Source organism: Apis florea, unplaced genomic scaffold (genome assembly GCF_048593485.1).
Source record: "Apis florea isolate Af1SG1 unplaced genomic scaffold, ASM4859348v1 contig_2293_pilon, whole genome shotgun sequence".
Classification (NCBI taxonomy): Eukaryota; Metazoa; Arthropoda; class Insecta; order Hymenoptera; family Apidae; genus Apis; species Apis florea.
The window spans coordinates 2709409-3821833 of record NW_028256554.1 but is presented as its reverse complement, the minus strand read 5'-3'; the positions used below and the strand labels follow the sequence as shown (position 1 = coordinate 3821833).

General features: G+C 36.6%; 52 protein-coding genes, 5 long non-coding RNA genes, 2 other non-coding genes and 1 pseudogene across 150 annotated transcripts; 28 read left to right on the top strand and 32 right to left on the bottom strand.

The window, feature by feature from the left end:
* Positions 1-38561: 38561 nt before the first annotated feature.
* On the bottom strand, positions 38562-38643 carry TRNAS-AGA (transfer RNA serine (anticodon AGA)). The gene has a single exon. It is a non-coding gene; the product is annotated as a tRNA-Ser (tRNA).
* A 14018-nt stretch (positions 38644-52661) lies between these two features.
* Positions 52662-54143, bottom strand: LOC147658250 (uncharacterized). Its single transcript, XM_086904017.1, has 4 exons — positions 54111-54143; positions 53600-53706; positions 53170-53311; positions 52662-53029 (listed from the first exon to the last, which is right to left on the bottom strand). The coding sequence occupies exons 1-4, from the start codon at positions 54141-54143 to the stop codon at positions 52997-52999; spliced, it is 315 nt and encodes a 104-aa protein (XP_086760143.1). The 3' UTR covers positions 52662-52996.
* Positions 54144-58939: 4796 nt separating this feature from the next.
* LOC100871149 (UDP-glucosyltransferase 2) lies at positions 58940-65087 on the top strand. The gene is made up of 4 exons (XM_012487790.3): positions 58940-60049; positions 60583-61010; positions 63461-63683; positions 64638-65087. Exons 1-4 carry the CDS (start codon positions 59424-59426, stop codon positions 64915-64917), a joined length of 1557 nt encoding a protein of 518 aa, XP_012343244.2. The 5' UTR covers positions 58940-59423; the 3' UTR covers positions 64918-65087.
* A 1349-nt stretch (positions 65088-66436) lies between these two features.
* LOC100871270 (mitochondrial sodium/calcium exchanger protein) lies at positions 66437-76254 on the top strand. Its single transcript, XM_086904054.1, has 9 exons — positions 66437-67784; positions 67984-68201; positions 70319-70644; positions 71822-71902; positions 72555-72674; positions 72853-73170; positions 74334-74452; positions 74590-74743; positions 75702-76254. The coding sequence occupies exons 1-9, from the start codon at positions 67728-67730 to the stop codon at positions 76079-76081; spliced, it is 1773 nt and encodes a 590-aa protein (XP_086760180.1). The 5' UTR covers positions 66437-67727; the 3' UTR covers positions 76082-76254.
* A 21464-nt stretch (positions 76255-97718) lies between these two features.
* Positions 97719-393641, bottom strand: LOC100871385 (uncharacterized). 6 transcript variants are annotated; one of them, XM_086903631.1, is made up of 9 exons: positions 390721-393641; positions 192510-192633; positions 117993-118212; positions 111233-111381; positions 106122-111134; positions 105825-105989; positions 103897-104044; positions 100706-100952; positions 97719-98682 (listed from the first exon to the last, which is right to left on the bottom strand). In XM_086903631.1, the coding sequence occupies exons 1-9, from the start codon at positions 392118-392120 to the stop codon at positions 98448-98450; spliced, it is 7701 nt and encodes a 2566-aa protein (XP_086759757.1). In that variant the 5' UTR covers positions 392121-393641; the 3' UTR covers positions 97719-98447. The 6 variants fall into 6 exon arrangements, with proteins under 6 accessions (XP_086759757.1, XP_086759758.1, XP_086759759.1 ...); XM_086903632.1 differs by having other exon boundaries at positions 100706-100949; XM_086903633.1 differs by lacking the exon at positions 100706-100952 and having other exon boundaries at positions 98477-98682.
* Positions 382667-383216, bottom strand: LOC147658249 (Nuclear RNase P). The gene has a single exon (XR_015290925.1).
* Positions 393642-395027: 1386 nt separating the features above from the next.
* On the bottom strand, positions 395028-399352 carry Droj2 (DnaJ heat shock protein family (Hsp40) member A4-like). Of its 2 annotated transcripts, none has more exons than XM_012487791.3 (5): positions 399126-399352; positions 397150-397338; positions 396766-397063; positions 396317-396656; positions 395028-396236 (listed from the first exon to the last, which is right to left on the bottom strand). In XM_012487791.3, the coding sequence occupies exons 2-5, from the start codon at positions 397279-397281 to the stop codon at positions 395807-395809; spliced, it is 1200 nt and encodes a 399-aa protein (XP_012343245.1). In that variant the 5' UTR covers positions 397282-397338; positions 399126-399352; the 3' UTR covers positions 395028-395806. The 2 variants fall into 2 exon arrangements, with proteins under 2 accessions (XP_012343245.1, XP_012343246.1); XM_012487792.3 differs by having other exon boundaries at positions 397150-397335; positions 399126-399339.
* A 586-nt stretch (positions 399353-399938) lies between these two features.
* RpS24 (ribosomal protein S24) lies at positions 399939-402478 on the top strand. 3 transcript variants are annotated; one of them, XR_001112246.3, is made up of 5 exons: positions 399939-399998; positions 400352-400420; positions 400613-400936; positions 401460-401536; positions 402358-402478. XR_001112246.3 is itself a non-coding variant. In XM_003694550.4 (4 exons), exons 1-4 carry the CDS (start codon positions 399996-399998, stop codon positions 402358-402360), a joined length of 399 nt encoding a protein of 132 aa, XP_003694598.1. In that variant the 5' UTR covers positions 399939-399995; the 3' UTR covers positions 402361-402478. The 3 variants fall into 3 exon arrangements, 1 of the variants encoding a protein (XP_003694598.1); XR_015290814.1 differs by having other exon boundaries at positions 401460-401556; XM_003694550.4 differs by lacking the exon at positions 401460-401536.
* LOC105735730 (uncharacterized) lies at positions 402322-404871 on the bottom strand. 2 transcript variants are annotated; one of them, XM_012487751.3, is made up of 3 exons: positions 403558-404871; positions 403188-403340; positions 402322-403067 (listed from the first exon to the last, which is right to left on the bottom strand). In XM_012487751.3, exons 1-3 carry the CDS (start codon positions 403631-403633, stop codon positions 402703-402705), a joined length of 594 nt encoding a protein of 197 aa, XP_012343205.2. In that variant the 5' UTR covers positions 403634-404871; the 3' UTR covers positions 402322-402702. The 2 variants fall into 2 exon arrangements, with proteins under 2 accessions (XP_012343205.2, XP_086759762.1); XM_086903636.1 differs by having other exon boundaries at positions 402329-403068; positions 403159-403340; positions 403558-403740.
* On the top strand, positions 404791-409708 carry LOC105735742 (uncharacterized). The gene is made up of 3 exons (XM_012487784.3): positions 404791-405067; positions 406256-406436; positions 406909-409708. Exons 2-3 carry the CDS (start codon positions 406284-406286, stop codon positions 409240-409242), a joined length of 2487 nt encoding a protein of 828 aa, XP_012343238.1. The 5' UTR covers positions 404791-405067; positions 406256-406283; the 3' UTR covers positions 409243-409708.
* Positions 409709-411898: 2190 nt separating this feature from the next.
* Positions 411899-489729, top strand: LOC100871617 (uncharacterized). 16 transcript variants are annotated; one of them, XR_015290802.1, is made up of 38 exons: positions 411899-412041; positions 413843-414185; positions 433128-433229; positions 433484-433616; positions 433934-434097; positions 434297-434452; positions 434562-434690; positions 435556-435753; positions 435834-436130; positions 436358-436555; positions 436761-436907; positions 437002-437151; positions 437265-437405; positions 437490-437645; positions 437721-437819; positions 437879-438076; positions 438161-438344; positions 440554-440658; positions 448362-448490; positions 448756-448861; positions 452855-452872; positions 454835-455059; positions 455735-455895; positions 456118-456329; positions 456421-456625; positions 458636-458825; positions 459400-459535; positions 459637-459967; positions 460056-460259; positions 461869-462110; positions 462216-462267; positions 462931-463158; positions 465329-476656; positions 477601-477669; positions 478956-479975; positions 482151-482376; positions 486193-486271; positions 486349-488555. XR_015290802.1 is itself a non-coding variant. In XM_086903625.1 (37 exons), exons 2-37 carry the CDS (start codon positions 413961-413963, stop codon positions 486470-486472), a joined length of 17841 nt encoding a protein of 5946 aa, XP_086759751.1. In that variant the 5' UTR covers positions 411899-412041; positions 413843-413960; the 3' UTR covers positions 486473-488191. The 16 variants fall into 16 exon arrangements, 6 of the variants coding, with proteins under 6 accessions (XP_086759751.1, XP_086759750.1, XP_086759754.1 ...); XR_015290807.1 differs by lacking the exon at positions 482151-482376 and adding an exon at positions 483392-483492 and having other exon boundaries at positions 486349-486443; XR_015290804.1 differs by lacking the exon at positions 440554-440658.
* On the bottom strand, positions 430542-431634 carry LOC147658248 (uncharacterized). Its single transcript, XR_015290813.1, has 2 exons — positions 431353-431634; positions 430542-431252 (listed from the first exon to the last, which is right to left on the bottom strand). It is a non-coding gene; the product is annotated as an uncharacterized LOC147658248 (long non-coding RNA).
* Positions 489730-490815: 1086 nt separating the features above from the next.
* On the bottom strand, positions 490816-492585 carry eIF1A (eukaryotic translation initiation factor 1A). 2 transcript variants are annotated; one of them, XM_003694549.4, is made up of 5 exons: positions 492067-492585; positions 491759-491842; positions 491314-491550; positions 491132-491232; positions 490816-490988 (listed from the first exon to the last, which is right to left on the bottom strand). In XM_003694549.4, the coding sequence occupies exons 1-5, from the start codon at positions 492080-492082 to the stop codon at positions 490983-490985; spliced, it is 444 nt and encodes a 147-aa protein (XP_003694597.1). In that variant the 5' UTR covers positions 492083-492585; the 3' UTR covers positions 490816-490982. The 2 variants fall into 2 exon arrangements, with proteins under 2 accessions (XP_003694597.1, XP_086759756.1); XM_086903630.1 differs by lacking the exon at positions 490816-490988 and having other exon boundaries at positions 491120-491232; positions 492067-492430.
* A 673-nt stretch (positions 492586-493258) lies between these two features.
* LOC100868841 (pyruvate kinase) lies at positions 493259-501926 on the bottom strand. 10 transcript variants are annotated; one of them, XM_012487787.3, is made up of 8 exons: positions 501756-501920; positions 498521-498556; positions 496414-496761; positions 496075-496261; positions 495393-495914; positions 494907-495245; positions 494509-494665; positions 493259-493621 (listed from the first exon to the last, which is right to left on the bottom strand). In XM_012487787.3, exons 2-8 carry the CDS (start codon positions 498545-498547, stop codon positions 493609-493611), a joined length of 1593 nt encoding a protein of 530 aa, XP_012343241.1. In that variant the 5' UTR covers positions 498548-498556; positions 501756-501920; the 3' UTR covers positions 493259-493608. The 10 variants fall into 10 exon arrangements, with proteins under 10 accessions (XP_012343241.1, XP_086759746.1, XP_012343242.1 ...); XM_086903620.1 differs by having other exon boundaries at positions 494429-494665; positions 501756-501901; XM_012487788.3 differs by having other exon boundaries at positions 498521-498573; positions 501756-501894.
* A 188-nt stretch (positions 501927-502114) lies between these two features.
* LOC105735736 (uncharacterized) lies at positions 502115-508120 on the top strand. The gene is made up of 4 exons (XM_031917169.2): positions 502115-502652; positions 502918-503017; positions 503155-505677; positions 507890-508120. The coding sequence occupies exons 1-4, from the start codon at positions 502585-502587 to the stop codon at positions 507968-507970; spliced, it is 2772 nt and encodes a 923-aa protein (XP_031773029.2). The 5' UTR covers positions 502115-502584; the 3' UTR covers positions 507971-508120.
* A 27763-nt stretch (positions 508121-535883) lies between these two features.
* On the top strand, positions 535884-536641 carry LOC147658247 (uncharacterized). Its single transcript, XR_015290899.1, has 2 exons — positions 535884-536136; positions 536237-536641. It is a non-coding gene; the product is annotated as an uncharacterized LOC147658247 (long non-coding RNA).
* Positions 536642-581738: 45097 nt separating this feature from the next.
* Positions 581739-584041, bottom strand: LOC100869713 (uncharacterized). The gene has a single exon (XM_003694552.4). It carries the CDS (start codon positions 583637-583639, stop codon positions 582356-582358), a length of 1284 nt encoding a protein of 427 aa, XP_003694600.1. The 5' UTR covers positions 583640-584041; the 3' UTR covers positions 581739-582355.
* A 16203-nt stretch (positions 584042-600244) lies between these two features.
* LOC147658246 (uncharacterized) lies at positions 600245-601284 on the bottom strand. Its single transcript, XR_015290801.1, has 3 exons — positions 601159-601284; positions 600904-601070; positions 600245-600758 (listed from the first exon to the last, which is right to left on the bottom strand). It is a non-coding gene; the product is annotated as an uncharacterized LOC147658246 (long non-coding RNA).
* Positions 601285-604863: 3579 nt separating this feature from the next.
* LOC100870029 (uncharacterized) lies at positions 604864-611055 on the bottom strand. Of its 4 annotated transcripts, XM_086903615.1 has the most exons (5): positions 610965-611053; positions 609593-609707; positions 606082-606595; positions 605588-605893; positions 604864-605429 (listed from the first exon to the last, which is right to left on the bottom strand). In XM_086903615.1, the coding sequence occupies exons 3-5, from the start codon at positions 606592-606594 to the stop codon at positions 605031-605033; spliced, it is 1218 nt and encodes a 405-aa protein (XP_086759741.1). In that variant the 5' UTR covers position 606595; positions 609593-609707; positions 610965-611053; the 3' UTR covers positions 604864-605030. The 4 variants fall into 4 exon arrangements, with proteins under 4 accessions (XP_086759741.1, XP_012343393.1, XP_012343389.1 ...); XM_012487939.3 differs by lacking the exon at positions 609593-609707 and having other exon boundaries at positions 610965-611055; XM_012487935.3 differs by lacking the exons at positions 609593-609707; positions 610965-611053 and adding an exon at positions 607079-607206.
* Positions 611056-616558: 5503 nt separating this feature from the next.
* Prx5 (Peroxiredoxin 5) lies at positions 616559-618595 on the top strand. The gene is made up of 4 exons (XM_003694553.3): positions 616559-617488; positions 617669-617803; positions 618012-618143; positions 618221-618595. The coding sequence occupies exons 1-4, from the start codon at positions 617390-617392 to the stop codon at positions 618413-618415; spliced, it is 561 nt and encodes a 186-aa protein (XP_003694601.1). The 5' UTR covers positions 616559-617389; the 3' UTR covers positions 618416-618595.
* Positions 618596-619049: 454 nt separating this feature from the next.
* SMC1 (structural maintenance of chromosomes 1) lies at positions 619050-625706 on the top strand. The gene is made up of 20 exons (XM_012487884.3): positions 619050-619266; positions 619350-619470; positions 619892-619991; positions 620065-620243; positions 620304-620442; positions 620530-620994; positions 621209-621637; positions 621749-621960; positions 622153-622321; positions 622385-622507; positions 622610-622741; positions 622870-622935; positions 623008-623165; positions 623266-623363; positions 623458-623762; positions 623837-624112; positions 624237-624416; positions 624484-624662; positions 624898-625075; positions 625136-625706. The coding sequence occupies exons 1-20, from the start codon at positions 619155-619157 to the stop codon at positions 625205-625207; spliced, it is 3693 nt and encodes a 1230-aa protein (XP_012343338.3). The 5' UTR covers positions 619050-619154; the 3' UTR covers positions 625208-625706.
* A 584-nt stretch (positions 625707-626290) lies between these two features.
* Positions 626291-634082, top strand: LOC105735737 (structural maintenance of chromosomes protein 1A-like). Its single transcript, XM_086903613.1, has 20 exons — positions 626291-626432; positions 626816-626936; positions 627184-627283; positions 627570-627748; positions 627814-627952; positions 628686-629147; positions 629345-629773; positions 629868-630079; positions 630516-630684; positions 630837-630959; positions 631030-631161; positions 631262-631327; positions 631475-631632; positions 631736-631833; positions 632149-632453; positions 632717-632968; positions 633060-633239; positions 633336-633514; positions 633662-633839; positions 633967-634082. Exons 1-20 carry the CDS (start codon positions 626321-626323, stop codon positions 634039-634041), a joined length of 3669 nt encoding a protein of 1222 aa, XP_086759739.1. The 5' UTR covers positions 626291-626320; the 3' UTR covers positions 634042-634082.
* A 2210-nt stretch (positions 634083-636292) lies between these two features.
* Positions 636293-646131, top strand: LOC100870468 (uncharacterized). Of its 2 annotated transcripts, XM_086903612.1 has the most exons (29): positions 636293-636672; positions 637581-637637; positions 637865-637966; positions 638891-638934; positions 639015-639080; positions 639155-639268; positions 639452-639590; positions 639653-639777; positions 639868-640074; positions 640349-640447; positions 640511-640619; positions 640787-640974; positions 641099-641315; positions 641391-641479; positions 641744-641905; positions 641991-642152; positions 642304-642501; positions 642585-642729; positions 642799-643059; positions 643149-643282; positions 643350-643619; positions 643729-643944; positions 644019-644108; positions 644239-644407; positions 644543-644620; positions 644737-644955; positions 645069-645241; positions 645332-645553; positions 645629-646131. In XM_086903612.1, exons 1-29 carry the CDS (start codon positions 636486-636488, stop codon positions 645773-645775), a joined length of 4389 nt encoding a protein of 1462 aa, XP_086759738.1. In that variant the 5' UTR covers positions 636293-636485; the 3' UTR covers positions 645776-646131. The 2 variants fall into 2 exon arrangements, with proteins under 2 accessions (XP_086759738.1, XP_003694605.1); XM_003694557.4 differs by having other exon boundaries at positions 644239-644620.
* Positions 646132-646750: 619 nt separating this feature from the next.
* On the top strand, positions 646751-654992 carry LOC100870582 (dietary and metabolic glutamate transporter). 2 transcript variants are annotated; one of them, XM_003694558.4, is made up of 11 exons: positions 646751-647115; positions 648405-648751; positions 651428-651621; positions 651757-651887; positions 651975-652080; positions 652452-652536; positions 652645-652865; positions 652963-653109; positions 653189-653321; positions 653404-653645; positions 653739-654992. In XM_003694558.4, exons 2-11 carry the CDS (start codon positions 648727-648729, stop codon positions 653970-653972), a joined length of 1518 nt encoding a protein of 505 aa, XP_003694606.1. In that variant the 5' UTR covers positions 646751-647115; positions 648405-648726; the 3' UTR covers positions 653973-654992. The 2 variants fall into 2 exon arrangements, with proteins under 2 accessions (XP_003694606.1, XP_031772989.1); XM_031917129.2 differs by having other exon boundaries at positions 646764-647115; positions 648661-648751.
* On the bottom strand, positions 654686-658235 carry LOC147658244 (uncharacterized). 2 transcript variants are annotated; one of them, XM_086903610.1, is made up of 6 exons: positions 658006-658235; positions 657305-657692; positions 656345-657130; positions 655684-656121; positions 655538-655600; positions 654686-655438 (listed from the first exon to the last, which is right to left on the bottom strand). In XM_086903610.1, exons 2-6 carry the CDS (start codon positions 657690-657692, stop codon positions 655062-655064), a joined length of 2052 nt encoding a protein of 683 aa, XP_086759736.1. In that variant the 5' UTR covers positions 658006-658235; the 3' UTR covers positions 654686-655061. The 2 variants fall into 2 exon arrangements, with proteins under 2 accessions (XP_086759736.1, XP_086759737.1); XM_086903611.1 differs by lacking the exon at positions 658006-658235 and having other exon boundaries at positions 656345-657196; positions 657305-657425.
* LOC147658245 (uncharacterized) lies at positions 657079-657921 on the top strand. Its single transcript, XR_015290800.1, has 2 exons — positions 657079-657331; positions 657477-657921. It is a non-coding gene; the product is annotated as an uncharacterized LOC147658245 (long non-coding RNA).
* Positions 658236-661473: 3238 nt separating the features above from the next.
* LManII (Lysosomal alpha-mannosidase II) lies at positions 661474-668472 on the bottom strand. 2 transcript variants are annotated; one of them, XM_012487885.3, is made up of 17 exons: positions 668309-668472; positions 667012-667114; positions 666772-666853; positions 666416-666601; positions 666028-666233; positions 665817-665953; positions 665310-665443; positions 664417-664630; positions 664125-664321; positions 663818-664014; positions 663490-663686; positions 663072-663285; positions 662880-662997; positions 662476-662752; positions 662182-662415; positions 661932-662081; positions 661474-661836 (listed from the first exon to the last, which is right to left on the bottom strand). In XM_012487885.3, exons 1-17 carry the CDS (start codon positions 668408-668410, stop codon positions 661597-661599), a joined length of 2988 nt encoding a protein of 995 aa, XP_012343339.3. In that variant the 5' UTR covers positions 668411-668472; the 3' UTR covers positions 661474-661596. The 2 variants fall into 2 exon arrangements, with proteins under 2 accessions (XP_012343339.3, XP_086759709.1); XM_086903583.1 differs by lacking the exon at positions 665310-665443 and adding an exon at positions 664853-664986 and having other exon boundaries at positions 668309-668471.
* A 792-nt stretch (positions 668473-669264) lies between these two features.
* LOC100872099 (uncharacterized) lies at positions 669265-676819 on the bottom strand. Of its 11 annotated transcripts, none has more exons than XM_086903585.1 (12): positions 676366-676819; positions 674031-674283; positions 673573-673657; positions 673255-673447; positions 673111-673151; positions 672808-672967; positions 672548-672666; positions 672339-672468; positions 671032-671647; positions 670208-670674; positions 669851-670043; positions 669265-669763 (listed from the first exon to the last, which is right to left on the bottom strand). In XM_086903585.1, the coding sequence occupies exons 3-11, from the start codon at positions 673648-673650 to the stop codon at positions 669880-669882; spliced, it is 1968 nt and encodes a 655-aa protein (XP_086759711.1). In that variant the 5' UTR covers positions 673651-673657; positions 674031-674283; positions 676366-676819; the 3' UTR covers positions 669265-669763; positions 669851-669879. The 11 variants fall into 11 exon arrangements, with proteins under 11 accessions (XP_086759711.1, XP_086759716.1, XP_086759712.1 ...); XM_086903590.1 differs by having other exon boundaries at positions 673255-673434; XM_086903586.1 differs by having other exon boundaries at positions 676380-676819.
* LOC100872338 (alkylglycerol monooxygenase) lies at positions 674727-687467 on the top strand. Of its 6 annotated transcripts, XM_086903604.1 has the most exons (11): positions 674727-675159; positions 675341-675407; positions 683558-683701; positions 683982-684109; positions 684697-684848; positions 684932-685035; positions 685422-685584; positions 685662-685807; positions 686241-686375; positions 686519-686632; positions 686810-687467. In XM_086903604.1, exons 3-11 carry the CDS (start codon positions 683579-683581, stop codon positions 687044-687046), a joined length of 1302 nt encoding a protein of 433 aa, XP_086759730.1. In that variant the 5' UTR covers positions 674727-675159; positions 675341-675407; positions 683558-683578; the 3' UTR covers positions 687047-687467. The 6 variants fall into 6 exon arrangements, with proteins under 6 accessions (XP_086759730.1, XP_086759729.1, XP_086759725.1 ...); XM_086903603.1 differs by having other exon boundaries at positions 674727-675407; XM_086903599.1 differs by having other exon boundaries at positions 674727-675407; positions 683226-683701.
* Noc2 (Nucleolar complex protein 2) lies at positions 676933-680568 on the bottom strand. Of its 2 annotated transcripts, none has more exons than XM_086903595.1 (12): positions 680373-680568; positions 680044-680198; positions 679617-679855; positions 679441-679553; positions 679230-679339; positions 678992-679152; positions 678674-678898; positions 678394-678582; positions 678190-678309; positions 677972-678103; positions 677667-677882; positions 676933-677590 (listed from the first exon to the last, which is right to left on the bottom strand). In XM_086903595.1, the coding sequence occupies exons 2-12, from the start codon at positions 680189-680191 to the stop codon at positions 677063-677065; spliced, it is 2181 nt and encodes a 726-aa protein (XP_086759721.1). In that variant the 5' UTR covers positions 680192-680198; positions 680373-680568; the 3' UTR covers positions 676933-677062. The 2 variants fall into 2 exon arrangements, with proteins under 2 accessions (XP_086759721.1, XP_003694693.3); XM_003694645.4 differs by having other exon boundaries at positions 680412-680566.
* A 624-nt stretch (positions 687468-688091) lies between the features above and the next one.
* On the bottom strand, positions 688092-707192 carry LOC100872575 (uncharacterized). The gene is made up of 20 exons (XM_086904016.1): positions 707187-707192; positions 706360-706509; positions 706059-706199; positions 705715-705870; positions 705327-705623; positions 705004-705187; positions 704688-704807; positions 704529-704613; positions 704323-704340; positions 703692-703916; positions 703466-703611; positions 703168-703376; positions 702873-703077; positions 702579-702768; positions 702356-702494; positions 701999-702278; positions 701751-701900; positions 693000-697961; positions 689229-692937; positions 688092-689112 (listed from the first exon to the last, which is right to left on the bottom strand). Exons 1-19 carry the CDS (start codon positions 707190-707192, stop codon positions 689243-689245), a joined length of 11358 nt encoding a protein of 3785 aa, XP_086760142.1. The 3' UTR covers positions 688092-689112; positions 689229-689242.
* Positions 697978-701409, bottom strand: LOC116414560 (uncharacterized). The gene is made up of 3 exons (XM_086903608.1): positions 701124-701409; positions 699229-700975; positions 697978-698523 (listed from the first exon to the last, which is right to left on the bottom strand). The coding sequence occupies exon 2, from the start codon at positions 700854-700856 to the stop codon at positions 699837-699839; it is 1020 nt and encodes a 339-aa protein (XP_086759734.1). The 5' UTR covers positions 700857-700975; positions 701124-701409; the 3' UTR covers positions 697978-698523; positions 699229-699836.
* A 102-nt stretch (positions 707193-707294) lies between the features above and the next one.
* LOC147658243 (uncharacterized) lies at positions 707295-713857 on the bottom strand. Of its 3 annotated transcripts, none has more exons than XM_086903596.1 (10): positions 713706-713856; positions 710577-710678; positions 710334-710466; positions 710028-710191; positions 709719-709874; positions 709517-709645; positions 709250-709447; positions 708823-709119; positions 708011-708208; positions 707295-707702 (listed from the first exon to the last, which is right to left on the bottom strand). In XM_086903596.1, the coding sequence occupies exons 1-10, from the start codon at positions 713745-713747 to the stop codon at positions 707460-707462; spliced, it is 1662 nt and encodes a 553-aa protein (XP_086759722.1). In that variant the 5' UTR covers positions 713748-713856; the 3' UTR covers positions 707295-707459. The 3 variants fall into 3 exon arrangements, with proteins under 3 accessions (XP_086759722.1, XP_086759723.1, XP_086759724.1); XM_086903597.1 differs by lacking the exon at positions 713706-713856 and adding an exon at positions 711949-712101; XM_086903598.1 differs by lacking the exon at positions 708011-708208 and having other exon boundaries at positions 713706-713857.
* Positions 713858-714199: 342 nt separating this feature from the next.
* LOC105735767 (bifunctional peptidase and arginyl-hydroxylase JMJD5) lies at positions 714200-717201 on the bottom strand. Of its 4 annotated transcripts, none has more exons than XM_012487895.3 (8): positions 717059-717201; positions 716610-716775; positions 716207-716351; positions 715920-716091; positions 715621-715782; positions 715054-715271; positions 714824-714976; positions 714200-714686 (listed from the first exon to the last, which is right to left on the bottom strand). In XM_012487895.3, exons 2-8 carry the CDS (start codon positions 716747-716749, stop codon positions 714429-714431), a joined length of 1248 nt encoding a protein of 415 aa, XP_012343349.2. In that variant the 5' UTR covers positions 716750-716775; positions 717059-717201; the 3' UTR covers positions 714200-714428. The 4 variants fall into 4 exon arrangements, with proteins under 4 accessions (XP_012343349.2, XP_086759732.1, XP_086759733.1 ...); XM_086903606.1 differs by having other exon boundaries at positions 716931-717181; XM_086903607.1 differs by having other exon boundaries at positions 716584-716775; positions 716931-717162.
* LOC147658242 (uncharacterized) lies at positions 717197-722879 on the top strand. Its single transcript, XM_086903582.1, has 2 exons — positions 717197-717417; positions 717935-722879. Exon 2 carries the CDS (start codon positions 718471-718473, stop codon positions 722305-722307), a length of 3837 nt encoding a protein of 1278 aa, XP_086759708.1. The 5' UTR covers positions 717197-717417; positions 717935-718470; the 3' UTR covers positions 722308-722879.
* A 481-nt stretch (positions 722880-723360) lies between these two features.
* Positions 723361-726294, top strand: Tango10 (transport and golgi organization 10). 3 transcript variants are annotated; one of them, XM_012487894.3, is made up of 4 exons: positions 723361-723622; positions 724037-724269; positions 724373-724513; positions 724993-726294. In XM_012487894.3, exons 2-4 carry the CDS (start codon positions 724171-724173, stop codon positions 726250-726252), a joined length of 1500 nt encoding a protein of 499 aa, XP_012343348.2. In that variant the 5' UTR covers positions 723361-723622; positions 724037-724170; the 3' UTR covers positions 726253-726294. The 3 variants fall into 3 exon arrangements, with proteins under 3 accessions (XP_012343348.2, XP_086759706.1, XP_086759707.1); XM_086903580.1 differs by lacking the exon at positions 723361-723622 and adding an exon at positions 723743-723926; XM_086903581.1 differs by lacking the exon at positions 723361-723622 and adding an exon at positions 723780-723847.
* A 1535-nt stretch (positions 726295-727829) lies between these two features.
* Positions 727830-736709, top strand: Hcs (holocarboxylase synthetase-like protein). 3 transcript variants are annotated; one of them, XM_012487893.2, is made up of 17 exons: positions 727830-727981; positions 728394-728602; positions 730380-730516; positions 730599-730769; positions 731146-731299; positions 731365-731430; positions 732075-732266; positions 732399-732678; positions 732948-733079; positions 733276-733602; positions 733812-734169; positions 734884-735066; positions 735185-735317; positions 735427-735587; positions 735672-735786; positions 735868-736081; positions 736247-736709. In XM_012487893.2, the coding sequence occupies exons 2-17, from the start codon at positions 728452-728454 to the stop codon at positions 736416-736418; spliced, it is 2946 nt and encodes a 981-aa protein (XP_012343347.2). In that variant the 5' UTR covers positions 727830-727981; positions 728394-728451; the 3' UTR covers positions 736419-736709. The 3 variants fall into 3 exon arrangements, with proteins under 3 accessions (XP_012343347.2, XP_086759704.1, XP_086759705.1); XM_086903578.1 differs by lacking the exon at positions 735868-736081; XM_086903579.1 differs by lacking the exons at positions 730380-730516; positions 730599-730769; positions 731146-731299; positions 731365-731430.
* Positions 736710-739697: 2988 nt separating this feature from the next.
* Positions 739698-774939, bottom strand: LOC100871342 (metabotropic glutamate receptor 7). The gene is made up of 18 exons (XM_086904035.1): positions 774819-774939; positions 754143-754326; positions 749738-749953; positions 745947-746078; positions 745086-745265; positions 744688-744857; positions 744005-744159; positions 743648-743896; positions 743240-743395; positions 742989-743115; positions 742751-742862; positions 742456-742679; positions 742039-742319; positions 741127-741431; positions 740782-740910; positions 740538-740685; positions 740278-740453; positions 739698-740078 (listed from the first exon to the last, which is right to left on the bottom strand). The coding sequence occupies exons 2-18, from the start codon at positions 754290-754292 to the stop codon at positions 739923-739925; spliced, it is 3066 nt and encodes a 1021-aa protein (XP_086760161.1). The 5' UTR covers positions 754293-754326; positions 774819-774939; the 3' UTR covers positions 739698-739922.
* A 4369-nt stretch (positions 774940-779308) lies between these two features.
* LOC100871461 (uncharacterized) lies at positions 779309-786230 on the top strand. 2 transcript variants are annotated; one of them, XM_086904038.1, is made up of 4 exons: positions 779309-779602; positions 780270-780416; positions 781300-782500; positions 782573-786230. In XM_086904038.1, exons 1-4 carry the CDS (start codon positions 779465-779467, stop codon positions 783184-783186), a joined length of 2100 nt encoding a protein of 699 aa, XP_086760164.1. In that variant the 5' UTR covers positions 779309-779464; the 3' UTR covers positions 783187-786230. The 2 variants fall into 2 exon arrangements, with proteins under 2 accessions (XP_086760164.1, XP_003694613.2); XM_003694565.4 differs by having other exon boundaries at positions 781300-786230.
* Positions 786231-786687: 457 nt separating this feature from the next.
* Positions 786688-915019, top strand: LOC100872815 (E3 ubiquitin-protein ligase Rnf220). 3 transcript variants are annotated; one of them, XM_086904039.1, is made up of 10 exons: positions 787036-787160; positions 787458-787636; positions 789328-789441; positions 793898-794447; positions 820810-820947; positions 908903-909174; positions 910454-910721; positions 911105-911556; positions 911740-911814; positions 912084-915019. In XM_086904039.1, exons 2-10 carry the CDS (start codon positions 787583-787585, stop codon positions 912153-912155), a joined length of 1995 nt encoding a protein of 664 aa, XP_086760165.1. In that variant the 5' UTR covers positions 787036-787160; positions 787458-787582; the 3' UTR covers positions 912156-915019. The 3 variants fall into 3 exon arrangements, with proteins under 3 accessions (XP_086760167.1, XP_086760165.1, XP_086760166.1); XM_086904040.1 differs by lacking the exon at positions 787036-787160 and having other exon boundaries at positions 787356-787636; XM_086904041.1 differs by lacking the exons at positions 787036-787160; positions 787458-787636; positions 789328-789441 and adding an exon at positions 786688-786997.
* A 4081-nt stretch (positions 915020-919100) lies between these two features.
* Positions 919101-955857, bottom strand: cher (filamin A protein cher). Of its 9 annotated transcripts, XM_012487925.3 has the most exons (25): positions 955570-955819; positions 954163-954291; positions 950848-951206; positions 945784-946124; positions 945505-945632; positions 945338-945352; positions 944560-944698; positions 943584-943868; positions 943185-943504; positions 942674-943100; positions 942345-942554; positions 941864-942251; positions 940771-941340; positions 939976-940320; positions 939269-939873; positions 938904-939202; positions 936693-936831; positions 931700-931892; positions 926746-926886; positions 926354-926656; positions 924147-925202; positions 921846-922039; positions 920447-920888; positions 920057-920260; positions 919101-919952 (listed from the first exon to the last, which is right to left on the bottom strand). In XM_012487925.3, the coding sequence occupies exons 2-25, from the start codon at positions 954171-954173 to the stop codon at positions 919768-919770; spliced, it is 7299 nt and encodes a 2432-aa protein (XP_012343379.3). In that variant the 5' UTR covers positions 954174-954291; positions 955570-955819; the 3' UTR covers positions 919101-919767. The 9 variants fall into 9 exon arrangements, with proteins under 9 accessions (XP_012343379.3, XP_086759696.1, XP_086759697.1 ...); XM_086903570.1 differs by lacking the exon at positions 945338-945352 and having other exon boundaries at positions 955570-955857; XM_086903571.1 differs by lacking the exon at positions 940771-941340 and having other exon boundaries at positions 955570-955814.
* A 425-nt stretch (positions 955858-956282) lies between these two features.
* On the bottom strand, positions 956283-959334 carry LOC147658241 (succinate--CoA ligase [GDP-forming] subunit beta, mitochondrial-like). The gene is made up of 6 exons (XM_086903563.1): positions 958666-959334; positions 958321-958420; positions 957659-958254; positions 957327-957461; positions 956863-956991; positions 956283-956656 (listed from the first exon to the last, which is right to left on the bottom strand). The coding sequence occupies exons 1-6, from the start codon at positions 958862-958864 to the stop codon at positions 956544-956546; spliced, it is 1272 nt and encodes a 423-aa protein (XP_086759689.1). The 5' UTR covers positions 958865-959334; the 3' UTR covers positions 956283-956543.
* Positions 959335-959537: 203 nt separating this feature from the next.
* On the bottom strand, positions 959538-965977 carry LOC100872011 (contactin). 4 transcript variants are annotated; one of them, XM_086903555.1, is made up of 10 exons: positions 965849-965961; positions 965709-965768; positions 964419-964806; positions 963940-964229; positions 963457-963835; positions 963271-963373; positions 962662-963134; positions 962178-962456; positions 961646-962095; positions 959538-961567 (listed from the first exon to the last, which is right to left on the bottom strand). In XM_086903555.1, exons 3-10 carry the CDS (start codon positions 964741-964743, stop codon positions 960381-960383), a joined length of 3486 nt encoding a protein of 1161 aa, XP_086759681.1. In that variant the 5' UTR covers positions 964744-964806; positions 965709-965768; positions 965849-965961; the 3' UTR covers positions 959538-960380. The 4 variants fall into 4 exon arrangements, with proteins under 4 accessions (XP_086759681.1, XP_086759682.1, XP_086759680.1 ...); XM_086903556.1 differs by lacking the exon at positions 965709-965768 and having other exon boundaries at positions 965849-965977; XM_086903554.1 differs by having other exon boundaries at positions 963940-964806.
* Positions 965978-966747: 770 nt separating this feature from the next.
* Positions 966748-971406, top strand: Arv1 (ACAT-related protein required for viability 1). Of its 2 annotated transcripts, XM_003694573.4 has the most exons (5): positions 966835-966992; positions 967066-967145; positions 969837-969994; positions 970610-971120; positions 971206-971406. In XM_003694573.4, exons 1-5 carry the CDS (start codon positions 966958-966960, stop codon positions 971319-971321), a joined length of 900 nt encoding a protein of 299 aa, XP_003694621.2. In that variant the 5' UTR covers positions 966835-966957; the 3' UTR covers positions 971322-971406. The 2 variants fall into 2 exon arrangements, with proteins under 2 accessions (XP_086759693.1, XP_003694621.2); XM_086903567.1 differs by lacking the exon at positions 967066-967145 and having other exon boundaries at positions 966748-966992.
* Positions 967072-969924, bottom strand: LOC100872254 (1,5-anhydro-D-fructose reductase). Of its 2 annotated transcripts, XM_003694572.4 has the most exons (4): positions 969116-969527; positions 968272-968439; positions 967733-968086; positions 967072-967642 (listed from the first exon to the last, which is right to left on the bottom strand). In XM_003694572.4, exons 1-4 carry the CDS (start codon positions 969182-969184, stop codon positions 967268-967270), a joined length of 966 nt encoding a protein of 321 aa, XP_003694620.1. In that variant the 5' UTR covers positions 969185-969527; the 3' UTR covers positions 967072-967267. The 2 variants fall into 2 exon arrangements, with proteins under 2 accessions (XP_003694620.1, XP_086759691.1); XM_086903565.1 differs by lacking the exon at positions 968272-968439 and having other exon boundaries at positions 969116-969924.
* Positions 971298-975579, bottom strand: Wdr37 (WD repeat domain 37). 3 transcript variants are annotated; one of them, XM_012487930.3, is made up of 8 exons: positions 975307-975579; positions 973625-973897; positions 973302-973427; positions 972942-973193; positions 972390-972609; positions 971908-972195; positions 971600-971846; positions 971298-971544 (listed from the first exon to the last, which is right to left on the bottom strand). In XM_012487930.3, exons 2-8 carry the CDS (start codon positions 973887-973889, stop codon positions 971425-971427), a joined length of 1518 nt encoding a protein of 505 aa, XP_012343384.1. In that variant the 5' UTR covers positions 973890-973897; positions 975307-975579; the 3' UTR covers positions 971298-971424. The 3 variants fall into 3 exon arrangements, with proteins under 3 accessions (XP_012343384.1, XP_012343382.1, XP_003694619.1); XM_012487928.3 differs by lacking the exon at positions 975307-975579 and adding an exon at positions 974014-974595; XM_003694571.4 differs by lacking the exon at positions 975307-975579 and adding an exon at positions 974032-974595.
* Positions 975580-976645: 1066 nt separating this feature from the next.
* Positions 976646-979553, top strand: LOC116414548 (uncharacterized). Its single transcript, XM_086903569.1, has 6 exons — positions 976646-977182; positions 977462-977610; positions 978067-978353; positions 978422-978490; positions 978820-978915; positions 979024-979553. Exons 1-6 carry the CDS (start codon positions 976746-976748, stop codon positions 979063-979065), a joined length of 1080 nt encoding a protein of 359 aa, XP_086759695.1. The 5' UTR covers positions 976646-976745; the 3' UTR covers positions 979066-979553.
* Positions 979554-981760: 2207 nt separating this feature from the next.
* On the top strand, positions 981761-990328 carry LOC100872934 (QRFP-like peptide receptor). Its single transcript, XM_086903562.1, has 8 exons — positions 981761-982136; positions 983866-984008; positions 985021-985193; positions 985394-985574; positions 985661-985764; positions 986298-986421; positions 986857-987050; positions 988636-990328. Exons 1-8 carry the CDS (start codon positions 981898-981900, stop codon positions 988978-988980), a joined length of 1503 nt encoding a protein of 500 aa, XP_086759688.1. The 5' UTR covers positions 981761-981897; the 3' UTR covers positions 988981-990328.
* Positions 990329-990743: 415 nt separating this feature from the next.
* On the bottom strand, positions 990744-995962 carry LOC100872492 (mitogen-activated protein kinase 15). 2 transcript variants are annotated; one of them, XM_003694574.4, is made up of 11 exons: positions 995649-995962; positions 994901-995120; positions 994668-994798; positions 994415-994590; positions 994195-994334; positions 993899-994091; positions 993663-993803; positions 993400-993581; positions 993191-993319; positions 992958-993112; positions 990744-992553 (listed from the first exon to the last, which is right to left on the bottom strand). In XM_003694574.4, the coding sequence occupies exons 1-11, from the start codon at positions 995736-995738 to the stop codon at positions 991867-991869; spliced, it is 2244 nt and encodes a 747-aa protein (XP_003694622.1). In that variant the 5' UTR covers positions 995739-995962; the 3' UTR covers positions 990744-991866. The 2 variants fall into 2 exon arrangements, with proteins under 2 accessions (XP_003694622.1, XP_012343289.1); XM_012487835.3 differs by having other exon boundaries at positions 994668-994836; positions 995649-995910.
* Positions 995963-996062: 100 nt separating this feature from the next.
* LOC100872607 (death-associated protein 1) lies at positions 996063-997828 on the bottom strand. Its single transcript, XM_003694575.4, has 3 exons — positions 997615-997828; positions 997346-997445; positions 996063-996978 (listed from the first exon to the last, which is right to left on the bottom strand). Exons 1-3 carry the CDS (start codon positions 997661-997663, stop codon positions 996819-996821), a joined length of 309 nt encoding a protein of 102 aa, XP_003694623.1. The 5' UTR covers positions 997664-997828; the 3' UTR covers positions 996063-996818.
* A 149-nt stretch (positions 997829-997977) lies between these two features.
* Positions 997978-999393, bottom strand: Prosbeta5 (Proteasome beta5 subunit). Its single transcript, XM_003694652.4, has 5 exons — positions 999094-999393; positions 998826-998982; positions 998524-998736; positions 998206-998439; positions 997978-998145 (listed from the first exon to the last, which is right to left on the bottom strand). Exons 1-5 carry the CDS (start codon positions 999235-999237, stop codon positions 998045-998047), a joined length of 849 nt encoding a protein of 282 aa, XP_003694700.2. The 5' UTR covers positions 999238-999393; the 3' UTR covers positions 997978-998044.
* On the top strand, positions 999328-1059448 carry lolal (longitudinals lacking protein-like). Its single transcript, XM_031917174.2, has 6 exons — positions 999328-999495; positions 999745-999853; positions 1056233-1056590; positions 1057236-1057468; positions 1057540-1057753; positions 1057831-1059448. Exons 4-5 carry the CDS (start codon positions 1057280-1057282, stop codon positions 1057732-1057734), a joined length of 384 nt encoding a protein of 127 aa, XP_031773034.1. The 5' UTR covers positions 999328-999495; positions 999745-999853; positions 1056233-1056590; positions 1057236-1057279; the 3' UTR covers positions 1057735-1057753; positions 1057831-1059448.
* On the bottom strand, positions 1052852-1055289 carry LOC100872731 (CCAAT/enhancer-binding protein). The gene has a single exon (XM_086903564.1). It carries the CDS (start codon positions 1054676-1054678, stop codon positions 1053605-1053607), a length of 1074 nt encoding a protein of 357 aa, XP_086759690.1. The 5' UTR covers positions 1054679-1055289; the 3' UTR covers positions 1052852-1053604.
* Positions 1059449-1059952: 504 nt separating the features above from the next.
* LOC100863143 (arrestin domain-containing protein 17) lies at positions 1059953-1064542 on the bottom strand. Its single transcript, XM_031917171.2, has 8 exons — positions 1064017-1064542; positions 1062409-1062570; positions 1062044-1062258; positions 1061776-1061961; positions 1061495-1061703; positions 1061192-1061415; positions 1060974-1061102; positions 1059953-1060893 (listed from the first exon to the last, which is right to left on the bottom strand). The coding sequence occupies exons 1-8, from the start codon at positions 1064132-1064134 to the stop codon at positions 1060880-1060882; spliced, it is 1257 nt and encodes a 418-aa protein (XP_031773031.1). The 5' UTR covers positions 1064135-1064542; the 3' UTR covers positions 1059953-1060879.
* Positions 1064543-1067365: 2823 nt separating this feature from the next.
* Positions 1067366-1091098, top strand: LOC100863258 (Rad, Gem/Kir family member 2). Of its 3 annotated transcripts, XM_003694654.4 has the most exons (7): positions 1067366-1068403; positions 1070119-1070262; positions 1074922-1075099; positions 1085231-1085439; positions 1088042-1088133; positions 1088679-1088871; positions 1089346-1091098. In XM_003694654.4, exons 1-7 carry the CDS (start codon positions 1067503-1067505, stop codon positions 1089624-1089626), a joined length of 1998 nt encoding a protein of 665 aa, XP_003694702.2. In that variant the 5' UTR covers positions 1067366-1067502; the 3' UTR covers positions 1089627-1091098. The 3 variants fall into 3 exon arrangements, with proteins under 3 accessions (XP_003694702.2, XP_086759686.1, XP_086759685.1); XM_086903560.1 differs by lacking the exon at positions 1088042-1088133 and having other exon boundaries at positions 1089346-1089486; XM_086903559.1 differs by lacking the exons at positions 1088042-1088133; positions 1088679-1088871.
* Positions 1078535-1080770, bottom strand: LOC147658240 (uncharacterized). The gene is made up of 2 exons (XR_015290798.1): positions 1079955-1080770; positions 1078535-1079472 (listed from the first exon to the last, which is right to left on the bottom strand). It is a non-coding gene; the product is annotated as an uncharacterized LOC147658240 (long non-coding RNA).
* Positions 1091099-1092712: 1614 nt separating the features above from the next.
* LOC105735756 (vesicle-associated membrane protein 4) lies at positions 1092713-1099256 on the top strand. Of its 3 annotated transcripts, none has more exons than XM_012487840.3 (6): positions 1092713-1092963; positions 1093054-1093103; positions 1093181-1093231; positions 1093398-1093630; positions 1094044-1094119; positions 1094405-1094565. In XM_012487840.3, exons 1-5 carry the CDS (start codon positions 1092898-1092900, stop codon positions 1094079-1094081), a joined length of 438 nt encoding a protein of 145 aa, XP_012343294.1. In that variant the 5' UTR covers positions 1092713-1092897; the 3' UTR covers positions 1094082-1094119; positions 1094405-1094565. The 3 variants fall into 3 exon arrangements, with proteins under 3 accessions (XP_012343294.1, XP_012343295.1, XP_086759694.1); XM_086903568.1 differs by lacking the exon at positions 1094405-1094565 and adding an exon at positions 1099123-1099256 and having other exon boundaries at positions 1092752-1092963; XM_012487841.3 differs by lacking the exon at positions 1094044-1094119 and having other exon boundaries at positions 1092733-1092963.
* Fatp3 (Fatty acid transport protein 3) lies at positions 1094934-1102758 on the top strand. Its single transcript, XM_012487839.3, has 13 exons — positions 1094934-1095337; positions 1099123-1099273; positions 1099339-1099576; positions 1099658-1099886; positions 1100307-1100508; positions 1100660-1100852; positions 1100928-1101071; positions 1101197-1101334; positions 1101423-1101489; positions 1101561-1101651; positions 1101723-1101876; positions 1101941-1101996; positions 1102064-1102758. The coding sequence occupies exons 1-13, from the start codon at positions 1095219-1095221 to the stop codon at positions 1102160-1102162; spliced, it is 1881 nt and encodes a 626-aa protein (XP_012343293.2). The 5' UTR covers positions 1094934-1095218; the 3' UTR covers positions 1102163-1102758.
* Positions 1102759-1103348: 590 nt separating this feature from the next.
* On the top strand, positions 1103349-1109753 carry LOC100863372 (5-oxoprolinase). 2 transcript variants are annotated; one of them, XR_015290797.1, is made up of 21 exons: positions 1103349-1103832; positions 1103890-1104075; positions 1104159-1104397; positions 1104500-1104662; positions 1104748-1104833; positions 1104911-1105112; positions 1105262-1105522; positions 1105618-1105737; positions 1105833-1106034; positions 1106124-1106343; positions 1106423-1106561; positions 1106635-1106915; positions 1106986-1107246; positions 1107323-1107428; positions 1107492-1107659; positions 1107739-1107983; positions 1108055-1108166; positions 1108255-1108479; positions 1108561-1108742; positions 1108790-1108971; positions 1109475-1109753. XR_015290797.1 is itself a non-coding variant. In XM_012487833.3 (21 exons), the coding sequence occupies exons 1-21, from the start codon at positions 1103668-1103670 to the stop codon at positions 1109613-1109615; spliced, it is 3864 nt and encodes a 1287-aa protein (XP_012343287.2). In that variant the 5' UTR covers positions 1103349-1103667; the 3' UTR covers positions 1109616-1109753. The 2 variants fall into 2 exon arrangements, 1 of the variants encoding a protein (XP_012343287.2); XM_012487833.3 differs by having other exon boundaries at positions 1108812-1108971.
* A 1165-nt stretch (positions 1109754-1110918) lies between these two features.
* LOC147658239 (uncharacterized) lies at positions 1110919-1111965 on the top strand (annotated as a pseudogene). Its single transcript, XR_015290896.1, has 3 exons — positions 1110919-1111370; positions 1111416-1111628; positions 1111701-1111965. The product of XR_015290896.1 is annotated as an uncharacterized LOC147658239 (transcript).
* The last annotated feature ends 460 nt before the right edge of the window (positions 1111966-1112425 follow it).

The following is a 1112425-nucleotide window of genomic DNA, read 5'->3' as shown; positions in this document are numbered from 1 at the left end:
TCTACTTTGATTAAAATTAATTTTTAGTAAGACGGAAATCAGTATCTAGATGTGAAATTCCTTTTTTTCTTTTTTGTTCTCCTTCCTGTAATTTATCTTGTGTATAATTTTTATCTCGTGGCATGCAATTTATATTGAAGTTAAAAGCATTATTTGTAATCATATTATATCCGTTAAAGTGAGAAAATTAAACATTTAAAAAATTCAGTAACATAATTGCCTGTCTCACAAATGATGTTTTTAAATGATTTCAAAACTCGATTCGTTAATTTGCGTGGCAATCAATAGTACATATAAGCAAAATTTTCAATCAGCGTTTTCAATTACTAATGAAGCCTTCAATTAAAGGGATTTATCCCTGTAAAATCGGCTTAAGAACGTCTGCACCGAGAAATCGATTGTTTGCCGTCAAAAGATTTTGGTTGTTACCATTAAATCTACCATCGAGTATTAAATTCTTTTGCTTTATACGAATAAAAGAAATACAAAGTTGTAATAATATTAATTCCAATTTAGTTTGCATTTTCAAACTTTTAGATATAGTTAACACGTACAAATATAAAACATTATTTATAAAAATACGAAATTGATGATCCTTATATTTTATTGTTTAGCTTAATGGAATAATAGTATAAAAATAACAGTGCTAACGTAAAAAATTACTTTTTCTGTTCTTTTATTTCATTTATTCATTTCATTTATTAAAAAACTTCAAAAAAATATCTTTTTTTTTTTACAATGGTCTTTTTAATTTTCTAATATTCAGTAATATATATTGTACACGGATAAAAGTAATTGAACACACAAATCATGTATAAAAATTAATGGATCGTCAATAGTTCTTCGTTTCTCTTGAAGCAAATAACCGTGATCCATTAATATCTCAAGCTATTCCTAACATAAATTACATTCTAATCCTTTTTAAACTCAGAGAAACAAAATTATAAACAAAGTTGTCAACGCATTTTTCACGAATTTTCGTGAAAAATTTCTATAGACCTTTCAAGATTCCCTCGTAAACAAATCCTCTTCTCGACATCGCTTCCAGTATCTCTCGCTCTTGCGCTTTTTTGTTCAACGCTATTATTTATCGGTAAAAGGTATTTGTGACACGCGATACGGCACCGATGTGTACGTCACTCTGAAGATTGAAAAAACATTTTTGCTTTGAAACCAATGGAGAGCGTGACCTGAATACTGGAAATAGGTCTGTTGTTCACTTGAACACGTATGGTGGATTTCTACTCTGGAAGGTAGATTTTTAGGCCCCCACCAACTCTCGAACAAGCGGATTTTCGCCGCGTGGTGGAAAAACCACGCGACGGCTACGTTCAAAACGGCAGGACAGAGTGTGGTTGTATCTTTCGTAAATGGTACGTGTGGTGAAATCTTGCTTGTTCGAGCGTTGTTCTCTGGATACAACGTTCCACGTGTATTCACGTGTTTTCAATCGTTTAGAGAAAAATATTCTTCATATTCATTCTTTTTTCTTCTGAGAGGATTTTTTTCAAAGGAGAAAGAGGATAACTTTTCCCAATGTGTTCCCAATGAGTTAATATAATCTCAAAATATTGATTATAATGTATTATTTCTTTTCTTCGAATCGATACCTACCTAGTTATTCTTACTCGATCAAATATTTAATTTCGTGTACACGTTAATATTTAATTTAAATCAGATATACGTTCCATTTTCACGTAAGGTTATTATTTCCTACGAAATGTTTTTCTTTTTCTTCTTTTTCTTTTTTAATAAATTGATAATATTTACAATAAATTCATATTTTGGTTTATTATTTAAAAATACGAGGAATTATCGTTTCGTTAAGAAGAAAATTGATATGATATCATTTTTCATACAATACTTGATACGATTATATTAATTCATTCTACACTGGTGATTCTGTTTAAAATTAAATCTGAACAAGTAAAGCTCATTAATTCGTCGAAAATTATTCAAAGATTATTCGAGAAAATGGAGAAAAACTACAAATTAACTATTTAAAGTTAGAATTGAAGTTAAGATGATTTAATACTCAAACTATAATATAATCTGTTTTCTATACTTCTCAATTCGAAGAGTGTTTTGTTAGAGTGTTATATAATAAATATTACAGCACCTCGTTCAAAGTTTAATGTACGAGAAAGGAGATAGTAGATTCAAGATGTGCATTGTAACAAGATGTTTCTGTCGTTTACATAACCATTTCCTATTATTTCGATATGAATATGTAGCTATTACCCCCATTAAAGCGTTATCGCAAGACACGCTATTTGTGGAATTCAGCTGAGAAGCATTTGTCAACTTTGCAAACGAGTGTTTGTACATACATGGTACGATATACGTAACCATAAAACGAAATCAAATTGCTTCTGCTTCTCGTCAAAACAGATTTAACGCGTGTATTTTTAGTGTATTGCATCGATATATTTGAATAAAGTTACGATAAATATTATATATTGAAAACAAGAATAGATTCATATAGATTCCAAGATTATTCCTTATTCTAAACTTTCGAATAAGTTGTCTATCCTTTTAAGCATCATCGTTGAAACGTTAACATCATCTTGAAGAAATTACCATCCACACAAGTAACATAAGAACATTTTTATAACCCCGGCAAATGAGGCGTTGAAGTTACACGGTACGATGACTCGATTATAAAATACGCTTCTTTGAAGCGAGCTACCCCTTGCGGATGTAACGTACAGAAATATACTCCGCTACGCTCACGCTCCACTTCTGCAAAAACGATAATTCACCACCATGGCTTATTGAGCTTCAATACAAGCAAGAGTTATAATCTGGTATCTTCACACGTTGAATTCCATTAACTCCATTAACAGCGCTGTTACTTAGAACTTTAATTCGATTGAAAGAATTCGATTAATATTCACACGGGTATAATAACGACATCCTCAAATTTATACAAATCTATGTATCTCTATAACGAGCCATACATATAATATACATAACTCATTGCTGATTTTCAGCGACGAGATAACAAGAATATATATCCAATCTCTCACAACGTACGTTGTAAAGGATGCCACTGTCATAATTTTACGATCTTCGTAATAGGGTAGGTTACGTAAAATATTGGGGCATCTTTCAAGATCTCAGCCAGATTAACGGTATAAAGTCACGTTCCGCGTTGGAGCGGAAAGGATCCATCCCCAATGGCGGATCGATGTCTAATATTCGAAATGAATCCAGCTTGGAGAAACGATGGGGCGCATTACAATAATGGTCGAGACGGTGAACCTGACATTGCGGAATCGTGATACAACAATGGCGTTGAAAGGGACGGGCGAGTGTCCGGCCGGGGAATGACAGAACGCGAATCCACGATGCATCGTGGAATCGTTAGTTAGTTAGTTTCTAACAATGACGCGTAGATACGATGGCGCAGATGGCGCAATCTGAACTTAAACGTACTTGTGCAAGATACCAGCCAGCGTCGTGAAGAGAAAATTGAATAGTTGTGCGGACAAGTTGTTGAATCAAATAACGGGGAAAACGTCGTTAGCTGGATCTCGCGGTTCTTTAGAAGTTGATGAGAAATCTGAGAACCGTGTTGAAGGGTAATCCCTTGATACGATTCCACCATTTTTCTTTCGAGATTGCGCGAGGGCAAATTCTTCCCGTCCATTCAGAAATTTACATTATTACATTTATTTGAATCACTGTTATCTAAAAGCATAAATGTAAAAAAAAAAAAAAAAAAAAGGGAGAAAAGTGTGGAAAGTGGAGAAGAAAATTGAAGGCACTTATTTTGAAGCCATTTAAAGCGAACAGCCGTAACTAAGCAATTTTTAATTAATTCTCCTTTTAACATTCCGCGATAAAATTTCCTTCCATCCTTATACTGTATAAACTTAAAATATCGCAAGAGTCACGTTTTGCGGAAATTCAAGGATAGAAGTGGAATGTATGGAGATTTTGAGATATTTCGTACGAACGTAGTCGTAAGGGAATTAACTTCGTTAGAGCATAAACTTTTTTAAACGTACCAAAATGTAAAACTCAAAGTAGAAAATTTATTCTTATTCTCACGATCGATTTATATTTTTCCAGCTTACGTATCATTATACGAAGTGTACGATGCTCGCTTCGGCGTTTTAATATTTTTAAAAACATGTTATTTCGAAATGTAGGATATGTGGGATAAACAGATGCAAAAAAAAAAGAGAGAAAAGAAAAGCAAATATCGAAAGGAGATATACGATATCGTTTAAAAATAACGCGATGATCTCATTCTGTCGCGGAAGAGAAATGTTACAGTTGCAAATTTGTTCTTAAATTTTATTTATCGCTCAATTTTCTGAGGAGGGAAAATTGGATACGAAAGGGAAAGAAATACTTTGCCAATTTCGGGACGAAACTTTCTTAAAGATATTTGTCACGGGTTTACGAGGTCTAGCAGTCCCGGTAAATATCAACACTTGACACACGATCAACTTGTGTATATTTATACATTTCAATCCAAATCCGAGAAAACAAAATATATATATATATATAAAACACATTTAAACTCTACAAAAAATTAATAACTATAAATGACTTATTCCGATATTGATGAACTCAACGAAAAGGAATCGAGCAAGTAGTAATACAAGCAACATTCACAGGAATATAAAACTTCGCTCTCTCAGAGGCAACGAAATCTATCCATTATGCAAATACTATTATTTACCTCCTCCACTTATAGGAGGCAACAGTTTTCATCAAACATTCAAGAAATTTTGTCGAAAGTTTGATACAACCGGAACGAAGTTTATTCCTTATATATTCGAAAGTTACAGACACTCGAGGACACGAGATTGTTCACGAATACGCGGAAACTAGTCGTTAACCGCACGTTTACAGGCTGACATAATCGTTGCAAGCTGAGTCACTGGGTTCGAAGGGGCAGGCAGAATGGAGGCTTGAACCCTACCCACTCTCGCCGGTACACGCACCCGCATGTAAATTCCCGCATTATTCTTGCGTGCAACCGGGCTTCTCCTCCCGTCTTTTCCTCCTTTTTTTTTTTATTATTATTATTATTCCACACGACATTTCCGAAACAGTGGTTTCTTCTCGTCAATTTTCCCCATGGACTGTTGGCTCGTGGGCGAGCCGTAAGCCACGCGATGACAAAAGCTCCGCGATTTCGCAGGAGGTGGTGGAGGGATGGTAAAAATGTTCACGAGTGTCTCTGGGGGATTTCGAAGCTGCGGGTTATTGACGCTGATCCTTCCTGTTGTACGACTCTAACCTCTGAAATCCGTCTTTTGAGGGCACCAGGCGAAATATGTGGACAGAATTTTATATTGGGAGGGGTTTTCTTTTTTTTCTTTCTTTCTTTCTTTCTTTCTTTTAAAGTTTCGTAACACGTGCGCAGGCATCTGTCACGCGTTTGTTTCATGGCTTATCGTGGTTGTTTTTTTTTTTTTTTTTTTGGAATAAATTATTTGGAAATGGAAATCGAAAAGGGGAATACTTTCACAGTCTACGCTATCGGTGTTTATACATTGAGTTTTATTAAATTCACCTCGAATATATATGTGTATGAGTCTCTCTGAAAAATAATTTGTATTGAAAGATAATTAACGATTGTGACAATATATAAGATGAAGTTTTCGTCGAGTTTCTTATGAACAATTCAAATATTTGTAAATTTGTTAGAAGAAAATGTTGCTTCACTGACACCTGCGATAAATTATCGGAGGTTGAGTCGAGTGTAATAAATTATTTCGTGGGTTTAAGACTGTTACTTCTGCCCGAGCGATCTGTAGCCACGATTAATCGTTGCGGGTCGAAATATTTCATAGGTTGTATCTCAACTGCGTTTTCCCGGTTCACGAAGAAACGTGGGTACGTGCACGTCGCTTCGGGAAGGAAGATGTTTCACGCTTCATTTGCCCGTACGGAGTGCTTTTGTAAAGAATGAACGATCGTTGTGGTTGACGGTACATACTTGAGAATTCGTTCGAGGAGAAACGCGAGATACAGTGGTTGCATTTCGTATCGATAAATATGGAAAACGATGGGTATTACTGGTCTGATGTATGTATAATGTGGCTATAATAAACGACGTAAAATGATTCCACGTTTCGTTGGAAATGAATGAAGAGTTAAAAAGTAATTTTTAAATCAAGATATTTTTAGAAAAATCCATTAATTTTGAATATAAACTTGTACGACAGAAGAAATTAAATTGAATTCTGGAGATTTCGTTAGAGATTCATTGTACATCAGGATCGTGTTTCAATTCTTCGAATAACAATTTTTACGATTGGCACGGTATTTTGGCTGTGTAATTGTAAAGTTATTCTCCATATTCTATCCAATCTTGATAAACTTATCTTCATCGTGAAGAATAATACTTGCAATTCATAAATTATTTTTTCTTCGCTCGAAATATTTCTTAATAATGGATGTAATTACGAATCTTTGCTTCGGTAGCTTCGATTAATTGCGTATCTTTCGATTTAGCCAATACATTTGTTCAATCGAAAAACTCTTATCTGTTCAAAGCTTTGTGTCTAAATTCATGCGTTAAATAAGCCATTATTGGCACACGCATTATCGTTCGAAAGTATATGGATACTCGCTTTGTCGTGTTAGTTTTAATTACAAAATCGAATACGTTTGAAATAAGGGTAAAAAAAGAATAAGAAATTGTCATTTTCAATGCGCACATGTATTTACGAAGCTATGAATATCCCGTTTAAACCTTGATTATTGAGAACACTTGTTGTTGGCTGCGTGCATTGCGAATATTACCAATGTAAGATTTATGTGGGTCATTACGTTCGATTCGCGTAATTATCGGTGGGCGAGGGGGGCGCATCGAATGATCGAACAACGGGGAAATCGCGTGAAATCGTAACGTGGCACGTGTTGACATGACGCACTTGTCGTTCCGTTCACGTAGCAAGAGATTGTCCGGCTATTAACAGCTATATGCGCTAAATGTATGCGATTGATAGACACTGATTCAATACGCGATTGACGTGGATCGAATGATTTAATGACAGTAAACCTTCTCCTCCCGAAATTTCACGCGGATGTCGTTCCACGAGACGGGCGTGAAAATTGAATTAAAAGCTAGTGGCCGAATACGAAACCGATCGTTCGATCCGACGAGATCAAAACGTGCAAAAATCGTTGTCGTCGCCGTCGTCGTCGTCTCGTTTCAACTTTTCCAATGGAATAATTTTTCAAAAAAGTAATTAATAACTCCAACGAATGTCTCTCGCAAAATTTTAAAATTCTTATTTTTCTTTCGAAAGAATCACGCTACCATGATGAAAACCAACCGAAAAGTTGTCTTTAATAATAAATACCTACTCCATGTTTTACGTTGTATACAATTTTCTCCCGTTTTTCGTATATAATATTCACAATTAAGTAATTTTTTAAACAAATAATCAACTCCAATGAATATTTCTCGCAAAATTTTAAAATTCTTTCGAAAAACGAAAGAATCACGTTGCGACGAAAAGTTGTCTTTAATAATAAATATTCAGCTACTGATACGATGCCTTATGTTGTATATAATTTTCTGCCTTTCGCATATAACATTCCCAATATAAATAATTTTTCTAAAAAAATAATCAACTCCAACAAATGTTTCTCGCAAAATTTTAAAATTCTTTCGAAAAACGAAAGAATCACGTTGCGACGAAAAGTTGTCTTTAATAATAAATATCCAGCTACTGATACGATGCCTTATGTTGTATATAATTTTCTGCCGTTTGCAGCATACTCACAACACTCACAATAGGTATACATAGGTACGCGAAAGAATCAATATCCAGAGGTTGGCCGGGTCTCGTATTCTGCAACGTGTCTATTGACATTAGTGATAAACGTAACGTGGAAAGCTTTGAACGAATTCGGTGAATCCCGTGGGACTTCATGCCAGTTAGGCAGGCAATCTTCCCACTCCTTTGCGCCACATTCGTGTTTCACGAGCACTGTGAAAGGAAATGTATTTTGGCAGAATTTCAGAGATTCCCCTTGCAGCTGCGGCCAGCTTCGCACTTTATTATAATTTGAATCACGAGTACAACTTCGTTAACTTCGCTTCTTTAAACGCTATTTTTAAAATTTCATAGATATTTCATAGATTATTACGTTAAATCTCTTAAGTAGCAGCGCAATTTTTCCCCCCGCGTGCTCATCTTGCATTTTTAATTAACGCACTTTCCTTGTTTATTTTCTCTTCCTTTGACAGATGGCAAATTAGAAGATAAAATCTTTTCTTATTCGAGTGCATGAATGATGCGTTTCGCGTCATTTTTTCCAGACGATATTTTTCCACGTTTCATCTTCCACGTACTGTACATTCACGAACTCCCTGTTGTGTTCTTACCCTCGAAGATCTGCTGACTTTTACTATTTTGCTCGATATATCATTTGAAGAATCATTTGTAGATACTCGTGGCCGATGCGCACAGTTCTGTGCAAGTAGCCTGAAATCGGTAGTGCTGAATTCGCCGAAGAACACGTGCGAAAGATGTACTTTATTTTCCTTCTCTCTTTTCCTTTTTGCGTTGCATCAATTTAGAAATGTCACCAATTTAACGTGTTTAACGTGTATATAAATTGTGTATTGTTCATTAATCTTCTCTCTCTCTCTCTCTCTCTCTTTCCGTCGCCATCAATAATTTGATTAACTAAAATGTTGAGTAATTTCGAAATTAGGATATTGAAAATTTAGAATGCGGTATAAATCATTATTGATTAAACAAGCACACACTGCATGCGTTGCCGATAATTTCAACGTTTCACAAGCGATCCAGTCTGCCTCGTAATAATTCATGTCCCGAATTATTTAATACGTTAGAATTAACTAAATAAATGATTTGACACAGTCACGGATTCGAATAATTGCATAAATCATTAAATACAAACAAATTATCGACATTGTGCAGGTATAAATTTACGACCTAGTTATTGATTTTAATTACTTTCGAATAACATAAATTCATCCTGCTAGAATCCGTAAAAAATAGAAATTGTAACATCGTAAAAACCAGGATAATAACATTTGGATTTATCTCGAGGATCTTTCTAAAACGGAGGAGGATTATCTTTGGCTCGCAAACCTTCGAAATTTAAATTTAATTTAATTATTTCAATTTGTTCCGCCGAAAATTGTTTGCGATGACGCATGAATTATAATTTTCTACCATCTAATGTTCCTAGAACTTATTACAAAATAAATTCCTTTGAATGGACGATGACGTGACCACGTGTAAAAGCCTATCTGCCGGTTGCAAATGTTTCTATTTAAACAGTACGTCGTGCTGTACGCTTCCTACCTACAATTCCTTCTCCTCTTCCATTCACCACCACCCGTTTCATTCGTATGTGGATCCTGTGTGTCGTGTGCCGTGTATCCATAAGCATGGAACCACGAATCACGTTGGCTTACCTCGGTTTCCTTCGAAATAACACGGCTTATTGCCCGAACCGATTCACGTGCAACCGATATTTCATTTGTATCGGTGCAGCATCATTTTTTAAATAACGCATGAATTATATAAATATATATTTAAACTGGAATTTTCGTCCGCGAATTTTAATCCAGTTTTCTCTCCCTTAAAGTGACGAGTGATGATCCTATTTAATCCCGTAAAAAAAAAAAAAAAAAAAAAAAAATTATTAATTAAGCAAAGTGTATCGTTGTAAATATAAAATTTGTTAATCGAATTTGAAATTCTCGTTTTTTCACATTTTGCAGAGTCAACGTTGGCTAAGTCGCGAAGCGATGATGATAAGCGACAGTGTATAGTGCAGACGCAGCTACGTGAAAGCGGTGGCGGAAACCGAAATGATGAGATACGAAGCAATAATGCATAACACAGGCGCGCAAACAGAAAGGCTATGTCAACCTCGGTACATAAGGGGCTTTGTATTAGTCGCGATATTTGAATGCGTCTTACGGTACGAAAGTATCGAGTATTTTCGTGAAAAATCTATTTTATTAAAAAAAAAATTACATCGACGTTTCCATTATATACTTCCACGCAAAATCCTTTGCCATTTCGATAAATAAAAATAATTATCGTTGCACGAGCGAATTTTTACTCTCCGATTCTTTTTTTTTTTTTTTTTTTATCTTCTTTTCCATCTTTCGTTTATTCGATGTATCGCCAATGATTTTTGGAGAGGGAATTTTTTTATTAATCAAACTACGCGCGTAGTTCGTATATCAAGAATAATTTTCGAAATTGCATGTCTGGTTGGCAGTAAATTGTCGAGGTCGTTGAACTCTCACGATCTTTCGTCGATCGATGTTGTACAATTGTATTCCGGAACAGAAGAGTTTGTTCGACATTTTCAATCCGTTCTACACGCCCTTTTTTATTTATTTTTTTTATTTTTTTACATCGATTCAAATCGTAAATACTTAAAACATGCGCAAAATCAGTTCCGTCGAGAGAATCGTAAATAAAGACATCGTATCGTATCGTCGCGACACGTGTACGTATTTTAATGGCACGATACATAGAAAATATTTCACGAAATATCGACTTTTCGAGAAAAAAAAAAAGAAAAAAAAGAACTTGTAACTTAATACTTTAATACGTGGAAGAATCGATCGATCCGTAAAACGACTATACAGATATACAGTTCATTTAAAAAAAAAGTGCAATCGTGTCTTTTTTTGACGTACGAGTGTATTTACGAGAAAAAATGAACCCGTAGGGAGATATATATATTTCTTTTTATACCGTTCAACCCTTTTCGCCGCATTTTCTACCTCTAAATAAACGCACACCAAGTGACCTGGACTAATCGCGTGACACAGGTAAATCGTGCAAATTTATTTACCCAAATTCAGGTCATCTATAATTTGAATTTCAAAATCGATATTACTAATTGTTAACAACAATATTCGTATTGATATTTTTAATTTTTATCCAACTTATTTATAAATTATTAATTGTCGTTATTGTATAACGATGTTGCATTGTTTCTGAAAATCTTCTTTGCTGTCGTACAATAGGAAAGATATTTTTATTAACATCGATCAAATCGAAGGGATCCGGTGAAGAAATTGAAGTTGGAAAGGAATCCTTCGAAGAAAAATCTTTCGTGTTATTTTCACTCTTATCTTTCTCGTAATGTAGTATTGCAGTGTTGATACTGTGAACGTGGACGGGACGAAGCTCTGATCTCGAAAGGTCAAAGATACCGAGGGGGTGGAGGGAAGATATAGAAGAGAATACCGACCTTAAGATAGATATCTTTTTTACCCTTTCCAGTAAATCGTTCTCAAGGGTGACCTTTAATCATATTTGACCAGAGATGGCTTTATTAAACCGACGTTTCTCTCCACACAAAATCGGTCCATCCTCCTGATCAATAGTAGAGTTATCCGATTCTAACAAAATAGAATAAACGTAATTACTTCAATTAAGAAATAACACAAAATAATAATATCACTTATAGATCTTCGATTATTTCAACAAGAAGAAAAGCTTAATTTCCGCGTAATTATTAACACAAAAATACAAAACAGCTTGGAGAATTGAAAATAGAGGATACATTTTGTCAAATTATTTTCATTATCGTTTATATCAACTAATTCAATCAAACCAACCACCGTCTACTTTTTTCCTAACCCACGTTTCGAAACACAAGACGCATCCCTTCAGGATTAATAATCTTAATTGACGTAATTAATTAGTCTGAGAGCAACGTCTGCGAAACTCGAGAATACTCGAATGGAGGAACGTTAATCGCATGATTCGTTGATCTAAATCGGTAAATTGGGAATACGTATACGCGTGCATCCATGGTGTTTCGGTACGAATGGTTATCGGGGACCGAAGACATCAAGACGAGGGGAGGCTGGCAGAGACATCCGACAAGGGATATTAGGAGTGGAGGCCACGAAATAGATGTCATCGTTACACCCTTCGAACAGCCCACCGGCCTAGAGACGATCCTTAATCATGGATCCCGTCAGGAACTTATCCTGTCCCTCTCCTCCAGGAAAAATCCATTTCTTTTCCTGACCAAACGACTGATCAAAGTAATAATCCTACAGGAGGTAAGGAGTGATGGATCGAATTATTGGGAAGGGGTGGTTATTAACTCGATTACTTACTTTTTTTACACTTAGTTTTTGGATTGAAATTTATTCCACTTTTAGATATATTTTTTGTGTACGGGATGAATTTTGTAGAATATAATCGGATCGTGTAATAAAGCGGTGCACTTATTCCGATAACAGTTTGTTTCACGAGTTCATCGAGTAGAAGATTAATTTTTTCAAAAACTGATTTCGAATACAAAGTGAAACTTTTCCATCGTTTAAAATCTGCCCAAAATAATCCGACTCGATTAAACCATCCATCCTTAATTTATCAAAATAAACGGTACAATATCACGAAACTGGACTACGCAACTCAGCCTGGCAACAACGACCAGCTCGATCAACAACGCGTAACACGAGAGACACCATCCAACGAATCCTCTCGTCGACCCGGGTTCGACGTCATCGACCGACCATCAACCGCTTCGCCCATCATCCTGTCTTCGGATTTCGCATTAACGGCGCCCTTCCCTCGAAAATCGTTCGTTGCTCCCCTCACGGATCGAAGGGGATCGTTTCGTGAAACGGTATCGGTTCGTAGACGATTCGTTGCGGCACGCGATGGCCTCCTCCGCTCGTCATCGATGCGACATTGCCGGCGGAATAATTCAGGTATAATTGACCAGGTCGGCTAATAGCCACTGTTAATTAGTAGGCAGCCGTGTGGCGCGGAAGGTATGACGCGATGAGATATGAACCGTTGGGGATCGTGATAGGTGGGGCTTGGAGAATGCGCGTGAATGGCGAAACGTTAAGCCGTGTCTGCGCTCGACGAGCGCGAACGAACAACCGTATCGACGAACGCTTGTCAATGCGCGGAAAGGAACACGGCCTGTTCTACGGTGTTTCAGGTTATATAAATATCGGCCTCCTCGAGTAATGGACGTTCCATTTTAATATCGCGAATGGGGAGAAAGATAAAAAATGTGGTTTTGGCGTAAAACGAGGCACTGTTTTCCACTTTCTTTCTTTCTTTCTTTCTTTTTTTGTGGAAGGAAGAGTTGGAAATGTTATTATTGGTCGAAAGTAATGGAAACGAAGTAATGCTCGAAGGGTGGAGAATATCGTTGGTAGGTAGGAAACAGGTTTTAAGTTTTTCTACGTTTAGGTACGAGGGTGAAAATTTGTTACACAGATGCTCGACACTTGGGTGCTATAAATTACATAGGAACGCGACTGTCCCCTTTAGAATGGTTTGTGTCTTAATATTTTTATTCTATTAAGTTTTGTTATCCTTTTCGCTTCCCTCCGTATTTCATATTCCTCTTTTTCAACGCGACATTCATTTTACAATGAAAAATAAAATTTTCACGTTTTTTCCCTTCCTTTCAACAATCGCACGTACGATAAATCTTTTTCATGGAACGATCAACTGTTCCCTAATTGTTTATCCAATGATCCATTTTGGAAGCTGTTTCTCCGTCAACGACGAATTTTCGCTTCATGGACACTTCTCGAGGACTCGCCTTCATCAACCGATCCACAAATCTTTGCCAACCATTTCCACTCAGATTACCTTCGCCAATAATACCTCAAGGAATAAAAAAAAAAAAAAAAAAGAAAAAATTATACTTCGAAAAATTTCAATCAATTTACATATTCGATCCTTCTGTAGAAATCAGCATTTCTATTTTTTTTACGACACAACATTGACGAACAGTTTGCAATCCGTACACTATAAATGCTAAACCTTGATGTCAGTCGTTTACTTATACTCTCGTTCATCCCTGCTTATTCGTTCGGTATATAGAGCCGGCTTTAGACGCGGAATAACACGGTTGTATGTGCACATAGTTAGCAACGCGCGTACGCGTTGCAGATTGCGCTCGTGCGGGCGATCCACGGTTAGCCCGAGGGAATTTCAGGTATCTACTTACTTGCAAAATACTCCCGATATCAGGCCAAGCGTAATCTCGGTGTTCGGGTATGGCCGCATTATTCGACAGAAAAGTGAACGGATTAATGTTAACGAGCTGAAATTATCGACATCGCCCTTCTTGCACGTTTCCTCCGTGCGAAACGATTTCTCTTTGCTTTTCCTTCTTTTTTTCTTTTCTCGTTTCTCTCTTTTTCTTTTTTTTTTTTTTGCCTTCGTACTCTGAAGCGAAGTATCGATCGTGGAAAGATGAGAAACATGTTAATGATTCAATATTTAAATTGTTCTTTAATACGTGCCTTCCGATGACTCGTGTCGGTTTATTTTTTTTTCTTTAAGAGAAATCGAAAACTTGAAGATCAATATGAATCCTTATCGTTCGGATTTTATTCTCGAGTATAGGGAGTAGGGAATAAAATAGGTCGAAAATCCCATCGCGTTTTATTTCGTTGTATTTTCGTATTTTCTCAAATTGATATATTTTTATGTCAATTGTGGAGATATTTTATCGTAGGGGTTGTAAAAGAAAAAGAAAATTCCCCCTTTGCGTGTTCGATCCCGTGGAAAAAATCGAGATTGGAGGATTCTGAATACTGCGGGGGAAGAATCCATCGCATCCATTAAAATATACTGTAAATGTATAACTATAAACGTTTACAAACTCGATGAAAATAAAGGAAGAAGCGCAAGCTGCAAAAGAATATAGGAAAGAATGAAAAGAAAAATTAAACTTCACTCTCCTTTTCCAAAATGTCACGCATCTCGAGACCATCCTCGTGGTTAAAAAGAAGAAATCCTTAACGAAAAGTTTTGGAAAGGCAGAACGCAACCGACGATGTTCAGCCTCTTAAATTCGCGCATTCACAATAAACCAACCAAGATGTTTGTCCCTTTATTTTCCAAACGAAGCCATGCCTCGCTTATCCTCCACCTTTGATCGGCAAACGAAAGCCAATTACGAATTCATTAACCCGACTTAACCGGCATTTCGTTGAACCCGCGTTTCCTCCAACTTTCTCTCTCTCTCTCTCTCTCTCTCTGTCTATACCTCCCTCCTTTCCCCCGTTTCCTTCCTCTTCTACTCAACGCTCCGACATTCCCGTACGAATTGCCGGCGGCAAACAAGACGTCAAGGTACAATCGTCGGTGTTAACAAGTCACACGTCAGCCCCAAGAAAATTTATTCGTTTCGCGGGTGTACGAATACGCAATTTAATTAAAAGGCGTCGACGATACTCACGAGCTTATTCACGTGAACGCTCGTACTATTTTCCAGGAATAAATCTAACGTCTTGACGCGCCCCTCCCTCCTCCCGTTCAAATAGCCAGAGCCCTCGTAATAATCCCGAACCAAGTTTTCGACAATTTTCTTTTTTCTACTGTATCCTTCGCGATTTCGATTCGAAATTTATTTATTTATTTTTGAGGAAAAAATATTTACTCGAATCGTTGGTTGACTGAATTGAAATTTGGAAATGGGAAGAAACAAATATATTGGTTTTCCGTTTGTTGCTTCATGCGAATGAATATTTTCAAAGAAAAGTAAGTGTGCTTGTAGTTTGTTGTTGCATAGTATCGGAGAAGAGAAGATATTGAAATCAATCAAACAGGTTATTATTAACGATAAGAACAGATTGCGATGGAAAAATGGTTCTCCCGAAGCATGGATGAGAAAGACATATCGCGACCTTTTATGTAAAGACGGATCACGTCGAGATACATCGAAACTTAAAATATTTCATTTACTCACTTTCAAATGAAATTAGCGTGAAGGATCCATCGATCGATTATGAATGGGATCTAATTCAATGGAATGGAAGAAGGGAAGTAAATAAGACAAGCAAGAGGAGAAACACGGGTTCCAAATCGAATCCAAAATTAAACATCATCGTCTGATCCGTTGAACGATCAGTGAATTGGATACTTCGGTTTGGCGATGACGTCGGATGTTTAATGCCGTTTCCAAAGGGAATTCGATTAAAATCTCTGTTCTTAACTCGGCTCTGGTACACGACGATAACCATGCTCGTCTCGAAATCGGGGCGAATAGAAGTAGAAGATGTCCAATGCCGATCGTAAAAGTTAGCGAGTCTGATAGCAGTCAGTTCTTCGAGGCTCCGCCCAATTCGATCTCCGTGACTTTTACGACAACATGATCGCAATTGCCGTTCTAGTTTCTAGTATCATCGAAAAGAATCGTTGCAAGGAAATCCAAATATTTGCAAATCGCGCGAATCGCACCGTAAAAAGTAAAATAAAAACTTAGCGATAGCTTTTTTTTTACAATGTAATAAGTTTTCATAAAAAAAAGAAAAAGAAGTGGAAAGAAATTTAAGAGAAATTCAAGCATGAAAATTCATAGAAGATACACGAAGAGGAAATCGTAGCTTAATTTTTGATTTCATTCCAACATTTGAACTGGTTGTCGAGAACATAAAGAGTCAAAGTGTCCATAATGTTTAAGCAGAGATTACGAATGGATCATCACGTTACGCGCCATCTATATTTTATTCCTGCAACTTGATAAGTGCGAGCGAAAGATACGATTAAAAATTGTCTTCCTCTTTACACGACGTATCTAGATAAATCAAAAGTGTTTTAAAGAAGAATTTCCCGCTTTCAATGATCGCTCACTCTGATCGCTGTCCTCCGAGTTGTAACGTTTTAAAGCTTTTATAAATTCAATAGAATTCTACAGATTTCTGAAGACATTCGTTCCCGGAAAAATATTTCTTTCCCAATCAACTTGGATCATATTATTATAATTTTGTTGCAAGTATTTTATCCCGTTCTTAATAATCTCGATTTCAACGTGGAATAACAATTAATTTCGCGGAAAGAGGTTTCAGTTGTCACTTCGCGTTTAAACCGTGCCTCCCCTTTTATTTTAAAGGCAGAACTCTTACTGTTTCGAACGGCCTTTCAACTTCTTCCACGCTCGTTCCTTTAACGTCATTGGCAATTAATATAACCCGGTCGTTTCCCCGCAACTGTCGACTCCGTATCAATCTTTCTCCCTTTCTCTTTTATGTCCCATGAAACTGCAAAACTCCCGTCGTACAGTAGTGAAAATTCCATTTCCCGGGCAGAAAACACGATCGAATCCTTGAGCTGACGTTGCAACGCCGTAACGCACCCATCGGTGAATTGCATCGAGCTCTGAGGGTTCCCGCGTTAAATCGAATCCGTTCGCATTTTGATAGCCGAAGCGGTGTCGAAGAAGGAATTATTTTGCAACGTTTGCATCGATTCCTCTTAATTGACGATACCCGGTCGAATTAAATATCCGTCGTTCGAGCATAAGTGTTGATTGAATTTCACTATTCGTTTTCGAATAATAAAGTAGCCGGTTATAGCAGATGTTACACAAGAGGGTTTATTATTTAGGATTCGTTATTTTTCGAAATGATATCGCCATGTATTTCGAAGAATGTTGGCGCTTTGGATTGAACGTTTGTTGAAAATAAAGCTTTGACTATCGCGTGTTTCATATGTTTTCTGATGCGTCGTTTCCCAGCGAATCGTGTAAAAATTCCGAAATAACGAACTCATTTCTGCTCGTGCTTCCGAACAAAGGTCCTTTGAATTTTAGTGTTAAACGTGCGTTATCTTTCTTTCCATTTTATTTTTGAAAATTTATCGATCAAGTTTCTTATTACATTACGAGAATTTAGAATATGTTTATTATTATATAATTAATACATTTATAAATCGATTATATAATTAAACACGCTGTTCCTCGCTTTTCATTCCCATTTTTTTTCTCTCTATATTCACACGTACAAATCATCGTTTCATCATCGTTTCAGACCCTAATTTAATGATCAATATTTAATAATTAGTAGTATCAATTTAATTAATTAATTGTATCTATTTCTACGATATATTGATATTTCGCTACCTGCAATTTAATTAGAAATGGATATCAATTTTAATTAATTAATTATCTAACTCTGAAAACGAAGTGAATAGAATAATTTTTAGTTCGAGGAAAAAAGATGTTAGCTAAGAAATATTTTGCTTAAATTAGTAAATTTTCCACGTCGACCATCAATTTACATGTCTCGAATAATGAAAGGGAAACACAAATATTTTTACAACTGGCCAACAATTTTCGCGTACATCCAAGTTTGCATCAATTTATACGGGGGTGGACGATGGGGGTGGTTACTTAATATCAACTTGAAAACTGTTTAAGATTCAAAAGTCCCAGGGGTAGCTCGATGATAGTTGCACGGTTGAATTTAAACGCAAAGTACACCATAAATCTTAAAGCATCTTTAAATAATTACAGAGCAGACTTGCCGGCTGCGCTGACATAAGACAAGACCCTCCTTGTAGGTCAACTTTTATCCTCTTTGCGACGTTCCTGCGACTTCTTATTCAAATAAAGCGCCCCTCCGCAGCAACGGAAACTGTTTGTTAAATCTCTGTGTTGTGCCCGTTTCCAAGGATTAAAAGTCTCCCCCTTCCCTTACCTCCACCCTTCCTGTAGGGAAATTTTTGTCTGTGTGGACAAAGGACCTGTCTTCACCCCCCTCGGTTGCCCCCTTCTTTCTTTCTTTCTTTCCTTCTTGCATAAAATTGCGACGTCTAGAACGTCGGCTAAAGCGATTATCTTATCTTTATTTATTTATCGCTCGAGTTTCAACAGTGTATACAAGTTACGAAATATCGTTATTTAATAACACTCGGAAATTTAAACGCAACATCTCTCCATATTTCATGCAAATCCACGATCGTTAAACTGCATTGTTTGTATGCAATTACGCTACTTTAAACTGTATTACTTTATCAAATATTCAGTATGCATACACATCCCGTTAAATAACTTCAACCGTAGACAAACACGACAGGTTACCTCTTGCGTACGATTTCCTCGCTCGATTTACCCCACCTCCACCACCGTTTCTTTTCCATTCTGTTTACCGCTTAAGTGTTTCTCGATGCGACCAGCCAAACAGATATCCGTTATCAAGGCCCTGGATACGGTAAATCCTTCATTTGATGTCTTTCGATAGCGCAAACTCCTCTCCTCCCTTCTCCACTCCTTTCGAGCTCGTGCAAATTCTTTCCGCTCGACGAAATGCATCGATGGAGCATTCACCTTTTACGCTCGGCCATGCGTACAGGTAGATACTTTACGGACAGACCGACCAACCCCGAAACTCTTTTTCCATCCACTCGTGAAAGTAATTTGTCTGGAAAATGTGCGGTGGGGATTGCATCGCGTGTCGCGCATCGTGTGGAATGAAATAAATTATCATTTTATCTTTTTCAACGGGAAAATGTTAATTTTTTTTTTTTTTTTTTTTACTTTTATCAAGATTCGTTTAAAAGAGAAAAGGAAAAAGAACCGAATTCACGCTACGATATCGAATCAAGGGAGACAAGGATATTTGAATATTCTTTGTTTAAAATATAATTGATAGGATTGGCTTCTTTTACCTTTTGAAATGGGATCGAGACAAAAGAATATAGAATTTCTATATCTGAAAGAAAAAAGTATTTTCCTTTCATGTTTTAGAAAAAGAATTAACTCCATGAAAATTTTCTCCTTTCTTCTCGTATTCTTTTCAAATGGTACACGATTTATATAATAGAGGTGTACTTGCGATTGAAACTTTTTGAAATCCATTTAATCTCCTGAATTCAAACACGCACTTCCAAATACGAGATAATCGTATTCGTTTTTATATATTCACGCGTATTTACTCGAGACAATTCTTATTAATTAATTCTTCCAGTAACCTCGAACGAGACATTTTTTTCCACACGATGAAAAATATATCCAACCTAAGAAATAGTTTTTTATCAATTATTATGTTTGATCACCATTCTGCAGGCGAACTATCTTCCAACAATGTTATGTTACGAATTCCCTCGACGGTCGATACGTGTACGTGTCAATCGTGTAAATCATCAGATTCGAAACAACGTACCTGGTATCGAACTATCCGATCGTGCGTAAGTGTGCATTACATCATCGTTTCCTTTATACCAGCGCAAGTAAATACAGCCATTATACCACACACACACACACACACATACACACACTATCTAGCCACGATATATATACCCTGTCGGAATATCAAACTTCGCGAATTTCGAAATAAAAGAGAGGAAGATAGGTTGAAGAGGGTGGAGATGATGGTGGATGGGGGTTGAAAAGTTCAAGCGTGAGTGGTGAAAAAGAAAAAAAAAAAAGGAAAAAAACGTCGACGTTTTTGTAGTAGACAGTATCGATGTGTCAGCCTCGAAACTTGGAGAAGAAGTTGCACAGGAAATGGAAGTGCAGGTGATAAATGATAAGTTGAGCGAGATTGTTTCTTTTGTGTTCAACAATTTGACAATCTGTATTGATCCGTATCGATTGGACTAAGATTAATTGGAAACGTAAGTTTCGATTTAACTCCTTGCCCCGAGAAGTGTTTTTTTCATTTCGTTGTTACAAATGTTACAAAAATACGTTAGTTTGTAATTTCTTTCAAAAGTAAATAGGATCGTTGAATGCATATTATAGCTGAATTAGATCAACGATGTTCCGTTAGAGATACGTAGTTTCAGTTTATGACGTGTACACGTTACGTGTGCTGTAACAGTTTAGTAAGAAACGATCTATCGTAATCGCGGAAGCGGAGTGCTCGATTAATACGAAAAGTCGAAAAGTTTTTTTGAACGATTAAATTTTCTCTTCTTCTTCTTCTTCTTCGTATAATATACTGTTTTCAACAGTATACTGAAAGATATTTGTAGTTGAAATAATTTGCACGTTATAAATGGATCCTGCATATATTCGGTGGATGAAAACGGTGTCAAGGGTGATAAAACTTTTGAAACATCAACTGTATGAATAGTCATGTTAATAAACATGCAAATTTATCTTTCTAGCATATATATTCCTGTATACCTTCATGCATTCGTGTAATGTGTAAAATCTTGTCTTATAAATCTTATAAATATTTCCTTTGTGTAATTCTAAAATTTTTTTCGTTAATTTTGCATTGTTGATTATCTGTTAACAATAATAATTACTAAAAATGATCGTTAACGGATAGAACACATAAGAATCGAGGCTGAGAATTTTAGACATTGAACTATGCGTATAATAATATTGTATTATACTTACAACACTATAGAAATAAATATTGATATTCCAATTACTCTAAGTGCAGTTGAGTTAAGGATTCCAAGCTTCCAAGTATATAAATATTAACACTGTGCTGTACAAAGTACTCGCGTCAATTAATATCCTCCTTCTATTATTTCTAATTGAGGGATATTTTTAAAAACCAAAATGAAATTTCATCGCGCGTCGATAAAATATATATATATATGATTCCAATACTGGAATTTTCAAAAAAAAAAAGTTATATTTTTCTATTAGAAACTTTCAAACTTTCACGTTTCATCGAAGTTATATTTCTATAAAGTTAATAACGCGTCTTTTCAGATTAATTTCGACAACTATTTCTGCTGTGCAATGCGAGCGACAGTTCACGGAAATCTGTTTCATGAACACAGACCTCCACGCTGCCGTTTCTTAAGACAGATATTGCTTTCATCGTTTCTTTTGAAGTTCACCGAATTAATGACGGAAGTTCACCGAAAGTAATATCGAAGCCGCGGGGCAATTCAGTTTATTTAACTGTGGCATTGGACGTCGTCGTCGTCTCCAAGTATCGACTGGTCAATATCGACGCCATAAGAGACAAGAAAAATAACATCTCTCTTCCGTACGGAAAACATTTTATCGAACCTCGATACTCCAACGGAATAATATACTAATAATTTCTAAGTACCATCGAACTTCTCGATTATACGGTCATTTCTTACTTTCACAGAACAGAATAAAATAGAAGCAAAGCATTCTACGTAACTTTAACGATGCTTTGCTCGAAAAACTTTATTCCATGCAAAAAATTGAACTCGTATTTTAACTTGCTTATTTTAACAATTTTAATGTATTGTAATTTTAACGATCGATATCGAGAGAGAGAAAGAGAGAGAGAGAAAAATAAAAGAGTTTTTTTCCAATGGATAATTTCGGGGACACGGGCAAAAGGCAAGAAGAAATGGCATTTAAATGGCAATTAACGAAACGTTTTTGGAGGATCCGATTGTTTGCCCATGGATATTAATAAATGCCTATTGATGTTTTTCGAATTATACTCGAAATAATATTCAAACGCGGAGGCCAAGATAAACGCGCGCATATGTTACCCGCCGGAAGCGCACGTGCGCTAGAGAGTCGACAGAACGTCGATCGGTACGGTTACGAGAGATGAAATTAAATCAGATTTAATTAAAATGAAGCAATTTATAAAACAATAGCACGGGCTAATGGGAAGAATTACTAAAATGTGATTAATGCGAGGCAATCTCGTTTTTCTTTTTTTTTTTTTTTTTTTTTTTTTACGCGACAGTCACGCGACGGGCTGGAAGGCAATTTAAAACGATCGTAAAAAAATTCAAAAGAGTTAAATTAACTTTTGTCTCCCATTCAATTTATATCCCATATATCAATGTTTAATTTATTAACTCCGATGTGTAACCATGTGATGCAATTATTGCGTTCATCGTATCACGATTATCGATCAACGAAAATCTAATCTCCGCGATGTTTCTTTGTTACATCACTGTTAATCGTACATGGAGCATCTAAATGCTATAAGAGAAAAGAGTTATTATATCGAAATACGTTTCGATATACACTTTCATTCATCACGATTATCGTGAAAACGAATTAAGTTATCAAAGGAAACCCGCTTTCGCGAAAATTTCAAAAAGCAACACGCTAAATGCTACAAGAGAAAAGGATCATTACATCGAAATAAGTTATTCCATATTCTTTTTTATTTCAAAATCTCACTTCCATATTATCACGAATCTATGCGTTACACAATTATTGTATCACGATCTTTATGCGATGTTTCTTTGTCCATCACTGTTAACGCAGAGAATACACATGAATGCTATAAGAGAAAAGAGTTATTATATCGAAATATGTTACAGAATACACTTTCGTACCACGTTCATATCACGATTATTGTGAAAACGAGTTAAGTTAATAAAGGAAATTTCAAAAAGCAGCACGCACGTGTTTCTCTGTTATCGGATGCACACGTGCGGAGAAAAGTTGAAAGAGGAGGAGAAAAATGTGCATAACTATCCCTCCAAGCGAATACGGCGAATGACCGTTAACAGAAGAGGTAATATCGAATCTCGCTGACGTGGCGAACCGTGGTTAGATCCCGCTCGGTCCACCACGTTGCCTTTCCGCCAACCGTTTTCGAGCAGCTATGCAGAGATCTATCGTCGTATTCTTCCGGCTTGTTAATGTTCAATATCCTCCACGTTCACCGCACTCCAAATACCTATGCAAATGTAGGGGGAAGCGGGCACGGAAATTTTGTTCGACGACATTGGCCGACTCTGGCAACTGTCCAGGAGGATGTTGCTTTCCCGATTAGACCACTGGTTATAGCGGTACTTTCGTCCATAATTTATTAGACATTTATTGCCCTTAAACGTAATATTTATCGTTGTTAGGAAAGGAAAGAAAACTTCGACTAGTTGGTGGATGAGATCTTTCCTAATGTTTGCAAATTATGAAAATACGATTTTTCTGGTATATTTCAATCTCTCGAATCATAAGCATAAGCAAGTTAATCGAATAGGAGTTGTTCGCCACACGGCTTACTTAACGTAATCGTCCACTCGAGGATCATTGCGGGAGATCGATTATAACGTCGTGATTGGGCGAGTTTGCTCGGGAAATTCTTGAACTTTTAGTTCCTTTTGTCCTTACGAGGAGCCGTATCGAAAGTTTCTGACACAAAGTAGTTGCAACGGTTCGGCTCGCGAATATGTCTAAAGAAAGGAGCCCGTAACTTGAAGTAAATTCCGCTTTGTTATCAAAGTTCTGTCCACCGACGGAAACGGTACCCGTGTCCCGTTGCTTAAGAAAAAACGGATAAGGATACGAAGTGAAAACTTGAAAAAATGGTTGAAATTTATATAATCGATAAAATTTTTGTATCTAACTCTTTCCAGTTTGTATTTAATATTTATTTGGATCGCGAACCAAATTCCTTGGAGAACGTTTTTGTTCAGCTAATTATCGTTCGAAAAAATTGTGATGGAGGAGTATATGGGCCTGAAGAACTATAACTTTAAGAGGAGAAGACGTTAACCCAAGTTGGCACAAGAAAGGCTAGACAGAATTTCACGGTGGTTGTTGGGCACGAGTCCAATTTCTCTCTTCTCTCGGCTGCAAGAGGTTCTGCTTAATATATTCACCCGTGTTTTTCATATCACATTTTTCAAATATCCACTTTACAAAAAAAAAAAAAAGAAAAAAAGGAAAGAAAAAAGGGGGGAAGGGAGGATATACAAGAATATTCGAGCGAATACAAAGAAATTTAATTATAGAGGAGTATAAAAAATTTTATCGCGAATTTTACTTTATTTTACTCGAGTTGTCGAGTTTATTTTTAATACGTAATGCCTTAATTCGAATTGTTACGCTGCGGAAGTTGAAGAAGATTCCGTGTAATGCTATCTGCGGATAGTAATGGAATATTAAGCAGGCAGATAATACAGCGAACGTTAATGTTCATTCAGCGACAATATACGCTATGCATATTAATTATTTATTCATACGAGCAAATGTGTTTCTCGTTAAATTTATTGGATTACACGTTCAAATGCTGTGTCGTTATCCACGACTAGAGAGAAATATTCATGGTTCGAATACCAGAAGAGTTTTTAATATATATATATATTTTCAATTGGGGTAAATTTAAGGAAATCAAATATCAACGCCAATGTTTATTTATAATAATAAACGCGATCGATTGGAATATAAGATTTACAAGTTTCACCAAGTCATTCCCGGAATTGATAATTTAATATGGTGAACATATATATTTTCATGCTTCATCAATTCGAGTGTCACGGCCAGATTCGTGACCAATTAATTTTACATGTAATTAAATTTAATTGAATGGATGACTTGTACAGTACGTTCCTGATCATTTTTTCGAATGGCTTGTTTTCGTGCATTACGATTAATTCACACAGTTACGATTAATTACAGCTATTGAATTTGCACATTTTATACACTCATTGGAGGTTATCTGCTCCATTTTCACCAATGTGGGAAAAGCAACAGTTTTGCGGTTGAAAATTGTTGGAAATTTATACATAAAAAATATTCAAAGAAAATCATCCGTACGTATTTTGTACGAATTGTTATAAATAGAATTTTTATGCAAATATATATTTTCCATATCAATACATGGACTTGTAACTTGTTTTAAAACTCTATACTAAAATTAAGAAAACTTTCAATCGCTATAATTTCCAATCAACGAATAAAAGACAAATGTAGAAGCGCGAAAATTTTTCCTTTGAAACGTTTTCTCCGATTTCTCTTCTCGTACTTTATCTTAAACTCGATTAAAAAAGAGAAAATTTTTGAACCGTTATAACTTTGAAAATAAGTAACTTCCGGTACGAACGAATAAAAGATCTTTGGAAGCGCGATATCTTCCTCTTTAAAACGCTTCTCGATTTATCCAGTTACGACTTCCGGTTCCCGAGATATCATCGTGTAAAGGAAAGGGTAATTTTTAATCGTTTACTATCTCCTTTCTTGTTCTTCTTACTCGAATCTCGCTCGACCTGTGCCAAACTCCAGACGAGTGACAATTCTGGAAAAACGCAGTATACGTATCCAGGAAAAAACGTAGGTCATTGAAGGATCCATTCACAATTTTTGCACCCTTTACTTACGTCATGGAAACTTTGAATCGTTATATCTCGGCAACCGATTGAGATATCGAGACGAATCAAAAAGTGATTTCAATGGTATGTGTTTCCCCTACGTGACTCCCAACTGGATTCTGATAAGAAAATTTTCATTTCTCCATTTGTGACTTGAATCTTATAATACGAAAAGTTGAACGTGCCGTTTGACGATTTCAACGATAATTCGAATTGGTTCGTGCCGCGATGCGTACAGATATAGTTTTCTTTACAAGTTATTTGGGATACATTGGATAGAAACAGTAGGAATTCCCATGGCTCTTGGTCGATTGTCACTTGCCAAAGCCACGGGGTTCTCTCGAGAAGTCAATTCACATTGAATTCTATCATCGTGCCAATTGCCCCCTCAGAGGACGAAAATAGTCCCATTACATCTTTCCTCGGGGACTGGGACGTAATAGGAAAGAGAATGGTATTCTTCGAGGGTCAGCATATCAATTTTAGAATTTTCCGATGGAAATAAAAGGAAAAAATAATAGGAGAAATGAAAGGAATCTCTCAAACAAAAGAAAAAAAAAAAACCCCCGCTCTTCATATTTAATTTTAAATTCGATATTACGCACTCGTGCAATAAAAATAAAACAACCACGAATAGGGAGAGGAGAAATAATTAATCGCCCTAATTAAGGAATATTTATAAATCCGAGGAAATAAAGAAAAATTTAATAAACCAGAAGGAAGGACAATACAGATCCATCTCCTCGCATCTCGAATATTTAATTAAATCGAAGAAAGGAAATTCAATTTTTCGTTCGAATTGAATTTTCACCTTCACCGGGGGACACCTTCGTGTTATAATTATTCGTTTCATTCATTTTAACAACGCGAAGAGAAACGGCTCCTCCCTCCCCACCCCGCGATCATTATGTACCACCAAATTACACGGTAGACGATAAGTTTTCGCCAGATTCCACGGGCTACTTCCCTTTCCGTGAAAGCAGGAAGCCGTATTTCCCGACAAAAGGACTTATTTCCGTGAAAGCACTAGCAATTACGGACAACACAGTTTCCCGTCCCGGTGAAAAGGCTGCGGGTCCTTAAGATTCGAATGAGGTTCGACGCCGCGTCCCGTTCACGAGGACGCCCCCGAGTCATTTGCTCCTCCAAAGAATGTCCAACCTGTGTGAACTGTTGGTTACTTTGGTTGGTCGTGAAGAAGAAGAAGAAGAAGAAGAAGAAGAAAAAGAAAAAAAAAAGAGGATTGCAACGTCAGACGGAGAGGATTGCAAGGACGAAAGGAAGGTTGTGGCGGTAACGAAACTTTCCTCTCTCGAGTCATCTTCGTTCATTGTCCTATCGTGGTAAGGGCGAAAGAATAGGGGCGGATAGGAGCGGGAATTAAACTTTTGGCCGGAGACAATGAGTGGCTCTGTTGGCACACACTGGCGAACAGCCCACCCACGGGAACAATGCCTTGGCAATATCTGTACCGAGAACGACAAAATGGCCGCTCCGGAATTGTCGAGGCAACGGTTAACGTTACCGCCTCCTTTCATATTTCCGCGCCACCGCTGCTTTATACGCCCGCTCCTCCTCGATGGCCCTCGATCGAGATATCGCGAATCGTCCCGCGATAAATCGTTTCGAGCAAGTCGCAAGTCGAGTGATATTTTTATTTTTTTTTAACGGTGCCATAACGAGAATACCTGATTCTTTCTTACGTTTAACCCTTTTTCCGCCGCGCCGAAAAATGTGAACGATTGATGATAAAAACGAAGTATCGATGCTACATTTCCAGAGAAAGATAGTCGATGCGCAATAACTCCAATCGTCATATCATACGATACACGGCATCTTATGATGCGTGTTAGAGAGCGATTATAGTAAAGGGTTAATTTAATTTAACGTATAATTTGGATATCGAGATAAACTATGTGTTGAATACACGTGTGTTACGAAGATATTCATTGCTGTTATCGCGACTTTTCTTCATATTTAACGAGGAATTGAAGTGATTTTAATTTGCGATGTTAATTCGAACAACGGATGATCGTATAGATCTTTATATTGTTATTTACGAAAAGGAAGTAAACTGGATCGAATTGCAATGGGGATACAATAATATCGCATTATCATCAAGACGATCTGATGATAATAATACTCTGTTATCGTCCTCTTTTATAAATTTTCCCCGTAAAACGTTTCCTCCCCTCTCGCTCTTTGCTTCCTCCCTCGCGTACGCAAATATCGTACATTCAGAATGTGCACGTATTAATCCCTTGAATCACAGTTTTCAGTCGATTTCATAATACAGTATGTATATCGATGGCAGTTCATTAAACGCGTATTATAATTTTAAAATTATAATTCTTATTCGATTAAATTAATAATCATCGCAAAATACTGGATAAAAAAAAATCGTTATAAAAATTATTGTTATTTTCACATTTTATTTCGATCATCTCCCCTGCTGAACGTCCATTTCTATCTTCATTCGAAATTTCAATCATCGACTTCGCTATTCAAGACATAATGAATCTTTTAATCTTTAACGGGTAACAGTTCACCAAAATACGACCAAAATACGAAATAACGCGTTATCAAATCGGATGGAATCGGGAGTGTTTGGCGCGGTGGCTAACGGATCCTCTGGCGCGATCTTATCTAAGGCAAGGACTAAGATTGAACGAACGACAAACACGACAGAGGGCGGTCTCGATCGATAAGGATCAAAGGACCAGATTAGCCCTCATAGACTTTTGAAAACTGTCGGTGAAATTGTTGTGCGAGTTGAAAACGCGAGATAAGAAAACGCACCGATGCCATATCCACGATCAAACGAATCCTCGATCCTTTGACTCCTTAGTTCTACTAATCTGTTAACTCCGCTCTTTTTGTTCAAACAAAATTTATAAAAATTCGAACAAAGAAAAGAATCACGCAAAGAAAAGAAAAATATTTTCGAATTTCAAATACTCTAACAAATTTGTTCGAATATTTAAACAGTGTGCATTAGTCAAATGAACGAATCGAATAAAATTCAATTAGAGAAGTGATCCGTATGCGGGAGGATTTCTTATTCAAAGGGACAATCGATATTTTTGTCAAAGGATTCATTATTCTCAAAAATCGATTCACATCGATAGTAGTTTCCACCGATGAACCCGAATCCGAGAATTTCAACGAGACGTTATCATACGTAACACATTTTCATTTCATGAAAAACCTTTCATCTTATGAAATGAGATATTACAAATGGTACAAAGGCATCGAATTAAATTCTAAATCAAATATTCGCTAATGCAAGAGGTATTTAATCATGAAAAACTCGATGCATCAACTTTTAATTACCAATTCATTTATACATGTATCCCATTCTACGTGAACAAATTATAATTTTGACTCTTCAACCCAAGAGAGATGGGTTTATTTCTGGTATTTTTCTCCCCCCGTGTCTTCGTCCACGATCGTAACGTCCTCGTTTTATTCGTCTCGCGTTTCTACTCTCGCCGAGTAGGAACAATGTAATTTTTGAAAGTAGGTAATATGCAACGATATGCAAAAAAGAACAAGGGACAAGGGATTCGCTTTTCAACCTGGAAGGAAGGAAGGAAGGAAGGAAGGTAAGATGAATTTTGAATAGCGTAAAATTCGAGTAAGAAGGAAGAGGAAGAGTGCAGGTCGAGATATATGATTTTCCTTTTGTTGAATGTTTATAAACCTACTCTCTTAATATACCGAATTTCAAGAGAGAAACGTTGTGGACACGCTGTCGCGAGCTAAGGAATCGCGAATAATGTTGCTTTCATAACAATGATAAAAAAATATTAGAAAATATTAATAGATATAGACACTTTATCATGTAAAAATAATACAAAAGAAAGAGAGAGAGAGAGAGAGAGACAGAGGCGATAAACGGTCACGTAGAGCAATACAAAATATTGACGCATCTTAAATTCTTCAAGTGTTAATATTTCCGCGAATGGCCCTTAATTATGAAACGGTCGAAAGCAGAGCAAACGGACGGCGCACGAGATGTTAAATATTCCCCGCTACATTACACGAGGAGATAGTTCAAACGTAACTTGGAACAATAACAAGTAACGATACCGGGTGGATCGTGTACAACATTATTAACCGAATGGACCGGTTTCAAGTTCATTAATTAATCGTACAATATTTACGCTCACCAACGTATACGATATACATATATATATATATATACGTCGCAATATCGTAATTGGCAACCACCGGATTCAACTAAGCCGAATAGTTGGAGACGTGGAAATTCTAGGGAGAGACGGAAATGAAAGGGTTAACGACAGAACAATACAAGCCTGGTTCAAGCCTCGCCCCATAATGACGTCGTCCGTCCGTGGAATATGGTTAATTATCCGTTGGCAGGCTTGCTCTGACATTGAGGCTCGAACGGGGGCAGGTAGACGTGTCGTTAATTTTATAGATAATTAGTGAAACAGAGGCGTTCAAGTGCTTGCGCAGCTAGAAACGAAATGCAAAAGTGCGCGGTGAAACCTGCTGATTGCATTACCGGAAAGACGAATAGCCGTTTCGGTGAATGGGCTCGTTAACTTGCGCGCTTACAAATTGGCCACCATTTTGGTCGGCTCCGTTTCCCTTCTCCGCAGTTTTGCCTTCCCTCTTTTTCTTTTCATTGCTTTCTTTCTCTCTTTCTTCCTTCCTTCCTTTCTTTCTCTCTTTCTTTGCTTTCTTTTCTCTCCCCCCTTTTCCTCTTTTTCCTTCTTTCTCTTCCCTTTTTTCGCTCCTCCCCTCCGCGTCGACGAAAATCCAGTGAAGCCAGATAAGAAGGGCAGAGATTAGACTCTAATGCCAATGCCGATCCCTACATTAGGTATCTCGTATTAAGTATCTACGTGGGAAAAGCGTGGGAGAGAGCCTATCCAACGAGGCTATAAAAATTCGTCGACCGTGAGAGATAAAATGATTAAACGGAATCTTGTTTATTCAATTTCTTGGATATAATTGTAATAATAATAATAATAATATTTTACTTCGATTCAAGCATTTTTACATTTACGAAATATAAAAGTTTCCATTTTTTTTCTTCTAAAAGCAATTAGCAATCTTGATGGAAACCAAAGCGTTATTACATCGATAAACCAGATATACCCTTTGGGAAAATATTTTTTACCCGTTCGCGGCGTAATAGAATATTAAATAAAGCGAGGCGAATTATAATTTCCAATCTATCGTTTTCGAAACCATGGAATCACCATGGAGCACATTCTGATAATAAACAATGTTACCAACGTTGATTATTGGCTTATCTTAATTTGCATATATAAACTGTTTCGAACGCGAATATATCCCGAAAAATTCTTTCAAATCCACATTTTGATTTTTGTGCAAATATAAAAAATATATATTAATATATATATATATGAAATTCCTCTCTAAACAATATATCCTTTTTTCAAATACGGATACGAATTGAAATTGAAATTCGACGGGAATACTTTAGAGATTTCGCGAAATTTTTATAAATTTGTTAAAAAAAATCTTCGACAAATATTGAAAAACGACAAAACTCACTTAAGATAATTATATCCAATTATATTCAAATCCAGGAACATCTTAACTTTTCTTAATACTTATCAAACAAACTGTTACAGCAGTACTTGGCATTTCTGGCCGGAATCGCAATTCCAGTATTATTGATTTATACCGAACTATCTCGTTTTCCCATGCAGCTCGCCCCTCGATAACCACCCCACCGCCGCCCAATGTTTGGGGACAAGATATGTCTGGAAAAGTATACTACCCTAATGCACCAACTCCGACCCCCGCGATCATACCATCCAAGATCATTCGTCTTGTCAAACGAGCGGAGCTAAGCGATTTTTCTTGCGGCCAAGATACAACAGGACGGTGACCCATAGCCGGCCAATCTTTTGCACTTAATAAGAGTCGATCGACTCGGGATGCGAATTTCACGGCTCGTGTACTTTCCGAAGAAGATGAAGGGGATACCCTCGAGTTTTCTCGCGTGGAGAAAATTCGATTTTTTTCGAAAGGTGGATAGAATTTGGCTGCTCCACGATGAAGATTAATAGTTATTTGATAAATTTGACCCTCGTGTCAATGTCAATGAATAAAATCGTTCACTCTTTTCTTTTCTTATCTCGAAAGATTTTTTTATCTCGAAGCTGGTTATTTTTTTATCTCAAACTTGGAATTTTTATTATTGGAAAATTATTAAAAAATTTTGACGTGACGTCTTCGATTCGTTCGTGCTTTCGACCGGCGGTTCTTGTTATGTCGGCAACTCATTGGAAATGAAACTTTCTTTTCCAATGAGTTAGTTTGCAACCAGAAATTAGAGTTCCCTTTTCAATGTCTTAGTGGAATGTTGAACTTGTCATCGATACAATGTGTTTTGTGATATTATAATGTCACGGGAGAAGAAGAGAATCGAAACTAGAAATGTTGTTTCGAAACTTGACAATTCTCCTTGTTTTCACTTTTCGATGGATGAAATAAAGCAAGAGAAATTTTTAAACTGGTGCAAGTTGAAGCGTAGCGAATTTTAACAGCGGAAACAGAACAAATAGATTGTTTGGAAAGTATGTCAATTTAACTGAGACAGCTGCGAAGAAAAATAAAACGTTCTCTGCACACGACATTACGTTTTAATCTTTTTCGAAGTTTCCAATTTCTTTTTGAAACTGTGCAGCAGAATTTTACAATTGCATTATCATAAAAATCAACGTTACTTAAAGTGGATTATTATTTTTTTTTTTAATAAAAAATAATCTTCTTTCTGAAGACACAATTTCAATTCAAAAGATTTTCCTTCATTTTGAAATATCAGAGAACCATTTTTGTTTGTTGCTCTAACAAAAAGATCAATCGACGAGCTCTTCTTTCGTTATTTGTCGCAACACGATCCAAAAACAAAAAAGCGTGAATTCTCATTTCGATAATTAAAATATCGAATTCACGTAAAAAGTCCAAACGAGCGTCGATTCAAACGACAAATTTTTTACATTACTTATCTCAATAATACAACTTAAAATCATGCAAAATTCCTATTTCGATAATTTCGAATTATCGAAAAAAAAAAAGAAAAAGATCCAAAAGATCAACAATTCGAACGACAATCTTTTCGCGTTATTTATCATAATATATATTTCAAGAAACAAACGTTCAATACAATATCATCGTCCCGTTAAACACTTAAAATCAATTTTAAATAATACGCGCGAAAATACCAAAGATCCTCGTTCGAGTGTTATGGGTGAAACGTGGAGCACAGAGAGAGAGAAAGAGAGAGAGAAAGAAAGAGAAACGTTTGTTGAAAGAGGTGTAATTAGGAGATGGTTTCGCGAAAAGGCTTTATGAAGAGTCTAAGAGACGGTTACACCGTGGTCCCGCAACAAGGCGCTCGTTCGCAACCCGCTTTTAAACGCGATGGGCTATTTAAGGCCACTTAAAAGTCATTTGCAACGAAAAAAGAAAAAAAAAAAAGAAAAAAAGGAAAAAAACGATCAGGTTAAGATCCTCGTCGCAACGTTCTTTCGAAGCGTTCGAGAGCAAAGGGAACGGTTCGAAGTGATAGCGGGCGAAATGAAAAGAAAAGACAGAGGAGAGAAAGAGCGTAGAGTAAGGTGTCGGGGAAACAGAGCCGTGATGTGATTGCACGAAGGAAAGAGGGCGAATGGACGCATAACAGGGGAGGCGAAAACAGCGCTGGGCAGGGACAAAGAGCGATGTGGTTGGAAGCGTGGCTGTTTATTCGACATCGCTTTCGAAAGACCGATGGGATTAAAGACCCACGTGCCACTTGTTAAGAAAGGAAACCGTTCCCAGTTTGATGAAAAGGATAAACTGTCCGCTCCGAAACAGTCGCCGAGTCCTTTTTTTTTCCCTTTTACCGTTTGTTCGTGATTTTATTATGAAAATCGAGAAGAAGTCACGTTCTCTCTGTTATTAAATTTCTCAAAAAAAAAAAAAAAAAAAATAGTCCTCATTGCCCTGGTTGGAAACTTTGCAAGTCGAAATGGTTAACAGGCGGATGGAGAATCTTACGGAGTTCGCGAATTAAATTTCGCACGAAACGTCGAAGCGGGCGAATAGTACCCCTCCTAAATGGCAATCAGGGAAAGAAACAAGGGAAAAGGAATCGTTTTTGTTCGCGAGGCGATCGCGAGAGTTAATCGTTCGTTTCGAATCGGCGATGCGAAATCAGGTGGACTCGAACGCGATTTTCCTCGAGTTTCGGTTGCCTTCCACGAAAGGCCAACACCGAAAGCGGAAGCACGATTATCGGGTTAAATTAGCGCGTGGATAAGTTGCAGAGGGGGAAGAAATTGGCATTCTCGTGCCTTGCTCTTGTTCTTTCCCTCTCTCTCTCTCTCTCTCTCTTTCTCGTTCCCTCGAACGAAGCGAAAAGAAAGTAAGATCCTTCTTGGCGGTATTAAAACGGTCCATGGAATATCCAATTAGGGGAGGCTTAAAGGATCTTCGATGCGTCTTCTCCCCTCTTCCCCCTTGATACGCAAAGAAAGACGATTAGAGAGATCCCTACATTGGAACAAATTGCGGAACGAGGATCTTTGACTTATCGTCTGTGGTCCAGGTGTCCTCTCCTCCTCCTCTCCCTCACCTCCCCTAATTAAACGGGATGCGATTTAAAATCGAAAAACAGATCGAAAAAAAGTAAGCTTTTATCTCGGCGAGAATGACGTTAGATGGGAAATTAGGGGGAGCGTTTTCAACTGCGATCGTAGTTATTCTTCTCTTTAATGAGATCGTTCGGGGGAGAGGTTGAATTTTTCTTTTATTACTTTTACGTGGTCCCTGGACGACCATTTTTTTTTACGAGGGAAGGAGGAGAATTAGACTCTTCTGGCGTGACAAATTCTATTTTTACGTCCGGTTAAATCGGAAATAGGTCGAATGAAAATGGTTGGACGAGGTGGAAGAAGAAGGAGAAGAAGAAGAAGAAGAGAAAAAAAGATATGTACAACAATTAGAACGTCGAAAGGAGAGGGAATTCGCGATGAACAAACACTTCTGCCCCTTTGTGTAAATCGACCGCAGCGAGCGAGAATTTTTCCCGAAACTATTTTCCCGAAGCAGGTTAATTCACTTGTAAAGTTGTACCGGCAAAAAATTTCGACGGAAAAAGTTTTTTCCCCGGAATATCGACATTTTTCTCGCGGCGAGCAACGAACACCCGCTGTTGTTTTTCTTTTATCCTCTCTTTTTTAATAAAAAGAAAAATCTTTATATTTTTTTTCTTTTTTCACGTCTGTATTTTTCCTTTCCAAAAACTGAAAGATTACATTATTACGTTATTCGATGAATTATCAATCTTTTAAATCTTTTAAATAAAATATACACACACACACACACACATGTATATATACATATTTGTAATAAAAGTATAAATTTATCTTTTCGACAATCGAATATTTCTAATTGATTCGTAAACAAAAACAATGCATATCTCTCCCTTAAAAAGTCTCTTTCTCAATGCGTTTTAAAATACGAAACCGTTCGAGGAGTCAAGAAAAAAGTGTAGGAAAACGGAGAGGGAGGGGGACGATTAGGGAACGCGTCAGCCGAAGGAGCGGTTTCCCATTTGTAACAGGTCTCTCGTAAACTGAGCGACGCGACGTCAAGTCTGCGCGAGTAAATTGTCCATTAAAGTAGAGGAACTGGGGAGGGGGCGGGTTGCAAAGCAAAGCGAGGCAAAGGAACGGAGGGCACAAGTTTTGGCTAATCAAGGGTAACGGCAGGTGATTACTAAATGGACGGGGAACTAATTTTCACCATCGTCACCGTTCCAAGGAATGCGCTTGCTACACGCCACCACGTCTGATCCGATAACCTTGTCTGATTATATATAGAAAGTCTCTCAATTTCTTCGCGGGGGTACGCGCCCTTGTTTAACTTTGTCTTTCGCTCGGCAAACAACCCGGTGAGCCCAATTAATGAAAAACATTGCCCAACCCCCCTCCTTCTCTCTCTCTCTCTCTCTTGCCACCTTTGCGCGGGATCGAAACGGGCCAATCGTGCCACCGATCCCCGTCAATACCACTCCTCCTCCTCCCCAAACGTTGTTAATTAAAAGAACATTTCTCCGAGACACGTGGCAAACATTTGTCCCAATTTTTTTATTTCTACTACTGCTGGATTTTTAATTAAGAGATTAATCTCGATCGGATTTAAATTTCGATAAATAACCCCCGCATGAACGTCAATTTTCGTCTTTCGGATGCGGTGATGTGAATTTTTACTTTGCATATCTTTTCTTTTTTTTTCTATTATATGTGGATTCCAATTTTTCCTGTTTTCTATTATTATAATAAGTGTTTAGAGCGTAAATTTGTATCTCTAATTTTAAATTCATTCTCTGTTCATTCCCGTCCATTTCCATTTCGATCATCAAGCTACACTTTAGGATCCGCATTATTCCAAAGTATCCACGATGAAAAATTAAAGCCAGATTTTCGCCACTCCTCCCACCGAATCATCAATCCGACATTTTTCACAAAACTTTTTCAAACTTCGACTTTCTTTCCAAAACTTTTCGAAAGGGTATTAATTAAACGATTCCCCGTGGAAGAAGAACAGCGAGGGTGAACGGAAACGGAAGAAGGAGGATATATTCCGTAATAAGGATCCCGGTGAACGTCGATTCCCAATTGAACCTCCCTCCTCCTCTCTCCCTTCACTACTTGGGAAGAGGAGATAAGCCCATGGATGACCGGGGGACGTTTAGCGGAATTCGTTCGTGCCGATCGATGCTTTCCATCGGCGTGGTTGCGGCGGGGTATAAACTCCTGCGACCCCCTCGCTACGTGACTCGAATTAACGATCACAATTAACGCAATAGGTACGTACTGTCGCCCATCCTGCATCCTGTCGCATCACCTTCCGCAAATCACCCGACCTGTCGTTGTCCCATCGTTATCGGGGGGAGGGGCAAAAAAAAAAAAAAAAAGGAAAAAAGTAGTCGCCCGTTCGATGGCCAGCGTTGATTTTTCATAGACACGCGACGCCCGTGCCCCTCTCCGTGCTAATCGACAGTGAAATTCGAACGATTCTCTCTCGATTCCTATCTTTAAACAGGAGCGTTGCACGAGAAATCCGGATCACGTATTTTTTACCCCCTTGTTAACGTATTTCTTCGATTCCATTTATTCGATGATTTTATCTAATCTGGTTTCATATATCAGATTTTATTTAATTTTTGTATCACTTTTCTCGCCCGAGTACGACTAGTTTACTTTCGCCTTTTCATCTTTCTTCTTCTCTCAGGTTGATATACTCGTTTCGTAATGCAATTGCGTTATTCTACTTGTCTGGCAACGATCGTTTCCACCCGTTGGACTATAATTCCACTTGTCTCGCCGTGACTATCTCGTTCCACTTGCCCGACCGCTTAATTGTCTACGATTTTAATACGATCATAATTTTTGTATTATAGTTGCAATATTTATATTTAATAATTTTTTCTCTCGATCGATTTTGAAAATCTTCTCACGTATTCTATTCGTTAAATAGTACAACTACTCGCTCATTCTACATTATACATAATAGAATCTTTCACGGGTATCAACCTAGATAAGGAAGTCCACGTTTATCAATTTCAATTTCCCGAATTTTTGCCCACGTCCACCTTCGTCCTCGATAATTAATACAAATGTTCTGCGTACAACAACAGAGATAAATACCTGTGGTGCAAGGATACGATACGTCGTTGCACGCTCGCGTAGCGTAGGAACAATGGGAATCGCGTGTAATTGCGTTATTTCGATAATACACAAGTCTATTCCGGCCGAGCGATGCTATCCATCCAGTGTAAACGAATCCGGTGTGACGTTACGTCGTCCGGGGCCGAGCAGAAAACGATAAAGTTGGCCGTGCAGGGCAAAATCTGTTGCTGCTGCTGTGATGAATCCCTGGAAAATTAATTTCTAGCCCCCAACGACGACGCGTCGATACGCGGGGGTCAGCGACGTTGCTTGTACGCCATCATTAATGCAACGTAATACCGAGTCCTCTCTAATACGAGGAGGGGTAGGGCGTATAATTTCAAACGAGGGTTGTGCAGCTGCGGTAATTATTAAACGGAAAATAGCAGACTGACGTGTGCTGTTCGTGTCTTGAATTTAAAAAGAAGAGGGGAGGGAAAAAAAAAAATAAAGAAAAAAGTAAAAAGAGCACGAATATCTGACGTAATGTTAAATTTTTGCGATGGCGTACGTATAAACAGAATCGTGCAAGATCATATCAAAAATCTTGTGAATTCTATTTGTTCATTTCCATTTCTGATCACGATGATCATTTTCGCATCACCTTGATCTTCGAGTGTTTTGACACGTAAATGGGATATACATTGAAAAAATAAGAAATTGGCGTTGCGGTTTATCTCAAGGGCAATTCCATTATTTGAAATGCATTAATGTTTATATTTCCATATATTAAAGTGACAATAAAATGTAGACGATGAATTTGCTCGTTAAATATTCATAACCGGTTCAGCACCCCAGAGATCATTTATTACTCGGGAAGCAATGGGGTAGGATGTAATTGTAGTTTTTTTGCAACCATTTCATTCACGAAAGAAAAAAAAGAAAGAAATAATAATTAGAGTAAGTTTTTTGGCAACTTATAGATATCTTTTTCATCTTAGATTCTTTTTCAATTTATTTGCAAAAATGAATATAGATTAAAAAATATTTTAATCGCACACATTAATATATTCATTATATATATATAATAATATGCGGCGATATCGGAAACACAACTTGCACAAAACGCAGTCGGTAGGACTCGAACCTACGCTCCCAGAGGGAATCTGATTTCTAGTCAGACGCCTTAACCACTCGGCCACGACTGCTTACACGAGCAACCTCACCTTTCTCACAATTAATCGTATTATATTCTACCATTTCACTATCATATACGAACTATAACAAACAAACTGTATTTCTCTTTGCATCGAATTAAAAAACTTTTGCGTTCAATCATCAGGGAAAAATTATAGAAAATTTGCAGAGTATCTTTATAATTATAAAATATTTCGTTTGAACAAGTAGCAACAATTACAATGCAATTTGATCACGAATTAAATCGATCTCGTATAAAAAGTCAAATTAAAACGACGTTTCCATACGACGTAACCGAAGTCGCACTTTCCACTTACTTGCTCGCGCTCCGACTACGTTCATGCAAATTAGCCGACGGATGCTCATACGAAGAGCCACGCGTCTCGACATCCTTTAATTAAATCCGCAACCGCCGATTCAACTCGATGCCCGAGCACCTTGTCATTGGGCGCCGTGATTACAAGACTAGTGCTAATAATCTGTGATGTCGTTCTAATAAATGCATCCGCCGCTTCCATAATTGTAGCAAACTCTCAAAAACGAATTCAGACACGATCCTGTACGAGATGTAGGTCACTCTCTCACCGCCACGAACAGTCAAACGTAACAATTCACTCTCGCTCATAGAGAATATTAGATTTATTTTATATGTTTGTGATAAATGTAGAAAGCGATAAATAATTTATATTTAATTTTCTGTAAAATTACCTTCGTTTCGTAATTGCATTCGAAATTGTTTATAATCCAATATATTCTTGTTGTCCAATAAAAATTTCAAACTTGTAGTTTGAAAAATCGATACGGGAATAATTATTGTTACTTCAATATATATCGACAAGCGTAACAAATCTAATAGAAAGAAACTTGTACAGAAATTTACATATTTCATCCTTTATATTGTTCATCCCCGGCTATTGATCGAATATTAGGGTATGACGATGATTACGCAACTCGAGTGTAATAATTTCCGCTTATCGGCACGCAATCCAGTATCTGTACTGCGCTCGCATAAACGCAAACTTTCACGAGTGTTGGGTGGGGGTGTTGATTTTAACCTCGCGTTCAACTCAGCCGTGTAAAATCTAAATTGCACGCGAGTTCCCTGTGCATGCATCCGCGCCTTGTTACGGGCCAAGAATTCACGAAACTATTCTGTTGTTCTTTCATTAACGACGACCACGTGGAATTATGAATGTGCGTACGTCAATGAAAACAGATGGTTGGAGGAGAGCGAGAGAAATGTTGAAACGGTTATTTTCATTTCATTCTTCCGTTCGTAATTGGAGTGGCGCTTGTGAAATCATCGTTTTCTCCTTCAAGCCTTTCGAGTGGAACACACGTGTACGTAGTCAGACCGGCTAGATGGCTCGTCGATCGCGCGCCACGTGTCGTCTATCCTATGTTAATGATGAGGATTATTAAATTTTAACACGAAGCGGTTAATCCACCGTTAACGAAGAATTTTGTTGTTTTTTTTTTTTTTTTTTTTGCAATGAATAATGATGGAACGAGTGCTGAATGAAAAATCTAGCCAAGTGCTCTTACCTTATTCGAATTCTCTTTGGTTAGCGAAATAAACGGTAATTGTTCTTTCGTTAACTGGCTCGAGTTCGATATTTGATCGTTTTTTTAACGGTTTTAAAGGATATATAAGAAGAATGTGAATTGGAGTGAATTTGTTCGTTTCGAACATCGAGAGAATTAAAATTCGTGAAAGAAATGTTGCGATGATCAATACTTATTTGTAATTACGCTCTTCCAAAACGATATAGTTAAATATGTCAAACGAGATTATTGTAAATAATATTGTAATAATATATGTCTGGACATGTTTGTAAACGTTTTGTAAACATTCCTGTGGACATTTGTTAATATTTCATGTCCACGTTATTATGTCCATTATACATTTATATCATTTGCATTCACATGAATGTTTTATGTTACGTTCATTGAAACACAACCAATTATACCATACAAAATATATGATATAATGTATTAGCTTGTGTACATTGTATATCGTTATTCTCTTATGTAAACTCTTACGAATCATACATTTTTGTGAAAAATCAGAAGATTTCATCCCCAAAATCCGAAAGAAGAAAAGAAAAACAATTTAAATAACAACAATTCGATCGTACAAATTGTAAATTCCACGGACAATTTAACCTTCCTCGCACTTTCAAAAAAGAAAAAGAAAAATTTCGAGAAAAATCCAATCAAAGAATCCTCCACCTCGAAATCGGTGGAAATTAAACTCACTCATAAATAAATTTCAATCTCACAGAGAATCTAATTACACGGATTATAAATTCCACGAATACCTTCTACGACTTCTCTCGCGACTTCTTTGAAGATAATTTAATTAAAAAAAAAAGAAAAATATATCGCGAATCGTTAGAACGAATTCTTTCGCAAAACAAAATTAAGAAGGAGAAAACGAAGAATAATATTCGATTCGAATGTCATATTTCTTCTATAGACAGATGCAAATAACGTATGCAGCGCACCGCGATCTTCCGGCCGCGGATCGCGATCAATCTGCCGCATGGTTTGGCTCTATTGTGTCGCCGTAGAAAGTCGCTTAGTATGGTAATTTCGTAATTTGTTTCCCATTGTGTAGCGGCATATGATGTCGCATCGGTCGATCGATCCCTCGTCGGATGCAGCCGCGTGAAATTACCGGCCTGCCCACCACTACGGATACTACGAATCACCTACCAGAATATATTCGCGAATTTGCATCGATACCCTCTTTTTTTTTTTTTTTTTTTTTTTTTAGGGGCGGCCGCTCCCTTCCACCTTCCTTGCTTTTAGGCAAGTTCGACCGATTCTCCTTTCGGCGCTGCCTCCTCTGTGTCGCTTCTCCCCTCCCCTTGACCAGCTGCCTGTCAAATAGAAAAGAAAGAAAGAAAGAAAAAAAAAAGGGGAGAGACGAATTGCGCGTGTTCATCAAGGTGGAATAAAAGTGGAGATAAAATTTTGTTGTCGAGGAAGAATAAAAGATATATATCGGATATCGTTTCAATATCTGATAACGTCGAAGGTAAAATTTCGTTTTTGATTTGCGAACACGAGACGTAGAAAGGAATGTGTCTTGTCTTTTATGTAATACGACGGTTGAAAATTTCATTCGTGAAATTTTTTATCGTGTTTGTTCAATAATTTTTAAGGGATTAAGATTAAAGGGATTGATAATGAATAGTGGTGGGATATACAATAAATTTGGTCGATTCTTTATCGAACGATTTCCGATAATGGAAAAGGTCTTTAATTAAAGAAAAATAGACATATGGATAATATGGAGAAAAGAGGCTTAGCTTAAATCCCAAATGGAGCCATTTGCATTTCGGTAAAAGTTCTCGGTATTCGATTAATTTGAACGTCGATGGTATATATAAAGCGTATATAATTTTCTCTATTTTAGAGAGGAAATATCTCTCGCCGAAAATATGAAACTGGGATCTCTCTGTAATAAGTCTGTTAAAGCAGAATAAAAAAAAAAGAAAGAATTAATTAATTAATCAACGAAATAGTCCAAACTAAACGAATGTAGACGTTGAATGTGTAATCGCACATGCCATAAAACTTCACCATATTAACGTAATTAACGAATAATTATCAAAATCGGAGATTTTCACCTTCCGATTTTTGAAACGTACATCGATCGATCCATCTATCAAATCGACGTAATTTATACGTAATTAACCCTTTTTCCATTAATCTTTCACGTGTTTACATCATTACATTTACCGAGCAAAAATGGAAAAAATGGGAGAAAAGAAGAAGAAGAAAAAAAAATAAAATAAAAGAGACGAACAGCTACCACGATATTTTCCCCTCCCTTGAAATATTCATCGGCGAACAATACTCCGTGAAAGTCGAAATGAAAATTCCTTAAGGGAAGATCACAAGTGAATTCTATCGCGCGGGCGTTCACGTGGCGGGATATTTTAGCCGGGACATTTGCATATAATAGCGGCTGTAAATTGAATCCCTGGGATAGAAAGATTCGAGGAGCAAAGCTATCGTCGTAAAACGCGCGAGATCACGAAGGATCGAACGAAGAAGCGAGAGAGAGAGAGAGAGAGAGAGAGAGAGAGAGAGAGAGAGAGAGAGAGAGAGAAAGCGATCCAACGAGAAAGCACGCCATTACCGAATCGTGGAGCCAGTCGTCGCGAAACTTTGGCCGAGTATTCGAGGCGATTTCCACGATTGTTTTCGGCAGGAGGAATGAAAAGCGACGAGGGAAAAAAGGGGACCATGCGCCCCCTTGGTCGTCGTCCACTAAATCCGGACTAATTGGCTCGAGCCACGATATCATCTCCCTTTCTGTTCTCGCAACTTCCGCGTGTCTCCAAACTTGTGCCTTTTACCCTCTTCCGCGTAGTCCAGACCGGACGATACGGATATCTCGCTATCTCTTTTATGACGACATCACCCTTAGTCGTGGCAATCTTTCGATCGTCTGCACGTCCCATTGATTAAATCGTGCTTAAATACACAGAGAGCGCTTGCGTTTGATGGTTTCATATTTTTTTTTTCTTTCTTTTAATGACAGGGGATGGAAATTTCGCGAGAAGTCACAACGAGTTTTCGAAAGGACTCGTTGAATGAATGGAATAAAATTTGTGACGAAAATGGGAAATTTGTTAGGCAAAGGGTTAAATTTCGTCAAGATGAAGTAATTACACGAGAAATGACGTTGATAAAATAGTTTTTTGGGAACGATAACTGGAATTTTGTTGTTATTTGAAGAGAGATGATATTCGAAAGATTTTAGCAATAGCGAATCTCGCGCAGGTGGTTGATTAATTACATTTAAGCGTAACTGGGCAAATTGTATCTACCTATTCTAGAGTCCCATCTATTTTATCGAGATCAGTAATAACGTTAATGGAATAATAGTACAAATAAAACTGATTATTCAAAATTATATCAATTTGCAATTAACAGTAATAATGCAAGTGCCAACGAAACGTGTGATTTCAATGAGTGGTCTCGTTCGAACGTAATTAACAATTTTACTCCTGAATTTATTCCCGATTTTAAATTGTCAAAAACGTTATATAGAATAACCTATCCTCTTCACGTTTGGATTAGAGTTTTCGAAACGTGATCCATACGTGCAAAAGTCAAATTCGATAATATAAAATTGTCCAAATGGGGAACGTGTATATCGCATTCTAGGTTGCCATTTAGAATTTCCACTTGTCGAATATTCGGAAACTACCGAAAATGTTCGAAATTTAGTATATTCAATGGATAATATCGATATTTCAAGCGTGACGTCAATACTCGTTTCATTCACGTCAAACGAGCGTTTTGACATAGGTCATAAATGAAATTCTTACACGTGTATTGAAAAATATTTTTGAAAAAAAAAAAAAAAAAAAGAAATATACGAAATTCAAATATATCGATTAACGAAACATTTCGTGTATCCTTCCTTTAAATAACTACTCGTCGAATACTTTGAGTATATTATAAAAGAAAAATCAACGTAACATTCTCTTTTGTAACGAATAAAAATCAATAAAAATCGATTCTCACGTATTTACATTTATAAAAATTTATTTGCAGCAAGGACAAAAAATTGATATTAAAAGTATTAAACCAAACAAGGAAAATAATGTCTTTCTTCTTAATTAACCCTTCTTTAACCTTTCTGGATCTAATCAAACAAGATGTACGCAATCAATGGAAATGACAATACTTTTGAAAAAATAATTCACCAAATTTCTAGTACTTGGAATGTTGAATGATAAATTTTTTTTTTTCCATTCCATTCACAAATTCCATCAATAAAACTTCCGTCCACCAGGGAAACGCAATTTTATTACATCGCAAGATTTGTTATATCTCGTTTTTTTGCTTTTTAATAAAATATTTATAAAGTAAACGAAACAGTTTCTCTTTGTCCAATACACGAGATGAACGAAGTAATTACATTCGACTTGCGGGGGGCATGGGGGAGTTCAATATTCCCTTAAAAAGTTAACTAGGCCGAAAGAGGAATTTTCTACATGGAAAACTTACTCTAACCGTGGTATTGTAAAAAATCTGAACGAAAAGTTGGGTCGGGGGCCTGGGTTATACGAGAGAATGGAAGTGGTGCTTTTCCCGTAACTGGGACGAGCTTATTAGTAAAAATCACTGAAGTTTGCGATTTAAGTTGAGCCACGTCCAGGTAAAAGCACCGCGTATATATTTCTAAAGAAGTTGTAAAACAAGTTTCAAAGGTTGGCCACGATTCTTCATGCTTGCTAAATTGAATCCCGTAACCGTGGAAACTTTATTTATACGTTGTGAAGAAATGAAAATGGAATAAATTGCACGTAGCAACGTTTCTAACTTACGTTGAATGTTTGAAACATTAGCGGTCACAACTAATTAAACGAATTAATTAGATAAGTATTAGTGTTAGTTTATCCGAATGTATTATAAAGTATATATATTTCAACTTTGTTGCGTAACGTAACGTTAAAAATAAGACAAATATCGATGTGTTGCTTAATTTATTATTACGATGAAACTTAAAATTATTTTAAGATCTATACTTGATGTTATCTTAGTTCTTGATTAATTATTATACTTAATAACGTGTAATTATACTTTTCAGAAATTAATGTAAATTAATTTTATTTATATTCTTCGAAAGCAATCCAAAGATTTATTTTGTATACAAATAAATAGAGAAATAATAATATATTAATGTATTATCGTATTGTAATGTATATATTGTCATTATACTTCGACGTCTCGTTATTTTTGCATACTGTAAATTAATATTAATTAACATTATTGGATTTAATTAATAAATGCGATAATAAATTGTTGTTGGTTATCGAGAGAATTATCTTTTTCTTTTTAACAACTATTCTAAAACATTTGATTAAAAAAAAAAAAAAGAAAAAGAACTATCGTATATTCTAATTTTTCTTTTAAACATCATCTCTTAATAAAACCTCTCTATATTTTTTTAGCGACACATTATCGCGTACAAGCAGAAAAATAATTTCCAAATAACACGCTTCGCATATCATACGGGCAGTTACAGCAATTATCGTTTGACGAATCGTTGTAGACGTACGTAACGGAAATGAAACGATAGAAGTAACGGAATTAGAGATCAAAAGAAAAAAAAAAAAGAAAAGGGGAAAAATGAAAAAAGCTACCAAAAAAATTGAAAACGAATAATTGTTTTTTTCACTTTTTATTGGAAGCGACGCGCGTTTTTGATCAAAACTTCCGCCAGCGCGAGAAACGAATCATCGCAGGGCCGTGAAACGTGCACATCCAAGGAAAAAAGAAGGAAACGAAACGCGGGTTCGAGGAGAGGAAAACGAAAAAGATGGAAAAAAAAAAATAACGAAAAATGAAAAACGCGCAATTAGGTAAACGTAGACGTGAAATTTTTTCCTGATCGCAGTGAAACATTAAATCAATTTTGCGTTTCGACGAACGAAGCTTAAAACCATAGGCATAGATGACATTGCCGATTTTCCCTTTCCTTCTCATAGAGCATATTCACCAGGGGAAAAAAGCTAAATTGTGCCGCGATGCACAAGATAAATCCCCCTGTGAAGCGTCGGCGGCTGATAAAAGCAGTTTTCAGGCGATGGAAAGCCGCGTATTGTTTCGGGAACGAAACGTTTGCCATCCTGATTGTTTCGCCGCGATAGGCGCGATCGACGACGACGAGGTCGGTGGCGTCCCCTCGACGGGGCTGACTTCGCAGCTGCTAACCGGTGACACAAGCAAGCAACGCTAAATTGCCGTCACCACCCCTCTGTTTTTCGCGTTGCACGCCGAAACTGTTTCAACTGATCGAGATACGCGAGGGGTGGATATTGCGGGAGGATATCTGCCAATCCGCGGATAAATCGAGCTTGTCTTTAGTTCTGGGGGAAAATTGATAGATAAAGAATCGGTTTTCTGTTGTTGCCAAATATCGGATTTTTTTCCCCGTTTCAACCGGGTGGAGACGGTCAATATCGGAGGAATATCTGTCTGACATCGTGAGAGAAAGAAGCAACAAGCAACGTTGCTTCGTGTTCAAAGATAAAATAATATTTTTTAAGGAAAGTATATCCTTGATCCTGATCTTCGAACCTTGACTTTCAAATTTCTTACGTTTCTTAAGACGTAAAAAAAAAAAAAAAAAAAAAAAAGAAATGTGCAGTCTGTTTGAATTATTCATTCGATAAAGATTACTCGACGAGCGGCCCTTCTCCTTTTTCTCAACAGAAGGAAAATTAATCGGTGTAATTAGAAAGAAAGTTAAAGGTACGCACGTCCTTCCGTCCGGTTGAAAGAGCGTGGTAGAAGGGTGAAAGTCGATTTAAAGTCCCGGATTGTCGATCGGATGGAGAAGAGTTGGACGTGAAAATGAGCCAGCACCGTGGTGTATCACGCCAATGCCAACTAATTTTAAGAACAGTCCCCTCGAGGATAGATAGGACACGGAGGGAGGAAAAAAGTAGGGTCGAAGGGAGAAAGTTTCCAACTTCGAGCCTCTCCCCTTCTTTTTCTCTCGAGCGAGCGATAAGTCGAATTCAATTGCGGAGCGATCAACGGGATATGTGATCAACGTGTCGTAGACGAAGGAAGTGGAAATGAGCGGGGATCCTTCCTCTTCGCCCGAAAAACCCTCTCACCTCTTTGCAATTTCCGCGCACGGGCGAGCAATTTTTCCAGATTTTTCTTTTTCTTTTTCTTTTTTATCGTTCGATTGATAACTATTCCCCCATTCGTTATTTCCATTTCACACTCTTACGTAGAAATTCAATCTCGCCGGAGTCTTTCGACGGAACACGATGAACTTTCCCTTCCATCTTTTATCGAGTTTGAAGGACCGCCTCTCTTCCAAACGCCTATCCTCCCTTCCGGATGCACGGGCATACGTAATATCGAAGGCAGACGCGAATCGAAACGCTCTCGCGAATCGCCGTGTAACGATTCCTATACTGAAATTTTCCAAAGATTATATCGAGATGATTCCGGGCGGGTTCGAGGATTTATCGCCGGACCGGTGATATAGAACGAGGGTGGCGGGAAAACGCGTACAATCAGCAAGAGGAGAGAGGAGCGTCTTCATCCGAGTGGAAGGATTGTACGCGGTTATCGGCGTTTCTCCAGCGCCATTCGACCGGATGGGGGCGTCATTAATGCTTGCTTAACAAGAGTTATCTCAAGTGGGCACGCGTGGAATTACGAGTGAATCGCAGCGCGCACAACCGAAATTTCTCAACCAGCCACCGCTCTCTCCTCTCTTTTCCTCCACCCTCGAATTTACCCTCGTTCGACCCGAGTTATCTTGGGGCTCCTTTTATCCAACCCGCTTCCAGCCTCGTTCGGCCCTGAAATCAAAGGGACACCCCGCGTTGTTGGTCGCTCGTCCGGCCAATTTCATTACTACGTCCCGCCGCCGCCGGCCAGGACACCTTCCATCTCTCCCTCCCCGAATTGGAAAACGAACGCGCCGCTTCCCGATAAAAACCCCCGACCAAAGGAATTGTATCGTCGAATTATTTTCTGCCTCTCCTATTTTCTTCCTTTCTTCCTGTGCTTGTGCCACGAGGCGAGAGCAACGAATTATTGGAAGTCGGGAGATATTTGCAGGATGGGGTGGATAAAGATTTGTGTAAATTTCTTTTTTTTTTAAATAATCGAGGATGCCAAAGAAAAGCGAAGGGTTTTGCCTCTGTTGGATGAAGTGAGAGGTAGAAAGAGAAATTTGTAATTTTTTTTTTTTTAAATAACCAAAGTAGAGCGGAAAAACGAAAGATGTTTATTATGAAGGATGAATATGCATAAAGATTTGAGTAGAAATTTTTTCTTTTTAAGATGTCAATGATGCTTCTGCTAGATGATTGAACGAGAGAAAGGAACGCGAAGGATGGGAGATATTTACAGGATGGGGTACAGGTTTTTCCTTTAAATTTTTATACTGAAATTTTTGAAGACCCGTTCTTTTAAATTAACTCTTTGTACTCTTTGAGACCACTTTTGACGTGATAATAATATTTTCCATACAATTTTTTTTTTTAGTTATCTCCTTAATTCTTCGCGAAATTAATGAAACAGTTCGGAAAATAAAATGAAAAGGAATAAATTAGGGAAATAATTTATAGCGCAAAGAGTTAAATATTGATTAATTAAGCGTTATACGTGATGTTTTTGGCAGAAAGAAAAGATTGTTAGATGATAGAAAATGTATTTTATGTACCAGAATTGATTCAATTGGGGTTGGTATTATCACATTTTCTTCCGTAATCCATTTTCTGCAATCTCTCGTGGAAGTAATATTATTAGTGGAATTGTACAAGTGCAAGGTACTAGTGGATCTACGACTACGGAACACTGATTAACGAAGCAATCGATTATCCAATCATTGGAAAATTTCATTAACGGAATAATTAACAGAATAATTATTATTCGAGCATTAAAAAAATATAAATGTAAATATATATATATATATAAAGATCTAATAATACATTTCTATGAAGAAATGAAAAAAAGAGTTATTTTCAAAATGTTTATATATTTGCCCATTTTTTTTATTTTTATTTTTTTTACCTCAAATATAATTTTTCTCTTTCTAAACGATAAATAAAATCGAAAACGAGCGAAGCACCTCGGTTATTACTTCTCGATTTAAATAGCGTTTCATTCGGTTCGATAAATTTTAATGGAACGCGTCAACATTGAATTTGTAAAAATTCAATTAGCAGAAGTGATATTGGACGTCATACACGTGCACAACGAGTGATTATTGTGAAAATTGTTGTGCGCAAAACGAAAACAGGATATATTCGCAGGGAAACGAAAGGGAAAGCAATTATATATACGTGTATAAATAATATGTGAAAAAGGAAATATTCATCTTATGGAAATTCGTTTGAAATCGTATCATCGGTTTTGTTTGCTTTTCACCGTTAAATTATCTGTGAATTTTTATACCGACCATATATCGACCATATACTCCATTCAATTTATGCGAATATAATTTGCATCCAAATTAGGGGATGATCAAATTTAAAATATAAGTGTTTCGCGTAATATTCTCTCTCTCTTTTTCCCCCGTACATTTTGGAGGATCGCGAAAGAAAAATAATAAAAATAATAATAATATTGTCCAGCTCGTGGCAAAAGGCAATTCGAAAAGAACGAATTACGGCATATTATTTGTACGTACGTAAAAAACGTGCTCAGTGATAGATAATTAGAGAAACAGTTATTTCCACCCTTTCTCTGTCGAGATTCACCCTCGCTCGCAACATTACCACGACCCTTCGACCGCCACTTCCCTTGACTATCGTCCTAAAATCAAAGGAGCGCCTCTGCTCGCACAGTACCATGGTCAATTTCATTAGATCCGTGCTGTGTGAACGACCAGACACCTCGAAATTTTCCCTCGATTCCTCTCAGATTGACCAGAAAATGATACGCTTCGAATCACGCGAAATAAGAGAAATCATTTCCTCAAATATCATCAACGATGATGATTCACGATCGAGGGTAATATCAATCATTCGAAGGAATATTGATATTTAATTAAATTGTGAAAATTTCAAATGCTCAATTATATAAGGATTGTAGCAAAGAACTTGTTTTTATACTTGGAAGAAATTTATATTTTTTAATATAATAGATAATTTTAAGACCCAAAGAATTCGCAAAGAAGAGCAATGCAATACCTCGAGAACTTTCATTTCGTTATTCAACCGCCGAGTTTGTTCTACTACTTTAACAAGTTAAGTTCTCAGAGTTCTTTCCCTTTTTTTTTTTTTTTCGAAGCCAGTTTTATTTTGAAATACCAATCAATTCATTTACCGATCCACCTTCGAATTACCCAATCAATCGGCATTTCCATTTACTTTTAATAAAGTCTTCAATAAAGAAGTAGTACATATATATATATATAGTTGATCCTTTCCCTCTCCGATTTCGACAATCTCTGCGTTGAACTTAATTACGAGCTGCTATATATAATATATAAACCAATCAATGCCCCGACTAATCGAAGCGTGTCGCGTAATTAATCAAATTTTACCTTTGAAGCTTGTTGGTTGAAAAATTTTTATTTCAAGTGGAGCGTGGTAATTAAAAATTTCGCTCGGAGGGTAGGTAGCTGTTGGTAGGTCGCGAGATTTCGGTTTACTTTAACAATCGAAACTTTCGTTTAATCAATCGGTTCCTCCGAGTCTAAGTCACCGATCAAATAACCTTAATCGAGTTGATACCAAGTCTCGATCTTTTGACGAGCGAAATTTCAAAGACAAACATATCCATGTTGATAAAAAAAATTCGAAATAAATATAGAAAATACAACAAGCGATATATTACGAGAAGGAACAAGTTTGCGTTATAAAAATTAATTCGATATATCCCTTAATTTTACGACTCGTCATTTGAACTTGACTTGATCATTTTCATATAATCGACCTAAACCTTCGAGGATCGTGATTTCAGAAACACGTCTCTATCAGAAACAAAATATAGTGATAAAATATATTCCAAAAAAAAAAAAAAAAAAAGAAAGGAAAAATATTCCTCAAAACACATTAAAAACGTTAATCGCTCCAAAAGTTATTCCTTTCCCGCTGTTCTTTCCGATCGTTCCCTACAAACTCCTCGCGTTAACCCCAGGAAACCAAGGAGCTCAGAACCAAGGCAAACGTTGCACATCCCTTCAGCGACACGACAAATACGTTCCCAAGATTCCAGCCGTTAATGAAGAAGGAGATTCTGGCCTGTGAACGGAAATTCTCCGCGGTCTGGCGCAGACGGACCCACGTTCCCTGATCCACGGGATCAAGGTGACGAGGATACGCGCGTGCATCCTCCCCTCCCTCTCCTCTCCCCGCTCCACTCCATTCTAGGAAAGAACTCGTCGGGCAGAGAGGGTCGCCTTTTGTTCCATCCGCCGGTGGTAATGAGCGACGCACGACGCTCGTGAGAAGGGAAAGGGGGGGGGAGGGGGTTGGACAGATCGGACGTTTCCGGGCGATGTTGTTCCAAAGAGAAAAACGAGAGAGAGAGAGAGAGAGAGGGGCCCTTTGCGATTCTCCGTGACGGCGTGTAACGAGGGAGCGACGAAACTCTAACGAGCCTTGCCCATGACTCGCGTTTCATCGCAAATAGTCCCGGCACAACCTTCCCCTGCCCCGCTATTCGGGTTTCCCGGTTAATTTGCCACGGAAGGACGACCACGACTCTCTGCAGGGAGGACGCGGTTAACACGGATCTCCGTGATTTTTCTCGGATAAGGTCACTCGATGGAGGATCTGCGGGATACGACATGGCCGATCGTTGGATGCTCGTATCGAGCGTGAAACGAGGGAGAGTCGACGACACAGGGATTTTTGTTTGTGATATTGTTTCGATAAAAATTAGAATTAAAATGCGTAAATGTTTTAGCTTGGAACTGGATCCTCGAATGAGGGTTGAGATTTTGAACAGGAGAGGATTAAAATGCGATACGAAATTTTATACGTGGGGATAATTGTGACGGTTTTTTGGAAAAACGTTTCGTTTGTTTCTCGTCTCCGCGAGATTTGAAATCAAGAGGCGCGGTGAAGATTTCGTTGATTACAGACACGGTAAAAATGCGCATCCGATTCCTTTTGTCACTCTTTCCCCGAGAGGAGAGGAATCTTTCTTGCTTTTTAGTCCCGTGGAAAGGTTGCTCGCTGACTTTGCCACTCTTCCAAGCACTTTTTCCTCCGTAACAAACGTCTCGTAATTAATAGCCGTAATAATTGGAGGACGTAACTGAAATGGAAGACAAAAGATCCCTTAACATTCAGTCATTTTATCCGGGGCAAAATTTTCAATGAAACTTCGTAGACCGTTCTCTCATTTAGTCGTCGTTTTATTAACACGTTGCATCGTTAACAGCATTGTAAATCTTAATTTTTCTTCAAATAATCGTATGTTAATTACTGTTATTTTTTTTTTTCACAAAATGTAGAACAACAATTAGCAAAATCGATAAAGCAATTCCCCAATTTAAAAGTTTGATAAATATTTGACAAGTTTCTTTATTCCGTATATCTGAAATACCTTACATCATATATTTTTGATTCGTGTTTAAAAATATAGATTTAGAATCATTATTTAAAAGTTGCATATACTTATATTTCCTATAACGTCGTTTCATATATTCACAACACGAGATAAAATATCGTGTCGCAAGTGTTTTCATGAAACGCAAGTTTAATATTAATCTTGCTCGACAAACAAATGGAAATCTTTGCAACAAAAGCATGTTTAGACGGAAATGTCGCTACTTCAAAGCCTTTCGTTCCCCGCCTTCCTTATTCCACAGAGCACCACTCCCGAATTCTTTTGTTCTTAACATTAATTACTTCCCGACGACACTGGAAATGCTTTCTGCAACAGATTTACCAAGAAGTCGAAAGAGTATGAAATATATATACCCCAGTATATATACTCCTTTTCAGGGATTGGTGGGTGAAATTCCAATGAAAAAAAAAAAAGAAAAACCTCCTCCTCCGTTCGATATTACATACCAGTTTCATCGACTGTACGAATTCAACTTCCTTCCTCTGTGTGTAACACAGAACGTTGAACAAGTGGCTTTCTTCGACTAAACTTCCCTCGCGACACGCTCCAATGAATCTTTCCTCGAATCTTTGTCTCCTCATCGAACACCTATGAAATCAATTGTGTCCTAAAAACGAATAACTTTGATCTTTTTTTTTTTTTTTTTTTCTAAATTAACGTCGAATCTTTCCTCGTTTCACAAATTTTAATCCTTTAATCTCGCAATCTCGTTAAAGAAAAGGAAATTCAATTTGAAATTTTTTTACAATAATAACTCTCATAATTATCATGATACAATTCTCTTGTGGAAAATAAATTGCAGAATTGTTACGCGTTTTATTTAAGCGCGAGGAAAATTGTTCCCCCTGTAAAAAATAATGCCTCGTTCAGCTTAACCTTTTAGATTTCTCTTCTGGTATGCACGAGACGTACGAGGTGGTTGTGAAAATGTCGCGGCACCGTAACGGCTCGTTCTTTTCAACCTCCTCGTGGCCCTCCTCCGCCTAAAAGGAAACAATAATTTTTAACATACACGGCATGAATGTTTCGTATTTAGCGCGCCACTCCCGTCCGTGCTCGCGTTCATACGTGAGTAAAGTTTATAAAAACGTGGTAAAAACTACACAATACATAAAAACAAGGCGCGAGGCGTTTTCTTCCGTGAATTTCATACTCGAACGTGCCAGAAATATTTCGAGTGCCGTGACGTTTTCGAGAAGTGAACAAATTTTAATCACGCCCTCGTTACAAAGAAAGAAAAAAAGAGAGAAAGGAGGAATACAAGCACAAAATGAAACGTATCTTGTATGTATGTTGTGGTTAAAATATTCGGGTAATTTAATAATCGTTGAAATTTTCAAAGAAGGTGACGCGTTCCTTTAAGAGGAAATATCACGTGGATACGCACCTCTCGACTGAATTTTGTCGCATTCTTCGTCATTTTCCTCGTTTCTCTCTCTCTCTCTCTCTTGTTCTCCTCGAATCTTGCTTTCCACGAAAGCATTATATCCTCTGGCATTCTTCGCAGTACTTTCTCAAATTCTTTCTCCCTCAGACTTGACACATCTCGGAGATTTGTACGCGGTTGTTTTATGGATATAGATGCGCTTTGGTTCTTTCGACTGCTATTTTAAAATTGAAGGATTCCTACTTCTCTGTCGCGAGTGTGTTCTCGGCTGTGGCGAAAATGCGAGACAATTTTGCGCGTAATATTTTTCAAGATCTCTTAACAAAAATTGAAACAACTATGAAATTCAGAGAAACTGTGAAATTTTTTTCATATAAATTTTGAAGATCGCACATACATTAATGGAAGATCGTGTTTTATATATTTATGCGTTTGTCAAGTAACATCAAGAATAATTTGAATTCGAGATATTTGCTCCATCTCATTAAGAGATAATTAATTACACGAACTTGGAGAATTTCTGGCGTTCTGGTACAATGTCCTGTTGATTGCACAATTTATTATAACGATACATCTTCTATATCGTTAAAGGTATTTACCTTAGGTTAAGAGCAAGGTGTTAAAATGAAGCAACAAATTAATATAAAATTAATATAAAAAATTACTTTCGAGATGATATTATAGTTACAATTTTTCATTTTACCAAGAAACAAATTCTTAAATCGTGGAAAGTTAATTTATGATCCTAGAACGGGGAAAATTCTAGTTAATTTACAAACTTGTTGCTTTAAGTATCTCACAATTCGTAGTAGCACTTCCAGTGCGGAAACTTCACCTAACTAAATGTAAATGATCGGTATTAAATAACTTTTCGTTATCTTAACGATGGAGCCTTCCATAAAATATAATTTAAAGAGAAACGAGTAAATTTGAGCTAAATCACAGTCGATTTATTTCAATTTTACCTTGCGAAACTTTTCATTTCCAAATTTTTAATTCTTCGAATAAAATCAAAAGTAACTTTTTTAACAAAATCAAACACGTACAATTTTCAATTACTCCTTTCATCTTCCCAAGGAAAAAATAAATAAAAATAAAAAAAATCAAAGTTTCAGTAAAATTCATTCGTTCACATTTATCGTAATTCGCATCATGAAATTTTTTTTACATTAAACTCGACACGTATATATACTTCGATCTGGCAATACAATTTGACCTCGAAAGAAAATGTGCAAAAGTTTAGGAAAATCGAGTATGTACAATTTTTAATTATTTTTTTTTTTTATCTTGGCCTCTTTAAAAGAATCGAGCAGACAATTTTCCATTACTTATTTCATTTCCTAAAGTTTCGCTTTAAAATTCGCTCCGTCCATCGAATTTATCTCATTCGAATCGGAAACTTTTACTTCAAGCTCGAGGCGTACAAGCGAATAAAACGTTGGAACGAGTCAACGATACAGTTCGGCCGAAAAACAATGGCAGAAGAGCAATGCAAAGCAGTTACAGGGTTGGTGGAGTAGCAAAACGAGAGTAAAGATGCGGCGAAGATGACGCTGAAAGCTTTTCTTATCTGAATTTCAAGCGCTAGCCTGTAAGAAGAATGTTGTTCTCCTTGTTCCGGCAAGGGTTTCTCGCGCCATTCTCTCTCTCTTTCTCTCTCTCTCTCTCTCTCTCTCTGCAAGAAAGTTTCGCGATATCGTCGACGACTAATTAAAGCTTGGAATAAGAGGAGGCAATTACCAGAGCGGTTCCATTTAATTTCGTAGGCCGATTTGAGAAAGGAAGGGAAAGGAAGGAAGTTGGTCGCGGGACACCCGTTATACATTTGCATACGCCAAGCGGCTTGATGTACTCAGAGCATTAGGCGTTAACCCGTTGAAAAAGTAGCCAGTGATTCAGAAATGTCGTGTAAAGTTTGCTTTGAATAATTACTTATTAAAATGCTGATTGAATAGCGTTTATTCGTAGCTATTAGTTGATCCCCTCTTCGGCTCGGCCAATTATCATTACGTTTTGAACAATAAATTATTGAAATAACTTATCGAAGTAACTTTGTTCGTAATTTTGTCCAACTATTAAATTTTCCCCATCACTGGATGTACTTCTTCTTATTTCACTCGATGAAACGAAACTTGTACATTTTCGTGGAAACGAAACTTCATGTATTGGGTCGTGTAATTTCTTGTAAGAATTGTAATATTTTTTTTTAATCGATCTGATATTGGATCAGTTTTTTCTTCTTTTTTGTAATATATCAGGTGTAAAAATAAAATAGATACTTTTGTTCTTATTTTAGTTGATGGGTTGAAATTTATATATCTTGACTCGAAGTTTCATTTATATTTACAATTTTTTTTTGCGAATATTGCTTTTTCTAATATTTTTTTTTTTTTTTTTTAGTCATTCTGACGTTGGTTCACACTTTCTCTTACAATAGTTATGAAATTAATTCGATGCTTTTTCGATATAAATTTTACAAATTCTACAAATTGAAGGCTTGTTTATTCTTTCTTTTACAATATATTAGGAATAAAAATTAATTCTTTGGTGGTTTTTAAAAAAATAAATTTCGAGAAGTGTATAAATTAAATTTTACAGAATGGTTTTAAATCGTATTAAATATTTCAAAATGTTCGTAGTAACTTTTTATTTCTTATTCAGACAACAGAAGGATTGTTATGTTATAAGAAAAAGAGCTTATACAACGGATGCGGAAAGAAACTTTGGTGCACATTTTTTTTTCTTTTTTTTTTTTTTTTTTGAATGCTCTTGAACTTTCCACGAACTAAGGCAGTGCACGTTTCCAGGAAGAGTTGTATTCTAGGTTATAGATTCAGTTGCCAGACCGACACTGATATTTTCCTTCCTTTAAAGTGCAAAGATAATTTTTACCATTTAAAAGTAATGGAATCTTTTATTTTAAAATAAGATCTCGAAATTCGATATTATTGTGTATTTAAATTATTGCAAAAACAAACATTTAAATTTTATTGTTAAATTCTATTTAATTTCGTAAATTGTGTGTAAATTTATTATTATATCGCGTACGGGTATTAAGGTTTATATTTTGAGATTGAATAAAATTTATTTCGATGGTTCATCTAAATTTTCAAATGACTAAGTTTTGAAGTGATTTCGAAACTTGGATAAAGATAATGAATATCGTTGGTTCGTTCAACACTGACGTCATTTGAAGTTATTTTGTATAATTACAAACATAATGTGCCTTCAACCGTATTCTGGTTCCATGAAAACATGTTTATCACATTTCAATTATCTAGTTGAATAGCGACAATTATCATTCAAAATTTTTATTTTTATTGCTAAAGTAAATATTTATAATTAATCGCGTACAATCAAGAAATGCTTAATATTTATTTTAAATTTGAATTGAAGAAAAAAAAAATTAAAAAATAAATATATTACGATACAAATTTTACACGAGAAAGATAAAAATTAATTAAATTCATAAAAATACGTGATATACATACGCGAAAAACTTTATCGATAAATTACATATATATTTATAAAAATATGTGTTACGTAATATGAATATATTATTTCAGCGAATTAGATAAATTGAATGAAACTTACTATTAAATATAAAAATTAAAGCTTAAAGATAGATCAATTATAATTTAATTGGATCTTGAAATTTTGGGTAATTCAAAAAAACGTTATATTGAATTAGATACGCGAGAATAATATTTCAATTAATTTCAAATCAAATTACGATGAAATCGACAAATTGTAACATTTGATATCCTCGAAAGAGAAATTTTTCATCACTCCCATACAAAAGTAATTTTACAGACAATGCTGTATCGGCAATTTGGAAATCGGTATATTTTTCAATTGAACTCTGTGCGGGAATGTGAAAAAAGCACCAATGCTGGATTCTTCTCCATTTCTCCATTCAATTCCTTCCTTTTCAACCTGAACGCCAACCTTCTCGTTTCTTTCTCCAGCGCATTTCTTAATAATGAACCACTTTAATCCGGCGCACCAGAAAATACCAGCCTCTCGTATCTCTAAATCTCGAGTGTATCGACGAAACGAGATGATTAATCGGTACTGCGATTAATTAATCAATATATAATTCGATAAATCTCCCATATCAGCGCTTCAATATTGTATCAATTTATAATACTGATTTCTAACAATTTAAAAATAAATCCTTTTTTTTCTTATTAGACAGTACTGTCACGAGTATTATCACGAAATAAATTTCCCCCCTATCTATAACATAAATCGAAAGAAGTTATTGAACACTAAGCTACACTAAAAATATCGTTCTTTCGTCATAAATGTACAAGTTTATTGTATTTTATTTATCAGTAGCTTTTTACCATTTTTACTATCGGCTGTTGTGTTATTGTGCCTGATAATTTCGATCGGCTACAATAAATCCTTCTACCTTTTGTTAATTATTCAAAATTATTGCTAATTATTCTTACGATAACAAGGATAACGCGAGATTGAAATTTTCAACGCGTTCACTCATCTCGCGACGAGAGACAGAAAATTCACGCTGGACTAGAAGAGAGACGAGCGAGAAGCCAGTTCCAAAAATACGAGTAGGACCTGAAAAAGTCGTTTGACGTCAGACGCGTTGTGCGTGCGAGACTGCATAAAGCGGTGTACACAATCTAGAAACGCGCGCACGAAATTTTTGGAAGCTCGCATCACTCATCCTCGTGATATATACCGATTCCAGTATTGAAAACCATTCTGACGTTGTTATCTGAAACGAGATATCGATATCGTTGGCTTTCATTGTGAGGGTAGCTTAATCGGTGTTAGACGAGGTTGGAAAGGGAAAATAATTTGGCAGTCATCGGTGAATCATTAGAGACAAACGTTTTGTAACCACTGCCAGGTGAATAGATTAAAAGTTATCGTATGCAAGTGCGTTCATTATTCGTTCATCACGATTATATTTGCTCGCTCGAATGATATTTGATGCATTTTCTTTGTACACACTTTATATAAAAATTTTATAATTTGATAATTAATAGATTTAATTAATAGATGTTTTATCTCGAGTGTTGAGAAAGTGTGCGTATAAGAATAATAGATAATGGAACGATTAACGTTTCAAAAAATAACGATACAACGATAATATAACAATTTACGATTCGTATCGGATATTTCATCGCGCGATATATTAACGTTTAAAATATTATTATTCAGTTACATTTTATGCTATCTTTAAGCAAGTTCAAATTACAAGTTTTTCGATCTTAACTCGATCCAATCCATTTCTCGATAAATCGAACTCGCCATTTCTTTGATCCCCACCTCGTGATCGCAATGAAGTTCCTATTTGCGATTATAGTGATTGCTTGTGCGGTACACGATGACGCCAGTGGTGCTAGAATTTTGATGGTGACCCCGCATCAAGCGAAAAGTCATTACATAGTGTACGAGGCGTTGTTGAAGAGACTCGCGGAGAGGGGTCACCAAGTGGTGTCGTTCAACCACTTTCCTCAGAAAACAGTTTTACCTAATTTCACGGATGTCGATATATCTTCAAGCATGCCATGCGTGGTCGGTACAAGGTCGATCGAGCTTGCCTTTTGGCAAACCATGCTGCAAAAGTTGAAAACAATATCCTTCATAAGCTCGGAAACGTGCCGATCCGTGCTGGAACATCCGGAAGTGAAGAAATTGCTGCATTCGAAAGAGAAGTTCGATATCTATATCATGGAAATCTTCTTTTCCGACTGTTTTATCGGTATCAGCCACGTTCTCAAAATACCAATTGTGGTTGGAATAAGTAGCACCGTTTCCTATCCATGGAACAACGAGATTCTTAGGAATCCTGAAATCCCTAGTTACATCCCCAACACGATTTTAAGTAGTTTTTCGGACGAGATGAATTTCTTCGAGAGAGCCACCAATTTGATGTACTTTTTTATCAGCAAACTCGCCTATAGGTATGTCAAACGAATCGACAGTTTACTTTTCCCTTCTTTCTTTCTTCCAGATCCCAATTGTTGTTCAATCACTCTCATTCCTTGGCCAAATCTAGATCCCTCTTGAAACGTTACATTACACGTGCTTTAGCAACGAAGCGCCGTTTCTTAATTTTAATTCAAATATATCTCGTCATCGATCCTTCCACTTCCAAATGAATCTATTTACCCTCTATTTAAGGCGTAATATCCAAACGATATCGCAATACCATTAAGATCCGATCCTCGTCATAAACCGTTCGATGGCAAATGGCGGGCTAATTGCCTCTGACTATCGGCCTATCTAAATTCCCTGTTGCTCGTAGCATAGAACGGATCTATCAGATCTCAATTTTCCAAATTTGCACAAGTTTATACACCAGTTTATATAATTTAAACTCGATCTTCCAAAAGATGTCACAATATTCGAAATCATATCAACCAGCCATCTAATTTGCCGCTCACTCGATTAATTCGATCGATTGATCAATTTTTCGACTCGACTTTCTCTTCAGGTATTTAATGGACAAGCCAGGTTACGAGATCGCGAAGAAACACTTCGGCGACGATCTTCCGAACTTGGACACGTTACGATCGAGGATATCGTTGATACTGACGAACGGGCACAGGACAACCAACACGCCACGAGCTCTTGCACCGGGATTGAAAGAGTTGGGCGGTATGCACATACCAGCCTCGGGCCCGCCTCCGTTGCCCAAACATCTTAAGGATTTTCTCGACTCGAGCGAGGACGGGGTCATTTACTTTAGCCTAGGATCGCAAATAAACGTGTCCACCATGCCCAACGAGATGTTAACGTCTTTCTACGAGGCGTTCGAGCGGGTACCGCAACGGATATTGTGGAAGTGTTCCGAGAGGAATATGCCCAGGCTGCCCAAGAAAGTTAAGTGCATCGAATGGGCGCCCCAGCTCTCCATATTGTGTACGTATTCTTTTTGCTTTCCGCGTGGCGTTGAGTTTAACCACGTAAGAGGGATATTTTATTACTGTGAAAAAAAAAAAAAAAAAAAAAGAAGAAGAAAAGAAACTGTTGGAGAAAAACTCGCAGGCGCTTTTACGCATGGCTTTCGGACGATTGTTCGTGTTGTTCATTTTCAAACAGATCGTTTTTTCGATAAGGATAATCGAATATCAAAGGTCGATAACGAAGGAGAGAATTATCTATGCAATTGTGGCTTAATAGACTGCGATTAAGCAAAAATTGTTAAGTACAATGAAAGATAAGAGGTATTTATTTTAAATGGATTTTAAAATATTCATGGAAGATATAAATTTAATGGCGAATGAATCGATATCGTATGTAGAAATATGATTCATTCTTGTTTGATAATTCGTTACAACGGTATGTAATATAAAATGTGTAAAATGTGTTTCGATCGATGATAAATGTTTTAATTCGTGTAACGGTTTAATCTTAAATCATCGTCCTCGTGTATCGTCCCTGTTTGCATCTGCGGGACAATATTATATTCTCGCGTGTAATCGACGATCCCATCTATGATTCAAGATATCGAGCCCCGAAATCGCATAAAATTGCACATTTAAATTATGCATTAACGTTAAATAACTTATAGACCAATTTTAACCGAATATCAACCCTTCGTTATACATATTGTACGCCGCTTATTGTCAATAATCCTGTTCCGCGCAATCAGATATAACCGTCGGTTTATTTTATAATAATATCCGTGCATTTTACCTCTAATTACCTCTAAACTTTGATACACTCGCAGTTCGACATTAAGTGCAGATTTGATTTAAATTTTATGAAAATCCCGCGTAGAATTTATAAATCGAGAAGAGAAAGAAAATGAAGATTTTATATATTGAAAAATATCGGAAAAATGGAATCGCGCCGAGTACAAAATTTCATTAAAAAGAAAAAAAAATGATATGATCGAATTCAAATATCGAATCAAGATTATTTAAATCATTACACGTGTTACATTTAACTCTGTTCGTTTATCTTGAAACGAGACTACTAATAAATCTTAAAAGCTCCAACTTTTTCCTTTTTGTCTTCTTTATTGCAAATTCAATGGAAACGTGTACACATAGTTTTAAAACACACATAAAGCATCCTTTATACGGAAGCGAATTAATCCCTGAACCTTGAAAAATCAGGTTAAGTGCACCGCCGTTGTCGAGAAACAAATCTGAAAAAACAACTTGAAACTTTATTCCCTCCGAGATTTTCTCTCGAAAATTAGCTACTTCCCTATAGGGGAAAGAACCAGACCTTAAACGGGCGGAATAATTACAATTTTTTTTTTTTTTTTAATTTTAAAAGATGTTAAAAAGTTATTGTCAAAGATTATTATGCTATCGTATTATCATTTCTTATCCATTTCTTTTTGCGAAATAAAAATCTGTTTCAATCGAGATTCGTCGAGTGAATTTATTTAATGAAATTATTTAACGCGCCATGATTTCGTCGCATCATTCTACAAATGCGTCACGTTCGAAACGTTATATATATATAGAGAGAGAGAGATCATATACGATTCAGAATTTACTACATCGTAAATAGGGAGCAAGTTATATATAGGAGGAGATGAATAATGTGCGAATTAGGGCAGGATTAAATTTAGGCCAGGTCTAGGTTAAATCTTGGGATGGATCCAAACGCGTTACCTGCACGCGTTCCATTTCGTATGCCGTTAGCAATCAGATCGCTTTGTGTGCAAACGATCGTTGTTCCACTAATTGATTTATATTCACAAACGAAATGAATTGTTGACAAATTCGTTCATTATTATTAATTCCTCGTTAAATTGATCTTGTCGAGGATTTACATATGTAAAAAAAAAAAAAAAAAAAAGGATATTTAAATTATGCATTTACGAAAAATAAAAACGTTAGAAAATCTATCAGAATGTAAACGTGTGAAAAAAAAATATCGAAAGCAAAGTATACAACAGGATAGAAAAATTGGGGAGGAAACAATAACGATAAATAATAAATCACCAAGTAATGTTCCCTTAACAGTTCCCTTCGAATTTTATATATTTTTGTTTATAATTTTTTAATAAAGCATTAAATAAAACCTACGTTTATATAAAACATTTTTTAATAAAGCATTAAATAAAACCTACGTTTATATAAAACATTTTTGTTGTCTTATTTAGACTCACGGACAGAATACATTGATAAATGTTCGATAGCTTAAATCTAGGACAGTGATACTTAAAAATATGAAACAGATCTTTATTTCTGTATTTTGTATTAAAACTTAAATTTCCATAAACATCTAGTTCCAATTATAACATCGAATATCGTTTCGCGAACAAAGAAATGTTGAAATATTAAAATGATCTTAAATGCGATTGGAATAGCTCGGCTTTTAAACTTTATCGATTTGAAAATGACCAGGTCACCCGAATGTGCGGCTATTTATCTCGCACGGTGGAATGCTGGGGTCTCAAGAGGCGGTTTATTGCGGGGTACCGATTCTCGGAATACCCTTGTACGGGGATCAACCCCTGAACGTGGCCTACTTCGTGAAAAGGGGGCTGGCTCTGAAACTGGATTACCATCAACTTTCATACGAGTCGACGATATCAAACGCTTTGAACGAACTGCTGGTGAACAACAGGTAATTAGAATCTTCGTTCTTCGTGCAAATGGAAATTGCGTGGCTCGTAGATACAGAGATGAAAAAAACAGAGAAGCTTCCACAGCTCTTTTTCATTATCCATCTATATTTGCCGAGCAATACCGTCGAATTAACCGAGCAATGAATTTTCAAACAGTTTGAAACAATCATCCTGTTTCATATAGCATACTGTTTATCATTAATTTTAAAATTACGTTCGATACCTTCTAAATTTTTAAAACCAAATTTAAAAGTATTCTAAAATTTAAATAAAAATAGGTCCATCCATTATTCACCAGCTTGAGATCACAATTACACAATTCGTGCACACGGCGAGCAAAAGGGAGAAACGTTTTTGCATTACAATCGTATCGGCAGCGTCCATTTGGCGGACGACAATCGGTCGATGATAAACGGGCAAGCAACGAGCGCTCAATTTCATTGCCGATTTTCGAATCGATCGCGCGTTAATTACCGCGCCATCCCATCCATTAATCGTTCGCATCGCGCGATGGATCATTGTTAACGATCGCGCGAGGCGGGAGCGTCTTAATCATTGAAAACGGCGAACGGAAAATGGACGATTGAAAATTTGATCGAGCCGTACACTCTCTATACGTAATCCCCGTTCCAGTTAAATTTGTATCCGGGAGTTAATTGGCCGAAGTTGAAAACCTGCCTCGAATCGTTGCCCCGCGACGGTTGAATCCGAGTTTATCCGCGGCTAAGATTGCGTGCAGGTGTGTGCACGGATCGAAAGTGGAAGAAATCGTTCGAAGAGTATTGCTTGACACGCATCCCCATCGTTTAATCTCGTCGAGAGCTTTTTCGTTAGCATTGGTTGAGCTAAAATTGGATTTGTTCCAATGGAAAGAATTTTTTTCAACGAACGGAGGAGGAAAGATTATTTTGAATATTTCGAATGTTTAATTATATCGATTGCGTGATTCACAGTTACACGGATATGGCGAGGAAAGCCTCTTTCGAGTTCAGGGATCGACCGATACCACCGTTGGACGAAGGAGTTTATTGGATCGAGTATTTACTCCGCCATGGGCCGGATTCGTTGAGGACAGCGGCAACGAATTTAACTTGGTACCAATATTTATTGCTCGACGTTATACTCGCGATAATAATTTCAATCGTGTTTACGATATTTATCGTTTGTAAATTATTTAAATTATTGTTTTGGAGAGGAAAAATGTCGATAGATGTTAAAAAGAAACGATCGTGAGGAATAATCCTACTACCGAGATATTGTAAAAAAGTTGTTAAGATTAATTAAAAAAAAAAGGAAAGTATTCCTTGTACAGATTAGACGTTATATTTATCTTTTAATATGTAATGATAAAGTTCTTTATGTGTTTACATAATAAATAATAATATTTATAAGTCGTTTAAAAATATGTAGAAACATCTTTTGTCACGAAACGAATTTTTTTGCGTATTCGTCTAAGATGTTATCGATAGCGAGGGATTGGGACGCTGTGCTTCGGAAATGCTTTTAAAAGTCTCGGAAACTCGCTCGTTTTCTTATAAAATATTTGACAAAACGCTTTATACGAAATTGCACGAAGCAACAACTTCAGGGAAATGTGTATCTTTAAAAAAAAGACACTTTTTCCAAAAATGACAGTAAATATTGAAACTTTCTACGCCGTATTATTAACACCGGCAAAGAGATCATGGATATGGCTAGATAATGCAATAACGTACGAATTTTATTAATTAAAATTACAATTAGAAAATCAAATATTCGCGAAGAAATTATTTAAAGACTTAAATTTATTTAAAATTATTATTATTATTATTATTATTATTATATATGGAGATTCGATTCACTGCATACGAATAATCTTGCAGAGATATTTTTTTTCTTTTTTTCTCTCTTTTTCAAATACAATCTCGGCTTTAAAAATTCAGACGCGTTAACAAAGAAAGGAGAACGTCGTCCGTATCAGTTATAAGTGGCATCTTACACGACGAAAAGAAGCTTTTGCATATTCCAGCGTTATATCACTCGCGCTTTATTATGAATGCACGGACGTGGAGTGGCGAAACAGGAAGCCGGAAAAGTCAGCCGCGTATCCCTCTGAAAGAACGAAAGCGTAAAGTTATAAATTGGGGGAAGGAAGAAGGGGGAGGGTCGTATCTTTTTCGTCGACCTCGAATGCAATCCGATAAAGTGTTTAGACTTTTCCATCGTGGAACGAAATCCAAATGCAACAAACATGTCTTGTATAATTAATTCGATCAAATTCTTTCGTTTCCTTTTTGCATTTCTAATTTCGTAATTCCTTTCGAAAAAAAAAATTTTTTTTTCTTTCAAACTGTGTATAAGTGGTATTGAAAAAAAAAATTGAAACGATTATTGTTTCATATGTAATTTATAACAAATAATATTCAATTTGTATTTACTTTAAACTTAATATTGAGTTAGACGATTAGCGCCAATTAAATTGTGAAACATCATTAATTTGGATGAAGAGTATCTAGCTTACATTCCAGGTTTGATTCGAATTATGCCTATATCTTAGGTTAAAATACATTCTTTGCTCTTCTCTCTGTTGGAATTATATTAAAAAAAAAAAAAAAAAAAAAAAGGAGCTTGGAAGTTTTTTTTAAATATTATTCTCGCACAAAGCGAAAGGTTCTCTTTCGATATCCCTTTTTTTTTTCTCTGTCAAACAAACATTAAAAAGGGAACGTTTTTACATTTGAACTTTCCACGTTTTTCTCTTGCTATACGTCAATTACTTTTTTGGTACGTTTGTTTCAGGCATCGCTTCAGAAAACTTATAACACGTGTATATATATATATATAGTTTTGTAACAATTAGTAAATATTAAATTGAATGTATAAAAGAAGGAGGCAAAGAAAATATCCAGAGAAATGAGTGATCTTTTCCGCTTTGACAGGCCTCTTATTATAAAAATGTTAAAATTCCTCTATCGCCAACGTTATAGAAAGGTAATCAAAGAGCCTGGAAGAAGCTCGCATTGAAATAATTTATCGTAGCGAGGAATCGCTTTGAAAGATGGAACTAAGAAAAGTGAGGGAAAGAAGAGACTCGTACCAAGGTTCTATAAACTATTATGATTTTTCTTTGGATCGGTTACAGTCTCATCCATTACTTTCCAAGTAGTTTTAAAATGGAACAAATTTTAATTGTGCAAAATTAATTGTGAAGAATCGAAAATTCATTTACCTGCGAGTATATAAAACTGTCCCGCGCATACTGGATTCGTATTCTAAATCCACACGATGAGTCGAATATAACATAAATCGTAAATTTATATTGAAAAACATATATTCACCTTTGATTAATTGCAACTACGTAATTGAGACGCGATGCTTCTCGATCTTACAACAACCTAATGATCCCAACGATGCAATTTTAATTGAGAAAGAAGAATACACGAGAGAGACGTTACTTTTTGTCGAACTAATCAGTTTACGGAAACTAGATGAGTTTCCACGCTCATTAGCTCGTTCTATGGTCCTTCTTTCTTTCTCATTGTTTCACGACAACGAGAAACAACAGGAAGAGGATAGGCTGTTACCGTCTAATGAGCCTCGTTCAACCCTCCCCCTTCTCTCTGTGAAAAAGCGTTTATGCTCAGTTCAGTTCCGTTTGAACATCGGGGCGAAGCGTTCCATCCATTCCATTCCGCGAACAATACCGCGAGTCGAAAGAAGAAAAAAAAAAGAAAAACTTTCGCATCGTGCATCTTCATCGTGGCAACTTTTCCAATTCGAGATGGAGGACGAACTTTGTCATTTCTCAAAATCTTCATTCGAATCAAAATGATTCTGAGTTTAGTCCAGCGAATTTTTTCTTTCTCTCTCTCTTTTTTTTTTGTAGAATATATAATAAATATTCCACCCCCGATATATGATCTCCTCGAACAATTGAACCTTCGCATCTCATTTCACTGTGAACACGATACTCGTTGAAAAAAAAGAACCGATATTTAACCTATATGGAGATAGGTTAAAAATTGATACTGGTGGTAAGAAAATAATGGTGGGGAGCTTCCATCATGGTTTCGAAATTGTTTGAACGTTATATGAAGCATGGGGCCCTTCCTATACGAAAGGTTTTTATCTTTTTCTCTCTCGAATTCAATTAAAAAAAGAAAAAAGAAAGAAAAGAAAATGACGCGTAATAATTTATTGAGATGAATTTCATTCGCGCGTCGCAAAATACTTTCAATCGTTCCAATCGTTCGTTGAAGAATCGAACACCGAATCGAGAATCCTGAAATTTATTTACAATTTCTCGTTGTAAATTTGTAGGACGATTGCTCGTACGTGTGGCAAATACCTGCTGAAAATCGTTGTAATTGGGTGAGAGAAACCAGAGATTGCCAGACAAATTCTCTAATCCAATATACGGAAATATTGTTTTGTTATTTTACTTCCGAGAACAAACCTTTGTTCGTTTTTGGACTGATATTGATGGTCATATGGCTTTTATATATGTTTTTTATCTTGGGAACATCGGCAGATAATTTGTAAGTAGAATAATTTAATCAATTGATCAAAATATTTCTTAATTCTAATTAAGTAAAACAATTTGCTTAGATTAGAAATCTTTTTTTTTTGAAAACTTCAAATTTATTCTTACATTTAATATTTCCAAATACTTTAAAAATTTCTCTACACTAGTCATCTAACAAACTCTCCTAATTTCTTCTTTCGAGAAATTGTTCGATTTTAAAAAAAAATTATTCTCACGTCTTAAAGGACGGTCACTTTTTGTGCATCACTTTTACCCTTTTTCGTCGTTAATATCGTTTTTTTGTTGTTTTGCACGATGCATCATCGTTCACCTCGTAGCATTGATCAGAAGGAAAGAAAATCGCGAGATCATGAAACGGTTACGGGGGTGAATAAAATTTCTATGATTTTCCATAAAAGGCGCGTGATACCGATGGGCAAGGGTGACGCGGTAAAGTCTTTCACGGCACATTGTGCTCGGTAAAGGGTGAGTTATGGGTGATCGTGTGCGTGCGAATCCGACACATTCTCGATTCAATTTTAATCCGAACGGCCAAAGGGGAGCTTTATGCCGCGTCATTAAAAAGAAACGATCCACGCGGTCGCTCGCCACTTTCCGCCTCGATAAAACTCGAGCATGTAGCCAATAATGATCCTTGGATGTCGTCATACGTAACTGAAATGCGGCGTAAGCAGTTACAATCTGTTACCTATCTCTGTGAATGTTCAATATGTGTAACGGTGATAATACCGAACGTACGATGCAATGGACCGAAAACAATGTGGCGTGAAAAGGGTTGAGAAATGATATGGCGTTTCATCAAGAGATTCTATTCATATCGCAGATCGCGTATAAAATTATGATGTAAAACGTGGAATATACGATCCATGTTCATTGATTCGATAAGATAATAATAGAATTATTATATACGGCGTAGAACAATAACAATTGTAATGTGGAATATAGAAATGTAGAATTATAAAAATATTCAACGCCGGAAACAACCAAACAACCCGTCAAAATGACGGATTTCGTGTTTTTCGTTTCTACGATTATTGAGAACGTGGAGAATGTTTTTGACAAAATTGATATTGTAATTTATTTTTAAATTATTTGACGTATATTTACCTTCACATTATTAAATTTAAAAACTTTAAGTGGATAAATAAAAAAATATATTTTTACAACGGTTGTTATTTTAATCGCGGTATAAATAAGAGCATCATTGGAGCAAAATAGATAATCTCTCGTATCACGAACGATATATCTCTTTCCAACCAACGCATCCTTCGAGAAAAGGAATTAATTCCAAATTCGCTATCCAATATCCTTGTCCCGCGTCAAATTACCCGCCACACCTTTCACCTACCCTTCCCTCCCCCACCCTTCTCCTTTCCAGCACGCGGCTAAACGCGGGAGCCAAATAAACCCTAATTCATTTAGCATGGGGAACAGCTGTATTTAGAAACGCGGCCACATCGAAATTCGATTCGCGATCGAGGAGAGCGTGTACACGGGAATAAAATGGCGAGGAGCGAAAATACCGGGTGGATGTTGCCCACGGTGAAGAGTAACGTCGATGCACCTCTGTACGAAAATCAAATATCGGAGGGGGGGTCGTAAATTAATCGTTATTTCCTTCCACCCTCTTTTCTCGTCCCCCTCTTTTCCGCAATCGGAAACGGGAAACACGTTTCTCAAACGACACATCGATCGTTTATTAAGAACGAAAATATTCGTGAATAGATTCAAATTTTTCAACAATATCATGAAATCTGGTACGTTTCATGCAAGTTATATTACAATTTTTCAAATTTTATTTCATACCCGTTGATTTATCTTTTTTTTTTTTTTTTAACATAGAATTACCCTTCACCCTTTAAACTAATCTATACTTATACTAACAGGCTGAATATATATATATATATATATATATATATATATGGTATATTTGATCGTACGATGCATAATAATTAAATGTACCATCCTCCTCCTGGCTACATTTTAATCGCCACATACGATACGTAATTAACATTAATTAACGACACGTACACCGATTTCTTTATAAAAAAAAATTACACTCTCTCTTCTTTCTTTCCTCTTCCTCCTCCCCTCTCCCTCTGCGCCCAGCTTCTGCCCGTCGCTGGCCGTGATAGCGGGCGTTTTGCGGCTGTCGGACAACATCGCCGGTGTGACGATATTGGCATTCGGAAACGGCGCGCCCGACATCTTCACGTCCCTCGTATCGGGCGCCGACGAAAGTATAATAATGTTCACGGAATTGATCGGCGCTGGTGTCTTCGTGACGACGATCATCGCCGGTTCCGTCGCCGTGATCAAACCTTTCCGCGTCGAGTTGAAATTTATGCTGAGGGACGCATGCTTCTACATCGTGACGGTGTTGTGGATCAGCTTCGTGGTACGGGACCACCGGGTTCACCTCTGGGAAGCCGCAAGTACGTACACCTCCAACTCCTTCAACCCCTTCCTTTTATTCCCCTTCCCCCTTATCTTTGTTCAATCCTGCCGGATTCGCAATTCTCCCCTTCCCGACCTCCCCTTCGGCCAACGGAATATCTCTAGGGTTGAACGTTGGCTAAGAAACTTTGGAGCAAGTGTAGGGTGGGGGGGGGGGAGGGAGAGGGAGTTACTTGTAACGCGTTACGTTGCTAAGTCTGTTCGAAAGAGGATTTGGTATCTACGTTAGGAAAAATAAGTTTGATCGTTCGCGGTGTTGAATGGATAGAGATAATTTTCTTCTTTTTCTCTCTCTCTCTTTGATTCGGTGTATATGTAGAGTGGATATAGGGTTTTTTCTTTTTGGAATGGTAACGCGAATCGACTCGATGGCGGCGATGAAAATGATGTGGAAAGTAATTTTTATAAATTGTTCTTTTATTTCTTTCTTCTTTTTACGTGGATTATCTTAAAAATACTCGTTAATTAATTAATTTCGTATAGTTTATAGTTAAATAGATTCTTGGAATTAAAAATAACGAAGTCTCCCTTCCGATTCGTACGAAATTATGCGGAAAAAGAAAAGGTTAAAAGATATAATGGTTGCAGAGGGTTGTGATCAAATACGCCCCGCTTCATAGAAATGAGAAAGTTTATCTACGGGCCGGCCATAAGTATGCAGTTTAATTCTGCAATAACGATAACTCCGGGGCGAATTTAATTAAGCAAAGCCACGATCTTTCTGCCTCCGGTTTGGTTTCATCGTAATTCGACCACCGAAGAATTTCTTCCGTGCTCCATCGATGAGCTTTCGAAGTTAGAAAAATATATATAAAAAAAGAAAAATAATAATAAAAAATAAAAAGTGGATAGAAATAAGTAAATAAAAAAGTGAAAAAAAGATCGAGCAAAAAATTAAATCGATGACACGAATTGTGAAAATACTTCGACGGGAAAGCAATTAAAAAATTTTCGCCAAAATTTAATCGATATCTCGTTCAAAAACACTCTTCCGGTGGGGAAAAAAATTGACAAATTCGCGTTGAAACAATTGAAACAATTAAATTGTACCCGCTCGACAAGATAGTGCTTATTATCAGAAAAACGTGTTGCGAATTCTTCTTTTTAAATTGTTACAGGGGAGATACTTTTTAATACTGATACATTTAATTGCAGGCTTTATTCTCTACTATTTCTTGTTCATCTTCGTGGTGGTGATGATGCAGATATACGAGAATCGGGAGGAGAGGTTAAAAAGTGCGTTTCACTGTTCACTGTGAAACTTTTCGAAACGCTTGACAAACCTGTCGCTCAACGGTTATGATCAAAATTGCGGAGGAAGAGCGGTTTTCAAGCCGCACAAGAATTCCTTCGTATTGAATCCACGATTTATTCCAAAAAATAACTTCCTTTTGTTTTGTAATCTAAACGGGAAGAAATTTTTAACTCGATATTACTCTTGAAAATGGAGGAAAAGAAAATAAAATATGAATAAATTCTAAGTGATGAAAGAAGAGCAAAAATTACGATTCTGGATAAAAATTTTCGATAAAAATTTTTTTCTCAGTTCGAAAGAAAAATTATTCATTCGTGAACTTATTTTAATACTTGTCAATGTTTACGAAAAAAAGAAAAAAAAAGAAAAAATACATAAACGGATAAATAATAACTTCAATTTAACAAAAAGAATTATTTTGCAGGCGAAACTAATAGAATGCTGTTGAGCGTCTATTTGGTATGCACGATGCGCAATGTTTAGTGCTTAGGATATGCAATCGAAGTCAAACATTACGCAAATGTACATGCAAAGTTTGAAAGCGTTCCGAAACGAGTCCTTCCGTTTGCGAAGACAAAGAGATCTGTGCAAGTGTATCGATCCTCTCTCTCGAACTTGTATATATTTTTACAGAAAGAATCCCAGGTATAGCCGATGAAGACATCCTGCGTACGTACCTGGTGAACAAAGAGGATGACACCATTCCGGAGATTCCTATCAAGAGTCGTGCTGCTGGTTTACGAGCCAAACTTGGTACATGCAATTCACATTTACTTTATTAATCAATTAAAAATTGAACGGATGATTTCACATTTCCGTAGAGAGATTTTGTGAATCAAAGAAATTCAACCAAAGATGTCCAATTAATATGAGTTAGTTTGAAAGCGTTATCGAACTGCGAATAACGATATATATTCTTTTATGTATTTAGATGTTGCGATCGCGGTCGAGTTGGAAAAACTAAAACTTAAAAAGAAAGAGGAGGAGATAGAGATCGTAGAGGAAGTTGGTAGACCGAAGGGTCTCTTCCAGGAATTTCTCTACGATATTAATCCGATATCGAAAGAAGACTGGAAAGATTCAAATACATTCGTTAGATTTATTTTAATCATACGTGCACCTTTCATGTCTATACTTCAATTACTTATCCCACTTGTGAGCGTGACCACCGTAAAGAGAGGCTGGTCCAAGCTGCTAAATTGCTTTCAGCTGTGTGTGACACCAACATTCTCGTTGTTTGTATTAAATGGTTAGTCGTATTAATTGTCGCGTTTCCTACCTCCAACGTTACGAATTGCCCGCACTAATAAAAACTTCAGATTTCACGGAAATATTTTATTCCACCCCGTGAAATAAAACACAAGCTCCCTCCCTTTTTGTTACGTACAAATTACCAGTGTTTAGTCGAAATTAAAACAAACTGTCGCAAATGTTATTTTTCGCGTCGTTACAACGCACAATTATTTATCTTCAACAAAATTTTAAACGTATTACTTATTATTAAATTACTAAGATAAGCAGTAACGTAAAAACTATATTCAAAAACGAACGTATCTATTCGCGTAATGCATCTTGGTAGAACTCTGTTAAATCGTATTAAAATTACAAAAACTTTAAACCGCTATATCTCCGAAGATACTGACTTCTCGTCGATGAATAAACGACCGTTGGAAGCGCGGAATCTTCCTCTTTAAAACGCTTTTTGATTTATCCCGATCTGACTTCCGGTTACCGAGATATCGTCGTGTAAAGAAAAGAGTAATTTTTAATCGTTTATTATCTCCGTTCTTGTTACTCATTCGCACCTTCTCGCTCGCACCTTGTCTCACTGACCTTTCCCAAACTGCAGACAAGTGGCAGCCACGATTCCTGGAAAAACGTAATACGCGGTTCTTGGAAGGGAGTAGTACGCATTTCCAGGAAAAAATGTAGGTCGTTGTCTCGCAGGCCCATTCATAATCCTCGCGCCTCGCCGTCTTATTATACGGAAACTTTGAATGCTTATATCTCGGCAACCAATTGAGATATCGGGATAAATCAAAAAGGGATTTAAATGGCATCGTATTTCCTCTATATTCTGAGCAGATTTTTATGACAAAATTTTAAAAAATTTTAAAATTTCACTTTATAAAAATTCCTTTTTGTTGTAATATAAATAGATTAGATATAGAAAATGTAATTTAACATGTATTTCACATAACGCGATATATTTTCTGCACATTGGTCGAACGCTCGAACTTTTATTTCAGCTAAATAAAAATCCGCGGTCCACTTATTACGCTCGTTGTTCAAAAAACAAAAAAATGATTAAAATGGGTGGGATCGACAAAAAAGTTTTCCAGTTTTCATTAATTTTTAAAGTCGAAGATATTTTTGGTCACAACTGCCATCTCATTTCCACCCTCGTTCCAGTTTGGGCAGTGCGCATTGGCCCGATTACACTGGTGCCAATATTCCTGCTGATCGGCACCATATTCGGTATAATTGTATTTCTAATAACCGACAAGGATCATGTACCAAGGTTTCATGACGTGAGTAGTTTTCCTTGCCTTTTCTCTTTTTTCCTCTCTCTCTCTCTCACTCTCACTCGCGTCCGATCTTTCCGCCCTCGTTACTTCTTTTCTCTATAATCGGCCCCTCATAACGGCAGACGACAAATTAATTGCAGGCTTTCGCATTTTTCGGATTCTTCACCGCAATGATGGTGGTCTATTTGGTGGCCGGCGAGGTGATGGCAGTGCTCCAGTGCGTGGGATACGCTTTCAGTATGTCGGACGCCATGCTCGGTATTACGTTACTCGCTTGGGGAAACAGCATAGGTGGTGAGTGGAGCAAAGCTATTGCAAAATGTAATTCGTGCGTTAAATTGTTCCTAATCTACCTTTTGTGCGCTATGCTCGATTGAAGATGCATATGTATAATCATGTTATAAATTGTCAAAGGACCTTTACGCGATGATTGTTTGAACGGTAACGGGGAGGGAACAAAGAGATATATATTAGATACAATAACAAGTTACTAAAATTACAAAAGTCGCGGAGGAATAATTTATTGTTTGCATTATATCCCAGTTATGTGTTTTCGCGTTCTTCCCGCGAAATTCATATTATCAGACCTCTATTATTTTAGAATTTGATGAAGTTTGAGGGAAATGAAAGGTAAACAGTTGAACGAATCAAGTGATAATATATATTTTAATAATGACGAGATTTGGAAAGAAAAAAAAAGAAAAGGATTTGAAAATTTTAATTTTAAAATATTCAAAAAAAGAAATGGATAAAATTGCGGGGGGTATAAGAGTAGAAAACAGGGGATCATTTTATTAATTAAATTTCATATTAAATTTCACCCCGCCTTTTTCACTTTGCCTTTACTGAATACAGTGAAAAAAGAAACTGGATAAATTTCGCGATACATGAATTTTTTTTTAAACAATTAATATCCTTCAATGAAACTAATTTAAATAAATATAACGACAAACTCTCGTATAATTTATAGATAGATAAAGAATAATAAAAATCTCGATTCGATGTGCCATAAATATCACACGCTCTTAACGTTCGCTCTCCTCCGTCGTTTTTTTACTTTTCTTACTGGAGACTCACCTTCTATTAAATATAAATAAAACAAGCGATTTTATAACTTTATCTAACTACATCCATCGTTAAATATTTAAAAGGAAATTACATACGAAACGATCCAACTATCACGCCTCCCCTCCCTATTTACGTGATATCTGATTCATAAGATGGATTGATACCTGTCGAAATCTGCTTACAGATCTCATAGCGAATGTCACCATAGCCAAACGAGGATTTCCACGAATGGGTTATGCAGCTTGCTTTGGTGGACCGATGTTCAATACGCTTTTGGGATTGGGACTGACTTACGGGTTGGAAGCCGCCAAAGATCCAAACTATCTTACATTGATGAGATTGAGCGATATGGCGCCCGGTTGTTTGGCTTTCCTTGTCTGTTCATTATGCATGTCTATTATTTACCTGAACATCACCGGCGCTATAGCCAGAAAATCGTACGGATTCCTTTTGTACTCCATTTACTTTGCTTTCCTGCTCATTCAGTTACTCAGCGAATTTCATGTAATTCATCCGCTTGGTATCGATCATCGACCGGACATAGACCCGGAGGGGAATAAATAAAATTATAATAATATTCCTAATGATGGAAATAAAATAATAAAATTATTCGAAATAAAAACGGATAAAAAGGGAATATTATATTAATGTAAGGGATGATATAACATTCCTAACAGAGAGATGTATGATTTCTCGATAAATATTTACGTGAAAATATAAATAATATATGTATTATAGCGTGTGTGTCTACGAGGTCAAAATGCATATGCGTTGTATGTTTATTCTATGAGAGGAACGTAATAGGAATTCTTGAAATGAATAATTTTCATTCACTTTCTATTTCTTGAAATAACTTCTTCCTTTAGCTTGTTATTTTTTAATAATAGATAGAATCATTGTGTTTGAACAAAATATTATAATACTGGTTATAATTTTATAATTTAGAGTTCTTTTCCGTGCATTGGCAATCATTAAATCATGAATTCAGAAAGAATTTAGATACGTGATAATTAAATAATTTAGGGGAAATAGAAAGATGCTCTATTGATTAATCGAATTCATTCAAAAATATTGATTGAATAAAAATTCGTATTTCAATTATAATTATAATTCAAATTGATAAAATTTAAGGAAATTTTCATAGTTTTCATTGACAAATGAAAATTAATACTCGATCAATTTGAATTTTAATTTACCGATAATAAAAGAAGAACAATATCGTTTTATACGTTTTATACATAATTGTTGAAGCTAATGATACGATTATTAAAGTAATATACACCATATATACATACATTGTATCCACTTATTTCATAAAATTATCGATCGCTCTTTAACGTTGCTCTTAAACAATGTGAATACGAAATTAATATTGAAAATTATGAACGTCAAGCTAATTGAGCTGTATCAATAACTCGTCCGAGTTGAATTCATTTGAATTTAAAATTTAAACGAATCCTTTATCATATATCCTCCCCGTATAGCAATAACAATTATCGGCGAAAATTTTACGCAAAATTTTACTACCTAACTTCCTCCACGAGAGAGATTGTACAAGAGGAGATGGAAACTAACGCGCGACCTTGAGGATATTCACTTAGCGGAGGTGAAAGGAGGGGAAGAACAATTCTCATAAATTTTTCACTCATAGGAGAGCCCCTAATAAGCGATATCATCCCCGGATCCACTCTATAAATTATTTAAGAAAGGGCGAGACTGGATGGAAAGAAGCGAGGGGGTGAACGTGGGCCGAGCTCTCTGGGCAAAAGACGTCTAAACGACGTCTACAAACGTCGTAACGATGTGGACAGGGATACATTTTTAACGGGTCTGCGTGGACTTGTGCATAACCATTCGAGAGTGGTATACGTATTCGTTATTCGAACGTGTGAAGCAACAGTGGAAGCGATGTTAGGTCCTTTTTCCGACATTTCCCCCGAGGATAACCGAAGGTGTTGTTGCGTTCTCCAAGTTGGATCCGCCAATCACTACAACCCCTGTGGTATCCGGAAGAAAACTATGGCCCTGTGTTCATACAAGACGGCTTCTCTGTGTGTTATATTGTTAGTTCTTTTTTTTTTTTTTTTTTTTTTTCTTTACATTTTCCAGTTTGACATATTTAATTCAGGGCGTATCAACGACGATGGAAATGCTTAATTGAATATGTAATCGGGTGTGGGAGGTGTTTGCACATGTGGATGGACGGACGGACGAAAGTTCGAAGTTTCGAACGAAATTTCGATGCTTTCGATTTTGTAGTTGGATATTGGTACGTTGTAATTAAACTTAGATTCCTATAAAGTTGAATTTTGACACGTGTTTATGTGTGTATTTGGAAAGTGAATTAATGAAAATGTTTCGAATGGAGTCGGTAATTTTGGCTTCTAGTCTTGTGACGAAATAAGAATTGATTTTAAATATTAATTGAATATCGTTGCGAAGTTTATTTCTATTTATTAACACGGAGGAATTTGTCAAAAATTATGTATCGTACGATGCGTCGATTAGAATGTTTTCGAATCGATGTATAATCTATTTCGTATTCAAGAACAATTAAATTTATCGAAGAGTGATGTAAATACTTCAAGGAGCTGTACCTTAGGATTATTACGTTCTTAATCAGGACATCAGAGCTGATTAATTATGGAGATTTTAATAAATTTCTTCTTCGTAAGAACATCAAAAGAAGTACATAATTCAGAATTAAATCTACTTCTTACGGGGAGATATTTAATAAATAAGAAAGTTACAACGAAGAAAGACGCGTAAATTAAAAAATTAATCAAGATTGAAAATACAAAAAGTAATTTCGAACTAATCGTGTCGATTTATGGATTATTATGCAGGGATAGTAAAATAGAAATTCGTATAATACGAATAGATTATTGATTTTTTTAAACTTTTATATTTCGATACCTGTGTACTCGTATGAGGCGAGTTGTGTTAGGATTATGATGGATTGGGTCACGAAACGACATATTGTGTCACATCAAAAAGTCAAGGACCGTGTCACCTCCTTGTTGCATTCACTTGTTAACAATTGCTATACACGCATTCGAATTCCGATCGAAAATCACGTTCCTGTCTCTACGTTCATTGTAAAACAAATAGAATAGTTTCCAAATATTTGAACGTTGAATCTAGTGGTAATCCCTGAATAAAATTTCTGCAAACATGGGAGGAACGATTTCAAAAAAAAAAAAAAAAAACAAAACAAAACAAAAAGAAAGAAAGAAAGAAAAAAAAATAACAGGGCAGAATTAAACGACAGAGTGACATAGATGACAATATTTTCATATTTTTGCATTGCATCGAAATGAAAAAAAAAAAAAAAAAAAGAAAGGAGGAAAAATGATAGAGATTTGAAAATGTAAACTTGACGTATAACGCGATAAACTTTTCAATCGAATTCAAAATTAAAAACTCATGTTGCAAAAACATATTTTAACACTTGATATTATATTGCATAGCAATTTCTGAATTCCGTGTAATAAAAAAAACTTCAAGAAAAAGAAAAAAGAAGAAGAAAAAAAACGAAAGTGAAACTAAGCTTGAGCTTCATTGAAATTTTATAATACATTTTTTATTTCAACATCATTTCTTTGTCCAACGAGTTTTTCATTATAATTCCGTAGAGTGTCATTCCCTTGTACAAATTCTGCACAATGCAAACGCTCATTAAAACTAGTACTTCTTGTAGCAGAAAATTGAAACTTGTCTCCCTATTTTACAGTCTGTAAGGCAGTCTGTAAGGGCAACTGTACTTTTTTTCTTTCCTTTATGAAAAGTTGGATATATTTAATTGAGAGGATATTAAGAGAATGTACGCAACGTATAAAGGTTTAGAACGTTTTAACGTATATATTACGTATGTATTTTGCGGATACGTGAATACGTAAACACACGAAAAGCACTTTCACAAGATTTTAAGTTTAATTATGTTGAGAAGAAATTTGCTTTAATTAAAAAGTGCATGGCAAAATGTGTCTGCTTATCTGCTTATGCTGTATTATGTTCCTTTGAACACGTTTTAATTACTTTTTTAAATGTAAAAAAAAAAAGAAAAGAAAAGAAATACGTATCGTTGAATCATCGTCACTCGATGTTCGTACATTTTAACTTAATAAGAGATGATAAAGAATGAAGAAGAAATAAAAGAACATAAAATATATCGTTTCTCGAATTTTTAATTTACTAAAAAAAAAAAAAAATAGAAATTATAGCGAATAGAATAAGTTTTATATTTTAAATAAACAATAATTCGTTCGATTGTAAATTACCGAAATGTATACTTCCTCGTATACATCGTGTAAAATCCTATATTTTTAGAAACGTTTTTCAACATCATCATCTATGCATGCAAAACGAATAGTGACAGTGTTGTAGCAGCTTGGAAATCCAGTTGCATAAAAATTGCAAAGGAATCCTGCGCCGTTACACGGATAAAACGGAACGAACAACGGTCTGCGAAATTGCTTACATGAAACTTCACGTCAAAACTGCAAAACAATTTACACTATCTCGCGTTACGACGTTTCAAACGAGGCAACCCGGGATATTGGAACGTTTCCTCGAATAAAATCGATATATTATAGAAATTCGATCGATCGATAAGCTTCGATACCTTGCATCCTCTTCGATTAACGAACAAACAAAATTTTCGACTTGAAAATTTCGACTTTTCTCCTCGTAATTCAAATCGATCGAAATTATTAATACTAAATCTTGATACAATCTTTTTAATAAATAAAAATAAAAATAAGTCGATTTTTTTTTTTCTAAATCCGTGCTGCACAGCGAGGAGGCACAACTGTCGCCGAATTTCCACCGTGCATCGCAGAGGTCGAGGTTATTTTACTTCTTTCTCCCGCGGTGGGAGACGGTGGCGACGCTGCGAAGCAATAAATCAGTTTTTCCACTCCAGACGACGTATGCCGTGGCGTTGACGCTTCCTTCTTCGTTACGTTATCAGGCCGGTTCTCAAGGGAGGGTCGAAAACGAAATGCCTGGGAGGCCGATGTCAGGGGATGGGGGGAGAGAGGTGCTACATTATTCGTGCCACCGTTCTTAACCATTTCCTCGATCCACCGCCGCTATTTTTTTTTTTCTTTTCCCTCCCCGCCTAGGCTCTGCACTCGATAGACCAATTACTCGTCCTCGAGTGTCGCTTCATCTTCAACTTTTGATTGATCGATGGATTGATTAGTGTTTATTGTGGCTGTCTTTTCGTTACCTTTGATCGATCGTAAATTTTTCTTTTTCTAATTTTTCCATATAATGATGCAAGAAGAGTTTCGACGAGAATCGTGAGCTGCTTCGGAAGAATAAGGACTTTTCTTTGTACGAAACATCTAATTTCGTCAGGATATCCATAAAAAAAAAAATGTGGAATCTAATTAAGTATTTTATTCCAAAGAAGTCTAAGCCTTTTGAAGTCTCTTTTTGCATGGAACGGTGCAATTATAGTTTATGCGGTTTACATAATTCATTAAATAAAGGGGAATGAAAAGTGAGTGAAAAATTAAATAGATAATATGATAAGGCTTGATAAACGAAAACGATTGCCATTAGAAAATCACAAAGAAGTTCTACGTTGCGTGGCAAATTAAACGATTACATTATACAACAAATTCAACATATTTTCATCTATCATTTTTTTTCTTTTTTTTTAGTAAAAAAAAACATTACATTAATTGCACACACATATTAATCGAAAATCGTTAAAGATTTTTTGAAAACAAACGCTCGAAAAAATAAAATTAAACTCGATCGAAAGCAGGAATATTATTTTCGAGACGATTAACATTTCGAAAAAAAAAAAAAGAAAAGAAAAGAAAAAGGAATAGAGAGAACACAACTCCCCTTATTACAACCCAAACAACCAAGGTTTTATCAGCAACAGGACGAATAAGAGACAAGGGAGAAATCGCGCTCCCCTGATTAAAGATCTCGACCAATTCGAATTATCGCGCGACAGCCACCGGGCGAAATTTCGAGGTCGAGACGCAATTAAAATACCGATAAAAACCGCCGTTTTATTTCCCCTCTCCCCTCTCCTCTCCCCCCAATTCGACGAAATGCGATTTATCCACAAGTACCTACCCCTTCCCCTTTCGCCTCTGGCCTTTCAGACGGCCTTCCGTGAATAGCGGCGGCCAAGATTTCCAAACGTGGCGCGTGCAAAAAGTTCTTACATAATAATCCGCTTACAACGCTCGCGATTATTGTCAAATCGGGTGGGAAGAGGGGGGTGAACGAGAGAGGGGAAGGCGTACGAATCTCGTAGCGATGGAAATCCAAAGTTTTGTATAATTGCCGCGGCGAAAGAAAATAAATTGGGAAGGGTGGGAAATTAATTAGATCCCTCCCCCCTCCGTTAAAGATTATATTTCACGGGGATGATGTCTGGACGTCTCTGTGAAATTCTCCGCCGGCCGAACTCTCGCCGGTGTTATTAATATTCGGCCAGACATCCGAGCGAGAAAATGGAATAAAAGAAATCCACAATTTGCACGCTCCAATTATCGGAATATAATTAAAAGTTTAATTTCGACTGCCGATTTGTTAACGACGCTCGGAACGAACGCCGCGTTTTGTCGCCGAGTTTTTCATTCGAGTGGATGTAAGTTTGAGGATGATTAATTTTTTCTTTCTTTCTTTATTCTTTCTTCCTTTCTTTTTTCTTTTTTTTTTTCGTGGATATATGTAAATGCGCTTTCTTTCTTTTTTTTTTTTTTGCGTTATCGTTATCCACGCGTAATAAGTAGACCGAAAGTTGAAAGATGATGGGACATGGGGTGTTAATACGACACTTTACTTGCTTCGCTCGTAAATTTGATTGTAGTTTGTCATGATTTATGGCACGATTTATGACGTAAATCATTTTTGATTGACAGATGTGTACGGGTTATCCATTTTTCATTTCAGTTTTATTTAATTTTTTGTTTCAAACGGAAACATGTATCTTCTTGACATTGATAGTAAAAAAAAAAAAAAAATAGATGGATAGTAAAAAAAAAGAAAAAAGTAAAGGGAAAGAAAGAAAAAGGATTTGCAAGGTAATGCAACACTTTGGAATTTTTGTCGTACATTCTTTTCAATCGTTCATTGCCGATATTGTTTTTCAATCGCGTTGTTTGTTTCTTGAATTTATTGTTCTTATTTATCCGTCTTGCGTATTAATTCGAAAGCAAGCGCGCGAGACAGGCAGACAATTATGATTCATTCAACTATTTGTCGCGATCCACGATGCGTAGCATGATTTATGACGATCTTCAGTTGCGTTCCGTTTCGGTTACAACTCGACAATATGTCGGCGTTGGTGAACTGGTTATTGTAAAGCGATGACAACGTTTAGACAGGGAAGACAAATTGTGTCACTTGAGAACAATGATCGCAATTATAGCGATCGTTGTATCGCGTTAGCAGACCAGGTGCAACTGGTAAAGTCGGTCGTAACAATTGAAATCAACGAGTAATTAATGTTTGATTATTCATTATACGGATACAGCCAACGATTTTACATGTTTTAACATGTTTTATCTTCGAAATATATATACCACGCTCTACCACGTTCAATCATCTATCGTCTTCGTCGAAATTTATCCACTAAGCTATCTGTAAAAAAAGAAGAAAAAAAAAAAAAGATCACTCGTCGATATGAATTCGTTAAAATTATTAATTTATCCACGACAAAATTTTCATCGCACCAAAACATTTGATCCCCTCTCGTAAAAACAAATCCTTCCAATTTTTTACGCTCGTTAATTACAGGTGAAAACTACAAAAAAAAGGCCGACAAATATACGGAAAATCACTTTAATCCATCGTAATCCCTTTCAGAATCCTCCCCACCGCACCATCACGTGCCTTCTCCATTTAATTTTCCAAAACGATTAAACGAGAAAACTTTCTCGCGAGACTTTTTTACCGCTCGACTTTATTAACGGATTAAAATCCGGATGGATGGATGGACGGGGAGGTCTCCGCGGTGAACGCAAGGAGATACAAGGGGTTGATGACAAACCGTCCTAATAACACGGCCGGCCCAGGATTCACCCAGCTCCGTATGCACCTGGTGCCGGTAAATCAATAGCGGATACGCCGGTGTCGCGTAATTTCTGCGAGTATACGCCGGGTCGAGCGCCCCCCGCACACCCTCGCGTGCACCCTCGTGATTCGAGCGGTGGCGTGGCGTGGCGTGGCGTGGCCGACCAACCCTCTTCCTGGCCGAGCGTAACCCCCCGTGGCGCCGTAAGATAAATTCTCTTTGGCACTAATAGGCGTTAAATATTGGTTATGTACCCGGTGGCTCGACAAACGTGGCCGCGTGCAACGGGCCTCGCATAATTCGGTAATCATATCGGCATGATCCGCTACGGGCCGCCGGTTAGGCGATCTACCGTGCTCCACCTTCCGCCACTGAACAGCTTATCGTGTGCGGCTCATTCCACGGTTAATTATATCCCTCCCTACCGTTATTATCCCTGCGAATTTTTTATTTTCGCGTTTATCCTCATTTATTTACGTTTTCCTTTTTTTTTTCTTTTTTTTTTTTTTGGTAAGTGGATTTGGGGAAGGAGAGGTGAATTAGAATTTTGAATACGGTTAATATTTATATGGGATTAAATATTGGGGAGTTGCGATTTCGTTGATGAAAAAGAAAACCAGCGAAAAGAATAAAGAAGGTAGTTTTATTAGATTCATCATGTCGAAAGTTGAGAATAAAAATAGGTATTTTTAATTTAGGTACAGGGAGTGTATGGAATATTGGGGAAGTGTTTGTTACCCGGCGTTAAAATATTGAAAGGTAAAGTTCGATCGTAATTTTGCTCTTGTTACTATCGTTCTGTCGATTTAACCACATTTGATTATATTAGCAATTTCATGAAAGTGTATTCAATGTCAAGTCGGGCTCGACTCAGCTTGTGAATAAATTTCATAGTAATTCGATCCGAAGTTGGTTGGGCGTAAAGTTTTGACGTAATAACCGATAAAGCCTTGAAACTTTGTCGAGCTTCTCTGATTCCATTGCATTCTTTAGAATAAGTATTTATTCTCGTTATTCGAATCAGGTATGCACGTTGAAAAATTGATACGAAATTGTTAAATGAATTAAATAATAATAATTACTTGGACACGAAAGGGAAATGTGATTTTTATTAATCAGTCGCTCTATTTTACTTTATTTTACTATTACAATTGTGTTTAAGGAAAAATTTATATTTCAATAATCGATGATTAATTCATCCGTTAGGATGTTTGAACATAAATACTAATAATTATTACCATGATTTTTTTTTTAATTTTTTCATGAATACATTTGTTCTTCATAAAAAAATGTATAAAAAAAAAGTATAGCAAAATACATCTAAAATATAGCACGTGAAAGAGGCAAAAATCCTTAAAAGCGCGTAAAGCGTGATAAATAAAAGTTGTAGAAAGTGCAAAGAATGGAACGAGAATTTAGAGAGAAAAGTTTTCGAGAGAATACCAAGGATAAGGTGTTTAGGCTACTTATGAAATGAACATATTCAAAAATAAATGTATATATATATATATATACATACGAGAGAAAATACAATTTTTATACAGTTTGTTCATGTCGTTGAAAATGTTAATATATTATTTACTCCGTACGTTTATCAATCGTTCGTTCCTTTTGAACAAAATACAATAATCAATATTTAAAGGTATAAAAAGGGAAGAATATTGAATCCACTGTTGGTATGCAAACAAATCAAAGGATGTATTTTCTTTCGTGTCTGCTCGATCGCGATTTCACTACCTCCGAGTGGAATTTGCCAAATTAAAAGCAGGGAGCTGTTCACTCCCGCTCTATCATTTTGGTCCATTCAACCAACACAAGCTAAAAGCTCAAGTAAAGGAATGGTTCGCCGCAAAACGGACCATCCTGAAAATTCGTGCTGTCCAAAAGTGCTCCTCCATCCTTCATGCATTCTTCCACGACAAATAAATTCAATCTTCCCGATCTTTAATCGAAAAAAAAAAAAAAAAAGAAATTTCTTCGTAAAACAAAATAAAAATTTCTCTCCTATATCTATCTATCCTTTCGATTTTCTATAATTTCTACTTCGCACCGATTAAAGCAAATTTCCACGATTTCATCCTGATACACTTCAAATTACTTACATTTAATATTTCATATTTTTCAAATTGAATGGCACAATTATAGATAGAATTTTGTACAATTATCAAACGTCCGTTGGGGGAGGCGTTTTTATTAAAATATCTGAGATTTTTCTTCCCAAAGAGGCGGCCAGGGCAAAGGAATTCACCGAAATTCAACATTCCGTTCCCGACGATTTCATTCGAATATCGACGTTTAAAAATATGCACCTTTAATTAGCTTTCTCCGTCGTTTGATTCCACGATGGAGCGCACACCCGTATATTTGTGGAACGTCTGGGCTGGCAGATGCACGCGGAGCCGAGCTTTATTCGGAAATATATTAACGTCGCTCGTTGCGTAAGTCGAAAGCTTTGAAACAGTCGAGCCCTTTGAAATGCGCGACATGCACAATCGTTCCCCACCCCGATCACAAAATTTTCCGGATTAATTACCTCCGACAATTTTATTCCGTCCGACCTTTTCGAATCTTTGTCTCTCTCTCTCTCTCTCTCTCTCTCTCTCTCTCTCTCTCTCTCTCTCTTTCTCTCCGGCGATAGATTGATCCGAGCGACGCGACGTTTTGATATTTAAAAGTGGATGCAAAAAGTATTTGCACGTATTTTTAGTTCTCGATGGGGAGGGTTTACGGGTTGTTTTATATTTCATTTTTTCTTCTAATTTTTTTCAAATTTTTACACTCATACATTCGAACGTATTCGATTATTGAATGATGACGAATAAACGCGTACTTGGATTCGATCAATTAATATAAATGCAAATATTAATTATTTTCAATTCTTGATATTTAACATGTTAAATATGAATTTACTTTTGTAGAAAAAAGAAAATCTACGTATTCTTTAATAAAACGTGATGTAACTCGCTGTTACATATAACTTTATCGGGTATTATTTTTTTTTTTTTTTCTTTTACCGGAATACGGTGGAAAACGCCTCATCGAGTATTATATTAACTTCCATGATTTTACGGATTAATTGTTTCTGGCTTTTGCTTTCGCTACGTTCTGGGAAAGGAAACAAGCGGTAGGGAAATCGAAAAACGCGAAGGAATATGTTTGTAAAAAGTGTTAATTGTTATTATATTGCTTTTTGTTGCGGAGATTACTATCAACATTCGAGAAAGAATAAAAATATTTAAATATTTCGCTCCAGAGCGTGCAATAAAACGTTATGTTCATAAATGTTTTTCACCTTTGAAAATTTTGATATTTTACATTTTTCAGGAAATAAATTTTCCACGATATTAATGGAAATGAAATGGAACCAAACTTACGAAACTTTAAAATTACGATGCGAAACGATAATAATATAAAAATGCTGTAAAAGAAATTTCAAATGAAATACTTGAATAAAAAAGATCGGCCTTTCAAACTTATCTATAAAAGAATCGGATTCACGATAATTCGATAAATCTCGTCGATTCGAAGTGACCCACTTAGAAGCCTGATTAAATCGATTTATCGAATAACCCATTCCGCGTAACGATCATTGGGCCAGCTCGTTTGTCCGCGCTTAGGAGGACAAGAGAAATCAAATTCGAAATCTTTCACCCGTGCACGAAAGATTAATTCGAGAAAATGGAGGATATCGTTGGGGGGAGGAGGGGTGGGATTTGCGATCGCAGGCATCTTCGTGATCCTACTATCGGAATTTTCTGGATTAACGGTCCAGGCTCTCTCCCTCTCCCAACGTGCCATTGAACCTCGTTCAAAGTGCGGAAGTGGGGGGTTGGAAAGGTAATTCAAGAGCCAAACTTCCGGAAGCTGCGTTCGCATTTAGCATCGGCGACGTTATTTATGCAACGGTAGATTGAATGATTCCAATTTGCTTGTATGCCTGCATGTGTATGTGTGTGTCATGAATACGTACGCACGAGATATTAAAATTACAAAAGAGCTGTTCGAATGTTCTCGCGAATGCGGGAACAGCGGTACCTTAATTTGCATAAAAAGTGGCAACTTCTATGCCAATAAATGTCCGGATTAACGAACTTTGCAAAATATTTACCTCGTCCTCGAAACACGTGGAAAATGTATTTACGAGATTGCTGTAAACGGAATATCGAATAATACGCGGAGCGTGAATGGGGAATCAGCGGCGATTAAAAAATTATTTACCCGCTAATATAGAATCGCGCGTAACATATTTTTCGAAAATCGTCCCCTGGGACGGATTCAATAATGCAAATACGCTTGTAAATGGGCCGTCCACGCCGACAATACCATGAAATTTTTTAAATTCCATCGAAACGAAATTTTTCCATTTTTATACTTTTTGCAAAGATTGTTCAACATTGCGAACAACAAGAAACGAGATATTTATTAATATTCTTTCCTCTTACAAAATTAATTAACCGATCGAGGATTTTCTTATTTCGTTCACTCCCTCGTTCCGTATTATTACGTTTCATCCTCCAATGAAGCTAAGGAATACGAAAATCCGATACGAAACAACCGTTAACAAGTCCATTCAATCTCCCTCGTCCCTTTGTCGGCCCTGATCATTTATGGAAAACCCTCCTCGCTCGTCATTTTAAAAACCCCGTTCGACGAGACCCTTCGACGAATTTTTCCGGTAAACAGCCCTTCCACGTCCAAACGCGTCTACGGTGAGGCATTCTCGTTGGCCAAGCCTCGTTATCACTGTAGACGCATAAATTGGACGAGGCGAAGACGAAGAAAGACTCTCTGAGGAGGGAGTGGCAGCCGAGCTTGCCTTTTCCAACCAGCCTTTTCCTCCTCCTCCTCTCCTCCCTCTCCCCCTCCGACATTCATTAGGTAACTTGTAGAGACGCGACCGCGGTACATTCCTGTCGAGACACGCTCTCGGCCCTACGTTTATGAAGTAATTTCACCTTCTTGGAAGGAAGAAAGTTCTGCAGCCTGGTAATAAACTTACGTTACAGGAGGTGTCCTTCAGACGACGAGACGTCGTTGAAAATCGACGAGGATTATCTTGGATTCGTGTACGTATTTCCGTGATTATGCGTGAATAATGCTCGTGTCACGATACCGGGTGTAAATTGAAGTATTTTAATTGTTTTGCAAGTTCTCAAGTTTTTATTAATTGTTTGTTAAAACGTTTCTTTGTGATTTCACTGTAAGGAAGTTAGATCATCCTAAAATTTCAGACTTGTTTCGTTCGAAAAGGAATAAATATTATTTAGATTTAGATAATGAACGATGAAACAATCGAATTCTCAACAAGAATTATCGCGATTAATAAAATATCTAATTGCTATTAATCCATAATTTATTCTTTTATATTCGTATTTTCAAATTTTCTTCGATTCTTATATTATAATTTTAGACGCGTGTAAGGCAATTATTTGAACTTAACGCCTAATAATTCGCACATTTTTAAAACGATCGATAAAATCTATCATCGATCTTTAAATCGACCCGCAAAATTAAAAAAATATCGAAAATATTATATTTATAGATGATACATTATGCGATTTATTTCAGGTATTTACCAATACCTGAAATCGAACATTTCGCGTGCAGCGATCTAATGCTACGCTACATTCGCTATAAAAAGGGACTCCAATCACCCTTGGATTACTCGTGTCGCATACTCGATCGCGTTCGAGGCTCGAGATTACCGCAAACAGACGACGCACGAGGAAACAATAACGCGTAGGTGGCCGTGGCAAACAAGCTGGTTTCGTTTCGCGTAAATAGCCGCGTGCAGTAAAAAGGGGGTTTCGAGTCGATGGCTCGAATGGCGGAACGATAGGGGCGAGGGTCGTGAAGGGGGAGGGGTGAGTCGATAGAGCCGCTAATCGTATTGTTCGAATTCACACGTCCCGGATAGGTGTGAGGGCGCACAGATTCACGTGGACCCGGGCCACGACATTATTACGAGTCTCACGATCGTGACACGCCGCTATGTACTACCGATCCGCTCATTACGTTTCATTTGTCCGGGTCCGTGAGCGCCATTTATGCACGCCAGGCATCATTAACCCTTTTAGCGACGGATGAGCGGACTATCGATCGTTTCCTAACGTACGCATATTCGTGTGCATACGGATTATGCGAGAGGGTGGCCGTGTGCAGTTGGACGCGCATCATCGATCCCGCTAAGTTCTTTCGAAGGTTACAGAACGAGCGGGACACCTGATCCTGCTTAATTCTACGTCCATCTGGTTAATTTCCACGAATTGGAAATCGTTTGTTGCAGGCAGGGGTAAAAGAAGAGAGAGATATATTGAAAGATTAATTTTTAAGATTGGGGTGAAATTATTTTCAATGGATATTGTAGGGATAAAGGTCGCGAAAGATTTATGTAATATTAAATGAATTGAATTTTTTAATGTTTTTTAATTAATTGAAATTAGTTTTGAGGTAATAAAGATTAGGAATATTAGAAAGAAATTAATAGATGTAGGGTGAAATTGATGTATTAATTATTGTGAAGAATGGATTCAAATGATTTGATAATGTGAATATACAATTTTTGGTAATATTGTCAATTTTAAATTTCGGTAATTTTTTTGGTGATAAAGGTTTAAATTAGGGATATTTTAAGTTTCGAACATTGGCCCGCCATCTAGTAGCTCGAGTAGAAACTCGAATAAGTTTGTCGATAATTCACGACGAAACCCCATAATAAATATTGCCATAATTATATATTTATTATAATTAATTAAAGATAAAGATAATTTAATTTTATGCAATATTTTATTTGTATATTTCTCTTCGTAAAAAAAATATGTAGACGCATATTTGAAAAGACCTGGAAAATAAATAATTAATTTTTATCACATTACGAACGACACACGACTTAAAAGTTAACGTAATTAATAATGACGCAGTAATAAACATTTCACAATTATATAACTTCACATGTTAATGATTTATTAACTTATTTTCACATACAATAGTATTATGCGTGAACGATCAAACATTGTATAAACAAAATTTACAAAATAAAGTATAAGTCTTTACAGCTAAAAGCTACTAGTAGTAGTGGATCACATAGCTTCATACTTTTTCCTCGGTTAAGCAAATATTGCCATCACCGAGACTATTCCATTGTTTTTTTTTTTTTGTTTATTTTATGCTCTATCTCTCATGTATATATATATATATATATTTTATATATATATTTATATTTTGTATTTATATTTGTATTTATATTCATATTTATAATCATATTTATATTCATATTTATATCTGTATTTATATTTATATTTATAATTGTATTTATATATATATATATAAAAATATATATATATATAAATATTATGCCAAATATTAAATAAGATAGCTTTCCTAATTTTTCCTCTTTCTAGCACGGAATTTTGGGAACGTGATTTTGGATGGGGATGGGATTTGCAAAAAGGGGTGTCCATGAAATGGAAAGTGTGTACATATGTGTAGTATGGTTTCCTTGTGTAATGGTGTGCTTCATCTTTTTTTTTTCTTTTGTCTTCACAATACAAGACATATGTATATTACACTCATTTAGATTCAACGATCTTTTCTATCTTGTAAATATAAAATTATTATCTCTTATTGTAATACCACTGACAAATGATATCGTAATATGTATAGCTATTATCTGCATCAATAGTCATATCGTACACCAAAAAGTGCATTCGTCGCTGTCTTCTAAATTTGTTCACACACGATAATCGTGATCACGGATAAATCGTTCGTTCCTAAGGAATTTAATCAGTTTTCCATTTCTTTTTCTTTTTTTTTTTTTTTTCAATTTTTTGTTTTTTTCTTTTTTGGTACTTCTTAAAACCTATGTTCGTTCGCCAAAAATTTGCAATCTCAATCGATCGTTTCTTTTCTTTTCTTTTCTTTTCTTTTCTTCTTAATTTCGCTCTAATTCTCTAATTCTTCATCCCTCGCAATTTTTTCTCTCTCACTCTCTCTCTCTCTGTCACTCGTCTCCAATTTTTCTCCTTCTCTCTCATTCTCACTAACACATTAACGCGACAATAAACAAAAGTCGCCTCTCATTTCATTTTCTTTTTCTTTTTCTTTTAGATCTCTCTCAAAACATAACAAGCTCGAACGAAACGCTTCGTTAAATATAACTACATTCTCTTTCTTTTCTTTTTTTTTTCTTTTGATAAATAATAATAGTAATAAATATTTGCCAAAAAACTCGTGTCTCTCTCTCTCTCTCTCTCTCTCTCTCTCTCAGTCATACATCGATAACTATCGGTATATATAGTTCTCCAAAAAATTTGTTTCCCGCAATTACTAGTCGTGCCGCTTGGCTAAACGTGTTTAACTTATTAGTCACTGTTTTATCGTAGCCGTCCGCCTCTCGCAAGTGCAAAATGAAATACGAAAAAACAGAGATAGACAAAGTATCGATTAACGTAGGCCTCTTTCTTTCTTTTCTTTCTTTTTCTTTTTTTTTTTTTTTTTTTTTCGTTTCACATTAACGTGCTTACAATTTTCTATATTCGATCTCGATCTCGATTCGAGAAAAAGCAACGCAGGTCGATACTAATCAATATAAAATTTCTAAATATATCATCAACATGATTCCTTCCCTCCGTAGTGATTCTCACTGAAAAATCTTATTGTAGTGAAAAAAGAAAAAAAAGAAAAAATAAATCATTCTGTCTTCGTCTGATAAAAAAAAAAAGAAAAATAATAATACATAAAAAATTGTATAACAAAAACACAAAAAATAGATATACGCATGTGTTTATTATTCTCGCTAAAATTTATTTTCCTAGAGAAACAAATCTCAACTCAAGGAAACACAGACTGGACAATGATTAATAATAGCATCGGCTAATAGCTGACAAAATAAATCAAATAATGAGAAAAAAAAATGTTACACATATACAAACAGTGCTAACAGAGCTAATTCTCGGTATATTAAAATTACATTGATTAAAAACATCGCAAACAATGGATAAACAAACGATAATATGTACAAAAATTGGTGTTTAAAAATTGTTGCACAAATTCGTAAAATTCGTTTCATCTTTCGTTAAAAAAAAAAAAAAAGTCATCGAAAGCTAATTATTAATTTACAATAATTAATTAAAGCATTAATTTTTTTCGCTAGATCGAAGTATCTTTCTCGACACGCGTCGCTTTTTCTGCAAGTTTTACACAAGTTTCATTGTTCCAATGAATTCGCATAAATTTAATATTTAATATGTATACATATATGTATACATATATATACACATATATGTTTATATATTAAATAATGCGCAAGGTCGACGGTTATCGTACAGCGATTAATTACCGATAAGGCGTATGTATAATTATTTACAATACGGAAAATATACAAAGGACATCGGCTCTACGGTGTATACGTACTCTCGATCATAAAGACGTTTGATTCTTGCGTACATTTACGTTTACTGAGGTAAGTCTTTACTGTTCTTTTATTTTATCTCTTATTCTTTTTTTTTTTTCATCTTTTTATTTTTTGTAATAAATTTATCAATCTCCACCACACGGTTTGTCGAAACACGCCGTGGGAAAGGCGACAAAAAAGACGTCCCCCTCCACGTGCGTCGAATAATCGACCTCTGGATCGATGTGTTACGAAACTAGCATATACGGAAGCCGTGCCGCGAAATCATATTCCGCGGCATGGCCGTCGACTGGGCGAGGGAATTGAACGATAAAATTAAAAACTGTCTTATCTTTAAAACGGTCCCATGTTGTGTAATAGCGATTTGCCAGCCGTTTGCGCGTTTTTTTTTTTTCGCACGATCTTCGAAAGAACAAGATCTCTTTCGTTTTCGAAACGATTCGATTCGTTTTTCTTTCTCATCCGCCATCGTTCTTCTTTGAAAAACTTATACCGATTCTTTTGTTCGAAAATCGTCATCCACGGCCGGTGATATGTCTTTCGCCACTGATCAAAAAACGGAAATCTACGAATCTGAGATAATGCATCTTTTATTTAATTAATTATTTATTTATTTTGTTTTGGTCTTCCTGAGGCTCTAAGTGTCTCTTTGTTTTAATCGTCTCGTCGTTATTTTTTTGTCTTTTTTTTTTTCTTTTCTTTTATGTTAAAAGACGAGACCATCTTTTGAATTCGAAGGAAAGGCCCGACGACACGTCAGTCTTGCCGCGAGCTTTTGATTTGATTTGATGTACCGTTGTTTATTAGAGGCGCGTGAATAAATGTGGAGAAAGTGTGAAATATTGTGAACGACGTGATTTGAGTCACCGTTTCAAGAAGGCGATTATTCGTTGCTATGACAGGGAAGGAACGAATTTTATTTATATTGCAAATTTGGAGATTTTTATCGTACTTTCGTGCTGCATAAACATCGATGGTCATTGTAGAATTGTAATGAGAACGATTCGTCTAATTTAGTTTTGTATTAAATATATATATATATATATATATATATATATATATATATATATATTTTAGTGACAAATGAAACTAATTTCCATGAACTTTCGTTCGTTCAAAGTTTGGAATTTCGTTATTTTTCTAATCGCTCAAAGAATTACATAATGAATTTTTGAAATTGTTAGAGGATTTTAGGGATCTAAAATATAAAAATTAGATGTAGAATTTGAAATAAATGATAATTTACGAAACTATAACTGTTATATCTTACAATTGTTAATAAAAGTAATGTATATTATTAAATAACAATTTAGATTGGTCCTCGGAAGTTACGAATATTTCGCACAGTATCCTTTCCTCACAGTAAAGTTCACGTTGAGACCAGTTAGAAAAATTACAGTTTTACGACAATCTGGAATGGTTATAGAAATTTCAAAAATTATTTGATTTCCCATCCAGAAAAATCGATTTTTTTCTCACACATTTTTTTTTTTTTTTAGCAACGAATAATCGACAGTTTCGTAGAATAATAATTCGTTCGACTGAGAATGTTCTCCTTCGAAAGTCGAAGTAACGAGTCATAAAAAGAATTCGCGCAGCCCTCTTTCTCTTTTGATACTTGCATTTTCTTTATTGTCTGTCTATTGTGTGTTTAGAACTATCGAATACTTTTCTCTTAACACGTTGCTTATCAAACTCGAAAATTTTTGAAAGCGCGATTCTCATTTCCATATCAAATCCAATCAAACTTTCCAACACTCGTGTAACAAAAATGAAAATCGATCGATACGAGGATATCATTTTCTTCATTCATCTCGACACACATGGAAAACAGTTCAGTTTGGTTCCGATTGATAAGCAACGTATTAATCGAAAGTTTATCCCGGATCGAAATATTTTCTTCTAGACAATGGTTTTTCAACCAGATAGTCGAAATAAAATATCCATTTAATACTCGTATATTCTACTAACTTTTAAAGATTCGCTCTGTATGGTTTTGTACATATTTATGCGTACATGCTTTCAAAGGAACATTTCTCGCGTCTCGGAGTTAAATTGTGCGCTGTGAATAACGCGGTGTGTAGTTTTGGATTTTTGCGTTGATACAAAAATAAAGATGAATTACACGCTATCGTACGATCGAGATTAAAGAGAAAAAAAAAAAAAAAAACGAAAAAAGAGAGAAAAAAAAAATGTTAGAAGAGAGAACGCGTGTCAAAACGCACACATGGAAAATAATGGACAAGCATCTTCGCTATGACTCTTTAATTTTCTCAGCGTTTCACGCTTCTTTCGTTTCATTTTTTTTTTTTTCTTTTTTTCTTCGCTATCTTTTTTAACCAAAATTGACTCTTTATGTTATGTTACTCGAAAGACCCGGTCTTGTTAAAAGTGAAAAAATCCAGCGTGTATCCGATTATAAAATCGAAAATACGACACTTCGCAGAAACCTCGAGTTTCTCTATCTACACTTTTGGATTCATTTATCATTTTCGTTCGCGGTAATATCGAATCACGATATATAACGATATATATATCGCTATAATTTTATCACCTGAAGGATTACATTCGTTAGAAAATTATTATTACGCGGATCAAAAGAAAAAAAAAAAAAAAAAAAAAAACGCCAGCTCTGGTGCAACGCCGGTCGTGATTTAAAAAGTGTTTTTCCACGTGTCGAAGTTATCCGATATTTACTCGTGCAACACGATTCATAAAATCCCGGTTTTAAAACAATTTACATCTTGTACACTTACGTATAGCCGTTTAAAAAAATGATCGATCGGAAACATTGGATCTCTCTCTCTCTCTCTCTCTCTCTCTCTCTCTCTCTCTCTCTCTCTCTCTCTCTCTCTCTCTCTCTCTATAGATACTGCAATATCGATTCTCTCGCAAAAATATCGTTTTTAACACCTACACATAGTACTCTTCTGTTTCTGCATCTTGAATGTAAGCGTAAACACACTCGCGCGTGTGCGATAAAAATAAGAAAAAAGAAAGAAGATAAGGGAAACGTGGTAACGGCGTCTGTATACGTGTGTGTTGTGTGTGTGTGTGTGTGTGTGTGTGAAAGTGTATTCGTCATTCTAGAATGGAACACCGGATGCTAACTCGTTACACGCGATTACGTAAGTCTTCAAGATACAAATACCTCTTATGCCCCCTTATCACATCATCTTGTGTCCGTGAATGTTAATGTAACATTCGAAACAACGTCTCCAGTTCGAAAGTTGCGAGAATCGCGTTTCGTTCTCACACGCGAGTCTCGCGTAATCCTACGGAGTAATATCTTTTCTTTTTTTTTTCTTTTCTCTCTCTCTCTCTCTCTCTCTCTCTCTCTCTCTCTCTCTCTCTCTCTCTCTCTCTCTTTCGTTACAGTTCGAGTCGGTGAATAAAATACATTCTCGTCTCTGCTAAAATCTACTATAGTTCAGTTACAGAAATTGTGTCAACTAAGGAAAAAAGCTATGGTCTGCACGTATGGTATTTCTTTCTTTCTTTTTTTCTTTCCTTACAATCGATGCATTCCTTTTCTCGAAAACGAAAACCTGTTTCTGAGCATGATGAATTTTACTATCCGTACGTAGTTTTTTTTTTTTTTTTTTTTTTTTTTTTACATTGCATAAGTGCAATAACACGAAGAATGCATACTCTAGGCCAGTTCCACGCCAGTTGACAGGTCGATATATAATTATTATTTCTCTCTCTCTCTCTCTCTCTCTTTCTCTCTCTCTCTCCCTCTCTCTCTCACCACTAATGACTTTCTCTAATTACAAATACATTTTTTTACAATTTTCATTCCATTCTCTCTGTTCATTCCGACGTTAAAGAAAAATATCTGACGATGCGCAAATCCAACAATTTTTCGTTTCAGAAATATGTCAAGTAAATTTTAAAAATATTCTTAACAAATTAAGCGTTCAACAGGGCCCATTGTCGAGGATAGAATATTTTTTTTTTTTTTTACGCGATTTACGCGCAATGTTTAGCAACAATTTGCTCTTTTTAATTAGCGAGTGGTCGATTATTTGCAAAGAATCAAATCTGAAAAATGGCGTTTCGCTTGATCATGCTCGCTAACGGCAAATTATTGCGAGAGAAGAAATAACGATGAATTAATCCTATATCACGTCGAATATGTACCTCGACCGACTTTCGATTGATAAAAATCTTTTGTTTCCTTTTTTTCTTTTATTAATTCGATTGCGTAATATTTTTCATTTTTTTTTCTTTTCTTTCCTTTTTTTTTTTTTTTTTTTTCGTTACTTCTATAATTCAGTCGCTTCGATCACATTCGATTGACTTTTCCGCTTCCTTCATTAACATATAATGTATTTGAACGAGAAAATTCATCGGTATCTCTAAAAACTTTCATTCCTGGTTTGATCGATGTCTATTTACAGGAGAAAAAAAAAATAAAAAATAAATGTGTGTCATCGCGAGAAAAAACGTCAAACGTATTATTTATATAATCTCTACTTTCAACTACTTTTGATTCTATCAGGGCAACCGTAAGATAATTTCTTCGAATGTTATGGATTCATCATTTTGTTGTTTTCGATAAACTGGACCACTGGATATTGATTCTGATCTCTTTTTTTTTTTTTTTCCTTCCTCTTCATCTTTGAAAGAATGATACTTATTTAGCATCCTGTAATTTCTAAAATTGAACAATTCTTATTTTACTCCAATAGAAGAAAAATGTATATACAACAATTGATTTCGCTTATATTCTACGCTTTCTTTCTTTCTTTTTTTTTTTTTATTCAACAATTTTCACTTCCGTATTGCGACTTCCGTCTTCTTTTATATTACATTATATCGGCCATCGTAAGAATTTTCAAACGTCAAAAATTCATTACATATCGATCCTCCCATTCCATATCCGCAAGATAATGTAAAATAATTTTACACAATTCTAATTATAATATACAAGTTACAATTCAACTTTACACAATTATTATCATCGCAATACAGAAGTTTGTATTGAATAACTATATATCGAATCCGAAAAATTTGAAATCTAATCTTCGTAAAGCTTTAGGAAAATTCAAAAAATCTCGATGCGTTGTGTCCCGACAAAACTGTGATCCGAAATTTCATTATCAAGAAGAATTACAAATTATCCCTTTCATCTAAAATCTGTCATCCGATTAAAAAGGATTATCCGCGATTAAAAATTTTTCCAATTAAACATTCGTTTTATCGAATACAACGCTCGAGATTTCCACGCCTTTTTTCTCTTTTTTTTTTTTTTTAAATCAGCGGAAACACCGTGTGTATATGTATGTGTTTGTGTACGTGTGCACGTGTCAGTCGAGAATTTTAAAAAACAACTTTTGTTTTTAGAGGAAGTTTTCGGTGTTTCTCGATCACAAAATTAACACGTTTGATTATCGTTCACAGATGGAACAGTGCGTCTATCATCGTGATCTAAATTGACTCGTTCGAGGATCCATCGACACGGATCACCGACACTGTTTTTGTTCAGCCGCGACAGGATTCACAGATCCGACAGACGCCTTCTTCGACGACGACCTCTTCCCATCCTGCTTCGAGGCGTTGCCGCTCTCCTTGCTTCCGCTCACCTTGTTGCACGATTTTCCACCGATCTTCTGCTCCTTGCTCGACTCCGTCACCTTGTCCAGCTCGGCCATCGCCTCCTGTATAGCGTTCTCCAGCTGCATGTTCAATTTACGACTTCTAGAAAAAGAAACGGGGCAAACGAGAAAATCGTGGGGTTAGTGGTGAGAATGAATCGGTACGAGCGTACGAACCGAATAATTTTCAAATTGAGCAAACAGCAAAGCCGCGATACGTCTAGGATGCGCTACGCAGCTACGAGACACTACTTTGCTGGTCGGCGTTAAAAAAACAGGATCGGGACAGGTGAGTCGAGTCGATGGATTAAAGGAAAAAAAAAAAAAAAAAAAAAAAAAAAGGGAACAGGAAAAGGAGAAGAAGACCCTTTATTATGCGTTGCTGGAAATAACGATTCTAACTGCGTGAGATTTGGAGAATCTTGAGTTACAGTTGAGTTATTGCGACGTTTGATATTTTTTTCCATTTTTATTTTTATTCATTTATTTTTATTCATTTCTTTCAGATTTCGATTAATCGTCGATCCAAAAAAATTTTTTAATTCAACGTATAATTGCTTTTTTTTTTTTTTCAACTGTTGATACGAGCTTGGTTCCAATCAAACAAAATATCCGGCTGTCGAATTCTGCGTAAGCGGATTTCGAGTGGCGTTATTATTAAAAGATTCTCAACCGTAAATCTGTCATGTCCATTTTTTTTTTTTTTTTTTGTTCACGTCGAATATTTTTCACGCATCGCAGACTGCTCCCGCGTCGAGAAGAATTTCATAAAATTTTACCAATACTCGTTAACCGTCGAGCAAACCGTGGAGATGAAATTTCTTTTTTTTTGCACTACGAAGAATTTACTACTGGACAAAGAAGATTTTATATATATATATATATATATATATATATATAAACAGCATATATATAGCGATATATATATATAAACTGCAATATAGCGATATATATATATAAATTATATGTATATATATATATATATATATGCAGAGTGTAGAATATAAATATAAAACGCGCAACTGCGATCAAAGAGATAGAGCGAAAGCGTTCTTAAATAAAGATTTTTCTAAAAGGAGTAATCTTGAAAGCCTTCTACTGTAAAAACGAATATCGCGAGATTAAAAAATCGCAGCTACGCAAGGGTTTGTCTTACATATTTAACAGAGACTCGATATTATTAGCTGCTGGTTTGTTAATAAATGCTTTACAAAATTGATCCACTAATTGCACATTTACTAGTTGCACAATTATAAATTATAAATTCGAGATAATTTGAAAAATCTTATCTTTTAAGAATAAGATCTATGGTTAGTTAATAATAATGGATCGATTTTATAAAACACTTATATTAATTTTATATATTTTTCTTTTTTTTTTTTCTTACGAATTTCAGGTATACGAAGGATAAACGACAACGAAATTACGAAACAGGATCCTGTTATTTATCTTCAGTTGTAAAAAATCTCGATCGTGTTACAGATATTGGTGGCATGGTTTTAAAAATAATTCGCAATATTTTATTGACAGAAAAGGAAAAACGGATTTGTAAAAAATATTATTTAGTATTTTCGCTAATCCTTCGAACAGAATCGTTAAATTTTTCAAATCAGCGGATTTTTTAATTTCTCCCGCGCAGCGGACATGAATTAAATAAATTTAAAAAAGTTCTAATCTTTTTTTACGTACAAAGTTTTCATCCCCTTACTTCATCCTTCCATTTTAACCATTCAAAACTTTGATTTCCAAACAAAATTATCAAGAAGAAAAAAAAAACATAACGAATCTTTCGTAATAATAAAAATTCGTAAAACACAAAAATTCCAAGACCGTAGATCAGGGTAAGTAAAAAAAATAAGGTCATGCAACGACACGAGTGTCTATACATCACACAAAAGAAAAAAAAAAAAAAAGATTCACACGATAAAACCATCGAAACCGCTCTAAAAATCGCTTGAACAAAAAAAAAAAAAAAAAAAAAGAAAAAAAATATTGGAAAACAGGTTCACGAACCGATCAGGTTCCGTAAATCGTGATCGTTCATCCCCTCGATACCCTTCGTCCCAAAGAGGGCTCGACAATCAATTTTCTGATAAATCCCCCCCTAACGAGGTGGTGCGACTCACTTCCTAAACTTTTTTCGCGCACGGTGGTGCGCCTCGAGGCCTTCGGAGAGGGACTTGAGAGCCTTGACCTCGACCTGGCTCCGACCGCCCCCGCCCCCGTACCAACGGACCCACACCGTCATGGTGCCCGGTGGGCCCAAAGACTCGACCTTGCCCGGCCACGCCGGACTTCCTCTTGCGGCGCCCCATACTAGCTCACCCACTTCCAGTTTCCTCTGGCTCTTCTCCTCCGACTTTGCCTCGGCTACTAAAGGGTTTTGAAACAAGGCACACGCTGTTTTTTCTCTTTCTCGGTTTTCTCTACTATTTTACTCTCTCTCTCTCTCCCTCTCTTTCTCTCTTTTTTTTTTCTTTGCACTCACAATATTTGTTTTAGTTTCGCTCTGTTTCACGCTACCTCTCTTAGCCACCAGAAGGTGATGTGTCTCGATCGAACGCGGTGTATGTGGTGAGACCAAACTTGTTTCGGGAAAGCAGTCGACGAGCAATCGTGGGATCGTGAGTTTCGAAGAATGTATATTTTTTCGACGATGAGTTATTGTATCGTTATGCAGAGATCGAAAAATGATTTTTTTTTAAATTATTGGAATAATCTGTGAAGCTGAATCTGATCGAGAAATTTCGTAGAGGTTTTGTGATCTAGTGATCCCTAGGAATAATCCTAGGGATTACTAGAAGTATTTAAGCATTGAACGAAAGAATAATTATGTACATTAAATTCTGAAATCCTTTCAGGCGATTAATTTCAGAAAAATTGAGCAATTTCCACGACACGATCCCGCGAGTTTCGTCCCGGTTAAAAAAAATTGTGTGTTAATTTCGATCAATATAAGTGCATGACGCATAACAGCGGAAATGAGTATGCTCTTTAGTGCGTGCCTTACGAATGGGATTATTATTCATAATAATAAAAAAATCTCCTGTATTGATATCACTACATCTGTGTCTGTAGAGTTGTTTTTTTTTTTTTTTTTTTTTTTTTTTTTTTACGTTTCTTTGAAAAGTGTGCTTGTTGCTCGCGCGTGTGCTCGTTAAAAAATGATTAGTAGCTTCATTCAAAAATGGTGGTAAGGCAAGATCAGTGGCAGAATGAGGTATAATGTCGAATGGTTCGAGCACATGCAATGACTTCTCGTCCAATCTTCTCACTGTCTTCAAACTTTCAACGGTTCGAGAAGAAATTCCTAAAAATGCAACCCACGCGTTTTCTCTTTCTCTTTTCACGCTTCGAATGTTACACGGATCTTCCACGCCATTTCCCAATACTCGAATACAGCTCTCTATTCGTGACTTGATCGTAAAACGACGAATTCCATGAAATGCGTCGTTGGACAATAATTTTTCGTTATTTTCCACATGTTCGAACAGCGTGTACGCCACGAATCGTAAATTTCAGACATTCGTTTTGAAACCGCGAATTACGAAAGTGATAAAGCCTCAGATTTACGTGACAAATTTTCGCGCGCGTGTATATATATATACATAAATACATATATATATGTATGTATATATATATATATATATATATATATATATATATGTATGTGTATTCAACAAAGTTCTCTTAGTTTGGCACGGCCAGGGCGAAAACGACATTTCCCTCCCCAAGATTATGCACATGCGACACGAGATATGTGTGTATATGCGTGTGTATTTGTGTGAGGATGATTATGTACAAGAAGAAGATGGCCGCAACGAATAAAACCGGTGAGCCACACCCGCGCAGTAAATGAACATATAATGTATAATGACTGAAGCCCCTTTGGCCCCCTCAATGGTTTCGTGATCGTTGAGCTGAACGATGAATATTAACAAACCTTGACAGCCAATTAGTAGAACAAATGGAAAAAAAAAAGACAAAAGAAACAAAAAAAGGAATTGTAGGATCGTTCGAAACGAATCGTTCGGATGATAATTATTTACAATTTATTAATTATTCAACCGGCATTATCTTTTCCGTAGCAAAGCATCGAGTCTCTTGGGATATTTTTTACGGACAAAAATGTTTAGTATTGACACCACTTACCTGCTTCGAGTTTCTTGTGATTAAATTCTCTCTTTTTTTTCTTTCTTAATTTTTGTAATTTCCCGGTCAGAATGATAAATCGATGAAAAATTTGGCGGGAAAAAAATTGTTGTTCGAAAAGGAATATTTTTCGTATCTTTTTTTTTTTTTTTTTTTTTCTTTATTATATATGCGTGAAAAATGTGAAAAATGAAAAATGATGCTCTTTAAGGAATGAAAATACTCCTTTTCTCGATCGCATGAATATAAAATAAGTTTTGCATTAACGTTTTATAAATAAATCTCGAAAATAAAATAAAATACGCGTGAAAATAAAATTTTTTCTTCGGCCATTCGTATTAGTTTCGGTGATGAATAAATCTTGGACATCGCTTAAGAAGCTTTATCAAGGCACAATGTAACGAGCGATAATCGATCGTGCCACTACTCATGCAGCATACAAAAGCAAGAACACAAACACAAGCTGTACACACAAATATGAGCTAACGTATGATTACGTAATAAAAAAGAAACATGCATTGTTCAAAAATACGAGGTAGCATGAAGGAACATTAGAGTGCAGACACGAGTATCTCTAAATAAAATATTAAATCTTTAATTAACATCTTTGGGTCCCGGGTCAAGAATTGTCAAGAGTGTTGAATAATTTATAGTCGAGTATAATAAAATTAAATAACTTAACTTCGAATCTAATCTCATCACAGTCACCTCATCAAGACCCAACGACATCAATTAAAGTTGAACGATCGAAAATGTTAGAGCCAGAAGCATTCTTAATATTAACGATCATTTCATAGTAATCATCGACAAGCAATGTGAAATTTTGATCGGACAAATAATAAATTTCGTTTAAAATTGCCATGCATCTCGAATTTTTCTCTATTACTTGTCAATGTTCGATACTGCTATCGGATACCACTTTGATAAAATAACTTTCGTAATAAACTTTCTCTGTACGAAGTATGTGAATAAAGTACGAAATAAATAATCATTTCTAACAAAATCAAACAAATGTAACAAATATAATTATATTTCTCGCATTCTTCATTATCAAAGTTTCAATTATCAAAATGTGGTTCGAGAGCTATTATATATATATAATATATATACGAGAGCTATAACTAAATATTACGATTAATATCTAAGAATACCATACAATACTGACCATCTTGGTCTTCATGCAGGGTAGAATGCATGGAATGGATGGAGTCCAGCTTTCGCTTGATTCCGCGGCCGAGGGCATGTTCCCTGCCCTCGCACCTCACTGTGCTCACCACACCTTCGGCTTGCTTCAACGTCTCTGACGTATAGATCTGTCAAATACAACTCGATCAACTCAGGCACAAGCCTACCAAGTCACATGCTAATATCATTTCAATCTATCGTCCGCCAAATCGTTCGTTTCTTTTCGATTAAACCCTTATCTCTCTCTCTCTCTCTCTCTCTCTCTCTCTCTCTCTCTCTCTCTCTCTCTCTCTCTCTCTCTCTCTCTTTTCTCCGGCAAGATTCTCATCATTCTTTCGACCGAGCGTGAGAAACATAAGTGAACAGAGAACGGTTATATGAAATAAAAGAAAAAAAAAAAAAAAAAAAAAAGAGAGAACAAACTACACGAAAAGAAAATTTTAAAAGAATTGGAATGACACTCGTATGAAAATGATTTTAGACAGATGAGAGTTCAAAGTGTGCTACTGTTTATAGAAAACTTACGTTTTCTACGCTATAAATGGCCGAATTATAAATATATGGCACGTTCAAAATTTTCATTCGTCGAGGCATGCAAACGAGAAATGATACCAAGGTGACAAAATCCAAACTCTGATTACGCATGCTCATTGCAAGGTATTTTTTTTTTTCTTTCCTTTGCAATTGAATATTATTTAGGAATAATGTAATGTCAGATAATTTCTATCAAGAGATCGATATTGTTTAGCAAAAATTTATTTTTTCTCTCTATTTGCCATTATAAAGAATCGTGTTTAATTTTTTTCTTTTTTTCTTTTTTTTCAATGTTTTTCTTAAAAATTCGTTAACACACGTTTGTTCATACAAGTTACATTATTGCAATTTACGTTTTCTTTTTTTCTTTTTTAAATAATAATTCCAAAGAAAACCGAGCTGAGAGGGCATCGAGAGCTCGGCCCACGGGAAGGTATTATTATTCTGCGCGTAAAAAAAAAAAAAACTCAATAACGTTTTTTAAATACAAACTAATTACAAACTTAATAGATATCGATCAGAAACGCGTAATCGTGCCCTTTGCGAAAAGGGGAATGCCACAGAAAATGTAAGTATAGTTAATTTAAAATGTACAAAACTAATCGAATCGACTCGTACGAAAGAAAGATGTGCTCAATCCTCGGACGATGAGTCAGTGTCCTCACCATCGTCACCCTCTTGCGCATACACGAATTGATTGTAAATGTATGGATTGATATAGGCCTGCTTATTGGGCGAGTAGTTCACGACAGCAATGCTATTAGGATCAGACCTATAATTGTACAAATGAGGATAAAGTCCTGAGGGCGCGGCGATACCGATATTTACAAATTTCTGATAACTCTCGCAATTGTCCGGGCAATAAGGTATACCGAGGCTTTGACCCTCCAAATGCTTATCCGTGGAATTTTGATGGATATCGTCGTGTTGGCCCGCAACGCGTTGCGAATTTTGTTGCGGATCGTTCTGTTCGGGCACGGCGCAAGATTTCGTCACGAATTTTTGAGACAACATGGAAGAGCAATGCGCATGGTCTGGCACTAAAGTTTGCTGTCGATAAACGTTCGTATTGGGAACATATTGCTGATTGTGATAGAGGATCGGCTGATAATGACCGTGACCTACGACCGGCAATGTATTTACTTCCACCTCTCTATAAGAGAAGTCGGCCATATTATCTTTAGTGGCGCTTGCTAGCTGATCTTCGGAGGGGGATTGGTCCATTGTGTCTGAATATATGGAATGATTTGGTGATGATGTGTCCATATGCTCCTGTGAGTCAGCGTATGTGTTTTCATCATGTGTCGTATCGGCCGGCTGGTGCATGTCTGTTAGAGTTAGATGACGGTTGACCTGATCTACTTGGGTACCAACCTGGATCCCAGTAGTAACCGTCGACTCCACGTACGTTTTTCCATGGAGACCCGGTTGACTAAGCGTGATCTCTTTCGTCGTGATACCCTGAATCCTCCAATCTTCAGACGCCACTGGAACGTCGCCCGAGTCCGGTTCGCTACTCGACACGCAATGAACCATCGGCTGGAAACGCAAATTTAATCGTATAATCGATCATTTCATCGAATGGAATTAAAAATACTTTTCCTTTTCGAGACAACGTACATAATCAATAACAATTAATTAATTTAAGAATCGAACGATTCGCAATATTACCGTGGACGACGAATGATGTCTAGCTGTGATCGGTGGTGCAGGTGAGGCCGCTCCGTGCGTCGTAGTGTCCACAGCGGGACTGTTCGACCTTTGGCTATTTCCCGGGCTGTGGGTGGTAGTGTCAGGCGGTGATCCTTGCCTCATCATAGCCGACTGAGCCATATTCGCTTGATTCCCAGCTGTCTGGGTGGACACCGAGTGTCTTGCCATCAAAGGACTGTGTTGATCGCTCTGTTGACCTGTTTTCTCGACCACGGTCGTGCTGCTGCTCGCAAGAACGTACTGCTGTTGTTCAACGTTTTGCTCCGAGGAGGGCGAATTCACGCTACTTTTAGGAGAAGTGGGCGCCTTTCCTTGAATCATTCCAGAACTCAAGATGTACGATTGATTGTGATCGATATTTAAGGAAGGATCGACCGTGGTTCCGTTAGAAGCCGCAGCTTGAAAATTAGGTATCTGATTGTTAGATACCATGGTCGTCTGTTGCTGGACGATCGTGGTGTTCTGTTGAACGAACGTCGTGTTCTGTTGATTGGGGGCCGACGAAACGGCGATATTTTGCGCGGTCCCGCAAGGTACCATCAACGTCTGCCCGTTCATCTGTATGAATTCCTGCTGGCCCTGCATGTTTGTCGGTCGTACCTGCGATGCGTTGAAAGTCACTTGCTGATTCGGGCTCACGTTCGCCACTATCGGGCTCAATTGATTCCCAAACGACGTGGTTCCATTCACCAAAAATTGTCCGCTGTTCGGCGAGAGGAATTGGGCGCCAGGGCTGTGCTGTTGAATTATCTTCCCTCCGGTGGCTTGCGGCGCCCGAATCACCATTCCAGCAGGACCAGCTGCCAGAATGCTCTGACTCGGATTGAATATTCCGCTGTGGCTCTGAACCGGGGTCAACACGTTCTGACCGTTCACGTTCTGGATCTGCAGCTGCATACCGATATTTCCCGTGTCCTGGAGCAAGGTAGCCGTCCCATCCGCGGACATCACCATACTCCCTATACCAGGTACGATGAACTGTTGTATGGTGGGGAAATTTTGCACCATACCAGCAGCGCCGTTCAACAAATTCACCGGTTGCAGAAGATTTATTTGCTGAGCCGGTTGGGGATTCGTGATGATTTGTTGAGCGTTGAACTGCGCCGACGTTGCGCCAGCCTGCCCGTTCATCACCAACTGAGCCGGGGCTCCACCCTTTCCAGGAACGATGGTCAACGCTTGCAACATCGGCCCGCCTATGCTCTGAGTTTGGAAGTTCTGCTGCGCGAAGTTCGACTGCGATTGCATCAGCATGCCCGCGTTCTGTTGGGACGAGGCGATGTGCAACATCGAGGCCACTGTTTGCGGATTCGCCTTTCGTTTCTTGTACGCCTTCTTCTTGCTCATTGCCGATTCGGGAGAGAGTAACGCCGGTTGCCGGTTCACCATTCCTTGATTCGCGCTCACGCTCCTCGCAACGTCCTGATTCGCGTCCAGGATCGACTGAGCATTCTGTATCACGTTCCCGGTTGCGACCGTTAGATGCGGTATCTGAACGTTTTGGCCTATGCTGTCCATCGTCATGACACCGGGTTGGATAAGGACAGGGGTTTGTATAGTGTTGACGAGCACCGTTGGTTGCCCGATAACTTGCTGCGCAACGCCCACAGCTGGGATCACTTGACTAACAGCTCCCGTCACGCTGGTCACCATAGGGGACACCGACAAAGGTGGCATAGAGTTCGAGTTGGAAATGATTTTCGGAGGCGGCGGTGCCATGACACCGTTGATTCCCGACCCCGTGCTAGCCATTATTAGTTGGCCGCCGTTCGACACTAGTATGTGTCCAGGAGGTAGAGTGGATCCGGCAGGATGTTTCAGTATCCCGCCGGACGTGAGAACGTTGTGAACTTGCACGTTGGATTGAGGATGCTGTTGAGTCGGTTGCTGTTGTTGTTGCTGCTGCTGTTGCTGCTGTTGTTGTTGATTCTGCGGTTGCGCTGGTGAATTGGTACTGGCCTGAGGTACTTGTATGCTACTCACGACGCTCTGAACCATCTCCAACGGCGACTTCGAGACGCTTATCGCTATCGACGCTTGACTATTCGGAAGGGACGAGGTCGTGGGAACGACGGTGGTCGGTACATTCGTCAAGGTCGTCGAGGACGCTTGATGCTGAGGTTTGTTCGAAAGTATATCGGGTATGGCTGGATTCGGTATTCCAGAAGGCGTGTTTATCGACACAGTGGCGGTATTCGCTCTTCCAGCCAGCACAGAGGTGATGGTGTTACTGCTAACTGTATGACCACTCGCCATCGTGGTTATCACCGACGACGTACCCGCGAAATGATTGATCGGCACTCTCGAGACGGCGTTTACGGTATGGGGATGGGGCTGATAACCGTCCAAGGACGACTGCCTGGTTGTCTGCCTCTTCGCCATCTGGGACGACATACCGTCCGTAGCGGAACTTGATGTTTGCGACGAGGGCGTGCTAGAAGGAACTACAACGTTTGAACTCGTTGCGGCGGAGCAAGGCGTTTCCGCGCGTTGCTCTTGCCCAACGCTGCTCATCGAGGATTGCGAGGGTTGTTGAGCCTGGGGCGTTAACGGTTGAGATGGCACCTGACCAGAGGAAGTAGAATGCGAATGAGGTGTAGGCGGTTGCGAGTAACTATGGGGCGTCGACGGTTGAGACGAAATGAGACTTTGAGGCGTGGCCGGCTGCGATATACCGGGTGTCGACGAAGCTGGCGTGTCCGAATTCGCTGGACTGTTGGTGCCGATAGGCGAGCCATGGCTGGTGCTCACGGTACCACCTTGGATCGGCCTCGAGTCGGCTTGCTGTTGATTGTTCTGATACTGTTCACCGAACGTTGACGACGTGACAGGATCCTCCCGTTGATCTGAATGCATCAGGTACTGGCGTTGCATTTGTTGTTTGTATTGATCCTGAACGTAGGATTGAGTATCGGCACTGGTAACGCAACCTTGGCAAGGGCTACTCTCCGAATCTGTTCCACCACCACCGCTCGAAGTCGGCGTCATGCTACTGTGCACGACCACAGGCGAGGTGGCGTGATTCTTCACCGAATTGAAGGTCGACGTGCTGGTAGGGCTAGTGCCGGAGGAAGGCTTTGGTTGTGGAAGATAATTGTTGTTGGGCAAATGCGATCCGTGACTCGTTTGCGGTGGTTTCGAATTATTAGTCATTCCCACTTGGGAACTACTGACACCGGTTTGCCTCGATATCGTGCTGTTCAACAACGCGGTCTGCTGTGCCAGGTAACCGCTCGGATCTTCGAGGAACGAGGGACCGCTGCTGTTAACGGTCGATCCTATTTGATTGTTGTTCTGCTGTTGATTTTTCTCGTTGAACTCGTCGATCGGACTCGAAGCCGATTGATCGAGACTGTTACTTCGAACGTCCGTCACGCTGTGCTGTCGTTGTTTCTTCACGATTATCTTGCCAGACTTGGCCTTCTTTCGCGCCACTTCGTCGGTCCAAGTGGACGCTTGTGGAATGTGATGATGCAGGGGTGGGACACGATCGAACGAGTTGCACGTGATGTTCTGGACCGTGACGAGAGAAGGTTGATGAGAGGCCGAAGCTGACCGATTTTGCTGCCAAGGTGGTGTCCTCGAGTTGAAATGCACGTTACCGGGTTGGCCCGGGTTTGGTCCCATTCCAGACTGTGCCTCGACACCGTGATTGGTATTCGGGCTCCTTCCCGCTACGTTCGATAAAGCGTATTGTTGCTGATGTTTCACATCTACGACAGTCCCTTTCGAACCGTCGAAATTTCTCACAGGATATTGAACTTGATTCTGAGTATACATTCGTTGCATATTTTCGTGCGAATTATTCGACAAGTTTCCATTTTGTACGACATGGTGCCGTTGTACCGCGTGATTGTGCAACAAAAGTTGTTGTTGCTGCTGCTGTTGTTGCTGTTGTTGCTGCTGCTGTTGCTGTTGTTGTTGCATCTGTTTCGCGTTCATTTCCTCATCCGTCACGGAAGGCGTACGATTCAATCTATTCTGCATGTCAGCGGTATTCATTACAGAACCAGAAGTTTGTTGTTGCATCACATCCAACGAATGGTGATTCAACTGTTGATTAGGATACTGAGGTTGCACGCACACCTGAGGTACTTGTTGATGCTGATGCTGTTGCTGTTGTTGTAACTGTTGTATCTGCATTTGAAAATGATCCGCCGATGCCTGCATCACATGTTGATTAGGTTGATGCTGCTGCGTTTGCTGCTGCAATTGATGTTGATGAATTTGGTGCAACTGCGGATGAAGAGTAGCCTGACCCGTCACTTGCGAGGATTGCATGTGATGCGCGTAATTCTCCGACGAATGTTGAGGATAATTGCCCGATTGGTCAACTTCTTGAGTCAGGTGCGATTGTTGTTGTTGTTGTTGTTGTTGCTGCTGCTGCTGTTGCTGCTGCATTTTGTGTTTTTGCATTTGTTGCATGTGCAATTGCTGTTGTTGCTGTTGCTGTTGATTCAAATGTTCCTGTTGCTGCATTATGTGTAACGGTTGCTGATTCAATTGATTGAGATAATGGGGAGCTTGTTGTTGCGTTAATTGATTCACAACCGTATTTTGATGTTGCTGCTCGTGTTGCTGTAAAATTTGCATGTGTTGCATCTGCTGATGATGAGACATCAACTGTTGCGGTGGTTGCTGTTGTTGCTGTTGCTGCTGGGACATGTGCTGTTGCATAAGTTGTTGCTGTTGCTGTTGCTGTTGTTGCTGTAATATAAGCTGTTGATGCTGTTGTTGCAGCAGTTGTTGCTGCTGTTGACTCATGTTGTTGAAATTAGTGCCCTGCTGATTCATTATCAGCGAATTTCCCATTAACATCCCGGACATATTATGCTGACCTAACCTTTGCTGAGGATTTCTGGTTGCACAGCCGTTAATATCTTGAGTTTGCGAAGGTGAATTCAGCGTCTGATGACAGATTTGTTGGTTGCTCTGTTGAACTTGCAAATTGGGTATCGCGATTGGCCATACCTAAAAATATCAACAATATTCGTATGTAACAATTTTCGTCGTAATTGCAAAAAAAATATATATCGATATAATTATCTCTTATCAATTTTGTCGATTACCTGCGATCCATTTGGCACTGGCGATCCTTGCACCCCAGCTGCCGTAACAATAGCTCTTTCACGTTGTGCCATAAGTTGCGAGACAGAGACTCCGGAGAAAATGTTTCCTATCCCCCCTATTTTCCTTTTCTTTTTCTTGTTAAGACCATCTGTGAAACGAAAAACAAAACTGATGATAGAACGATTCTCGATTTCCCATTCATTTAAAACGAACGATCTTATTAAATTTTAATGAAATTCTAACGCTCGTTAACTCATTCGGATCATGGAAAATTAAAATACAGCTCGCTTTCCTAACTCTAATTTTAACTCGCTACTTATTATTCAAACGCGGCTTCAACCTCCTTAATGAACAAGTGTTCCATTTGAAGTCCCACCGCAAGGTTAAATCCTATTTAGTGTAACTATTCCAAGATTCATATCCAATTTATTCACTATCTACCCTTTCAAATCTCATTTTACCTGTAAACGAATTTTTCCATCTTTATATAACTTGAGTTTCAAAAATAAATTGCTTGAAAAATATCGCGTATATTATTTTATAAATAGTAGAAATTATTTAATTATTTCTAAATTGTATTTGTTCGTTAATATATATATATTTATTTTTTCGTATTTACAAAAAAAAACGAAATATTTAAAGAATTCGTAAAACTAATAAGAAGAAAAAGAGGAAGAGGAAGAAGAAGAAGAAGAGAAACGAAAAAAATAAATAAATAAAAGGAAACAAATAATAACCGTTTCGATTGAAGCGAAACTAACTACAATCCTCGTCGCGATCAATGGTCGACAAGCTGCCATAACAAGCGTTCACACTACGAAATTACCTTGATTTACGGGGATAACAGAAAGTAGAATGGCAAGAGGATGGGCGAAAGGGATGGTTTTCAATGCCGGTCTTTTATCCGTAAGCCTACAGCGGATAATTATTCTCCACAGCTTCAATGGGGGAGGATAATTCGGGAAACGGGAGAAGCAAGATGAAGAGGAGACGAGGAGAACGGGCGGGGGTGAAAGAGAGAAAGAAGAGAGAGAGAGAGAGAGAGAGAGAGAGAGAGAGGAAGAGGGAAAGAGAAGGAGGGAAAGGTTGGATGTAATAATGAATCCACCTAGGAGTAAGGCCAAGTTGTCTGCAACGAAGGTAGTTTAACCCGATTTCCAAGGGGGTGAAGATTCGCGTAAAATCTTCGAAGCATTTTGCGGCTTTCGGGGGAGGTTCGCGTGAACGCGTAAAATCCCTCTTCCACCCCTGTTCGAAAAATCTGCAGGCAATGGCTTACGGCTGTAACCGTTGCCGCCATTAAATCCAACGAAGCAGAGACGGCGTAGCAATTATTGAGATATACAACCTATCGTTTAAGGGTGAAACGATATTGCAAATTCAATTTGATAGAAATCTCGAGGAAGAAATTACGAAAAATTCTCTTCCGTTTTCTTTCTTTCTACTACTAGATCCATCTATCCATCCATCCATCTATCCAAAACTAAGAACGAAGAAAAAAAAAATAAAAATAAGATCCCTAACTTTTCATTCTTTTTCTTCCCCCATTCGACGCACAAACATTCGAGCCTATTTATATGGTAAAAATACCGAAAATCGTTCCCATCGCTTTCGATCAACTATCGCGATACAGATCGAAGCGGCGCGTCCGATCGGATGTCGACAGATCTGGACACAGACGCCGATCGAAGCGAGGCATGACGAGCCATAATTAGAAGGATCGTGCGGGGGAGAGTTCCAATTCGGATCCTCCTCTTCTTCTCGGCCACGAGTCGACGATTGACGACGATCGACCAAATTCGGCGGATTCGAAGGCACTCGAATCACTCGAAAACCCAATTGAATCTCGGCCAACGACTACTACCTCCCCTCGTGTCGTTGTTCGCTTCATGAGGAATGTGGCGAGCGAGTGGATCGTGGACGTAACGACGTGGCCGAGCCGTTGATGCGGACTAAACGGAAGCGGGGTAAAATGCGCTTGCGCGACCACAACAGGACGTCGGTCGTCGAGGACGAGGCCGGAGGTGGAGGTTTGGGACGGGGGGTGAACATCACTCGGGGCAGGCGCAAGAATCACAACCGGACACAGACGTTGGACCGCAGTTTCTCTTCTCTCCTCGCACATACGGAGCGGGCTACGTGGCGCCCCTGCTTCTTCGTACGAAATTAACCCTTATCAACTCTCTGTCGGCCACCACCACCACCACCACCACCATCACCACCACCACCGCGGCCACCACCTATTGCCTACACCGGCCGCCTCTGCACATCCACCCTGTCCTCGTTCTCCTTCCTGTCATTCCCCCACCACGGCCAGTCTCATCCAAACTAACATCGTCGCGTTGACGTCGCTGGCAGCGAATGGTGAGCGGATTCTTTCCTCCTCCCGGGACTTATTGATCGCCCCGGACGATAAGAAGACACGAGCCGGCCGATTGGTTCCTCTTCCGGCTAGCTCGCGGCCTCGCCAACCCTAACACCCGATCAACACAGAATCGTGGCCCGTGGCCGGATCCCACCCGAATGCAAATTTGTCCATCGTCTGAGGGCTTTCGACCCCCGGGGGTATTCTTCTTAATACCGTGGTCGTTTCGAATCATCAAAGATATTAGGTTGACGATTTTAATGATCGCGATGTATTCGATCGTATAGATTTAATTTCTTCCGAATCGCAAGGGGAGGAGAATTTTCTGTGATGTATATTAACGTGATATTAACTTGAGCAAATCTTGAAATATCAGAGAAGGTCGGCTCCGATAATAAGACGGTAAACGAGGTAAGGTTGAGGGTAGTTAGGGGCGCGCTCTCTGTGAAATCGTTTCCTCCGGGATATCAAACGGCGCAAAGCATATCGCGCCGTCGTAACTCGGTCGTGATCGATCGAGTAACAGGGAGAGCTTGTTTATCGCGTCTGGAAAATAGAGCTCTACAGGAGAGAACGCGCCACTCGAACACGCTTCGAATTTTCAAATACGCTTCCAATTTTCAATTTTAATGCATCTCGCACGTTTATCGAGAAACTGTGCAAACTCTTATTTTATATCATCATATACACTTATATAATTGCTCCAATATCTATTTCAATATTCAATTTTCGCGTACTCGTCGAAAGAATTGGAAAATCCTTCCTTTCATTCTTCCATTCATTCTACTTGCATAATTCGCTCGTCCAATCCAATTCACTCGTCTCACGTTATTAACGTGTCAACGGAGAATACATCTCGTCGAATAAAATTGAATAGCCTCGATCCGAGGAGTATACGCCGAGGAACGAATTCCAGATACGTTACGTATCTCATATATACATATACATATACTCGATCTCTTCGTCAAACGGATCCTCGGCGCATATTAAAAACGAATATCTGAAATCCAGATACGAGTAACCATCCGTCGGAATTCTATTTAATATCGGCTCGATCGAGTTTTCATCGTTTCTCGGTCGAGTCCCTCCGGTAAGCCGCTGTACACGCATAAAATCCATTCCTCCAAACCAAAGAGAGAAAAGAAAGTAAGAAAGAAGGAAGAAAATCCGGAAAGAAGGGACGAGAAGAAATGAAATCGACTTTCGTTATTGAGACTCCGCGTATTCCGCGTGGAAGAGCGACGACGATAAAGATTCATTCGATCCCTCCTCCTCCCTTCGCCCCTCGGCTTATTCCTTTTATTTCTCCGCCTCGCGATTCGAAAGGGTATGTGTGTGTGTGTGTGTGTGTGTGTTTGCACACCACGTGAGCGTATTACCTCGACCGTTGAAATGGCTCGATGGAGGGGGAAGAAGGAGAGGATGGAGGGAGCGAAGAGAACTGGGGGCGACGTTTTCTCGGACCGCGTCGTTTATATCACCGGAAAATTGGAATCGAAGCGACGCCCGTGTTAAAACGACCCTGCAGAGTTCCACGAAGGTTGTATTGACGGTGTATTGGGTATATGTGTTTGTAGATCGACACGTACGAGATTTATGAATCGGTCGGGAGGGGATGAATTTTTGTGTAAAAAAAATAAGGCAACACGTAGAACACGTAGCGGTGGTTTTTTTTTTTCCCTCCCCCTTCTTTTTAAATCGGGGATTTTAAAAATTTGATTGAACGCTGTAAAATTCGATCGAAAGATTTTTACATCGTGAAAATGGAACAATGGTAATTTTTAAAAAGGTTGGAAATTTTCGTGAAAATTTGCTTAAATTTGAAATTCGCGTTTATCGTCGTTTATTTATTTCGGTGTGTTAAAATCGTTACATTTTGAAGATTGGAAAGATATTTTTTTTTTCTTTCTTTTTTTTTTTTTTTTTTTTTGCTACAAGAAATATCACGAGAGCAATGAAAGAAAAAGGAAGATATCGTGTTTGCATAATATTTTAAATATCATCGGTACTCGTTTCATGTGATAACGTTCGAGAGCTGCTGGGACATTTTTATTTTTTAAAAAGTAGAAACTGTCGCATCGTTGCATTTTTCCTTGATGCATTTCATTATTTCAACGGGAATAAAAATAAACGGGAGAGAATTTTTAATGCAAAGTACAGCGATGATATATATATATATAAAAAAAAAGAAGAAAGAAATTAAAAAAAAATAAAAAAAAAAAGCAGCAGAAAAAACGCACGGGCAGAATGGCTGAGTAATAACAGTGGATCCATGTGTTTGTATACACATCCGAGTAAAAATGTTTTCAAGAGCTACATCATAAAAGCGGAAAATACTTGGAGCGATGAGGTAAGCGAATGCGCGTTGAATATTTGTCGGAATTTTTAAAGCTTCGAATTAACGATACAGCGCAGTTGTCGTTTATTCTTAACTCGCTCCGCATCCATCGTATTTTCTACCGGAATAATAATAACGATACCTTTTACTCTCGTGAAAATCATATTTCAAAATTATTTACGAACATCGTTATCATTTTACGTACGAATTTTCGCGGAATTAAAATTAAATTTCTCCCGATCGATCTTCAAGCGATTCGCGAGTCAACGAAAAGAGAGAGAGAGAGACAAAGAAATCTCCACAGAGATTTCGACTTTTTCCGCGAAAAAAAAAAAGAAGAGACGAAAGAGACAGTGGAAACGGCCGATTAAGAATCGCGATGTCCTTACAACAGGCGGAAACCGAACGGACGATCAAAACACACTCGAGGAATTTCAATGCGGATGGGGTGGGCCAACTATTGTTCACCCCTCACGAGCGAAAACCTCTGCTGTGTGCGCACAGACTACGGCCGGAATAACAGCCGTTTAATTAGCGACGCGACGAAGAAAGGAAAAGACGAAAAAGGGAATAAAGAAGCGAGGGCGAGGGCGGGCGAAAAAGGAGCGAACGAGTAGCGGCGATGAGATCGAAAGGGAGAGAGAGAGAGAGAGAGAGAGAATGAAAAAAATACAAAAAAAAAAACAAAATAAGTAAAAAGAAGAAGAAGAAAGAGGAGAAAGAGCGGGTCTCGCTCGGTCGGTTATAGGATTTAGTAATGAAATCCGGACGGGAGAGTTTAGCCGCCACGGTGATACATCATTCCACCCCCCTGGGCCAACGCCTCCATCCCACCTTCCCTTCCAACGCTTGCCACCTCCGTCCTTCCTCTTCTCTTCTTTTTTTCTTCTCTTTTCTCTTTTTTCTTTCCCTCCCCTCTCCATCGAAAGCTTTAATGCCGTCTCTCAATGCGCGAAAAGAGGGGACCACCGCGGGGGAGGCGAGGAGGGGCGAGGGAACAAAGAGAGGAGAGAAGGACGGGCGAAGGGGGTGGCAACAGACCCCGCTAATGTCGCAATTTCGTCGTTCCTTTTCTCCTTCTCCCACCCCCTTGCTACTTTTTTCACCCCCCCTCCTCTCATCTCCCCCTCCCCGGTTCGCCGCGCCTTAATGATCACGGCCGCTCTCCTCTCCTCGCCGCGCGAGAGAACGAGCCGGGCGGGTTGGTGTGCACCGAGGAAAAACTTTTGGTCGTCCTCCAATAAAAGTTTTCGCCCCCGTGTTTTCTGCTACGACGGTGAATAAACGTTCCGCCCGATTATGGCGGTTCCGCGCCGACTACCGGAAACTGGCGGAACTTTGTTAATACGGCGGATCGATGGGAAAACTTCTTCGGCGGGGATATATATCGACGGATGGGTGGAGAAGGGTGGATATGTATACGTGGCCTCTCGTCTGGATATATATATATGTATATATATATATGTATATATATATATACACGCGAGATTGATTGGCGAGTATGTATAATGCGATCGAGTTGAAGGAGAAGAGAAGCAGCCAAGAAACTTTTCCCGGGGGAAAATTCTGATTTTGATCGATCGCCGCTCTACACCCTATCCCCCGGAGGGGGGGTGTGGATGGAAAAATTCCTTCCACGCGAGATTTCCCTTGCGAGATTAAGGATCGAGAGGTGTTCGCCTCTAATTGGAGGATCTTGCGTTTCGTTGTTCTCGATATATCGCGAAACTTGAAGCGAAAAATAAATTCCTACGATGCGGATCGAATCTGGACCCGTTTCGATTCGGGCACAATCCCCCCCTTTCTTATATAAAAATCTTATCCACGATCGACACGCTCGCTTTACGACATCGTTCGAAGATATCTCGAATGCCTGGGAGAAGCATCTTCTCGATCCAAACCGATCTACTCCTCGCTTATCGAAATTATGCAAATCGCGAAGGAAGAAATGGATCTGCTTCTCGACGGAAGAAAAGAGAGTGAGAAAGAGAGTCGATTAGATAGGTCGAAATTAGCGGCGAGGACGGAATTGGAACACGCGAGGTCACGCTCTTACCTTTCCTGGCTTTGTCAGGCGAGGTGGGCGAGTCTGCGTTCACGTGGATCGCGGTTGCGCCCGGTCCGGCGGATAAAGCCGAGGAGGAGACCGCCGGTGTACAGGATGCAACAGGACTGGCGGCCGCTGTAGTTGGCAGCAAAAGTTTCCTCTTATGGTTGCACAGCTTGGTCATCTCCCGCGTCTTGCCCTGATCCGGGCTCCAAGGTCGTGTCACAACCTGAAACAAGAACGTTGGAACAGTTGGTCAGTTGCTAGCCGAGAATGACGCGCGTGTGTTTCGATCGAGAGGATGGAAATAATCTATGAAGATCGTGAATGATATTTCGGAATTGCGATGACCCGGGCATGTAATGGAGCGGAAATAATAGATGTCGTCTCGATGTTGAGTAGAAACTTGGCGCGGTTCGATCGGTTGCTACGATAATAGCAATATCGAGGAAAGTTACGTAACTTTCCAACTACCTGCTTGAAATTATAATTGTCGAGTACCGTATTTCGGTAAATCGATCATCGATCGGTAATACGCAAGTATCGTAAACGAATTATACAGATACATTTAATAATTATCGTCTCGTGTGATCAAAGCTCATATTGATGCGAGTAAATTATCATTAAGCGATATTTCATCGAGTGAAAATATCAGTAGTTAGGGAATAACGATAATTTGATTAATTTTGCGGCAAGGAATCGGTATAAATAAATTTTCTCGATAATACTATTTACTAAACGTTCGAAAAAGAAGGCAGTAAAATCCGCACATTCCCTCCCATACGATACACGCAATATCTGGTGCCAGGTTCATAATTTCGCGGTCTCGTCGGTATCAGTTCGTAAAGAGAGGATTGTGAGGGAGGCAGGGGAGGAGGAAAAAGAAGCATCGTAAAAGGCCGCGGTTCTCCTGTGTATAACGTATCGAATTTACGAGGGAATAACCTTTGGCATTTGTTCAAGCGATCCGGCCACAACCCTCGAGACACGGATAATGGAGATTGACTGTACGGGCGCGGACATTGAAATAAAGAGGCGGAATCACGTAATGAAAACGAGTTATTCCGCCCACGACCTACTTTTACACCCGCCGCGACGACGAAAACCGCGACGAGGCCACGTTTTCCCACGTCAGAAGACCATGTCCATGTATTATGCATCGAACGTTTAAATTCCGGTTATTGGAACAATTTAACCCGATAATTATCCAATTACGCGTAATTGCGCAATCGCGCGCGCGCGCGTGCACGCCCATCACCCACGCGGCCAATTTGATTCGCAAACAGCTTCGTATTTATTCGTGTGCAAATTAACCGATGCCTAATTGCGCGAGCCAAGAAAATGGGAATTGAAAACAATTGGCATTGTACTTGAACAATGATTGCACCATGATTTTTTTTGATTCAGTAAGAAGTATTTTATCCTGTTCGTATTGTATTCGATGTGAAATTTTTTATGTTATATGTATATTGTTCTCTTTTGATTCGAGCTCGCCTCGAACGATCTTTTCTCTTGCTTTATTTCATTCCAGATATATATTCCATTTAAAAATTTCAACTTCTTTCCATTTTCTCTTTCCGTTTCGTAGATCATTACATCTAACCAGAGACTATCTCGACTAATTTTTAATTACCGCTCAAGAATAATTTCCAAAATTAAAAAAACGTAAAAAATAACACGAAAAATTACCGATATACGTTCTTCCTCTTTAAAAAAAATTTCTTAATTAAAAAAAAAAAAAAAAAAAAAAAAAGAAACACGAAACAAACGTGTTCCAATCCTCAATCCGAGTTCCCAACGTGACGTTGGGAATGGAGTCTCAAAAAAATCCGGTCTCACAGGTCACGTCACACGACGAACAAAAAAAACGCGCACCAGCCGTGGACCAGAAATTAACGACGCCCACACATAATGAGCAACAACGGAAAAAAAAAAAAAAGGAAAAGAAAAAAAAAGGGAAGAAAAGGAAAGGAAAAAGAAGAGGAAAGAGGGAGGAGGGGAAAAAAAAAAAAATGACGAAGCAGCTCGGCGGCGTGTGTACCGCGCCGCGTCGTCTTATTTACGATGCGTCGTAATGGCACTGTGTACGCAGCCGTAAATTGCCGCGGAACGTCTCACAGGCTGACACGTAACACGGTGAAGTCCTCGACGACCATTACCGGACATCGGCCCGTGGCCTTCCAACTTGGACACGTTTTAACTCCGTGCACATGGAGGAGCAAACGCGCATCGATCATGAGATTCATGAGACCTTCCTTCCCTTCTCCTCCCCTTTCCTCTTTCTCCTTCCCCCCTCACGATTCTTCATCTTCTCCATTCCCCTCTCTCCATTCTCTTTCCCTTCCATTTTCCCTCCCGATTCTTCCTCTCTCTCTCTCTCTCTCTCTCTCTCTCTCCATTCTCCATCTTCTTCTCCTCCCCCCCCCCCCATTTGCCCTCGTTCGCTTTGGCCCTTTTCGAGGCTCCGGCTGGCTTTTGCGCGACGCTCGCTCGCGCCGGTGTTCGCCAATTATGGCGAGACAGCGGGAATCGTGGAGGGAAACGAGCAGATTATCTCGAGTTTTACCGAGCCCCGAAGGTGGTCCACGGGCTTTTCGGAGACGCTTACGTAACCGCGGCGTCTCGCTTCGCAAGTTATGCGACGATTATTCTGTTCGAGGATTGCGAGACCGTCGGTCGCCTTTATAGGCGGTCGAGTCGAGTCGAGTCGTAACGATACAACGAAGGGGATGGAACGAAAGCAAGAGGATGGAAACGGAGGATTTGCATAAGAGGGTCGCCGATTACAGGGTCGATAACACCCGGACGCGAAGTTTGCCGCGTATTGATGTTTCGATGGCCGAGCCGCCCCTCTTCCCTCCCCGGTTTAATATTCACGCCCCCGTGATTCCGTAATTGGCAGGAAACTAACTTTCGACCGCTATTCGAGTTAGTAGTACGTGAAATAAATTCTTGTCGAACTTCGGGCCAAAGAAATTAGCCGGTCTCTATTCGTGGGATATTTTAACACCTCGAGATAATGGCAATTTTGGCAAGTTCGATCTTGAGATGATCGTGAGCGAGATAATTGTTGTAAAATTGTGGTAGATACGTATCGATTACGAATTTACGTTGATATGAACGTGATGTTACGACGATCAATTATATTCCATTTATATAAATTTCCATATATTTGCATTCATATAAATATGATGGATGTTTCAGATTTTATCAAATATATTCGACGATTGTAAATTGGTTGTTATTTATCAACGTGTAATCGAATAAACGTGTTAATATCGCGTATAAATTATTGCAATTAATCCTACGTGAGGCGAGACTATTGTATTGCTGTAAAAAAAAAAAAAGGAAAAAAAAAAGAAACCACGAATACGTGGTTTTTCTAACTCGTTTCATAAACGTGCGACGAGCTGTCGTTAACAAGGTATCGCGATTTATCCTCCACGCTTTTGTGCCATTATACACGCTCGAGGTGTTGCGAATAATGTAGGGTATAGAAAATAGGTTTCCGCAAAAAAAAAAAAAAAAAGAAAAAAGAAAAAAACGCTTAAACAGCCCGTAATTATTCATCTTGGGTGGTTTCGCAACCGACATCGGTAATTGTCTGCAATGGGATAACTAATTGTGGACGAAGAGACGCGGTAATTATCGAGTAACTTCTTTGGCACAGAAACGGACGTAATGGTGTGACGACGATCTCGAAAGAGTATTGGTGATAAATGCTTGAATGCAACAGACGAAGATGGAAAGATGTACAAGAAGAAATCGGATTTTGCAAACCGATATTGCAAAAACCGATATTTTATAAAAACGATTTACTACGCCTAATATGAACTTAATGTAAAGAAACTTTGCACGACTCGAATGACTCACCAACATCTCCAACATCGAGACACGAAATCTGATTTAACTTCGACCAATCGGAATTCCACCGTCTGAAACGACGCACAACGCCCTCCATTCGCACCGAGTTAAATTAGAAAAATACAACGCATGCGCGAGAATACTCAAGTGCAAGGTCACTCGTCTTCCATTGTTTTCAATCCATTCCCCGTTTCTACTCTTCCTGTTCGAATACAGACGTCTCGAAACGAGGATATATAATTACTGTATCGATCCGAAATCGAGGATCATTTCCCGTGACGGATAAAATCGGCGATGAAACGCGGTGAACACGGAGAAGCGTGTCGTGAAGTTTTATCGTGGCAGAGTCCGGAGCACTGGCAGGTTAATTAAGAACGACCTGAATACTACGTCGAGATTACGCGTATTTCGCGGCGGTCGGCCTTGGCGTCGAGAGAGAGCCGACGAGTTGGCGTGTAATGACGTATACCGTCGGTTAACTCAATCAGAACGTGCTCCCTCCGACCGGTCTGTTGTTCGTTCTCCTTCTGGCGAGCCGCTCATCAACGCTAATCGCGTCCACTTACGCGACACGCCGCGCCGTTATATCGAATAAAATTGCACCGCGATCGGCTCGTTTCGCGGCATGTTTTCGAAATCGTGCCTGCGCGTGCCGTGTGCGCGCGGCACCGCGCAAAATTTGAAACTCGCGGAAGATGAAATTTATCGACCTTTGTTCTTGACGGGACGATAAAGGTCTTTATTTACAAAATCGATTATGCTTTTGAATAATATTAGTATTCGTAATTGTATAAAATTAAAATGCATTTCATATACGTATTGATATATATATATATGTATATGTATGCATGATTAAAAAAGCATGCATGATTAAGAAATTAAATTGAATGGTTAATCTTTCCAATGAAAAGAAGCTTTCAAACTGATATTTCGACCAAATTTCGCTAGAATTTCATACAGAAACCGAATAATTAAAAGCTTAAAAACTGCAAATGGGAAATGTTAAAGCGAAAAAAAAAATATCGGGAGAGGTAAAATTGATTCTCAAACGATTGAAATTTCGATGCATAGTCGTATGTGGTCAAAAGGTCGAATATTTTCGGTCGAATAACCAGCCCGGTAATCTCCAACGCCAAGTTAAAACGTATCGTTTTCCACGGAATTATTTCTCGTTTCAGAGCGCAGTTTGCCACTACCTCTTTTGCTGAGCGACGGAAACCGCGGTTTAATCCATTTCCCCGCGCAAACTAGACATCGTTTCTCGACAAGAACGATTAATACCGTGGCTTTAACGGATCCGTGACCGACGCTCACCTGAGAGACAATCGCAGCCCTTTTTTTTTTATTATCCCTCGCTCTTCTCGTCTCCCCGCTCGTGCACCGAATGTAATTGAAAGGCGAGATGCAAGATGGTTGCGCAACGAAATTTCATCGGTCTCATTCGGGTCGAATGAAAAATGGTGAATTAAAACCGTGGCTTGTTCTTTCGGCATGGAATCACGGGATCACTTTCCAGTGATTTTGTTGAAATTAATATTCTTCTTGATTGAAAAAAGATACGAAAGTTTATTCAGAATTATTTATTGATGTTTCATTTTTATAATATTGATATTATTTTAAACATTCGATAGAGAAATAATTTTTTCTGGTTTGTGTGGTATCTTTTTGTTTCTGTCATGCGATTGCCTTCTCGAATAATTTTAAGCTCCGCTCGTTAGACACGATTTATATACCGTCACCAAAATATTCCACGATTCATAATTGTACCGTGTAATAATATTAAATACGATCAAGTGCGCTTAAGTGCGTGACCATGTTTCAATAATAAAATAACATATTTAACCCATTAATAACATGACGACCGGCGCATTATGTATCGGCTATGATGACATCAACCTTTCCATTTATATTCCTGTTTGCTTCTCGTTTATCATTTCGAAGCATGCCACGATTATAATAATGAACAGAAATTTATGATTCTTTGAAACAAGAGAGACACGTGAAATAAACATCTCGTTTGATGATATTTCATACAAATTTTATATATATATATTCGCGATATGAGACGTAAAAATATAATATATAATAAACTTCGTATCTTTTACGACTTGAAATAATACCGGCCATTTCGAGAATGATTTATAATCAATCTTTACATCCGTTTCACATTTTTTTGATAAGTATTACACTCGTGCAACGATTAAAACATTTTCCTCTATTCGTTGTTCCAAACGTTGGAACGAAATAATCACGTAACATTAATTATCCGTAGAGTATCCCGATTGAACATTATCGCGCGTCAATGTACAAACAAGATTTACAATCTCGCCAAATTTCTCTCCAATTGTTATTATCCCGTTTCGATTGATCTAACAATCGAATAGCTTCGACAGCATGATTTTCAATTTATTCCCACGTTATTACAAATTATTCGTTTATCCTTGTTGTGCACGTATATCGACATCGAATAATAGCCGATTATTCGCGAAATCAATATTATCTATTTCGTACACATTATCGATTGTTTAAAAAAGAAACTGAAAACAGAAAAACAGATGGAATAAATTAATTTTTCATTTAAACACGTTCCATGTGTGTGATATGTCCCCATAAATATTTTATACGCTTAACATAAAATTAAATACTCCCTGTTTTACTTCGTATAAAAACTCTAATCGATACCAGCTCGGAACGAGATTATTTATCGAAGGCAAATTATATGTACGGACGGGGTAATAAAAGAAATTTTAATAGATTTTGAATTTATATCAAGCGTTATGTAACAAATTGGTTATGCCACAGATACAGCCGCACATTTCACTCCAACAGGTTTATTAACCTTTAGGCTCACATTTATACGACACTTTTTTTTTTTTTTTTTTTTGCTCATTTTAAAGAGCGGCATAATGTGTTCTTAGGTTCTTAAAACGTCTCTTTAGCACATGATATATTTCCTACAAGTGTTTAGTCTCATATACCTCTCGTGTAATTTACTTTGCATCGTAAACCGGGGAATAAATGTCTCTTAAACGATTTCCTATCGTAAACATAATGTTCGGTCGATAGATCGCATTTGTAACGAAACGCATTGGATAAGTGAATTTTTGAAAAATATAATACGAAAGCTGCGCGTCCGCGCTGCTTTTCGAGGTTATGGTAGAGGATGAAAGATGAAAGAACCACTTGTACACTCGTCGCGTATTGTCCATACTTGAGATTCAACTTCGAATATGTGCACAACGTATATGAATATACGGCAACTCGTGTTTTGCAACTCTAAACTCTCATTTTTCAAATTCGATATACAAGTGAAGAGATGGACAAATACTATTATCTTTCCATTTACGTTTCTTTGACAAACGTAATGTTGTATACGTAATAAAAGTTTGCTTTCTGAATGAGAAATTAAGTATTTAAATAAGTCGCGAATTCAATTCTATTATAAATAATGGTAAGTAATCAACTTAGAAATCTATCCATATTTATACGTATTTTTCGCTTTCGCAGAATTTCAGATTTTAATTTTTCGTCGGAAAAGAGCGGGGATGGACATCGAAATTTTTATAATTTTCCTTTTACTTATGAAATCTTTAATCATCTTTTGAGATGTAATAGAAAGACATTCGTTCGAAGAAATTTTTAAGTTTAAAACACGTGTTTCCTCACAATCATTACACGACCAAAAACGTCTCGAAAAGATGAACACGTGCAATAAGATACGTAACAGAAGGAATGCATACCACAATTCAAGTTATTTCCTCTTGTTTTCGCGTTTTTGAAATAGAGAATTTCGAATAGTATTCGAAATTCCATTGTAAACATTTAACGAACAAAAAAGTTTTACATTTTTATTCCGCAAAGAACGCAAAGTAACAAATCCACAAATCTACCCTTCCTACATCCGAACGTCAAACATGACTACGCATTTTGATCGAAACAAACATCAATCCAAACGCGCGTCTACACACACGTTTACCATTCAAATACGCATCGAGAACTCCATCCTTTTTTTTTTTTTTTTTTCACTCACCGAACATCACGAAGCCTTTCTTGTTTTCCCGGTCGCACCGCCGCCCGGAATTAATGTAACGACGCCATTAGTCCGCGATTTTACGACTTTAATTGTGACGGCCGATCAGAGGGTGAATCCGTGTCGCAAATTGGACCGTCCAGCGTAACAATGCCGTGTCGCGTTTCGTACGTGCAGCGTCCGTTCCACACCCAATTAAACCGTGTGCGTGTATCGCAAAGAACGCTTTTTTTTCTTTTTTTTTTTTTTCGAGCACGCTGATCGAGAGTGCCGATTGTTTTTCGAGCTGAGCCTTTTGCATTGCGTAACCGGCCGATTCGGTGCACAGTGGCTCGTGAAAGTATTATATACGAACCCTGTTTCGCAGTGAGATCCATCGTGACTCGCCTTCGAAAATTCTGATTTTAATCGAAGCTACGCGGAATATAAAGAGATTGAAAAAAATCTTCTCGTCGAGGAGAAATGTGAATTTCGAAAATTTGTTAAAATTTTAAAATCTGAAAACAAAGAAACGAAAGTTTATCGAAACTTTGAACTCGATCGATTTCTTAATTTTTAATTTAAAAAATAAAATTTCGGTAAATAAAAAAAAAGGAAACGAAGAAAGAAAGAAAGATTGCGCGCAATCACATTCATTAATATTTCGCGAAACAATATGCTTTCGTGAGTCGTATTGTGTATATGTACGCATCGTGGGAAATTTCGCATGGAGTAGCTTGCCTTTCCGCGAGAGAGTTGGATATTTACTCGCGCGGCAACCGTTTACCTTTTCGTTTGTGGAGCAATGAGATCGGTGGTGTTCTCGAACGAATTCAAAGACAATTTCGTGGAGTTTGCACGGTATTCGTCGATGGAAATTTCGACGTTTCCATGGATAAAGGGATTTGAAATATTTCCTTATGTACGTATGTATGATCGAGCGAAGGATAACAAAGATTGCAAAGATTGTGAACACTTTCAAATTAATAAGATAATTTCGATATAACAAAATATATAATACCGGTAAAAAGATATAATTTGTGTCGAGTTTAAAAACAAGCCCGTTTTAATTTGTTTTCGAATAAATATGAATTTCAACGTAATTACCATAAAACACGGTGGAATAACACGTTTATCGTATTTTTTTTTTTTTCTACCTTTTTACAAATGGAAATTAAACGATATTGTAACATTTAAATTTCCTCGCAGGTGGAGGGACGCAACGTAAATAAAAATTTATACGGCAAAAAAAATGTAAATAACGATATATATATACATTCACTCAGTTTTTAATAATAATTTACGCGACGTACGAGCGTTAATTTGTATCAACATATTTGTAATCTAATTGAATTTATAATGATTTTTATTAAATTAATCGAATGTTAATTTTCTTATCGTTTCATCAATATTGAATTATTAAGCCCCATATCATTATATCCGTATAAAAACGAAACCGTAAACATATATATCTGATGGAAAAAAAAATTTTTACAACAACTTCCAATTATCGAAACGATCGTAACTTCTCGACCCAATGCTACTACATGTATTATTACATCTCATAACTATTGTTTAATGACCTCCTTTCATTGCACAATCAAAATTCTTTCGCTATAACACAAAGTAATAAATTCATTTATTTAAATCCTTATATATAACCAAATAATAATAATAATAATAATAACAATAAAATTGGAATTCTAATATGCCAAATAACGAGAATTCAATTGGAGTGGATAAACATTTCATTCGACATGGAATGCAAGCATTAATCGACGGAAGGGAAGCAAAAATTCGACAAATCTCTCGCAAATTCGAAACGTAAAAATTTTCCGCTAAAACCTTCTCAACTTCGACCCTCCTCTGATATTCGACTCAGCGACACTTCGATTAATTCGCGGATCGAATCGAAATTTCTTTCGTACGAAAGACAATTTCCCGAGCAACCCTGTTCATTTGCATCCCCAAGAGGACGGCTATCAATAACAGGCTTACCAAGCCTCCCACTCCAATGATATAATCGCGATCGGCGGCGATAAATAATCGTCGCCCGCCGAAAGGAATTACGACTAACGAGCCGCGGGCAACTTCAAGCTTCACCCACAACTTATTATACCAATTATCGACCCATAAGTAACTGTCCGTAACAGTCAATCCCACGTTCGAGCAGCCGATCACCTCCTCGTCGATATTGGCCGGCTGATTGACCGGCAGCCCTCTCCTCTCTCCCTCTCTTTCTCCTCTTCGCATACAATCCTCGCGGCGTGCAATTAATTTCGTCGGCTGCCTAAATTGCGCTCGCTAACGAATAACATAAATATCAAGCGAGACGAGCGCGAAACTCTTAAGGTCGTTGCCGTTCCGCTCGTTAATTATCCGCCTTCGAGCTGACCGTGGATCGAGCGAACTGCGCGAGAGAAAGAGAGAAAGAGGAGGACGAAAGCCATCGGCGAAACGCATGCGAATTGATGTGCGTATTTATATCGCGGCAGAGAAGGAAAATCGTTTGTGAGGAGAAGTTGTTGGAAAATGCGATCGAAATGTGGGTGGAATTTTGAAAAAGTTTGGAAAAGATTTGAATTGCATTGAAATACATTTGGAAATAATTTGTATAATTTCGTGAAATGTAACGTAACAGATTTGGAGCGAATAATTTTACGAGATATAAAGGTAAAGGGGGATTTTCTATTTCTTGAGGATAGCCTCTATTCGAGGTTGGCCTGAAATGTATGGCACGATACAAGAGGGATCGAACGATAGGATTGGGGTGACATAGAAAGGATGTCGTAATATTTTCCCGAAAACGATCACCGGCATCGCGTGTGGTAACCGGTTCGATCGGTCGAAACTGGCGCACCGTGTCGGCGACACGAATCGAGAATGCATGCGATCGAGAGATTGCGATGATAATGAAAGAAGAAAGAAAAATGTAACTGCGATATCGTATATCGTATATAAAATCGTACGGCATTGTTGGCAAAAGGAGAAAAATTTAGAAGATGTGAAAGTGGAGCAACAATGTATCAAAATTAATTCTCTCTTAAAACTATCGACGAGATAATAAATTATAAATCATAATTAACGCACGATGAATGAATTATTGGTTAAAATCAAGGGAATTAATCAAGGGGGATCGATCAATCAATTTCCACGAAAGCAATACCGTATATACGTACATATATCAATTTATTCGATGAAATAATCGAAATAATCGTTTCAAATAAAATTACCATCCCCATTATCCCCGCAAAACGAACTATAATTGACGGTTAATTAAATGAATATTGACGTTGAAGATTATCCACGACCAATTTGTCTGCTCTTTCGGCCAATTAACCGTGTAACCTTCACCCGTTCAAACCCGATATTACAAACCTGTCGAGACACCTGTCTTTTAATTAAGTCTCAATTTTCTTTCTCCTCCCCTCCTCTCGTTGAAAGGAGAATGAAATTCACTCGCAAAGGAGAAAAGAAAGAGAGAGAGAGAGAGAGAGAAAGAAGAGAAAGAAAAAAAAAGGAAAAAAAGAAAAAGAAACCGCAAAGAGCAAGAGGAAGAAAAAAAAGGAGGAGGAGGGAGGGAGGGAACAATAGATCGTTTGAAAAATTTATACCGTAATTCACAGCTGCACTTTGCGCCAATTTCATCCGGAGCGCAAAAACGGAAAAGGAATTCCAGCGGAATGGTGGAGAGTAACGGAAAAAGAAAGAGGCAAAGGTGGATATAGCGGGGCGGTGCCATAATATTTTACGATTCTCATTTATAATGTCGGTAATGTTCCGCTCGGTATGCAGTGCGTATTCACCCCGGTGTAAAACAAGGGATGCAGTCGCCATGCGCCCGTACGATTATTCCTTTTTCTTTCTCCCACCTCTCGCGACATTAATTTCCCTATCCCGGAATTTATCGCGGACCTCGAACGTCTCTCGAAAAAACTTGCACCTTGCAAATTCAGATCTTGGCCGTCGATCGAGGCCGAGCGAGTTACGAGGATATTAATCTTGTAATTAATCTTTGTAGTTTTACTTCTGCAAGAAGGCCGCAACATCGAAAAACATCAAATTTGAATTATTTCTCATTTCCGAATGATTCCCATTCGATTTATTCAGGGGCCTGAACACGATGTAATTTAAGTAAATTAACTCGATTATCAAGTTTGTATCAAGCGCGATTACTTTTCAACTCTTTGCAACAGGTCTTTTCGACAGGTGGAGGATACATTTTACGAAGTTATAAATTGAAAGAAAATTAGAAACCTTACTTACATATTACGTATTTATTTAATTTGAATTAATTCGATTCCATTTAATCGTAAGTTGGATGCCGCTTTAACCGTTTCATAAAGGGTTGAAATGGAAAATAAGCGTCTTCTCACAATATTTATTTGAGAAGAGGAGCATCGTTAACCGACCGGAGGTCGGTCGGTAATTCATTCACAAAGGAGAGACTGAATCAGGAACGTCTTATTTAAAAGGACTTATCGTCGATCGAATTATCGGGTTTCCCATAAAATCGGAACAGAAGCACCGTCATAATGGTTCCGTTTCCAGAGGAACGCTTTACCCCGAGGCTCATTTGTAGAAGCGGAGAAAGAGAGCTGTTTCCCGTGGATTCAATAAAACGAGCTCGAAGCCAAGCTTCGGTGTTCACTTTCATGACGTTATCGAACCACGGTTTCCTCCCTTTCCAGGGCCAGGAAAAAAGATCGTAACGATAATACGGGCCGTAAGTCATGCACGGGGTGGAAAAATGGCGCGGTCCTCCGTTTCCTTACATTTTTCCAACTCTCCTACCCTTTCCCTTCCCTACCCTTTCTCCCAGACGTTCAACGAACCCGAAGTAACAACCCGGCAGATCCCATCGTCTCCACGGAACTCTGTTTTCCTCTTACGATCCCATCTCCAACTCGATCACTGTACACACTGGACGGATTAATCTTCGTTTCGATTTCATCTCTCTGACCGTTTGTGTTCTTCTCTGATCAATCGAAAGTAAGACGTTCGCCACTTTCTTCACGTTTCGAAACAACAATTTGCGAAAAGATAATTCGAAGAAAAAAAAAAATTCCAAACGACGTTATACTTGTATTGAATTAACTTACAGCTCATTAAATCGCGCATTGTGAAATAAAAAAAAAAAGAGATTCCACGATGTAGGAGATTTCGAATATCCGATTATCTCATTGAAATAAAAAAAAAAAAAAAAAAAAGAAAAAAAATCTCCCCGAATTGAAATCGAACGTATGAAAAGAGCTCGGTGTCCAGGAGCATTCACCCTGAAGAGGAACGCGGGCAGGAATTTATACGGCCGATGAAAATGTAAATGGACAGGCAGTCTCCCGAAGGCGGGACGTGTCGCGATGAATTGCGACGAGGAGTGTTTTCGATGGGATCGATGGTGGATTCGCTCGTAGACCCTTATTTCGATCCTGGCCCGACACCGGAGGAATAATGTATCGCGGTTCCAACGCGCTGTTCCACCCCGTTTTACGTCACGGCCGGCCGATCTGATCTGGCCGAACGCCCGCATTTTACAAACACTTTTGTAGCTCGCTGCGGCCGGAATGCCGCATTGATTTACGATAAAACGTCGCGCGGGGAAAAAATCAATTTTCAAGACGTTGCACCGTGAAATCGGCGTTGTCGCCCTCGCGCGTATATCGTTTCAATGCTTGTACGATTTTCTTTTTTTTTTTTTCCTCCTTTTTCTTTTCCTTCCTCCTCCTCCTCCTCTCACTTCCGTTTTATTCTTTTCGTCGATCGTGAGGGGAGGGGGAGGAGGGGTAAGACGTCGATTCGTTTCAGTATTACGGGCACCAGACGCCATTACTTCTGCCCCATCGATGGCCAAACGCGTGTGACTAATCGAACTTTAATGCTTCTTAATCGATAAGCGAGTTTCGGCTCGGAGGAATGGATCAAAAGTGGAACGAAACGTTTGGAAACGCGTGCTCGGATTGTGCGATTGTCGAGATTGAAAAATAATTCGAATTGGAAGATTTCTATATATTTAAATCCTCCTAATTTTCGGGCTTGTTTAAAAGTTACAGGGAACATTGTGAAGTCTCCGCATCTTTTTATCATATCCTTTTTTATCTTTGAAACACAAGTTATTCGATCAATTCAACAAAATATATATGAAATGGGATTAATTCAATTTTATATTTATATTTCAATTTTACAGTTATTAATCGACTCGATAAAAACCGAGCAAATAAACAAAAATTACTTCAATTAAAGTAGCAGAGAAGGAAAAAAATTTACGTCGCCTACAAAATACTTTGCAACGCGTATTTTATCTCGTACTTTACTCACGATTCTCGACCAGCATCGAGAACAATGTTTGAACACGCGAGGCTAAAGTAAGGCACCGCGATACGAACAATGCCCACTCGATGCTCCAACGAGACTCGAAAAGGGGATCGACGTCGCGCTATCTATTCCCCGGCCGATATCTATAAGCTAGAAATAACATAAATTTGAAATTGAACGGGATCGGATGGATGTGTTTCTGCTTTTCTCTCGTCTCTGGTGGTAGCGTGGACAGAAAGTCGAAGCGATCGATAATGGTCGGACGATAATGCATGGCTCACCTCCGGCAAGCCTCCTCCTCCTCCTCCGATATGGTTTACACGCTGACAGGGTAATGCGAGTGATAAAAGCGAAAGGCAAAGGGAGAGGGAAGGGCCGCCATTGTCGCGGCCGACGTGGAATTACCATCGAGAACCGATCGAGACCGATGTGTTTTGCCCGATCCTACGCCTGAAGAGAATTAATGCGGCATCATATATGTATGTATAGCACGCCAACAAATTGCCTGAGCCGGGGGTTGCAATTTGCGCGGCGTTTACCTCTAACGATCCGAGTAGGGGAGAAAAATGCAACGTGAAGGAAAACGTATGACACGGTGGATCGTTACAGTTATCTTACAGGCTTACTTATATTCCTTGATTTTCCGTGGTTCGATGGAGTGGCGATGTGATGATGGTTAGGTTTCACTTTGCGTGAAAGGGGATGAACTTGTGTGGGATGAGTATCGATTTGAAGAGTTTTCCAATTGGTCGTTCTGCGCACACGCATACGCACACAGTTGAGAATAAGTGATTCCCTTGTTCTAATTTCAGTCTTAAAGTATTCGTATTAATTACAATTCTAGAAGAAGTATGAGGAGAGAGCAGACTATAAGGGACGATGATAAATTCGGCGTGCATACCGAGCGAAAAGCGACTACTCGATGACGCTTAATTTAGCGTCTCAAGTTGTTGCCAGCAAGCAGTTTACATCTCGAGAAACTCGAGGCTGGATCCTTTAATAATTCGATGCCGAGCAAAAAAAAAAAAAAAAAGGAGAGACTCGTGCATAGGAAAAAATGCACGAGAATAGGAGGGGAAATCTACGGGTAAAATTTGCGCACTTACGCTATCTGCCTCTTTACGTGTTTCCAGCTGTTCAATTAACGATGCCTCGGAATTAAAGATAGGCCACGGAGGACGGAATTACATACGCGATTACCAGGGAGCAGAGCTGTATACCCGCAACAGCGATCAAAGAAAATTCTACGTCGTCCGTCGGCGAACACGGCGCGTCTCGAGGCGGGCAATTTGCGCTCGCCCATTCGAAAAGGAAGAGGGAACGTCTTCCATATCCCGTGTGTGTAACACGCGGCCCGACGTGCAAACTGTTTTATGACATCCAGGGGACGCGATCGTGAATTCCATCGAGCGTGCGGACGCAATAAGACTCGGGTCTCAGACGCTAAAAGCCAAGCAAATGCGCTGAAAAGCCGATGCATCGCCGCTTAATTAAATTAAATCTAAAATCAATTACCGATGCTGTGCGTGCGTGTGCGTCGCACACGTACACGCACGGCGTCCCTTCCGTCCAATCGCGGAACCAACGAGCGAGAGAGAAGGAGAGATAGACAGAGAGAGAGAGAGAAAGGGAGATAGATAGTTGGCAAAAGCATAAATCCTCGGCAAAGCAAGGCGCGTGAGTCCATACCGGTTACGGGACGCCGGCAATTATGTAAGTATTCCGAGCCGATGCTCCACGATTAAATCTTCCAGCAAACTATGCGCGCGCCCCGAACGGGAGGTCGTGTTTCGGTGTTTGTGCTTGGCTGTATAATACGCGCGCGTGTGAGTAGTGACGAGTTGGCGATCGTTTAGAAGATAGCGTGGGATCCCTCTAAATGGTTTTTATACGGCTGTTTAGGACCGTGCGTAAGCGACGCGAGGTCCTTCGAGGAGAGGAGATGATTGAGCTCCGGTTGGGAACGAGCGATGCTACGTCACAAGTGTCCGACCACTTCCGTAGTAATTCTGCGAAACATTTTATAATTGCGATTAGAATCTACGATATAATTGGTAAAGAATTTTGGAGAATTTTCAATCGCGTTTAACATTCGAAAAGTTGGATTTTTATGACGAATGAATTTACAGCAAGTCATTGAGCTCTTCCGTAGTAATTCTACTGTTGCGAAAAATTTTATAATTGCGATTAGAGTCTTGTCGATATTTCGTGCAATTAGATAATAATTTTGGAGAATTTTAACATTCAAAAAGTTTGATCTTTATGACGAATATAATTTACAATAAATCATTGAGCTCTGGGAACGAGCATTCCCGTAGTAATCCTGCTGTTGCGAAACAATTTATAATTGTTTAATTGCGATTAGAATCTTGTCGATATTTCGTACAATTGATAAATAATTTTGGAGAATTTTAACATTCGAAAAGTTTGATCTTTATGACGAATGAATTTACAATAAGTAAATAATTGAGTTCTTTCGTAATAATTCTGCTGTTGCGAAACATTTTATAATTGCGATTAGAATCTTGTCGATTCGAATTTTGTAATTGGTAAAGAATTTTAGAGAATTTTAACATTCGAAAAGTTTGATCTTTATGGCGAATGAATTTACAGTAAGTCATTGAGCTCTGGGAACGAGCATTCCTGTAGTAATCCCGCTGTTGCGAAACATTTTATAATTGCGATTAGAATCTTGTCGATATTTCGTACGTGGCAATTGGTAAATAATTTTGGAGAATTTTGAATCGCGTTTAACGTTCGAAGAGATAAGAGAGACAGCAGATGAATTGTGAATTTACAATAATTAAATTCATTCGATTATTCGTTTTCATCAATCGAATCCACGTTCCTCGAAATGTGTATAATTATAATTTTATCGATCGAAAAGGATCGATCGCGCAAAAACAAATTTCTGTATCGCATACGACACTTTGAAACGCGATAACGCATAACATATTCGTGCGAGCAAAGGACATCAATCTGTATTAAATCACTTTAATCCCGTTAACGAAATTTATAATAATACGACAAATAAACACGTATTGACGCGTTTTCATTAACATTCCATTACGATTTTACATCCTTTCGAACGAACCCGCCTTCTTTAATCGAATATAATCCACCCAAACCAGCCAGCACCCATTAAAACACCCGACATTTCAACAATGCGATTTACAAATGCGTTTTATTACTTCGATCCGGAACCGTTCACGAACCCATCCCACCATGGAAAATCTCCTATATAATAATTTATCCCGCGGATTACGTGGAATATAATTCGATCGACGCGATTCGTCCGGATAACGATATCGAAATATCGATATAAATTATTACGATAAATCACAGAGGTAACGGGTTAGAAACGGCTCGTATCCTGTATATATATATATATTCGATTAAGCCTAAAATCAATTACCCGATCCCGAGTAGAATTTCCGAGGATCGTTCGATCGAAGAGAGACGAGCAAGAAACGGGGCTGGACGGATTGAACGGGCCTTAGTTAGAAGGCAAAAACCGAGATTCTTTTCGTATAAACCGGCACACGTGACTCTATACGGTTGCGGGATGCCAGCAATTATGTAACTATTCCGCGCCGATACTCGCCGATTAAATCTTCCAAGCAACTATGCGAAATGCTGCGCACATATCTCCCTGTATACCGGGTGTCCCAAAATCCCGCTTCCTCCTATCGCAAATTTATCTCGCGTTTCATATTTTCTAATCGCGCGATCGATGACAAAATTTTGACTCAAAAAAGATGATACAATTTTTCGTATTTGAATTATTATATATAAATGGAAATTAAACATCTTATCGCGTGTTAATTATTGAAATTGAATTTATCGAACACAAGCATTCTCTCCCCTTTTAATAAAACCGTTAAAAGATAAGATTCTTCTTCTTCTTTAGAGAATAAAGAGGAGGGGGAAGGGGTGAATTATTACAGGAGTCGCAAATTAATAAATCGGACGCGAGGCGATTAAAAGCGTTCGCTTCGAATTGAAAATAACTACCGGTATCTAGATGAGAGAGAGAGAGAGAGAGAGAGAGGGAGCGAATGAATCATTCGGGTCCCGAGCTGTCAAGGTTAACCACAATCATCCCTTCCGGTCGGCTTCGTAACACGAAGAATAAACGAACCACGGCCATGGTTTATTTATCCGGTGATTTAATCGATTCGGAATAAAAGGATTGGCCGGTGATTGGCAAGAAATGGAGCGGCGGGGCCGAAAAACCGGTATTAGTTACGGGGCAGATAAAATCGTCTTTCGTTCTGGACGAAACCCGCGATGCGTCACGATTACGGCCGAGTTTTTACGCGGGTTATGGCAGCGGAGGCGACGCGAGCATTTGTAGGCTTGCGATCGGCGATCGGGATCGCGGCCGATCGAAGGATCGGGGAGGGGGGAGGCAAGAAGTAACGTCTGAAACGCCGAAACCAGAGTTTTTCGTGCGTTCCCCGATGAAGGCAAGAAAAGTTTTACGACGAGGGTGGATCGATCCGATGGACGACCTTCGTTGGCTCGAGGTTGAACTGGATTTTTGCTTTTGTTCGTCGCGGGATAAAATATATATAGAGAAGTTTGGAAGTTTTTGGGATGATCGAAAAATTGATCAAATTTTTCGTAAATAAGCATAAACGTTCGCGGTATACGACAAATTACTCCTATGAATTTTTTTTCGAACGATGAAACGAATGAATCGTTGGAATTTTTTTCCTCTCGGTGAATCAGCCAATCGGTTATTTCTATCTATATCGATCGCTAAGATTTCTTGGAAGATCGTCGTTCTTAATGGATGAGATAATTATCTGCAAACAAACGCGCGATAATATTATTGCTATTTGTATACGGAATTGAAGGAAGATTGTTACGAGAATACGAGGATAATAGGATTCTTTAGAAAAACCCACTTTTCTGATTGGATCATCATCGTTAAATAAATGTTACGATCAGACCGTGTCTCGATTTTAATTCGATACGAAAATTAAAGAGATTAAAGGTATCGAGCGGCAAAACTCGTTCTTTATCCTATCCTTCTAGAAATGAAAAATACTTTTGGATGGATAAAAGCTACGATCGAAAGCTATTTCAATTTTCTTCCATCGCGCGAAACGATGTAATTTAAATGTCATTTTCACATTAGAATTTCCATCACGTTAGAAGAATACATTACATAAACGAGTTGGTGATAAAGCTATCAAAACCGTTCACGTAACTCTTCGTCTTTTCCACACACCGATCTCACAATGGATCCCACGTTCCCTTAGTTCCGCCAATTACACATAGCTATTGGTTTACCTAACTCCAATAATTGCCATAAACTGGCTATTACAAAATTCAATGAACTAGCATATACACTACGGGTCGGATAATTATAGACTATTACTATAGATAACATCCTGTAATTAAACCCCATTCAAAGTTTAATCACGGTTGATTAGTAAATCTATGATATACGATACGTTAATACTTGAAATTTTTTAATTTAAATCTATATTTTTCTTCCTTTCTAAAATTCTAAAAAAATATGCGAATTACATCTTTCTTCGATTATTTAAAAATCACGCACAAAAATTTCTCCAGAGAACGATGAAAAAAAAGTAGCTAGGAGAATCCGACTCAATTCATCTTTACATCTAAATTAATTTTTTTAAGAAACGAAACGAAACAAGCAGAAACATTTTCGAACGTTCTCGGAAAAGGAAAAAGATCATTTCACGATCAATTAACTTCGACGCTGAATCTAATAATTACTAATCCGTATATTGCAAAAAGCATGATCAGAGAAACTGGAATTTGGAAAATTTCCTTCCGGCGCTACTATCTGATAACAACGAGTCCACTATAACAAACTACTGATAATTGCTTGATCGATTCGGTATAAAAATCGCATCACGTTCGGGTGATCACGACGAGACAACGCTTCCGTTCTCGAAAAGTGGAGAGATCGTTTCACGATCAATTTAGCCGGGTGTCGTTCGCACGAAACCTTTAAACTCGGCAGTTTAGCCGAGTTTATGGAACGCTCGAGAGGACGACGTGTGCCCCATACGATCCACATTACGATTACGAGGGTTTATACCAGGCAGGGAGGGAGGGAGGGTGTGTGTGTGTGTGTGTGCCATTTAACTACGTAGCACGCTTTCGTAATTGTTCCGGAGGGCAAAAAATTTTTATAGTTTTCCTCCGCGTTCAACCGTCTTCGAGGCCGTCATCCAACCAACACCCCTTCTTTTCCCTCGCAAGCGGCAAGTCAAATCGTTATTTTCCAGGGGTCACGTGGCTGACCCTGGGCGCGTTTTTATCGCGATGTTTTACAAGCAACGATCTAGCGTACACGGCGTCGTAATAACACGGACGATGTGTGGATTCGCGTGCACCAGCTTTTTAACCTTTCCCGTATGGATTCCCTTTGCTAAAAAGCAATCGTACGGTACGCTTATGCGAGACGTGAGTTGTTTGCGCCGCGACGGTTTCTTCCCCCTCGCGATTGCGGATCCGTCTTGGTCTTATTTACGCGCCTCGTTATAAATTATAAATTATAAAATTCGTTAGGTTGGAAAAATGGGAAGAAATTTATATACGTGTATAACGAACGTTCGAAAGTTTGGAAGAGGTTTCAAGTAAAATCGTCGAAAGTATTCACGCGTTTTTTACGACCAATCTCTTACGACCGAAAGCCTGCTCGAACGATAATTACGCTCTATCCAATATCTTCGAACAAATTGAATGATCCTCTAAATAAATTTCGAGCGTTTCCTCGATCTTTTTTTTTTTTTTTCCTTTTCTTTTCATTCTAAAGTAATATATAGTCAATATTTAAACATTCATAGAAACATATTATCGTATCCATTGATAAAGGCTAAAGAAATTCTCTTCTCCGTTTCTTCTCTTATCAAGAAAACGTGGCTGTCGATAAACGATATCGGCTACGAAAATGATCGTTCGAGAGTTTTACGGAGGCTGTAGAAACGAAAGGCTCGAGTAAAAAAGAAAAGAGAGAGAGAGAGAGACTTTCCAAATAATGATTCCCTGCGTAATTCGGGGAGGGAAGAGTGGTGTAACGATGTATCGACATCGCGATTCCCTTCTTTCACCGCTTTTTGCGCAAACTATCTGGAAAAAAAAAAGAGAAACGCGAACGTCGCGCTTGGGGCGAGCGTAGTTTCTCGATGGAGGTGAGAGAGTTAAAAAAAAAAACAAATAGGAATCGCCGTTATTGGAAATATCCGACGAGCGAATTTGAGACGAACGTAGCGGGGCTTTGTGAAGATTCGTATCCTATTTTCATCTACGGGAATATCGATGCAACGTGGAGGGAAAAGAAAAAAAAAAAAAGAAAGGAGGGAACGGTTACAAAAACGAAGTGGTGTTGGGGAAAAAGAACGGTGGAAAAAAGCGTAGTAGTCTTTGGCAGTTTGAAAAAAATCATCACTTTGAAAAAGTTGTTTTATTAAATTGCTTTCCTCCTCTCTCTCTCTTTCTCTATCTATCTATCTCTCTCATAATCGAACAAGGCGAATCTAAAATGTTTCGAGAATATGTACACGGGTTTTGTACAAAAATGTTCACGGACGAAAATAAAACTTTGGCAAATCGCATTCCGCCATGAATATATCGAAATGATGTTAAAAAAAAGAGTGGAACGAGAAAGGAAATACTTGACTTCTGGGTAAGCTGGAATACGAATGGAATACGAATGTAACTATAATATTGATCGTTAAGAGACGTTAATTATCGACATTCATCCTTTACCATTCTCGTAAATATTTCCAGGAGATTGGTTTTCAGGATTCAATTTTAATAACTAATTATATCGAAGGACCACGTGCTCGATTTTACCGGCCTCATTAAACGCGACTGCTCTATAAATAATTTTTACTTCCAACCGCGGCCGCGTAATTAAACTTCCCCTTATATTTTGTACGAATTCTGCACGAGCCGGATCGATTATTGGTCGAGCACTTCTCTTCAATGAGCGCGTGTATATTTCAATTAACAATCCCCTGAATCATTATCAGGGTTTATCTTATCTTAATAAGTATCGTGTAAAAAAAAATTAACATATTGTTCGAGGCATGCACAACATCGTAAAACTATTCCTTTCAAACGTATCCTTTCTTTCCCTATAAAGGATTCTTTTTTTTTTTCCTATAAAGGAGAGGAAAATATCCAGTTGAGAAGCAAAAGCTTCTGAGAAAATTCTTATTTGAAAAAATAAAAAAAAAAATTTCTTACCCATTTCCTAAAAATTCGAAAACGCAAATACAAATTGCCGACTTATTTCCACGCGGGGAAAGAGGGGGAGGAAAGGGTGGAGGGAAATATCGAGCTGTCAGGCGGGCGTTGATCGTTACAAAAAGAGATTTCTAAGCGGATCAGCCGTGCCGGAGGCACAATGGAGAGCTGAATTCAAATTGAAATGTCCGTGGACAGAACATGGACTGGCGTAGATGTGGAACGGGTTCGTAGGCGCGTTAATAAATATGGCGCTAAAAACGCGGCTCGGGGTCATACTCGCCGTGACCTCTCTCTCTCTCGAGCGAAACGAAGATGATCTCGCGCGGACGTTCAAGTGCAAGCCGGTTATTGCATTCGTACCAGCCAGATATTAAATGCATCGTTTATTTTAATCTGCCGAGGAGAGGCAGCGTCGCGTTTATGTACAACCGTGTGCACAATCCCCGCGTTCCTGCGAAAAACCTTGTTGCATCACGTCGCATAATCGAGGGAAAAAAAGAAAAAAAAAGCAGCTGGATCAACTGTCTGCGTTGCAGAAAACTCTCTCTCTGATCGATAATATATATATATAATATTCCTCTCGAATAATAGGATTCTTTCGAATTTAGATTCTCTCATGTTTTTTTTTTTTTTTTTCGAAAACTTTCAAAAGAGGAGAAGAATTTCGTATATCCTCTCCTCGTCGAGTATCGTTTAATTTAAAAAAAAAAAAAAATTGTCCGACGATAAATTCATTTATTCGATTCTTATTCTAAGAAATTTTCGCAGCAACGAAAAGAAAATTGAATCGAATCGAAAAAAAAAAAAAATGTAAAAAAGGAAAATTTCAAGAACATGTCGTAATAACGATTTAACGAAGAGAAATTGGAGAAAATGGGGAGATTACGTAGTCGAAATGTCTGTTCATCGTAATAAATAAAGCGAAAAATATGTTGAAAAGTAGCGGAGGTCGGTCGCTAAAGTACGCCGCGTTTTTTTCTGCGAGACGCCTCTTATTTGCGACGACTTAGCTTTACGCGGCACGTCCAGAGTGAAACAAACGGTGCAGTAAATATCCATCTGACACATCTATAAACCCAATAATTGCATCGGCCTTGAGGCTCGGCCGGCGATCGTCGCGGTTCAAGCAACTCCGCGGGAACGAGTGTTCCCATCGAAACGTCAAATTTATCCCCGCGACGCTGAAAGACGAGACGGCTCGTTGTTCGTTGTCGAGCAAGCTGGCCGCGTTCTAATAGGACGGATCACAGAGCCAGAGTTAAAATTATAACGAGCTTTTTCGCTGCCCGATTATTGCGCCCGGTTATAGAATATTCCTCGACCCACGCGAATTCGACTCGAGATTAGAAATTATAATCTGCTTCTTCTTGGCTCGGCTATTTTGTAAAATACTCACTCGCCCAAAGATTCAAGAATCTTTTTATCGTTTAAACTTCAAAATGACTAATCTCAATAATAACTCGACCGAAAATTTGAACAAAGTTCGAACACATCTCGCTCTCAAAGTGAAAAAAGAAAAAAAAAGGAACGCTCGAAATCGCACGCTCAGAAGACACGCAACCTCGAATTATTATTATTCCCACGGATCGAAATTCGTCGCACGCGGCATCGGGAGCAAAGAAATCAATTAAAATGGAATACAAGCATCGTCCGACATTCCTCGTCCGCTTCCCAACCCATTCATCATCAATTACCGCAGCTTCGTTAAACCTTAAAACTCGGCTCTCCCGTCGGGTGCACGCCGCTACGAGAATTGAATTGACACGTACGCGGGCGCAAAAACACATCCGGCCATCTCGCGGGTATCATCCGGCTCGGATAATCGGAGTGAAACCGAGCCTCTCTCTCTCTCTCTCCCCCCTCGATAAATCCACCGCCAAGGATTCAACATGGAACGTCAACCACTCGTCCTCGTCCACTCGTTGGGGGAGAATCGAGCCGATTCTTATTAATAGCCCCTCTCTCGAGGACGAACAGACCCTCCCCCTCCATTCCACGGGTGTCGTCGAGTGTCCCGTGGGGATGTCGGGGAGGAGAGCGAGGGCGGTCAAAGGCACGGCCGGCATAAATATCTGCATCGATGCATGGATGCCCTCCTCCCTGAGCGGAGCAGAGACGCAATTAGAGACGGAAACGCGGGTAAAGAAAGGTCGGAGTAAGGGAAGGGGTGAGAAACAGGAGGGAACCAGTCGACACCGAGTACCACGAAGTCGTGACCCAGCTTTGGAATGGAGTTATCGGTGGGTATGGAGCGGCTGCTAGGGGAGCCATCCCGCGGCAGCGTGGATCTCGAAGGCGTAAATTGGTCGAGGAGGATCGTTTTATTACGAGAGGGGATGGAGGGGGAGAAGGTACGGAAAGGGGATCCTGGCCACGAACTGGATGGTCACAGCCAACGTTTACCTTCCCTTTCGCCGTTCTGTCTTTGCGCGCGCTCCTCCTCCTCTTCCTCCTCTTCTTCTTCTTCTTCTTCATCTTCTTCCCCCCCTGCTCCAGCGTTTTATTCTTCCTATAGAGTACGCGGACGAAGAGTGTGGCGGGACACACCGTTGCGCCGTACTATACGGCATGCCATGGCAAACCGTACCAAACCGTGCCGCTCCGTATCCGTGGCCTCCTGTGCGCGGAATTTTGCTCGCTTCGCCATCAGCGGTTCTCATCCTTCTCTCTTCACTTTACGAGTGCCTTGAGTATCATGATAATTATTGGCCACCGTTGGACCAATAAATACTTTGTTCGCGAATTACGCAAGGGTTCGGTTTGACCAAATGAAGTTGCCGTTTCGTTTGAAAACAAAAAAAAAATCTTTCCAAAATCCTTATAGATAGAAATAGGATAGCAACTAAATAATCCAATTTAGATCAAAAATAATCATGCTTATGAATACTCGAATCAAACTTCTCTAAACTAACATCTAATATCTAATAATCGCGTTAATCTACCGCGAGAAGGAAGCATTTCCGTTACGCAACCTCGGCAATTCCTCCGACGATTCGCCGATTGCGAGATACAACGATTATCCATGATTGATGTCAAACGACGGACAATTAACCATCATCCGTCGATCCATCAATAACGCGGCAATCCCGCGACAAATCGTGGCGTACCCTCTCCCTTTCCGTCTCCGAGATTATTATTATTATTATTATTATTATTATTATTATTATTATTATTATTATTATCCAAGATTAATGGCATCGAAGCGCGATCCAATTGTTTGATAGGGAGGGTGTACCCTCCCCGACCTTGAATTCCTGGCCACGCCACGGAACAAGCGGTCGAATCGTAAGCTCCGTGTGCAGAGAAGGTATGGCGAGGAGCCGGAGAGAAAAGGTTCACGGCTGCATCGTGCGCCATAAATATTGCCGGTGAACGCGCGAGCGCCAAGCCATGCCGGTTATCGGAGGGAGCGGGAGGGGAGGGGGAGGGGGAGGGCCGCCACGACGATTAACCGCATTTAACAAACGAAATTTTACGAGCGAAACGCGGGCTGCCTCGTTCGAGCCAATTGGACCGAGCGTCGAAACGTCACGTTGAACGCGGTTACGCGATTTTCTAGAATTTTCCACGCCCGATCGCCGTGACGCGCAGCTGCACGGTCGAAATCGATTTCGATTCAACGATTACTTTTGCGCAAATTTGACGAATTTTTTAATTTTTTCGGTCGAAAAACGGGTCGAAATAATCTCGGGTGGCTAGTCAATCGGACGATAGAAGCGATGGAATTATTCGCGACTTCGTGGCGAATACTTGACAGTGTGGAATTTTTAAATAAGAGAAATAATATTCGCAATCTCGTGTGAATTTGTGTAATTTTTAATTCAGAAGATGGAACAATTAAGCGGTAATTTATAATAGTAACGTAGTGTACATCCTCCCCTCCCCCCCCCGCCCCTTGTTGTATTTACAAATTTTCGCGCAAATTTGCACAACGGATTCGGATGAAATGAATTTCCGATCGAATGACCGTGGAATATCGTGAATATAAATATAAATTCGAAAAATTATACAAAGTCACGGAGTGACGGTATTATACGCGGCTAATTATTTCGCTCGTTTTAGTTTTCGAAACGAAAAATCGATTTCGCATTAAGCCACGGAGATTAAACAACGGATTCAAATTCAAACGGGTATAATCGGTGTATTAATTGCAAACTCGATCGGCCGGATTTGTTCCAGGGAAGATATTTCATACGGTTATATCGACGATTACCTCGTAAAACGATGAATATCTGGTTTGACGCGTTCGTGTGTGCACGCACACCGCTCGTACAACTTGATCCACGATTTGCTCTCCAAGCGTTATAAATACTTTTATTAACGTCAAATTACACACCGACACCCATTACGCTCTTCATTTAGCGAACACCGCGTTATACGAATAATATAATAAACCGTTATCGCGCTTTGCAAAAATAATTTACCCCCTGAAAATTGATCTACACCCCTCCTCTCCTCATCTGTTTGGAAGTGCAACAGTTCAGCTTGAATAAATCACGAACAAAAGGCCATTACCCCGTTGAATAAAAATTATAAATCCCTTTTCACATATGCGCGTATAGATACATATTTACCTGCTAAAAATGTTCGTGCCGAAAAAGATCTTTTTCCCCAAACACGTCGTAAATGATAGAAATATCTCATAAAAAAGCCTTCAATCGAGTGAAAATAACGTAATAAAATAATCAAATAACAGTTAGATTAACCGTATCATTACGTATATATCGTTCATCGCATTATTTACAGTTACCCCAACTGTAAATAAAATTCTCTCAAACAAAATTCCATCTCGAACATCGATTTCGAACAAGACAGATTTCCTCCTCTCCAAACACGAGCCGAGCAAAGAATCGCAAAGAAGAAGAGGAAGCACGAACAACCTCGACTCGCGTCGAAATTTCCCAAAAATTATCGAATTTTATCCATCGCGTTAAGCTGAAAGAGCGCGCATATGTCGTACTCGCCGTGGGCAGCGATCCGTTCGACGAAATTAATTTCGCCACTGGCGACGACGAAATCGGCGGGGTGTCGAAACAAGCGGCGCGGAATGGAGAAGAGAATCCCCGTTTCCGCGTATTTTCTCGCGACAAAAGAAGGCCGATTCCTCTACTACTCCTCCTCTCACGATTCTCCTCTGCCTATCCTGTTCCAGGATACGAGCTGCACGCATCGACGAATCCGAGTTATGCCGGGGCGTGCTAATAACGAGCCGATTCTCTCTGTTCCACTGGCGAATTCCTCTATTACACGCCACCCTCGGCGAAAATTTATAGACGGGATCCCGCAAGGAGATCCCCAAGCCGTCCGCCAATTTACCGGCAACTCTTCGAAAATCGAAGAGTTTGCTCGAATCCATTGCCTCGTTCATTAACATGGAAATCGAGTTACTTCTAATCATCGGGTTGGCGAGTTTGCGCTTTTGTAACGCTCGATCGGGTAACAAGGGAGCGGAAAAACGGAGTTGTGTTGCGCGGCAGGGCCCCCGTGGAGGTGGCCGTGGATCGATTTGAATAATTGACGAGCGTGGCGAGCGTTTTAATAAAGTCGACCAAGTGGCCGATACAATTTAATACGGGAGAATATTTCAAGTTGAAACGGATTATACGCCGATAAAATTCCTCCTCTCCCTATTCGCGGCATTTTCATAATCGAGAGGAGATAAAGTATGTCGCGTGTAAGGGAATGATAATTTTGCTCGGCTATCCACAGCCGAGTATGTTGTTCGAAGTGATTGGATTGGAAGGAGATTTTTCACTGAGAAATATAGATTTGGAATGCGAAAGGGAAACGCGTCATGGGAAAAATAAAATTGGATACATTGTTCGGGGATACGTGTTCCAAAATGTTTTAACAAATGGTCTTGATCTTGATAATCCATCCAGTTTAATTATTTTTATCATTACTTTTAAAATTGCAATTTCATCATATATATTTAACCACCATGTGTTAACCACTTGCTGTGACTCCCATTCAAAGATTATTATCTTAACACAAATTTACGACTTCCTCTTGAACCGAAAAAAAAAAAAAAAAAAAAAAAAAAAAAAACTTACTAATCCATCTGTGGCTAAATAAAAACGTTATCGCGATACCTTCGTACGTTAAACAACCCGCGAAGCTCCATCCATGGATTCAATACAATTCACGTGGCTCATTAAAATCGATTAACATCGTGTCTTTACACGTATTCGCGTATGAATATACATGAGGGCCATAAATTTTCCCGCTTAAATATTAACGTTTAAATAACAAGCGCGATAATTTCCGCTGTTTACCTCTGTTCAACAACGTGTTTGCACGACGCAGTTCAGGAGCACGACAAAGAAGAAACGGGGCACAAAGGAGAAAGAAAAAGAAGAAGAAAAAAAGGAGAAAGAAAAAAAAAAGAGGAGAAAGAAGAAGAAGAAGAAGAAGAAAAAAAGGCGAGAAGAGAGATGAGAATATAAGGTGAGGAATATTAACCTTCGAAGGAGAGAGAGAGAGAGAGAGAGAGATGAGGGATGTTGATGGCGAGAAATCGGTTTTATGAAGGGAAAGAAAGATAACGGGGCCCGGATAAAACGGGCACGACACGTCGTTCCCCATGCAAACGAGCGCAAACAAATAACGTAACTGTCCAACCTACGGCGATACGTCGTCGTTTAACAGGCACGATACAAACGTCCGACTATTAGCATAATCGGGGACGATATCCATCGATAAACCGGATCGGGTTGGCCACAATTCACCGAGCGCGAAACCAACATTTTCTGAATTTAACAAGTAGGACTCTCGTTAGTAGAAACGATAAGATAAAGGGTGAATTAATGCTGCGTTTAGGCTCGCCTGCTACGCCGCCCGATGGTTTTCACCGTTAAAATATTAAACGGTGACGCATGTATCTCTCGGCGTTCGCATTAAACGGTCCGACGACGATCGTCGTGAACTGTGACGAAACACGTGGGTCTCGTCCAAGATAACACTTCCGTTTAAATATTTTTCATTGTTCGCATTTGGTACACGGTGTTTGTTCGATGCTAAGTTTTACGCGATGCGAGCCCTAAATTACTTATTAAAACGTGTTAACCGTAACGATTAAGCGCTGTAAATATCTTAATAGCTCCGACGATAGTAGCGTCGTTGTAAATTGCGAGGAGTATGCCCCGTACGAGTATTTTTAAAATTTTCTTTATCTCATTAAAAACAAACGGCTACTTTTAGCAATCTAATTATTTTTCGCGACGTTACTTTGCGATAATTGGTGGATAATGTATTTAGAAACGTCGTTTCATTTTTTTCTTAAATTCGCTCTCACAACAAAACTTTTACAAGTTTCGAATTATACACGGTGTCTCAGGATCAAACGATCGAATTGCGCCAGTGTGTTCTAATAAAAACAAGAAAAGAATATTATATAAATATAGATCCGCAAAAAATTGTAATAAAAGTATGAAATATTTTGTCCGGCACATTAACGCGAGATCTGTTAGAGAATGGTCGGGCGAACATTTTTTTTTATGAAAGTCGGAGTTGGTTCAAGGGGACATTAGATTTTTATCTGTAAGGTGAACAGTGAAAGCGTATCGTTGAAACGACACGACAAGAACTAATATACTAATGGATGAATAGTGAATTGACTAGATTGAAAAGGAAGATTCAATTTTCCTAACATGTCAAATTTGCATTTGAAATGGAAACATAAACTTCTTTTGTAACGTGTAATGTAATAAAACGTGTGACGATAAAACGGAGATATATTTATACGACATTCTTTCCTTATTCTTGCTCATACGAACGTATTTACGATTTAATATACGGGGACACCCTGTATATGAAAAATAATGGATTCCTTTCCCCTCCCCCTCTAATCATCTCGTGAATACCGAAAATACATACTCGAGCGATTCGCCATTTCACGGCTATATTTTAACTTTATATTCCCCGAAACTCGAATCAAAATTCAATCCTCGAACTTCGTACGTCGAAACCATTTTACAATCATTTTCGATTCCACGGCGGAGCCGACACGATGAATCAGAAGCCGGATCGCGGCATCGAAATCACCGCGAAATCGTGCGGCACAAGTCTCTCCCCCCTCTCTCCCCCCTCCCCCTCCACGACTTGTCGCCCTGTTCCGCCTGTATTTCACAAACGGAGCCATTATAATGACATTTAAACGGCGGTGCGCAGATTGTACCGCGACGGGCATAACCTTTCCTAACCGGCTGATTTATTTGGCACCGAGTTGAACCAACAACAACCAACACGGGGTTCGTATCGTGAAGAATTACGAGGGCGTGATGAATCTAATAAAGTGCCCGTGCACTCTGCTTCTCCCCGTGATTCGTCACGCTTTTCGTTCCGCGCCCTCGGAAGAACGACAAAATCGTTATATCGTTTCATCGACGTATTTTCAATAGCCAAGTAAGTTCGTGCATCTTTCTTTGTACGTAATATTCAAGAGATCTTTCTATTCGACTTTATCGTTCTTGCGAATATTAAACACCAGAGTGAAAAATCAGAAAAACAGATCGTCGAAAATTCGATCGAAAAAAAAAAAAAAAGAAAAACTAGATTAAGAAGCGAATTCCTGGGCTGAAAATCATCTCCGTTCCAAAATCGGCGCTCCTCGCTGGAAACACCGGTTGTACGCGTCGACACGCGCGCTCGCGCTCCCAGCCGGACACGCACACACGCTTCTTTCCTCGAGTACCTATCTACCTACCCACCTACCTATCTACCTACGTACGTACGTACGTACGAGTGTGGCTGCACCGGTGCACACACGTTGCATGAGTCGGTGACCTTGAGTCACGCACGATGGAGCATCCGTTCGAGTGTCGGAGCGAAGGGAGAAGCAGCGTGGAAGGAAGGAACGAAGGCCGGAGTTGAAGGAAACGAGGAGGAGGGGGAGAGAAGGAAGGAGCCGAAGGAGCGAGACGGAGATGATCTGGTATAAAAGGGGGCCGAACAGAGGGGGATGAAAAGGGGCGTTTGAAGAGGAGGGAGGGACGATTTCATGGCGAAAGAAGCCTAACTAACCCGCGCAAGTATTCTCGTGTGTACTCTAATGTACATATAGTTTGCTTCTTCTTTTGTGAGCCACGGCTTTGCACGCGTTTGCGCCTGTTTGATCGCGATTCCACACGCGTGTGTCCGGGTCACGCGCACACATACATACGCCTTCCCCCCTCGAACGAGGCATAAGCTCGTTTGACCGTGTTCGATCGCGTCCGACCACGTCTGCCCGCAAAAGCGCGTGGATCTCTGGGTCCGCTCGTGCGCGGACCGCGCGAATCTGCCACGCTTCGTCGCATCGCAATGTGGAACACCGTCTTTCGAAATATATATGCGCAAGGTGATCTCTCTCTGTCTGCTCACCTTTTATTCGACGTTTATTTGCCCCGCGGAAACACGGAACTCTGGTTTGCAGAGGGGTGATCCTTGTTACGGATCCTCGATGAGGATCGAATAGGAATGGCTGCCTTGCTTCGTTTTTTTTTATTTATTAAATTTAAGGAGAATGATTTTCTAAACGAACTTGGAGAAAGCCACCACTTGTAAATCGATTTTCCTCTTCCAACGAGATTAAACATCATTACATTAAGATCCATGGATGGAATTTTTCTTTTCGCGCCTTTGCTTACAATTCTCTTGCTTCGAGACGATATATTGATCTAAATACGAGATTCGATACTATCTCGACGATCTCTTTTCCGTGTGTTATAAAGTTTTAATACCGACGAGTTAGAAACTAGAGGATTATAAAGTTCTCTGCCTTCTCTGTGCCATAAGGTATTTCATCTTGGATTTAAACGGATAAATACGTAGAAACGTATTTATAAATTATATTCGAGTTTGAGGTGTTTGAGAACCGCTGTTACAAGACTCCCTTGTAAAACGAGAAGCCAAACGTAATCCCAATCAGGCTCTCGCGCCTACAGGAGGGAATCTTCCTTCATCGTGAGCTAACAATAAGTCACGAATGGCTTCTCGGATTAACGGCAAAACCAGGAAATCTTCATGGAGGATATACCCGTGTACAAACAGCTACGTACAACTTCATTCGGTGTAATTACGCGAATTCAAACGCGCGAATCCCCCGCGTGATGATTAAACCAGGGAAAAATTGTTCCGTGGAAAGGCGAACGAAGGCTCTCCTCGAATGAGAAGGATTACCAAAAATTGGCGATTGCTTAAGAAGATAAGAAATGAAGTCATCCTCGATGTTTTGGGTTATATAAGGTAAAGGGATTCAAAGATTGATACGGTCGATCTAATTTGAATCTTGTTTCCCAAGCAAGGGATCGAACAATTAATAATAATAATTAATAATTAATTCGGAAGAGAAAAGAATATGATCGATGAAGATGGACGAGTCATCTTCAATATTTTCAGGTATTTCAAAAATTAATAATTACTCGTGGAAAAAAGAGCACGAGGTCATCTTTGGTATTTTCAAGGAGAGAAGAATTCGAAAAATGATTAATCACTCGAAAAGGGAAAAAGAATTGATGATCTACGATCGATGAAGATCAATTTAAATATTCTACCGATCGATATCTAATTTTGCAAGAACGGAGGTGTTCAAAAAGAAAAAGAATGGAAAAAAATGGACAAAGATCGGTCGAAGAAAAAAGGAGTAGGTAGTTTATCGTGGACGAAGATCATCCTCGGTATTCTTCACTTGACACCGCACGCTTGTAACAAGTGCTAGTTGTTGGGTGGCTGGTTCTTTGCCGCTTCACCTCCGTTCTTCCTTCGAAATCGAGAGTCCATTGGCTGGAAGCGCGCAAAACCAGTCCTCGAGCGCGAGGATAGAAAAAGACGAGGACGAGGCCGGGCGGACGGATCGAAAGAGAGAGAGAGAAAAAGAGAGAGAGAGAGAGAGAGAGAGAGAGAGAGAGAGAGAGAGAGAGAGTGGGAGGAAGGGGGTGAATTTCTTTGAGAAATTTACGGTGAATCATGTTTTCCCGCGGCGAAACTCGCTTTCGTCGGATCTGTGTGGCTAAGTGAGCGCACGTCGACGCTCGTTTCCGTCTCGATCGATTGCCGATTGTGGTTAAACCGAGCGAGATCAGTCGAGCGGAGAATGATTTTCAAACCGTTCGTCTGGAAAAATATACCGTGTCCACTTTAAGAAGATACTCGAGCATTATATTGTGTGTAATGCCGATTCTAAAATCTGCTTCTAAAAAGAAATTTAATACGCGCTTCGGTTTTTCTTTTTCTTTCTTTCTTTCTTTTTTTTTTTTTTTCTTTTAAAGAAATAAGTAAAAGTTTCGATATCTCGCGAAACGAATCGAGAAGTCGCGAAGACGAAGGACGAATACGCGTAATATAATATTACTACGAATAAAATAATTCGCAAGGTTATGAAATTCTTTCGTATTATTTATACTTTAAACCAACGCGTGTGTGCATCGTGTTGTTCTCAGAAAAATAAGAGGTAATTATCTTTTTCTCGGTGTTAATGCATTTGTCCTTGAAGACAGACAAACCGTGCACGATTTTCCTTCTGAGATTTCTTCTTTTTTTTTAAACTCCTCTTGAAACGGAAACACAGTTTTAATTTACTCGGATCTTGCTTTGTTCTTCGTATTCGCGTTCGATATTTTTTTTTTTTCTTTTTCTGCAAAACGTTAATAAATCCCATTTTATTTTTTATCCCATCGATAAAAATCAATTCGATTACCGGCATATGCGATTTAAAACAAATAACGAAAGCTATCGTTAAAAATACTCGTATTCGCAATTTCAAACACGTCTCTCTCTCTCTCTCTCTCTCTCTCTCTCTCTCTCTCTCTCTCTCTCTCTCTCTCTCTCTCTCTCAGTTATAAACTATAAAAAGATTTACATTTCAATTAATGTAAAGAGAGCATGGCTGAGATGGAGAGCACGAGCGATAAAATCTCGGCCCGCTCCAAAAGAGAAAAGCTCTTACGGTCGAAAGGAGAACGTGAGTCATATCCTCTCCATGCAACTCACTTTCAGGAGCTCTTAAACAGCATCCACGTATAACTTCTAATCCGAGCCGGCTAAATATCTGTTGCTAATTGAATGCACGCGCGCGCATTCCCTCTTTTAACCCGTGATTAAACTTCGTGGACGGTATAATCCGGTTGCTTCAACTTCTCATTATCTTCTTTCCACGGATAAACCGGCGAACGTGGCAATCCTAATTAAACAAGCTGAGAAAAAGTTTCAAGATTCCCACGGGAGACGCGTTACTCGGACGAATTAACTGTAATGACAAACAGACGAAAACAGGGGAAATTCTTTTTACGAACGTCAGGAAGCAGCCATTTTATTTTCCGTAGAACGGAGAAAGGATCGAATCGTCTTTTCTATTCCTTTTTTTTTCTTTTCTTTTTTTTTTTTTTTTTTAAGTTTCCAGAATTGAACAGAATTCTTTGAAATCGCTCGATTATCAATTGTTGTGCAGGAGAGAATCTAGGCTTTCAATTTAAGAAAAATTCCAGCTCAAGTTCTGCGATATTGTTTGTTAATGCGAATTGCATTACACGTTACAGTCTGGAGCGTATATAATATATTTATTTTTCGCGAGCGAACGCTGGGATGAGAGTGACTATGCGACTTTCACTTTTCAAATGTGTGTTCGCATCTTAAATGAAATTTCGTTATTTCCTATTCGACTTTTTGTTCGTTTTTTTTTTTTTTTTTTTTTTTTTTTTACGTAATGACAGGTAATGATACCGGTTACTTATTCTCATGCAAATCTCATTACATTTTGTCAGATAAGTAACGACGTCTCGACATTTAATACGATAGGGTGAAATATTAATGATGAACGATCAGTGTGATTTCCCTTCGAATGATTTATCGACGTCGTACACGAGGAATGTTAAATGAAGTGAACAGGCTGAACGAGAGGAAACAGAAGAAAAGATAATAAGGCGAAATATACAAGGACAGATTATTACAGATCGTATTGTAAACGATAAAATATTTTTAAAATAATTTTTATACGATACAATTTTTAATTTTCAAATTTTCAATCAAGCCCTCCTCTTACACAACTTGACACAACTCGAGAGACGAACACGCCGTCATTATGAAAAAAGTTTTTTTCAAGAATTTCTTCAGAATTATAAACAACTAGATATAAGATTTAATCCCACTTCGCGAATATCATACGATCGACGCAATAATAATAATAGTCACATTCAAAGAAATTATTTTGCATTTTTCGAGAAGCTAATAATATATTTTTTTCCAGTTAACCAAAGACGCGATATCTAATTTGTATCATATTACACGCGTTATTTTCATTTACTCGTCCAATCGTATCCTTTCGAAAGAGAATCGTTGTAACGTATAATATAAAGCAATTTACTCGATGTATTTTTTATTGATTTTGAAAGATCGCCTCATGAATAAAGTATACTCTTCACTTGCCATTTTGTACCAGCTGCAAGGTCGTTGCGGGAGTTAAACTGTGAAACCATTATAAGAGACAACTGGTTTGAAGGCATGATTTATCCTTGAACTTACACACACACACATATATACCTGTGCAAGCCTACGCGCGCGCGTTCAAAAAGTCCAATGCTAATTTCGCTTTGTACAACAATGCTTATTCATCTGCTTTGAGACAGGTCGAATTCCATTTATCGGCCCGCTGATTTGTTACGGCAGTTTAATGGCAACGCAAATCTTTGTAAATGTAACTTTATATCGAGTTGGACAAAAGTGTGTGAAATGTCTTCCCGTGATTTCGAATTTCGAATTATTTTTATTTTCCTTCCACTAAATTTCTCGATTTCTTTTCTTTCTTCGTCTATTACAATTCTCGAATGGTATATGTTAAGATTTAAGGGATGTTTTCACCCTGAAAAATTGAATTAACAGAAGAGGGAAAAAAATTGATCCATTTTTTGGAAATAAACTTCGTTCAAATAAAATTTACAAATAAATAAACATTTGCATTTAAATATATCGAAAACTCGATACGAAAATATTAAAATGTCATGTTATTGTTTCGTGACGATTAGTCTCGTTAAACTACCGCGTTGTAATATCTCCTGTTTTCGGAGTTGACCGAATATCGCGTGGAATAAAATTTATTACCCGAATGTATCCCGTGCAAATTTTATTGAACGCGTGTACACGGCATAACCGATTCAAAAATTGTATTATCGGCAATTGTAACAGTAAACACGAGATCCGGAGACCGTTCAACGCCGATCTAATGGAAAATAAACACTGTTTAAACACGATTTATATCTAATTATATCTTTTAATACGGGCGGCTTTATCCGTGCAACAGAATTTTCATTTAACATCCGATCAAACACGTTCGATTAAATAAGCAAATTGAAATGGAACGAGACAACGATGATTTTAAAAAGCGGATGTGTACATTTGTATTGAAGTAAAAATGATATTTTAAATAGGATCGTAAAATTCGAAATGCCAATACTTTAATAACGCGTGATAATAACGAACGTTTCCCACAACGTAAAGGGAAACGTTCAATTCAATTTCCATAATGAAACGAGGAAAGAGCGGGGAGAAAAATAAACGCGCAAAACACACTTCAACATGTGAGATGATCACGACTCGTTAAGATTCGCGGCGAGTATCGAGCGAGGTGTATATATCCACCGATCATTGTCGATAATTTTAAAATATCGGGGGACAAATTAATGAAATCCAGCGATCGCGCTAGAATACCGTATATTTCAAGCATTATCAGCTCGACACTGCAAAATACGAACGATGGATACGCGTTCATTTATGCATCCGCGAGTTTATACGCTTACGTGCACGGGATCTTTTGCTCTCACACGCGTGCACGGGCACCATGGATGCGCACACCGTGAATGCACACACCATAGATGCACCTATACACGATCGAGCCTAACAGCAGCGTGGAATGTCGTCGTAGTGGCGCTCAACTCGCCTCTTTAATTCACACGTACCGGCGTTTCTATACCGCGCGCTTCTTCCACCATCTTGAATTCCCGTGCGCTCCATCGATTACATTAATCGACCTTTTACAATCGTCCCTCGACGATTTCTTTTCTTTTCCCTTTTTTCCCCTCCTTCTCCTCCTTCCTCTTCTTTTTCTTCTTCTTCTTTTATGATCGATCGATATTTTATAATATATATATATATATATATGTGGCTCACGATGGCCCACTTCCGTTATGAGATCTTGCCGTGTCTCTCACGCGGCATTACCATTCTTTTTACGATCACGATAACGATTCCAGGTACTATAAAAATCGGGGCTGTTATGGCACGGTGAAATCGTAGATACGTTGAAGCGTTTTATGTCGGGTGGAACGTTTAATGGATACTAAGACAAGTCGTAAAGCGGAAATTGTCCGTGGCACGGCGACTTGCAACCAGGTATAATTGCATAGGTCAGGTTCGTGCCGCCGATATCGTGTAAATTTTCTGACAAAGTGAGGAATATATCGTGTTACTGTTTTGCAACAATCGCGGTTCCCTTCCAACTTGACATTTTTCAACTATATATTCATACGAAGCGAAATTACATACGATACACGACATAATTACAATATATCGCGTATATACAATGGAAACGAAAAGAACGAGAAAAATCTGAGAGAGTAATAAAAATATACAGTTTGTAAATAATGATACGTGATATACGGTATTTGACCATGCGTTTTCATGGAATTTATCTTTATTGCGTCATTCTCGCATTGAAAATTTTGACACAAACAGGCAAAATAACGTTCGTACAATACATATAAAACGGATAATGTTGTTTGCAAAGCACTTTTGCAGTCAACAAACATCACTATTTTAATGGAGTAACAAAATTCAGTTAGATTTTCGTTTGAAAAATTAACCATTTTACCGTAAAATTACCTACGTTGATTCGTGGCTTTAATAATTTGACCAACGTGTAACATAAATCAATACCTTGTGTGATTTAAACCATTAACGTTATTTGAGAAAGAAAGAAAAGAAAAATTAACAGAAACGATGTAAAATTAATGGAAGAACTAATTCCTCGAACCAAGGAATAAACGAATAAAATAAAATAAAATAAAATTCACAGCGAATGCTGAATCATATCTGGGGGTCTCAGCATTCGAGCACCGTGGAAAAGAGCGTTCAGAGCGTATTCATCGTTCTTCCGGTGCGATTCGTCTTCTGTTTCCCGGCCCGATCCGATCGTTTCTATCTCATCGTCGACAAATATCGGCCAGGCACGAGAAAGAAAAAGAGAAAGAGGGAGGGAGAGAGAGAGGATCGAGGAAAGTCGAACATGGTCGACGGCAAACTGCTCTCCAATAAGATTCCACGGATATACGGATGGGGAGAGGAGCGGAAACGATTTGCCTGGCAGGCAGAACTCCCTTTCCACGTCAGGAAAATCGATTACCAGTCTTTCTTCTCCTCCTCGGTCTGTTCCAAGCCTGTTTCCCCTACGGATAGATTGGCATCGAGGTCTGTCGCATAAATAGATAAGGTATCGATATATTATTCGCGAGCGAATCGTGGTGGCTCGGTCGCTGCTCCACCGTGGCCGGGAACGAAAAAGGAACGAGTTTTCTACCGTGTTTTCTCGCGCATTCGAAGAAGATACCAAGCCGAGATCTTTGCGCTCTCTTGCGGCATTTAGTGGAATGATAAGATAGTATTGATGGTAGAACAAAAATTGTAGTACGAATTAATGTAACGCGTAAATGAAGATATTCTTTTCTTTAATTCGATGAATTCTCTTGATTAATATCTAAGAATAAGAAGAGTAAAAATTAATGAATTATAACGATTTACATGTGATACGATGATTGTAGTCGGGACAAAAGTTTTATTTAAAAATTAACGAATTAAAAAATATATATAATATAGTCTCAATCTCAATCTAAAGTACTTTTCATTTTAAAACATGTGTAAACGAAAAATTTATAAAAAAAATCTTTACATACAAATAGAAATCATTTCGTGAAAATTTATGATACGTAAATGTGCATAATATTGCACAGATGTTACAGATATCCGTAACTTTTCAACGATTTCGAAATAGTTTCTAAACCGTAGGATAACCATCAATGTCGTTGGCAACACGAATATGATTTCGACTCCGATTCAGTTGCAAATTAGCCGAGCATCAGATTTGTCAGAAAGTTGGAAGCACTTTCATCGACGTCGGCCAGAAATGCCTCGCGCCAGTGAATGGACGAACCCAATTTAACTCGCTTAGGTTCACGGTGGCATTCTGCAAGCTCTGAATAACACGCGTCTGCGTCGTTACCATCAAACGACTCTATAAATATTTTATTAATAGAATCGTCCCCTAATAAAATCTTTCCCCGTAGCAAAAAGATTAAATTCTTTTTCTCTTCTTGATCAAATTTTCCTCATTCGTAAAAAATTAATTCCTCGAAAAGGAAAAATAAAGAATGCACTACTACTAACATCATTTCTTCCTTTCTTCGTTGATCTCCACGAGAAGGATATTCTCGAAAACTAATTTTTCGAAAAATAAAGGAAAATAGAGGTAAGTATGAAGGAAAAAAGAAAAATCCTTCGATCTATCCCTCACCGAGATTATTTCTTCCTTTCTTCGTCATCTCGACGAAAGTGAAGAAACGAGGAGCGACTTGAAAGAAAAATTCCCCGCCTTCCCTGAAAATTAATTCTTCGAAAGCAAAAATAAATAAATAAATAAAAAAGAGGAAAAATCCACTCCACAGGTTAACACGCCACCAGAAACATTTCTTCCTTCCTTCCGTTAATCCCGACGAAAAAGGGGAGGATGGGCGAGGGCGCGCGATTTGAAAAATCAGGAAGTCTCTCGCGCTCGTCCCCTACAAATCTAATCCCGTTGCGTGGGCGTGGGTGAATTCATAGCAGGATTCCAAACTGGTGGTAACCTGTGGCGCATTGTTACACCCGCTAGGAGCACAGAGATTGTCCCCACAGACGTACAGAGAGAGAGAGAGAGAGAGAGAGAGGCAGCCGCTTCTGTCGCCGGCCGAGATTAATTTCGCACGCCGTTGCAGCCTGACACCATACTAATACCCACGTAAATGGGATCACAATGGCGGACCGCAGTTTCCAATCATGTCTGGTCCGTGCCCGCGTCTCTCTCCTTGTGTATCACGAGTAATCGTGACCCCGCCTCTATGTATACCCGGCCAACTGCACCGATATAATTAAGACTTGACTCTAAGAGAGAGAGAGAGAGAGAGAGAGAGAGAGAGAGAGAGAGAGAGAGCCACCACCGGGGCAAAATTAGTCTTCCTAGAATGAGAGGCGAGACGTGGCCCGGCCAACTTTTTCCACGCCACGGTAATTAAACGAGTAAATGTGCAACGTTTTTCTTTTTTTTTTTCTTTTTTTTTTTCCCTCTCCCCGTTCACGAGCGAAGAGTATTGTAGAAACGAATTGGAGTGGAACGGAGAGTGGAGAGGATCCTTGGGGGAGAATTTGATGAAATCCCTCCAAAAAAAATGAAAATAATGAACATTTTCCACGCACTGATTATTACGTTAACGTTACGAATCATGAAGAAGTTTGGAGAAGTTTCTTAAAGTTCGAATAATAATAATAATAATAATAATAATAATAATAATAATAATAATAATAATAATAATAACCGGTTTGGAGAAGATTTTTCGATTTGGGCAAGAAGAAATTACAATTAGTTAGAAACGCGTGTGTGAAATAACGAGTGCAACGAGGAAGGGAAATTATTATCTTATTATCTAAGCTTGGGATTCTTGATTAAACGTGGAGGAAAGTTGGAAGGGTGAAGTGATAATTGTTAAGTAAGAAATTGCAGACAAGGAGAATGAGATGGACGGTGGTTGAAAAATAACGATCGGGAGTTAACCCCGGGGTCACCACCTCACCGGTTATCGTGGCTCGATCTTCAACAACTTCAATTCCGCTTAGATTATGACGCCTGATCCGGGAATATAAAATGCTCGGGCTCTCGAGCGGCGATCACGAGCGGTTGGAAACTCGTGATTCTGCAAATTACTCCTCGAATTATATTTCTTACTACCGTTCGTTTCATTTATTCCCCCCCTCGCTCGCGGGATGAAAAATACACCTTCCATTCTAACGAGTATCGCTTTTATTGTCAACGCGCAAATTGAAGCTAGGAAATGGCCGACGTTTTATTACGCGCTTTTATAGTTTAACTCTCGCGAGGCTGTAAATGTTTAATATACAATTGCGTGTTTTGTACATACAGTGGCTAACTATAAATAAAACTATATTAACGATAAAAATATCCGCGTTAAAGCTTTGAGAGTGTTATTAATTTTGATATCGTACAATCGGGATTATACACACGTATAGCATACGTATTTTTATAGCCGGGTATCGATGTTCGAGATGATCTCGGGTTAAAGTTTCAAAATTGTCAATTTTCCTCGCAATTTCGAAAAATCGTGTCCACCAATCGTGTTAACCGAAAGAAATCGAACGACGAACGAAAAAAAAAAAAAAAAAAAGAAAAAAGGAGAAAAAAGGCAACCACGATTTGTGCGGCAATCACATCCGCGATTTCGCAGAGGAAAAAAGAATTCACTTTCGCGGGAGGATGAGAATGGTGATACGAAAATCATGGAGATTCGATCGGATCTCGTGGTTGGAAGAAAGGGAGGCGAAGCTTGCGCGTAATGCGGCAAAGTGCTTTTATTATTCATCGGTGTGGAGATGGCCGAAGGCAAATCGCCGGGACAAAAGCAAACGTCTACGGTGTTTTTACAAGCTGCACTTGGACGAGGCGTCGAAGAGAAACCGAAGGATCCGTTCGATACCAGTCAGACTTTTTATTCAGATTTTTCTTTTTCCGAGCGAAGGCGAGGGAACGCTCATCCGGCCTCCATCGTCGGATTTTGGATTTTTATCTCGCCGTGGGAAGAGTATGCGCTCGCTTCTATTGGATCTCGAAAATAAAAAGAAGAAGGGATACTGTTGTAGAATTTGAAAGAAAGATGCGACCTCGTATTCACACTTATGGTGACGAGAAACTTGTTCTATCTAATTTTTCTTTAAGACGCAACGAAAATAGAAAATAATTTCAAATTCGGACGCCTAGAAAGATTCTAAGATAATCTTTATACGAAGAAGTAAAATTTTCGACTTGTACACAGGCAAAATACAAAGAAAGCAAAGAGTAAAATCATTCGCAATCGATAGGATCGAATTTCGTCTTCGAGCCATCCGCTCCGGTTGGATTCTCATTAACAAGACGTATCGCGAAGCCTGGAGCTCGAGTAAATCAATCGAATAGTAATTAACAGGACACGACCAGACTCTCTCTCTCTCTCTCTCTCTCTCTCTCTCTCTCTCTCTCTCTCTCTCTCTCTCTCTCTCTCGCTCTCTCTCTCTCTCTCTCTCTCTCTTTCTCACTCTCGAATTCGAATTCGAACGTGTCGAGCGCGGTCAAACATTAGGCCAACGTAGATAACGAACGGATTTCGATAGAATCATATGGCTCGATTTCTGATTTCGGTCGGCCGGCCGCCAATTGTTGTCCGTTAATCAGCAATTAATTGTAACACGGAACGCGCGACTCTCGCGTGTTGCGCCCATCGCGAGTTTATCGCAGTTGTTCCAATTAATTGATAATTATCTGGCCGAGCCGTTAGAATTGCAAATTTTAAATCACGATTTCAATGCGAGACAAAACCGCGAACGTAACGGACGATCGCAATTCGTTCCCGCGATCGCGATAACACTTATCGTGCTCCCGCGCCCCGCAACCACCACCCATTTAAATATTTTATTCCATTTCGAATCGAGAATTTCAATTGGCAACTCTCGTTGTTCCCCGACACAGGAAATTTCTCTGTCGCGTGTCATGCGCGCTTATTATCCATTTTTCCTCCGCGTTCCATTTTCCCTCCTCTCTCCCTTTCTTCTCATTTTTCCCTCTTTCTTTCTTTCTTTCTTTCTTTCTTCCTTTTTTTTTTTTTCAATTATGCGCAGAGGTTTGAAACGACGCTTTGTGAAAATCGCGAATCTGATTAAACGATATTCCAATAAAGAAACGTAACGGGACGACTTTAAAGGGAAAGGGAGGGAGGGAAGAAAGGTTGCCGCTGTATTTTTGCGCTGATTAAAATTTTCGGGGAACCCTTTATCGAGGAACGGTTTCGAAAATTATTTTAAAGCTTCGAGTTTAATTATATTATGTGGGTATTTTAACGGTGTATTTTTTTTTTTTTTCCGCTTTTACGATTAAATTCGTTCTTTTTTTTCGACGAATGAAAATGTAAAACGAACGAGACGCATCCCACGAGATTATATTCCGCATATACTAACACTCTATGAGAAGGAAAAGTTTTAATCTATCCATCACTATTTTTACCAAATCGTGCATTAAAGTGATACAAAAAAAAGTGATATATAAAAAAAGGATAGGCATACAAATGTACGACATAATTTCCAAATCACATAATCTTAAGATTAATTAATTTTTGATTGACACACTGATCATACCATTTTTCGCGCGTTTAATTTAAACCTACGTGTGCCAAGGGGTGGAAAACGGCCAATACCGTTCCCAATCAACGTTTCATTCGATATCAAGAACGTGGCCGGCAAACGTTCGAACAAACGTTAACACGCAACGATGCATATCGTCGGCCGATTTTCATCGATCCGCGACAATGGAGCGTTACTAACTGCCAGTAATTGCCCGTTCAACGTAATATAAATCGATACATTTCCGCTCGCGACATACTCGCAAATGAGAATACTCGCACACGTACTCCCGCCACCGCAACCAGATTTTACTATCGATATTATTCTATCCAGAGGCGAGGAGAGAGGGGGCGGGATGGATAATTTTATTATCCAGACTTTGGCACGCGAATTTCGCTCTTTCTACGAGAATCTGTCTAATTTAACCCTCAAAACGCTTCGTTTCGATCGAATTTTTATCAGAATTTTTATTAGAATTCGAGGGCTTGATGAAATAAGGAAAGATTACGAAGGAGTGTAAATTTTATTGTTTTAACTAAGAAGAATAATAGCGAGAAATAATTAATAATAATCGAGTCGCGGAGAATGGAAATTATCTTGCTTCTCGAATAGAATAAATTATGGTCATAAAAGCACGATTCGACGTTATTTCCAATAACGTAAAACTTCTTTCTAATTTTAAACGAGAATGCGAGAGATCAAAGCGAGACTCATGCGCGAACAATGTTTGAGCAAACGCGTATTTCAATAAACGTATTAATATCCTCGGCTAATACGCTCTAAATAGTCATCCAATCATCGCAATCTGGCTTATGATTAACTTGTTCCAGGCGCAAATTGACTTCGACCAATGGCGTGGCTATAACGTAGGAGAGCCATTACACGGTACCACGTGTAACCGCAACGGTTGCCAGGTGCCTAAGACGCAGGATCACGAGTTGTAGGAGCCGTAAACCGTAGGTAACAGTTCCCCTAATACCGTATTCAGCACATTGTTCCAAGGAGCAATGAATCGTTCGAAACTAGTGATGGACGTGTGATTAATCAATCAATCCTTCTCGTGATTTTTAACAAATTAATTCCTAACGTATTCGTGACGTATTGTATAAAAATAGGAATCGAGATGGTATCGAAATTATAGAATCTTCGAACGTTTAATGGATATGGAATTGAGAAGAATCGAATCCAGACGAATATATTATTTCTTTTAGTAAAACTAGTACAGATAAATTTCCACAGGAACAGAATACGTAAAATCTCTTCCAAACAATCGTTCCATTACCATTGTTACATTAGGCTCCTCGTGATTTTTAAGAAATTAATTCTTAAGATATTCGTGACGTATTTATTCGAATCGGTATCGAATTTTCAAACGTTTAATGGATATGGAATTAAGAAGAATCGAATCCAGACGAATACGTTACTTCTTCTACTAATAAAAATATACTAATAATTCTATTGTTACATTAGGCAGAGTCAAACTTTTGTCAAAAGTCAAACAATACAATCGCGTAGAACTTTGATCGAATCTCGAAATATGTTTACTAATATTTCAAATATGAGAGATAAGAAGAATCGAATATTGGAAATTATTTAGAATGGAAAATCTATTTAACCTGCGAATAACTTGCGACTATCCTTGGTATATCATTAGCGATTCCCTTTGTCGACATCGAAATTCCATATATTGTTGGACGAATCGTCGCGTGTTTCGAAAGTGGATGCGTGAACAATGGGGGAGAGTTTTGTTATGAATTTCGCGCCACCCTGGATGGAGAGGCCTCCCCGCGACAACCTCGACGGTTAATTTGCTGGGCGGAACAATGGTCTTTAATGGAACACGAACGGGAAAGGAATGTCGCGTATCGAGCGAAATTAATTTTTCAGTAATTTCGAGCGCTCAATCGAACGTGCTATCCGGGAACTCTGGCTCCAAAAGTTCAAAAGAATTCGAATAATACGATTTCCCGATTAAAACTTTGTTATCGGCCAATGTAATTAATCCTTTATAAATAAATTCCCAACGTCTCTTGCACGCGAAAAAAAAAAAGAACTAATATTCGATAATTCTTTGTACAATGTGCTCGATAATTACGATTCGTTTCAACGCGAGAACACTTTTTTTTTTATTTCCTTTCTTTCTTTCTTTCTTTCTTTTTTTTTCCCCCAAAGAGATAACGATGCTTCGAGGATTTTCAAAATTTCACGATACAAAAGTTTCGAATCCTTCCAATTCTCTGATGAACTGAGGTATCTATCGGTGATCCCCGTGCTGTTCGACTATTGATTAAAACTCGCGTAGCTGTCGAACGTAGAAGAGGAGTGCACCACCTCCCTCCCTTCTCCCCATCCCCCCCCCCCGCGAGCGGAAACTTTCAATCCTCCTCTCCTCTTTCTCGGTTCAACAATTCGACTAAATTTAAACCCGAACCCGGACGCGAGAAAATAGGCAGCGAATCGGGCGCGAGGGACAAAATAAGCTCTCGGTCTGGGAAGTGTAAGGGATTAATGATAAGCAAAGTCGAGGAGGGACGCCCTCGAAAGTAGACAAAGGGATGAAAATTCCGAGTGAAGTGTACGCGTGGAGCCTAATCGTCTCGGCTCCACGTAGAGTAAAGAGCCGTAGGTAAAAACCTGAGGAGAGAGAAAAAGAGGGTGGTGGGAGGAGGGAGCCACTTGTGACGCTGGTCCTCGAGCTTACCCCTGCGCAACCCCTGCTACCTCCAATCCTCACTACTAGGGATCTCATTGTTTCCCCTACGGAATTACCCTTAAAACTTCTTCATCGCGTGTGCGCTATATCTTTGTTATGTTCTCGGTTCGACGTGAAAAATCGTCGTCGGATCACACTTACCTGCAACAAAAAAAAAAAAAAGGAAAAACATAATAATTAATTAAAGTATAAACGGATTAAATTTGTTGTTCGAGATTCCGTTCAAATTTGTTCTAGTTTTCAATTCGAATTAACCAATTAAGATGATTAAGATTGATAGTTAAGATATTTTGAACAGAATCTCAAGTTTATATATTCAAATATATATTCAGTGAAGTGATTCGGGGGAAACGAAAGTAAATTGAAAAAATCGGGAGCAACGATTCGAACAAAATCTTTCGATAATCTTCCCCAATTTTCTCCGTCACTTTTCATAACCGTTGTACAACGTTCTTTAAAATTGCAAGAGCCTTTTCTTGTTCCCCTCGCGAACGAATCTCCAACCCTCGAAATCATATTTCCCTCATCCCCGGATAGATGGAATAATGAAACGGTTGTTTAAGGGATACCAGACTCGCGTCGACGACGAAATCGCAATTAAATCGTGCGCGCGTTTTAGCTCGCCTCAAAAGTCCATCAAATTAATTCATTGAAACGCTCGCGCTCGCCGTGTTTCCGGGATAAATTGTCGTCTACGCGTCCCGAGGGAGAGACGCTTAATGACAACGGGTGTGTACAGGGTGTCACGTTTAAAACGATCCATCCAAATCTGGCCGCAACGACGTTTGACGAAACGGGTTTGAAGGGAAAAAAAAGCGAATGATTCGATTCTCTTCGAGATCATTCGAGGAATCGTTCGAAGATCAACTTTGCCCTTTCATCTCCGTAAATTCGATTGCATAATTGCATTCAAAATTAAAAAAATTTTCCCTTCTCTAGCTTCCTTATTAAATTTGAAAATATTTTTCACCATATATAGTTATATTTTTCACCGATATAGTCCGCAAGATGGTTCCAACAGCCTGTTGTAATGTCGAACGACGTTTGAAAACGGCTTTGAAAGAAAAAAAAAGTGAATAATTCGATTCTCTTAGAAAATTCGAATCTCATTAGAAAAATCATTCGAAGATCAATTTTGTCCTTTCGTTTCCCTAAACTTGATTAATAAATCATACATAATTCGATTGCATAGTTGCATTCAAAATTAAAAAAATTTTCCTCGCTTCTTTCTCTAGTTTCCTTATTAAATTTGAAAATATTGTTTACCGTATATAGTTCGATATAGTCCGCAAGATATTGTAATGAATCAAACGATGTGAATGATTCGATTTTCTTAAATCGAATCTCATTAGAAAAATCTTTCGAAGATCAATTTTGTCCTTTCATCTCCGTAAACTTGATTGATAAATCACGCTTCGATCGCATGATTGCACTTACAGATTAAAAAAAATTTTCCTCGCTTCCCTCCTTATTAAATACGAAAATATTTTTCGCTATATATATATTTCCGATATATAATCCCCAAGAGTAACTTTAACGCCCTGTCGTAATTAGAGGAAAGCAGCGGCGCCAAATTGACACGCGTTCAAATTATCGCCGGACTCGTTCCGACTATCCCTCGGAACGATCTTATTGTTCCACCGCCACTAAACCATCGAACCCTTCCTTCACCCTCTTCCTTCCCACCGATTAATCTTCACTCAATTGCGCGGTTAATTAATGACGTTAAGGCGTGCTAGGCAGCGAGAACCGGGCCGCCACTTAGCTTATTGTCTTCCACTCCCTCCTCCTGATTCGAAATTATTCGGCGACTATGAATCAACCTTCTTGCAACCAAATTCTCCGACCGATTATCCATCCACCGCCCCACTTCGTTACTCTGTTATCGGAGAGGCGCGTATTATGATCGGTGGATTAAGTGCACCATTGCTCCGGTGTCTGTTCCCTAGGTGGGGAGGGGAGGAGGGAGGGTTTATTAAGCGCGGCTTTGATTGAATTCGGCGTCGCCCGCTTCCGGATGACGAATGCGCGTAATCATTCTCGGAAATGTTGCATCAAGGGTGATATCAATTATTCCATATACTCCTCCCGTATTTGTCCTTGGATCAAGCATTGTCATTCCCCGCCTCCATTGTATTCTATTCTTCCTCTTCTTCGTTTTATTTTTCTCGTTTCAAGTAATTTGGTTGTTGGAAGGGTTTTTTTTTTCTTTTGGATCTTTTGTTTCTATAATTGTAATAAAAAAATCTGTGCGAATTCTTTTGGAAAATTGATATTTTTTTCTTAATATATTTGGGTATAGGCAATATTTATTTTAAATTTTTTATTTTTCACGAAGAATTTTTCCGATATCGACGCCTTAAATAGCGAAAGCAAGTTTCGTTTCTGGAAATCGACCGATCAAAGTAACAATCGCGAACGAAAATTAGAATGAAAAGAAATAAATGGATAAAAAGTTTCGGAAAGTTTTTTTTTACGAACGAGTTTGCAGGCAGCCGAGCTTTTCCATCGATTTGACGTTGTATGGCAATCCGCTCGCGTCTCGTCTCGCGTGAAATTAACCGCGCTCGGGGGACTAAACTAATTTGTCTATAATCGAATATTCGCGATATATCGTGCAAGTTTAATTAAATGCGGACTGACCGGATGGACCCGCTCTCCTCCCCTCTTGTGTATTTCCACCCACCTCCGTATGCGCGCGCGGACCGCCGAGAGGATTCGGCCGCATGCGACGCGCGTAATCGCCGCTGGAACGTCGATAATTAATGCCGACATTTTTCCACCCTCCCTCCCTCGATTCTACACCGAAATAGCGCGCGATAATTGCGCGTTGTATTAATCTTAACGCGTGAAAACGCGATGAAAACGCGCCACCGAACGCGTCACGTTTTCGACCACGCTTCGAACGTTGTTAAATAACGAATAAGACAAAATTCTCGATCGATGGAAATTCTAATGGGGCGAGTTGTGTTTGCTAAATTAATATATACTCTTATGCAATTAATATATAAACGCAATCGATTCGTAGCAAGTTTCATTCCGCTTTCTCCTTCTTGGAAAATTAATTGAGACAGCGGAAAATAATCGAGCGTTTTACAAGATGTTCGTGTTACTTAAGAAACGAATGTTGCAAGTTTTTTTTCTTTCTTCAGGATCGAGTAAACGACATAGTTTTCCCACAGAAAAGAAAAAAGTAAATTTCTATATGAAAATCGATCTATAAGAAAAAATATAAAAAAGTTTTACAATATATATATTAATTTGGATCAATAAGTTCGATTTTGATTAGAAAGAAGAAGAAAAATTCCTTCTCGTGGAACAAATCGATGATGATGCCATGCTCGAAATCAGAATCATGCTCGAATTCGTATTTCGCATCACGGGCCGTCACTTAGCATTTTCACGCAGGGGCCAGCGTGGCAGGTCGAAACGGATCCCCTGACAGAAATTACACGGGCGCAGGTGGATATATACGGCGGCGAACAGATACGGCCGCCCGATAAAGTCAACTCTCTCTCTCTCTCTCTCTCGAAATGGGCGAGAAGCGGGCGAGCGTTTCCAAGCTGTTTATGCGCGTGTACGATCAGCTGCGAGCTCGAATTGATTGGTGGAAGAACGGAGGAGAATCAAATCGATCGGTCCACCGTGTACGTCCGCCCACGCATCAATCCGTCCACCATCCGCTCTATCCCAGGCCGCGTCGGTGGTCCATCCGGCTCCCAGGACAATTTCCACCGATAATTAGATCACCGCCATCGTGTTTCGCCACGATGTACACAGGGAAATTTATCGTTTGTCCGGCCAATGGACGTTCGACGAGAAAGAGAGGCGGCTTGGGTCTTGGCCGATTCCAACTTCGAATAAACGAATCAACCCCCCTCGTAAATTCTGGCCAACCAGAATCTCTTTTAATTATCGCACCATCGGGAAATTTTGTAACCGAGAGAATGGTGTAGGGTAGTTCTAGTGTATCTCGCGTGGACGTTGAAAGTTGGAATGAACTGGGAACTTTCTATTCTTGTTTTAAGTAAGTTTCGTTTTTTGATCAGAGGAAGGAAGTATTTTTTAACAAAATTAACGAATTTTATCCTCTCGCTTCACGTAATGTGAATTTAAACTGTTTGCAACGCGTATACGTATGTACGGTTTCAGTATCAATTTAGAAATATGATAGATCGAAACAGATTTCACGTTTATTTAATCGGACGAACGACTCGAGCGAAAGAAAAATCGTCGAACGGAACTGGCTGAATCGAGATATCGAATCGATGCACGATATCGGAGGGGTTATAAATAAGGATCAATTGGCCATAAAGAAAATCCTCGCGCTCTAATTCCCGCATTTTTTCCCCCATCCCCGACTCGTCTTCCCCGGGTAGTCGATCGAATAGTCGAAAAACTCGAACCTGTTAATTCTCACCGATTTGAAAACGTATCGTCTAATCGATCGGCCATGGGCGAGGAGAAGGGAGAGTGGACAGAAAATTTCAGCAACCATCGGTGACCACGAAAGAAAGAAAGAGAGAGATAAAAAGAGGGGAAATGGAATGATCGGCCGGTAAATTCATTAATTCTCTCGACACCCGTTTCTTCCACCCTTCTTTTCTCGTCGATTTCACGGTTCCTGGAATAGAATAAGAAGGGTATCGGAAGCTCGTTAAATCGGCGCATCGGAAACAATCGCGCCTCGAGGGAGAGAGTGGTGGGGGATCGGTCGAGGGGATCGTGCACCCGGGGATGAAATTAACACCCACGAGAAAAAGCAACGGCCTGTTTTATCGCGCCGTGTATATAGCGAATCGGCCGGCTTTCGCGCCGCCATCGCGATCAGATGTGCCAATTCGAAAATTTTCGCGTCGAGAGAAATATGTAATAACTTTTAAGTTTTCAACCGTTTCTTTTCTTCAAAACTCAGGGATCAATTAAAATTTTACAATAGATGCACAGTATTATTATATCCATTATAATCTCGTCGAGAAGAAACGTGTTATACAACTCTATCGGGGAACGAAACGAAAGCATTGCGTAACATCGCTCGTTTAAACAATCAGACTGAAAATCCATATCCCGTCTCTATTATTCTTTTCAATAATAATTTCATCCCGCGTATTCCCCCGTATCGGGAGAGATCCCTCCTCCCCCGCTTCTCCCTCCCTCCCAATCGTCGTACAAAACCTGTCCGCGACCAATTTACGATACTCGAACGGAATAATCGAGGCAGCGAGCCATTCTTTAGCAAGAAATCCCAAACTCCTCCCACTTTTCCTCAAAATCTACAATGCGGTTTTTACTTCAACTACTTGGCCCCGACGATAATCCATCGATCGATTACCGGCACCAAACTGTTACTCGTTAAAAGCGCAAAGAAAGCGTGTCCGTAACGCGATTGAATCGCACGATCGAGAGCGATCGGCTGCGCCCGTCGAGCCTTCGTCGAGGAGAGAGAGAGAGAGAGAGAGAGAGAGAGAGAGAGAGAGAGAGAGAGAGAGAGAGAGAGAGAGAGAGAGAGAGAGAGAGATGAGAAAAGAAAAGAGTGAGAAGAAAAAGAGAGAGAGGAGGGAGGGGGATACAAAGGTAAAAGAAACTAAACGGAGAGGAAGAAGGAACTCGCGGATCCAGCACCAAGTGCAAGGGCTCACCGAGGCCGACTCGTTGCACTTTACAGGCCGAGAGAGCTTGACCACGACACGAGAAAAACGTCTCAGGGCCGACCGGTCTCCTCCCTCCACCATCCCCCTCCTTTCCACCAACCGCCTCCCTTGCCTTACCTCCTCCACCTCTGCCTCTCTTTCCTTTTCTTGAATGAGCATTTATTATCGGGGCAAGACTGCGTGGCAGCCTGCCAGGGCGCACTTGATCTTACTCCGTGCGCCTTGTAAAACACCACTTTCATACCTCTGAAAAGCAATTTAATTCAACGCTCCCTATCCCTCTGGCTTCTTCGTATCCGTGATTCTTTCTCTCTCTCTCTCTCTCTCTTTCTTTTTTCTTCGATTTTTCCTTCCATCGCGTTTCTCAAGCTTGTGTTTCTCTTTCTTATTCCCTTCTCGATCCTGTTCCTGTTACACTTCTTCTTCTTCTTCTTTTCCTATTTCTTTTCCGATTTCTCTTCCCTCGTTCACTTCTTCTTCGTCCATTCTTTTTTCTTCGTATCTTTCACATTCTTTCTTGCTCTTTGATCCTCTTCGATTCCTTTTCCGTCGTACTTCTTCTTCTTCTTCTTCGTCCATTCTTTTTCTTCGTATCCACATTCTTCCTTCCATTCCTTTTCTGCACTTCTTCTTCTTCTTCTTCTTCGTTCTTTTATTCTCTCTTCGATTCCTTTTTCGCGACATTTCTTTATTCTCTTCCTCTTTTTCGCTCCCTTTCCTTCCCCGGAGACGATATTCGAGAAGATATTCGTATCGCTTCGCAGCTTATCAGAATCCTACGTTCAATCCAGCTTTTCCATCATTTCTTCGGCAATTGGAGGATTGATTGCGAGGATCTTGGATCGAGATGACGTTCGACGTTTCATTGAAATGTTAATTTCGTGGCGGAAGAGAACACTACGATTCTCTGCGATCAGCGGAGAGTGGAGAGCGAGTGGGGGGAGGGGGTGCGGATATTAATCGTAGGAAATAGCCTCGTCGTCGTCGTGAACGAGTTAGCGTTGCACGTTGCTGGAGAAGGTGTGCGTTATTATTCCGCGCTGAAGGCTCTTCGTCGTCGTCCAGGGGAATATAAATTGGCCCGACAGAGACGGATTGTTTCTGTATTATCGGTGTCTTTTTGCGTTAAGTAGATCGGGAACGAGCTCGTTCCGAGGGAATTGAACGAGTCGGTTGGAAATAGTTTCGTTCCTGGTTTTCGTTACGCTTGTGATCGAGAATAATGAACCTTCTTTATCTTCTGCAAGTTTCTTCCTTTTTCTCTTCTTCTTTTTACTCTCTCTTTTTTCCTTTCTTTTTTTTTTTTTTTTTGGAATGTTTGACTTTGAAGTGGAATTTCCTGGTTATTGATGAAACACGTTTTTGCACGCGAAAAGAAATATATAAGTTCGTCTCGTAAAATAAATTCTAAGTAATAAATCTCTTAAATTTTTATATATAATAATTTTTATCATTTCTTCGTAACACCCTGCTACGACGTATCTTATTTCGTTCGATTCATTTCTCGAACAAGCTCAAATATGCATCCCATTATTGATTTGTGCTTCTCGTTCGTTCGTATCTGCAAATTTTTCGAGATACCATCCCCTAATCGCCGAGCCGTTTATTTTATCGCCAGATATACGGCTTTTCATCCCTCCTCTCCAATCCCTCCTCTCCGCATCTCTGCTATTATTAATCTCGGCGAGCACGATGTTACATTATGTACCCCGACACCGGCGGTACAGTTCAATTAATTCGAAATGTACGCGAATACCGAATCGCGCGCAGGATGGCTCGAAGACAAAGGGGATGTGGGCAAAAGTTTGCAAAAACTGGCGAACGCAGCTGCTCGTATCAACGGGTTTACTTCGTTTCCCTCCTCGTGTCGGTGAGTTTTTGCCGTTCGCCGAGTTTTAAGGGATTCCAGCCTGTTTGGGGAAACTGTGGCCGAGGCGTAACGTAAAAACGTTCCTATCAACGGGATGACCTTTTGTTTTCCACGAAACAGGTTTTTAGAAGGAATAATCTTCCGTGAATGTATGTAAATAAATTGATTGAAATTGATTTAAAACGTTTCAATTTTGTTTCTTCGTGGTTTCGTTGCATAGACTTTTTTCACTCTTAACTGAAACTGTATAATAGTTTTTCTTTTCTATATGGTGTAACAATAATTTTAAATTGCAAAATGTGAGAAAAATATTTTTCAGACTAAGATATGATTTCACGTTCTTGAAGAGATTTCTTATCGGTGAAAAAAATTGCCCCATCTATCATATTTCACGTACACGTTCATTCAAATCAGAATTTTTGTGTAGAAATAAATTCTCTTGTAAAATAGTATTCAAATATTTTCCACGTGATCCATTACATTTTGGAATCTACGAAATATATTCGTTTTTTATCACAGAAGATCAATAAAAAATAAAAAAAAATAAACTCTAAAATACCTTCTTCCCCTCCTTCAATTCTACTCGCAACATCGATTTTCGTCGTACAAACAGATTTCACATCTTCCATAAATAAAATTAACGCCGAACTTCATCTTCGAGCACCGAACTTCGGACACCGATTTTTCAATTTTTGCGCCTCCGCTTGCCTCCTCATCCTCGAACGCCATGAATTATTCTCATACTTGAGAAAAGAAAAGAAAACTTCTTTCTCTTCTCTCCGCACGCACGTACCCTCCTTCTCTCTCTCTCTCTCTCTCTTTTCGATATTTCAAAAGAAAAATGGCACGTTAAAGGTTTCACAGTGGAGAGCCGCCAGGAGAAAGTGGCAAGATTAACGTCGATAAAGTTGGTGGGTCCGCGCTTAAAAATCCGGTCCACGGTGCAAACAAATCGCAGTGGCACGTGATAAAAGGCTCGCCCCGCTCGCAAAGCGATGCCACGTGGTGTCGGGCCGTTTAAAGTGCCATTAGCCGGTCACAGAGGCGAAGAAGGGGGTGAGCCAAGGCTGATGACCCGCCATCCCAAATTTAACAATACACGGCTCGGTTTCCTCCCATTGCCTTCTCCCTTCACAATACTTCCGATACAATGAGTTAGTTGAATGTGTGTATATATACGCGAATATATCGAAATGGTATCCTTGGCTTTGGTAAATATAGCGGGGTGCGCCGGGTACCCGAGGCCTTTCATTTGCATACCCGGCCGAGAACCGATGAAAAGAAGGGGGATGTCTTGCCATGAATAGCTCGATCCTGCTCGCTAGTATATCTTCGAGATTGCATCGAGAAGCAATTTTATGTGTATTTACTCATTTATCCGTGGCGGAATTGCTGTCCTCGCGTTCACAATGAGAATTTTTAATAAATGGGCAGGAGAGAGAGAGAGAGAGAGAGAGGGACGAAACGTTGAGATTGAATATACGGTACGAATGTGCCCGATATGTGGAACTCTGTTGCTCGTTATTTTTCCGCGAGTGGAATACTTTCTTTCTTTCTTTTTCTTTTTTTTAGAAAATATTTAAATACATAACAAAAGAAAAAAAAGAAGCGAAACACGCGATCAACATTTATCGACACTTTCGAAAAATATAATTTTCGCACGCGGGATTTTAAAACCGTTGAAAGAATATAAAAATTGAATTACACTTTCGTTTCACATCAATTTTCAATCCGCCATAAATTTTTCGAGAGAAATCTGCAATGACGTTCATTAAATCAGGTTTCGCTCGAGTGCACGCGTCCTCCTCGATGCTTTTTTCTTTCCTTTTTTTTTCCCCAAATTCAATTAGTTCCGAAAAACTAAGCTTGTTATTCGAAAAAGTTCGCTTCATCATCCCTCCGAAAAACAAAAAGAACCAAACAATACTTGTATATAATAGCCTCGAAACAAATTTTGTTCGATCGGATCGCATTACGCGAACTCAGTAAAACGCATGCTAAGAGACATTCGAGGCCGACGTCTGCGCGCCATTTGACAATGCTCGAACGAAACGTGGGCAGCAAAACGAAACAAAACGAAATATATATATATTCAAATGGCAAAAGAGGGCTGCGATGTTCCTCCACCCTTTCCATCCACCCTTCTTGCTCTCGTCTCGCCGCGAGTACCTTAGCCGCGTTCACCTTCGAAAACGCGCCCCGCTCTTTATCGAGGAGGCTGTTTCGAGCCAGTTCCGGATTACCAAGGGCCTTTACGATCTCCACGCGACGTTGGGAGAGGAGGGGAGAAGGTGGCGAGCAATGGAAGCGATAAAAAGTTCTCGCGATCGCCGCGCACCGGAGATAAAGTTGTCCACTCTCTCCCTCCCTTCCCTCCGCGGGGTGGAATTGGATTTTCCGCTTTCCGCCGATCGCCAACTGATTTCTACCTCGACACTTCGATGCTGGCGCGCCTCTTTTTTTTGCGTTGGATCAACTCGTTCGTTATACGCGACGCGGATCGTAAAAGCGAAAAACTCGGTGCTGGTTTCTTTTTTCTTTTTTCTTTTTTTTTTTTTTGGAGAGTCTTTGGATCAGGATCGTAAAAATGATATTACTGGTATTGCAACATCGTCGTGCAATAGTTTTTTTGTTGTTTTTCGTTTTTTTTTTTTTTTTTAAATATTCGATGCTTTTTATCCTTACTTGCGAGTTTAAAATATTTGTGGCCATTAATTGGATAAATGGAGTTTCAAATATTAGGTTTAACTCCGTTAGAATGAATGAACGAGCAATTCTGAGAACGCTTGAGGGGGATGAATAAAGACAAATTTGGATTGGCTATACTTGAACGTGCATTAAAAAATGAGAGAAAATATTTAAAATCATTGCGGAGAATCGCGTGTCGAAGTGTATCAACATTTAAATTCCAAACTTACGTGGTATATTTTTATCATCAAGCTTGATCAAAAACTTCTTATTTACAAGAATACAGATTGACCGTGGAAAATTCTCCACTCCAAAACCACGAACAATCTATAATTCCGTTCAACGTTCGCGCATTAAATTCACGGAATAAGTCGAAACTCGTAAATTTGATTCGAGAAAGAACCCTCGTGGCAAGGCAATGGGGCAAAAAAAAAAAATATATATATATATATACACGCAAACGCATACATAATTCGTGGAACGAAATTAAATGCACAGAAGGTCCTTACAGAACGCGGTATTATTAAAGCCACGAATATATTCATACGGAACGAAATGCTCATTGCCTTGTTCCTGCAACCCTGGATGGTGAACAATTTTAATTAAAAACCCCTTTTTCGAACCTTCCTCTCGCCCATCCCCCGGTCGTCCCCCCCTCTCGCGAGAGTTCCGCGAGAAAACCGCGATAAAACGTGGAAACATTGTTTAATCGTGGCATTTATCAGTGTTTCATTTCAACATCTTTGCTCAAGTATTTCGAATAAACTTACGCTTATAATATTCGTCGAATAGCTAAGAAACTTCATGTTATTTCACGACGAAATAAAGTATAACGAAGATCCGCTGTTCCGCTAAAAAAGAAAGGAAAAGTAAGTTCGCAAAATTGGCATTCTCTTTCCTTCACCTTCGCACACAACTTACGAATAATTGCGAATAATCATTGAAATTGGACGTACGACTGGAATGGACTTGGAATCGTCTATTTCTTCCATTCCACACCACGCAACTGCTACGATACCGATTTTTTTTTCCTCTTACTTGGACAAGAGAGAAAATCACTTCGCGAATAAATCGTTAATAAACTTAAAATCGAATGTATACCCCCTCCCCCATATATATCCTTCTTCTCCAATTCGTTTTTTCGTATCACATTCCCCACGCTTGCGCGCACACAGAGTCGAGGCGGCAATTCAACAAATGCGGTGAGATTAGCATTGTTCTTTGTTGCCGTTCGCTTATAAATTGTCGTCTCGAATCCATTATTTCCTGATTAACGGGAAAAACGAGCGAGGCACGGTGTGCGGCGATTCCGTACAAAAGGCGCCACGCAAACGCGGAGGGGGTTGGAGAGGGAGTGGAAGAAGGAAACGAAGGAGAGAGGAGGAGGGGGGAGGGAGAGAGGATCGTTGGAAATGAAAAAAACACTCGTCTCCCGCGAGCACAATGTCTGTCGTTTATCCGACTTCGCGTTTGCGACACACGCTTTTAACGCCGAAAGCCCCCGCGCGTCTATTGTTCGCGCGACGCTCGAATAAAATATCCGTGGCTAACGAAACTTGAAATAAAAACGAAAAATAGAAAAAAATATATGGAAAAGAAAAAAAGAAAAAGAAAAAAAATGGTCTGAATCAAAGTTTCGGGACGCGTTTGATGCGCGATAAATATTTTCTATGAACGATAGAGGGATATGAGCTTATATCCCTCTCTCTCTCTCTCTCTCTTTTTTTTTTTTTGATTCTGATTCTGTTTGTGAAAAGTGTACAAAGTAGGTTTCGTCTCTTTTCGATACTTTTCTTTTTTTGTTCGTTTCTTTGTTCGTTCGAGAAAGATAAATCTGACCGATGCTAATTTGTTACACGAACGAACGTCACGAAATTGTTGGATTAAAATTTGCGTCGAAACGATACGATACTTTTATTTTATAGCTCATAATTTATCGGGGCTGATAAAAATAACGATTAAACACGCCTCTGACAATTTAATTCGAGCGAAATTGGTGGAAATGAAAAAATTTAAAAAATTCGTTGTAATTGATTGTCGCATCGTATCCGATTGAATTTCAATCTTCTTCGCGGTATGAATGAATCGAATACGAGATAAAAATTGAATTAATCCTGCGTTCGATTAATTTACGATCTAATCTACAAAAGAGACGTTCTCGCCGAGGAACAGGTTCTAGTCTAAGGATTAATTTTATCACCCATGATAATTCCGCGTGCGATCGATCAACCCTCTCCCCGCTTCGTCCTCATACGTACAATAACGATATCGATATCGGGCGCAAATTAATTTCGTAATGTTGCCCGTCCACCCATCGAGGAGGGACACGAGAATCAGTGCATTTATCGTTTTCGCCGTATTGACTCGTTTCGTACGATAATTTAATTTATCGTAATTTATCGCGTTTGAACAATCGGCTCGTCCAGGATCGAAACCGAGAATTTGAATTACAACACGGCAGAATTCAATAAATATACAAAGCACTGGCTGCCTTCCGTTTACCGTTAAATACGCCGCCAGTTAGCGCCAGTTTACGAAAATATTTGCCAGGGCGCGCTTAATCCCGCGATGCTCGTATCATAAATGCGGGCAAATTATTCGAAATAGTGGAAACGGCCCAAATGTTTGCCGGTTTCCAAGTTTCCATTATAATACCCGCGATTTAACGCGACGTTCCAACGAGATATTATGCGGAGGGAGGGAAGATATCGAGGTTTTATCGAATTTTCGTAGAGTTTCCAACCGACACGCGTGTGTCCGGGCTGCGCGGATTATAAATCGCGTGGCACGTGACATTGGTATCCCGGGACAAAGCGATATTTAGAAATCCGGCGCGTAATGGATTACGAACGGTGGTGCATTGCACGTCATTCTCGTCTCCATCTCGATTCGACGAATATTCGGCCTCTTCGTTGTTCGAAACGGAGGAAGGATCGTGTAAAAGTCATCGACTCGAGGCGCGGTATCCGTATCCTTGTGTTTCTAATCTCGCGAATCTCGTGCGCGGCGGATTAGATGAGATTAGGTGAGATTTTAAGTTGGAAAATTTCAAAGACACGACGTTCGCGCGGCTGCGTGTACGAACTCGAACGGAAAGGTATTGGAAAATAATTTATTCGACGTGAACGAGTGGAATGTTTGAGGTCAAATTCAATGATCCATGACGTATTCGGTACAAATTGAGAAAAGAGGAAAAAAGAATGAGTTTCATTTCCGGAGTTAACAGGAAGAACTGTCAATAATAATAAACTAAACGTCGCAAATAAAGACGTTCGCATCCCTATAATGAACTGTAGGACTGAAATTAGTCGTGAAAATATTAACACAAGATACCTTTTCTTCTACGCTAAAATAAACCATCAGTTTAAATAATAATCTTTTATTTAAAAGCAAGAAAAGACAGGTCTTGGCGCAGCCGGCGTGAAACGGCTAAATTACTTTCCTTTCAACAGGCACACGCAACCCGGACAGGCCGATTAAAAAAAAGGAAAATGAGGAGTCATAAAGCAAGAGTCGAGTCATAATTAAAATACACACCGGGGTCCCTAACGACGCATGAAAGTTACAACACTCGGCTTGAAATGGCCCTCAAGGGAAAGCATACAAGCCAATAATGCAGTTCCTCCGACAGGGTTCACCGGCCACCCTTGAGCCTCGCCAGTCATCCTTAACCGTGAAACTAAATCTGCGAATATGGTAACCGTTCGACGCCGCGCCACACACGCGCCCAAAAAACGAAGCCGAGAAGAGGATCGATCGCTTCTCGAGCTTTTTCGCTCCTCCAAATTCCATCTATTCCCGTTCTAAATTTAGCCCGAAACGCGCCACCACGACCCGTACAGGGACCAACTCCAGCGTGAAATCATTTGTCCAGGAGGAGGAGGGCGGCGGGGCGCGAAACGGCCGCAAATTGAATAGCTGGCGGAAATACCGGTGGAACGAGCCAACGAATAACCCGCCTTCTCTCCCCCTCTCTCCACTCCGAATCGTGTATCCATCTCGGTCTGTCCCTGATTTATTAGGGCCACCACCGTCAAAGAAAACGTGCAACGCTCGCTCCCTCTTCCTCCTCCCTGTGCTCCTGTGTTTCCGTTTGCTCGTATCGCGCGGATTTCGACCGGCGAAAAATGCGGAATTTCCAGCAATCGTTTCGTCCGGGATTAAACGCGTTCCAATCTCGCCAGACCGTGAAAAATCGGTTCGTATCTTTAATAAATCGGAATAATGGCGGATAATCGGGAGGCTGCTTCGTCCACCATCCACGTGAAATCGTTTCGTGTATTTCGAATTTTCTTTCGTCCGGATCCGATTGGGGAGAAATATACGCGTCGCGATCGATGCTCGATCATCCGTGTTTTATCTCTTCTCCATATAGCGGATACGGAAAATCAAATCGAGTCCAGCGCGTACGCTCGATCTCCAATTATTTTTCGATCGAGGAATCGATGAACAAGTTTGCAAGAATCGAAGAAAATACGCGTTCGATCGAGTCTCGCGCGCGAATTATCATATCTTCTTCGTTTGTTCGAGAAGATCGGTAAGTTTCTATCCTCTTCGACGCCACATTACGAACACCGCAGTTTCGTTAGACGCGTTTGCAATTCGAATCGAACCGGCCGGGACGATATTTAATGAAACGTCAGTCACATTTGCGTATCGCGATATCCAATTCTGCGAGGCAGCGAAGAACAAGGGGTCGGCGCAAGGAGGAAGGAGCAGAGGTCGCGGTCACGCGATAAAATAATTAAAACGCCCCTCCCTCGTTTCGTGTTGAAAAGGTAATTATTATTCCGTCAGGAGGGGTAACCGAGAGAAAGGGGGAATTATATACGGGAGGGAAGAAAAAGAAAGAAAGAAAGAAAGAAAAAGTATATTCCAAGTATAGTCCGCGTAAGAAATCCCAGAGATCTACATCTACTGTACACACACACACACACACACATGCACACACGCACATCGATCACGGAAGTTAAGAATCCCTCGAAACGAATGAGTGGAGAAACGACACCGATAAATCCACGCGATACGCGCACGAAACGTCGGTTGAAACAAAGGTGGGTAGTGGAAGAGAGAAGGAACGAGACGTCGAATACGCAAGGCGACGTGAAAAAAGGAATCGGCGACAATGAGAAACGGTGGAAAGGAAGGGGGGCGAGAAACGAGGCGGGACGAAACGAACATCCACGTTGCGTGGTGGTTGGACGAATCCAAGGGTGTGGAAGGGAAAAGTAAGGAGGGTGGAGGAAAAATTTGGAAAGCCGGATAAACTAGGCGGAAATACACGGGAGTAGCGGGAAGAAGTGGAGCGCGTAAAAACGGTGGCGGGAAGGAAAGAAAAAGGAAGGGCTTAATATCGTGTAACGTAATTTAAAAGTGTAATTGCTCTTGTCATGCTCGACGCTGAAGAGGAGGCAGAGGCGCAGGGGGAGAGGGGGCCGACAATGGCTCGGTCCTGGCCAACCTACCGGCCACCGTAATAAGTTTTCATGCAAAGCGAACGTGGATTATCCAACCGTGAATGTGCCCGGGAATTATATTTCACGGGAGGAAGCAGACTGTTACTGTTTCTATCTCCCTCCTTCTACGCCCTCCCTCGCCCCCTTCTGCCCTCTCTCCTCGTTCCTCCGCTTTGCGATCCTTCGCTCTCCGATTCTCCCTCTCCCTCCCTCATCTCGCTATGTCTCGAGCTTGTCATAAATTACACGGACAAACTGGGGCCACCGGCAGGATTTACCAGTATCCTATACGAGCTTGTGCCTTTCCACCCTGTCTCGTTTTGTCCCGGTCCGCGACGTTTCTAGTTTATGCGCGCTCATCTCCGGCCCTCGCACTCGACTACAGGTGAACCGACACCGTCCACCATAGTCTTCTCTCTTCTGCCCGCGAGAGTCGCCCATTGATCACCGTCGATCCGGATCAACGACCATCCTTGACGTGTATATATATATATCGAGCATAGAGGGATGAAGCGAGTCGACAAGTAGGTACGATCATCCACTGTTAAATTGCCGAGATTCCTTTGGTCGATTCAATACGATGTAAGCTATTCTCCTCCCTCTTCCAGTTCGTTTGCTTCGTTCATTTCAAGATGATTCTCGAAACGAGTGTCCTTTTTTTTTCTCCCCTCCAATTTATACAGATTTTTACGATTTTTAAGCATGGATCGGTAAGAAGAATTTCAATTCTCCCTTCTTGACTGACACGAGAAACTTCGATCCTCTTCGACGAATGAACCCGTCCCCACCCTTCGTGATTTCAATCAAGATCGTGGGAGCAGCAGTGGTGGAAAACGGGCACGCCGTTAACGGAGAGAGAGAGAGAGGCCTGTTCTTCGCGAGTGGCGGAGGAATAAATGGAAGGGAGAGTGTGGTCAGGAAAGGGGTGAAAAGCCGGGGCGAGCAGGATGGGCCAAGTCCCGGGAGTTTAAAGGAGAGACGTTGTTCGAGCGAGCAAGCCGTGAAACGTCGGCGAAGGGGGTAAGAGGGAAGGAACGGATCGCCGTAGGGTTGGAGCGAGAGAGAGAGAGAGAGAGAGTGAGAGGGACGGCGAAGGACCCGCGAAGGGACGAGGACGAGAAGGTGAGACATATGAAACGGACATGAACTTTGAGCGGTGCAAGAGCAAGCCTCTTGATGTCGGTGGCGTTGAATACGCTCCGTGGTGGAGGAGTCTGTCTGTCTTCTGGACGGTGTGTGCGTGCGTGTGTGTGTGTGTAGGTGGGGAACGGTGGAGGGGGTCGAAGGCGGCGGCTCCAGACTCGAGACCCAGGTCGATATCAGCCTCGAGCAAACCAGACATCTACCGACCATTCGCAAAACATTCACCTCAAGTGTCCCCGGCAATGCCCTCTCTCTCTCTCTCTCTCTCTCTCTCCTCTTTCCATCGCTCCTTCCCTCTCTCTTCCTCCCTCCCTCCCTCTCTCTCGATACGATGCAACCCTCTCGTTGGAGCGATGCAGCCGCGCCACCTTCTGCATCCCTCCAACGCACCACATCTTTTCACCGTTCCTCCTCCTCCTCTTCTCTCAAGAGATAACCTCCGAACGGGAACTGAAATCGCATTAACGATCGCTTCACGGGTCACTTGCGCCCCGGCTTTTCCACGCCGGCCTTTTTTCACGGCGGAATTTAATTGTCGATCATCGCTGCTTCGACGAGGGAGGGAGAGGAATTATCAACACGGTGGTGATCCGATAAAATTTACTTACATTTTGCGACGAGTGTATTTACGATAGAAGGATGGATATCGTTGCGAAATTTTTCTTTTAATCTGTTGATATTTCAAATCGATCTCTTCAATTCTATTTCGCATCGTGCATACGTTGTGCACGATCGGAATAAATTATTTTTTTTAAAAAAGAACAAATTAATTTGCAAAGTGAGGATAAAAAAGAAGAGGAAGAAGCGTAATTTCACACAATGAGTAATAAACAATAGGGTAATGAATAATAACGCGTCGCGGACGAACGTCTTAATAATTATTCGAAATTGAACGTGAGAAAAATCTAGAATGATATATCATCGTCGTTAAATGTAGGTATTATATCTTCGTGTTTACATCCATATGTATATATCTACATACCGATCATAATTGGATTCGAACGATTAAACACACGAAGCGTCCACACACGCGTTGTGGTGTATTTGCAAAATTGCATGGAATAAGCTTAAATAATATTATCACTTTCGAAACGGCTGAGATTGTAGCCGGTCCATTCATATGCAAATACCGCGGAGTTAACAGATGCTACCTATTTACGCGTAATCATCCGTATTCACCTGCCAATTACGCTGGTATTTTCCTATAAACGACGGCGCAATCACGCTTCGAACTTTGATAACTTTTCACGTACGCTTACGCGGAAAACCGCTAATAAGGAATAATTGCTTTTATAAAATCAAACATAGCGTTTTCGAGACGCTGACGATGATTTACGCACACGTTAAAAAAATTATTAGCCAGTAACGCGAGAAGGTGATTTGTCGCACACGATACTAATTTTACACGCAGCTTTAACATTGATTACAGGCTTCAATAACTTCTGGACAAGATTGATTTTCGTTCTCGATGGTGGGAACTGTCCACGTTGGAAAATTGCATTTGACCTTCGATGAAAATATCCCGAAAGAATCCCAATAGAATCTCGCGAATGTGTAAACTTTGTCGAAACTAATTCATAAATATCATGGTGCCAAGAAAGATCTCAAAATTGTCGTTCAAACGATTCTTTCTTATTTTGGACACCGATCGAAGAACAAAAATCATTTTGTTGAAAAATCTCGAAATTCGGGAAAGACGATCTCGAATTCTTTCAAACATTTTGGATGCAACCGATCGAGATATGAAAAAATCGACGAAAGATCTCAAAATCATCGCTCGAGTACATTCGTCTACATCCTGGATTTCGAGTCAAATAGCGATTGAAAAAGATCGTGCGATACAATTTCGTAGAATGGAAAACAATCGCGGATGTTCGATCGCGTGTGAACAAGCGAGGGGGTCGGGTTCTTATTCATCGTGGTCGCATTAACGTTCATAAACTTTGAGCGTACTCGATGCCGTATTTCAAGTTAATGAGGGCAATAAATTTATACGTCGCGGTGGACTGGCAGGGTGACAGGGAGATTGAACGACGGCGGGGAGAGGGTGGTGATTCTCCTCTTCTCTCGGGGAGGAAGAAAAAGGGAAGAACGGTCTGGGCGGAGGAGGAGGAGGAAGGAGAGAAAGAGAGAGAGGATCGAGGCGAGTGAAAAACGCGGCGAGGAGAGTAGGAGAGCGTGGAGGCAGAAATTGAGAAAATGGAAAGGTGGAAGGGTGGTGGCGAATAAAAGTAATTGGAAATGAAGAAAAGGCATTGTGGCGAGCGAAGTAGGAAGAAATTACGAGGTAGGGTTTGGAGGAGGGATGGGGGAAAATAAGTGGAAAACGCGAGGATACGCGTAAATGGATCGGTGCTTGTTGTTGTCGAGAAAATAAAAATTTAGGACGAGGAAATTTTTAATTGGAAGAAAAGGAAGATAAGGACGTGAAAGTGTAGTTAGGGAAAAAATTAGGGGGGAAATATGTATGAGAGGGGAAGAAAAATTGTGAAAAATACATCGGGTCGGGATATCGAGAGGATTGGAAACAAGCAAGAAGGGGGGAAAAGTACTACGGTTGGATGGAAAAATTGCGAGCCGATAGTATAAGGGGTATAATATCGAAAGGAGGAGGGAAAAAGTCAAGGATTGGCGAGGAAGGGGAGGGATATCGAGGATGGTTGTGCACACAAGCGACCGATATTCGTTTTTATTAATAGAAATTCAATTTGAACGGAGCAAGCTCGGCAATTCGAAGAAAATCGAATTATCCTCGGAATTATCGGGAGTGCGCGATATCCGTGCATCGTGTGTGTGGGTGGGCGTGTGTACACACATATACGTATGCGTAATCTGGAACCAGAGCACGTTTTACACGTCAAGCACAGTACACGTAGAGTACGAGAGTTTCGCCGACGATATTTCACAGCATGAAAATGTTGCGACCTTAATTCCTTTACTGTCAAACGTCGAAATACTCGACGTCGTTTGCCTCGTTCGAATCGTTTTTTTCCTCCTCCTCCTCCCCCTCCCCCCCTTCCTCTGTTTACTCCTTTTGGTAATTTAATATTTATGGGGGGAGAGAGGAAAGAAGGATGAAGAACGGGAGTTATCCCTGTTTTCCTGCAGGGTTGTTTGATCGTAAACAGTGGAAGATAGTTTAAGCGAAATTTGATATTATAATTTGTTCGAGCGGAATATCTGCAATTAATCATCCTCCGTCGAGAGGAATGAAGCGCGCGAGACGTCTCCCGCCTAACGAAGCTGAAAGTTTTTCAAGGATTGGCGGGAGACGAGGGGTTCGTGGAAAGTTTTAATTGTTATTTCTTCGAACTATTTATACAGTTTGTTAATTGCGAGATAGGTAAGAAAAACATTGAGCCACGGTTTCCGCCCTGAGAGAATAATTACGCGTACGTGTGCGAGCAAAATTTTCCTGCTCGCTGCACTTTCCCTGCTATTTGAACGCAACACAGAATGCACTCTTTCATGCATACAAATGTTCGAGTGGAAAATTTACATTACTAAAAGAGTGGTATTGTCCTAAAAAAAAAATCTGTCGCAAGATTTACACGAAGATGAAATATAAATTTATCTTACTTATTGGATATAAAAATTAGAGAGAGAGAGAGAGAGAGAGAAAAGAAAAAAAAATTTCGCGCGAAATTTGAATTCTAAACGTTGAATTATAGAATAAAATTTCGATATATCGTTAAAAAAGAAAGAAAAGAAAAAAATGATTTACGAGAGAGCTATTACGTTGCTCACGATATGCATCTCTCGCTAATTGTACGAATTATTTTAAAAACGGTTTTAAACGAAAATTATTCATCTTAATAGAAATTTAAATTTCATATAAGGTTCTTAATTGAAGCGCCATTCATCCCGGTAAGGAGATTTTAACGCGGCTTTCATGCAACGCGAAAGACCCTTTCATACGATGAAAATTCGAAAATACCGTAACGGTTGTACATAAATTTTTAAAAAAATTTTTCCTTTAAATAAAATTTACAAGATCTTGGCAAAAACAACGAATCGAAGTATCTTGGTTGATCTACCATCACATATTTATACTCCTGTCTCTTTACAATTCTCAATTCACGACAAACACGACAACGATGGGAATATTCTCCCCAAGAAAATCCCTCGATTCGAATCGTAGCGAGATCCAACTTTTTACCCAAAATTTTCCACCAAATTTTCGATCCGCTCTAAACACCGACACGAGCGCGAATAATATAAAATCGCGTCACGCGCGAGGAATATTTCAGAGTCCGGAATTTTCGAAGAAATTAATTTACCGAGGGAAGAGTTTGGAAAATATCTTTGAAGAAAGTCGAAACGTCGAGCCCGATTCGTTCTAGGATTCTTTCTTTCTTTCCACCCTCTATTTCCATCGCTCGTAAAGTTGGCCGCGAACTATCAAAGTGGAACGACTTATTCGCGGCCGCTCTTCATCCGGGACCGTTTGCCAATTACAAAAGGGAACCGTGGCGAATTCCACCCCCTCGGGCCTGTCCCCGGCCCTTTTCTCCTTTTTTTTTTTTTTTTTTTTTTCCCGGTGAAAACTTTGTGCGGTCCGGATCCTTTTCCACCGAGACACCGTACAAGATTACTTTCTTTGTACAAGCACGAAGTTCGTTTCCCTGCCGATGGCTCCAGTCGATTACAAAGACCGCTCTTTCAGACGTCTGGGGGGAGGGGAGGGGGGCCTTTTGTGACGCGACTTTCGTCGTCTTCTTATCCGCGAAAGTCATACCTATCTTTCCCTCTCCCCCCCCCCCGCCCCTCTATCTCTCTGCCTCTCCCTCCCCCTCTCCCTCCGTCCTCCTTCTCCTACTTTTTCAGGGGAATTAATCGGCGACGGATGCGGCCGGTGCCCGATTGGAAATTAAAAATCGACTCGCTTTAAAAGGGCGTGCACCTTTGAAGCGCTGCGTACCCGGAAGTCGTGACTCGAATTCAATGGAATTTGCAGCGGCGGTGGGTGCTGCCCGGCCATGCGAGAGGGAGAGGGAGGGAGGGAGGAAGGGGGCGAGTAATTCGACGCTGTGCCGGCTTACCTTTTTCTCGCGGCCAAAACTTGCCTCTTTGTTCAAGCGTGGCAAAGGGGAATGTAATTTCGTGACCGTTTTGTCGCCGTGACAACCGTTTCACCCTCCCTCTGTTTCACGATTAATCGGGGATCGTTGAGGAGGACGCAATCGGCAGCTTTGAAATCCTGTCTACTTTCACCCCCGTCGCGCTACTTCCCTCTAATTAATCGGAACACTCGCTAACCTCGTGAGTTGTAATACTCTCGCATCTTGTAGAAAATTTTATAATAATAATAATAATTCGTTTCGAATTCGCGAGAAGAAATAGATGGCGCGATGTTCGAGAGCGAGGCCCTCGAGTCGGGCCGAGTTGTGTTTGTTCCTCGACTCGATTCGACGACTCGCCGTTCGGACAACCGATCGTTCATGAACACGCTAATTCGAAATGAGCCGCGGCGAGAAGGGGGAGAGAAGAATGAAAAGGGAAAATGAAGAAGACGCGTGCGCCCGGCACCGCGTAGAGGATGCAAATTCATTAAAGCAAATTACTTACGCACGAGCTTAAACAAGACGAGCTCGATGTAATAAAAGGGTACTCGGTTACCCTTTGTTAACGTCATGGTGCAACTCGTGCGTTCGCTTAAGCACTCGCTAATACATCCGCCGAGACAGAGAGCCAAGCCATTCGGGCTCGTGGCGGTGATAATGAATAGCAACAACTCCATAAACTAACTCCTTTGGAGTAAGAGAGAGAGAGAGGCGAGCTATCCTCCGTGTGTTTGAATTCGCGGCAACGACGTGCACACGTTCGTGTGTTGTCGAACATACCAGCCTGCCAGATTAGAATTGCTCGCCACGTTTACGTTTTCGACTTTGCTACGAACAAAGTGTGGAACAGGGAGAGAGGAAGGGATAAAAGGGAGAACGGTAATCGTTAGCGATGTGTCATCTGAAACGGTTCAAATTCCTTCGAATCTGTACGCGAACGAAGAATTCGAATCGTAAAGTTTCGAAATTCGGAAGAAATTCTTGGAAGCTTTTTTTTTTCTTTTAAATTCAAATTTTTCTCGAAAATAAATTGCAAGAATTGCTCTCGAAAGTTACTTTTCGTAATTGCTTTGAAAGTTTTATTCCATTGGTTGTTTACGAAAGATAGTATCAAAGATTTTCCACGGTGGAATCAAATGGAATCAAATGGAAGGAAAAATGGTAACTTTCCGTGGCAATCATCGTAACAACCGTCGAAGTGATTTCGCAATTTTTAATACAGCAGAACGTCGATGTTAGGATATCGAGAACGGGGATAGTTTATGGTTTGCGGTGTTACGAGGTGTTTGGAGGGTAATGGTATAGGTTCTGAACTACGTTACGGAGGTTAGAAAGATAAACCGACTTGACGCGGATGTTTAACGCGATGTAACTGCGATATTAGCATGGAGTGGCAAGAGGTAATTTGTAGTCGTTGCGGAGAGTAACGGTTTACGAAACCTGCTTTTTGTCGCGATTTTAGCGATACTTTCTTACGCTTATACGCTCGTTACACTTAATATTCGCTCGAATTAACGACAAATCCTACTTTTTTTCCCTTTCTCTTTTTTTTTTTCTTTTCATTCATCGCTATTTCAAACGGTTAACTCTCAACACTCTCCATCTTATCTTCTCACACGGACTCGCACACGCGTCCAAATCAGGAAACAATAGTCTATTCACTCGATCGATCTCCTCAAACGATTTCATTCAACGCTTGATCACCAATTCCGTTTTAATTCAACCTCCATATCCTTTCCTCCCTTCCTCGTGCGTGCACGCACGATTACGGATCATCCCCACCAAATCCTATCGATGTATCGATAATAATATCTCTCAAAAAATCCTATCCATTCCACCGCGTAGAAAAGCTGGCCAAATACCTCCGCGCAAATTTCTCTTCTCCGCTCGAATGGAGATCCCCCTGCCGCCTGAATCCGGCTGAAACCGGAGGAGGAGGAGGAGGAGGAGGAAGGAGTCGTTCCGTGGCTCGATGATTCCGTGTATACACGCAACAATAGGCGGAAACGTCGGTGGGTACAAAAGGAGCATCGCGGGAGGAAGGATTGGACAGGGACGCCGATAAAGAAACCGGGCCGGATCAAAGCGTTTTCTCGAGGCTGTCTCCTACATATGGTGGCCAGATTGGTGGATAGTTACGGTGTCTGCCCATTGTAATTGGGTATCCGCGAACAGGAGGAGTTCTAAGCGCGCGATACGATCGATTTTCTCCCCCTTTTTCATTATTTTATTTATTTGGAAAGAGCGTTTCTCTTTTCTCTTCTTTTAAATCCTCATCGATCGCGCGCGGTTCGGCTTAATTGGTTCGGAACTCGAAACTGGTGGACTGGTCGCGATTAATTGGACGAGGATGTAATAATGTAACGAGGGAAAGGAGGGGTAGAGAATTCCATTGAATTTCTTTCCCGGGATTTATGGTGGTTTGTTAGATTAAGAATGGGTTGGAATGGACGGTTTATGAGGGGGTTGTGTTGTAATTTATTACTTTTGGTCGCGGAAACCAATGGAACGATATCGTTGTTATTGGTGTTGTTTCGTGTTGAAGTTAAAAATTACTTTGCCTTTGCGTATTTTCCCTTCCTCCGCCAAGATTTCGTCCAATTTTGCAATAAGACGTGTTAAGAAACATTATACGGGCTTATAGCTTCGTTATCTGTACATTATTCTCAATGTTTAACCTCGTTTAACCTTAATTACAACGTAACAGTTCAACTTGTACTCGCCTAATAGAATATTCAATATACAAATGGATTTCATTCCTCGCTGGGAATTTCGCGTTGGATAATTCTCAGTAACACGCTCAAATTTAAATATAATCTGAAACGGGGAAGAAAAGAGAGAAAAAACTCGATTAAACATCGTTATTGAACGATGTTAAACGACTAATAAGATTTTCCATATTTTTCTCTGCAACAGCGCCAACGAATACACGCGTCAAGAATGCTGAAATACGAGATCATAAATAGAAAAAAATAAATAAATCCTGCACCGTCTCGCGCAAAACATCGCATTGGCCAACAATTCAATTAGCCACGTATCCTTCTCTCTAACCGTAAATAATGCCATTTTGGCAGAACGAGATCGCCTCGATTATGGTAATTTTCGTATCGTAATCCTCGAAAAGCTCGTAAGACGATTCGAGGGAAAAAAAAAAAACGGGGAAAAGGAGAGACCTCTTCGAACGTCTGCCAATTTTTTCCTCCCTTTCCCTTTCTTCCTCGTTCCTTCTGTCTCCCAAAGTCCAGACCGGCTGTCTCATTGTCCACCAGGGCTAGATAAGCGGTGTTTGCATTGCAGATCGGAGACCGATACAATCTGGCCGGCCCGTTGCCAGCTCTCCGTTCCTACGCGGCGAGAATTCGTCTCACGAGACGAATCGGCCGTTGCCGCATACGTAATAGAAATTGTAACGTCGTCGCGTCTAATTTATGACGACTACCCACGATTAGCTTGGATAACGATGCTCGTAGCTGCCAAAAGATCCGGTTGATCGACACCGTGACGAGATAAATTTATATTCTAGATCGGTTTCTCAAGTAGATACGTATATATATATATATTTATTATTTGGAGGAATGCAGCAACTTATCAGTTTCAGATATTGTAAAACAGTTTGGAATTTAGTAGTGGTAAATTTTCATTCAGATGGTGTCTCTTTTCTTTTTAACATTCTTACTTGGACATTGAGAGTGAAAACGTGTGACAGTTCATCTCGTTGTCTATTTCCAGCGGAAATTTTACTTTCTTGAAAATATGAAAGTCCTTGGCTAAGAGACCGCCTGTCTCAAACGCTTTGTTCGCAATTCTGGCATCGCACGCACGCTATTAGGAAGGGCTAGTTATTTGAATATTCGAAATTGTAAAAATTACTTGTCACACTTATCGCGTTAGGATAATCATCTAATACTGGATTTATAAATTAAATTATCGTTACAAATCCTAATTAAAAATTTCTATATATCACATCGATTAATAGAATCGACAAATTAATCAGACCCGCATTCTTACAAATATCCCATCACAGTTAATCAACATTTCGTATTTACACTCATAGAAAATCCACTCGACGAAAGGTTGGAGAGCGAAACAATATAGCTGTATACAACGCATAGGAGAGCGCGGTAGAAATTTCGAGGGAGCACATCTTTATTGGCGGGAACACGCGTAACAATCAGGCCGTTAATCGAGAACCATTAATCCAGGTGATCGATAATTCAGGGATCGGGTTGAATCGTCACCGAGGGAAGGGGAGACAATGACCGGAGGAGGCCACGATAATTGGTCGATAAAGTGATAAACCGAGGGCCCGGGGATTATATTGTAACCGCGCCACCGTGTCACAGATATGCAAATGATTATTAATTATTAGCGCGTCGATCGTGAACGTTGTCGACAGGTCACGAGCCCGGATCGATGCTTCTCCCGATGAATCCTCCCGGCGAGATGCCCTATGATAAAGTTTAATTAAGGAACGCATTAACGCACCGTAGGACACACTGGCCACGGGATGATGGCCGGTAAGCGCCGGTTGAACGAGCGGTTACCGAGACCAGGTGTACGGATAATTATACGTTTTCCTCGCGTCGCATGCTACCGGAATAATTAAGCAAAACTGACGATGAGCAAGCTCGCCTCCCTCTTTCCTCTCCAAACGCCGCTCGGTTTCGTGAATTTTTCATATTTCCTAGGCTGCCCCATAACGCGCCCTCTCCGAATTAACGTCGCCTTCCTCGTTGTTCTTCGGCTCATCGAGTAATCGTTCGTTGACGCGTAAACTCATCCTTTATTCTTGCTTCTTTTGCTATTGACTCGGCTCGCCGCGATAATTAATTGGTAAACACGTTTTTTCGCGTGAATTATTTGATAAGGGTAAAGGAACATTTCTCGAGAGGATCGAATCGATGGATCTACTTAAACGAACGAAACAACGCTGTCAAACGGTATCATTCACGGGGATGATTCGCGAGAAATAATGGGAAACGCGCTTATCCGTCCAGTCAACGATGCAACGATAAAACGGCGCGTAAAAATAACCGAGAGTATTTAAATTCCAAATACCTTGTCATTCAAAATTCTAGCCACGAGCCCTACACGTGCGAACTATGAAAAGCGAAGGAACTCCATCGATCCCTCCCTCCGCCGTCTCTGGCATCGTTGGCACGTATTCCACGCGTCCGACATAAATGCTCAGCCTCGCCTAATGACGAGGTTCAGCCGATGGACACCCGATAAACGGGCAAACATCGTTCGACCACCGCTCGCAATTAAGCATCTCGCGGGCAGTTTTTCGCTATCGGCCACCGACGCGTCACCATTCGAGGGAAACGCGAGATGAATTCGAGGCGAGGATCGCGCAAGATTCCTCCATCATCGTCGTGGTGGGCATCGCGCGGCAAACGAGAGTATTGACTCATTGCGGACGGGGAAGAGAGTCGGAAGAGAGATCTCCGGGGCCAGATTACGACGGGGTACATCGGCCGGGTCGTTTCGTTACACGATTTACCCGAGGATCGACGTGCGCGCCAACCTTTTTACGACCTCCTCCTTTCCCCCATTCCGGACTCCTTGTCGCCAACTATCCGCGCCTGATTTATTCAAATTGCGCGCCCTCAACGGGAACGCTTTAAATCGCGATCGCCTTCTCCCGGAGGAGGATGTCTGAGGCGCGATGGATATCGATTCTGCCAAGAGAGAGAGATATATATATATCCCGTTTTCCCGCGAACGGATGTGTAGCTCGGGTCTGAGATTGCAGGGGAAGATAACGGAAGGATTTAGGAGGATTGGAATTTTCTTGGCGATTATTTATTCTTGAGCGTGGCTAATCGCGTTATATCGAAAAATTTTCACGAATGCTACGAAATTTTTTGTAGCATTCCCCCTTTTGTTTTACACAATTCGACAATGGAACGATGGATCCTTCGCGAAAAATAAAGTGTTGGAAGAATACGCGGATGTTCAAGATGAGTAACAGCCGCCACGTATATATTCCCGTGGCACAATAATTGCGGCAATTTAACAGACACGGAATACACGAGACGGTCGTGACCGATCCTTGAATAAAAATGGCAGTGAACATACCTTGGGGTCGAAGTTGAAGACCTGTTCGGGTCTTAGCGGACACTCGAGACCGCATTTGCAGGTTCCCACTGTTGTCAGGTACTCCTTCAGCTGATCCAGCGAACCCAGCGCTGTGCTGCTTGGACTGTAACAAGATAAAAAGATTGTTAAAAAAGAGAAGCATTGGAGAGAAAAGGCTTGGAAAAAGAAGGAGGAGATAAATTAGATATATTCGAACGATGATAGAACGATTATAAATTGATCGCCACGGATTCTTGTCACCGAGTAATATTTATCGCCATTTTCTTCTCGCGGAGAACCAGTTTAACACGATCGAAACGATAAATTTTCCACTTTCGCAGATCAAATTTGTCACAATATTGATATTAATGGGGATAATAATATCAATGTACGATTTGATTTGCAACCGCCACAGATACCATGTTCTCCCGAGTGGCTCTAATCGAATTTTAACACGTTCCGCGCGAGTTACGAGTTACATTTTCTATCCCACGACGGGCGATGCGAGCCTACGAGTCCGACAGAAATAGGAAGAAATACGAGTTTTCGGATATTCTCAATTTAAGCGAGTATTGGCGTTTTAAATTCCGTTTCTTCGTTCGAAGAAACTTCGATTAAACACGAAATTTCCAATCCACCGCAGGAAAAAGTATCGGATACACGATGCTCCTCCTCGATGAGGATCCTCGAATTTTATTATCTTCGCCGTATTTAATTACTCGCGTATTCGGTCCACGTTGTTCCTTTATCTCTTTGGCGCGATTAATAACGCGTTTTCCTTGACGGGAAAGGAGGATCGGTTACTGCCCACCGAGAGAGGCAATAAAACGATCGCGAGGCCACGGAGTATTACGAACTCCAATCTCTTCCACGAGAAATCCTTAAATAGAATTCCCTATCGAAGGTCGTGCGAGGGAACACGGGACGAAAATTAAAACGTCTCCTCTTTCCTTTTCTTTTCTTTTCTTTTCTTTTTTTCCCCTCTCATCCACAAGTTTGAAACGTGTTCCTCCACGGTCGACGATCACCTCGAGCATCGACATCGAAGGGGATGGTGGACGACCGATATCAAAGATAAATTAACCAACTCGTAAAGAAGCTGTAGAGGCTCCAACTCGAGGGGAGTCGATGTTTTCGAGGGGAGGGGGAAGGATCGACCAAATAGGCGTTTCATAATTTCGCCGGGTGCGATGAGCTGGAAGGAGACGGTTTATTACCTACGGACATCGCTTGTTTGGCGAGAGCGGACGGTAATGGTTCGAGGACGTTTGCGAGGAATAACACCGAGGGGGATCCACCACCACCACCACGATAATTCTAACTGGCCCTGCGAAACTAAAACGGATATCGATGTCCGTAAAGGGGGACGAGTTATTGCCTTGGAACGCTGGCAAATTTTCTTGCCGGTGATCGAGGGTGTTATTACCACGATTTGTTTAACCAAAAAATCATCCATTCTGTTTTATGTTCGTGTTTTCGTCCATCGATCAGTCGAACCAACGAAACAATTATACATATTTCTCGTTACAATTATTAATTCATATATTTACTTTCTAAACCCAATAACGATAATACGTTCGCTTTTCTTTAAAAATATATACGGATTCGAATCACTTTGCTCTTACGTTTCAACGTTCGATTCGCAAAATAAAACACCCTCGGCGCGTGCCAAAATCCGATTCTACGCGAACGTTGTCCACGATTAACAGATTCGTTCGTCTGCCCGATCCTCGTTGCACTTTTTTTTTTACCTCGAATTAGCATTTCCGTTACACACGGCGACAGCAACAGCCGCCGGTAATTGAAATTCCGCGATAATTAATCCGGCCGTTGTAAACGAAAGTCTGGCCGTCGAAGCGAAAGACGGTTTATCACCTATCGCTCTCTGACGCCGGCCTGCGATGCTTTGCAACCGACTAATTCGACCAAGGGGTCCAAGCAGCAACGGGTTGAATCAACGAGGTGAAACGGAGGCAGGGTCGCTCTGGTTGTATATTGATTACCTTGCGGAGGGACAGAGAGGACTTTGTTTCAGGGTACTTTGCAGCTTCCTAAACTAATAACCTCGGGCGCTTCATCCCGGCATTATAACCCCGAGGGAGGGCTCGCCTTCATCCCTCCCCTCCCCGATCCAGCTCCATAGGAATCCTGCCGGCAATTATTTCTCGTGACAACAAGACGAATTTGAGCTCGCGCGCTAATTTGCACCGGATTCGATTTGTTCGTCGGGTGATGCCGGCTCACCTTGTCCCTCGGTTACACACCCTTTGTCACGTGTCCGCTCTGAATTATGAAATACAGATTTTCATCTTCGTCGAGAGTTTGTCGTTATGTTATATATATATATATATTTGAAGAGATCGATTAATCCCTGGAATACAAAGTCTAAACGTGATATTTGTATCAATAATGATTCTAATGCAATAGGGATTGTTAACTCGAGAGGTTCGATCGATGGAAATTTGGAATGTTTAGAATCTTGGATATAATAAGATATGTGTCGGTGATTCTACGTAATACATTCTATTATATTCGGTGAATTGTGAAATTAGTGAAATATGTTAAACGTGGTTGCATTTGCATCAATGAGATTTTCAATAAGAATTGTTATAAGTAGCTCGAGAAGTTCGATCGATGGAAATTTGGAATGTTTATGAATCTGGAGCTTGGATATAATAAAATATGTGTCGGTGATTCTACGAATCGTAATACCATTAGATCCTATTACATTCGGTGAAATATTTGAAATATTTTTTATTGGGATAGTTTGGGGGAATTCGATCAATATATCGCAATTCATAAATCATTCTGTGAATTACGAAAATATTATATCTTCATCTTGTAAAGAGTTTCATCAGGGATTGTTATATAAGCGTAGAATCTCTCGAAATCTAGATATAATAAATTATGCTGTTTGATTTTCAATTTGTGAACTCGTGTTGTGATCATGATTGTGAAAATGATTTTACAATCTGAAGTTTAGATAAAACAAAGTTGCAAGTATATTTAAACATTGGTGGAATATCAAATATATAAACGCTGATTGTTCGCACATTCGATAAATATTTGAATGATATAATAACCACAGCTATTTATTCAATTTTCATTTTTCGATCGTTATACGTCCACTATAAATACACCGGCACGCTAATAATTAACATTTATTCGATTGTTAAATGCAAAATCAAATTTAATTACTTTTAACAACCAACAATGTGAAATATGCAAATAAAACGAATAACTAAATAGCAATATGCAATTGTTCCTACATTACAAACATTTGCATAACGCGTAGCGGGAAAAGAATGTAAAGTAAATCTAATATTAATAAGCACATATTTGAATCGTATTCAGTTCGCTATATCCGCTTCATAAATTTCAAGTTTAAACGATTACGATATGATTTACGGTATAATTTATTGCACGACCCATAAATTGTAATAATTAAAGGCAAGAAAATAATTATTCGATATCTATATTTATATATATTATACTCTTATCGCAAATTAAACATTTCCAAATAAAGTGTTTCAAATTGGACGGAGTATGAGATAAATTAGCTCCCCACTTAGTTAGCCGGCCAAATTATTCGAATCATTCCCCTATCTATCTGGAATTACATTCGGATTACTATATTATTCGCAGTAATAATGAGAGGAGAATGCTCTCTGTAGTGGAATTAACTGGATCATAAATGAAATAGTATCGGGAAAATGGTGATTGTGCGCCAGTTATGCATCTCTCTTGTTATCAGTTACATATACGTACAGTGTATAACTGGTTGGCACACTGATTAAAACCGTGATTGATCAACATTACGAAAATTCTCGGAGTAATTACTTTCCGTACTCTCTGTAAGACAAATTTGCCATCTACTCCGACTGTTAATTTCCCTCGGATTGAATTTGTCGAGGGAACACAAGAGGGGAAGGGTACCAAACTCGAATTTAACTGCCTCGTCGTTTTCAGTTTATTTTAAAACTGACGAAACAATTTTACTCTTTTCCTTTGATTCACGATACGATTTTCCTTTAGATCTATCTTCGAAAAGTATTTAACTCAAAAAAAAAAAAAAAAAGAAAAAAAAAAGAAATTCTACTTAAAAGAAAAAAGAAAAAAATAGAATTACAATTCCATTAAAAATTTCACGTATCCACTTGATTCTAACGCACGGTTTTTCTTGCCGAGGTTCGAGCCAGGTTTGCGGGGAGCAAACTTTTTTCCACCCTCTTATCCCGGATTCGAAATGCAAAATCCTTGGCGATGTATCAACATTCACGGACCCAGCCTGGAATCCCAGTCTGGCGGAGAAAATAAGAATCGAGAGGCTCTCTCTTTCTCCCTTTCTTTCTCTCTCTCTCTCCACGTGCTCTCCATAAGGGTTGAGAAAATCTTGTATCATCGGATAATATCGTAAACATTTTTATGGAGAGAAGGGAAAAAATAGTGTAAATAACGAATTCAACGCGAACGAATGAATTTTTTCTCTTTCGAAAATTGAATTTTCTTATGTATAAATGTAACAATTATTACATAAAAAAATTTCTAAGGGAGGATGGATATCTTTTCCACGATTGACAACTATATAAAAGTAAGGACCAACGCAGCTGTGCGATTCCATAAATAAGGGTTGCGAGGAGGAATCCACCCAGGAATTTTCAGTTAGCGCGTGAAGTGTGTCGAGGCGTGTTTCATGGGGAAGGCAGCGAAGGTGGATGAATTATATCGGTCGGAGAGGCTGGTTAAGCTGCTTGTCCTCGAAAAGCGAATTTCTGCCGCCAACGAAGCCAGCATCACCTTTTACGACGCGCCCACCCCTCTCGGTTACACACCCTCCAAACCTTGTCGAAATCACGCGATCATTTTTGCCCTCGAACGTGCACCGCATCTCTTCTTTACAACGTAATATTGTTTCTCCTCCAAATAAAATTTTCTCGCTGTTGGAAAGCCGAATTCATCATCATCAGGTTGATAAAAGTAGAGAACTATCGATGAATTTGATTTTGACGTACGTTCGATGAACAAAGATAAAAAGCGACGATCAAATTCTTCCCTACACGAAAAGAAAATAAAACGATTTTTTGATTCTCAGTGTTTTCCAAGCATAACTTTAAAGCATAATAATACTGTTTGAATATTTTCATAAATATCGACGATCGATCTTTTTCCTCTTGCCAAATAGAACGTCGAAATATTGTCCCAATATTTATCATAAATTTTATCCGTAATTGATCGTTTCCAATTATCGATTTCATCAGATCGCAAAGCCATCGAAAGGATTCGATCCGTGTTTCCGCTATTTCGAAGGAACAGCAGAATTGTCGATCCGAGATAAGTACAGGCCAGGCGGCATAGATATTTTCATACACATGCACGATTTCGAAGGGTTATGGGAACCGTTCCAACCGTCACGTCTTGTCACCAACGGCAACCACGTGCAACCACACGTCGTTGGTCAAAGGATATTGCGATCTGAATATGAAAAACGTGTTCGATGTCGCTTTCTCTATATCGTTTCTGTTTAGTTGTTCTCTCTGATGTAAGAAAAGTAATCTTGCGTTTGAAGTGTGTTTAATAGGAAATTTGGTGTACTTTAAATTTGAAAAAATAGAAGAGGAAAGGTTATTTAGACGAATAAAAATAATATCTCGTTAAATATTCTTTTTCCAATGAGTCTACGGACTTTGATCGAAACAGTTGATGTTACGCGAGCAAGGTAAAAGTAAGCGAAGAATACGCTTGTTAAAAAACGGGGAAAATGGAATTCTTTCTTCACGATTTGATTTCCCGGGGAAACTTTTCAATATCGCAGTTTATTTCGAAAATAGAGGAGAGTTGGAACATTTTAAATTCTCGCTCGAATTAAACTATCCCAGAAATTGAAACTTTGTTGCCTCAAAAATTACGCTCCCCATTGCAAAAACTTTCCTCAATCTTTCAAACTACCATTCCAATCTTACACCATTCACTTTATCAACACACGTGCAACGAATCCGCCCGACAATTGATTTCCCGATGCAAAACAGAATCCAACCACATCGTTCAATTATCCACGTACTTGTATGCAAATCGTATAAGTTTGCGCAACATCGATCGCGCAACCAACCAACGACCGAGTTTTTCGAGACATTTGCATTCAGATTCTTCCTTCTCGCGGTGATTGTGCGCGGAATCGAAATTGTTAATCGCGAGGGAGGGAAGGGGACGTCGAGAGCGAATGCATGGAAAGGAAGATCGCGGGTGATAAATCGTGGAAGGCGGGCCGCAACGATAGATACACACACATATATATATATATCGAGCTCGTACCAATTGGAATTGGCTCGTAATTCGCGGCCATTCCGACGGATGGCTTCAACCCCGATAATTACCGCCCCGTGATAAATTTATGACAGCAATAATTTACGCGGAAACTGCGGCCGGCTGGTTCGATAAAGACCGATTAACTATAAAACGAAGCCACGCGGCGCGGATCGACGCTGCGACGCGAGCTTCTCTATTTATCCCTCTCTACCCGTCTCCCTCCCTCCGTTACACGGAGGGATCCAAGTTTAAATCGATGGGAGGATAAGTCGGACGTTGGCCGGGATTAAACGCGAGATATGACGTCCGATTGGATTTTTCAAGTCGATATTCGCGGGATCGGGGTGCGATGTTCGGGGGATTGACTTTATGGATCTAGTTTTCCATGGATGGGCGCAAAGGGTTTAAATAAAAACGGTTTTAAAAACGGTGGAAAAAAGAATTTGAAAGGATTTTATTCGGGGGGGGAGGAGAAAATGAAAATCGGCGTTGAAAAATGATACGTGAATGATAATAGGATGATAAGGATGAATTGGTTGATTAAAATTCTTCGGGTTAGGTTCGATCGAGTTTTCAGCTCCGATTGAAAATTCGAAAGAGATTCTTCGTTAAATACGTTTATACATGATTAATTGGCTCCTCGACTCCGAGTTCGTTTGTTAATAAGAGTGAGACGAAGGGAATGATTATTAAGGTCGATCACTTTTATTGATTTTAGATAATAAACAAAGGTTGTATAAATAAGCCTTGCTATTATTACTCCGTTGTAAGTTGGTTAAGAATAAAGAACTCGATAGATATCCATCGAGATAATACTTTCACCGTTGTTATTTAATTTATAATGAAGCAATTATCGAACCATATCGTATCGATCTTTGCAACAATATTTTTTTCTTCCTAATGTAAAAATACGAGCAAGAATCACAAGGAAAAACGATCGTGAAAATTGATCTATTGTTGAAACTAGATAGAGGTTAATTATCGCCTCGATCGGTGTTTATAATCGATTAGAAAAAAAAAAAAAAAAAAAAAAATTGGGTGGTCGGTGATCCGTGGCACGAGCATTAGCGTTTTAAATAGATCGTAGCCGAAAGATGGAGGATAAATGCGTCATCACGGTTCTAATGAAACTAATTGCAATGCTGCTGGCAAACCGTCAGAACACTCTTCCAAAAGGACACGCTTTACACCCGGAAGTCTCGGTATTAACTGTACCTTCCCCCTCTATTAACACTTTAAAGACCATGCTTGTAAAGTACACAAACGTCTGCTGCACTCGTGCTGCACTTGGCTGCATATTACCAGGAAATATTCGTATTTAAATTGTTAAATCTGTTTTGCGGATGTTGATTTCTTTACAAAAAGAAAAAAAAAAAAAAGAAAAGAAAGAAAAAAACTGTAAACGTTATCATCAAAAGTGTTGACCATGGATATCAATAATAATTGCAATTAAATGATGGATTTTGTCCAATTGCTTCGATCATCAATCGAATTATTCAAATGGATTGGTCAAAGTGATACCAGTTAACCACCCAGATTTTGCTTGCGTTCAACAAATATATTGCTTACCTACTTGTTGATTCATGATTGTAGGTCACAATTGTCAGCACTATAATAGCACTATTAACGGGCCATTGAATTCAACTGTTACGATCGTTCAAAGCATTTATGAATCAGTATTGCATTATCTTGAAAATATCTAGAATCAAGAGTAATGGCATTTTAAATTGCAATAAAAATTCTGCAATAAAAACCGAGCTAACGTAAATGCGAAATCTAAAAGAATAAACAAATTTTTACGTGGTTATATTCATCGTACGAAGTCTAGCATTGCAATACAATAAGACTTAATTTCCGTTTATTCAACGTAGTTTGTTTGTTTATTAAACCCACGTGCATTTCATCCAATTGTTTACAGTATTCCGTTATAATTGCAACTCTAGAAAACAGATTGAATATATATATATAACAGAAAACAATAATGGATAAATCTAACAAATAACCGAATAATAATTATAAATAAAACAAATAAATAAATAAACCTAATTCACTTTCCTTTTCCAAAATAATCCAGACTTTATCAGAGTCCAGCATCGCGATTAAAAATTCACCTCTCACTTCCAAAAAAAAAAAAAAAAATCCAAAAACGAAAAGACTTCGTCGAGTCTTCCTCGAGTCCAACGCGATAAACTTGAAAAAGACACGGGGCGAAAAGAGGGGGAGGGTGTAGTTGAGGAGGCATTACATCGGTTCCCAATCCGTGGATAGGGATCACAGTTCACCCTGTACACGAAAACAGAGCAAGCTGAACGGCCGCCACAAATCAATAATCCCTTTCGCAAGATCGTTCGTGCCCGATCAATTTCGGTGTCCATTACCGGTTCGAAGAGAGCGGTCTCTATCTGCGGCTGGGCCTGCGGCGCGATATTATCGGCCGAGCAACGCTCAATCGGTCAACATGGAGGGGGATTGCCCCCGCCGCTCCCTCGGCCGGACGGGACGCAGAAGAGGAGGAGAGATCGAATAATTTTCGACCACGAAAAGTGAAACGTTAACGGCGCCCGATCACGAACCGCTTGTTTCCTTCGGCTGTTTTGCACTTTTGTTGCATGCGAGTCGAAACTCGGCGGGCCTGGCAACGAGCCGGGCCAGAGGTAAGGCCAGGGGAACCATTTCGCAACGTTGGATCAGCCGCAGATTGCAGTCATTTGCGGACATAAATTGCACGGACGGGTAATCGTCTCGTGCGGAGAAATGAGGGCCCGTTACACAGTGTGCACGTCGAAAACGCCTCGGATCGAGAAAAAATCGGGAGAACTCCCTGCTAGGATCCCCGTCCTTATCGCTCCTTACTTCTCGATGATGGATTCCTGGTACACGGAAGACGCTCACGGCGATCTCCACCATCGAGGGAGGGAGAGTATGATTGCTCGATCGGTGTCGAGTTCGATTCGTTTCGAGATTCCTTCTCGCCTCCGTGGAAAGAGACGGCTATAAAATTTCTGCTGCGATCGATGGTATGCAAACACGCATAAAAACGAATCAACTTTATATACCTTTCCAATTATTTTATCTATTTTACGAAATTAGCGATATAAATCAGTTTCTCGTCTCGATAACGGATAATGGAACGAAATCCGTAATGCATTTTTCCGTCGAGTGCAAAAAGAAAAAGGAAAAGGAAAAAAAAAAAATATAAATAAGCATTCGTTGAAAGTGGTGATGAAAGGAAGGAAGGAAGAAAGATGATAAATCGCGTTAATGAAAACGGATCGAAACTGTGCCAGAAATTACCAGGGAACAATGGGACAGTAACAAAGTTATATTTCTCTTCTCACGGTGAAATACGAGTGAATGTCCCGAACCCGTAAACGTTTGCATGAATATTTACGGCGTTGGGGCAGATTTGTTTCCGCTATATACCACGATCTTTCCCAGACTTTTTACGATGTAACTTCGCCACGGCCGAGTAGTGTGTACCGGCTATCAACGACAATGTACGCATTAGAAGATAAGATTATCGCGGCTCGTGTTGCGAGTGTCGTTGATAACGGCCGCATAGCGTGAATTCTTATGCCGTATAACGTAAACGTAGGTTATGCACGTAAGCTGGTAGTAACAAAGGTAACAAAGAAACGATGAACTTTTATTTACGTTATTCGCGTATTTACGAATAATACTCCTTCCTCCTGATGTTAATAACAGACCCGTACCGGGAATACGACGAGTAAAAATTTTTACACGAGTTTTTACACGCGTTCAAGATTAAGATTAAAAATTTAATCGTTCGATAAATTACCGTTTCGTTTGATACCGTGTATCGATTAAATGTAAATCGCTTGTTTACGATACTGATCGTGCTCCCGTGTTTGCATAATTACATTACGAGCTGTTGTTCTCTCTCTCTCTCTCTCTCTCTTTTTTTTAAAGCCGAGGCAATTATTTGCTTAGACGAAGGCGTTTAATTAAAAAATAGTAATTCATACGGGAGAGCACGTGAGGGATACGTTCCACTTTACGGTGTTAATTTTGGACAAATAAAGTTAGCGATAAGATCCTTTCCTTTGAATTATATTACGAAGATATATTAATACAGATATGACGCAAATTTGAAAAAAAGTTTTTACTTCGGCCAACGGTTTAATATCGTTAACTAATGGAAATAAACACGCGAGGCGATGTTTCGAATGTTATTCAAAAAAAAAAAAAAAAAAAAAAAAAAAAACAAGCAATTTTGCCGAAAACAAGGAATATTTGCGAATAATATCAGTTGAAATAAAATGTTTAAAACGTTTTTCGAAGTGGTTATCAAATTAATGAAAATATCGAATAAATATTGACAATGTATAAAACGTAGATTACGTTCGATGAAAGCTTCCGATGCTTGCATATCGATTGTCAACACATTCCTATAATCGACCTATCGATATGTAGATGCTGTGCAAGTAAACTCCATTTCGTGAATTTTATAACAATTGGTAAACCTCTTTCCGTGCCACGATTCTTTTTTTCCTCGTTTTCGTTAAGATAAAAAGATTAAAACAATTATAAACGTATCTTCAATCACGAGTGTACGCGTAAAAATTGCACGCACGGAACGTGGTAAATCAATTTCGTCGAAAAAAAAATTGTAACTCTGTTACAAAGAAACCTCGTCCGACGACAGCTGCAAACCCAAAGTACGAATACGAAATAACAGGCTTTTAGCAAAAGCTCACGCGAACCGCAAATTGCATGAAATTGCGGCAAACACCGTGATTAAGATTCGATACGTATTCCCCGGATTTCTTTTAAGCGAAAGAGCAAGGAATTCGTTTTCGTTTCGAACGCATTATCCTTTTACCAAACCTGTCCAACAAAATTGAAAAATTCACCGAATATTCTCCAACTCGTCGTGTGGATAAAATTCTCTCGATACGATTAACGATTAACGGTTCTCACGGAACACGTTTCAACATCTGAATCGATCTGTAAGAATGGAATTAAGAGAGAGAATTCTTTTTCCAATATTCGTTCCATTGTTACCAAATTATCCTTCCATCCATCGATACTCTTCCAAAGATATAAATCATCCTATATATCTCTCTTCCTCTCACGTTACATCACGCATCCCTGCACATTTTTACCATTTTTACCATTTTTACCATTTTTACCATTTTTACCATTTTTATCAAACGGTGAATAGCACGGTTGTAATTCGAATCAGCGATCGGTCGCGATTAAACCAATTTCGGGACACGCGAGCACACAGGGTGTCGTATTTTATTCGGTCCCGTATTCAATTACGGACACGCGTCTCCGTTCTTCCACCCTTGTTCCGCCATAATTCTCGTCCGGGGGAGAGAGCGTTGCTTAACCGTGGAAACGGCATAATTCCCGCGAAAATTTACAGGTTTATTTACCCAGCCGCGAATGGAATTTCCGTGGTTCCTTCCTTCCTTCCTCGTGGCCCGAATAAAAGAGATCCTCGAGAGGGGGCCGAGCCGATAAACAAGGCTTACCGCCAACTTTACGACCGCGGGACCAGGTGGCCGAACAACCACCACCCCCGTCGTGTCAGCCTCTCCTGTTCCAAGGAGCTTATCAATCGCTCGAGATGCAAACCGCCGGAATTGCACGACAAACGACCGTGCAAATCGGCCTCCCATTTCCTCTCTCTCTCTCTCTCTCTCGCTTCCCAAGACCCCCTCCATCCAAGCTGAATGGAGGGATGGACAGGTTTTATGGACCTTTGGAGATTCGGTTAACGGCTGATGCGCTTCTGGAAGAGGAGGGGTGGAGGTTGTCCCTCTCCGGCGAGGGGTTGTTTTCGAAAGTGGATAAGGGCGTTTTGTAATACGTTTCTATGCGGCTTCTATAGCCGGGAAATATCTTGACCTACGACATTAAGGGTGAACCTTTCAAGGCGAATAAAAATATAACCTGTGTTGCGTCGTGCTTTATTTTTAATTCCGCGGAGAGATGAAAGAGAGATTTTCGAGCTCCCTTCGAGAGTGGAGCAAAGTTGAAAACTCTCTTGTCTCGTGTCGAAAATGAACGAGAGATGGTTATTGTTTTTTCTTCGAAGAATAAACAAAGTTGAACTTCGTTTTATTTTTAGTATCGAGCCAACTTTCGAAAGAGCTCGCATGTACAAAAATAGAATTAATACCAGAGTTCGTTGTTGGTCGCGTGGTTGGTGAAATGGCGAGCAGAACGATCCGAAATTCGAAAATTCAGTGGAAAGAAATACGGGAGGGGGAAGGCGTTGGATGTTTGCTGTCAGAAAACTCGAAGGTGAGACGAGTTTTAATTAATTCAATTAGGGCGAAGGAAGCAGGAAATTGCACCGTTCTATTTCGCTACGTTTTGAGTAAACAACCACCTTCCTCGTGAATACATAAATCCGCGCCTCGCATCTGTTGCCTCGCGTTTAACGATTCAGACCCGGCTTCACGAATTGGCAGCTTCACGAAATATCCGGCGAGGGATATAATCGATCGAGAAATATTCGGCTAATTCTAAGCAGACGAAGATATCTTGGACTAAGAAGACGGGTTCGTAATTTTTCTCTTCGTTTCTTTCTTTTCTTCTTTCTTTCTCTCGCCCCAAGAATTTCGACGAGAACGCAGTGATTATGCTTGGGTGAAAAACACGGCCAAGCCAAGAAAGCGGCAAGGGTATAATTATTATCGAAAACGGGTAGCAGCAACATATTAATTAACCAGCCACTTCCCGTTTTCGTTCCTTTCTTTTTTTTTTTTTTTTTCCTTCTTCCCTTCGCCACGCTATTCGATAAAATCCGGCCGCCATCAAAAGACGCAAAAAGAAAAGGTTGAAATTGTTCCGAAGGGATCTTCTTCGAGGGGAAATGATATGCAGATTCGAAATGTTACACGTGTTGCTTCTCAATTCTATTTAGGAATTATTCATTTAATAATAAAATTGAATGATGGTGAGATTCAGAGTTTGGAAATTCGTCGAACGAAAAGATAAAATGTTGAATACTTGAACACTGACGAACGATATATCTTGAATAAATATATTTTTAAATTGGAAAATACTTCGAAACGCGTAGCATCGAACGCTCCAAGGGTGGATCAGAGGCGAAAGAAGCCTGCCTCGTATAAATTCACGGTAAATTTGCACGGGCTGTGCAGATCGAAGAAATTGCTCGAGCAACTCTCGGGGAAAAACAGATCAACGTCTTCTGATTTCACGTAATCGCTTCTTTCGAAACGTTCCTTCGATTCCCTCCTCGAGCATTGCGATTACGGAATGGAGGAAAGGAAGAAAATAGAAGAGAAAGGAAGGAAAAACGAAAGATGCGTTATATCGAGATGTATACAGTTTCTAGAATAGATCAACATCGGACGCAAAAAGATACGGAGGAAAAGACGAGGATTAAAAACTTTAATTCAATTTTATCGCTTGCGAAAACGTAATATTTCGAAACATAAATCTATAATATAATTATAGAGAGTCATAATGTACATTCAAATATTTCCATTCAAAACTCACTCCTTATTGAAACACTTCAAATACTTATATTTTTAAGTAAAGAATTCGATCCCTTGCGCGAGAATAAATTACAATTCGAATCAAAAATGTTAGCAAACGTTCAAATTCCTTATGAAACGCGATTTTCTTCGACAAGTTTCTCCTTGTCCTCGAACGAATAATTTTTCACTCAATTTTTCCACCGCTTCGAATCCTTCCCACTTCAATTCCCCACACGCGTTCCAAGCTAACGACGTATCGTTAAAATATTATTATATCTCGATAGAAAATCAATTGTATCGCGGAGCGACTGGGGGAGGGGCGAAGGGAACAAGATCGGGAACGTTTCGGTTTCCTCGGCTCGGATCGCACGCGGCCGAGTATCTTTGTTTGTGGGCCTTGGTAAATCTGCGTATTATTAGCCAGCGTTATTGATTTATTATTTAATGGTGGACGGGCGCGCAAGCGCGGGCTAAATCGGGGTTAACTGCTCATTTGCCAGAGGTGCATTATGGTTTCTGCGTTTATGGCCCTCGCGGGAAAGGAGCACGTGAAAGACGAGGGAAGAATGGAGAACTCTCTCTCTCTCTCTCCGCGAGTAATTCCACTCCTCCTCTCCTCCTATTTTCTCCGTCCTGCAAATAATATTTTCAGCGCCGCTCTGAAAATAACGTATTGTTCGTTCCGCTATTTACGTATCTACACTTTCGCTGATTTACACCAATTTGCGTTTTATCACGCGCCTGTGACGATAACTCGTTTTTTATTATTTCGAAAATACCAATGAAATCGTTAATTTGAAATCAAAAAAAAAAAAAAGAAAAAAAAAGAGAGAGAGAGAGAGAGTATTGCGCGTAAATCGAATATCGATCGATTTTGTAAACTGTGAAAATAATGAAAGTTTGTTTATTTATTTTTCTTTCGAGAAATACCGATGAAATCAAATTTCGATAAAATTAAAGAAAAAAATTTTCGCCTTGGCGAGTTTGCAAATAGCTCTTGCGGCTGAAGAAGCGTCGAAGATTAAAAAAAAAAAAGAAGAATCAGATATTATCATCGAGATACCATAGTGCTAATTACGGTAATTAGCACTAATATGAATAATATTAAGATTTGATATATCTGCGCTCGTTAAACGTAACACAGAAGTTATTTCAGCCCCCTCTCTCCCCCTTCTGAAAAGATATAAAGCTTAAAAAGAGAAGAGGATAAATTACTCTACTTCCACTCTATTTTCAATTTATAATTCCTTTCTAAATAAAAGATATGAGAAGAATTTTTTTTCTTATCTGCGTTATGTATCTCATTTTATTAGTTACTTGTTGTAACACGACGAGATTAGTAAACGAGACAATATAAAATAAGGAAGGGGGAGGGGGAGTGTGTGCAAAGGACGAGGGAGAGAATCAAGGTCTTTATAAATAACTCCGCTCTCCTCCTCCTCCATCTATCTCCTTCTCCTTTCTTCATTTATGTATCTTGTAACGTTACACTCAAAATATTACGGTATTCACCACGCCGTTCATTAAAGTATCAAGTTGCATAATTCATTATGCAATTCGCCAAAGCTTCCCGCGAAAATTGTGTTAATAATTTTAGCGTGTATAATATTTTACAAACGTGTTTATATAGCGCGTTATGTATGTACGAAGACGTAGACTGGTTATTATAAAACGCTAGCGTAAAGTAATTGGACCGTCGCCGATCTATGCAGTTGGCGAAGTTAATTTGCATTCGGCCGGCCTCCCCGGTTTGAAATGTGGCCGTTGAAACCGGTAAATGACAGGTTGACAGTGTTACAAATTTAATTCCTCGATGAGAGTGGTGAAAATCCTAGGACATAATAAATTCATATCGCGAGCCAGATTTAACGCGATCAAACCCCCGGACAAAAACGGGCGCCCGCGTATTTTTGTCACATCCGCAAAAATACTTCCGTTGTTCAACTGTAATGGAACGTAATGGAATGATATGGTATATTATTAATAAACCGCGATTAATATCAAATCATACTCAATTTTCACAATCGTTTTCATCCCCCGTCGTCGATGAAAGGATTTCTTTCCTTTTTTTTATTTTTTTTCTTTTTCACTTTAACAACACAGAATCCAACAGAATCGAATTCTCGACGGAGAGAAAATCCAACGTTAAATTCGATCGGAATCGAAATTGATCATCGGTCAATTCAATTTTACGATCGCTTTCATCGATGAAAATAATATTCGAGAAAATTTTCTTTCGCGTTTTAATACAAAATCTATTTCAGAATCGAATAGCGAGAGACTGGTTAAATTCCTCATTTTATCAGACACTTTTTTTCTTTTTGAGATACAAAATTCAACGAGTATCGAATTGTGGAGAAACAACGGCGACAAAAGTTCTCGAACTCTTTGTTCCGTAGAAGATTCAAGTTCCTAAATTCTCTCTCTTTCCTTTCATCAAAGACTTTTTTCTTTTTGAGATACAAAATTCAACGAAGTATCGAATTGTGGAGAAACAACGGCGACAAAAGTTCTCGAACTCATTGTTCCGTTCGATCGAAACCGAATTGTCATCGGTCAATTCAATTTTACGATCGCTTTCATCGATGAAAATGATACTCAATTTTCTTTTGCGCTTTAATTTCAGAATGGCGAAAAGATCCACCGTTCTTCTCCTTCCTTTCATCAGAGACTTTTTTCTTTTTACAGATACAAAATTCAACGAAGTATCGAATTGTGGAGAAACAATAATGACAAAAGTTTTCGAACTCATTGCTCCGTTCGATCGAAACCGAATTGTCATCGGCGGGTAATCCCCACACGGAGAGAAGGAGGAGAGGGAGAGAGAGGAATCGATCGACAAATAGAACGAAATTTTCTTCGCGAATGCGCCTATTTCGCCGACTCTCTTAGGAGAGAGACGAGTTACCGCGTGTTAAAAAGCCGAGTCACGTCCCTGTGGCGTCACGCTAGAGTTGACGGGAGGAACGGTTTGTTAGCCGAAGAAGAGGCGAGCAATCGTCGATACACAGGAGAAGAACAGGGTTCACCGGCTTTAACGGGGATCTCGTCCCAATTCCGATACAATGTGCTCCGTGGAGGAGGGCCGGTTTTCCCCTCTGTTGATGGGGAACGTTTTGCGGATCGGTCGTGGAAAGGAAAAATCGAGGGAATAAGGGGATTCGCGATAAACCGAATGCAAACAGGAAAATCGATCTGTCTTCTCCTGATCCATCGTCACGAGCAAAGAGATATTTGTCGAAAGCTCGCGATATTAACCGTATTATCCGGACGAAATTACACCCCCTCCCCCTCGTCGATTATTATTGCCTCCCCGCCCCTCGATCCCAGCTTTTGCGTCTGTTTATTAATTTCGTAATTAATCATCGCGAATTAAGAGTATTTATATACGTTTTATTATTTACGAGGGATGCGCTAGACGTTTTGTCCTCCGTAATTTGAATGGCGCGCGAGAGAGGGGAGGGGTTGGTGTCGAATGTTATCGAATTCTCTAATTTCACCGCGATATCAGATTCGCAATATCGCCGCTTTCACCCCTCCCGCTTGTTCGCCTTTCACCGTCCATCGTCACGATTCTTCAAATATGTTCAAATATGGACGAGCTTACGTATTCGTGTGTGCGTCGAATAGCGAATCGTAGAAAGAATTATAGTTATGGAATAGGGATTGAAAAAGTGAACTCGATTGTTGAAATTTTGATACAGAGGATGCGTTTGAGAATAATCTGTTCACGTATCCTGTGTCGTTAAAACAATAATTTCCCAATAAGTTTTAATAAATATTTAAAATTCTAAATATTTCGTAATGGATGATCAAATTATTAAGAAAGTTCGATCGCTCTTCTCATCTTGGATAACATTGTATTTTGAAGACGATGATGAATCAAGATTGGCAAGAAATTACGGTTTCTTCGTAGGATAATGTTACGAGATCGAAGAAAAGAGTGAGGCGATAGTTGAATAATCAAGTATCGATTATTAAAAAACAAAAAAGTGTTTTCGTGATCGAAGAGTACGCGTTATTCCATATTCCATGAGAGTTAAATTTGAAACTCGTTGCAAGCGGTTCACCACCGGCACGTTCAGTCAACCATCTGCGCCAATAAATTCTTCAACGACCACGCGATCCACTATCTCATCGATGCCAATGATTTACTACAGGCGCGATCAATAAGCGAATCAAGCAACCGTCAAAGGGCGTTCAAAGAACGGGAGTGCATACATCATACCACGATGTTGGGGATTAACGTGCATTTCGCGATTTCGTATCGCCAGAGACGTTGAATTATTGCTAGAAAAAGTATCGTGCAAATGCCCAACGATACGTTTTATTTACATACGTGTACTCAATTGCTGATTTGTGCTCGAGAACAGGTTTGCGATTTATCTAGGATTTACGTGTTATTTGTATTTCATTTATTAACCATGGAGCCGAGTTTATGTTACGTTTAATAGAACAAGCGTTTGTAATGTTTAGTTTGAAATTTTAATTATCTTTGTTTATCTTCTTATAACGTAATATACTTCTCCTTATCTTTATCCTTGAACGTTTCGCGTGCCAGATCGCTGAACCCGTTTAGAGTATCAAGTACAGCTATTCGAGATCAAGAAATTACTTTCGATCTACGCTTTTTTTTTTTTTTTTTGAATTCATTATAGTAAAAATTTTTGCTCCCTCCTTCTTAATCGCATCTTAAACTCTACACCTTTTCCTTGATTTAATTATAATTTTACATTGTTATTGATATCACAAAACTTACATCGTCTAAGCTAAATCGAAATCGAAGCTGGAATAAATCCATCGATCAGCAAGAAGATTTGATCATCGTTACGACGTGAATAATCATCTCAACATTTCAAAAACTTGCGATCGATCGAGAAATAAATCCACGGATATATAATCGATACGATAAGAAATTCAGTCGAAGCTGCGCTATTCACTCGATCGATAACTTGGATCGGCGGGCTCGAGAACAGTGCACACGGATAAATCGAGGAGGATAAAGCAAGATCGAACACGAAAACGCATTCTTCCACGCGTGTCTTTCGCGCGCGAGTGGAAGTGACGCGGCAACGACGCGGGATATTACGCTTGTCGGCTTCGTCGACGGCTACATTTCGATTAACAGGCGAGCATTGCGGTGGGCAAATTGTCGATCGCGAAACGGGCCGATAACGTTGCGCCCTGGCAATAAATTAAACGAGGCTGATAAACTGGTAGCTCGTCCGCACGAGCAGAAGCGCGAGCGAAGGGAAAACGGGAACCTGTTTCCATTGGGCCGCTTATCTGAATCGGTTCGTATCATAAATAGGGCCTGTACGTGTTTTGCCTGCGTTCGTGCGTGCGTGCGTGCATGCGTCGCGTGTAAAATGAATTTTCCATTAAGCGGCGGCCAACGGTGATTCAACGAGGCACAATGTCACGCTGTCAAGGTCTGAGTCACTTTGTTGGTAGACCTCTTTCTGGATTTCGATAAAACAGATAGGCTTGCCGATTGTTCGCACGAATTTACGTGTGTCGAGTTTATTAAACGGTGGTTGCTTGCTTTTCCATTGCGATACTTTTCACTTCTTTCGAGAAATGTGGATATCGTGGTGTATATATATTTCGTTGAATTTACGCACATATCGCGAGGTAAGCAAGGTTTGGTTCGCATCGTGAAAATTATTTTTCCAAAAGAATGTTAATAATCGATGAACTGTCCATCGCGATGTTCGTTTCGATTCGTTTTTAAATATATTGCGTAGTGAATTTACTATTATATTAATTTTTTTTTGTTAGAGAGAAATGTTAAAGGCAAATACATGATAAATGAACTCGAATATGGATTATTTTTATTCCTTGAGTTTCGATTGTGATTTTTAAGGAGCGTTAAATATAGATATTCGTCAAGTCAAAACGCGAAAATTTTCATTAATTTCAAAAGAAGTGATATCTCGTCCAATTAACCATCGACATACTTGACCTCCTTTCCCCCCTCCCATCTCTTTAACCGATAAAAACGATCCGTCCGCGAAATTTATCGCAACTCAATTTCCTCGGTTGCCTCAAAATCACCATCGAGAATAATTCAATATCGTTATTCGCAAATTTACGCGAGAACAAAACAGGTTTGGAATTAACTCGCGGGGAAGCGAAGTTTAATGGACGTCGAGTAAATTTATTAGTCATCTGTTACCGAATACCATTCAGGTTAACCCATTTACAGAGCCACGGTGTGTATCGGTAACGACACGATACGCGTTTTCTCTCGAGACGTGAAATTGGAGCGGTTTATATTCTTCTCTCTCTCTCTCTCTCTCTCTCTCTCTGTGTATTCTCCAAAGTAGTTCAAAGTGTACGTGTGCATTAGTGTTCTGTAATTTCATTGATCGTGCGCCCAATACCGTCGACCTCGAAGCAATTTTATTACGTTTTCGTCTCCGCCATATACGAGTCAACACAGTTCGTGTTTTTCTTGCAATTTCAAGTTACGTAATTCGCCTGTGCACACCTCGTTTCGAACGAAATCCTCGTTTTTCGAGGGAAAAACGATCGAGATTAAACCGTGCCTTTTCATTTCGCTCCGGATACTTTGGTATCGGTGCTCGATGCACCCCATTGCCGGTGATCAACGTGAGAAAATAGTAGTTTTAATAACGTTCTCGTTTCTTCTCGCGATGATTCTTCCGGCGATTTATAAAAATCTATTTCTTAATTCGTATTTCCTCTCCCTCGTTGAAACCTGTTCGGAAATGAAATTTACGTTCAAATTGATTTTTCTTTTTTTCTTCGATCAAATTCGTTATATTATACGACGATGACGTATACACGTCGATATAAAAACACGCGCAATTTTTCCCTCCCATAATAATACCTCGTAAATACCTCAATTACATAAATTTTTTTTATTATTTTGAATTCGTTATCGTTTCGACGATCTCCGACCACTACAAAGCAACACAATCCTCCCATAAATCTCTCGCAGCGCAATTTTCATCGCGGTAAATTTAATCTTGGAGAAAGAAGAGGAAAAAGGAGGAGGAGGAGGAGGGAAAAAATGTATTATCGTCGATCAAATCTTGGACAAACGGAAATCCCGTGCTACATCATCATCGAGGAGGAATAAGAGAGTGGCGGCTCTTACGCGGCGCACAAGTGACCGAGGATCTCGAATAGGCACACTTGAGCGTGGAAATCGCGGATGGACGTGGAGCAAACACAAAGAAGGCATCGACGATGGGTGGAGAAGCGAGACGTGGATTTTCAAGCGGCGTATAAATAATGTAATGGCGCCATTGGGAACAATGAAGAGGGGGGTGACGGCCGTGTATAACGATAATTTGTCAAGCAAGCTCCTTCTAAAAATTATTATACAAAGTGGTCGGCCTTGGATGCCTCGCAATTACGAGTATTTCGCTCCGCAAATAAGCGGAGGACGGGTGACATCGCGTGTTTCTACCGTTTCCAGAGATTTGAGGAGGACGGATGCTCGGCCGATAAAGTCGGACGGGGTCGATCGGATTTTCGATCGGCGGACGATCGCGAGGATCGAGACGAGAAGGATGATTGGATTGGAGAAAGTTGATCGCGACAGGTTTCGGCTCGTCGTTACATTGTGAAAGTATCGATCGCGAAACAGTCGTGACTCGTGATGGAAGGGAGAGATCGGTTATGAGCGATGGGTTTGATGGATTGCGAGGCGGCTGAAGATTGCCGATTTGATGGAGAAATCGCGGTGGAAGGGAAAGAATGCGGTGAATTGTTTTTGTAACGTTGCAGTAGAAAGCCAACATTTTCGAAAATAACAACGAATAAAGAAAAATAAAGGCGTAAAGTAAGTAACGATTTTATGATAGATTTTATCGATGCTTCGAATCATACGGGGAGGAGAAAAATCAGGGAGAAAGATCGATGATGATGATGATGATGATAGAAACACGTCAATTATAAAAGAAACTTTAGGTGCTTGACAACTGCAACACCTAAACGCTCGACCGGGCGAGCAATTAAACCGAGAATTTGAAAAATGTTTCTCCTTGACAAACTCTCGCCGTGAAATAAATACAACTGTCCAGCAAAATATTTCTAAATCCTAATTTTGAAAAATGAAAGGAACTCTATAAACTTGAGTCACACACGCGATCGCATTCCATCCCAGATCTTTACAACAAAGTTTGCAAAAAAGTTTATAATTTATACATACATATATATATATACACACACACAAAACATACCAGCAAAAGCCTCTTCATCCACTCATCGATCATTCGACTCGACTCCACTTCTTCGCCTCGATTTCTCCAATCGATGCAGTTTCGATCGATTTAACCGGTCGGAATTCGCACGACGAACGCTCCTCAAAACGGATGGCTCCTGCCGAGAGCGTTATAACGCGCAGATTGCGCGATCAATTGCGCGTCGTAGAACGTACTCGCCCGTTTCGTTGGCCCAAAACAAACGATTCGAGTAAGTTTGTAGCGCGAAAGGTCGGCTCTCAAAATTTACAAACACGCAACGATGTAAGCGGTTTAACGTCGCGAGATATCGTTACGTGGAACACAAACCGATAAGAGGGGGAACGCGCACGACCCGTTATCATCGATCATCGTTAACCCGCCGACAATTAGGCCCGCGCCGTGACTCCGTCCGCGTCGACGCGCGATATATTCGTCGATAGCGTTCTAAATATCCGTTCTAATTTCAATATTCTTGGATAATCGGTGTTAGCCGTGTGTTAGCGTGGCGATCGACGACGATGCTGGTGAAATTGCGAGAAATTTTCCCGCTTTTGCTTCTTAATTCGTGAGTTATTTTATTTGTTTATTTTTAAATGTTCGTACAATTCGTTCGCATTAAAAGTAGCATGAGTGTCATTTCTATATAATTATCCATTTCGAATACGCGTTATTAAAAATATCGAACGTTGTTTATTAAAAATATGTAGAAATATATATTTCGAAAAATGAAATTCTTCTACGAATTTGATATCGTGAAAAATGGACGATAGGAAATTTAAACAGCACGGTTAAAGTAATCTCATTGAAAACATTGGTATTTCGGATTGAGGGAAAAATGGATTGTTTGAAAAATAAAATTTCGTTGGATAGAAAATTTAAATGCACATCTTAACGATTAACAAAATAATCCGATCGAAAACGAGGCCATTGATTAATACAATTAAAATTTGATAGATAGAAAATTTACAATCATCCCATCGTTGAAATAATCCCATTGAAAACGGCCATTCGATTATTCTCAACGACTAAGGAAAAATTAATAAATGCGAATTTTCAACAACATTTGCGAGCGATTATGAAAAAGAAAAAAAAGAGAGAGAAAAGAGAAAAAGAATAATCGAAAAAAAAGGAAAAACTCGTCGTTTCGCGAGATTAAAAAGCGCTATCAATTTTCACCCGTCAATTCAATAAACCGTCGACTTCGAGCCCGAAATGAAAATTTCCATACGTATTACGAACATGACAGGCAAGCCCTGGTGTGTCACGGGCGTGTCGGCACCGGTGCAACAGCCTCTGTCATGATTATTCAATTATTTTATACAATTATCCTTGCGCTGAAGTTTGAGGACAGCGCAAATAACCGCGCACGAAAATGGATCCGCGCCGGGATGTCGCGACGCGAGAGAATTTTTCATATAATCCGATTAAAATTTCACCGATGCCGCCTATCTATGCACCCGTTAAAACTTGTTGCATCGCGAATGCAACGCGTATATATTCGTCGGCCAAATAATACGATGAAACTTGACGCGGCCGCGCACGCGAAATGCAATAATTTTTAATTTTGTCAAGCGGCAGGCGTTGCCAGGCAACACCCTCAACGGCGCGAGAGCGATAGACAATCGTGAAATTTCTCCTTTCTTCTTTTTTTCTTTTCTCTTTTTTTTTTTTTTCGAAAAATATTCGTTGATTGGATTGGTCACGATCATCGTGTTAATCGAGAATAATTCTTTCTTCTTTTTTTTTTTTAAATAATCCAATATTCCCTTATCCGAAATTTGAAATACCAGTGAAATTTAGAAAAAAATATATATATAGCCAAGAGTTAAAAATTTGTACGTAAAAAAGGTGATGGAAATCGGTGATAAAATGTGTGCGAACAAATAAATATGAATCGGAATCGATGAGAATATTTCTTCGTATCGTTGAAATTAATAATAATAATTCCATTATACCCGACGTGGTAAAGTTATCGCAATGTATGGAGATTAATATTGCTCGTATTGGTCTCGTTTGAAGCGACGAGTCGTTGTTGTTCGAGAAACGAGTTTACGAAAAAAGAGACGTGAAAGAGAAAGGAGAGCAAGAAAAAGGTTGGGATCACGGGGGGCAAAGAGAAAGTAATCTCCTTTAATAATCTCGGCATTCGGTCGTGAATTTCGGTGTTAATAATATTTCAAGAGATCCGGATCGATAAGCGTATATTATAAACTCGTGGCCACGATTATATATATATATGTATTTTCGAGGTTAATTTCGAAACAGGCTCGAATCAATTATATTCACGATCCGTTAATGCCTTTTCACGCGGGTAAACGCAATTAAAATTACACTTTATCGCGTCGGATAGCCCGTCGTCAACAGCGACGATGGTTTAATTACGACACATTCGAGTCGATAAAAAATTCAAAGGGGCAAAATGGCGCGTCGTTCACCGTGAGACAGTTTCGACATTAAACTTCAATCTGACGACGATAAAACTTTCAACGAAGCGACCAAGGATCGCGATTAAACGCAACAATGTTGGTTTAATGAGTTCTTTTCAAAAAATTTTAACGATACGGTTTACGAGAGAGAAAGAGAGACGAAAGTGAGAGGTAACTGTTATGTGAAATTTTGAGAGCTTGAGGTATGATAATCGATGGTATTTCTTTCTTTTCTTTTTATATATATATCACGAAATTCTATTTTACGCGAATGACGAAAGTTTAAGTTGGTTGGTGTAATGGAAAAGGAATGCATAAATATCGGGCCGAAAATACTCCGTTTCGTTTTAACTTCGAATCTCGAGCGTTTCACGCAAGAAGAAATATCTTGGATCAAAGGAAATCAACTTGTCTATCAAAAGTCAAATAAATTTAGAATCTCGCAATCGCGTTACGATGGATTGTTAAACAATTCGAAACACTAAAAGGATTTCGTCATCGCGTCTCAATTCGACCGGTGTTGTTCTTCTCCAGATAGACCGATTGATATGTATTTTAATATTGGCAAAGAACGAATTTCTTCGTTCTCGATCCTTCCGATTTCGAAATTTTCGACACTCTCTCTCTCTCTCTCTCTCTCTCTCTCTCTCTCTCTCTCTCCTCTCTCTCTCGTCGCGCTCTCTAGTAACTGGTTGTAAAACTCGGCGGAGATCGAGTAGAAAAAGTGGTTCTTCCCTCGGCATAATTAAATTTATCCCCGTTATTACAGTGGCCGCAAAAAACAAGGAAAGTGTTTACCATTAATTAATCTCTTTTTTTTTTTTCATAGTGGGGGAGAGCGTGACGGGACGAAAGGTATGCCAACCGTAAAAGTCGTCTCCGCCAGCCGGTCGTCGAGATGGAAACAACGAGAAAGGAAGAAAAAAAAAGGAGCATAATTGATAAACCGCTCCTCCGCGGGAAAACGAACGAAACTAAAATCGGGGGGAGGGAGGCTCTCTCTCTCTCTCTCGAAAGCTTGTGTGCTCGTGGTCGAGCGAGCAAAACAATATAATCCTGAAAACGGTGTACGTACGATTTAAAGAAAAAAAAAAAAAAAAAAAGGAGGATCCTTGTTGCGCGACGAGAGGGAGGCGAGTTTCTAATCGATCCTTTCGATCGATCGATCGATCGATCGATCAATCTTGGAGTAAAAGCAACGGCCCCTTGAGTAGTAGACCTTACAGCTTTCTCATGCGGCTAATGTAATTAAAGGAAAATTCTATCTCTCGACCTCTTTCTTTTCTCCTTCCTCCCCCCCCCCTCCTCTCTCCCCGGCTCGGCCGATTATACGAATCCTCCTCCCCCCTCTCCATCGATAAAACGTAAAAGGAGTAACGCTCGAAGTGAGCACTCGACAACGTTTGCTCCGCGGCCATCGAGCGGATAAAACGCTTTAACGAGTGCGTCGAGTGCCTCGCGAGGCTCTCTCTCTCTTTTTTCTCTCCCTCCCTCCCTCCCTCCCTCTCCGTTTCTTTCCTCCCTTGGAAGCGTGGATCATTAATTAGCTCCGCCGAACGAAGAGAAAAAAAAGGGGGGAAAAAGGGAAAAAAAAAAAGAAAAAAAAAACAGCCTCTCGCCTATTCGAGGCTGGCAAGGAATACTGGGAAACAGAAGGCCAAGCAATAATAAAACGGGGCAATTAGCCACTTTTAATAACATCGTTTCAGGGGACGACTTATTTGTACTTTCTTCCTTTTCGGATCGGGTATAGAAGGCCAGATATAGGCGCGATGATCGCGATGAGTTCTCCCCTCCGTTTCGGACGGATTATACACGAGTCCGTTCGGTATTCGCGGTAATTGACGCGGTAATTGGCCTAATTTTAAACGGCGAGGCGGTTTAAAAGGGCACGACTGATATTCGAGAACGGAGCGCGACTCGGTTGGAATCGTTACATCGCCGTTTCAGTAATTAATTGAAGGAAATTGATGCACTCTCTGTGGATAAAGGTAGAGTGGCGGGGTAGGGAGGCGAGGTGAAGGTGGTGAAATTAACCGGGGAACGAGGTAAAATTCGTTTAATCGAGGCCGTTTAATTCACGCAACGTTTCAATTGGGGACTCGAAATTGTTACGTAGTTTCGTTTCGTAGAAATTGTTGAACAGTTTAGTCGAGATAAGATGGGGAAAAAACTAGCGGAGGAATATTGAAAACAATTTCCAAAATTGTTCCGGCTATTGTTCTTCCTTAGTTTATATGCTATATAAACGGGTTTCGATAAGTTGGCGATTCGCAAAAGGTAACACGTATCCCCCCGTTTTCTTTTCACCGACGACGACAATTCGCTCGTTAATTAACGAGCGAGCCGTCTGTCGGCGTGGTGGCCTCCTTTTTTGGACACGAGCGCGGCCGTCATATTTCGTCGCGGCCGGTGCTCGAAACTTGGCGGGGTCTTAAGGCGTAGCAGAGGAAGAGGTGTATACGCCGTATAGGCGCGTATGCACCGCGAACAATGCATATTCATGAACCGGCGTGCATATTTACGAGCGGCTGCTCGCCCAGAGATCCATGGCACAACTTTACAACGCTTTCGGTCTTGGATATCCTCGTACAAAGGAAGCCGTGCTCTGCCCCGATACCGTCGTCCCTCGGCATACAGCGTTTTCGAATCGAGAGTTTATCGTACGTAGGAAACCTCTCGAACCGATTTTCATGAAAATTAGGGGAAAAGGAAGAAGCGTTTGTCGCGTAATTTCATCCTAAAATTCGATTAAAAACGTATTATAAAGTTAGGAAAACTTCGAGCCGCTGTAACTCAGAATATAGCAACTTCCGGTCAACGAGTGAAACGTCATTAGAAGCGCGATACTTTACCCTTTAAAACGCTTTTTCATTCATTCGAGTCGGACTTTCGGTTCACGAGATATCGTCGCGCAAAGAAAAGATAATTTTTAAAATCATTTATCTTAAAACACGATTAAACCGTATTAAAATTAGGAAAACTTCGAACCGCTGTAACTTCGAATATAATAATTTCCGGTCAACGAGTGAAACGTCATTAAAAACGCGATACTTTACCCTTTAAAACGCTTTTTCATTCATTCGATTCGGACTTTCGGTTCCCGAGATATCGTCGCGCAAAGAAAAGATAATTTTTAGTCATTTATCTTAAACTCGATTAAACCGTATTAAAATTAGGAAAACTTTGAACCGCTATAACTTGGAAGATAGTAACTTCCGGTCGACGAGTAAACGATCGTTGGAAGCGAGAAATCTTCCTCTTTGAAACGCTTTTTGATTTATTCCGATACGATGTCCGGTCACCGAGATATCGTCGCGTAAAGGAAAAGGTAATTTTTAATCGTTTATCATCTCGTTCCTTGTCTCTTACTCGGATCTCTCGCTCTCGCTGACCTACGCCAAACTCCAGACAAGCGACAGACGCGATTCCTGGAAAAACGTAGTACGTGGTTTCCAGGAAAGAATATAGGTCATTGGCTCGCGAGCCAATTCATGATCCACCACACTTTGAATGCTTATATCTCGGCGACCGATCGAGATATCGGGACGAATCAAAAAGAGGATTCAACGACGTGGTCTCCTCTACTTCGTGAATTCGTTTTGACGACGAAATTTTTAATTTCTTCTTATAGTTTTTCTAGACGAAAGTCGTGAAGTTTGTTCGAATACGGTAACACGAGATATATTCTGTAAATTATGATTGAAAATGGTTTTAAATCGATATACAGGTATTGTTATTCGTCATAGAATTGCCGAGAGACGAGTCTCGGCGATTGTCGGCCGACAATCGAGGGATACGATGTTTCCAGCAATTGTGTCTCGGTATTCACGCGTTTGAAAAGACGCGAATTTCTCAACTGGTATCAAATCGCGGCGAAAGCCACCAACGCGGAGAAAGTCAACACGGCACCCGAGTAAATGAGAAATTTTATTGGATCCCCCGAAGGGAGTTTCGCGACGCGGCGTTGAAAATTCCAGCAGAGAGGAACGCACGTTAAACTATTAGCTCTGTAAACGTTCGAGGCTGCGCGATGAAAGTTCCCTTTCTCGCGGGGAAACGGGAAATTTCATTAGACTCGTTGATCCCGTTCAAATGTTTAATCTGTCTGGATATAATCCGGTGGTCGATCGGAGGAAAAGAAGAAGGAGAGAGAGAGAGAGAGAGAGAGGGAGGGGGGAGAAAAATAAACGAGCAAGAAGACCGACAATTTTGTTAAATAGCCGCTCAATGAATCGGAAGACGAGCCGAGATTCAATTCTTGACTCTTGTTTCGCGTCTAATAAAAATCGAACAAAAGGAAGAATATTTGTGTAAGATATTTCTAATTCTTGATAACGAGTTAATAAGTTTTTTTTTTTTTTTAGCATAAAGAACTTTATGGAAAATAATTAAAATCGCGAGAATAAGAATTATTCTTAAGGAAAGAAAAAAAAAAAAATCTACTCGAAGAGGTTTACTTTTATCCCGAGCACAATTTTCCTTCGAAAATAAATTTCAATCATTCGTCACGCATGCATGCTCGCGCATTTTTCCTCCCTAAGATAAAAATCTATCCACCGGATAAAATAAGATTTCCAACCAAATGTACGCGCAATAAATTTCTCTGATGGTCCGCCGTGCTAGACGAAACGACTGCAAGTAGTTCACGGTTGAATTATATTCCGCGTCGCTAAATTGAGCTCCACTTCAACGACTACAATCAGGATTAGCCGAGAGGGAGAGAGAGAGACAGAGAGAGAAATTTCATTTATGCGCAACACGAAGTGCAATTTTGCAACATGACCGAATAGCTTTGCCTCGTACGATATACTAACTAGACGTTTCACTCAGACAGAGTATCAATTTCTGGTATAAAACGGGCAATCATACACGACGGGAAATATTGTTGAAAGGAATTTTTCTCTTGCTCCAACGAAAACTATGTGGACCCGTATATCTCATTCTCCAATTACCACGGACACGCGTCAATGCGACAAATTGTCTTTGCCACGTTATTATTTCACATCGATTTCTTATATATGCATTTAATTAACAACATTTCGAGGTTAAAATATAAACTCGAATATCCGATAAAACAAATTCATTGTATTTCTCAGTTTTAAAAAGGTAGACATAAAAATTCAAAGCGGTGATCAATTCACGCCGAAAGCGTGAATCGAGAAAGAAAAACATTGAAATCAATTGATCCAAAGAAGAGAAAAAAGGTGTCGTTCGACCAACGATAAGTTCTCCTCTCCGTCCAACTACCAATTAATTTAAATAAATTCATACCTCGATCGGAAGCGTTCCTACCTTGCTTAGTAAAAAGGATCCAACCAAATCACCAATTCGATCTTTTTTCCTTCGAAAAAAGATGGCGCGACAATCATCGACCTTCACTGTCCACCACATCGAACGAAACACGAACGAAATAACAGCCTCTCCCCCTCTGCCACTCCTTCTCTTTGATACATATATATATATATATACATAAAATCACACGCACACGCGAAAACTTTTCTCTCTCTCTATATATACATATACATATCTGAATAAACATGATTTGCTTGTGCGCCAACGTGATTACGATATCCTTGCACCTTGGCGAGATGTGGAGCGTCTTAATCCATATGCATGGGAATCCTGGCGACGAGGATGCCGACGATCGCTCCTTTTGTTCTTGTAAAACGTGGTGGAGGGAAACGTGGCGGTGCTCTTCCCTTCGAAGTCGATCGCCGCGACTCGTTTTATGGGTAAACACCGAATAGGGCGAGCCGGTTTATCCTTTTCTCTCTCCCTTTTTTTTTTCTTTCTTCCCCTCCTCCTCTTTTTCACCCGTGTCCCTTTCCCCTCCCACGGTGTTAATACAGGGGGCATGAATCATTTATGAACGATTCGAAATAACTTTTGCCTCGATGGAAATAGATCGGCGAATCCGCCGTGAGAGGAAACCGACCACGTTACGTAACCCCGTAGAGTTTCGCGAGCAATCGATCGCAGCTTATCGCAGGGAGCGACGACGAATAATTACGGTGTTCGAGAAAAGGTTTCGAGTTGTTTACCGCTCGAATCGAAAAATCTTGGCGCGGATAAACTTTGAAATTTTATATAATGGATTGTAGGAAGAGAATTCGTAGAGAAAGGATCTTGCTGTTGTCAACAACAAGAAGAAGAACAAGCATCCGAACACGCGCCAGCTGTGTTCAACCCGAGGACGGGAGAAGAAAGCGGCGTTAGTTTCATTGCGGATATTCGAGAAGAAGGAGCGGAAAGTTGGTCGTCACGGTGGCTCTCGAGACAACCGATACAAATATACGCGAGTAATATTTGAGGGGCGCGATGCATATTTATGCGGAGGGGCGGAGCGGGCAAGAGAGCGAAAAGACAAACGGAACAGATTGGTTTCCGGCGGCGGCAGCTGCCGGTTTTCGAGGCAGGGTTTGTCACAGGAGGCAGGAAACGCTCGCGCCCGTTAATAACCCAATTAAAATGGACAGGAAACCATGGCAGCCCCGTGGACCTCGGCCACCAGACGCGACGACAGCGTTACTATTATCGTCGCTATTAATGCCACTACAGGTGTTACTACAGGGAGGAGGGAGGGGAGACCCTCGTTGTCTGTGGAATTCGTATTAAACGATCGTTCTATTGGCGGCGAGGCCAAAACGGGCCACTCGTTGCCCCAAGAAATTTATTTCTCTCTTTCTCGAACGCTTGTATTATATATACGCTGATATATTTCTCTATAAGATATTTCGTGTAAGACGAATTATTCACGGGAGTGCTCGTTCAACTCGAAGTAATATTTTCGTAATTTGTTGTATCATATCGTTATTGGAAAAATATTGATAGTTGCAACGTGTTTGCACGTCGAATTTTCGTTTCTGAATGGAATCGAGATACGAGTTTATCGAGGCTCGACTACTAATTTTATCTACTCTTGTTTAATTTTCCATGTAACGATCCTTTCAGAAGATTAATTGTTAACGGACATTCTATGAGTAATCTAGATTTAAGGAGCGAAGGACGTGGAAAAGGAAAAAAGAATCATCAGAGGAAATATATATTCGTGTGTTTCTTTGAATTGAATTATTGAATTATTAGTTGTATCTTGGACGATCTAAACGATTCCATTTACACAACGGATGCGGCGAGTGGTATCGGGTGAAAAGAATAATAAGCCGCAATAGATCATAAATCAAGCTTTGCAATAAGAAAACTTTCCATTAAAAAGAAATATATCTTTCGAACAAAATATTCTCATCGAAGGAAGATGCAATATAATTTCGAACGAACGAAAAATCATCTCCTTTTATCCCCTTCTCTCCCCCCCCCTCCGTAACGTTTAGACTCGATTCGTACCCTCGATTCTCGCGTGCAATTTCATGAATATCCGTATCCGACATCAAGTAATCGAAAGTCGATTACAGGGACGGTAGAAATTAAATGTAACCGGGCCGTGTGTTACAGCCGGCCGGGGTTATACAGGTAATAATTCGAGGCAGATATTAACGACGTGTTCCGACGATTCGGGGATACAAATCTGATTTCCTCCCCCGAAATCCGCGCGCATTTCGCATCGATTCGCGATTAATCAATTACGCAGAAGCAAGCGTTGGCCGCCCCCTATCGCGCGGCCATAAATTGCCGATAATATCGGGCAAGGAATTAAACCGTCAAAGCGAAGATAACTCGAACGAAATATAATAGTTATCGATCCGATCTATGCAATTCCATGGATCCCGCGTATGATCGTAACGAGCCAAATTCCCTCCTTTCGATCGCGATCGCGGGGAATCGCCGTTTGCTGGCAAACGTTGTATCGTTCCTTGCTCGATTTCAACGATTCGATCGTTCGAAACGTTCGGGGAAAGGAGAGAGGAATGATGGAATCGATGATTCGCCAAGTATCGAATTGGGCACAGTTTTTCCGCGAAAAAATCGGAATAACCGGTTGTAAATTGTGAGATATCGCGTATTCTTGGTTGCATCGCGATTAAGGAGGATGCAATCGCCTCGCAGGATTTTCGAGCAATTTTCGAGTACGAGAAAACCAATCATCATCATCATCCCTATGTAATCTATTTAACGCCTAACGTCATTTCACGAACCCTTCGAAACATAATTAGGTATGCACGTCTCTCTCGAACTTTACAAGTACGAAGCTTCGCCGACTGAAAGCACGAAACTCGTCGAGTTAAGCTCCACCGAGTGTAAATCGAATAATTAGGTATTTTGCAGAGGAACACGGGGCAGATGAATATTCATAAGGGTAGGGGCGAAATCACTTGCGCGTCATCGAAACGGGAAGCAGGGTGGTGGAAACGAAGCGATAAGGAACGAATAATTTCCCGTATCGATCAAGGCTTGGCCGATCGGTGCAGGACGGTTTGAATGGAAACGATGCCCCGAATTACCGGGCGTGCCTCGCCTCGAGACGGTGGTGGGCCGACCTGTTTTCGAAAAACACCTTCGAGCGTTAATTATGCGACTTCCGCGCCGAAACCCCGTGCGAAAACCGGGGGCCTCCTTCGATATCGCGAGGATACGCGGCGAGGATGCGCATAAATTTGTTCCCGGAACGTGCGTGTAACCTTCTTGATCCGAATCGATCGTGGCGATGGGATCAACCAGGTTGAAACGAATCGCGAGCATTTTTCGAAATTTTCGATAAATTCTGTGAGCGATATTCTCGAGAGAGTCCGTTCGAAGATCAATGGCAATTTTTTTTTTTTTTTGAGAAAAATAGGTAAGAATCTGAGACTGATAGATCCTAACGAAATTGCAAAAGATTTTTCGAATCGAATGAAATATGAAATTAATAATATTTCATATCTGAATTCGAATTTTACCATTTTACCATTACTCGAACTCGATTCCATCGCTACTTCCTTTTTCGTGCGCAACGAATGATTCGTGAAATTAATGCGCGCAGGTTGCAAAGTTTAATTAAGACGTGCACGTGAAATGGCGCAAATTGAGTAGAAGCGCACTCGGCGCCATTTTCTTTTTAATTCGATCCCAGTTGATATAATAATAATAATAATAATAATAATAATACCCGAAATTATCCAGCACCGGATAATGAATTTCGAATTTTAATTCGGTTGCGCGATCGGTTTCGGGGATAAGGTTCTCCACTTAAAAGAAGATGTTCCTTTTTTTGCGTGTGTTATTATGTTATTAAAGTGTAAAAGGGGGAAGTGGAAAACGATATAATTATACGATATTGTTAATTGGAACGCATGAACCGTATTTCCAAGGTAGCCGAGTGTCTGATAAATATATACAAATTGTCGCGTTATCTTGTCGGGCAATTATCGTAAAAATAAATTACGCGGGTAATTATAATATAATAATAAACAAATAACAACGGTAAAACTTACCTCGCAACAATTTTTTACATGTTCGTTTATCGTTATTCTGTTACATATTTTTCTTTCTTTCTTTTTTTTTTTTTCTTATCCCACAATCTCGTGTGGGAAACTACGCTCTTTACGATTGCCATCGTTTATTATTAATGCCTAATTCGAAACACACTCATCCGCGGGGTTGTTCTAACCTCATCCGCAAATAGGCGTAATAGCTCGGCGAACGTGTTCATCCATTAAACCGTGCGAACAAATAATTGAACAAACAGGTAGACTCGTGCGAGCGCGGGTAGGGGTTGCAAAGGGCAGAGAAAGAGAGAGAAACCGTATAAAAAAAAAAGGAAAAAGGGAGGAAAGGTGGCCCTCGTCGAAAATAAATGAGCGTTGTCCAGGAAGAGATCGCCACCGACGATACGCTGCGAATAAAACCGTAATATTCGAGAAAAGAGAGAGAGAGAGAAACGTGAAGCAACGACATTTAAATGCGTGCAACGAAAAGAACCGTGTGGTTCGACGAGAGGGTGATTCGGGAAGGGGTTTGGATTCGCCAGGAGATCAGGGGTCACGCAGAGATCGCGTGAGATTAGGCTCTTTCATGTGTGACTCATACTTGCAGGGAAAGTAAATGAGTGCACCGGTACTTCTCCTTCCTTCCTTCTTCTTCTTTTTCTTCGTATTTTCCCACCGTCATTGCACACACCGACCCTCTTATTCTTTTCACGTGCTCCAATCGCGGCATTAATTTATCACACGCATGCTGATCGAATCGAGAAAAGGTTGACCCTATGCTTTTAGTTTCTTCTCTCTTTTTTTTTTTATTGCACGCTTCGGTGCCTCGTTCACTCTCCGAAATGAGTCTCTCTCTCTCTCTCTCTCTCTCTCTCTCTCTCTCTCTCTCTCTCTCCTCGGAACCTTGTAATTTTTGCAGAATTAAGGAACCTTGTAACACTTTTAGAATTAAGAAACTCGAATTAAAAGTCTCGTGATGGTAATTACCCGTGCTAATTTTTCTTTGCGACGAAATGTCACATTTCAATGCATTACCAATCTTCCACCAATTTCTAAACACCTATCTTTTCATAAATCTTTTCTTTCAGTCGATCACCTTTCTATCGCACAATAATATATAAGCGTGAAATGATCAATCTACCAATTCTCGCTACCATCTCCCTTAACTACAGTTTCCTGGTCTCGAGAAATACGTCGAGATTCGACGCATTCGAGGCCATGGAAGGGACGATACAACGAAAATGGGGGGAGGCAAAATTAAACGGTTTATTGGCGGGTATCGAGCCGTGACTTTGGTCTCGAACAGCCGTCTCCTGAAAGCGACTGCAGGAAGACGGTAGGAGAGGCTCATTAGCCGCAGACAGTTGACAGGACAAAGCTGGATTGTTCTTTCTTCCCTCTCTCTCTCTCTCACCCTTCTTTAGTCCGCCGTCATCTGTCGTCCACGAATTAAAGATCTCGGTTGCCGGGCTCGATGTCAACCGGCAATCCAAACCAGGTAAGAGAGACATTGTCATCATTGTCCGCTACCAACGTATTCCCCCCTTCCCTCCTTGTTAATACCACGACTTCGCTCGCTCTCTCTCCCTCTCTTTCTCGCTCTGTTCCTTGCTCTCCTCCCCTCCCCTCTCCTCCTCATCTTGGTGCGCCAGCCTTTCACGCACAAAAATAGCAGCGGCTTTGTTTCGCTTGCTCGCGCGACCTTTTTCTGTTTCTCCTTGCACACGCCTCGGCTGCGCTCTTGTTCCTCGATTCTCCTCCACGCCGCTCTTTTCGATCCTTTCAATGACGATCTTTCAACGGACGACACAATGAACATCCTCTCCGCGGCTCTACGCGCAAGGGTTGTCACGCAAGTGGACATCGGCTCCGGGGGGTAATTTGTTGTTGTTGTTGTTTCTTATTCGGGGCGTTCGAAAGAAACGCGACGATAGTTTCGTTAGTTTATTACATTCGAGGAATTCGAGGAAGAAATTTAACTTCCCATTCGTGGCTGAGAAACTCATTCGTAACTGTTATTTGAGAGAAGGGCTTGGTTGAGGATAGATGGAAGTAGGTTTCAATAAATTTGATAGAAAGTTACGTTCGAGGGAAGGAATCGGTTGTTAAGAATTTACAAATTGATCCGTTGGAAATATAAACTTGGGAACTTGGGATATTGCGTGAAAATAAAAATAGGTTTCGTTCTATCATCGTGCGATTTCAACTTTCAGCTTTCCTTCGCACAGCTCATCTTTAAAAGATAGTGGAAATCAGGAGGAAAAAGGTGAAATCTCGTTGGAATTAGCGTCGAATATGTCGATTCCTTTCCGCGTGTGTATCGTCATTTCGACACGCGCGATCCAAGTGTAAATCCGCGAAATAACACCGGTCCCTCGATAAAAGGGGGCATTGATTTGCATTGTCGATAATCGTAAACGAACAATCCCTGTTAAAAAAAGGGGGAAAAAGAAAGAGGAAGAAAAAATTGTTTTGCGTAATTAGCCCGCTATCTGTCCCCGATTTCTCGGTTAATTCGAGCCCGGTTCGGGCATTAGCATGCGCTCATTACGCATTAAAATCAGCCCGCTGTCGCGCGATTGAATTTCACCGGCCCCGACGAGAACGAGTTTATTAAACAGCATGCGTGTCGCGGAACCATCGCCGCTTCGCCGTTAAAACACGCTTGGTTAACGCTGGAACCGCGATTATTTTCACTATATTCCACCTTGTATTTTCAAGAATTTCACGCTTCGCAGCGTTTTCAATATTCCTTCTCGAAATTTTTATCGACGTGTACGCGTCGTTCAAGTTTTTTCCCTTTTATTCAGACTTCGATTCTAATTCTCCAGCAATGAAATTTGTAACTTTTTCGAGCGATCGATAGGTGAAATTTTTTGACAATTAAAAAAAATTGAGGATAAAATCGATGCTTGGATAATTTATTATTGGTCGAATAATCGTTAGGAATAAATTTTAAGCATATTAATAAGTAATTGCTTAAAGTAACCTTATTCTGAAATTTTCAATTGGAGCGGAAATTTTGGACGGAATTTAAAGATAATTTCCACGATCGAACGTTTTTTTTTTTCTTTTTCTTTTTCTCAGAATTCTCAAACGAAATGAAATTGTAATTTATGGTTGAAAAATAAATATTTGAAAAAGGAACGAAGTCGTACATAACAGACTAATTGTAAATGACTATTGACAAACTATTCGAGGCAAAATGGTATTCTCGATGATTTAAATTCGTTGCCGGCGGCGTATAGAAGTTCTGGCCAAACATTGGTTTCCGGGAATAATTCATTTTCGAGAAACACAGCCGCTCGAGATCGACGTAAGCGCTTTATTTGTCTCCCTCTCGGTGTCCTCGAAAGAGGATCGAGGCGGATCTGTCACGTTGAAGCGTGACAAAACGACCGGTGCCGGGAATCGGTCGCGGTTTCAGACGTGATGAATGTACAAGCGGAGACAGCTTTCACGTCTATGGAATGTTGGACGTGGGTGAAAAAAATGTGTCGCGCTATTTTCAACCATTTGTCGACTTTTTATTCTTCCATTCTTATTATCTGATCGATCATCGTTTCCGTTTCGTTACATTACAAAATTATTGTGATTCAATTCCTTTTATATTTCGAGTGTAACGTAATAATTGTTAGAAAATTATCGATCATGATAGATTTTTGACAATAATCGGTGAATAAATTTGACGTAGAAAGTCGAGTGACGATGATTTATCACTGATTAATTATCCAAAAAAAAAAAAAAAAAAAACACGCGAAACTTTCGAATTTCGAACTTTCTCTTAAGAAAATAGAAATAAATTCGAAAAGTATCTAATCTACATCAGTTATTATTATATTCTTCCCTCGAAATTCGAAAATGCTGACATTTTATAAAATATTCTTTCCCGGATAAATATCTTTCATATTTTTCCCCCCCGTAAAATTTATCACGGGGAGAGATACACGCGGAGAAATATTTCAGTTGCGCAATAAAAACACAGGAGGAGGATGCGAATAATAGTTGCCGGGATCCATTGTACCACTTGTTGCAGTTTTGGAATAACTTTCTTCCCGCCGAATGCGAGAAACGTCGTAATTCACGCGATAAAAAAGAGAAAAACGACGCGTGCACTTCAAACAATGGGATGTAAAATCGAGAATCGACGTAACGTTGGCCGTGTAACTTTCTAATTCGCAACAAGATCGAGGTGGCCTCGATTTATCGTCCCGTTCGAATTTATATTCGGGACCAACTGTGGGACACCGCGTTAATACACATCGTATTAATAAGCTTATTAACGCGAAGCGTGCATACATTAATAAAATCTGCACGGATATACGTCAACCGTGACGAGAACAAATTTATTGGACAAACCTTCTCCGTCGTGATTAATTACGAAGTCAAACCGACCGACTCGAAGGATCGAAATCCGCGTTTGATTCGCTATATTTCATTCGTTTTCTCGGCTAATTTTGTCACCGAAGTATTGCGTACAGGTTGCGTGAATATTTTCTTCCAGGAGAACAGGAAATGTGGGAATAGAATCGTTATGATTTGCGATGAACACGATTAAAATGAAAAGTGAAGTTTAAACAGAGATTCGTTGACTTTGCACACTTCAATTTTGCATAAATATCCGCAGAAACGCTTAGACATCGAGGCTTCATTGCGTTTGACAAGCAATTATCGTTCGTTGTATCAATTGAATATACAAGAATAAAACTTCACCAGGAAAAATAAGACGTATCGATCAAATCAAATATATCGTTAGAGATTCAACGCTTGTTTTCCATGGAAAACATATATAAAACCATCGCAAATCGCATCTCCACAATTATTAATTTCAAATATAAAACGAAGAAAAAATCATCGAACGAAAAATGATCGAATCAAAATTTTCCTCGAGAACAGCCCGCTACGAATCCGCTGAGATAGACGCAAAATAACGAAATAACGACGGGTAAAGACGAGATACGAAAAAAAAAAAAAAAAAAAAAACAAAGCCGAGGACTCGGGGAAACGAACATGGATCGAGATTGATGGAAACCTCTCTCGAGGGAGAAGTGCTCTGACCGATTCGTTTCCGTCCAGATGGGTCGGTTCAGGGCAAAGCGGAGCGGCGACCCGCCGTGTCTCCCCTTGATTTATCGAAATTTCACGTCGAATTGGCTCGCGCGGCTATCACCGAATCCTCGAAAAGAACGTGTCGGCCGGCCCGGCTCATAATTTGTTCACGGCTATTTTTAGCTCGACCCGAGTCCTCGAATCTCTGTCTCGTGTCGACACGGGAGAGAGAGTTGGAGTGACTCGAACGGCGCCAGTGCCACTGTCAGTTGTTACAGTGACAACGAGAGAGAGAGAGAGAGAGAGAGAGAGAGAGAGAGAGAGAGAGAGAGAGAGACCGTTTGTTCGATCGTGAGCTGAACGAAAATAAATCCGTGGATAGGCTCGCCGATCCCCGTGGAATTTCGGGACACGTGTGCAAACAACCAAGCCGGATTCTCTCGTTATTGTTGAGAGAGATGGGAGGGAGAGGAATTCTGCGTAGTTTTATTCATTTCGCGAAACAACGGCCTCCTTTATCCCCGCTCAGGATTTCCCATCGAGAAACACTTAGGAACGATTTCAAGAGAATCGATCGAGGTTCGCGGAAACTCGCGGAAGGACGGATTGTAAATGGAGAGAGAGAGAGAGAGAGAAAGGGAGAGAGTACGAAGAAGCACTTTTGCAAATTTATGGGAGGCAGGGGAGAGGCCGTGGAACTGGGTATCTGGGTGGAAGTAGTTTGCTTGGAAGTCGTCGGTTTTCGGAATAAATGCCGATTTTGCGTAATTCAACGCTTGGAAAGTTGGCCGTCGTTGAATTTCGCGATCTCAACCGGCGAGTTTAAGAAATTTTTAACAGATATAATACGCGATTCGATAAATCTTCGAAATGTAAACTACGTTTTGCGATACGAATAATTTAATTTTTCGTTTGAAAAGTTGAGCGAATTCTTTTGTTGCTGTGGTTTCTTCGAGAATGCAGAACAAATTTTTAATAAATGGACACTTTCGCTGCAGAAAAAATTGTTGATCGAAAATAAATTTCTATTTAAATCGATTCGAAGAGGTCATTATCCACGATAGTCCGCAAAATTAATTAATACCAGTTAATTGGCGATTAGTTGGCTGGAAATCACGAATTCCGGTTCAATATGGTTCATTACATATACGATTATGGGACTTGATAATTACAATAATATTGATAATTTATCTAACACGCGCAATTATTGAATCGTGTAAGTGTCGCATTTCACGAATACGTATAACAAAGATACACGTAGCATTAACTTGTACGTTCGATTTTATTAATATCGATGATTAAATAATTATATATTCCATTATCGTTGTGTTTGATTTTTTTTTAAAGAGCAATAATTCAATTTGAACCAAAATTTAATCCGTTAATTCCTTTGGATACGAATTCATTTAATAACGTTCTTCGAAAACTACTTTTTTTTTTTTTAGTTTTTATTTCTTTAAAAATTAAGTTTGCATGGATCATTGTGGTCATCCCATTTTTTTCCCCCCCAAATTAAATAACGGATCCACGTTGAATCGCGTGCACGGCAACAATAAACGAAGCCATACGAGGATAGATACTTTCTATTTCCAGAAACAGGAATAGAATACAATATTCCAAACGAGAATACGGCACAACAGGGTATTCGTTTAATACGAATATTTATAGTTAGAACAATCGCGTTATCTGATTTTCGACAATGGCACACCTCTCCAAACCATTCGCTGTTGCTTCACGCTCGTAAAACGTAGACAAATACAATTACGGTACGATATTATTCGTAAAACACACATTCGTTTATAAAAATTCTATTCGCCTGTTCAAACATGATACAACGTAAACGTTACGCCCCGACCAACCTCCAACTCCAACCAACGTCGTCACGTAACGACATTTCAAACGCGATTTTCCCCCTTAATACGACGAATTTCACGCAAATACGACTCACGATAATCGCATCAAGGCGACGCTCGACGAGCACGTTCCCATCGAATGATACAAGAAACCCAAGAAGAAGCCGTGTTTTCGTAAAAATAGACACGATTTACGAAACGAGCAACTTGCTCTAGTTGATTTTCAATTCTCTATCCTCTTAAAAGAAAAAAAAAAAAAAAAAACAAGATCGCGAAAAATTTATAAAAGAAAAATTCTACTCTTTCTTTCCTCTTCGAAGATACAACGCTCCTATCGCGTAACAACATCCCAAACACGATTTTCCCCCCTGAACAGGGACGAATTTCACGCGAACAGGGCTCGATAATCACATCACGAGGCGACGTGTGTCTCGACGACGACGACGACGAGTCTCGCACGCCCCGTCAAATTACAAGAGGAGGCCGCCCAGAGGAAGCCGCATCTTGGTGGAAATAGACACGATATCGGCGGGTATTCGGGGGCAAAAACAGGGACAGGAGGATACAAGGCTTGTACCAAATGGAGAACCCTTGGAATAGGGTCTGTCACGTGGCGCAAGCGCGCAAAAAAGGAAAGGAAAAAAGGCCAACTGTTTCTTTGAAGATGAATCGTTCGGGGACACTTGTCGAGTGGAACGTCTTCTCCCGTGAGATTAAACCTCGCCTCCTCCTCCTCCTCCTCGTCATCGCCTCGTCTTCGGGAATAAAGGAACGAGGGAAAACTCGTCCGTCCCGGTTGTGATAATGGTTCGTCGCATCTCGCCGATAAATCTCATTGTATTAAAGGGCCGTTTCTTGCGCCCCATCTTCTTACTTTTCCCCTTCTTCTTCTCCCAATTCCGATATCGCGGATCCAGCTGCAGTTGTTGCACGTGCGCAGAGGATTCATCGAGAGTTTATATCGCTCCATTCCCCGGAATTTCTTGTTATTCTTGGAGTCGAAATGGTGTGGTGATAATTCTTTCTATTTCGTTTGGTGAAATATTGCCGGATATTTTGAATAATAAATTATCGATCGATGGAATTTATTTGAACGATGACAAAGCTTTGAAGATGCAAATAAATTTTACGTAATGAGTTTGATGCAAGAGTGGAATTTAAAAAGAGTTATGAGAAGTTATAAGGATCGTGTGAAAATATAATAAGTTGAGAAAATATTAGCCGATTAGTTTGGTCTGTGATGATGCGCTACGATGCTGATTTGGCACAAGGAGAGATCGTTGACTTGCTGTTAACATCTTCCTCTCAGCTGCATTCCGATACGTAAAGTAATTTAAAAAAAGACAGGTATTTTATTTGTCACGGATACTTTTTTAAACGACGTTGTGCGATTATTGTATTGTAATTGTTTTTCTTTCGGAATAAACAATTTTTTTCGCCGATACATCGAAATTTCGTTCGATCGGAAAACAAGAGAGCAACGAAAGCAGATTCGCGTAGCTGTAAAGAAAATCAATTCGATAAATAATGAGGCACGTTTACGTAACAGAAAATCCGTGGAGATACGGTAAGCCATCCTTGCCATTTGTCAATACGTATACGAATACAATGGTTCGCAAACACAACGATCGTATTAATTAACTCCGTCAATTTCTAGATCAAAGATTTATCGATGCCGACCAGTAAAGTCTATTTTCGATATTGACTTAGTTCGAACATTCTGTTGATCGAACTATTTAACTAATTAACCGATATACGATAAAATTTTATTTCGTTTTACGTTCTACTTTGCTACGCGATTGATCGAAAATCTTTTTTGTTAAAAAAAGAAAAAAGAAAAATAACATTTTTAAAATGGATACAAGAGGAGAAAAGAAATATGCAATCATACGAGGGGAAAACTAATATCTATATATTCGTGGTCCTCTACAAAATGGAAAGATAAACGACAGATCTATATTGTACGAGTTTGTTTTATGTACACAAAGAATCTGTCCCATGTGGACGGGGGACAAGAATTTTCTTTTTTTTTTTTTTCTCCCCCTCCTTTTTTCTCTTCTCGGTAAAGGACCCTTCCGATTTCTTCTTCTTTCGGTAAAACTTTCAGTATGCGGAGACCGTCATCCCAAGGGTTCTGTAAAGATAGAAACTTCGCTCTTCCTCCCTAAACAATTGATACACCGGAAGGGAAATCGCCCCCTTTTAAACTTTCTTTCAATACGATTGACCGCGTCGAGGGGGCACACGACGTGAAAAACTGCCGTGAATCACGAGTATACCCCTTGTGGAGGGAAGGAAAAGGGAGAGAGAGAGAGAGAGAGAGAAAACGCGTGAATAAATTTACGAGGGGATGTTCGATCGTGTGTGTCTACCCTATTAAATATATTTCACGATTGACATCCGCGATTTTCTTTCTAATATCACTTTCCACACAACGGTGTGTTTGATTGTAAAAAAGTTTGAAAAGTTGCACGAGAGATTATTTTTCTTTTTTCCCCAGCGGACTGTAATTTTTCTATTATTTCTCGTCGATGGGCAGTTGAGACCAATCCGAGCGAGTAATCCCTATTATTTTTCGTTGATGTCGAGAGTCCAATAGTGAAAAATAATTTTCGAGAAGAATTTGTGTCGAGTGTCTTCTTTCTCTTCATCGATATTGGAATAATTAGAAATATTACGATTGTAATTTGTAATCATTGTTATAGGTAAAAGTATAGATGGGTGAAATTGATTTAATATATATATATATATATTTTACAGATAGGTTTATGGAAAGTTTTTCTCGGCGTGTAAATGTCAAAGTACAGGTATACCGTTACGTATACAGGTTCGATAATTATCGCGGGAATTAATCGAGTTTTCGTTGCATGTATGCATTGGAACAAGATACATTATGATAATTGTTTCCTGTGTTAATTGTAGAATCCAATTCCACGTTGGAATGCAGAAACATCGTGCCAACCAAACCCGAGTAAACGAGAATCGAATTAAATTAACAAATTAAATTGCGCATATTTAGCGATATATAATAATAAGTAGAATACCAATATGCAACTAGAATCCCGGTTAAATTGAGTTTTATAATTATACCCGCGTATATTTCCATATTTAGTATAATTGAGATTTTGTAATTAGATATGAAGATTGGTACGGGAATGAAGATTACAAGAGAGAGAAAGGGAGGGAGAATCGATAACGCGTTCTTCCTTTGACTTTTTCTCTTTTCACTGAATTTTCCAATAATATTCCGCGTTAATCCCATCCGATATTAATAATTTAGTAGCAGACAATGATATCAATAAAGGGAAAACATCAATAATAAATGTACCAATCATCAATGAATTCATGTATTCCGTTTCAAACGCTATATTTAACACGTATGGGGCAGAATTAATAATGGAAAATTCGGGCTAACAATCTGGAAATCATTTCAATCGTGTCTCACAAAGGAACGAAGTGAAAGCTTCGTTATAACAAATTTATACGTACAATGATCCGATAAATAATAACAGATAACGCAATAACGTTTCCACATAAATTATCCATTAAATACTTGGAATATTTTTCATTTAAATTCAACCCGCGCCAACATTTAACTTCCTTCGTTCCATTATGAAATCTAATCTAAGAAAAAGAACATCTTACACGCATTCCTTCTGGATGGAATCAAGAACCAAGAACTTTCGAAATCTTTTTTTTTTTTTTTTTTTTTTTACAAATTTTTCCAGCACTTTGTACTCGAAACGAAACCTTCTATTTGGGGGTAAAATTCAACGCGTATTCGAGGTTTCGAGAATCCCACGACGAAACCTTCCCTGGCGATGCACAGTCGGCAGACCGTGAATCGTGGAGCGACACGTCGACGCGAATTAATACGGTGAAAAGATAAAACCTGCCGGACTGGCGTCAATGACGAACGGTCAGAGAACAAATTATCCTCGCCGAGTAACCGGTCCGATTCGTTCCAAACCGAGTATCCCACCGTACAAACAACCGCCCTTTCAATTCCAATTAACGCGGACTGTTTAATTTCACTTTTCATTTTTCTATTATTCCCTCGCTTTGCCTCCTTCACTTTGTCGGCATTCCTGTAACGATGATTCTTTTATCGGATGTAATAAGGCGCGCATGATAAAATAACACTCGTGAAAGGGGGTTGGGAATTTTAGCCATCTCAAACATTTCTTCGGTTTTTATAACGTACTCGTGGAATTTATTCTCTGTGTATTATTCTCAACTGAGTTAATCTGAATTTATCGTGATGACAATTCTTGAAATTAATTCGTCTGCGAGACATTTGATCAATTTTTCTATTTACAAATTGATTCTTTTATCGTGATAAGATTAGATTTGAATCAATCTTTGCATTTATATAAATTGATTTCATTGGAGATCTAGAAATTTCTTCGAATATACTACATTTTCACAATCATCAGAAATAATCCAATAAATAATAAAACGTGGCGCCTCGATTCTCGTTGATGTCTCTAATCTCTTCGTCCAACCGCAGAAACGACCCTTAAACCTCTTTGAAAAAGACTTTCGCGGAACAGTTTGCTTTCCTTTTCTCTCTCTCTCTCTCTCTCTCTCTCTTTTATCAAAGGTTACACCTTCCGCTAACGATTACTCGGAAATTCTCGGTCGAAACGCGAATAGGAGGAGGCGGTTGTCGACGTCTCGACGCGAGAATGTTGTTACGCCGAGTTTTTCTTCGAAGGGAAGGGAGGGGAAAAGAAAAATAAAATGTTCAACGTCGTTATCGCGATCGAAATAAAAGTTCACGCGACAACGCCGTTACAGGAGGGGGGACGTTGGGGCGCCTGTATGCAGAATGTATGCGAAAGAGCCAGGGGGTGAGTTATCGTGACGCACGTTGCCGGGTGCACCGAACGCACGTGGCCCCCGCGATTCTTATCGCGCCTATCAAACGGTGGCTGTTGTATCAGTGCCGTCGCCGCGGCTTATCGCCGCCTATACCGGGGCCTGGCGTCGATCAAACCGACCGTTATGAATTGTTTCCGCGCAACTGATCGGCCAGCCAATCGTGACGAAAAAAACTTACAGCCTTCCCCCTCCCCCTCCCTGTTATTCTATATTATTCGTTGGCGCAAAATGCAAGAGAGGTAAAGTGGTGAATCGGTGGCAAACCGAACAAATTACGTGATAACAGGGCGTTGTCTTGTTGCCTCTCTCGTTCGTGTTTGATCGTGTTCTTTTTTTATTTATTTTCTTTTTCTTTGTGGATCCTACTTTCAACATTCCACACATTGTTTATTTCAGTAAAATATAATAGAATTCGAGGTAAGTTCGAGGTAATTTCAAGTCTTGATTTCAACCCAGCCCAGGGTTCAATTCATTTCGATGAATGGAGACACATTTTGAATATATTGATTCGACAGGAATCTATGTAATATAATAATATTACACGTATATCTTCTCGTGGTGAAAAATCATCAAAAATTCTCCTTCCTGACAAATATCCCTCTTACCTTTCTCGAGTCGCGACGATTAATCTCGGGCGTGGATCTAAGGATTATTACACTTAATGGGTTTTATGGTCGTTAAAAAAAAAAAAAAGAGAGAGAGGAAAAAAAAAGAGAAAAAAGTTAGTTTGCACGGGGGCCTGTCGTCGAAGGAGCGCGCGTGAGCCCACCGGAAGGGGAGAGAAAGGGGGTTAGGTGGCGCAAAAGCGGAAGACAGCTGCCGCTGTTTCTGTCGCGTGCGCGCCGCGGCAAGCGACAACAGCTCGCGTCGCTTGGGTAAGCACATTAGTCGCGACAACCGTAATTAAAACTGTTACGTGACAACATCGAGAACGACGCAACGATATCGTTGGACATTTCATCGTCCCCTAATAAACAATGATATATTTTTGTTTCTTCTTTCTTTTTCGTTTTGTTCTTGTTCGACGTCGAGTCGATTTATGGGGCACGCTTGTGATGTGGACGACCATCGTGATCGGAATCCTTTTTAACGTGCGGGGAAAGAGGCGGAAAATTCCGTGTTTGGGGAACCGCGATGAGATACCGACAGTCGATAAGTTGCGCGTCGATTCGTTCGTCTAGCTTGAAACCGAACCCTTTCCGGACCGATGACTCTTTTATCCCCCTTCGTTCTTTGTTACTTTTGTCGCTACAAGTTTGGAGAGGTTTCCACGGTATTGATTTGTTTCGGTATATTTTTGAAAAATTCCAGGGCAAACGAGGAGTTTGGAACGGGGAGTATCCTTGTAATTCTTGTTTCGTCACGTGTGTAAATTTCGGTTCGATTGTGTTGAAGGATAAAAAAAGAAGAAAGGAAAGGATATAATTCGTAATGAATAGGATATAAATAAAGAATAAAATAATAAACAAATAATTCAACGCAAATTATATAGCGATAATTATTTCATTGTAAACGATGCGAAAATATACGACGTGAAATAATATAATATAAACATTCCTCTCTCCGTTATATTTATAAGCTTCATAAATAAATTGCACACCGACCAAGCGAGACAATGAATACGCGAAAAATTAATTGCGCTCAATTACGTTGCGAGATATAACACTTCGTCGTATTTAATAAAAAAAAAAAAAAAATTCTAATTAACACGAAGCTCGTACGATTTAATGCACGGGGCATTATTTAAATGCCTACGTAAAATTATAATTTAAGCATAAATATACAATTATCGCGTAATAATTATAATGTTGATATAAAATCCTACGATACGCTAAATAAATATAAGAGAAAGAAAAAAAAAAAATAGAAATCTTGTTTCGATAAAGTCGTATAGATAAAGTCGAACGAAGAGCGTTTAAGCAAATTAAAATTTCTTAAAAGTAATCTTTCGCTTGAAATAATTAATCGTTTGATAATCTCCTTTTTTATCTTTTTATCCGAGTAATTTATGGCACGTATAAATTCAAACATCTTAATGGATTTTTAACAAGTACCTGTCTCCAAGATATAATCCTAAATTAAGCTAAAAGTATAATATCATTTAATAATTATGGCATGTAAAGCAGACGTGTATTCCTATAATACATCATACAAATTGCACACGCGAATTCTTTAAGCAGATAGTAAGCGGTTAAGTAAATCTTGATCCTTCCGAAGTAATAATTTTAACTTTCCACTCGGCATTTTTTCCCCCATCTTTATTTCGTTTTAAGGATAATTTCACTTATTTACCTAATTCATAAAGAACGCATACCTCCTCCATACCGACGAGCTGATGGATTTTTAATAGCGCGAGTCTTCAGTTTCACCACGTCCTCGAAGGTCAAGGAACCTTGACCACGACAATCTGAAATATCTCGAACCATTTATACAGAAGCACCATTATTATTTCCAGACAGAAACCAGACGGAAGTTAAAGCAGACGGGAACCACTTCTATTCTTACTTCCACTCTCTCGATCCTCGAGGAGAACGAAAAAGGCAGAAATTCGTGAATTACGAATCGCTCGATCGTTTTCCCTTTCGTTCAAACTTGCGCTATTGCGAATTGTCGGCACGTCAATTATTCGCGATATCTCGTAAATAGGAGAAAGCTCGCATGCCACGTATACAGTCAATCGCAAAACTCTTCGCATTCTTAATTAACGAATAACGTGTTTCATTATTATAAGTTCAAAAAATTAACGAAGAAATTTAAGTCGATAAGACTTGACTGATGCACGAAACAAGACTTCAAATTATTCCCATTCTCTCGCAAGATCGCTCGCAAAGAGTGTACAAGAATCTTTTAAAATTTCGGTCAGACAAATCAATGAAATCAAAATTACTAAATTATTGATATAACAATGACAATTACTATCTCCTTTTTAAAATCGTTATAAAATGTAAATAAAAACGGAGCTATTCTTCTCTTTCTTCTTTCGAATTAACTGTTTGGATTTGGATAACGCAGCTTGACAATCGATCACGTGCAAGATTTTTGCGATCGACTGTATGCAATAACTTTCGTTAGAGAATCGCGATGGTTTTGCGCGTAGCCAGTAGACGTGGCAACGGCACACACACACAAGGCCGTGATTCACGGCTTCTGGGCTTTGCACTCCGTGCATGAGCCGCAAGCGTTAATGCCACATTAGCGGCGCACTTTTCCCCAAGTTAATGCACCAGCAAATTCGCATTTAAAGTATCCATTCAACGACACCGTCGACGTGCACGGTCTCGTGCTTGAATATTATTTAACGACGTAATCTATGCGCCGGTTTCGAAGGGAAAAATCCGTGACATTCGACTATTCGCCTGTCGAGTCGAGCCGCGACTCTTTAACCCCTTCGCGTGCTAAGGTGGATGACGATGATTGACGTCCTTCGTACCGAGAACAGCGTTTAAAGGACCTGTGGTTTTCCCCCCTCTTTTTCATTGTCACGGCGATAGTTAGAGCGATAGAGACGTAGATGCGTAGATATTTTTGTTACAACAATTTTCCTGACCGACGAGATTGTTGAACAAAGGAATCTTGAATTATCAGGAAATGAGTAATAATGCGAGCGCATTGTAATAAATATTTTTGTTACGATAATACAATAATTTTTTTCTTCATCGAATTCGACGATGAGAATAGGAATTTCCAATTGAAATTGATTATTTAACTTTCCATTATCTGTCCATTTTTATCCCTGGATTTTTTTCTGTAATACACTACGAAACATTTATTATATTCGAGAATTTTAAAGAATTATTCGTCGAGGATTCATAAATTATTCATGCGGCGAATTTATATGTGGAGTTAAAATAATTTAGCGAAAATATTGCGAGAGAGAAGGGAGTTGGAAATTAAAAAACTGCACAAGGTCCAAGTAATTAGCAACGATTTTGCAAAGCACAAAGGCGACTGTGGAACAATAGGAACTGGTGCCGCAACGTTATGCGCTGTCTGTTAATCGCGTAAAGTTCAGTTTGCGCGATCCACGTTCCGAGCCACGCAGAGCAGCAGCACACTTCATACCAGCCTATCTTATATAATACACCCGTACGATAATTAACGTGAGTGCATACGGAACGTCATAGATGCAACGTTGAATCTCGATTATCCGGACTAATTGGATGATGTGCGGCCCGAATGATCAAACGTTTGATTAATCAGTTCCGTAATCAAGATTTCAACGCTGCGTTTGTTTTGTTGTATAAATAAAAGATTACGTAGACGATAGTTCGAGATGGAATAAAACTTTAGGAAAAAATTACGTGCTGCGAAATCGATTTCGCGATAATTCCCTTTCTTTTCTCTCCTCTCTTCTTCTTTCCTTTCTTTTTTTTTTTTTTTTTTGAAAATTCCTCGATTCGAATCGATGATTCATAATTAATGATCCAGAAATGTCGAATGCAATGTTAAACTGTTGTCAAAATTTTCTTACGAATCTAATAATCGCATATAATAATTATATCTCAATACACTCGGCGAGCGTGTTTACCTATCGATCGATTATATCTTTGCCTGTACGACAATTTATGTAAAGTCATTTTAATTAACGCTTGTATCCATTACATGATAAACAAGAAGGGGAAAAAAAAAAATAGAAAAACCTATCTCAATACCAATATAATAACTTTCAATTCTACGCAATCAACAGGTATAACTGTACAAACAAATCGGATATTATAATAAATTACTACGATAAAACTAATATCCTATAATTATATAGTATGGAAACATAATCATTATTATAATTCCATACAAAAAAATTTTACAATCGTCAAACTACACACACGCGCATACACACACACACACACGCAGAGGCAGGTTAGTCAGAAATATCTAATTTTAAAAGAAACCGCGTCGTGACAAATTTACGATGCGAGCACGTAAGATAAGGATAATGACAAGGAAACTTTTGAAACAAGTATATCGATATTAAAGTCTCATTTGCGGGGCCGCGTTAAGGCAACGTCCCACGTACGCCTATAATTTTCAACAAAGTAACACGTTCCACCATCCGTATCATAAATTTTAATACTCTCTGCGCTGATCCCACACTGCTTACCATTCCATTCAACGTTCAACAAGAACAAAGCGTCGCCTTTTATCTACGGGAGGAGGGGGGAGGGAAGATCCATTCAATGTTTGCCACGTGAGATAAACGCGCGTACGGGAGAGGAGAGGGAAACGTTTTCACGGAACACGTTACAAGAAGAATGACGAACGAGCGATGGCGAATGTTATGCGATGCACCTCGTCCGCAAATCGTCCATTGTGTTCCCCTTGATCGATTAACGCGAGGTGAATTCGCGTCGTTGGAAAAGGAAAAAAAAAAAAAAAAAAAGAAAAAAGAGGACGAAATATACATACACGGGACAATAACGAGCGGGAGCGAAACGTGTGAAGCGGAGGAGGAGAGCTCGTTACCACAAGTTTAGTTGGTCATGATGTTGAGGATCTTAATGATGATCCGCGACGCGTGCTGATGTCGTTGACCCCGATCGTCTCATTATTGATCTGTCGAGGACAGTCCCGGTCGGGTGGAGGATAAAGATTCGATGGTTTAGGCGATTAGTGGCCTCCCTGGAATTGCCTTGGGACGGAGGAATCGAAAGGAGAGATAAAGAAAGGAAAAGAAATCCGATAAACAAGAAAAACATATATCGAATTGGCTAGGATTAATAATAATAAGAGGGGAGGCTGTACAGTGATGCGTTTTCGATAAAGAAAAAAGAAAAAAAAAACCTGCGCATTGGACGGATGAATGGCGCAACTCGGGTTAACTTCGACTCCGACTCTGCCGGTTCCGGAGGAAAGAAAAATTAGGGAGGAAATAAGAAGAAAGAAGGCGAGAACGCATTTGGATCGGGATGGGATGACGAGAAGGAAAGGCAAGATAGAGCGGCGGTGAAACTCCTTTACGATCCACGACATATAATGAGATACCGGGGGGTCGGGGCAACGAGAAGCAACGGCGAGCCGTGGCAATAATTTATCGCGTAAAAGGCATCGCCTTTGGCGTCCTGCAAATGTTCGCCTGTATAGGTCACGCCTGTCCCAATGAGAGGTGAAAACCGTGGCGCAAGTCCTTGTTCGCATGCGCGCGGATGCCAGGCCGGGGAACGGGCCCGGAGACACGTTTAAACATCGGCCAATCCGAGCGAGGGGCCTGTATTTTTCCTCGTTACGAATTATGCGCCGATTGCGTTACCGCGAAACCACTTTTGCGCCGCCTCGAATTACACGGCCCGTGCATTACCCGCGGCCTGTTATTCACGCGTAACCCTCCTCTCCCTCCCCCGTACGTAACGGGGCAATATTCGACGTCGATAAACTCGCGTATACCGGCTCGATGTAGATATATGGGGGAGCGTTGCCAAAGACTTCGCTTCCGACACGAGTCACTCTTTCCTGCCTTTGATCGAGCGAATCGGAACGGTAGGCAGGCTCGTGATGGCCATTTGTGAGCCAGGGGGCCCTTTACGGCCTTTGTTCGATCGATAACTACCAGCGTTGTTGCTAGTGCTCCTACCACTCCTAAATCGGATTTGTTTAATCCTATTCCCGGCCCCGGATGCGCGAGATTAATTTAATAAAGCGATACCGATATGCGCATTGTCTTTGGATAGAGGATATAGGATAGTGGATTTTTAATTAAACGTTGCCCGCAGTTTAATTTAGCGCGATACATATAAGTGACACGAATAAGATGGGAATGTAAAGCACGTTTTGGATGTGTCGAAAAATTGTGAAACTCGTGTAACTCGTTTGGTTAAACGATATAATTAAAGCGGAAATTTTGAAATCAATTTAGAGTCGAGATGTGTCATTAGAGTAAGATCGGTGTAAACAATAATTTTCTAGAAATAGGCACGTATTTATCGCGTGATTTACCTTAAAGCTTGACTTTATTACAATTAAATCTCTATTGAAATTAAAGAAAAACTTTTGTAACTCCGAGGATAGTAATTTTCGGTCAACGAATAAAATATCGTTAAAGGCGCGAAACTATACCTTCTGAAACGCTTTTTCGTTTATTCAATTCGGACTTTCGATTCTCGAGATATCATCGTGCAAAGAAAAGATAATTTTTAAAATCATTTATCTTAAAACACGATTAAACCGTATTAAAATTAGGAAAACTTCGAACCGCTGTAACTTCGAATATAATAATTTCCGGTCGACGAGTGAAACGTCATTAGAAGCGCGAAGCTTTACCCTTTAAAACGCTTTTTCATTCATTCGATTCGGACTTTCGATTCTCGAGATATCGTCGTGCAAAGAAAAGATAATTTTTAGTCATTTATCTTAAACTCGATTAAACCGTATTAAAATTAGGAAAACTTTGAACCGCTATAACTTGGAAGATAGTAACTTCCGGTCGACGAGTAAACGATCGTTGGAAGCGGGAAATCTTCCTCTTTGAAACGCTTTTTGATTTATTCCGATACGATTTCGGTTCCCGAGATATCGTCGTGTAAAGGAAAAGGTAATTTTTAATCGTTTACTATATCCTTCCTTGTCTCTTACTCGGATCTCTCGCTTTCACTGACCTATGCCAAATTCCAGACGCAATTCTTGGAAAAACGTTTATGCGCGATTCTTGGAACGACGTAGTAGACACATTTCCAGGAAAAAATATAGGTCTGACTCGCAGATGCCATTCATAATCTTCGCCATTGTGGAACTTTCGAATCCTTGTATCTCGGCAACCGATCGAGATATCGGGATAATTGAAAAAGTGACTTCAAAGGTATGACTTCCTCTCTACATTTCGAGTGGATTTTAACAAAAAAATTTTTAGTTTCTTCTTTTCTACACGAAAGTTAATGCTTGTGATTTGAATGTTTGAATGGAATGATATGATATGACAAAGTATTACTTTTGATAATTTTTAATTGCTATGTTTCAGATCCGATTTCAAAGGGTAATTAGCAATACAAGTCTGGAAACCTTTCACCGACAAATTAAGTAACTCTAATGGTATATAGTTCGAATATAATGCAAATGTCGAGCCGAAAGAGTCGCTTAATTAGACACATGTAAATTGAATTTTGATAACGTTATACGGCCACTAATTAGCCGTTGCGTAACAAGTTCGAAACCATTGAAAATTGATTTCCTTCGTTGACACAATCTCGTGTGGAAAATCTTGTTGAATATTCAACGGGAATATTGAAAAATCAATTCGTTCAGAATCGATTTGACAGAAAAAACACGATCGAGAACTTGTTACGAAAATCCAAATCGTGACGAGCAATATAAATTTCAAACGTTTCGATTTTTTCTTTCGATATTTCTTGGAGAAAGGAATTAATTCTGTAAACCGACCCTTTTAAAATTAATTCCAAAACGAGCGGCAAAAGGTTGTCCTCGATCCCCATCCCCAAAGAAAGAAAGAACCAACGAAGCCGAGAACGTGCGTATTAACCGCATCTCGAGCATGGAACAATGTTGCAAATGTCGTGCTGCCCGATTCTCAAAAACTCGTCAAACCCATAAATTCTCGGATGGACAAGTGGGAGGGGGAAGGAGGGAGGAAAAATGAAAAAGTTCGAAATCCCAATTACACGTTCGGCCCCGAAGCAAGCGGTTAAGAATCCCAAAGTTATCGACAGAATGCGGCGTATCGCGAAGAAGGGACCGCGCGAGTTCTTTGGGTGGAAAAAAAAAAAAAAAAAAAAAGAAAGAAAGAAAAGAAGAAGAGGAGGAGAAGGAAAAAGAGAGAAGAAAAGAAGGTCGCAGGAGGCGCTGCAACGGCGAATTGCCGTGCCCCACCTGTATAATGACGGTGCTCTCCGTTCCTGAAGAGAGGAATGTCGTGCAATTACGGCCGGTGGCCCTCCACGGCTGCTGCTGCTGCTTGTAAGTCGAATGACTTAAGCGGCATTTAGTGGTTTTCGGTGTCACAGAGTTGGTTCGCGGAAAAGAAAAAAGAAGTTACACGAGATAGTAATCGGTGAACGTTGAACAAATTGCTCCTTTCACGGCCTGTCTGATGGGATTACCTGATCCGCGAATAATCAGCATAGTTGGGAGGGAGGGGGAGAGAACCTTTAAAACGCACCGAAAAGAAACAATGTCGGTTTGTACGTTGCTGTTGATGCGGATGATCGAGGATGGATGAAGATGGATGTTTCGATTCGATCTTGGATCTTGATATTTCTTTTCTTTTCTTTTTTTTTTTTTTTAGATCGAATCGTTTCGCAACTTCTTTCCATTCCTCGCTTTAAAAGGAGGATAATTTTTCAATTAAGAAGAGAAAGCGATGGAAAAAGTAAAAAGCGGGATAAAAGTGGTTATTTGTATTTTTTCAAATTATTTCCAAGGGGAGGAGGGAAGGGAAGAGATTTTAAAACGTGCTCCCATTTTATTCATATTTTTAACGGATAACGAATACAAACATGGAAAGATTTATTACCAGGAGGGAGGGGGAAGAGAGAGAAAAATACGTGTGTATCACGGGTGCAACACGTATAAAACTGTATATCATTCTAAAATATCCTATAAAATATTGCAACATGCAAGTTATTTTAATTGAACTGTTTCGCGGAAGCTCTCTCTCGCAAAAATATTACTCTGTCTAAATATCGACAGGAAAGATTATCGGAACTCGACACGTTCGACCATCGATTGGATTTTTTTTTTTTTTTTTTTTTTTTTTCCCAGTAAAAACTGGCCACACGATACCGCGTCCCAGAAAGAAAAATGACCCATCAACGTACGAATTTTTTATACATTACTATATATATATATATATAGAAAAAAGAAGGGATGCGTGTGTCGAATCGATCGAATCGCCATCTAACGGTTTCTCTAACGAATAATAAACGTTTTTTATCTAATCCTCTTATCAAAATTTATCCTCAAATTAATGAGAAAGCATTGGATAAATTATCGCAAAACTCGTTACGTTAAATTCCAAGCACTTGTTCGAGAGAGCAAGCACAACTGAACTCGCGTTATACAAATAAAAACCGGAGACACGGAACGATCCTCGAACGATCTAGGTGCGCAATAATACGAAAAAAAAAAAAAAAAAAAAAAATAACAAACCAGAACCAACTATTATCATCCACGGACGCGAAACTGACACGCGAACGAACGAAAAAAAGGAAGGAAAGAAAAAACGAAAAAAGGAAACTCTTTGCAACTATACAACGAGTCGTGGCCCTCGAGTAATCTCGCAAGATTTCGCAACTCGGAAAGGAACGCGAATCGACACTGGACCAGACTGCGCGCGAGCATACAACGCCTACATCCGCGAATAAACATCTCGAAACAAGCCTCCTTCCTACGATAATTCACCGATCATTAGAGATCCAAGCGATATAAAGTCTGAGGAAGCTTTCTTCCCCGCAAGGTCGTCTCTCTCGTTCAATTCAATATCGCAATGCACGAAGAATTTCGAATCATCTTGCGCATAATGAAGTCCTTCGAACGAGTTATCCGGTAAAATGCGAGCCGCCACGAGTTACAATGACTCGATAAATCTTCCCCACGATCACGCTAACGATCTTTTCTTTCCCCGATTTCCTTCCTCCTCGACGAGTGGTGGAACTCATTCGAGCGCGATTGCCGGTTAAATCCGTCGCATAAATTACCCTTTCGCAACGTCGTGCGAAAGATTTTATTACGCGAGTATAAAAGAGAAAAAAAAAAAAAGGAGAAGAAACAACTTTCCAACAAACCTGGAACTTTCTCTCTCCCTTCCTTCCGTTCTCTCTCTCTCTCTGAACCGAGTAAATTAATCGTCGACCACGATAAGTCGATAAGTTTGGCGCGCTTGGTGGAAGGAATGGGAGACCAGACGCGGTGACACAGGGATGGAAGGAAAGGAGAGGGTGACGCGAAAAATCGTGCATTAAAATTCTTGGCCGGGGAAAAGAGGGGAGAGGGAGGCGAGAGAATAGCCGGGAAAAGGGGAGAGAGAGAGAGAGAGAGAACGAAGGGAGTAAGTAAATTAAGAAGGCTCGGACGAGGGAGAGGAGCAGAGAAGAAAAAAAAAAAAATAGACGGCGAGTGGAAGAGAAAAGGTACAGATGGTACCTCGGCGCGGTTTTTAATCGGTTGAACGGGGGATCTTTTACCGGTATTTAGAGGTGGAACGAACCGCGGGGCTTGCTCGGATTGACTGACGTGTAATTAAAGAGGAGGAAAGTGTGTCTTTTATGGAGGGCGGTTGAATCGTTCTTCGAATTCTTTTCCTTTTTCTTTTTTAATTTATGTTTTATATATATATAAAGAAAGAGAGAATTCTATTTATTATCCATCTATTATCCTTATCTTGGTCAGATTTTAACAAATATCGTAATAATCGGTTCGAATGAACGAATAAGCTCATCATTTTCGAGAATGGAGAAAGCAGCGCAGTGGAAGAATAAAATTTTCGATCGAAGGGAAAACGAGCGCTTTATTTTCGATCGAGAGCAAGAAGAGAAGCGTGCTCGATCCACGAGATATAATAAGCAACGATATCGAGAAACGATAGAGAAAGAGGACGAGCGAGGAGAGATATCGAAGGCGAGGAGCGTGGAGTCAGTCAAAGTCAACGACCCACGTGCCGTGAGAAGTTGGCCGACGTGGGCAGAGACTAATGGGAAGATATATACCGAACGTGGATGGATAGACGTAGGTATTACCGGCGTCAGTATCATCTGGCACATGGAGCGCTATGCGAGCATGCGTGGGCGCCGCTCGTTTCGCTTCCATAAAATAGCCTTCGAAGGATCGCGGCCCGAATGTTTCTGCGGTTCAACAGCGTGGGCACGCAGCACAACCAGCCGTGGAACTGTATTACTACCGATCCCTGTTACCTTAACACTGACAATGAAACGAGCACGTGTTGCTTCCAAAGAGAAAGAGAAAGAGAGAGAGAGAGAGAAGAGAATGTGGGAGACACTGTTACGAAGTTAATGCTTCGAACGAGATCCTTGTCTCTTACGTTCCATGTTTAATAATTATATTCCTATGATCGGTTCGGTGTTGGATCAATGCCTTTCTATCTTGTGATATTCGAAAGGAATTTAAGGTGATGTTAATTTTTTTTCTTTTTTTTTTTGGAATTAAAATTTATGTTTAAAATGTACGAGTAATAATATTCGTGCACGCGTTTATGTGAAATTCGAATCTACAGAATAACGTGCAAAAAGATATAGGATATTTGAGGAATAAAGCAAATTTTTCTTATTTAATTGATTGCAAAGTTTAACGATTAAAAAAAAAAAAAAAAGAAAAAAAACATCGATAAGTAATTTTATATATTTATTAAAGATCGTAAACCTGCATCACCTTACAGCTCATAAAAATCTCACCGACAATATTGGTTGAATCGTGCGAGAGGAACCAAACAATGAAATAATAATAAAATTGATCCAATTAAAACATGTAATCCATGAAATCCAGTTGCTATGAAAAAAATTGATCCATATACTCTATCATTAAAACAAAAATATGAATTAATATATTCAATTGATTGAAGAAATGTAAAATAAATTCCTAATGATACAGTAACGACGATTGCGACTAATAATTTACGGGCGACGAAATAATCGATCGGTGGATTATAATCAAACGGTTCCATAAATTCTTCCTTGGCTGAGAGATGGAAATATGAAAATCCGTGGAAAGGGGATGAGTAGCTTGATGGAATTGCAAGGGGAGGGAATTTTTTTTTTTACGGCGGCCAATCCGATTTAGACGTTAAACAATGCGGCGCATTGTTTGCCGGTGGATCGCATCTGCTAAACGGATGTTTTCATGCCGCTTCACGGAAAAATTCACGCCCACGCGACATTGCAAGACATCGGCGTTGCTAATCGACCACGGGGTCTCTTGTAACAAACCGGCCGCAACCAAGCCACTTAGTTGACCGCCGTGTTTGCGGCTTAAGCAGTTTTGCATCGTCCTGCGGAAAGCGTCCTGTGTAAAATGCGGCTTATAAGGATTATATAAGCGGTGAATTTGCCAACAACGAGTTATCAAACGCTTTTTCCCCAAAGCGTGCTCGTACGAATATCAATTAATAAAATAACGTGTGGGGAGATATTGGAAGAGGATTGTGCGAGATAAAGTGGAAGTATCGATTTTGTACGAAGTATGGGCATAATGGAGAGATAGATTTGCCAAGAAAGAATTATGAAATGTTTGAGACGATGTTAGAGACACGATAACGCGTGAATTAATTAATAAAAACGATATGGCGACTTTCGTTTTATTGAAAAGAATTATGGAAATGCGGATGAAGAAATATTGTTTCGCGAATAGAAAATATTCATTTCGTTTAAAAAAGGGGGACAAGGATATCAGGGGGACATCGTGGATCTGTCAGGGATTAATTATGAAATATTTAAAGATACTTGGAACGATGTTAAATGTATGAAATATTAGTTGATAAAATTTATCGGGATATCCATTTTATGGAAATGCGAGAAGAATTATGGGGGAAAATACGACACGAAGAAATGTTACGACGGATAAAGGGAAGTAACGATTTATAAAAGCTTGCGAATGATAAAAGTTTATTAATTCGATAATATGCTCGTTGTAAATTGAAACGGAGAATTTAAATATTCGTATAAACTTCGGTACCCGCGAAAATGAAATTATTTGAAAGAGATATCGATATCTTTTTTAATTACATCGTAATGTAACGTAATATAATGTAATATCGATTCGAATATCAATTCGTGCGGAATCAATTCGTTTAATTTTAATAAATTTCAAGTACGATAAAGGGAATTGGAATTTCAACGAGGAATAAGTTTCTTGCTTCGATCAATTAATAATAAACACCGATAAGTAAAATATTATCCATTGATATTTCGTAACATTGCATATTATATTGTATATTGTGGTATTATACGTTATAATATAATATCAAATGTAATATTGAAAATGGCCGAAAATCAAAACAAGTCGTCCCCAAGTGGATACAGATTTTCGATATTTAAATATAAAAAAGTAATTGTAAAACGGCGAAAAATGCAATAAAATCCAAAATGACTGCGCATGCGACTGTGAAACAAATAACTCATTTTTCACATTCGAAGAATTTAGCACCATCGAAGAATACCGATTTTTGGAAAATATCGATAATAATACCATTAGATTGCATTTTTATTTTTGAGAGGGGAAAAAGTAAGAATTTCGATCTTCTGACAATCTCTGTCATCGATTTTGAAGGAGTGAAAATTTCGATTTCTTTTTTTTTTTTTTTTTTTTTTTATCAAACTCTCGACACTGAATTTTCCGTCGATGGACGCGAAACACGAGGAGCTTTATAGCATTTAAAAAATTCCCACGATATCCAACATCGCATCGAACGCGTCGAATAAAAATGAAATCTGTCAAAAGTAATCGAACCGCTTCGTTTCACCGGAGAACAGAGGCCGAGAGAGGGACTTCTGAACTTTCCCTGCCGATAAATATTTCTCGCGCTTCGAGAAGGGTTAGCGCAAACTTCCTCTTCCAAATCCATCTTTGTCAAACGGAGTTCAGCTCGGTGTATAAATTCGTAACGTCGATCGGGAATAAGCTCGTCAACTCGAGTTCGCCGCCGGATGAAATTTCAAAAACCGTCTCTCCACGCCCCTTTGAAACGCGGCAAGCTCGCGGTTGACAAGCTTTCTGGTGGATGTAACTTGTCAACGAGCCACGCTGTGCACGCGGCCATTAAACGTTCCTCGGCGTGTCGCGCACGGAGGACCCCCGCTAATTGCTTATGCATTCATCGTTACGGATCTCGCCTCGTTCAACCCTCGAAAATTCCGCGCGAAAACCAAAATCCCAGCCATTATGCAATGTTTGCTCCGCAATCGTATATTCGAATTGCCAACGAGCGAGCGGGGCGGAAACTCGGTATTTTCGAGCGGTATCTTCAATTGGAGCGCGAATATCGGGCTTAGGAGGGTACGTTTCGATTTTTTTCTTCTTCTCTTCTTCCTTTTTTCGACGATATATCTCCGTTCCAATATTCCAATAATCCGGAATAAAGATGGATGAAGAGAAATAGACGTAGGCGAGTAAATTGCTTTCTTTGATTAATAAATAAAATTTCGTTTTCAATTTCTTTTATACAAATATATAGCTCCTATTTGTTATTTTACATGGAAAAAAATAATTGAAAAATCTAAGATCAATCCTGTGAAATAATATATATATATACCAAAATAAAGACAGGTATAAATAAAGTTTACAACGAACAATTTTACGAAATAAAGTGATAAGATCCCCCGTAATTTCAAGCAAGCGGCGTTAAAAAGAAGGTGCACAATTTAAGGAAAGCGCGCAAGGATTGTTATTTAAGCTGAAAAAATCTTTTTTTCAAAGGTTGCCGGTCATTTTAAAACTCCTTGTATCATCTTCTTTCACCCTCTCTTTGTCAACAATTCTCCAAGCGTCGACGACGAGTAAAAAAAAAAAAAAAAAGAAAAAAAAAGCTGATATCTACATTCACGGATATACGTCCGCAAACAGTTTGAATACCTAATTTACATAGTCCGGCTGTTGACAGACAATGTCAACGCGGACAATTGTTTGCCGACAATCATTCGTCAATATAGACCGACCTTAAAAAAAAAAAAAAAAAAAAAAAAAAAGAAAAAAAAAGAAAAAAAAAAAGAAAAAAATGTCAGAGAAACGATTATACGATTATCAAACATCCGAGTATCTAACTTTAAGACGAGGAAAAACAGAAATTACAAGGCACGGTGTACACGACAGGGCTAATTGAAAATAATTGGCCGATCGTTTATGCGCGGCTCGGGACACGAAACGGTCATAAATTTATGATAACTCGTCGTATGGAGAAGAGAGGATGCGCGATAATGAGTATACGCGGAAGGCGAGATGAAGTGAGGACGGATTAAAAATTAGATGGATGGGGCGAAATTGAGTGGGAATATCGATTATATTTAACGAGCGGATGTCTCCTTCTTTTCTCTCTCTCTCTCTCTCTCTCTCTTTTGTTTCTCTCTCCTTCGATTCGTGACGACACGCGTGTGGATAACGCGGTAAGACTCGATTCGAGGAATTGAGAGATAATGGAGGAAAATTTTGAATCAAATTGGTAAAAGCAAGTGAAATAAAGCGGGAAGACAGAATATTGCTATATAAACGTATCCATTGCAATTTCTCTTGTTGGAGTGGCTAGCTAGACACGGCATTTCACTATATATACACGGTTTTTGTTTCTTTAAACTCTGATACCTCGTATTTGAAGGCGAGGCTAATAATCTGTGTGTCACGCACGAATGTACGTTTGATATATCTGTGCACATGCACATCCGGCCTGGTAACTTCGTTCTTGGAGCGCAGCCCACATCGTCTGTTATTCATATTCGCGCTGATTGAGATGGAACTGTGTGTCTGAAAATCCCGGTTACGACTGGAACATCACCGATCTTTTTGTTCTTTCCTTTCCTTTTCTTTTTCTTTCTTTCTTTCTTTTTTTTTCTTTTTATCTCGACGTCTTTGCCTTTGAATCGCGTGTACCGGGATAATCACGCGAACCGTGTTCTCGATATAGAATACGATAATTATAATTTAAATAAACTTACTTTTCTTGTAAATGTGATTCTCGAAAGAAATTTATTACGAGGAGGAAAAGGAAAAAGGAAAACTACGAATAATTTCAAATTGTAAATAAATACCGAGTATTAATTTCATTAATGGAGTAAGAGTCCAATGTATACAGTATATCTCTTTCTCCCAAAAAATGAATTCAGTATAGCATATATATATATATATATATATATATATATATATGAAATTTTATATAATATTCCATGCAAAGCCAGTGTGTGAAATAACGTAAATCTCAGCGTAAAACATTTACGACTTATAAAATTTGAAAACTACTCACGATTATACGTATTTCACGATGCATAAAACAAGCAACTGTCGTCTACCGGTATCCAATTACAGATAATTGCCGACTTATCCGATTCATGCAAAACTATTCATTGATATTCGTTTTATATTAATGATAAATTAATGTAGACGTATCATACACAAGAAGAAAAAATAGATGGAAATAAGTATAATAGAGATTTATGGCTATAGAACTTGAAATGCAACAAATAAAGAAAATGCAAAACTATAAAGCATATGAAATATAGCATACGAAAATTCTTTATCATTCGTAGGAATAAACGACACAAAGACACTGATATTATCATAAATATTTCATAAAGAAAGAAAATATTCGAAAACGAGGTCTCTGATATTTTACATTTTTGCTTCTACATTAATATTATGCATCCCTATATTTACGAACTCAATATCTCAATTCATTCGCAACACGATTCACGACCATTTCCATGAAGAAGAAATAACTTTTCTCAGAATTCTCAATCAAACATATAACATTGCTTCTAGATTAACATCCTCAAATATCTCTCAATATCCAACCCTTATCCAATCCCAAAATGTCACAGACTATTATTCAAACTATTATACGTGAATTCGATCATTCATCGAAGATCACTTCCTTATCGTTGCTTCTAGATTAACATACAAATTCTCCCAAAAATGTCACAAATCATTATTCACGACAACTTGGTCACTTTTACGTTCCCCAATTATCTCTTTCACCCGTGCCATCACGTCCACTGTACACAACACGAGACCAGCTCTCAGCAATCTCCGCTATCATCGAAACTGTTACTCCTTCCTTGAAACCGCGTCAAAAGAAAGAAAGAAAGAAAGAAAAGAAAAAAGAAAAAACGCGTGTCTTCTACCGATCCTAAACGATTACCATCCCTCTCGAATATTATTCGCCTCATTATCGTCTCGAGGATCCCAGAACCCGTGCAACTCGCGGCCTCCTTCATAAAGCAAGCAAGCAAGCGGGTTGTGCAAGTGGGCGGGCGGACGGATTAAACGCGATAATCGGCCCGATAAGAATTTAATTAACGCGTTATATATCTCGCATGCGCGATACAAGGGCAGATCTGGCTCCGCTTGTAACCGCTTAGAAAAAGATAACGAGGAGATGCTGAGGGCTATACGTCCCGCTTTTGATACTCTTTCGCTTTTTCATCCGCCTCTTCGTCCTCTCTTTTCCTCTTCGGGAGGGAGGAGCTTGAGCCTCGTTTAGATTTTTTTTTTGATCGAGTTTATTTGGATTTTTCCACCCAGAAATTCGAACCCGACTAAAGTGGATCGATTATTTTAGAATCAGCTTTGAGGGAGAGTTTTTTTTTTTTTTTTTTTTTTTAACTCTTTTTGATTGAGAACGAAATTGGAACGAAATTGCGTGATATGGAATTCTGATCCGTAAAATTATAAAATAGGGGAAGTCGTGTTATAAATATTATTTTGAAATGTACAATTATTTATGTCATATATTCACTTATAAATCAATTTATAAATACTAATCGTTGGGATTTATATTGAATTTGAATATGACAAAAAAAAAATGCATACCATATTTCGTGTCTTTTTAAATGTCAAGTGCACTCTTCAGATTTTCGTATATATTCAAATATCGTCCGCAATACTGACAATAATCATCCGGATAACAAAATACCTATCTCTTCGAATTAAGTTATTCCAACTGAAATAATAATTTGTCTACCAAACGAAGAAAATTTCCAAGTCAATTTGCTCGAAGTTGGAGAAAAAAAAGGACACGCCGTTTCGCTTTTCCGGGCGTGCAACGATTTCCTCCTTCTCGGATGTCGGATGCCTTAGCATCGTAAAGATATCGAGGCGGCGCTATTACCATATTATCTTTCTTTCACACCTTCGCCTATGGACACGCCGGTAGCTGAACGAACCGATACCGATCAAGACAGTGAAATGCATTTATAATCGGCGGCAATTAAAGCGGTTCCACCGGTGCTCGTTTAAACGCTCCGTGTTACTTTATGTACTTGTTTCGCGCGTCCATTACACCAGAGGTTCTTCTGAAAGGGGATTCGGTCGAAGGGGAACGCGACTCGAATACGAAAATGGATCGTTTCGTGGACGAGGATTTTCTCCATTTCAAATATCGCGTGTGAATACCGCGGTGATGACCGAATAACACGCCGCGTGGAATGAAAAAAAGAGACGTGACAGCGTGCGATCTTGCCACTCGTGCAAGATATATATATATATATGTATGTATTCGTAGAGAGATTTCATTCAGGTATTTTTGTGCGCTTCAACTTTATCGAGACGAATGAATAGCAAAAGGTAGTAAATTGATTAAAGGGTTGAGACTACTTTTTTGGAAATAATAATCTTACTTATAACAATTCTAAAATCCATGGAAAAAATTATTCTGAGACGTCAAGCGTTGAGAAATACACGAGGATTTAATTTGGATTTATTTTTGTGAAAGAAGAATTTCTTTTTCGCGCGATAATAAAGATTTTAATAAGCGATGCATGTTCGTTCGAAATATTCAGAATGTAAGTCAAATTTTCCTTGAAAAAATGAGAATGTTACTGTGCGTTACGTGAAAAAATGGAATTTTATTCAGGAGTATTTCTCATGTAAATTAATTTAGCGCGGAAGATATTTTTCAATCAAGAATAATTATCGTGTCATCGTTACGTACAAAGTAAATTCACAAGCTGTACGAAATACTCTATACAAATCTTTATTACGTGGAGCATTTATTTAAAAAAAAAAAAAAAAGAAAAAAGAAGAAGAAGAAGAAAAGGAGAGCGGAAAGAGAAAAATTGCTCGGCTTAACCCATTCCACTCCCACTGATTTTATCTTTTTTCGCATTTACACCACATTATTTGCATTTTTCATGTGCACATAAATACTTTTTATTCTTATTCAGCGCCCGCTAAAATATTAACACGCCAACATGTTAAACGTTTCATCATCGCGATGATTATTTATCCTTACCAACTGTCCGGCATGAAGCACTGTACAGCACTGATAAGAATTAATTAAACGTGAAATATCGTAACAAACTTTGCACGATACACATAATATTCGACAACCGATGGCACAATTAAGATACTCCACATTTTCTCCATTTTATCCGAAATTAACACGCTTCCTTTCGAGCAACGCGTACACATCTCTACCTTTGATAACGAATAACATATTTTTTTTCAAATTCTCACACCAACCTCGTGCCATTCCCACATCGCGTGTCACATTATTTACAAATGGAAAACACCGCATTAATCGCTTTTCTCCCTTCGAAAAAAAAAAAAAAAATTCATCAAGTTTTACCGAACCGATGTTCTTTCGTCGCGCTTTTTTCCAAAAAAAAAAAAAAAAAATTCTCGATCGACCATCGAGAACCGAAATACACATTTTTACACATACGTGTACACCGCTTGTCTCGCTTGCAAATTACCGAACCACACGCAATCATGGAGGCAGCCACGGCTCGAAACGCAAATAAGCAGAGGCCGGGGAACGCATCTGCCTCTCCCTCCCTCCCCATTAAAATGCTCAACCATGCGTTTCAGGGTATTACATTATAATTAAAGGACTGGAAGCGTCATCGACCCGATGATAGCAATTTCGCGTCGTCAGCCGCGCGATCATGCCGCCAATTTATCATTCGAAAGTATCAATGAACGTCCCCTCGAACAGAAAAACAATCCTGTCCGATCATTTAGACGGGTAGATCGCGCTCAAGTGTGGCGCGACTCGGCCCCAAACCCTTCCCTCCTCCAATGATTATTTTTCGAAAGCAGGGAGCGAAGTCCTTGCTGCCTCGATCCGCTCAATTATCGAGCACCTTAAGCGGATTTGCAAGGACGCGACAAAGGATATACGAACGATCGTACGATTTCTCGGTAAACGATAATTGAACCGATCTTCGAGCGTTATGGATGGAGGACCAGGATCAAGGTCCGCGGGGGGACCAGGAGACGCGAAGTGGTTGCACTTCGATTTTTTCTCTCTCTCTTTTCCGACGTGATTAATAACGCGAGGAGATGCGCCTTTCCATAGAAATATAATCATGAATAAAAATTAAAGAAGCACTTGTTGTATTTTGCCACGTCGATATCGTTTGATAGAAACCTGTTTTATATAATGGTACAACGATTTCGAATTAATAGTTTAAAGAAAAAAGAAGAAAGAGAAAGATAGTTAAGATTTAATCCAGTTTAATGAATCGAGACCCATTAGTGAAGCAAACGTACACCTCGATGAGTGCACACCTCTCGGCGACTTTAGGCGAGCACTGAGGTCAACCGGTGGTTATTCAAAACGCGCCCATCGTCATCTTTGCGGTTTTCTCGGGGGAACATAATTCCTCTCTCCCTGTCTCCTACCCTCTCTCTTCTCTCGATGACCTCTGCGGTATTAATGAGTCACTCTCCGAGTACGGACAGAATCCTTTTCGTTCGACGAAAATAGCATTCCACGGGTCGTATCGCGCGATAGACTACGTTCGTGCCTCGTTCCATCCATCTCCTTCTCGTTCCAATTCTTTCCTCTTCCCTCCACTTCTCCCTTCTCTCTTTATTTCTCCTCCTTGTTTTATTTGCGAAACGAACACGCACATCATGCTTGGAATTCTAATTAATTCCGGATCCGGGGAACGATAACCGTTTTCTTTTGGTAGCACGCGTTTCAAAGAGGGCCGTGATCGAGAATAATGTAAGCTGGCCGCGTTAATGTTTAATATTTCTCGTGTAATCCGGTAAAATGTATGGTTTCTCGTTTATCGCTGACTGTTATGGATGGACAAGATAAGAAGAAGCGTGGATGAGGAATAGATCGCTTCTGGGGAAAGAAAATGATCTTAGATCGAAGATATCTCGTCTTCGTAATATATCATTTATATTTTAATATAATCGGGAATGATAAACGGTCTTTATTTATCGAATTTTTGGTTAAAAGATTAAGAGATTGAAAAATGGACGGACGGAGAAGCGAAGTGACTCGAGATCGCTGTATTCGTAATCTTGTTATTCTTCCTCTTCGTAATCCTTTGATTTTTAGATTTAAAAGAGAGAAAAAAAAAAATGGGACGAATTAATTACGAGGCAACGATTTCAGAAGTTCGTAAAAACCTCACTTCGCGTCCTCGTCACGGATATATAATGGAATATTTAATTAAGCAACGTTATTATTCCAAGATATTCCTCACCGTTCAAATCACCGTTTCCATCCCGTATCCACCATTTGCGTAATCGGTAAAGAATTAAAAAAAATGAAAACCTCTCGAGCAATAATAATAATAATAATAATTTCGTTGAATTATAATAATCAACAGAAAATTTTCCGTCGTAATGAGTTTTTGATGGTAATATCATTTGCATACAAGCGCGACGAAGCGGGCCGCTTTCTCGTCCAGGAACAGTTTAATTAATTTTACCGTGTAAAAAAAAAAAAAGGGGGGATGTAATATAACGTTTCGTACGAGCGAACAGATCATCCTATTCACCATCGTGCGGACTGACTCGTTTCGAGTCAGTAGTTGATTGCTGCTTGACATTGAGCCACGTAGACGGCGTCTCATCCATTTTCCTTCTCACGTGTCTTCGCGTCAATTTAATAGTCTCTACTCGATCCTTGTCACCATATCGATAAAGGATCTCGACTAATTTCCTTTACCACGACGACGATGATTCGAACGTCGTCGAACGCGTCTCCATTTCAATTAAACTGACTGAAAAATTATATATCGACCATGATCGCGTCGAAATGAAGACCGGTTCGTTTTTTCTTTTCGGATGATTCGTGTTTACGGATTTGTAAGCGCAAAAAGAGATTTTCAAAAGTTATTTTCAAAGAAGTAATCGATTTTCTATTATAAATTTTCTTAAGAATTTTTTTTTTTTTCTTTTTATCGTTCGATAAAAATTCATTTTGATTCGACGACGACGGCGCTCGTAAAAGATTGTACAAGCACAATTACATCGCACGGATAAGCAGCGGATATTAAATTGAATATATTATAACAGCAGCGTGCAGTTACTAGTTGCGTTTTAAAGAGATTAAATTCATTTGGAAATGGAAAAAAAATGTGTGCAAGAATAATCGATTAATGAAGCAATACGAGGCCGGGGAAATATAGAAACTTGTAACGAAGAACGCGATAAATGTGCTAATTCATAGTTGCCACTTGACCGAAACAATGCGTGTATTGTAAGTTTCACCTTGGTCGGGATGGAAGGAAGCATTCAAGTGGTAGAGTAATGAAGCGAATATTGAGATTGCGTCATTTGTGCCCGTCTTCGTAAACATTAAACATAAAAGATTACGGATACATCATGTTTTCGCTACGTTTATAAATAGATCTTCAAACGTCGCGAATCTTTTTCACATTTCAATTTGTTATTTTTTTCCTTTTTTTTTTTTTTTTTTTTTTATTATTATCATCGACGGTTCTCGCTTATCTCGTTCAGGGACAGTTTAATTAACTACAGACCTTTCCAACAATTTCAAACCTCAATTTACTTCGCTTCATCGCTTATTACGGTATATATTTTTGAAACTAATTGTTAAACAGTTGTTAAAAACTATCCATTATTTTAAATACATTTAATTATGCGTGTTTAAAAACGTTAATATTTTTTTTAAAAACCTTATATTTTCAAAACATTGTTATTACGTTTTATCTTTGAAACATAATATTTCGCTTAAAATTCATTCTCATCTACTTACGTGTCGTCCATTTATGTAACATTCGCCTTTCTTTTCGCTTTTCGTTCCACCGAGTTTAAAAGAAAAAGGAAGAAGAAGAAGAAGAAAAATACTCGTTATTTATCAGCACATGTTGTAACATTTAAGAATTACTATCTCGTTAAATTGAAATTTCTCCCAATCCCGTGGAATTTATTATAATATTATTTGAACGATCGTATCTCGATTCTCTTTAAACTTATTCCATTACTCATAGAGCTTAGGGCTTAAACTTGTATATGTATATTTAAGCTTGCATTTTCTCTTATCTGTTTCCATAAATATTTTCTTATCTGTCAACGAGTCATGTATATTGTATATGGGGAAGGTTTATCGAGGAAATTAATAAACGTTTCAAGAGTGTTCGTGTTATCGAGTGAGATTAAATCATCGCGTGGAGACGTCGCGGCCTTGACGAATCTTCCCAATTATAAATGCCACTGTTATTACGACATTACGTAACTTATGCTTATCGTCGATGAACAACAAAAGAGGCACCGACTCTCTTAACGGGCCTATTGTTACTCGAATAATGACTTCTGGAATGAATAAGTCGTAATTCGAAGACGGGCTACACGCGTTATGAAAATCTTCCGTAAGACGTTTCCACGTTGTACGATTGCACAAATTTATTTCTCGATCGTTCGAAAGGATGACACGTCGGAACGAATATTTTCGTCGATTTTACTTTTGAAATTTGTCGTCGTCGAAAGATTTTCTCCTTTTAAATAAATTTATACGAGAGAGAAAAAAGTTGATCGTCGATCGATTTGACGAATTAATTAATTAAAGATAAGATAACGATCAAGATATTCAAAAAAAAAATAAATAAATAAATAAATAAAAATAAAATCTCAAGGATAATTGCGAAGGTTGGTCGTATTTAATTTACGACTCTATTAAAATTATTATCGTTCAATCAAAACAAAACATAAATCTTTTACTGCGCAATAAAATAAAATGTTAAATACCAACATTCACGAATGTATTTCCATTCGAAATGAATTTCATAGGATTACGCAATGAACGATTACACGATGGAACAGTCAAATTTATATAGCCTGATATAAAATATTGATACGTTTCAAACGTGTCCTGACGGAATTTAACAGTTCCATTATCTATTTTGAAAATTGCGACACGTTGAAATACCGCCTCTTTGCTTGTTCAAAGTTATGAATATTAAATGATCACAAAGCTGACTCACGTCCACGATCGTATCTGGTGACAAAACGATTGTCCAATTAAAAAAAAAAAAAAAAAAAAAAAGAAAGAAAGAGAAAAAAAATCTCTTAAATTCTCTCAAATTATTCCACTCTTATTAAAAACTTAGGGAATAAATCACTAACTCTATTCACCGAGAGATTAATATTAATAACAAACGCCCGAGGTAATCAACTTTATGTTTATTCTTCTTCCCTCAACTATCCTCCAATCTTAAAAGATTAAAAAATTCCTTCTCTCTCTCTCTCTTTCTCTCCCTCCTTCTCCAAACATATTAACAACTAAAATCAAACAAAAAGAAAAAGAAAATAAATTTAAGATAATCCTTCCGTATATTATTCGTATATTATTCCCCTCGTCGAATCTTCCAATCTTGAAAAAGAAATTTCCCCACGCAATTAAATAAATACCAATTACCAAATAAATCATCGTACTCGCTGAAATTATTAATATTAACGATAAACCGCCCGAGGCAATCAATTTCGCGTTCATCCCTTTCTCCAACGTTCGTCTTCCAATCTCCAAACATTTAAAAAAAAAAAAAAATTCCTCTCTGCAAACGTACTACTAACTAAAATCAAACAAACAAACGAAAAAACAAAAAGCAGAAAAAAAAAAAAAGAAATTTAAAATAATTCCACTGCACACTCATCCAATTTCCTACACGAACAAACAATCGTATTCGAAAGGTATAAGCGAAAGCTGCTCGGCCGACGATAACTCCGTCCGAAAAAAAAAAATAAAATAAAATAAAAAAAATAAAAAAAAGGGAGCAAAAAAGGAAACACTTTTCATTCCGGATTCCGTGACGAACAAAAGAACACAACACCGTGTGATATATATATATATACACACACCCGAGTGAAATATCGTCGTAGACGCACACTTTGTACAATAACAACGGATGCAATCGGTGTTCCAAACTAACTGGCAATGCTCGCCTTTCCGTACAATCTGCCAGAAACCCGGCTGCTATCCGCCGATTGAGTTTACGATCGGCTCTACGGAAACTTTTATAAGTTCATCCATCGGTAAATGCATGCGGGAGTTACGATCGATCAGAGGAGTCCCGAAGGGTGTATTCGATGCTTCCGGATGAATAAACCGGCGATTTAAAGAGGGAGAAAGAGAGAGAGAAAATAGAATTGCAGCACACGTGAAAGGGTGGATTCAAGCGGTTGGACAAGCGTCGAAATTCGAAATGCGAAATTCGATCGTTTCACGGTGTCTCGATTAGTCGTTTGAAAAGTTATTTTTATATTTTATATGATTTTTATCTCGTTGTAAAATGTGTATAGCGACGACGGGTCGAGAGGGAGAGGAGCGTTATTTCGAGTGACTGGTGGATCTATTTTTAGTGGACGAGATCCGAAAGATGTTTTTCTTTTTTATTCGTTATTGGATTCGTGAAATAATTCGTAGAAGATTCTTCCTTAATTTTGTAGGAATTTTGTATGTTGTTTAATTATCAAAAGAATCGATTGAAAGTTACAAAGTAAATCCTAAGAAAAAAGATACGGATCGAAACGGAGAAGAATAAATTTTCTTTCCATCTTTTCTAATAGATTATCCCTCGTCTTTAAACTCAAAAAAGATTGAGCACGATTGATTTCAAGCGTACGATATCATTTAAAAGGATCAAGAGAAGCGTGGTACAAAGAGGCTCGAATTTTTCGATCGTTCAATAACGAAGCCACTCCCTGGTATTAACGGCACAATCGGTGTACGTTCAATAACGCGATAAATCATCAATGTTCGAACCTCGATATACGGGATCAGAAACTCTCTATAATTATCAATCTCCATTCGATGCTTACGTAACGCTGTTCCATCCGAATCATTCACGTTTACAAATTTCGATATCTCTTCTCCTCCTTCTCCTTCTCCTCCTCTCCTCTGTTCGAGGCCAAAGAGGTAAAAGAGGGTCGTCCTTGCCTCGATCGAGAAGGCAAGTTGGCTCGGGGGAGAAAAAAAAATAAAATAAAATAAAAGGAGAGAGAGAGAGAGAGAGAGAGAGAGAGAGAGAGAGAGAGAAGGAAGAAATATTTCTTCCTTGCGTAAGTAAAAGACGCGTCACGAGATGAGTCGAGTAGAGAGGGTCCTTCTCCGATTGGGAACCCCAGAAGTGACCCTTCGCCTGTTTAACGCGTGTGTCACCGCCACGTGGCGTATTCCGGTTGACCTTGAATAGTCAGCGAAACACGATGGAGATGTATACTACGTGGAACACGCGGCGGGCCACGTAATATGTATAGCGGGCTCGAGATGCAAATTAGCGAGTTCCACGAATTCATCGATGCTAATATTATGATAATGTATGACGAGCCTGTTCGGCTATTTTCACCGAATAAAAGATCGATGAATGCGAACACCCGGGTTACGGATATATCCATGTGTCCAAGGATGTTTTCCGCGTGTACGACAGAGAGGATTCTGCGATGACAAATAGTCGAGCGATTATTAAAATGTCAAATTATAACTTTGACCGCAATCCGATCGAAACGAAAGTTTATTCAAACGGGTATTAATTAAAACTTTGAATACGCGTGCGTGGACGCGTTGAAAAATGGCGCGCCAAAAATTAAAACTTTTTAAAAAAAAATCGTTAGAACGAGAAAATTCTAAAGAGAGAAATTTTTAATTTCACCTCGAGTAGTAAATCCCGAAATACAAAGAAAACTGTCAAACTGTCTCTTTGATTAACGAGAAGATATTGTTTGAAAAATCCAGAGAAAAAAAACACTCTCTCTCTCCCTCTCTCTACAAATAACCACCATTTAAAATCTTGGCCAATCCTCCTCGATCGATTCCATTTCCATCCGATCCATTAAAACGAATAAGCAAAAATCAGGGAGCAAAATCGCAATTATCTCAACCGTGTTCCATGTTCCCGGATCTCAGAACCCGGATTCGGGTTGCCCCGAATGCAGGAAATGAAATTCGAACGATAAAATTCTGTGAAATTACAAGCTTCTCCTCTACATTCGGAAATGATGAATACACGCGGTCCCTTCTCCCTTCGAGGGAGAAGAAGAGGAGGAGGAAGAAGGATAAAAAGAGGGGGAAGAAAAAGCGGAAAGAGGAGAGCGAAATGGAGGGAATAAAAATGTGGGAAACGAATGGTCGGCCGGGAAGAATCAGACCGTGAACGAGTATACGCGGATAGGAGCGTACACGAAGAAGCAGGCACATTTGGCCGTCGTGGGTACTGACATTGGCGAGGCAGCGGAGCAGCACAACCATCTGATAGACGCGACACACACCGTGCCTTCTCTCCGTCTGGAGGTTAAACCGTGCGGCGAACCAGGGACGATGCACAACCACGGACACGGGACACAAGTTGGGTCAAGGAGATTCCGTGAATTTTCATGAGAACGAGGAGAGAACGCCCTCGTAACGAGGCCTCCAGCGTCCCGGAACTCTGCCCTCTGCCGGAAGCTGCCAAATTTTGAGCAATTTTCGAAGGGTAAAGAGAGTCGATGAATTTTTCGTTCCTTTTTTTTTTCTCGAAGTTTCTGCCAGCCACGAAACCAAGTTCTCGTCAAACTTTGTAATCTTGTTTTGAAACTTTGAAAAATGAAATATCTGTCCATCTCTCTAAATTGGTTAAATTTTTGAGTGTAAAATTGATCTTCGTCAAAAAAAAAAAAAAGGTGAGGTATCGAAACGAAATTTCTGAAGAAAATACTCGAACGTGTTGAAAATATCGTGGAAAAGAAGAAAGGAGAAATAAGTTGCAAACTATTCGTCGTGTATCATCAAGCATTCATCAATTCACAATGTATTTATGATTTTTAATATATTTATCGGGAGAGAGAATACCTCGCGTCTGCTAAATATTAATAAACTCGGATCTTAGTTAAAATTCCTGAAGTATACGAATATTCGTCACGTAAGTATGTAAATTAACACATCATAAAGAACAGGTATTATTCGCGCGCATACGTTTAAGAATTCGTTTCGAAAGTCGTAAAGCTGAAATTAATGGAAAGAAACGACACAGTATCTCAAACGAAGCTTCCAATAACCAAGAAATAAATAATACACGTCAATCAAGGATCGGTGAACAAGTAGCAACCGCTTCCTACTCCCGACAAATCGAACTCTTCCTCTCCCCCAATAACAATGCAACTCTCCTACGATTCTCCTACGAAAAGTTTTCAACATCCAACAACCGAAATTGCTTCGCACGCAAACGAGATATCCCCCTCTTTTTATCTTGCTTACTTACTTAAAATTACTTAATCGTGTCGTCGCATAAACGAGGCATCCGTCGTTTTCGAAAGGGTTGAAAAACTGGACGCGATCCATTAATCCTCCCCCTCCTCACCGTTCTCCAAACAAACTCGGAACGTTGCAAGAATAACAAGCGGATCGGGCGTCGAAAGCGGGCACGGAAGAAAAAAAAAAAAAGAAAAAGAAACAGCATCGAGGAGGAGGAGGAGGAGGAGGAGAGGAGAAAAAGTGGCGAGAAGGTTAATTTATTCAACGACAAGTGACGGCAGGTCGTCTGGAGGTTGAAGGGAGGAGCGGGTATCGCGCGGCCTGGTTGAAGCTCGGCCGATCGCGTTTGTGAAATAAAAGGGGGGGAGGGAGGAGGGGAGGGCGATGTCGAGTCAAGGGTACGAGTGGAGAGTGATGCACGACTTCCACAGGCTTTGCTCGTGTTCGACCGTGATGGCTGGGGTCCCGCGAGCTGCTTCACCTTGAACGATTCGAGGAGTTTATGGGCTTGCGAGCCACGCGTCGGCAAGAGAGAGAGAGAGAGAGCGGAGCGCGTGGGAGTCGGCCGACAATCGGTGAGAGATCTCTCAAGGCTTCTTGGAAATCATTTTTTGTTGAAAAACGTCCACACGGTTACCTTCGTGCGGCCATCGCGTTTGAGCTTCCATTTATATTTATCGATATTGGATATTGTCCGGCGTGAGTGGTGGCCGATAAACCGATCGGACCGACGCTCGGTGTCGGGTCGCGTGTGAGAATTTTCGATTTATCTCCACGGTATTTTTCACTTTCGAGCAGTGTCCCCCTCTGATGAAAAGTAACTTTGCCCATTCTTTCGTTTAAGAGAAGAGAAATATCGCGGGGAAATAGAAGTGTAAATCTGTATCTTACGAGAGAATATTTAAGAGAAATACTGGAATAATTATTTTTTTTTTTTTTTTTCTATAAATAGGAAATCGTATTCGCGGACAATCGGCGTTTCTGTTGAAAAACGGCAAATTAGATTCATAAAATTAACAAATTTTATTATCGAATTAAAATCGGCGAATAGCACAGTTACGAGTGTCACAAGTGGCGTAACAATTTACGAATTCCAGGTTGTCGTTGGTAAAGATAAAGATTTATTCCCCGTTTCGGCATTGTCTTCCTTTTTCATTATACGGCCCCACGTGTATTAATTAATTTCCCCGCGCACACGTTTCCATGGGAAGCGAACCGGTATCATAAACGACGTTTAAATAGAGTGCTCGGTACGAACGTCGTAATTTAAAGCCTCTTTCTTTCTTCTTTTTTCCTCCCTCCCTCTTTCTTCTTCTTCTCTTTTTTTATTTTCCTCTCTCTCTCTCAATTAAGAATCTCTCACCGATCAAGATGGTATTAGTGCGGATCACAAAGTTGCGAAACCAGATACGAAGATACGTACAATCGTATCCTTATTCGTCCGTTTTCCCCCGCAGAGTCGTTTATCGGGCCCGAAAACATCGTGTTCCACATTAATCATCACGAAACTGTTACGTTCGTTACGATAAATCTCCGTCCCGAGTGTCGAGTAGAAATAATCGCGAGTGTACAGTCCGCGGCAAAAGTGTGTGTTCGCGCGAATGAATTTTAGATCGCAATCTTCTCAATACCCCTCCCAATTTCTCATCTTCGAGATAATCGAGCGCGAAATTGTAAAATTTTGCCTGTGTTTTTGCAGAATAGAAGAAAAACCTCCATATTCGTTCCACGTTTCAAAATCATCTCGAATCGCTATCGTAACGATAAAACTTTCTTCCTAAAATTATCGAGTTCTCATGGTGGAGAAACATTGGAAAATAAATGCAAAGAGTTTCTTTCTCGGCCGACTGTACGCGTTCACACGCGAGCCACTTTTAAAGAGTGGAAAGGGAAACGGAGGAGTCCAGCCCCGTCCCTTGTTCCACGGCTCCGTACCGAGGATAATAAATTCATTTTTAATCTCTCCGATTCTCGGTTAATATATCAGCGGCGACCCAGCGTTGACCGTGGCGCGCATTTGCGGTGAGAAGAAGCCGCGAGGTACCGGTCCGCTCGATCCCCGGATCGTTCGTTTTTCAGCCGGCAGAAACCGCACTGTGAAAGCCATCGCGCAAGAGGCCCCAACACCGGCCCCAACAACGAGGGGGACGAGGATCGAGAGATTGGAAAACTGAAGCGACCGCGTGCTCGAAAAAGGGGGTGAAACTGCGCGCACCGGATACTCGTCGCTCCAGCCTTTGAGTTATGATCCCAAAGGTCTATAATCGTTGATTAAACCTCGGTCGGTAATCTTGTTTCCTCGCTCGAGCTACGTGATCGGTCGTTTCATTTTTTTTTTTTTCTTAAAGATAAAATTGCCAGTCATAAATTATCATCGTGGATATATATATATTTTTCCCTCTTTTTTGAGGAATTAAGAAAATTATGAAAATTGTTGATTACATAATTGGGACATGAATATTTAAGCACGCGTCTATTGTCGCGCGTATTTTTTTTTTTTTCTGTTTCTTTTTTAGATTCGTATCTTATTGTTAATAATGTTCGGGAAATTACACGTTTATGCGATATGGTAATTCAAAGATATGCTAATTTTTAATTTATTTTACACGTGTATCTCGAGGTAATTGAGAGATAGCAACGAGACGATTTGGAAATTTTAAATGTCGTTGAAAATTGGGGAGAAAGAATGGGGAAAGATTTAGGAATGCAGATTCGACAATGTCGAACAAGTTTTTCTTTTTTATATATATTTCTCGTGTCCAGATATAAGGATGAAGTTGGACAAACACACGTGATAAATAGATTAAACGGTAAACTCTGTAAAATACGCGGCAACATTCTACAATATATCGTTACAATTTACACAGCAATATTTTGCATTCTTTATTGCGGGCTTTCATGCGCGTTTTACTTTCCCTCGGATTTATCTTTTCCTATAAAATATCGTAATATGAAAAATATTTTCACAAGATATCAGGAAAGAAATATATTGCATGGGCAAGAATTGCAAGCAAAAAAAGAAAAAAAAAAAAAATTAAAAAAAAGAAAAAAAGAAACGAAGGAAAGTAGATCGTTTCAACGTTAAGCGTAGCGAACACGCGAATAAATCAAAAGCGAAATTGTATCAACAATTGTTATAACACAATGATATATTTTACATTGATACAAAATTTATCGTGAAAGAAAAAAAATATTCTTCTTAAATTTCTTGAATCGATTCAATATATTATTAAATTCAATGCAAACAGAAATAGATATATTTTCGAACTCGATTACCTCAAAAAGAAAAGTTTCACGAAACCGATGCTTCAAATTCTGAAGATTCAATTTCAACCGGAAGATCTTCAATCTCCATCATCCATATTTCATTCCTCACAAAATTACTAAATTCGATCGAAATCGAATAGAAACGCATACTTTCGAGCGCTACTGGGAATTCAATTACTCCAAAGAAAAATTTCACATTCCAAATTCTCAATTCTCAGAACTCTCTCATCGACCTCTACCATCCTTCCTTCATTTCTCAAATTATTAAATTTAACAGATAGACGATTAACAGAACAGATACTTTTGAACATATATAAAAAAAGAAGAAAAAAAAGTTTCACAGAAGCACAAATCCCTTCTAAATCTCGATCGATCGATCAGAGAGATCCTCCACCACTTTTCACTTCTCGCCAAATTGGTAAATTCGATCCAAGACACGGATTAGAAACAGAATCTCATGCATACTCCATTAGATACCCGAAATTCCTCGAATCGCAATCAAAGCGAAAGATCTTGGAGCGCCGGCGTTCTCAAGGACAGCCGGCATAACAGAATCCGGAATCAAGCGTACGCTCGAATCATGCGATGCGAGGCGGTTGATCATCGTAAGTTGAAAGCACAATTTGTATCTCACGATACGATACCGTGGACATGGATAAAGCCGAACATCCTGTTCGAAGGGCGAGTCGAGTCGAGTGGAGTCGAGTCGAGTCGAGTCGAGTCCTGGGCCGGTGCAGCTGAACAAGCGCGCCCTCTGTCGACCGAGATACTATCGACCTAAGTACCACGAGATATACGGCCTACGATTGGCATGCACGAAGCGTTACCACTTACATGTACGCTCCGTTCCTCCTCCTCCTCCTCCGTGAACCTCTTTCTTTCTTTTTTTTTTTTTCTACTTCTTCTCCCCTCTTTTTTCTCCTCTCTTCTTCTTCTTCTTCTTTCCAGTCTCTCTTCCCCTCGAGCCACGGCGTAATTCTCGTAAGCGCGTTTCTTCTTCGTGGCCTGATAAAAAGGACGATCGAAAGGGGGCATCGAAAGGGTGCGATAAGGCTGCTAGCCGAGGCCAGATCGGCCGCGATACGCGTCGAGAAGGGGGAAGCAGTGTTTGGAATGCCGTGCGAAATCGATGGAAAAGATCAATACCGATACGACGTTGCGCTCGATAAGACGTTTCAGCAGGGGGATCAGGATGAAGCAACTGCCATTTAGAAGGCTTGTCGGTTTCCCCATTCTTTCAACTTTCTCGAGTTGACGTCTCGACTCGAGTGTCTTGGCTCGTTTTGCCTCGATTGTGATCGATGAGTAAGCGGATATGGAAATGTTTGTTCGAATATATATATCGCAAATGTAATCTGTTAATAATTTAGATGTTTTCCCATAAGCGAGGATTAATAAAATACGATATGTAATTGGTTTCAAACACGTTGGAATTACGAGTAATTCTCGAGTTTACGTCTCGAATGTTGGTTCGGGGAAGATCGGTTGCAATTGATGAGCAAACGAGCACGGATATGGAAATGTTCGTTCGAATTTTTGATGAAGAGAGTTTGAATAGGTTAGAAATTTATCTCTTATATATATATATTCGCAAATGTAATCTGTTAATAATTTAGATATTTTCCCATATCTTTAATTCTAGAGAAAGTAAGTTAATAATGGACGAAAATATGATGAAAACGATGTGCATAGGATTAATAAAATACGAAGTTATGTAATTGATTTGAAACAACACGTTGGAATTACGAGTAATCTTTAAAATTAATTAAGTCACGATGTTATTTTCGTTGAACTAGAAGAGCCGATTTATTCGATCGGGAGAAGAATCCTTGTACACAACACTCTGTACATACATAACGATTTAGATTTATAAATGTTTTTTCTTTTTGCATCGCAACAACGTGGCACGAAGCGTGGTTGAAAGCAAAACATTCGAGGCGAACGCGTCAACCGACGCGATATCTTTCATCGAAGGGTGCAACCTGGCACGTCTTATCTAATGAGAATGCGTGCACGTTTGAGACCGTGACGAGTCACACCATCCGACTAATTTCAACTCCTACGAATTTAATCACCGGAACGGTATCTAAATCGTATTATTATTATTTACTTTTCAGCATTTCGTGTCTCAAATTATTAAATTATTAAATCGTTAAATCGCGGTTATCGAACGGATTTTATTTACAAGCAGCTTAAATTTCAATCGTAAATAATTAATCGCGCGTTTACAAACGAAATTTACGAAGCTCCAATTTACCAAGTATATCGAATACACATTTCTCTGATATCTTGATAATGTTGATAAACTCGTTGATCAACAGAGAGAGGATTCGTATCGATAAATAGAAGGAGGAGGAACGAATCTATTCGAAACGCACCACCAATTCGAACGAATCGATAAATAAATTTTCGCAAAACCCCTCGCCTGCCAAACTTTCCATCCGCTCGAATTTCGTCGCATGCAAGTTTCATTAAAAAGACACCCTCCTCCGTACACGGTGGCTCGTTTCGCTCGAGGTGGTTATAATGGCCGAGTCGGCTTGCACCTGGCCGAATGAAATTAACGCCGGCCCACGATAAAGGGGAGCGATCGAGGCGCGAGGAAAAGAGAGAGAAGAAGAAAGAAGGGAGGGGGACAGAAGAGAGAAGGACAGAGGGAGGTCGGTCGATTCGCGACGTGGCGCGGCAATTCCGACGCTCGAGGTTGGCGCAATACGACGGCGACCACGTTGACACCGAGGTGTGCCAGGGATCTCTGCGTGGCGAGGGGAGAAACCTAGCATAATGTGACTAACGCGATTAAACCCACGTTCGATTTCTCCCCTATGTTTTTCCACGATTTGCGGATCGAAACGTTTCTTTCGAAAGGGTGGAACTTTTTTTTTTTTTTTGAGAAGAGTTTCGATCTCGATAACAAAGTGTCTGCGTCGAAATGTTTAAACAAATTGGCCATCTTGAGATGATAAAAATCGATAATAATCTGAACGACGCGGAATGAGATGGGGTTTCGGACGAACGTCGATGGTTGCGCGCGATATTGAAAGCTCACGGCGTTGATATAATAATACGATGACCGATATCCCTCTCGTTCGACTTTTCCATTCGTTTAAGCTGCCAGTCGGTATTATCATCGAAGAGATCAATGGCTAGTTTATTTGCGCTTCGGCCAGCCTTTCAATTTCTCAAACGGTAATGCGAAACGTGTTGCAAAGTGTTAATGGCCACTTGTCGGAAGTGAATGCAGGTGTGTTGGCGCATTCTGCAATCTCTCTGCTGCGTATCCTTTACTCGTATCCAACATCTTCTTTTTTACTAAATTTTTAATTTTCATTATCGCAGGACGTCGACGAAGAAATCGACCTGTGTACCTCGATTATTAAATCCAATGATAAAATAATGTTTTTGTAATGTTTAACTTAAAATATCGTTCAATTTCTGCGACAAATATTCCTGGAAAATTCAATTCGCTTCGATAAATGACTCAATTTGCGTCCAAAAAGATGCAACGCGATTGATAAATAATTCACAGCTTCGAGTAGGCGGAACTATAAAAATTCACCAATTGGATGCATTTTAATTTAAACCAAGCGTCCTTTTTCTTCTTCTCTCGCAATAGTTTGATATTCCTCTTCCTTTTTTTTCTCCCCCTCTCCTCCTCCTCCGTTGGAGGAACACAACGGTGATAAATCGACCGTCTAATTAATTAATCTCCAGCAGCGATGTTTCGTTCCGCTGCGACCTCCCCCGAACAATTTATTCAGTTTTCGAATTAAATTAGCAATATAGGAAACGGGTTGCGAGCACGTATTTGCCTGAGCTGAACGAATAGACGGAGCAAAGTGCAGTTTCGTTAATTAGAAAGTAAATTACTCCGCGGACCTTCCCTCCGATTGCTTCCTCCTCCTTTCTTCTTCTTCTTGAACGCGTTTTAATATTTGGTTGCTCGGGTCTCGGCGGCGATCTTACCGATCCGGTTGTTGTATTTAATTAACGAAACAGGTATCCGCGGGGGAACGTTCAATTAAGTGGATCGGTTGCACCACTTCTTTTCCTTTCTTTTTTTTTTTTTTTTTTTATCGCGGCACGGCACAATTTTTGCAAATTGGTTTAAATTATTGTACTCGTGTTTAACTTTCGATCGCACCCTCTTTTATAACGCGTGTGCGTGGCGTGAAAAAAGGCGGCGGATGAGAAAAAGATAAAAATTTGAAGGAATTTTAAGAAATCGCATCTTTCCTAATTAATGAAATTGGAAAATTTTCACGCTTAATTTTTTTTTCTTATTTCATGTAATGTCGAGATGATTCTTGGGAAACGATGTTTCTTGTAAAATGTTTACAGAACTCGTTCGATTTTCAATCCCGAGCATGTCAAATGATTCTCAGAAAAGGTGTTCATTTCGTTTCACTTTTAATCCCACTCGATCGATTATTCGACCGAACGATTCGAGAATTCGGCAAGGATCCGCGACACGAAAGAAGAGGAAGGGAAACACTTTTGTCCTCTTCGAAGCCAAACTTCGAAAGGATCCTTCGAATAGGGACACGATTTTGATCCTGGTTCGACCTGTTCCTATTCGGGCAAAAAGGTCCCCGAAAGTGATTCCAGGCACGCGTCAACCCGTCTCGCCGATTAATTTCACCGCCACTGCAGGACGAAACGACAAGTTTGTCGATTTTTAGCCGGTGCCTGACCAGGCAGGTGCGCGATCTTCCCTTTCGAGGAATCCGAGGAAGCCGAGGATCGAACATCGAAATTTTTTGGCCAACTTACGTGTTAATTTAACTCCTTTCAATCGGAATTAATTTTTCGATAAATTCCAAAATTGCGATAATTTCTTTTTTCTTTTTTTATAAACATAATTTCAGATTTTGTAGATACTTTTTTTTTCTATTTTATTATTAAACGGAGAGAGTGGAATACAATAAATTATTCTGATTTTAGGTTTTAAGTTGCGTCAAGAAGTGGGAAGTAATTGAGTTATTACGTATATTAATTATATGTAATAGAAAGAAAAAAAGAAAGAAAGAAAGAAAAGATTCGATACGATAGAAGAAATTTCTAGGGGAGTGTTACACGAATAAATTAGGCGAATAAATTGGAATAAATTGTAAATTGTTTTAACTGCGAGGAGTTAAGAAAAAAAGAGAAAATTCTCCCGAAGAAGAAGAGTGTCGCTTAAACGAACATTAAACGAACATGGTAAAATGGAATATTCATTGGACAAAGTATAATTTAGACAAGTTAAAGGGGGGGAAGGAGAAATTTACATCTAAAGTAACATCGTTACAAGAGCACGGTTTAATTTGTTTAAGAATTCTAGGAACCTATAATTAATTGCATTTACGAGAAACCTCTTTAGAAACGTGTAAAAGAACAAAGGACGAAGTTCCCTATAATTAATTAACTCACCGAGAACAAGAAATAAATTTATCCATTCGTAGCATTACAGTATTACGTGTTCCTCGCGTGACTGGTAATTATTTATTGCTCTTACTTCTTACGCCATTACGTACACATTAAACCGTGCAAGAACATCTATTGCGCTTACGATAGATAGTTGAACAGAAAAGTAACGACTCAACAGAAAAGTTCCTCTTTATTAAAATTTCATTTAACTTTTCCACGCGTATCCTCAAATCAATAATATCCTCTCTCGACCCTTTCTCGATAATCTCTAAATATATTTCCTCGAAAAATTTGTTTATTCTCAAATAAAATCTCTTCCTCGATAGAATCTCAGATAGAATCTCTCTGTTCGATCGATTTTCTAAAAATAAAAATTTCCTGGAGAAAATTTATTTGTTATCCATAAATTCTCGCGATAGAATCTGATAGATTGTCCCTCAACATTTCTCGGAGAAAATGAAAATGGAAGAGAAACGATCGGTCGAACAACTTCACCGCGAAACGAAGAGAGATAATAATAATAAAAATAATAATAATAATGGCGTGACAGATTCTATCGTTTCGTATTCCCAATATTTTATCGTTCTATTATTCTCAACTTTGCCCACGTGTATATCGTACACTCGATGAGATATTCCAGCAGAAACGAAAGAGGGCAGACGCACGGATAAAATGGAAATAAAAGAGAGAGAGAGAGAGATACGCAGGGGACATTGTAGTATAGGCTGGCTCTCTGGTGAAGTAATGGGCCATTTATTTTCACTCGTTGACCCCCGCCGAGACTAATGTGTCTCAGCAAGCTTTTTCGCATCCCTATGCTGCGACCCTTAACGTTCCGTCGCTCGAGTGCTTCTTACAAAGCTGTGCCTCTCGTCACAAAGCTTTGGAACACGGAAATGAAAAAGAGAACCTTCTTCTCCTATTCTGATCTGAAACTTACCATCCTTGCAACTATCAATTTTTTTCTTTTCGGAGAAAAACTTATCATTGTCGAACGATATTTAACGAGAGAAAGAAATTTCGCGTTAGAATTAATTTTTACAAGAAATAGTAAATAGTCGACAGAACTTCTTTGCGCGTTTGTTTATAATTAATAAACTGATAATATTGATCAGTCGTGGAAACTTAATTCGTTCGTATTTGGATAATCTTTTGGATATCTTCCTCAAAATTCCATTATGATTTTAGCAATGTCAATCTTCCATCGTCGTCAGACGTTATGCACAATTATTCGATAAAAAAAAAAGTTTTGGATCAAAGTCATTTGATAAAAGAACCGTTCGATCCGAAGGAAAATTTCAGCAAAGAAATACGATACGATCGATCGGTTTATATATCCGATAGATATAAGACGATTTTTACAACAAATCAGCTCGGTGTCTTCGAAAGAAAATCCTTTGGAACGTGAGAGAGTGCGCCCTCGAGGAAGCAAGGAATGGCGAAAAGAGAATTCGAGCAGAGAGAGAGAGAGAGAGAGAGAGAAAGGGTGAAAAAGGTTGGGGAAAAGTTGTAGGGGATTGGACGTTGGAAGGACCGTGGTGGCAGACGTGCCGGAGGGATCGAAGGAAAAAAGAGACAGGTGGGTGGGTAGACGGGGGTGTACCACGGTGATTTCACATCCTGGAAAGCCGTGCAAGTCGTCGTTCGACTGGAACCTGGCCAAATGCACTTAACGTTCTATCGTGGAGAAGAGCATCTCTTTGGATTATCCTTCTCGATGGCGTGCTAACTTTTTTAATCGTCTGTTTCCTCGTTGCGCGAAAAAGAATCGGAATCAATCTTATCCCCTTTGTTTCAACTTCTGAACTTAACGTCTCTTGAAATTCATCTTTTCATTCTTTCCTTTCTCCTTAATTCTAATCATTGGTCAAGAAATAATTCTAAGGTTTTAATTTAAATTCGAAAAAAAAAGAAGAAGAAGAAGAAGAAGAAAGAGAAAACAAAAAAGAAAATCGAGGTAAAAACAAGATGAGAATCGTCGAGTGTCCAGACGATTGCGTTAGAAAATCGAGAGGAGAAACGGAAGCGACAAAAGAGCAGTTGCGCTTTGGTGATGAACGCCAACGAGCGGCAACCGGTGCCAACAAAACGGCGGGGTCGAGATAACCCTGGTATTTACCAGAGCGGATATACGGTTAGATATCAAGCCCAGCATCCCCCTTCGAGCGATCCTCGTGGCGCGTAAACAGAAAAACAGAGAAGACGATCCCCGTCGGATCGAGTCCCGACTCTCACCCCTCGTTGTGGAAAATCGAAGCCTTGAATCGTCCACCTTGAAACCACGATGGCGTCGCAACCTCTGGAAGCCACTTCTTCCTCCTCCTCCTCCTCTCTTCTTCTTCTTCTTCTTCGTGGACAAAGAGACGTGGGCACGACAAATACACGACGATTCCTCTGGCCGAGAGATAAAAGCGATTTCTGAAGAGGTTCGCGACGGAGGAGACGCGCTTTGATCATCCCTCGGATAACACCGAGGGATGATGTTTTTGTTTCGCCTGTTTGCTCGCTCGATTTAAGTGTTTACAGCTATGTGCTCGAGCTGCGGGGAGGATAAACAAATGTTTCGAGCGATACGAATCGGTTTCGCGAGGAAAGATGAGATTTTCCCTCCAACTTTCTTCTTAGGGGAACGTCTGACGTTTCATGTTTAGCCGGATGACGGTGATTGATAGTCGATGTTCGTTCTCCTCTTGCCTCGTTCAACAGTCTGGTTTCGACTGGTTTTCAATAGCAATTTATCGCTCGACTTTTCGTTACACCGTCAACTTTTCTATCGTATTCCACGAATTCTTGTATAAATCATATTCATTCTGCGTGCACAGGAAATATTTTATTCATCAGTTAATCCCGTGTAACGGTGCGTAAATTTATGTGTTATATACTTTATCACAAATTGTAATTTAGACAATTTGTAATGGAGAAGAAGCGATTTGTTTCCCTGTTTTCTCGTTTAGATTTCTCCAAATTGAGCCAAATTTATTTCCAGGTTATACGATCTTTTAGACTTCCTCTCTGAGATTCTCGGCTCAATATCTCTCAATCGCAAAAATTGAAACGATCCCTTTGGAATCGCAAAGCAGATTCTCAATTCTCAATTCCATCAAAATTTAACCTGCCTCTATTCGCACACGATTTATTTGACGCATCTCTTCGAGAATGGGCAAGAACAGGGGGATTTCGTCACGGGTATCGCCTAGCTCGAGTCAGGCCGGCAAAAATATCCTTTTTTTTCCTTTTTTTTTTTTTTTTGGACAAAAAAAAGGAGCAGTAGACGAAACGCGACACTTATAATCTTCTCTCCCTCCTCGCGCAACGACTGTTTCCACCGTTTTATAAATCATGGGTGCCACGATCCACCCTCGCCACGTTCTCGTTTCACCTTGATTTTCCGCGTCGCGAAAATAGGGGATCAAACTGATAAGGGAATCGAATTGAGCGAGAGAGCACGAGGGGGAAAATTTTACGCACCGAATGCAAATTTCCCGTGAAAACGCGGCGATATGCATTTTTTCCGCCTCGCGCGATTTCTATTTTTTATGTTAATCCTTCGGGGGAAGGGACTCGTGGGCTCTCCGTTTGAAAAAAACGTCGATAGAAGAAATAGTTCGTCCGTTTTGTGAAAAATGTATTATCTCTTGTATTATCTTTCTTTAGTCCTATCTGAATGTTTTTTTTTTTTTTTTTTTTTTTTTTTAATAATTTGAAAATGAAAAAGGTAAATAGTCCTAATTTTCGAGAACAAATCAGCAATTCTGAAAGGTTTGAAATTAATCTCACTCGCGGATAAATTCTACTCATCTGAAGCTTTTTTTTTCCTCCTCCAACGAAACGTTATAGCGATATTCATCCCAGTCTCTAGTTTTAGAGCGGCGTTCCGCTATTGAACCGTTTCACTCCGATGGAATTTTTAAAAAAAAGGAAAAACGTCGTTCGACCTATCGTTTCATCCACCGTTCTTTCTCCTGTCTCGATTAAAATTAGATCCTGCTCGCTTCCTCTTAAAAATTCTCACAACGAAACACAAATCGTAAATGCCATCAACACGTACGACGTTTTCGAGTAAAAGTAATTCGAGAGAAGGCGTGTACGAAGAGGGAAAGAAAAACTGGAAAAAAAAAGAAAAGGTATGAAAATTGAAGCAAAAGAAAAGAAAAGCAAAAAAAGAAATATACAAGGATCGAAAGAGAAAATCGTATCAATAGCTGTAATTGCGTTATTCGAGCGGTGTTCCAGCCTGGGAACGATATTTTTCCAGACGGGCAGACTATGGAAAAGAAATGAAATATGCACATAATAATCGGGCGGATAGAAAGGAAAGAAAGATTGGAGAGAGAGAGAGAGAGAGAGAATCATGCGCGAATTTCGAGCGAACGAGACGAGCCGTATATGCAACAGCTTCATTCATTATTAATATCGACACGCTGTACACGTGCAAAGATACATACGTGATCGTAGTGAGAATAGCACGATCGGCCAGCATATAGGAGCGGTGGTGTGCCGCTGAGAAATGCCCTCAACGTACCTGCAACACACAAAAGAAAAGTAACGATGAAATGACTCTATCCGCTTCTCTCCTCCAACACACGCGCAAACAGACGCACACACGCTCGTTCGAGTGATATTTTTAATATTATATCCATACGCATGGGAAGAAAAAGAAGAGAATCGTGGCGAGCATCGGTGCGACGATCCATTTCTCAAATGAGACTTGATTTGTTGCACCGATAAACACGGTGAATACGTTCTCCCCGCGCCTTTTCAACGTTCCATGCGACGACAATGCGAAAGCGCGCAATCCAGCGACGAGAAAAAATTGACGTGAGAGATTACTCGTGTCGAGATTACGATTTTACGCGTATATTTATATTTTGTAACTCTTTTTCCGACGCGATTTCAAAGAAGAATATCTCTTCTCGTATTCCTTGTTTTTCTTTTTCTTTTCCTCTCTCCAAACGCTTCTTCGGTTAAATTTGGCAAATTTATCGATTATTGAAAGTTAAGGGGATTTTGTGTAAATGATGGATAACGTTTTATTATTGTATTGTTAATTACGAGTGAATAAATGATGAAGCTCGACACGGTACGGATCGGATTGAACGATTGATTTTGGCATGCAGCAGGATAATAATTAAATATATATCTTATTTTGATATTAACATTTAGAGTTGCATACCGATTGAATTATACATTTTATATATAATTATACATTTATGTGATATATAATATATTAATTATCATTCGATAATTCGATCGTTCGTTAGAAAATTGAAGAAGAAGAAGAAGAAGAAGAAGAAGAAGAGTTTGAACTGAGAAGAAAATTTATATTCATTAACAAATTTTTTTTCTTAACGCACGACGCGATAAATTTCCACTCTTTTCGCTTTCGCGACGGCATATTCCGTTCGTGCAAGAATAAATCGATCGATTGGAAACGCGCGTTTCCTTTCCCCGCGTTGCGATTCATTCGAAATTCGATTACACCCGCCATGCTCGAATATATCGCCGAGCTAATCCAAACTTGTCCCCCAACTCTGCCCGCCCTTCTTCCCCATCTTCCCTAAGAGGACCAAGAGAATTGGCATTCCCACGCGTCAGTCCGCTCGTCGATATTCTAAAAATGTTGCCGATTCGCGGAATCGCGTTATTCCACGAATCAGCAAGTCAAATATAAAATGACGTAAACCGCGGTGTTGATCGTTCGAGGTATTAAAATAGAATCAAAGTAGTTGCGCAGCGTCGTAAAGGAGACGTATCTTTCCCCGAGTCGAGCCGAGTGGCTCGAGAGAAAATATTCGATTTACGTTTTCCGAACGTTTGATGAAAACGTTAGGTAAGGAATTTCGCGGAAATTTCAAAATTTCAAAAGGACGAGAGGATCTGCTTTTATCCGTCACAATGCGCGTTCCGTTCGTATATTTGAAATAGACGCATAAGTATCCGCAGTCTAATCGCAATAAACGTGCGTTTCTTCTCGAAATATTTAGGTTTCGAAGTATAAGTATATATCGCATAAGAGGCGAGTATCGAGATTATACATACGAGCCGAGTATTTATTTTTCAATGTTCAAATAGCGTGTGTCGTGTATATCCGTTATAAACAACAAATTTCCAAAAGTATATTTCAAACGCGTTGAAATTTTTCCTTGGGGAAAAAAAAAAAAGAGATCCAAACAAATATAATTCCCTTTCGAATATTTTCACGAGGCAGCGGGTGTATCGAGTAACGAGCGACGGGGAGGAGAGATCGAGATCTTTCTTTCTTTCTCGTTTGCAAATTTGTTTCGCCTTGGAGGCGAAAAGAACGTTCCACCCTCCGTCTTTCGACCCCTTTTTTCCCCTCGAGGGGAGCGGGTCACGGGAAAGTGGAAAATCTCTTTTGTAAGCCAGCGCGTGTTTCCGCCCGCTTATTTTAATATTTGAACGGAGGCGAAACAGGCGGTTCGCGGGAAAGCAGCGTTGAAAGCAGCCGCTAAAAGGGAGACTTTGCTGCTTTCACGATTCTGCGCGTATACATCCCTGTATCGTTTCGCCCCGGTGATCGAACCAGCTCCACCACGATTCGATTATCTCGCGGATATCTGTCTCCGATTCCTTTCCTTCTCTCCTTTCCGCGGGAACACTTTCATCTTTTTCAGTGGAGAAGGATTTTGAAAGTGGCTTCCATCGGGGAAAATTATTCTTGGTAAAATTCTACCGATTATTATTTCAAGATTAATAGAATTACGTGGAAATTATCTATTATTCTTCGATGAAAATGATATTGTAATTCAAAGATTATAAACGGTCGTTGCTTTAATTCGATTCGAGGGAAAAATTTTCCACGCGAATTATTAATCGAATTATAGTTCGATCACCCGTACACGATTTGCCTTTTCATCTGCGATAAGAAACGCGCACGTAACGAGTATCATTGAGATTGCATCCTAACTTCACAATTTGGATAATTAACGTCCACTAACTAAGGTCAAACGCGTTGTTTTATCCTTCAACAGAAAGTTAAAGAGAAGAAGCGCACGGTGTATGATAAACAATGGGACAGAAACGACGTACAAACGCACGGCAACAATCAATTACAACGTGATACGCAACTATCGGATAATTCGATACCGGAAACAGCTTCGTCCAGACAAAGCGATGCGATTAAATCACGCGGACACCTGATTCACATGCTGTGTACGTAGCGATCGCACACATTGGCCGCATACGTTTCTCTCGTGCGTGGGCAAAGGGTGAGCACGCGCGCGAGATGGACACGTGTAAGTCGGAATTCACGGGCAACAAGGGAGGAATCGATGATCCAGAGTTGGAAAGTCGGAGGATTCCTAACCTAACCAACCTGTGTGCGACGGGGAAAAAGAGCGGGGTTTGAAACCGCGAAATCGATTCCGCGTGACGAGTCCATCCGGTCTATTTCGTCGAGGTGTCAAAAGTCTCGTGAGAAAAATGTAGCGAGTTTAACAGCGTTCTCGTTACGTTTCAATTTCTTTCTTATTCGTCGGATCGTTTGAAACAATAATTTGCCATTTAATATTGTTTCTCAATTTAAAAAAAAACGAGTTCCTCTTCGATTCTTCTTCTTATTCATGTTAGAATATTTATATAATAATTAATTCCATATTCAAAATCATCGTATTATTATTTTTATCATCCCCGACCGAGTTTCCCCATCCACCCTCGATATCTCTCGTTCACCGAAATCGAATCGGTGGAAAACAAAACAGGGAGGGTTAACCGCGGAGATCAACAAAGAAACTCGGTTCTCTCGAGGGGAGCAAAGTTCGACTGGAAATTAATCGTGGCGGAATTTCGAAACGCGGAGCATCGTTAATGCGAGCTAAATTACGAGCACCGAATTAAATTCGCCGAAGTTAACGATATTCGGTGGCACGAAGAGGAAGAGAGAGAGAGGAGGTTCGCTTCGCTCAACCCCCGTTTTCTTCTTGCCACGGCTTCATCGCGGAGGAAACTGCCGGCTTCGAAATACAAGATGCTAATTGCTAAACGGGGATGTACACCAGATTCCAGCCGGCTTATCCCTCCCCCCTCTGGATTTCGTTCAGCCAGCTCGACCTTTCCTCCCTCTCTCATTCTCGCGGTCTTTTCGAAACCCTTCCACCCGCGAAACCACTGAATATTCAAACCGCGGCGTGGAAAGGGAGATAAACGTCGGTTGCGCTTTCTTCGCTCTGAACATTGACAACGTGATATCTTTATTTTGTACGGGACAATTAATCAGGCTCTATATCGTGTCTTGTAAATTCGTATTTAACGAAAGTTGTTTTAAATTTGAATATGCAAACTTTTTTTTTTTTTTTTTTTTTTTTTTAGTTAGAATGCTTTGGATAATCGTGGAAGGAAATTTTTAATTATAATTTGATGCAATCGTCGTTACACGGAGTTAATTAGCGGAGTCAGCTTACGCCAATTTAAGATGAAATATGCTGGGGAAAGAAAGAAGTGGCAAAGGAAAAACGTAATTATACGAGTTAAGAAATTGTAGGACAGCTGCGGCCTTACAAAGGGCGTACTAAACACCTTCTGACTTAACAGGGAAGTTAAACAAAGATTTATACTTGTTCCACTCTCAACCGTCATAAATCAAGCAAAAGGGCACGGAGCTGCGAAACAACCATTTCTGTTTATGCCCCTCTCGATGTCGTGTCTTTTCTACAGTCGAATTTATCTCTTCGTGATGATATATATATATATATAAAACGATAAAAATAACATTACACATTCGCAACGATAATATAATCGTGTAATTTTATTCTTATTATCGAGCGAAAAAATCATCCAACGAATTAAATACAAACGAAATCAGTTGCAGCTAACTTTTACCTATTATAAAGACGTGTTTCTATTGAGCAACCATGAAATTGCTTCTCACGTTAAATGACGTGGCGTAGCCCCTTTCTTCTTGGCAGCTCGTGAATAAGAGCGGTCGATTCACCGAGCCGACTTCCGGCAACCGATTAATAGATCGATTTCTTTTAATAACCGTGGAAGAAAGGGTCTTTTACCTGATTCCCGACTCCGATCGTTTCTCTTTTGCCCGCGTGAAACCGATCCCCTTCCAATTTCAATTTTAATTTCCAATCGACGAATTTTCTCTCCTCAACTGAATTTACAATTTTCCTCTGTTAAGCAATAATTTTCTCGCCCACTCTAATTACCGATCTACCGGTATAACAATCTCGATCCAAATCGCAAAATCTTCAAAGCCTTAAATAGAAAAAAAAAAGGCAAGGATTCCAAATCAAATCGTACGATCGAATTATTTCGTATTATTTCGAACAGCGAAGCCTTTCCTTCGTCCACGGGATATTATTGCCACGATAAGAAGAAGAAGCAGGTTACCTCGAGTGGTTATTACCCTATCCACGGCGGCAACCGGGCCTTTATCCGCCTCGCAATGAATCACGCGTAGCCGTCGACGCTCCTTGTCTCTAAAATACCTCCCGTCAGTGGATCCGTAATTGGCCGTTTTCGTGTTCAGGAATAATGTACGCGAAACGAGAACCACTCTCCGCCAAATCGGCTCTCGTTACGAGGAGACAGGATGAGCAGACTGATGAAAGGAAAAACGCGGCAAAATGTATCTTTAGCGTGGCTCTTATCTATTACGCGATCAATAAGTCAACCTATACGGACGACCATCTATAGGATTTTAATTTTAATTTTTAACATAAATATATCGTAGAGGACAATATCGAAAATTCTATAATACGTATAATAATATACGTATCGACGGATGATCCTCTAGCGATGGATTTAAGCGAATGGCTTGCATTGTATAAAATTTCTTCTTCGTCGTTTCAACCATCTTTGAAAAACTTCCACTCATTCGCTTCGTGTGTTACGATAGCGATGGATTTAAGCGAATGGCTTGCATTTGTTTGCGTGCGGTATAACGATACGCGATCCATAATAATATTTCTTCTTCTTCGTTTCAACCATTCTCGAAAAACTCATTCGTATCGTTGTTTCGCTTCGTTGTGTTACGACAGCACGGTAGCATATCATTTTCTCGCAAACATCTCAAAAACTAAAGCTCCTACTATACCTACAGCCAATTATACCGTGGTGGGAGGAAAAAAGTTGTTCGGAATCCTGTCCTCCGTGACGTTTTTAAAAAGAAAATCAAAAGGAATGAGAGAGCGTCACACATGGACGATGGGCTCGCCGTATAATCAACGGTATTGAAAACAAAGCGGCGAGGAGGAATTGCGAAAGAGGCGATGGTAAGAAAGGGTCGGCTGGTTCTATTCCCAGCGCGAGAACACGCATCTCGTTAAGTGAGAACAAGCGCCGCAAAAGGTACGTACGTATTCGCCTTACGGCCTTCGGGAATGAAGCCCTAAAGAAGTTAAGGATTCGACGGAAGGCACGGGGTTCGAGGAACGAACGAGCGCCGCAACAGCGTAATTTCTTAGGCTAGAATCTCTACCGAGTAACGAAGTCGTTACTTGTCGGACAAAGTGGCCAACTCGCCTCGCTTTTGCCTCTCGAACCATGCTTCGCCGGCTGTCTCACTTCCTTATTTTTTTTCTTTTCTTTCTTTCTTTTCTTCTTTCGCCGATCTTGCGGAAAAACGATCTTCACCGGATTCTACGGAAATTTACTTTTTTCTTTTTTTTTCTAAGAGAGAGAGAGAGAGAGAGAGAGAGAAGAAATTTTTATCTTGAGAGTTTTGGTAATTTAAAAAAATAATACGCTTTTTCTAAAAGCGGGATGCGCGTCTTAAGGTAGGTAGAGTTGAAGTAACAATTATATTTATAATTAGTAAGAATTATGATAATAAGAGAAGAGAAATAGGTAAATGAAAGTATTAATAAAAATGTAGATATCAAACTTGATCTTTCATTCCATGATCGAGTAGTTTAAATGAACGATCTATTCATAATATTAATAGATTCCGATTCTTCGAAAATCGAGTGCATGTTTGTAATCGATTTCTTTGACAAACACAAACGTTTTTGATCATTATGAAAATATCATATGAAAATTAAAAATTTGGAATAATATAAAAAAAAAATTCAAGAACGAAAATGTTTAAAATATTCTAAAATTTCGAAACGATTTCTACGATAAATATATAATTTGAACTGTTTTTTGATTTCGAGAAATAAAATATGCCAGCGTTTTCCATCCGTTATAAATGAAATATGTAATTGGGAATAATTTTCTACTCTTTCTTTTTTTTTTTTTTTTTTTTTTAAATAAAAAAAATTATGCATACTATGCGAACTGCATAATCTTCACCGTGTATTAATTCAATATTAACATCGTACGTATCTACATATCAAAGTCGAATAGGTAAGATAATTACAACGTCATTATTAGCAATTCCGACATATAATTTAAAACGCATACTTGCTAATTAAATACATACACACACACACATACACAAAGAGAGATGTATGACTTCTAGAAACACATACGAAATGTTATAATTTATTTTTTCTCTTCGCATGTAGAATCGTTGAAATGTAAAAAAAAAAAAAAGAAAAAAAAGAAAAAGAAAAAGAAAAAAAGTAAGAAACTAATTGTGCAAAAAATATTTAATAATAATAATTATATTCCTCCGACTCTTTTATTTTTTACGTATTCTTCACAATAATAGCTTAAAAAAAAAATCATATATACCTGGTACTTAACTTATTATTTCGCGTAAATCGCATATTTTATCCTACAGACGAGTTATTAAAATTCATTAGAAACAAGGAGAAAGAAAACCATGCAAAAATATCTTTTCTTCAGTTTAACCTTACTTGCCTCTTTCGATTTCCAAGTACTTTTGGTATAATATATTTTTTTAATTGTTGCATTTTTGATTGTTATTATTATCGTACAATAATATCACGCGATTCGAAGATAAAATATCGTTGCGACTTTTCAATCTCAATGCACGTACAAAACAATATCCAAGCAATCAAATATGTAACGAGATATCACGCTTGATCGAAACGTATCACTGCTATTTAAAACTCTTCTTTCCCCTTAATCTTCACGTACACGAATGTAAAAATTAATTTCTCCCTTTCACGAGATCTTTTTCGAGAAGCTCGAATCGATCCTTAAATCGGCTCCTCTAAATTTTATCCTCTCAGACTCCCTCAACATCCATCCACAACAAAAAATGGAATTTTGTTCGAGCGTAAAAACGTAACGAAACGATTCTCCGTTTCCACGGCGAAACGAAAATGTGTTCCACAGATCAATCACAACCGTCCTCTCTCTCTCTCTCTCTCTCTCTCTCTCTCTCTCTCTCTCTCTCTCTCTCTCTCTCATGATCGAAAAAACGAAATCTCAACCGGAGCGAAGGATTAAATTATCCCCTCCTCTAATCCCACGCTTCGAGATACTCGACGAGATACGCGGCGTCCCATAATCCTCCCATTAAAACGAAACGTAGCAACCAACGAGACTCAGCAACTAGAGACTCGCTTTTGTTTCCCATTAGAAGCCCGCGAAGTGGGAAAAACGATCAGCCGCCGCTGTTCCCGTTTCCACACTCGTTCGATCGATCGATCGATCGATAAACGGAAAAATAATTCGAGGAACGAATTATCGAGAGAGATCGAATGGTAGAAAACGACTGGAATTTTCTCATGCACGCTCGTTCTATCAATTTCCGCGTATAATCGCGTTCGATCGTAGTATTCCACCGCCGTCCTCGCAAATGATCGCTAATAGCGGGCGGTATAACTCGTACGAAGGTTCTCAACCACGCGTGGGAGACGCGTGGGCGTCGCATTATGCAAGCAAATTGGCCGATCGCGGTGGAACTACCGCTTCTGTGTGTCGGTGACGGACGCGGCAGAGAGCACACTCGATTCGGGATCTTTCCGCGATTTCACCGTTCCTTCGTTAGACGTTAGAGGGGAGGGAGGATTGAGAACCTCTGGCCAAGCTTGTGGAAAATGGCCGCTTGTTTAACCGTGAGCGCTTCGCGGTTGGGACACGGTCGAATTGCGAATACGGGCCGGTGAATACTGTGTAATTGGGGATATTTGGATAGCTAGGGTGAATTTGGGAACGAAACGAGGAGGGACCGAGGAATAAAATTAGGGGAATTGTTTCAATGATTTCGAAACAATCGAGGGATTCCTCTTCGATTCCTTTTTTTTTTTCTTTTCTTTTCAAACGCGACTTTTTTAGTAGCGTCATCGAGAAACGTGTCCATTAACCCTTTCGCTACTTCTCCGATGAACGAGCCAAAGATGTGCACGGTGCTCGATCGCAAAGATCGGTCGCTTCGCTGAGATCCGAGGTGTTTATCGAGAAGAAAAGAAAAATTGACGATGAAAACGAAATATCGATGATACGTTTCCAGAGAAGGATACTTTGCATCTTGTGCAAAGCGACTATATATAATAGTAATAGCGAAAGAGTTGATTTCCAACGCTTTACCCTCCAATTCCTTCGATCAATTTTGATTACTAGCCTTTAAAAATAATTCCAAACATTACCATCGATGAAAAGAAAGAAATTATATACCACCCAATTCGTTGGCATTTCATCCAAATTCCTTTATATTCTCGTCTATCACGATGGAAGCGAAAATAAATCCTCGATCAATCAAAATCGTCCCGAAAGATTAAGAAGAACACTCGCTCGATTCCAAAGCGGGGGCAGGCTTTCACTTCGAATCGATGGTTCAAATCCGATCCGCGACATTCGAAAGCAAATTAACATCGATAAACGTTGCCGGGATCGCGGATTTCCAATCAACAACGCGTCCTGGACCGCTAATCTTGGCGGGAATTGGGCGCAAACCTCGAGGAGAGGAGAGGAGACAGACCGCGTAACTGGGAAAGATAAATAGATGGAGGGATACCGGAAGGAGGGAGGGAGGGGGAAAGAGTGGAACGGAGGTCGAGGACTGGTCACACACGAAGAGATTAGTCGTAAACGCGTTTGTAATCCGGTGTAAATCCAGGCGATTCGTCGTAAGTCCATTAACAGTGGCGCAGAAACACGGGAACCGTCGGTGCAACCGACAGAATACCATTATCAGCCAGGTAAACAAGTTTCTCCAGCGACGAAATCGAGTTGTCCGACAGATTTCCAGGTATCGCTTTCTGGCTTCGATCCAAATCCTCGCCTACGGTTCCTCGTCGAGCCGATCTTCGCGACCGTTCTCGTCCAACTTCGAGAAAATCGGTGTGGAGACCGTGCGTGTGCCCGTATTTCGTGTAGATTTGTGATAATAATAGGTTGGTGGAATTTTAAAAAGATGAATTTTTTTTATATTGTATCGTATGTAGATAAAGGATAGATTCTCGAGATTTCGAAATAGATTCGCGATAGAAGAAGAATTTTGGGGAAGTGTGCGTTGACGAGATACCGATAATAATCTTTCCTTTTCTTCGTGAGTGAAGCTCGTAACAAGAATCCCTGTTCCATTCTCTCGATGGAACTTCTTAATTAAAAAGTATCGATCCATATCTACGAAAGGCAGAAGAAGTTCGAGTACAGAAGTACAGATTGCAACTATCGAACTATTCAGAACCGATCCTTCTTTCGAGGACGAGAACAAGAGACGTACACAGACGTACTCGAAAATTTACGAGGAAGAAAATTTGCAAACCGTCGATCCCTGTAACCTCGATATTTCGTGGTGGTTGGCGAGCAAAGGATCGAGGGCCACTTCCAAACAGTTTCCACGATCTTCGCTTCGCAAATTCCGCGGTAAACAGCGGGAAAGTTGGTGGAAATATCGTGAAATTCTATCAGCGGGGGTGAAAGTTGGCCAAGTTTGAAACATTCCGAGTTTTGGCGAGAAACCGCTTGCACCGCCTTCGCGATCCAGCCATCGGTCCAACTCTATCGGCTGTATCCGTAAAAGGATCGAGAAATGCGGCGGAGAACAGATATCTCAGAGATCGGTCGAGCGAACTCGAAAGCCACTTTTGTCCTCCGTGAAATTTCGTCACGTCGGGTCTCGACCGTGGCAAATACCTCGTATTTCGACGTTTCGAACGATAACATTTTTTAAAATCGATTCTTCGTTTGCGCTCCATCTTGAAATTTAAACGTTAAACGAGCGAATTTTGCATATACGGAACGAATGCGAGTTTGTGAAGAAGTTTGCAAACTAATGGATTCGATTGGTGGAAATTTTGAGAAACGATGGTAAATTCGGGGAGAAAGTTGGTGGAAATTTTTATACATAAATGAAAATATTCCGTCCGTAAGATTAATTTATTTCCTTTGTTTAACATTTTTTTAAGAATATATACGGATAGATAGTCGTTATTTTTCTCATCCAAATAATAATTAATTTATTAATTTTTACTTGCTTAAAGATAAATCGAAACGTGAAACAAAAAAATACTAAAAAATATAAAAACCAATCGTTTGCAACAAATTATGGACGATGATTTCGTAATGACACCTCGAAACCATTCGCGGATTCTTTCGCACAATGGCGTGTGTGTAATCGTTCGATTAAACGGCGATCAAATTGTGGGAGCAACTCGATTAATTCCGTGATACGGAATCACCTTGCTCCGGGTCAAATAAAATGTTGATCGAAAATAACGTTCGTGGTTAATAAAGGACGGCGAGGAATCGCGATAGATACAAATTATCAATAACAAGTTGTTTACACGCTTCAAACTCATCGATTTAACCCGCGTGGATATCGCGAGAAAAATATTTTTCCCGTCACACGCACGAAGCAAAATAATTGTCGATCTAATTACAGCCGAGTCGGCAATTATCTTACATCGATATCGCTCTAACCTTACGTACATTTCGTAATTAAATTTCCTCGTTTCTCGTTTTCTATGAAACAGTTAGCGAATATATTTTATTGTTAATATTATTCTCTTTCGAGAGTTCGAGAGTTCAATTTCTCATTTTATCTCGCTTCTCGTTGATAATAAATATCTTTCGAAATTGGTCGCGTTTAAATAACGAGATTTTAAATAAAAAGAGAGATTTGAAGAAGTCGAGAATTGAGAAAGGTGGAAAATCGAGAAGTTGAGGAGAAAAGTAAATGTTTGATATAAAACAATTAGAATATATTTTGTCGCTTAATTTAATCGTAGAAATTATATAGGACATCGATCGATATGATATACACCCACTCAGAAATATAATCCATCTAAAATACGATACACATTTCCCATGGCTGATATCGAGGTATCGCTAAGCCATCAAGGACAAAGAATCTCGTGTTTCTACCTACGATTTTCCGCCATTACCAAAGACCTCGAGAGTAAATAGCGTATCGTAATAGTATAATTGCGGTATAGTTATTAAACAGCGCGGTGAGCAAAATGGGCGAGAAAAAGTTTCGTTTAAAGTTTCCTTCTTATCGGATGAATAATATAAAATCCTGGTTGAAAAAAAAATTTTTCCCCCTCTAAATATTATTCTCGATAGAACAATTCAATAAAAGAGGATACTTAAATATTCCAATCTACTTACACTCGATATATATATATATAAATAATTCCCCATCCATTCCGTACGTTAATGCATACCTTAAATAAATTGCAATCGCGTTTCTACGATTCTTCGTTCAAAACTCGCACGCAACTCGTATCGAAAATCGATGGAAAGGATTGATGGACGAAAGCAAGTTAAGTCGGCTTAATTTCGTGCCCCGATATCGAGCACGCGAACGCTCGCTCTCCTCGATGAGAACACTATTTATAACGAAACCGCAGATGTCGATTGACTTGATTAAGACGTATTATGCTCACCGTTCACGGACACGGTGAGAACCCCTGCTTGATTGGACGGATATAAATGGACAACAGAGTGACAGCGGGGAACGAGGCTGACCTTGTGAATCAGAAGGCAACCTGAATTTAATCCTTCAGGGCTACGAGACCGTACCGGACGAGCAAATAACAGTAATAACGTTGCATCGGTCTTTGCGTGCCACGTAACTCCGCGTATAGATTAATACTCGATACCGAGTCGAATCGAGTCTTTTAAAATATGCATACGCGAGACAGCAATTTGTTTGTTTTCGTTTGTTCGATATTTATCGATATTTCTTCTTTTTTTTTTTTTTTTCCCTCCTCTCGTTATAATTATAGAGATTTCAAAACATCGTTGAAATTCATTTTGAAAAATTAATCAACACTGGTTCGTTTTTCAGAAATTTATACTTCATAAGATATCAATATCTATACTAGGAAATGTTGGCGAGATCTATTGCGCGCTGGTTAACGCTCGAATGCCGATTGAAAATTATTTGCCGTTTATCGGTCTGATTGCGAAATAAGGAAATGCAACAAGCCCCTTCGTAAAAGTAATTATGATTCAGATACGATTCAGTTGCGCAAAAATATAAATTCTTCTTTCAAAACTAAAATTATTGTGAATATAATAATCCTCTCGTTAGGAAGAAAGAAAGAAAAAAAAAAAATCTGTTAAATCGAGAAAATATCATCGCGAGAAAAAAAGAGGAGGGAGGAAAAGAAAAGTCAAGTTTTCATATCGAATAATGTAACGCGGCCTAATCTGTGTAATGATCAATTAAACAATTAATTTGAATTTCATGACTACTCGAAACCCATTACCATTATTATTATTATTATTATTAAACACACGTAAGGCAATTACCGAATCAATGAAATCAACATTAATTGCGCATCTGCATAATATCACTGGAATAGATCCGACTTTTGAATAACGTAGACGATGGACTTTGGGATCTGTTCATGTAAAATAATTTAACAAAATCGTGATCGCAGAAATTCCTTTCGATCTTCGATCCAATTCTTCATTTTTTTTTTTTTTTCTTTTTATCACAAATCTCATCCTTCCGTCCCGTAAATTACTTCATTATTCGCAAAAATCGCTTCGTAAACGAATTTATCCCGTCGTACGCACACTTTGTAAACACAGCTATTTGCTGGATCATCAGCCCACGAATGAATACTTTATTGGAGATAATGGTTAAATTTATATTTGCGAATATTATCCCGCAAACGAATATTATTGCACATTTTTTTTTTTTTTGAAGAAAAGTTGTTGACGACGAGATCGATATAAATTAGAAGAGTTGTGAATAACGGACATTTGTTGCTTCAACTGGCTCAACACGCTTCATTTAGCGGCAATCACAGCCGAGTTGAGAAATCGAGCAAATACTCGGCTAATTAATACAAACGACCGTCTTCGCGAATGCGACGATACGCATCTCGCGACTGATATATCCAATTTTCGCCCTAACCCTGTCCCTCCATTTTATCCTCGCCTCCTTCGTTTCTCGAACGAGCGCCAATTACGGTATCCTTTCCCCTTCCCTCTCGATTCGTTCTTCGATTCGGGGGAAAAAAAAAAATTAGAACGAACAGGTGGATAGAATAAAATCGATACGGTAAATCAATCCAAAATCCAAATGGAGAGCGGCAAGAGTGGAACCGCAAGATATCGAATTATTATAACTCTCTGTTTACACATTTGAACACGTGATTGATTAATTTCACCGCGTCTTGTTTCACTTCACGTCTGCAAAAAATTTTATATAACGCATTCATATCTCGATTATATCACTCCCGATTAAATCAATCGCCCATTCATTTTTTTACGAACGAGTCGATCTGTCGATAAATTAATTTCAATCTGCGTCGAACGATATTTAACCTCGGTTGAAGAACGAACACTGATTTGCATGTGTAATACATTGACAAAAAGTATTTCGAAGTAAATAAATTAAAGTATGAAAAGAGAGAAAGAGAGAGAGAGAGAGAGAAATTGAGCGAAGTGATCGTTTAACGTTCGATTTGCATGAAGCGTGCAGTTGAAGCGTAATAGATTCAGTTTAGTTTTATTAGCTGTTTCATTTATTAAGCGTCATTGGTAATAAATTCACGATGATCGTCAACCGTTGATCGTCGGTTAACAGTAAGCACGAATTGGCACGAATCATTAGCGATTCCCTCCTCTCCGCAAAACGACAATTTTCCATAACTAAAACTAAAACTTTCTCGAAACGTATTCCATCCTTTCCATCACTTTCAAACTTTTTCTCGGTCATACACCTTACACCCGAGATGCGGCCGAGGCGAGCCCGCAAAAAAAGAAAAGAAAAAAAAAAAAAATGCGGCAAAGTTAATAAACCGGTCTCGTAAAAACGAAGAGCGATACGTCGAACAGACGCGGCAAATATTCGAAACATCTCTGACGCTCGCCTGTCTATTTCGCAATGATATTATTACAACGAGCGCGCGGATACAGTTTCATTAATTACAGAGCGTTCACGATGCAACGATAGAGTGTGCATGCGTGTTTGTGCGTAGAGAGAGAGAGAGAGGAAGATCGCGGTCGATATTATCGCGCGCGACGAGGTTTCACCGACGAGATCTCGTGGAAAAAGACGGGCGAATACCGGAGCGAGAATATATCCACGGTATTTCGTATCCGCGCGAATGTTTAATTAATTACCAGAATGTAAAATGAAAATTAGCATAATGCGATTTTAACTGTGTCGCGCGTATCAAGTTGAGAGCGCTTGTTCGGTTTCAATCCGGTCAACCCGATCCAGAAATATGAAAATTCGCCAATTTCGATTTCCCTCTCGTTTCCACCGTAACCGATAATCATCCCGTTCCAGTTCACGCGCAAATAGAAATTTACCGGTCGATTAACGGCTACGGTATTTCGTTCCGATAACCTCCTGCGGCGATTGTACGATTCTTTTTTTTTTTTTTCCATTCCATTCTCCTTTCCCCGTTTTATTTATTTGTTATATCCAAAATGGAAAACTTTTAACGGATAATCAAATTTTTTTGTTTTTTTTTTTTTTTTTAGATATTCGTCGTGAATCAGAGTCGAGAGAGTAGTTGGTCGGCGAATAATTAGTTAATCAAAAGATAGTTATAAACGTATCGTCAAACTTGCCACCGTAAATTTATCGAATGGAGCAACAAACCGGAGTCCATCGCTCATTGTCAGTCCATTATCGTTGAATCGAGTGAAACTGGTGATGACGCATAGTCGGCCAGTTTTCTTCGATTGTGAAAGAACGCGCACGATTCAATCGGAACAATTAACATTCTTTGAATGCCGCCACCAAAGATCCACCGTAATTTATTCCCCTCGCTCCTTCTATTTTTCTTTCTTTCTCTTTCTCTTTTTCACCCGATATCAAGCAACGAACACGGGCGAACGTATAACTTTAATAACCACGTGTCCGCCGTCTAAAACGAAAGGCCACTTTCGAAATATTCAAATCAAGCTTCGTGGAAGCGACACGCACGCACACGCCCGTCCATGGAAATAATTACGGCGGTGACGAATAATTTATAACGTAAACGCCCGCGGCCAATCGAGCCCAACGTCCATCGGTATGATAATCAGATATTATTTGGATCGATCGACGTTCCGATCCCTCCTTGCCTCCGATAAAATATAGCGAGGCCCGGCCCGTACGAAGACATTGTAATCGCCCGTTTAAAACGTTCCCTGAAAATTCCCCACACCCGGTAGGTATACATTCTCTCGTAAATAAAATATTTACCATTTTTTTTCCCTTTTCTTTTTCTTCTCTCTCTCTCTCTCTCTCTCTCTCTCTCTCTCTCTCTCTCTCTCTCTCTCTCTCTCTCTCTCTCTTTCTCTCCTTCCCGATAAATATTCAACGACCGCTCTTTATTATATATTCATACGGTGTGCACACACAAGGTGTGTTTCGTTTGCTTCATGATCCCAAAACGGATAGAAATTTTGTGAGCCGATGTGATACGTATATTGTTGTTGCGAACGTGTTGGAAAAATTTCTAAAATTTGACAAAAAAGATAGAGGTGGCCTCGAAATTTTTTTAATCTATATTAATTAGATAATTTCAAGCGATGCGCGTCTACTGTTTTACCTAAAGATATAAATAGAGCATCGATCGGGATGTATATATAAAAAAAAATGTTCCACTTTTACTTTTGAAAAAAGCGATGAGAATGAGGTAAATTTTTAAAAACAATTTCAAGAGATGTTACAAATTAAAAAAAAGAAACAGGACTTTGAAAAATCATTGAAAATTAATTTTAAGAATTTTATTAATCGATCCCATTTTTCTGCAATATGTCGAAACGTCATTTTATCGATATCCAACGAAATCAAGCATCGAACCACGAGAGGAGAAACTTCTTTATAACAATAGGGAAATTAAATCTCGCGTTTTATTTACAATGGTATGGTTGAGTATAATCGTGTTTGCGAATTACGATACATTTATGAGCGGCTCCCGCACGAGCCTGCTTTTGGGAAAGTTATCGTTATATTTACGTTACGGAGGGGAAATTTGTTGGCGAATTTGAAGGTAACTCGCGTTAAATGGCGCGGCGTAGGTTGGAAATTTTGTCGTCGGGATATAATTAGAAAGTTGGCGGACGCGTTACCTCGCCGAGCCATTAAACTATAGTTAAATTAGACTGTCGCGTATTCGAGTCGATAAAAAGTTTCCACGATTGTTAGATTATGATAGCTCGTCACCCATACTTTATTTTCTCGTGTACGGAGAAAGTAACGTTCGAATGTATAACCGCGAGTATTTGATCTTCGATTAAAACCGAGTTAAAGTAAAAGCTTCTTTCCTCGCGAAGAGAAAATTCTTCCTTTTTTTTTTTTTTTTTTTTTTTGAAGTCTATTTGCGAAGCATAATTGTTAAATTTTTCTGTCTTCTCGATCGTTTAATCAGCTTGATAAGTAAGAAAGGAATCTGAAGAGTTTATCGTCCGTCGCATACATTTTCTCTTCTAGGTTGAAAAAAAAAAAAAAAAAACTCGCGTTCAATATGGTAATGTTAATTTATGCTAACAACTAGTTACGAAATCATATTACGCGTATCTCGATTTCCTTTTTTTCAACTCGTATTGTCCCCGAGCAAAAATTATCCTCGCGTAAACAGACGATACTTGTAATTATTCAGTTCGTGTAACTAATTCGCGAAAAGATAACTCGCGAATTTATTATCATTTTGAAAATTTGAATAATTAAAACAGAGTTGAATAAATCGAGATAAGGAATTCGTTTACAAACGGATTATCTTTATCAGAATAATCACGTAAAAATATATATATATTTTTTTTTTACGCCAATCTATCTTGGAATTTGATCCAATCTAAAATTATATCGAATGGATTCGAGAGTTAATCGTTCATCGGATAATCGTTCTTATCTATCGCAATATCTACTTGTAAAAAAAAAAAAATATTCTCGATAACTTTATTTATCCAACGATCGAATACCACCCGATTTTTACACCTCTCGAGAGTTGGAAACGCGAAGATTAGAATCAAAAAGAGTAGCTTCCTTCTCTAGAATTTTACATATTTCCACTTAAAAACCGAATCAATAGAGATCCACTCGATCGATCATTGTCCCCGACGACGAGCAACAACAACGAAAACCTAACTAACGAGCGTCACTAACCGCTGATCTACACCTCTCTCCCTGACGATTCCTTTTCGATTCGATCGCTCTCCATCCACACTGTTGATCCAACGGACCATCCATGGTGGACCGCCCATGGTGGCCGGCATAATCGATGGGCCAACGGAGAATTATCTAATGAGGATGCTCGGTCCAAAGCCGGCAGTAGTCGGTTCCATTCCGCTCGGTGAAAGATGCCTCAAGAGCCGCTTCCTTATATCGCTATAACCCTAAGTACCCGCGCCATCCCGACTCCACCATCACTTTTCGCCAGAGATTTACAATGACGTGCGCGATAATAGCGTACAAGTCGCGTACGCCATCGTTCGTTACACCCTTCACGCCGCGCAACAACCCTTTAATTTTACGATCTCTTCCACGCTATTTTTCTTTTCTTCTTCTTCTTCTTCTTCTTCTTTCCTTTTGAGCGCGTCGTCTCTCATTCTCAACGACAACCCCTTTACGACTTTACCCTTACGATCCCCGCCATTTTCCAATGCCACGTGGAGAAGAGACGTGCGCCATCTTTCTTTTTCTTTTTCTCTCGTTCGTAATATCTAAGCTACTTTCGAGGATGTAACACACAGGGATGTAATTGGAATGGATGGCGGATTACACATGTAGAATTTCACTTTGAGGATAAATAATAATACGTGGAAGCGGGGATGGGTTTGATTGAACGTCGTTAACGAGACCTTTGTTATCTATGCTAATGTTATTAGGTCGTTGCATGAGAAGGGGGAGGAGGGGAAGAAGAACTTGTTCAAGAGCAACTTGTTCAAGAAGGTTCGTTCATTGTTTCGACAATTTGACAAAGCGTCGAGCTTTTCGATATCGAGTTTATATAATTGAAGTTAATTGGCGATTGCCAGGGAATTGGCACGTATGTAAATTTTTCTCTCTTACGAGATGTGGAAATAGAGTTTGTTACTTAACAACACGTTTGCTATCCGCGTTAACGAGAGAATTTATTATTTGAATTTATCTCGGCAAATTTTCCGCGCGATTTAACCTTTGTTTTATTTTTAAAGAAATCACCGTAGAGTGATTTTCGCATTACGGACGAGTAGCAAAGTTTCCCAGGTCCAAGCAAAATTGGACAACGATTTTATTTATATCCTTGATATAAATTTTCCGCCACACAAATTGGAAATCAATCGCCCGAAGGCGTCTAGGAGAAAAAAGAAAATATTATCAATGGAAAGCAAGGAGGAGGAGGAGGAGGAGGAGAAATGCGTGGGTAATCGCATGCCTGTTATAATTGATCGTTACGGTTCATCGATTGTCCACAGGTAACAAACGAATGTTCGAATCCAGTTTGTTTGATTTTCAACGTGAATGAATGGCCGCCGATAATTTCGCGGCTCGAGTTAGATCGTGTAACAGTTAACTAACAATTTATTGCGACATTGGATTAGATTCGTTTCGCTTTTATGACGACAGTAGCCGCGTAACGAGACCGTGATCAAGCATTCGGGTCAGAGAGCAAACGGAATAACTTATCTAACGGTGTTTACAGTTTAAACTGTACATCCTCTTCTTTTATATATATATATGTACATGCGAGAGATGAAAGTTGTTCGTGACAAATGGCGTTATCAGTGCCGATGAAAATCTTATTTTCCAGCGAAACTTATAATACTCGAGAAAAACGAAATTACAATTCTTATTAGTTTAAGCGTATAAGAATAAATTATACGATCCGCAATTGAGTTGTAAGTGAATTGACGAATATTTGTATTTTTACAAATGCTTCTTTTCTTTCCCATGTAAATTCATTCCATATAAAATTTTGTAACAGCGCGTAAGGATAAATTAAGGACGGATCGATTGGGTTAAGTGAATAAGTAAGATAACAAAGTACGAATACTTTATCTATCGGTTAGGCGTCTTATTACGCGTATAAAATGTCAAACTGTTACCGTTCATTAAACCAGATTTAGTTTATGAATTACGCGTGGCGATACAACGAGGGATGATCGTATCGATTAACAAGATTAATAACGGAATATCCATTCTGGTTGAGGCAGTAATGCCCGTAATGGATAATTAATGTTCAATACTATCTTTCAACGGTATTACGTCTATGGTCATCGATCATCCTTTTATTTTGATAACACGGTTTGTTTCAACCGACCGAACAGTTTCCAATACACACACACACATATGCGCACATACACACATTATACGATGGGTCACCGGTGCGAGTTACGCCACGTGATATTTATTATTAAATTATCCGCGAACGACACTCGAAACCGCGCCACGATGCCCGATAATTTCATCCCCCGTTAAAGCGGTTGTCATTTTCGTAAATTAGGTGCCGAGTTATCGCGGGGAGGGCATTTTTCGGCTGTTGCTCCGCCCGCAAGTTTCGAGTAAACCGCCGTAAACAATTCATTCCGAAAATAATTAATTCTGCAGAATGTGAAAAGAGAGAGAAAGAAATAGTTCTTATTTCCCAAAATTTCCAAACGAGCAAACGAATAACAAATACTCGTCGATTATTTGTATTATTAACGAATTATCGAAAGTGCCATTTTTTTTTAATAATATCTTATCAAATACTTGGAAAATTCGCGGGCCCATTGAAAACAAACAACGAATTGGCACCCGATGAAAAGATTGATTTTTCCAACGACGATCGAACGAAGGTGGAATCGGGCCACGGTGGTCCTGAAAGGTCGTCTAACGAAATTACGAGGGACACGGAGGATTAGTCGAAGAGGCGTGCGGTTCCGTCGAAAGGCGAGTCTCCATCGGACTGGATCGTTCCTCGCGTACAGCTGCAAGGGGAGACGAATGAAGTGGACAGGGAGGAGAGCGAACCGATCCAATTATACCCCTCCCCTACAATAGGATTAGCCCCTGTCCCGACGACCTCCGTGTCCTCGATTCTAACCTCAACAACGCAAAAAAGAAGCAAAGAGAAGAAGAAGAAGAAGAAGAAGAAGAAGAAGAAGAAGAAAAGAAGAGGGAAAAAAGAGATCGGTGCACGCGTGTCGAAGCAGTCGAAGGGGGCGAACGAAATCCTTATCGTCCTGTCTCGACCATTACGCCGTTGATCTCTCGTATCGAGGCATTAGATCGATGATCGATCGAGAGAGAAGCAAATCAGCTTCTCGATTCCGTGGGCCGGCTCGTCTCGTCACCTTCTTTTTCTCTGCCTTCCACCTAACTGGTTTCCATCGCTACCGACGAATTAGGAGATAAACGATCGGGGACTTCTCTCTCTTTCGTGCACACACACACACACACACACATACAGATTTAACGAGGCAAATGCGATTTGGATAACACGAGGCGGGACAGATTTGATCGGTGGAATATCGAATGGTTCTTCCAAAGAGAGAGAGAGAGAGAGAAAGAGAGAGATTTTTCTGATTGGAGGGATTAATATTAAGGGTGGTGGGGGGTGGAATCTTGGAAAGCAGAAGGTGTTTCTTGATTGAATCGGGATCAAAGGGAGGGTCGTTCCATCGGTCGAGTTTCTTGATTGATGGTAACGATGGGGAGAAGTGGGAATAAGGATGGGTTGTTTCTGATTGTTTCGATTGTTGCGGTGTTCGATAAAGAAATAAATTTCGATTTGAAACGAAATCTCTCTACTGGCGGGATGGTGGGTAAGTTAATGAGATTTCGCTACTTTATATTCGCCGTATTGGATTATCGACGGATTAAATCTTAATCTAAACTCGACGCATTTGTTTGAAACGATTTGAGACGGGATCTTCGTTTCGCTACGCTTCTTCCAATGTTTCCGAAATAAAACTTAAATTAAACGCGTTCGCGATTATTCTCGCGCAACGGAATAAAACGCAGAAAACCCGTCAATTTAAACGTTACATTCATGTATTCAAAATTATCCAATTTCGCTTCGGATCCGAGCGAAACACGACGAATTTTGACGGGGCCCGATAAAAGTAAGTGGGAACGGTATCGAAATCCATTATTTATAAACGAGTCAATCTTGTCGACAAAAGCGGCTTTTCCCTCGAAAACAGGGGAAGAAGAGGGAGACAGAGACATCCCCCAGCAGCATCGAAAAAACGCGCGAGAATCCTGGTCGATGTTCGGGGACTGAATTTTTCAAGATAGGGGCGAGGAAAAAGATACTTTAGGGGAGGGGATGTAAGACGAAGGAGAAGAAGGAGAAGACTTTAATCTTCTCTGGGTGAACGACGGGGAAACCTCAATCCCTTTTCGTGCCCTTCGATCCTACCAGCTTGTCACACCGAGCCGCCGCGTGATTCGAGACATGTTATAAGGAGGGAGGGGAGGGAGTGAGGGCAAAAGAACCCACCACGACAGATGTTCCCCTCCGCTCGAGAGGCCACTCGAGGAGGAAGAACTGGTAGCCATTTTAATGCCCTCTCGAATACCTCCTCTCGAACCGGAAAACAAACGTAAAAATAATCGTTCGGTATAATGCGATCAAACGGCATAAATAAACCTCTCTCTCTCTCTCTCTTTTTCTCTCCCTCCATTCGAGCCGTGCATCGAGTAACCACTTAGATATTACCTGGATATTTAATTAACCGAGAGCCGTAGTACGCCGGTTATATCGATGCTACGTCCATGCCTCGATTCTTTATCGCTATTAAATAAACGATTTTTATCATTCGAACGGAATTCAGTGGGGGGGAAAAAATATCGGTTTAGCATAGCGATCTGGAAATTCTCCATTCACCAAAAGCTAGCGGTATTATCTCGTCTCAAGAACGACGAAAGAAAAATGTTGCAAAATCGTGCGGGGATCAAGGTTCACGGATCTCGCGTTTATCGCGTATTTCGAGATTCTTTTTAGAACGTTAGAGCAACGTTCCTCGAAGGACGAGCTTTTTCAATGTTTATCGACGGACACGTGTTAATATCTGACAGTCGAAGAATTTTATTTTAAGCAACGCGTTGCCAAGTAGGCCTAGGTCTTTCTAATTCCGATCGATCCGCCTTTCTCTTTCTCATTTCGAATCGACGAACAAAAAACTTTCTAATACGACGACTACGAAACGAAATCTATCCTCCCGTACAGAGGAGGAGAGAGGAAAAGGAAGAGAAAAACTAGAGAGGAACTAACGATCTTCAAACACGGAAAGATCACGAGTCCCTCGCGCACCCTGCACGCCCTCGAAATTCACCCTCGAGGGTTGCACAACCATATATTTTAATTTTAAATACCGACGCAGCAGGCACCCTCGAGGACGGGGGTTCGAAACGAAGACGAAGGGGAAAGAAGGAGAGGAGACGGGTCCTCGGAGGGAAAACTGAAGGGTGGCTGGGAAGGAATACGCGGGCATTGGTAAGGTAGCACGAAGCAGCGGCAACCATAGACCTGTTATTAAGGTCAATGGGCTTGAAATGTTTCAACCGTCATGGTCTTTAAGAAGGCATGGCCACTCTTGCACCGCGTAAATATCCACCTTTCGACCGGCTCTCTCTCTCTCTCTCTCTCCCTCTCCTCTCGCAGGACACGGCTCTCCCCTTCGTTCCACCTGCATCCTCTTCCTCTTCCATCAAACGGCGTTCATCGATCTTTGAGCCAGCTCCTCGCGGTAATTGCACGTAATCACACCCGTGGCTATTATGAGAACGACTCGGGCAGATGTGCGTTCCTTTCTCTCCCCTTTTCTTTCTTTTCTCTTTTTTTTTTTTTTTTTTCGTTTTCGACTTCACCACCCTTTCTTTTCTCTCTTCTGTTACTCTGTTACACCCTTTCGAAAACGTTTCCGCCGAGAGATCGAGAAGATATTCTTTATATCACCGAGATGAAAGATTCGTCTTTGAGAAGATTGTTTAAACACCTTTTTAAACACCTTTCTTCGCGGTTACGTGAAAGAGGAGAGTAGAAGTGTTTTATTTTTGGAAATTATTGGGGGGGGGGGTTGTTTTCTTTTTGGTTTGGATTTGAGAATGTTTGCAGCGAGAGAAAGGGAGAGTAGAAATCAATCTGTCATTCGTTTAAAGATTAATACTTTCAAAAATAATTTACATTTAACTTGTTTTGTTCGCAATTTCATTTATTCTCCAACGTTCCCCCTCGATGAATTTCACCGCGTATCGCGAGATCCTATGATAATTTGTCACCTCGTTACGGGTAAGGGTTTCAGGTAATCACTGCGTAAAGATTTTATGGTCGACCGGATGTCTCCCGTTGCTAGAATCGATCGCTGCATTCCTTCGAAAGGAACGATCCTTCTTTGCTCCCGATCCCTGCCGTTTTTCTGCCGCCCGTTTCCTGCGGATTCTTCGACTCTTCTGGAATCTCGAGCGAGGGAAAAAGAAAAAGAAAGAGAAAAAAAAAGGAGATGGCACGCACCTGCTGCTCGAGAGCTGTTTTCTCGTCGTAACGACGTCGCCACCGATTACGCGGAATATAGCAATTTGTCGATTTATTAATCCTTCCATTAGGGAAGATTACGAGCTCGCGGGGAAAAACGAATAATTCCGTAAGCGAGGAGTGGAGCGGAAGGAAAAGGTAACGACGAGTTTATTCCCCGAGCTATAATCGAACAAAATGGAGAGGAATAATTCGTCGAATAACCGCGACGAAACTTGGAAACGCAATGAAATCGATTAATCGAAAGTAAGAGTCGAAGAATTCTAATTTTTATATATATATATAATGTTATAAAGTTCACTGAAATTTTATTTATAATTTTATTATTGAACTAGCAGTGTCACTATTTCATAGCCGGTATCTTTTGTTCGATACGCAATCTTCAGATGCTTTTGTAAACAGATACGCGCATTCACGTACAACTAAAATATATTCATTCAGCTAAATCCGCTGCATAACCAATTAACATATAATTTTTAAACAATTTCGTATTCGAGTACATGATTTAGCGATTTATATAGGGATCGGAGAGAACGAAAGATGTCGACACATTTGAAAGCATTTTCATTTATAGAATTAATTATTTCTTCTTATACTCTTCGTTTCTAAAAGAAATTTTCAATTTTTCAAACTCCGCGATGCGATGTGTACTTGCCATGTACTTATTTGCCACTAAGAATCGATCACTTCGAATTCATCGGTGATAGGCAGACTCCCCCATCGAACAAATTACACGCGAATATCATCGACAATGGGATATTCACGTGTGCAACAAGCGAGAGGCAGAGAGAGGCTTGTTAGAATCGGGGACAATTAATTCGCCGCAGATTATTACGTCCTGCGAGCAATCGGTGTACACGATATAGGTATACGCCGTCTCCTGCCACGGTTACTGTCTCGCTGCCAGATTAATTATTATCGGCTCGGATTATTACGGTGCTCGAATGGGTGGTCGGCCCTAACCGTGCCACGAGCATCGCTCACGCGTTGTTCGACGCTGCTCGACACTGCTAACGATCCGCAATCGAATATTCGCGCGGATGTAGATCGAAGGAACGATCTTCTGGTTCGTAAAAAAATCTTACGACCCGATCGAAACCAAGTTTCGAAGGAGTAATAAAGATCTGTTAATTAAGAGTTGCTCGACAAATTGCGACCAGCATCCTTGAATTTCTTTCTTTCTTTCTTTCTTTCTTTCTTCGTTTGGAAAAAAGAAAAATAATAAGAAATCGAATATTTTTTTCCACTAATCGGACGGAGAAGTAGCATCAATAGAGCTTTTTTTTCTCCCTTTTTCATTCAGAAATTACAATGAAAGTAGTTGACAACTTATTTTTCGAGTAATCGATACTTTCAAACTTTGCGACGAGCATCTTGTTTTCTCTCTTTCTTTCTTCTTCTTCTTTTTTTTTTTTCGTTTGGAAATTGTAATGAAATAATTGATACTCGACTGTATAAGAAATGTCCACGAAATCGACATTATTTTTCCATTAACAGGATGGAGAAGTAATCAGTAGCGCTTTCAGTTTCCATTAGCGGAAACTTTTACCACCACCTTCTTTCCACCATTTAATTATCTTCGATTAATTCAGTTGTGCGTCGTTAGTATGCGCAATTGCGTCGCTGTTAATCACGTGTGTTTGTTTTGAAAACAAGAACTTGTAATGAAAGCTGTTCAAATAATTTAAGCGTGTTACGTTTAGCGAAATTGGACGGAAAATAGTTGGAAATCTGGGATAAAATGTTTTTAAACGGGGGGAGGTACGCGATGGATAATTTAACCTTGTAAATGACGATAGCACGGAATAAATGGATAAGCGTTATACGTTAATAGTTGCGATGGTATTAGGAATAAACTGTGAAACGATCCACACACGGTTCGATAGTCGCATTTGTAATAATTTACACAACGTGGATACGTGGGTAGGGAACATTTCTGCTGTATAAATTATCTCGAGCTTTTATTTCTTTAATAAATTGAAATTTTATTCTAAAATGTGGCGAACGAAACCAAGAGAAAACTACGTAGAGAGACACGTAATTTCAAATTCTGATCGTGAAACATTGCTCTTCGTATTTACCACTACTATTTATCATTGCAAATTTCAATTACTATTTATTACAGTATCATTACGTATAAGATTTTTCAACAAAGTAGAAATTAGTGTTCGCGTAAGTATTCTTCTCTCGTGATACTTTACATTAAAAAAAAAAAAATATACAAAATGCATGTAGAAAATTATGTTACAAGAAAAATTCGTTAATTTCCACTGCTCTTTATTATAATTTACTTTTCTTCTTTACAGTACAAGATTTTATACTTTGAGCATTGGGTGTATAATTTAATATGAAATGTATTTTTGTGAGTAACTGTGAACTTGATATTATCGTCACTGTTTCACATATAAGAAAAGAATTATATACATATTATTAGATATATATGGATCTCTTCGCAACATTTAGATATAAAATATTTCCACATTAAGATGATCCCACATTGATTAAAGTGAATTAAATTCCGCGCACAACTTAAAAATAAAATACGATAACCAACTTTTCTACATTTTTCTCTATAATTTATTTAAAATTAACGACTTTCAAAATTATCAAACCCTGCATAATATAAAAAAGAAATACACTTGCCATTAACGTCAATTTTGTCCATCTCTTCTTTTTCCAATTATTTTCCCCGATTCGAAGAAGATCGAAATCATTGAATAAATCTTACACGAATTAAAAACAAAACGCACGCAAAAAAAAAAAAAAAAAAAAAAAGAATACACCGCGGTCCGCGTGTACACTCGCGACTCTTCCACGTCCTTTCGACGTTTTTCTTCATTATCGTTGACGAAGGTCGAGAGAGGGATACGGCGAAACAATTAAGGAAGCTCGTTAATGAACAGAATTGTCGGTCGGGTCCGCGGATCGTTTCGCATGTAACCGAAAGGAAAACAGGATAAAGCGGGTGCTAAATGGGCCAATTATACGCGGCGAACGAGCGAGGGTGCGAAAAGTGGGCTCCACGGGCCGGTAAATGCCCCCCCGTGTCCCCGTAGAACCCGCAGAACCTGCACGGCTTTTCCACCACGCCGTGCCACGGCCATCGAGCTTTCTTGCGTCGAGTTTTCGACGCCGAAAACTTTGCCCGGCCGACGTTTACCAACCGACCCGGCTCTCCTTCCAACCAGGATACTCTCCTGTTTAACTAGATTTCAGACCCCTTGGAACACGCGCATGCAAATACGAAACTTGGCGGGCTAACGCGATATTATTTTAATTACCAAGTTCTATGGCCCGGGTCGAGTCCCAAGTCCCTACCTTCGGGACCTTCTTAACGAGAGTTGCCTCGCGCGTAATTTCCCATGTTAAGACGCCAAGCTGGCTTTTCTTGCGCCAAAGAGATGATTTTTCCCGATTAAACTTTTCGCTTCGGATGAATTTTTCAACCGAAAGTTGAAAATTTGAGTTTGCAAAAATTGAGAAATATTTATCGGTGGATATTTATTTATATGGAAAATATAAGATCGAATTTTAATACGGGTTTTGAGAGTAGTCGGTCTTTTTATTTTATTTGTTCGATCGATAGTTACCGAACAGACACGAGCGATCGTCGACTTTGGCCGATAATCACCGAATACGGACGAGCAATCGTCGAATTTAGACGAGAATTGCCGAATACGCACGACCGATCCTCGACTTTAGCGATTGTGGTACATTCTACAGGCGAACGTCGTGTCGAGAAGAGTCGAGAGTTGAATTTTGGAAACGTTTAAATTTCTAAATAAAAGTTATTATATTTATAAATGTTAAGGTGGATAATTATATTTATATCGATAAAACGTACGGTTCTCGTTATATCGTTAATTAAATCAATTTACCCGACCTAACCTTGAATAATGAAAATTTACGATTAAACGTTCATGATGTTAGATGCTTAATCGTTAGCGATAAGGGTAATTGAATTAACTCACGTAATTGATGATCAGCGAAGATAGATGTTATTTAAACGTCTGTATTAATCTCCTCACCTGCAAGCAATTAAGAACATGTGTTAAATTTACAGGAATCAAGTGCACACGTGCTTGACATATCCATTAAAAATCGAACAGTTCCTGACATAGATAATTTTATCTCGCTTATTTAAATATTTTAACGTGGCAAATGTTTCAAACTCGTAATTTGTAGGTATTTCAAATAACATATTTCGAATTAGCAAAACACCAGTAACTCATTAAACAAATTACACTTGAAATATATACGACTCAATTACCAAACAATGTGTATTAAAACAGACCCACTCGAAAAATCACTTTAAATTCCCCCATATAGCGCCATTAAAAATTAATGAACCCATAATCGAATTTACTAATCGTTTAAAGTAATAAAAAAAAAAAAAAAAAAAAATTGAAATCCAACGAGCGTAAATCTTAGCCAATCGTTTCAATTTTTGAACAATTTTCTACTTAGAAGAAGCAAATTATCAAACGCTCTCATCTCAGTTCGAACTCGAAAAACTAAAAAATTTCATCGATTCGAGCAAATGGATGTCGAACGTTCTATCTGAAACGATACCTATCGATTTTCTGTACACGATATTCAATGTCCGCCATATAAGTTTCGTGATGCAAGCGTTATCGCGTGAAAGAAGGTGTGTTCGTCCATTTCGATTCCAAAAGAAGGAAACAAAAAAAAAAAAAAAAAAAAAAAATAGAAATAAAACCGAGAAAATAAATTGCTACAAGTGTAAATCTTATCTTGGCCCGTTCCAAGTTTTCTCGGTAATTGACTGCAAATTACATCCGAAGGAAGCGTATCTCGGTTGGAACTCGAAAATATTTGAAAAATATTTCATTTACTCGCAATCGGTCGATCTGGACCCTCCCTCCCTCCCAGTTGTCTCCATCCTGACGGGGCGGCAATCAACGAACGCTCATCTTTTCCCGGGTGGTATGCACGGCCGGCCGATCAGCCGACTAACGTTTATAAAAGAAGCACGAGGCTCGCGTGTGAGCCTCGTTCAACACCGGCATCCCGGCATCGTGACAAGCCCTGGGCGTTGATCGTCCGCCAGAAAACCAGTTCCCAGCTCTACTGGTTTTCTGTGTCGACTCTCTCCGTTTTACGAAGACACGAAACGCTGGCGAGCACCTTTAAGCGGCGTTCCGCGCCGCGTGTACCGTTTTCGGTATCACAGTGGAACTCATTTTCGAGGCCAGCACAGAGTCTCGTCTTTCCCCCGTTTCGATTTTGTCTCCAAAATGTGAAAGGCAGACATCGAACGAAGCTTCGATCCCTTTGTTCCGGAAGCGAAGTGAGAAAAAAACACGAAATTTTTGTGTAAAAATAATATATATATATGATCTTGAATTCTCGTTGAATCGAAAACGTCAGTTTCTTTTTTTTCTCTCTCTCTCTCTCTCTCTCTTCGTCGAAAAGAAATTAAAGTTGGCATCGAAATTTTTTAAAGGAGGAAAAATTTGAAATTTTTCCGTAAGAGGATAATATTAAGGATTTATTCGCGCTGAAGCAAAGAATCAGAATAATATCTGCAATAAGATGGTTCACGATCACCTTTGCATACTTTACGAGGCTTTTATACCTCCTTCTTATACAAAATTCATTGCCCTTTTTAAAGTTTCATAGAAAAAGGAGTTACGCGAGTTCCATTAAAAAGAAAGAATTCAAGACTTCCGCCCCAAGACTCGTGAAATGTTCCCTCTATCTACACACCAATTTCCAATTTCGAAACAAATTTTTCTTATTAAAAATTCCAAATTACTTGTAATCTTCCATCTTCCTCCGGCCGACAACCGAGTAAAAATAAACGTTTCAAATTCATTCCTCCTTTAATTATCGAGAAAAAGAAAAAGAAGAAAACGCGCAATAACTCAATTCGATCGAATTCCAGCGTGGAAGCAGTTAAAAGTGAAGCCGTGTAATATAACGTGCGAGCCAATGGTGGACCAGGCCGATCAGATTCTCCACCGCTTTATTAGGCTACCAGTTATTATGATAATGCCGTATCGACCATGTCCCGAAAAGGGCAACGAGAAGAGAAGAGAGCGAACCGGCTCCAAGGCGACCGCCGCCTCGACGATATTCAAATCGTGACGAAATCCTCGCGAGGAGGGAAGCCGCCGAGAGAGAGCGAGACACGCTCGACGCGGTCACGGCCGCTGATTTACGATAAAGGCGAACGGTGGCCCGAATGGTGCAAATTAGGAGTCATAAGTCATCATTTAGGTATCCGATGCACGGTTACACCTACCCTGCGCGCGTCTCGTGCGGAGCATGCGATATCGTTCCGAGCGGTTCCTTCTCTCGAGAGAACACTCTCTCGAGGGAGAAAATTGCATCCTCGAACGAGAAAGAGAGAGAGAGAGGGGGGGGAGTAATTTTCGTCCATTCGAGAGGAGACTCGGAAGGATTCCGGTGGCGGTTTTCAGCGAGCTAACGACCCGCGCTTCGAAATGGAAATGGAATGCAAATCGGATTCATTGCGTTTGGAAATTGATGAGTCGTCTCTCGCGTTCTCTCCCTTGAAAGGAAACAAGCCGCGAACGCGAGCATTCATTCCGTATCGAGTATTAATCCTCTCAAGGATTTGATGCAGTTGTATCCCAATCTTTGCTTTTCTCTTTTTTCCTTTTTCTTTTTTTTTTTTTTTGAGGGGAGAGAGGGAAGCTCGATCGAACAATTGCTTCGAACAATTTTATACCACTCGAGCGTAATAACGAATGGCGAATAGTTTTTTTTTTTTTTTTTTTTTTTTGATAATGAGTTTGATACTTCTTTTTCTTAATCGCTCTCGGTTGCGAATTATTTTGGACGAAGTAACGAGGACGCTTTGAATCGGGGTTTCGACGATGATTCCACGACCTTGAGATTCGTAGACTGTGACGCGCGTATGCAGTTTCAGTCATGAAAGAGCTCCATTCTCGATTTTCTTCGTTCCATTAAGAGGCGATCGCGAGATTTCTTTCAAAAGAAAAAAAAAAAAAGAAAGAAAATGCGGCTTGCAAATTGTGCGCGAATTGCGATAATACCGCTTCACATTTCTCGAATACTGCGTTTAAATTAAAATCGATATCCTCGAAAATTCAAGCTCAAATCAAAGAAGCCGAAATTCTAATCCTAATTCAACTACAAACAAATCGCATAAACGTGTCCTACTTGAATATCAATTCAAGTAGAATCCCATCGAGGCGGAAAATGAAATTTATCGCGAGGGGCCGAGGTCGGTTTGCTCGCTCGTTCGATCGATCGGTCGGTCGGTCGGTCGGTCGGTGGTATCTCGAAAATTGGCAAATCGTACATTAATGACACTATTAGAATCCCTGAATTCGCATTCTGGGTCACGTGTCGCAGTTTCAAAGGTGAAAGGGCTCGAGAGTGGCTTCATCTCTATTAGAAGCACGCGATTACAGGCCTCCTTTTCGAAGCGAAAAAGGGAGGGAGGGAGAGAGAGAGAGAGGGGGAGACGAGCAAGGGAATTAGGCCGCTCAGATTGTCGGGTATGTTGTCGGACGGGTTATCTTACAAATGTTCGATCGAAAACCTGCCCTGGGTAGGTTACAGACGTGTTTCTGTAACGTCGAGCCACGAATTCTTGCCTCACACGGCGTCGTTTTTTTCTTTCCTTTCTTTCTTTCTTTCTTCCCTTACAAACTTTCGGCCGTCCCTTCGATACAAAATACGCAGAATATCTAATTAATATCGCATTAACCGAATTCAATCTCCTTCTTTCGGGAAATTAAAAGCATCGAGAGTCGCAAATCAAACCATACTACTCCAAGTGTCTCGAAGACCCAAGAAGAAATGCAAATACTCCAAAAATAATAATCAACGAAAAAATCCAAAATATCAATGATACGACGCGTATCTACCGTGTGTCGATGCCCACGGTTGCAATATCGCGTGTTATTTGCCGACAAAAACGCGGTGGATGTGACCCCCGTCGTCGTACCCCAGATTCGAGACGACTCCTCTTCCAATTCCTCCTCCCGCTGAAAAGCGGGGGACAATCGTTGGTTGCAATCCTCGTACGTTGACTCTCGCGCAACCTCGGCGTGGCTCTTCTCTCTAAACAAGTTATAAATATCGAACGAGACACGCAACGCTCCATCCTGCGGCTCCTTCCTTCCTCGCGTGGAAACGATTGTGTGGATGTGTACTTGCAAGTGTGGGCAGATCGTGTAACACCGCTGGTCGCGAGGCGCGCGTCACTCGTATAAATCGGTGTTTGATATCGCCTTCGGATCGAATGCAATTATCCGCCACTCGAGGTATGTAGTTACCGGCGCGCAACCACGGTAGCTTGGCTGGCAACGGATGTGTAATTTCACGGTGGATATTAAGAATCGGTGAAAATTTACGGGAGAGTGTGTTACGGGTAGATACGTTTGTCGATTCTTCGAGATTGGAGATAAATCGATTTCTCGGTGAGAGTGGTGGCGCTAGAGTTGTCGTTTAAAGCGTATTGCCACGGTTGAACTTCTGTTCAACTCGTAGTAATTTTGCGTTATCGAGATAATTGATTATCGCGTCGGGGAGAGGGAACGGTCTCTCTACCTCTTTGTAAACTCGAAACGATAATTCTCCTTGTACCTTGTCGCGCTCGAAAGGAGAGGAAAAGTAGGAGGAGGAGGAGGAGGAGGAGGAGGAATTTCTTTAGAGAGAAAAATACGAGGTGTATGAAATATAAAAGGGGAAATATTCACGAGTCACGAGTTATTATTTCCTCGGACGAGCCGCGATTGAAAGAAAGGATAGGCACGATTTGTATTTGTACCTACGTGTCAATTGTATGCCAATCGAGCGAGTTAAAGCATCGTGACGTTACTCGAGTAACAGCGTGAATCGTCAATGAACGTGCAATACAGGTAGCGCGATCGAATATATATATATATATATACATATACATATATACGTATAGCTGACAACGATTTCATGCCGCATGTGACAACAATTGTCTTTTACTTATTCAGATAGCAGCACTGTTTATCTAACAGTTACACTTTACTATCGTAACAGTAGCAACAACGCTTGCAGTATCTACAACTATGCGAACACAAGCGTGGAGAGTTGCTAATCCTTGGTAGTATTCCCACAAGGATATCTTTATGCGTTTGAATATATCCATAAAGGAAACGATCGATTTTCTCTTCTCGAGATCGAACTCCTCGTATAACATCGAAGATAATTTATAACATCGATCAAAGATGAAAGATCTTGGTGTTCGCAACGATCACGATTTTATTGACAAGAAAAAAGAAAAAAGGAAAAAAAGAAAAAGAGTGGAACGACAGAGTGGACGTCAACCGACCCGTATGGAAGGCGTAGGAATCGAGAATAATGCGTGTATCGCGCGCCATGACCTAAATTCGATAGCCGACGGTCCGAGGGGAACGAACGAGTCGGGGGCCACGATTGAAACCTTCGCTCCAATGTCATCGGCTCGATTCAACCGGTCGACACCGGTGTCCGCCGTCTCTGATTTTATCGACGCATAAATCGTCCGAGATTACTGTTATTCCCCTATCGTTACGCCGCATCCACGTACTCTTCTGTCGTCGATCCACCCGCGTTTTTCCATCCACCGCTCCCTACGATAAATTTATCATAGCCGTGTATCGCCTGCGAAATTGCCAGCCTCGTAATTCGACGAGAAACAGTCGGTAATAGGATCGGCTGGCATAGATGGAACATACGTATAGTCGCGAATAATAAGAACGAGATTTTTTTATGGAAAAGTCTGTGAAGCGTGATATTTTTACGTTGGGATTAATCGGGTCGAAGATTTGAGAAAACTATTAAGTGGAATTGAGAGAAGATATATGTATATATATTCTACGGTACAATCCAATTACGCTACACTTTCACAGAACGTATGTATGTATGAAAACATGGAGTAAATAATAGCAATCGGGTCGAATCGAGCGAAACTTTCCTATTAGTATCGACTTGGATTTCCTGCCAGCACGGATACCTGGACGAATAGAAACTCGAGGCGGATAAAATAACTCGAGGCGTCGGAGGTTGCACGATAAATCGTGTCAAGAGCCGCCACCAACAAACTAATAATCCTTCGTGGCGCAACCGATTTCCCTGGTCGGGGAAGGGAGCTCGACCGATGCCGATTCGACCGTTTCGAACGACTTCGATCGCTCCTCCGTGTATCTCGCCAACGATCCATCGTTAATGATCCATCTGTATTGTACGGCTTGCCTCCGAACAACGCGTCGTTTCCATTCCACCAACCGTCGACAATCGTTCGAGAGCATCTTTGTAACAACCGTTACGTACGAGGCCTATTCTCCGCTCCTTGTCCGTTTCTCCATCCTCGAGATTCCTCGTCTTACGACGTATCTTTCTTTCTTTCTTTCTTTCTTTCTTTCTTTCTTCGTGACGATAGACAGTTCGCATCATCGAGGATTCGATCGATTCGAGGCTTTTCCAAGTTTTCCCCGTTTGGTGAATTTCTTAGCTAAGTTAAAATGATTTTGCACACAAATTAACATATAAAACTTTATCTTCACGTATATAAAGAGAGAAAATTTGTCGATGTATATAAAGTATATATCGTTATTTCGTGCGATATTTTAATAGTAAAGTAAGATGCATCCTTGGTTTGTATATTGTTTTTCACCTTTCTTATTTTATCGAGAGCAAATCCCAATAATATACACATTAACCGTCTATCATTCTTATTTTTCATCCTCTTTCGCTACATCTCTATTTTCATCGCTATTTTCCTTCTCTTCTCCATCGTCAATTTCTTAACGAATAGAAATAATTTCTTTATTTAATAACTGAAAAACTTTGAAAATAACATTTCTATCGCCAGATCGACTGTCAAACTCTGTCGGACTAGCGCCAAAAGTATAGTTCCATATTTTATCTAATTTCAGATAAAATATATTATATTATTCGACACTTTATAAGGAGCTTAAAAAATCAAGCATAAATAAATGTTCGAATCGAGCGGTCACGTTTTGGAGCAAAAGATTAAATTGTCGACTAATTTCGCGAGAATCGAAAATCTCAACGCTCAAAGCATCCATTGTCCTCCGCGTCGAACGATAGATGAATCGACGCGTTCCAATTCCTTTCCCCCGAAACAAAGAAGAGAGCTCGGTTTACGGTTAGGCCGCGAGCGTGCCACGATGTTAATAGGAGGCCTAATCTATCCCGCTCGAAACCGCTCGTAAATTTCTTTTCCTGCTCGCGAGCCCCGATAAACACCGGAATGCGGAAGCACGGTGGCCGCGCTTCGTCGAATGCCCGAGTGAAATCGGCATGAAAACCGCAAGGATTTTATTTAACGCCGCGAAAGAAGGCAAGTCTGTTTCGGGTTTATATATATATACGTACGCGCGCGTTGCGGTCGGCCGAGTCGCTGGTCGCTTTCAATTATCGTTACGAATCGATCGGTCGACGATGCAACCGCAAGATTTTGCGCGAACCGATTCGCTTTGTTTTCCAATGTCTCGTTCCAACCCCTCGTTAACTTTCCTCACAGCGACACCTTCTTTTCGAGCTTTCGAAAAGTTCTCGTTTAATCCTTCGTAAATTACGCTTGACGTAAATCTCGTTTCAACGTGATGTTTATCAACTCGTAGGAGGGAAAACTAGGAGTTCTTCAACGCGAGGACCGCCCACACAGTAATTCGAGTCGAATGACGATGTTTTTCGACATTTGTCAGATCAAATTATTTTGAGCGCGAATAAAAATATTTATTCGTGATTGTTTTCAACGATGCTAACGATCGTTTATATTGTTGTTGTTTATAAACTCTCGATCGGTAATTCGCGTTTATAAACGTTTCTCTCTTCCTCTCTCTCTCTTTTTTTTTTTTTTTTACGATAGATTTGTCCGAATTCGAAAAATCACAAAGACGATAAAAACAGGTAGTCGTTGTTGTTGTTGTTGTTGTAGTATCAGCGTTTCGGTTAAAAAAGACGGCTGCGTTTTCGTTGCGTTACATTTTTCCCCTCCGCTCCCTCTTCCTCCCCCGCCATTTCGAAACCAGATAAATTGGTCTGAATCGAGTGTACACGCGTTTTTAGGGGCACAATAAATCTCCGGTATCGCGAAGCACTTTCAACATCTAGAAACCAGTTTTCAAATTTCCATATCGGGTGCAGTTTCGAATGAGAATGAATCGCGACGAGCAATTTTCGTGCGTGGAATTTTCACAGCGCGAACATCTGATTTTTCCTTACCCTCGAAACTCAAAAAAGAAAAGTTAATACTCTCTGATAAACTAACTGAAAAAAAAAAAAAAAAAAAAAAAGAAAACACAACACGCGTAAAAAATTATACAGAAATGGTGATTTCTCTGCGCAGAATATCGATCGATTGTACGCCAAGGTGATCCGTTTGAAAGAAAATCTCGACGAAACGAACCGTTCTATTCTCGAACAGGGGGATAATTTTTTTTCATCGCGGAAACGAGGAGAGTTCACGTGGCAATCGGGCAAATTGGGCTCCGACTAATGGAACTTACGAGGACCACGAAAGATGGAAACAAAAGCCTTTTGGCCTTTCTCCCTTCCTCGTAACGAGCAACGTGTGCGAATGAAACAGCAGAAAAGTGGCCTGAAAATGGGGCAACGGATTCGCCGCTAGTAAACCCGGATTGTAAACGTGCATTTATTATACGAAGCATAGCGAGGCGAGGGGGAGGGAAGGAAAGCGCACAATGGAGAACCGGGGACGCCTCGTTTCTGCTGCTTTTTAGTATCGAGGTGACAATGTCACGTCGCAAATTTGCATCCAACAACTCCGCTCCTGAAATTTTTCTGTCCTCCTTATCCCGATCGAGGATTTTTTCTCTTTTTTTCGTGACGAGAGCGCAACGAGAGAACGATTCCATTCTCGAATTTTATCGCGTTTTTTTTGCGTGGGACGGGAGGAGGACGGGAGGCTCGATGATATTTTCAACGATCCGATCATCCTCTCGGTGAATATTAATTTTTGTCAGTTGCGAAAAGAAACTACCACGTTGAGCGTGGCTAATTTGATTTATTTACAACGATTATGAAATGGAAAGGAATCGAAACTTTCACTTTTACGTTTTTCACGGCACGTTCGAACGACAGTTGAAGTTGGGGGAAACGAGTTTAAGTTTAACCAACACATCAAATTACACTTCACGTAATCAATGACCGATAACCAACTTCCTGTTTAGACCGCTGAACGCGTCCCGCCCACGTAATAAACCGGACAACTTCGTTCGTGATTAATAAATTAGAAAACACGGAACGAGAATAACCCAATACGATATAATTCAAGATTGACCTAACTCCCTTAAATTTCGATCAATTGAAGAAATGTACAGACAATAACAGATTCGCTGCAAATCGCCACTCCATCTTCGAGAAACTAATCTTCCACCACGATCGATTCGTTCGATCCTTCTTCTCGAACGAAAGAAGCTTGAAAGAGAAAAAGGCGTAGTGGAGGAACACGGCTTATAAATAGACGCGTATTACTTATTAAGTCGGATAAGGCCGCGGCGACTCCGTTTATCTCGAGGCTTGAACCGCGGCTCTGTTTGCGGCGCAAATTAGTGTTTGCCTTCGCGCGCACCTTTGCTTTGTCGCATAATTGTGTTTACCATCGGGCCGGCGCTAATTCCCACCACCAAGGCGTCGCGCCCTCGCACCATCGTTCGATCGTTGCAGCCACCAAAACCGATGCACGCCACGCTTTATTAAATCACGATACGTGTTCCCCTAATCCGATATTAAATCGGTCACGAATCCGCATCGAGAGAGAGAGAGAGAGAGAGAGAGAGGCGGGTTTCGGAAAAAAATAAAAGTAAATTTCTAGCCAGGGCGAAATAAAATTGGACCGGTGTTCCGTCCAAGCTCTCGCGACGGGATGACGTTTCGCAGAGAGTTTTGAACGTGTACGGTTGAAATTCGAGATGGGATATCTGGATTTTGTAGGAATGGAATTTTTTTTTTTTTTTTTTGAACGATGCTCGATAGAATTTGTGATAATTTGTTTTATCGGGTTTCGCGTTATAGGTGTTATATTTTCGCGTGGGATCGAATGAAATTCGAAGTAGAGAGGGATAATATTTGATCGGTGGAGAGTTTGTGATGTAATTTGTTTTATCGTTATATAGATTATATATATATATGTACTTTTGCGACAGGATAAAGTTTTGTAAGAGTTTCGAGTATTTTGTAGAACGTGGAAAAATCGTTATAGATTTAATTTCTTTTCCTCGAAGAGTAATTAGTCATTGTCAAATATTATTATTAGATAAACGATAAGCACGAATAACAAGAAGAATAATAAATAGGATAGGATTATATTTAGAGTATACGCGATTCGTATATTTTTCAGATGCAAAGAGTTAATGGGAATATTCGCGTTAAAGTTAAAAATCAAAGAAGTTATCGATCATAATTAACATTTGCAATGTGAGAACGACAATGAGAGAAAGATTCGAAACAAAATTAATTATCCAACGATTTAATCAAACTTGTTAAACTAAGTATCTTTGACGTGGATAATTCATTTATTAGTTAGTTTATTACGTTAAGATATATACGTCGGGATCATTTATTACACATCGATGTAAAATTGTGCCAACTCTCAATCACGATTGATGTATGGCACATATAAGCAATATCGATTTAAAATCGATTAAATCAAGCAGCAAGTTTTTCACAAGAATTGACGGCAAATTGCGCGCACGAATGTAACACTGCTTCCACTTTATCACGATCCCCGTTACTATAAATAACCCTCTTCTTCCAACGAGCGCAACAATCAATAATCAACAACCACGCAACTTAATCTTAATTAACTTTCCAATTTAGATTTTCTCCTTCTCTATCCCCGCAAATTGTTTGAAAAAAAAAATCCTATCGATCTAGAAAATTATCTGCGATTAATATATCGATACGAAACCTAAGATCCAAAGATATTTTCAACGATTGAAAAATTTTCAATGCTTAAAAAAAAAAAAATATTGAAAAAAAATCATCGATCCGGAATCGCAATCGGTATCGATCGATGCGCGGCGAAACTAAGGACGATTTTCCTCAACTTGGTCGTCGTCTTAGGAAAAAATGTTCGAAAGAAAAAAAAAAAGAGAAGAGAAGAAAAAAAAATTCGGAATGGAGGAAACTGTCAATCTGGAATCACAGCCGGTAGGTGTGATTGGTACACCGATGGAAGACCGCGAAGTGCCGCGGTGCGACCGCAATGCATTCGCGGCTTCGCCGGTACACCGGCAATCACAATGTCACAAATGCTAGTCGGTCGCCATGCCGTTAGGTTCACCGGAGGGCAATAACCCAGCCAGCTAAACTTATTTAGAATAGCGTATCGCCCACCAACAGCCGCCCAATCGACTCGATCCAACAACCGACACGATACAACGCTGTTGCCGTGACGAGATCTCGCTTCCTTTTTTTTTTTTCCTTTCTTTTTTCTTTTTTTCTTTTTTTTCCCCCCTCCCCTCTTTTTTTCTTCTTCTTCTCCTCTTCAATCGTCCCCTGGGGGCCTCCGATTCGTCGTCGTGCGATGATTAAATCGATGATTACTTTCGATCGAACGACCGATCCATTTATGATCCATTATGACGATCGTGGAGGATCGTAATTACGATTTCAATTCGAAATCGTGCAATTTATTTCTACGATTCATTCCCTCTATTTCCAGTAACACGCGTTGAAATCGTTTCGTATCGACGCCATTTTCTTCGTTTCGATTTCGTTCACACTTTTATCGGGATACGAGGGAACGAATCAACGGGCAATCAACATATTGGAAAATTTGACGTGATCATCAAAATTATCGACGCAAAGGATATTTGCTCTTCTTTTTTCCGCTTAACAACTTTCGACGCGAGACATTTTTTAACGTTTTCGTTTCGTCGAAAAATTTATCGTAAATTTATCGTAAATTTTCGAGTCGAATTTTCGAAGGGGAAAAAGTACGATCAAAGTGAAGGTACGGACTAAGAAAGGATTGGCGAATCGCCACGTATACGCGCGACCCAGTATCGAATGTCAATAACTCCGCGAATGATTTCGCGTCAATCATTCTAGCTTCCGGCTGGAAAGCATTGGAGGGTCGTTGATCGGTCACTTCCTGCACGGACTGCATTCCAAACCGACTCCTTTCGCCGGCTCTATGCGCTCCGAGTTATTAACTGCAAAGGAGGGAGGGAGAGATGGAGATTGCCGGGTTTCTCGGCCGCTAAACGAGATCTAGATTTTCCTCCGCTTGGCACAACTGTCACGTAGGAATGCCATTTCGCAGGCCTCCAGCCTTTAGATCCCCTGATATTCTATCCCCATGGATGTCGTTGTGTCTTGCCCGTGTCTTCCCAACCACCGCCCGCCATTCCTCCTCCTCCTCCTCCTTCCTTCGATCGAAATCCTGCGGGAGGAAAAACGCGTTTCGACGCATCCTTCGTTATCCGCGTATATCGCCAATCACGATAATCGTCCACGCTTGAATCCATCGATCGATCGGCAAATTCTTTTCGCGCCAAGAATATTATTTATACGAGTATATCGATTATCCGAGTTTTCTGCTCGGGCCGAGGAACGCCGAGTATCAATCGTAAATTTCAACCGAACAATTCTCCACGGAAATGTGCAGAATCGGCGATCTCAACCCCTGAATAATTCATCTTTCGCGCGTCACTCATCATCCGACCTTTTCCCCTTTTTCCAAAGCTTTTCCCCTATCAACCTCTACTCTTCGAGTCCACGACCCGTACAATAGAATCATAGCCCGTTTATATTTAATTTAAAAAATCAAAATATAACCCGAGTTGTAAATTTCAACACGGAATTCGCCGGTGTTTTCTCCCCCAATTAATGGCCAATCTCCTCTCCCCCTTTCCTCTCCTCGCGTTGTAAATTCTAATCGAAGCTCGGTAAACCGATCTTCGAGACTCGGGCGTTTATCAAGCGGCGACCGAGCGGTAACGCGTTCAAGCAGCCGTGACAATTTAACGCGGCTAAGCTCTCTCGCGGATTCCACGGCGAATGGGTAGCTCGTCTAATTCGAGCGTAACCGAACGAAACTGCACCGCGTTATATCACGGATATAATTTATTTCGCGTATATAAAGAGTGGGAGAGAGATATCCGGCACGTTTCGAGCTAGGTTAAAATATTTCACCTAGGGGTTGGGAAGTGAGGAAAGAGCGTGGAAGAGACAGCAGGACGCTTCGGTATGGGAAAGGAATAGCGGAAGGTTAGGAAGGAGAGCTGGCAGAGAGCTGGTATACAGGACAATATTATCGCGCGATACGATCTCAGATGCCTGGCTAGGCCTCTTAGGCATGTCACATTGCAAACAGTGGACAATGAGGCTATTGTTGCTGTATAATGGTCGTTCGCGACCTTACGTGCCCTCTTTCTCCTTTTTCTTCTTCCTCTTCTTCGTCTACGGGTATTGCTCGATCTCGCCGCGCTTCCAACCAACCTCTTCGAAATAAATATCGGATAGGTTTGACTAATGGATGGACGGGAGGAAGAGAAGGTGAGCGAGATCGATAACACGCGTTGTTTTAAGACAGGCTTTGCTAGTTCGCGTTTACGAGAGAGATTTGAAACTTTTAATTCGATTGTTGCTAGCTGTTTTCGAACCGGAGATGTAGAGTTCAATTTGTCGACAGTCTTGGAAACCATTATCTCGAGCAAATACTCTCGAGAAACAAGAGTAAAGGGAAGAAAGGGCGGTCGATAGTTGGAAGTATCGTTTCCTCGAAATAAATATCAAGTTTTGATATAATCGATACACGGCGTGGTTCCAACAGAGTCGATTTTCGTCTTTTCGCGAAGAGAAATTTCAAGTCTTTCGACTTTGTAGATTTGTCGACAATCTTGCAAGTCTTGAGCATAAATACTCTCTCCGAGAAGCAAGAGTGAAAGAAAAGGGGTCAATTTCTACTCTTCTCATTATACGCGGCGTAATCATAAATTTTCAATCTATCGGCGAGCAGAGGCAATTTTCCAAGTGGGTTCGGAAACATTTTCATTAAAGAATCACGGCTCGAGCGAGGGTGTTTATTATACGGGACGATCGGGGACGATCTCGGCTGTTAAGTCCAATCACCTTATCGTAGCGCGCCACGTAGGTTCCCTCAACCTCGTTACAAAGGGAATTATTTTATTCGTAGAACGGAGCCGCAAGTGCTATCGTAATAATGGACAGTGAACGATCAAAGTGCACGGTCGCTATGCACGCGGCATCGTACAAAGCGACGTTGCGAGAACCCCTTGGAATTCCTCTCTGATGTCTGTCACTCACTCTTAATTTACGGCGATAGCGGAACGCCGCAGTTACGACGGCCCAGGTAACCCTATCGAGGTGCAACCATGTCACGACCGCCTTCCAGATGAAAGGCTAAGTACGCGCCCGGGAATACCGCCTTCGTAATTTCCCATTCAACTTAACCCTTCCGCCCAACCATGGATTTTAATTAACTCGATCGATCAATGCAGCTCTCTAACTTAACCGCGCTTTCGTCTTATTTAATCTTATCTTTTGAACGCGTTAAACACGAAATGTTCCATCCAATTTTCCAGAACGATGCGTGAAATACGGCAGATTCGTAATTATTATATAGCATTTCGTTCGAGCAACGTCGATATTCAAAACTTTCTTCTCATCTCTCGATTTCATTTTATAAAACTTTCAAACGTGGAAATTATTCGCGCGATTCGGTCGAATCATTGCATCATTTCCAAATCCACTTGAGCAAATTTACGCTTCCTCGACTTTTCTCTCTTGGATGCGCGAGAAGCACTTGACCCGACGAGTGTATATAATAAACTTCATGATACGCGCGACTTGGTTGAACGTTCCTCGCCAACAGCCAACGAAGATCACACGTCTCCTTTGGTTTCGTCCTTTTTCGAACGCATGGAGAAGCGCTTCGGGAAGAATTGAGGTGAGCGCGCGTTGAAAAAGGAGGTCGACGTCGACGACTCGGTCCAAGGTCGATGCGTGCGCCTCGTTAATAATTCGCGACTCGCCAATTCACCATCATTGTCCGCACGCGATATCTAACTCTAACGTGGGAGGGAGAGCAAGAATAACTGGATATCCGCTTGAGTTTCGTAATTGCGCGAGTGCACTTGTGCGCGCCAAGACGCTCGACCGAAAGTGCAACGTCTAATTTTCCACTTAACCGGCCAATGCAAACTTCGGCCTGGCCGGCAGAGATTCTCTGTTTGCCCGCCAATTACGGGCTCGAAGGAAACGCCGAGGGTTGAAAATAATCGCGGATTAACGCGATTGACGAAGCGACAATGTTCTCGAATAACTATTTTGTGCCATTTTGCGCGATGATTTGGATAATTAATTAAACGAGTTTCGATTTGATTTTTGGATTTTTGGAGAGGAAAGGAAACCGACGAATAAATTTTTGTTCGAGATAGAAGATTTAATTAATATTTAAAATTGACGTCGTTTTGATTGGGATATTTAAATTTTCCGGGCGGGGAGAGGAGAGGAAGCTTGTATTTGATTTTGATGTTGGAAGTAGAAGATTTAATCGGCGTTTAATCGATCGAGAACGAAACGTTTTAACAAAAGTGGCTAAATATTACGCGGTACTTGGCCGCGCCAAGTTTATCACAAATTTAATTAAATTTACGCGAACGCTAGCGCGGCAGTAGAGTAGATGTCCGATGCAACGTTTAATTTTCCAATTAACCAGCCAGTGTAAACTTCGCCTCGACACTCTGCCCGCGAAGATGATCGCGACCTCTTCAATATTTGTCGAGCAATCCAGGTGCACACCGTCGAGAAAAAGTGCGCGATTACACGTATCTTCTCGCGCTACCCAAGGAAACGAAGTTTCTTTCCCTTCGTGAATTTATCGCGCCCCGTTTCACAAGCTTGAACGAGAATTAATCGAGGCCACAAGGAGTACACAATTCGAGAATACGGAAAAGCAACTTTTATGCAACAGAGACGAAGATTGCAAGTAGAAGCGCTTTTGAAACGAGTATTATATACGCGCAACTCTTTGAAATAGTAGATCGCATATTTTACTCCGCTTTCCTCTCGCCAAATCCTCCTCCGGCGATTCTATTTATGTTACGAAAGCGTTTGAAAAATTCACAAAACGATCCTCCCCAACGATTTCCCAAAATAGCTCGATCACGCTAAATTCTAAAATCATATCGTTGCTTAAAACACTGAATCAAAAAAAAAAAAAAAAAGAAAAAAAAATGAAAGAAATCGATTTAAACAAATAAATAATGTTCACGATAATTACCGTTCGATTTCCCAAAATTAAATCCTAAAATCGTATCTTTATTTAAAGCTTTGAATCATTCAACTGACCATTCAAATGGAAATTGTTCGAATATTACGAAAGAGGATCGCAACGAAAAAAAATTGGAGAAGCATCGATCCAAAAAGTAATTCATCAGAAATAACTCTAAATTGTCTCGATTAAACTATTCTGAAATCATACTTTATTCGACTAAAGGGATTGCAAATCGTTCGAATCGTTACGAAAGGGGATCGCAACGAAAAAAAATGGAAGAAACAGTGATCTAAACAAATAATAATTCGCAAAATAATTCACCCCAATTCACGATAATTACCATTCCCCAAAATTAAATCCTAAACTATCTATCTTTATTCTAACTCACGACTCAACCGAATGGAATGAAAATTGTTCGAATATTACGAAAGGGGATCGCAACGAAAAAAAAAAGTAAGAAACACCGATCCAAAAAATAATTCATCCCCATAGAAATAACGCTCGATTAAACTAAAATTCGACCAAAAGAATTACAAATGATTGGAATATTAGAAAAGTGGCAACGAGAAAAAGAAAAGACGATGGAAAAAAAGATAATTCGAAAAACTCGCCCCAACGAAAACAACGGATGATTGAACGGACAATTACCCCTCGATTTTCCAAGATCGATCGATCGATCCCTCGTTCGAGACGTATTTAATCGATAATATTGAGGACGATCGACCGCGTTGCCTCCGCTTACCAAATTACAAATGTAAACCGTGTAGGGCGGTGTTTCTCGTCTAGCCTTATATCTGGCCAGGACCCCTCCCGTCGAAGGGCTTCGTAGGGCATTACTCTGGTAAGCCTGACTTGGCAAGCAGATCCCGCGGGTTACAGTTAATTGGCTTCGGCGCGTTCAGCCGAGGACGTGTGCACCTATCCCCCCGGTGTAACGCATGCAAGCGCCCGTCCGATGCAAGCGCATGCACACACCGAGATGAACACCGACCGCACACGCTCTCTCTCTCTCTCTTTACGCGCGACACACTCATTCACAAGCGGTGTGGTGCACGTGTTTTGCCGCGTCTGCTTGACTGGCGGGATCAAAAGCCATTACTCGACGGTGGTCACGTTGTTAACGGAATTTTCCTTCTTTCTTTCCTTTCTTCATCTTCTTCTTCTTCTTCTTCTTCTTTCCACGTCACTCTTCGTTCGAACGTCGCTTCGAACGCGACACGACGCGTTCTAATCGAATTACACGGAGACCGTTGCCGTTATCCAAGGATACTCTCGCGAACAGGGAGGGAAGATTTCCGGCCGTAACAAACCGTTTCGCGCCGTTTATCCGATTGTCGATGCCGGATACGTTGGAGCCGCTCGCGTTAACGCCGCCCGTCAATCATCTTAATTAATTATCTGTTTAGCAAGCCGTGAGGGCAATTTTCTGCGCCGCGATTATCACGCTTGTCACGGGCTTATCCTTCGCTCGGGATTACGCCAAGCCGAGGGCACGAGAAGGCGTTAATACGCGGCCGAACAAATGCCGTGGAATTAAAGCGCGCGTGTGGAAAAGTGAGTAGAGTAGAGAGGAGCGAGAGATCATGAGAAAATGATTGGCCCCTTTCACGCGGCGCGAACTCGGCCGGTCGTTGGAAATGAAACGACGCGCTCTTTCAGGGAAGAACGAGTTTGCACGAGTTGGCTTTTGTTTTTACGAGATTGAATCCTTTTTCCTTTTCTTTTTACGAGAGTTTCCGCTCAACGGATCCACACTCCGAATCCAACTCTGATCCGAGTTCAGAGAGAAATTAATTCGCGCTAAGAAATTAATCTTCGTTCGAATACGAAACGGATTAGTATCCACGCCGTTATAACATTACACATATTGGGATACAACAATATCGCGAAATGGGACGATACGATCGTATAGCGTGTTCGGAGGAGCAAAATGAAACGGGAGCAGTTAACATGGACCGCTTTTGAACGCGGTATTTCGGAGGATAATCGGATGCAATAATCGTATCGTCTACGTTTTATCATTGAAAATTATTCCTCGAAAGGCGGGGGAAGCGTTTGGATATGGCAAAGAAGGAAAGGAAGTAAGTAGGATAACAGTCGGTGGAGAACGATGCCGCGTTTCTGCGTTCTCAGCGCGGAGGATCCGACGAGCATTGATGCGAACCGAGCCACGGTGCAATAACAGTAAAACGGCAATATTGTTTCCATGCGAGCGTAGAATGCATCCTCCGTCGTCGGATCATGCGTACATACATGCATGCATACATGTATAAGGTAATTTCGCCATGCCTGGATTTTTAGAGAAAAAAAAAGAAAAGAAAAGAAAAGAAAAAAAAAAACGCTGTCTAAACATTAAGGCGATAACTTTGTTTTTGTATGCAAAATGATCTGTCGTTATCACTGCTCCGTGACCAATTACGATATTATATTGAAGGTAAACTGTGTACAAAAGTATTATTGCCGTGGGATTTAACGACGTGCATTGTTTTTTCGAGTTTCTTATGAGAAAATCAATATGCAGCCTCGCGAATGTTTGAAAAATACAATCGCCGTTGCCGGAAGAATGGCTTCGAATAATTTTCATTGACGAATCTTTGTATTGACTGGTATTTAGACCGTGACACTCGCCTTTCAAATTTCTCGATCGTAGAGAATACCATACCGTGAATGATATTTCTAACGAATAACGTTAAGAACACGATCTCGACGAATCGTTTTATTTATCACAGAAAATGAACATTTTACAACAAGTTAATAGTTTCGAAATCCATCGTTCCGTGTATATAAATATAATTCGTAATATTTGTGAAATAGAAACGAATAAGAATCTCTCTCTCTCTCTCTCTCTAAGTTTCGTAGAGAAATCGCATCCTCGACATCGCGATTCGATTTATCGGGCGTAGTTATCGACGTCACGCGTGTTTCTATCCTCGTCTCCCTCGTCGTCCGTCCTTTTATTTGTTCATCAAACCGAGCCGCTCGATCCTTTCTCCCATCCGAATCGATCTGCACGCGTGAAATGGAGACTCGTTGGCGAGACGGAGAGTTGAAATGGTGCCCCATCGCCAAGGGTTTCGCAATACGTGCACACGTCCAACATGGCCACCGGATGTGCTTCAGTGGATTTTACGCTTAGCCATCGTGGTGGTTGAACTCCGCGACCGTGTTCTTCTACGGGGATTGACGTGGTGAATGGCTGTTAGAAACGTTCTCCGTTTTACGAGCTGCGATGCTGATGGTATGTACCCAACTTGTAAGAGGATAGAAATGTCTTCTTGTTCGCGAGGGTGATTGACAACGACGACGACTTGGCCAACCTTTTTCTCGACTCTTCTTCGTTCCAGCTACGTGATTTAATTCGTATATATTCGAACGGACGTTTATTATTTTTCGAACAGAAGGAATAAGACGCGAATAATTTTCTCGTTCGAACGAAACACGACCGATCGAATCTAATTTTCGATAAAACAGAATTCATCGAGATATAGCTCGTGGTATTGGTGAAAATACGGACGATAATAAACGACGATATTGCAACGTTCGACTACATACGATCACCGTTTACAAACGCAATTAGAGGAAGGCGGTGGAAAGTTTTGGTAAATTATTACGACAATCAAAGGCAAAAGGTGGAGAGGAGCGAATGTAACGGAACGAAAATAGTATTGCGAAGAAGCCGTGGCCGGTGAACGGATAAACGGAATAATATTTATCTAGTCGAGGTGGGTAAACAACGCGTGAACCTTTCAAGATGAATAAGTGGCTGCGGCGAACGGTGCACGAACGGTGTTGTATCGATCACTTGGATAGAAACTGGGTTAACATGGCCCGTCCACCCTCTTCTATCCTCTTGCCATCCCACTTATCCCGCCCATCTCGCGATACAAATCCGCCACGTAAGTAAGGCGGTCACCGTGGCCGCTAAACGCATTAACCGACCGAGTCGGGTTTCGACATCGTCGATTAAACCTATCGCGAGGTTGAACGTAATAATTTCCTCGTTAAATTCCCGCTGTTTGCCCGCTGATTGCCGCCACATCGCCAAACAACATCTCGATTTTCTCTGGCTTCTTAAGCACGGAAACCCGATTGCGAGATCGCGTTTGTCATCGTTTCGATGCTTTTACTTTTAACTAGGGGTGTGTAAAGAGGAGAGGAGGAGGAGGAGAGGGTATCGATCGTTTCGAGCTGCGAATCGTTTGAGAAAAATAATATTTGTGATATTATTGTGACTCGTATCCTTCAACTCTTATATACAAGACACAATGGGTGGAAAGGAAAATCGTTCGGAGAGAAATAACGTTACGATATTTTGGATCTTTTATTCTTAGTAAAAATACGACGAGAGAAGGTATCTATCGATCGTTGAATTCGTAAATAAATGGTGTTTGTCGAGAGAAAGTATATAGTATTTTGAATGTCTCGGTGAGAATGCGACGAGAGAAGACATCGATGGTTGAATTAGTAAATAAATTGCGTTTGTTGAGAAAAATTATAGTAAATTTTGAATCTTTTCTATCGTTAATACGACGAAGAATATAGAGGTAAGAGAAGATATCGATATCGTTTGAATCGTGTCTCTTATTCGAATATTGAGTTATTTGGATCGTTTTCGGGTTATCCCGATATATAATTCAAACGTGTATTTTACTTTTTACTCGATGAACCGTGCGCACTTATCGCGCAATAAATTTTCCACGTTATTCTACATACGTGTATATACGGCTATTAAGGTAAGGTCGCTCGCTTCGTAAATCTATTATAACGAATATCCGAGTATTTGGAACGAGTTGTAGCAATGATCGATACCGTATCCATTACCGCAATATCCTAAGATGTCTTGCATACAATGTAACTCCCAATAACCTAATGGTATTACACGCGCACAATGCCACGGAAAATCGATATACGCGGTTACTTAAAAGAGTTAGAGCTCGGCAGTTGAAAGAAAGGTAGTAAGAAATTCCAGTCCACATTTCCTTAAAGTTTCTTAACTTTAACAGGGGTGGATTTTTATATCGAATCCATTTCCTCCTCCAACGAATCGACGACGCGATACCCGCACGAGTATTTTAAATATAACACCGTATATCGATCTTCTCTGAGTCCGATTTGAATTAAGATAAAAGAAAAAAAAAAAAAAAAATCTCTCCTCGACAGCCGTGAATAAATTAAACCGCGCGGCCAGTAAAAAAAAAAAAAAAAAATCAAGCTGAAAGCAATAACAAAACGTTCGTTGCCCCATTGTTTCCTCGAAACGAAATCGCGTATCGCGCTTATCGCATACATACATACATACACATATATATATATATATATATAAAACGCACGAAAAATGCATTTTCATTTTCCATGGATCGTAGAAATCCATCATTGCACGAGCGAGGGGGGAAAAAAGAAAGGGAAAAAAAAAAAAAAAAGAAAAAACTGGTACGCCGTTGAATTGACAATTAAAGTCGCGCGGCGACGAAACAAAACCGATCCTTGCTGGCGGAAAATGCGGGATCGAAAACAGCAAAACGAGGGGAGTGGAAGAGGGATGAAACGCGAGGAAAAAAGAAGAAAGAGAGAAAGAAAATTCGAGAGAGATGAAAGGAAAAAAGAAAATTGCAATTGACGCAATTGTCGACGACATCCGATTATTCCTCTCCCTCCCTCGCCGCACGATCGAGAAAATTAGGTGGTCAATTCCCTGGACTCTATTTATCATGGTGGTCAGCAATTTCGATAACGACATCGATAACGCAATCATAAAATTGCGGTGGCCGCGAACGCGCGTACGTAGCTACGAATTATCGCGCATTATCGCCCATATACCCCGTTCACTTGCCATGAACCCCGTAACTTCGCATAACTAATTATTTAACCGTCGCGTCTCGAATTGTAAACCGCGGGATTAATCGGATTGGCGAGAGCCATTTGTCGGGAGGGGGGAAGAAGAAAAAGAAAGAAAGAAAAGAAGAAGAAAAGAAATCGATCGGGAGAGAAATTAAATCGGTTCGCGGACAGAAATGATCGATTCGAGTTTTTCTTCCTTTTCGTTTCCTCTTTCTTTCGAGTGGACAAAAGATTAAACGGAAAGAGTAGACAATCTCTTTTCTTCTCTTCACACGTATATCGATCTCAATCTTAATATTTTTCCTCGAGACGGAACTTGATGATACTTCGATCGAGTTGAAATATTTAGCGGATAGGTTTTGGAGAGAGATTTTCCAAGATCCTTAAACTATCGTTACGCGCTCGGTTTGTCGGGGGATCGTAATAAAGACAAAGGGAGAGGGAGGGGGGGGGGAATAAGGAGGAAAGGAGAGTTACGAGGGGAGGAGAAAGGGAGGTGTACGTAAATTCGCATTACCGGGGGATCCCATTGAGCAAAATTGGCTGGTCGTAAAAGCGCGAAAGCCGTGTCAACCGTCGAGATATGGAATCCCCTAGCGGGGAGGACGAGGGATAATATCGGTATCGCGAGGAATCGAGTATACGAACGTCTGGAAAAATCTCCTTTCGTAAATAAAATGGAGACCCTCCCTTTCTCTCCCTTCCCTTTCTTTCCCTTCGATCGTTCTTGGACCGATTCTTTTTAACGACCGTTTCAGGCCCAGATCGAAGTTCGAGCTCGTTCGAGAATACGGGTCTGATTAATTTGAAAGAAAACGCATTTTTGTTATGATATTTGTTTTACGGTATATCGATCGAAAACCATTATGCATTAATGTGGGAGTATAGAATCCGTATCGATATAAAATTGTCTTATCCTTCGCAATATGCGTAGATTGATTACGATTTAACGTTTAGTTTAGTTTAATTCATCATTGTACAAGCTAGATATATCAATCAAAATAATTAACAGTTTCGAAAATATTTCAACTTCTTGGATAATTACTCTAACGTAATATCGTAAATGAAAATATAAGGAAAATATTATGTGGTTTCAGGATTGTCGACAAAGCGTTCCGAACGGAAATAGAATCTCTCTTGCCATCCCCGTGAAACTTCTTTCCAGCAATGAAAATCATTTTTCAACTCGTTGTTCCTCTCACGTGGAGAATCGCGACAACGAAGAGGAAAAACGGAATTGCGCGCGTTTCCTCCCTTCCTCGTCTAGAGTTATTTCGAACGAAGCAACGATCGTTTTCGATAAAACGGGTCGACGACTATAAAATCAGATGCAACCTGGAGTGGAATGCAAAGGGGAGTGAGAATGCGAATCGGGATGGGCACCAAAATGGTTGTTCAAAAAAAAAAGAAAGAAAAAAAGTGTTCATCCCGTGGTTACGATTTAAAAGGCGCGTGGAGTTTGGTTAAGATTTCCTATCTCTTTCGTGCTTTTCCACTTTTATCGCGTAGAATGAGGCGCGTCAGCCGCGCCTTTATTCCGTGCTATCGTCCCATTTAGCTACTGGAGAAGGCCCCCTCCATAATACTCAGATGTGTATCTAGCTAGAGGGTGGAGGGGAAAAAAAAGAAGGAAGGAAGGAAGGAAGGAAAGGAGAAGAAAAAGGGGACAGATGCGATTGCAAGGATGAGGAGGAACAGGGATAAGAAGAGATAGAGATAATCTAATTTGCAATCCGGTCTCGGATCACGCGCGGCGGAATTAATGCCGGCGAGGTGATCCAATTTAAAATTCATTATCCGTCGATAAAGGTTGAAACCATTATTTCATTTGCGCAAGATTAACGGGCGCACTCAGCTGGACAAATACACCGATCGATGAGATTACGAGCGCGCATTCCAGAATCTAATAAATTACCGATGCCGCTATACTCGTTCGCCCGTGCAACTCCATTTTCGCGCCGCGATATCACGGTCACCGTTTCGCCATTACCGTTACGATTCCCTATAAATTACGCGGGATATTCGCGTTACTTACGCGCCTTCTATCGGATGATAATCGCCTGTTTAACAACCCTTCGTCGCGCCTTCATTTCGGCCGATCGAGGAAATTTTTATTCCTTCCGAACGAATTTCACGGAGGAATTAATTCCTCGTGATTTATATAAGTCGTTGTAACGTCGTGAAGAAGAAGATCGGGCTCCTGAATATCTTTTAGAAATGGCGAGAGTGAAAGGCGGGGGGCGAGGCGACTTGGAAATCTCTACAATGCGAGTAGCGTCATCCCCGTGGACGTTTTATGGGGTTATACGGAGGCAGGGTTGTTCGGTAAGGGGCTGAAGAAGGAGGAGGAGGGTGGGCTTCTCCGTCGCGAGGAGTTATTGATTCCCCCGGGTACCGGGCCGAGGTAGAGAAGAAGAGATGAGAAGCGAGGCGTATATACGCGAGTTCATCGCAGTTTCCCTCCAAGTCTCTTGCTCCTACCTCGAACGAGCGCAACGAGAGAATCGAAACGGAGAATCGAAGTTACTAGGAGAAAATTCCTCCTAGTAATTTTGAACGAATTATTCTCGCCTTCTTTCGAACGAAAGAAAAAAGGATCGAAAAGATTTGTCTCTTTGTTTTAAAAGAAATATTGGAAAGTTACTCGAGTTCGTTCGAAGAATGTCCGTTTGAACACGCGAAAGAGAATGGTCGTTTCGTTGAACGGAATAAAAGTTCACCCTCTCTCGAATCAAATCAAGAAAACTATTTGCCAGGTTCGAGGTGTTGCGTTGGATTGTCGGTGGAACATTTTGGCCGGTGAAACGGCGGCCACCGAAGGAAAGAGAGAGAGAGAGGAAGAGAGAATGGAGAGGAGAAAGTGGTGGCGGAGGAAGCGGAAGGAGACCGAGGAAGGGAAGAACGTGGCGCAATTTTAGCCTTTTACCCTTTTATGAATTCTAGAACTACCCCGACGGGACCGCTCCGGGTTATGCGGTTATGCAAAAGCTGAGTCAAGCGCGATCGGAATTACGCTTGGCGGCGGGCACCAGCGATAAAGGTATACAGAAATTGCAGTTTCTAAAAGTTCTCAGCCGGCTCGATGGAAGAAGGGGTGAGTTTAGTCACCGGCTGCGACTTGCCTCCTCCTCCTCCTCCTCCTCCTGCTCCATCTCAACGGTGCCTTCTTTGTGCAAGCTTACACGCTTCGCCGGTAAAAGACTCCGGAAATGCGACTGCGACGGCGAGGAGAAGAGAGAAAGGGGGAGGGGGAGGTTGAAAGAGAAAGAGAGGGGGGCGACTCTCTTCGCTGTTTTCGTATTCCAACATCGATCCCGATATATATATATATATATATACATCGCCAACGACCCCGTATTCCCGATGTCAGGGAAGAAAAGCCCTTGGCAGAGAGCTTCCTGTACCATCCTGTGCCCGAAAGATTACGCGTCAGGGGTTCTCTGATTTCGGAAGGGAGGGAAGGTGATCGACTCGTGTACACCGATTACTCGTTGAACGGGGCGATTAGTCGAGGCTTTTAATCGTGAATTCGAACCTCGAAGTAACGAGAGATTGGTCCGATTGGATCCAGCTTTGAAGTTTAACGGGTTTTTCAATTCGTTTCTTGCGAGAATTATATTGAACGCTTGAGTCGTACGTTAATTACACTTTCTTTACCTTTCTTACTTTTTTTACTACGTAAAATCGTAGTGAAAGTATATTATTAGGAAGAGGAGAAAAACGTAGGTGTTCCCTCTGTTACGAGGGAACGGATCAACGGAGATCAAAGACGGACAAGAGGAAGACACACGTCCTCCTTCCTCCCTGTCCTCGTTTTACCTCGTGTTCGCCGGAGTCGGTACACGTTGGAACTTAAGCTTTATCGACGAAAGGTTGCTTGGTTTCGGTTAAGGGGTCCGAACCGGAGGGGAAAAAGATAAGCTTGCCCTGTTTACAGCAACCCTCGAAGAAACGATCAGGGACGAGATTTTCATCGTGGCGCGCCTATCGGATATACCGTCAACCACCTCCCCCGCGTTCTCGGTAATTTCTTTTTTTTTTTTTTCTTTTCTTTCCCTCCGCGGAAATCTTTTGTTCCGGATGAAAAGAAAGAATTTCAATTTTCAGATTCCACGCCACCGCGTCGCCTCGCGAAGAAGAAACGCGCGACAACCGAAAAATTTCATTCAACGGTTGCACGGCTATCGACGTTTGTCACCGCGATATTCAATTTATATATGTCCGAACGACGCTCGCCTTGGCTCTAAAAGTAAAAGTACGAATTCGAGAGAAAACGTTTCACGATCAATTTCAACCGTATTCGATATCCTCCCTCGAATTTTAATTTCGAGATAAGCTCCGATTCTCGCTCCGATCCGCCTCTCATCCGAATAATCTACTTATCCCTTAAATTTGATCCGCGAAAGAAAAGCGCAATTTTCGAGAGGAAGGGAGGGAGGGAGGGAGGGAGAGAGAGTAATCAGAGACACGCCGTTATCATTTTTAACGAATCACGTATTCGATCCGACGTATCCGAGTTCAAGGAAGAAGGGAAGAAACTCAATTTTAAGATATCCTAAGAACGATAGAAGAAGAAGATATCCAATCCATTCTCGATGAAATTCGAAATCGTAACGTAAAAATCTGCGGGATTTCAAGGAGGGGAAAAAAAAAGAAAAGAAAAGAAAAAAAAAGACGAAAGCGAGGGAAATAAATAGTCGAAAAAGCGAAGAAGAGGAGGAGGAGAGAAAAGTCGGTGGGGACACGAGCGTAAAAATTGTCAGCAATTTTTCGAGTCGCCGTCGCGGCGTAAAAGTATCCGCGAGATCTAATTTTAAGGTCAATAAGATTCCTCTTATCGTGCCTCTTAAACTACCGCCGCGCCGCTAAGTTTCACCCCCGGCTCGAGGTGAAATCTAATTTACGGAGGGAAAAAAAATGGGAGCGTAACAAACGAGGGTAATCGGCCGTCCAAATATTATCATTTTTAATGGACGCCATTCCACACCACGGAATCCCACTTAAATCCAGGGAAATTAATCCTCGAGCGATTCAGTCCAATAAAGTTGGCGAGAGCCTCTCTCGTTCTTTCTCCTCCTCCTCCGGGAGGAGAACCCATCCCTCTCTCCATTTCGCTGTTTATTTTACCTTTTCCGTTTCGCTTCTTCTTCGCATCCTTAGATCACTTAGAGATATCTTACCGCCACCAGTTTCGGGAATCGTTCCAGATACGCCACTAACCCTAATACTTTCTCTCCCTCTCTCTCTCTCTCTCTCTCTCTGTCCTCGTCCCCTGCCGACAAGGAATCTGAGCGGAGACAGAGTGTCCTCGATTGCCCAGAAACGGCAATTTTCAGGTTTCCTTTATCCCGGTGAATCACCCTGGGAACAGAAAACCTTGGATAGTCCTCCTCCTCGCGGAAAACTTTAAAACATCCCCCATATCTAAGTGAATAACAATCGTCCGGAGGAATTCTATCCCCAGTTGGGCGTACGATTTTCTTTCGGGCAAGAAACATCGAGGAGGCCGATCTCCTTGCCAATTTCTCCTTGCCGATATCATTTCACATTTAACGATGTTATCAACAATCGGCGACACAATGATCAACAAACGTGGCGCGGAAAGTCCCACGGGGAGGAACACCGAAACGCTTTCAATGAGGGAAACAGGGAGGGAGAAAGCGAGGAGGAGAAAGATCTACTGAAAACGATTTCGGTTATCCCTTTTTAACGGTTAATCGGTGGCCGAGGCTCGTAAATTCCGGAGAGGGAGAAAGAAGAATCGCCTCTCTCTCCAGAGAGAGAGAGAAGAGCGGTCAGCCGAATTCCCCCTCCTCCTCCCGACGCCGACCGCTTTTCATTCCGTAACGATCGGTCGGAACCGAGGTGTATACACCTCGAATCGATACGGCCGAGAAGAAACAATGGCGAACGAGACTAAGGGTGGAGAAGATCGAAGGAGCAGGAGGGAGGGGGGAGGAGGGGGTGGAAGAAGAAGGGTTGGCTCACGATGGAACGACGGATAATTGCGTTAAATAATCGACCGTCGCTCGAAACAGCGACGAGGATAAACGCCACCACCCTCCACGATAAGTAGACGCGTGTAAACGAGGTGTGTGCGCGCGTGTGCGTGTACGATATCGATGTAGGTATATAAGGGGCGGATTCTCGCTAGGACAGATCTAACGCAAAGACAATGAGGGTACGTTCCCTCCATTGTGCTTTGTTAATTAAAGCCCCGCGCAATTACCGAGGACGCAACAACTGTTTCTTTCGTCGTTCGCATAAGGCGGTTGTGTCCTCCCCCCTTGGTTTTGCTCTCCCCCCTCCCCTTTGTCGCGCGCCATCCGAACAACTCGATTTTTTTTTCTTTACTTTTTTTCTTTCTTTTTTTTTTTTCTTTCTTTCTCGATTAATGCTCGCGTCGTACGGTTTTAGAAAGGTTTCGATCGACTCGGTTTTCCGGTAATCTGGGTTATTCGCTTGCTATTGCGCGAATGAAATTAGTAAAACAGTGTTTTCGAATGTAAAGTGAAGTTAAAGGGAATGTAAGATTAAAAGTTAAAAGTGTTATTGTGCGCAATGAAAATTCAATGAGTAAGGAGCGTTTGAAAATAAAGTTTTTATCTCTGATAAAGATACGCATGTATATATTGAATGTTTAATGGATTTCGAAGACACTTATATCGCGACGATAAATTTTATTTCAATAGTTATTCACCGGCTATATTTCAATACGGGGTACAATAAGAGCAAAGACTATCCGATAAATTTCTGACGCAAATTAATCGGCACCGACCGTATAAAACGGTATTATTTATGAGAATGCGACCAAATATGTCGGGTCTTAAAATAGAGGATGAATAATAATACGAGTTCGAGGCGGTGAATAATACGCCGAAAGATAATTCGTAAAAAGAAATTATCTGTCGAATATTTCGAATGACTCGTTCTTGTACGATATTCCACCGATATCCCTCGTCGAACGCTTCCCTTCTTTTTCTTTTTCTTTTTTTTTTTTTCTTCCCCATCCCGATAATCGTGAAATTATCGTGAGAAATGTATAACTTGGAGATAAATTTCGCGTTCCTAACGCGTGGCGGGAAATTAATCTATTTATACGAACTATCAGGAACGCGGGTAATTGCGTTAAATACCACATAATATGTTCTCGCTTAATTGCCTTATTAAGGCAGCGAATCGATCAAAATAATTAAACCATCCAATTACTAAATGTCAGGGCAAATAATACCGAACTAATAGTCGATCTATCAATAACATTGTAACGTTAATGCTCCCAATAACTGTAATTCCAACACGAATTTCATCGCGTTACCGCGCCAACCGGATTAATCTGTTGGAATTTGAATGAAACCGAATCGAATCGAGATCGTCGTCGAAATCGACGGCATCGAGATCGAAATCGCGCACCACTTTGATTCTGTTTCTCTTTTTCATCTCCCTTTGCACTTTGCGCAATTTTTTCGACTTTTCTACTTTTCTTCCGTACTCTGCTTCTTCGTTTTATTTAAACGTGAAAAATTCGCAAAATTTCAGAAAAGAAGGAAACGAAAACGCAACAAATTTCAATGATCATTGCCTCGTCAGAATATGGAAATAAAAGGAATATACGCAATCGAAAACCTATTATTTTCCCTTCCGCCAATCTTTCGTGTAATTGGCAGTTTGCTCAACGCTTTCTCAACCCAGTTTATTTCTTCTCTCGTGGAAACTCGTTAGATAAGCGTTGGATAAGCTACGTCAAAGATACGTCCGAACGTCCAGGATGAACGTGTATATAGGAAAGAAACTCGGAACGAAGGTTGCACGCAATCTCGTTCGAGCGAGGAACCAACCTCTCAGGGATGAAGATAAGACACGAAGCGCCACGTAGGTAGGTGTCGACTGATTTGCATACAGAAGAACGAAACCCGGGTTCGAGAGACAAGGTAAAGAGGAAGAGAGCGCTTCCCTTCGAATGACACGGAAATCGTTCCAGCAGAAAAGCTATCCATTGTAAACATCGTTGCTGTGAAATAACAAAATTTCCCTTCTTGTTTGACGCTTAAAAGTTGAGATTTTCACTTCCAACCCCTTTCGTCCGTACAAAGAAAGATTTTTCGATAAAAGGTTATTAAAATGTTAGAAAGAAAAATGAATCGTTGAAGAGAGAAAGAGAGAGAGAGAGAGAGAGAGAGAAGTGGACGTGAATTTAGGCGAATCGATTCACGACATACGATTTGAAAAGATTAATTTGGAGTGGCGAGGAGGTACGGGCCCCCTCCCTAGACGAGGATCCAAGCAAGTAGAACGGTGTGGGCGGGTTAGGAAGATTAGTTTGCATGCGAAATGATTGCATTGTGCTGCGCTGCAAGTGACCCGGTTTCGCTAATCATGCCGCGGACAATGAGATCGCGTACAACGAAGCGTGACCATACAACGCCACCTAGCTGCCTCCTCTGTGTGTATTTTAACACGGCGTACACAAGTGTAATATGTGTCAATTGAAATGGCTTTATTGTTATCGAGCAACGTTGACACGTTCGCGCGAAAGCCGGTCAGATCGGAAAGGATCCGAGCGTTGAGGATGAGCGGAAATTTCTTTTTTTTTTCTCTCTCTCTCTTTAAAATTAACTCGAAGGAAGGAAGGAAACGTAAACGGGGGATTCGATCGCGATCAAATTTTTATCGTCGTTTTATAAAAATGAACGAGAATCGAAAAAGACGAAAAGAACGAGAGTATTACGGTTTCTTCTCTGCGACAGGATCACGTTATTATTTTCCACGTTTCGTTCTGCAAAAGGAAAAAAGGATTAGAGCCGCGGCAAAGAAGAATCTATTCGCCAAATCGTTTCCTCTTCCTTTTTCCTTTTATTCCCCCAACGGCTCCTCTTTGCTCTCACCCTTGCGAACCAAAGCAGAATCCTCTCGCTTATTTTCCCGCGAGATCGCCTGCACTTTTCGCCTTGTTAAAAAAGAAAGAAAGAAAGACCGAAAGGTAGAGAGAGGAGAGAAAGGAATAAAGAGAAAAGGTTGGCGCATCACGCGAAAAAGGAATTGGCTGCAGTGTGGATGTGTGTTTCGTCGGTTGTTACGCGAGAAGAAGAAACGCGAGGAATGGAAAACGCGGCGCGGATACTTGGAGGGGAAAAAAGAGGGTGGGTTTAGAAGGGAAACATTTACTATAGGGGCGAAGGGATAGGAAAAACAAGGGGGGTGTGCGGGGCGAGCGCGTGTACGAGACACGCGTACGAGACAGAAAGAGAAATCAAACGGTGGAAAATGCGGGGAGGAAGAGGTGGGGGGAGGAGGAGAGAAACGTGGAGACGGAGATAGATGGCGTCTGACAGCATTGTTGCCCTTCTTGGCGCCACCACCCTTTCGCACCCCTGCTTGACACAGGCGTACATAATGGAAATACGCCACGCAAGGTGAGGAAGGGCGATCTACCCTTTGCTCTATAGCTGGCCAGGTCGACAACATCGCGGGATAGTCGATGATCCATGAACCAACTTTTTCCACCCTTTCCAGAAACTCGACGTATTTTTCAAATATCGTGAATATTTTTCTTTCTTTTTTTTTTTTTTTTTAAATAAAATTTGTAATATTTCAGATGATGTACGAACAACATTTTCGTTCGTTTCGTATCTTTGAAATCATAGTAAGTTTTCTGTAAAATTCGTAATATTTTCGAACAATTTACGAACAAAGTTCTTCCGTTCTTTCGAGAAATATATTTTCCTGTGACTTTTTTTCTAACACTTCAAAATTGCATATTTGAGCGTATAATAAAGTTCGATAAACGGCCAAAATTTCTCCAAAAATTCTTTTGACGAAACTTTTCTCGTTTCAATTACACGTCATTTTCAAGCTATGAATATTAATCGCACACGTGGATTCTTTCGGGTAAAATTTTTAACGCGTTACACGTTGAGCATAATGGATATAATAATAAAGAGAAAGAAAGAAAAAAAAAGAAATATTTCTCGCTGGAACGCTTAGAAGCGGAGTCGAGAGCGTGGCCGCTGTTTTTCGCGCGACGCAAAAACCGCCGGTTTCCCGCGGAATATTTCATTCCCGCGAGAATTTACGCTCGCGTAAATGAGTGACAAGCTAAATCGCCCGGAGTCATGAAAAGCTGTAATTTGCGGGGCAAATGTGCGCGCGTAATTACCTCGATGCCGGCGTGATTCGTGATTGTCGTTGAGAATATTAGTTTATGTAAAGGATGCTCGTGTTTGCTCGAGAAAAATAACCCATCGAATTTCAAGCGCAAAGGAAAGAAAAAAAAGAAAAACAATCTCCGTACGAAACGAAGACACTCTGACGTGCTGGTGAATTAATTAATTTGGATCGTCGAGACCTGAGAAATTTTACAAACTTTGCTCGTATCGATGCGATGAAAAAGAGATAAATCGACGCCTCTAGTGCCAATTATTTCGTGGAAAAAAAAAAAAAAGAAGAAGAAGAAGCGTTCTTGCGCTGAATTGTAATGTACACGTAACTCGTTACGACGCTAATTATATCTTTTTCTTTTTATTTTTCAAACTCGTTCCTCCTCGCGCGGCTGTTCCTTTCAATTTCCTCCGCCATGCTTGTTTCGATGGATTGTTAATTCCGCATGAGAATTGAATTACAAATTAGACGAGGAGACGAAGATCGTGTTGGATCGTATTCGAGATAGCCGCACTATTTTTTCCGAAAAAAAAAAAAAAAAAAAGAAAAAAAAAGAAAAAAGAAAAGAAAAACGAGACTATAATTACGCGCGGAATATAATAATTCACGCGGCGGAAAGGATTCTAATTGTATAGAAAAATAAGATAAAATCTTTTCCCTCCGACGGCTGTTTCAACAACGAAATCACCGATATCTTTTTCTCCTCGCTCGTCCGCAATCCTCTTCCACCGAATAAATCAAAAATTACATTATCCCTCCTCCCATAAAAGAAAAATTCTGACTTCTGTCGATCGAATCTAATTTCAATTTGGCCGGCGGCTAAACTCGTTGTCAGACTCGTTGCAAAGACTTTTCGTTACTTTCTACTCCGACTTCGTACCGACGCAAATGTCAATCTCTTTCTCTCTCTCTCTCTCTCTCCCCTCCCCTCCTCGACTTTGTTGCGTGCCTCTGGGAACACAGTCGGTTGCTCAAGCACCACCGCCGCCATTCTCGAATCGAGTCCGTCAATGCGCGAACGGAACGATCGGCTCGCGTTCTTTCCTCCTTTTGTAATTACGATTTCTCCCGGCCAAACAGAGATACGAATCGAGCCAGAGAGAGAGAGAGAGAGAGAGAGAGAGAGCCCTGTTTCCCGGGGATATCGGACTCGTTAATAGAGACGTTTGTCTCTCGGCTCGATGTCGGTCTACCCGTTCCATCCGTGGCTTCGATTCAATCGTGTGCATCGACCTCTCTCTCTCTCTCTCTCTCTCTCTCTCTCTCTCTCTCTCTCTCTCTCTCTCTCTCTCTCTCTCTCTCTCTCTCTCTCTCTCTCTCTCTCTGTAAACTGTAATTGAAAGGACCGATTCACGGAGACGAAACACGCGTTCTCTCGATTCATTGAACTCTCTCTCTCTCTCTCTCTCTATTTTTCTTTTTTTTCCCTTCCCCTCCAAAGTATCGGCCGTGTACCAACTTCATTTACGCGAAATCGTTGGAGGAGAAGCGGTTCTCGCCGGCTCGTTCGCGCGATGGAACTCGGGATCGTTTCTATTATTGTTCGCGATTTCATACGAGCCAACCTCGTATCGAAGGGTTCGAGCTCGTCGAAGCTCTGAAAATTGTAGTCACGATAGTTCAAAAATTCGTGTGCTTTCTTTTCTGTTTTCAGAGTTTCGAGGAAACGATCGGCTCGACTCGACCATTAAATTAACTCGAGAAATTGGAAAATTGGAAAAGGATTTCACCGAATATCCCGTCCAAAAACCGTCGTACAGTCGAAAGAATACGAATCGGATAGAAATGGAAAAGAGAAGAAGACCACGTTTCACTTTACAACAATTCCGTCGAGTCAACTCTGCCAGAGTTTTCTTCCAAAATTTCACTCCACGAGAACTCGGGACAAAGTAAGTTCGACTCGATTTTTTTTTCGGAATCGTGAGAAAGAAGGGCAGCTCGCGAAGGAAAGGAGGCGAGCCCAATGGAATCCAATCGATGACGTTGTTGTTCCAAACGTTGTTGAATCGAGTGGCGTACGCGTGTACGAAATACGAGGGGAGGGAGAGAGAGAGAGAGAGAGAGAGAGAGAGCGGGATGATGATTTATAAGAGCAAAGGCGTGGGAATGGAGCGTGGGTCGCGGTGTGTGGAGCGCGGCAAAAAAAAAAGACAGGGCGAAAGGAAGAGGGGCCGGCGAGCGGAAAAGGCTCGAAGAAGAAGAAGACGAAGAAGAAGGAGGAGGAGGAGGAAGTTGCCCCGTGTGGAAACGTGACAAACCGGCCCCCGGTAAAACCAGATGCGAGTGCACGCTTCGTTTATTGGTATACGTGCTGTAAAGTGTATTATTTACGGTTTTACAACCGCGTTATTGCGGTGTGAACATGGTCGGGTCGTGAAACTGCGCGTTGCACTGGGTCACGTTTAAGGGGGGCCTCCTCTCTAAATTTTCCAACAATCAGTCCTCTTCCACGAGACCCTCTCCTTTCTCCATTCTGCAGAAGCAACATTTCGCGAATTAGCGCCTAAGCGAATGATGTCGCTAGGGTAAGAGCTTGATTTTCAACGAGTATTATCTGCACTTATTTCTAGACTATGGAATTTCTGTCGTAGATAGAAACTATCTTATCTGAACGAAGGTTTTGTAAAGTCTCGTGGCGCGAGTCGATAAAGGGGAAGAAAACAGAAAAGCGTCTTTTTCTGAAACCAGTCTCTGAATCAATCGAAGATAATGACATACCAAGTGGAAGTAAACCGGTAAGAATAATGGAAGATGAAGTTTATTCGTAGCTTTTTGCAGCTCGAATCCATTTACTCGAACTTATTCGACCAAGTAACGAAGGATAAGTTGCACGAAGTACGTCGTGATCGAGTTTTTTTACCGGAGTTATCACGATGATTCGATAAAGGTATATAAGAAAGAAATGTTTCGCGGACCGAATTGTAAGCAAAAGTCACGAGATACGAGGAAAAAATTGTGGCCAAGATCGAGTCGTTGCCGCGTCTGATTGGCATTCTTTCGTTTAAAGCGTATATGTAACCGCGACGGATTTCGGACCGCGTTAAACTTGCTTCAATTTCGCGAAGCGAAACGCCTTGAGGAGGTCTTTCTCTTTCGCGTGTTCGCGACAGTCATTTATTTAAAATTCGTCAAACGATAACGATACGCGTATTACGTTAAAGTAAAACGAAAGTTAATATACAAAGGTCGGGGAACAACGGTCGTAAATTAAGCCGGTTTATTGGTGTAACAAATCTCTTATTATCGTGGCACGTACAAGCTGAGAGCGTATCACGTGTTTCAGCAATCGAATAAATTCGTCTTCGTCCCGAATTACGAAATTCTAAAATAAACGGCCCCTCGTCGCTTGCCTCCAAATCCACGCTTTCTGACAGAGCTTGCGAAATTTTTCGTCCACGCCCGTACATAGACCCGTAATTCCATCCATATTTTCTTATCTTCTCGTTGCTTAAAAGAAAAAAAAAAAAAAAGAATGTGCCAACGTTTACGTTCTCGCGAAAATTTTGGAAAAATCGTGCAAAATGCGAGAAGAGACCCGGTTCGTTCGTCTCTTGTTCCATATATAAATAATTTACCAAGTAACAATATCGGTTGATGGGTATCATCTAGAGTTCCATTTATAAAAATTATAATTTTGGAAAAGCGAAATTGCGAAATCGTACAATTTCACAATTTATTGATCTTGGCTCGTTCAATGTGACGTTGAATTACTTCGTGTCATTAATTTCGATGTAATCTCGCGATCACGCGATACCCCATTTTTCTCTAACGCGCTCCTTTATTCCTCCGTGTCTTCTCTTTATCATATTTACGAACACCTTGTACAAACTTGCCTTCGATCGAATCTGATAAGCGTGTCGGGTCACACACATTCCACGAGCGAAACATTCTCGTCTAGAAACTTTATTCTCCATCGAGAACTTTTTACAGCGACTAAAAAAATCAACGTAATTCGATTTAGAAATACGTCTTTACGCGCGTCTTTAAAAAAATTTTTAATCCTAAGGATTGTTACGCATCGAAATAGAGACCCAAAGGAAAAGGAAAAACAGCAGGGCAATAATTGGTTTTTCCGTAGTTTTATTTCCTTCCGATCGATCGACGAGAGGAAACATTTCGTCGCTAAAACGGTTCTCCGGGGTGATCCACGCTAAGCTTTAAAAATAAAATCGAAGGTCGAACGTCGGGCACTCGGGATCTCGTCGCCGCGTATTTCAGATCGATGCCTCGTTTTTTTTCTTTTTAACATCCACGTCGAATTAATCGGTGTAACGATACGAGAGAGGCGACCGTTCAAAGAGCCGAGGCATAACTAACTTTCTGCCCTACTTTCGCCTCCTCTACTCGTTCTAATATACTCGAGCGAGCCATCGCGAAGCAATACCGTCGAAACGCACGACGTTCGAGCCGATCGAACGTTTTCTAATCGCGGACGATCACGCGAGAAATCCGCGAAACTCCTTCGCCAAACCTTAATGATTTTTTCGCGCGAGGCGTAATTGGCCGGCTATGCGCGGCGAACTTATTCGGCTGGTATACACACGGCCGTTTGTTGCTCGTATTTCGCGGCCGATGACTTAATTAAACGGGGCGAGTTCGAAAACGATTTGTCATACCGTTTTCTGTATCGTTTTTCATCGTGCTCGGTTAATTCCGCTTGTTAAACACTAGGAGGTGTGTGTGTGTGTGTGTGTGGCGTGTACACGCCGCTTGCGAATTAGCGAATCGATATTGGGATCGTGTTTAATGATTTTGCATTAGGAATGTTACGAGGTAAAGCGTGTTGTTGTTATACGTGCTCGAGCAATAGGAGCAATTTAAAAGTGTGAAATGGAGTATAGATATAGATAGAATAATTTTTTTTTTTTTTTTTTTTTCAAAATTCCTCGACTCCTCTCTCTCCGTTTCTCTTTGCGATCGATGTATAATTTTTCTCGGCTCGTCGAATTGTGAAAATTAGAATTAGAAAAGTTGTGAAAAATTTGTATTTTGAATACCGTCGAGAATAATTCTCGAGAGTTTCAAATATATCGTTTATTATTAGTTTTATCGGAGTATAGAATTTATCGGAATATACTCGTCCTGCCCATCCGAAAGCGATCGATATCGGTGGACATTTGCATCGATGTTCATTCGACACGTAATATATCTATAGCAGCGCTGTAGGTATATAGCGGCCTGACATTTCAACCGAGAAAGAATCGCGTAACTACCATTTCCAATGCGCAGCACACCGATAAATTGGATTCTAAGGTATTAAGGGACGCGTGTATCTGGCTTCCTGATTTCCAATTCACCATTTAAGCACCATTGACCGTGCGCGATATATATCCGAGCATGTGCTCCCGCACGATTAAAACCGTTTTTCGAAAACATTCCGATAAAATTCCTCGCAAATGTTCTTCGCGCGAAATTTTAACGAAGATAGATACCGCATACCTTTGCACGCGTTCTTGCCTTCTTATCTTGCTCGCATCGAGCGCAAATGATTTTTAATCGTATCCAGAAGAAGAATTTTATATACCGATGATTGAACGCGTAAAATCGATATATCGCGCGCGTTAAAGAGGAGGGGAGGAATATTTGCCTGGTAATTCGAGACGGTGTTAACACGGTTAGGTGTTAAATTGAACTCGAATTACGAATAGATACACGCGTGGAATGTACATTTTTGCCTTATCGCGTGTTTATATTTGGAATACGTTCGAGTATCTCGTCCCGCGAGATCTTATAATCCAGAGTCAATAAATAACAATGTAAATAATTGTCTATTTGATCGGAGCTTTCGATCGAAAAACGACGATAAGATAATCAAAATTTTTAAAATAAATAATTGGAACGATTTAATTACACAGAAAGAGAGAGAGAGAGAATATTAACGAGAAATATTTAAAAGGAGGGAGGGAAGAAATGTTCGTGTTATAACAACGGACGTTAAAAGATTGATCGTGTGATAAATTTCGAGCGAGTGCGACTCGAGTAATTTTCATCGAAACGCATAAAATCAAGCGGGAATTAATTAAATTATCGGTCGATATCTGGGCATAGGCTCGTGTCAAATCAAATTTCATTATCATAAATATAACTGGATTTTACGAGTTGACGACGATCCTGGGCGGGAAACAAAGCGTGAAAATTTTACGATTCTTTCCAGATTCTTCGATTTAAACGAAACAAATTTAACAATTTGGCGCGTTCTTGGATTTCTTGGAAACGTTGAGCGGAAGAAAAAAAAAAAAAAAAAAAGGAGAAAATTCAATCGCAACAATATCGTAACATACAGACATGCTTCGTGCATTTCTCGTCCCCTCCCCCCTTTCTTTTCACGCAGCAAACTATAACGGTGAAACGGTATAAAACGCAATAAAGAAGAAACAGTTCAATTTTCAAGCTCAACAAGTGCATCTAAATTATTCGTGCTCGCACAGTGTGACTATTTTTACGACGCGCAGGCGGGGCAGACGTTAAATTTCACGCGGATCGAAGAAACTTTTGTCGGCGAGAGTACATACTATGTATGAAACGTACGATCACCGTTTCCATAGTACGATCGTGTACGGTGAAATCACGATCACCACCGCCCAGAGAAAGCTACACAATCTGTTCGTTTATGGTCGGTCGCAGACAGCTGGTTACCTCCTCGAGCAGTCCCCCGAAAGAACCGATCGTTCAACTTTTACAATGCGACGAATTTTCTTCCACCACCCCCTCTCTCTCTCTCTCTCTCCCTCTCCCCCTCTATCGTTCTTTTACAACCACTAAATTTGCCGATCGGTGAACCATCCGCGCGGAGAACTCCTCGATCGAGACTCGAAAAGAAAAGAAAAGTGCTTATTTGGATCGTAAACAACCCGAGCCCCGCTCTTTGCCTTTTTCACACCCCGCTGTGATATGGATACAACAATTTGTATTGGAAATGGATTGAAATCGAGCCAAATCCCTTTTCATCTAAGCGTTCGATCTGATATGAAGTGACATTTGGTATAAAACATTTTTAATTGGCAATTCGAGAAAATTGGTGAATAATTTTCAAGATAATATCGACAGTGGATATAATGGGAAATGTTTTAAAGAGAAGAGAAGTAAATTTTTAGCGCTGATTGAAAGAAAAGGATACCTGGATATGGATCACAGATAGAAGGATTAGGATTACAGTTCTATTCTTATAGTTCATAGTCAGAGATAAAAATAATCAACCAGATGGAACTATTGTAATTAGGTTCCCATGAGTTCGAGTCTGTTGTAATTGGAGTTCGATTTTACGATCGCATTGATTCCGCGCACACTACTATCTTACATCTGGCTTGGAGAAATTTTAATTGCAAAAAACGGAACGAAGATCGAATCGATCCGAATTCCGCGAACGATCGAGATTACAAACGGATGAGTTATTCTCTTTAAGAGGTTTTAATTTCGGAGAAAGTAGGCTGAGGGTGAAGGGATCAGGAGGTCACGGATTGGCACAAAGGAAAAGAAGGGGAGGAGATCCTTCGCCCAAGGATATTAATATCGATGAGAATCCCCTCCTCGACGATTTATTTCACCCCCCCCCCCCCCCGTAAAATTTAACATCTCGAACGAAATGACCGCGTGAATGATTTCGAGCATATATAAAAATAATCGTATCCTCGCCGTATATTCAATAAAATTTCGCGTATCGAAATCGTAAACAATACTTTATTAAAGAGACAAACCAATTTGCTTAATTATTTATCATTATCCTCCTAAGATTTCGAAACAATAATAATTCGTTTCACCGCTGACTTTTGCCGGCAAGTGTACACACGATTAAATATTAAAATGATTACTATGCATGACTTTACACAGTACGATTCTGTGCGATGGATAGATACGTGATCCGACGTAAAAATATACCTACGGGCTATACTGCTAATAATAGGAAAAAAAAAAAAAAAAACAAAAATAAGAAAGTACTACGCAAAGAATGGAAAGAGGCGATCGTGCATCGAATCTTGACTCGAAATGCCAGAGCCGTTCACTCGCTATTTACTGGCCTCTCCAAACGAATTCAAATGACCTCTTAAAAACAGACCATTAATCGTCCTCTATCTTTCCCGATTGGCGTTTTTATTATCTCAAGCCTTTAAACCTTTCGACTTTACGACGACGACGACCGGTTGAAAACGCTACTTATTACGTTCGCAACAATGTTATTACAAAGCAGCCCGGTTGGAGGCGGCCTCGGTCGGAGCCGCGATACGCAATTAAGATAGCGGTTCGTCAGGGCCAAGATAAAGTGCAACCCGTAAACGGAGCAACCCCCGCCCTTTCTTTCTCCCCCCCCCCCCCGCCTGTTATCGCGCGCTCCAAGGATCCGCAACTGGCAGAGTTTCGGCCAGGTGCAACGCTCCGCCATTAAATCTCTCGAGGATCTTTCCCCCTCCCAAGTTTCACGGGGAGGCGTCGTTATCGTCCTCGTCGATCGGGCGTGATTCAAATCTCTCCGCTTGAAATTGAACTCTGAAGAAAAGGTGAAGGAAACGCAAGCGGAGCGAGCGAATATTTCTCTCTCCTTCCCAAGAAAAGTCGCGGTCAGAAGGAAGGGGTGAGTGCTTGGCGAGAGGAGGAGAGAACGGAAACGAAGAGAGAATATGTACAATTCGCTCTATCCTGTCTTTTGTCCACGATGACTGGACCGACTCGTCGTGTTCTCGGTGGAAAAATAGACGAACAGAGAGAGAGAGAGGGGGGAGGGAGAAAGAGAGAGGGAGAGAAAAAGAGAAGCTCGACTCTCCTCGCCCTATCAATTACCAGTTATTAACGATCCGACGCGAACGTTTCGTTTTTCAGTTACGTAAATCCAATTTACCTCCATCTGCAGCAAACGTATCGGCGATCGGTAACAAACCGTTTAATTAACTGATGATTCAATGAACGTATCGGCGTCGCTTTAAGTCCGAACAAATTGAACCTGGAACAAAGCTTAAGGGGGCGGGTGGAGGAGGAGAGAACAGCCGCGGCGGCCCGAAGATCCGATTAATTTCCGCTTGATTCCGAATGGAATATTTAAAAAGGATTAGTCTGAGGGTATATACGATGACGAGAGAGGGGGAGAGGGTTGGCTGTCGTACGCGCGGGGGTGGGGGGCAGTCAGAGATATTCCCGCAAATCGAATGAACGTGAGCCAAATGAAGCGATATTGAAAGGCGATATCGTCGGTTCGCTCGGCCGACGCACAAATTCAATAACGAGCTCTGGAATAGAAGGAGAGAGAGGAGGAGGAGGAGGATGGAGAGGGAGTGGAACACAACGAAACGGGAGGGAGAGGGCGAAGCGCGGGATGCACTTGGCGCAGTTGGTGGAGAGAGAGAGAGAGAGAGAGAGAGAGAGAGAGAGAGAAGAGAGAGGAGGCAGAGAGTCTATTGCATTGAACGGATCGGTCGAAATACTCGACCGGCTTTTCTACGGATCGCTCGATTACGATTTCACTGGATTACGCTTTCAATATCGTCGCGCGTTCCTCGGGCCACGCCGTGTTCCAGACAATCGGCCGTCTCCTCGAGGCGATCAATTTTCTGCGTTTTCAATGTTTAGGTGTGTTCAGCGGAACGAAGGGAGGGTGTAGCGAGTTAAAATAGGGGGAGGAGAGGGGGGTGCGCAAATTGAAATTCTGCGCGAGGGAAGGGATTCGAACGAATATCTTCGACGAATTTATGAAAACATAAAGTGGAAACTATTGGGCGATTCGTTTCGATTGTCTCTTTTCCTTTATCCAGATTATATGTATACTTCGCGGGATACGTCGTGACACGTCTCGTCGACAAACGAATAAGCAGTAGGTAAATTATACGCTTTGTCAAATTATAATTACGATCGTAATATATATCCGTCCAGAGGGGTCCAGAGTAGAGCGATTAATAGAGCGTGAAGCGATCTTTGCAAATGCTTCGAAGCAGAAAGCCTCTTATCTTTTTAAATATATCGAAACGAGGAGGGTGGGGGCACGAAGCTAACTACGTATCCTTATTAAAAGAAAAGAAGAGAAAACAATTTATCTATCTTGACACGAAATCTAAATTATACCGCAAATACCACAATTAGATACGTCGATTTATGATATATAATCCGTGATACGATAATAAAAAATCGCGAATACCATCATCCGTATTCCGCAAATTCTCTCGATTCGTCGTAAATCATATTCTCTCTCTCTCTCTCCCTCCCTCTCGAATATTCGTAACAGCGAGAATCGGCGGCCGAGAAGAAAATCTGTGGATAAGGGAACGAGTATGATACTTATTCGATGCGTGGCTGGATCGGTTATAGGTACATTCGTTTTGTTTGCCTTTGAGAAGGAGGCATGCCGTCGCATCGTCGCTATACCCGCAACGCTTTGTATCTATCGGCCGGTTTATCCGCCGATCGATCCGGCTGCGACTCGCTTAAAACCTTCCGGAGAAAATATCGTAAGCGATCTCGCGTCGCCGCCGGCAACGACGTCGTTGCTATTAGCGATGATATCGTATTCGACGTCGAGAGAGTGTGAGAGAGAGAGAGAGAGAAAGAGACGAAGACAGGAAGGTGAACGGATAAGAGAGAGGGATGGGAAGAGAGGGAGAAAAGAGGGGAGGAGGGCGCGGATAGCGTGCGAATATTGGATCGATCGAACGGGACGTACATGCTTCCATTAATCGAGCAACAAATCACGGGAATTGTGTCGCGTTTCTATTCGGAAAACCACGGAGATACGGCGTGCAACGATGCCCGCTCCAGTGGAAATAATTGATAATGAAGCGGAAAAACTGAACGTTGGAGATGTTGTTAATAAAGATCGGGAGTTGGTTTTAATCGGCGTCGTGTCAAAAAACGAGAACGGAGAAATCGGGTAATCCCGTTAAATGTATTATCTTCCGTTTGTTTTACTTAAAAAGATCTTTTGGAATATTGTCCATGTAAAATGTAGTACGAAGCGAGACTATCGAGATGAAAGTTGGAAACATATAACTTTTCATCGATCAACCTGTGGCGCGATGTTTTTCACGATGTTTTGCATGGATCGGGTTGAGGGGGGAAAAATTAACAGAAAAGTTAGAGAGAGAGAGAAAAAAAAAGTACGGAACGAAAATATCGCGGAGGACAGGATATTTATCGTTCTCTCCTCGAACAAAAGGCCGGTACTACCCTTTCGATCTTAAATTGGATCGTTGAAAAGCGTTTGTTGTTGCTCCATGCACGCGTTTCACAATGCAGAAAACGATATTCGATTACGTAAGTCGTTATAGCGTTGCCTATGTACAGGGAAAGCTCGACACATCGTCATGCAGGATGTCAATGCAATCTACATCGGGTTAAAGCGCCGCTATAAATTTCACGGGGATCCCTAAACAATTCGCAAATGTGACGCGTTCAATACGGCAATCAATACGATATCCTCGGATATGTATACGCGCGCACACGCGCGGCCCAGCTTGAAAATTTACGATCGGTGCCAACAAACAATCACGGGGGCACAATGGATCCCCTGTATCAGTGGTTCTTAACCGTCGCTTTCTCGTCAACCGCGGAACTTACTTGCAACGGCAAAACACCTTATATACGTTTATTACCAACGATACAATGCAATTTTTCTTTTCTAGAAGAATTTACTTTCCAACCTCGTTCCATCATCTTGGAGCAAATATTTCTCTTGCCCTAATCTATTTCGTCGATCGACTTTCGACGAGTACGCAATTTACTTGAACTTACGCTTTTGTTCCCTCGCCATTACACATTTTTATCCCCATCGTCCGAAAATAACAACGATATCCAAAACAAATTTTCTCCCAATTTAAAAAGCGTTATCCGTCGAAAGAGCCGGCGTGTACACGCGTAAGCGTGCGATAGAGAGAACAGGCGAGAAAAGTGGTACGGGTCTGGAAGCATTTCCGTCGTCGACCACGGCCGATCGTGACTCACGCGACACGATTTTTCATCCCCGCGTTCGAACAGGAGGCTGACAAGAGACGCGTGTCACCGAGTTCACGAGTTCCGACTTTCTCCTTCGGAACGAATCATTAGCTTTCACTCACACGAGTTATCCCAGTTTCCAGCCGATAGCCGCTTATTAGAGACAAACTCGCCAACGCGCCCGTATTTGTATTTTCATTTCGGGCGTGCCGATTAAAATTGCGCTCGCGATATTTGCAACCCGGCGCTTGCCATTATTTCAAACGATGATAGAGCGAGCGGGAAAAGGAAGACGAAAGAAGAAGGAAATTTCTTTGCAACACGCACAACATACAACAAATGTTTTATCGGCGATGAACATGGAAGCGGTTTACGGTTTACGTGTGTTTTATAATTGTAACGCAACGGAGTTTCTTTTAAAGAAAAAAAAAAATAAATAAATAAATAAATCTTTGCTCCGTAACGAAAATTCCGAAATCTATTTCAGAAAAAAGAAGACAAAAAGACGTGAGAATATCTCTACTCGATATCGGTGTTTTTCCATTATATTATATCGCGAAGAATGCAACTATTGTTCCCCGAATGAACGGGGGTTTTCCATGATCGCGAGAACGAGCGTCGATTATTACCGTTCAAACGCGGTCTAAACGCGAGGCGAACCAGGGAAAAATGTTGGGGAAACAGAGACGTAAACTCGTGTGACTTGTAACCGCCTCGAAACACCTACACGAATCCGCGTAAAGTTGTCGAGTGTGTTGCGAAGAAACAAGGTGGGACGACGACGACGATGACGACGACGACGACGACGACGACGGCGACGAGTCGGTGCGCGAATTTCAACGCTTACGCACGAAATCTGCACGGCGCGCATCTGGCATGCACAAACGTTAATGACGGATATACAAATGGCGCGAGCACGGACACACGGGCGTAAGGTGAGAGTAGCATAACTGTCAAGCGTGATACATCATCGCGACGCGTTTCCAGCACGCCTTCGGCGCCCGTAAAATGACCCCCTCCCCCGGCCGCTTGTTTGACTTCCATTTTCGATTGTGCTCAGCCGTGGCCTGTCGCTGCTTTCGCTAAGTTTATCGCCCGTTTTACTGCCGATCGTAAGACGTCAACGATTCACGGTAAAAGCACCGGTAAATAACATCGTCGGCGTGGTGTACGAGTCGCGTCGAATCTCGAAACGAAGAGATGAAAACGGCGGGATCCTTGCCGATCATCCATTTGGCCGGTGGAAAACTCGAGGCGATCGGCGGCGCCCGATCGCGGTCGATATTCGAGCCGGAAGAGAGGGGGAAACGTTGGCGAATTATTTTAACGGGGGAGGGTGGACGGAGGAGAGAGAGAGAGAGAGTTTCGTCGAGTAACGTTACAGCCGTCGATTTCTGAAATTATCCACGCCGAGGATACAGCGAAAAATATCGAGCGAACGATACTTCCCTCGGATGGAATAAAGATGGAATAAAGAAAAATTCTTTAGAAATTTTCATCCGTACGAAAATATATCGAGAAGAATTTTTCTCCATGATGGAAATAAACGTAAACTTTACATATTTTCGATATATACATTACTTCGAACCGGTTTTATTCCACGCGTGAAAATTCTCAACACGCTTTGAAGAAACTCGATCGGATCCCAAGAAAGATTCTCGAGCCACTCTGGATCTCAACGTCTCTCTCTCTCTCTCTCTGGTAATAATTCGTTAATATACGTACTACGGGATGCACTTTCACTCGACTCCGACGAATAGCGTCTCGGCCGCGTCGCGCATCCTTCTCGGATGGCGTTCGGGCCGCTTCTTACCTGTAACCAGAAAAAGAAAGAATATCCGAGTTAATTTACGAGAGAATCGTGGGAGGAGGGGAAGGGGGGGGAGGGGGGTACGTAACGACCTAAATCAAGCCGGAACGCGTATATACGAAACGCGTGTCGTTGTTGAATCGCAAGCGAGCGTGGTGGATCGAGCGTTTCTCCCCTCGAAAATGATAGAATTGCAAGGGTTGTTAGAAGCGCGTCTTGATTCATCAGCGAACGAGAGTCGAGAATAGCGAGGCCTGTTCGCAACTGGTCTGGGACTCGGTGCGCCAGTCGCGGCCAAGCACCAATAACACCAACTTAATGATGTTTGGTTGACGGATTTATGAGGGCAGTGCATGCGGTGCACCGGCGGGTAAAGGAGTCATTGCACGCGCTATAAAGATACGACCCCGCGAGCGATCTCCTCGATCGTATCGCCGAGGAAACCATTAGCTCGAAAAAAATAAAAGAAAAGAGACGTGCGCGCCCGTTGACGTGGCCGCGACGCGATCGACGCGAAGGTAGAATGATCGATAAGGAAAGAAATATTTTCGTTTCTCGAAAAACTTTTCTTTTCTGCCGTTGGTTGCTCTGGACTCGTCGCCTCGTCGACGGATATTTGAAATCGTTCGAGAACAACTCGAGAAAACCTGGAAGCTCGTCAGCATCGAGCTAAGCATACGCGATGGTTCGAAAGCAAGTACAATTTTACGGATGTTTGTGAACAAACGTGAAATAAATTATCGACGATATTTCGTTGACGGATCCACGCGATTTCGATGAATCGTATTAAATAAACCGCGTTCCACTTTCACCCACGCGCGAATCGAATTGGCGAGATAAAATTAATCTCCTCCGCAATAAAAGCGGAGGAAAAATTAACGCGAGTCCCCCTCGACGAATAATCCGTCTCGTGACGAGCCGATTCTCGTTTTATCGAACTCGTTGTATCGCGCTATCTTTCCGCCGTTCGTTACGTCACTCGAAGCAACGAACATTATTATACGAGAGAAAGAAAATCGTGGTCGCGATAGCGGGAAAGCGGTTCGAAGCTCGAACACAAAGAGGATCGTTCCGTGTTCGCGGAATATGGCGACGACACCTGGAAACACGTGCAAAATCGGGGCGAACGGAGTTTTATGCACCGCCGTTAAAAGCGAACGGGAACAGGCAACAATGGGGCTTATCGTGGTGGCCCGTGACCGCTCTAATCTCGTTCTGCCAATCGCGCGTCGACTCGAGAGGGCTGCAGTACCACGATAAACAGACTGGAACGCGAATCGCCCGCCGGCCTCGTTACCGTAACTCCGCGTTCGTCCTCCTTCGATTCTTGGACCGATGCCTCGATTATTCCGCGATTAATTTCCCATGCTCTCAGAAATTTTAATTAAACGACGATATTCCTCCCGTATCTTGAAACGCATCGCGTGAAACGAGAGAGAACAAGATAAGATAAAAATATCGTCGAGTCGAGGAGGATCGAAGTAGAATACGAATCGACGATCGTTTCTCCAGATACGAGGGAAAAAAAAGTTTCGAGGAAATATTTAAACCTAAATATGTAATCCCATCCGCGAGACATCCACAACGTTTTACCAGGATCGTGCGCGATACGATATTAGCCGTGGACGCGGTAATAACCTTTATTAACCGAAAAAGGGACAAAGCGAGGAGCGATAGTAATTGAAACGGTACACCATAATACGCTGGTCGCGCATCCTTGCCGCTAATAAAGCTAAGCATGAAAAATCAGATTACGGTATCATCCTTCGATCGCGTGTACACTCGATATCCTCCCCCCCGGTATGCGTGGACGGAACGAGAAGGGGGCAAAGGCGACCCCGGCTGAACTGCCAAAGGGCAAATACGTGTCCCGTCTCGTAACCTCTCTCCGTCCAGCTCCATTTCCCGCCCGCCGCCTGCTGGGTGAACATCTTGCAACCTGGTAATGTAACTTCATACGCGTCGCCACGGCTAATCGACACTTTGTAGGATAATGCCGGCTCGGTACACGCATTTGCGGCATTCTTACACCACGGTGCTTGGAACGATAACTATCAACCGATTCGCATCCCTCCTCGCCAATTGCCTCCCGTCCACCTTTTCGTCGTTATCCTCCCGATCCGAGTTATCTCCGGCCGAGCACGCGTGTGCATCCCCGGATTAGACGACATCGTAAAGGGATATCGAGGTAAAATGTGTTTTCGAATTGGCCACGATAGCGAGGCTGTGTAACAAGTGTTCGATACCGAAGTGGCTTGGATATCGTTCTCGCGTTATCGGATAATGTTTTATGGGAGTAAAAAAAAAAAAAAACGAACAAACGTTTGAATCTTTAACGTATCAATTTTCAATGTTCAGAGATGTAGTACGCAGATTTTTAACAGCGATCTTTCTCAGAGATCTAGCTGTTCCCGCGTCGTTGACGCGTCAAGAATCCGATCGGACGGTCAAAGCTGCTCCTCCTCCTCCTCCTCCTTCTCCTGTCTAAATTTAACGAGTTTCGTAAATTTTCTTAACGAATACGCGTGAAAAAAAGAAGAAGAAGAAGAAACGATCAATCTTTATTTGAAAAAACGAAACGAACACGAAAGAGGAGGAAAAAGAGACTGCTATTGTATACTTAGAACCAAGAGAGCAAGTAACCAAGCCAATTTATTTAATGATGACGCGTTTAACAATAATAAGAGTTGCGGCGGCTACACGTATTTTCCGCGTGTGCAACACGCTCGGCGAGTGCCACCACGTGTGCAACACGTGTGCACGACGCGCATAACCACGCCGCTCCACTCGTACGTACGTACGAGTCGTGCGGTTAGAGTGGCATGCGCGAATCAAGGTGAGCAAATTGCCGCGGCGAACGATCGCGACGAGAAGAACGATGTTGTTCTCCTCGTGCGGATATATAAAAGTAGCTGGAGGGTGAGGAGGGAAGGGGATACGATCTCGACGTATGTGGCGCGATGTAAACGGAAAAGTGGAAAGGAGAAGCGTAACGGAAAGAGAGAGAGAGAGAGGAGAAAAGGCCTGGTCTTGAGGAGGATTTTTGTCGAGCGAAAGAGCGGAAGGACAAGAGAGAGAGAGAGAGAGAGAGAGAGAGAAAAAGGCACGTTTGCAAAGCACCAGGAGCCGCAAAGTGCAAGGTGATTTACCGACGGTTTTCAAGGCGAGCAAATTGCTTTTGCCGCGAGCCTCGTACGAGTTTCTCGAAGAAGAAGAAGAAGAAGAAGAAGAAGACGCCGTGCCGGATAATGATTCTTTCTTCCTTCCTCGCGGACCTTGGCAATGAGATTGATCCAGAGTGTAGACACCGTGTTATTAATTTGTACCGTAAGATTTATAGATCGAGGGAATAGATATAATGGCATCGGGATTAATGACGCCCCTCTACAACACGCTCCCCAACCCCCATTTTTATTTCCACCCTCTGCCGGCCTAACTAATTATCGTTTCGCAACGTTGTCGCCATAATCGCGAAACTTTTCCAACCTCTTCGATCTTTTCGGTGGCGTTTATTTAACCCTTTCGTTACTACGACCGACTATACTCGCTCTCCATAAAATGCGCATATGACGAGCGATTAGAGTTATCGAGTATCTTTCTCTGGAAATGTGGTATTTTTGTCATTTGTTTCTCACGAGATTCCACGATAACAAAAATCACCAAAAACAATGCCAATCAAATTTGGAAACGGATGTTAAAGTTAGCGCTTACCGAGGAAAGATAATTCACTTTTTTTCCAACAAAGGTATACTTTGTTATTTTTCAAACTTACCTTTATCTCAATTAATTAAAATAAAATGATGAAAAATAAGACAAGAAGACATATTAACGATTGTTCTTCTCTAATGTTATTCGATTTCAAAGTGAGTAATTAAAAGTAAGTGTGTTTAGAAATTACAAGTACCCCGTTTTGAGGAAAATTTTTTTTTTTTCGATAAACGCTGACGATCTTTCTCGAGCACATTTTTAACGCGATAAAAGAAGACGCAACTCGCGTAACTGCATACGAATCTCGGTGGACGTTAAAAATCGTACGAATGGAACGGCGAAGAGTAACGATAACGCAGCGATCGATCGATCGATGTGCATCGCGCATAGGGAGAGGAGAGAGAGAGAGAAAGAGAAGAGAGGCTGCATTACGAGTTGACGCCTGATCTGGGCAACGCGCCGGGCACGACATTGCGCACGTGCTATGAATAGTTAGAGCCAAGTTAGCGCTGATTATCCCCCGTGTTCGCGTGTGTGCAGCAGACCCGCCACCGCACCGCCACTACAACGCGCGAAACGTCGTTGAAATTTTCTGATCGGCCGGCCCATACGCACGCTAATATTAGAATCGAGCGCATACCGGCATTTCTGACGGCGTTCTTTGTTGCTCCCATGCATCTGTGCCACGAGCGTGAACACGATCCTGAATTCGAACGGGGGCAAAGGTCGAAATTATGGGAGTCAGTTGGCCGGCGAGAATAAATAAATATATATATACACGGTAATATAAAGCGAGGAACGATAAGATCGAAAGTTTTCCAAGCTGCCAATTTTCACTAGCTTCGCAGCTGATTTTTTTTTTTGTACGTATTAATTTGGCAAAATTCTAATTTCCTTTCCAATTTTAATTTCCGACTTTGTATATATAAACATATATATATTTTTGGGTTATAATAACGTTAATGATGGCAAACTTTCGGTATTCGTGGTATCGTGAGTAGAGTAAACGAAATATCTAACGGGATATGAAACGTTGTTCGAGCGTATAATTTATCAGTTTCCATTTAGAGATACATATATATATATATAGAGAGAGAGAGAGAGTTAATTAAAGCGTGGCCGTGTTTGATTAAAACTGGCGCAAAAACTGGCAACTTCCGTTGATATTATTATTTCGCGTTCGAATCGGGGCTGCGAACGAGATCAGATTAAAACAAGGTGCTTAAGTGGGTCTAATTAACGGCCGTAAGAAGGTCGTAACAATTTATCAGCGTAAAGGAGATTCACGTTACGGGCTCGTGCAACCCGATATGATGAACAACAGATGGTTGCAATTGGATCTTGGATCGAGCGCGGTACACTTTTAAAAGGCTCGATGATGTAACGTAAACGGAATCTGTAAATACGAGCTGTTGATGTAATTAAATGCACACCGAATGTGTAGTATTCGCATAATTTGCCGCCGTCCCCCTCTCCCCTCTCTGCAAGCTTCGATTTTGCGATATTTCCGTACAATTGGTTTTATTGCGCGGAACGTGCCAACCGATAAAACAACTTCACGGTTTTTACACGGTTTCGCGTTAACCGAAAAGCTACTTTCTGCCCTTCGCTTTTTTTTTCCTTTTTTTTTTTTTTTTTTTTTTTTTTAGCACATTGATCGAAAATATCGAACGAACGGGATTTTCGTAACGTGACGGATGGAAGTAAAAAATTTCGCGGGACGACACGAGGATCGATTAAAGATCCGGCCGATTATCGCGAATAAATAAATAAATAAATAAATAAATAAATTTCACCCGAATAAATAAATTGGTTAAAAATAACTGGGCGCGGCCTTGCGCGCCGAATTAATAACGTACTCTATTAGCGCTGGTTCGAAATATTCGCGTTAACACGCGAAATTAACGGTGGTCGGAAAAGTATGGGCGATTCGTCGACCGAGGGTTGATTTATCACGGCGAGGTTAGGTTCGGTTCGATACGACGAACAGCCGATCGGCACGATCGGATTCAGGTCAAGGAGAAACCTGATAGAGCGGAGGGGGATCGCGACGTGCCAAACGTTTGGCATCGTCCGCATTGATCACGCGACGACACTAAGAAACTATGCCCGATCCGATACAAAATAAAACCTTATCGAACGTGCACGGTTTAAAAATTCTCTTTACATAAGTATCACGTATAAAATATTATCTTGCTTCGTCCATATTTTTTCGCAAAAAAAGAAAAAAGAGAGAGAGAAAGAGAGAAAATTGCGAGACTTGGAAATTCGATCGAGAAACATCGAGGCGCAGGGACGATGTTGGGATGGATCGTGAACGGAAAATGCCAAGAAGCGGAGAGCGAGATGACGAAGAAGTGACTGGCAGGCGCGCTTCGAAATAGAGAGAACAGACAGACGTCCGTTCGATCGAAGGCGACTCTAATTACCATTGGCGGTGAGGGAGGGAGGGAGGGGGGAGGGGGAAGGCCTACACAGCAGTAGCAATGTAGTAATGCAATCTGGTTCGCTCTCGTTAACAATTACCCGTACAAGGAGAGTTAATGCGCGCCATGATTACGGTTATAATTAGTAGCGGAGAGGTGTGGAGGGTGGAGAGAGAGAGAGAGAAAGGGACAGAAGGAAGGAGCAAAGCTCGGTACAAGCCTCGGATAATGAGTTTGCGAGAGGCGGGGAGCGGGCCTACGAGCAACTTGTGATTCCGCACAGGCATAAGCTACCAGCCTCGATCGACCGATCTTCCGCTCCTTTACCCGCGTCAATGCCGCGATAATTAGTCATAGCGTGGTGGTTTACGAGCAACGCCGGCTAATTCGACACCTTCGTTTTTTCTTTTTTTCTCTCTTTTTTCTTTTTACGAGGCTCCAGATTTTACGAGGTCCGAGACATCGTGACGGGACGTCGATTTCTTACAACTTAGAGATCGGGGGAGGAAAAAAACGAGTCTCGAACTGCGCGGAAGCGAGATTGCTCGGATCGATAGGATCGATCTGCAAATGAGTACAACTTAATTCAGTTCGGTCGAAGCTCCATCGATCGGTTTTAAGTATTTCCGTGAACGTTGATCGATCGTCGAACGTTTGATTTTGATTTTGATCGATTATACTTTTGATGGGTTCGAATGGGATAAAATGTTTCGAGTGTTAAAGTAATTTCGCGAGGGGGAGAGAGAGAAAGGAAGAGAGAGAAAGAGAGAAACATTTTTTGGACGATTTGTCTGATTTCCGTTCGCTACTACTTTTCCTTTCGCGTAGGAGTGATGAGCGTTCATATCGTTATTTATTTTAGAAGAGATTATTCCACGCGGCGGATAATTTTCCCCCGCTCGACGAGTAAATTACGAGTAGAGAGAAAAAAATTTTCTCCCCTTTAACGGACGAGACGCGTCGTCTCTCCCGATCCCGATTAATCTTGATTTCTCGCGATTCGTCACATTCATTTGAACCTCAATTACCCTCTCCTCCTCCTCTGCATAGCGAAACGAATCCGTAGGCAAGGTCCCGATACGTACGGGATAATAATTAGAACGCGATGGCGTGTAATGGACGAAGCGGAGGCGATCCGATATTATACCGCGGGTGGGTCGACTGATCGATGCCCGACGTGGCGAAGCTACGAAATAAAAGCTAGGACGGATAACGATTAATAAACGTATTTACGCGCTGTTCGACTTCTCTCGAAGAAAATTGTTGCACCATCCCCTTATCGTCTTTTCATCTCGGTCAATTTTCTCTACTCCGTACAGGGTGTCTCGATTCGAAACGTTTGGAAAGAAATTTTTATTATACACGCGAACGAGTATAATAAACATCCGATCGAAGTTAATATCTGTGCAACGCGAATGAAAAAAAAAAAAAAAAAGAAAAGAAAAGAAAAGAAAAAAAAAAGTCCATCCACCTTCCATCATTCGACCGCCGCTTATTATTCCTTCGCCTATAAAACCATTAATCGTTTAGCAGAACACCCCGTACATCCGAAAGAGATTCTCGTGTACATAACGTGTTTCGTTACACTCTAGGATTAATAACGCCGCAATTTAGATCGTATCGCGAAGCTTGAAATTTTAAACGAGCGGTGGAAGGTTTACTCGTGGCGAAAACGAAAACGAAGAGGAAGATTTTCTCCTCGAAGGACAGAGGAGAGAGAAGAGAGAAAGAGAGAGAGAGAGTTTGGTTTATCGAGCGACCTCGAGGATATCACGTGACAGATATCGGAGCCAGCGATGGGATCGCGAAATGGACATCCGCCTGCCGACTTCCGGCGTCTCAATTCGTCCCTGGCCAAATTCCGGCGTCGGATCCCTCTTTTCCCGCGGAATGTCGCGGACGTGGGTAGACGTGGTTGTCGAAGAGACAGGCGGAGAAACCGAGAGAAAGGCGAGCGAGAGAGAGAGAGAGAGAGAGAGAGGGAGGAGAGAGGATAGGGGCGTTATTGTTCTTCAAAACAATTTAAACTTTAATTACTTCGGTGAACTGCAGAAACGGCGTTGCGACAGTCTCACTGTTTGCCATCGTAAAATTAATTGGCTTCCCTCCCTCCCCATCCCCGCTTCGACCACGCTCGAAACTCTCGTACGATCCCCTTTCTCTCGTCGCCTCTCCTCCTCCTCCTCCTCCTCCTCCATCCACCTTTCCTTTCCACCCGCCTCCTTTCCTTCGCCGCCGCCACCATCCCTCCTCCCCCTCGTGGACCAATTGCTAGGAGCAAAGAGAGGCGGAGATCGAACCGTTTTCCCCGGCGTTCCGAGCGTTATCCCGATGCAATTAGCAGCCGAGCTGTCTGTCACGTTCCGGGCTGCAGCCGACCACCCGCGGATACGTCCGGATATATCCGAATATCCGCGGGTGCAATTCAACCGTCTCGTGAAATTCGATCGCGACCTCGCGTGACGAACAAAACCGATGGAAACGCGAAACATCCACCCCCTCTCCCCTCCGCTTCCTATATACCTCTACAAGCTATTACGGATGGAAAAATTTATATCGTATCTCGCGTACAGATATAATACGTTTCGAATAGTGATTAAAACGTTCCTTTTTTTTTCTTTCTTTCTTTCTTTTGCAACAATTTTCAACGCGAATCTTTTCCATTTCTCACGAATCCTCGATCCTCGTCGTCTCAAAGGATAAAATACGTGCAAAATACGTTTTCGTAACGATAATCACCCTTCCAGAGGAGTATCCGTTCTTTGGAATATAATTTCCCGCAAAGAAGTTTCCCCGCTCGTATTATCGTAACGTTTAAAACGTTTTCCAAGAGTACACCGGAGAATCTAAGAAGCAATGGCCTGAACGTGGTATATACCGAGAGAGAGACATTCTCGATAGAAGAGAAAGGAAGGAAGGAAGGAAGGAAGGAAGGAAAGAAAAAGATAAAAGAGAGAACGAAGTGACAAAATAAAAGAGTGCAGGGGAGAAAGAAGAAAAACTATTCCCCCCACGTTATGTTATCCGCGCCACGCCCGCGGAAATAAAATTCGTTTCCCTTCTTCGTTTCCCCGCTCCCCCTTTCTTCTGCTCTCTCGTCTCGTCTCGTCTCGTCTCGTCTCGTCTCGAGGCTGCGCGCTTGTTGATATTCATTTGGAACGTCACTTCTACCGCGGTAACCAGCCCCGGTACTCGCAGAGGCTGCGTTTGGCGGAAACGATTCGGTCTTCTTCTCCACCCACCCCTCCCTCCCTCGGCCCCAATCCGCTCCTCAGTTGCCGCTTTTCTACGACGAGCGCAGCCGTAATGCCGGCGGCCAATGCTCGCGAAAGGCTGACTCAGGCACCGCCGTATGGCCCGGACGGTGCATCGATCGCCTTCTCCGCTGCACCTTCTTGCCTCAACCCCCTTGCACCTCGTATCCCTTCTTCCCACCACCACCGCAACCACCACCACCCTCGGCCGCCGCCGCCACTCTCTCTCTTTTCTTTCCCTCCCTCGCCCCTGTGTTTCTTCCACGGAGCTATCGCTCCTCGCCATCTCTCCTCCACCTTCCCCCACACACACACCTCCTCCTTCCACCCCCTTTCGCTCGCACCTTACGCGGGCTATCGCCGGGGAGCTGGTCCCGGAGAGAGGCGAGGCTTGCGCAAGAATAGCCGATTTCACGATCCGTGTTGTATATCGGCGGGCGACGATGCCGGGCCCGCAATAAAAGGTTAGAACACCGGTGTAATCGAGAAGCCGGCGGCCATGGGATCCGCGAAATTGAAAGAGTCGGAGAATCGATCGCGACGCGAGGATGGTTGATATATAAACGCGATGCATTTCCTCTTCCAGGGAGAAAAAAAAAAAAAAAAAAAAAAAGGGAGCGAGGAGAGAGAGCTTCTTGTAATTGAATTACGAGGCCCCCCGCATCGTCGATAAATCGGAGAAATTCGATCGAATGGCGTTAATTGAACGATTTCTCGATTCGTTCATCACCGTTTACCTGTCCTATTTTTTTTTTTTTTTTTCTATTCTATTTTGTTCGACTCGCCCGGGAAATTATTCGGTTTCTTTCTCTCCTTCTTTCGTTTCGCGAAAAACAAAATTGAAAAATAATTTGACGAATATCTGGTAGCTGCTCGAAACCCGATTTTTCCCGAGATTTCATCCGCGGATAAGCAGAAAGAAAGGAATAAGGAAACCCGGAAGAAATCTCCAAGATTTTATCTTCCCGGCTTCTCTTTTAGAAAACAAGAAAAAGGGATTTGAACGACAAAGGGAGGGGAAAAAACACAATGATCGCGCGCATGAAAGAGACGCGGGGATATACAGCTCTCTGAATTCTGAGGCGGTTCAACTGCCTCGGTTACCGCGGGGAAAATATGCAGAAACGACAAGCAGGCAGCAAAAGCAGGAGGGGGGTGGCGAGAGAGATTTTAGAAGGAGGAGTGGCGACGAAAGCTGACGTCGCGGTGACGCCGCTGCTGCCACTTGGTTCAATGGTTATTCCATGCGAGCAACGATCTTACGTTCTCTGCCAACGTTTAACCTTAAATGCCTCCTCGTCTCTTTTTGCCCCGAATTCGAACTCGACAATTTACTCGAGAAATTACGTGCACAATGCAAATTGGAACGGAAGAAATAGGAAGAGCGGGATACGTTTTCACGGTGTAAACTTATAACGTCGATGCGGATATCCGGTATGGGTATTATTGCCGACGGAAGTGGGTTCAGAAACTCCGTGTTTTATGCACACGTAAACGCGAGCAATATCGCTCGATTTAAACTTGTTTTAAACGTACTCTCGATTACGCTTATCCTCGGTAAAAAACACCATAATCACTATAATTAACTATACCGCAAGTATGTCGTTAATTTTATTCCAATCCGTAATTAATCGTTGGTACGATTAATTAATTCATAGTGTGTAATTAATTTCTGCTACGTTATAAATTAATAATTAATTTATAACACGATACGCTTGCTTTCCTTAAAATATAATAAGAAAAAAAAGAAAAAGAAAGAAAAAAGAAAAAAAAACGAAAGAAGATTCTCGCGAGATACGAGCGAACAATTTTAAACGTAAAGTTAATTTAATTATTATTATTATTATTATTATTATCTTAAAAGTTAATTTTTCGTTTTCTTTTTTTTCTCTTTCTCTCCCTCTCCCTCTCTCCCCCCCCCCTCTCTCTCTCTCTGTCTCTGTCTCTCCTCCTTGAAATATAAACGCGAAATACGAAGATGTTATATAAATGATAATTGAAATAATTATTTTATACATAGTGTGAGCGCTTGTGCGTTAATTAGCATCTGTGAGTCACGCTCTCCAAGGATTAACGATTAAATAGAAAAAGAGAGGCGCGGGTATACGCGAAGATAAGAATAAACGTTTTAATTTATCTACCACGATAAATGCGTACAAATAACGCTTACAAACAAACTCGTATATACAAGTATATACAAAGGGGAACGTAATACGTTCTAGAAGTCGCACCGGTGTGGATGCATTGCGAATTGTGCATTGTGAGTCAACCCACGTACGAGTATATTATTTTCTAACGAGGAAAGACAGCTTAAAGCATCGATCCACGCTGTAAAACAGCTCTATCGCTAAACTCCTTCATTCTACGGCAATGAAAGGCCATTCATCGCAATTATTATCGTGAAACCGCACAGGTAATTCTCGGAAACTCGATGCGCAGTTACTACCCGCAGTTACTCCTCGCTCTCAAAGAGATTTCCATGCATTCAAGAAAATTGCCACTCGCATCAGATAACCGAACCAACCTATCCGAACGTACACGCTTTCACTCTGACAAAGTTAATTCGAGTACCGCGCAATGAAAATTACATCCATTCTACTTGCTTTTCCTTGCGTCTCTCTCTACATTCGAAAACGAAGCAACAAAGATATTTGTACGAGTATATGTGTGATATTTGAATTGGACAATTTTATTTTTATGTATCTAATTTGTAAAAAATGTCGATGATTACGTTAAAAAAACAAAAAAAAAAGGGGGGGGGGGAAAAGAGAAGCGTGGTAAATAAATTTTCAGAATACTTAATTCTGTTGAACAAGGGGATGATTAAAAAAGGGGAAAGGAACGTTGGATGAAAAAATGTTCCCGTTCACGCGAAATCGTAAACTTAGGAGAGCACAATAGGCTCGTCAGCCCGATGTCGAGGTCAATCGTACTCTCCGTGACCTATGCGAACCGCCCACCTGGGTATAGCGTGCTTGTAGAGATAGCTACGATGAAGAGACCCAGTCACTTTGCCAATTAAACAAGCTTTGAAGTTAGCTAGCCGTGATTGATCTCGTGGAGAAGTTGCTCGTTTTCAACGACACCGGTTTGCTTACACCCGATAAATTTCATAGTAAACCGAGTCATTATGTGACAGCTAACATGTAATGTATGTACATACCGATAACGTTCGATAATGTAGTTACTGAAACGCGTAATTACAGCTTTTGCACGATTGTAAACACTGAATAATTATTCAAACCTGTTTTCCACTACTTGGAAGCTACCTACCGATCATTTTCTTAATAGATTCGCAATTACGGAACAGTAGGAGTTGCGTCTATATTGCTTTATCTTGCATCTCTACTAGTTTGTTTTTCTCTTCTTTCTTCTTCTTCTTCTTCTTCTTCCTCTTCCTCTTACATAAAGGATAAATCAGAATGAAAATAAATCGTTTTTTTAATTCGTCTCGATACGCAATCTCGTTCGTGACAAATAAAAATTTCACATACGGATACGGATCTAGATATACGTATTATATCTATCTCTGCGAATCGATTTTTTAAACCGTGCGACCGTGGTCTCTCTCTCTCTCTCTCTATATATATATATATACATACATACGTTGCAAAGTCAAGATCGAAGAAAATACGTTTCGTCGCCCGTTTCGATGGAATATAAAAATAGTATAGAGCAAGGGGGCGGCATTCACACGCGGAGGAGGACGAGACGAGGTTGTGAAAAATTAACCAGCCCCTCCGTATAAATCACCGTGCTTGTGTACACGTTGGAAGAGAAGTACGGACAAGAAAGGTCATTAAAGTTTGATAGATGATTAAATCGATATTCCGATGAATGTTTGCTGAGTGGAAATTTGACGTTGGGGAGTGGCGAATATAGATATCGTAAATATTTTAACGCGACGATGTGCCACGATACATCCCTTTAGCTTTAATCGATCCGTCGGCCGCGCAAATTCCATCGTTTGAATAAATCAAAAAACATTATCGATGCTCGTAACAATGCATCGGGGACTCGCCCGATCGGGGGAGAGAAAGGGAGAGAAAATATCGATACCTCGCGAAATGCATACATCGTGCAAAATGATTGACGTTTTTCCATATATACATATATATGCACAAGCGCGAGACGATTCGTGTAAAAATAACGCGTCGATGATAGCTTCATATTTTATTTTTTCGCTGCGCATCAAGAAACGCGGCTGTTAAATCATCGATTACATCCCGTTACTGTGATTACAAGTGGTTGTTTAATTCGTTCTAAAATTTCAAAATGTGCGCGACGAGAGATGAACAAAGTTCTTCGGTTTATTATTTAATCGGAGACGATATTTTCGTTCGAATGATCACCGGTGGAGAACGGATAATGGCGGCGATTGTGCGGTAAACGAGTCGAAACGCGGATACACGCGGAATATAGGTTGGGCGCGAGAGGAGGGGTGCGCGAGGGAAGAATGCGGGGTTGATTTTAGAGCGGTGGTTGGCAAGCTCCGGGCGATTTTTACGAGGAGGGGTGAAAAACGGGTGAAACGGTGGTGGTGGTGGTAGGTGGTTGGAGCAAAAGAAGAAGGGAAGTCGTCGTCTCCCCGGTGGGTTCGTGCGGCGCGAGCACAATGGCCGCGATTTCACTCAAGGGCAGGTAGGGACGGCATAAACGAGTGATTTAACAGCAGGTTAGGCATTATTCTATTCGTACGCCTATCGAATATCCCGTCTGTCTATTCATTCGTCCGCCATGCGATCTACATGCATCCGCCGAGTGCCTCCAAGTTCACTGATCCGGATACGCATCGCAGAATCGCGTATGACGCTTTTGCGAATATCCGTGAACGCGATCGGACTCCATCCTCGGTTTTCCATCCTCGAAACGATCCGGTTGAAAGAGACAGAGATCGATCTTGCCATAATATTGCAGGCATAGATATAATTGCATGCGCGCGTGATTTGTGGGTGACGTTTAATCGTATCGGGAGGGGAAAGAAGAAAAAGAAGACGTCCGATAAATCGTCCGCGTTTATTATGCAACAGTTGACTATAACCATCGTCGTACGGTATGCAATGGATCGATGGAAAATCAAAGAGACTCGCTTATTACTATTTCTCTTTGCTCTGAAAACATTACGCATTACGATACGACTCGACGAATATAAATTGTATACGTATTTGTAACGCGGAACGTTAATTGCAAACTCTATCGATCTTTCCACGAGGATCAACGAATGAGAAAGGGAACGATTCGCGACAAGGGAGCAGCAAAATCGATTCCCCGTCCGACGAGAAATTTGAAACGAATTAATCGTTGGGAGTGAGTTTATTGTAAAACAAAAAAAAAATAATAATAATAATAATAATAAATAAAAAGAAAAAAAAATAGTACACCGCCGAATTCGTTGGATTCGAACGAGATCCTCGTAATCTTGGAGGCGAGTCGATATCAATGAAAGGACGAATGCGAATGGGGCGAGAGCGGTTTAACGAAAAAGAAAATACTATAATAGCGTGTAATAGCTGTCCAGAAGTTAAAGCCCCGGCCCGATACATAACGTTGCAGGATTAATGTTATAAAGAAATCTCGAGCGGCGCTCGCAGCTCCGAGTGGATGCCAGAGGCAAGCACGAAAAACACTCGTATATTCCCGGTGCATTCTCTGTTTACGGGCTGTTAACTGCGTGCGACCGTCTCGAGTTACATCAATAAACACGTACATAGATGCGCGCGCACGTGCAGCAAGCTCAGCGCAAAGGGGCGGGTGGGGAGGAAGGGGTTAGGGGGAGGGGGGGTGGGTGAGGACAGCAAACGGAGGGGAAGAGCGAGAGAGAGAGAGAAGGAGAGGGAGGCAGAGTGCAGCGTAAAGAGCGATTGCAAGGGTGCAAAACAAATAGAAACACCGGAACGTTTTATTATTATTCTCTGTCTCGTCTTACGTCAATAAATATTTATTGACGGTAACGCGCATGCGCGAGCTGTGCACAATGTGCATCGAGATGCATTCGCATAATCGCCGATGTAGATCAAAGCGAGGCGCGCGAACCGAGCTAGTCGCTTGTCCCTCCTCATCCCTCTTTTGTTTTCAATCGCACTATTCAAACTGCTTCCTCTCCCTGCTCTCGCTTTCTCTCTCTCTCTCTTCCTCGCTCTCTTTTCCAACCTTCCCCCGATTCCTTGGTATCTACCACCCACGAAACCTCAGCGGTAAGGGACTAATTGGATTTCGCCCTTCTCGCCATGCTAATGACCGTATTCCATTTCCGTGGTCGGCGCGATGCATCTCGTTGCACGATCATCCAACGAGAGTCGCGTTACGCGTGTACGCGTTACGGCCGAAAGATCGTGTTTCGTTTTAGCGGCACGATTGCTTCGAAAGGATCCGCCCGACCACTCTTCTGAAAATTATTTCTTATTGAAAGGATTTCTAACGGTAATTTAGCAATGTTTTACCACGGACGAAATGAAATTAACGTGTTTCGCTTTAAACGAGATAATTTAGCAATCCGATAAATATACAGATAACATACGTGTACGTGTATATCTAGCCATTATTTAAAAAGAGCTCGCTAAGAGCGAAACGCAACAATCATGCCCCGCCACCAATCATTACGATTCATCTCCGACTCATTCGCATTACAATCATGACGCGGCACGATCAATTTGCATGTGCTTGAAGAAAAAAAAAAAAAAACGTTCAGAAAGGAAAAATAACGCGGCGTAAATAAGCGTATCCTATAAAAAAAAAAAAAAAAAAGAAATAGAACGCGGTTAAACATAGCAAACAAGTAAATCAAGCTGCTCCTCTTTTGCTGGTCGAAACGCGTGCGTTAAACCGGACGCGTGTTTTCTCTCGTATACGGCCATTGATCATGCCACGGTTTTTTTTTTTCGCCACCGGAAAATCGAAGATTTCCATTAGACGGAATACACAGACGATTGGGAACGGACGGCGTAATTCAACGATATATTTTATTCCTCGTCCGTGCAAATTTTCTCGCGTTGAGACGCGAACGCCGGCTCTATCCGATGCGGTAATCATTACCGACGCGAACTGGCGCGGTCGACGTATACATGAGTGACATTACCGTCGGCCAATCGACGCGTCGCGATGCACACGTCGATGCAGACGCGGCCGGCGTCGCCGTGAAACGCCCGGCTATTAGAATCCGCGCTTCGAAACGAATCGACGTGCACCGACAAAAAAGCTGTTTGTCGGTCTCGATCCACTTGCCTCGATTTTGCTGACTCGAGAAAGAAATCTCGATTCACGAGTCGAGTAACTATTTTCGCATTAATCTTTTTTTTCGGTCGACATTTTATTTTTCCTTTCCTTTCCTTTCCTCCCTATGATTCGAGGATAATTATTCTAATACTTTTTCCTTTTGTCTACTTTCCTCGTGACAGGATTAGCGTAATGGCAATTAATAGGCTCGTTACAGGCAATTTTCTGAAAAAGGAATGTTTTCGATCCAATTATGGGAAAAAACGATTAAACGGTTTAATAGTACTTTTATGGCGTAGCAATTAAATTACTTTGCTTTTACGGCACGTCTGACAATTATGCTTTGATAATGCCCGCTAGAAATAAAAAATTATCGAATTTTATAATCGTATTCTTTTCCTCTTTTGGACAACAACGAGCGAGCGTACGATGATAAAAATATCACTCATTTTAAATATTAGTAATTTACTGCGTAAATGAAGAGAACGAAAGCTTTCGATGAAGAGAGAGAAAAAAAAAAAAGGAAAAGAGAAAAAAGAGAAAGAGAAAAAAAAAAGAGAAACAATTTCCCAACGGTTATTAACCGTACTCCGCCACTTCAATTTCTACGCGCTGCACGAATAATCGTGAAAAAATACGACGCTTTTAAAAAAAATTAAAACTTCGAAACAAAAACCGGTGAAAAGAGAGAGAGAGAGAGAGAGAGAGAGAGAGAGAGAGAGAGAGAGGAAAAAGGAAAAAGCAAGTAATATCGTACGAACGAATTGTACGAAAAACGGGATGTATTGAAACGCAGTATTTCGTGCTTTTTATTCGCTTCGTTCCAATGTATTTTTTTTTTTTTTTTTCGTTTTCTCCTCCCTCCCTCTCTCCCTCCCTCTCTCTCTCTCTCTCTCTCTCTCTCTCTCTCTCTCTCTCTCTCTCTCTCTCTCTCTCTCTCTCTCTCTCTCTCTCTCTCTCTTCCATCGCGCATGAAACCGTCCCGCAGAAACGAAGGACAATAATTTACGATAAATTCCGCTCACGTACGACTCTCCTCCCTTCCTCCTCCCCCGAGTATAATCCCGATTTAGAAAATTTTGAAAAACCGGCGCGCGCTCCTCCGGTTCGAACAAAGCGCGGCTTTGCCGCTAAATAGACGGCAACGAAATAACTGTGCGTGAAGGGGGGGGAGGAGGAGGAGGAGGAGAAGGAGGGGAAAAAAGGGAAGAGAGAAAAAAAGAATCCATCCCCTTGGAGGGGGAGGGGAGGAAACAAAAAAAAAAAAAAAGAAAGACCGTATTATTTTTAATTAAAAAGAACCGGAACGGTTTTTTTCATCGGGAGGAAGAATGTGTTAGCGCAAAAACACGGATTCGAATTCAATGGCCGGGTATGATGGATTCTACCGCCGCGCGTGAATGCACTTTGACGATATATACACGCGTGCAGAAATACGTTACATTTATTTCGAGATATAGGCGCGCGCCTATATCGAGGGGCGAGGGGGTGGGAGGGGGAGGGGGAGGGGGAGGGAACTGGGAAATGCAGTGAATTTAAAAAAAACACGGGAAAGTCAACGTGCATTTTAACGTCAACGACGGCAAGTTTTGTATAGGAGCCATCTAGGAGATCACACTCTAAGCCTGTGTGTAAAAAAGCGTACCAGACGAGACAGGTATTCGTGAATTTTTTACTCACGGAACAGTTTTCATCGGAGCAAGGGGATCGTATCATAAAGTCCTTTTACAAATTATCCGTCCTATTTATTGTATCTTGTAATTCCGTAATCCTCTGATCCCGCATCCCGTTTAGATCGACGAATAAAGCTCCATTGCTCCATCTTTCATCACTCGTGTGCGATTGTTATTTGTGAAATATTAAATACAGATTACCAGAATTTTAAATAGTTAACATATATATATTTTCTTCGATGATAAAGAAACAATGGCTACTAAAAGAAGTGTTTTCCTTTCTTTTTCTCCTCTTATCGCGAATCTATTAAAATTGCTCCGAAAATAATTTTACGAAATCGGCTTTGTAAGGTAAATTTATAATATATGTACATATACTCGAACGTTTATCATCGAATTTAATCACAATAACCGCTTATCTCGCGTCAATATTTTAAAATCCGTCCAATTTTACCTTCGAAATCGTTGCGGAATGCTTTCGTGACTCAACTCGCATTAAATCCCTACTCGAAAACGTAATAAATTCTCAACTCGTACGTTCATTTGCTGAAACGTGGCCTGTTGATAGGGTGACAATGAGCTTGGGTGTAAATTTTATCGTCGGAAAATTATTCCGACCAAGATTTAAAATATTTAGTCACATCACGCACCTTGGTGTTGCGTGACGCGGAAAAGAGTCGCGAGTCGAAAGAGAGACGGATCGAGAAAAATGTGTGCACAAAGTGCGCTCTTCCCGCTTTTTCGTTACAGAGATACGAAAGCGTCGCATCTCCCGTAAACACGGGATAATATAATCGACCTTTCGTCGTTTAACGCATGCCAAAAAATTTTTTTCGAAATTTTCAACTTCAACTTTACAACGACGAGACAAAGTTATTTTTTTTTTCTTCTTATTTTTTTCTACATTGTATAATTTTGCGAATTTTTGCATCAGCTCGGGCCATAGCAGGAAACACTGTGTACACGGAATACGAGAATCGGCCGTGGTCATAATCGCGAGAAGATAAATTTCGCGAAACGACGAGGAACGATAAGCGGGAGAAATTTACACGGGTGTGGGATTATTGAAGACTTGGCACGAGTGGCGAAAATATTTTTCATTCCGCGGTCATCCGTTTGTACGATCTTTATGCGGCACCGCCGACATTTACTTTTAGGAATGCTTGCATTACCGGCGTCGCCTATGAAAACATCCCCCTCGTCGAAATATAAGGCGATCGGGTAGTGTATCACGAAAATTTGTTGTTAGAATCTGTACCGTTTCGAACCGGTATTCTCTTTGTGACTGTGTATTCGCGTTTCATCGTTTCGAGGAGTTATTCGCAATTTAATGGGTTAAAATAAAAAAAAAAAAAAAAAAAAAAGGAATAAAAAAAAATTGGAAAGAGCCGAAACGACGAAAATACGACGAGCATCGTACGATGATCGTATATAAAATACGATAATGCACATCGATGATAGAAAGTTTGGGAAAAACTTTAGGTGTACGATTCCCGAATGGCCGAGGCAAATATAACTATGCCGAGTGCTATGATTGAGACATTAAATGGTTAGAGAGGAGCAATTTTTTTCTTTTTTTTTTATTTTACTTTTATCGCTATCGACAGAATGAAACGTAACAAGTGTAATATCGATTTGATAAATTTTACAATCTTTCTTTCTTTTCTTAGAGCAAGACTTATCTCTATGAAACTCGCGTTATCTCGTGCTACGTTGCTCGTAAAACAATTTTCTGAAGGAAAAGAATAATCGTTATCAAAGTCATCATTTCCAGACACTATTCCGAGAGACTAGATTAAACTTTTCAAACGTTTGAAAGATAATAATAATAATCTTAAAAATGATAAAAAAAAAAAAAAAAAAAGAACGTGGCTCAATACAGGAAAAGATACCGATTCGAGATTATTAACTTGAACTCGATCGATTACGTTCAATTAATTAAATCTGAAAAACGAGAGCGACAAAGGAGAGAGATCTGCCGATCTATCTGACTTTGACAAAAGATATTTCTCTATGGATAATATACATATATATCGTGCCACGTGCCAATTGCCAAAAAAAATTCAAATTCCGCGAAACAAGACTCGCAGACGCACACCGACACGCGCGACGACTCTTGGAAACGTAATAAGTGCACCGTTACTCAAAGTTAAATTTTTTCAAGCGTGTAGCAAGCATTTCCGAAAGCAGCGACAAAGCGCAACGACAAATGGAATACAATTTCCCCAGATAAAAATTCAAAGCCCTTCCTCCACGTATCACGTATTCCTCCACACCAGTAAACACGACCACGATCTCTCCCGTAAAAAAAAGGAGAGGGGAGGGAGAGAGAGAGAGAGAGAGAGAGAGAGAGGTGGGGAAAAAAACGTGAAAAAAAAGAGGAAGAGAGAGAGAGAGAGAGAGAGAGGTCTCTGTTCAGATGCATCGGTCCGTTGATTACACACGATCCCCGAAAATCTGGAACGAACATGTGCGCAATGTTGCAGCAGAACCAGACGAAAAAGAGCGGATGATCAATGTCCGCGGCGCCGAAATGCACACATTCGCGCTCCTGTCTCCATCCCATCGACCGCGTGCACACCTACCTATCCATCTACCTGCTCTTTGTAAAGTTTTCCCGATCCATCGTTCCTAGCCAGTTTTCCGGCCGGCAATAACCGGCTAGGCCGAAAACGTGACGGGTACACGTGACGCAAATGCACGCATACACACGTGCCCCACAGCATGCGTCAACATGCGCGTACACATGTTTGCGCATCGTGGCCGAACCGTGTGTGTGTGCGCGACACTTGCGTTGCGCGGCCATCATGTGGCGGCCGTATGCGTGCTCCTGCTCGCGTATACACGCGTAAAAAAACGTGCATGCGTGACCCGTCCGATTCACGTGTGCTCACACGAAACTCGAATGCAAAGAGGCGCGATCGCATCGCGTGCCACCGTTGCGTTCCACGCGATCATCGTGACTCAAGATCACGGGCCACGGGACGGGGGAAGAGGGGAGGATCGCGCGATTTAATTGCGGGATCGAGATTTCATGGTGAACGCGTTTTATTTACAGACGCAACAAGCGGGTCTCGCTTTAATATGATCGGTTCTCGTCGACGCGTCAAAATTTGCACGCCATTTTTCTTCTTTCCGTTACGTTTCGTAGATGTTGATGGGAAATTAATGGCCGAAAGCCGGTATACCGTCGTTTTATCGCGTAGAATCGTTTTAGAGCGTGGATCAAAAGACTTACGTACAGGTAACGGAGTGCCTCCTTCTTCTTTTTAATTTATGAGTTCCTGTTACTCTCGCGATCTCCTATCCGTCGAAAAATCGAGCCGAGAATCGAGGGGAATCGAGAGAAACCGCGATTAAACGTTTCGTCACTCACGGTACCCCTTGCGCGAAAGAGAGAATCGAGAGAGAGAGAGAGAGAGAGAGAGAACAGAGTCGCACTCCCCCCAGACACGGTCTCTGCAAAGGCACCAGGTTCGAAACCACTGTTTCGAGGCATTTTAGCGGTCGCGGACCGTGAAGCGGTGAAATCGCGCGATTCGTTGTTTGCCGGCCCCTCCGCGCTGAGAGGAGAGGAGAGGAGAGCCGCGGCTCGTCTAGCTCGGCTAGCCGTATCGACGCTTGCACAGGTGTACGTACGTAGCTGCGCGTAGGTGTACACACGTGTGCACGTGAGATACAAACCAGCCGACCTTGCACCTACCCTCGCCCACCCGGCAAAGCCGATCTGCCTATTGATTACGGGGGCGCACACTTGCCAATTTATCCGTAGGCAGAAAACAACACGCGAGCGTGCCTGTACGTGACAATGGGAGAGCAGGAAACCCCGATTTCGTGCAATCAATGAGCAACGCCGGGACCTGCATGGATTAATCCGGCTTTACACCACGCTATATTTTTTCTCCTTCGCCTTCCTCTTCCGCTCTTTCGGTACAGCTTGTTCGATCCCATCCCCTAATGCTCGCCTCGATTCGCTCCTTTCGCGCATAGCGACAGCAGCAGCCAGTTTTCCTCGCTCGAATCGAAAAATCGCAACGTCGACGCGCCAATTACTTTCGAGACGATTGCCCCCTTTTTTCCTTCGATTTTCGGCGCGCGGCGTTTTCGATCTTCTTTTTCCCAACCGATATTATTATTATTATTATCTCCCCTTTTGTCGATTAATTATCGCGCTGCGTTCAAATATCGCCTCGCTCGATAAACGATTAAATCGCTTTCGAGGAATCCGCGTTACTAATTTTAGTACCGCGATGCTATTCGCCGATTCTATTCTAATCTCAATTTTACTAAAAAAGATAGGAGATGTTAAATATTTGGAATGCACTCAATTCGAATTTCTCGAATCGAGCTTTAATTGTTAATTTGTCCTGCTCGCACAGATCGCTCAAATCGCAGAACAGAAGGTTAACGTTCTCTCACGGTGCAACGTGAAAGTGGAATTCGCTAAGCTTCTTGTTCCACGTCTTCTTCGAGGAAACTCGTTGGAAAGATTATGATAATTAATAGTTGTTCGATCGAATGATATCCGTAGAAACAAATCTATATTCTCGATACGATGTTTACTTAACGCAATGGTTTTATCGAGGAAATATTTTCCACTTTCCGTAATAGCCTTGTGATACACAGCTATACGATTTAAATGTAAACGGTGAGTTTACACTCCCATCACGTCTCCTATCACCGAGTTAAATAGAATTTGAACGTGTTGTGAACGGATCGTGGCCATATTGCAACTGCACGCGTAATATAAATCAAGTCTGGAAGCGTAACGTATATTACAACTAACACTTTCCCTTTGTACTCGACATAAATTTAATCATCCGGTTGCAGATTTCGGTTACAAACTTGTTTCGTACTGCTAAACGAACTGCTATACGATGGATTATTATTTAGGATCAAATTTCGAAACGATACCCCCCCGTTCGTTTGTTCCATAATTCTGAAGAATACTGGTGAAACGATTGAAAAAGAAGAATCAACGTAACCAAGTATTTTTTTCTTTTTCCTTTTTATTTTGCCATCTTTTTTTACGTCCAATAAAAATACAAACTTGACATTGAGAAGAATAAAATTAAATTGTGTTTCTTAAATGGACTGAGAAATTAAAAGTTTCTTTTCTCGATAAAACGTTCCTTTTATTCTTCCCATTTATTCTTTGCTTTTGAGAAAATTGCGAAAAACTTTGTTCCCACGTTTCATTATTTTATATTCTGTTTTTATAAACGTTTTTTTCTTATTTAAATATCTAAATCTGTATTGATACTCGTATTTAAATATTATTTCATCGTGATTTGTATTCGTAATTATCTCGAAGCTATTCGACGAAAAAGTTTACCATTTGAAAATTTCACGATCTTCAAACAGATAAAAAGAAAAAGAAGTTTGAGTGAGAAGTTTTCGGCGAGGGAGGCAAAGAAGCTGTCGCAAGTTTAACGTAGTCATTTCCGGTTATTAAATAACCCAAGCCTTACTTTTTTAAAAGTAATAAATAAATCTGTCAAATTATGAACCAGTTGCACAAGTAAAACTTTCACTTGAATAATCGTGTAATGATTTATCGAGGAATATTTTTCAATTATTAAAAATAACATCAAAATATTGATAATAATAAATTATTGAGAAATCGACATATCGAATGAATATTAATGTATTGTTACAAAATGATATGATAAAATTTATTCTATGATTATAAAAAAAAATAAAAAAATTCTATCAAATAATATTTTGTTTACTGCCTGAAGCAAACGATTTAATCAATATTTTATTTCAGAGAAATAAATAAATGTATATATATATATATATTTTTTTTTTAATTTTTAGAAAATCTATTTAAATCGATAATTTAAACAATCGAATGATATACGAAGATTGTTGAATCGTTGCACGAAAAGGATAAAAGATTAAGAAGAAAAATGTATTAAAAGAATTGCGAAGGAGCGAGTTTAAATCAACTCGTTGGAAAATCCAACATAAAGAAAATAAACGTGCAAAGGAAGCCGAAGCTCTGTTTGAGTTAGGTCAGTGCAAACACTTTTACAGGTAGTAAACGTGAAACCAGAAACAGGCAAAGGTTAATCCTTTGAATCCATTACCTAAACACTTCTTGTGTTTATTACGTTTTCTCTCGTAAACGGAAACACGATATATTATTGTTTGAAGGACGACCAATAACTACGTTAGCACTTCAAAAGAACCGTGAAATGTAGTACAAGAATGACTTACAATAAGTTTACCTTAAGGACGAAACCTTCCAACTGGTTTCTTAAGTTTTAACCAATGCTTCCGTCAATGCTTGCCTTTTCAATTTTTTTTTTTTTTTTTTTTTCCCTTTTCTTTTCACCGGATTTAAAATTCTCGTTTAAAATTCCGCTCCACGCGCTCCTTCCCTCCTTCTTATCTTCAAGCGTTAAAAATTCAAATTACGCTTTCATAGCTTGTCCGCTTAAATAAATGAAATTGGAGCGAGATTGAAACGAAATGGGGGGGAAATAAAAATAAAAGAGACAATCTAACAAGATAGCGTTTATAAAATCCACAACCATCCAATTTAATAAAATGAAAGGGAAATTCGCGTCAATATTTTACGTCTATAACGTTGGTAATTGAACGGTTTATTCCGTGTTCCGGCTAACGCCGCTTTCCACGCTACGATGACGTAAGGCGCTCCGTTTCCGAGAAAACAAATTAAAAAGATTGTCATCGGTATCGCGGGCCACGTTAATCGTGCATGTAGAAAGCGAGCGGAAATTCATCGTACCTTATATCTCCCGATAAGTCGCTCCTTGTCCGTCTTTCCATAAATCTCATTAATTAACCAAGAGCTCTTGGTTTGTGTTAATTTATAACTAGAAAACGAAATGTTCGATGTATAAATTTCTTAATAAAGAAAGTTTTTTTCTTTCTTAAGAAGAAAGAGAGGGAGAGAAAAAAGAAAGTGAACACAAAAAATCCATGTATTTTATATATCATTCACCAGTAAGATATATATATATATGTATGTACACGTGTGTTTGCGCGGTTTAGAAATCTGCGGTTAAAAAGACAATTCCACGTGGGCGTAAACTCGATTCAACTAGAAATGCAATGAATTATCCGATCGCGATGAATTATTATATCTTCAACTTCCTACATCCAGTGGGTTCGAAAATTAGTGGGTTTATCGTGGAAAACCGATTCCAATAACCGTTTATCGAACCGTTCCCTGTCCGTCGTTTTATGAATGATACGAGCAACGGGATTGATTATGTCTCGTTGATGCGGTGACACGCGCTATGCCGTGCGTTTGTTACGTTCGACAATAATTATTGCAAAATGAAAATTGTGAACGCGGTATTACGCATAAAAAATTCACTCTCTATGACTACTGAAACGGTGGTGCAGCGTGCAAGAATTTTATCGTCGCGGTGAAAACCGTTTTAAAATTAAAAGCGACATTATCTGGACTTGGGTTAAACGGGGCTCATAGAAGTTTTACGAGGATGGGTGATGCCTCTATAAATAGTTCGTGTATCAAAGATCTCGCGTTGTCTGCCGTTTAAAATTAATCCCGTGCACGTATATCCGGCAGAGCAAGTGGTTTCGTAGGAACGATGATAATCGGTAATACGGGTTATTCGTGGCCGGAGAATATTAATTTCTGAAAGGGATTAGGTCAAAATAATCCCTGCATTTGAAAGCAATCCGTGTCGAGATCGATCGATATTTACAATGTCAATTCTTCCCACGCTTAATCAACCTTCGAAATAATTTTGCTTAATATTTTATACTCAGAGAATCCCCCTTCTTCGATACATACATGCTTGATTGCAATCGAGATAAAGATTTAACTGGTGGTAAACGATACAGATGGTAATATTAACAATTCTTCGAAGAAACGGCATTTCATTACGATAATTTTTACCGATCAAACTACGATCGAACGAGGGCCATAAATACGCAATATTGCCACTGTGTCGCGCGAAATAATTTATACAAGCTTATCTTTTATCGATTAGTCATTCGTCTATCCGCCTGTATATTTCGATTTTCAATGTGTTCGTTTATTATAGAGTGGAACACAGTGGGCGCATATTAATTATAAGGCGAAATTCTTGCAATCGTGATAGCCTTAATGGAATTAAGAAACAATCGCGATCGTGTATTCCATTGGAATATTGGTCGATTTCATGCAGACAATGTTTGTGTGGGTAGTTCGTTATCAGCGCAAATTACCTGTGCTCCTACGTGTTTAATTTAGTTCCCAGCGTGCAATAATAATGCTCACATGACGCCAGTAATTGCTCTGGATCGATGATAACGATTCAAGATCAAATCAACGTATACCGCGTTGGACTAAAATCGGAAAAAACTTTTCGATCGACGAAGCGAGCGGACACGAAACGTTTCCTTCGAATTTCGTAATGTTTGTCTAACATGCGGTATCAATTACGAGATAATTAGAAAAAAAAAAAAAAGAAAGAAAAGAAAAGATAAAAGAATTACACACGGTTAGAAAATTTGTACGAAAATAAATATATTTTAACCCGTGGTAAAACTGATTTTCACGCGATGATTTATATCGAACTTTGACATTTCGAAAACGAGTTCTCCCAGAACTAGCGATATAAATTTGTTTGCACTTGTCCCACTTCACATGTAAAAAGATATTTTTCCGACCAATAAAAATCCAATCTTCCAAGGTTTATTCGCCCGAACGCAATCGAAAAGCGACACGCGTGAAAATTATTTTCAAGTAATCGGGAACAAACGAAGCATTTTCAAGTGTTTAACAAAGGCTTATCGCAACAATGTTGTTTAAAAGTATCTTTGTTTAATCAGAGCGGAGCGACGAATATACGATACACACATCACTCATACAACCAGGTGCGTATTCTCGATGTTATCGAGTCAGAAACACGCCACGCGGCGCCGTAGTGCGTACAATCAGCACAGCTATAAATTACAAGCCGCGTATGTATTCTTGCGCGTAGATCTTCGATGGCAGGAAGCTAAGGGGGAAGAAGAAGAGGAAGAAGAAGAGGAAGAAGAAGAAGAAGAAGAAGAGAGAAAAGAGAAGAAAGAGAGGGCAAGAAAAAAGAGAAAAGGTGACGGGGAGCGTGTACAAGAAACGCGCGTACGCGAACGCAAATGTGCGCCAAAGACGATAACAAATTGACACGAAGAGCGAAATAGGAATATCCGATCATCGTTTATCTTCGCCTGCAATTTTACGATTTTATCGTGTGGAGAAAAGAACACGGCGATGGATCGTGTGGATCGATCGGTCGCGATGAAAATTCTGATCAACGAGGCGAACAACTTTAAACGCGAGTTTGGTAAACTCGATTACGTCTCGTGAGACGTACCATTCCGACGATCGATGCCAACCGAGGTTTCTGAACAAGTGAAAACTATAATTAGCCTATTACTCAATACAAAATGCGTCGAAAGTAATTCACAACCTTGACGGAAATAAGACCGAGACGGCGGTATTCTTGCGGTTAATATTTGATTTAGCGAAAATAAATCTCGGCGAACTCGAACGACCAATCTGAATTATAATCCGAATTATTATAATTAAAATTCTTTCTGTGTGAATGATATATACAAAATTTGATCGATCGTTTAAAATTAGAAATTTTAGAAGTATTAGAAATTAAGGAATAATAATAATAATAAAATTGCGAGCCAAAATAATCATTAATCAGGGTTAAACGTTAGACGAAATTAAAAAATGCGCGACCGAGAATACTCCAGTTTAATAACAAACGGGGAATTTCAGCTGGGTGAAGGAAGGAAAAAGGGGGTCGACGAGCGTCGACGAGTAAAAAAAACAGCCCTCAGGTTTTAATAAACGGGCCAGAGTCAGATTAGTCTGAATTGAGTTCCACCCCACACTTTCGAGACGTCCCTCCACGAATATACAAGGATACTAACGTACACACCGAGGGATGGCTTGCAGATTGTACTGAAATTGCGAGTCGCGAGAATTTCCATCGGTATGACCAGCCGACCTCTGCCAAGCTTTCCTCCACACCCTTATCTCGCAAGGAATGAGAGGTTAAAGGGAGGCAGGGAGAGAAGGTTAAGAGAGGACACGACCAGTTGGAGAGGAAACGTGAAAATGAGGCAAACATTAGGGAGAGGAGAGCACGAGGAGAGAAAGGGAAGGGAAGAGAGAGAGAGAGAAGGGAAATGAAGAGAAATTTGGCGTCCACGGCGACAGAAGGCTGGTTCACCGCTGTTTCTGGTTTCCTCGCATCCTATTTACAAGATCACCCTTCTAGAGCGTCCCTCCCTTCGAAAACGAAGAGAGACCGACTTTATCTCAGACCTTCCCGAGGCAGAGCATCGCGGTAACTAGGTACCCTTGGCCATGTGTGCCCCTTCTGCTAGATTGACCCTGGCCACCGATTATTATTTCTTTTTTTTTCTTCCGCTCATCATCATCGGGCAAAGTTCTCGAGAAAAAACCCGCACAACGACGGATGGATTTTTCAGAGCTCGAGCGTGTGAAAAAATACCGGATAGAGGAGAATTTGTTTGTTTGCGACATAGAAAATTCTAACTCGAATTTTCTATGGGGATTCGAACTCGCGACCGTCGGTTTCGCAAGCAGTAAGGATTACCATTACGCTACCGACGTTATACGAAACTCGTTCTTATTTCAGGTTATTACGATATCCCTATGACACATCTTGTAGGATCGCGTATAGCGATATAATGTTTACGTATCTCTATTCGTTCTGTTATGAAATAACGAAAAAAATTGATAAAACTTATTTTAAATTTATCAGAGATACGATCTAAAATTTAAAAACTTTTTGTTTTTAGAAAATTTGTATTCTTAGTAATTTGAATATATTCGTGTGAATATATTTCGCGAACATATGTGAATATATTTTTGAACCGAGTATATTTTTATTCCCAAGAGAAACTAAAAAAAAAAAAAAAAAAATACTGAAACATTTCGAAGAAACGACGATATAATATGAAAGTATAATAAACGATCGTGTTTGCCTATTTATGTAGCGCAAATATATATGAAAGGGTTAATTTATTCTAGGTCAAAAAGAAAAAAATATGTGTAATATACTAAATGTAAATTGAATTTTTAATCGCGAGAATTAATGAATATTCAGTAGTAACAGAATAATTTAATAATACGACTCTTCGATATATTTCATCGTTTAAGTTTATTTAAATACAAAATTTCATCGAAATACACGAACGGAATTGGCTGTGAAATATCGTCTTATTCGCTTTCACGATCCTCAAAACCAGTTCATTCCTCGTTGCCGCTATTATCATTCCTTGGCAACTAACCTACCATCAGCGTGCAATACATTATTATACAACATATCATTGTATAAAGAATTATACCGCGAGGATAGTAAACAGCCGCGGTCGTTCATCATTTTAATACCTTTCTAATCGATGTACATATTTTGTAATTTTCTATATCGACCGCTTATCGATATTTTCCTTTCTTTCATTCTTTCTTTCTTTTTATTTACAAATGAATCGATCAAAGTGAACCGAATATAAAAATTCTTTTTTTTTTTTTTTAACGAAAAGTGAACTCTAAAAAGCAAATAAATATTATCTAAAATTGTTGTTTCTCGCGAAGCTATATTTTAAAAGATGAAAAAACGGAACGGAATGGAAAAATTCTTTTAGCTATTTTTATATTAAGTCTAAACATTGTTAAAACCTAAGCATGATTTACTAAAGTTTAAATCACTCTTTCAAAACTTTATTTAAATGCGCGTTATAAATTTTCGTTGTAACGAGGAACGATATAGTCTCTCCTATGATATCAATCAAACCCGATGACTCACAAGCATCGTTCCAACGTGCGATGCATTACTAATACATCCCGAGGCTAACGAGAAACGAGGCTAAAATCTAAACTATGCATTCGTGCCATAAGTTCTGTTCCTCGAAACAAAATGCTTCTATTATATAAATCATACAAATTGATGGCTCGCCATCGCAAACAAAACATAACTTTAAAATAACGTTAAACTATGGGAATGAAATATTAAAAAAAAAAAAAAAAAAAAAAAGGAACTACGATACCGCAATTGTGTGCACGAAATGACATATAAAAAAAAAATTTATCTTTCGTTCATCCGATGAACACGTGACATAATAGAGTCATAGCTGAAGTCAATTCGATACCTGTTTAAATATCAATTTTTCCTATACTTTAAACCTTTAAACTTTAAACGTGGAAGATAAAATTGCACTGCTATGAATAGGAGAAGAAAATTTACGAGATACGCGGAATCGCGAGGTTTGCGCATAGGGGATGGCTAGGGGAAAAAGGAAAATCAGGAGGAAGAAAAAGGGAAGAGAGGATCTTATCGTTGCGACGGTTATGCAACTGCGCCGTGGAATTAACAGGTTCGACACGCAACGATGCACCTGTATAGCGATTTTCGTGACGTACCGGTGATTTGGCGTGTTTAGCAAACGACTTGACGAGTCATTAAACAGAGAACACTGGCAATTAATTATCACGTTTGCGTAATCGCCGCTCGACGCCGGTGGAGGTGTGGTTGCGCAACTATCGCTCATTCTGTTCTCTCCTCTCGTCTCCTCTCCTCACCGGTGATCCCTCTTCGCCCCTTTCAACCCGATCTCGGGGCCCTGCTGACCCACCGCCCTCGCCCCCGCTACTTCCTTCCACACACCGTCCCAGAATCCGCACAAAGAGAGAGAGAGAGAGAGAGAGAGAGAGAGAGAGTCTAATCGTTCGTGCCGGTAACCTTAATTTTTCCTCGCCATATATCCCGTGTGCCACACGCCTGACCTCTTTTGTTTTTCATTCGATCGATCTTCATTGATTCGAACGACAAAGCCACTTTTCCTACAACCCGTAACGGCCCTCGTTTGTATTACAAATGAGCGAGCGATTCTTCGCTCGATAATAGCCAGCCCGTACATCAACACGCGAGAATGCGGTAGAATATGATTCTATTAAAAGAAACGGCAAGTTGTTCAACGGCAATGGGGAAAGAAGATTAAATTTCGCAGTGGCGTTCTCTATGATGCGTTTTAGAGAGGTGTACGGTGTAGTTGGAAACGTGGTCGGTGCATCGATTTTAAAATAACGCGGCAACCAACGTTGGCATAGTAAGTGAGAGGAAGATATATGAGGAGATGTGAGAATGAACACGACACGTATTTTAGGTATATTAAATGATACGTGAGAATATACTGCAACGGTGAATGGCGCATATCGTAAGTGTTTTTATTAACCCATTAAGTTGCGTTATGTTAATGTAACGTGACAGTTCATTACCAATTATCTCTTTTCTTCTCTTTTCTTTTCTTTTCTTTTCTTTTCTCTTCTTTATTAATTATAATAATAGCAAAATCAGAAGAAAACAAATGGAATTTTCTTTTTTTTTTGAAATTTGTGTATTTTTGAACATTTAAATTCATAACAAAATCATTTTAAATAAATATGAATTTTATATATCGTCCACTCGTATCTCGTTTCCTTTGATTTCTAAATAATACCCAAGTATTTCCGCTCTCTTAATATTATTCTATTAATATAATTACGATGAGAGACACGAGTCGATTTTATTTTTCTTTTTTTTATTTTCTATCGATTCGTTTCGCGAGAAATAAAAATGAAATGGTGTAACGAATTTAATCATCTAGTTCTAATTTCAATCTCATCAATCCAGCAATTAATAAACGATATAAAATTTATTTGAAAATTAATAAAAAATAATATTCCAAATATGAAACGTTTCGTTAAGAAGCTTTCGCGTATAATATCAATTAAAATTACTATATTGAAAGGTATTTCTTATCAATTTGTTTTTTCAAAAAAACGAACGAATTTAAATATTAAATTTAATAGATCAGATTGCAATTAACGCGCAATTAATGGTGCAGAGCTATTCAACGTGCAGAATAAACAATGCCCAATCGAAGCGCTTACATTTCCATTTGCACGTACTTAACCAGATATCGAAAACGTCCACGTGGTTAATGACTTGTTTATAATACTATTGCATAACCGCTCTTCGAGATTATTTACCGATGCACCGACACTCCCGATCGATAATGAACGCATTAAAACCCCCCCTAAATTCGATCCGTATTGTCGTAAAGTGTCGGGAAATTGTAAAAGTAATAAATAATAAACAAACGTTGTTATTGAATAACCATTGGTGGAAAAGTTGATAAATATATTATACGCTAATTGGATTCATAGAATGGAAACCGCGCAAGGGATTATCCTTTACCTTTAAGCGCAATTACAAATTTCATGGTGGCATTTGAACACTATGCAAAGTAAGTATTCCAATGAATATTCAAACTGTCCCAGCACGAATAATTGCAATGCCAAGTATCTATGCTGAATCTTGCAGATTGTGTCGTAACAGCGCTAATTTAAATAGATTTACATTAAAAACAAACATGCCAAAACATCCATCTAAACGGGGGAACAAATATTAACACGCGGTGGAATTCCAAGTAGTATATTTCTCGCTCGGTCGATCATTTGAATGAAATTATAATTGCTAAAATTCGAATCGCGAATGCCGCGAGTGAATATTTCATTGACGTTAATTTTCCCAATCGCTTGGCGATAATTCGTGCATATCTTAAATTTTAAAATATGCACGAAAATAGGTTGTCGGCAAGGTACGAAGATCGAAAATCGCCGAGGATCCGGTCTCAACTTTCTTTCTTTCCACAAGTCGAGGAAAGATTCGAGTTCCAAGCGTCTCCCGTGGATTTCGACACGAGCGGCAGCACGAGACTGTGGTGGACATCGGTGGTCGGACGAAAAAGGGAAAAATAAGAGAGCGGAGAGCGAGAAGAGCGAACATCAAAGCTGAAGCCACAGTTGATACCGAGGGGACAATGGTGGCGCTCACCAGAGACAGGAGAAAAGGTTCGAGGAGCAGCTAGGAGGTGTGTGTGTGTGTGTGGGGGGGTGTGTGTGGGAGAGAGAGAGCGAAGAGAAACAACAGGGCTGTGGATATTATAAATCAAGATGAGGTCCGTAAAGGGAACGCCGGTGGCGAAGGCGAAAGAAGAGCGAAGAAGAAACTTAGGAGGGAAAACGGAGGGGGAGGGAGGGGGGAGGATGGTAGCGGGGAGGGAGGGGGAGGTATAAGGGATAAGAAGGGGGAGGGGAAGAATGGTCGTACATCACCGGTATTTACGACGTACCATCGTAAATCAATGATCGCACGAACAGCGCGGTTCAACGAAATTCCTTTTCCCTTCCTATATATGCCCCCTTCCCCGACCCTTCCTTCCGACCATTCCTCCGCTTCCTGTACACGAGCCGATGTGAGAATCTGTCCTGCCATACATCGCCTTGGACAGAGGATGGTGAAACTTAAGAATCTTTGAAGGAATCTTTGCCCCCACGGCCAAGATATATCGACGATTTATCCGCCAAGACAAAAACTATTTGTCTTCGCTAGCTGAATTTTCGAGCGTAAGATGAATTCATCGTTTTCGTATCGCGCAATTTATGCGGCTATACCCCGACGCCACCTTCGATCGCCGCTTATGATCCCTTTTCTCTCCCTCTTTCTTGGAAGTCATATCGATCACTCTTCTCTTATTTCGCGACCAATTTCGATGAGCGAACAGCACAGAGATATCGTGTATGCGCGAGAGAGAAACGAATCGGCCAAATGTTATCCGACACCAGTTGTCCCTCTAGCATTCGTCCGTAGTTGAAGTGAAAAGGAAAAAGAAAAAAAAAACGAGGGAGTTGGAGCGAAGTGGAAGAAGAAGAATAGGATAATTATCCATTTAGTTATGTTTGGACAATCGTTTCGACCGCAACAACCTCCATAATCCCGAGTAGGACAATCTTGTAACGACGAAGTAAAAAAATATTCTTAAAAACCGTGTTTCTCTTGTCTCGGTAATTCAATACCAGTTAAATCACCGGCAATGCAGATAACGCCGAGTTTGCCTCGAGCCCACGGTACCGGGAAGTAGTGGGGATAGGTTGTGGCCATATATCCGGACATGAGATAGCGAGGTCGTAAAATCAGTCAATCGTAAAGTAATGATGTATCGAATGTCAGGAATAACTTTTTGACACATCTACGTTCAGATAAGGGTTTGAAACTTGGGGAGCTCGAAAGAGAATGGGTTGCATACAGCTCGAGTGTGTATCTCGGCCGATACTCCAATTCGTTCCGAGAAAAAAAACGGCAAGAAAAGGAGGAAAAGAATAGGAATATAAATCAGAACGACCATGTGTCCAGTTTCTTTTCCTGTCGAAAAAGAGGATGGGCCAGTGGGTTAGGGTCATTCGGCGTTGAAAGGAACGAAGCATTGTTTGTGGGGGCCCTTTAAACGTCATTTAAACCGTGACTGTTGCCAGCCCAGGAAGGATCGTTTTAACAAGGTTTGGGACAGAGAGCAGGTCAGATCTCTTCTTTACCATACAGCGATTATGCCACGAGGCGATGCCCTTTGCGCCCGCGGCCACCTCCAGGAATCGACTTTTCTCGTTTTGCACAAAGAAATGGTTCATCACCTCGCCTCACAGCTGATCCCGGGTGATCCGTGTAAAATCACGTTGCGCGATTGTCGAAATCCTCCACTCGGCAACTCATCCATCCATCGGGGAATGGTGAATCTCCCATCTCGACTCGCTCGAAAGATACGATTTTACGTATATTTTAGGATCAACGTGAGCTGGCGTTCCAATATTTTTTCTCATAGTTCATAATTATGCGCTTTTCGCTTCGGAAAAAAAGGAAACGAGCGTTATATTTTTCGAACAAAGTATTTTACGACATAAATATATTTTATCAACGCGCATATAATACACCGAACCATGTAAAAAATTTAATTTATCTAGGCGGTACTCGCGAAGAATTTAATCCGTGCAATTTTTACACGTTCCGCACAAACGGAACAAATGTCCCCTTAAAAAACGAAAAAAGTGGAAAATAGAGGGGGGGAAAGCAAAGGAAGACGGTGGAGGATGCGTAGCATCTTGGCGGGGACAGCCGTAAAAAAGGCGCGGTGGAAAAAGATGAAAGTGACCCTCGAACGGACTTTGAAAAGAGCCATAAAAGTACAATGAGGGGTTAGAAGGAAGACGCCTTCGCTTTCAGCGTGGTGAAATGACGAAGGGAAAGGGGGAGACGTTCAACGGAGGAGAGTCTTGGCTCCCAGAAAATTCGTGTTTTTTACTCGAACGTTGGGAAAGATTACAAAGAAGAACGGAAAGAGGACAAAACCTTTTTAAGATGTACGAGAGAGAAGAGGCGAAGTGTCTCCACGCTTAGATGATGAAACTCGCTCGCGCTGGTTACGACCCTTACACGCTTTATCATATTCGAGCGAATTTCGTAAAAGTCATTTTTGAATACGAACCTTCTCCCCCTCCGTCACAATTTTCACGATGCGTATAACCGCGCACGCGGAACGAGGGTTGTCCCTCACGTGGTAGTGTCTCCGGGTTTTTATCTTAATTTACCAGTCGTTTCGCTAATCTTATTTGCTCGAGCTGGACGCAGTTTAATTCCATTAGCGAAATTAAAGTTCTAGCAAAGAGTATTTAACTTCGGATCGATGCTACTAACCCGCAAACCATTAAGATAAACCCCGGTGAACTCGATTCTGAATAACGCGGATGGGAGAGAAATTTTTTTCGTTGCGCGATCATCGCTTTTATTCCACAAAAAAAAAAAAAAAAAAAAAAGGAAAAAGAAAAAAAGATGCGAAATCATCATTTTCGTTTGATAATGTGGCGAAACGAAAATAACGTAACGTATGATGTTATAAACATATAGTTTTCGACTCGCAAAATGTTACGCAATATAACGAAATTAAAAAAGTGAGGTTATGATAGAATTAGAATGGTTAGAATGTATGGAGATAAAGGAGGACTGACCTGATATAAATGATGACCCCGTTGGTGCATATCCTTTTCCATCCACGTGGTACAGTAATCGCTTGTTGCTGCTGCTGTTGCTGCGTAACCACCGCACTACCGTTCATTGTCAGCACTACATTTTGTTGAACGACGTTGTTATTGTTCGAATTGTTGATGCGCGAAAGCGGCGGCTGACGCGCAGCCTGCTGCGCGCACGAACCACCGCCGTTAACCGACGCGGCAGGCAAACCATCGTGTGCCGATTGACTTTGACTTTCGGGACTGCTCAGGCTGCTATACGTCGACGATTCACCGGTATCAGATCGGACAGAGTCACAGCTAGTCGCACCACTACCACCACTACCGATAACGACAACACTACCGCCACCACTGACAACACCGACATTCGAACCGGACGAAGAGAGCGACGAGCCGGTTTGGTTATCGAAACCGTCCTGTTGCCGGCTTTTCTCCTCCATATTCATGCTACGTTGTTCGACACTGTCGCCTTGAAAAACACTCGCGGACGCTTGAGACGGTTCGTTTCGTACGTACGCGACACAGGCGTCGTCGCTTAAAACACCGACGCAACCCTCCCCGGGATTCCCTTGCGTGATTCCCTGGCTACCGCTACCGTTGTAACCGTCGGCCAATCTCGCCCCTGATGGATAAACGTCACCGTGAATCCTCGTTGGAAATAATTTGTTGGATTGTAGCATTTCACCGACGTTCACCCTACTACAGATCGGCTCCACGTTGCTCGTTGCGAGGTTATCGATATTGCTCGAATCGTTTTCCAATGGATTTCGGTTTTCCGGATTTTTGCCGTCGCACGCCGCCGCTACACACGTCATCGTGGTGGTCGTGGACGTGCCGGTCGTTTGAACCATATTCGTCGTCTGTCTGTACAATAAACCGTTGTTGGAGACGATCGATCCATAATCTTCTTCGTCTTCGGTGTTACCGGTGGACATGGATCGCGCCGATCGGCTCGACTCTCCATCGGTCGACGCATATTCGAGCGGTTTTAACCGGCAACAATTGTTGACCGTGGCTCCAACGGTTGTGCCGTTGTTATCGTTGCAGTAAATGGCGGTTTTGGCGGGAAACGTCGCCGCCGCCGTCGCCACCTGCGGCGGCAGAATGCCGGCGTACGTTGCCTGCTGTGGAGACTGATAGCCGACTGCGGTAGCAGCAGCAGCAGCGGCGGCGGCATTCTGACCGACCGCCGTCGCGTACGCAAAATTCTCCCCCGAAACGTAGACTAGAACGCTGTTTTGTTGAATCCCCTGTGCGTGTTGAGGATGTTCTTGTTGCTGTTGTTGTTGTTGTTGTTGATTATGGTGGTGATGTTGATGCTGATGTCCGTGAGTCGGGAGAGCAGGGTGTGTGGACGGCTGCTCAGGCTTGCCGGCCATGGTCCAGGTCCAGCAGCGCTGCAAGTAACCCCGACACGGACATCACTGGGACGCAGGTAGCACGCCTACGTGGAGATACCTCCAGGTTCTGCCGCATCCTCCCATAAACGGAAATGATCACGCGTCTACCACCAACGAAATCCACCGCTTTCTATCGGTCGTTCCTCTTGGCCACGTAAACTCATCGATCATTCGAATCTCACACCTGCCATACGCGATCTTGTTATTCGACATCCTTGGCTCCACTGTACACCGCATACCAGATGGACAGTTCACCGATCGTTCCTCTCTTTTTTTAATTTCTCCTCGATAAATTTTTAAATCGCGAACACGCTCACACAACACTTTCTTCGGTGGATGATCACAGACTATAACAACGGTGCCAAGATTTTGAAATTAGAGAGTATCCGTCGGAGGAAAGACACGCGCTATTCACCGGTCAATGCCCGTCTAACCTCTCTCTTGTGATTGGTACACACTCTACCATCATACTAGTTTCGTTGATTGTTCGTAATTTTAATATTTCGGAAATCACAGTAAAATTATCGGCATTATTCTCTTTGTTCGATTTATTATGTATCATAGAAAAACAATATGATAGATCATAGTTGATAGTAGATCAACATTTCCCATTTGATCGATATATTTTCGTGAAAAATAAATTCGTTTCAAAAATGAAAACGTTATTTTACTTTTTTTATATTCGTATGGACTAAGAGATTTCTTCTATGAGAAAACATTTAAAAATTGGATAATTGCTTATAGTAAATCGTATATTCTTAAATAAATTCTATGACATTCGGAGCAAAAAAAATAAAAAAAAGAATAATTCTTTTAAAATTTCCATTCCCAATACCCGTTTGACGTACAGTAAATAATAACATTGTTTATTAGAAAATTACGCGTCTGTTGTCATTTACAAGGTTGATTTACAAAGCGACGATTCATTCATTTGTCTCGTTTACCGATTCAGTCGCGTTCAAACAACACAATGGGGCCAAGCATTCAACTAACCTAGACTCTTGAACACGCTGTTACACGTTACGCGGTATAGTAGGTTACGCTGGAAAACGTAAAGTAGGAAATTTTAGCGAATGTTGCAGATCAACGAACAACATTCAAGTCAACTTTGGTGAAAAATAGTACTACGTTTATAAATGAGAAAAATTTAATTTTGTCGGATAAATAGTTAAGGTCGTTGTGTCATTGCCATGGTCCTGTCGCTTTATTCGTGGTCGCAGTTCTAATTATTCCGTTTCACATAGATGCACTTTTCGATTAATGAATCGCACTCAATTATGTCATTATAAGCCACTGTCACTAAAAAAAATACGCTATTTTGAATCTTCGTTCACACACTATATAAGAAAGCCATTTTCTTCGACACTGAATACGTAAAGGTTAATCGTGACCGAGCCACGGTTCGCTCGATCGGTAATGGCGCGAATACACTCTCGGTATAAAAAACACTTTATATTGCCGTAACAATTCACGTTAAATCGCACGGACGGACGTACGTCGTGTTATGACGCTGTGTCATCGTCACAGCAGCAGTAGCACCACCACCACCACCACCACTGCCTCCACCACCACCACTAGTACTACCACCACTACCACCGGTCGCGGTTACGAACTCGGGTTAAGTTAACTAACCCTCTTCTCGACTCGAACACCTGCGCGGGCCGCGCTCATCGTTTTCACCGAACCTCACTTCTTGATCGCGTGGAAACGTACGCTTATTATATTCTGACTAACACAGTTTCCTCGCTTTCTCGCACTGATCCCTCGTCGTTTACTTCGTAATCACTTCCTTTCGTAAAACACTTCTTCGACATAAACTATTGAGCGAAACTCCATTCTGCAGATCCTATGCGTACGCTGTTTTCGCGTAACTGATATTGGAAAAATATGGCTCCCTCCGCATACCCAGAAACCTTTGCGGCATCTCGACGGCTGGCTTTCGGGCACTCGTATACGCACGTTACAAAAACATCGACCCTCGCTGCGATTATATCGCCATCGTTAGGCTATTCTACGTAACTCAAAGGCACGTTAACATTGTTACTTCCCACGAATGCCACCATTTAATATACTCGCATGCGTATACCGTTTAAATTTATATAAGTGTATAACAAATCTTTCACATATATTTCTCTCAATGAAAATTATTGAAATATTGTCTAATATTCGAATATTACTTTCACAAATGGACTGATAATTATTAAGTAAAATTTAAGAATTTAAAAAAATAAATTTGTTAAATAATATATATAAAGAAAATTGAAGCATAACATGCATATGAGGGATCAAAGGTCAAATTTTATAACAACTTTTTTTTTTTTTTTTTTGACATACTTGACATTATACGTTTTCCAATTTATTTGAGACGATTCAGAAATGTTCTAATCAATCACCAATTTATCTATGTATAATAAATAAGATTATAATACGCGTCTATTTAAATTCGCTATAGTATTTGCGGACGAGTACATGACCTTGTATACAGTAAATTACGTGAATGTGAAGGCGTGTTTAATTTAATGCAGGCGATCATTAAATTGGACATTTGTTCACGCGCATTATTCAAAGAGTATATGAAACACATTATAATGATTAAGAGAATGGTCTCTTTACATTATTAGATACATTTTTTGAAATAATTTTACTTTGATTCCAGTATTATGATTATATAAATACTGGAATACCTTTTCTTTATTACAACAAACAATGAATACGCGCAATAGTCCTGTTTTACACACTGATACCACACTCTTTTCTTGGATTATATGTTTTATAAACAAAATATTTTTTTTGGTATCATTATATGCCAATATGAGATTATAAACAAATTAAACACTACCTACATATAATGAAATAATTGAAAAAAAGAAATAAGTAATTTTGAAATTTTATAACCAAAATTATAGCATATATATTTGTTATAATAGAATATTCACCAATATATTTCGTACTATTTTTATAATCTCGTCGTTATTAATACAGACATCGAGTTAAATTCTGAAAGCTGGTATTATAATCAAATACTAATAATTTAAAGAACTTTAGGGAATACGAATACAGGTAAGGTACTAATTTGACTGTCTAACTTTATTTCTAGCATTTAGTATGCGCGTATCGATCTGTATCGAAAATCGTTAAATAGAAAGAAATTCACAAATAGCAGAAAATAATCAGAATGTTCAGCGTTACATGATATAGTTGATTATGTTCACTATTAACGATACACGATGTTGCATTAGATGTTGAGTAAAGTCAACTTTCCTTATCACTTTTCTTAATGATAAGTACATCTTTTTAAATACTTCTCTACAGCAAGCAATGAACTAATTTGTAATCAGTTTACCAGTTTTCACCAGAATTTATAATTTAATTTAGAAGTGATAATAAATGTACCATCAACAGCATTAAAGGTTTCCTATACAATTCAATATTTATGAATGATCTTTATATTAGTATCATTAGTGATTCTGTAGTCGTAGCTTTCACAGTCGTGCACATATCTAAACATTTTTCTCAGATTCTTTTCATCTGTCTTGAAAAACTTTGTTATATGTCCGCATTTTTTCATTCTTCTGTTAATAACATATGGTTCAGAATCAAGCGAATGGGACAAAAGTTTAAAATGAAAAAATGACCATATTTATTGTGAGACTGATGTAATTGAATTAATTTGTGGCACATTGGACACCTGAAGAACCTCTTTCGTCTTCCTCATACGCTTCTCGTTGTTCTCTTCGCCTTACTTCTTGTTCTGGATCCAAATCCATAAGAGAACAGTCTTCCGCTCCTTCTGGAATTATAACTTCTTCTCTTGGTGGTAGGCATTGTTCAAGTGTTGGAATGACGGAAGGGTCCATAGATTTCGGGAAATTCACTACAAATTGAATTATAAGCCTGCCGTGTGTGAAAGGATCTTTATAAATTGGCATTCCTTCATTTAGAATGCACTTTAAGTCTCCGTGCTTTACAACAGTTCCAGGATATGAGGTTATTACTAAATCTCTTCCATCTAAAGTGCGAATAACTTTCTGAAATCCACATAGAGCTTCTACAAGTTCTAATTGCATCCTCATAATTAAATCATGACGCGAACGTCTAAAAAAAAGAAAAAATTATAATACAATAAGAAATACAATCAATGTTAAATATAACAAAACAATTATATAATTACTTACTTGAAAACTTCATGTTCTTTCTCTTCAAGAAGAATAACAATATCTCCTGGCTCATAATCTGGTTCTTGATCACCTTCTCCAGCAAAGACAATCTTCTGATTATGTACCATACCTGGATCAACATGAACTTCCAAAATTTTTCTATCTCTAATAGTTTTTCTACCACCGCATTGTTTACAACGATCACGTGGATTTATGCGATCCCCTTGACCTTTGCAGTCTACACATATAGTCTGTAAATGCTGCAACATTCCAGGACCCAATTGTTGTATTTGAACTTGCATGCCAGAACCATGACATGTTGAACATTGTTCCACAGAACCTTTCTTTCCACCGATACCTAATATAAAGAATTTTAGTACATTTATAATATATTACATAATTTTCTATTTATAAAAAATATTTAATATATATATATGTTATATTATATATAAATACATAATATATACCTTCGCATTTATCACAAATAACATTTTTTTGTAATGCTAATTTGCGGACAGTTCCCTTATACAATTCTTCCAATGATACAGATAATTGATGTATAACATCTTGTCCTCTGTGTTCTCTCCTGCGACCACTTCTTCCTCCTAAACCTCCACCAAAGAACATATCAAATATGTCACGTGGCGAAGAAAATACATTTCCACCCGCTCCTCCTTCTTTTAAAGCTTGTTCTCCACCTTGATCATAAATTCGTTTCTTTTCAGGATTTGACAAAACTTCATATGCTTGTGAAATTTGTTTAAACTATAATAAGAAAATAAGATTTAATAGATAAATATAAATTGTAATATTTAAGATATTTAATATGTATTAAAATTAAAAATACCAACTTTTTCTCCTTCATTAGGATTCTTATCAGGATGATATTTCAGTGCAAGTTTTCTGTAAGCTTTCTTTAAATCTTCTTGTGTACATCCAGGTTTTACACCCAACACATCATAAAATGTAGTTTCTTTTACCATTTTTACCGATTTATTTTCTTCTAATGATGTTCAATTATTACAGTAGTATTTTTCCTGCTAAAGATCAAATAAAATAAAAGAATTATATATTATAAATTGTTAATTTAAAATATTATTTATTTTATTTATTATTTATTAATATCTTTTATGAAATAACAACTCATTAAATAAACAATAATCAATTATTCTTTACAATATACAATATGTAATTTTAATTCAATAAAATTAAATAAAAAATTCTATTTATAATAAAAAATTCATGTTAATAAATTTACATATATAATTTTATTTAATGTTTAATATTTTTTTATAAATGTACTTATAATGTACATAATCATAATAAATGTATTTTACCAGAAAATAATATCAAAATTGTGTATATTTATTAAAACAAATTTTAAAATAAACAAGTTATATAAATATAATTTAATAAAATATAATAATAGATAAATATATTTATAATATTTTAAACAAACAAACATAAATAAATAATATTATAAATTATAATATATTTTAAAAAGAATTTTTATACTATCTTCTTTAATAAATTATTTATAACTTAGTTCTATTTATTTATAATTATTATTAAATAAATTTAAATTTAAAAGAAAAATCAAATACTAAAAAATAACATAGTAATTATCATAATAATTATTTAATAGATTATAAAATATATTAATTGTATAAGTTATTAAAACTTAAAATTTATTAATTAAATGAAATATACAAATTTACAAAACTGATTAATATTAAATTTCATATTACATTATGAATAAAATAAATATTTAATAAATTACTTATAATTTTTTTTTTTTTTTTTACGAAATATAAAAACAATGTTAATCTTTATGTATACTATATATAACTATATGCATTTTAAATACAAGAATTATGTGTACTGACCTTGAACTTCAAGTACTTGTAATTTTAATAATGATATAACACAAATAAATATATATATTAAACGATTACAAAATTATTTAAATTTATGTTGGATAAAAGTTTTATATTCAATATATTTAAACTTCAAAATACATTAATTATTTACTCATAGAAAAAGTACAACGAATTGTATCCATGTGCGTGTTTGGTTTCAAAATGGCGACGAGATTCATTTTAAAATAATAAAATGTAATTAATTGACATGAACAAAAAATTAAAACCCGTTTCAATTTAACGCAGTATTTGTCGTGTTATGAACAAAGAACACCACACTTTCTAGATCTTTCTGCTAGCATATATACATATATATACATATAGATAGCCAGAAAAAGCTTGGACTACCGGTTAAAAATTAGACAAGAAAAAAGAAAAAATATCAAAATTATAATTTTCTCAAATAAAAAATTGATTTTAGTTTGTAATTTAAGTAATATAAGCGAAATTAAAGTTATTATAATTTATTACGTCTAAGTGACAGATATACTTTGCAAGTTCAACCACATTTGGTATTGACACGAGTAAGGCAATAGGAACATCCACCATTTTTCAACGTTAAAGTGCGAGTCATGGACGAGCATAACTTATACTATGATAAAATTCATTGACGCGTATTTCGTAATATACAATATGTTTAAGCATGCATACAATTATTATTCAACCTTCAAATGTCCACTTCAATTTCAAAATCATTGAAAAAGTTCTAAAATTAGGTCAATATTCTGTAATATTTTCAAATGTTATGTCGTAAATTGATTCTGCATGTTACTGCTATATGAATTTCAATCCCAAGAAAAATTCACGAGTTCGCAATCGATCGCAAGATTCAACGGTGGAAATTCCATTCATCTGCGCATATATTCTAAAATATTCTAAAATTCTCGATTATTAATGTTTAATCCTACCTGTATCAGCAGAGAGGAAGCCACTCGTGGAAAATATCCGTACCGTGAAGCCTCGTCTCACTCCACGTAATAGTATTTGACGAACTGTTGTAAGCGAATAGAACTCTCACCAATATTACTGCTTGCTTGTACCCGTTCTCGAAACTTCCTAGGAGAGTAATGGACGTTACTCGAAAGGGAACCAATCAGGTAGACAGAGAATTGCAGTCAGCGCCAAATGCTATTACGGTCTTCCTAAGAATTTCGCAATGTATATTCCAATACTTTATCGATAAAGAAGCAAATAAATATTTTTTTTTTATACTAAAACGAAAATACATATTAAATAATGTTACAAAATTTTTATATATTCTAAAATTGTAATAAAAATTATAATTTTTATTAAAAAATTTGTTAAAAGATATATATATTTTTTTAATCTAATTACAAATCTACAAATCTAATTATATTGAAAATTTTTTTATTTCTGTATTTTCAATAAAATAATAATATATATACATTATTTTAAATAACTTTACATAAATAAAAATTATATTTTATTTAATTATATTATAATCAAAATTAAATTTTGAATATATTTTGAAAAGCTCTAGATTTTATTATAGAAAAATATTTAAAATCCCTATACAAAAAGTAGTTATATTATTATGTATTTCATTTTATAATAATTTTATATTATTTTAAATATTTAACAATAATATATCATTCTTTTAATAAATTGAATTTTTTAATTATATTTTTAATGTAAGAAAGGATAAATAAATTTTTAAGTTTTATACAGGATAAATATAAAATTAAGTTTAACCATCGTAGATAGCGCTGCACACTTCCGAAATTATCCTTTTGCTGGAGGTACGATAATCGAACAAAATGGTAAGTATTTTGTATCCTAAAATTATTGATTAATCATTAAAGAAAATATATAATATGTATTTAAAATATTATTAATAATGTACAATTATCTTTTAACAAATATGATTTGTTGATATCATTTTCTTTTTATGCAATATTTATATTGATGTAGCATAAATTATTCATCTAAAAATATAATACTATTTAAAATAAAATAAAATACAAATAAAAATAACTATATAAATAAAACTACTATGTGAACTAATTTTACTCATTTTAAATGTTTTTCCTTAAAATTAATAATTAATAATTCCAATGAAGATAATGTTAAACAAAATATAACCTCAAAATTGTGTCATTGTTCTTTGTTATAGACGGAAGGTGCAGTTACAATTAGAACTAGAAAGTTCATGAGCAATCGGTTACTATGCCGAAAACAAATGGTATGTTTCATATTTTTATTATTTCTTTCAAATTAAATTAATATTTACTTACATTTTTTATTTATACTTTCATATCATTACACGTGTATAATTATATTAATCATTTATGTTATGTTATAGATAATCAATTAATAGATAAAAAATAGGAATGTTATAGATCATTATACTTTTATAAAATGATATCTTTTTCAGGTTGTAGATGTATTTCATCCAGGTCATCCATCAGTTCGAAAAACAGAAATACGTGAAAAACTAGCTAAAATGTATAAAGTTACACCAGATGTAGTTTTTGTATTTGGTTTTCAAACTAATTTTGGTGGTGGTAAATCAACTGGATTTGCATTAATTTATGATACATTGGATTTTGCAAAAAAATTTGAACCTAAATATAGGTTAGCTAGGCATGGACTATTTGAAAAACAAAAACAAACAAGAAAGCAACGTAAAGAACGTAAAAACAGAATGAAGAAGGTTAGAGGTACAAAGAAGAGTAAAGTAGGAGCTGCATCTAAGAAGGTAAGATAATATTGTAATTATTTTTTGTAAATTATTATATCTATTTACATCTATATAATTATCTATTATTTAATTAGCATTACAACTAAAGAATAATAAAATTTCTTTAAAAAATTTTTATTAAAACAAACAAGAACAAAAAATATATATATATATTTATTAATATTAATATTCATTTGTAATTTATATTAATATTTTCTATATATTAATTTTTTTTGTAAATATTCATTAAAATTAAATATTTTATACAAATTAAAATTAATCTTAATGAATAAAATTTTTTATTTATTTTTTTTTATTTTTGTTATTTTATTTAAATAAAAGTCTTGAAAATTAAGATATAAAATGAACAAGCATGTTTATATTTAAGTTCTATGAAAAAGAAAATATTATTATTTTTACTAATTATTGTTTTAGGTCTTAAGACATTTAAATTCAACAAATTTTATATATAATGTCTATAAAATATATATTTAAGTTTTGCATGCTATTCAGTGGTATACGCTTTTTATTTACATTCTAGGGAAAGAAGTAGTCAAATGCTCATCATTTGTACTACAAGTCTCAAGAGGGAACTTAATTATGATGCTCATATATATGGTCAGCATGCAAAAGTCTAGGTTTCAGTTTCCCTTTTATATGTTTTCTTGATTTCCCTTTTTTAGATTTGCTTGGATTTGTCTTGTATTATAGTCCTAATGTAATATAAATTTTAATGGAATTCTTATTTAGTTTAGTGCATATTTCATTTATTGTAAAAATTGCTTTTTAATTTTTTTATATTTAAAATTTTATAAATCATATTTAAAATGAAAAAATAATAAAATTATCTAATTTTAATTTAATTTATAATTATCAGATTATTGACATATTATCATCAAAATCATTATTTTTATCTTGTAATTATCATCTTATTTATTATAATTTTTATTAATTTTTAATATATTTTTTGCATTTGAATTGAATATTATAAAAAATTAAATAAAAAAATTTTTAGATAATCAAAGTTAATATATATTTTTTTTTAATATGTGATATAAAAATAAAATAGACATATAATACATATTAATTGAATATAATAGAATAATTTTGAGATAATTTAAATTAGTGTTAATCTTTTTTTTATTTAGAATATAAAATAAATATATATTATTAGCATTATTGTTATTATTTAAAAATATAAAGATATTTTATATAAAATCAAATAGAAAAACTTTCAGCTTATATTGAAGCTTTTTTTTTTTTTTTTTTTATTATTATTATTATTATTATTATTATTATTATTATATATCTATATATCATTGTATCTTATGCTTTTATTAGAAGTAGAATATTGTTTTGCATGTATGGAATGTAACATTAAATAATATTAAATTGAAAACATATCACTGATAATATTATTTTTTTATTTTTTATTACAGTAATCATCATGAAGACCACAATTTGTTCAACATGGACGTAAAAATTATTATAATAATTTATTATCACAGATAATTATGATAAGTTTTACGGAATAAAAGTGTACTCTTCTTGATGAAAAAATTGAGTGCAGTACTCTTTTTTTTTTTTTAATATATATATATATACCTTATTTGTATAATAGTTATCCATAAGCATTTGTTGTGAAAATGTTACATTATTATAAACATATTCTGATAACAAATATTCATTTTCATATAAAAATAAAAATATCTTAATTAAAAATTTTAATAAAACTGTAAAATTTAAAGAAATCATAAAATTTTATTATCTTTTCGGATGTTAGATTATCCCATAAGAACTTCTACTGATCCTTTATGAACAAAATCGTTATCAGCTTCATTATTTTTTGATTGTTCATTTGTTTGTTCAGTAGTTTGTATCGTTGTATCAGTTTGTTGTATCAAGATAGTCGTGAATAAGCTTCTCGGTAAAGATTTTGTAACTTCTAGACTGTTCGTAATTTCAGATGTTATTTCAGTATTAGTTTCGGTTGAGTCTTTTGGCTGAGTAATACTGGACAGTTGAGAAGTAACATCTAATTCATCAGAATTATATTCAAATTCATTTTGATTCATAAAATCTTTCCGAATAAAATACCAATTGCCAATTCGAAATCTCAAATCTTCATTAGAATTGAAAAATAAAGTAGCTGTAATTTATAATTATTGAAATTAACAAGTATAATGAAAAATTAATATATTTAGAATAATTTAATTTTATTTCAATTAATTTTTTATGTAAAATTTTTTATAAACATAGGAATCCTTACATAAATTTAATAATTGCCATTCATAATTTCTTACTCTGCTTCTTAATTCAAAAAATTGCTCATAAATTTGATTTTTTAAATTATAAAACCAATTTTTTATATTTTGAAAAAATTCATTGCTATATCGAAAATCTGTCTGTAATCCATGGTTTTCTATAATAAGAAATTTTGATTATTTACATGTTTTAAAATTATATATTAAAGTACATTAAGAAATAAATTTATAAGATGATTATGAAGATATTATATGAGAAAATGAAATCTTTTATAAATATATCTAAGTATTTAAAAAAAATATTATTTTTAAAATTTTTATATCAAAGTTTGTTGTTAACATAACATTAACAAAATGTTTAAAAAAATATAATACCTCTATCACAAGTTCCAATTGATGCAAATAAATCGAAAGTAGTAAATAATAATAAAATAACAAAGAAAAGACACATTTTTTTTTTTTTAATACTGATTATAATGAATAAATGTCTCTAATCACTGATTCAGTGAATGTTCGTGCTTTTATATACATATATTCCACCGGAAGAAAATACTTATTAGTACAACAATTTTATCGCGGATCAAGTATATTAAACAATATTGTTATGCAACTTTAATGACCTTGTTTATTTTGATTTTGATGTCATATAACTATAATATACAAAAAATATGACAAGATAAAGAAATAATACAAAATATTTTCAAATATATATATATGTTCAAAATATAGTACAATTTTAAAAAAATATTTAACGTATATAATATAAAATTTCAATTTACTGAATTGTGTGACACTTTATTAATTTAATAATAAATCAACAAAAAATCGTCTAACGGTTGATTGGATATTCATGAAGAAGTTATTATTTATGTAATAATTATTATTATCTGTTATATTATTATTCTGAATTATTATTTTCTTGTGAATTTTTGATTTATAAAAATTTTATTTTCTCATAGCGATTCGTATTTTTTTATAAATATGAATTCAATTATTCTTTATTTTTCCAGTAAAAGTTAATTAAAATTAGGATTATTTTTGATGCAGCAGAATGTTTACGAGTGACACAGAATATATATATGTATATATCATGCAAATATGTATATTAATTTTATTTTAAATTATAAAAAGAATTGAATTTTTTAATATAATATTACATTATCTTCTATATAATGGGCCAAAATATAAAAATCGAATATCGATTGTACAACATCAAAACAAATATCATGGTTTTTTGTAATTTCATTTTTCTATAACTATTATTTTTTATTTATTTATATAATCAATATATGAAAAAATGCACCAATATATATTTTTGCTTCATTGTAAATTATATGCAATAATATGAGCATTAATTCATTGAAAGAAATGTTATTTGTTTAATGATTTAACGAATATTATAATTAAATATTGTTCAAAACAATTAGATCATATATTTATAAATTTTTTTTGTCTTTATAAATATATATAATTTTTTGAAATTTTTTTGTAGAAATTTTGTGTTATATATTAAATGTTATTCTATTTTTTTCTAGCACATTTTTCTTTTTTTCGCGTAATTAAAACTAAAATTATTCAAAAAATTGTTTTGAGCCATTGTATTAAACTAGTATATAGTCTAAAGTTTGTTTGGAATGGCTAGTAAATTCGGCCACACGTAAAAGTGGATTCATCCATAGTGACACGTTTAATAAAATTATACTTAAAATTTTTACTATTAAAAATTTGTGATTTTAATTTAATTTAAAGCCTTCAGTGATATTTATTTAAAAATACATTATCATTATTTAAGAAACTTCTCTTTACATATTTTTTCTAAAAGCACATTTATGAAATTATGTAAAATTGTTTGGAATACAATTCAAACTTCAATGCACCTTTTAATGTAAGTAAAAAATTTAGATATAATTGATATATCATAATTTACATATATAACGTAGTTTTATGTTTTTATTTATAATTATAATTATATTTAAAATTGATGACAGGTTAGAAAGTTTTACTATGAGAAGATATTTGTAGTATTATATCGTAACGTAGCCTATTATTTAATATGAAGTATAATATTATTTTTATTAATTATAAAACTAAAAATATAAAACTATTAAATTTGAATAAATTAATTTATTTATATTTATAACATAATATATAATCTACATGATCTAATTCATAATCTTTCTAAAAGATTAAACAATTATAATTAATGAATTCTTGAAGTTAAATTATGTTGGTACACATGATATAAAAACTGACGAGCCAATATTTAAAATATTTTAAGATATATAATAATCTTGATTTAAAAATTTTTTGTATGGGAAAGAAAAAAATTAACAAGAAATTAAAATAATTTATAAATACTTGATAAGTACTTGATACTTAATAAATAAATTTCAATTTTCTCATCAAATAATAATTATTTATTAATATTCATTTTCTTTGATAATAAAATAATTTATTTTTATGAAAATATCTGTTTCATTTTATTTATATTATATTTAAGAAAATTTAGGAACAAAATTAATTTTTAACTATATTTTAATTTTTAAGTTAATTTAAATAAAATTAAAATATTTATTTTTAAAAAAATGTACTACTAGTATATATTAATATTTATCTCTTAATTTCTTTAATGAATAAAAAAAAAAGAATAAATTTATTTTTATTTACTAAATAAATAAAATTATTTACTATTTAATATATTTTGTCAAGAATTGATTAATCAGAATTAAGAAAATTTTAATTTCATTAAAGAAAATTTCTTTAAAAATTAATGTTTCATTATTATTATTAGATATATTAGATTATTAGATAATTTATTATCTATATATTATATTAACATAAATTATTTTTTATATTTAAAAAAAATAAAAAAATTGTTAAAATTTATACTTTAAATAAATATATCAATATGATCATTAAATTAAAATTAACCAGTATAATTAATGTATATAATATATAATATTTTCTCTTTATTGAAAACTCAGTGAAGTAGGACTAGAAAGAAAAATGGCTCGCTTCAATCGGTTTATATATAACTATATTCAAGATGTATTGATACTAACATTTGATTTAGGTTTTAATCTCTCACATTTTGAATTAAAATGTTCGAAAATGTATCTTCTGAACAAAAAGATGATCATTTTAAAGATGAATATTTTGAAGAATTTGAGCATAAACCATTACTAATAAGTATACCAAAAGTAGAACCAATATGTTCTAGTGTAACTAATTTAAATGAAAATATACTGAATGAGGTAAGTATATAATTATTAATATTCTTAATATTTTATTTCATATGTTTTTTTTTGTAACTTCAATATAACTTCATTTTTTTCTTTTTTCATTTATAAAATAAATCTATTGTGTAATAATTTTAAATATATTAGATATAGATAGTAATATTATTAAGAATTTATTGAATTCAATATTATAAAAAAAATATCACGACATAATGAAATTTTTAATTTTTAAAATAAGAAAGAACAGTCAGTTTACATCTCAAATTTTGGCGGGAATTTTAAATTTATTTACTTTCTTTTTTTATAATGTATTTCGTTCTAATTATATAAATAATAAAAATAATAATAAAAACGTAGGTTTATATTTGTAAGAATATTTTTAAAATAATTATTCAAATTTTTTTTGAATTTCAATATAAAAAAAATATAATTGTATTAAATGTATATAGTATAATAATTTATATTTTTAAAATTTTTTAAATTTTAGGATGAAAAAATTACATCAGCAATTCCTTTAATTATGCCATATAAAATAAGGGATCCTATTATTTTACTTGAAAGATGTGATAAAATATGGGAGACATTAAAAGTAATAAAAAATGTACAAGATAAAAGTAAAATTGATACACTTAATACATTACCATTAGAAATAAATTCAAAATCATTATATATTCAATATCAATCACCATTAGAAAACAGTAATGTTGAATTACCAAATTTTAAATTTTCTGTAAAATATAAAAAGAGATTATTTCATTGTTTAACATGTGGAAAACAATATACTCAAAATCGAAGATTGATATCTCATTCAGAAAAAGTACATGGTATTTGCATACCACCCAAACGAAAAAAATACACTGTTTTATATCAAAAACATAAATTTGATAAAATGAAAGAAAAAGATCCTAACATTATCGAAACAGAAGTAGATTCTAGTGGAAAAGTTTCGTTAAAAAAAGATGAAAATAGATTACATGAAGAAACATCATTACAATCAACATCATCATCAAATGATAACAAAATTATTTCAGATTTGCACTTAAGAAGAAAAAGAAATATCAATGAAATTATGTGTGGTAAAAATGAACAAGAAAAAAAAATATTAAATAAAGAATTCAAACAAAGTGAAAAAATAATCTCAGAATCTCATATATTTTTATTAACATGTATATTATGCAAAAAAACTGTAAATGATATAAGAAAGCATTTAATTGATTATCATAAAATTGAATCACCTGATTTTATGTTAAAGAATTTAAATGAAACACCTAATCATTTAAAAGACAAATTAAGAACAGGAGTTCCTAATGATGAGAATGAAATTATTGAAAATAAGAAAAAAGTAATATCAAATATACAATATTCAAATTCTAGAAAAAGATATAAAGTTAGTAATAATAAGGATTCGCAGGTTGATGAAAATGATACACGTCAATGTGATATTTGTCTTGGTCACTATAAAATTCGTAGTTTTTATACACATATGCGTAATCATCGTCAACGTGGAGAAACAAAAGAAAATTTCCATTTATCTGATAATAAATATTTAAATTCTCCATTATATTTAAAATCAAAATTAAATTCAAATGATATATCCAATGAAAATTCAAATAGTAATAAAGATAATTCAATATCATTTAAAAATAAAGAAAAAAAATGGCAAACTGAAGATGATATGCAAAATAAAGATAACATTAAGAAGACATCAAATAGAAATAATATTTGTTCCTGTGGTAGAAAATTTCGTAATCCTCATACATTATTTGTACATAAGAAAAATTGTACTTCAATAGATGAATTAAAACAACCAATTATAGAAAACAGAGTAAATATAAGAAACCAATATGTTATACAAAATAATTCTGATAAAAATTCTGAAATTGGAATTAGCATAACAATAAAGAAAAAAAATAATTCTTATGAAATCATTGATAGAAATAATAAAAATAAAAATAAAATGCAGGATTCCATTAATTCAAAATATTTTAATGCATCAAATATTTCAGAAAATAATACCCAAATAGAATTACAAGATCAATTACGAGATGAAACTTCAGAATTATCTAAATATAGTGAAAGACATAGTATTTTAAAGATTCAATCTGCTGATGAAGATATTGATATTGACATTGAAGAAGATTCACAAACAAATGATTTTTGTAAAGAAAAAGAAGAACAAAAAGTAAAAATAGATCAAGATGATGATTCTTGCCAAAAATCTATTAACTCAGAATTTTTGAAAAAAAAAATTCTTTTCAAACGTAATTGTAAACAATTTAATGGCACCAAAATAAACTTTGCTAAGAAATATAATATTTGTGTATGTGGTTATAAATTTTACACTAGAAGAGCTCTTGAGATTCATACTAATAAACACCATCCAAATTCGAATTTGATATGTGGTTATTGTAAAGTTAATTTTTCTAATGGTATTACATGGAATAAACATCAGTGTTCTGTTAATGAAGGAAAAAAATTTATTGATATACGCATGGAAATAAATTGTTCTTATTGTACTGTTTCTTTAAGTTCACATAAAAAATTTGATGATCATATAAAAGAAAAACATCATGATCCTGTACTGCCGTTTCAATGTTTTCGGTGTTGTAAACGATTTTCTAATACCTCATCTCGGAAAATACATTTTGATACAGATCATGCGGTAACTGTTTGTTCCTTATGTAATAACAAAATTTTTGATATTATGAAATCTAGGCATGAAGCATATCATTATGGACTTGGATTTCCTTGTCATATTTGTAAAAGAACTTATACCACTAAAGAAAATTTATTAAAACATACAAAAAGATGTCACAAATAAAGTGTCAGAAAGTATCATTTATGGCAAACAATGATTTAAATGCATAATATTTTTTATGAATTTTACAATTTATATTATATATTTACAAAAGAGAAGTGAAATACTTGAAAAATTATAATAATAAAAATAAAAACATTGAAATAATAATTTAAATAGATAATTTAAAATGAAAAGGAAACAAATAAATGAAATAAATATGACACAATTTATAATTTATTTTTCAATTTTTTTTTCTTTTTTTAATTAAAAAAATAAATAAATAACGATTTTTACAAGGAGATGTCACTTTATGATAATATATAATACATTAAATTTATTATATAAAAAAAAGATATATTATATTGTTGAATATATATATAATACTGTGTTTATATTTATGTCAAACATAAAAATAACTGTATATATAAAAAATATAGGTATAAGTAATGTAAAGATGAATAAAAAAGGTACATTTGAACTATCATTACATACAATTTTTATTTTTTAAGTATATAAAATACAAAATTGAATTGAATTTCAATCTTAATTAAAGTTTAATGTTTATTATAAATAAATACGATAAGACGAGTTACATTACATTTAACTTTTTTTTTTTCAGAAATAAAATATATATATATATTTCAATTGATGATAAATAGTACTATAGCTTTATTTATGTTAATTACCAAATATTTAATTATTAATTATTTAATTATCTCATGAAACTTTTTAATAAAACATCTATCTACAAAATATTGATGACACAAATGTTTAAAACTTTGTTATACACAGGTATTATTATCAAAAATATATTTTTCTTTTAAAGTCAATATTAAATTATTATTATTGATTGTAATAATTTTATTGACTATATGAATAAATAAATAAATAAATAAATAATATAAAATATAAGAAAATTTCTTTATACATTTTTTAAATTCAATATGACAAATTTAAACAAATTTATTATTAATTTATTACTTAAAATTATTCCTAATGTATCGTGACTCGTACTTTTAAATATTAACGAATAAATAAATATAAAGTAATAATAATAAAGTATAATTAAAATATGATAAAATTTTTTATATTTTTTTGTATTATAGAATATAAGAATTAATTATGAAATAAATGATATTTTTTATTTTTTTATTTACATTAAAGATTTTAATTAAGAAATATCATTTTATTTTATTATTAACGAAATATAAAATGAAATATTTTCATTTCTTTTTCTTAATTATTATCATGTTAGAATATTTTAATTAATATAAATTTTATATATATTTTTAGAAAAATACAAAAACTCTTGACGTAATTAAAATTAATAATTTATTTTATAATATTATAATAATAAATATGTAATAAAATTAAATATTTAGTGCAATCGTAAAGAATTAGTGTTATCAAAATTAAATGTAAATGTAATATTAATAATATTAATATTGATTTTGAAATAAAATAAATAAGAAAAAAACTTTTGTTTGAAATATTTAAAAACATAATTTCATTTTTATATCGTTTTGTAATATTTTTGATAAAGATGATTATAAAATGATTATAAAATGATTATAAAATCGATTTTATATAATATTCTTAATATTCTTATATGGAAAAACAATAATGAATAGATCTTTCATTAGACATCAGAGACATTATGACATATTAAAACGGATTAAATTTGGTGATGATTTATTTATAAATATTCTATATTTTTAAATATAGAATTAATACATAGGATAGATTCATTATATCAAATCGATGGTATTATAAAATATACAAGTTTTCTAAAAAAAAGTACTTCAAAACATATTAGAAAATGAAATATGTTCATATAATAGATATTCTAAAGATATTGCGAAAAATGTGAAAAATTAGATTAATATTTAACAATTTAATATACTTTAAAATGATCTGTTTAAAGTTCGAACTTTCGAAATTTAATAAAAAATATTTAGGCATATTTAAAGATAAAGTTAACAAATCAGTGGAATATTCTTTCAATGTTATGAATTGATTGATAGCAAAAGATACAAAAATAAATATATTTTTTATTTATGTATAGAATATTATGTATATTATTATATTATGTATAGAATAATGCAAAAATGATTAAATATGATTATTAAAATCATAGTTAAATTAAAAAATCATTATTTATAAAAAAAACAATCTTATTATTAAATTACGTATACATAACTAAATATAATATAAAATATATAAAATTTTATAAATTTTTCTATTGGAAAAAAACATTGTAATATTTCTTGATAATTAATTGTGATACAAAATTGATTCTATGCAAGAAATTTATCACTTAAAGTAGTAATAATAACAAATTTGTTTTATTTTTTTCTTTCTTTTTTTTTTTTTTTAAACCATTAATATGCATATCAATTTTTGATTCTTTTGTCTTCATATATAGATATTGAATTAAATATTATTTAAGTTAATATAATAAAATATGTATATTCAGTTTTACTTATAATTTTATGCTCTACGAAGTAGTCACAGTGATGGGAATCGGGAAGCTCGATTGAAAAGAGGGGATAGCCAGCGCATCTGAAACATGATCACCAGGCGTCGCTTCGAGCGTACCCGTCGCCATCGAAGTTATAAAACCGATCAAAGCCGTACGGAGTTTCTAGGAGGGTGGTCGCGTTACGCTCAGAACTTTCTTAAACAGACGAAATCTTTTCGACTAATATACATATATATGATTCGGTTCGCGCAACGGCGAAAGTAGAAAAAAATGACGGAACTTCGTGTGATTTGACAGTGAAGAAACACTTAATGGGAAAAGTGCCTCGGTATCCTGTGGTTAGTATTCGGGAATTCTAAGTATCGCCACAACACCCTGTAGCTCTTTGGTTAATCGCGTCATTTTTTGGTGCATCAGGATTCGATTAATATATGATTCTTCGACAAGGTAGCTTGCTTTGATAGATCACGTATATTGTATTCAGTCATGAAAATAATGAAAGAAACGAAGTTTATGAAAAGTTTTAAAATATTAATCATCAAATACAATGTGTAGTTTTATAGGAAATAAGAAACTAAGGCCGGCATAGTCAATATATGTGTACACAGTGACTCGGACAATAGCCCGAGGCAGAAATTCTGCTTTAGAGAAATATGGTGGATTCGTTTGATATCGATCACACATTGTGATTTGTAAAATCAATCCATAAATTTCAATTTTCAAATTTATATATTCTCTGGAATGATTTTATCTTCATTTTTATATATTTTCCATCGGTTTTGTTTTGTTTTCTCTTTATACAATGGATAATATCTAGTCAGACATTAATAATAATCGTTTTCGGAGTAATAACAGAATTTGTTTTCTTTTTAATTTCTTTTTATAATAAATATTAAATATATTATTAATATATATATATATATATATATATGAGATGTGAATTTTTTCTAGACTTAATGAAAATTAGTGAATTTTGATTTTGAATTATAGAATTTTTTCTTATTTAACACAAAGGTATAAAAGAAGAATAAGTTTTTTTCAAATTTTGTAATCATATTTTTGTCGTTACAAATTCTTATTTCAATACACAATGCTATTATGCTTTTGAACAAAGTTTTCTATACAAGTTTCATTCGTGTCGATGAAATATTGCTTATTCGAATATTTGGGAATCGAAACGATCATCCCGCGCGACACTGCTTTTATCACGGTAGTTCGCATACTTGAGAGGCGCGCAGTGCTCAAACGGGCACGGCCGAATCGATTTTCCCTGGTTCCACTACTGACGATAGAGCTACATGTATGATTACTCGAGTTCCTACCGGAAACTATTTTGCCCAGTTTCTTCCAATGAACGGTATTTCGTATAATCTGTCCGCCATGAATGGATTGGATTTGTAACAAAAGTTTTACACTGTTTGACCGTTAGTTCGATTAACGTTAGTGAAAACCGGCCTGTGTGAGATTGGCTAAAATTAAACCGTAGTTGAAAACGAGCTCGATTCGTGATGCAGTTAAAATGTGGATGGAAACGTTTACTTTCAATGACAATACATTTTTATTTTAATCTTCGAGAAATATGCATTGATCGATTAGTTCTCGATCGGTATATCTTGTGAAGTCTGCCTCCTAACGTGCTTGAACTAGCTAGTCATATACCGTTATACCACCCGTATCGCGCGGTGAGAATCCTAAAAATAGCGGCGACCAGTGTACGAAAATAATTCTACATTTTCTAATGAATTTCGGTAGCGTGTCAGCAAAAGAAAGGGCACGCTTGCTAACATGACATGTTAATCGAGTTAAATTGCAATCAATCATTTTTTTTTTAATTACTCGGAATACTCGTTTCTATAATATTTATAATCTGTGATTTAAACTCTGCGAGGCGATTCAATTTTTTGCTTTGTGTTACAGCCTTTAGCCTCCGAGCATAGATATACTCTTTTCCTATCGTTTTCGAAGTAGTTTCCAATAGGATCGATATTTTATAGATAGATGCGATAGTGTAGTGTAGCAAAGCTGACAGAAACGAAAGAGATAGGAGCAATAAGATCGGAAAGAATCGGCCAATCGGCTCGGCGATCCGTAGATTGACCCGTTTCTTCTGATCGACGATTCGCCGTCTCGTTTGAACAGATATCCGGATTTTGGCCAGCGGACCGACATTGGTAATCAGTGAACGGAAGGAAAGCTCGAGGCGTGGAACGCGAAAGGGTGAGATAGGGGTGAACTGGTGGAGGGTGAGGCTGAAGTGATGACGGGCGAGGAAGGAAAGTGCGGGGGTGGAACTGGCACTGGTGGGGATGCCGGTGTTGGAAACACGAACACGAACCTTACCGATAATGTGAACAATATTAATGCCAACGTACATGCGAATCTTAACGCCAACATTAATGTCAGCCAACAGAATGGAGGACCGGAAAAAGCGCCTGTCGTCGGCGGTACCAATGTGGAAACGTTACCTCGCGCTGGTAAACAGGTAAGAGAATTATGCCTCTTTTAATTTTAATCAAAAGATCTATCGTGACACAACTTTTTAAGCAAATATTTTATTATACGCAGTTTATTTATTATTTATTTTAAACCATACGCGAGTATCATATATGTCTCGGTTTTCTCTACTTTTTCCGTAACTAAGCACGGGCTCGGATTACGGAACGTTTACTGTATTTAAGAGAGATGAGTAAGTATCTTCCTTTTAGTCGATCTAGACCGACAGAGAAAGATTAGGAAACATAGGAAGTTTTGATGAAATGCCGTAATTTAATATTTATGAAAGAAAGATGACACTAGAAGCTGTGTATCCGGTTTTCAGTATACTTGCGGTACCGTAAGAAACAGGCGATCATCCCCTTGGCGCATCTAACGACAGTCAATGGATAATATTTATCCATGAAATAACCACTTGTATACAGCTTCTAATTATATTTTGTATTCATTTTTACGTAACAATTTGATTTTAATACGATTAATAGATTAAAGAGTAGAAAGGAGATTTAATAATTTTATAACTGATTTTATAATTCATTCATAATCTCCGTTTTAATAAGAATAGCACAACTATTCAATTTGCTCTGGTATTCATTAAATACACTCGATAAAGTTTCTGTTCAGATCGACCAGAGGGTACTTGTTTAAATTTAAATCAATCTAATCTGGTCAACAGAGATGATGTTGTAATATCCTTTGTTATATTATTTTAGGATATCCTTGTAAAGAATTCTTGATATTTAATTAAAATATAAAATATACGTAACATTCCTTGCTTTCGCAGCACATTTAATAAATTCGCTTTATTAAAACGTACGATTTCTTACTTTATTCGGAAATAGCAATTTAAAAAAAAGAAAATGTTTTTCTTTAAATAAAATACTAGTTTAATTTTACACGATAAATTTCAAGAATTTATATTAACTTCTTTTTTTTCTTTTTTTTTTTTTTTCGAATGAAAATTTTTCAATTATTATAATTGATACTCATCGTTAGATTCGTCAAAGATGACTCGGAATATTTGTGCTCGTATTTACAGTAAATTGTAATTATGCATACGAGAGAAGCAAACAAGAATTATAACCTTGAGTACGAAGAAGTCATGATTTTATTTAATCACAACATAAATTGCGGAAATAATGCAAAGAAGATAGTAAATATACATGGAAGTTAGAAGACTATCTATATAATGAGTTTTCCAAATTACATTTACTTTGCATTAATGTATTAAGTTTAATGGTTGTTCCAGCTCAAAGGTCATGGTTAACGTAGATTGTAGATTGTGAAAATTGTAAACAGAGAATAAAAGTTGTGCGTAGAAGATTTTGCGAGTCCAAAAACATTGTATGTATTGTACGATATACGAGAACTCGTTTCTATTTATAAACCTATTCGACTCCAAAATTAATTGACATTTGAGATTAAAACGAGTTTGTTCGTTAAAGTGTGCATTTCTGAACGAATGATCAAGCAGATGTGTTTTTACTTAAAATTACGATACGCGTGAAAACTTTAACGCAATACAAACGCAATACAAAGTATATATTTATTGGCACTGCCTGTAGGTAGTATCGTGTACACAAAAGTGTAAAAAAAACCATTTAGTGATTTTCTTACGTTTGGCTGAGTTATATTTTTCGTACGATTTTCTGAATGAATTAGTGAATCGGAACGGTATTTCCAGAAAAAGTAGCGTGTTGTAAAATACGCGAAGAAATGTGTATGGACACGAGCCAAGCTCTTTTACGTATCCTTTCCTCGAACGCATTTTATATTCTCCTCGAATATTAAAGTAGCCATGTAAAACAAAGAAATTTTCAAATTCTCAAAAAAATAAATAATCTTCTACTTCTTTGTCCTTAAAAAAATGAAGAATTTCAATATTTATCACATTATATATATCATATTATATTTTTGGTGGCTTGTCAAAACTGGAGTTGTTTTATCACAATTCTCCTTATTGCTTATGGAGTTCTCTGATAAAGATTGCATAAACCAGACGGTTACCATATTGGCGATCATTTATGATTCGTACGTGACTCCGTTTATCTACTCGTACAGTTTCGACTCACGTAAAATTACGTCATAATCCCATCAGTACGGACCCTGTAAACGGATCTTCGTAAATGGACCTTCATTCATGCTACGAGGCCACGGTTACTATCTCTAATCGTTTCAAGCGTAACTCTCCATATAGTATAAAAATACTTTTGTATTCTTATTGCGATAAAGCAAACTTCGTACGTTCGGATCGATCAAAAAGCATCGAACGATGTCACTCGTATAATAATACAAGATTTACCTATTCGAGATCTCTATATATACATATATATTTTTGTTTGTTCACGTTTGAGGAACTTGGATTAAACATTTCGATAATAGTACGTACGTACAGAGTACGAGAAGATTGCTAAGTTTATTGGTCAGATGGTAAATACTTGAACAAACGTGTTCAGCCAGAGAACACATCATTCTCCATCAGTGTAATAACGGAAGTTGAGTTGCTATTTACCTTGACTTGTGCAAATTGAATAATTGATGTTTAACAAAAAAAAAAAAGTACGAAAGCGAAAGATTGAAATGTGCTGCAGACGTCAAGTTCTTTTTTTTTTTTTTCTTTTTTATATCGAACATAAAAAGTGTGTAAATTTACGATTTGCTCACTTTAGTTCTTCACTTTAAATACGGAACTTCGTAAAGACGAATCGATGTTCGATCTTACATCGCGAAAGGGCGTAATGGCGATGACGAATGTAGGTCATCCGTGTACTTTATCCAAGATGTATTGTGCCTCGTTACTTGTGACATTCACCGATACGACCGTTATAATTTTCATGGTCTTCGTGCAGGGAAGCGAAGTATTGTTCGCTGCATGACACATCGCTCTGCGTAAATGCGTTTATGAAAGTAAGCGCGTAAAGACATGTGTGACGAGTCTGGGTTACATCTGATTGCTTGCGACAATGCGACGCTGTGTAACGCATAACCCACACTTGTTAGAAATATGTGCGTTTCTTTCTTTTCTTTCTTTCTTTCTTTCTTTTTTTTTTTTTTTTTTTTCATTGTCCCCTTCATCCGGTTGCAGAATCTGTTTAAGAAATCACAAATCGTGTAATTTCTATGGTAATTAGAAAGAAAATAGGATTTAGAATATCATTCGATGGAAATTTCGATGCAAATTTTATTATATCGCCTGTTACAATGATAATCGTTCCTTCAAACTAATTTTCATTATATTTCATTATCCATGAAATTATTCGATTTCCACGAGGGAAGAATGCCCGCTACTTTAAACAGACAAAAAAAAGAAAAAAAAGAAAAAAGAACAGACAGTTCCCATCCATAGCGATCTACAATCTTTAGAGAAATACGTTATATAGCCATTAATATCAATTTCCTGTACGTGTAATTGTTATTTTTGCGCCGTGAATTAATGACGCATGACGATCGTTAAGTTCAGATGCAAAAGCAATAGTAACCGTAACTAATATACATACACGTCTCCTTACGTGTCTCCGTAATCTTGACATACATACCTATTACCTACGTCTCGTTTCAATTCCGTTTTTTTTTTCCTTTCTTTTTTTTTTCTATCGCGTTTTTGCGTCACTTGCTACTAGGTGCATACGTTTCACCGTCTTTTCCGGAGCGAGCGATAATTAATCCGCCTCGTAAAACGCATATCTATTGGAACGTCGTAATAGCAATTGTAATCGCGAGGGGAGGGAAAAAGCTTTGAAGTACGAAGAAGAAAGGAGTCCCTTTGCTTAAAGGGAGCGGACCAATTAAAACGGCTCTCTGCGTGCAGTACAATGGTAATCGTTGCTCGAGGAGCACGGCGCGTGGCCTTCGCAAATTTCGTACGTTCGTTAATGTAATCAGCCTGTGATAATGCGTTCACGCGGGTACGCGCAATTTTACAGTTTTCTACTTTCTCGATTTGTCAACCGTGCATGGAACTGGGTTGCGAAACCGCATAAAGAGACGCGCGAACGCAAGCGATCCAGGCTCATCTACGTGTAAAGTTCCTTCCTGGGGTGGAGACTGAAAATAAACGTTTTTGCCTCGACATGTTGCCTCGTATACACCAAGTATCGAAGTATCGTCGACGCTCGAGCAGAGAGCTTGAAGCTTCGTTTCCACCGCTTGAACTTGTTCGAGGCGCGTATATATGTACAAGTGCACGGTTGAGGAGGGGGGGGGGGGAGAGGAGGGAAAGTCGTACTCTTGCCGCGTTACGGTGTTCAACTTGTACATTTTTACACGACGTATCTTTTATTATCGTGTCAATGTTATGTCGGGTGTTAAAAAAATGAAGGTCGACGAAGGTGTAATAAAATTTCTGGCCAATAAAAAGGAGACTCGACTTTCTTTTCCCTCGCGATTAATATAATACTTATGCATCATCAGATCGTATACAGGGAGAGAAGCGTATACTTTCTCGTATAGATTTAAAGAAGGGATTTCTCGAATGAAATTTGGCACCGTGCCTCGGATGCGTACTTATGGACAGACACGTAATATATCGGAGACGACGCCAGTGATTGACCCAGTTTAATAAAGTCTCATAAAACGCTATCGTCATTAAAAGCTTTATAAGTAGTTTGAGTTATTCATCAGGCCCAACAATCGACCACGATGTGTCATCAGCATAAACCTAATTAAATTATTAAATCGTGACGGCCTCGACGAGATGTCAGCCACCTTCTTCGAGTAGTCGTTTTAATAGATGTTGCTCCAATCAAGTTTGACACTTGTGTGACCCTTTCTAGTCCTCGTTTTATATATGATTCGATATCATCGCGACGAAATCCTTGCTTACGTTGCATACTTTCCATTACGTTCTTCATAATTTAATTGTACAATGACTCCAACTCCTCGAGGATGCAGGGATCATAATTTGTTACGTTACCCTATACGGGGTGTAATGATCGAAAAGGGTGGATGAAGGGTTCTGGCCTTTTCTTGTGCACTTAATACTTCCTCATCTGTTTTTTTTTCGCGTATGTTCGACCCGGTAACCCGACTGTCACCCTTTTCCCGATCCTCTCACCGCTAAACTGGGGTTCGTGGCACCCCAACGTCGTTTAATTTAGCCTCGAGAGTTAAGAGAAGCGAACCCCTCTCGTACAAGTGAACGTTTTCAAACGATTTTCGAAGCCTTCGTCGTTTTGCCCCCTCTAATTAAGGAATCCGAAATTTATTTCCTTCCTCAACAAAATATCTTCGAAAATATTCTCCATTCGAGCTCCATCGAGAATGAAAGAGATATCACAATTTTTGTTTTAGCAAAAGTCGATCGAGATATATGCGATGTTTAATCGCATATATATAATACACTCCTTCGATTAAAATTACCGCAATATAGACGCCCACGATTCAACTGTTTATGCGACGTTTATGCAAAACGGTTAATTCGTAAAATATTTTTATGTACAATATGCATCGAATGCATTGGATAATGTTCCATTTACATAAACGAACATGTTATCTACGTTTCACGTAGTTAATGATATGGAAATGTGTGCATTTCCTTCCATATGTATATATTATATATATATATATGTGTGTGTAGTAAAATCGATCGCGATGACGTCGTTTCCAATGTGTCTATTAAATGTGTTTGTCGCCAATTTGTCAATGACAACCAGGTTGAATGCCAGTTTACGGATAAAGGAAAGAAACGAGTAGAAAAATAGAAAAATTATTGAGCGGAGTTTATCGTGGATGCTCCAATTCCTTCTCGAGCAGAATCGCGTTATAGGAAATTAGATTTTCACGTTAAACGGACGCGTATCGCCGATATATTCGTTATATTTTTTTCGTGAATGAATTAAGAAAAAATGGCGCTGCTTCCATAAAAGTTGAGTTATTAAATTATAATATCGAACGAGTGATTATTTATAATCGTTTATTTTCCAATTATCCATTAATCGGTGCAACAACCTATATTGATCGGGTAAGGTTAGACACTTGGAGCAACAACCTGCATCGATTATCGTGCGTTAGGTTGGCTATTTTTTTCTCTATACGCGGCGACTTAATCAGATAATATCAATTTTGTTCCTCCTTAATGGAGGAAATTGTAAGGTCGAGACAAGATAGAATTTTAAAGCTTCTCTCACTTAAATTTCTTCCATGCATTCCTTTATTTTATCCGTGGATGTAATATCAAGTGTACTTTTACGTAAACGAGTGATTCGATGCATCTGAAGCCCCAAGTGTCTTTATCATGTTAGACAATTTGATTAAGGAATCCGATTGCAGAAAATTTCAGATATCCCGTGTGTCATTTCTATCTAGAAGTATTTATGCGCGCAACTGGATTTTTATTAATTATTAATTATTATATATATATATATATAAAATATTATAATATCGTAAATATGGAATGGAATTTGATTAAAAATTTACGAAATACCGTCGAATTTTTACTCTCTACAAGATAAGAATTTCATCATCATTCTTTTGGCATTTCATAACGTGTCGTTTCGTTTAAAAGCGAAAGGAAAGTTCAATAAAATAAGGTATGAAAATTAAAACTGACAAGATACAAATATATGTATCTCTTTCAAAAATCGAAACTATAATCATCATATACATTTCTCACGTAAAAAATAATTTCTTTACTGCTCGTTTGAATTATACCATCCGTTCAATTTTAATCTTATATAAATTCAACATTTTTTTTTTTTTTTTTTGATATAATTCGATCGATAATCCAAAGATTAAAATGGAGCATAATTTTACATCATAATAACGTTCGTGTTCGTGTTCATAACTGGTTACTCGAAAACGAACGAAGACAAATGTGCGCACAAGGAGACAGAGAAATTGTGCCAGTAGGCAAAAAAGAACTCGCTTATCGGACAAGTAACAGATTCAATTTTCGCACGAATCCCTTCATTGTTCCCCGAACACGAGCGATCAGCATATTCGAGGTATCTATCTCCGCCACGGCATGCCGAGATGTTAATTAAGCAACGGTGTCGATAGCAATTGAGCGATAGCCGTAGAGCGAGGTGAGATAAGAGGGTTCGTGGACGTGGAAGGACGGAAAGAAAGAGGTAAGCGGAACGACAACGGAATAGGGGGCGGTTTGCTGCAATAGCGCTGCCGCGTTCATATCGACCCGAACCTCCAGACTCCATCTTGCTTGTCCCACATATACCGATCTATACATACACACGTACTTTACTTTACCTATTATTCGCCTCGCGAATATATATATACGAATTTATATATATATATATCTCTCTTTCTCTTTTCCTCCCTTTTCATCAATTCCTCGCGCGACTTCTTTCTTAATTTAACGTCGCTTCGATCTTTTCTCTTCTCAAAGCTTTCTACGTTAAAAAGATCGGACTAGAACTTGGCAAGAATTAAGCAGCGGTTCTTTTCCTCTCTTCTTTCGCTTTTTGTCTACTAGTAGGCGCTACCGTAGTAGCGTCTCGTTGCAGTCTCGTCTGGAATCGACATACAATACATACACCGATTTCTACGCCGGTTGATAGCTCGACACGGACCGTGGAATACATTACACTTCCGACTTTCTAAGTATATCTTGTGGTACACCGAGAAACCTTAGAATCGGACACTGTTAAATGATTTTTAACTGCAGCTTCAAGAGGATAGGGGATCAACACCGGTGTAACCATTGCAAGTGTTAACACGACTTGGACATGACTTTTTTGCTTTTACGCGTGTTTAAAGATAGCGCGGGGAGAAAGTGAGAAGCAGCTTATCCAGGCGAAATGCTATTTGTATTATTATATTATTAACGTTTAACCTTTTGAAGCGACGTGATAACGTTACGCAATAGGGACGACAACCTTCCGTCTGATCGATAGTCTATCAGAGTACCCTTTCAGCAAAATTCGATAGAGCCGCTTTCAAAACGGTCTGAATCTAAAGGTTGCGCGAGAATCTTTGAAAGAGCGAATGAAAAAGCGCCGGTTGCATCGTTCTTTGTTATATTAATATTGTTCATCGTGTAATACGAATAACAAAGTAGAGAAGTACAACGTTACGATGTCCCGATCGAGGAGATACAATCGTACTCGTCCTTTCTCCGAGACAATCGTTTCGACGACGACGAGTTTGCGACGAATCTTAAATCGATCTTAAATTACATTAAACGAGTATATATAGCGCCAAAATGATTGCAACAGAATGGTATAGTAACGGCAATAGCAGGCTCGGTGATCCACTTTGTGGTTGAAATCACGTCTGACCCCAAAATTGGATGTCTCGACATAAATGTTGCACAAATTATGAGTGAAATATTATACTTGGATATTATCGATCATTGACCTAGATATTTCGTAATTCGTTCTGACATAACGTAACCGGTAAATAGAAGAAGAATTTAAAAGGATAAACGACGACAGTGAGAGTATAATCGTGAGTTATGCATCCGCGTTATCTAATTTCTCCGACTGTTAGAAATAATTTATTGCGATCAGGATTCTTCGAGCGATCGATTATATTTTTTTTTCCATTTGATCGTTAATAAATTGATAAATGCTTTGATAAAATGATTTTGATTGTCCTGAAAAGATCTCCATCCTGTTTCAAATTAAAAAACACGAATCTTTGTAAAAGCATCGAAGTTTTAAATCGTTTCTCTGCTCATCAATTTTATACGCCGTTATTTACTTAGCCTACTTTTGAAGGAAAAAATGGGAACGATGAAAATAAAACGCTATTCGCTTATTTCGTATTCACTTCCTCTACCTTTAGATCGAACGAAATCATCACTCTCTCTTCGGATATTTGAACGTTCTTATTATCGAAAATCATTACTTATTTTATATCGTCTCAACACGGAAACGACCGAAATTCTTCTCATCGGATTTATTAAATTTTACGATTTATTATAGATACCAGGATCGAAACGAAGACGATACACGAGTATTTTATCATTTGGAACGTTCAACCGAGTATTTAGCTCGTTGTGCAAGACGCGACACGATCAAAATTGTAACGTATTACGAGGCAAGCGAGAAAGATGTTAATTATGCGTGTGTTATTTAAGGTGAGATTAATGTGTCACACTCTAATGGAAAAATTGTCCCGCCGATACGTACAACGTTACACGACAGCGATAACAAAGACAGCGAGGAGAAAGAGGGAAGGGAGAGAGGAGGGAGGGAAAGAGAGAAATCGACGAATTCTGAAATATCTGCGTTTCGTATTGAAACGCATGCGCGGCAGACACGACCTCGACCCTTTCAACTACGCTCTTCATTGGCCCCCCTCGGTCAAAGCTGGAGCTGTGTGTTCTCCTGTTCTCGTTTCCTCCGGCGTGTCGACCATACATTTAATTAAGCCCCAATGAAAAGGACGCGTTGGCGGCGATGAAGAGATTACGTTACTGGCTGAAGTATAAAATATGACACATATACCAGTTTCAGGGCATAAACAGAGCATCGCGCATGAAAAGACAGTGGCGCGTGAAAAAAAATTCACAACTGCGTTTTCGAGTTATGGAAACGTGACGTTTCTGAGCGCGAGATACATTCGAGAGAGAAAATATTCGTCGGTTGGTATTCGCACTCTTACTCTTACTCTCGAGAATATTTTTCGCGTTGAAAGCGATTGTACGAGAGTATCCAAGCTCGTTCCCAATCCAGTGTTCTCCATTAGTGAGAAAAAAAAAGTTTCAAGAGAAAGTGGTAAAAATATATTTTGATGTTAATTAATTAATTTGATATTATTCGTATAATAACAAGATGATTCGAAAGGAATAGAATATTTCTTTCTTTCTTTCTTTCTTTTTTTTTTCATCATTGTACATTTTTATTTATCATTCCATTCGATATTATTACAAAAATAACGCATTGAAGGTGAATTTATCGTGTGATACAATTAGACTATGCCCTCCGGTTATAACGGTATAACAGGTTCAGGGTTCAATCGTTTGACTTCAGCATCTAAACTTGTCGTTGGATCGCGCAGCTTAAAACTTGTTTAACTTATATAACTTGTACAATTGATTTACGTAGTTTTTACGTTTTTTTCCCTTTCTTCTGTATGCCGGAACGTATGAAAAATTATTGATCTCCTTTCGCACAAAGTGTTTCATGAATTATTAATTTTATTACACGCATAATCTTGATATATCTCGATAAGATCTTTTTTTTTTTTTTTTTTTAAAATAATAATACCGACAAACATTAATAAATTCCTCCAATTTATCGTTTCGATCGGCAAACGACGAATCCGATTTTAAAACCGATTCCCGGTCATTCTTATTTTTTCCAATTTCCAATAAAAAATAAATAACTTCCTTATGCAATGAAGAAATTGGCAGATTTTAACGTTTCTCATTTTCTTTCCACACTTTACGCGACCGCTACATGACTCACAGATTGCATTCACGACGTGGCGCAGACGAGTGAAAAAAGAAAAAAAAAAAAAAGAAAAAAATTGGGACACGCGACAAAGAGCGAACAACAATTCACGACCCAATTTTCCCCGATGTTGCCGCGTATATAAATCGCACGATCTACCTTCGAAAAAAAAGGTACAAACCGTTTCTGAATACTATGCCTGATTGTCGAATCCTCTATCACCGTCAGTCACAATAAACCCGAATGTTCCCGAGCAGGGACAGAGGAAACATTTAACCGATTTAACGGGAGCGCTTCCGTCCAACTGACTGTAGTACGAGACTGACATCATACTATCATCTTGGTCGGTGATCGGTTGCCGTCGGACTGGAACATCCCATTTGAGTCACGATCCAAGAATTTGGTTAATATCTCGAGCAACGAAGAACTTTCGTAATCGTGATCGTGCAATTTTTATTCATCTCAATTCGAAAGAATTTTCCCCCTTATATTTACATTAGTAATGACGAACGCTTCTCTTCTAACTCTTAAAATTATCTTCAACGAGGAACGATATATTAATTTCACGATCGCGCTTAATCTCTCTCTCTCTCTCTCTCTCTCTCTCTCTCTCTCTCTCTCTTCTCGATTCACAAAAGGAAATTGCGGGATTAAAGTTCGCGACACGATTGTGTTAGAAACTTTAATGCGTTGTCTGCAGGGTTTCGAGATAAAAAAAAAAGAATTGTTCCATTGTGATATAATTAATGGCTTCTCCCTTATATCCGCTAACACCCCGATGAAAGCACTCTTTGAATGGGAGGACGTGTTTAATCGCCGAGAGATTTTGCGGAAAACGTGTTTTTCGAACGAAATTAGCTAATTGGATCTTTCTCTTGGTGTAAGGAAAATCTTCAACATTGGTTGGACAGCGTCCAAAAGTAAAGAGGATATAAAATTTTGGTGGATGCTCGGCGAGTCAATGGTGGCGTGGAAGCAAGTGCTTCTTGAGCAAATGTATCCGGTACTTGAACTATTATAACGGTAACGATACGATCTTGATCATCGTGCCGCTCTAGAGTTAGAAAGTACAAAGCGCATTTCACGGGTGAATAATTTATTATTATTATACGATGAGTGGGTTTGAAAATCGGGATTAATAAATATCGACATCTTTGATTTAATTTTGAGAAATATATCTCGGTCAAATTTCTTTCGATTCGAACAAATATTCGAATATTCGAAGTTTCGTTAAAGTTATATTATCGTAAAATATTTTATATGCCTATATATTATGTTTAATTAACATATATATTTGTCAAATATCAATTTAAATTTTTCCCTTTAAAAGTATTTCCTTTTAGAAATTTGTTTTTTTCGCAAATCGAATAATAATATTTTTGTACACCGATGTACGAAGAAACTCGACTAGCAACACAGGATTAAAAATAGACACTAATGGACGCGAAGCATTAAGAAAAAAATTACGTGCACGATAGTATCGATATAATCTTTCTCTATGCACGTATATAATTTATATAAACCTAATTGTTTTTAATTTCAAATATCAAATTGAAAAACAAATAGTTTAATAACGTGTTTGAATATATATCTGGCGTCGTCAATTTGCTTTCAACGGAGAGTATTATATAAATTTCCTTGGCTATATATAATAGAAGAATAACCACATTGTGCGCCACGTAAACTAATAATCTTGCATTTCTCGAGGCTCGATTTCATTTTCTATTTATAGCGCGTTGTTAACGCTGGTGCGTAATCGGACTCACGTGGATATAAGGGAACCTGCCTTTTAAATCTGATTGAAAAATACGAGTCGAAGATCAACTTTTTCAGTAAATCGGCCACGTACGCGCGCGATGTACACGACCATATGGCCGTAGCGATCGAACGGAGTCGAGGCAAAATCAATTGTAAAAACCTGGAATATCGAGGCAGGCCAGCACCTGATGACCTCAACGCTTACGAGGGACGTGATGTCATTTGTCGTCTCTAATGTATTGCGATTATGCAAGAGGTGGTCATGCATGATACCACTGGAAACAGCAGTAGAGGTTTCGATTCCGAAAGCGAAACTTGTTTGAATTAATTCGATATACACTTGCTTAATTAAAATCGTTTAACGCGACTTCGACATGGAACAAGGTTGCACTATTCTCTTCGGGAACGCGGTTTGTTTTTATAAATAGTCGCAATTTTCTGCCTGTCATCGTTTCACGCAACAACGTCAAGGATACTTGATTGAATTGAAAAAAAAAAAAAAAAAAAAAGAAAGAAAAAACCATCGATTGCAAATGCAAGAAATTATGTAAAATAGTTTAATTACACTTTACTCGCAGTTATTTAACTTCGAATTTAAAACCAGTGGAAGTGAAAATGTGTCCACACGTGTTAAACTCTTCCTACGTGTTCCAAGATATATTTCGTATTCCCAAGGTCTTGCTATCGATAAACAGCGATGACGCGGCGGATTATCATCGAAGAAGATATTGGGTTGGAAGAGGGGTTGCTCGTTTCCGTGGGAAGTTCTTCCGCAGAAAATCCGCGGGAACCTTATGGCAAGAGGATTCTCAGCAACGCTGATAAATTTAATTAGAGCCACGAAATGCACACGGGGAAGGAGTTCTCCTCTCCTAGGCTCGGCTCGATCGTCGGGGGAAGAAAGGTGAAAATGAGATGCATGATTTGCGCTCGAAACGAAACGAACGGTGTCTTTGCTTTTGCGGTCATGATTCGAACCGATACCTTGGTTATTTTTAACTATTATGCCCAGCGTCGTGCGACGTGGAGTAGGTTGAGGTCTCGGTTAAGCGTATGTCGGACCTGTTTTTTGTCAAAAGTTCGAGAAACGATTCGATCAACGAAGGTGTATCTCTCATGGTTTCTGATATAAATATCACGGTCGAAGAGAGAGAGAGAGAGAGAGAGAGAGAGAGAGAGAGAGAGAGAAAACATGTGCAACTCGAGTCGCCTCGTTTCAGAAATCGTCGTCGTCTTTACTGCGATGTCGTCATAACTGGTGCAACCTGTTTTTAAGATTGTATCTTGATGTATTTTTTTTTTTATTACCATTATTAATTATTACATTTCTGATGGCTTTCGATCTTTTAATCGAAGAATTAAATATATACAAGGTAAACAAATTTTCAGATATCTCGCCGCTTCTTTACACACGTATAACGAGAAATTCCTAAGTATTCTTTATTCTCCTTTATCGAAATAGATTCGTCGGATATCTGTACGATGTATTCATTAATTATAACATGGTTGCAGGATGCAGATCAAGAAGATAAGAAAATAAATTGGAATACTTAGCGGCGATATTTCATTCCCACGACCGGTTTAAGAAAAAAAAAAAATGGCATTTTAATAACGATATCTTCGTCACGTACATACCGGTTCAGTGGAAGCTAGTTTTTAACGCGTAGCTATGCGAACTTCTTCCTCCTACGTTTATATCGCAACTTATTCGTACTACTACCAGTGTCGATGGCATTTCGCTGTTACTACTACTACTACTACTACTACTATTACTACTATTATTACTACCACCACCAGTGTTACTAATTATACTACTAGCGCCAATGACTAACTAAAGAATACGTATCAGAGGGAGTAATCAATTTGCTAAATTTTTTCCTCGTTTATTCACTCGTCAAACCCTTGAAAATAACGAATTTAAATTATTTTCTATTTTTGCACTAATTAGTCTTAATCTTGTCACATTTGTCCCAATATTGATATTATTCAACGATTATTTTTATTTCGCACAATCAAACTCGAACGAATACGTAATCACACGCAGTCTATTATCATATATATCATATATTTATGTATATATTTGTCGTACGTTGAATCGCGTCTCCATGTTATATTATTCTAAATTCAATTCGTTCTTGTACACATTAATAATTACGAGTCGTAGTTTCAGGGAATACGAAACCTTATGAATTCCTAAACAGTGGAACACGTCAGGCATAAAATTACCATTGCATCCATCAACAAACAATTCGGTATTTCTGTCGGTCTCGTCATCTCTCGATTTTATTATAGACACTTCGAGTCTCCCGGATAACATCATCTTCGATTCCCTTTCAAATGATCGATCGAACGCGCGAGCAAGCGTTTCGAGAGCCTCGTTCGTTCGATCACGGTCCAAAGCTTACGTTATTTTTATTCCTACTTTTTCGCATTCTCTTCATTCCTCCCGACTACCTCCATGCTCCGTTTATTTCATTTCTTATTATTATTCTTTAACCAGTCGATAAACCCATCCTCCTTTTCTCATTTTCTCCTCGTAATTACCATTCTTCTAGTTGCTGCTTTCTGCACTTAATTTTCTCGACATTCGGGCTAAAATCTCTCTCTTTCTCGGTCGTTGTTCCCTCCCCGTTGATTGAGAAACCGAACCGTGGCGATCCCTTGTTGACTCGAAAAAACGGCACTGCCTCCGTCGCTTTCACGATTTTTGTACGATCGAGTTTCTACTTTAGCTGCTGGCAAGGCATTTCGTATTCAGAGAAGAAAGACATTCGTCTCTTTCACTGAAAAAAGAAATTGTTGTATTTACCTGTAGACTTTACCGTTAGAAGCGGAACAATAGCGCGCATCGATGGCAAAAGTACGATAATTTGTCATTCTTAATCGTTTTTGTAACACGACGATTTTTCCCCTTCCGTTAATTATCATTCAAAAGGCGGTGGGTCGATTAATATTGTAAACGAAACTGCATTACAAGCAAATTTGTTTATACGACGGTCACGCATTTAGCATCATTTAGCATCTTAATACATACTATATTAAAAATGTGTGTACATGCATGCGTGTCAATTTAAATAGCCTGAAGAGGACCGGCGGCTAATAATAGATGATGATGAAGTCAGGGTCGCGAATATCAACCGTGTGCGTGATTATTCGGCGTCAACCTGTATTTCCGGTTGTCGGGTTCGTTCGCAACGTGAACCCGAAGCGGTCATTCGTACGCGTACGTACGGCTGCCTCTCGTAGCGAGTGCGTTTGGTGCACGGCATAGCTATAGTTAGCTTGATACACGGCCAGAAATTGCAGGAAGACGCATAGCTGTTGCCATCGATGCACACTTTGAACGCTTCGAGTCTGACTGCTTAGGAATTTTGATGAACTATCGAGCAAAAGAAATATATAAGGGCCTCTAAACAGGAGTATCTGTTCTCGTGTAATATAACTATGCCATATAAATATACGGAGTGTGGTGGAAATTGTAACGATACAATTGGATAAGAAAAATAGACGAAAAAGAGAATAAATTGGCATTATTTCAATTTTCAATTTTCTTCTTCTATTTATGCGAACGAATATGCGAAAGTGAGCGGATATAAAAGTATTTTCTCGTGGGATGCGATAAATAATAAATATGAGATAATAAAATCTCGAGAATTTGAGTTTTGATCGTTCTATTTAGTTATCTAAAAATACCATCCGTTTAGTTTCGTAGTCAACTAAACGTAAATTGTGACTTCGTTCTTTATCGTGACACGTTTTCATAACATTGAAAAATATACCGAGTTTGTTACAATAATAAATGGAAAATATTGCGTTACGAAAGTGTAGGATATTGATAGACTAATTTACACCATTATGCGATTTTCATCGTTTCATGGCTCATATATGAATCGAGTTATTTTTAATCACTAATGTTTCGCTACTGTACTGTACTTTCTCCATAAATTTTTACTCTGGCACGAAAAAATAAGAAATTAAACGTGAATACCTTCGTCGGTAGGTAACTTTGTCCGAAACTAAAGCATCCAAACTCTTCTTCTCCATAGAAACTTCTGCATACACTATGGTTATTTAAAAACCAGTTCGACAACTTATCATTGTATCCATCGACTGATTGTTGAATTTTCTATCCGCATAAATAACCACGATGTTTAAAGGTGATCTCGATCGTCTATAAATTAATTTTATTTATCCTTGGTTATGAACGCGTTGATAGAAGTAACAAATTGTCATTCGATTCGATAATATAGTTTAATAATAGTACAGCTTAAACTATGCTGCTACGTTCTACGTTTAATGTTCCTTTCCTTCTTCCCTTTCCCTTCTAGAAAGGATTCGAGAAACCTTTAAAGCGTCCCTAGCCAGACAGAGAGTAATCGAGAGTACTTACACTCGCCTAGGTGTGTAAGTCAATAGTTTACGATAGCTTTCTTAAAGCGAATCAGCTAAATCACTTTTTACAGGAAATTGGCGTATATTTGCGCGATAATTGAACGAAAAATTATTTTCCTTCGCAAATATCCTTGGTTGCAAAAATTAAACAATCGATAACAACACATAATCGTAACACACGAATGATTTTCTTTTTAAAGATATGATAAAATTTATGAAAAAAGATATTAACTGTTTTAAAATTATAATAAATTTTTAAAAGCACTAAAAATTTAAAAGTTTCATTAACCATAATTTTAAAAATATAACGTTTTCAAAAATATATTTAAAATTTAGTTGAAATACAATTTTTATATTTATTTCTCTCAAAAAAGTTTTTAACAAATTCCATAAATTATCGATACCAGAATAATACGTTGTATTTGATGTCTTCTTCTCACTGTTATTTTCAAACCGAGCTACGTGAACGGTGCACTTCTTCTCGTGCAGACCAAGGTATCCAATCAACGTGAACCTTTTAAGGAAAACTATGTCGAGCCAGCAGCGTACACCTGTAAATAGAAACCAACCCTTGTAGTCGATTTTAAACGAGGAAAGTAAACTGATGGCCGATATCGTGTCTCAAGATTAAAGCAAAATCTTTCTTCTTACGATAAAAAGAAAACGATCCTTTCTCTTCGTATTATTGTAAAATGCATTTTTACTCGATTTACTCGGATTACTTAATCGGTGGTGTTGGATGATAACGCCGATCTGGATTAACAATTTTCTAACAGGATTGCGTAACCAACGCCAATTTAAGAATTATGCGAGTGAACGGTTTCCAAGGCGGAGGAATAAGTAATGAGTGCAGTGACCGGCAGCGCTCGTCTCGGACCTTCATCGTTGCACCACGGAAGATGCAGCATACCTTGAAAAAAAATGGGATGGGACAGCGGTAGCTCGAGACAGTGAAAGAAGACGGGAGAGACGGACATAGAAGGGACTACTATCCACGTGTCGGAGTAACGGTTCGCTGAATTATTTAAAGCACGACGGAGGAGTTTGCAAGCGCAGAAGGTTCTTTACACCCGAGTTGCATACGAGATATCGGTTGATTAACGCGCACTGTAGATGTGTTATCAGATACATATCGAGAAATTACACGCATTCGTAATTTTCGTTGTTCGAACATTCTCGAAAATGTATTCGAACGTGATCAATTTTGCGTTGATGAATATTTCATGAAATGCAAGTTTCGAGATTATAAATAGACGATTGATCGGATTAAAATATGTGATTGGTTTGATTCGATGATTAAGTTTAATCATGAAATTCTTTTTTTCATTTATTTTGATGAAAGGAAATTAATATATCGAACGAAGATTCCAAAGATTTTGTACGAAACATAATATTTCTTCAACTATAAAGAGTGGAGAAAGAAAGAGAAAGGATAACCTTTATTTTATTTATAGCTATAGTAAATTAAAAATCGTCTGGAAATTTAAACTCGTCATCTTCGTTTTAACGCGCGAAGAATTATAATCCAGACGTCTGAATCGGAAAAAAAAAAAAAAAAAAACGCCTCGCTTGAACTGCAACAATATACCCATCCAGACGTATTTTATTCTGTTGTTGGTCCCTGTTGTGCGTAGGTCGCGAGAAAAAACGATATATCGCAAGTTATAAAACCAGTCGTAAGCTTGTGTCCTCGACGAAGAATCAAATGAGCCAACCATAAAGAGAGAGAGAGAGAGAGAGAGAGATTGATCGAAAAATAGGGTGAAGGCGAGCACGGGAGAAAAGAGGGAGAAACCGAGAGGATTGTCATTTCTCGCAGACGGCGTGGCGCTCCATATTAATTACTTATCCGCAATATGATTCGGATAAATAACGTCGTATGACGCGCCTAGCTTTTCAGCTTGACACCATTTACGATCAGTGTGAACTTTACGAAATTCACAAACACCAACAACTGTTACATCGATTTTCTACGAATCAATTTTTTGAAGTAATTTCTTAGAAGCCAATATACTACTCGAAAAGAAAATTAGATTTTTTAGTTAATTCGATATAATTCGAACGTATTTTTTACTTGGACAATTAAAACTGGTTAACTGGATACTGGTTGAAATATTTGTAACAAGTGTCTTCTTACATTCATACATTTATATATATATATATATATACTTTTCGCTCGGTTGAGCATATCTGATTGGTGTACGACAAAACAACCGTGAGGAAGAACGTGACGAATGATTAAACACGTAATACTTGACCACGAAAGAAAGTATTTAAAGAGTTGCGCTATCAATTATTCATTAGCCGGTTTAACGTAACTTGTATCTCGATACGTTTTTTTTTTTTTTTTTTTTTTTTTTACTCTTTCACTCGTGGCGTGTAATTACTCTCAGCTACATACTTTATACGTGTTTTCGTATTTTCAGAGCGATCCCAGTACGGCGTTTCTCCGTGCGGCTCGTGCAGGGCAGCTGGAAAAGGTTTTGGAATACCTGGAATCGGGAGTGGACATTAATGCTTCAAATGCTGTGAGCAATATTGTATTTTTTTTTTAATTTTTACTTTTAAAAAATTTTTCCACTACGTTGATAAACATTTACAGTAGGAATTTTGAACATATATATTAAAATATATAATAAATATAACGTTATATTGGACGGTAAATTTTCAGTAATTCATTTATACAACAATTTTCATGTATAGATAAAATATTGTGTTTATTGTCAGCAATTGATATAGAATTTTGATAGAGAATATAGAAAACAAAATGATTTGATTATAGAATGGATTAAACGCTTTACATCTGGCAGCTAAAGATGGTCATTTGGAAATCGTCAGAGAACTTCTTAAACGTGGTGCAGTGGTCGATGCTGCTACCAAAAAGGGAAATACGGCATTACATATCGCTTCTCTTGGTAAGTTGCAACTATTACTATTACTATTTCTTTTGCATATGAGATTTCGAATATAAACGAGTTATCAGAAAAAGATACGTGTTTTTACTTATTTAGTTATTTTTAAATTTCTTCAAGTGTTTAATTCATAGTCTCTTTTTGACAATTTTCATGGAAAAAGAAATGCAAGTGAAATAAGCATAAATGTGTTTTAATTGAAAAGTATTTTTTTCTTTTTGTTACGAAGCATTTTATATTCTTTTTCTAAAAATAATGGTATATCGTCCGTAATATACGTGGGATGAAAATTCCGAGTTGAAATTAATATCTCGTTACAGCTGGACAGGAGGAGGTGGTACAATTGCTGGTACAACGAGGTGCTTCTGTGAATGCACAGTCACAAAATGGATTCACACCATTATATATGGCTGCTCAGGAAAATCATGATTCCGTAGTCAAATTTCTCCTGAGCAAAGGTGCCAATCAAACATTGGCTACTGAGGTTTGTAAATAAAATTGCTGTTCGTTAAACACGATGAATAATAAGATAATACAAAAGTTGAGCGAGCAAATACCAAAAAACCACAAATTAATTTAATATTTTATAATTGGAAAAAATTTTCTCAGATCTTTTTAAATCGTGTAGATTTATATTCAATGTACATAACATCATGAATCTGATATACTTTTTATATGTACAGGATGGTTTCACCCCGTTAGCAGTAGCAATGCAACAGGGCCACGATAAGGTGGTAGCAGTTCTGTTGGAAAATGACACTCGTGGTAAAGTTCGATTGCCTGCTCTCCACATTGCTGCCAAGAAAGACGATTGCAAGGCGGCTGCCCTACTTTTACAAGTATGTTGTAATGATTTGCCATTGAAGCCCTATATTCAATCCGATGTGATCAATATGTGAAAAGGAATTAATCCAATGTCTATATATGTTACTTTTTCTTTTGTTTTAGAACGATCATAATCCCGATGTAACATCGAAGAGCGGTTTCACACCGCTCCATATAGCAGCACATTATGGCAACGATCGAATTGCATCCTTGCTTTACGATAGAGGAGCAGATGTAAATTTCGCAGCTAAGGTAAAACCATTTCTAAATGTTTAAACGTAAAATGTAAATAAACGTATTGTAAACATAAAAATGTAAATAATTATTGTGGTATATAGTATTTTATGGCAAAATGATTCATCGCAAATGCAGCATTGTTAAAAATTTATTAGGGATAGAATGAAATATTTATGTTATATATAATAGTAATTCTGAGAATATAAATGAAAATTAATATAATGTGAAGATTTTGTTACATATAGCAAAAATATAGTGTATGAATGTTGCCTGTATGAAATCTTTAAAAATGCACTATGATTAAGAGTAGAAAAAATTTTAAGAGAATCGTCAGAGAGTCGTCATTTTCTATTCTGTTGAGACGTATGATATCCGAAAGTTCGATTCCAACGTTAATGTACGTAATCAAGTTATTAATCATAAAAAAATAAGAATGATTGTTATAGTGCTATGATTTATTTAATAGATTTCTGGCTCTGATAATATAATAATTTTGTGACTTTTGTGTGATATGAATTCTTCTGTGAATTTGAACACTGAAAACCTTTGACACGAATATTTTGAGAATTTTCAAGACTTTGTGTCCCTTCCATTATTTAGCTCATTGTTTTTCTGAAAGAGATAGAAATTTCTTTTTTCTGCATTTTGGAGGAACCGTTACACAATCATGTGGGCTGGAAAGATTTATAATAGAATTCTATATTCTATATGCCTTCATTCAACAATAGCACTAAGTTTGTGATAAACCTCATCTAATTAAAGATCTCCCATTTGTTAAAGAAGTTTTATGCATATGTTTCAATTTTGTCTTCACAATATTGTTAAAAATGTTTTCGAATCATTGAGAAATTTTTATTCTAAATTATGTTCTATTTCACAGCACAATATTACGCCGATGCACGTAGCGGCAAAATGGGGGAAAATAAAAATGGTGAATCTTTTGATGAGCAAGGGAGCAAATATCGAAGCGAAAACGAGAGACGGCCTTACACCTCTTCATTGCGCAGCACGATCTGGCCATCACGAAGTTGTTGATATTTTAATAGAGAAAGGTGCACCGATCGGTTCCAAGACGAAGGTAAAATATTAAAATGTATTACTTTTGATATAAAGTAAAAGATTTTCTTGAGATTGAATTTGCTTGTTTTCTATTGACAGAATGGTCTTGCACCGTTGCACATGGCTTCTCAAGGAGATCACGTTGACGCCGCGAGGATATTATTGTATCATCGAGCACCCGTGGATGAAGTGACGGTAGATTACTTGACGGCGCTACACGTAGCAGCTCATTGCGGACACGTACGAGTGGCTAAGCTCTTACTTGATAGAAATGCTGATCCAAACGCACGAGCTCTAAACGGCTTTACTCCACTTCACATTGCCTGCAAAAAGAACAGACTGAAGGTCGTTGAGCTCCTCTTAAAGCACAAAGCTAGCATCGAAGCCACTACAGAGGTATATTCCCTTGTTCTTATCAACTCGATAGTACATCTTTTTTTTTTTAAATCTAAAAAGTCATAGATATACATTATAGATACCATAGTACCAATTATATTTGCCTTTAATTAGAATCAGAGATTATTTAGAATCAGAGAAATAATCCATATTATTATATCGATATAATAAGAAAAGAAGAATATTATTATTTTTTTTAGTAATAATAGACTCATTTTATTGCTTAGTCTGGATTGACGCCTCTACATGTAGCAAGCTTCATGGGGTGCATGAACATAGTGATTTATTTACTGCAACATGCAGCTAGTCCCGATATACCGACAGTAAGGGGCGAAACGCCTTTGCATTTAGCTGCGAGAGCGAATCAGACTGATATTATCAGGATACTTCTTAGAAATGGTGCCCAAGTTGATGCCAGAGCAAGGGTAAAGAAAAGAATTGAGTATTCGTAAATTTTGATTTGAATATTCACTTTATAGAGACAAAACATCGTTTCAATTTTTTGCGTTTAATTTTCTTATTCCTTTTTATAGTTTATATTATTTTAATATTTTATTTTATGCTTTTATTTATATACGTAGAAATACGGAAAATTGTTAAAATAAATTTGAAAATGTGCAAATATTGTAGGAGGAACAAACACCTCTTCACGTTGCTTCCCGATTAGGCAACGTTGATATCGTAATGTTATTACTTCAACACGGTGCCGATGTAGATGCTACGACTAAAGATTTGTATACACCGCTTCATATTGCCGCTAAAGAAGGTCAAGAAGAGGTAAAATTTTAAATATCCGAATATATATATTTATATGTATATGCATATCATATTTAATTATTTATTAATTTTTCATTTGTAATCTTTATTCCAGGTTGCATCCGTTTTATTAGAAAACGGCGCATCGCTTACCGCAACGACCAAAAAAGGATTCACTCCTCTACATTTGGCAGCTAAGTATGGTAATATGAATGTAGCAAGATTACTGTTACAGAGGAATGCACCGGTTGATGCCCAAGGAAAGGTAAGAAACAATTTTATTGCTTTTCTTTTTGTTTTCTTCTTAAAAATAATATTCTTATTAAACGTAATTTTTATATCTAAACACTAAATTCGTTTAATCGTTCGTTTAAATAGAATGGCGTAACTCCACTTCACGTAGCATCTCACTACGATCATCAAAATGTAGCGTTACTTCTACTTGACAAGGGTGCATCACCTCATGCTATGGCTAAAAATGGTCATACCCCATTACATATTGCAGCACGCAAGAATCAGGTAATTCATTTGTAATTATTCATAACGTTAATTATAAATTATTTAATATATAATATCAATAATTCCAATATAATTTTTACGTAGATGGATATTGCAACTACTTTATTGGAATACGGAGCAAAAGCAAACGCGGAATCAAAAGCAGGATTTACGCCGCTACATTTGAGTGCACAAGAAGGCCATACCGATATGTCAACACTACTTATTGAGCACAAAGCAGATACAAATCACAAAGCAAAGGTAATATAAAATATCCAAAATATTCATTTTAAATATAAATATTTGTTATTTAATAACATTTTTTTTTCTATATAGAATGGTCTCACGCCGCTTCATTTGTGCGCACAAGAAGATAAAGTTAATGTTGCATCTATTCTCGTTAAAAATGGTGCCCAGATTGATGCCAAGACAAAGGTATGTTATAAAAAAAATTCGATAAAGATATTTTTTAAAAACTAAGATATTTGTTATAGGCCGGTTACACTCCGTTACATGTGGCAGCTCATTTTGGTCAAGCAGCTATGGTACGATTCCTTTTACGATCTGATGCAGCTGTTGACAGCAGTACGAATGCTGGATATACTCCATTGCATCAAGCTGCTCAACAAGGACACACATTGGTGATCAATTTGTTGCTTGAGGGTAAAGCAAAACCGAATACAACTACTAATGTATGTAAAATTTATGAAAAATTTATTTCTAAATTTATTTCTTTCAAATTTTTATTTTTATTTTCAATGTTTTATTTTTTGTAGAATGGACAAACTGCTTTGGATATTGCACAAAAACTTGGTTACATTAGTGTCATCGAAACTTTGAAGGTAGTTACAGAAACTGTCATTACAACGACTCATACGGTTACTATCGAAGAAAAATACAGAGTGCAAGCTCCTGAATCAATGCAAGAAACATTTATGAGCGATAGCGAAGATGAAGGGGGTAAGTGTTCGTTATTTTCTATTCTAAAGAATTTCAGATATAGACGCTTTGATAAAAAAATATATTTTGCATAGATTCGTAAAATTTTTTAAATAATTGAATACTAAAATATTAAGATAAAAGATATTACCGCAAGATATTAACTAGTTAATTATAATTAAAGATTAGTTAAATTAGAATGTATTTCTGTATTATAACAAGAATTTAAATTTTAATCTAGAATTTTAATTTATTTTTTTTTCAAATTTTTTTTTTCTTTTTTTAGAATATCAAATATTTTATTAAAACATCAAATAAAAATTGATAAAAATTAAAATAATAGATATTTGCTAATATGTTTGTAATATAGTATTGCTTTTGTAATTTCGCTTTTTATAGATGTAACAGCTTATAGAACAATTATTGCATAATACACATAATTTATATATAAATTTACTGCATGAAATTATGCTTTTAGGAAAATTTAATTAACATTTACTTAAAATAAGTAACGAATATGTAATTAATTAAATTTTTTCTATTTATAAAGAAATTATTAAATTTAATTATGTTATTATTTTATTTGAAATTTTAGGTCTTTTGATATAAAATGATTCAAATAGGTGATATTACAATAGTTTACAAGATGTCTTTAATATGTAACAAATTACATCTTATATGATATAATTTTTTTACGAAATTTATATTTCGATAGCATTTTATGAAACGTCTATTTTCCTATATGACATACTGTATGTAAACTATAGTTTACTACAGTTAAATTTTAATCGCACCAAAGTATTTAAAATGATATATGAAAAATATTACAAAGATATTATTATTAAGCACATTTCATTTATTTACATTTTTCTATTCTCTAAATTTGTTTTATATATAAATGCATGTACTTAACGCATGACAACACGAAAGTTACAAAATTTAGCATGTTCGTAATGAATCCTATAATAATTTTCCTAGAATTTTAATAGAAATTAGCAGGTTTCTTTTAAGAAGGGAATCACAAGAGCACTATCGATTTTAGATTAGCAAAACCTTTTAATATCCTTTAATATTATATATATTAGGTTTTTACACACTGAATCACAAAATATTGTCTTTAATTCATTATCTTTAATAAGAAGGAGTATTCGAGGAAGCATAATTATTCGAGTAAAAGTCAAGGAGCTACGTGATATATGATATTATTTGCTTGTTTTGTTGCGTTTATGTTAACATTCATTTTTGCAAGAGCATGTATTTAGTGTATGTTCACTGGGTTGTTGTTACATCTTTGAAGAAAATAATTTATCTTACAATTAGACGCATAGTTATTAGATGCATAAAAAACTTAGTAACTAGTTGAAGATCTGTTTAATATATATACACATATATATATAATCAAATAGATAGATAGATTAAATATTTTGAATTTTAGTAAAATTTTCGCAAAGTAATATCATATTTGCCTTACACAGGTAAACATAAATTTTACATAAATTAAAATTCGCGAATACTAATTTGAAGTTTATTTTATAACAAAAAAAAAAAAAAAATTTTTTTTTCAAGATATCATTGTAATCTCTCCTTGCCTGAATTAAATAAAACGAAACTATTTTCTTATCTGTGTAAGATTTGTATAGTAAGTAGTTTCCATCAACAAATTCTAGACTAAATTTTTTCTTCCTTTATAACAATTAATGTGGAGCAAACTTAATTATAACAAATAATAAATCTAAGCAGGTTTGCTTGTTTGCTTAATTAAAATAAAACACGTTCACATACTTATTTGTTCCATCTTACGAACATAAAGTAGAAAAGAAAAAAAGAGAAGATAGACTAGACGAATAAAATTTTAATCAAAACTAAATGAAATTAATTTCGATTAAAAATTATATACTTTTCCATTTACACTTATTAACAAACACTCAAATATTAATTCTATCTACGAAAAAAAAAAAAAAAAAAAAGAAAATAAAATACGTAGATTTAAAACACACAGCTTTGAACAAAACTTTTGACAAACTTTAAACAATTTTATCAAATACGTGAGGTAAAATTATTAACTCGAAGCAAACGAACAAACTATAAAGCTCGCGGTAGGCTTTATCTCCTGCTACGTAAAGTCGGCTATTTAACAACCCAGTGATAGCGAAATTTAGAAACAGTGTTTATGGTGCAAAATTAGCGTTTTGATAAAAAAAATGACCTTACTCGACGGCGTACAATGTAGGTGGTGATGAAATCGGCATGGCAGCCATGAATGTGTACGGGCAGCCTCCACACGCGCAACACGTGTACCTTCCTTCTTACTACCAGGGCCAAATGACCTATACCCGTAAGTTGTCTGTACTCTGTTTCTGTTACTCTTTCACATAATCACACGTGCGCGCAACATTTCTGTATTTATATATATATATACATAATAATGTATTACATATATACATATACATACATATATCAGCACATGGGTACGTAAATTAATTTCGCGTACGTAAACACGCGGATATCATTCATTATATATACATATATCGTCGAATCTCATTTAAGAGTATCGTCTTTTTTCTCTTTTACATGCTTTTACATCATCTCCATTAAATGGCCCGTACGTTGACATTTTAAACGTTTAATATTTACGCGTTCAACGTTCAACGTGAATTTCTTTCTTCCAAACGCGTATTCGATTCTTTCTTTAACTGGATATCGTAACGCAGTTCTCGTTGCAACAAGCCTAATGTACTTTCGGCCAATCGCGTTTTGACTTTTTTACGAACTAAAAAGAATTGAACGATAAATCGGTGTATTTTTTCTTTTTTTTTTTCTTTTTTTTTCTTTTTTTTTTTTTTTTTAGTTTCAGTTCAACGTAGCGTATTTCTTTTTCCCGTTGTGGAACGCGTGGAAAACATAAATACAGAGACATGCACAGACATATACCTCTCCTGAAACCGCTGTTTGTTCACACTCTATTTCGTTTACCCTCCTTGTCGCTCCATTTCTCCTCTTATAAAAATTACAATCCTCTTGTTACCTTTGTAACACCTGTAGTACCCGTACAATCTTATTAATGAGATTTACGCTTTGAGTTTTCGATATTGTGAATAATTTTATATATTGTGCTACAAGGTTTTAAATGCTATCGAAATTCAACTGGTATCGTTCTCGCGATCGTGATTGTTGCCAATGAAATAAATATTTAATCCATACATACGTATGTGAAAAAAAAATTTTTTCTCACGCGAACAGATTGATTCTATTCGTTGTATTTGTTGTATGTCAAATATTAGAATTAATTATTTAACTAAAATGAGAATAGGACAGAATTAAAGAAGAGACACGTAGATAATCTTGAAATATTTTTCTTTTCTGTGTTTCTAATCAAATGATTCTCGATTTATGATTTGCACTTACTCGAGTCGCGTATACAAACGCGTATAAAAATTTCTCGCTGCTTGTAATTCAGCAAGAATCATTATCATTTATTCATTACTCGTCATTCGAACGTTCTTACATGTACATGTCTGGTTTTAAGTATATACGTAGTAACAGTTTAATTTTGTCATCACGCATCAATGTCGTTCTCGTGTTGGATCGACATTAAGAAATATTATATTCCACCGGCTAGAACACAACGATCGTTATTTATCGATCGTTAAACTTTAATCTCAAGATTTTTTTTTCCTTGAATCGCTGGAAAAAAACTTATACATAAAACTTATACATGTTCAAACGAAAATATTGCAGCTGTTCCCCCAATGTTGTCGAAACTTTGAATATCGAATAAACCGATACATATATATAAAAATATATAAGCGAAGTTAAGATATTAAACGATGTTACAGCAAACGATGCGAAGCCACCGATGCATTTCGCACTTTTCGAATCTAAAATTCAGAAAATGGTACGTTAACGAAGTAGGGCGCGTTACTACTGTTAATGCAATTTGCATAATAACGAGTTGTACGATCATTATGCCAGTCGACAGGAACAGAAGTAGGCTTGTGTGGTCTGTTTTCACGTATCATCCTCGTACCTATACGCATTCTGCTTCAGCTGTTATGCAACAGCCGGTGTGTGCATCTTGTACCATATTATTCGTGCAGTTAGTCGAACCCCTGCTAGCTGGCAAGTCGCCAAATACGATTCACGACCAAAATATCGAAATTTATATAATACGATATATTTGTTGTTCTTTTTCTCTCTCTTCTTTTCTCTCTCTCTCTTTTTTTTTTTTTCTGTTTTCCACTTCGACAAAATTCGACGCGTAGTTTTTTAACTCTCGTCGTTAACTCGGATGACGCGGTGGACGCGCGGGAAAAGTGTGATTAGTAAACTTTGACACGGTTACTCAATCGTGTTCGTCGATCACGTTACATCGTAAACAAGCGAGGTTGGAGAGGAAATTTCGCGCGCATCAGTCCTAATTTTCGAATGCTCGTCTTCTTCTTCTTCTTCTATTTATCGATCCAGAAGCGATCGAGAAGCTAGCTAGCTCCAGCTTCAAAGCTCGAAAGCCACTCACCGTTACCATCGCTCTTATACTTGCGTCGGTGGAGAGGAAGATCAAAGCGGAAGTTGAGATCGGTAGGATCGGTCGATCGTGATCGTAAATCGCGCTCTATCTCTACGACTTCGCAGAACCGTTTCGACGAATCGCGATTTCGTTCGACTGCTCCGCCCGCCAACGTACTGACGCGAGAGGAGAAGAGAATCAATCGTTGCCAGCAATTGCGCCCGGTCACGCTTCCTTGCACGCTTCCTTCGGAAAGAAACGAAGAGAGAGAGAGAGAGTTGCAAACGGTTGCGAAGATGTAAATAAAGTATAGTGGAAAAGCTCGGAGGCAGCTACTATTATAAAATTGGTGATTCACGGAATGAGGTCACGTTTCTGTTAGGTGGTGTTGCGTCGAACTTGTATTAATCTTAAAGCAGTCGCTGTTCCTGACCCCGCCGGTTCTAGCACGCGACGAAATACGCGCGGAAGGAAAGAAGCGGAGAGAAGCATCCAGGCCGTGCCGCGGTTAATGCAATTTAACAAATCAAATCTAATCAGGTGAAATACGTTGGCTGCTTGCGTAACGGCCGTAACTCTCTCTCTCTCTCTCTCTCCAGTAATAACGATACCCTGGAACGGTGTGCGCGCATACACACACACACACACACGTGTGCGAGACGGCAAATTTCGCCAATTTCCAGCGATGATCGGCCGGTGCTCGAACAAACGATAAACAAACAGAGTGAAGGAATCGGCAGTGGATGGATCTTCCCATCAATGGACGCGTACCGATAACGGGCGTTAATTGTAATTCGCGTGACCTGTAACTTGCGCATCGTCGGCGGCTCGCTTCAGCCGAGTGATGTAATTAATCCTACGTACGTAGCCGTACACCGTCAGTGCATCGTGTACGTTTGGACCGAGTTGTACAAAGTTGCACCTTGCCAGGATTCTTCTTCTTCTTTTCGCTCGAGGAGGAGGAGGAGGAGGAGCAAAGTGTGCGATTTGCCGCGCGTTTCGTTTCTTTTCTTTGGATCCTCATCGTGATTGGACGAAACCAATTTCGATTTGATTTCGATCTCGAGACAAATTTTTTTCTCCTTTCGTTCGGCGTAAAGAAAGAAAGAAGAAGGAAAAAATGGCCAAGGGACGGTCGAAGCAGAAGGGACAATCGAGGAAGATAACGTGTTGCGGGTGTACGAGCAACAGGAGCAGCGACGGCACAAGTAAATATAATCCCACGATTTTCTTTCGCGATCTTCGTCGCGATCTAATGCGATTTAAACGCGTTTATTTATTAACCAGTGGTTTTAATCGCGCGAACGAAAATACCATTCGAAACGTTTCTCTTGAGTCGGCGTTAAATCGAATTTTTCCGTGCATTTTCTTAGAAATCTATTTGTCGGAAGATTAAACGAACGTTTCTCCTCGCGCGGTCGAATCGCGTGACGCTTTAGAGAATTTCTGAAATGATCGAAATTTTGGCAAACGATCTCGGGTCACGTGCTTTCTCATACGAACAATATCGTAGTAAATCGTAAACTCGGGAAGCGATCTCTCGGTATTTTCGTAACGCCAGTGCATGGAACATTTCGTGTATTTACATTCTTTATTTATAAAACGGGATTTTTTTCAACTTTCGATATTTCCGATTTCGAGATCGAAACGTTTATCTTTATTTTGTCTCGTATTTTCAATTTTCTTTTTCTTTTTTTCCTTTTTTTTTTTTTTTTTTTGAAGAACGAATCAGATTTCAAATGAGCGAGAAAAGAAAAATCTGTAGAAAATGTTTAACACAATATTCTCGACGCGATAACGAGTGGTTATAAAGTGATAATGAGAGACTCGCCACGCGACTTTGTTTTTCTTGACTTAATAAATAATGTTAACCGAAGTTAAATATGCGTTCTAATATAAAAAAAAAAAAAAAGAGTATAAAATAGATAAAAAAAAGTCTTTTTTCCTCTTGCAACACGCGATGATGGTATTTTCGGATAAGAATATATTCATAGAAATATTTAATAGAAATTTAATACTATTGCAAAAAGTGTTCATATAAATGAACTATCGTTCGAAAAAATATTCTTTGACCAGCAATCGTTCAAAAAAACGATTGTTTCCGACGGATTTTTTAAACTTCCTAACCTGTTGACCGCGCTTGGAAAAGATAAAAACTATCGCTTCCAGGCCCACCACTCTCTCCAATCGTACATGCCGTTTTTTAAAATCGTTCAAATACTTTCCATACAACTTCCCACGATACAAACAGACTCAACAAACAGACTCCATTTACGCAGTAGATAGATACAATCCAACATCACGAGTTCTCGCAGTTAACAAATTTAAACGACTCGTCTTAAACTTGGTCTATAAACGCGCGAATACATATATATATATATATGTATATATTCCACCAGATGTTTACGTTTCCCGATCTCGTTGGTGGAAGATAATGGTGAACGGACGAGGATGGAGGAAGTAACGACACCGCCGGTTCGATAAATATCCATGTCTTTTTCCCCCCTCGTAAACCCGAATACCGGGACCAAAATTAGATTCGATATTTACGCGGATATTTCCCGCCCCGTATACGCGAACGATCAGCGGCGCGAATATTAAGAATTGGAACGAAATCGTATCGAGCAAATCCCGACCGATTTAATATCCGCTACGATTATTATTGGTATGGTATCCGTGCGAGAGGTCGCTCGACACGGAAGCGGACGGATCGATATTGGCGACGTGACCGAGGCAGGTCGCGTGGAAACGATTTATCATATCGAAAGGTTGGATCGAACGGTGACGGACGTGTAATATTACGTGTCGAAATTAACAGGCCGTAAACGTTTGAGAGAAGAACGTACGCGTATTATGGAAGGTGGAGAAGCGGTTAAAGGCTGGCGAGCTTAATTGAGCGGCACGAGGAACGTGAGCACGATTATGACATAACAATGAGACGGACGGACGCATCGGTGACATAAGTCGCGCACCATGATGTATCGTGGAACGGAGGCGACGACGATCAAGGTCAGCCAGTTTCCTCCACCTCGAGAAGGGAGGAGGAGGAGGAAGGATTTATTACCGGTTTTCGTATATTCGATTTCGAACTCCGATCTCTTCCGTTCGAAGAAACGAAACGGGCCGTGTTGATCGATTGCATCGCCCTATTGGAACGCGATAAACGTTTCGATTGGCGATCGAAGTCGAGGGAGGAGAGGGGAGGAAATGCCCCGATTTCGGCGAGTTGTCGGCGCGAAAGTTTGAAAAGGTGCGCGAAGCGACTAGCGTCGGTCAAGTTTGGGTAGGTTTCTCGTAGCGGGAATCTATTCTCGTTCGATTTTGGTGGCCGTTAACGCGAGGCGAGGCGATACGTGGAAACGGGCGGGAATTCGATTAACGCCGATGCAACGTGACACAAAGGCCGAGCGTCTGGTCGATTACGATTCTCGTACTATTCTCGTCTATGACGAGGAGGACGGTGTGCCACCAACTGCATTCAACGAGATTCGACGCGATTACTCGCGGTTAGTTTTCACAGGCGCGCGTGTATTCGGCCGAGATATAGGTCACTGCCTATGAGGTCAACTATTCGTAGATGGAAGCTCGGGTGGAGAGGCTTAGAACGTGTTTTAGAATCGGTGTCCTTGAACACCGCCTAAAATTAGAGTTTTCGCGGTTTCTCCTCTCCATGTGCCTACCACCAGCCTCGCTTCTTCGTGTTTCTTATTAATTTTAGATATTATCGATTCCCACCACCTTCTCTCGATCCACTCTTTCTCGAGCTCTCTCTCTCTCTCTCTGAGATAACGAGTGACATCATTTCCACGCCATACCGATTTAAGCGGTTTACACACCGCGCCGAAACGCGGCCAGATCCTAAGCTCCTCTCTCTCTGTCTGTCTAGGACGCGAGGCTGGTTCCGAGGCTAGGCAGGTATCGATTCCGAAAACGCGACGTATCGACGGTGAAAGCGGAACTGGTTCGAAGTCGACACGCGATTTCGAACGGAGATTACGCTTTTCGCCGCGTGTGCACGTCCCTTTATCGAAAAAGAGCGGAAGAGGCGAGATTGGCCTCTTCGTATCGTAATTCGAATAAAAGAAAGAAGCGAAACGTTGTCGTCAGTAACATTATTTTTCGTCCTACCGTGCACATCTTCTTCGCCTTTACACCCGTGTCGCAATATATTCGAGCTTTGCGAAGATTTATTTTCGAAGCTGACAACAGTGTACATTCCTGAGACAGTGTAGGGAAATGATATGTACAATTTCGTTCGTTCGCGCCAGAGATTAGTTTAGTTTAGTTTAGTATAGTGGCGTTGTTACACACACGCGTGACGTGGGCCGTAAAATTTTGTGGGCTGACCATTTATTAGATAATTGCGCTCCATATTCTTGGCATATCTGATAAGACGTGTTTAAAGTCGTATAACGCGATTGGATAACGGAGTAGAGTAGATCTCAGTCTCGTGAAAAATACGATACCGTTTCTACGCGCGTTCGTTTTTTTTTTTTTCTTTTTTTTTTACTTCCCCCTCGAAACTTTGTTCCCTCGTTGAAGTTATTTATTATTTTTAAATACCGGTTTACGATAGACTGTGTCTATCGTCTAAAAGAAAAAAAGAAAAAGGAAAAAAAGGTAGATATTTATTACGTTACGACCACCCGTATATATATACGTTATAACGCTTTCGTCATCGATTCTCAATGAATCGTGCGCTTCTCTCGTCGCGCGCATGGGATACGTGCGCGACGAGCAAACAATACGATAAAAAAAAATCGATTACGAGATTTTTTTATCGTATCTTTATATCTATAATCGATTATTTGTTTATATTTCTATTACTCGTAAAATATGGATCGATAATTACGAGTGGTATATCTTCTACGAACAGTTGAATTCCCCCTTTCGACTCGAAAGCGAGTATTGCTTTCGAGTATATTTCCGTGTAAAAAAACCGTAAGAATCGTCAGTTTTTAAAGATCTGTCGTTTGTTGTTTTTTTTCTTTCACGTGTTCGCACGAGTATATATATATAAAACTTCTTTGACAGTCATTTGACGCAGCATCGTGCGTTATTCGTTTCTTCGATGCGTTAAGGGTACGAGCAAGGCCAGAATAAACGACACTCCGACTCCGACGATGAGTATATATACATATTATATATACGTAACGACACGATATACTTAATTTACGCTTCTTTGAGCTTGACTTTTGGGATAATTTTCCAATGGCAATGATTTTTTCCCTTTATTTGCAGCCTCATTATTCATTCACTTACTCTTGGTGCGTACTTACTTGACTCTTCGACCACGATATCTCTTCTTCAACCCCCCCCCCCCCCCCGTATTGTTTTTTTTTCTTTTTTTTTTTTTTTCCTTTTTTTTTTTCACGCAAGAATTCAAGGCGACGTGACGCCCTAGAGAGATCTTTGCGACTCCCCCTTTCTCTCTCCCCCACCCCCCCCTTTCTTTTTTGAATCTTCTCGCGAAACGACGTTCCTCCCCCCTTGCAACGATCGCATCGTTAATTTTCACGCGTTCATAACAGGTGAAGATCCGATGCTCAGCGACCAACAGCAATATCGATACATGACTGTTGACGACATGAAATCTATGGGGGATGACTCGATGCGTGTGAACGTGACAGACGACGAGAGGGATAATCGACATTCCGGAGGTAAGTTGGACTTTTCTTTCCTCGCTTGGGGCGAAATATTGGAGCAAGAGATTTTCCAATGTCGGTGTTCAGTATTCTTCAAGTTGAACAGAGATGATGGAGGCTCTCAGGTGAATTATTGAATTACGTTGCTTTAGAAAATGGTCGAGAATGGTGTTATAGTTTCGCGGTTTGTGAAAGAAAGACGGATCGAATTAAGCCTGCCTTTTCGTCGTACGTGAAAATTTTAACGCGGTTCGATGATACGAATTGAAATTTTGTGCAGCGCCTACGATAACCGAGATGATGACGAAGGAAACTTGTCAACGTACAAATGCCGCCAATCTGAAACCGGACAATGTTGATATCAACAGGCACCCAGTTCACGTCGGGTACGTACTCGTTTATGCATTGTTTTATCTTGAATTCTGTGAACGTAATAATAACGGTAGTCAAAACGAATTTAGTACAATTTAGGGTAGGTTGTATTTACTTATCGATTTATTTACTTGTATAATACTGCTCGACTACGCGCGCGCACTGTACATGTGTATGTAAAGCGAATTTCACGAAATCTCAAACCGTCTTAAAATTTTATCGAGTATTATACAACTTACCCCTAATATTTGCAAATATATTTAAAATATCGAATGCATTTTTCCAAGTGTTTTATCGAAGTAAAAAAAAAAAGAAAAAAAAAACGTAATATATATACGTTTTAAAATATATCGTTCAAATTTTCCAAATTTTCTTCGACTATCGTCAAATTGGCACTCCTTTTGCTTTCCGATCGTTCTTTCGAATTGAAAATTTGCATCGTTATCCGACAAATTTGATAATTGTTTGCAAATTATACATACATGCACGACAAATTGAAAAAAAAAAACAAAAACAAAGAGAAACTAACTAAATCATGGTGACAAGAAAATTACAAAAAAAAAAAGTGATCTCTATATTTGCATGGTTTGTTTTAATATTGTTTTAATAAAATAGCGCAACGTATAAATAAGACTAAGAAATGGAATAAAAAAGTAATATGTACAGATTAGATTATTTGCTCGGATTAAAACTTGAAGCTGTAGTCGAAATTCTATTTGAAACGTTAATTTATATTCTATCTTCTAGAATCTCTCTTTACGCTTGTGTAAAAATAGCTCGTTTTTAACAAATTTCGATATTTTCAAGATTATTACACGCGCAAGCTTCGCGTTATTAAAACATATAAATATATACATATATATATATATATTCTTCTTTGAAGTCGACGCGACATATATACACGTAACAATTGTACATACAAGACCACGACACTAGAAAATACATTTCTTCGAAAATATATTTGTCTCGCTGAATCGAAGAAGAAATAATTTTCAGAATTGTATTTATACGCATACGCGCAGCAAATAACGTTTCTTGTAATCTTAATTTGCGGTTGAAAATTGTACATAAAAAAACGTAATAGTAGTACGCAAACAGTGGCGTACGTAAATGGAAACAATAATATTGTGTATTATAGTGTGATACGGTGTGCATTGGTGAAAGATATTCCTTGCTCTAATTAACCCTCATAGATTATTGGCTGGTATAACGTAATAAAACGTAATAATTTACAGGATTGTGTTGGTAATCCGTACATAAGCTGCATAAAGCGGAGCTTGGATCTTCTATTCTCGCAAAAAAAAAAAAAAAAAAAAAGAAAAAAGTCTCGGATCAATTTTTTTTTTCTTCTTTTTTTTTTTTTTTTTTTAGTTGGCTTCATAAACGAGCGAAAAATTGTTTTACTTAACTCGATTCGAAGGATCGAATTTGAAGCGAGGATAAAAGTAGTTAATTTTTTTTTTTTGATTTCTTTCATACCGCAAATATTATTACGCGTGATAAAACCGTCCCACTGTGCAGAAGATATAACTGTTCTTATGGGTCGTATACGTAATAATTGACATATATTCGCTGTTACATAATCGCACGCATAATGAAAACATAACAGCGTAACTGTCACAGCTAGGAGCACGCGATGGAACGTTAGATATGGAGCCAACCGAGAGAGAATAAAAACCGAGTAACTAACCGAGCTCTCTAAATCGGTCTTACTCTAACGCATCATAATAACGCATCTCACAACAAGCTGGTTTCTTTTTTTTTTTCTTTCTCTAGTACCCTTAGTACCTTTATTTTATTCTTATAATTCTATTCTTCTACTCTTCAGGAATGTTCAGTTTAACAGTTTTATATAATCAGCCAACAAGCTAAACAACAAGAGCCAACCGCTTTGGTGCCCTCGTTTCACGATTTCTTCTGTCTTGCTCGTAGCCATACCATAGATTATATCTAGTTAATAAGCATGTTGTTCTTGAAATATCTTTGTTGGGATGAACGATTCTTTGATTCTAGCGTCTAGTTCTGAATTCTAATTGAACACCGTGTTCCTTACTAATACCGAATCAGATTGTTATAACTCCTTACGATCGATCGATTAATAATAACCGATGCGAACTCGGTAGTATAATGATCCCGCTAAGCGCAAAGGAAATACGTATATACCATAAATTTATTAACGCATCGTTGCGTATTATATGATTGACTAATTTTTTTTTTTCCCCCCTTTTACTCGAGTAATTTACAGAGAACATTCGATCGAGCGGGAGTTTGAAAATTATTATCTTGTTATTTCATTCGAGAAATGAAAAAACTCTTTTGTATGTATGTTTATATATATATATATATAACAATGACATTCTTGTAGTCTTGAATCGACAATGAATCTTTTCTTAGCGCTTGGTAGGACAGGATACTTATTATATACGGACAAATGACGTTTTGTCCATATAACGACTCTACTTCCTATCGAGCATATATATATACGTTCAGTGTGATCTATATAGAATGTCTTCCTTATATCTTAACCACGTACAAGAGCACACGATATACTTTGCACGCACTTGTTTTCTGGAATTATGTAGAATGATTCTTTTTTTAACCCTCAAGTGCACATTGATTTCCTAAAAGCAAACAAACAAGCAGAGGAAAGTGCAAAATGCACGGCAAAGAAAGAAAGAAAGAAAGAGAGAGAGAGAGAGAGAGAGAGAAAGAAAAACAAATATAGCATGCGCATGAAACAAATTTCTTATCCTATAATCATACCAGATTTTGTTCTGAGATCAGACCGTCCCTAGAGTCCTTAAACACATCGCTGGCAGCTCTTGGTACCATGTCGAAAGGACAAGGAATGTGGAGGGACAGGTACACCAACCCCTTTTTTATTATTTTCCCTTTTTTTATTTACATCTTTTAAACATCTTTTTATTTATCTTTATCTTTTAGTATTGTATATATATATATAATTTTGTTCTTGTTCCGAATAAATTTTTGGAAACGTATCTTTCTAGCTTTACAACACGATGAAACTATCCGATATAACATCGAATATCTGGTTCGTTCAACCGAATTATAGATAGAGAGACAAATTTATTCCGATACATTCTTATATCATACACGATATCACGACACGCTGATATTTTAATTAATTTATTATATAACATTCACTAATGGATTCATAAATTCGACGAGAAAAACTTACGTAATAGAATAATATAATTAAGAAGATCGTGGATTATGTAGATTATGCAGATTGGAAAATAATAATTGGATAAAAGGTGCTCTTGTAAATTAAAGGAAAGAATCGTTCGTCCTTTGGTTTAATGATATCTAGTTTAATCAACTTGGACACACATTTTCATCATAATAATAATAATAATGGCTGCTGCTCGTCATTGTACCATCTTCTTCCTCTATGGACAAGTTTGAGCTATTTTTTTGCACATGTAACGAAATCTGTTAATTATATACCTGAACAAGTGACGATAACAAAATTACTTGCAAATAAAAAAAATCCTCGATTAATCGCAAGATTATATAATTGCAGATTTCGGGACGATCTTTTTTTACGTTGCCACCCTAACGTATATATCTTTTTTTCGCAGAGTGTGAATGATGTGACCTCGTTCCGTCTCCACTATAATACATAATTATTACTGTTTATACATCTCCCCATTTTTGTACTTTTTTTGTATAATAGAAAAGTGGCTTGCGTGTGATGATTGCGGGTTTTCGACAATCGGAATGAGAAACGATATATCATCATCGTAACGCTTTCAAATCGAGATCGATGAAGGAAAGAGAAAAAGAAAAAAAAAAAAAAAAAAGAAAAAACGAAAAAACGTGACAACAAAAATGTTCGAAAATCTGTAAAAGTTGCGCTAGTGTCAGAATCTCGACTCCATCTATATCGTCATCTCTCACCACCATTTATATGGAACGAATGGATACTAACGCGTTTTTTATTTTGTTCCCGATCCTCTCTGTTATTTTATTTGCGCTACTCGCAGAATTCCACAGTGGAGAAAGTAAGTGATCTTCTCTTGAATCTTAGCTTCTGCTATTTGCCATACCGCTCTTCGATATCATTTGTTTTTTTTTTCTTTTTTTTTTTTTTTTTTGATAGATTTTTCCCTTTATGATCGCACAATACCCTGTAGTCGCTCTTAAACTTTTTTTATCATTAGACAAAGAAAATTGTGGTGCACGATGAATATTACGTTAGCGAAAAAAAAAAAAAAAAAGGAAGAAAAAAAAAATTGAAAAACGCCTCGGAAAAGTAAAATGAAATGATGAAAATTAATTACTTGAAAAATTCGTATATTTGAAAAATTCGTATTTATTTCTTTTTTTTTTTTATTTCGATTTCGATATACGTCGTTTGATAAGTTTATTAAATATCGTAATTCGCACAGCTTATAAATTATTCCAAATACGCGTTATATGTAAATCGTAAATCCATTACATCATCTCGCTTGAGCAAACAACCTTCCTTCAAGGAATTTATATACGATATCGATATTTTTAGACTATTTGTGAAATGTACGGGAGAAAAGGAGCGTGGTTTCAAACGAACGCGAAGGCGTTTTTCATTACGCGTAATATACGAACAATAATTTATTCGTATTTTATTTAAGCGAATATAAATACGAAACGTACAACGTTGCTTGTAATTGTGATATTATGACAAATCAACGTTTATATATTCACCATGCACGATATTGTATGCAGCATCTTTGTGAATAATTCTCAATACTTCATCGTGAAACTATGTCTCTCCACCAGCACCAATCATCGATCACCAATCAGCAAGGAGCAACGAATGAATCTTTGAATTTGAAGAATTCGACCTGTTCTTGTTGATGATTCTTCTTCTTTTTTTTTTCTTTTTAGATAGTGCGCTCTTTAATAAATCGTTCAATGTGTTAATTAGCGTTACGCTTGCAGGCACGGAATATTCATGCAGCAAATCCCCCGACACACGCTCACAACCCGTACTATTCGGTTATAGTTATTATCTATTTAAAATTTAATTTGCTCCATTTTTCATGCAATTTATCTTTGCACTTTATTGTCTTGTGATTAATTTATTTTAATTTTTTTTTTTTTACAGTTATACCCCCTCATACGCAGCGATAAGTCATATTTCGTTCTTTTCCTTACGAAAAAAAAAAAAAAAAGAAACATTTAACACCATCGTGAACATATATAAAGTTCGCCCTCAGAATAATCCGATGATCTCGAAGAATAATTTCTCTGTACTCTTTAACTTTAACGCTTCTAGTAAAAATTATTTATTATCGTGAACGTTGCTTCTCGGCTTGGCGTGCTTTTATGATACTTATATATGATAACTCAGAACATCTGTTTTTAATTGGCCTTTCAAAATATCTTTACTACTTTACTAAATCAAAAGAAACGAGAATCACGAGAATACAATATCTGCTTACAAATTAAAAATTGTAAATGTCACTCTCGAATATTAATATTATCTCTACACTCTCGTGTTCTTTTTTTTTTTTTTTTTTTTTCGTAATGTACATATAAAATTCAACAAATATTTAACGACGGAAAAAACCGTTTTAATTCTCTGAAAAATGTAATCCGAATTTTAGTGTAAATAATATAAACGCATATATTTGTACATTTAGTAAAAATATTTTTTTCCTTTTTTTAATTGGTACATATTACACACGTAACCGGTTTGACTCAAACCAATAGCGATGAACGAAGCATGATTCGTATTATTTCTCGGCAGCCACAATATGCGTATGTAATGTATAATAGTTTTTTTTTTTTTTTTTCCAATAATTGATTTTACGATTACCGTGTCCATAACAATTAGCCACCCATGCGCTCTTGTATTTTTTCAAGTCTCTCTGTTTACGATACACGTATCGTGAACGCTCGAGACGATACGCGATACCTTTCCGCGAAAAAGTTCCTCGAATTTTGTCTATAATCGTGTTTCTTAATTGTGCGAACGACAGCTTCCTGGTTTCGTTTCTGGTGGATGCACGAGGCGGTGCGATGCGCGGATGCAGGCACAGCGGTGTACGCGTGATCGTTCCTCCTAGGAAAGCAGCGATGCCTATGCGCGTCACGTGCAGATACCTGAGAAGGGACAAATTGACGAACCCGCCGCCTTTGATGGAAGGGGAGGCTCTTGCGAGTCGTATACTGGAGTTGGGACCCGTGGGCGCCAAATTTTTAGGGTACGTTCGAAAATTATTTATCATAAATCATTTATTTGTTAAGCACGAATAGTAGAGATTTCTCCTTCTGCCTTGACTAGATATCTTTCATGATTTTTGCGTCCTACGTAATTATGGATAGAAAATTCACATGGAATATTTCACTTGAACCGATTGAATTTCAACAGGTTAGGAATAATAGGCAGATGTTTATTTTTGTACGTACGCGCGAAAGAATGTGAGCTAAATCGATTTTATCATGCAGATAATTCGTCGGTCAGTTTATCAAAATGATACGACACGACGGTTTTCGAGCAATCGATCGAACGTTTAAACTTGTTGGTAGAATCGTGAAATCGTTATTTTCAACTTCGATTTTTATAATATCTCGAGATTGATCTTAAGTTTAGAAATTAGAATACTCTGATTCATCGTGAAATGTAACATTGGCATGTAACAAAGAGATTTTAGATAATCTCCGCTGACCTGAATTGGTCCGCTATTGTATTCGCTCGAACAATTCTTATTGTGCATACGTAATATTCATTTCGCTGAGAAACTTAAAATCTCGATTTAATCCAGTTATTTCTATTTTCTCGAGATTGGAATTTGTTCAATAATTGTTTAATTATTATTTCGAGCAACGTTTCTTGTTTCGATGACGAGTATAATAATTTTTTAATCCCTTTCATTCAGGCCCGTGATCATAGAAGTACCACACTTTGCTTCGTTGCGAGGAAAAGAACGAGAAATAGTTATACTCCGATCAGATAATGGAGAGACTTGGCGCGAGCACACCTTGGAAGCCAGCGAGGAGGCCGTCCAAGATGTGCTTAACGAGAGCTTTGAAGGAGAAGGTACGGTTTTAAGATAAATCGCAATAAAAGTTTCCATTTTTATAGGAAAAAAGTTCATCATTTTCTTATCATTTCTTTCCTTTTATATATATATATAAAATGCGATTATTTACTACTATTAATAAAATTGTAAAGGCGATAGAGAAAGACAATTTTAAGAAGCGGTATATAGATATATTTTCATATAAAAATTCAACATGTGTGTAAAAATGTATTTTACAGAATTAAGCCAGCTCGAGGATCTCCAAACTTCTCGGATCGTAAGGATACTCACCGCAGACTTCCCACATTACTTCGCAGTAGTGTCCCGTATCAGGCAAGAGGTTCACGCAGTTGGTCCAGAAGGTGGCACGGTTTCTTCGTCAGCCGTACCTCAAGTTCAAGCTGTATTCCCACCAGCGGCTCTTACTAAAAAGATCAGAGTTGGGCTCCAGGTGCTTATTCGTTTTTTTCCTGTTTCATAGCTATCGATAAATTACGAGGCAATTTATCGATAATAAACAAGAGTATTAATTTTCTCTGTAGGCGCATCCAATACCGGCAGATCTTGTCGCCAAGCTGCTTGGTAACAGAGTGGCGGTATCACCGATCGTAACCGTTGAGCCGAGACGAAGAAAATTCCACAAACCGATAACCTTAACCATACCCGTGCCTCAAGCAGCCAATAAAGGCATGATCAATCAATATTCAGGAGATGCGCCGACGCTCAGACTTCTGTGCAGCATAACTGGTAATATATGCTTGCACGTAATATTGTAGAGCAGCGTACCGTCTTACTGGAAAATCTCTTACCGATAAGTGCTGAAACTGTTACGCCGCAACACCTTTCGTCTATATATATATATATGTGTGTGTGTGTATGTATATATACATATATATATATATATATGCTCTTATCAAACTTTATACGCATTCGATGATCAATTTGTAGTTTAGTAGGCATGGCGCGAGGCGATAGGCATCTTCGTCTGTTCTCAGGTCATCGGGACTCCGCTTAATTAATATTCTCTGTACGTTCAATTAGAACAATTATTATTAACGATCGTAACGTAGGTGTGCAACGTAAAAAGTAGTAGGTTTGTGGAGTGTTCCGTTTATTTATTTATTTATTTATTTATTTATTTATAGGAGGTTTCTTTATTTAGGAGAGTAATTTAAGTATAACGTTATTACACGTGTCCCGGAGACCTTCGGATAGAGATTTAAAAGGGAGATGGTAGCTGCATGTTTCATAGAAACATTTCGTTGAGTACCATTGTTGTATACATATCTTGTTGTGATTCATTGTTAATGCTTGCATATTGTTAGGATTGAGTCATTTAGGTATGGATTATTAATTAAAGTAGATAAAATTTTACTACCTAGCTCATTGTAAGCGTTAACTTCAAAAGTTTTTGTTTCAGCACATTCGTTTGACTGGTAACCGCTTCGATATTAGGCTTGTAATTTATTAACTTCTATAAAATTGTGTTTCCCAAAATATAAATGTACTTTTAGATTTATAATATGTATCGATACGACACCGTTACCGATTACAAAATTGACCGACAAATTATTCTTCTTTTTAACCGTTTTTTTTTTAACCATCCGTTACAGCCGTTTTTTTATTCACGAAAATTATATATCAACGAAAATTTTCCCACTTTAAAAACTTAATTCCGATTTTTCCACATTGCTATCTCTCTTTTTTTTTTTCTCGACAAATATCTCGATTCGATCCAGTCGAATAATAAATTAAATTATCGAACGAAATTACGAGAACGTTTAACACGAAAAGAAAAAGTAAAAAAAAAAAAAAAAACAGGAAGATATGTTTTCGACATGCATTACGCCGCGTTTTATTAAAATTATTTCACAATCTTTTGGTATTTCTTCTTTCTTTTTTTTTTTATCGCTTACTTTTTAATTATTGAACACATATTCACACGATTCGCGTTTTTTGCTTTTTGCGCGGTTTTCAATGTATGATGCTTTATTTTCATTTGGCAAGCATTATCATATTCGGTCAGCGTATATTTGGTTTCACATTACCCACACATACGATACAGCACGTACATCAACGCACTTATGGTGACCGATATTAAATACAAAATTTTAATAATTCCGATGATGAGAAAAAAACGCATTAATATTCCTCCTTTCTGTTTGTGCGTTGTCATATTGGTTATTTGAATATGCAAATTATTTTTACTTCAACACTTCTTTTAAGAAAAAAAAAAACAAAAGAAAATTTATTTAAATTTATACGTTTATTGGATGAAAAAATTTTATGCAATACCTTTAAATAAATAATATATTTTATTTTTATCTTCCTTTATACGCGATTATTAATAATTAATAATATTCATAACTCACGTTTTCTAATACTTTGAGCCCGGTTTGGTTTTACATAACCGTACGACTATTATTCGTTTAAAATTACATAAATCAAGAATTCGATATTCGAATTCGCGTCAAACGCGAACCCCTTCGATCCTTCGAAATATATTCTTTTTCTCGTTCTGGAAAAAACTTTCCATTGGATTCGAAACATTCGTCCAATACTCGTTTTTATCCTCGTTCTCTCCTCGAGAGAAATGGAGGATCGAAGGGAGAATTAGCGAGTAGAAAATTGTACTTAATCTCGGTCGCGATCTCGGATTTAATATCCCACACACATTATTTCACTTATGCCGATCCCCCATACGCAGCACGGACATATTTTAATAATATTATTGGACTTGGTATGTATGTCGTTCAGGGGGTCAGTCTCGGGCAGTCTGGGAGGATGTCACCGGTTCGACGCCATTGACCTTTGTGAAAGATTGCGTTTCCTTTACTACCACGGTATCGGCTCGCTTCTGGTTAATGGATTGTCGGAATATATCCGAAGCCACGAAAATGGCTACGGAGCTATACACACACGCGACACACGTACCTTTTATGGCTAAGTACGTTTTTTGATCTACCTCTAAGATTAAAAAAAATTTCAAAAAAAAAAAAAAAAAAAGACAAATTAACCGTAACCGTAATCGCAGGTAGAACAATTTCCTCTCTCTAAAAATCGGATCGATATCGAATTTACGAAACATTACGATTTTTCTGCGCCGGTAAGACACAAGGAACAGAGCTATTCAGCTTGCGTAGATTATTATCATACCTTATAGCGAATATTAATATCATATAGAGAGTATATATATATATATATTATTTTTTTTTTTTCCCTTTCTGCATATCGTTACGTTTCTTCTTTTCGTGGAACAACGTGATTTCCAGAGAGAGAGAGAGAGAGAGAGAGAGAGAGAGAATTTTTCAATTTTTTTCCAGACCAAGTATCCAGACGAGATAACTCGTAGAAAGAAATAGTTCTTTTTTCTCTCTCTCTCTTCGATCGATTTCGCAATCTCTATATATTTTTTCTCTAATTTCGATTACCATTCAATTACGTTTTACCTGCATGATTACATCCACATGATTCTTCCACACGTACGGGGGAATGTTATCGAACGTTTGTTCCGTTCTCAGATTCGTAGTATTTGCAAAGCGAGTAGATCCATTGGAGGCAAGGTTGCGCGTATTTTGTATGACCGACGATAAAGAGGACAAGACGTTAGAAAATCAAGAGCACTTCACGGAAGTGGCGAAGAGCCGGGACGTGGAGGTAAATTAAATTAATTAACGTGCAATTAACGATCGCGTGCGAATCGTCGGTAATTGGCGTATTGTTGCGCGTTTACATCCTTCGTGAATCGTTTCCCACAGGTGTTGGAGGGGAAAACGCAGTACATGGAATTTTCGGGCAACCTCGTGCCGGTGTTGAAGAGCGGCGAACAGCTTCAACTGCCGTTCAGAGCTTTCAAGGAGAACAGAGTTCCGTTCACGGCGAGGATAAAGGATCCGGACGCGGCTGACATGATGGGTCGCATAATGTTCATGAGCGAGCCAAAGGTTCCTAAAGGCGAGCTCCCCCAAACGCCTATATGCACGTTAAACATTTTGCTGCCGGAGAAAATCTCGCCGGAACCTGCCGTCTCTGAGATCGATTTGTTAGAGCTCTCGAAGAATTATAGCTTTCTGCGCGACGGCGGAATAAGTACGTAACTATCCTGTTCCTTGTACGCGAGATACGTACGCGGCAATCTTTGAGACGAGAATTGAGAAACGTTGATTTATCCCTTCAGGTCGTCCAGACGCTATCCACAGAGCGACCATTCGATTGACCGATATTGCAAATTTGTTGGACAAAGATTGGGAGAAACTCGCGGAGGAATTAAACGTGGCGCCGAACGAAGTGTCGACGATCAAACAAGAGTACGCCAACAAACCGGCCCAACAAGCTGCGGCGATGCTCAAAGTTTGGCAGAGCAATGGAAATAAAGCAACAGGTAATGTCGGGGAATGAATATTTTTCATTAATATTCCCGATATCATTGTATAAAATCTCACGATTTTTAGCAACTTTTTCCTATTTTACCAATAACTAATTATCGTGTCCCCGCGTAATTTGGATGAAAAAAAATTTTATCCGTAATAAAATATTTATGAAATTAACAGCGTATTATGAGAATAACACGATACGAGAAATGAAAACATTTAGGATTACATTTTTAACACGGCTATTATCTCGTTGTGCCGGCCGATATCGGTAAAAATAATTCGAACAAGCAAATACGTTTCGGTGAATATTTATTATATCGATTAAATATGTTATAAATATGGGACAAGGAGAAGATTCATAGTTTAAAACGATAACTCTTATTTATTTTTAGTCATTATTTGACAAGTTTAATTAAATGAGCGATGATACGCGCAGTGTTGTCGGTATTCGTTATTTCATCTTTATAAATATATTCGTAATATACACGATTCAGTTCTCAGATTCGCAATAGCAGTAATCTTTATAACTTATTATTACGTACTCGTCTTTTCAAATTCGATACGTCACGTTTTCCATGATCTTAATCGTCTCTCTAATTTATCCCATTATTTTGATTCTTATCCACAAGTACCGCGCGCTATTTATAAACACTCGATCGATTTTTATCGATTATTCTGCGTGTAAAATTTATCCTCAAAAAATTTTCCTGTCCACGCATATGTGATATCGTATAAACGTTTTATTTATATCATTGAATTACTATTGTTATATTTTTTCTTTTTTTCTTTTTCTTTTTTTTTGTGAATGAAACATCCTCTGCACGTGGACAAACATTAGGTGTAGTGGCAGATAGTAAAATTTAGAAGAAGAAGAAGAAAAAAAAAAACCTGTTTCTCGGCAAGGTCGATTAATCAGACAGGCTATGTTTGACTAAGACGCGTGGAATCTGAGGAGCAACGTAGTTGGTGATCTCATCCTGCATTATTATGCCTGACATAAACCTATGGACTCCTTTCCCCCACTTTTTTTTTGCCAGTACTAATGACACTGATGTACGGCAGAAATGCACGTAGCACATCGTTTCTGTTCTGCAATCGGTTAAAACAAACAGAAGTATACGCGCCATCTCGATAAAAACACAGTGAAAGTGATCGTGCATATATATATATATATATTATTTATAGCGTTTTTTTATAGCGAACTTTCGTCTTTAACGCTTTATCTAATTATCATATCGATTGTGTTTCTTATTATTTCCGATTTTATTCTTGCGAAGGCATAAACGCGCAACATGTTTATATCTTTGTATCAAGAATATGAAAATGAAGCGACCAACACGTACGTCAGCGAATTGTCCGTATTATTTAGAAGATCGCCTTGTCAGAGATGTCAGATTTCAATGAGCTCAGGTATCGTATCAAGGATCACCGATGAAAAATTCATCCTTGACACCTTTGCTAGATCGATGCGCGAATAAATTTCGCGCGATTCGTGGGGAAAAAGAGAAAAGAATTTTATTTTCTCACTCGGATTTATTATTACGATCGATCGATATATTTTATTTTCGGATTAAATTCAATGTAAATATTTTTTTTTTTTCTTTCGTTCGCTCGTAGGAAATACATTGGAGAAAGCGTTGAACAAAATTGGCCGCGATGACATCGTGAAAAAATGTATATTCAACGTTGAATTGATTACGGACGACGTGGAGAAAGCTGTGGCGAGAGTTCGATTGGATCAACCTGGATTTGACTCTTTGAAAGAAGAATTGGGCCCTTCGAGGGACACCTCTCTTCGCCGTGACGCAACGATGGATCCAAAGATGAATCCTGATTACGATGACTTTAATAAGAGCAAGGTTTGTATTTGGTAGAAAAAGAAGGGTGGAAAGGCATATTTGTTATCTCGTTTACTTAAATTTACTTATTTTTTTTTTATTCGAATAAATTTTTCTCTTCTTTAGGAGTCGGGATCTATGGAAGAACTCGATATAAGCGGCGCTAAACGAGATAAATGTACGTATTTGAAAAATCTTCTTCTTACGAATTATTATTATTATAATTTTTATCTCTTAAAATCTCTCTATTATTACGATAGTGAAAAATATTTTTTCGAACGGAATGACGTTTACAATGCTATACTCGTTCGATTACATTAGAAAGGATATGACATCACTGCTTGCATTATTTCTGTGAATAACACATCGTGGCTCGACTTCGTTTCATCGCTAAGAAAAATATGTGAAATCATAATCTTTCTTTTACTTCGCTCTTCTTAGAAAGCACATTTATAATGTCTATATTTGTATATACATATAATATCTATACATCTATACTATTTTTGTGAGATATTTCTATTTACGTAGCGCAATATCTGCTACTAGTTGCACATTGATACGTACGTTTGTAACATACGTTTTATCTCGTGTCTGAGATAGATATCATTTGCTTTTTAAATAACTTACTTTTAAACTCGATATTGATCGATATAATTAATAAAAAAAAAAAAAGAAACAATATTTATTTTTAATTCATTTGTTTTTTTTTTTTTGCAAGTAAAAATGATACGATGATTTGTTCGTTACTTCTGTATATCACTTATCTGACGCTTTACGATGAAGCAGCAATACAATTTTTCACGATACAATTTTTAAATCACATATTTTTCGCACTTGACAGCAAAACAGCATGTCACGATCACAAATGGCACTGTATTCAACGGAACCTCGACCCCTATCAAAGATAAATACGCAAGCGAGGAGAAAGAGCTGGGGGATGTGATGGCCGATTTCCTCGAGCACAAATGTCACGTTAGCGATACGATGAGCAAAAAGTTGCGCGATGAACTTGACGACAAAGACAAAAAACGGCAGAGGGTGATCGCGGACGCCAACAAAATAGTATCCGGTAAGTGATTTGAAGAAATTTTTTTTTTTTTAAAAATGTGACGATGGGTTGAGGGGCCGTGCTTTGATCAGCTATTGGAAATTAAACAAAAGAAGAAGAAAAAAAGAAAAACATTCAATTCGCTCAACTTAACTTAAAATCATTATCTGTAATAATAATAATAATAATAATAATAATGTTTCTTTAAAACGAAATGAAAAAAGAGAAAAAGAAACGCAGAAGCATGATTATTAATTTAATATGCGATAATATCACGCTTGGTCATAGAACAACTTATACAATTAACTACTTATCGATAAAATTTCAATCGCTAGTGCTGAATAGCTCTATACTCGAGACTTTGCTTTTTAGTGATATCGTGTTCGTAGCTATAGTCTATATCGATGTGCAAATAAATGTAACAATTGTCTCTTTTATCGATATATGCGTTATATGTTATTTATTTCACGTAGAATTCAATAGAAAAAGTTTCATCGCTTTTTTTATTATTTCAACTTTTGATATAATTTTAGTTATTAATAAGTAAAATATTTAGTTTATTATTAATGATTGTACATACGTCTCTTAATCTTTCTACATGTCTTATTTTTTCTTTTTGTGAAAATTTAACGTAATAATGATTATTTAGCTTCGTCGAATTATTTCTATGAATTTATTCTATATATACTATATATATATATTTTTTTTTTTATTTATTACGATATATAAAACGAAAACCATTGTTTAACTAAGAATGATATTATGAGGATCAAAAAAATATAATTATTATCCGATAAATTACAATAAAAAATCTTGTTTTGTATTATCTATCTTCTAATTTATACATTTTTTTTCTCTTAATTTATTTTTACAAAAATTGTATTCTATTCTTGGTTTTACTATGATTTTCATTATGTATTGGCAGAAATAAATAATAATTTCTTATTCGTTATTTACAAAACAATAATTGGGATCGATATATCGATTAATGTTTTGGAAATAATGATATTTTATTAATATTAATATTATTTATTAAGAATTAGTCGAGCAATTATTCATCCATTTTTTACTTTTTTATCAGATGTTATTTATTACAATGTTGATCATCCGGTATATATATATTTTTTTTTTTTGATATTAGAAACCAGGTGATTATTAGAAGTTTTCTTTTAGCACGGCATTGACTTTGGACACGAATCACAAATGTGAAATTTAATTAGCTCTTATGAAATATTTTTTGGCACTAGAACATTTCCTTCTTTTACTTTGTCATCTTTTTTTTTTTTTTTTCTCCTCCTTTTTTTTACTTTATCATCTTTTACTTTCACTCACAGGTTCTGGAGGGCTGATGCGGATTTCCTTCAAATTGATCAGCTTGCTTTTATTTTAATTTACAATTTAATGGACAATTTATTTTATTGCCTATCGATCTCATATCTACTGTATTATAATGCGAACTCTCAATGTCTTCATTTTAATGACCCACTAATAGCCTTCTATTTCTTCGACACGTCCCATTAATTTGTTTCAGCAAGGTTTTACCGCAATTTTTTGGCGTTGCATGTGTGGCCAAATTTTGTGTGGCCTAATTGTGCGGACGCACGGAGCAGTTGTCGTTATCGTCTTACGCTTATTCCGCCATTTTTATCTGGAAAAAAAAAAGGAATAAATTGCACATTTATAAAATTATTCTTATTCCAAAAAAAAATATCCAAGAAACGTTACAATTTAATTCCATTTGTAACTCTCTCTTTCATTACGATAAATTCATAATTTTGATCATTGAATTAACTTTTCTTCTCAAAAGCTTCAAAGCTTGCGAAGAACAGTTCGATTAATCGTCGTTCGTTAATTCAATTTATTATTCGATTATTATTACAATTATTTTTTTTTTTTTTTTTTTTTTTCCTTTTTAAACATAAGTGTAAATGGTTGGACACAGAAGGATGACTGCTCCATAGCACATATATACCACGCACAAAAACCACACGAGAGTCTAACTTAACGCTGTTCTTTAAAAAGAGCGATATCGAGCGAGCCGGCTTACACTAATGATGGCGAAATGAAATGATATTAAAAAAAAAAAAAATAAATAAATAAATAAAAATAAAAAAATAAAATAAAAACAAATGTGTTCTTTCTATTTTGCAACGTTTACAGATGCCTAAAATATGTAATACTTAATTAACAGGTATAATAGCAGACGCAGAGAAAGCGAAGGGGAAGTTAGCTAAGGAAGGGTGGTCGGTGGTTTATGATGATGATGATGATGATGATGATGATGATGATGATGATACGCGAGACAATAAAGAGGCAAGAGGTGCTGTAGTTGAAAGTTTTGTTAGGGAACAGTTCGTAAAGAGGAAGCCTAAGGACAAGATCCTTATGGCGGAGGAAACGATTATCGATCGAACGCCGATCGTCGAGCCGACGATAGTTAAGCAGCGTGTCGTTCGCGATGGGAAGGGAGACTCTAATGCGAAGATGATAGTCGGATCGAAAACTATAGTTACAGCGATGGACGGTGTAGAGAATAAGAAGAGTACTCGGGAACCGGTTGCGATCGGTGAACGGAAAGAAACGATCGCGGTGAAAGAGATGGATCGAACGGCCGCCACAGTGACGATCCCGAACGGTAAACAAAGTATCGTGAGCGAGAAGGAGATGATGTCGAAGGAAGGTAAGGAAGTCGACGAGAAATCGACGATACCCGCCGACGATTCCGGCACGTCGAAGAAGGGGGAGGAAGGGGAGGCGAAGGGGAAGGGGGTCGATCGAGGGGAGCAGAGATCCCCCGCCGAGGAATCGCGAGAGATCGTTGGCAAAGTTAACATTCCAAAGGAGGGTAGGGGAGTGACGAGCGAGAAGCAGGCCGCATCCGCGTACGAGAGCGTTTACAGCGTGCAATACCCGTCCACGGACGAGAAACAAGAGGACGAGTCGAAGAGGTCGAAGGACAAGAGCGGAGGGGGTATATTGTCCGGGATTTTCAAGGGATCTAAACTGAGGAAGAGCAAATCGAGAGGATCGAAGGATACGTCTTTCGATAGCGGCGACGAGGAAGCGAAAGCGGCCTCGACTGGCAAGGAGGCCGCTAAAACGAAACCGTCTACCTTCGTTACGTACGACGCGTACGTAGACATGAAACCCGCCGAGCAAACTGCCACCGACATTAAACTGGCAACGATGCAATTTTTGGACGAATCCAGGCGCCTAGCTTCGGAGGTGCACGCGCTCGACGGCGCGCTCATGGCCTCGACTCGGGTCGAGGAAAAAGACGAGGAAGAGACGATCAAGGATCAAGCGATGGAAGATCGTGGCGATACCACCGATCAGGAGAAAGAGAAAGGTGGTGGTGGTGGTGGTTTCTTCGGTATGTTCAAGAGTCCAAAATCGAAGGAGAAGAGATTGAAGAAGAGCAAGGAGTCGTCGTTGGACAGCGGCGACGAGGAGGTTCGAATCGTCACGGAGAGATCGTTGGACGATACTGGCGAGATCGTTCCCGACGTGTACACGTTCACCTCGCAGGTTCGTTACAACGAGGACACGCCGAAGGATAAATTGAACGGGCATTCCTACGATATTTCGGAGACGCGAAAGAGCAGCAAAGAAGCGAACGGGAAATCGGAGGCGAGGAAGCGCGAGAAAGAGAGGAAGGAGCGAAGTTTGGAGAGGCGTGGCGATAAGAAAGGTTCGGATTCCCCGGAGAAGAGGGTGGCGGCGGGTGAGGGAGGAAGCGAGGAGGGTGGGAAGGAGAAGGGCGGTGGATTCTTCGGTATGTTCAAGAGTCCAAAGTTGAAGAGCAAGAAGAGGAGTTCGTCGAGGGAGAAGAGCTCGTCGAAGGAAACGTCGTTCGACAGCGGGGACGAGGAGACGCGGCAATTGACGGCGGAATTTTTGGAGGACACGAGGAGAGTGGCGGAGAGCATGCACCGCGAAGGCTCGAGGCGAATCGCCGAGAAGATGACCGCCGACGGGGAGCCATCCGCGGAGGCATCCGTGGACAAAGACAAGGGAGGGGGGATCTTCGGCAAATTCAAGAGTCCAAAATTGACGAGAGCGTCGCGAAGCAGATCTCGAGAGAAGAGCGGCCCCCCGCGAGAGGCGAGTCCTCCGGACGCCTCGATCCGCGACGCGACCGCGAAATTCTTGGAGGACACGAGGAACATCGCGAACGCGACGTTGGACGCGAAAGAGAGAGGAGAGGACGCGAGGGAGAGAGCGACGACCGAAGCGACGACGGAGGCGAATGGAGCGGAGGCGAGAGACAGAGCCGCGAAGGAGGCGAAGAGGGCGAAGGAGAAGAGCGGCTTCCTATCCGGATTGTTCAAGGGGGCGAAGCACGCGGCGGACGAGGCCTCGGAGGAAGTTAAGGAGGCCGTTGACGGGACGAGGAGGGAGATCGGCGAAGGGAAAGATCGCGCGAGAGAAGCGGTGGAAGGGAAATCGAAAGACGAGGCTGTGTCGGAAGCGAGGGATGGAAGAGTAATTAGCGTTCTCAAGGATACGAGAGACGCGATCGGTGGAAAGGTGAGCGAAGCCGCGCAAAAGGTGTCGGATACCGGTAAAATCGTTGGGGGAAAAGTCGGGGATGGAGCGAAACGGGTGGAAGAGAAGGTGGAGGATGCGGTGAAAGTTGCAAAGGACGAAACGTTGGAGAGAGGGAAAGACGTTAAAGATATCGCGGTGACGGGTGACGCGAACGATGCCAAAGGCAAAATTGGCGAGAAGTTGGACGAAGGTGGCGCGCAGAAGGTGGCCGATACGGGGAGAGCAGCAAGGACGGACAAAGGGATAGCCGAAGGGATGATAAAGGAGGCGGAGTCAGCCGCGAAGGCGACCAAGGACAAGGTGGTTAAAGAGGTTAAGGAGGACGCGGAAACAGCGAGGCAGAAGATATCTCGGAATGGAATGGACTCGGCGGTGGATAGCGCGAAGGAGAAGGCCGCGAAGGAAGGCAAAAAGGGTAAGGAGAAGAGCGGTGGTTTCCTCTCGGGACTGTTCAGAAGCGCGAAACACGCGGCGGACGAGGTTTCCCAAGAGGCGAGAGAGTTGGTCGACGAGACGAGGAGGGAGATTGGCGAGGAGGAGGCTCGTGCTCGCGAAAAATCGAAGGAAGTGGACGAAGCGGTTAAAGAGAGACTGGCCACCGGTGCGCGGAAAATATCTGACGTTGGCGAGCGAGCGAGCGACGTCGAGGAAAAGGCGATTCGCGACGCGGTGGATGGCGCGGCGGCGGCCAAGGACGAAGCGATCGCGAAGGCGAGGGACGCCAAAGACGGAGTCGGGGAGATGGTGGAGGGGGCGAAGGAGGCCGAGGCGAGAGCGGAAGCAGTTGCGAGCGAGGGCGTGAAGGCAGCGAAGGACAAGGTGGCGTCTGGAATAGACTCGGCCGTGGATGGCGCGAAAGATAAGGCCGCGAAGGAAGCGAGGAGAGCGAGAGAAAAGGCCGGCGGTTTCTTGTCGGGACTGTTCAAGGGCGCGAAGCACGGCGCGGATGAAGTTTTCGAAGATGATGCGAGGGAGTTGGTCGACGAAACGAGGAAGGAAGCGGTTGAGGAGGAGGAGGGTCGAGCTCGGGACCAGGTGGCGGGAAAGTCGAGGGAAATCGATGCGACGAGAGACAAAGCGGTGGATAAGATTAGCGAAAAAGCGGCGGAAAAGGTTCGAGATGTCGGCGAAAAGATGATACCGTCGGACGATATGGTCGATGGCTCGAAGGCGATCGAGGACAAGGTAGCGGCGGGCGTGAAACGCGCGGAAGACGAAGCTGCATCCGTTGCAAAGGATGTTGGAAAAGCGGTCGAGAAGATGGCGGATGGCGCGGAGAGGATCGGAGACGCGGGAAGGGAGAAAGTGGCGAAGGAGATCGAGGACGACACCGAAGCCGCGAAACGGAGAATAGGAGGGGCGGTGGACGGCGCGAGTGGAGCGAAGGACAAGGCGGCGAAAGAGGCCAAGAGGGCCAAAGAGAAGACGGGCGGATTTCTCTCTGGACTGTTCAAGGGCGCCAAGTACGCCGCGGACGAAGTTTCGGACGACGTTAAAGAATTCCTGGAGGAGACGAGGAGGGAAGCCTCGGAAGAGAAGGACCGTCTACGAGACGCGGCCGCCGAGAAGTCGAAGGAGGCGAAAGCGGCGAAGGACAGAGTTGCCAAAGACGTCAAGGATGCCAAAGACGCGACGCTCGCAAAGGTGTCCGATGCCGAGCGAAAAGCGTCGGACGCGGCGAAGGTCGTCGGTGAGAGGATGGCCGACGGGGTGAAGCGGGCGGAGGAAAAAACGAAGAGCGTCGTTGGAGCGACGATCGACGGCGCGAAGGAAGCGAGGGATAAAGCTGTTGCGGATACGAAGGATGCCGCGGAGAAAGTTGCGATCGCCGCAAAAGACGCGAAGGATAAAGTTAGCGACGAGGGCAAAGCCGTTGCTGCCGAGCTGATCGAGGGGGTGAAACGCGGCGCGGAGACCGCGAAGGAGGACGTCGAAGCGGTCGTGGACAAGGCCTCGAAAGAAGGGAAGAAGGGTAAGGAAAAGGCGGGTGGCTTCCTCTCGGGACTTTTCAAAAGCGCGAAACACGCGGCGGACGAAGTCTCCGAGGACGCGAAAGGTTTCGTCGATGAAACGAGACGAGAAGCGGGTGCGGCGAAAGAGAGAGCAGTGGCGGATGCGAAAGACGCGAAGGAGAAGGTTGTGAGCGTGGCGAGAGACGCGAGAGAGAAAGCGGCGGATGGTGGACGAAAGGTGGCCGATGTTGGGAAAACCGTGATCGAGAAAGCGGACGCGATCGCGAAGGACGCGAGCGAAGCTTCGAGAGCGGCCAAGGATAAAGCGGTCGCTGATACTTTGGAAGCGAAGGATAAAGTGGCGGTGACGATGAAGGAAACGAGGGACCGGATTGGCGAAAAGGTGATCGAAGGCGTTGAAAAGGTGTCGGATGCTGGGAAAGCTGTGGGGGAAAAGTTAACGGATGGCGCGAAGAAAGCCGTGGACAAAGCCGAGGAGGGTATCCACGATGCGAGTAGCGGCGTCAAGGCGACCAAGGACAAACTGGCGCGGGAAATTAAGGAGGATGCGGAGGTTGCGAAACAGAGGGTAGCGTCAGGTGTGGATAGCGTGGTGGACGGCGGCGTTGCGGCGAAAGACAAGATCGAAAAGGAGGCTAAGAAGGCGAAGGAGAAGGGTAGCGGTTTCCTCTCCGGTTTGTTCAAGGGAACGAAACACGCGGCGGACGAGGTCTCGGACGACGCGAAGGAATTTCTGGAAGAAGCAAAGAGAGAATCGTCGGAAGAGAAGGCGCGCGCTTACGAAGCGATGGAGAAGAAAATCGAGGATATAGCCGCGGCGAAGGATAGAGCGATCGTCGAGGCGAAGGATAAAATCGCGATTTCCGCGAAGGACGGGAAGATCAAAGTTGAGACGAAAATTTCGGATGGATTGGAAAAAGTGTCAGATGCCGTCGGTAAAAAGTTGGAGGAGGGGGTGAAACGGAGTGGAGAAAAAATAGAATCTATCGGTCGAGAAGCGGTCGACGGCGCAAAGACGGCGAGAGACGAGATGGTTGCGGGGGCGAAGGACGCCAAGGACAAAGCTGTCTCGGCCGCGAAGGATGAGATCGGCGAGAAAGCGTGGGAAGTTGGCAAGAAGGTGGAAGAAGGGATCGCGAGCGGTGCGAAGGCGGTTGGCGACAAAGCTCGCGAGATAGGCGAAGGCGCGAGAACGGCGAAAGACAGGGTGGAGAAGGAGGCGAGGGAAGACGCCGGTGCCGCGAGGCAAAAGATTTCGTTGGGCGTGGACGCGGTTGCGGACAGCGCGGACGCGGTTAAGGAAAAGATTGCGAAGGAAGCGAAGAAGGGTAAAGAGAAGGGCGGAGGTTTCCTCTCGGGCCTGTTCAGAGGCGCGAAACACGCCGCGGACGAGGTCTCGGAAGGAGTGGAAGAATCGCTGGACGAAACGAAGAGAGTGGCGGCGGGCGAAGAGGAGGCTCGTGCTCGCGAGGCGGTGGAGAAAGGTATCGAAGGGGTGAAAGGCGCGAGAGACAAGACGGCGGCCGCGATGAAACACGCCGGGGACAAGGCGAGCGAGAAAGTGTCCGAGGGTGTAAGAATCGTTGGCGACGAAACGACGGAAGCAGCGAAACGAGCGGAAGCTGGTGTTCGAGAAGCGGCCGAAACGACGAAGGACAAACTGGCGGATAAAGCGGCGGAAGTTTTGGACACCGGGAAAGCGATCGGGGAGAAAGTTAAAGGCGGGGCGGAGGAAGTTGGCCGAGGATTGGCCGACGGAGCGAGGGCGACGAAAGAGAGAGCGATCAAAGAGGCGAGAGAGGACGTGGATGAGGCGAGGAGGGCGGTCTCGTCTGGGATGGACGCGGTTGCGGATAGCGCGATATCGGGCAAGGAGAGGGCCGGGAAGGAGGCTCGAAGAGCTAAGGAGAAAGGTGGTGGCTTCCTTTCGGGATTGTTCAAAGCCGCGAAACACTCGACGGACGAAATTTTGGACGACGCGAAGGATTTCCTCGACGAGACGAGGAGGGAAGCGTCGGAAGAGAGCGGCCGTGCCGCCGACCTCGAGGATGCGAAAGGTAAACTCGTCACCGCGGTGAAACACGCCGAGGACGCGATGGATGTGTCCGACGTGGCGCGGAGAGCGACGGATGCGAGGATTGGAGAGGTGGTCGAAGGCGCGAAAGCGGCGACTACCGGCAAGGACGCGACGGAAACGATCGGCGAGAGAGTGGCCGAGAGTGGTGGGCAGGAAGCTGCGAGAGAGGAAATATCTCGCGAAACGGCGAAAGAGGGTAAGAGAGGGAAGGAGAAGGGCGGCGGATTTCTCTCTGGATTGTTGAAGAGCGTGAAACAGGCGGCGGACGAGATTTCGGACGACGCGAAAGAATTCGTGGACGAGAAGAAGAGGGAGGCCGTCGAGGAGGAGGCTCGCGCTCGGGAAGCTGTGGCCGGAAAACTGAAGGATCTCGGCACAGCGAGGGATAGAGCGGTCGCTGACGCGAAAGATGCGAGGGATAGAGCGGCGGACGCGGCGAAGGATGCCAAGGACAGAGTGGACGAGAAAGTGTCGGATGCCGGTAGAGCATTGGACGAGAAAATTTCGAGCGGTGCGAAGGCTGTCGAGGCGAAGGTGGAGACGGCTGCGAAAGATTTAGCCGGCGGAGCGGAGGCAACGAGGGACGGGATAACGGCCGATGCGAAACACGCGGGGGATAGAGCCGCGTCTCTGGTGAAGGAGAGCGAGGAGAGGATCGGCGAGGCTGTGTCCGACACCGGTCGAAAGATAACGGATGCCGGGAAAGCGATTGGAGAAAAGATGGCGGACGGCGCGAAGAAGGTGGAGGAGTCGGCGGAGAAGACTGGCCGCGAGATATCCGGCGGCGTCGGAGCGGCGAAGGACGCTTTGGTGAAAGAAATCAAGGATGACGCCGAAGCGGCGAAGGAAAAAACGTTGGCGGCGGTAGACGCGGTTACGGACGGCGCAACGTTCGCCAAGGAGAAGGCCGGCAAGGAGGCGAAGAAAGCGAAGGAGAAGAGCGTGGGCTTCCTTTCGGGGCTGTTCAAGGGCGCGAAACACGCGGCGGACGAAGCGTCGGCGGACGCGAAGGAATTCCTCGAGGAAACGAGGAGGGAAGCGGCCGAGGAGAAAGGCCGGTTGCGCGAAGCGGTGGAAGGAAAAGCGAAAGAAGTGGACGCGGCCGTGGCGGACGCGAAACGAAAAGTGGAGGACTTCGGAGCCGAGATGGTTGGAAAAGTATCCGAGGGTGTGGAGAGAATAACGGATGCCGGTGGCGAAAGAATCGTGGATGGCGCGAGGCGCGCAGAAGCGAAGACGGAAATGGCGGCTCGCCGGGCGACGGATGCCGTCGAATCGGCGAAGGACAAACTGGTTTCGGACGCGAGGGACGTTAAAGAGAAGGTGGAATCCGCGGCGAGGGACGGGAAAGAGCGAATCGGCGAAAAAGCGAAGATGGTCGAGGACGAAACGGTGGCCCTCGCTCGAGACGTAGCCGACGTCGCGAAAACGGGAAAGGAGAAAGTTGCGAAGGAGGCGAAGGAGGACGTTGACGCGGCGAAGCAAAAGGTATCGTCGGGCGTAGAAACGGTGGTGGACGTTGCGTCGAGTACGAAGGACGCGATCGCGAAGGAAACGAGGAAGGCGAAGGAGAAGAGTGGCGGTTTCCTTTCCGGTTTGTTCAAGGGCGCGAAACACGCGGCGGATGAAATTTCGGAAGACGGGAAACGCGTTGTCGACGAGGCGAAGAGAGGAAGTGCGGAGGTGGCCGAGAAATTGGGAAAGGGTGTCGACGCGACGAGAGAGAAAGGAATCGCGATTGCGAAAGACGCGGAGGACAAGGTTGGCGGCAAAGCGTCGGAAGTCGCGCAGACGGTGTCCGACGTTGGTAAAGCTGTTGGCGAGAAAGTGGCGGATGGCGCGAAAGAAATCGGCACTGGCGTGGAAGCCGGTGCTCGGCGAATAGGAGACGCTGCGAAAGCGACGAAAGATAAAGTCGCGGCTGGCGTAAAAGATTCCAAGGATAAAGCGATCGCTTCCGCGAAGGATGTCAGAGATAAGGTCGCGGAGGGTGGCGAAAAAGTGGAGAGAGTCGAGGCAGCCGCTCGAAAAGCGGCGGATGAGACGAGGGAGAGAGTAGCTAAGGAAATTCGAGAGGATGCCGAAATCGTAAAGGGGAAGGTTTCCTCGGGGGCAGATGCGTTGGTGGACGGTGCTGCTTCCGCGAAGGATAAAGCGACGAAGGAGGCTAAGAAGGCCAAGGAGAAGGGGAGCGGCTTTCTTACGGGATTGTTCAAGGGCGCGAAACAGGCGACCGACGACGTATCCGACGAGGTGAAAGAATTTCTCGACGTGACTAGGAGAGAGGCGGCGGAGGAAGAGGCTCGAGCTCGCGAGGCGAGGGACAAAGTTTCGAGCGCCGTGAAAGACGCGGAGAAAGCGGTGGACGAAAAAGTCAGCGCGGGAAAAGATAAATTAACAACGACGGACGTCCGAGACGAAGTTGTTGCATCTGTTGCGAAAGACGCGAGGGACAAGGTTAAGGAGAAAGCGAGCGAAGGTGGAGAGAAAATATCGGAGAAAATAGTGGACGGTGCGAAGAAGATTGAGGACGAAACGAAGGCGTTGAAGGAGGAGAAAGAGGAGGTTAAGAAGGATGCGAAGGAAAAAGTTGCATCGGGCGTGGACGCCGCGTCCACGGCGAAGGATAAAGCGGCGAAAAGAGGGAAGGAAAAGAGCGGCGGTTTCTTTTCCGGATTATTAAAGAGCGCGAAGCACGCCGTGGACGAGGCGTCGGAGGAGGTGAAGGAATTCGTGGACGAAACGAAGAAAGAAGCCACGAAGGAGGAGGCGCGGGCGCGCGAAGCGTTGGCGAGGAAAGCGAAGGAGGTGGATGCGGCGAAGGATAAAGCCGATGCCGAGTGGAAGGATACGAAAGATAAGGCGAGGACGATCGCGACGGACGCGGTTGGAGGAAAAATAACCGAGGGAGTGCAAAAAGTATCGGACGCTGGGAAAAGCGTGAGTGGAAAAATCGTCGAAGGAGCGAAAGCGGTGGAGGCAAAAACCGAAGCGACTGTTCGAGGTGCCGTTGAAAGCGGCAAAGCTGTCTCGGACGCGAAGGGCGTTAAGGATGCGGTCGCAACGTCTGTCAAAGATGCTAAAGACGGTATCGGTGAGAAAATATCCGAAGGCGTGCAGAAGGTATCGGACGCTGGTTCGTCTATATCCGCTAAATTGGTCGATGGAGCGAAGCGAATCGGCGGTGAAACGGAATCGGTTGCAAAAACGACGAAGGATAGTTTATCGGAGGAGGTGAAAGGCGACATCGATGCCGCGAGGGAGACGATTTCTTCCGGAAAGGAGGGGGTCGCGGATGGTGGCGACGAGGCGAAAGAGAAAGCCTCGAAGGAAGGTAAAAAGGAACGTAAAGAGAAGAGTGGCGGTTTTCTGTCGGGGTTGATCAAAGGCGTGAAACACGCGGCGGACGAGGTTTCCGGCGAGGTTAAGGAATTCTTCGACGAGACGAAGAAGGAAGCCATCGAGGAGGAGGCGCGCGCTCGCCGAGTACTCGCGGCCAAAGCGAAAGAGGCCGACTCGGTTAAAGACGAGGTCGTGACTGGGGCGAAAGACGCGAAGGAGAGGATCGGTGAGAAAGTAACCGGTGCTGCGCAAAAGGTGTCGGACAAGGTGGTCGATGGAGCGAAGGTGGTGGAGATGAAAACGGAAACTGTCGCGCGAGAAATGGCCGAGGACGTTAAAGCGACGAAGGACAAAGTGGTGGCGGATGCGAGAGATGCCGGAGAGAAAGTGACGAGCGCGGCGAAGGATACGAGGGCGAAGATCGGTGAAAAGGTGTCGGGTACCGCGCACGCGGTATCGGAAGTTGGGAAAGCCGTGGGCGTTAAAATTACCGATGGAATAAAGAAAACGGAAGCGAAAGTGGAAAGAATCGGGCAGGATATCGGCGACGGAGCGAAAGCGACCAAGGATAAATTGGTGGAGGAGGCGAAGGAAGACGCCTCGATCGTAAAAGAGAAAATCTCCTCCGGAGTGGATACCGCGATGGATGGCGCGAAAGCGGCGAAGGAGAAAGGTTGGAAGGAGGGTAGTAAGAGGGCGAAGGAGAAAAGCGGTGGTTTCCTGTCCGGTTTGATCAAAAGCGCGAAACACGCCGCCGATGAAATTTCCGGGGACGTTAAAGATTTCGTGGACGAGACGAAGAGAGAGACGATGGAGGAAGAGGCTCGCGGCCGCGTGGCAGCGTTCGAAAAATCGAAACAAGTTGGCGCGGATGCGAAAGGTGGGAGAGGCAAGGTTAAAAGCGCGCAGAGAGTAACGGATTCGGGTGGTAAAGCGAGTGGTAGTAGCGAGAGAGTGTCGTCGGACACCGGAAAAATTTTTGGAGAGAAAGTATCGAATCAAGCGGGGCAGAGATTCTTCGCTGTTAGCAGCGACCCTAAAAGCGCCGTGGCCGAGTTTCTGGAAGAGATGAAACGCGACTCTGCGTGGGACAAGGTGCACTTCCGACACGAGCCGGACGTCCATTTGTACGAGAACGTGGACACGATGTTCGTGAAAGAGAGGAAAGGGGAGGAGGAGGGTGAAACGGCGAAAGACGAGAAGGGATGGAAAAAATCGGCGACGAAAGTTAGTTATTCGGTTTTCGATACGCACGATCCACTTTCTGAGCTAGATTCCGAGGCACGGGTGAGGCTGTCCGAAAGAGGGATCGAGGACAGCGATGGTGCCGGGGAATCGATGTTCAAGAAAGTATCTCGCATTCCACAAAGAGTTAGTTCCTCGACGGAGCGGGTTAGCCCTAGCAGCTCGTCGGATAGTAGTAGTTCGACAGTTAGGATATTAAATGTATTTAGTAACGTAGAGCACCTCGAGCCTCGCACACGACAAACCGTCACCACAGTCGTAACAAAGTCTGTGCGGACGGCAGCGACCCCACCACCCAGTCCCGCCGAGTACACTGACAGTAGAATCGAAGGTATCTTGCAATAATTTGCGTTATATAAATATTACATACCAGCTGTGTGTAACATGATTAATTAAGTTGATGCTTTTCTATAACTTATGTTTTGGTAGTCGTACCAAAATGGCCTAAGAAGGCCATTGCACTCTTATCATTCGTAATGATATCTAACACTCTTGATCTTAATCACTTTTAGTGTACTAATGTTTACACGATCTTTTACGAGGCAACCACGTCGAACGTACTATAAAGTGTGTATTTTCATTTTTTCATTTCAGTTCAAAAATACGACGAGTAAACGCGCAATAAATTATTTGCCCCTTTTCGTGATCGTTGTTGCAAAAAAGCCTACCTCTTTCAAACCTTGTATCATATTTTCTTCATACCGATCGATGCGATTGCGCACTTTATAGTACGAAAAATCTAAATGAAAAAAAAAAAAAAGAAGATACGCGAAGATCGATCGTAGCAAATACATATGTAAAAAACAACGTGTTTACCATTATTTCTATTTATTTGCTGTTATTATTTTCAGTTTTTGCGTTTTAACTTTGTTTAACAATTCTTTAATGCATGTTTCCAGGTTTTCTTATGCTATTTTTTAACATTATAATATTAAATCCACCACCATGAAAAATATTTTATACATTCATCGATAACGAGATTTATCGGTCCCCCCCTCCCAAAAAAAAAAGAGAAAAAAAAACGACAACCCTTATTTGTATCAGTATTCATTTCTTATTATTATAGCATAACATAAAACATCATCAACTGTTATTTATTATACCGTAAATTTATTATCATTGAATTAACAGGAGAAAACCACAACTAGAGAAGCATGAACCGAGGTATGCCATGCAGGGAAACATCATTCATCTAATCCTTGTCAAATCATTGCTTTTAATGTTTACATTGCCTCTATAAATCCCACTTATGCCGTGTTCCACCTACTTTTCCAGATGTAACCGAAGAGGCGGCAAGACGAGCTCAGGATCTAGCCGATCAAGCACAATCATTGACGAAATCAGGTAACGTATAGTGCCAAAGAAAGTATAGCGAAGAGAGGGAAGAAAGAAAAGAAAAGAAAAGAAAAGAAAAAGGAAAGAAAACTCACGAAAACACAGATCGCAGGCCCAAGATCAATACGTTAGCAGATTCTATTTTGGTGCCCTCATTTATATTTAGCTTTATCTTCCATAGTTAGCACCTGCCGATGCTTTCACACTAATATTGTGCGCACGTTTCTTACTAAATAGATACCTCTTTGCGGCATATAGAGTAAATTGTTATATACAATTGTAATCTTCGAGGTAAAAACGGTAAAAAGTTTCCATATTTCTTCTTTTTTTTTTTTTTTTTTTCTCGTACAACAACTTTCAATACACTTGGGACGCCTTCGATCTATCCTTATTCATCTATAGTAATGTCGAATAAATATATATATATATATATATATATATATATATATATATATACTATGTGTTTTTTATAGTTGAGACAAAGTAGATTAGAGGAACTTTCATTTTTTTTTTTTTTTTTTTTTTTTTTACTTAGCTGGTAGGTAAGACGTACGTTACATACTTTTTTTCACCGATTCTTTTTCACCGCTTTTACAACATGTTATAATCGCTTTTGATCAGTTCACAAGAATCACGCTTCTATATCGAATTTCCTGCATAATAATAACAATAATAATAACAGTAGTAAAAAGAAAAGAAAAAAAAAAGTGAAGAAAAGTTTCCTTTCTTATCTTTTTTCATTTTTGATTGAAAACACGTTCGTCTGAGGAAAAGTAGTTGTTTTGCAGGGTACGTTTTAGTAAGATTCAGGCGCCACGATTCAAATGAGTGTTTTTTTTTTTTTTATATATATATATATATAAAACATACTAATCCCGTTGCAGTATTGATACTAACTAATTAACTAACTAACTGACTGACTAAAAAAAAAAAGGAAAAAAACAAAAAAGGAAAAAAAACGAACAAAAACAAACGAATGTACTAAATGTAGACGTGTGCTGCACACACACACACATACATACACGCGCACACACAGGCATATGCGAGTATCGATCAATATGCATGCGTGTGTGTGTATGGGCGCACACGCGAGTTTCGTGTGTATGCGCGTGATACGTAAAGAAAAAAAAAAAGAAAGAAAGAAAGAAAGAAAGAAAGAAAGAAAAAAAAAACACGCTGAATCTTTCTCAGTCCAACTGTCGCAGGCTGGGCTAGACTCGAAATATTCTTAGTGTGTATCAATGTGCTTTATGTCCTTGTTCCTGTTCTTGTCCATGTCCTTTTGGATGGGTCAGGGCATGATTCGGCTGAGATTGATGGGACTCGTGTAGAGAGGCATGCTACTTCTGCTCCAACAAAGCAACCTGTTCCCGCCCCGCGACACTCTACCAGGTCGTCCATGAAAACAGACTTTCGTCTAGACTTGGCAGATACCAAACCGTACACTCTCAACAAAACGAGTAAGACGAGAGACGAGTCGGAATCGGAACCGGTGCAACAACACCATTTTTCCCCGGATAAAAGCGGTAAAAACAGTCCGACGAGTAAGATCCCGGTGAGGGTAAAGAAATCGACGGAGAACGGGAGGGGCGAGTGCAATGTCGAGTTCGACGACGATCAACGTCGAACGGATTTTGCGAGCAGAGACGTCGAGGACGAGTCGCCCGGCGAGAAGGAGGCGCGACAACCCGAGGAAGACAAGGAGAGAAGCGACTCCTCCCTGAAATCCGAACCGTCCAACGAAACCCAGACGGCAACCACGGTGGAAGAGACGTGTTGCCCCGTGTTGCCCGTCGACGAATCGACGAGAGAGACGCACGCTCGAGTTGTGGACAAGTTGCCGCTGCTTGATTCGAAACTGGAGAGAAGGAGCACGGAGAGCAGCGAGGTGGTGAGAACGATACGATGCACCGCGGACGCGGCGCCTATACCTTGTTCCATGGTAAAATGCCGAGATCCTGTGGCGGGATTCGATATCGAGCAGGCGTCGTCGGGTAATATGATAAAAAGCGACACAGAGTTGTCGGAGCCGTGGGCCCAGGCCAGCCTGTCGGATCGTTCGTTCCCGAACGACGAGAAGGTAGAGCAATGGGAGAGCCAGCTCTCCCAAGACACGTCGCCCGGATCCGGTAACGGTGACATTTATACTAAGAACGGTAGCTCACGGCATGATTTGAACAGCGACACTGATAGTGACGGTTCACCAAGATCGAGGAGAAGATCTCCGAGCAAGAGGTGTACATTGGGCAGTTCCAGCGGGTCTGATGTAGCACTGCACGAAGGTGCGGAGCTGTCCCCGTTGGAGGACGACCAAGGTACCGCACTCACAGCTAACCTTCTAAGTAAGCAATGTACATATCCCGCTAACCAACTTACCCACCGAGAGACTCAATTATCTCAATCTCCGAGAGATCGATGAGATTCATTCTCTGTATTGCTTCTTTTCTTCCCTTGCTCCACCCCCTTCTCCTCCTCCCCCCCCCCTCTTTTTTTTCTTTGCATCGTCTCTGTACGCTTTTTCTCCCTTTTTTCCTCCCCTCCTCTGTTTTTTTTCTTTCCCCGCATGCCTCCTCCGCACACGACTCGTTATTCCCGAGTTACGTAATAGTTACGTAAGTAGCGGCTTTTTTGTAAAATCCTGATATGCGTGCATGCCTTAAAGTAAAGGATATGTACGATGCTTATACACGGTTTTTTTTGATCGAGGAATTGTTACGAATTCGTTGTTGTTGCAATCGAAACGAGCAACGTATCGAAAGAATTAGAATTAGAATTAACGGTTAACGATGAAATAGATAGAGTTAGTTAAAAAACACGTTTGGATGGAATAAATGAAAAATTCGTAAGTTTCAGGGTAGATCTTTCTTTATCTGGCGACTACGCTGAAAGTTATGAAAATTAAAAGATGAAAGAATTTTATGTTGATGGAATGGAACAATAATAACAAATTTTTGTTTAAAAAAAAAATGAATTAATATATTTAAATATTCGCTGCTGAACGTTGAAAGTTGATTTTTCAACCGATAAGAACGATTGTATAACATAGTTATTTTGGTGATGAATAGAAACATTAATGTCGGTGACTAACTAATTCAATATATACTGTGTTATTTTTGGCACACGAGTGTTGCATGAGCTTAACAATTGCTTGCATAACAATTATAACTCGAGATGTATTTGCACAAGGTGGAAGGATTATTGAAAAAGAAAAAAAAAAAAATATGATAACTAATCGCAAGGAAAAACAAAGCTTGTGAAATGCAGTGATAAATCTGCATAATTGTGTGGTTCTTTTTTTTTTTTTTTTTTTTTTTTTTTTTTTTGGATTCTTCGTGGAATTATCGCGGGCAGTGAGTAATTACATCATTAGGGGTGGTGATCGATTCAATGTGCTTCGTTTAAAAAGAGAAGTTTTTACCCATCGTTGGTTTTGGTTAAACGGACAAAATTGCGATCAGGTGCTTCTGGGACTAGCATACTTTTCACATTGACGTTCATACGCAGTCAAAACAACATTTTTACACTTGGAGAACAAGCATTTTCTACGCATCATATATCAAAAAAGAAATATTGTATTTTAGTTTGTAATCAGAATGAAATTAAATTTTAAAAGTAATTTTTTTTTTTTTTTTTCACTACACTTATCTATAACGAAATACGATATTGCTTTTTTTTTTTTTTTTTTTTTTTTTTTTGAGTCAAACAAATCAGATCTATGAAAATCATGGATCGACATTGATTCGATGTTATTCATTCAAGTGGCGCAAAATATCTATAATATACATATACGCAAAAAAATTCTACACACGAGATGTTTCATATAACTTGTTTAAAAAGAATTACACTAGAAATGTTCATTTAAAAAAATTCAGCATCGAAGTCACATTAATTGGGTAATCCTGTAATCCATTGCATTGGTCTTAATAACGTACTTATACGTCACACGTGTCAAATATCTGTAACAATCCATCAAAAGGTTTAATAATGGCGAAATCGTTAAACAAAATTTCTTTTTCGGCTTCGCAAAATCATCAAACAAAGCTTTATATTGGGATCGATTTAATTCTTCGATTAAAAAAAAAAAAAAAAAAAAAGGAGCATAATTCGTCAATAACAAGAGGGATATAATAACGCAATAATTGATCATCATTCGAATTTTATACTTGTTGAAACTTAAACAATTCTTCTTCTTCTTCTTCTTCTTCTTCTTCAAAAAAAGAAAGAAAGAAAGAAAGAAAGAAAGAAAGAAAGAAAAGAAAAGAAAAGAAAAAGAAAAGTCAGAAGCATCACTGCGAATCGATCGATCGAACGCGTCTACGGGACAATCGCTGCTAATTATTCTCTTCGCATATTATTTCGCCCGCTGTTCCTTCATTACTAATCACGGCGTGGGATCACAGAGTTCAATTTGAAATGAATTTATCATACATCGAGTATCATAAGAAAGCGGAAATAGAGGAAACTCATGGGAGGACGTAATGTTTTTAAAGCGACAGAAACAGACGGTTCGATACGATCAATTTGTTCGAGCGCACGGCGAAGTACAGTAGAGGGAACACCTAGGACCAAGAGTTCCGGTAGATCGAGCTGCGCATATTGGATGAGCGTAGCTGCCGCTACATTGGTGATTCTACTAGCAATATTACTTGCCTTGGAGCCACGAACGTTCCAACGTGCCATCTACATCCTCTCTTACAATATCCCGAGGCAAGCCGGGTACGGATTTACCCTTCATTTTATTTATCTTTTTTTTTTTTTTTTCCTTTTCATCAGGAAATTAAAGATTTGGAAAGATTTATTCCCATGCCCAAAATTTGTCGGTCAGGCTTTTTAATCAGGTTAAATTAAACCTCGCGGCGAGCGCGAACAAAAAAGAAGAGAAAAAAAAACACCAGTTCTTTTTTTTACACATCTCTAGACACATGGAAAACAAGAATGGGTATATATACGTAGATATATATTTTTAAAGTATGCACAGTCCCAGAGAAAAGTTTAGACGATTCAAAATGCAATGTATTTAATAAGATATGCGATAACAAAGCAATAAACGATACGAAATATAATATAATAGGTAACACGATTTAATTAATACTAATTTTAGAAGAATTCTTTTTTCTAGACGAATAACAATACAACGATTAAAAAACTAATTTTCCACTCTATTTATATATATATATATATATACATTGGTTTAGCTTCTAATATCTTAGAGCATGTAACTGCAAAGCGAAATTTTGTTCACGTAGGTATTTCTTCGAGAATCTAGCATCGTATGGTAATTTACGAGAACAGGTAACGGAAACAAATACATAAATTTTCAAAAGATTCGTATGCAAGCTTTCTTTTTCTGACATTGTATGTCGATTGATCGTGATACCGACGTATCGTATGTACTGCATGATCTTTACAATATTATACGACACCTCCGCATGATCTTTATTGCATTTTTTTTTTTTTTTTCTACTTATATAAAAATCTTTCAAGTTTGTCTCTTGCCCATTTCTTCTCTACAAGGCAATAATTCCACGATATCTTCCCCCACCCCTCTTTTTCAATAGCGTTTCTTTTTTTTTTTTTTTTTTCCTACGCCTGGTGCACGTATACTCCACCTCCACCTCCCCCCCCCTCTCCCCTCAACTATTACAGAGAGCCCGAACAACTAACTAGAGCTCGAATTACCACAATTAATTTTAATGCGTCCTCATAGTTTCTCACTATTTACCCTTTCTAGCTCTTCTGACTCAATAAGCAACTCAAGATAAAGCTAAAGTGTAGAGGGACCAACAAATCGTATTTTTTTAGTCACGTTAGGATTGTTAGGCGAATCGTCATGTAAGTAGCCTTTATCTATGTACACGTGCGTGTGTGAACACGAAAACAACCCATTTTTCACACCTTCATACAAGAAAAAAAAAAAAGAAAGAAAGAAAAAGAAAAAGAAAAAAAACATTCGCTCGACAGTTCAACGAATCAACAGTTCGAATCACCGCTTCGAAAGGTGCATCGATCCCGAGTACGAGTATCGATGCAGCTTGTCAGTGCAGAATGCATACATTAGAGTTAGAGATTCTTTTGATATCCCGCGCGAGACTGGAAACGCTCCACCAACCTTTTTTTCTTTGTGTTTAGAATTTGCAATGATGTGACTCGCTAATAATGGCCGAACGATCGCGCACAATCGTGCATCGTTCCCCGTACAAAGCACCTCGGATGTGATCCTGTGCAACACCACCGTCTCTTAATCCTCAACTTTTCTTCCGATCAGAAATATTTTTTCTTTCGCAATTATATCATTAATAATTGCATCCTTCCTTCATCTTTATCTTTCTTTCCAGCTAACGAGCTGATTCTCTAGTTTTTGAAAAAATTTTAAACACTTGTTATATATGGTATATTAAAAAAATAATATGCAAGAATTTTAAAGAAAGAAAACATTTGTTTTAAGAAAACAAATGAGCGTATGTTGTTCAATTTTTTCGGTATCGAATGATAGATCAAAATGTTAAATTTAGAAAGATTACTTTTACAAGATCGCTTTTCAATATTTATAAAGGTGGAAATTAAAAGCGTTTGTTTGGACGGGAGAAGGAAAGAAGAAAGTTCGGAAGAAAAGTGCAGGAAGAACGCATACGAGAATGTGCACAAAATCGTTCTCCCTTTTCTTTCCATCTGTCCAAGGAAAGCTGATATATCCAAAACCTTAATTAATTAATATACTTGCAAATAATAATACTTGACCGTTCGTCTAACAACACTAACTGATAGTAGTTAGTACGCGCCCCTTTAAACTTGTTGCCACTATATATGCAGGGTGTTTCAAAGAGCTACGGTCAAAACCAGAGAGCGTTTTCCTCGGTCGAAAATTGTAAGTACGATAAAGCTGTTGCTAAAACGATTGAAGCTCGAACTGTCGAGAAATAATTTTGTATAATTTGTTGAACATATTTTGCTTTATTTTTATTCCATTTCCATAGCCGTTGAATTTCGAATTATTATTATTGATTGATTCTTCTTTGATTTCTCGTTCGAAATATTTTCTTTAGCGAATTCTTTACAGTAAAAATAAAATAAATAAACGAATAAGTAAAAAGTAAATATATATATATCATTTTCGTCTGAGAAATTTGTTCGAACATAGCGTGTATTGATGTAGTATTTTTTTTTTTTTTCGTATCTTGTTTCATGACGATTATTATTATTATTAATTAATTAAGTAGTATTGATCCTTTAGGGTAGCGATTTGATCGACACTCGAATAGAATCGAATTAGAACGTTATTACGAATTAGACATCCCTATTACGAACGTTCTTACTTATTTTCCACCGAAGAAATCCCCCCCCTTTCAGTTTTCACCGTAGTAAAATTCTTCTGTTGTATCAAAAAATTTTAGATATTTATATATCTTACAACTAACTGCTAAACGCTTTATTATTCAGTAGCTTTTATCAGCGCTTCACACGAGCTCGCTGCGTGCAGCACAGTCCTGCTTACAAGAAAGGTTTCTTTCTTTTCATTTTGCTTCATTAGCGAAACTTGAAAGAATTCTGAAGTAATTGAATCGAAGTGACGATATGCTTTATTTGTAAAATTTTATTTTCTTTTCTTTTTTTTTTTTTTCAATATATTTGTGCAAACAAATATACCTATTTTTGTGCAATAAAATAATCAATTCATAAAATATAATTACGTATAGATTATATTTAAATTAATTTATATTTTGTTCGATTTTTATGTATATAATTAAATTTGTTCGGTATGTAATATGATTTTTTAATAATTTATCAAGTTCCATGATATTTTGTTACGTGATTACAATCGATTACAGTTATTTTCTCCCTATTTATTTTTTAGATTTTAATATTTTTTATAGATAAAATTCATTCAAAGAATTCGAAACCTTTCTTGTGAGAATTATTTTAAACGTGCCTCAATAAATATATCGTACTTAATGATTAAAAATTAATCGATATAGAGTCTCGAGCGCTGCTATTAGTGCATATAGAATTGAAATTACACGTGAGAAAATCGAGATTCGAGAAAGAAACTTAAATCAAAATTAAGATTTAATAATCGTAGATCGCATGCACAAAGAATTCATAATCGAGCATAGGGAGTCGAATATTATATATATATATATTTTCAAATATAACACGTATCCATGATATACTATTCACTTCCTGTGGCAGACATTATGAAATAAAACATCGTTAAACACGACCATTAAATAAACACGTAAAATATTATTAACGAATCGTCGAGATTAATATATAGTATATACGCGAAATGTAAGAAAAGCGGTTGCATAGTTGGCTGATATGAAAATGCGTATTATATATTATATATCGTCAAATGTATAGCGATGTTGTTACTTTTTTTATATGTGTCTAGTATTACCCCTTGTTTTGGGCATGATGTAACATTGACAGAATATACGATTGATACTTGTATCTATGTGAACCGCTGTAATAGTAAGAATTTTGTATATCACATGGAAGGAATCAATTTTGATCAATTTTCATTTGTTCACGCAGAATCTGACTTTTTGCAACTTAGCGAGCCATCCTACATGGAAACGACAACGACAGAAGAGGACCCTGAAACTCAGGAAAGGTATTTTTTATTGGGGAAAAAAAAAAATATTAAAAGCATAAAACATATGTAATATTTACAAATATTATTTTTTACAGAGTAACGAGAACTGTTCAAGTAATTACAACAACGAGTGGAACCGCCAGTGGTCCAGACGAATTGCGAGAGTCCATGCAAAAGATCGTCGATAGATTCATGATGGAGGAAAGGCGAGATCAGTGAAGCATGAAGAGGTCTCATGGGCGATTATGAAAAATAGAGAGAATTGAATTTTTCGCCATTTAATAATCGTGCATAATAAAAAGAAAGAGAGAGAGAGAGAGAGAGAGAGAGAGAGAGAGAGAGAGAGAGAGAAGGAAAAATGTTTAAATATAAATTCTCTAGTACTATAATTGAATGAAAACATCTATCTAATTTGGCGTATCCTCGAACGTCAAATGAGATTATCCTTTAGAAAATTAAAACAGGAGTATAGAAAAAGAAAAAAAAAGAATACCTTTCGATATAGATACCTTGCTCGCATCTATGTCAGATAATATCGCGGATTATTCTTGCAATGCTTCGTGAAAATACATGAAAAATATATGCACGATACTTTATTATCATACTCATGGCCTACGCTTCGAATTTGCTTGCCTTTCGGTTATTGAGTTGCCTTATATTATATTTACGTTTAATCTTGCTATTAAATAACGTATATCGTCGCTAGTCCGACTAGCCGATTTCGCTAGTCTTCACTAAGCCAACCCGTCCATGTACAACGCCTTTCTCGTGTTGTTCAAAGCGAAAAGAAACAAAAAAAAAGAAAATTAACGAAGGAGTAAAAACGCTTATGATAACAAAATATGGACAAAAAACAATGAAAAAAAAAAAAAAAAATATTCGTCTGAGAGATGCAAGTCCGACCAACGTTACGGCGATATATATTTGTAAACATTTTTTGAAAGATGAAAAAAAATAGGTGAAGACGATGGTATCGAAAAAAAAATAGATCTTACAGTGACTTCGCATAACTCGCCACTTGGCAGTTCATTTTAGTTTTAGGATGATTGTATATCTATCCATGCACTACAGCGCTTGATAGGTCAGCAAACACTTGAGTCACATTTTTTGACGATGAACTGCACACATATATACAAATTCTAAAAAAAAAAGAAAAAAAATGACTTCTTGTTGTTATTCGAATCATTGGAAATCCCCGGACAAAACGTAAGATTGAAAACCTTGTTAAGAAAATATCGGATACCGTATTTCCGATTTGAGTAGCGACAAGAAATAAATGTTTTTATGAATCGTAATGTAAATTTAACTTATTTAAAAGAATATTTCCTAACAATTTTTAATTGTATATATGATAATTTCTTAGCGTAACTTATATAAATGTACTATTATACGATTGTAATAATTGCAAGATTAAAACATGAATATTTTATTTATATAGCAGAATCATTGGACGAATGTTATACGCATAAATCATAAAATCAGAAGGAATGTTAATCGGCGATCTATCCTTCGTAAAATCATGTAAATTATTATAATTATTGTAAAAGAGAAAAAGAAAAGGTAAAATGGCATGACGATTATAGAAAAAAAGAAATGTGTTGTTTAAACTTTTACGACTTGCGAAACACGTCTTAATATTTAAGCAGCGTTAGCTTTCAATGTATAACAGTTTTAAAGGCACAGAAAGGAATCGTATATAGTATGTATTTAAAAGGAAAAAATATATATATATACATATACATAAATATACATATATAATAAATAAGGTATTCTATTAATGTATAATATATTGAGAAGATATAATTATGCATCTGAAGTTTATAAATTATTATCTATAATGACTGTTATTCTATGTTTAATAGACTTGCCTAGAGCCTATCTGACCTAAGGACCAAAGGCACAATCACACACGCATCAAAATAAAACATTATGCTCCTATGTATTGTCGTAACATTTATTGTAACTTATTACGGACGTTGCGATACTGGCATTTAAATATTCCGACTGTTACAATACATTATTTGTATTACAAAACAAGAAACTATTTTCCCTTTTACACGAGACCGCAAATTGATGTAACACGACGAAACTATTATTGACAGACTTTTTTTATTCACTGTCATTTTTCTGCAATATACTAGTACAATTTTTTACTAATATCTACACTCTATTGAGTACATTGATAAAAAATATTAAATATGCAAATCATCTTCTAAACGTCGACCACGTAACTTCACTGGCTAATTTATTGTCTATTGATGATTTGTCTAATAAAAATACAAATGAATTAAATTTATATAAATATAATTAACTTTTATTCTTCTATTTTTTAATATAGACATTTAATATTAATTATTTTTATTTTATATTAAAAAACATTTTTAAAAGTATTTAAATTACAAATCTTATTTATAATTTCCTAAAAATTGTACATAAACAAAAACTTTATTTTTGTTTTCTTGAAAAAATTAAATTATATTAATATAAATGTTACATAAATATATATGTACAATTCTAATAATAATTATTATATATAATGCGCATAAGGTAATAACAAAATTCTTAATTGGAAAAATTTTTGTATTATTTTCTTATTCTATAGAATATTTGTTGTTCGTCTATATAATGAATAAAATTTTTTATAAATTATAAAATCATAATTTTTTATATTGATATTTTCAGTAAGCCAGTAATGTTACGCTATAAAAAATATATATACATTTTGTATTATTGCCTAAGCTTAACATCTACCATATTCTTAAAACAATGATATGGTAGGATAAATCTATTTCAATCCTCAAAAACTTGAATACAAATGAAATATTTTAAATGTTTTAAATATTAATACGTTTATTTAATTCTAACTTTTACTAATATTTCTGAAATGTAGTAGTTAACTCTTCTAATGTAATATATAAGGATCATTATAGAATTTGACTTAAATTTATGAGATAAACGTTGGCACGTTGTGACTAAAGTTTATAATAGACTCGCTTTAATATCTCATAATTATTCTGTTACTACGATTTCGCAAAAAAATTATTATTTATTAAATAAAATATCTAAAGAGAGAAATTTGATGTCGTTTCATATACATGCGTTTAAATAAAAAATGTATTTAACATTCAGTATCGCATCAGTGCGCTTCTAGCTCTAAACATAATTTTGTACACTTCATGGTTTTGGTTTTGTGAATAACATGTAAGTACAAGCTATAGCTATTCTAATTTTTCTCCGCTTGATCTTCTCCGTAATTATTATGATGTTATATTAAAATTATAAAATCATTGTATGGCGTATGATATTAAAGAGTAACAAAAATGGAAAAAAGGTATGATTTTATCATATACTATTGTGTGATAGAGTTATCAACGACGATGTAATAAATTAACTGTTGCAACACAATCCTTGATGTATTTACAAAAATATAAATCAAAAATATGAAAATATATCCAATTCTGATTATCATGTTATAATTTTTGAAAATGTATAAATCACATTGATTACATAAAGTTTTATAATTTATCACATTTTTAAGTTCTTAAATATATTTTTAGTTCAATTATATATTTTAACTTAAATATAATTTTACATACAAGTATTTATATATTATATATTATAAAATTACTTAAAAATTAAATATATATGTATAAGATATATAAAATATTATAATAATAAACTATCCCGATATTGATCTGAATTATCTAATAGATAAAAGGTGATTATATACATTTTACATATTCAAATAAACAAATTAAATTTATTATTTTATATATTTTTATTCGTTGTTAACAGTTGACATTAATTTCATTTACATATTGGAATTAATATTTTATACAGCAGTTAACACGATTTGAATATTCTGACAATTTTTTTAATACAAAGTATAGAAGAATGAAATAATATTTATAAGTAATTTGATACATAACAAATAATATTTTTTTAAAATAAATATAACTCTTAGAAAGCAATTCATCTGTTACAGGATTTACTGTTTTGTTTTTAACAAATATTTTTCAGTAAAATTTTGTATTAATATTAATAGTTATATATTGCTTTTATCATTCACAATGATTTCGATCTTAAAATTACATCCAAGTATTTTTAAACATAATTACATAAACAATTCTTCAGAAGTTATGTATCTATATAACATATGGAGTCAATGAAATGCTTTGACACATATAGAATTGCAGTGATATATGGTGTTCACTATTTTCCCTGTTCAAAATTGTAATAACAATACATATACTTAATTGTCACTATTAAAAAAAAAATTATAAAAAAAATTTTCTATAAGAAAAATATATTATACATAAATACATAATTATTTATAACTCAATTTAGCTAGATAATATAATTATTCTAATATTGAATTTTAATACAGATCTTTAAATTTAAATTAATTTAAAGAAAAACAATTATAATCAAATATCTATTCAAAATGAAATTTCGAAGTCATATAAAATTAAAAGACAGGCTTTTCATAGTGAATACCATAAATCTAATGACAATTACAGATCCTAAAAATTCAGGATCTAATTTTAAATTGTAACACAATATTACACAGACAAGTGAAAATTTATTTATAGATACAGAAAATTGACTACTTATTTCAAAAAATTTCAATATCTTAATTACACAACAAATGATAGTATCTTGTAAAACAAATAGATGTCTTCATGCACTCTTGTACCATATCTTTAAAGTATATTTATACTGAAGATCATCAGATCTATAAAGTTAAAAACATTATTTTATTTACAAATAGTTTTATAATTATAGAATACAAAAAAATAAGAACATATTAAATTTCTTATTTTTAAATAATAATATTTTATAAATTTTATTAAAAATATTTAAATCTTAAATACTCACATTGTCAACATCATCTTCATCATCATCGCTAATTTCATCACCAAATTCAATATCTTCATCAAAACCATCTTCCACAAAGGTGACAGTATCATTAATGCGAACTGAAAATATAAAAATTATAAATATTTGACAGTTTGAATATATTTTTATTTCATTTCAATAATTAAAACATGATTGCTTACCAGTTTCTGGGAATTCACCATATGTTTTCAAATTACGAGCTTCATCTGATGTATATTTTAATATGACATCTGCTTTTGCATCCTGATAATCTCGCAAACCAATTAATATTATATCTCCTTGATTAATCCATACTTTTTTCCGTAATTTTCCACGAATGTGACACAATCTTTTTACACCATCAAAGCACATTGCTTCTAACCTTCCATTACCAAGCATTTTTGTAACTTGTGCATATTCTATGTAAAATAAAAGATATGTTTATATAATACGTATTAGATTTTTTCTAAATTCATGAAATATTATTTTATCTGTTTAAAGTGCTATTTTTTTTATTTAATATTAATCATGAATAATTAATAAATTATATTTAATAAATAACAAAAATTAAAAAATTTAGATGTCAAAATATTAAACACTATGATAAATATACTACTAAAATTTTACCTTGTCCATCTTCCTTAAAAACTAATTCTCTTTTTTCAGTTTCATTTTCGTTTTTTCCCCTTCTTCTATTTTTACCTCCTTTTCCTAAAAAAAAATAAATTTAAAGATTAATATTCCACTTTTTTTTTGTAAATAAAAAAAAATTTAATTTCTATCATGATATATTTAACAATATCAAAGAAAAATTTGACACTAATAGGTTAAAACAAACTAACCACATTGCAGAGAAATTTTACGATTGCCTATACATAAATCTATAAAATTTGCAAACACAAGGAAAATATAAAAAAATATAGTTAATTACAAACCTTTATTTTTCGGCATGTTGATTTATTAAAAAGTGCTTATTCAGTAAATATATAATAAATTTAAACAATAAGAAAGATCAAGATATTCAATGTTCTGGTTTTTCACCACTAAACACCTCATGGGAAAGACATGGACTACTCAAAAATGTCAAATATATGGAACTTAAAACAATTTTTTTCATTTATAATTTAAATGAATAAATTTTTTATTACAAAAATTACTTTCAAAATTTTTATAATATTTTGATTATAACATGAAATCCGAAGTTCATTAAAATTTAGATATTTCATTGACTAATTTATACTTCGTTCTGATCACGCGGCAAGAACAGGTATAGATAAAGGAAGTAAATTGTAGAAAGACAAAGATAGGGTAAAAATTCGAGTATCAACGCCATCTTCTGAATATTATAAATGAAACTAATAATATATAGATAAGAAAATCAAATAGTAAAAGAATAAAAATTGACACTCAATGCCATCTTGAATATCAAAGATATTTTCTTAAGAATATTCACTATTCAAAAATGATTAATGATTATAAATAATGGCTCATTTATCCATATCCCCATTTTATGATTGCTTTCCATGATTGATTTCGAATATTACATTGTTATATAAATAAATTGAAACTTTGGGATTCAAATGCGAGATCAAAATTAATTTTTTTGATATTTATATATTTTCATGTATTTTTTATATACATAAATTTTAATATTATATACATTATATACATAAAGGTTTAAAGAATTTATATATTTTTGTATTTTTTTCTATACTTTTTGAAAATAATAACTCAAAGAATTGAATTTACAAAAAATAAATATAACAGATATGTCAAATTTCATAATTAGTATTAAATAAAATGGTATAATATATTTAGTTATATATAATATTAATAATATTAATGCATAATTAATTCTTCTAAATTAATAATTTTTCGATTTTTATAATTCAAGATTGAATATTTTCCAAAATAATATCAGTAAGTATTAAAAAAAATGTAATATATTAACATTTAAAATATATATCTTATTTTTTATCATATTAATATAATAATAATACAATTTTATTTTTTAATAAATTAAAAAAATTAATAAAAAAACGTTAAAGTAAAATAAATTTTTTCATCTATATTTCTATATAGAAATTAAATTAGGGGAGATAGCAAATAATTAAAATGTTTCAATAATTTACTATTTTAAATAATTATTTTATTTTATCATTTAACAATGATATTGTATATATGTGTATATATACATGTATATGTATATACAACAATATACATTTATATATATGTATGAATATACATTTATACATATGTATGTATATACATATGTATATTTTGGTATGCTGTATTTATTGAGGTATTTGTTATTATAATGACAATAATACTGTAGCTACTGATATATTTTTAAATTGTTACGCTTTCAATGATTTTACTATGTATATCATACATTGTTATACAATATTAATTATATACTGAATTTCCAAAATCTAAATTTATCAAATATTTTGAATCCTTTATAATCCAGTGTATATTTATTCGACCGTCCTAAAAAAAAAATACATATTACGAAATTATTTTTTTATTACATTTAAAAAAACAAAACAAAAAAAAAATATTTAAAAATATATGTATATTATTAGTATTGCCAACACTTTACAATAATTATACTTACATTATACACACAACAAATTTAAAGGATTATATTTTTATATTTACATTCAAAAATGGGAAGAAGAAAAGAACTGAATGTTTTCTCTGAAAATATTTTTATATGATCAAATAATTCTATAAAATTTCTTGCTAAAAAATTTTTTGCTAGTTGGATTATTGAGAATTTAATTGTTTGGAAAATAATTTAGCATTTTAAATTTTCAATCTAATAAAATAACATTACTTAAATCAAATTATTAATTATTGCATAATTTTTTTTCAAAATATAAATTTAAATATTAATAAATTTTTAGCAAAAATTTAATAATTTAATTTTTTTGCCAAATATATCTCAATTTTTATAATTTATTAAAAATTCAAAAATTTTTCTATTTTATTAAGAAAATAAAATATTTTTACACTAATTAAAAATAAATGACCATATTTTGTAAGAAGAATTTTATTTTTATAAAAAATAAATGTGCAATAACAAAAAAAGCACAGACAACACAAAAACTTATTAACAAAATCAAATATATAAAAGTTAATTGTAATTAAACATAAATTATATCCTACTATTTCACTAAATTTTATATTATTTAACACAATAAATTTTATAAAGCAAAAGATAGCAAGTCAACAAATAATGTTAATGCAGCAACAATAACATGCAGAAGTTATAATATATTACATATTATATACTCATATATTCATAACTATCTGTATCGCTAGCTCGTATAGAAGGATCAGTTTGTTCTTCAGGAATTTCAATATCTACATACACAATACGAAGGGAGTTCGTAAATCCGGCGCCTTTTCTCCATCCAGTGACTACTATAACTGCATCTCCAGGTTTAATGAAACCTTGATTTTTGCCAAATTTCATACCAAACTGAACGCGTACATCAACATCTTTTACCCAATCAGCTAATCGTGGTTCTATATATAAAAAACAAGTAAATTATAATTTCTTTATATATTAAATTATTATACATTAATATATGCACAATATACATACTATTTATTAAACATTTATTTGAAATAAAAAATATATTTAACTATATCTATTTAATTTAAATATCTAAATATTTAAATTTTAATTTAATTTTATATATTTATAATTTTTGTTACATATAATGTAATTTTAATGTAATTTTAATTATAATATAATTTTTACTACCTTCAAAGTGAAGTGGCAAAATCCCACGATAAAGATGTGATTGTCGTGCAGTCTGTGAGTGTCTAGTAACTGTAATAATTGGGCAACGTGGTCTGTATTTAGAAATTAAAAACGCGGAATGACCAGTAGTTGTAATTACTATAATAGCACTAGCTAAACATTTCACAGATGCTTCTACAACAGCAATTGCAACGGCATGTGTAGCATCAATTGGAGGTATTGCTTTCATTGAAAGCTCATGAAATAATTGTGTTTGCCAGATTGCAGACTCTGCTTCTTTACAAATATTAGCCATTGTGAGTACACATTCCAATGGATAATCTCCTTTGGCAGTTTCTCCTTAATACGTTAAAGTAAATAATAATTATTATATTCACATATAAACATTAATATATAAAAAAATTCATATTTTTCATTCACATCGCATTGTTGTTTATATATTTTTTACTATTAATTAATAATATAGTAATTAAGTAATTTATATACCTGATAACATAACACAATCTGCACCATCAAGAATAGCATTAGCTACGTCCGATGATTCAGCTCTAGTTGCACGTGGTTTTTTCACCATAGATTCAAGCATTTGCGTAGCACAAATTATTGGTTTTCCAACTTTATTACATTTACTAATAGCAGATTTTTGAGCTAAGAATACTTTCTCTGGTGGTATTTCAATACCAAGATCACCACGTGCTACCATAATACCATCAGAAACATCAATAATTTCATCAATATTTACGACGCCTTGATGATTTTCAATTTTAGATATTACTTTAATATTTTTTCCTTTTTCACCAAGAATTGTTCGAATTTCTGTCAAAGCGTGAGCATCTCGTATAAACGAGGCAAAAATCATATCAACTTCATGTTCAACACCGAATATTAAATCAGATTTATCTTTTTCAGAAACAGCAGGTAAATCTACAGGAGTACCTGGTAGATTAACACCTTTACGAGAACCCAACATTCCACCATTTTCAACAATGGTTACAACTAGTTCAGGATCTAAAATATACAAAACATGGAAAAGATTAATTGTTAAGTACAGTTTTTTATAAATAATATTTAATTAATATTTAATCAATTAAAACTTTAATAACGCAATAAAATTTAATGAATATATTTTTTTATTTTTAAATGAAAAGAATATAAAGGCTATACATACGGATCGCGGTAACTTTAAGACAAATTAAACCATCATCGATAAAAACGCGACTATTAGGCTTCAACACTTTAGTAATGTTCTCATAATCTACATAAACAATATTTGCAGTGCCTTTTTCTGCATATGCTTTATCAGTAGACAATTTAAAAAGTTGATCTTTTTTTAATTCAACTTCAGCAGCTCCACCCTAAAAAAAATACAAAACAATAAATATTACATATTAATTATATAATATATTTATAGGATGAATAAAAAAATCTTTAAAAACTTCTCAATAAATTTAAAAATATATATATATACATATATATATAAAAATTAGAAATAGAATAAATTACATACACCTTCCAAAAGTCCTGTACGAATTTCAGGACCTTTAGTATCAAGAGCAATTCCTATAGGAATGCTTAGACCAGCCTTTGCAGAAGCGTTTTTCTGTGCTTGTCGCACATTAGCAATAGTTTCAGCATGATATTCGTGAGTTCCATGCGAGAAATTTAATCTAGCAATGTTCATACCCGTATCGATCATTTTTTCGAGCATATCAATAGATCTCGAAGCTGGTCCAATTGTACAAATAATTCCTGAAAGACGGACAGCCCCTACAGGAGCATCGATATCCAGGGCACATACATGATCTAATTGGGTTTGAGCATATAATGCTTGAGAGACTATTTTTCCGGAAACCATCTAGAAATAAAATGTATGATGAAATTGCATTTTATACATAGAAATTATTTCACAATTGTTAAAAACAAATGAAACACATTCGATGCTTCAAAAAATATCATTTTATGTAATATTTAAATAAAAATCATATGCAAAATAATTTAAAAAGCGCAATATTATTTCTTAAATGGCAAACAAAATTTAATATACAAGATGACTCATTTACATACAGTTTACATACAACACTTTACATACAATAAGCTAACATATAACAATTAATTAAAATTGAATGTTCAAGTGATATTCTGTATAGGTAAATTTATTTTTAGTAGAAAATTTTGAAAAAATATATGAAATTGTGAAAAAAAAAATTATTGTTTAATATCGAAAAATATTTTTTGATATTTTTATTAATACAAAAAGCTGAATAATGAAACAAATAACAAAATTAGAATAATGAAACAAATAACAAAATTAGAATAATGAAACAAATAACAAAAATATTTTAGATTGGATAGACTAATTCTATATTATTATTCTATATTATATACATATATATATATTCTTTATTATATATTATTATATACTATTGATCTGTGTTCTATTTAGATATGCATTAATATGAGAGTAAAAAATGAAATAAATTTATATGCATCTTTAAAATTTTTAATTTTAGATATATCACAAAATAATGACTGATGGTAATGACTGATTATTTGTTTTAAGAAAATAAAAAAAAAAATTGTATAGCAGAAAAATTTCTAATAATCTATAATCTATATCAAATAATAAACTTAATATAAAAAAAATTAAAATATAGTTTTTCAGGACCGAACATAAAAATTACTTACTTTTGAAAATATAAATTTACAAATACATACTTATTCCAGAAGAATGTAACTTAGAGGATTATAAAAAAAGAGATCAATAGTTCAAGCGTTAAACGTAATCGTTTTTTCAAATTCTTCTTATATCACATTATATAAATATGAATCGATAATTTGGCATATTTAATAATCCGAATTATTATAATTTTGATATAATGATACAAAGTTTAAAAAGAAATAATATATAATTAATTATATTGTAAAGTAATAATTGATTTTCTTAATATTGTAAATTAGAAAATTTAATAGCAATTATTAAATTTTGCAAATTTAGATTTGTTAATATTTTTTTTATTTTTTCAAATCTATTAAAGATATTAAGAAGAATTTGTCTATGATTATACAATTATTATACATCCATTTTGATAAATAATGATTCATGTTGTGCTATTTCGGGTTATTTGTTACTTTAATAATATAATTTCATAAACAAATGCAAAACAATATTAGTAAGAATACATTAATCAATCGACAGTAATATAAATAACATAATTAAATAATAATAATAATAACTGTAATTTATATTATCAGTATTTACGAATCATATCTACAAATTAATATTTACAAAACGAATCATTAATAAAATAATTTTTTAAATACTTTTCACATTTAAAAGATAAATGAAATATTGGAACTTTCAACTTGAAATTTGAATATAACATGCTTGTCTACTACTACATTTTTTACATGCTTTATTTTATATTATAATTCTTGCACCAGAAATATATAAGTTTTTTTCATAATATTATTTATCTGGCTTTATTTTGTACAACGATCTAATGTAATCAAACAATGATGCACGTGCAATAAAAAATGAAAAATTAAGAAAAAAAAAATTACAGCAACACACAATAAAACTATTGAAAGAAAAACTTGTCTTTTAAGATGAATACCTTATCATAGACGGTAACCCATACCATTTTGGCAGGCTGCACAAATAAAGAGACTGGAATTAATTGTAGTACGGCATTAATGATACCGCAACTATGATTGACTGCATTCTTCGATATAAAAGATGTAAATTGTTTATCGGGCAAGTGATAAGAATGTCGCGACGATCGAAAATTCATGATAATATTGAAAATGTTCAATGGACGTAGTAGACGATGGCAGTGGCGTGCACAAATTTCAAATGCTGGCATTCTAATTAATTTGTTTAAAGAAATTACACATTAGATATTATACACAAATATATCTTATATATAAAAAGATTTTTTTATTTTATCGAATTTTGTTAATACAAAAATAATAAAACATATTTATGAAGATGGAATATTATAAAAAATTTTTATAAAATTTTAGTACAATATTTGATATTAATCTTTATATAAACTATTCAAAATACAATATTTATAAATCATATGATGAATATAAATATAAATATAAATACAATATAATAATAGGAATTAAATATAGAAATATAATCGAATGTACAATATATTATAAATTATTATATAATTTGCTTATATTTTATCAATATTTTAAATATTAAATAAAAATTAATTTATAATTAAATAATAAATTAATGTAAATAATAAAATAAATAATACATTAATGAAATAATATAATTTGTTTATATTTTATCAATATTGTAATTTTAAATCAAATAATAAATTAGTAATAAATTAATAAGTAATATAAGTAAGAATAAAACATTAATAACCTGAAAAATCAGCGTATAAAAATGTACAAAATGTATATATATCCAAAATTCATGTAAAAAATTTACAAAACATATATGTATTATAAATCTGCACTAATTACCGCCATCGTCTGATATTTAAACTTTAATTGAATTTAAATGAAATAATTTTAAATTATGAGATATTATATGTTATCTATCATTTTCAAATTTAAATATTTTATTAAATTTTATTTTCCTCAAAATTAAAATATTTAAAATATTATGAAGATAGTAACAAAATGAAAACTATCGCCTTCATATGTTTTTATATGAATTATAATTAAAATGAACAAGAATTCAATTTGAATAATTGTTGTAATAATTTGAATATAATTAAAACCATAAATCAGGATTGTTCAAAGATTAATTATACATTAAATAAATTTTTTATAAATTCCTATAAATGATAAAACATTAACGAAATTTGTAATTTTTTTAAATATTAAATAATTCAACAAGAATATAATTTTAAAAATAATTTTATAGAATATTAAAAAATAGTTAACTGTTATATTATATATAACAATGTTATATATAATATGTTATGTTGTTAATGTTATATTATATATAACAATTAATATAATATAAACATTTTTTTGTATTTTAATAAAATATAAAATTATTAAATACATAAATTTTGAAGTAATTCTTATATCTAATCAATTTTTATCAATAAAATTAGATTTAATTTAGAATAACAGGATTAATATGAGCGAAATGATAAAATCATCACATGTTGTACATAGATATTATAAATCATATTGTACATTGACACAATAATTTTATTATGTGATATGATATATGATATTACAAAGGTAATATCATTTCTTTAACAAATTCCGAATTTAACAACTGAAACGACTGGCGATGCGAACTATTATACAATCATATATTATACAATCATGACGTAAAACCATCGTATAATATTATGATTTATTAGATTATATATTTTATGCATTATTCTTTCTTTTTCGAATAGAAAGAATTTTAAAATATATCGTATGATAATCTTTATCGAAAGGTTATAGCATTATATATTAATATGTAATATTAGTTATAATCTAAAATTTTAATGATATTTCATGTTTAATGTTATTTTATATATGTAATTATATATGTATTATATGTATGTAATACATGTATATAAAAACAAAGTATTATGTTAACAGTTCAAGAAATTAATATTATATAATTTTATTATATTAGCAAATTTTTTTCATTAAAAAAATTATTTTTGAAGCATTATATTGATATATTTTTTATTATATTTTTTCTAAAATAAACTTACAAAATAAGTTAACATTAGATTATTTTACATTTCTTAATATCATTTTTTTTTAAATAGAAAAATTAATTAATTAAAAATGAACAATATTATAAATTTATTTTGAAATATGCATGTACAGTTTTTTTAAAGAAAATGAAACTTTAATTTTATATATATATATATTAATTATTATTTGCATTATTCTATCTATTATACTTTTATTAATTTATTAAATAAAAATAATAATAATTTGAATTAATATTATATAAAATCAAAAATTTATTGTATAATTCATATATGAATTTTTATATTGTAATAATATGAAATATTTTTGCATAGTATATATTTATATGTGTATGTATATATATATACATATGTATGTATATAGCATATATCAATTTATAAAAAATAAAAATGTAGTTTAATTTTGCTTTTATAATCACAATATATAAATATTTGAGAAATAATAGATATACATAAAAAAAAACAGTAGTGAATTTCATGATGTCTTAAATATAAATTATAAAAAATTAATGAATATGTATTAAAATCCATAATCGTGAAATAAAATCATTTCAAATATATTCCAAAATTATTTTATGTATAAATATAATATTTTATACTTGTATTAAATTCAAAATTTCATATTTATTAAAAATATATATATATAAACTCATGAAAAAAATTAATATGTATAAATTTTTATAAAAATTATGTGTATAATAAATATAAATAAATATGGTTAAAAAAAATAATTATATTCAAATTTCTCAATGTTATTTTAAATTATATTTAATACAAATATAAAACAAGATATAACGACATTAATAAGTATTAAAGAAAATAGGAAAGATAAATCATTGTTAAATCTTATTTAATTTTTAGAAAACAATTTAAAGCACGCATATTATTTCAAGGTCAAAACGATATTCGTTTTATGTATATTTCTTACATTTCTTATATATTCATGAATAAGAAGATTTTATGTTATAATGTATACATATAATTAAAATTCAAATGAAATTTCGTTTAAACAAAAAAATGTTGAAATTTCTATAGTTACGATAGTGAAAAATTTTCAGAACTACAAAATTCTCTTAAGATTATAATCGTTAAAGAATAATAGCATGATTTTATATATTATTTACCATGTTATATAGTTTATTTTAACTATTACCTTGTCAAAATACTTGAAAAATCAAATTTAATGAGAAGATAGTCAACGAATAGAGCAGGCACTGAAATTCTCAAACTTATACGTTCACACTTCAACAGAAACTGAGGTTTTAAGGACATGAAAGGTCACTACTTTCCAATGCGTTTGAATCTCTTGGCTAGTTTTCAACGCAAAACAGATAATATTCTACTACCAACTTTTATTTTAAAAATTAAATCTGATTGATTGAAATAAATTTAATATAATTATTTTAAAATAAATAAAATACAATATTGTTAAATAAAGATGAAAAAAAATGTTAAATACAATTTATTTTTATCAATACATCAATTACATTATTTACTTAAAATAATTAAAATAACTAAGTAGAAAAGGAACTAGAATAAAATATGTAATAATATTACAGATATTTTTTTATAATTAAGATACAAATTAGTCAAAATATACAAAATATTTTTTACAAAATGAACTTTTGTTAAGTAATGTAGAAAATTTTAATAAAATATGTCAATTTTCAATAATCTTTAATAATCAAATGCTGAGTATTTAAAATATTTTCTGTTTTTGATTTTTATTATTGATTTTGTTATTTTAATTTTTTTTTTATTAGGATAATATTTATATTTTATATATACAAATGATTTATATATCGATAGCTTAATATATATGTTATTTATATAACAGCAAATACAATAGATATTATCCTTAAATATCTTGTAACTAAATAATTCAAATGTTGAATACATTAAATATAGTACTTAGTTTATCATGTTATTCAATATTTTTTTATTATTTTTCATAATTTTTGTTAAAATTATCTATATATACTATGCCAAGTGAAATAAATGAATTTAATGATGAACCGCTTTCAATATCTTATAACGAAAATGTTGAAAGGTAAATATTAATATAGGTTAGCAGATTTGTTTTGAAATATATAATTAATCTAATACAATTATATTTGTATGTTTAATATATATACATTATCTTTCATATAGTAGTATTTTATGTATTATATATAATAATAATATTAAACAATTAAACGATTAACAAATAATATATTTCTATTATTTTATATATGCATGTTTCATGTTTATAGTTATTTCTATATTTAACTAATTTTTTTAATATATATATGTATATATATATATATATATTTCAGAATTACAGGTATTAACCATAAAGAATTTGGAATTCCTTTCCATATCCTAAAACATAGACAACAATTTTGGGATGAATTGTTTTATAGATATTCAGAACAAGTATAAATTTTATTTTAATTTATTTTATTTTATTTTAATATATATATTTATTTATATATAATATCTTAATATATATAATCTTTTTTGATCCCTAATATAGTAAAAATATATTTATAATTGTTTATAATTTGTTTCAGTCATCTGATGAAACTGTATTGAATATTTCATCATTAAAACCTGTTGAGAATGAATCTATATTAATAGATCAAATTTATAGAAATGAATATAAACCATTCAATGTAATACAATATTGGATAAATACTAGTTATTTACCTTATAAAAAACTTTATATAGATAAAGATACACAGTCTGGTATTGAATTATCTCATTCAACTGAATTATGTATATCACATAAGTCTTCACATAAGTCTTCTAGTAGCTCAGTTGATACTGCTACATATATTTTGTCAAATATGAATACAACTAATAAAATAGAAACTATGGCTATTATAGAAGGAGCAAAACATAATACAATAGAAACTTTTCAAGATATAGAAAATACTAAAAAATTACAAATTACTGCTAATAACATGCATGAAAAGAATAATGAACATAAAAACAATAATGGTAATGACGAGCAATATTGCATATTGAATGAAACTCATAAAATGTTAAATCATGAATTACAACAGCAAAATATAGATATAGAAAAAAATATATCACAATTACAGAAAAATGTAGATGTTAATAATGATGATACATTTTTAGTTGATACGCATGATGAATTAATTAATAATAATTCAAATAAAAATTCTTGTATTGAACAAAATTTATCAAATGTGAAAATATTGCATATCGATCAAAATAATTTGACAAACAGTTTTGAATTGCAAAATAACACTACAAAAATAGGACATCGAAAAAAATTATACACTGGTAGAAATTCGCCAGTTGATCTTATTAACACGACAACAAATAATAAAAACACAATATTTCAGTCAAAACAAAATTTACATCCTGCATTAGATTTTGAATGTACATTATCAAAAAGATATAAAATTTGGAAAAAAAGGAAAAGTCAATTTTCTATATATAATAAATATCTTATGAATAATACACAATTTAATACTTTAAGCCATAAAAAACAAAGAAAAAGATCAAAATTAAAAGAAACATTAGTAAAAAATAATAAGACTGTTTATATAAATAACAATACTATTCAAAAGAATTCAAAAATAAATCAACAATCAATGAAATGTAATATTGATCAAAGTATAAATAGACTTCCATCAATTAATGACTTAACAAATATAAAAAACAAATTTAATGAATTAATCAATTATGAAGAAAAAACAAATGCAGAAGAATATAAAAGAACTAATGATAAAATAAATTTAAATCCAATAATTTATCTAACGCGATTATCTAAAGACGATATTGAAAAATATAGAGGTTCGAGAAAGACAATAGAAAACATTAATAATTCAATTCAATTATCAATTAATAATCAAAAGCATAAAAAATTGAATGAAACAATAAAATTAAAAAATTTAACTGTTTGTTTAACACGTTTATCAAAACTTGATATTGAAAAATATAAAAAATCAAAAAATGTATTACCAGAAATAATAAATTCAAATTTATATGTTTGTTTAGAACAATTACCAGAAATTAAAACTCAGAAATGTAAAAGTATTAAAAGAGTAAGTAATAAAGAATTAAGTAAAAATGATTTATTATCAGAATCTATCCAATCACAAAATGATAAAATAAATATTCATAAATTTTTTCAACGCAATGCATTAAACTATACTTATTCCAGTAATGATTCCGGTACTAATTCTTATAGTAATATTAATTTAATAACAGAAGATACCAATAGTGATCAAAGTACTGTTTTAATTTATAAATGTAGTAATACATCGTTTGATTTGTCTAGCTCTTCATCTTTATTGTCAGAAAACAGTTCTCAATTTGATTTTTCAAAAACTTTCAATAATTATATTTTAAAATCAAAAAGAAGATATAATAAAAAAGAAAAGAAATTAAATAATAAAGTATTTGATAGGAAAATAAATACAACAGAAGAAAGTATTAAAAATAAAATAGAAACAACAAGTGATAAAAATCAATCAAATTGTATTGCTGATAAAAATAAATGTAATATAAAAAATAAAAAACTTAGTAATATAAATGATTCTTGTAAGAAAAGTTCAAATATAAATAAAAATATATTTTTAAATGAAAATGTATACCAGAACATAAACAATATAACTTTATCTTCCAATAAATCAGAAATAAGTTCTGAAAGTAGTAGCATATATACAAGTAATAAGAAGAAGAGACCACGTGTTGTATCCGATGAAGAAGATTTTGTACATTGTTTAAAAGATACACAAAAATTGAAATTAAAACATTATAAAATGTTAAATCAAAATTTAAATGATATGAATAAAAAAATAAAAACAAGAAAAAATGTAATAAAATATCCAAATTTAAATATTTCATTAAATGAACCAGAACTTCTGACTAAAAATATTAGTTCTAAAAAACAGGAAAAAGATGTTACCTCAATCAAGAGGCAAAAGTCTTTGCAACAAAACAATTTATCTGTAGGAAAAGACTGTAATCAAAGCACAATTAAAGCACAAACTGTAACTAAAGATCAAATAAAAAAATTATCTAAAGTTAATACTTCACAAATTGAAAAAAAATCTCATATAAGCCATTTACTTTTTAAGACAAAGATATTTAGTTCTGATTCGGATTCTGAATATTTGACAGAATGACATTGTTCATTTAATAATTTATTCTTAGATGACAAAAAAATAAATTACTAAAAAGTAATTCATACTATCATTATATTTTTTTAAAAAATAATTGTATTTTGTTATTTGTCAAATTTTCAAAAAAATTTCTTCCATAATATAAAATGATGAACTTGTATTGCAATTGTTTACAAAATCAAATATTGTTGAGATATAATATAAGTAAATTAATATGCAATATAAATTTCATATATGGGGTGCATGTTAAGTTTTTTCTTAGACCTAAAAACGTAATTCTATGCCAAATCAGTCACTTTTTAAAAGATTTTTTTTAAAATTAAGATATTAAAATACAGATAATATATAAAAATTTATTTGTAAATATTTTAGATAAAAGATATGTCTCAATAATTTGTCTCAATGATCAATACAATACGATTAAAAATTTTGCATTTAAAAAGATAATTTAATTTTAAGTATATTAGAAAAAGATATTCATAAATTTATTATTTTCACATAATATTATAAAAAAATTACTGATTAAAAAATAAATTTTTTTACATAATAAGTAAAGTTGATAAATTTTCATCTCTATTTTTGACGAATATAATAGGCGAATAGGAAAATCTGATTGCTGTAATGTATAATATATAAAAAAATGATTGTTTTTTTGTTAAAATAATAAGGGACATAATAAAGGACACAATTTATTGACTTATAAAGCTTATTGTTGCTTTATTAATTAAATATGAAAAAATATATTATATTGTTTTTGTTATAGATATCAAAAAATATGAAATAAATCTGAATTGACATTTGTATTACACAAAATAGTAATAAGTACAGGTTCAAATTTTACAAAAATTTTTGTTATCGAATTTACATTAAGCATGCATCAAATGGTGTAGAATTTTTTTTGTACATAACATGTCATAACTAAAAAGCTATTAAAAATGGAATTCTTGCTGCAAAGTCCCCAATTTATCATCGCATTAATTTTTTTAAATCAACAAAATAATGATTATATTTCTTCTAATTTCACGTAAATTATATTATATTTCACTTTAAAAAAATCTTCAATTTGGATATAAAAAGTGATTGTATATTTATAACATAGATTAATGCTGATTTTTTTTTCGATATTTTATCATGATTTATATTAAAATGTAATAATTTATATCTTTTTTTATTTAATTAAAAAATAATTTTTTATCATAATATTAGTATATTTTATTATAATTTTTTTTTATAAGTTTAAGTTATAATATATATATATGTACAATATATATCTAAATTTTGAAAATATATATTATATCAATTTAAATTTTAAATTAAACCTTTAAATTGTTTAAATTAAAAGAGAGAGAAAGAGAGAAAGAAAGTACTGTTTGTGTCAAATTAGAAATAAAAAAGATGAGATATAAAGTAATATATTTAACGAAAGGAATAATATAAAAATATCTTAAAGAACGTAAAAAAAAAAAAAAACAGAATATGAAAATAGTAATACCATTAAATATAAATATAATATAAAAACATAAGTGAAAATTTACATAAATTTTATTGGAAAAGTAATAAAATATTTTAAGATATATCATATTGATCGAAATATAAAATTTATAATTCTTTTTATGCATTTTTTCTGAATTTATATATGTAATTATACATAATTTTTTTAAAATTTTATTTGTAGCTTATTATTTTTGCTGTTTATCGTTATTATTTTTTTTAATCTTAATCTTTATTTTCTTAATTATAAATAGTTTTAAATATTTAATTCAAATATTTTTTAATGTAATTTTTTATATTGTTAATTATGATATTTTTTTATAATTCATATATATATATATATATTTTATTTATGGTACATAATAAAAAAAATCGTATTTGATTAAATCTATTTTTAATTTTTATTTTAAAAATTTTATTTTTTGTTTTATAAATAATTTATTGATATCTATGGATAATTTTTTTTTACATACATATATGTTTTTATTATTTTTTGATTTTTTTTTTATTTTTCTTAAATAAAATTATCGAATTGCCACACCCAATATATGTTGTTTTGAAAGAATTAAATGAAAAAATTGAGATACGTAACCTTCAAGAGTAAATGTATTCCATGTAATCTGATCAAAGCCAGCATTTTTAATATGTATAATAGGATCAACATTTAAATGGCAACCACCAAAAAATAATGGCCATATTTTTGTTTGTGTTAATATTTTTTGTAACCATCGTATAAAAATTCCTTCATTCTCAGGTATATGCTCTATGAATAAATATTGACCACCCTGTAACAAATCACTGGAGAGATTAGATTATTTTCAATTTATAATTAATTTATAAATTAAATTAATTAAATTATATAAGTATACTTTGTGTGTAATTTCAAATATAAAAGTTTGCAAAGATTACTTTAAACTATCTTCTTACATATGTAGATTAAATAAGATAAAATTAAACTAATAATATTTTTATTATATTACTGTACCCAAGTGTATAATTCTGTTATATATAAATATATATATTATATTATATTAATATATTCAAAATTCAAGATTAATTATAAATTGTTTAATAATTTTATATTATTCTTGTATAATATATTAACTTTCTTATAATTCTATATTAGCTAGTATTACTAATATACTCTATATAAATTAGTATAAGCTATTTTATATTAATATAATATAGATGTAATAGATGTTAATTATCTTACCGGTGCCAATACTCTGTGGATTTCTCGAAGCGTTGATTGCAACGATGTTACTGAACATAACGATCTTGTGGTTACAACTACGTCTATATATCCAGTAGGTACTTCTTTCAAAGAACTACCATCTCCGATTATTAGATATTCAATAATGATATGGGAAAATTGCCACGAACGATTACTTTTTATTAAATATTCAGCTAATCTCAGATTTCGATCAACACCAATTAAGTGTGTATTTTCTGGATAAAATTGTATATTTTCACCTGAAAGATTTAAATTTGATCTATGTATTTACGTATAAATATGTAGAATTATAATTTTTATCTAATTCGTAATATACATATAAATATGATACATTAATTTTGTAGAAGTAACATAAAATAATTTCATCTCATTTAACGTTATTTCTTTGATTGATTCAAATCAAAAGACAAATATTTTTGTATTTATTGTACTCTTAATGTCTTCCTTAAAAATTTAAAAGTTTATATCGTATAATAAAGTTAATTTTTTTATATATTTTAAAAATTTAAACTATACAAAAATAAGAAAAGAAATAACTATTTCGAGAAGACGTTGCTACGTCTATTTCTGTTATCAATATACATACATGGAATGCACACCCGTTTTAACGCCAATCTCAAGGAGACGTATGCGGTTCATGGATTGTAACACTCTGTCACTCGAAACAACGTGTTGTAGTGATTTGAATAAATGTTTTTTGTAAGGTGTCATGAGTTCTGCACACTCCACTTCAAATCCCGTTAAATAAGCTTTGTAAATACGTTTTTGCCAATTCAACCATTTTCGCGATATTAAAATTCCGATAAGAATGATAATAAGCGATAACAATCCATAATTCGTAATTACATCGCGAATCCATAAATCGTTATTGCTCATTTTTCTTTATGAAAATTCTTAAAATTTTTTTTAATCTATTATTTTTGTGAACAACTAATGAATGAATCCAATATCACTTTTTCCCCCCCTTTAATTATTAGCTTCGTATTCATTTAAAAAAAAAAATCGTAATTGTGTCTTGTAAATAAGTATACTTCAAAATGACGAATGTTCACATTGAAATGAAATAAATCTGGTTGTAATCATTCGTGATAAGATAAGTATTAGAACTACATTTTTCTGAACGAATAATATTACGTCGAAATAAGTACTATTTTTAAAAAACACGAGTAAACATTTATTAAATTTTACATCAATTAAGATTTTTAATTCTATTAAAAAATCATCGTATAAATTATTTTAAAACTCAATAATGATAGTTGGATAAATTTGAAAATGGGGTATTGACCATATGGTTTAAAAGAAAAAGAAGAAAAAAAAAAATAAATAAATATAAGAGAAAAGAGAGAAAGAAAAAGAAAGAAAATGTTTTACGGAAGAAAACACGATTCGGCCGGTACATAGAGGAAGAGAGAAAACAATGGTCTCACGTTTTCGAAATGCGAGAAAGAGCGTACAAGTTAACAAAGGGGAAACAGCCAGCGGGCAAAAAGAAAAACGCTCGAAACGAACATATCGGCGCAAGGGGAGCCATGATTCTTTGTCACTCGAGTTTTTAAGAGTGACCACAAACAAAACGGAGTTCGATCAATTTGGTCCCTCGGCCGAGTGCGTGCATTCGTTTGCCTCTTGCTCGTGCTCTTACGCGTATATACACGAGCCATACATCCATATTTTCGTTTCACATGCACGAAACTCGAAATTTGTTCGATTCAGAAGCATTTCGCAGTTCCAGAGAGGCGTTTTGTTGTTAGCATTGGGGCGGAGAGGAGGTCGACCGTTTTCGTAATGGCTCGTTGATTCGAGAGAATCGTCATAAAAAAATCATACAATTTTCTTTCTTCATTCTTAGTTGTTTTTATTCCCTATTTTCTATTTTCTACGTACTCGTCGTATTTTGCATTTTGTTTCTAGATGTGTTTCTCGTCTTTTTTTTTTTTTTTTTAAGTTATATTTTATATTTAATTTCCATAAATCTGTTGTTTTTTATATTATTTGAATTTCATATATATATTCTATCTCTTGAAAGTTTAAAAATTCGTTTAGTACGAATTCATGATTCATGAAAGAAAGAATGAAAATAAAAAATGATCTAGTATTATATAATATTTTTTGATCTTTGAAAATATAAATATTTACAAGATATATGTTTTATACGTTAAGATTAAAAAGAAAATTGAATAAATTTTGCGTTATTAAAGTGCATTACTATCTGTCGATAATATTGTGACCTATAAAAATGCGCGAAAATATCATTTGCCCCTGAAAATAGGCAACCAACGTGCTCTTCATTGGTATAATTAAACTACATACGTATAAAAGTTATATCAAAGAGACAAAGATTTGTATTCATCTTATTTCTTTTTTAAAGGAATACAATATTTAATTTATGAATATAAATATTGTAATAGAAAATTATTTTTATTTTAGAGATACCATTTTTTATTTTATAAAATTTATCTTTTCACATCGATGTTCGATTCGTTGTCTTCTATTCCATTGTAAAGTTTCGATATTTTTGTCTTCCCATTCTTTTCATCCCGCTTTCTGTCATTCGAGAATGCCCGAAGGCTCGTCAGCAAATTTAAGTTGGACACGTACAAGCACGTGAACAGTTCTTCGAGTACTTCGACGGCTTATTGGTGAGCACGAAGCGAGCGACCCACCTATCTGTTTGATCTTTCAAGAGTGAAAAATATTTAAATGCTGTCGTTGCTGTTTTATATTTTACGCACTTGTGCGCGTAACCGTACCTCTTGTGACTTTCCTTTCGCAAACAAGACGAGTATTTGATAAACTACCTGTCGATGACTATCATGCAAATTGTACACGATTATTATTATGCGACACTCTTTTTGCCACTACTTTCGTCTATTTAAAACTTTCTATCGAGTAAAAGCTATTTATTTATAATCTTAATAAATAATTTTAATAATAAAGAGACGTTTGAACAAATCTGAAGATAGAAAATTTAAATAAAAATATATTACGAAACGCGTCAAAGAGAGAAAAATGAAAGGATTAAAAAAATTCTGCGTTTAAGATTATTTCGTTTATTCGTTTATTGGTAATAATTTAATCTAGCCGTGAAAATAAATATTTGTTGAAAAAATTATTTGGGCCAAGGAAAATTATTTTTCTTCGAACGAACGAGCCGAGCAGGGAACTATCTTAAGTATTTTTTACCTCGTGTACAACAAACTACTTACAATATATTCTCGATGAAGGAGGGATTCAATTTCAGCGAAACACGATGCTGCATACAAGACTCACTTGAGAAGAAGCTCTTTTTTTCAAGTGTCGCTACGGCAGCGAAGTCGACGGCATTGTCTCCATTGTTGGCGAATCGTAATCAATATTTTCACAATATGGCGCTATTGTGGCTAGTACGAGCGAGGTGCACAAGCTCCGCCAAGCTTTTATTTCTCGCCATCGTACCACAGATCATTGTTACAACAAATACGCGAAAGTAAAACGTGAAATAAAGTATTTACGAAACGAGGCATTCGTCCTATTTTTTCTTTTTCTTTCTTTCCATTTTTTTCATTCTTTTTTTTCTTTTTTTCTTTTTTCTTTTCTTTTTTCTTTTTCTTTTTTTTTTTTTTTTTTTGCATTTGTATCAGCTCAATTAACGAAACATTAGCGTGGCAAAGGAAAGAAACGCGAAAGAAAAGTAAGGCTGATTTTACAGCGAAGAAAAGGTCTTCGCCTCAAGGTAGTCGTGAAGGGTCGAAATATCGGAGCTATATTTCATGCAAGCCGAGTGTCGCGTGGTAACGTTTGTTGCGTTAACGCATAATACCTGTACCTAAGTCATAAACTAATAAATACATTAACTTAAGATCGACAATGCGTCCAAACATCAAACAAATCGTAAACGATCACAATGCATGAAGGAAATTCGAGATCGGTTAAAAGAATACCGTGAAAGGACAGGTCGTGATCTTGATTTACGACAAGTACTTATTTTCGAGGTTATGGCCACACGCTGACACGAGGACCTTCTCTTCCAGGATCCTCTCTTCCTCTTCGATTCTACATCCCAACTTCGATTTCACTTCCCCCTCCTCCATCCCCCTCCCCCACCCCATTACTTCCCCATATTTTCTTTCCCAATACATTTTGCTTTACAGACGCAAACTCTAGTTAAATCTCTTAAACACTATTTTAATTATTTTCATTTCACAGTCGAGCCAAAGTCAAAGCCGGCGCACAAGGCGATCCATCCTCGTAACTCGTCCATAAAATTCTTCATGCCATAAAAAAAAAAAGGAAAAAAAAAAGGGGACCGTCGTGTCTGCTTACGGGAACGATGTACATACAGAACGATGATTACAAAAAAGAAAGTAAACCGATATCGGAGTTGACGATAACGTTCCGCGCAAATAACCGTTAATTTCGACAGTTACACGTTAATTTACAAACGTTTTAAACGTGCTAGACGCGCCCACCCTCTACGTTGCTACGTCTGCTTCACGTGACCGGGTTGGGACGGGGAACAGAGAGAAGCTCTTCCCTGTTTCCCAAACGTGGGCAGAGATATTTCGTAAAGGAAATATTTATCGGGAACGTTGAGAAGCGAAGAAGAGAACGAAGTGGGTTTCGAAGTAAGAGATCTCCCGAAAGAAACACGGGGGTTCCTTTCCCCGAAAGATCGGTGTCGGCAAAGGAGAGCGGCAGAAGTTGGAAGCACGAAAGAGGGCCCCGGTCGGCGTTCTCTCTGTAGTTCGATCGTGGGCGGAGCGTCGCGGTGCTCGGCGTTGTGTGTGAACCAGAAATTGTCAATGGACGGTATTGTTGGGATGCCGGTGCGTGGCGGGAAATAATAAATGGCCGAACTTCCATGCCACGGCCCCGTAAAAACCTACGATATCGAGGGGCAACACCCTCTTCTCTTTTTTCCCTCTTCTCTTCTTTTCCTCTCTGTCCCCCTCCTCCTCCTCCTCCTCTTCTTCCCTCCCCCTCGACACCGTTAATGCGCAAAATCTTTGCACCGACGTGAACCTCCCCTCCCTCGCCACCTCTTCTCGATCAAAATGGAACCTTCGAAAGGGGATGGCCGATCTCCTCTATCAAGTTCAACCCTTAAACGCGTCTATCGCGTTTCCTGTCCTCCCGACCACCACCACGCTCACCGGATCCTTTGAACTTTACCGAAATCCGCTTCGGTAATTTCGATCCGGACAATTTTTCTCCGGATTGATTCTTGATCTCGTTCAATATTTCTTTTTTTTTTTTTTTTAAATTATCATTCGTTATTTATTATTCATTTTATTCATTTCATACAATAGAAATTTATATAATATAAGAGGAGAAAAATTCAATCACGTCGAAACGATCGCGTTGCGCACATATCAGTTAACTTATACGCAAATTGCGTATACACGGTTCGTGAACATTTGCTTGTTGGACGTTCGGGCTCGTAACAGAAGTGTGTCGACGATCATTAGTATTTGCCAAGGGCCAAAGATCGTAAGCGGAAATTCGCGTCATGATAGGGCATTAGTGTTTTACGACATTCCATTATCCGTGTCGTCACGGATGCCAGTCAAAATCCGTTTCTATCTGTAGCAGCTTGAGCGCGCGAATGTTTCGCTCTTAGGGGCATACGACTTTGGGGGGAGGAGGGGGAGGGACGCGTCTTTGTCGTTTACCGAGATGACTATTGATCCAGGCCATCATTGTTCCCCGAACATCCGAAAGGGATCGGCAGGAAACTGCATTGCTTCCACGCGGCGGTCTTCCTTTTTCGCCGTGTCTCCGTAGATCCGGGATATTTAACCGTGACGCAATGAACATCAGTAATTTACAACCTGTATTCTTCCACACCCTGTCCTCTCCTCGACAATCTCGCCTCCCCTTAATTTTTTTCCCCGTTCTTTCCTCCTAGTCGCGCGTCAATACGAGTATAAAATTTAAACGGAGTATCGTTCGATAATAAAATATCATAAACGTTAATGGTAATTTTTTTAAATCAATACCAAAAGTCTAAATATCCGAGATGGGTGTGCATTCCAATCGCATTTGAACGGGCTCTTTCTCTTCGATCGGGATAAAATAGGGGAAGCTATGTATGATTCGTACGCGGCAATTTTAAAAAAATTTGTTGAAGAGGAGAGAAACGATTACTCCGTTCTCCAGGCCAGGAAGGATCTCGATCGTTACCTGGGCCAAACACGCTACCGCCATCGTTGCATCCGTGGATTCCTTTGACTCCACGATCAGCGTCGCCGCCTAGTTTTCGGTAGGAGCATCTGGATCTGGGCATAAAGACTCACAACCACAAACAAAAGGTCTCACAAATCGACAGCCCCGCCCCCAAGAAGAAAGAAGTCAGGGGCCCACGCCGACAATACTCTGGCATGTTTTTCAATATTTAGTCATCATGACTTTTCGTCGGCCCTTTCGCCCGAAATCTCCGCGTCGAATTGGAAACTAGATAATTCAATTAGAGAGCAGCTGCCGCTACAGCTATACGCGCAGGTAGGACCCACCTCGGGATTATGGGGAGACCGTGGAGACGCGGGGATTGAAAAGAGGACAGCAAGCCGCCCTTCGCGCTCTTGCGCCGCTTATATCTTTATTTTTACTACGCTCTTTTCGCATTCCGCTTTTCTTCCCTTCATCAAAATCCGAGATATCTGCCTTTTCTTCAAGTTAAAGGGTCTACGTCTTTACTTCTATCTCTTTTCGCGCTCTGTTTTTCTTTCCTTATCAAAATCCGTCGTATTCGCGTTTTTTTTTTTTAATCGAATAGATTGGATACATCTTTATTTTTACTTTGTATTCCGTACTTAAAATGTTCATCTTAAAAAAAAAAGATAAATATCGTGAATATTTAAGATGGATGTATATTGGATATCTTTATTTGTACATCTTTTCACATTCTTATTTATCAAAATTCGTGGTATTCTCCCCCTTTCTTTAAATTGGATATATTGAATGTATCTTCATTTTTACTTTTGTATTCGATTTTTCTTTGCTTATCAAAATCCAGGATATCCGCTGTTAATAAATAAACAAGTAAAAAAAATTGTAATATGCAAAAATGTCGATTGAAATTTATAAGAAAAAGGTTCGATTTACGATACAAAATTCAATTGTTAAAGTCGAAGTTTCTCGCAAGACGGTTTCTCGCTGTTGGGCGTAGAAGAAGACGGACCCGTAAGAATGGAGTGGTCGTTGCAAGAGAGCGATTATGCACGCAATAAATAGATTATTGGCGATGGCGACACCCGTGGTGAGTGACGAATTTCCTTGAATGCGCCTCGAAAATTCGTCTAAGACGTGGAGCAGGGGATAGGAAGCGGCCGTGTCCGAAAAAACGCGATAGAAATGTGCCGGAGGAAAAATGTATTTCGACCCAAGACTGTCACGCTGAATTTACGAAATTAGCCGCGTATGGCAGCTCTTTTCTTCCTCTCCTCCTTCCTTTCACGACGCTATAAGTGCTCGACTTGTAGCGTTACACGTACTACGTATCGCTCCTAAAAAAATTTGTTCAAATTAAATAATCAACGTCAAAGAGGCGATAAAAAAAAAAACGATTTTGTGATTTATAAACTTTTACTTTTGTCGAAGAAAATTAGAATACAATGCGTCGATTCGAAATAGGGAGAGGATAAGGAAGGTAGAGAGCGTCGATTCGGCGGAAAAGAAATTTTTGAAGGAGAAATAATTTGGATTTATCGAACGATATAACCGGATGCGGTCGGAGGAGAGATGTGCCAGGTGTGAAACCGACGAGCCCCGACCTAATGGAGCCACAAATCAATGGCACGATGGGCCATCATTACTTTTGCTAACACAACGTGTTTACCACACAGAAACCGAGCATCGAGGCTCTCCTGCCACCACGAAGGGCAGACACTGATCCATCCACCTCTCATCCCTTACGCTCAATCGCTCGTATTGTGCTCCATCGTGTACCGCGTGTGTGCAGAACAAAAATCATTTGGCGCTTTCTATTTGCTCTTTCATGCTAATCGAACGAGACTAAAGCTGACCCCTGCTTCTCCAAACGTATTCGTCTATGCTCAACCGATATCTACGATACATTATATATATATATATATACGTACGTATCGTGATCGATATCGCGAAACCAACGTTTCACTTTCGCATTTCTACAGGTAAATTCGATTTGTGTGAGTAAGAATTAAATTATATTTTCATCGGTTCACGAAGAATTTAATTATCGAATCCATTTTTCTTTTTCCTCTTTTACAATAAAGTTACTTATGATTAATCGTCAGAAACGATAAGTTAATCAAGATGACAATCAATGGAGCGTAACTTTACTTAATTTCGATTGTAACACTAATCCGATAGCTATTGTATTACTCTCTGTTGATAAATGTAACACGAGACTTTTGTCCTTACAACAGTCTTTCTGACGTTATTTAAGTATTAGCTGGGCGTGCTTATGGCTTTATTATATTGTCCATCGCGAAGAAACTCGTCTTTTAGCCGCACATTCTCCCTATTCCCATCTCTATATTGCCATCCTCTTTCCACGTTCACGCGATCAAGGATCGAGCGCCTACCGTGTGATTAACGAGCCATTTATGGATCGCCACCTAGACTTCTATATTTCGAAACCGATTGTGCAGAGAGTAACTTTTATTTCCCTTTTTTATCTCCCTTTGGTAGCTAACCATTCATGCCAAGATCGATGATTTTATCGACTCGATTAATTCATATCTCCTTTATTTCTCGTTTAAATTATAAATTTAATAAACGGATCCATATCTCTTACGCCTTCTTTCCCTTTTTTCCTTTTTTTTTTTTTAAATCGTATAAATAAGAAATCGAAGCCGGTTGACAACTTAATGGAATAACGCTTAGTTATACGATATCTTTAACTAGCTACGGTGAATTTAATCCTAATATTCCGAAAGTTTACACGCGAGAGGAATTTATACACGGAAGAAATATGCACAACAACCCGTAACCCGAGCTTAATTAAACGTTAAAACTGCGAAAGGAGCGAAAAGAAAAAAAAAAAAAAAAAAATTATAGAAAGGCAAAATTCGAGCGAGATCGCGCTTTACAAAATGGTTGGATCGACGCGTGGTGGTGGTGAAACTGTTGGCAAAGCCGATCAGAGATCAACGAGGTTTCGTATGACAGCATTTTGATGCTATTGTCCCCGTAACTAGGAATGACGTGCGAACGCGTCCCCCAGGACTCGCCATAGGATCCTGACCGACTAATTTATGAAGAGCGGTGTAGTGTAGGATAGCCTTATTGTTGGATACAATTGTCATCCGCATTGTATCGCCACCGTGACACAACAATCGAGCCGCTTCTCTTTGTTTGCTTGTTTGCGGCTTGCTCCAATATTCCAAACTTCCCTCCACTTTATGAATAACGTACAGAAATGTATCGAATTATGCTTCTTCCATTTCTTCCTTCCTCCAACATTGATCCTCGGCAAACTTATACGAGGTGAATTATTTTTCCTCGACTCTCGAAGCGAAGGAAAATATTATCTATCGCCATTATCGGTTTTTGGAAATTAGCATTTCTACAGTTGTGTGTTCGTGAGTATTATCGCGAGAGACGTAGGATTTTCGGTGAATTGGCGCTGCCACAATTCCTTCGCCACGAAAACCTACGCGTAATCCTGGCTCAGGATAATCTCACCTCAATGGAAAACGGCGAGATACGAATTCGAGAAACGCGCACCACTTGGCTCATTCTTACGCGTATAAAACCACTTTTCTACGGCTATTTCTACACTTGAGTGTTCACGAGTGTCTACGGTCAACGAGATGGATTGACTTTCACCGAAAATTTATCGAAAAAAAGTTTATTTAAAATATTGGGTAATAAGTGGTGACAGTTTTGCGTGACATTCTACGTTTCCACGAGACATGCAAATATGTTTTTATCAAGTAAATTACTCGTGGGCGAATCTTTCGTTCGTATCGGCCGGTTTTCACGAAAGCGGTGTTTAAAAAAAAAAAGGAAAAATGAAAGAGATTCAACGCCATTTGAATCTTTTCCTCCTGATAGATGTCTCGTCAGATAGGAGTTACTTTGGTAACTCGATACCTAGATTACTAGAGGGTAGCGAAGGAAATAAGGAAGAGGAGAAAAAAAAAAAAAAAATTCCAGACCTGAACCAGAGCAGGGGCACGACCGTTGTATTTGCTCAATTTACAGTTGCGTAATTTCATAATGAAGGCTCCAACGTTTCTGCTTCCCTTTTTTTTTTTTCTCTCCCATCTACGATTCTTCCATGCCTGAAAATGTTACAATAGGCGACTTGGCCTTTTGAGAATCTGCGAGAACACAAAACGTAACTCACGTTTGGATAAAAGTGTATGCCGAGGTGTCGTGTTTCTAGGTTGTTTTTATGAATAAGGAACGGGAAACAAATCAGTAAGGGTAGTTTTCGCAAACAAAACGATCAGTTTGACGGATTAATAAAGGAAAGTTTGGAAAGGAAAATTTTATCAACAGATAGATAGATCGATTTTATTTTTTACCTTTACGCCAATGTCTTTACTTTTCGAAAAAATGTATTTTTCGACGGTTGCGCGTCGATCCACTCGGTGAGATTTGTACTCTCGTAGACGGATAAGGGTTTGTTTTCGATACGTAACCGAAAGCCTTGCGACGCCTCAATTAGGTTGGGCCATTTAATACCGCTTTGTATACGAACCTAAAATAACACTCGTCCAATCTTTTTTGTAAGCAACTCCTGAATTTTTCGAACGAGCGCATCTTAACGCATTCGATCCCGAAAGAAACTTATACCAAACAAATTTTCGAGTCGATGGTTCGCATACGCGCGAGATTAAGTAAATATAGCTCAAAGGAGATCGTACAAATTTTCTCAAGGGTCGTAATTATTCGACTTTTTTTATTTTAATCAACTCAACTTGTCTTATTCTACAACGATATCGGAGAGAATGTTTCTCAACAAATTTTTGATGTTTCGTATACCAGAATAAAGTACAAGTTAATATAACTCGAGAAGCTCGTACAAATTTTCTGACTTTTCCAACCTAATTTGCTTTATTCTATAATCGAAGAGAATGATTCTCAACAAATTTTCGAGTCGAAAGTTCATATATTACAGTAGAGTACAAGTTAACATAACTCGAGGAGGTCGTACAAATTTTCTGACTTTTCCAATCTAATTTGTCCTATTCTATAATCGAAGAGAATGATTCTCAACAAATTTTCGAGTCAATGATTCGTATACCAGAATAAAGTACAAGTTAATATAACTCGAGAAGGTCGTACAAATTTTCTCAGTTTTCCAACCTAATTTGCCCTATTCTATAATCGAAGAGAATGATTCTCAACAAATTTTCGAGTCGATGGTTCGTATACCACAGTGGACTACGAGTTAATATAACAAGGAGTTGCAATTGTCGTTTAAACGATCTTTTTTATTTTCCAACCCAATCTGTCTTATTCCACAACGATCGTCCACAATGATTCCTTTCTCTCCATCTTCTTTGCCTTTCATCTTCGAGTCACGAGCGAAGCACGATATATACAAATATCTGCGCGCTCACCGATCCCGTGGAAATTTTTTCTCGAGCAAATGTGCGCGCAATCAGTAGAAGACTCGGTTTCGCCACGATGTTTCTACGCGTTGAAATATGGCGGGGGAAAAAAAAAAAGAAAAAAAGAGAAAAAAGAATCGGTGCAACGTGAAAATGTTAACGACGATCGCGTGTTAATAACCGCGATCAGCACGCAGGAACATTACGGCGCGGCCTTAAAGACATGCATAATGGCGGGTCACCGTAACTAAAGGGGCTAATCATGACAAATGCAGCCGTTAGTGCCTGTTCTCGAGAGAGCGCGTTGTTGAAAAGCGTGTTGCAGGCTGCCGTACGGGCGGCACATCTCCTCTCGGTATCACCTTCGAAAATTCTTCCCAGTCATTTTTATCCGCTCGTTGTTTCGCTTCAAGCTTTCGCCATCCGTTTCGCCATTGTCTCGCGAAAATCTTCCCCCGTGCTCGTGATTTCCCAGCATTTCGTGACCGGAGTGCAACAGATGACGACGATCCATTCGAGAAATTTCTGAGAAATTATTAGCATCTCTGTTGGATCGAGAGAGAGAGAGAGAGAGAGAGAGAGAGAGAGAGACGCTTTCTTTGCAAGTTTACAAAACGCTGCATTAATTAATAATATATAACGATTTATCTTTCAATTTATTGTACAACAAGTGTACGATTTTGGGCGGAATAATATTGGAATGGAAAAATCGTTGGTGATAAGAAGATCTAGTTGGGTATCCAGAGCGAAGAGAGTCGAGTTGAAAAGCAACCTCGTCACGGATTCGTTCATGAGGATAAATACGTGCAACGTGGTGGTTGACGATTAGATAAGAAACAGTGTCGTTTAATTGGTACAATGAAATTGAACGAAAGGATGTTTAACACCAGTGTCGGAGCAAAAGCGAAGGAAGATAAATTAAACGGGACGAGAAAATATTTCTTATTGATCACGTTTTGACAGATGCGGCGGGCATGCTCGAGCAAAAAAGCAATTTATTAATTAGCGAGCCTGCCTGTCCGCTGTCAGAATATACTTCTTAACGACTCGATAATTATACATTTAATACGATCGAGCCGCTACAGCTGCTCCACGCGATGGCTGACAAGCTCGTTTGAAAAAGCCTTTCGTCGGACAGCTACATCCTTTTCTTTTCATTACCACCACTACCGCCTTCTGACTTCTGCCTTCGTTTACGTACGTGTCCAACTATTTATTCAAATTTCTTTTTCAATCTTGCCAATACTTTTGTCCACGACGATTGCGGAAAGATTATTCGAAATCCTACTTGAAAATCAAGTTTCAATTTTCTAAAATTGTTCTAAAATTTGCAAGAGAGAGAGAGAGAGAGAGAGAATCTGTAAAATTGAAGCAGAATAAAATAAAGTGGAAAACGATGTTCCAAATCTCTCTGAAATTTTACGTATAAAATTAAATAACGCGCACAATCCCAAATTATACAACAAAATATTCCATTTTCCTGCCTATCCTGTAATAAATTTCCCCTCTAATTTAACGTTACACAGAATTTTAAAAAAAAAAAATTTCTCTTCTTGTACAAACGTCGATTCACACATTTCGACAATAATTTTTACAATTCCATTAATTACCATCGTTCCATCAGGATATTATACACTCTCGTTTCCTTCTTCTCGTGGCGTAGTTTCATCGAATCGGCGCACGCAATTTTGAGAATATCGCCATCAGATAAAAATCATCATAATCGAAAGTAGAGAAATTCGATTGGTGAGAAGCCATTTTTCCCTCTCCATCCCCCGAGGGCTTCGCTCCCGTTGTGTAACTCTATAACCCTGCATATCTGCACATTTGTATCGAGCCGCAGGGTTTCAGGTCACGGCCTCTTTTGTTGCTCGATGATGTTGTTTCGTTTCGTTATTGGCCGCAAGGTTGTACCGTGTGTATATATATGTACACAGAAGCTTTCGCTTCGTATCGCGATTAATGGTCGGAGGGGGTAGTTTTCCGACGGCATATGGTCGAGTATCGTGTTACAAGACGTTTGTCATCATCAGTGCGGCCATTGTTCTTGAAAATCTCAGGCCGCTCTTGAAAAATCTTCTCTTCGCCCAGTTTCTTTCGTTCCACCGCCTTCTCCCTTTCCTCGAATCATCCTTCGCTCCGCTTTTCCACTCTTCCTATCCTATCTTCCCCCCCTTTTGTTTATCTTTACTTACGTTACACTTTTCTTTTCTCTTTTTTTTTTTTTTTTTCGTCACGTTTCGTACGTTTTTTAAACGCGACAAAGAAGAAGATTGAGAAGAGGTAATTACAAAATATTTCGATATTTTCTTTTTTTCTTTCATCAACCAATATATATTAATTACGTTAATCAAAATCGGCGAAATGGCGAAATTTCGTACTACTCTTTGCGTTATAGGAATAATTAAAAAATAAAAATTCGCGTTTCCATTTTGCCGCCATTCGCGTTTTGCTTTATTGTTAACACGCCCGTCCCTTCCAACTTTTATAATTTCCGGTGGGAAAAAAATTTCACGGGAAATCATTTCAGTTGGAAACTTTTCGTAATAAATCGATCCGCGCGAAAGCTGGAGGGCCGCTCTTCGACTACCTCCTCCCCTTCCCCTCCGTGTAACGTAATCCGCGGTTATTCCGGAATCAAATGTCGATCATTACGTACGTAATCGTAAACGGGCGACCGGTTTCGACCGCTTTCGCATCCAACCTTTCCTCCTAAAAAAAGAAAAAAAAAAAAAAAAAAATGTTATTCTCCCACTTTGCGCGGAGAAAGAGAGAGTAATTCAGGTGTAACGTTCGTCATCCGATACGCCCGATTTTTACGAAATTACGTCGTTTTTCTTCCCCCTCGTCAACCGCATTTAAGCCCAATTTCGTAACCCATTGATGTCGAAGGTCGAGGCCTATTTTTCGATAATATAAAGTGGATGAAAGATTCCCTCTTGCCTCGCTTCTCTTTTACCCACCCCTTTATCTGTATGACTGAAAAATTGTTAACGGTTAAACTTGATTTTCGAAGAATTTAAGAAAAAGAAAGAAAGAAAGAAAAATCAGAGTTTTTGTCGAGAGATTCGTTGCAAAGAAACGTTCGAGAAAGGTTCGTTGAAATCGCAAATCTCGAGATTGGAGTTCGCGCGAGTCGACTGAGTCGATCGATGCGCCCCATGGGATTATGGATTTCGAATAATCGGTTAAAAGTGAGGGAGGAGGAGGAGGAGGAGAGAGGTGGGGATCGTCCTTCGAGGAAAGTGGAGGAGAGGCATCCTCGATCGGAGCGAGCGCGTGGCACGAACGAAGATCGATACATCACTCTCGATCATCTTTTGGCGAAATCTTTTGAAAACGTCCTCATCGTTTTCGCGCTGGAATCTGTGACAGAGAGGCGCGCGGGAGGTTGGACTCTTCCTTTATCGGCCTATCCTTGGAGAAAATCGATTTATCCCGAGGGAAGTTTCGTTGTGATCGACACCGAATGAATTCTCCCGAGATCCTTCTTCAAACAACTCGCGCGTTTCCTTCTTTTCCTCCTCGTTGTACGTAGTGAGATCGAATGAAACTCGTACGTTCGTAATAATTCTGTGTAAGTACGTATTTTTAAAATCGTATTTGGAAGATTTTATTTGGGAAATTAATATTTGAAAAATTGTAGAACATTTCTTCTTTTTGTGTAAAAAATATATGTAAGAAGCCAGATTCCAGAGGAACAGATCCATCAATCAGAGAGACACTACGATAATGGACAATGGGCATCGAGGTTGTTTTGGCATCGGCACCGTAGGCGGGTTCCGGAAATGAATGAACATCCGCGAATCGAAAGTGTAACCAATTTTCTTCCTCCACGATTCTCCCTCTCCTGGGATGCGGCATTATACTTGGGCGAGGATTCGTCTTCGACCCGCCACATCCTTCTTTTTCGCTGTTCAAAATTTGAACACGAAACTTGATGGATCATTTCTCGATCTCTAATGTGATTCACATTCGCAGAGCGTGGAAGGGTGAAGAAGATCGTTCGAAGATCGTTATTCGTAACAAGCGAATTTCCTTGTTTAAAAAAATTAAAGAAACGAGATAATTTTTCTCTCGTGATATTCCTTTATCTCATTCTTTACTCTATTTATATATATTCAAAGAACTGTTAAATATTATTTCGAAGATGAGAAACGAGAAAAAGGACGAATTGAAATTTTGCGATATGAGGCAAAAATGATAAAATCGTTCTGTTCGAACAATATAATTAAAGATATTTGGTAAAAGAGAAATTTCGAGGACGAACGCGTAATTTTGTTTGTATCGTCGATTTAACGGACAAAGAGGCGATGATGAGGGAAGGACGACTACCGAGCGTCGAACCGCGAGTAAGATTCGACGAAACTTTCATTCATGTTTGACAAGAGCGGAGATATTATCCGTGGGTATAATCCCGCAGGATGACAATATTTTTAATTCCAGGCAGGATGTAACAGGATCAGCGAGAGCCAAGGTAATGTTATACCGAACTTACCGCTAATCTACTTTAAGTCTCTCGGCGATGGAGAACCGGACAGGGTTAACTTTTAATCTCCTTAAGTTTTAGGCTTGAGAAGACGAACCATTTTGTCTTCTCCTCGAATTCGCGAGTAATACGTAATCCTCTTAGAAACGTCAGGTATCAAGAGGTAACCTACAGCTACGGTACCTACGCTTCCCGAATTCTTTTTCCACCGGAAAAACATATTTTATTGTTCCACACCAATCCGTTTCGATACGTTGCATCGATTCGTTACGCAACCGCGACCCGAGCTCACCATACAATAAATATATAAATTAGAGGAATAGGAATGCGAAATTTCGTTTTTTTCATAGGCATGAAAAACCGCATCAAAGATTGTTTTAAAAAAGTTAAAAAATTGAAAAATGTTACAAAATTCAAAATGGCTGACAACAACTTATATAAAGAAAAATTTTATTATATTTATATTTTTATTCCTCTTACATACAACAAAACGTACGTAGGTATTTAGGATAGAATAAATATATAAAAAAAATATTCGTAAAATAAATGTCATATTCTTCCATTGGCACAAAAATCGCATCAAAGATCGAAGATTGTTTTAAAAAGGTTAAAAAATTGGAAAACGTTACAAAATTCAATATGGCTGACGATATATTTATATCGAAAGAAAAACTTTGTTATCCATCTGATAAATCACAATGACGAGCCAGCAACTATTCTCCCCCCATACGCAGGTGTTTAAAATAAATGTATAAATTAGAGAAGAATAGGAATGCAAAATTTCGTTTCTTCCATCGGCATCAAAAATCGCATCAAAGATCGAAGATTGTTTCAAAAAGGTTAAAAAATTGGAAAACGTTACAAAATTCAAAATGGTTGACAAGAAGCTTATATCGAATGCATACGCGAAAGAAAAATCTCACGAATACAACACGACATCGATTGTGTTCAATATTAAGTCACGGTTCTTAACTTTTGAAAAACTTTATTATCCATCCGATTCGGCTTCAAATATATTAATATAAATCGCAATCACGAGTCAGCAAATATTCCCCTCCCCTCAGACAACAAAACGTACGCAGATATTTAGAATAGTACAAATATATAAAATTAAAAGAAAAAAAAAAAAAAATAGGAATACGAAATTTCATCTCTCGATAAAAATGTCATATTCTTCGGCAAAAATCGCAATTCAAAGATCGAACATTATTTTAAAGAAATTAGAAAAAGATTGCTAAATTCGAAACGACAACTTATATCGTACGCGAAAAAAAAACTTTCTTATCCATTCGATTCTGCTTCGAATATATTATTAATATAAATCACAATCACTAGCCACCAACTATTCCCCTCCCAAAACGTGGGTATATTACGCGGGTTTAATCGAAAATTACGAGTTTGTTTGTTTCTCGATTGTTGGCGGCACGATCTCGTTGCACGGAACTCGTCGTACCGGTCTCCTTCGTAGCGTATATCGGTTGAAATATGAGAGCCTTTAGTCGGGAGGAGACCTAATAGGTGTCCGGGACAAATAGGTGTTGGAGCGATCGCGGTGTACAAAAGGGATGGGCACGTTTCGGGGGAGGAGGGAAGGAAGACGTCGTAGGAGGATAGGTGTAACAGCGGGAAGATGGTGCCGCCGGTATACCGGGGGATAATCGATCGTCATTAGCGGCCAACAGACATGTTCGCGCACGTAATAAACCCGTGTCTCGCCTCTCTATAGAGAGGCTCGAAGAATCGAGCCGTTAGCGCCCTCGCCCCTCGCAGCTGGGAGAAAGAAAGGATCCTCTCGTGGGCTTCCCCCCCTCCTCCCGCGTGTCCAGAAAGCATTAATATGAAACGCACCGCTGACAAAATGGACTGGTGGCCACCCGCGCGCGTAACCAACGTACAAATTAATAGGGCGCACCTATCAAACTTGACAACTTATTGTAAGAGCGGCCGAGTGATTAAGCTAGTCCTATTTAACTCCATTTTTCCACTTGTTATTTCACGTATGTGCGTTGTATGTTTGAATTTTTCTTTTTCTTTTTTTTTTTTTCCCTCGAACGAAGGTGAGGACCGTGAAATTAAATTTTATCCAGAGAGGAAAGAAAAGTGTGTATAGAATATTTTCACGAAGTACGGAGACTACTCGTAATCAAGGGGAGAAAAAAATTTTTACAAAAATATCGCGCACTGCGGAGAGGAAAAACTTTTGTGTTAATTTCTGGAGAGAAAAAAGGAAAAAAAAAAAAAAAGAAAGAAAAAGCGCAACGATAGTGGAGATTGAAAATTAAGCGATATTTGGCGAGGGGGAACGGGGAACGGATACGGGTGTCAGGATAACGAGGCGAGACTCTTTCAAAAGTGGTTTACTTGTTAAAATACGTGTGAGCAAAGAAGCGAGTAGCGTGGCCGCGTTTCCTGCCCGCCTCTATTCAATTTCTAAGCGCGAAATGGTGGCTATCCTCGAATCGAATTGTAATCATGATGGGGTGGAATGAGTTAATTCTAGGTTGTCTTTCTGTCCGTCTCGAATCAAGACAGGGTAACACCCTCCCTCCCTCCCCACGTTCCCAACGCGCTTTCGTCCGTTAAAACAAACAGAGGAAGCCTTTTCTTCGTCTCCACGCGAAAATGCTTGACAAACGTGAGCAAACGTGACAGAAAGTATTACGTTACACTTTTGCGTTAATGGGATTGTTTTTTGCGTGTTTATCGACGCAAACTCGCTCTTGAATCGTTACTTCTTCGAAGGGGATTATCGCGCACATCCTTAAAAATGGAGGGATGACGGAGACAAAAGGACAAAGTCTCGTAAACTACGATTCCAATAGTTTGTTTTCGTTTCGTCGAAGGGAACGAGGTAGAAACATACGATAGGAGGATAGAGTTTACGACCTCGTAGATACGTTGTATTATCCGCCACGTTGCTCGCATTGTCGTTCCGTATTTTATGAGACAGTTCGCAGCTTACGTCGTCAATTCCCAATTATTTCCACTCGCTTGATCGCGTTCGATACTTCCTCCTTACCTGCCTCTCGACGAGCAACGCGTCGTTTTTAAGATGGAGAAACGAAAGAGCGTCGCGATCTGCTGCAAGAAATAAAAGATTTTGAAGATATCGATGTATGCAAAGATAATGGTTCGTACAAACGATCGTGATTTTTCGTGGGCAGAGATAAAGCACAAAAATTCACCGAGATAAAAAATGGGAAAAGAGAGGAGAAAGACATGTGTCGCTCGTCCCAACGCTCGACGTTAGGGAATGTAATCGAAAACGATGTGTGTGCTTTATCGATGTCTTATCTCTTCGCTTTGAAAACTCGAGTACGGGGGAAGGGATACGAGAACGATCCTATCGTTTGCCTGGTGGGCAATGAATTTGACGAATGCAATGATTTCCGTTAAAAATTTTTCATTAAAAATATATCTCGATCGACAACGAAATCGGAAGAAAGGAAAGATTTGTTAAAATGTTGGGAGGGAAAGTCGCGTGTTTCTTTTTTTACGATTATACGATTATACGATTACACGATGGCCATTTAATAAAGGCCAGTTTCGTATCTTTCGTGTGAGGGAACTCGACTGCCAAGTTAAGACGATCGAATCCTTAGATAAGCGTCGAAAATTGCAGGTATACACTATAATACAAAGTATAATATAATGGCGACATAATGGTAACACTAACCGACAGGAGCATCCGACCCCGGTTTCTTATGATTCAATGCTGCTCTTTTCACGGTGCACTTTTATTTTCTACCCGTCCCTGCGCTTCTTTTCTTTTCATCCTCCCAATATCTCGATTACTATCTATTCTATTATTGCGCGAGTTTGCGCAATACAACGTTCCTTAAGTCCTCCGTTACAACCTCGTACAATATATACACACGTATCTTTCTTTCTTTTTTTTTTTTTTTTACAAGAAATCAAGTGGAATATTAAAATACATAGAACAGCTGTTGAGATTTGAATCTTGTGGTCGTATCTTCCTAGAACTAAAATTGCAGCCCACTTTATTAACGCGTACCTATTCGTTATAAAATATATATTTATACAGTTTCACTGCTCTATCTGTTCATCTCGTCCTTCAATGCTTCAAAAAGGCCTCTTCTAAGGCCAGTAATAAATTAAAACGTTGTATTTTCCTTCCTTCCAGTTTGCATCACACTTTGAACGGCGCCGTTCCATAATTTTAAGGTTTCGTCGAAGAAAGAACTTGGTAATGAAACGACAACGTTTCGTTGAAACAATTTAAAGGGAAAGAGAGACGTGTAATTGTTAAAAAAACGTTTGGCCTGGAACGAGGCAAGCATGAGGCATGCGCGCGGAATGACACGAGGGACAATAGTCGCATAACTAGATCTGGAGCAGGACAGGGTTATGGGTTTGGCAAGGGTTGTCGGGGGAACAGGGTCAGGGAAAACTAGCGCCTCGTAAATCATCGGTTAACGCGGTGTTTAGGCGGGGCGGTTTCACGGTGGGTACAGTCCATACACGGTTTTCCAACACTAAATAATTCCACCATTTGCAACGGGGTGCGCGGAACGGATCCCCACTTTTTATACTCCCCCCGTTTATATATATGAAAAAAACAACAAATTGATGTCTTCATTTGACTCTCGAGAATATAACGCGTAATATGGTAAAAACAGGTTTTTTTATATCTTTCGATATTTTGTTATATCATCGAACTGGAGTTTTGTAAATCTTGAACTCTGATCGATCTTACGAATTTTTAATCTTTAACCAATTTTTATTAACAGACTGGTCAAAATTCAATTATATAAAATTATATAGATATTATAAAAGGATAGTGGAGTTTTAAAATTGCTCGATTTCTTTTCGTATTGAAAAATTATACATCTGGAAAAGAAGATGGCGGGGAAAATGAATTTCGCGAAAGCGTGGCGACGACAGAGCAATGTCATTAACACTTCGCTCGTTTCAACATAGCATCCGTCTTGCTTTTAAGAGATGTTTCTGGTGGCGGCCACTGGGACGCGCCTCCTCCTCACCCATAATCCAGCCGGTCGCGTTTTAAACGACCAGCACGCGGAGGCGACATATTTATGGCTTGTTTTTAAATATTAAATGATGCAAAGGATACCGCTTTGCCAGGATCCTCGCGCATCTTACCGGTTCCTCTCGCTGATAGAGATGTTATTAACTCCGAAAAAAAGGCGGCCGCGGTCGTGAACCGTGCCGAATCCTGAACTTGGATTTATGAAGCTAACCGAAAAGAATGCGTGCCATCCGCCCTTTCTGGCCGTTAATTCGTAATTGATGTCTTTATTCGGTGGACCCCGTGGATCAACGTATATATTCCTCCTTCCCTTATATAGGCTGCTCCATAAACTAGGCGGCCATTCTTAATGCTAAACGTCATCGATTCGAAACAAACTTTCTTCCAACTTTATTTATTTTTATCCCCTGCTTCTTCTTCTTCTTCTTCTTCTTCTTCTCTTTTTTGCTCGTTAAAATTTTTTAACACTTCGTTCGAAAAATTGTCCAAGCCAATCCAACATTCGGCTATTAATATTCCATTTGCGCGAAAAATATAAGGAAATTATGATAAAAATTGTTGTCTCATTATCGTATTAGATATTTACTCGATTCCATCCGACCTCCTTAATAACGAGTTGATCCGGAGTCGGAGATGAGCCATCATTAGCCGAACGAACGTTTCGATGGTGAAGACAGGTGAGGGCTCTCCCACAGTCGAAGCACACGGGGAATCACCGCCTCTCCGTTGCACGAAACTGTGGTAGATGCGTTTCTACCGCGTTTCTAATGACAGGCTGGAGCGGTTACATGTGTGCACGCTCCGCTTCTTTCATCATCGATCGCGATACATATACACGAAATATTAATGAGAGATATCGTGAATAATTAATCGTAAGGAACGTAAGGATCTTAACACATTAAGAATTGATAAAACTTGGTGGTACGTTCGACCGATCAAAGGATCTATTAGAGTGATAAATTAATTAAAAGAAATCTGATTGCGCAGATTCCCTCCTTCCTTTGGCTTAGCGGAACTTGATTGAAAAATAGTTTTTTTTTTACACGACGCGTCGAATATTATTCCGTAATATTTTTCGCAAAGAATACAATAAAAAGAAAAAAGATCAATAACTTTTTGCGTAATATTTCCGCACATGTGTCTCTCTTTTTTTTTTTTTTATCAAATATTTACGAAAAACATTCATCATACGGTATTGCAATTATTTGCAAACTTTAGTAGTAGATAAAAACGTGCCAGTTCTATACCCGTGCTATAGAGTCACGTTTGATCGATACGGATAAAAAGTTCACGGGCATTTGTTGGTACACGAAAGAAATTGTTTCGAACGATCAAAACAAATTCATTATACCATGCAGATAAATGCATTATTACGCTTCGTTTTATACGATCGTGAAAAAACAAAACGAAATTGAAAATTTGATCTAATTTCAATGTTTTCAGGAATTTCGATCGAGAATATTGTTCGATATAATTCTCCGTGTATCCGTGCTACTTAAATGTTAAATACGCGATTTAACTTAATTGCTTAATCCGATAAATTTGATAGAAACTTCATCGAAATCGATCGATGAAACTGGCTGATAAAACTCGGAAAAGTAAAAGCGTATTGTATCGATCACGCGTGCAAGTCATGCCACACGTGTATGAAAACTTAAAGATGACGACATCGGTGTTTCGAACTAACTAGATATAAATGTGTCACTGAGGTAAAGTACGCTTAATCAAATGTTGCGTTCTATCAACATTCTATAGTTACACCAACATGCAACACACAATAGCACAACACTAGCAGATTAAAATAGGGTAGATTTTTAATTGATATTTTCTTCTTTACCGTTATTTAATTATTCAATCTCGCAACGCCATTCTATAGTACGACTATATACGAATATTTTTTTCCCATCAAATAATCTGACTCTCGAAAATGATCTACGAATCTAACACTTTCGTATATTCCAAACTTGAGAAATCTTATTGCGCATCTTTGTCGTCGATATACAATTTTATCAAATTTACGAAATAATTAAAAACACATTCGAATGTATATCCCCTGCCTAAATTCAAAGGATAACTCAACTTCTCTAATTACACAACTCACAGATATCTCACGAGTTGTATTATACGAGAGCTTCCGCGTCTTCCAAAAGGAACGAGAGACCGAAAAGGAAAAGAAAAAGGAAAAGAGAAAAAAAAAATAAATAAATCGAAGAGAAAGAGGCAATAAAACGGGGACAGCTGTTCCCTCCCTGTGATCTATCGGTATAGCGAATATACATATAACGCGGTGCGAACCAGTCCGTGGTGTAGCTCCGCGGTATCATAACACCAAACGCCTATTTGTTAGACGATAAATATGTAAGTGTAACACAAAAGTGTCCCTCACCCCCCGTTCCAGCGTATTCAACCCATCTCTTTCGCTAGGGTTCCCTAGGAAGTGTTAACCTCGACTGTGTACCGACCGAGAGGAGGGGGGACAACATTAAATCATACATATACGCACGCTTGCAGTTGTACATTCGTGCGTGAGTGTGTGTGTGTGTGTGTGGGACACAAACTGCGCCCTGCCACGTCTCCCAGAAGGTCCGCGCGACCCACGGGTATATGTAAGTGGGGACAGATGGTATCCGCGAAGTCAAAAGTTGGCAAATAAGGGATAGAAGAGCAGGATAGAAACGTTGGATGGATAGTGAAATTGGTTTGCAATTGTTTATTTCTCCTCGTTACCGGATGGTTTCGTTGACAAAATTTGAAAGTAAAGAGTGAAAGGATGTAGAGGACAATTTTGAATGGAGATAGGAACAATGCATAATTGTTCCTATATATATATATATATAAAAATACAGAGATATTGTGATATATAAAATTTGAAAATTTGAAAGGATGTAGAGGACAATTTTGAATGGAGATAGGAACAATGCATAATTGTTCCTATATATATATAATACAGAGATATTGTGATATATAAAGTTTGAAAATTTGAAATAATTTATAATCCATTTATTGAATAATTTTGATGAAATATTCTATCCTGAAAACTTAACGTAACTTGTTGCTTTGAAAGATGTGAAGAAAAAAAGATGTGAGTGAATCGGTTGAAGCGAATAACGAGGCTTTTAAATATAAATAAGCTTGGAAAGTGACAGGATTCGAGACGTTTCGCGTAATATATCACTCGAATGCATTTCTCCTTCGTTAAATATTTATCCGTTTCGTATTACTTCGTCCCGAATTGATGATTCATTTTCCCTGTTTGGATATATATATATATATATAGATATATAGATATAAGTGGATGCACACCTGTTTAAAGGAAACGTGAAACGGGAAAATGTTTTATTCATTTTAAAAAGAACCCTCCGTTTTGCACTCCATGATTTGTTAAAAAATTGGGGGTGTATCGAAAATGATGTACGCGCGTTACTATCACGACAGCTTACAAATTACAAAGTGTAATATAAGTATCAGAACAGGAAAACACACAATAAAATACACGTCAAAGAAATACACGATAATTTCGTTGCTCTTTAAATTCACAAGACGTTTGAATCGTTTCCCGAGTAAATATTGCACGTAATTTTGATTGCACGTCAATTCAACTACTGGCAATCTTGCCAAGTTTCTTTTTTTTTTCTTCTTCTTCTACGCGAAAGTGTGTATTTTTATTGGATAAAAATCGGATTTTTTTGAAGGGTTCGAAGGATTGATTACAGACACACGGTATTTTCTTCGCTCTTTTTGAAGCCACGTGAACAGCAAGGAAATCGTCCTATGCCTCCATCCATCTTTCCTCCAATATAATGGATTATCTTTTGTACGAGGTTTACGCGAAAACCACGTGAAAAGGATCACGCAGAGCGATTAGAAAAGATTTAACCAATCTAATCTCGTTGAATCGATTCGAACTTTAAGCTTTGTCGAAGCGTCGAAATTCTAGATTTTTACGCATCTTGCGATTCTTCAAAAATATCCTATTCTTTTTCTATTGGTAAAAAGTAAACTTTTTTTTTACCATATTACTTAGAAGTAGATTTTAAAAATTCTTCACGCTCTATAAATTAAAATGAAAATTTTGGATTTCTTTTCGAACGATTTTTCACTCGAAAGAAATCTCTCAAATAATTCAATCTCAGTTAGATCAAGGATCGAATCTTCATCTTTCCATCGAAGGCTTACGATTCAGGATGGAAAATTTAATCCAAATTTAATCGAGGTGTCTTAAGCACTGTTGAAAACGTGACGTTTTATAAATTAAGATGAAAATTTTGGGTTTCTTTTCAAACGATTTTTCACTCGAAGAAGAAAATCTCCAGAAAATAATCCAACCTCGGTTAGACCGAGGATCAAACGCGTGTTAAGGATCGAGTGTTCGTCTTTCCATCAAACGAAGTCTTACCCACTTCAGCAATGGAACTCTTTAATTCAAATTTAACTTGGGGATGTGTTTAGGTAGAAACGTTACGTACGTGTTCAATCGCGCATGATTCTCCATCGTGGCGGTGAATTCGAATTAATCAATTATCCTCGTATCAACACCTTTACAGTTCGGTTGCCATTTTCGAGTTAGCCTCGGTGAGCGTAGTTACCTGAATGATTCATCACGGTTCCTGGCTTTTCAAGTACAGCGATCGTGGGACTTTACGGGTTCGCAGGTAGCCGATCGTGTCCCTTTCACGAAACGTTCTCCTTAGGGACGTGCTACGCTCTCTTGGCTGCTCAACATCGCTTTAATGGAATTACGCGCGGCGAATAGAATTATTCGCCGGTACTAATTACCTCATTGAACTCGCGATTTTTACGCTCAAACGTGTACGCTCCTTTCGATACAAATATCAATCGTTCCTAATCTTTTTTTACCAACTTCCATCTTGGTTGAAAAATTACATCAATCCTGTTAAATGGATAATTTGGATAATTAATTTCTCCGATCCGAGGATATTCTTTGTATGAAATTCAATTGTAACAAATATGTCGTTCCGTGAAAATTTATTATAGTAATTCAACGCCTTACGTATATTTGAATTCGATTTAACTTCGATTTAGTTTCATTTAATTGCAACTTTGATGCCACTATAAATTAATTTTTTATTAACTCATACACTTCGTGCGAAAGAAAGAATCTTATATTATATTTCAGCCTGCGTATCTAAACGAGATACACGAAAGAGAGAAACGAAATATTTGCGATGACACGTTGTATCGCATCGAAGAAATTTTATTTATCGAATCGCAACAACAAAACTAATCTCCTCTTTTCTTTTCTTTTCTTTTTTCTCCTTTTAAATTCCCAACGATCTTATTTTCTAACCACCATGGTGCATTGTAGCCGAAACCGGCGCGTACCCATAGGCGAAAACACGTAATCGTGTTCCAGATCGGGTGAGATGGGTGGCGCTTTAATAATAATAGGGTGGTCGTCGAGTAAGAAGAGCATGGAAATAATAATCTAATGCGCACGTGTGCACGCGTGAGTGAACGCATGAAAAATCCTGGCACCGTGAAAATTTAGCTCCGTCTTGGAATCACCCCCCCCCCCCCCGGTCTCTTCAATCTCTCTCTCTATCCGACCCCTCTCAAAGGAAAAAAAAAAGAAAAAAAAAAAAAAAAGAAAACGAGAGATGTCGTATTCATGAACGTCGAGTTGTCATCCTCGGCAGCCACGTAAATGACGAGGAATCGAATGGAAGGAAGTGGGTCCTTGGAACTGGAAATCTGACGTTTTTTTTTCTTCTTTTTCTTCTTTTTTTCGTCCGCCTTTTAAACTATTCGCTTTTACATCATCGTATCCCTTCCCTCGACCCATATTATCGAGCAAAATTTTATATCCCATTTTAAGTGAAAGGGTACATAATTTGAGCACACATTATTTCGCGATTTAATTCTTTTCATTTTTTTTTAAAGAAACGAAAAATCTAAGAAAAATTTCGATCTATTTATCAGAGACATCTATTTATCTTTTGTCACGCGCTCTTTGTTTGCCAAATGCTGGAAAACGATTTTCAGAAGTGAAATTTTGGGATTGCGTTATGCAAAAAAGCGGGGGAGGGAAATCTTTGACAATCTAACTAAGCGTATTTTGGCATATCGTCAATAACAAAGTGTTGACTTGACCACAACAATAATAAGGAGAACCGTTATCCAAAAGAAAGCAACGTGAACGGAAATAAATCTTGTTGCGGTTGCAAACGTCACACTTGTTTAAAGGAAGGAAAAGAAAGTTTTGTAGTAAATGGTGTGAATAGTCGGAGATTGAAAAATTTCTGACAATCCGTCTAATCGACAAATTCTCCGTATCTTTGATAATTTCCGCAAATACATTCCCTTCTGTCATTCACCTCGTCCAATTTATTGTTCACGAAACCGTGTATAATCGCTTGGTTATAAATTATCGATCGACTCGGTCTAACCTTAAAAACTTCCGTTAAAGTCGTTCCGACTGTGTTTTCGCTCTAAAATCTCGACAGTTTCAATCCTCACTCTTAATTTATGGATCATTCGTACGCGAATTAATTTCTCTTATCCGTGGAAAATATATAAAATTTGTTTAAGTCGTGAGAAAATTTGACGATGATCATTGCAAATTTTGAATCGTTATAAGAATATTTTCATCCGGATTCATTCGCTCGATCAGAAATTTTCCACGGTATCGATTGATTATATAGGAAAAGCACGAAAAACGGAGAGAAATGGGACGAAAATAATGGTAGATGCAAGAAATGTGTTAAATATAGATATTATTATAGGTACAGAAGAATTGAAAGTTGGATCAGGATGTACAGTAAAGGGATTCACAGCAGGAGGGGAAGGAAATTCGATGGATTTCGTTCGGAGGGATTGTTTGGAACGAATCAAAGAACATTTGGCCGATCTGACCGATTTAGTACTTACGATGTCCGGCCGAGAGAAACTTCGGTTCAATTTTCCCTGGAGACGTGAAAGGGCGTGGTAAGGGATACGAGTCAATGGGATTTTAACGAGGAGCCGGGCAATAAATCCGCTAATGAGTGTTGGCTGGCCAGATGCTAATCTATGCGACCACAACGGTACTCCACCCTCTTCTTCGTTCGATGAGACATACCTTTAACCCTTTCGGTTTGAAACCAATAGAAATTCGTTAATAAAAGGATTATCAGTGTAAACACCGTAAATCAACAGGTAAAACGTATTTTACTTCGATGAACCGGGGCTATGGGAATCGGGCTATACAATTTGTAAATAACCCTTTCAATTTTACATTCATCTCCAACCTACGCATTCTTTTATACCTTTTTGTTTCTGGGATCGAGGGCCTTTCTTGACCATTTCGATAATTCCATAAAATATTAAATGATCTCGAAACGAATATAATAAAGATTATACGTGCAAAAATGATATATATATTCCTCGCTTTGACGCGAATTTGATTCATTTCGATGATTACGTATGTTTCATGAATATAATCAAAAAAGGAAATCGGACATAAATGGACGGAGATTGCTTATATATATATAAAAAGAAATTAAAATTTTTCTCATTCGACATTTTGAAAAACTTTGATATTTCGAAGCACGGTACACCCTAATCTACCCCCTGATTGAATCGATAAATTCAAATATATATTTCAACGTTTCGTTTCGTGCCCATGTTTCCAAATATCGGTCGTGCATAAACTCGTCCAGACGACGTATTCGAGCGTAATCGATCCATCGATCGAAAAACATACGGTGATGTTTGCACGGCAAGGGAAATCGAGAATGAATCCAAGTTAGGGCGTGGAAGTTGTAGGGTGGTGTGCGCGCGTTTGTATCGGTATCAGGAAGACGTGGAAGAGGATGAGGGTGAACTGGAGAGCAGAACCGTAACCCAACCCATACCGGATATGGATACCTGTCTGTACCGCCTCCACCAATTGCGACCGACGAATCAGACGCGTATCTCTCCGGTTAGGTGTACGAATCGGGCGTGACCGTTTTCTACCCTTCTCTCTTCCACTTCCTCTCTCTCCCGCTCCTCCCTCTATCCCTCTCCTTCTCTCGCTCCCTTCTCCCCATTCTCTCCTCTTCCGGCCACGGCTCCTTTCCAATCTTCTCCCTCCTCGATTCTTGCGAGGAGAGCAGTCTCCGTGAACACCGTTCTCCTGCTTTTCTGCTAACCTTGCCTCGCGCCGTGTACCCCGCCTTTTATCGAATCCCCCGCAGAATGAATCGTGGCGAGCGTTCACCTTTTCAACGAGCGTGCAATTTTTTACAATTTTTAGAATTTCGGCAACGAATCGTGGAAACGAGTGTTAAGTGTGGATATATTTTGTAGGAAAAAAAAAAAAAAAAAAAAAAAAAAAGTAATTCAATCGCGTGATTTAGGCGAACGAACCTAGGTCGATCCGATTCGTGATTTTCGAAATTTTTCGAATTTTAGTAATTTAGAATTGTAGAGAGCGACCAGGTTTCGTTCCAGTCTTGAAATTTTAGAATTATTTTAGTAACGAATTAACGTGGAGCGGGACTAGATATAAATATTTGTTAAAGTAATTTAAATCGCGTGGTTTAGGCGAACCAACATTCATCTCGAGTTTTTTGTAATTAAAATTTTAATAACAAATTGTAGAAAGTAATTGGGTTCTGTATTACTTTTATAATATTAATGGGACTAGAATACAAGTATTTGTTAAAGTAATTTAACAATAATCGCGGGTAATTTATGCGAATGAACATTTATCTCGAGCGTAATTTTTGTGCTTCATTGCAGTAACAAATTATAGAAAGCGATTAAATTTTGTACTTATAGAATGTTAATAAAGTTGAACGCGACTATAGTATAAGTAATTGTTAAGGTGATTTAATAATAATTACGTAGTTTGTGCGAACGAACATTTATCTCGAGCTAATTTTCGTGCTTTCAAAATTGTAGTAATAAATTATAGAAAGCAATTAGATTTTGTACTTTTAGAATGTTAATTAAGTAGAATTGGACTACGTTATAAGTAATTTATGTTAAAGTAATTTAACAATAATCGCGTAATTTATGCGAGTGAACATTTATCTCGAGCTAATTTTTGTGCTTTCAAAATTGTGGTAAGAAATTATGTAGAAAGCAATTAGGTTTTACTACTTTTAGAACGTTGATTAACCAGAATTGGACTACAGTATAAGTATTTGTTACAGTATAATTTAATCGCGCGAATAATCAGACGAATGAATATCGAGCTATCGTAGTTTTCGTACTTTTTTAAAATTGTAGAATTTTAATAACGAATTGTAGAAAGGAAGTATGGGTATATAAGTATTTTTTTTAAAGTAATTTAATAATAATAATCACGTGATATAGGCAAACGAATATCGAACTCGAGCGATCCTAATTTTTTACCACTTCTAGACTTTTAGAATTTTCGAATAGCGAATCGTGGATTGGATTTATCAAACAAAAGTAAGATAATAGCTACTGATGATAGGAAAGATCGTCTCTTGACACGAGATATAATTTTTCACGATAAAAACAAGTTACCTTATTGATATCCGTTTCGAGAATTACCATACGAATACGTAGATTTCTATTCCTTAATTCATGTAACGTCATTATCTTATAGACACACGTTGTATGAATTCAAGTTATAGAGAATTTCCTTTGTTCCTAACGCATAAAATAACACGTTTGCAATGATTATTGTCAATTTTTTATTTTCTATCAGGACAGGTTCTTTAAAGACAATTAATGATTTAAAATATATATACAAAATGCTAGGAGGAATCATCTTATGTGAAAACAAATAGCATCTTTGGAGTTTTTTTTTTATCATTATATTCGATTCTTTTAAATCGATGACGGAAACGAAATTAACTCGAATTATTAAAACACGTACATTTTGAAAATCATGTTGCCTTCGTCACGATTAACTTAATCGACTTGCTGATTCGTTCGGCCCAATTTATCTCGATAACGATTCGACACGCACGATGCTGTGGATACTTGGGTCGAAATCGATCCACGAAACGCGAAGATTTCTTCTAAGGCCGTGCGCAAGGGAAAATAAAAGGAACGAGGAAAGAGAGAGAGAGAGAGAGAGAGAGAGAGAAACGGTCTTATTTGACCCCGGGCCCATTGTGCGAGTTAGCGAACCGCCGCGATCAGTTGGGGTCACGCAAGTCGCCACCCCAATTCACCTAATGGGGACAAATATCATAATTGCTGCTTCTTCTTTGCTAAGCATCCAAATAAATTGATGCTTTCTTGCTCGTTCTCTTTTGCAGCGACATACCACGCATCCTTGCCTTCGTATCGATTTTATTTTCTCAACTGCTCGCGATAATACAATTTTTATAAGTGTATATTTGTTCTAATTACGAACGTGTATTAAAGTATTATACAAAACAAATTACAATATTTATGTTTATTACAGTTCCTAAAATCTAGATTTAATAATATTAAAAAAAATTAGACAACGTTAGAACATTTAGCCTCGTAGCGAAAATATCTGTTAAATAAATATATTTATTATGCAGCAATGAAAAGCGTACGAGAGGAAAAACAAATTAGCGAGCTCTTCTAAAAAGGAAGAAAGGAAAAAATGAAAAAGATAAGAAAAGTAATGCAACTTTAATTGAGAAATTTTACTATAAGGATATCTAATGCATATCTGATATTGTACATGAAATTAATTAAGGATTCGTTGCAAAGGTGCAGAAAGAAAAGAAATGATATTTCTACTACGAAAAATATATTTATATAAAACTCCATTTATCCGAACTATTGGAAGATAAACAATATCTAAGTATCTGTTTTACACATTGCAATGATTGTAATTAAAGTAACGTTATGAATTACGATAATTAATTTCGTAATTCAATTTAAAAACACTTTCATGCTTTCAGTGTGAAATTTATCATTGGTTGTTCTCATCGTTTCAAGTCTAATTACTGTCCAATATTTCTATAAACAATCGTTCTTTCTACAGCTGCTTAATTTAACGCATACGTTCTTCGTTAAATTAAACTTTTCTCTATGTTACCATTGAAACATTACTATCCCATCTTAATTCCAATGTTAGAAAGATAGCGCAGAAAGGGTGTACTTGACGGGAGTTGGAGAAGATATTCGAAACGTGTTCGAGGGCAAAGAGTTCCGCGGCAGTTTTTCAACCCGGTGTGGGCGAACACCGTGCAGATATCCACTTGACCCGCGCCTCGACGATATATTTATCCATCTAAGGTCTGCGGTGTCAACACGAGTCAACAGTGGTCAATAAGCGATCAACTGACCTCGCGGCCTACGCCAATCTTCGCGAGTTTAACCGCGCGTTTCTTGCACAACTCTGGAAAAATCGCTCGACTCGAGGTTCGGCGATTCGTTGAATTCGTTCGTAAAGATTCGAAACTTCGACTTTCCTCCCCGACGCGAATCGAGATTTCGCTGATTTCGTTTGGCAGAGTTCCAGGCGAGGCTTCGTCCGCCCCTCCAAGCTTTAACGGTTTTAACCAAACGACTTAACCTCGCGGCACAGTGTCAACGGTTCACATTAATTCTGTCGAATTAATCGTAAGCGTCGTCGCAACGCGCAACCCTGCTCCATAGCACGGATTTATTGAATCAACCGGTCGAATGGTTCATTGGTTATGTCACCGACTAATTTCACGTCTCCGTTCCCCCTCGCCTCGCACTTTCTTCTCCGTCATCGAGCGCCGTCAAGACGCTTTTGTCGTTTCGTGTCCGATATTCTTTAAAAAGAATAAGATGCGATTTGTCTCTTTTTTAAAAAAAATAAGTATCCTTAAATTTCAACAGAAACGTCTGATCATTGCAAATGAATCTCCTTTCTTCAACGAGGTCAATAAATTAAGACGGACACAGCGTTCGAAATGAATTGTTTCAATTATAATCGATACTTCGTAATTGCGTGTTTGGATAAAAAAAAAAAAAAAAGAACGAGTCGGTGTAGAAAATAACAATCTTTACATCTTAACACAAATATCTAGCGTAAACGTCTAATTATTGCAAACGAACGTACCCTCTTTTTTTCCAAGTCAAGAAGTCAAGGAATTAAGAAAGACAGATAGCGATTCGAAACGTTATTTCAATCATAATCGATATTTTATAATTGCGTGCTTAGGTATGAAGAAGGAAAAGTAGGAGGAAATAATTTGATTTGTCTCTTCTTTAAAACAAGTATTCAAAAATAAGTAACCACTGTTTTTGATCCGCGTCTAATTATTGCAAACGAACGTACCCTCCTTTTTTCAATGAATAAATTAAGACAGGCAGCGTCGTTCGAAACGTTATTTCAATCATAATCGATACCTGGTAATTGTGTGTACGTATACACACGTTCGAGTACGCGGCACGTTCGATCGATGAAATGATTTCTCGTGTGTCATATGTTGCATATATGTCCATAAAGCGTTAAATAACGTTCCGTCGTTCCATAGTTTCACATTGATTAATCGAAGCGTGCGAGAGAGAGAGAGAAGAAATCTAAACGATTTCTCGATATTCATTAGGTAAACACGATAAGAGGTATCGGTACACGTCGGTGTAATCGAGTTGCAGTTTCTCCTGTTTTGCATACCTGATCACGGGACACATGCGAGGTTTTCACGGCGGGGGCGAGGGGGGTTGAGGTCGAGGAGCACTTTGCGATGGAAGAGTCGCCGATCCCAGCTGCAATTTCTCACGACCCCATCGCCAATTCATCAATGATTCAACCAGAGAAGAACGACCGGCATTGCGATTGTCACGAAACCCGTAACCGGCCAGACCACGGCCACGACAGTTTTTCTCAGCGGCCGACTCGAAGGTAAAGGAACCTGTCACGGAACTTCGATCATCGTCCACCCGCGCCACCGCCTCTCTCCCTAACGAGAGGAAGCAAACTCCCTCCCTGCGAGCGTACATGTCTATTGATCATTCGGTGTTCTTACGCCAATGTATTCTCTCACGCGAAACTCGGAATTCACCTCCTCCTTTCGAGACAACATCGAACAATTATGCGGACGAGAGTCGTCGCATCGTGATAAGATATATTCGACGCTAAGTGGTTAAAAGAAATTATATTTAAGGATAATATCTTCGAAACGAAAATTTGACAACGGTCGAGAATCGAAAAGAGATACGCACCTCGGTCAGAGAAGTATTTCTCTGGTATTCGAATCAGCTGGTAATACGGTGCCTCGACACTCGTGGTCAACAAGCCCTAAACTAAACTAGATTAACACGGCCGATATCATCGCGTTCGATAATCTCGGCGGACAGCGAGAATGGGAAGTCGTTTCGTGTTCGAGAAGGGGAATGCGGAGGAGAGAGGAGGAGAAGAAGAAGAAGAAGAAGAAAAAGGAAGAAAGAAAGAGAGAAAAAAGGTGGAGGGCGAGGAGATCGGTTAGAAGAAGTTAATCTCTGGCTGGTTCCTTCTGTCCTCGGATGGAATGCGCGCGTACCAATCGTTTCGCCACCACTCGGAGCACAGATTCTCACGTGATAGACTCGGGACCTGGGCCGACCGCGACCCGGACCGGATTTCTTCGCTCCCCCTGCCCCTTTCTTTGCGTAGGAGCGTTTCGACTACACGGGATGGATCCACCCGTTAATGGAAATAGCTGCTAACCTCTTATCACGTCCGATTCTATCCTATTTCTATCTAATCCTCCGCGGATAAGCCGCGCCTCTATGAATCTCGCCTCGGATACACGCTTCCGCCCAAGTTTAGTTTCCGCGTTCCTCATTTCCACGCGGGATTCACGCGAGATCGAGGCGAGATCAACTCGGAGGATTTATTCGCGCTGTGAAGATATTTAATAAGCATTTTGAATTGATATTTTTTCGGAAAGTTTATCGAGAATGGACCAATTTTTATTTTCGTATTTGTGAAAATACTTTTTTCAACAATTCGATAATCGGGTTCGTTAATTTTGAGGCTTTGTTGTTTAAAGAATGGAACAATTTCTTACGTATTTTGTGAAAAGAATTGATAATTTTGTCAATTGAACAGTATGATTCTTTAGAAACGCTAAAAATTCTTGCTATCTGATATTATCACCGATGAAATTAAAATGTATAAATCCGGATGAAGAGTATTTAAGAAAAAAAAAAAAAATAACAACTCGAAGAAATTCGAATAAACACGTAAATATTAACAGGGTGAACAAGACCAGCTCGTCCAGGTAAAAACGAACGGGTTCAATCCGAGAGACGAATGTAAAAGGAATCCAGTTTCCGGTCTTTATTCCCAATTACATCTGGCGGTACAACAGAGGGGTCGTCATATTCCCATATATATATATATATATTAGCTGATCATCGATAGATTTTGAGAAAGGAGCTTATCGACGATGGCCGGATCGGCACAACTCTATCTCAACATCTTAATACCGGAATTCTCGGTTATACGTACGCATTGAGCGATTGCAATGGGCGAAACGGCGTGTAAACACGAGTGTACCGGCTCTCCCCCGTTTCATCCTCGATCCTTTCCACCTTTTCCCCCCTCCTTTGGTCCTTCGTCTATGGAGCGTGACCCGTGGATACCTATACACGCCACTCCATGTATCAATGCCATCGATGCGACAATCCAAATATTTGCTAGTGAGATTAGCTCTCTCTCTCTCTCTCTCTCTCTCGCTTCGCGCGAGAGTTTCCTGTTTCTTTTTTCTTCTCTCTCTCTCTCTCTCTCTCTCTCTCTCTCTCTCTCTCTCTCCAAGCGAGAGAACGTGACATCTCGGCCATCATCTGCCCCTAATGCGCTCCGCTCTTACCCCTACGCTCGTTCTTTACCTTCCTGCCTAACCAATCCGTGGTTAATTTTGTTCTAGATATTTCCGATGGAATTTTTTTGGAATTAGGAAAATAATAATTCGTTTTGTTTCGAACGTTCAGTTTATACTGAAGAAGAGAATTAACGGAGAAAGATAGATACATTTATTCGCTTCGTCTTTATTATTATTTATTTATCGTACAGAAAAATTGAAGGAAAAATTTAATAAAAATATTGGCAACGTCCAATCGGATCGTATTTTATTTTTTTTTATTTTTATTTTTTTTTTTTCCAAATAAAACAGCCAGTTTTTCTCCGCGTATCGTCCACAAACGTAACAGATTTACACAATCAAATATAGCGCGGATCGCGTTTCCAGATACGAGTCGTGCCAACATTTTCGTTCATCCCCCTCCTTTTTCAACAAGCTCTGTGTGTCGCACGAAACGAGCGACGAATATAACGTAATATTTCAGCGAACGATTGAATAAACGATATTTGCAATATCGTGCATTTATCCCCGCCACGATTCGAAGAAGAGTTCCGGTGGAGTGAGTGCCGGTTTCCCTTCGCCCAACTCTTTACCGATTACCGAGATAATGGTCCCGGTAATCTCGAGGGGCGATCTTATTGCGCGTTAAAGCCGAACAACGACCAGCTGCTTTCCCCGTACGCCTTCAAAAGATCCTCCTCCTCTTTCTTTCTCTTCTTCTTCTTCTTCTTCTTCGTCTTCGTCTTCTTCCTCTCCACTGCTGATCCTCTTCTCCCGTCGTTCACCGGCTAAAACGATTTAACCGAACGTTGAAAAAACGAGTCAAAAGCCCGTGAAACCACCGTTTCTCCGACGAAAAACGTGGATCAAAAGGATTGCTGCTGCACGGCCAACGGAATCTCCTCGATACTTTTTCTTTCTTTTTTTTTTTTTTTTTTTTTATCCGTCGAAGGAACCTCCTTTCGAGAATAACCGCAAACACTTTTCGAGAATATTGAAAGGTTTCTGGAAATTTTTCTGCGGGAGAAAGGAAAATTAGAAGGTGGTTTTTTTTTTTTTTTTTAATGTTTTTGAGCGCTCGTCGTTTTTTTTCTTTTTTTTTTTTTTTAGAAATAATGGAAAGGTTAATGGAAAAGGATTGAATCGATAGCATCGCTCGAGCGAGAATTTTGATTCAAATTTGTCACTTTTCTGTCTCGTTGAGATCGGAAATTATCGATCATTTTTCACGTGTTTTTGAAATAAAGCAAAAACCGTTTCGAGAATTTTCGTGATAAACGTGTCACATTCTGATCGTAATAATCGTCTGAATAATTCATACTTTTTTTTTTAAATTGCTGCTCGATACGTATCGATAAGCTATTTTAAAAATCATTTATCATAAATGATCACGAGTTTTTTCCCCGAGTTTTCAACAAGAACGGAGAAACCTCCTCGAGAGGATGGATGAAAAATTTGATCGAGTGTATTTCGTTCGAGGCGCACGATATATTGCCACGGTATGAATTTATACGAAATTAAATAAATAAAAAAAAAAAAGAGACAAATAAAAAAGAGCGATGCGTAACGAAAGGATATTTATGCGACTCGTTACCACGAGCAGGCTGCCCAAGCTTATAAACTTATTTAATATATACGCGTATTTATTGGAACTTCCTCGTTCGGGTTTCATTCTTTCTCCCGCGAAAGTGCTGCATCAACGGTAACAAATACGGGATGTATTTATTCACGGGGAAGGACTAAGCCTAACGAATGGCAGCTAAGCGTAAGCAAGTACTTGTTATGCCATTATAAAGTTTAATCCTATTACGGGTAGAGGCGGCATCGAAAGTGACGAATTTCCTCCACTTTCAGGTTCGATCGAGCGAACCGAGTCGTTGGCCGCGCTCCATCTCTCTCTCTCTCTCTCCTCTTTTTTTGCAAACGAGGAAAGCGAACGATTTTCAAAGTCGAGAGGGCGCTCGATACGCGTTTATTCGCTGGCCGGCCGCGGCCCAAGGGACGAGAGCAAAGCGGATACGACGTAATCGTTCCTTGGTCGACATCAGCAGCTGTCACTGTTTGTTGGTTTGCGCTGGGGATTACTTGAAAATAGATCGTGGGGACAGGACGGTGGTGAAACCCAACACCAGGCGTAATCCGTATTAATGATTACGGTTAGATACGTCCTAGGTATGTGCGCGGATCAAAAATGTAATAATTTTGCTTTAATATCCGAAACGATACTCCTTAACAAATCCGGAATGATGAATTTAACGCGTGCTGGAATTTAAATTTTCCTTCGTCCGTATTTAAACGTATAAATAGAGATATTAACAGCGTATCGATGACGGAGAACGTGTCAAAGTATTTTGATCGATGAACAAAAATTAAAGAAATACAATGTTGGCGGAAGATGGATATTTATCTCTCTCTCTCTCTCTCGCTATCACATCATTGATTATGATAGTTTTGCTGTGAATAAACTTATTTTTATCTAATTTCTCGAATTTATAAAGCGATTTGCTTCGAAGCGATTTCGATTCACACAAATTCACCGAATGAATATGAGGAATTCATCAAGGCTGGTATTCATAAGTGTACGATGCGGAGGTGCGATGATGAAGAGGGACGGGATGCGATCGAATTTCGAATCAGTCGGACCTATCTTTGTCTCGTAGACTTCTTCACTGCCGGTCTCCAAGGGTTAAGTACGCATCCCTCTTCTACTCACCCCGCCTCAGGAGGGTTAGCTTCCGTTTCCGGATTGGCACGTGAATCGTGAGGACCTTGAAGAGGGTATACGTTGTCGTGGTACCACTTAGGCACGTGGTCTCGCGTGAAAGACCGTCACAGAGATCCAATATGGCTCCGCTATAGATCCATTCTTTCCACCAACTCTCGCCAGCTCTCGATTTTTAAAGGATTACGTGGTATCTCGCGTCCCTACTTAACCACTCCGTATCGTCATATTAATTGTTATGGAAGAAATTAGTAATTTTGTCCCTAATTTCGAAGAACAATGAAATATGCGCAAAAGAAGGAATATATTTTTATTCGAGAAAAGAGATTTTATTCCACAACGCACGATACAATTAGAGCAAATTACGAAACAATTCTTTCCCTTCTTTCCCTCGAATCGTCGAAAATATTGTCCACGACGATTGTTGTCCACGTGCTCGCGTCAAACGTGTTTTCGTTGAACACGTGTCGCGGAATATTTGGGAGTAGTGGCTGAAAAAATAATAGCGAAACTAATTATGTAGATCCTGTCCCTGTGTTGTAGTTGGTCGTGGGAGAGTACAAGCGGTAACCAACAGTCAACCAAAGTGTCGGCTGCCTTATCAAAATACTCGGGACAGAGGAAACGTAGAGAGAGCACGTACGTACCACGTGTTGTCCCATTGTCAGCTACAGTCTGAAACTAAACTTTAGCGCCGTCCATAAAAGAAATCACGTACTGTGCTACTAAATATCGATATCCGCGTGCGTAACTTTCTCTCGAAAGAAAATCCCAGAAGAATAAAATATTCTCTCATCGTATTTAATATTTGATCGTAGATTTAAATTTTTAGATCTAAATCTTCTCCTCCCCAGCGAGGGATTAAAAATCACCGATCTGGACACAGTGAACCGGAAAAAAAGTTAAAAAAGGTACGATCAAAATTTTCGAATATTAAATTCAAGCGATTTGGAAGTTTGTATCTCTTCTTTTCTTTCTTTTCTTTTTTTTTTTTCCAACACGAATTATCACATATCGCGATAATCGAAGCTAAACTCTCTGGTGAATCGGATGGAACACCTGGTGAACGTGTGCAAGAAGACGCCACGCGTAACCAGTCGTAAAATGTCTTCTTCGAGCGCGGTGGAATTAGACGATCGATTAAAAGTCTCGAAAAGTCTCGCCACGCAATTAAGAATCACACCGCAGCGAGATATGCGGTTGATATCCCTGCAGGACTTCGCACCATCTTCCACCCCGTAGCACGCATTAAATTTCAAGTTCTTCTTCTTCCACTTCGTCCTCTTATTTTACTATTTTATCACGCGCGTAATTTCGCTCGGTGAATATTTAACGCGCCTCGTTATCATCCGCTGTTAATGCTCAATTATCGTGTACAGAGAAAGTATCCTGTCCGCGTGTAATTACTCCCGTTAATCAAAGAATCCCGTTTATTAGAAATTGCGCAATTTCAATATTCGAGTATTGATTCATATTTCTCAACTTTGCTTTAAATAATTGGTGAAATTTAATATTGTCGTTTTTTTTAAAAAGTTATTACAGTTATTCAGGAGATTAGTTTCCCAACTTGCAGAGAATGTTGGAACACGTTGGAACGGAAATTTAATCTTAAGCCGAAGATGATATTCACAAATTTGATTCTAGCTTCTTTGGTTCTAAATATCACGCTGTCTGAATATATTCTAAGTAAATTATCTTACAATTGATCAGTCAAAAATATCAAATAATTTCGAAGCATACTATAGAATTAATACGTTTAAAACATTTTTTTATATTTAGAATATTGAAATATTACATTTTTGAGCGTTTTTGAACGAATTTAAACTGAAAAAAAGATGAAATTTTTTCAAATAATTTCCAGAGAATGTTGAAACATCAATTTACATCTCTTTGATTCAAAACAAATTCAATCTCGCAAAAGATGACGTTCTCATGAATTTGATTCTCGCTTCTAATAATCGATCGATCAAAAATATCGAAAAAGTAATAGAATCAACTACTAGTTAAGTTTAAAGTATATAATGGGTCCGGTGGAGGATATCGGGCGTATAATTGCCTCTCCTCGCAACTTAATTGCATCACGATGGAACTGGATGGCGGGAATCGACCGGATGTTGGTTCCGTCCCCGAGAAAAATGCCGCCACGCGGAGGATCGAGATCCGCTAGTCATGCGTTCTAATTAAGATCTCACGGATCAGGCACACGCGATCCCTCCCTCCTTTCACGACACAATTCATCCCTGTTAATAAATTTCTGCTCGGTAGCCGACTCGAAGACCAGCTTCATTGGAAACCGAGGCTTCCGTGTATTAAATTTTATCTCGTCGAATTGTGGAAATACTTACTTTTCGTTTCGATTACATCGATTCATCGAGGATGGATGGATCATCGTACGGCGAAATTTCTCGTAACGACGGAATGAGTGGAATTTCTTTTGCGTCGATTTCTCGTTCTTTAAGATGGTTTAACGAGAGATAAAAATAGATATCGTAAGGATAGGCGAGAAGGATCGATTCTGGCAAGGAGGAGCGGAGAGGAGAAACTGGTGGATGAATGGGTGGGGGGAGGGGATTGGAGGAAGAGTAGCAAGACGGAAAGGCGATTTCTGGCGAGAGCCAATTACGATCCGACTTGGCGTGTAAAGGGCAATCCTATTTGCATAACGCGTCGCGCGAGTTACCGCCACGAGAGCACGATATCTCCATTACACGCGTCCTTCTTCGCCTCGATCGTCCTTCTTTTTTCCTCCTCTTTTACTTTCTTCCCTCGGCCGCCGTAGATCAAGTCCCGCTGGGCTTTTCGACTCGCCGATTATTTATTGAAACCGGTGGTGAGCGGATCGTCGAATATAGCAGTAGTAAGAGAAACGAGACGAATCGAAACGTTCTTACTATCCCGATCCTAGATAGCTCGATTCTCGATCGATTCGAGAATAGATTTAATCGCCCCGCTTCATTTGTTACCTGATCATTAACAGGGGATAAAAGTCGAACGAGGAATTGGATTAAAACTTATTATATCGTGGTATAATAACGTGATTGAATGTCGATTATTCAAATTGTTATTTTGAATATTTATCATTTAGAAACGACGTTAATTTATTTCTTTTATCACCTCTTCTCTTTCCTTCCGATTAATCGAAATTTTTCTACCAAAAAAAGAGAGAGAATATGAATACGATCGTGGAGTGGAACGATAAATTAATCTTTCCTTTTCTTTCCTTCCCTCCTTTTTCCAAATCCTTAATTCGTTCGCGACGATAATTTTGTTTAACACAGTTTTGTTTATAGATAGGAGGAAACGGGGCCTCTTACTGGGATCATCCTCTTTTTCCAATTCTCAAGCCCGTTCTTCGCGACGGGAGGTCATCAAGGACCCCATTTCTTATGACGTCATTTATTCTCGATCCTCTCGAGAGAGGCCCATACGAGAGTCCATACCGAGCAAACGTTCGCGTGTAGATCCCCGCTAATTGCAAACAGATTTATTAGCCCGGGGATTCTCTTGGAATTTAATACGATTCCTCGTGTTTCGCACGAATGATCGGCGAATCCGTTTCGACCAACCGTTTCCCTCTCTCCCTCTCTCCCTCTCCTTCTCTCGTTCTTTCGTTCGATTGCTTTTCCGCGTTTCTCTCTCCTCTTTTATTTACATAATTTGAAGACGTAACATGTTCGTCGAAGGTGTTTAGATAAATTAAACCGGAGAAGGATATTAATTTAAGAAGGGGTAATTTTACAAGGGATAATTTTTCTTAAATTCGACTCGATGTTTCATGCGGACACTCTTTATTTATGCCAGATTTCGTTATTTTCGATTAATAAGAGCGCAGTGCTGATTCGTGTTCCTTTTTATCTCTTTATTAGGAGATTTTAAAATGGAGATCAGATGTTCGATCTTAAATTCCTCCAAAACTATGATCCTGGCAATGCCTCGAACGTGGTTAGTTCGGATTCGACAATCGTGGCAAAAGTATATACAGTTTCGTAAAGTTTCGAAAATAAAATTAGCTCGAGCGAAGATGAAACTGATTTCGAACTGTTGAGAAACGAGATTGATTATAACTCATTAAGGAGTTAGTGATGGAGAAAATGAAATGTGGCGATGGGGATAACGACATAGTGGGTGTAAGAAATCGAAAAATTAGAATAATTACCGTTTGTGCTCCTTTGATTCTTAATCACCACTCGGTTCGATGCGAATATACGTTTAGTTTTTAAATTACGTTTGGTTTTTTTAAAATGTTGCATCACGAATAGATTAATAAGCTCTTTACGTATAATCTTATAGAATGAAGAATAATATATCGATCGAATGGTTGGATTTTTTTATCTGAAATTAGATGTGATCTAACTAGGATCGAACTACATTTTGGTGTTAGTCTGAGTCGTGGCGATAGAAATATTATTTTTAAAGTTTTCGAGTTTTGTAAGTTTTGTGGAATATGGTAATGAGATTATTTCGTTATTAAATAACAAAATTATTTCTACTTCTTAAGAAATTGACGATAGGGAGAAGGGAAATAGTGATAAAAATAGAGATATAATGAAAGATAGACATAGAACGACATTTTATCGCGATACGTGTCCTGACAAACCGAAGATCTTGGTAATTGTTATTAAAACAACGCACGATATAGACTTTAATAAAGATACGTAAAATATTAAAATATAAAAATGTTATATATTAATTTGCGCGTGAAATCATTTCAAGTTAGCTAAGAAATTCAGCGATAGGTGCGAGAAATCGTCTGAAGTTCGAGTCAAAAAAGACCTCCAGTACAAAAAAGGATAGATTCAGTGAATTCGAAAGTGATATGCCACAAGATTCGCGAAATTTAATGATTTGACGTTTAAGAAATTCGTCACAAAATGATCTCGAGTAGCTAGTTGGATTGAAAATTTGAATCTCTCTTCGTTACAAAATAGTAAGGAAATACGAATATTGGGTGGAGATACGAGGATAAAAAAAGATATTCGCAAGTTGGAATATAGTGGAAGGAATGTTGGAAGGTGAATACACAGTTCGATGGTTCATCCGCGTAGAATTTGAGTGACAAGCCGTGAGCCTTCGGGGCATGAGAAGACCCGATCTTCGACTCCGCGGCACATCAAAGACGTTAATGCTCGCCTTTCTTTCTTTCTCTCCTTTTCCTTCTCTCTCTCTCTCCTCCTCCCGCGTTTGGCCCTCCGTTCAATATCCCCCACTAATATTCCTCGCCTCGCGTGCTCCCTTCCCTCTCCCTTCCCATCGATAAACTTTAAAAGTCGCCTCGATGAGTGGCAGTACTTACGAATCTCTGATAAAAACACTGATTTCCATTTCAAACGAATGGAAAAACCGCGGCGTAATCTCGTAAGAATTTGATTGCGCCGCGTCTGGACAACTCGTCGAGAGTGTAATTCTCCCGATCGAGTTTTAATTTATTATTCTTTTAATTATACCTAACTGTTCTCCGATATCTCCTCCAAGAGACACGAAAAAGAGAAAAGATTTACAAATTTTATATTGTAATTTTATTTGCGCTCGAGCGATCTTTCTCAGAGATCTCGTGATCTCCAAGAGTATTGATTCCGTGAACGAGGATTACCCTGCTCCTCTTTACTTCTTTATCGAAAAGTGTTTTAGAAAAAGATCATTTTATGTAAGAATTATAATTCATAGAGATCGCAATAATTTTATCATTATCACGTCGCGTGTAAACGGGACGAATTTTTCTCTTCGTCGCAGCGGGATCGATTCTATCAATTTTCGTATTGATTCGACCAAGCAGAGATGAAACGGGGAGACAAAAGGGGTGGAGTTTAGCCGCGGGTAACGCGTTGATAATTGGGTCGTAATAAATTAATTCGTTGACAAAGAACACGGGACACCGAAACAACGGTGCAATGCAAGGGGAGGAGGGGGACGCACAATCAGGATACCTCAATAGAGTCTGGCCGGCATTAAAAAACCGCGTGTTCGCGTTCGAAAGGAGCTAAACGGAGCCAGCTAAGCTCGTTGTAAACAACGGTGGGACAGAGAGAGAGAGAGAGAGAGAGGAGGATCGCGGTCGAGGAGCGAGGCTGGGGAGAGGGAGGGAGGAAGCTCGAGCGAGGAGACCTCCATCTTCTCGAAGGAGGCTCGTTGCGAGTTCGAGGCGAAGGCTGAAAGCTGAAAAGACGTCGGGCGCGGCACGGGCCTCCTTCGTCAGGGATATAAGGTTACTTGTGGGAAAGATGCCTACGTTTTATTATGGCTTGTTTTGAGCTCTACCAACTCTTTGGTACTATAATTACGCGGTTATTGATAAGTCGATCAGGTTACCGTCGTGCGAACCTCTCTTCTAACGCGCACAATGTTCTTCTTCTTCTTCTAAACGTTCCGTCGCTGGAACAATGGAGAGAGGCAGGACGACCACGTCCTCCAGCCGGATGATCGTCTCGCTGGATACCTCTCTTTGCTTCTTTCTCGTCTGTTCTTTTTTTTTCCCCCCCTTTTTTTTTTTCTTCTTCTTCTTCTCCACTCAACTGCAGTTCGAAGGAATTTCAACCTTGAAGAATTTCGTTCGGGAGATGAACTAATCAACGAGGCTCTCTGGATTTTCTCGCTTCGTTTTTTGATTAGATTTCGAGGATGGACGGTATTTTGGATCGCAGCGCATTTTGCATTTTGAAGAAATTTAACTTTTTAAGATGGAAGATCTCGCGTTTTCCATTTTGACGATATTTTTTTTTCGATGGAAAACACGCCCGATAAATATTTCGACGAATTGACGTTGGTGTTGATCTCGCTGGTGTTTTATCGATGAGTGAGATTCTTTTACTCGAAAGATCTTTTACTCGCGAGATAAATATTTGATGTCCTTTGCGCATTGTTTCGATCACGAGTCGGCGGTGTTGAATATTGAATCGAAATTGAAATATAATGGATCTCGAACAATTGGAGTTTAACGATGAAACGTCATCGTAAGGATGGGAGAAGAGTTATCGCGTTCGCCCATCGACGCAACCCACCCAAAATGACTATTCATCTTCCTCTTTCAATCTTCTAAGCGTTCAATTGTATATCGCAGTGCTGTTTCTTCTTGTTTCTTCCAAGAAACGGGACACAAAAATTGTGACAAAATTGTTTTTCTACGTGTTGAAGAAAAAAGAAAAAAGAAAAATACCAATCGGTTATCTCCAATGGATTTTACAGCAACGGTATAAAAGGATCTGGTATGTTGAAAATGTTGTTTAGCAATGATGGATACCCGTGTCGTCACGAGGACGATACACGAGGTGACATATTTCAATTTCTATTTTAATCTGATCTAAAAAGTACGCAATAAAGCATGCGGCATGACGTAGACCGCTTTTAGACAGTGGTGGATGAACTTTCGAATTTGTTTCAAATAGACACTGTACACGTGATTCGTATAAACAATGATCACCGATAGAAGAATATAGTGGGAGAAACGGAGGAACAGATACAATGGGCGGAGATAGAAACGATTCGGAGCGAGGGATCGTTCTTTCTCGCAGGTAAGCAAATCTTCTTAGACGGGTCGTTAGACGGGCATCTTTGTTAATCATTAATCAACGTCCATCCCTAAAATTAATCGAGCAGGATCAATGTTTTGGCATTTGGCTTCGCTTACGAGCAGAGATGACGCCGACAAACTAAGATTTATCTTCGATCGAATAGAAAAAAAAAAGAGATCTTCCTTTTCTTCTTCTTAATCCGTACCGTTTAAACTTTTTTTTTTTCTTTTTTTTTTTTTTCTAAACCGAAACCAACCACTTTTAATCAACATATCACACGAAACATTTTACTTATCTCGTATCGAGGCGACAGCAATCGACGACAAGTGTAGAGGATCGAGAGAAAGCTGTGAACGGACGTGGAAACGGAGAGAGAGGAAACGAGTTGTTTGTTTTTCCGGAGAAAAGAGGCTCGGGACGAAACGGTCCTCGAACGAAAGGATCATCGGTCACTTGGCAGCTCGATTTTGCTCCCGATAAATTCATAAATAATTCGTGGCCCGTAACATGTCGACAAGAAGGAAGGCTGGAACACGCCACCCGCTGTCCCGCCGTCTACAAACACGATCTATCCGGATACGAAAGTAGAAGAGAAAGTATCCTACCTCTTCTTCCCTATTTTTAAACTGAAGATCCTGAGAGCCGCGAGAGATGATGCATAATTTCTCGATCGATTTCCAAATTGAAAATTTAACAAATCGAAGAATACTGCGATGCGATACTTCATTTTTTGAAATTGGTGGAAAATTAGTCGAAAATCGTAAGATTCGTGTCGATTCGTACTCGATCTCAGGCAGGTTCACGGAGGAGGAAGGTGAGAAAAATTGTGGCGTAGGCGACGGCAAAAGGTGAAAATGGATCGGTGGTCTCTTGAAAGCGGGACTTTGCTTCGACGAGCATCTATGCAAGGGCTAGACGTGTCAAAGGTGCCGATCGCGCTCTTTTTTATTCGAGGATTCACGTGTTAACGCCTCGAAAGGTCGAAATAGAATGCACCTTCAGACCTATTATTATTCTTTCACTGTCGCAAAAAACGTGTCTTTAACCTTCCACAGGTGGTGTTCAACTTCTCTCTCTCTCTCTCTCTATTTTTTTTTTTTCTTTACGAAAAATCCCCCTGCACCGATTTTCCAATTCCACCGATAATTCGACGAGCGAGAAGACGAGCGATTCCTCTCCAAAAAAAAAAAAAAGGAAAAAAAATCGCGAGGAAACGAAGAAAAAAAAAATTGGAGATAAAATAACCGAAAAATAATCGAGATCCATCCGATGAAACGTCCGATATTGATTCAAATTTTTCGGATGCTGACACGGGTGGTAAGATGGCGGTTGGGTCGTGCTTTTCGCCCCGAATCGTAGGAGGGAAGGAAGGATCGCATGGAAGCGGGGGTGTCGCGTCGCATAATGCGCAGCGGAGGTGTCGAAAGGGGGGTTGGAAAAGATGAAAGGGGCCGACCGAGAGAGAGAGATATCCCACGGCACAACTTTCACTCTGAATGGTGAACTCGTAATTTCGGATCTTTGAATTCGGATCGGCGGAAACTGTCAACCACCTGCTGCTCTCCACGTGACTCTCTATTCCCCTCTTATTTCTCTCGCCTCTTTCTTCTATTTGCCAATCGATCGAGAGGAAACGGTTGCAGAATTGTAAGAGAAGAAGAAGAAATTACACGTGTTGTTTGCGAAGATGCAAATTGGGCTAATAAATTTTAAATTCAACCGAGCAATTCGATACGGCTGTGTATCTATCCGTTTTATCAACGGGCCAATGGCCATTATTATATCCGACCTGTGTGTATGGTAGAAAGGATAATACACCGAGACATGAGTTTATGGGATTCACCGGCAGAAGCACAATAGCCGGAATGACTGGTCGTAACTGTACTTAGCTACGTGGAGTGAGCTATGACTTACTCACGTGCCACGGAGGAACACATTGATTCAGAGGCCGTCCGATCGATCTGGAGTGGCCTCGATTCGCCCATTCGTTTTTCCTTTCTCTCTCTCGAATTTTTCGTCGAAAAATTCATCGAAATTTCGAATAAACTACCGTTCGCTTTTTCGTGGAAACAAGTTTCGCGGGGCAAGAGGCACGCTTTGTTGACAATCCTGACGCCACGCGTAATGGTAGAATAATGGTAGAATAATTTGAACGTTGAAAATCGTAAAAGTGTTATTTTCATATACGAAGTTACGTCAGAATGATCATCTAAAATTATCGATAATACGTCTTATTTGTATACAATTATATATCTCGATTATACAAAATTACATCGTTTCGTTTTTTTCGAGGGATAAAACAAATTTTTAACATTTTCTGTCGACACGTTAGAATTCCATCTGCCTATGCAGATCGAGATTTAGATTTTCGGATCAATGAAATATTCGACATAAACACCATAAAAGTAGAAAAATGAAAGACGCGTTCTCTTCGAAATCAATCGCATCCTGCATTCCTTCTCCACCGTGGTGAACGATACGTAAACTTATTGGAACAAGTTTATTCCCAACTCGAGCAACCGTTCGAAAGATAAGAAGGTAGAGAAAGATCGAAATGGCTGGTTACAAAATACGGACGCGTAACGCATACCGTAACGTGGACGCATGCATTAAAGCCGAGCATTGTGCATCCCGAACAGGTTTCATCCCGACAGTTTTATTGGAGCGTGAGCGGGGGTATCACGCGTGTAATGGAGAGGCATTGTAGCGGCCCGTGAACGAATAATAACCAACCGTCTCGAAGTATACGTGACGCAACGTCCACTTTGAGGATTCCTCGCCGTTTCGTTTGGAGCCTCGTTTTCAGATCGCGCCAACCTCGACGCGCGACCGGCCAACAAAAGAATGATGCGGGTGTCTGTCTCGTCTGATAATTCCATTAGCCTGATGTCGCTGACGCTGGTACGGAGCAGATTGATTCGATATCGAGACGGTATCTTCTCCCCTCTTCCCTCTCTTGGACGAGAAGAGTCACGCGCTCTCTCTACCGGGAACGAGATCTCCCTCGCAAAGAAACTACTTACGTAGAAAGGCGTTCGAGGCGTTATTTGAAAATTTTCTTCCCTTGTCGCTCTTCTCCAAGATAAATCGAGCGTGTCAACTTTTATATCGGAAATAAACGGTGGTAAAAGTTTGTAATTTTGTTTGAATTCTTCTTCTATGCTATATAAATCGTCGAGGTAACTTTATCCGATGTTTAAAACTGTTTTTTTGAAATGTTGAAAGTTTGTTCTTTTTCTTTTTCTTCTTCTTCTTCTATCTCGAAGATGAATCCGTCTCAAAGTCAAAAGAATCGAAATAAGGGGTACGAAAATGATAGATTTCCAAGGTTTGGAACGAACTCGTTAAAAGAAGAAGAAGAAGAAGAAGAAGAAGAAAAGGGAAGAAGTGGCGAAGGAACGTAGGATTTTCCAGGTCGCGCGCGTTGTCGTTTAAAACACCCGTCACCGCAGAAAACAACAAATTTCTCCTCTTTGTCACGTCGTCGTCGGCGGAACGAGTTGAAGTTTTTGTCCGTGAAGAATGTCCGTGTCCACGACTTGCCGTGAAAGGATAATCCGTCAGCGGGCCTCTCTCCTCCTCAACCAGCGAAGAAGCTAAACGCGAGCATATAGGAGGCAATGCTCTCCCTTTCCCTCCACCACGTTCTTTTACGCCGCCTCCATTTTAATCCTCCGTGTGATTGCATGCCCGATACCAGCTGAAACGCTCACGTGGAAGGAAGGACGAGGCGGCGTGTATGAGAGTCTGACAGACCGTAAACCCTTTACCAGCTGCGGGGGGTTCTTCGTCTCCTTCTTCTTTTCCTTTCCCTCTTTTATCCTACCTTTACCTCCTCCTCCTCCTCCTCCTCTTCTTCTTCTTCTTCTTCTTCTTTCTTTTGCCGCACTATTTCTTCCTCCTCCTTCCCAACTGTCTCACCTCTTCTCTTTGCCAACTTTCTTCGTTCTTCCTTTCCTTTTTCCCCTCCCCTTCCTTTTTACTTTTTTACTTTTCGTCCTCTTCCTCTCGTTTTCTTTCCTCTCTGTTTACTCTTGTTGATATTTCTTTTAACCCCTTTGCTACGAATTCCTGTCCGAACGAAATAAAAGGGAGACATACTTTGCACGTGGATTTTAATTTTTAATCGGTCTGTTAACAGCGAAGCGAAGGATAAATCTCTATTTCGTTGAAAGGCGCGAGGAAAAGAGATCGCGAGAGTGCGCGCGTCAAGGAGGTAAAAGGCGATCATTAGCCGGTTGTGACGAGACTTACTAATAGGCATCGAAGAAGAGATGTCGAGACTCTCTTGGACCCGGTTCGATGATACGACCCGGACCCTAGGCGGCTCCTTTGAGGGCCTCGATGCCTCTTCGTTCGCTTCACAGAGCCGAAAGCCAGCGTTACGACAGATACATCTAACATCTCCGCGACTTATTACTTACACCATCTCTCGAATATTTATAATTCATTTCTTCCGAGTCCGTCTTCTTCTTCTTCTTTCTTCTTCTTCTTCTTCTTCTTCTTCTTCTTTTCCCTAGAGAGAGAGAGAGAGAGAGAGAGAGAGAGGGTTGAAAAAGAAAATAAAATCATAGCCACGTGCTCCCACGCGAGTCCAGAAGTTTGACAATTTCCTCCTTCTCCTTCTCTTTTTCGCTCACGTTTCGAGCCTTCCAAGTTTTAAGATTTTAAGATGTATCCTCGAGCTTTCTAACTGATTTTTCTGGTAAAATTCTTGACCCTTGGAGATATCGATTTCAGTCACGAGAGATCCCCTTTGTTTCTTCGAAACGTTATCTTATTTAAGATCTGCGTGAGAAAGACGCAGGATACTCTTAAAAGATCCATCGAGAATCAAGCGTATCGATGACGAAAACTAAACACACGTGTCGAGGAATCTGTGGAGCGGACTCATCATTTTGACAGATCTTTCCTCTTAAGGATCGTCGCGCGATAGACTACTCGTTTCGTTCGATAATCTCTCACAGAAAATGAAACTCGAGTGAAAAAATTACAAAAATAAATCTTAATCCAAAACTTTTGCCAATAACATATGTTTCAATATTTCGATCATTCGGTAATCCTCTCCATTCCGATGAAACGAGAGAAAAGTTCAAATCGAATGAAATACAATTTCCAATCTTTTCTCCGTATCCTTTTCGCGTTTTACCTTTAGAAAAATTTCCCTTGTGTCGGCGTTAAATCTACTACGACGGCTAGATTAGAAAATCGGTTTGGCAAGAAGAAAGAGTCTTTCGCTGTTTCGAGTACTACTGTTTTCGAAAATACAGGGGAAAATATTTATGGAAATTTTGAAACGGTAGGGACGAAGCAGTGGACAGTGATTAGGAGCGATTAGATTTTCGGATATTGTCCATATTTGCATTATCGGATTTCCTTCTCGGTTCCTTCTCTATCCCCCTCGCTCCCAAGCGCCCTCTCTGTCCGCCTCTTTTCGATTCTCCCGCTCTCCCCCAACCACTTAGCTCGCGTGGCTGCCCATTCGAAGAAGGGTTAGCCGGCCGGCTGGCCAAATATTTGCTCGTAATTACCTCGAAAAAAGGGGTTTTCCATTCTTGGTCTTGGAATAATCGCATCCCAACGTTCGCTGGTGCACAAGCGGATTTTCCTCTTTCGGCCATGAGACGCTATTATATACAACGCTGCTTTCTTGTTGAACCGGAAGCGGCTTGGCCTCGCTACTGTCGACTAAATGCTAGCTAAAATTTTTAAGATACGAAAATACCAGCCTTCCACATCCGACCACTTGGAATAATAACGTTACGGGTATATTGTGCCACCGCTTTGGAAACCTCCACTTTCCACCGATTTTCCCCAGCTTCTCATCTTCTCATCCCAGGGATTCAATGTTTGTTGCTCTCCAACTTTTTCTTCTCGTAGCAAATTTATATTTATTATTTGCGAGATTAAGAGGATAGGTTCGAGGACGGAATTAATCGGTGAATGATGTGGTCAGCGTTCTCCAATCATCGATGCAAATTATCTATCTAGTTACAAATTATATCCGCGAAATTTAATTTACTTTCATAAGTTATTTCAATAATTTGTTATTATAAATTGTAGTAATGCAATTGCAAATAATTATAATGCCAAACGAGAAAACCGGATCAACCATAATAGCTACGAATAAATTTTAACAATTAATTACTCGAAGTAACTTTATTCCAAATTTTTAACTAGTTACTTTTTCAACGAGTCGATGCCCAACTTCATTATTATTAATTTTATTCGTAAAATGTGTAGATTATAAAAAAAAAAAAAAATACACATCAATTATAATAGCCACGAATAAATGTTATTCCAGCATTTTAATAACTAATTACTCAAAGTAACTTTATTCCAAATTTTTAACTTGGGTTATTTTTTCAACGAGTCGATGCCCAATTCTACACCATACTCCATCATACCAGCCAACTACTAATTTTATTCGCAAAACGCATCGCGTAGATTATACATAAAAAAAAAAAAATAGAACGCACGAATATTTCACGATATTAAAAGAAGAAGAAGAAGAAGAAGAAGAGGAAGAAAAAAGAATCTGGAATCCTTCAATTGTCAGTTCAAAGTACAAGGAGCATGACGTTTATACGCGCGTACGTATAAAGCCGATGGAATAGAATGGAGGATCGGATAGATCGGATCGGTGGAGGAGAAGAGGAGGAGGAGGAGGAGGAGGAAGAGTGTCGAGGCAAGTGGGAACTCGCTGGTCGAGCAAAATCAACGCGATCGAAGGATGATCGAGGAGGACAGGTCTAACGGACGGTGGCATCTCAGTCATCGGCTGCAATCCCACGGCGACGGTCCGAGGCAAGGGTTGGCAGTTAAGATGGATCACCGCGCGGCACGGCGTGTGTCGTCAAAGCGGCCATCCAGAGAGCCGAGTTTGCCGGGTAACGAATAACTCTATACATCCCGGTTATTGTAATTTTATTCGGTCCAAAACCTCGCCTCGCCTCGTGTACGCGGCCCTCCCTCCCCTCCCGCCGTCTTTCACGTATCTCTCTCTCTCTCTCTCCACGCGCTACGCTCCTCCATTTACCGCTAACTGTCGCCTTTTATGAGTCGCCGATGCATGATGATCACTTTATTTCAGAATACGTCTACGTTGCGGCCTACGTTGCTGCACCGATCCTTTTCTTTCATTCCTCTCCTTTTGTTTACTCCTCGTGATGATGCCTCAGTCGATCCATCGTTTTCCCTTTTTTTTTTTTTCTTTTTCATTTTTCTAATAGATTCTTTTGTACAAGTAAATAGATATAAATTGGATAATGGAAAAAAAAAAAAAGAGAAAAGAGGATGATTGCTAGTTTCGAGAACATGCTTTTTTTTGTTTATTCGCGATGATGGTTACGGATGCGTGTCGATCGTCATTTTCTTTCTTTCGTACGTGTGTAAGCAGAGTATAAATTAATCGAAATATTGTATTTAAAAAAAAAAAAAATACGCAACGTCGGTTATGAAGCATGGTAACCATCTTCTTCTCGATGGTAGATTCACTTGTGCTCGTGTTTAAGTAGAAAGAGAAAAAGATAAAATCGCTCACTGTTAGAAAATGGGATGGATCGTTAGGAAATTTTTTTTTGAGAAAAAAGTCTCGTGTAAATCGATTATAAAAAAAACATTGATGAATTTTCTTGAGAAGAAATTTGATAGAGAAAACAGAGGTCTGGTTAAACGATAGAAATTGACGCGAGGGAAACGAATACCGGTGGATCAAAGAAACTAAATGTCTGGCCACGTTTATTAGCTTGATTTAATTCAATTTAACGGGTGGTAATGACTGCGGCATTTAATTGGTCCAGTGAAGATGTCACACGGTATTTTTCTAATTCCCTGTCACACACAATCCTCGATTACAACGGCATTGGTATCTATTACCCAATGTATGTGATGATACTCGCTCACAATATACCATTGTTGTACAATTTTTATTTTTTCGACAAACGATTTTTCTCCGAGCGAAAATACTTTCTTAAGTCTCATGAAAAATTCATGAAGTCATTAAACGTTCGCAGCCGAATGAGTTTTCAAGATTGCGGTAACGGCTGTGAGAAAATCAGCGTTAACTGTTTTCCGACAATAAGGCGATCATGAACGGATGATTGGATATCAATGACCCGATGGAGGATCGATCGGTGAAAACGTATCGGTGTCGTGAGTCTCGTGAATTATTCTCCATTCCGAGTGGCTCTCGATCACCGACGATTACAAATTATTTTTTCACGCCGATTTGCATCCTGTTTCGTACCAGCATCTCGTGGCCATCGATCTATTGGAAACTACTCGTTCCAACCGAGAATTATTCGATATTCGTGAGAACAAATTGAGAACAATGTTACCTTTCGTGAAATAAAAATTTATAATCGCAATAAAACAATGTCGAATTCGTGGAAAGGGTAAAAATTCAAAGGGGAACGGCAATGTTAAATTTGCACTTTCGTACATAATTAACACACGTTGGAATTTAGAATTGAGGAATAGGTCGTCCTACGAATTATTAATCGCCAATTACCCTCTTCTTGAATCACCCCTTTTACTCTATCGTCGACCATAATTTGCAGCGCTTTGCCCGATCGTAATCGAGCAATTAAGGTAATTAACCGATGAAACGAATATAATATAATCAAATATCCTTTGCTCTTCGATCGATCGATTTAAAAAGAAAAAAATCTCTTTTCTTTTACCGATCAAACGACTGGAAAGCAAAATACCAAAATAAATATGAAATTGAAATATGTTTAGTTACTTGGATCAAATCATCTTTTTCCAATATTCAAATCTACCATATACACACACACGCGCGCGTATATATTATAAACGTTCATGTACGATCGATTAACTCGAAAGATGATCGACGTAATCCCGAAATCTTTATTCTCCACACCCGGTTAATCGAAAAAAGGCAATGAACGGAGGGGGGCATTGAGAATGGGAGTGGAGCGCGATTCGCATGATCTCGGCTTGGAAACGAAGGAAATACGCGAGCGGAAATAGAGAGATTTCGGCGTGGCCCATTGGAGCGGCCGCGGAATCGATTAGGCAAGGAAGAAAGGTCGGTATAAAGGGACGATTAGGCGGTACCCAGGCGGAGGATAGGGAGTCGGTTTTCGAGGGCATTCGGAATCGTTAGTGGAAGCCGCGTCCCGTGGAGTTTGATCAGCAGGAATCCAACGCTGTGCAACAAGTGGCCCCCGAGGCCCGAGGGTTCCTTTCGCTTCCACCCAATCGTTCGTCTCGAAATTCTCTCCCCGAGTTTTGCACCATCTCCTCCACCACTAACCTCCGCTCTTATTTATCCGAAAAATCGAGAAAAAAAAAAAATTCTCTCTCTCTCGTGTAGGATTCTTTTTTTTTTTTTCAATCGAACATTAACCTTGAAAATTACTCGAAAAGTCATCGAGGATTAAGCGTTTAAGCATGGAAATAACGAAAAACGTGGATCTTTGATAGATCAAATATTCCACGATCGTTCCATCTTGATCAATTATCTTTATTCGTTCGATTTAAAATTGATCTCGAGATCTTTCGTTAATTGTTATTATTGATCAATGAGAAAATTTTATCGATCTTAAAAAATGTTTAAAATAGGAAGAACACGTTTGAGAGAAATATATATATATATATATATATCGATGAAAATCACTACGATAAACTATCCACTTATCCGTGTTTCATTATTTTTATCCGAATTATTTGGATAAAATCTCCGCGCAAGGATTAATTCGATCGTATTAAGATCAATGGGAATCAGTAGCGGGTTATAATGCAATAGTGGCCGTGGTTGTCCTTAGTTGTTCAATCAATTTAGATAAAGGCGGTCGGGGATGATTAGTGACACGAGAAACGACTTTCTTGGCCCGAACCGACCCCCGACCTCCCGACCAAAAAGTCAAATGGTACGAGATCCGACTCCGTTCGTCCATACCGAGTAATCAACCTCCACTCGTCTTTTCCAGATATTCCTCTCTTCTTCCTCTCTTTTCAACACGAATTATCCAATTAACCAAAGATCTCGAAATTCAATCGAAATGAAGATGAAAAAGATGATTGATCGAAATGGAACGAATATTGGAACTCGATTATCGTTTATATCGTACGTTTACGATTTATCGAGGATATTATAAAAATAACCGTATTTGATTGTTTACGAGAAAAAGGGGGAAATATTTACTGTTTAAACGTATAATTTATGCGTAAACATTGGATAAAGTTTAAAAATATGCGGAGGGGGAGGGGGAAATATGGCGAGGAATATTTATGCCATTCGTTTATGAATTTAAATATGAATAAAATGTCAGGTGTTACGGAAAAATAAGTGTAAATTCAGTATTAGAATATTATATAATAATATTACGTAAATATTGAGATAATTCAATATTCAGTTGGTTGGCTCAATGTTCACTTGTCAAGGCTGACGATTCCTCATTACGGAAAATAAGTAGAGACGAGGATTGGTGGATCTAGCGTGATTGAATTTTCTCCCAGAGAATTATATCGAGGATAATTTTGAATTATGAACGTGGGAAGAAAATGATCGGTTATTCGGAGAGGAAATTTTTCTCTTCGGGGGAGGACGAATTTGGGACGACAAAAGGAGCGCGTGGGGAGAAGAAAAAGAATTATTCGATTAACGTTTTCGAGAAACTAGCTACGCTAGAGTAGGTGTAGGTAAATCATTATTTGAGAAAACAACATTTCATATGGTAATTGATTTAAGACGTAAAAAGACAAATAAATGAGATTATTAGCAATAGTATAACGTTAAGTAATTCTGGCATATATATAACTTCAAATATCAAAGGATAGTCTTTATTATTCAAATTGCTATTCCATAAATATTTTCTTAACATTTTTTCACTGATTTTTTTTTTAAACAGAAATATTTTATGTAAATTTGACAACATGGTCTATTCAAATGTAGATTTCATAATTATTAAACATGGAATTATCGCCTTTACGTATCCTCGCAGTAACACGCGTGCATTGCTGCGCCATAAACGTTTCAATTTCTTTCGTGTTACATAAAATTGTATTCAAAAATTATTATCGAATCGCTCACACGTATTTACAACGCGTTGATCGTTCGGAAAATATCGAGATCGATTCTCGAGTGCCATTTTTCTCTGGTCGCGAAATTGCTTTGCTCCAATCGACTCTCTCAACGATAGTTGACAAAAAAAAAAAGAAAAAAAAAAAAAAGAAAGAAAGAAAGAAAAGGAAAAGAAAAAAAAGAACTGGAGACAAGAAGAAGAATCGATCGAAAGATCATTAAAGAAACGATATTATAACAAATATTGAAGAGGAAGAACGTGAAACGACAAAAACAAACAAATCCGGATGACGGATTAAAATTGGTCACGGAACATCGTCGAATCCCGTACACGTTTCGAAATTCCACGGTGAATGTTACTCCACAGAACGATTTCATTTGTCCACTCTCGCGTGGAGACAAAAATATAATAAGAGGTCTTGCTTAGAAGGGAGGGACGATGATGAAAGGGTTCAGCAAACCGAATAGCGAAAGGCAAGGTAAAACGATTAGTTACAGGCGACGTTCGACTTTCTTGTCTTTATTCGAACGACACATTCGTATGCAAATTCATTTTAGACAGGGCAACAACTTCGAGCCGATGCTCGAGAAAAAAAAAAAGAAAAAAGAGAGAGAGAAAAATGTCATTCACCGGTTATTACACCGACGGAGATCGATTTCTAAATTGTCGCCGTTTCGAAATCTGTGTTGTTGTGATTTTCTATGTTGGGGGGAAAAAAAGAAAGAAAAAACAAGTAACGCGATACGATGGAAGCTTTTTTTTTTTTTTTTTTCGGTTGCATCATTAAGAAACAGAAGAGGATTCTGTTCTCCTCTCCCTGTTGTTCCTCGGGACGATTGGCTCATCTAATTATTTATTATTATCGCGCGTCTAATGTTTTTAAACGCGGCGACCAAGAAGGCGAAAAAAAAAAAGAAGAAAAATATAATCATAAGCAGCACATTACAAGATGGTTACAAATCCTTTCTGCATTCCTTCAAACGGAATTCCAAGTGAATTATGAGTATGTCCTATTCACATAATATATAGTGGTGAGCATTCTATAGAGATCTTACATGGTCGTTATGGGTAAACATTAAAATGAAAAGGATTCCAATGCGAGGATTTCAATATGCATACGTAGTAACGATACACTAATTGCTTTAAAATGCAGAGACAATTTTTACGAAAATAAACAATTCATCAAGACGAGTTTGCATATTGTTAACTTTTATGTACGTATGTATTTTCCTCGTAGTGTGTTTCCAAATAACAAAAGAAGTATTAGGTCGTGTCACGTGAAATGTCGGGTTTGTGTTCATTCAACATTCGAACACGTTGGCTTGTCCTGTTGCTATTCTTTGATCGGAGATTGTTTGGTATCTTTGGAAAGCTTATTATATTCTATTATATTCAGAAAAGTTTTGCTTTTTTTAAATGAATTTTTCAATTCTATTCTTCCCTTCTCTCTCTCTCTCTCTCTCGAACAGATTTTCACAAGTTTCCAATTACTTTTCGCCATCTCGCTTCGAAATTTCTTCCAATAGGAAGAATTCGAATAATTTTACAATTTTTCATATCCGAAATTATTTATTAACCGACAAAGGGAAACCCTTGTCGTTGGAATTCGTTCTTTCTTTCTTTCTTCCATTCCTTTTTCTTTTTTTTTTTTTTTTTTGCGTACATTCTCTCATCTCGATGTTTTTACGAAGGAAGAAGAAAAAGACGAAGAAGAAGAAGAAGAAGAAGAAAGAAAGAAAGAAAGAAAGAGCACAGGACAAATTAATATATCCGCTTTTTAATCCCAATGTAGAGGTTAATTCCAGCGAAGGGAGACGAGCGAAGCGAGATAACGTGGGGGCCACGCGACAGGAAGACGGTCGGTTTCTGTCCACCGAAAAACACTTCTCCTCTCTTCACCTCCCCTTCTCCCTCTTACACGCACACACACAGAAAGAGAGAGAGAGAGAGAGAGAAGTCTCTGGAGGAGCTACGATAATCACGTAATAGCGCGAGTGATTAATCAATTAAAAACGACAAAAGTCACGACCCCCTCTGAATTCCAGTACGCGTTACCACCAACCATCTCTCTGCCCTTTTTTTTCTCCTTTTCTTTTCTTTTTTTTTTTTCTCCTCCTCTCGCGACAAACGAGCATCAAGATTTTTTTTTCCTCCATTCAACCTGATTATTTTTTCCCTTCCCTCGGATGGAAGCTTTACGATCATCTACTAGATGTCATCGTCAGACAACTCGTAATATACTTGCGTTCGCGTCTTGGTCGGTTTCTCCCCTCCCTTAACCTGCTCGTTTCGTTGGTTTGGACGATAATATCGAGGCGACAACACGAGGTGTTTCAATTTTTGATGAAGATCAGGTCGCGGCTCCCAACCGAGATAGATCGAGAACAGGGTCGCCGCCGATTATTTTTATTCGCAATTATCTTTCGATCCGCGTAATATGGCCATTTGTTCGGATAAGTTGTCACGTAAATCGGTCTTTTTAATATCACTCGACTGGAAATAATTTTAAATCGAACATCTTTTCATTCAGGTGAGGGAAAAAAATGTTTACGACAGCTGTTATTTGAAGTCCCTGATACTAACTACCTAATTCTCCACACTTTCGAATCTCGTTTCTGAACGTCAGAGCGTGTCTTTGAATCGGGATACGAAAGAAATTGCCACGGTGGGTAGAAGATTCTTCGCAGATGTAAAGAAACATTTTATGTTTAAAACGTGAAACGGAAAACATTCAAATTCGACGATGACGGTCTTAAACTTTCACCGTGCTTACATTATATATAAGTGGTCGGATATAATTCGTGTTTAAATCTTTCCGTTTTAACACAATCTGACATCTGTATCATTTACGAAATCAATACGATACGAATTTGGACGAATCGATCGTTTCCTTTTTCATTTTTCTTTATTTTTTTTTTTTTTTCTCTATTTTATTTTATTTATTTCACATCCACCCCGTCGCGATTAATCTCTCTAATCTCCACGAAGGCGAACGCTCGTTGTATGTGCACGCTGTATATATACTCGACTCGAATCGACGCGATCGATTTAGAGGAATTATTTCAAAGATGGGAATATATACGCGAATGGTGTCTCTTTGGCGGAGAATGAAAAAAAAAGGGGGGGAGGGGAGGAATCGGATTGGGGTGGGGAAGAAGATCGTAGAAGGAGCGTAGAGGGCTTAATGGTAGAGGGCCGAGCATTCACGAGAGGAATTAGTTAGCGGTTGCTTTGGAAGCGTGGACACCCCGTGGTGCCAACAAAAGAGTTACAGACCTTTCGCACCTCGACACGGGGGATTACATGCCATAAAATAAATCCTCCTGCACTCTCCGACGTCTTTGCTCTTATGACCTTAGATTATAATGTTTTGCTCACGCGTGCTTCAACGTCCATCTTTCTCCATCTCTCTTTCTTTTTTTCTTCTTTTCTCCTTTTTTTTTTTTTCCCCCCTCCGCCCCAGAAATCGTTCGCATCTACCGTTTCCCTCGCGACGAAATAATAACGCGACGCGAATAAAATAAAAAAGAAATCTTTCCCAACTTCTTGACTCTCCTCTTCCTCCTTCCTCTTCTTCTTCTTCTTCTTCTTCTTCTCTCCATTATTTGTATACACGTTGAACGTGGATGAAAACGATTGCGCAACCCGAAGAGACGCGGGGGAAAAGGAAAGGAAAATAGCAAATAGCGAGAAACTCGCGTGTGAAAAAAGAAATGAAGAAAGAAAGAAGAGGAAGAGAGAAAAGTACGCGTTGGAAGAGAAACGTTGACGAATCGGAGAAGAACGAAGGCCATACAAATTTGCTCCGATGCCGGCCGGCCATTTAAGCACGGAGACGCGTTTTACGGAGGGCTTTGTTTGTACGCAGAAATTGGTAGTGGAGGGGCGCCCACTCGCGAGACGCAGGAAACGCGGAGATACAGAAGAGGACGCACGCGACGTCACTGGTAGCGATAACGCACCGCCTCGAATAGCGTGCACGCACACGCATAAACGCGGCCTACCACGCATCCAGGATGACGGGGACGACGCGATCCCGAGCGCGTGTCCACGTGCGCTCCGCTTCCCGCCGCGCCCCGCCGCCTGCCTCAACCGACCGGCTCGTTTAAACGCGCTCCGCTATCAATCTTTCCCCCAGTGTTTCCCAACGTACCATCTTTTATTTATTTCATCGTATTTCCTTCTCCTCCTCGTTCCATCATTTTTCTCTCGATCGAAAATTTTCGAAGCGAGGAAAAGGATTTTACACGTCGCGCGTTGGCACGACGATCATCAAATTAATCAAGTTGGAGGAAAGAATTTGTATCCTCGAATATTCAGATAATTTAATTTACTTGGTAGAAACGATAAGAGGAGTGAAGGTGGCAATCGAAAAACCAGTTACGAAGCAATTTCATCGTTATGCGAGGTAATTTGAAGCCATTATTGCGAGCACGGAGGTCGCGGAGAATCGTAAGGATGTTTGATCGAGCGCGGGGGCGTATCGCGCCACGATCGGCCGGCGCGCAACAACAAATCGGATCCGTCCGTGAAGTCACCCTTCGAGCGCGCGGGTACCGTGACTAATCGATCATGACGCACCCGGTCTTTCACCCTCTCTCGCCGCAAACGCGCTCGCCTCGAGCTTTAACTCTCCGCTTTTTCGCTCTCGTTCCCCGCCAATCATCCTCCGCGCAAATAACCGTGTGCAAATATCTCCTTTGTACTTTGTATTAAAACGCGTGAAAAGATTTCTTTATTTTATTTCCCCGTGCAATTGAAGCAGAGAGGACGTAACTTTCAAAATTCCCACTCGTTGGGATGGAAAAATTTAAATATTTTATTTTGTTTAAATTTTTTTTCCTTTTTGTTGAGATGTCTCGTTCCAATTCGAAAATTGAACGTTATATAATTCTTCTGCTTCGATAAGATATTACGATTACGCGAAATATCGATTTTTATCGAAAAGATAATCGTCCCGTTTCGGAAAGATTGATTTACGATCGCGCCAACAATTTGCGTTCGGAGACCGAGGAAGGAATTAGCATAAAGTGTAACGCGGGTTAAGGATCAAAAATAGCGTTTCGAATGGGGGCTAACCGTTCACCCGAGCGCTAAAAGACGTAACGTTTATAGAGAAAGGGAGAGCGTAGATGCGTGTGCGTGCACGCCACTAGTTGAGGTTTGCAGTTGAAAATGCATGACGAAACACGAATGACACGTGTTTGCGTGGCACGGCCGCGACAACAGCTAAACTGTTGTGAGTCACGTGTATCGCATCCTGAGAATATAACGAAGAGGCCCCGGAACAGAAAATAGTTCCATCGGAGCGGAAGAGGTTTTAGCCTTTTCCCATGCTGACTTTAATTTCACCCATTGTTCACCCTGTTTCCCTACCCCAGTTTCTCCACCACCATCATCACCACTGCTGCCGCCCATTTTCCGCTTTCGGGAAACGCAAACGTTTCGAATCGAATTCTCGTTCTTCTCTCCAAAAATTTTCCACTTATATATCGGAGAATTGTTTATTTTGTAATATTTCTAGGGTTCCCTGTGAATTTTTCTATATTCTAGATGCGATATTATTGTACATGCGAAATGCATCGGATAGAAGATGGAACAATTTATGGATTCTGAGTAAAAAAAGGAATTTTTTCTTGGATTCAAAGTATAGTTGGTTTCAATTGGATCTAATTTCGGAGATAATATGACTATGGTCTTTCGTATTAAAAAAAATTAGATATGAATACGTGGATTTTGGAACCTATGAATTTTGAATGCGATCTTCGCGTTGGATTATAAATAAATATAAAAAAAGAATTTTTGTCGATAAATTTTTGCTATTCAAAACGTAATTGATGGACTGTTTAGTTTTCTTAATTTATCTGTGAATTCTGAATGCGAAGAGCAGGTTGGTTCGCTCAATTTTGAAGAGAATTGCGTCGTAATGGATTATAAATAAATAAATAAATAAAAAAAAAAAAAGAAAAAAAAGGTTTCCGGTGGTAAATTTTCGCGATTCAAAGCGTGGTTGATTCCAATTGAATCGGTCAATTCTGGGGAGAAAAACGGTGGCATCCGGCGCGCGCTGCGAGGTCAAGTAGACGACCTCGTATCCTGGGTCTTGGTTAGACCCTTGCCTCATTGACGGCTGCGCCCACGGGTCAAACTCTTTGACTCGCGGCCGCTACCAACTGCCCCCTAGACAACTCCACAATTATTCTTATCGTTGTTGCGTACATGTTGCGTGCATCGTAAACACTACGATGTGGCCATCATGCTCGGCCCTTCATTCATAAAATTCTACGATTCCGAGAACAAGTAGCTTCGATGAATGGCATGCTGTGACTATCCACGCTTGGAACCGCGAAATCGCACCATTGGCTAGATCGAAGATCTTTTTTTTTTTTTTTCATTAAATATCGTGTCGATATTTTCGAAAAATTTATTTACAACACTTGTTTATGTATATATAATATATAATAACAGAACAATCGAGCGCAGCATAGTCTTTGATTGATTTTTTAACGTAGAAAGTCAACTAAATTATCTGTCGACAAAGAAGGTATGATCAAATGTATAAAGAAATAGAAAAAGCTAAGTTGGTTGGCAGCTACGATTTTGGCAGAAACGTTAAAATACTTCGAGTCGAGTGCATTGAAAGATGGAAAAGCTTGAATTCACGATTTCACGAAAATAAAATATACGATGTTGTTATCAAGTTGTTCAGAGTGATCGAAAGTGGAATGAAATGGTTGGATATCGTTCAGGGGTGGAAGATTTATTCCTGCGTGTGCGTATTAACGGCTGATTTGGCGGAGAGGGACGGGTTGGCAAGGGGAGGGTGAACGGAACAATCGTGGAAACGTGTCTACATACTCGATGTGTTAACCCGTTGCCCATTTGAACAGCACTCGTGACCCTTTAAAACAAACAGGACGTCGCCTAGGGAACAAAGATTCGTGAACGAGCGGAGCGGAGAAATGAAAACGTACGAGAAAAAGACGGAGAGCGAAAGGGCGAGCGAAGGAGATTTATCGGGTTTAAACCCTGTGATGCTCGATTTCCTAAGTGGCGCGTATTATGTATACACAAGTGGCACAGCTGTGGAACAAAACGACCCCCATTATTCTCACCACTCGTACCGTTATTAACGAGAATCGATGAAATTACATTGGACATTGTTATACGTTCAATAACGATTACCTATCATCGCACGGATCTATTGTGTTCCCTTTTTTTCTTTTCTTTTTTTTCTCTCTCTCTCTCTCTTTGCCAAGCGATCGAATCGATACGAAGAAACGATTAGCGCTAATCGATTATTTAATACTCGTCCTTTATATATATATTTCGTTCCTTAATTTTATTTCAAAGGGATTTTCAAATTGTTTTAGCAAACAGCGTCCATCGGCATACGTTGCTCGTTAATCATCGCCTCGTTAATTACCGACTCATCGCGTTACTCATCGATCGACGGTAAGCAAAGCTGATTAAAAAGCGGATCACGAATCGAAGAAATCCAAATCCTCGGCTCTGTAATTTCCAAAAAAATTGAAATATCTTGCACGAAAGATCCAATTGAGTGAAAAGGGGCTGGACGAAAGGGTAGAGGAAAAGTAGGATAGAGAGAGAGAGAGAGAGAGGGGAGGGAGAATGCAGTGGGTGGCACGCGCCCAATGCCGTAACTTTAATATATAAACGCTTAACAGGCTTGGTGTAACACGAGACACATCGGAAGGGACGTCAGCCGAGTGTCACTCAGTCATTCAGTCAGCTCCGCTCGTTCCCTCTCCCGCGCGCTCGGTAAGTGTTCGCGCGAGTTCCACCAGCACGGAACAGGCACGTACGCACGCGCACGCGTACCCGCACTCGCACTCCTATTCCGAAGGATGAGATCGAGTTCCGAGCGAATACGCGATAACCGGCGAGGGGAGAAAGAACACGAGCCTTATCTGCCCGCGTTAATTCGTCCTCCCCCCTCCACTCTCGTCCCCTCTTTCCTTTCAACCATTCTCTCAACCTCCTCTCGAAATTTTTTCCAGATTTTTAGCTTCTCCGATTTTTACCTTCTTTCCGTATTTAATCCCTTTCCGTATTTTGATAGGTGAGGAAAGGTTTTCGAATTTGTTTCAATTTTCCATCTTTGATATTTTGCGCTTTGTCGAAAGAAAGAAGGAAAGAAATTAGGGAAGGAAGGAAGAAGGAGAGCTGAGTAGAACGAATCGTTTCAACCGAACTCCAATTCTCGATATTTCATAATCTAGGATATTGGAAGAAGGAAGTAAGGGAAATTAAGTAGAATCGTAGATTTAATCAAATAGAAAGGAACTCGGGAAAGGAAATGGATAACGAATTGTGCAATTCCGCTCTAATGGGAAAAGAAACTAGGGAAGGAGGTAGAGCTGAGTAGAATGACGTGGTTCCTTTTGAATCCTTGGAGTTTCAATCGATCTCAATTCTCGATATTTCGCAATATTACTCAGAAAAGAGAAATAGGATCAAACGCGCTTGGATCTTTGATTCTCGAGATTTAAACTATTTCAAAAAAAAAAAAAAAAAAAAAAAAAAGAAACTGAAAAGATAACGCAAGTGTTCTCTAAAATCTTTTTCAGAACTTCTCTCGATCACATGCGTTTCACTCGAGCTCTGGTTCTCGAGCTGTTTCGTGAGCTAGGGTATCGGAGAAAAGGAGGGCTAGCGAGAGGGATCTGGTTAAATGCCACGAGATTTAAGTACCATGGACCACTGGTTTAAATGGTCATTTGTTAGAGACGCGGGAGACAGAATGGGAGAAAGCGACGGTACAAAGACACCAGCCTTGATTGCACTTTAATTCACCTTCTCTTCCTTTCGTTGCCCTCTGATCTATTCTATCGCTCGAGCTCGATCGGGTTGGGCATTTAAGCAGGAAGTGCGCTCCCGAGGGAACGAGCCTCCACTTTCATTGGCGGGAAAAGTTCTTTTTTTCACCACCATTCGTTTCCATCTATTTTACATTTAAATTTATTGGAATATTCTCGATCCGACGATCGATTAAAATTAATATATATATATATATATACACGTTTCGTTCGAATTCAACTTAATTTCGTTAATTGAACGCGTAATTTTACGCGTAACGATGAAATGGAAAAAAAAAAAAGAAAAAAGAAACGAGAAGCCTGTCACTATATACAAACAAGTCTCAGCTGATCTATTACTCCAAGCAATTAACCTTCCTCGCTTGTCCACCACTTGCTAAGGTTTCTTTCCTTATCTACCGAATAAATTAAAACGTTTCCAAATCCAAGATGAATAAAACTAATTAAAAACTCGTTCAAAAAAAAAAAAAGAAGAAAAACGAACGAGTGAATCCGCCTCCCCGGCATCTCTCCATTTCTCGTCCATCCTTCCATAACGTTCGCATATTTCTATCGCTACGATCAACGCATAATATCTCGCTGGAAGAAATAGAAGAAGAAGAAGAAGAAGAAGCTTTCTGCGGGAATTCTCAAGAAACAATTACCGGCCTAAACGAAGCTAATTGAAGTCATTCAAGATCATGGCGAAGGCGTCGGTTGGCGTGTGACGAAGAAGGGAGGCAAGAGCGCAACACTTGTAAACTGCGTTTCGCCGAGTTTACTCGGTGTGTAAACGAGCGGACCGCTCGTTTCCACCATGCCTAATAAACTTGAATGAAGCGCCTACGAGCGTCTCTCTCCCGCGACTTGGGCCGCGCGCCACGCTCTTTGTTCTTACTCCTTTTGCGACACGACACGTTTCCGCTCCGTTATCGCTCCGTTTATCCCTACCTCGTCCCCTCCCTTCGAACCGTAACAACCCCCGTCTCTCTTTTATCGCGTTTATCACGCGTGCCGCCTCGTCCTACGTACTCACGTCTCCTCTATGCGCGCGCCTCTAGATACCATCTGCATCCTCTCCTACCTATGCTACTATGTCACACTTTTCTCTTTGTTACTTGTTATTCCGTCTACGAGATGTATTATACGTATAAATAGGAAAGATTGTATATGAAAAAATTTGTATTTTGGATTATTATAATAAAATTTGAACATTTTCGTAAAACTCGTGAAATAATTTTAATTTTGTTTCTTGGTAGAAATATCTTTTTAATATCTGTTAGTTGTGTTGCTCTATTCTAAAAGTGTTTATCTAAATTGCAAAGATGAAGAGATGACTGAAGAGAGTTACGTGAACGCGGCTGACAAGTTAAGAAGACGAAATCAAAGTTTCGTCGCAATAAAATTGTAACAATTGTAAGGGAAATTTTTGGAAAAGGAGAATTGTGTTCGATTCTATATAACCGATTCGTTGATAAATTTTCGAATCGAAATTCTCAAATTGGGGGATTTCCTTTGATAAAATAGCGTCCAAGTATTTTTGACGCCGCCCTACGAGTTTCACGCTCGAGTTTAACTTAAACATTTTCATTGCCAGATATAAACGGACGAGGCAACCAGCATCTATCCCGCCGATCTTCCCTTTCATCTACTTTCCATCCTATTTTCCAAGCTTTCGTTTGTTCGCGCCCTCTCTCCACCCCCGCCACGGTTAACGTTTGAACAGAGACACACGAGGCACCGCCGCTCATTCATTCGCCCATTCTCATACGCCCGACACTCGTATACATTCATTCGCTCATTCATTCGTTTAACACTTTTGTGCTACACGAAGATACGGGCCGTCTGTCGCGACGGTACGCGCCTGGGAACCTCTTAACCGTTTTGTATAACGTGATTACTTCAATCCCGCCATCTCTCTGCTCTTCCTGCTCTTCATCCGAATTTATATTAGCTTTTTAGTTTTCTCAGTGAAAACTTTGCGATCGAATAAACGAGTAATCTCCATCCTCCAAACTTTTTATTCAAAAATCTTCCAACAATTCGAGAACGATTCGAAGAATGGATTAAAAATTTCGTTCATAACCTCGAAACTCGAGATAATTTATATTAGCTTTTATTCTGATGAAAACTTAAGAGGAAACAAACAAGTATTCTCTATGCTCCAAACTTCTTATTCGAAAAAAAATCTTCCAACAATTGGAGAACGATTCGAAGAATGGATTAGAAATTTCGTTCATAACCTCGAAACTCGAGATAATTTATATTAGCTTTTATCCTGATGAAAACTTTACGACGGAATAAACAAGTATTCTCCATGCTCCAAACTTCTTATTCGAAAAAAAATCTTCCAACAATTCGAGAACGATTCGAAGAATGGATTAAAAATTTCGTTCATAACCTCGAAACTCGAGATAATTTATATTAGTTTTTATCTTGGTGAAAACTTAACAAGAAACAAACAAGTATTCTCTATGCTCCAAACTTCTTATTCAAAAATCTTTGAATTCGAGAACGATTCGAAGAATGGATTAGAAATTTCGTTCATAACCTCGAAACTCGAGATAATTTATATTAGCTTTTATCTTAGTGAAAACTTTGCAAGCAAACGAACAAGTAATCTCCATGCTTCATCCTCCAAGCTTCTTATTCAAAAATCGTTGAATTCGAGAACGATTCGAAGAATGGATTAGAAATTTCATAATTCCATAACCTCGAAACTGGAGATAATTTTGATAATCGGAAGAGGACGATCGAATCCCGTGAAATCTGATTCGAAGCGAATTCCTCGAACGACGCGTTGGCGACGCGTGACACACAGCGGCCAATTAGCCGAGTCATCGATCTCTCGCGTTTCGCGGCGGGCGGAAGTCCGGTTGATTTTCGTGACGCGGCCGACAACCGGCGTACATAAGCGGTATCTACCTACGTGTAGAATGTTGACGTGGCATTTTGATTGCGGTCAATTTCGAGCAAGATTCAAGGATAGGATATCAAGTGCCCTTACGCGATGACGTAAGGCCGCGTACCTATGTAAGTAGCCGTGCTCGTACCGTCGCAAGATGACTCGGTTAATTTATTTAAAGAGGGGAGGAGAAGAAGAAGAAGATGCCCGGCCGCTAACAGTCCCATATTCCTCGCCACCTCCGCATAGTTGGTAGCAATTACGTGCTCGCGATTGCCTCGTCTGGAGCGAACCAGTTTGCGGGCTTTCAGTCGCGTCGTCTTCACTCTCGGAGACGCCCACTTTCCACCCACCCTTTTCTTCTATTTTTCATCCTATTCTTCAGCCGATCGAAACCCGCGATTCACCACTTGGACGCGTAGATCGCGCGAACAAAATCGAGAGAAGAACGTCGGTCGAGGAACGGAGAAACATTGAAAGAACGTTGGTCGAGGAGGTTGTGGAGCTGGGCGACATGGAAGGAATAAACCGCAAATCGGCCACCATCGCGCTCACGGAGCATCCCTATAGGCTAAAAATTCGCCCCTTTCATCCCCTCGTTGGCCTAGGGGGATAGCTCACCCCTGCAGGAAGAGGAAACCTTCTGCTCGAAAGCAAAACCAGTCCCACTATTCTGTTTCTCTCCGTGAACGCGCGTCTCTTACGGTGCAGAGAGAGAGAGAGAGAGAGAGGGAGAGAGGGTGGTCGAGAAGAACTGGAAGCAGCAACAATCCCCGCAACAATCCCCGCAACCGTGTACATGTGTACGCACCTATGGATGAAAATAATGTAACACGGTACCATTGAAATCTATTGACGCGCCACCCCAAATGCGTCGCACATGTGTGATGCGCCCATTCTATTTATACCAATTTCGCCCCGAGAGAAGATTACCACGGGTGTCTGTTCCTGACTCTTGTGAGAACGCAAAATGGCGATGTCAAAATAACCGTGGGCAATTTTGAAACCGAGTACCTTTCCACGAGTAGCTACGAGTCCCTGTGTATATATATATATATATACAAACGCTCGCTATTTTCGCCAAATTTTCCATACGATAAAAATATAATCGATATTTTTCGAAAGAAGAATCGGGACGAAATGAAAAATATCGCGTAACGAATCGAATTTTTGAATTAGCTTCAGCTGAATATATATTGGAAGCAGAAAAGTGGATAATTTGACAATTGGCGAGCGTGGAATCATTTGTTTCGCGTTCTCGTGCGATGCGAAGGCAATTCGCATGGATTGGTTACGGAATGCGAATACATATCTTTTTATCGGGCAAATAACGCGACAATCATGCGACGTATTAGCGAAATGGTATTACAAGGGCTCCGAAAGGCATCACGGCAACCCTAGTCGCTCGACTCTGCAACTAACGCTGACGACATCGACAATAATGTAATAGCGCAAAGTAATTCAGCGAGTTACCGACTACTTACTAAAATGCCAGGAACACTTATGATCTTTACGCGTTTTGCACACCCTGCACTCTCTCTTACGTCTCATACGTATAAATAGATATTACGCGATATAACCGAAATTTAAACTTCCCTCCCCGCCCCCCGCCCTCCCCAGTCTTACCTTCCCATCTATGCATCTCCATTCTTTTCCTTTATTTCTTTCCCCTGTTCGATCGACCAGTAAGTAATCAGAAAGTGAAAGAAGCAGAGATACAATTTTTGTTAAATTTGTCACGTTTGAACCTAGTTCGCGATAACTCTTCTTTTCTTCTTTTACAGTAATAACTCTTTGTAATTATTTCAATGGAAAGAAAAACATTCCGTTCCGTCAAAATTGGTAGTCTCGCGTGCAATGTGACACGTTCTAATTTGAAACCGTGGATTCGTAAGAATAAAATAAAATGAAATAAAAGATATGGGTAAACGGAGAGGATGAGTGATAAAATCATCTGGAAGCTAGAATCGAAACGAAACGATCGGAGGTAAAAAAGGAGAAACTATTGTGCATTTCTCGATAGAGAGGAATGTCTATTGTATACACGGAGAAGTAATACGCGCATAGAGTACTCGCCACTTGGAGCAATTGACCAAGCAAGTGTTTATCGTCCCCTTCAACTACGTGATGCTATGCAACATTCGTTTAATCTTGCTTTATATATGTCGCTGGCAACTGTCGTTATCGGTTCACTGATAACGCGCAATACCAGCGTGTAATAAACGCTAATACATTCGTAGATAGATAATTATCCGTAGAATTTCTGATCTGACGACGGTCTACGTGGATAAATCGATTGCTCGGACGTTAAGAACGGTTAAGAACTTCAAAATTGCCGCCATAAATTTAATGCAATTTAATACAAACGTTTGCGATTTATAGATTATGAATTTTTTTTTCAACAATTATTCTTCTCAACGATCGTAAAAGTTGTTACAACTTGTTAACGAGTATGAGCATGAAAGAAATATATTTTTCTTTTTTTGTTGGAACGGGCTGTAACAAAATAATAAATAAATTTTCTTAATTGATAAATCTCGTATGGAAATCAATCTTTCTCTCTCTCTTTCGTCGACGATGCGAACGAAAAGAATTTTTGAACAACGATACCTTTGCAATATGCAATACGATAATGTTATTGATTGTTGCTTTTTCTTTTTTTTTTTTTTTTTTTTTACGAATAGCAATGACTCGCGGAGACACAAAAGTCAACGTTCATTTTAATAAAATACAACTAAAAATAGACGTAATACTTATAAATGTAAATAAAATTGTTTCAGTTTAAAGATTATTTGCCTTTTTTTTCTTTTTTTAATCTTTCTCCTTTTTTTCCTTACGCGATAAAATATGATAATTATTTTAAAATACCGTATCCTAAGAGTTCTTCTATCCATCCATCTTTTCCATCCTCGCTTAATAATCGCGTAAAAAAATAACTTTTGCCCTCTAAATCCTAACTAAAATTTCAAAGAAATATTTCCAACAAGAAAAATCCTTCGACCTTTCTTTTCCATTTCCTTGTTTTTCTTCGTCGAACGAGCACTTCGTTTCGGCCTACGTAATTTTTACAGGACGATCTCGAAACGAGGATCGAAGAATGGAAAGAACGCGAAACGCGCAGAGGACGGCGGGGGTCACAATCTCATCTACCAATATATATATATATATATATAAATACGAATCCTAATCGGTCGGCTGTCTCTTTCTCGGCCCTTCAAACGTTTAAACCCCCGTTCGACGTACGCGAGCACACACGCTATTATCTTATTTACGCCTCATTGTCTCAATGTATATCATAGCGATATCCAGCGAGCGCAGCGTCACGGAGCAACAACACGTTCCAACAAATCGGTGTCCACGTGAAAGTAGCTCCAACGAATAGCAGCGCCCCCCTGCGTGCGATCTAATCCTAGTCTCGTTGGAATTATTTCACGAGGAGAGGAGTACAATTGAAAGAAGCTTGGAATAGAAAAACTTTCCTTCTTTCGGTTGGGAAGAGAAGAAAAGAGGGAAGAGAAAAGGAAAAGGAAGAGGAATCGAACAGCATCGACGCAATGTTCGATGGGAGACGAATGAGGGACCGAAACCGAAGGACGAGGATATTCGTGAAGGACGATGGACGATATGGTTTATGGTTATATGGAAGCTGTAAAGCAATTTCCTATTTCGTTGCCTCGACCTCGCCTCACCATTCCATTATCCATTGACTTTGCTCCAACGAAACTTTTATTCCAACCTATGTTTTGACAACCGTTGGGTTCTGCCTGTTATTTTTACGATCCCTCGCAGATGGATTTTCCATGGTCCATCCCGATTTCGTGAAATTTATCCTAACCTAATATTCGCGTTTTTATTCCGCGATTAGTGATTGTCGAAAAGATCGTTCGAATTAATTGCGATATAAGAAAGAATTTTACGAAGGAAGTAATTCTTTTTTTTTTCTTTACCTGGATTTTCAGAGTTCAAGAATGATTTTTCGAATCGTTAGAAAATCTGTGAAAGTCGATTAACGTTTTCGAAAAAATTTGACGATAACGAAGAAGAAGAAGAAGAAGAAGAAGAAGAAGAAGAAGAAGAAGTAGAAGTAGAATTCGAGGCTAAGGTAATCGCAATGTTGATCAGACAAATTTTTTTAAAAAAGTTTTGAACATTTATTTTGGCGATCATACGTTCACGATCCTCGGGTGTATACATATGTACATATATCGTGTCTATATCTTACGAATAACAATTATCATCTATGTACATGATATAACAAATTCGACGAATCTCGAAAAATCAGGAAATTAATTCGATTCTCCTTTCGATTTTTAAAATCGAATATAATACTTATAATACATTTCGATTGAAATTCGATCGAGAGCGACAAGAGATCATCTAAACGAATTATTTAATTATTTACAATATTATATTACTCTTTTATCATTTAACATGATCACAAATCGCGCGGCCAGGATAGCGATCACGCATCAAGCAGAATCGCCGACCTGTGTTTTCGAATATTCGTAGGCGAATATTTACTTATTTATTTAATTCGATTCTAATTCGATTCTTTAAACTCTAATATTTACAGATATCGATACAAGAAAGAAATTAAAATAAAAGTACATACACTGCACACGCATTAACCGGGATCGAGAAGATAAACGTATCCGATATCCTTGGATCAATTTGAATGAAACGCCGGTCCGGAATCGGATCGAAAATGAGAAATCAGCTTTCTCTCTCTCTCTCTCTCTCTCTCTCTCTCTCTCTCTCTCTCTCTCCTCGAACTTTACCACTCTTTTCTCGCGCATTTCAATTGTCCCACGAGAGCAACAGTCCGATAAACCATTCGTTTCGAATATCACCTTGTTCGATTCTATCTATCCGTGTAGAGCACAGCGTTCGATCTCAACAGCCATCGAGAAAATTATCCTCTTGATGATAAAATGATACTCGGCCAATACGGTGTCCACAAACTCTGGCCATTCTCTCCGGCGTGGCGAATCGATCAGCCTAAATCATCGACATGGTACAACTCCGGTTTCCAACCACGAGTATCGACTTGCAACAATCAGATTCAAAGGAGGCCTGCCTCGATTGCGAATGGTCGCCGATGGCGACACGAAGTCCGGATACCTTGGCGATCTGTCGCCTAAATCGTGGACGACGTTCAGCTCTGCCTGCCGGTGAGTACGGTGATCGGTTTCAACAGCAACTGGGGAGGACTGTGCGGCAGGGACCTCGGTTGCTGCACCCCGACCGAGTTGCAAATGGTGACCGGTGGCGAATGGGGCGACATGGGTTCCGGGCTGCTTCCCGGGGACGCGGTGGCCGAGGTCGGTTGGCTCAACAGCGGTGGTTGATTCACGTGGTATCTGGCGGATTGCTGTTGGTTGTGCGCGAACACCGCCGCGGTGCTCTGGTGCTGGTGGGCAGCCAGCGACCTCAGAGTGGAGTAGAAGTCGTAGGGTGTGCCCGACACGGGGATACCGGAAGCGGCGATCCCGGCCGGATACCCGGCGGCTGTCGGTGGCTGGAGCAACCTCTCCATGGAGAACGGGCCGTGTTGAGGGGGTGCGGCGGTGGCGGGCAGTGGTTGCGGTTTGCAGGGCAAACTGGTGCTCGAACTCGTCGCAGCGCCGGGCAACAAGCTCGCCGGATAACCGGCAGGGGTGGAGTAGGCGCCGGTTGCCGGTGGATAGGCGGCGGCGGCTCGATGCAAGTAAGGGAGGGTGTAGAGGGACGCCGGCCATCCCGGTGGCGCGTACGCCGATGGGTACAATCCACCGAGGACCACGCTCCTCTTGAACGCCGCCAATCGCGACCTCGACGCGGCGGTCGTCCTCCGCCGAAGTTTGCCCGTCGTCCCACCGATGAACACGTCCTCGGAACTCGGATCCAGCATCCAATAGTTCCCTTTGCCGGGGTCGTCGTAATGGCGGGGCACTTTGACGAAACACTTGTTCAACGATAAGTTGTGTCGGATGGAATTTTGCCATCCTTGCTTGTTGTTCTCGTAATAAGGGAAATGGCGCATTATGTACTCGTAGATACCGTTCAACGTGAGTCTTTTCTCCGGGCTCTGACGAATCGCCATCATGATCAACGCGTTGTAACTATACGGTGGTTTCTCGCATTTCTTCTTGTCGTCCGACTGCCGATCCTTGGAATCCTTTTGCTCGGACGAGTTGACCGTGGTGGCCGCGTTCCTCGAGCAATCCAATGGCGGCGTCTCGGCACCGCCGTCCCCTGTCACGTCGAGATCGCTCGAATCCTCGCTCTCGTCGACGTGGCTTATCTCGGGGGATGATGGCCGGGTGACCGCCGGCGCCGGTGTACCCGCGCATGCCTCCGGCAAAATGCTGCGGATACTGAAACTGCTCTTGAGAGGAACTCGAGGTGGTGGCGAAGCTGTCACAGTTTGTTGCTCGCCCGATCCCTCCATATTCACCATTCTTTTCACCCTTCCGCTCGAAAATTCCGCTCGACACTTTCTTCCTCGGCACTCGTCGGGGGGAGGAGGGGGGGAGGGAGGGGGAGGGAAAAAAAAAAAAGAAAAAAGAAACGTTAAAACACACAAGGATCGTTCCGCTTCGAGATCTTCTCTCGTTCTTCACAGCACAGGGACAAACACGAAGCAAATGTCCCGAACGGTAAATACATCACTGTATTTAACTCGTGATCTACTCGGTACGGAAGGGGGGAAGGATTTTCTTTTTTTCTTTTCCTCTTTTTTTTCTTCTTTTAACTCTTTTTCTATACTCCTTACTCCGTTTACTCTTCTTCTCTCTCACCGGAAAAACTCTTATTCCCGATCTCCCTTTTTTTTCCCACTATACGCCGTTCCACTCGTGCGAAGCAATGCCGCATATCTGCCGTCATCCCCGCCACGCGCGGTATATATACGAGTCGGATGGCCACGCCTCCCGATCTATCGACTTGGCGCAAACAGAGGGAACGAGCCAATCGCTGTCCTCGATACGCCCCTTCCACCGACCACGTCCTCTCTCCCCACCAGGATGGTTTGCGGCCAATGTTTGACAGTAAACTGTGCAAACAGCGCGGAGTTAGGACGGGGGCAGGGATTTCGAAGGTGGCCGATGAGTAGACGAGCAGAGGACGGTGGTGGGGAGCGCAGTCGCGACTAAACTCGAACCCGCGAACCCGCGTATACAAACAAATCCAAACGCGATATCTGTTTTCTACGCCCTCGTACTGCGTACGGGTGTTCGGGCGACCAACTCTCCACGGGAACCACGTTGTTCGTCCACGCGTGAATACACACCCGAAGGGGGGTGAACGCCCTTTGTTGAAAAGCCGCCTGCCAATGCTCTTCGATCGAATATCGAATCCAACCTTCTCGAAATCGATATCCTTCTCCCGTTATTTTCCCATTTCGTACCGATCTATCTCTACGATTCCTTTTTTTTTTTCTTTTTAAAATAAATGAGTACATTTATATACGATGCGAAACTCCATTAAATAACGTGGATACAAAGATTTTCGTAAGGACGACAATGGAAATAAAAGGTGTGCTTATCTATTTGCGATCATTACGACAACAATATTGCTTTCTTGCTGATCGGTTAATCCTATTAATGTAACAATGTTGAACAATTGTCTTGGGTAATAATCGTTTATCCGATTCGGTCAACGGTCCCTTGTTAACCATGCCATAACGTGTCCCTTCGACCGTAATTTATGACGGAAAAATTAAGGATATTTAAGGATATTTAAAATGCTCGATCGAAACCTACGAGTGGAATGTTTGTTTAGGAATGTTGAATTATCGATCGGCCCTTTCTTCTTATTCTTTCATTAAATACCTCTAATTTACCTTTAATTACGCTTTTTTAGTAGAAAATTTTTTTTTAAAACCATTTACAATCCTGTTTGACGATTGAATTTTAAACATTTCTTCATCGCGTTTTCCATCCCCGAATGAATTAAAATCGCGTTTAAAAATCATCGATGCAATTTGCATTCATCAATTCATCAATTGATTCGTCTTGAATTGAGATAATGGCTACCTGCGAGCCCGATGTCCAGAGACGCGTTCAACCGTGCTGGTCGGCACTTTTGATGTATATGCCATTTCACGGGCGTAACAGCGCGTATGGTAGCTTTTGGGGCGAAGCTCGTTAATTCCGAAGAAAGGCACCGATGCCTTCTTCCCTCTTGGGAACCATGTCTTGTAGATTTTCATCTCTTGATGGGAAAAGACCACTGTTGGTGGTCTGGAAAAGATCGGGACGCACAGAATTTATCCCCCTCCCCCCCCTCTCTCTCTCCTCTCTCCTATTCCCCTCCCCCTTCGAAAAAACCTCGAGATTCTCGCGAGGTAAAAGTAAGAATGAAAAGATTTTTCAAATAAATTTTCTCTTTATTTACAAATACGCACAGTTCGTTCGTTAGAGAGTTGATAATTTTTTTTTTTTTTTATATCCAACGATAATATCTTTCAAAGTTCTATTCTTGCCTCTTCTTCTTCTTCTTTTTCTTTCTTTCTTTTTCTTTTCCGAACTATCTTCATTTCAAAGAAGGAAATCATTGTAAACTGATGGCCGACGACACGCCGGATTTCCCGAATTCGCAGAAAAAATAACGAGCTATCCGATTTTTCAAACTGTAACGAATGGAAATTTCTTCTACGATAATGGAGTAATGAACGTTCTGGGACCGAGATTTGATACGCTCGGCGAATCTGCCTCGAAATTTTCGGGTAGTAACGGCTTCGAACTCGAAACTCGTCGACATAAATTTTGAAACTCCACCGTTTGCTTAAAATTGTTTCTCGTATACTTCGATATATATATATATATATATATATATATATATATATATATATATATATATATCGTTTAAGATTAATAAATAATTTGAAAATTGTTTCGACAATGATTTGCGGAAGAGATTAGAAACGAACGAAAATAAAATTTCAAGAACAAAAACTTTAATCCATTTAAATGTCGATAATATAAAATATATATATATATACATAATTTCTAAGAAATGGATCGTTTCGACACGTTTGCGAGTAAAATTTTAGAGAAATTATTGCGCAACGTATCGTTTTCAACTTGTCAACCAAAGAACACTCGTTAACCAAAGAATGATGAAAATTATTCTCTCGGGAATTTTCGCAAATTTATTGGTTACCATTTGATCTGATCGCGAGACGTTCGTAGCCTACAGTAGGGAAATCATGAAAAGTACGAAAAGTACCGCGAAGGTGGGCGCAAGCAAGGATACGACTAAATCTATGGATCGCCATGGGGTGACGACGTTTTCACGATGGGGAGTCGAGCAGCCCGTAGCAGGGTATAAAGATATCGTAGCGAGCCGAAAAATGTTTCTTTCGGCCTCTATGGATCCCTCCTCTCGGCCACCAAACGAATCCCACCGTCCTTCTCGCCGTTGTCCCTTTTTTTCACGTTTGTCACGTGCCTTTTCCCTCGGCCTCATCTTTCGCGCAGCCAAAGTTTCTTCCTTCTCCGCCGATATCCAATTTATACACTCCACTTTCTTCCTTCGCAATTTACTATTCTAATCTAGATTGTTAGTTGTACGAGTATGAATCACAATTTTTTAATAACATCGATTCGAGTCACGACGAAGAGCGAGATAGTTCTTACTCTTACTCTTAAATTACTAATAATTTATTCCACGAATGTATATTATCCTATACGTACGTATGTAAAAACCAGGGACGCAACTTTTGCAAACTTATCCAAAATTTGAGTTCGTTTTATACACGTAAGAGAAGGAAAATAGACACGATCGATCTGGAGAGAGACGCGTGATCGAGAGTCGTGACTCTGCGCGAAATAGAAAGCAATCCGGGGACTTGGGCAGCCCGCTTTGTTGAGCAAATAGACTCGTTTGTTGGTCCTCCACCGGTTACCTGCGCGTCGCATCAGGCCCCGGTAAAGGCGGCTGCGTGACAAGGGGATGAAATAATGGGGAGCGGAGACGTGGTCGTGCGCTCCGGAAAACTGATTTCCTGGACCGTGGAGAAACGGGCCACCGGCGGGGGGGACTGGAGGACTTGGAACACGCGGAACACGCCGTTGGAAGTCGGCCGTCACGGAGCTCAGCCGGCCGATCTTCCAAATCTACGCCCCACCATTCTAATCATGACGTAATGAGCGGCCGTGCTACCCTCCATTCGCCACGGTTGCTCCTTTCGCAGCTCGATCGTTAAAAATAGGATAGCACCGAGTTTCCAGACCCGACCGTCCAGTTAACTTGAAATTTTTGCCTATGGAGGTGAGGGAAAGAGCGAGAGGAAAGATGAAATATAACACTTTGTTTCCGTTCGAACCACTCTTTCTCTTTCGATTTATTCGTGGCGAGATCTTAGATTCCTCCCTGTAATGCAATTATGATTATCTACTTAATAAGAAATTTTGTTTTGGGCATTTTTGCCTGGGCATTTTTTTGAACGATTAAATGTGTACAAATTTCGCAGGTTCTAATAAAATTCATAAATTTCAATTATTATCTTAAATTCAATGTGAACAGGAATCGAAATGGAACGGGGAGGAAATATTTTGTTCATTTCTTTGATGTCGCAGATTCTAATAAAATTCATAAACTTCAATTATTATCTTATCAAATTCAATGTGAACAGGGGTCGAAATATGGGGAGAAAATATCGTGTTCATTTTTTTGAACGATTAAATATATACAAATTTCGCAGATTCTAAATAAAATTCGTAAACTTGAATCAAATCATCACGTTAAATTCAATGTGAACAAGGGACGATTATGAGGAGGAAATATTGTGTTCACGATGTTTCGGAACCCCGGTCAGTAAGTCAAGCGGATCATCTTGGCGGGGAAACGTCGAGCTAGATGCGGCGAGAAACGAGAAGTGTCAAAAATCGATGGAAATCCGTGGATCAGTGAACTTAAGCCAAGACCGCGAGAAAAAGAATGAAAGGCGAGAGCAAGAGATAAACCAGCTAATCTTCGACCGCTTCACAGGCCGAGGTTTTACACGGAGGATCATCCACGATCTTGAGGAACGGGTTGAAGTTTTAAAAAAGAGAAACCTGAAGGAACGGTCCTTGCGGATAAACGAAATTTCTCGAAAAAGTCAAGCGGAATCTGATGTCTCGTGACAACGAGAGTGCGTTTTTAAAGAGATTTGCTCAAAGTTAAAAAGTTAAGCTATATTATATACGATGTCTCTTCGATAATCTGTATAAATCTGTATAAACCTATCATTTTCTAAATAAGAGAAGTAACAAATTGAAAGAAGATCCTTATTTTTGATAAATAGTAAAAAAAAAAAATAAACAAATAATAAAATTCTTTTCAATTATAAAAAGAATCTCCAAAATAGTAAACAGAATTATTGATATGACACGTAAATAAATGTATTGAAAGAATATATCAAATCTTTTGACAATTCCTCAATTCCAACACATAGATTTTATTCCAAAATGGACGATGCGTATTCAAAAATTGGTGAAGATTTGTTCAAGTTTTTACTAAATATTGAAAAAAAAATAATTACAATTCTATTGAATTCTAATTCTACACAGATCCATTCCAAAATGACGGAGGATGTATGGTATTCAGAGATGAATTCCAGAATTTGAATCCATTTTTGATATTGAAAAAAAAAAAAAAAATAGAATTCTATTGAATTCTAATGCATAGATCCATTCCAAAATGGCGGACGATGGCATGGTATTCAGAGATTGGTGAATTGTAGGATTTGCAAGTTTGGGCCGACCCTTAATCGGGATTAGTTGGTCCCGAATGCTGACACGGAGTCGTCCAACCGAGTTATAAAAATAATATGGCGTCGATGGGAAAGAGGAATGCGTCGAATAGAAAACAGGGGTGGTCTGTTGTCCTCGGTTACTTCGCCTCGTCTTCTAAACGCGAAGCGACGTACGCTTTTGTGAGAATTAGAGAACTTTTATATTCGTTCTCAACCCGACTCGAGCGACAGAGCTAATTCATCGAACTCTCCCGCAAACGAGCCCCTTTCTCCATTTTCAAAAGAAATCTCGTAACCCTTTTGAAACTAATCCTATTATGCGTAAAGTCAGAATTTCCTTTTTTCGTTCTTCGATAGGCCATCAGATCGTGGCGTCCCACATGCACGATGCCTGCCCCGGCTACGCGTTATTAACGTTCCAACATTTTATTTCGGTTTATCAAAACGAGCAATGCTACTATTATTGGCCACAAACAGCACAATCATTCACTCGTCTACCTTCAGTTTAGTCTGTGGGCCACACTAGACACTTAGCCTTGATGAACTTTATTGACAGACAAAGCACTTAAAACGAATCTCGTTGAGGCTATAAAACGATTGATTCTAATGCAGCCAACCGGCTTGACGAAAGAAAGCCAATATTTGCACGCACAAAAGATGGATCATAGAATGTCGTCCGACTAAGTGATTCAATTCACTCAACGTCCGGCAACTTCATATTTGAAACACGTCTAAAATCTTTCTCCTCTATAAAATGTAAAACACGGAACGTGACGACATCTTAGATAACGTTTCAATATATAGATTTTCCGGCTGACCCATTGTTATCCATCCGATTATTCCATCCATGTTGCAGATCTCGATGTTGCAGAATTTCACCAGAAGATTGCCAGGTTACTCGTTTCTCAGGTAACTTCGTAAAAGACACGCTGCTCCTCTATTGCGGTCGTTCGTCGTATATTTATAGTGGATCCTTCGTGGTTTTCGTGCGGCTGCCAGCAATACGAGCCAATCCTGGAGAATGAAGTTTACGACGGTCATATTCCACGGTTTATGGGTGGAAAAAATTTATAAGCTCGTCCCAATCAGCACCTTCCCTACTTCGCAATACCTTCGTTGGGAAACATCTACGCGTTTTCCTCGTTCCTGTGCTCGCAAAGGATATTCTCAAACATTGTATTTTCGATAAGATTATTTCGAATCGAACGAAATAAGAAGGGAGAGTCAGATATTGGAAATCGTTCATTTTTCATTTTTGGAGCTTCGTAAAGAGATAGATGTAGGAAAAAAGAAACGGCAAACATAGGTGAAGAAGAAATACGTGAAAAAGGAATTGAAGGATATGCGATATTATAGAAAATATTGCGTGTTTCTTCTACTTATAAAGCAAGAATATGAATCCCGGATCACGGTCCTCGCTATAAGGTTTCGCCTTCCACTTCGTAGAGACATCGGTAATTGGCGTTTGGTTACATCAGTAAAGGATAGTATGACACATTTTTTCCTGAATTTATGACTATGTATATTACTTCGTTTCTGACCGGTATCAATATTTATAGCGTGCCATTAATTAAGGGGTGGATCGATTTGACACGGGGATCTTTCTTACGACCAATATTACGGGGCTGATAATATTTAATAATTTTTAGATACGCAGTAGTAGTATCACAAGTATTTTCATAAGTAATATTAAAATTATTTTTTTTTTTTTTTCTTTCAGAAGTTATAATACTTCTTATCGTACTTTTTATGTAGCGTGTGAATAATTGAATAAATGAAGTAAATTTACATACGCAAATATCCATGGTGGAACATAGACGTCCAATTTTGATCAGTCACAAACTGTTAAAAAAGAATTACTGCGTCTGAATATAGAAGGATTGAATTAATCCTGTTAGCGAAATCTTATTTAGGGTATTAGTTTATTCAACGTGGTAGGATTTTATTATCCATTGATAGCAAATTTATTACGGAGAATAAAAATTTCAAATTCATCCATTCGTTGCTTAGTCGAACGTTAAAAATTTGAATCGTTGTAAAATCCAAAATAATCGTGCATTCTATCGCGCATTCGTATACCAAAAAGACCAGACAACCTCGTAATTCGATATCACATGTACGAACCGGTAGATGATATCTCAGAAGATACAGTTCTGCTTTTCTTCATATTACGAATACAATGGATCTTTGTCTGTAATCCGAGCATTTCCTTAGACACGAGTTTTGGCAAAACATTATTTGAACGAATTCGATAACCTCCCTCTACTTATTTTCTATCGAACGAAATTTCTCCGATTTCAAATTGTTTGCCAAATATTCTTTTTATTAAATCATTTAATATAAACGAACGCTCGCCTTTTCGAATTTAATGAAACGTTCGGATCTGTTGTAAGATGTGACGAGGTACAAATTAGGGCAGACGAGTTGCAAAAGTGTTCGAACGGTTGCTTTCATTAGGGAATGGCCCCGAGAGACAGATTCGAAAAGTCGAAAAGGAGGGCACGACGTCGAAAGAATACACTTTCAGAGGCGTGAATACCGAGATGATTGGATAAAGAGGGAGTCCAACGTTTTTTCTATACGATTCTCAGCTTCTGAAGTTACCGGACAAACCGCCACAATGACCCACTCTGCGAACACATTGGTATACACGCGCGTCCTGCTGCGGATTTTACGAAAAGGAAACGTGGTCGCGCGTCTTTTTAGAACGGCCGCCTCTCTTTCAATGGGGAACGAATAACATTTTGAACAGGAACAGGACGACGACCGAAAATGGAGTCGTTCGATTCTTCGACAGTCGCGCGTGTACGGAATTCCTCTCTCTCTCTCTCTCTCTCGATCCTTTGAGGGACAGGAAGTGGCCGTCAAATAAAATGTTATTAAAGATAAAGATTCACGGTTGAAACGCGATTTTCATTTTTGGTCCGTTTTTAATTTTTTTTTTATTCATTACGAGCACTGTATAAACGATATTATTTTAAGATAGCCAATTACTTATCTATCTATCGAGAATATTCGATTTTCAAGTTGAAAATCAAGATAAGTATCGAAATCTTTTTGGAATGAAGGGATACTAAGATATCCTTCGATCGAGTATCCGGTAATTTGGCACCGAATTCTTTCGAGCATCGTTTAAGTATCGATTAGCCAACGATAAATAATCGATGGTTTTTCTTACGATGGGCAAACAACCAATTAGCCAGAAAAATTGCTTCCAAATTTCTTCCAAGCTTCCCTTTCTTTCTAATTGGCCCGAGTTATTTTTAAAGAACGAATAGAACGCTCGTTACCACGCGTTCTCGAACGAATTGGACGAATTTAGGATCGCGTTACAGGACAGGTTAAAGAAATTCGGAGGACACGATGACGGTATTCCAACGATAAAAAGATGCAAGCACGGTTGTTATTAAACGGAGAGGAACGACTCTCGGATCTCCCGCGGCGGGATTCTCGGTGCTGAGTAAACATCGAGTGGACGTCTAGTTAGTTTACACTTTGTTTTCGGAGATGTTAGCAAAACACGCGATCGCCTTTGAAGCACCGCGACCCACCAGTGTAAACTCTCTCTCACTCTCTCTCCCCGTCGAGAACATTTTTTTCGAGGGCATCGCCGTGTCCCGAGCATAACACGAGATCGCCCTTCCATCACGCTCTCCTCCTCCCCCTCCCCCTCACCCCCCTGATCCGTGCGCGCGAGATTCGACAGACAAATAAGCTTCTGTTGTCGGTCCCTTCTTCTTTCTTTCTTTCTTTTTTTTTTTTTCTTTTCTTTTTTCCTTTTTATACTTTTTCAATTAAGCATACTTTTCGATCGATTTATACAACGGGCGTGAATCTTAAATAACTCTTTAAAGAAGTTATTATCGTTGGAAATAATATTTCTCACTTTTTCTCTCTTTTTCCTTCTTTCCAATCTTCTTAAGTACGGTTCAATCCAATAGTTTTGATCATAATTTTAGATTTCTTTTGAGGCTTGACCAAGACGGACCAAATAAACCTGTCTTTCCTTACAAAATACATTTCGATCGATTATATAACAGGAAACGTGTATTCGAAAAATAATTTACTTACAGGGATATTTCACAGATAGATTAATTTGTATTTATAGATCGGTTGTATAACTTGTTCTCCTTCTTTAAATTAATCAAAATCGTAAGGATGTGGCGAGGATGGAGGGAGGAGAAAAAAATATATTTTGGAAATATATGAAAATTCCCTTATACTTCGAACACTTTAAATACTTGTTTAGGAAACAAAAAACCATCGGAATTAACGATAAATGGTTTAGCAATGGATTAGCTCGTGGACCGACGTTAACCGTTCCATTTAGTTTCGTGTAAGCACACCGTTTGATCAAATAAACCAGCGTGGTCTATGGTTTATTTACACGTTGTTGCTTTAAAGTACCGTAGCGAGTAAAACGATAGTCGACGATTGTTACTTGAACCAGATTTCGTAGAACTGTGCCGAGTCGACAGACGTAAATCTTATTTAACGAGATTAGAAGCGGAGTTATACGGATGGAGCGATGCGTTCACGAGGATGATTAGTTGATTCATCCATTCATTATTCTATTACCGAGAAACATTTATATACACGGACCTTATGGACCTAACCACTACCACCGTTCTCGATCAAACTGTCAAACCATTTTCCAACCGTTTCGCGTGTCGCGCTCTCATTTTTTTCAACGTTTAACAATTTAGAAGATCTCGTATTCGCCCGTAATTGCTTAATTGATAATTACAATTAATAAATACTTTCGATGAAATAATTTTTTTAGAATATTATCTTAATATGGCAATACGATATTAATTGTTTATTTCGGTATAGAAACATCTTCTTAACTATATTTATCGATATATAATTATTGTATAATTAATAATAATGTAATTAATACATTGAATATATAAATGTAAGTTTTGTATTTAATGCGTTGGAGATTTATAATCTCGAAACACAGCGCGTGACGGAGCGTAGGATTTAAAACTAAACGAAAATACTTGGAAGTTTGGTGGAAAAAAACACGACAAAGCTCGTCCGGAAGAGGAGGGCTGGTGCGTGTCAGTTGGTAGACCGATCGGAGAGGCGAGAAGCTTCTAGGAAACTCGGGGAGAGCGCTATTGGATCGGATGAATTCTCGACAAGAAAAAAGGAAATGATCGAGGCAGGCCGCGCAACCGACCGCCACGCCGACGATAAACAAACTACTTCGAGGGGGCAGCTACTCTCGGATCTTTGAAGATCCGCCGTTGATTAATTCCAGTAGGCAAAAGTAACCCAGCCGAGTCCTCCGATACCAGCTTTGAAACACAATTAGAACGCGGATCGATCCCGATATATCGTGATTTCTTCTTCTTTTGTGTAACGAATAGATAAGATTTTTGCATCGAGAGATGTTAAAAATTTTCCTTCCTTTTATTTCCGTTTGCAAACTGAAGAGGAAAAATAATAATCGCGCGTAGAAATGTGAAAAAATTTTCGAATTGGACGGAAAAATGCGAAAGGTAAAATTAGCGATGTAGTTTCAAGGGGAGAGGGTAAGTTTAAAATTATCTTCTCGATACGAGGAATGATGGATCATCGAATGATGGAAGGGAGGAGGCAAAGGAAAAAGAGGGTTTTCTTCAAAGCGTGATTTGCATGCGAGTCTGCTATGAATACCGTGTGATTGCCTTTGAATCGACCAAGAATCTCCTCCTCCCTGGGAAGATTCCCTTACAATTGGCAGCGTTTTCGAAATATTGTTATGTATTCAATGTGGATTCAATGTATTCCAATTTCTCGAACTGCTCTTCTTCCACATTCTCATTCTTCTCTCTCTCTCTCTCTCTCTCTCTCTTGTAAAAACTTTTCTTCTCGCGTAATTTTTTTCTTTTTTTCCATCGTCAATGACATTTTTTAAACCTATTTCTTCTTCTTCTTCTTTTTTTCATTATCATTTCCACGAATTGTGAAACTTTACCGGTAGGTATAAGAACACGGGTGTAAAGATTCATGACCTTGTCTTCTGCCAGTTGGTCGTCTCAGCGGGACGAAGGAACAGGACGCAACTGGCGCGGAAACGTTTAGGATGGTCATTGTACTTAGGTTGGCGCAAGACCGCTCATGTACCCTGAAATTGCGTATAACACGAGGTCCAAAGGTTGACCATTTTCTCGGTTGGTTTACGAGCAGCAATCTTGGTCCTTTCGAACTCTTGGCGCAGCAGGATCGCGCAGAATGGACGACTGTAGGTGAGGTAGGAACGCCTCTTCCCGCCGACAGTTCGATTATCGCACTTGACACGCGCTTTGCACGAGCTTTTTTCTTTTTTTTTTTTCTTTTCTTTTCTTTTCGATCCCTTCCTACGTCCAGTCACAAATTGTTAAAAACAAATACGATAAATGCGTTGAACGCAAAAACAGAGTCGAAAAATAATCAAGAGTTGTTGAATGACAAACGGAAGAGATTTTTTGAATAAAAATTTCCAAAATTTTTACCTTTTCGTATCTTTTTTTCTTCGAAAAGTGTTGTGCGATTTTTTTTAATAATCGAAGGAAAAGTGAGAATAACACGAGTATTGGAAGCATCGGCTAAAATTGTCAGAGATGTCAAGAAGAGGATTGATCGTTTCACGAGAATGGACACGTGAACGTCGTAAGAATTCGTGACAATGCTCGAGAGATCCTGGTGATTTTGCTCAGCGTGATGCTTCCTCTTCTTCCTCTTCTTACCGGAAATTTGTTCCGGAAGAAGTTCACGATAAGTTTCGAGGGAAACTATCCTATGGTTTTTCCAAACAGCGTGTAACTCGCAGATATGATCTTACTTTATTAATCTTCGTTTATCGCGAGTATTAATTCGATCGCAGTGATCGTACAAAAAAAAAAAAAAAGGTAATTTAACTTGTTGTTTAACAAGATCCAGCTTATCCCGTGAAAATAAGCTGAACCGGAACCAATATATAACAACCGCTTCTCAAATGCATCTTCATTCGTTTCGTCGGCAACTCGACGGAAATCCCTCAGATCTACGACCGTAGCTGTAACTGGGACGACATTTTCCACCTTGCACGAAAAACGAAACGCATGCTTCGACACAAAGTTTTTACAAATAGCCTTCCTGCCACCCGATTATACGTCAACGAGGTTAATCCTTCTCGGAGGAACGTATGGCCACACTTTCCCTTTTTAAAGTTTCCCTAACTCTTCCCGCTAATCCTTTTTCCTATTATTAGATCCAATAGGTTCTATTGCAAAGCAAATTGTTCACCAAAGATTACGTATTTTTTTTTTTTTTTTAATTTCAAATATAAAAGCACTTTTTATACGAGAATTATAATATTCTCGTTACAATTTTCTCGCATAAGTAGTATGCACGTAAGTATTCTCTCAGTGATGGTGGTCTTGTCAGAAGAAAAAGAAGAAACGATGACTTTGGTTGATCTTTGCTAGAGAGAGGCTAATTAGTTTGTACAAGCCAGTCTCGATGAACGGAAACGTGACAGGTCGTTCAATTTATTCGTTCGTATTATTTTTTTTCTTCCTCCCTCTCTCTTTTAATTATCGTTTAAAATTTCTTCTTGATCGGAACGCATGATTGAATTTCTTGAAAAAAATAATCAAAGGAAGAAAAATTGCAAACGATGAAAGCGTTTCTTTTAAAAATAAAAGGGGAGGGAAATAAAAAGGGTGTCCATTGAAATGGAATTTTTAGAGAAAGACTGGAGAAATAACGATTCGACGATTCAACAACGATCGGTGTTGGTGTCGCGTGCTCGCATTTCTCGTGGAGGCCACGCGGTGAGCTTACACCCTCGCCGCATAATGCAAGCATCGGCCTCGTTAGGGGGATCTGCACCGTATTGTCGACGCTAACAAGCGCTAAATAGAGTACGGGGTGAAGTCGCGTGGACACTCCGCCACCTTGCTACCTTCGCACACAGATATTGTCAAACGACGAATGGAAATGGGAAACTCTTTACAAGCACCGAATACCGTCCGCGTAGAAAGTGCTGGAGAAACATTTGGACATTGGCAGAATTGAACGTTATATAATTCATATACGTTCAATTGTTCTTTTCAACATACCTATTTACTTCGTTGAATCAACGGCGAAATAAAAATAATGCAAATCTAAAGTAGACGGATACTTGAATTTGTAGCGATCGTGGAAACGGTTGAATAGGCTGAAAGAGGGGCGCAAAGAGCGCATCACCTGGTTCCGTTTATTAAGACGTCGTTTTCCAGGATAGCGTTAAAGACTTGGTGGCGCGATCCTTTACGTTTTTCCATTATATGGGGTAGGCAGGCAGGCAGGGAGGCAGGCACGCTTCGTAAGAGGGAGGGAATGGAGGGTGGTAAGAATGGGGGCGCGGGCGCACGCCCCATTATATGTAACACAAATCTGTTCAGCCTTTGACCGATCTGTAACAAACGGACTTTTACACCGGCTGCATGGAACTTTTTCACCTGCCCCGTCCGACAACAACCCCCCCCATCGGGGGAAACCCATCGCTAACGAGCCTTTGAAGCGAGCCGTTCTTTCCGCACGCCGAGAATATCATTTTCGGCGAGTCGATCGTACGTGACTTTCTGGACTTGCCGAACGTCTCTTTCCACCTTTTTCACGCTTACTGTCATCACTTGCCTGTACACCAATTTCTACCGATTCGGGGGGCCGATCTGGTAATTGACGAGTAAATGTTAACCGTTGGACGGTTTTTTATTCGGTCAGAAGGAAAATTGACGAGCTCCGTTCATTAAAAAATTCGTAATTTCGAAGAATGATCGAAGTAATCGATCAGATTGATCGTATAGCATACCCGTTCACAATCATCTCTCAAGATTCTTAATTCGAGGATGCGGAATTGGGGTGTAACTTTTCAAAGGATCAAAATGATTCGATCGATCGGATCAGGTTTTTGTTTCACCCATTCCGATTGGAGAAGGATCGAAGAAGGCAGGGCGAGGTGGAATTAAATTTGAAAAATACGAATATATGCGAACGAGGAAGTTGGGTATTTAGACGATGGATTCACGTGGCGAGGCATCTGTTGGACAACTTAACAACCACCCTCCTCCCTTTGTCAACCCTCCTTCCGTCCCCCTTTTATACTGTAGCTCTGCGGGATGATACACGGCCGAGACGCCCCGTGGCTTTTTCTTTTTCTCTTTTTTTTTTTTTTATATTTCTCTCTTTACCGACAAATAAGGGCTACTGTACGAATATATTATCCGCGTAACGAGCAGCACACACACGATGCAATTAGGCAGGCTGGGAATTGTATCGTTCTATCCAGAATTTGGAGTTGTAATCGCGGATCGATTTTCTTTCCGCTGTTAAAATTTTTACACCAATTTCGTGACGCACGCTTCGTTGGGACGGCTTTCGCGAACATGACCGTCATTTTCGAATCTTGGATCAAATTTTACGATCGATTTCCTGCCACGTTAGAAGCAACTGGTCCAACGTTGATTTATTGCTGCTATGGGATTGCTTAAAATAGCTCGTAAATGACTGAGAAAGTCATAGAAAACAAGTCGTAAATGTTGAAAGATTACATTGTTACATTTTATCACTCCAAATTCTTGGTATAAACCTATAAACCTCGTTTTTTCATTTTCGTGAAAAAAAAAGAGAAACGTTCCACGGTATAGAAAAATTTATGGCACTCTTTTTCATCAATATCATTTAAAATTATAGTATTTATTTTACACACTTTAGATACGAGCGGGATATTAAAATGTTTTCATAGCAGTTTTTTTATAAAAATTTAAATCCCATTCCATTTGAAAATAATTTAAAATAGACCAGAAATTCTTCAGAGAGGTTATAGAAAAGAAATATAAATACTCGTTTCACGCTTATTTTAAATTAAAAAGTCGTTCGAAATAGGCTTTAAAATTCCCATTAAAGTGTTCCGGTTATTAAAAAGTGGTCAAGCGGACGATCGTAAAAGTAACCTAAGAAAATGAATATTTGGCTCTGGACGATATTTGGCTTAGCTAAGAAGTTTGTAAGATCCAACCAAATTTTTTATCCTTGATCCTTTATTCGATTCGAATATCGAATAATTCTTATACAATTCTTATATTAAAATTATCGTTAAAATTATCGTAATTTCTCGATCGTTACTGCTTTTTCCAATAGCAATTAACAGGATTATCGTTCGTAAGCCGGGTGGGAGTGTTTTTAATACAAAAATAAGGGGGGGGGGGTACCGTGTGTTGGACACTAACGACTTCGACAAGCATGCACCATTAGCTCGTATCCTCCAACCGTGGTACTTGGTTTGTCTACCTATTTTAACCGATGTAAGAGCCGCGTGTCTCTCGTCCATCTTTTTACTGTTTTAACCACGGGGGACCGAAACGTTTCTACGCCGGGCACGTGCCTCTTTTCTTTTTTTTTTTTTTTTTTTCTTCAAATTAATACCGTCGAAGCATTTCTGACCGATTTGGCGACAATGAAAGTTTCGTTTCGTGAATCACACTCCATAAAATGTATTTCTTTCGAAGCTTAGAACTCGTGAAAACGCTGAATACTTTATCGAGAAAAAACATATCGTTGAATTCAGCTTAAAGCTCTTCGAGAAGAATTATCTATTTATCGCGAAATTTTAGCGATAAAGAAGAAGGAAGAAAAGAAATTTCTTTTGCGTATGTGAAAAGAATTATCGTGAAATTTTAATAATAAAGGAAAATAAAAAAAAAAAGAGGAGAAAATCCTTTTTAATAATAGAGGAAAATAATAATCAGCGTAGAGAAGGAAATTTGTGACGAAAGTAAATTTTGTACATCGGTAGACGTAGATACATCAAAATAGAGGGAGAAACTTCTCCTGACATTCACGTGTCCAACGTGGACGCCGACGATGTCATTAAACTCCTCGTTACGGGGAGGCGAAGCTAAACCAACTCGTACCCGGGTGTAGCTGAACTAACGGCGAGGGTACACGACCCAACACCGACCCGGTACCGAGCTTTATAGCCAGACAGGATTCACCTCGGTGATTGGTTACATTACCGATACGCGCGTCTCTCATCACGGCGATGCTGTTACAGCAATCGCGGTGAAACTCTCTGCCCTGTCCTCTCCTCGACGAAAACAACACCATAGAAACCATCTACAAGGAACACCGTGCCTTCCTTCTTTCTTTCTCCTCTTCATTCGCTCCTCTTTTTCCTTCTTTCTCGCAATTTTTATTGGCGACCTTTTTTTCTTCCTTTTGCGACTTTTCCAAGAGATTGAACGTTCTTTCCTTTTTTTTTTTTTTTTTTTTTAAGAATTGTATGCACGTATCGATATAATTGCAATAAATAAAGTCGAAACCCATAAGTGCGTATACGAATAAAATTTGCATCTAAAAATTTAATAACAAGGATTGTATAAAGTTTTTTTCAATGAAATACAATAAATAATTATAAATAAGAAATGATAATAATAGATATGTGACAAAGGGCAAATGGGTTGGACGATGTATTTGAAAATCTTGGGAATTGATCAGTCCGGATGTCACATTTTGTCTGCGCGGCATGTTCTCACCCTTGTTGTTGGGGTTTCGTGCCCCGTTTGCACCCGATACACGCGTAACAGTCGCACGTGCGTTCAACATATACACTTCCCTTTCCAGCACCCCACATCTTTCAGCCACGTCTCTTTCCCTTCAATTTTCTCTTCTCTTCTCGACTCTATTTCATCGAACCATTTGTCTCTGCGGTTTCGAATGCAGTTACAGCTTCATCCACCAGTAGTATGATTACCATTTATCACTTACCATTGTTCAGTGAAATGTAGTCGAGAGAAGTATTGGCGATTCGAATTTTTTCGTATTGAATTTTTTTCACATAATCCTATATTAACGAAAAAGATTAACTATTAATTAAATACAATATTATAATTCTTATAATAAAATTTATTAAAAAAAAAAAAAAAAAATATTAGTTTTTAATATCAAAATACGATGATCATTACGTATTACATGTTGCATTAACTTACGGAGCACACAATTCTGCAACAATTCTTCCAAAAAGTATTCCAAGCGATAATTTTCGTTCACAGAGGATCTCAGCGGACCAGAACCGGGGAGTTTCTCAATCGGAGCTTTTGTGAAACAGCTGTTTCTACGGTTGTCGCGCCTCGTTACCGGCCTTTTTTCCACCACCCTGAAACAAGAAGCTGGCATCAGGACGTCGTTATAACGCGAGGCGTCCACTTTTCCACACACTCCTATATGTTCATCCTCTTACCCACCCCATCGTCCTCGAGCTGCCGCTGTCGTCCGTGGTCCTTGTGTGCTGCAAATAAACCTCTCCTGGAAACAAACAGGGACAAACTGGACTTCCACTGGGCAAATTGACACCCCCTAACAGACACGTATGTACGATGCCTCTCTCCTGTTTTCACGATTCGACCGTGTTGATCCACTTTGCGCGCTTGTTTAAAGACTAAATAATATACGGTGCAACTGTTGTGCCTCGTGAAATGTATATAACAACTTTCGTTTCGGATTATTATTCAATCCGCGAGACAATAATCGTTAACCGTAATGAATGTAAAAGTTGGAGTGGATGAAAATTGGCACGCGATATGGCTATATCGAAATTTCGAAGATGAAGTTCAACGATAAGTTCGATTCAAACGATGCCCTTCGGACTAAATTGAACATGCTGCGATAGATATATATTTATAAAGTGATAGTCACGTGGCGGACAGTGATACAATATCAGAACACGATTCGCCACGTGTCGCTCGACGTGAGTTCTGTAACAGCACTTTCGCTTTATTATAATACACCCCTAAGTCCGTGTCCCCAGCGATCATAATCGCATTTGGCTTCTGCCTTTCACACAGAAATCACGTCCTAACACGAATCATGTTACATACTAGTTTCTATGCCAGTTTCTATGCAGTAAAGAGAAAATTCTAAAGAAGAATTAAAATAATTTGGATATCGCATCATATTCATTCGTTATTGAAACGCTTAAATGTTATTATTTTTTTTTATGGAGTTAAATAGCTCAACATTTGTCTTTTTTCCATTTAATTTTTATATTACGTTTATATTACAGTTTATTATTATTAATTGTAACGTTTATCTTTTTCGTTTATATTATGAACCGAATAATAATTTAATAATAATTAAAATTTAAAGTTTGTGTAGGTAAACTGTGGATTTGGAAACTATGGGATGAGAAATTGGATTTCTGGACAAGAGTTTCTAAACAATTTAAGAAAGGTTTTTGTGAAAAATGGTTGTGCTTCAATCGTTTACGCGAAAACATAGAGAGACAGAAATATGAAAGAGGAACCAGTGAAGAGAAAGCGCCAAATGGCCTGCTATACCTTCCAGCCGCATGAAATTGACCCATAAATTTATGTTACATGATTTACTATACCTTACAAACTGACAGACCAGAGAAATATTCGGTGCGGATACTCGGTCAACGTTCAATGCTACTGTAGCCACAGATTTTCAAAACATCGTAGAATCACGGCAACATAACATTGAATATCCGATTTTACCTAGGTAATATCACCGGCCCATGGTTGATTCTTATTATTTACAACAGCTTCCATAAATTTCAACCAAGCACAAACCGCTCTGTTTACAGATGTTTGGCGAAGATTTTTAATATTCCATTCATATTGGCTGGAAAATATTGAAATTATATTTTGTAAAAATATTGGTAACATCTGAATTTTTTAACGCGTTATAATACATTTCATCATTATAAATTTACGTAATCCTACCCATTCGCGTAATTCTCCCAAAAATTTCTACCGTTTGTTTTGTTCGACGATGATTAAGAAAGATTCTGTTCCATATTATAGTATTTCGAAAGGGTCGTCGATGAAAGATCCCACGACCACCCGAACGAGGCCCGCATCTTGACATCCGCCGGTACACTATTTAGCGATAATTTACTCGTCGTCGTCACGGAATACCATCGAAAAATTCAGAATACCGTGGTCGTTGACACCGAGAGATCAGGCTTTGAATCCCACGGGTATATTGTTGTCCAATGACACGTCTGTATTTACACGTCGTATGCCAAAATTGCATGTTCCGACAGCGTAAATACGCCCGTATACGCCTCGAGATCCAATATTGATGATTTCTCTTTTTTATCCGCCGTTCATGTAATGCAATTCCTTTATATTTATCGAATACTTTCATGTAATTCAATAATATTAAATATTGAATATTTTTTAAATGATTGTTATTACATGATTGAATTATTTTTATAAATATTTCCAAAGATTTCAAAATTTTTTTCTCAAAAGGTGCGAAAATGAAGAAATTCTCATCTCTCTACAATAATAGAAGGATTAGACGATTAGGTGTCGAGGGATCAATTTTCTTTCTTCTTCAATCGCGTTATTCAATTCTATCAAAAGAATTTTTTCCGCTTCTTCCCATACTTTTTTTCTTTCTCTTTTAATAGTATTAAACCTTTCGTGTATCGGTGAAAAGGTACATTCATCTCGTTGCACGATTCACTCTTCTAAAAAAAAAAAAAAAAATTGTCGAGTTTGAAATTCATCAATCGCACCTGACGAATTCCGTAAAGTATTCCCAGGGTTGACCATTTTCTTTTAGGAGACAAATAAGAAACAGACTTTATTCAGGTAAAGGACGTTGACAAATAAGTCATCCGACACATAGTAAAATGGAACACCTGAAAAATCGAAGGATTAGTAAGTCCCCCTACGAGAATTCCGACCGAATTTTCTTTCATCCTCTCTTCAACCTAAGATTTTATATCGAGAAAAAAAAGTTTCTTAATATAAAGATTAACAAGATTCACTCACCGTTAAATATTTATACAACGTTCATTACGTGGCCCGAAAGATTTTATTCCAAGCATTGAAAGCTCTGATCGATAATACCAAAACGAAGATACAAAATTTCTACTTTAACGCCATTTTCTATTACCCGATTCGGAACTAATCGCGGCCCGCTACCGGAATTTTCTGCCACTGACGACCGAATAACCCAAATACTTCACGGACGTCTAGTTTTTCCATTATCCTTTTATTTTCTCCCCCGACGCGCATCTTCTTCCTCTCCCTAACTTTCTCGAAGCTCGTGCGGAGAACCGAGAATCGGCTACCGAATTTTTCCAATTCGCCTTTCTACTATGATTTACGAATCCCTCGACTCCCGGTCGACTACGTGCAACTTCCAGGTCAGCGCAAACAAGAAATTGCACGAGGAAGGGAGAAACTTGTGCAAATACCTCGGTACCGGCTAAACACACTCTCTCTCTCCTCGTGGCGATGACTTCTGTTCCAACGCGTTTCTCTTCGTCGTCCCGGTAGCGAAGATTCACCTCGAGGCAAAAGCCACCCCATCGAGGCTTGCCACAACAATTTCTCTGTTCACGATGTAGGTTACCGAGACGATGCTTTCAGAGACCTTTTAGCCTACTGCTTTACTGCCCTATTATAAATCAATTCCTACAGGCTGACCGCCAAGGTCGCAGCGTTCGCCCTCCAAGGATCTTTTCGAAAGTTCATCAAACAAGCGAGCTAGCTTTTTTTTTCCTCGCTCGGAGAGAAATCTTCAATTTACTGCAATCGAAAATCCTCTTAATTGTTGATCAAGTAAATGAATACCTGTGAAAATTAATACATAAACAGTCATTGAGGGAATTAATTACGAGATTTAATAGCAAAGATTCAAATGAAAAATATTAATAAGATTTTAGGTTTAAGATTAGATATGGTTCTAATTTTCTTAATTTTTTTTTCTTTTTTTTTTTTTTTTTTTCTAGTTTCGTTTTGCTTCTTTTGTAATGTTTAAATAATTTGTAATGGTCAAATGAGATAAGAAGAATTAAAAGATTAAGGTGTTATTCAGTGGAGTGACATTTAAATTAAATAAGGAAATGTTTTTGTAAAATATGATAATGTAATCAAATTATAAAAATAAATAAGTATTAAGAATTATTAAAAATAAAAATAATATTTATTGATCTCTAAATTTCATAAATTTATCTCAAATATTGGTCAATTGTTTGTATCAATTAAAATTCTTTTTTCTTAAAAAATTTTATTTATAGAGAATTAAAATTTTAGAGATTTTCTCTTCTTTTAATATTATCTCAAATACGTTTTTTTCAATCGAAGTAACCTCTTTCATTCATGATTGGAATCATTTTTTGAGCTAATTTCACCGCGTCTGGACTTTTGAAAACATTCATTTTAGTTTCACCTAACTTGCCAAATAAATCGTCAAAATCCTCGGTATCTTCTTTATTTGCCAGCATTCGTAAATTAAGCACGATTCCAGCAAAAACAGCGTATATCTTTCTTTTATACAACGCTTCTTTTAATTCTCTCATCGTCGGTGGTTTTCTTTTGCAATCTATATTTTTCATAGTTTCCTTTAAAGTGTCTAAATATATCCCGAGGAAATAATCATCGTTATCGTATTTTATATCAATTTCCGGACAAATATTCAAAAAGTATAATAAATCGATAGCTGGAGATGTATAAACAGACATTTGATAATCAACCTGAAAAATATTATATCGTACAATTACAAAGAGGCAAAATTAAAAATACTAATTCCACTAAATTATATAGAAATTTAATTAAAAAGAAACAGAAATCATACTCTCACCTTACTCTCTGTTAATATATATATGGAAAAAGAAAAAAAAAAAAATATTACCAATAAAACATCGATAGGTTGGCCTTTCTCATTTTCTTTAAACATCATATTATTGATCCAACAATCTCCGTGATTTAATACACAGAATTCGTTCGTATCATAATTATAGACATCCATACATCGTGATCCGATAGTTTCTGCTGATTTTATTAACTTGCTCGCTGCAGATGCACACTTTTCATCTGACCATTTTTGTATCTGATTACCTATCCGTAAAAGGCTTACTTCCATCATTCGTATAAAAATTTGAGGACATTTAACCGACACGATGCCACCATCTTTGAAAAATCCAATTAATTCCGGATCCTGTAAGATCAATCTTTATTAATATTGATTAAAAACTCAGTAAAGTTTTAAATATTAAAAACAAATTTGCATTTAATTGGAAAATAATCTAAAAAGTTTTAGATTCGAGTTTCGTAAATTTAAAAATTTTAAAAAATATCGATCAATATTTGTGTTTATAATTATAATCTTCTGATGAGGTTAGCTACCTTTTCAAAAATTGCAACAGATCCAGCGTGTAATCTAGCAATTTGTTTTATAAGTAAACAACAATGTTCACGTGATAATCCTTTTTGACGATCTTTCATTATAAATCCTCTGTCTTTTAAATTCTCCATAATGAGAAATGGTGGATTATCAGAAGAGTATAATAAATTCGGTCCAATTTGACAAGAGATAAATTCCTGTATTCTCGGTAGAATATCTTGTAAAACTTTCAATTCGATCTGGAATACGTTTTGTTGGCGAGCAATGTCGCACGATAATCCGTTCACGGGTTCGGTTTTAATAATAAAATTGATCGAACGTTCCGATTTTGTTTCATTTTTCTTATTGTTAGAAATAACCATATATCTCACATGCATTATATATAAATCACTGAGGAAATTTAATCCTTTTTCTGACATACAATAACGTTTAATTTCCAGAATTTGAACGATCTCGTTCGATAATTTCTTTCGAAGTATTTTCTCAAAAATATTCTCATCGATTTTTATTTCCATTCTAAAAAATATATTGAATAATAATTATTCGAATACTCGAATAATGAAAATTTATCACAAATATTATTTTTCTTTTCGAAAGAACGATTATAATATATAAAAGTCGATTATAATGTCTTAATTCTTATCATTTTTAATAACTGCTTGAACAAAACTCATATAAAATATGTCATATTAATTCAACATATAAAATGATTTATAATAATTATCCAATTATCCAATTGAAATTGAATTTTAATCGTTATATGCATGTTGATTATACTTTTTTTCAACTGCGAAAGATAGCGAAGAAATAAAAAAAAAAAAAAAAAAAAGATAATACGAATAGTCGTTTCGTGAAAACAGTTTTAAATATTAAGATAATGATAATGGCAAATATTAAGATAATGAGATTGACTCTGAGTAGTATAAATATACATCACTATACTATACTATATTCATATGAATTATGTATAATTGGAAATTAATGGATAATGCTACGTACATGCAAATTTTCGATAAATAAATGAAAATGTTCTTTATAATAATTTTTTAAAACTATGATTCTCAACACTAACTTTAAGCACTGAATACGCACGACACAAGACGATTCTCTGATCTTTTATGACTCAGGCCAATGAGTTTTAACGAGTTTAAACCGGCTCACTTCGCTATCATATTCTCAAAGACATATGCGCAAGATACATTCTTACCACTTAGTTTTTACGAATATATATTTCCTCACACTGACTTCTTGATCTTCACATTGTGAAGATATGACAAATATGTTACACATTTGAAATATGATATTTTAACCATCAATGTCTCTTTATATTTTATATGTAATAAAATAAAAGCTGATTGATTAACCAAAAGATTAGTCAAATTGATAAATGACAAGCCTAATATCCAAATTAAATAATAGATTTAGAAAAATATTTGTAATAAAAATATTAATAAAGAAAAAAGTGAAGAAACAATAGAGAAACTAGGGTCAAGTCAGATCAGAAAAGAATCATAAATTATTAGTGATGCCAAAATCTTTGAAATGTTACAGCGGTTCGAGTCCCATCCTATAACTTTTATAGAAGGTTACAAAACAGCTACCGTGCCTCTCATCTCGCCATTGCTTTTTCTTTTTTTTCATCTCCGTTTCCCTGAATTTCCACAAATTTTTGGGAACCTAAAAACTTTTACGACACATGCGGTAAGCCAAGAGTCGTTTCGCCGGTTACCGCAGTTAGGCGAGCAGGAAACTTTTCGAAATACTTCAAAAAATTCGAAAACGTGGTAATAAATCATCCTTGTCCTTTTCTTTTTTTTTTTTTTTTTTTTCGTATTTTGTTTTTACTTTTATAGAGATTTATTCTTTGTTTAAGTCAACCGCTAGTCGGTTATAACTTTAAATCCAAACCCGATTGACATTATATGGAAAAAATATCAATCTCTTCTTCGAAGAGAAAAACAGAAGAAATTATTCTTCATAAAAATAAAAATAAATGCACAGCTTATAATTAAACGATAATAAATTGATCGAATATTGATTTCATAGATTTGTTATGTATTATTATTTTGAAATGATATAAAAATTGAAGTGACTTGAACTGACTTTGATAAGTTTTTTCGAACATAACTGTTTCAATTCCCTTAATGTAATTGCGATAATCCGTCAATTAAGTTCGATAAAACTAATAATTCATTTTTATCAAAAACAGTTGAGACTTTGCAATTGAGATTAAAATATCTATCTCTTACATTAAATACAATTAACAATTAATAATAGCTAAATATAAGATAAATAGTACAAGTATTCTTTTTATAATAAGAGAAAGAGAGAAAAGTTCAATATTCTTATAAATTTTATTATGTTATGACATACGAAAAGTATAATAAGCCGTACTGGATGATGTAGGGAGTGATGATTTTCTATGGTATCATTGCTAGTCCATGCATATGTAAAGATTCCTCAAAAGGGTTTCTTCTATGGCACACTGGCTCCAGAGATACAAAGGGGCTTCCCTTTCGCGTGTCCCCGCATTTGTTTTATGTAACCGAGTTTATGTCACTCCACCCACTATCATCCGGCAGTGTTTTATATAAATTTTTAACTTGATTACACACAACGAGCTTGCACATGAGAGGTCTCTTATTGCCGCAGTTGATTGAATAATACAAGCCCTTCGAGCTTTCAAATTGTGTTATTCTATGAGCGAATATTTTATATTTTCTTACACAAACCTTATCTATTCAAGAGTTTGATACATTTGCCATTTATTCAAGAGTTTGATACATTGCGAATTATGCGAATCATCACAAATATGTGACATGACGATCATTATTTATCTATTAATTTTTATTTTTTCTTACTCAATAAAGATGATTATAAATATTATAAACTATATTTAGCCACTATATTTTTATTTCTTTTATATTTTTTTCATATTGTGTAAAATTAATATAATCAAAATATTCTTTTTTAAATGATGATAGCGAAACAAAAAAAATGCGATAAGAAATTTCACATAATATACAATTGTATGTATATAAAAATTCCTTTATAAAAAATTTTTATTTAAGGTAAAGCAAAAGAATTAAAAAAGTGAACGAGATTCACGAAAAGTAAAGACGTAGGAAGTGAGTGAGTTTAAGAGACAGAAGATCGAATGGTAGACGATCAGGCAAAGCGCGTGGCAAAGCGGGCTATACTCCTGGAAGATAGGTCCAAATGGACCGGTACGTGTTTGGATCGCTTTTAAGAGGGCACCGTAAATTTTGCGGCCCAGCAGGGTTGTAAACTCGAACCGAACCGAACAAACGGCCCTCGCGAGGTAGGGGTGCCACCAACCTACAGGGGGTAAGAAGCGCGCGCACGCCACGCCACGCTGCGCCGCGCCTCCTCCTATCCCTCTAACAGACAGAATGCTGCACCACCTCGCACCACCTCACAGCATGCTTAGGATACGGGTCTTTCTCTCTCTTTCATTCATTACTTCTCTCACCATTTCTCTTACTCTCTTACTTTATTCTCCTACTCTTTTGGAGAAAGTTTGACAACTTCGTACTTCATACTTCAACTTCTTTCTTTTCTTCATATTATACGTATATAGCCCTTTGCACTCAAAGAAATATGTTTGCTACAAGGATAATAAAAACTTATGAAATTAATATAGAAATTTAATGTTATATAGGAACGTAAATATTATTATTTATTCTATTTCATTAAGACTTAAATAATAAGTTGTATAAAGCTTTAAAATAAAAATGAAACATAAATTGTAATTGTATATATTTTAGAAAATCATAATTCTCGAAAATGTATTTCTCTTCGCAAATTATGTCCAGAAAGAGAAGAGATAATGTTTCAAAATTATGACAGAGATATCTATATAAATGAGGAATATCGGGTAAGGACACTTGTTTCGATAATCCTTCTCACTACCTACGTTACCACGAAAATTTCAACGTTTTAACCAACTGCTTTCATACGTAATAGTTACAACGGAAATATGATCAGTGATATATAATAAATTGGAAAATGAACGACTTTTGTTCTAAAATTTTCTTAAAGATCCGACATCGATACCATATGGGATTTGGGAAATCAGATTAACATAAGATTTATTGAAGTTTCTTCGAATAATGGTGATCATTATTATAGAATATTTAGTCATAAACGAAATCGGAAAATCTTTTATTTATGTTACCGGATTTACTACTGTTTCATTAATTGCGTTTACAAACAACTGTTATTTTGTAGAAATATCATCCATTTCATAATTATAACATTCTGCTAATAAGTGTGCTGTATCATGGTCATATAAATATTGTCATATAATAATATCTATAAATGATAATATTATTACGATTAAAGACAATAATTCAAATACAATTACGATATATAATTATTCTATATAAAGAAGAGTGAGTCTCTCTTTTTCTTTCTCAAAATTTCAAATATTTCTTGATATATTGTAAAAAAAAAAAAAAAAAACAGTTATAACTTCTATATATTTCAGTATGTCATATAATGTTCTCAATAGAAATCTTACTATCCTTTCAACATTTACACATAGAGGATTAAATATACATGTTACATAATAAATAAGAACAAAATTGTGATGTAATGTACACAATTGAATAGTAGCAGGTTTTTGATATTTTTAATAAAAACAAATATTTATATTATTCATTCTTTCTTTAGGTTAAGTAAATAATTATTTTATTAATATTAAGTTGATGTATAAGAAACCGTTATTTTTTTAATTTGAAATTAATAAACATGAATTTTAAATGGTATTATGAAAAAATAATAAAGATTATATACATATTAATAATTTATGCATTTAAAATTCATTTTTTAAAGTTACATTTTATAATTTTATAATACTTACATATAAAAGTAGCGAATGTTGAAATCCTGGTTGAAGTTGAAACTGTATCATACGAACTGTCAATTAGGAATCCGTCGGTCGATTTCAATATCTGCTGAATCGATCCTTTTCGAGCGTTCATAGGTTGTCACAAGTAATTGTTCCGAAATTTGCTTATCTATACTTACGACAAACAATTTCTCTAAAGCACAGAGATTTTGTTAAATTAAGAAGTATAAATGTAAGTTTCACGTTATAAATTTATTAAATTGAATAAAATGATTAAATTAAATTAAATATTCAATTTTAATTATTAGATTTATGTGTTCAAAAAATATTTAATAATATACCCAATACCATATACATATTTACATATATAGATCCATGGATATTTTTTAATAATGATAGTATATAACTAGATGGCGTAAGTATTTATCTGGGGATTTTTTTAAAGCACATGAATTTATTATTGATTTCCAATATAGATATTATGTACTTAATGTATAAAAAGAAAAAAATATAAATTTATTATATTTTTAGATTAAATGTTAAGTAAATAAAAAATTATGTGCATATTAAATTATCTTTAATATTTTTACTTTTGCTACACAGGTATTTACTTTATTTAAAATTAATTTTTTCAAAAATTATATATAATTATATTAATTTCTATTTTAAAACTGACAAACTTTTTTAGTCTATTTTAACCTATTTTAATTTAAAATATTTTAATTTATTTCAAAAATGATATTATAAATCAAAATTTTCGTTAAAACATTAAAACTATATTTATTAATATCTAAAATTTATTAATATCTAAAAACTATATTTATATGTTTTGTTCTTATTTATATCAATTTCAACTTTGAAATAATTTAACCAATTATAAATATTAAATATTTATTAAATAGCCAGAGAAATATTTACATAAAAATTGTAAAATGCAAAACAAAAAAGATTAAATAAAAATCATACAATGTATTGTATTGCTTAATGGATTTTTTTTAAATAGAAATTGTAAATAAATTAGAATTTAAATGACAAGAATCATAATATCAAATTTAATATTACCTAAAATTTGTATCAAATTATTACTATAAAAAAATTATTATTTGTTTTATTTAATTTATTTCGATGTGATTATCGATTTTTATCTTATCTTATCAATTTGAATATATATGAATATTGAATATATTATGATTTACCAAACATGTTATATTATTATAAAAATCATAAAAAAAAAAAATATTTGATTTCAATGATAAGAAAAAAACATTTAATTGGATATCCAATTTTGCTTCATAGTCAAATACTTAGTTTTGTACTAAATAAGATAATTTATTAAACATTAAATATTTATATTTCAATATTCATTAAAAAAATATATAGAATATCAAAAATTTCTAAGAATTATAGAATATAAATCATTATATATTTTAATATTTTATAATACATTATAATATATTTTATAATAATAAATTTTTAAAATCCAAATGGTATCAAATAATTATTTTAACATTATTTTAACAAAACATTGAAACTTTTGAAGTTGAAATTTTTAATTTCTGTACAAAACATATTTTTCAACATTTTCTATCTTAGATTAATCACATAATGTCATGAGATTCACTCGAATCATGTTTTGGCTAGATATCGCAATTCTTATCTAGAGAAACAATAATATTTCCCATTTATTTGATCTATATATCCAATTTTAGATTTCTATATATCTCTCCTCCTTCCCCGTCTCCTTCTATCTTTCTCTATCTATCTTGTTTTATCTTTATAACATCAATAATTTAAAAAGATTTATTTATATTATTTCTTGCAACATTTCCATGTTTCCATATTTTAAATCGATAGAATATCTTATTAATATCTATTAAATATTAAATTTTGTGAAATTTTCAAGATTTCCCGTTGCATCTGTTGTTATATACCTACCACGAAAAGATATTTGAGCATAGTCACATGTACGTGGATGAAACAAGAGAAACTGTTCGCAATCTTGTATCTGGATAGCGATGATATTATTTAACAAACAAGCCGGATGGAAGATTTATCAGTGTACTGTTACCATTAATCTTTGCAACGACTTTAGCACACCAGCATGAAATTATTTCTCGGTAATTAAGAGATTAAACTCTGTTGCCTGACGCTGTCTTACAATCTCTTTTCCTTCCTCTTTTCTTTAATCTACATTTTTATATTACATATCTCCTATCTTATTACTTTGATCATTATATGTTATAATTTACGCAACAAAATGTATTTACTTGCTTTTGTTGAAAACAGAAAAAAGAATGCAACTTTCTTATAATATATAAGACATAATTAATTTTGTTGAAAATTATTTATTTTTTATCTTTTATGTCTTTAACATAAAATCAATAGATAATTAGTATTTGAAATATTTTATAATAATTTTAAAAATTATTATATAAAATTATAAAATCATTTAATAATGTCAAAAGAAATTGCATTTTCTTATCATAATGATTAAATCATTTTATTTTTAGTTTACACTGATTTCTAACTCAATTAAAATTTTATTGTTAAAAGTTTTACATTATTGTCAAAGAAAAATGTATCGTTACAAACGTATAGTTATTCAAATGTAACATTTTCAAACAATTGGTTCGTTTTTTTTTCTTATTTTCTAAAAAGATGACCAAAAGGAGAAAAGAGAAAGAAAATAAAAGGAAGAGGAAGAGGAAAAGAGAAGTAATTGTTCAAAGTCCACTATAGGTCCAGTAATTCCGAAGGCGAACCATCATGTCGGCGTCTCGATTGGTACGGACATACGAGCACGCACGTATTCGTGGTACAAGACTGAAAGGACACGTCTCGAATATTTTACCCCGGGAGTTTTTCCTCTTTAATTGATTCAATCGGCGAAAAACACGGCAGGACCGCTTCACCCTCCGGGAATTTTCACCCGCCGCCGCCTCATACCACTTCCGCGTCATCCACGCTTTCAGCAACCAACCACTGTAACGAGACGCTAGAACTAACCTTCCTTTTCGATGAAAACGCCAACTCCTCTTCGCGGTTAGTCCCTTCCCTGTTCCCTCATTCTCTACATCTACTTTCCTATTCTGTCTCTTTGTCTCCCTCTCCCCTCTCCTCTATCCTTATTTTCTCTTTATTATTATTTTCAATTTCCCTGGATCTAAATCTCTTTATTATATATTTCTCTAATCGTTCTTTGTAATTTTCCAGTTTTCATCTCCTTTTTTCTTTCTTTTTTTATTTATTAAAGATCAATTTGATTAATTGTGATTAATGTTTCTTTTTTCTTGTTTTTATTCTCATATGAATAAGTACGTATTTTTTTTAATTTATCTATTATTTTTTTTTTTAACGCCGTTATATTTTATCAACTTTTCATCAATTTAAGGTTAGAATATCCATGTCCCTTACATCGAGGCAATTTCGTGATGTAATATAGAAACATTTATATGTATACAGAGGCGGAGGCGAAAGCAGCACTCCTGTGGGTCCATTTGTCTGTAGGAAATCGCTTTTGCGAGAATACACTGGAAACAGAACTTTCCATAAATGATGGAAACTCGGGAATTTTCCGTTTATTATTTTAATTAGAGCCTTCGGGCGTTACTTAACGAGAATCTGGCTGTCTGCGTTTATATTGTGTTACCTCTACAAAATGACAATGGAATGTGATATTATCGGTTTCTACTTACATGACGGCCTGTAATCTGCGCTCCAATCGAGACATAGAAAATTTTCGCAATAGATATGTATATTTCTTATTCATTTATCTTGCTTGTACTTTATAATTTTTATTATAAAAAAAAACGAATACAAAGAATATCTATATTAATTTTTTTATTTTTGATGAATAAGTTAAGTAATTAATTGTTTATTATAATTATATAATTATATAATTTTATTTTATTATAATTAATATAAATTTATAAATTAATCAAATGTAAAAAGAACATATAATTGAACAAATAATATTAGAATTTAATAAAGCAAAACAATTATAATGTGATTAAATTCGTTTTTCTTAAGATAATCTTTAAATCTTTAATTTAAAAACTATTATTATAGGGAAAAATTAGTATTCTAATGTAAAAAATAAAAAATCTCGATCGTTTTTTTAATCATTTTTTATGTATCAGTAAAAATTGACTATTGGCTAAAAAAGTCCAGTTTTTTCCGTTACTACGGGAAGGATAGTGGGATTAGTTTTTTGTCATTAGAAGGTACCGTTAAAAAAAGTAGCGGAAAAATAATTTATAATACCAATTTTTTATATATACTTTTTCGAGAAAAGAAAATAAAATAGTTTTTTTGTTTAGCTAAATTTTTTTTATTACACAAAAAATTTACGTGACGACGAGAACATTTTAAACTTCAAATCCAATGTTTATTCGAAAATAAGCAGTCCTGTCGTAAACCTAAAAAAACCCGTTACTTAAAAAAATTGACTTTTCGACTCTATTTTTTCTCGAAGTACCGTTTTTTTACACTTCAAGAATGCGCATAAAACAATTTTTAAAAAGATTTAAAAAGATTTAAAAAGATTTATGATTTTTCTTTACTTGGAAAATATCAATAGATATTTTTTATAAAAAAAAATTGTTTTAAAAAATTTAACTTAAAATTTTCAAATATCTTTTATTTATGATAATTATTTTATTTATTATTAAAATATTTGCTAATTTATTAACTCCTAATATCATCATTACAAAATATTTTTAATAAACTAATAAGATAAGAAAATAAAATAAAAAATCTATTATGACATTTACGAAAAAAATATAAAGACCAGGCAAAATGCAGATGGGGCCAATATTGATTAAATACCGTGGAATATTTTGAAATCGGATATTTTAATTTGTAAATAGAGCATATTATTCACAGTGCAATGCATTGTGATGACGATATCTATAGGGTTCAGAAGTACCGCTTTTAATGACCCGGACGTATATAGTTCCACCTAGCAATGTCGTATTCAATTCCAACCTCTATACTCTGCGTACTCTCAAAGTAATTCTCTTTCCGATTCTTCGACCCTTTCACTTCAAAAATTTGGCTCATATTACCGTACTATAGACTTGCGTCGATTTTTTCAATACCTACGTTTTTTCAAATCATTTACATTCCAATAAATCTTTGCAACTTTTTTTTTACTATAGTGTGTCTTCTTTTAATCTTATTTAATAGAATCTCTTGTCTAATTAAACTAATATTATTATAAATATAGCAAAATATAGCAAAATATAGCAAAATTTTATTTTATATTTAACATAAATGTTTTTTATAAGAACTATTAAATTAATAATTATTTAAAAATATGAAAAAATTCAAATAATATGTATAAAAATAACCAAATTTTTTCATAATGATCGAACAACTTATATAAATATCAGTATAAATATTATCTATATTTATTAAATTTATAAAGCAAAAATTTATTTACTTTTTAAACATTAATTTATAATATATGTATATTATAAATCAAAAAATCTTGTTAGATAATTAGCTATTATATATTTAGTTATTATTACTTATTATTAGTTTATTAAAAATTTAAATAAAAACCATAAAATATCAAGTCTTGTATTTACTTACTAGATACATGTAAGTTTGATTTATTACCTACAGAGTGCACCACATCATAGCTCAAAATAATCGCAGCTTAATTTTGCTTCTAACCAAAATAATTTTATTTTTATCTTTGTTATTATTGAAAATTTAATTATAATAATAAATATAAAATATTGATAAAAATATAAGATATTTATTTCTAATGATATAAAATAATATAAAATAAAAATATATTTTATTATTGAAAATTGTGCTTTGAAAATTATCCTTAAAATAATATTAAAAATAACGTCATATACAATAGAAAGTAATTAATGAAACTGATAAGAAAAAGTTTTTCTTTAATTAAATCTATATAAAATTTTTATGCGGGAATATTTAAATTTTAGAAATATTTATATTGTTAAATATTTATTTATATTGTTCATAATGTTTTTATTTGAAATAATTATATAATAATTATATTTTTCATAAAATTTCGTTATGATTTATGTTTTAATTGTGATTCGTAATAAAAAATTCTTTTGTGATATAAATATTATATAAAATTATATCGATTCGGTTAGGAAGCTAATCTGTCATTTTATACGATAGGCAAAAAAATTATGAATATTTGTCAGAATTATATATGATATATTAATATTTTTGAATAATTTATACTACACAAATGAAATAAGTATGAAAAAAAATAAAAATATATAGCAAAAAAGAATAACTATATTTATGTAATAAATAGAAAAGATTGCGCAATAATATATATCTATTCAATCAATTTCTAATAGTGTTCTAATTAAGCAATTTTTTTTAAATTGTATTTTATGAAAAATAGTTGATTATTTAGTTAACGTTGTTAATTATATATATAGATGAATCCTCTTATAAATCGTACAATTTTTTTTTGTGGACGACATTCATTTGGTTATTTTATAAGACAATTTCGAATATCATCTCAAAACATGGTTATCGTAAGTTTTATGATAAATAATAAAATTGTGATAAAATAATCATAATTATCATAATAATCTCATTTATTTATTATATATAAATTATATATATATAAAAAATTAAATATAATTTATATTTTATATAATTATAATTAAATATTTTTTAAGTTATCTTAATAAATTTAATTTTAATAAACTTAGGTAGGTGATAAAATACCCACAATTGATCTTTTTGAAGATTCTCCAACAAATAAAGTGAATCTTGCTAAAATTTCAAATGGAAAAAAAATCATAGTTTTTGGGGTACCAGGAGCTTTTACACCAGGATGTTCAAAAGTATAATTATTCTTAAATTATTCTTTATAGATAATAAATTTTTGAATGAATTTTTATTTTGCTTATAAATATAATCAAAAGATGATAATAAAGTAGTTTATTTCAACAAGTTTAGTTTATTTCAGCAAAAAAATAGAGTTTATTTGTATAAAATACTGATATAAAATTTATTTATCAGTATAGTATAAAAAATTTAATATTATTTTAGACACATCTTCCTGGTTATGTACAAAAAGCTTCAGATTTAAAATCTAAAGGAATTTCAGAAATTTTTTGTATTTCTGTAAATGATCCATTTGTAATGGCAGCATGGGGTAAAGCACAAGGAGCAGAAGGCAAGGTAATATTAAATATATATTGTATATATTTTTTAAGAGCAACATATATTATAATTAAAATATTCTGTTTTTTACATAGGTACGTATGTTGGCAGATCCTGCAGCTCAATTTACAGATGCATTAGAATTATCTATAGATTTACCAGTTCTGGGTGGAAAAAGAAGTAAACGATATTCAATGGTTCTTGATAATGGAATAATTAAAGAGTTAAATGTTGAACCTGATAATACGGGTCTTTCTTGTTCTTTGGTAGAAAATATTAAATTGCATTAAAATATTAAAATTATTATTGAATATTATTAAATATTATTAAATATTATGTAACAAACTTATTACTTAAAAAATTATAAATTGACTTTACATAGGTAAAGTCTTTAATATTTACTCTTTATGTTCATATGATAAAAAAGTTGTAGCATTATAATTTATGCAATAAAATATTATATCTCAAAAGTTTTATATAATGTATTTCATTTAATGTTTATTGTTTCAGCTTTATAAATCCTTAATTATTATGTTTTTCTGTAATTTAGTTTATATTGAAAGATATAAAATACATTATTAAACTAATTAATATATTGCACTTGTATATGTTATAATGTAACTCAACATTTGTAGTTTTTAATTATAAAGAAAAAATCATTGATTCTTTTTACTTTTTGGCAAAATTCTTTAAATCATTTTTCAAATTATAAATTTCTAATTTAATAGTATTTTGTTCTTATATGTTCTTATAATCTATTAATATTTCTGAAATATATAATAAATATTTTATATTTCATTTATTTGTATTATATACATAAAAATGTAAATAAAAAATACTATTGTGCATAAAATTATATATTTATAAATTTATATTTAATGAATGAAGTTAACAATACTATATACTACTAACTTCACACCAGTCGAAAGACCAATTGTTGATGTATAATGCTTGTTTGTGTTGGAAACTTTATGGCGCCAATTATGCCATTTTGCTGTTATTTGTGAATTTTTTTTCATATTTTTAAAAATGCCGGCTTTTTTAAAGCATATTGAAGTGGAAAACTTCAAATCTTATAAAGGAAAGCTTATTATAGGACCTTTAAAATCATTTACCGCTGTTGTTGGACCAAATGGCTCTGGTAGGTTATGTTCTATTAGAGTAGTATAAGCAATTCTAATAATTTTACATTTATTATACATTATATATATCTTTTTAAAATAGGAAAATCTAATTTTATGGATGCAATTAGTTTTGTTATGGGAGAAAAAACAAGTAGTTTACGAGTAAAACGGTTTAGTGAATTAATACATGGAGCTTCAATAGGAATGCCAGTTGCTCGAAGGTATCTATGAATTTTTTTATGTTATTTTAGAAATATGTACTATTTTAATATAATATTTTAATTTTATTGAAAAATTAATATAATATATAATATTTTAATACTTTATATTAATCTTTAATTAATTTATATAAATAATTTTACATATGATTTTTATTTTATACTTTTATTTTAAAAATATTTTGAGTTTGAAATCAATTTCTTTCAATTTTTCAATTATTTTGAATTAATTATTGAATAAATAATTAATATAATTATAATTATAAAATATAATTATATATTTCATTATAAATTATTTATCAATGCAAAATATGTTGTTATTTTTTCTTTTATTTATTAATTTATTTTTAAATTTAATTTTAATAAAAAATTTATATTTTTCAATATTTTTTGTAATTATCATTAATATAATATAATATTACAGTGCATCTGTAACTGCTGTGTTTGAATTAGAAGATGGTACTGAAAAAAGTTTTATGCGTTCTGTTCAAGGATCTTCTTCAGAACATAGAATAAATAATAATGTAAATTTTACATGTTTTTAAATATATTTTAATTATAAATTTGAAGAAAATTTATCAATTTTTTTTTATATAGGTTGTTACTAGCCAAGTTTATCTTAATGAATTGGAACAACTTGGTATTAATGTTAAAGCAAAAAATTTTCTGGTATTTCAAGGAGCTGTTGAATCAATAGCTATGAAAAATCCAAAAGAACGTACTGCACTTTTTGAAGAAATTAGTAATTCTGGAGCATTAAAGGCAGAATACGAAAGGTAAATTACATATGAATATAAATTTTTTATAGAATATATATGATATTTATTATTTTATAGATTAAGAACAGAAATGTTAAAAGCAGAAGAAGAAACTCAATTTTCATATCAAAAAAAGAAAGGTATTGCTGCAGAACGGAAAGAAGCAAAACTTGAAAAAGAAGAAGCTGAAAAGTATCAACGTTTAAAAGAAGAATATGTAAAATTATTTATTTGTTTATTCATTTTATTAAATAAATTATGTAACTTATAAATATATTATGAATAATAATTTTTATATTTATAGATAGAGAAACAAGTAGAACTTCAATTATTTCGTTCATTTCATAATGAAAAAAGTACAGAAAACTTAGAAGTTTTACAGAAGAAAAAACAACATGAAATAGAAAAAATTGAAAAGAAAAAAGAAAAAGCAGAGGAATTATTAAAAGAAAAAAAGAAAGAAGCTGGAAAATTGGGAAGAGATCTTGCTAAAATAGAGCAGGATATTAGAGAAGTAGAAGTAGAAATTACAAAAAAAAGACCCACATTTATTAAAGCAAAAGAACGTGTTGCACATATGCAGAAAAAAGTAGAATCAGCTAGAAAATCATTAGCTCAAGCACGTATTGCAGATGAAGCTCATAAGAAAGATATACATGAACTTCAAGAAGAATTGCGACAAGTTGAAGAAGCTAAAGCAGCTTATGAAGCAAGTATTGCTGGTCAATCACAATTACAAGGAAGAGATGTGCAACTTGAAGATGAACAGGTTAGAAAAAGATTAAATAAAATTAATTTAATGATAATATTTTATAAAATAATTTACTTTGAAATAATATATTGCAATATTATATATTACAATTTTAATATTATATTATAATAATAGTATATAATTAATTTAACTTTTATAGTAAAATTTATAAGAATGTATTTAAATATTTATTTGAAAATAAAAATCACAATAAATATAAAATTAATTCAAGGTTAGAGAATACAATCGTTTGAAGGAAGAAGCAGGTAAACAATCGGCAAGATATTTACAACTTCTTGATTCTATTAATCGAGAACAAAAATCAGATCAAGATAGACTTGATAATGAAGGAAGAAAGAAAACAGAAATAGAAAATAAACATAAACAGAAAGGTCATATGCGAGATGAAGCTCTTAAAAGAGTGGAAAAATTAGAAGAGCATATAAGAACATCAGAAGCTGCCTTAGAAGATCAGAAAAAGTTGCGGGCCGATTTACAATCTGATGTTGGTACATCAAAAGATAAAATACAAAATTTACAGCGAGAATTAGAAAGCATTTCTGAACAACTAGGTGATGCAAAAGTTGATAAACATGAAGTATCAAGAACTAAAAAGAAAACCGAGATTGTGGAAAATTTTAAACGTCTTTTTCCTGGAGTAGTAAGCTTAAATTAGAATTAATATTTTATTAATTTTTTATAAAATATTATTTTATATTAATTTAATAATATATATATCACATAATTATTATTAATTATAATTATTTCTTAGTATGATCGTATGTACAATATGTGTGAACCTATTCATAAAAGATATAATGTTGCAATTACAAAAGTTCTTGGAAAATATATGGAAGCTATTGTTGTTGATACTGAAAAAACAGCTAGACAATGTATTCAATATCTCAAAGAGCAATATCTTGAACCAGAAACATTTCTCCCTCTTGATTACATTCAAGCAAAACCATTAAAAGAAAGGCTTAGGTATGTAGGTAAAAATTATAAATTTTAGAAATTAATTAAATAATTAATTAAATAATATTCTTTATATTAATTAAATTTAATTTAAAAATTAAAAAAAAATTTTTAAATTTCTTTATATTACTTATATATATATATTATAAAGATTATAATGTTTTATTATATAATTTCAATTTTTTTTTTTTTTTTTTTCAGAAATATTCAAGAACCTAAAAATGTAAAATTATTATATGATGTATTACATTTTTCACCCAAAGATATTGACAGAGCTGTATTGTTTGCTACAAACAATGCACTTGTATGTGAAACACCTGAAGATGCAAATAAAGTAGCTTATGAAATGGATAAAAAAGCAAGATATGACGTATGTATGCAATATTTTTTAAGGATTATAATAATTAAATAATATATACATGTATAATTACAGTGTGTTGCATTAGATGGAACATTTTATCAAAAAGCAGGAATAATATCTGGTGGTAGTTTAGATCTTGCAAAAAAAGCAAAAAGATGGGATGAAAAACAAATGTCTCAATTAAAAGCACAGAAAGTAAGACATATTAATTTCATGTATAGTTTATGCATATTTTATTTTACATAAAATTGTATCAATATATAATAATAGTAATTGTAAATATTAAATATTTTGTAGGAAAAATTAACAGAAGAATTACGTGAATCATTAAAAAAATCACGAAAAGAATCAGAATTAAATACAGTTGAATCTCAAATACGAGGATTGGAAACACGTTTAAAATACAATAAAAGCGATTTGGCTGCTACGGTAAATAATATAATTTATATATCATACTATAATAATAATAATGGCAATATTATCTTTAAAAATCTATTAATAATCTAAAAATATCTTTTATATAAACATATGATTACGAAATTATATATTTATTACAGCAAAAACAAATTGCAGAATTAGAAACAGAATTAGATGCTCTTCAGAATGAATTAAATATGTTTGGTGTACGTATATTTTTTTTTTATATTTATGTAAAAACTTTTAAAATATTAAATTAATACAATTTTTGTATACAGCCAGCAATAGCTGCAATTGAAAAAACTATGGCTGAGAGAGATCAAGAAATACAAAACATCAAAGAAAAAATGAATAATGTTGAAGATGATGTATTTGCTAGCTTCTGTGAACAAATAGGTGTATCCAATATTCGACAATATGAGGAAAGAGAATTACGGTATGTTTTTGGAATTTTTAACGAAAAAATTATCTATAAAACTAAATATAATTATAACTATATTAAATAAAACTATTATTTTTTACAATTATATTTTTAGTTCACAACAAGAAAGAGCAAAAAAGAGAATGGAATTTGAAAATCAATGTAATCGCATTTATAATCAATTAGATTTTGAAAAACAACGTGATACGGAAAGTAAGAACTAAAATTTTTATATATTTTTAGAAAATATAATATATAATAATAAATTTAAAAAATTACTCAATCTGTTAATTTATATAAAATTTAGGTAATGTTTTACGATGGGAACGTGCCGTACAAGATGCTGAAGATAAACTTGAGTCTGCCCGACAAACTGAATCTAATCAAAAAGCAGAAATAGATCATGATGAAACTCAGATGGAACAATTGAAATCGGCACGAAATGCAAAAAAAATGGAAGTTGATCAAAAAGAAGATGAAATAGGCAAAGCTAGACGTGAAGTTGGAGCAATAGCGAAAGATATACAAGCTGCTCAAAAACAATTAAATGCTATTGAAACTAAAATTGAACAAAAAAAAGCTGAACGCCATGCTATTTTAATGCAGTGCAAGGTTGAAAATTGAATTAATCAATTTGAATTTCTTTTTCAAAAACTATTCAAATAATTATATTTTATATTATATAGATGGAAGACATTGCAATACCAATGCTTCATGGAAATATGGAAGATATTGCTAGTGAAACTAGTACAACTAATACTTCAGACACTAACAATGATTCATCTTTAAATACTCAACAACAATATGAACGTGAAAAACGAATAACTATAGATTATGCTCTTCTTCCTGAAAATTTGAAGGATATAGAAGAAGAAGATATTAAAAAAACTACTGACAAACTGACAAAAATAATTAATGATTTACAAAGTACTATTCAACGTATTCAAGCTCCCAATATGAAGGTAAAAAACAATTGAAAAATATAGATATTTTAACAATCAATTTATTTCGTTTTATTAAGATAATAAAGAATATATATCATAATAGTATAAATATTGTTAAAACTTCATTTTAATTTTTTTTCAGGCAATTCAAAAATTATATCTTGCTAAAGAGAAATTACAAGAAACTAATGAAGAATTTGAACAATCTCGTAAAAAAGCAAAAAAGGCAAAAACACAATTTGAGAAAATAAAAAAAGAAAGACATGATAGATTTATGGCTTGTTTTGAACATGTAGCTAATGAAATTGATCCAATTTATAAGGTTTGTTAAAAATATATGATATACATATATGATAAAAAATAGCATATAAATATTTATATTATTTTAGAGTTTAGCAAAGAATCAATCTGCTCAAGCATTTCTTGGACCAGAGAATCCAGAAGAACCTTATTTAGATGGTATTAATTATAATTGTGTGGCACCTGGAAAACGATTTCAACCAATGTCTAATTTATCTGGTGGAGAGAAAACTGTTGCAGCATTAGCACTATTATTTGCAATTCATAGGTAATCCACCAAAATTTAATTATTAATTTTATCTTATATTAATTTCTTATTTATAATTTATTTTTGTTAATTTAAGTATAAATATATATTATTTTTTATTAATATATTATTAATAATACATTATATATTATTATTTATTATATTTTATTAATATATTAATATATTATTAATATATTATAATATAAATATAAATAAAATATAAATTAATTCTAATATATAATTTTATATACTATAGTTTTCAACCTGCACCATTTTTTGTTTTGGATGAAATTGATGCTGCATTGGATAATACTAATATAGGAAAAGTAGCTAGTTACATACGTGATAAAACAAGTTCTTTACAAACGATTGTCATATCTTTAAAAGAAGAATTTTATTCTCATGCTGATGCATTAATTGGTATTTGCCCAGATGTGAGTAAAACTGCATATTCATATACTATAACACTGTGATATCTTTTTTCTCAATTACAGGTTGGTGAATGTCTGGAAAGTAAAGTATTAACTCTTGATTTAACTACATATCCCACGCACATTAATGCATAGGATATATTTCTATATAATTATGTATTACAATTATATTTTTTATTTTATGATTTTATTTTATATTTAATAATTTTATGTTCAATATTTAAATTTCTTATGTTGAAATTTAACAAAATATTTTATGAATTATGTATTCAAAAAAAAATTGTGAAGTTAAAAGATTTTCAAAAAATATTTGGATTATTAAATATTTTACTAATATTTTTTCTCTCTTTTTTTAAAAAAAGTTAGTGTAATATATATTTCAATTGTTTTCAAAGTTTTATTATTATTTAAATTAAATTTAAATAGGAAAATTTGCCTTTAGTAATGTAAAAGTTGTTTAATAATAAATTATTTATATAAGTATATAGAATTATGTATGAAATTAAAATAATATGTCAATTTTTAAGTTAAGTTAAGTCAAATGTTAAATCATAATTTTTATATTGTAAGTTTGTAAATGTACTTTTCTAGGATAACAAATTTCATTATAATATACTGTTTATTAGTTTTTAAATGTTTGTTCTTTATGATATATATAAAAATATTTTTTATTTGAAAAATAATATAAATTATATAGTAAAAAAATTAAGTAATTCTTATATTACTTAAAAATAATATTTTATGTTTTGTATATCATATAATATATACATATTTGCATATATTATAAAAAATTATTAATAATATAATTATTGATATATTATTAATAATACTAAATATTATATAATATCACTATATATTACTAAAATTTTTTAATTATATAATAAATTTTATTTTTTACTTTATTATTATATAATTATAAAAGCATGATTTATAAATTATTATTATAATATTATTACAATATTTTTACGACATTTATATGTCTTATTTTATCAATCATGAAATTAATAATATAAGCATTTTAGAATGATATAAAGAATACGTTTCCGACTTAAAGGAATTTATTTTGATACTTTATTATATGTTATATTAAATACTTTTCAATAATTTTATAAAAAAGAATTTTAATAATAATTTTTTTACATTTTTCGGTTTATAAAGTATATTATTGAGTTTTAGTGTTGGCAGTATTGTATAAAAGACAAAATTGTGGCGCTTAAACTTACAGTGTTTTATAAAGTTAAAATTACAATGCAAGTAAATTTGAAGCATATCATAGTTTTTAATTTTAAATCTTTTAAGGGAGAAGTAATTATTGGGCCTATTAAACCTTTCACAGCAATTATAGGTGCAAATGGATCTGGTAAGTTCTATCTTTTTTCAATTATATTTTCGATAACCGTTTAAGATTTAAAAAAGAATCACATAATATACCCTACAATATACAGTATACAATTGAAATTAAAAATCTTTATTTATTTTATTTTATATATATATATATATATGAATTATAAATTTTTTAATTATTTTAGGATTATTATTTTTGATTTCTTAATAATTTACTATGTTCAACTGCATTTGATTAATTATTAAATTATTTTTTATTAATAGAAAATTAAAAAATTTATTTAAATTATATTTATACATATAGTATATATAAATTTATAAAATTAATTAAATTTTTAATCTTAAAAAGTTAAAAAATGAAAATTACAGTAATTGTAATATTTATTATTATTATTTTAGGCAAATCAAATATCATGGATGCAATTAGTTTTGTGATGGGAGAATCAGCTAAAAGCTTGCGTGTTAAAAAATTTAATGAACTTATTTATGGTGCATATGGAGAAATATCTATGGCACACAGGTGTTAATATATTTATTTTTTCAAATTATATTTTGAATTTTGATTTTAACATACATTATTAATAAAATAATATTTCATCAAAATAAATTTTAAATATATATATATATATATATATATATATATGATGAATTAGAATTTCATAAGAGTATAATTTAAACATTCATAAATAATTATTTCTATCATATTGTTTTCAAAATACTTATTATTTCTTGTCTGAAATTTCTAATTTTTCTTATTTATAATATAGAGCATATGTAACAGCTGTTTTTACTCTTGAAGATAATAGTATTAAAAGCTTTACAAGAACTGTATATCATACTTTTTGTGAATACAAAATTAATGACCAGGTAATTTAAATTTTATAAAAATTATGCAAATTACAATTAAATCAATTACATAATTGAATTAAATAATAAATAATAATTAAATAATTTAATAATTTAAATTGTATATTTTCTTAATTATGTTACAATATTCTTTTATATAAAGAAAATATTTTTAAATATTTTTAATTATAACATAATTATATGATTATTGTATTTATATTTATATTGTTTATTTAATAATTACTTTTATTAATATTATTTAATTTGATATTAATACAACAAAATAATATGTTTTGCTATAATCAAGGTAGTTGTAGTTCAATTGTACTTATCTGAATTAAGAAAACTTAATCTCAATGTCAAAGCCAAAAATTTCTTAATATTTCAAGGAGCTATTGACTCCACAATATTAAAAACACCAAAAGAATATACTAATTTATTTGAAGAAATTAGTAATTCAATTGAATTAAAAGAAGAATATGAAAGGTAAAATAAACATGTTATTACATATCAATATTATCATTATTATATTATTTTTTATATATTCATAGGTTAAAACGTGAGATTTCTAATGCAGAAAATGAAATTCGATTTATATATAAAAGAAAAAAAGATCTTCTTATAAAAAAAAAATATGATTTGTTACAAAAAGAAGAAACAGAAAAATATCAAGACCTTTATAATCAATATGTATGTGTCACATAAGTACATATTTACATTACAGTTGTTGTTATATTGCACTGTTTACTATATACATAAGATTTTATATTGATCATTATATAAAATTTTCTTTTTAAAGTGAAATTTAAAGTATATTTATATAGAATAAAATAATTTGATATATAATTAATGAATGACAAATATTTGCATTTATATGTAATTATGTATTACTTCTTACTATCAGTGATAAGATATGATAAAGGAATAACACGCAAGAACAATGATTTTGAAAAAAAAATCTTTATTTTTCTAATTTAAATTGTATAAAAAATATTTTTTATACTATAAGTAGAAAAGATGTTTAGTGGCTTGTTTAGACAAACTACTATACATAAATCATATAATATAGATTATGTACAATTAAAAAATCATTTTATCGAATATATACGCAAATATGCATAAAATATACAGAATAATCATATCTAAAAATTTATTTTTTCATACAATATATATTTTTATTTCTATAAATTTTTTTTTAATTAATTATCTCTTATTTTCTGAAAAAGATATTTTTGTATAATGTTTTAATAAGCTTTAAAATCTAGAATATATATTTAGATTTCCATAATTATATAATATTTAGTTATTAGTTTAATTATTAGTTTAAATAATGAATGTATTATTTTTTTTAATTATTTTTTCAATTAAATATTACTTCATCAAAAAATTTTATGATATTTAAATAATTTATTTTATCTTTTAGTTAAAGAATAAAACAGAATTATATCTTTTTGAATTATTTCATATTCAAAAAGATATTCAAGATTTAGAAATTACATTGAATATTACAAAATCTAAAATAATTGAGTATGAAAGAAACAAAAGTATTGAAAACGGTCTTTTAAAAGAACGAAAAGAGCGATTAGAAATTGCAAATAAAACTATAGAAAATATTGAGCAAAACCTTATAAACGTAAAAAATAATGTAAGAAAAAAAGAAACAAATTTAATGGAATCAAAAGAAAAAGTTTTATACTGGGAACAAAAACTTAATTCCACAAATTTATTGCTATTAGAAAAAGAAAAATATAGAGAATCTCATATAGAAACAATAAAAGAATTAAAAAATGAATTAACACAAATTGAACATGCAAAATATGTATTTGAAGAAAATATGACAACTCAATTATTATCTCAAGACAATATTGAACTCAATGATATACAAGTATAGTTATATTTAAAGAATAATTTTATATAATACTATGTAATACTGTAGAATATTATATAAAAAAATAGTTTATCATATGCTTATATATTAATTTGCTATTAGATCTAAATATAGATATTTTATACCTGTTTTTATTATTATAAATTCAAATTACAAAAAATTCATCAAAATAAAATTTATATTTTTTTTTCAAGATAAACGAATATTTTCGTTTAAAACAAATATCTGAGACAAAATGTTCAAAACATGTAGAGACATGTAATTTTTTTAAATGCGAGCAAAATATAAATCAAAATAAATTAGATAATGAAAATAGGAAAAAATATGATTTAGAAACAAAGTTAAATCAAAAGATTATTTTAAAAGATGAAACCGAGAAACGTATAAAAAATATTCAACAATGTATAAAGGAAATTCAAGACACGTTAACTGATAAAATAAACATGAAACATAATTTAGAAAATATAATTACTCAACAAAAAAAAGATGTAGAAACTATACAATTAGAATTACAATATATATCTGAACAGCTTGACTGTGCAAAAATAGATAAATTTACAATTTTGCGTTTAAATAAAGAAGCAGAAACAATTAAAATTTTGCAAAATCTTTTTTCTGGTGTGGTATGCATTAAAATTTATATTAAATTAATATTATTAAATTAATTTATATTTTTCTCTATAAAGTAATAAAAAAATATTTATGTTTAAATTTCAGTATGGTCGTTTATACAATCTATGTAAACCTATTCATTCTCGCTATGATATTGCAATGACAAAAGTTTTAGGAAAATATTGTAATTCTATTATTGTGTCAACAAATAAAGTAGCAATACAATGTATTAATTATTTAAAAGAACAACAGATAGGATCTGAAACTTTTTTACCAGTGGAAAATTTAAAAGTAGAACCAATAAAGGAAATACTACGGTACGATATATAATGTAATTGTATACAAAATTAATTACATTAATTAATTTTGACTTGAAAAAATTAATTATTTTATCGATTTAAATTAAGTAAAAAACAATTATTTTTTAAGTATGTATCTTTTAAATAGTATTTAAATTATATGCAATATTTTACTTAATTCTAATTAATTCACTTCGTTTAGAAAATGCAAAGCTAAATTCTGAAATTGCTTCTACGAAACAAGCATCTACATTATTTTTTATGTTATATCTATATATTTTCAAAATAATTAATTAATATAATCAATTAATATAATCATTATTAATATAATAAAAATATGAAAAATAAAATTTTTTTATTTTTATTTGTATAATTATATTTTAAAATATATAATTTTTATATTAAACTTACACATATTGTCATTTAATAATATTTTCATGATTCTTCATTTTAGTGGAATTACGGAACCAAAAAATGTAAAACTTTTATATGATGTACTTAAGTTTGAACTTGTAGAAATTACTAATGCTATTTTATTTGTAACTAAAAATACTATTGTTTGTGAAACATCAGAAGAGGCAAGAATGCTTGCATATGAAATTAATCCATATCGTAGAACCAACGTAAGAATGAAAATTTTATAAAACTTAATTATTTTTTATGAAATTTTTTGTTATTTCCATGCGATGTTTTTATTATTTTATACTGGCTATTTGCTATTATTTTATCATTTAATTAAATTATATCGTCTAATATTACTATAATTATATTATAGTGCGTTGCATTAGACGGAACTTACTATAAAAAAGATGGTATAATTTCTGGAGGAGAAGTTGAATTATTAAAAAAAGCCCAAATATGGAACGAACAAAACTTAATCCAATTAAAATCAAAAAAGGTTTTTTAAATATTCATTTTTTTTATTAATAAGTTAATTTTACGATACTTATAATTCCTAGTTTATTTAGATAATATTAATGGAGCAATTAAGAGAAAAAATTAAAATTTCTCAAAGTGAATCTGAAATAAATACATTAAATATACAAATTAAGAGTCTCACAAATAGAATAAATTATTCCACATCTGACTTAAACGATCATGTAAGTAGTTTTTAATGAAATGATATATTTAATTGATTTATTTTCTTTATTATATATATATATAAATATTTTCTTCTTCAATAATTAAATTTTTCTTTAGAAAAAAAAAATAATCACGCTTCAACATGAAATAGAAGTTATTCAAAATGAATTAGACATAATAAACGTAAGCATTCGTTTTATCAAATTTTATATTTTTTCTATTTATTATAAATTATATAATTAGCAGTAAATTTATTTTTTTATCATATTAATAATTTTAAATGTTATTCATATAAATAAATCTCATCTTTTTTTATGATATATTATTCAGAATAATATAACATCAATAAAAGACATTATGATGGAAAAAAATCAAGAAATTCAAAATATAGAAAAATCCATTATGAATATTGAAGATATGATTTTTAAAAATTTTTGTAATCATATTGGCATATCGAATATACGTCAATATGAACAAGGAAATCTAAAGTAAATACTACATTTTAAATATTGCCATATATTTATTTATATTTATTTATATTTTATTTATAATATATATTTTCATATTTCATGTTCAATAATTGTATATTAGATTTCATCAGGAGCAAACAAAAAGAAAATTGGAATTAGAAGAGCAATATAATCGTATTCAAAATTTATTGGATTTTGAAATAAATCGAGATACAGAAAGTAAATATATTCTAATTTTATATTATATTATTAATAATTATTTTGATATTATAATCTTAATATAATTATATAATAAATAAATATATAATTATAAATATAAAATTTATTATATGTTTTAATAATTTTTTATCGAGGATAACTTTCGACTAATATTAAAAAATTATTTTTAATATTTATGTTAAAAAATTTATGTTACTAGTAAAAAATAACAATTTAAAATCTCATAAAAAAAATAGTCTAAGCAATACATGTATCATTTCAAATATTAATATCTTATTTTGAGAATATTTTGTATGTGAAACTTTTTTTTTGTAGATGCGATTCTGAAGATAAAAAGAAATCTAAAAATAATTAAAAATGAATTAGAAAATGCACATCAAATTGCAGTTTTATGTACAGAAAATAATAAATATGAATTAAATAAATTAAATAATTTACAAAATATGTATGATGAAGCCAAAAATAACATTAATAAAGAAACAGAAAACATTAATAAATATAGATATAACATCAGTACCATTTCAAAATTAATTATAAGTACTCAAAAGGAAATTACAATAATTAAAACAAATATTAAAAAGAAAAAAGCAAAATGTTATGCTATCTTGATAAATTGTAAGGTAAATTGAAAATAACACATGTTAAAATTAAATATCAATTAAATATAATTCCTAATTATTTTTAAATTAATGTTAAATTAACGAATTTATATAAGAAGAGAAAACGTTATACAATAATGATATAATATTTATCTTTAAGTGATGTAATTTATTTATATATATATATATTATTTTTGTCGAACTGTTGTTAAATTTAAAATCGCAGATATGGAAATTTTATTGTAATATTATTAAAGATAATTATATTTATATCACATTAATAGGTTGAAAATATTATTATTCCATTTCTATCTGGAAGTATCGCAAATAATTTGGAAGATATAGAAATATTTGATTCATTAAACAGTGAAGAAATGCACGATATAGAAATTCTTTCACGCATAAACTTTGACATATTATCTGAAGATATTAAAAATCGAACAGAAGAAAATGTTAATAACTCGAAAAATAAACTCGTGAAAGAAATTGAAAAATTACAAAATAAAATAGAATCTATAAAAAATCCAAATTTTAAGGTTTGTAAAGTTATAATTAGAATAAAGTCATTATAATATTTTAGTATGAAAAATAAAATATTATTAAAATATTATTTAAAATAAATCATAGGCTAATAAAGAAATTGAACTTACAATTGAAAAATTAAAAGAAATAAATTTTAAATATCAAGAACTACGTAAGAAAATTAATTTAATTAAAAAACAATTTGAATTAGTAAAACAAGAAAGATATAATAGATTTGCACACTGTTTAGAATATATTACTACAAAATTAGATTCTATTTATAAGGTAAATAAGTGTCGTAATTTATTATTTTAATTATATAATTTTAATTTTTATATTATATATGTAATTAAAAAAAATTTTAAAAATGTGATTTTATAGTGTTTAATGGAAGATGAATCGGCTCAAGCTATTCTTTTGCCGGATAATCTTGAAGAACCATATCTAAGTGGTATAAATTATAGTTGTATAATGCCTGGAAAACGATTTCAATCATTCTCAAATCTTTCTGGTGGAGAAAAGACACTTGCTACAATAGCTTTTTTATTTGCAATTCATAGGTATTTTATTATAAATTCATTTTTAAATATATTGTTTTTATATTGATTTAATAAACAATATCTGTAAATATAAAAAAATTATTTATTTTAAATTTTAACTTTTACATTTAGTATTACTAATTCTTCTTAACAGAATTTGTTATATAGTTTCAGACCAGCTCCATTTTTTATATTAGATGAAATCGATGCAGCTTTAGATACTATAAATATAAAAAATGTTGTACGTCTTATACATTCTAAAAGAAATGAGATGCAATTTATTATAATATCTTTAAAACGTGAGATATATTCATGTGCTGATGTTCTTATAGGAGTTTGTTCTGATGTAAGTTTATATTAAATATGCATTTTTTTTTAATGCTTTTCATATATTACACATATATTATGAAAAACAAATATTACTTATACTTATATATTTATATTAATTACAATATATTATTTTACATTTTTAGACCACTGGGGAATACCCAGAAAGTTTAGTATTTACACTTTCATTGGAAAAATATCTTATATCGCATGAAGAATAATTTTTATTTTGTAATTAAATTACGATTATATTTTTAAAAAATTGCTAATATATTTAAATTTATTATTTTAACAATAATTAATAATTTATATTATATAATAATATATGTCTTATTTATTTAATTAAGAAAAAATTCAATTCTGTTCTTTTGTTGCATATATTAAATTATTTAAGAGTTTTTATTTTTATTTTTTTATTTTTTTAATTTAATATATATATATAACGAGTTAAATTAAAAAAATATATATACGTTATATAATTTAATTAGAATAGCGATAATACTAATATAATTAATATTTCGAAATCTGTAATTTCTATTTAATCCTTTTTCTTTTGTATGATGACTCGTATCGATATCTGACTCATCGCTATAGAAATAAAAGATTACATCATTGCAGAATTATTTAGTAATTAATAAATTTGATATAAAAATACTTAAAAATATAAAAATTATTCGGTGTTGAATAAATAAACGACAGGATTTATCGCGAATGTTCATTGTGAAAAATTACAAAAAGACTGATTAATATTACACTGGCCTACTTATACTATTAGAAATAGTAGCAACTCTGATTTATAGTCGGTTGCAACGATATAGGGACTTGGGTCAATGTAGTCTATTACGGTTAACGCTTTGTAAAGTAAGTCGCGCTCCGGGAATGCGGCCAAAATAATGATTGTCGTTTAATAAACTTATTAAGTCTAAATGACGCGATCTGTATTGATAATAATATCGTAACTATAATCGATAAAAACTGAAAGATCATAAAGTATGTCAATCAATTCTGCATATTCATTTTTATTATAATAATGAAATTGTTTTGTATAAATATATCATATACAGTTTCCAACTATTTAATTTTTAAAATTATATGTTTTTGCATTATTTTGAATTGATTTTTATTAAATTAATAAATATATTCATATATAGACTCATAATTTTATTAAAAATTGAGAATTAAATATAGTTAAATTAATCTTTTTTATAAAATATTATAAAATTATAAAAATTGTCTTAAAATTTTATGATTTTGACTATGTGGAACTTTATATACTATATATTTTTGCTTATTCTTGATAATAATTAGCGCAATATGCCTATCGAAATACACATATGTATGTACATATGTTTTTTGTTTATATACTTATATTGAACGAGAACACTGAATATAATAACATGATGCATTGCTTAATTTATGTTCTAGTTTACATTTTCGCAACATTCAAATCACAAATGCAGGCCGTTAGATATATCCTATTGTATTTAAAATAATCATATTATAATCATAAATTGGTAAATTTCAATATATTATTATATTTATAGTATTATTAAAATTAATTTAAATATTATTATTAATATTTAAATAAATAGTATTTAATAATATAATAATCTTATAATAGATATTATATAATTAATTTTTAATCATATAAATTAATTTATAATTTATTAATTATGTAAAATTTTACTTTGAGAATTTAATTACTTTACTTAATTTTACTTACAAAAAAATCTATATTTTTTTATTTTATTTAATTATTTTTATCATTATAAAAAATAAATAAAATGGTGTGATTGTGAGTATTTGTATTAAAATTTGTATTATTTATATAATCATAAAAATTATTTAAAATAATTTTTTTTACTTTAGATGATTTCTATAAGGAATAAAATCCTTATCCTTTATTATCTTAATGATATATATATTTCATATGATGGTATGTATAATGATATTTTATGATATATATAACAGAAGAAAATAAGTGATACGCGTATTCGATCATCGTAATAAAAGACACATGCAATTTCTTGGTAAAGAATGATGACCTCTTCATTTCTTAAAACGGGGATGAAATATATATATATATATATATATAAAAGAATATAACTGTATTCATATATATTTATATTACTATATCCAATTACATCCTTTTCAAGTAATGGTATTAATATCATATTAATATTCATATTTCCATATTCATATTCATATTCATTTAATTATAGTATTGAAAATGATTGAAAATTCGAAAATTACCAAAAATTTATAAATTTTAATATATAAACGTAAAGTGTAAATTTAAGTAATAAATTTAATGTTTTTTAATTTTATTACTTTTCACGACAATACTTTTTACCCTCATATAGTATAGTATAGTATAAAAAAAAGAAAAATAAGAAAGAATCAATTTTTCAAAAAAAGAAGTATAAGAAGGGAAAAAAAGATATAGAAGGAAAGGAATCAAAGGGAAGGGATGACATCGAAGATCAAGACAGTGGGAGGATTGCATGTTGATCGTAAAACGGAGGATGATGACCTCCCCTGAGTTACAAAGCATCTGCTAAATAGATGATACGCCAGTTGTCGTATGTCTAGTTGTCCTCAGCTTCAGACGAAGGCGAGTTGGCTCTAGGATCACATTACTGACTTTATCAACGAATAGTCGCTCATGGGGCCGAAGGCCCTTCAGCTGGCCGCAGCGTTCGTCGTGGTTCAGCTTCTTCTGCCCCAAGCTGACTCTGTACGGACTAAACTTAGGAAACAACGGTCGAAGTCACTGCAAGCTCAACAACCTGCTAACAGTGATTATGAGTACGATTACTATGACAATTATGACGACGACTATGAAAGAAATGGTGAATATAATTTTCGATTATTTGATATTTGGTAATTCTGTAATTAATATTGCATGTTAAATTTTACTGTATAATTATTGTTATTTAAACATTTTTTGTGAAATGGATTTCCACTTAGCATATTTTTATTTGTGTATTATATTGTTTTGTAGTATTGCATCAAAAAATTTAAATTAAATAAATGAAATATTTTTTTTATAATTTTTGTATCATTAAGGATTCTTGTTTTTATATAGAAAGAATTAAATTTAATATTAAAGAATAAATTTTTTAAAATTAATAAAATTAATCTAATAATTAATTATATTTTTAATTAAAAGTAATTGACATATATAATATGTTATAAAATTACTATCTATACAATTTCTTCGTTATTGTAACAGTTATTGTAACGTTATTTGTATTATTTATGAAACAATTAAAGGAAGTATATATTAATAACTACCTAATTAACACCGGAAGTTTCAGATCGGATACTTGTTTTAGCGCTTTGCGTAATGCAATTAATCAATTGTGTTAATTGATAAAAATTAACAATTAAAATTTTTATTGCACTTTATTAAACACTCATTCATCTCAATGTATTCCGGTATTACTATTTTTCTATACATTTAACAGATATTAAATCATTTATCATAGTCCAATACATACTTATATTTTGTATATGTAACATTAATATTTCTTTTCTATTAGAATTAAATTTATAGACCGTATATATAACAAGTGTATATATATGTAAAATATTATGAGACAAATAAGTAAAAAAAGATTATAATTAAATAGAATATTAGAAATTAAATAGAGTACATGGTTCTTCTTAAATAAAACTTTACTTTAAAAATTAAATTTGAAAATTTAAACATGAATGAAATAATGGATTAATATTTTAATAATATTTTTATGTTTAGAAACTATAATTACAACTACACCACCATCATCTGTTACGTCTAATATCAATACCGCAAGTATGCATATATATTATATATATTCGATAAAAAATATTCATATAAAAATAATAAGCATATGTAATATAATTTTTAAAAATTATATATTATAAATTATATATTCAATTTTCATAAAAAATGATGAAATGAAACAAATAAAGTTAGATATAATTAAATTAAAACCTTATAAGTAATTCAAACAAAATATTATAAAACAAAACATTAATTTTATTATATGTTGCATAAAGGCAGGGGTGGATTACCGACAGAAACATTACAAAGATCATTTTATAGATCAGCATTGTCTACAGATTCACCAGCACAAACGACAATTCGATCTTTCATTCAAGGTATTTGATGGTTCTATGTAAAATTTACGTCATAAATATATAAATTTTATGAATGTTATGTTTAATAATATATAATAAATATAAAAATAATAAAATTAAGATATATATTTAAAAATATATTAAAAAAAAATTAAAATTTGAATATATTTATATATTATATTTATATTTTTCATACCATTTTAAAAATTTATTTAAAAAATTAAATTTTGTAGTTAATTAATTAATTAAAAACAAGTTTTCTTTTAATATCAAAAATAATAAAAACATATTATATATACTGAAAAATGAAACTTAATATTAACATTTATTCTAACATGAACATTTATTGTATACTTTTGAGTTATGTTTTCATTTACAGTTCTTTTATTAGTTTGTAGTATTAATGCAATGACATCAATAATTTGTTACATAAACGTTTATCAAAGGTAATAATATTTTATTATTACTTCAGAGAATTCATAATAAATGATTTGTTTCTAGTAATTGTTTACTTTTGTCCTATTATGTTTTCATTTTTCAACTTACAATACCACGTATTGTTTCATTTGGTCAATCAATATTACGAATATTTTAAATAAACGATTTGATTAATCATATAACTAATTCTTTTTCTAAACATTGTGATTCATTTGGAATATCTTGATTTACATTTCAAACAATTTTTTCATGTTTTATTAATTAGATGATATATATATATTATGAATTACATATATACATACATATATAATCCTAAAGAATAATAGTTAAGATTCACTTTTTTAAATTTTTATTTTATATATTTTTGTATATTTGTATTTTAAGCATTTTTTTGTATTGTATTAAAATATTATTTTTTTCTATATTAATAATATAAATTTAATAATAGCGTTATATATTATAAATATATAATTATAATATATATAATATTATTATACATTATAATAGAAGTTCGAGATGATCTGCATACAACTCCAGAAAGAAATCATCCAGTAAGTACCGAATATAAAATTTAAAATATATTATGTAGAATTATAAAATATGTATAATAATAATTTATTTATATTATTAGTTACCAACTGAAATCGTGCCTGGTGAAAGTAATATGATTAATGCTGTTGCTGTTCCTGGACCAAGAGTAAGTAATACTCTTTTTATGAAAAAAATAATAAATAATATTTTAATGTAACAAGTATTATTTTCATAACTTAGGGAGAGCCTGGTAGACCTGGAGATATTGGTCGTCCGGGGGATGCTGGATTTCCAGGACAACCTGGAACTCCGGGAATTCCAGGACCGCCTGGACCGCCAGGACCTATACCTGATGTAAATAATTAATATTATTAATTATTATTAATTTCAATTATAGATTTATTATATTGTATGTTTAATAAAAAATTTTATGAATCGTTACATGTGTCTACGTATTATAAAATATATTAATATCTTACATTCCAGAATAATTACATAACATATTTCTTCCTATTAATAATAAATTAATATAAATAGGTATCAATGTATTATCAACAATTAGCTTTATCTCAAGCAAGTCAAGATAAAGGTCCGACGGGAGCAGCAGCACCTTTGTATAGTCCAGATGCTTATTTACAAACACAAGTAGGCCCTATTGGTCCTCGTGGTCCACCAGGTAAATATTTATATTTTAATTTTAATTATTACATGATTATATAATATTTTTCAATATAATAGGTCCACCTGGACCATCTGGACCACAAGGCTTTCAAGGAGTACGAGGAGAACCTGGCGAGCCAGGAACTCCAGGTCCTCCAGGTGCTCCAGGTCCAAGAGGATTACCTGGTCTAACTGGAAAAGATGTATGTATTAATTAAATTACTAAATAATTATAATTAATATATAATTTATATATAATTAATAGTTAAATTGTTGATTAAAATTGGCGTTAGGGTAATACCGGTGAAGATGGAGAACCTGGTCCTCCAGGATCAGTTGGTCCAGTTGGTCCAAGAGGTCTTCCAGGACTACCTGGTCTTCCTGGTATGAAAGGACATCGCGGTTTTCCAGGATTAGATGGTGCGAAAGGAGAGCAAGGTATATCTGGTGAAAAAGGATCTATAGGTGCACCTGGATCAATGGGTCCTGTAGGCCCTATTGTGAGTATTGAATATCAATATTTGTATATTTTAATAAACTTTTAATATTGCCAGATTACTTTTATATCTTTCCATTTATTATATTATATTGAAATTATTGCATTATAGTTTTCAAAATATTTAAAACATAAATATAAAATAATGATGCATTAAAATATTTTAATTTTTTATTATTAGTATTAGTATTTATTAGTACTTTAATTCTTATTTAGTCTGAATAGAAAGTTTATTGTATTGAAAAATTTTAAAAAATAATCTATGAAATATATAATAGGGTCCTGCAGGTCCACGTGGTGAAAGAGGTAGGGAAGGCCCTCCAGGACCTCCGGGAATTAGAGGAGTAGATGGAATTTCTGGTCCGCCTGGACAACCTGTAAGTAAAATAACAAAGATAAATATAAGAATCATGAATATAATATAAAAATAATTGTTGTAGGGTGCAGTAGGTAAACCAGGTTCTCCTGGTTTTCCGGGTAATCCAGGTATAAAAGGAGATCAAGGAGCGCAAGGACCAAAAGGAAGTCAAGGCATACAAGGACCTCGAGGTATTTTTTATATATTTTAAATAATTAATATTTATTGTAATTTATGTATCTACAGTGAAAACGAAAATGATCAACGTATTATCAAAGTATTCAATAAAATTTTTTATAGAATTTAAGAATTATGTATATGTAGAATCTGTAGAATCAAATCTTTTCCTTATGCGTAGGTGAAACTGGTCGTCCTGGACAACCTGGTGAATCAGGACCACAAGGGCCTCAGGGAAAAGATGGAATACCTGGAGAAAAAGGAAGTATAGGAGCATCTGGTTTAGTTGGTGCTCCAGGTTTTCCTGGAGCTCGAGGACAACCTGGAATACCTGGCAATCCTGGTATTCCAGGAGCAAAAGGCATGCCTGTAAATATTGTTTTTTTATTTTCATATGTTGTTTCTATAAATCTATGAAACGAAATGATAATGTAATTCAAATTTGGATGAATATAGATTTATTAAATACGTTAAGCAATTTTTTTACATATAGGGATTTCCTGGTGAAAGAGGATTTAAAGGTGATAGCGGAGTTAAAGGTGATGCAGGAATTCCAGGTCCGCGTGGATTACCTGGTCCTCCTGGAAACGAAGGAAAACGAGGAAAAAGAGGAATGCGTGGACCTATTGGTACACCCGGTCCAACTGGAGAACGTGGAGCACCAGGAGCACCAGGTCTTCCAGGTCCCGATGGACCAATGGGATCCAAAGGTATATTATCAGAACCATTATTATGATAATTTTCTTACAATTATGATACTTTATATTATTATTATTATATTATAGGTCAATCTGGAGATCGTGGACCCGTTGGCCCAATAGGACCAAAAGGAGTTATAGGAGATCCCGGTCGTCCAGGATCACCTGGATTACAGGTTTTAATAAATATATATCTTTGAAATAATAAATATACATATGTTTTATAATATTTTATAATATATTGCTAAATTTAATTTTTTTATCTTGATTCTTAAATCTATTATCAGAATAAATTTTCTATCATTCACGAATATTCGTGTTCATATATTCGTGTAATATAAGCATATATATATGCTTATATTAGATATGTACATTAGGCATGCTTATTAGATATATTTAAAATTTTTGATATTAAAAAAATATGAAATATGATATTATAGGGTACACGTGGATTAATGGGTCGTCCTGGTGCACCTGGAAAGCCAGGTAATCCAGGAGAACGAGGAATCCAAGGAGCTGATGGAAAACCTGGAGAACAAGGTCCACCTGGCTTACAAGGTTTGCCTGGTCCACTAGGTCTTCCAGGAGAAAAAGGATATCCAGTATTAATAATATTTATCTTTACCATTTTATTTTTGTTTTTAATGTTAGATATCCGAAAAAATTATTTTTATTTATTATTAAAAGGGCGAGCCTGGAAAAGCTGGTGAACCTGGAAATCCTGGACCATCTGGTCCTAGAGGTGATACTGGAAAAGAAGGAGCACCAGGACCACAAGGTTCACCTGGACCATCAGGAGCAGATGGTGAACGAGGACCTCCAGGATCCCCAGGTCCTAGAGGTTTTCAGGTATATTTTATATTAAAAATTATAAAAACATATATTTTTGAAAAAATTAATAAATAAATTAAAATTAATAAATTAATAAATATTTAAAATATATGTAAAAATAATAAACACAGAAACAATATAATTTTATTACATAATTTGATGTAATTAGGGTTTTCCAGGTACAACTGGAAATGCGGGATCGCCAGGAAAAGATGGAGAACCAGGTGTTCAAGGACCACCTGGTTCACCAGGTATACCTGGAAATAGAGGTGAACGTGGCTTTCCTGGGGAAAGAGGTGCTGCAGGAGGGCCAGGATTAATGGGACCAAGAGGAGAACCTGGAGTACAAGGATTAGATGGTCCTCCTGTACATATCTTTTGATTTCTTCATATATTTGCTAAAATTTTATTAATTATCTAAAATGTATATAAAATAAATATCTATTTTAGGGATTACCTGGAGTTAAAGGAGAGAAAGGAATTTCAGGACCATCCGGATTAGTAGGATTGCCTGGTTTACGAGGAGCTCCGGGAGAATCAGGTCCAAAAGGAGAAAGGGGACCTATTGGACCAATTGGTCTTGAAGGACCTCCAGGTTGTATGTCATAGAAAAAAATATATTTATTATCTTGAAGAAATATATAATGTTAGTATATTTTTATAGGACGGATTGGAGAACGTGGACCTCAAGGTCAAATTGGTCCACCAGGACCACCAGGTGAACCAGCAGAACGAGGAGATTCTGGTTTACCTGGTCTTCCAGGAGAGACAGGTGCTCCTGGTAATCCAGGAGAAAGAGGCCCTCAAGGACTTCAAGGATTACAAGGTTTCCCAGGACCTCAAGGACTTATTGGTTTACCAGGATTAAAGGGAGATCGTGGTTATCCAGGATTAAAGGGAGATCAAGGAAATTCTGGTCCACCTGGTAATAAATAATATGTAATACATAAAAAAATATTCAAAATCAAATTTTATATTTTACAAGCAAGTAAACTATTAATATAAATCTTATAGGTAATCCAGGTGAAACTGGACCACAAGGTTTAATTGGCTTGACTGGATCTAAAGGAATACGAGGTGAACCAGGTGCTAGAGGAGAACCTGGTATTATAGGACCACCAGGAGTACCGGGAAACATTGGTGCACCAGTATGTTTTTTCTTTCCTCATCAATGTTTTTGTGCAATATCAATTTTATAATTTAAAATTTTTATAGGGTCCACCAGGTGCAATAGGACCACCAGGACCATCTGGATTGCCAGGTAGTAAGGGTAATGCTGGAGAAGCAGGACGACCTGGAAATCATGGACCAATTGGAAATCCAGGTTTACCTGGCACAGATGGAAACAAAGGTGAAAGTGGTTCTCAAGGTCCTCCAGGTATTCCTGGTCCTCAAGGTCCTCAAGGTTCTCCAGGTGAGAGAGGATTACCTGGTTTACCAGGTCCTTCTGGACCAATAGGTGCTAGAGGAATACGAGGGGCACCCGTAAGTTCGATTAAAATTTTAATTTTATGAAACATAATTATTCAATTTTATTCTGAATTATAGATATATATTAGAATTTATATGTATTGTAATCAATATAATATAATAGGGTGAATCTGGTACACCTGGAAAACCAGGACCAGAAGGTCCACCTGGACTTTTAGGACAAATTGGACCAATTGGACCACCTGGGCCACCAGGAGAAATTGGGGCAGAAGGATCTAGTGGTAAACCTGGACCACCTGGAATAGCAGGTCGTCCTGGAGATAAAGGACCACCTGGAGCAATAGGCCAAACAGGATTACCAGGTTCTCCAGGTTTACCTGTAAGTTATGATCATATTGAACATTATATAAATTGAAAATAATGTAAAATGAAAATATACATTTTCATAAATAGGGACCGCCTGGTCAAGCAGGTCCTCCAGGATCAGCAGGAGAAAGAGGATCAAAAGGAGAAACAGGACCACAAGGTGTAGAGGGACAGCAAGTTAGTTTTTATCATTTTTATTAATGATATATATATTTATAACAATAATAATTTCGAAATTATGTATTTTTATTTTTATTGTGACTTTAAAATAAATGTTATAAAAAAAAAAATTAATTTTTTTAATTAGGGACCTAGAGGAAAACCAGGACCTATTGGATTACAAGGCCCTAAAGGTGAACGTGGTGAAGAAGGGCAAAAAGGTTTAAAAGGTCATAGAGGATTTACTGGTTTACAAGGGCTACCCGGATCTATTGGTCCACCAGGAGAAAAAGGAATACCTGGACTTCCTGGATTACCTGGTAAAGATGGTGAACCTGGACCTAGAGGGAGTCCAGGACGAGATGGTAACCCTGGACCAATTGGATTAATTGGCAATCCAGGGCCAAAAGGCCCTCCAGGTGATGAAGGTCGTCATGGACCACCAGGTTCACCTGGTCCACCAGGTCCTCCAGGCCCACCTGGTGAACTTGGATTAGGATATGATGCTGCTTCTTTAGCTGCTCTTCTAGGTAATATTATTATATAATATAAAATTATATTTCTATATATTTCAGAAAAAAATAATTATATAAGAATAATTAATATTAGAATTATTAAACCGTTACATTAATCTTTATATGAATAGGACAAGGCCAAATTAAAGGACCAGATCCATTAATTGGTGATGAACCACCCAGAATGTTTAGTCAAGATATGACAGAACAAGAAAGACAAGAACTAATTCAAAAAGCATATAAACAGCTGAAATCATCATTTCAAAAATTTATAAAACCAGATGGTGAAAAGAATTCACCAGCCAAAACATGTAGAGATCTTTATAGTGCTTATCCTAATAAACTTTCCGGTTAGTTTACATAAATTGTAAAATAATTGTTAATTTTAATTTATTGAAATTAAAATTATCGAATTCACAGAATATTAATATATTTATTAAAAATATCTTTCTTAATATCTTAGGAGAATATTGGATTGATCCCAATGAAGGTGATGCAAGAGATGCAATTTTAGTGTATTGTGATGCCAAAAAACATGCAACATGTTTATTACCAAATCCAGTACATTCTCCAGAAATTATACATATCACTGATCAACCAGAAACTTGGTTAAGTGAAATAGAAAATGGAATGAAGGTAACACTTTCTATTGAATTTACATAAAAATATAAATATAAATGAAACAAATTATTTTTACTTTTCATTTTTAACATATGTAATATTCAGATTACATACAAAGCAGATAGTAATCAAATTGGTTTTCTGCAACTTCTATCAAAAAATGCATATCAAAATATAACATATCACTGTAAAAACAGTATAGGCTATTTTGATTCTGAAAGAAAAACATATAGAAAAGGTATGAAATTTTTAACTTGGAATGATGCTGAATTAACACCACGTGGAAATCAACGTTTAAGATATGAAATGATAATTGATGAATGTAGAGTAAGTTTTAAAATATTTGAATTGATTTTGCAAAATATTTAAGCATTAAACTTTTATGATATTAATATTTTTTAGATATACAATGGAAAATGGGGCAAGACAATAATTTCATATCAAACTGATAAAACTATAAGATTGCCTATTATAGATGTGGCCTTACGAGATATTGGAAAACCTAATCAAAGCTTTTATATTGAAATTGGAAATGTTTGTTATGAATAATAGATTAAAATTTTAAAAATATTTTTCTATGCTATTATAAATATTAAATAATTAAAATTTTCTAGTATTTTAGCATTTTCATATATGTACATACATAGTTTACAATTTGAATTTCTTTTTCTATTTTTTTTTTTTTCTATTATTTTTATATCATATTATTATTATGAATATAATTTTATATGTTAAACACATCAATAATAATTCAAAATTTTAACAATAGCTAAATTTCTTAATTTAATAAGTTTAATTATGCATATAAAAGTCTTCCAATAGCTTTAAAATACATATACATGTATTGTAACTAGCATATAACTCTATATGTAAAATAGTTAATAAATATTAAATAATTACAAAAATAATTTATTTAAATAATCAAATTACTTTCTTTTTCCACACACACATATAATTTATAAATATATAAATATATATTATCATTTATTATTATCATTGTTAATGTTTAAGATTTTGTAATTTTAATAAAACAAGTAAAATATATATGTATACATATTATATATGTAATTAATAAAATATAAAATAAATAAGATACATTAGCATTAAATTTTATACAAAATATTTATAAAATTTTATTCAATTTCTATAAATGAATAATTTCTGCAATTTTTTCATTTTTTTCATTTTTTCATTTCTTCTAAAATTGATAATTTTGTTTTTATTTATAATTGATAATAGAATTTCTAAAAAAAAATATATAAATATGATGCTAAAATATCAATTGATACTAAGTTTATTTTCTTAATTTACATAATTTAACAATATTCATTAATTGATTAGTTCACAATTACGTATTTGATCGAACGATACGTAGATACATGGAAATGGTGCGAACATTTAATAAAAGAATGGTTATCTTTATCCGTTAAGTGTATTTCATTTATATGTACAAATACATGTAAGTACATACTCATACATTCAACAGGTGATTAGGTAGGGGAAAAGAAGCGCGAATTGAAAACTAAAAAAAGGTAGCGCCGTTCAGTGACTAAGTTTCAGTCACGTTTGTCGTTTGTCGTAACACTTGTGGTTTAATGTACAATAATTTGATTGTTCCACATTTTGCGTTTCATTGTGATTTAGTGTTATTAAAAATAAATAATTTTATTATATTTTGTGCAAAATTCGTTATATGGATGTGTAAAAAAATGTTTAATTTTTTTATTTTAATATAATAAAAACCTATATTGAGAAAGGATAATTTTTCTGAATATTAATCGACAAATTGGCGGGATATTATTCTTTATTCTACAATCTTGAATCTTGAAAAAGATAGACGGAAATAGGTTAGTCTCATTGAACATCATGCAATAAATGAAAGGAATGATGTAAGTATATAGTTTATAAATACATTCTTATCCTTTTTTTTTCACTAATTCATATTAAAATTATTCGATGCATATTAGTATATAAATTTATTAAATGACAAAAATATATAAAATATAAATTTTTATATATTAATATATTAAATATATTAATATTTTAATTATATTTTGATTATAATTCAACATTTACATTTATTTTTATAATTAAAACTAAAAAACAAAATATAATTATATTAATTTTGAAGAAAAAAATTTTGCTGAATCATGTTTTAATATATAATATTGTTTTCTTTTCAAATTCCAAGAATTAAACTATTTTAACTGTTTAATTATAAAAAAAAATATAAAATTATGATTAATTTATATTTTAATTCCTTGATATACATTATTTGATCGTAATAATAAGAAAATATTTTTGCTTATTTTTTGCACAAAAAAAAAAAATTATTTCATTGAAATAATTTAATGAATTTCTTTTTAAAAATTTAAAATAAAATAAAAAAAAATCTTAATTAGATTTGATAAATAATTTATATATTACAATTAAATTTTAATTCAAGGATTTATTAATTTTGTTTAAATTAAAAAAATTAAATTTTTCCAACATATTATTTACTAAGATTTTATTAAAAAATCGAATCCAACAGTTTAATTTCAGAACTTTTAATTTTTAATATGATTTTCAGTTATATATTTTATATATTTTATATATTATTTTTATTTTTTGTATCCATATATATAATTATAATGTAATTATAAAGTTAAAAGATGATTAAAAATCAATATAATAAAATATATTTTTTATTTAATATTTAAGTATTTCTTTTATCATGTAATTTAATTTTTATATTATATTTAATTAAATATAAATTTTATTTATATATAATATTATATTTAATAATATATATAGTATGTAATAAATTCATGAAATATATTATTTCATAATATATTCTAAAATATATTATACATAATACATAATATACATAATACTTCTAAAATATTATAAGAATGATATAGAAATGATATATAAATGATTAAGAATAATATAGAAATGATAAAATTTTTTATAAGTATATATTATACATTACCATCTTGTTAATTTTAATTAAATTAAAAGAAATTAGAATATTATATATAATAGATAGACCTGATAATGATATATTTATATATTGTTGTCATATTTTTTATTTTATATGTATATAACATCCGATATTATATAATTTTGTGTAATTCTATTATTACGTATTAAATATAGAATTCAGATATAGCGATAGTCCGGTATCTTTTTTCAGTGTCTTCAGGAAGATATATGATTTTGAAGTCAACCAAATGAAAAATATCTATTACAGTTATTTCGCATTTCGAATTTATAAAAGAATGACATAATATTAATAAATAATTTATTTAATTGATCTTCAATTAACAGCAACATTATAATTCTAAGATATTATCTAAATTAACTGAACTAAAATATTTCTTATCAATTATCGATAACGATTAAAAGTATTATTAATAGCAATCAATTTTATATATAAATACTGTTTCTAGTTTAAAAAACTTAAAATATCGATCTGACGCTCCCATAAAACTGATCAATACATAATAAGCAACAAAATGTCTCTCTTCCGGAAATTTAATGGTAAGTATTTTACAATTTTAAAACGTAATAGCTTATTTTTTCTATTTTTTGACTTTTTCGATTTGTTAATTTCTAATTTATTTTTTAATATAATTATTATTACATCTTTATATTTAGTAATTTGAAAAATGCAATACGATATGTAACGTATTAAATATTGTAAAAAAAATATTTCTTATCTCTTGAATTGTTAGAAATACACACACACACATATGTTTCATATATGTATTTCAAATATAAATATCGGAAATAGATCATGCACATATTTTAGTCATATGATATGATCTGTAAACATATATAAATATGTATTTTTACATATTTCTAGTTTTATTTACACGATTATTTATTTACACGAATATTACTCTTAAATATACAGAAGAGACAGTATAACTTATTCGTAATAAATGCATAAGTGCTAGTTTAACTGAAATTTATTGAAAGTTAAATACGAAGATCAACTTTTCAATTAAATATTATTACATGCAGAGACATAAATATACATATTAATATTCTATTGTTATAGCTAATAATAAAATAATTCTCGTGCAATTTTATACTTAATATTTCATTTTAACATGTAACATTTTAATACGATAAGAATAATGTAAAAAAAATGCAAATATACAAAAATGCATATTCCATTAATTTCGATATCTTTGAGATATATTCTTTGATATTATGAACAATTATTTCTATATATATCGCACAATTTTAGTTTCGGAGATATACACAAAATATATATATTTTGTAAATAATATATTTTTAATATTATAATATCGTATTTCAAGGACTTGAAACAGATTTCAATTATACATTTATATGTATATATATATGTATATAATAGAAATAATTTATGTGTCGAGTTTTGTATACAAGTTAAAATACTTAAAAATTACATATAAGCGAATTATTAAATGTTGATTATTGGCATCATATAAGCAGTCAGTTCTATATTTATTGGTTCAATGCCATTTATTCTCCGAACGTATGACATTTCAATGATCTCTTCTACTATTTTGCTATGTAAGCTAAAATATATATTTAGAAATTGTATGTAAGGGAATTGTTAAGTAACATCAAGTGTAAACATTCATTTGTTATATTTATTAATCCGATGTCATTTCGAATGATTATATGACATTTCAATTAAATTTAATTTCTACTATATTTTCTTTTATATTAAATTTTCTACTATATTCAATTAAGTTTATGTTATTACATTCTGTATGCAATTAATAAAATTATTTTCTTTTTATAATATTAATTATATAAATGATATAATTCTATATAATTATATAATTTCTAAAATATTTTTTTATCAATTCATAATTTTAATATTAAAGGAATTAATATAATAAATAAGAAGAAAAGTTAAAATAGCTATATAATTATATAATAAAAGTATAAAAATTTTATTTTTTTCATTAATGATTCATTGTTGATTTGCGATATCATCATATGTTAGAGATAACGTTGACGTTCATTTCGCAGAATTCTTATAAGTTCATTTCAGTTAAATCAAGAAAATGAAAAGTTCATAAATAAATAATTAAAAATACTTTAATTTTTATTTTTATCCATTTTTAATCATTGCAATACGTTTTATTTCGCACTACTTTGATACTTTAATTGTCGAACGAAATTATATTTTATATGTTAAATGATTATGTGACTAATACATATAAATATACATTTATATAGTATATTTAGTTTGCATAGTTTAATTTACCTAGATCAAGGTTTCGCTATTATAAATTATATGTTATATTCAACTCACAAAAGTTTAAATAAGAATAAAAATTCATTTAAAAATATAATTTTTATTACTTATTTTTTGAAAAATGTAAGGCATATAAGTAATACTTAATTTTATGGTTCATAAATAGATAGAACGTGCGTTATTGTACGTTTGTAAAATGTTTACATCACCTTCGACGAGTCGAGACCAATGCCAACACATAATATGATATCGTGAATGATCGAATGATCAATCTATGTTTTATAAATGGAACTTTAATTGTAGACAAATGCATATTTGCCTTTTTCTAAGAAATGTATTAAACTTTTTTTTATTTTATTGAAACTTAATTATAAATTTTATTAAAATTATCAATCAATCCAAAAAAAAAAAAAAAGAAAAGATTATAATTATAATTTTGATTATAATTTAGAAGATATTTAATTTAAATATATGAAATTTAATATTGTTAGTATCATCTTGACACATCTTGAATGACGAAGACAAAAATAATTACCGTTATTTTTCCAGTTTTTACTTATTTATATAATAGAACTTTTCTAGGAATTTGATCCCATTTAATTGAATACAATTAATATTGTTCATATAGAATATTGTTCATAATATGTTCATAAATATTGTTAAATAATACAGATAGAACAAATCATAAGTTTCATAAGTAACAAAAAATTATTAAAAATAACTAAATTTTATTAAATATATAAATAAAATAATATTTTATTAAATCTATTTTGCAATTGAAACAAAAGTTGAAAATTATTTCAAATTTTTCGAAATATACATTATTTAAAACTTAAAAATATTCATATATCTTTATATAATATAATATGAATATGTAACTATATAACATTTAAATAAAATGAAACTAAATTAAATTTTTCTATTTAATAAATAAAATGTGCACGTACATATTTCAGAACGAATACCAAGAAGAGCAATTTTAGGTGCCATGATGTTTTTAGCGTGTATGTTTTCATATATGATTCGCACTAATTTGTCAATTATAATCGTTGCTATGGTAAATACAACTAGTAAAAGTGGAGGAAGTGGTCCAGCATGTTCTGCTACTGTTATCAGTAATACTACGAATACAACTATTGAACTTAAAGATGTAAGACTTTTTTTTTAATTGTATAATACTATATTATATGTATAATACTTTTTTTTTGTATTATTTATTTGTATTTGTATTTATTTATATTTAAGAAATCGCAATTTCAAAAATTTATATATTTTCATCTTACAGTATGGTGAACGATTTGAATGGAATCAACATATACAAGGTTTTTTACTTTCTGGTTATTTTTATGGAGTTCTTCCAGCAAGTATACCTGCTGGTCTTTTAGCAGAAAAGTATGGAGGTTCTAGAGTAGTAGCGTAAGTTATAATATTTTTTTCGTTATTTTATATTAAATTTTATATATTATTTATTTATTCATTTCTTTGTGTAATATTTTAATATAGATTTGCAACACTAATACCTGCAGTATTAAACCTTTTGATGCCTTGGGTTTCTGGTATTCATTATGGTTTAGTATTTGTTCTTCGTTTTTTGATGGGCTTTTTTGGAGTAAGTTTGCTCAATTATTTATCGTTTAATTATTTTTTTTCATTATTTAAACTTTTCACTGAATAAAATAGTTTTACAAAAATATATATAAAATTTTGAATATAAAAATACTTTGCTTAACTTTATATGATGATATATTTTTATTTATTAAAACTTCGTAAAAATATTTTTCATACTTTTATGTAATTTTGTATCTTTGGTTTTGAAAATTTTGAACATATTTTTTTTATGTATGAATATTCACTATGAGAAAACATATTTATAAAATTTTTTTATGTATTTCTATAAATTGTATTTAATAACAACAATAATAAAATAACAAAATATTTATTATAAAAAAGAATTAATTAATAAATTTATTAAATTAATAGGCAGCTATTTATCCTGCTCTTCATGCCATGATTGCCAGATGGGTTCCTCCTAGTGAGAAAGGTATATTTGTATGGACAATGCAAGGTATTTATATTTAATAAAAATTAAATACAAAATTATATTATATCAAAATATTAAAATAATATTAATAATATATATACAATTAAAATAACAAGATATTTTTTATTTTAGGTGGTCCTTTTGGAACTGTAGTAACATTTACATTATGTGGTCAAATAATCAGTGCTTTTGGTTGGAAAGTTGCATATTATGTTACAAGTGGACTTATATTGATTTTTTATGCTTTATGGGTATTTCTTATATATGATACACCTGATCTTCATCCAGGAATCACAGAAAATGAAAAAGTTTTTATCAAAGAACAAATAGGTACAAGTGTTTCTAAACAGAAAGTAAGTATAAATTTTTATATTTTAAATTAAATAAATGAAATAAATTATATGTATTTTTATATAATACTAGCATCATTAAATATTAATATAAAACTAGGTGAAACTACCAGTCAAAGCTGTTGCTACATCAATACCATTTTTAGTTTTGCTATGGGCTCATTTTGCAAATATGTGGGGTATATATTTCATTGCCACTAATGGACCAAAATATACTTTAGAAGTTCTTGGTTTTAATATGAAATCGGTAATATTATATTTATACATCATTGGAATTGTTTTCATATAAAACAAACTAAATTAAAATTTTATCAAATTACATTTAGGGAGGATCAATTACAGGATTGCCTTACATAGCAAGACTTGGTGCTGGAGTATTATTTGCTGCAGCTGGTGATTATGTTCGAAAAAAAAAAATTCTTACTTTAGGATGGATAAGAAAGATATTTATGCTTTTTTGTAAGTAAATTTGAATGATAATTAATTGAATAAATTTTATTTGATAGTGAAATGATGAATGAAAATAAATCTATTTTTATAGCACATATGGGTCCAGCATTAGCTTTGATTGTAATGACATATGTTGGTTGTGATGCAATAACTGCAATTGTTATGCTAATAGTAGCACTAAGTTTTAATGGAGCTGCATGTCAAACTAATTTACAAAACCATCAAGATCTTGCACCCAATTATGCTGGTTCTTTATATGGAATCATGAACACTTTTGGTAGTTTTCCTGGATTTATTATTCCAGCAATTATTGGTGCTTTGACAAATGAAAGAGTATGTATAAAATTAAATATATAAAATTTATATTGTTTTGTTATATATAAATGAGTTAGTTAAAAACAATTATTTATTGTTATTTTTTTATAGAATGGAGTAGAAGAATGGCGTGTTATGTTCTGGATCTCAACAGCAGTATTTACATCTGCAACAATACTCTTCTGGTTTTTTGGATCAGCAGAAATTCAATCATGGAATAATTTAAATCAACAAAAAATATCAACGCTTTCTGAGGAAGAAACAACACAAATGACCGCAGTGGCCATTAAAGAATTACAATCAGAAGAAGAAGAGGACGAATATAAAGCAGCAAATGTTAATTAAAAAAATTACATTTTAATGGCTTAACATTAAATTCTCTGTACTATCTGTACTAAAGCATTTAATCTTATAATATGAAAATTTTCAAATCATTTATATATATATATATATATATATATATATATATATATATATATATATATGAATATTATCTTTTTTAAAAAAAATAGGAAGAACAATTATTAATCATCAATATATTTTTTTATATTTTTTATCTGTCATTTCTTCAATCGATATTTTTAATTATTTTTGCCATTGTTAACATTTTTTAAAATACTCGTTTTATTTAATAATGACCTCAGAACAAATTAAAAATACTTTCTTTAAGTATTTATACTAGATATTTATAACATAAGTCTTAAAAATAATATATAATTTAACTTAATAATAATAATGTAACTTACAATATTTTGTGTGTACTTTTATTAATTATGTGCAAATTTAGTTTTTGTTCATAAATTATATAAAAATAAAATAATATTAAGTTATTTTTTCTGACTTAAATAATTAAGAATTTCAATTTAAAAGTACATATTTTTATTAAAACGTTCCATTTCATATATTACATAAATATGTAATGAATATGTTGATAAAAGCACAAATATAAAATATGCACTTTTATAAAAATAAATCAAATAAAATTTATCATGATAAAAATGTTAATAAGAAGAAATGTATGAACTTTATACGAATGGTATAACATGAGCAATAGTATATATATTTTTATAATGTTTTATTTACATAAGCTTTATAAACTACAATATGAGAGGGATCTCATAAATATATTTTTATACATGTTACATTGTAATTAATTTAAGAATTATGTACGAAATATAATTATGTATGTATATAATTTATATAATTATTTTTATGCGAGGCATATATAATAAATGAATGTAATATCACAAATGTATCATATAATATTATGAATGTTTATGTTTACGACACATAGGTAGCTTGGCTGAGAATACTTAAACAGTGTATATGCATTTATTTCTGTCAAATAAATATCTTAAGAATGTATTAATTATTGTAATGTATACATTTAATTATAATTATAAATATATGTAAAATAATATTTTAATTTGTATATTAATTGCAAATAGAAGAATCTTTAGAAAGATGTATAGGGATAATTTTAAAACCATCTCCATGTGATTTTATAGGACATTGAATGTTACATGTATTAGGTAAATGTAATTTTGAGAAAGCTTTACACGTTTGTTGTGTACAGCTCGTGTTATTTATAGTTAAACTTGATTTACTACAACTACAAACTTTTTCATTCTCCATAAGCGAAGTTTGTTGCGAGGAAATAAAACAAGTTTCTCGAGTACAAAATGTATTTTTTAATATTTGCAAAGCGGTTGCTGCTTGGGAAGTTAATGTACTATGGGTGCTACACAAAACTGGCTGAAATGATGGATCTAACGAACTTACAGTTGTTTGACTTGAGTTATTTGTGGATTCTATAAAATATAATTTAATATATATATATTATTTGTTTAATAATAAATTTATGTTAAAATGTATATGTATATATTATATATAAATAATAATAATTTTACCTTTTATAGAACATGGTTTCATTATTGTAGCCTCAGTTACATAAGACCATTCGTTAAATGATTCTGAAAAATAATAATAAAAAATAAATAAAAAAATAAATAATAATTATATTAAATACAAAATTTCTTTCATTAAACGTATTTACCTCGAGGTTCAAGTTTATTAGATTGTAAAAATACACAAATTGTATGACGAGATTCTTTTGAATCCATCGAGCAAGAAACTTGAAGTTTTGAAGAAGATTTCAAATTTTTTTCTGGACAAGTGATTTCAAGGTTTTTGTTTTCTTGGGATATTTTGGTCATAATATAACAGGGTTTATATGCTAACAATATATCTTGTGTACGAAGAATCTTAAATTCCTCTTGTGGAACATCTTCAATTTTTTGACTATTCGTACAATATTGACACATTGACTGTCTTCTACAGACGGAACATAAAACTTCTTTCGATTTTATAATTTTTTTGACTTCAGAAATTGCTGCTATACTCGTTTGTGTAGCAATTGTTTCTGTTTCTTTCTTCGACAACAATTCAAGAATTTTCTTTTTTCTTTTAGCTAACACTTGATCTATTGGCTTGCCTAAAATATATAAAAATGTATTTGATATACATATAGATATAAAAATGTTATTGTTTCATAGTGAATTAAATATTATAATAATAATAAAATTGGTTAAATCTTATATCTTATTTTAGTGGGAAATAATGTGTGAAGGAATAAAAATGAAATTTTTAATTATAATTCAATGACAATGACAGTGAAATTTGAATAACGTAACGTTTTAATGTATATTGATACTAACGCTGTGCTTGTTTTTCTAGTTCCATAAGTTTTGTTATTATATTTGTCGTCCGCTGTAGAATTCTATTTAAAATGATCTTAACATTCTTAGCGGCATTTTTAGATACATTAACGCAAACTATCTGCAACAAATCGTCTATCAAAGGTAGAACAATAATCGATGCTTCTAAGGGATCCACGATTATATCGAGTTTTAATTTTTTCAACACATCTTTTTCTGTTTTATCTAATTTGTACGTAGCTATAGTTTGTATGCTTTGTTCTTTCATGGGATATCTAACTCTTTCGGCACATTTATCAATGATCTCATCTATTATATCATCTACTATGATTCTAACTTCAATTCCTTTAGTAATACAATCTTCCAAGTAATTCAATATCATATTCTTTGTTTCCCAATAATCCGATAAAAGCATCGTGTTAGACTCTTTCGGTTCGCAACTCAAATCAGTTTGTACTTGATTATCTATGACGAAGATTTTCGTGCGATTATTATATTTGATATAAGTTTGCACAGTTTTATCCGCAGTCTCAGGTTGTATTTGACTGGTCGGATCATCTATCCAAAATACACGTATTAATATAAAATGTAATATTTCAGCGATGTCCATGTCCCTTTCTTCTTCGTCGCTAAGTTTAGAAACGAATTCTTCACGTTCTTCGTCCGTGACGTCCGCGGATAGTTGATCGATCACAACATCTTGCGGTGTTTCGGGATGGAAGCTAATAATAGTTGCAGCTACGTTGCTCCTCTTTAAATCGGGCATGGGACCCTCTTTCATAGATGCTGTATGGCATATATTTTAATAGAAATTAAAAATATGTTTGTCTATATCTTTAATGTGTAAAGATCCTAAAAAATATTACAAAGCAATTAATTTTAATTTTATTATTTCATATTTCTATAAAAAAAAAAGATACAGATGTGATAAATAATTATGAAGAATAATAAATCGCATACTCATGATATCTCTAAAATATTGTAAAGGTGGGTATGGTGGATGCATATACATCGTTTGTGAGGCTTCATCTCGGTATTCGGTAGAAATATGTACGACTGGTATTCCCTGTAAATATGTTTGAACTTCTGCATCTTCGGGTTTTTCTTTGGGTTTTTCTTCTGGCTGTTCTAGCTTTTCTGGCTCTACTGGTACCTCATCTTTTGCTTCTTTAGTATCTACAAATTGTCTAAGCGGTCGTCTCATTACGATTTCATCAGGATCAAGAACTAAATTTACGTCCTGTGTTGATGATACTATAGTTGTATCCGCAATTTTTCTTAATGTTGCATCCTCTTCTGGAGTTACTGTGATAAGAGTTTGAGCCCAAGCATCATCTTCTGACGTCATCTAATACATGTATATAAATACAATGTACAACAAATATTTTGAAGATATATTCATCGATTCACATTATTACCTTATGAATATTTAAAAAAAATACAACATTATACATAATACTAAACATATATTTTATTTGTGTTTCTTATATTATATATTTATATTTATATTTTATATATTCTATATTATATTTTAATATAATAAAAATATCTAATTGTCGATAATAAAAAAATAAAAATCTTTTATTTTCTTTTATATATAATTCCTTTTATATAATTTAATATTAATTTTATAATTTTGGTAATATTTTGTTAACACTTACTATGATAAGTAATTAAATATAAATTATTGTATGTAATATCTTTGCTAATGTAATTTAGTATTATTATTATTAACGAAAAAATATATTTATTATTCTGAGATGTCATCTCAGATTTCTTACGAGAACTTTCAAAAATTTAATAAGTTATTTGGAAAGTTTGTTGATAGAATTTTACATAATAAAAGGTTACAGGTTCTATGATGTCAAAAGAATATCTAACTTCAAATAATATACAAGTTCAGATTTTTCCCGCCAAATCAATATCATTAATAATATCATTTTTTTGAAATTTTTGAATATTTCCCACTTTATTTGTGATTACTTTGTATAGATAAAGAGAGAAAATAATAGAAGAAGGATAGAGATAAGGTAAAAATATGGGAATCAGCGCCATCTCTAGAGTGCCGTAAATGAAACTCACATAAAAAGGACAGAAAATAGTAAGAAAAAGATAGAAATAAGGTAAGAATTGACCGTCAGCGTCATCTATGGAGTGATAAAGATACTTTTTCAAAAACAGGATAACAAAGATTAGGAATTGTCGATTAGCACCATCTTTATTACCTATTTTTGAAGTGATATTTTTAATTTTTAAAAGATGGCGGTAGTAATCAATTCTTATCTATCTCTATCCTTTTTTTATTATTTTCTATCCTTTTTATATGAGTTTCATTTACGGCACACTGAAGATGGCGCTGATTCTCATATTTTTATCCTATCTCTGTCCTTTTCTCACTACTTACTCTTGCTTATACTTACAAAATTACCTTACAAAATATATGTATATTTTTAAAATATCTGAAAAGCATACTTATTATAATTAGTATTTTAGAAAAAATTTAACTTTATCTTTGAAAATATAATCTACAATATATTAATTATAACAATATTATGTTAATCATTAATTTATAAATTATAATAACGTTGTAATTAACTAAAAACAAATATTCTTTTTATTTTTAACAAAAAATATTTTTATTAAAATACTTTGTTAAAAATAATTGTAAGATAAGAATTTTATTTCTAATCTTAATTTGTTAACAATTAAAAAAATATACATAGTGCAAAATTATTATGTTTATTTGTTTCACAACAGTTTATATAAATATAATGTAAAATGCAGAGCTTTTTATAGATCTACGAGATCTATATATTTTGTAACAGAATATCTGTTCTTTCTCTTATTTATAATTTTAGTTGCAATCTTATTTTAAATCGAATCTTTGAGAATAATAGAAAAATAATAAGAGAATTTCTTGTATTCCCGAGGGATAATTCTTAATTTTAATATATTCAAGAATATTATTTACTATTTTATTATAAAATTCAACAAAAAATTCAACATCGGAAAATTTTTGTCACTGTCTAGTTCGGGTACGAGAAGTTTTACGATAGTCTAATTTTATGTAAGGTCGTCTATACGCGACCTCACGTTAGCGTACGCATTTGGCCGAACACAAAGTCTACAGAGTAAATATCACAGAGCTTATCAAATTGAATTTTTTAACTTAATAATAATTTTTCGAATCGATTACTTATACTTTTATTATTTTATATATAATTAATTATATCGAAATTGTCACATTATTCAATATATCTACTTTATTAATACTAGATTACTAATACAATATTAAACACATTATACTTTTTCTTTCATGTGCAGGTATTTCCAACGAAGAAAAACATGATTTGAATATCACGAGATCGATGTATCAGCTCATTTAACAAGTCAATCGGTTATGTTAACAACTGCTTCTATTCACTCTAATGTTTCTCGCTTTAATACGCGAACAGCGAACAAAGCGAAAATAGTAAACACAGTGTACTTTATCTACAACACTTCAATGTTTATCGTGATGTAAAACGGAACAATTCCACTCGGTGTAATGAATCGAGGATTGATTTATCGAAAAAAATAGAACGATATTCGTTCACGGAAATGATGGATATGGTTCAATCAATGGGAAGGCGAACGCGAGCAGGTACAAGGCGAGAAAAATATACACAGAGCGTTTTCCAACGAAAAATACCGAACGAGAAAACGTTTCAGCGTGTGATAGAGCGTTTACATAACCATGTTCATCGAGCAAAGTCATAATTCTGGAAAGCCGAGGACTAAGAGAACGATCATGATAGAGGGAGCGATACTTCATCAAACCGAGGACAATCCGAGCATAAGCACACGTGAGATAGCGAGGAATCAACGAATCAATCACGTATCGTACGAGAATTTTAAGGGAGAACAAATTGTACCCGTATCATTGGCAACGTGTACAAGAATTAATGTACAAAGATTTCTCTCCAAGATTGACATTTTCGATCTTGATGCAACAAATGTGCAACCAAAATTCCACTCTGACGAATCGTATTCGTTCATCGATGAAGCGATATTCACGCGATCTGGACTTTTCAACGCGCGCAACAAACACACGTGGGCGGAGGAAAATCCACAATGCACGATGCAAGATAAGTATCAGAGGGAATTTAGCGTGAACATGTGGCTGGGCGTGTTGGACAATAAATTGATAGGTCCGTTTTTTTTATCGGTGTGCCTTACGAGAGAGATTTACTTGGAATTTTTGAAAACTATCCTACCATAATTGTTGGAAGGTGTGAGTTTACACGTGAGAAGAGACATGTGGTTTATACACGACGGGTCACCGATCCATTTCGGTCCCGATGCCACGCAATATTTGAACGAAAAATATCCCGATAGATGGATAGATCGCGGTAGCTCGCTCGATCTCCCGAATTGAATTCATTGGATTTTTCAGTGTGGGGTTACTTGAAAACTGGTGTACAAAACGCCGGTGTACGACGAGAATATTTTGCAGATGCGAATCATAGACAAGTGTAAGAAAATTGGAGCGAAGGTTCAAACTGTTCAAACGAATTCAACAATCGTTCCGTAAGAGGCAGGGATTGTGTATCGAGAAGAGAGGTGGACACTTTTAACACTTATGAAATCAAGAGTGAATGTGGATTTTATTTTTTATTTTATTTATTTATTAATTGTTTATTTATATTTGTAATTTTGTACTGCCCAAAGTCTTTCGATAAACGTTTCAATGAAAAAAAATGTTATTGTGTTATGTTATTTTGTATTATAAGAATAAAGAATCGATAAAAATTAATAATTCTTCTGATTCTATTTCTGTCTAATCTATTTCGTACGATATTTAAAATGATACGACAAAAAATAACTAATATAAAAAAAAATGAAAACAAATTATTTTTTTCGGTATAAAAATAGTTAATATGCGTTATAAAAAATAGTATTATGTCTTCTAAGTAATTCCAAATATCACGTTTTGAAGAAAAACATATTTTGCTATAAAAAGAAATATATCTTTTGCTATAAAAACTAATACTTTCAATAACAAAAAGCAATATATATTGTTTACAGTGATAAAAAAAAAATTATTGTTTTTTATTTTTTAAAAAGTAAAGATGTTGTTAAAAAAGTACAAAATACAAATATTGTATTTATTATATCTTATTTCAATAAAATATTAATAAACAACAATAATAAATCTATTATCGTATATATATCAAACATAATTCTTAATGAAAATAAATTTTGTTTTCAATTTAGAGAATTTTAGTTGGACGTTTTGGTACTATTTTAAGGACAAATGTTCGTATTTCCATTGGTTTCAAAACTACATTTATGATACCATCTTTAATTTCTACAGGCTGATATTCTTCTTCCGATTGAAGAATATCATTCGTCTCGGCATCCCATTTCAAACGATTCATCTCCTTGAACCATTGATTACCACCTAACGTAGTCTCCTTAACGGATATGATCGTAAAAGTTTTAAACAGATCCTATTGTAACAAATCATAACGAAAATAAATTAAATATTAACGTATTTTTATGTACGGTATTGGATATTTTGGATAAAAGATAATTCGAAACATACTTGTATATTGATTGTTACAGGTTTCGATAAATTCTCGGTTTCACCTATTTCGAAAATATGCTCTAATCTTAGTAGAAGAGAATCTTTTTTCCACGGTTCCAAAGTTAAAATGTGAACATTTGGTGGCAATGGTTTGGCAAGACCTATATTCTATAAATTAATAATAAATAACAAAAATTCTAACTCGTTTCTATGATATGTCTATGATTTATACTTCTGTACTTAAATACCATTTACTTGGTGTACTTACTTGCGAGATAGCATACGTCGAAAAATTATTTTCATTAGATATAATAAAAGGCCATGGACGAAGCAACAGTTGAAGCGCCAAATTTTTCTCTTTTATCGCAAGTTCATCTAAATTTTTTATGCTACCACCGATAATATAATGAGAACCTCTAACCACCAAACCTTCACCATATGCAGATTCATTGAGAGCTTCTCCTACACCGAATGCATCGTCTTTGAGAAGTCTTCTATGAACCTATAATATATGGATATGCTTACTTTTCCCCCTTTGGCGTATAACACAAATTAATTTTACCATCATTTCGATCTCTCCATCTTTCAAACTAGTTCCACCTTGCGCTCGATCTGTTAATAAACTAAGTTTGAGACGTCTTTCTTCATCTTTCAATGAAATTTTCGAAGTAATGGGATAATAATTGCCAGACACTTCTTCTTGCAGTTTTACTTTCCACGTCGGTCGATAATCTCTTTTTCGTTTCAACATTTCACGACCATTACTATCAGTGTAAAATTCTCCAGAAGAATTCAAATTGCTGTAGTATCTCGTTATTATCTCTTTGCCAATCATATCTCTAAAATAATAATATTTCATTATCAGTATTTATTTCATTTCATTGTTCGCAAATAACTTGTAATACTTTATTTGAATTATTCTATTATTTCTTCATTTTGATTATATATCATATTTGATTCACTTACTTGATGGGTATTGGTCCAACGAGCCAATCGAATTCAACATATTCTATTCCATTGTAAACTCTGATTACCTGAGATACCCAATCATTGATATATTGATGAATTTCTTCTACCAATGGGCCTATAAAATGAATCAAATTTATTAATGTTATTTGATCATTTTCCTGATGTATCTTTCATTAATGAATTAATTACCTTTGTACACTTTGTAAGTACCGTGCGTTACGAAATTTTTAACGAATACGTTTCTGGGTCTGAATATATATGCGCCTGAAGATCTATTTTTAAATTCCTTATTGTTTCCTTCCATTCCTTCGTAATAATGGAACGATTGAGTCACTGTCATATTTTTTTCTTTCTTCCATTCGACTACGATATGACCATACTGGTTCACCGATATATTATAAAACTGAAATAATTTATATATTATTATAACACATTTACACATTTCGTATAATTTCGTAAAATTAGAAATGGATTGTTATAAATTTCTAACTTTGAAATAATTTTTAAGATATAAATTTCCAATTTATGGGTCGTAATTCTCAGAGAATAATTTTCGACGATTTGTCAAAAGTCAAGATGAATTTTCTATTAACAATAAATTTTATACCTCGTTACCAATAGAAGTTTCTTCCTCCACAGTTTCTTGTCTTGCGCTTCCTGCTCTTTTGATGGCATAAGACTTGTAACCCAAAGGTAGCAATGATGCAAGAAATACAAGTTCGTACATCGCATTACTCTTTCTTCCCGGTATTGCATGCACGGAACTAGGAATGGGAACTATTTGTGAAATCATTTCTTTTCCATCTTGAAAGAAAGTTAAATATCGATTAACATATTAATACATTCCACGTTAAATGTTAGGAAGTAATATTTTCTACTTCAATTTCATACAGTATTTTAAATTGTCATCAAAATTAATCATCCGTTTTGATTACCTGCGAGATCTACAACTGTGTATGCATCTTCTTGGACAGGAATGCGGATAGGTGTTACGACATTCTGACTCAAAGGATTGTAAATTGCTAGAATGAAATCGTTGCCTTCTGTATACGTACACGAACTAATATTCAATTGCATGCAAGAGTGTATGTGCCCTTTTAAAAACTCTGAATTTTCTTTTAACATCCATTTTCTATGAAAGAAATAATAATAATAAAATTATAATAATAAATTTCGAGATATTAATTTTTCGATTAAAAATTAAAAAAAAAAAAATGCAAAATTGTCAGAAAAATATGACACCTTAAGGCTTCGTAAGCAATGTTTGTTCCTTGTTCCATGCCATTATATAATATTCGGGCATAATCATTTGCAACTAATTGTTTCTCAGTTCCAGAGACCGCATCATGATGTTGCAACACTCCCATTGCTTCTCGAAAATATTCCAATTCTTTTTCGTGATCTTTCAATTGAGTCAATGCGGACAATTGCTTGGATATCTAGAATTGCATCGTGAAAAAATCGTGTTTTTAATTTTCTTACTTTTAATTGTAAACGTATAATTTTTAATACGAACGAAATGTTTGTTTCTTACTTGCAAAAGATTGTTTCCCATTCTTTCGAAGAATTTGATCGTTGGTCTGGAGGAGAAATAGCCAGTCCAATATGAATGTGGATCACTCGCGTAGGGAAAGAAATCGTCTTCTTTCGTCGTCCATTGCAAATTTGCGTCGTGTACTGCTTTTAAGTAGCACGATGGCGTAGAATAAAATATATTCACGTCGGAACTATTTCTTTCTCTCACATATCTATATAAATATGAATTACTATGTGTAAAAAATTTTTCTACTTAAAATAATAGATTTGATTTAACGATCATGAGTTTTTTAAGTTTAATTCTAATATTTAAGAAAGCTGAAAATAGGATGTAAAAAATTATAAGAAATTATAATTCATGTAAAAAATATCAATATTTCATATTTTTTAAATTACTTATTTGAACATTCTACATGAAATTCTACATGTTTTACCTGATCAATTTCTCTAAGTTAATGAACCACATTTCAGCATGTTGATAATTAAAATCTTCGCCCATTGTAAAAATTACATTATTAGTCTTGTAGAACTTTGCTTGAAGATGAGCGTATTTCACTAATTGTTCGACCTGCCAATACCGTATATATTATCTTACTTACCAATGTATCCCAGATAGCACATTGTTTAGAATTTCAATTTCAACACAATGTTGAAAATGAAAATTAGTAATTAGATATAACTTTCAATTACAAAAAATACTTTTGAAAATAACTCTCGATAATTTTATCTTTAAATATATTTATCATGATTGATTTTTTTTTTTTTAATAAAAAAAAGATGTTTCTATGCTATCTGAGAAGATGTTAAAATTACAGGACGTTTTCCTTCCTTTTCTTCCTACACCTTTTATATGTGAAATGAAACTAAGAGGCTTTAACGAAATAAAGCTACCTTATTAGTAAGTCCATATTAGAAAAGTACATTTCCGCTTGTTGATAAGTGAAATCTCCTCCCATTGTTAATATGACGTTATTTGTACGATATACTTCAGATTGATGAACCACATATTGCAAAAATCTATTGACCTGTTATATACAAAAGATATCAGTTTCATTCGAAAAAGATTTGAAGATCAATTGTATTGTTTAAAACGTGACTGAAGTAGCAAACTGATTATGAGATTAAATTTTAATGGACATAATTAAGAAATAATAAACTGGAGATGTATTAATAGTATTAATACACAAATTAATATTAATAGAGTTAATAAAAAGGAAGGAAACACAAAGTCCATTAATGAATTTCAATTAAAAATTTTCAAATCATTTTTTGTAAATAACTTCTTGAAAATTTTTTTGTCAAATGACAAAAAAATATTTATTGCACTATTAAAAAATGTAATTATCAGTTATATATGAAGTGTTAGTTTAGAAAAAATGATTCGAAAGCGAATAATACCCTATCGTTAACGTTATAATCTGGACTTTCGAGATCATCGTTTATTGGTTCGTCATTGCACAAGACATCGTAACAGAAACCAGGTGGTGGGCTATAATTATTGTACAGTACAACTGTGAATAAATCTGCTCGTGATCCTATAATACAAATTGTTAATGTAATAAGAATAACAATTGTTACTAGTTGCGTTTCTTAAGCTTTAGGTCATTACCTAGATTCGGACTTCCTTTCCAAATGAATTCCATCGTTTTATCTTTGAGCCTTTTGATCTTATCTTGATAATCGAGGCGACCGAAAAACATTCCATCGAATCCTAATTGTGCAAACAAAGATGCTTGTTCTCTGGAATGACCAAAAGGATCTATCTGCCATCCTATATATGGTCTTGCACAGCTTCCGAAGGTATCGTTAAGACGTCTGGAAAAATGAAAAAAAAATTAATTTTTAGAATCAAAATGACGTAGTAAAAAAAATTTTCTCTAAATATCTGTAATAATCTGTATAAATTAATTAAAATGAAATATAAGAAAGTGCAAATAAGAAGAAATTAAATTAAATTTGGCGAAAAATTATTATTGATTTAATCGAAAATTTATCACCTGAATCCCCAAGTATATTGATCTATAAGAGAGTGATAGTGAGTAACTGCCTCATCATTCATAGTCCATCCACCACCGATAATTTCTAATCTTCCTTGATTTATTAGATCTCGCACATCTTGCCTGACTTTTTCGCTTTGACGCAACCACCATTTCCATAAAAATGCAGTTTCCACGTAAATGAATCTGATCAGATAAATATAAATCTTATAAATTTTTATGGTACGAATGATTTTTAATGAATAATTCATAAAATTAGTTTCGTTTAATTTGATACTATTATTATTTGAGAAAATATCGTAATATAATATTTTTGTTTCATTGTAATAAATAATATAAAAATAAATTTTAATTACTTTCTTTCAGGATTCGCCAATAACGCCTCAATCACACTATCAAGAATGTATTGTACACCTGCTTTTTGAATATTTGAACGACCTTAAAAAAAAAAATAATAAAAATTTAATATTATATATTTATTATATATATAATTTTTTATTTTTTTTATAATAATTATTTATTTTAATTATTTATTATTATATAATAATGTTGTTTTACAAATTATCGTATAATAAAAATTATAACGCGTGACTTACTTCCAAAATAATACTGATCAACCGTTTTCAACCAACCAACATCATCGTGAGTATGAGCTACTAAATGAATATTTAGTTTTTTTGAATCCGTTACAGGACATGCCTATAATAATAAAAAATTTCTTAGAATTTATCATAAAAATATTGTATTTCAATTTTTAATATGTTAATTAAAAAAATCTAAAGAATGCTAGACTAGTTTTAACGATTGTGTTGTTGACATGTTGTTGTGATTTTAAATATAAAAATCAGATATAAGCGATATCTTAAATGATATTCAGATATAAATGAACAAATATTTATGATGGAGAGCCTTCAATATCTTTTAAAATTTAAAATCTCTTGAGAAATGTAAATAAAGCTGGACAGATAAGAAAGTATTGGAAGATATGTTTCACTAAAAAAATTGAAATATATAAACTTGAAATATGTAAAATACGTATTTTTAATCATCCTTTATGATCATTCCATACAAAATTTATTTTAAATTATATGAAGAAGAAATTATAATTATTTAAATTATTATATACATCAAGAAATATAATAATACAAATAAAAATGACCTTTATTTTTTAATCGATATTTACGAATAGAGTTTGAATGATATCATTATCATGATCAATCAACCAAATTAATCACATTATCATAACTTATTTTATATAATCTTATTTTTTAAAGATTAATTTTTTTACTAAATGAAATTTAGTAAAAATATCGCGCAATTTTTAAATAATTGGTATTATTAATTATATTGTTAATTAATTATATTGTACTTAATTATTTAGGTATTTACTACTATATGTTCTTTTAAGAATTCTTCGTATATATATATACTGTGATTAATTATGTGTTTAACATTATATTTATTGTAAATTATTAATTAAGAAATACTAATTAATGAAGTGAATATATCCATGAGAATGATAAAGAATAATGAAGTGAAAAATGATAATACAAAAAATTTTACATATCATACAAAGAATATTTAAGAATTTTATATAATTTTATTGAAATTATTTCTACTCAAAAAATTACTTTTATTTGATAACTTTAAAAATTTAAAGCGCTTTATAAATATATATAAATATAAATTTGATCGTTTTAATTAGAATAATTTTCAAAGTGATCAAATAAAAGTAAAAAAAAAAAAAAAAAAAAAAAAAAAAAGGACAGTCTGATATTAATACAGCCTAGCGATATCTTTATGTAAGATATAAAACTGTGAATAAAAAAATTTATTATTCAATGGATTTAGCATTATTACTTATTTTGAAATAAAGAATTAATTTTCGAATACCTCGTAACCACAAACTTGTGTTTGCCTTCTTGGAATGCTCGCCCCATGTCCATGGGTGAAGAATAGCAAAAGCGAGATCAACGAAAATTCGAGCCACGACATAACCAACGCACCACTCCAGACTTTCAATCGTTAATGAAACAATCACCCACTCTTCCTCTACTTATATAGTTTCTCTACGTTACGACTCCGCGCCATCATTATTGCGTCAAAGTTGAAAGAAGATAGTGTCTACTGCTATCGTTTATTCATCGGTTTACAATATGAAATAAGGAAAAATATTTATTAGATTCAAAATGCTTCAATTATCATCTATTCTGTAGCGATAGATAAATATTGTAACAGTGTACAATATAATATTTACTACATATAATAACATCATATAGAATCGGTAGATTGAGAACTCTGCTACTTCGCTACTTTTATATTTTTTATTCGGCAAGGAAATAATATCTATAATGATAATAATTATTTATAATAATTGTTTGTAATAAAAATACTGCAAAAAAATTGGATTCAGAAAATATGAGAGGAAGAATCTTTCTATCATTCTAAAGTATAAAATACTGTAAGTATTTTTACATAATCATATGCTTCAATGATATTTTTAATTAAATTTTTGAATAATATAATTGGTATATATTATTCTGAGATCAATTGTTTTATATTTTTTCTATGAAGAAATATTACGTACATATGTACATTACTAGATATATACTTATGTTTTGATATAAGAAAGATACAAATAATTTATCGTACATCTCATGGTGTGTACTCATTAACTTGATAAAAATGACAAATGGAAAATTTTCACAAATATATTTGATTAAAATTAATATCTTTTAATATCTGTTTCGAACTAATTGTTTTGAAACACTTAAAAATTATCGTGTTACATCGATCACATTATATCGAGTTATAACCGAGAATAATGTTATAACGATAAACAACTTCGATTTATGGAATTAACGATAAATAAATTATATTTCATCTCTTTCATTTTTTAATTAATATACATGTATTTATAATATAATCAATATAGATACAAATATGGATAAAATATATGGATAAGATACACCTTATTGTTATGAAAACAATATTTATTGAAATAATATTATAAAGTAAAATGCAATAACACTGCTAAGAAGCATAAATAAAGAGCATAAATAAGAAGCAACATTTCAATAATGGAGAAAATATATGTATATAGAGTTATGTCAAACAAAACGAAGCTTCAAAATATATGCGTATTGCACAATATATTACACATATATCTAATAATAAATAAATAAATATACATTTATTTATTTATTTTCTTTTGATGCAGAATCTTGTTTACGACGATTATTGTCAATATTATCTTTTGTATATCAGAAAAGAAAAGATGAATTATAATGGGAAAATGTCAAATAATCTAATATTCAAAAAACAGTTCTGTAATTATATCATTGATTTCTGAAAGAAGAAGGAATCATTTTAATTCCTATTATTCAAATTGAAAATTAATTAAATCATTAAACAAAATAAAACCTTAAAACTTACCGATATACGAAATATTATTCAAATTATATCTAAAAATCAGAATAAACAATTTCTTGTGATTTCTCAAATTTTATTGGCCGATAATAAGTCAAAGATTGATCCCATCCTCGAGGTGCCGTATTATAATTAGCTAGATTATGAACACTAGCAAGTTTTGGCCCTGTGTAGGTATTATTTTCATAAAGCTTTTTACCTGTAAGAATAAAATAGATTTTTAAAAATTCCTCGTTTCTCTACGATAATATGCAAAATAGATTTAACAGATTTTAACAGTATGAGAATACGAAATGAGAATGAAATATAAGTAGTTAATAATGCAAATGTTAAAAAAATAGAAGCGCATGCGGGTTAACTTGCCTACATCGCTTGAATCCGGACAGATATCAGTGAATTTACAATCCGGCGAAACGCCATGCAATAAGTTGTCCAGAACGGGTGTGTTACGCAAATGTTTAATAGTTTCCAAAATGTCCTCCTGAGAAGCAATCATCGAGAGCAATAATGACTTCGCTTCCGGAGGAACTTCCGACTCTGTATTCACGAATTTCTCGTTTCCATTGTTGCAAAAGTTCTCTACTTCTTCGGAAGTGACGGATCGACGTCGACTGGAGGAACATTCTTCGCGATAAGTCGACGAATATTCTTGATCGCCGTTCATTATACTCGAGGATTCTGATTTTTCACGATAGATTATTTCCTCACTATAGTCGTTCGTTTGGGAATCGGTTCCATCACTCGTGTATTCCGTGTCATCGGTAGAAATGAAACCATTGGTACAGTGATCTTGGTATCTTTCTTCTTCGTATCTTTGTCGCTCATTTATTCTATATTATAATCAAGTAAAATAATATTTTCGAACAGAGTTCATCTAATTTTTAGATTCGCGAAATTCGAATCCGAGATTTTATGAAGCTTCGAAACTCTCGAAATCCGAAATTCTCGAAATTCATTAAAATAAATCGAAAGTCTTGAGCCTACAAGCACAATTCGAGATTTAAGATTTGCAAACTTTTTGATTTCCGAAAGATTTCGAGATTTCGAAGTTCCGAATATCCTGTCATTAGTTCAAATTATAATTTTATCTATTTATCATATAAATATCGATAAATTTTATCTATTTATCATATGAATAAATAGAATTTTATAATTTATTTGTAACTTTAAATTTCATTCTGTCTCACCTCCTATGCTTTTCTTCAGAGTTGTACTTAATCGAGTTTTGTGTTTCAAAAAATCGCGTTATATCATTATCAAGGGGAGATTGTTGTACAATTGGAATAACCTTTGGACTGAATTGTTTGTACTGCAAAACCGGTCTACATGTTTTTTCAAATTCTTGTATTAATTGTTTGACCGGTATTGGTGTGTATTCGTTTTCTTCATTATCGATTTCCCGCTGAGTATTTACAAATTTTTCTTTATCATTAATAGTACCCTTTACACACTCCGTTACCCGTTGTTCTTTCATATAATTTTTAATTTCTTTGTTAGTAGTATGATATGCATTAGAATAATTAGATTTATTCAGCAAAGCCTTGTTATAATTATTATAGTTACGTCTGTTAGTGATTTCATATCTCATATTTTCACTAATGTTATTTCTGCCATGATAATTGTTATGTCGATCGATATCAGGCTCGAAAGTGATTCGACGTGATTTCTCAACTATCGACGACGATCGAGATTTGTCAAAAGGAAAGTCATTATCGGTACCAACAGCCACTTCTCTCAAATAAATTTTTTTTACTTCAGTTAAATGGTTGCACTCTTTACCATTACATCGATTTTGATTTCGGCCTGAAATATTTTTAGATGGTTAAAATGCAATTATGGTGGTTAAAATGTAAAGCATTTTCATTTGACTTTGATTTAGGTTATATTTTATATGTTATTGTATGTTATTCGTATGTCAAAAAAATTTCATTATTAAATGTCAATGCAGTTTAATTTGTATATATTATATTAATAGCATTAATCAGTGTAAAGATATCGATTGGCAATGATGTACAGATAGTTGTTTATTTTAGATATACAATGAAAAAGAATGCGGCGGTAGTCACGTATCGATTGAATAACATCGATGTCGTTTGCCAATTGAAGCTTTCTAGGTTGTTGAACTCTTGTCGAAGTTTTAACAAACAAGTTTAACATCCGCTTGTGCGCATATATAGAACGTTTGATGCTTTTAATATCTAAGAACGATTTTCTTTTTCCCCTTCTTTTAATTGATCATATTATTATTTTATGTATAAGATGTACATTGATAGTGAAAGTAAATTGAAAGAATAGAATGATTTAGATCGACTAGAAATAGATATGAAGTAGTCTAGCTAGAATTTAAGTCCTTGAAAATTGTATTTATTCACGATATGAAAACAATTCGAAACTAAACTAGAATATGAAATGGAACATTGCCAAATAAATATTTGCCAGCTAGATTGCGTAAAATAAAGAAGATATAAACTTTTGTTTGAAATTTGAAACACACCTGTCGTCGGTTGATTTATATTATCTAAAGACAAGTCCACGGTAAAAGGATTATAAAATGATTTCTCATTGGTTGGTTCAGGTACAATAGGCGAAGATAGACTTGAAAATTTTGAACTGCCATTCATTTCCTGTATCCAATATATCGAGATTTAATTTCATCTAATATTTTGGAGAATTTTTTTCAATAAACTAAAATAGTTATCTTACCGATTTCCCCATATACATTGGCATTTTTGGCATACCGGGTGTGGTTGGAGTTTGTGGTTGATCTTTGTCTACAACCCATTTCTCAGATCTTTTTCTGCGTTTTGCGAATATTTCAGCACCTATAAATTAATATTATATTTTCTCAAAATATACAAATATTGGAATAATATTTTTCTAAGTTGTGTAAAAAGATATTATTTAATCAATCGGTGTTTTATATATGTAATAGAAAATTAATATATATGTAAACTCTTTATTACCACGGCCTCTTTGATTGTTTAAATCACGTACGATATCGAAAAGTTTTTCGGGATTTTTTGGCATTGGTTCTATATTTACTTCTTCTCCTAAAGCTTGAATACCATGTATATCCAATACTTTTCCATGCGGGTTCATCATGCATTTTAATGGAATTTTATCCTATTAAAACAATATTTTCAATAAAATGCCATCAATAAAAGATTAGATTGAATATTTATCAAAATAGCATTTATATCCTATATAAGTTTTATTGAAAATACATATAAAAATATACATTGTAATTTGGAACACACACCACTTACTCTGTGAACAGGTGTTAAAGGTTCTTCTGCATCTTCTATGCCTGTAATGCCATTTAAATAATTAAATAAGTAATCACATAACGATTAGTGTTTATCAGATTTATTAATCTGTAAATATAAATATATTATATGTACAATATGTACCATTGCCATCGTGAATCCATTTAACCGATCTTTTTTTCCTATTCACATACATAGATTGACCTTTACTTTTCATATTTTTTACATCGCTCAACGAATGCGAAATTCGTCGAGCGAGTTCAACTTGATCCTCAACGGTTGGATGCGTTGGCGCATAAAAATATGAAGATGCAAACATTTTTCCTGCAAAAAGTTTCTATATATCTGATTATGTTTAAACTCATTTATTGATTAATAACATTAGTAATTATATATTGTATGAGTTACAAATTATTAAATTTTTATATATAAATGATATTTTTTATTTAATTGGTAACTTACTATTTTTAGATTGCATAATTCCCTGCGAATCTGCAGCAGGAGTGAGTAATTTTTGTAAGTTGACTGGCGCACTTTCATTACTCTCCTTCAAATAAAAATTGATATAAAATTATTAGTATTTGTTATTTATTATAATTATTTAATAAATTCTAAAATACATAGATGATGTAAATACATACATCAACGAATATAAACTAGTCAAGTTTACAGAGTCACGAAGTTATTGACCATAAAACTATTGTAGGTCAATCCTAAATACGTTATATATGTGTTTTCATTGTTTGGAAAAGTTAGTTGAAGTATATTATAAAATTTACTTATACAATTATCATTGTTAGTACCTACTTAATGTAATGTAATCACATTTAATTTTAAATACAATCACTGTATTGTAATAATCTTATTCGTGTTTCAAATATACTAAATATTTAATTTATTAATATATAAAAAATACTCACCATATCGAAATGCAATATTTTTGAAGTAAGATTCTCAAGGAAATTCCTCTTCACGGGATCGTGCCTATCAGAGGGTTTAAAACCGCGGGAACGTATTACAACATTGTCCGCAGAAACACTTCGTTGCAGATAATTTTTCTCTTGTATATTGCTATAATTTACGCTGTACTGATACTCTGCATCCTTTGAATCAGACGCGACTCTGTACGAACTATACGTGTTGCTCAAAACGTCCCGTGTCGTATTATTATGTCTGTTGGAATGGTAATTGTTTAGTCTACGTTTTTGTATAAACCGTTTACAATGTTAAATGTGTACTTGCTTTATTTTCTTACAATTAGCTGAATATGAAGATTAATCGAGGGTAAAAATTTATATTATTTCGAAGCCATTTTTAAAATAGTTAAATATGTTAAATAATATTAAAATCTAAGAATCTTGAAATAATTATTTAATGATTCGAATTAATTAATTTGTGATTTATGATTGATGAAACATAATATATAGATATTATGTATTTATAAAAGGAAGTAGAAAAAGAGCGAAACTGTGGCAAGTTATGATATTATAACTTTTTATAAGAGTTCACTTTATAAATGATTGAACTTATAAAAATACGCTATTTTATTTATTTTGAAAAAAATTTATATTTTAAAATATTCTATTTTATTTGTTTTAGAAAGAAAATCAATAGTATTATAATAAATACTCTTTATTATTCAATTTAGAAAGAAATTATAAATGTCGTCTTATAATTTGTTTTTAGAAATTTATTTTATAAATACTATTATATATTAATTATGTTATGTTATTAGATTAAAATGTAATAGATATAAATGTAATAAGATTTCATATATTATATATATATCATTGGATTAATTGGATTTTTTTTATCGAAGGAAATTGGTTATCTTCCAAGCAGCCAATTAATTCCGCGTTGCAGTATTGGCAGCGGTACAATGAGGTTCTGTGCAAAAGAAATGCTAAATTTATCTGTTGTAACGTAATACGCAGTAACAGTTTGAGCGGTTGCGTTCGGGGTGTACTAACAGTTTTGTATTTATTAGGAACAAAATTAATCGAAAAAACGATCAAATAAATTAAAATAAACTGAAGTAAACAATAAAAAGTAAATGATGAAACAATATTTATAAAAGTTAAAATATATTACAGTGTAAAATATAAGATAAACTTCAAAAGAAAGACAATTTTGTTTTATAAATAGCTTTTAAAAAAACTACTACATAATAAAATATATTTAATATACTCTTAAATTTGCAATCAAATTAATTAAATTTAATAATTTTTAGAATTTTAAACAATATTATTTTAACAATGAATAACATGATTGAGCTGTTACTTTAAATAGATTATTCGGTAAGAGAAATTCGACGATTTTAAAATTGAACGCAAATTACTGAGAAAGATATTTCGGATAAGTAAAAACGATATTAGCGTTTATTATAAAAATCTTTGATATTATTGTGAAAAACAAATTTTTTTATGATCAACGTTAATACTGATTCCTTTTTTTTTTTTTTTTTTTTACTAAAATATATCATTAATATTAAAGAATTTGTCAATGAATAAAATATAATAGTATGATTATTTTAAATTTCTTATATTTGAAGATAGTGTATTAAACAACACACTTGTTTAGTTTTTAAAGCATCGCACATTTAAGCACAGTTCGATTGGCAAAAAGAATAACGCAAAACATTCACAAAAAGAGATGAATGATGAGAAATTTTTTATTTTTTTATTAATTTTCTCTTTCTTCCTAATTTCTTTTCGAAATAAAAGAAGAAAATGAAAATTTACTTATCAAACGGTGCTCTCCTCATTTTTGACGTGAACTCACAGTTCGCTCGTTTCTTTCTTCCTTATCTTACGATGATTTTCCTTTTCGCTACAATTTTTTTTTTCGAATTTACGTAATCCGCGAGTGTACTAATACTCCGAACAAAGTGGACCGTACGGAAAGTGAACGATTCTCACGACGAAGGCTCCCTCGCCATGAGAGACAAAATCGCATCTTACAAAATATTCCCTGGCACGCACGGATGTGGCCGGTCAGACACAAGAGGTGGCTGACTAGGCACACACAACCGCGGCAACTCCGTCAGCGCGGCACTTAGTGGCTAGCGGTCATCAGTATCGCCGGGTATATTAACTCATTCATGCCTAACTTATGCAAAGAAACCGGAATACGAAAGAAAGATTTGTTTTTATATTAAACAGACTACTATCAATTTCTTTACAAACATGAAAGAAAATTTTACGCTCCAGCTACATCGTTTAACATTAAACATTTGCTTTTTTTTTTTCAATTCACCTACGTAACCGAACCTTTCTTCCAATGGAATCGTCCAAATGCTCAATCTTTCAAAGGATAGCTTGTCGTTTATTCAAATTTTCTTCACCACTTGTATATTTTTATTTTTCAACGAATGAAACACTATATTAATTTTTTTTTCTGTAAGATTTTTTTCTTATCTGCAACGTTCACTTAAATGAATTACTGCACGCTGAGCACGCGATGCTTTATAATAGCGCCTAGTCGTCGCTATACCAACTTCCCGACTGCCTTGAGTCGTCTTCGGTAAAAATAGACTATCAGAAAGCGACACCTCAGAAATCGGTGGCTGTTGCTGTACGCGATATAAATTATAACATTTAATGCTGTCACAATTTGTTGTAATTTCTTTCTCAAATAGCTATTCTATCATAATTAACATTTCAAAGATATGGTAAATGACAATTAGAATAACATTGTATCCAAAACAAATATTTTCTTAAATAAAATTATCATATGTTTAACATAAAGTATCTATTTCGTAATTTGTATGCACTTTTAAATAAATATATTATTTTTAATTTTAATAAATAATTAATCATATTATTTTCACTTTCATAGTTGTAAAAATCTTTATTCTAAAATATGTTTTAAAAGAATATTGTTTCATGTTATAAAATTTAAACTGATATCGATTTATTATCATACACATTATTACATGTGAAATAAATTATATTTAATCCCAATCGTCACTATTGATGTCTTGCACGATATCTGTACTTTCTTGAGGTAAATTAATCTGGTCATTGTTAATTCTTAATTTTTTTCTTCTTGGTTTAGAATGTTTTTCTGATTTTCTTTTATCAAATTTACTCTCATCAGATTTTTCCTTATCAGATTTTATTTTCATTTCAAAATCACTTTCTTCGCTGCTTTCTTCTATACTTTCTTTGCTTAACTTTCCTTTTTTTAACTTTCTTATAGTTGGTAAATTATATTCAGCTACTTCTTCATTTTTTGTAAGTAATTTAAGTTTCTGAGATTGATAGATTTTTATCCAAGATTCATAAAATTTTGATAATGAGGTACCTTGTGTTTTTATCCTATTTTCCCAATTCTTTATCTCTGTCATATTCTTTAAATCAATTACAGTTTTATTCCGTTCTGTCTCAATATATTTTTTATTTTCTTCGATTTTATCTAATAATTGTTTCATTTTTCTACAATAGTTTGCTATATGACATTTCTTTAGAAATGCTTTTAACTAGAAATAAAAATGATTAAATATATATATAAATCATCATTTGTATTAAAATGTCTTGTAATAATATTTGTTTTACCTGTATTATACATGATATATATAAATCCGGAAAGTATACAGTATGACTATCTTTTGCAGCATTTTCTAAGATAAGTTTATATATATTATCAATAACATTATCTTTGAAACCATTTTCTTGTAATTGAGACTTTGACATCCTTAAGATACAAATAAAAGGAACTGGTTTCATTGATACTGCCTTGTGTTTTTTATTAAAATCGTAAGAGTCTAATATCTATAAAATTATTTTCATATAGAATTAAATCTATTTTCATATATTGTTTGTATTATATATTTCACAAAATAATTAATTAAATTTTTTACCTCTAGTAAAAATGGTAATATAGGTATAAATGTATCAGTTTCTTTAGAAATATCTATTAGCATTTGTATGCAATGAAATCTTAGAGGATAATATTGATGTGTTGGTATTACTTTGATTGTTCCTATAATAATCTATAATTATAATAAAAAAAAAAAATATTTATTTAATATTATAATGTAGATAGATAAATTATAATATTAAAAACGATAATACATACTTGTATAAGAGGATATAAAAGTGAACGTAACATAGAATCATTTTTTGATAAATATATTAATTCTGACCAAAAACGCAACGAATTTATATACTGCCAATTATACACTGCTTGAAAATGTTCCTATAATATATTAAATACGAGTTTCACTTCATAATAAAAATTAATATTAACAAAAATATAGATGTAATTTTTAGATAATACTACCTTTTTCTTTAAAGTCATAGCATTTCTTAAATGAATAGCTAATTGTCTAATATATAAAAAAGCATGATGATATGCTAAATTATTATCAAGCAGGTATATCTCTACTAGAGAATGTCTCATAAAATTTATTCCGGGTAATGTTGTAAGAGACACAAATTTAGAATTTTCAACATATTTTACATACATTGTCTGCAAGGTTTTAATTTTTAAATTAAAAACATTAATTATATAAAAATCATTTTCATATTTGATTAAAATAGCAATAAAATTCTGTTTTTACCTTAAACAACATCTCTAAAACTGATTTTCGATTACTGGTTACAATACGCAATATGCTTAAAAAAGAAACAACACGAACAGTTTCTTCTCCACTTGACCAAAATTTTAATAAAATTTTTAACAATGGCTTAGTTAATGATGAAAACGATTGTGTATATAATAACATTTGATGTAAATGTTTTAAAAGAACTGTGAGAATATTAGACGATGTTACGTTTTGTAAAATCTGCAAATGAATATTTAAATATTTTATATATAAATATTTTATAATGATTAAAGTCAATAATATTCAATATTGAAATGTAATAATAACATTTACCTTAATTAAATCTGTTAAATATAATTTAAGAATAGTCTTTACTTTTGTAAATCTTTTAACTTTATGAACTTGAACATGATGAGTTTCTAGATCTAATTTTAAGTATCGTTTAAATGCATCTGGTAAATACAATATACACAACTGGACAACTCCATTAAATACTAAAAAATTTTAATTATTGAAATAGAAATGTATTTATACTTATGATATCTAAGTTATTAAATATTTAAATACTAACTTGCACCACCCTCTACTTTATATTGTAAAGATTCTGGATCAGAAGATTCAGCAATTGTTTCTAATGCAGCATGAAAAGCTTCTACTGCACATTTAATTGTTTTTAATGACCTGAAAAATCATATATAAAGACATACATTAAATCAATAATAAGAATATTCTTTGATTCTATAATTATTAAATAATTTCTATAATATTTAATTAGATAATACTTGTCTTTTTGAATTTCTTCTTGCCATTTTTTTAATAATTGCAATGTAATTTTTCTTTTATCTTTTATGCTATTATCTTCATCTAATTCATAATCACTTTCATCACTAGCAACCTAAAATTTAAAATACATAGAAAATTTTTCTTTTCTCAGTTTATTTATTTTTTATTTTCATACCTCTAAATGATCATTAGGTATATGTTTCATATCGAATTCATTTAACGAAGATTTGTCATCATCATCAATTTCATTACCATCATCTGATACATCAAATTCTAAAAGATTTTTATCATTTTCTTTTAAATATTTATAAAATTCGGGATCTGTATCTTTTAATTTCATTAAAGATTTTTTATGCTGTACTGGATCCATGTCACTATCACTACTTTCTTCATTATCTTCAAGGGCATTTTTATCTATTATATATCAAATTTTATAATTAAATATTTAATAATTATTTAATAATTAAAATAATTAAAATTAAAAATTTTGTACATAGACTTTCAATATATTTTTATATTTTGCTTTTTATAATTTACTATATATATTTATTATATCAAAATAGAAAAGCATATTTTTTAACTTCATTTTTATATATTATTACCTTGATTGTCATTATCAATAATATTTATTTCATCTTCAAAACTTTGATTAAAAAATTCATCTGTTGTTACATCTTTTAATTGTTTCTTTTTTTTCATGACAGATTTTTTTGTTTTTTTCATTGTGGTTTTTGTTTTTTTTATTTTCATGATTCAACTGTAAATAAAAAGTAAAATTAAATACAAGTTTTTATAAATAAATTTCAATATTCATATAAGAAATATAACCTATAAAAATTCTATCATATATTCTATTATATATAGTTTAGTATTATTTCATTGTTAAGTATATAATAAGTATTATATAAAAGTAAAAAAAATATTTATTTACGTTGTAAGTTTTTTTTTACTTTTAACTTTCAATATTTACAATTTTTCGACAATGTCTCGTTCTCCACGTGCATAACCATAAACATCTAACGTTGATAAAACAGAAATCATTTTTATCCTCAAATTTAAAAAAATAATGAAATAATTAATAGACAATCAGTATTAAAGATACATATTTTTTCCTCTTTTTAAAATTTTTTCAAAATTACAGCAATTAATAAATATAATATATATTTATCATATACATGAATAAACAATATGAATAATAAATAATATTTTATAAAAGCAAAAGTAATAAATAGGAATAATTACTATAATTTATTTATTTGTAGTTCTAAATTTTATAATTATATTAAAAAATATCATATTAAAAATAATTATAAACTTAATAATATAAAGTTAATAAAGTTAATAATATTTCGTTGTGATGATCAGTTTGCAAATTTGCTTAACAGATTTTTTTTGAATTTAAATATTTAAAAAATTTACTAAAAAATAATAGAAGACTAAATTGATACAAATATTACTAATACAATAAAATTATGTACTAATTAAAATATAAATTATATGTTTATATAGCTATAAAATTTAGATTTTCAGACTTAACAAAAATCTTAAATATATACATTATATATATTATAAGTTTTTAATATTTCATTTCAGAAAAAAATTTATTTTAACAATTTTATTAAAAAAAGAAAGAATTTCTTAAATAAATTATTACCAAAAATTCATTATATCCATATATGGATCAAATTATAAAAATCAACTAATATTATGTAGTCTTGTTTGATAGTGCATATTAGTAGAGTCATAATCTCAATTACTTAATTGACCATGAGATATTTGATATAATTTATATAATGTATATATATGCAATATCATTTATAATATTAAAAAATAAAAAAATCTCATTAAATTATTTAATAATAAAATAAATTTCACGAATATTAAAATTTTAAAAATTTAAAAAAAGTAATAAATGCATAAAATTGATTATTAATAACTAAAAAACAAAACATTCTATTGTTTTTATACGTTTTTCCGAATAATTTTTTGGTTAAGCTATTACAAATATGAAATTTCAAATAAATTGAAAATAAATTTGAAATGTCGAAAAATATGAACGAATCGAAAATGCATTATGCAAAATGTTATTGTAAAATATATTAATGTAATTTAATATTTTATTGTTATTAATATTTATTGTGTATAAACAAATTAAATTTACACAGTTCTTATGAAATAACAATTAATATTGTGAAATAGCGATAATGTAAAGCATTTCTTGTACATCATCTATGACATTCAGATTTAATCTGTTATTTATATTTTTTATTATTCTCGATGTTAGCTCCTTACATTATCTTTTTTTAAACAGATATCTTTTTTTAAATAGATAATATGTAATATACAAAATGAATAATTCAAAAATAAAAAGTAGAGGCGAGATTGATATAAAATTTTTACAAAAGAACTTTTTTGTTTACCTTATTATCTAAATAAATAAGAATTTAATATAGATTATTTCGTATGAATGATATTATACATTAGAAGATATGAGGTTGAAGATAATAAAATTAAAATAACATTTTTTTTATAATAATAAGTATAAAAGTATTATATTATAAGATATAATAAGTATAGAAAGCTTATTTAATTTAAAAAAAAATTCATATTGTTACGAATATTAATAAAAAATTAGAATTACTTTATTTACGTAAGAAATTAATGTTAACTTTCTATTTTAATGTTTTTCATACTATACATGTTATTCTTACGTAATATACATTTAATATGTAAATATAACTCTTTTAATTTATGAATAATAATTTCAAAGTACTTTTTTTTAAAAGTTTTGTTAATAATAAATAAATTTTATTAAATGAATTGATAAGAAAAATTTACAAATTTACAATATTTTATTATTTTTAAAAGATTATTTTCTTATTTAATTTTTTTCGTTATTCAAATATATACATGTAAGTTTAAATATACAATTTATATATTTTACTTTAGCAAAGATATATATATAAAAAATAAAACATTAATAAATAAAATAAGATAAAATATAAAATTTAAATAAAATAAAATTTCTAAATTCAGTTCTAAAATCGAATTTCAAAAATGAAATAAATAATATCTTAATGTCTGTAAACTTTTTGCACATATTTCTTATCTTCTATAAAACTATAAATAACAATTTTATCTAGACATAAAAATGAAATAAAATAATAAAAATATTTTGTATATTATTGATTAATATTTTTAATTTGACATATAAAATGGAAAAACAATTTTGCATATAATTATAATAATATAATTTATTGGTTTATCCACTCTTGCGGGAATAATTAATGCGCGTTATGAAACACCCTGTCTGCCGTCAATGCAGTCTGACATATTGAAGGTTTACGTGCAGTGGTGTATCATGTAATTTCCTACTCTTACAAATTCTTTCAATGTCATTATCCCAAATATTATAAAGGGAACTTCAATTTATATTAAGTAAACAATTATATATGTATCATTTCAAAGAAAGTTGTAAATAATAATTAATTTTTTTGTTTTAAATCGGTATAAAAGAAACTTTTAAAAATTGATCAATTTTTACTTAATAATTTAAATTTTCATTAATTCCTGATTCAATTTATAATAATGAATTAATAATTCTTATATATTAATTAATGTTATGATTTATGATGACAGAAAATTAAATAATGAATTCATCGAAAAATATAACGAATTATTATTTTTTAATTTTTTTAGAAATATTTTTTATTTTTAAATTTATGATATATTTATATTAAGTAAATATATTTATATTAAGTAAATAATAATATTCTGTTAACAGGAAACTCATATGATTAGAGTGTATTCTGAGTAAAAATTTCATGAGTAAAAATTAATTTGTCATCTTATTTAATTTAATAACAACGTATTTAAAATCGTTTAATTTGAATAAAATCTTATTGCATCTTCATTGTCGCGCCTTTACCACATACGGCCGTGAAAGAGCATCGCGCGCGCATACTCACGTGTCCTCGGTTAGCTCGAACTTACATATATAAACGATACGCACTCAGTTCGATGACTAAAACAGAATCGAATGGTATTATAGTGCTTCACTATCTTTATTTTGTTTCATAATTCGGCTAAAATTTTTCATTAAATCATTTTGAACAGTGTAATATATTAACAAATAAAATGAATGTCTCAAACGTTGATTTGATCAACGAGTTGAAGAACGCAGGAAAGCTGTGGTACTTTGTTAACCCCTATGAAACTATCTTCGAATTCCCGCATGAAGTTCCTGATTATCATCAGCAGGTAATCATATTTACACCTTTTTTTTTATAAATAATAATATTTTAAATATATACTCAGAATGTTCTATATATTATATAAAATCACATATTTTTTTTAAACTTCAAAATAAATATACTTAGTAAAATTTAATTTAATTTTGTTACTTCCATAAAATAATTTAATTGATGAATTATTTTTAATTTTCTACGTTAAATTACGAAACAGTATTGATTATTGTTTAAATTACCAATTGCAATCAAGCGTTAAATAATTATATCATAAAAGATAAATGTATATGTAGGTATGGTTACCATTCTTCGTTCTTATTATACTGGAGCAAATTATATTAATATTTAAAAAGAAAAAGAAGTTCCGTTTGAACGATCAAATGACATCTTTATCTCATTGGTTATTTCAAGAAACTGGCCGGTAAGCATAGGTAACGTTTTATTATTCTATTTATATTGTTATTCTTTTATTTATCGAGTTTTACTCGATATAATTAAGAAAAAAAAATTTTCTATAAATAATATTAGAAAAATAAAATATAGTTATAGAATCTCTGTTTATGGATTACGAAGATGATAAGGGAAATCTCTATTATATTATATTTGTATGCATATGACGAATATTTTTTTGGCGGTTATATAGTTATCATACGATAACTGAAATGCTGATGTACAATTAAAATTTTCTATATTTGTTCATTCTAAAGCAATTTTTATTATTTAATAAATTTTTATTATTTCATAAATTTTTTTTAATTTAAAGATAAGAAAAAAAAAAGATTGATCTTAACATATATGTATTATTATCAACACATTGTATTTTATTTATTCTTATCGTGTACTTTAAATGTAAAAATGTATAGTATATCTCTTTATCTCTTATTACTTTCCAAGTTGAAAACATGATTATGATTTAATAATGATTAAATATGAATTATTATTATTGTTAATATATTTATTTTTATTACGACTTACTTACTTAATCGGATTTTTTAACGAACTTTCCAGTATTTTTTTCCGCGGCGCTGAATATTACGCATACATCATAATTTACGAGAAATATCGCTTGTGGAATCTTCCTTGGAACTCAGCATGGACTTGGTGTGTCACGGCCGTGGGGGTGGATTTCTGTTACTATTGGGTTCACCGGAGTAACCATGGTTAAATTCCTATCCAACCATGTGTGTGTGTGATTGTCGATCCCCTATTTGACAAATTTATAGTATTTCTCGCCCGTTTACAGAGGTACATTTTTTATGGGCTCAACATCAAGTACATCATAGCAGCGAAGAATTCAATCTCGCGGTTGGTTTGCGGCAATCCATTTTGCAACATTGGTGTAATTTTGTAAGTATCGCTCATATTACATTTACGGTATCCTGCGGATGATGTCTCATGCTATAAACAGAAACCGGTGTAATAGATGTTCTGCATATCTGGCCGCTTATCCATTCAATTAATAAATCGCAACGATATAACAATGATGTAATTATAATTTAAAATAACGAGTAATAAGAATTTTTTAAACTTTTTTAAAATTTCGGAAATATTATGAAAAAAGTTTTCGTGAAATATTTATATTATATTTCCAAAAATCGCTTTACAAGATGCATATGTATTTAAATTATATATAATTGTAATATATAAAACATACGGTAATTGTTCGATTATAAGACAATATGATATGAAAAAATATTATTAAATATTATTTAAGAATACACTATTGTTTTCAGATGTTATATCTACCTCTTGCATTATTTATACCGCCATCTCATTTCATCGCGCATAATCAATTCAACTTAATTTATCAATTATGGATTCATACGACTGTCATTGATGATCTCGGACCATTAGAATTAATATTTAACACGCCAAAACATCATCGTGTACATCATGGTAAGAAATAAATAATAAATGTATTCGATTGAGCTGCGAATAATATCATTAATAATTAAAATTATTATTACCCATAGGTTGCAATTTATATTGTTTAGACAAAAATTATGGTGGCGTCCTTATCGTATGGGACAAATTATTTGGAACGTTTCAAAAAGAAAAAGATGAAATAATTTATGGTTTAGTTGTCAGTCCTCAATCTTTTAATCCTCTTTATTTACAGGTGAGAATCATGGGAATAATTCTTTATTATTACATCATATATCTATATCTTTATCTAATAATCATAATATTAATTCATACGTATTCATTCTGTTATATAAATATGATAATTAGTAATGCAAATATGTTTATCGATTAATTATTTACAAAGCTAATTAATACGCTTTAAATATTTGCTCTTTTATGAATTAATTACATTGTATCAAATATTATCAAATATTTATATTGTATATCAATTTTTATTTTCATAATTACATAATTATCATATATAATCATAAACTAAAATATGTTGTTGATATGATATGATATATGATTATTTATAATAATTTATAATAGTAACACATATCTTTAGTATAATAATTTCATTTATTGATTATTACAAGATGTACTATTTATAAAATGTATTATTTAATAAATATCTTGAAATTTTATAGATCTTTTATACTATAGAATTAATTAAAAAAAGTATAAAGATATCAACTCTTACAAATAAATTAGCTGTTGTTTGGAAAGGTCCCAGTTGGTTTCCAGGTGCTCCTCGTTTAGGTCTAGATGAATACAAAGTTAATGTAAGTTTTATTTTCTGTACATTTTTATAATCAGTAAACCTCATAATTATAAAATATACATTTATTTCCAAGTTTATAAATAATAATAATAATAATAATAATAATAATAATAATAATAATAATAATAATAGAATTTCTAATAGGTCACATCTAGGATTAAATATGATAAACATATACCAATATGGCAAAATTTGTACATAATTGTACATTTTTTTCTAGTTCTTTACAATCATTTTCGAATATACGATGAAACACAGGTAAGAATCTAATTTTTTTATCTAATTCTTTTGTGCGTTTTAATATCGTAATTGAAATATTTCTATAAATATTTTTAAAATGTATTAATTGTTAATTATTAACATTTCTCAAACTTATATTAATATAATTGTTGTGAAATTTCGAATATAAAATAATCAACGAATCTTCGTTTTTAGAATTTATGGACCGTATCATCTGGATTTATGCTTATTAATAATTTTCTTGCTCTTACCGCTATTGGTTTATTATTCGATGAATCGGTATACGTTGCCATTATAGAATTCATTCGATGCTTAATTTATATAACTTTCACGTTAATAGATAATTCAATAAATATATATATTTATTATATATATCTTGGATCTTTTTGCTTTTGGATTTTATATTTTATTCATGCAACAAAATCTTTATAAATATAAAAATATCAATAAAAAAAAATTAATTTAATTTTTTTGTGATGAAAATATTTATATATAATTATTTTATCACATTCATATTTATGTAATTAATAATATTTTATTCAATATCATTATTATATATATTTCATAAATAATAAACATCATAAAATAAATAAAAAATAATCGAATCATTTAAAAAAGGAATAACAATAATTTTGAGTTTAATAAATCTTATAATTATTCTTGTAAGTCTTGTAAGTCTTATAATTATCTTATTATTCATTCAGTTGTATTAAATTAGAACGAAAAATTAAAATACTTCTGCTGAGAAGTGTTGAAAGCGAATATATCTTTTAGTTTGTTATCAAAATATGTAAAAAATACTGATTATCAACTATTTGTATGTAAATAATGAATATATTTTTTACAAAACTAATACTACTAAATTATCTCCTACTATTCTATTCCAATATATTTCCAGTATAGTTTCTGTAATAAATTTGTTTCAAAGATTTGGTATTATTTATAAAAAAACTTACATATGTTATTTATAATTTCATTTATCTTCGCTTTATCTTTCTATTTACTTCTGTCAAATAATTTTTGTGTGAAAAAGATATACATATAATTATACTTATAAAGAATTATATACTTATATAATAAATATATAATAAACATATAATAAATTATATAATATAAAGAATTATATACTTATAAAGAACATATTTATTGTGTTGTAATATGAAACAAAACATTATGCTAATTTGTGTATATTTATAAAAAATTATAAAAGTGAGAATACGATTTTTTTTTTTTTAAATAAGGGTTACAAGGAACTACCGAAAAAAGATTTTCGTGTGTGTAGCATGTATTTTGTATTTCTTCTTTGTTCTCTTCATTTTATTTTACAACGTTTTGTACGCATTTTTGCATTTATTAATTAATTAAACTTATAATATATTGTTAGACAAAGTTATTGCTATAATAATTGAAGTTCTATCAAATATGTAGTCCAAGCAACTATCGCGAAGAACATTGGGGTTTCAATAAATGATGAATATTTTATTTTGTTCATATAGATTTATATTTTCATCGATGGAAAAAAAACAGATTATGAAAAACAGATAAATGAAAAACATCGTTAAAATTTTGACATAACGTTAAAAATTCTTACGATCGATAAAATACATCGAATTCATTATCAGCAAATAGATCAAAGCAATATCTCATAATTGGTTAAAACTTCGCATACAAAAAATGTCTATAACATTTGCACATATGCATCGTACATTAATCAGAGAATGCACTCTCTTGATAATATATATATTTTTTTTTCCCCCTAAGATCTTATACATTACGGTTTGTATATAAAATTTTCTATTTAATTAATATATTTTTTGTTCTTTCGTGAACACTTGCAATTAAGATTAACGAGTATTAGAGCTCGTAAACGTTTTTTGAAAATCAGTATGCAAATATAAAGTGTTCAATAAAACCTGTCAACACCTTAAGAAAGCGTAGTCACAAAGACACGTTATAATCGAAAAATTTACAAAAACATGACATTTTTTTTTTTTTTATATAATAGTATTATCATACAAGTAGGACATACGAGAATAACATTTAAAAAGTACAATTTTTGCGATATAAACTTAATTATTGTAAACAATCGTGAACAACGAAGCAAGATAACTCGTAATTGTTTAAATAAGTAGTAAGATCAAAAGCATTACAATTTTTGTTTTTTTTTTTTTTCATTTTTTGATATAGACTTTAATAATTTAGAAATGAATAAGCGTCATTCGTGTTTCTACCTCATTTTAATAACAATCCTATATTTTAAAGATAATAACTATTTCACTTAAGCATCATAAAACAATTATTCTTATAAAACGTCGCATAAAATAAAGATAAATGCATTTTAATACCTTGCATATGCACAACGCGCAAGTATTTCTTTTAGTACTTCATTTTTCATTATATTATGCTGTATTATGTAAAGCATTTCAATTGGTTCAATAATACATCGTTGTAGCCTTAAGAACCAACGTTGTAACAAATTCACTTTGATGGTCCACTATCTGGAACAAAACGAATATTACGAATTTAACGCGCGATTAAAAGTAACAATTTTCCTTTCTTAAAATCTTGAAATGAATAATTATTGTTACGTGCAATTCGTGACAACAATACGTACCTACGAAAATATTCCTATGTATTGGTGCTCGGTGTTGTCCTCGCTCTATCGCTTCTATCGGTTTCCCCTGCATCCGATCTGTGCTCCAAGGAATTGTCCGACGTGACACCATCCGAACGATCATCTTCGTTGCTCGGTCTTTCGGAATCTTGTTGTTCGAGCAAAGGCATGTCCAACGAGTCCGAAGAAATACGTCTAACGTTGCTCGCGTGCTCGGCTACGTCCGATTGCATCTCCCTTGCGTCCCGCACATTGTTCAACGAGTCCGAACTCAACGAAGGAAAATCCAGCGTGGTTTTCATCTCCAACGAGTCGGAACTTCGGCATAATTGGTGATGCTTCTTATCCATATTATCCTCCAACTCGAGGGAATCCGTACTCGTCTCCATAACGTTGCTCTCTCTTTGAAGAGGCAACGGGGTCGGCTCCTCTAGTTCCTCCTCCGGTTTCGAAACAGGTTGCACACCTGCCTGAGACCCAATTTTCTCAGCGTCCGTGATTTCGATTTGCGAAATGTCCTCCGTCGTGTCGTCTTGCCGATCGGACTTCTCCACATTCGACTGGGCTATCCGTATTATCTCGTCGATCTCCTTTATTCTCTTCTCGTAATCATCCGAGCCCGATGTGCTCGCGTTGAACGAGCCGGCCGTGCTCGTGTCGACCCTCGTTCGCGTTAGGCTTTCCAATTTGTACTTGTTCTCGGGGCTTTCGTGTTCTAACAAGTCTTCCTCCTCCCTTGCCCGCAATTCGATCAAATGCGCCTCCCTACAAGCTCTCTCCAGCCCTTCGAAATCCTTCAACGAAGATAACGAGATGTCGTCGCCGTGGCCGGATCGGCTGGTCATGTACCTCCTTGGAAGACTACCGTTGTTCACGGAATCGTGGGAGCCGCACTGCAATTTTCTAGAATTCTCAGCCGCGACAGCGCTCTCCAAGTTCTCGAACTCTTGCAACGAGCTCAACGACACGTTGTCGTGATCGGATGGCCTGGTGAAATACTTCCTGCCCGCCAGGACATCGTAGTCGGGGGTACTCCCGAAACTGCCTCGCATACTGCCCACGCTTCCTATCGATTCTTTGTGACTGCCTAAGCTTCCGAATCTACTGCTGCCAGCCTCGAAGTCGGTGATCTCCTCTTCCTTTATATCCTCCAAAGGGCCTCGATCGTACTCGATGTCGTAGACTCGTGGATCCGCGTGGAATTGCATCTCTATCCACTTCTTCCCCCCTTCGTATTGCTCGTCGTCCGAGTACGATTGGGAATATTGATCGTCGTTCGAGACTTGAGGCGGGCTCTCCTCCGACTCGAAGTCGAACAGCTCGTTGTTCTTCGACGCTTGACTCGTAGACACTTGCGAATCTTCCTTGTTCTCGGTTATAAGATTTTCGAGATCCCGATCGTACTGTTTCCCGACCACCTGGGGTATAGAACTGATACGTATACTTTTCCCTTCGGAATCGTATTCCTCAGCCTCCCTGCCAACCTCCTCTATGACCACGAAATCGTCGATGATATCGGGTTTATCGACCATCTCGAACGAATCGCTGTCGGGCGATTGACGATCCGACTTCTCCTTCCCCACCACCGTGTCTATAGACACGCCGGACGTCGAGGACGTCGACATCGAGGCCTGTTGCACTATAGAGGGTGTCGACGACGTTTGCATCGACATTTCCGGACTTTCGCTCGTCGCTTGCCCCGTCGCGCTTCCATATCTCTGCTCCGAGAGTTCGGACTCGATCGCTTGCGCGTCCAACAACGTTCCTTCGTCCACCACGTCCTTGTCATCCGTCCCCATCTCGAGGGGGCTTTCCACCTTGGATGGCCCCTCCACCTCGGCCTCCACAGCTTGGGTCGAAATTACTTGAGTGCACACGCTTTGTACCCCGTCCTCGGAAACTCGCGATGTCATTATATCGACGGATCGAAGAGGGCCGGCTCCCGTTGCCGACGTGGACGTGGCGAAATCTACGCCCTTCGTGTCCTTGGCCGGCGATTCCTCGAGAGCTGCCGCCTCGAGGACTTGCGGGAAGATCATTTCGGACGATCGTTTCATGCGACAAGATGCCCGATTGTAGATATCGTCCATTGGCTCGTCGATCGGTATATCGCTACCGGAGGAGTCCGATTGTTCGGTCTGCTCCCCGTCCAGACCACCGTCCAGACGCTCCTCCTCCTCCTCCTCCTCCTCCTCCTCTTCTTCCTCCTCCTCCTCCTCTTTATCCGCATCCGCCTCGGACGCTACCAAAGTCTCGGACAATTCGCTGGTACTGTCAATGCTGCCAAGATGGCCGGAGCTCAAAGAGGTCAAAGACTTCATCGATTCGCGCGAGCTCATAGTTGTGGCCGCCGTCTGATACTCCTGCGAGGTTGGTTTGGAAGAGGTGGAGTGCTCGACCGACATCATCGCGGTTTCGTATTCCGAGGCAGTGGCGGAAGGTACACCGCACGATTGCATCGCTTCTACGTCGGAAGAACTAGGTCGGCTACCGCTACCGATTTCGTAGTCGCACGATTGATAATTACTACTCTCGCCGGAACTAGAACCGAGATCCGCGTCGCTGTCGGAGGTGATGCGTTTAGCACTTCTACCGGGTTTCTGACGTCTTCTAAGTACAGGACGCGGTAAAGCCAAAGAAGAACTTTCGTCTTTATTGTCTATGTCCGAGCCTGACATGCTGGCAGGCACGGGGCTAGGATGTTCCTCTTCGCGGACTTCCTCCTCGTCTTTCGTATCTTCGGATTGGACGGTTATTACAGCAGTCTCTACGTCAGACTTATCGGTTTTAATCACAGGTGTATCCTTATGCGTTTCACGTATCGGCCCCTCGACACCACCGGACCCATCTCCCGTCTCCGTTTCACCTCGATCGATATCTTTCGTCTCGCGTCGCGATTGCGATTTATCAGCCGGGGATTCGCCCTTTGTCGCTTCGGTATCCGACTCGTGGATACTTTGCTCGGCAGCAGGATACGCCGGTGTGTATAAAAATGGTAAATCGTTCGGAATGGATTCGGGTTGTAATTTAAACCGGAACTCTGAGGGGGAATCTTTTATTTGGATCACAGTTTCACTATTTTCGCTTAATTCCTCTATCAGGTCTTGCTTAGCCGCCTCTAAAGACTCCTTCACCTCGGCTATCTCTTTTTTAACTACCTGATCTAGAACGGTTATAGCGTATCGTGCACTTAAATCAACACTAGAGAGATCATCTTTTTTTATTTTCAAGGCACAAGTGTCGGAAGGAACTGTCGTCGATCTTCCAGGCTTGTCGTGCTTCTCCGTAGCCTTCTCCATATGCCTTTTGTAATCTTCGCTCAACGGTTTCATCTTCGACAAATAAGCTTCCGTCCATTCCTTCAACTCGTCAGTTGTTCTCTCTAATTTCAGTTCGATTTCCGGCTTTGCCACCACTCTCTCCTGTTTACCTTCCTCGCTTTTCAAAGGTTTAGCCAACGCATCATCCTTCGCTTTCTCCTCTTTTTTCGCCTCTTCTTTTTCTTTCGCCTTTTCCTCCTCCTCTTCCTCCTTCTCCTCCTTTTCCTTCTCCTCCTCCTTTATCTTTTCGCTTTCCTTCTTCTTCGTCCCCTCTTCTTTCACCTCTTCTCTCACCTCTTCTTTTTCCACTCTTTGCTCTTCGATCGTTCGAGTTGAATCGCTGGGTTCTTCCATCACGGATTTTTCCACTTGCAAAACTTCTTCTTCGCCTTTTTCCAATTTCAATAACGTTCATCGGTGGACGAGACAGTTTGTTGTCGTTGTTGAGCACTTTCCACGTCTTCCTCGATAGGCGTTTTTGCGTCGTATTCGCGCTGCAACGTGTCGACCAATTCCTGACAACTAACGTCCAATTTATTCTCCACCAATTCGTTTTCAAAATCTTGCTCGCTAACGGGAATCACGGTGAATTTCGTAAGTTTACGATCGTCATCCGCAACCGCTGCCTCCTTCGTCGATTCTATCACACTGATGTCCTCCGACGATTTAGTGCCGGATTCCTGCTCGTGATCCGTCGATCCATCCAACGAGGACAACCGTTCCTTCTTCTTGATCATCGTTTCGTACGCCTCCAATTCTTGATTAAAGATCTGTGACGGTTGCAACGTCTCCGATATTTCGATCTTCTCGTCACCGATCATCCAATCGACAGGTTTAATAATCTCGAGGCCGCGAACCTTCGGTTTTGGCGAGACGAGTGGAGGACTTTCGATTTCGAAACTGTCCGCTCTTCTCGCGCTTATCATAGGCAATTCCCTTTGGGACCCTCCAATAGGATGAGACGATTCTTGCACCAAAGAATAATCTATATTCGTATCCTCGGATACGGTGCTAGGGCTGATCGTGATATCTCGTTCTTGAGCCAGCCTTTCGAACGAATCCATTTCCGCGCTCTCGCGCAACGATGGTATTCCTCTACTAGTCTGCTCCGATATTTTGTGCTCGTCCATCTCTAACGAGGGTACGTCCACCGAATCTTCTCTCGATTGACTGTCCATACCGGGTTCCAGTATTTCCAAAACTCTGGCGCCTGAAATCTCGGACACCATCTTGTCAGGAGGGAAAAAACTCACTTGGCTGCTCGATCGTTGTTTCTCATATTGCGGGCTTGCGGTTGGTTTCGACACGCTCTCCAACTCGTTCGTATCTACGTCGATCGTTTCTTCGAAATCTATCTGTTCGGATATGCTACTGGGGCTCATGGTAATATCTCTGTCTTGGAGTTTAGCCTGCGACGACGAAAGGGGGAAACTTTCTTCTTTCTCGTGGGGCGACGATTCCTCGTCCCTGGTTATATCTTCGCTAACGCTTATACTGTCCCTGGTCGAACTTTTCTCCAACGATTCCTCCTGTATCGATGATCTAAACCTCGGTGGCGATTCCACGCGCCCCGCCCTCTCTTGCGCCGTTTTCTTCATGATACTTTCGAATTTGCGCGTCAAATCGTCCGCCAATTTCTCGTGATCCGTTTCCACGCTTTCGCTTATTATTTGTTCCAAATATCCTTTGCTGAGCAACTCCGCTTTCAAATCAGCCGCCGATTTCGCTTCGATCTCGCTCTCGATCGATTGAATCAGAGTTTCCGCTATGGTACGCGCCTCGATCTCTTTGAACTTTTGCCGTTGTTGCTCCTCCAAACTTACACTCGGTCGCGCTGCTTCCTCCTTCTCTTCTTTCGACAATTCCCCTTCCTCCTCCTTCTCTTTCGCCCTCTTCTCACTTGGCACGAATTGAACAACGTTGAAACTTTCTTTCGTCTCTTTGTGCGACTCCCCTTGAGCAAGCGTCTCGATTTGATCCGTATCCGCAACTGGCCTCGATATCCTTTCCGTTGCTTTCCCTTCCACCACTTTTACATCCTCCTCTTCGTACTCAGTTTTCCTAGCTATCTCTTTCTTTATTCGAATAGCTACGTCGGCGTCGCTCTCCCTCGATATACTGCTACCCGCCTCTTGGGTCGTAACTCCCTCTTCGTCCGATAACTTTTTAAATATCTCTTCTTTTTTCGTTTCAGCTCTCGATTCGGACGCAGCTGCGTCTATTATGTTTTGAGTATCCGTCAAGTTCATTGACAATTTTTGAATCGCTGTTTTGTCCAATTCCTCGCGCTTAGTGCTTTTCTCTTCCAACGTTTCGGTCGGCGACTCCTTCTTCAATTGCGATTCCAACGATTTCTTCTTTTCCACCCGTTCCTTTTCCTCGTGCGTGATAACCTTGTCCTTCCCGGTGGAAATCTCCGAGGATACAACTTCTTTCTTCTCCAACATGCTCGACGTTTTATGATCGATCTTAGACGTCACCGTTGCGAATTCAGTAGTTTTCCCCAAACTGTCCATATCCTCGAACATTTTAAAAGCTTCCCGAGGATCGGTGAAAGTTTTCGAAAATGTTTGAGTTTCACTTTTCGTCGTTAAATGTTCCTCCAATTTTGAAGTTATTTCTTCGCTCGATTTCTTCTCCGTTATCGTGTACGATTCGCTTTCTTTTCTTACGTGCGTATCCTTCTTTCCAGCTTTATCGGACGTTGATTTAACGTCTACTACGCGCTTCGGTATTCGAGATTCGAATTCTTTCTTTCTAGTTGTTGGCGAAATATCCTCCTTTTCCGTGATTAATTCTTTATCGACTTCGAGTTTACCTGGAACACGTTTCTCTTCTATCGTAGTTTTAAACTTCGTTTCTTTTTGAATTTTATCTTTGTCCATCTTTGCCGTTGAAATAGGGATACGTGACTCGAATTCTTTCTTAACTTGTTTCGTTTCAACTTCGGTTACTATTTCTTTGTGCAGTGAAATTTTTTCTTTCTCTCCTTTCTTTAATTCTCCTTCTTCTTCTTCTTTTTTCCCCTTAACTTCTTTATCTTCTTTTATGATCGATTCAGGAAATACTTTCTCCAACTTTTCTTTCTCAACCAATCTTATTTCTTCTTTAACTTCAATTTCTGGTTTTCTTTCTTCTTCCATAAACTTTTGCATCTCCTGTTTAATATCCGTTGAGAAAGTAACTTCAGGTTTAATATCGCCAATCGATTCTATCTCACGAATTACCTTAGTTTCGATTTTACTTTCAGGCATTTGGGTTAATGCGCCTAAAGCATCGCTTCCCCCTTCCACTTGAACAGATTTCAATACTTGTTCTTGTACCAGAGTACCATCTTTCTGTACCTTGTAGATAATAGTAGTTTCTTCCGTTATAATACGTCTTCCACCCATTTTTTCTCTAATGATCTCCTCTCTTTTTGTTTCTGGCGTTAAAGTTCTTTCCCGGACGGTTAAATCTGTAACAACTTCTTGTTCTTCCTTTTCTTCCTTTTCTTCTTTTTCTACAATTTTAGCAACTTCATCTTGTGCTTTCTCTCGTTTCGCTTCTGCTTCTGTGATTATCTCTCGTTGTAATTTCCTTTCTGTAATAATTTCTTCCACTTCCTTTTCTATTTTCTTCGCAGGTTCCATTTTTAATTCTTCGCGTTCATCTTTCACATCTTCCATTTTTTTTTCTTTAATGGATTCTAGTATCTCTTCCTGTTTTTTCTCGGTTCTATCTATTTCTTTTAGTTCATCACTTATATCTGCAGAAACTTCTTCTACGTATTCCTCTTTCTTTTCCTCTTTTCGCTTTACAATTTCTTTTTCTTCTTTTTCTTTCTGCTCTAGACCTTCTTTAATACTTTCTCGTAATAATATTTCCGTATCTATTTCTTTTGGTTCTTTCTCTTTTTCTTCAATTCTTTCTTCCACTGTTTCTTGTTGCGTAGTTACAATCTCTGTAACAATCTTTTCTGCTTCTTCTTTTTGCTCTGTGCTTTCCTTTTCGCTTACGATTTTTTCTTCTGGACCAATTTCTGGAATAAATTCTTGCACTTCCGGTTCTACGTGTTTCTTTATAATTTCTTCATGAATAACTATTTTCGTAACTTCGACGTCTTTTTCTTTTTCTTTTATACTTTCTTCTATCGTTTCTCGTTCTACGCTCACTTCAGGAATAGATTTTTCCACTTTTAAGACTTTCTTGTCTTCTGCACTCTCTTCTATAATTTTTTCTTTCCTTTTTACTTCCGATATTAGTTCTACTTTTTCTTCTATTTCTTTTTTTAATTTTTCTTTTTGCTCGCTTATTTCTACAGATTTTATAACATCCTTTAATTTCTCTTCTTCCATCTCTTTTATTTGTGTAATTGACTCTTGTACTTCTTCTCTTCTTACTTTTACATCTTCTACAATATCTTGAGCAGGTACTTCAGTGATAACAACTGTTTTACGTTCTTCCTCCACAACATCTTTAACTTTTAATTCGGCTAATTGATCTTTTATTACGGGAGTTTCCTCCACAATTTTCATTTTCTCTACTTCATCCACTCGTTTAATCTCATCAACCGATTTTTCTTCGGTAATTATCGGTTCCACCATTTTTTCTTCCACCTCTATCGTAATTTTCTCTACAGATGTTACAACAGGCGTAGATTCTAACCTTTCAATATCTTCCTCTAATTTTTCAGGTTTTACAGATACTTCGGTTACGATCTCATCGAGTTTCACATCTTCCTTTTCTTTTCCCAATTCCTTTTCAGACACAGACACCTCGCTTACTTCCACGTATTTACTTTCATCTTTTTCCTTTTCATCCTCATCGGACAATCTTCTCTCCTTTTTCTCCCCTTCTTTCTGCTCTTCCTTTTGCAACGTAACAATCTCCTCCACCTTTTTCTGTTTCAATTCAGTCACATACTTCTCATCCTTATCCACTTTCTCCTTCTCGCTTATCTTAATCTTCGTTACCTTCTCTTTCTCGGATTTCAACGAGTCCTGCTGATGCAACTTGGGCGGAAGTTTCGTCGTCTCTTTTTGTATTTGCTCCTCGAAATATTGCGCTTTCTCCGCCACAGAACACTCGGATATATCGGGCACGTTCAAATCTTCTAACGTTTCAGACTTGTCGATCTGCTGCTGACCAATGTCTGCCGTGTCCTCGGTGATTACATTCTGTATGTACTCGCTGTCGCTCTCGTTTATCGTCAACTGCGAGGTTCTCGACACCTCCGATTCCGATCGTTGATAACTTTCCCGTTTCCTTGATATATCCTCCCAGAATTTCCTCTTCTCTGAATAAGTTTGTCTCTCGACACTTGGCGACAAATCTTGCTCTTGCCCGACTACTTTACTGGGATAACTAGCATCTACAGATTCTAGGGGAGAAGCCGCTTTTTGCGCAAGGATTTCGTGGATAGTAACAGCATCTAGAACAACCAAGAATTATTCTCACATTACTTTTTATTAGACAACGGTACATTGTAATGAATGAAATACATTTTTCTCTCGTATTATTTACAATCTCGCGTTAATTTTAACTCTTATTAAGGATTATGCGATCAAACTTTCACAAGCTTAGTGTTTCACTCGTAAACACGATTTTTTTTCCTTTCTTCTTTCTTTTATTTTATTTCATTTTGTTAAAATGTTAATAGAGATACAACACTATCGTAAACTTTTTGTTACTGTACATAATAACAATAATATTCTTTTTTCAGAAGAATAAATACAATTTCAAAAATAACTCTCGGGGTTATCGAGGCATTGTTAATTCTCTTTAAAATTTTAACATGCACACAGAAATATATAAGTATATAATACATATAACTCTAAATATCCTCTATAAACTTTAATTGCTCTTTTTTTCTTTCTTTCTTTTCTTTTTTTTTTCTTTTTTTTAATATCTATAAATATAATTAATAACCTTCAAGACTTAAAATTAATATCCCATACGGTTGTCTATGATAATGTTGAGGACGGCAGTTTTGTCTGCAAGTATAAGTACAGAATATTGCGTTAATACTAAATGATAACATTAAAGCAAAAATATTTTAGTCGGTTAATTTTTGCGACATGTGTATACATAATCTGTCTTTTTTTAACAATTTCTCTTATTAATTTTTTCAAGTTAGTTTCAAATCTTTCAAAAGATTTGTAATTATAATACTCCAATATACATCCAAATAAAGTTTGATAAAGTTGAAAAACTAGTAAAAATTTTATGTACTCAAAGCATGGTGCAAAAAGGAAAGAAAAGATTTCCATACAAAATTAATTTTAATACGATAAAGATCAAAATAATTTGACTAAAATAATATATATATATATTTTATGCCATTTAATATTTCAATATTTGATGATTGATTAAGTGTATATATAAAATTACAAAAATATTTTAAGTTTTATAATATGTAATTTAATAATTTTGTCAAAAATAATATATTGAAGAAATATTTTTATCTAATTAATTTTTAAAAAATATTAAAATAGGAAACTCATCTTTCTTTCTTACTTTTGAATCTAATTGATTATACATATAAATATATGTTTATTATGTACGTATAATTGCAATCAATTAATATTGTTTTCAAATAGGAAACAATCGCAAAAAAATATTAATATAGTAATACAAAAACGATTTATTATAGTTTAATTAGTAAATTCTTTCATATAAAAAAGAAAATTTTAACGTACCTATAATATTTATGAGAAACTCACAGGAAAAATTTAAAATTTTATTTTTGTCTTAAAGTAAAATAGTATTGTCATAAAATAATCCAAATTATAATAAGAAATATATATTTCTATAATTGCAACACAAACATCATATTTTTTTTGTGAAATTACATAAATGCAGAATAAGACATCATTGTTAATTCACTTTAAAATCCTACAAATATATAAGAGAGAGTTTAACATATATATGCATATATATTTTTCTTTTTTTTTTTTAAATTATCAATATTCTCAGTTTGATATTGAATATAAAATAGGCAATTCTTTAGTATTCATAGAATATTTTCTTCATAGATATTATGTGTAACAACATAATACATCGAGTCATATGAAGTTCATCTCATATTCTCTATAATTGAATAACATGTGTATATTGTAATAAATATCGATTAACATAGATAAGATAATATTCAATGCATTCGCATCATTTTCAGTACTTAATTAGAATAAACTAGATCTAATACAGATCAAATTCTTACAGTATTTGCGTAACATGAAATAATCCGTTAAAAAGCGGACTCTTTAAATTCGTGCTCTTACCGTCCACACGATTTTCAATTTATAATTTACTCAATCGTATCAACTTCTTCTACATCGGTATGACAATCGCTAGTTCCGTCATCACTGATTTCTTTCACAGTTAACAAGTTCTCCATTTTATTCATATTTTTCATAATAACTTGAGACGCAACAAGAACGTCCAAATCCTCGAATAATTCTCTTTGACTGCAACAAGCTTCTTGCTCGTCCTCGTCCCCGGATACAGCCATGTCTTCTTCATCAGTGTTCGACATAACCACAATGTCTGGCGTGGCGCCACAAGTCTCGTTCCGTGGACTATCCTCTCGATACATTTTATTTCGCACTTCCACGGAGAATGGTCCATCACCTTCCTTGGACGTGATCGTTTCCCCGCTATAGTCGCAAAATATATCAGACCTTGGTTTCACATGGATGGGTGATTGTATTTCATCTTCGCCTTCGAGATCCTCAAGATCCGTTTCTGTTTGGAAAGGAGTATTGACAATCTTAAGATGATCTTGATTCTCTTTCTCCTCGTTTTCTAACTCGCTTGGATAAATTTCGTCCACATCTGTCATATTCTCAATAAAATTATTACGCTTAACGAAATCTTTATCATCCAGTGATAAATAATTCGAGCTTTCATTTTCTATGATGTCAGATGTCACGGAAATAATTGGTTTTTGTTCCGTGTTATTCAAAGGTTTGACTTGCGAATTAATCGTAGTTAACTCTCCCTCTGAATCGGTGTCAGAGAAATGTAACGACGAGTTATTAATCATAGCGTTTAATCTTCTACGCGTCGATCTTATTTTACGCTTTCCTTTCGTCCCAGTCTCTTTCGATTTGGACGTGTTTAAATTTTCCTCAATGATCTGCGGACACTCTGTAGTATTTTTTTCATTTTGATCAACGTCTGGTTCCTCGTTAATTCGATTCGAAGACTCTGTATCGATCACGCTTTTTTCTATGGATAGTCCATTCTCGTTCCGTTCCGATTCCAGGGTACAATTATCTTCCATTTCTTCCACTTTCTCTTCTTGTTTCTCGCTCGAATCTTCCATGTATACGTAAATGTCTCTTGGAAATAAGTTTCTTTCTTGGCTTTTTTTTTTTTTTTTTTTTAAGACTTAGCGCGCAGATCTTAAGTGCAAATTACTAAAGAACTTAAAAAAACCTGAAACTGAAAATAATAAGAAAGAAATGGAAATTAATGTTTAAAACGAACAAAAATGTAATAACAATGTTATAACTGGTGTGTTATAGACAAACAAAGCAAACGTAAAAAGTGTAACCAATATCTCAACTCGATTTAAATAAAATAAACTCACGTTATATGAAAATTGTGGTAGAATGATACTCGAAAGAAGAAGAAGAAGATAGGTTTTAAAAGTAGTGGTAGTTCCAATAGTTCAGAACAAACTAAATGAATTCGTCATAGCTATCGAACGTTTGTTGATACTGTTATACGTAATTAAATTATAGAAGCCTCACTCGACTTTCGAGACATAAGCAGATTAACATACCCTCTTAAACGAAAATAGAATGACAGTAGAAATTTTTCTACTGCACGAAATGAAATTGTTTTCAAAACAATGTTTTCTTTAATATTTTAATATCAAATTTTACCTAAAGTTTATAAATATCGATTATCACTATTAATCAGTTTTATAATAAAATCATTTATTTAATATATATGTACATATATATCTAAATTTCATAATCGTTAAAGCAATTCGTGTATTATAATAAATAATTTCTTATTATGCTGGAACATACAAAATTTCCTTTTTTGCACCTTGCATTTGAATTTGAATTCAATTAGATTGATTAGTGTTTTCTTGAAATAATTTTCACTACGATTTGTGTCAATTTTTACATGTCATTATAAATTTTCTTCATTGCTCTAACGTTATCATTAATCTAATGTGAAGTGAAGAAACATAGATATATCATACCTGTTCGTTCCTTTTGCAAGGTGTCGGTAATAAATTTCTTTTCGGAAGGCGAAATATCCTTAGGTTCGTCGCCTTTCTCTTTTTGTTCCATCTTGTATTTCGATTCATAAGAATCCAATTTTTGACTAATAATATTCGAATCTTCATAATCTGCAATGAAAGAAAGAACGAAACGTTATATTTTGTAATTAAACATTAATCCTCCCAGCTCTGTATATAATATTGATATATTACAGAAAAAAATTTACCTTTCAATTTCTTTTGTACTTCAACTTTAGTTATAATTTCTGGAAGAACAATATTCAACACGCAAATTGGTTGTTGAGGTGGTTCTCCTTTCGCTACTTTCGGTTCTCGCATAAACAACATCCTAGCAACCGGATCCAACAACGGATCTTTCACTTTTACGTGAAAAGATAAACGATTTTGACGAAAAGCTTTAAAAGTAAATTTCAATTGTACTCCCGATTTCGTCACAGGTACTAAATTTCCACTGAATTCAATATAAAGATCTTTCCCATCGAGTGCCTGTAACGAAAAATAATTATAAAAATATCTGGATGGAATTAAAATAAAGTGAAAATTACATAATGAACAATATTTACTTCAACATCGCGGCTTTTTACAATTTCGACAAATTCTTCTTGCCTTTCCAAAGTGTGCATCCCTTCTTTTCCATCGGTCATGCATAAAACTCTTAATGTTGCTTCGAGCATATCCATTCGTTTGGAATATATTATAAAACTGTATCAAAAAAAAAAAAAAAAAATTAATGTTTTATGAATAAGAAACGATTATTATAATTTAATTGAATATTGGTATGCATACTTTGTAATATATGGCACAAATAACGATTCTTCATATAATTCGGTTGCCATTTTTGGAACTGCGCCTATATTTCTACAATCCATTAACCAGAATCGAGCGGATACAGTTGTGGTAAAGGACACTGTATCGTTCATAAAAGTTAATGGCGTCGACCCAGTAACATCTTCCCATTGTGACTCACTGGTTCCACCTAAATTTAAAGTGAAAAATAATAAAAAAAAATATATGGAATATTTTTATTTATATAAAATATAATAATATATATAATAAAATATATAACTATCATTCATTTACCTGCAATACTACATAAAAGTCGTAATGTTGGTGTTTCACCACCATATTGATTAATCATCCCTTTATTCGCTGCTTGTGGTACAGGTATCGTAAGAGTGATTGGTTTATGAAACTTTCGTCTTCTTGGCTCGATCGTTATTACAGGCGAAACAGCTACGCAATTTCCTAATAATTTTGCTGTAAGCTCTGCCGGAATGACGTGAGCCTATAAAAGTTAGAAATAGGAACGGCCAACGATTATATTAAACCAACAAAAAAATTTCCTGATATTGCGAAATATTGCAATTTAAATTACTTGTAATCCAACTTTAATCTTCTTTGTTAATGCTCCTGGTGGAAAGACTGCTTGGACGTCGTTAGCCACACTTGATGTTAAAATTCCACCTTCGGCACCAATTACGTGAACCTCCTGTTTGATTCTCGTGATAATAGCAAAGTATTGGGGAAAATCGGTTGTTATTATACGGGTAATTCTGCCAGAATGAGTAGCGCTCATTTGAGGATCTGTAAGTGGGTATACACAGATTAAACGTTAAATTATATATATAAAATAAACATGTTGATAAAAACATTTTTAAATTTTTTAAAAATACCGTATGGAGTATTTAATAAAGTGGTGTCATTATCAGCAGAATTATCGTGCTCTTTCCACGTTTCACCGTTATCACTTCTAAGAATAATGATTTCTCTCTCCTTGCCTCGAATAGACGCGAAATGTGGTATATCGATTAAAACTGGGCTAAAATGAAATACATATTGTTTCCAGAATGAAGGAAGGATAAAAGTAATCAAATGAAACGATTGAATTAGAATATTTACCCTAGAAACGTAGCACCAATTGGTCCCATTTCTATGATACGAGTTGCTAAAGCCTCTCCCTCCATTAAAGGAGGAGGATTTGCAACTTTATTAGGTTTTATCAATCTACACGTAACACGAATCGGCATTGTTGCTCTACGTGGTGGCACGATGATACGTACACCGCTGTGTCTGCATCCTTTCATAGCACCTCCACGTGCGTCCACCAAGAAACTTACTAAAAATCTAAAAATTAAAATTATCTTTTTACACAAATCTTAAGGTGTAAATATAATTGCTACCATATGAAATTGCTGATTTTTGAATGACAATTATGATTTCAATGAATTTAATCTTGTAAGAATTTAAACTAGTTTATAATACAGTTGAAACTATAAAAATAGTGAAATGTTAATTTAATTTTTAAAAGTTATGTTAACAAGAGAATGGTGATTTAAAAAATTTTAAAACGATAGTAGAAATTTGTTAAAACTTCGAAAATTGCAATTTTATATAGTAGAATTTAATTAAAATCATGTATGCTCACAATTTATTTCGATTATGTGGTATCAAATAGAATTAAAATTGAATATTTAATCAAAATTAATACATCAATCGTATCTTATCTATCATAGGAATAAAAATTACTTACGATCTGAAATGAAGTCGGCTAAAAATGAAAATATTTAATTTCAATTAATGTTAATTCCCATATAAAATTTTACGCTACAAATACTTTACGTGTTATTAAATAATATTTTTCTTAAAGATATAATTTATTTTAGAATTTATTTATTATAAAGATATGATTTATTTACCACACAATTTAAATAAATTTAATTATCAATATTTACATACCCCAAATTAAATCCATCAGTATCAAAGTTTTCTGCTAGACAATAATTATTGCTTTGAGTGAAATCCTGTTTTTCTTCTTTTGTAACTGGTCGAGAACAGTGCCACACATTACGTAAAACGTTATCGTAACATTTCTAAAGTAAGGAGTAAATATTTTACCTTGTCTATGTATTGGATCATCCCGTGTAACATCAATAGGCAATGAATCATCTCTTAAACTTTTCATCAAATCTGCTGTAAGGTATCGATACGGCTGCTCGCTGATCAATGCATCTGAACCTGTACACGAATATCGCGGTTCAGTTTTGTTTCACGTATATTTTTTTTATTTAACGGTGAACGTTTATATCCGTGTTTGTGAAACATCATATTCTATTCATATTCATAAAATTATTTACATAATTCTTAACTTTCTTATAAATTTAATTAATCAATATTAACATATTCAATGTTTGATTACATAAAAGAATCATACCTCCTTCATCGTCAGAGTCAGACATAAAACTAGTTTCTTGCAAACTTTCAGGTGCGATAACTTTATACTTCTCGTCCCAATTTTTATTATCAGGCGCCAAGGTATCATAAGACAATCCCTTCAATACCTCCATTACAGATATATATCCTAATTTTTGAGCTATATTTAATGCAGTCAGTCCATCCTGAAAGAAATAGGTCATATAAATCGATACTTTATATAATAAAATAAATATCACGAGAATATCATACAATTTTTCGAAGAGAGAGAGAGCACATAATTTAAATACAGTATACATAATAGAAAAAAGTAATAGTATTTACATTCGTTCGCGCTTTATGCGAAGCATTTCCTTCTAATAATGCACTAACAATATGTGCATGGCCTTGTTGAGCAGCTTGATGCAGAGGAGTGTAATTTTGATTAGTTTTTACGTCGATAGTTGCATTATGTTTTAAAAGAAATCGAATCATCGAAAGATTCCCGAAATGTGCCGCGACATGTATTGGTCGATAACCAGTTTCGGTTTCATTTTCAACGTTTGCACCATTTTTCACAAGTATAGAAGCCACTTTGATAAAATCTTCTTGAGCACACAGGTGCAGTGCGGTGAGACCATTCTAGACAAAAAAAAATCGTCACCGTTTAATAAATATTAATTTCTCAAAAGATTTTTTAATCAAAAAATATAATTTTAATGACTTTACATACCTTTGATTTATGATTTGGATCAGCTCCATGCTCGATTAACAGATTCGTCATATCATAATGTCCTTTTTGTGCGCTTAAATGCAATGGTGTAAATCCTGCTTTAGATTCAGCATTCGCGTTTGCTCCGTTCTCTAAGAGAGTAGAAGCAATATCCATCTAAAAAATTTTCAATTAAATTTACAATTACTTAAGATTGATTATTAAAGATTAAATTTGTTACATTTGCGATTTTGAATTCTTTATATTAATTTATATTTTTTATAAGAGTAATGGTAAATCATAAACTGTTCAAATAAAACAGTTTTGCTTTTGTTATTATTTATTCGGATATAATATGATATTACCTGATTTTTACGTGCAGCAATATGTAGAGGAGTATGTCCATTTTGAGAAGCTAAATGAGGGGATGCTCCTTTTTCTAACAAAAGATTTGCAACATTTGGATGGTCATAATGGCAAGCCAAATGTAAAGGAGAAATGTCATTCTGAAATTTTACATTTTTAATATATTAATGAACATTAAAAAAAATAATAAATAAATAATATTATTAAAATTAAATTAATTGAATTAAATTGTAAATAATTCTGATATAAGTATAATATTAAAAAATGAAAAATTTGAAAAATATTATAATTGGTACATACCTTTCCTTGTGCATCAAGTTTACTATCTCTTTGCAAAAGTATATTTGCGACGCTCATATTGCCATACTTAGCTGCGATATGTAAAGGAGTAAAACCATTTTTAGTTGTAGCCTTAAGAGAAGCATTGTTTTCCACAAGAATAGTTGCCACCTGTATATGAAAATATAAACTCAAGTGAAACTATAATTAATTTCTTCAAGCTAATAAAGAAAATATATATGATGCACAATATAAAAAAATATAATGATATTCGAAATAATTAGAAAAAGAAATTTAAACGATATAAAACGATGAATTTAACTTTTAAATTCTTCACTTTTAAATTTCGCGCGATTCTAGATCATTCGAACATATATAGAATGAAATATTTAAGTGGAATCATCTGGATGATTTATAATTAATACGAACTGATTTAAATGAATTGATTATATTGTTTCAAAGGAATAGTACATCACACAATTTTATATTTTAAATTATATTTAGGAAAAAGGAAAAATTATAAAAAAAAATTATAAAAAATTAAGATTATATTTAAAAAAATATGAATATGCTCGTAAACATACAGAAATATTATTCGTAATATAGTGCCAAAAATATATTTTGTGTTCTTTTTTCTTAAATAAAATTATACTTTTTCCATTGGAATATTATTAAAATTTCTAATTTAATCGGATTCTTTTGTGAAACCCTAAATATATGAAATAATTAATAAATACTATTATATATTACATTATTATTACAAATTTACTCAATATTTTATAATAGATAGAGGATTTTTTAATATCTTACCTTAAATTAAAATCAATTTACAGCTACTTCTAAATGGCATACATAATAAATGCAAAATGAAAATAAAGAATGAGGTTATTAATTTATAAGATGTTAATAATGATATAATATAAGAGATAGCTAGAAAAAGGCAACAAAAAAAATAATTAATATGGTGAAAAATTTTATTAAAATTTATTACAGATAAATAACTTAACATAAAATATAACAAATATAAACGAAACTTAATTAACAGAATATGAAATAAAATATAAATGATAAAGAAGGAAATATGTAACAACAGAAAATAAGAAATTTTCTAATTACAGAAACTATATAAGATATTCACGATATCTTGTCCAAAATAAATATAATCTACTTTGCGTGCTGATGTAATCCGCTATTTTTGAAATTTCTTTGTACATTACCTCCTCCTGCCCTTCTTTTGCTGCAATATGCAATGCTGTATACATATCTTTTGTAGTAGTATCAACTGCTGCACCATGTTGCAGAAGTAACATAACAATATCAATATTTCCTAATCGTGATGCAATATGAAGGGGTGTTTGTTGTTCCTAAAATGAATCAAGATAATTATCATATCATATATATAAATATAGATATATTAATAATAATAATACGTACTATTTAATAATTGTTATAATAAATTAACAATAAAATGTGCATATATTACAAAAATAATAGTAATATCAATATAAAAAACGAAATGAGACTGGTTAATGGAATGTGCGAAATACATAATAACAATGAGTACACAATGATCATTTATATGTATCATTTTATGTGTGATTTTCGTTAAAATATTAACGAAATCTGATCGTACCAGAAATAATTGTTTTTAAACAATTTTATATTTACTTACCCTTGCGCGAGCATCAACTTTGGCTCCGTTTCGTAATAAAATTCGAATAATGTCTGTTTGATTAGCTCTAGCTGCCAGATGTAGAGGTGTTTCACCCCTAACAGTTGGCACGTCAGGATTGGCTTCGTGTTGCAGTAGAAATATCACGATATTCATACATCCCATAAAACTGGCCACATGTAATGGAGTCAGTCCAGACTGTAAAATATATGTATCTTCTATTAACATTTTAGTACTATGACTCCACAGTTTTCGAACGAATATACTTTCTTCTTCGATATATTTATGAATATGGAATACATAGAAATGATCATCTGTATTGATCATAACAGAATCTATATAAAATAACCGTTAACCAGTCTTTTAATAACTATCAAACAACCTGTTATATTTTTTTTAAATATATATTTCTATTATTTTTCTTTTTTTCAATCATAGAATATTTATAAATATTATGTAAAAAATGAAGGATATTTTTTATTTAATTCATGAATTAAATATTAACAAAAAAAATTATTAATTTTAAATATTTTTTTATTAATGATTAATCAATTTCACGTTTCGCAGATATTAGTTTATTTTAAATAAATAAAAATTTTATTCGTGATTATTTTCATAAATACATTAAGTTGAAATAATTAAAAAAGTTAGTTGTTTATAACGTGATCGAAGAATGAGTATTTTAAATTTTAAATTAATAGTAAATATATATCAATAATTTGAAACAAGAATAAAAATTAGAATAAAAAAAAACTTGCACTTTCTGAGAAATTAAGTGTTAATTAAACAATAAAAAAAAGTTGTTAACATACCTCGGTAGTAGACTCGATCGATGCTCCATGTTTTACTAAGAGTTCAACAACTTTTATTCGATTCTTTTTACAAGCAATATGCAGTGGTGTGAAGCCATTTAAAGCTCGTGCATTCGGATCAGCTTTCCGGTCCAGAAGTAATTTCGCAACTCTAACATGTCCACAATGTGCGGCAACATGAAGAGACGTTAAATAATCGATCGTAACTTCATCTACTGGCGCTCGATGATATAATAATACTCTTGCTGCATCCACATGATCTCCTTGTGATGCCATGTGCAATGGTGCAAGTCCATTCTAAAAAATATAATTTTCATTAATAAAATCGACATATTATTTATTGTATTATATATTGTAATTCTTATACACATCACTAACATGGTAATATAACAATTTTATGAGTTGTTTATTAAATTTTTGTACATACTTTTGTTCGTGCACTAATAGGTGCAGAGTGTTCAAGAAGCGTGGTAATAACTTGTTCATGACCAGATCTTGCTGCACAATGAAGCGGTGTTAAACCATCCCTGGTTTTAGCATCGATTTGCGCAGAATTTTCTAATAATACTTTAACCATATTGTTTTTACCCCATTTCGCTGCTACATGTAAAGGGCTTATATTATGCTGATAAAAGAAATCAAGAATATTAATATCAAAGCTTATTAATTCTTATTGATATCAATTTATTCGTACCTTTGCTAAATAATTCACATCAGCTCCACGTTTTATTAATAAACGTGCTATTTCTTCGTTTCCATAATGGGCAGCGATATGTAGAGGTGTAAAACCACTTTTCGATGTAACATCAGGTTTATGATCATTCTAAAAAGAATAGAAATAAAAAATAAATGTAGAATTATGAATGTGATTATTTTAATTTTAAATTTTAAATTACCTGCAATAATAGATCAGCAGCTTTACAGTCATCTTTTTTAGCTGCAATATGAAGTGCTGGTAATCTAACTTTTCCTTTAGAATCATTTTCTAAAAGAACGCTGACAACTTTATCGTGTCCTTGTTGCATTGCAACAGCAAGAGGTGTAAATCCGTCCTAAAGAAATCATTCTTTATTGTCTAAATTATATAAATTACGTAAAAGACATGATACAGTTACTATCATGTCTTTCATGTATACAGTACTACTTTAAATAAATATGTATATATATTCGTTACATAATACAATCAATTGTATACATATATTCACCTCTGTAGCGAGACTTTGATTGGCGCCATTACTGAGCAACAATTTAACAACTTGATCATGATTTTCTTGCGCGGCCATATATAAAGGTGTAAAACCATTTTGAGATTGAATATTAACTGCAGCACCATACTGAATAAGAATATTTACTATTTCCGCTTGGCCAGCTGAAAATATATTATAAATCTTGTTTAATAATATTCATTTATGATTATATTTAATATAAATTTTAGAAACGTGTTATTAAACATGTTAATTTTTTTATTGTAGTCTATTTTATATTGTATAGCAATTAAAGATTAAATTTACCCAACGAAGCTATGTGCAGCGCAGTATTTCCTTTCTTTGTAGCTGCGTCCACTGTAGCACCTCTTTTTAATAATTCTGTTACTATTTCAACATGACCATCTTTCGATGCTAAGTGTAAAGCATTTAAACCATTCTGAAATATAAAAATATAAAATATTTTGAATAATTTGAATAAAATAAATAACATTTAATAAATACAAAAATAATAAATAATTACAAGAATTTATAAATCTTAATACTTACCGAATTAGCTGTATTAATATCTAAATCGGTATCGAGAAATTCAATCACTTTTTCAAGGTTCCCAGACCGCGCAGCACGAAGAAATGCTGTCGTATCGTCAGCCTAAATATGAAACAATATATCAATATTAAATATAATAATATTCATTTTCTAATTTTCAATATTAACAATTATTGTAAATGTAAAATAGTTCAAACATTCTGAAAATATTTTTCTTAAATCATTTATTTAATAAATAAATTTTAAATTTAAATATTAAATTTCAAACAATTAAAATAAAATAAAAAGAAAAAAATTAAATATACTTGAAATCGAATAAAAGATGTATTAATGATTAGTTATTAATTAACAATGCAACAAAATTATAATGCTTATAATACAATTATCTTAAATATTTTCATTATAAAATATTTTTAATTATATTTTAAATATTATTAATTATATTGATTATATATTTAATAATATTATTTAAAAAAAATAACAAATGGAAAAATAGAATAAATAGAAATTTAAATTAAAGAAAATCCTTCTTTCTTATAAATCATTAATCCTATCAAAAATATAAATATCATATAATACATATTATACAACATATTGCATATAAATCAATTATATGAATTATAATATATTGTACATAGATAAAAAATAATTATAATATAATATTGTTTTTATTCAATGCAGTATAAAGTGCAGTATAAAATGCATATAAGTGCAGTAAAAATATGTATATTTTTTAAAAATGATTTAAAAGTTTAATATACTAATATTGTTATGAAATATTTATCTTTTTATTCATTTTTAAAAATTTATAAACCATTGTATTTAATTTGACTGTTATATTTAAGTATTCAAGTGCGAATGATTATGTTATGTGCTAGTAGTACATATAATTTGACCATGACCTTTATCCTATCAAAAATTTTGATGTATTCTTACTTGATTAATGAATTTTGTCCACATTAAGTTATTTATGACTACTTATATTATTCGAATTATTTTTTGATTAATATCTGCAAAAAGGGTAACCACACGATAAAAACCGGCTTATAAAACATCTATGTACCTATATCGTATTTATACCTTGCTTACAATCATCCCCTCCTACTATTTCTTTTTACTTTATCTATGGTTATCAAGCTGAATTCTAAAGTTTCTTTTGTTTTCTCACATTTAGTATTATATTCAAAGAAATTCATAAAAGAAGTGTATCATTTAAAAATTCAATATAACGTACTTTTTATTAACGAAAAAAAAAAAAAATAAAATTATTTTAAGTTTCATTCCAAAGTTCACACCCTTCGATCAGTTGAAGAAGGAAAAAATACCGGCGACATTCCGGCATCTCTTACGCAAAATGAATATAGGATCATACCTGACTGGTACTATCTGTAACCATTGTGCTTTATAAGAGACTCTAGGCACTATGATTCTTTCACTTGTCCAGCACCTGCTGGACACGAAGGTTCTTTTTCTCGGTACGCGTTAAATCACCATTCATGCACTCCTGGGGTAACGCTAAAGGTGAATAGGAATATAGGAGCCGCCCCGTACACCAAACTAAGGCGCAGAATCGAGCGGCAACGATTGAAAAACAGGGGTTGCATCGTTGCCTTTCTCACCCCCTATAATATCTGTCCTTGTTTTTCTCCCACCAACTGATGCGATATATCGAATCTTGTCATCACTATGCGCACGCGCCTATCAAACTTAATAATATATATATATATAACTCATATGTATATATATGTATGCATTTTCTCCTTCCTCTTCTAGATATTTCTTTCACTTTCTGATATAGCAATCTAGGAAAATTAGCCAGGTTTCACAACGTGCGAATTATCGGCCGAGTAAATATTACCAAGTTGAGTTTCGTGATACAATTTTATCTTATTGTTATCTTGTCTTGAACAATAAATTATTGAACAATAAATTAAATAAAATATAGCAAAGTTTTTTAATAGTTTTATATTATTATTTATATTATTTTCAAATAAGTATAATAATTATATTAATAGTAAATATTTTCATATAATATGAAATTAAAATTTTATTATAAAAATATATTGTATATATTAAATTAATTCTAAAAAAAGAAATTAAAATAAAAATACAATATTTTATACGGTATATATTAATATACTAATAAAAAAACGATAATATATTAAAAAGATGATACGCATGTGCAATATTTAAACAGATTTAAAAATGACTATCAAATAAAAAGTTTTTTTTTTAAATAATCTATTATTTTACTATTATGTTCATGAAAGTAATAATAATTTCGATCTTTTTATGATCTTTTTATGTCACAAAAAAACATTTATAAAAGTACCATTATAGATATAATAAAAAGTGAATTATGACGGGTTAAAGAGAATTATAAAATGCAGTGAATAAGTAATCATTTATTAGTACTATTACATTTTATAAAATAATATTACGTTTTAAAAAATAGGATAATATATATATATATTGAGCATTTTTCAAAAAAAGTTTTGCGAAAGTGAATGTTTTAATTATTATAAAATAAAAAATATATAAAAAATTATTTATTTTAATAAAAAATTGAAAATTATATTTAATATATTCTTCAATATTATATGTTTTTAAAATTCAAATTATTCCATTGTTTCCAAACAAAAATGTATAATTAAATCATTAAATATTGCATTATTATTTATATTTAATTTTCAAAAATAATATAAAAATTAAAGTATTTAATTATGTGAAATCAAGATTTGTTTGAACTTTTTAATTCATTATGATTTCATTTCATGAACTAACAATATGTTAATAATATAAATTTTCTAAAAATAGTTTCTAATTCCTTAAACACTGGATTTTCGCCAATATTACAATATAAATATATTAATATAAAAAGAATGATATGTAATCGATATCTTTTTAATATCGATACTAAAACAAATTCCTATTAAGAAATAATATGGTATAATTATCGTTCATCGAAAATTACTGTAATATTTATTTTTAAAAACCGGAAATAATTAATTCGATGTACACTGAAAAGAGGAAAGAAATTTTAAAAATGCGTCATATATATTGCAATATATAAGTGTGCACAAGTATGATGCACATTTTTTGAAAAATGTTACTTTCACACATTTTTACCTGGAACCTAATGATCGGTGGAAATGCCTCCTCTGTCATCATTCCCAAATAATAAACTGTGTATTTCGTTTGACAAGTTTTACATATACGTATACGTATATTTCTTATGCTCCATACTGAAAACGTAGGTCAGAGGATATTTATAACATTCCGTTTCATTCTCATGAACGCCTTTGTGGTGCATCTGCTTCAATGATTTGCATATATATATTTTATTTAAACCAATGAAACATATTTAGCACTAATTACTAATTTAACATAGTATTATAATTTTTTAATAATTATCAAGCAATTCAATTAAGAACTTTATTTACTTTTTCATTGATATTAAAAAAATTATATTTTCGTACTTCTTCTTAATTTAATTGAATACAAATTAAATTAATATACATAAAACAATAAAATAATTATAAAATAAATTAAATTTCATTATATATATATACACACACTTGAAATGTCTAATAATGATTTATATGAATGAATAATATAAAAAATAATGATTATCAATTTTTATTAAGTACATTATAATATATATTGATTTATAAATAAAATATTTTATAAAAATATATTTTATAAAATTATATATTATATTTATATACAGCATTTTTTCGAATTTTATATACAGTTTTTCAAAATTTATATATTTTTTTTTAGAATTATAAGTCTTAGAAATAAATATTTTTTAAATACATATATTGCTTTTCTATTATATACTTTTTATATTTAACTCCACCAAAAACTAACTGAAAAACTTGAAGTTAAAGAAGTTACATGATGCCACCATTTTGGAGGAATGTAAAGCATTTCTCCAGGTTTTAAATAAGTCATTAAACCTTTTGCTTTAATAAAATTAGGCCATTTTTCATAATTTGGATTTAAAGGATCAACTTGTGCAGTATTGTTCAGTAATCTTGTATCATATGGATATAAATTCAATGAATCATTTGGATGATATAAAATAATCCTTTTATATCCAAACACCTAAAATGCAACAAAAATCAATAATATAATATAAATTAATATATGTTTATAATATATAAATTAATATATATTTTAATATAGTAATTTAAAATAATTTTATTCATATATTATTATAAAACAAAATTTAATTTTCATACTTGACATAAAAAATTATTTTTAGGATCAAAATGCAAAGGTGAAACAGTTCCACTAGGTCCAAACCAAACATTTATATCTGGCTGTTTTACATCATCATTATCTGTAAAATTACAATATTCAGGAATCGTAAAATCTTCTTTCAATTCAGGGATCTGAAATTATTATTATATATTTAGTATTTAAAATTTCATTGGAAATATTAAATATTTTAAAAAATATAGAATAAAACCTGTTCAAACAATTGATGCTGAGCTAAATAACCAATTTGATCATTTTTTGTTAATATATATTTTTGTAAAAATTCTGAAAAATTAAGAAGTTGTTGTGACCAATTTTCATCAGTATAACGTGAACCAATTTCAATAGGTACCAATCGATTTCCAGCTATATTAATTAAATACTTTAAATCCTTCCATTGCTTTAAAGCTTTCCAATGTTTAATACAATCTAAAATGTATTATATATATTATTATTAAAACATGAAATTAAAGTAAAATTAAAATTTATCAGAAAAATATTAGATGACATAAATGTAAAAATAATATACAAAAATAATAATAATTAGAAACTTCATTTTTAAAGTTTCATTTTCAAATTTTTAAAGTTTTAATCTATATTTATTATAATCAATTTTTATTAAATTTTGTATATTTTTTTATTTAAAATAATGCATTCACATCATTATTTAAAATCTTTATGATATGAAGTAAAAATTTGCATGAAGAAAAACATTTTAGTATTAAAATAAAAGATATTTTATTAATTGAAAAATTAAATTAAAAAATATATTTTTTACCTTTTAATATTGCAGGTACTTTAGGCATAAATATTTCTTTGTAAAATAGTTCCATTGAGGGTTCAATATATTGAGTAACTTCAATAAATCCAGGTAAAATAAAATCATATGAATTTTTGCAATCAATATTTAATTTTTTTAAATCCAATATTTCTGATTTTGCTGTAAAATATAATAAAAAATATAGAATATAATATAGAATAAAAAAAAATTACACAACATAATTTATCATTACTTAATTATAATATTAATTTGATTATAATATTTAATTATATTTATCTTTCTCTTTTAATACTTACTGATACAATTATTCAATTTTGATGCAATTTTTGGTAATAAATCAGGTATATTTGGAAGTGGTGCTCCTAATAAAATACCTTTATCAATTTGGTGAATAATATCCTTCAATAAAATTATATTTTTTGTAAATTCTTTGATATTACTATAATATTGAAATTCTAATAGTACTGTCTGTAAATATAAAATTTTCAGTATTTAAAATTATATAATAATAAAATTAACATAAATTTTAAATATTATTTTTATTCAAAATAAAATTAAAAAAATAATTAATGTATTACATTACTTTTAAGATAATACATAAAGTATAACAATATCGATATTCAACAGGAACTGATTGCCAATGACCAGAATTTAATACTTCCCAGGTTTTATCCAAACAAGCTTCAATTAATATTAATGAATCTTTTATCCATTTCATTGATGAAGTTCTTTCATTAAAAAAAAATTAAATTATTAATATTATTTTTATGTAATCAATATAATTAAAATGCATAAAAATATATACATTATTAAATTTTTATATTACTATATTATATATAATATTTTAATTATAAATGAGTTATTCAAAATAACTTAATTTAAAATTAAAAAAAAAAGAATAAATAAAATATTGAAATATTTTATAATATTATAGAAAAATTTAATAATTTCTATAATTACTTCATATAATCATATGTTTTATTTACATCTTATTTGTAAGGGAGAGTTTTAAGCTAATGTTTATTGTTGCCAAATGTTTTTTCATTTCAACAGGTAAACAATTCTGTATATTCTCGTCAAACAGATTCCAAGGAATTAATTTTGCAATAATTGTACAATTACACATTTTTTAAAATCAAACAAATAAAATAACTAGAAAATAGAAAATATAAAAAATTTATAAAAATTATGAATTAAAATTATTTTATTTTCTATTAATATAATAAAATTTAATAACATGAATATATCTAAAAGAATATAAATATTTATAATTCTTTGGAAATAAATAATTATTTAATAATAAGTACTATATTGTTAAATACGAAATGAAAGTTTTAGGTTAGTTTCATAAACATATAGCATTATACATAGTATTATATACTAAATACTATTTTTATCATTAAATGGCATATATGCATAAAAATATATACAATACAATTGTCAATATTTATTTTGCCATTTAATATGAAATAACTAAATACAACTAAATAAATGAATCTATCATTAAACAATGCGTTACAAGATTTATCATTTTAATGTAACATAAATGGTAGCATTGCTGCCATCTAACACTATAACTATATAACATTTTCAAATTCATAAATGAAAATTTGAAGCCTGTGCAAGTTTAAAATATTATTACGAGTAAAAAGAAAAAAATATATGTTTAAGTATCGCTTAATATAATAAATAATATTACTGATATGAAAAATATTTAATCGAAGAAACAAAAAGAGCTTATAATAATTCATAATTATATAAAATTTTATATTAGTAAAAAGCATGAAATATAAGGTTAGTTATTTTATTAATTTCATCAATTCTAGTTATATTTATAATATATAAATATATAAATATTTTTTGTTATAAACATAAACTTGAATTATTTTTTTAAATCTAAGATATTAATTTTATTTTTAATTTATATATTTATTTATATATAAATTATTTTTAGCGTATATACGATATTGACAAGTTAATATTATTGATAAATATTTTATGTAAATAACAACTTCTACAAAATTGTTCTGCCAAAATAATAGAAGAGTATAATAATACACTTTTCACAAGTAAAAAAATTTTTTTGAAATATCTTTTTATTTTATTGATATTATAAAAATAAATTATTTATATTTATTATGATATTATATAATTATTAATTATTAATAATATTCTATTATAATTATATATTATCTATTATAATATAATTAAATTATGTTTAGCATAATATATTAATAATATTTAAAAGTTTAATAAAAAAAATTATTATTAAATAATTAACATAATAATAATATAATATATTTTTTTGCAGCAGAAGATTAATATTTTATATAATTAAAAAATAAAATGAAAAGAATTTAATAAAAAAAGATAAAAAATAACATAAAAATTAGCAAAATTGTTAAGATGTTATCTTTTTATCGTAAGAATAAAGTTTAATTATTTTTGCTAAATTTAATTTTTTAATTTAAGAAGTTTGAAAATTTAAATTCAAAATTAAAAAACAAATATAATAAAAAGAAAACTATAACTGCAAGATCATATTAATAATAAAAAGAAAGGAGATACAAGAAGATTTAAGTATTTCTTTAAGAATAATTTTTTTAAAAAATTTAAAAAAATTTATGAGCAAAGTTTTAAAGAGATATGACAGAAATATTTCTATTTTCTTACTAAAAAATAGCAAGAATAATGAAATTAAATCTAATTAAAAAACCGTCAAATAATAAAGATTATAAAAATAATAAAAATTAATTGTGGAGCAATATTAAATTTGTAAACATTAATTTTTGTAGAAAATCGCAAACGTGCTATAATTTTTATAATAATATTATTTCCTATAATAAAATGTTAAAGAATCAACATAAAGCTAATTATGAATCAAATAGGAAACTTCAACAAATTGCCTTATCTAAATCTAATATAAAATTATCACAAAAAAAATCTTTGAAAATAAAAGCACATAAAAGTATGAAGCAATCACAAACAAATAATATTCATAACTTAATTGATTCCAAATCTGAAACTGGTTGCAATATACAAATACATAAAGAAAATAATTGTAAAGTTAGTAAATCTATTACAACTAGAAGATCAAACAAAGATGTTTATACAGAATGCAAGAATCAAAGAACAGTAAAATCAATATGTTATTTAGAAATGAAAAGAAAGAAACCAAAAAAAATATATCATAAAATAAAAAAATACAAAAAAAATTATACTAATAAATCAGGGAAAAATAAATATTGCAAAAAAATATTAAATAAAGAAAATACAAATAAATTTTCCAAAATTACAGGTCTTCATTCAAAGAAAAATGATATCAAAATAAATAAAGATATAGTAAAGCATAAAAACTTTTTAGATATTAAAAACTTAACAATAGCTTTAACAAAGATAGATGATCTTCCTTTATCTGAATTATCTAAAATAATTCCAGACTATGTTGCAAATAAATTAAAAAAACAAGATAATAAGAGAATATATTATGAAACAAAAGATATCATAAAAACACAGTGTTGTTCATACAAACAATTCAGAACTACTGAATTGAAACAAAATGAAGAAATAAATGTATTATATCATAAATCAGTGTTTGAAAAAAAATGTACAAAATTCCAAGAAAATATAATGGAAGAAATTGATACAAATATAACAAATATAAAATTTGAAAAAAATACATATAAAATGTCCTTACAAAATGAAATTAATAACATAGAAATATTACGAGATAATGAATATAAATTAGAAAATATAAATTTATTAGAAAATATTTTAAAATTTTTTTTAAAAACTAAAGATAATATGATAAATAGAAAAACACGACATAAATCAAAAATTCAAAAATTGCATGAACATGGGATAATAAAAAGTTTAGCAATATGTAATAAATGTAAAGAAATTATTAATCTTTTACAACAATTTTCAAATAAAATAAATTTTATAAATGATGAAAAATTATGTATTGAATGTACATTATGTAATTTACAAATTAATTCTTTATCTCATTTTCAAGAACATGTAATGAATATACACTTAAAATGTGAAAAAGACATATTACCCAAAAAAAATAAATTTGCAGTTGTTATTATTAATTTCAACAAACAATTAAATTTAAATAATAATAATCAATTTATTTTTGAATGTTGTTGTTGTTCAAAAATATTTGATCATATGAGTAGTTTTGAAGAACATGTTAAAAAATATCATAATTTTAATTACTGTATAAAAGAAAATAAAGAAACAAAACAAATAGTTAAAAATTCTGAATTATATACTGCATTTCAAAATGAATCAAAATTTAAAAAAAATCATAATTTAAACAAAAATCATATTTTTGACATTACTGCTAAAGCAGTTGAAATTTCTAATTTAGAAAAAAAAACTGACACACAACATAATAATATAAATGAGTTTTGTATTAATACAAAAGAAATAAATTTTAAGAACAATATGTATTATAATTCAAATAATAATTTATTATCAAAAATAAAAATAAAAGAGAAGCAGGTAAATGATAGTCAAATAATGCAGAAAATTCCAAAAATAAAGGATATAAAAAAATTAAATATTGATGAGAAATATTTAAATAATATTGCAATCATCTCAGATTCAAATTCAAAGTCACTTCAAAATCAAAATTCTAATTCTTTTAATGATTGTTTTAATCAAAAATATAAAGGTAGGAAATATAAAAAAACTTTTTTTATTACTTGTAATATTTGTTCTAAAAAATATAAAAGAAAATATATGTTTTTATCTCATATGTCTACACATCTAAATAATTCTCATGCTGATGTGTATAAAAAACAAAAAATACAAGAAAGTAAAAAAACAATAAAATATGAAAATGATCTAATTTTACAAAATGTAAATTCTATTATAAATTTAGAAAAATCAAATCAAAACATTTCAATATCTGAAATAATTGATAAAAAAGTTAATGTTAAAAATGAAAATATGGAATATGTTATTACAAAAGATAATATTGTGAATGAAAATGATGATTACAATTGTACATTGAATATAAATCTTACACAAAAAACAAAGGAGGGCATAAAAAAACAAAAATTAATTAAATTCAATATGAATATTGCAAAAAAATATACAACAAATACTACTAGTAAAGAAAAATTTGTAGAAAGTATAATTGAAAATAAGTTTCCAATAAATTTTAATACAAATTCTAATTTTATTATGAATATAAGTAAAAATAAGGATAGTTATAATTTAACAGAGCTGTATTGCAATATATGTGATAAAAAATTCAATTCCTTAACAATATTAAGAAAACATATGTTCTTTTTACATGATTCTTTATTTGAAAATTCACAATTTCCAAATTCACTAATAATACCATATTTTAATAATCTTCATAAAACAAAAAATCTATTTAGAAAGGAAAATAATATGTTATCAAAAATAAAGATATTAAAAAGAATTCTACAAAAGCAAAATAAAGTACATGAGAAAACAATTTATCAAATTCCAAATAAGAATAATATAAAAATAAGAAATAGAAAATGGCGTTGTAGTCCATGTAAAGAAAATTTTGCATTGCTTCGAAATTATTTACGACATAAATACTATTGTCATAATGATGAATCTGTAATTCATATTTGTGATAATTGTAATAAAATTCTTACTTCAGTTGCAATGGTGAACATTCATGTATGCACTAATGTTACTTCTTGGAACTGTAAAAGATGTAATCTTAATTTTTCTAATGCCATATCTTTAACACAACATAATATAAATACCCATTTAGAAACTATAGGTCCACATAAATGCAAGATATGTAAATCAAGTTTTCTTACATTACATATGTTAATAAAACATGAAACCATACATTCAATGAATAATGATTCCAGCAATAATTTAGACAACTTTATAGATTTCTCTGCATCTGTAAAAGACTTTTCATCTCATAATGTAGTAAATAATGTAAATGTTAATACTGAATTTAATGAAAAAGAATTACAATTATCGGATAATAAAAATATCTTTGCTATGTGTAATGATATAATATTTTTAAAAAAATTAGATAAATTGAATGAGAAACTTTCAAAATTGAATATTACATCTAATATATTATGTAATAATGAAAAAATACTTAATTGTAAAAATTGTAATATATCATGTTTTACGATATTACAAATGAAACAACATCTAAAAAAGTGGCACCAATGGAACAAATGTGAAATATGTAATAACTTATACCTTACATATGAATTAACAAAACATTTAATATCTCATCATATTGTTTTTGATTTATGTTATAAAAAAAACAATATTAATATTCAATCAATTCATGAAAATATAGATTTTCAAAATGATATAATAGAAATTCTTGGAATGAAACGTTTGTTATCTCTTTATGAATATGAAAGATTTAGTAATATAGAAAGCAAATATTTTAATTGTATAATATGTTCAAAACAATTTTCAAATATTCAATATTATAAAATTCATTATTTGAAATATCATGATACAATATGTTTATTATGTAATATAGAATTTAAATACAATTTTGAAGCATTTGAACATAAAACTAAAATTCATAAAAATGTTGATTTATATCTCTGGGTAGTACAAATATTACTATTAGCTATTTTACAATTAAATAAATATGGAAAAACCATTGAAGAAGTGATATTAAAATGTAGTGAAAGTAGAATATATTAAAAAATTATATAATATAATGTTTATATAAAATATAATATAATATAATATAAAAGTTTAAATTTTACATATATTTTTACTATTTATTAAAAAAATAACTTGAATATTATAAATTTAGATAGTATTAAATCTCTATTTAGTTATAACTTAATATAAATTTATATATTATATAATTTTTCATAGATAATAAATATTAATATATTTTATAATCAATATTTTAATATAATTATTCATTTAATTTTTTTCTGTAATAATTTTCTAAAATTTTTTAATATTGTATTAAATTTTTTCTAGTTTTATATATTTAATATAATTATTATATTAAAAAATTGATTATTTAAACAATATAATTAAAATATCAAGAAATCCAATAATTACATAATTAAAATTTAATTAAATATATAATATAATTAAATAATAAATAATATTTTTTTTATATTTTTTTGAATACATATATATATACTTATATCCATATATTTATCCATTTTTTATACTATTTTTATATATTATATGTATATTATATGTACTTTTTTGTATAAATTTAATAAATTCTTTATAAATTATCTGTGGAAAAATTAAATTTAAAATTCTCAAATTCTTGTCAAATTACCAAAAACAAATAATCCCTAAGATAATGTATTAATAATAATATTATATAATAGTCACTATTATTGAAATTACTATATTTCATTCTTAAATTTTTGTTAATATCTAATTATGTTTAATTAAAAAATTTTAATTTTCTTAAGGAACTCGAAATATATTTGAAATATTACTTTGTTTATAAGATTAATAACAGTTAAATACAGTTTTTATTTACTTTGATTTTAAAACTGAAAAATAAAATAAATTTGTTAATAATAAATTATTGTATTAATTGTATTTTATTAATTGATATTAATTTTATTATTTTATATTAAATAATTATTTATATATATATTATTAATTCAAGTAATTACTGAATTTTTGAATGAAAAATAGAATTTTTACCTGATATTAAAATTCGCGCCAAATACTACAGCGTTCATTTCATATGTTTATACATTTCGCTGTTTTATGTTTGTACAATTGACTTTTAAATCAACTCAACTACTATTTCATGTCATTGTATTTTTTGATAGTTTTGGTGTTTCGAAATTGTCTTGGTAAAAATAATAAAATAAAAACAGTGTCAATTCTTACTTAATGTAATAAAACAATTTATATTTTCATAATTTAATATTAAAACATACAATTGAGAAGTGTATTTCACAATTCATTTCCTTCGTATTTAATTAATACAATTTCTTTACTTCGTTATAATTATTTACAGTTTTTGGTAAATAAAAATTTATTAATTATTATTTTTTTAAATTTTATTATATAAAATATAAGAAACAATCATTATTATATATAATATGATATTTTTTGTTTGAAACATATGTGTAATTAATTGCATATATATAAATTTTTATTGTTCTATATATTTTTATATATTTTATTATTATATTTTCTTATCTTTCTTATCTCTAATATACTCTCTTATATGTATTTTTATTTTATTGTAATTAATTTTTTGTAGTTATCAGTTTCTTTTAAGTTTATTTTTTAAAAAAATATGACATATTTCCCTTTTATATATTGTAATATATTGTTATTTTATTCTTAATTATTATTATTTTGTTTTATTTTTAATTATTTATTTAATTCATATTTATGTATGTATTGTATTTTGTTTATTTATTTTTTACAGTTATGTAATTTTGAAGAGTATTAAAATTAATAAACAAGAGACTACCATGAAGGTTTATTGGTACAATTACTTTTATTATAAAATTAGTTGTATACCATGATATAGAAATATACAAAACAGTGTGATGATCAAGTATGACAGGTTCTTCTGAAATGGATAATAATAAACAAACAGAAGAATCTAATAATATTCCAAATAATGTTGGAAAATCTGAAAGTTCAGATTCAATAGAGGTTATTATACATAATGATATGTTTTTATTTAAAAAAGATAAAGATATAAAAAAATTTATATTTTATAAAACAAGAACATAAATTTATTATATTTTCTATTTAGGTCGATAATTCACGTACAGTCCTTTTAAAAATAGCAACATTGTATGCAGAACGTCTTATGAATGATATTTGTCTAGTTGTTGATGGTATAGAATATCCAGCACATCGTCTTATACTTTGTGCTTCTAGTGATGTTTTTCAAGTAAGTAAATTTGCTTTTAAATTAGTATATAATAAGATGAAATGAAAAACAATTGTTTATTCTTATACAGGATGTCACTAAACTGGTGGTATAACCTAAATGGACATGATTTTATATAAAAAAAGTAAATTAATATTTAGAGTAATATTTTTTTAAATTAAATGTTTATTTTTAAGTGAATTGATAATTCATTCAGAATATTTAAAAAAATATAACATTGGATATAAGTATATTATTGATAGATAAATAAAAGCTATTTTTTATTATTTTTATATTTAATAAAAAATAATTTTTAAGTAAAAGATATTTTCGTTTCGTTATTATTCCTTTATTATTTCAACACTATAACTAATATTAATTAAATATTAATTAAATAGTAAAAATAATTTTTTTATTGAATATTTATTATATTTATTTCAAATAAATAAAATAAAATTAATATTTCAATATTATACTCATTATTATTTTTTTCAATATAGGTAATGTTAATGAGTCCTCAATGGAGTGAATCTCAAGAAAGTAGAGTAACCCTCCAAGAAACGCCACAATGTGTACCTATATTTAGTGAGTTTCTACGGTACTTTTATACTGGTCAAATAAGAATTAATTATGGTGTTGTTCTACCAATATTATCATTAGCTGATAAGTATAATGTTAAGGATCTAATATCATTGTGCCTTGATTATATGCAAAATCATATTGCATTAGCTGCCATACATGGCACTTTAGTATCTTGGTTACAATATACTTCAAATTGTGGTCATCATAATATTACTCAAGCATGTCAAAATTTTATTAAATGGAATTTGGAATTGGTGGCCAAGACTGCAGACTTTGGAAATTTCGATTTGGATATTTTAGTATCATTGTTACATCAAAGTAGTTTAGTAATAAAGGATGAAATGACATTATATAAATGTTTAGAATCATGGTTAGATCATCAGGCGAATCGATTAAAAACACAATTATCACACGACGAATTAGAAGCAACATTGGAACAATTGGTAATAGCTGTGATGTCTCCAGTTAGATTTCCAATGATGTCTCCTCGGCAATTAGCAGAATTGCTATTATTTCCTTTAACAAAAAAGTATAAGGAATTCTTTGTAGAACGTATGTCTATAGGGATGTCATTTCATTCTGGTCAATTAGATAGAGTTAAAGAAGTGAGTTCAAATGAAGAAGATGGCGCGTTACTTTTTGAACCTAGATTATATACTGTAGACACTTGTAGTTCATTACTTACAATAGAAAATTTTCATGGTTTACCTTCTTATCATACAAGAACACTTGTATTTTCGAGTCATTCGTGTTTGGCAGAATATGCTGGTGACCGTGCGTGTGAATGGGTCGTAGATATATATCCGAAAGGGGTTTGGTTTAAAAAATTTTTTTTGATAGTATGGCAAGGAACAGTAGAGATGCCAGAACATGTAAAACGTTCGGTTAGATTATCACTTACGTGTAAGGAACCACCCGTAAATAGTAATGCCGATATGCGAGTAAAAATAGGTGTTTTAATATATGGTTTACAAGATGGTGTTGAGCATATTGCTAGAGTAACAGAAATTATTCACAGGTTTAGTAAGAAAGAACGTGTCCTTAATTTAGACGATCTTTTGCCGTTCGAGGAACTTAATCCGCAACAAGGTTCTGTAACAGAAAATACTTCTCCTTTTCTTGTAGGTCCAAATAAAGATATGCTCAAACTTCACATTGTTATATCACCAGCTAACTAAAATAAATCTCTTAGGCTGTACCAAATAAAATTTTATTATGAAGTTCAAGTATATTTAATGTATGATTACCTTTATTTTATGTTAAAACTTATGATTTTGATATATTCTAGATTTTTTTTTTTGTTTGGATACATCGGTATTTTAATATTAGATTAATATAAAGTTTTATATTTAGATCAAACTATATATGAAAGAAAACGTATAATAAAATAATGAAAGAATTAAATATTCTATATATTTTCATTATATTAATATTTTGTAAGATGATAGTTATTAAAGATATTTATTTAACCACTTTTAATTGATTATATTTATTTGATATATATTTTTTTTAATTTTATTAGTTGATATTATTTAAAATAATTTTTAAAAAACAGCAGATAAATGAAATGAGCTTATATTGATTTTTTTATTAAAATGAAATTAAGCATGAAGGAAATATTTTTTAAAATTTCAAAATTTAATTTCTTAGTATATAATTTAGTTTAATACATTAAACTTATATGCTTATGAAATAAGTTCTAAAAGAGCATTTTTAAACGTGTAATGAAAAGCCAAAATAAATTGAAATTAATAATTGAATTTTTAAATCAAGATCAGTTTTAACAAGAAATGAATAAACGTATTTATAATAATTATAAAAAACATTTTTTAATATTATGTATACTATAATATAGATATTTACTTATTCAAAATTAAAATTGTACATATCATTCAATAATATAAAATTATAATAATATATTAAATCACATATAAAGTTTTGATTCAATCAAATGTATATATAATAATAATAATAAAAATGTTTAAAATTTATTTATTAAGTTATAAGCAATTTGAATTTATATTAGATGAAGCTGAAATAGCGAGGTGAAATGAAATGTGACGGAGATGTAGCTTTAGATGATACATGTTATAAATATAGATAAGAACAATAAATAAGAAAAAGTAATAAAGAAAAAGATAGAGATAAAATAAAAATTAACTGTTAGTGCCATCTTTCGCCTAAGATATCATTTTAATGGCAGGATAAGATAGAAATTGAGGATCAACGCTACTCTAATTCTACTTTGTTTACCTACAGAGAGATATCTTTGCAATAACGCCAATTAATTCATATCCTCTATATCTCTATACTGTTATTTATTTTTCTTATCTATATTTTAGTTGCATTTACAGTATTTTAAAAATAATGTTGATTCAATTTTATTTTATCTTTCTTCCACTTCCACTCTTATTTTCCTTATCTTTACATACTCTTAGCGCGTAATCATAGATGAAATAAATGTCAGTACCATTTTGAAAATATTTAAAACTTATAATTTTTAATATTTTTAATAATTCAATAATTTTATAGCATATTGATATGATATAACTTATAAAGCATTATGATTTATTAAATTTAATAATAATTTTATAATTAATTTTAATTTATTTAAATTTGTAGTTCTAGAAAGTTCTATTTTTATGATAGAACATTTGTCTGATTTGAATTTTACAAATATAAAAAACGACTTTTAATCTATCTCTTTTCTCTAATCTCGGTTTTTAATTTTTTTGGCGCCATCTGATAATCATACAGTTGAACTATATTCTACATAAGCGTCAATAAGCTAATGTACCTTGCATAACATTCTTTTAGCAGTAATTTATGGATGTGAAACGATATTCAAAGTTGTTTGTCCATAATTTTATTAATTACTTCATAGATAAAGAATAATATTGAAAATAGGTATGTAATTTATAAATTCTTTTTATAAAAAAAGATTTTGATAGATATTTGTTATTTTAACAATTTTTATTTTAATAATTTTTTTATAATTTAAAATCATATTTATAAAAATTTATTGACTATAGTGATTTGCAAATTATAATATTTATTTCAAAAATTATTTTTATTAGTTATTATTCTCATATTTTATAAGTATATTTATATATATCATTGTTGATTCATATATTTGATTTAAATGATTTTTAAACTTGTTTAATTTACAAAATATGTAAATAAATAAATTTTAATTTTATGTAATATTATTTAATATTTAATAATTTATGTTATTATTTATTTTAATTTGTCAAAATGATTTAATTATAATTTATGAATTATTGAAATAAATATATAAGAGATACATAATTTATTTCAGAAATTTATGGTCAAGTGATTGTATAATTATTAAAATTTTATATTTCAATTTCATCAAAATGATTTTGACACTTTTTTATATGATAGCAACATCAATTCAGTCAAGAAGAATTTTATTTTTAAAAACTCATTTAAGCAGTTTATTCCAAGGAAACACAAATATTTATCCGTCAATAATGTTTTATAATAAAACAGTAGGTTCATGTAAAGGTAATGTATTAATATTTATTTTTATATATTTTAATAATAAATTTTGTATAAATTGTTCAATTTTAATATAACTTAAAAATTATGTATTCATATAAATAAGTTAAATAATTTAATAATTTTTAAAGATATTGTAATGTAATTTTATAAGTAAATTTTTTTACTTAAAAAATTTGAATATTAAAATATCATAACATAAATATTATAGATTTGATTTAATTCATTATATATTAGATTTTAGTTTGTTATCTATTATTTAATCTATTATATTATTTTTAATAATTGTTAAAATTATAAAATTTAAATATATTATTTTTAATGATTTATATTATAATAATAATTAATATTATATTTTTTTCTACATACATATTTAATTTTTATTATTATGACTATCAAATTATATAATTTTACATATACACATATATATATTACATATATATTTATAATCTTTATTACTTATTATATATTTGTCTTTACACATTATATTATAAGTTTTTGCATATTTGTATAAATTAGACATGCGTTTCATATATATGATAAAAATATTGTAAAATGTTTAATAATAGTTTTAAAATGTTTGAGTAGTTGCAATAAATTCAAATTATATAAAAAGATTGCAAAAAATATAGAAAGACCAAAAATTTGTTTAATATAATAGATGAAATGCTATATTAAATATTATTTTAAATAGTACTTAGTTCTTGCTTTTTAATTATGTTTAAAAATAAAATTCTATGATGTAAGCATTTTATTAAAATATATTATTTTTTAATTTACATATATATTTGTAAAGTATTAATTATATCATATTTTTTTACTTATAAATATATATAAAATTTATTAATCTATTAATAATTATTTGTAATTCTTTTAATGAAAAAAAATACAAAAATTTTATTAGTAAGTTCGTGTGAAATATTAATATTATTAAAATGTTAATTTTTAAATTATATATAATTATAATTATATATAATTATTTTTTGTAAGTTTTATATACACAAATAATATTTATTATGATTTTATTAATACAATTTATATTTTTTTAAAATGTTGTTTCTGTTATTTTATTTATTTTTGCATAATTTATAAACCAAATCAGAACCTTTATATATACGCACTATTTATTTTGTTATAGTAGTAATTATAGTAGTAATTGTTACTTTCATTTTTTTTAATTGTATAAATGTTAGTTTGATATTGTATTTATATACATGTATATACATGAAATAAAATTTATGTATGAATATCATTTACTTCTTTTTATTGATTTTATAAGTTTATTATGTACTTAATTACTTAATTATACACACATCTGTAATTATATTATTATTATAATATAGCTAATATAGCTAATATATTGTTCAAAACCAATAAAATTTTGTTATATTATTCTAATAATATTTATATTGTACATACATATATATTTACCCCTTTGTATTTTATTTTTATTCAAATATTATTTAATTTGTATTCAAATATTGTTATTTTTGTATATGTAACATTAAAATCTTTATAATTATGTATGTTAAAAAACTAATATATATAATATAGATTTAACAAAATTATTAGTTATCTATTTTGTATTATATTTTATTTTTCTTATAATAAATGTAAAATGAAACATCTATTTTATAATTATATATTATTTTAACATTTGAGCATTTAATATTTATTTTTAATACTTGAATACTTATTAAATTAATTAATAGTACATATACATGTATATAATTTAAACAACATACTAAAATTTTCATACTTAATATATTGTATTTATTTTAAGAATCAAAATCTACTATGAATGATCATGAAAATGATGAATTTATGACTTCTTGTCTATGTGTGAATAAAACTGATGCTAGACTAGAAGAATTACTATGGTATTATGGTGATATGAGATTATGCACTATATTTCCTCAAGTATGCATCAAGCATTGTAATACAAATAAATTCTTGGAGTTTAAATATAATTAATCATTTAGTTAATTGCTATTTTTATCAGCAAAAAGTTGACATCTCAAGTTGGTTAACGTATCAGTATGGCAAAACATTTTTTCCTTTACATATAAATAACCGTAATGGAAATTTATTACAATCAGAGTACAAACTTTATATACTTGTTGAAGCTGATCTTGAAAGCTATAATCCTCTTGCTGCAACACATGCTACAAAGGTATCATATCTATTCATTGCTATATTTAATATAATTTATTTATTACATAGAAATTTTGTTATAATACATATTTTTAAAAATTTTGAAAATAAGTCTTTATTTTCTGTAATTTACTGATTTTATCATTATTAGATAAAGAATTTTTTAACAATTGTTTTCTATTACAATTGTTTTCTAATTTTATAATATATAAAATATAATGATATAAAATAAAAAAATATAGTGAAAAAATATTTCTCAATAAATTAGTTTAAAATAAATTATTAAAACCGAATATAAAATTTATATTATTTTAAAAATTTACAATCAATTCTGTAAAATAAAACATTAAAATAATAAAATATTTATTATGCAATAATATTCTTGTGTCTTTTAGGTTGAGGATTATGGTTTAATTATTACGTGGACGGCAAATAAAAATATTGATTTAATTATAGAATCTGATTTAGATATGGTTGCAAAATTTTTTATTGCAGCAATGGAAGGTCAATGTTATGTTAATAATGGCTTATTATTGAAACGAATAGAAAGTATGTATAGATTTCAATTCTGTTTATCAAAATATTCGGATGAAAATAGTTTTATATTCTTCCAGCTGTCCTGATATCAGGAAAGCCTTGCCTTTACAATAGTGATATCTTGAATTCAACTCCAACTAAAAGTAAGATTTTTATCTAATCTGTTTCGAAAAGATTTTATCTAATTTCGAAATGATTAATCTATATTTTAAATTTTTTATCATTTTATTTTAACGAAAATTTTAAACTATTAAATACTGATGTAAATTTTGTTTTATGTAATAATTGAAATGGAAATTGTATAAGATGTAATGAAAAGAATTTTAAATGTGTATAAATAATAATAACTAATATATAAAAGTTCTGATTGAAATAGTTAAGAAAAATCTTTATGCTTGACATAAAGAACAATAATTATAAATTACAAATAGAAATTCGATTACTTTTGATTACAAAAGCTGAAATTTCGATTATCGTTCCTATGTATATATTGATTGTTATATTAATCGCAGAACAATTTTGCTAGTAATTATAATTAATTATAATTAATATAATTAATTTTATGTTAATTGAAATTATTATTTTTACATGTCTTTATATATTTTTATGTAATGTTCATTTGAAAAAATTAAGTTTTTCAGTTTTTTGCAAGTACACAAAAATCTGCAAAAAGCAATCATAATTAATATTATATATATTTTTTATATTGTATTTTTTACATTGTATATATATCTAATAAAAAAAAAATTGAAAAACATAAAATGAATTTTATATATATTTTTATAAGAATTTATAGATAAAATTGAATGGGAAACGCACACGGAAAAATTAAAATCATTAAGTAACACTGCCAGAATTGCATCCGAAAAATGTAAATCACTCGAAGTTAAGGAATTTCCAGGTTTAATAGTATATCCGGAAAATATTCTAGATGCAGAAATTGAACTTGTGAAACGGGTAGAATCAAATGAAACGCTAGGTATAAAAAAATGTATTTATTATAATTATTAAAATATATTATTAAAATTTTGTGAATAAATATTTTTTTAATAGAATGTTGTGTATAATTTTATATATATTTTTATTTAAGAAAAACAAATTTATGTTTTAGAAATTGAAAGTAGAAGTCAAGTTTCTACACCAGTTTCAATAAATATTCCTCAACATGAGATTCAATTATCAGAAGATGAAATACAAAAAATTACGGAAGATATTGAATTTCAAGGTGTTCCGCATTCTGCTAGTAAATCACTTGATGTGCTTGATAATTTAGAAGATGAATCTAAAGCTATAAGATACAGACAAGTATCTTGTAGTGATATAAAAAGTACAAGTAAATCTTTTCATGATGCTAAGGATAGTAAAATAATAGCATCAACTAGTCCTTTTAAGTAAGTATCAATGATAATACCTTATATATATATATATATACATATATATATATATACATATTTATGAGCTAAAAATAGTCAAATAGAAATTTGATAATGTAGTGATAATAATAGAGGAAACAGATAGGAATTCATGGATAGGAACTTAAAAAGTTGGACGCGATAGTTGATGAAGAGTTCTAACTCTTTCGCAATAATATATATAAATACTTATTATATTTAATTAATTTAAAATTATAATTAATAAGAATTTATACATTATCTTATAGAAATTCTATGGCGGAAATAACAACGAAGTTATCAAATAAAAATGTAAAACCAAATGTTTTAATATATGCCGATAGTTTGATTGCACGTAATAATGTAAAAGGCGTATTAGAAGAATCTCTTGGCACGGATAAGTATGATAATTTATTTTACTATATTAGCTTTAAATATTTTTAAACATTTCACATATTATTAAAATATGATAATGATATGATTAAAAAATCTTTTGATTTCGTATTATTTTATATTGATAAAATATTTAATAGTAATGTATTGTTCCAATGATTAGATTCTAATGAATCAGATTAAAAAATACTCTCTTATCATTAGATATACCATTTATGCATTATCTCCAGAAGAAGCTCGTAATGATGCTTGGATAGAAAATGCAGCTTTAGTCGTTGTTTGTGGTAATGTCGGTAATGAAATTGGAAGTCAAATTGTGGAATATATTCTCCATGGTGGCAAACTTCTTGCTTTATGTTCCGATGTAATTCATATTTTACTTCCATCATTTAAAACGGCAGAAGTGCGAGAAAATGAACTTGTTCACTTTTCTTATGGAAAATGGAAGCATATACGCATGATGCATCATATCTTTTGTTATCAAGCATCTCCTGTAAGGACGAGATTTTCCCAGGATCATGAAGACGTAAAGTAAGATTGTCTTCTTCTCTATTTATATCAAAATATATAAAAGAAAATTTAAAGATTATTTTCTCATATATTTATAAATTTAAATATACAAAAAAAAAAAATTCGTGCAAAATTTTTATTCATTTACATAATATATATATAAGTAGAAAATAGCGTAAAAATATAACAATGTTACGATGGCTCGAGATGTTTTAAAAGTATTTTTTCAGAATGTCTAGTGTGTCTCCTCCAGAGTCGATAGATGTGAAAGATAAAAAAGGAAATTCGCATTCGTTTGATCTTAAAGTACTTGGAACAGAAGAAACTTGGCATACTCCAAGTATTTTACTTGCGACTCTTCCGGAAAGTGGTGGAAAAGTTGTATTTTCTCAAATACATCTAGAAGTGGATCCAATGCAATATGAATTTGAAGAAAGTAAATTTAATGCATTGAAGGAAAGTAATGCAACTAGATTAGAAATATTCAATGATCTGTTAAAAGTACATCTGGGAATTGAATTTCGAAGTACTTTACAAATTACTCCATCTGTAATTTACAAATCAGCTTTCTTTTTGGGACGACACGAGGTATGAAAGTATAAATCATTTCTGAAAAAAATTCATGTCAAGTAAATTATTAATTATAATGTAATGATGTCTTTTATGTAGGTAATTTTTTCTACATAAACTATTTATACAGAATAGATGAATAAAAATTATTGTGCATAATATCTTTGATATTAAAAGAGATAAGGAAAAGAATTTATTGAATCAACCATGAAGTTTTTATTAGTTCTTTTGTACATGATGTCTTTCAACATTCCTTATTAAAGGAAATATAAAATTTCAAGGTTACAATTTAGTTGTGATTGATAATTAATTTTGATGCTTTTATATATATTAATTAACAATAAATTATGCTCCTCTTTGTAATTGCTGCTAAAAAATAATTCTAAATATACTATTTTTTATTGATTCACAATATATTGCTTGCTTCTGAATTAATGCTTTTTTTATTATTATGTTATATTTATTAATTTTTTATAAATAATATATATATATATATATATTGTATAAAATAGACACATATATTTATATTATTATTACATATGGTTATAAAAAGTTATTAAAAATTATAATGTCGTACTAATTTATACGATATTATTACATATATAACTTAATTGATATCGTTATTATAATGATATCATTATTTACATATATAACATAAATTTATATCATAAAATTTTTAATTAAAAATAAGAGTAAAAGAATAATTAAATATGTTTTTTTTGTGTTTTATAGTTAAAACTAGAAATGTTGGAAAAATTAAAGGATATAATGAAAACAAACGATACTTTAAAAATGCCTAAGTTGGAAATTCAGTTTTGTAGGAGTAGTACAATTCCAAAACCAGCTTCATCTTCGTTCCTTCCTATTATGATACATCAGTGTCCTGACAATTTCTCTACTGTAGAATATTTTGAGGTATTGTTTTTTTTATATATAACTGAAAGATAGAAAAATTATTTTTTTAATGTGAATTATTATTTTATTGATTTTTTTAATTATTATACTTATATAGTTATATTATACTTTATTATAGAATTTAACTTCAAAGGAATTAGGACGTTTAGTAATATATGCAGAAGTAATGACATCTTCAATGGATGTATTTAATGGTTATAAATTAGGACATGGTTTAGCAGTTATTGTTCGTCAGCAAACTCAAGGACGAGGTATGTATTGTATGTAGCATCTCATAAATGTATTAGCTTTCAATCATTTTATGTTGATAACATTTTATTATCATATAATTGTAATAAAGATTTTTATATTAATTTTAAGGAAGAAGCAAAAATATTTGGCTTAGTCCAAAAGGTTCTGCCCTATTTACCTTGCAACTTCATGTGCCTACTAATACAATACTTGGAAGACGAATTTCAATTTTACAACATTTAATTTCTGTTGCAATTATTTCTGCATTTAAGTCTTTACCAGGATATGAGGTTACTATTTAAAATAATAATACGAATATATATTTGAATTAATTATTTACAAAATAATTTTAATATTTTAAATTTTATTTATAGGATATTGATCTAAGATTAAAATGGCCTAACGATATTTATGCCGGTAATAATATAAAAATAGGAGGAATGATTATAGAGACACATGTTATTTCAAATCTTAATATTTGTAATGTTGGTAAGTATATGCTATTATTATACATTTTATAAAATCATTGCTTTATGCATTGGATGCATAATTATGATCAATCTTTTTTAGGAGTTGGAATAAATTTATTTAATAAAGAACCTACATGTTGCATTAATGACATAGTTTGTGCATTTAATGAAATGTATAATAAAAAATTAAAAATGATATCGTATGAACAGTACTTTGCTATTGTATTTAACGAAATTGAAAGATGGTTAAATATTGTACAAGATGGTGATATAGATGTTTTTCTGGATGCATATTATACTTATTGGATGCACACGTAAATTTTATTTCTAAATTATTTAAAATGTTAAAAATATTTTATTATATCATTTGATAATTGAATATTTTTGTGATATAATTTGACATTTTTTAATATGAATTTCTTCAAAATGTTAAAAATATCATTTATTTAAATATTAAAATTTATTTCAATTTTTTATAGCGATGCAGATGTAACGGTATTATCAATAACGGGAGTGACACAAAATGTTAGAATATTAGGTATAGATGATTATGGATATTTACGTGTTCGAGGAGAAGATGGAACAATATTTACTGTACATCCAGATGGTAATACTTTCGATTGCTTGAAAGGTCTTATAGCTCCGAAATAACTAGATTCAAATAGAATAAAGAATCTCTTAAATACATTTTAATAGTTAATTGTACACTATTGTTCTTTTTTATTTTTATACATCATGTGTATATATTTTAGATTATTGTAAATTGAATCTTAATCAAAAATTAATTATTTTATATTTAGTTTTAGTTAATTATTTATTATTTGCTATGCAGCAAATAAAATATAAGCTATTGTATCTTGATCTATATCTTGTTATTCGATTTGATGTAATATTTAATGTTAAAAAAAAAAATACAATAAAAATATTGTTAAATAAAATAAATCACTTTTTTGTATTATTATTTATTGATTGATCATGAAGTTTGAGGTTTTTATGTTACAAATGTATAATTATAATTTAATTCGATGGTTGACACCAGAATATAAAATTGTATTTGAAAAATGAGAAATCTTATAATCAACAGCTCACTATTTCACTTATTAATTTATATTCGTTATTTTCTTGTATATCGTTTCATATATTTATACATATTCACTCTAAACATATAAACATACAATAAATTGTATTTATAGATATTCGAATTTTTCTTAAAACTATATAACATGTTAATATCGCATTTTAGTATCGCGAATCATATACGCATGGATATTATTGTATCTAAAACGTATGTAAAACGTAAAGTATGAATAAATTGACCTTTGTTTTTTGTATGAAACTACCTATCAGGTCACCATTGCATTCATTATTAGAAGAGACTAATCAGGTGTACTCGAATTTGAGTTATCTAATTATATAATACATTTATTTATATCTATAACAATTGTAATAAATTCCAAAGCACACTGAGAAGTTGGATAAATTCTTCCTCTATCGATGAACCTTAAAAAGGCTTAGGATAATCTTTGATTTTCATAATTGTTAGAATTGCAATTCTTAAGTCTTATAATTGTTGTTTGTTAAAACTATCTCGAACTTTCGTCGAAACATTTTTGTATTGGCTCTAGAATTTTCGTTGTCTATGCTTCTGTGACAATCCAAATTTTTCATTTAATCTATATATAAATAAAAATTAAACATTTTTGGTTGTTGATTATTTTTTTATTTTATTCAATTTCATTGGGAAATTAATCTGAATGAAATTAAATATATTTGTATTAAATAATTACTATTATCAATTTATTAAATAATAAAATAATAATATCACAAAACATTTTTAAATATTAAATTTTTGAATATGAAATTTTAAAATATAAACTCGTTACACTGTTTTTTTATTAATTATCGATAAATATTAAAAATAATAATTTAAATCAACCAAAAATGTTTAATCATTTTGACTTTTATATGATTTTCAGAGATGTTTCAACAATAAGCACAATATTTTCAAGATATATTAGCGAGTATAATTAATTATTTTTTTAAAAATTAATTTATTATATTCGCGATATCATATTAAACTTTTTTAAACTCTTAATGCATGGCTTAATTGTCAAACAATTTTCTAAAAAATTGGTAGTACATAAAATAATATATTTCTAATTTTTGTACAATATATAATAATATATGATAAATAAATATCTATATAATTAACATTAACAATTTAATACATTTGTGAACGTGAATATATGGCATCCTATTTCAAATTTTTCTTCATTCGAAATCATTTTATAATATAGTATTTTATTTATTTATGTAACTTCTCTCAGCGTTGGCACATGTTTAGACAAAAATTCACGCACATTTACACACACACACGATCTACGTCTAATTTTGTTCTTTATGACTATTTTGACTGTTTAATAGTCGGCAGTTATATATATTTGTAAAAGTACACATTTATTTACTATATTGGACATTGTATTTCCAATATTTTATTGTACTAACTATTGTAAAATTCTATTGTATTATCTATTAACTTTGGTATAATACCATGGAAAAATTTTATTTTTCCATTAAATGTACAATATTTGATTAATAATTTAAAAAGATTTTTTATAATATATGAAAATATATAAACAAAATAAATATTTTATATAAATATAAAATATAAAATAAATTATAAAATATAAATATAATAACTTAAAAAATAAATAAAAAAACGAAACAACAACAAGAAATTACCTGAGATTATATAATACCAACAGTATTTAATAATTATTTACAGTCTAAATTGAAAATTTTTATTTTTATTTTGTTTTTTATTAGTAATCTGAATGAATATTTTATTTCGCATAAATGTAAAATATTATTTCACATTTAAATAAAATTATTACTTAAAATTTATAATAAATTAAAATAAGCAAAAAAAAAAACTTTTGAATTAAAATTAATAAAACAAAAAGTAATAAAATGTAATGAAATTACTTGATTACGATTTCTTTATACAGATTAATTGGAAGTATACAATAACAATTATTTTATTCAAGTGTTTTTAAAAAAGTGTCGGTACTTGGAATAAAATTTGCTCTTTGTGCACATTCACAGTAGATGAGAGATTATTGTTTCTCATAGTTTAACAACAAATGCTTATAAATCACTTCAAGCGAAATTTACTCTTGCAAGTATCTGCATTTATGTATATCTTGTGTGCCTAACAATTCAAAAGATTTACAAATGTTTATGAACCATTTATTCGATCAATGAATATGTAATATAATAATTATTTGATTTTTAAATATTCTGTGATTCTAACAGATTTTAGAAAAAATTTTAATTCGTTTGTTGCATACTTCTAGAATAATCTGTATGCTATCAAAAACTAATAAAGTAAAATATTTCTATAATTTTAATAAAGAAATTTATAATTTATATTTTTATACATCAAAGAATATAATTATAAATTTTATCAATAAAATATTTAATATTTTCATAAAATAGTTCATAAATAAATGTGTACAATGTCTATTATATTATTATTCTATCAAAATTTTAATTAAAATGTTCTTTCTTTATAAAGTAAATTAATATTATATATATTATACATATTTAATATAAAACAAGTATAAACATTTTTGTACATGTGTCATAAATTTTGATTGAATATGATAATACGAAATATTGCCATATTTATTTCTAAGAGATACATGTAAGGAACTAATTAATTAAGATTATCTTTGTTTACTGAAGCAACATAACATTAATTATTTTGTTTTTATGTCAGTACTATAGTAAATATAGCACTAATAAAAAATATTAATATTAATATTATAGTACTGTATTAGTTTAAAACTTATAATAAAACTTAAAATAAATAAATAAATTTTATTGACAAAAGTCAAGAAAAAAATCAAGAATAGTATTATAATAATATTAAATAAATTAAAAGTAAATGTTCTCTATATAAAAGATAAATATTTGATTTTTAAATATTTTGATCATTAATTTCACATTTGCATGTACATTTGTATATCTAAACTCGTCTTTGTAAGAACAAATGCGAGGCTAAAAAGACGTCTTGGCACTGTTAAATAATTTTCACGTATTAAAAATGACAGTTTTCTTTTTTTTCGTTACCTTGACATTAAATGTCGCGATTTATGATGAAAAATCGGAAAAAGTCGGTGAATCGCTGTAGACGTGGAATGTTTGATCTTCGCTGGGAAAAATGTTTGCTTCTGTCTTATAACACACCACTTTGTCGGAGATGCAACTAATTGTTCCCATACGATTTTTACGTACTGGATCGCCCGACTCAAGAAAATAGATATAAAAATATAAATTAGAAAAATTTATACTCCTTGCGTGTAAAATCTAAGCAAGAAAATATTTATTCAGCCAATATCTTAATAGTATATCCAAATAAATATAGTTTGTCCACGATTTTTAACTGACTTCTTAAAAAGCTTTTAAAACTTTTACGTTTACAATTATTTAATGAAACATCCATCACCTGGTCAGAATCGCTGGAAATCGATTTCCGACTTCGATTTCGGCAATTTTCAGCGAACATCGAAGGACTGGAAATGTCTCTTGATTCTGACACTTCCTGGATAGTGGAGAGCTTGCGTTCTTCTTCGTCATCGTCGTATATCTCCACGGTAGTCTCATGAGTTCTGGCCTGATACTCTAGACAGGGAGGGAGGTGTATAAGAGAGACCTAGCTAACCGAGGTCTCCTCGACAGACGGGCTCGCCAGTGCTTGTGTCTCACCGTTGGCATGTTTTACCTCGTCCTGGCTTGGACGTGATACCGGTGGACTGCTTCGAGAACAGGAGGTCATGCTCTGCATCGTTTGACTACGACCGCCAGAAAATCGCATGCTGTACGTTCCACGGTTACCACTTTGAAGTGCACTCGTCTACAATATAGTGGACAAATTTTTTTTCTATAAAATCTCAAAATAAAATAATTGGGAACAGAGTTATCACTATCGTTCAATTTATTATATACTCACATTAGTATGTCCAGGTCGAACATTTTTATATGGTTGAAAGAGTACTAGATATACTTTTGGTGTAAAGAGACAACCGAGAGCTACTGACGCGGAAATATTAATGCACATACACATGCTTGCTATTTGTACCTGTAAATTTATATTCGTGCTTGTTTATTTTTAATCTCTATGAGAAATACAATGAGACAGTAACGACATTTTATTTCTAATTTTATCCTTGTAAATTATAATTTTGATAACAAAGAATTTTATAATTCAAGCTAAATATTAGAGTTAATTAAATAAGAGATTGATCGCATAACTGCAAAAATAATACGTGTCTTTTGTTATTTCGTATGTACCGACCTTATAATCATTGTTTGAGCCAAAGTAGATGGGTACGAAAGCTAACCATACAATGCATGTAGAATACATCGTAAAACCAATGTATTTCGCTTCGTTGAAATTCTCTGGTATCTTACGTGTTTTGAACGCATATAAAGTGCACATAAGTATTAGAAACATATTGTAGACGAGTGACATCATTAGGGAAAATGTGGAAACACGACACGTGAGTACTGCTGACAATGGATATGGATGAATTTCTGTAGTATCCGGTGGTTCAATGATTAACCAAACAATAACACCAATTAATTGTACTGCAGTGATCCCTATAAAAACGGGAGTTACATAATACGATATCAAGATCGACAGTTTATTCTAAAATCATATCAGAAATCTTATTTCGTTCTTTATTAATGCATTTATTTAATCCAATATAATTAATTTATTACATTTACTCACAGAAGTATCTATCCATTTTAGTATGCTATAAGTTTAACTTGTTTAAATAAAGTATAATTTGGAATTATTGATTGTAGATTGTACTAGTATAAACCTTGATTAATATACATTGATAATATACATTAAATTAAAATGCACTGCACTAAAAAATTATATACAATTAAATAAAGAAGATTATAATACTTCTATATCACTGTCCGACTAAGACGTGCCAATACTACTTACTGTCCGACTAGATCGTGCCTACATCTGTCCAGAACGTGCCTATCACCACTGCTTATCCGTCTAGAACGTGCTAGTACCACTCATTGTTTGATTACGACTACTATCTGTCTGTCTACGATATGATAATACTACTCACAGTTCGATTTAGCGGATACTTTTGTGAGTAATTGTATATTTATTTGCAATTATTTACAAATTTGGTTATTTTGTAAAAATATTCAAGCATGCCTTTGAAAATTGTAAACTCACCGATTGCAATTACAACTTGGCTCTTCGGTGATGTGTAAGAAGGTCTTTTTATACTTTTTGTACCTTGGTTAAAAATGCGTGATATTCGATTTGTTTTAGTTAATATCGCGCTATAACAAATGCTTAAGCATAAGCCAAGTCCAATTCTCAGATATGTGCAATTCCATACAGTTGGTTTGCTTAATATTACAAAACTCATACCATAACACGATAAAATTCCTACTAGCAATACGTAACACAACTCACGTCCTGATGCCATAATCACAGGAGTACGGTTGAAGCTGAAAAATAATTAATTGGTTGATTAATGTTTATCGGTTCATTATATTGTTATATTATTTAAATGAATTTTAAGTATCTGTAAAGTGAAATTATTGTAGGTATGTTATTGCATCTTAAATAAATTTGCGAACGCACCGAATGAACACTACAGTTGTGAATAAAGTACTAAGTATGCCAATTGAGGCGAATATTAATGGTACCAATGCCCAAGGACTAGTCCATGGAATAACTTCTGCTGTAAGTTTGATGCAACTTGTCATTGTTTCATCTGGAGCATACCCGGGACCACAACTGCGACAAGTATCGTTAAAGACGTAAGCGTCTTCACGACACGCCACACAACTCCAACAACAGGCTTCCTGAAAATGTTTATTACATTATAAGGAATTTTATATTAAATATCAAAGTTGAATTTTTTTTTTTTATTTACCTGAAAATTGCGTACATGACCCAGTGGGCAATTATCACTGCATAAACTTCGAGGGATATGCATTTCTCCAGCACCTGTTGCCCATCTTGTCATATTAATATCAAGTGCCAATCTAAGAATAAAAATTGAAAAATAAGAATACAAATATACATTTTAGACAAAAAAATATGATTTATTTTTATACCATTTAAAAAATGTATATGATATTTATTTGTAATAAAAAATTTATTTTACTTACTCCTCTTTCCATGTTCCAATAAGAACATAATCGAAACGGCCATCTTCTTTTCTTTGATATTGATATATATTATAAAATCCATATGCATCACCGTCCGATTTAAATTTAATTTCAGTACCTTGACGACCTAAATGTTATTTAAATATAAAAAGTCATATGAAAATGAAGAAAATTATGTTGATTAATTTTATAATGTTTATTAATTGGTAAGAAACAAAATTACAAAACAAAATAATAAAAACAATGCTTACCAATAAAGCTAACATTTCGAATATGTTGAAGAAGTTGTTGACCATCCGGCGCTGAACGAAGATCTTCGCACAAATAATGAGCAGTTCTACCATTATTCACGCATTCTTCGTCTATTAAATTATGAACACCGTGTGCCATTGCATAAACTGCATCAACTAAAATCAATTAAATGTAATAACATTTTATTCACTTAGTTTCATATATTAATATTTTATTCATTAATGCTCATTTACATCGATGTTATAAATTCGAAATATAAACTGTTTGTTGAATTCTATTTCTAGAATTTTTGAATATTATGAACTGAGTTTTATAATATCCTTCTCTTTGATTTCAATTATATAAATATTGTTTAAAAAAATTGAAATTTAATTTTTGTGATCTAAAATAATAAAAATATTTATTACCGACAAATGGCACCAATCCTTCTTGCTCGTAATCAATTAATTCTTCCGTACCAGTACAACGTGTCATACCAGCTGACAAGTTTGCATTAAAACTGCATTTATGATGTTGAGACCAAAATTCTCGAAACCAAATATTTCGACAATTCACTATTTTTCCGGGCAATTCTTTATGTGGCACGTTATTTTCACTTTGTCCATCACATTCATTGTCAACTCTTGGTCGAAGATTTAAATAATAATCGTCAAAACCTAAAAATAATATTTTCTAATATGAATATAAAAAATTTTTTGTTTAACAAAATTCTATAACAAAAAATTTAAAATACATTGTAAACATGATACAAGTAATCGGCTTACTTTGAAGAGATGTTCTATAAGGCAAAATTGTGATTGCACCTTCTGCCGCGAATTCCTGATCTCTTACCGGATATACTTTAGCACCCCATGAATCGCTACCTATCCACATAAAATGGCCTGTACGATTGGCCCTAACTGTTGCTTGTAAAAGTTTTCTAAAAATAATAAATTATTTTTTTTTTATGATAGAAGAAACAACAGAAATTTTTATTTAATGTGGAGAATGAATTAAAATTTGAAGCAAATATTACGGTATATTACATCTACCAAACAATACATATAGCTTGGAAATTAATATGAAAAAAATAACGAAAAGCAGAAAAGAACCACAATAGGTTACTCACTATAAAACAAAACCGCATTGATAATAACCGCAATGATATATATATATATATATATATATAGCAACAAATGGATATGAAATATTAGTTATTAGTGAAACGATACAGCTGAAAAAGCGAAAAAGAATAAAAATGATTCTTGTTTTCTTAGATTTAATTTTATAGAAAAAAATAAATAGACAACTTTTATATAATAATTTAATCGTATTATATCTTTAACATTTGAATTAATCCTTGACATTCAACGTGACATTTAATCAATTAATATTGAGTTGAGAAAATATCTAATGACCTATTGAAAATAATATATAAAAACAATTAAAAGTAACGATAAAGTTTTACCTTATATTATCCTCATCGACAAATAAAACGACACCTCTGGCATTGTGTTTTGAACTAAGCCGCTCAATAATTTTATCGAAATCTTCGGTTTTCGCATTTCTCAAGATTTTCTCGCTAACTGCTACACAGACACTATATTCCATTGACAATGAGATAAAACTGGCAATTCCCTACAATTAAAATGATGTAACGAGTAACAATTAATTTGCATTTAAACAGTTAGAATAATACAAGTTTTGATTTTAAAAATGTGCTATTACATTACAGTATTATTACAATACAATATAGCAGACGAGTCTATTAATCTATTATTTAAGAGCAAATAGGATTGAGGATCCTATAATTAGAGAAAAAAATAATACCGTTGATACGCATAAAAAATATACAAGTATAATTACCTTCTCTCCATAATCACCTTCAACCGCAACCGTGGAAACGTATTTCCAACCGAGTTGATGAATGATTTCCACCATGGCTTGAGCTTGAAAATTATCTGGTGGTACCACTCTACTAAAATATTCGAAACGACTCTTATCCGACAGTTCTGTGCTCGTTGATGCGTAACTTATTTGTGGTATCTACAATCGGAGTAATTATCATTTTTCTTGATTATTTCTTTCAATTTTCTTTTTTTTAATTATTATTTATCATTATTTTAGAAAATAAATTTAAATAGAATAAACAATATAAAAGTTTCACATAATGAACGAAATACGATATTTGATTTATGTCAAAAAATATTTAAAAATAATTCAAAAGTCTATAAATCAAGAATTCATCCTTGAAATTTTTAAATTTGCATTGGAACACTTTTTTTTTTACACATCTTTGATGTCGAAATCTTTTGATATGTATGATTCTACGCGATGTAAATGCATTCGGAATCACGTAGGTGGAAGAAGCATACGATGTAGATGGGCGGATAGGTTGAACAATATTAAAATGAATGGAAAAATGTAAAACAGATTTTTTGTGATTTATTCTAATATTTGCCATTCCCTTTAAGCTTAAATGTATCTGTCAATGTATATGCAACCGAATATTTGACAATGTAGTTTTCGCATCGTATATCGTATAATTTTAATCGATTGAAAGAGAACAAATATAGAAAGTCAATTCATCTGATTTCGAATATTTAAGTTTTCCACGTTTCAAAACGAAAGCTTAAAGTAAAATATAAAATAACGAAAGATTCAGATATTTTTCATTCGAATAAAATATTTAATTTTTTATTTCAGCGAGCTTTCCACTCTACTGACCTTGAATAATCGCAGAATATTGGCTACCATAATGGAGACTACACTGAAGGAGGCTCCTATAACACCTGTAACAGGTTTATGGGGCACGTACATCGGTGGTTTGTCATTTTCACATTTATATTCCGATATATCCTGAAAATGAATAAATAAAAGAAAATTCAATCGTATCTATTCCACTTGCCGATCGAATTGATGTAAAAGTATGGTTCTCATTTATATCCCAACAACAGTTTATTTGTTATTAAAAAATTGTACTCAAGGATTTTCAACAAATCACGTACAAAAAGATCTTTATGACAAAGATGGCCAGATCATACACGCATGTGTTCTATAGTAAGGTGTCATGCTGTTCCTCGCAGTTCCCGTATCCCCTTGGCGACAGGTGTCACAAGACTGAAATTTCACGTAGAGTAATTTCAGGGCAAAGCGAAGAAATGTAAGTAAGTTAAGTTAAAATTGTAAATTAAAACTTTTCTTTTGTTTCCTTCAGCTTGAACTCTCTAATTTGACAAATTTTAAAACAAAAGAGGATATAAAGGATACACGAATCATCCACGTATAGAGTAAGTAAACATGCCTTAACACAAAGAGTAATTTAATACAAAGGATAATACGTCAGATAATCTGGCTACCAGCTGTGCACTCACTAATACCTGGGTACCAGATGGTCGTGAATGTGAACAATATTACCTTACTATTATCTTATCCATTGTTATTAAGATCGAATTAATTTTAAACGATTCTTTGATTGAGAAAATATTTTCAATTATCGGTTTAAGGTTAAAGAAAAAAAAAAAAAAAGAAAAGAAAAAAGATACATAATATAAGACGAATCTTATGGAAATTTCTAAACAGTTGATTTTTAATTGCCGTCCACAACTTCTAACGGAATAAGTTTGTTTCTCTTTCTCTAAGAGAAGTAGTAACGAGCTAAGAATGTAACGGAAGGTTATGATTTATTAAAAACTTAGGAGACAAAGAGAATGGAGAGTCGTAGAGGAGATACCTCAAAGTATGGAGAGTGTATACAGAGTTTTAAAGAGGCGCTTTAGGGTACATATGCTAGAGTTTAGCTACGGAATTATAGTCGTTGTAAGTTAGAAGCAATTAAAAAGATATATAAATTTCATCCATGATAAACTTTATCATTATGGTTCGTTAATTAACGTATTAATAAACGCACATTAATTCACAGGCAACAAGAAGAGAATGCAAACTACTTATTAATATACCGCAAGTTGTTACAATATGTAATTGGATTGTATTCCAACTGCAGAATATCAAAGAGCTTTGTGCAATAATAGAAGATCAATAGCAATTGCGATAATTCTGATAATATTATTTATAGTGAATTCACACTCTTGTATTATTTTCAAATCGATTTTTAATACGATACATTGACGACTGATCTCTCGAATGATAAATATTGATATTGATATCTAAGAATGATAGATATCGAAATTGATTTCCATTTCTTATAATGCAGAAACATTTTGAAATGTTGTATCTGTGATTATGATTTTATCGTATTCGAAGTAAATTCTTATTCATATATTGCACATATCTTGAATACGTACTTCTATATAATTCTTCTGCCTTGTTTACTGACCTGGCATATACTATTGATTTTAAGTGACCCCACAAATAGAAATTGGAATTTTCCCATGTCAACACATATGATATATGAAAATATTCGTACACAATTTTACATATACGTATATTAGGCTTAAATTTCGAGTTTTGATCCAGTGATTAAAGGTGATTACATTCACTTATCCAATTTTGGTATTATTTAATAGCTTTTGCTTTAGTTCGAGGATTTGATGGTATTAAGAGTAATTTGGCAGAAATTTTAATTTTATATTTCTCTTTTGCTATATTCATATAAAATTTTTTTTTTCACTCAAAATATTCAGATTAACTTATTTTTAGTTTTTATTTTTCATTCATTTAAAAGGTTTTGTTTTAATTTGAAATTTATTCGGAATGCATTTAAACAACATGTAAATTTTCTTTGCAACTTTTTTGAAATCCTTCAATTTTATTTGGAATAGAATTATTCGAAACAATTCACCAAATTAAATTCATTTTGTATATGGAATATAATCATAATTCTCAAACAACATTTCACTTCATATATAATTCAGTGCATTCCTGAAAATATTTTATGCTTTTAGAGATATTTTCACCGATAAACACAAGAAATATTTATATTGCAATTGTAAGAAAGCGATAATGTTTTATGTATCAATGAATCTGAATGAATTGAATTTTCTCTACGAAATCTGAATTTTTTATATATGTTTCTATAAAAGTACCGATATTAAAGATAAATGTACGTATAATTAGGATAGAAAATATGTTTAGATTAAATAAAATTTTAATTTTCACGATTTTATTTGTGACAAATTTAATATTTAAATGTCAATTAAATTATCATTTCAATCGAGACCGAATAGTGTAGATAATTTATAGTTCATTTCGAAGGTACAGCTATTGAACAATGAAATGTTCAATTAAACGATTTTATTCATTCATTCGTTTATCGACAATCTCTGTGCAACGTGAAATTATTACCACGAATTTCAAAAATAATTGATAAACAGTTGATAATTCATTCAATTTATGAATTTCGTGGTTTATCCAAACTCAGAAATGTTGTTATAATTATAATTTTATATTACAAAATAATTTCAGTTTCAACATTATTAACATTTTGGCAAAAAGTTGGGAATAATTTTCAGCACGAACCACTGCTATTTCAAAATGCAAAGTTATATAATAGAATTAAAATTTAATAACAACAAAATAAATAGTTAAAACAAATAATTATATTAAAATTACTAGATAGAAAAGAAAAAGTTTTTGTGTTAGATTTATATCGTATACATAAACAATACAAACGTCCATTATGTTTGAAATCAAAGGAGATGACAGGATATCGATTCTAAATTTTCTACTTCAAGTCAGATGTGACCAAAGAAATGGTGGCCTTTGCTAAAGATATGTCTGCATCAGTGCTTATCGCCGCATCTGGATAAAATAAAAGCTCAGGAGTAGCAGATGCTCTTCCCTATCATTTCTAGTTGAATAAGAATTTTAAATACAACATGATATTCTTTTCTTCCATACCTTCTGTTTTTTTCTTTAGAAAGTTAATTAAAAAATTTTATATATTTATCATAATTATAATATATTACGCGAAATAATTACTAACTTTTCTTCTTTTTATTATCTATACTATCTTTTTACTATATCGTACATTATCTTATAAGCATTGTTAAAATTATAACAAGACTAATATAATTTCAATTAACTCTCAATTAACTCAATTAACTCTATTATCACGTCATTTATTACGTTTATTATTAATCATATTGTTATATTAAATATTTTATTAATTAATATTGTCAATCAATTTTATTGAAAATAAATTCTTAAAATGAAAATCATGTCAAATTTATTGTAAATGGAATTTAATAAAAGTAAAATTTGAAAGTGATCGATGTTACATCTATTAACTCTATCGATGTTAAATAGATAAAGTTCAATCTATCTGAATAAGCCTTGAAGGCATACTTAAGATAGATAAGATAATCTTAAAAAAAAATCTTATAATTCTGATTATAACAAAATAAAATTCATCGAGACCAACCAGATTTTAAATTTCAAAAAAAATCGCAAGAAAATATGAATTTTTAAATTAATAATCGATAAAATTACATATATATATTTTTTCTTTTTTTTTTTACAACTAGCAAGATTCTGAAGTATAATTGAAATATACTTACTTGATTCATATAGGATCTAACAAATTCCATACTCTGGTCAAGCGCATAAGTGTCACTGCTGCAAGAATCGAGAATAAGTGCGCCCAAGGTGGTGTTAGGTAATAAATCATCGTCTGAATTTATCTCGTCCAAAACGTACAACATAGCCTCCAAACGTTGCATCCCTTTCTCTTCTTTCACCGCACCGCATGGTGATTGACCGATGGAACTTGCCACCTTTGAATGTAAAAAAAAAAAAAAAAAATACATGGCCATGAATAAAATACATGTGTAATATAATCGACTCTCAGCTTGTTCGATAATCGTGCTTTCTTACGTCTTGTTTTTACACATAAATCTACTTTGAAAGGATTTCTTCATAAAGAACGAGCTTTTATTTAAAATCCTTCTCCGAACGTGATACAAATAATCTACTAATATTTTCATGGTTCACAGAAACGTGTAGTATTTGCAAAGATGGTTTATGCTCTTAAAAAATAACCCTTGTACAAAATAGAGTATTCTTTATTGCTACAATATCTTGAATTATATATAGTTTGAAAATTTACACGTATGTCACAGTTTTTTATCTACGTCTATATTTTACATTCTTATATGAAAAATTGTAAATAATTTTCATTCTATCTTATAAATTATTACGGAGATAAATATTAAGTACAAGATGTGTATCTTGAATTAACAATTCTTTTTATTCGTAAATTCTCGCAATAAAAATGATAATCAAATAGCAATATAGCAGTTTTGGCCGATCGACAGAACCGATTGCCGATTTTAAATCAAGTTAGAAGTATACGTAAGAGTCAACAACATTTCGAGAGCGAGAAGATTTGTACAAGAATTTCACAATAGTATATCTTATGTTCCACTTTCTGTGTACATATAGTATATGTATCTATACAAGGTGAGATAAATAAAGCGTGACAAGCTGTTTTCTCCGAAACTATTGCAAATACTATTTTATTTTTATCAAACTACGAACGGTATAATAAAAAAAGGAAAACTGAATTTTTCCAATGTAATGAGGTTAATTTTTGGAAAAAAAGTAATTAGAAAAGAAGCGCATATTTCATTTGAATGCATGAACCATTTTAATTGCTGAATCTTTTTCGTTGTTGAAGGAAAGTTCGATTAAAAAATCGATTGAAAAATAAGAAATTAGAAATTTTAAAATACATAAATGATAGAAAAAAATCGAACAATGTTTTCAATTTCATTTTTTTGAATAGTACAATATTTAAAACCATCCTCGTTATTTATGAAGCCTCGTAGCTTCCGGTCACAAGATTCACCCTCTGTATTTTCTTCTACTATTTTAACTCGACTTGAATCTTAACTCGTCATTGTTGGTCGCATCTTATATGAAATGAAAGTAAAAAATAATAATTCGAAATAATGAGTTGTATCTAGTAGTTTTATAATAGCGTAAAAGTAATAAATTTAAAAAAATAACTATATTTTACGTTTCTAAAAATTTATTAGATATTTTGAAATAATTTTCTAACTGAATTGAATGAAATAAAAGTAAAAAAAAAAAAAAAATAATAGGAAATAATTTCATAAGCTTTTGTAGTTACATGTGCGAGACACTATGAGAAAAATTGTATTTCTGACCAAGTCGACTATGTAGAGGTAATGAAGATCGGAAATTGTTGGAAAAATTTATATAAACACGAAAGAAAATAAAAAAATTTCAATTCACAATGGAATATTGAAATAATTTAAAGAAAAATCATTCGTTTGTCTTTCAAATAAACTGAAGCATAATTATACGAATATAATAATCAAACAAAATATCTGTTATTTATGATACAATTATTTGTAATATAAATTATTATTTAAACAATTATTGTTAAAAAATTTTATTCAAATTATGACATATCTGTATATGGATAATTGTGATAATAACTCTCCATATATTTATTATTTTATCAACAAATATTAATTAATTAATAATTATTGATTTTTTTTCTTCTTTATTATTTTGATCTATATGACCTGGATATCCTACATTTTCGATTCTTGAACGTGTGGAAAATTCAAGTTTCAATAATTTGAAAAATATTAAACAATACTTTAACATTTTAGTGATCCTCCCTGGGATTTTAATCTCACAATAAACGATTTTCTGCAGTTTCATTTCTTTTTCAGTGATTTACTATCTTCGTAACTTTCTTCGGAGATATTAAAAACTAACACGTTTTTCCCAAATGTGTCTTCCTTTATTTTCCCATTAAATATAAGCGATCTTTTTATAGATAACTTTAATAATTTTCATAACTTTTAGGATTTAACAACAAATAGTGAAGAGATACAATTTTTTATAATGTAATTAATATAAAAAAAAAAAATAAAGAAAAAATCAAAATGTCCAAACACTGAATGAAATGGAATATTTCGATAAATTGTTTAATCAACGCTAAATCATTGCTCTTTAAACGTACAGTATCATTTTAAAGTGCACGACATGACTTAATTTCAACTTACTATTTAACTGTTAACGTGTATTACGTAAACAATTAGCTGTCTGCGTTTATCTTTAAAAGAGAATGCACGCTGGATGAGTCCAACAAATTGGCAAAGTTTTGTTAAACAGTGAAAGGAACAGTTGGAAAGTTTTCGTTAGTTCGTATAGCATAGATTCAACCATCAAAGCTAATTTGTAGAAAACTGAACCAAATTACTCTTACATCCTCCTCTATTATTTTATCTTCTGGAACAATATAGTTATATTATTTTTAACAATGGAATTACATGATTATTTTTTTTTTTTTCACAGAATGAAAAACTAAAAATTTTGACTTATCAAAGACAAATATTCGTTTCTTCAAGTTCTGTCAAAAGTCAATTTCCACGTTCCATTTTCTCGCATCAATGGATTGTCCAACGAAAAGAAAATCCATGCATAGAAGGAAAGGAAAATTGATTCTATTCGATTCTATTTATTACCTAATCTACACGAAGAAAATTTAAGTTACATATTTATGCGACGATTTATACGCAGAGCGTCTTTTAATTTCAAATATTTCGCGATTAAGGCATTAAGTAATTTTAATATTAAGCAACAACTTTTAGCAACAAGCAAATTGCCATTTAAACAAGAATTAACCTCATGACCTCTCGTGATCGTCTAACTGTAAATCCTGAAGACAGTTTGCCTTCACGCTACTTTTAAAGGATACACGTAGCATAGATCTTGGACATTAAACTGTCTAAAAGCGGAGCAGAGGCGAGTAATTCGCTCTTGAAAGCCGCATATGCATATATGTCAGCATTAATACATACTTGCACTGAATAATTAATTGCCTTCCGGTGGAAACCACGTTCACGTTACGGACTAGATTAATTAAAAAGGTGAAATAAGAGGATTGATCGGATCTCGATCTAGATTATTCGATAATCGAAAATACGAAACTTATTAATTTGATTTTGAAATAAAAATACTACGTAAATCGAACAATCGATAATACTTTGTGACTCGATGCATTCGCATAAAGATTAAGCTAGGAAAAAGAAAAGTATGTATTTTCAATTCCCTGGAGCTTGTGCGAAACATGCCACTTCTATCAATAAGTTAGAAGTGAGAAAGAAAGTAGAGCGCAACATTTCTGATTATACATAAGAGGACAAAAAGAAAAAAAAAAAGAGAAAAAAGAAAAGGAAAGGAAAAAGAACGTTTCGCACGATTATTATTTTCTTTTTCTCTCTCTCTCTCTCTCTTTTTAAGCGATTATAACGATTCGATAATTTGTTCAAATAATTAATGAGGATAATTTATTTACGTTATTTGCGAGAATTTAGACGAATAAATTTAAATTTCTTTTTCTATTTCTTAGTATTTCTCAGTTCTCATTCAGTATTTTAAATCTAAAAAATGTTTAAAAATGTGTACTACCGTTTCAGAACATTCGTTTGAAGAGAAATAAATTTAAACACGCACAAGATGAAAAAGATTTAACTCCGAAGTCTAGTTTTATCAAAATATTAATGTCTCGAGTGCAAAATGTTTCCGTTTTCTTTTTCAACGATATCGTACAATGTTTTCTTTTCACTGAAAAAAATATTTACAAATTTCCTATAAATGTTTCTTAATCTCTCCTTTGAAAATCCTCAATTTTCCTCCATGACGATACAATTCTCTGATTTCGATACTTACGATAAATAGATATAATTTAGACGAATGATTATTTAAAATTTTTATATCGAACGAAACTTTCGATTCTTACGATGCTTACGATGCTCGGAAATGAAACTATTAGGCAGTTATCGAAGTTAGTTGAATTTGGTAAGTGGCTTAGTCGAAGTTGGTAATGAAATTTAATGACACAATGAAGCCGGGAATGTAATAGAATTTTCCTTTCATAAATCAATTTGGGACTATTTGGTAGAGAGTACGATGGAAATATACCTGTTCGTGCATAGGAAAGATTCCACCGAGAATAACGTCACCATTGATACGTATAAGCTTCGAGCCATCTTCATCGCGCCCCTTCCGAATGTGGCACTCGCATACAACGAGAGAATACGAAATCCATGTTAAAATTTTCGCCACACTCATCGTGTTCGCGAAAGCTTAAATTGCTTTCTAATATCTGAAAAAGTAAAATTGACAAAATTATTACGCATTTTATTACATATAACTTTACAAAATTTTGACATTTTTTTTTTTTTTTTTGCTCTTTTCTCTACGAGGAATTTGTGGAACTGTGGATTAAAAACGGATATTTTTTTCAACTCTTTAGATTAACATGTACATACGTGTTACAAAGATACTTTTTTTTAAAGAAGAAGAATATGTATCAGGATTATTAGTCGAGACTAATCGTGGTGAAATACACAAGGGGTGTATAACGTAACGTGAAATAAGATGGATCGAAAAATGTATGTTTCTGTAAAATTCGTAAATGATAAAAATGATTTAGAGGAAGGTAAATTGTTTCAAATGAAAATTGTTTCTTATTATTTGATCAGAGAATCAAAAGGATTTAACTAATCTAACTTTAATTAAAATTTAAAGTTTGAAACGAAATATTTACAAATGCAAAAGTTTCATAAAATCAAATAAATGTAGAATAGAATAAAAAATTATTGTTTATTTCGCGTATCACGACGACCCCTACGAGATCATTTTTGACAAAAGCTGGAACAATGTAGCTGACAGGATTTTTGTTCCCAACTCCACACAAAAGTATTGATTTAGTACTCGCTTTATCTACTTCATCCGTTTTCTCTCTCCAACGTGTTCTTTATTCTCTATTCTTTCAATATAAAAATTTTATTTACTAGTCAAACGGTAAATCTATGATATCTTTCATTATATACACTTTATATATTAATCTTTTAGTTAAAACTTCATTTAAAATTCGATGTATCAAATATATCGAGTTTTAAACGGCATTAGAATCGAAAGTTGAAATGAATTTGAATAAAGGGTAACGTAATTGTAATTTGTTACATTAATCTACTTGTTGTTGTAGTGCTTGTTGTTACTTATTTACAATTAATTATCGTGACCGAGAAAGGATTTATTGCATGAAATGTTCTTTGTATCATGTTGAATGGAAAAACCAATCATCCAATTATTTATTCGTATTATGGTTCAGTTCATGATATTGATCTTCAAAATTGTACAATTATAACAGGAAATGGCACCTCTCCGATATAAAAAGAACTGATTGCTCAATTGGATTTAATTTGTTCGTGGAATATAATCATTGAAGCAGAAATCGGATTAAAACATTTATGAGAATTAATTAAGGATTATATTTACAAAGTCTAAATATTAGATTTGATTGTGGAATACTAAATAATAACATTTGACCGATAATCTAAATACACATGGTTAGTGTGTGTACAAATGTTTGTAAAAGTTCATCCTTTGAGAACAATTTTCGAACAATTCAACAAGCATAGTGTTGCATTGTCTATCGCGAATGATTTTAACTGATATATTGCATAGAATATGAACGCAATCTGCATCTTTCGTTATGCAGAAAAATAATTAATATTCGGAGTATAAATAAATTTATAATTCATTAAAAGTATTTTCTGTTTATCCTTAAGCAATGAAATAATAATATTCGAACGAAACGAATCAATTTGTTAATACTTATTTGATAATGTAAAATAAAAAAAGTTCCAAGAATATATAATTTATTGACAAAATGAAGTATCTTACGAAAATTGATTGATTTTCGATAATTCAATTTTAAAAAATATTATTATAATATAATATCGAATTACGATAAATTGAATTGAAACAAACTATTTTTTTTTTCTTTTTCAAATAAAACGAGAAAAGGAAAATTTGTTATTTGTGCAAAATAAATGCAACACTGTTAATGACATCATTTACGTGTCACGTTTCGCAGATGTAAATTCAACGTGTGCGCGTCGGTATGTCATCTGGAGTTACGAAAAATGTATGTAATTCACAGAGAGTTGAAAAATACGCCATCGTACATGAAAGTCACGTTGAACGTTCCACCTAGCCTTATCAATGGGACATATGTACTCCACTCGATACAATACGAAATATCCAAACTATTTCTTTCATTCCTGACCTCGTATCTCTCTTAAAATCGTTATATCGTACATAGGTGAATTTGTCTTGATACCGTAAAGTGGAGGAATATTGGAAGGTTTGTATATGATAAAACGTGCAGAATTCCATTAGGAAATTAAAGATCATTTTCCTTTCCCGAAAAATATTTCGAACGTAAAAAAATTTAGATACACTATTATCTTGATTATAAAAAAAAGAAAAAAAATAACAAAAGGATCTTCCTTTTCCATCCTGCCGCAATTTTTGTCATTCATTTATGAGAAGAGATGAAGAATAAGAGATCATAGTGCGGATATCTTGTATTTCTGTTTATTTTTAAAATAATGGATGGAATAGTAATTTTAAGGTGGAATGTAGATACTTTTTTTGTTTAAAACTAAATCGTAAATATTCGATGTAACATCCAAATAAAGTTCCTAGATTCCTATTCCTAGAACTGATATCTAACTAAACTAAAATAACTTTTGCTAGAGGCAACGAAGTTTGTTTGAGAAATTTACTGACTGTGACGGTCAATGCTTTCGAATAAGGAAGAAATTTCGAAATAAACATTGTAGAAAGTAACGTAATAGAAAATATGATTAATCATGTCATGTTTCTTTGTAATTCTAGTATTCTTAAATTTCAATTAGGTCGTTCGTATTTTAAAGATTTGATTTTAGTTTTAATTTAGCTTTTACATAGTCAAGCTTTTGTTGTAAACTAAATAGAAAGTGATTTAAATTATCTTGCTAAAATGTTCATTCCTTTGTAGGGAGGTAAGATTAAAGAACAACGAATTAACAGAAGAGGATTAAAAAAATTTTTTTTACCCCTGTTTACACAAGTTGATGTTTTACAATTATTCCAGATGAAGTTCAACAAAATGAAATCCGGTATATCAATTGTTTAGAAAAAATTATTTAGAGAAAAACCGGTGAAAAATGATATATAATTTATATTTATATTTGTATTTTATAATTATATCACGATCAAAAGTAATATAAATATAAAACATTATAATAGAAATAAATTGTTGTTACTATTAAGTTATTAAGTTGTTACCATAAATAAATCATTTGTGTAATCATTTGTAAATCATTGTAAATCATTGTAAATCAAACGTGATCGAGACAAATCTTTCTAAAAATTTATTTTATTTAATTTTTCTGATTCTTTGTTACAATAGAAAATTTACAATTTCTACGTAAAAACATATTATCCTTGTGCAAATCGCTGCAAAACTATTTTGAGTTAAGCTTGCCTTATGTAATATTGTAGCGAAAACTTTTTACTATCTTTATGAAGATCCATGGATAATTTATTAAAAAGCCCACGTAACGTTAATAACTATAACGAAATTAATAATTGATAATTTTATAACAATCGATAATCGTTTATATAACTCTTTAAATCATGCGTAATTTCTCTATAATTCGGTGTATGCGGTGAAATCTCAACTTTGAAAACTCTTTCATCTATCAATCATTTCCACGAATCGAACTCTTGATAGAAATTTCCGCGTATAAGGAAAATTCTATCGTAATTTCGAGTAAAGGAAAAATTCTATCCGTAATTTCGCGCTCGATCGCGTTATCAATTTTTCAAATGAAAAGAATTCGCCGCATGGTGTCCAAAAAAACGATATTAGACTGTCAACGCCTTTATTCTCCACTGCAACCAATATGTTTTCTTCTGTACATCGCATTTCTGCTCGACACACAATGAAATACGAAATACGATATTTATTTCAGCGAAATTTATCACGTGTTTGCTCGAAGAGAAGAAATTGTTTTTTTTTAATAAAAATTTTATCTTACTTCTCCGTATCATTCAATTATAATTATAACAAATCGATCGAAGATCTCGTTCCAAGGATATATTTGATTATTGGCATGACATTTGATTTGAAGGTTAAAGTGAAGAATAACTTGAAGGTCATTTGAAAGTCAAAATGAATGATCAATACCATTTGTCACGTTGGAGGAATAAAATTATTTTAAAGATTGTCTTAAGCTAGCTCGAAGATCAAGATCATTTAAAATGGCTTGTGCAAAATAATGTTTTTGAAACTAACGTAACACCATTCTCCGCGTACGAAGTTGTTTAGTACTAATTTAAAAAACAGGCAATTAGGCATAAAAGAATTGAAGCAATTTGAATAACTTGAAATTTACGAGTTACAACAAATGTTTTCCATGTCACAAATCGTAACAAGCAACGTTTCGAAAGCAGGTTGTAGATAGGAATGTAGCCTATGACATCAGAAAACTATTAGTGTAACTGTTACGGAATGCATATATTTTTAGTGGGATAAAACGTAAATATCAAAATTGCGTGACTGTTTTCCAATAACGAAAAATGTGCCCTTTAATCTTCTAAAGATTAAATCAGAAAAATCTGTCGAAACAAAAACCAAAACGTTAATTATTATATGCTTTTTGTAAATGTATTTTTGAAATGTGGTTGTCAAATTTTTTATAATTCTCAGAGATAGGATATTTTTATTTCAATTTAAAATTTGCAAAATCCTTCGTATAATTTCCTTTGTGATGAATTTATTTCGTAAATTCAGAATTTTTTCAATTTTTACTCGATTGTTTATAAATATTGCATTTTCTAAAGATTTAAGTATCTTTCTTTTCTTGTATTAATTGTATTAACGAGTCCCAAAAAGATTTCAGTTTCTTTAATTATAAAATGCATAAAAATAAACTGTTGTCTTAACGGAACATCATTTCTGAGAAAAGATATTTTAACAGAGATATCGAGTTCCCTTTGCAGTTTCCTTTAATTCGTCCATACGTGAAGTAAATATTTGCCCATTCGATATTGGTATAAGTTATCCAGCTAGCACTTTATTAACTGCATTAAACATATAGAGATTAATTTTTTTAATTTATTATCACATATCTTGTTTTTCACGGCACAATTTTCCTTTCTCCAAGATGTCATTTTTTTTAATTCGTAATAAATCATAATATCAAAGAGAAATTAACAATAAGAAGGAATAAAATTTACAAAAATTAATTTAAATGTTTTTTTCAATGCTAATAACTTGCAGTTATCAACGGAACGTTGATATCATGGCTACTTCTTTAACGTCTCATGGCTTCTGTGATACAAGAGGCCCAGAGGGTGCTCGAGCTCACGCTTGGATAACGCTTGATGTAAAGTAAGGTTATATTGAATAAAATTATGCAAAATATGTATCTTCTTTATTTTTACAATAACGTAAAAAAAGAGGGAAAAAGAAGAGTAACGAGCAACTTGTCAGGTATAACATTTTTTGTTCAAACTTTTCTTATTAATTTTTTATTTAAAAATTCTGCAACTAAAAAAGCCTCACTCGAGTCTTCACATTACGAGTAATTTTCTTTTTTTTTACGTATTAACGTGAACACGCTTATAACGTGTGTTTATACCTTATATAACTGTAATTATTTTGTGTAATAACACACCGCTAATTTTTATTAAATATTTTGTTTTCCTTAAAGGAAAATTTCACCAATAAATTTTCTCGTTAAAATGAAACCATCTTTATGTTTAATTATCGAACCAATTCATTGAGGTAACCATTTTTCATTTATACACCGACGGGCGAAAAATTTACTTATTTGTTCCAAGTAATTAAAACTTCGATTTATCAATTTACAATCTGCCGCTTTATTTTTATGCTCTAATTTTCATAAAATGAAATTAAAAGTGTTTCAATTTAGATAAAGATAGGAAATGATCAGTTATATCGCGTTTCGTTTTATTTCCTTCGTTTCATACAAGATATGATAGATAATTTATAAATAGTTTCGAGCAATAATGAATATTTTCCTTCGTTATGAGTGAAAGTATCGAACAACGTTTTTAAGTATCGAAACGTATCTTAACAACGTGCACAAAAAAGTAGAAACAAATATCGATATTAAAATATTATATTTCGTGCATGGCGAAAAAATATTTTATCACAAATCTTAAAGGAAGTCTCGTAATGAGTTATCGATCGTCGAACATCCTTTATGAAAGTACAAATTACGATCTGTTACTATTATATTTTACTTTTAGTTCCTTTAATCATCTACACTGCAATTCATCGAGGTTTAATTTGTGTCTGCCTTCTTTTTTTCTTCTTCTTCTGTATTTATTTGAATCAATTATACAAGGCGAATTGAATTTCGTTTAAATTTATATTAATTCGTATTTCATTTTTTTATATTCGTATTTTATATATATATATATGTATATTAATTTTTAATATACTTTACTTATATTAGTACAAGTTTTTTTTTTATTAACAGAAATAAATAAAAATTTGATTTTTAGAGAATGGCGTAAGGAAATATTGTAAGGAAATATGAGAATCTGAAGGAACTTAATAACTAATTAGTATATCTCGTGTCGTCGCTTGTTCAATAGCAATTGCCGTGTTATATCTTTCCCGTAGAATCAACGACCTCGATACATGAACCACCACCCTCGTTGCCGAGGTACCGTTAATTACTGGAAAAACCATATTGAAGAGGATGAAGATCGACAGTTAGCCACCCAAGGTGGAAACCGTACAACCATAATATTCCTTGGAAAATTTAGGTTTAAGAATTAAGAAGTTAAGAAAATTAAGCGTTGAATATCGTAGAAATTTGCTCCTTAAAAATTCGTTTTCAAAACTTTCAACGAATCGAAATCGATGAAATTAAATCGAAGGAATGTTGTTAATAAATGTTGGTAACCGAATTATTTCTTAAGGGAGGAAAAAATATTTTTCGAAAAAAATACAAAGATCGTGTTCACAACCATCCTTGTGAAAATAGGCATTAACGTTTACATAAGTCTACACGCTGCACGTTGTAAATTTAACTCGGTGCAAATGTTCATGGAAAATTTCACGTACCGTACGAATGCCGAAGTACAGAATATGAAAAAGTCTACGTGTACCAGGACATCCGCCAATTTCGTATATACGAGATGTCAATAGAAAAATCCATATACGTACAACACAAATGTCAAGAGAAATGGTTATACATATATGACGTGAGGGTTCATGGTGGAAAAATTCAAGCACGTATCATGATCGTGGATAAAACGATCTATGTATAAAAAAAGAATCGATCGTGAATTTACAGAAATGTTTAATTTGAATTTACAAATGTATTACAAATGGCATTTTAATATTATAAAGATAAAGAATGATAAGATTTTAAAAAATTCTCCAAGTTGTCGTTTATTCTTTGTAAATGTAAAAAAATTTATTTCGTGAATTGAATTGTTAAAAAGGAAGAGATGTTGTGAGCGCAACGTGAATTCAATCAATATAGAGATATATTTTCTAGACGCATACATATCTATGTATATGCATACACTTTTCGTACATATTAATGGATATCTGAGCTTTCTGTTGATAAACGTTACAAAGGCACGTACAGGGTGTCCCAACTTTTTCTCGACGAGACAACGTTAGAGTATTTTGTGAAAAAAATTAGCTCGTTGTTGTTAGATATTTTTATTACAACATTTTTTTTTTTTATTAAAATAATTATACGGATACGTGTTCTTTCAGTTTTATCTATCGAATATTTTGACACTGTTTCGTGAACAACGTTTGAAACATCTTGTAAGTATATCTTTTGCCCTCAAAAGATTAATTTTAAATGCAGAATAACCTTTCAATTTTTCAACGCTCTTTTCGAATCTATTTTTTTTTTTCTACAATATTTGTTTCTTTCATATAAAATGTCTGCATATTTTATTATTCTTATTAAGTGTAGAATTGCAACATTTTCAACATTTGAAATAAAACTTTATTGAATTTATTTTTCATATAATAATTTAAATGAAAAGATAAATTTTCAAGTATTGTTTTTATATATTTATATTCTTATTTTACAGTGAAAAAATTAATTTCACTCACAACAATCTCTATAATTTTTATATATCCTTAAGATTGTATACATAAATTGTTACAGATAAGTTTGAAGTTTAAATAGGATCATATTTTAATTAACGTGTCTAGTGCATGAAAATTCGGCCAGATTGGTATTTCATTTTTCACTTGTTTCACTTATCGACACCTCTATTGATTCCGGCTGGCAGTGGAGCAAAGAAAAGGCATCTGTCGAAACGAAAATAATCCTCGTGAAAGAGGATGTCAATACTGTTTCCGTAATAAAACATTGCAATAAGAACTGCACGACGAAGAACGAATAAAAAGATGCGAAAACGGTTCTGCTAATAATAGATTGATAAGTTGAAAATTGCCCGGATAAATACAATTATACCATTGCAATTTGTCATTTTTGCCAGCTGATTTATCTTGATAACTTAATAACTTTGTATAATATAATTTTGTGTACAATTTTCTTCAATCAAAAAAATTAATTAGTTAAGAAGAATCAATGGGATCAAAAATCATCTGGAAATGGCAACATCATAATTGAAAATCTTGAGAGGCAGCTGTCCAGGCATAATGGATATTCTATTCAACTAGGTAAAAAGTTGGCTTTATCCATAAAACTATTTTTACACAATGAGAATCGAGTGGAAAAGTACATAAAAAGAACAGAGGGAAAATCTTTTCCTTAAATTTGACGAATAGCTTGATGTTTCCTCGGCATTCAGAGTACCTGCGGTCACTCCGAATATACCCAAAGATAAAAGTCCTTCTCTTCGGAGTTTATATCTTCCATTGAGGGAACAAAAAACCTTGAACGTTAACGTCGAGCGATAATTTCTCCTAAGGAAGAAAGGCGCGCTATTTTTAAGAGAAATCTAGAATTTTTCTTAAAATAAGGCCGCAAAAGCACCGGGTATTAATACAAGTATAACGAGTATAACGAGTTACTCTCCAGTGATTCCATTTAAGTCGTAAAAATTACAAACAATTTATACGTTCGAACGGAGGAATAGAAGAAGAAAAATGATCGATTGTTATGTTTACAAAGTTCATAAATAAGGTATTAAGGAATTTTATGCTGTGTCCATCTATAAATTCAACTCTTTCTTTCCATCCATCTGGACTCCAGTGGTTCTCATTCCGGAACGTGATTATTTTCGAAAATATATAAAACGTTTTATTAAAAACGCATGAAACTCACATGAAACGGATCACGTATACATAACAAACATTAGATTTCAATATTTTATTAAATTTCAGCTCTCGGTTGTGGCAAGTCTCAGAATTATCGTTTAACTGAAACTTTAAAATCAATTTTGTTCCGCATCGTTAAAAGGTGCTCTGCCTTCATAGTTTTTCCAATACAGAAAACATCCCTTCTTTTGAAAAACTTTGGTAACAAGCCATGTCCTTTAAGTCCTTTTGATCCTCTCACTTGAGATTCCAGAAGCAGCGAAGCTATTCGTTTCAGATACTATATTAATCGTTTCCTTTCCTCACGGATATAATTCTTTACGTTGCATAAAAATCCTAAAATATGTATATAGTACATGCAAATTAAATAAATTCAATTTTAATTAAAATTTCAAACGCAAAATTTAAAAAAGGGATGGAGAAATAATCGAATAATCGAAAAACAATTATTTGCGAAAGAGGGAAATATTTAAGACACGCCTTTGTTGCCTCTACTATCCGCAATGTCTCGTATGTACCCAGAAAATAGATCCAAACTTATATATAAAGGCTCCATAACCGCTCACTCTATAACTATACAAAACAAACTATCCTCGTTCTAGATCATCGTGCTTCCTAATCTCACCACTTTGGGGCTGATTCTCTTCGTCCGTTCAAAATCCATAACTCGAGCCAATGAGAATAGACCAAAAATCAACATTCAGATTCAAGGTAAAATTTGTCAAAATATCAAAACATTACGTGATACGTTCTATATCTGGATATTAAAACATATCTATCCAAATATTTTGTAACTTCATTTTATGATAATTTTTTTACATTGTTACTTTCACATTTTATTATTTTACTGTGTATAATTGAATCTATAATTTAAAAAAATCTAAAGTAAATTTGAATATTGATTTATATCTATTTATATCTATTTATTTGACTTTATAAGTAGATAAAGATTTTTACTAAAAACTTAAATGAACGGATAAATGTTCAAAGTGAAAAAAATCACAGATTTTTGATGGTCAATAGTGTCGACACTCGCCTGTCGATCAAAGTCAGGATATATCGTTTATGCGCAGGTCAACGTTAATTAAGAAATCTGCTAGTCCAGGTGTGTATTGAACAAGGAGATTCATTCAATGCATAAACTTCACGAACAATTATTTCGATTATTTATCATGAATCGAAATTATTTTTGTCACAAAGAAGAACTTTCAACAAGAATTTTTACACGTTTTCTCTCTTGTTTTCAAGATCATTTTCAATAATTATACATATTTTTTTTATTAAATAAAATTTGTTTTAAAGACCGTTGTATTTGCCTTCTTCCCAAGCTGAAATTTATTTCAATCTCAACTTTAATGTATCAATTTATTTTACAATACGGGATAAATGAATTGCAATTCAGAAAATAAAAAGAGGCGATGGTAATAAAAAATATAAAGAGAAAATAAATCTTTCATGATTGAAACGAATCGAAGGTAGCCAGGTGTAAAAATAAAATGTTATATAATACGTAATAATATGTGATAATATTTATGAAAAAAAGATGTACATGAAATGGACTTTAAGCTGTCCTCCATAAAAACAGGAATGCAATTTCATTACTATGCAGTAAAAATTAATTGGGACGAGTGTCGTGACACGAAAAAAATTACTCCCACCAAAAAAATTAATCGAAAATGCACGAGAAATTGGTTTCAAAAATTACAAAGACAGAAGAGGATTGAATCAATCGAACACCTAATAAAAATTGAGTTTTTCTCTTTCTCTTCATGCATATCAAAATCGTTTTATTAAAAAAAAAAAAAAAAAAAAAGAGAAAGAAAAAAAAGGGGCGTATATTACACGTACATAAAATATTTGTTCACCTGCTTTTAAAAAATTTGTTCACCAGTGTTATATCGTATGAACAAAAGATATGAACAAAGACGTATTGTTCATATTTCCAATCTACTTCAACTTCAACTTCCAATCTGTTAGAACATGAAAAGTTGAAACAATTGTTTGTTGCAATTGTTCGACTTTTGTTATGGTCTAGATATAGATAATCGATATAGTACCTTTTCATGAATGAAGTTAATACTTACAATTAGATTTCATTACGTCTGATTAGACGATTCATAAGTGAGAAACAATTCTGATAACTGGGCTACAGTACATTTATTCCAAGTGAAAGGAAGTGAAGTTGGAGGGAAATTTTGAACGATAGATAAGAAAAAAAAAAACACAAAATGTAGATACACGTGAAACAATAATTGTACGATATCCAATATAAAATACGATCAACATGAAGAAAACAGAAATATTTTTAATTCAATATTTTGCGATTAGTTTTCATTATTTTACATTTATATTTCTTATATCATATATCTGGTTTTTATATTATCGAATATATTGATTCGCGTCATCTCTTTGAAAATACGATAACAACGATTTCTTATTAATTTTATTTAGAAAAAAAAAAAAAAAAAAGAAAGAAAGAAAAACATAAGCTTTCGATCCAAATGTTTCTCTAATTATTCGAATTTTTCATTCGTATGACTTTAGATAGAATTTGTAAATTTTGTAACAAATGCACAATGCCTTTGAAATGTTTTCCACTCGTTTAAACGGAATATTAACGAGATACGTTATCTCGTACGTGTAAAAACTGAAGAACAGCTGACGCGAAGATTGAAAGGAAACAAAACGAGGCAAAACGTATCTGTTTAAAAGCATTTTTTTAAAAGATCATCTGATTAAATACATAACGTAATGTCTCTTTAGAGGATCACATATACGTGTAATCGAGTAAAGGTTATATTAAAGTTTAAAAATTGAAAGGAGAATCAAGAAAGATATAAAAAAATTCAATAATTCAATTAGAAACGCGTTGTTTTTTGTTTCTCGACCAATGATCTTGTAATCTTCTTGTTCGAGTGATCTTAGAACAACTTAAGCTAGTTATCTTAACTTAAAGCTGTCTTGTATCGTCTTAAACTCTCGAGGTATGATCATACTTTAAGCGTGTCGAGCGTACTCGATTGTCGTCTAAAGTGAGCTCGAAGGTCCAATTACTTCGAATACTTATATTCAATTGCGAAAAGCCAAATATCCAATTCGAATATCCCTTGTTGCGTTACTATTTATCTCTGCTAGTTCATATTTTAGTCGAGGTATTGTGCGAGGTAACCGAGGAAGAAGAATCGAACTAAATATCGATTAGGATTGAATTCGATCCTAACCTCATCTTTCTAGAAGATCTAAGATCTTTCAACTCACACAGACTTCTGACTTGAACTTCTGATTTGAACTGATAACGGGACCAATGATTGAATACCGAACTTGATTAAACAATCTTTCTTAATTAGCCTTATTTTCCGCATCGGGTGTTGACTTTTTTTACTTACAAAGTTATCCCTTTAAAGTTATTCGATTCCTTAAAGACTACTACTACTAACTAGTCAAAAGTTTCAAAAGATGTCGCGACTCTGCTCCACTCTTCTGCTCACCCTTTTAGAAGTGAAGTGATTTTAAGTGAAGCTTCGAGAGGGTCTCTGTGGCTGTTCTCCGAGACAACTGGCTGATTATAGACGATGTTAACTCTGAGATTCGAGCAATGGACTCTCTCTCTCTCTTTCCATAAAAAACGAGTGGCTTAGAACGATCGAATGCATATAGAATATATATTAGTTAAACGTATCGTGCGTAAAAGTAGATAGTATTCGACTATTCCATCGGACGTTGGCACTTGAGAATTTGAGGAAAGAAATCAATCTGTTTCCAGGATTAAAATAGTCCGCGAAAGAGAAAAATTAATTAAACTAATCAGAAAGTTAGTCCGATACGAAACATAGTTAAAGTTGAGAGAGCATTTTCTCGTTACCCAATTCTGTGGTAAACCGGCAGCCTCGAACTTAAATCAATGAAATCGCGGAACAATCAAACCGAGTCGAATGCCTCGAATATCGAGGCATAGTTCGATTATTCGTTCAAGTTTCGAAAAAACTCGATTGCTCTCGAATTGTGATTATTATTTCGAATTCGTGTGTATCGAAGCTGAACGAATCATTTAACTTTTCGATCCGAAATTAAATTCATCGATTTTCGATTCCTACCCCCCCTCAAAAAACCACGAATTTTCGAGAATTTTTGTTTCTCATCAAAATGGCCATAATCACGTTTTCAAATTGATTTAATGTATGTAGTAATAGATCGACGCATACTCAGTAGCAATTCATTGCTAACACGATCGTATTATGAATGAATATCGTGGATTTGAGTTTGCATGTATCGAATAACTTTTGTAATAATGTTACAATTTCATATTAACGTACTTGAGAACCAATTATCTCGTTTACATTCCAATACATTGCCAATAAGCTCATTTGCGATATCGAGTATGCTCTTTAATAAATGAAATTTAACATTCGGTTGAGGATTTTTTATTTGAAATGAAACTATGAAACGGAAAAGAAATAAATATTCATTCTGTACTTTTGCAGAAATGTTGTTATTAGACTTTTTGAAGCTATTTTTTGCGCATATAAATACAATCCAACCAAAAAGACAGATAATGTTCTTACTTTTACTGTATCGTTTAATAATTATTTTTGTGTAAAATTTAGCGAATTTTGTTTTAATACGATAAGAAAATTTTTCTTCTTTCAACTTGCGATTCTCGATGATGATAATCGTGTTGCGGTGAATAAAGGATTAAGTGGTTCCAGTTTAAACAAGTGTCATGTATAATTGTTTAAGAGGTCGAGTTAATGAAATTGCCGTGTAATAAACTTTGAAATCTCTGTCATTTCAAAATGGAAATTTGCATAGTAAACTTCTATTCGGAACTTCTATTCGGATTGTGTGTATTCATAATTATAAAAGTTTTCTTGGTATATTGCAAACTATTCTTTACTTTATGCTTTCCCATTTGTTCTGGATGGATAATCAAAATTAAATGTAATCAATTCACGTAACAATGTTGTAAAATTAATCTGGACTGCACATAAAATAATCATTACGTCGAACTTAACATAGGTTGGCATGAATTTTTGAACTATTTGAACTTTTCCGTCGATGATAAGAAGTCGATTCGCGAAGAAAGGAATATGATTTGGCAAATGTCGAGACGCATAGAGCCTCGTAATTAAAGTTTCAAGATTAATTCAACCGATTCAAGAGGTAATTACCTTTCGTAATATAGCGAAAGAATGTCTTTAACGGTAAAGAAGTCATGCCTGGAGTACACTTACGTATGCTATACAGTACACATACCATTCTATTTATACGTAGTGCTCTTTCAACCCTTTGTACTGTAAAGTAGCCTTCCTTGACCAAGACAAGAATACAAATATTAAGAATATAGTATAACTTAAGCGATGAGAATAAAAATACTAATTTTTCATCCAAATAAACGCGAGTAAGTCATTTTTTCATTCATCGTTCAAACCTCGATATTGGATAATAAAATTTTTAATTTACGCGAGAAAAAAAATTATGAACAATTTCTTCGAGAAGAATAATTCCTCAAATAAGAATTTTTCATATGCGAAATGAAATTTATCCACCGCCACTTTTTCACCATTTTCACCGAATATATTGATAGAGAATCTTTAAAACCTTTAAAACCCCTCCTCCGCCAACAAAAGTCAATTCCAATTAGCATAGCTTTTATAATCGCTTTACTTTCAGCTACCTAAGCGAGTCGAACCCTGACGTGCATTTAGATTCTGCTGCGGTCTTGAAAATAGAATTAAATGGAGTACAATGAAATTCTCCGCTCGATTTATTTTACTCTATAATAAAACTCGTTATCAATGTTGGTAAATATAATAAAAATCATTCTGCAACTTCTAACGACGTTCGATATCTCTCTGTTATATTAATAATCTATTATGGTTACGTGTTGAAACTATTTCGAACTTATCCTTGTACGAATTGTTTCGAGGATAACGTAGAAAAAAAAAATAATAATAATAAAAAATCGTAAATGAATAAACGAACACGAATCGATGAGGATATTCTCAGAATTTTGGGATCAGGTGACATTATTATTATTATTATTATTATTATTATTATTATTATTATTATTATTATGCAAATTAGATGATATTAACGGTATTATATACGGCTAATATATCGATCAATATAGACAAGCGAAATCTATAGAATCGTTATTTGCGAATTGACAATATCATATGATTGGCCATTATTTCACTTCTGCTATTGCCCCAATTAGGCCACGCATTGAATAGTCCTGTCCAAATTAAGATTCATATCATTCCTTTAATGCACTGTAGAATAATTCAAATCGTATTGTTAATTTTGCCGCGAATCAGTGTTTCAATGTTAGTAACGTGATGATGAAATAGTTCATTGTACATTCGACATGCGGAACACGTAAAAATTTTACAAAAGTTCAAGCTGATTTTTACGAAACTGAAAATTTTCTCTACCATTGCATAGTTGAAAACAAAATATTAACTGGGTTAATAGAAACATGAAATGTGGGATACGAAATACGAAAAACAAAGTCTAATTATCGCGTCGAATGTTGTCCAATAACCGTCTAATAATTTATCGATAAGTTGTAATTTATTTATGTCGAAAAATTTTAAAAGAAGAGAACAAAGAACGGCTATATTTTTTTTACAAAAATAAGAAAGAATCATCGCGATATACATTTCGGAAGAAATCGTATTTCTATAAATTAAACTGGACATTGACAATACCTCAACAAGTAATTTACATATACGACGATTCCGACAGATTTAGCATTTACTGGAATATATTACGTAGATAGGGCATTGTTCAGTCATGAACGGTTATACATAGCGCTATTAAGATACAGATCAAAGGCCAATATCAGAATTCAAAGTTAAGTTTTAATTGACTAATTTCATGACGAATCTGCATTGCTCTTTGCGCAAATAATTGTTACATAATTCTTCGTTATTTGCAAAGAGTCTGCATTTTATGAATTAAAACATCGAGTACTATCGCAGACAAATAGGAAAAAAAAATTCTGTAATCTCTGAAACGTGATGTGGCATCTATTAAAAATGATTCAATATTTACAACCTCGACCAAGTTAACATTTTATTTTAATATTAAAAAAAAAAAAAAAAAAAAAAAACGCTTTACAAACTATCCTCGTTTCCTTCGCTTATTTGTTTTCGACGAATTTGAATTTTTTCGATATTTGTAATTATTTTCCAACCAACCATTTTTCTATCAGTTAATGAAATAAGAAACTAGAAAATTTTGATACAAATACCGGGAATATTCAAGTTGAAGTTGGATATTTATCTTAATATTTATCTAAATATTATGTAGCAGCAAGATAAACTGGTGGATCGATCATTCATTATTTGCCAGATAACTTCCCCCAATAATTTCATCTTCTATGGTACTGGTGAACGCTAGAAGTGGTAGTTCAACAACACGAAACACATCTTATAGTATATACGTACAATTTCGTATATTATATGTGCCCCTATATATTTTTAAATCGAATTTATTTAATTAATCATCAAATTATTTTATATATATATTATATGTATGTACGTAATAACGATAATTCATTTGTCAAAGAAAGAAGATTGAATCTCGAGGTTTTTCGAAAATTTATGTAAAGAGGTTAATGATTAGAATCTGGCACGGATTTTTTTTCTTTTTTCTTTAAAATTTAACATCCTAAGTTTTTGCCAAAAATATTTCCAACTATTGAAATTTTACCAAATGCTTTTCGATATTTCTTTACAACAACAATTTAAAAAAAAAAACTTTACAAATTTAATAATGTAAAATATTCAGTTACCAGGGACTTCAATTGAAACCTTGAAGATTGATACTAATTGAATTCAATTTATTTGAAGACGTACCCCCATTTGGGTCTTTGCTTTTGCACAAAGGAATGCGCTTTTTCAGATAGGCGAAACTAGTTGCTTCAAAAAGAAGTCACGTTTAACCGAAAGTGGGATAAATGTTATCGATTGCTTTCACTGACATCTTCTGGTATCGAGTAAGATAGATATTTATATTACGTACACCTCGTCGTCAATGTGATCCAAAGGTAAATATTTCGTGTTAATATTTTCGCGTGCGTAAGAAAACAGTATTTAAAACAATTTTAACAAATTTTTTTATACGACTACAATATTGTAATTTATTGTTTATACATATTTCTAACTCTTTCTCGTTTATGCGCCACAATAAAGTAGCTAAACGTTTGATAAGAATAAAGATAGAAGGAAAACGTTAAAATGTTAAAACAAATATAATAGTTGATATATACGATTAAAATTAAAAATCATTGCACACGGAAAGATTTAATTTAGTTATATATAGTAGTATTAGATATTTTTAGTTCGATCAAATAAAAATAATTACAAAAGAATTACAAAAGATTTATATGCAATTTCAATAGTCTAGATATTGGACTCCGTCCAATTGTTATTTCACTCAATTTGATCGTTTGATAACGAACAATGCAATGTGATGTACCGATGTGCACCACGTATACGTACATTTGTACAAACGATTGATATGTTGATTCCAAATAAATTCATCTCAAGGTCGAAAATGACCAATGAAAATTGAAATTCTTCCTATCCACAGATCAATATCACGATAAATTGAATATATTATATACGTATAATAAATATATATATATATATATATATATATATATATATATATATATATATATATATATATCTAAAATAATACATAATAGATATCTCATCCACGATGCAAAATAAAACTGAAATCACGTGCAGTAAAAGCTACTATCGATAGAATCTTCTCGAATTGATGGATACAACATGGTCAACTAATTTCGTGAAAGTCGAGTCGTTTGGTCGATATAAATCCACTTGATGTCTTTCTTTTTTGGAGAACACAAAAAAAGACAAAAACGTCGGGAGACACGAAGCGAGAAATAATCGGTGCATGTGCTACAACCAATTCGGAAGTAATGAGAAATGACGAATCTTTGCAACGTTGCGTCGAACGCACAGAACTTTCATGCGTGAAAACTCGAACGAAAATTAAGCAATTTTCTCGAATCGATACGAAGCAAATATTGTCAAAGTATTTTCCATATAAATAACAGTACATTGCATCAATGTAGTCAATTGTTCGAGACACTATTTGCAATATTTTTTTTTTTCTTTACTGTTATATTTTACTCCGAATGAAGAAGTTTCAAGACTATTATTATTATGGTTTATTTATCCGTCAATAAAGAATTATTGCGTTTTGCGTCACAACTGTATATCAAGTTTATAATATACCTACAAAAGTAGCAACATTGTACGATAAGACATCGCATATGTAGATCGATGCTCGAACTTTTCAGCATTGGCACAATGTTTAGACGCTCTCTCTTCAAGTTTGCACGTATAACACGCGAAACGCATTTCTCAGGTAAAACTATGTGCTGTGGACAAATATTGGTTGAACTTTGCACCAACGTTAGTCACAGTACTGATAAATTGATCAATCGCGATATCAGTTACACGAGATTGAAACGACGATCCATCATCTAATGATAAATATAAATTCTGCTCCACCGCAATTTCATCGGTCGTTTAATTTTCTGCGTATCGAATATTGATTGCATTTCTTATAATCTTATAATGATCGTGTAAAAAAAATCAAAAAATATCAATACCCCGAAATAACGAGTTTTGCGAATTCCCGTTGAAAATCTCGGTTAATTGCGAATTATTAACTGCGAATCGTATTAATTGATTACAGATTACAGGGTGCTGCTACTCTCGCTACCGTATACACGTATTTAGTTTCAGTTCAGGCACAAGCGGATGAAGTTGATCGAAATTTCTTTTTTCAAATGTTTTTTCCGTCTTCTGTCTCGGCGCGATTTAAATTTGCACGACTCGATTCACTTTCACGCGCGACACAGGCGGATTCGCTTGTTGAAAATGGTCTTACATCGAATCGCACTTTCCAACTTGTAATCGTGTCTATTGATTTCATTACGTCAAAAGAAAATATGTTCGTTATAAACTAAAAAAATTTGCCGTTCATGCTCAACGATTAGAGGATAATAAATTTTGTAATAATAATAAGAAATGATCGGTATAATGATTTACGGTTTTTATTTTCAAGCGAGTGGAAAAGTGGAAAGTATTATCGAATGTTGAGGAATTAGTATCTGACGATCAATTTTTATTTCTAAAGTTGAAAATGAAATCTGCCGGAATCGACAGTTCGTAACTACCGATCGTTCACTTATATTAAAGTTCACGGAGTGTATAATGGAATTTCAATTGCAAACTGTTGCAAAATTTAGTAAATTAATCAGAAGTGAATACGAGTCGAACTTCTCATCGTAATTTCAATTGATATCATCAGGGTCGAACTTTAGAAAAAACAATTTGTTAGTGAATTACGAGAAATTAAATTTTTTCCCATCAAATATAACGCACAAATAGAAGTATTTAGAAATAGAAGTAGTTAGAAATTTTAAATAAAGTATGATTTAAAGATAAACAAGATTGTTTCGTATCTTTTATTTTTAAAAATTGAAAGTGGTTTGAGTTAGTATTAGGAAAGAATAAATATACGGAAAGATTTAAATTAAAAATAAAATGGAAACATTTCTTCCATGTTCAAACATACTTCTCCAACATCTTTGTGATTTTTGATTTCCTGAAAATGTATAATACCCTCTTGGCGAGATGCTTTTCAGTAACAGTTAGTAATTATCGTTCGATACAGACCACTACATTGCTTTGCTTTTTCATTAAAGAAATCTTTGTCGACGATACAATTTGTGCTTATTATTCTCTTTCGCAAATGTAGGCGAATTTCTACTTTGGAAATTAATCGAGGTGAACGGCACGTTTATGAAAGAGTCGAAAATTGAAATTTTTAAAGTGGTGAACCATGTTCAAAGATATACTCTTGGAATTAATTAACAGTTACGGTCGAAGCGAATAATCCTTAAAGCGAAAAGTTCTGTTTCCAACGGTCAAAGCGAATACTCGATCGGACTTCGATTGATTAAAATGCTGTATAATATTTTCAACGACACGACGAATATCAATCTCACGATGTCACATTACAAAGGGGAAAACGTAGAAAGCCTAGCACGAGTCGACATGCATTACTCTACTCTATGGATACGAGACAATTACGGAATTTTCGTTGATCAAAGAGATTTAGAGGAAAGAGGGTGGAAAACTCTCTTCCTCTCTTTTCCCCTTCCCCAAGTTCCAACTTGGAGAAAACGCGATGAAAAGCGTATAAGTACGCGTGTTGCACACAGGATTTTCCATCGCAACAGACCGATCCGTCGCATGGTTACGTACGAAATCCCGGAAGGATGGTATTTGCGGCGAAGCCGAGGGAACGATGGCGATAATTGCTATAAAGGCGAAAAGAAGAAGAAGGAAAAATAATACTAAGGCATCTACATAAGGAAATATAGGACGTTTCTTTCGATGTGAACGTACGTTGATAGTCCAGGATGCCGACGTCGCTGCTGACGTTGACGGGATGCTGTCCTGTCTATCGGTTCACGGAAAACTGGAGAGAAAGGAAACCTCTTTTTCTCTCTGTTACGCGCTATCACTCTTTCTCTTTCTTTCTCTTTTCTTTTCTTTCTTTCTCTTTTTCTCTTTCTACGAACCTCCGCACTTTCTCGCGGAAACTCTCCGCACTCCACTCTTTTTTCCCTCTGTATCGCGCGCGCGAAGGAGTGTGAACACACACACACACTCTCTCTCTCTCTCTCTCTCTCTATCCCTCTATCCTTGCTCGCTCCCTCTCTGTCATCCACCCTCCGCCCTCTCTGTTACTTTTTCCTCTCTCTCTCTCTCTTTCTTTTTCGTTGACCCACTCAGTCGTTCGCCTTATCGTTCGTTCTTTGTCACTGATGTACGAAAAACAACATAGCGACAACGTCTCCTGGTCCACGAAAGGGGTTCCCAGGGTAGGAAGATGCAACGAAACGGGGAACACGACACCGGTATACCACGGGGTGGACTGAGTCCCTACGAGCGCCGGTCAGATTCTTATAGTGGCATTTAGCGGGGCGCAGGCGCTGATCGAGCTTCGCCTCCTAGGGTTGGGCCGCTACGTTTCGAAAAGAGGTGTTGATCCTTTTCTCTCGACCGATCGACTTTTCATCGCAGGATGAGCCATGAAAACACCCATTCCGATAACCTTGTATATCCTTCCGATATTTTCCGCTTATCCTTCTTCTTCCTTTTTTCTTCTTTTTTTTTTTTTCTTTTCTTGCTTTCGAAAGGCAAGATCGAAGGACAAAGTTCGCTCCACTTGTATGGTTCGATACTTCGAACACTCGGGACTCTCGCATTGCGTCAAATGTTATTGTAGCAACATTGCAACCGTTCCGTTCCATCCGGCGTGTAACCGTTGAACGAGTTTGTCTAGAAATTGTGCAACATCGATGAATCGAAAATGTATCGTATCGATAATTATTTCTCTATTGAACGTACAGATTTGCTTCGGTTTAAAAGTTTGAAAACAATCGTGTCGAGTAGAGAAAACGATAATAATAATATGATGTAGAATCGAAGATATAGAATGTTTGATAGTGTTTCTTGTTTAGATTAGTATTAATTTTTTTTTTTTTTACGTTTAATTTATAATATATATTTGATGATGATTTGTTTTTTTTTTTTTTTGGTTATATTAATATTATACAGCACTAATGTAATATTACTTTTCAACAAAGTGTAAAATGGCGCGAGCATTCATGCTACACCAGTAGAAGAATACTGTAAATGTTGGCGATTGTGGGGAAGATTGATGATCGACTGTAGAGATCCTTTCACCGAGTAATGTTCTTTTTCCCTTAAAACTTATGATCCTCAATGGATTAACTACTACCGATTTTTCACTCTCAAAAGGGGATCGTTTTTTTAAAAAATATTTTTAGATAAAAATAAAAGAGAGTTCAGTTTACAATTATTTCTTTTTTTTTCTAGATTTTTACAAATATATTTCTATGAAAAAAAATATACTCTTCGAATATATATGAAATTGAAAAATTATATGGCAAAAAAAAAAATTCAAATATAGATATAAAAATAGTAATTTAATAATTTTAATGTAAAAATTTCCAGAAAGTTTTATAATTATTCGAAATGCGATGAGTTTTTAAATGTTTTTAAAAGTTAGTCTTTTAAATCTTCGTAACCATCAAAAAAAGAAAATTTCATTTTTTTTTATTAATAATTATTACAGTAATTATAACTCATTTTTACAATTTGTACTAAATTTGCACATGAATGTCATAAAAATTTTTAAATATTTCCAAGTTACGAATATTTTATCGGATCAACCGAAGTCATAATTTTTAACAATTATAAATTGTATCAGAAAAAATGTAATTGTAATTTTTAGTTAACAGTATTTGTTTCAAAAGAAAGTTTCTCGAGAATTATCAAAGTTGCTGCGAACAAATGTTTTTGTTCATGATGTAACCGAGATTTAAGAGTTAATGTGCTGCAGCATCTGGCGTCATTAAGGACACTTCTCTCTATCTAAAATCTAGATACAAATCTGTACTTTAGAATTCAGCATATTAACATTAGTAGAAAAATCTTACAATTTTTTTTATTTGCTTTTCTATATTATCAGTTTGTATCGAATTAATTTATCAATTTATTTTATTATTGAATTATCATATCGTTTATATCGAATTGATTATTGATTAACCGATATTATTATGTATCATCATTACTCTCATTTTGCATGTTTAAAAACATTTTACATGTAAGTATTTAAAAAATTCAAAAAATAATTTTATATTTTAAATAATATCTTGCATAATAGTGACCTTAACTTATGCTACTATCTACGTGACTCGAGAACACCTTGTCATCTTTATCCCTCGGGCAGCTAATAGCCTCAATTCTCGAAATATCGTGATAAGTAGCTTTTAACCTGACCAAGCTAACTTTTTTATATAGATGGGGAGAATCTATAAATTATACTATGTGAAATAACTGCTTTGCAATTTAAACTAACTTTTTAAAACAATTTAAAAACAATTTCATGATAAAAACAATTAATAAAAGTTACATATACATGTTGTTCTATATATTACATATACTTATAAGATAGAGCACATAGCCATCTTTTTTTTAACATGATTTAATTTTTATAAATATTTATATTCAATATATATTCTGATGTTACACTTTTTTGATTTTAAATACTGATGGCAATCAGCCATTCATATCAATTCAGATTTTTCATTATATAAATTGATTGAATTAGAGAAATAAAAATACATGCAACTTACCTTTAATAAACGAGAAGAATGTGGTGTTATCGGTATAACTCAAAAAAAAGACTGTCGTCATGTAGGAGAATATAAAAGAAATCTGTAATATAATTCGAAACATTATAATTTAAAAAAAAGTGTCGATTATTTGAAAAAATTAATATAAAAACTTTAACAAAATATAATAGTAACAAGAATTGAAATTCTAATGAATTATAATATTAATTAAAAAAAAAATATTAATAAAATAAATTTAAAATTTAAAAATTAAATTCTATTTTAATAGAAGAATAAAAATTTAAATCGATTAAAATATAGTAACCTTTTTATAATTGATGATTATCTTATCTTCTTTAAAAAAAGAAACTTATACTACACTGATTCAGTGCTAATACACATCGAAAATAAACATAAAAAAAAAAAAAACACTATTATCGCGTCTATTTAAGTTATAATCGATAAACCAACATTGATTCTAATTTTACACATGCTTTTAAAGATTAAAAAAACTATTTTGAAAAAAATACAATTTTTATACAAAATGTAAAATTGTAACATTTCTCCGAAATCGATCATTTTGATGTCCACGTTGAAATTTTTCCCGCCTTGGAAATTGTGTCAATTAATAATCTATATATATATAAAAAAAAAAATCAAAATTTTAAAATATAAAATATATAGATTTAAAATTAATTATCACATAAAAAAAAGAATATGAATATTAAGAGAATAGCTATAGAAGTAATTGCGCAGATAATCAAAAAAAGATGATAGTTTAGATAATTTGTTACAATTTTTGACATATAATGATACAGTGCGCTGCAATTTTATCAAATTTTAAATTGGTAAAAAAGTTTTTTTTTAATTCGAAAATAAGTTGAGCGTACACTTCACTTATTAATAATTAAATGAGGCTATTATAAATCATAATAAAATATCAATCAATAAAGATTTTACATGATTACTTACTTCTACCGGTATAATACATCCTGTGTACATCACGATTTTTAATATATAACTGACATCATGCGAACCAATTCGCTATCGACATCCTAATTGGCTGAAATGATATGGTTCCTTATTCATTTAAAATTGCGCGGAAAATTCAACTATTATATAATATTTTAAATATAAATCTTTATAATATAAAATTTTAAACATGTGATAATTAAAACTATAATAAAAATATATTAATAATTAATTCAATATAAAAATTTATCAAAGTAGAAGAGATTTAAATATAATTTAGAATAATTTAATTTATTTATTAAAGATTTATTTCTTGATATTCAAAAATATTGTTGAAATTAGATTAAATAGAATAATTAATCGATAATTATATTCAGAGAATAAACAAATGAATGAATATTTATTATTATTATAAAAATATTAAATGTTAATGTTAGAATGTTATAAAATAAATGATTAAAAATTATACTTTATGTAAGACTTTATTTAAAATGCTAAAATATATATATATATATATATATATATCTATTACAGAAATTCAGTAGAAAATGATATTTATTTATAAAAATATATACATTAGATATACATATATATTCAAAAATCAAAACTGATATACTTAAGTAATTTCTTTTAATCAATTACTCGTTTGTACAAAATAATCTACATCAGATGTCGCTTCAGTATTGTGAAGTTGCGTTACTCAATACACGTGTGGATTATAAACTCTACAGTTAATGACTGGACGTTATGTTGACGATAATGTTCCATAGGAAACAAGGCACTGACCGCGAAATGTGAAATGCATTTATTTCTAAATGAGCAACAACGCTGTGGAAATCTAATTTTATTCGTATTAGAATATCGAAGGTAACAATGAGTTGGGAAATTACCTGTGCTAACATGTGTCGAGGATGTATGAAAGTTGACGGCGTACTTCTCCCTATGTATGATGACGACACGATTAGTCAAAAAAATTTACCTGATAAGCTTGCTGAACTTGCATCAATACAGGTTATTTATAAATTATAATTTATTATATGTATTTTTTTTTTGTAAAACATTTTTTACATAATAATATATTTCAATCAACTTATCATGTGTAAATTTGTAACTTCATAATATAACCTCAAAATGATGTCATTAGAGATTTAAACTATTTATTTCATAATAATAAATATATTAAAGTTTTTAAATTGAATTTTAAGAATAAAAACAAATTTTGTAGTAAAATAGAATTGATTAACATCTATAAAATAATGTTTATAATATTTCTAACCAAAATTATAAGATATTTATATCATATATATTTTCTACTTAAAAATTATATTCAATATGTTTGGTTTTTTCAATTTATACATAACATTAATTCATAATTCAAAATTTAATATAAAATTTAATCATGTATCACAAACAATTAAAGTATATATAACATAAAATATAATTATAAAAACAATATTTATAATAATACATAAAAACTTGTTATTCTATATATTGTTAATAAATATATAATTCAAAATAAATTATTTATAATATATATGTTTTAATAATTACTAATTTATAAAATTATTAAAAAAGTGTATAATAAATTTTGAAAAAAATTTGTTTCATAATTCTATTATAATTTTATATAAGTTAAATTATTTATATTAAATAATTAAATAATTTAATTTTTTAATAGATTGATAGATTTGATGGATTACCAAATATGCTTTGTGCAAAGTGTGCTTATCGCACAAATGCGTTTTATGATTTCAAATTACAAGTTCAAGCTACTGAAAAGAAACTTCGCAAAATGTTTGAAACACAAATTTCATATAACATAAAGGTAAGATTTCTGATTTTTCATAATTATTTTTTATAATTATAATTAATTATTTATTAAGATTAATTTTATTAAAATATATTTTCCTTTATATTAGTTTTTATAAATATACAATACAAAATATTTTATATATATATATATAAGACTAAATTTTATTTTGTTTTATATTAAGTTTAATTATATTTGTTTTAAATCTTTCAAAACTAATGAAATTTAATATTATATAATGTAATATTAATAACAATATTCTTATTAAGTAATATTATGTAATAGCCTTATATGTTGTAGATTTATAATATATGTAATTTTTTTATTTCAAATAATATTAACATTTATTTAAAAACTTTACTTTATCAATTACACTTTTCTCTAAAGAAGAAAGTGCTTTTCTACTATTCTATTCTTATTTATTTAGAGAGATTATTTTTTTATTATGGGAAATAATTTTCCTTGAAAATGATTTTTCATTATTATTTATTGATTATTAAAAATTTATATTTAATTTTTATATCTTTATACTTTAATATATAAAATATATGAAATATATTATCTCGATCGAAATATCGAAAAATTAAATTATACAGAAAAAATAGAATTATAAAAATATTATTAGATAATAACAAAATAACAATTTTGGATAATAAATAATAATAATTTTGAAATATTGTTTCTATTCATATGTTGTTCAAAAACTGAAGAATAATTTTTATTTTTGATTGATTATTTTTATTATATTATTCTTTCATAAAGGTAACCTTTCTTGTATCGATTCTGTCTCAGCTATGTGCTTGCATTTTCTTAATTTCGTTAACTTCGTCATGGTATATAATTGCACGTAATGTGAAAGCATTAACATCGTTCCCAACTTGTTGGTATTGCCTTTCAGGAAGAGGCAATGGGCGACGATTTTGAACAAGACTGTTCAGAACAATCGAATGACGAATTGTCAGAAGTAAAACTATTAGATGATAAACAAGATATTAGGCCTATTAATGATATAGACAGTTCAGAAGAATTTTTATCTGAACGAATGAATATAAATCATAAAGATGAACAAGCATTAGAGCTTGACGTATCTGATTTAGTGGAAGAAAACGGTGAATTTTCTAAGGATGGTATATCCGCATTAAGAAATATTATTATTTCGAAACTATCAGGAGGAGAAATTGATCAAGATAAACGATTAAAGGGCGAGATACCAGATGAAATTTCGAAAATTTTAGAATCCCAACAATTAGACTATACAATAATGTATATACCGGAAGATGTTTCTTTAGAGAATGTAGAGAATGTAGAGAATGTAGAGAATGTGAATGCAGACAATACGCTTTCTTGTGATGCTGTGATTAAATTAGAAGATAAAAAAATTGACGAAGTTAATTGTAATGGTGAACTTTTAGATGAATCGGTAGACAACGAAGAATTTTTAAATACCGTGTGTAATGAAAAAACTGAAGAAATCAGAGACGATAATAAAACTAATAAGGACAGGATAGTCTGGAAATCGTCAATTTCAGAAGAAAAATCAAAAGAAAAAATTAATGGTAAAAATATACAAAAAAATTCGCTGGAGTTTGATCAACCAGAAGAGAGTAATGATTCTGATTCTGATTATTTTGTTGATCCGAAAGATAATATATTAGGTAGCTTGAATGACACAATAACGAGAATAAAAGAGATCAAACTTGAAGATGATGTAATACAGTATCAATGTACTCTATGCTTGCAAAATTACGATAAATTGACCGGTGTTTTGTTGCATACTATAGATAATCATGTGCCAAGTAGTGGACCATTCTTTTGTGTAGTATGCGAGAAAGATTGTGAGAGTCACAGAGAATTACGTGCGCACGTAAAAACGCACACAGGTCAATTTCCCTATTCCTGTTTCATATGCAATAAAGCTTATACAATGAAAAGATATTTAAAAAGGCACATGGTGTGCCACACAGATTTTCCAAGGCATCGATGTCCGAAATGCGGCCTCAGATTTAAGGTTAAATCGGAATTAGAGTCTCACGTTACAACACATATACGTGGTGCGCCTTATGCATGTAGTCAATGTCCACGATTATTTAATCATAAAGGTAATTACAAACGACACTTGATTACTCATTTAGATCCGCAAGGTCTTCATTTACCTAAGTATCCCTGTACAGTTTGCGGAAAGAGATTTTTAAATAATCGCACATTAGAGACGCATATGCGCGTTCATACTGGTGAGAAGCCATTCAAATGCGAGGTATGTGGACGATCGTTCTCACAACAAGGGAATTTGTTGAATCACGTCAGAATTCATTCGAATCCGCGAAGTTACACGTGTGAAGTTTGTGGAAAACGATTTAATCAAAAGGCAACATTAAGAGATCACAGTCTTTTACATACAGGTGAAAAACCATATGTTTGTAATGTTTGTGGAATAGCGTTTACATTCAGTGCCGCACTGAGACGTCACATGTGGACTCATACTGGTGGTAAACCATTCGGATGTGAAATTTGTAATGCCCGTTTTGTTGGAAAATATGATTTACGACGGCATATGAGGATACATACAGACAGACCTAGAACGAAACGGAGGAAAAATGTGATCAAATCGAATAATGAACAAGAAGAAGTTAAAGAAGAGAATATTACAGCTTCAGAACAACTAACCAATTCAGAAACTGTTTTAATAGAACAAGTTCTATTAACTCAAGATGTTACGCAAGTTGTACAACAAGAGTCTGAGAAAGAAAATGTTGATGCTCTTTTCAATCTTATACAATATGGTTAATAGAACTTTTTTTTTTTTATTATTATATATTGTATAAACATCTTTTTTAGTTTACATATATTTTGAAAATAGAATACACATTTTTTTCTAAATTAAATTATTAAAGAAAATATTAAGGAGCATGTACATTATATATATGTACTTTGAAATGATAAACAATGATGTAAAATTATAGTTGTAAGCTTATATTTTTGAAGGGAATATTATATTACTCTATTTTCAAAAATCACGTATATTTTTGTCCAATTAATGTATACGATTTGTAAAAGCGTATCAACAAAAGATATTAATTATTCTAATGAAAAATAATTTTGCAAGATAGAAAAAGTAAAAAACATGTGCTTTCTTTAATGATATTTCTTTTATGATATTTATCTTTTAAAAAAGAAATTTTTCTTAATATTTATCAATTTCACATAAAATTCACATAAAATGTATTCAACAAATAGATACAGTAAAAGAATTTAAATTTTATTAATTATTTTTATCCATATCATTTGCTTTCAATTCAATTTGAATCAATATTAGAAATCTTTATGAAAATCTTGGATAAATATGCTTTAATTAAATAAGTCTTATTTGAAAATGTATTATATAGATTATTTTAAGTTTGATCGTTACTCTATATTCTATTTTTTCATTATAATGCACATGATTGCATACAACATAGATAAATTTTGAATGACTTCACCTCTATGTCAATGAAATGTAATTGTCTATTTGAATACATTTATTGTTTGCGTTCCTCTTATCATAGTTTTGTAAAATAAATATATAATCATATTAATTTATAGATACAATATAATCATGATAGTATCTCAAAAAAAGAAGTGCTTTATATAACTACAAAGCAAATAATTGGAATATTTCAAAATTGTTAATAATTAACAGTAAAAATACGAATACAAAATGTTATGTATAAAATAATAACGAAAGTTATTTGTATTATATTATTTATTGATAATATAGTAAATACGTATAGCATAAAATATAATATAAAATATGTAGTTTGAAATATCAAAATAGAATCATAATTTCATTTAATTGGCGTGATTGAAATCGATTTGATTTTTTTTTTTATCGAATTAAGTAATTTTTAAAATAATTACAAGAATCTAAATAGATATGTAAAATGAATTTCTTATAATGAAAATTTTCTACTACATTCTTTTTTGTATCTTTAATAATTTTAATATATGATAATCGTAAAATTGATAGAAAATCGATATTGTTTAAATAATATAAAAGTAAAGTCAATGAAATTTGCAAATTTAATTATTTAATTACATAATATGTTCATAATTTCATCTAGTACAAAAATAATTTGTTAATCCATATATTCATGTAATTATAATTTTGAATGAAAGACTGTGAATATTTTAGACAAATATGATTTTAGTCATTTTAAATGTTTTCTCTAAAATATATTTAGCAACAAGTAAAAGTGATAAAGACAACAAGTAAATCCTTTAAATTATATACTTACAATTCTATTGAAAATAATAAAAATTACTGTGAATTTTATTCTTTATTCAGTAATTAAAATATAATTTTTTTTAAATATTTAAAACATTTTGCGTATATCTATTCATATTTGATAGTATAATATTTGCACTATAAATATGCATATAATTATATATATTTTCTAATTATTTTCAATATATGAGTATTATATTTTCAAATTTAAGCCTTTATTATTTAAAAATTCATATTCTCTTTATGTTTGATTTAAAAAGTATTACTTGATTATTTAATTATTTTCATAATTAAATAAATTAATATATAATAATTGAAATATATCAGAACTGTATAAAACATGTATATAATGATATTTACAGCAAAGTATATTAAAAAAAAATAATATTGGTATTATTATTTCGCATATAAGTATATTAAATGATAAAAGAAAAAATATTTGAGAGTACAGAACTGATATTAAATATATGTAAATTTGTGTATATTTCAAGTTTAAAGATTGGAAATATTTTATACGCTGCCTATTATTTTATTCTATTGTTTTATTCGATTTTTTCTGAAATTTACTCTTCGTGATATTATTCAGCATTATACTGCATATGAATTTAATTTTTCAATATTGTGTTAAAAAAGATTATAAATGTACATGTTAATAATTGTATATTTCATATTTTGAACTCGAATTTCGATACGATCACTTTAAATAAAATTATTACACATACATTTTTGTAATTCTGCTTTTATATATTTTTTCTTAATTAATAAAATATAAAATAATCGTAATACTCCGAAGCAATATTTTAAAATATGAATTTATTATAATAAAAATTTATATAGATAAAATTTACTAGTAGAATTTTAAATTTAAATCTATATTCATTAATTTAATTTTTTATGTGTAAGACTTAGCCTGAATTAAATGAATGAATGAAAAAAGGAAATTTTATTATTCACGAATATAAATAGATATAGAACAAGAAAATTAAATCACATTAAATATTAGGTATGTTCAATGTTCAATACTTCGTTTGTGCTACAAATTTTCATGTAGTTATCATTTGTAGAAACGTTAGTGTACAAGTATATCTGTTACGGTAATATACATTTTTTCCCATTTATCTTGACTTTTTTTGTAGCTTATTATATAATCTATTAAGTTTAGTTTAAATTTTCTTAAAAGTAGAATATCTTTAGCAATTTTATTATATAAATTGTTGTATTTAACTGAAATATCTAATTTCGACTATCTTCTAACAGAGGGCAGCACACACTAAGTTGGCTGTTTTTCAAAGATAATATGTGAAAATATTTAAAAAAAAAAAGTTTCTTAAAAATATATTATTACTAACACTTAAACAATTGTATATTTTCTCATATAAAAAAAGTGAAATGATGCTGCAATTATTTAAACAATTTAAAAATCGCAAAAATTTATATAAAAATAAATATATGTATTATATATATATGTAATTATATATTCACGAATCTTTTAGTAATATAAATTTTCTTATAAATTTCAAGAATTTTGAAAAATTCATATACGAAAATAAAAAATATTTTTATTTTAATTTTCTAAAATAATCTAATATTATTTTTTATATGTTATATGTGTAATTGATATTTATATATATTAATGAATTATATTGTAATAACTTTGAAAAATTTTATTAAATTTCTAATATAATTAAATAATATAATATCGACAAATTTTCCAGAAAAAATAATATAATTATAAGAAACTTATAATTATTCAGAAAAAATGAATTATATATTTTATATAAATTTTCAAACTCGTGTATCAATATATATATTGATTTAACTTAATATTTTATATTTTATATTTTAAAGAAAAACGATTTAAAATCGAAATTAAAAATGATACATTTTTCCTGTCGTCACAATTGAAGAATGGATATGAAATTTAGATAAAATAATCTATATATGATTGATTATATTATTATATTAAAACTATTTAAAAAATATTTACTATGAAATATATAGGATTATTCACTTTTATCACAAAAAAAATTCATAGAAGAATTAATTACAAAGAAAATTTGCGTATAGATTTGATTGCGATTGCAACAAATTATACAAGATGTTACCAGTCGCGCAGTCGGCGCACGATTAAACCTCAATGTATCACGGCAACGATTGCGCATGAAACGTGTGCGCATGCCGCGCATGCGTATTACGAAAGTGGTGCTACAGTGGCGCCAGTAATGGCGGCGGAAAACACGCGCGCACGCCAGCACCGCCGCCGGTTTGTTTCTCCACGCCTCTACCTCGCCTCCACCACCGCCACCGCCACCGCCACCGTTCTCACGACTCGTGGGTAAGTACCCTCACACTCCAATCAGTCTGCACTCGCATGTCCACGAGGTTGCTCGCACGGGCCTGGCGCCTTCCTCTTGTAATCACCCCTCTCTTGCACCTGGCTCACCACGTTTAGTGCATTACCAGAGACCCGTACCCGGGTGACCGAGCTACTAGTTGAGGTACTCGTCGGGTATTATCATTCGTCGAGAGGTTAGGTCAGAGTGGCCTATCGTGGCGGGATTATATGACTCGTTTGAATTTGAATTCACCCGCGTCACATCGTTTCGTCAATCGAATTGTTATTCGTTTGTTGTTTTTTAATATACTATATCGTGATTAACAAGTTTCGAACTACACGTTACGACAGTTGTCAAACGAGTTTACAATTTATCGAAGCTATACAAGAACGTCGAACCGCGTGACAACCGCGCGTTGAGGTTAGGTTGTTCGCTGCTTAACGCGCCTTTTTCGAATAGATTGCTCGGGACTTTATTCCGATTTAATCGATTTATACGGATATTAGTGTGAAGGAACTGTTGGTGATAAGAACACGTTTCCTAAGCGACGGATAAGGACGATGGGACCCGTGGAAATAGAGTGAATGTTTTCGAACGGTCGTATTTCGTGCAGTGACTTCTTTGGTGTACAGCAAAATGTACGCGGATGGTGATTAATATATACGCGTATACACGCATACACATGACACATTCTTAGGAATATAAATATATTTTTTTAATTTTACATCAATACAATAATACATGGAAAAATAATCGAAACAAGGTTAGCCTGTTGCGTTGTTGCGTTGTGCAAGTGTTCACTTTTATATAATTTTTCCTTTACATTTAAAGGTTCTCATAATAATATAATATTTTTGAAAAAATTCATCATTTTATGACATATACTTTTATAGATTTATCTTAAAATTTACTATAAATTACATATTAAATATTTTACTTAGATTTGTTAATTTTATTATTGTAAATTTTAATGATTTTTGGTAATAATGATTTGTTAAGGCATTTAAAAATAAAAATTAATACATAGTCTAAAAATTAATACATTGTCTGTATTAAAAAAGATCAAAGATAACAAGATAACATATAACTTTTCAATTATTAACTACGTTAAAGTAACGTAATTCTTTATTTTAAAATCAATTTTGAAATTCAAATATGTATACTCTTACATTTCAATAATATCATTTTGTTAAAATTTAGTGGTAAATATCATAATATTATCGTGTAATATAACGCTCTAATCAAATTTTAAGCGTGATAATGTAGTAGTAGATGTTGCAAATTGCCAAATAGTGTTACGTTAGATAAATAAAAGTGAACACTTGCAAGGCATCGCGACGGTTTATATTCGATTCCTCCCGACTTCTTTCTGATATGTTTCCCGACGCGTACTTTCTTGCACTCTTCAATGTACTGTATTTGATCTAATGAGAAAGAAAAGTTGATACAACCGCGATCGATGCAGTTACTCATGGATCAAATTCGATAGCTCTCGTTGAAAGACAAGAAGGAGTGGAAACTGGAGTCATTTGACGGTGGAGTCATTAACTATATCGTATTCGATTGTCTTGAAAATCTACAATTACCACGATTGCATTACGACTCTTTGTCTATCCCTTTTTCATTCTTTTTCGATTTTTGATTAATCCGATTTTAGTAATGGATAGTTGAATGAACGATTCAGAACTATTTTCTACGTAAATTTTTCAAATATACTTTACGTTTCAACTTATGTTTCGATTCCAATACGTCTTTTTTTTATATTAAGAAATCAATTATTTATCACAGTTTCAACTAATAAATCGCAATCGATGATGATCGTTGATAAAAGAACGTTCTCAAACAATTTTAAAATCCATTTAATAAAAGAAGTTGGAGGAATCGTATATCTCTATTATTACACATTATCAAAACACCTTGGTAAATTTTCATTTCTTTTATACAATTTAACATATACCGTAAGCATTGTTTTCACGCCATGTCGAGTTTCTTTTGTATCGCGTGTTATATTTTGCAAGAAATATAATCCAAATGTTTCTATCTATCGAACGTTATCTCGAATATATTTTATATATTCTTTCCATTATCTTACATTCCAATTCGTATTTTTGGCCAAACTTAAATATCCACATCATACTATTATTAATTACTAAGATTTTCGACTTGGTATCAACAGTACTTACCAGATGTTCACATTTCACACGTTTCACACGCTACTTGCCACGTTCGTTTTCCGCGGATCGGCAATCATTTTCGACACGGAAAATCGGGACGCGAGAGGGAGATCGAAAGAAGTTTGAGAAATGGAACACGGCCATGTCTGTTCTAGATGGATAATTCTGCGTATGTGCCGAATCATCTACCGCCGCCATCCCTGGTCGTGTTTTCACAGGCCGGGGGGCTGCCGGAGGCTCTGAGAATGCAAAGACCCTTCAATCCACAAGTTAGTGTCCTATTATCCTTACCTATACGCCTAAGCCTGTGTCTGCTTTGTATGCCTATCTGTTTATCGAATCTGGCGAAAATAATAAAGGCTCCTCCTCCGCTTGTTTCGTCTTCGACCGATTTTTTCCAAATCGGTTTCCCATTTTTCGAATATTTCTGAATATTATTTTCGCCAGTTTGGACTGGAAGAAAGCAAGTTTAATCGAAGCGGTTATAGGTGCTTTGACATTGACATTTATTTTGTTAATACCAGATCCAGTATGACTTACGATACAATGATTTGTGACGAAAAGTATATTAGAAATACAATAAAACTTGAAATGTTTGAAAATGGAAAATTGTTTAGAATCGTACGCAATTGTATTCCTTGAGGTGGAAAAAAAAAAAAAAAAAATTTAAGATGTATAACCACGCAATTCTAATATAAAAGCGTGAAAACTGGTGTAAAATCTTTACACTTTTAATAATTTATCGCGAATTCATTTGCCGGCTACTATATCATAGTGAATAATAATAAAAGGACGGAAAAATGTCAATTTCAATGGACCAACCACAGTTGCAATCGTTTCGACCGCTTTATGCGCACAAATGGTAATTAATGCACGCTTTGAATGGGGATTTTGCTGAATGTGTACTGGTACCAATGTAAATATATATATATATATAAATGCATGCGCGAATAATAGTGTTGCTAGCAGTTGTACCGGTAGGCGATCAATTATTTTACAATAGCAATCTGTAGGAAAAAAACTCGATTCAAAACACTGGACTAAGAGCAAACGGCAAAGGTACACGGAGTTATTATTGTAAGTATATTGTATACCCATAATGTTAAGCGTTAAGGCGACACGGATATTTGTCATTACTATCGTGTGACCAGTCTTATCTTACTTTCTTCTTTACTTTAACATCAATTCGATACAAGTAAGATACAGTGGAACGATCGAATCTCCGTCGAAGCGAAACCCGTCGTTCGAAAAAAAAAAAAAAAAAAAAAAAATGTGTGTATACATTTTTAAAGTGTTTATTAACGAGCTCGTTTAATACACGCGTCACAGAGGGAGATATTGTATTATTGAAACCGATTGCAATATGTATGCTTGGAATAAAAATAGAGGCACGGAGATACCTTTCGAGACACGTACGAAACGATTGATTGGAATCGGGTAATAAAATGTGGCAGCATATCAAAATTCGGTGTCGTTAAAAAAGAAAAAAAAGTGAGATAATTTCGTTGGAAATTAATCGCGGCGGAACGACGAAATTTGCACGCGTTTTTGCCGCGTAACTGCGAGTAGGAACGAATATAAAGAAAGGGGAAAAAAAAAAAAAAAAAAAAAAGATAAAAATATAATAATACGCGGAAAGGATGAACATCCGATCGGCACGGGAATCGACGATTGAAAAATTCTCCGCTTGTGTGACGACGTACGCTCGTAATTGAAGTAATAATAAATGCCTAATATAAATGAATGATCGAGCGAGGCTGTGCAGAAGTAGAAATGCGTGCACACCGACGAACCTGCACCTCATTTCCTCGTATAAAAGAATAATAAACTAATCGTGCCGTACTAATTCCCCCCTATAACTGGTCGGGCGCATCATTATTGGTCCGATGAAATGTTTATCCGGAAATCACGTATCGATGGAACAACGAGTCCGGCCGTGATTTTCTCCCAGTTTTGATCAGTTTTATGCCCGGATTGGAAATAATATTTTAAAAACTGAAAGAGAGGGAAATATATTCTTTAACGATAACGTAACGTGTCCGCCCATAATATCGGGATTGAAATGTAATAAGTTTAATTAAAATCGCACGTGGTGGCTGCGTGCAACATATTAATCATAACTAATGACCGTACCACCACGTAATTAATTTGTGATTTTTAATTAATCGGCAGCCGATGCATAACAATCAGTAATCAGATTTTTCAAACTTGCGCGATGCTTACTGAAATTTTTATACGTACGCGGGCATCATATCCACTCGCGCGATTATTCCCGCTTACCGTCGGAAACGTCGGTCCTATTATATTTCTTCGATCGGTCAGCCGGGGAAGATGATTTAAATTCCACGTTCGATCGTCGTGATCCATCGTCGTAATGCGCGATCTGGTTTTTTTTTTTTTTTTTTTTTTTTTTTTACAATAAAACAATTAACAAAACACTATTCAAATTATATATTCAGCTACGTTCAAGCTTCAAATTGACAATTGTGCAAAACAAATATTATTTAACGATATTATTTAATCGTTTAATTTTGCGTATAGTATTTTCACACACGTTCGTGAGATCGATTGTTTCGTATGCGTAACCGACCCAACGGGATCTGCATCGATTCCATCGACGGACGCAAGATCGTTACGAAGGTGAATACAGATAGAATTAATGGAGATTATTCGTATTAAAATCCAACTTGGTTGGAAGGAATAAGGATTTGAAAAAAAAAAAAAGGAAAAAAAGGGGAAAAAAAAATTCCGCCCTTGTTGCGAAATATCGACAATTTTAACGTTTTCATTTCGAAAACATATATTCGACGACACACGGTCAAGTTCTAAAATTGTACAAATGTGGCGTAACGGTATGATGTTGGATAGAACACCTACGCGAGCACGAATATTGATCTGATAGTGCGTAAGCATTGTTCAAATATTAGTATTCGATTTTCGATCGGTAATAAGTAGATATGTTTCCATTTCTGTTTAAAATGCAATAACTCTCTCATAGAAATATTACACCGGCGTTGAAGTGGTAGGGTGGGTGGAAGGTATTTTCGCGAATTTTTCCATCCCGATCGGACGGGATATATCCCGCGTTTATTTTTCCAAAAACAAATTCTAATATTTGTGAAACTCTAAATGCGAAATGTTTAGCGACGTAATGGCGATTCTATTTGCGTTTCGAAAGTGTGATATATATCTATCGGGATACAAAAGATGGTCAATATTAAATCAAAATTAATGAAATACCTATGTTCCAACGTAGATAATATCGTATCGATATTTCGCGTATTATTAGGTATATTAGGAATACGAATAATTGATTAAAGCGCGCATCAATCTCCGTTTCCGATAAATATTATCTATTCTTTTTGCGAGAGATATAACAAATTCTCGTATATATTCCTTATACACATTTTCGCGCGCTTAAATTTTGATTTTGTTGCATTCTTCGACATATACCATATCTTTCTCCCCCCCGCCCCCCTCCCCATTTCCCTCCTCCCCTTATCAATAGAAAAAATTTTCTAACTAAGGAGAATTCGATTCGCGATTTTAGATTTTTGTCTAATTGAATTGGAATTTGTTGTTGTTGTGCAGAAAATATCGATATACGATGTTACCCTACGATCCTAACATTCGTCCCGCGTTTGTTAATTCGATATTTCACGTTTTCGGAAATATCGGACAATATTCGTGGATAAAACTTATCGTATAATATGTATTACCGGATATCTCATTTGCAGTATGCGGGTATTCCTATGAATTCGAGCACATTGAAATAGCGTATAATACCAAAGCAATATGGCATTATACTGTTAATAACGCGAAACCACTGTGTTATAATAATCCGTCAAAATGTGAAGCTTCTACCCGTCAGTTGTATCATTCAATTCGCCGTGATTGACGAGTCTATTAAGCTGGCATAGTGAATGCCTCGATGGAAATCAACGAGTTGTGTTTTGTAACGTTTATAACAATGGAACATCAGGCTACGGTAAACGTCATCGTTACGAATCTGCCTGATCGCGGCAACACAGAAATCTTTACTGATACGTTTAATGCCTAAAATTGCCAGTTATGCCACTCGTTGTGAAAAATAAAAAAAAAAAAAAAAAAAAAAAAAAAGATAAAGAAAGCCTGTAATCGTTCGATTTTTTTCGATCAAATATACATGGATTTACATGGTAGATTATTATACAGTTTTTGAAGAAATTCTTCCAGAAGAATCAGGAATCATCCGCCATTTTCAACATCTTTCGTGTTCTTTATATATTAATTATATCTTATTATTTTTTACATTTATTATGTTTATGTTATGATTTTTTACTAAAAATATGAAAAGTGTTGAAAAAAACTGCGAATGATTCCAATTCTTTGAAGTTGTACAGTAATACAAAATGCAATAGATTTCCGTATAACACATCGTACGTGTATTTTTCGCGTTTTATTCAATTACAATTACACGATAAACTCGGTGTCCAGATTCGACGAAACGGAAATGAAAGTTCGAAACGGCGATAATCAAACGAATTACCAACTTTATATTATTTTCGTCACGTTATCCACTCGTTAATTCGTTAACTAAAAAGAAAAAATTCCTCAACCTTAACCTTAAGAAGCATCGAATTTTAAAGATTAAAAATTTCCTCCCCTATACGACATCTACTCAACTCGACAAGCTGAAATTATATCGCACACCCTCCCCTAACGCTAGCCGATTTAAATGTCCAGGTGACCGACTCGAAGGATCTCCAAGTACCGTTCAGCACCGCGGCATCTCTCGGCTACGGCCTCCATCATATGCTCCACCTGCCGCCCCAATTTCTCCACCCTTTGGATCACCGTTTGCCGTTCGGTGGGTTCAGGCCCCTCGGCCCCTCGGCCTTCGCCCCGCCTAGCAAGTGTTTGAAAGTAGAGACCGGGAACGGGCCCGTGGCCGGGTCCGGGTTGCCGAGCATCGGCTCGCTCTCCACCATGTCGAACATGTTCTCGCCCTCGTCCCTGTCCTCCGCGAGCGGAGGCGCGGTGGTCTCCGTCTCCGGGGCGTCGGCGGGCATCGGGGGCGTTGGAGGCGTCGGGGGAGGCGCGAGCGGCGCGTCCGGGCAGGAAGTGGCGCCCCAGAGCCCGGCCGGGTCCACGAGCCGATCGCCAACAGGGACCGGGACCGGCTCCGTCCCGAATCGAGGAACTACGCCGGAGGACGAGGATCGGGACGCCAATGCTACGCCCGGATCCGAGAACACCGAGCGCTCCACGCCCGAGGAGGGACGCCCTTACAGACGTGAGTTTCAATACAGTATCAACCTCTCTTTGTTCATTTTCTTTATGATTCTTGGTTTCTTCTTTGGCAACAAATTCTTGCGCTCCAACTGAGCCAGCGTATTTTTTTTTTATCTTGTTGAAAGATAAGCGAGAGATTATTTGCGTATCGTACGGAAATTGAATTTCGAGTAATATTTTTTGAAAATGATTCCTTGAAATGGAATTCTTTTGTTATCAGCGAGAGAATAAGTTGGGAGTAATTGGATTGTTCTGTTAAATCGTTAGATCGTGTTCAATCGTTATTTATATATGTATATATATATATATATGTATTTTTGAAAATTTGTCAATCGAACGAAAATAGTCGGGACGATTTAATATATATAATATATAAATAGTAGAGGAACGCCCGATTCGTCTGATAACGCAGCCGGTAGGTTTCATGATTTTTTTTACGTTGACAAACGTTCTATATACAAAGAGCAGCTGAAACGTATATAGGAATTTGCAGAGGAGGAACCACGAAGATTTGTATGCTTAATCTACCTAAGTCGTTTATTTGAATTCTGAGGGGCGCAACAGCTGTGCCGCGTCTAAAGCCTCGCGCGGGGTTTGTTTCCACGTGTTTGCTTATTTTTCGGTACAGTCTTAATTACCGAAAGATAGAGCCATTCATTTTTCTTGATCTCGTGGCAACCTTCCTTTTTTCCCCTTCCTTTATCGTCTCTTTTTTCCCCTCTTTTTATCGAACGTTTCCATCCATCTCGCGAATAGATACCTTACCCTCCACTTCCCCCCCCCCCCCCCACCTCCTCCCCCGATAGTTCTCGCTTTGTAAATTCTTTCCAACCCGCCGAAAACGGCGCATAGCGCGGTCACGCTTTCCTATAACTCTCTTTTCCTTTCTTTCTCATCCTCCAGCCTCCCCTGCTCGTTTACCGCAGCTAATTTTCGTTTGATTGCGAGACGAGAAAAAAGGAAAAAGAGAGAGAGCGAGAGGGGTTGGAAAAAGGTGGAAGGTGCGCAACCTTGGCGTCAAACCGCTTTTTTTTACGTTTATTTTTCAAATGGGCAACGCCAGGATAACGATGTCCTTTGACTGTGGCAAACCCTATGACGTTAGCCACGTCGCTAATTAGTCGATATTCACTTTGTGGCGGCGAGTCCGCGTTTCAGAAGGGACACACCGATTCCGCAGAACTGAAACCCAAGCGGTTTTCGAATCAAAGATCTTTGAAAAATCGCAATCGAATTTTCGTCCAAATTTCATTTAAACTAAAGCTATATATATATACATATATAGTTTCTCTCCAAATTGTCATTTTACAAATTTAGAAATTGTTCTCGGTTTCTATTCCTTTCTCTCTCTCTCTCTCTCTCTTTTTTTTTCGATTCAATTTTTTCAAAGATGGAAAAATTTCTCGACGAGCAATGAGAAACGGAGATGGAGAAGAAACGTAAAATTTCCATCGAACGGGATGAAACGATATCTACCGGGGCTCGGTCTGGGCGCAAAATTTTTTAACTGGTAGAAATTAATTGCGTAATCTACATACAGAGTTGAAGAATTTGCGGGGAAAATCGTGAAATGATCAGCAAATAATTTGATCCTGCGTCTGTGAACCGTTGGTGTGTATTTTAAACTCAACGGTGCATCGTAAATGCTCGCACAGCCGCTCGCCCTTTTTGGTAGCTGCGTCGAGATGGGGGAGGGGGGGGGAGGGTGCAGGGGGGAGAGAGGGAGGGAGGGAGAGGGTTTCAACGTATCAATACCTACGCATGAAATATGTTCATAATCACGATTGACAGGGAATCATGGTAAATAGTCATTTGCTACTCCATTCGCGAATTTACATTACGCCTCTATTTGGATCAGACGGCGCAGAAAAATCTGCAATTAATATTAGTGTGTTGCCTACGTATCTACGACTATGCGCGCGTAATCATCGACCCTTTGGTAATCACCAAAGGTGATTTATCATTTTCGTTGTTCGTTGAATCGTATGCGGTGAGAAGTATGACGGGAGAGAGAGAGAGAGAGAGAGAGAGAGAGAGAGAGGGAGAGGAAAAGATTTTTTCGACCAAAAATTTATTCGTAAAAAAAAATATTTACACTTTGAATATCGAAACTCTTGGAAATACAATTTATCTTAGGGAGGAAAAATTTTTGGCGAATTTTTATCACACGTTATCGTATAATTGTTAAAACAAACAAAATTCGCGCGAGAATTCTCGTCATCGATTCTCACCAACGTCTCGATAGATTAAGTCTCTCCATTCGCAAAATGGTGAAAAGATTGCTCGCGCGAAAAGAAACGGAATTTCTGCGTTCGAGATCGAATCGATTACGGGGCACGATCGCGGGACGCGGGCGGGAGAGGAGAGGAGGGGGAGGGGGAAGGGGCGCGAGAGAGGGGGAAAAAAAAGCGAAAAGGGGTAAGAGGGAAATATGAAATATGAGTACGGAAATGCAGATATTTGTCAGGAAATTGATAACTCGAATAAACTCGTCGCAAAACGTTCAAACAGTCTGCCGAACGGGACGATTTTACCTCTTCTCCCGGCGGCAAACCGAAAGCGTAGCACCGTTCGGCCGCTCTTCTGAACGCCGTGTTGGCATGTGCGTGGTTGCGGCGGTGTGCATACACGGTGTGCACGCGCACACGGGCCAAAACCTCCCCTCCCCGTGCGCGTATTACGACGTATCGGTATAAAATTTACGCGTCACCCTGATATACTGTTTCGGCCAACTGATTGTAAACGAATTTTATAGCCGTCTGTATTTTTCGCTAATTTCGTTGTACAACTTTTCCAGATATGTGGCATTACACTGATTGCGCGTAGATTACGTCGTAACTTTGCCCATAACTGTGTTTTTCATCCGCGCTGATTCGGATAACGAGATCATCGCCCGTTATCGGATATATTGATTATATTTATTTTTCGATTTTTTTTTCCTTTCCTCTTTTTTATTTTTTTCGAACCACTCGTGCAAAAATCTCTCTTCTCTTTTTCTCTCTGTTACGAGAGAGTCAACGTGAATCTTCTTTGCGTTTTCAGTTTTTCAGATTCTTTTTTTTTTCTTCTTTTTCTTTTTGAATACAGCGTCGAGGAAATAAACGAGTTTAGCGTTAAAGTATGTTCGGGCATTTCATAGGATAACGCATAGATAATGTCTTCCGCGCAAAATTTGCAACGTCAAATACAGGCAACGTCTGTGGATATTCATACAATTTCTCATTGGCAAGGTGGTACATTAGTTTAACACTGATGTACGCCGTGGCTCGTTAACGGTTATTGGCCGATACTGATTTAGCCAGGGTTGCCTAAATTCATTCGCGTTAAAGAATGATTGACGTATTTTGGCGTTTATACGATTTTAACTGTAAAACGTGATATCACCGTGGTAAAGTAAAGTAGACGTTTCTCTATAGAAATTAGCGAAATTATTGTATTCATAGCCGCTCGTTCGTTCGTACAATTTTTATACAAACTATAAAATATTTTATTTCTTTTCCTCGTAGTAGTTATATATATATATAACACGATTCTCTGCTCATTCGATGTTTCCATCGTTCTTTTTCCATCCCTGTTTTAACGTTAAGATAATTTGATCGTTTTTTTTTTTTTTTTTTTTTATATTTCGTTATCGTTGACGATATTTGAGGAAAAAAGGAAAAAAAGAAGGAGAAAAATTTCCAATAAAATTAACCAAGCATTTCGAAGCTCTCTTAACATATTTTAATTTCGCATATTTTTAAAAAATTTAGTTGACGTTATGGAATTTAAAATCCTTGCATACCTACACGTATCTTTTATCGCATATTATCCCTTGTTGTTTTTGTACAAACATAAAAAAGCACGCGATTGGACAGTTCACTGATATACGAGCACCCAGTGTCACGGTTCCCTGTCATTTATGTGATGCACGCGGTGCACTTTGCACTTTTTTGTGCGAAAACGCAGCTTGTAGTCGATCGTTCATACACATGATCCGTGCATATTTCCGTGAAATGTCCGAGTGAATAACGAGGGGGTTGCGTTTTATTTTATTGTTTTATTATTACAGATTAATTTTCGTTTGATTGTTTTCACGCCGCTATCGAAAGACGTGACACGAATTTATCGGGGCTTCAATTCGGAGGAATTTTATATTCGAGATATTAAGTTTTTTGTGTACAACATCTTCACGTATTGGAAATTAAATTTTATTTTATTTTTTTTTTTTTTTCGTAATTGAAAATTCGAGAATTTTCGCTGCATTTCGTCGTAGATTAATGATCGTTTCTATCATTCGTTTAGAATATATGTATAATTAAATTACCTAAAATTTTATTATGTTACGTTATTTTTTCTTTTTTTTTTTTTTTTTTTTCTTTTTTCGTTTCGAAGAATAACGCGAATACAGAATTTTAATTTTGCGTCACAACCGTAAAGAATAATTTGATATAATATTACATTACGTACTATAAATATTATAATTTTACAAATGAATGTAGCTGAAAGTATAATAAAGAGTAAAAAAAATGCGAGCATTGTTCCTATATATCATCGTAGATTTTCATATATGACCAATGTTCTAGAACAGAAGTAATAAGTTTTGGGATAATGTGTGCCTTTGATAAGAAGGTAAAAATGAGAAAACGTTGATATAAATTTTCTTTTTTTTTTTTTTTTTTTTCATATCTCGATGCATTTATTAATTCTCTTTTTTCTCGTTCGTAAAATTTGAAATTAAACACAAACTCGAAGTTAAAGCTTGACTTCGATTGGATTGACGTTAAATTTTCACACTGGAATAGATTTGAAGCGAAGATACTTAAAAAATCGTTGTTCTTAATACTCGAAACTTGAATTCTTCTCTTATCTCATCGATTCAATTATTTAATCGTGGATAGCTAATGAAAGGGGAAGAGACGAGTGGAAAAAATGTTGCGCGGGTGGAACTCGAAGGAAGGATTAATTTTGACAACGTGTCTGGAGAGTGGTCTGGTTGAAATCGCTTTCATGGCACGTTTACACGGGATTCCTAATGGCCTTCTCACGCAACCACCGTAAAATAGAGAAATCATTGTAAAAGGTCCGAACGACCTGCACCCTTCCGCCCGCGTTCCTCCCGAGCTAAGGGTGGAGGAGGGTGGAAAAATTTGATTATCAAATAATTCGTAGGACGTGATAGTAAATCGCGGTCTGGCTCGTCGTTCGTGCAACGAATACGAAATGAGGATAACTGCTTGTACGCGCGAGGCGATGATGAAACGAACAACTCGAAACTTTTCAAAATCTTCCTTTCGAATTCTTGAACTCATTCGTCGAACGAAAAGAATATTTCCCACGAAATTTGAATGGTGTAGTGTAGACATTACTGTCGAATGTATTTTTATATAGTAAATATCGAGTATTCTTTAACGTAGATAAATAATTAAAATTAAAGAAACTTTTCACAACGAGTATCGTTTGCGAATTACGATCTATTTAAGATTGTATAGATTGAAAAAATGATTGGAAAATCGAACAGTCATGGAAGCAATCACGATTGGCTTTCGTGCTTTGGTATTTTGGAAAAAAAAAAAAAAAAAAGATCACCCTCGTTGGTTATAAAACACAGGTCTGTAAACGCGCATGAGCTAAAGAGGAAAGAGGGGAAACGGATGTTTGAGGACGGGGGTGGCGTGTCTCTGACCTATATTACCGTTCAAATTTTTAATTGCATTTTTTCAATTGTCAAACAGAGACGGGGGTGCCTTATGGCCCGTACCAATCTCATGTCCGACCATTGTCCTCCTGCTCGTTTGTGTTCGGTGAGAGAGCACGGCGACGAATGGCGACATTGCAGACGCGGTGCGGCCAATTACCAATCACTCTTGCGGAACAATAAAGCGAAACCGTAGGGGAGGGAGAAAAAAAATCTTGTCGAAAGTGCCGCGTTTCATATCTGTACACCACCTTGACGCGCGTGTGTGTGCGCGCGCGCGCGCCTACGTGTACGTGCGTGTGGTGTATAATCGTATCGTGTGAAAACGAAACAAAGTTAAAAGTTACATTTGTGATAAATAATTGTATAATGGTGTGACAATAACTTTGTAATTAAATCACGAGGGATCGAGAATTTTAACCTTTAACGGATTGATTCTTATCTGTCCAATTATTATTATTATTATTATTATTGTTGTTGTTGTACTTAAATAAGAATCATCTATTTATACTTGGTTAAAATTCTTAGAGGAATTTTACGCGAATTCGATTCTTTTGGAAAAACAATCCGACGAAGAAGATTTCGATATTTCGATTCAAATTTCTATTAAACTTTTCCTTATTTATTATGCGTGAACGAATCGAGACGAGATTATAGAAACAAATCGTTTTTACGAATCGTTTTCTCTCTCTCTCTCTCTTTTTCTTCTTCTTTTCAATATTTCAGAAACAGATGAAAAACGTTAAATCGTTTACGATGAATATCTGATTTTGGTCACATGATGGTTAAGCAATGTGGCTGGTGGAATGCTGGTCATTTGTAACTCAATAATTCTACTTCGTTTGGAATCCGGTAATCTATACTGGGGCTCGTTATTCACGCATCATAATGAGTTTCGCGTTACGCGCCTTTTCTCGCTGCGGACGGATGGAAAGTTCCTCGTAATGAGTTGTCGATACTCGTAGTTATGGATATTTGCGATAATTGCAATAGAGGAAACGGTAACGTGGCGAATTTCTTCGACAGGAACGGGAATATCTCTGTTAATTTACACTATACGCATAAGATACTTTGCAAACTCATTAAAACGTTATTATATAGATATTGTATAGATATTATTTTTAACAACGTATCTTAATTAATTTTACATTTCCGGGCAACCGTGTGATATTTCGTCGGAATAATTCCTCCCTACCTCGATAAAAATATTTGACATTATCTTCGTGTTATTGCATCTTTCTTATGGCGTTCTTCTAACGTATATACGTTGAACTTCTCACATTTGTGAGACTCTTAATATGGTGGACTAACCGTTACTCGCCTGTCAAACGTGTACAATTTACCGCTTTCAACTTTTAACGTATTACCATTACACGCGTGGAAAACATTTATGCTACTATAAATAAGAATGAGGTTCTCGTAAATGTTCCATATTCCGTTTTATCCATATTTTTTCGACTATTTTTCTAAACGCGAAACTTGGTAAACAATAATTCGTAATTGTATATATATATATATATATATATATATATATAAGAATTTTAGAAGATAGATAATTTATTTTCTCGTTATTTTTATTTCTCTTTCGTTGATTGTTTGCATCCAAATTAACTTATATAGATATACACGCTATTTTCATTTCTTTTTTACCAACTTTTTCTTTTTTTTTTTTTTTTACATTCGAATAATCTTTATCGAACCAAAAAAGCTAGGAGAAAAGGAAGAAACATACACTTATCGCTGAATACGGATCAATATTTATTTCACGCGCAGACGTTAAAGCATCGGGAGTCGAGTTTTTCCATCGAGAAAACCGTTTGTCCATAAGTATATACGTTTCAAATGAGTACATTTGACATACGACTCTCGGTTGAGCGCTATGATAACCGGTAGCGATCTATGTCGCGGGTAGTACTTAATATTCATGACTGTATCGAATATCCCCTCGTATACTATTTCTCATGTCCTCCTTGAATTTCAAGTGACGATCATTCTTCGATGGCGGAACATTTGAACAAACTTGGTGAAATTCCACCTAAGAAAATCCCCCTTCCCCTCCTCCCTCTCCTCTCTTCGATCTCTTTCTCCTTCCTACGAGCCGCGGTCTGCGCCGTGGAGCTCGAGCCAAAGGAAAATAGCCATTCCCGGCGTAAACCTGCTAAAATGGTGGAAAGCAACGGTGTAAAAGGAGGGGAGGGAGAGATAAGCTTCAGCGAGAAAGACGTTCGATTTATTACACGAGAGGCGAGGCAGCAGCAGGTGCAGCTGCAACTGCGGCGACGTGGAGTACGCTCCTCCCGTGATAGGGTATATATAGCAAGCTTCAGAATGGGAGAAGAAGTAGGAGAGAGTGGAAGGTAGCTCAGCATTGGTGGCGGCGTTGCGTGCAGTAAAATAACTGAGACTTAGTGTCCTCCTCCTCTCAACTGCAGCCAACTAGGCGGAGCTCTATATACGTGCTGCATGTGCATTGGGTAAAGACTCCTCCGCCTGGGATCCTTGCGCAATGGAAAGGACCGTGTTCTCCTCTCTAGCCGGCTACTCTTCCCTTGTATTTCTTCCCATCCTTATCTACACTCCGCTTAAACTTGCCTATTCGCGCTCGCCCCAACCCCTTCCACCGTTTCATCGCAGAAACGGTGGATGCTAATGCTCGCAATTCCTCCGCTCATCGATCGATCCTCCCGTCTTTTTATCCGTTAGATCTTGTTCGTAATTGCTTTTTTTTTTTTTTTGAGAATCTTTGGCTTTTCGCTTGGAGCGTTGTAGATTTGGTGCGAGAAATTGGGATCTGAATTCCAAGAGGCTTTCGTGGGATATGCTAGATACACGTGTGTTTAATTTTTTGCCTGGAACCCCGATAGATAAAAGAGGTGAATTTGTGTGTTTAAAAGTTGAATGCAGTAAATAATCGTATTTCTACTAACTTTTTTACTCGAAATACTTTAAGTATAGAAAATTGGGATTCGAATCGAGCATTTCTTTATTCGACAAAAAAAAAAAATATAATAAAGAGAATTCTGATTTCTATCTGAAATTTCAATACCGTAACTGCAATAAAAAACTTGCATTACAAAACGTGTCACAATATGGGAAGGTCGTAAATTAAACCATTAAGAAAGCGGCATCGACCGGTGTCAAGTGGAACACTTCTCGTTTTAGAACCGTGAATCGCATTCTCTTTTAAGTTTCCGAGCTTTAAGACCCTTATCTGATCATAGATTTGTCAAAACACTAATTCTGACATCCGATACCTCGTTACTTTACGTTTGACTGATTTTACGAGCTTGTTAATCGTGACGCGCGTACATAATTCGAGATAAGATTCGTTCACACTATTGGAGGGGAGCACGCCCCTGACAGCTCGAAGAGAGCTCGAACAATGTAACCTGATCCAGGATTCGAGTACGTACCTAAGTGACGATACGTTATTTTTTTATTTATTTTTATTTTTCTTCTTACTAATGTACTCGCGAAGTTCTTCTAAAAACCAAACACGCGATGATATAATTCGAATAATTAGATTATTGTGATTATTGCGACACGAAATGATCAATTTCAAGAACAAGTGACTGAAAACTACGAGTAATATTACGAATAATATTTGTTGAAGTCGAATATCATCATTTCAATCGTTATCTTTCTTATATAGATTTAAAATTCAAATTTGCAAAAGATTGCGTTAAATTACAATTCACAAATATAATATCGAATCTGTCGAATGAAATTATTAATATTACTATCACACCAAGCTCTCGCATCGAAGATTCGGTCGTTTTATCCGCAACAATCTACTACATTTAAAAATACATTTAAAAGTTATCATCGAAATATACGAAAGATACATTGAATAAAAGTAATCGAAATTACGTCTCCTTAATTTTCAAACGGGCATTTCGACAAGAAATCTCGAACGTTTTCCTACATTCTCATCCCATTTTCACACAACATCTCACCGCTTATTTGCGGATAGCATCGGCGCATAGTTTTAAACCGTCTCTCCCGGACACATTTTTAAACCAAATCGTTCGCACTCTTCTCGTTCACCGCTCGGTTGGAAACTGTATTTCCGGCGAAGAGACTTTAGACGAAGAAGAAGAGGAAGAAAAGGAGATCGCGCGCGTTATATAAAGATCGAAAGGAAGGCGAACGTAGTAGCGCCATGGCGATTTCCGGTGTTTTCTCCTTTTATCCTCTCTCCCTCTCTCCATCCCTCTCCAACCCCCGCGTGCTCCCACTCTCTCTTTCCTCGTGTTTCGCGTTCGAAGCGTCTCGACGCGGCGACGCTTCGTTTAACGACAGACGTGTCCCCACCTCCCCGGATAGAAATAGATGCTCCGCCTCCTCCTAGACGAGGTCTCCTCCGTCGACGCGGCTCGAAGGTGGCGCGGAGGGACGAGGAGGGCCGCGCAGCGGCGGAGGGAGGGAGAAAAGTCATCTGGCACGTGGGTGGATCTTGAGGTACGAACCTCTTCGCGAGGTTTCTGGGCGTGGTGAGGGAGGAGTTCTCCTTTATCGGTGTATACATCGCGGAGAACTCCTTTATATTCGCGCCGGGCCGGATGTGTCGTCCGCACACACGCTACACACACACACACACACCCTTCTGTCTCTCGCAATTATCCTCTTATGCATCGATGTGCAAAGCCCCGCGGATCCAATGGGTGCTCCATCGGTGCAATCTTCGCGTATTGCGGATTCCAGGAACGCCACCTTTCCCCCCCTCCCGGATACCTTGGCCTGTCGAGTGAACTTGCGCTTTTACGCTTTCAGCGCCGGCTTTATCCCCTGTGTATCTTTGAGTAGATATCCTAGACATTGTAACATTCGAACTTGCGATGCAATGTAATAACGATTTTTGTAAGCGGTTTTTTTTTTTTTTTTTTTTTTTACATTCTTAGCTTCTTTTGTACGGGCTGTTTCTGATAACGACGGAAAAAGAAGAAAATGAAATTTCGCTTCGTTTTCAATTAAGTCGAGTTTGAAAGTGTACAAGTGAAATTCTTTTGGTTATTTCTTCAATTAGATATGATTGAACTATCGATAGAAGGTAATTGATAGAAGATAATCTTGAGAAAAATTATATAACTTGTTGATCGTAAAACGTTTTTTCTTTTTCCCAATTTTTCTTTTCAAAAATAAAAATACAATTTATCCTCGCTTTCACGAATGCAGAATAATCGTCTATCGATAATTCATTTCTATCCAATCAATACAAATAATCAATTTATCACGTTATTCTTTCTTATTTATCTCTAATATTACAATCTGTATCTGCTTATGCATATTTCGTGTAAACAGACGCTACCTCGAATATCCTCTCGCGCAATTAACACTCTTCGACGAAACACCACGATATCCACGAAACAAAAGAAAAAAGGAAGGGGGAGAGAAAGAAAGAAGAAAATGATCGATCGATCGATCGATCGATCGACGGGGTGGGGGGCAAATTTTATTCGCTCGATCGTTTAAGGGAGCGATTATTAATTCGGCGGGGCGATGATCGACACGGGGAAATCGGTGGTCGAGAACGAGGAAGAGGAAGAGGAAGGCGGACTGGCACCGCAGTTTGCCAATTTCCCGCAGGCGTTGTGCGTAGGTGCGCGACCGGTTAACGGGTTGGGAGATGAAGTGCGCGAACGAACGAGATTCGGAGAGAGGCGAGGCGGAGAGGCTGATGTGCGGTCGAACAGATTAATATGCGCGAGGCTCGCACGCTTCAAACCTCCCCCTCCCTGCCCAGACCCACCTCCTGATTCTCCGTCCTTCAGTTTCACCGCCGCGCCGTGCCGTCGTCCTTTCATTCCTGCTCCCATTTGCGAAACATACAATACGTGCGTGAACACGTAGAGCTACGTATGCCCGCGATTGTGCGAGCTACGAGTGCCCTGACCGTTTAGTAATTTCTGTCACGAGTCGAGTGTTCCGCACGGAACGTCAACGCCGGGGCCCCGTTATACTGCAAAACGTTTCTCCCCTCCTCTCTCTCTTCTCTCTCTTTCTCGCAAGCGTTGACTGCTCTCTCGCTCTCTTCGTTCCCTCTTTCTCTTCGTTTCCTCCGCGTTTACGTATGCGCCGAGGTTTCGCGCGGATCCGTGGGACGCATCTCCGAGAAAATTCGCGGATGCGTCGCGGATGTAACAGTGGCTCTCAAATTTTTAGTTGGGCTTCGTTGCTCGCTTATCTTTCGTTCCTTTTTCTCTCTCTCTCTCTTTTTTTTTTTTTAATCCCAAGAAGAATTGGGATTAATTCTAATTCGGTGGAAGGGATGGTTTGGAGAAAAATATTTTTGCAAAAGTATCGAAAGTAAGATTTTGATGGAATAGTTTGGAAAGAGCGATAGAAATTTCTCGAAAATTTGTCGTGTAAAAAAATAATGGAACTTTGGAAATTTATTTTTCTCGCAATTTCATCGCCCTGTTGGATGGAATAAAATTCTCGTTCGAATTTTTCTTTTTCTTTCTTTTATTCAAAATTCGAGGCGCCTTAACTAAACTTGAAACTCGGAGAGGATCGTAAATCTTGCGTAGAAATGGTATCCACGTGGTTCGAAATCTCAGTGATTTTCCGAGGCGACGAGTTTAAGAGGAGAGGAGGGGAGGAAAAAAACGTATCGAAAATAGGATTGGAGGAAGGACGGTGATTCGGCAGGGGCAAAGAGAGGCAGAAATCACGCGTGCGGTTTGCGGCCAGCATTTCTGACCGCCGAACGCCGAAGTTCGGATTGAACTGTCACCATCAGCCCGTACCGCCGCGGCGGCGTGCGGTACAACCACGTGTCGTATATTCGTTCGTAATAACTGCGGTCGACTAGTCACGACACTCGGCCAACCAGCGTTTTATGGCCGGCATAGCAAGCCAACCCGTTCGTCCCTTATTTTTATCGTTTCATGCTCTATCAGTTTAATTGCTCTCTGCTTCGTTTAATGCTCCTTACGCAATTCATTTTTTCCCCTCTCTCCGCTTCTTTTTACGCAACGCTCCGTGTTATGCGCGTCAATTAGCAACATTTTAAGTACTGTTATTTAGTTAGGCTTATTCGTGTGTGTGTGTGTGATATAACAGTTTATCGAAACGGATGGAAATTTGAAAACAGGAACTCGAACCAGTGAGTTAGTTGAGTTAGCTAACTTGCTTAGTTAGCTTTCCAATATTTATTTCCTCTTCTCGTTCGCTCGCAAACTGGGAGGAAGAACGAATATAATATCTCGTTTCTTTACGCAAAAATTTACGGATTAAGGAACGATTGTCTTGGCCATGCTATGTAAAATTACCACGAAACTTTTCCATGACTATCTACGTGAACACGAGATTGCTCTGTCGTTCGATCGCTTTTTCCTTTTTTACGGTGACGATTTCCAATACAACCTTCCCTAATTCCTCGCGTATTTTGCGTCTCTTTAATAAAAACCTAAAGGATAAAAAAAAAACGAGAAACTATCAGAAAAATCGCTCTCGTGTGGTTTCGCATCGAGGAACGGAAACAAAGAAGTGTAACGTCGTTCAGGAAACATTACGAATGAAATATTACGAAGGAATGGAATCCTCGTAGAATAGAGAAAGAGAGAGAGAAGTAGCGCAGTTCGATGCACGGCCGTTCTCGAAAAAGAGAAGAGAAGGAAACGGCTTAGCGGGCGAAAGGTTAAGCCGGGCTAAACTAAGCCTACCGGAGTAAGACGTTCTACCTTTAGCCCTTTACCCGTGGCGCCTTTAGGGATATTTACAACGTCGTCGCCCGGGCAGAAGCCGAGGCGTGGAGTGAGAAATGGCCCCGCCGACAATTAACTGAAATCACAGCGGGCCAAGGCGGTTTGTCACTGTCCAACCCCCTCGACTACCGTCCTCTCTCCCCCCTCCCTCACCACCACTACCGTTCTACGTTACTGCCATCGGGGTATTATCGTTAGCGCTACCGAGAGCTGTTAATGTTACGCCACCTATTACTGTCACGCTCTTATCGTTTGTACATACGGCGGCGGCGAGGGGGAGGGAGAGGCGAGCAGTTTCGAATTTTTCCTCCTTTGCAAGGAAGAAGGTGGACGAGCTTAATTTCTTTTCTTCGTCGTAGTTTTGGACGAGTTGGCTGGCTCTATAATTATCGTATCAAACGAAGTTTACGAATCTCTGTTAAAGGATCTCTTAATTCTTTTTTTCCTTTTTTCTCGATATCATGTAATCTCTTCTCGAATAAATGTGTTATAGGGTGTAAAGTTCACTGAAATTTTATCTATAATTTTATTATTGAATATTATTATTGTTGAACCTAGCAGTGTTACTATTCTGTAATTGGCATTCTTTTGTTCATCTTCGCGATCTTCAGTTGTTCAGTTGTTGTTCCGTTGTACACGTGCACTCACGTATAACCAAAATACATCCATTCAGCTAAATCCGTGTATTTCTTATTTATCGTTCACCACTGCATAACCAACCAACCAAAATTATTATTTAAAATTGAACGTATTTAGAATTTAGAACGAAGTTTTTGAAGAAAGTTCAAAAGAGGAAGGCGGTAATTAAAAGAGAAATACTTTTATGAAACTTTATAAAATTTCTGTCTCGATCATCGAATAATCACGTGAGATCATCGCGTGTCCAGGCAGGGGAAAAAGATTGGAGAAGATTGAAAGCGTGTCGTTCGTTTCGTCGGGGATAATTTATCGATTTACACGAGACGAGACGAGGCGAGGGAGGGGGAGAGGCGATAGATAAAAGAGAAGAAGAAGAAAAAAAAAGAAAGGGAAGGAAGGAAGGAAGGAAGGAAGGAAGGAAGGAAGGCAGAGGAAAAAGAGGAGGCAACTCTTCATCAGCGATTTAATTCATGAACGGCGCGCGGCTTCGAGTTTATTTATTTTTTCGCCGGCTCGTGACCGGCGCCAAAACGAGGGCGAAAGAGGGACAAGATTAAAAATCCCCTAATTACTTAATCGCGTTACCCCGATACGACCGTGTCAAAGAGACGAGAGAAGCCGAAAGATACCAGAGAGCTTGCTGCCCTCGTCCTCCTCCACCTCCCCGCCCCCGTTTTCACAGGATTCAAGTGCATTATTCCGTTGCCAACATTCGTCACAGATTTTTCCCGATTCACAGGGATATTGAAAGTTTTCATCCGATATCGCGCGATTAAATATTACGCGATCGATTGCAAAGGAACGGATTTCATCCATCTCTCTCTCTCTCTCTCTCTCTCTCTCTCTCTCTCTCTCTCTGGTTTGACGATATTTGAATTTAAAATTGGTGGCTGCCATCTGGAAGGATTTTGCCCCCGAATCGTATCGTATTGTTGTAGAGGGTCAAGATTTTTATTTCTTTTCCCACGCGATTTTGATCGCACATCGACAGTTTCGGTTTGGCGGATTGACAAGAGAGTTAATTCGATAAAGTTAATGAATTTTTATTCGTTACGCTTACTCTTCAGTTTCTGGTGCTGAAAAAAAAATTATGAACGGCGGGGACAGGTGAAGCGGAAAATAAGTTCAGTGCACAGTGAACAATTGAAAATACGGAATAATTTGTAGAATTCGCGGAAATGAAGGACGTGGGGCATAATTGCGTACATTTTGCGCCGATAAAAAAGATGGAAGTAATTTTCGATAATTTTCATATCGGCAAATTGAATTGTTTCTTTAAATAAAAAAAAAATCGTTTTTGTTATCTTATCTCTCTCGTTGTTTAACACGCATTTGTCGATCTTCGGGAATTTTTGTTTTGTGAAAATTAATTTTTTTTCCTATATTCCTCCTACAAGAAAAAAAGTATACACTACTTTGAGTCGGATGCAACGATGCTTGAAAACTGGTTCTCGCATTGTGTATCGCAAATGCACGGAAATATTTCGTAGAGTATATATTTCTTAGATGTCTCATTCTCTGTCATCGCGTATGTTTTCTTTTTCGTTTTATTATTTATTTTGTCTATCTTTTATATATAAAAAAAAAAAAAAAAAAAAAAATACGAGAATTAATTACTTAAGAACGATGTTTCTTTTTCTTATTCGGTATTTTTAATTAAAGAATCGAGATTTACATTAGCAGAAAATGAAAATAAATATCTTCGAAGCGTAATCATTGGCGTGTTCGAACAACCGTTCGCACACGTTTAACAAAAATAGCGAACGCTTCGGATTGTTCCGACTTGGGACCGAGTTTTTTGCTGGTGTCGGCATCGACTTTGTTGTTTTCTAACATTTGACAATTATTCGGTAATTTATCAAAACGTCCGCGCACAATGGTCCAACGGCAAGTTTCGTGCAAAGGGGATACCCGATGGTCTGTCCTTTGTGAGCCATCCATATAAGCGGTGTTCGTTAAATATTCATCGACTCCTCTCATTACATTTCAATATTGCACATTTAAAAATGTACAATAAAAATGTAGAAACATCGTATGTATTAATATTGGTCGAAGAAAATTTCTCTCCACATCCTTTCATACCCGTGTTCATTCGATAATTAGTTGGAAACGAAAATAATAATATAGTTTTTTATACACGAAACAGAAATAAAATTTTTACTCCGTTTCTTTTCAACCCTTCCATCGAAACTACCACGTATGCGCGGTGTAACTTAGCCGTGAACCGCCGCCAATTAACAGAGTACGTCCGAGCACTAATTTTACGAATTGCCGTTTACATTCCTCGATTACCAAACCTGTATCTTGCTTGTTCGCTCTTCCTTCTCCACCTTTTTTCCCCCTCCCCTCCTTTTATTTCTCCAATTATTCAATATCCATTTGTTGTTGTTGAAGAGAGACGAGATATCGAAACGGAGGGAAATTTTACGATTATTATTCTCGCCAGACCTAGAAAGAAACAAATTTTTCTTCGTCGAAATCGGTCTCGTTTTTCAATGATATATAAAAGTTCGCGGGAAACGACAGGTGTTTGGAATTTTGGAACACCGGGTAGACCGATATCCGTGGTACGGAACGTGCTTTGAACAAGGAGAGAAGCGAAACAAGCGCGCGGGTTCCAAGGAGCCGTGGAACAAAACTATCTCATTGTGTGTTAATACGTTTCACCGCGGCCTGCGCGTTGCTGCGCGCCGCCTCCGGTGCAAGTATGCACCTCGGCTGTTGTAACGCTGCGGAATACCGCGTTGTGTACAGCGATCATTTCAACCTTTAATCGAAAGGAAGCGGAAACGACGAGCGGCCATTTCCCGGAAAACGTAAATTTTCTGCCATTTTTCGAATTTAAAAGGTATATAAAAAAAGATCGTGGGCGAGGGAAAAAAATAATTCGCGATATAATATAAATTTAATAACAAATATGTGCCATATTCGCCTCGTGACGAGATGAGTTCGGTATCTTTGGGAAAATTTCAAAGTGGCAACACTCGCGTGTTTGTTTGCGCGTGAAAACTGTCGGAACATCGAACCACCCGGATCCACGCCGCTTGTCCTCTCGCGCCGTTTATTTTCCTGTTTCAAAGCCCCTCCTCCCCCCACGCTAAATCTTGTTGCCACTTGGTTCACGCCACCGGAAGCTCTCCAGAATTTTTCGCGCGGACTCGAGTGTTCGAGTCGACGCTCTTCGATGATGGCGCGCAATCCTTGCGATCGTCGACTTCTCTTAATAAGCGCAGAAACCAAGGAAGAAGTAGAGGAAGAAGAAGAAGAAGAAGAAGAAAAAAAGCACTCTTTTGCCGATATTTTGATTAATTTAATATATATATATATATCACCGTCTGCGGAATCGGATTTCATTGATCAAGATGTAAAAAAAATCATGGCGTTGAACGGCACACATGGAACTTGTTCGAAGGATCAGAGATACGATATGATAGAGGGGGAGGGGAGTTTAATCTCGATGAAACATGGGTATCATCGGCTGGAAAGGGGAAGGTGCGAGATCCTATCGGTGGCGCGAAGAAGCTATCTTTCCACGGCAAATTACTCGAAAATTCGTGGACCAATTTTCAGCAGATTAGGAAGGAGGTGTTGCTCGCCCGGTATCTTCTCAGGTTGGGCATATTTAACGGGTATGGGCGCGCAGCCACATATTGGATCATATCGTATCTTCTCACAGTCCATGAATAATGCATCTGCGAGAAGAGGTCGCCCCTCTGGGCCCATCGTCTCCCTTTCCTGACCATCCTCTACCGCTATTCTCCTTTCTACCCTCCCCTCTTTCCTTCCTTCGCCTCTCTACACGCTCCCCCCCCTCTCTCTCTCTCTTTCTCTCCTTTCCTCCTCCTCCTCCTCCTCTTTCTCTTCTCTCGCGCGCGAGAGTATAATACTTTGGCCAGCAGTCGCGTTCCGAAATCTCTTCGTAATTAAAGCTGCCATATATTTTACTTTAATCGAGGAGATCGGCCGGCTACCATTGGCCGCCACGATTTATCACGTTCCTCTCTCTCTCTCTCTCTTTCTCTCTCCTCCGCCTCTTTCACACTTCATCGCGTCTCAAGAAGATTATACGCTGTTGAAGATGTATTCACGAGTATGTATGTATGATTGCGCGAACCCCTACACGGGATTTCTCCGCGTATATATGTTTCATCTTCACCGCTCGCGTGTTACGGATACGCACGTAAAAAGATTCGTGCATACGAGCGAATGTTGTTGTTATTTAGTGTTATAAAGTGTTAACTCGTTCCTTCGATCTTTGCTTTGTCGTACGGGATAATTTGTCACGCTTCGTTCTTTTAATGTATCAAGTTGAGTTTTATCGAACAACACTTTCGACGTAACGATAATTAACAAAAATTAAAAATCGCGAGAATCGATCGATTCTCGTTGTATTTTTAATAACTATTTTTTTTTTTTTTTGGTTAGGAGGAAGAAAATAGTCGTTTCATTTCCTCTGGAAATGTGTTTTCGTGGGTGATTATCGTGGAGACGATGGTGCGTGCAGCGCGGTGGCTATCGGTTTCCCGTTTCCTCGCCAGATCAGTGGCAAGTGTTGCAAAAGCGGTGAGGAATCCGGTAGCCCTTAAATCGTGCTAGAAGCACCAGTCCCGCTGTCACAGTCTGCGAGAATAAATCTTGGATTACCACGCGCTCCCTTCCCCCCGATCCTCTTTTTCTTCCTTCTACTATACTCCCGCTTCCTGAGTACCTGGCATCTTCTCCATCTTCCTTCCCTCCCTTTTTGTATCTCCCTTTTCGGTAACGCGGGCTTAACGCCGCCTTATAACCCGCGACAACGCGAGAAGAATACTTGCGTAGCCATTTAAAAAAAAAAAAAAGAAACGCTCCATCGCCTTGTACTTCTCGCTTTGATTGAATAATCAACGACCATTCTTCGACGATCGAGAGAAGGATAGCAAAGCAAATTTAAAAATTGAAATTGGAATCTTTCCCTTTCTCTAATTGAACGAATCTTGCGACGCCCGCTTTCGATTCGAGCGAAACGTTTAAAAATCGGATTGGAATTTAAATAATCGATCAGAAATGAAACGAAATTCGTTTTCACAAATCGTGTCGTCTCGAGAGAGAATTAATTCTTCCAAAAATTCCATCTTTTTTCCCATAATACGCGCAACTTATAACTCGTTTTAACGAGCCTCAAGGATAAAAGGAGAAGAGAGATGGAGAAAGAAAACTAGGCGTTGGGGTGAAGGAAGGGCGACAAGGAGAGGAGAGACGAGGAGGGACGCCCCCTGTTCGTTTTCTCGGTGATCCGCGAGATGCCACGAAACTCTCGGTAGATCTAGTCAGACATTGCCCGCCAAGAGTACCTCGACCGAGCCCTCTTAAATTAATTACAGGGAAAAGATCCTCTCGCATCCGATTCCCTTCCACCACCACCACCACCACCACCACCGCTGAAGGGAACACAGACGCAGCCAGGCTTGGCCTCGAGAGGCGAACAGAGTCAAACGAGGGTTCTATGTACTTACTACGTTCAACCGAGTGTTTAACAGCCGAGAATCTCTCGTTAAACGAGAGAAAAAAGGCACATCCTTGTGCACCCCGAATAAAAAAATATCCTCCTCCCCGTTCAATGCAACTTCGCCATATATCGTACAAAAAAATATACCTTCTTCCTAATGATAACCGTTCGTGTGTAACATTTCAGAGAATAAGATTATATTGTGGCGTTTATAAAAATTAATTAATTGATTAAAAATAATAATATTTACACCGTTTGTAAAATTCTGATTTCTAAATTTGGGAAATGTTTGGAAAGATTCGGGTTTGAAAGTTGAAACGTGGCGGTAGGAAGGTTTGGTGGGAAGGGTTGTTGCGTGCACGGGACGGTAGAGAGGCGAATAGAGGCGAGCGGGACAAAGAGGGTAGAACGGCCTATCGGTATTATTCCGACCAGTCATCGGGACTTATACCGCTTATAGGATTACACAAGCATTAGTAGACAGCTTGTTCTCTACCATTTTGTACGAGATCTCCGATAAAGCTCAGTATTTCTGAACCAACCTGTTCGCCCCAATGAGCTGATATCTACTTTGATATTTATTCCACCTGTTTTATTACGTATTACTTTCCGAATAATTAATTTTAATTACACTTTCTTTCGCATACTTTTCTCTCTCTCTCTCTCTCTCCTCCATCCATCGGTCGAATTCGATCTCGAACAAAGTGTGATCGCGTGAATAGTCTTTTTTGCCATTGAAGTCTATAGGGCGCTCGTCTATTGCGAGTGAAAATAGAGGCGTTTAATTGAAGAAAGAACGCGTTTTCTTTAAAACACGTTAGGTTAGCACGGTATGCAATATGGTTTCTCATCTCAAATTACCCACGGTTCCACGGTTTTTCAGTCTCACGACACGTCAGGTTTAGGAGTAAACGCTAGATAAATGGTGAAAGTAACACGAGTTGGAGGAAAGTAACGCGATATCGTTGCATATTTTTAAAACGATATACAGCGTCGATGATTTTCTGCCGTTTCAACAATTCTTTTCTTCTCTTCTCTTCGAGGAGACGAAAAAAAAAGAAAAAAAAAAAGAACAATATTATTCCGTCGATCGAATCGAATAAACTGCTGCAAACAATTACCGCTCGATCGAAACTCGGTCTTTGCCTTCGAGAGTGAACAATCGAATTGAAACTTGCCTGTAAAAAGCAATACCCGATAACTTTTCCCTCCCCTTTTCGTTAAACCGTACGAACAAAGTTAATTTGCATAAAGTAAGAAGAATACATTGCTGCTCGGGAGGAGCAGCCGTGTCGCGTGTTCGAACAGGGAAGAAAAAGAACATGGTACGCGTTTGAGGATATAAACGTAATAAGAAAAAAAAAAAAAAAGAAAAAAAAAGAAAAAAAGAAGAGAATCGCGCGAGAAAAGCGAAGCCGTTCCAGTATAATTTATTTAATTATATCGAATTCACGGCGAGAAGCGCGTGCCTCGAGTTCTCACGGTAGGACAATAAGGACATTCATTCGTTGGTTGGTTCGGGTTGGACAAGCGGTTTCTCTTAGGTCTTAATCGTTTGCCACGGAATGCGCGTTTAATGCAAAAGAGGACACAGGCGGCTTGTGTTTGACTTCGCCTGTATTTTCTCCGGCTGTCCTCACGACACCGGGGCCCACTTTACTTTCGAGCTGCCTCCATACGCTCCCCGAGTTCCTCGAGCTCCGAACGATCTTGCGAAATCCTTCGAGTACCGCTTGACGCTAATGATACGCTCCACTCTCTTCTGCGACCGAAACGACGATCCTCTCCCTTCCCTGCTTCCTCTCTAATTAAATTCGCCCCTTTTCCTTCCGGAAAATCGACGATCCATCATTTCCTACCCGCCCTTTTATCGCCGATCCTTGAAAATTTTCCACGATTTGGTTTCAATTTTTAACGAATAGAAGAATTATTGCTCTATTCTCTCTCTCTCTCTTTTGATAAGTAATTATCTAGTTTTTTAAGTTTTTTTTTTTTCGAAGAAAGAATCGAAACGAAAACGAAAGAAGAAACGAAAATACGAATTTATGGTCGGACGAATATCTCGAGCCGGACGCGAAACCACACTTTTTACTCAGATGAATTGTACACAAGGTGGAAGAAAAGGTACATTGTAACGTTGCATGAATAATATAGGTGGAATTAGGTAGTGAGCCGGCCGACGAAGGGGGTACACCGTTGCACACACTCTGTATGAAATATCAACCACCGTGAAACTTGAACGCCCTGAGAAACTTTGGGCCATCCTCCTCTGCTCCGACTCTCACTTTCGCTCGATCGCCAATCTGCCCCGCTCGCTAGGAACTTGCCAGGCCAAAAAAATCCCGGGAATTTCTATGAAAAACCCGTGGAGACCCGTTTTCCGACCAGCATCCACCCGATAAGCGCGGTTAAAGATTAGGGGAGGAGGAGAGGGAGGTGGAGGTATGAGATTCACCGTCAATATTCACTAAACTATGCGCGAGTATATCAAATCCTTATGGCGGCTCGTTGCTTTATGAAAAAGTTGTAAAATTAATAAAGAATCCGACAACAACCTCTCCTCGGCCTTATTTCCCTTATTCTTTGCTCCGCTATTGTTGTAGCCAAGTTCGCCTCTTTCTATATTACATTCGTTCTCGTGCACGTTTAAATAATCTTCTTAATAACGAGATTATGAAAAATTATGAAACCAACGTTTCATACCGAATGATTGTAAAAACTTTTAAACCAATTTGATGAATTTTAGTATCGTAATTTATTATCTTCGATTTTTCTCGTTGATCGTGTTAAGAATAACGTTCTCGATGTATTTGCCTTGTCGTTTTTTCCCTTCTTTTCTCGAAATATCGAACTCACGGACAAGTTTATAAGCAAACTTTCGAATTTGCGGATTCACGAACCGGTATCTTATTGCCACCGGTAATAAGTGGAAGCATGGGATTCGTATCGGATTCTATATCCACGATTGTTAAACTAATATTGAAACAGACGATTTCGGGAACCGCCGCTATTTATGTCCCCGTTTGAACTGGCGGACTTCCGCCCTGGGATAATACGGTTAACCACGTTGGCCATTAGTCTTTCCACAATCGATACACGCCGGCTGTTACGGTCGAAAATCGACGTCGATTATCATTCAACAGCTTCGATGTCTCTTGTCCACCTTTTCCCGCTTCGACTTCGATCCATCGAGCAATAACACGTCACGTTCGTTACACGGAGTGAACAGAACGAGATGTTCGAATTCACCCAAGACGTCGAGGTCAATCGATTTTCCTATCGATCCATCGGTAAATCTTATATATATATACGACGTGCAATTTATCGTAACGATTTCATTTATACTTCATATTCGTTCGGGATATATATTTGGAAAATCCAAATGTGTTCGAATTTAGAAACTATTCGTTTAATTGGATATTTCAATCGAAATTATTATTATATTTCGTTGGACGGTCGGTCGAAAAATTAATCAAAATTTCGAATCCTTTACTTCAATCGATAACTTTATTACTGTTTCTCGGTTAAAATAAGCTCGAATTACACATTTAAGCCTTTGAATAATAAATCGTTGAGCTACCTTTACTCTCTAATCTCGAAAATTTCGTTTTGTCCACATCTACGATGAATATTTTGAAATAGACGATTAAACGTTGTTTTTTTATGCATCGAGCGGAAGGCAAGCGTGTTCTTCCTTTTGCATTCATTTCGATATGGTACCGTTAGAGCGTTGGATAAGAAGGTCTCACGCCAGCAATTGAGCCGGCTAACTCGCCGCAACACAATCCACTCTCCACTTCCAGTCTGAACGTCTCGTCTTCTACTACTTGTTCTCCGAGAGAGTAACCGAGCTCTCTTCCTTCGACTCATTGCTCATTCTTGCGAAAGAATGACCTCGTCTTTTCATACCACGTCGTCGACGCATATGCAGCTCGGTGCAGGACGTGCAGGTCATCGGTGTTGAATCGTGTTTCAGACGCACATCGATGAGAATTCTTTCATTCTTACGTCTTCCCTTCCCATTTTTCTGATTCATCGTACTCGAGATAGAATCCGAAAACTGAGATATTCTCAAGAATTTCGTAGAAAAAGAATCTCGTTAGTTTTATTTCGTAGTCATTTTCGTAGAAATAACAGAAAATTTCATTTACGAGAATTCGAAATTGATCCAGTTTTCATCTCTTTCATTCTCGTTGAATGACTATTAGAGAATTTTTAACATCGTTGGTTCATCCCATTAATTCCATCTCATCTCTCTTGATTGTCGAAACTTTCAAATCGTAATTGAAGAATTCGACTCTCGTCCTATTTCAAGTATCCCTCCGTGTCTAGAGTTTCGAAAATTGAAAATTTAAAAAACTCAAAATATCATAAATTTGGAACATCCAATTCCACCTTATTCTCTTACATTCGAATACATGAATGAAGGAGAAAAATAAAAGAAAGAAAACACGCAAAAGGAAGAAGAAGAATGAAGTAGAAGCAAAAGGGAAAGAAGGGAAAACAGAAGACTGCCCAACATGGTGCACAAAACGATTCTGAACCGTGCGATTGTTGCGCATCGTGATCACCGCGCAGCTGACAGTCGATTCTGCGATCTTAATCTGGTCGACATACTCGCAAGAAGGGAGAGGACCAGGCCAGAACTTAGGGGAACGAAAAGAGAGAGAGAGAGAGAGAGAGAGCGAGAAGGAAGGAAAAAATCGGTAGCTGGTCGATTGAGAGGACGGGAATCCGTCTGTCGGTTTATACGGTTGAGAGACCGGATCAAGAACCTTGAATAATTCATCGAGAAAGCGAGACTCGCTGCTTTGGCTTCGGTGCAAGGACTGACGTTGTTCCTTGCCTGTTTGCACTGTTAGTCGATTCGCTTTCTACCCTACCTCCTCGTCTCGGCTATTTCTGACACCCTGTATCAGCCTGCCTGTCCGCCTCGTGTTTCAACAGAGGCTGTACAACATTGTGTGTACATCGAATCTCCTCTTTCTTTCTTTCTTTCCCCCCCCCCCCTTTTTCCCCTCCCTCTTCTTACCAGAAGAAGTAACGAGTTCTGAGTTCGATGCGAAAAATCCCTATATTTCCAATTATTATTATTATTTTGTGGAATTACACGACTAGTTTCGATTAGTTTCCAAAGTTTTCGTTTCGCAAATCGGGTAATGATAATTTGGTCACGCTAATTTGTTGTTATACATATACGGGTAGTTACAGTAGTTGCAACACAACTTCATTTAGTTTTGTATTTAATTATATTTATCCGTAATTGCGTAAACTGTTGCCATATTATTAAACATAACGTCGATGAAATTACGTTAGAGCTGCAATGTGCGATTTACCAAATTTTGCAACCGATTTCTCTCGATAATTCGATCGAGAAAAGGAGCGGACGATATATCCGTTGCAAAGATAAATATCCCGTAATGTATTCCCCTTCTCTCATATTTTTATTTCCGCTCAAAAAAGTTATCCCCCATTTCTGAGCGAGAATCGATAGAAACGATACAAATTCTTCCGGAAAGAGAAGAAACTTGATTCACGATTATCTTTCCTCGATAGAACGAAGAAAAAGTTCTCCTGTCCTCCCGGAGATCGCTGTCAAATTTCTTAAAGAGAAAAGCTTTCTTGTTGCCAACGCAACCGTTAAACGTTGAACGTACAGCAGCCTGTTAAAGGGGCAAAGGAGCACAGGTAAAGAGAGGGAACCGTCTTTTGAGGTTCTTTTCGCCGCCTAATTGTATCGGGTGTCTTAATCAGCGTGTAAGCTACTAAAAGTCTCGAAGAGGCAGCCAGAAAGAGAAGGAGAGAAAGAGAGAGAGAGAGAGAGAGCAAAGAAGCTCCGCGCTCTGCATCTCAAAGGCATCTGAATTTTTTAAAAGTGTGTTAAGCCCCTGCCATTATGCCCGCTGCATTTATCCTCCCCGAAACATGAATTTAGATTGTGGCTTAGGCACATGACGTGTTTCCTTTCCACGGAAACGAAACGCGGAAGCTGCCCCCTTCTTATTTTTTTTTTCTTTTTTTTTTTTTCCCACAAAGTATTCTTTTCTATTCCCTTATTCGCCTTTCAATACGATTATGGAGGAGTTTCGAGCGAAACTCGGTTTGTGCACAATTTTCAACGGGAATAAAATTCTTTTCACGCCTCGTTCAGATATTTGCCTTTGACTTTCGATCGAGACGTTTCGCATCATTATCGAGACTTATTATTCTATAAAAAAAAAAAAAAAAAAAGAAATAATTTTCTTCTATAAATTCCAAGATTTCACACATATCACGAAGAACGAATTTCTGACTCGGAAAGAAATTAACTTTGATCGATTGGACGAAACGAAATAGTTATTACGATACGCGGGTTATCGATATTAGTCACGAGTCGTCACTGCCTCGACGAAAGGCTATATTGGTTTTCGAGTCAGCACGTGGCAGGCGGTTGATTACCCTTTCTGATCCGAGGCAACCCTACGATTGAAATTCATATCCGCCGAATTAAAGCCACACGAGTAGAATGTTCTTAAAATGCTCATCTGTTAATACCGAAAGCCTATACAAAAAAATATCCTTTGACAGATCCATCGGAGCGTACGATATGTTTCAATAAAAATTCCACGCGTATACTTTTAATCATCAGATTATTATATAAAAATACACACATATATATTCTTTTAATCTTTTTACAATTTCTCCGATTCGTCTGATATTTAATAGAGTTAAAAGAGTTTGCATGTGAAATCTCTCTCTCTCTCTCTCTCTATATATATATATATATAGCTATGTAAATGTATATACTATGTAATATATGATATTAATAAATGATGTTGATGACTGATGACCGTTGTTATGTGGGTGATTCTAGTGGGGCCTGTGTTCGGGGGCCGATGCGGCGCGGAGGCGCTCGGGCTCGGGTTAGGGCTGTCGCTGGGCCCGGCCTACAGGTTCGCTCTGCCCCCGGGACTCGCTGCCAAGACCACCCGCTGCCTTGTATTCGACCAAGGTAGGCCTACCAGCCATCTTCATTACCGCTACCTGCGATCTCAGATAGAACGGAACTCTCTCGTGTGCGTATAACCTCACCTTCTTCCAAATTTCATGCTTTCCAAAATTAATTCGATCCAAATCAAAAGGTTTCTTCCTCGTCCTTCGATCGATTTTTGGGGATTAACGGGGAGCGAATAATTGTCGATTGCGGTTCTATCTGGGATCGAGAAGGCGGATGGTTTCTGATCGAACGCCTGATCTAACAACTCTATAGAAATTCTCGCTTTGCCTCGCTAAACTGCCTTGTTGCTTATTTCTCGAATGTTTGGTGGAGATTAATCGATTAACACGATTTTCCAAGCAAAGTTTTTCGTTTTGGATGGAACGAGCGCGGATAATTGTAGCCTCGAGCAAACACGCGTTCTCGAATCGACAAATCACGCTAAGCCTCCGCGTCGTCAAATTCTAACATTTCCCAACAGTGTTGCTGATATATAGTAGGCTTAACAAACTTCGATCGGTAGGCGTAATGCGGCATCGCGGAGTTGGAAGATTAGCCAAAAATTTACAGTCAGGTATTGCCGACAACGCGAAAATTGGAAATTTTGGAGAGAGAAAATAGCGAATGAATCTAACCTTCGACATTTTCTCTCGGCGAAACTTTCCACTCTTCGAATTTTCCCGATGCAACGTAAAAATTTAATCGACTCGAAGATTCGACACGTGCATCGACCGGCAATATCGATTTCCCGGCTGTCCATTTTCCCCAATTCCCTCTGCCTAAACTCCCTCCATCGATCCCCGAAATCCAGCTACAAGATCGACTTGCGCGTTTGCACAGATTAAGCCTACGAGCTATGCTCATCTTCGTGTCCACAAATCTAACAAGACCAATTGTAAACGAGCTTGTGCCTTCGTCACCCGTTCCCTCTAGCCCCTCGGTTAATGCCCCGCATGTACATTAAGCACCTGTGCCTTACCCTGAAGCTTCGCCCGAAAAACTCTGTCATAATCACGATCTTACTTGCCTCTTACTTGGTCGAGAATAATTCGAAACGAACGATTCGAACGAAGGAGAATTTAAATCGTCGTCGAAAGGAATGTTCAAGGACGGATCCTTTATTGGACGGAAGGGGAAACAAGTCTCAGGGATGCAGATTTTCTTCCGTTCTCGAAAGCTTCTAAATTATGCATTGGACAAGCGCGCACAAATGATTCGATATCTGTTGGCGGTGGCGGACCTCGTTTCCTCTCCATCGTCGATGAGACTGCGAGGATCTGTTCGCCGTCGGAACGAAGGAGATATTATTTTTCATAAACGCGGCGTAAATGGCCGTTTCGCGTGATTGCATGGGATCCAACGGGATGATCCAACGTTCCTGGTTACACTCTAGTTGAGACGGAGAGGGTAATTCCGTCCATCCTATTTACCTCGTCTCTCTTCTCCTCGCTATTCCTCGCGAGGAACGAGCGTTAAGCGAGTATAAAAAAAATCTACGTTCCTCTCTATTTTTTTGTTTTTTTTTTTTTTTTTTTCCCACGTCAAATTGTAGATAACCTTTCTTTTATTTTAACTGGCTGGCGGAACGTATTCGATCACTCTTCAAACTCATAGATTTTTCCCATCTTTCGATACCTGTCGCTCGTTTCGATTTTCGAGCGAGATTTTTAGCACAACCGATCGTAAATATATCGGGAAGAGTTATCGTTATTGTAACATTTACTTGCAATTGCGATTTTGAAGATTTTCCTTTTTCTTTTACACGCATCGCTTCGTTCGATTTAAAAAAACGAATCGAAGAGAAAAAGGAATATTTTGCGAGACAAGAGGCTCGCCGAATTCGTTTACTTTCTATTATACCACGTTTTTATCGAGGGATGAGATCATTATGCCGGGTCTCCTCCCTTCCCCCATGTAACGTCTTGCATCGCCACCTTTTCGGCCAACATCCCCCTGCCTCCTCTCCGGCCCCGTTTGCTTCTCGCCTCTTCGCGCGACAGTAATTTTACTTAATTAAATTCCGTTCTTTCTGCCTTTGCCTCTACGACCCCTCTACTGCCCAACTACCCCGCCGCCCTTCTATCGCTCGCCGAGCATCGTCACTGATTTTTTTCTCGCCTCTCTCCTCGCTTCAAACGATTTTTCCACGATTTCGAGCCCCGTGGAAAGGCCGCCTGGTGCGAAGCGTATAAAGGAAAAATTCTGATTTTTCTTTTTTCTTTTTTTTTTTCCTTTCTTTTAAGCAATCCCACTAATCCACACTTTTACCCCCCCCCCCCTTCGCTTTTTCTAATTTTATCGATCGTTTTCGTTTAAATTCGATCTTTATTCTACCCTGATATTTGATATTATTCCATCCATGTGAATTATTTCACATCGAAACTACGAGCTTCGTCTCGACACGACTCGAATACGGAATTAAGATCGAAATGGATTGGATGATTTGCGCGAAAATGAGACGTCAACGAGAGAAGAGACGAGAGAAAGATGCGTTTATAGGGTGGTGGTTGTAGGGGGTGGATAATGTTTGCGGGCACTCGTTAAACGGTGTAAGGAATTAAGGGGCGAGAGAAGGGCGGGTTGCCAGGAGGAGCCAGGGGGAGAGGAGCTTCTTATTACCACTTCATCTGCAATTAACATTTATGGACGGCAACTGTCGGCTGGAAAAACTAATTAAATATTCCGTGGAACGCTGGGCGGGGGGGGGGGGGAGGGTGTTTCCTTTACTTACGACCTTGACAATAAGAAACGAAATAAACAGATAAGGAGGGAAAATAATATTCGACCGGCGACCCTGATGATTAAATAATAGAACTTACTACTCTTCGTTCCTTTACGAAATTCGGCGCGACAATTTTCGCATCAACTCGAGCTAATTGATCGACGAAGAAATCGATAAAATTCGTCGAGAGCCTGTTAAAAATTAGATTATGCTATTTATTCCCGTATAAACGTTGTTGGCCAACTTGAACGAACGAAATTATTTTGCCTGTTAAATTAGGAAACGATGGGTAATGTCTGTTGTATAATTGGCGTTTAACAACGCGTGGAACACCTTTTTATCGGAGTGGGGAAATTATATTTGAAAACAATTTTCCAATTAATATAAAATTCTACTCACCGTTTATATTTTTGTTAATAACGTTGGAAAAATGTTCGCACCTCGATCTATATTCAATTATACGGCTAATATCGCGTTGGCCGCGATACGTTTTCAACGTTCGCGGGCCGAGTTCCAACGCTTTTTAAACGTTATGGTTTTAAATAAATATCGCAAAAACGAATCGTGTTTCATTTTAAACAGTCGGGCGCCCGTTTTATTACCGTGTTTTGTAAACTGCGCTCCCGTTTTTTTTTTCTTTCTTTCTTTTTTTTTTTTTTTTTTTCCTTTTTTATTTGTATATAAATTTGCGTAACACCATGAATGATAATTGAAATCAATCTTAATATCTGTTCCGAGGGAAACACGCTTGTGTTTATGTCGAATAACGCGCGCGCGTGTATAAATTATTTTTCATCCAATTTTTTAACCTTTGACACAATATACTATGTATTAAAATGAATATTTCACGGTTCCCTCCTCTTTATTGCCGATACTCGATTGCGAATTAATTATTATCGATTCTATAAGAGATACCAATCTATCGCGCTCATATGTGTTTTATTTATTTCTGCATAAAAATAGTAAGGAAAAACGGGGAGGGGGAGGGGGGAGGGGGCGGAGAGGCGGAGGGGGGGGGGAGGAAGAGGAATTAAAAAAAAATAAATTAACGATAATACCATAAATTATGGGGGCGATGCGTAACAACGCGATAGGCGCAAGGTTTTTAATTTTAAAAAAAAACTATACTATATGTATAGAAAATAAATAAAAGACATATTACGTTATAATGAATTTTCTCCCGATATTTATTTACGCGCGTACACTTCGAAACGACAATTGAAACAATTTTGCATTACGTTACAAAAATTACAGAGAAATAATCGGGAAAATAAACTTTTTGTTTTTCCTTGCGATTTCCTAGCCGATTTAACGAGCTTGATTTAACGTTTTATACGAAATTTTGCGAATCGTTGTCGCTTTAGGATTCCGCGATTGTGATTTCAAAACGCGTTTTAAAAAACTTGTGGATATCGATTGTTTCCGTAATAAATAACGATCGTGACGAATCTTTCGAAGATTCATCTGTTCAAAATGATTGAAAAACGACAAGAACGAGCGAAAAGAGGCATCGAAGCCGAGAGGAAAAATTGGAAATGAAATATAAAAATTCATGACGAGGTATTCTAATGACGAGAAATTAACGAATAGTGTAGTAAATAAAATTCTATGAATTCGACGTATTGATGCAGTGAAAAACGAAAAATACGCGAACAACGTGGCGGAGAGTACTCGAATAACCGAGCCGTTTACAAAACCTGTCTGTAACGCGCACGATTAAAAACACGTTGCATAGCAAAACTCTGCGGTTCATTTTAATGCGGGTGAAATGCAACAGAGCAAAAACTGCAGCTAAAATATGCCGGAACGATGCATAATGCATTCTGCGATAAAATATGAATTTATGCGCGTGCTGAGTTGCACTGTTTCGATTCGATCGCCGATTACAAAGCTCCTCTGACCTCTGTAACGCGTGTAATTTTCACGGAATAATTCCGATTAAATTTTGAACCGCTCAGAAATACAAGCGCACAAATATCATCACTGTAATCCATCGAAAAATACAAAGCGCGCACTTTTGTTTGTTATATTCTCCTCCCCGCGTATTCGTGCAAAAATGTGCCGAAACACGTTTCTGATATCTCTTTTACCGCGTCCATCCTCCTCCTCCTCCTCCTTCCATTCTTTTCACTCGTAAATAAATATCGAAAGAAATACAACGATTACCAACTCTTTCGTCAATGATTTATTAACATTTATTAATATTCTTCCAATTTTAGATGTTAGATCGTTTGCAATCGAATCGACGATCGCTTCGAACGATAAATTTCGAGAATTTCTCGTCTCTCGAATAAAAGGGGATAAAGGCTGGTCGAAAGTATCGTGAGAACGGAGCAAGATTTAAGAAGAAACCGCAAAAAGCCGACGCGATACGATTACGAGCGTACACAGTGCGTACATCTCGGGTGTTGTACTAGGAAAGGCAGTATAACTCGGGCCACGAAACTGGCCACGGAGGATATTAAGAAGCGACATGGTCGCCGTTAAAATTTATATATTCCTCGGCCCGCTAACTGCGGCGGACGCAGTTTAAAAAGACGGCTTGGCCGTGTGTTCTCGAGGCGGAAGAACGGCCGCACGGCTTAATCGACCATCCACCGAAAAATTTGCCGCGCGTAACGTCCACTTTTACTTTATACACGCGAAACGTTCCTCCACTCTGTAATAATCCCCATCAACCTCGTCCGTTTTATGCGACCTTCTTCCAACTTCTCCACCTTCGCGTATTTTTTTTAATCTCGCGAATCTCCCCTTTCGACTGATCTTCTATCGATAAACAACGATATCGCCGTGTAACACGCCTTTTTCACCATTCACGGATCTATCGTCCAATTATGAATAAGAATAATGAAGTGGATCACTTTGGGCCGGGATTAATTAAATTGGTAATTAAAATCGGGAAAAGATACTACTACGAGTATCGTCCCATGGGTATTCTCTCTCTCGAAGGAGGAGGAGGAACGGCGAGGAATAAGGCGAGACCTGTTAATTTATCGTAATCGTTCAGCGTGACTAAGTAAGTGTGCTGCGACGCCTTGCAATATTCTTTATTAAAATATCGAATTGCCCTGCGCTCGCCTACTTCTCCCTCCAACTAACCCTCCTCTCTCACCCTTGGCGCGAAAAATGTCTCGCGATCCTTGTTTAATAGTCGCCTCTATTCGAGTTTTGAAAAAGAAAAGATCGTTTTCTGCAAAAAATATTGAAATTACGGATATTTACGATATCGATTAACTATCAGTTTCTTTTAGTTGCTCTATAATATATATATATATATATAATACGCGTATATTTTCTATACGTATATTTTTTGTGTATACCCATCAAATATTTCCAACCAAACTTAATCCAAGCTCTTCAGATCGGAACGAAAGAGGCCATCGCGTTACATACTCTTTGAAATAGTTGAAAATGTTTTGCATTCCCTGCTGATTTGTTTGCTTTGTTCAAGACCGAACGCGTCGATCGAAAACAGTCTCGTGAAAACATATTTCAATATCCGGTCTATGTTCCTTTTTTAACAAATACACGTTTCAATATCCATTTCCTGCAGTATAACCTGCATTTTTTCGGGATGGCGTTTCCCCTCTCTCTCCCTCCTCCCCCCTTCTTTTTCCCCTTTTTCCTTTTTTTTCCTTTTTTCTCCTTTTTTTTTCTTTTTTTTCTTTTTTCTTTTTTTTTCTTTTTTTTTATTTTTTTATTTTTATTTTCTTTCGCAACTCGTTATCCGGTGTATCGGCACAATGCGCGCGTATACACGCGTCGTAGTCGAAATCAAACGGGGCACGCACACGCACGCACACCGATCGACCATATCTCCGCTAGTTAAAACCGCATAACAATGCGCTTTTTGTTACTTTCGGCCGCATTGTACCGCCACTGACCCACTTAACTTCCCCAAAATACCGTGATCATCGTCCACCTAATATTTTCTCCATCTCCGTTCCACCTGAAATTACCACGAGAAACCATCGAGTAATCCGTTTTCTCGTCCGTTTTGTCGAAAAGTCGAAAAGTAATCTCGAAATGTTATTCCCCGTTCGGGGAACGTATTCGTTCTATTCGAATAATTTATTTCTCTCTCTCTCTCTCTCTAATCCGTCGTTTATAACATCGTTTGCAATTCATTTTTCGACACAGTGTCGTTCATCTCTCCGATTTGCGTCGTATCATTTTTTCGTATCGTTTAAATCGTGGTTAAATCAGTTATTTTTCCCACACCCGGTTAATCCCTCCCCTCCCCTCCCCCGTTGATTCGAAGATTAATATTTCATTTTCAACTCGAACCAATTACAAAATACAATATTTTCTTCGAAATATTTAGGTTCATGCTGTTAGAAAAATTAAATTCTATTTCTCTTGCGATTAATCGATCGAGAAGGCAATTTGCGCTCTCTCCGTGAAACGAAACGCCGTCGTTGTGAATTAGGATCATCTCCTCTCCCTTGCTGTCTCTCCACAAGCGAAGGCACCGTGTCACCGGGTCTCTCTCCGCGTGGAAATCGTGGTGTCGAAAATAACACGCGAGCAAGAATTATTATCGCGTTATATTATCGTTCGAGAAAAATGGAAAAATTGAATTTTCAAAATTATTTTCAGAGGCTTCGACATCGATTCACGAACGAATTACGAGACCTATTAACATTCTTAGTGGCCGCGCGTGATAAACGGGTCATCGGCCCTTCCTAGCTGTTACTGCTCTGTAATTACCCATCGTCCACGCCAATTAACTTCTTAGTTACTGGCTGGATCGCTGATGGATCGATCCAGATCGCTCACTCTTTTCCAACGTTGATCGAAAAACCAACAAACTTCCCTCCATTTTCGCGTTCTTTTCTTACTTGTAATAGCAAAGAAAAAAAAAAAAAAAAAAGAAAGAAAAAAAAAATAAAGAAAATCCACGAATGATGACATTTCACCAAAGGGAAAAAAGGAAAAAAAGAAATATCGAAACTTGACAAGCGAAGCTTCGCATAATTTTCACACCCCTTACGTATTCGTTCGATATATGAAAAAAAAGAGAGAGAGAGAGAAAAAATCACCTCCAAATACGCGTGTATCGAGTTACAAAGCCGCAAACAGTCGATAATCTTGATAATCGGGTAACGAACGATATATCCAATCGAAAGCGTTGCTGCGAAATTCCATTCGCACGAACGAGAGATCCTGGAGCGGCATATCCAGGTGGGTTGTTTGCCCACCTTGCTTGCACGTTTACGTAAAACACGCGTCATCTTTCACCACGGATGGATGTCGGCGCAAACACGGCATAATCGCGATACGTTACTATTTGTCAGCAGGTCGTAACACCCTCCTCCCTCCCCGTATGGGATGTTGTAGCATGGGATGTTGTAGTAATAGTAGTAGTAGTAGTAGTAGTAGGCGATAGACGCGGGGGGAGGAAGAGGTCGTAGTTGGCGGTGATTGGGTGAGAGTAGTATATTTGGTAGTAGTGTCGTTCGAATGTGTGCATCGATGTGTTGGTCGTCGAGCGGAATCCACCTAAGCCCCCTCACACGCGATAAGCATTCCGATAACGGCCATCCCTCTCTCTCTTTCTCTCTCTCTCTCTCTCGACTCCCTGCAGTCCAATCGAGGGCGGTAAGCGCTTTAAATTTTCACCGATTTTCTTTAAACTCGCCAGAGGGAGGAGAATGGAGAGAGGGGAGGAGGGGGTCGGGGGTGAAGAAAAGGAAGGACGGCGGGAGGAAGGGGAAACGAAATCGCGCGAATACGGCGGTGGATACGTGGCGAGGCAAAGGCGAGGCGGGAGATAGCGGCTGACGGATAGGGCTGCTGGCTTTCCAGGGACGATGAGAGCTGTTTAGAGATTTTCGAAATGATAACGCGGGAACAACCAACGTGTGGCGTGCATGTGGCACGGCGGGTTAAATCTACGCACATACGGTGGAACCGGGAATTCCCACTGATTTAGTTTCCTCGCGTATACGCGGCCCTCTCGGTTACGACCTGCCCCTTCTCTCCCTTCCCACCTGTTCTACCCCCGTTTCCTCCTCACGAATTTGTTTCCCCGCGATTTTACAAATTGTCGCGCGTGTACCGCCCGGGGTATTTCTACTTATTATCTAACTATGTTAATTTGTTAACTATGTTAATTTGAGATCGGATTACGCGGGTGTACGCGAAGGATATTGGAATTTCGCGTTATTTAGGGACAAAGTGAGTATCGTCGATTTATTTATTTTTACCAAACTTGCCAGATTCTAAATATTTTTTTTTTTTTTTTTTTCCCGTTACGAAACGAATGTTTCGATATCATCCACCAATTATATTTCCTTCTATTTTGCACGTCGTGCGCATTCAAATTACGAACAAATATCTTCTGCGATTATTAGAAACTATTCGAGTTTTCTGATCGAGTTAATATAATCCGTTTAAAATTATATGAATAAATTCTCGTAAGAGCATTTCACGATGAAATGCAATAAGGCGAAGTAAAAATTCGGAAAACGCACGGTTGACTCTTTTTCTTTCCAAGCGATTGGAGGAATATCGAGAGAGATGACGCCGATGTTCCGTAATAATTTAAATATTAACTACACGAGGGTAGGTGGAGAAAATGTTGGAAACGGCGGGGTTACGCGCGCCCAAATCCACGTTACGTGTGTCGCGTGATAACACGCGTGGGGAGATATCCCTCGATTTCCTTCGATTCTATTTCTTCTCCGGGCTTTAAACGCCCGATTTGCAAATGTCGCGTACCTCGTAACTCTTGGGTCTGTTTAACGGTATCGCCGCGTCGACATTTTCGTCGCTCGATCTCGTTGTTCGTTATCGATAATCTCGCTACGCGGAGGGGAAAAAAAAAAAAAAAAAAGAAAAGAAAAACGTATTCGAAGGTCGTTTATTTACTAATATTTACGAGCACGCTCGAATTGCATTTGCTCTTGCCGCACTCTTCAAACCTCGCCAACTTTTTATCACATTTTCTTTCCCTTTTTTTTTTTTCTATATCGTTGAATTGCCAATAATTTTTATCTCTCAAGCGTAATCTTAAAAGGCAGAATATCATTTGGATAAGAATGGATAAAATATAACGGGAAGAAGGAGGAATAAGTACGCAAAGGAGAATATAAAATACTCGAAACCGAACAAAAATTCATCACTGCGTTAATTAAAGGGTAAATTGATTAAATTTCGTTTCTTTCGTTTCATTCCGGGATGAGAGAGAGAATCTTACGTGTAAATTTTACGTATAGCTCACAAACTAAAATGATTATCCCCGATTAAATCATCGAACCAAATCTAATTTCCTCAACTTTACAAACCCAACAACATATTCTACGACTTTCAAACAATCTTTCGTATTTTTCACACGATACATACAACCAGTGTTTAATAACAATGGAGGAAAATCGCGAGATCGATGAAAACGAGCGACAGGTGATCGAAAGGGGCGGTTAAGCGAAATGATAGGCGAGGTCTTAAGGGTGGCGATAATAGGGCCGAATCGTTGCCGCGCATCGTAGTGGAGGGAGGCGGTGGTGCGCGTGGTGCTCGTATGAAGTACTATCGTAGCTGTCGCGTGGGCAGCCGCTTTATCGCTTTAGCGTCAGATTAATAAGCCGCACGCTCGGCAGTAACGCACCCACACACACGCGCGCGCGCGCGCGTCCAACGTGTATATCACTCGGCGGGTTCGCGCATAAAGTCACGAGCTCGCGTGCAAACAAACGCGCGTGTACACACGCGCGAGAATCGTGACCGACCCACCCCACCCCGTAACACACGCTGAAAGCCCTTAGTATTTATTTTATTTGGCTTATTCGTTTCCGGCGACGTTACATCGCCGTTTGCTGGAATTCAATCTCCGTACGTGTGAGCCAGCTTTCGCTGTGCCCGTTTCGTTCGCGCGCAGATTACGTGTGCGTGTTTACACATACCGTACGCCTCTCACTTTCCCTCTCTCTCTCTCTCTCTCTCTCCTCGCCCGTTTGACGCGCGCACGCCGCTTTTGTGTGCAAACGAAGGGAACAAGAGAGGGTGTGCGCCACCCCTCCCTCTACCGTTTCTCCTCCACCGGCTTCTGCATGACATATGATCTTCCATATTGCCCCACGGTATACACACCGTGGCGCGCACGTATAACCGTGGAAAAACGGAAAAGCGTGGCGGGAAGAAGGGGAAGAAGAACGTTTGTCACCAAGTAGGTTGTAGTTACGGTCACACCGCGTTTCCTAGAGTCGTGTAGAATCGTGGCTGGGAGAGGAGGCGTCCCCCCAGCCCGTAGTCGACTGCGAATAGTGGTTTAATAAAAAAAAATGAGCGGCCAAGGTTGAAAAGAAGTTACGAAGCGGCTAGAGAGAAGATGGGGAATGCGGATCGCGATACGCGGCTACCGTGGGGAGGACGTGCAGGGGATAAATTTCGCGGTACGACTTTATTTCTCCGTTCTTCCTCCGCTTGTTCCACTTCCTCGATGCGTTTATCGTTTTAATCGGATCTTATCGGGAATTTAATTCCCGGATCTTTTCCTACCTCTTCCCTTCTTTTCGCTTTCGATTTTTCCTGCGCCTTTCACAATTGAGAGTCCGTAATTTGTAATTCCTTAACACGCGTTTCCCGTCGTTCGACGCGATATGGATGCGCGTTTTTCGATCGAACAGATCGATGCCTCTCGAGATTAAAGCGAGGGAGAGAAGAGGAAAGAATGATGGTGGGACGATTTTTGGCTCGGATATAACCCTGATTTTCTGCCGCGACTCGGAAAGAGGAGCGGAATAGTGGATAAGAGGGGGTGGTGGTTACCATAAAGCACATAGCACGAGTCATCCGTGGCGCGACTCTTTGTTCGAGTAACAATATAAGGGTGAATCGCGGTCGGGGAGGGATTGTTTGTGCCTCGCAGCTGGAAGGGAGGGGATGATTCCACCATTTATTACGGCGACATTCCAACCCGATAATACTACGAATACGACTGCTGAACGGGGAGAGAGGGAGGGAGTTGCTTCGTTCCTTGTCGCTGGGATCAAGAAAGGCGGTGTATGTAAGAAGGAGAGAAAATTGTATTTCGTTTCGCGAGGAAACGAATATTTCGATTATCCTCGTCAGACCACGATTTTTTTAACAGCCTGGCCTCTCTCGCCTCTATCGAGATTATAGATTATCGATCGCAGTTAACGAAAAAAGTTACAAATACCAGGAGGAAAAGTGGGAAAGGTACGTTTGCAGATACCGTTTGCAGAAAGGGTTTGCGTGTCGGATCGTGGATTGGCCTCGATTAGCGAACGAAATATAATCGAAGCTGGCGCGTTGTTCCTGCGGAGCCGCAATATTTTCGTTTCATTGACAAACGCTGTTTTGATAACACTCGATCGCGTGATATTTTGCTCTCTTTTTTTTCCCCCCTCTTCTCTCTCTCTCTCTCTCCGTTTCGGTCGAATCGCTTAGTCCGCAGGATGATTTGTCTCCCGTTCTCGTTTCTGTCGTCGGTCGCGTTTACATCGATTTATTACGCTGCGAGCTTTCGAGCCCTTTCCTATCCGCGCGCGCGGGATACCGAACGGCAAACGGTTAAGTGTGGGTGGCGAGACACCGCAGAAACCGAGTTTTGCGGTGCTAAAATCAATTCCGTGTTTGCCTGTCAATTTATCGCTAATGGCCGACCAGGTAACAGCTGATGATAACGCGATGCTCCCTGGCAGTTTACCTCGAATGTCGATTTTAGTGTTCAAGCATTCGGATGGCCGCCACCCTAGCCAACAACCAACGACTTTTCAACTTGTTATCGATCTTCGTATCCCTGCAATCCGACCAACTTCCCTTCCATCCTTTTTTTTCCTTCCATCTCTGTCGAACTGTACGCGAGCTTTTTATTATTAATTTTTAACCTCGAAAAGAAACGGGCAACAAGAGGGTGTGAAAAAAATCGATCAAGTCGGACGATCGACAAATTTATGGAAAACAAGAGAAAGATCGATATCCAACTGTTTCGATTCGAGGAGCGAAGACGACGAGCGAACGATTGGAAGTAATAGAAATCGATATCATAAATTAAGATGAAGAAGAGGAGGAGGAGGAGGAGGAGGAAGAACGCCCAGATCCATCGAAATCGTGGAAGATTTACTAGCCTCGTCCCCCTCCTCCTCCCCTGTTCCGAAACCGGGAGAGGTCCTCGCGTTTTCGACGCGTCGCTTCGCCCTTCCCACCGCAATGCCACCGTGATTTACGCAGATATAAATACCGATCGCCCTCTTCTTTTTCTTCCTTCCTTCCTTTCTTTCTTTCTTATTCCTCTTATATATCTCTGGACCACGAGAACTTTAGCCACCGTTGGATGGATGACAAAGAAAGGAGGGGAGTCCGCGCAAAGATGCAATATCACCCCGTTATGACGGCCCCCGTATTTCAGTAAGGTGCGTAGGGTGAGATCTCCCATTGGCTGCCCCATTGCCATGGTGTGTATCGTAACGCGGTACCGCTCGGCACGGTACACACATCAATCACCGGCATTTTAATATCGGCTACCGTACAATACCACCAACACCGATATCCCCTGCCACTCTCTCTCTCTCCGCCAACCCTCCTCTGGCCAACGTCCTCCGCTTGAAAACCGGTTTTTATGGCAAAATTCTTCTAATTCGCCCCCTCCCACGCCCTCTTCATTCCAGATCCGACCTCCTCGCCGGAGATTAGACGACACTTGGGCCCGTCTTTCGCCAAGTCGCGGATGATATTTTCGAAACTTTGTTTTCGTCGATTTTGTCGATAGTTTAACTCTCTCTGTGAAAAAAGAGGTTGGTTGGAAGTCGAAGTTTCGTCGATTTTCGTCCACCGATCTCAATTCTGTGAAGAAAGTTGGTTGGAAGTCGAATCGTTCCTTTATGTTTTTTCATCACTTATTCGGATCGTGGTTCTTTTCGAAAAGATCGCGAAAGTCAAATTACAAATGTTCGTATATATTTTTAAGAATTCACTGGAGAATGAATTTTTTCCAACTGCTTCGAAATGTTTTTCTTCTTCTTTTCTTTCTTTTTTTTTTTTCTTTTTCTTTAATGCTTGTTGCAATACAACGTTGCCGCGAGGTTTATCGCCCCATCGCGAATATACGAATATCATCGAGTCGAAACGAGTTTCGCGTGTCAAAGCGTGCCCCGCTTATTCATCCGTTTGCTTGTTTATTCATCTCGGAACGATTCTAGGACGTTCAAATGCGTCACCACAATTACGGAAATCGGCAGCGAAATGCGCATTGATTAGGTTGCTGCTGGTCAGAACTCTGCGGTGCGGTCGCCCCTTTGTACTTCAGTGCGCGCGATACATCTGCTGTTGCCGGTGATGCGCAATTAGCAGCCCTAATCGCGAATTTAGGATCGAGGTCGACCAAGTTTTCCATTCGTCATTCGATTGTCGTACGCGTTCGATGTTGCGTGCCATTCGGATGTGCTGCCACCTGCTGGTCCAAGGTGTGCGAATATTCCATCTTTTCCATCCTTGTGTTCCTAGCAAAAAAAAAAAAAAAAATTCTAGCCTCCAACTAAAAAATTTATTTTGCATCACGGACGCGTAATTCAGTTTGTGATGATAGTGTATCGATAATTTATCTACGAGTCTCGCTTCTTTCGATGGCGATGAACGTGTTGAATTAAGAGGACTCCTTACTTTGGAAGCAGAGATTTTAAAAATTTTAACTTAAACTAACTTTAATCGAAATTTTAATCGTTCGAAAGTGACCATGGTTGAAATTCAACAATTCTCCTATTATTATTCTCTATTTATTCCTCGTTGCGTCAAAATCTTATCGCTAATATCGTGATGCTATAAATTCTTTTTAATACATCTCTCGACTCGTAGGCAACTCGTAGTTGCATAATATCCGCGTAAAGACTAACAATCATCTCTATCAATTTTTCACGGAGAAATAATAATCCTCTCAGCGCGCACGTCACCGCGTCACGAGGCGAACAGGGGCAGGCAGCACGTGTTCCAGGTGAATTTCATCTCTCGTCCATGGGCCGGCCCTCGGCACAACGATGATGATACACGCGCGCACACCGTCCACCATAAAAGCATCCACCCTCTTCCCAAATAAAAATGAAAATATAGCCTGCGTAATGTACGGATTACAAAAGGATCGATCCTCTACGCAGCCGATTTATTTATGTCATTTCCTCGTTTTCTCGCAAAATTAAAATCAAAATTCGCCTATCCCTTTTTCTTCCTCTTCGCATCCCATCCTTCCTCGCTCATCTATTCGAATCCTCTCGAATAATCGCATTCCCAGTAACGCGTTTCGTTCTATCAAAATTATGTTAAATTCTCTCTCTCTCTCTCTCTCTCTCTTTTTTTTTGCATCGCGCGGATAAAACTTTTATCGAGTTTTACGAATTTATCAAGATTAAAGTGGAGGGGCGGAACGAAAATATCGTAACGATAGGAACGGGCGTCGTATAATATCCGATTTTTTATAACAAAAAGAAAAAACGTGCGCGTATCGAGGGGTTATCGAGGGGAGGGAAAAAATATATGGCGGCTAAACGCGAATTATTGCGACGATATTTCGAAAACCGGCCGATTTGTTTACCATCGTAATCTGTACCAACGTATCAAATTGAATTAATCATTCGTCTCTCTCTCTCCCCCTCTCTTCCTTATCGACAATAACAACGCGACATCAAAATATCACACGTTCGAGACGAGCCCACAAACGATTTAGGATCACGCGTGGACAAGTGAATTGGTTGGAGGAGAGAGCGGGAAGCGGATCGTAGTAATTACAGCGTCGCCTAACGTGATGTGTTTCGCGCTTTGATACGATTTCGTATGGAAAAGTTAGCCGCGGCGTTTCGGTCTGTGCCCAGTCAACGGTCTCGCGTTATTATTCGCGTTAACGCGGCGTTGTTATATCAGGTTTTCGACCGATTCGCACCGGGGGCACCGCGCGCGCGCTCCATACTTTCGTTGGCAAAAGCTTTCATACGCGAAATATAATCCACCGCCAGGTTAAATTACACCCACGCTAAAGCAGCTATTTCAATTGACAACGTTATCCTGGATCGGTTATGGGTTACGATACGCGTTTCTCTTTACGTTTGCGTCTATTCTTTTTCGAGAGAAAATTAATCAAGTTTCTTGTTTCCGCTTTTTTTTTTTCAAGTAGTAAGAATGTGCGAGTTTTCAATTCGAATGTGTATATATATATATATGTATAGGATGGATGTCACTTTTAGCTTAACTTTTTATCCCATTCGTTCGTTCCAATCCAAGAAGAAGGATCGATTAAGATCAATTTTGATTCCAGCTATAGAAACGTTATCGTTATCCAATTAAATATATATTTTAGATGTATTATTCCAAAAATATAATACTAATATCGTTGGAACGATATCGTTCGTGCAGATGGTTTCATGTTACACCGATCGCATTATATCCAAAATTAAACAAGTAAGTAGACAATTGGACGGTGAACATGGGTGGTTTTGTTCGCGAATTTTAATAATTTTCTATCTAGGAAATATTTTTAGGTTTACGAGATTTGGCTCGAGTTTTACGAAAATACGGCCTTTATCTTCCGCAACCAGCCTGTTAATTCAACGAGAATTCACTATCCATCCCGCGGTTCTTGTTCCGTGAACATATCCGGGGGAGCACGTCGGATTACTCGACAGGAATATCATTTTATTTGACGTTGAACTCATTCCGGAATACATTTGTTATTAATTAATAAATGCCAGTGGTCGCCTCTGCACAGAGCTATCGGATTTAAAGCAACCTCTCGTTTCTCCTCCTCCTCCCGCCGGTCCCCCTTTTCCTCCTCCTCCTCCTCCTCCGCATCCTCCAATACACGAACAGTTACACCTACTTTCATGTTTGTTTCACGTTTACGTGTGTACGCGCTGATTGACCCACGAGCGATCGTTCGACCATGAACGCCACGGATGGCTCGGCTGCTCATTTTACACCCACAATGGAAAATTCGAATTTTTCTTTTTTCACCATTTGCGATAATCCTTCCCTCCCCGTTCTTCCTTTTTTTCTTTCTTTTTTTCACTTTTTGCCTCGACCACCATTTCTGTATTTATCGCGGTAATGTTTCCCTTTTCCCCCGCTTGTTGCGCCTTTCACTTCTGCCTCTTTTCTCCTCCGTGATGACGCAAGTAGCGATGAAACCCCTCCTTTTCCCCCCCCTTTTTTTTTCGTTATGGATGATTTCGGTTTTTTGAAATTTTTTTCCCCCCTTTTTTCGAGTCGCGACCCTCTTTCTCGGTAATATTCTCGAACAATCTTCTCTCGTCCTGTGTAAGAGAAGGAAAATTAAGGAATTTAATAATGGCGAGCGATGGCGTTAATCAATATATAATGATCCTTCCTTGTTCGTAGATCGATACTAGAAACCATTGTGAAAGATTCATATCTCATTTTGTTTGTTGCAGAAAAGTACGAATTGCGAATTCGTTAAATACGATGGCAATAAAAATTACTTGTAACATTTTTATATATATATATATATATATATATATATATATATATATATATATTTTATATATTTGTATTATTCGAATATGTTAAACTCGCGCGGAATATGGTGGATGGAATTTAAATATTTTATCATTTGAACATCTTTTCATTATGTTGTGTACGCGTTAGATATATCGCGAAATAGAAACATTCGTACAATCATTTCTCTCCGTGTGTACAACAATTTAATATCGATCCGATGACAATATGCTTTTAAACTAAAAATATAAAACTTTCGAATGAATTTTCGAAAAAATAAAATATATAATGTAAAAGTTTATAAAGAAAAAAATTTATTTGAATAAATTATTCTCATTATAGCAAGCTTAACTATTCCACCCAATTATTTGCGTGCCATCAATTGAAAATATTCTATCTACCCGTATAAACGGACTAATTGACGACGATATGATTTATTATTAAACTTTAAACTCTAAGGAGAAACAACTCTAGAATTTTATTCAGAGGAAAGTCTTTAATCTTAACTTGTTCGAGGGGACGGCTACGTTCAATAAATCCGTTTGAAAAATTCTCTTCTAGAATCTTTCAATGATAGAAACGAAAAATATACTCGATAATCGATATTTTATTTTCTTTGACATCTTACACTGTCCCCAATCATTCTTTCTCTGTCCAATTTACCTGTAAAAAGAAAAAAAAAAAAATTAGAAATCGAATATCAAACCATAGTTGGCGAGAAAATTCGTCCATTGAAATTACAGAAGCGTTTCTCGGCAGGAGGGGGGAGGATCCAAGGAGGAGGGGGAAAGTTTTTCGATAATAGAATCATCTTGCGCGGGTAACCGCGCGAATTCCGCGTCGTGTCCGTTCCTTTCGTTAATTACTAATAATATTCAGGCGGGAGGAGGATGGAGGGGGGAGGGCAGGCGTGAAATGTACACGAGGGTTGAAAAGTGTCGGGTCGGGGGAAGGGAGGAGCAGTGGGACGACACGGCATTTCCATAGGCAAACAGAGAGGTGTAGGATGAAGCCGGCAAGAAAAATGAATAAAATTATGAAAGAAGGGAAAATTTTCGAGAGTGTAGACGACGACGACTACGACGGGTGAAAAAGAAAGAGGGAGGGAGGGAGGGAGGGAGAGAGAAGCGCACCACCGTCAGAGTGGTCTGACAGCAGGGGGATGAAACGTGGTGGAAGAACGAGAGCAACCGAGAGAGGGTGGTGTGTTCTCCCGGTATGCGATCTTTCTACGACGGGTGTAAATCGTCGACCAGCAAATTTCCGTCTTCTCCGTTTCCCCCTCGCGCTCTTCCTGCCCGATCTGCTATCCTATCGCTGCTACTTCGACTACGACTAGGTTCGTTTACATTGGTACAAAGAATATAAAGCGATACATTTTCTTTCGTTCAGGAAAATTTACAACGTTCGTGCCTTGATCGTGATCCTATCGTTGCTTCGACTCTATTGGAAGATTCTTGGAATTTTCTCTGACGGTGGTGAAAAAAAAAAAAAGAAATACGAAAGAGATATTATTTTCGTTAAGAAAATTGAAAATGCTCGAGTATGCGTGTTAAATGATAAAAAATGAATATTAACGTTTCGATTAACAAAATAATGGAATCGGTATAATAAAAGGATATATATTCTAAACGCTAGTTAAACTATATGATAACGTAACACGGTAACCATGGCTAATTTTCTATTTGTAATTAATGATGACGGAGATACATTATTCGTTCATTAATCGTTAACAAGATTGTCAGTTGTACACGTTACGAAAATTTTAGTTTAACCAAAATATGTTAAGTATAATATATAACGTGTATAATAAAGTTATACTGCGTATTATACACGTTGGATACCGATGACATTTGATAAAGATTAGTGGAACGTAGATAATTACCTCAAAAATAATATATATATATATATTATTAAACACCAATGTATTTGAATTGAAATTTCATGCACTACTTCCGTCAAAAACGCCAAAAAAAGAAGATGAAAATTTTTTGGGAAATCCTTATTATCGAAATAACCTTGATGATCGACAGAGCGAGGCAGAAAATAATATATCCTCAGCTATAATGCATGTTCCATCATCAAGAGCATCATCGAAACGTGAAAGAAACTTATGGAGAAAAATCTCTTTTCGAAAAATCTCTCGATATTTATTTAGGAGCAGTTCGATCGACGATGATCGAGGAAAGGTATGGAACGGTGTCTTTTCTCAAACGTCTACGCATCCGGGTTAAAATTTCAACGATTCAATCAAGAGTATCGAAGAAAGAGAAGAAAATGAAAAATTGACGATCGGGGCGACGATTGACGAGATAACGTATCCACTGTAATTTCATACGTGTTTCGTCATCAAGAGTTCGGAAACGCGAAAAATTTATGGAGAATCTTTTCGAAAAATCTGGGGCGCGAGCAGTTCGAAGGAGAGGAGATGAAATAACTACACGTGGTATAAAACAGTCTGTCTTTTCTCGCACGCGGTTAAAGTTTCAAAGCCGAACGTTTCGGTCGAGAGAAGATGGAAAATTTGCGGAAAATCTTTTCGAAAAAAAGCTGTCCTCGGTATTTATAGGGAGCGCGAGCGGTGCACGATGATCGACAGAGCGGGGCACGTGATAGCTTTATAAATTCTCTGGCTGTGTATAGGGGCGCACATGTGTCCCTAGTAAATAAATACGCGGAAGCACGTATTATTCACCGGGGATCGAAGTGGAGAGTATTATGGAATTTATTTAATCCACCGGGCGCACTGGCTTTGTCGCATACGAATGCACAAAATTGCAATCGATCATTATATCCCGGTGACTCTTGTAAACGAAAACGTTCGTTAGCGGGGATCCTCAAACGGGGAATTCGACGAAATTTCATTTTTGGATCTGCCTCAATTTTTTTCTCTCCCTCTTTTTTCCTTTCTCCTCTCTCTTTTTTTTTTTCACGTTTCCTTCCTTTCGTTCGACGCATCGCGAACAACGGAACGGAATCGTCCTCCTGGTTTCCGTACTCGGCTCAACGAGTGGTAATTAATCTTAATTAAGTAGTTGTTGGTGACAGTGGCACAACAGGTAATGTTCTGGCAAAGAAGGTTTGTCCAAAATGGAATTTTGTTTCGCGTAGGACGTAAAGGGAAGGGGAGGGGGAAGAGGAGAGAGAGAGAGAGAGGAGGAGGAGGGGAGAATTTCGAAAATACCGAAGATTCCACCCTGTTATGGATATGATATTACAATAGGGTAGGTTTCATCGAACGCCTCGCGGATTTATTAATACGCGAATTTAATCCATTGAAGCACGGCTCTGAAACTATTTGATGAATATTAAAATATCATAGTACGCGCGATGTGCGTATCATCCCTGACGGTTTACAAATGATTTCACTCGGATCTCGCTCTGTATTTTCGACGAGAACTTTTCTCTTTTTTTTTTTTTTCCCCAACCAACGATTTTGAGCATTTCGTCGGGATGCCTATCCCTCCCTTCTTTTATTATCGTTTTTATTATTGTTTCTCATTCGTCGAATTTGCATTTTTATCGCACGAAATTTAGAATTTTCGATTCACCATCGTGCCGAATTAATTCTTCATCGTGATTTCGATCTGGTAATTAGTTTCTAAAATTTAGTAATAGATCAAGATTATAGAAATGTTCACATTTGATATGATTGATCATTTAGCGATACTATTTCGTCAATGATTTCATAATATACCTTGAATTCTCAAACGTGATGAGATTATGGAATATAGCGTATTTCAAATATCTCTTGTTAAAATTATATCTATATATACAAAATAAATGAATCAATGTACAAAATGTTTCAAAATATAATTGTGCATCCCCATTGTTACATTGTTTTTTTTCCATTAGAAAAGATACAGCTAGAATTTCTAAAAACGTTCAAATCTCTATTTCTATCGGAAATGAATGGATCGTTTTCACGACTAGAAATATTAATTAACACTTGATAGAGATTATAAAATTTCGATACGTAGTATCAAAACGTATCAACGCGTGAAACGTAATATCGAAATAAAAATTAAAACTCGTGCAATCGATCAAATGCACATTTCAAGTTGTTTTTTTTTTTTTTTTTTTTTTAATTATTACCTACTTCGCTCAATTATGAACTGTAAACTAATATGAATTAATGGTTGGACGCGCGTGTTATCGAATAAAAGGTTATGCATTGTAAAAAAAAAAGAAAAAAAAAATACAAACACAATTCTCTCTCCCTCCCTCTCTCTCTCTCTCTCTCTCTCTCTCTCTCTCTCTCCCCCTGAAATCACAATCATTTCAACAAATGTTTATAATTAATATTTATAAGTGTAAAATTATAACTTTTCTTCATGAAAAATAAAAATTCCAATTACAAGAAGTTAAAATAGACGCTCAAAAGTCATCGATATTATTAATAAATTAATTTTATAATCCATCGATTGTATCTCGAATCCGTGAAATAGGATTTACACACTGTCATATCAATTATAATTAAGCCCGCAAGAGATATCAAAACTCGATTTTATTATTCTATAAATCTACGATTTCAACTATTGCAAGAGACATTATTTTTGCCCACTTGTTCCACAATTTCGATGTACAGTGACAAAAATATTCGACATTGATCTAACGTAAAATTTCCGCATTTCATAATTTTCTTATGAAAAATTTCTTTTTAAGGAGATTAAATCAAAACTTTTTTCGAATACATTTCTCTATTGGAAATTCCCTTTTCAAAATGATACTAGAATACTTAATAAATTCTTCGTAGCAAGTTGTATTTACGAGACGAAAAGCGCACCGAGCACTGTTTCGCTCTTAAAATTTATTTATTACAATCCTCGCGTCAATCGTTGAAAAAATTAGAACAAATACAGCTTTAAATTTCGAATATTTTACAAAAAGATCAAAACTCTCTCTCACAAAAAAAAAAAAAAAAAAAAAGAAAAGAAAAAAGCAAACTATCTATATATATACCTGAAGAAGAAGTTTCTTAACGAGAGAAAATCTAGGAGGAGAAAATGTAAAGACTTTGGTGTGCCGCCGCATATCATAGAACTTGTGTCGATTTGTCGCATCTGTGCACGTTAGGAAGTTACTACGTTAGGCTGACACTTAAATCACTGGCGAGGAGGGTGTAACCGGGGGCGAGCGATGGCTAACGCTTCCTTCGTGTTCCACGTATAACCTCGTCACTCGTGAAAGTTCATCCCCTTCACCCGGATGCGGGGACAACCGACTCTTTATTACACCGTAAAGTTTTCCGCGATGGACACGTGTCCCTGATCGCTATCAATCCCCTTGCCATCCCCCGAACGCGCCACTCATCGGCTTCAAACTTGCATCAACCACTCTGATCCATCGAATCCACGAAATTCGCACGGACTTAAGCGGGATCGTTAAGATGAAAATTTCCAATTTAACTCGATACTATTTTGTGCAGGACGAGGTTAAAGAGCGAGAAAATTTGGAAAAGTATTGAAGATCAAAAGAATATATAGTGGTTGTAAGGGGATGATCAGAGGTTAGGATCGATATGGATGCAAGCAATAAAAATTTTATAATTATTATGCTGTACAACGTATATAGAATGTAAATATTGTACGCAAAATAAGAATGCATGTGACGATCGAAGAGACTTGGAAATATATTCAAAGTGTATATTCATTACGATATTTAAGAAATTAAGTAAGTTTCTTTCTAATCATATATATATATATTATAAGTAATATGTATTAACCTACACGCGAATTTTAAAAATATTCATTTTTCAAATGAAATGATTCCTGTGATTTAAAATAAATATCGCTTAAAGACTCCACGTTTGAACGTCGTAATTTTCCATAGAAATTAGCAAGCAATTTCTTTAAAAAGATAAATTTCTTTGGTAAAATACTAGCAGTTGAAATTTTCATTTCAGACGAAAATATTCGAGATTAGAATCGATTCTCTAATCTTGTCCCACAAATATACATTAATCTGTAAGAACACGAATTTTAAAAATATCGCTTTTCCAAATAATTTAAAATAAAGTGGAGAGGAAATATCGCTTAAAGATTCCATAATGCGAAGAACGAATTATCGTGAAAATGTTTGAACGTAGCGCGTTTAAAATTAACAATTCTGAGATATAAATTTGTATTGTTAACACGGGGATCGGTGTTAAATATAGGATAAAAGTATGAAGCGCGGTTAAAGCGCGATTCGACGTGTTAAAATTAGATGTTGGAAGCCGAAAGGTGGATCGTATGGGGGTTGTTACAGCGGCGGACGAGAGGAGGGGAAGGGGGATGGGGTTAGAGGGAGGGTTAAAGGGATGGAGGAGCACCATACGGACGAGCCATTTAAACTTCTCACCCCCGAAACCACACGGTTGTCCGCATTCTGACTTATACCAGGCATCGTTCACCCCGTCGTCCTCCCCCTCTCACACTCCTCAGCCAGTCCTCAGTCACCCCTTACTCCTACGCTATTATACGCGTTTGACATTCGCCACTTTAACCCTCTTCGACTGCACCAACCGTTTTGGAAACGGAAACCGCTTTTCTTCCTACATTCTTCTTCTCCAATCTATCTTAATAAATTTCTCCCCCCTAGAAATCTCTATTTCTACGTCTTCTTTATTTCTCTCTCTCTCTTTCTCTCTCTCTCTCTCTCTCTTTTCCGGATCAATTCTGATTTAATTTTTCCGCTTTCGTTTCGTTCGGATGGAAATTAATTCGGAAATTGACGAGCATATTTGAAACGATATATTTCGATACATTTGGAGGAATGTCGAATGTTGGTGAAAAAAAATTAAATCAATTTATTGTTGAAAGTTTCTTCTCGAAAAGCAAAAGGGAGAAGAAGAAGAAGTTATATAATTAGTTTTATCGAAGGACAATTGTTAATGTCCAAGAATAAAACGTAAAACGTTTGTAATTAGAAACTTGTTGGGTGGTATTATTACTACCGCTATCATTGTTTTCCATTTGTCTGTTAATTCTAGTTCGGGTAATAATATGAAATTGCGCGCCATTCGCAAAATCACTTTCCAAGTATTAATTTTGAATCGGAAGCTAGTTTGCCGTGTATAATATCGTATATAATTGAATATATAATATTAAACGTCGCGTAGAATCGATAGAAACTAGTATCGGATAAAATTGTCGATTATCGGTGTACGAAACGAAAAAAAAAAAAAGAAAAAGAAAAAGAAAAATATCGTTATAAACTTTGCAAGAAATTCTCGATGGCGTTAATTCAAAATAATCAATACCATAAAATTGAATCAATATTTGCGCCTCACGATCCTAATGAAATACAGAAATACAGATGTTACGAGACGATTTTGTACGTCGATCGTGTCGTGAAACAACGTTCAATTCGTTTGATTCAAGATTTTAATCTCGATAGAAATAGTGGGGTAAATTGCACCATGATAATGCGTGTACTGTTAATGAATATTTCTATCGTATTACGGTCGATATGTCGCTCAATTCAAAGTCCATTTATTATTATGTTCAAGTATTGGAGGGAAGGAGAAAGGCAGGTTAAATAACAAATTAAATACACGATATATATCGATGAATTGAACGACCTATTTTCTTTTCCGCACTTTTATGTCGTACGAATTGCCCTTTTTTCACCACTCTTTTGCCAGAAAGATGCAGGATCCAGCAGAGTTCGAAGAGAATTAATCCTTCCCGCATGACGCTAAAAGTGTAAGCCGCGCGTCTCTTATCGGACCCACATCCCTTTACCGATTATAACCTACCAATCCAGCTGCTCCTCTGTAAGAAGAAAACAAGTTTTATTACTTTCCCCTCTTTCTTCGAAAAAGAAAATGAAAAAGAATCGTTACGACGAGCGCGTTTGTCAATCGTGAAATTTTTTCCACGGAAAAAGAGTTTGTAACAAAGTATGTAACAACGATCAGCTCTATATATATATAGAATTTTTCTACGGAGGAAAGATTATACGTCTAAAGATCAGGATAACAAGTTTTTCAAAGTTAATGGATCGGAGGAAATTATCGGCGCGTAAATCGGTTCGGCTGTTATGAATGACGTGGCAAAAAAGAGGGGGAGAGAGGGGTGTTGTCCGAGCGCGGCTTAAGCCCAAGTGTCAGGGTGATTAGCGAGCATTGGCTCGCATTAACATTTCGACAAGGCTCGGTTACAAATACCCTCGCAGGCGGCTCTCGTCGACGCGCGTTGACCCGGCAGCTGGCTGCTGTCTAATCTTTCCTCGATTACGGGCCTAGATGTAAATCAAATCCGAGACCCTATATACCTACTACCCACTATATATACCCACGTATACCCACATCTCCTTGCCTCCCCGTGTCCAATTCCTGCTAAAACTGCCGCCGCTTTGCAAATTTCACTCTTTCCCAACCCAAATTTCCTTCCCATCTCTCTCTCTCTCTCTCCGATTTATGAAACTTTGATTAAGGATTCTGCGACCTTCCCGATGTTTGCATTTTAACCCTCCCTCCTCGGATACGCTCGAAAGAGGAATATTTCGTGCTGGATTTCCCGTCGGAAAATCTCTATCCGACTTGATTTCTCGATGCACTCTCATTTTCCTAATTTCGACATCGACTTTATGAATTTATGAACGCAAGAATTCTGAACAGAGGAAGCGATACTCGATATCGCTTTGTAAAATATATTTCCAGAAAAAATATCCACGAGAGAGGATCCTATTTTGTCTATAATCGTACAACTTTAATACCATTAAAGAAAGAGGGGTTTGGAAATAAAGAAAACAGGGAAGAAGCAGCGGCGGAGGAATACATTCAATCGCGAGAAATGGAAGAGGGCGAGAGAGAGAGAGAGAGAGCGGGAACCGCAAAACAGGTTAAACTAATCCTGTTATCCAATTGATCGCCCTTCGAGAAGCTATTCCGCTAATCGTCTTTCTCTCACCCCCTCGCTACCCTAGGTAGGGCGAGGGGGGAAGAGGGAGGATAGAAACAGCGTCGCCGGTGCACACGCTCGTGGAAAACGATCATAGATCACGCGAATTTACTTGCGCGTTCAGTTGCACGATTTACCTGCGGTGAACCGCCCTTTACACGACGGAATAACATTAATTATAAGCGGAGGTGGATGTTTTGATTTCATCGCGCGGCAATTAATTCGTAATCCGGATGCGGTCCAGCCGCAGTGACATTATACGATTCGCTCGGCCGAAAATATTCATGCGCATCGAAATACCGTTACGCATAACTGGACACGGCCCACCCTCCCCATCCGTTGTTAATTCGTTACTTTTACTTTCTAATCGCCCTCCCACTCGATCTTGCTCCGATTCCACGCGGCCAAGAGAGTTGATTATCGCTTCCAGCTTCTGTTCGTATCGTTGTAACGTGACGAGTGCAATCGAATCATTCGAAATCGATAATATCTTTTGTAAATTTCTACGAATTTTTCCTTCCCAAGAATATGATAAATATCGACTCGAGCGATCAATCATTCTGTATATTTGCAAGATAAAATATATATGGGGATACTGGTCGGAAAGTAATTCCACTTTTTTCACGCGTTTCTAGTTTCTAAATCGCGTTATTATTATTATATTTTGAGAATTTGCGTTTCGAAGAATTCGTTCGATTCCGTGCCTGTTCTGTTCTTCGCCACATTTTCATTACTGAAAAGGTAAGAAATGCCGTTCAAGGCAAGGAAAAAGTTACGCGAAAGACTCTATGGAAACGATTTTATTGTCAAAACTGATTTTCAAAATTTTAAGATCGGTCGAAGCTGACGAAGACAAGAAAATAAAGGCACCGAATATAACTCGAGAAATTGAATTCGACAAATGATGAAACTTGACTTGACGTTGACATTGTCGTGAAAAAAAAAAAAAAAAAAGAAACGAAATTACTTTCCAGTCAAAACGATATAAAATCGGGAGAAAAAAGGAACGAGCGTTTCGATTTCGATTATTTGTCGAACGTTTAAAAAGGTAGAGAGGGGTTAGACTCTCGAAACCTAAAGGAAAGAAGTTCCGCGTCTCCTTCCTCGCTAAGTTTGCGCTTCGGGAGAAAATTAAATGATTATGGGTAAACGATATCAAAGGGGAAGGACCGGGGAAAAAGAGGGTATACGTGTATTTCAATTCTTCAGCCTGACGTAGCCGCGAGATTGCGTATTTTTAGCAGAAAGACGAACGATCCACCGATCCACGCGAAGGAAGACACCCCTCCCTCCTCCCCTCCTCACGCCCTCGAGCGGATTTCGCCTTCCGTTTCGTTTCACGCCGCAACGATTCGCCGGAACGACGTCGCGCGCTTAACCATTCCGCCCCGAAACACATTTTCTCCTTCATCTTTTCCTTACACTTTCCTTCCAAACCTCCTCCTCTTCCCCTCTCACTCTCTCTATCTCTCGAACGCTTTGAAAAATCCTTTGCGAGCAAGGAGAATTAATTTTTCTTCTTTTCTCTCTCTTTTTTTTTTTTTCGTGCTTCGTTGAAAAATATTTATAAAAATGGAAAAACAGATGCGATCGACTCCGTCTTCTCGTTAGAATTATTAAAATTCTTATTGTTATCGTTGGATCGTGACAGTTTGTTCTTTTTCATAAATTCGGAATCGAATTCACGAAGGAAGGGAAATCGATCTCGGAGGAGGGGCGGTTAAATCCAAAGGGATGGATGAGTTGCAACAATGAGAGGAGAGGAGGGGAACGAAGGAAAAACACTTTGGATGCAAACTTGGAAGGTTGGTCGACGTATTTCTGCATCACCAGATCCGATTTCGATCGGTTATTGAATCGTTAAGCCGGCCCTGTATAAAGAGATAGATATACGTATACACACGCACACACACACATATATAGATATATAAGCTTGTAAACGATCACGACACTCTACCCCGAATTTCTCTTCTTACATGACACCGGGCCCCAGATTCCCTCCCTCTTCCATATTTCTCTTTCTCTTTCTCTCTCTCTCTTCCCCGTTTCGTGCTCATCCCTTGTCTCCGTTCTCGGCCGTGGACGTTCGCAAGGAAGGATACGAATAATATTTTCACCCGTTAAAATGTGTCACCTCGTTGATCCCCATTGACATTTGAATATCCGCCGCCAACCCCGAACGGATATCGCAGGATTCACGGCAATATTATTTTCGCCAAAGCTTTTGTCGCCCATCTCCTTATTCCTTGCCCCCTCCAAAAGTGATAATAATATCGTTTTATAATTTTAAAAATAAATATAATTTTCTCTCAAATTGTGTCAAAGGAAAAAAAAAAAAAATAACGCGCGAAATATCTTATCTTCGCGAATTTTGTGAGCAGTCTTCGAATCTCGATTGCTTATAATCGAGGTTAAACGTTATTACGAGGCGGAGTTGACTCCCGATACGAAATTGGATTAAATCGCGGATGGTCGATATAATACTATATATATAAAAGGAAAGGTAAATGAAGTTGTTGGCCCGTTTAAGATAACGGCAGCCCCTCCAGATATTTCACTCCTTATATCTCGTTCCTCATCCAACCACTTTGTTACGTCTTCGTATCTCGTTCCGCTCGTTTTACTTTACTTTTGCAACAACGAATGAAGAGAACGAGGAGAGGCTGACCGGATCGTTTCTACGATCCGGAATAATTAGACGAGTTAATAAGACGCCTGTTACTTCCTATTTCCATAAAAAACGTATCCTCGACGAGATGTTGTCTCGAAAAAAAAAAAAAAATAGAAGTTCTCTCTCCAACATTCCGAATTCTCCAATTTCTTTTGCGAAGAATAAGATTCCGTATCTTCGCAAACGATGGATATATTAACCCATAAATTGGCCAGCGCCGAGAGATCCAGGTATTTAAAACGGGCAGTTTTAGAGAGACGTTGGGAAGTTAAGAAAGTCCGAGAAGTTGGGAATTCGGTAAATTAGCCGTGCCATCGATATAAAGTTTAACAGCGGTGGTCGATTATAATCCAAGCTGAGCGAGTGATGTCTAGCGTTGAAAGAATTTCAACGCCAACTCGTCGGAGACTTCAACGTCGGCCAACGAAACATTCCGCGGCTCTCCTCGCGATGTTTCAACTATGCGCCGTGAAACGGTTCGTGAAAGGGTTCGTGATCGATAAAAGTTTTTCCTTTTTCTTCCCGATCCATTCTCTTTTTACCCGCGAGAAGAGGGATACATAAAATTGTATGAAATTGTGTTGTTTGAAAAAATTAATTCTTCCACTCGCGACTTATTTGTATTTTTTTATTTAAACGTATTATACTTTATTAGGGATTAACATTTTTGAATAATACAAATATCGACGTCTCGAGGAGAAAATCTTGCGACAAAATAAAATAAATAAAATGAAATGGAAAAAATAGGAGATCGCAACACATCCAGGTATGCACTGGTTAACGTAAATAAACAACGTAGAAATAAGAATTCGGGGAGGCGAAGAGGAGAAAAGAACGGCGTCGATTTACATTTATTAACGCGAAGAAACGCGATCCACGCGAAGAAGTGATTCGTATTGATCGGTTGTTGGGCTGGGAGCAGGAATTTTTTCAGAGAAGTTTTGCGCGCGTCAAGGGGGAAAGACGCGACGGCGAACGATCTCTCGATCTGGCCGCTTTTCAGCCCGAAAGACCTCGGACTCGGCCGATCGATCGTTAAACTTCCCGCTTAATCGCCGTGTCAAACCAGTGCTGTAAACTTTATACTGCCAACTTCTACCGCTTTCTCGAGCTGCTGACGGCCACTCGCGAGACGTGACCGGACGAGAAATGGCTACCGCCTGCCGCGGATTCGTAAAATTTCAAATTAGCCGGCCTCCTTTTATAAAATATACGCGTTCTCCTTATCCTTGATAAATTCGCGATCGAACGGAACGTTTCGTTATTTTTTTCTTTTTTCCTCGTAAAAATATCTCTCTCGATTAAAAATCGCCTCGAATATTTCGTAAAAATGGAAACGATGCAAATTTTTAGATAATTGAATTATCGTTCAGTTCCAACTTTCTCCTTATCCTTGATAAATTCGCGATCGAACGGAACGTTTCGTTATTTTTTTCTTTTTTTCTTTTCGAATACTTCCTCGTAAAAATATCTCTCTCGATTAAAAATCGCCTCGAATATTTTGTAAAAATGCAAATTTTTGGATAATTGAATTATCGTCCAGTTCCAACTTTTCCAATTCTTCTTATTCTTGATAAATTCGCGATCGAACGGAACGTTTCGTTATTTTTTTCTTTTTTCCTCGTAGAAATATCTCTCTCGATTAAGAGTCGTCTCGAATATTTTGTAAAAATGCAAATTTTTGGATAATTGAATTATCGTCCAGTTCCAACTTTTCCAATTCTTCTTATTCTTGATAAATTCGCGATCGAACGGAACGTTTCGTTATTTATTTCTTTTTTCCTCGTAGAAATATCTCTCTCGATTAAAAATCGCCTCGAATATTTCGTAAAAATGGAAACGATGCAAATTTTGATCGTCCGGTTCCAACTTTTCTAATTCTGCTCCAATTTGCCGGTTTATATAGATGCTCCGTAAATTTCGCTTAAAAAAATTGACAAAGTTGCTACTCACGTTTCGTGAGTCACCGCGACCTCTTTATTCTTCCGAACATACATAGAAACTGAAACCCAACTTATACTCGCAATAGTAGTTAATACTTTTCCTTAATCGCCAATTCATTTTTGAAATGGATATTTAGATAATCCTTATACCCGGTCACACCTATTAAATTCAATTAAATACGTAGAAATGAAAAGATACCTCGAGATTTCTCCTCTCCTCGATCGATCCGAAAGATAAACTCTGCCCGACCAAATTTCCAAACTCATGGAAAAACCTATTGGACAGGTGTATTTTACGCATCTAGGTAGATAGGATGCAGGTTAATGAAACACCCGTTAGATGTCGAGAAGCGACGCGCATATGCGCGCATGCAAATTTGCAAGTTTGTTACTAAGCAGACGGAGGAGAAGGCTGTGAGTTGTCGTTGGTCGGCGTGAGATGTGGTCCGTCAAAAAGCCGTAAAATCTTGAGGGCCGCGTCGTTCGCTCTTCTCTCGAAGCGACGACGAGGGAAAGGAACAAAAAAAAAAAAAAAAAAAAAGGAAAAAGAAAAAAGAAAAAAAGGAGAGGAGAGCGTGTTGCGTAGCCTGCACGATTCAAACACGCGTCTTATAATACGAGGAGAGAGAGAGAGAGAGAGAGAAAGAGCAGCAGCAGCAGCGAGCTTTCGCGCACGCGTTTATACGGGCCGGATCTTTAAAACTCTCTGGCTTCGTTGGCATCGCCTTAAGCGGAGCCCGGCTTCAGATAATAAAAGGTGGACCCACCGACTCGGCCACGATCGACCCTGTAAACACGGCGACAACGATTCCCGGCCGTGTATCGCTTTGCAAACCCGTTGACGAGTTGTAAATTATTCGACTGTGGCGGCGGTGGTGGAATCTCTGTTCAATTCGAAGTTGGTTAGGGTCGAGAAAGTTAGTTTTCTTAAATCGATTGAAAATAATGAATTATTCAGTCGAGTAAATTTAACGAGCGTGAATGTGAGGAGCATTGAAATTTTCTCGTCTAATGATCAATACGTAGTTTTTTTTTTTTTTTCTAAAAAAAAAAGGAGAGTAAAAAGGAATGCTTCGTTACGATTTTTATCACATACATAATTAATTTTATTTGTTTATTATTCTATGGATTTTATACTGGTTTGCCCGCTTGCTGAGAACGGGAACGATAGAATAACAGTTTCACAACGATCGATGAATCATTAATCTACGCATTTTTATGCAAATTTGTACGAGTATGATCGAGGAAAAACAAAGTTGAAACAAAGATCCGGTTTGTTTATTCGTTAAACATCACGATGCGTATTGCATTTTTATCTTTTGCTTGCTTTATTTGTCACGATTCCACGAAGATATTACGTATTTCACACACATATGCACATACATATATATATATATATATATATATATATAGGTTGAAATATTTTTAAATATATAGGTTGAAATAATTATCCGCGTATCGTGAGACTGTTATCGATATATCGTCTTTGAAAGCGTAATAAAAAAAAATAATAAAATAAATAAAAGTGTCCGGTCGCTGGAGGATTCTTGACAAGATTGAAAAAAAAGATAAAGAAACAAAAAGAAAGAAAGAAAGAAAGAAAGAAAAAAACAAATTAAACCATCCAACGTTCGCTACTCGTAATTAGCCGGGGTAGCCAAATCGGCAGGATCTCTTTTACTGCAGATTAGCATAAAGTTTATTAAGGCACAAAGTAGTCTTGCATAAAAATAATTTCAGCATAAAAGTCATGTCTACGTCTTTAGTACTGTTGACGGTGCAACGGTATCCGTATAAAATTCTCTCTGTCTTTTAGTGGTTTTTCGTTCACGTAAGGATCCGCGCGTAGTGAAATATTTCTTTCGAAACGAAAGAAATTAAATACGAAATACTTGTAATAAATATATTCCTTTCCCCTTCTTCGAGCCCGTTCGAATAATCGAAGAAGATATTTTTTGCTTTAAAACTTTCGTTCAATTATTTCTTTTTTTTTTTTTTTTTTGCAAATATAATTTTTGGGGCGAAAAACACGAGAGAGAGAGAGAGAGAGAGAGAGAGGGTAGAAACAGTCGTGTCCGCACTTGCAGACGGACCAATGGATCATCCATCGTTGGACGTGCCTTTAGGATTTGCCAGTCTCGTCACCCCATTGGCCGGGTCCTCGAGTATAATTTATCCCGTTATGCTAATCGGGACGATTTGTCTAAATTAAAAGGCGCTCCGCGTTGATCCGCGGTCACGTACACCCCCATTTTCGTCCATCCAACCCGCCACCACGTTTACCCGCCACCGTAAACACCGCTATTACTGTGTCAAACTACCTTGTATTGTCCAGGCACACCTATCGTTCGTTTCCTTGCGAAAAACGAATTAATTCGAGTTCCAGCGAATTATTTTCGAGGAAACAGAATTTAAAAATTTAATTTGGCTGGACAAGTCGGTAGTTGCGAGACGTTCTATCTATTCCTTTGATTCATCGTCCATTCGTTGTGATTTTTTAATTTTTCCTAAGAAATATTGAAATCAATTTTCGATTACATTACAGGGAATCGTTGTTTCTATATTTTTGAAAATATGTAAAAAAAAAAAAATTATATTTTAAAAGAAATTAATTCGAGCGAATAATTTTCTAGAAGAGTTTACTAAATGTAAAAATGTAATTTAGCTCGACAAGTTGATAGTTACCGATGTGAGAAATTCTATCTCGTTCTATTCCTTTGATTTATCGTCCATTGATCTCGTCACTTTGTAATTTTTCCAAAGAAATATTGAAATCAATACTTCTGTATTTCTGAAAAAAACTTAAGAATCCTATTTTACAGAATTTATTAAATGTAAAAATTTAATTTAGCTCGACAAGTTGATAGTTACTGGTGTGAGAAATTCTATCTCGTTCTATTCCTTTGATTTATCGTCCATTGATCTCGTCACTTTGTAATTTTTCCAAAGAAATATTGAAATCAATACTTCTGTATTTCTGAAAAAAACTTAAGAATCCTATTTTACAGAATTTATTAAATGTAAAAATTTAATTTAGCTCGACAAGTTGATAGTTACTGGTGTGAGAAATTCTATCTCGTTCTATTCCTTTGATTTATCGTCCATTGATCTCGTCATTTTGTAATTTTTCCAAAGAAATATTGAAATCAATGCTTGTGTATTTCTGAAAAAACTTAAGAATCCTATTTTACAGATGCAATTAATATTGTAATTACGGTTAACATAACTATGATACTTTTGCTATGATGCAACAAAATAATTCTCCATCAACGCGTTAAATACATGTACGATTTCGATGAACTCGTGTAAAAACGCGAAAAATCCCGATTAAGTTTCAGAGAACGATCTAATAATATTCGACGACCCGCTCGAATTTCGAGGAATCGGACGTAGAAGGCGAAAGACTTTGAAGGATGGTCAGCACAGTGTCTTTTATCATTATTTGCTCGTTTAGGCGGATATATGGCCGAGTCGAAGGCGGAGGTTGCCCCCTCGAGGGGACGATGCGCGTGTTATCGCGTCCAAATCCCGCGGATGATGAGACTTTGGTTTATCGTACGTGCGGACAAAGGAAACGCGTGGACGTGGCGATGTGGTGCGAGGGCGTGCGTATCGGCGGAGGGGGAAAGAGGTTAACTCGGATGTCCACGGATTTGTTTCTTCTTCCTTCGAAAGCGTCTTGGGAATCGAAGCGGTCAAACAGGCATCTACGAGACTCGCCTGCGAAATGAGATTATCCTCGAGAGAGAAGAAGGATAACCGGGAGGAAGATATTCCTTCTCCTTCGTGTATCTTTTTTCTTTTTTTTTTTGGAGAAGTGAGCAAATTATAACGTACAAATTTTACGCGAGATAAATCGAGTTTAAGTGAAACTTGTTGGATAAACGAGACAGAAAAGAAGTATAGCTGTTTGAAACGGTATATTCGGTGATAAAACGATCGAAAGAAAAGAGAAATTCGGAGGAAAGAGCGGGTAACGGGAAATTGATCGTTTCCCGTTCCTTCGATATTCACGGTGTGACAACCGAGAGGTTGATGAGCGCGATAACGATGACGATGCCACTGCGTTACCATAGGCGGTGGGTGGCGGTGCCTCTTGGTGTCGTTATTGCCGTTGCTAGGCGGAGGAAGAGAGGCGGCAAATGTGGGAGTGCTAATACCCTATCACGTCGCTTCCTCCGGCGCGATACGTTCGATCGGCTAATTTTCCATAATTAAAGTCCACGATAAAGTCGTCGAAGCGCGTACGTACGAATTTACAAATGGAAAAAAGAAAATTGGAGAAGGATGAAGATACGAGGATCGTAGGTATATCGTGCGTTGGTATACACGGACAATTCTCTTGGATGAACAAGAAGGTCCCTGCGGAGAAAATTATCCATCGAGATGTTGGCAAAGTTGTACGAAAAAAAAGAGAGAAAGAGAGAGAGAGGGAGAGAGGGAGAGGGAGAAGAAAAAAGAGTCGCAAAAGAAAAGCGAGAGGCGAATAAAAGATTGCGGTTTTGGTTTCCTCGCGTGGCCTCGAAGAGAAGGAGAAAAAGAGAAGATGACGAATCCCGGGCTTGTGATGCGAAGAATGCCGGTTAATCCGCAGACTTATGCCTCTCGGTAAGATGGCCAGATTTATATGGCTTAGTAAAACCGTAAAAGCTACTAGGTGTGTACGTATACGAATACCTCGAAACACTTTTTTTTTTTTTTTTTTTTTCTTTTTCTAACGTTCGAGTTTAAAATTCGATTCACGAGGATGAATCGAAGTACGAAGTCGAAGATTCATTGAAATTACGACGACAATCGCGATATCAAGAGCGAACGAATTCGATATGTCGATGTGTCGTTTGGGGAAAAAAGAAAAAAAGGGAAAAAGATATTCGGAATTATGGATAACAAAATTCCACGCGTGTAATCGTTGCGTTGGAGTAATCAAATTCCAGATATCCGTGAAATCCAAGCTAGGAAACGTTTGCACGGTAGATTCTAAACTGGTATGTGCAATATCACTTTCGAAATGTTGGTTTCGCACCTCGGTTACCGGGCTGGAAGGACGATACAAAGTGAACGCACGGTTGCACCGCAGATACATTATGTGTTTCAATGGAACCGAGCCACATAATGACAGTGGGATTTTTACATCGTGGGACAACGTTCAATTTCGATCTCAATCCCTGTGTTTGCGTATCAAATTTACACGCTTACCTCTCGTAAATTTTGGATATTTTAATCGTTTAACGAAGATATTATCCATCCATCGTCCACCATTTTTTTCTTTCCCTTTCTTCCCAAAACAGGGGAAGACGCTTTTAGAAAAGTATCCCGAAATTTCTCGATTTTTTTTTCTTTTTTTTAATATCTCCAATTTTTCTTCGTCCTCTTCTCGTCGCAACGAAAGAGAAACTTCGAAAAATTTCAATTTCGTTTGATAATTGTTGCACAATTGTTGGAATAATTAAAATATCATATCAAATTTTATCAAATTTCAATTCTATTCGCGACGAGAATAGGAACGATAGAACGATATATAGGGAGTATATCGCGAAATTCAAACGCGGAATAGTCTGTATCAAATTGTCAGTCATTCAATCGGTTCTACCGAACTCGTATATATATATATATATAAATCCTGAATCGTTGTCTGTGATCCGCGTCTGCAAGTGTGCACGCAGGCCTACTACCCTCAGGCCTGATCCTGATGCATGACGTCCATGGAGATACACTCGGAACGATCCTGTCGTTATTCTCCGTTTATTGTTATTATTTCTCTTCCATCGATGTTAAAACTTGGAAAAAAATTATATTACTGCCGATCGAAATAACAACGAGACGATTCGAGAAAGAATAATCGTGGAAAGGAAGACGAATCGAAGTGTGCAGATACGCTGCTGCTTTAAGAATAAAATATAATAATACGCGGGTAAATTGGACGAATGACCACGGTCGAAATCGATGATCGGTCTCTCCTCCTCCGTTGTTTTTACTTTTCTAAAAATAAATCGGTTTGGTTTGGTATTCGTTGCACCCTCGATACGAGTTCCAAGGGAGATAGGCAACGAAATGTTAGGACGAGGGAGGGGGTGGGAATTGGGGGGAGGGAGGGAGAGAGAAGATACAGGTTTCCCGGGGGCGGCTGATGAGGTATTGATGATAGGATCGCGTCAACACCAGCTGAGCCAATTACACGCCTAAATCTCCGTTCTCCTCTCCTTCTCTCTCTCTCCACCATCTGTCTCCCTGTCGTTCTCTTTTCTTCTCTCCAAACACCAACCACCTCGTTTCAACCGTTCGACGTGCACTCGATTCCATCTTTCCATTTTCTTTCAAGTATGGAACGCGTACGAAACGCGTATGGAAACAATTCGGGGAAAGAGAATAATGTTTCCAGTTTTCTGTTTATTTTTTTTTTTTTTTTTTTTTTTTATTTCTTTTTTCTTTTTCGAGAAAGAAATATACCGGGCAATAAGATCGTAATTCGAAAAATCTTCGTTCTTCGTATCTTTGAGCAGAGTATTAATATTCCTGGAAATAAGAATTTTTTCTTTCCTCCGTTTCGGTTGTTTCTCGATTTGTTTCCTCGAGATACTCCAAAAAAAAAAAAAAGAGAAAAGGAATAATCTTGTTCTTTTCAATCAACACGAACGAACGTGGACGAACAAAATATATACTTTTCCTCTCTATCTAGTTACGAGTTACTTGTCGAGCACCCGGTATATACGTACGACGGCATTCTACGTCTCAACGTCTTTTGTAGACCAGTAGAATTTAAAAATCGCGGAATGGTCACGGTTTCTCGCGCTAATAATACATTTCTCTTCTCTGTTGCAGGTAAGTGATCTTACGTATTTCATGGACTATTAGTCGTCCGGGTAGTGGTACGATATCGCTCTGTTTTCGATCGACGATTTTATCTTTATACTTTGGCGACAAGCGAGGCAATGTATCGTAAGTAGGTGGATATGCTTTTGGGGTGAGAAACGACGTCGTGGTAAAAAAAAAAAAAAAAAAAAAGGAAAAAAAAGGAAAAAAGGGGAAAAAAGGAGAAAAGGAGAAAGAAAAGAAAGGAGAAGAAGGGGGAGAGACATACCTTTGGACGCAATAGCTACGAGCAAAATTGTATTCGCAAAGAAATCCGGTTTTATGAGATCGTATATCTTAAAGGTTATCGACACGGGAACCGCGATTCGTGTTACATGTAAGTTTTATAAAATTTCACGAAAACTCATAACCGCCTTTCACGCGTCCCTCCAACTTGTCCTCCGCCGCCTTTTCCATTATCGGTTAACGTCGGATAAAACATGCTGTTACATAGTAGCAAATATTCGTGTCCGCCGAAACTTCGTTGTGTTTACACGAGTAATTCGTATCGAGATACATTCGTTCGTTCCTTTATCTTAATCCGCGTGCTTCTCAAAATATCTTCAGAATGGAATCATTTTTATGGTGGAAGAAAAATAATAATACGAATTTTAACAAAAAAGAAGGGGCGAAAAAAGGGAGGGACGATTGATAGGTTTAACTTGATAACTTCAAAAATATCGCAAAAAAAAAAAAAAACTGTCACTTCGTATGAATCATACATATCGCTTCATCATTGAAAAAACGATACATAATCTCTCGAGTACTTGGAAAAAAAAAAAAACAATAAAAGATAAATGAAAGGAGAAGTGAAATATTGTCGAAACGGAGAAAGAAGGATCGTATCGAAGAATCAAATCGGAGGAAAATATAATTAGTTTGTTCAAGATTCGAATGATGTTTATTCGTAGCTATTGTAATCGGTGATTCTTCGATATAATCGAAGGCCGAATTCGCGGTTAATCGATACGATTATTTCGATTATTTCGAATGAATGAATACTTATCGAGGTAACTTCGTTCCTTCCAACTTCAACCGTCGAAATTTCGTCCATTTATTTTTGATAAAAAAAAAAAAAAAAAAAAAATGCCTCGATATTCGTCAAAATTTCAACATCCAATATTCCTCGTCAAAAGTTTCTTATTCCACGACTCGGTTTTCCGAAATGAAACTTAAAAATTTCCGCTTATAAATAATTATAAATAATTGTTCTCGTTAATCTTTAAATCGAAAACATCGATTCGATTCTACCCTTCCTCTTCTCTTCTTCCCGTGAAAATAAAAGAAAAAGAAATTCGTTTCAGAGGCATCATCTTATCGCTTTAAACGATAACCACCAATTATCCGTTATTTCATCAAAATCGGAAACGGAATAACAAATTCGCTCGCTCGCTACTAATACCTTCGACCGCTCGAAAAACGTTAAAATTTCCTTCTTTCGAAAGAAAGTAAAGAGGAAGAAAGGAAGGAGGGGGAAGCGGAGGAGGAACGTTCCATACGTTGCTCGAGAACGTGTGTGTGGAGAGAGGGACGTTTTGGCACAGGAAGCGAAAGGAGAAGGGCTATTTGTCCTGCCGCTCGCTCGTCTTCCCGCTTCTGAATAACAAACTGGGTAGGAAATAACAAACGCGTCGGTACATTGAAATAGCCCCGACGGCCGTATCTCACGGGGTCGTCGTTGGGGGAGGAGGATAAGACGGGGAGGGACGTGGTAAGACGGAGGCTGGTTATCGAGAGGAAGGGAGATAGATGCTGCGCTCCTTCTCTCGCGAAATCGCCTCCCAAATCTCGCGTGAAAATTACCCTATTGTGTCTGCCCCGACACTCCCCCTTTTCCAACCCCGTATTTCATCCCGTGGGGGTTACATAATCGGCTTTTTGTTTCACCTTTTTATCCTTGCCGCTGTTCCGCGGCCGGCTGTCCGTCCGTCTTTTTCACCCTCTTGTGGAAACGCGAACAGGGGGAGGGCGAAGGAGGGCGAGAAGAAAAAGTGGCCTTTTGGATATATCGTAAACTTCTCCTCCTCTCTTTCTCTCTCTCTCTCTCTCTCTCTCTCTCTGTGGACGCGGTCGATTTCTTCTTGAGCACCTCTTCGCGGTTTCATCGGTGACCCTCTAAATCGACCCACCCTTGTTCCTCCCTTGTTCTTCACCTTGCGGCCGATCCTCTTCGATTAGTATCTTTTCCATGATAGTTTTTCCTTCCTTTTTTTCTTTTTTCTTTTTTAAGGATAGGTTTTATCGCGAGTTCTGGCGCTAAATAATTAAGATAAATTCATCGGTATTCAAAGAGCAAACTGTTTCGAGTTTCGTTGAATTTTTCGTCATTTCATTTCGACCGTTCCTAGTTGTTCCTATCTTTCGATCTCCGAACGTGTTGAAATCGTGTACCATTTATCGTGGTAAGGGAAATGGTGGAAAAATTGGAAGAATTCGAAAAAAATCTTTTAACGAGATATCATCTTTCACCGCGCTCGCGTTCGCCTTAATCTAAACGGAGATATCGATGCACGCCAAGTATCGTTCCCCAATTAATCCGTTGTTTTAACAATCTCGCGTGTTATCGGTTCGCTTTTATCCCCGTCGATCCTCGATCGTGGTGGAATATTTAAAAAAAAAAAAAAGAAAAAAAAGAAAAAAATAATAATAATAATAATAAAAAAAAAGCAAAAAAACAAAAGGATGCGCGCTCGGTTTGTAAAGGTAGTTGTGTGGAGATTGCGTAGCAGTCGGTTATTATCAAGGGTTATCGGTGTACAGACGCGAAAGGGGACGAAGGTGGATGGTGTGGGGAGGGGGACAAGAGCGGGGATGAAATGACGAGCTGGAGGAGCTTCCGGTGGTCGAGAGGTCGAACACCATATGCTGTGTGTAAAGCGTCATACAGTCATGCATTTTCAATGTGTTTTTTCAACGGCGGTATTTTCTCTGTGTTTGATTCTGATAAGGGTTGTGAGCGAAAACGATGGGCTTAAGTGAAAATTAAAAATTGTCGAGCTTTTTTTTTTCGTGATTTCTCTCTCTCTCTTTCTCTCTCTCTGGAATAAATTTTTTTTTTTTTTACAAATTTTCCATCGTTTTGTAAGAATCCTTGCGCGATAATATATATTTTCAGGATAATCGTATATTAAATTGAAACGAAACGCAACGAAATCGATGATTCGATTAAAGCGTTATTCGTATGTACATTCCTATCACAGTATATTGAACGCTCTCTCATCAGGCATGTGTAGTCCTTGACTCGAGCCCTCTTCACCCTCTCTTACATTTTCCAAATGGTAATTGGTATATTATTATATTGTATCCATCATTTTACACCGATACGAGTCGTTTCGCTCTTCGACAATTGATATATATATTTTTTTATCGATACCTTTATCGAAAAATGATCAAAGAAATATAACTTTTTTTTTTTTATTGAAAAATAATATCGTAAAGTACATTCACATTTTTTTTTTTTTTTATTTAGCCAAAAATACCATAACCCATCACAATGAGAATATCGTTCAAAATTATTAAATTTTATCTCATCGTCACAATTTGTATAATAGATCGTATCGTAAAGTTATCCTTTACGAGAGTATCTCTCTCGACTTTGATAGTAGTTTTCTATGGATTATTAAATTGAATATTAAAAATATTATAACTAAATATCTAAATATATTAATACGTATATATACATAAGTCGAAAATAATAAAGGAACTCGCTTTGCTCTTAGAAATTACAAAACACTTGAACGATTGAATTTGATTGTATCCGTGCGATAATTATGAAAGGAATTTATGGTGAAAAGTAGGGGGGGGGGGGATTGAAAAAATCGGAAAGAAAGAAAGGTAAACGGAGGGAGGGGGATAGCCGATTATCCATCTTTGATCCTTGATCATCGATGGCAAAACGATCGCCTATATACGGTTATACACGGCGTTCCAGAATAGGGTGGATGCCGCAGTGAATCGGCAGCAGATGGTCAATATCGACGTTAGCAAATTGTAAATTAACGGGACATCAGTCGACCCTTGTCGACACCGGTGACAGCCGCCGACGATCAAGTTTGCCAATAAGAGACGCGCGATCTCCTGTCCCGCTTTTTGCTCCTCTGTCCAACAACGTTTTCCACAAAAGTGCAACGCGCCACGAGGAGAAACTTGCCTCCGAGAAGACGAAATAATCAAGAAAGTTGAGCCGTTTCTGACGACTCGTGAAGATCGGTCGTCGGGGATCGTCGAAGAAATGAAAAACTGGATGGATCCGAGTGTCTCTTCGTCCTTTTCTTGTTTTTTTTCTTTTTTTTTTTTTTTTTTTTTTTAGAGACGGTTTTTAGATGAACGTCGCGATTCGATTATAAGTTAAGTTAGTTAATTCGTTTCGATTGCTTTGAGCGATTGGGGGAGGGGGGAAGGATGGAAGTTCGTCGCTCTCGAATTTTGAGGATTCCTCGATGAATTTCGTCTCGTCGAGTAAAATATCAGATTGTTGGAAAATAAGTGACTGGAACGACGACTCGAATAATATTCGTCGTGCACAACGATTCGAAACTTTATTATAACGCGCAGTTATTGGAGAGAAACAGAAATTGTGAATTGTGAATGATGAATTATATATAAAATTCGAGTGTTTTAAATCAAATATTATTTGTAATAATTTTAATCTCTGGTTTACTTTGGACGAATGCATCAAATTTGTCGAGCATTTTTCAATCGATGCAAATGTTTAAAACCTTTGCATTAATAACTCGATTGTTTCGCAACAACCTAAACGTTAAATAGAACACTTGTATTAATATTGCATGAAATTATTTACGATCACGTGAAGATGGAGAATGAGAGAGAACGAGAGTCGAATAACAAAAAAAGAAGAAAGAAAAAAAAATTTGCATCCCTAGTTTTATCCGTGATGCAACGTTGCACGTTGTTTATTATAATTCGCTACAATTACACGAAGTCTGCAAGAAGGTGAGGAAGAAGGGAGAAGGAAAAATCGGTGGTCCTTTTTTTTTTTTTTTTTCTCTTTCTTTTTCCCCCAAGCGCAACAACATCGTCGTTGCGGTGAAGTGGTGTAAAGATGTTGGCGTAGGCAAGGTTATAAAATGAAAAGGGTCTTTACACTGGTATCTTGTATATTGCTTCTTTCAGGATTTCCTCGGGACTCATGCGAACGAATGGTAACTCGGTCGGCCAAATGTTTCTAAACGTTTCCCCGTTGTATCGCTTTATTAGACCTTTACCGCTATCATCAGCAGCCTGATGGCAGATGGATCTCGCTTTTGTAAATGAAATCCTCGTCTTCACTTAACTCGAGGAAGTTAAAAGGGAACAGGTTTTCTCAGCGATGGGATTAACGTTCTCTCGAGTTATTATTCAAAAGAAAAAAAAAAAAAAGAAAAGAAAAGAAAAAGAAGAAAGAAAGAAAGAAAGAAAGAAATCTCACGTTCAAGAATTTTTCTTGTTTGCTCTATGTAATAATCAATATCGCTCGTTGTTGAACATTAATCGAACATTAATTTAATTATAATATCCAATGTAATTGTAAACTCGAAACTCATTCGATCATGATTTATTCACATTTTTCTCCAAACTATCGTTCTCGAAAGTATCTTCGTTGAACGAAAATAGAGAGAGAGAGAGAAAAAAAAAAAGAACGATGAAAAATTGGTATCGCGCCAGATTTGTTCGAAAGATGGATTAATCCCATCGCTAATGCTAGACTGTTGGTTGTTAGCGAGAAACGTCTCTTTTAAGCGTCCAAGACTGAATCCAGTCACGGATAGAAATCTTTCGAGGCAAGGTAATAAAGTGTGGAGAGATTGAAAGAGAGATCGAGATCGAGAATCGACGCATCGGGGAGGAGAGATCGGTGTCCGTATTGTAGGTTGATCGGCTGTTTCACCGCTCGAAACTTATGTCTTTCTTTTCCAAACTCGCCTCTCGAAGATTCCTCGAGGGGGTTACTGCTTCTATCACTTTTATTAGACCCCGCTTCTCTATCGCTATTGGGACTCGGTTTATGGTGGCGGTGCCATTCACTAAGCAGGAAATGCCACGACGAGATAAACCCTCCTCTTCGTAACCGTACCAACTACTTTGCACCGTTCGATCGCCACTGTAAATCGCTCGACGAGGTGAGCGCACCGCTATATTTTGAAAACGTGCCACGTTCTACACAAGAACGTAACATTTTATACTAAGGATGTATCTGAATCTGAACAGTGGGCATTCGTTGATTTTCGAAACAATTTCACTCGTGACGACTCGATTCTACGTGTTTGGTATTGCGTCGTTACCACTGTTTTTCGAAAAATATAACTGCTTTGCATGTGCACCGTTCGATCGCCATTGTAACTCGTCGAGGTGAGCGCACCGCTATATTTTGAAACGTGCCACGTTTTATACAAGAACTGGCCAAGTAGATTTGTGGATATTTACGAACACTTTATACTAAGGATGTATCTGAATCTGCACGATGGATATTCGAATTTTCGAAACGATTTCACTTGACTGAAGATTATAATATTAATCTTTATTCGATTAAAATTCCAATCGACATATTCCATTTTTATGAAAGTTGGTTTGAACAGCGTGAGAAATTCTTCGTTTGCAATTCTTCTCGAATATATTTTACTTTTTAACATCTGTAAATGGCGAAACAAATGATGAAATATAGTTTGGATGGGTTAAGATTTTCTATTTCGATTCAGCCAATTTTTCTAGAATGATTTGTCACGTATACGATTGAGCGTTGTCGAGGAATAAATAGATCGGTGTCTATTAGCTAATGCGGGTTTCTTGGCAATTGGTTAGGATAACTTCTCGTTTCAGAAAAGAATAATAAATTATTCCGTTTACAGACCATCATATACAGTCACGCCATAATTTTTTTCATTTAGGATTTTCGTTAGTCCCAGATCGTGTACGATTGTCATCGTATAGTATCCATTTCTCGTCACAGATTATATAATTCTATTCAAAAACTGGACTGGACTTCTACTGTTTCGAGCAATGTTTTCCATCCACTGCGCTCAAATATCTGAAAACTGTCGTTGGATGCACATCTAACTCCGCTTCTACTTTCAATTTTTCTTTGTTTAATACAGATTTCTAGCAACTCATTTTCAGATTCCATCTCGTCGATAGAACCTTCTTTCGAAAGTCACTCTAATATTTCCATATGCTTCAACTTAAAAACTCGTACAGGAATAATATTCGCTTCTGAAAAAAAAAAAAAAAAAAAAGTCAAACCAATGCTTCAAAAGAACTTATTATACACAAAGGAAATAGTGAGAGGAAAACGTGAGAATATATGTTAAACGAGTCGTTCGATTGTCATAAAATCGGCGAAAGGTGTATCGAGATGTTAAAACCTCGCAAGTTAATACAGATATCGGGGTGGGAATAAAGAGTGATTAGGCGACGAAGCGGCGCGCATAGGTCAAACCGCCGACAGTAAATCCACTGATCGCTGACATTTATACTCGTCAGAAGGAACAATATGAGGCGTAAATAACTTGGCTTGCGAACTTGAAACGCTTCTCACCTCCGCCTGGACCTCCTCCTCCTCCTCCTCCTCCTCGGACCGAAATCGATTCACCTTGTGTGTGGCTGAAACTCTCGCGACAATAGAACGAACACCTATGCACCCCGTTTACTGTAAATCATCGTTATTGCTTCCACACGATTGCCTTTAGGATGATTTACCTCGATCCTTCTTTTCGCGGGAAATTGGGTTGACGTTGTTCCACCGATCTCTCCTTTTTTTCCCCCCGCTCCCCTCGAACCAAACTCGTACCAATTACATCGAGATTGTGTGTATATATATATATATATTTATTTATGGAGAAGACATAATATTTTGTAATTAAACCTTCGCTTTAATAAAATCGACTCTCGATTTTTAAACGTGTGTGTTCATTTTTTGAATTAAGTTGGAAAAAAATTGAAGTTCATCTTTCTCATTGAAGTTTTTCTCTTCTCTCAAAACGATATTTGTACCGAGAAGATGTAATATCTTGTAATTAAGCCTTTGTTTTAATAAAATCGACTCTCGGTTTTTAAACGTGTGTTCATTTTTCGAATTAAGTTGGAAAAAAATTGAAGCCATTCTTTCTCATTGGAAATTGAAGTTTTCTCGATATTTATACCGAGAAGACTTTAATATTTTGTAATTAATCCTTTGCTTTGAAAAATCAACTCTAGTTTTTAAACTATTTATTTTTCGAATTAAGTTGGAAAAAAATTGAAACGCTCATCTTGTTCGAGCGAATAGAAAATTACGTTACTTGTATCTTTCTCATTTCTCATCGAAATATAATTAAATTTAACGATACGTAATTTTTATTCAAAGCGCTTCGAGCACACCGCCAAATATTGCTTTGAGCGAAATAGGATTGATACTTTTGTACAGATATTTCTTCTCACTGCGTTACACTTGTGCGCGGATCTCGTTCAGAGGTGCAAAGGAGATCGAAATTGAAATTAAGCCATTCGATCCTCTCGTTTTCGCCTTAACGCGTGACGCGAACCGGTATTATTATGCAAAAATTGGCGAAGGAGACATTGGTGAAGGAAGTTGGACGGGGACAAAACGCTAGGTTCGAATCTAGGTAACGTTTTTTCAGAAGCTTTATAACGGGGTTCTTACTTTATAATTGGACAAAAGAATTAGCATTTCTCGTTCAAAGGGATTAATCGCCCATCCACTTTACGCTCGAGAAACGTTCCATCCCAGCCGATATTGTTTCACGGACGTACGAATGATAAATGCGAGGTGAGACGTGCTGATGCATATATTTCATATATCTTGTTGTTGCCTTTAATGTGTCAACGGATTACGCGCAAAAATATACTTTTCCTTCTCTTTTCTTTTTTTAAATATCATTAATTTTATCGATGGAATTACATCCATCGTTATCGTCTCTTTCTTTCTTCTCTGGTTATCAATCAAAACCGTATTTCAGCCAATTCGTTCCTATTACACGTTTTCAACCGGTAAGCAGCATTTTATAATCGCTCTTGAAGAAAAAAATTTCTTAGTTAGTTTATATTTTACCATTGACTACATTAAACGTTGAAGAAGAGAGATAAATAAATTGTTTTTATCGAGGTATTAAGATACAGCGGGAAGGCTGGTTCGTTAATTTGGCTATTAACAGTCGGCGCTCGAATATCGGTAAATCTCGCGAACCCCAGCCCGATAAGTGATTTTTCTAACGTCGTTCTTATAATCCCCGAGGAGGGTAAGGGTTTGTAAATGGTTTCACGGTGGAAGGATATTAATGCAGGATGATGAGTGTCCATGATGATCGAGCCGAAACCACGATCGTTTCTTTTTTCCAAACGAGGGGGAGCTTTGCTTCTAGATTATTAATTTCCCCTCTTATTAAATACCTGGCACAAATGCGTTCATTTGTAACGTTTGCAACAACCTGTAAATATAACATAGATATTGCTCCCTATGAAACCATGTAATTTTCATATTTTTCACATTACGTAAAAATTGGGCGACATTTCAACGTCTTCTTAACCGTGTATATAGTCGATGTATTTTTCGTGACAAAAAAAAAAAAGAACAAGTTTAGCGAGCAATTTTGTTTTATTTTCTCCAAGTTAATAGTTGGAAATAACGGGGAAACGTTTAACGACACGAATATCGTTATACCCTTGAATCGAGGAATCGTGTATGACAAAAATATTCGAATAATATCAAAATATCCGTGACGGGTAGAGTGTACAACAATATTTTACTACAGCTCGATTTAATAGAAAACAAAATTCAATCAGGCCACGTATCGAATAACCCTGGATACAATATGATACAAGGGAAAAGCCCGTGAAATCGAGCGCAAATCGACAACCTCCAATCAACAGCGTTGATGCGGACATGCGGGTTTCGCATCGTTAAACGAGACCAACGATCCAACGAAAGACGATCGAAAGAAGATCAGCGCCGGATCAACGAAAAGATCGATCGAAAAATTACGAACCGTTCCGCGAATACGAGTGAAAATATTGTCGTCGACTCGTAGACAACCGAAAGACAACCGGTCTAATGCGAAAATTTTATTAGATTTAACAAACCGCATTCCATTATGTTAAACGATGAAAATAGGGCAAATCTGAAAAATTATTCTGAAACTAATTCACTCGAACAATTCACTTGTTGAAGTAGATGCAAATTAACTTGTTACATCTTTTTCAAAAATTAAGGAATTAGGAAGATTAACCTCGCACGAAAGAGAGCAATTTGTCTTTTTCGCCTTGTCTAATACGAAAATTAGCAACGATTCGAGACTTAACAATTTTATTAAAATAAACAATAGTGAAAATGTTACGCGACAATTTAGAGCTCTTATCGCACAGAAGCAAATTTATCTGAACTGAAACGATAGGCAGCCAACCTGTTCTTTAACGAATTAACAAATCGAGAAAAGATTAACAGGCGAAAGTTGCCAAAGTTGGAAAAGGAGTAACCTGTCCTTTTTGCTAATCTAAAATACGAAAATTAACGATTAGAGACTTAAGAAACCGCGTTCTATCATGTTCAAAGGTAAACGATATAGGCAAAATAATGAAAAATAATCTGAAAAATTATCCTCGACAATAATTCACTCGAATGATATTTGTTAGAATTTAGAGCTCGAAAACTTTATTCGTTAACATTCTTATTAGAAGGAAATTTATCAAACTGCTTCTTCCCACACGTTCCAAACTAACACTCTCGCCAAAAAATCAACAGATTAACTCCGCGTGAATCGAAAGTTGGCAAATAGCAATAACCTGTCCTTTCTCTCTACCTGTTTCTCAAATTCAGAATCCCTCCATTGAAACGAACAATCGTCGAGCTCTATCATCTCGAAGGTGGAAACGATGCAAGTAGAACGAAACGATCTAAATCTCCTCTCCTCTCCTCTCCACTCCCTGTTACGTGCGTGTCAAGCACGGAAGAGAAAATCTGGAGTGGAGTGCAAGGGTAGGCGCGGACGTTTGTTGCAAGTGCAACAAGACGGTGGCGAGTAAGCCTCCTTAAGTCCGTAACTCTGCCGTGATTTGTGCGCAGCCCTCTCCCTCTGTCCGTTTCTGCGCTGGCCTGCGCTGGCCCGGCTACTGTGCGCGCTGCCACCTCGTCCTCCGCTGCCAAGCCTACCGAGCAATTAACAAGTCCCCCTCGAGGGCTAATCCCGCTAATCCCTTGACTGATGCCCCCCTCTCTCGCGCCACCTCTCCTTCCTTCGCCTTCTCCATGACCCGCTACGTCCGCACCAGCATCTCTGCCCCGTTCAAAGGATCCGAGCTTGTCTGACGTTCGATACGCGTCGGGGATTCGCCAAGATATCCTTGGATATGCTGCTTAATCCTCGTTAAAACGAGTCTTTTGCTCTCGCTCTCTCTCTCTCTTATGTTCGTGTCTACTACGTCTGTTTTCGAGTGGCCTTGTCTTCATACGAAGGATGAAATATTAGGATTATGTTATGTTTCAACGATGGAACAACCACGTTTCGCGATTCGATGGAATGTTTTTAATGTAAGAATTTCGAATCGTGCTAGATAGTTTTTCTTCTTTTTTAAGTTCGGTTGTCGGTTTGGAATATATTTGACAGTTTTGATTTTTTGGATAGGATCTTCGCTGAAGGGAATAATGTTTTGACTGTTTTCGCGTTTGGAATCGAATTTGATACGGAGATTTTTAAATTTCGACAGCTGGGTCGGTACAGCCGCTTTTTAGTCGGAATATCGGATACTTTGATTATCAGAGAATCGTTGAAATCAGAAACTTGTTTAACTTTGTAACGCATTCAGCGCGAACGTACGCGTCATTTCCCGTCGTTGACGCGTAGAGTCGCGTCATCAACTTTTCCAAGAAAGATGGTGAAAGTGTTTTTCATTTATACAGTTTCTCCGTGTACGTATTCAATACGAATCTTGTCGTCGGTATGCACCCAGCCATATTGGATTTCGTATCCCCCTATATTTTTTATTCAACAAATATCATCAATTTTGTAAATGTAAACATAAAGATTGCAGCAGAAATTCGTGCAAAACATTTATTTTCAAATTCTTTCCTAGCAATCTGTGTTACGATCTATTTATTATCCGTGCGTATATTGCGTTTAATCGTAACTCGTTTCGTTTAAAACTGGAAACAATAAAAAAAAAAAAATCGAATATTTCGTACATTTCTTCGAAAAAGAAAACATCAAAGAGGATGTGTTTTTCTGACAAATGGCAATAATATCTGACGCACAATTAGAAAAATTGAATCACAAAATTCGTGCGAAACATCTATTCCAATTCTAGCGATACGTTACAATCTACTTATTTTACATTTAAAATTTAAAAACAGAATAGAAAAAGGAAAAACGTATCTCATACGTTCATTCTTCGTTTTCTTCATATTTTTCGAATAAACGGCATTAACAGCGCGACACGCAAATTCGAATATCTCGTACGTTTAAGTGGCAGCAATAGCGCGATATCCCACGCACAATTAATCTTAGATATTGCTCCGATTCTTTTCTAGCGATACATTCATTTTTTTTTTCTTTCTTTCTTTCTTTTAAACTTAGAAATATCTCGGATATACGTTCGCGTGCACGTTTCTTCTCGCTGCTAACGCGCTAATTTTTCCGCGGGACGAAAGCGCGATCGCGTTTTTCGGATAAGTGGGATCGCGTACGCGTAATAGCGCGATACCTGATGGACGGCCGTATATGGCCGGTATAACGCGCAAAGCCGCAGCCGTACATCACGGCTAAATCGCGATCCAAAAAATATACAATGGCTGACAGGGATGGTGCTCCCGTCATCGCGGCTAACAATGTGTACCGCATCGCCCGGTATAAATGACATTCACTCCACGATGTAACGCTCCCTCTCGGTTCCCCGCTTTCCACCTCCCACTTTTCCGCCCCGCCAGCCCCCTCGCCCCGCTCTTATGTTCCCATGATACTCGGCAAATCGGTGGAAAATGTTCTTCAAATAGAATTCCACTCTCCGCGTGTATACCCCGCGCTATACCCTTTTCTTTTTTTATCGAAACTTGTTTTTTACCGAATTGTTTTAGAACAATCTGTAACGATTCTCCCTGGAACTTTCATCCTTCGTGTTTCATCATTCGTGTAATATATAGAAATTTGTGAACGAATTTTGGAATTTTTCGAATGTTTTTTTTTTCTTTTTTTTTTTTAGGGGATGCTTGTCGTTTGAAGATTCGTTCGATTTGTTTTGCTAATTTTTATTATACGTGGATATATACGGTCGAATTTATTCTTTCTCTTATCGTTCTGTTATTTCCTCTTCTTCGTTGTACGATCTGCTAAGTCCGAAACTTATTGACATAAGGTACTTGTTCTTTTTTTTTGGATTACCAAGGTAATCTCCATAGGGGAAAATGCCTCCCCTATTTTTATTCCCTGATTCGACTTATGTCTTTTACCTCGATTGCTCCAATAACCAATATCGCCGCGCGAAAAAAAAAATCACCAATCTAACGATGCTAGCTGGAGAAATTATGGAGCGTTTATTGAGAAATTTAAAAAACGTAAGAGAAATACAAACCCACAATTCACAGTGGACACATAATAGCTTTATCCAAAATTGTACTCGGTATTAAAAAGTTCGAGTTTCGATGATATAATAATTTAAAAATTTGAAGAAAGATTATCAATAGAAGAAGAAAAACAGATAGAGAAGAAGAGATAAGAAAAGCGATAAGAAAAGGAGGAAGCGAGTGGTTTATGATGATTTAGCGAAATGGAACGTGGTGGTGTATCGAGGCCAGTGGTAAATCAAATAGTTCCCCTGGTAGAACAGGCTGTTCCAGCATGTCAGCGGTCGTGTCACGCTATTAGAAGGTTTACAATGCACCGGGGTTCTACTGGGCGAGCTATTATGTCGCATTTCGTTACGTCTCCCAATACAAATATCCCCGGGGCGATGCGAGTGATAAATCAGACTTTTCGTACGATCTGCCATTGTACGCTCACCCCACTGACACGAATGGATATCGAGAGATGCGTCTGCTTTTTTCCTCTCTCTCTCTCTCTCCCTCTCCCTCCCTCTAATCGGCCCCATGTGTTCCATCCAAGTCCTTGTGACTGGTGGAACTTGCGAGAAATTATAGTCTGCGGTCGTACGATCGTTGTCGATCGATGCAAATGAAGGGTTCCCATCCGGATGATCGAGTGGAGCTCGTCCATGTCCCAAATAATGTCGCGGATGAAAACAGCAAACCGATCGTCTTACACTTATCTATATCTTCTCTCGAAATTGGCGCGCTTCTCCCTCTCCTTCCTATCACTCGTTTACTCGTTTAATCGTCAACTTCGATTCGCTTGAACGCAAGATGGGATCGGTGTGAGAATCTCGCCTCTTTCCTCCGTGTACGTTTCGAACGTTCGTATTCGATTCCGATCGACGAAAGGATCGAATGGAAAAATTAATTTCTTTCTCTCGGGCATTTTTGGATCAGGATTGGAGAAGGGCGGAGGACGCTTCTCTGGAGGATCACCGGGAATATAAAAGAGGCACAAGGGGGTGAAAAGTGGAAAGTTTGAAAAATAAATAACAAGGTGCTAAGCAGCGGTTGGGGGAAGATGGGTTGTTGTTCGTCTCCCTCGGCTCGCCGCCGGGGGAGGAAGGAAGATGGAAGGTTTGGTAGGGGAGGTGAAATCTGCTCGTGATCCGTGGGGAGGAGGGAGAAGGATGGTGGAAAAAGGGGGAACCCCTGGGCTCTGACTGCGGTCGAGAGGCCTGTTTAACAGATTTAAAAAATCACCAATAATTCCAAGTAGGGAGGCTGTTTGTTCGCCTAGAGGGGTAAGGTATGTAACTACCGGAGTGGAGCAAGCGAGATCGCCGCGGGAATGTCAGCGAGAATGTCATTTTTCATTTTAATGGTGGCTTCTTTTCGCTTCGAGTCTCTTTCTCTCCTTCTTAACCCTCCCTCCTCCTCCTCCTCCTCTATCCATTTCTTCGCTCTCTCTCTCTCTCTCTCTCTCTCTCTCTCTCTTCCCTCTATTCCTCCTCCGCTCGCCGGAGAGATCCTTCTGTACCACTCCTTTTATCCACAGCCTCATCCCACGGGCTAAACAGGCTAGGCTGTTTCGCGTTCCTCTTCTTTCGCTTCTTCTCCCCTCCCCGTAACCCTCTCGCTCCCAGGGCAGTCGACCTGTTCCTTTCTTGTTTCTCTTGGTTCAACAGCTTTCTTTTATCCCGGCGCGAATGTCTTAATAGCCTGCGGCCTCTCTTCACGCCCTGTCCCCACCTCTCTCTTTCTTCTCTTCTCTTCTCGTCTTGCATCCTCGACCATCCTCCCTCGAAAATCGGTGTCTCCCCAACTCTCTCGATCTAACTTCCGTCCTTATCGAGGTCGAAACCAACGATCGGCAAAATTTAATAATTTGAAGTTGAAGCTACTTCGACGTGTATTTATTCGTTCGAAACGTATAATAATGATCAGTAAATGACAGTAAAACGATGGCTCGTAAAAGAAAAGCGGATCGACGATATTAACTACGAGTAAAATTAGTTATTCGAGCTATTTTAAGAACAAGCTATTTTACTTGAAACAACTTTGTTCGAAACGTTTTTAAACGGCCAGAGAATTGCGCGCCTCGAATTTTTATGTGATGTACAATTTCTTTTTTCTAAATTTACGAAATCTGTTATAAAATTTCCCGTAAAAAGGGAGAGTTCAAATGGAATAAGAAGAATAAGAAGCATTTCTAGAATTTATAGAAAGTGTCGGTAAAGAGCGGAATAAATTTCAGAATTTCCTGAAACTATAAATGATTCGTTCGAAATGATATTTCGCGATCTGGGATTAAGGTGCAGGTAGCATACGGAAGCCTCGTCCATTTTCCATCCAGGAGGATCGATTCTCCTCTTCCTTGAAATCACTCTTTAGAACTCTCTTTGTTCCTCTCCGGGTTGAAGAGCCCTCCAAGTTCCGTCGGTGCTCATTCGCTGGAAGATTAGCCACCCCAGATCGGAACCACGGCCATTTACACGGGCAAACTTCGACCCAGGCCCATGATTGCGCGCGTCTCAACCGGCACTCTTAACAGAATAAATTGCTCGTTTTCCACGGAGGCGCAACTTTCCTCCTTCACCTCCCCCCTTCCCCCCTTCTTCCCGTGTCTAACACGGGAAAAAAGGAGAATCTTCTCCTCGTCGCGCTTTTATATCCGCTTGTTCTCTCTCTCTCTCTCTCTCTCTCTCTTTTTAATTCGCTTATTCGACGATTGAATTTTCGATTTAAAAAAAAAAAAATAAATAAACGTTAAAACGAACAACAAGAATTATTTGGAAAGATTTTGGAACGGATAAGAATAATTAGTCGAATGTAAAGTTTGCAAATAAATATTTCGAAAATTTTGCTGGAAAAGCGCCGATATTATTTTTAATATCGCTGTTCCGCAACCCTGTATCGAATTTTCTCCCAACTTTTTTTCTATCGTCCGATTCAAAATTAATATCTGTTAAATAATTGTCTACCGTTCAATAGATTTTACCAGCGGGACAAAATTCCAACGTATCTTCTCCAAATCGTTGGATTAACATTCCACAATCCAAACCTTGAATCCATCCAAGTTAGGAGAAAATTGCCCTAAATTCAAAATTCTCTCCGCCTTCTCTTCCCCTCCGAATCCCAATTAATTTCTATCCACGTCTCGAGAAATCTCTCCTTTACTCCGCGGCGACCACTTATTCCCCGCCCAGTGTCCGATTTTCCGCGGATATAATCTTTACGCGACTTCTCCTCCTCCTGCTCGGTGACACACGAAGGAAATTCGAGAAGAGCAATTGAAGCGGGGGATATCCTAGATGGATTGTCCCAGGCTAATGACATTCGGACTAGCGGAGTTGTCGAGCGATGGCCACGGGGGGAGGGGAGGTCGGAGGGGGACTAGGAGCTGTCAACTCTGCCATGTGTCACTCACGTCACTCCCTTCGACTGCTCTGTTGTTCCGAGGCCCCGGCTCCTGCTACTCCACTTAGCCGACAGTCGGACCTGTCGTATCCCCTATGTTCGCCGCTGTAACCAACACCTTGTACTCGTCAACCGTCACTCTGCTCGTCGCTGAATCGTCGATGTGGAGGAGAAGAAGAAGAAAAAAAAAAAAAAAGAACCGGAAACCTCTTGGAAAAATCGTTCGGGGGAAGCGTGGTAGTCGACGCGGACATCGTTTTTGAACGTCGTTGGAGAAATTGGACGGAAGTTTTGGATACCTTTGTGGAAAAATTTATGCAAGAATTATTAATGCATTATCTGTCTGAATTGATCGAATAGGTTAAATTTTTCCTTTCGTACAACATTTTCATTCGATCGTAAGAATTTGGAACGTAACACTTCTGATGAAGTAAGTTGGGTTTCCTTTTTGTTTCGTATATTTATATATGGTTTATATAGTTATAATTGTTTTCAATGTAAATCATTCGATTCCTTGTATTGGCGCAAAAGGTTCAATGTTTGATCTATCTTTCGAGGCATCGGTTTTCAAGAAACAGAATTTAACAAAGTCGACACAATTTTTCACTCCCTCTCTGCTTTATTCCCGATATTATTTTCTCGGACGAGTGGTAGTAGTGGTAGTCGTGGCCACGTGTCAAAATATTATTCAAAATCGAGATAGGGAGAGGAGGGTATCGGGGGACGAGAAAGGAGAGGAAAGTTTATGAAACTGGTCCCCCTGAAAACAGGAAGAGCCTGCCAACCCGTCGATTCCTTCGGACCGGATAAGATGAATCTCGCTTCTTCCGGGAGAAAGAAAACTTCTACAACTATCCGGTCAACAACTATCATGACCGTGTTTGCGAATAACGTTTGAACACACACGTTTCTCTTCACGAATGATCCGATCTTTAATTGTACCCATTATTTCTCGATAAGGATAACCTCCGTTTTCATTTTATTGAAAATTTACGCGGACCACGTCGATCCGACAAGTTACTTTTTCTTTTCCCCTTTCCCCCCACCCCCTCCCTCTCTCTCCCCGAACGTATAAAGAAGAAAACCGATCGAATCCAATACATCTTAATTCCATTCTACCTTACGCGAAAGAAACCAATTATTAAGAAAAATTTGTAATCCCTTCTTTCCATCTACGAGAAGCATTAACGTAGCAAACCAATATCGTAAATACACCGGAATCGGAGTAAAAATTCGAGCTCTATCGATACGAGAAACCTGTTGTTACTCGTACTCCCTTTCGCGTCGAGACGCGAGAAGAAACGCGAGCTCGAGAGAAATCTATTTTCCCTCGAAACTCGAAAACGACGTCGACTTCGAGGCGGAAAAGCAAGAAACGTTCGAGAGAGGGTTAAAAGTGGACGATATCGTCACGTGCGATCTTTTTTTTTTTTTTTTCAACCATCTTTCGTATACCATCGACGACAGAAGGAAGAAAGAGGAGAGAGAGAGAGAGAGAAGAAGCCACGATTCGATTTTGTATTGACATGTAACTGTCATCGATAAGGCTTACAGCTGTCGAGCTCGGTAGCGAAAAGATCTTTCTTGCGCTCAATGACAACCGGTTTTCTACCCGATCGGGGAGCGCACCGTTCGGGTCTTAGTATCAAATCGACTCACGGCCGCTTCCAATTGCGATCATTGCCGCAAAAAAGGTGTGCGGCGACCCTTTGGACCGCGCGACTCACGACAATTTTCTGCTCGACGATTCGATATCTGCGGTTTCCGTGCTTACACGCGTCTGCATTCCATCTTCTTCCCTACCTGTCCGCCCGGCTGTCTTACCCACCCTTTTCTCCCTCTTTTTTTTTTGTTCCTTTCTATCTTTCTTTTATTTCCTTTCTCTCTCTCTCTCTCTCTCTCTCTCTCTCTCTCTCCCCCTTCTCTCCTACCGTTCTCCTTCCATTTCGACTCCTACCGCTAACCCGCTTTCTTCTTCGACTACTCTTCCGTCTCGAGACGTCGCGCTCCTGTTTATTCTCTTTTTCTCCTCTTCGAAGCACGCTTTCTACCCATAAATCTGTACGCAACTGTTCGGATACCCGTCCGCTCGATCGTGAGTTTTAATCATCTTCTCTTTTTTTCCCTCCTTTTCTTTCTTTCTTTTTCTTTCGCTTTCGAGCATTTCACACTTTTGCAAATGCGTATAATGTACGATCTTACTAGTCGAAAAGTTTGAAATTGTCGTATCCACCCGTTTAAAGAAAAATAATATCGAGCCGATATAAAGATCTTTTTTTCCAAGATCGGTATCTGCCACGAAACGTGGAATGGAGAAAAATCATCGTTCAGAATCATCGATCACGTCTCTTCTTAAACCTACTACACGGGATGAAAAAATTTTTCTCTCGCTTTGTCGCCCGTATCTCACGTGCGAGAACGTATCCTTGGGTGCTCGTTAATGCATACGCAAAATAAAATAGCCGAGGAGGGAAAGGGAGATGGCCCCCCTCGCGGAGGTGCCAGATCGCTCGTGTATAACTCAAGTAGGTACGAGTACGAGGTACTCGGCTACCCGATTAATGAATAATCCGTAATGAGGATGTGATGCTCGACTCGTGCCTACTCGCGCACTGTGGAATTCGCGACGAGAGAGAGAGAGAGAGAGATTTGGCGCGTATTATACGCACGCACGTTTAAAGGAAAACGGTCGAGCAAGAAAGAGGACCGCGGGTATGATTTAACGGTTGTGCGGCAATCTTGCCGTGCAGTCCACGTGACCATTAAAATATCGCCAGCCTCGAGGAAGCCCCTTCGGGAATCTACGTACGGGAGAGATCCGGCCGAGGTTGTAAACCTCCTCCTCCTTCTCGCGTACATGCAAACGTGCCTCCCCTTTCCCCCTTTTTCTCGAGCAAATTATTTCTCACCGGCGGGATTAAGAAGTTTCTTGGGAACAACACGATCATCAACACGATCGAGCGTGCACACCGCGCACGTGTTACGGGCTACGGAAAGGCTTTTTACCCGAAAGGGTAATGTTTGGCAAGATTTAATGGAAGCTCGGTACGAGGTTTGTTTATAAGTTTTATAGGTTTATTGCAAGTTGGAGGTTGTGTGACGCTTTGATTTTTTTTTTTTTTCCCTTTTCTGGTTTGTTTTCTCGATTGAATTATTTCTTCCTTGGGTACGTACGATCGAGGCAGGATTCGATCGAATATCTGTAAGAATACTTGAAATTATCGCGTCTCCAAATTATCGTGTCAAGATAATCGACTTGCAAACGTTTCATTGAAACGAGTAGTGTTTACAATTAACTTTAACGCTGAATTTATCGAGATCTTTTTTTTATTTCTCGAATGAATTATTTATTTCTTCCTTGATCGAGCGAAGGAAAAAACGCGTTTGCCAGGATTCGATCGAATATCTATAAGAATACTTGAAATTATTGTGTCTCCAAATGTGTCAAGATCGAAACGTTTCGTTGAAACGAGTAGTAATTCACAATTAACTTTAACGCTGAATTATCGAATGATCTTTTTTATTTATTATCTTCCTTGGGTTGGTAGTACGATGAAGCGTTGCAAAGGGAAGAGTACGCTCGCCAGGATTCGATCGAATATCTTGATATCACGAGAAACTTGAAATTATTCTGTGAAGACGATCGAACTCGAGATCTTGCAAAGCTTTCATTGAAAAGAGTATAGCATTTACGGTTAAATATCTAATGCTCATCGAGGTCTTTTTATTCTTTTCACGTTCAAATTAAACTTTTATTAACCCGATAAGAGAAGATGAGCTGATGTGTGTACCACGCGATACGTTGGATCGATCTAGCATGCTAGCTGTCCTTACGTTATTTTTGATTGTGGCGTGTAAAAGACGGGGGAAGGTTAAAAAGAAAGAAGAAGGGAGGAGGCAGGATGCGAGGTAAAAGGGCCGGGTATGACTGGTGCTGTCATATATAATAACCGCATAAAACAGATACGCGCGAACCAACCAGCCCACGAATATATTATGTTGCCGCGGCTAATTTACGATTATAACGTACGTGTATAACTATCATTGTTGATATACTGCCGCGACGGAGCAGCCAGAAGCGAGCTTGTAGATAGGCAGCGTGAAAGAGAGAAGCGAGAGGCCGTGGAACGGAAGGAGGGTGAGGACCGAAAGGGGGGTGTAGGGGACTGCCTCGAATTACTTCGTTGCCGGGTTCAATTCTCTTTTAACGTAACTATACATATATATATATATATATAAATAACTTATTCTCTCTCGATCAATAATTTCATAAAAAGAATCAATTGTAAATTTCTCGTTTGAGAATCGTTCGAAATTACGATAGACGAGAATTCTATTCTTCTTCTTTCCATTTAGTTAAGAATATTGTCGATATAGCGCGAATAAAACACCGTTTGTCGTTTCCTTCCCTCCAATTATTATAAGAAATTTTGATCGGTAAAATATAATCCCTTGTTTACAATGTACGGGGAGACACGTTCGATGTAACGACCATTCGTTCAACGTCGAGCCGATATTGCGTATCAATCGAGATATAAAACCGGGCAACGGAACGGACATATTAATAATTCAGGGAAAACGATACTACCGGTCGATAACGTTTTTTTTTCTTTCCCTCCCCTTTTTTCTTTTTTTGTTTCGTCTTGTCTCGAATCGTAACTCGCACCACACGTAACTTGGGCCGCAGATATCGGTTATAAAAGATTCTCCTCCTTTTTTCCTTTTTTTTTTTTTCTTTTTTCTCTTTCTCGTCGAGGGAACGAACGGTTGTAAATTCGTATGAATTCGAGGTGAAATCAGGGCGTAGAGCGAGAGTAACGACGTAGGAATGTTGGAAACGCTTCTGTCGGCGAAGCGTGGCGTGTCGTACGTAGGCGATATACGCGTGACTCTCTCGAGTCCGGCAATCGATCGATAAAACACGGCCGTAAATGGATAATGGGTGGACGAGTAACGGAGATTTCACGAGAGCTCGAATCCGCGGCCCGAATCTGCCAGCTCTGCCACAACTCGCCCATTAACGATCATCATCCTTCGACTTTGCCTATTTTAAAAATTTCCTCCCTATATTTCTTCTCTATATTTTATATTTGCAACGATTATCTCGAGATCGTTGCTCCAATATCGTCTTTCTCTCTTTATTTCTTGTCTAAATAGAGGGACGATTATTAATTTCTTTCTTTTTGCTGTGCGCATGATTCAGTAAGATTTCTTATTTCTAAAAAAAAAAAAAAAAATGAAAAATTCTTACTTCCTGCACGTATTGCGAATGCTCGAATAACCTCGTCCGAAACATTTCGCGGCAAAAATGTAGAGACGTAAATCTTTTTTTAATACGTTTCACAATGTTATTAGCAATTAGTATCTATCTACCCGACCAAGTGATGCACACGTAATATATCTAGTATAATGGATATATAATATTTGAAATGTAAACTGATGTGTACGTAATTCAATAATTATCCCTGATACAACGATTGCTCGATGTGTAATTACGAAGAAAAAAATATCGATCATCACTTTTATCCATTCTGGAATAATATGCATAATTCCGAAATAGAATTTTTTCTTTTTTCAACTTTTCCAAAAAAAAAAAAAACCCTCTAAGAATAAACTCCCTTACCTTCGAGAGGAAGATATGCCTGTAATCGATCAATCTTTCAACTGATTACAAATTTACTGGGGGTAATTTTTATTGGCCTCGGAGTATCGGGGAACCGTTTCGCTCGGTCGGTAATTCATTAATAGCATCAAGTAATCGAGAGCAATTGAAACGTACGAGAAAGATAATGTTTCGGCGCGGCCGCGTGCGTAGAAAGAGCAATTTTTACGCGCGATACGATCTGTTTCCGCGTCTGGCAGCTCGTATCGTCACTTTCCGGATCAGTGGACGAGAGAGAACTGTTAGTATCAAAATTGATCATTGTTTTTTTTTCTCTCTCTTTCTTCCTCTCTCTCTCTCTCTCTCTCCTTGCAAATAAATACCGCAAAAAATGGAGGCACCCTGGCGAAAGATAATTTATAGGCGCTAAAGTTTGGGAATAGCAATTTATAACTGTGATACAATTCGCACGGTCTAATAACACTTGTTGGATACCGTTGTATTCGGCCAATGGTGAAATAATTTTCCAAGTAAAAAAAAAAGGGGGGGGGAGAGGGGGAAAAAATTGACAAACAATTAATCATAGCCGGGAGCGGGCAGAAACGTAGAAATTCGCTAAGCAAATAAATAATATATCGCATCTTTTATATCGATAAACGCCATTAATATTTTATATAATATCATTCCATCGCAAATACGATTTAAAAGCTTAGCAAATGGTTTTTTTTTCCGTATGAATTATTCGTATCGCTTCTACGAATTTCCATATCCCCCGTATCTCTTTACGTTATTTCGCGTTGTCGCGCGAGGCGATATATCTGCGTTTGTTTAGAAAGTTTTTATACATTCATATCGGCCGACGAAGAAATTTAATACGCCGTTAAATGCGTATTAGGAGAGTATCTACTTTGCTTATTATCTCATCTGTTTCCATTCTGTTTCTATTACTCTTTTGGAAAAAGAATTTTCGGTTTTCTTCGATCGAAGATATTACGTCGTTCTCGCTTTGTTTCTTTAAAATCATAAGAATTGTAATTGTACAAATACGTCGGACAAAATTGTGTGTTGTCATCATTTATCATCATTTTGTTCGCATAAATTAAAAGTGGAAATTGGAAAATATTTATTACCCGATACATATTTTTCTCGCTTACAGCCTTGAATTATAATAGAATTATTTTTATAATAATAAAAAATATATATTAAATGTTCAAAATCTGAAATATTTCTTTACACTCACTTGTTTATCATCGAAATAATTATAAACGAGTCAGTTAGATTCCAGATCCTTTTTTTACAAATGTCTTGCAAGTTGATTTTTGAATATTATCTTGCTTCTCAACTACAACTGCAAGATGCGATAATAATGGAACTGAATTTGTCGAAAGGAGTGACGATCGGATAAGAAGAAGGTTTGAGAAACGATCTGAAAAGGTCGCATCCGTTCATCTCCGCGAGGAAAAAGTTGAAGGAGCAGAGATGGAATTCGTCCCGCGGCGGACAAATTGGCGAGCATCGAGCGAATTATTAATTGTCCCATACTTGCCTTTTTTCGTTTCCGCCGAAACGAAAAAACCCATCCCCGCCGAGAGATTATCGGATTTCTCGCTGGTTGACAAGTCGTCGTCGCGGGGACGAAATCTTGCGTCGATTTATTTATTAGCCGGTTGCCCCTGGCGTGCCGATCCCGCGCCACCGAATTCCATCCCCGGCTAACTCGTCCTCGACAAACTCAATCGTCACCACCGTTACTCCTCGCTTCCACTCCTCTTCTACTTTCATTGTTTCATTATCTCTTCATTATTTGTCTTATCGTTTTACCAACAATACGTTCGTAGATCGATACATATTTAATCCTGAAGCTTGGATTATTATTATTATTATTATTATTACTATTTTTTTTCAAGTACGATGGCAGTTATTAACTTTTATTTTTATCAAAGCAGGGAGGGCGTGGAAAGTTTTTCAAAGGATCGAAAGTTTGCGCCAAATGAGAACGGATTCAGTGGGGGAAAAGTTTGACAAGGATATTGCCCGTGTCACGATAACCTTTATCCAGATAGATAAAAGAATTACCAGAACGATACCGAGTAAACGAATAAATCGAATATCATTGTGTGTGAAAAATTGTCACACAAGATAATTTCATTTCCTCGCAAGATTCGAGATAAGAGTAAAGAGATGGAGCAAAGTTGGCGGTGAAAAGTGGAAGAGCGTAAATGCAGACGTCGTGACGCTTCGTAGGGGGTAGGTGGAAAGGGTTAGAACAGACCGCAACATCGGCCGCACATTTCGAGCGTTCGGTTGGTCGTGCGGCTCGCATTATTTCGCGATTGTCGTCAGGCTACCGGCGTGGAGTGAGAAGAATGTGTTAATTTTGTAGCGACGTGACAATGGCCGCGTGTTCCCCTCGATTTCCTATCTCCCTCTCCCTCTCTCTTTCCCACACGGTCAACGCAAGCATCTAGTCTTCTCCTTCTTCTCCATCCTCTGTCTCTCGTATATTCGATTTCTCGATGATCTTATCTTTCTCGATCGATTTCATCATATTTTTTACATATCGATCTTATCTAGAAGAAAATATGCAACGTAGATCATTGCACTTTACGATCTTAACAATTTTGATCGAATAATAACGTGTTATATTTTATGCCAATGATATTGTTAAACCTTCGTTTTGGTATTCGAACGAGAGAATTATCGAGTCGCTTTTAACGGGTGTTAGAATGTAGTTCGATACGGATTATAATATATATTTTATTTTCCTTTTATCTTGAACGGATAATTTATCGTGATTACACGAGAACGATTATGCGTATATTCGTTACGCGAAATGGGTTTCGACGTTTCAATTGTATTAGATTTCGAATTTCGGTTGCATCAGAGTTACAAATTCACGATCGAAGGTATCAGGCTTTAATCGTCTCTAATCTGTTCATACGGAGTGAAAACTTAATTATCTCGATGATTAATCGAACGCGATCTCTATGATTTCTATGATAATACTCTTCTTCGTGAAATTGAGAGGGAAAATTTTCGATTTTTCCCAACATTTCCCCCCTCATCATTCCCCCTCCCCACCATTCTACCAAAGACTCTCGTAGCGGAGAACTGCCAAAATCTCCACACAATATTTGTTCACAGAATTAAATGAAAATTCCTCGAGAATCGATCGAGGATTTCATTAATTCCATTAATTCGCGCCTGCAACTGGAACAAAAAAACGACGAGAGAATGGCAGGAAGGGGGCGCGAAGAAACATTTTCGTCGAAGATTCTCGAAACGGAGTGGAGGGAGGAGGGGAGGGGGGGATCACTTGAAACGGATCGTTGAAAAGGGTCGAAACTCCGAGGAAGGACCCCCCCCCCCCCTCGACAGCATTGTAACGGCCGTTTTTTTAATAAGCGACAATTAGCGAAGGAAGCGTGGAAGGAGGTCGTGGAGGGAGAGACAGAGAGTGGTGAATTTCCAGCTCGGTTGGAAGCTCGGCGTTGAGAAACCGATGTCGCCAGGTATACGCGTTTCCAAGGATCGAGATGGCTGCCTCGTAAACCTCGTGAAATATTACATTTGACGTCACACCGTGGCTGCGATTCCTTAACCTTACTACCTCGACAACTGCGCGCCCCGTGAAACGGTGATTAGCCATCAACGAGCCGCGTTTCAATCCCATCCTATCAAATCGTGACGCATCGCCGCGGGGATAATTAAGTCTCCCCGTAATGGTATTGCTTCCCTTTTGATGCGAATCCACGCCGACCGTTTTTACCGGCCGCGATCGTTCTACACAATTATATATATATATATATATTTTCCCTCGTCCAACTCGAATTCAACGGACGACTCTCCTCCCTCGGAGGAGAAGTTTTTTATTAGGAGAATTTTGATTTTTCTTTTCCTCTTTTTTAAAGGAAGAGGAGAATGGGGAAAATGTAGAGGAAGAATTTTTGTATTCGAAGAAAGCGATTAATAAAATATATATATATATATATTTCGCAGTGAGAAAAGTATGGGAATCCTGCAAATATGAAAATTTTTTCCAAGTTTGAGACGAGAAAGATATAGCGTTCGAATATTATATTGTTGTAGTTTATTATATCTAGAAATACGGTTTTCAATTCGATTCGATTTCATCGATCCCTCCGAGGGTGGAATATTTAAGAAATTTTCGCTCGATCGGCTTCGTGAAATATTCTTAAAATTTTTGTGCGACGAATAAAAAATCGTGTCTCGAACACGGATTCGAGAACGAAGAGGAGGGAGAAGAGAATGAAGGAGCGAGATAAATCGGGTGGCCGATTTCACTTGGCACACCCAGTAGAGTGGCTCGGGGCGCGCCAGCTTGATACTTTCTTGTAAATTGTATTAAAACGCCCGTCTTTTACGACCGTGTCAAACTACCTACACGAGCATTCTCGAGAGTCAGGCGAAGAGAGTCGCAAAACGAGAGGGGTGAAAAGGGGGAGAAAGGGGAGCGAGAGGTGCAACATGCATCGAGAAACACGCAAGCAACCAGCATCCTCTTTTTTTTTTCTTTTTTTTTTTTTTATTTACGTCCCTACTACAGAGACGCAACGAGACGCGTGTGTTTTCCGCTCGTTCGAATTTTCCTATTCAAAAGCGGGCTCTCCAGCGGCAAGAAAAATCGAGAACTCTTCTTCTCCCCTCCCACAAGTTTGACAAATTTTTCTCCGATAAGAAGAACGAAGAAAAACCATAGCTTTCCATTTCCATCTCCGCATACGTCGAATTCGAATCTAATTTTCGAAAATATATCTTCATCCTTAACACACGATTACATTCTACGTCGACGACTTTTTATTTCATTTTTATTTCATTTCGAAAAATATGTAATTCGTGGAAGAAGAGGAAAGGAATGTCCATCGCGACACGCGTCCTTTCTTTCCCCTCGAAGATCGACCACCCAGCCACTCTCTCTCTCTCTCTCTCTCTCTCTCTCTCTCCCCCTCTCTCTCCCTCCCTCCAACAAGATCCCTTCCCTTGCACCCTTGCGATATTGAATCCCGATTTTATGGTGCGACGAGGAGAGGAAGGCTCGCGGTGTAAACTTTTATTCGCGAATTTAGAAGAAATCGGAGCAAGGGGAGGGGAGGGGTGAGGAGACGAGGATTGGTTTCTCGGTCGGGGGGAGGGGGGGGGAGGGCACGGAAGGAAGGCGAGGGGTGGGGTGGCGATTTTATGCGGAGATAAAAGTACGGATCGAGTGGCGGTTAGTACAAATGCATACTGATGTTAAAGTGGTACGGGGATATTTGGTAAAAAAGAGTGGCGGCAAACTTTTACGATGTAGCCGCGTTAAACAGGACAAAGAGGAGGATATTTTGATAAATATATGTACAGGGTGTTTGAGAAACATTGGACGAAGGGAAATAAGAATAACTTCGTTCCTTTCCCGTTGTTGGTGATTAAAAGTGGTAAAAATTAACGAGATAAAAATAAAAAAAAAAAAGTACAAGTTGCGAAAAAGCAAAGTTTTGCGACCGAAACTGAAAAATTGATTAGAATTTCAGAAATAAAATTCTTTCGGATAGTTACGTGGTTGTTTCGACGATTTTCTTAATTTTCTTGATAATTTTTTTTTTAACGAATCTTATTAATTTTGTAAATAAAAAAAGATTGATCGATTTACGCGTCATTTTTATAAAAAACAAAAAAATTGTTGTTCCACTCTCAGAACTGTGATCACGCTCGTCCATCTGCTAAATCGTTAATTGTCCATTCCATTTTCTCTCCTTAAAAATTTTGCCTATTTGCCGTTTATTTTACGACAGTGCTAAAAATCGGATAAACTTCGGGAGGTGGGGGAGCAAGATAAAAAAGGGGGGAGGAAAAAAATAATAAAAATAAAAATTTTCGTTGCCTTTGTTCCACGAAAAATTTTACAGCATCGTTGAAAGGTGGCTCGGATACATTCCTCGTGGAACGTCTCGTATCCATAAAACGAAGATAACCCTAATAGTACCGTAATACCGTTTCGAGCAAGCGGTTGCTATTAATTAATGCTTTAGTAGCCGTATTGCCGGGTCTCTTTCGAGGCGAGTAGCGGCGGGTCAAAAGGACTAGGACGGGAGTGGTAAGAGAGAAGCAAAACGAAAATAAATCCGCCAGTAAAAAGGGGAAGGGGCGGTCTTTTTCAACGTTTCACTTTGTAGCCACCTCGGAATCGGCCCTTCGAGCCCTCTAAGAGCCCTCTAATCGACGCTACTAAACGAACAAGATCATTCTGCGCTTCCTACGCCCGAACGTTTCTGCATAACTCCAATCTGTGAAGGGCGCGGAACACTGTAAACCCACAGGAATCTCACGAGTCGTTTCATCCGGCGATCGTGATTTTTCTTCGATTTATTCGCCCAGTGTCTTTTAACCTTTTCAGAATTTTCAATTTTCTTTTCTTATTTTTCGAAACGTTTTTCTGTAACGTTTTCATCTCTGAAGAATATAGAATGTTATAAATCAGAGGAAAGTGGATTCATTTCGTCCGGAAAAAGGCGATCGTGATTTTTGTATAATTTATTCGCCCAGTGTGTTTTAACCTTTTCAAAATTTTCAATTTTATTCTTATTTTTCTCTTCATGAAGAATATAGAACATTGTGAGTCAGTGAATCCATTTCATTTGGGAAAAGAAAATTATAATTTTCGTTTGATTTATTCGGCATGTTTTCGTACGTTGTTCCTACATACAACTTCATTTCTGAAAAATACGAAATTCTGCAAATCAAAAGGTAAAGTGATTTCAACTAGATAATGAAAATCACGATTTTCGATTTTTGGTTTATTCGATCAATTATCTTTTAATCTTTTTTAAGTCTTTAATTTTTCGTACATCGTTTCTTCGTAACTTCACTTCCGAAGGATACGAAATTCTCATGCAAAAAATGAAGATATTTCAACTAGAAAAAGAAAATATCATCGTTTGTTCTTCCTCCGATTTATTCTTTCGAAATGTTTAATTTTCTCACTTTTATTTTTATCCAATATAATCCAACAATGATCGAGTTGGCGTCGGTAATCAAACAATTAGGTAAAACTCCACCCACTCCAGTTAGAAGGGATAGGATAGCGGGGTTTGTACCAACTAATATCCTTTAGTCTTATCCTTATTATTATCCTCCCCTTGACTGCGCCTTAAGCGTGACTACGCTCGGGAACGAGCCCGTTCCTATAACCGGCTGCCTACAGATATTAAAGCGCATCTTAGCCCTAATTTTAGCGACTAATTTTACGCGAGAACACCGGCTGATCCTTAAACCGGCGCACGTTGTTCAAATTTAATTTCGTGAATGACGAGCTGCAGTCGCGATCCGATAAATAATCGGCGAACAAGCGTGTAATAATTCATTGACAAATTTTCTCCTTCAAATTTTTTAAATCTTATTAAAAGAGAAACGTTATTAACGATTTTATTTTATTTCATTTTTTTTTTCTTCTTAAGCCATCCAAAAATACATCCACGAAGAAAAATTTAACGAAAAATAAACGGTTCTAAAATTTCTCTTTATTATTCAATCTGCAATTAAGACATCGTGTATATTTTATATCTTGTACAAGTAAGTCGACATTTAAAGTAGTCAATTAGTTAATTTGTAAAAGTTACAAATATGATAAATATAGCGTTATATAATTGATTCTCAAACATGTGACAAATATATTCTCAAATGGTAATTTATATCGGAAACAAATTCTTCGAAATTCTCTGTTAAGAGAAGTGGGACAATGACGATTATACAAGTTAAAAAACTTCATTGGTTTAGCGGCGGTTTTATTTATTAACATTTGTTGATTAGAAATTGAGAACAACGGGGAAAGAAAACGACAATGCGACTTGTTCTCCTAATTACCGGTTTCTGAATCCTCCCATTTCAAAGACACTTCTTGTCGAAATATATCATACACTACTCGTTCCCTCATCTTCTCAAGATCAAAGTATACGATGTTACAAGAAACGAGGTATCATTTTCTCTTTATTTTCGGTTGCACGCATTTTCTTTCCCCCCCCCCCTCCCTTCTCCCCTCTCCTCATCCCTCTCTTCTTGGAATGTTACACACTGGTTTATGAAACCGCATTATCTATGTTTTATGAACGGAACGTTATTTGAAAGTGAACAAATCAAATTAAAAACCACAAAAACTATACTTACAGCAAAATATCTACAAGCAAGAATAACTTGCCACATGTCTTGAAACTTAAGACACTGTAATCTCGTTCTCTTGAAATTCGATCGCGTATTATTTTTACACGGGCGGAACGATCCACGTACACACAGGTGTACACATGGTAAGATTTGTGTGTAAACAGACCGTTTACCTCGTAGCATCATAACACAGCATATCTTTATTTCCCTTTTCTTTTACGGCGAAGTGAGGTAAATTTCACGAATGGGCCCTCCCTTCCCTTTTGAATTCATCAAAATTAAATTTCGATACGTAAAAATATTCGATGATTACGCAATAAAATTAATTTTTGCGTTTATCTTCATTTCCGATAATTTTCATTTCCTTAATTTCATTCGTTCGAATCTCGATTTTTTTTAGAAAGAAAATAAACGTTCAAATAATTTCATTTATTCCATTCGCTCGTTCATCGATCCTGAGAAGGGGAAAAAAATCTTATCGCTCGTTTTAAGAAAGATAAGAAAAACTTACTACTCTCGCGAAGCGATTCTGATTTTTCGAAATTGAATTACATATTTTCTCACCCCTTCGTTTCAATTCGCCCCGTTTCATGGCGCCGTTTTTCTTCCTCAACATCGTGTACACGTACACTGTATACATACATATATACATATATATATAATACTAACAATAATACGATAAAAACAAATGGATCGTGATATTGAATTAATACATTTCGTTTTTTTTTTTCGATTCTTTTTTCTTTTTTTTTTTTTTATTTTTTATTTCATTTTTTTTTTTTTTTTTAATATCTCTGAACCGGAAAATTTGATCAAACGTTTGCGTTAGATTAAACGTTTATCAACGTCAAATTAAACATTTATTCGCGCGTATTATAAAAACGGGAAAACGCGCAATTGAGCAACTTTGATAATTCGAAATTTTACGCGGCTGTTAACGCCGCGTACCGCGTTCGGTAATCCCAATTCTACGAATTCTATGCCCGATCTGTTTCATCCGTTAAATCTGTTAATAAATGGATTAGATTCGTTGTTGATTAAATCAAAGTGAACAACGACTACTTTATTATAAAAAATTATCGTTATTGTATTCCAATTTTTTTCCCTTTTTCTCTCTTACATCCTTCCTCAAAAAATGAAGAATCTGGTTCTTGGAAAGACGAGAAATCTTCGCTCGATCGTGGGAATTTTGCTTAAAAGTTAAGAAAAAAGAAAGAAAAGAAAAAGCGAAATTTTTTGTTTGGTCAAAAGTTTCTACTATTAAAATTGATACAAAATAATAAGTTCGGAGTGGGAAAATTCGAAATAATATTGATTTTTGTGTCGGCAGATAAAGGTATCCGTATAAAACGTTATGCATAAAACCGCAAATGCTGATCCTGAATAATATTCTGCGCGTTTAATCGAATCTGTATGTTAATTAATACCGGGGACTTTGATCGGAATTGTGTGTGCATACCTCTTTAATTTCATATCCCATCTTCTCCGTTTTATGTTTGAAATGTGTCCAATTATACTGCATTACAATAATGCAAACTAAAAACTTATTTTGTTGCGAATTTACATTTATGACAGCAATTTTGGCTATACTTGACGTTTCGCATATTAATGCCTGGTATTAATGTATCGGCTTCGTACTACAACTCGTTCCAATTTTCCAAGCGTGGAATTTTAAAATAGGCTTCTGTAGGATATCGAGATATCGAATAGCTTAAGAGCAATTTAAGCTTTCGATCCTTTCGTTTCGTCGCAATTCGTTTGCAAAGCATCGAGAAATTAAAAATAACTGGGACACGAAATGGTGTCTGGGAATACGAAATCGAAATCAATCTCATAGAAAAAGAGAAAAATTAAGATACCTCGAAGCGAAGAAGGTATAAAAACTCGTTAAGAAAAGATTCGTAAAAGAAAAATTCACGATCTTTCTACGCCATTGGCAGGGTACGCCGTTGGCTGGAAAGAAAATAGGCAGGTGTGTTCGGGGAAACCGGAAGCCTTTAGACGAGCCGCTCCATTCTGCTCGATATATACCGACAGACTCGAAATCTGACTTTTGACTGTATAATCCTCGTCCCCTTTCATGTCACTGGGAAATATCCTCTGAATGGCGCGCTTTCTGAATGAAAGTGAGCTACACCTCGCCCCCTCCCCCCCCCCAAGAATCGACATTCCTCTCTCCGATCGTGAACGAGATCTCTGAAAAATTCTTCGACGTTATCTTTAAAAACACGCTATTTCGAAAAACGCGATGTATCCCTTCTGTAAATTCACACTAAAAAAAAAAAAAAAAAGAAACACACGTCGAAATGGAACGCTAAACACATGAATAACCATGAATCGAAAGCGATCTCTCCACTTACGAGGGGGCAATACGTATTAGCGGTGTGAAGGGAGGGAGGGGAGAAGCGTGAAAAGGGAGAGTTATTCTTCTTTCGTCTCCGTGACATCTGTATTAGCGAGATTACCGGGTGGTTTCCGTGGCGGAGGGTTCCGGTGTACGTGACGTACACCCGGTTTTCGAGCCGTGCAATAGGTGCGAACGATAGGAGGGGCGATGCACGTATTCGGTTCCTCGCTCGAGCTGAATGACTTTGTATATATAAGTCCGCTAATCCGTGGGCTCGCCGCCCTTTTGTATAGCGCCGGTTCCAGGCAGCGAGCGAGTAAGTCAGTCACTCGGTTGCACACTTTAGCCCGATTCTGCCGCTTCATGGCACTGTAGGGTGTACAGATCGAGAAAGCTTTCGATCCCATCGCCATTTACCCGATCTGAAGTTGCAATCGACGCGTTCGAATTGTATTTAGAGAAATTTATTTGCTCGACTCGCTAAGTTGGCGAATCATCATTTCGAAGTTGACACGATGGATGGAGAGACGTGACAATTTGACTGAAAATATATAAATAAAAAGGAGGGGCGCGTGGAAAGAGGAGAAGAGAATGGGAAGAAAGAAGAAGAAGAAGAAGAAGAAGAAGAAGGTATAATAGTTGCGACAGGGCGTAAAATCGGTGGACCGATCGAGAAATCTGATTGGGGGCTGCCACTTCGGTACACGCAGGGGTGCCGAAACCGCTTTCACCCCACGTTTTAACTCCTCCCTTTCCCCCCCAATTGGGGAACATCCAGGCCAAGTCAGCCTGACAGACGAGCATACCGTGGCCACTATTAGTTCGGTTTCGATGGTGCGCTAGTCAGTTACTCGGTACGACGCTTTCGACCCCTCCGCGTTGAACGGGCCGTGAATGCTCACTTAAAGCCGTGTACACACGATCGTGCGGTCGTGAGACACGCGGCCAAATTTCACCATGTATCACAATTTCAATTTGCCCTTCCTCTGGAACCTGCACAGTGAGTATCTCGCCTCGGATTCTCGAAACGTTCTTTTTTTCTTTTCATTTTTTTTCTTTTTTTTTTCTGTTTCTTTTTTTTTTTTTTTTTTTTTTTTTTGAGCAGCAGCACTATTGGTGGGAATTCAGTTCGATTAGTTGGAGTGACAAAGTTTGTACTAAGATGATCGATAACGAAGAGATATTATTTTATATTTTCATCGATCGACGGAGATGAAACTTTTAAATTCTCGAATGAAAGAAATGATTAGAATTTTGGATCGTGTTGTAACGAGGATAACGTGACGTCGAAAAAAATTATTTCGGCACATTTAGAAGAAGATCGAAGAATCCGTTCGATGTTCGCTCTAAGAACGTTCGAGTTCTGATATCAATCGAGTCCTCGTCACTCGACGCGTCACGAAACGAATTTAACGAAACGGTGGACCAAAATGTCCTCCGACTTCCTCCTGTTTTATGACGGTGTAATTAAACTGGCGAGTCCCGAGGATAGAATTTAGGATGGCTGACAGAGTTTTACATCTGGGAAGGTGGAAGCTAATTTATACAGGAAGAAAAGAAGTAAAAAGAAGAAGAAGGAGAGAGGTAGGAAAGATAGTTGGGAGTGGCGAAGAGAGAGAGAGAGAGAGTCGTGGTATTTACGATGGAGGCTCTGCGTATGTATCGACGCATTATGGGGTCCATGGTATCAAAGAGGCCGCCTTTACAACGAGCCATATACCGTTTACAGCGTCTGAAATCTGACATCTATATAAGAGTTCTACAACTTTCGTTGCTACCTCGATAACCCGTGAGTACCAACCTTGTCCGCCGATCTCTTTTCTCCCTTCCAAAAAGGACGTATACCGATCTTTTGTATGGTGTCGAACCGTATCTACTAATTGCGAGTATATCATCGCGTGTATATCGTGCGCACCTTCTCTCCTTTCTTCCTTTCCTTTCGTCGATCGAACAAGAAGAAGAAAGGAATTGGAAGATGATCTTGAGTGCCATCTTTCAACCGCTTGTGTATATATCGCCTAGCTCCTCTCGTTTCTTATCCGTTTGAAGAATAATCGAAAGGATGATACATTTCGACTTGTCGTTTAAAAATTCCACTTCCAAACACGAACCTCCAATTCCAGATAAACAAACTTCCCTTTATTCTAAACATCTTGAATCATTATCGCGGATTGACGAAAAGGGCGAGGCGCGTAAAATTCGGGGAGGGACGCGAGAATGAAATGTCTCCTTCGACATTCCAACACCTTGTAAGAGAGAGAGGAACGCGGGGAGAGAGCTTTGTACGAAGGTGCGATGTTCCGCAGGTGGTGGAACGTAACGCGACAAACGGATATCCTCCCGCGCCACCTTCTGCCCCTCTTTCTTCTTCTCTTGCGTGCCCTCTATGCGCGCGCTGTTCACCCGTAACGGAGAGTTTAATTAATATTCGCACAGTGGGTTGGCCCGTTTGATTAGCTTCACGTTGCGCCGCTTGATGGGTAGGCATGCATTCGCGTAGAACACGCATCTACTACACGCACACGCGCGCAGGGAGGAGAGGTGGTGGTGGTGGTGGTGGGTAGGAGCGCGGGGATGCAGAAGTAGAGGGTAAGAGTTGGGGAGGGTGGAGAGAGAAAGAGAGAGAGAGATGGACGCAGAGAAAGGCAGACAACATTCCGAGAGACTACGTACCAACTGTAATATCACAATCATAACCAGACCCCTCGTCAGTCCGTCCGTTCGTCGGCCTGTCCGTCCGTCCATTCGTCCGTCCGTCTGCCGTAACGTCCTCACGCTTCACCGATATCAAAGAACTGGCCACAGCTCGTAACGTTTACGTTACACCATGCCGCCCCCGCTCAGAATTTTGCGCCCTTGCCTCGAATTTCGTGGTTGAAATTCTTGCCCCATCCTTTTTCCAACTATTCTCCCCGCCGCCCCTCTATTTATTTTTGTTCTACGCGACCGGCCACTACGGGCCGGAAGAAAAAAAAAGGAAGATTTATATGGTGAAGGTTATAGATACGTATGTATGTGTGTATAGGTTTTCTGGCCAAAATTTCGCGTCTTTTCGCCTCGGCCCGGCTCGGTTGCCCTGAAATTCTTGCCAATCGTCCACCCTTTTCGTCGAACCGTTATATTCGGGATATATTTTCGCGCGAAGAACGATGGAGCGGAAGTAACGGGCAGAGGGGAAAAAGGAAAATTCGACGCGATATATTTTGTATGTATATACGGTTTTCCATTAGATCTACGCGGCGTTTAGATGTGGTAAATCGTTTTTGGTTAGAATTTTGCTGAAATTCTTTCTTGACCGAATTCGTCCATCATTTTCGAACTAGGATATATTTATTATTTATTTTTGATCGGTTCTTCGACGTATCATGCATAGTACGTTTTACAAGAATAAAAATAATCCGTATGTCTCGAATATTTTCCATTTTTTTTTATACATATATATACCTGATCTTTATAGGATTTTAATAATAATTCAATATTCGAAAGAGTGTCTTAATTATAAATAAATCGAACATCTCTTTAAAAAAAAAAAAAAAAAGACGTTTCCGCGAATAAATAAGTCACGGACTTTCACAGAAAGCAAGTTATACCACTATCCAGTTTTCGATACTTACCTGAATTCTCGCTCCTGTTCCATACAATACCCGAAGTCGAGTCGTTATCTCGATAACGGTTTAAATTCACGAGAATAGTCTTATCTCCTTACAACGTGCATTTCTTCATGCTGATAGTACATCGTCTTATCTCGCGAATACACTTGATTTAATTATTCGATACAGCACCCGTTATCCTGGATTGCATTCACCGCTGTACGGGATATCGCGCAAATTGATAGCAATAGCCTGTGTGATTATCTCGTTGTAAAAAAAGAGGAAAAAAGAAAAAATTTTTTCCGCATCCTTCGAGCCTCCACTCCATCTCTATCACCGATTATCGATTTCTGTAACGCGTACAAACGATGGGATTGATTGTCCAAATTGTCTGTATTGAAACTATTCGCTGTATAATAATATCGGTTAAAATTGAAATTAGATCATCTGATATATTGTCACGTTATAATTTAAACAATCGAACGAGATTCAAGACTTTTAAAAATTTACACGATCAAATATCCTTTGAATTTTATACATTATCATCGATTCAAAATTTAACTAAACCAACTTACTCGGTCTCCGTTTTCAACAACTCCTCCCTATCACAGACGAGATACCATCATCCGAGAACCCAATAATTAATATCTCTATGATTCACTCAAATTTCCTTCGTTTCATCAAAAACGGTCCTCATCGCTCGCCATCGTAGAAGAAACGTTGAGCAATGATTACGGAACGCCACGCGTAAACGAGAGAATATTAATTCAATCGTGCGAGAGATCCCTCATCGAGTTTTCCGTACTTGGATTCACACTTGGTGGAAATAACGGGCGATAAAATTGAATATATCCCATACCACGGAGCTAGGGAAGGTGGAATCGGCGGAGGAGGCTCGAAAGATATAACCTGTAAAATACAACGGTCATTTAAATCCCGAAGAAGAGGGAAGAGGCGAGGGGCGAGAGGGAAAAGCAGGGGGCGAGGAAGAGAAACCCGGTGCGTGTTCCCCGATACTATAATAACGTAGAAGTCTACTTCATAAAGAATGTTCTCTTAACCGGCAACCTCGTACATCCTCTTGCTCTTCCTCTTTATCTTTATCTTCTTTATCTGGCAAAGTGGCCACCTTGCGGCAAAGAACAGCGGGTCAACCGCGGCACAACCGGAGAAGAAAAAGATACGGAGGAGCTTCTGTGGATTTACATTGGCAAATGAACGACTCGTTTTGGGCCAGTAAATCCCCGGGATTCCTCCTGTCGTCTCCCCTTCCTTTCTCTCTCTCTCTCTCTCTCTCATTCTTTCACCTCGTTTCCTCTCCAATTCGTCGTCGAAAAGAGAACGATTGAAAGAATGTTGAACGTGGACGAGGGAAAAATGAGATTCTAATTTGATATAGCGTAGGGATAGAATCGAAGAATGCTTAAATTTTATCTTTATTGAAGAGAAAATTGAAATTGTTGAATTTCTTTTGTGCCCTTCCCTGCGGGAAAATAAATAACATTCAATTTCTTAATTCGATTAATCCTAATACATCCAAGATTTTCTTTTAACTTGGTTTCAAAGAATGCACGCAACTTGAAATACTTGATTCCCGTATCGTAAACACAGTGTTAAATAAGATAAAAAATATTTGAAACTATATAATATTAATTACGAGAAGGAAATTAACAAAATTAATTGCAACAACGCGATACAAAGTTCCATAAGTTCTCTCGGTTATCATCCTCGATTAAAAATTAAAAAAAAAAAAAAAAAAGAAAAGTATCGTTCCATAACGAAAAATACAAGGAGTAATTTCGTCCCTCGTTCCCTTCCCACCTCTACGGTAACCGTTCGCCTTATCCACGCCTTATCCTTTCCTCTCCTCGCTTCCACTACCTTCCTCCCCTCTTTCTTTCGTTTGCTCGTTTTTCGAGATCGGTGCAGTTCGCACGTGATAGCAACGATCGGCTATCAATTTCAATTCGGAACTCGCGCACACCGCTTTGTAATCTTCCTCTCGCCGGTGTAACCACTTCTGCTCCGCGCAGAGAACCATCTTTTCCTCCTCGCCATTTCGTACCTCATTCTATCCCTTGTTACACACACCCGATCGATCGATCGTTCATTCCAACTTACCCGTATATTATATAGACGCGCGTGCAGCTGGAATACCTACCGATTATCCGCCTCTTTATCCCTCGTTTTCTCGTTTAATATACGTAACCACCGAATAATCTTTCCCTTCTTCTTCTTCTTCTTTTTCGTCGAACTCTCGTTATTGAGTTGTTACGACTTTCATGGATGAGAAGAGAAAGAGAGGGGGGGAAAGATATTCTTTATCACCCACGTTTCGTGGGTAATTTGAATCGTTTAATAATCTTCGCGGTTATTTTCTTTTTCTGGTGGAAAAAAATTTGAAAAAATTCTGGAATATTGGTTTTGTATTTATATATGTATATATACGCGCGTACCGTGATACTGAATGCTGCGCGATCAATTTGCGGCGGCTACTTCGAAAGCAACTCGTTCGTCATCGTGGCCAATATTCATAAACACGTCGGCCAGCCAGCGGTATCTTATTCGGTGACTTCTATATAAGCGTTTGCGAGATAGGAGAGAGGAAAGATAGATGAAAAGGCGAACTGTTTTTTCGAAAAAGCGTTGCGCAACCGTATATTATCTTCGATTGAAATCGTGTCTCTCTCTTTTCGAGAATAGAATATTTTTCAATCGAATTATTATAACGGGGGGGGGGGGGGGATATGGAAATATCATGATGGAATGATTAATTTGGTAACCGGTTTCCTGGAGTTGTTAGTCCAATTACCTTCGTTCCATCCGAAACGCGATGCCAAGCAAAGAAACAAAAGGTATTAACGAAACAACGATACCGCTGGCTCGGCTAGTCGTCTAATTATTTCATCAATTCTAGTTTCGCCGTGCATCGATTACGAATTGTCTTCTCGAATCCCCAAGTCTTGGAAAAACTTTCAAAGTTACTTCGAGTAAAACGCTTTTTCCAATGATTTTAATTTATACAAATTTCTTAGTTTAAACAGGAAAAAACTTAAATAGCACGAATACGAATTTTCGTTTTCAAACCTTTCCACCGCGTTTCGAATCGCAAACATGGCAAAACTTCAAGATTCGAATTCTCTTATTCCTAATTTATATATAAATTCCTCTTGGATATTCACAGATACATGGAATCATAAAAAATTTCCACTACTAATTTCGCTTAAATATCGTTAATACGAATCGAATAATTTCCGAGTCCACCATTCCGATCTTTTCCCTCTTATCCCTCCGTTTCCAATTTATTCGACGTACGAACAATGACAGTTTCTCGAACATGCAAAATCGGTATGGTTTCCTGGGACTTTGAACACGGTACGCCCTTCAGCTATGAGCTGGGTAGGTAAAATGAAAGAGGGAGAAGGGAGGGGGGAGGGAGGGGAGGGGGGAAGAAGGGAGAAAGAAAGCGAGAGAACAAGAGAATAAGTTTTGGCGAAGAAGTGGCTCCAGGTCCTGTTGTGTAAATGAGGGATCGTAAAGAAAGCTACACCGTATCAGCTACACCTCGGACACCTACTGAAACGTGGCCGGTGCTTGGACCCCCTGCCGCACGGCATCCCTTAAATCACGGCTGTTTGTAATTAAGTGAATGAATGGCCTGTATCAGAGTTAATATTTGCGACATGACGTATGACGCTGCCACGGAGACAAATCCCTTATATATCATCGCCACGGTTTATATAAGTGGCCCTCTTCGTGGTTCAACGGTGCTTCTGCCTACACTCGTCCAACGTATGTCGATCGCCCGCTAATTTATACTTTCCCGATCGTTCGCTCGAATCCGCGATCTCTATCACCGTTTTCCTTCGTCCAAATTTCTAACAATGTCGTTATATAGGATTCTGGAAAATTTTACTATTTTCGTGAAAATAACTTTGAGATATTTTTATTTTCCATGAAAGAGAAGATAGAGATTGATCTCAACGATCGTTGTCCTTTGTCGAAATTTTTATAATATGTAAATTAGCGGGCTATGTAGGATTCTGGAAACCTTTGCTTTATTCGTGAAAATAAAACTTTTAGATATTTTCATTTTTCACGAAAGAAAAGATAGAGATTGTCCTTTGTCAAAATTTCTACAATGTCTAAATAATCGCTATGTAGGATTCTAGAAATCTTTGCTATTTTCGTGAAAATAAAACTTTGAGATATTTTCACTTTCCACGAAAGAAAAATTTTCACTTAGAATCTTTGCTGTGTTTGTGAATCGAACAAGAGAAGTGAAGAAAATTAACTCATCTTTTCTATTCACATCCTGCAAAAATATTAACTTATCTATCCGATCGATTCATATATATATAAATATACGAAAATAAAGTATAAGTGAGAAAGATGTTGGACGGATTTTATACGTTTCAAGAAGGTCGATTATTGGTTAAAAAGAAGAGCCCGTTGCTCTTCCGGAGAACACTGTTTTCCTTGCTCGTTCGACCGGCTGGTATCCGTGCGCGGATCTTCCGATTTCCAACCCCTCTGGTTATCGCGCGCACACGCTATAATATCAAAGAGTTTTCCTCGGCCGTCGGTTGAGGGTGCGACAAAGAGAAGGAACGTACGGTAGTTTTGGGAAAAAGCGGGCGGATGGTAATCTTTCCTTTGCCCGATGTGCAGAATCACGCGTCACCGCGTCCACCGTCCCCCTTAACTTGCTCCTCTCCTCCTAACCTTTCATATAGACATTCCTTTCTCCTATCGGACTTGCTCCTCTCTTTATTCTTCTTGCGCCACTTCCTGTCTCTCGCTAGGGATTTTTCGCACGGCAGACGATCGCACAGACGTTTCGGTGAATCCGGTTAAATCGACTCGTACCGCTTTTTACTTTCGATCAATTTTCCTTTCGAGGGAATCGAAAACGAGGAGATTTTCTTTCGATACGAATTTCGTTTCATTGTTCTATTTCGAAAACTAAAATTTGATCGAGTCTAATTCGATTCGTGAAATGTTAAATATGAATTGTATATTTTGACGTTAAATTTTTAGTATAATAGAGTTGATCAGTTTTCCTGAGTGGAACGTGTAACATAATTTGAGAGAAAAATCCTTCGTAGGAATCGTGAAATTAAAGAGAATTAAAGAAAATTCTTTATGAGAGTTTTCGGAAAAGTGTTGATCAGTTTTTGAATGACTCGTATTTATTTTTTTTTTTTTTTTTTTTTTGTATATGTATCGTGGAACGATTCGAGTGAAATATTGAAACATTTATCGAGATATTAATTCGTATATTTTATTTAAGTAATAAAAATTTTAAAAAAATTTTAAAGATATATCTTTTCTTGTGCATAAATCGTGAAATACAGAGTCACGTAGTTGGCTCGATTGACGATCTTTTTATTCCTTTTATCAACGACGATATCCCGGTAAAGGCTGTAAAAGCGAATTAGAAGACCCTCCGACTTTCCTCGCGAAACATGTTTCCTTCGCGCGTATTCCTCGAATTTATACGCGTATCGTACTTGAGAACATGTGTCAGACGAGAACAGAATACTTCTTTACGACGCAGGTTGAGAGGAACGAGAGTTGAGAAACTAAATTTGTGAAAAATGAAGAGGAAAGTGGAAATACGAAGGGAGGGGGCATGAAGACAGCAAGGGGTTATCTTTTGAGTTATGGCATAAAATCTTTGCAGAGGAACGAAATGGTTAGATAGAACGTGTATCTAGTGTTCATATATTTATACGGATGTCAAGTGAGTAATAGAGATTATATTATTGAGGAAGAAATGGATCATTTATGAAATTAATGAAGGAATGATAGAAAAAAAAATTATATTGTGAAAGAAATTAGATTCATTTATAGAATTAACGAGGAAAATATTAACCAACAATTCTCAATATAAGAAAAATTGTAATATTTTCTAAAAATAAAAAAAGCAAATTGAAACAATGATTTCATAATACGTAAGAAATTATATTAAGAGAACACGTATTCTTCAAAGATTCAATGTTTAAACTAAACGATTAACTCAAGAGATCAGGAAGAAATTTGAGAAGGAAGGAAGGAAAGAGGATCTCGCATTAAACGTGGGTTTTCCATTTCTCTCGTAAAATAGCGCGCATGAGATAACGAAAATTCGGTATGCATGAAAGGAGCTTGGACAAGAAGACCCTTTCGGAAAGTGTGTACTTACGAAAGCTCGTGTATGTAGGAGCAATCGAGAATCTTCACTAACCCTTACATCCATAACGGGCTAACTTATGATGTACCGGTTTAACCGTGATAAGTTTGTATAATATCGCATAATCATAATAATAATTATTAAGAAATGAAATGAAACATATCGATCGAATCAAGAACCAGAATCAAGAATATCATATGGAAAAAAAGATATCAATATCTATTGTATAATTATTTACAAAAAGCTCTCTTCCTCACCATTATTTTGACGATGAAATATCTTTTGCCTGCTTCCTTTTCCTTTCCTTGCCTGCTTGCAGTCTTTCTAACCTCACTTTTTGTTCACTTCGCACTTTTCTACTTTTTTCTTCCAATCTCACTCTAGTTTTTCACTCTCTTCTTTGTCTACTTTCTTTTGTCACCTCTTCCCTTCAACTCCATACTTTTCAAACCTTTTTCAAACACTTTTCACATACACAATGCTTGTTGTACACAATGCTTTCATCCGAGCATCGATCTTTATTTATAGACACTACAAACAAAAAATAAGGTTAAGTTTTTGTATCCGGCCGTCGTGAGGCGCTGGCAATGCTAAGCCACGCGTTGCTACAATTATAGGCAGAAAAGTTATCGATGATTTTTTGCGAATATTTCGAAAACTAAAGTGAAACAGTGGCAACATGTATAGGAAAAAATTATTCGGAATATTGAGCTTGACGATATATTTCTAAAATCGAACAAAAGAAAACATCCTTCTGTAAATAATTACCGTAATTATATTGGAAATTATAATTGTTCGAAATTATGACAAATGTAAATATATATAAAAATATTTCTATTTTAAATCGAAATTCATTTACATAAATACCTATCCAAACATAAAAACCATGAAAATATGCGTATCTTAAATTAACATTAATTACAAATGTCTGAAATTGTAATTTCTGGCATAATCCCTTTGCTCGATAGCTATTAGCAAGTAAGCAGGCGAATTTATTGCTCGTATTAACGTGTTGCGGTATCCATAAAGCAAACTAAGAAGCAGCTGTAAATAATCGATACGTTGTTTCACTTTCTCGTTCAAATCTATCTGGCTCGTTGCGTCTGCCAGTTACGCACACTCGTGCACACACGTTCAATTTACGTCTCGTTTCGACCCGTATTGAGATAATTAAACGGTCGATTAAAATCGGGATCGTTAGTACGACAGGTGTGTGGATTCGTTGAGCATAGGATGAAAGGCGTTAATAATGATCGAGTTGGTGCGATTGCCATTCTTACCTCTTCGTGTTACCGATATAACCATTATTTCTTACGAGAACAGAGCAACGAGCGCATTTTAATATTTCACCGGCCAGATGAACATTGATCATAATACGTGCTTCTTCTCTCTTATTCGTTCCATTCACTCACGTGTTCACGTGTTGTGTCCTTCGCTTTCTGTCGACGTGAATCGGCGTCGTGTAATTCATATCGAGATATTTTTCGTTCGATCTTTTGTCTTGTCTTGTAAATTTCACGAGATATTATTCGAGATTTGCTCAATAGTTTCTCATATTATATAGATTACAAATTTCTAAAACATATTAGATCTTGCTGCGAAATAAATAGTATTTCAATCGAGTCATCAATTCATGATACACCCTATATTTGAAAAAGAAAACTTTAAGAAACGAAAGATAAAAAAAATTTTTTATTCAAATTAACAAATTTTATCGAGGATCGTCAAGATATTTTTCCCGCTAATTCGACCAACGCCGATTGGCCTCAGTTGGCCAAACCAGTTCTTAAACATGTCAAAACGAATCATTCGCGGTCAATTGTGCATCTTTCCGTGCCTCCTCTCGAAATTTTAAAACGTTGTTACCGCATACGGTAAAAAAGGCCTTTAACAAGCGCAATCCAAGTTTATAGCCCCGGTGACCAACATTCGACCATCGTTTTATTTATAAAGTAAACTTTGTGTAAACATCGTTACGATCGTTATACGCACGCGTACGTATTATGCATGTACATATACGTCTGATAACATTTTATATTTCGCAGAAGAACACAATTATTTCTAAGATTTCGTAAAGAATAATTTGTAGAGACTCGATAAACGCTATTGCATAGAAGTATTGCACTACTGATTGACTTTATTTAATTTTACTGCATCATACTGCGATCCATCCAGTGTATCGACTTTAGCACAGAATCCTGCAGCGTACGCTTAGCTTTTTTTCCCTGCAAGGCGAGCTCACTTCGAGTTATGATCGATACGAACCATCGTACTAAAACTTGAAAACCACGCTACGATGGGTAAAATGATATAGCCAATGAGACTCGAGACGAGCCAGGGAGAGTAAAAATTATTTAATTATTTAATCATCCCCGATGCAATTAAATTATCCATACACCTTCACAAGTTTTCTAATTAATTTTTCCAAGTTTTCTCGCGTATAAAACGTACTTTTATACAATTTGGGAACAAAAAATTTACCATCGTTAAAAAGATTGTGTGCCAATCTTGTGTGCCAATGGAATGACGTGGCAAGCGAAGCGAAACGAAAAAGGAACGAGGAGTGTACGAAATTAATAGATTAATGAAAGAGCGTGTAGGAAAAGTAAAGGATGGAGATCGTGGCGATGTATCCAGGGGCAGTAACCCAGCCCATCGAGACAACAGTTGCGGTTAAATGCCTGAGGGAATCGGTGATGGTGACGCCACGGCGCGAAACCACCGACAACCCTTTCTGTCCAACGACTTATACCGTACGATATGTTTCACCACACTCACCGCCGGCTTAAAGTTCGAATCTTTTTCCCAACTCGGATATCAAATATTACATGTGCAATTTATTTTTGTTATTCGAACCTATTATCGAATTACGGTCTCACCGATACCAAAGCATTTTCAAACTTGCGTTCTCTCTCTCTCTCTCTCTCTCTCTCTCTCTCTCTCTCTCTGCTTCGTAACATCTCCTTGCGAACATCTTCTTTTTCGGTGAACTCGAAGAAATCGATTACGATGTAAAAGTGAAATAAAGGATCGACGATCGGCAGCGTTAAATTTATTTGTTTGTAAATTTCTGAAATTAAACCGGAAAGTAGCGCAAATCTCTAACTATGCGAAAATCGTTTTCCACATATTTCTATATATTTGATAGGAATTCTAACTATGAAATTTACAAAATATAAAAATTTATTGTGTATTGGATCTGATAAAAGTAGAACTATGCAAACATCAATTTCTTTACACTCTTTATATCTGAAATTACGAGAATATTAATTAAGTGCAAAATTTTTGATAGGTTTACATTTAGAGATGTGAAAGAAAAGAGAAGATTGAAGAATCGTGCGTTAAGTGCAAAAATTATTTATTTAAGATCTGAAATTAAAAAAGTAATCGTAACCACGCAAAAAATCATTTTTCACATATTTCTGTATAATATTTGATAAAGGCAACATTCTAATTATAAAATTTACAAAATATAAAAATTTATTGTGTATTGGATCTGATAAAAGTAGAACTATGCAAACATCAATTTCTTTACATTCTTTATATCTGAAATTACGTAATTATCAATTAAGTGCAAAATTTTTGATAGGTTTACATTTAGAGATGTGAAAGAAAAGAGAAGATTGAACAATCGTGCGCAGATTGCAGCACGAAGCAGAATTCTAACTATGAAATTTACAGAATATAAAAATTTTATGGATCTGATAAAACTATGCAAAATGCAAATTTCTTCATCAATTTCCTTACGTTCTTTACATATGAAAATACGAGAGTGTCAGTTATGTTTAAAATGTGGAAAATTTTTGATAAGTTTTTGATAAGGTTTAGATACGTTTAGAGACGAGAAGGTGAGGATTCTTGAGAACGTACGGAAGCAAGTTGAAAAGAAAAAAAGGGGAGAAGACGAGGCTGGCACGAAGAGTGGAAGGGAGAAAGAGAGAGTGAGAGAGAGAGACTCGGTTATTTAATTAAAACCGGATTATACGTGGTAGGTAGGGGCCTATCCTACATCTGTAACCACCAACCTGGCACCATCGATATATACTAATTGCTCTATCCGGATTAAATGGCCGTAAATACTGCACGAGCTCCCAGCTAATTACCTGCAGCTTGTATTTCATCGACATAGGAACCGGGCATCCTTCTTTCTTGAATCTTTCATGAGCGCGGTGTTTGAAATACATTTGCGAAATCCGTGGCAGAACGTGTGATGTCAGTTTAAAAATAGCAACCTGTTTAATATACATGCGTACGGGTTGGAAATGTTATGATATATTAATTTATCGAAATACGTTTCAATGTTCCTGTTGAAAAAAAAAAGAGAGAAGAAATTTTATATATATATATATATCAAAATGAAAACGTGCTGATAAATAGCGATGATTAATTCGTTTTCACAACCTGTTTAAACGTGGAACAAAATTTTCTCGTTACATGTTACGTATGTTATTTTCTTTTTTTTTTTCTTCTTCTTTTTTTTTTAGAAGAAATCCGTACACACACACGTAAACCATGCAAATATATTTTATCTTGAGCTTATCTTGTGTAATATTTCATGTTTTATTTATTCGATACATATATCTTTAAATTTAGAGAAATTTAATTTAATAGAAGATTGAAAGAAGGGCGAAGATAAGATTTGTTAATTGAAAGGAAAATAGAGATGAATTTTTTAAATCACTTATTTTTTTTTTTTCTCCTGTTTAAACTATCGTGAAATTTCGTTTAACAACGTTGTTAATCCAAGGTGGAGTGGAAAAAAAATTTGAAAGATTCGCTCTTTAATAACGTGACACCCTCGCGGCGTACAGGGTGAGAAGAGAATCTTTTTATTTCGCTCCTTTAAGCAAACCGTCTCTTTTAATTAAAGATACGCAACCACTCTATCTTCCGTAGTCGTTTTAAAGTGTAAATGATAGCGCGGTTATGGTCACGGTCGTGGAAGATAGCCTCTCCTTAGAAGAAGGGAGTAGCATTGTCGTTCCATCGAGGCGAGGGGTAAAGAGTAAAGCTGAAGGGTAGAAAAACGTTGAGAAACGTATCCATCAGGAGGATGGAAACGAAAAAAAAAAAAAAAAAAGAAAGAAAAAAGCAAGGAAATGTTTAAAAAACGAAGGAGAAATTTTATTGAAAAATCGTAAAAATATATTTCCGTAATTATATATCAAAATTATTCGTTGAGAAACATAAATTTTTTATTTAAAGATTTAAGTTAATTTTCTTAATGAAATAAAATGGAAAGAAGAAACGCGTAAAAAAATGACCATTTCAGATGAAGATAAGATAAGAAAGTGTTTGCGGTTCAACAATCGCACCTTCTCTCCCCTTTCTTCCTTTTCTTTTTTTTCTTTTCTTCTTTTTTTTTTTTTCTTTTCCCTCTTTTCTTTTCTTTTCATTCGAAACGCCTTTACACGCGAAAATGGCGGAGCTTCCGTTAATTATGCGAGCAGATGGAACTTTCGTAAATGGAAATCGCATCCCTTGACCATTTTCCAGGGTTTTGATGATTACATCGATAAGATTATACGGGCGGAGAAACGAGTTCTTACGCTACCCTGAAAGTAGTATTCTAATTTCAAAGATTACGAGAGGGAGTGCCGAGATCCCGAGTGCCGTTTCGTCCAATCGTTTATCAATTGTTCCATTTAGATTGTCGCGCGCGTTTCCTCGCGTTTTCCAATAATTGTTGAAACGCTATTTCTATTTAAAACACATGGTTCCAAACGTTTGCACCTTCGATCGAACTTATCAATCAAACTGTGACGCTCCAAGTGGAGGAGGAACGATATTAACGCGACGAATCTACGAACCTCTTTACAGAAGGAAGAAGATCAAACTTATTGATCAACCTGAGATAGAGAGATATCGAAAAATATCGATTCAAATAATAATAAGTAGTGGTGGTAGTGAAAAAGGATGGAATATTCGTGGGGCCAATATCCCCCGATCGGGGAAGGTTGCGCAATAATCGAGGTGTCGTCGAATTATGAAATTGGGAGGAGGAGGAGGAGGAGAAGGAAGGAAGCGGACTCGCCGGTATTTTGCATCGCGATTATTTCGAATCGAAGCCATCCGCAATGGCTATAAAGGGAGCGCAAGGTGTCTGTTTCAATAAAGAAAGGAATATCGAGTGGCAGGGCGCGGACATAAATTTCCAAGTGTACCTAATTGAAAGGGGAAAGGAAAGGCGGAGGAGGAGGGCGCGAGAGGAAAGGAAGTGGGGGAGGGGAGGAGAGTGGATGGTGGACGGAGACAGGAAACGAGAGGAATCTGTGAGAGGAGAAGGAGGAGAAAGCGGGCTCGAGATATGTTAAACGGCTCGAGAATAGCCGGTTCGGGTTCTCCAAATAAACGATGAGGGCACGCACGGTAGCTTTGAAGAAACAAGATTCCTCGTGTCGAACTAACTTACGATTCTCGCGCCTCCTCTTCGCCAAATCGTTCGCCGGTTATCTTTTATCTTTCGAGCTTCGTCATTCGCGGAGAATGATCTTCTCTAATCTTCTTCCTCCCTCCGCCCGCCCAATTTCATTCGTTCCGCTTTTTCGCAAAACGCAAATTGGAGGGTAACGTAACTTTCTGTCTCTTTGGAATGTGTTTTTCGAATTTTTCGTTCGGATATACTTGGGGAATATTTTTGATTCAGAATCGCGTGTTGCTTCTTCGAAATAAGGGGGATGGAGAGAATGTGAATAGGAAATGTTTTCGATCGACGAGTTTATTTAGTTTATACGTTGTAGTTGAATCCATATGATAGTGAGTGAGCCGTTTGTCTTTCACGTGGATATTATTTTTTTTTTTTTGTTAACCTTGTATTACGCGATATTAATAATTTTTATTGAAACGTACGTTTGAAATTGTAATTGTTTCCCTATCTAAAAATCTCGATTAACGCTTTTATGATTTGACCGTTTCTGTATTGAATTTCCAACGTCCTTTATCGAAAGTTCAGCACTATCGGTTTTTGATTAATGTAGAAATTGCGCGAGATACACCGCAAAATCGATATACTGCCTATAGGATTAAAGGATTCCTTCAATTATCGATAATTAGAATTCATCCGTACAATTTAAAAATTTTACACTCGATAACTCGTACTTCTTCTATCTCTCTCGATGTATATATATATATATTATATTTTTTTTTTAATCTATTCTGTCAGTGTCACGCGATTATAAAGAGAGGAGATTCGATACAACAATTAACACCGCGTGATAATTAAAATTAGATTTCTTTGATCACGGAACAGGTGATTTCGTTTTAAAATTTATGTTAACATGGAAGGTACGTAAACAGGTGGAACCGCTCGACAGAGTTTATTTGACTTCAGCATCCGGAATCTTCTTCTTCTTCGTAAACCAACATTTTTCACAATTCTTTCACAATTCTTTTGATAAACTCGTTTGATAAATGAGTTTCTTTTAGCAACGAACAATGTACAATCGCGTACGACATGCGAATATCATAAAAATACAAAGTTCAAGTTATTTATACTTGTAGAGTATCAAAATCTTGATGCAAAATAAATTAAATAATACGCGCAAAACATCTTCTCGCTCTTACTTGACGCGAGAGAAATTATTGTGAATAATTTGACCGATTCTTTTCTCTACCTCGTGAAAAAAGATAAACGCAGAATGGTTTCTAGGTAAGAAGAAATTTCCATCGGATCCATCCTGCTGCCCGGCATGCGGAGTGACCGTAAGGCCGCAGGAGCTCGAGCAACATTTCGCCCAGGAGCTCGACAGACTTTACAAGATATCCTCGGCCTCCTCTCGAGCACGAGCTTCAAGGTCGAGCTTGCCACCCGGTCATCCCCAGGATCATCCTCACGGCCCGATGCTCCATGCACCCTCGACCGCCGACGGCACCCCTCATGGAAGGTGGGAGACTTACAAAAGGATCAAGGCCAATAGACAGGTGAGCATATGTGTGAAACGTACGAAGTCATAGTCGATGGATGCATAATCTGTATTTCCTTTGTTTCCTCTTCGGAACGAAATCGAGAAATAATAAAATGGGGGAGAGAAAAACGAATGATCGAAATTACAAAAATTAGATCGATGATAGATATACCTACGCTAAAAGTATAAAATACTTTTCGTGCTTTTTACTTTTTATGCTTTCGAAAATGTAACGTGAGATTTTGCGATGCGTACAGGCTAAGATCCGCGTGAAGAACCGGAAACGGAAAGGATCGTTTCCTGTTCGAAATGAATGAAAGAGGAGAAATGATTGGTAAAAAATTTTCGAAATTAAATCGATGATAAATATACTTTATATTTTTATACTTTTGAAAATGTAGCGTGAGGTTTGCAGGCGTGTACAGGCTAGGATCCGCGTGAAAAATCAGAAACGGAAAGGATCGTTTCCTGTTCGAAATGAATGGAAGTGGAAAAATAATGATTGATAGAAAATTTTCAAAATTACAACAATTACATGATAAATATATCTACGTTATATTTTTATTCCTTTCGAAAATATAGCGTGAGGTTTACCATGTATATAAGCTAGGATCCACGTGAAGAACCGGAAAAGAACGGACGAATGGAGAAGGGAAAATAATGATTGATAGAAAATTTTCAAAATTACAAAATTTACATGATAAATATATCTACGTTATATTTTTATTCCTTTCGAAAATATAGCGTGAGGTTTACCATATATATAAGCTAGGATCCACGTGAAGAACCGGAAAAGAACGGACGAATGGAGAAGGGAAAATAATGATTGATAGAAAATTTTCAAAATTACAAAATTTACATGATAAATATATCTACGTTATATTTTTATTCCTTTCGAAAATATAGCGTGAGGTTTACCATGTATATAAGCTAGGATCCACGTGAAGAACCGGAAAAGAACGGACGAATGGAGAAGGGAAAATAATGATGGATAAAAAATTTTCTAAATTACAAAAAAATTACATCGATGATAGATATACCTACGCTATATTTTTTACTGCTTTCGAAAATATAGCGCGAGGATCAAGGCCAATAGACAGGTGGACATCCGTCTGAAATACAAAGTCGTGGATGCATTGCGTTTGTTTCCTGTTCGAAACGAGATCGAGAAATGATAAAATGGGAGGTGTTGGAAAAGAAATGATCGAAATTACAAAAATTAGATCGATGATAGATATACGTACGCTACATGTTTTTATCTCGCTTTCGAAAACGAGATTTTGCGATGTGTACAGGCCAGGATCCGCGTGAAGAACCGGAAACGGAAAGCGGACGAGCCATCCTGCCCCGTGTGCAGCGAGAGGCTGTCCGGCACGCCCGAGGAATTGAACCAACACGTGGAAAGATGCTTAAACAAACACAATAACGGAAATCCTGCTGGGCAAAACAATTTGGACGAGGAGGAGGTGGACGTGGAGGGCGATGCGGAAACTTTCGAGGAATACGAGTGGGCCGGGCAGAGGAGAGTACGGGCGTCGTCCATGCTCGTCGGAGGATTTTCTGGTAAGTTTATATCTGGATGGTAATGTAACATCGAATATCTTCCGTGTCGTGGACAGTCCTATTACTACTCTCCTCGATCCGTGATATCTATACTTTCTATATTTTCCTCTCCAATGCTGAAAATATCGCGCAGGCATATTTTTTTTTTTTTTCACGATATACACAGTCGTACGGATAATCAAACGCTGTGCTAAATTATTTCGATAATCTTGAGTGTACCGCATTGCATCTACGATATTTATCGACTCTATCTTTCATTTTTTCGAACTCGACATTTTCGATCGAAATTTTTAATTTCTTCCGAGACGTCTTACAACGGAGAATTATTCAGCAATAATTTATGAAAAGTAGATTTAATCGATGAATGGTGAATTAACGGATAGCCGCAGGTTTGGCGACGTCGTCGAGCAATCGTTCGTCGGCCGGTGGCAACAGCGGATCGAACCACCAGGAGGAGGAGGACGTGGATCTGGTGGTCGACGGGGACGACGCGGCCGAGTTCGGGCCAGCACAGTATTCCGAGGCCGACGTGGTCGCGCCTCGCATGGACGGGACGCCGAGGGAGCAGAAGGAGAGAGACGCCCTTCGGGAAGCGGTGATATCGCCGAACGCGCCCAACACGCCTCACACGCCCGAGCAAATCGGCCAAGGTTTGGTGGAGGTGAAGCCTGAACCGGGGACGACGACCCCACTCGGGCAGAGCGAGCAGGACGAGGGCGTCTCGACGTCGCCCAGAAGGGATGGCGACACGCCGGTGATCGAGGCGCTCAGAGGAAGGATTCGGGAACTCGAGGCGGAAATGCGCGGCCAACCGTTCAAATGTCTCATTTGTATGGTGAGTAGTTTTTCCTTTTTTTCTCTCGCAAAATTTCGAAAATAAGCGATTTTTTTCTCCGTAATATTTTTTTTTTTTTTTTTTTGTTCTTTCCATCGAAACTTATTGATACTCCGTGGTAAGAATAATCGTACGCTGTACTACTTGTCGATTGAGGATAGTGTGCGTGATTCGTTTGTGCAGGAGCAATATAAGAAACCGGTGACTTCTGTCTGCTGCTGGCACGTGCATTGCGAGCAATGTTGGTTACACACGTTGGTAAGTGTGAACGAGTTACATATTCCTTCTAAAAATCTAGATCTTCTCTCGTTTTCTTATCTTTAATCCAAAGGGAAATCTCGAATTTAATATGCGAAAGAATTGTCAAACAATTGTGTTAAAAATATATTTATCGAGAATCTCTAGAATCGATCGATATTTAAACGATTTATACGTATATAGTATCCTTTGGGCCACGTTTCTTCTTTGAAAATGTATCATCAATTGAATGGAGAAATATTGAGAAGTGTTCTCGATTCACGTTTCAGGGTGCGAAAAAGCTGTGTCCACAGTGCAACATGATAACGTCGCCTTCGGATTTGCGACGTATCTACATGTGAAGGGAGTTGCCAACAAACAGGAAGCCGTTGGTTCCCGTGTTGTTCGTAGGGAAAAATCGATCGTGAAAAAAAAAATTTGGGGGCAGGGGTGGGAGGGGGGAAGTGAAGAAAAGAAAAGGAAAGAAAGGGAAAAAAGAGATAATGTTTCAAAATGTTTCACACAATCGTGTAAATATCTGTATATATTTATGCGTCACGTTAAATTAAACTCCTTTTAGATTTACCACGTACGGATACGCACTGTAGCGTTAGTTTAATTAAGCCGTGAAAGGCGCGCGTGAATGATGTCTCGATCGAACCGAGTCAAGCAATGTCGATCATGCTTTTATATCATTCGTCACGCAGACCAATTTTCATTGTGCTATAATATATATATATATATATATATAAAATACTTTCACGTTCCCAATAAGTTATTGCGTAACGTTAGCCAAAAGATTGTACGTTATTTTGTGAAGTAATTATAATCTCGAATCTGAACGGTCGAACATAACATGATTTCAAAAGACATTCGTGTTACAAATAATCGAATAATTTCGACGCGAATTAATTATTTCTTCACGTTCTTTTTCTTTTTTTTTTTGCTTCGCTTCTTTCTTTATTTAGCATACCAAGGTGAGATTCTTCAAAGAGATTCTTTAAGTTTCGTTAAAGAAATATATTTTCAACAATTTTGAAAGAATCGTTTAACGATAATTTTTATCGAAAAAGGAAAAAATTATGGAAAATAAAATTGGAATTTTTTAAAAAAAATTCTACGAAATGGTAGGAAGAATATCTTCACTCTGGTATGCTAAAGTTTAATAGTATTCTTATCATACGTTTGGATAAGCCAAACCGGTGCGGTAAATCCGATTGATTATTATCATCCATCGATAAAAATGTTCGACGATAGTATCGAGCATCGTTGTCGGATCTGATTCGAATCGAAGACTATATTCGCGCGTACCTGAAATTCTAGGTGTTATATTTCGAATGGCTAACGTCTACTTTAAAAGTCACATCACTCCTTTTCGCCGGATCTAATCACCGTTTTTCTCAATCTTTCTCTTTCGAGCAAACAAATGTATCTGTGTCTACGATTCATCGAGTTCAATTTACAAAGGACGAATATATTATGTATGTGTAAAATATAATCGACAACTTTGTTAAAAAACGCAACTATTCCCAGAGTAGGATGATTCACTGTGAACAATGAAATGGTCAATTTGAAAATAGTGGGGAGGGGGGGGGGGAAGAAATTATCGTATCCGACTCTTCCGTAATTTGTTACATTGTTGATGATATTTTTAATTTGAACTCAGGAAGAAGGAGAGCGTCCATGTTTGTTTTTTCCAACGATAAATATTACGTGGTATTTACGTAATATTTGCAATTCACACAGTGTAAAAAAAAAAAAAAAAAAAAAAAAAAAAAACAGACAATATTAATTTCCATTGTCTTTTTAATTTTATACACGGAAACGTATATTTATTCTACTTTGCCAGTAATAAAAAACAATTTATCGTCAACGATACTTGTTTAAAAATAGATCTCACGTTATTTATAAAATATTTCCGATCATTTCAACAGGGTTGATACGATATTAATTTTGCTCAAATATGAAATTTCTCTAATATATTTAACCGGTTCCAATCAATAGGAGGAATATTCGTGAAAAAAAAAAAAAAAAAAAAAATATTAATTCGTTGTACAGATTAAGATGCACATTGAATTTGAAAGCAATATATACGAGGTGGAATATGTGTTTTTGAGATGTATTTTTTTTTTCTTTTTTTTTTTTTTTTTGTTACAAAATGCGTATTATTTACGAGTTACAATGAAATCATCAAACGATACACCGGTATAATCCAATCGACCAAAGTTACGACACGAAGTTTGGATAAATTAATTAATAGTTATTAAAACGAATAACACGGATTCTTGTTTTTTTTTTTATACATATATAATATATAATAAACGGATGAAACACGTTCTTATTTTAATGAGAAAAATTCATCGAGAAAAGGTACGAAGAGGGAGAAATAAAAAGGAAGAAGGATCGACCGCATAGGATCGAAATCTCGAAACTTTTCGCCATTTTTTTTTCTCGAAAGTCAGAATAATTTGCACAAACGATTCCTCTTTCGCGCATCGATCATCAAACCACGTGCGAAATATTGTTCTCGAGTAAGTGATTAAAGTTTCTTTGGATTCACATTTTTTCGAATTATCAAGAGTGGAGAAATTAATTGGATGCCTTTTTTTTAAAACAAAGTTAAACCATTTCGTTTTTCCTCTCTCTAAATAAATTGATCGTTCACTTCCATCTCGAGTTAATAAATGGTGAAGCATCTAATCTACGTAAACAGTGTGACCAGGCAGGGACGATTCTCCTTACGTTATTCCTCTTGCCACAATTGAGTCACGAATGTTTCTGAATCCGTAAATGAATGCCACCAAATAATTGCGACCAACGATTGTAAAGGCAACGAATTAATTTCTACACCTGACGAAAAATGTACGATGACAATACGTTGAACGATATATCCTTGTTTTAACATTAACATTAAACGAATCGATCGAGGTGATCGATCGAGTTTGATTTATCCGTCGCTTACGAATACCAACGAATGTTTCTCAAAGCGCGAAACGATCGAATCACACGCACACCCAATGCTCTCCATCTCCCTCTATCCTTCCATCTTTCCCCTCTTTCTCTTTCTCTCTCGATCAAGATTTTAGATTCGCTGCGTGTCTCCTCGTGCACGTCGAGAAAGTTCTTGTAAATACACTTGAAATCGAGTTAAAACCAGCAGGAGAAATCGGCTCCCCGTTGCGAGCGTTGTTCTGTAATCGAAATAAAACGATCATGGAATGTAGAACCATTACGCAGTTAATTTCCTTCGACCTCTGGATGCTTGATTGCGTCGCACGCAGGCGCAATGTTGAAACCGTTTTTTAGATCCTCAGATCTGCGAGGAGGAAGATTTACGAAGAACGGAAGCTCCGAAACGAGGTACGTATCGTCAATTTTGCTTATTTCGCTTTCACGGATAAATGTTAATGTTCATCGACTGAAATATTAGATCGTGAAAATCCGAGGAGATGGAAATTTGATTTGATTCGATTCGAATCGATTCGAACTTTTCTTTCCATCCATTCTGAAATACAGAAATTACTTAGGATTCTTGTTATTTCTTTCTTTCTTTTTTTTTTTTTCTTTCCAATAATATTCGCATATTTTGAATCGTTTATATTAATTTTATTCCACGATATTTGTAAATACATAGTTATACTATTCTAATGATGCAGTAAACTGCTCAAACTCGTATCAAATTACATATGTATTAAGTTACATATGAAATTACAGTACACCTTGTAATACTACGTATTATCGTGTCTAATGAAAACTGAGTGCATATATAGATAGATATAGATACAGAAGATAAATATTTCTATTTATTATAAATTTTTGAAATAGTTTGTAATTAATAATACAATTTCAAGGGGGGGGGGAGGAACTTTTTCTCCCTTTTAAGCGCAATCTGTGCAAATATAACCTAATAATAATAATAATAATAATAATAATAATAATTCACATTCGTTTCGAGGTATATAAGAGTAAATATTTCTCGATTCGACATCGAATATTGTCTGTAAACATGTTCGCTGAAATGTTCGAGGAAATCGGATACGATCCCAACGATTATATCCTAAAAGTGCCCTTAGAGAACGGCCCGACGGAAAAAAAGGTTTTCCTTTAATTTCCTTATTCAGGCATCGAAAATAAAGCGGCGACACAAGGTCGAGTTGACTCGACGAGGGACGGGGGGGAATTCCAACTGCAAAATGGCTGTACCCCGTTAGAAGAAGGTCGTTCGATGTAGGTGGAGGAGTAGGTGGAACGGAAGGTGGGGCCGTGCGGTTTGCAGGTGCGCTTTCGCGAAAGGATCGCGTATGGATCGACTCTTTTCGCCGTGGTTACAAAGAGCGGCGTCGATCGAGAGAGGAGGCGGTGAGGAGAGGAGAGGAGAGAGGTGGCCTTTTCGAGAAAAGGAAAGACGCGCGAAGAGGGAGGGGGAAAAAAAGAGAGAAACTGGAGCTGGAAGAGACGAGGTAAGCGTTGGGGAGGAATAAAGGTGGAAAAGCGAGTGGAAATACGGGGAAGAGGGTAAAAATGGGGAGGAGCGGGAGGGGAGAAGGTTGGAAAAAAGTCGAGGAAAGCGAGAGAAGCGTGGTAAGAGGTGGGATTGTAGGTGGAGGCGGAACTGAAGGCTCCGCCTATGCTTTCCATCCTCCACCTGCCTGCCACCAGTTGACCTCCTCTACTTACGCGCCAATTCACGTGCCACTCCACCTTTCCACCGCACTTCACCACCTCCGGCCACTCGTAATTTCGTTCGCCTTTCTTCTCGTGGTCGGCCTCGTTTACTAAACTTCCTCTTCCAGTACCCGGCGAGGCTTCGATATCGATAACGATAAGGCCTTACCAGCCCTTCTTCCCCAACCCTTCCTCGCTCCATGTTTTCGCGTCACTCGCTCTGTGTCACTCTCGTCCACAGACAGTCGAATAATTAATTGAACGCGTTAAGTGTCGCGGCTCAATCGCCGTTTTTAAACGAAATTTAAGCGTTTGTCGTGTTGATCGTTCTATCGCGAACGAATGGGTAAAAATGGGTGGATTATTTTACGGGAAATTTTACGAGATATCGAAGGGTTCAAAGGGTTTGAAGCGAGCTTTACTACTATTAAATTAACGAATTATATCGTACGTTTGGAGATGTAATTGTTTCGAAAAAAAATTAATGTAAAATATTGTTCAAGAAGCGTTAGGTTTACTGTCAATTTTCTTTTATTTATCATTATCATATTCCAATAGATAGTAAAATTTTAAACTCGCTGCGGCATGTTTCCTCCGCATTAAATTTGCGAAAACTTTTTATATTAACTTTTTATAAATAATCTACCGACCGTAGGAAGAAGAATCGTTCCATTCCACGCCATAATAGATATTCTAAGTAAAATACCATTGAATAAATAATTCCTTCGCTTGTCTCGATATTTACTAACTTCGAGCTTAAATAACGCGCGCGCACAAAATATCGATCCTCGACACGTGCCTTTTAATCTCCGCAATTAAGCGAAAATTAAACCAATTTTAAGTAGCGAATATCGACGAATAACTTTCCGACAAAAGATAGGAAAGAAAACAGAATACGTTTATGTTATAAAATCGAACGACAGAACATCCAAATACAGTTGGAGGACGAGCGTTAGAAGCGTTGGAAGAGAGAGAAAGAGAGAGAGAGAGAGAGAAAGAGAAAAAAAAGAGAAAGACGGCGAAGGAGGGAAAATAAAAGGAGGAGAGGCTGGTTGGCGTCTGGCGAGCGTGTGGCGAAGGGTGGTGTGGCGTCGGAGGCGTCGGCTCCACCACGAGGGAAGGGCGTGTTTCTGGGAGGAAAAGCGAAACGGGTGGCCGTACGACGGCGCAAGTCAAGCACCTGTTTTCGACGCCTGCGAACTCGAGCGTAAGGGACCGTATGAAACCGGTTGCGACCGCCTACCATCCTATCGAAACGGACAGAATCCGCACCTCTGAAGACCTCTACCACCTATCCACCTACCCGTTTTACCCACCTACGACCTCCGACAACCTCGCCGTCGGAGAACGTATCCCGGCCGAAGGGGGAGAAAGACATTCGACCGGCTTTTTTCCTCTTTTCCACCCCCCCCCCCTCTTTCCCTCGGCTCAAGCGTGACACACCGTCTCGTTTCACCATCTCTTTCTTCCTTCTATCTTAACTCGGTGGGACAGATAGCGATCGTCTCTTTTTTCCCAGCGAAAACGGCATCCTTCGATTCGCTGCTCCACCTTTTTATCTGCCCCTATTTCCGCTCTTATCCGTGTCAACCAGTCGACGTCTCATTCCCAGTGGCTACTCCACTGTTTTATCGTTGAAACAATTTTATAATTGTCACGCGCTCGTGCCTCGAGTGTGTAAATTAACGTATCTATCTCTCTCTCTCTCTCTCTCTCTCTTTCTCTCTTTGTGTATCTTTTACGCATTTTGGAAATATAAAAGGAAGGGGGAGAGTGGATCTTTTTAATTATTAGTGTCTTCCAGTTTGTGATATTATTGTTTGCTCCCTAATTAAATTTATGCTCGCTACAAAGAGTCGTAACAAGACTTTCGAACGACAATTTCATTTATTTATCATCGTAACGTCATTGTAAGGCTGTGTCGTTACATAATTTCAACAAGTCAAAAATTGTCCGGATCGTTCATTTTATACGAATTTACTTTGTACGAATAATTTTGAGATCGATTAAAAATTGGCGTGTGCCAGAAAATGAAAATTGTTTTTATTTTTTTTTTATTTTTTCCTTTGAGGTGTAAATAATAACGATGATACTTGTACAATGTAAAATGCAATCGGTTGGCTATCGTCTTGCGCGATAAAAATTGTCTGTATCTTTATTAATACAAGTTGTACAAGTGTACGACGCGTCTAACGATGACAAGCTGCGAATCGTGTTCCTCCTCGATGCAAATTTATTCAATGAGAATCAGCTAAATCGTTCGAGCGTTATGTTCGTTTCACGCCCACCAATAACGTTGACAATGTTCTCGTGTCGACATTAAAACGACCGCACACCTTCCCCTAAAATTATTTTGCATCTTTATCCATCGTTTATCGATATTTATTGAAATTTCTTTCAGATTCATAAAAAATCATCTAAAGTGATTTAAAATGATGTTAAAACTACTTACCTTTCAACGATAAATTTTACTTCAATTAAAAAGAAATGTGTTAAATTTGTTAAATTATTGAGAATCAGAAGGTACACGTTTACTGTAAAATTGCTCTATAGAATTCTATAAATTGAACAGATTATATATCGTAGAATGAAGAATAAAATAAAAAATCGATATAGTTGGAATGTAAAATAAAGACGAGTCGTTTAATAAACGTATTATTTATTTCATTCTTGTATAATTTATAATCATTGATTGAATAACATTGGATAAATCTTTCTTTATCCGATATAATTACATTAAAATAATATAACACAGTGGAGAGATTGTCTGATGGATCATCTATAGAACGCATTCTAATGGAAGAAGTAGATATCTTATTCTAAAAGTATAAGGCACAATCAATGTTTTTTTTTTTTTTTATTTATTTTTTTCTTTTATTTCTCAATGTTTTCGTCGTCCGTATCACTTTCGGTTCTTTTTTTTTTTATTATTATCACTTATTTATATATATATATTTCAGACGCATCATACCTGTATTACTTCAGGACGAGAGAAAAGCTACATATGTACACGTAACATTGTAGCGTGAGAAAACTATCAAAAAAAAAAGAAAGAGAGACAGAGAGAAAAAAATATGTAAAACACATTTTCCTATTTCAAACATTATCATTCCTAGATCAACATTTTATCATTCTATTCATTATCGTTCAAGATAGATAAATACTTCAATTCTAAAAATGGAACAATCGATACAAGAGAGAGTTTGGCCATGATATAAAGCAAAATTATCGTAGAGTTTCGTTGGAATCATAACAATTTCATCATAACAATTTGTTTCCTCGATCGATCGAAAGGCACGCGCCTATCGTCTATACTTCGACTTTGTACGGTGATCCAGGGATATGCTCGTCACCCCATTTTACAATAACGATGTATTCTCCCCTTTCACGAACCAAATAGTTCACGTTGTAATTGTTGCGGCCCGTGTGCTTCATGGACACCTCGTCGCATGGTCCTTTAGGCCCGTACACTCCAACGTACAGAATGTTATTGCCTGTAACGAATTTACATGCGTAAATTTTTCAAACTTGTGAAATATTAATAAAAATATTAATAAAATTGCATTTAGATATAAAACAAAAAAAATTAACGAATTACCAGCGTCGCTAGCGTTCACAGTGAAGACATTCTGTTTGCCCAAGTATGCCTTCTTCAGGCCCATTCCTTTGCTCGTCACTTTGCTAGCATCCGATTTGAACAGTGGTAAAACTGGTCCTACTTGTTTCGCTTTCGAAATCTTTTGAACGGTTTCGACCACGATCGAACTTGTTTCTTGAGCACCCCTTTCCGCTAGATCCGCACCTACGATACAATTGTTCTCAATTTTATTAGAATTGCACGTGTAAGCATCGCATATAACAATAATAATCTTTACATCTTTATACATTCGTATACTTTCATCGAATAAATTAGTTTGCATTTATTCTCGCAAAAAAAAAAAATCTGTACTTTGTTCGAGATAAATAACGTATTAAAATTTACACTGACCGGTGCAAGGAACCTTGAACGGTGACCCGACAATGTGGTATCCATCGTATTTGATGCTTATGTAATAATCGCCAGGCACCAAGGGCGTGTACCTAACTTTGTAACCCTCCTCGACTTCCGTGCAGTCCATCGCTACTTTGCTAGGTCCGTCCACGGTTACGCACAGCGCACCACTCCCGGCGTTGCAGGTGTCGATGATAAAGTCTGTCTTTTGCCCGGTTTTTATCTCTTTCAAACCGTTTCCGTATGCGTGTAACGCGGCCGGATCCGCTTCCACTTTCCCGACCTTGATGCGGAATGGACTGCCCTGCATGTGCACGCCGTTGAATTTTACGTGGATATTGTGAATCCCATTTTCTCTCGGCATAAATCGGACCGAGTAAGTGTCCGAGTCGATCCCTTGAATGAAGCAATCGTCCTCGATACCGCTTGGAGACACTATCTATGTAGAAAAATATATAATCCAATTTAGTAAATATGCGCGAAAAGTCAATCTAGGGGTCACTAGGAATCGCTACAATTCCCCATACATTTTTTTCTAGAATTTAATATTCTAGATACACGCGAAATATTCAAGGTTACGATAAGATTAAAAATATTTTGAGCCATGTGTAGCGAAATTAAATAGAAAGTTCGAAAATATATAAGTCCAATGTTGTAAATATACGCGAAAAGTCAATCTAGGGGTCACTAGGAATAGCTACAATTCCCCATAGATTTTTTCTTTAGAATCTAGTATTTCAGATACACGCGGTAATATTCAAGGTTGTGATAATATTAAAAATATTTTGAGTTATGATTATCGAGTAGTGAAATTAAATAGAAAATTCGTTTTAAAAAAATGTATTCTTTTTCAAACTAATTAAGAGCGACGACGAGTTATTTAATCGTATGAATGAAACACGTAGGAGCGAGACGCGAGTGGCTGTACGCGCATGCGGCGAAAACCTACGCAATATGATGTTGACTACGTTGTTTCACAAGAGGAAGTTATTTAGAGCGCACGATTTTCACAAGGACATTGTCGCCTAAAATGTTTGTGCAGATTTCCAAGAAAAACGAAGGTTGTTTGAAGATTTTAGTTATTTGGCTAAAATTTTACTCGATATTTCGTGTTTACGTTTCGCGTTTCGATCCGAAACTATCAAAAGTTCCATATTAAAGTAAATAAATTCGTAGTGTATTTAATTTCGATCAAACGTGACCACACATATATATATATATATAAAATACAATATTTCAATAATAAATTATATTAAGCGCAAACACAAGCGCGTGTAAGGATAAATAAATTCCTAATATCGTTGCTCTATTATTATAAAAATAATAATATTATTAATCCCAATATTTATAAACGATGGAACGTTGTATATTCTCGTTTCGTAAAAATGATCGATACCTTCGCGTCGAGTTCACCCTTGGCACCATTTTTGCGAACAAGGAAAGTGGCTGGCTTGTCCGGTTGCACGCCGGATTCCGGAAATTGCGCCACTTCGAGCTTATGAGCGTCGCCCATCGCCGGTGACACGTAAACCTTGTGCGGGGAATCGGGTATATGTTGATCGTTGAACTTTATTCCCACCCTGTATTCGCCTGAAAATTTAAGAGTACAAGTTATTCCAGTATTTATATTGCATTTGATATCTTTTTCATATCATTTCTTCCATCTTTTTTTTTTTTTTTATTTAACGTGTAAACCGATCATTCCACCGAATATCCTCCCCTCCTCCCCCTCATATACAATAGACTGACCATCGTCCTCGGAATTATCGCGCTCATTTCCAGAAACGAGTATTCGCGTGGTGGCGGTAAAGGTGTCCATCTTTTATATATCCACTGATTAATACGAATAAAAGGAAAATTGGAGAGAATATTTATATGTATTTATTGTGCTGTTTGTTATTCGTATATAGAAAAAATTTTTTGAGTTTGCGATTACTTGTACAGTGATTAGAAAAGTGAGGTGGAAGGAGGGAGGGAGGAAATGAGAGAGACGCGACGAGAGAAAAATTGAGAAGAGAGAGGAAGCGATAAGAAGAGGTAGGTAGGAAGGAGGAGAACGGGGGAGCAAGAAACGCGAAGAAAGAGGATAAAACGAGGAAAGTGGATAGAACTGAGGCGCAGCTAAATCCGCGAACCACTATTTTCCTCAGCCTGAATCTAACTTCTGATCTCGATTCGTCCACGCTTTCTCTCTTTCGGTATCTCCTCTCTTCCTCTCTTCCTCCGTCTCTTTCCCTCATTTGATGCACACCACCCAAATATAACGGCCCACGGCTAATTCACGTCCAGCCTTAGCCGCTAAAATATGAATCCACCTTAGACGCAAATATAGACCAGAAGGTATTTCTGGATCGGCCAAGAACAGCCGATGAGAAGACTGGTGAGAGGCCCTTGTCCACCGTTCCTTCGGAACGGCTGGTATGCTCCATTTTTATCCGCGTTCATTCATTCCGTTAATATACACGTAATTCAAAAATTTTCCAAATTGCTCGTAAATTTCTTCTTTTTGGACTTTTTTTTTTTTTTTTATGACGCAAAGAGAGAAATGAAAAGGAGATCGGATTTTGATGAAAAAAAAAAAAAAAAGGTGTAATCGAAGAAAAGAAAATTAATATTCCACGAGGCCTTGATACGTGTATACGTGGCATAAATCGATTGATTTTATCTATTTGTTTTTTTTTTTTTTTTAAGTGGAGTAAATTTCTTTAGTTGTTTTCTCGTATTCTTTGATAATATATAAAGCGATTAAAAAAAAAAGATCTACGAGAATTTGTAAATTTACGGTAAATTTTTCTTCTTTATTTTTTTTCCTCTTGGCTCTCGTACTCGTTATGTACGATACGTAGTGAAACGCCACGAGAGGGTGATACAACATTAACTGCAATGATTTTAACTAAGCTTCTAATGACACGTAAACAAGAGTTTACAAACGTCGCAACAATTTAATTAACATCGATGTTTGCATGATTCACTTGAAAGTGATTTAGTGGTCCAAATGGGCAATATAACTTTCAAGGTGACTAACCGACTAAAATATGAATTATCGACGTTGGCAAACATCCATGACTTAAATGACAGTTAAACGGTAGACTGTTTTACGAACACTTATGTTGCAATTAGCGAACTATGAATCTCATTATCTATTACTTGGTAACAACAAACTGCTCGATTCCCGTGACAATATTTCTGGGGATATTGTTCCTGCGCCATTCAATTAGTTCTTCGTTGCTCGCGCATCGATATAACTGATTTAGAAAAAAATGAAAAATAACGTAACGTTTCAAAAAGCGTAAGCATACTCGAATTTCTTTAAATCGAACAAGTAAATTTTGACTCAAGATCGTTATTTATAAATAACGATCTCGTTCTTTCTCGCTTAATTACATTTAAAAATTCGCTTTAACGAGCTAAAGTAAATATAGAATTTTATTTTTAAGAGCAAACCGTAAACATTGAAGTTGAGAATAAAACGATTTCAATAAGTCGTTTCTCAACAAGTTAACTGTAACAATCGGAACAATGAGAAGATTGTACGAAGAGCGTACCACAGCATTTTAAATAAACCCATCGCTTTTAAACTTTACTCGAAATTTCAATTGATTAATTTTGATCGTGGAAATATTTTTTTTCACATTTCTTGAAAGGAAGGATAGGGAGAAAAAAGAAGGAGGCCAGAAAGCGAAAGAGAGCCACTCACCGGGCTCGGAAACGACGTAGCTAACGTAACAGCTGCCGTCCTTCCGATCCTTGAAGTCGATCTGGGCTTTGCTGGGTCCCTCGACGGACACGGCCAGAGTACCAGCTCCGGCCTCCCTCGTCCATATATTGAACTCGCACGGTTCGCCCTGCTCGCCCCTTTCCAGGCCAGGGCCGCCAGCGTGCACCCTGTGCGCTCCTCCGTCCCTCAACGGGCCGACGGTGAACTGGAACGGCGATCCGGGTATGTGCATCTCCTTGTATCTGACCGAGACGGTGTGCACCCCGAGCTCCTTGGGCACGAACGCGACCGCGTACAGCCCGTCCTCCACCTCCTTGATCTCCGCGTCCTCGGTCACGCCCCCCGGCGAGGTGACCGTCGCGGCCAGGTCGAACGACGTGATGCCCGGCATCTTGAACGTCAGCTTGCACTGGCTGCCCACCTCCGTGATCGGCACAGCCTCCCTCTGCCTTTGGATCTTCTCCCTCTGACGGTTGCTACCCTCCCCGGTCACCTTCACCGTGAACGGGGACCCCTCCACGTGGTGGTCCGCGAATTTCAGATTGATGATGTAGTAGCCGGGCTCGGTGGGTTTGTACGAGATGTTCAGGGTGCCGTCCTCGTTGTCCTTGCACTGGATCTCCGCTTTGCTCGGCCCCTCGACCGACAACGAGAGGCCGCCGAAACCCGCGTTCCTCGTGTCGATCGAGAAGAAGTTCTCCACGTGGGTTTTCCCCTCGACCAGGCCGCCGCCCGACACCTTCACCTTCTTCGCGTCCCCGACCTCGCGATCCTTCACGTCGATCTTGAACGGCGAGTTCTGGATGTGCTTGCCCAGCTTCTTCACGGCGACCGTGTGGGAGCCGGCCTCGCGGGGGGTGAACGAGACGCACATGTTCCCGTTCGGCATCATCTTGAGGAAGCAGGGCTCCTCGAGCCCGCTCGGGGCCGTGATCGAAGCGTTCAACGATCTTATGTCCGAGTCCGTCACTTTGCCCGGTAACTGCACCTCGCTCGACGAACCCACCGAGATTTGGTTTCTCTTACGGCCCTCGCCTGGAAAACGTCACATAACGTGGATACATCTTTTTTTTTTTCTTTTATTGCGAATAATTTCGTTTCTCTTTATTCATTTATTCGTCTAGAAAATTTTACTAAAGTATTTCTTTGCTTCGAGTTACATACAGTATTGCTGCACAGTAAAGAGTTCGATATTTATTTATATGGGATAGGTGTTCTTGTTCATCGTTCGCTTGTCGACTGCAAAGAAAAGAGATTTTGCGATACGATGTGATTATTTTTTTCTTTTATTGGAAATTTCTCTTTCGATCTCCTCGCCTAGGAAATGTTATTAAACTATTTTTTTGATCCAAGTATTGCCCGAAGTAAAGGGTTCGATATTTATTCATGTGGGATGCAAAGAAAAGAGATTTTGCGATACAATGTGTTAATTTTTTTCTTTCATTGGAAATTTGATTTCTCTTTCGATCTCCTAGGAAATATTACTAAACTATTTTTTTGGTCCAAGTATAGTATTGCCCGCAGTAAAGGGTTCGATATTTATTCATGTGGGATGCAAAGAAAAGAGATTTCGATACAATGTGATTATTTTTTCCTTTTATTGGAAATTTCCTTTCATCTCTCGCCTAGCAAATGTTATTAAATTTGGTCCATATTGCCCGCAGAAGGTTCGATATTTATTCATGTGGGATGCAAAGAAATTTCGCGAAATTTGATTTTTTTCTTTTAGGAATTTGATTCTCTTTCAGTCTAGAAGAGATTACTAGATCGTTTCCAAGAGAAAATGAATAACTTAACGAACGATACTGTACTCTTTGTGATGATGCTTAAGCCGACTTTGGAGATTCTTTTTTATTGGAAATTTAATTTCTTTTCATCCTAGAAAAGATCATCAAAAGATCGTGAGACAGATATTTTGTGATACAATCTGATTATTTTTTTTTGGAATTTGATTTGCCTAGAAAAGATTACTAGATCGTTCCTTTGTTCCAAGAGAGAATGAATAATTTAACGAGCGATACTACTCTTTGCGATACTTGAATCGACTTTTGAAATTGTTTTTATTGGAAATTTGATTTCTTTTCATCCTAGAATAGGTATCCTCGCGAGATAGATATTTCGTGAGTATTTCTTCCTTTCATCCGAAAATTTTTTAAACGATCTAAAAGAAGAACACGATCGCTTACCTGTGATTTTAGCAACGTAAGGGCTGCCCCGAATGTGTTTGTCGCCGAATTTCACGCCGATTTTGTATTCCCCCGGGGCGGTTGGTAGATAGGAGACCGAGATCGTCCCATCCTTGTTGTCGTGGCAGGAGATCTCAGCCTTGCTGGGTCCTTCCACCGACAACGAAAGGCCACCGGCTCCAGCGTCTTTCGTGGATATGTTAAAGTTTCCTGGCTCGCCGCAAACGCCGTATATTAAACCTGGCCCGTACGCGGTCACGTATCCGCTCGCCAACGAGTCCACGTGGAATTTGAACGGCGAACCTAATAGTAAAAAAATATTATAAGAAACAAACGACAATCCAGATTATATTAAAAGTGGTTGAAACGACGAAATCGATATTCGCACGAACCTTGAACATGTTCGCCATTGAATTTCACGGAAAGTTCATGCTGCCCTTCTTCCCTGGGATCGTATCTAATGGACACTGTGCCATCGTGATTGTCCTCGATCACCGGCTTGTCCATGTTCCCGCTCGGCATTTTTACCTCGGCTAGAAAATACAGGGGAAAAACGCGAGACAATATTTAAATAGTTCGTATTTAGATATTTTCAGAATTTCAGATTATTTGGCTTTGCGTTACGTTAACGAGGATGACGAGGACAGAGATGAATAAACTCCACGAAACTTCGCGAGATTAGAAGAGGGTCATCAAGCTGATATAAGGAAGTATGGATAAGGAAATGATTTCGAAACCTTTTTTCGTTTGCACGTAGAAAAGGCTCTGGAATATTAACGGAGAGAAATCGAGCCCCGGCGGCGTCCCTTCGTTTTCCGGATCAATCCTGGCGTAACAGATCGGTCCACGTTCAGCGTAATCGTATTGACTGCATATAACGCTCTTCAATCCGTATCTGTAGAAGGTCGACACCTCCTGCCACGTGGTTTCGACCTCCTCTTCCTCCCAAACCATATTTTGCTCCACTCACTGATACGAATAACATTATACGATCGCTGACGATACGACGACAATTCGAATCGACTGTCGAACGCGAATATAATTTCGGATGGGTGAATAATTAGATCGCGGACGTTTTATTGGATCAATCTGTGTGAAAGATTGAATGTGAATGTGTGTGACATGTAAAAAAAAAAAAAAAAAATGGTGTGATTTGATTAGATTTGAAGAAAAAATTTTGAATCTCTATATATAAACGTCCGCGATCTTGATGATCTCTCGACGAGATTTTTAAGACACATCACGTTTCCCACAACGAAAGGGATAAAATTAGTAAAGATTGACTCGAATTTTTCATTCTTTTATTGAAATTCATCCCTCCGGATGAATTTTTAAGGATATTAGTTTAATAATTGTTATTTTTTTTTAGGGTGTGAAATAATATATTTTAGAGAACAGTATCGAAGAAAGAAATGTTTGTTAATTAACTACACTGTTTTGTCCGATTAATAATTAGTTTGCAATATATCAGAAAAGTTTTATCGATTAAACAAATGGCTGAAAATTATATCTCCAGTATCGTTGATCGTATAATGATATAAAGAAACATGCATACGAAATCGATTAAAATCCACTTTATCCACGTTTCTCTTTTCTCTTTATTTTTACATTCCTTGTCCATTTCCACTTTTCAATTTAAAGCGTTAAAAATTACACCCAAGAAAAAAAAAAACACGAACGCACCCTCGGCTATCGTGTCAAATATACCGAGATTAGAAAATTCGCATCCTAAACACTTTCGTTAAAAGAAAAGAGGAACGACTCTCGTGTTTGAAAAATACATAAAATAAAAAAGAAAAAAAAAAGAAGAAGAAGAAGAAGAAAATGAATCAAGAACACTGATACAATCCCCCGAAACGTATCGATCAAATTCCTCGAAGAAAGATGGAAACGAAACTCTATCTCGGGGATAAACGTGTGCGAAAGGAGAGCAAAAGCGTCGTTTTTTTCTTTCTTTTTTTTTTTAACGGCGATAAAGATAATGAAGATACAAGTCACGTAGTCTAAATCGTGGCAGGAGAAAGACCGACCGGTTACACGGGTTACACCGGAAAAAGAAAATCCCTCTTCGATTTCGTCTCTTCCTCAAGAAATTCCTCGATATTTAATCTCTCGGGTGGAATTTCGAACGCGAGAAAACTGTTTTATATATATATATATATATTATCCCGATATCGGCTCCAGCTGTGAATCGACACGCCAAGTTTAATCGACTTCTCGAGGGCACATCTCTGGCGCGACTGACGATGAAGCCGGGCATCGCTACCGAGTAAACGATGCCAGAGCCCCGGGGAGACCTTCTTTTTTTCCAGAACAACCTACCAACGGACTTTGTATCGCACGGTGGTCGCCTCGTGTCTAATAAATCTCTTCTATCTCCGTCATACGCACGTGTACGGATCGAATTTTGGGTAATCGTGTCGCGCGATTGTGCGAACGAGGAGGACAGGTGACCAGATTCGTGCACGGAATTCGCGAGAGTATAGAACGAATGTTAACATTGTTATCCATTTTTTTCCATTTTTTTCTAATTTTCTAATCAAAGAAGACAAAGAATTTTTTCGCGGCGGAATCGCGTATCTTCGATGGATCTGGATAAGTTTACGAGAAAAATTTATATTTTGGTAAGTAGATAAAAATTCGAATCTGTATACGAATTCGTTCAATAGGGAAAAAATTTTCGTAGATCGTTTTCGTTTCGAAAAAAAAATAATTATTGGTGTATCATCAACGATGCGACTTAGATAATTAGATAATTGCGTGGAACATGTCAACACTTGGTTGGTTATTTTTACGGAGAATAATTTTTATAACTTTTATAACTTTTTCGGATCGGCAATGTACAATGTAAATGGTTTGTAACATGAGAAATGTGATTGGCTTTTGGCAATATGAACGTTAATAAATTCAAACTTAATGAGACGTAGAGAATCTGGGAATAAATCCGTATTTTTAGATTGGACCGACGTTTACACGTTTCTAATCCTATAAATCCGTATCGTTGTGTTAAAGCCGTACCCCATCGCGCTTTCACCGTACATTCAAATTAAAGATATATTACGCGAAATCTTCAAGTCGATCCCAAGTCAGCGTTCACTCGATACAAATTCGAAGAATTTTGGAAAAAAAACCATGAAATCCTCGAGCCTCGAGATATTCGTTCCAAACTCGTTCCTTCCTTTCGTTATCTAATTATCCTTATCGCCATTGCCAAGCCAAAAGTTAAATCAAAATCGGCTACGAGGGGTTAACGTTATTATATTCGTCGTAGAGTTCAACAGGTTGCTCGTATTTCCCTCCTTACAACATATACATATATATATATACCGTCATTATTTTGATAGATGAACGCATACACTTGGTTATCCGATACACTACTTACGTCGGTTCACCACAATTTAAACACGCGTGTTAGACACGCCTGTTGACCGTATTTTAATATTTCGAAACGGCTCGATCGAATTTAATTTAACGCCGTAATATAATAAGATGGCCGTAATAACGGAAGGAAAGAATCGGAATGAATACTCAAGATAGATAAGGGGGGGGGCAGGTATTTGGCGCATCCTAGACACTGGCCGCCGTTTTCTCTCCTCGCGCAGGAAGTGATCCCGAGATATATATATATATGTCGTGTATAATTCGTTTAAACGCGTGCCAAGGGTAACACGAGTAACACGAGAAATCGGGGCTCTTGATTAATTGGAAACAACCATGTGATACGATGAATTTACGCGACCGTCGTTTTATTCATTGCGCGTCTAAATTGGTTAAAAACGTCCCGCTAAGATATCGATGAATGCGCCCACCAAGAGAATTAATTGGCGGATTTAATACGCTCCCGATTAACAATGTCAACACCTCGATCTAGCATATGTACTCGTGCAACTATGTTGCACGAGAACCATTTTATTATACCGCCACCATATTTTACCTCCCTCCCCTCCCCCGATGGTGGGTGCCTCGATGATCCAATTAAATTTCCAACGGATTAATTATCTTAAAGTCGAAAGAAGAATTTGACATAGGAATAATTAAATTCGATATTCGTACGTATGTTGTGATGCATTTATATTTAACTTTTCCCCGACATTATTTTTATCGGCTTCGTTTCACTCGAAAAGGCGAGTCTCGTTCGAGAAAAACGAGATCGAAATGTGACTTGATGTTAAAATAATTAAATTCGAAACGCATTTTTTTTTTTTTTTTTTTTTTTTACTTTTTTACAAGTTCTCTCGACGTTGTTCCTATTCTAATCCTCGATTTATTCGTTTCGTGTTACCGTATCGTGTTACTCGACGAGAACCGGTATGTTATTTCGATAATCGCGAGGCGAGTACAATTAGGGGAAGATGGGAGATAATGGAGAGAAAACGAATCTCCGAAGATTTTCATCGTTCTAGTTAGTAATTTTGAAACTCGGGCTTCGATTTTTGGGCCAGTGACGAATCCGCACATCCGGAGCCACTTAATCATCCAGTATTAATATCACCGCCTCGCTTCCGACACAGCCGACGACATACCTTTCTCACTCTCTCTCTTCCTCGTTTTCATTTTTCCTCTCTCGATCTCTTTTCCCCTCGATATATATATATATATTTCTATCCGTCCATCTTCCCATCCAACTATACTACTTTCGTGAAAAAGCACGCGAATATAGAGACGTAGAACGAATAGTGGTAGGATTGAAGTTAAGCGTAAAATATGAGAGTGTAGTGCCACGAGGCAAGATGAATAATGCTAACGCTTGTACTTTATCATTTTGTTAACACAGAGTGTCGAAGAAGGATATTACAAATCCGTGGACAAATTATAAAAAGCGTGTATATAAATATATGTAACATTTTTAATTTAATTTTATGTATTATGTAAAAATGAATTATAATCGATCCACGAATCGAGTAACAAAAGTCGATTTGTCGTTTTAATCAGAATTCTATCTGGTGTTATCGTTTTTTAATAAATTCATTTACAAATATTATTTCCAATACGAAATTTTTTTTTTTTTTTATAAGTAAATTTTATTTAATCGTTTCGTCTCGTTTCGCCTCGTACCGTCTCTCGTCACACCAGCTTTCCTTTTCGCGAATAACGTGAAAAATAATTTGAAAAACATAATAATAATGTGGAAACCTGGTGTCGGAATTCGCTATACGTTGCCAAGAATCCTAAATTATTTACTATCAAACTCGTACAAATCCCACGATTATTTAAAGACGCTTATTGTTTCGAAAAATTGGATAAAAATTATCCTTGAACATTTTCCAATGATGGCATAACATAACAATGGAGAAACAATAGAGATCTGTTGGAAGAATTCTCTCTCGTTTATACATCAACACTTACACGTTACGGTTCCCTCTAGCAACGGCAAAAGGATATTGTTCAACCGGACTACGTCGAAATTCTTCTTCGACACGGTCGAACTTTCTTGGATGGTGGAAGAGTGTTGCTCTACTATGCGTTGCTCCTGCTTCTGTCTAGTCCTCTTCGCTCTCTGAGTTTTGTGCGTGCTATGCTCTCGATATTCCTCTGAGGCCTGGAACATTGTTTCAAAAACAAATTATAATATCCGCGTCGCTTATAGCTCGTCCGAAGGCGAGGTCAGTCGAGCGATTTACCTGAAATATACATCTATACTTTTCCCTCCTGTTTGCGCATCTCTTTGGTTTATTTTCCACTTAGACAGAGATTTTTCACAAAATTAAATCAATTGGCTCGATGCTGAACAAGAACAAATTCGAACGATTTGAAATTTTTATGATTGTGGAATATAACTCGAAAGTCTCTCGAAAGTCTCGAGAAGCTTTGAGAATTGAGTTGTATAGAAATATAAGGTAAAAATCTTTCTCACTCTGAGTGGAATAGTCAGAAAACGTCTTTCGATCTTTTTCAAATTCTAAATTCCCTTTTTTAACTCTGTCAACTCTCTGACAACTTCAGAGGGAGAATAACGATAGGATTCGAATAACGTGCAATATTTTCTTTTTATACGAGATAAGAGAATTTGAAAAGAATAACGAATTATGAATTAAATAGGGGAAGAGATCGTTCTTTGCGAAGATGTATGGAGATGGATAATTTACATACAAAATAAATAAGCGTTAAAAATTATAATCCTCAAAAAGCACTTTGCAACCCCCTCTTGTGTCTCGTCCATTTGCGTGCTTGCTTTTTCGAAGAAATTGAATATGAATGTTGGTTAATATGATTGAGACACACGTTGACATAAAATTACGGAGGAATTTCTGAAATTAAGCGATAATACGTGTTACAGTTCATTACGATAGAATCTATGTATTTTGAGACTGGTAGCAAGCCAAAGTAGAGACTGGGTGTAAAGAATTTATTATGTAATCAAGATTATTGCAAAATATATATCACGTGAAAAATTCGTTACAAGATCTCTTGTAAACACACCTGCTAAATCGCTTTTCCACCTGTTTTGTCGTTGAACGCCATATATTTCTTTCATTTAATGTATATAATATCTCATTGATCGGTAAAAAGCAACCAAAATTTCTCAAAGGATATTTCGTTAATCGATAATATCGTTCCTTCGCTGTATGCGAAAATAAAATATAATATTTCATCGATTCATAAAAAAGTTTAAAATTAAATAAAAATAAATTGAAATAGATTACATATTCTTCCTTTTGATCCTTATCGTTCTTTCATCGTCATTATTTTCTCGACTCAAGATTCAAGATATCAAGATTGACACAATTATTAAAAAAATAAATGTAACGAGTTAAAGTAAATAGTTAATTTTTCAAATTATTTTGAATCAAATAAGAAAAAATAAAAAGCGAAATTTCAAATTCTAAGAGTTTTCACGATACTCGTAAGTAGCACTGAATTCACAAGCAGATCTGAACACATTCGAAATGTCACATTATCTAAAATATATGTACATACGTGTACGTTAAACGACAGTATTAAAAATACCATTCGAACAAAAAGGAAACAGATAATTTCAAATAATTTTCTTATTATCTTATTTCGATCTCAATTAAGTTTTAAAAGATATTGAAATCAGGACACCCGACACTACGCTTGTTGTTAAGTCGACCGTGTTAATTTTTATTATTAATATTCCGTACTAAATTTCCCTTTTTCCTCTCCTTTTCCCTTATATATTATTCACAGTGAGGATCATCTGGATGATAGGTTCGTACCTTGATATGCGCGTTAAAGAGGTAATATAGTACAGCAGGAACCAGTCTGGACGGTGGTCGTCACGGAACTCGTGCTAACTGACGGTAATTTCGGGCACAATGCTGTGTATTCGATGTTACCATAATAGCCGGCTAGCCCCCACTCAACCACGTTATAAAAAGATAATAGATATTAATTGCATAATACTACTAAGATAATACACCATAATCGAGAAAATTTTTCCAATATTCTTCTTCGTTCCATTTCGTTCAACATCCCAATTTCAAATTTCGCTTCTCTTCAACGGTATCGATCTTTACGATCTTTGTTATCATAAATAACTAAAATCCAAAAATTTGAATCGTTGGTATATATTTGGTCTCAATTTCGCGTCGCTAGAAGGAGATATTAAATTGATTTAAGATAAGCTAAGTTTCGGAAGAAAATTTTACTTATCGATCGGTAAAGTGATGACAATATAGTTTCAGAAATGTTGCTTAATTCCAATAATAAAGTTAAGTGAGACGATAGCTGGAACGATTTCTCGAAGAATTTGTTGTCGTTGTAATTGAATTATTTGAAGATTCATTTTATTATTTTCGAAATAATATTACACGGCATTGCCTAATACAAATAGGAAAAAAGTATATACGAGAGACGTTATTCAAGTTGGAATAATATCAAGAGTACCAGTGTGGAATTTCGTGAATTTCTCTCCTCGAAGTGATTACAATTAGTCTCCTTGAAATTTACAGAAATTTGCCATTAATACGAAGAGAAATTTTTCTCGTGTTCGAAGCTAATAACTTAGAAAGCAGGCCGACAAATAGAGACGTTTAATCTTAAACCATCACTTGTATTAATTCGATATTCCTCCACCTATTCCAAACGTTTCTGTTTATAAATTTGGGAAAGCTTGACTTGTACTCAAAATAGTTTAAGACACCGCCATCGTACCAGATGCGTATTGAATTTCAAACTAGAGATTCGCTAAGAGATTCACATAAAATTCTTCCGTAGCTTATGCTTCTCTGTAGAAATATCATAATCTTGCATTAAATTATTATTACGATTCGATTAATCGTAATTTCCTGTTGCTCGTCCTCAGTCATTCTGAGAATACTTTATTTATACGTATACCCGATATACACTATTCCTCCATTTTTATCCTTATTTCGATCAATAGATAGATTGAATCAATGAAACATTGAATAAAAATAAATTAATTTGTGTCGAGTATTTGTTTTTAATTTATTAAGTTTGAAAAATTTATGTTTTTCAAGAAGAAATAAGAATGCAAGTACATTATATTTTATATCTGGTTTGAGGAAATTTTACACCTCAAGGAAAAGAATTAAGATAGTGCAATAAAATCATTTGAAAAATTTTATATTTACGTTCTCTTAAAAGATTTTTTCTTAATTTTTTTCATTGAAAAACTTTTGTCCCTTTTTTTTTTATATCTTACGACTGATTTTTACGATGATTTTCTGTGACAATGTTTAAAAAATTATATAAAAAATAAAATAATTAATAAGCTTTCATGAATTATATCCGATTTTTCATAAAATTTATTTTTTTGGCACATTCTTTCGCCGCAACGATTTAAATACAAAAACATATAAATGTCATCAATATAAATGTTTGGACGTTTGTCAGAACGTGCTGCTAAGGCAAATTCGTTAATTATCTCGAAATACGTATAAAAAAATGAAAGACCAATTGTTTTCGTTTCAAACTACGTAATATATCAATGCCCTCTCGTAAAAGTATTTCGATCATTTTGCTTTTATTGTCCAATTATATCGAGCTACATTCCTGAATGTATTTTAATAATATATATATAAATAAATATATAAATTTATAAAAAAAATAGTGAGAAAAAAATAAAGAGAGAAAAGAAGAGTTACAAACGATCGTAAGATACGTTTTTTGGAACGTATTTGAGGCATACAGCACAAGTGGTAGAGTGGTATCGTCGTACCAATGCAGAAGTGCACTACTTCGAATGGAGGCCAGATTTAGATTAGTTTACAAATAAAATTTGTATAAATCCAGTCCAGTTTCTCGTGAAGAATACTTCGACTTCTCGAAAGATTTTAAATACGAGTGCAAGTCGTCGTCCAATATTTTTAAAAAAAAATCATCAAAACAACGTCTAATATAAATTTATATAACTGCAACGATCATCATAATTGAAGTTGTATATATATATATATATATATACTTCATCATATCGAATAGATTGTTCGAAGTGATTGTTTTAAAATATTAAATCAGTTCGACTCGATAAATACTCGATCGAACTTTTTTTTCTACGTGTCAATTTATACTTACTTAAATTTTCCTCATTAAACCTGATAATACTTGAAACTGTTCGCGCGATGTTCTGTTGCAAAACAGGCAGCGCTTAAATAAAGCACTTGGACGGAACGTAAGAAACTTCACATGGGACGAAAGATACGAGTAATGTCAAAATGACAGACACTATTCCAATGAACCGTCGAAGTGAACTGTTTCACTGGAGACTAAACTAAAGGCGACAATATATCCTGCAGTATATCTTGTCTCTATAGTTAGATACCTGCCGCCCCACCCTTCACCAAGAAACGATATAGCTGTTTTATATAAAAAAAAAAAAAAAAAAAAAAAAAAAAAAAAAATTAATCATAGACAAACGTGACGAACAAGCTTCACTTTTTTTTTTTTCTTCCTTTCTCTCAATCAATTGCAACTGTAATTTCTGCGTATGAATACGGAAAAAAATAAATGTACAATCTTTACAATCGAACCTTTTAAAAAAGTTAAGATAACAATAATGATAATGATAATAATTTTTACATTTAAGAATTTTATTCCCGAGATATATACCACGCACTTATCGTTCCATCGTATTTGTATATTTTCCAATATATTTTCCAATCGTTTTAAACTTCACCACTTTCACCGTTCAGATTCAACCGAAGAAACGATAAAATTAAATTACATCGGTTACGAAGTAAATTTCAAAACATTCTAAAGATAAAACGCACAAACATAATCCATGTTCTATTCGGACCACGCGAGATGAAATCGCGAGATAGTTTTTAAATCCGTTCGATTTTCGTGAAACAATGAAAATGAATCTGTAGACTTTGACGAAATTGATGAATATGAAATAAATAAGGAAATGGCGACTTACTGTGAACGTATAAAATCCTTCCGGTACCGGTTGACCACCAAATTTAATACTGAGAGTGTAGTCACCAGCATCCGCCACGGTGTAATAAATGTTCACCGTGCCATCCCCGTTGTCCTCGATGTCGATATCCACTACCTCGCTAGAAGACGAGAGTGATCGCTATGTTGATAAATTGATAGTAAAAATTGATGACAAGATTAATTCTGCCCTATTCTGGCATCTCTGTTTCTTCCAAATGTTGAAACAATTTAATTTGAAATAACATTTAACAAATTTCTTCTTTATTCCCTTCCATACGTTTCTTCTTCTCACGCTATTTTCTTGAAACATTTCACTGAAATATCTTGGGCCTTCTCTTATTTTAAAAATTTCACCGTGACCTCGATATTTATTTTTGAAACGTAAATTTATCGATGTTGAGTCTTTTGATACGATTTCTTAACTATGCCTCTGGACCCGTTGGTATGTAAGCTATATTTATAGAAATCGCAGAACGTTCCATCTGACGCCTCATAAAACGACAATAATAAAATAACATCTTTCATGGATTTTGTTTTATATTGCACTATTACTATTTTAAATCTCTGTGCATAGCAAATATATGTATCTTTTTATAATACGATTTAAAATACGAAATAAGATTTCATAGTATTTTCTTAAAATGTTTGTACAATCAATCATCATATTTTGCAACACCATGAAAACAAGTTAAATCCAAATATTTATAATTACGAACAATTATAATAATAGCAAATTGTTCGATTTGTATTGTTCGATTTTTCAAAAAAATGCAAATATCAATTTGCATCATAAATTTCATTGATTTCTCCTATTCTTAACATTCTTAACACATGGCTGATCATTAAAGACACAATCTCCTGAAACCTTAAGTACGGGTACAAAGTTATTCTAGATATACTCGTAAATAAAATATTTAAAATTATATCAAAATTAATATTGAACGATTTTAAAACAAGAATCTAAACAATTTAATATAAAAAAATTCATAAAAAAATTATAAGGAATCCAAAATCCTCTGTATAATTAATTTGAATATTTTAAATAATGTTACACTCAATAAGTTATATATATATATATATATATATATATATATATATATATATATGTAGAATTCATTAAATTTCTACTTTAACGTAATAATTTTTAACAAGTAATAAAATAAGCATATCGATTATAAAATTTCAACACAATGTATCACAACTCTTCTCTCAAATGAGACACGTCAAAATATGTTATGTCTATCATTTTACATGACACTTGGTCTATTACACATTGTGCCAAAATGCTTATTAGTTAGAATAAACGTATCAATATCTCAAATGCAATAGATTGCGCGAAAGTTTTACGATTTAACTTATATCTTCGTTAATTTCAATACGCGTGTATTAGTTAAATGTATAGTGACTTTCGATCGATAAATAAAAGCTTATTAGAAGCGAAGAACCTTCCTCTTTATGTGACTTCTAGTTCCTAAGATATTATCGTGTAAAGAAAAAGGTAATTTTTACTTATTTACTTAACCCTGATTCAACTCTATTAAAATTAGGAAAACTTTAAGCCGCTCTAGCTCCGAAGATAGAGACTCTAAATCGACGAATAAAAGCTCGTTAGAAACATGAAACATTCCGCTTTAAAACATTTTTTGACTTATCTCGATACGACTTCCACTTCTCGAGATATAGTCGTGTAAAGAAAAAGGTAATTTTTTAATCGTTCGATATTACCGTCTTTATCGGTTATTCGGACCTCTCGATCGCACTCGTCTCACCGACCCATCCTAAACTGCAGACAAACTGAGAGACGCGATTCCTGGAAGGACATAGTACGCATTTCCAAGAAAAAAGTATAGGTCACTGGCCCATTCGTAACATTTCACGCATTATGAAACTATTTGAATCCTTATAGTTCGACAACCGATTGAGATATCGGAACGAATCGAAAACTGATTTCAAACGTACGGTTTTCTCGTACATTCCGGCTGATTTTTAACGACAAAATTTTTAATTTCTTTTCGTGTTTTTTTACACGAAGAATCGAAGTTTAGCGCGTGTTTTGCACGATATGACATATATTTTCCGTTCTACATATGCAAATCTACTGTTTAAATAATTACACAAGCTAATTTTGTAATTTTTTTTTTTTTTCAAACGACACGATATATTTTTGACGTTGACAGAAACTGAAACTTACCTTCCAGAAGTGGATCGTATACGACAAGTGACCGCGCCACGGCCTGCATTTTCGGTGTCCACGGTAATGCAATACTCCTCACCTTGAGCCAAAGTGTGCTGAATACCCTCTTTGATCTTGCATTTCTCAGCTTTTCCCGTGGATACGCTCTGCACGAATATCGGGCATCCAGGCACCTCTTTATCCCCGTATTTCACGTTCACCTTGTAACGGCCGCAATCATCGGGCAAGTAAGTCGCCTTGTATTTCCCATCCCCGAGATCTTGAATTTCAACCCTACGTGGCATTTGGTCCGGACCCTAGTTACAAAAGAAAAAGGCCATTGTAACGTATACTTCGCGTTCGAAAAAATTTGTAAAACTCACCAATACTTGAACCTCGAGATCCCCGTATCCCGCTTTCGAGGTATCCACTACGAAATCGACGGGGAAGGAGGCGGTGCAAACAGGGGAGACACCAGGCCCCGAGACGACTACTTTATTCGGCTCGACAGTGGGCAAAACTATCGGTTTGAAAGGGCTTCCCGGTATATTTTCGCCGTCGAAATTAACCCCGACTTGCAAATTGCTGCCGGCAGCCGGCGGTTGATACGTCACCTCGTATATACCGTTCCCGCAGTTCTTAATCACCGGCTTCTGAACGCGTCCCTTGTTCGTTTTCAACATCACGTCCAATTGGGCCGAATTGCATTTCGACGTGTTCACTATGAATTTCGTAGGTATACCTTCCCTCACCGCTTCCAGACCCGCCCCGTACGCGGTCACGTTGCTCGCCTGCGTTTCGTCAACGACCAACACTTGGAAAGGGGATCCGGGTATGTGCTGTTCCGCGAACTTGATGGATATCTCGTATTCGCCGGCCGCCGACGTGTAGTACTGCACCTTGCACGTTCCATCGTCATTCTCCTTGCAGATCACCTCCGAACCGTCATCGCCCTCCATCAATATGGCCAACCCCCCGTTTCCAGCGTCTGAAAACGTCATCGATGAATAATCGAATGATCTCGAGTTCGAACAATCGCATCGATAGAATTCGTCTCTTTCGTTCCTTCTTTTTTTTTTTTTTTTTTTACCTTTCGTGTTCACGACGAATACGTTGTACTTGTTCACGAATCCTTTTTCCAAGCCCGGCCCGTACGCTTTGCACTTGCTTGGATCGCTGCGGTATTGGACGTTGACCGAGAACGGTGAGCCAGGCACAGGCACGTTGTCGTAACGTATGTCTATGGTGTGAGGGCCTTCCTCGAACGGCACGTAACTCACGCAATACGTCCCGTCGCTTTGCAGAGCGATCACTTTCTCGGTCGTGTTCCCGCTCGGATTGTTGATCCTGCACGAAACTTTGTCCATCTCGTTTTTCCCCTTCGCGAGAGCTCGCGCGTCCACTGTGAATTCCGTTGCACGATTAACGCACGGGCCTGAAATTCATAAATCCTCTTATTACCATATTATAGTCCGTATATTTTGAAGCATTTTTTAACTCCTGTTCAAAATAAATAAAAAAAAAGGGAATTAAAATAGACAAACAATCACGCAAGAATCGATTAAATTTTCTTTGCTTCTTCGGAAAAGAATCAGAGCGACAACAACTTGCACGTGATAAATTCCCCTAAATTACGATCTAATTCAAGGCCTATGTCACACGCCTTCTCTACAACAAGCGAAAAATATTATAAATTCAAAAATACCACAAAGCATGCATAATGTGCTCTTGTTTGTGATAAACGCGAAGAATTAGGTGGGATTCCTGTGCGAAACGATTAAAAAATAGTTGCACAAAAAGGAAAGAAACAAGAGAAGGAGAAACACTCTCTGTTAATGAAAGCAATTGGAAACAACACGGTCAAACACGAGAAATGCGACGGTACCGTTCGGTTGAATCCCGGTTCCGGTGACCTTTATCTTCGACACGTCGACGTCTTTGACAACGATCGCCTGGAACGGTGATCCAGGGATGTGCTTCTCGTTGAACGTGATATTGATACCGTAATCGCCGATCTCGGTCGGCAGGTAGGCGACGGAGCACGTGCCATCGCCGTTGTCGCGGCAATTAATGGCGGCCTCGCAGGGGCCCTCGACGGTGACACCGAGGTTGCCCTGGCCGGCTCCGCGGGTGTCGATCACGAATTCGGCCGGCTTGTTCACCACCCCGTGGGAGAGGCCTGGCCCGGAAGCGCGAACTTTCTCGGGGTCGGAGCCGTGCACGCAGGTCAATCGATACGGCTGATTCGATATCGGCTCCCCGCCGAAACTGATCGCCAACAGGTATTCGCCGAGCTCAGTGGGCGTGAAATTCACCAAGTAGCCCTCGTGGGTTGGGACCACGTGGGCCTTGACGCGATTCCCCGAAGGAGCTGTGATCGTCACCTGAAAGTCAGCCGGCCTCCCCGCGTCCTGGGTCAACACGCGGAATTGCTGCAAGCTGTTCACCGGGGCGGCTGGATGGGCATGGATTCAGTTTCGAACGTTTCAGTTTTTCTTTTCTCTTCGATTTTTAATTAAAATTCCAAATATCTTTGTATCCGTCGTATATATTTTGAATATCGTCCATATTATTTTATCGTTGTTACGGTATTTTAATGCAGATTTGTGAATGTGGACGACCGATGATTTTGGGCTTGCAAATATAAATTGCGAACGTAAACTACGAACTAAAACTAAAATTTTCAACTTGAACTTTCCTGTCTTTAAAATCCTGTCTACGAAAAGTTTTAATTCTAACGGGGAAATTGGGCATTCAAAGAAAAAGTAAAAAATTTCGAATAAAGCTAGTTTTTAACATTCAACAGTTATTGATAATCGCTTTTCGCATAAGCCACTATTCGCGTTTCGAGCAACAACTTAACTTCGAAGCAACTTTATTCGTAATTATTTGAATTACGCCCATCGCCGAGTTCTGATCAAAATAATCCAGCTATAACGATCACGACCAGAGAGAAAAGTGGATTATTTTATACTTACTTCGCGCAAGATCGTCCACTTTCACCTTCGACACATCGACGCTTGATTGCACGTTAACCTTTATAGGGCACTGGGGTATGTTTACGCCCCCGTAATTCAAATTTACGACGCAGGCGCCCGGTTCCCGTGCCACGTAGGTAACGGTGTACGTGCCGTCCTTGTTATCCGTGACCGAGAACGGAATCTCTTTCTCCTCGCTGTCCTTTATGCTCACGCGAAGTTCACCCGGGCCGCCATCGCGGCAATTGACGGTGAAGTGAGTGGGCACGTTCGACTTCACCCCTTTCTCCAGCCCAGGCCCGTACGCCGTCACCATCGAAGGATTCACCAGTCCTTCCACCTTCGCTCTGTAGGGAGAGTATTTTGTCGCTACTCCTCCGTATACCACCTGGACAAAAAAAAAAGATTCTACGTGGATAGACGTTCTCTAACAATGAAAATTTGTCCACGGAGAGTTTCTCGAAGAATTCTTCCTTCTCACCATGACAACGTGATCCGAATTAGATATAGGGGTGTAATGACACTGGACTGTTCCATCGTGCTTGTCCTCCAAACGGACGGGTACGTCTCTTCCGTCGCCGTCTTGAACGATCACTTCCAAAGGTGCTTGGCCAGCTTTTCTTACGTCCACGGTGAAATTCGTTGGTTTACCACTGAGCAAAGACTCCACTCCTGGACCGTACACTTCAACCTGTATGCACGATTACTCGGTTATATGTAATTCGTTTAACGAATTTGAAATTATTTCAAATTTATTTCTCCTTTCTTATTACATGTCTTATTAAATAATAGAAAGCGGTAAGATCGAACCTTGTCAGGATCGAAGTCACCTTTCGGTAAAATGTCGACGATGTAGGGTGACTTGGGGATGTCCTCGCCGTCGCACGATATGCGAACAGCGTACTGGCCAGGGGCGGTTGGCAAATACGATATAACGCCGGTTCCATTCCCGTTGTCTTGGCAAAATATTTTCGCCTCGGAGGGGCCCTCGATCGCGAACCCGAGGCCGGCGTTCTCCTTTTTCGCGTCGATGAAAAATTTGGCCGTGTGGTTGACGATACCCGTGCGCAGGCCGGGGCCCCAAACTCTGATCGACGAGTCCTTGTAAGGGCCGACGTTCACCTCGAAAGGCGACTTGGAAATTTCCTTCCCGCCATACGTGATCATCACCACGTACCTCCCCTCCTTGTTCGGCACGTAATTGCACTTGTACGTCTTCTGGTCGACTTTGGTCATGCTGAAACGTGCCGTCCTTTATCTCTAAACGCTAAACAATTATGGCCATATATTTAAAACCAAGAAGGAGGGAACAATGACTCACTGTACGGGTTGATTAATTCCTCCTGGGCCGATTATTTTAACTATGGGCAGGTCGTCCCCGCTGCCATCGTTCGTGACGATAACGAAATCTGCATCGTCTTGAACGCGTACCCCATTCGGTAGCAAGCCTCGTCCATAAGCTTTGCATTTTTTGGTATCCGAGACTGAGCCTACCTTAACGTTGAATGGACTTCCGGGTATCGGTTTCCCGGCAAAGAACACATTCACGGAGTACGAGCCTTTCTTGGGGGCGGTGTACTCGCATGCCCACACCTCTGGTAAAGGTTGACGCAATCTCACCGGTACGATCGCCTCCGAATCCTTTGAAAATTTCAATTTCCAACGCTTTCAAACATTCTCATTTCTCTTCTTTCTATTATCTGGATCTAATCGTTTTTACCTGCGCGTTCAAGATAATAACTTCCGGCACACCGCGTCCAGCAGCCTTCGTGAATATATCGAAGTAAGTCGGTCTGTTCGCCATAACTCCTTCTGGCTGTAATCCTGGCCCACTTGTTGTAACCTTACCGGGATCCCCTCCCTTTGCCTCCACGTTCACCGTATAAGGACTCTTCGGTATTTCCCTTCCAGCGAACAGTACTTTTATCGTGTGCGCCCCTTCCTTCTTCGGGGTATACGACACGGAATAGGTGAGATTTTTGTCCTTGTTGAATCTAACGTCGACCTTTGAAAAAGAAAAAACATTATTTTATTAAAAAAAAAAAAAAAAAAACACGAATTAACACACACCTTTGGCCACGTACGCATTTGAAAATGTGACAATTAGTTGTTAGTTAGGTAATAATTTATGCGAATGCGGTTTCTTCTATGTAGAAGAGAAGCGTGTACGTGCCAACGTGTGATTGATTGCCTTGACAATTAAATCACACGTGCCAGAATTGTAATTTGAACGATTTTAATTGTTTACATTTTGAACGTTTCAAAACGATGTTACGTTTTCAATTAAATACACGCGTATTTTTCGATTTTCAAACGTGATTTCTTTTTTTAAACATTAATATAATTTCGTGAATTCGATCGAAACAACAATCAAGTAAGAAAGAAATGTGAAAAACGTTATTATAAAATTAACTATTACGTCCTATCTGCATCCTGGTTTATATTTGATGAACAAGCGTAGCAATTTCCTGAATGGTGGTTAACCATATTACGATAACCGTATACGTGATAAGTGGATGAATACATGCTTGTTAACATAATAAAAAACGTAATAAAAATAAATAATAAGAATAATAATAGGATGTCAGATCAATTTTTTAAAGAGTATAAAATAATTAAAAAATATCAACAATTTTTTGTGCACGATTGATTGGACGAGCAGTAGAGCCATCTATCATAACAAATTATATTCTTACCGGTATTCTGTTTCCCTCGGGATCTTCTACGATGACGTCAACATCCCCTTTACCAGCAGAAAACGTTTCGACGGTAAAGTTAGCCGGTGCTCCTATAACTGGACCGGTTGGTTCGATACCAGGCCCGTAAGCACGTACTCTAAACCAAAAATTATATCACCATGAATAAAAATTAATATATCAACTTTGTCTCGAAACTACTTCCTATTTCAAATAAAGCAAGAAACATAAAAATTACGTAGATTACGGAGCAAAATTATATTCAATTTAATAAAGTACAATTACAAAAATTTATTATTGTAACTTTCAAATTCTTATACTTCTTTACGGTAATTTTTGTTTATGAAAAAAAGGAACATTTTTACAGAGTTGAGTACTCGTAACAATACTAGTAGATACTAACATTCTTTTAATCATTGTAAAAAAGAGAAAAAAGATAACGTTGAAAGTATAAAAGAAAAGATTTTTTAACACATATTTACGTTATCCATAGTAAATTAATAAATATAAAAGGAAAAAAAATTCTTGCTTCGATTCTTTCTCTATTGCTAAAACGAGTTAAGGCGTTTGATTAGAACAAAATTGGACAACAACAAAATATAACTGTCTAATGCGTAAGAACTACAAGAACATTATTACAATATTTTAATCGAATAGTTAGGAATTAATTGCGTAATCAAACTGTGCGTAATTATTAATTATGTGACAAAAGTGTAAACAGCTATTAAAAAGAGAAAAAAAAGAATGAACGTGAAAACACGATATCTACGCAACTTACCGCGGTGGCGGGATACTGGAATCGGAAAACAAAATAGATTTATTAATCATACGTCAATTTCTCCCATTTTTCAACGAAAATTCTATCTACGAATTGTTCTTTGACTTATCTCGATTTTTTTCGTTGAAAATTATCCAAGTTAAAAATTAATCGATCAATTCGCATACCTGTTCCTATTGGCACGTGGTCGAAGAGGTGCCCCCGGCTTCAATTTTGCGTTGGGGTATTGACTAAGATACGTCATCATCGACATTTCGTCTATATTCGGATTAACCATTTCCTCTGGTTTGATAAGCTGAAAATGAAAATGAAGGATCAGATAAAATCAAAGAGAAAAGGGTAAAAAAAAAAAAAAAGGATCCTCTCCTCGACTCCTTCGATTCATACTTTTTCTCTGCGCAACATTTCGTAATTTTGTAATAGAATAATTGTTAATTATCGTTTACCTGAGGTATATTCAACCAATCATCGGCCAATTGCATTGCTTCCGACGCATTTTGAATTGCATCAGCTTTATTCCAATTCGGCCAATCGGGGCAGAGGCCAGATGCGACTCCGTCGACCAAAGCACCGATTGCACGGCCATCGTTCCAATCGGTGGTAAAATTATTGATCTGTAATTCTGGAACTTTACTCTTTATCCAACTGATTAACCTTTGCTTCGGCCCCTCGGACTGAGACACCTCCTCCCCATTCCACAGAGGCATCGATATCGAATAGTGTAAAATTAACGTCCATATTAGACCCAGAATTAACTTTAGTTTCGAATCGACGATGTCCGACGAATCTGTAAAATTATTTTACGGAAGAGAGATGAGTTTGATTTGAAAAGTGAGCGAGAATTCGAAGGTGAACGAAGAAGAAGAAGAAAAAGATTGCAAGTTGTTATTTTTTTTTTTTTTTGCAAAATATTATAATCTGAAATATGCATACGTAATTCTTGCATTTATGGAATAACTGTATATAGTGATATAATGGCTGAGAAATAACGCTTACACGTAGAAATGAATCAACGCTCATTCCGCGAAAAAAATAAATTAAGTTTAACGTGAATGAAGAAAAAAACTGAGAATTGATAATGAAAAGTACATTTACATGAAATTATTCATTTTATAATTTTATATATAGATATATATAAAACACGTAAATGTATTCGCATAAAGAATCTTATAGTAATTTTTTAATTCAAAAAAAGATACTCAGGAAACATTGAAATGAAAATTTCATTGCATTGTTTCAAATATTATATATATATATATGAAAGTTATTCAGTTGATTAATCATAGATGAAGAGTGCAACTCTATTACTTGATCATAAATCAAAGCTCGAAGCTTGTTACTTAGCGTCTATAATATATAATTATATCGTAATAGAGCGTTACACGTAATCAATATTTATGGTTACTTCATTCGAAAATTCTCTTAATCGTATTTCAATTTTATCATCAACGATGAATCATCTCAATGTTTATCATATACTCGAACATAGTGCAACATAATAAGCAACTCGACCCTGAACCATCTTCCAACTTGCGAATCGCGCTCTTATTATAATCAACACGTAATGAACGGATTTTATAGCATGAACGAATTTTTCAATTAGACTTAGATATAAAATCAGATTATGATTATATTTTTAGCATTTTAATTTTATTTTCCCCGTCCAGTTGATGAAACGCGAAAAAAGAAAGACTAGTTATAAAGCGTAAAAACGATTCACCCGAGTATTTTGGGTAATTATAACTCCTTACCAATGATATTATTAGATATCAAATAACCGCGGTCAGATTTGATTTAATTCACGGCAATTGCATTCGCTTTAATCAAATTTGGCAACTTCACTCTAACCCGCGTTTAACGCGGGTATCTGACAAATTTATTTTTAGTAAAACACATTCGCAGCATTGTTAGTTCGATTAAAATTAGACAACAATTCTTCTTGACATCTTCAAATGTGAAATATAGTATATCATTTTTCCTTTCTTAAATTAATGAAACATTACACTTACGCGTAATGTAATATTTTGAAGATGAACGACAAAAATTAATCAAATTAGAATAAAGCAGAAAATAATTACGAATTATAATCGAATAAAATAAAAGTGAAAATTATATGTACATCGTACACAATAGACTTCAATTTCGGAAAAAATTCTATTCATATTGTACACAATGGAATATCTCACGTTACGGTGCTATTTACACAGATCCGGTATAATAATGAATACATTTGTGTGAGCGAAATTATATTAAGAGCAATTTAGATCCATATACGTATAATATGTTGGAATCACCTAATGATAAATCACAGAAAAAGAAAAAAATTTGTATACAGTTATACTATCTACTTATAATATCTCCATTTCAATTGTAAATGAATTGATAATACAAGAAATCTAATTCTAATATAAATAAATACGTTATTATTAATTTTTACAATCGTGACAAACAACAACAAATGTTATTTAATTCACTCCTTGACATTCGTCTTTAAAAACTTGAAAAAAAAAAAAATACAGTGAGCATGATCGATGATACAGTTGGAAATTATCTCCTGCACGGGCACCTAATGCACGTTGAATTCAATGACGTAACCGGTTAGCCATCAGTGACGTCATCGTCTAAACTCGCAGTGGAATACGGTCGAGGAAAACGTCATGGGCGCTCGAGAAGGAGTGCGATCGACAACTCGACACGTTCAAATGATCAATTTTCTTGGATTTTTATATTAAAAAAAAATATATATATATATATATATATGTGATTTGCCAAATTTTTTTTTTAAATAATTCATGCAGAAGATACCAACGATTGTTATAAGATTATTTTTATAAATTTTCTTCTATGAATGAATGAAAGCATTGACATTAAATAATAAATAAATTTAATTAAAATAATTTCATTATGGATATACAACATGTATGGAATAAAACATTACCGTGATAATCAGATGTATTGAAAACGTTTGATAAATTACGTCTAAAATGGAAAAAAAAATATACTATTTATCACTTATCATTTTTAAGAGATAATTTGAAAATATGTATTGTGAACTTTTCAATGGATTAATACATCTATAAATGCAAATAAAAGAATTTATAAAATAATATAAAAATGTTAATTATTTATTTTATATTACATAATTTATATAACATAATTTATAACGTTCAAAAAATTTTCGTTCATTAAATTTTTTTCCATTTTAAGAGAAGAGTATCTTATCAAAAGAATAATTTTGGTAGGTAAAACGAAACCGAGGATGACGTCCCGCTTTGTATCTGAGCAAATATGACCTTCACCTCATCTACGACTGCCTGTCTGCATGCCTACTTTCTCTCTCTCTCTCTCTCTCTCTCTCTCTCTCTCTCTCTCTCTCTCTCTCTCTCAGGATTTCAAAAATATTTATGAGAACAATTATTAATAGATTTTGAATTAAATTAGTTTACATTATTTAAGATACTAATATGGCTTGATTTATAACTTAATATTTACTACATTACATTATATCATAAAATTTTATTATTAATTATATCATTTCTGTAACCTGGTTTTATTCGATTATCATCTATTTAAATCCTTTCGATTTTATTTGACAGATACACATTTTCAATTTCATATTCGTCATTCAAGAATGCATTCTCTTCATCTTATCACTGTGAACCATCAATCATGTAAAAGTACTTTTAAAAATATTTTTTCTCATTATGGGTTAATCGTTACTTGCTAAAATATAAGAACTTTTAACATGATAGTTATGTCAAATAAAATTTTAAAAAATGATAAAAGTATGCCTAATTATACTAATTATCAGTTCATCCTCAAGATTTATATTCCTTTCAAAAAATAGCTGTATGATGACTCGTTCAACTGAAAAATCATATCTTTTTTCTTGGAATATAATTACAAAAAAATAAAATTAGAAAAATTTGTGAATATTGATAATTGATAATTGTAATTAAACATAAATATAAATTGTTGAATTATTTTATATTTATAATCATTTTACAAATAAAGATTATATCATTATAAAATATGTAGATAAGTATATACTTTATTGTACAAAAATATCATTTTCTTTTTTTCAAAATACACATTTTACAATACAATTTATAATTAAACTATATAAATTTATAAGTAATTATCAGAATAGGAGTAATTTTAAAAGTAAAATTTGTAATAATCATTTTTTGAATTGAAAAGCTATTAAAGTATAAATATGATAAAATTAATTTTTTTTTAAGTCAAAATATTATATAAAACAAATCTCTTAATTATTATTATTATACTATATTATACTGTATTATATACTATATTATACTATATTATTATTATAATAAGTTTTTCTTTTGATTACATGAAATGATATAATACGATATTCCTAATTTTTTAACTAAATTTTTTTAACTAAATAAATTATATTATAACTGAATTAAAGATCCAATAATTTACAATGCATGTTGCAACGTTTGAAATATTTATATAGATTACAATAACAATACTATCACACAATCCATTATCTTCACATGATTTAAGTACTTTATTTAGCTTATGATTGATATAAAATAACAAACAATCTTATTTGATTAAAATTATGCTCATGAACTCATGAACTAACTCATGAATTTTTTGATAATAGGATTAACCGAAGCAAAACAGATTCAGCAATTAATAAATTGATGGCATGGAAATTGATTTCATCGTCTTTTAAATCTGTTTTTTACCAAAAACAAGATTGCTCTGAGAAACTTTTAAAATTTTTTGATTATCTAATTTTTCTCTCAAAGACAACATTTTTTTTTCTTTTTACAATTAACTCGAACCTCGTAATTGCCTGCTAAATTTAATAATTTCACTTTCTCGTCTCGTCGATAATGATCGACAATAAGTGATATTTTAAGCTATACTCCAAGCAAATCTCACGTAATAGCGTGTTTATAAACAGTATTAACAATTGCGCGGAACTAAGGTGATAAATTACAATAATGAAATAATAGAGAAGCATATTTTTACAATATAAACATAATTGTGGTCAAAACAAATTAAATTATCCAATACGTTTTTTCTATTAAACATTCAATGTCAATGAAATATTTATGTTGAACAAAACAAACAATACTTAATACTTTGATACGAGTCAATAAACGTATTAATTTAACAACTAAAACGCGTGTATTTTGCACGTCCAAATAACATAACTAAAATGTATGCACACTTATGAAAAAAGAAAAGAAGTCGACATCCACCTCGAATTTCACTTTATAACTAAATTTCTAAGAAACGTCTTGGCCCTCTTTCTTATTTTTTTCTTTCCCCTCTCTTTCTCTACTTCTCATTTTGTTTCTTTTCGTTCCCTCGTTCCTCCAAAGAGAAGGTAGAAGGGAGAAAAGAGATAGAGTTTTTATGGCGGTAGCGATTCGAACGAATAGATTTTAACCGCGAAAACGAGGAACGAAACGAAACGAGGACGAGAATTAAAGAGAATGAAAAGAAAGATACGATTGGTCACTCACCGATATTAACGATCCTTATTCCCTCGTCGTCCAAAAACTTCAAAGCCACAGACACATTCTCCAACTTCTGTGATCTAAACACTGGTTTTTGACTGTGCTTCGGTAGCTTCTTCTGCGCGAGCACCTCGATCAAACTGATGAGTAGAAGGCCATCGGACAAATCACATTCCAAATCATCGATCTGTCTGTTCACCGTTTTCAGCTTCTCGTTCGCCCATCTCGTGAACGTGTTCTGCTGCGTCCGTTTCCATTGGGCATCCTCGAGCAAATCTTGTTCGTACATGTCGTCGTCCTCTTCCTCTGCGTTCTCGCACTTGACTGACTTATCGTTCTCGCACATTTTATCGGCCGGCTCGCTCCTACGGGACACGACATTGGTAAAGGTGAGCGCTATGGTGGTGGTATTTACCTTGTGTGCGTTCACACGTTCCTGCTCAATGTCCTCCCCTCTCCTACCCGAGTTTGTTACTTTTCTCTTTCTACTTTATCTTCTCTTGTGTGTGTGTGTGTGTGTGTGTATGTGCGCGCGCGTGTACGTATGTGTGTGTTTCTTACGTTGAAGATGGTCACAAAAGTATCCACATTAGGTATTTGATCCAATTTGCGTAAAATTAAATATATAAATAATTGATTTCAAAAAAAAAAAAACTATAATAATTGCATTTTATTTTCAAATTATCGAAGAATAAAATAATAAATATTTGGATATATAATAAATAATTGGATATATTTATATTGCATTTATATTGAATGTTCTCGTTTTTTTTTTAAATATAATTTAATATAAAGTGCATCGGTATCTGTGACGTGATCGGATAATTTTGTGGTCAAATTATATATATATATATTGTATTTCAGTATGCATGGTGATACATGCCGGCAAAAATGCTAGGCGATGCAACAGTGAAGAAACTATCGAACACCGTGTTATGATTTTTCTTGCAATTACGCGACTTTTGTAAGCGTTATTTTTGCTTATTACTTGAAACGACAGAGAAATATTTTTAATACCAATTTTCCTCTTTGGAAAAATAAATTGAAGATAAAATTTTTTTCTACGTGTCGTTTTTTTCCTTCCAGAATAAACGATTTTCATTATCAGATATAATGCATTATATACATATATATTTTTATCTTCTAATATATTTTATTTGTATATATTATATTTGTAGATATTTTTAAACATAGATAAAATCATAATTGATTTCTTGTCATCTTGATATTTTGTTTTTCTAAAAATTTTTCAAGATAATTAATTATCAATTTCAATTCGAGAAAATAAGATATTATTGTCATTTAACATGAAACAATTTTAATCAAAGAAAGAATAAAAAGTTGATAATAATATATCAATGATTTCTTTTCCCTCAATGTTTCATTAGCAAGATGATCAATGAGAGGTGAATGAAAGAAAAAGCAAATCACGATATTATCCATCCAATAATTTATAATTATTGAAAAATCATAAAAACAAACAAAAGAGATTATTAAATAATTTGATATATTGTATTGATGTATACAAATATATCTACACACGTCATATCCATAACTGAGTAATAATTTTAAAAAGAATACTTGATATTACGTAGGCAATGAATAACATCCGATATAGTAAGTATCGCAGCATGGATTCCTTTCATGGAATAGTCACCTTCTTCTTCCTTTTCCGAAAAGATTCCAGTTTTAGCCACAAATCTTACGTTCCTTTCCAACTTACAAACAAGAATTAAGTTGATCGTTTTAAAATAAATGTTGATAAATTATTTTCAATTGCAAAATCGATTTTAACAATTTTCTTTTTGCTCTTTAGAATTACTAATTTATTACGCTTTATTTTTTTTATCACTGATATAAAAAGAACGAATTACATAATACGATTCGTTTAAAATTAAATGTGTTTATTACATAGAAATTATTGAAAACATTAGATCATGGAATTATGAAATATAGATTTATAGATACTGTATACGGATCACATATTTGTTGCAATAATGACATGATATAAACATTACGAAAGTTATATTTTTAAAATTCGGTGTAATTAATTAATAGCATCCAATGTAATTAACATTTGAACTTTTAAAAATAGAAATTGCTGAAAGTATTGAAAGTAAAGATGAAAGAGATTTAATAAAGAGATAAAAGAAGAAAATATGTAGACAAACATCTCATTTTCTCATTTTTGGTTGACTCATTCCACTCAATACATATTTCATTGTGACAAGCAACCGCGTGCTGCAACTAATTCTATAATGATAGAAATAATAACGTAGAAAGTTTCGAAATCTGGCAACTGAACATCTTCCGAAATACTATTGCATATGATATTGCAAAAAATTATTATCGCACTCTTTTTTCTAATCCTTTTATCAAAAAAAATTTGGTTGCAAGAATGCGTAGAAGAAATATCCTAAAAATATAAAATACAAGTTTATTATGTAAATAATTATTTATAAATATTCGTAAATAATTATATGATGGATTTTATAAGATTTTATAAGATTTGTGTAATTTAACAAGGTAAACAATGAATATAATTAATCGATCATAATCGATCATGATCGATTTGTATTTACTTTAATAACATTGCGTTATAAATCTTGGAATCTTAGAACCCAACTAATATATATATTGAATTTTTCCCTGAATTTACAGGGAACCACTTCAATTAGAATCCCTTACCAGAAAATATTGTATTGAGAGAGCAATGAAAGATCAATGGAAAATTATTAAAAAAATCTCTGCACAGAAGGCAAAAGCTTTTAAAGCTTTGGAGCGCAATCACAGAGTCAAAATGAAATCATGGATTAAAGTCAAGTATTAAATCAAAATCGAGTGTAAATAAATAATCATTGTCTAATGATTATCATTATTACACGATCCTTGAAAAAAAAGAAAGAGATTAGACGGCATCGATCATGCAATATTCACAATATTTATCAGCAAAGACAAAACGCTTACGCTTGATCCATATTTAACTCTCGCGTTTCTATGTCTGACAAGTGACCCTATGCAAGTTGTAACTCTGACTCATCGTTAATGACGGAATTGTTTATATAAATATGACAATCATCTAGTTGTTTGAAACAAATTTACGATGGACAAAGTAGTTTTTTGTAACATTTTGAAAACGGAAAATTTATTCATTATAATATATAACAAATATTTGAGATTCAACAAAAATTTGTATTTATTTCGAATATTTTTATTTCACGGCAACTATCAAAATATCAAAACTTTGATACTTAGGATATAAAAAAATTAAGGAAATTTATAAAATAGAGCCCATCTGGCTATAAAATTGTAAAAACTTACGTTTGCAACATTTTTACTCTGAATGCCTCGAAAACCAGAATCCAAATAAAATCCAGATGAATCAATTCTTCGATGTACACGTAAGACACTTGATCGGTGTTAACCACGTCACTATCTGATTCACTATCACTATAATTGTAATATATTTTAAGATAGGTGAAAAAATATTTTACCTAAATCGAGAAAAAAATGGAATCGTGAAGATAGAAGAGACAAAGATTGATAAGCAGAAATACAATTATGAATGAAAAAGATATGAATAAATTATTTATCAAATTAAGTTTTATCGATTTGGATAATGCACATATTCAAAATATTAGCGAACAATCAGAACAAATATTCCATAGAATAAAACTCGTAAAGAATTAAGTATATATGTAGTCATTATATACTTGAATTTTAATTTCGGCGATAAATATAATTTTAATAGTAAAATATCTATAATGAAAATCCATCAATATATATATTGATAAATTAAATAGATTATGTAATATCATTAGATAAATAATTGTATATAAATGTACATAATAGGAAATTAATCAATTCTATATTTTAAATCACGATGTACATTAAAGCCAAAGTATTTTTAGAATAGATACATGTATGTGCTTTTTTTTCAAGGTCTAATCTTGTATGCAAAAGAAATTTTGTCATTAAAAAATATTGTATTACATGAAATTTGACTCAACAGATGGAAAAAAAATATAGTAGAAAAACGTTTATAATAAACTATATATTTATATAAACGTTTATAATTATATTATTTGATTTCATTTTTGATTTAAATTGAATCAATCATCTATAAATTTTATTTTTCAATATCTATTGTCTTACTACTCATCAATCGATTTAAAAATTATCGTACACATTGATGACATATTAATTCTCAATTGTTAAACCGATGAAGCGTATATATCATTTCGTATAATTATTCGAATTATAAGTAAATTAATATCATTTAAAGTTAGTTAATCAATAGATATATCAAATGATATAGATTGATAATACACGTGACGGTACATCGTCAGATTGAGAAATTATAGAATTCCTGATAAATAGAAATTTTTAAAAAAGATAAATATTATTGAAAATGTCAACATATCAACAATAGTTATAATATGATAAGAAAAAATAAATAAATAAACTATATTAATAAAAAAAATATTTTTTAAATTAAAAAAATATTTTGAAAAGATTTATCTATTATTTGAATCATATCATTTTCAATATTAAAAATCATAAATCATATTATAACAAATTCATACTTGTCAATCATTCGCATTTTTGATTATTTATCGATTTTCAAAATTGATTTTCTCAAAAATGAAGTTTCGAATTAAAAAATCAAATTTTTCTTATTTCTTTACATAAAATCACATTCCAACCGATTATGATTATTATACTAACCCGTTTTGTATATATAAAATAAAGAATAGAATTCGTTGATTATATTTTTTTTAAGCGATAAACATTGCTATACAAATATTTTATATACTACTTTATATATAGAATAAAGTGGAATTATCAGTAAAGTATACGTATATATAAATATATATATTCACACTAACAATCCTTTTTCAAATGTGATTCACACTTTCATACTTTTGATACACCTTAAGCATACAAAACAATTCAAATTCAAACGATATAAGAAAGAGAAGAAATACTTTGTACTGTTCAATGCGATTTAGAAAGGTTTACTGACGTTTTACCGCCGCCGAATTTGGAAGAGAGGGAAAATATACCGAACGAACTCCGAGAATAGCTATCCCCTCGTCTTCAACACCCTCCCACTCTAACGAGCAAACTCTATATATATATATATATATATATATACATACATACATACATACATACATACATACATATATATATATATATATATTGTATATGTATACACATATATACCGATCTATCTGTTTCTCTTATTATCGTTTTTCTTTCTAATTCCATTTCTGTTATCCATATTTTATTCCTTAAATAATTATAATATATAAAGATATTCCATTTGTTTATTTAAAATATAAAAAAAACATACAATTAATAATTTATATCTATAGACTATTACTTATGAAAACGTAATAGAAAGAATGGAATATAATAATAAGGAGAAAATAATGTTTACTAATATTAACAAAATATTTAATTAAATCACTAATACAATGAATTTCATATAAGGATTATCACTTTGAAAGCATATAAAAAAAGATACAACCAAAAGATAATTAACAAATAATCTACAAATAATAAACTAAAATTAACAATATTAAAACGAAATAAAAAAAAATTAATCTTTGAAATATTTTAATATCATCTATAAATATTTTTAAATCAAAGTTTTCCAGTCTTAAAAAAACTTAATTCAGAAGAACTTGATAAACTTATGTTTTCACAAAAGTAACTGCTTTTTTTGCAGCTTCGTCTAAATCATTAGCTGTTATAATTGATAAATTACTCTCTGCAAGAAGTTTCTTTGCTTCTGTTACGTTAGTACCTATTTTAAAAACAACAAAGGAATTGTTATTAAATTATATAATAATAATATTTAATTTTTAAATTATAGAAAAATATATAAAATATATAAAAACAAAAAATATATAAAATAAATAAATAAATAAATAATATTCTTATATAATTGTAATAATATTCTATATAATTACTAAAATAAAATTATAAAATAAATAACGAAAAAATAATTACCTTCTAGTCTAATGACAAGTGGAATTTTGAGCCGTAAATTATGAGATGCTGCAATAATTCCTTTTGCTATTGTAGCACAATTTACAATACCTCCAAATACATTTACAAGAATAACTTTTACTTTTGGATCTAGAGATATCAAACAAAATATTCAAAATTATTTTATATTTAAGAAAATAATATTTAATACTATTATTAATGAACTTATATACATTTTATCAATTATTATATCAATTTAAACAAAATTTTTTCAAACATTTTATTACAACATAGATAATAATAACAAAGAAAATAAAAAAATTAGCAGTCGGAATTTAATAAATTTTTAAAAAATAAAAAAATTTTATTCTATATTTTTAATTTATCTTTGTACTAAAATAGAAATATTAAATTGTACAAAAATATAATATAGAGAATATAAATATATTAAGAAAAACAATCTCAATTTCTATTAGAGTACGTACCTTCACTAAGAATTCTAAATGCTTGATAAACTTGATCCTCTTTAACACTTCCACCCACATCCAAAAAATTTGCTGGTGATCCACCATTCAATTTAATTATATCCATTGTAGCCATAGCTAAACCAGCACCATTGACTAAATATAATTTTAAATTATATATTAGTTAAAGTCAACAATAATTTTTTGTTCATTGTTCATACTTTATATAAATTTTTAAAGATTTTAAATTAGATAATATAAAATTATCATAAAATTATTCCTTTCTTATAATAAGTATTTCTTATAAGTATTATCAACATTATATTATAAATATATATAAACATCTAACATACCTAAACATCCTATATTGCCATCCATACCAATATAATTCAAATCGAACCGTAATGCATCTGCTTCTCTAGGATCTTTTGTATCATTATCCTCTAAAGCAAATAAATCTTGTTGTCTAAATTGAGCATTATCATCAAATGATATTTTTGCATCTACTGCTATAACTTGGTTATCTGTAGTTACAACCAATGGATTAATTTCAACTTGTAAGGCATCAATATCTACAAATAGTTTCCACAAATTTTTTAATTCATATATTGCCTTCTGTTGTACTGTTGGATCCATAAAACCAAGAAATATGCTAACATCTTTAGCGATTTCATCGTCAATTCCATAATATATATCAAGAGGTATTGTTTTTATTAATTCTGGATTTTTTTCAGCAACTGTTTCAATATCCACACCACCTGCTGGTGAAGCTATTAATACAGGACCATTGTGTTGTCTATCCATAATAATACAAATATATGTTTCACGTGCAATATTTACAGACTCTGCTATCATAATCTTTTGTACTAATATACCATCTTCTGAAGTCTGTTTTGTAAAAAGACGATGACCCAACATATTTTTCACTACATCTATAACAGCTTTACGGCTATAAAGAAATATTTAACATTAAAATATATATTGTTATGTTATATATTATAATATCTATATTTACTCCTTTGTAAGATGTACACCTCCTTTGAAACCATTATCAAACCACCCTTTTCCACGACCACCAGCTAATACTTGAGCTTTTATAACATATTCATTTGCATCTATAAAAATAAATAAAATTAGTATTTTTATAAAATATTTTTATAAAATAAATGTTATAAAATAAATGTAAGTATTAATATATATATATATATATAACATTACACAATATGAAATAATAATAAAATTTTAAAAACTTTAAACTAAAATATATATTATAAAGAATCAACTTTATATTTCTTATAATTTATTAATGTTAAATAAATGATAAATTAATTAAATGCAAAAAGTTAAAAAAAATACTAACGTAAATTTTGTAAAGCAGAATTTGCTTTATTTAAATCATCTACAATAGCAAAATTTTGTACAGAAACTCCACAATCTCTTAAAAGTTCTTTGCTCTGATATTCAAGTAGATTTAAATTTCTTGTTTGTTTACTACTCAATTTTAAAGTTTTATTAAACACTTGAGCTGAACATAATTTTCGGCTTGCAAATCGCAACATATTTAATTTTAAAAGTAAAACTTTACAAAATAACAATGAAAAATATTTTTCTGTTAAATTCTGAAAATTATTTCACAACTCACAGTCATTGACATTAATTTAAGATAAGATTTATCTCTATAGAATACATATATTTTTCACATAGTAAATTATCATTCGTATTTTTAAAATGATCATCTAGAATTATACTATATGAATTTAAACTACATTATCTTAACGTAGTATAACTAATTATCTCTCGTAACCTGTACACTAAACTAAATTTATGTAACTATATATGTATGAAAATACTATAAAAATACTATATGAAAATACTATATAAATATAATAATAAGTTATTATCTTCAATAATACTGGTTTTATATATAATAATTAAACTAATTTCATATATAATTTAAATTATATTTGTATATGTAAATTTTTTGTCATTTTTTAATAATAATTTAATAATATAATAATTTATTAATAATGAAAAATCAAATTGGTTTAATTAATAACTTTATATTTTTCATAATTTTATCTTTTTTTTTTCAAATTTTATTTTTATTATATATGTATCGTTTTAACTATATAAAAAAAAAAATATATATATATATATATATTCATTTAATTATAGGAAATTTGATAAAAAAAAAAATAAATAATTTTTTCTTGTAAAAAAAACATGTACATGTAAAAAAAAAGATATTTATTATTAATATGTGAATATAAAAAGTTATCTATTTTGTTCTCACAAATTAAACATTCTTACATGAATAAAGACATAATTACATAAACTTATTATTTTTTATGTAATTGAATAACAAATTTTTATATATAAAGTATTGAAAATTAAGCTTTTTATTATTGTTTACACAAGAATATAACATTAAAAAATATCATATATGATAATTATTATTTACATTTCATTATTTGGATATTTATGGACGGATAGATATTTCTTGTATAAAAATGTTTAATTACAAAAATCTTTTGTTTATAATTTCTAATTAATTTATAAAATAATGTTAATCTATATAAAAATTTATGTTATATTAAATACTAAATTTCTTAATATTTTCAAATGAATTATAATTGGAAAATATTTTTCTATTCTTATAAAAAATATAAAAATTTTAAAAATTATTGATATTTTACATTCATTCATATTAATATTCAAAATATTTATATCATACCAATATCATAATTAATAATTATTATCTTCTTATTTAATATAAAATATTGCATTGAACAATATTTAATTTTACAATAATCAGTTGTAACTTTAATATAGTGTTATATTTTTTTAAAAATGTTGCACGTTATATTATTTATATTACTGACAATTAGATTTCATTGCAAAAAAATTTAATTAATAATAGCATTATAATTCATTTTAAATATTATTTGATAAATTAATAATCGTGTATTAATCTATTTAGAATTTCATAAAAATATTTAATATAATTAAATATATTTTTTTAATCTGTTAATAATTACTTAGTAATCTGCATTGTATAAAAAGTATAGTCATATATTATATATATTCATAAATTTTTAATAATAATAACAATGATATGCCTAAAGCAGCATTCAAAATTTTATTAGCAGCACTACTTCTAAAAGCAGCTGCATCACCCATTTGGAATGTATGAGTTGGACTTGACATACGTCCATCTCCTCCTTTACTAAATGCAAGTACACGTAAATGGTATGCTTTTCCAGGACTAAGATTCGTAATATCAGCTTCTAATTTCGAGCCACCTGGTATAATAGTATCATTTGCAGTACTCATATCTTGATCTAATTCCCAAACGCGTATTTTATAACCTATTAACGGTTCTTCTTCTAAACTTGGTTGTACATAACGCCAAACAACTCGAACTGTTGAAGGATTTACTCCATATACATTGACAGAAGATGGTGGTTTCTGTGGTGCCTTACGATAAGTTCTTTCTAAATATCTTTCACTTTCAGGGCCTTCTCCAGCAGAATTATAAGCCATTACTTTAACATAATAATAAGTATCAGGTTGTAAACCAACTACAAGAGCCCAAGGTCTTCTTGATCGAGATAAATAATATACTGCATTTTCTTCTCTATTATTTTCTTTCCAATATTTTATTCTATGACCTATTAATTTGCCTCGTATTTTTTCACGCGTCTCTTCAATTGGTTTCCAACTAACTTTCAAACTAGTACTATTGTAACTTTGTGCAACAACTTGTTGAGGAGCTACTTGTGGCATATCTTCAGCACTAAATATTGTAACTGCATTAGAAATTGGTCCAGAACCTAATGCATTAACTGCTTGAACTTTAACTTCATATTCTGTATAATAATATTGTTGTTGTATTGGAACAACACTTCTTCCAACATTACCATAATTTTTTAAAGATAATGACTGAAATTCAGTCTCATGGTATTTTCGGCGCCAAAAAACTTTATAATAGATTCCAGGACCATTTTGTTCAGATGGTGGTAAAGGATTCCATGTTATTGTAAGATCACCAATTTTTCCACCTCCTCCACCTATATTAAATGGAACTTTCATTGGTTTATCTGATGAAGTACTATATTGTGGAGAAGGTGATGATGGTAAGCTATATCCTAATTCATTAAAAGCAGACACTCGAAATTCATATGTAGTATAAGGATTTAAAACATTTTCCAAATAAGCCTCCTTTCTACCATTATATCTATCTACTTCAATAGCAGTTATGTCTGAAATATTTATATAAATAATTTTTATTAAAAAAGATTTATAAAATTGAAAATTATAAATAATTATATTATACATACTCTCTATGATAGTAAACCATGTATGATTCCAATTTGTTCTCGCGCTTATGCTATACATAGTAATAGGTTTTCCATTGAAAGCACCATCAGTCCAACGTAAAGTTGTAGAAGTTTTTACAATATTTTTAACTTGTACACCACCAGGTGGTCCTGGTGGTCCTTCTATTGTAACTACTGTTTTACTAGAAATTTCACTTACTGCACTTTTAATTATACATTCATATTCTCCTGCTTCTGCAAATGTAGCATTTATTATATTAAGTTCTTCTCCATTAATATTCAATCTAGGATTATTTATTAAATCTTCATCTCGAATACGTAAACCATTATGTTTCCAAATATAAGCTACATCTAGCATTTCATCTATTTCTCCTGTACAACGTAATGTTTGATTTTGCATAACTGCTGTAGTAATTTGTTGTGGTAATTTTTCCATAAATTGTGGACCACCTTTAATTAAAATCAATATTTTAAATATATATATATAGTACTATAAAATGATAATGATATAAAATAAAATATATTGACTTACGTAATACTATTAATCGTCCCCGAGTTTCATCATTTCCATACTGATTAGTTGCAGTGCAAATATATGTGCCTTCATCATCTCTTGATACAGGACTGATTATAAGATTACCAGTTTCTAAAATTCTTCGTCTACCGCCAGAACCAATCACATTTCCATCTTTTTTCCAAACAAATTTCGGTCTAGGCGCAGCTTCAGGATTGCAAATAATTGTAATATTACCTTTTTCTGCTGCATAAGTTTCAGGTTCCATAGGTCGTTTTTTAAATGATGGTTTTAATGCTATTATTTAAAAAAAATGTCAAAATCATTTAATAAATATATATAAATATATATAATATATATATAATAATATATATATGTATTAATAAATTTTTTAGTATATTTATTTTTTAATATTTTTCGAAATTCACATTGTACTTATATTAAATTTACTATATTAGATAACTAATATTTAAATAATTTTATTAAATATTTAAATAATTACATAAAATTCGAAGTTGTGCAGATGAATATCTTGTTTTTAATTGATTTCTTGCACGACATTGATACATTGCTTGGTCTCGTTCTGGATCCAAATTTTTTATACTTAAAACATTATCTTGTATAGAATATCGACCTTTATCTTCAGAGGAAAGCGTTTCCATGTTTAATATTTCACCATTTCTAAACCAACTATAAGTTACATCTGGTATTCCAAATGCTTCACAAGTCCAAGTTAATTCTCCTCTATTATCCATATGTTTATCTACTAATGGAATTGTAAAATTTGGAGCTGCCTGTATAGTTAGTGTTACACCATTTTCAATTGATAATCTGTCGTTATAAACTCTACAAATATATTCTCCTTGATCATCAACATGTATTTTAGGAATTATTAATACTCGATTATAACTAGTTGTGTAAGCTCCACGTGGAAGTGGTGCGCCTCTTCTTGTCCAATTGTATGATGGAACAGGACTATGTTAAATTAAAAAATAGTATATAAAATCACATATTATTTTAGAATTAATTTCGACATAAATTTATACATATTTATACATATATCTATAAAATTATTGATCATAAATCAAATTTAAAAAAAAATTGAACTTACTATCCAAATGCAATGCATTCAAGTCTAACTTCTTCTTCTGCAATTGGTGCTTCTGGAAATGCCTTTGGAAAATTATTAGGGAATTTTAATTGCTGAAAGGAAGCTAAAACATTAAAAAAATATTAAATATATTGATGCAAAGATTGAATAATTAGTATATACACAGAAGAAGGAAAAGATAATTACAATGTGGATCAACTCTTAAAGGAAAAAATGGTCCATTACGACCAGTATCAGAAGCAACACTTTGAACATTACAAGAATAATTGCCACGATCAATCATTTCTAATGCAGAAAAATAAAGTGCACCATCATTAGAAACAAAAACACGTTTATCTTCTTCCACAAAATTAGGAAAATAATCACGTGCCCAGTAATATTTTACTCCAGGATAATGTTGTGGTGGATCACAATATACAGCTTTACCCCAATTTTGATCTCCACGTTCTTCTGAACGTTTTAAATTAAATTCTAAAATATATCCAAAAGATAATTCTACACTTTCTGATACGATTGTACCAAATTTATTTGTTGCTTTACAATGGTATGAACCTCTATCTTCTGTCTAAAAATAATTAATTTATATTAATTAAATAAAATTTTCTTTTATTTTTTTTATTTATTTATAAGTTTTATAAAATTTAAATTATTAAAATTTAAAATACTTACTTGATCAGGTTCATAAATAATTAAAGTACCACCACTAACTGTATATCTAACATTATTTAATGGATCTATTTTTGTTGCAATCAATTTATCATTTTCATAATCTTCTTTAAACCATTCATAAGTTGGTGTAGGATAACCACCTGCTAAACAGCTCAATGAAACATCATTACTTATTTTTCTTGTTGACATATCAAATACTTTATCTGTAGGTTGCTTAATAAAATATGGTCCTCTGGGTATTTCATTAGGATTATCAATTTCAATACCATATTGATAAGTACGATCATCATCTATTAAGTTATATAAATTAGAAATTGTTGCTTCACAAATATATAATAGTTTTTCTTTACCAGTTACTTTTTCTAATCCCCAACGTTGTAAATTATTATTATAAGAATATATTAAATAATCTTTATCAAATGTATCTAATGGTTCAGGTAAAAATGCATTATCCATATTTACTAATTGAGTATTATCACCTTCATTTATCCAATTTCCATTTTGATATTTTACACCAGTATACCATTTACGATGTTGTGGATCTTGCCATAATAATTGATACAATATGAATCCATGTTCTTCCAAAGAATTAATTGTAACAAGATCACTTTGATAGGCTTCACAATTTCTTTTAGCATCTTGTCTTTCCTTAATAGGACTTTTTATAAAACGATAACATGATTCTTGAAATTTTATCCAATGTTGTGGACAATGTTGATATAGCTCTTCATATAAGATATTTTGTGCAAATGTGTTATATGACAAAATATGAATATATATTAAAATCTTTGGTACACAATGCATTATTATTTATTATTATTTTAATATAAGTAGAAAATTATTAAGTTTGTTCAAATTAGTTATAATCTGAAATAAAATATTATTAATTTAATTATTTTTAAATAATTTATGTATTAATTATAACTTTTATTTTTTTTTTGATATTAAAAATTTTTTAAAATTTATCATTACTATGTTATTTTAATTTGTTGATTAAATTTATCTTATATTTAATATAAGTTATAAAATTTTGATTAATTTATAATTTTTTTTAAATTTAAATAAACAATTGTGCCTTATACACAATATAGAATATAATAATGTACAAATAATTACTATAAAAATTTTCTAGAAATAAATCAATCATTTATTACAAAATTAAAACATCATTAATTTTCTATATAATTATAATTTGAAGTTCAAAAAAAATAAATTATGATGCATTTATAAAACTTTTGAAAAATGTTTTTTATTTTTTAATATAATTGTATACAGATTTTTGATTAATAGATTAATAAAAATATATAAATTTTTTTATAATATAATATAATATAATAATTTCATAATAGAATTATTCAAGATATTAAAAATTTTAGCATGTAATACATTTTTTATAAGATATATATAATTTATTATAAAATATTATTTGGATTCATAAAAATTGATAAACGTGATAAACATCAAATAACGAATGAATGGCACATTTCGTATATGTATTTTAAATTAAAAAAATTTAATTTGTTATCCAAATTTATATTTTCAACTTTCCAATATTACATTAATAAAAAATACAACTATTTTTAATTTAATGTCAATTCTTTTTTTAAAATCGAATTTTATTGAATTTATTTGAATTTTTTATTATAAATTTTATTTTATTAATTATACATAAATAAAACAAAATATTTAAAAAAATAAAAATTCATCAATAAAACATAAAATTAAAAGAATATTTCTCAAAAAAAGTTTCCTTCTCAAAATATACTTACATATAAAAGAAATATTTGAAATAACTACATAAATGAGGTGTCAGGGAGTGGCAATACAATCTTAAAATAATTTAATACAATATTTAATATAATTTAGATAAAAATTATTTGAAATTTTATTGTTAATAACAATTTTTTACCTTTAATTAATTTCCTTTTACATGTGAAACATTATAAATTGTTATTTAACAATTAGAGAAGCGTCCTTATTGTTGACACAACACATTATTAAATATGAGCTTGAACCTAATATATATATGATGTAAAAGTTACATTTCAGAAAAAGATACATTTTCGATTACCACAAATCATAATTTAAAATGGAAAATAAAAATTATTAAAAGGAAATATATTTTTTTTATGAACTTCAATATAATTAATATATTATATAAAAGTTTATGATAAAATTTTAATATAATATTCTATTCATTGAAAATAAAACTTTAACATTTATGCGTATATATCTTTCATTATTATAGGCTTAAACTATATATACTTATAGAGAGCATTCATGTATAAAGAATTATGAGTCAAACTAAAACAAAAATAAAATAAGGGAAAACATGATGTCACTTGTGAATTACTAATTACTAATATTTTTTGAATTTAATGATAAACATTTGCGATTGTATTATAAAGAAAATAACTTATTAATAAATTATAATAGAATAAGAAATAAATTTAAAAAAACTATATTATTTTAGAATTTATATAGTATAATTATAAATAAATAATTTTTATTTAAATTTGTGCATTGTTGTTGCTATTTTCTTAAAAAAATAAAAATTATAATTTTCAAAATATATATCATAATGAATATTATTTAAAATAAAAAAATATAATAAAAATTAATAGAAAAAAAGTTATTAACATAAAATAAAATATATGTTTAGATTTAATATTATAGATTAAATTACATTTCATAAATATTTATATATTGCTTTGAAAATTTTTATCATTACTTTGTTGATATACGGCATTACATAAATAATTTTATTTTCAAAATATCTAAAATGTATCTATAAATATATATAATTTAAGATAGAAATAAAATAATATCATATAATGCTATTATCGAACATGAGATTAAAGATTTCTTGATCATAATAAAAATGATATCGCATAGAATTTTATTATATGCATATGCAAATATGATTTATTAAAAATTAGATTTTAATATCTTCAGTTCATACATATTTGTAATTTATGTGCTACTTATTAAATATTAATACAAAAGCATCATGTCGTCATGGATCCAAATTCCATGATTCTAACCTTTCTGTGGTGAGAATTAATCATTATTTGTAACATTATTTTGATATATTTTTAAAATTATAATTTTTTAAATAATTTAAAGGACGCATAAAATAGATATTTATTTATTTATATCAAATTATTCTTTTTTCTACAAAATAACTGTAAAAATACATCTCCCGAGTAAGTAAATCATTATTGTTATTTATATTTCATAATTGCAAAAATTATACTATATTATCTATATAATCTATCTATAATAATATATAATAAATAATATATAATATCCATATATTTATAATAATTTAGAAAGGATATTCGGGATGAGTTTCAATTCCTTTAAAAAATTTTAAATCACAAATCCTACTAGATTCACCACAATCGAGATTATATAATTTTTTCATGTCTTCCGGATTAAGTTCCCAATCAAAAAGTTCTATATTTTCCTTAATTCTTTGAGGATTCGTACTTTTAGGGATAACTACAATTCCATTTTGTAAAATATATCTTAATAAAATTTGTGCAGATGATTTCTTATAGTTTTTTGCTATTTCCATTACTACATCGTTTTGTAGCATATCTGAAATTTCTTCTGTTTTATTCAATAATTTAATAAGACTACGCGAACCAAGTGGCGAATAAGCCGTTATAGGAATATTTTCCTGCTTGCAAAATTTTACCTAAAAAATATTATTTTGTTTATAAAATAAAATTGTCAAATTCTGTAATATATATATATTTAAATATATATTTAAAAAAAGATATTTTACCAGTTCTTTTTGTTGAAAATAAACATGAAATTCAATCTGCAGCATTGATATTTTCATTTTTGTGTTTTTTAAAATTCGCTTGATTTGAGAAATATTAAAATTTGATAATCCAATTGCTTTAGTTCGGCCACATTTCACTTGTTTCTCCATTTCGGTCCAAATTTTTACGTGATTTGTACTATTATCAAGTTTAATTTGGCCATTTTCGTCAAAAGGATGTAAAATATCTCCAACTTTTTCAAAACCAATCGGAACGTGAATCAAATAAAGATCTAAATATTCTAATTGTAAATTTTGTAACGATGTTTTAATCCATTTTTCTACATCTTCTGCTCTATTTCCTACAGCAGGAAGCTATAAATGCAAAAAATAAGAAATAATTTTTAATTTTAATAATGAATAATTTTTTAACAATTAATTTTATCAGTTTTATAAAATATTTATTTATTCATTTATTTATTGAAATCACTTTATTAAAATCATTTATTAAAATATTTACAAAATGAACATATGATATATTGAATTATCGTCAATATTACCTTCGTAACAATGAATATATCAGATCGTTTAAGTTTTCCGGAATCAAACCAATTTTTAAGAACGTCACCAATTACTTTTTCATTTTCATATGCCGTTGCTGTATCAATATGTCTATATCCTGCTTCTAAAGCAATGTTCAATGCATTTTCCAATTCCTTTTCTTGTGCCTTAAATATATTTTTTATTTTTTTTGAAAAATAATTAATTTTTAAAAAATAAACTTCAAGAAAACTTATATTTAATTTCAAGAAATTAAAATCGTGCTAAGAGATTTGATTTTATAATTTTTTATTATTTATTATTTTCAATTTAATATATATATAATTCATAATTTATACAAATTTTTATATATAATTTTTAATAGTCTTTTATAATTAATATATATATAATTCATAACTTTTATAATTTTAGATTATTATAATAATTACATACAATCATTTATTATTTTTATGTATCTCATATCAAAAACACTATGCATGTTAACATTTAATATGTTATATTAATTATATTCATTAAAATAATAATATATAAGTTTCGAAAGTGAACAAGATTTTTCTAAATATATGTATATGTAACATTTATCATATCAGAATTGATATGATAAATACAATTATAGAATATTATACAATAGTTTTTATATTCAATATTATTTTTTTCTTTATTTTGAACAAATTTAAATTTATTTCAAGTTTTATTTTATTTTAGAATAGAATAATTAATTTTAATATTCATTAAAATATATTTATTATAAAAAATATATGATATTCCATTAAATGAAAAAAAAATTATTAAAAAGTTAAAAATATAAATATAAAAAATTAATATAAAATAGAACAATTTTACCTGCCAAGTGCCAAAGCCAATTATTGGCATTAACTCTCCATTTGGAAGCAAAATAGTATTTTTCTCCATAATGTTTATACGATATACGTTTTGGTAGGCAACTGAGTGATTGTCCGTTCTTTATCTTTTAAAAGCGTATTTCGCTTTCACTTTAAGTATTTGCCTTGAAATAAATCTATATTTTATGTTATTTTATGTTATTTTAATAATATTTAATAATTATGTTATTTAATGTTATTTTAATAATATTTATTCCAAAAAATGCTAATTAAAATATTTTTAATCTTAAATAACGTGAATATTTATTTAAATTTTATAACGAATACATTTTTATATTGTTACATTCTTACATTATATATATATGAATATTATTATAATACAAACAATATTCAGAATATTAATATGTAATCTATCGTGCTAAATTATATAACATATTCTTTTATGCTCATATTTATAAAAAAGACAAAAATGAAACAATCTTTCTAATTTATCGATAAAATAATATACTAAAATTTTAATATAATAAAATAATTATTTTTTCATAAATTATTCGAATACAAATTCATGAAATTTTATTAAAAATTTAATGAAATAAAAAGTAAACGAAATAAAAAATAAATAAGCATTTATATATTTATATTTAATAATAATTATTTAGTAAAATATTTAATAATATTTATTTAGTTTAATATAGAAATTTATATTTTTTATAATATTTTAGGTTATATATATTTAATTGCAAATAATTTTATCGAAGAAAAAACAAAATATGAAAGAAAGATAATTGATTTAATAATGTATCGATGTGTAAATTGTGGTGCTGAAATAGAAGAACTTTACAGAAGATATTCTACAAATGTTTTAAAACTTTTAAAATGTGTATGTTATATAAATTTATTTCTTTTTTACAATTTTAAATTAATTATATTTTAATCCTTTTAATTCGAAGATCAACAGAAAATGTTATAAATCAATGAAGTATTGTTTTTAATTATGTACAAAATTCGAATATATATCAAAATGAATAGAGTTCTTTTCATCTGTAAAAATTACTATTCTAAGGCTTCAAGGCTTCATTGATATATATTTATAATTTTTTATAAGTTCCAATCTCGTTTTTTATCATTTCACTTAATGTTTTTTTCAACTTCTATATATGAATACTATGTCCTTGATTTTGTGATAATGTGTAGTATTAAATAAATATATAAATATTTATAATTATTAATATAATATAATAATATTACTATACTAATGTTTAAATTATTAACTGTGTGACAATTTTCATTGCACTTATCCTTTGATTATTTTATATCAATAAAAATATCATTTAGTGCGATTACTAATTTTTCGTAATTATTTGTTAGTTAAATAATGTTATAATGTTTTATTTTATCTATATTCTCGAAATTTTATAAACTTTATATCATAAAATAATTTTTGCAGAAAAATATTTTTTTCTTCTAATTAGTAATTGATTTTTATTTATTTTAGGAAATATGTGGCTTTTTGGCTGATAAATATATTGAATACGATTCAGTGATAATTTTAGTTGATTTAATATTACTTAAAAGACAAGCATACAGACATTTGCTTTATAATTGCGAAATAAAACATTGTTGGAAACTAGCAATAATTCTGTGGCTTATTGAATCTTTTCGAAATTTTTTTTTATGTAACAATAATAATGAATATATTCAATATTGGAAAACATTTCAACCTAATTTTAATCAAAATTGTAATCTCTATTTAATAATATTCAGTACCGTTTTTGCGCTCATTAGTTTTGTTTTTACTGTTATTTTTTTGACCAAATTTAAATGGTATTTTTATCCAAACAATCCAAACACATGTAGTATAATACATCTTATGAAAGCTTTAGTAATTGGTGGTTCTGGAATATTGTTAGGGCTATTAGAAATTACTTGGGGACATATTTTTCTGACACCTCATTACTTACTTATATTGGGATATATTATTCTTTGTTTACTCACAGCTTATTCAGGTAAGAAATTTCATTTTCATACCTATGATTTATGTTATTGTATTTAAGAAGATTACATATATTAATGTATATTGTATTATTTCAGTGATTACTAATAATGAAAAACTGGAATCCTTAATCATCTTGGGAATTGGCATGGTAGTCTATAAGTGTACATCTAACTATTCCTTTACTATATTTAAAGTTTTAGAATTAGTTTAATTATTTATTTTCAATTTTAATTTGACTTTATAATCTTACTTTCACATAACATTAAACTAAATTAAATAAATATATTTATAATGTACATATTATAACATATATATTAACATTCTTTAAGAGGTATGATACTCCATCCCAGAACTAATCTATCGAAACCACAAGAGAACAAATTACAGACACCACTATCAGCCCAGGCTACCGATGAGACCATTCTTCTATGTCCCTAAAATCAATTTTATAGGATATATATGTATAGCTAAATTTAAACTTTTACTTACCTGTCTACTAGTTCTAGGCAATCTAGCTAATCGTTGACCACTAAGATCAAATAATCTAATTTGTCGATTATCATGTGGAATTGCAACAATGCCAGTGCTTGATACTGCTAATCGGTTAGCAGCACTATCACCTCGAATTGTAGCTAAAGGACTTCGTATATTTCGTAATTCCCATATTTTTACGCTTCTATCATCCGAACCAGAAACAATTTTATCTTCGCGTGTAAAGACAGCTGACGTTACAGTCCTGCATCATATAAAATGATAATAATTATTTCATTTAACGATGATTTATTAAATTTACTTACTCGGTATGTGCTTGAAAAACAGAAACTGAATGAATAGATTCTCTAAAATCCCACAAACGAAAAGTACTATCTTTACTTGAAGTAACACAAAGTCTTTGTGTATGATGAGTTGATACATGAGAAAGTTCTTGATCATGTCCACATAATGTATGAATAATTTCTCCAGTTTCTACATCATAAAGATTTGCTGTTCTATCCCAAGAAGCAGTAACTACCTGTTCTGCATCAGGTAACCAATCTGCGGCCATAACGACACCCGTATGACCTAATAATTCTCGTACTGGAGTTCTATAATATTTCATAAAATAGTACAAATAAATTATTTCAATATTGTTCGTTATCAGTCGTTATGAATTGATATAAATTTTATTTACATCCATAATAGATCAATTTCGATTTAAAATATTTATTAAAAATACAATGAATAAATTAAAAGTCTGATTAAAAAATAAAAAAAATTTAAATTAACTTCTAATCCTTACCTCAATGTAGGAGGTTCTTCTTGCTCTTCATTTAAAACAATCACTCCACTGAGATTTCTATCGGAACTTAAGCCTGAAAGTTCTTCAGATGAATTTTGCCTTTTGGGTAAATCCCAATCTACAGCAGCTTGCCATACATGAGCAGAATTATCTCCACTTGATGTGAGTGCTAACTCTTTGGTAGGATGAAAACGTATAGAATTAACAGAACCAGAATGACCTATAAATTGAAAAATATTTTAGTTCATTTAATATACATATATATGTTAATATATATAATATATTATAAAATATAATATATTAAAATATATATTAAAATATATTATAAAAATATGTCAATTGAAATTTAATATTAAAATTAATAAAATAAATAAAATTAAAATTTTTAAAATTGACATATATAAAACTTTAAAAATTTTATAATAAAAGTAATATATTTAATATTAATTTATCAAATAATAAAGAATATTATTTTTTAACATAAATTAAATTGAATTAAAATAAGTTATATTAAAATAAAAAAAAAATATAAAATTTTAAATAAAAACAAACCAATATATTGCAATAAACAACGTCCACTATCAACAGCCCAGACTCTAGCACTGTGATCAGCAGAAGCTGTAGCAATAATTTGGCCTGATCTTCCAACAGAAACTTCCCAAACACCATCTCGATGTCCAGAATATTCTCTTTGCATACTACAAGTCATTGTTGGTGTTTTAAAACTGGAAACTATTTTACTAGTTTGAGCTTTTAATTTATTAGAAGTTGTTTTTGTTTTTGGTGCTGAGTTTCCTGCCATAGCTAAAAACATAAACATAATAATTTAATTTAATAATTGTCCAAATTAAGAGAAATATTTAAGATAATTTTTATTTATCACATTTTATTAATTTTATTAAACATTCTTACATTTTTGTTTGGAAAGACCTTTCGTATCTGGAAAGTCTGCAACATCTCCAAGAGGTAAACTCCGTTCTCCAGAACCATAGCATTCTCTTTCAAGTCTCTCACTAAGAGTATCTATTTTTTCTTGTACTGGATTAATAAATATAATTTTTAATTAATAATAATTAAATTTAAAGTTGTTTTTCTAACGAAAAAAAATATTTCTTCCAAATTTGAATTTAATATATACATAATATAATATTTTATAATATACTTATAATAAATATATATAAAAAAATTATATATACTTATAATAAATATTATATAAAAAAAATTAATATTCATACATCCTAAATTTTCTGTGTAAAGAACTTCAAATTCTTTTTCTATTTGTTGAAATAATTCAAAAAGTCGACATCTTAAAGTTGGTGGCAATACACTTTCATCAGGATCTGTACGAAATGCTGCATAGTGAAGTGCAGTTGGTTGTAATGGAGTAGATCCACTTTGTGATTGTAATTCTGTATCTGTGCTACTCTGTACTCTTGGAATAGAAATGCGTTTAATTTTTCCAGAGCTCTTATTTCCACTCATAGATGGTTCTCCAGGCATCTTTGACTCTAAAATATTAAAACTTTACAATGATATGAATTTATTTGAAAATCATACATTTACAATAAAATTTATTCACAATCAAATTATCAATAGAATAATTTTCAATGCCAGATATACTAACCACTTAATAAGTACTCACTGTGCATATAGTGTATACATATATATTTTCTTTCTTCTTGTATTTATATTTATATAAACACATATCACAATATATTATACAATAATTATATTCTACACATTTAATTTAATTTAATTTTGTTTATTTTGAAGATATAATAACAAAGAATAGCACTTTAGCTAAAATTCAGTTATTAAATTTGGGTTACAATACATAACGTTTCATGTGTATATACGTAAACACGTATATTCCAAAAAAATTTTTTGATTTATTAAAAATTGATTTTATTTATAAAAAATGAAGATTGGATAAATATTATCTTATATTTCAATTAAAACAGCTACATAATGAATATCTATAACATCCAGATGATCAACTCAATTTCTCTTACCATAGAACACTACTTCGCAATTGAAAGATTAGTCAATATTTGTTCGAAAATAATCTAAATTATAATATTTAGATTAAAATATTGGAAATTTACTAACAAATCTAATGAAAATAGGAATGAAATTTATACATTATGAAAAATAAAATTAAACAACAAATTCAGTTGTGAATTGATTCTGAATAGTATATCAGTATAAGTATGCATATGATATACGGTCAATATGTACAAGGATATATGAATTTCTTTTTATTTCAATATTTCAAATACATAAATAATATTAACAATATTTCATAATATTTTATGATATTTTTATATTCATTTAATTATAATTTTTTTAATTGTGAAATAAAAAACACTGTTAATTTGCTGTCATTTCTATTGTTATAAATTTTATATTACAAGCATATATTAAAATTATGCAAGGAATTTGTCCATTTTTATATATATTTTATAGGTAAATTTGATATATGTTTTATAGTTTTTCTATATATACATACATATATTTTTGTACTTCTATGTTGCATATATATATATATATATATATATATATTTAAAAATATTTTATATATTATTTATTTTATACTTTATATACAATATATTTTACATCTTTACATTTCATAATACAATTTATATATATTATTTCATTCTTATATTTTTCATTTATATTTTAAATATATTTTTATATCTTTATCTTATTTGTCTTCTTTTTTTTTATCTTTTTCTATATACAATAAATTTTTTTTCTATAATTTTTTTATGAGTATTTTGTTTTAATATACTTACATACAAATTTAAATTTTTTTTTATTTTTCAAATAAGTATTTTTATTTTCAAATAAGCATTAACATTATCCAATTTTTACGATATTTGTTCTTTTATAAATTTTTAAATAAATATTTACTTACATTAGGCTAATAAATGAAACAGCTATAAAAAAATTTCAAAGATCAATGCCATCTCATGTTTGGATTCTCAAAGGTCCGACTTATTATTAGCATAACAGAATGTGCAAGGAAGTATTCGAAGTCACAGACAGGAAAATGTACAAGAAGAACAGAATATCTTTTATCACTTGGAGAATGCTACACGGAAACCGATATATAAGAATGTAAATACGTAGTTTCTATTAAAATTTTTAATCAATAGAACAGATAAAAAAAAGATAATAAAATTATATTGAAGTTAGATTAATTAGAATGAACGCATAGATAGACAAAGAGAACAAATAATTGAAGAATAACAGAAGAAATAGTTTAAAAATATCAGAATTAATGCTATCATCAGAATGCTATAAATGAAACATATGTAGAAAAGAGATAATATGAAAAGGATAGAGATAGGATAAGAATTTACCGTCAGCGCTATCTCTTAAATGTCAAAGACATTTCTTTAAAGATAGGATAAGATAAAGGATTCAATAGATGGCACTGTATTTAATTGTTACTCCAGCTTTATGTATTTAATTTATAGTATTTTACAGATAATGTTAATTTTTTAATTTTTTAATCCTAGAGATAGTATCTGTTCTTTTTCCATTATTTAACCCATTATTTATCTTATCTAATTTTGATATAATTAATCACAGACAAAATATGGGATTTTAATCGAACGCATTTTCATTATTTTTTTTTTTTTCAAAATTATAATAGATCTCAATTTTTAATATAAAAAATATAATTATTATATTTTCAGTTTTATAATGTAATATCTTTAGATCGAGGATCTTGTAAAACATAGTATATTTCGAATAAATCATAAAATTGATAAATCGTTAGGGGAGTATTTAAATTATAATAAATAATATGTTATTTGAAAAGAATGTTAAAATATTGTCATTTCAAAAATATTTATAGATCTGAAAAAATTATATATATATAATTATGAAAAAAAATGACATGTCATTTAAAATTGTATTTGAATTCATGTCATTTCAAACTTGCTCATATTTGCCTCACGGTACGGTTTTTTCGTTCTTATTGAATTATGAAACAAATTTAGATCTTGATTTCATGTAAAAACATTACATATTTAAGCTTCTTTTTTTTTTAATGTCAATGAAAACATTATTTATTTTTTGCTTATAAATACGTTATCCATTGATTACAAAATCGATATAGAATTTTTCTTCAGATTTCGTATTAAACGATATTTATTACTCGTCTGACACACATGTTTCGCTTTCACTATTTAGAATGTTACAATTAATATTTTGTCACGAATAAGAACAAAAATTATACAGTATTCGTCAGTTATATCGTTATCGAAGTATTTACATTTTAAATGTACATTTAAATATAACACAGTATTTTAAAATCTAAAAAAGAAGAAGAAGTTTGTAGAAATAATGGTGCTCGTTGGAGATACAAATTCGATTTTTAATGCCGGTTTAATATTAGGATGTACCTCTCTATGTGCTTCGAAGGACAATGTAAAAGCGAGAAGACTTCGAGATATAATATTCATCGTTTTCTCAATGACTCTGTATTTAGTTAGTCTCGTAGTAATGTACGTTTATGTATTCTCGTACAAAGATTCAGATTTAAAAAGCATGCTTATCGTCATAACAAGAGTATTTCTTATTTATTTGTGTTTGTTCACGGATGCATCGGTGACAACTTTATGGAATTGGAAGATTCGATCCGTTTTATCGCAGTTACGAAATTTTGATCGGGCTACAAAATTTCGTGATTTTTCAAAAGGGAATAAATTGCGTATCATTTGTTATGTCACAGTGTTCGTCAGTTTCTCATATTGGGCGATAGTAGGATATTTCACGTACAGGTAAGATTTGTAAAAAAGAATCGAATATCGAATTTTACGAATATCACGATAGTTATATACTATATCATATCATATACGGTAAATGTTCGAATTTTTATCACTTAAAAATTGGAAATAAAATGGGATTATCTCAAATTCGATAAAATTTCTTGAGAAATTGTATAAATGTATATCAACGTAAATCGTTAAACATTTATAAAGCAATTATCGAAACGTTAAATGTATACGTAATAAAATTTTATTTATTATTATTAGATTTTTAATATTTCCTTTTTATAGAATCGAGCCGAGAATGTCAATTTTTCGTGGGATAATGTACTTCATCATGGATGCCTCGATGAATATGCAAATTTTGATATTCGTTTGTATTTTATTCCTTATCGAGGAACGATTCCGTCATCTCTGCTCCATGATAGAATTCTCTAAGGGTGAGGGTTTATTTCTCATTTATCTCTTAAACGGATACACAGTGTTAAGGTTCACGGGTTTATTTATTTTCGATCAGTTTTATGCATCGTTTAATCGTATTCGAGGCGTAGTCGATCGTTTTCTTTAATCTATATATTTTTCTTCCTTCGTGTTGCACAGTAAAGAATTTTGGCACTCTATAAATTCTTATTTTATTCTTCGTTACGTTTGATCGTTATTATTGAAATTTCTTTCTTACAAATTCATCCGATCTTTCGTTTAAAACGGCAATAAATCTCGTGAAAAATCTCGATCATCGTCCTCGACGACAGTACGGAATCGTAGAATTTTTATCGAGGATTTTAATCGCGCGATGAGCGACGCGGGCTAACGAGTTTGAATGAATGTTTAATCGTACCTTTGTGTTCCTATTTTCAAACAATTATTTTTATCGTTTTTTCCCCCGATGTTACCAGCTGACAAGATAATAGAGGCGCATCGATCAATTAGGCATTCGACGTTACAACACATATGGTGGCTTCATTGTTCTCTAGCGAACGCGACCGAAATAATTAATTCCGTGTACGCGATCCAGTTGTTGTTTTGGATCTCGACTATGTCGTTCAACCTGATGTCGAGGATTTATTCGTTGAAAGTGTTCAAATTATCGGATTACGGGAAGATCAGGGAATCAATGCTGGTGACTGATTGCGCGTGGAACCTCGTATTGATTACCACCGTGTGTCACATGACAGCTCATCAGGTAGATCTTTCTCTGAACCAAGCTGAAATTTGCACACGTATCGCTATATAACTTGATTATTTGTTTAGGCGAATCGTGTCGGCAAGCTTATTTTCTCACCTCACTCTTTCTTTTCTCTGAAACGCGTATATTTACAGGTAAGCGATCGATAAGAGTTGATCATTTCGTTTCGATCTAAATCTTTTTCTTTATTCTTCAAACCTTACCTCCTTTATACCCCTCTCCATCTCTCCGAGAAACAAATAAAGAATAAAAGAGTATCGATGAATTATTTTAAGTTTTAGATAATGTGATAATATTCTCGCAACTTGCCTCTTCTCTCATTATTTTCTCTAAGCCGTCTCCTCCTATAACACCTCTTTGTTCCTTCTTGAACGATCAATTATTTTAAATTAAATTTCTCGCTCTTAACGAAGCGAACTCTCTTTCAAAGCCTTTGTAATCTCTTTATTGATTCTAATTACAGGAAAATGTAGACGCAGCGGCTTACTTTCAACTAAGGAAAGTACATCTTTTTACTGTTGCTGGTTTAATACGCATCGATCTTCCTCTTCTGCTTTCGGTGAGGTTATATCGATGAACGAAATTTGTTAAAAAAAGAAAAGAAACGACGCGAGGATAAATAATCGAGTGTTTCAATGAAATATATTTTATATATATATTTTTACAGATATTCTCAGCGATAACAACGTACTTGGTGATCCTTACTTAAAACTTCCTCCACTTAGATTTCCACGATATTTTTATCGTTTCGATTCCATCGAAAGAAAACATCGTAACAAAAGTTGCATTAGCAAGACAACTACGAAATAGGAAGAGAGAGAGAGAGAAAAAAAGAAGAACATTAATCTTGCATATCTATCCGTTGACCTTTAATGCGAAGCGACACGAGGATGACAATAGATGCGATCGACTCGCCGCCGTAACGTGTGAATTTTCTTCCTCATCTTTTTTCGTGAGTATATTCACGAGATGCTACACATTGGAACAATGTACATTGATTTATTGATCAATGTATCTTACGTATCTGTTCCTTCATAGAGTTCGTGCTTGTGGATTGAGTTTCATATAGGATATGTAAAACAGAAGTAATTTATAAATTCGTGAACATTCGCAATGTAGAAAGTTTCTTCTTATATTTATTAAGTAAACAAAATTCTGTATTATCACTTGTAAATAAAGCCAAGATGTTTAAACATGCGAAACTGAAAACCTTTTGTTCTGCTTTTTTTATTTTTTTTTTTTTAATTAATTAGTTTCCATATTTTTAAAACGAAAGTTGTGAAAGTTCCTTACTTTCGAAGAAATTTTTCATCTATAAAAAGATCATATCGTGATATATACCCATCCAACAATTTTGATATTATTCGTATAATCACACATTATCCGAAAAATTCTTATTAAATCTTGGTTGAACAACAACGAAAGTGCAGTTCCACTCATCGATTCCGATAAAAATTCGACGTAATAAATAAAACGATTTCGATTCCAGCAATGATTCTTTACAGATTTCATTTCGTGCACCATCACGTGTAATATCGTGTGGAAATATATATTACGAGATTTACTCGCAGTTTGGAATCACGTGGGGGAGAAAACTTGGAAATCGAAAAAAAAAAAAAAAAAAGAAAAAGAAAAAAAGAGGACACGTGTAACGCGAGAGGGAAAAACGACGTTTTAACAGCGATGTTCCTTTCCGGGCTTTCCAACGACGCCCGTCGAACTTTATGGATCAACAGGATCGAGCCGGATCTGGACATTTTTCGACAGATCTCCTGTGGAGAATAACACAGGAAGCGGGAGAAGGGAAGACGGAGAAGATCGAGAGAGAATGTACAGAACGCAGGCGCACGATTGAAGGAAACGTGCGCGAGTGGTGTCCAACGTCTCTAATGCTTTTCAAGAGCGTCGGCGGGAGCTGCGATTCTTCCTTTCAGTTTATCGTGGCCCCGCTTCCCAAACTTTTCGCGCGTATTATCCCTCGCCGCTCCAAAACCAAGAATCGTAGAATTTCGTAGAAAATTGATAGTAGGCGGATAGCGAAACACGGCGTGTTCAATAATCGTGTTTATAAAGAGTTGAAGGAGAAACGTGGGATTAACCTCGATTCGAATCGACAGTGACGAAGAGTTTACGCGTTGGTCGTTAATGATTCCAATTAAATTGGAATGGAAACGTGAAGACGATTGGTAGAACAATTGGCGGAATATCGTGTATCGAAAGTAAAAAGGACTTTGGTTAAAAGACACCGGCTGTTTGATACTCAGCACGCGAAGCTGTTTAATTTTACTCGAGAAGGTAAATATTTAAAGCGCATAGAGGAATTGTTGAAAGTACGCGTGCAACGGTTCCATTTGCGTAATGTTTCTTTCAATGCAAATTTCTTAAGAGCTTTGCGGAATGGATATCGTGTGCGAACGCTATATATTTTTAATAAATATAAATTCGTGCTGTGTGAAATAGCACGCGACTTGTAAATATTCTTATACAGTTACATTAATTATTTCGTTCGTTCTTCCTCGTTCTTTTTTAAAAAATTCAAATTTTTTTAATCTTTGACGCGTACGATAACACATTTCGCTCGATGATAAACATTTTATCGCGTGCTCTGTCGATCAAAAACAGCCATTGTCAATCATTGTATACTTTTTACTTATAACACCCCGAAACAATGATAAAATGCGAGGATATCGCGGACACTTCCTTCAAATTTATTTACCCTTTTTTTTTTGTTATCTCGTCGCTGGGCAGATAAAATTATTTATCGCAGACATATGTACGCGTACGATGGTTAGATCACAGATACAAGACCTGTCGTGATTATACAGGGTGATAATTTGAATATCGTATCAAATCATATCAAAAAAAAAAAAAAAAGGGAAAAAACATTGGGGGCAAGGAGACGAGATATATACAGAGAAATTTCATGGACTTTCTCGGAGTTCTCCGTTGATTTTCCGGAATTAAATTAATCCTGTATTCTGTTTATTATTACAAAATCGATTGTGCATGGTCGTCGTACGAATTAACAAGAACAATATCTTTGAACTGATTTTTTTTAAATAGCCACGAAATTCCGCCTACAGTTCCACGCGCGATAGACGAACAAACTTTTCTTCGACTTGGTCGAAAGAGTATTATAACTACGTATAAATTTTGATTTCGACGTGTAAACGTTTCATCGACGAGAGTGGAAATGGATTAAATATATCATTAAACGGAATAACAGAGACAAGTGTCGACTTCGCAAGTACAATAATAAATTTCCTTCCTTATAATAACGCGCGATGACTCGATCATCACTGACACGATCCCCTTTCTAATCGCGTGAAAATAAAAATATTAACGATAGCAAAGTCGAAACGCGATCTTCTCGATCGATCGATTACATGATCGATCCGATGATCCTCCTTCCCTTCGGTTCGAAACGAGGAAGTCGAATGTGCCCTCCACGCCCGTTAAACGAACGAATTACCCTCCGTGAGATCCTGTAAAGGAGTTTGATGGATTGTAAAAAGCGAGAAAATAATATCGGCGAACAGGAATGATGACAATATCAACACCCTCCTCGTTGGAATTCAATAGCTCGGCGTACAACGATGCGACGATACTCTATAACATAAGCTACATAGATTCCGAGGATATAATTCGCCACCTTCTCGCCAAGTTTCAAGGCAAAACTAATTACTTGCTGATCGTCCTATACGTTTTCGTCATGGCACTCGCGGTGACGGCCAACATTCTCGTCATCGCGGTTGTTTTCAAGTATCATTACATGCGTAGGTATGTAGAAATAATTAGATTTTTGTCAAACTTACTTATCGCAATTCGATTAAAAGTTGATCCCCTACTTTCTAACTCTTAAAGAGAATGTTTAACGAAATTCGAAGTTACGGTTGAGAGGGAGGGAGAGAGAGAGAGAGAGAGAGAGTTTCGAGGAACGTTATAGAAGACAGGACTCCCCTGCTCGTAGTAATTTAAACTTTGCGAGACTTTTCATTGTGGAACGAACTTCCCAACCGAGATTCGACTAAATTATGTGACGACCGGTCGATTAAAAACGGTCGATGAAAATGGTGATGCTTTGTCGTGGTTTTCACGCTTGCTGTTAAATTTTTTTTCGTCAGTTGTCGCTGAATGAACTTAATTGTAATTATATTATTATAACGAGGCGAGGCTCGTTATAAGATTATCCTTTTTTTTTTTCCTTTACAATTTCCAATTTCGTTTATCGAAAAAGATTGTCAGGATCGTGTCGCAAAATAATGGCAATGAAGCCTCTGCGCGTCATCCATTGTGAATCGTTTATCATTCTCGGTTCTTTAAACGCGTTCACGACGATTCTCGTGATAAACACCTGACCCAGTTTCATTGGAAAGAACTTTGCGTAAAACTATAACGTAACTCTAAACAGACGTTGAGGGACGATTAATTAGATTGACACTAACTCTTGTATAAACTGGGGTCAGGGCGTACAATCGAAGATGCACGAATATAGTAAATATAATAACGCGTTTCAAGGGAATGTAAATAATATAGTAAACAATAGAGCGTAAATCGAGTTTATTAATAGGAAAGAGTCGAGGTTTGCACGTATCGTCATGTAAAAGAATGAAAAATTAATAATTTTATTTATCTCGTGGTTTTTTGTTTTAACGAATTGAAACAAAAAAAAATTAAAAAAAAAAACGAATCATGATTTTAATAAAATTTAATTTAAAATTTGTTTAATAATCACTGATTGATATTCTTCTTTGAATTAATTAAACGTCACTATTCGTTGTCTATAATTTTCTAAATTAATTAATATTTATATCTTTTTGCGATTTCTCTTTTTTTCTCATCAAGATCGGATGGATCGAAATTTCACTTACGCGGACGTGTTAAAAATCGCGACAATGCTCGAGCATGCTCGTAGAAGATGGAGAAACGTAAGCGTGCGTGCTTACTTCTCTCGACAACGAATGAAGCATCCGTGCAAATAAGCGATCGGCTTGCACTCGTCGGGATACGTGAACGAACGTCACGATTTATTTATGAAGCAAAAATTGTTGCCCTCTTTGCTCGCCTCGCGAGGGTTCCCTGTGAATACGAGCACGAAAACTTTGATATTAACCAACAACGCGTTGCAACGATAACAATAATCCAGAGAGTGCGCGTTCCTCGAAAACTCTCCAAACGAATGTTTAACGAGCGAATTATTTATTTTCTGACACGGCATAAAATTCGTCGCCTCCTCGAGCCATGGTGAAAACACCGTGTGTATATTTTTTAACGTAAAAAAAAAAAAAAATTTCTCGTTTGCTTGTTCGAGAATCCGAATATTAATAAAAAATCGTTTGTATTTCGGGGAATCGTGAGTATCCAATGTTGGTGTCCTAAGTTGCTACCAAAGTCCATCTTATCTTCTTGTGTGCTTTATAAAAATCAATAAATTTTTACGACGTGTGGATTGACGCGAGCACGAAGATTCACTTCATTTAAAAAAGAAGAATTCTTTTCTCATTTTCAGCGTGACTAATTACTTCGTGGTTAATCTGTCCGTGGCGGATCTTTTGGTTACCACGATTTGCATGCCGGTTGCCGTCAGCCAGGCGGTCTCGATGAAATGGATCCACGGGGAAATAATGTGCAAACTTTCCTTCTACTTACAGGGTAATTCCAACGATCTTGTAACAATCTGTCTTTCATTTTACGCCCGATTGAAATTTCAGATTAGAATCTTTCCACGTTGTTATAAATATCGCTTTTCGTCGATGACTCTTTTGTGATATTTTTAGATGAATATCTCTATTTTATCCAACTCTCGGGCGGAAATGTAAGGTGACATGAATGAGAACGTCTCGAAGCCTCGATACAACGCCTCCCCCTTTCGGGTGGCGTGGGCGATACATACATAAGAAAAGATTCTTGTTGTGAAATGTGTGCGTGCGTTCTTGCACGCACGAGTACATCCACGTTTATTACGGTTCAATGTTTCCCTCGACAACTCGGGCTCAATTTTAATTTCTCTCTTTATACGACGACGACCTTACCACCCACGTTCAACTACTAAGATTCCAATCCAATAAAAATTGAACGTTTCATCGGAGGATCGAATTTATGACGGACATATATATATAAAACAGTGATTTTAAAATGACAATTTCTTTGATATATTTCGTACATCTATATCTATATCCCTCCAAACCGATTAATACTAGTTAATCGGAGAAGATTCTTGAGGTAATTTCAACCTTTTTATCATTCCTTTCTTTCCACCCTTCTTTATCACTCTCTTCTTTCTTTTCCTTTCTATCACTCTGTCTCTCTTCCTTTATCATCCTTCCCTTTCCTTATAATTCTCTTCTTCCTCCAAATATCCTTCAAATATGCATTATTTATCGTTGATTTATTAGAAAAATTTAATATTCGCCTTTTTACAATTTGATTGCGTTCATTTCGAATAAATTCGATTCGATAATTTATTCGTTCTATATCTACGAATAAAATAATTATTCTCAACCGATTTTCGACACATGTTACTAGGACTCTATGCGCTCCGTTTTCCTTTTTCGTTAATAATTTTCGCAAAGGAAAACGTTGTTCAAAATTAACTCTCAAGAATCTTTTAATTAACCAACATTTTACCCTGATATGGGTAAAATTCGTATTCGAAATTTCGCAGGTGTAGCAGTAGCTGCCTCGGTTTTTACTATCACCGCGATGAGCATAGACAGATATTTGGCGATAAGAAGCCCCATAGCGTTTCGACGAGTTTTCAACCGCAAGAGCACGGTCTTCGTTATCATAGCTCTCTGGGTGGTCGCTTTGATCATCTTTGCTCCTCTTCTCAGAGTGGTTAGTATTATTTTGGAGATGTTCTTGCAAAAGCACTCTTTTTACGTAACATTCGCAAACAAAAAAAAAAAAAAAAGAAGAAACCAATCTTTCTTTTCATATTCATCTTCATTAAACATCATTGTTTCTTCATCGACGAATGAAAGAAAATTACGAAGATCGACGAATGTGTGTCTTCTTCCTTTTTTTTTTTCTTCCAGACATCCCTTCAGAATCCAGGTATCATGATACTTAGAAACATATCCTTTCACGGGTCGGATTTCGCACAGAATATCTCCACCGATTTGTATTTCTACATGTGCTTGGAAGATTTCAAATCAGTGGGTATCGAAGCGCCGCTTTTCGGCACCATGTGCTTCGTGCTGGTTTACGCTATTCCCGGTAAGAGCATGCGATTAATAACAAATTCAACTCGAACGTTTCGAAAGGGTGAAACGAGGATCGATTTCTCGATTTTCACTACACAGGTTTCGTCGTGGTGCTGTCGTACATCATGATGGGGCGAACACTGTGCGCCAGGAAACCGCCGTTCGATTGTGACGGTGCCCAGGGAAGCGCCAGCTCGCAACAGGTTAGTTGGAAAAAAGACAACGAGCAACGGTTTTGAGGATCGTTTAAGAGGAAAAATCGTCTAACGCCAGACGTTTGGATTGGCGTCGTGGCAAGGATTGATACGCGCGCTTTAGTAGAGTATTTAATTAAATCCATATCTCGATCGAACGATGCCTATTAATTTTCTAACTTTGCTTCGTTAAGGCCTATTCAACCGAGGTGCGATACGGAAATAATTAGAATTCGAGGAAAAGAAACGGTTTCGAGCCGAGCCTCGTGCTATATATCGAGAAAAAAAAAAAGGAAAATTATCCTCTGCTCTCGTTCTCTTTTTTATTTTTACCGTCACTTATTTGATTTTCTAGCTCGTGAACGGAGGAAATGCCGAACAGCCGCGTTGTAAATTTTCATTTCTATCCCCCCGGTTTTGTCGAACCGGATATATCCGCTCGCCTTTGTACTCCTCTTGTCGACGATTAGACGATGAATCGATGTTGATCTAAATCTAGCTAACGTTTACAACTGCAAGGCGCAACTGCATTCTGTTCGCAGAGTTTCAGGCTGGTACGTGAGCGAAGGCGAATCGCTTGGATACTTCTTCTTCTGGCTGTGCTTTTTGCCCTCTGCTGGCTCCCGTATAACGTTTTAATGCTCTTGAAAGACTTGGATATAATCAGTGAGTAATCACTTCTTTATAAAAAATGCTGGAAAATCACCATTTCTCGATCGATGCTTGATACTAAATACTAATAATTTAATTTCTCTTTGTTTGATCATCGAACACGTCGCTTTATCCTTCCTAGAAATCGAACTTCGATATAAGGCCACGAAATTGCAACGTTTTAATGCTCTTAAGAGACTTGGCTCTAATAATTCTTTATAAAAGTGCTGGAAAATCGCTACTTCTCGATACTTGTATAAATATTGATAAAACACCAATCATTTAATTCCATTTCTCTTTATTTGAGAATAATTAATTAGCTAAGTTTGATCAACACTTTCGTTGAATTCGTATCAGAGAAGGAACGAAAGATCATCGAACACTCCATCGCTCGATTCCTTCCTCGAATCGACGAAATTTCGATTATAAAAGTCTCGAAATTGTTCGCAGGTGTGAGAGGGACGGAGAACGGAGAAGCGGAAGGGTGGAACAATGCTATCTCCTATTGCCTGTTTCTAGGACACGCGAATAGCGCATTGAATCCTACCGTGTATTGTTTTATGACTCGTAATTTTCGTCAGAACGTGACTGAGATCCTCTGCCACAGCCCCTGTGGGCTGACACGTGGAACGACTCGTCGAAGGGTAAGTTTCGAAATCACGCATCGATCATAACGATTTAAAAAAAAATATCTTTTCGAATCTCGTCAACCATGTAAGATTTACGCGTGAATCTTTCATCCCTGTATTCCACAGACTTCCGTTTTTTCGAATGGAAAATATACTTTTAAACGTCGGTTTTTCCTTTTCTTTTTTTAAGATGTACAAATTTACAAACATACATGAAAACAGTATCTGTGCCACTCTTTGGCGAAGCTCGAAACTCAGAAATTAAAAACTCAGTCTCGCGAAGTTTCTTTTTCTTTCCCTTCCTTCTTTTTTCAATATTTTTAATCAATACCGCAAGTTGATATTGAAACGGCCACAAAAACGGCTCGCCTCGAAGTTTGACGATCTCCCTCAAGGGTTTTTCGATATTTGACGGCACGTGGCCTGAAACGAAAGTGGCATTCGTCGCACGTCGTCAACGACCTCGAAAACATGGACGATACGGGATCGGACAGTCGTCGAGAAAGTGAAAGATGGAATCCTCGATACGTCTGGAATTTATGGAGGACGTGTCACGGGAGATTATTAACGAATTCCAATGATAAATTCTTCGCGCAAGCCATCGCGAAATCATAGCGTGACATCTTGGATTTACCCGCGCTATTTGCGAGAATTGGCAGGGTTCCACGTGCACCCGCACTAGTAGAAGATCGTATTCTTCGTCGAGAAAACAAACATCGACGTGATGTACAACGTATGCACACATAATTCGACGTTGGGCGTAAAGTTATTCCTTTCCTCGTGTAACCGCACTGTAGAAATATTCTCTCTAGATATTCGCACGTTTATTATATCGTAGTTTATTATATAATATTAAAGTCAAAGGAGCGTGTTGGCAAGTTTTTGGAGAGATTAGATTTTTTAATTCTTAATCGGTGTTAGTGGTTTATTCGCTTCTAACTTTTCGAGGATAACCACAATTGACGTTCGTGTGTATGCAATTGAGCATTTGCAAAGTGAATTTGCTAACTTTCCATTACACGGGATACAAATTCGATTAGCAATCTCGGTGTACATGCATCGTGTCACGGTTGGTTACTATTAGAGCTCTAAAACTCTGTAACGTTTATTTCTTCACTCTTTCTCTCTCTCTCTCTCTCTCTCTCTCTACTTCTCGTATAATAAATCCATTAGAAATGCGGTAACGGTCGTAGATCATCAAATAGATCGAAATAGATTCCAGAAATTGACACAAATGGATGGAATAATTTAAAAAAAAAAAAAAAAGAAAAAAAAAGGAAGCAATAACGATTTCTATCCTGGAATAATAAATCCACATGAAAAATTTATACGCGATGACATCATCGAAATAGATGTTACAAATTGGCAGGATGGAATTTGATTTAAAAAAAAAAAAAAAAAGATGTAACAATTTCTTTCCTCGATAGTGACAGAGTCGAAATAGAAACTGCTAAAAACGCACATCGTAAACATCGTTATTGTTGGTCAAATATTGAATCGATAAACGATGATGGATTAATTTAGAAAAGAAAAAAGAAAAAGGAAGCAATAAGTTTAAGAGAACGACGCGTCCTAGTGTACTTTCCATCTATTGTTTCAGGGTGCTCGAGGGACTGGGGTGATCGATGATATGTGCGCAGGTAGTGCCAGTGGCACGATAAGACGAAGCTTACTTCGCAAGCGAAAAATGTTACCTGGATTGCCGATCGGTGGCCACCACGCCGTTCTAACCCTTCGACGAACGACCACCACCAGCTGCGACAGCTTCTACACCAGGCACAGCCCTCATCGTCGTTGTTACATGCTTCGAAGTCTTAGAGGAAGGCCGGACACGGCGGTGGTCGGGCATGCACAGTCGAAGAAAAGTCAGGAGACCGGTTGCGAGAGGAGCAAGGCTGCCGTTCAACCTGTGAACACTTTGGTTATCACGGACGAAAAACGTTGATGAAAAAAAAAAAAAAAAAAAAAAAAAGATTGAATCGAGTTGATCCAAGGATTAACGAGAGTAGTGAGAATCGATTTCTCACAGACATGCGGAATATCGGTGTCGTCACGTGTTTGTAAATATTCGATGTATATAAAAGTATGTATGGTGCAAATGATGGGGAATGGAAACAGAGGACTCGATTGGTGATCGATCGAAATAGGAGAATCGAAATATTTTCTGATTTACCTGGAAATTTATTATATACATTAGATGTAGATTGCAAATATGAACGATGAAATCGAGCATCAATTGGTGGGATAATTTTTAATCTTCTCGAAAAGAAAAGAATAAAATTATTACGTTCACGGAACAATTAATATTTTCTTTCGCGTTTAATTTCTTGGAAGAAGAATTTCGTTCTGGCGATCTACATTCCTGTCTATCCTGTATATCAAGTATGTGATGTTACGTTAAATGATATACGCGAGGGAAGCGAGTAGACGCAGTAGTTAAAGCCGGGCTAAAGGGTAAGTTTGTTAACCGAGTGGAGAAAGCAAATAAGGCTAGGCTCGGAAAGGAAATACGTTGAAACTGTGACGAGTTTTTCGTACCCTACTTTCGACCATAGTTTAACCCTTGTCGTTCACACTCGTTCAACTTTGAAAGAAGTATCGTCCGTGAAGAAGAAGGATGCTAAAAGGGCTCGTAATGGGATCGTAATTGTGACAAGAAGACTGAATAAACGCAAACGGTTTGCAAATATTTGTTTTTGCGTTGAGCAAACTCGTTCGTTTTATGGATTGACATTGATGGTATTATCTGGCTCAATTAAATTCGAATTGAATTGACCTCCGCAAAAATAGAAGCGAAAAGAATTTCCTTTGGTTTGAAGATCACGGTTATTCGTGGTTTCGCGAAACGTGCACCCAATGATTTTCTTGAAACAACGAACTCGAAGCGGCTATTGTTGAAGAACAATACTATTTATTGGCTATTTTACTTTCGTTAACCTTTTCGCAGGAATCATTATGAATACGTATATAATCGATAATGATAATGTTGCTCTCGTTCTGGAAATAGAACATGTATGATTTGTTCCGATTTGTATTCCGTTTATGTAGTTTCAACGTATCGTACGGATTAAATGGTAGACTTTGATCAATCCACGCGTTGAGTGATATCGATGGCCGAATTCTTTTCCTCTTTTGTAAGAATTTTCGCCAACTTTTTAGCCAAGATTTAATCGAAAAAAAATATATATATAAATGATAAGGATGGATCGTATATCTCGATGAAAACTTCTACGTTTCGAAACGCAAGTACTGTACTGAAACTGAGGATAAATACAATAAGATATTCATGCGAACGTTTATACTCCTTTAAAGTCCGATGCGACGAAACGATGAAACTTGTGGCGTTTCTTTAACATGTTAAAGTAAACGGTAGCAGTAAAAGTAAGTTATGATGGAATTCTATGTTTATGTATGTTAACTTACTGTCTCGTGCCTTGACAAATCTGGATGGTAGAAGATAACATTTGTATTAATAATGATGTATACGTATATATATAGGTATGTACACTTTAACGATAATACGTAGTTTCGAAAGAAGAGAAACACGGTCGTGAACGAGACCTAGAATTGCGTCACGAGATGGAAAATGAAAACGCGTGGACGCAGTGAAAAAGAACATTCTCGTTGCGACACGATGCAATTTTTTTTTTTTTTTTTCCGCCGAGAAAATCTTTTGATCTTGAGAGGAGAAAATGCGAACAAGTTGCATTCCTTTAATAAAAATTTATTCCACGACAGGTAATACATACGAATTGGACGTTACCACATAGCCGCATAAAAGTATCACAAAAAAAGGTATATTACAAAGAAATTTACACGCTACATATAGTCGAGGAATAAACAATGAACGCGAAGAGGGAAGGATCGTATTATCCTAGCTTCTCGCGGCAGGGGGGGACAAATGTCGATGATATCGTGAAAAAATGATACATCGTTTACCGCCATTTTGGCCCCGTGAAAATTGGCTCCATCTCTATTTACTTATACATTTGTCCTTATTTTTTTTTTCTTTTTTTTTTTTTTTTTTTTCGTTACTTATTATCCAACTCGATATAATCGTGAACCTTCAAAAATCGACTATATTCGTATTATTTTTTTATTATTATTATTTTTTTTTTTTATATACGTTCTTCCGTTTATTATCTTAGAACTATAAAGTGATCATACATCGCAAAATTCTTCTTACCTAAGAGCTTAAAGTATCATTTGCCTCGAGATCATATTATATTTTGCTATTTATGCTTGCACTTGTGATAGCTTTGTTTATATGTATATTATTGAGGCTCCGGCAGTTTATTCCCGTAGGAACTCGCGAAAATATCGCGCGATCGCACGATACGTTGTTCTCGTTGTTCTACATTTTTATCTTTTTTTTTTTTTCTTTCTTTCTTTTTTCTAAATAATTTATTTAACTTCTTGCAAAATTTATTTTAGGGAAGGAACGTTAGCTTTTAACCTGAGGGTTCGCAACTTCCGAAAAAAAGAACGGTCACCCTTCAACCGTGCCACAATTCACACTTGTTCGTTTCGACATTTGTTTTTTTATTTTTTTCTTTTCCTACTATTATATTTACACTCGCTCGAGAAAGAAGAGGGGCAGAAAAGAAGAAACACTTGTTCCGGAATAATTTAATTAATCTAATAAAAACCAAATCAATTTATACTACGTTGAATCCAATACGAGGATTTCGAAAGGATGGAATATTCTTTTATATATATATATATTCCAATCCTTTTACATATATTATTTTTTTCTCACGAGTATTACTCGAGCATTATTATTATTATTATTAACCGTTCTTTTTTTCGGAAGTTTCGGCCCTGGCCCATTTTACCATCTTATAGTCCCGTTTCGTAGATCTTTGTACGCTGACGCCGTTATCACACCGTGACTCTGCGTATAGGATTCTAAGAAGGGCGAGTCGCGTATAGGCGTCAACTTCTTCTCGCTGTTCGTGCCGATCTCATCGATAAAATGTTTCGACTGCGTCCCCGCGACGTGGCACCGATTCAGGGGTCCGTTCCTCGATCGATTGTTCCCATTAACTGTTTGACAATTAGTGATAGACTGATTCAGCTTCTCGATATTGCTAGGGTTACTTCGAAGGATCATCCGGCAATCCGTGTTATTTCTCGTTCGGCAAGGGAACGATTGGGTTTGCTCTTCCACGCGCGATGGTATCGTCTGATTCAAGTAGTTTCGGATAGCTAAATTCTTCACGGTGGGATGGTAAGTATTGTACAAAGATTCGGTGCTGTTTGAGTTATTCTTGTTGTTGTTGTTGACGGTGCTGTGACACTTAAGGTAATAAGAGGGTGTGCTGTCAGGCGTTCTCGCAAAGTACTTCGTCTGAGGCCTCTTCGGATTCTCGTAACCGAACGAAGTCCTCTGCCGATCATCCTCGCGCCAATTCGTCTCCGACACGAGTCGATTCGTCGTGCGGATCTGTTTGTTATTCCTTCGCAATTTGTCCCGATTACTAGACCCTGCTTGATTCGCTCTTTTTCCAGGAGCACACTGAAATTGTCAAGTTGTCAAAAAAAAAAAAAAAAGAATGAAAAAAGAAGAAGGAAAAATCGATTTAGAAATTGCGGTGTCGAATTGTGAATGAAACGTGAATGAATGAAATTAGGTTACGGAGGAGGGGATGAAGGTGAATTGCGTGGTGAAATGGATTGATACGATTCAATTTCGAGCATAGAAAAGATAACGTGTCGTTAACGTGCGAGAAGCGGGTTGATTCGTGACACTGTATAAATGATTACGGTACCTAAATGAATCCCACGCGACACGTAGCCTGTAACGACAGAATCGTCTTTTTACTTTTAAGCGAAGGACGGGAGTTATGCGCAAGTATAGTAAAGAGACAGAGACGTAAATCGAAAGGATTTCTTTTTTAAAGAAATTCTTCGCTCCCTTACCACCACTGGTTGATCGGATTGTATCGAACGTTGAGATTTGGATAATGGTCGGTGTTGTTGATTGAGATATAAACAGCTTTTGGTCGTGCTCGGTGTCAAATTAGTCAGATTGCCGTTCACAAAGTTGTGCGTGTACTGAGTTGCCACATTTTTAACTGGTGGATATTAAAAAAAAAGAATAAAAAAGATTATATTCCGAATTTTTGGCGCCAATTATGATTAACACAACTTACCAGGTGGTCGAAGATTTTTTGGATTTTGCGTCTGCATCTCCATAGTTATCGATCTCGTCTTCGTAACTCTTTCATCACTAAAAATTTGCGAATGCCGTGTCGTCTTTTTGCTTGGCAGTTGCGAACGTACTGCGTTAAAATTAAAACACGTTTCTCGTTAATCAATTATCGATTCAAACAATTCGAATCGAAGTTTCTAAACAACGTACCTTCTACGTAAGAGGGCTCGTATGCTGCGTCGCTTCTACCTCTCTCCTTACGTAAATCTTGATATGAGTGTGTAAGATTTTTACCAACAATCGCGTCACCTTGACCGATAACTGGGTTACTATTACTACTAACTGTTTCCTTCCTGATGTGCTCCGATAATCGCCTGATTCTGGACTTAGACCTGTTCCCATCCACGATTAATACGTCAAGTTTAAATTATATAAGTAATAATCGTTTATCAAAGTATAGTATCAATATATACATATTCTTATGCTTGCGATGCTTCTCGTCCATCATCGAATAAAGCTTATTTCTGTACTCGTCGACGGACAGCTGTACATCGTCCCTGAGCAGAGGTACCACGCTCGAACCTCTTTCCGGTTCGTTGCTTCTTCTGTGAAAACTGCGAAACGAATAATGTCGTTAATGGATTAGATTAATTTACTTCTCCTTTTTTTTTTTTGAGAGAGAGAGAGGGGGGAAAATTAGCGCACGTACTCGGCCACATAAGGATGTTCCAAAGCCTCTACAGCGGTCAATCTGTGATTAGGATTGAATACTATAAGATTGCTGATGAGGCTCAACGCTTTCTCCGACACCTCTGGTAACAATTCCTTCAACGAGCGCCTCGGTGCATTCGGTGTTTTCTCCAACAAATTGGTTCCGTATCCGGCGCTAACCGAAATTAGATCTGAGGAAAGAGCAGATAGAAGCGGATCGAGTGAAATCGATCGTAACGCGTCTACGTTACGTTAGATTCTCTACGTACGTAGATTTCGATCGAAGGTAATTACCTTCTCTCGTAGGTGGCGGGAGAGTGGCCATTATTCTCTCCACTTGATTTATCGTCGACGAACCAGGAAACAATGGCTTTCCAAGGAGCATTTCGCCGAGAATACATCCGAGCGACCACATATCGATACCCTTCGTGTACCTGAATATGTATCGATAGCCGATAAATTTAAACGTAAACGTGTGTACGTGGATACGCGCGTGTATGCATAACGCCGATACCTTTTCGAAGCAACGAGGATTTCCGGCGCCCGATACCAGCGAGTCGCCACGTAATCCGTGAGCGTAGGATCGCTGGCTGTTTCACCATCTCCTTCGCCTATTTGAGTGACCGACCGTGCCAGTCCAAAATCAGCGATTTTACAATGACAATGAGCATTTAGTAGAACGTTTGATGGCTGGAACGAAGGTAAGTCACGATGGCAGTCATTCCGACGTCAATTGTAAATGGATTATTTTGCGTAGACGGTCTCACCTTCAGGTCTCTGTGTATCACGTTCCCCGAATGTATGTATTTGATCGCCTTAAACAGCTGATACATGATGAACACCTTGTGGAGGTCCTTCAGGATCTTGCCCTTCTTAATCACGTTGTGGAGATCGGTTTCTGGGGAAACGGGCCGAAACGGGTTTCAGGCCAAAAGTCTGAGAATCACCGCGGCATGTGACCTTTTTTTCGTATTTCTTCTTCGGACCGGGTAAAACTCACCCATGTACTCGAACACGAGATAAATGTCCCGGTCGTTGTTCGCCTTGTGAAGACCGATCAATCGTATGATGTTGTCGTGATTGGCGAACGACAGTAAGAACATTATCTCACGGAATGTGCGCTGCGCGTCCGTCTGGTTTCTGAAGGCGTCGAAGATCTTCTTCACCGCTACCGTGTCCTTGTTTTTCTTGTCTATCGCCTTCCACACGATACCGTAAGCCTACAGGGAGATCGAACATCGAGAACATTGTTTTCTGTCCAAGATATATATATATATATATGTTACAAAACGTTTCGACGAAATTTACTCCGATTTGTCACGAAACATCGTCGTAGCCTTGTTCTTAGACATAATTCGTGTCGTCGTGATTATCATTGCTAACTGCTCGACTATCGATTACTTCCGGTTATATTTTTCCGCGATGGACGTACCACGACAACTGTTATCGATAATTCTATACATATGTCATGTTCGCTAATTCCTTCAACCTATTCTTTATATTATGTAAAAATAATCTTTTTCTTTTTTCTCTTCTTTTTTCATCGTGAACAATGAATGGAAGAATCCTTTCGAATTATTTTTTTATAATTCTTTCTAAAATGCTAAATATTTTACACATAGACCGGAAGAAATGGAAAAAATAATATTGGAATAAAAAGATTTCAAAATTGTACGACGTATTATTACGATTTGAAAAGTTGTGATTGAAGAAATGCATGATTATATAGAAATAAAGAAAAAAATTACCCCTTTGCCAAGACGTCGAACGATGTCATAATGTTTGCTGACGTGTGCATCGATCTCCAAAACCTTTTCGTTGGTATTTTTTGACGACATCGCGATTAAAGGTGGAAACGATGAAACTTTACGAACTGATACGGCGATCCGAAGGATTGAGGACGTACGAAAATTTTCAGACGGAAACGGCGTTTAAGGACCGTAACGCATTCACATCTTTACACATCAGGAAGGAAGCTCTACTTGATCAGCTTTTCATTCGACCTTTGACACATCAATGTGGCTATGTTTATAGAATTCATGCCAGTTACTATGACGACAATATTCAATGCTACTCATGGTTACCAACGACATTGCGTGACTATTTGTCCAATGTCTGTAGGGAATAAGAGTAAGAAAAAGGAAAATAATAAATAGATTTAATTTTTACGTTTAAAACGTAAATATATTTTCTTTTTTTTTTTTTTTTTTTTCTTCAAGTCTCGTACAAACTGTGGCCAACGATTATGAATCTCGTACGACATTTACGCATTTAATAATTATGCTTATTAAGTAGTGTGATACTTTATCGCAGTGGAAAACTATATAATAAGATGTACACGTTAATGAAATTTCTAATAACGTTTAAAAAAAAAAAAAAAAAAAATTAAGGATAAAATGCACGAAATTAAAAAGTATATAGCCTTCGCAATATTACATAACTTGAAATACTGGTCCCGAGAACAGTTAAAAATATTTCATTATATAACTTGAGATTAAAAGCACACTATCATGTTACAATCTAATCTAAAAATTGCGTTCGAATGATACATTACTTCGATAAAATGCAATAAATTTGTCTAAATGCCGATACAGGAATCTCGCCGGCGCTGCGTTAAAGATATATTTTTTTTTTTTTTTTTTTTTTTTTTAATTAACAGTAATAAACTCTCGTGAGGTACTTTGTTTCATATTGTATGAAATCAAAGCTTCTTGGATGAAGAACAATACGTTTAGAAATTTTGCAAATACATAAAGTCTATATCCCAAGAAACTTTTAAGTACACATACATATAGATATTTATTATCATTCATTCATTCTTTTTTTTTTTCCTTTTTTTTTTATTCAGTGGATAAGTATATAGGCTAATATTTTTTTCAATAGCCTATATATGATTTGATAAACAATAAACGCATCATTCACTTCCTTGGCTGGTGAATGATGATGGGACGTGTACAGTGAGCTGGACGTGCATCATGAGTTGGTACAGGTTTTTCATGGAAGACTTGTACTGCTTCTGGAGGAAAATCTGCATTTCCTTTTGCAGGAACTCCACTGATCATCAGAGTTTTAGGTGGACTAAAAAAAAATTGGAAAAAAAAAAATATATTTTATTAATCATATTATTAAGAAATCATGAAAAATAATATTATTTTTTCAATTATTTTAAAATAACAATTTTTTGTTGTATGTATATCCATTTTGTTCGTCTGTATTGCATCTTAACGCGTAATATGGATTGTGACGATTTATCTCAAGTATGGCAGATATTGCATATACGGGCTATGTATATTAAAGACTTTAAACAAATGTTGTCTCAAGAGTCATTTATATTTTTATCGGTATTTTCATTTTTTAACGAATAATCATAAATTAAATTCCACAATGATTTTCATTTACATTGAAAAGTGAAATTATTTGTTATCAAAGATTAAAAGATATTTACCTACTCGATGGTTTACTTTCATCCACATCTTTAAGTGGTTTTATTTCCCGATCTTCTTTCGGTGTTTTGTGTTGGGTGATTCTCATTCCGCCTGCTTTTACTGTGAAAAAAAAAAAAAAATATATAAAATAAATTTTTTTATCGAAAGAAAGTTATATCGTCAGATGGCCTTGAAATGTCCAGCAGGTGCATACGACGACGTCATTCAATGCGTAGTAAACATATTAACCTTTTTCACTTTTGAAGAAAATTATGACGAAATTATTTACCTGCAGGAGGATGTCCACCCTTAAGTTTGCAATCTTCTGGACTTGACATTTAATTACTAATTAATGTTAATTAGTCAGCTAAAATATAATTAAAACACTTATTTTGTTTCACGGAATAACGCCTTGTACCGAGGTACCAATCACACTGGCACGATGGCGGTTGGCGCTGTAACAAGTATATAGGTGATAGCAGTGGGGAGAATAATTTTCAAGTGTTTTTCTGTTATCTGATAATTCTATTATATCTTTTTTTATAAAAAAATATATATTTTTTTTAATAAATATTGAGTTTAGAATTTATTTTCAATATTATGAAAAATTATATTCATATCGTTTATTGAAATAAAATGATGAAACAAATAATTTTATATTTAAAAGAAAATTTTATTAGAGAAAACATTTGATAAGATACAATAAGCCATATATATTATTAATTAAGCTTCTTTTCTTTTTGTTCTTGATACATGTAGTGAAGGTCTTTGCAATCTTCATCGGAAATGTGTACCCATCCCGTTGGCTTTATGTGATACACTGTGAAAGATTTATTTTTTGTAATATACAGTGCAATTTTTTTTCTCTCTAATTACATACCTCTTACAATACCACCAGAGTAAGCATCTCTATGAGTGGCATGATAAATTGATCTTTTACCAAGTTCATAAGCCTCTTCGTCGGATAGATCCCAGCGATATCCAGAATCTAATGTACCAAATGCATAAATTGAACCTGATCCTACGCTGAATACTTTTCCTGGTGTACGAGCACCTTCCGAATCAACATAATATAAACTAGGTCCTCTCTTGTCCCATCCAGCAAGCATCATACCTATTGTTTAATGTAAATAATAAATATTTCGTTATTTTCATTGAACAAATTTATTTAATAATTGACTCAAAAATAGAATTTCACCTATACTTAATCCCATTCCTTTGTAATTATATATCATATTTGATAAAAGTTTGCTGGCTGCTGCAATAGAAATACGTTCTCTATTTCTTAGTTCATATGTACGACATTGTTTTGCTAGAACACGATCCCAATAAACACAATCTGCAGCACCACCAGCTAATGTTCCAAGGAGATAATCATTGATTTCAACGATTTTCTTCATGGTGGATGAACCTACGATAAAAATATTATAAATTTTTTTAATATTAAAAAATATGAAAAGATATAATATAATACAATATATGGTACTATAATAAATCTACCGATAAATTGGCCTCCCGTTGCTCGTGAATCAACAGCAAGTATAATTCCACCTTGATATTGAAAACCCAGTGTGGTAGTACCATGATCAAATCTGATCTTTAGATGTTTTCCTGCTTCATCCGGTGCTTCTGCGAATTGAGCCAATTTTTCTGCTGGCTATACACATCGAGAAATTGATTTAAGAAAAAAATGATATAACATGATGTAGCAAATTTAAATTATAAGAGTGGTTATGAAAAATGAATACAGTTTGTATAATTTACTTACATTTATATATGGTGGTATTGCTAGTTGTGCATTATTTATAAAGTTTTTACTATATCCTTCAATTTCTCGCAAATAATAATCTTCTTCGCGAGAGGTATTAAAATCAACAAATGATTTTAGACCGCAAATTTCAGCAAGCGCCATTTTTGTAATAGGTTGTGTGATATAGGTTGAATGCTTGTCATCTTATTAATTCGTATTTTCACGATAGAGAGCGCATTTGGCGCCATGTTCTTTAGCGCCATTTTGCCGCGTAGATTTTAAGTTATTGCGTTTCGTAGAGAAGTTTTGTGAGTTTTTCTAGTGAAATAAGTATTTTATACAAGAAAAGTGTGATTCAGTTTCATTATGTGTTCAAAAAATATAATGGAATAAATAAAAGTTACATATTAAGGGTGAAAGGTAAGTAAAAATTATTTTTAATGAAATTTATATCGTACGGAATAAATTTCAGGTTATGAATAAGAAAAATAGGGTTAGTTTAAGCTCAATTCTTAAATAGAATTTGTATTAAAGTAGTACTAAAGTAGAAATGAATAACACTAACGAATAGAATAATTGTTTTTTCATAAAAAATTTTAAGAATATCTATTGATCAACTATTGTTAATACAGTTTACAGATACATACATTCCGTTGCATTTATTTCTAGGTTATTCCGATCGATGGCGTTAGTAGTACGTGAATTTGAAACGCAGAGGGGATTATCAGTTTGAATTCTCGCATCTTTTTGAGGAAATCGTGTAAACATCAAGAATTAGGTGAGAATTAAATTTATTTCAATCAATTATTTTAATATTTATCGTTTTATTAACAAATATGTAACACAAGACAAAGTGTGGTAGATTTTTTTTTTGTATATGATTTTTTCAATTGTATATGTGGAAAATATAACCGCTGTTCTATCGCGTTCTTAGATTATTTTATAAGCGTAATATTTACTTCTCTCGTATTTCTTTCGTATTCACGAAAAAAAACTTTTATAATGCAGGACTGATTTATTACTACGGATTATCCGTATCAATAACGATAACGGGTTTCCCAAAAAAAAAAAAAAAAAAAAAAAAGAAAGAAAGAAAGAAACCTTCGAACTTTTCGTTCGAGTAGAACGCGGCCCGATCGGCGAGTTGACATATCGTTCCACGTGGAGGCGTACTCCACGGTCCATGTATCGCGTGATTTATAACATTAAGATAATCAAAAGCGAGGGCACGTCACATTTTGATACCGTCGGAGCACAAAATATGTTGGTGTTTCGGTAAAACGTTGTTAAATATCGCGTATTATTTTGCTCGTGGGGTCAGCGATATGACGTAGGCGTGATGAAGATGGGATCACGTGTAAGGGGGTAAGGCACATTACCGTATTCACTCATTGGTCTGAACCGTGATCGCACCACCCATATGATCTACACACGACGTGTTACAATACGAAATAAGATAATATATTACTGCATATTTTCCTTGCGATTCCCTGTATTAAAGCGGTCGATGTTTGCCTGCCATGGTACACCGATAACGATAACATTCTTCCATATTTTTCTAGTAATATTATCGTCGTTCTGGTCCCTTTCCAAACGCTCATTTAATGCATCGGAGAGAAATCGCGTAATCGGTTCCCTCTTACAGATCGACTCGATCTCTTAATGGATTTTTCTGTTTCTCTGTGTTGTATCGATCGTAACGATCGTTTCGTTCTCACTTACGTTACAAATCGCAATTGTTTATTGTATTGTATATATCTTTTTTTATTCTCGCTGTTTATATCGTCGGATCTCGCGTTAAATATCGCGTTACACGCACCAGTAAAAACGGTATCTGAAGATAAGGGACGATAATGATCTTGAATTATACGCGAGACACCATCGAATTCTAATCAGATCTTTGTTCTGCAATACATGTATAATTCAAATCTGGGTTTCTGCGTTGATTTTACGAATCAGCTGTGACCGCGGATCACAGTTTCCTCTTTCTAGTATTTTTACTTTTCACCACGGAAACGATTACATTACATACGCGAAAAGAATTCTTTCGATCTTTATACGGTCACGTGTAACGATTTTGATTGTGGGTTAAGGGCAGACAAGATCGGATTATCCGTTCACGGAATACTTTGAGCGAGAAGAAAGATAGCCTCGGACGTACTAATTGATACGATTATCGTACGAAAACTTTCCGACAACGTCGAACCATATTCACCATATATTTCTTGCTCGTGCATTTGCTTAGTTTTTCGAGTTTTAATTTCGCTATATTAATGATTTAAATTACATAGATATGTGGAAGTGGAGGCGCTGGATGTCACACTTTTATAACAGATTATTCATGCATAATCACGTGCTCGTCAAAAATTTATCGGGGAATTGGGACCTCGTTTTCAAAAAATTCGATATAAGGTCAAATAACCGATAGATACCGATGGAATTCCCGAAGACGAAGACTCTACCACCGGATAAAATGTTCGATAACGCGCAAATGCATTTGATGTTCGAATAGAAGAAGCTGACCGTTTTATCGGGTTTTAAGGGTCGTCGAGGTCGATGGTGCGACTCCGAGATTCGATAAAACTTAAAACTGCTTTCTCATTCTACCGCTTCATCCGAGTCCTTCGATCGTCATTTTCCTTAATGTTTTCTCACCAAACTTCGTATATAACATTTTTACCATGCACGATTCGATCGATCTCAAAGTTCGTGTAATCCATCGATTACACTCGTGGAAAAAAGGAAAAAAGAATTACAGACGTAAGAGGATGTGCGCAAGGGATGATAACTTTGATGGGGAAAATAAACATTAATATTAATGGCCGATGTTGTTGATTCACACATCATCGATACAGGCATTGACGTGGACAAAACATGTTTTCTCCGATGTTTTTGCGTATTAATTATTGAACGTTCATTTTCACATCTCAATTATTCCTTTTTATTTCTCGAGGATTTCTTGTCCCTCTCCACTCTTGCCGTTAGTTTAGTTTCTCTCTCTCTCTCTCTCTCTCTCAATCTCGATTCACGTGTTACCGATGAAACTCGCAAATTAACGTTGATCCGGTCTCCTGCTAAAAAGTCTTAATACTTATCTAAATCAACCGTCGATACAAGTCTCGTTGTCGTGTAATATGGAAGACTCGTGACCGACCGATGATTCACGATGATCAGCGAGCGAAAAGATGCTGGCTGGTTCGTGTCATTGTCGGGGGTTCAACGTTCAATTCGTGCAAGGACGCGAGCTTCGCTTCCAAGACACGAGTTCACGAGCGCGCGGAAAAGTCAAAGAGAGGCGGCTGTTATCGGGAAGCGGTTGAACCGGCTTACGAAAAAATCGGAAAGGTCCTTGGAACCTACACGTGCGGCATATTATTACGCTGTTTCCATCTCCATCTTCTCTTGAACCGACAATAATTAAGCGCCGGATTCTAAAATTAACAACGATATCTTCGCGCTAGGTTAATCTTTTCTCGAAACGAGAAGAGCTATCTGAGGTTAATTTCGAAAAGCACCGTAATTACACCGCGAGACGAACTCCCCTAAAAATTACTTTTTTTTTTTTTTTAGACTAAATTATTATGGGAAATCATTTCTTAATTCGATTCGACGACTGCCTACAAACTTGCCTACAAAAAAAAAAAAAAAAAAGAAAAGGATTCAGCAATTACAAATACACGCGAACGTTAATCTTGCAGCGTGTAATTTTCACGCGCGTGTACGTACGCGTATATATGCGCGCCACAGCAAATCGAAGCGCCAGCTTGTTGGTTATCCACTCGCGATTACGAGAGTCTGAGATGGTAATTAAGATGGTTGCATCAGCAACGATGAACATAGGGCAACCCCTCGACTAAACTCGCCTCGATAACACGTCTCCTCCCGATAACTCTCACGAGGGATACACGAGGCACCCGTGTAATGCAATTCACCAGCTTCTCTCACCGTACTTTCCTACTTGTATACGCGCGGGGAGGGAATGTAATTTTACATCGATCGGTGTACGCACTTATTCCGCTCGAGTGACGATTTGACTCGGTAATAATCGCGCGCCGAGTAAATTACGCAACGGGGTAGAACTCGGCACGATCGTTGAGTAAGAGACGAGGTGAAGGTGAGCAGTTAGCGGCGAGAGTAGCGGCCGCCACGGAGCAAACTGCAGCTGATCGACGATCGGCTACCGACCGCGGTGTCCCATCTCGATCACCGATTTCCCACCTTTCTCTCTCCTCGTGTCGTGGAAAAAACGCGCTTCCTCTGCGTACGTACGCAAAAGCGCCGTAAAAACGTTTCTTCTTTCGTCATCTTTCGAACCGTTCGAAGTAGCGGTACGAGCTGATCCAGAGCGTCGTGTCTTTGACGACAACGCGCGGGAATTGTCTCGGTTGAGATTCATAGATGTACGACGGAGGGAGTCGAAGCAGAGATGCAACGAGCATGACGCAATAACGAATCGAAGTTTTACGGAACATTTTTCGCATTTTCTTCTTGCCGTGAAATAAAAATAAAGAAAAGTAATAATTGAACGTTATCGATATCTGGAAAAGGTAGCCGGATCAGGGAATACCTGGAGATCCGTGTCGAAATCTCGCTGACTCGTCACACCGGACTCGTACATACAAGCGTGCCCACTCGGTGGAACGTGTAGGCACGAGTGGGCCTGATAAAAGTAGGTGTGCGGGTATGCATGTAGGGGGTTTTACGAGGAAACGGACAAGAGCCGTAACCTACTTCTTCTACGGGAGCGGGGTAAATCGTCGCGGGGCCGGGTGTTTCTTGGAATTTGTGTAGTCATCAGTTACAGAAAAGTGTCCTTCCCAACCGTCCCAAATCTTCCATCGCCTTGATATTCGTCCACTCAGCGATTATAACAGCGAATTAATTACAACAACTCGTCAAGTTTACTTTTATCCAGTTTCGCTCTAATATTCGTGTCGCGTCCCTTTTGCCCGAGTAATACCCTGCTTCGTCCGTTTAAAAATAGGATGGATATGTATCGGATCAAATTCATCCTTTCTCGCCATATATAATTTTTATTATCGCGACAAAGATTCACACGAGTTATCATCGTTGAATTTTGTCGTCAAATTCGCGGGCGCATAGGAGGAATGGGGCCTCGTTTTCTTTTCTTTTTTTTTTTTTTTTTACGCGATACTTGATCGGAGAACGTAGTAATTAGACGAGGAGATTTCATCATCGAGCGCCTCCGAGAAATCCAGCACGCGCCATTGACGTCGAAATCCTGATAACCGAAACGTGGAATAAGTTGGTTCGCATAATGAAGATGGACGGGATGCAGGCGGGACGTAGAGAGGAGAGGATATGCGCGAAGAACGTTCCGAGTGGAAAACAACAATAAAACAACGATCCAGGGGACCCCCTGCGACGGATATCGCGATACTATTGCGTCAGTGGTCCAGTAATAATGCGACCCTAACGTTAGTGCCGTGCCGGGGTTATCGATCATTCCTTTTTTCCCCTCTTTTTCTTAACCTCACTCGTGTCTTCTTCTTCGCCGCCTCGCCGCTGATAAGCTGCGCGACCCCATCTTCCTTCTTTATTGGCTCGTGGAATCTCGCGGCGGAACAACAGGAAAGATTTCTGATCTGACCTTCGCCTTTGCTTTTCGACGCGTTTTTCCATAATATAACAATTTTTCCAATCGCTTCGAACGATCCAAGTTAATTGTCGTTTCTCGTTGCTCGAGGAATAATCCTTGGAAACGATTTCGATTCGTATTTCGATCGGTCACGATGACGAGACGCTCTCTCTCAGAGGGAGAAGAGAGAGAGAGTGAAAGAAAAAGAAAAAAAATTGAAAAAGGTCAAGCAGATAAAGCGTTAGATCGGAGGATTAACGTTTAAATTAGATACATTTCTGTAGCTGCAAAATATTTTCGCGTTATCGACCGATGCTCGGAATATCGTTCGTGGCATCCGCTCTCAAGGTGTATCGATTAGAAAGGAAACGCGAAGTTAGTCGACCGAACCACATTCGGTCCCCCCGTTTAACACACGAGCCGACTCGAAATCGTGGTTAAAAATGAAAGAATATAATTAACAGATGTAATCTTCTATACGCTAGCTGACCCTTCGACCTCCGGAATAATTCCACTGATCGGAGAGCGTACGTCGTAAGCTCCTCAACTTAGCATTCGGCATATTCCATATTCGTTAGCTCCTTTTACCCACCCAACGTGTTCTCTCGAGCGTGTTCTTCTTTCGTCCAAGGGATGGAATTGTCGTTGTTGTTGTTCTCGTTACAATCGATGACGACGATCGAAACGAAAGATCGGAAGAAGAATTTACAGCGAGATTCAAAGTTATAAGAGCAAATTACAAGAGCACGGTTGGGAGGAGAGACCTATTCTTAGCTTTAAGGACGCACGACGGTTTAGACACGACGGACCTTTTACCTGTCTGGACGCTTACGTTCATTTATGAGTCGTCGCGTCCAATCGTAACGCAGGTTTCCTCGCTTCTAGTTTTCCACTTTGCCAAGTTTTCCTCGAATTAGAGACCGAGGAATCTATCGTCGGTATCCACGCTCGCGAGAGCCCCTTCCTATCCGCGAGAAGAAAAAGAAAGGAAAGAAAAGAAAAAGATCTCGAGATCATCTCCTCGATCGGAGGAGCACCTCTCCTTTGTTCTTTTATTATCGACACGGGGAAACGGAGCACAATGAAACGGATGCACCAGGAACACATCGGTCACTCGGTCACTCGTGGTGCACGCGGCTGTGTACGCTAATATTAGCGTGGCAACATGGTAACCGCGCATCGAGCTTATTCCTGGCCTAGCAGCCAGCTGCTTGGCTAGCCAGAGTCAAGGTCACGGCATTACTACCTACTTGTCGTCAGATGCAAAGTCGCGGATATCACGCGTGGACCACGTTATAGCGGTGGCGTCCATCCTTTTTCCATCTCCGAAACCGGGAAGAGCAGCCACCGGGTGTCGAGCTTCTCTGCCCGACTTATCGCGAACGGTGTCGCGAGCGAATTTCCACGATCGGCCGCCTCTTTCTTCTTATTTTTCTTCTTCTTTCTCTCTCTTCTCTCTCTCTCTCTCTCTCTCTCTCTCTCTCTCTCTCTCTCTCTCTCTCTCTCTCTCTCTCTCTCTCTCCTTTTGTCGGGGAAATCGCACGCGGGACGCTGATTAAAAATAAATCGAGACGGAATTACTTGTACGGTCTTGTGACCAGGCTGTTATCGTCTCGCCAGTTTATATCGAGCGACGTGTTCATGCTCGGTTTCGCCGTGCGTTCGAGTACAACCGCGAGATAGACGGTTTTGCCATTTTTCCAGATCGCTTCTCTCGAAAAAGTGTCCGAGATAAGGAGGCGGTGGATAAATCTGGTTAACATCGGATCCGCCTCTATTACACAGATCGTCCGGTTCGAAATTATTCCGCAGTGTCGATGTTTATCGATTCTCTATCTATTAATTTATTATTCCTATCCTACGATCGACCACCATCCTCCCTCCCTTCGAATTTTCCAACACGGTGGGAAATCGGTCATCGGTCTAAATACGAACTTTCGCAAATCGCTATAATTAAACGAAGGCGCGCGCGCGTGGACGCGCGGAACTCTTCGCGAGTGAGGGAAACCTTCTGTCGAGATCCGTGGTGAATAATTTTTATTTACGTAATTCCACTCGCGAAAAGGCTCTGTTGGCGGCCTAAGAACGGAAGGAAGGAAGCGGAGACGAGGGGGATCGGTTTCCTTATCTCGGGGCGAGAGGGTGGCGCGATGGACCTTGACCTTCGAAACGAAGCGCGGTGTCGGCGAATCGCGAGAAACGTCTGGTTGCGCGAGCCAGCCCACTTTGGCCGCGCATGTGGAGCACGGTGTAAAAGTGACAAGGCGTTAAACGGGCCCCCTCGATCCGTGCCCCGTTATGGAGTAAACGTATACTTGGTTTATCCTAAGCGCGGCTGGCCAACCTAAGGCCAAGGTAGTGGGTTACTTTCACCGATTATGTCAATTCCTGGCAGCGAAGCCGTTTTCTTCGTTGACATTACGAAATACTCGTGGCCTCATGACGGACTCACCTACGAGTTCCTCTCGCCTCTGCTCTTACCTGGCCAGATACGCCAAGCTAATTTCGTGTCTAATTTCATTCCACCGTGAATACCTACGCGTCGATCGGATCGTTATATAGCCGTTCATTTCTCTCTCTTTTTTTCTTTCTCTTTTTCCTCGAGCGGGCGGAATTTCTGAAATTCGGAGCAATTTTTTCCTTTTTTTTTTTTTTTTTTTAAATTTCGGGGGAGAAAACGAGAATTCCTCTTCCGCTTCGACGTAAGGGGGATTCGAACGTGGGGTTTGTTTATCCGGGCGCGATCGAGCGCGACCGATTTCTTAATTCCGCGAAGCGAAAAAACGGGGTTCGGCTTGAACGGAGCTTCGCTTGCCTAATCTTAAAATCGTCGCAACTGCTGGTAATTTGTCTTCTTTTTCTGCGGCTTCTAAAACGGATTACACGGCGAGAAGGATATTTTAATGATAATTCAAAAAATGCTTCGAGTAATTGGTTCTTATCTTCTTCTATGCGACGAAACGAAGATTGAAATTGCTTTAAGAAATTGTTTTAAAAATAAATTTGAAGAAAAAAAAAAAGAGAAAAAAATGGAAACGACTCGGCGGCTTCGGTTTGTGAAAAAAGAAAAAAAAAAACGTAAGAATTAAAAGAGGAAGAAGAAAGAAAAAGAAAAAAAACAGGATTGATAAAACGAAAGACTCTCGATCTCTCTCTCTCGAGTCGCGCTCGGGAGACGGAACGGATTTATTTATTTTTTTTCTTTTTATACATCGTATTAAACGCGCCTGTTAAATAAAACGGTTAATCAATGAGAGGTAAGAATTCTTGCGATTGAATTTCATCGCTCCCCACGCTTCTCGACTCGACGCACGAAGATTGAAAAGCCACGAACGACATTTTTGGTCGCGCTTAATCTTCTTAATTATCTTTTAATGACAGGCCGCGCGAAGCAATTTACGTATCGGGTTAAACGTTTGTTGGAAACCCGTCGTCCTCCCGTAATTCCCGTTAATTGCTACGTTTCTCCTCTGTTACGCGGGGAATTTCCTTCCCTGTCCATGCATCCTACGTCAAAATCAATTTCCAGATATACGCGATCATATACGCGCGAATCGTAAGCCTTTTTAAATAACGATTCCTTTTTCTTCTTCTTCTTCTTCTTCTTCTTCTTCTTCTTTTTTCCAATCAACGAAAGACGCAACGAAAAAAAAAAAAACGGTTGACGCGTAAAATTTTAATTCTTTTTTTTTTTTTTTTTTACCACTTCACCACGAATATCATCTGTCTAATCTGGAACGAGGCGATGTCTCTTACACCGTTTTATCGCGATGTCTTTTACCAGTACGCCGTTTCGAGCGTAAGTATATAGAAGCGTAAGTAGAAAAACGCATCCGGTTGCCCCGGCTGTACATAGCGTACGTATATTAGAAGCGGAAAAAGAGGGGAAAGGAAGAGTTCCAGTTTCGCGATCGGTGTATCCAAGCAGGCGTAAAAATATAGGCTAAGTGCGCGCGCTCATGAGCCCCGTACGTGTACACGTAGCTATGAAGGAACGAGAGTGAATGAGCGTAAGCGAAGCGCTCCTTTGGCCTCGTAATGAAAGTGAAATCGAGGGCGCCAGAGTGCTTGCTCGGCTCTTCGCCTCGCCGCGGTCTACGTTCCACCCCACCATACCCGCGACGAGAGTTACTTTGGATAGCGGCGGAATATTAGTCGATATGGGTCGAACAAAGGAGAGGGAGAGAAAGAGAGAGAGAGAGAGAGAGAGAGAGAGAGAGAGAGAGAGAGAGAGAGAGAGAGAAAGATGGGGGAAAATTCTTTCGCGATTCTTTCGATACGAACGACGATAATTCGGTCGATAAACGATTGGATCGATCGAAAAAGGAAGTCGAGTGGAAGGCAAAGGCAAAAGGCGAGAGAGAGTTGGAAATTGGAGATTTGAAACGCGTCGATTCCGAGGGATTCGATCGATGATATTCGTACGGACGAGTAAAGAGAGGCGTGTGCAGGAGAGAGAGAGAGAGAGAGAGAGAGAGAGAGAGAGAGAGAGAGAGAGAGAGAGAGAGAGAGAGAGAGAGAGAAAAAAATTCGAGAAGGGCTGAATCGTGGCAAGGAAGAGCGGAGGGTACACAAGGTGTCGGCTATTCCGTGGTGTTGGCGCAAACTTTCACTTTTTTCGTCTCTTCACCCCTCCTCTTTGCTCGACGCTTTGTAAAAAGCGCCATGGCGGTACCACGTCGTCATTGGTTCATTTTCGTTGGATCTCTTCGTTCATTGGACTTCCCTTCCATCCGCGGCTCTTTTCCGTCTCTCTCGTTTCTTCTCTTCCCTTCCTTTCCTTTTTCCTCCCCCTTCGTTCATCCTCCTCTCCCTCTCCTCTCTCTCTCTCTCTCTCTCTCTCTCCCCCTCCTTCCCTCCCTCCCTCTCACTCTTTTCCTTTCACTCTCGGATCGATCCTCTCTCTCTTTCTCTGCTCCTCTCTTCTGGACTCACTCTCCTCCCGCTCACCTCTCTGATATCGCGCCGATCCCCTCCAACAACCCTCGATACTTCTGGGCACGGCAGGAGTCCTTATGTAACTGACACCATTCCGCTAGAGTAATCGGGACAAAATGTTTCTGATATGGCCCGCTAGGTAGAAAAACAAGGTAGAAAATGTTGGAAAATCGGAGAAATTGGGCCACGATTCCTCCCATTAAACGAACAATTCGTCACGAAAGAAGAAAACGGTTTTCGAAAAGGAAATGTAAACAAAGGCGAGGATAGGATCTCGTTACGATATCGAGACTTCTTCCTCGCCCGGAAGAAGTTCCGGGATGATGGAAAGGAACGGAACGAAAAAAAAAGGCAACAGGTTGGTGGCGAATAATCGCGGGAAGAGATTCGGGCTCGTCCCGCGAATCTGGAGCGGATTCGACGGTCGCCGTCCGTCTCTATTGTAGTCGTCTGTAAGAATTCCGCTTTTGCAATCTTCCCAGGCTCGATTCTACTTGCGCGCCAATCGACGCTTCGGAAGGAACGGACAAAAGTTCGCGAAACAATGAGCGACGGATTGCAAATCCGCCGGAGATCCTTGCGAAATGGCTCCAGATATTTCTAATAATCATATTCCGCGAGGACACCGTGAGACCTCGATCCTTAACCAATTCCAATAAACGCCGAATTCGTGTTTCGAGAATTTCGTTTCGAACGAAACGAATCTCCAACGATTGGGAAGGAACGTTGTCGTTTTTTTTTTTTTATACGTGCAATTTTTCTTTCCTCTCCCTGTCGTTACAAATTTGAAAATTGTTTTGGCGCAAACGAAAACTAACCTGAATGGATGATCGGTTTAAAAATATATACGATACGTAAACAAGCGCGCGGTTAAATCGGTTCGAATTGAATAGAATCGGTTCGTTTCGTGCGCCGATTTTCATTGTGCTCGATAATGCACGATGAATATTAATACGCGTAAAAGGTTAATGGTATTGCTATTTAATTGCGTTGCAAATCTCGATCGCTCGTCCGAATTGAAACAGCATCGGTTTCGCTATCGCCTCGCTCGGCTGATATATTCTATAATTAGATCGTTTTTCCTGCGGACATGCGCGTATTACGGTTTTCGAGTCAGTGAACGAGCCGCACGCGCCTCAATTATCGTCGTCAGATAAATCGTCGGTTTATTAATCGGCCGAGTTTACGACTCGGAAACTTTGCCGCGGAAATCGGGATCCCCCGCTCCACCATTTTCGCCAATTAATCGACATGGAAAACCGCTGTTATACATTTAACGCATAATGGAGCGCGCGAGTGTGACGATAACGATGACGACGACTCGTACAACGAACGACGGGTCGTAGGAAACCGGTGGGGACGAAGTGAAAGTGAGTCGAGTATTGTTTAGGAAGCCTCGACGGTACAGTGATTCTCAGCTCGACGAGAACAACTCTACTCTACGTCGCGGGCCTTCGAAAGGCCTTCGAGAAACGCGGAGAAAATGTGTCGAAAATCGTTTAAAACTCGAGGCCGAGCCGGTTTCGATTCTTCTTCTTCTTCTTCTTCTTCTTCTCCTCGACACTTTCTCGTTGGCTAATTTCCTAGATTCCATTGTCCACGTTTTTGTGTAACGCTTGCGCGCGGCGCTGTTTCTTGGATCGAAAGGCCAACGAGCGGCTGTCGAGAAGCGGGGGGAGGGGAAAAAGAAAAAAAAAAGTTTCCAAGCGAAATTGAAAAATTCCAATCTTTCTCGAGATATTCCTCAATTTAATATTTGTTTGTCGTCTCCGACGGGATACGAGGGAATCGAGGAGAAAAAGAAAACGAAAAAACGAAAAGAAAGGAAATATTTGCATACGCGTGTGGACGATCCGTGGCGGGCATCCGTGGATAATTCGTGGAAAAGCGAGAGATAGACGAGGGGTTTCTGGCATTTGAACGGTTGTGCTCGGCCGGGTGACGGCGGTATTAGCTGTAATTCTGAGCCGCCAATGAGTTACGTAACTTGCGATGCACTCCCAGCTTCACAATGAGATTCGCTTTTGGCGGTGCAACTTTCCTTTCCGATGGACGATCGGTTCGCACGACAACGGTTGCGCCTCTACTAGAAGCGGTTACACCAGAGATCGTACGCGCCTTCTTCTTCTCGCCTCGCGTTCATCGCGCCTTCTTCGATCGTAAAACCTAAAATACAAATGGGATATTAACGGAGGGATCGGCTGGACGCTTGTCGGTGATCGCTCGGCTCGGCAAGAAAGGAAGCGGGAACGAGTCGAATCGAACGGAATCGGTTGGACGTCTGACAGATACTTTCTTATTTCTCGTGGGATTTCCTTCGAGCGTAACTCGCTCGTGACCTTCACCGAGGTCCATTGTCATTAATTATGCAACAGAGTTGGCGTGACATCAGCGATAGACACACCGGGAATTTCTGTCAATTTTCCTCCGACAAATTCTACGAAGTAGAAGTTTATCCCGTTCTTCGTCGGCCGAGGAAGCGGTTTTCGATGTTTCTCCTCCTCCTCCTCCTCCTCCTTCTCCTTCTGTTCTTCGTGGCCCACGTGCGCGCCATAATTTGACGACGACGCACCGACGACCGGTTCCTCTCATCGATTCGTGTAAACGCGGACAGAGACGGAGACAATGGGTCTCGATGCGTGGAAATAACGCGTATTTAGCTTTTCGTTCTAAATATATAGTTGGCCGGTTGGTGAGCGCGTTTCGCAATCGTAATCCCGCCGCGACGCATCTTTTTCCAAACTTGCGAATACGCGAATAATTCGATGCGAATAGTCGAACGAGAGAGAAGGAGTTCAACGAACTATTTAGCTATTTAACTCGCCTTTCCGTTCCACCGTTGTTCGCCTCGATTCGATTTATCGCTCGCTCGGAAAAAAAAGAAGAATCGAACGAAATTTCCTTACCTTTTTTCCCGATCTCTCGAAAATCATCCCTGTTTCGAACGCTCTACGTATGATTCGAATGGAAGAAGCAACTGTTGCACGGTGAGGTGGAAAGAAGCGTAGGGGGTGTGGAAACGGGATTGGACGATGTTTTATTCATGCACACGTGGACACGTGCGAGGCGAAATGGGTCGGGATACACCCGATACCCTGTAATATCATCCAAGGGGATGATGCCGGTCTCGATATCGAATACCGAAAGTACTTGATTTCGGAGTGACACGCACGGATACGCGTGGACGTTACCTGGCCGGCCGATATCTCGTTTCTCGGTAGGCATATAGTGCACACAGGGATCGAGTGTGTGCCTCGCGTGTTCCTCCGACCGGGTTCAACGACCGGGCTTGGCTAGCTAGGAATTTGGTGCAGGTGAGGCCCAACCAGGAACGCCTCTCTCCGTCGGCGGGGCCTGCAGGGGGATATGTCCGCCCGTTTGCTCGTCTTGCCGTGCGCTTGTTGCAGGCCAACGACCCCCGTCACACGCCACCTTCCACTAAAATAGTTGCCGCCTCCATCATTTTCACGCTACCTATAAACCGACGTCTCCCACAATTTTCCTTCCCACCGTTCCTCTCTCGCCGACCACGTTCGCCGATCTGCTCCTCTTCCCTATCTCCTATAATCCTGGAACGATTGTACGTCTGATATATACGTGTCTGAAGTAGTATCGATAGTTTCGAATTATCGTTTTTCCCTCCCTCCACTTATTTAGAATCCATCTAAAATGGGAAAATGACGGACGTCGCGTGTCGAGAGTTAAACGGGGAGACGTTGGCAAACTTTCGTGCCCCCTTTCGGACGGATCCTTTGTTCGGCGAACAGCTTTGTTAGGAAGCACGGGTAAGCACGAGGCGAGTGTGTAGATGTAAGGTCGACGGCCCGATCTCGGGCTTCCAGCCGCGCATCGAAATCGTCCTCTAAAAAGGTCCGGTTCCCCTCCCCCCCCTCTCCCCCGGTTTCCAGGAAACCGAGAAAGGTGGCCGTTCGCCGCAATAACAGGGCAAGAGATCGGTCCCTTCTAATCGGTGGTAGAAATGCCTGGCAGCCGTCTAGTTTTCGTACATCGATCGCGATTTTGGCGGCCGGCCAAATCTCGCTCGGGCGCATAAATAAACGCGGCCGTGTGTCGGTAAACATTGGTGTACCTGCACGCGCGCCCGTCTTCGCTCGTGCACAGGGATGGGACACAGGTATAAACGGTTACGTTGCTCGACGATCGCGTCGCCCTCAGAGATACCGCAGATATTTTCGATCGCGCGCAAAAATCAACAACCGATGATGGGATATTTTCTTTCGCGGTAACTGATAACCGTTTTCCAAGTCACGTTTCTCATCACATGCGCGCTGCTTCCCTCGTCTCGATGCGCATACTTTACACGCTCTCTCGATTCCCCCCCCCCCCTCGTTTATTCGCGAGTCGGCTCGCAATCGAATCGATCCGTCGCAACAACTTGTTGCTTATGTAAATAATATTATTATCGCGAGTATCTCCAGGATTTTAAATAATAGAAACATAAAGAAGAAGAGTATCTAAGAGCGGGTATTGGACGTGCACGTGCGATAATAACGGAATCACGTCTCGTCGTTAACCCTGAAACGATCTCCGTCGAGATAATTGAATCGTCGATATCGCGATATCGCGATGCATCGACTGTGGTCGCCCGTGGAACGGGATCGAGCGGGATCTCTTCTCTCGGCAGCTCTATTTTTAGTTTCGCAGTTTCCCGACCTACGATAACGACCGTGAACGTTTACCTCACGCTCGCGCGAAAAAGAGGAAACAAAGTTGCGAAGAGCTGGACTGCCTGTTCCTTTCTTTCTTTCTTTCTTTCTCTCCTCCTAGAAGCTAAATATACGCCGCGTTGATTCCTTGGAACCTGACGGAGAACGGATTCGCGTTTCGAGCCGAAGAGTGTTGTTGCTAATTTTTCCATATTACCGTGTCGTAAAAATACGGATCCAAATTGACCGGATAATTCCTCAGTTTATTCCACGGAAGGAGGAAAAAGAAAAAAAAAAAAAAACCCAACAATCGTTATTTAACTCATACGAAGAGACTTACGATGCATACTAGACTTAATATCCCCGAGGATATTTTCTTGATCTGGCAGGAAGGAGGAGGAGGTGGAGGAGGAGGGAGTGGACTCGAGTCGCGAATTTAATCGTTGGCAAAACACGAGCCGGTTCTCGGTGTCGCAACCGATTCAAAGAACGCCGAAAGGAGTCGATCGCTCGTGTTCCACAGTTTCGTTAGGGGCTTTGTTTCGACCGTAGGACGCAACCGTAGGTCAGTAACGCCGATTGCGAAAATCCTCGCCCGACCGACTGACTGACCGACCGGCTAACTGGCTGGCTGATTAGCCGTGGCTGACGGGCCTGTCTGTTTGGCGTAGGCCGTACATACGGAGCGGCGCGAGCCAGCCAAGGTCAGGGTTTCGCGAAACAGCTGTTAGGCCTAACCCAACCCACGTACGAAACGTTACGTGGCGGCGCGCTCCGATCGCAAATATCTCTCCCTCGTGTCCCGGGGACGATCGCTTTTACGATCTGCGCCCAACGTTGCCGCGTTTACGTCACGATCGCGAAATCCTTTCGCCGGCCCCTCTCGCTCATCCTCGCGCTTTCGTTTTTACTTGGCACGGTTAAACGGAACGGGCGAAACATCGTATTTCTGCTTCTCTCCCGTTCCACGCGATAGCAATATCGCGGTGGAGATTATTTTTTTGCGGTTGAATAAATTTTGGCCGTGTTTTGTTACACGCGATGGGATTCAATCTTCGAACAACTTGGATCGATGGTCACAGGGAAATATAATTTTACGTTATGATTTGTAATTTTATTGTTGTTGTGCTCGATTAGATCGATTATATAACGCGAGATATAAATGCGTATCGGTCGGATACGTTTCACTCAGTTTAATTTTTCGCGTTCGTATCGTATCAATTTATCAACGCGCGATCCGTTTATTATTTTATACAAATACGCTAAGGAATTTTGAGGTTTATATCGTCGGCGCACGTTTCAGCTCTTCCTGTTACCAATCCCGGAAACGAGGCTTTTTTTTACCGTGTCCGAACATTATTTATCGTTTGTCACAATCAGCTCAGATTTTCATCAGATCCTCCTAAAATTTTCCAATCGATCCGAAACTATCCACTTTTTAATCGAACGATCAAAGAAGATGATCGATTAAATCGATTATCGTAGTTCTCGATATGGTAGCTCGATTCGACTAGCTCGCTTCTGGACGAAGAAACCTCTTTGCTCCTCGATGAGCGCAGCGGCAATGATCTTTTTCGCGTGCGATCTTTCCTCCTACAAGATCCCGACACGCGTCGTCCTTGGCGACTCGAGGGAGAGAAAAAGCGCGCTTGATCGTGACCTTTGGCGCGAGCCGTTACCGTTCCAACGTAAACGCACGCACGCATGCGCGTTGCGTGTGTCACGGAGTAAATTCGATTGCGTAACGATTGCAGCCGTCGTTACGTAGCGGGCAACGCGGTTACGCGGAGAGGCAACGCGTTCCCCGAACGGAGCATCCTTCCAAGATTCTTCGAAGATCGGCAGGAATCGAAGAGAGGGACCGATCCATCGACACGAATATTCGAAAAGGGTCGAGTTACGAGCGAGATTAATCGATCTGTCATCTGTTGGAATCTGGTATTTCATTTCGCGAGCAGTGTGTAGATGTTAGGTGTTAAGTTTTAATAAATTCTTTTCCAAATTCAAGATTTTATTGCATATCAAATCGGGTACAAGATCGTTTCAATCGAATAAATCAATCGATTTCTTTAATTCATTGTCTTCCAAATTAAAATTTCCAAATTGGAATCTTCGATACCACTTTTCGTAAAATACCTTCTCTTTCTAAGTTGAAAAAAGTAAACAGCGAACGATGCATATCGAAATTGTCTCGATTTTTCTTCGAAAAACGAAAGAACGCTGTTTCAAATGGGGAACGGGAAGTAATTGGAATTGGGTCAAAAGTTACGATCGTAGAAGAAAAGATCGGGGACGAGAAGTCGAGAAGTCGTTTTTATATTCGAAGAGAAGTATCTCGGTTTCGAGGAAAAAAGCGAGAGACTTGGGATGTTTCGACGAATAAGAAAAGAAAGGAAAAAAAAAAGTGGAGAGATTTGCTATGCGGAGGTGATACGATTATCCGTCCTTCTCCCACTTTTCGCTCCGAGAAGATTCACAAAGTGGAAAGAAGGAAATACTCTCCACGAATACTTTGAGTTTCCTTCGTTTCCAGTCGAATACATACATTTCGTGTCTACTTTACGATCTCGCGTCTAGACGATAAGCATCGATATATGGATATATCTGTGCATCGTGAAAATTTCTCGAACCGAGCTTGTCCTATTCCTCGAATCGCGCGATTCGGACGTGAATGCGGCATCGCGAATAATCGGGCCGCCTCTGAATTGCAGATCATCACCTTGCTCGCTGTCTGTCTGTTTCGAACGACCGATCCGTTCGCCTCGCCTCGCACGTCGAATTACCGAGAGATGTTCTCGAGCGAACGAAAGAAATCGGCCGAGTCGAAGTCTTCTTTCTCGAAGAGGAAAATTAAATAAAATCTTTCATCTCTCGATCGACTAGATCGAGATCCCTTAAAATCTCGCGACTTTTCCGGTCACGTTCGGTTTGCTAACGAGGACGCGAAAAGGCGTTGATATCGCTTAAATCGCGGCCGGTCTTTGTCATCGGTGGAAAGGGAAAAATGCGTAGGAAATCGAGGCGTGGTACGCACAATCGTGTGGTAAATTCTCACGCCGAATGACCGCCTCGTACCTCTTGTACATACATGTACCAGATACGTGCGAAGGAGCACGATGTAGGCGGCATTAGGTGTGGAACGGAGGCGAGAAGAAGGCCTCGCGTTAGATCGTGAAAGTAAAAATCCGATCTTTTTCTTTTTTTCTTTTTTCTCCATCGCGTTTAATATGTAACGACGCGATAAAACTTCGTTCGAACTTCAACGTCCTTTTACGTGTTTTCAGTTCACGGAAATTCCTTGGGATCGGAAAGGAAAACGAGGCTCGTTCGATTCTCCACTCTGAACGATATATACATATATATATATTTCTTCCCACCATGGAGATTCTCGACACAGATTCGGACCACGTTATAACGCTATTAGCGGTGTCGCAACCGGTGGTTCAATAGGGCGAGTTTATTTATGAGCGAAAAGAAGTTACGAATGAGGTTAGCGCTCGTTGCAGGGGAGTAAACAATATCAATGTCAGATGCATCGAATAATTGCGCGGCTTTATCATCGATCGTCGTATTGGAGAGGATGGATCGGGGGTTTACCATCTCGTATTATATCATCCATGCCAACTTTCGCACCACGATCTAATTGGTACAACTTCTGCCTTGCAACCTGCTACGCTTTGTTGTTGTCATTTTTTGTTTTTTTTTTTTTTGTTTTTTCGTTCGCCACGAAAAATCGGTGGTAAAGAACTCGGCCAGCGCGGTTGCGACACCGTGTAACGGTCCAGCTTCGTCCAAACTAGCCAGGAACAGAGAGAAAGGTGTGCAGCGGAGGAGATAGGATTAACCGAGCACGGCTGGTAGAACGACATCCAACAAACTCGTTGTAACTCGGCGGCAAGTGCGTTTTCGTGGCTGTGTACCCAACGGTTTCCTTCCTTCGTCGACGAGAACACCGTCGTCACCGTTTTCTTGCTTTCCTTCTCTTTATCTTCTCCCGATTCGTGGATAGAGAAATCAGTCGGATTACTTTTGGTCGAGAAAAAAAAAAAAAAGGAAAAATCGAGGAAAAATCGTGGCCAAGTTAGGGAAAATAGAGGCGAGAAAAAGGCGAAACGCGTCTTTTCTATACCGCGCTCCTCGTCATCGTGGTTGTCGTCGTCTAAGCGGCCGGCCTTGATCCTTGGCGCTCGAGTCGGCCCGAGCTCGCTGCTACTCGCTGCTACTTTCACTAAGTACTCTATCCTGCCTTGTCCTGTCCTGTCCTATCCCGACCAAGTATCGTACGTACCTCGTGCATTATGCTCGCTTAGCTAGAGCCGAGCTTGGAACCGGGTTCTCAACTGGTTCCCTCTTATTCTTCTCTCTCTCTCTCTCTCTCTCTCCCTCCCTCTCTCCCCCTTCTTTCGACGAAGAGTCACCGTTATCTCCTTAGAGATCCGACCAGATAACCGGGTGACATTTGCCTTTCTTTTTCTACCGCTCTTTCTTTTTCTGTTTTTTCTTCTTTTTTTTCTTGCATTCGTTTCCTCTTGTCCACTTTAATCCACGTCGAATAACATAATAACATACGCATATATATATACAAGAATATATACAAGTAGCATCTTAATTTAATTATCCATCTACGATGAATCTATTTCTTTATATTTTCGTCGTTTAAACAAATTAACGCGTGTAAAAGTAAATATTAATAATAGTATGGCTATTGCGCATCTGGTTTGGAGGGGAAGAGCGGTGGAAAGGGCGGCGAAATAGGGCGCGTGTCGAGGGGAATAGGCCTGGCGGTGGTCGGACGTTTCGCGACCGAGGCGAGAAGGAAATCTCGGGGGAAAACGGCGCGCCGGTTTTCGTGATAATACGGGCCGTTTAATTGGCGGGTTTAATCGTACGATGCGTACGGGCGCCCGCACAGTTGAGCACCGCTTGCACGTTTCTAGGTTACACGCGCAGCGAGCCGAGTTTCACTTTTTCAGCGTTCGACGCCACGCTCCGCGACCATCGAGGAGGTTGATCGACTCGTCTAGCGTCGACGCTCGTCTCACGCGCGCCACTCTTACCTACCGGAATGTATTTCGATAACGCAAACGGGGATCTCCACTCTTCCTCCTCCTCCTCCTCCGTTATCTCTCCCTTTCGCCTCCAATCCCCGCAAATTATTTCCAATCCCTCCAAGTTGGACGATCGTCTCTCGATATCCTGGCTCGGAGAGATGATTCTCGGATCGGCGATAATTCATTCTAATTTTCGAAGTTACGAGGTTCCCTCCTCTCTCTCTCTCTCTCTCTCTCTCTCCTTCCTCGTTCCTTCGCGATGCGAGTTTTGGATCGTTCGCGTTGGATGTTAGACGCGTGCATACGTAGCGAAGTAGTTGGTTTGGTGAAACTCTGTCGACGTTTGTGCGACACGAGGTTGGAATACGGGAAGAGGCGGGACTTTCGTTTTTTGAAAGAGTTCGCCTCGCGTGGCGAGCGAGCGATCCACGGCCTCGAACGGCCACGCACTTTTAACACACGGATCGCGGAGTTGCAGCCTAATTCTTCCGCCTCCCCCCCTCATCCGAACCGGTCGTAGCCAGCGATAAATCATAATCGTTCGAATCTCGGAGAAGAGCGATGATCGGTCGAGAAGCTCGATCATCTTCATCGCGCATTCCATCGTTCCGTGAAATTTATAATCGTGTATACCCGACGTTTCTCGCCTCTGAGCCTCGCTTCATTGTAATTCGTGCCACGTTACGTAATCCCCTCATACGTGTGTAACTTTCAACGTAATTCGTGTGTACGTTATCGCGCGAAAATCATTCGATAATTACGCGTAAAGGTGTTAAGTTAAGTTAAGAAAGGACAGTATCGGTGGAACATTTTTTAAAAGGTCGATTTTCAAAAAGTCTAGTCGAGTCTATAAACGATTCGAATTTAAATGAACTGTTGAATAAATCGTAATCGCCAATTTCTTCTCTCTCTCTCTCTCTCTCTCTCTCTCTCTCTCTCTCTTCCAGAATTCACTGCTCGTTCTATATAAATTTAGAAAAGGAAATCTTATTATTATTATTATTATTATTATTATTATTATTATTATCATTATACGAATCTGTCTGTTCCCCGTAAAACTGAACGGTTTTATAGAATTTTATAGAATACAATTGGAAAGGGAAGGAAACAAGGGAAGAGGGATAAAATTCGATCGATAAACGCGATATTTCCGAGAAATCAATTTCCCTCTGGAAGAGAAGCAAAAGGGAGGAGCGGCGTATGTATCCCTTCCGCTCGAAAATACGTATATCTCTAAGTTCCCGCGGCGTGGTTACGTTTCAGGCCACCACCTGTTGCTCCCCCGCCCAACGGGATCCCACGGAAAGCGTGGTCGCGACCGTGTTCCTCCTCTCGAGCCCTTTCCTCCCCTCCCCCTCCCTTTGGGACACGTGTACGCGCAAGTGTTCCCTTGCTCTCTCGACGGCCTCCAAAAGGCCCCCTCCCCCCTGCCCCCCTCGTGGCCCCCGAAATTTGGAACTTTCTCCGAGGAGGACGACACTCGCGACGACGCGCGTGTGCGTGCGCACGACGCACGTATTACATGCCCCACGCGCGAGGCATGTAATACGAAAATAAGCGGCGGAAGTGTCGGGGCAACTCTGAAGGAAAGTGAAACTCTGGCCGCGTGTGTAAGCAGGTAGCACATCCGACTCGCTAATTGCGGCTGGCTCATTAGGTATGATCCACGCCAGCCACGCCGTTATTTTTAGGCTTCCGTCCTACCCAGAGGCGGAGGCAAAAGCTCGAGAGTCGGTTTATTGTCTCGAATCTCGGTGAGGTAATAATAATCACTCGCCGCGCGGTGTGCATGGGAATGTAATTGCCTTCCTTCTTCTCATCAACAACGAAGGAAGCGAATCTTGCGACGTGACGTAACTCGCTCGACAGACCCACTGACACGCATCCGATTCTCTTCCCCCGGAATATTTCCCGCCATTTTCTCCGATTATGAACAGAGAATAAATATATCGAACGGGAAGAAGGTTTAACGAGAGAAATTGAAAATTCTCGACCGAAACTCCTCCCACTCCTCGAATCCTGGTTTCGCGGAGAAATCGAAGGATCGCGTGTCAATATTTCTATGGCAAATTCCCAAATTCGTGGAGAAATTCGTTCGAACGGCCGTGTCATCCTCCACTTGGATTTAAATAGCGTGGAACGCGATCTCGGATGTAATGGTATGCCATCATCGTGTAACGCGGTTACGAGCGGTTCGACTCGCCGATCATCCTCACTTTCCCCTGCGAGCGAGCCACGCTTCCCGGAGTGAGTCGGCTAAGTGTGTCAGCGGGTCTAGCGAGTGCAAATAAAACGCGATCGTGCCTCTGCGTTTCGCGTCTGCGAGCCTACCTGCTTGCTTTTTCCTCGTCGTTCGCTCATCTCCTCGCGTTGCGTAATCGCGCGGTATCTACGCTCGTGGGAGGAAAATTCGGGATAAGTGGGTCGGCTCCGAGTCAAGCCTCGTCGAAAAGGATTCGCGGTGGAGAATCGCGAGAATGAATGGAGGATGAATCAGCCGTGAAATCGATCGATTTATTTTCATTTTTACGGAGCGTGATCTAAGAGAAAGAGAGAGGAGTGTCTTTTTTCTTTTTATTTTTCAACATTTTCGAAAAGCTTTCATCTCAACGAGGTGGGTAACAATTAGAAATGCACGCGCGATCTTTGAGGTGTACAATTGATGTATGAAACGATGCAGTAATGTCGCGCGAAATGCGCGGATTATTTCACTTTTCGAAAATACTTCTCTACCGTCTTACCCTCCCTCCCTCCTGTCTCCTTTTTCTGTCACATTTTTTTCGCCACTCTCGTCTCGAATAAGTTTCGAACGAAGGAGCAGCGTATCGAGAAGAAGCTAGGATCGTGAAAATGATCGAATGGACGAGAATCGCGGCGAATGTTTACACGGCGGGTACGATTCGCTGCACACGAGATCTTTGGCAACAACGTTTATTTCAGGGATCCGAGAAACAAATTAGCGAGTGAAGTAACGCTTGTGTACCAGCGTGGAAAGGAAAAAACGCTGGTTGCTGACGCACGTCGAAAACCGTTCGTTCGACGTGGAAAAAGAAGCGGGATATCTGAAATTCTCCCTCCCTCTCTCGCTGATTTTCGATCGTGCAACTTATCTGGCCGTATTATCTTTTCATTCTCGTATCATTTCCTCTTAATAACACGGAATAAATCTAAACCACCATTTTCTCTAATTATACTTATTCCACGATCGTAGCAGAGATAATCGAAATCAGTCGGAAGCATCTATATAGTAGAGAGACGTTCGTTTCTAGAGTCGTGGAACGACAGGAGAGGCGGCGTTAAGTCGATCTCGAGGTGAAAACCAGCCCTTTCTCGATGGATGGACGAGGTACGTGCACGTGTCAACCGTGTGTCGGGATCCTCGTTTTCGAGAAGCGAAACGAAGCGTCTCTTCTCTCCCTCTCCCTCTACCTCTCTCTCTCTCTCTCTGCGGTGAAGGCAATCACTGTGACTGGGTTGGCAGCGTTCACGATCCGTGACGCTCCGTGACTCGGGATCTAGGCCGATTGTATAATGCCGCGAACGTTTCACTAAAATCGTTAAATAACAGCCTACTTTAGTCGGATCGCTCGGCTCTCTGCTCGCTTGCCTTGCTTCGCCTTGCCTTGCCTTGCCTTGCCTTCCCTAGCCTCTTTGCTCTCTCTCTTTCCTTCTCTCGAAATCGGGCAACAGCGACCGAGAGGTACACGCTCGCCGCTTAGTCATCCGTCCATCGGCCCCGCTCTCTCGTCCTCTCCTTATTGTCGAATAAATCGATTTTCGCTTTCGGTATGCGCGCCTCTTTCTGAACACGCTACCGTGTGCCGGTAAACACCAGCGCGTGGTCGCTTAACGGATCCTCTTCTGGAGGAAGAGTTGCGTGCGTCCTCCTAAGATCGTCTTCGACGTCGTTCCCGGTTTATGCATGTGCATAATTTTGTATCTAAAAGAAGCTTGGCGACCTTCCGAGAATAGCTGAGAAAAATATTAAAATCCGCTCCACCACGGATTATATAATCGTATCTCGAAATCGAGGCACGCAAGAGATCGGTTTGTTCGAGGCGAGATTTCGGGCAGAAAATCGGTTGTATTATCGAAATATCCGCGGTGGAAGGAACGTAAGAACCGAATCGCAATTTCGATCGAGTACAACGGGGCGAAACGAAATCGAAATTTTCCACAGGATTCCCGAGGTGGGGAAAACATCAGCCGGTCGATATTCGAATGGATAGGGCGCGGTGAGGGGTAAAATCTAGTAGCGGCACGCCGGATTGAGCAACAGGCTGGCAATTACCGTTTATTGCCGATCCGTGTAAGCGCGCGTACCCGTCTCTTTCGTACCGCGCGATCCTGGCCAATATTCACGCTAATTACGCCCGAGTCCGCTCAATTAAACGTTATCCCGTGTACCCCGTGCACTGTAATTATCGCTTAACGGATACATCTATCGCCGGCTCACGATCGCCGACCACTTTCGCGCCGATTCGCTGCGAGACTCCGAATTGTATCGATCGAGCGAGCGATGGGATCATCGTCCTTGCGCCAAGGATACGCGATCAGGATCCGAGACGATGAATTATTCCCAATCAACGCGTATAACAACAATATTACACGCTTCTTACGAAACTTAACGCGGATTAAAAAATTCTAATTGCCGTAGAAACATTCTCACCGACCGGATTATTAATCCGACTCGTTACCGTTAAAACTTGGTAGCCCGATTCAACGATAATGCGCCAATGACGTGGCAAAAGAAGGAGAGAGAGAGAGAGAGAGAGAGAAAAAGGAGGTTAGCAGCTCGTACGACTACCTGTTTTCCGATACCGGTTCGTTATTCGTAGCGCGAGCATCGTTTTACTCGCGAATCGAACGTTTCTCGTCACGTCGGTCGGAAGGAAGTGGCGGTAAGGAAACTTCCCATAAACAGAGAATTCCTTTGGTCCAGTAATTCCGTGGATGACTCAAATGTGTCGATCGCCCACGCGGCCTGGCCGCGGACGAGCACAGATTTCTCAGAGTCTCTGGCTGCACCAGTAGATCCCGATGGGCGGAGGATATGACGAATGAGCTTAATTATATTCCGCAAAACCGCGACGGCATCCTGTGCGAGTTCTCTCTCTCTCTCTCTCTTTCTCTCTATGTGCGCGTGTGAGTGTCAGAAGGGGGCGCGAGTTCGCGAGAAACGAGGTCATCGGGGAATCTCGTCCTTTCTTTCCTCTCCTCGCCGAATGGTCGTTCACCGACTCTTGATACGGTTTATTTTTAATTCCACGGAAAGGAAAGCGATTGTACGAGGTCATGATTCATCGAGATGCGTGAAAACAGTTGGGTCATACATCGGTTTCTCTCTATCCACGAAAATGGAGCGGGAAACAAAAAGAAGAAGAAAAAAAGGAAGGAATGTCTCGTTAAGGAAATTGGATTGGATGCAACAACAACAACAACGCAACAACGATGTAACGAAAACGAGTTCTACGATATTTCTCGGTTCCCTTCGAATTTCGATACCCTGTTTGTAAATATATTTTCTCTCGTAACGAGCTTCTTTCGATACTCGAGGGATCGATCGAAGAGGGTTGGCAAACGAACGAGGGATGGTAACGAATCCGGAATGGAGACCGAGTTACTTCCGGCAACTCGGGCAAAAAGTTAGGGGAGAAAAATAAAGGGGAAAAAAAGAAAAGAGAAGAGAAGGGAAGGGAGAAAAGAAAAGGAAGAAAAAAGGAAAAGAAGAAGAAAGAAAAAGAGCGAGAGGCCCCTTGCGCAAGAAGCCTCTCGACTGCGGTTAGTCGTGGTTGTAGAGAGCCGCAGTCTCTTCTAAGCTTCTAAGCCGCTGCACGATTCGTTCGAGGCGCGAGGTTCGAAAGTAAGTGCCCCATCGAGACAATGCCTCGTGAAAATGGGGCAGAGTAATTAAGCCGTTATATAACCGGTTGGAACGGAGTTCATAGGCCGTGGTGTCGAGACACGGCGCCGCTTACCACAACGAGGCTCCAGAGTAAACAGGGTGTGTTTATCGCGTCTTGACAATTGGCCGAAAGAGGAAGAATTACTTTTAACCGTTTCGTTCTCGCGAAATCAACGTTGATCGATTTTCAACGTTTGAAAATTGCGCTATATAACTTGGCGTTTTATATCGTCAAAAAAAGAAGAAGAAGAAGAAGAAGAAAAAAAGAAAATACTCGAAACAAATATACGAGAAATTAAGAGACGAATAAACGATCCAAATTTTACACGTTTTACGAAAAATTAAAAATCACGCAGTTTGGCCTGCGTATCGTAACCGATTGCCCACGGTTGCCTGTATGCAATTACGTTAAACGTCCTTACTTCTAAATCATATTTCCCTACTCTTTCAAAGATAACCATCTTATTGATAGATAATAAACGTCGAGGCTATAATGTATCGACATTTATCGCGGAAAATGGTGAACACGCACGTTCGATCGAACATTCCACAGTACTTAGTAATCATTTTTCGCCGTTACGGAGAGTTGTCACGATCTCGATTCTGGAATATATTTCTCGGGGAAGCAGCGAGATGGCGAAGCGGTGGCCGGTTAAGCGGCGGCCGATCGTAATGCATATCTAATCGCGTGATCGCCCTTTCCCTTTTTCTTACGTTCTCGCGACGAAAACAGCGAATTCCTTTCGCTCTCGAGAGCCGAAGCGGTAGCTCTACGCGTCTATCTCGATGACCGATCGAGTCGGACCGGCAACAGAAACATATTACGCCACTGTCTGTTTACATTGGAAGTCAACTACGCGCGCGACCACCTTTTTCCACCTTTGGCGAAGGAATGCGAAGATGCGTGCACGCATCAAATTTTTCTTCTCTTTTCTCTTTTACAATATTCGTTATATTCGAAGATAATAAAGCGAATCGACGAACATTCGTGGAGGCGAGGAAGAGGCGACCGAGGAAGAAGAGACGAGCAATCCATCGTGGACGCGATTCCAACGTCATTTTTATCGATGACGCGGAAACGTTTAGGAGGCCTTTAAGAGGGAAAGATTATCGCGAAGAAAGATAACAAAGAAGTAATGGACATGTTTTAAAGAAACCAACTATAATATCGTACATGCGGGCGGATAATAGCGACGCGATCGATACGTTCTTTGAAATAACTCGATATCGTTGAAAAAAAAAAAAAAAAAATAATTTCCTCTACATACGACTATTATATTTTCCCTTCCTCGTTCAGCCTAATCCGAAAGAATGTGATTTTCAAATTTGTCCACGAGCAACAAGGAACGGGGAGGATGCAACGAGCGTTGCGGTTAGAAAAATAAATATTGAACGACTACAAAGGAGAATTGGTTGGAGAAGAGACGCGCGCGAGGACGGGAGCGAGATGGAAAAGAAAAGGCGGCGCGCAGATGGAGAGAAAGAAGATTTATTCGAGGTCTCGCGTACTCTTTAGGGAAGCGAGGCAAGGATTATCGGGCGAGTCGTGGAACAGGATCGTATCTGGTCGTGGATGGGTGCCGGAGGTGGGCTCTCGTAGCGGATGGATGGTGGATGGTGGTTGTTCGCGCGAGTCCGAGTCGACGATGTCGGTCCTCTCGGTGTGCGCTCGGTGCTTGTGCCACTTTCACTTGGTTACATAACCCGTGTACGCGCGCGCGAGCGCGAGGGGAACTGGGTAAATGGGAGAACCACAATCTGCGCCTGCACCACCGACTCGAGCCGTGTGTGTCCGTGTTGTGTCCTAAGCCTGCCTCTCCGCGTGTTTCTCTTTAAACTAGCCACACCATCTTGGAGAGGCCAGCCTCACGTAAATTCGTAAAAGGTACGCGGCACGAGCCAGCCGTTCCTCGCTCGCCAGTTTCTCGCTCGCCTCGCGTATCCACTACGAATTAAACGTCCATCGTCGCTTCTCCTTTTCCTCTCCCCTCCCTCTTCTCTAGCTAAACGTTCTCTCTCTCTCTCTCTCTCTCTCTCTCTCTCTTTTAACAGTTATTAAGTGTTATTATTGGTTTCGCTGAACGGATTCGCGGTTCGATCGTTGATCGCGAGTTCGGTGATATTATCCGAGCGGTTTGATCGGCGATAGCTGTCGATGCATGGGAAACGCAAGATGTCGGGTATCGTGTTCCCCATCGCTGTTTATCGCGATGGGGATATATCGTTCGAGCGAGGAATCGTAGCACGAAGAAATACCAACCGGAAATGACGCTCGATCGGTTAAAGGTTAACGAAGAACAGAAGTCGAAAAGCTAGAAATCGAGCGAGAGAGAGAGAGAGAGAGAGAGAGGAGAAGGAGGAGTGCGTAAACGAATGAACGATAAAAGAGAGAGAGAGGGAAGAGAGAGAGAGAGCGACAACAACAGCATACCGCGCCCCTTTCCAACCCTCTCGAGAGGAGAACGGCCGAGAGGGAGGTGAGGAGCCGTTAAAGTGGATGCGATGACCCAAATACGAGGTAGTGAAAGTGGCACACTGGTCAGGCACGGCCTGCCGTCGTTCACCCACACGCACGAACGCCTCGTCTGCGTGTTGGTGCATGCCTACGTGACGCGTGTGCGCTTGTAAACGCGGCGCGTTAATGCGCGCTGCGTATCGAAGCGAATAGTTCTGAGCGGAGAGTTGGCAGCGGCGGTGATGAGGTGAAGGCAATATAGGCGCAGCAGCTACCGACTACCGATTACTAATTGGAAATTATGGAAATTTGCATCACGGTTTGCGCGCTCATCCTACGCCCCCGCGGATCTCCACACCGAGATCCCTTCTCCCTTCCAATCGCGTTATCCACCGCGTGGGCTTCTTTTAATTTTCATCAATTCCTCGTAAGGGAACGTTGCGCCCGTTTTATTTCCGTGGCACGGATGGCTTCACGTTTCGCCGCCTCCCACCGAACACGGCTTCTTCTCGCCCCCTCGGCGAGAACGTTCTAATTGAAAATACTTGAATGGCATCCCTCGATCGGCCGAAATACCTCTAGGTGTTCGTTGGTAAATTTAGCGTGCCAGCCAAGCAAACTCGGATTCCTCCTCGAGACCCACGGGAACACTCGCCTTTTCATTTTCAACGCGGCTTCTTTCCAAATCTTTCCAAATCTTTTAAAACCTTACGCTTGGACGAAAGCGCGTGTCGTCCCGTTACATTCCTCCCTCTGCATCCTCTCAATTTTCTACCAATTTTCTCTCTATCGTTCGTCGACGCGAAGTAATCGGAAGCGATAATTTTTCCTCTTTTTCTTCCTCTTCTCCGTAATAATAGCTCGTGCATCATCGGTTATCGCATCAAGTGGGGGAGGGCCTCGAAGAGATTCGATCAACTGGGTCGTACGTATCGCCGAATAATCTCCGAACCACGACCCACTTTGGTCCGTACGTGGGGGCCCTCGAAACCGAAGCGGCAGCCGGAACTGAAAACCGCTTTTGTGCCTTCCCGGGACGATCAAGGACGAGAAAGCGAATTATACCTCGTTCCTTCTCTACTCGATTAAACGGCCGCCTCTGTTCTCCTATATTCCCACCGCCTCGTCTCCAACACACCTCGTTCCCTCTTATATTCCCGTGACGTAAATATTTCTCCAACGCACGCGTCAACGATCCATTACCGTTCTTGTTACCGTTGTACTCTCTACGAAGATCGGGAATAATAGTCACGAGCGTTTAAGCGCGCGCGGAACGAGGCTTCGGATCAAAGTCGCGACACCTTCGAATCTAGTTCTAGTACGACTATGAATAGACGACGAGGCCTCTTGGCCGAAGCGCGCGAGGCTCGTATCCCAATTAAATGGCCGTGCGATCGCCTTACGGTTAACTTACGAAAAAACAAGAAAGAGAGAAAGAAAGAAGGGAAGAAGGAAGGAAGGAAGGAAGGAAGGAAGGAAAGAGAGGGAAAAAATGGAACGAGATTCCGTTTACCATTGCGGAGCGGAAACAGAAAAGCTATTGATCCGTTTTTGAAATTCGTCCAACTGTTTTTCGTACATGCGTAAAGGCCACCGCGCGTCCTGTGTTCCATATTTATCATAGCGGTGTTGTCCTCGCGCGTGCTCCTCCCTCCTCTCCCCCTACCCCCGAATAAACCTAGGAGGGATCCGTTTTCGTGGTGACGTGACGTTTTACGCGGTGACGCCGCGATTCCTCGGATCCACGTAAGCGTCGTCGATGACCGTGCATAGCACGGTGAGGAACGCGTTATCTTATTTTCAATGCGTGTATATCTTATCGCCCGGCGAGGCTGATATCGCTCACGAATCGGAATAAACGTTTCGGGGACGCGACTACGAGGCACGGGCGGAAGCGTAAGTGTAAGAAAGTGTATCTCTATCGGGAGAATTCCTCGCGGATGATTTCGTTGCTCGACTCGACGTCATCGAATCTTCGAAATGGAATTGACGCGTAACGTGTACACGCTACGCACGTGTACGCGAGTGTAACTGGACAGAATTATCAGGGGCGATATCTCGATTATACACTTGAAATCGTGATTAGAAGAGGATGATCGAGAGTGACAATGCACGCGTCTCTACCAACTTTACGATAATAAATAAATAAACGAACGAACGAACGAACGAAGTTTTTTTTTTCTTTCTTTCTTTCTTTATTATTTTTTTCTTTTTTCTTTTTTCTTTTTTTTTTCCGAAGCTACGTTATCGCCGTGGATATATCGCGTGTTAGTTTGATAAAAAAAAAAAAAAAAAAAAAAAAGTGGCGCCAACCAATGCTGCATCGAGAACGAAATACGTGTACTACTTGTTTATTGTGTGTCACGTGATCAGAGCAAAGAAGAAACGGTTCGTATAACGATTCGCAGTGAAAATTACTTTTTTTTTTTTTTTCTCGCGAAACCGAGTAATAATCTTTTGTTGACACGCCGCATCGATAACGAAATGTTGTGCTTGGTTCGTTGATAATTGTCGAAATTGCAAAACGCTCGTACGCACGTTCTTCCTCTTCCTCCCCCTTTTATCCATCATTTTTCTCGTTGTTGCTCTCGCGAGAGCAACCAGTTCGAGAGACCCAAATCGAATTCTATCTCGTTCAACCGGCCGGCATCAAGGGCTAAAAATTTTCTCGACTTCTATTATTAGGGTAGCTGCCCTCAATACCGGTATCTATATTCAGCATATACGCACATGCGTAAGTGGGCGTGCGTGCATGTGCTTATACACACACCTATGTATAGCGAGGGTCTAGGGGCAACGATGCACGCGAGGAGGACCGGTCAGCTGGCCTAGGCTGATGAGCGGAGACACGAGACGTTCCTCTCCGAGAGAAGACACGAAAACGGTCGAGCTTTCGGCCGCGTATATTTAGAAAATCGAGCGGAATCGGGCCGAACGGAAAGTCAACCCTGACGGAAGTCGAGCTTCCTCTCTCGCCTCTCCCTTCGCCTCCTCCACTCTTCTTCCCTCCTTCTCCAGACTTCACCCTTTGCTTCCTGTGGACAGATAGGTAATTTATCGATGGCGGTTTCTTCTCTTCACACGCGAGGAAAGAAAGAAAAAACGACGTAATAAATCGCCTTTTTCCTCGGTGTTCGCGATCCGCCAATTCCCTGTTTCACACAGATAGACATTTTCGATCTACGGACAACTGCAACCGCTCTCCTTATTCGCGATCATACGAGATCAGGCGAGAAGAATGGGCGAGGGGATGGCGAGGATCGCGATCTCATCGAGATTCAACCGAGAAATCCGCTCACCGTCCACGTTCACGCACGCTCGGATATCGAGCGTGGAACGGATAGGGAACGGTGTGTATCTCCTCGATGGAATGGAATAGGATCGAATCCGCGCGCGCGACTCGGGACAGCGAGGGCACGCCGCGCGGCGGTAGCGGTCCGGTCGGTCCGGCTTTCTCGAGAAGTGCACCTTGGCACACTTACCGGCGCAACCCCACCGCCACTCCACTTCGCTCCACTCCACTCGACTCGACTCTGCGCGCGCTCCGTACACGGCTCCAAGCTCGCCCGATCCACACACAACGCGCTCTCCGCTCCTCCCCTCCCTTCCCCGCCCTTTCTCCGGCTTCTCGCCCCTCCTCCCTCTCATTACCATCGCGATTCTAAAGCTTCTTCTTCTTCTTCTTCTTCTTCTTCTTCTTCTTTTTCTTGGACGTATCCCGTGGGATTGGAGAGCTAGCTGAGAGTAAAAAGCGAGCTCTACCCGTCCATCGATCCAAATTCGATTTCGAATATGGTCGTGTACGTCGTTTAAATGGTTGAATCGTTTCGGCTTTGTCCGGATAACAAGGGGAGAGGAGATTCCACGTGACTCCGCTGACGCGCATAATGCACGCACGCGTAACATGTTGCGCGCGTAATGCATGTACTATCTATCGATAAGTGAGCTTCTCACGGTAATGACTTTCTCTAGCCTCTTCCTTTCATTCTCACGCCTCGAGTTCAAATTTGATTCATTCTTACGCCTTTCTCTCCGCGATCGTGATACTCTTCCACGCTATAATACCAATGGTAATTGCGGTTAATTATTATCTATCGTGGAAATCGTTCCTATTTTTCTTTTCCTTCTTCTTCTTCTTCTTTTTTTTTTTTCTTTTACTGGAAGAACACGGGAGTGCAAGAATCAGCATCCGATGCGAGCACAAATTGACCTCACAGCGTGCCGGCTCCGAGAATCGCTCGGAGTTACATAACCACGGAGGTAGAAGTACCTTCTTCTCTTTCTTTTTCCTCCTCCTCCTCCTCCTCTTCTTCTTCTTCTTCGATTCTTTAGTTTTCCTAGCGCTCCGTTTTACCTCAGCGACACTCGCCGTGTATAAGGAGTAGGGATTTCAATTTCGTTTCTTGTCATTTCGTGCGGCAATACTTTCGCGGGTTGCCACGATGTGTACGATATTTTGTAATATTTCTAGTCTTAACAATCGTTACGTTTTATATTTCTTTTTCTCTGTCTTTTTCTTTTTTTTTTATTCGATGAATATTCGATGATTATTCGTCGAATATTTTTTCACGTTGTTTAGCAATTACCAGTTTATTTTATTTATAGAATAATTAAACTAATATTTATGATCGAGATTGCTAATGCCTTTTTTTTCGACTGTTTATATCGTCGAGCGAAAAATAAAATGTTTCAGTACGTAAGATCGAAAAAATGAGAAACTCGATGGCGCGTGGAGAAAAGAAATATCTCGAGTCGAATTTTTTTGAAATTTCCTTTGTAAAAAAAAAGAAAAAAAGAAAGGAGAAAACTCGCCATTCTAATCGATTCGAATATGCAAAATATTTTCCCCGCTTCTTAAATTTTCCACACCAGATATGAATAAATTTATTTAAATTATTGTATCGAGGATATCTACGTTGTCTACGTAAATATTCCTCGAAACGACGAGTCGTGCTCGTCTTTGTTAGTCAAGTGCAACGTGAGAATGCGAGGAGAAAGTATGGACTTTGATAATCGTTAACGATATTTTAATTGCCGTTACAACGATACGCGGTGTTCTTGCCGTAATAATATTTGGCTACTAGCGCAGCCACAAAACTACTATGAAAGGCGAAACTCTCCAAGAAGTTTGAACGGGTCTGCGATTTCGGTACAAGAGGGGAAAAAAAAAAAAAAAAGAAGAAAGAAAGAAAAGAGCATCTTTAATCTTTCACGCGAAAGAACGAGAAGATATCTGCCCCGTTATTCGATTCCCACCGCCTTCCATTAAATCCGTTGCGTGCTAGAAAGAGATTAGGCGGGGCGTTTAATCGTTCGGTTGGATTTAATCCAGTGAAAGTGAGAACGTTTTGTCATTTTTTTTCTTCTTTTTTTTTTTTTTTTTTTTTTTTCCTACTCGTCAACCGAGAAATTTCGGCCTCGACTATTTTCACGTTGCCGAGAGCAGCCGGCTAGACGCCTGGTTTCACCGAGTTTCACCGACTTCTGTTCACGGCTTTTGGCCCACTCGCCTTATCATTATGCAACGAATTGAGCAATGGATTAAATTTTGCATTGAGTAATTCCTTACTTTAATCCATCTCCTCGATCGCGGACACCTTCTTCCTATCATCTTATGTCCCTGAAATTTCTGGAATCGGATATCGAGTGTTTCGTACGACCGTGGAACGGGTACAAATTTTGCATATCCATTATTCTATCTATATTATTAAATTATCCTATCAATCGCTATGCCCATAGCAAAATTCTCGAAGAATTGTCTCGCCAATGTTTACTCTCGAACGTTTCGATTCGCGCTCGTAAAACGTGATCGAAAGTTATTAGTTCCTAGAGTTATTTTTTTTTTTATCGTACGCTATTACAGCAATTGCTCCATTGAAAATGAAATTTATCGTCAGACTTGTTACGTCCACCGTACCGAAAAAGAAAAAAGTACACCCTTTTGCAGCGATAGATCTATCTACGATTTTCGATCGGCATTGTTCGATCAGTCTCTGCCACACGACAGTGTTCGATCGATATCTATCTCTCGATAAGGTACGCGTGATGGAAACAATGACTACACTCGCGGCAAGATGATAACAGCCACGAGGCGACAACACAACGAATTCGATCTCCTCGGATCGCTTTCGTCAGACTAACCCCGTTTCTCGAGCATCTCTCCTTCGAGACACCTTTGTCCTCGGTGACGATTAGGCCCACGGGGAGAGCGTTGGTTATCGATAACGCGTTATCTGCTCGAGGATCGCTGATAATTGTCTGCGTCTCATTTAAAAATAACCGGAGATTACGCGTAACCTCGCGTTGTCGCATTTTCTGAGACGTATTATTCATTCATGATCGGAGGCGGCACGTGTGCGCGGCGACGTTTCTTGACCGAAGCAACGTCGTGTGTGACGTTGCGAGGGGATCTCTTGGAGGAATCATTGTAATCGTCCCGCGGCTCAAGAACGCGAGAGATCCAACGCTAAATGAAATGTTAATTGGCCGCGTAATTTCGACCCGATAATTGCACGTGTAATATCGTGCACTATTACGAGAAATCTCGTCATTGTTGTTCGCGATTCCGTATTCTCTCACAGTTTCGATCTAACGTCGGTTTAATGTGGGAAAGTAATATCTTTGTAATAGGAGTTGCGAAAAAGAAGAAGGAAAAAAAAAAAAAAAGAAGCAAATGAATTAATTATGACGCAACCAATTTGACACAATGCACGATTTTAATTCGATATATCCATTGAAATTGTTTGAACTTTGTATACAAGCGATTGTAGCCGGTGTAGTTTATTTGTTCTTGAACGATAACGTTCCCGATGACTCGTTAAATCGAACTTTATCTCGAAATTCCTATTTGCCTGGTTATTAAAGGTATAGGAAATAATAAATTTTTCGTAAAGATAAATTGCGCATAATTGTAAAATACTTTTTTCTTCCTTCCCTCGCTGGATTCTCCGATTTCCCTATCGTTTTCGCGATTAATATTACGATATTCGAAACGATCCACCGATAATTGTATCGAGAATGGGTAAAACCGCTCGTGACAACGAGCTTAAGTTAGATAACGAATTTTCCTCGTGCTCGAGACGAAGAAGGAGAAGAAGGAAAGAAGAGTCGGGAATCACGTCGCGTGCCCGGGAAATTTCCCGAGTTTCGTTTTCCTTCGAAACAGAAAAGAAAAAAAAATTTGTCAATTCGACTCGTCTCGATGCTTGATTGGCAAAGGGGATAATAACCAATGCTTTGGAACGAACGCATCGTGATGCAATGCGTGCGCGTTTTCTCATCGAATCAATATTTGCTTGATCGAAAATAGAACGCGGGACAGAAATAAGATTCGAACGGATTAAGAGGATTCTTTGTCAAACTCGAAGAGTATACACCTACGCGTTTCGTGATCGCGCACGGGGAGTGAAAAGAAAAGAAAGGCGCGAGAAGTTTATTCAACGAATCTTACGTATTTACGCGCGCCAATGAAAATTTAATAAGTCGAAGTTATATATATATAATAAAGTTATCTCGATAATTCGTTTCTTCAAAATGATAATTGCGAATAATTACAGCGGCGAATACATTTTTTCCTAAAATGCCTAAGAGCGAGCGTTGCTCGAACGATCCACTTGTTGCTCACGAACTTATCGCGCCGTTATATTATTGAGGCGAATTCGTAGAAGACAACGAATTATCGGCAATGGATTCCGTTTATTCCGTATTCCGTTTATCGATTACAACTTTTTACGTGCAACATCGATCATCGCCCCGATAAAACGAAATCCCCGTTCATCCCTGACGATGATCGATGATCGAATATCATCGTGGAAAGAGGCGAGAAGGGGGGGAGGGGAGGATGAGGAGAGGGGGAAGGAAGTTTGACGACCTCGTTTCGTGATATCGTCGAACGATTGCGATTTCGTTGGAACGTACGGGCACTCGTCAGGTAATTAGCGTTGGAAGCGACGACGGTTGAATTAAAATCCACGATGGAAGAGGCGCACGTGGGCCAGGACGTGGGCCGTCGGGCGCACCCACGCGTTCTGCCACGTCGATTAATTCATCCAGCTTCAAATTCCGGCGCGATGTTAATCCCCTTTCCCCCGCCCCGCTAAAACGACTCTTCCCTTCGAATTAGAATGGAATTTTCTTTTTCAGAAGAAACGGAATCTCTGCTCGGGTCTATTATCCGGAAATCGATCGATCCGGGAAGAAGAGGCGGAGTCTGATCTCGCCGATTTCGTCGATCGCACGTGTCGTTTCAAGGGAAACGATCTTATCTCGTCGTCTGTGCACCACGATAATGCAATCGCTCTGTTTTTATCGCTTTTCTTCCCGACGTCTTTTCGACGAGGAGTCGTCGCGTATCAATTTTTATTCCCGGCGGGGAGGGGAGGGGGAGAAGGGGAGGGGGGGAGGGAGGGAGAGAGAGAGAGGGTGAAGGAAAAATAGGGGGGAGGGGAGAGGACGTTTATCGCGAAACGGGGACGTGCTTGACGAGCAGATCGACGGTCATTAACGACGAGCCAATGGCCTCCGTGCACTTACGTTTCAACAATTCGATGACTCACTTTCGCCGCCGCATGCACATCGTTTCCATCCATCCGTTTCTTTCATTTATCGAGCTGACGCGGTTGATTCGAGGACAATTTGAACTCGTCGAGGTGTCGTTTTTCGTAACCGTGACGGAAAAAACTCCTCTTCCGTGTTCTTCGTTATCCCTTTCTCCCCCTTCCTCCCCCGCTCCCTATTCCCCCCCTCCTCCCCTTGGGAGGGGGGAAGGAGGAAGGGTATTTAGGCCGCGATTCTCTTTTTTTTTCACAAACAACGCGATGGTACACGACGAACACGACGCCGTTCGATCGGATGATGAAACGCGAATTCGCGTTAATCGCGAAGAGGGCGCATCGCGTGGTTGTCGATGAATCCGTGCGGAGACTGCCCACGTCGAAGCCCCGTCGTAGCGGCGTTCGATTGTTGTTGCGATCACTTCGATCGCACGCGAACGTGTCGGCTCGCGAGACAATAGGCTTTATCCCCCATCCCCGATCTTTGTCTTTCATCCCGCGGAAAAGGTCGTCGCCTATTAGCACAACGATTAATTAGAATACGTTATGGACAAGCTATGTCACCTCCAACTCCTACTATTAAAATAATTTGTATGCATCTGATCTCGTCGATCTCGCCTATCCTTTATTCGTATTCCTCTAAATTCGATCTCATTCCATCGAGCGTGTATGCGAACAATTATTATTCTATAGTTTTAAAACGGATATCGTCTTGAAAATTCGTCGACGCGAATTAATCGTGGATGGAACGTTTCATATACGATTTGCGCCACATCGACGCTCTCGTTACGTTGATACAGATTACGCCCGACCGATTCGCGTCTTCTCTCTCGCCTTTATCGAAAAAACACGCGCGATTGTAGGCGGCGCTTACATCTTTCCCGCGTTAACGAGCCGCCTCGTATTTTTCCGCTCGCCGAAGGAAGGAACGCGACCGATTCGCGGCGAAAGCGTTCTTTCTTTCTTCTTCTTCTTTTTTCTTTTTTTTTCTCTCCACAACGCGATCATCTCTCCGATTCCTCGGATTCCGGATATCTCCACGCGCTAATCCAAGGCCGCGATAACTTCTCCTCTTCGCGCTTTTCCCCATTGTGCGGGGAAAAAGTGGCCGAGCACGGCCCAGTCACGTACACGAATACGGATTAAATAATTGGGCGTAAGTATACTCGTAATCCGACGAGCGAACAATCGGGTATTGTAAAATGGAACGACTGCCAGGATTCATCGTAGAAAAATTATGAATATATATATAAATGTACATATATAAGATAGGGATCTATGGTAACGAGACTGTGTAATACTCTCGTTGTTGCTTTCTCTGACAGAGTTGAGTCAGAGAGAAAAATTGTCGGATGCAGTAACGTAATGGAAATACGTTCGAGTCGTGTTCGATCCAATGATGTCAAGAAACTCGAAATTCCCCGAGTTCGCGCTCTACCCGCGTGATTCAGAGGGCCGTTCGGAATGTCCATTTCCCTCCGCGGTTTCGTTCCGTTTCAATGAAACGGCCGAGTTTCGTCCTTCTCGTGACGTCCGCTCCTTCCAACGGCCGCGCATTATACTACCGCCGCGTCACTATAAATACATCGCAACGCGACACGGGCGAGGGTCGCTTCGCGTCATCTCCACCACTGCTCTCGTTCGTTTCGGATGCCGAGCATAATCGCGGGAAAGAAAGCGGGGAAGAAAAAGGGAGGAGAAAGAAGAAGGCGCGATCATGCGTGGACACGCGTATGTGCTCTCTTACACGATGCACATTGCACGACCTTGCGAGCCACGCGCGAATAACGGCTCCGTGAGGAGAGGCGCGGGTGCGTCCGGACTGCGCATGTGCGTGTGCGCCTCGCGTACGCGCGTGCGCGGCCACGCTCGCGCCTCGTTTTCCTTCCTCTCTTGGGGAATCCGGCAAGAATTACTCCCGCTGGCATAATTAGATCTCGTAACGGTGGCCCTGGCCGTTCGTTTGTAATTTATTCATTAGGAGAGCCGCTCGATCGAACGATCTTTTGTTCGACTCCTTGTTCGTCGTGATGACGAACGTCGCGACACGAGTGAAAGGTTCGACGAGGTTTCGAAGATATCGGTTGATTTTTATTGTTTTATTTATTGCCGGTTGATAGCGGGATATTTCGTTCTTGTGTCTTTCTTTCTTTCTTTCTTTCTTTCTTTCTTTCTTTCTTTCTTTCGTTTTTTTTTGGAAATGTACCAGACGAGCGGTGCATAAACACAAATCATTGAACGTGAAAGATGGTCAGAAGTTTCCGATAGATCTAATAATAAATCGAAGGCTATATCTGCACGCGTTTGATAAGGTCACAAAAATGATAGAAGACGACGTTGAAAATTCTTACCGACGTTGGGTTATCGATTGTTTATCGACGTTTATCGTTCTCGTACGATTCCCTCTATCTGTGACTATCGTCGGAGAAAAAAAGAAGAAGAAGAAGAAGAAAAAGAATCAATCACGTTGCTACCAAAAAACCATAGTGGCAAACAATTAACGATTACGTCATTATAATGACGGTCGTAAATCAATCTTAGAAAAATGTGAAGAAGTTATCATTTCTCCGCTTCTGTTTCCGAGGAGGCAAACAATTAACGATTATGGTATTAACGATAATCGTAAATCAATCGTAGAAAAATGTTGATGGAATTATCATTTCTCCACTTCTCTTTCCCCGGTTGACTTCTTTCGCGTTATCGTGACCGATTAAAACGCTTTCCACGAGGATTAAAATCGAGTCGAACGTGTTGCTCGGCGATTACACATTTACAATTTATAACTGATAACGGTGTTACGAAGAAACGGTGTTGTACATCGATACGAATCTTAAAATTGGGCGAAAAACCATGTAACCGGTTGACATCGTAATCCTTTCTTTACAATACAGGGTCGCGCAGCGAAATCGAATCGAACGAGAAAAAGCACATGCGAAATCGAGGCGTGCGATGATGATGATGATGATGATCGGTAAATATCGTTTATCTGGCGAATGAAAACAGACTTGAAGTGTAAATATCGTTTGTCGACGCAGACTGATTCCCTCGTTATCTTTGCTAAATCACTCGGAATTATCGATTTGTCGAACGACTCTTTGAACGCCCGTTTCCGGATCTCTCACCGCGCTCCTCCTCGAAATCGTAAACGCGAATATGGTCGCCTGCGTGTAACGCCGCGAGCATAACGTCGTAACGGGCCTCAACTCGAGAATTAAACTCTCGAAGATAGTCTCGAAGCGTTACCGATAAAAACATGTGTCGTGCAAGCGTTCGAGATCGGCTTGAACCGAGGCCGCCACCACGAAAGTTCGAGTGGAAACAGGGGGGGAAGAATGGAATTATTTCTCCGTTAAGAGGAGGTTGAGAATAGAATAAAAACATTCGGTGGTTCTGTGACGATAAAAAGTAGCACGCGAGTTCTTTTATCATTTTTCCCTCCGTTATCTCGTCTCGTTATTTCTTCCACTCTTACCTATCTGGCTATCTCTTTTTTTTCTTCGCCGCTTTAATCGTACCGATTCGTACCGATTTCTGCGCAGTTCTTTGTTTAAAATTCATTCGCCACGGGCTGCGCGATATTCGAGGCTCGTGCGCCCAGTTTTCCGTAACGTGTCGAAACTTGTGAACAGATATATGCGCGCAAAAATATGAGCAAAAATCTCGAAAAAAAGACGAGGATGACGAGTCGATGATATTGTTAAAGGAAAAAGAAGCGAAAGAATGCGTCGTGACCTCAGTTGAATCGCTTTTTGCCTCGTATCTCTTGACCGGAAGAGAGCTGTTTGCACGCGTCATCAAGGTATTCTGATGACATGTCACAACAATCCTACGATCGCGAAGAAATTCCGCGATAAATAAAATCCTTCCTTCTCCTCACCGCGTTTCGAATCGAATCGATTCAATGTTTTACGTTTCTCTCGATCTCGCGGGTCGAGAAATCTATCTTATCCATCGAACGGAAGAAGAAATTGGAAAGGGAGATTGGGAAGAAACGGAGGATCGAGAGATTTCTCGTACGTCCTATCCTCACGATGTGCTGCCATGTTCCTCTCCTACGCTTCTTCGTATCTGGTTGACCCACTTCCACAGCCACGAACGAGAAGCATTGGAGAGCTAGGGAAAGGATCGAGAGAGTGGTATAGTACCTACACCGAAATCATTCGCTCGCATGCTATCCCATGTTTTTTCTTTCAGATAAAATTATTATTATTATGTAAACACGCAAATATCCTATTTCGTTCTCTCCTTTAGTTTCTACAAAACAAATCGTCTACGCCACGAAACGAAACGAAACCTCGCCTCTATTCTCGTGTTATGTTATAACGCGCTGTGGCGTTTCCAAAAACGACAGAATTGTTTGTCGATTAAACAAGACGAATAACCTAAATAAGAGCGCGATTCGGATCGAGGCCCAAGGACGCGTGTGCCTGCCTGTTTTTAAATTGCATTTGCGTTAATTTTAATGCAACACCGTGTCGTGTCGTGCAGCGCAGTGTCGGATTCCGCTGATCTCGACGCAAATTCGTCGCCGATCGGGCTGAAACGAATCCTCGCGATCGCGATATCGATTACGAATTACGCTCTTGCTCTCCGGTCGTGACGCGCGATATTCTTTGATCGATCGAAAGAAAATTGTTTCTCCGATAAATCATTCTTCTTCTTCTTCTTCTTCTAAACTCCTCTCATTGGAGCAGTTTAAAGCTACATTTACACTCACTCGATAGAAATATTAATAAGTATATATATAGAAAGAGATTTCGAGCCCTACTTTCTCGAGAGAACCTTTTCTTCTTCCCGAAGCGCTTCTTCATCGCATCGACGTGACCGGAAGCTGTCGGTTCGAGAGCTGCCGCTAGTAGAACAGTCGAGGACGGAGCGCATTAGTATTCCTGCGGAGGCTCGCGGTCGGTATAAAAGGTGTCTGGGCATGTTCTCGGTCCCCCTCGGTTGTGTGCGTGGAACACGAACGACGACCACGTACGTACACCGTGGACACGTGGCCGAGAAGCGCCAAGTGGATGCACCGTCACTCGATCCGCGTACGTTCCTTCGATCGAGGCTTCCTTCGCGTAAGAAATGAAAAAAAAAAAAAAAAAGAAAAATAAAAAGAAGGGAGGGGTAACCGGATTGCTAGCGTGCATGACCCGTTGAATCTCCTCGAAAGCCGCGCGACGAAGCCACGAGTCTTTCGACCCTTCGCGGTCTTCGCACGAGCGAAGCTAGTTTGCGAAGGTGTCGAATTTTAGGGGATCGTTTGCGGTTGGGATTCCATCGAGATTGTTTACCTTGTGCGAGGAAAAAGATAATTCGATGATCTGCGAGTTTCGTATTTTCGCGATTTTAATCTCGATTCTTTTTCTTAGGGGGAATATCAATTGATTCGTTATTAAACATGATATAATTCGAGAGAATTTTCCTCGTTATTGAGTAAATTCGTTCAATTCGATCCTCTACGCGTCGATAGATCGAATCTTTGTTTTCGAAATTTCCTTCGTCGTTCGTTTTTTTCCTCCTCCCGTTAAGGATTAATTCGATCGACGAAAATCCACCGAGTTATTATTTCTCGTTGTCGAGAGTTGGTTCGGTACCGATTCGATGGAAACGAGGAGGGGGCACGATAGCGATCGCGAAGCTCGGAGAGGAAGATAGGATGATCCAGGCCACTGAAAAAGGAAAGTGACTGCTACCGTGTTCGCCGGTGGGCAGGTTTTACCGTCGTCATTATGCAATAATTATTATGATCGCGTTGTCGTCGCCGTCATTATTGCGACTGTCGTCGATTCTAGCCTCTGCCTGCTCGTTTGATCGTAAACAATTTGCGCGAAATTTCAAATCCAACCCGATCGAGATTACGCCTGCTCGGTTTCTCCTTCGATTAATTCCAGTTCCAAGGAGTCACCGTTCCACGCCGCCGTTCCGCAGTGGATCGTTTCTTTGTGCATCGCGTTGCTCGGGAAAATGGAACGGTCGCTATTCGCTGACGAACTAGTCGAAGTGCTGGGAACGAGCGAAAAAAAAACGTGAAAGAAATGTTGACGCGGGATCGACGAAGGGGGATCGATCTCGTGGCGAGTCGGGCGATCGCGAGGCGAGAGGAGGATCTAGAAGGATGAGATCTGTTCGTCCTTGCTCGTGGAATCCGGGAAGTGGTTTCGAGGCTGACCATTTCTCGTAAGGAAAATTAGAAACGTTCTCTTAAGAGCGCGCGAAACCGGTCCTCTTTTCGTCGTGGCATTTTTATCATCCTTCTCGGACCGAAAGGTTGATTATATAATTGAGAAGATGCAGAGGAAACGGGCCGCCACGAATCACGCCTGAAACGTTCGAAAAGCGAGAGAAAACAGAAAGGAACGATATATATATAAAACTTTGTATCGCGCGATCGAATATGGGCAGGTATGTAGGAGTGACGACAGTTCGATGACACGACGAAAGACCAAGCTTTGAGGGAGCGAATTTTTCTGTCGACTCGGCGATATCGATATTTTGTTCTACGTGCAAAAAAAAAAAAAAAAAAAAAAAAAGAAGAACGCAACACGACGTCACCGATGCACCCGTGCACAGTTACCAAGTCGTAACTGCACGTACGGGGACGATTTATCGCGATGTTTTGTTTCGACCTGCGATCGTCGATTCGTGGAAAGAGTACCGTCGGTGGTCAGACGCGTGTCCTCGTATATTCGACCTTTTCTACTGTCAAACGGGCGCGCGACGTGTCATAAATTGCACGAGCGAACGAGCCCCGACACGACGATTGTACGTACGCTCTGCGTGGCACGGCGATCTAAGAAAAATTTGCGAACGCATGAATAATATCGATAATGATAACTTCACGATTGGCCACTTTATGGTTGTTCAAACCATACCGTCTTACGAAAGCCCACTATTATTATTTCTCTGTGTCGTTCTTGCGTCAAGATCGAAATAAATTAGACCGTTTTTAGACCTTTGCAAAGTTCGCACGAGCTCGCTTTTTCGAGCTTTATCTGTTATTAAAGGAAATAAAATATTCGCGTGATATTTCAAGTTTTTTGTATTCGAGAACGAAGGAAAAATAAAAAAAATGCCCAAGAAGGACGATGTTAAAATTATATCGTGAAAGATGATAATCGTAATGCAAATTAATCGCGAAACTCTCGGGAAAAAGACGAGAGTTGGCAATGGTTCGTCCAGGATAGAGGCCGATCGCTAAGAAATGGCCTCGCCGCACTTTCGCTCTCAACTCGGCTATTCTTCTAACAAGGTACGTGCGATGGGTGCTAATCGTTGCCAGTCGCTGCATCATCCGATATTTCTAATAAGGGGTGAACTTTAACAGGCATGTACACGTGCACTCACTGGAATCGAGAATATAATTAAAAGTCGTACCGCGGGGATGCATAATCGCGCGACATTTCTAATTAATTATCGCGTTCACGCATCGCGGCCGAGGAACACGAACTTTGTTATTGCGCGTTTCAACTAGCCTAGTTGTATAGCCGGTTTGATGCGTTCCCGTTTCGTAATCGAATGAAACGTAAATAAACCGGGTGTTCGTAAGTTCGACTCAGTTTGAAACTTTTCTGTTTGTTTCTTTTTAACCAACGCTCGCTCCTTAACCCGTGAATTTTATTACCCGTGTTTTTTAATTATCCACCGCGGGGATGCCGCGCGTGTGGATAAACGTTGCCGCCGATCAATCGCCCGATCAATCAAGCCCCGTCGCTCTTTGCCTAGTCGGAGTGTTTATAATAATCTCGCGGTGCACGCTTCGCTAACCGATCTATCTTCTCTCTCTCTCTCTCTCTCTCTCTCTCTTCCTCTTATTGTTCCTCTCTTCCTTTCTCTCTCCATCTACCAACCGGATTACGCATAGCCCGATCAGCGTAGATTACGCCGTTTACGACACACATACACATCCACGAAGCGACATTGAACTACGACCCGGCTAGATGACCCGACTTCCACCATGATTTTTCGACCAATTTTTTCCGACCACGACTCCTCCACGACTATAGTCGTCTACTATAATAAGAGTCTACTATAAATTTTATTCGATTTAGAATCGCTACAAACGATATTATTTTCGAAATTATTTTTCTTTTTCTTTTTTTTTTTTTTTCTTCTTTTGAATGGAATGAAAAAGATCCAACAACAATATTGTCCCTAGGATTTCCTAGGGTTCCCTAGCAGGTATGCGTAAAAATTTTAATCTCGTCACGAGTTGACAAGATCTCAACGAATGTAGGCAGAGTTCGAATTTCTTTTTTTTTTCTTTCGTTTTTGCGTTTTTTCAATGATTGTTCGTCCCCGATAAAAAACGTATCGAGCCGATGATCGTTGATCGGTCGTTGAACGAAAAACGGTCTCGTTTATTCGCCGGCCGTCGGAAAGCTAGCCGAGAAAACAAACAAAAGCTATGCTCCCGTGAAACATATGCCGAGGTTCGCCTAAGCCGTGCCAATGCTCGGCCGTACGTGTACGCGAAAGTTCTGTCGAAACGACGCCTTAGTCATCGTCCTTTTCCGGAGGATATAGGTATATATATTCGATAATACTAATCCGCGGCTCGTACCGTCGCTTTTGCTTTCTTGCAGCGCAGTGACCTGATTCCTTGCATGCAACGGTAAGAGTGTTTCCAGAGAGTGGCGCAGGGAGATGGAAAGAGAGAGTTGGCGGGGCGAGGGAGCGAGACGGAGCGAGCCGCGGCCGCTCTGGTGAGAAGAGGAAGGAGGCGAGAGAGGGAGCGAGAGCACGCCTCGTGACACGTAATACCCGTCACGGTAATAGTGGTACGATATTATAGCACCGCTAATGTCATTCATTTGTGATTTAATGGGAGAAGTCTCGACCGCAGTCCATAGGAGGACAACGACTGTGCACAGCCGGCTGTCGAATCGGAGAGAACGCCGCCGAATCGAATCTCCTCGTGAAAATGGACATTAATATAGCGAAACGCGATACGCTTTACTCGATCGACGCGATCGATTTCCTTCTATCCTATTTTCTTCTTTTTTTTTTCTTTCTTTCTTTCCTCTTTTCTCTCACGGAATCCACTTTTTTTTTACCCTGTTTTCATTCTTCGCGAAAAATTTCTTGTTTGCGAATTCGTCCAATCTCCGTTACACGTTTCAACGAATTTTAATCGATCTCTGGATCATCTTCCGCCCCCGTTTGATCGTCATCGCCGAGCAAAGAGATGCCGTTAGACAGATAGATAGTTCTAATAAGTTCCATAACGCGCGTACGGGGCCTCGCTATGCCGGACGTTTCATTCACTTTTTTTTCCGCGGCCGAGGAACGTGGAAGGAATTCTCGACATTCGCCGTACATGTGTTATACAGTGGCCGGCGCTGTGCGGATTCTTTGGATCCGTCGGATCGGTTCGTCAAGACCCGTACAAGACGTGTACTCCAGCCGGCTCTAGTATCTCCTCTCTTTATGTAGGTTATCCCGGTTATGCTAGTTACGACGGCCTCTTAGAATTTAGGTTGACCATATGGCGAACGGAATCGTCGCATTTCTTTCTCGTCGCTTCGGTTATTAATATCGCGCCAAACTCCGAATCGTCCGTGTATCGCCGAGCTTCTCGAGCCAATCGAATCGATCGACGTTGATCGACGATATTGCCATTGAGAACGATCCATCGATCTCTGCCTTAGCCGCGTTGATCTTTTCTAACCTTCTCTCTCTCTCTCTCTCTCTCTCTTTCTATCTGTCTATCTCGGTCTCGACACGGAGCGAGCACAGTTTCCGTTGATTCATTTTACTCACGGTTTTATGGGTTGAAAGAGAACTGGGAGAGATCTCGGCTGGTATAAAACAAACACAGAGCGTATTTCATGGAACCTTCGCGAGGTTACTGCGATTGTTTTCGATTTTTCCCGCCAGCGCGGTGGCGCCTGTCGAGCAACGAAATGACAATCCGTGTTTGATCATCTGTATTTATACCGTGCGAGTGCGACGAGCGTATTCGGACAGAGATAGAGCAAGGCGGTAAAGCCATTTGTCGACTCATCAAATTGTAATTTACACTTGGAAGGGACGGTGTCGTCTTTGCGGTGCCGGTCCATCGATCGGCCGTGCGCCACCGTTTCGTTCTACGGGAAGAACCGCGATAAAAATAAATTCTTCGCTTCCTCGTGCTCCCGCGTAAACGTTACCACGTTCTTTCTCCATATCCGACGAATGAATCGTTACCATTATACGCGTAGATCTGGCTTCCACCCGATGTCGCATCGCATTTCTCAATTACCGATCACCCCGTTATTTATTTTTCCCTCGGCGAAATGAAACGAGTTACGTCTAGTTTCACGTTTCATCCTTCCCCTCGTGATTAAAAAATTTCCAAATCTGCTGGTGTACGTGTATCACTCGAAAAGTGTATCCATTCCACCTTCGACCGAGCGAGGGAAGAGCGAGCACCTCGGGCGGCGGACAATAGAAGCCGCCGAATTATTCGGTGAATTGGTGTTTGATTGGCATCAGGTGAGGAGGGGAAGGCGTGTTTCAGGCGCGTCCCTGATGCGTCGTACGCGTCTAATATAGCAATGCAGGCGTGGAATATAGGTCGCACGCTAGAACGCTCTTTTATATATGCCGGCACACACGCTCGTGGCGAAGGTAGACGTATGCGCGCGCGCGCGCCAACGTGGACACGCGAGCGCGTGCATTACGCATCGTACGCGTTATGAATTCGTTGGTATCGCGATTGTGCGACGTACGATCGACACAGATCGATCAACCGCCTCCATTCCGGATCGATCTGCCTACTCTCGAGAAAGAGAGAGAGAGAGAGAGAGAGTGTTTTCCTTTTTTTTTCGAGCGAACGAAATAGGAAAGGGACCGAGCACGATTTCAATCCTGGTGAATTTTTATGAGTGAGCGATGGCTGAACGATTGTGACGAATCTGCCTTCCTCGTGGCACTTTCCTAGCCATGGGCTCCTCGCGAGGCAAAATAGAGTCGGCCGCTTATTTTAATTCCCGCAGAGTTCCGCACGTACGTCTACGACCCGTTACGGCCGGCATAACAATGCATGACGTAACTCTGGGGTCGAATCCTCCTTACCTCCTCCGTGCAACGATGTTACAGGAAAGTGAAACTCTCGGAAACCAGGTCACACCCACATCGTGCTCGCAGCAGTGAACCGCGATGCCGATCAACGAGACTCCCCTTTTAACTCCGCGCTGCCAAGATACTTTTCAATCCGGCCCGAGGGAGCAACGTACGGAGGGGAAGGTGAGGGAACCTTCTCCTTCTCTCTCTCCCTCCCTGTTTCAAAGGGTCTCCCTCTGCTCGTGCAAACGGATTTTCACTAGTTTTTCAACCCAAGTCTTTCCCTCTCTCTCTCTCTCTCTCTCGATTCGATGTTGCCTTCGATTCGTGTGGAGTCGGTCGGACGATCTTTTATGTCCTACTTAAAGGGTCGGCGGAGTAATAAAAGTTGGAAGGTGTTCTCAACGAGAAGTTGAGAAGGTTGGAGAGGAGGTAATTAAAAGCGGATAAGAACGTTTTTCGAGGAATTTTTTTTAGAAAAATTTAATCATCCTTCCGAGAAGTAATCACACGTCGGTAGAGCGAGGGTATTCCCATTTCAATTTATAACACATCGGGAACCTTGACACTCTGCTACTTGCAACACGAGTATTATTCTGTTTTAGTGGAATAACAGGTAATAACAGGTGTTGCGGTGTTTCCTGATAATTCGTCCAGCATATTACTGTCATCGGCTTTCGCTAGTATTATAATTTTTCCAAATCGACCTGTAAATATGTGTATATATATGTGTATGTATATATATGTGTATGTGTGTATATATTTTATACGCACGTTTTTCCTTTATCTGATATCACGAGCTTAAGAAGCATACCGTTCAAACACTCGTGTTCAAACAAGACCGAGCGTGAATACGCTCGCTTGTACGCGTTCCTCTTTGACCGAGGGAAAAGAAACGGGTGCGTGGGTGAGAAACGATAGACCTGGCCCTAACCCATATATACTCTTGCAGTCAGAATAGAGAGCGAACGAATAATAAATGGATAAATAATCGTAGTACAGTCTATGTCTGTGCTAATAATGATAATAAAAACCGTTCGAATTACTCGAGTTTGAGAATAACAAGGATATTCCACCCATCTTGGAGGCGATACAATATCATCGATTCCAAATTTCTTGGATTCCTCGTTTCCTCGTCAAGCATTCGCGTTAAAGAATTTCAAAATTCCCTCATATTCTTGTGAAACGAATTTTACGCGTTTATATTCCAAACTGTTGAACTCTGATTCTTCGCTCGTCATTGATGCGAGCATTCGAATTATTCGACTTTGAGAATTTCAAAATGTCATTCTTGAATGTCAGTCCGCTACCTTCAACGCGAATCTTTAGCATATTTCCTACGTGTTCGAGTCAATGGAACAGCGAATCACGCCGTTCTTCTCACGGCTGTGCCGAAATCCACCGCTTCGACCGTGTATTGGTTGGCATTGCTCGCCATCTAAAACTAGCGACGACCGCGACATCGTACACGTAGACAACACGGCGTCAAAACTCGTTGCATTATGTCACACTTTTAACGCGGTACACAGTTTCACGTACACCTGTACGTACAAAACTGTATACACCTGGACGACTTCTAACTAACCGTTCGATGGAAGCTCTGTTGTTCGATTCCTCCCCGTCCTCCCCTTCCTTCCTTCCTTCCTATTTTTCTCGAAGATGATCGACTTGTTGGAAACGACTTGTCGAGATCCGAAAAGAATGCGCGTTTAATATTAACTGGGCATATCAGGTTCTCGATTACGTAAGGTTTAGGATAATTAAAGTATCGATTAGTCCGCAGCAGGTGTGTCAACGTTACTCTCACGTCACGAAACCAGCGGAAAGTCGCGCCTCGTTATTATATATTTACATGGACGATCGAGAGTGAGATATGCATATATCGGTGGTATTCGTTCTTCAAACGTTTCAACCTTTTTCAAACGGTCGGGGAAGTACTTGCTTCTTTGTTGTAAGAAAGTTTCGTTGAGCTCGATTGTTTCTCGATTCGAATATCTTGTTTGATTTTTTTCAGCGTGGCAGTCGTATTTCGATATATTTAGATCGCGGCAGTTCTAGCCTGGGACGTAAGTTGACGTAAGGTGACGACTAATTATGTTACCCTCTGGACTAGGACGCCAAGTGCCAAGCGAATCGTAAATTTTGCATCTTTTTTCCACGATAAGGTTCTTCGGAAGAATCGTCCGTTTCTTATTCTACAAAGTGTTGTTCTTCCGTTTTGCCTTGTTGAAAGAAATCTTCAAAAAAAAAAAGGAAAAAAGGAAAAATAAATAAATAAAATAAACGTAACGAAAGATAAGCGATCTATTGGTGTCTCGGCGAGGAATGAATTTGTATTCTTAATTGCTAGTAAATATATGGAATGGTTATTCCAGCATTGAATTGCTAATAATATCTATTTATCATAACGTGGATAAAGTTGCAATTTTTTTCCATCAATTTATTGTATAAAACTTATATCTTCGTACAGCGTATGGTAACATCGCAGTTTGAAAGGAAATGAACACGCGTGCGTCAAATTGCGTCCAGCAAGTTGGAAAACCTGTTGATCGATTCCGAGCCACGTGGATTAAAATTATTTCTCGCCATTTTCTCATCCGTCTCTGCGATCTTTACATTACGTTACATTAATTACGAATTTATTAAAGAGAAGAAAATAAATAAGCGCGTAGATCGTTTGCGTGTATAAAAGGAAAAAGAAAAAAAAGAAAAAAATTAGACGTCGACGCTACGCAGTTGAAACGTAGCGTTTCTTTAACACGCTCTACCGTGAAAAATTCGTTTGTCCAATTGCATCGTGCGTACCAGTTCGCTTCCGGGTGCAATTTCACCCGGTGCAGCGGGCCTCGCACGTGTAAAGCCGAGATCGTCGAGCACGCAGTACGCTCGTATCCTGTTCCGCCACGGTGCAAAAAGAACGATCGTCACAATGGTGTTAATCTATTTATCTGACTAACAACAAACTTATCTTCTGACTCATTCGCCGACGGATTCGCGCGGTTCAGAGAGACGATTGCTTTCCGCTCGCGCGCCCATCGTCTACGCTTGATTTTTATTCCTTTGGATTGATAAACCAACCAGGTTTATCGTCGCTTCCTCGTGGATCGTGAAGAGTAAATTTGTAATCACTCTTCATCGTGTTCCTCTGTATTTCTTTTTTTTTTTTTTTTTTTAGATCCCGCGATTTCTGTAAGGAAATTTCTTCCACTGTAAAGATAAAAATGTCTCGTCATAATTGCAGAGAGAGAGAGATGTAGAAGATTGACGGATTGGTAGAAATATGTATATTTTATGTTGTTATAAGAACAATGATAAGAAACACTTTGTTACACTTTCTCTCTCTCTCTCTCTCTATATATATATATATATGTATACGTATATATTTTTCTTTTTTCTTTTCAATACGAATTTGCACAATTATGAGTAATTATGGGAGCAATTATGAATGACTCAATGATTTCGTATTAATGGATATTCCGTTACGTTATCTGTATGTTGTCTAGAGATAAAGCAGTACTCTTAAAACCGTTCTCCCTGGTGGCCGTTGTTTATCTCACTTTTTATTTGAATTAGATGTGACGAGAGGGGAGGGGATATAAAGCAAGTGTTAGATCATTGTATTAGAGTAGTGTGGAAGATGATCAAAGAATGCCATAATTTTTTTTTTTTTTTATATCAAAATATATTTGTGCATAGACAAGAAGACAACCGTGACAGGTAATCTCGTACCTAACATACATCAGTCATACGCCAAGGAACGCGTGCACACGCACGTACACGTACGCGTGTGCGCGGGTATGCGCGATATTCACGGACATATGCACACACGCGTGTGTGATGTACGCGTACACGCGTTTTTTTTCTTTTTTTTTTTTTTTTTTTAATTTTTTTTTTTTTATTTGAGTCGTGCATCACCGAGAGACCCGAAAAGAAACTTCTTAGAAAAGAAAAGAAGATAAAATAAAATAGGATAAAAGAAGAAGAAGAAAAAGAAGAGGAAGAAGGAGATATTTAAACTTGTCGCACAAGTACGTATATAAGGTAACAAGTGTCGTGCTCTCTCGCGAACAAGGAAGACGACGAGAAGACGAGAAGAAAAAGAGAAAAAGAAAACGAAAAAAAAAAAAAAAAAGAATGAAGCCCGCTTCACGCGATTTTTACGGTAACTCAAAGTGGAAAGGGATTCGGTTGTGGGCCGAGTCCCAGGTAACGTCGGCGACTTTATCTATCTATCTATCTATCCTCTCTTCCATTCTCGCCGCATATTTTCTAACTTCGCATTAAAACATACGTAATAATTACAACGATCGGTTTATTGAACACATGCTCGCTCACATTCGACAATTTTTTATATTTTTTCCTTTTTAATCTTTTCTCTCTCTCTCTCTCTCTCTCTCGCTCTCATTCTTTCTCTCCCTCCCTCCCTCCCTCTCTTTCTCTCTCCCTTTCGCTCTCTCTCTCTCTCTCTCTCTCTCTCTCTCTCGCAAAAAACACAAGTCCGCTTCGTTTCGTTTCTCTAACAAAATATATTAGCTTTTTTTTTTTTATGTACATACATCTCGAATATAATAAAATTAAAATATAGAGCTATAATACAAGGGCGTGTGTGATAAAGAGTGTGCTTTCCTTTCTTTTTTTTTTTTTTCTGTGGGCATATGTGGGTTTCACGTTCGCGTTTCCTTTCCTCGGATCGCATCACTCCTGCCGAGAAAGAGTACAATGCGCGAGTCGAGAAGGTGGCGTTAACGTTCGTAGCGTTACTTTTCATTCCGATACTGATCGCAAAAATTATCTCGGTATCTCGGTATGATGCCTTTTTTAGGTACTTGGTAATGAGAATGATTATCTAATTTGATCGGTCGATATATATATATATATATCTCTAAAAGTCTGAACGTAACGCGATGCACGTGTACATCGCGTCCATCGCATCGCCACAGTATGTAAATATATATATAAATATATATATATATTTATATATATATGTATTCTGTCATGTGTGTATGTTCTATGAGTGTACGTGTGCGTGTTTTCCTTCGCACGTGTGTATAAACGATCGGAGTAAGATGCATCGAAAATATATAACATTAAGAGAATCGAAGATTTATTCGCGAGCGAATTTACATATGCACGCGTTGGTTACAAACATTCTCTTATCGTGTGATCGTTGTGTGTACGTGTGTGTATGTGTGTGCGCGTGTGAGAGTGCGATTGATGCGTGATTTGTTCAGAGTCGCAACGCGTTTCTCCGTGTTGCGAATTACGCGATCGAATGAGGCGGCGAACCCGCGAAACACGCGGTGACCACCACCCAGTCTTACGTACATTGAGAAAAAAAGAAAAAAGAAAAAAAAAATAAAAGTTAGACACGAAAAAAAGAAGAAGAAGAAAAAAAAAAGAAACAAAGAAGATCGGACGAATCGATCGCCCGTCTTTAATGTTTTTTTAATTTTCGTTTCAATCGTCTCGCGTAAATTCCAAAGGGTCAAAGAAAAGAATCGCAACATGGCGGCTGCGCGAAAATCTCGAAATTGCTCGCGGCTTTTTTTTTTTTTTTTTTCCTCCATATCCGTTTTTCTCCATATATCTTTTTTTCCATATATTGTTACGCGTCGTGTACAACAGACGAACGGAGAAAGTGTCCGATGCACTTGGTGTATAATAAAAGTTCGCCATGAAAGCGGAGGCACTTTTCTTCCAACACGCGAAGTTGTCGACGTAAGCTCCAGCTGCCGAAAAGCTTCTCCTTGGCCGAGAGCGAGGAGCGTCTCTTCTTCAAACGAGTCACGCCTCTTCCTCCTTCTCCTATTATTCTTCGCCTCTTCTTTCCCTTCTCCTCTCGAGGATCCCGTCTCTCTCCCTCTGTCCATCTTCCTCTCTGTTTCCCATTCCCACCGCGTCTTCTCTTCTGTCCGCGATCCGCGTGTCGTTTCTCTCGAGGAAACGCACGTGCACCTCGCGTTCTCCACGTGATGGAACGGGACAAAAGACGCAGTAACGGCCGCGATACACGATCCAGGACGTTCTTCTTTACTTTTACCCGGATGACGCGGAGGCGAAAGGAGGATCGAGAGGGAGCAGCATCGGGCGAGCATCCGGAAAGCGGAAGTCGCCTCGGACCGCGTCTATTTCGCAACGTTATCGATTCGAAAGGGAAGGGACGAAGGTCGACGACGGTGGACGAGAGAAAGGCGCGATATACGCGGTGCCATCGCACCGCGATGCTCGACAACGACGAGGAGGAGGAGGATGGTGATGGTGATGATGATGATGATGATGATGATGATGATGATGATGATGATGACGATGACGTCGTCGTCGTGCGCTACATGGGTCCCACCGCGTGTTGCTGGAACTGATCGAGATGCCTCGAGATCTCGCGGTGCAATTGTTCCGGTACCACTCCGACGCTGCTGAACAAAGATCTGAGAACGTTGAGCTCCTCCGTGAGCAGTTCGATCCTCTTCTTGAGCAGGTCGTTATCCTTCACCAACAGCTTCACCTTCTCCTCGGTCTCCCTCGATCGCACCTTCGCCTTCTCGCGGCTCTTTCTCACCGCTATGTTGTTCCTCTCGCGACGCCTTCTGTACTCGTCGCTCGCCTTGTCGATGGTCTTGGTCTGTTTTCTGGCGACGGCGGCGGCAGCGTTGGCGTGGTGTTGATGGGCCATCACAGGTTTCATCGGGCCGCCCCGAGGCGGCGGTTGATGGACCGGCGCACCGGGATGCCCACCCGGTACCGTGGACGGTGTCAAAGTGGTGAAGGTCGGCGCTCCGTTCGCGAACGGTCCGTTCGTGACCGGGCTGTATCCACCGGGCGGATATTGCGGGCAGTGGCGACGATAATCCGCCGGGTCTAACGGCTCCTCCTTGATGCTGGGCGACTCGGAACTCGAGCTGTTGCTGTCGCTACAACTGTTGCTGCCCTGGTGATAACTCGCTCCGCTGTGGACAGGTTGCGGCATGTAGGCGAGCGTGGTCCGTGGATAACCGGGCGTTCTCACATGTTTCACAGCCCCGTTGTTCGCCCCTAGCATGTCCAACAGGCCGTCGTTGAAGTGGCTGTCGTCGATCAGGTGTTGCAGATCTAACGATATCTCGGGTGTGTTCAGGTCTGTCAGCTCACCGGCCGCCGCGCAATGTTCCGCGTACTGTTGGTGAAGGCTAGCCTTGCTCGCCGAGACCTTGCTCACCACTGAACCGCTTTGCTGCTGGCTGTGATTATGATTCACTTGAAGAGCCGAGTTGTTGTTATTCGCGGCGTTGTTGTTATTGTTGTTGTTGCTCTGGTGATTGTTGTTGTTGTTGTTGTTGTTGAGTACCTGAGACTTCTTAAGATCGGCCGCACCGTGGGCCTGGGCCTGATGGGCCGCTGAATCGTACATGACTGGTGACTCCATTGCCTTCACTCGCACATCACAAATACTGTAATATCTTTCCGCAATTTTGTCCTATCACCTTCTTCTTTTTTTTTTTTTTTTTTTACTCTTTGCCGAGTAGATATCCGATTGTCCGTAAAATGTCCGATTGTTCTTTAATCCTTATTATTACTTTCTTTTAATGGTAATAATAGTACGCGTGTAACTCCCGCGTACTAGATGTCACGATGTTGTCCACGGAAAAAAAAACAAAAAGAGAGAAAGAGAGAGAGAGAGAGAGAGAGAGAGTGAGTGAATGAGTCAAACGTATCGCTGTGAAACTTTACCACGAGAGAACGAGCTCGTATGGCAAGCCGGGAATTTTCCTGCGCGGACGAGCCGAGATCTGACACTGGTCCAAGTACCAAAACGTGACCCTCGACTATTCCAATTTTCGAGGACGAAGACGAGCACCTAATGTCCGATCGTTTTAGAGAAACGCGATTGTTTCTTGTCCGGTTAAAACCGCGTGGTTCGTATGTGCCAACGCGTTCACCACGCCTACGCGGGCTTTTTCGTGCTCGCGGTTACGGTACACCACAAGGAATGACGAGAAACCGAGAAAACGATACCACCCGCATGAGAGCTGGCGCACGACTGAGCGGCTTTGCGGCATGTCGCAAGCTTTCAATGTGGCGTGCGTCGAGAGCAACTCCATGGCTCATTGCGCTTGCGCTCGCCCTCTCACCCGCTCTCCCCGCCTCTTCCCTCGTGAACCGATCCGCGCTAAGAGCATGGATACCGCGCGTCCACCGCGCTCCTTCTCTCTCCCTCTCCGGTTTTCTCGAATTACTCCTTCCTTCTTTCTTCCTCTCCTTTCTATCTTCCCTTCCTCCTTCTCTGTCGCTCTTTCCCTCTCTCCTAAGCTAAATCTTTCTTTGTTCGTTTTAGAGGCTGACACACTGTCGTGTTCCGTCGCGGCATCGCGCGACAGGAAAACTTTTCCGGTGCTCGCCTTTCTCGGTTCTATTTATAAGAACTTATATACGAATCCACCGTTCTTTCGATACACGGATTTTCCACAGAAATTGGAAAATTTTCCTCTCGATTCTTGTTCCTCCTTTGTTCGATTGTTTCTCTTCCGATTGTGTATGCGCCTCCCGACGATAGCCCCGTTCGCGATATATACGTATGGAGAACGCGCGATTTGTTTCGCGGGACAAGTTGCTCGACGATTATCGTTACCGTCATCGTTGGGCACTCGATCGGAACCGATTTCTATGTAATAGCGGGTACATTTGATTTGTCAGTTAGCGCATGCTGATATCTGTCCAATTGCTTGCGTGAGATTGCGCAATTAGCAGTAACAAAGCGAGAGAGAGAGAGAGGATATGATCGGTGATAGATGCAAGATCCTTTTCGTGAATTTTATAGGGATTGAATGAATAATAAATGATGTTTATATTGCCGAAGTATCTTTTATCTGTAATCGTAAAATATTACGAGCGGTTTCGTTTAAATTTGGACCGACATCTCGTCGAGAGGAGAATTTGAACTTTATGATGCATGGTTTTAACTGTTCTATCTTTGTTTTAGGAGACCGCGTCCTTTGATGTTATATCTAGGAATGCATTTTGCGCGCTGCAATGACGTCGATATACAATTTTGGATTGACATTTATGTTGGGAGAATTTCGAATATTCCTCCAAGCGCGTAAATCAACGCCGCCAGCGACATCTTGAGAGGAAGAACGAAATTATTACCAGTCGGTACAGTGTTTCCGAACCGATCTAGAACGGAAAGATCCGAATTCGACCGAATTTCTTTGCCGTGATATTAGCCACAACAAAAAATTGGTAACATTCGCTTGAAAACTTTTCGGCAATACATGTTCTTCGCGTTCTTTTTGTGATTCAGCGTTGTACCAGAGAATACAGTGCTTCGTCAAGCCAAGGTACGTAATGAATTTCGATAGGTTATTTTTCTCGCGCGTTTCGTATTGTTGGTCCATTGTGGGTTTACGAGTGCTTTGACGGAACGATTCGTATCGTGTACGCGTATTGTTATGACAAAATACAAGTAACACGTCATGCAAAGCATTTTCAAAAACTAGATTAGAACGAATTTATGTTTTAGCGTAACACTTTCCATTTTTTCTAATCTTATTTCGTTAAATATTTTCCAACGCATCGTATACAAATCGTTTGAATATTTTTAGGCTTAACCTAAACAAAATCTGGTACATACAATTGAACACGAGATAGCAACATTTTGCTTCGTCTACATTTTAGAAACTTTGACCTTCGTCTTATAATGTGTATTCCTTCCCCTTTTCTCTCTCTCTCTCTCTCTCTCTCTCTCTCTCTCTCTCTCTCTCTCTCTCTCTCTCTTTTGTTTTGATACGATTCTTTAATTATTATATTAAATATTAATATTTTTTTTTTTTTATCATATAAATATTTGATATCAAAGATTTTCGTATTGAACGTGTCCTTCAATTTATTCTCGTGTTTATGTTAATGTTATTGTTATTTTTAATATTATATTACTCTGTTTAATATATCTTAGTTTGTTATGTTATTGAAACTTGTTTTTCCAGTTCTAAAATAAAAGCAAAGCTCATTAAAACATTGGGTGTCAACAATGGCAGATGAACAACAGCAGTTTTTTCTTAAATGGAATGATTTCCAATCTAATATGGTATCGTCGTTTAAACATTTACGAGATGAAAAAAGTTTCACGGATGTGACATTAGCTTGTGATGGTCAAACTTGTAAAGCACATAAGATGGTGTTATCTGCTTGTAGTCCTTATTTTAAATCTTTATTAGAGGTATGATATTATTATGCCAATTGGAATATAACTTTTGCACGATAAAAGGATTAAGTAACAAAATTTTATAGGAAAATCCGTCCAAACATCCCATCATAATTTTAAAAGATGTCGCGTATAGTCATCTTCAAGCTATTTTGGAATTTATGTATGCAGGAGAAGTTAATGTTTCGCAAGATCAATTGCCTGCATTTCTTAAAACTGCTGATCGACTTAAAGTTAAAGGATTGGCAGAAGCACCAGGTGCCATTAAGAGAGAGGGTTAAAGTTGCACTTATAGTTATGGTAAGAGTTAAATTTTATCGGTCGATAATTATTTTTATGCTTTTATCCAATCTGGTATCTGGCACTTCCTCTTCCAGGATTTTGGGAAGCGTGCGGACTGAAAAAAGTGTAATAATGTAAAGTGATTGCGTAAAGACATAACACACATTATAAAAAACACACTACGTGTGCACAACTCAGTGTCCTCTGGTTCATGACTTGGATCAACATACCACGACAATGTAAATTATGCCTTTTCTTAATCTCAGTTAATGTTAATGTTGTATTGAATGTATGTATACAAATATGGTAGAGATGAAATGTTGATGTTTGTCTTGAACCTGTTGCGCCATGTAGTGGCGACAGCAACATTGATTATTTTTTTAAAACAAAGTGCTGCAAAAACTAATAAGTGGGTCACCATAGTTTACAATACACGAGACAATTTTGTGGATCAAATGGAAATGTTAAAAGACATCTTTACAACTGCTGTTTTTAAAATGGATCTATTGACTCACTATACTTTCCTATCGGCGGTTTTATAGTAGATTTATTCACGAGATAATAAAATTTCTTGAGTTTATACCATATATGGCTAAGCGTAACTTTTTTACTGTTCTTTTTTTATCATAAAGAATAGTGCAATACTTTTTTGTAATATAACTCGAATAACATATATTCAAGAAATAAAATTGTATGAAATATGTTAGAAAATCAATGTATATTATACATTGTTATACATGTTATATTAATAACATATAGTTTTGCTGATATTGACTTGCAAGAAATTTAGATCATATCGTGAATAGATCTGCAATACTCCGATAATCCCATGAAAGAATGTTAAATCAAGTTTACTGGAAGTTGTAACATGCGTGTCGTATTATTGCTCTCTTTTATTATTTGCAATATATTTGGTTCAAGTGTATATACACAATTATTTCTCAAGTTATTTTCAGAATATTAGATGGTTATTCACGTAAAAGTTTATTCAATCGAAGAAACGTGAAATTGAAACAAAAAAACTTTCATGTGAATAAATATCTTTAATATATTTCAAGCAATAATCGTGTGTATGTATTCAACCGAATATATAGTATAAGTAGATTGATAAATCGTGTCGTTTCTCATCGATGAATATTTATAATTGGAATTGAAGAAATAGTTTCGCTCATGTTTAATTCAATCGGTACCAGTTACCTCTTCTAGTGATCATGATTTTTTTACTTAACCAAATACTGCCAGTATTTATTACCGGCGTATTCACAATATATTACCGATAGACCAAATTTATTTATGATAATAATATATATTAAGGGTTGAATATCTTAAATCGAGGGAAGGTTATTGTAATATAAGCGAAGCAAATTTTTGTAAAGTCGGAGCGCACAGTTCCTTTCCCCTCCCGATGAATCAGGATAATCAGAGATTTAAAGAAAAGAAAGTCAGGAAACATTATCGAGTCAAGAACATACGCATGTATTAACATGCGTTATTAACATAAAAACTATTTTATCTTTTACTATATAATATCATAAATATATCCAAAAATTTTATTATTTTTATCTTGAACTATTAATTTTATTTCTGTCGTAAGCTTATGAATTATATTTTTCGCTTTATTATTATTATTATTATTATTATTATAATTATAACTATTATTATTATTATTATTATTATTTTCTTATTTCTTAATATATTCGATTTAATTCTTGACTTCTTTTATTTTTCCTTTTTTAAAAATTATTTCCAACATAATGTAATTATTGGAAAAACAAAAAAAGAAAAAAACAAAAAAAAAAAAGAATAGATATATTTACGTTTCGTGCGATTTTTAAATTCATATCTAGTAATCACGAGTACTTCTACGACACCGAATGCCAATTTAGGAGTACACACTCGTATCCTATAATATACTTGAAGCATATTGGAAACAAAAATGAATTGTCGTAGCACAATTTTATCTGTTTGTTTGTTTTTTTTTTTTTTTTTTTTTTTACTGCGTCGGATGTTCTTGTGAACGTTGTTATAATTGTATGATTATTTAAAAACAACAAATGACGTTCGAGTGGAATTTTTGTCTCGATCATATTATGATGAATTTATTAAGAACGATTGTTGTAATTATGAATGATAAATGTGCGAAATGGGACCAGCCATAACGAACATCATACCATAACGATACTATTGGAATTGATTTTGTTCAGTCGTTAAGGTGCATTTTTTTTTTTTTTTTTTTTTTTTTTTAATATGCTCGATGAATATTAATCTTTTTACTTGTTTATTTTTAATAGCATAAAATAAAGTTGAAAGAAAATTCTTCACAGTCATCCGATAGCAAGTCATACTATGAATAGAAAAGAAAAAAAAGAAAAGAAAAGAAAAAAAAAAAGAAAGGCATGACAACAGTGTCTGTTCATTGTATTTAAGACAGCCTTTAACATTAAGATGGTTGGGTTCAGTTCCTACAATGACACGTTTATCGGGCATTTGGTGATTACAGTGCGAATTGTACCATGTGTATTTCCTAAAGCGTCAAGTTGAATTGTATACATTATAGAGTAGAAGATGTTATATGAGTGATGATCTGAAACATGTTCGCATCTTGTTGATTAACTTTCCTCCATATTCTTAACCAATTATGTTACACAAGCAGACGCGCTCAGGAGCTAACTTTGTAAGTTTTTTACTATCCTCTTTATTCAGATCTTTTTGAGAACGACCGATTTTCGATCTATTGTTTTATCGGAGTTTACCGACGAATCTCTCATTCCTTTTGTACTACTGCTTTTTGTCGCGAAATTCATTATTCTCCTTGTTCATCTTTTTAAAAATAATAATCGGTTTTTTTTTGCTAATTATAATATGACTCGATGATGATTATGATTACAATATGGCGATGTTGAGATATAAAAATAAATTGTGTAAATATATCATTTTCGTAAAACTGTTGCTTTTCCCTCGTGCCTTGTGATTTTAACTGGTGATTATATATATATAAATATCTCGATAATTTTTATTGAGATATAATAACGTGCTAATAACATACTACGTGTTATGTTGGAGTAGATTCACATTTGTTGATTCTTGTTTTGTTCCGAGTTTAAAACTTTGGCACATATTATATTCGTTATGATCTTTCGTTCATTAATGTATAATATCTGAAGAAGAAAGATACAAGTGAAAATCTTATTTTATGATCAATGATATTAAAAATTGTGTAAGAAAATTTTAACTTTACTTGTTTGTGGATAATTGAATACCGGATATCTAGGTGCCCAAGGGGTATTCGCACCAAACACATATTTCGAATCATTTTGATCCATGATATCTTGAGTTCCAGACATGCATTCTTCGTAAGATGGTGGTGCTAAACAGAGGAAAAGGTAATAGATTCTAACAATTTTCTTCATTTTCATTTATATCTATATATAAGTTTTATTAATATTAATTGTTTACGTATATCCAGATTATTTGAAGAAGTAAAGGGTCGTTCTGGAGGAACGAAAGCAATAGTTGGAGCTTCCGGTGGAAGACACGACCTATCAAATTGACTTGATGTTGGCATTGGAAATGATGTCCTCGTGGATGCACTTATATCATCCAGAGATGGTGCAGAAGGCGGATAATAGAGTGGTATTGTTCCGATTAAAAGAGGGTAATTTTTCTTCATTTTAAAATGCCTAATTTTAAACATAAATAAAATCGTTGATTATATTTGTTATTAGATATGATACTAATGCTGTATTATGTAATACTTACAGTCCTGAAACGTGTACAGTAACGACTAATTCGTAATTCAAATCTATTATGCTACAATATTCCAGATAGGACGGTGGTATAGGTGGAATTATAATCCCTGATATGGTTTGTCCACGATCCAGAAACGATTCTGAAGTGTCCTTAGTTACGATTTCAACAGTGCTAGAATTCAATCTTGTGTGCGGCGTAGATGCGTAAAATTTAAGATTCTTAAAGAAGAAAAGATATAAATAATTTTTCAGTTGAAATTATGGTATCATTCGATCGTGATCATCGCTCACTTGTAACAATTTTGTACTGATTTTCGTTATTTGTACATTATTTGTAGAATTTACGTAATTCATCATTGTGGTTATTGACTGGCCTGGAACGTATCCAGTGGACGGTATTCTAACTTGTAAATTAATCGAGCCTTGATTGCAACAGCAGGAAAAGAAATTTTTCATTATTTCATCATCCAATCCTAACTATTCAAAAAACAGAATAATCCGTCTGAATTCGTAATGTATATATGTATATGCTACGTAAGAGACAATATTAATATCTTACGCATTTTTCACGATGTGCGTTCAAGTCCAAAGTTGAAATAACTGTGAATGCTATTTTGGTTTGGTGGTCGAATTTCCATGGTCTATCCATTACGGCTTTTATAGTATATCTTACATGTCCGTATTTATGCTCGAAACTGCTTGGTATATTATAAGGTAGTTGAAAGTTAAATGGATACTTGTGATATCCAAAGGGAATTTTGATCCGTGAATTGGCTGAGAAGTCACAAAATATGTAATTGATTAATATAATTAATGTAATAATATATTTAGAGATTCATAGATTCATAGTTATCTATTAATTTTATCGATGATTTGTTTGTTTAAAAACATCTAAGCTTTTTATTTTCTGGCGATTTTACTCACATTTGTGCTTAGCAATTATATTGTATCTGAAATCGAAATATTTTTCTGAATTGCTATAGATAATATTATGATGGTTATGATGGTTATGATGTTTTTTTTTTCTTGTACGATCATATTCGGTCCAGCTTACATTGGCTTGGCCGATTGCAGTAAAAAATAGTCCTATAATTAAAAATTAATACTTAATATAAATAATTAATATGCGATATCAGATTGAAATTGTGCGCATTTTCAATTACATTGAAATATTTATGCTACTGATAAAATTTATGAAATTGTATAATTTCATAATATGAAAATATACAAGTAAATATACATAGTAAATATATTTTTTACATTAAAGATTAGATATATTCTTGTTTTGAAAGAAAAATGATGAAAGTGCGTTCAATTTCTTGCCTCGCGCCAAAAAAGGATAGACAAGGAGAGTAAATAAGAAGGAAAAGGACAGAGATTGGATAAAATTATTGCATTCAGCGCCATCTCCAGAGTGCCGCAAATGAAACACATATAGAAAGGACAGAAAATAATAAGAGCAGGATAGAGATAGGATAAGAATTGATTGTCAGCGCCATCTCTCGAGCGTTAATATAAATAATATGAAATACTTTTTTCAAAATACTCAAGAGATGGCGTTAATAGTTAAATCTGATCCTTTCAGCGTTTCATTTGCGACACTCCGAAGATGGCGTTGATTGCAATTTTATCTTATCTCTATTCTCGTTTCACTATTTGCTCTCTTTGATTATATTTGCTTTGGAAAAAATTTCAAACAAAATTTCACTGACTAGTATTTCATTTTCATTCTCATATTTTCTCATAACTTTTGTTCTACTTTTTAAGATTACATGAAATATAACATATATAATTCTATACTGCATAAAGTGTGCGATGTTGAACCAAATTTAAACGAGTTGCATATTTTAAGTTAAATTATATATATTAATAGAAAAAAAAAAAAGAAAAAAAATATTCTCAAAAATTTGAGAATCTTGTGAAAAATATGAAACTATAGTTTTCGAATATGTGCATTCACGTTGCTATTCATTCCGTTCGATAAAGATAGCAATCAAAAATCGAGAAGAGAAGAAATAAAAATAAGAAATGTTTGCGACTCTCGATATGTTTTTAATAATATCTCATATGATCTTAATCTAATCTTATTAACACTCTTTATTAAATTTTCATGAAATTGTCAATATTTTGTCATCTGTTTCGCACAAATATTAAGCACTTACATTTGCAAAGTAGCAATATTCAAATATCTTTTAAATATAAATCAATTTTAATCAATGTAATTTTTCTTAATTCTCACATTATTTTTATATCAAATAATTTTGTTTACCGATATAATAATATTTTCAATGTTCGTCAAAAATAATCGGAAAACAACCAGATTTTTGGTCCCCTGATCACTTCATCCGTTCAAAAATCACAAAATTCATTCAAGACATTCGATATATTATTTATCCAAATATTTAATGAATCTACTTACTTGTCCAAATATTTCGCAATCAACTCTTACAATTTCTATCAACGCAGTATCCCAATATGACGTTCAATTCGTAATTTTTTTAAAATTGAAAAACACCAATATCAAAGACTCACCTCTAATTTCTTTCTCTCTTACTATGTCCACAATAATATTTCCACTGACATTTTCGCCACTAAGATACGTAGCCGTTGGTCGATCCAATTCTATGCGAAAAGTTCTCAACGACAGCATAGCGCACTCGCGTCAGAATTATTTTTACTACGTATAAATCTTTTTTATCATACGAGTTTATGACGTTTGAAGAGAAAAAACGGGAAACAAGAAAAAATATATATATATATTAGAATTCAAAGCGCGATTACTCACAGAATTCGAAGAAATTTTTCCTACGCTCAATTATCGACCGAATCAACCTCTTCTCGTTGAGTTTCGTATCAAAAGTTTCAACGTGATTCCGATGAATCATTATTCAGCCACCGAATCAATAGATAAGACCGTAAACACTATTTACTGGATGTATCGTTATCGATATTATGATCGAAGATAAAATTTGCTAAATAGAATCGAGCGCGATAATTGGATGGAATTTTGCCCGACGATTTGTGTATAATTCTCATCGGATCGTTACATTACACTTTGGCAAGCACGTTTTCGCGATCGATAATTCAAAGGCGCGAGTTTCGATTTTCATACTCGTCGAATTCATTTCATTTCTTCGCCTACTCCCTGACCCCGTAAACAACGTAAACGTTTCACGTTTCATTCCAATACTTATCCTTCTACAATCTTTCTTAAATCATAAATTCCCCGGGAATGCCTACCTTTTTACATACCCTTTGACGCAATTATCACGACAACTCGACAATTTACGCGTACCACGAGTGTATATACCGTATTCGAGGCAAATAAAAAAAAATAAAGCTTGTAAATCACGCTTAATCGCATCGAGAAGAGAAATCTAAACGACCGTTCGTAACATCGATCGATATCCATATAACTCCTACTCCTCTTTCTAATAATAATAATAAAGCAAGGACGAATCGGAAACAAGGATCTGTTTTGGATAATTTTCCAAAAGTGAGGAAGATCGCAGAGAAGGCAGTTAATAATTCCTCGCTTTGACATGCTACCCTTCACCTTTGATCTCTGACGATCCGTGACCGTTTCGGCGTTTACCTGTTGGACGTGTTTGACCGCGGAAGCGGAGGGGAGACACGAACCGCGCGCAATCACCGCGCGTTGCGGTGCGAATACGAGCGCAATCTCGTATGCCAGAGTTTATGCAGCGTGTCGTTGGACGCATCGATTACCCGAAAGGGGGATCGTTGTGCCGCGCTTGCTGCGGTCTTACACGGGGGAATCCAATTTCCCTGCAAAGGAGAGGGCCATGCTCCATCCGATTATGGAATAAAATTCATCCCTCCAATAATATCTCGCCACGAATTCGTGAGCAATTCGAAAGAGGAACGTCTCATAAAGTTTAACACGATCTTTCATCATTTTCCAACTCGCGTCCTGTTTAAAATTAATTTCGAAGGAGATTAAAATGATATTCTTCAATGTGGATATCGTATACAAAATTCATAGGTAAAATCTTCGATAATAACGTAAACTGTTTATAATTAAACATTCATCTACGTTAATCTTCGTTACAGATAATCGTATCGAGAATTTTCCAATCATCCACCTTCCTTCTCGATCGCGATCAATCTCGTAAGCACGAGTAATTACCGAAACCGGAAGCGGAAGAAATCGACTCGACGAGAGGGATGGATTTCGACGCGTGACATTTACGTCTGCCTGTTATTTATTTTATTTTGCTCGGGATGAGATAGCGGCCCGCAGAAATCCCGCAGGAAGCAATGGAAAATGGATCTCTCTCTCTCTCTCTCTTGTTTCGTTACAATACTTTAATTAAATATTAATATTTTTTTTTTTTTATCATATAAATATTCGATACGAAAGATTTTCGTGTCCTTCGATTCATCTCGCAGGATGTAATGGAAAATGGATCGAATTGATAAAGAGACACGTGCGAAGAGAAAGAAAAGCCCCGGGGACCGTAGGGGTGGGAGGTCGAGCAGGGTGAAATGGCGGCGGCGGGGTGAGACGCTCTCCTAGGTCTGCACGCTCCAACCCCTCAGTAACGCGGCAACCTCTGTCGAGCTCGGTTCCGCGTGTCCTCTTCCATATATCACCATAAATCGTGCCCCTGCTCGGTTTACCTCGTGTCGCCACGGGGCCCTCCAGAGATCGTTGGGATAAGGATCGTTCGCATCGAGGAAGAATCGGTGGAAAAACGGTGGTTCGCGAGGTGGTGGAGAGAGAGAGAGAGAGAGAGAGAGAGCGGCGTGACGATACTTGCTCGCACCGTTGCGATCAACAGGTTAATTCTTCCCGGCCGAAAATCGAAACGATCGGTGAGTTTGCTGTCGGGTGTGTTTGCGTATGTGATGCAAAGCAGCCGATTCAACGAATAAGATTATTATATATATGGAAGCGTGTTTGAAAAATTGTTTGTAGATCCGACACGTGTGATATAAGAATATGTAAGAATTTTTAAGATCGTGGTTAATTAATTGTGGTTAATAATTTCGGTTATATATATATATATATTCATATGTATCTTCGAGAGATGGTTTCGTGATGGTTTAGTTTGTCGGAAGTACGGTATACCGGTTGCCAATTAATATCGATTTTGGTTGCCTCGAAAATTAATTCGCGTTGCATCCGAAGTTATTTATATTTTATCATTATAATCATTTCGCGAAACTGTTGTTGCACGACACTTTGGTGGAAGTAACGTGTAATTTTTCCCACGGTCAAAGCTTTCCTCTTGCGAAAGAAACGAAGAAATGGAAAAATTGTGGACGGAGGAAAATTTGAAATTGCTTGGAGAGATTTGTTTTCCTCTTCTTTTTAACGACACTCGTCTCGCCGGGCCGATCATTTTCCAGACGAATCGCGTTACTACACTCGTGGATTATAATTTCCGCGAAGAGGAAAGATGTTCGCGATGTGTCCGTCTTGTTTGATAACTGTTACACCAGTTTGGAATTTTGTTGTCCGCTCTTTACTTTTACATCGAACGAATCTCTATTTTTTCCTTCTCCCTTTCGATTCTTCCCTTTCTATAATAATAAGAAATACGGCGATACACAGTTCCAATATATTTCTTCTACAACGATTCATCACGTTTTCAGGCGTTTCCCCAAAAAGGGCGATCTTTAATCCTGGCCATCGACGGATAAATTCCCCCTTTCCCATCGCGTCATTCCCTAATAGCAGTGCGTGAAAAGCACGAGAGGACTCGTGGAGGGGGAGGGGAGGGAGGGAGGGAAGGCTGGGCGCGGAGATGAGAATTCGATCCGCTCCGGAAGATTGGCGCGTTGCTCGGAGGGAACTCGTGGCAATCCGGCACAACACAACAAAGAGTCGACCGGCGCGCACAACGAGGCTGGCGGAGGCTGTTCCTGCCTTCTCTTGCTAGAGATCGAACGAGAAGAAACCGGAGAGAGAAAGAAGGAGAAGAGGAATAGAAAAAAGTAGCTCGCTCGAGAAGAGAGCGAAAAATAAGTAGCGAGAAGGAATCTAAGAACATGGCAACGAACAGTCCAGGACAATCGATACATCTGAAATCGCCGCGTAGTCCTCGCCAGCTACCGCAATTACCGCAAATCCCGATCGGTGGCCAGAGAAGCCCCACGCAACTGTCGGTGAGCAAGTCGCCCGGCACGCCCCTCGTCTTCGAGTTCCCCCCCGAGTATTACCCGGAGACGCCCAACACGAATTTCGACTTCGAGCAGTTTGGACGGTCGAAGGAGGGCGAGGCAAGGGGGCCGCCAAGGAGCCCGAGCTACTACTCGCATCAAGGGTGCAGGAGTCCCAAGAGCCCCAACCCCCACTCGCCCGGCAGAAAGTCGCCGATATTTCAATTCGTGGAGAGCCGAAGGAATCTCGGGAAGACGATGAGCTATCCACCGAGAAGCCCCGCATCCGGCTCGCCCGCGATCCCGCCAAGATCGCCCAGCTCCGCGAGTTTCGTCCCGGGGAAGAGCGTGGTCGGGAAACCTTTCGAGCATCGTAAGAACTCTTGTTTCTCTGGTTTAAATGGATCGAAGAGGGATGGTATGCAGGCGGCGATCGGATTGTCTAGCCCGAAGCACGAGCGTGAAAAAACGAGCGTGGAACAGCGGGAGGGGAATAACGCGAGTTACAAGAACGGATCGAGGCCAGGTTCGGTGGAGGGAGGAGGATCGTCGAGGGAGAGAGGCGATAGTCCGAAGAGGGGGAAGAGGAGCAGTCATTTTAATCGCAGTCAAGGGTGTTTGAACGAGGCTGAGAATAGTCAGGGCGAGGGCCAAGAGGACGTTTACGGGAAGAATGGAAGAAATATCTCGAGGAGGTCGACTAGCGACTTGACCGATATGGGGGACGCCGACACGGAAGTCACTCTGCTGTCCAGCCCTAGAAGAAGAGGATCCATGAAGGGTGGCCTCGGTGAGTGGTTCTTTGGATTTTTTTCTTTCGTCTTTCTTTTCTTCCCCTCTCCCCCCCCCCTTTTTTTTTCAATTTTCGTTCAACTTTCGCGGTTTCTTTTTTTTTTTTTTTTTTTTTTTTCTTTTTGTAACGGAAAAAAGAAAACTTGATCCACAGGTATGCGTATAATTGGAAATTTATCTTTGATAACTAGCGAAACGAGTTAATAAAGGTTGCGTTGCACAGAATCGGGATTATTAGTTAATTTGGAAAAAGTTGCGCGGCGAGGTAATTAACAATATGTTGGGTCAAAGTAGGTCGATCCGGAGTCCTTGACTCCCCCGTCAAAGGAATCCCCCTCGTTTTAAAAGCATTTGCAAAATGTAACGAGCGCGAAAAAGATTCAATTAACGGGGGCTATTGCCGCGCAAAGGGGAGAGAGTTAATTATCGATTCGTTATCGCGTGGGCGAGTCACGACCGATGAAATCGCAAATTATATTATCCGATTAATGAGATGTATCGTTTCCCCAACGTCTCTAATTATTCGAACAGCGGATCATCCGCGCGGGACAATACTCTCGCGTGCCGATTAACGAGGGATCCGTCGATCGGCTTAAAATTATTAACCGATTGCACAATCGATTCTACACGATACTTATCCTTCTCCTCTTCTCTTCTCTCTCTCTTTTTTTTTTTTTTTTTTTTAGAACGATGCTCCTAATAAATGACAGGATTATCGGTTTTAATTAATCCTCTATCGGTCTCGAACAGATTTCCCTCGAGTTGCCGCGTGCTTTTTTCGAATTTTCCCACGCAATCGAACTCTCGAATTGTTGTTCCGTAATAAAGCGTAGGAAAAGGGGTTACGCGACGCGATATCGTTATAAAGAAAAAAGAAGGGAGAAAAAAAAACGAGAAAGAGAGAGAAGAGATTGTTCGTCAAATCTTGGAAACGTGACGCACATTTTCGTCACGAAACTATTTCGTCCTCCCCTCCAGGCGAGAACTTGCGAATTTGCTTGCTTAGCTTGCCGCTTCGAATATCCCATTGTTTCCTAAATCAGAGAGTTTTGTTCCTCATAAATTGCAATTCGAGCGTGGGGAGGACAGATCATAATTATAATAACCGCCAAGTTAAACCGTCGTCTTTGCACCCGGCGATATTCTCGATATTCCCTCGAAATTATTATTCCACCCATCCGAACAATCTCGCCCCGCACAATTTTTCATAATTTATTATTGCCTCACGAGCGGATCACGCGCGGAGGGAGGCCGAGAGAAGGTTAAAAATCGGCTCGAGGTAATCATTTTTCCAGGATCGTCTCACTTTCCCAATTGAATTCTCGTTTAAAGGTTTTTTGGGATGAAAAAGCGAGTCTCGCCCATCTTTCTCCACTCTGCCTTCCATTCTTTCCCCTCTCCCTCATCGTCCCTTTCACTCTCCCTCTCCTCTTTTTCATCGGGAACGAAAGGCAGGCTCGTGTATTTCGACCGGCTAATCCCGTAATCTTGTTCGATCTTTAATCCTGGCGGGAATATATCGATCGAATCGAGCCGATTGGAAACGAAATCGCCGTGAATCGGCATTTCTCGGCAATGCTCGTTCCACAGCAACGCAACCTGTCCCCTGGGTCCCAAATCCTTTCGAAGCTTGCCCCGAAATTTCACCGTTTCATCAAATTCTCCTTTCTCTCTCTCTCTCTCTCTCTCTTTCTTTCTCTCTCTGTGTTGCAGCCTATCTCGCGTCCAGGCGTGGCTCCCGCGATAGCCAGTGCTCCAATTTGTCGAACGTCAGCAACGAGAGCGTGGGCCCGTTGAATTTCACAGCGCACCCCCGTGCCAGGCAACGGAGAACCTCTAACTTCTTGGAATTGCCCGGTAAGCGATCGTTTTCTTTTCTTTCTTTTTTTTTTTTTTTTTTTTTAACGTCTCGCTGCCTCAGCAGAAAGGGTCGAGTTATCAAGATTGGTATATTGTTACCGGTATCTTTTCATCTTATTTTTTTCAATCGCATATTAAAATTTTACGTGGAAGGTTACGATGCAAGAGTTTCGATTCTTCTTTGGTAAATTTTCCATTTCACACAGCCGCGTGACGATTGAACGATTCAGCAGAAACAGGGTCAAGTTATCGACACGGGTATTGTTACGACGCGTATTTTTTAATCGCGCCTTGCTGTTTACATTGAATCGCGTAGGAAGCGACGCGGTTACCGGCCTGCCCTCGTTTAAACTTTCAATGCGAACAATTCGAAACGAGGTCTCTCCTCCGCGAAACCGAAATAAATGCGTGCACTCGACTCGATCCTCCTTCCCTATCTTCACGGAAGAGAAGTGACTTCCTCGATCACTTCTCTGAGAAAAACGCGGCACGTTTCTCTTCTTATCTAGATATTTAAGCACCGATTTCGTTCCGTCGAAACGAAAGGGAAATGGGAAAAAAGTATCCATCCCCGTAGATTTGTTTCCACTTTACGATCGCGTGCTCGACGTCCATTTTACACTCGAAACGTCGATCAACCGCGAACGATCGAAGAGTAAATCGTTTCCGACACGAGTCTCGAAGGGAATGATCGAGGAAATAATTTCGCGAAGAATAATTTCTGTCGCAATGTTTCGCAACGCGTCTGCCGATGCTCATCCTGAAATTTTCCGACGACGCACATCGTATCGAAGTGGCGGATTACCCTCGAGAGTATCGAGGAAGCCGGCTTCGAAATTAATTACGTGGCTCGGCAATTCGCCGGGCAAATACTTTCCGTAAACAAGTTATCGCGATAGGCTTTTCGACGATCCGCGGGGAGCGTGGCATTAAAAGCAGAGATATTAGCAAGCGTTGTCGGATTGATTCGCGTGGAGGGGGGAAAAAAAAGGGTGGAAAAACGAACGGATCGATGCGATAACGAATTTTTTTTCGAACAACTGGATTCTCATTAATAAACGTATGTATGGAAAATCGATGCCACGCGGAAATTATCGGTTTATTGTTAACGTTAATAGTGATAACGTGCATCCATTCTGTTTCGAATGGATCTTCTGTTGTCGATGATGATAGATATTTTTTTTTTTTTTTTTCCAATTTTTTGAAACAAACGATCATATACAACAACTATTCTCAAGACTTTAAAAACGTGTATGTCGTTGTCTCTTTCTCTCTCTCTTTCAAATAATAGCGCGAGATTGGGTTCGCCATAAAGGAGCAATAATGTAGCGAGGGAGCGGGCTTTCAAATTCCACTAGGTTCTCTCATTTTTCCTCGCCTCCTACAATAGGATTATAGCGTAGTATATAATAAGGACAATCTTTAGAGATATATAACAGGCGAGCTTTCCTCTCTGAAGGAAAAGTTGTATTATTTAACGCGGTGAATACGAGAAAATATAGGAGATAATATTCGTGAAAGGGAGGAATCCTTAGATCGGGAACAAAACGTTTGAAAAAGGAAGAATGACCGAGAAAGTGCACACAGGATGCAACAGTCAGATACGAACGTTTGCACGAGTCGTTCTTTTGATAGGTTTTTCTCGAATATTTTTATCATTTTTTTTTCCTTTCTTTCTCGCGGCACGTGCGATATCGTTGGCAAAAAAAAAAAAAAAAATATCACCGTATTTTCACTCGCTTGGTAAATATTTCAAGAGCATCGCAACATTCTTATTTCATCACTTCTCAGATATAAAAAAAATTATTGCAATTTACATATTCGCCTAAACGGACACAAAAGTTGGTGTACAAAAATATCAGAGTGCAGGGAGAATAAATTTTCAATTGTTTATAATTTAACTGACTCTTGTGTTTGCTTTGGAATCTGAAGAATCTGGTCTTTCAAACGTATTCTACAAACACACGTATATTGTTAAGAATAGAAGACATTGATATATAAAGTCAGATAGTTCGAATTTCACTTTTTCAACAGGTTCAACATTCTCGATAGTTTAGCTTTCCAATTTCTTAGCGGTAATTCAATTTCGCATTTCAAGTTTCACATCGTTCCAAACTCTTAATAGCAAGTATTCCAGAAACTATTGAGACACAATGGTAATGGAAACCACTTCATAAATCGCATTTGCGCGCGTCAAGTGGCTTGCGATCGACCACCGAAGAAACAGTTGCAAGGATCATGGCCCCCATTCTTGAAAATCACCCTCCATTCGTTCTCTCTAAATCCCTCTTCTTATTACATTTTCGTCGAGAATAATCGTTGGAAGGAAAATTAAGATTCACAGACAGTTTCCAGAAAGTTAGAATTGAATGGGATCACGATCAGAAGCCGCAGAATTATCAATTAGAATGTAACCAGTCCTCTGGGGAATCTGACCGATCGTCAATCGAGAATTTCAATCAATTAAATGGAAGTGAAGATCATCACTGAAGATTCACAGTATAAACAGCAATGGATGAACTCTTTCGAGGAATTAGTATTCGATTCAGTGATCCCTTTTCGTGCAATATTCAAAGTCAACTTAGACTCCAACACGCATACACCTTGTATCTGGTTGGAAGAGTAAAGGAAGTAGAGTAAGACGGGTGAGGTCAGACACGCTGCAACGTCTCAAAATCCCTTCTTTTATCATTCTCGTATCTCCATTTAATTATTCACCATTGCTGTTTCTTCGAGAGCGACCGACCACCCAGTGTTTCTTTTCTTAAAACGCGGATAATTAAATTGTGCGCGAACTATGATCTACCCATCTTCCTCCCATCTTTCTCTCACTTCTATATCTCGATTTCCACGTCACGACGATTTATCCAAGTTTTATTCCTTTCTCGAGTGTTTCGAGCGAAAGGAAAATGGTTAAAACTCGCGCCTAATTAATCGAAGGGTGTTTCCATCCAAGTCCGTTCTCTGGCATTGAAATTTCTCACGGAATCGACGAAAATTCGCCGTTAATTTCGTCGAGGCGAAGTTACACCCGGCCTCGTAATTAGCTACTCGGTCCGAGAGGCGAACTTCTCGAGTGCCTCGTCGAGTTGTAACCGCATTAAATGATGGAGGCAACCTTTGTCGATGCATCACGGACCCTTGCACCATTTCGATCTCAAACTTCTGTGTCAAACTGTGTCGAGTTAACGAACAGTGTCGCTCGTCGAACGCAAGAAAATTGGAGATATTGGAGAATATTGGATAGAGAAATCTTGGATCGTGCATCTTTGCATTTTTCCGTCTTCGTTTTGAGCGACTTCCACGAATTCGATTTCTGAATATTTCTGTCAATACGGAAGGGGACGATTCAATTTTGGGAACCGTTCTATACTGTTTGAATTCTGTGAAAAAAGGATAAAGTTTTGAGAATTGAAAGCGTTGAAATTGAAATTAAATACAATTTCTTTAAAGCGAAGCGTGGAAACAATTATTGTAAAACTATACGTACGTCGTGATTTATTCCTTATCCGACAGATCTACAGAGATCTAATATATTTATGTACGAGTCAGGCTGTGATCAAGGCGAAAACCCCGGAAGACACCCTTTGAATGCAGGATCACGAGTGTCCCTAAAACGCCGACTCCCTATATTCGTATTTCATCGTTTCGTATTTCTATAGATTGATATTCAAATATACATGAAACGTGAAATAGATTGCGAAGAGAGATAGATGGCCGGTTCGCCCGACAAAATATTGTGCCCGCGTTTACAATAATATTATTGGCCCTGAAGATGATACGCGGATAGGAAAAATCTCTCGCAAAGTTTAATAAAATTGTACACCGTAAATGTTAGTTTTTGAATTTGAAGGGAACGTTCGGTTGTTTCATTTGTTGAAACCAAACAAAATTTCGTCAAATTTACGCAGAGAGATAAATCGCGAATTTTTACGCGAAATTCGAGATTGAGATGAAAAATGGAGTATCATTTTTTCCCCCCTCTGTGCACACGTTGCTGTACGCGCTGTTGCTTTGTGTTTCGAGTGTTACGTAAAAAAAAAAAAAAAAAAAAAAAAGAAAGAAGCACGTATGGAAATTGACAGGCGGACATAAAAGACGTTGGAACGGCTAGTTAGCTGTTGGGACAGGAAATTGGGAAGCCCTCGAAGGCGGAGGCATGGCTGGTGTTCCACGTGTCGCGTCGCTTTGATCACGAGGATCGTTTCGCAATTGGAAAATTTCCAAACCTAAAGAGAGAAAAGGAAGAGAGGAAGAGAAGGGAAGAAGGGAGGGGGGAAATAAAAAAAGGAGAATCGATGATGGATAGTTTAACGCGAATCGAAGGTTTCGTTTTGCGATCGAAAACGATCGGTTTTCAGGCAAATAATTAAAAATTCAAGATGCGCAAATCCTTGTATCTTTCGTTCGAAAGTCAATCTTGGATTGACTGATCGAATATTCGTGCACGATATATTTATCCTACGTGAATCGCGAGAGAGAATCGTTATCTCGACCGAGAGTTGATCGAGAGATAAAAGTTAGAACGGTAGAATATAGATAGACGAAGATATCTGTCCAATTAATGAAACATCCGCGCGTTTATATCTGTTTACGTTGCCCTGTTTGAACTAATAGGTTGGTTTTAATTAACCGTCGTCCATCGATACGTTTCAGTGCCGGATCACATCAGGCCACGAGTACACAGCCTGCCAGAGAAAGCGTACAATCCGAGAGCAGGGGAGGATCTGTACAGACTGCGGGCATTCAGCATCACCCATAAAGGCGTCGTTAATCGTGGAGATTCGATTATCTCGAGGCGCAGCAGGAGCAATACTTCGGTCAACAGTAGCAGGTAATTGATCCTTGTAAAAAAATGGACGTATTTATAAATAAGAACGAGGATAAGATTAAAAATTTTAAATCCTTGAAGCAGAAGATTTTTGGTAAATGAAAAAAAAAAAAAAATTTCGAACGATAATAATTCGAATCGGTGCGAAGAAATTATCGGCTTATATAACGATGAAACGCTCGCGCGATGGCGCGATTCACAATTTGGGAATTTGGGAAACCGATAATCGAACGCGTTCCTCGAACACCGCCAGCGCGATTATGCTTCCTATCCTTCGATCTAGAACAATGACAAGCGAAATGCACGTTTCATCGATCACCATCCCCTATGTTTAGGGGATGACTTATCGGCCCGACATTTAATTTCAATTTTCAATCCTTTTTTTACACAGTTAATCGCACGACATCGTATTTCATTCTCACCCTTTGTCCGAATTAATCCATATCGTCTGAATTAAAAATATCGATATCCTATGACACCAATTTTTAAATATCGACGAGAGATTGATGCGTTACCCGCATAAAAATCAATTACAACAATAATATCTTTTAATATCTATTTTTCTTTTTCGTAAAAAATAAAAACAACTAAACCTTTCGTTGCATACATTGTTGCTTCAATACCTTCATTCGTGCCTGCCTCAATTTTATATCCTCACCAAAATTCCTTCGTACCTTCGTAGCAAATGAATTAAAGGATTTAACGAAAATTAATATAACAATACAATTCTTTCTCGACATATTTCAATTTATTTTTCTAATTCCATACCAGTGTCCTCGATAAAGTGAAAAGTGTCACGAATAATTTGTTCCGTTATATACATATATATCTTCACGTTCGACAGAACGAGCAGTTTCACTTGAAGAGATAGGATCGATCGATGTTTTTTTTTCATTTCAATTTTCTTCGAAAAATTCACTTTTCCATCGACGATGGAACACAAAGGATTAGAACGACGTTTCCGGCGAAACGGTGACGCGACACGACGCGACACGTTTTCTCTCGTTCGCTCGATTCCCTTCGAGTTTTCGTTACGAGAGTCCATAAGTCTTCCCTTCCCTGACAGAGAAGTATCGCTCGTGCCCATGGGAATGGTGTTTTCGCCCCCTCGGTGAAACCGATTCTCGGGATAAAAATTTATGACAATCAGGGCTGGCGCGGTGAAAATTTAATTCGGCCACGAACGAAGGAAGGGGTTTGTTGTTTATTTCGGAATCGCGTTTCTCGATGACCAGCCACGATAAGATTGTCGGGTTTGCCTCGCGATAAAAACTGAATCGATCGTGCTTTTGAACGTCTATTTTTCTTCTCCCTCCTTTTTTCTTTCCTCTTCCATTTTTCAAATACAGATATTTTGATTATCCAAACTAGCGGGTAAAATTGTGTTTATACGTTCGTATGAATAATTTAACGGTTTATTATGGTATTTTTTGCGAGATGAGGGAAAAGCAAGTCGTTCCTGTAGATAAAGAGATAAATTTCAAGGAAGAATGTGACGTAGCTAGAGAGATATGTATAAATTTAGAACATTTATTTTCCGATATTGTTCGAAAAATGAAAGTCCAACTTTATTCACGTAGGAGGTGGGAAAACAAAGGAGGAAGTTTATATAAAGTAGAACAAAAAGATGATGTGGAACAAAGTTCAGTTGATAGATATCCGGCGAAAAATTATAAGCCATCATATGAATAAAGATTACGTTGGTTGGAAGAAATTACCTACACGTTCACGTTTCGTGTATATGATATGATTCGTTCACCTGATTTATCTTCTTAAAAAAAAAAAAAAAAATATACGAAAAAATTACTTTTTACGGAAGCTCGTTTGATGTCGGTGGAAATTTGTACACGTAGGTTAATATTTTTTTTTCCGAATGAAAACGCGGATGAAAATTTCTGATTTTACATTACCGACCGAGATTAAAAGTTCCGAGTCATTAACGTATAAAAGCGAAAAATTGAAAAAGGAATCGAACGTAAAATTTTACATTTTACATTCGGGTAGAAACTTTGACGTAAGCCACGCAGACTAGACAAGTTTTCCAAATTTTTGTCCGCTACGTTTACTTACAACTCATTGGAATAAAACTAATTTTAAGATCTCTAAATTTCTATCTTTCGATTGCCAACTATCAATTGCCAACTTTCTATTTTCATTCGATAGCTTTTTTCACTAATTTCACGCCCCGTGAAAATTCATTATCTTAAAATTTGGAATGGCGATATCGTCGCGTCGATATCGTACCTTTTTTTCCACGGTGCGAGCATTCCACCAGCCTTCAGTCTCGTTCGAAACTGTCGTAAAATCCGAAGAAGGAGGAGGAACCCCTCGAAACTTGGCAACTTGTAAAACTTTCACTCGCGCGATCCCCACGTGTCCCCGGGGAATAGCACTTAATTTCGGCACGCGGAATGGATTCAGTGAATTACGCCTACGGTTAACTTGGCGCTTTATACTCGTACATTTTATCAAATTGCTTTCGAAAGATTCCATTCCGGATCGACCCGATAAGAAAAAATTAATTTCGCTACACAATAACGTTATTCACTTTAATCCCCCGATCGTGAATCAATGCCAGTCAACGTTTCGTAGCGTAGGTTTCTCTCTCATTCAACAAGTTCATTTTTCTTTCTTCCAGATTTTCCTCCACTCCTCCCTTTCTCTGCTTCTGAAAAAAAATCATCATTTATAAATCTCCATATCTCTCCTCTCCCTTTTCCTTCTCGCTTAATAAACCCCTCTGTTCCTCTCGATCTTCCACACGATTTATTCGCTCCAAGTGAGCGGCAACCTACTCCTTTGCCCGCGAGACTGGATCAACAACAACTTTATTTCTTCACGTGAAAAATCTTCCTCCTCATCTCTCAGCGACGTGTACATACGTGTTCCAACGAAAGTATCTTCTATCGGTTGAAAGAGTTGGACGAGAGTTTTCCTTTCTTTCTTCGTGAAACGTAAAACGTTCTATTTTTGATTCGATCACGTTTCTCGCGATGAAGGGGCCGTAAACGATCGTGGATGGAGCAAAGGAAAATCGTTTGTTCCCTTTCACGGTTTTCGTTTCGCGTCGTTTAATTGGATCTCGAATCCAACCGACATCGAATCCACCGCAGCTTGAATTATCGGCCCTTCCCTGACTTTTCATGTCCCATGACTTCGACGAACGATGACATTTTTTTCCGACCAAGGTAAAGGTTTATCGATCCGCAACGATCGATCGTCAAGTTTAAACTCGAAGGAAGTGAAGAGAAGAAAAAAAAAAAAAAGAAGAAAGGAACTTTGAGAAAAAGAATGGAATCGTTAAACGAATTTTCAACGATATTTCCTCCTTTTGTCTTTCGCTTTTTAAATCATTCGTTATAACGAGCCGCAATCACGTTGCTATTCTGCGACGCGACAATATAAAGGAAGAATAAGAGGGATTGAACGAAGCCAGAGAACAATATCTTAGAAACTTTATTGTACAAAGATAACCGAAAGTTCACAATGAAGTGTGGGATCGCGAGACGTGACAATGATGGAGAGGCTTAAACAGGCGTTTAAAAGGGGGATGGACCTTTATGGAGGATCCTCGAGGAAGGGAGAAAAGGATGGGGCGAGTCGTTATTTGGCGATGAACCACGCCGATTGGAGGAGAGCCAGAGCTCGCGTTCCTTCCTTTTCCTCCTTTTCTTCTTCTTTTTTCTTTTTTTTCATTATCGCTCGTAGCAACTCAAGAAGGGAGCGGTTATTTCTGAAATCTCCCCATCCACACTTTGACCCGTCGATCGGTCAATTCCACGACTCGATTCGATATCTTCTTTCTTTCCTCTCCTCTTCTTTCTTCTCCAAAAACATTCTTCGAATCTTCACGAATCTCCTCGTGGCGCAACTTGTTCCTTCCCACTCCATGCGAATCAACATGCGGAACACGCGAGCAGAGTTTCCACCGCATTTCCCTTTGAATCCTGACAGGAAGCAAACCACGCATTTCCACACTCGGCTATTCCAGTCTCGAATCCTCGAAACTCGGGCGGCGGATCTTCGCCAAGGCGCGCTCCACTCGACTCTAGGAGAGATCTATGGCGTCTCGACTTTCCTCTGTGCGATGCCAAAAGAAAAAAAAAAGAAAGGAGGGGTACGTTGTCGCATTTCGTGGACTTGGATTCGGCGTGGATTTCGTGGTGGATAGAGTTAGTCGCTGTACTCGATCGTCTCCTCGTACTCCATCGACTGATGCGACCTGGTCGAGGACGAAGTCACGGATTTGATCGACGTCGACGACTCGACTACGGATTTCGTCTGCACGCTCTCCACGGATTTCATCGTCGCCACCGATTTTGATTCCGCCGTGATGTTCATCGATTGCTCCACGAGACTGCCCGCGTTCTCGTTCACTGTGGACGGATGCAAGCAATGTTTCGTGTTAATTTAGCAAAGCTATAAGAAGCTTGCAGAGGATGAGAAATTTGAACGGGAGACAGATTCCAGATTTAACTAAGAGAATTTTTCCTTGTATTTTCGTTCGAAAGCACACGAGTCATGCGTTGAAAATTTAAAGAATAAAAAAGCTTTCTCGAATCACGATCCTCCTCGCGCGAATCAAAGTGTGACAATCATCGATATCGCGAAGCTAAATTAAAGCGAGTATAATCCAAAGTAAAGAAAATTCCAATGAAATTCTTCGCGTTCCCGTGATTAATAATTAAAAGAAAAATTCCGATAAAGCAAAATTCCATGAACAGAAATAGAGGAACGCGATATTTCCTCGAAAGGGACGCGATCTCCTTTGGATCAAAATCGAACGAGCTTCGAGAGGATTTATCGAGGGAATCGAGTTAGAATTGGGATTCGATCGAATCGTGTTAGCGCCACGCACCTTTCGCGATCTCCATCGTCGAAGCGAAAACTCTTGAAATCTTCGGCTGTCCTTCTCTTCCTCGAACGAACGAACGACTCGAGATCGAACTCGCGAATGGAGCGAAGCTCGCGGAGCTTTGGGTTATTCTAAACCCGACCGATCGGATGGAGAGGGAAGGCCCGCGATCACGTGAGGATGCACGAGTGACTAGAGGGGTGAGGACGAGGGGCGGGAAAACGTTTGGCGTGCTTCACGGCATTTACGAGGTGGCGGTGAGGAATATTCGTGGAATTTCCGAATGGCTCGCCGCGTATGCGTCCCGACGCTCTGAGTCAATGTTCTTCCGTGACGCGTGTCTGGCTTGCCGTTAGTCATCGCCGTTGATTTTCCAGAGACAGCTTTCTCAGCTACTGATTTAGACCACGCGCTATGATTTAACTTTCTTTCGAGTCCCGGATACGAGATCCTATCCTACGAGTTGGAAGATCTTTCGAAGATGTACGTAAGCGAGACGATATTCTCGGTTATAGAGGAGCCATAACGCTTTGTTTTCCAAGCTGGAACTTTTGTTGGGTCGAACGAATTTATATGTAATTTTTTATCGAGATAAATTTTAACTGGGCATCGATTCAAAAAGAAAAAAAAGAATTTTCATTTTCATTGAATCTCGGATGAGTCACGCTCTTTACGAGCAGAAAATGTTCACAAATCTCTCGGTTTACTTGAATCACGCTGACAACGGAGAAACACTTGTTTACATCGAGAAATCTTGAATAGTAGCCAGATTCTTCTTTATATATAATCCTCTTTTTTTCGAATTTTCGATCCTCGTTTCTGAAACGTTAAATTTAAAAGGCTGATTTTCTTGCTCGATGAGTAAGAATCGATGGTGAGCATCATCGTTTCCCAGTTACCCGAGCAATAGTAATCGATGATTCATCGAAGGTTGGAACGATTCGAGGCGATTTCGAGTCGAATCGACGCGGTGGACACGGTCCAAAACCGGGCGAGCGAGCACCCGAAACGAATTAGGCCTGATGATAATTGTCAGCCAACGTCGAATTTATCTCGATTAATCGTTCGAAAATTTTGACACGGCATTCTTAATTATCACACACAGATTGCGAGCCGTCACCATATTGGCAGACCGATCCGTCGCTAGAATAGAATACTTTTATTTATATTATGTTGTAACAAAATGTGGGTAAGGTTGCGCTATTTCTACGCAATTTAACGAGCTCGTTCAAGGTGACTTTCGTTTTGCAAAATTTCGATCGGAGATCGAATAAAAATGACTTGCGTGATAAATCACTTCCTCACTTCGTAATCGAGAATTCCATTCCGAATCTTTCCGGCGAAAGATCTATGTGTTCGTGATTATAATTTTAGGAAAATTAAACATATTTCTCGTAATTATTATTCCGACTCGACAAGACTTATAGAGAAAAATACGCAACCAATATCTTCCTGTAATATATTTATCGTGTTTTGATCATCACTCTTCTCGCCCCTCCCTCCCAAATTTCTAACGCTATGCAACATCATAGATTGGCGCGTTACTTCCTTTAGATTTGACGGGTTGCTTTGCTCTCGAAACTTTCGTAATACCCGAAAATAGTCACGGGTTAGTTTGTGGAACGCATTAGTCGGAGAGAGATCCCACAGGGAATCGGGAAAATAAGTTTCACGCAGGAAGGGGTCGGTCGGTTCCATGGATCGGGCGAAAAGTTTGCCGTGCTAAGTCATCTCCTGCCTCATCAACCTTTTACGAAACAGCTAACTCTTCGAATTTATGTTTCCTTCCTTCCGTGGCAATGCGTTATCAGATATATTAGACGTTCAATTCCGATAGGAAATATCATCGACGATAAAATAAAGTCGAAGGGAACAGCATCGCGATTTCACAACGAAGACGATATTTCCATGTCGAACGAATCAGTTTATTAGAAAATCGATCTGTCAAAATGTTTGCAAGTCAAGAAAGAGATTGAAAGAAGAGATATTTCGTTTATAATTCGTTTATAATCGATGCAAGAAATTGAACCTGCTATTTAAATTCCACTTCTTTTAAATTCGTCACCAACGTTTAATCCCATTTCTCTCGTTTTAATGCATACAAATTCACATTTTCCTCGAGGAGAGAGAGAGAGAGAGAGAGAGAGAGAGAAAGGAATCTTGTAATTTCACGATTGAAAAGTGTAATTGTACCTCGAAATAAGACGTCGAGGAAATAGCCTCTTCTCTTTTGTACATATCGAATCGTCACGAAACTTATTATTACGTCCATGCATGCAGATTTTCCATCGAATTTTTCTTTCTCGCATTGATCGATCGTTACGCGAATTATTACGTCGTACGAGGAGAGATCGGATCCGACATGTCTCTCTCCGCTCTCCTCGAATAGACGATGCCTAAATATTTGCATCGGATTTTTCGTTTTCTCGCCGGATATCTCCTCTCCCTTTCTCTCGCACCCCCCCTCCTCCCCCCTCTCCATTTATATATAACCTCTCGAACGCCATCTTGGCGCAAGTAAATGCTCGCACACGTGTCACGACATGTGGACGAGGAATGCACGATCCCTGCATTGTTCTTGGCAACGCGTTCGTATCTCGATCGAGACGAGTTTCCATCAGGATCGCGCGAAAAAAGAAGCAATTGGATGAATGGAGGTTCATCAACGGAGGACGTTAATCGAGTTCGAAGCAGTTGGGAGCAAAATCAACGTCGGAAATCATCACGTTCCGATCAAGATATTTCAATTGTCTTTGAAGCACGTATCCTGCCTCGTAGAGGATCGACAAGGAGAGGTATCGAGATGGACGGATGGATATATGATGCCGGATATTAACTATCGACGGTATAAATAAGTAACCGATCATCCATCTCGACTTTATTGGAATTCTAAATATTGCCACGCACGGATGCTTTTCCATCGACACGCTCGGAATCGTTCGCGCGGAACGATGTTTCATTTGTCGCCCGCTTTTCAATTAATGCGTCCGCTTTTAAATTCTCGCCACTGATAAATTACATTTCCCCCATTTTAGCGTTCCGATCATTCGTGCTATTCGTCCACGAACGCTCCCCCTCCCTCTGTATATCACGATCGATTCGAATTCTTCCTCCCCGAATAAATAAAATTCCTTCAAAAATCGAATCGAAACTCATATTGAACGCAACGCAGGGGAAATCGGTAAGATCTCGTTTGAAACGAAGGAGAGGAGATATTCGATCGAGCTGCTCCTGTCCACTCTGTGTCCGTTACATTATGCACATAAATTTGATTAGCTGTTGGCCCGGCACGCGATCGATAAGAGCTTGCGGCGTGGCAACCGATCGGAGGAAAACTTGGTTTTGTTCAACTATCGTCGAAATGACGAACGAGAGAAAAGATATTGTCTTTTGTCGTTCGGTTGAGCACCGCTTATGGGATAGAAAGGGTTTTGATAATTTCAGAATTGTAATTCGCAACAGCTTACGTATTTGTCACTCGTAACGAACTGTCACTGGCAGTGTATTTCTCCGATTCTGCTCGGGGGATTTTTTTAAATAGAAACAATTTTCTGAACTGGAAGGGAAAAGAAAATACCAAAAAAAAAAAAAAAAAAAATGAAAAAAGGAAAAAGGATTAATTTTTGATTCTACGTACATGTAAAAAAAAAAAAAAAACGTAGCAGCAAAACAGCGCGCAAAATCTCTAACACGGGGGGAATCGGTCGGAACAATTTGCTCGTCCGAGTTAGTTTTATTTTTCAGCAAACGCGTACACAGCGGTGAATCCGGACGAGTTCCGGAATCGTAGCAATTTTGTTCGTCGAACCGGATCCGATCCGTCGCTTCTTTTCGTCTCGTTGAACGACCACCGATAGGCAATCGACCGTTCGCTTCTTCGAAAACTTGTCCGGATTTACGTAATGTTTCGTGTAACGTTCCGCTGACTCGTCGCCATCGAAATCCAATCGCGGCTGGAATCGATTCCGATCTCTTTGCTCGGAATCGAGAGCTTTCGGTCCATTAACCTTTGACTTTTCTTTTTATTTTTTTTCTTTCCATCGGGATACAATTACACGAAATGTACTCTTTCGAAGGTCCTTCCTTCCCTGTTTACATAAAGAACGAACGACAATAATGGAGAAAAGGGAGCAGACTTATCAGAGGAATCTTTCTTCCTCCTCGATCGGCACCTCGATCGAGACTTGACCCCGAGTCAAATTCCACGATTCTTATTTTCGTTGGTTGCCCTTCCCTGTTCCGGATGACCTGCTTTTCGTAACGTACGCAAAAGAGAAATATCCAGAAAAACGCGCACGCAGGAGATTATTTATAACGATCCATACTTTTCTCTATTCGATCGAATCGCTATGCCAACTATGCGACACCATCGGTTATAACGCAACGTCGTGCCTCGATGCCAAAAACTTTTGTCACCTTTCCCGAAATCGCTCGTATCGAAGCAGCAATTGCGCAACAATCGAGATCGCTGCTCGTGCGAAAAGAATAACGATGCTACTACGATTCAAGGAAGCGCTTTTTATTCCTGTCGTCATTCTAATTAACGGGTGAATCACGATGATGCGAGGATGCAACGTGATGCAATTTGCGAAATTGAAGCAAAGAGGACACAATGGCTATTTCATATATTTCTCCTTCCCGTACGGGGCGACGACGAGTTCCTCCTCCCCTTCCTCCAGAAACGAGAGTTCGATTTCACATCGGGGGGATAATAGGATTATTGCGTAAGCATCGATTGCTGCAGCTGAAAGTTATTTATGTATGCAACAAAATATCAAATGTACGCGTTTGACGAGGGAATCGCGTAATCCATTTCCACTCGGGTATAAATCTCGCTAATAGGATCTTCTCCCTTCGAGTCATACGCGATACTTAAACGATAAACTAATTCCGTGGACGTTATTAACTCGAAAGGAAGGATCTAATTATAGATCGATAATGGAAGGGTTCGCCGCTGGAAAATTTGCATACCGTCGTGCGTACATACATACATACACATACACACATACATATACCTTCCTCTCTCGTGAAAATTCTATCTAGATTGAAGAGACCGACCCGAGGCCGATCCTCTCCTCCATCCCTCGCACTTTTACTCCATTTTATCTTTTTTTTTTTTTTTTCTTTTTTTTTTTAATCCGAGTTATCCACCCAGGTGAAATTGCTTTGACGTTCGGTCGATTCTCTGCTTCTCTTCCTCGTCCTCTTGACACGTATCGCGAATTAAATCTGCCGCTGGCATATTAGAATTCGGAAGCTACTTTTTCCTGTTTTTCCAGGAATAGCAATGTCTCGGGTGAAAGATCGCCGTTCGAAGGTTCCTGTTGCAGCGGGCAGGGCGTCGGCGCGGATAGCACGGAGAGCGAAGAGATGGAGGAGGTTTCTAAATATCGGGTGGTGCTGCTCGGTGATTCCGGTGTCGGGAAAACAGCCCTCGTCTCGCAATTCATGACCAGCGAGTACATAAACACGTACGACGCCAGTTTGGGTAAGCAGTTTTTACTAGGTAAATTGGTCGTTGCTCTTGATCGCGAGATTTAAGTACACTTTCTTTCATTTTCCACATTGCTGTGACCAGCAATGGTTTCGATCTTAATGATTAAAATTCGTACGGATCCTTAATGGGGGAGAGTCGTTAATAATAGCATTTAGAGGGGGAAAGAGGATTTCTTATTTTCGCAATTTTTTTTTTTTTTTTTTTTTTTCTTTAAGCACGATAACGAGATCTCGAAACGAGTCTCGTACTCTTCTCTCGCACCGGTGGGATACGCTCATAGTGGGTTCTGTGGCCGGTTCACGAGAGATTTACTTTTCGCCTCGATAACCCCGCCATCGCGTTGTTCCCTTTACGATTTCTCCTTTCTGCGCTTCCGTGTCCTCGTTCCATTTCATACTCGAATCGAGCGACTAGTTCCAATGGAAGAATTTAACTCGAGAGAAGAAGATGATCGAGATTAAAAAAAAAGAAAAAGAAAGAAGAAAGGAAAAAGGAGAGAGAGAGAGAGAGAGAGAAGAAATTGCCGTGAAATTTGCCGTTGTCAAGTGTTTGTTGACAAGGTGTGCGTTTCTGATTAATTCTGAATAATCCCACTTTGTAAGTTTCACAACAAGTTAGAAAATTTCCGTATCGTATGCCTGGTCACGAGCCGGATTATTAGGGGATTAAATCTAATGTTCCGAGACTTAGTTATCGTTATTATTATTATTAAAAGTTTCCCTCGATATTCTTCTCGAATTTCTTCTCCGCATAATATTATTATTCCACGAAGAAAGGATCGCGCTACACGTTTGTCCTCGTCCTGAGAAATTTACACGCGATCCGTCTGTCTGTGCTACGTTCGATCGAATATTCGACAGTGGGACCTTTCTCCTATTTACGCGTAACGAAGACAGGCGGTCGTATTTAGAGTTAGGTTGATGATAGAAATCCGGGCAAGGCTCGATGCATTCACGGTTTAAACGAGTTTCGCGGTTACGCCGAACGTTAATTATAAACGCACGCGCGAGATCACAGGGGAGGAGAAGGTTGCGGGTAAATAACGAGCATTTCGTTATTCCGATACTCCTGCTTTCTATACTCCATCCGGCCATTTTTAATGGATTCATCTCTCTTCGTGTCTCTTCGTCCTTACAATTTCACCCGGCTGCGATCGCGAGGCCGTGGAATTTAATTCTTGCGTTTAATTAACGCGGCCGTGACTTCCATTCCACTCCAGATCACGTTGTCTCTTTGTTGTCTATTTCTTTCTCGCGCTTTCTCTTGCTCGATCGATGGTCAAAGGTCTAATCTAATCTAATCTATCTTCTCGACCGGTATAAATTTCTATGATTTTTCATACTCATAGGATTACACAGATTATCGAAAGATTCTGATTTTCGATGAAAAAGATACTGTTTACGATTTTTTCTTTAATCCATCATCTGATTCTCGTTCCGACAACAACAAGCTACAGTTATCGATCCTCGTTCATTGAATAACACACAGGAAACTCTGGTTCGCGATTTCCCAAGCAAAGCTCGGTTTCCGCTTAAAACGAACACGATCCGCGCAGCATGCGATAATGGCGGTTTCGTGTAACCCTGCCAATGTAGATCGTTAACGTTCCTCCCCTCTATGATTGTACACCTGTCTCGCTTATTACAGGACAATTATCGCTCGACACGATGCGCGGCCGATTATACGATACTCAACGGCCAACTTCCGCTACATTCTTCGCCTTTTCAACGATCGATCGATCGATTCGATCCCTCGAAAAACGATCCTATTTCCGAGCGCAATTTTCGCGTTACGATCAACATAATAATAGGGAGACGAGCTGAATTTCATATGGTTTTATAACGTAGTTAAGTAAATAAATCGCCATAATAAAAACAAGCGAATAAATCATTAAATTTCGAACGAAACGAGATATTAAATTTTCATATTAATATTAATATCGAAATTTTGCACAGGAGTTATATTCGGTCGATATTTTTTCACGCATTTAAGAGAGAGAGAGAGAGAGAGAGAGGGGCCATTCCTTTTCCACTCGACTCGCTCTTTCCGTTTCATAAGTAGAAAAGCACAAAGAGTATATCGGTTGAAAGCAAAGTGGCATTATATCTCCGAGGGTGGTGGGGTTAAAAGTTGAGAGATCAACTTCGACGAACAATTACTCGAAAATTCGAAATTGGCACGCACGCTTCTTGTTCAAGATCCTGTATCTTGAGAATTGTTACAATTGTTATCCGTCAACATTGTTCACGTCGTTGTTTATGCCTTTTCCTTTTTCCTCGTTTTTCCCCCGAATTTTCAATCCCTCGCGTATATTCCTCGTTGCGAGTGGTGGTTTTTTTTTTAAAACGAACAGCTTCATCCCAGGCTGCGCTCGACGACGAGACAGACTCGCAGTTCGTCTTCTCCTTTATCATCGAGTCTCTCTCCGCCTTCCCTTTAAATCTTTTTAAATTCGAATCGAAAACGTATCGTAAGCAAGTATTAATTAACTCCTCTTCCCCTCCTCTCCCTATCCTCGTTTCACCCTTGTTGTTGTTGTTGTTGTTGTTGCTGCCACGCATCGTTTATCGAATCGTCGTGCATTGATCGGCAGATGACGAGTTCGGCGAGAAGACGGTGTCAATTTTGTTGGACGGCGAGGAGTCGGAAATGGTGTTTATCGATCATCCGCACGTGGAGATGAGCGTAAGTACCATTCTCGTTTCGAACGGCTTATACGCCCACGCTTATACTCCTCGTACACGCCATCGTGCGCGCGCCAGATTTCGCTAAAAATTTCTGTGAACGCAATTTTACGCCACGGGGGAAGAGGAGGGGGAGGATAAAAGGATAAAAAGTTGCGAAATAATATACGGATACAAACAAATATAATAATTAACAACGACGAGGGCCGAGTCGACGAGAAAACTTGTAGGGAAAAGGAGGGGGAAAATGAACTCTCTAAATAAATGATATTTCAATTAATTTGACGGTTAATTAGCGAAAATAGCTAGCCGACATTTCCCCTCCCCCTCCTTTTCACTCACCCACGGTGAATTTCTTTTCTCGAGGAGGAGAATATATTTATATATTTAATTAATTTATTACTCGCGCGCACGCGTTTTGGAAGTAAAATTTAATGGGGAGGAAAAAAAAAAAAAAAAAGATCCTTGGATCTTTCGTGGCCATAGGCGGACGGGAGAGTTTTAGAGAATTGTCCTGCCTGATCGTTTTCAACGAATTTTGCGTAGGTCGAGAATTCTTTGTCCACCTACGAGCCGCACGCCTGCATCGTTGTGTATTCTACCGTGTCTCGCACGAGTTTCCAGGTCGCCGAGGAGATTTTAAACTATCTGTGGAGGGAGCATTACACGCAAGAACGATCCGTGATCGTGGTCGGCAACAAATCGGACCTTGCGAGAAGTCGGACGATCACGGCCAACGGTAAGAGTGAATTCGTATTTTTGGATGGGACAGAATCAACACCCGTGAATTTCAATTCTCGAAATTCTCGAAAAGTGAACCGTTTATAATTGTGAAACCGATGCTACCGAACCGAATAGATATATCCCTTAAATTTCCAGAGGAATTAAAAATATCCGTTCGAGTCAATTCGTTTACCTCGAGAAATTATTTCATTTTCTCGACAAGTCACGTGAATTAGCAAACATTTTTATTCCAAATTAATTCGGATCCACTCGAGAATACGAATTCCTAGATTTCTCGGAAATATCAATTCTTCCAATCCTCCCCTTTTTTTCCTTTTCCTTCCCCAAACTTTTCGAAACAATACAATATTGAATATAGGAAAGATGGCGAGTGTTATTACGAAAACTGTTTTCGATAAAACTTCTCTGGATGTATAATAAAAATCCAGAGTAAGCCAGTGACGGAATCACCGTTGGTTTTCTTTCAAAGAGGGTAAGCAGTTGGCGGCGTCGAGGGAGTGCAAATTCATCGAGACGTCCAGCGGTATCCAGCACAATGTGGACGAGCTTCTGGTAGGCGTGCTCAAGCAGATCCGGCTACGGGAGAATCGTGACAAGAAGCTGAAACGGCAGGGTAGCAAGAGGAGGATTCTGTCGAAGCTGCACGGCAGTAAGACGGCGCTCAGCCTAAATCTCGCGAGGGAGATATTGAACAAGATGTGCTTGAACGACAGCAAGAGCAAAAGCTGCGAGAATCTGCACGTATTGTAAGGGATGTGCCGATTAATCGATCCACGTTTCAATTCGTTTCCCAATTCGTTTCATGGATCGCGTTTCCAACATCCAACGTGGTTGGGAGAAAAACTTTGCGCGATGTTTTTGCGGTCGATCGAAAAATCGATAATTTCATTGTTGAAAAAGAAAAAAAAAAAACGGTCAAGTATCGTTGGGAACGAAACATCGCCCGCATTAATGGAAAAGTTGGATCATCGAGATCGTCTGGGGTTAAGAGGATTTTATTAAAATCGTTCGAGCTAATGGATGCAGCTAATAGATGGCGGGGTTTGATTGAACCGTGTACATCGGGTTTTTCCGCGGATATCGATTTCCAGCCGCGTTTTTACTCTCATAACGAATTCAGGAGCCTACGCGCGTGCCACGTCCAGATGGGCGCGCAAACAAGAAAACTTTCACCAACCCCTCTCTGATCGAATAATATTTGCTTAGCTCCGCGGTGCTGCCAATCGAGTGGATAACCGTTCCTAAAACCGAAGGAAACCGGTGATTGCCACGCTCAATTTCCAACGGTTTGTCGATCGATATTTCTCCATAATAATAATAATTATTTATTAATTTTAATCTTCGAAATTGAAATCTATAAATGGCAATTGGCGTTCGACGAATGTCAGCGAGAAATCGGGGCATAATAATCGAATCTTTCCGATAAGAATCGATCGAAAAGAACTCGTTTCGCAAAATTTTATCAAATTAGAATGGAAGACGAATGGGCCGGGAAATTAATCGTGGCAGCGAGAATAAATTTGGCGTCCCGTGGCGCGATTCGATTATTTATTAGGATCTAATGAGTAACACGTGTCCTCGTATCTCGTGTTGCAACCGGTGACGTTGGCTTTGCATACTGGGTGATTCCTCGCGAATACGATCGATACGCTTGCCCCACAAGTTGGAGGGGGGAGGGAAAGTAACGGTTTTACGGGCTGGAAGGTGTTAAAAGAACTCCAAGGTTTATTACTTGCACTTTCTTTCTATGTGTTTCGGAATAACTTATTCGATCGCAATCTTTCTAATTAAAAAACACGGCATACATACGTGAATTTCTTATTTTTTCGAAATTCAAATTTCAAAAAGGGATTTCGCGCTTTTATATGATAAAATTTGCACCGAATCAACGATGGTATTCTGTAAGAGGTAATTCGTAAAACGTCAATCGTTTCACATTGTGATCTGTGTGCAGAAGCCCTGCGCGGAAATGAAGAGAGAAAGAACGAATTTTCCGATAATTGCGGTTACGCAGTCTCGATTAAACGATTTCTATTAACGGAGATAAAAACGGACGGGTCGTGGTCTGCTTTCGGAACGAATCGATTCGCGTCAACTTCGAAACTTATCCACGGAATCGTTCCTCTCCTGGCTCGATTTTCAAACCGATTACGTTTGCCAAGAGATCGAGACTTTATCGTGATCCCCGTGATCCGTGATTAATTAAATCAGTCGGGCAAGTGGGGGGAAAAAAAAAAACAAGGATGTTCTTCCGTAGATGGAAGCAAACTTTGTTGTTCTGATTGAAATTTAAAAGCTTTGAGAAAAGAATCGAAGCATCTAGTTCATCTCGCTGGACGCTGGTTTCGTCCAATTCGAGCGACGCTGGACGTCCAAAACGTTTCTTATTATTATACGACACTATGTATATAGATATAAGGTAATATTAATAGTTATAATAATATAAAATATTATATATATGGAATAAGTTGTTTCCCAAGGATTCCTGCATCATTCTGGAAATCTTGACTCGAGAATTCTGGTATAATTTTTCGCGATTAAAAATAGAGGGCAGCTTTGATCAAAAATAAATTTAGCGGGTGATCCATCTTCGATATATTTTTAATTTGTCTTCCACAATCGAGGAAGACGCGTACTTCCATTCCCCTTCCACGAAGCAAAGATGATTTTTTGGCCGGGAAAACTAGTGTCACGTGTTTAGAAAAGTATCGATAGGATCGTCGAAATGAAAAAGAAAAAAAAAGGAAAAAAGAAAAAAAGAAAAAAAAAAGAAAAATTTCAATCGAGTAGGGACGGCCTAAAAACGTACAAGGCGGATGGAGAAGGTTCCTTCCGTCGGTATATGTGCATGTAAACTTGCTGTATCATTGTAATTAATGTTATTATTTTGGAAAAAAAGGCCAGCTGATTATCAGTAACGATCGAAAATTGCAACAATTTTCGCAATATATTACAAATATTCGTAAGTTAGATAAGCGCTTCACATATCGATCAGCGGCTTGTATATGGTAGAAACAATCGATTGCACGTATTTAATCGTAAACATTTGCACGCCATAGTTGTCACGCTCTATCCCTTCTATCCTCTTAGAGCATCGGTTCGTAAATAAGAATTTGTAAACGATTAAATATTTTCTGAATCATACGTATGCGCTGACAGAACTCGATTACGATCTATTGTACGGATGTAGTTAATCGTGGATACCTCAGAGTTATATGAATATCTATGAATGAAAGGCTGGTCTATTTTTATATATACGTAATCTCGTCCGATACTTTTTATTACAGATCTGTCATCCACACACGATCGATGTTTTTTCTACTCTGAATGAACGATTTCACGTACGCGAGAATAATCGTGCAGGGAACGAACGTATTTCGCTTTCTTTTCTCCTATTTTTTTCTTCTTTTTTTTTTTTTTTTTTTTTGGAGAGATTAGATTCTCGATGTTTACACAGTGCGAACGAAGATTACTATCGTTTATCGAGATTTATTACATATCGTGATCGTTCCGACGTTTTCGAGATACAACGTTTCCGCGATGAGTCCCTGCACGTTCACACGACAATCAACATATTTTGTTATCTATCGTGATGTACTTCTATACTTGTCGTAGAACTTATATCTTAGATGTTTATGTCGAAATATAAAGCAATATGCACAACCAGTTTGTTTTCCGAACTTATTCTTTCGCTTATTTTATTATCTTTATCTTTATTATGGAAGATAAATATTGTTTGAAAAGGAAACTTTGAATGGATCAAGTTTATCTCGAGCGGGAAATCAAATCGTAGCCGCGTGCACATCGTACCGGATACGTCGCCAACGCCATCTATCGTGAAGAGAGACACTCTCGTACACAGACCTCGAGCTCTCGATGCAGTTTGTGTCTGTAGCAATATGGCTACGTGTCGAGTGTTCTTGTAGCGTGTTTTTGGCACGGACGTAAGCATTACTCATGGCGCGAGGTATTTAACGATCTGTTTAACAACGCGTGATCGTCTGGTTTGGTAATTTTCAACATGGCAACGAGTAACAAGTGGGATTTGTCCTCGGAGGACATAAAAACTGCAGCAAAAGACGAAAAGGTGAGTAACGTGCGAAAAGTTGGTCGTTGTAGCTTCGACAGCGCCACGGAGAGATGACGTGGCGGGAAATTGAAATCTGAATCGTTTCAGGAATTACTGTTGGAACACGACAGCGATCCGGATGAAAATATGCTATTCAAGTAAGTTGAGTGGAATCGAATCGTTATTTTTATCGTTTTTAACTAATTGTATTTTAATGAATACGTTTGCATTTCAGTCGACCGAGTACGTCCATGGCGGAAACTAAAGTGGATGGCAAGATGGATAGGTAAGAGGTATCTTCCATTTTCGTAAATAGAATTCGATTTTCCGCTATTCTTTAACATAATCTTCTGTACCCGATAATCGATTAAAAGCTAAGAAATGATAATTTAACTTACGAAATATTTATATATCGATGTCGCTGATGTTCATTTATTTTTTTTTTTTTCTAGCGTAAGATTACAAATACAAGAAGTTACAGAGGTGATGCGGGAAAATGTGCAAAAGGTAATGGAACGTGGAGAGAAGTTGGAAGATTTACAAGAAGTCAGCGATCGTTTAACCATGGCTGGAAACGAGTTTAGAGCAGCGGCGAGGAAAGCTCAGCAAAGGGCTTGGCTACAGAATTTTAAAACGAGAATCATTCTTGTCACTATTACAGTGACGGTCGTCGTCTGCATCATTGGTATGATGCACGTTATCATTCAAAGTGCATGATAAGCGCATGTTATTTTCTTCTTTTTTTATTATGTTACACAAATTTAAACAGGACTGCTCAATCTTAATCTGTCTCTTATCTTTTAAAATAAAATAATATTTGAATTTCGAGAACAAATTATTGTTCTCAAAATAAAATTAAAAGTATAGAATAATCTTTCCCGAGAAATTAATTATGGAATACATGTAATATTTCCAATTTCGATTGAGCATTTCCAGTTTATTATTATCGAACGTCTAGGTTCATCTATCTTGAACATCGTGCACCGCATTATCTTTCTCTGCAGATCGTATAATTTTTGCATAAAAAAAAAAAAAAAAAAAAAGGAAAATGGTTTTAAACACAACTCATTTAGTTAGATCGACGCGTATCATTTTCAGTTCTGGACATCATGGTGCTTTACCTGGTTCTCAGATAGCGAACACGGTGTAGCGAGCCTCGATCGTTCGATTGCAGGTATTCATCACTATTTTTCACCCCCGTATAATCTATTTACACGCCTTCATCCTTCTGGCTTGGCTTTTTTTTTTTTTTTTACGTCGTTTAACAGCCAAGTAGGTAGTCTTCTCATATCGTTGCAAAATTTCTCTCGCATAACTCAACATAACAATTTATTAAGCGTCTCCCCGCTCTTACATTTCTGACACTCAATCATCGTTCGTTCGATTGTGTACGATTTCGCTTTGAACACAACTGGCCGACAATCGACCGTGTACGCATTATGGGCGTTTTATTTTTCAGTATCCATCGCCGTGAAATATTCGTAACCAAGGCTCCCTCCAGACTGATATACCACTATTGCGAGCGTACGTTTATTATATTTGTACCTGTCTTTCATGGATTACTCACGTGTATTATTACTTATCATAAGTTTATATAAATACATATATTGTTATTTTTAATCGATTCGTCTCCGTCATCGGAAATCCGCCTTTCGAATCCACATTTAGCAATATTAGAGACGATAATTTTATAACATTTCCGTATTTTTATAATTTATTCCTTATCTCGTTATATAATTTTTATCGTGAACGATAAGTTCGATCGGATTCAATCTTTCATTCAAGCGTCAAATTATTAATTTGTAGAAAATAATGAGAGAACAATCGTAAAATCATCGAATTAAAGGAAAGAAGGAGGAAGAAACGCGGTCTGCATGAAACGCAGCCGCGAAACACGAGCCCCCCCCCAATTGGAACCCCCACATTTTACGTCGCTGGCTATCAATGACGAATACTAGCACGTTTCGCGAGACGAAACGAATACGAGTGTACACACGTCGGCAGATACAATCGTACCACATACACCATCTATCCAGCGAACGTTTAGTCGTTGTTCGATCGCCGTATCGAACGTTTACTCGCGTCGAGAGTTTTCGCACGTCGTCGGATTATCGAATTAATTTTGAGCGTGTGTTTTTGCTGGTTGGTTCTTTTTTTTTTTTTTTTTCCTCCTCTCTTTCTCTTAACATATCACGTGTGCAAAGACGACGTGATCATCCAATCGATCACGCGTCTGTAGATCGTTCTTTATTAATAGAAATCGTTAGAAAATCATGGGAGTGAACGAATTAGTGATAGCGGTTCTGACCGTGTGTATCGGCGCCTACTTGCTCACAGGAAAACGACGACGCTTCATTTATTTGCTCTACAAAACCTTACCTAGAGATGTGCTGTGAGTATTTGAGAAATAGAAGAAAAGATTGATCAAGTCAAATAAGAAAAGATTAACGCTGCATAATTTAACATTGTATCTAATCACGATTATATTTATCGATCGGTTTTGCAATTTCGATATTAGATCTGAGATCAAGTTTTCATTTGGATAAATAATTGATAATAACAAAGGCGTATAATAATATTTATAATTGGCAACTATCCATAATCGGTCTTCCAAATTGCTTGACATTCTACTTTGACCACGTGCTCGTGTTGATAATGAAAATTCGCGTAATTACCGATCACGATGAAATCATTAGATCATTAAAATATAATCATCCGTAATTTATCATCATTAATATTTAATTACCATCGTATCGGTTAATTTTTTTTTTTTTTTTTTTTTTCGAAGTTATCGATCTCCGTCGAACTTATTCGTCGAGTTTTTTTTCGCTTTCAAAAAAAAAAAAAGAAATGTAGACACATTTCATTTACTTATTACGTGGCCGTCATTCGTTTCAAACGAATCTGAATAGAGCAACAGGTTCACGACTATACGCGACAAGTACATGCAACATACTCCAAGTTCCTTCTCCTAACTCATCCTGTACAATTAGATCACTTAAGAAATTTTACGATACTATTGAACGCGTTCAAAGGTCCCGCGGGAACGCGTGATCGTGGCACGATCGTTCGAACGATCTCGCGAAACTCGAGAGTCGTCGGCCGAGGAGTCGTGATAACGTGCACATCTGTCATGGATCCCCATGTGTTGAAAAGGTTCGCACAAGTGCAATCTCGATCGCGAGAATCGGTCGATTCAAGACCACAAGAATATTGTTCGTGCGTAGCCGGGCGCACGTTCATCGGCGGATGCATCGAGCGCATTGTGCCATCGTGAACGACTATTGTAGGGCCAATATGGAGCGCATGGAATTTAAACAGCCGGCTGAATAACATTGTTTTCAACCTATCATCGTTCTCGATCGGGTCTCGTCGTGCAAAAGGAGTAGTATCGAGAGATCTGGTTTCGTCCGGATCGATCTATTTTATTTTATTTTTTTCTTCTTTCTCTTTGTTATTCAAATAACGTTCCTTCTTCTGTGAAAGTTCGAACGGGAACTAGAGAATGGATCCTCGATAAAAAGAGACAAGGAATATATATATAATTAAATTCAAATGGACAAATAATTAGACTCGTACTCGTTTCGTTTGAATTAAAATTATATAATTACTCGAAATTGTGCCACAGGGTGTAATTTTCTTTAACGTGATTGTCCGTTTGATCGATCGTGCAAAAGCGATCGAATGATATGGGGATAGGTTATTTCTAATCGTGGAAATTAAAGGAAATTAAAGAATAATCGAATAAATAAAATTTTGTTTTAAACCACTTTGAAACGTTTAGCATTTAAAAATACTCGAATAATCGATCGAACATCACGCGAGGTTCCCGATTTTTAATTTGAATTATTTTAAATTTTTAATTAAATTGCGAAAGACAAAGGAAACATTAATTTTGTTGTCGAGCAGCTCGACAAAAAAACGCATACGATTCACTTACGAAACGTATTCTCCGACAAAAATAAACAATAATAATACTTTCTTGTACCACCTTTCCAAATTTCCAAATCTTAAAAATAAAATATATTAAAAACTCGTTTCTATCTTCCTTTACCTTTCCCCCCTCCTCCCCTACACCAATTCTACGATTTCTGAAATCTAGATCGTCGAGAGGAAACGATGATCCAATCCTCGATCTAGAGTATTACGATCGAGAGAAATTGTACGCACATTCTATTGTGCACAACGCTGATAGATTAAAAGAAAAAAAAGAAAATTCTATCGCACTGCGTGAAAAGATCAATTTCCACGGATTAAAATCGATTAGAACCGAATGCGAGAGAAACGGTGGCGAGTAGTCGCTTAGAAACAAACCGCAACAGGTTGTTGAAATATCATATGTAGCGAGGATGGCTTCGTTTACTTTCGCGGGGCTATTGCACGCGGAACGCGCATAATCGTGCAAACATCATTTGCAAAATTGTCTTGGCGAAAGATAAACAGGCCGAGTGGCACGGCCTTGTCCGCGAACGAGTGGTGGATGCCAGCGTTTACATTCCATTAAACGTTGGTCTATCGCCACTCGAACAGCAACCGGTCTCATTTGCCCTGTGCCGAAGTGGTGTACTCGGTGCAGTTTCCTACGAGGCTACAATATTTCCTCCTCCCTCCCCCCTCTTTTCTCCAACCTTCTTTCCTCTCCTCCTCCCCTTCAGTTCCACGGAAATTTTTTCGTCGAACAAATGCGAGTGTAATGTAAACAGGTGATAAATTTTATAATCGTTGAATAAAAAAAAAAAAAAAAAAAAAATGAACAGTTGGAGAAAATTTGTGTGTTGTTTGTATAATATGATCCCCTGCCTTCCCCTCCAAAATATATGACATATAATATGACATGTTATTGGTATTTGGCAAGACTTCGTTACGTTATTTTTAAAACTTTTTCTTCGCGGTGATCGAATACAGACGGGTAATAACGACTTTCGAACGTAGATATACGTGTAGTATATCGTTCAATTGAAACGATAAATATATATGTAGAAATCAATCTTTCTAGAAGGGAGAAAAAACGAGATTGGTATGGAAAAATGAGTATCAAAGTTTAACACGAGTTAATCTCGATTCAATGATCTGTCAATGCGTTGAACGAACGTTGAGAAGATGAGTCTGAGGCCAGTGCAAAGTCTAGCACGATAGTTACAACAATCTTCACTCTTTCGTTCGTGAAATATTACTTTTTTGTAGCATCGAGTCGCACGATATCCCTCTTCTTTCTTCAATAATCGCGAGAACAAGGACGGGGAAAGACCGAATTCAAGGAAAACGAGAAGAATGTTTTTGCTGGAAGAGTATCTCGTCGCGTGACAAGTAATCCTGCCAACCGGTCGTGGGATTAACGCATGGCAACGAAACCGCGATGCACGGATGGTCATCCTCGTAACACGGACAGCTCTCGCTTCGTTATTTTATTTGATTTCATTTAATCACCGTGGAAGCGTTGGAAGAGGGTGACCGCTGGTATCGTATGCCCACCGCGAGAGTTTCGACAATGGCGTAGGTAATGTTCCGGGGAGCAGAGGAGTCTGTAAGCGACACGACTGATCCACCCGTTCTTCTAAATTTTCGAACTTTCTCCCTTTGCTTTCGTTAAATTTCCCCCCCTACGATTCTCGATACAATATAAAATTCCAGCAAATTTTCCTCTTCCGCGAATCGGAAGAAGAGGAAGAAGAGTAATTGGAACGAGCGTGGAACGATCTCTTTCTTCGATAAATTGGAGAAGTGGGAAAGAAAAGGATCGTGGAAAGATCGCGTCCGCGTGGACACACGTAACGCGCGTGGCGAGGCGCGAAATTACTCAATTGCTTTCGGAGAGAGAAGGACGCATCGTCGGGGAGGAACGTGGCGATGGCGCGACAGAGATACGTATCATCTTTGCAGAAAACATGCAACCGTATCCATTGTCCGTAATTCGTTTCTAATCATTTCATTTGATCCCTTTTCCCGTCCAATCTGTTTCCCATTATGAAAATCCACGTCGCATAAATCGCGATATCGTTGAATTATCCTAAAAAAAAAAAAAAAAAAAAAAAGAAAAAAAGAAAAATAATTTCTCAATTTTATTTTATTTCAAAAATACGCCTTACGAGAAAGAAATTTTGCAACGACGATAAAAGATTCCTCGTGATCGACGAATATAAAATATATGAAAGATGACTTTGTTTCGATGCGATACAGGGGCGCATACAGATTCGTTCGGGTGAACGTGTTGCTATGGTGGTGGGAATGGCAAAAGTTAACCGTGGCGAAGATATTCAGCAGGCAAGCAACGGCTAATCCAGAAAAGATCGCTTTCATCTTCGAAGACAAGGAATGGACTTACAAAGAGGTGAGTTGAATTAATTATCGCTGTGCTGCTCGAGGCGATGTAATCCTCTTTGGTTCGCGCCGTAGTTGGAAGAATACAGCAATCGGATCGGCCGTTACTTCGCTGGCAAATCCTTGTCCCGCGAAGACAGCGTTGGTCTTATTATGGAAAGTCGGCCCGAATACGTAGGGATCTGGTTAGGTCTGAGCAAAGCTGGTTTGGTGGGCGCTCTTCTGAACACGAATCTTCGACAGGATGTCCTGGTGCACAGTATCAAAGCAGCCAATTGCAAGGCTGTCATCTTCGGGTCGAATTTTAAGGACGGTAAGCTGGTGATTTTGGGAAAGAAAGTTTCTGAATTATTCAAGGGAATTGGATTGGCCGATAGCAATTTTCTCTTCTCAGCAATCGCCGAAATTAGAGAGAGAATTCCCAATGTGGCTTTGTACCAATGGTCTGAACTTCCCGACACGTCGTGCCTGGAAGGAGCGATCGATCTGAACCCGGAAATCAGTAGCGTAGATTCGGGCCCCCTGGACACGGTGGCCCTCGGCATTCCCAGGGACAAATTGATTTATATATACACGTCTGGCACCACAGGGATGCCGAAAGCTGCCGTTATAACAAATTTAAGGTACCATTTTCTTATTTTTCTCTCTTTATCTTTTGAACACATCGATCAACGTCTTTTGCGATCTTTTCGAAAATCGAACGATGAGAAAAGTACGTAGTTTTTATATAAAGAGCAATTTAAACAGAAATTTGAAAAAATTGTTTACGAACCGACATAAAAAAATAAATATATTTTCTTCCAACGACTTTCAAAAATTAAATTAACGTGTCGATTAAAGAAAATTCTTTAATACAGTTCGATGATATTAAATTTCTGTCGTTATCGTTGCGTCTAGACAACATCCGTTTGTACACTCGTCGCTATTTATTCAAGCGAAAAAAAAAAAAAAAAAAACGAAATCTGAGAGTTTCTCTCTCGTTTAATCATCACGGGTATCGTTTTGCATCTCGACGCGTATCTACGATCAATTATCATTTTTAGATACATGCTGATGTCATGCGGCGTGAACTCTATGCTGAATCTACGGCCAACCGATCGTATTTATAATTCCTTGCCTCTCTATCACACGGCTGGAGGCCTAATTGGAGTAGGTCAAGCATTGCTGAGAGGAATCACGGTCGTGCTTCGCAGACGTTTCAGCGCTTCCAAGTTTTGGCCGGATTGTGTTCATTACGAGTGCACCGTAAACTTATTCCTCCATTACCTCCATCTAGATCTATATCTCGTTTATTCAATTTTGCATAAATAAAAAAAATATATATATACATATACACGAATCTTTATATCGAGCTTTGTTATCCGTGTGTATTCTTTGCGTTCTCTTCCGGTCATAGGTTGCTCAGTACATCGGTGAGATATGTCGATATCTGCTCACTGCACCGGCTGCCCCTTGCGATACAACGCACAAAGTTCGACTGATGTTTGGAAATGGTCTCAGACCCCAGATATGGAAACCTTTCGTGGATAGATTCGGTGTGAAGCAAATAGGAGAATTTTACGGCGCCACCGAAGGGAATTCGAATCTTGGTAATTTTTTGTCCTACTTTCGATTTCTGACCATGATTAAACGATTCGTTAAAAATATTTCTTTATTACGAACAGTGAATATCGATAACACGATTGGAGCAGTTGGATTTGTGCCGCTATGCGGCAGTTCTTTGTATCCCGTGGCTTTATTAAGAGTGGATGAAGAGACTGGAGAACCGTTGAGGGGATCGGATGGCCTCTGCATTCGTTGTAAACCTGGTTAATAACGCATTTTTTTTTTTTTTTTTTTTTTTTTTTTTTTACTTTAAAACTTGAAATGAATTTAATTACCGTTTTCAAAACACGAAACTATGGTAAAAGATTTTTCTTTCTTCTTCTTTCAGGAGAATCGGGCATCTTTGTGGGGAAGATCAATCCAAAGAGGGTATTGAACGATTTTTCTGGATACGTGGATCGAAAAGCATCGGAACAAAAAATTCTTCGAGATGTATTCAGGAAAGGCGATCGAGTCTTTAATTCTGGTAATTGAAATAAAGTGGTTAAAAAAAAAAAAAGAATTCATCAATCTGTCCAAAAAGTATTCATAATTGAAACGTGCTTCTTTCACAGGTGATATTTTGCTCATGGACGAATTCGGATACTTTTATTTTAAAGACAGGACTGGTGACACATTCAGGTGAAAATTTTATTTTATTCAATCTTCGTTCGAGTGAAGAATTTAAATTTTATTTTTTTTTTTTTTTCCAGATGGCACGGCGAGAACGTTGCTACTTCCGAGGTGGAGGCTGTTGTCAGCAATGTGATAGGTTTAAAAGATGCAGCTATATATGGAGTCGAGGTGATTGAACGAGACGATCGATCGATTTTTATTAAGAATAATTTGATCTACGATGTTGTTGCAATTGGCAGGTACCTGGAACCGAAGGAAAGGCTGGAATGGCAGCCATTTACGATCCGGAATACACTTTGAACATCAAAGAAATGGCGGACGGCGTGAAGAAATCTTTACCATCGTATGCCAGGCCACTTTTCGTTCGAGTGTTGTCGGAATTGCCGATGACTGGCAAGTATTTCAATTATCAAGTGAAAAACGATTGATCGAAACATTTTTTTTTTTTTTATTTCAGGCACGTTTAAATTGAAGAAAAAGGATCTTCAAGAAGATGGATTCGATATTAAGAAGGTAAATTTTTAAATTTTTATTTCAAGTAATCATATTTAAAATCCAAAACGTAACATTGATTCCGCAGATCGCAGACCCGATTTATTTCCTCGACAACTCTGGTGTCTACGTAAAGTTAACGGAAGAAATTTACAACAATATACTGGAGGGGAAAATTCGATTGTGAATTCGTAATTTTTTTAGCGAGTTCATTAAAGTATAAACAATCTCGTTTCTTTTTGTATAATTTCTATTTATTGACGAGAGGAATAGTCTATTTAGACAGATTTATCTTTTGTCTATAAATATCCACAATATTTCCGAACGAAATTTTAACAGCGAACTTGGCTATCGAAGAATTGCTACATTTACACGTATTTTTATAACTATTTTAATTCACGATTCTTATAATAAGAAACTGTAAGAAGAAAGTTTCGGAACAGTAGAATTGTAAGAGATAGATGATAATATTTTAATAGATACACGTATTTCAAGAAAAAAAAAAAAAAAAAAGAAAAGAAAAAAGTATTGACTAGGAGAGAAACTTACATCTCGAAGAAATTGTGAATTGTTAATTTCTGATTCGCCTAGACGTTAAGATAATTTCTGAACATCTGTCCATTGCATGGAATTCCTAGAGATTTTAAGACTTTTTAAGTTATTTTATAAGAAGATGGTGAAGGTTGGGAGCGAAACGACTGTGACTCTGTAAAGTAACCGTGTATAAAATGAAACTCTGCGTCATAGTTTAATAAATTGTCCCCTTGTTGAAAAAAAAGAAAACCAATTCGAGCTGGACTTTGTCCCCTGGAGATGCCTTACAGTACGCCCACCCAGTATTGTCTCTAATAAAAGCAGAAATCGTTGTTGCGCAGTCTCCGTTCGAGTACAGTGACCCTCATCGTTATCAGGTCGTCTGTCGAGTATCAGATGTAATATTCTTCCCTCACGATTCACGAGCCAGTAATTTGGTTAACGTTATTTCGGATAAGGAGAATAAAGAATCTTCTTATATGGAGGAGGAAAAAAAAAAAAAAAAAAAAAACGATCGACAAAGTAATTTTCAATCGTTCGAATTAATTCCGCTTGAAAAAAAAATATCACTCTCCGTATTTCTCCCCGGATGGAAATGACACGACAAAGATCATTGATCATTATTTAATTTAGAGCGACGACGATGATTCGATACGTCTAACCTCGAATTCCCTGTCCGGGAATGAGAACCGTTTTTATCAACCTCGATGCGAGGAAATTTGTGGCCGAATCGTGGCGTTACGTAATCGCGTTCGTTATCAGAGCAGAGAAATGGAAAAATACAAGAGAATCTGTATTTCGTCGATTCTCGTCACGGTGTCTAGTGTGCTCTGGAGGGCATTTGTCGAAACTAACGTTTGCGTCGAATCGATCGGGGAAGTGTCATCGATCAATACCAACGTCAAGGGAAAGTTATTATTGATTTATTGATTCATTATCTCTGGTTGATACGAAGAAACGAGAGGGAAGACGTTTGTCAACAATTAGAAATCATTGTCACTCGTGAGAGCTTGTTTACACTGTTATGTATACACATTCTTCTCGTCACATCTTATCAAGTATTATTATTGCGCACAAACTTCGCATCCCTTTCTCCCAGTTCGATTCTCGTCCAGAATCGAGAAGGAGACTCGTGCTCGAACGAGTGAACAAGTAAAAATGGGTCGTGATAAATTCGAGTTCGCCATAGATCGTGGCGGCACGTTTACCGACGTGTACGCTAGGTGTCCAGGCGGGAAAATTCGAGTGATGAAACTGCTCTCCGTGGATCCTGCCAACTACGAGGACGCGCCGCGCGAAGGTATTCGCAGGATTCTCGAACAGGTATTTATATTTGTCGAGATTGTTGGTTCGATCGACGATAATGTAAGAAATTTGCAGGAGACTGGGAGGAAAATGGAAGGAGAGATAGACGGGTCGTTAATATCGTGGATTCGAATGGGCACGACCGTCGCCACGAACGCTCTTTTGGAAAGGAAAGGCGCGAGAATGGCGCTGTTGATTAACGAAGGATTCAAAGATCTTCTTTTTATCGGGAATCAAGCACGCCCCGATATATTCGACTTGGTTCGTAACATAATCTTAATTATTGTAATCGACACGTTACAATGATTAAATTGAGAAAGATGGTTCTTCTTTCGTTTCTTCAGCAAATAGTCACTCCAGAAGTATTGTACGAGAAGGTAGTGGAAGTTAAGTGCAGAGTGATACCCGCGTCGGCTGGAAAGTGTCAGTTGGATAACAAGAAGTGGCGCAGAGTGAAGGGATCTACGGGAGAGGATCTGTTTGTCACTCGAGAACTGGACGAGGAAAAGTTGAAATTAGATCTGGAGGAATTGAGAAGATCGGGAATCGAGAGTTTAGCCGTTGTCCTCGCGCACAGTTACACGTTCGTCACCATCACATATATATATATATGCGTACCAATTACGATCTGCAACTGTTACCGCGTTTTATTCGTCATTCGTATTTTATTATTCGTTCATCTTAGATACGGCGAGCACGAGATACGAGTAGGGGAATTGGCGAAACTCGTCGGTTTCCCCCAAGTTTCGCTTTCGCACGAGATTATGCCCATGGCGAGAATAGTTCCTAGGGGATTCACCGCCTGTGCCGATGCGTATTTGACCCCGCACATCAAACGATACTTACGGGTATTATTTTCTTAAATATTATTACTCGTACAATTATTTGGAGAAATAAGAATTTTCTAAATAAATGTTTCGATCAAATTTTTAGGGATTCTCTTCCGGTTTCAAAGATGAATTGAAAGATGTGAACGTGCTGTTCATGCAAAGCGACGGTGGATTGACTCCGATGAATTCGTGAGTGCCCGATTCGATCGAATCGCCGAGGAAATCGGTCGACGATTTTTAATCACGCGCGTTCCTCTTTCGTTCAGATTCAATGGGTCTCGAGCGATTCTTTCCGGCCCGGCGGGCGGAGTGGTCGGTTACGCGATGACCACTTACAGCAAAGAGACCGATTTGCCCGTGATTGGATTCGACATGGGTGGCACTTCTACCGATGTCAGTCGTTTCGGTGGTAGTTACGAGCATGTATACGAGAGCACAACTGCGGGTGTCACGATCCAAGCTGCGCAGGTATTCCACTAATATTTTATACTCGAATAAATTTCGATATTCGTATCTTTGTGTGAAAAACGATTATTATGTGAAAAATTATCGGTATTGGCTCGATACAGTAGGATGTTGTAAGAGAACGATTGAAACAAAAATTCGGTTGATTGAAGTTGGACGTGAACACAGTTGCGGCAGGAGGCGGATCGATGCTTTTCTTCAGGTCGGGCCTGTTCGAGGTCGGGCCCGAGAGCGCCGGGGCACATCCTGGCCCAGCTTGTTACAAGAAGAACGGTCCTCTGGCTGTCACCGACGCGAACCTCGCTCTCGGACGATTGCTGCCCGAGTATTTCCCGAAAATATTTGGCCCGAACGAGAACGAGCCGTTGGACAAGTCTCGAACGATGCAAGCTTTTCAAATTCTCACGAATCAAGTACGAAATGTATTCGTTTATTTGTTTTTTTTTTTTTTATTAAGAAATCATTGGAACGAATCACAAATAGTTTATGGAAACGTCTGATTTTATAGATAAACGAATTTCTAGCGAAAGAGGGGCACGGTGCGAAGATGAGCATTGAGGAAGTGGCGATGGGATTCGTAAGAGTTGCTAACGAAACTATGTGTCGACCGATACGAGCTCTCACTCAGGTATCGATCGATTAAACGTTATGTCATACAAATTTATGAATAATTCACTTTCAGAAAGATTTATATATATATATATGTTATTTTTTTTATATCAGGCGAAAGGTTACGATACGTCTCGCCACGTTTTGGCGTGTTTCGGGGGCGCGGGAGGGCAACACGCGTGTGCCATCGCGCGTTCTCTAGGAATGGGAACTGTATTCGTCCACAAATATGCCGGAATTTTGTCAGCCTATGGGATGGCATTGGCTGACGTCGTGGAAGAGGCTCAAGAACCTAGCGCAGAGGTTTACGAACAGGGTATTTGTATTTTTTAACAATACGATCAAAATGTTATATCGATTAGAAAAAGTGTATTTATCATTATTATATTATTCTTTTATTCGAAGAGTCGTTCGCGCGTTTGGACGAACGATTGGACGCCTTGGAGAGGAAAGTTCGTGTAAAGTTGGCCGCTCAAGGATTCCCCGAATCTCACATAAAAACGGAACCTTTCCTACATTTGCGTTATCAAGGGACAGACTGCGCTCTCATGTGTACCCCTCAAACACAAGATACCAAACACAAGGGCACGAAACACGGAGATTTTCTCAGCACGTTTTTGGAAAGGTAGAATTCATAACGACAATATCGAAATACGAAAAAAAGAAAAAAATATAAATCTTAATGAAACGCAATTAAATTCAAGATATGAAACGGAGTTCGGTTTCACGATGCCCAATCGAAAGATCCTAGTAAACGACGTGAGAATAAGGGGTACAGGGAAAACGGATATCGAGGAGGATCCAGTTTTGCCTTCCTCCAACGAGCCGCCAAAACTTGAAAAGGCAAGAACGTTGCACGCAATACGATCCATCGAAACATTAAACAAAACCTCGATCTCTTTTCTAACAAAACTAGACTACCATGGTCTATTTCGAGAACGGCTACCAGGAGACCAAAGTGTACCAATTGCGCTCCCTGTCGCCCAATCAAGCGATTCACGGACCGGCGATCATAATGGACAGCCTGAGCACTCTTCTGATCGAGCCCGATTGCAGCGCGTCGATCACGCCTAGCGGCGACGTGAAGATAACGATCGGGAGCCAAGGATCGAGAGCCGAGGTCACCACCGAATTGGACGCCATTCAGTTGAGCATCTTCTCGCATCGTTTCATGAGCATCGCCGAACAAATGGGCAGGTAGATCGATAGGAGTAACAACTAGCGGCTAACAAGAGTCGAACGGGTTTAATACATCTGAAACTTGAAGGATCCTTCAGCGTACCGCCATCTCGACGAATATCAAGGAGCGGCTGGATTTCTCTTGCGCGGTTTTCGGACCGGACGGCGGCCTCGTTTCCAACGCCCCTCACATACCCGTGCACCTGGGCGCCATGCAGGAGACAGTCCAATACCAGATGAAGGCGTTCAACGGTGAATTCGAGAGGGGGGACGTGATTCTCGCGAATCATCCCCTGGCAGGGGGATCCCATCTTCCCGACCTTACCGTCATCACTCCTGTCTTTTACAAGTATTTCTTCTCCGATTATTAGAATCTTATCATCACAGCGATTTGGTATTCGATTGTCTCGCGCGATTTTGAGCAGGGACGTTGAGAAGCCGGTGTTCTTCGTGGCCAGCAGGGGCCACCACGCCGATATCGGAGGAATCACGCCTGGTTCTATGCCCCCGCACTCCACTTCTTTGCTTCAGGTAATTGATTAATTGGAAATTTTATTATCAATTGATAATTAGACGAAATTTTCTTTCGTGCAGGAAGGAGCGACTTTTAAAAGTTTTCTGTTGGTGCACAAAGGGGTATTCAGAGAGAGAGAGTTAACGGAAGCGTTGATGGAGCCGGGAAAAATTGCGGGAAGTTCCGGAACCAGGAATCTGTCCGACAATCTGAGCGATCTCAAGGCTCAGATCGCAGCCAATCACAAAGTAATTGTTCGCTCGATCTCGATATATTTTTCTTATTCTTTTATATATGTCTTTTGAGAAATTATTACTACTTCGTCAGGGATCACTGTTGGTCAACGAATTGATCGACATATACGGCCTCGACGTGGTGCAAGCTTACATGGGTCACATTCAACGGAACGCCGAAGTTGCTGTGAGAGACATGTTAAAATCTGTCGGGAAAAGGCTTCTCGAGCAAAGCGGGAACACCGTGGCAACTGCGATCGATCATCTGGACGATGGTAGCCCTATTCAATTTCTTTTGAACATCGACGTGGACAAGGGTGAAGCTGTCTGCGATTTCTCGTAAGTTCTTTTTTTTTCCATATTGTTATACCGACTTTATTTAAAAAAAAAAAAAATTATCGAAACTTTAGCGGCACAGGTTACGAAGTGTGGGGCAATTGTAACGCACCCAGAGCTATCACTCTTTCCGCGTTAATTTATTGCTTGAGATGCATAGTGGGTAGAGACGTTCCTTTGAATCAGGTAACCATCATCCTCTTTCCTTGTTTTCATTATATTCGTTGAATCGACGACAATTTCGCGACGATTAAAATTTCTTACCCTCTGCCAGGGTTGTCTGAAGCCCGTAAAGGTAATAATTCCGAAAGGATCGCTTCTGGATCCTTCGGAGGAGGCAGCAGTGGTCGGTGGCAACGTTCTCACGTCGCAACGCGTGGTCGACGTGGTTCTGCGAGCTTTCGGTGCTTGTGCAGCGTCGCAAGGCTGCATGAACAACGTGACACTCGGCACCGAAGAGTGGGGCTACTACGAAACTGTCGCCGGGGGCAGTGGAGCCGTAAGAGGATTCCACATTCCTTCTCTTCGCGTTCCTTCGAGTCGCGATTATTTTTAACTCGACTTACGATTATTCGTAAAGGGCCCAACCTGGGACGGCAGAGGAGGAGTGCACACTCACATGACGAACACGAGAATCACCGACCCAGAGATACTCGAACTTCGTTACCCGGTTATTCTTAATAAGTTTTCTCTTCGAGCCGGGAGCGGAGGAGCCGGCGCTCATCGAGGAGGCGATGGCGTTGTCCGTGAAACGACGTTCAGGTAATTTTAAAATTATCGAATTATTAAATTTTTCTCTTTCTCTACAGAGAGTGATTTCCCTTCTCACAGAGCGCCTATGACGTTGTCCGTGTTAACGGAAAGAAGGGTGAATAGCCCGCCGGGATTGGCTGGAGGAGGGTCGGGTCGAAAAGGAAGGAACACGTTGGTAAAAGCGGATGGTAGAAGGATCAATCTTGGCCCGAAAACTGCGGTACCTGTTTATCCAGGGGTAAGAAAGCCTTTTAGCGTTTCGTCGTGCGAATGAAATGACGACTCGCACGAAAATTTGGTTGTAAAACAAAAGAGAAAGAAACGAACCGCGCGCGTCAATTTAAGGGAAAACGAGCGACGAATCTATTCTACCATTTTATACGTCGCGTCGTAAAAGATTTTATCGCGCGCCAACTGTGATCGCAACTCCTTTCTTCTCGACTCTCTGCTTTCAACTCTCCTCTCTTTTCTTCTTGAAACAACAGTTTCAAGACAAAATTTTCCCCGATATTACTCGCGATATTGATCGAAGAAACGAGATTGTATTACATTTTTCGAAAAGCAATCGGCCACGAACAAACTATGGAATACGAATCGTTCCCAACTCTAGTCTTCTCGAAACTTGTCTCGATTCCTCTCTCATTATTCACGCTCGTAACATCGAATCCTGCGTTTCCAACTTTATTTTTCGCGCAACAAATGCTGGTCGATACTCTGCATCGTAATATTTTTCCAACGCAGGACACGTTTATACTGGAGACGCCCGGAGGCGGTGGCTACGGTCCCCCAGGCGAGAAAGCGGCATCGGCCCGGGAAAAACCTCGAGGATTCGTGGAACGTGGAAGCGTGTTCGAATACAGAAAAGCTCAAGAATCTGTGTAACTGCGTGTACATAACGATACGTATCGCGTACGTCGCTCAAGGAGAATAATTACGGTTGTATAACGCGCATAATATCCTTATCATTGTAATTGTATCGATCAGGAGACAATAAATGCCAAAAGCATAATCTATACTCGACAACAAGCGTCCACCTCGCTCGATCGACGATAACAACCAAGGAGGAGGGACGATCCTTAAGAGGGTAATTCCAAGCGTTCAATTTATCCCTGTGAACGATTATCATTCGCAAGTTTTATAATAAATCGAGGAGAGAAATCAAATTTACCAATACCCTGTCGGGCATCGATTTTGCCTGGCCGGCCGAGTAGCGCGCGATGGACTCACCGTTCCATTTCCGCTCGCAGTAATTGCCCACCGAAATATCGCGGCCTCTGTCCAGCTCGAAACTTCCGATTGCACTTCCATTTGCCCGAAACCGTTTCTTAGAAACCATCCCTTCCATCCAATATTCATGCATTTCCACCTCGAATTTCATTTTCGCTATATATCTCTTACCTGTATATATACGCGGTGGAGAAGAAAAATAGCACGGATCGCATAGAGAGAATCGTTCGATTCCTATCACGGAATCGAGTCCCTCGTTCACGCGCATCGAACAGTGGCGGAGGTCTTATTTCGAAGACGTTTTGCCAAGGTAAGAAGAAGCTTCTTTGTGCTTCTCCTCTTTTCATCGCGAACTAGTAGTAGTCCACACTACAGTGTCGCATTAAAATGCAATAGGGCGCGTGTTAAGCTCCCTGTTCACAATTAGCGAGGTTTTGAACGAGGCTGATCCTGGAAACTTTACACGATGAATGAAGGAGAAACTCTTTCAACACGAGGGATAACAAGGAGACGTTGATTGAAAGAGAGATATTTTTTCCCCCTTCTCCTCTTCTTCCCCGAATGATTTTAATCTCCGTGGAAGGAAATCAACGCCTCTGCCATCGATACAGCGCGTTACGAAACGTCGAAAGCGAGTGTACGAGGGAAAAGAGGAAGAAAAGTTGGAAGATAGTTGGAAGTTGAAAGTTTGTGCCTTTGCCAAACTTGCACATCCCTCGATATCCGTCGATACGCGCCTCTGCCTTGAAGTAGCACAGCCGATTTTTCCAAAAGATCCTGCTTTTCGTAAGAAAACTTGGCGATACTTTTTTTCTTCTTCGAAGAAAACATCTCTTTCTAGGAGGGAAAGTCCTCGATACGAACGTCCTCGAGACGCCAGTCAATTTGCCGGACAGACTTCTCGATTCGATCTAAAATGCCAGCAATTGTTCCGGAATATTGGCGAGATTTGGACTTTAAAAGTGCGTGTAAATCGTATCTACGCGATAAATTCTCGACCGTTTGTCAAATAATTCTCCTATAAAAGCCGGTTGGTTTTGTAGGAAACGGCGAATCGAATAATTCGAATCAACGGTTCGTATTAAAAAAAAATGAGGATACTCTCGATATTTCTCTTCTACTTCGCGCTCTTCTCTCGCTTGCTGCCGAGCACCGAGTGCAAGGAACAATCGATTCAAGATGGAGATTCTGAATACCCGAATTTAGAAAATTCGCGGGTCGAGCAATCGCACGGGGAGAAGGGGGATCTGTGCCCTCCAACCAGGCATTTAACAAAGTTGCGCCATTTCTTCTTCGGAAAAACTTGTGACAGGTGGGTTGCTGCGACAATGTGGTCCAATTACCTTGATTATTCTTTCGTTTCGTTGCATTTGGAAGAAATTTCCGCTCGCGAGAAGGGCGCCGTAACGAGCCCTAGATAGACGGTAGAAAAGAGTTCGTTTAAACTTTGCCGAGAAATTAACGGAAAAAAAAAAAAAAAAATCGTGTCGAAGAGTCAGAAGAGTCGAGGAACGAAGAATAAAAACACGACGTCCAACGACGACAAGTTTCCTTTGACTTTGTTGGCGGAAAATGCCGGAATCGGGCAACTTTCCTTCGCGAAAATTGAATCGAAGATGGGCGAGTGAAGAGAAAGCAGCGAGGCATTCGCGAATCCGGATCCCCCAGGCAAGCTTTCAATCTGAACGGCAAACTTAACCTCGATCCGCGTGCGTTCAACTTTTTTCTTTTGTTTTCCAGCCGAGATGATCGACAACGCTCGCGGGACCGACAAACCGATGAAACTTTCCAAGGCGAAGAACAAGGACGGGAGGAGAAGAATCGACTCGGTGATAATCGACGCGGTTCTTCCTCCTCGTTGAAATTTTCGAACTCCTTGATGCCATTTAAAAATGGATCCTTCATGATGAATACCTATCCTGGTTACCCTGGTATCGTCAAGATTATCAGTCTTTTGGTCGACATGTTCAAACCGAAACGGAAACCCGAAATCGAGAATCAATAAAATTTCGAATCGGAAAAAAAAAAAAAAAAAAAAACGATGTTTCGAAAACAAATCGAAGACGCTTTATCGCCTTTGCTGCTTACCTCGGGAATTGTATCTCACACGATTGAAAAATAAATACGAAAACGATGGTTATAATCGAGTTTACTTCCCTTCGAACACGTACGCGAACGTGGAGGACAAGACATTGGAGATAGAAATCGAGAAGGATTGTCAGAGTGATGGTGGTGTTATCAAGAGAGAGAGGAAATAAGTCGAGGAGGAGCTCGAAGGAGGAAGGTTTTCGCCAGGAAAGGACAAACAAAGGAGGAAGAGAGAGTTGGCCGTTCATCTTTGGAGAGAAATTTTTCATCTTCATCGCGAAACGAAGAGTAATATAAACTTTAGGCGTAGCATTTCGAACGTAACAGGTGTTGCGCCGTAAATTCGCTCTCGTCCACGTGTATCAGGATTAATGAGC

Excerpts from the sequence above, each read along its gene's own strand:
- LOC147658250 (XM_086904017.1), bottom strand. The coding sequence starts at position 54,143 with ATGACGAAGAATGCGACAAAATTCAGTCGAGAG. Across the intron at positions 53,707-54,110 it reads CGACAAAATTCAGTCGAGAG|GCGGAGGAGGGCCACGAGGA; the intron begins GTGCGTATCCAC and ends GTTTCCTTTTAG. Across the intron at positions 53,312-53,599 it reads CCAGAAGAGAAATCTAAAAG|GTGTTCGATGAGGAGACAAA; the intron begins GTTAAGCTGAAC and ends TTGATTTCATAG.
- LOC100871149 (XM_012487790.3), top strand. The coding sequence starts at position 59,424 with ATGAAGTTCCTATTTGCGATTATAGTGATTGCTTGTGCGGTACACGAT. Across the intron at positions 60,050-60,582 it reads ATCAGCAAACTCGCCTATAG|GTATTTAATGGACAAGCCAG; the intron begins GTATGTCAAACG and ends CTTTCTCTTCAG. Across the intron at positions 61,011-63,460 it reads GCCCCAGCTCTCCATATTGT|GTCACCCGAATGTGCGGCTA; the intron begins GTACGTATTCTT and ends GAAAATGACCAG.
- LOC100871270 (XM_086904054.1), top strand. The coding sequence starts at position 67,728 with ATGGTTTCGAAATTGTTTGAACGTTATATGAAGCATGGGGCCCTTCCT. Across the intron at positions 71,903-72,554 it reads TCGGGAGGAGAGGTTAAAAA|AAAGAATCCCAGGTATAGCC; the intron begins GTGCGTTTCACT and ends ATATTTTTACAG. Across the intron at positions 74,744-75,701 it reads TTGGGGAAACAGCATAGGTG|ATCTCATAGCGAATGTCACC; the intron begins GTGAGTGGAGCA and ends ATCTGCTTACAG.
- LOC100871385 (XM_003694639.4), bottom strand. The coding sequence starts at position 392,120 with ATGGCCGGCAAGCCTGAGCAGCCGTCCACACACCCTGCTCTCCCGACT. Across the intron at positions 118,213-192,509 it reads TCTTCAACTTCGACCCCAAG|GTTGTGACACGACCTTGGAG; the intron begins GTATGTTCACTG and ends TTCTTGTTTCAG. Across the intron at positions 105,990-106,121 it reads GACATCATTCGTCGTCCACG|CCGATGGTTCATTGCGTGTC; the intron begins GTAATATTGCGA and ends TTGCGTTTCCAG.
- Droj2 (XM_012487791.3), bottom strand. The coding sequence starts at position 397,281 with ATGGTAAAAGAAACTACATTTTATGATGTGTTGGGTGTAAAACCTGGA. Across the intron at positions 397,064-397,149 it reads ATCCTAATGAAGGAGAAAAA|TTTAAACAAATTTCACAAGC; the intron begins GTTGGTATTTTT and ends TTCTTATTATAG. Across the intron at positions 396,657-396,765 it reads TATTTGTGATAAATGCGAAG|GTATCGGTGGAAAGAAAGGT; the intron begins GTATATATTATG and ends TCTTTATATTAG.
- RpS24 (XM_003694550.4), top strand. Across the intron at positions 400,421-400,612 it reads TACTATGCCGAAAACAAATG|GTTGTAGATGTATTTCATCC; the intron begins GTATGTTTCATA and ends TATCTTTTTCAG.
- LOC105735730 (XM_086903636.1), bottom strand. The coding sequence starts at position 403,633 with ATGTGTCTTTTCTTTGTTATTTTATTATTATTTACTACTTTCGATTTA. Across the intron at positions 403,341-403,557 it reads AATTGGAACTTGTGATAGAG|AAAACCATGGATTACAGACA; the intron begins GTATTATATTTT and ends TTCTTATTATAG. Across the intron at positions 403,069-403,158 it reads CCTATGTTTATAAAAAATTT|GCTACTTTATTTTTCAATTC; the intron begins TACATAAAAAAT and ends TTATAAATTACA.
- LOC105735742 (XM_012487784.3), top strand. The coding sequence starts at position 406,284 with ATGTTCGAAAATGTATCTTCTGAACAAAAAGATGATCATTTTAAAGAT. Across the intron at positions 406,437-406,908 it reads ATGAAAATATACTGAATGAG|GATGAAAAAATTACATCAGC; the intron begins GTAAGTATATAA and ends TTTAAATTTTAG.
- LOC100871617 (XM_086903628.1), top strand. The coding sequence starts at position 413,961 with ATGACGGGCGAGGAAGGAAAGTGCGGGGGTGGAACTGGCACTGGTGGG. Across the intron at positions 455,896-456,117 it reads CGAGAGCTTTGAAGGAGAAG|AATTAAGCCAGCTCGAGGAT; the intron begins GTACGGTTTTAA and ends TGTATTTTACAG. Across the intron at positions 458,826-459,399 it reads CACGTACCTTTTATGGCTAA|ATTCGTAGTATTTGCAAAGC; the intron begins GTACGTTTTTTG and ends TTCCGTTCTCAG.
- eIF1A (XM_086903630.1), bottom strand. Across the intron at positions 491,551-491,758 it reads TTTTAAGGAAGATGGACAAG|AATATGCACAAGTTACAAAA; the intron begins GTAAAATTTTAG and ends TATTTTACATAG. Across the intron at positions 491,233-491,313 it reads TGGTGAATTCCCAGAAACTG|TTCGCATTAATGATACTGTC; the intron begins GTAAGCAATCAT and ends TTATATTTTCAG.
- LOC100868841 (XM_086903617.1), bottom strand. The coding sequence starts at position 498,769 with ATGCCAGCATTTGAAATTTGTGCACGCCACTGCCATCGTCTACTACGT. Across the intron at positions 495,915-496,074 it reads TCTTAAAGTTACCGCGATCC|ATCCTGAACTAGTTGTAACC; the intron begins GTATGTATAGCC and ends TGTATATTTTAG. Across the intron at positions 494,666-494,906 it reads TTTGCCACTTCACTTTGAAG|AACCACGATTAGCTGATTGG; the intron begins GTAGTAAAAATT and ends TTTTATATATAG.
- LOC105735736 (XM_031917169.2), top strand. The coding sequence starts at position 502,585 with ATGCCAAGTGAAATAAATGAATTTAATGATGAACCGCTTTCAATATCT. Across the intron at positions 503,018-503,154 it reads TTTATAGATATTCAGAACAA|TCATCTGATGAAACTGTATT; the intron begins GTATAAATTTTA and ends AATTTGTTTCAG. Across the intron at positions 505,678-507,889 it reads AAATTGAAAAAAAATCTCAT|GATCAACATTTAAATGGCAA; the intron begins ATAAGCCATTTA and ends TATGTATAATAG.
- LOC100869713 (XM_003694552.4), bottom strand. The coding sequence starts at position 583,639 with ATGGTGAATATGGAGGGATCGGGCGAGCAACAAACTGTGACAGCTTCG.
- LOC100870029 (XM_012487939.3), bottom strand. The coding sequence starts at position 606,594 with ATGGAAATAAAAATCGATGAGAATATTTTTGAGAAAATACTTCGAAAG. Across the intron at positions 605,894-606,081 it reads CTGTTGCAATTTTTGAAAAG|GATCCGGAATTAATTGGATT; the intron begins GTAGCTAACCTC and ends TTGATCTTACAG. Across the intron at positions 605,430-605,587 it reads AACCTATCGATGTTTTATTG|GTTGATTATCAAATGTCTGT; the intron begins GTAATATTTTTT and ends AATATTTTTCAG.
- Prx5 (XM_003694553.3), top strand. The coding sequence starts at position 617,390 with ATGAATCCTCTTATAAATCGTACAATTTTTTTTTGTGGACGACATTCA. Across the intron at positions 617,489-617,668 it reads CATCTCAAAACATGGTTATC|GTAGGTGATAAAATACCCAC; the intron begins GTAAGTTTTATG and ends TAATAAACTTAG. Across the intron at positions 617,804-618,011 it reads TTACACCAGGATGTTCAAAA|ACACATCTTCCTGGTTATGT; the intron begins GTATAATTATTC and ends ATATTATTTTAG.
- SMC1 (XM_012487884.3), top strand. The coding sequence starts at position 619,155 with ATGCCGGCTTTTTTAAAGCATATTGAAGTGGAAAACTTCAAATCTTAT. Across the intron at positions 622,742-622,869 it reads AAAGCGATTTGGCTGCTACG|CAAAAACAAATTGCAGAATT; the intron begins GTAAATAATATA and ends TATTTATTACAG. Across the intron at positions 623,763-623,836 it reads CTATTTTAATGCAGTGCAAG|ATGGAAGACATTGCAATACC; the intron begins GTTGAAAATTGA and ends TATATTATATAG.
- LOC105735737 (XM_086903613.1), top strand. The coding sequence starts at position 626,321 with ATGCAAGTAAATTTGAAGCATATCATAGTTTTTAATTTTAAATCTTTT. Across the intron at positions 627,749-627,813 it reads TTAAAAGAAGAATATGAAAG|GTTAAAACGTGAGATTTCTA; the intron begins GTAAAATAAACA and ends ATATATTCATAG. Across the intron at positions 633,240-633,335 it reads AATTAGATTCTATTTATAAG|TGTTTAATGGAAGATGAATC; the intron begins GTAAATAAGTGT and ends GTGATTTTATAG.
- LOC100870468 (XM_003694557.4), top strand. The coding sequence starts at position 636,486 with ATGGGGCCGAAGGCCCTTCAGCTGGCCGCAGCGTTCGTCGTGGTTCAG. Across the intron at positions 643,620-643,728 it reads GAGGAATACGAGGGGCACCC|GGTGAATCTGGTACACCTGG; the intron begins GTAAGTTCGATT and ends ATAATATAATAG. Across the intron at positions 645,242-645,331 it reads AAATAGAAAATGGAATGAAG|ATTACATACAAAGCAGATAG; the intron begins GTAACACTTTCT and ends TGTAATATTCAG.
- LOC100870582 (XM_003694558.4), top strand. The coding sequence starts at position 648,727 with ATGTCTCTCTTCCGGAAATTTAATG. Across the intron at positions 648,752-651,427 it reads TCTCTTCCGGAAATTTAATG|AACGAATACCAAGAAGAGCA; the intron begins GTAAGTATTTTA and ends TACATATTTCAG. Across the intron at positions 651,888-651,974 it reads GGAGGTTCTAGAGTAGTAGC|ATTTGCAACACTAATACCTG; the intron begins GTAAGTTATAAT and ends ATTTTAATATAG.
- LOC147658244 (XM_086903610.1), bottom strand. The coding sequence starts at position 657,692 with ATGACGTCAGAAGATGATGCTTGGGCTCAAACTCTTATCACAGTAACT. Across the intron at positions 657,131-657,304 it reads ATATTTTAGAGATATCATGA|CATCTATGAAAGAGGGTCCC; the intron begins GTATGCGATTTA and ends TATGCCATACAG. Across the intron at positions 655,601-655,683 it reads TAATAAACTTGAACCTCGAG|AATCATTTAACGAATGGTCT; the intron begins GTAAATACGTTT and ends ATTATTTTTCAG.
- LManII (XM_012487885.3), bottom strand. The coding sequence starts at position 668,410 with ATGTCGTGGCTCGAATTTTCGTTGATCTCGCTTTTGCTATTCTTCACC. Across the intron at positions 665,954-666,027 it reads GAAAGGAAGTCCGAATCTAG|GATCACGAGCAGATTTATTC; the intron begins GTAATGACCTAA and ends TTTGTATTATAG. Across the intron at positions 664,015-664,124 it reads ATTGCTTACGAAGCCTTAAG|AAAATGGATGTTAAAAGAAA; the intron begins GTGTCATATTTT and ends TTTCTTTCATAG.
- LOC100872099 (XM_031917145.2), bottom strand. The coding sequence starts at position 675,874 with ATGAGGAGAGCACCGTTTGATAA. Across the intron at positions 672,469-672,547 it reads CAATGTATATGGGGAAATCG|GAAATGAATGGCAGTTCAAA; the intron begins GTAAGATAACTA and ends TATTGGATACAG. Across the intron at positions 670,675-671,031 it reads TCTGAAGAAAAGCATAGGAG|AATAAATGAGCGACAAAGAT; the intron begins GTGAGACAGAAT and ends ATTATAATATAG.
- Noc2 (XM_086903595.1), bottom strand. The coding sequence starts at position 680,191 with ATGAAAATAAAAAAAACAAAAACCACAATGAAAAAAACAAAAAAATCT. Across the intron at positions 679,856-680,043 it reads TATTGATAATGACAATCAAG|ATAAAAATGCCCTTGAAGAT; the intron begins GTAATAATATAT and ends GATATATAATAG. Across the intron at positions 678,310-678,393 it reads CTATGACTTTAAAGAAAAAG|GAACATTTTCAAGCAGTGTA; the intron begins GTAGTATTATCT and ends AATATATTATAG.
- LOC100872338 (XM_086903604.1), top strand. The coding sequence starts at position 683,579 with ATGAATGTCTCAAACGTTGATTTGATCAACGAGTTGAAGAACGCAGGA. Across the intron at positions 685,585-685,661 it reads ACATCATCGTGTACATCATG|GTTGCAATTTATATTGTTTA; the intron begins GTAAGAAATAAA and ends TATTACCCATAG. Across the intron at positions 686,633-686,809 it reads GAATATACGATGAAACACAG|AATTTATGGACCGTATCATC; the intron begins GTAAGAATCTAA and ends CTTCGTTTTTAG.
- LOC116414560 (XM_086903608.1), bottom strand. The coding sequence starts at position 700,856 with ATGGAAGATTCGAGCGAGAAACAAGAAGAGAAAGTGGAAGAAATGGAA.
- LOC100872575 (XM_086904016.1), bottom strand. Across the intron at positions 705,188-705,326 it reads CGCATAAAGCGCGAACGAAT|GATGGACTGACTGCATTAAA; the intron begins GTAAATACTATT and ends TATTTCTTTCAG. Across the intron at positions 704,614-704,687 it reads TGATCCAATACATAGACAAG|TTACAAAAGAAGAAAAACAG; the intron begins GTAAAATATTTA and ends GTTCTCGACCAG.
- LOC147658243 (XM_086903596.1), bottom strand. The coding sequence starts at position 713,747 with ATGATGACAGAGGAGGCATTTCCACCGATCATTAGGTTCCAG. Across the intron at positions 709,646-709,718 it reads CTGCTGATCTATTATTGCAG|AATGATCATAAACCTGATGT; the intron begins GTAATTTAAAAT and ends TATTCTTTTTAG. Across the intron at positions 709,448-709,516 it reads ATGTGAATTATTTAGCAAAG|CATAATATAAGCCCTTTACA; the intron begins GTACGAATAAAT and ends TTCTTTTATCAG.
- LOC105735767 (XM_012487895.3), bottom strand. The coding sequence starts at position 716,749 with ATGTGTAATTGTACAATTATTGCAAAATTAATTCCTTGGAATCTGTTT. Across the intron at positions 715,783-715,919 it reads AAAATTGAATAATTGTATCA|CAAAATCAGAAATATTGGAT; the intron begins GTAAGTATTAAA and ends TATATTTTACAG. Across the intron at positions 714,687-714,823 it reads AAAATAATTTTTTATGTCAA|GTGTTTGGATATAAAAGGAT; the intron begins GTATGAAAATTA and ends GTTGCATTTTAG.
- LOC147658242 (XM_086903582.1), top strand. The coding sequence starts at position 718,471 with ATGTTAAAGAATCAACATAAAGCTAATTATGAATCAAATAGGAAACTT.
- Tango10 (XM_012487894.3), top strand. The coding sequence starts at position 724,171 with ATGACAGGTTCTTCTGAAATGGATAATAATAAACAAACAGAAGAATCT. Across the intron at positions 724,270-724,372 it reads AAAGTTCAGATTCAATAGAG|GTCGATAATTCACGTACAGT; the intron begins GTTATTATACAT and ends TTTTCTATTTAG. Across the intron at positions 724,514-724,992 it reads CTTCTAGTGATGTTTTTCAA|GTAATGTTAATGAGTCCTCA; the intron begins GTAAGTAAATTT and ends TTTTCAATATAG.
- Hcs (XM_012487893.2), top strand. The coding sequence starts at position 728,452 with ATGATTTTGACACTTTTTTATATGATAGCAACATCAATTCAGTCAAGA. Across the intron at positions 728,603-730,379 it reads AACAGTAGGTTCATGTAAAG|AATCAAAATCTACTATGAAT; the intron begins GTAATGTATTAA and ends ATTTATTTTAAG. Across the intron at positions 735,588-735,671 it reads AGTCTTTACCAGGATATGAG|GATATTGATCTAAGATTAAA; the intron begins GTTACTATTTAA and ends TTTTATTTATAG.
- LOC100871342 (XM_086904035.1), bottom strand. The coding sequence starts at position 754,292 with ATGAGTGTGGCGAAAATTTTAACATGGATTTCGTATTCTCTCGTTGTA. Across the intron at positions 744,858-745,085 it reads AAGGTGATTATGGAGAGAAG|GGAATTGCCAGTTTTATCTC; the intron begins GTAATTATACTT and ends TTTTAATTGTAG. Across the intron at positions 742,863-742,988 it reads ATTGGAACATGGAAAGAGGA|ATTGGCACTTGATATTAATA; the intron begins GTAAGTAAAATA and ends TTTTATTCTTAG.
- LOC100871461 (XM_003694565.4), top strand. The coding sequence starts at position 779,465 with ATGAGTTGGGAAATTACCTGTGCTAACATGTGTCGAGGATGTATGAAA. Across the intron at positions 779,603-780,269 it reads CTGAACTTGCATCAATACAG|ATTGATAGATTTGATGGATT; the intron begins GTTATTTATAAA and ends ATTTTTTAATAG. Across the intron at positions 780,417-781,299 it reads AAATTTCATATAACATAAAG|GAAGAGGCAATGGGCGACGA; the intron begins GTAAGATTTCTG and ends ATTGCCTTTCAG.
- LOC100872815 (XM_086904039.1), top strand. The coding sequence starts at position 787,583 with ATGTTTTCGAACGGTCGTATTTCGTGCAGTGACTTCTTTGGTGTACAG. Across the intron at positions 820,948-908,902 it reads CTGCCTTGTATTCGACCAAG|GTAAGAAGAAATTTCCATCG; the intron begins GTAGGCCTACCA and ends AATGGTTTCTAG. Across the intron at positions 909,175-910,453 it reads GGATCAAGGCCAATAGACAG|GCCAGGATCCGCGTGAAGAA; the intron begins GTGAGCATATGT and ends CGATGTGTACAG.
- cher (XM_012487925.3), bottom strand. Across the intron at positions 922,040-924,146 it reads CTACGTCGTTTCCGAGCCCG|GCGAATACAGGGTGGGAATA; the intron begins GTGAGTGGCTCT and ends TTAAATTTTCAG. Across the intron at positions 920,261-920,446 it reads GTTCAAGGTTCCTTGCACCG|GTGCGGATCTAGCGGAAAGG; the intron begins GTCAGTGTAAAT and ends ATTGTATCGTAG.
- LOC147658241 (XM_086903563.1), bottom strand. The coding sequence starts at position 958,864 with ATGTTGCGATTTGCAAGCCGAAAATTATGTTCAGCTCAAGTGTTTAAT. Across the intron at positions 958,421-958,665 it reads TTCTGCTTTACAAAATTTAC|ATGCAAATGAATATGTTATA; the intron begins GTTAGTATTTTT and ends TTATTTTTATAG. Across the intron at positions 956,992-957,326 it reads ATTTAGAATTCTTAGTGAAG|ATCCAAAAGTAAAAGTTATT; the intron begins GTACGTACTCTA and ends TGATATCTCTAG.
- LOC100872011 (XM_012487926.3), bottom strand. The coding sequence starts at position 964,743 with ATGCATTGTGTACCAAAGATTTTAATATATATTCATATTTTGTCATAT. Across the intron at positions 963,836-963,939 it reads TTATTTATGAACCTGATCAA|ACAGAAGATAGAGGTTCATA; the intron begins GTAAGTATTTTA and ends AATTATTTTTAG. Across the intron at positions 962,457-962,661 it reads TGCACAACTTCGAATTTTAT|CATTAAAACCATCATTTAAA; the intron begins GTAATTATTTAA and ends TTTAAATAATAG.
- Arv1 (XM_003694573.4), top strand. The coding sequence starts at position 966,958 with ATGGATCCAAATTCCATGATTCTAACCTTTCTGTG. Across the intron at positions 967,146-969,836 it reads TGTAAAAATACATCTCCCGA|GTTATATATATTTAATTGCA; the intron begins GTAAGTAAATCA and ends ATAATATTTTAG. Across the intron at positions 971,121-971,205 it reads TTTACTCACAGCTTATTCAG|TGATTACTAATAATGAAAAA; the intron begins GTAAGAAATTTC and ends GTATTATTTCAG.
- LOC100872254 (XM_003694572.4), bottom strand. The coding sequence starts at position 969,184 with ATGGAGAAAAATACTATTTTGCTTCCAAATGGAGAGTTAATGCCAATA. Across the intron at positions 968,087-968,271 it reads ATATATTCATTGTTACGAAG|CTTCCTGCTGTAGGAAATAG; the intron begins GTAATATTGACG and ends TTGCATTTATAG. Across the intron at positions 967,643-967,732 it reads ATTTTCAACAAAAAGAACTG|GTAAAATTTTGCAAGCAGGA; the intron begins GTAAAATATCTT and ends AATATTTTTTAG.
- Wdr37 (XM_012487928.3), bottom strand. The coding sequence starts at position 974,038 with ATGCACAGTGAGTACTTATTAAGTG. Across the intron at positions 973,898-974,013 it reads CAGTGAGTACTTATTAAGTG|AGTCAAAGATGCCTGGAGAA; the intron begins GTTAGTATATCT and ends TTAATATTTTAG. Across the intron at positions 972,610-972,941 it reads TTGTTTATTGCAATATATTG|GTCATTCTGGTTCTGTTAAT; the intron begins GTTTGTTTTTAT and ends TTCAATTTATAG.
- LOC116414548 (XM_086903569.1), top strand. The coding sequence starts at position 976,746 with ATGGTGCTCGTTGGAGATACAAATTCGATTTTTAATGCCGGTTTAATA. Across the intron at positions 977,183-977,461 it reads GTAGGATATTTCACGTACAG|AATCGAGCCGAGAATGTCAA; the intron begins GTAAGATTTGTA and ends TCCTTTTTATAG. Across the intron at positions 978,491-978,819 it reads TGAAACGCGTATATTTACAG|GAAAATGTAGACGCAGCGGC; the intron begins GTAAGCGATCGA and ends TTCTAATTACAG.
- LOC100872934 (XM_086903562.1), top strand. The coding sequence starts at position 981,898 with ATGATGACAATATCAACACCCTCCTCGTTGGAATTCAATAGCTCGGCG. Across the intron at positions 984,009-985,020 it reads ACTTTCCTTCTACTTACAGG|GTGTAGCAGTAGCTGCCTCG; the intron begins GTAATTCCAACG and ends GAAATTTCGCAG. Across the intron at positions 987,051-988,635 it reads GTGGAACGACTCGTCGAAGG|GGTGCTCGAGGGACTGGGGT; the intron begins GTAAGTTTCGAA and ends CTATTGTTTCAG.
- LOC100872492 (XM_003694574.4), bottom strand. The coding sequence starts at position 995,738 with ATGTCGTCAAAAAATACCAACGAAAAGGTTTTGGAGATCGATGCACAC. Across the intron at positions 994,799-994,900 it reads TCTCGTGTTCGAGTACATGG|AAACCGATCTCCACAACGTG; the intron begins GTGAGTTTTACC and ends CCGTTTCCCCAG. Across the intron at positions 993,804-993,898 it reads GAACATCCTTATGTGGCCGA|TTTTCACAGAAGAAGCAACG; the intron begins GTACGTGCGCTA and ends TTCGTTTCGCAG.
- LOC100872607 (XM_003694575.4), bottom strand. The coding sequence starts at position 997,663 with ATGTCAAGTCCAGAAGATTGCAAACTTAAGGGTGGACATCCTCCTGCA. Across the intron at positions 997,446-997,614 it reads GGGTGGACATCCTCCTGCAG|TAAAAGCAGGCGGAATGAGA; the intron begins GTAAATAATTTC and ends TTTTTTTCACAG. Across the intron at positions 996,979-997,345 it reads GAAAGTAAACCATCGAGTAG|TCCACCTAAAACTCTGATGA; the intron begins GTAAATATCTTT and ends ATTTTTTTTTAG.
- Prosbeta5 (XM_003694652.4), bottom strand. The coding sequence starts at position 999,237 with ATGGCGCTTGCTGAAATTTGCGGTCTAAAATCATTTGTTGATTTTAAT. Across the intron at positions 998,983-999,093 it reads CAATACCACCATATATAAAT|CCAGCAGAAAAATTGGCTCA; the intron begins GTAAGTAAATTA and ends CGATGTGTATAG. Across the intron at positions 998,737-998,825 it reads AACGGGAGGCCAATTTATCG|GTTCATCCACCATGAAGAAA; the intron begins GTAGATTTATTA and ends TTTTTATCGTAG.
- LOC100872731 (XM_086903564.1), bottom strand. The coding sequence starts at position 1,054,678 with ATGGAGTCACCAGTCATGTACGATTCAGCGGCCCATCAGGCCCAGGCC.
- lolal (XM_031917174.2), top strand. The coding sequence starts at position 1,057,280 with ATGGCAGATGAACAACAGCAGTTTTTTCTTAAATGGAATGATTTCCAA. Across the intron at positions 1,057,469-1,057,539 it reads ATTTTAAATCTTTATTAGAG|GAAAATCCGTCCAAACATCC; the intron begins GTATGATATTAT and ends AAAATTTTATAG.
- LOC100863143 (XM_031917171.2), bottom strand. The coding sequence starts at position 1,064,134 with ATGCTGTCGTTGAGAACTTTTCGCATAGAATTGGATCGACCAACGGCT. Across the intron at positions 1,062,259-1,062,408 it reads TATAATTGCTAAGCACAAAT|CCAATTCACGGATCAAAATT; the intron begins GTGAGTAAAATC and ends GTGACTTCTCAG. Across the intron at positions 1,061,416-1,061,494 it reads ACTGTACACGTTTCAGGACT|GCATTTTAAAATGAAGAAAA; the intron begins GTAAGTATTACA and ends GTTTAAAATTAG.
- LOC100863258 (XM_003694654.4), top strand. The coding sequence starts at position 1,067,503 with ATGGCAACGAACAGTCCAGGACAATCGATACATCTGAAATCGCCGCGT. Across the intron at positions 1,068,404-1,070,118 it reads ATCCATGAAGGGTGGCCTCG|CCTATCTCGCGTCCAGGCGT; the intron begins GTGAGTGGTTCT and ends TCTGTGTTGCAG. Across the intron at positions 1,075,100-1,085,230 it reads ACTTCGGTCAACAGTAGCAG|GAATAGCAATGTCTCGGGTG; the intron begins GTAATTGATCCT and ends CTGTTTTTCCAG.
- LOC105735756 (XM_086903568.1), top strand. The coding sequence starts at position 1,092,898 with ATGGCAACGAGTAACAAGTGGGATTTGTCCTCGGAGGACATAAAAACT. Across the intron at positions 1,093,104-1,093,180 it reads GATGAAAATATGCTATTCAA|TCGACCGAGTACGTCCATGG; the intron begins GTAAGTTGAGTG and ends TTTGCATTTCAG. Across the intron at positions 1,093,232-1,093,397 it reads GTGGATGGCAAGATGGATAG|CGTAAGATTACAAATACAAG; the intron begins GTAAGAGGTATC and ends TTTTTTTTCTAG.
- Fatp3 (XM_012487839.3), top strand. The coding sequence starts at position 1,095,219 with ATGGGAGTGAACGAATTAGTGATAGCGGTTCTGACCGTGTGTATCGGC. Across the intron at positions 1,099,274-1,099,338 it reads AGGAATGGACTTACAAAGAG|TTGGAAGAATACAGCAATCG; the intron begins GTGAGTTGAATT and ends TTCGCGCCGTAG. Across the intron at positions 1,100,509-1,100,659 it reads GTGTTCATTACGAGTGCACC|GTTGCTCAGTACATCGGTGA; the intron begins GTAAACTTATTC and ends TTCCGGTCATAG.
- LOC100863372 (XM_012487833.3), top strand. The coding sequence starts at position 1,103,668 with ATGGGTCGTGATAAATTCGAGTTCGCCATAGATCGTGGCGGCACGTTT. Across the intron at positions 1,106,035-1,106,123 it reads CGCAGAGGTTTACGAACAGG|AGTCGTTCGCGCGTTTGGAC; the intron begins GTATTTGTATTT and ends TTTTATTCGAAG. Across the intron at positions 1,106,562-1,106,634 it reads AGCCGCCAAAACTTGAAAAG|ACTACCATGGTCTATTTCGA; the intron begins GCAAGAACGTTG and ends TAACAAAACTAG.